The sequence below is a fragment of the Platalea leucorodia genome (assembly GCF_965183815.1).
Source record: "Platalea leucorodia genome assembly, chromosome: 2".
NCBI lineage: Eukaryota > Metazoa > Chordata > Aves > Pelecaniformes > Threskiornithidae > Platalea > Platalea leucorodia.
The window spans coordinates 25,788,371-26,941,803 of NC_138824.1; the positions used below are offsets into that span (position 1 = coordinate 25,788,371).

The window sequence follows — 1,153,433 nt, forward strand, 5'->3', positions numbered from 1 at the left end:
ATTTTCTGCATAAGTGCTCAATTACTGCATGTTTACAACATAATGTTGTAATGTTTACAATATAAAAGCTTATAAACATCAGGGCAGTAACTGTATGAATTTTATTTTCAAAAATACTGAAGATATTTTATTTATCACATTGAACATAATGGCATTTTCACACCTAGTCTAAAAAATGGATGAGCTTGCATGCACTTAAAGGTTACTTCAAAATTTTAAAGAAGGTGAAAAAGAAAATGTGAATTCATGGGTAATTTAGACAATGGCTCCAGAAAAATACTCTCTATCCTGCCCAAATCTCAGAAATAGTCACTAGGCGAGTTTCTCTTAAAATTTTAAAAGATAAAGCAAAGAGTCTAAACTGGACAGGGTAATTGGTCTCAGGTGGAAAATGTGACACAGAAACTAGCACTAGTAAAAAACTGGAGAAAATGACTTTAACATTTTGAGCATATAGCTTGAAAACTTAAACATAATGGATAAACTCATATTGACTTTTGAATTTAATTATATCCAATACTTATAGGTAAATCCTGAGTTTCTTACTTAGGCAAATTCCTACTGCAAGGAATGGAACTTAGCCAGAACAAGGATGTGCTCACAGCTGAACTGATTTCTTCCTCCTTTGTGTGACAATAATGCATCTATGTCAAGGAATTAATTTGCAGTTCATGGAGTTCTTTCCCAATTTTTCATCAGGGCAGAAGTCTTAGGATGTTTGTCCCCTCTCTCCTCCTCCCTGCCATTCCTTTCCACTAAAAATCTCTAGGAAAATACCAGGATAATGTAAATGTAAACCAGTATTTTTTATGATGTCTCCAAAATGAAAATTCAATGAAAAGTCCTTTGGGGTCAGATCTTAAAAGCATTCAGTAACACCAAGACTATATTGTGCAAGTCAAGTTCAAGCAACCAAATCGAGGCCACATTTGTACTAGTAAACGTAACAGGGCAAGGCCTGTTCCCTGGATCTGACATCAAGTGATGTGATGTAAGCTGTAAAAGCAAGAGAATATTTTCATATTCTGTTTTGAGAGAGAGGAAATTGAACAGCTCATGAACGCAAATGCATTAGGTTGACTCATGGTTTTAATTTCTTAATATAGCTATTCAGTTATCATGTGTCATAGAATCACAGAATCATAGAATCATATTATCATAAAATCATAGAATCATAGAATGGTTTGGGTTGGAACCTTTAAAGGTCATCTAGTTCCACCCCCCCTGCCACGGGCAGGGGCACCTTCCACTAGACCAGGTTGCTCAAAGCCCCATCCAACCTGGTCTTGAACACTTCCAGGCAAGGGCCATCCACAACTTCTCTGGGCAATCTGTTCCAGTGTCTCACCACCCTCTGAGTAAAGAATTTCTTCCTAATATCTAATCTAAATCTATCCTCTTTCCATTTAAAACTGTTACCCCTTGTCCTATCACTACACTCCCTGATAAAGAATCCCTCCCCATCTTTCCTGTAGGCCCTCTTTAAGTACTGGAAGGCAGCTATAAGGTCTCCCTGGAGCCTTCTCTCCCTTAGTCTGAACAACCCCAACTCTCTCAGCCTGTCCTCATAAGGGAGGTCCTCCAGCCCCCTAGTCATCTTCGTAGCCCTCCTCTGGACGTGCTTGAGTAGGTCCATGCCTTTCATACGCTGGGGACCCCAGAGCTGAACACAGTACTCCAGGTGGGGTCTCACCAGAGCAGAGTAGCGGGGGAGAATCACCTTCCTTGACCTGCTGGCCACACTTCTTTTGATGCAGCCCAGGATACGGTTGGCTGCCTGGGCTGCAAATGCATATTGTCGGCTTATCTTCAGCTTTTAATCCACCAACACCCTCAAGTCCTTCTCCACAGGGCTGCTCTCAATTCACTCATTGCCCAGCCTGTATCCATGTTTAGGTTTGCCCCGACCCATGTGCAGGACCTTGCACTTGTCCTTGTTGAACTTCATGAGGTTCACACGGGCCCACCTCTCTAGCCTGTCAAGGTCCCTCTGGATGACATCTCTTCCCTCTAGAGTATCAGCCACACCACTCAGCTTGGTGTCATCCAGAAACATGCTGAGGGTGCACTCAATCCCACTGTCAAAGTCCCTGACAAAGATGTTAAATAATACAGGCCCCAACACAGACCTCTGAGGGACACCACTCGCCACTGGTGTATTTTCCAAGTCTACCAAATCATCTCTGAGCTGTGAGTAGAAGAATTGCAAATGGAATGGAAAATACTGGATGTAATAAGCCTAACCAGCAGGATCGTTATGTTTTGGGTTTTATTTTCTGTTTTCCCCGATTATTTTCCTAATAACATTATATTTGTTTTTTAATGCTGCTAAGCATTGAGCTAGCATTTTCATACAGCCATCATAGCTCCAAGTTATCTTTCCTGAGTAGTAGCTAGTCAAGATATCAACACCTGAGATCTTAATTTAGGAATATCACATTTTGCTTTTTTATATTGGATTTTATTCATCATTTTATTACACCATGATTCACTATCTTCAGCCTTTTCTGCAACTTTTGTTCATCAGTTCTCCTTTTGATATGCCTCTCTAAAACTTACTAATATCAACAAACTGTCACCTCACTATTTTCTCTTGTTTCCAGATCATCTGTGAATATATTGAACAGTTGCAGTGGGGACCTCCATTTCCAGTAGGGAATGGTAGCTCAGGACCTCCCTGTACTGGGAAAACTAATTATTTATTACTGCCCTGCTTTTGTATATTTAACCATGTTAGAACTTTCCCTCTTAATTCATGAGAGTTATTTCTGTAACAGTGCTTGGTGAGGACTTGACAAAGGAAATCCATATAGTCTGTGATCCTTTTTGCTAACAGAACTCTTTTAGGAAGTCATCCTATTTCTGGCTTAAGTGCTTTCTTGGTCTTTCTAATATCTCTTCATAAGTAATACATGTATTATGTCAATATGTCATGTAAAAACATTTTACCCCATGGTTCTCCCTTGTATCTTCTTTTTAACAAGAAACATTTCCTCATGCTTATGTTGTCTTCTTTTTGACATTAAATAGTATGGTAGCATATTGGGGGTCAGGGAACTTGCTATGACCACAAAAATGCTGGAACTATGTACTTTATAAAGAGCTTTTTAGTAAAAAAATTTTGGGTGCTGCTCAGGAGCGAGCCACACATTGCATGTCTTCCTGCATGCTCCCTGACTAGTTGCTCTACAGAGTAGCCAGTCATGTCTAAAAATTTAGTCTCAGCATCATTCTCTGTTGTGACATATGTCCTTTCAACAGGAACATAGCCAAACCTTCTCTGTTATTCTTCTGTTTCTTGGCCTTTTGGTTTGATGATTGCTCTGAGCAGGTCACAAAAATCATTGTCATCCTAGTTGGATATTACTAGCTGTTTCCTATTTAGAATAGAAATTTCAAACAGCCAGCAGGGTTTCAATGTTACCTGAGTCACTGAGCTTATTTATTTGATTTGACTGTTTACGTAAGATATACTGTCAATTACATTACAGACTATGCTGTATTTCCCATATAGTTTATGTTTTTCTTTTACTGTATCCATCTAATTATCTTCCTCCCATTGAGTTTTTTGCATGTTTATAGATCAGTATGCTAGTTTAAAACAAGGCATTCCAGTTTTTCCTCTTCTTATTTCTTAGCTTGTTATAATTTCTACACAAAATTTTTATTTTTAAGTAAGTGCCCTATTTAATTGGGAATTCATTTATTGAGATTGTCCCTCATCATTTAATATTTTCATTTCCCAATTTCTGTCCTCTCCTTTACCTGGGGATACACAATTCATCACCTTGAACCGTATCGTCCTTTTGGATCTGCTGGCTGCCTGTCAACCCACCAAGTCCATTTGTTTACTTCTGGTTTTTTTTACCTTTAACTTGTTCCATTTTAAGACAAAGAGAGAAAGACAGACAGAAAGACAGAAAGACAGAAAGACAGAAAGACAGAAAGACAGAAGGAAAGACAGACAGGAAGGAAGGAAGAAAGAAAGAAAGAAAGAAAGAAAGAAAGAAAGATGGAAAGAGGAAGGAAGGAAGGAAGGAAGGAAGGAAGGAAGGAAGGAAGAGAAAGAGAAAGAAAGAGAAAGAAAGAAAACGTATCTATCCTTGAAATACTACTTCTGTTCCAGAAGTTTTTCACAATTCCTGAAGAATCTAAAAGCCTCCTCCTTTCTCCAATGTTTATCCAGAAAGTCTCAACAGTGAGGCTTTCCCTTCCTTCCTTCTCAACTGTGAGGGCTGCTAGCCTGGAGTTGGGATTGCTCAGCAGTGTCTCTAAAGATACTGTGGAAAAAAACTCTGTGTCTCTCTGGAGGACCCAGCTCTGGACCCCATAACCTGCCCAGCGGACTTTCTTAGTGGAGGTTTCCATAATGTGACAGGAGAAAACCAGAAAAAGCTAACATAGCCTTTAACCGTGAAAGTTTGATGCCACAGAATAATCCTGGGAGAAAGAGTAAGTTTCTCACTCCTCTAAGTAAGTCTGTACCAAACATGCAGAGGGACTTTTTTGTGATACATGAAGAGAGTCGAATGTGCTACCAAGACAGATGGCTTCTGCAAAGTGGGTCTCCCCAAAGTGCATACAATTAGAAGGTGGAATAACCCAGAGTAGTCCCCTAATGTAAGTGAAAAACTGAAGGTTGAGTACTGCATGGTAAACACCAGTGAAATAAGGTGTTTTCAGGCAGAGGGTCTGGGTGGAATTTTAACTACAAATATTTTTGCAGTTCTGAAGGAGAAACACTTTCCAATTTAGCAAAGGATCTGAATGAAGGGAACAACTGTGGCAAAACAGAGTGTGAACACAGTAGATTCTGCCAAAAGAGAAATCCTTGAGGGAAAAGGAGGATGAAGGTGAACTCTCAGAGTTTTTATTGGATTAGTTCCAGTATAGTGCTGCATGTTGAAATGAACAGCAGCGAGGCTTGAAACAATTTCTGGTCAGGAATCTGGATTTGTTTTCTCAGTTCCACAATGTTACAAATTACGTACAGATTTTATGTCACGTTTCTTAGCTGCACCTCACTAACTAACCATTTGAGTTCTATAATAATTGCAAACTCAAGTGACTTCATTATTTTTAAACTCTTTTAAACTCAACTCTCTTTGACCAACTATGTAAAAACTCTTCATTATTTTATTCACTCACTGGAGACAGGAACCCTCAACAAGTTAACAAGAGCAAAAACTTCTTTGATTTATGGCATTGCAACAACTGAGTCAGAACAAAATGTCAACAAATAGAAATGAAAGAGAAAAACAGAGACTCGGCTGTGGAGAAGGTTAGAAGAAATGTGTTGCTTCTCATGTTTTCTATCTGACACCGGTTGGAGGGTCCCAGAGCTGGTGACAGACTGAGAAACCTAGGTTCTTCTTTGGAATTATCACCGTTTTCTCATCCCTGTGACGATGCCAGGTACCTGCAAACCACTGCAAAACAGAGTTAGTCTCAATGTAAGCCAGAACTAGAAATCCAATTCAGCATTTTAAATCAATGAGGAAGCCTTGCCAGATGTCTTTAGCTCTAGACCTCATTTCTTTGTCAAGAGGAAAATCCAAGTCCAAAGAACTGTTTGAGGAAAATAAAAAATAGTGCTGATCAGTGTGACAGCAGAGGTATATTTCCTTTAATAAAACCAATTTAAAATTGGTAGCAGCTCACACAAATACAAAATAGCAGTTGGTAAAAACATAATTATAATGAGGGACATGCTAATTGAATAGCTATATTAAGAAAGGAAAACCATGAGTTGACCTAAAGCATTTCTATTCATCAGCTGCTCAATTTCCTCTGTCTCTCAAAACAGGATTTGAAAATATTCTCTTGCTTTTACAGCTTACATCACACAATAAATTGGAATATTTGGAAAATATCTTTTATGTGAAATCTCAGTTTCTTTATCAAATTTCTAGCTTAGCTATGATATCTCATTTTATCACCAAAAAAAATGGAAAACTAAGTAAGACTGATGAGTCTCTGCCTATTAAAGAACTACCACAAAGGTTAAAAAGATGAAGAAGTTTTGTAGGATATGAATGAAAACCTTCAAAGAAGGCTCCTTAGCTATAGCTACACCACTATTTTTCAAACAAGTACCCAGCTTAAGCTCGGGACCCTGTGGCTCTACCCTTGACACTGTTACCTGTTCAATTACCTCATGAGGCCCCTCCTGAGTAAGGAAAATTTAAGCTACAACTCAGCATCTTAATGCAAGCTTAAAAAAAACAATCCAGCACACAGTATCTCAAATACAGCTCTTCTTCAGCACTGAGTGCTGTGAGCCCAATCTACATTTGATCTAAGAATCCGTAATGCACATGTAAAAATATGGATTATGGGGTTCAGTGCAGTTAAAGTGCTCTAAGACAGTGTGTGGTAATCTCTAAGGAGATCTGCTAAAGAAAAATGTTGGGAATGTGCTACTTCTGCTCCTTTATGACAGATACAGAAAACCTGTAATGTTTCTTTCTATAAAAAATGCAGAGGACGGTGTTTGTAGAGGGGTTAATTATACTTGGACAAATATTTAGCTGTAATATGGAAAGCAGCTTAGCAAGCTATTTGGGATCTCCTCGAAAGTAGGACAATTTCAAGGCAGAACTTCTTTGTCTTTATTTCATCCTACAGAACAGTTAGCGTGTTCCAGGAAAGGGAGCCGTCTCCTGACATCTCTGATAGGGGACAAACATTGCACACAGCAGGAAAACAGTGAATTGATTGGTAGAAAAAGAATATGCTAATACAGGTGTATGCCCATGATTTGTGTAAGTGCACTGCTGAATCATCTGGAGAATAATATTGCAATTATAGAACAAATGGGACCGAAAACCCTAGTCGCTGCTGTAAGTTTCTATCCAAACAGCCTAAGTTCAGTCATTAAAAACTTTCAGGAGCTATAATCTATCAGGTTTTTCAGGTAGCTTTACTGTTCCACAGTAATTTGGGTTTTTTTAAAGTTTAAAGCTAAATAATCCAATTACTTTTGAGAACTGGAAAAGCAGAGGAATAGTATCCCCATGGCAAATAATGATAGCCATTCATAATTTTGTAAAAGCTCTAATGTCAACACTGTTATCAAACCATGAAAGATATCCCACATTTACATCTGGAGGAACACAGCTCCCTTTCTTGTAGAGCAGGGGTGAGCCAAAACATATTGGGCTAATGCTGTATGTTTTGTGCACACAAAGTGCACAAAAGGGCTCACATCTACCCCCTAATATGAAAAAGAAGCTTGCATCATTTACTGAATTACCAAGCATATTTTTATTTCTTCAGAATTTTAAATTAGACTTTTTTTCATGTGAGCAGGGAGTTGGAGATCATATTCAAGTCCCCAGCAAGGCCAGCTCACTGATAAAGAGAGCTTTTCACCACACCTCCACCAATCTTGAAGCTCTTGGAGCTGCTTTACTGGGAGACTTTCACCCTTCATCCCCACCGGAGCTGCACTGCATCACAGCTCTCTGCCTGGCCATGAGTCCCATGGATCCAGACCCCCACCCATGGGCTGACATCCTGCCCCAGCCTCGGCCCATCCTCGTTCCCAGGGAGGTGCTCGATGCCCTGGGCTGGGGCTGCCCTCAGCTGCCCCCCAGCTGTGCTGATCCCCGTCTGGGGGCGGTGGGACAGCCCTGGCTGGTGAGTCTCTGCCCTGCCCAGCTTGCTGTGAGTCTTGGCTTGCAGATTCCCTTCCCTTACAAAGCACCCTGCCCTCCTTGCCTCCTGACAAACTTTTTTTTTTTTTTTTCCAAATTAAATATGTTGGAGCAAAAACATTTTGAAAAGAAAAATGTATGATGGCTGACAATTTCCACTCATATTAAGTGGGGTGGGATGCAGTCCTGATGGTCAAGCAGCCACAGATTAATGTCACTGAAAATGAGCAACTAACTGGGACTAAAGCTAGGATTCTGCACTCTCATCCTCTACAGGAACTGGTGCCCTGACTCTGGAGGGAGCATATAAAGCTTAGCCTCCCTCACCAATGGGAAATCCTCGTAAATAACCCCTAGAATGTGCTTTCCATTCCACCTAGCATTAATGATCTGTAAGTTAGGCATCTTGGACATCAAGACTGTCTAAATAGCTGACAGACCATGACAAGCATTTACAGAATGAAATTTATCCCACCTATCTTGGACATCTGTCTCAGTATAAGGCACACGTCTTTTAGCAGGCAAGGAGGCTAAAAAATAGCTAGCTTAGGCTAAAAAATAAATTGCAACGATTTGAGATAAACCCAGGGTTTCATTTCAGACATAAACTTCCACAACAATGGCTACTGTGGTAGAGCAGCCACTGACGCGTTGCTTAATACATGAAGTTCATGGTAATCTGTTCTGGCTAAGGTTCTGGTCTGCGTGTTAGAGCGAGAGGCAGGGCAGCTGTCTGCAGCCAGGGGCTCTCAGGGGGATTTCACTACAAGGGATGGCAGCTCCTTGCAATTAATTGCAACAAATTAGTAAGGCAGTTTGCAATCTTGGGAAGGGTTTCTGTTGGGTTTTTTTTTCCCATTATGAAACTTCTACTGATTTGAAAGAGATTCCTTGGATGGGAATCTGACTATCATAGATCTCCTGAGACTTGTATTGATTTTTAGCTTTTAGCCTAGAAACGTGAGGCTGGGAGGGAACTCCTCCCAAGTTGTTGTCAAGGTCAACAGTTTGCTATCAGAGACAACCACCTTATGTAACACGTCTTTGAAGACTCACCTATCTCTGTCTTAAAAATCAGTCTTCTTCCTTTTTCCTACTAAACAGCAGTGAAGAACCTCACTACTCTCATATTTGCAAGCTTTTCTCTACTTTCCAGACTGAATGTACTGATGGTAAATGTCTGATTGTATGATTACCTGATTTTTTCATGCCCAAACTGTGTTATCCTCATGTTTAACTAGTAGACTCCTATAACTTCTGCCTACATCATTAATAAATTGTCAAAAAAGATCAAAATCATCTTTTAGGGACATTAGTGTAATCATTCCCTAGATTCATGCTTCCTCTTTTGACACAACTAGTCTTCTCCTCCTTACCTTCCTTTGACTTTCATACCTCTCTCCTCCGGGTTTACTAAGTGTCTCAAATGTCACCATAGAAAAATATTTTTTCTTTTCTAAGAGAGATATTGTGTTATTCTGGATTTATCTAGCATTGGTAAAATCATGTTAAGTTCTTGTAGCATTTATTTCAATGCTATTAATTAATATTTCTTCCAAATCTATTCTAAAGCTTTGCTCGCTACTGAAATCAGTCTGGTGTGGCTAATGTTGCTCCATATTTTTCTGTTTTGAAATAGGTAATTTTCCAGTCATGAAGCACCACCCAGCACTGACAGAGTAATTTTTAAAACTTAGTATCAAGATCTGTGATTTCATATGACAATTTTTTCCAGATTCTGGGATGGTGGTTGTCTGATGGGAGCATGTTGCATTTCCTGAGTCAGGCTTCTACTCTGCTTGAGGTAATTTCTTTTTTTTTTTAAACACATGCCCATAATTTGCTTGGCCTTCACTTCCTCCATCAATATCATGGTACTTATTTAACTGAAGCATCTGGGAAGATGGCAGGAAGGAACAATTAAATATTATCTAACCTCAATACCATGCTTACTGTATAGGATTTTCCTCCTCATTTCCATTCTTAGAAACAGCAAAAAATATAGCAGGTCAGACAGGAGGTCCACCTCCCTGAATATCATCCTTTCAAGAATAACCTAAGCATTTGCCATGGCAAAAATAATAACATGAAAGTTTAGATGCTACTATCAACCTTTCAGGACCTGGTACTGTGCTCTTCATTTAAACAACTTGAAAAAAAATATTTTTCTGTTTATTCTAGCTTTAAATGCAAAACCTAACCTAGGTTGACCTGGGGCAAGCCCCAATTGTCTCCTGCCTGAGCTTTAAGATGTTTGCTGTCTCATTCTGTCTCTTTTTCTACTCCTGATTATTCCTCGTGCCTTTTCAGAGATGGCACTTGAGCCTGTTAGAAGTAGGACCCTCACCTGCAGGTTTTTTCCTGAGATGCAAATTCTGAAGAGCTTTTGCAGCTTTGATTCAAGGAAATTCCAAACCAACAGCATATTAGAGACCCTATATTGTACCATTTAAATCTTTAAAGCTTGCTCCTTTGAGACTGAGAATCTTAGACAAAAAGCTAGTTTTACATAGAGCAAGACCAACATTTTATTACTCAGCCCAAGACTGTATTCTAAAATCAGTCCTCCTATAACATTCTCGTACACTTTAAAACCCCCATTTTAAACAACGCCATTTCTTACTCATGTAGTATTTATGTGAATAAATCTTTGAGCCAACATTTCTAGAAATGCCTTGACCATATTATTCACTTTCATTCTGTCTGTTCTCCAGTTTGTATGTGGGAAGTTAAAATCTTCTACCATTACACAATTCCCAACAGTATTTCTTTCTATCAGTATTTCAAAGATCTCTGTTCCAGTTCCCATCCAGTCCTTGGATAACACATAACAGCTCTAATCCTTAGAACTTTTTTTACAATTCTTCCTCAAAGCAATTTTTTACTTAAGTAGATTCCCTTTTGTCTATACAATCATTTCCTACTTTATAACCATCTATGACATCATTAATATCTAGAGCTAAGCTTAATATTTATTTCTCTTTTTTTTCTCTGAAGAATGTATAACTTTGAACAAACCCAATCCAGTCATGATTGCTATTTTATCACAATTCCATTATTGCTATCATATTTCTGTCTCATCTTTACAATATTTGGAATTCTTCCTTCTTTGTTTTTAAACTAGCACTTTCCACAGTGGTGCAAAGATGATGCATCTTGACCTTGCACATTTTTCTAGCTGACAGAGGTATGGTCTAAAAACCCCTGGTAGCAATGTTAAGTCATAAGGTTTTTAAAACTCGAAAACCTCATACAGTCATAAGTGCTTGTTAAATCCATTTTTAAGAAATCTGAAAAGACATGAAGTATTCAATATATTATTTTGAAAGTTAATGTCAGTTTATCATAGAATCATAGAATGGTTTAGTTTGGAAGGGACCTTTAAAGGTCATCTAGTTCCACCCCCCGCTGCCATGGGCAGGGATACCTTCCACTAGACCAGGTTGCTCAAAGCCCTGTCCAACCTGACCTTGAATGTTTCCAGGGATGGGGCATATACCACCTCTCTGGGAAACCTGTTCCAGTGCCTCACCACCCTCATTGTAAAAAATTTCTTCCTTATATCTAGTCTAAATCTACCCTCTTTAAGTTTAAAACCATTACCCCTTGTCCTATCGCTATTGGCCCAGCTAAAAAGTTTGTCCCCATCTTTCTTATAAAAGCCCCCTTTAAGTACTGGAAGACTGTTATAAGGCCTCCCCGTAGCCTTCTCTTTTCCAGGCTGAACAACCCCAACTCTCTCAGCCTTTCTTCATAGGAGAGGTGTTCCACCCCTCTGATCATTTTCATCGCCCTCCTCTGGACCCACTCCAACAGGTCCATGTCTTTCCTGTGCTGAGAACTCCAGAGCTGGACACAGTGCTCCAGGTGGGATCTCACCAGAGCAGAGTAGAGGGGCAGAATCACCTTCCTTGATCTGCTGGCCACACTTCTTGTGATGCAGCCCAGGATATGGCCGGCTTTCTTGGCTGCGAGTGCACATTGCTGACTCATGTCTGGCTTTTCATCTGCCAGTACCCCCAAGTCCTTCTCTCAATCCCTTCATCCCCCAGCCTGTATTGATACCAAGGGTTGCCCCAACACAGGTGCAGGACCTTGCACTTGGCCTTGTTGAATCTCATGAGGTTCACACAGGCCCACTTCTCAAGCTTGTCCAGGTCCCTCTGGATGGCATCCTGTCCCTCAGGCGTGTCAACTGCACCACTCAGCTCGGTGTCATCTGCAAACTTGCTGAGGGTGCACTCGATCCCACTGTTTATGTCGTTGATGAAGATATTAAACAGCACTGGTCCCAATATGGACCCCTGAGGGACACCACTTGTCACTGATCTCCATCTGGACATTGAGCCGTTGACCACTACCTTCTGGATGCAACCATCCAACCAATTCCTCATCCACCAAACAGTCCACGCATCAAATCCATATCTCTCCAATTTAGAGAGAAGGGTGTTGTGAGGGACTGTGTCAAAGGCCTTAGAGAAGACCAGATAGATGACATCCATAGCTCTTGCCTTGTCCACTGATGTAGTCACTCCATCACAGAAGGCCACTAGTTTGGTCAGGCAGGACTTGCCCTTGGTGAAGCCATGCTGGCTGTCTCGCATCACCTCCCTGTCCTCCATGTGCCTTAGCATAGTTTCTAGAAGCATCTGTTCCATGATCTTCCCAAGCACAGAGGTGAGGCTGACAGGTTGGTAGTTCTCAGGGTCCTCCTTTCTACCCTTTTTAAAAATGGGTGCAATGTTTCCCTTTTTCCAGTCACCAGTGACTTGACCTGACTACCATGACTTTTCAAATATCATGGAGAGTGGCTTGGCAACTGCATCAGCCAGTTCCCTCAGGGCTCTGGATTGTATCTCATCAGGTCCCATAGACTTATGTATGTTCAGGTTCCTCGGGTGATCACAAACCTCATCTTCTCTTACAGTGGGAGGGACTTTGCTCCCCCAGTCCCCGTCTTGTGGTCCATCCACTCAAGATTATAGATTATTCCACTTTAAAACTTTTTTCCTGCATTATGTATAGTCTTACAAACACAGCCAGTTGCACATACTTCAAGGGGCAGTGTTTTCTCTTTGAACACTTACTGACATTAAAAAAAAAGAAAAAACGAAATGAGAATTTTTTATTAAAAATATGTGTGTTCACATGATGTGCATAATAAAGACATAAAACAAAATAATATTCAGACAATAATTGAGCACCATTGGAGGGTTTCTGGAGAGTCTGACTCTACTAGTCACTCAGACCTGAGAGATCTAAATAGGAGCTTGGTACATTTTGGAGGATGAGCACCTGCTTGCAGTTTCAGATACACCCAAAAATTCTCAGTGTATTCTTAAACTGGTTCTCTTTCAGGGTATTTAATGCACCTACAGCAATAAAGGACTACTTCTTTGTCTGACAAGATGTCATCATTTTGTGATACAAAGATGGTGTTACTGAATGCATAGCTAGATATTCAGAAACACATTGTATTTCTTGTACTATGCCAGTGCCCCATATTGATTTACATAATTCAAATCAGAATGAAGAATCTGTTTTAAATTGGAAGAAGTCATTAAATTACCTCCTAGGGCCTCCTCCTTAAAAGCATTTAGTCCTTTGGTTGCACCGCTTGAGAATGTATGTGTTGGGTTCCCTTTATCAACTTCTCCTTGCACTGCTGTCCCCCTCCCATATTCTGCACCGAAAAAAGCTGCTGCCTCCTCAGTTCCGTGAGTCAGTCATGTCTAGAAATAATGCAGAAAAAGACAGTCCTGTGGTTAAGCTGTTGGAATGACATCTCCGAACTATCACATACTATATATGTGACCATAGGCTGCATTTATCATACATAACTGCAAGTATTTTGCACACACATCTAACATCTGTTATCCCTTTCTACTAAGCCATGAAGAGAGTCCATGGCAGGACTTCAGTCAGGTGCCTAAAGTTAGGTGACCTGAATTTGAGAGATGCTAGATTCCAGTTCAGAGAAAAGATTTAATGTGCATAAATGCAAGTTCCTGAGGGGTATTAGTGAAGTCAATTGGTTTTAAGAACATAATTAAAATCAAACTTGTATGTGTTTTGTTTAATGGAGTTGAAATTCTCAAATTAAATATGCCCAAATGTGTTAATGGATGGGAGCTTTTCCCTCTATACCTCAGTTTCTCATTTCGAAGGAAGAGCTGCTCTTTTACTTTCTTTTGCTTTCTTTTATTCAGTTTGTGACATCTCTAGGGCAGATAGTGTTTCCGGAAGTGGAACTGAAGAGGGTCACTGCTGTCTGTGCCTCTGTATTTCTTTGTGAAGTTTTTTTCTTATAGTCGTGCCTCCTGAAGTCATATGAACACTCTGGAATCCAGGCTTTCATTTCAAAAATGGGAAGCTTTTATGCTTTACAGATATGGAGAAAAGTTTGAATACATGTTCAAATTTATCTTGACAGTTTAGCAATCAGGCAACAAAAAAAGGAATGAAAATCTTTAAAGCATCATTACTTTTAAATTGATCTGATGATAATCGGAGCTTCATTTACAGGTTTTGAAATGTTGAAATAGGCAATTCTCATCTCAGTAGTGCAATTGGACAAAATGTTCACTGGAATCAAACACTGTATAAAATGCCTTATTAGCAAATGCACACTTTATTTGCACAAGCTCATGTACAGACATTTTGGCCCTGACTTTATCCGGAAATATGATTTGGCCCAGGTAGGAAGCTAGACTATTTGAGCTCTCCCCATCTCCCTCCTTAGTTGAGGCAATTGTCAAAGAGTATCTAATGAACAAGAAGGACCCTGAGGACAGGGCGGGTTCTGGCATTCAAAATGAGCAAGAATGGTGATCTCAAACCGGAAACAAAACTTTTCAAATATTCTCAGATCCGGGCAGCCAACTGAAACTAAAAAGTCAGACATTTTAGGTACAGGATGCTTATTCCCTCTTCTTATTTTTCCTTCCCATGTTATGAAGAAGCCTATTCCCAAAGAACATAAATGTTCAAGATTTGCTTATGTCTATTCCCCTGTTTTATGAAGAACTCAATCAACAAAACTACTGGGCTATCAGAAGAATCTTTTTGAAAATTTCCCATCTTTACACAAAGCCTGGACACACTTTTGGTGATTACTATTTGCTGTACATAAAAATCCCCCAAAACTCTTTCTCATCTGCTGAAGGTTTGGCTAGGTCCTTATTCCTTCCAGATCGATTTCCCCGTTGACAATTGTTTGTATTCTGTACGAACATCTGGTCCCTAAGACAGCTTCAGGTATTAAATAAACTGTGTCTCAGCAGGTTAGCTACTTATAAGTGCAGCCACTTGAAAACAGTAGCAGTAGGAGAGCAAAGTGAGATTATCATACGCGTCTGAGAACAGAACAAGAAGTCAAGGAAAACAAAAGTCTCTCAGAGAAATAAATACTAGAAAAAGAGGCCAATTATAGAACAAGCACATCTTACATTCTGTTTCTTCCTCTAAACAGGAACAACAACGCTTCAGAAAAAGGAATTTTATATTTAAAGACCAAGTACTTTTCAATTATGTCAAACTGAAGTTTGAGTGAGACAAGGGTGTATTTTCCTCTTAATGCATGTGCTTCAGATTAATACTAGTGAAGGTGAAGAAAAAAATCTTACCAAATACATGGAAAGCAAGACATATCCTAATATCCACACTATGATAGATTTCACCAAAGCCATTCATTTGGCCAGCCAGTAAGTGAGAAGCAGCATAATTCCTGATACTTTATTTGCTTAGCTCATGTCTAGCTAGTGATTCAAAATTTGAGTCACCACCACCCAGGTAGCCAATCCAGACACCAACCAAATTAGACCAAAGAGTAAGAAAGGAAAGATGGTGAGCAGAAATGCTCTCCAGACATGCCGACTCCTCTCCAGATAACTAACAAGGGAAATTTAGCAACCTGTTCAGAGTAGCTATTGAAGTTTCAAAATAGATGAAGTTAGGTGAGATGCATCCAACAAAAGAAAATAGTGACAATATATAGTGGTCAAAATACATTTCTTGTAGGAATCAAGTGTATTCTATACAGCATTTAATTTAGTTAATTATCTATCAATAGGAATATTTATCTCTCTCTGATAGGAATCATCCAAAGGTTCTTTCTTTTAGGGATCTTCCTGCACTTTTTATAGAAATTATCATATTTTTTCATATGAGTCTATGTCAGTAATTTTTATCCTTGCAGCAGAGTGATTCCATTTCTTTTAAAATATTTTGCTCTTTATCTGGCTAGTAGTGGGGAAAACATTTACAATTTTTTTGCCAGTTCTAATTGCACATTAATCTGTTAATTTGTGATTCTGTCATTTAAATATTTCTACAGCCATATTTCTTCCTCCTGAATGTTTGGGAGGAGTCTTAATTTGTAAAAATAATATGTACTGAAGCTTATACATATGCTTTTGGTAGGAGTCCTCAGCAAGACATTCCATCTTCCTGGGAATGCAAATATTTAAAGAAGACTGGAAGAGTGTTTTAAAAGAATTGTTTTTTCTCGTACAAAATAATCCAAGCCTAAACATAAGCAGCAGTGAGGCAGAGAAAGTTGGATGATCAAGCTTTCCTTTATTTAAAACAGTTGCATTTCTTTCAAGTACAGTACATGGAAAATGTTATCAGTAATACAAGCAGATGCCAAGGCAGGAGGTATAAATGTTGCTGCCCCTGTTGACCCCAGCATTTACCCAACATTCAGGGTCCTGCATCTTATTTCTGTTAGGAGGAGGAATGGGTGGACCCAGGTACCTTTGATGCTGTCCTATTTATTTACAAACAGTGGAGACTAAGTCCTTTTTCTCTCAAAACAGCAGGAATGAAAAAGCCAGAGGCAGTTTCCTTGCTTGCAGTTCCAACTCCCTTCTCAGCTCACCACTGTTTAATAAATAGCTACCTTTCATAGGAGAAAACTGAGAAAAGGTAAGAGTACTTCTCTGTTTGCATCTTGGCCTCCTTGTTTTATTTGTGGTGAACTGTGTCGCTTTTAGTAATTCTCTTCAATTTATCACACCAGTCTGCCTTCACCTCCTTTGTTGTTATCTGACATTTGGGAAAATCCTGGAACCATAAGACCTAAGTTAGCATTAAGATGCTCACATTATTGCAAACCTAAGAAATGATTTCTCAAAAACTTAAGAGAGGTAATTAAACATCCAGATTTTGCTGGTAGCTAAATTACAACATTTCTATTGGCATTTTTTTCTTTGGGCCCTTCTCAAAGAGAAGAATGGCTGGTCAGGAACCAATTAATCTACTTAGCCTCAATGACAGACAGCAATCACATTCAACTAATTTCAGTGAATAACATAACTGTACAACTGATTTATTTGCCATCCGGGGGCACTTTTTAATGCTGAACAATATAATTTCCTCTATGATAGCCAATATATACAGTGATACTGAATGTCAGACCCCTGAGTACATCGCCCCACTACTGGGGATTCGTCTGCCTGGGCTCAGGGCCAACTTAGATAATGGTGCAGGTGCCTGGCCTTGAAGAGAGCTGTTGACGAAAGCTCTGCTAAAATCCTCAGTGGAGGCTCCCTCTGAACAGGCCTGCTCAGACACCCCAGCAAGGAATCTGCCTCCTTGCCCAGGAGCTAGTTTTAAGCTGAGGCTTGCACCCTGAGGTGCTGCCAGAGTCACACTGCAGCGGAGTCATGGCCATGCCTGTGCCTTGCCACATACCTGCTGATCCAGATCGGGACCCTGACCCATGGGCTGACCTCTGGGCTTGACCCCACACCTGCCTCATGCTAGGGACTTGCCTGGCATTTGCTGGACAGTTGCCTGAACCTGTTACCATGCCCTGCTGCCCCTGGGGATGCCCCTCCTTTCCGCACCCCCAAAGAGCAGTCAGCCCGCACTGAAGGCTCAGTAAAAGGTAACAAAACCACCACCAAGGGAAATAAGCAGTTTACAGACACCTGCATTGTACAGGAAAGCACAAGTTAAAGCAACAACCAGAACAAACTATTGCTCTGATGGCAAAGTTTGGTAAGTAAACAAAAGACTGAAGTGTCTGCACTGAAAATGATGGGTGCTACAGTTTTTCTTTCCAAGTGTACCCAAAGGCGCCACATGCCTTCCTCCGAACTAAGCCAAAAGACACTGTGCAAACTTTGCCAATCATGAAGCACATTATCAGGTGATGTGTATCAGTATTTGACCCTGATTTATAGCACAATGTCAAAAAAATGTAAATATAATCTATGTTGCATCTCCTTATAATGGATGGCATGTTCATTTTTAATGCCATTTTGTTTTAAGATGCCTGGCTTAGTTCATTTAACAAGCCACAGATTTTAATGAAAAAAATATTTGACTGTCACCAATAAGAATGATAATAATTAAAATTATTTCAACTACATTATCGTAAGAGGCCCCAGGTTAAATGAATTCAGATCAGCTTCTAAAACAGTTACACACTTCATAAATCCTCTGTCTTTTTTCTATCAAAAAAAAAAAAAAATTATAGTGGCTGTGCCTTGTTCCAATAATGCTTCTTGAAAGCTTCAGCTTAAATGGAAACACAATCTCAGCCACCTTATTTTTTCTGTGGATTTATAGAGAAGAATCTAACGGTTTATAAACAGAAATGCATAACAGAAGGAATAATCCTGCAGATACTTGGTAAATTCTTACTTAGCCTGTAAACTACATGTACATTATGCTTTATAGATTCCAAGCAAAATGTAGATTCATTCTTGGTAAGTGGTATCTTACTCTGCAAATTATTTAGATGAAATCAGTAAGAATACTCGCACAGTAAAGTGACACCCATTGCGAAAAAGTAACAGAGGATCTGTCCAGGAAATATGTCCACCAATATCATGAGACTGTGAAAAATGCAACTTTAAATCTAGAATGTATCCCTTCCTACAGAGAGAGAGAAGCATGAATAGTACAGTCCTCTGGAGGTCCCATCAGGCAGATCATACACTTCTGATTACCTGTGTTCATGGAGATGAATTCAGATAAGTTAAATCCAGGGAAGGTTAACCAGACTGTTCTAGAGAATGGAAAACACATTTTATTAGCTGAGACTGAGATGTGTGGCTTGCTTAGACAAGCAGGAAGAAGGCTGAGTGGGGGTGTCATTGCTGTCTATAAATATCTCAGGCAGAGAAAGAACAAGAGAGATACAAATCTATTTATGCTAAAGAGTTGCTTTGGCATAGGTATGAATGGACCATGAATACATTTACTGCAGATTAGATTATATCCAAACAGCACAGTGAAGTGCCGAACAGGTTGTTTGGAAGCTTGAGGGAGAATACCTTCAACATTTTTCAGCCTGGCAGTTCTAGAAAGAGGTTAATTGATGCATAACAGGAGATGAACCTGCTGGAACTGATGACTCAGAAGTTCCCTTCCAGTCTTGTGGTACCTGGCATGGCATGGAGAAAGTAACAAAGATTAGAGAAAAACCCGACATATACTAGGAAGAGGTTGTCAGACACCAGACTAAAATTGTCTACCTAATCTATCTTTTACACTATATTGCTCCGAAATACTGGAGCATTTGCTGCTCATGGAATTATTTACTATCTTGCTCAGAAAAAATACATACATTTCTGTTGTATGAAAAAAAAAAAAAGAGAAAAACTACTGTAACATAGAATCATAGAACCATAGAATTGTTTAGGTTGCAAAAGACCTTGAAGATCAAGTCCAACTGTTAACCTAACACTGCCAAGTCCACCACTAAACCATGTTCCTAAGCACCACATCTACACATCTTTTAAATACCTCCAAGGATGGGGACACAACCACTTCCCTGGGAAGCCTGTTCCAGTGCTTGATATCCCTTTCGGTGAAGAAATTTTTCCTAATATCCAATCTAAACCTCCCCTGGCGCAGCTTGAGGCCGTTTCCTCTTGTCCCATTGCTTGTTACTTGGGAGAAGAGACCAACCCCCACCTCACTACAACCTCCTTTCAGGTAGTTGTAGGGAGTGATAAGGTCTCCCCTCAGCCTCCTCCTCTTCTCCAGGCTAAACAACCCCAGTTCCCTCAGCCACTCCTCATAAGACTTGTGCTCCAGACCATTCACCAGCTTCGTTGTCCTTCTTTGGACACGCTCCAGCACCTCAATGTCCTTCTTGTGTTGCAGGGCCCAAAACTGAACACAGCATTTGAGGTGCAACCTCACCAGTGCTGAGTACAGGGGGATGATCACTTCCCTAGTCCTGCTGGCCACACTATTTCTGATACAAGTCAGGATGCTATTGGCCTTCTTGGCCACCTGGGCACACTGCTGGCTTATATTCAGCTGGCCGTTGACCAATAACACCAGGTCCTTTTCTGCCAGGCAGCTTTCCAGCCACTCTTCCCCTAGCCTGTAGCGTTGCATGGGGTTGTTGTGACCCAAGTGCAGGACTTGGCACTTAGCCTTGTTGAACCTCATACAATTGGCCTCAGCCCATTGATCCAGCCTGTCCAGGTCCCTCTGCAGAGTCTTCCTACCTTCCAGCAGATCAACACTCCCAGCCAGCTTGGTGTCATCTGTAAACTTCCTGAGGGTGCACTTGATCCCCTTGCCCAGATCACTGATAAAGATATTAAACAGAACTGGCCCCAGTACTGAGCCCTGGTGAACACCACTTGTGAGTGGCTGCCAACTGGATTGAACTCCATTCACCACAACTCTTTGGGCCTGGCCATCCAGCCAGTTTTTTTACCCAGCGAAGAGTACACCTGTCCAAGCCATGAGCAGCCATTTTCTCCAGGAGAATGCTGTGGGAAACAGTGTCAAAGGCTTTACTAAAGTCCAGGTAGATAACATCCACAGCCTTTCCCTCATCCACCGAGTGGGTCACCTTGTCATAGGAGTGGTAAATATTTCCCTATATCTGCTGCTCTTTCAGGCATCTTCTCTGCTAGAGTGCCAGTACCAGAAATTGCACGGAGCTGTAGAAAATCAGAGTTTTATAATGCTAATGCTACAGTCACTTCTTCAGTGTCTGATGTGATATTTTGTTTGGCTTCATGCCTCTCTGCATGGCATTTAGAATGAAGAAACTCTGAAACCACAGTGCTGTCAGAAAGCTGGAGCTCAAGCAGGTCTCACGGAGCAGTAAGTGACCAGGTCCTGTGGCAGCTGCAGTTAAGGATTTTCTGAGGATGGTTGTTTAGGGAGCATGGCTTCCTATCCAGGTCCTCTGCAAGGGTTAGGAAAACTGTTCTGAAAAAAGCTAGATGCTCAGTGCCTTGTTCCGCATCCTGCATTGCTAAAGCTCTGTTCACCATTTTGCCCCAAGCTGCTTGTCTAAGCTCACTCAGTATCCAGTAATTATGTCACATATCTCAAGCAGTGTGCCAATGATTCTCCATACATTTCACTTAGCTACTGCTGTCTTGTACATGGCTACAACATTTCACGCATACTAAAAGGCCAGCAACTATAATTCTTTGTTCCTGTTGAGTTTGGGGCCAGGTGTGTCCCCAGCATGGATAATGAACAGCAGACTGTAGAGTCCCATGGGGAAGTGCTTTTTAATTCTATATCTGTGCTGCCTTCTGTTAGATTGTTCCCAAAGGACATGCCAGTAAGGAAGGCTGAGCCTGATCTTCCTCACTCATTTCAGGCGCATATAGTATCTTCTGGCCTTCCCAGCTATCTTCACATGTTATGTGGGAAGTCTTTGGGAATACCAGCTGTCCTGCAGGACCTAGTGATACCTTTGTCAAGGCCATTCCAGACCCCAGGTCATACCCTAGTTTGCCTTTATTTCATATGCATTTTTAATCCCATGTGCCCTCCTCTATAAGGCAACTGTGTCCCATGGTGCCTCAGCATCCACACCGATCCTACTCTGCAGGACACTGAATAAAGCTATGACTCATAAGTTTGGGAAACAGTAACAGAAACAGTAAATATGCTGCAGCATCACAGTGCCACTGCATCACATTATACCCAAGTGAGACCATATACCCATTCTTCGGAAGTCAGATGATCAAAAGCACACAACTTACCCTCGCTTTGGTGGTGCAGTTTGTGATGGTCCCAAACACGCTGGGAATACTCAGTGTCAGCCTCTTTCTTTGCTGGGTGTCTGTTGGCATGTATGCTGGTTTTGGCTGGGATAGAGTTAATTTTCTTCATAGTAGCTAGTATGGGGCTATGTTTTGGATTTGTGCTGAAAACAACGTTGATAACACGGGGATGTTTTAGTTACTGCTGAGTGGTGCTTACACAGAGCCAAGGCCTTTTCTGCTTCTCACCCCACCCCACCCCACCAGCAAGTAGGCTGGGGGTGCACAAGAAATTGGGAAGGGACACAACTGGGACAGCTGACACCAACAGACCAAGGGTCTATTACATGCCATATGACGTCATGCTCAGCATATAAAGCTGGGGGAAGAAGAAGGAAGGGGGGACGTTCAGAGTTATGGCACTTTGTCTTCCCAAGTAACCGTTACGCGTGATGGAGCCCTGTCTTCCTGGAGATGACTGAACACCTGCCTCTCAATAGGAAGTGGTGAATGAATTCCTTGTTTTGCTTTGCTTGCATGCACGGCTTTTGCGTTACCTATTAAACTGTCTTTATCGCAACCCACGAGTTTTCTCACTTTTACTCTTCTGATTCTCTCCTCCATCCCGCCGGGGGGGAGTGAGAGAGCAGCTGTGTGGTGCTTAGTTACCAGCTGGGCTTAAACCATGACAGCATGGTTCTGGTGAGTGATGGCTATCAAAAAGCAGAAATGACAAAAATGCACCAGATTTGTCTGCTATCATTTTGAGTACCTCTCCAAAACTCTCTCTTGTGTACCTCCAAAAACCTCCACACACCTGTATTCCTGTTGTCATGCCATGCTTCAGGGTGTGCAACACAACGTCAGTTTTGTGATATAAATCAGCAGCTATGTATGATAGCCTGAAATACAGCCCTCAAATTATTACAGACACTTGAAACTAAAAAATTCACAAAAAAAAGTATTCTGTTGTATGACCACAGAGCATGACAGGAGGACCAAGAAGGCCAGACCTTTGCAGGGTGGAAGCTACCACTTTAACGTAGGAGGGACTATTGTCACAGTGCACTGTGACAATACGGCCACCCTACACCACAGGCTAAACATTGTACCCTGGAGCAGACACTTTCAATTCTGTAGTCTTAGCCCATGTTCACATCATTTGCATTTGCATACCATCATAGCCTTTAATACCTGCACCAGCCAGCCTTTGCCTATCCTCTTCTAGAAGCCTCTTCTATCCTTATTAACTCTCCTCTCCAGACTTCAAAGGAACTTCCCCTACATTTTTCTCCATGTCCCATCATTTCTCTGTTGCCATAAGAATAGCATAACAGCCCCACTGAATCGTGGAAAATTTCTCAGTCCCACCTCATCAGTCAAATGTTTGTTATTTGAAAATATATTTATTTGTGCTGCCTTAGACTCTGACCAGAACGCACTGCAAAGTAACACAGGCAGCTTCTCTTTCCACCTACATATCCTAAGACTTACCTTTAACCACACGCATATTCTAACCATTTTCCAACCATTTTCCACTCCTCCCTGGCTCTTTCTGCCAAGTGGCCAGGTCCCAGTGCCATACCCTATATTCTCACTCTATTTCCTTCCCAATGTATGGCTTGGGAGTGCTCTCTTTTCTGTGAAAAGCTACCAGCCTGCCTTACCCTTTGGGACTGGCCCCTTTTTCCAAGGATGGTGCCTAAGATATGGTACTTGGGAAACAGTCTACCTAATCCCAGATGGATGACATTGTACCAAGAGAACCAACCATACTAACTGAAAAAACTGGTTTTCTTATTAATTTCAAATAGGCTCTAAGGCGGCAGATAAATAGGCCAATGAAAAGGGCAAACCCTAAAAAATAGTCCATGTTTAAGAGCACTATGCCATCTGGAAGCATAAATGAATGTACAAAGCACATATACAAAAAGCATAGCTGCCTTCTGGAGCCAGCATACCTAATAAAAACACTCTCCTGTAATACATAAGGAGACGCTTACATTTGTATTGAGAACATTGTGCATTACTTAGAATCAATGGCTCTAAACTACGTTTTTCCTAGACCCGTTGTTTACTTGAGCCAGCTTCAATTAGGCCAAGCGCTGTCACAGAGCAGTGACATTTCAAATATCTTTATTTACTAGAGTCACCAGGAATCCCTCAGTGCCCCTTCAGACTAAATAGACAGATTAAATACCAGCTGCAGCAGGTTATTTAAAGAAAGGCAAGGAACAGGAATACACTATTCTCTGAGAAACACAGTTTCTTCTAGTGTTCGAGAACCAGTTACATGGTGGCGCTGGTGTAATGCCTCTCAGGTGCACAAAGGAGGTGTGACTTGGATTGTGGTGAGGACAGAGGAACTGTGGGAGCCCTACTCCAGGTGATGCACAAGTGCTCTTCTGCAACTACCTGCCAGGTTTGCATCCCAACAGGGTGAGGATGCCATCATGCCCTGATGAACTTCATTCTGCTGCCTGCTGTTGGTCCTTGCTGGTTTAGTAATGGGTCTCTAGCAAATAGCAAGTAGTTTCCTGGATGCCTGTGGCAAGAGGAGGCATTCACATATATGCCTGTAGTTTAACTAACTCCTTTGAGGTACCCTTAGTTTGAAAGCCTGGAGGTCTTCCTCTTCCTTTTCTCCTCCTCACTGATAATGATGCTTTCACCAGTCAAGACTGGGCTAAGTATTGCATATAGCAGCTTTGCTGCTGAAGCCCTTCTGTAAAACCTTTTAACTATGTCAGGATTGCATACCCCAAATGTTATTTGCTTCAGTGTTGGACTTATAAGCACTTCTCCCTTGAGTGTCAGGAAGGTCTGGGCACAGGCTTATAAACATTCAGTCTATCTATCTGTGGAAAATTAAAAAAAAATAAACTCAAGGTTCAATTCTCAAATTATTTTTTTCTTTCCATTATACACTAAAATCTGTAGAAATAGAAAATCTTTGAAGAATATTTGGATTTCGTAAAATATTGATTCCAGTATTCTGTGTCCATAGTATTTCCCAGTGTTATGTTAATGTACAAATACAGTAGGTGATACCTTTCTTAAGACTATTACAAAAGTAAAGAGGCCACAGTGTGAATTACAACCAGGCACAAGGATTTTCTTGCCCTTTTTCCTTCGGAAAATTCCTTTATATTATTTTATCTTTCTTTTTTGTTGTTTTTGCTCTAGCATGCATTTGAAAGGCTTGGATATAGGTATTTATTTTAGTTTATTTCCCTGGGTAAAGGGGTTAAACTAATTGTCTAAGGGATCGCACTTGACTAGCACCAGACATGATTGTTGGAAGCCTATCGTTTAGGATTTTATGAAGAGAATGAGAAGCATAATGAGTATTCCTGCAGCACCAAGATAAAGTAGTTTTACATCTGAAAGTTAAGAGAAGCTTCAAGAGGCAGAGAGGCATCATTCTCCCCCTTGATATACCATTTGCTGTTTGCACATGATGATCTAAATTTAATATGAAAAACCTGTAATTCTTAAAAAAGGAAAACAGCCAAAGGGAAATGGCGTCTCTCAATATACAGTAGACAGAGTCACTAAAGGTATAGCAGAACACTTTAACAAATAAAAGGTCATATGAGTTAATTAGGCTTTTTTCCTCTTTCATTTAATAAGAAACAAAGTTACCATGGAGACTGACTGGATAATGCATTCTATTTTGGTACAAAAACACCTTTTAGAGAGAACATATTTAGTGAGGAATTTTCAAAGGCAGTGAGTGCTCCGAAAAAAAACTACATGAAACCTTTACTTATTCTTTCTCATTTGTGTGTGTATTAGTGGTTCTGTCCCTGTTGTCTGGTGGTCATCTGGGAAGGGTTCTGTGTTCTCTCCATAGAATAAATACGTAGAAATAGCAATTTTGGCAAGGCAGCAGCCTTACCTATCTTGAGATTGCAACCTAACATGACAAATTATCTGCAGCTCTGATACTCCTGGGACCACTGAACTCTCTGAACCTCCACTGAGTTGCTTTCTAATGCCATGGACCCTAAATTGTGTCTAAATTGCTTTGGGTCTCATATTATGGCCCCTAACCTGGCAGTAAGGCCTTCACAGGACAGAAAGAAGACTTTCTGGAGCCCTCCATATTTCATTCTTGGCAGGGCACTGAACTAGGACTAGGAGAAAAGGTGTGAAGAGGAGCAGTTTCCCTCCTGTTTTTTTGTCTGGTATAGATACCTAGTTCAGAAGGCGGCCTTCCTCTGATGTGTTTTCTACTGAGACAAATTTTTCAATGCCACTTTCATCTTGGTAAATGGTGTGAATTATGTTCTCGGGCACCAATCTCCTCTTCTCCAGACCATGCTTTGAACAGGCGGCTGACTCAGAGCTCACAACCATTTGCTGAAAGGATACCTACAAGTTCCCACAAGCCAAAGGGGTTGCCATTACCATTTATAATTTTTTTAATTTTTATGAAAAGAAATTTCTCCCATGGAATATTTGGAGACTGGGACTATAATTCTAAGACTTTGAGTTTTAATCTTCTAGCTTTATATATCTCTGTGATATTTCATTCAGGTTATTGGATGATATATTTTTACCTGAAGGAACAGTCCCAAAACATTTTATGATTTGTAATTAAGTTTACCTTGACAACAGATTTTTTACATGAGCTTTCATATGAACACAGCACGAATTTGCTTCTCCAGTCACAGAAAAGCTAATGAAAATAAATAATAATAATAATAAAAAATTAAATTATATTCACAAGTGTTTGAAATGTTACTGAATGTTTTTTTCATTATTCACTGTTTCAGAATACTAACGTTTAGTAAAAATAGATTAATCTTACTCAAAACCAGGGCTATAAATGAATTGTAAAATACACATAGTAAGAATATTTTGAAGGACAGTCACTATCTGTTCACTAGATTAAATACATATTGAAATGTAAATTGCTTCTGTATCCTAATAAGTGGAAAACACTCCATAATGCTAACAGTATTTTTTCTGTTTTTCCCATTCATTTTCAATTCCTTGTTTTCCCTTGCACCTAAAACAATTTTAGGAAATAACTGCACATACTTCAATTTACATATTTCTTTTAAATAATATACCACTTTCAGCATTTCGACACACACCTGAGACCTTGGCTGCAAATGGGCTATTTTAAAATGTCTCACAAAGAGTCCTTATCTAGCAGGCAAGGAGGCAAAAACACCTGGACGAGCCTAATTACGGTCACCAAACAGAGCAGGTAGTAGCTGTGTGGAACCAAGCGTAATCTATCATAGGAAAGGCTTACTTGGGGCACTTGGTAGAAGTGAGACCATTTAGAGGGCAAGTCATTTTTCTTAAATTTATTCCCTGAAGGACAAGAGAAAATATTAAATATTTAATGACTGCGCAGAAAAATAAAATTGCCAACTTTAACTCAATTTCTAAGACTGATTGATGCTGTATTATTTCTACGGCTACACAGATGACAAAGAACTTGACATATGCCCATAGTTTCTTATAGACATACAGAACAGCAAGCAAAATATTAGAAATATTACTATCTTTGATGCATCTGGTAACTGACCAGAAGAATATTACAGTGCATTTCTCTAGCACACAAGCCAGAGAGACACTTTCAAGATGATGCACTCAGGTTATCATTAATAGTGGTAATGGGAAATCCAAAGAAAGTGTTCATAATATACAATTTTTATAAAATATGTACTTTTCATGATTTTTCAGAGACTGAAGTAATAACATAGGGCTGTTCTTACTATTTCATTGATTTGTGTTTGATCCTTATAGAGAATGGATGTAAACTTCATTTTGCAGTAAAGTAGTAAATGACTAATATGTAAGGTCTTAAATGAGTTTAAAATATGAATCTGCAATACAACTTAAAATAAAATTAAGGAAGTAAAAGCATCAAAAAGAGTAAAATTAGATACCCCTACAAGAGATGGCTAGCAGTGTAATTAAAGCATAAAATCATATTGTCATTCCACCAACCATATTCTACAAAGCATGTAGGGGAGGACCTGTTGAGTTGGAGCCATATTGTCTAACTTATGATGTCCGAAAGTGAGATGTCAAGCCTGACCTAATCCCTGTAGGATACTTTATGATCAAGAGAGGAAAATAGGCACTATCAAATAAGGATTAATGTGACCTTGGTTGGACTCTAATCACAGGTCAACATAATTTTTTTCTCTCCACTGGTAATAAAAGGAGTCTAAGTTGTGCAGATTTTCTAATTTTTAGATACTTAAGCTAAGGATGATTCATCCCCCTTGTTTCTTGTGAAAACACACTTTCTTTTCAAGGTATTCTCCAATTTAGGTACACGAACTTCTATGAAAGAGGAAGAGTGCACTGCACTTCATTAATACCCAAAAAAGACTGAGCATCCCATGATTGTTTGCATCTTGAATCACAGGCAAGGTTCTGGGAAAGTTTTTTAGTATGATAGATATGTTGCTTACCCTGATCAAAGCTTTTCATTGATATATTGGTGCTGAGCTTTGGATGCAAAATGTGGATACAACCTCTTTCCTGTAGAATTACAAATAATTTAGTTTCTTATAGCCAGAAACTCTATGGGAAAATGCATTCAAGACTGTGAATTTGTACAAAAAGGATTATCCAAATACTTGTATTCATTTTATATGTGCCTTGGGATCAGCCGGCAACTAGTGCCCCTCATGTTCTTCCAAAAGCATGACTGATTAATACCCTTAAAAGATAAAGAAACAGAAGTGCCACTGTTGCTCTGTTGTACCAGGTAATCCTTATATGAGGTTCACAGGCAAAGATGTCCCACTCCTCCACGTTGCAATCAGATTCATGTCTACAAGAGCCATTTCCAAGAAATATCCTTCCCATTGATATTAGAGATCCAGTCAGGGAACAAAATAAATGCATAAATCCTGCTCCAACTTCAGTATGAAAACACTGGCATCTTCAGCATCAGCCAGTTGGACTTTTTCCTTCATATAAGCAGTCCTTAAGTTCTATGATGAGGATGAACATGCTTCTGTCAGGGCTGACTTCTCACAAATCATTTAGCAACGCCACCCTGGAAATCTTTAACTGAATCATTTAGTGTTGCTCCTTTTATCAGAGAAATAGGGATTCCTCGACTACATTGCTGATGACAAAACATGTACCAGACATGGTGCAAGTCATCCAGTAAGAATGTCTTCAATAGTTTCATTTTTTTCTTCATTTTTTAATGCCAAAAGAACTGGCAGACATATGGCTCTCTGAGGTACCTAGTAATTGCATGCTACAGACATTTTAAATTTTGTTTCTATGAACACATTTGTTTTGCTTTAATCTCCATCTTCTTTTACAGTGTCACTGGAACCCCTCCTATGAAGATTTGCTGAAGAAAGAAGATAATGGTTAGACCTCCCATGCCTGCATTACTGATCTTCCTACATGCAATATTTTTCTTTTCTTCTTCACAGTAAACAACTTCATTACACTGTAGATGAACAAGTAGGGATGTGCCAAGACATGCAGCTCAAACTGTTAATTTTTAATGATGTGATTCTTCAAGCGGGAACAGCAGCCTGAGAACACAGGGTTTGTTTTTCAGTATTTTTTAATAGTTTTTATAATTTTAAGATTTTTAATAATTTTTAGTAATGTACAGAATTTACAACTGTGTCCATCACTTTAGTGTAATTTAAAATATGAAGTAAGAAAAGTATTTTGTAGGGAATTTGATGAACAATCTCAGCAAGTACATTATGGGGAGCAGCGTGCTTTGCTTAGGCAAAAAATTTTCAGAACTTTATTGGAATTAGATGAGATTCTTTGATAAAAGCAACAGTAATTTCACAGATGGGCATGCATCTATGCATCCTACAGTGGATCACTTTGTGGCATTTTAAGGATTTGCATAATAGATGGGGGAGAATATCTGCTTCCAGGGGTTTATCCCTTAGACTCAGACTGTAGGCTATAGACACAAGTGAACAAAAGCATCAACTCCAAAATAGCAAAAGGTATGTGGTTTTGACAGAAATAGAAATTCAGAAGAAACATGAACACACAGAGCTATGACACAGTTCAAAAATCCCTGCCATTTAATATTAGGACTGGATTTTGTCATAGCACCCAAATCCTCTGAAAGCCTGACTGGACTGTTTCACTGTATTTCTGGAGGAGATGTGGGCAGGAATTTTACCTCACCAACAATCACATTGTACTTCTCCCACACTCTCTTCAAAAACCCAGGATCAAGTGTCCAAACTATTCTTGTAAATAGCTTAAATTCAGTCCAAGTTCAGGCTGCCTTCAAACTCCACCTGCCCTTGTGGTTTGGCAAATGAAAGTGCTCCTAGAAAAGGTCCTGGCATCCCTTCAAGAAAGGACCCAAATCATTTGTTCCACCGGACATCCTCACTGCAAGGTTTCCTCCAAGAATGCCAGCTGTATAGCCTCCTACTACTAACATAATTAAGTTACCACTAATAATAACTACACTATAGCCAATACTATCATTAATAATTATTTAATTAATATGAATTAATTTGGGCTTGGGTCTGCCCTGTGGCAGTGAGGGCACAGCCATTCTTTCTTGTAAAATTTCAGCAGTGTTTTTCCAGTCTGCATAACCACATCTGCAGAACAGACCCCAGACCAGTGAAAAAAGGGATATGTATTTAATCAAAATCATGAACAACTTCCTCACTAAGCCTTTTAGTGATGAAAGTAATTTACAGTATTACTTTCCACTTGGGTGTTTTACTATTTAATCTAGAATGTAATCACTTGCTCTTTTCTGTGTCCTAATTTCTAAATTTGAATTTAGTTTTTCCATTTTATTTCAAGTTTATTTTGCTTTAAAACAAATTCTTTGAGCACTGATTGAAGTAATTGTAGACATTAAAAGCTGTTTTTTGTAAAGTATGTCTTCACTGGAAACACTTTATAAAAACAAAATAAATACGCATAGGATAAAGTGTTTCAAAAATCAATTCTAGCAAATGGAAATACAAGTCAGAAGTGAACCATTATATCTTAAGTGGAAACAAATCATTACAGCTTTGTTCCTATGAAGAGAAAAGGCCTGAATTCCACAATTCCTACCCAAACTCAAAATAGAGGAGTAGTTTTTTTCCAGCTTGAATTATAGCCCGTTTTGTGGCTTGGTTTTGAACTTTTAGTCAAACTCACTATACTCTCTAAGCAACAACAGAACAATTTAAACATATGTCACTTCCTCATGAAAGGAAAGCCGCCATTAGAAATTTGGCAAATACAGAGCATTTCATTTAGTGTTCAAAATGACAGCATAAAAAGTCAATACAGAATGTTGAAGCAAAGAGATAAAATACTCAGCAGCTTCATTCATTTAGGGAAAAATAAATGAAATATTGGCAGCCTGGGAAGGAAACCCATTGAATGGGAACAGAAGAAGCTGCAGTGCCCTTTAAAATATCTCTTGCTCCAGATCACAAAGGGAAGAAGTAGTTAAGATGCAACCATATCATAAAACTTATATATGATATTTATTTGGTCATGCTCCTTCTATTCTGCCAAAAATGTTTGAAATCTCATTAGCATAAGTCAGCTTAGTGTAAGATTCCTACCTGCCTATATTTATTGACAACTGTTTTCTCTGAGTAAACCACAGAAATTTGAAAGTTGTTGAAGCAATTTCTCAGAGAAAGATAATTCAATAAAATTGAAGGTACTCCATTAACAATCAGCAACTCCAGACAGTAGTGTACAGTTTGGTAATTCTAGACTTAAGTAACTGGTTTTGGCTTGACTTTCCCAAAGAAAAATGTTAAAAGTGTTCCATTTCTTTAGCTAATTGCCACTTCCACACACTTCTATGTGACAAAAAAAAAATAACCATTTTCATTTTTTAAAGTGTCTGTGTATTTGTATTTGGCCATCTGTGTGTGTCTATGCATAAGTGTCAGAGTAAGCTACTGTGTTCTTGGGTAGACCCCTTACTTTCATTCCTTGGTGACCTCCCAGGCCTAACCAGAATCATTCACAGCACAAGTATTGGGACCACTACACCAAGGGAACTCAGGAACAAGATGCATCCTAATACAGTAAATCTAGTTATTAAACACTATTGTTTGCGGTCTTCAGAAGAAATTTCTGCAAGAATTCCCGGAAAACTGCAGTTGCTAATTCTGTAATGGTTTCCTATGAGGATGAGAATACTTACATGTTTATATGGTCTTTTTTTTTCTTCAGCACTTTTCCTTTGTGCTGAAGGACACATCTAGAACACTTTTCCCATAGCTGTCAGTATCAAATGTCTGAAAATGTGATTCTACATTTGCACAGTATGCAGAGAATGTCAGCTACATTTTAACCCAAGCTTTCTATATTATCTCTGAAAGCAACCACATGCCATTTTAGTTCTTTTGCAGTAAGCTCAAAATTGCTGGTTTCATGTGCCAAACATGGCAGTTGGCAGTTCATATCCTAGCCCATGCAATTAAATGGTCTTGGGCAGTGGGCCATGCCCAGTGCATACAGGCAGGAGAGGACACAAGTTTCTGGAAACATAAATGGAGTAACTACACACCATTCCTCAGCCTGCTGCCCATCCCCATCTGCATGCCCTGCCTCGCACCACTTCATACTGTACAATATGCAGAATTTTGCCAGTTGAGGTGGGCATTGTGAGAGGCCAGTCTCATTCTGTGCATATCATGGCAATTCAGAGACAACAAAAAATGAATGAGTACCCTGCAGAGATACAATTCTACCCCCTCAGTGCATGCCTGAATTTGTTCAAATCAATGGCTCTTTCTTGTTTGCAAGGTTTATGCAGCTATTAAGCCACGGAGACCTAAACTAACAGTAGAGAACTGAGGAAACCTGCATGCTACTACAAAGTTTTATCATTGTATTGTTATGTTTTACTCATAGGCTTTTCACATCTGCTGCTGATTTACATCCTTATGGTAGAAAACTATTATATAGTTCACCTTACAACTGGCAAGCTATCAGTAACTTGACAGAGCTGTATTGCTATGTCAGGCAGAGAAGTCCATATTTGAACACAGCTCAAGAAAAGTTTGCTCTACAGTAAATGGAAGACCACCATACAGAGATACAAACATAGCTGTGCATGGCTAGGCTAAAAGTGATTGGAGCAATCCACACATTTTTGTCTTGAATGAACCCATATGACGACTTCCATGATTTTATTGCGGGATGTAAGGAAGTAACTAGGTTATTGAATCATATTTAACTAGATGTTGACAAATTACCAGTAATTCCTACAGCTGCTAAGAACAGGACCATGGTTCGTAGACCAGATAGGTAGAAGATTGGTACCAGTTTTTCTACTACAGGTCTCACACATCTTATTACAGTGTTCTGATAATGGATTTTTTACGTTACTGGTAATTCTTGAGTGGAACTTAACAAATTGACATAAAGCCCAAAGATTGCTCTGTGTGTGGGGTTCAGGCCAGACCGTATCTAAAATTAATGAACCACCTACTTAGTCCCAAAGTCACATAGAAAATACCCCAGACAATGTGGAACATGATTTCTGTAAAGGTTAAGACCATGTAGTAGAGAGGAACTCTTTTCTTATCTTGGCAAAATGTCCAAAGGAAAAAGGCGTGAAAAATAGAGTAATTTGCTATATTTAGTCCATCACTGCATGGAAGATTGGTTGTAATAAATAATCACATAAAGCAGGTAGACCAGGAAAATCAAGAAGTCACTTGTTTTATTTTCAGGGAGGTGTCATTTTGCTCTCTTTATGTGTGGGCAGGGCTTTTACATGCTACTGCAAATGTATGGACAGAAAAGGGTACCTACAGAATCCTAAAAGCTCAAACTGTGAAATCTGTCACTACTGACTGTCTTCTCAAAAAAAAACAAGCAGCTATTGCATTCAGAAGCATCCACTGAATTTTAAGTTTCCTAAATTTTCCATTTTTATGTGTGGAGGAAACAGAGCAGAAGTAAAATGACTATTTTAGCAGCTATGAGCTCTAACTAGAAATGGTGAGTGGTAAGAGTCAGTTTAGTCTATGTACATCTGTAAAACTGGTAAAACCAATTTTACTGCCTGTCTTGGTTAATTTTCCTTCATAAAAGTTCGTCAACTGATCAGTGCTCATATTCAAGCTGGAGCACTAGTTAAGACTCAAATGAAAGGAAACAACTCCTTCAGCTACTAAAGCAGAACTAAAGAAAAAAAACCCACCTCGTTCTTCTGCCAACCTCATCACTAAATTTAAGTAGTTGTATTAATTTGGTGACTTGATAATTTGATACCATTGATTTATTGATTCAATTTCAACTATTACCTTGATTTAATCCTTGCATTAGTCCATTGTTAATTAATTTCAGCCAATAATGGTAGCTTTAATCAGTGATGCATATATTTAATTCTAGATTAGGCTGTCCTTTTAATAAAATTCATAAAAATAATCTGTTTTGATACATTCTTCTTGCTTGCAGCATGGGCCAATTCCTCTAAAACAAAGGTATTCAGTTGAGGTATTTGAAAACCAGCTGGTTTTCTTTCTAAATTCATACCTTTGCCTCTCACAGTTATGTCATGCCAGTCAGCAGTAAAGCTGTGGTTTGATCCATGAATTGCTGTTTACTGGCACTCCCAATAAGAAGTTGTCTTAAGAATGTTATCGCTTTCACCAGCAGAGACAGAATAAGCAACTGGAGATTGTGATTTAAAAGAAAGTAAACTGGAACTATATTATAACCTGAGTGTCTTTTCCCTCAAAATAAAACACTGCTCCCCCTTAGTGAGGTCAACATTGTTTTACCATCCCTTTCCTCTCTAAACAAAAATAATTATTTTATTGAAAATTAAGTGTGAAAGATATAAAAAGCTGTGAAAAAAGAAAATAGACTGGTAGTCGTTTATTAAATTCAAAAGAGAGGATGATGCACATACATAGCAAATCATCAGTGGATTTTAATACCTACTCAACAGACTGTCCTAAGCAGATCTGTCACAACAGCACATCCCCTTAGACCTCCTGGGGAAGAGCACTGGAACGATGCAGAGAGGTGGTAGATATGCAGCATCCTGTCGTGCTGCCTGAAGGCTGGAACCAGTGGTTTGTCAAGGCAGGCAATAGTGTGCTGTATCGTTAGTGTTTCTACCTGCCTCAGTTTCTACCTATGATGTGCCTCCAGTATGTATGTGCATGAACTGCCACAGTCACTCATCAAAAGCATGCTTCCAGATGTAGCAGTAATGCTTCCTTCTCTGCAGTTCCCAGGAGGAATGACAGAGTCTGTCAATGACACCAATGCTGACAAGAGATTTCAGTTTTTTTCTGAAACAGACGCATTCACCACAACCCCGAAGCGCAGCATTATGATGTTATACACTTTAGCCACCACCATACACAAAGGACTAACCAACCTTGAAATGCTGCCCAGCCCACCTGTAACAATGTGGATGGTCAGTCTGCATATCACCCTCTAAGTTTTTGTTCAAATATTGGGTCAACCATTCCACTGCATAATTAACATCAAATATGGCAGAATTTCATGAACATGTCGTTCTCCAGCAGAAAATTATGTAGACAGTTCTCATCCGAAACTGAGACCACAGTGTAGTCCCACTGCACTGTTTGTGTGGGTCTTGCCATTTCATTTACCAGGAAGATATGCAGCCACTCTCTCCTGTAGCACTTGTGAACTGACCTCCCCTCCATCATCTTTCACTGGCTCACGGCATATCAGAGTAATTCATATTTCGTGGTGCTGCAGCTGCTTTTGGCAACTTGTGATACACTTTCCTGCTAACTAGAAAAAGCTGCTTTAGATAAAACACTGAAGAATCCATGCTGAAGAAGATCAGAAATTATTTATTCATAAGAAATTGGTGGTCTGTGTAGTCAAAGGGGAATTAATGCTCATTAAGCTTTCTAGCCTTTGGAAGACCCTACAGGACTTACAGAACTTAGAACATGAATGTATTTATAAGAATCTGATATTTTCTCCAACAATGCCATCAGATGTCTACAGGGCCTCCAGAAAAAAGTTGTCATTATCTGCAACAGGCTAAAGTTTGGATTGATGCCAGAAATGTGTGCCCAGGAAAGAGCTGCGTTAAAGCAGCTAAGTTAACCATTAGTATAGATGTAAACTGCAATAACAGGCAAATGATATATGTGAATCTTTGTTATTGCTCAAGGATACAATATATAATTAAGAAAACTGTCCACCATACAAGGGGCCTATATGGCAAACATATCTGTAGATTTACCAAATCCAGCAAAACTTTCTACCCTGCATTGCAATAATCTTTTCTTGGTGGTATGAATTCAGCAAATAAGATTTAAGAAAAATTGAAATGGAACCAAGTAATGGATGACTATGAAAAAAATCCCGTACATTTTAAAGACAAAAATGACTGGGTTTTGAGATGCTATTTTCTCATATTGCAATTATGTGTGTACTCTTAGTTTTTAGTATTATAATTTAGAGTATTTTGCTCAGGCATGAAATACCTGACAAATAAACTGGATGAATAAAGGCATGAGTAAAAATTCACCTCTTACCTCACAGCAAAGAGGGACAAACAAAACGTAATTTTCCTGTTTTAAACATTGAATGAGTTAGGTTATTTTAAAGATAGTAGTCAGCTTGTGCTAGGCACAAACTAGTATGACAGATATCTTTCATATGCTAACAACCAGGATATCCAAGTTTAGATACTAGCTGCAGAGCTGCCTTGAATTCAAGTTATGGGATGTAGAGCCCTTGTCAGAGAAATTTAGACTGGGTCCTAACTTGATATGATTTGTTTAAGATTCAATATCCAACTTTTTGGCAAATTTTCTCCTTTGCCTGCAATGACATTTTCCCCATTTCTGAGGGACAGGAGTAGAAAAAAAATTTGGAAAAGGAGTAAGGAAAATGGGTATCTAGAAGGATGTGGAATGCTGAAGTAATAGAGGGACACTGTTGTACAGAATTGTAAATATGTGAAGTATTTGTGCAGAGCATAGATACCAACATGAAGAGTATGTGAGCAGTATCAGGTACATAGTTCTGTGTCCTCTGGGTTCAGCTGTCACAACTGTAACATAATATACTGGGGAATGCAACCATCAAGTCTAAAATAGAGGTGGCTACTGGTGTGGACTACAGAAACCTGCCTCCTAACAAACGCTGGCTGACAAGAGCATACTTAGGTATCTGTGCTAGTGGACACACAATCAAGGTCAAACATCTAGTCTTGATGCCAGCCCAACTCAAAGACTTTTTTTCCCACTATTATCCTGATGGGAAAAAAGAGATACTATTCACAGGAAAGCATCTCCTGCTTGCATGTTTCCTATGACAGATCCCACCACTGTGATGCTCATGCAAGGATGAGCTGGCCATCTTCAGGGCAAGGTACAAGATATATTTTTGTTATACTTCATATCACGTGCATATTCTTTCACATCTCGGAGACCCTCTTGAAACAGAAAGGAAAACCATGGGATTATCAACTAGGTCAAACAAGGGAAATAAATAGTCTTAGGGAAAGCAAGCAGATCATTGCACAGATTACCTGTTTAGGCTGCATCAGTAATGAAGGCACACTCATTTTACAGCAGGTAGTGTTGAAGATGGCTTAAAAGCATTGGTAATAAAGGTATATTATATACAACTCGGGTTCTAGTGCAGTCACTTGCTTTTGTTTTGCTGAAAACAGTATTTTACCTGATATTCTTACATGGGGAAGAATACAATATTGGTATAGGTATTTCTGGGAAATTAAGGACATTCTATAAGGTAGAATAAGCCATTTAAAAAAAAAAATATATAAGCTGTTGGGTTGAGAAATCATATTCACTTACAAATACAGCTTGGTCTTAAAATTTTATGGATTCATAACTATCATACTGCCGTTGATGTTATTTACAGTAAGTCTTTCCTAGATCCCAGAAAGCCTATATGTGTTTCACAAGAAAATTTCTTAATACTGTCTTTCCAATTGACTGACAGAGGTGACTACATATAGAAGGAGCATTAATTGTCACTCTACTAGTCCAAAGAGCTGTCAGTGCCAAAAAAAATATTGACACTAGCAGTTCTCCTTTCTGTTGGTAAAACAATTCAGAGCTGCAGCCAACAATGAGTAGAGGAACAACTTTTATACATACACGTGCATGGCATGTGCAAACATACATATACACTGACACTGGTGACACATTTTTTCGTGGGAGGACATCCAGTGCACAATCAGTGCCATAAAAAATTCTTTCATGTTTCCTATTTCCACTTTATCTCCAGCCATTTTGAAGCTGCTACACTAACCTATACCTCTTCAGCCATTTCACTGCTAAGGAGTAGATTGAAGGTGGCAAAGAAGATCCATGTGATGCTTTTAGTTCTGTTTGTGTTGAGATGCCTTTGGCCAAAAAACAGTGCAGTCAATATTACATAGGAGGAAGAGAGAATTTTTTGTATTAATCCATTCTGATGAATACACTTATGAAAGGAATGCAGAATGTAGGTAAATTTGATTGTAGGTAAGTTTAAATTAATATCCTAACCTAATTCTATTACAAATCAGGACATAAATGCTTAGAGAAAAAAGTAATCTTAACATAAATGTCATAAGTGTTACTCTTTAAGCCGTAAGTCTGAAAAATTTCAATAACATGATTTTGGCATAGTTATGCCGTGTTGAAATAGACTCTTGAGATATCATTCGAACCTGTTTTCACTATTTTAGGACCTTTGCTCCTCCTCACCAAGTATAAAGTAAGGAGCAATTTTAATATCCCATAAAGCTTTAGGATTTCCTGTAAGGAATTAAAATTCTTTTAATTCAGAAATCAAATATATCGTGTGCATGTTTATATACAGTTTTCTCATATTGCTACCACTTTTAGAAGTTGAATTTTATGTAATGCCTGCTGTGATTGCATAGGCTCCCCACCAGCACCAGAAACGGATAAAAGGGCCACCCACTGAGAAGAGGCACCACATCTGTGAAGCCTAGTTAGTTTAAGGAGCAATTATAAAAGCTGACTGGAAAGGAGAAAAAAAATCAGAAACTGACTCCTACCATGAGGAATGTGGAACCTTGCTTTCCCTTCCTGGAAAAAGGTGGGAATTAGGAGCATTCTTTGCCTTGAGATAGTAATGACTCAAATGCATGGATTTGGAAAATGCTTAAAATGGACTTCCCCAAGTGAGAAGATGCATAGGATTGCTTTGCCAAACCTTCACCACATTAAGCACAATAGGCTTTTAATATCTGAAGACTTCAGGAGAAAACTGCTATATATGCTCTTTTTCAAATACGGAGTACTCCTTTTGGACATACAAATGGATATTTGTACTAATAGCTATCATTATTACCTTATATGCAAAAAAAGATCATCAGTCTGAGTCTTGAAAAATACGCACTGTTGATGTCAAAGTGAAGCCCCCACTCCACACTTTCTATTTTTTTCTTGCAACAAAATAATTTGAAACCTTTACAGGCTCATTTGCCTTACTTGAGATGATATTTTCACAATAGCATGAGCTAGTGAATGATGAAAAAACCAATTTTTCCAGCATTTCAGATTATGAAAATGTTTTGTATCTAGCTCTGTTAGAATGTTTTTCTACCCATTGAATGACTCAACCTTAAGTTGTCACAACACATGGACAACTTTATATGACATGAATATCCATACTAGTACCGAACTATTTCCAAGTACTTTCATGCATTAGACTGTACGTAAAACTTGAAATAGACTTTTAAGTGTGGTTTCTTCAATAGGTTTGAAGTCTTCTAAGTCTTTGGTTGGGCACAAAAAATAAATCTTTTCAAGATATTCCTTATTGCTCTTCAGACAATCACTAAGAAAAGTGTAATCTCAGTATATCAAGCTTACCCTTAGGAGATGATGATTCAGAGTAGTCAATCAAAAACATTTAATTAATAGATGCTGTTCAGTACTTTAGAGGACTGACACACTCAGGAGATATGCACTATATCCAGTCATATTTTCACGTTAGAGATTTTGTAAAGGAAGAAAAGTTTCTGCACTGGAGCATGCTGAAAAATGAAGCAATCTATAGGCATGCTATTTAAGTCTTTCACTGTCTTCTCATTTATTACTGAGTAAGAGCTATCTGGCCCTGTAACTATGATTTGTCTTTAAAAGCATGTAGTAGCTGATGGAATGGAGACAAATATCTATTAACCTCAAGCACTAAAAATGTCTAAATAAACAACAATATCCATCAATTATAATTTATAGTGTTCCCATTTTCAAAACCCTGTGCAGATATCAGTTCATTGTTGTAACATAAACTCATTTGTTACATACTGAAACTTTATTAGGTCCTAATCCTCATTCTTGCTCAGTCTATAGAAAACATACCGTAAAAATCTCACTTTTTCAAACAGCACAGAATGCCTGGTTTCTGTATTGGTACCTCCTTTTCACACAAATAGACTGCTCAGTGTCTTGAAGATTTCCTCCAGAACTATTCCACCTTTCAAATAAAATGAATATCTTTCCTAATTCTGTAAATGACTTCTGCTTTTGTTTCTGCTTCTTAGCCGGATCTCACTCTACCTTTCCTGAGATGCATTGGTTTACATTCCATAGTCATCACTCATGTTCTGCTATTTAGACACACAAATAAAACCTTTACTTTTGCATGAATAACTTTCTTTACACCAAAGAAGAGAAAAGCATAAAAGAATAAAAGCAAAATTATTTTAGAAATTATAGTATATGTTTTTCTATAATATGCTGCAGCACTTTGACCGAATGACAGATTACTCTCTTACCATTAAATGAAGTAAATCCCATCCACTGAGACTGTAGTCTTATGAAATCACAACCCCCCAAAAAATGACAGAGATTTCTTTGGGGATTCCTCCCATAAACTTCATATACTGGTAAGAGGTCTGTCTAGTGGCTTGCATTCTCTGGTCAACTCAGAAACTTTTCTGTTTCAGTATGAAAATAAACCCCTCATTATGTTGCATCATGCACTTGAATGTTTCCAACCAGCAATTTCTTTTCTCTGGTCCATCAGGAAGGATACAAATGCTTGACACTTATAGACCTTTCTTAATTAGGAGACAAAACGGTTGTGCAAATAGTCCTAAACAGATTATTCTCTCCTTACTTGGCCAACTAAACTAGTCACCTTGGCTCCCTCTGTTTTACTGGAAAGAGACAGACACCTATGGGACTCCTACCTGTCTTTGACGTTTTTCTTAGGATGGGCTCAATTGTCCTCTCTCTTTCACATCTCTTTCCAACAAATATATGAGGTGTGCTTTATTATCTTCAAGGGGATAGCTAACTCTTAGAAGGTTAAATTCAGTCAAATGAATGTCCATCTTTTTGTGTTTATTCTGCTACCTGTTCTGTAAGAAGGAAAAAGTGAACCCAGCAGCCTTGCCAAGTTTTCCAATCCAGCCTTGTCCTACACTTTCTAAATTGCGATGCAACAGTCTTCTTATAGAAATTTACACATGTTGTGTAGAAAGTTGGATTGCTTGCTCGCTTCTCTAAAATCACCAGAACCAACATCTGAATTGAAGGACTTAAAGGAATTTCTGAAGTTCTGAGGCTCTGGTGGGTCTTCTGCTGCATACTAGTCTGACAGCATGGTATGACTCAGGGGCATATTGTACAGTTGGAGCATGGAAACCATGTGGTAGTTATGGCGCATTCTGGGCAGGTCTCTGATCCAACAGTGGATCCAACTGCAATGTTACTGCAGTATTCATCTGCTATTCAACCTAATGAGTTGAGATGCTCCTTCAGTGGAGTTCCAGCCTCCCTCCCTCAGGTGACTTCCTTCCATGACTTAAGGCACATCTGGTCAAAGGGTGAATAATTTGAATCTTTTAAATTAATGACCACATGACCTTTTGATATCATTTGATGCTTGAGAACACTCTTAGCCTACTGTTGTGTACATGCTGACTTGGAGATTGAAAACAAGATGGAGGATAAAATGCAAGCATTCAGTCACTGAAACCTTACAATTAAAGTGGTGTTCACACAAGAAAATGGAGTACATCCTACTACGTCAAAACAGTACACCACAGGAAGATAGTGTTTTCTATACTACTGATAAATTAATAGAGAACTTTTCAGTCAGAAAAGTAAGTCCCCCTGAGTATAAACTCAGGATGAAGAGGCAGACAAAATATTCTATAAGCAGCTGAGAGAAGTCTCACAATTGCTAGCCCTTGTTCTCATTGGGGACTTCAATTTACCAGATGTCTGCTGGAAATACAATACAGCAGAGAGGAAACAGTCTAGGAGGTTCCTGGAGTGTGTGGAAGATGATAACTTCCTGACACAGCTGGTGAGGGAGCCAACTAGGGAAGGTGCCCTGCTGGACCTCTTGTTTGTGAACAGAGAAGGACTGGTGGGTGATGTGACGGTTGGAGGCCGTCTTGGGCATAGTGATCATGAAATGATAGAGTTTTCGATTCTTGGAGAAGTAAGGAGAGGGGTCAGCAGAACTGCTACCTTGGACTTCTGGAGGGCAAACTTTGGCCTGTTTAGGAGCCTGGTTGACAGAGTCCCTTGGGAGGCAGTCCTGAAGGGAAAAGGACTCCAGGAAGGCTGGATATTCTTCAACAGGAAAAACTGAAAGGTGCAGGAGCAGGTCTCAGTCTTTAATAGCAAGACCAGTTGTTCACAGGGTGCCCAGCAACCTGAGCTGGAAGACAGGGACAGGGAGCGGAATGAAACCCCCATATCCAAGGGGAAATGGCCAGCGACCTGCTACACCACTTAGACACACACAGGTCTATGGGGCCGGATGGGATGCACTCAAGGGAACTGAGGGAGCTGGTGGAAGTGCTCACCAAGCCACTTTCCATCATCTGTCAGCAGTCCTGGCTAACCGGGGAAGTCCCAGCGAACTGGAGGTTAGCAAATATGATAACCATCTACAAGAAGGGCTGGAAGAAGGATCCGGGGAACTATAAGCCTGTCAGTCTGACCTCGGTGCCAGGGAAGGTTAGGGAGCAGATGATCTAGAGTGCCATTACATGGCATGTACAGGACACCCAGGGGATCAGGCCCAGTCAGCATGGGTTTGTGAAAGGCAGGTCCTTCTTGACCAAACTGATCTCCTTCTATGACAAGGTGACCACTTGGTGGATGAGGGAAAGGCTGTGGATGTTATCTACCTGGACTTTAGTAAAGCCTTTGACACTGTTTCCCACAGCATTCTCCTGGAGAAAATGGCTGCTCATGGCTTGGACAGGTGTACTCTTCGCTGGGCAAAAAACTGGCTGGATGGCCAGGCCCAAAGAGTTGTGGTGAATGGGGTTCAATCCAGTTGGCAGCCACTCACAAGTGGTGTTCGCCAGGGCTCAGTACTGGGGCCAGTTCTGTTTAATATCTTTATCAATGATCTGGGCAAGGGGATCAAGTGCACCCTCAGGAAGTTTACAGATGACACCAAGCTGGCTGGGAGTGTTGATCTGCTGGAAGGTAGGAAGACTCTGAAGAGGGACCTGGACAGGCTGGATCAATGGGCTGAGGCCAATTGTATGAGGTTCAACAAGGCCAAGTGCCGAGTCCTGCACTTGGGTCACAACAACCCCATGCAACGCTACAGGCTAGGGGAAGAGTGGCTGGAAAGCTGCCTGGCAGAAAAGGACCTGGTGTTATTGGTCAACGGCCAGCTGAATATAAGCCAGCAGTGTGCCCAGGTGGCCAAGAAGGCCAATAGCATCCTGACTTGTATCAGAAATAGTGTGGCCAGCAGGACTAGGGAAGTGATCATCCCCCTGTACTCAGCACTGGTGAGGTTGCACCTCGAATGCTGTGTTCAGTTTTGGGCCCTGCAACACAAGGACATTGAGGTGCTGGAGCGTGTCCAAAGAAGGGCAACGAAGCTGGTGAATGGTCTGGAGCACAAGTCTTATGAGGAGTGGCTGAGGGAACTGGGGTTGTTTAGCCTGGAGAAGAGGAGGAGGCTGAGGGGAGACCTTATCACTCCCTACAACTACCTGAAAGGAGGTTGTAGTGAGGTGGGGGTTGGTCTCTTCTCCCAAGTAACAAGCAATGGGACAAGAGGAAACGGCCTCAAGCTGCGCCAGGGGAGGTTTAGATTGGATATTAGGAAAAATTTCTTCACCGAAAGGGATATCAAGCACTGGAACAGGCTTCCCAGGGAAGTGGTTGTGTCCCCATCCCTGGAGGTGTTTAAAAGACATGTAGATGTGGTGCTTAGGAACATGGTTTAGTGGTGGACTTGGCAGTGCTAGGTAACGGCTGGACTTGATGATCTTAAAGGTCTTTTCCAATCTAAACAATTCTATGATTCTATAAACAGTAGACTGTGCTGCATATATAAACAAAAGCACTGCATTTATTAGAAAAAAAAAAAAAACGAAAAACCAACAAACCTCTGCAGTAGAGTAATCAAATTATTTGTTGTGAAAATTTTAGATTTCTGAATAAGATAGCAAATAAGCACAGGGCAAAAGCCATTTGGTTTCATTAACTGAATTGAACTTCTCCAGAGATAGCTACTTTCCCTTCAGTCTCACATTTCACTGAAGACTTGGTGCATTAAAAAGTATAGTTCCTTTCTGTTTTTTTCTCTATTTACACAAGGTTTATCATGGTAATACAGTCTGTCATTCTTTACACAGTCACATAGCAAAATGTGAAACAGTTGGCTTAAAAAAACCTGTTTTCAAGCTTTCCTTATACGGCACATCATTGGCAAATGTCTCTCATGGATATCACAAAAATGTAATTATAATGTCATGGGGTTTTATCATTCAGATACAGTCAGTGTTAGTCCGTTTGAGTCTACTGCATGGGACTTTGAGTCTAGACAAAGCATGAAAGCAAAGCATTGGCTGACAATGCCTTTTGCTGTCTCAGATATCCTCATCAGTCATATGTTAGTGTGTCTGTATCATCTACCCTGATCCTCTATTTTATCATGAATAAAAATGTATTTTCAAACTGACTAGCCTTTGATACAGTGCCAGTGTTGAGAATTTATGAGACTTCCAAATAACAAGTTTCTACCTCTTCCTTACAGACATATTGGTAATATAAATGAATATGCCACACAATCTATGTAAACAGTAGTAGAAAAAATAAATTAGAAGCATATCCAAGGGAGTAAAGAACAATACAATATTGTCTTGAATTCTGGGAATTTCCTTTACTGTAGTAACTGTGTCAAAGCTGTGCAGAATACAGACACTAGAGTGTTAATGATAAGGGTAAATTAATGGTCTGTGACATTATAACTATGAGCCTGTTATAATAGCAGGACATATTAGGGAGAATCTACAGTATGAAGAAATTGTGTTCTGTTTGCTATGGACACAAAGGCAAAATTGATGAAAATGCAGATGCATTTTGTAGTAAACTGTGTTCAGGGAATGAGATCACAGTCTGTAAGACCTTTCATCAGTGGGAGGAGAGGACATTACTCTTAAAACTCCAAAGGCAGAATTATACTTGTGCCCTTGTTTCACATCTAGAAATCTTTCTTTCTCAAATTTAAGTGCTATAATGCTGTAAAGCATAAAATGTTCATATTCACATCATTCTACCAGAGGAAACAGAGTAGAATTTCTGCTCTCAATAAAGTGTAGCTTTACCAAAGTCATAGATTAAATTGACATATAAAAGCCCAGAATGAGATTCTGTTTCTTGCAAACCCCTAGCTTGCTTTCAAATGAAAGAAAACTCTTAAGAATTCACTTACATGTCACATTTCATTTGAGACATTTTAACTAGGTGAAAATACTTTAAACCTGATATCATACCTTATATGTATTATATCTTAAAATATCTTAGACGAAAAATTTATGATAGTTTAAGGAAGAGAGGCTACTTCCATTCCATTTACTAAGGCTATCCGTAGCAGCTTTGCTTTTCAGATCATTTGAATATATCTTATATAAGATTTGAGATGCAAATATAATAAAAGACAACTCCAAATTCTGTGACATACTTCAGTAATCAAGTGCAGACAAATGAAGGAGGCATTCATGGTCTCAATTTTCTCAGAAGCTGAATAGTTGCTAATTACAGTAGACAGTATTCTATCCCATTTAAACTACCTAGTAATACTTTATCTTTGTTACTAGGAAACCATTAACACATTATAGGGAACATGAAATACCATAGTAATGCACAATTTTGTTATTTAGCCTTCCCTTTTCCCTATTAACCCTTCAAAATATGTATTTTCCTGTGCTTTGTGGTGAAGAAAGGAAATATTTTCTAGCACTCACAAAAGATATTATATGTAAGGTAAAAATCCTTTACATATTCACATGGTTGATAATGCATTGGCAGTCCAAATTTACACAAGCTAATTTGTTAATATGTCTCACAACCTAGAACAAGCCTTTTAGGCATAAAGGATTTCTCTGCCACTTCTGTGAAACTAAAAGGGTTGCCATTTGTTATCTGTGGATATAGTTTATATGATGATACCACATCTGCTGGAAAGCAATTTAAACATGCATAACGTGTTGGGTTTTTTTAAGTATGAAATATCAATAATTCAAATGTTAAATGAAGTAGGAATTGGATGTGGCCACAAATCCACAATACAGTGGGTTTGGCAGGAAGGTCAGCTTGAGAAGTTCTTGCTCCCTACTTTACTCACTGTTCTGCGTTTAAAAAAAGGGTTGAGTAATCTTAACTCCATATTAATTCACTGATACAGTTGACACAATGAAAAGAGCAGCATGCTCATTCATAGGGATGAGAACAAATAGTTTGGCATGCAGGATGTAAAAATTTGTTAAGCCAACAAATGCTGCTTCACTCCTTAAACCGAGAAACTGAGGTTCCACTGAACTCAGAACAAGGCTAAGCCTGTTCAGTCATTACTAAATGTAAGGTGTCATTTCTGTGCTTTCAGAAATGAATGGAAATTAATCATATAATATTGGAGATATCATTTTCAAATTATTATTTGCAATTAAGATTGGCAAATAGTGGTGGAAAGCCATGCTGATACCAGTTAATAAAGAATATCCACATAAGGAAAAACATGTCTGACAAAGCTGTGGAATGAGGACTATATACTGGAAAGCAACAACTCAGAAAAGAAAGTCACAGTGGACAAGCAGCTCAGAATGATATCCTAACATCACTCTTCAATGTAAATGCAAGGGAGTATTTAAGAAGAGTTGAGAGATTATCTTTTCCCTCATTATATGACATTACTGGACTAGAATATTGCATATAGGTCTTGCATTTACACCCCTAAATACTGCAGAAAAATTACAGCAATATTTCTAGGAACAAGAAATATGACTTAAATTATTCAGAGCTAGGAAAATACCTTTTAGCTGTAGACTGAAGGTGTTCAGCTTATCAAAAGGAAGTATAAATGATTTGTGTACATGTAAATGGATATCCTGGGAGATAAAATATTAGATATGAAAGGGTTCTGTTTGGAAGAAGTCTTAAATATCCAGTTCCATAAGTTGTTGAGAGACTTCAGCATCTAATGACATTACCTCTCGCAAATAGTTTCAGTCTTACCCAGTAAGAATTGTTTATATCAAAAATAAATGTTTATATCAAAAATCCCACAAATATAAGAAACAAGAATCTAGATTTATTGGATTTTGAAATTGGATGCAATTGTTCTTTCTCTTCTCTTAAAGAAAAAAAAAAAGAAAAAAATGTGTAGCTTTATGAATGTACTTGGAGATGAGGGAGCATCAAACATCTATACATTCATGAAAAAATAATATGGAAAAAACGGACTTAGTTTTCCAGAAAAGAATGATCATACAAAAGTCTATGCCATTCCTTAAAATACCATCTTCTTTTCTCCAAATATATGAGCAGCTTTTCAAATTGTTACAAAACCCAAAAAGCTAACAGAGAAAAGTTTTCCAGTATTACATTAATCGAAGCCTCTGGAAATTGAGACTGAATGATTTTAACAGCAAAATGTGTCATCAATATATCAGAAAAATACATTACTATGATAAACAATAAGGTGTCCTTCTAACTCTAAAAAAAGAAACCATCTAAGAACTGCTTATTCCCAGGCAAGGGTTATTTTTTCAGATTTGCTGACACGAGAAGTAGTGTCAATGAAGATCCACTTTGGTAAATAACAGGAATGTGTGTACAAACATGCAGTGTTCAGTTTCTCAGTGTTGTCCGTTTGAATTTGAATTAAGAATGACTATTTCCTGTTTATTTATTATTTATTTATGATTGTTTAAATAAAACAATCTTAAGAATACAGGTGCAGTAATACAGAACAATAGCATCATGTTATCCATCTTGCACTTTCTTTACAAAAATTATTAAAGCAACATGTCATATTTATGACATTCAGGAGAAAGGATCAGTGTAATAAACCTGCAACGCATAGTGTGCTGGCAGGAGACTGATTGTTTTTTTTCCTGGCACAACTCACACAATCTGGATAATGGCCACCATATTGACTTTCACAGTGTAGGCCATGAGAGGGCAGGATGCTAATCTTATCGTGTTTGTACAGTGACTCATCTTCCACATGAGTAATAGACGCAGAGAAGCAGTAATGTCTTTGTAGTAAGTCTTTCCACAATAGACATCACCAGAATCTGTGGGGTGAAATATGGGAGGTAGCAGTTGGAGGAAGGAAAATTAGAAAATATGAGTAAAAAGGGAGGATGTGTAGAATTGCTGAGCTTTGCAGTTCCATCTCTGCTCTTCCTCAGAAATGAAGATGATTAATTCCCTGCTCTCACAGCCAGGGCAAATGATAAGAGGGGACATTTAAGCCCACCAAATCTCATATTCCAGAAAATAAATGCTACTATGACCTTCACACTTTCAGCTTTTCTTTGAGGAAAAGAGGATGAAAGTAGAAGGATGAGCCTGGATCATGCAGGAGACTTAAAGAATAATTGGGGAAGGAAGTGTGAGGGAAGCTGTGTTAGTTGCAGTAGACAGTGGTACAGGACAGAAGAACAATGACTGGTTTATGGAAGGACTCGGTGCATCAGGCAGGCTTGAGCAATACCAGAGTGGCAAGAATTGCAATAGGACATCTGCAGCTGCTGCAGGGTGTTGGCATGAGTATATGTGAGTATATGACATTGGGTAGTGTATTTGTTTTTAAGAGCTGGGTTGCCTATACTGTAGGAGTGAAAGGCAGAGCCCTGGTATTGGAGATAGTAGCGTTCTCTCTCTTTCTCTATCATTCTTCTTCATCTCTGTGGCACTTCGCCATAGTTGGTGACCGTAAGATCGGTGACAGACAAGGCAGAAAAAGCACATGACTGGATGAAAAGAGGATGCTAAAGAAAAGGAAGAACTATTGAGTAATGTCAGCAGCCCTGATGAATGTCTAGCATTCCAGCAGGGCTGCTAGAGACGTGAAATGCATGTGATTTGGCAGATTAGAGAATAAATCTAAGCCGCGAAAATGCTGTTGCCTGTTGTAGTCTTTCTCCTTTTACCTAGAAGGCTTTCAAGATTAGCTGTTGAGGCAAGAAACGGCTATGGGTTCAACAAAAAGAGCTATATGTCATTAGAAGGAGGAGCCCAAGTGAAACACATAGCTTTAGTTCTGAATGCAGTGGCAAAGAGAAGTAATAAGAGCTGGTGTGATGAACACTTTGAGTGTCCAAATAGGAAAGGATAAGAAAAGACTGAAAGGGAAAAATCTCATTGGAGATTTTGGACAGGAAAGCAGGCTTGCTATTGATAATACCAAAATTGAACTTTGCATGAACTTTAAAGCACATACCCATTTTCTATTTAGAAGGCACTTGGGAGACATGGGAAAATCACGAACCGATGAGGGAACATTACATTACTAAGAGGGTCCAGCATAATAACAGTGAATGGGAGCAGAGCAAATACGTGATCTGCTGGGATGGTAGCCACAGAAGAAAGGATCTTTGAAGGGAGCAGCAGAGTGCTATGGATAATCACTTTATTTTAAAGTGCAGGAATGGTTTGGAGGAGCCCTGCATAACTGCATGCTGTAATGAGAGGGAAGAGTTAGGAGAATATTTCAGAGACATAGAGACATATGCAAAGCAGCATTTGTTGGAGAAAGGAATTGATGAAACAGTGATAAGGTCTGTGGAAACTGTTAGACAACAGCAGGAGAGACCAAGGAAAAACGAAGAAATACACTGAAAGTGTCTTAGCAGAAAGAGAACTAGAGTAAGAAATAACCTTGTGATCAGCAGGAAAGCTATTTAGCAGAATGCAACAGGAGACCAGTGGGAAGGTCTGAAAAAAATTGCGAGAAAGACCTCGGAAATAAAAGGAAGAAAATGATCAAGGGAAACATGGAGTACATTTTCATATAAAATGTTACATAAAAGTGTTATATGAAAGACATATGGGGCTTTGTGTTTATATGAATGTATAAGACTTTTAAGGAACAGAAATTGTATGATGATTTGTATGTTGTAGAGTATCTGCTACTCTGACATCCTCATCTTGACTGAGGCCTCTGAAGATTACTATACTATATTATACCAATATTATATGACAGTAATTTTATTACTTCTGTACAAGTATCATGGAAATAACATGCCTGTGGGTATATTCTTTGTGTTTGTGCATGTAAGACAATTTCAGACACACATACACAGACTTACTTCATTTGGATCTGGAAAATGTACCTAGGGTGCTTTAAGCACCCTGCCACCAGGGCTATCTGTGACCCAGAGCAAATCTGTTGACAGGTGTGTTTCTGGGCATTGTAACAGAGGCACAGAAGTCCTTTGCCTCCCGCATAGCCATGACACAACATTTAGTAAATCTGTCAGAATCAGCTGAATCCTGGCTCTTTCATGACCAGTAGTCTAGAATCATTTTGTTTCCTGAATGCCTCTTGAAAATCAGAGAGGGAATGCAGGACAAGGTACTAGCGGTATCCAGGATTAAAGCAGACTCGCTTTGCTGAAAGTATGGATTGAAATTGTTCTACTTCAGTCTTTTAACTTGACTCCTGATTTCTGTTTCTAGAAAATCAAGCAGAATCAAGTCTTATCATTTCTGACCATGATACTAATGCTAAACAAAGAATTATTAACAAAAATATTATTAATCAAAAGAAATAAAAGGAATAAGAATGACTTTTATATGCAAAGAGCAAAAGAGTCTAATTAATAAATGAAGAGGAAGAAAATTAGTGATGATGATCTAATTGCCAAGGTGCTGACTACTCAGTTTTTAATGAGGGAAAAAGGGAGGGAAGTAAGTACAATTAGGATATAATGAAGCTTCTCTAAATACAGCTGTTTATAAAATAGAGGTAAGAACGTGCTGGAATGTATAATGGCTATATTTACCAGCATATTACTTTTTACTGTATTGACAAAAGCCAGATTCTCTTCTGCTTAGACTGCTGTGACTACCTATTCAAGGAGCACAAGGGTTATCTAAGGATTTCTAAAGAAGTTACAAATAGCATTTAACCTAAAATATTCTGAAGTGAATTGTCTAGTTAACTTACTGACATTGTTCTTGAAAAGTCATAAAGAAATGAGAGAACACCGCAGATATGTTTCTGGAGTTAAAAATGCATAAAAGGTTTTTTTCTGGTAACTAGTGCTTGTTATCTCGACACTTGTCTTCTAAAAGAGCAAACGTGTAGTTATCTAAAGTTTGGAAACAATGGCTGCTGTATGTCAGAAAATGATTCTGTAATTCCACAGAGGAGGTTTAGACTGGACATTAGGAAGCATTTCTTTACCGAGAGGGTGGTCAAACACTGGAAAAGGCTTCCTAGAGAGGTGGTCGATGCCCCTAGCCTGCTGGTGTTTAAGAGGCATGTGGGCAATGCCCTTAATAACATGCTTTAACTTTTGGGGAGCCCTGAAGTGGTCAGGCAGTTGGACTAGATGACCGTTGGAGGTCCCTTCCAACAGAACTATTCCATTCCATTCCATTCCATTCCCTTCACTTCCGTTCTGCTCTGTTCTGTTCTAAATCTGCTTGTACACCGGTCGGTCCCTGACTTCAGTCTCTGTGACCATGGATGAATTCTCACAAGTAGAAATTTCACAGGCTGTTTCTCCATAAAATGCAAGAGACTGTAAGAGAATTCATGAGGGATATAAACAAAAGTAAACCCATATATAATAAACTGCAAGGACCAAATTAAGGCAGGGATATTACATTCAGCACTGTAAAATTTCATGCACAGAATGAACAGTCATACAAATGGACGGCGATATCAACATGTGCAGGGTGTTTCGGAATTAAAGATAGCATGGTATGAGTTGCAAATTAGTTGCCTATATTGGCTCGATAGTCAGCAAACAAGTCAAACACCAGTTTTACATGCAAGAAAAACTAAAGGGGATGGGTAAAGAAGAAAAAACAGGTCCTTTGTACCTGTTAATCTATGAAAACCCTAGATCAGTGCTTTTTTACATTTAAAACAGTGTTTTACAGTTTAAAAGGTGTTTTATACTTAAAATGGAGCACAGATATAGTTCCAAGTTTCATTTTACATTCCCAGGTCCCGAGAGCCAAATTCAGTTCTGATGTCACACAAAACTCCCAATGTACCTAAGTTCTTCTCCATTTATGTTCAAGACCTATTCTATTCCGTTCCATTCCATTCCATTCCATTCCATTCCATTCCATTCCATTCTAATCTATTCTATTCTATTCTATTCTATTCTATTCTATTCTATTCTATTCTATTCTATTCTATGCTGTCATGTCCTGTCCTGTCCTGTCCTGTCCTATCCTATCCTATCCTATCCTATCCTATCCTATCCTATCTACAGAATCTCTCTATAATTTCTTATAATGGAATAGAAATAAAAGTAACGGTATAAAATATATGGAGTGTGGGATTACTGAGAGGGCATGGAGAGTAATTATAGGTCCTAATTCTCAATATGTTAACAGTTAAATGTTATGTTGGTTAAACTAACTTTAAATGCATGACAGATGACCTTCTATTCATCCCTTCTTCCATCTTTTTCAGTATGCTATCTTCCTCCTTCTTTACTACCATTTCCAGCTAGCCTTGTTTCTGCCTGGTTAAACAGCTGACAAATATGCAGATGATCCCAGCTTTCTGTTACCTTCTGGTACCAGCTACACATCAGAAGCAGAATTTTATCAGACTTCTGCATGCATCCTTGGCTATGTGTGCTGAGATGTAATTCAAGCTAAGCCCTGTGTACCCATAACATTTCCCCCCATGCAGCTCCTGCTCTACCCTGACTCATTAACTCATTTGTTTTCCCCAGACACATTGTTCCTTACACAGATTGCTGGGTGATATGTGTATTAATCCTGTATTTCCAAGTTTTCAGAATTAAAATTGTTACTTCTTTCACTTTATTTATCCCAGTCAGCTTGGATGCTCTAAGAGGGGGCAGAGCAAAGACATATTCAAAGTGGCAGGACCTTCCAGGGTCCAGCATACATTTGGGACTTGGATAGTCTTGGAAAATGCCATTTTGAAGAAAAAATAGCCCCTTGCAACCATACTAGTACTAATATGAGAGAAAAAGGGGCTTTAGATCCTGTAATCCAAGTTTACTCAGGGTATAAAGACAGGCTTAAGCTCTGACATCTTGACCTAACCTAGAAGGTCTGAAGGAATTCAATATATTTTCATACAGAAAGGGAGGGTGCAGCTACTTCCTATCAAGTAGCAACATATTCACCCGTAACAGATAGTATGCGTTCTCTTCACTGACTGATCTTTGTTAGTCTGTTATTTTCTTTTAAGAAGAAACTGAGTGGGTCAGATAGGATGCTGTGGGGGGAGATTACGCCTTCTGTGATGAGCAACTGAGCACCCTCAGGAAGTAAATGTTGGAGACTGCTGAGTGTTGCAAGGAAAGAGGGGACAAAAAGAGTCATGGGAAGAAGCTGCACACTGTAAATCAGCGACAAAGAATGATGTCAAGAACAGAACAATAGTTGCACCTCTTGCCTCACAGCACCAGTAACATAGATTTAAGGGCAACTGCTTGAATCTATGGGTTCCTGTGATAACTAGCTGTCTGCAGTCTTTCTTATTTGCCTTGGCATGCCTATGATGTCCCACCTTTTTGATACACGTTTCCTGTAAGAGCTAAAGAGTTAATGTAGAGAGCTGATCTTTTAAGAATATTTTCCTTTTTACTTTTCTGAATTGTATTTGAGACATAGTTGAAGACAAATGCAGGTATGTAGAATTTATCCACCTGTCATGTGGGAATTATAGTTTACTCTAATGCATCAAAAAAGATAAGTTTGCCCACTATTTGCACTATACTACTGCCAAAGAGGATGTAAGTGCCCTGAATGACACATCAGTTAGGGTGAGTCTTTGCTTACTTGTTCCTGATAATCAAGAAAAACTGGTTTCTTTGGGAGCAGAATGCTAAAGCTGAAAAACAATTGGAAAATTAATCTTCTTTCATTTTCTAACCATATACTTTATTGGCATAAATATGACGCATGGGATCTTTTTTTCCCTCAAAATTAAATTTACAAAAAACCACCAACGTACCCTGCTTGTAGCCTCTTAAGATATCTAGTAGAGTCCACACATCACAAATTCTGTCAAATGTGTAAACCTGATGAACTGAAACATACAATGTATAGGGTTGTCTTTGTTGCTTACTCACCAGCAAGGAATACCCTTGAACAGCCCTGGGGACTTCAGAGGCACAGACCGTCTTCATCTACCACCATCTGCTGAAGAGCCAGAAGATCTGAAAAGAATATATTTAGCTACAGCAGGCTTCATCTGCATGCCTGCTCTTTTTCTTTTTTTTTTCTTTTTCCTTAAAAATAACAAAAACAGATTTTTTTTTTTTTTTTTTTTTTTTTTATGCTGAGATGAATATAATAATCTTATCTGAACAAATGTAGACTGGCAAACTATGTCCATTATGTCCTGGGCAGGGGTCATCGGCACATGGCAAGGTGGCCTTCAAGAGGACTCAGAAGTTTTGTTTATATGACAAGAGAAGGACTCTTCAAGGTTTACTCTCCTTGCCAAGAATTCTGTTATCATGTTTATTGTGGGTTCCTCCCATAAAGAGCAGGATGACAGCAGGGGTTCCTTGTTTAGGAGTGTGACAGCAGAGATATCAGCACAACAAACATGAGTAGTAGAAACAACAATTCAAAGTGAAAAAAAAAAAACAACCTGCAATATTAATTCTTCTGTGAGATTTCATTTGTGATGAAAACAGTGTTGATAACACAGGGATGTTTTAGCTATAGCTGAGCAGTGCTTACACAGTGTCAAGGCCTTTTCTGCTTCTCACGCTGCCCTGCCAGTGAGCAGGCTGGGAGTGCATAAGAAGCTGGGAGGGGACACAGCCGGGACAGCTGACTCCAACTGACCAAAGGGATATCCCGGACCATATGACGTCATGTTCAGCAATAACAGGTGGGGGAAGAAAGAGGAAGAGGGGAGGCATAAGGAGTTATGGTGTTTGTCTTCCCAAGTAACTGTTACATGTGATGGAGCCCTGCTTTCCTGGAAATGGCTAAATACCTGCCTGCCGATGAGATGCAGTGAAGTAATTCCTTATTTTGCTTTGCTTGCGCGCACAGCTTTTGCTTTACCTATTAAATTGTCTTTATCTCAACCCACGAGTTTTCACACTTTTACTCTTCTGATTCTCTCCCCCATCCCATTGGAAGGGAGTGAGCGAGTGACTGTGTGGTGATTAGCTGCTGGTCGGGGTTAAACCATGACAGATCCTTAAGAAAGTAAGAGGTTTTCCGTTATAGCAGAACTCCCAAACTGTACCAGCTTTCTTCCCTTACCATATCATATTGCAAAATTTATATCTATAGAAGACAGTGCGAGGCAATGCTTGGATCTGGGTACTACAAGAGTTCAAGGTATTTAAATCTGGATTTCAAGTTCAGCTATTTAGGCTCTACTAAATTCATATCTTTGATCTCTGTCCACTGTTATTCTATAATTGATATAAAATATGTTAGATGTAATTGATTAGCTTTAATGAATTATAAAATAGGGATAAATAGCACTGTTGCTTCCTTTGTATTTATTTGGTATTGAATTGGATAAACTCAGTATTGTTTTGATTTGGTACTGTGCAGACTAAATGTGTTTGTGTTTTAAATGTTGCCAGAAACAGCAATTAGAGATATATTCTGTCATAATAGGCACTGTGCAAATACTACTTTCTAGAATGAATGTTTTTTATTTGAAAGAAAAAAAATCTACTATCCTTTATAGCTGCACAGTCCTGAACATAAATGGAGAAGAACTTAGGTACATTGGGAGTTTTGTGTGACATCAGAACTGAATTTGGCTCTCGGGACCTGGGAATGTAAAATGAAACTTGGAACTATATCTGTGCTCCATTTTAAGTATAAAACACCTTTTAAACTGTAAAACACTGTTTTAAATGTAAAAAAGCACTGATCTAGGGTTTTCATAGATTAACAGGTACAAAGGACCTGTTTTTTCTTCTTTACCCATCCCCTTTAGTTTTTCTTGCATGTAAAACTGGTGTTTGACTTGTTTGCTGACTATCGAGCCAATATAGGCAACTAATTTGCAACTCATACCATGCTATCTTTAATTCCGAAACACCCTGCACATGTTGATATCGCCGTCCATTTGTATGACTGTTCATTCTGTGCATGAAATTTTACAGTGCTGAATGTAATATCCCTGCCTTAATTTGGTCCTTGCAGTTTATTATATATGGGTTTACTTTTGTTTATATCCCTCATGAATTCTCTTACAGTCTCTTGCATTTTATGGAGAAACAGCCTGTGAAATTTCTACTTGTGAGAATTCATCCATGGTCACAGAGACTGAAGTCAGGGACCGACCGGTGTACAAGCAGATTTAGAACAGAACAGAGCAGAACGGAAGTGAAGGGAATGGAATGGAATGGAATGGAATAGTTCTGTTGGAAGGGACCTCCAACGGTCATCTAGTCCAACTGCCTGACCACTTCAGGGCTCCCCAAAAGTTAAAGCATGTTATTAAGGGCATTGCCCACATGCCTCTTAAACACCAGCAGGCTAGGGGCATCGACCACCTCTCTAGGAAGACTTTTCCAGTGTTTGACCATCCTCTCGGTAAAGAAATGCTTCCTAATGTCCAGACTAAACCTCCTCTGGTGCAGCTTTGAACCATTCCCATGCATCCTATCACTGGATACCAGGGAGAAGAGATCAGCACCTACTTCTCCACCTCCCCTCCTCAGGAAGCTGTAGAGAGCAATGAGGTCGCCCCTCAGCCTCCTTTTCTCCAAACTAGACAAACACAAAGTCCTTAGCTGTTCCTCACAGGACATGCCTTCCAGTCCTTTGGAGCCTACAAAAGTGTTTTACAGAATGTTTAACTGTCCACAATAGTACAGCAAATGTATATAATAAGTGCAACACCTTCAATTAATCTTATTTCTTAAAAAAATGAAGCTTTTTCTTGTCCTCCTGGAAAATAAATGCCAAAAGTGCTAACACAGTTATCCTTCTTGTTCTTCTATGATCCAGTCTATATGCTTTCAGCAGTAAGACCTGGATTCATCTCACTTATCTCTGGATTTTTAGCTGGAATTCTAAGTGCATGGTGGCATACAGTGACCGTAAAATGCTTCTGTCGTCAGCAAAAAGAGGTATCTGCAAAGGGTGACCCAGAACTTCAGAAGGCATTTCACTCTATGCAGATTATAGAGGGTTGTTTGGACACTCTGCTTCTAGCCTAGCTAACTCAGTTATGTCTCTAGGTGGAATTAATCCTTGACTGAGTCTTATACCTCGTAGCAGTTTTGTAGCACATGCTTTCTAGCATGTGGCAGTTTTCTGGCCCAAATGGCATTAGTGAGATCAGTTAGCAAAACATGCAGCAGATGAGTGAAATCAGGGTATTAGAGGTGCTCCTTTGAGAAAAGACACAGGTGCTGCTAAATTTAACAAAAGTATGGTTTTTTCCTGCGAGTGTTTTGTATAACTAGAAAAGATGTAAGTCAGTCCTGACTCTATAGCTCAGTGTTCACGTATTGCCCCATTAAAACATGAGTCTCAGTTTTGTCTTATGGCATTTCCCCAATTCCCTATATTACCTGCAAATAACCCAAATTCAAGTACTGTAGCTATTTTTTACACTGGATGGAAGGAAAATTTAAATTTGTATTTGCCTACATCTTAACTCTATATTTTCCTAGTTACCTAAGATTTGATTTTGCTACATTCTGGAAGTGTGTAAGACCAGGAAACCTTAACTCAGCATTAGCAGTGATTCTTGACACTGAATACAGACATCACGTACAAAAACAAGGATGAGCTTTCTTTTCATTTGGCATTGCCATGACATCATCTAGAGTAATTCATTCTAATCTTAACACTGCAGAGATTTTAATAAAATTGCAAGACTTCAGAACTGAAAAACAAAGTATTAAGAAGATGGTAGGATAACATTTTGTTGAAAGGTGACTTTTTCCACAAGCAGTGAAGAAGTGGAAATGTAACAGCATTCAGAAAATACAGAAAAGTGTAAATACAGGGAATAGCTGAAGTTGTTCCAGAAGATTCTGACTTGGTGAAACGGGAAAGCTGTATAAAAAGAACATGACTGAACAGTGAGAACAAATAAATCATGAATAGTTCATTAAAAAGGGTGATGCAGGTTTCATTTTGAGCAGTTCCAAATGGTACTAGGAAGTATACAATAGGTGCTATAGGAGATAGTTTCATGATATTAGACATGGATCTCTTAACCTGACTATTCAAAGTTGTTGAACATGTGCAGCCATTGAGAGGTGAACTGAGCTACTGAAAATGCTCTGCCTCTCTAAAATCCAGATTGTTTGCTTCAGGTAAGAGTAATCTGTTCTAGCTTTAGCAACCAAGCTAACTAAGCTAACTAATTTAGATGCCTAAGTCAGAGCTAGTAACCACAGATGTTCTCCATAGCTAATGGACAGAAACAGGCATCTGCAGAGAGCAAAACAACTCATCCCAAGGCATCTAAGGATCCTTGACAATGTCATTAATGATCTGGATGATGGGGCAGAGTGTACCCTCAGCAAGTCTGCAGATGACAACAAACTGGGAGGAGTGGCTGATAGATCAGAGGGTTGTGCTGCCATCCAGAGAGACATCGACAGGCTGGAAAAATGGGCTGACAGGAACCTCATGAAGTTTAACAAGGAGAAGCACAAAGTCCTGCACCTGGGGAGGAATAACCCTATGCACCAGTATACGCTGGGGGCCACCTGGCTGGAAAGCAGCTTTGCAGAAAAGGGCCTGGGGGTCCTGACGGACAACAAGTTGGACATGACCCAGCAATATGCCCTTGCTGCAAAGAAGGTGAATGGTATCCTGGGCTGCATTTGGAGGAGTGTTGCCAGCAGACCAAGGAAGGTGATCCTTCCTCTCTGCTCAGCACTGGTGAGGACACATCTGGAGTGCTGTGTCTAGTGCTGGGCTCCCCAGTACAAGAGACATATGGACATACTTGAGAGAGTTCAGGAAAGGGCCAAAAAGATGACTAAGGGACTGAAGCAACTGACATGAGCAAAGGCTGAAAGAGCTGGGACTGTTCAACCTGAAGAAGGCTCAGAGGGGATCTAATTAATGTGTATAAATACCTGAAGGGAGAGTGTAAAGAAGATGGAGCCAGGATCTTTTCAGTGGTGCCCAGTGACAAGACTAGAGGCAATGGGCACAAACTGAAACACAGGAGGTTCCCTCTGAACATCAGTAAACACATTTTCATTGTGAGGGTGACTGAGCACTGGCACAGGTTGCCTAGGGAATTGGTGGTCTCTCCCTCCTTGGAGGTATTCAAAAGCCATCTGGACAGGGTCCTGGGCAACCATCTCCAGGTGGCCCTGCTTGAGCAGGGGGGTTGGACCAGATTATTTCCCTTCCAAACTCAGCCATTCTGTGATTCTCTGAAGGAAGTTTACATACTCCACCCTCAACAAAAGCTCATTTCTCTCACTTGATTATGAACAGAAAAGATGGTGAATACCTGGGTCTTAGACGTTCAGCTTCTAGACATAGAAGTTAGGTTAGATGACTTTGATGATTTTCACTCACAATTACCTAAATACAGATTTACTTGCTTAACTAGCCAGCTTTTGGACACATAGACATAGGCAAGCCCTTAAGATGACTTCTGCATTTTTTAAAATTTAGTTTCACCAGTTCAGTAAAATGTGAACAAGGTCCATACTACAATGTGAAGATTATAAAACTTCCTATTCCATAAATAGCTGTTCTGATATCTTATCTGTTCTGAGCTAAATTTTTTCTTCTCAAAATGAATTCACAGGGGAAGAAAAAAAAATTACACAGTGTAAGCACAGCAACTACAGCATAATTGTTGTCAACAAAAACTACCACATAATTGTAACATAATCTTTCAAAATTTTTGACCTTTGCCTTATTCTTAGTAAATGTTATTCCTGTAGCTAATTTAGTTTGTAAGTGGAAATTTTGCAAACTGCCTTGAAGTAGCTTAAAAACAGCCAGACAAAAGCACACAGAAGTTAGTCAACATGAAGTGTAATTTTTCACTGGATTCTTTTCTAAGGCATGACTATAACAAAGTATTTATTGGAAACCACTCAGTAAACTGACATTACTTACAGTTTTGTAAATACCAAACTAAGACAAAATTACTGTACACCTAAGTCTCCTGAATTTTTAAAGTGCTTCCTCATTTTGTTCATGCAAATAGGATCAGATAGTGTAAAGAATTTTAATTCCACAGCTGAAAGTTACTGTTTCCATTCATCACTCTCCTCAGCTGAAATACAGTCACTGTCATTGAGACAAAGAATCATTCAGGCTGGATGTGACCCTGGGAGGTTTCAAGTCCAACCTTCTGCTCAAAGCAGAGTCAACACTGAATTCAGAGCATGTTGCTCGGGAATTTACGCAGAGCAAGTCCATGCTGACTATTCTGAATTATGTCATTTTATCCATGCACCCAGAAGTGACTTTCAATCAGACCAGCCTCAAATTCTCTGGATTGTGCTTCTTGCCATTCTTGAGGACAGGACATTTGCTTTTCTCCAGTCATCAGGAACCTCCCTGCTCCAATATCTATGACCATTCAGAGATGATAAAGCCACCACCATCTGCATCCTCAGAGGCATCCCGTTTTGTCTCATGGACTTTAATCAGTCAAGATTTCTCAGAAGAACCCTGACTCCATTCTTTTCCACTAAGGTTATTTCTTATCCTCCTTAAACCCTGACCTGAGCACAAAGGCACAAGCACAGACTAAGACACCAGCAATTAAAGTTTCCCAACCGTGCACACAATAACTGGAAATTGAAGTGAGGCAATCTTGGAGACAGACACGTGTAATGAACAAGTCATAACTCTAAACCAGAGCCAACAAATAGTCTTCTCGGTGTTCTTGTTGACTACAGAAGCAGCATGAGGTGACTACCTTTGCGACAAACCATCATCTGATGAATGTTGATTTCAACAGTAGTTTCAGCTTAACAACAGTCATAACTGACCCACAAACAGATGTCTTAGTGTAATTCAGTGGACAGTATGGAGGGAAAAGCATACAGTGAAGTTAGGACCTATTTCAGCCAGCACTGCCGGACAAATAAATGCTTGCCAGACTGCATCCTTGACTGAATAAGATTTAGATATCTAAAGGCAGACTAGACAGATCCTGTCTCTTATGTGTACACAAGGTAACCCTGGAAGTTTGCATGTGTGAAATATTTGAAGCTCTGTCTTTCAAATAAAAGACACATCACCAATATTTTCTGTTATTTCTTTCTATGTTATGTGTTGATAATAAATTGTGAGAGTCTTATTATAGCTAATGACAAGTTATTTTCAAATATAGACCTAGGAAGTTGGAACCAAAGATATGAGCATTTCCAGGTATGCACCAAATACATGGCTAAGGGCTAATACATGAAGATTCATAACTTTTGGATGTGAATGTTGGCTTAATTAATTTCTGTGTTTTTCTATTTTCACTTTGAGGGAAATTCATCATTCATTTCAGCAAATTTTATTCTAAATCTAATCTTTTGGAGGCTTAGTTTGGAGGAAATTAATATTTGTTCTAGGTGGAAGAAATAACAAACAGCATTTTAAAAAGTCTGTGTTTATAAATAAATATTTTGAGTATGTTGAATTTTCTGTATAAGCAATTCCTAGTTTACTGTCCAAGTTTAACTTACCTTTTTTGTCTCTGAAACATTTACACTCTGCTAGACATGCTGAAGTAGCTTAATAATTCAATAAATAAATGCATTCATTACTTATTTAGTATAGTACCAGATGAAAAGAAAGCAGCCAGTGTCACCGACGTATTTTCCACTTTGTTAAAAATTATCCTGATAGTACTGACATTGAAAAGGAAGCAATGTTTATTACTGGGGTTTGCAAAGCGAAAAGGTGAAAAGGGGCTGTTGTGCTGCTCCTGGTGCTGCAGTTGTTGATGATGAAATTTTCTTCCTGTTGTTATAAATGATCTGGCCTGAGAATTTCCACTCTAGTGTCACTCAGAGAAATGTTAATGACTTTTCAATCCCACTTTTCTTTTTTATGTCAGTGTGCTACCTAAGTTCAAGGCACTGTCTTGGAATATACTTATGCTCAGAAATTAAATCAGCAGGTGATCAATGTTTAATGTTTACACTGCAGACACCTCAAGATTCTTTAATACCTAGTTACATTATTTGTATTATCAGATTACTGCAGACAAACTCTTGGACCAGATTCTTATCCACAGCAATACATGTTATGACACTGATTTCAGTGGCATCCCACTGAAATGAGGATTTATATGAATTAAGAATCTAATTCTTAATGGAAAAGAAGTTCAAGTTGAGGGAGTGGTAAGAATACAGGGATAACCTTTTGACATTTTTCTGAGGCTTTATTTGCTTTTTAATGATGGATTACAGAAGAAGAAAACCTGTCAAGGTTTGTATTAACCTAATGTGTTAGTCTCTTATATTACAAAAAGTTACAGTATCACTATTAGCAATAAATAAGAATAATTAGGTGACAAGTTGCAGAGAACCACCAGCCAGTTTCCATTAGGACCAGGCTGTACATATGCTTTTATAGCACAATTGCCCATATAGAATCTAAACATAAAGGTTCATCTATTTTAATTTTCCTCCATAACTTAATTTTAATATAAGAAAACAACAGTGATGATATAGCAGAAATTCTCAGTCACATAAGCAAGCTTTCCTCCTGTTTTCTTCTGGATTCATTAAGGGTGGTATTTCCACAGCAGGCTTCAGAAATAAGATGAGAAATCCTGTTTGCACATAGGATTGCTTGTCTCATTGTACCACTGCATCATTTGTTTTAGAATTTGACTAAAAATGCATGTTTTAAAACTAGTATTAGTTATTTGGTAGTACTAACAAACCGTAATTTGAATCAGGTTCCTATTGCATCTACTTTATTCAAACAAGGTAAAGTCAAGTTTTCCTGGCTATCCTAAAATCTGGTCAAAGACAAAAACTATAATCAGACAATACAAAAACTAAAACCAAGAGAAAACAAAGGGTAAATTTAGCAATAACAGTAACACTGACAGTAAAACTTTATATAGCCACATGCACAATTTCAGTGGTTCAGAACTATATTTATATTATGATTCTTTTTATAAATAAAACAGACATCATCAAAGAATATAAAACTTCTTTGTTGCAATGTACGTAAAAGGCATAGAATAGTACCCATTTGTGCAGACAACTTTAACATTTGGATTATGTGATAAGCTAGAGTCATAAATCTAAGAAAACAAAATTCACAGGAATAAATATATACAAGCAAAACAGAAGTTGAAAATGAATACAGTAGTTTCTATTCCAGGAAGAATTTTTAGCACTTTGATGGCAATGAAGAATTCTGTGCATTCTGTTGGAAATTTTTGCATTTAAGGAATTTTTATGTTTTTCTTTATGTTCTTTCCTCAATTGTGTTTTGCCTAGACAAGTAAATCACCTAAAGAACTCTGATGAATAATTTTGACTAAAACATAGGCAATACTTGAAAATCTGTCCTTAAATTTATTTCTTATAGCTACGTAGAGAATAGTATCTGTTTAGATATGCCTAGTAATGCTTGAAAAGGCAAGTAACTGCTCACCTTGCAGTAACTGATTCTGCGGGATGCGGGGTTTACAAAGATTCCACTCTTTTTTTGCATCTGTATCCGAGGTATGAGAAATGTAATTCCTTTCTAATAAACTAATAAGAGGCATTACAACTTTATCAGCTACCCATTTTACTCAGTAATAAAGACACCTCATTGTCAGGACTCCAAATCTGTCAAGACAGAACACAGGCTTGAGAAGTTTAGGTACAATAATATGAATAAGGTTTCTTTCTTCTTTAACACAGTAGAAACTTGGTGAGTTGCAAGCAGTGTCTTATTTGTGGAGATTAATAAGAAGCCTACTGTAGTATCAACAGAAAGAGTTATCTATCAGATCTTGTATCTAAGTAAAGTATTACACAATAGCACAATGTGGTATCAAACTACAGATTGAACACTATATTGTAGTTACAAATTTCAATCATAGTTTTCAGAAAGACTGCAGCAGAGATTATGTGAGTTCAGTCCATATGAGCTGTCATACATTCTAAGATTTTCTTCATCATTAAAATGTGGCATGTATATTCGCTGTTTGAAACCCACTCAGACCTTTTGAAGGTACCCGCTATTCTGAAAATGTCAAAAACAGTTTTGGTGGAAATGTAATTGTCGATCTAATTCAGACCTCAGGAAGAAGAAAATCTGTATAAATATATCCAGGATGCAAATCTGTGCTTTGGCTTGAGAAGTAGGTCTAGGAAAAGAAACTGAGGAAGGGATATATTAATTTGACGGTAAACCAGCTGCAGTGGAGAACCTAAGCTGAATGCTTTCATGGAAACCTGTCTAGGAGGAGCCAGTATGAGCTCAGCAATTACTTTACTTTCCAGTAACTAAGCCATGAGGAAAGGAATCTTCAAGGAAAAGTGATGAACAAAACAGGTACTGAGGATCTACTAAACCAGAAACTCAGCATGTAGCCTGAGAAGTACAAGTAGAAATTTTAGTCCTTTAAGCAACCTTGATAAATAGACTTCGACTAACTACTGAATGAAAGGTAGCACTTTGCCTATTGGTATAGAGTATCCATACCACAGGCTGTATAAACTGTTTTTATGCTACAGTATAAGGATGGGAGAGTTGGGGAGCAGAGAACCAGTCCAAAGGATTAAAAGAGAACATGGGAACCCTGATTTCACATTGTAAAATCACATCTTGAAAATTATTTCTAAAGAATGATTTAAAAAAAAAAGCCGCAATGTTTGGGTTATCTGACAGTAGCTGGCACTTCTGAATTTGTCAAGTTCCTACACCGTGGAACTTACAAATACTTTCAACTGTGATATCATCTTTTTAGGGAACAATGTTTATTTGTACTCTGTAGAAGATACTCTATATCAAGTGTATCTGTTTTATACACTGTTACATAAAATGAGCCACGGACCATTTTCTGTCTCTGAGGCCAATGTTTCAGCTTCAGCTGCTGCACATCCAAACCTCAGATCGAAGCTTATAGATCTATATAACACACAAGTTAACACCATCTAAGCACCTGAATCAGTCCAGTCTATGAGGCAGTACACTGAAGACTGCACCCATCACTAACAGGTAGGATTGAGTTCATTTTATATCAGAGGCCAAAGAGGATACAGTGGAAACTGCTTTTTATATCCTATGCAGACAGTTGTGCTGGCACTACTCAGTTTTCTCCTAATAATCTACTTAACAGTATATGTAAATCTCTTAATCTGAGTGGTTTTGAACCTTTGGTTCCCAGTTGCAAGGATACTGCCCCAGCCACCATGCTGGAATGATAAGGTAGTGGGACAATATGCCAGACCTTTATGCAGAAAGTAGTGCAATATTGATAGGAATGCAGAAAACAAGAGCTTAACTTGCCAGTTCAAAGAGAAGGAAGCTCCCAAGGAAGGCAGAGCCCCAGAGCTGCTGAAGAGAACTTCATGGTGAATTGAGATGATTACTGTGCAGCCCTGATTTAAGTTCTTATCCAAACACAGTCACCGTTTCATATCAGTCAGCTCTAGGCTGTTCTTCACACAGGATATAAGAACACTTGCCACCTCTGGAGGCAATTATATACAGGGGTAGTTGCCTCAAAAAACACCAGAGAAAGAGAAGTACCTCATTTAGATCTTCCAAGGCAGGCTTTGTTAGGCAATTTATTTTCTCTACAGAAAGGCAGAGCCCACAGATAATCCAAACCATACTGCTGTAATCACTAGACTTGATAGCAGGCAGAGAACAACACAAAATCTGTCAGTGGAACTGGTCAATCAGACCATTTCTGTGAATACACAGGGAAAAAAGAAGACTAGATAAAGGCATCTGTCCCACCACGCAGTACTTGTGCTGAGAATGAAAATGGATGCTGAAACAAAGTTATATTCTGGGAAAGCACTGGTCTTGAGAGCAGAAGGCAGAGCAAACAGACAGCAAATGTAAAATGTTTATCAGAGTGTCTTGGATCACCAGCAAGCCAAAATGGGATTTTATCAGTTTTGCTAAAGAAACATTTAGCCAGAAGCTTATAAGGTAATGACTCTATTTTTGCTTTTAAATGCAAGAATGAAAGTCCAATCAATAGTGTAAACCATTCACAAACTGAGCTAACTATGTTTGAAAAGAAAGCCTTCTCAGGCTGAGCTTGCTAAAACTTGATTTCAGGAGGTTAAGAATAACTCCAAATGAGCCTACCCAGAATGCAAGCAAGCACAATACTCTCGTAAGTAGTGAACAGAGACTATCTAAACTTTTGAGGCATCTTAATCACAAATAATGACAAAAATCTGGGTAAAAAGGAGGTATGATGTAAGATATCTTACTTATAATTTTGTTTACCTCTGCTAAAATATAACGATACAGTGATACAGGTTAGACAGCCCAGTTGTGGTGGTAACAGCTCCCACAGATAGTGTTATGTGCAAAGAAAGCTGTCATGAATAGGGAAAATATGAAGAATCTTTAAAGCTTAAAAAAGAAATAAAAGTGGAAATATGATACTATAGTAAGATCTGTTGGGCTCTTCTGTTAAACAGTGGAGAAAAACTCCACGAAAGGAGAAATTATTTATGTAACCTTTATCCATACTCAGCAGTGAAGTTAAAAGCTGAAGTAAAGACTGTTTTTTTTTCTGCACGCCTACGTCAAACCCAAATACCTTGCAAGCTTTCTATAAAGAAATTAAAGATGGCATTGATGTGTCTACCTGAAGTTGGAAACTGCAAGTAATTGAACTGTGTGGAGGTTAATAAAAACGCAACAGCTATCCAAGAAAATGAGTCAAAGCTGTGAGTCTTGATGAGCGCTTTTCTTTAAGCATGCAAAACTTTGAGATGCAATGTGTATAAGGCACAGTGAGACTGACAGTTCTGATCAAATATAACATTAGCACTGTTCAAACATTGCAACTTAGTTATTACTTGCCAGGTCTGTATAACCTGTAGGGAAAATAGCCTGATGCTATACTGCATCATATTAGTATAAACAGAAATAGAAAGTTATTTCAATGTAAGAAAAAAAAAAAAGTTTAAAAAAAAGGAGGTTGATGAAGTTCTATGTAGAATAAGTTGTATTAATGTATTCTTAGAAGTTACATTCCATTTACTCAAAAAAAATAAAAAAAAAACTGTAGAAAGGACAATCCTACAGGCCAGAAATGCCAAAGTCAAGTTTTCCTGTGCAATTATAACTGCTCCCTTGTGCTTACACATTATGACAGCATAATTGCTTGATCACCTGCTAATTTTCAAATGATACATTAGAGTATCTTGCAATAACTTTTACAGCCCCTATGAGACGCATTTTGGAAGGTATGGTTTTCCTGGGGACTTGCCCTAGTTCACTAGGTATCTTAGTAAATAAATGTTATTCATGGACTTTCATACAAAACATTTGTACATTTATAAAAAGATTGCTGAAAAAATGTATATTTTTATCAAGAAAATTATATATAACTGTGAAAGTGAAGACAAATTTGTCACATTACAGAAGTATGCAAATAGCTTCAGTGAAGGTCTACCTGACCAACCTCCCACCCCCTTTCTCTCCCTAACTGTCCTCTTTATTGCAGTCCTAGGAAGACTGACTAAAGACTGAAGAGTACAGACGAAATTCTTTCAAGAACTTCAGCTGGGGATGTATCTGCTGAAGAAGTTTTCAAAACTTCTTCCTCTAATGCACCTGTTTTATGGGCAAATGTAAAACACCCAAAACTTGCAGCTTTTTTTCCCTTCACCGATAGGTAGGAGTAATTTACAAAAAACTGACTTAGCATTCACACAGTGAATGTATCATGGCTAGCAGCCAAAGAAACAATATTAGCAGTTACCTGCCAGGCAGGTAATCTAGTGTGTGTGGGAGGGAAACGGGGTTGTGCCCAGCTTCATATTTAACCAACTCCTAGGGAGTGCCACTGGTCACGAATGCCACAAATGGTATAAAACCAGGAACTTTGCAGCCAATGAAGCCGTTCACAGCAGAGGGAAAAATAAAGGAGCTTACAGTCTCTTTCTGAGACTGCACAGGATGGCAAGAGTCAGCACAATGATGATGTTGGCATACCACAATACATGCTCCCCAGCAGCAGCCAGACTGACTGTTGCTGGCACAGAAGTCTTGAGTGAGATGGATCCCCTGAAAGAGGACTTGACCATCCAGGTCTCAGGTTGCAGAGAGTGCCTGCTGCCTGAGACTCAGACGGAAGTGAGGGTGTCCTCATCTGTATGAGGTATGCTCTGCTCAAATCATTGAGCAACCAGGTGAAGGTGCCAAGGAAGAAGATGAACAGACTGCACAGTGTTGCAGGGAGTCAATGGGAGAAAATCTACAAGTTCTTCATGGAGACTTATCAGAGGTCAGCCAGAAGCTACATTTGAGTCAGTGGTCGTTGGAAATACTTGTCACTTCAACCAACAGAAAGGTTTTCTCTGTTACTGCACATGTTAGGGGATGCAGCTGATCTGTATGTTGAAAAGGTGACATTAAGAGGCATTAAGAGGCTGCAGTGGTTAGAGACTGCTTTCTGCAGGTGACAGAGGCACCAAGCAGATGATCAGGCTTGCCATATTTGGAGGTTTGTTTCCAGGGGCTTGGATCTAAGACGTTGCAAAGGGATTGTCAAAGCTTGCCCAGCCCTCAGACCATTATCTCTGTCATCCTTGTGCACACCAACATTGTCAAGGGAATCATAGAGGTTTAGTAAGATAGCTCACATGGCTGGAGCACTGCAACAGATGGATACAGACTATTTAGGAACCAGAGGCTGGGTGGCAAGGAGGAGAGGCTCTCTACTGCACAGAGAAAAGGCTTGAATTCACAGAGCTCTGCTATGGAAAAGGTAACAGGCAAGTCAAAACTCATGTAACAGGATCATAGGGGAAGGCAACATAGGGAGGCAGTGATAATCATCTATTACAGACTGCCTCAAGAAGAATAGGAGTTGGGCAAAGCTTTCTTCAAAGAACAGAAAGAAGCCTCATGATTGCAGGCCCAAGTTCTCATGGTGGGGTCTTAACCACTCTGACATCTGCTGGAGGGGTGGCATGGTGGTGTGTAAGAAATCCAGGAGTTTTCTGGAGTCCATTGAGGACAGTCTTTTGACACAGGTGATACATGAGATTAACTACAAAGGTGACCTGCTGGGTCTTCTACTCACAAGTAAGGAAAAACTGTTTGGTGAGGTGAAAAACAATGGAAGACTTGAATGCAGTAACCATATTATGATGGGAGTTTAAGATTCTGAGAGAATCAATGAAGGCAAGTAGCAGAATAAAGCAGATTTTGGCTTGTTCAGGGATTTGCTTGGCAGGTTATCATCAGAGGCTGCCCTGAAGAGCAAAGGAGACCAGGAAAGCTGATTGATCTTCAACGACATCTTCCTCAAAATGCAAGAATGGCTCCATCCTGGAGTACTGGAACTTAAGCAGGTATAGCAGAAGGACAGTCTGACTTAATGGGGAGCTCCTGACTGATCTCAAATGCAAAATAGCAAGACTACAGAAGGTGGAATTAGGGCCAAGCTATCCAGGAGGGTTACAGAGACAATGCTCGAATGTTCAGGGAAGGAATCGGGAAAGCAAAAGCTCAGTTAGGATCCAAATTAGCAAAGGACCTGAAAGGTCACAAGAGCTTTTATAGGCAAAACAAAAGGAAGAGTGAGAAAAATGTGGACCTATTGCTGAATAAGTTGAGGGACTAATGACAAAGGATATGGAAAAGGCTGAAGAACTTAGTAGTCTAAAGTTCTTTGCCTCAGTCTTTACTGGCAAGGTCTGCCCCCAGTCCCTGGTCCCTCCCAGGTCCTTGTGCTTAGTGGCAGAGTCTGGAGGAGTCAAGTGCTACCCATGTGAGCCGATGATAACTTAACATGCATAACACAGGCATCCAGTACTGCTGAGGGAGTTGGCCAATGTCATTGCAAGGCTGCTCACTATCATCTTTAATAGGCCATAGTAATCAGGGGAAAATCCTGATGACTGGAAAAACATAAATGTCAATCATCTTCAAGAAGGTTGAGAAAGAGGATTGTAGGAACAACAGGCCTCACACCAGTCCCCAGGAAAACTGTGGAGCAAGTCGTCTCGGAAATCATTTTACAGCACATGAAGGAGATAAACATGATTAGGAAGTCAGTGTGGATTTATCAAAGCAAGACATACCTGACCAACCTGATTGCCTTCTTTAATAACTTGGCAGGCTCTGTGGGTAACAAGAGAACAGTGAATGCTGTTTACCTTGGCTTTAGCAAGTCCACTGCTCCACAAGGGATGGGGAGCCAGGAGCTGAGTGCAACAACACAGGCAGCAGGGCAGGGGCCTTGACAGTAAGGACCCAGTCCCACAGTACCTAAACAAGGCAAATGCGGTCTGGCTGGGGTAGGCAGGGTCGGACACTATCCAGTGATCACAAGGCAAATCCTTAGTGGCGAGGCACTCCTGAAAGGAGGTTGTAGCGAGGTGGGGGGTCAGTCTTTTCTCCCTAGTAACAAGCAATAGGACAAGAGGAAATGGCCTCAAGTTGTGCCAGGGGAGGTTTAGATTGGATATTAGGAAAAATTTCTTCACCAAAAGGGTTATCAGGCATTGGAACAGGCTGTCCAGGGAAATGGTTGCTTCCCCATCCCTGCAGGTATTTAAAAGATGTGTAGATGTGGCACTTAGGGAAACAGTGGTGGACTTGGCAGTGTTAGGTTTGCTGTTGGGCTCAATGATCTTAAAGGTCTTTTCCAACCTAAATGATTCTATGATTTTATGATTCTATGATTCCATGTGGAGGGCTGGGCTGCCATTTGGAGGGACCTCAACAGGAAGAGAAACAGGCTGGCAGGAACTTGCAGCAAGGCACGCGGGGGCAGACCTCACTAACAAAGATCCAGAATGTTGAGTCATTAAATCTGGGTCAGGATCAGGTCTGGACACAGAAAACAGGTCCATCTCCAACCCAGTGATCAGCTCAAAAGTCTTGCAGTGACAAGGCAGGTCTGATGCCATGTTAGGGCTGAAGCCAAACCAGAGGGTCTGGGCCAGGATCAAGAAGGTACAAGATCAGCGGCAGATGCAGATGCTACACAACTGCAATGTAGCACAGGCAGGGGCCAGCCGTACAGCCTCAGCATAAAAGCAGTTCCCAAGGGAACGGAGGGATATGCCCTCACTTCTATCTTGCTTTGCAACAGTTCTTACTAGTGAATGAGCTGACCTTGGACTGAGCCAGCTACACTCCTTAACTCAGCCAACAAAATTATGAGAAGGGGGGAATGTGCTCAGGAACCTGACAGCATCTCATGAAATTCAGCACAGGCAAATGCAAAATCCTGCATCCAGAATAGAATATTGTAATGGTACAGGCTGAGTATCTAGAAAGCAGCTCTGCAGAAAAGGAACTAGGGTTACCTAAAGGACAAGACGATAAGCATGAATAAGCAGTGAACTTCTACAGCAATGCAAGCTTAAACACAAATCGTGTTGCATTAGTAAGACTATAGATAGCCAGTTAGTTGAAGTGCTTATTCTCCTCTAGCTGGCATTTGCGAGACTGCATTTGGAGAAACGTGTCAAGTTTGGGGCGCTCCAGTATAAGAAACACATTGACAAACTGGCAGAGTGAGTCCAGCAGAGGCCATCAAGATGGTTAGAGAACAAGAACACATGACATACAATGGGGGGGTTAAGAGCACTTGGCTTGTTCATTTTGAATAAAAGAAAGCTAAGTGACAGCTAACTGCTGTCTTCAACCATGCAGTAGGTGGAAACAGAGAAGATGGAGCCAGACTTCTTGGATATGCACAGTGAAAATATGAGAGAGGGTGAACAAAAGTTGCAGAGGGCAAATTCCTGATAATTATGAGGGAAAAAAAGACACCATGAATATGGCCAAACATTGGAAGAAGATTCCCAGAGAGGCTGTAAAATCTTCAACTCTGGAAATATTCAAAACTTGACTGGACAAGGTTCCTCAGCAACCTAAGTTTAATGTTGGATCTAACTTCAAAGTTGACCCTGCTTAAGGCCTCACAGTGTTGAGGGTTGGGGGGATCAGAGAAGGGAGAATCAAACCAGGTCACCTTCCAAGGATCCTGCCAGCCTAAATTACTCTATATGTCATGCATCCCATTGTCAGCTCAGCTTTTAGGAATGTCTTAGAACATATTTTGAAAACAAGACTTGGAAACATGGTCTGTATGTAACTTTTATTATAAGGCTATGATGAACCTATATATACTGTTCATTATAATGAAGAATAGGTATCAATGGCTCATTGTCCACATGGAAAATAGTGCCATGTGTGCTTCTGCAGGGGTGACCAAGGTTTGATACTATATAATAATGCCATTAATGATCTGAATGATGGAATAGAGTGTGTGCTTATTAAATCTGCAAACAACACTAGGCTGGAAGCAACTGTGTGTACATTGGAGGACAAGATTAGAATTCAAAATGATCCTGACAAACTGTAGGAATGGCCTGAGAAAAACAGGATGTTATTGAACAGATACAAGTGTGAGGCATTACTTTTAGAAGGCATACTAAATTGCACAAATACAGGATGTGGCTCATCCAGCTTGTTTGTACTTCTGCAGAACAGGATCCAGGGGCAACAGAGGATCACAAGCTGAATAAGAGTCAACAAAGTCATGCTGCAGCAATAAAAGCTAACAACACTGGCATTTTTTCTTTAAAAGGTGTAGCCTGCAAGACATGTGAAATAGTCTTTCCACTCTATACAGTACTGTAAAGCCTCAACTGTAGTAGCCAGTCCAGGTTTAAGCACTACTTCAGGAAAGATGCAGAACAATTAACTCAAGATCATGACCTTAAACATAAATCCTATTGGAATTCTGATGACAGGGTAATTTTGACTCACTTTCTTGGGGCAATTGTAAACATCCAGAAATACATCCTTTTCCCTGCTGTGTGCCACATCCCTTCTTTTACAGTCATAGATCGAAATGATTAAGCCAATATCAATAAAATACCCTGAAAGGGAATCCTAAAGCAAGTAAAAATAAATACTTGGAACTTGAGGAAGAGGTGTATCATAGCTCTTTCTTTTCTAGATGATAGATGGCTTTTTTTTTTTTTTTTTTGGCAATGATGACAGAAAACAAAAGAACTATCCTGAATAACACATTCTTTTCATTTTAGTGCAAGCAAACAAGCAACTAAATAAATCCCCTTGGATAAATCCTGCACTTACTTTCACTCATGAAACTTCTCTGAAGTCAGTTGCTTTGCAGAAACATAATGAATATGTTTACTGTTTGTTTGTTTTTTTATTTCTAATGTTACAGATATAACAGCTAAATATATAATTTAGGAAGACAATAATAGAATCATTGAACCATAGAATAGCCCAGGTTGGAAGGGACCTCCAAAGATCATCTGGTCCCACCTTTTGTGGGAAAGAGAGCCTAGACGAGATTATCTAGCACCCTGTCCAATGGTATCTTGCAAACCTCCAGGGATGGGGACTCTAGCACGTCCCTGGGGAGGTTGTTCCAATGAACAATTGTTCTCACTGTAAAAAATTTCTTTCTTATGTTGACTCTCCCAGTGCAACTTGTACCCACTGTCCCTTGTCTTCTCCATGTGCCTCCTTGTGAAGAGAGAGTCTCCATCCTCTTTGTAGCTGCCCTTTAAGTACTGCAATACTGTGATGAGGTCCCCCCTGAGCCTTCTCCTCTCCACAGAGAAAAGACCTGACTCCTTCAGCCTTTCCTCATAGGCAAGTTCTCCAGCCCTTCGATCATCTTCATGGCCCTCCTTTGGACACTCTCCAGTCTGTCCACATCTTTCTTGAATTGTGGGGACTGAAACTGCACACAGTATGCCAGGTGCAGCCTGACAAATGCCGAGTAGAGTATGAAAACAAGCGCTGAATAGCGTGGGAAATAATGTCAAATAATACTCATAGTTACTGTAGGTTCCTGCTGATAATATTGATATTTTGGTAAACTGTTGAGGTTCCTTGATAACAAAATTAGGCCATCAAACACATCAAACACATCAAACACAACACACTTTGTTGACATAAACTAGCCTATCAATTTTAAACATTCCATTGATCTCTATGCCTTAGTGTATTATAAATGTTAAGTCCTTAAAGTTATAATTTAACGGTATCTGTTTGGGAAAATGCTTCTAATGAGATATGAGAGCTTGCGATCTTTTTTGTCTCCTGCTGTCAGTCATACTGTGGTATATAGACAAAGGTGTGTGACCAGCATCTTTTCTGTATACGCATTTATTTGGTTCTAAGTAGCTGAAGTATAAACGTGCAGAAGCATATAAAATAAACAGAATTTGCCAACGAATTAGGTCTTTTTCTTCAACAAGTAGACATGTATAATAGCAACGATTAGTTTGTTGTATTATTGTAGAGAATGCTTCCACCAAAAGTTAATTTCCATCATAAGTTATTGTCTAGAAACACATTAAAACAAAAATGTCAGAAGTAACAATAATTTAGCTCATACATATGGAACTTAAAACAATGCTTGCTTGTTGTATCATTTTTAAGACACCTGAATTAATTTTGTAAGAGCTACATGCCTTTAACCCTAATTAGAGTTTGGAATTTATAAGAAAAAATATTTTTTGCTAAAAACAGCACATGGAAATCTAGCTGTAAAAAGCATCTTGGACTAACAATGGCAGTATGGACTGATTTCTTTGTGAATTGTTATGAACGTCAGAGGATAATTCTTAAAGTTAGCTGGCAGCTTGGCACACTGTATGCAAATGGAGTATGCAAAAGAACAGGGAATACAGGGAGAGGAGAGACCAACATGATTTTTCTTAAGATCCTTACTGTTGTCTAGATCTTTATGGGTCCTCATGTTACCAAATTCCCATTGTGCAAGAGCCAACAATATAGACTGAAGCATCTACAGATCAAGGAGACAAGATATCAGTAACAATGAAATGAAAAATCAGTTATGGAGAGAACCAACAAAGAGGTCAATATTAATAATTGAACTTCATAATAATTGACCTAATAATAACTTCAGTATTAAAAATTACTGTATTCATTTCAGTAGTGAAAAGGCTCTCACGGTTAAGTTTGTAAAAAATAAAAAAGATGAGAATAAAATGGCTGAAATGATTAAGCAGCTCAAACTCATGGTTTTAAAGCAAGATCTGTGAATCAATCGCAGAATAAACCCTTTCAAAGCCAAGAGCATAAGAGCTATGCATTATCCTAACAAATTGTGCTGTATGTTTTCTGTAATATCATGAATTCTGCTATTTACATCTATGCATCTTTTACTATGATTATACCATAATGAAAGCAATTAAGGAAAAAAAAAAAGACAAATTGAATACATATTTTCATTTAAAAGTAAGAGTTATATTTTAAGTGGATCTGGTTACTGTTTAACTACTTCTCAGACTATTACCTCTTTCTACTCTAAAAGCTTAATGAATTCTTCCCAGTAGTATTTACAATCATGATAACAAACAGTATCTATTTTATTTGTACTGCTCAGAGTGCAGAAAGCAGAGAAAAAATTAATTTTGGTAAAATATATTTCATATAGATATTAAATATGTCTTTTTAAAATTACAACTGAATTATTTCAATAACCTATTGCAAGAAAAATCAAAATAACTTAGTGAAGTCATACTGGCCTCATCTGCTTCACTGTGATTGAAATGTTTATAATCTCACTTGGAAGGCCTGTTACAGTGTTTCTGAAATTGCACTGGGTATAACAAAACTTGCCTCTGGAATTACATACAAGGTTTTTTTTTTCATGTTTTTTTCCCTTTCAAGACTAAATAAAAGGAATTATAGAAAAAGCAGGTGGAAATCATTTACAGTTAGAGTAGCAAGAAAATTCTAACTTCAGGTTTTTTACTTCTGCTTTAATGTACCCTGTCATGTGGAAGTTTAAAAACAGTGAATGGAACTATTTGGTGCAATACATATGCACAGCAGGGTAAATTTAGATGCTGTGATAGCCTTTCAGTTTGTACTTCCTAGCTTTTTATTTTAAACTTACAAGAAATTCTAGTTTTCAAGAGAAAGGGGCTAATAGCACTTCCTGAGCCTGGCACAGGAACAAATCACATTATCCTTACTCATGAGAATAGTCTAATTAAATACAACAGGAGTCCTCATATGGACATGGTAAAGCAAGCAGTATTTTGATGCCACTGTGGCAGATAAATGGAAATCCTCTAACTCTTTCAAACATGGTTCAGTCCTCACATACATCATTTCACTATTAAAAAAAAATCTCTTAAGATTTAGTGTAAATATAGGCCTGTACAAAGCAGTCCCTATTCACTTAAGTAGTTCCATTATTTGTAGCCAAGAGTCTGTCTTCTAAAACATGTTTTTTCAAGCCTTCTCAGCTGAATGACTACATAATCTTTTTACCCCCAAAATAAAGTAGTATTGCTACAATTTATTTTGCAACTGAAATAAAAATTGAGCTAAAACTTTAAACAATTATTTGTTAGTTTTATTTTCTCCCCCATCTGTGTGTATGTTGCAAGCATAGGAACATGGATACATGCCTTTTTCTTTTTGGTTTTTGAAATTATATTTGAGACCACCTTCTGGCATTTATGGAGAATGGAGGCTGAAAAAATTTAAAGAAAGACCATCATGAAATAAACCTCCCGTCATCTATTACAGGTGAAGCAAAGGCGTGCTCTGGGAGCAAAGGCTTTGCTTCATCTCATTTCATTGGGGAGCAAGTGTTGTGAAAGGTACAGAAAGGGACAAGATCAGATCCTGGCATCAGTCCTGTCTTTGTGAAGGATAAAGGAGTGCATAGCATCCTTCCACACATACTGTCTCCGGCCACACCTAGTCTGGGCCTGTGTCAATGACTGATGTTGCAAGCTGAACTGAAAATGGTTATAATTGTGCAAATATGGGATTTGCTAATACAGAACACTTTGCTGGACTGGGACCCAACTATCCACCTCATGAATGAAATTGTCACTGAGAAATCCAGTCTTTGTACCAAACATGTCAATACCAAGGAGATGAAACAAACATTATTCTTAAAGAAATGAATCATGTCCTGTAGCATTTCTAGCGTATGTACTCTCATTTTAATTTTCAATCTGATGAGGTGTTAAAACGGAAGCAAATGAACACCAGTGCTGCAGTTACTACAGGGCTGAGATTAGTGTTACAGATTTGTTGTTCTTTCAGAATGCCAGTGCTACAATAATATTCACATAAGTTGATGAATGGCTCACTGAAAGTTTGCTTATCAAAAAGAAACACTGTTGATTAGAGAAGACAGCTACTTCTTAACAGTGCTCCAGCTTATAAAAATAAAGAGAAAACGATTTTGTAAAAATTTATTTGTAAAGCCAAATAAAAGTTTAAGAACTAAAGGAAGTCTATCCTCTTTAACACCATGTTGGGAATTCACCTTCTTTTAATATGAGGTTTTTTCCTATACTGTTTATAGTATATTACATGATTTCAGCAGAGGAAATGACAGTCAGCCAGTTCAAGTCCTAAACTGGGAATTATATCATGAAGGATTTCACAAATACAACTTCTAAACAAACTCATGATTGCAACTTTATCAGATATTCAATGTGGAGGAATGCATTGATAGTTGTATATGGAACAGCTGTAGTCAAGAATTACCCCAGCATTTGGGTACGTGTGTAAATCATGGAGTCTTCCATCCACAGAATAGATAATAAAACATATCAAACCATATTTTGTTATCCTACTTTTCTAGAGAAAGGAAGTTCATGTGGTTGTGCTATTGGTCCATCTGTTCCATCACAAAGATGTACAACAAGTCATCGACAAATTTTAAGCAAATTTAACAATGGATCTCAAAGTGACAAAGTTATTTTGGGATTTGTAAAAGTTGATAAGTGGATAGAGATATAAATTAATATATTTACCAGTAGAAAAGCAATTATAACTTAGCTCCCTACCCATTTATCAGGCAGCAGCCACCTGATGAATCAGAATAAGAAAATTGGTCAACCTACCAGCTAACATGAAGCTTCCAGCCAAGCATACTATTTGTAGCAACATGCCTCACCAAACAGATGTGGATATGGGAATAATAAAGGGGAGAACTGTCAAGTGTTAGCTGTTAAGAGTGTTACAATTTTTAGTGAATGTTACAGAGTTTTGAGTTTAGGTTTCAGTTTTGCCAAAAAAAGGCATGTATTCTTGAATTTTCAAAAATATTTGCATAATTAAATAACTTAAGTTTACAGAAACTTGATGACCTCCAACTCTAAGAGGTTTCCTGGTTGCCAGACAGGATCATTAAGAACATGAAATATTCCTTTTTGAAATCAAGTTGAAGAGTTTTGGGCAGCCTAACTTGAACATCTGCATAACTAGTTGGTTTGTAGACTGGAACAGTAATTTAACATTTCTACAGAGCCAAAAGTTGTACCTCTTGGATTGGCTTTTTTTGTTTGCTTGTTTTTATGGGAAATGGGGCAAGGCAAAACAAGTAATGGAATCCTTCACTGATGTTTCCAAGGTAAGGATTTTTGCCTAGGCTTTTCTGGAGAATTGTTTTAAAAGCTTCTGGAATAGGACTTACTTCAGCCAAGGATAGAAACAGCAAGTGCAGTTTGAAACACACTCCTCCATCAGCCCATGATTATCCACTAGCTGGAAGTTATTGTGCCCAGAACTCACCCTGTGATATACAAGAGCTTCTCATTCACTACAGTCTGCCTGGTTACCTCACTGGAACACTCCTCTTTGGGGGTTTAAACTAAGATGGGCTGACTCTGTAGTAAAGCAGTTAAGTGCATGTGTATTCAGTTTTGCTAGTTCTGCCATGGGGCTGGTGGGAATGGAACTTTTGGCCCCTCCACGAGTATACGAAATTAAAGTATACCTTTACTCTGAGTCATACAAGGTTGCTTGTGGATGGTGGCAAATTGTAAAGGAATTTCATTCCAGCAAAACTTTGTGCTTTCTTATCTCCCATAAGCAATCTTCTGGGTTTTCTCCCCATCTTTTGCAGCTTTCCGAAATAATGTTGGTTCTGCGACTCTCAGCTAACTGCTGTTTAAGTCGTCTATGCATCTGGGTTATGCCTACTGTCAAGCACCTATGAACCTTGCAAACAAGTAAATGTAACTGCATTTACAAGTATGTAGAGTTAATACATCACACAGTACAGAGCTGAGGTCTTCTCTTTCTTTTCTTGGTGGAGCTTAGAGCAGCTGCTGTAATCCTGGAAGCTGTAGTGATGGAGTCCTGCTGATTCATTGTGTTTACACAGTTTATTATCTAAAGCTGGATATAAGGAGGACCAGCAATCCAGCCAAATTCCCAAATTTGTGGTTACAGAACAGGCAGGGCGAATGGTATTCTGAGACCAGTGGAGAAGATTTGTTGTAAAATTCAACTTTGCGATGACAGTCACTACGAAGCCAAGACAGAACATGGTTTTAAACAGGGATGGATTATCTCCAGCACATGTAGAGCAAATATATACCACTTTATTCAAATAACTCTTTGAATAATTTGAGCCTCCTCAAAACATCAGAGGTACTTCTGTTTCTCTGATATAATACTGGAGAGGCTTGAAAAAATGCTCATTGCCACTGAAGGCACCGAGGCATCACTGAAACCAAGGGGCTCGGTAGAACTGCTGTTGACTGGACATTTCTGGATGCAACACCAGCATCAAGAACCAGGACTGCAAGTATTAACAAGAACTCTGGAAAAATATCCCTCTCCTTGAACAAGCACCACATGAGCTCTCAAGCTGGCAGACCCCAGGGTTTCCCCTGTCCCTCCCCATCCCCAAGGGGGACGCAGCTCAGGAGCACAACCCCTGACACTTGCACCTAAACTTGACGATTTGCTAAGACTGAAATTGCACCCCCCAAAAAAAAAAACCCAAAACAACAAAAGGCCCCCGTCCAGGCACTTTTCCTCACAGAACAGCGTGGGACCATTCCGGGGAAGGCAGGACAGAGACCCCAGAGGCTCGAAAGCACGGGAGCCGGCCGAGGCGCCCAGCAGGGCCCGGCCCAGCCCAGCCGGCCGGGGGGCAGCCCAGGGCCCCTCGCCAGCCGGGTCCTGGGGCAGGCGAGGCGGGGGCACCTCCCCGCGGCGGAGGCCTGCGGCTGGCAACGGCGCCAACCCCCGCGGCGGCGGCCGCCACCCCGCAGCCCCGCGGGCAGCCCGAGGCGCGGCGCAGCGGCCCGCCCCTCCCGCAGGGGGCGCCCTGGGGCGGCGGGGCGAGGCCGGGCCCGAGGCCGGGGGGCGGCCCCGCGTCGAAGCGGACGGGCGCCACCCTCTCACTTCGGGCGGCGTTGCGTAATCTCCCCGGAGCCGGTGGGTGCCGGCCTGCGGCACCCCGGCGGGAGGCGGCGGCTCCGCGCCCCGGCGCGGCCCCTCACGCCGCCGCTTCGGCAGCGCGGCCCCCGTGCACCTGCTCACCTGTCTCCCGGCCGGCTGGGGGGGGGCCCGGCCCGGCCACTCCCCCCGACGAGCTCGGCGCAGGCGCCCTAGCGGCTACCGCAGGCAGGGGGCGGCAACATGGCGGCGTGAGCGGCGGCGGTTTCGGCTCCACAACAACAGCGGCAGCGGCGATCGCTCGCGCCCCCGTCAGCTCCGCGCGCCTCCTCCGGGCCGCACCGCACCGCGCTCGGCGGCGCCTGCTCCTCCCGCCCCGCGGCGGGGAGGCGGCCTCGGCTGGGCAGCCTTCGGCTAACGGGGCATCGGCGCCCATAATAATCCCTCATTATAGCGGAGCAGGGGAGCGGCTCCTGGGACGGTGCCTGCGCCTCGGGCCGGCTCCCTGCGGCCCCGCCGGGTGCGACTGCGGTGGATGCGCGGCTTGGCCCGGCCGGGCGGGGAGGCGGCGGCGGCGGCAGGTGCCGGTAACGGCGGGGGGTAAATGGCGAGCGAGAAGCCGGTGTCGGGGCCGGACCCGCAGCCCGCGGGACTCATCTCCGTCGGAGCCGGCGGTGGAGGCGGTGGCGGCAGCGGCAGCGGCAGCAGCGTCGCGGTGATGGGGGAGCTGAGGGCGTCGGGCTCCGGCTCCGTAGTGCTCCCCGCGGGGATGATTAACCCGTCGGTGCCGATCCGCAATATCCGGATGAAATTCGCCGTCCTCATCGGACTCATCCAGGTCGGGGAGGTCAGCAACCGGGACATCGTGGAGACGGTGCTGAACCTGGTAAGCGGCCGGGCACCCCGCCCCGGTGACGCCCCGGCGGGCAGAGGGCCCCTGGGCACCGGCCCGCGCAGCCCACCTGCTCCCGGGGCTGCTACCTGCTCCCCCCCCGGCCCCGTGCAACCCGAAAGGGACCTTCATTTTCCCTGCCCTGTGTCCCTCCTACGCGTAAGGCCCTTCTCCAACCATCTTTCCTTCCCAAACTCCTCTTGTTCCTCTCTCTCACCGTTAATAGCGCGACCTGCTCTTCTCCTCGTCGTGCGTGTGACAGAAGCCCCCACAGCACTCCCTAAACTCCACGCAGGACCCTACCTAGTACAGACAGGCCACTCTTCCCCTTCCCAGTGCCTCCCCCCGGCTGACTCCTGCAGAAGTGGAGTGTGTGCAATTCACAATGTGAAAAATAAGGAGATTAAGTCATTTGCAATTTCAGGTTCTGGACACTGCCCTATAACCTGGTGGCTTCCTCATTGGAAGAAGAGTGATGTGAATGTAGTATCTGTTTTTAATTGAAAAAGATAGAAAAAAGCAGCCTGAGCTGGTATCTTTTCTTGGTGGCTGAAACATGTGAAGGGTTTAACCCTGTTAGCTCAGAGCTAGTTGAGTATTTTATGTAGAGGAAGGGGGAGGAGGGAGATTTTTGCAAGGATTTAATACGCTTTAATATCTGTAATAAAGAGTTAGTTGTATTGCGGTATTGTATTGGGTTGCTCATGTCTTAATAATCTGCCACGATTTCCAAAACACGTTCTTGTCTGCAAAGTAAGCGCTGTTGCTAATTTTGTTTAAGGTCTGTGCATTGCAAAACACTATTGTACACTGTTAAATAGCTTGAAACAAGGACAAGATGCTAAAACGTAGCTCCTTAGTCATCTGCTCACTTCATGGAGTGAAAGAGTTACTGCAGGACTGTATGACTTAATGTTTTTGCGCTACCTACACCAAAGCCTGAGGAACCTACAGAAGCCAAACGAGTGGATCTAAAAATGAATCACTTTCAATTATGTGCAATTTGGTGCTGCTCCTGAATGCAAGATTTGCTGCAGCAAAGCTTTTGAAGCAGTTCAGTCAATGAAATATCCTCAATTTTTGCATATAAAATAGGGTAGAAAAATGACTGCTCAAAACTGAATGGCAATTGATTGAAACTCCCTTTGTTTCAAATGAGTTTAATGCTTCTAACATCCACTGATTCTATACAAAGTCATGTAAAGAATATATTTTGTTTCAAACACTTCAAAAAGATGTATTCTTCTGTTTGACAGTTATTTGCATTTGACCTAGCACAGACTGAATGGAAAAGCTGCAGCATGCAGGGAAAGACATGGTTTGGTCAGGTCATTTTAATATTTATGGTTTATCTGAACACACAGGGTTAAAGCCCTAATAGTTTTGTGAATATGTCAAAACAGTAATCTGGTGTATTTCCCACTCCTCTCTACAAGCTGTTTGACACTTAACTGAAACATGATTTGTAAATATTTTTTTTTTTTTTTTTTTTTGTACAAGTGTGGTACAAGTCATCTTAACTTCATTGGATTATTACCCATTCCTTAAAAAGTAGCACTCAAAATAAGGGAATAGTATACAGTTTTTTTATTAACTGGCTTTGTATGGATCATGACAGATACAAAGATGTTTAATCCTTTCCTGGTTTTCTTTCTTCTTTCATTCTTCTTACTGATATTTAAGCTTATTTTAATTCTGGCTGTTAATGCATCAGGAACTGGACTAACATTGGCTTGTCTTTGTGGGGGGAGGTTAGAATGTGTTTTGATATTTGTGTGGAGGACATACAGTGCTTGTTACAGTGCTTGCCTATAAAATCTATCTACTAATTAGTTCCTATTGCCGAAAACTACGCTTATATTTAAAAATAAATGCAAGAGTGTTTAGCAGTGCTCTCAGCATCGGGAGACGTATATGGATGTGAAACTGCTTGGGAGTCTGCTGCAGTAGCGATGCATTCTGGATCAGTCATTACTTAACAGATGGACTCTAATATACAATAGTCAGTATTCCCACAGCAGAGAGAGGTTATATTGTGTCTGCTAATCTTTTTCTTCTCAGGGCAGTGAATGTCTCAAACTTACGCTTGTATATTTGAAACTTAATTTACTCACATGTGAAACAAACATAGTGAATATGGCAGATACAAAGTAAAGCTGATGGCATATCCCTAAACTACTAAACATCATCTGATTCTGTATTAAGGATTTTATTAGCAACTTTAAATAAAATGCAATTTTGTATTTTAGGAGCATTCTTTGAGGGGTGGGTGGGCATGGGGAGAACTTGATTTGGGTATTTTTGTTTTGTTTTATGTTGTTTTTTTTTTTTCCTTTAGCCTTTACCTTTACTATTTCTGAGTGATTTTTGATGCAAGTGTGATAATGAGTGGACAGTGCTTAAAGAGCTGATCTCAGTTTGATGTGTCGGTTGATATGTTGAGTCTCTGAGAGAAATATAACCTATACTATACCATGTTGGGTATCTCTAAGCCATGTGGTAATACCTTTTTAGTATCGGAATTCTGCATAGCTGCAACTTCTTTTATTGGAGAGAATCAGAAGTTAAAGATTGAGATACTTTTTTTTATTTTCTTATCTGAGATTACTGCTCCTCTGTGTAAAGCTTAACTAAGTCTATTCATTCTTCCTGCATCTGGGTGAAAGCAGCAGCAAATGTCTGAGACAGAACTTTGGTTTGGCTTGCCCTTGTCATAGAGATGGTCACTCTTCTTTCCTCTTTAAGTTTTCTTCTTAGGGTTTATCTTGGACAGTTTTTACCTTTAAATGTTTGTTTTGGTGGCCTCACACTGTGATCTCTATTACTGCATTTCAGGCTTACTTCACATGGTACCTTCTGATGTTGATGGACACGGTGATTTATTGTATCTGTGAGATGATGAAGTGCTTTTTATGCAGAGCTGAAAATCTTTTTCCGTGTCTAATATTTTGTTGGATTTTCAGCTTTGCTGAATTTTAACAGTTGACTTCAAGCTCAGTCAGTATTTTGTTCTTGGGCATGCCTACGCTGTTTATGGGATTAGTTGTTTCTCTTGATGCTTTTCTGTTTTTTAGTGACACGTCTTTTCCTCTGAACTTACTGGGTGTTCAAAGTTATGTTATACTGGTGAATGTGTTTAATGGAGTATCACTTGGTAGAGTTTCTAGTATTGCTTTTGTTATTTTTCATTGTTTAACATTGCAGTGGAAGACATAATGGAGAGAGGGTTCAGCCCTTTATATGCCAATGCCTATCAACTACTTACAGTTATCCTTAAAAAACCTTCTAGTGTTAATGGTATGAAGGTCAGAAGATGTTAAGAGTCTATGAGCTGAAGGCTTTTCTAGAATTATTTTATAGAATGTTGTATTCTTTTTACATCTCTGGAAGTAGGAGGGAACTCCGCATCGTACCCCATGCATTCTTCTGTGATGGTGCTTATTTTGATTTTGGTCCCTGGGTTTAATATGGATTCCCAGGTTCAACATGCTCTCTCTGAGTGTTCACTGACTCTTGTGTCCTGCAAAGCACCAAACTGGAAAAGGCTTTCCTTGCAAACAACGTAATCCTCTAATTGGTCTTAGTGATTTCTCTTTGGGGGTATTTTGACATCCGTTTTGTGCTTCTATTGATGAGGAGGCCTTTCCCCTTTGAACAGCTCTATTAGTTTTCTTAGGGTACTGTCAAGGATGTTGTTATTGCTGTGATAGATGTGCTTGTTGTTATTCTCCATAGTTCCTTTCTTCTTGATATCCTTTCGTACTTACGATATGTGTTAGGCTGATGTTTAAAGTTCTGCACCATGTGCTCCAGCGAATATGATACTAAGGTGGAAGCGGGTCAGTCTGTGCATCTGTATTATTCTACTTCAAGTGTATTTTCATTTCACTTATTTCCTAGTTCAAAATTTCCACACATGGCTTTAATTAGTTTGTCTATAATATATCTCCAATGGCCTTTCCTTTCATTATTTTTACTGACTTCCTTAATTCTCTGCTTTTCCAGTATTTTAATGGTCTTGGGAATTTTTCCTTCAGTGCATATCTTGAACTGTCTCTTGTCTGGCCAGCTTTCATCAAACCTGACTACATGAATTGCATTGTTTCTTAGCTTTTAGAAAGCTTTCTCTCTTCCAGTTTGAATTTCCTAGAATTTTTGATTTTGAGTTTTGTAGTGCTGATTCTATGGCAGCGTGAAATAAGAAAGGTGAACAGGAAGCTGAACTGAAAAATTGCAACTGGTGCTGACAGCAACTGCTGCTTGTTTTGCCTATGCACCTTGAACGGATGATGTGATGCAGATTTGAACATATTTCAATCTGATGCAGGTGTTGCTGACCAGGGTTCTCCTTGTGCAATCTGGAAAGCTTTTATATATGTTTTGTCAGGCTAGAGAGTGCTTATAAGAAGTAGGTTAAACACCAGGCATAGTTCAAAAAGTCTCTTGCTGTTCTTGTTGACTACAGCCCACGCTTCTGCCTAGCTCTTCTCATTTTCTTGGCTGTTCCATCCTACTTCAGTGTTAGTCACCCATCACAAGAGGTAAGCCATTTTTTAGTGCTCTGTCACATAGTGTACTTGCAGGAGTGGCATTTGCAGCTTCAGAGCAAATGGGTTGGATTATGTGAGAGATCCTTCTTGCCCTACAGGCTCTCTGTAGTAGTGGTCATAAGGAAAAATGTAAAGGGAGGCATAGGTAAGAAAGAGTCCCCCTGCCCTTTGGTACTCCGTTTCTTCAGACACTGGTTGAGGGTCGTCTTGAGCTCAAGTTGGCTTTTGATATTTGAGTGCTTTGAATCCATTTACAGTTTTGGTTGCTGCAACATCCTGTGAAGCAGTTCTACTCTTGTGTGGGGAGGAAGAATCACTTTTCTTTGTTGGATGCTGTTGTACTCCGAGGAAGCGTGGGCCTCGTGAGCTGTAGCCTCCATCATATGACTTCTGTTTTGCTTGTGGAACTAGCTTTGCAGGCTTGAGAATCTTTTTCCATTTTCTTGGTGGAAGCCTTCCTATTTTTGTAGTATAATTCTCTGCTGATAGTATTATTCAAAAAAGTAAATTTTTGGGGATATTTTGAAGTTGCTCATTTTTTTGGTTTTGGGGTTTTTGTTTTGTTTTTTGTTTTTTTTTTAGTGTGTGAGTTTTGTTTTAGGTAATACTTAACTGGAGGTGGCAGTCCTTGTCCAAGGTACTGTCTGTCCCGCTGGTCCCTTTTTATTCTGCTCATATTATCTCCATACTAAGCTATGCCTGGAAGTTACTGTAGAAGCTACCAGAGCCATATGAAAAGAGAAGCATCCAATGCTACAGTTTGTAAAGCATTCAGGGGCAGCTACTTAAGAGTACTGTGGCTGTTGTCATTACCTAATACTTTGATGGAAAACTTAGTTTTGGTTACAGAAAATCTTTGAATTACTCAATGTTCACTTAATTTCTTTTAGTATAACTGATTGCTTTTGGCTTTTTTCTCTTATCTTTGACAGTAGGTGTTTATGGGTGGGAATTTTTTTGAATCCTTGTATCAGTCATGAAGCCCTAGTGATATCTCAGCAGGTGGTTTGGAAACCTCTGTGGTTTTGGTATGATGGATTGATACATTTCTATAGGCGATAACTTTTTAAAATCTGTCATGGTGAGCATATCACTGAGTATTCCTTACTGCTTAACTCTGAACAGCTGTTTTCTTCTTAGCTGTACATCTTGTCTTTACAGGATTCAGTTCATGGATTATAAGGGAGGTGAATACCTAAAGGCTTTTTTATTATTTTTGTCACACTGAAGTAATAAAGTTCTGAGACTGGTATTAATAAAACACCTCCAATCTTTGGCCTTTCCCCCTACTCCCACCTGAGACCCTACCTGTGTTCTCTCCCTTTGCATCAAGCAAAGGGTTAGCACTTTTCTCTATTGAGATGCTATTTTTACAAAATTGTGACCTGATTCCCCATTTAAACCATGTGTTTTACAAGATTAAGCATTTAGCTGCATACTCAGTTATATACTAATCTTTCTCTCCCCTCCATATTTTCCCCTCACTCTCCCCCCTTGCCCCTTGGCTTTCAGATGAGTACTCAAAGAGTAGAAGTCAAGGGGCATGGTTCATTACATTCACGAGGTTGATGTCTAGGAGGCTGTGGTGCAGTTTTTTCTTATAATAATGCTTTTCAGTGTCTCCACTCGTACTTGTCAAATATATGAATCATTGTCTATATTACATTGTTAAAAAAAAAAAAAACAAAAAACAAAACAACACTCAAAGTTCATAATCATCTCTGAATTCCTACTGAAGTATTTGTCCCTTTTCATGCCGTATTGAACTTAGTCAAAGTGGAATAAAACCTGTGATTGGGTTAGTACCAAAATTGAGACTTTTATATCCTGATAAATACTGTGCACAGTATTAACACTGTTGTTATTAACTTAATAAGCTATCCAAGCTATTTCAAATCAGTCTCTTAGTCTTACCTGTTCATTACTTGGTACTGCACTTTTTTGTTTTTGTATCTTAGTCTGTCTCAGTAAATCTGCCGTTTCAAATCAACTTGTGTTGCTCTCCTGTTACTATAGCATTTTGTAGTACTTTGCACAGAACAGTATCATTGCAGCTACCTCATTAGTTGATATCTTGTATATGCCTCGTGGCCAGAGGGTCAGTGTAGTAGTATGTGTTTATGTTGATGAAGTGCCATTTATTTTGTGATGAAATTTGATCTTTAATTACCATTCATATTTTTGGAAATGCCCCATTGTGGAGTTTTATTAATTCTTGCATAGGCAGAACCCTTAAGCTTTCTTTAAGTTTGAATCAAATTTAGCACTTGCTTTTGTAATCGGAGGCAGCAGATCTTTTGAAACATCAGTTTTGAATTTGATGATCTACATCCCACTTCTGCCTTGCAAAGGTTTGGCTTGGATGTACTATGAATGTTACAGTAATCAATATATGATATTCAGTGTAAAGGTAATGAACAATTCACAAATAATCCTTTTTTTTTTTTTGAGAGAGAGAGAGAGAGTCACAAATTGCTTCCTTAATGATAGAAATACCTGTTTCAACTATAAGATTATGATGGATTTCAGCTATTTGAACTATAGTTTCGTAACTTCCAATTTAGGAAGATTGTTAATGACATTCATCTCTAAGAGAAAGATTATCTGTTATTTCAAGTAGAGAAGCACTTCAACTTCTGGTCAACCTCCTGACTCTGCTAAAATTTGTGTTCTGGTAATTTTTGTGGTTTAGAGTTTGTTCCTCTTTTGAAGTACATGGAAAATAATAATCTTCAGTAAATAAATAAGTCTAGTTTTGGTGTTACTGAGATTTATACCAGTGATGTCAGTTCATGTATATTAATGCAACCCTGTAATGTGACTACCCTGCTTTAATTTGAAATTGGGTTGCATCAGTGAAATTGTTCCAACATAACAATTCACTGAAAGCTTGCATAAATGTGAATACTGCTTATGCTATTCAACAGCTTACAAATGCTTGAATTCTACATTTGGAAAACGATGTTTCTTTCACTGCCCTTTTGTTTACAGTTGGAAGCCTTTCTTAACTATGCAGAATAGGTATTAGGTTTTTGAATTAGCTGAAAGTGAGATAGGGCAAGACATTCACTTACAAGTGAAATTGTTGTTCATTTGAGCACGTTTAATCATGCTTTTTGGTACCTGATGGCTTTTGTAGTACCTGGGCAGTGTAGAAAGAAGGATGGAAATAATCATTCTCTAAATAGAGCCTCCTAAACTAACTCTAGTACCAGCGATATGACATAGTAATAATTTAGTCACTTTTTTTTTGCCTTTTAAGTGTTCATGTTCTGTGACAAATACTCAATTACATAAAATTTTCTAATTTTATTGACTTTTGATTGCCTGCTTTAAGAGTCAGTATAACAGTTTTTTTTTATTTTTTCTCTTTTGTTTTGTAAAAAGAAAATGTTTTGAATATTTATAAACACAAATATGAATTTGGAAACAACACATCCTTTGATTCACAAAGGAGCCTGTACAAACCTATTGAAACAAAGACTGCTGCTACAGAATTATAGAAAATGATAAAATATGCTTTCATTACATATAGGATAGTAACCATGAAATACACATTCAAGTTGGTAATGAACTGACTGAAGCCAATCCCTGTCTTGGATTGCTCATGCCTGGTGGATCAGAGTTTGCTCTTACTCTTCAGCAATACTTTGTGTAGCTCACTGCATGCAAAAAATATTTCTTGATTTAATTGTGTGCTAAAAATCTTCCTGTGTCACTTTTAGTGTTAAGAACCTTAAATTTAAAAAAAAAAAAAAAAAAAAAAAAAGAAATAAAAAGATTACTTTGAAAATAGGGGAGCATTCTTGCTTAAAGTTGAATTTATGTTTTATAGCTAGCAGAATGGGAAAGCTGTCTGTGCCTTCCAATGGGACATATACATCAGAATGTAGCTACAGAGTTTTGTCAGCTCCAATTGTGTAGCATCTCCATAATGTGAGCAAATGTACCTTAGGATTGGGAAAGGGTAAAGCACTATAAATGTAAAAGAAGGTCTTGAAAAGCAGGGTTTGAACTAGTATATCTGAGGATGCTATGCAGGGAGAATGAGCTTCCCAGTGGTCTGGAGAATGGACTTCGGGATTCAGCATCTTTGCAGAAAAGCATTAGCTGCAGCTGTTTAATTGTAGGAGTTGGAATGTTGAGAGAATGGGGCAAGAGCTGTTGCCTGCAATGAGAAGCAAAAGCCAATTTTGTAGGAAGAAAGCAGCTTCATCCCTCTTCAAATCATAATTTTAATAGATGAAACTTATCAAAGGGCCTCCGAAAGCTGTGTTTGTGGGTATGTTAAGTTATGGAAAGAGGAAGGAGGTAAAGAACCTTACTAAGTGGTGTGTTACACTTTCATGGCTGGTGACTTTTGCTGTTTCCTTTTGAGATTGAGAGCTCCAACAAAAGCCATCATGTAAACTCAGTGTTTACATGTCCAATAGGACTGTTTGCCTCAACGTGTTCCTCCATGAGCAAGAAGTTCGATGACATAAAGTTGTCAAAAAATTAATATCAGCACACCCTCTTTTCCTTCTGTTGCTCCAGTGAAATACATTATCTGTTTTGGTAAATGGCAAGGCGTGTGATATTTGTGAGTCGTATCTGTGACTGATGGCTACTTAGCTGTTAATATTCATATGCTGAATAGCTGAAACTTACGGAAACATTTGTGTAAGACTGCATTTGACTGAATAATGTCTTCCAAGCAAGATGCTCAGGAGGTGGAAGGTACTTCATTCTTCTAATTATTTTTCCCTAAAGAGATTTGTGGAGCCCCTGCCCCATGTCTTAGTCTCTGGGGTTCCAGAAATCTTCTCTTTGCTTTTTCTTCTGTGTCTTCAGCTATGGCATGTATACTTCCAAATGACCTGCAGAAGTCTTCTGGTTTTTGTTTGTTTTGTTTTCTGCAGCTTTTAGGTGATTTGAAAGGCTTTCTCATCCACTCTGTTCTTCATGGAAATGTTGCAGCCTCCATTGCATCTTTTGATATCTTAGCATTATGTGAATGCAGAAATAGACTTACAAGAAGGGCCTGTTAGAGTTGCATCTACTATTCAAGGCTGAAGTGAATTGAGTCCATCTGAAAAGAATCTTCAGCATACTGTCCTGGGGCTGTATGCAACACGCTCCCCCTGCCCTCAAATCATGTAATGATCATGCCTCTCCATTCTTCTCTTTGGCACTAACACTACAACATCCTCCTGAAACTTACATTGTCAGAGCACTTTCATAAACTAGCAGAATCACAGAAATTTCAAAGGTAGAACAGCTGAGGATGGAAGGGACCTCTGGAGATGTCTAGACAAAAATCCGTGCTCAAAGCAGCATCAACTAGAGCAAGTTGCTCAGGGCCTTGTCTGGTTGGGTTTTGGATATTTCTAAGGATGGAGACTCCCATGTTAAGTTTTTACTTAGGAGTAAGTGGAGTTTCCTTTGTCTGTTGCTACTCATCCTGTCACTGGGTGCCACTGAGAAGAGTCTGACTCCCTTGTCTCTACTCCCTGCCCACTCTACCCCTGCTACAAATACACATACACATTTATAAGACCTCTTCAAACCTTGTCTTCTTAAGGCTAAACAATTCCAGCTCTCTTCAGCCTTTCTTTATGTGTCAGATGTTCCAATCCCTTAATCATTCACACATTTAGATCTTTATTCTTCTTGTGCAGATAATAGCGCTCCCTTTCCAAAAAAGTGGGAGATGGAGTCTGGGAAGCCTTTTAATTATAGCAACCCTTTTCCTCATCTCACAGTATGAGCTGCAATATCTACCACAAATAATACAGTCAATATTGCTATGCCTAACCCAGCAAAGGACAATTTGCACCACATGCAGCCAAGAAAGAAAACAGACCTCCGTGAGCCACAGCAGTGAGTGTTTGCTTTTCATCTGTTGTGCCTGCTTGTTAATAGATAGCCTTGGATGAAACACACATACAAGCCCGAGAGTGTCTGTCAGTTCTGCAAATCAGTTATGGTTGTAGGTAAGCTTTATTTCTTGGATTTCAGAAATATAAAATGTAGCTACCTTTGATATTCTGCTGCAAATGTATGAAGTTAATATTAATGGCTTAATACTGAGTTAATGAAACTTTGTGGCTCTTAGCATATACTATAAATACTACCTTCTTCAACAAATTAGCATGAATTGAAATTAAACTAGAAGAGCCATTAGCATCGTCTTCAAAGTTACAGATGCTTGATAGCAGAAAGGAAAAAATACTAATAGTCAGTATAGAGCCAAAGCTGATGAAGTTCTGCATTGAGTTTGTTGAAAAGAATAGATTCATGACTTTATATATAGTCTAATATTTATAGATTAAATGTTCAATAGCACTTTATGTGCGTATAACTATATGTAACTTAGGAACTGTAATATATTAAGCAAAGATGATTGTAACAAAATTTTTGTAGTTCATGTTTCATGCAAAGAAAATAATTCTTTCATTCAAAGTAACTTATAACATGCAATAATAAACACATTGTGACTGGAACAATGTGTAGGCTTAGTCACTGAGAGGGAGTCAGTCTTTGAAAGTTGATACAGTACAGTATTTGACATTTTAAAGGTAGTGCTCACTGAAGAGGAGTTGATACTGTCTTTAAAACGGACTGTTCTTCAATGAAGAAGTTGACAGTTACAAGTGTTTCCTAAAACCCCAGAAGCGGTTCTCACAATTGTGATGATTGCCCTTATTACTAGTATAAATGTTTTTTTATAACAAGGGAAAATTAATTATAGTAAAATAGCTTATGTGATTTTTTTCTTTTTTTAATAAGAAGTGATTAAATTCTATTTCAGGACAAATTTGGATCTACTTGCTTTGTTGCATGTCCTGGTTTAGTTAAAAAATAGTTTTCAAGTCTGTAATCCTTTTACTCACTTGGAGGTGTAGTTTACTAAGCCAGCTATCACTTCTTCAGAAACCCAACAGCTCAAACTAATGCAAATACATGTAAAACATGTATTAAGAGCCTTTGATGTAACTACAAGCAACAATCAAAAGGAAGGATGGGAAAGTGGGAAGCGGAAGTTTCAATTGAAGGAGACTAAACCATGTAAGCTGATACCTTTTAGACTGTCAAAGCTGATACTTTTCCAGTTGAGTCTGTTCTTAAAAGTATCAGCACAAAAAACCTGGAAGTTAATTGTTTAGGTGAAGTTTAGCTGATACCACTGAAAGGAAGCTTTGCATTTACAAAAAACTTTTAACAGTATGAATGGAAAACCCTGAGTACAACAGGTTATCTTCTCTCAGTGATGCAATGTCCACCTGGATTTGCAAAGACCTTGAAATGACTGGTTATATGATGTTTTATGAATTTTTGAAGTGTCTGAGGGAATTGCCACCATCTGTTAATACCAGAGTCTAAGCCCACATGTGGGCTTCAAAACTCTTTGTGTTAAATTTTTTAGAGTAAGAAATGCTTCTCTTTAAACTTAAAGCAGTTAAGAGATTTCAGAGTGTAAATAGAAAAAAACTTTTTTTTTTTTTTTAATAGTCCAGATTTAAGCTCTTGGATCGTTTGTGGTTCTAGCCTGTCCTCTGAAGTTAGAATGGCTGCAGATACTTGTAATTGAGCTCTTCTCCTGCACTAGTTATGACATAACTGGCTTTTCAACTTACTTCAAGTCAGTTGAGCTCTGTTTTAGGCAAAACTTACTTCACCCTGAAAAGCAGCACATATAATGTATCTTTTTCTGGCTGAGATCACTACTAAATGTATCTTGTACCAAAATCTGATATTATCCAGATGTGCAGAAAAAGCCATAAGAAGCTTGAAGTGTTGATACAAGCTAAATCCTTTCTGGAGGTCAGAGGAATCTTAGGAGCACCTTGTTTAAATTACTATTTCAGAATTCCTCTCTCAGATGCTCCTTGTGGAGTTACAGTAGATCTTAGGGCTTCGTCAGTAAGGAAGCTGGTTAAGCAACCTGAACTAAACTGATGCCAGCCTACTGACACAGGGATTCAGTTTTCTGAACTCTGTCCATGATTGTGTTATGTCTTTCAATATTACTGTCTCTTGAAGTGTTGTGTTTCCCCCCAGCCCCTTATAGGTACTAGGGCTTTTGTGAGTGTGTGGCATTTTTGAGAATGAGCATTGGGGTTTTTTTACTTGAGCAGTATATCTGAGCTGGCTCTGTATGTTTTTGCTGCATTAGTTTTTAAAATATCTTGGGTTTAAAAGTTTCCATATATATGCATTTTATAGAGTATAAGCTGTTCAGGAGACCACACACTTCATAGTACAAGCAAGATGTGGTACAAGCTGCAGCTGACAGTGCAGCCAATGTGAATTTTGATTTAAAAGTCCTTTAAGAAATCCTGAAGGTTTCCTGGGAGATAGGAAGGAATTGTTTGTGGTCTAAAACCAAATCCTGACTTAAGAAAAACTCTTTGGCGTTTCTATTTATTTAGAAAATTGAAATCCAACTAAATAGTCTATACTTAGTGTAGCAAAATGAGATCTTTAAAACACTATAATGAAAGGCTACGGAGGCATTATTAAAAATTAATACAGCCAAGAGAGTTATTGAGGAAAGTAGCATTTAGTGGTAATTGTTAATACATTTTGGTACTGCTATATGGTAGCTTCCAGCTTCTTAATCTGTGTTCAGTTTCCCTAGTAATATTTTAAATTTTTTTTTCAACATTTTTTTTCTTCTCATATATTTGTAGGTTGAATAACCATTCTAGGTCAGTAGGTTTGTACTGTGACTGAAAAGAAAGACTTGCGTGAAGTCTTTTATTGTTATAAGCATCCAGATAAGCTGCAGAGGAAGAATAAGTAATCAGACCAATCTTTGGGGGAGTAAAATGTCATAGAAAAAAATATATTATGATGCTTTGTGGGGACAATGTCTGGGATAATGCTCGGGTTTTGAAGGTGTTGGGGTTTTGGGGGATTGGAGTGATACAGTCCTAGTCTCAGAGTGTATTGGGTTTACATGGTAAGGTTTTGGTAGCGGGGGTGGCTACAGGGGTGGCTTCTGTGAGAAGCTGCTAGAAGCTTTCCCCATGTCCAATAGAGCCAAGGCCAGCCGGCTCCAAAACAGGCCTGCAGCTGGCCAAGGCCAAGCCCATCAGCAACAGTGGTAGTGCCTCTGGGATAACATACTTAAAAAGGGCAAAAAAACCAACCCTGCACAACTGCAGCTGGAGAGAGGAGTGAGAATGTGTGAGAGAAACAACTCTGCAGACACCAAGGTTGGTGAAGAAGGAGGGGGAGGAGGTTCTCCACGTGCCAGAGCAGAGATTCCCCTGTAGCCCATGGAGGTTAATGGTGGAGCAGATATCCACCTGCAGCCTGTGGAGGACCCCACGCTGGAGCAGGAGGATGCCCGAAGGAGGCTGTGACCCCATGGGAAGCCTGCGCTGGAGCAGGCTCCTAGCAGGACCTGTGGACCCCATGGAGAGAGGAGCCCAAGCTGGAGCAGGTTTGCTGGCAGGACTTGTGACCCCGTGGGGGACCCACGCTGCAGCAGTCTGTTCCTGAAGGACTGCACCCTGTGGAAGGGACCCACACCGGAGCAGTTTGTGAAGAACTGCAGCCCATGGGAAGGACCCACGTTGAAGTTCATGGAGGACTGTTTCCCATGGGAAGGACTCCACCCTGGAGCAGGGGAAGAGTGTGAGGAGTCCTCCCCCTGAGGAGGAAGAATTGGCAGAGACAACATGTGATGAACTGACTGCAACCCCCATTCCATCCCCCTGCACTGCCTGGGGGGGAGGAGGTAGAGAATTTGGGAGTGAAGTTAAGCCTGGGAAGAAGGGAAGGGTGGGGGGAAGGTGTTTTCAAGATTTGGTTTTATTTCTCATTACCCTACTCTGATTTTGATTGGTAATAAATTAAATTAATTTCCCCAAATCGAGTCTGGTTTGCCTGTGACAGTAATTGCTGAGGGATCTCCCTGCCCTTATCTCAACCCATGAGCCTTTTGTTGTATTTTTTTCTCGCTGTTCAGCTGAGGAAGGGGAGTGATAGAGCAGCTTGGTGGGACCCTGGCATCCAGCCATGGTCAACCCATCACGGAGAGTTAGGTTTTGTTTAAACGATGGAAACATTTTGAAATGCAATTCTTAAGGTGGTACAGAAAACCTATGGGTTAAATATTTTCGTTTATAGTTGTAAACAGAATTACAGTTTTATGCAGAGATTGATCAATGTACACTACTATTCATTTCTCTGTATTTCAACAAATAGTTGTTTTTCAGCTTTTGAAATCTGTGTACTTTCTTCATTGGATTGACATTTGCAGCGGTGAGATATAATTAAAAAAATGCGGTTGATACTTTTGAGTGATCAACAAGGTTTAGTTATGCATACTGACTGTCCTAGATGCATTGCTGTTTCTGATACACCAATAGATTCTGACTAGTTAAAAGAGCTGGCAGTGGCGCATAGCTCTTCAGCAACTCCACTGCCGCCTCTGTGAAGTCTTGTTTGACAGAGAGGAATCAGCTTGTTCTCTCACGCAGATTGCTGATGTCTCTCTTCATACACGTGAAGCTATTTAGAGACTTCTTGGAGGACAGTGTTACCAGTAAACAGCTTGTATTAGACTTTTTGTGTCACTAATCCCACATTCTGCCTCAATGTAGAGTGGATGAAAGTGCTTACATTTCATGCTCTATAGCTTTTACTTATACATCTAGCGATTATTTCCTACTAACTAGTGCCCCTTGTGTGACATATCCATTAGAAATGCATGCCCAGCTTTCACACAGAAGGCTCAGAACTTGGGTCTTGTAGGATTTGTATTTCATAGCTACATTGTGCTTTTTAAGTCCCTGGCTGACAGAAAGAAGACTGTAACTGTTTTTCTTGTGGAGAGTTCATAGTGGTTGAGATGTTTTACCCTGGCTTGGAATATTATACTTAAGTGTGTATTAAAGAGGAAATGAAATGTTTTCTTTTTTCAAGTCTATCGGACAGCTACTGCTATTTAAAACTCTTTTGTATAGGAGAAAACTCTACGTTAATTGTTATGGTGGTTGAATGATAAGTTTCAATTTAAATGTAACAAACAAATGAACAGGAACTTCGTAAGTTTATGTCAGTTCTGGATATGTTCAAAATGCACCCAACTAGCTTTTAGTTAAGCATCATACTGCCATGGCACAGTTACTGTGAGATTTCTTTTTTTAACTGGAAATTTGAAAGGTTTTTCTAATTTTTTTTGTAGAAGAAACAATCAGGGCCATGTTTGAACTCCTTCCTTCTTATCACTATCATATAGTGTTTTCTGTTTTGGTTGACTGCCAGAGACCAGTATATGTGTGTGTGTTCTACCTGGAAACATTTGATTGTCTTTATCTGTATTTGGTAGTTATACCATGGATGCTTACATAAGATTTTCTTTTTCTTTGTGTAGGTGAGATTAACATTGTTTGATTTTTGTGTGCTTTTTAAATTGCAGAACCATTCCTTTTTTCCTTGCACAGGGCCAGTTAGGACTTTCACAGATGTCTGGCACATTTAATTGCAAACTACCACTGAAGTGAACACACATTGTTCGGTTGGATCATCTTTTCTTATTTAAAAATTCATGGCAAAATGAAAGAAAATGGAGTGCCTAGTAAGCATCAGTAAATTATAAATGTAAATATAAGCATTTGGAGGCACTTCTGCAGTATGAAAAAATGTTAATGTAGATGATGTTATCCAGCTTTGAATCACAGGATTCTGAAGCCTTAAAGATGAACTGTGAAGGTTGGTTAAAACCAGAAAAAAAAAGAGCCTTGGATCAGTTACAGAATATTAAATCATGACTCACAGAACAATTTAGAATGGAAGGCCTCTTATTAGTTGTAGTCAATACAGAGAAAGCGTATATTCAGGTGTAGGCTTTGGGGGAGGGCATGATGGAACATGTGCAGATCTAAAAATCTGATACCTTCTAAATGCTGTGCCTTTTTTTTTTGTTCAAATATATAAAAAGATTGTTTTTAGTTTTCTTTCAAAAATGTTAAAGATTGCTTGTTTAAAAAATGTGGTTTTATGGACCTGTACGGTCCTCTTGCCCTCAACAGAGCACGGCTTTGTGGCTCTTCTTGGTTGATTGTGTTGGTAACACATTACTTGCAGGTGAATAAAATTTGTTCCTTTGAGATGAAGGGGCTCTACAGAGCTGTTTACAGTAAAAAAGTAATTAAAAAAGCTACATGTCTGCTTTAAGTAAGCAGATAAAACTGGATAAAAAGAGGGACATATCTGTTTAGTGAGGTTGTTTTAGACATTTATTGGCCAATGATTTCCTTGTCATTGTTCAATTGGTTGGACTTTACTTTCTTCAGAATGGAAGTTTGAATTGAAGTACTTAAAGATTCACTTTTTTTAATACTGTACCATCTTCACTATTTAAATATGATTGTATTTTTAAAGTCTCCTTTTGATCTGCAATAGTAAAGTTCACTGTAATCCTTGTCATAAGTGATGTCAAACAGTGGGTTATGGCTTTACTTTCAAATTAAGTAAAAATTGAATTGTCATGGAGAACAAGTATTGAAGATGCATTTCAATGACTGTATTTGTGGAGTACTGGGTAGATCTTGTTAGCGAAGGAAACAGAAAGCAAGTATCTAATGCAAGCTTTCAGTCTGGTTTTTTTTTGGTTTTTTTTTTTTTTTTTGGTCTTTTGTAGGCCCATTTGATTAGATTTACATATGTTCTCTCTTCAGCTTCTATAGCTTCACTATTACAGCTTATCTGTAGCTAAAATTATTGTAATTTTTTTCAAAATTCTTATTTTAAATAGTTCTTCAAAGTGAGTATCATTACTTACTGAATGAAAGTAGGGCTACCATAGTCTTTTATCCTCAATAAACAGATTACATTTTCCTGTACTTAAATTTTCATGAACATCAAAGCTGTGCCTATTCTTACAGGATTTGGGGCTAACTATTTTTTTTCTGTTTTTTAATCGATTTCAAATGAAAAAATATGCATGTATTTCTAGCTCTGCATTACTTAAAATAAAAACATACTTTTCAAATAATGTTCACAGTATTTGAAGTGTGAAGTATTTCTTCTGGCTGGAGTATTTTAGCAAAATACTTCTTTCCATAAAAATCCTTGATGTGCTAACATTAACTTTACTAAACTACTTTTCATAAAGAACAATGAAAAATCAGTTTCAGAATTGTGGGGTGATTTTGTTGGTTTTTTTGTTTTGTTTTTTTTCTTTTGCATTTCTTTAAAATACATATTCTTATAGAAGAAATAATGACAAACAAAAAAAAAAAAACCACATAATGAAACAATCTCACTTGACTGGAAGTCAAGTCATTCTTTTTTACACTTCTTAGAATACCAAGCTTTTTAAATATCTTTCTTTGAACTAAAAATTAAAGCTGGTTATTTGCACAACGGGATACTAAGGGGGTATCAGGAAGTCTCAGCTCTGGGTATGGTCTGTGAAAGTTTTCTTTCCAGATTGATTTGTGATAGACAGATCTATGAAGGGCTAGAAGTAGATTACTAATATAATTTTCACTTGCGAGAGAATGCTGGATTTTAGACAACATCAAAAAAAGTAAAAAGTTAATTAATTTGTCTCCTGTCATGGTGGATTGTAATTCTACCTTTCTTCATAGGGTTTTTTTTTAATGACTTCTGAACATCAAAAATGTACGTCACTCGATGCCCATATACATTGAAGGAAAAAACAGGAGTTTTAAAAGCATATGAGAAACTATACAAAGAAGTTTTAATGAAAAAATCTTTGTGGTCATGAAATTTAATTGCTAAAGTACGTTTTGCTTAAAGGGATATTTTCAATAGCTATGGGTATACCTTGATTGCTTCTTTGGAACATGGTTGTCTTGTTTTTCAGAAAATGTCTATCAAAGTGAGAGAAGATCCTACATTAGCTACCAGTGCTAGTACCAGGGATTCTGAAGAGCAAGACAGGTGGTGCAGAGGACCCACTGTCCACATGACAGGCATTTTAAGGGAAGTTACTTCAGACTAATTTTTAGTCTGGTCCTGTTAGCAACTGAAATACACTTTATTTTTGAGAAGCTAGATTTCCCTGGACTGATTTTTGTGTGTACTTCTGGAGTGCATCTTTCATTTTAGTCATCTGAAATATAATTTGTGCACCCAAGATCATGTTGTGATGTGAACTGAACAGCCACATTAAAAATAAAGAAATCTGGATGATTTGCTTCGAAAGCACACATCTGATCTCATGAACTATGATGCTGATGTAGACATACTCTGGGTTTTCCCTTCTCATCTGTTTTTATAGATTTTTTTTTTCCATATAGGTGCACTGATTACCAATCCTCATTTCCTACCAGATGGTTAAGCAGAGATGATGCCTAGGAAGAACCTTTTTGCCTAGTTAGCACTGTTAAGGTAGATGTAAAACTTTGACAATACTTTTTCTTAGTCAAAAGTAAAGATTATCACTTGAATTAGTTCTTATTGTAATTTTTCTTCTGTTTAATCTGCATTTTTGTATTATGAAATTAATTCCCTACAAAATACTGAGCTATTTATTTATTTATGAGAAGATTTGCATCTGACTGCTCTGAGTATTCAAGCTGTGTTTGACTGGGGAAACTGTGAACTATTACACTGTCCTCTGTTGCAGGGATCCTACTATTAACCAGGGAAACATAAAGGAGTGATTTAATCAATCTTCTGGGGATTATAAGAGGGAGAAGCTGAAGGTTTTGTTTAGAGTCATGCTAACCATGCATTACAGTCTCCATTGTTTAAAAGCAATACAATTTTCGGAACCTTCAGAGTGATAACGCCTTGTTTATGGCCAAAATGAGAAAAATCTAGAAACAGCATATGTTCAAACAAGTCTGAGAACCTGGAGAATTTGATGATTTCTGCTGCGCTGAACATCAGTCAATGGGCTGCTTCTCCCCCTCCAATGAAATTCTCTGCTGCTTTTGAGCATATGTAAAATGTGTTTTAGCATATATTCCTGTGGAAAGGAATTACAAAACTGGTCGTGTAGTATTTATTTTTAAACCTACCTTCTCCCGCTTTAATGTGATACCCCTTAGTTCTTATATTTCAAGAGCTGTTGATTTTTGACTGTACCACACATAATTTTATAGGTCTCATGTTTTTTCCTCAGATGCCTTCTTCAAGGTTAAGAGTCCTAGTTTGCTTATTTCTTGTAGGAAACTACTCCATATCTAAACAGAAAAAAATATAAAAATATAGAAAAATAGAAAAATATTTTAAAACCAGCATTTTAGTTCTTAACTGGAGTGAAAAGTGTTTTCTAGAATTATACTGTTCAGTCTTAACTACTGTTTGGTTTTTGTGTTTCTTGTTCATGAGCTTGCTGGAACAGATTAAAGTCATAATCCCTTAGTTTTAAATCCCCTAGTTTTGAAAACATACTGTTTGGTCCCGTCCCCCCACACCTCTCGCTTAAATATGTGATACATGGATCAAATCCTTATCTGCTTTGTTTACTCACTCCTTCTGTTTTACTAGGGCTTGCATCCCTGCTGATACTGGTTAGATCTTTTTGTCGCAAGTAATTGCAATAATGGTGCAGGGATGAGACTATTTTACTAGAACTAAATTTTATGACCATTCAATTTTTTCAGGAGAAAGAGAATACTGGGGAAATTTGTGAAGGCCATTATTAAAATTTAATTGGAAGATTCACACAAGCCTGATGTGGATTAAATTGGTTGCTTACAGGTAGCTGAGATTGTTGCTACAGTGACATCCACAGAATCTAGTAGTGATGCTACCTTGATTCTTGACTGGATTTAGCTACCTGTGTATTTGTTACCTTGACATTGTTTATCAGATGACATACGGAACTTTGATAATTTATCAAAAGTTTTCATTTAAGTGGAATTTTTTTCTAATGTTTATATAGCTATCTATATGAGAAAGTAGGATAAAACTCCTCTCTTGCCTTACATAGGGCATGAGGACCTATATATTTAATTAGTGCTTCACAATGTGCTTATTTTTTATTCTTAAAACATGGAAATACTTTAAATGTCAGATTGTCTATTCTTTTCTGTGATTCTGTTGTAAAGACACTTGGGAGCACAGAGGTACTAGTGTGTTGTTTCTGGTCTTTTTAAACAGTATCTCAGGGTGCTGCCATTTTTCCATATTCCCTTGGTCCTTGGCAGGAGAATTCAAATGTTTGGTTTTTTTAAATCTTTAGTATTTCTCATAGCGGCTGCCTCTAATTTACTCTCTGATTTTTGCAAAGTCAGTTACACTGATGAAGCAGGGGTATGGCTTTTGTTGCCTAGGTGTGACAAATTGTCTGGTATTAATGGTCCAGTCTTGAATATAGACAAATTGTGGCCATTTTTCAGTCCCTTTAGTTGTGTATAGATATGGTCAGATTATTGTGTAACTCTTCTCTGGTTTAGTTCTCCTAATTCTAGGCACTTTTTTCAGTGTTTTTGGTTTAGTTGTTTGTAATAGGCTAACCTGCTTTTATGAATTGTTGTCAAAATTCAGTGTGTTACTTCACACCTTTGAGACTAATCCTGCTACTAATCAGTGCGGTAACATGGGTATTAACTGATCAATGCTCACAAGAATGTGACGAAAGGCATTATGAAGATGTATTTAGATGGCATTTAGCATGTGACAGAATGGCAAGATACCACAGTTTTCTATATTTCAGCAAAACCTAAACAAAACCAAGTAAAAAAATAAATAAAAAAACCAGCTACCATCCTGTGAACGAGAAGGTGATATCTCTTGTCGTGTGACCAAAGCGCTCTGCTGCAGGGCTGTGGAATGACTAATTAAAGATACTGTGGAGTAGCTTTTCTTTTCCTGGAGTTGAGTCATAGACCCGTTATAAAATTGTGAGATTGTGTATTTGGAAGCATATCCAGTGCTACATCATGGATTCCCTGACAGGTCTTTTACTGAGACTGATGACTGTGAATGTGTCGGGAGTGGAGGATAAAATGAGGTTGGAGAGCTGGTGGTGATTACAGTATCTAATAGGTACCAAGTTTGAAGATATCGTCTCTACAGATGTACTTTGTAGCCATTCAAGGAAGGGAAGAGATGGAGAAGGACTCTTACAGAGGTGGGAAAATGCCTGAATTAGAATCTTTCTTTCAGCTGACCTTAGAAAAGCTTATTTCATCTGTTTCCCTTTTCTCAAGAGATTAGCTCTATATTTAGGAACCAAATTAGATCTCTCAAATTTGGTGATGCGGATGTTTTCCTAATCACCTACTGATTAATTTTCAGTTAATTTGGGATCCATTATTACACAGTGAATATCATCTTTCTTCTTGTGGTATAGTTAGTGGTACTGACATATTCAAATTTGGGATTTGAACTTTGAATTTGATGTTTTGTTCTTGGAGCTTTATAACACGTTTTTGGTTTTTTTGTTGTTTTTTTTTTTTTTTTTTTTTTTTTTTCACCTAGACTTTTCTGTTATAGTCTAGTTTTGTATTGGCTGTGCAAATTATTATACTGGTATCTGCAAAGATTTTTGCTGAGCAATTTTGTTATACTTGATAGAAAATGTATCTTTAAGTTTCTGATGGAAAAGATGAATATATATGATTTCAGACCACATTTAGAATAAAATCACTGCAAAGTCAAGTTAATTATTTTGCCTCTTTAAGCATTGTGCATATTTTTGCGTTGTGCATCTGTCTCATGGGTACTTTTTTCTTGGTTACAGGAAAGTTGCCTAGTTAAAATAAGAGGTTTTATTCTTGGTGTATTTTCTGACCCAGATGCAGTCATTTTTGTGATTCTAGCTTTGCCTAAATAATAAAGCTTTTATTGCAAGCTTCATTGTGTTTTGGCAAGGAGCAGTCTTGTCCATTTACTTCCATAAGATTTCAAGCCCAGAGTTGGTAACTGTGATAGTCTTCCTTACAGACTGAAGACTTCATAAATTGGAACTCAGTTTCATTTATTACATTATCCTCAGAAGTCCTAACACTTTAAAAAAATGTAAATAATAATCTCTTCTTGCACTGTTTAGAAAGCTGCTATTTGCTATGTGTGAATCTGAGTAATGGATTCATACAGTAAGTGTTGTCAAAGCTGTAACTTGTAAAGCTTTATAAAATAGCCTTTGGGTACCAAACCCCAAAAAGAAGCAGGCTAAGCAATGTATTCTTGTGGCAGTTTCATGAAAAAACACTTTTTTTTTTTTTTAACAATAACAAAAAGTTTAAAATCCTTGTCTCTAATTGTCTCTTCTGAGTTGAATATCTAGCCTGAAGCTCGTATTTTGTTCTCTGCTTCAGTGATGTTATAATTGAGCACGTCTAAGGAGACTGATGGAGATATTAATTAGGAGTGATTCCTAAAAGAAATGGTATTGAACACTGGAGGGCAACATTACTGTTTGCTGGAGACTGTTGTCGGTCTCTACGTGTAGGAGAACCTGTGCTCACACTCAGTGCTTTATGCCTGCTACCTTTTCTACTACTTGCCTTGTTTTAAGGTTCTTCACATATAAGTTACAGTGAATGTAACTGTTACAGCTGACTGCTAGTGTAGCCTTTGCTTTGCTGTTTCCTGCAGCGTAGTGATTTAATGAAGTTATTTGAGTAACCAATTGTAGTCAAGCTTTAAAAGGACAGTCCAGTAGTGTCTATTTTTAATGAACTCTGTGTCTATTGAAATAAATACTGTCAAATGTCAAAAATAGACACTCTGTGTCTATTTTTAATGATTACCGCTGCTTGGTAATCAAAAAGTTATCTTCCATTCTATATAAGCTAGTGGTCCTTTGATGTTGATTCAACGAGTATTTTCAAAATGCATAACAAAAATACAGATTTCTTTATTAGATAACTGAGTTGTGTGTCAAACTGAATTCGGATGGCAACTAGGTTTCATTCAAGTATATGAAACAGCATTTTACCAAGTTTTAAAAAAAATATAATTCTTTTATGAAGTTTTAAAAATAGCTAATAGTTATATGCTCGATATTTTAGTATTTATCATCATATTGATCAGGAAATAGAAAAATTAATGAGATGAGTGTTCCAGAACAACTTAGACATACGTGTAGTATCAATTATATACCCAGGTACCTCTGGAAAACTGGCTCATCTCCTAAAGATTTTTTTTTTTTTTTTTTAATCTGTACATCTCTTATAACCTGACTTTTGGAGCACAACTTTTGTGGTTTTATTAGCAACTAGTTCAGATAAAAAATTCTCCTGCTTTTCATTAAACAGGATAAGCCATTATCTATTTTGCCTCCTTTAAAAACATAATGCTTATCTTGTAACACTTCGGTCTCTGCTTGCTTTGGCATGGGACTTGCCTTTTAATTCCCGAATTCTAATTCCTGATGCAAAAATGTTTTTGCAAAGATGTTGGCAAATAGCATTTTCTTACTGGCATCTCTTTAGGAATAACTGTTTCTTCACGAACCTGCTTCAGCATAACCAAAATTGTCTTTTACAGGTAGAGAATACTTTTGTTTATTTCTTTACCTGAGGTAACATGGGATGTCTCAGTATTTACACACAGACTTGGTCTAAAAGGAAGTTTACATACCCGATATTTTTACATACCCCCGTTTTACTGCATATTAATTTATTTGTAGTTATTGGAATCAGTAAGTGAGGGTCTTCATTCAAATTTTTTTAGCTGTGTTAGCAGCTATGTATGAGTTTCAGTTATGGAATTGTTTGGTTCAAGAATGTTTGGTAATATGATAATAACATGGAAAGTTTGGGGAAAAAGGCATTGTGGGAATTGTGAATTAATGAATGAGCAACTGCTAGGTGAGAAAATGTAGCTATTTTGGTGGAAATGGATGGAAAAAGGAAAAAGAGAGCAAAGAAAAATAAGATGACATTTGAGTGACAGTGTAAAGAAAGGATTTGGAATGCAGAAGATTCAGGAGACATCATCTCATCAAAAGGAAAGATTAATATTCTTGGTAACATGGAAGCTGTGCGAGAAGTGGTATAAACCACAAGAACAACAAAGAATAAAAATAAGGATAATCCTAAGATTTGAGGAGTGGGAGAGGGAGGAAAGAGGAAGGATGCAGATAAATGGGGAAGGAACAGCTAAACACTATACTTAGATTTTTGACTGAAATCTTTAACAGTTTGTCTGGTCTTTAACAGTTTGTCTGGTCTTTAACAGTTTGTTTGGTCTAAGGATCTGCTCTTACCATTCAGTTTTAATATCCTCAATTTGCAATTTCATTTTATGAGATGTGATTCTGATAAATGACAGAGGAATCTGGGTTGAATGTTATTCGTTTTCAAAGGTGTTTTCCAGGCTAGTTGCATTTCCTTTCCTTAGAGCAGTGAGCCATTTAAACTGGAATCATGCTGTGAGTTCTTCCATAGTTGCATAGTCTTCGATAGCAACTGAGGAAGCCCTTCATTATGCAACACTGCTAATAGGCTTCTAGTCTGCGTGTTTTCCTCCGCTGTGTCAAATGCTCACTGCAGCTCTGGAGTTACCTTTTCCTTTCTTCCTGGAGCCCTGCACGGGCTATGCATTGCAGCCTGTCAGAGAACATTTGCCTGTTTGGCTCCCCTGTTCATATGTCAGACCCACTGCCGTAATATCATGATAAAAAGTGAAATCGACCCAAATCAAGGAAATACAGTATTTAAACAGAAGTTAGTAGCTTGTTGTAATTGAAATCTGATATGTGTTAATCTTCTACTTGGTAATTGCATCTTGTAAAATAGCTTAAAATGTGTCTTGTGAAGTGTAATATATTTGTAAGTAATATAGTTGCAAGGTATTTAACGTATTGGAACAAAATAGGTATTTCTGCAACATTTCTTTGTTACATTTTTATGTGTTGATCTTTGCATGACTGAGTATTTTATTTCAAAATTCCTTTATTCTTCATGTAGCCCATGTGATTTATGGTAGCGAAGTAGCTTTAGTAAGACAAAGTAAAACATGGAGGAAGCTAGACTGATTTATCTGCTTCACTGTATCTTGTCATCTGAAAGTGTGGTTTTAACATTGTTGGAAATTCCATCATTTGCCTTAATATCAACTTTCTCTTAAGATTGAACTGTGAAATATGTAAATATTGTATGTATAGTCTTTTATCCACTTAATTATCCGTCTAACAACCTGGTTGAAGGAAAAAAAAAAGTATTTTGTGTTTTGGCTGATTTGTGTGGATTTGAAAAATACTGCTTATGCTTTTAATAGTTAACTTCTTCTTTCTTTTAATAAGCTTTCCTGATTCAACACCTGCAAACAATGGCCTTTTTTAGAGATTAGCTGGAGCTTACCTCTCCTCTTGCTGCATCTCCAGCAAGACTAAAGTAGGGTTTGGAATGGTTGTTTTACAGATAAGTCATTTAAATGACACTTATTTTGTTTATATAGTGAAATTGTATACCTTCAAAAACCTCAGTCACATAATTAAAGACTGATAAATTTGTAAAGGTCACAAGCTTATCTTTAATTTTTCTAATCCGATGTTTTTAACAAGTAAGCCTTGTTCTCCAGGGATTTGATTCCCTAGAAGTATGTGTGGAAACCCAAACAGTGTTTTTACTTCATATTGTAGTGTAAATTATTATCTTTTGTTGCATTAATTTTAGGAAGGTATGCTCAACATAGATGCTAAAAGCTATATGAGCTGCAGTCCCACATAATTTATACAGGTTCAGTTAGTTGCCAATTAAGAAACTGGAGTGGTTGACCTAGTATTTTACTTTAAAATTTCCTACTTGTCCATGTCTTTTGGACCGTTTCAGAAAGGTTTCTCGAGGCTCTTATGAAAGAATACTTCTGCCTTTTGATTGGAGTCTAAGAACCACTTTCAAGAAGGATGAAACTAGGATGTTAGTTCTTCAGGTGTTTTTGTACGTTCCCACTTGTATAGGATGAAGAAGCTTGTGGCGTTAACTTCTGGAACTTTTTTGTGAATTGTATTCACTGATCGAGTCAATGCACCTCCTCACACAGAGTTTAGAAGGGAGGAAGACTGTCTTTTTGGTTCTTTCTAACTTCCTGGGGTGTAGTAAGCTTGCATTACTTTCAGAGCTGGGATTGCTTTCTTTTGCTATTTCTGTGATATGTAAATATAGGGGAAGAAAAAGGTTATGTGGCACCTGCAGGGTGCATACCTTATCTCTGTCTGCAAAGTTGGAAGCATTGCCTTTGGCTCTTCTTAAGGAGCAGCTGGCCAGGATCTAAGTCCAACCACATGTACAGCAGTGGAGCATTAGGAGCTTGTAGCACTGGATTACATTGTATTTCTGTTAAAACATCACCCTCCTGTCCTACTGTGTCCATCATCTTTCTGCATCTTTCTGCAACCATGTATCATTGTAGTACAGCACATGCCCACCTTCTACCACTGCAGCCTGGTGAGGTCCAGGGCTTTACTTACATAGTAATAGCTGAAGGAACTTTTTTCTACTTAGAAAAAAAAAAAAAAAAATCTGCTGCTATATCTTGTATGCATATACTTAGTAAATTTAAAAATGATAAAGATGAGGAAGAATTAGATCTGGTGGCTCTTGAGTGGGATGTTGGACTGAATGAATCAGTAGCTTAGATAAAATGTTGAACACCTTGAAAGTTAAAGTATTAATTTATTTTTGCAGTGGAAAATTATTCATTTTGTTGGTGATACCACTAGAATGCACGGAGGACTGCTTAAATCATTAAGACCAGGGAAAATAGTTACAGTGTCTAGAATCTTACTCTGTGTCAGTTATTAGACTAAGGATTGATTAAAAACCAGATGTCTTCATTTGTGAAGTTATGTTCTCAGGATAAGGTAGCCACAAAAATGTTTGTCTTCTTCACTGGACATGCATGAGTGTAAATGAAATGTGAAATTACATTTGCTTGGGAGTAAGGTGTTTGCACAATGGTTTTAATTTACTGAGAAGATGATTAAAAATTTTCTGTTAGAAATGTGAGCAACCTTTAGTTGGAGGCTGTGGGGATTATTTACACATATTCAGCATCCTGAGAAAGAACACTATTTTGTCTGTACTCCTTACTTTCTTTTCAGATTTTATTTTACGGTAACTTTTTTCTTATCAATTACATAATAGTTAAGTAATAAAAGTGACAATGGAAATCTAAGTAAATAAGGAATGTTTGATTTTTGGCGAGAAGACAAAACAGCTATGGGTGGTGTAAAAATTAGAAAGGTAAGTGAAAGCAATCCTGAGGAATTGTGCCAAAGCAGTTTTGCTTCACTCTAGTAGATTTAACGTAATGAACATAAAAGATGGAATATCCATAGCCCCCTGAATTTAAAAAGGTTAAGAGAAAGTGAAGTATTTTTATTTTATGAACTTTTATTACTACAGTATGATGCTTCAGAACATCACAATTTCATCTAAACATTCCTCTGAGATACAGTAATTATTAATGTTCTTATTGTAATAGTATGAAGCTGAAAGGGTCAAGCATGTCTACATAAAGCTGCAGTTGAAACAGCTTGTTGAAACTTAGTTTACCTACTTAGGATGATATGATTTGCCTAAGGTCACCCTGGGTATTAGCATTAAGAAGTAGGTATCATCTTATTAGACTAGTAGTGAAGAACAATTACTTAAAAGAATTCATGTTAGGAAAGCGTACGAGTTATATATTCATGAGTGTTGCAGTTTGCAATTCATAAAGTTATATTAAAGTTATATATAAAGTTATAAATAGTAAACCAACTGTGTTCAAGCACTCAATACTGCGGTTGTTAAAAGGTGCCTAAAGACAAAATGGTTGTGTTTTACTATGTCCGTGTAACCACATTTGCATGTACATGATCTGAAGCTTGCTCTCCAAGGAGATTGATGTTTAAAGTCCTGGGAAGTACCATATTCTATTTGATACCTTTTTCCTCACTTCAGTGTTAGAATATGTAAAGTGATTTTTAAATAATAATAAAAAAATCTTGCTTCTTGGATGAGATGAACATAAAATGCTTGTTTTAAAGAGGTTTAATGGTGGCTTTTTTGAGTCAGAGTTTAAATAAATAAAGACTTTGAAAAGCCGTACGAACCTAATACAGACCTAACCGCTGTGATATTAGGACTTGGTAATTCTTTAACAACAATCTGTTGTTTCAGTGTTGCCTGCAGCCTGCTCGATGCAGCATGATGTCACAAAATCAGATTGGAAGTACTCCAGACAGCACCTGTAATGTCCTCCTCTACGGTAACCAGTGACAGATACAATCGTTGCTCTCTGTGGTTTCCACTTGCTGATAAATGAGTGCACCATCTGTTACTTAATGAGTATCTTAGGGAAAAGGGAGAAAGAGGGAATGTAAAGATCTTTTTTTTTTTTTTTTTTTTTCTCCTCCCCAAATTTATTTAATTTTTTATAAAGAGAATGTGTAGTTTCATTTGGGGATATTTGTGTCTGTTCTTTGTATTTTGCTAAATAAAGTAGGGCATGTCCTACAACATGTTTCGGTATAAAAGAAACTTAATTCTTGGGAAGCAAGTGTGCAAACAACTGTATCTGATTCTTTAGCTGTCGTCTGACTTTTGAGGGAGCTGTTTCTTATGTCACCGTCCTCTCTTGCGGAGCAGTGCTCGGTGCATAGCATGTACGTGCCTTCCAGGAGTCCCTCAGCAGTGTGACAAGTGTAAGGTGTGTGTGTTTTCTCCCTGGAGGGTACTAATTGAATCAGAGCAGTACCCCTCATTTGAACCATTACCTTAAAAATAAACAAATAAAGAATTTCCTTGACCCTGAACTATTATCTTGAGGTCTTTGTTGCTCCCAAAACAGAGATTTGCAGTATTACCATTTCAGGATCATTCCGTTAAAGGTGAGTATGTTTTACTGAGGACCCATTGGCTGTGGGACTGCGTGAATCTGCTGGGATTTGCAGAGCAACCGTTCCTTGCTACATGAGTCAGCAGTGTGTTCAGCAGCACACGTCCTTTCTTTCTTTGGTATTTGGCTGTTGAGCTGCTTGATCCCACTCTGCTGACCCTAGCAGGAACTGTACATGTCATGTGGAGCAGGAACTAATAAGCCCAAGTCATCTTCACTCAGCATTTTTAAGGAATGCAAGTATGAAGAATTTGAATTATAGTATACAATAATGAAAATTGTTCTAAGGAGATCAGGGGAAGTGTAGGCCAGTACATCTGATATGTGTACTGGTAAGCAGGTAGAAATCACGATTCAGAATAGAATTAGAGAGCATGTGGGTGAATACTGGAAAAGTTTCAACACGTTTTAAGGCTCAGCTTTTTCTGAAAGAGGCTATGTATATGAGCAGTTGATATAATCCAAAGTATTTGGCAAGATTTTTCACCAAAGACTCTTAAAAGAATTTGAACTGCCATGATATAATGGAAGATTTTCACATGTGTAAAGACTGGTTAAACTGTACAGTGAAAAGGACAAAAATAAATGCCCCGTTTTCATACTGAAGGGAGGTCACCAATGGAATCCCATAAGGATCTGAACTGAGGCCTGTGCTCTTAATATATTCATAAATCATTTAGAAGAGGAATGAATAATGAGGTGTCAAAGTTTGCAGACACTACAGGGTAATTCAGGATAAGTAAAAAAAAAAAAAATCCAACTGATAAAATGGCAGTTCAGTTCAATGTAAATAAGTATGTATATGGAGAGAGGGAATAATCCTAATTTTACATATAGACATATGGTCCTTAAGTTGATGGTTACTACTCAGAGAAGGAAACCTTGTAATTAAAATACTTGAATGAAAATGTTAGATTAATCCTCAGTCATAGAAAGAGAAGTTTTAGGCATCCTTACAAATGCAATTGAAAGGAAAGGCTCAGAGCAGCACACCAGTAGGGTACAGTTTTGCTGAAATAATGGTATGCAGCGCTGAACAGATTTGCTGTTGCTTCTAACTAGGAGATGTCATATTAATCTAAGAAGTAGAGAACATACAAAACAAAGTAAGATGCTTTTCAACATAATGTGTAATTAAGTTCTGAGACTTGCTATGGGCTTTTGCAGCAGAAGCTATCACATGCAGGTATATCCCCACTGGCTCAAAAAGTCTGAAGAAAACACTGGAGGTTGTAGAGGGGAAAATTAGGCTGAGTGATGTATATGCTCACCCTATCCTTATATTTTTTCTATGATACCTTTTAATGTCTATTTTTAATAAACAGGTATTTTTCTAGATAATTTTTTTTTTTTTTTGGTCTGACCTAGTGCAGCAGTTCTCATGAACTTTTTCAATATGAAAACTCTTATTCTGGCCTCAAGCTCTAATTAAAACACTAATTAAATTTCTCTCATGAGGGAAAGGCGAGAGGGAAGGGAGAAGTAATATTTTTGGTACCTCTCTTCCTATGGTCGTAGTATTTATGTACGGTTCTCCTGTACTCCTGCTGACACTGGTGATATGACCTTACTTCCAATATTCCTTTTGTCATACAGCTGTATGTAGATGTGCAGTGGTTCTGTTTGCTTTCCTGTTAATATGCTAATCCTCTTCTCCTACTGCAACACTAGACTTCCAGCATGCTGTTTACTTCCTCAGCTCCTTGTATCAGATTTGAGCAACTGGAGGGAAGCTACAGTGATCTGCTAGAAATACCCATTTGCTTCCAGCTTTGCTGTGGAGCAGGAGATAAGGTTTGAAGCTATACTTACTTAAAGGCCTCTCTAATTATGTAAACCAGCCTATTTATAAATATTATTCCCCCTCCTCTCTCTGAATTGTTTCAAATTAGAGCAGGATAACCAAACTGGTTAATGAAACATTATTGACCTTAATGGGATCCTGAACTAGAACTTAACTGTAGCTGTCCCTGAACCAAAGAAGGAACTTGTTCTGTGCCATGGCTCGTTAGCTTCCTAAGGAGACAAATCTGTGCAATGCTAGGGTTGTTTTGGGCTTGCTAAGAAACAGTTGGGCTGTTAAATAAGAATAAGCCAGAGGCATGCCTTGGTGTGAAAATTGGGAAGATTTTTGATGATCCATGGTTCTGGTGACATTCGTTGGTCTTGGACTGACTCCTTTAGAAATCTGTCTGCAATACAATAAGGGAAACACTTCATTTTTATGCTTCAAAGTAAATTGTCAGCTGCAACTTTAAATACAAAATTGTAGGAGGTCTTTTAAAGATAAAAAAACCATAGAACACCATTAAGATAAATACTAAATCTTTCATTTGGATTGTAATATTGTGAGAAAGCAGTATGGGAAGTGGAAGGTCAAATATGACGTGCTTACAGCATTTGTTTTCTAGGCACCGAAGACTGTGCCCTGGCGTGCTCTTCGACTGTTGTTTAGCCAGGCAAGGGCAAGTTATCATCTGTTTGGATTAGACTTCATTAATTATCTGGATTTGAGATACTACTAGATACTCGTATATGAGTTTAGTGTCACAAGGAGGTGCTAGGAGTAATACTAAAGTGTAGACTGAATTTTCCTCTTTTCAACCATTTGGGACTTCACCACAGACTGTAAACCCTTCGAAGTCCTTTCCCCCTTTCATGGGACAAACTCCTGTGTTAACTTTGGGTCTTGTCAAAAAACAAATCCAAGAAATTTGCAAGTAGGCTATTGGTAAGAGATTTTAAGCTACTGAGATCAATTTTGTAATGCAAGAAAATGCTGCAATTATTTGAAAATAATTTTATTATTTATAAATTATTCATTTATACTGACTTGTAGATTTTAACTAGTTGATTGAAGAGTGCCCTGTGGTTTACCTAAACCAAACTTCACTTACAAAAAAGTAACACTTCTGTTGCAAAATGTTAATAATGAGCAGTGAGAACCTCCCAGTGAAGAGAAACCATGTTTGCATTGGGGAATTTGATTTTGAAAACATGACTATCTGTTGTTGTTTGTTTACCCTGGTAGGCAGCTAAGCACCACACTGCTGCTTGCTCATTGCCCCTTGGTGGGGTGGGGGGGAGAATCAGAAGGATAAAAGTGAAAAAACTCGTGGGTTGAAATAAAGACAGTTTAATACATAAAGCAAAAGCTGCACACGCAAGCAAAACAAAATAAGGAATTAATTGACTACTTCCTGTCGGCAGGCAGATGTTTAGCCATTTCGAGGAAAGCAGGGCTTCATAATGCCTAACGATTACTTGGGAGGACAAATGCTGTAATGCCGAATATGTGTCCCCCTTCCTCCTCCTTTCCACCATCCTTTATTGCTGAGCATGACATCATATGGGCTGGGATATCCCTTTGGCCAGTTGGGGTCAGCTGTCCAGGCTGTGTCCCTTCCCAGCTTCTTGTGTACCCCCAGCCTGCTCACTGGTGGGGCAGCATGAGAAGCAGAAAAGGCCTTGATGCTGTGCAAGCATTGCTCAGCAGTAGCTAAAACATCCCTGTGTTATCACTACTCTTTTGGTCACAAATCCAAAACATAGCCCCATACCAGCTACTGCGAAGGAAATTAACTCTATCATAGCCAAAACCAGCACATCTGACTTTCATAAAGCATGTATAAAAATTGGCGATCTTGAAATGTAAAGATTAACACCACCCACCCACCCCAAAAAACCCCACCCCCAAACAATGCAACAATTGAGCATGGTATTTAAAAAATATAAGGAAGATTTCCACTAGTTCATGTGTCTCTATGTGTTTTCAGATTTTACTTTGAAGCAGAAGATATCTTTTTGTACTTCCTGATCATTTCTGAAATAATTGATTTGACTTAATTGTCATGATTACCATATTTGTTTAGAGAAGTTTACTTAAAAGCATTTTACAAGTTAACTGTTAATTATTTTGACTGAAGTATTTAGAATTACACTGTATGACTGAGTAAAGGAAATGACTATTTTATTTGCTCTTTTTCACCAAATTTTGAAACATGTGCTGCTTATAAAATGTGTGTGTACACAATTAATAACATACAGCTTGAAAACATCTTTTGAATCACACTACTTAAGAAACAGTTTCTAGATCTAAAGTGGGTCTCATATTTTGAGATATGTATCTCTCAAGCATTCCAGATTTGCTAAATATGGCAAAAGTAAACTTTGTCTTTAGTATATGCATAACTCTTTGTACTCGACTATGTACATGCCTGAGGCAATTGTGGCCTGTGGGTGGCTGGAGCAGAGATAGAACCGATGGGCTGCAGCCCATGGACGACTTGTACCAGAGCAGGAACCTCCCACAGGGACACCCCTGAGTTTCTATTACATAATTATTCTTTTCTTGATGAGGATGTCTTTAAAATATACAATATAAATAGTGTTTTTCCTGGCTTTTTAAAAAGCTGCTTGAGAGTTCTGGCTAATTTAAAAAAAAAAAAAAAAAAAAAAAAAAAAAGTAGACATGGTTTGCATGTAGTACAAATTAGGCAGTTTAACCCCTCATATCTAGACAATCAAATTTTAATTTAAAATGAACTGAATCTGCTAAACAGACCAGCAATTTGTTCTAGTTAATGTTTCACTTCATCTTGGTACGTTTTTACTGTATTGAATTGCGGATGGTAGTCATATGTTGTTTGCTGTTGTATAACTTCTTTATCTGGTGTGTCATTCACTTAAAGATAAGACCATAATAGATAAAGCCAAGTTGTGTATTTAAAATTAGCAGAATTTTAGTGTTTAGTTCTAAGAGACCATTTTTGGAATGACAAAGTTGTCTGTTCTCTAGCAATATCTTGTCTTATGTTAGATTAAATATATCAGTGTTACAAAATACTTGAAGTTTTTTTTTTGTTTCTGTTCTAACTTTTGTCATCCATAAAAGTTAAGTAAACTTAGAAATTCTTGCCATAAGTGGATGCAATATGGGGCTGCTTTTTTATTTTTCCCCTTGAAGTAAAAAGTCTAAATCAAATTCTAAAGCTAGTAATTCAACAAAGGATTACTTCACCTTCTTATTAATTTGTAGGGTCACGCAAACACAGGAGATTTGTGTATCAATTTCTGTAGATGTTTTTACAGGAGACTCATTATCCTGATTGAATAAAAAGCAGACAATGCACTTCATTTACACTGTTTGGATAACAATACCGTTGATGAAAAATCTGCATTAACTCCTAATATTTTTATTAAGTACTTCCGTCCTGTCCCAGGGGTCACATTTCAAATACCTGAATAGTCACTCCAGTGGCTATTTGAGTATTATGGCGAGCAGTGGGGTAGCACAAGTCATGGTGTAATATCAGTAAATCTTAATTGCTCAGCAGCTGGAATTTAAAGCTTACAAACCATGGCTTCCATCATGTACCACAGCATAACTACATCAGTGTTAAGTAGTTGTATGTCAGTGTTAAGTAGTTGTATGTTATATTTACGACATATTATGTTATGTGGTACATGACTAATTGTCCATGAAAGTATTTATATATACACATCCAAGTATATTGTTCAGTACCTTGGTTGTGTTCAGTGCATGTATGTGCTATTCTGACTCTTTTGTTTGAATTAGGTATAACGTATGTGTGATACAAATGTAAGTCCAAATTACTTGCTTAACTGTTCTTGCTAACATCTTAACATCAGATGCAGTCCTGCAGCAACCAACAGTTTCTGTGTTAATTGTTGCTGTATGTAGTTTTTCCAGTCTTTTAAGCCCTGGCCTTTACTTTTCTTCAGAATGAATCAGTAGGTAGAGATCAGTACTATTTTTCATTAGTTAAGGACAATTTCAGTATCAGTTAAAATTGCTGTTTTCAATACTGGGCATGCAGTAGAGTCCACAATGTGAAGTGCAAGAGCATCATTCAGAATTGCTAAGGGGATACCTAGTGAAGGGGGCACTATGCATGTTTATGCAATATTGTTGGATAAAAGTGTAGCAATGGAGTGAAATCAAAGATGTGTTCATATCTCCTTTATAAAGAAGTTCTGTATCATTGCAGTCATCCTGTTTTGCACTTGAGAACCACCTCCTCAGATTTTTTCATCGATGCTGTTACTCAGCTAAATCTCTCATTTCTTCTTTACTTCCCTTCTCTTTTGGGATCCCTACTGAAAATACAGGAAGACATGGGATGAGATTTCCATGATTTCATTCTAGGCGTCCATTAATTTGCCAGCACTATTTTCAAACTACTCCCAAGCAAAGTTGATAAATGCTATGATTAATAACATTACCATGTGAATCTTTTTCCTAATTGAATATGATTTTTCCCTTTATGGGAGAAGGAGGGGATAAGCACTGTTTAACACACTTCACTGTACCGTTCAATGGATGAACTGTTTTGCCTCTGTCTCCATTGTCTGAAGACATTTCCTCTATAAGCATAAAGTGCTTCTGGTCAAGGAAGTCTGTATTTTCTATCATCTGGGTGCTCAGTTACTGCTTGTTTCCAGAGAAGGCTCAAAAGAGGTATTGGATAAGTTGTACTCAATCAAGTTTGTTTTTTGTTTTTTTTTTTTTTTTTCTTCCCAGTTTAAGCCTTTCAATTATTCTTTTGGACAGTTGTTCATGTCTTGTTGGACTGCAGTTTCCTGTACAGGAGCTGCATGGGTATTTACATATCTTTCATCCAGATCACATGCCTGATTCATTATAGCTGGGTATTTATCGGTGCCTCGATGGATGTGTAGCTAGCTTACTAAAGGATTTAATCATTTCTAACTTGTTATACCACCTCAGTTAATGAGCATATGAAGACGGGGCATAATTTCTTTTAATGAACACTGCTCAGGAGACACATCTAGGACGTACTTATGTCATAACATAGGTAATAAGCACAACAGCAGTCTGGTAAACACAACAGCTTAGAACAGTTTTAATCTAGTGGAAAGCCTTTAACTGATAGCAACTCCTTGCTTCATAAACTTGTCAACTGTGATAGGCTTTTGGCTGTAAGAGATTATTTCTGTACAAGTACTGGCAAGATCGTGCAAGATGTTTATCACCTGAATAAGGTATTTAAAATTTACAAGGTTCTGAAAGAGGATCTTTCCAATCATGGCCAGCAGAGAGACTCCACTTTGCTATACCAGGTGCATTTTTCCTTTTCTTGTATAAAATAGATAGTAAATGAAGCCTAAATCCTGCTGGGAAAGTTTTTGAATTCCAAATTCAACACAAAACATGTCATAATTGCTCACGTGATCTTTTTGTGCACCTCAAAGATTTTAGGAGAGGTAGGTGTGATGTCTTTTAAGGATATCAGCTCTTCATTGACAGTGAAGATCATCCATGGTAACTTTTCCTTTTGAAAAAGAGGCAATTCAGTGATTGGTATGTCTTATGTGGAGGAGAAGTGAAAAAGAAATACTATCAAACAGTCCCAAAAGAACAGCTATTTTTATGGCAGTGCTTGTGCTAAAATAGAGTACTGCTTTTAAATTCTCTGCTGGCACTTACAGATCAACATAAATTATTCTACGAAACTTGCAGAAGTCTTTGGTGATTATTTTTAAAGATGTTGTAAGACTTCATAGTCTCTTGAAATGAGATTTACCTTATGAATAGAATCATAGAATTGTTCAGGCTGGAAAAGACCTTCAAGATCATCAAGTCCAACTGTTAACCTATCACTACCCAGTCCACCACTAAACTGTGTCCCTAAGCACCACATCTACCCGTCTTTTAAATACCTCCAGGGATGGGGACTCAACCACTTCCCTGGGCGGTTCCAGTGCTTGACAACCCTTTTGGTGAAGAAATTTTTCCTAATATCCAGTCTAAATCTCCCCTGGCACAACTTGAGGCCATTTCCTCTTGTCCTATTGCTTGTTACTTGCGAGAAGAGACTGACCCCTCACCTCACTACAACCTCCTTTCAGGGAGTTGTAGAGAGCGAGAAGGTCTCCCCTCAGCCTCCTTTTCTCCAGGCTAAACACCCCCAATTCCCTCAGCTGCTCCTCCTAAGACTTGTGCTCTGGACCCTTCACCAGCTTCGTTGCCCTTCTTTGGACACGCTCCAGCACCTTGATGTCCTTCTTGTAGTGAGGGCCCCAAAACTCAACACAATATTTGAGGTTCAGCCTCACCAGTGCTGAGTACAGGGGGATGATCACTTCCCTAGTCCTGCTGGCCACACTATTTCACTGTATTTCTGATACGAACCAGGATGCTATTGGTCGTCTTGGCCACCTGGGCACAGTGCTGGCTCATATTCAGCCAGCTGTTGACCAAGAACCCCAGGTCCTTTTCTGCTGGTTGTTGTGACCCAAATGCAGGACCCAGCACTTGGCCATGTTGAACCTCATACAGTTGGCCTCAGCCCATCAATCCAGCCTGTCCAGGTCCCTCTGTAGAGCCTTCCTACCCTCCAGCAGATCAACACTCCCACCCAACTTGGTGTTGTCTGCAAACTTCCTGAGGGTGCACTTGATCCCCTTGTCCAGATCATTGATAAAGATATGAAACAGAACTGGCCCCAGTACTGAGCCCTGGGGAACACCACTTGTGAGTGGCTGCCAACTGGACTTAACTCCCTTCACCACAACTCTTTGGGCCTGGCCATCCAGCCAATCCAAGCCATGAGCAGCCATTTTCTCCAGGAGAATGCTGTGGGAAACAGTGTCAAAGGCTTTACTAAAGTCCAGGGAAACAACATCCACAGCCTTTCCCTCATCCATGAAGCAGGTCACCTTGTCATAGAAGGAGACGAGGTTAGTCAAGCAGGACCTGCCTTTCATAAACCCATGCTGACTGGGCCTGATCACCTGGTTGTCCTTTATGTCCTGCGTGGTGGCACTCAAGATGATCCATAACCTTCCCCGGCACCGAGGTCAGACTGACAGGCCTGTAATTCCCCAGATCTTCCTTCCGGCCCTTCTTGGAGACTGGCGTCACATTTGAAGTTTCATGTTAGCTAAAACCTGGACATATATAAAAAAAAAAAAAATCTGTGAGCTAGCATAGTCCATTTCTTGATTCTTTTCTCTCTCTATTTGTTTCTGCAATAAAAACAATGATTGTATTTTATAAGGTTTTAACTCTTGTAATGCTCACCTCTTGAGCAAAGCAGGGAATTCAAGTTAGTATCTGGGAATATGAAATGTGAAGGAATAGCTGTGAGTTTTAATACAATGGGGTATGAAGTTCAGCATATCTAATGCAGATCTTAGCACAATATGATTAGGTGTCTAAATGCTGTAGCAGGTGAAAAGAGACTTTTTCATTTGCCTAGCATCCTGATGGTACAAGAGGAAAACAGGTTAATCCCTATTTTTTATACGGAACTAGCACATACTTATTAGCAGATTTCTTGTCTGTGGAAATTTCAGTCTGGTTACAGTAGAGCTCTGTTCTATTGCTGTTCCAGCATTTCTGTTTTTGTAAGGATTTTGCGTAACATCAAGATCTCTGTGATCCTGGAGTTCTTGAATGCTTTGATACGTATTCTTAACCAAATCCTTCATAAGAAGCACAATATTAAAGGATGCTTTGAATGTTGTTCATTCTGTCATGGATGTTCTGTTGAGAACTCTCAAAAGGAATAGTCTGCTTCACTGATAACACTATTTGCAAAAATAAAGCCCTTCACTCATGGTAGAAAGAGAAAGGGAAGCTTGAAGGTAATCATGCTTGAAAGCTCTGTTCTGATCTCTTGTCTTAAATATTTACATCTCCTTTGCTCTGACTTAATAGTAGTTCTAGAACTTGCTTTGGAAATGTATATGCGTATGTACCCAAAGGTTGTTTTCCACAGGCTATATGTACTCCAGAGAAAGCACTCCACATAAAGGATATCTGCAGCGGCCTACAGAATTATGTAGGGCAAAGGAGATACTCTTCAGTTTGTGAATCACTCTCTTATACTGAAAAGATGTTGCCAGAAAGACCTCAAAAGCAGAAGGGGCTTCTGATCAGCCTTTTCACAGAGCAATTGTGGGATATATGGTGGGCACAGGTTGAACCAGATATATAATAATCTTGTGAGGCAGCTGGAATTCTTCCAGAAGAGTCAAGAATGTCCATGTTAGTTGAAAGCAATCACAGTCAGCTTCGTCAGGGGCAGAAGTAAATTAAGCTAAGAAATAAGTTTTATAACTTTTTTTTTTTCTTTTTGAGATGAGCCCTGTCAAAGTTTTCATGTCTGTGTGCTACAAAATGTAAGAGTAATTATTGCTTGTTGGAAGTATCCAGTGGCCAATTCTTAGAATGCACTCTTTGTGCTCTTTTTTGTTTTTTTCTTTTTTCTTTTTTCTTCTCTCTTCTTTTGGTCAACAACCTGACTATTTAAACATATACTATGAAATGACTATGGATTCTTTCCAGATAGTAATTTTAAATGCTTTAAATGGCTTTCAGTAAGAGGAGTTCACGTTAACTTTTTCATTTAAAGAATACAGACAGCAAATATTTCTAGGTCAAATGAAGTGGTAGTTTGAATGATCATTATAAGAGTTTTCCAAAACAGGAAAATTACATCTAACAAAAGAATAATTCTTGGTTTTAAATATTTTAAAATGTAATTTCCCTCCTTAAATGACTTGTTTGTCTTTAGCCTTTTAGAATATTGAGTGCAGAAATAAGAAGAGGCTGATAGTGTCTGTGGAGGAAAGATCACTGTTTCTTTTGTGTACAAGTCAGAGATGTAACAAACTTCCCCATTCTCCAGTATTGCTGCTGGTAAAGCCTCTTTGTCAGACTTGCATCAAAATCCATGGTTGCCTTCTGGGCCTAGGTTTTAGAGCTTTAGCTTGTTTTCTTTCCTTTTCTCACAAGAGATTTGGAAAAGGCCATAGAGCCGTTTTTCTTGCATCTAAAAGTCAAATTGGTTCTTGCAATTAGTTATCAGAACTAAGGCTGACTGCAACCCTAGACAGAAACCACAGTGATTTCTAATTATCCTGTCCTTTTTTTCCAAATGTTGATGGCTTTGACATAAAAACCTGGATTCTTATTTAGTTGTGTGACTTTAGAAATCAGAACCAATTTGAATACAATGATTTAGTGATTTGGTCTACTTAGCTGAAAGTGCTAATTTCTGGAGACTTTTTTAGGGGGGGGGCACCATACATATCCAAGCCTTTGTGAGTCTGGTAAGGACTAAAACTAGGTCATAATCTTATTTTAAATCAAAGTAATTTATTAGAGGAATAAATGTATATTTTCAGAATATCTGAATCATATTAATTTAATTGTGTTTAGGCAGCTAGTGTATCTTCTTCTACTTCGTGCTTTTTCAATTATGCTTCATAAAGGAAAGCTCAATGCTTGGTAGCTGTTAAGATATTCTAATATGCCCCCAAATAAAGCGTCATTGGTGAGCTTGATGCTGCCTTTCTGTTAGTGAGCATCAAAGCCTAGTACTTTAGAACTGCTTTTGTTGGTAAATATGTATAATTTTAGGTGTTCTGATTACAGTTCCTCAAAATCAGCTTTGCATTTAAAACAGCCTCAGAAATTGTGCAGGAGGTTGGAGACTCAGTTGACTGAATTCCTGGTTCTTCATGACATTAGAACTAGTAGATCCACCTGTTCACTTATGTTCATAGATTAAAAAGGGAAGGGGGATTTACTTTTTTTTGTATCTTAGCCCGTTTCAGAAGTTTGAATGAACTGATAATGATACAGATGAAGATACTAATAAACTTTAATAATAAATGGACTACAATCAGGTATTTTCCCAAATTTTTCTCTTACTTCACAAAAGAAACTTCTGTGTTGAGGAGTGGCTTAGCCCTTCAGCAAGCAGACTTTGACAGTTAACCAACGGCTTTTGTCAGTTTAGTTACATTTAACACATCTGAAGTTTTAGAGATACTTAATTAGGGCATTACAACAATGTATTTACTTTGGATCCAAGCTTATGTGATAATTCCAAATGTAATTTTAAATTTAGTTTTAATAATTGTTTACTATTAAAAAAGAATAAATTTCTTGAAGATTTAAGCAGTTCTAGATGCGAGGAATTGAACTGACTAGATAAGTGTTATTTTCTTGGTTTAGTCTTGAATGACTTACAGATATGTGACATTCTCTTCTTTTGTCTTCTTGCTGAAATATAGGCCAGGCTTTCTAAAGGTAGGAGTAATTTTTCTAGCGTATTCACAGTTTTGGTGGTTTGAGTTCCTTCTGTAACTATTTTGATAAAGGAAAATGTTTGTCAAGTACATAAATACAAACAGTTAATCTACAATAGAAAAGAGCCTTTTGTTGCAACAAGTTCTAGGAAAGAACAACAGAAAATTCTGTTAGTGTTTGCTGGTTGATTTTTGTCTGTCACTTGAGCAATTACTGTGCTGCTTTATATACAGGGAATCTTACTCTGCTGGAAATCTTGATAATGATCCTTCAGGGCACAGCATCTGTAGGTCTTCTCAGAAGCAGACCTGTGTAGTCGCAAGCAAGTATAAGCTGCTGCTTTGTCTGCTGTCCTCTTTCTTCCTGCAAGGACAAATAGTAGGTGTCTGGGGAGAGGGGGAAAAAAGGAGGAAGACCTAGCAAGGTGCTGAGGCTCTATACATGGCTTGCAGGACAGAAACTTTAATGTAGTCCAACAATGTTTTTCACTTTTAGCAGAAATAAAAGGAGAGCCAACTATATATAAAGTACACTCATTTTAATCAAGCACAATCTGCACCTTGTGGAGGAGGAGGTAAATTGTGCTAATCATCTCCATATGTGGCACATTAGAGGTAGCATTTTTGTAGTGTTTTCTTTAGAGAAATGACTCAACAATTAGTTTTACTTTGATATTTCAGAATTTTTTAATTTTTTTTTAACTGACTTGGAAATAAAGGGAAATTCACTCACTGCAGTCTTTGTCAGTTAGGAGTTTGTGCTGTGTGTCTTTGCACTGTCTCCTGCTTACTGCAGGAAACTTAGGGAGGACCTTTCTAGTGACTTTGCGTTTAGAAGTACTAACACTGACCATTGCCACTGGGTGGGAAAAAAACCATCCGTATCCTGTCCTGAAATGCATTTGTGTTGGCAAATACTGTTTGCTTAGAGAGCAAGCACTGCAGCATTTAAAATTGTAACTTCCTGAGGAACTATGTAGGCTATGTCCATCAAATTTCCCCTACTATGATAAACAGTACCAAAAGTAAAAAGAAAAGCATGGGAAGTTCCTTTTAGAAAAATAAAATATTCTGTTCTGTATTACATAATTGGAAATACAGTTAAAGAAGACAAATTAGAAAAATGTAGTTTTAAGTCATACTTTGACTTTCAGATTAATGATTGAATCATTGTTTCATCATTTGATCTACCAGCTGAAAACAACTATTGGTGAAGTTGCTTTGAGCTTTTTGTTTCTTTAGATTGTCATGAGGTGGCCTTAACTTTCATGTTTTGTGCCAAATAGGCATCTCGCTTCAGGATTTATACTGCATCTGGCTATGAAAATGTATTTTTAATCCAATTTCATGATGAAATGGAAAAACTGAAAAAGCAGATGTAATAAACAGAACATTTCCATCCTGTCTTGTACTCTGAGATGGTGTTTTTCCCCTCCTTTCAGAGAATTTTCTTGAATTCACATTTCAAATGTGTTATTTAATTAGCTAGAAATGATACTTTTCATCAAGTCACAAAATCTTCAAGAGCATGCAAAATTTTAGAAATGGTCTATGGTGAAATATTGATTCTAGATGCATCTTACTGAACCTGGAAGTCATGGTGTCTTCTGACATTGATCACAATAGACATGCTAGGCAGTTAAACTTGGCAGTTTGACTTCTTTTTCTGGACTATGCTGTCCCTGCTGTAGCTTCATTTTGGAGTTCTGTTATCGTAGCTGATTAAAGACTTAAATTGAAGTCTCAGATTAGTTAGATTAGGTAGATGAAGAAAAGCAAGTGGCTATGAAATTATAGTACTCAGTCCAAGAAGAGAAACTGCCGAAGACTTTAAGTGAAATAAGTAAACTTACCACTTCTGTTTTGCTCCTGAAATTCAGTAAACTCTTGTATATTGTAATAGCTGAGTTTTACTCTCTGTTTTTTCTTTCAAATTAAAAAAGTGGGTCTAGTTCAAATAATGGGTGCAGAGTTTGTTGTAAGTGTGTTTTTCAGGAATTTAGAATGGAAAGTAGAAATTTTGGCCAAAGGAGAATGCCATTAGTTTATTCTAATGTTGAAGTAAATACTTAATGAAAGATTTATATCACTCTTGGAAGACCTGGTCCTATTAGGAAAAAAAAAATCCATTAACTGAAAGAAGAACTGGCCAACACAGTCCCTATATTTGTTGGGAACTAAAATAAAACTGAGGAGAAAAGTTATGAATGTTTAATTGCTCAAAGTCTGATCCAAAATTTTCACTAGATGAAGATAGGTAGAGTCTTTCTAATTTTAAGCTACTGGAAATTTTTAGACATTATACGAATATAGAAGTCAGAAAAGTATGTAATGTTCAGGAAAACGTTTGAAATGTCTTTGCTTTGAATTTCAAATGCAAACTTGAAAGTTTGTCTTTTAAATTACTGATGGATATCTTTCATATAAAATATTATTTTACTGTACTGAAATATAAATTAAGATATTTACTTGAAGTACATTCTTTACTAAATGGGTTTAGTTCCAAAACCACATAATACATTTGATTATTTTACTTTTAGTTCCATGCATCCAGAAATACTTAACAAGGTGTCTGTATAAGTCTTGTAAACACTTATTTGGATATTGTCCTTAGTAAGTCAATTTCTGTTATGGAGATTTTGAAGGAAATGATTGTACACTGCAGTGAACAAAAAAAGGTGGTTAAGTAAGAGTTTAAAAGTCCAAGATTACTATTTTGATGCTGTCATAGTTCTGAATATTCGCTTTTACCTGAGGTGAAAACTGAAACCCATAATTTATATTAAATGTTAATTGTATTTGAAGTTAATACATTATTGAATATATTGATTATTTGAAGGGCTTCAAAATATCATCTGAATTGACTGACCCGTCTAGCTTGGGTCTGCTCAGTTAAAGTGAGCAACAGTTCAATGCAGGCATGCAAATGTAAGTTGATGATTTAACTGTGTGCTATGACTCTGTTTGCCAGACAAGGCAGGTTTAATTAGTGAGGTCATTATGACATTTAAGTGAAGTGTGAACAGGGAAACATCTCTATGGACTTGGTGGCTCTGTTCATTCACTTCCAGGGACTTCTTCCTCGCTCTAGTACACAATACTAGGTGGAGGAAAGAAAGCAGATTGCATTGCTCAACCTGACAAGATGCATCCTTTGAATGAGTTCCTGCACTGCTTCTACAGGTTCCTCTTTAGTGATTGGAACAGCAATGAAAGCTTGAGATAGGGCAAGTAGAACAACACAGCCCGGATAAGTAGGTTGCTCCATATCATCCCAGTAGTTTGCTGTGGTCTCCACTGATCAGGGATCACCCCTCATCCTGGTGTCATTCTAGCCATTACCATCAGCTTCAACATCAGTATCATCCCAAAAATCTGTGCTGTCCTCTATCAAAGCATCGTCATTCCAACCACCCTGGGCCTCTGACTGTTTCAGGAACTGAAGCGAGTTCTGAAGCAGTAACTTAATCCCTTTTACCACTCTGAATTCCCTTTGAGTATTGGTGTCACTTAGATGTAGGTGAGAGATGACTGCTTCAGCTAACATCATGGGGATTACAGAAGACTGAACAGGCATGAAGCTAGTTGGAGGAGAGGAGGGCTACGTGAGCAAGGATGAAGAGAATTCTGGTCTGGTGAGGTTTGCAGTGCTCTGCTTTGTGCAAACACCTGTGCGAACTCTGTGATTTATGACTTTATTGCAGGAAAAGGTGCTGCATTAATAGCAAGAAAATGCATTCATATATCTCTCTTTACATAGTATTAAATTAGTTTACACTGTTATTGGCTTTTTCTTAAATAGAAATTATGTCTGGTTTCTCCAGATTACATGTGTCTTACAATAAACTAGCAGTATGGAAGAGCTGAATTCTTTCAGAATAGATGAATAGGCAGAAATTTCGAGGTCAGAATGAGTATAGTAAACAAGGATGAAATATATAGCTAAAGAGAAAACTGCTGTCAGTTCACAGTTTGAATGACATAAGGTTTTAGCTGAGTAAACTTCTAGAAAGTGATGCATGTGCAAAAGGCAGCAGTGAGTACTTGGCATCTCACTTTAAAAAAAAAAAACTTTCATCATGCATATTTTCAGTCTTTCTTCTTTACTTTAAGATTAGAAACATTTCTCAGGGTAAATTTATTGGTTTTGGTCAGAGTGACTTTCTTGAAATTAATCTAGGGGAAAAGCTGAAATCATCCCAGTATAAACGCTGATGTGATAATTACTCTGTTAATTTATAGAAGAGAAGGGGTGGATTGGATGACTGCAAGAGGTTGCAAGTAATATTTATCTATCTTTTTGTGTTCTGTGATACAAGCATCAGAGTCTGCTAGATATTCCGCTTTATAGAAAAAAGGGGAAGTCCTATACTGGAGTGTGATTTATGTGACTCTTCATTGTGGTAATAACTATTGTGGCTTTTATGTCTGCTGCTTGTTAGAGAGAAAACGTGGTATGAGTTTAGGTGTGTGTTAGGCATAATTTGTGTTTAATACACAGTAACCTTGAAACAGAGGTAATTATTAGATGTTATAAAGGCAGTTTTTTTCATAAACTGCAGCCTGAACATCAGTACAATGCTAGAGTTGTTATTCTGAAATTGATCTCTTTTGTGTGCACGGTTGCACATGCACACACAGCAAATCAGAAAAGGTTTCTGTTAAATATTTACCAGTAAAAAGCATAGCATTAAAAATGTGTAATAGTGCCATCTGCTGACCTCTGTCATAACTTAAGTTGTATGTGTGAGCACTGAAGTCATTGCAAAGTAGAACTCCAGTCAGTTGACCTAAACTGAGAAATAAGCCAGATATGGTAAGAGAAGTTAATACACTTAGAGCTTATACTAATGTAACAAAAACCAAACCCAAATAAAACTAGAAGTAAATGTTGATCACAAGGAGAATTTTCTTGGCAATTTTTTGGTGGGTATGTTAACAAATGATGACATTTCACAGTAAATTAAGGTCAATTTGATGCTTTCCTGCTGTTCAAAAATGTTTCTGACTTTGTTCTTGCAGCCTACATTAACAGTTTTGCTGTCATGTGGTGAAACAGATGCATCTAGAAAACTCATCCAGCATGAGAGGGTATAGGAATTTACGGCTAGAGAGAAGAAGCTGATAAGACTGCTTGTTTCAGTGGCAGTGCATTCTTGGACTGTCTTAAGTTGGTCATGAGGCTGTCTTTATTAAAGACTTCATTTGAATCATTCTGAACATCTGTCATATTACCTTTGTCCTCCTTTACTCGTCATCCTTTCTATGAAGTTTTCATTGTAGCATGCCTGTTCTTAGAGGAGCTTCATGTAAAGATTGCTCTCACTAACAGTTATATAGAAATGTACTTACCACTTGGGTTGAGTTGAGGAATAAGCTGGACAGAAAAATACAAACTTTTAAAGTAATTGGGTGCAATATCTGGAAGAATAGATCTTGGAACTTAAGATGATCTCAGAAGATTCTTTCGAAGTCCTGAAAACTGACTAAATGGCTAGATAGAGAAGATTACTGCACGCATGTTTGTACATGTTTGGAAGGAGAGGCAATATTCAGTACTAGGTAAAATGTTTGTATTGGCATTGTTTTTATTTGCATGTAGCAATAAAAGGTTATAGTTGCAGTATTTCACATAATTAGAAGAGCTTTAGAGAGAGAATTATACTAGCCTGAGTTGATCTTCCTTTATATTGCACCATAGTAAAACAAAGGCACAAAACCAGTGGAGTGCTATGCTGCTATAAAAATAGCGAGGAAAGTAACTGCCAACCTTCTTAATTTTTACGAATTACTTTGAAAAATTCATTGTTTAGGACACATTTACTCCAGCATATGACAACAATTTCCACAGAATCATTTTGCATAAGAAAACCAGAATCTGTAATATATCAGGAACTACTGCATTTGAGCAATATACTTTTTTTTTTTTTTTTTCTCCCACTGGTTTCATGGCTATTCCTTGTATTGCAACCATGAGAGTTTTCTGAAGTTTTAATTTACATACTTCAGACTTTGGGTCTTGTACTCAGATTCTTTGTGAACAACAGAAAGCATGAGCAAATACAGTTGCCATCCTTGCCTCCTATCTTCAAGAATAGCAAGAAGAAGGATCCAGGGATCTACAGCCTCACCTTGATCCCTGGGAAGGATGGAGCAGCTAATCCTGGAAACCATTTCCCGGCACATGAAGGACAAGAAAATCATCAGGAGCAGTCAGCATGGCTTTACCAAGGGGCACCCTGATAACATTTTATGATGAAATCACTAGCCTGGTAGTTGAGGAGAGAGCAGTGGATACTGTTTGTACCTGAACTTCAGTGAGGCTTTTGACAGTCTCCCATAAGATCCTCATAGAAAAGCTGTTGATACACAGGCTAGATGAGCAGACAGTGAGGTGGCTTGAAATCTAGCTGAATGGCTGGGCCCAGAGGGTTGTGATCAGTGGCACAAAGTCTAGCTGGAGGCCAGTGACCAGAAGTGTACCCCAAGGGTCAATACTGGGTCCAGTCCTGTTCAGCATCTTCATTAATGATCTGGATGATGGGGCAGATTGTACCCTCAGCAAGTTTGCACATGACATAAAATTGGGAGGAGTAACTGATACATGAGAAGGTCATGCTGACATTGATAGGCTGGAGAAATGGGCTGACAGGAACCTCATGATGTTCAGCAAGGGGAACTGCAAAATCCTGCACCTGGGGAAGATCAAACCCATACACCAATACATGCCAGGGGGCCAATCAACTGGAAGGCACCTTTGCAGAAAAGAGCCTGGGTGTTCTGGTGGACACCAAGTTCCTTTGCAGTGTTCCCTTGCAGCAAAGAAGGTGAATGGTATCCTGGGCTGCATTAGACAAATTATTGCCAGCAGGTTGAGGGAGGTGATCCTTCCCCTTTATTCAGCGCTGGTGAGGTCACACCTCGAGTTTTGTATCAGGTGCTGGGCTCCCCATTACAAGAGAGAATTGGACATACTGGAGAGAGTCCAGCAAAGGGCCATTAAAATCCTGAAGGGACTGGAGTACCTCTCCTGTGAGGAAAGGCTGAGAGAGCTGGGACTGTTTAGCCTGGAGAAGAGAAGGCTGAGGAGGGATCTTATTAGTGTATATAAATACCTGATTGGAGGGTGTAAAGAGAACGGAGGCAAACTCTCTTCATTGGTCTCCAGTGACAGGACCAGTGGCAATGGGCACAAACTGAAACACAGGAGGTTCCTCCTGAACATCAGGAAACACTTTTTTTATTCTGAGGGTGACTGAGCACTGGCACAGGTTACCCAGAGAAGTGATGGTGTCTCTCACCTTGGGATATTCAGAAGCTGTCTGGACATGGTCCTGGGCAACTTGTTCTAGGTGACCTTGCTTGAGCAGAGGGCCTGGCTAAGATGACCTCCAACTTCCAACCTTAACCATCCTGTGATATGCCTTTAAATTTTTAATAATAAACTAGCAAAATAAGGGTAACTTGTAAACATGTTACTTTTAGCAGCTCAAAAGTAAAATTCCTATTAGATTGCCTTGCTTCTTGATTAAATCTGTTTTAACCAAGTCATTGAGGTACCATTTTATTTTAAAGCTTTTGACTTTATAGTAGAATTAGTCTAGGATGATGTAGCTTTAAAACAAATATGAAAACAACCCAAACATCCCCCCAAAACACCCATAACCCAGTCTTCTCAACAACCCCTGAACATGTGATTTGAAAAAGAACGATTTACATTCTCGCTAAACTCCTTAAGTGCAAAGTTGCAAAATTTCAGTGAAGACCAGCTGTCTGGCTGACTGTGTCTCTGCTGTCCCTGCCATCGTTTGGACACTGCATGTATCATCATAAAATATGGACCTACATGTGATTAGCTGAATAGTTCTCTGGATTTCACTGATTGAATTGCCTAGATTTTTACTGTCAAGAATGAGTGGTTACATAGATAGCTGACATGTAGATATTTAAATTAAGAGCATGCTTAAACTGTACTGAAGTTCCACCTGGCATTCCTACAAGACCTCAAAGTTCTATCTAGTATTGCTTCCGTCCTGGAAGCTGTGCCAGTCCGGGTTTCTGAGACAGTGAATTAGAGGTCTCCAGTTGACTTTGCTTAAGAGTTCCATTTTAAAACTACTTCTTTTGGTGTGCCTAAATTTGGTTCACGGGTTTGTGTTTATTTCTTCCAAGTTGCTGCTTTTATATTTATGGTGAATTATAGATCTCCTTTTCACTTCTACTGCATTTTTTTTTTCCTTTTGGTATATAGTTTTCATAGTCAAGAGGGTAAAACTTGTCTCCCTGTACTTTGTTCTCCTACCTTGTTTGACAATTTATACTCACGTATTTCTTTCCTTTATTCTCTTTTAAATTCTTTTTCTCTTTTGCTCTCTATCATTGTTAAAGTGATTTTCATTAACTGTCTTTTTCTGTCTATTTTCTGTCTTAACCAAAGTGCCAAGACACCACTGTAACCTCATCTCTGATGTGTTCAAGTGCATTCTTCAAACTTTGCTGTTTAGTCCAAATGTGTTCCAGTTATTCTAGCCATATTTTACACGATTTTATGTCTGTTGAGTGAGCTTAGTTTGATTTTTCTCTTTGTATGTAAACTCCTCAGTTTAATAAAAAATCAGTTGATGATGAACCTCCTTACTCATTGACTGTCTGACTGGCATGCTTCCGTTAATACAATTCGACTTTTATTCTTATTGACCCCTTCTGTTTTTTTTGGAGTACTATGTTATTTTCTTTCCAGTCTTGTATAAGTAGCACTGACTCCTTTTTGCATTACACTGCTGATTTCTAGCTTGCAGAACATCTCATAGGGTAACTTGTGATCTGTTCTTTAGCCTAAACTATATTTTAAGATTAAAAAATAATTTTCCGTGCTGATGCAATTTTAAAAAAAAAAAAATAAATGAAGAAAACCTCAGCATATATTTGATGTACATGGAGGTTTTGTGATAAAGCCCTTACCTTCCAAGTGAAGGCTTGTTATAATCATTATAGGAAATAATACAGAAATGTGCATATTTTTACGAGTACCTATCTGAAAGGGCAGCCTACTGGGAATTTTAATAACGTGATTTTTTTTTGGACCTTTTGTCTTACTTTCGACAGCAGTAAACTCGGACTCCTGTAGGCAAAGATGTGGGGGATTGTGGCCCCAATACATATGTTGGAAAGTAGACTCAAAAGACTGGCACTCTTCAGTATTTTGGGGGGGTAGTTGAGGGGCTTCTTTTTGTAATGCTTTCAGTAATGGTAATTGTTCGATATTTGCTTTGTAATTTGTGGTTAGCTTTGGCCCATTACTCTGGTATCGCTGCTTCTCATTTTTAGGTGTGCCTTTCTCTACACTTCATTTTCAGATATAATTCCTCGTTGCTAAGGGAATCTGGGCCTGTAGCTCTTGCTATTTCACTGTCTTACAACGGGTGTAAGTGCTTGCAATGCAGAAGGTTTTCTAAGTTATTTACTTTCACTCTCCAGTGAATTTCTAGGTGTTATAACTTAATTTACCTGTCTTGTAAAATCCATAAACTAGAACTGTAAAATTTCTGTGAATTACTTACTTTTATTGCTCATTTAAAAGATATTTGTTTCCGGAATAAAGTCTTACAGATTATGAGTGTATTTGATTTATAAAGATGTGAGATAAGTTTAGTGTTTTGTTCTTCAAGTCTTTTTCAACATGTGGCAGTTGCTCTGTGAGGTTTTTCTTTAGTATTAACTGAGATCAGACGTCTTAAGGGAATTGCATCAGAACGCTATGGGATTTCACACTTACTTACCTTAAAGAATGGTGTAAACCTCATTGCTTCCAAATCTTTCAAATCTTTATTTTTGTATTTACTAGTTCCATTAAGTATAGCTAAATATTACTAAATGTTTACTTGTATTGCTAAAGGGAAAGGAAGGCAGTGTAAAAAGAAGAAAAAATAGGGAGAGGGTGGGGATTGTGCTTTTTTTTGTTTGGTTTGGTTTTTTTCTCTCTTATACAGTTTCCAGGTACTTGTCACTAAATCTAGCCAAAGAGCAAGGGCCTAAATTGCCACTGCCCAGTATGCCAGAAATATGAGAAGGGGGCTGCTCACACATGGTAGAACATGAAAACTAAATGGGTTAGCTACTGATGCCTGGCCTGCTCGCCATTTCCATGCTTTGGCTGGATGGTCTTGCCCACTCATTGAGTTGCCTGTAGAGTTTGCTGGTGAAGTACAGAACTTAGTTTGGCTTTTCCAATTCTTATTTTTTTTTGTGATATTAAAAATGAAGTATAATCTTCATGTTTTTCTCAAAGCTCTTGTATTTGACAAGCCAAGTGTTTATCAGCTGCTGTGTAGACTTGTCCAAAGACTCAGACTAATCAGTCCTGATTGGTGAAAGTTACACTCCTATTCCATGGTTTGTGTGGAATAGCAATCATTTTATTGATGCAGGGACTTCTTAAGGTGCTACTATAAGAATATAGGTTCAAAAACCTGTCATGGGCATAGTTGCCAGATGGATAGTTTTTATAGAAGAGAAGGACAAAATCTCAAGTACTTTATGAAGAAGTCTGTTCTTTCTTGAGGGAATGTTCTTCTTCTTTAAATATTTCTTTGAATAAATGCCTGGTTCTTTGTTTGGAGTCGTTCCTCACTGACAGGATAGGCTAAGCAAAAGCTTTTTCCAATATGTTTGGAATCTTGAAAAAGACAATATTACTTTTTCACTATTGAAAATGTACTGAAGTTAAATGAAATACTTATAGTTGACTCCAAAATCTGTTTAATGCAAACATTTAGTAAGTAACATTTCTAATACAAAGCTACAGTAATATATTTTCATTGCAGAATCAAAATGATTGATGGTTTGACATTAAAAATTCTTTCATCCTTGAGTGTTTCTCTTTCCAGAACTTTAAAAAAATATTACAAAGGAAATATTTGTATGTTTAGTAATGCATGACAGTTTCTCTGTAAATAGTTTTGTTACCTATGAAAATCTGTCAAGTTTTTGAATAAAAATTTTCATTCTTTCAGCATTGTGTGTGCACAGAGAAGGGAGTCAAAGGGAAGCCAGCTGGGCCTGGGCAAAAGGCACCATTGTGTATCTCTGGTTGCATTACAGCAAGGTTGTTTGGAGCAGGCACAGAGCAGTGAGACACAAAGGCCTGTGGGATACTAGAGGCTCTTTTGTTAATGCTTAATAAGCATAATGTAAGGGCAGCTGACAGGGGAAGCAGGTGGAAATGTTGGAATTACGAGTGCCGATTTGAAAATTGCCAAGGTAAAAGACAGTGAATAAATTGAGAACATGAATATTATACTTCATGTGTATTACCGTGAGAATTTTTAAGTCTATGATGAAGAAAATAGAGGAAAAGCTAACACAACAAATCTTTATGCCCTTTAACTAAAGTCACGTAGTGTCTAGGATCTGCATATGCAATGTTGAGTTGTACTTGCAGTTTTATATGGAATGCATACAACTTGACTATATTGTAATTTACAAATTCCTAGCAGATACTCCACCTCACAAGTCAGGCACTCATTATTATAATGGCACAGACTGTTTTTTATCTCTGAAAACTAAATCATGAATTGCTTAAATAAAACCAAGAAAGTAGGCTCAATAGTTAAGTCACTTTGCCAACAGTTTCCTCCATCAGCAATCTAAAATGCCTTTAATGCACAAATCATTTACTTAGATATGATATTTCTCTAAATAAAATAGAATGGCTATGTGATGGTAACTGAAAATAGAGTTTTAGGCAGGATTATGGAATTCTCTGTAATAAGATAATGAAGACAAAAAGGAACTATTTCTCTGAGGTCTGGTTCTCTGGACACGTCTACAAATTGTCATGATACTTTTTCTACCTTTTTTCCTTATTTTATATATTAGCTTCAGATAGTGTTCTCATTTTGAACCATTACTTGATTTCCTTTCTCCTCAAAGTGTTGTATCTCTAATGCAGAAAAGTATTTGAAGTCAGGTGAACCAGCTTGCATAGAGGGATTGCCTCCCGTCATTGTCCCATTGATCAACCATGCCTTCAAATCTGTTACTGCATACAGATTTACAGTTAGTATGAGGATGGGTTTGGACTGTTGAGATTTTAAAAGGGATATTATCTCCATTACTAATGTGGTTTTCCTTATAGTTGTGGTGGTACCTTAGGTGCCCTTGCATGTTAGAATGGAATGGAATAGTTCAGTTGGAAGGGACCTAAAACAATCATCTAGTCCGACTGCCTGATCACTTCAGGGCTCCCCAAAAGTTAAAGCATGTTATTAAGGGCATTGTCCAAATGCCTCTTAAACAGACAGGCTTGGGGCATTGACCAGCTCTCTAGGAAGCCTTTTCCAGTGTTTGACCACCCTCTTGGTAAAGAAATGTTTCCCAATGTCCAGTCTGAACCTCCCTTGGTGCAGCTTTGAACCATTCCGATGCATCCTATCACTGGATACCAGGGAGAAGAGATCAGCACCTCCTTCTCCACCTCCCCTCCTCAGGAAGCTGTAGAGAGCAATGAGGTTGCCCCTGAGTCTCCTTTTCTCCAAACTAGACAAACCCAGAGTCCTTAGCCGCTCCTCACAGGACATGCCTTCCAGCCATTTCTCCAGCTTTGTTGCCCTCCTCTGGACACATTCAAGGACCTTAACATCCTTCTTAAATTGTGAGGCCCAGAACTGCACATAGTACTCAAGGTGAGGCTGCCCCAATGCTGAATACAGTGGGATAATCACCTCTTTTGACCAGCTGGTTATGTTGTGTTTGATGCACCCCAGGATGTTGCACATTCTGACCTAGTGTTTTCTTTTCTTACAGAAGCCTGTGTAAATGGCCATGCTCTGCTTGTCTAATAAGGTGTCATGGGCAAAACAGCCTTGACTCAGGGAATTTTTACTTAATTTATTGCCAGTTAACACAAACTCTGATCACTGATTTCAGTATAGAGAACTAAATAATCAGACACTTACATGAACACTTTTCTCCACCTGCCCCAGGCTGGAGGCAAGCTGTACACCTGTCCTCCCCCCAGCCCCAGCTTTGCCTGCTGTCACTGTGCATTGTACTGGGTTCATCCCAGCTCCTCCAGCAGGCTGTGGGCAGCACAGTCGGGGTCATTTGTGTTACAGTTTCTGTCTGACACTTCTTGCTTCTTGGTGATCTCTGCTGCACTTTGCTCGCTCGTTTTCTCTGTGGCTCTTTGCTTGTTAATAGTTTTCCCTTGCCACACAGGGCTTCTTCAGGTTTTCCTCTGACATGCTTTTCCTCAGTGGCCGTCCCTCAGGGTGTCGCTGCCCTGGCGTGAGGCGCCTGCGGCTGCTGTCCCTCCAGGATGCACACAGCTGCTGTAGTGAGCTGTACCTCACCCCAAGACCAGGTTGGTGTTGCCTGCCCCTGTAGCTGCCACTTCCAGCTTACAGACACCCGAGCAGAGGATCAGCATGATCAGGGAGGGTTGCCGTTTTGGGGTGCGACAGGTTACTTACAGCAGTTTTGGAGCCGGCTGGAAATGGGTGTGACCAGCCCAGGGCAGTTCACAGCTGCTCCCACACAAGGCCTCCTGTAGCCCCCTGATACCAAAACCCTCCCAGCTATGCCTGGTACATACAGTGTTTGTCTGTAGGATTTCTCTGTCATTTATTTTGGAACCTAAGGATGAGTTGAAAGGAAGATGAGAGGAAATGGAAAAGTCTGAGGCCTGCACTTGTACAAACAGTAAGTGTGAATTCATTGACGTTTCAAAGTGTGACTCCAGCAACTTGCCAGGTAAATATGTTGCTTTAACTTGGAGGGTCTGTCAGAAGTTGGAGAATTTTGTCTGTCACCTTGAATCCTCGTTCACACACACTTTCATTTTGCCGGGCTTCAGAAAAGCTCTGTACTTGCATTATGAGAAATCAAGTATTGCACTGATAGTCTTCTGCTCATGACCTCTTAGAGAACTGCTTCCCTCCAGCATCCCCTTCACGACTTCGCTTTTGTGTCTAACGCCCACCAGTGCCGACTGTGCTCCATTGAACGCTGTTCAGTGCCACCATAATTCTTCTTAACCCTTCTTAATTCTGCAAAGGGTTAAATTCCTGGAGGATGCTTTTGACTGAAGTAAGACGCCACTTTTTCAGGTTAAGCTACTTTACTTCTCCAGCTATTGCAGCTTGTGTCATCCTGAAGGGCATAACTGAGGGAGGTCCAGTCCTCTTGACCTAATACCAGGTAAGAATAGCTGGTTAAGGAGTGGGGATTTTGGCTCCAGTCAGAGCAGGAAGGTTGTTTTGTTTACTTTTGAATTTTGGTAGGTGTATTTTTTTTTCTGCCATATTATTGAATGTGACCTCTCTATATTTTTGTTTCAAAATGTATCATTGTTTAATACTGATTCTACCATTGCAATGGTGGTAAAATTATTTATGTTCCTACTTGTGGGCATAATTTAACAAACCCTGAAAACCAGACATTATTGCAGAATGTATAAAATGCCAGAATAGCAACTGTAGCAGAAGCGATGTTCATTAATGTAGTAGCATCCCTGGGACTGGCAGTGTCTCTGTTTTGAGTGTATAACATAAGTTTATTATACTTCATTGTATTTTGTTTGTCTGTGCCTATTTTGTCTGTTGTCAGCTTTGTGACAGTTTAGGCTCCAACCTTAAAAGCTGAGTATGGTGGTGTTCAAAGCTAAGAGCTATGATAACCTTGCTGTACTGGTTTCTTACTTGGATGATAAGTGTGTTAATCCCGAAATTCTTCGGAAACACTATGCACTTTAAGCTTACTAATTATGTGTTTATTAAAATACTCAGACTGTACCATGATCAGTTTGTCAACACTATTATATTTAAATGCAAATTGTATGGAGAAGAGTCAGTCCTGTTTTCTAATGAAGTTTTCCTTAACCACTGGGGAATAGAACTGAATCTTGGAACGTTCTTATTTTTTGCATATCTATTTACTTTTTTAAAGGAAAAATCTGCGCAAAATTCACATTACTGTTCAAGATAACAATCCTCTTTATATGTTCTGAATGTTATCAGAGCTCTGCAGGGCAAGATACTGTATACGTTTAAAGGTCCTTTTCCAATGGAAAAGCATGAACAGCCTATAAAACCAAGAAGGTCTTGCAATTATTTTGTAACTAACTCAGTGACAAATCTACTGAATATAGTGTCTATTTTTTGACTCCTGATCATGTAGGAAATTAACCATTTGCACAATAGGGCGTTTGCATCACAAAGATAACTTGGAGAATCTGTAGTGAATGTATAGGAAAAACAGATTCCTTTAAAGCAGCAACACTTCCTTTTAGGTCCTTCCTAAATTGCTGGGCTAGATAACTTTAAGTGACGGACTGAAGGGCATGTATTGTATTTTTATTCAAAATTCTAATATTTTTTTCTGTGGTAAATCTTAAGAAGTATACTATTTTGAAAGAGACATTGTAGACCAGAAGTAAGATTTAGACTAATGTAAATTTATTTATAGAAAGGTAAAAATACAAACTAAGGTACCTGAGAAAACCCTATGTGCTGAAAGAATGGCCAACCAGGCCATATTGAAATTATCTTAAATTTTCTTCAGCGTTTTGAAAAATTTCCTCCAGTGTTTTGAAAAAGAGGCAAAACCAGTACATATGTAGACATAACCATTGTTCAGATAAAAGCCTGAGGAATTCTCTATGTATAGGGAATAAAAAGTAGATTTATGAACAGGGGCTGGCTAATGAAGGACCATTTAGAAACGAATACAGGTAAAACTGAGCATTAACATATAGGACAGTCCACATAATAAAACCTATTTCTTACTTGTATTTCCTTGTATTTTTTTATACATGGCTATTACATAAATTAGGTGTGTTCAGTAATTACAATAATTCTGGTGATTATTCTTCTGGTACATTTTCAGAAAAAAATCTTCCCACTTCAACAAGTGAATACAAAAAGAAAGCTATTTTAGTATTCATTAAGAGCATAATAGAACTTAAAAATTAAAACATTAAAGCTCATTTTATAAACAAATCTTGAATACTATTATTTGGTTGTATTCACAGAACAAAAAAAAAACTTGCATAACTAATGGAAAATGGGAGGATAACATGAAGAAAGAACAGTGAATTAGGAAGGAAGAAGATAGGGACATTTTTAAGTAGGAGCAAGGAGAGGAGGGACTGAAGAGAGGATCTTCTTTGTATCCATTAAGATTACATGGAAGAAAAATACTTGAGTCATTTAACAATTTGGCAAAGTTAAATGGAATTAAGCCTTTGTATTTGCTGGGCTAAGACGAGTGAGGAACTCTGGGATGCAATTGTTTTTCATAAGAACAAAACTAAAAAGTGTGGTTGAGAGGGTTTTTTCTTGTTTATTTTCTTGGAAGGTAACTTGAGTGCTGCTTAGGAGAACAAGTTTTTCAGTACTCATTTATTTATGTTTTATTTGCTGTTAAAGGAATTGATAAAATTCTAAACATAAATGGCTCTTAGGTTTCTCACAACTCTTTTCTTTTTCACTTTCTTCTCTCTGTGGTCTAATATTTGTGCATAAACTATTTCAAAATGTATGCTCATGTAAATTTCTCTGTAACAATACATATATCATACATTTTTCTTTTTTTCTTTTTTTTTTCTTTTTTTCTTTCATTCTCTAGTATGCCTAGAGCTTCTCCATTTTTTTTTCCCTCTCTACTAGCCTTCAAAAGTAATTTGTTTTATGTGTGTAAGAGAACATGTTGCAGGAAAGGACATAAAGCTCAGTCAAATGAACTTATCAAAAAAGATGAAGGGTGACTTGATTTGAAGTGTGTAGGGACTTCCGTGTGATAAGAGTTTCTGTTATAAAAGTCTTGTTAATCTAGTGACAAGAAACATCATAAGAACAAGGGGCCACAAGCTGCAAGCAAAATGAGATGTACATTTTTAATAGAATGAAAAGCCACTGTAAGAACTTACGCAGGAGTAGTAGCAGGGTATCCATCTGTTCTTACTACACATTTTTAAATCAAGATTTTGGATGCCTTTATATGGTCTTTAGTAAATCTAAGCACAGGCAAACTCATGTTTCTTTTGGAAGGACTTTATAATTTGCTTAAATTTGAATACAAAAGCAAAAATGCGTTCTGACAACTGCTGCATTTTAATATACTTTCCAGAGAAGAGCACACTAGAGCTTTTCAAATAAGTGACTTAGGGGATGCAGAAAATTTTTCCCATTGCTCTTTTGACAGCACCCTGTCAAAGGTATTCAGTCCAGAGCAGACACTTGGTGAAATAATTGTATTTAATTTCAGCATTAGGTCCTTAACCTAAACCCTCATTTGAATAGGGATTTTCTGAGTGTTACAGTGTAACCGTCATGTAGTGGAGTTCTGAATATGGTTGTAATCAAGCTCTCGCATGTAATAAAGGTTACGTTCCACTGATTATTTTTGTTAGGTTTGTGCAGCTGATGATGGACATTTTTGCTCACTGTCCCTGTTTTTGTTCTTAATGTCTTTGTTGTAGAGTAGTAGAACTTGAGGCCTTATATTTCCGTCAACTGGAGATATTTATGAACCATACTGTGACATAAAGTATTTTTTCTTGTTCTCTCATCTGATAAAACCATGGCTATGGTGAGCAATTTTGTATGATAAATGCAATAGTATTCCCTCTCCTGTATGCAGGAACCAGAGGAAACCATTTTTACAGTGGGTAGTCTTTTTAATCATCTGTCCTTTTAGTCAGCATCCTCTTACTTGAGAAAAGGGGCATAAATCAAAGTAAAGGGGTAAAAGAACATTATCTTCATCTTGCAAGGTGGAAGACTAAAGAGGAATAAAAGGCATTCTTATGGGTGCTCTTGATGTGGAGGGTCAATTTAAATGAATTTTTGGCAGTAATAAAGCTTTAATATCATTTTCTTACAAACATTACATAAAAATACATAAATATTAATACTTTCTACCAATTCTGGAAAGCTAGCTTATGGTTTAGTAATTTAATTACCAAATTTATGCTCAAATAAAGTAAATTAAATGTAAAATCAGATATATGTTTTTATTTGAGTTTTCCTCAATGTGATGATTGACACAGTAAATAACCCTGAAACTTGAAAGAACCATAACTGGACTTCTTAATTGCACCAAGTTTGCTAAGCTTCATCAGAATTAATTTTTTACTATAGTGACGGTGTTCGTTGAATCTGTACGCCGGTCTATGAAGCTTGCAGTAAAGTACAGAAAATAACCTAGTTTCTCTTCTCCCTCTCATAATAAAAACACAAAGTAAAGGCTTTTTATAAGTGTATTTTGTAATGGAAATTTTAGCAGCCTTTTGAATGAACAATTATGTCTTTGTTTCTATGGAGCTAGCACAAAAATAGCTCAGCAGCAGTGTGGTGGTATTAAGAACATAATCTTAGGGCTACTTTGGGGAACTTTCCACTTGATCTGGTCAAGGCGATTTCAATTAAATAATTGGTCAGAAAAATATTAGCTGATCAGAAGTAAAATTTAGGAGAGTATTTGTTTTGTTGAAGCTTTATTTAGCAAACGCTCCCCCTGCTCCTCCCTCCCCTCAAGCCTTACCGTCCATGATAGGAACTTTTTCACTTTGTCTCTATAAATACTGCATTGGTAACTTCACCTGCAGTCTCTCTCCTACAGGAGGTATGTGCTAACACCCAGGATGCTTGAGTTTGGGGGGGTAAATTTCTCTGTTCATGAAGAAGCATACTTGCACTCTTTGGAAAGTTTTGGCTTCATCTTGTTGTGGAATTGGAGTGTGTGTGTTTATTTATTTAAAGTTTGGGGTGACTAAGCTGTTTGTTTTGTAGGTCTCTGGGTTGTCTCAAAGTATAGAATCATAGAATCATTTAGGTTGGAAAAGACCTTTGAGATCATTGAGTCCAACTGTAAATCTAACACTGCCAAGTCCACCACTAAACCATGTCCCTAAGTCCACGTCTACACTGTCTTTTAAATACCTCCAGGGATGGGGACTCAACCACTTCCCCAGGCAGCCTGTTCCAGTGCTTGACAACCCTTTCAGTGAAGAAATTTTTCCTAATATCCAATCTAAACCTCCCCTGGCACAACTTGAGGCCATTTCCTCTTGTCCTATTGCTTGTTACTTAGGAGAAGAGACGGACCCCCACCTCACTACAACCTCCTTTCAGGGAGTTGTAGAGAGCAAGAAGGTCTCCCCTCAGCCTCCTTTTCTCCAGGCTAAACACCCCCAATTCCCTCAGCTGCTCCTCCTAAGACTTGTGCTCTGGACCCTTCACCAGCTTTGTTGCCCTTCTTTAGACACGCTCCAGCACCTCAATGTCCTTCTTGTAGTGAGGGGCCCAAATCTGAATACAGTATTCAGGGTGTGGCCTCACCAGTGCTGAGTACAGGGGGATGATCACTTCCCTAGCCCTGCTGGCCACACTGTTCCTGATGATACAAGCCAGGATGCTATTGGCCTTCTTGGTCACCTGGGCACACTGCTGGCTCACGTTCAGCCAGCTATTGACCAATAACCCCAGGTCCTTTTCCGCCAGGCAGCTTTCCGGCCACTCTTCCCCAAAGAGCATGCTTATTTCCCAAACTGATGTTAAAAAGGGGGAAAAAAAAGAAGAAAAAAAAAAGTACTCTCCCCTAAAAATACTTAAAGATAGTTCAGCTCTTCATATCTCCTAGTCTCTGAACTTTCAGGGTTATAGAACCTGAAACTGAAATCCTGAACCTGGTGATGATTTTAGGATAGGTTTTTAGTAGTTGTTTTTCAATATAAGGAGATCAGTTGAAGGTGACTAGTTGATACCGAAAGTGTAATGTGTTTGCAGCTGTGGGAGTCAGTTCAAAGGTTTGAAATATCATCAGTTGTTTTGTGGTGATTAATGACCAGGAAGGTAACTACTTCTCTCATGGGACCTCTTGTTTCCCAGGGAATAAGTTTCTTTCTTACTTCTCTCTCCACCCCCATAAAACTCTTTCCCACACCTGGCCCAAGGGTTGCTGTGTATCTTCTGTAATGAAAAGAAAGGCCTTAACACAGGCATTACTACTTATTACCAGATTCTGATCTGTATTTAGGAAAGTGGGTTGTTTGTATCACAGCAGTGGGTATCAGAAGAAAACAAAAAGGAATTTATGGTTTTTTTTCCCCTCTTCCCTTTTAATCTTAGACTGGTAGCCTTAATGCACCATGTTGGAATATGTAATCAGATTATCAAACACAGTAGCAGTAAAAAAAAAAAAAAAAAAAAAAAGAAAACTTCAGGAAATCTGAGAAAATAACAGATGGATCAATATAATTATTCATTACCTCTTTCCCAGACATATCCTTTGTAGCGTGCAGAATAAAAGCAATGGACGTTTAATGTCAGGTGTTTAACCAATTATTTCAAAGGAGTTAAAAAACGTTACAGAGTGCATATCCTGATCACTATGTAGTAACTGATTTTTTTCCAGCTGTGTCACTGTAAAATATTTAATCTGGCCAATCTGGTGTTCCTTTGTTTCCAGTCAGTCTGGTGCAGATATATTTGGGAGATACCTGGGGCTTCAGCAGCTGTGGCACTTGAAAAGCATTTTTGAGAGTCCTCTTCTGTAGCTGAGTAAGGCAGAACAAGTCCTGCCTTATTCTGCACCCTGAATAGTAGCTGTAGTACCTGGTTTTCTGACCTTCGTCCAGCCATCCTTTTTCTTTGCACTTTTGTTTGGTGCAACCTTTGACTTTTCACACTACCTGATGTTCAGCTCAAACCCTGGCTGTGTTCCTCCTTCGCTGTTTGATTTGGGTTAGTCTAACTCATGGCGTTCTGGCTTTAGCTGTTCATTTGGACTGTGTTACATTAAACTCCTGTAGTTGATGGAACTTTGTCTTTCTTCAGCAAATAGTGAGAAGAGGATAGTTACAACCAGCATGTATTTACCAAATATTTACTTATAACAGTAGTCAAATCCCTAAGAAGCAGATGAATAAGCCTGTATGAGTCAAACAGTTTTATCTGCCCATGAAACATCTTGAGCAGTCTGTGGGTACTTCCATAATTACTTGTCCTTCATCTTGGTGTCACCTCCCGTGTTGGTTTGAATTAAAGCAATACTAACATAATTTTTTTTCGTTGTTACTACTTTTTTTCTTGGTTCTGTTACTTAGTTAAAACTGGCTTTGAAATGTCTATCTAGGCTATCTGTTATGCTTTAAAAAAGGCTTCTGCAAGGACAGACTAATCAGACAGGTTTATAAAATTTGGTTAAACAGATGTTCCGAAGTTCACTAAGCAGAAATTTGCCTGTCTTGCCTATTGCAAAGACTTTTGGGTAGACTGCTTTTAATAAAATTGTGAAACTGTAGTATTTTGATATGTTAATTGCACAACATTATGTGAACTACTAAGTGTCGTGGAATAAGAGCATGCGTAAACTGAATTCCTAACGCTTACTGATGCTCCAGATTGTGTAGTAACATTTTTTTGTAATCAGCAAGACTGAAGCTCACTCTTTGGCGGTCCCTTGCTGATTTGCTTGCAGTCTGTTCTTGTGGTCCCCGATCAGAATTACCTTGTTATCTGGTTGAAGGTTCACCTGACTAACTGCAGTATGAATCATAGCTTATTGTTCTCTCTGAAAACATGGCACTGTATTGAAACTTTGGTATAAATTTGATTTTTACTTCTAGTTTACTGACATTTAAATACATGCGCTTTATGCAGGACAAATATTTACAAAAGCCTGAGCAGAACTGCAAGAAGTTGAGCTTGCACTTAATTGTAACTGGGGAAGCACAGGAGTGTGGTCACTTCATAGACAGCTGTCTTCTAGGAGTTAGCATGTAAGGAGCATCATCGGGACTTTCCTAGCATCTTTCCTGTGCCCAGACTTGGTAGTATTTGTCCCTTTTGTATGTCATCTTCAGTTACCCAGTGTTGACTCTATTCCCATTTTCAAGGTGGTGATTTCTGAACATCTTCTGAAAATAACTATTTGAAGAAAGAACTTGAGAAGCATGTTAATGTCTGCAGTTAAGCCCATTTCTGCATGTTGTAAATCACTGTTTTTTAAAGAGCTGAGAAGTTCATGCAGTTTTTACTCCTAGCAGAACAGTACAAAGATTTGCCAGTATTTTCAATTTTGAACATGTACTTTCAGAGTTTTGTCAGATTGGATTCTGTCTTTCACAACCAGTTTTAAGACTGCTAATATTTGGACAGTACTTCTGTAAGGAAACCTTAATAGCTTTACTTAATAGCTATGTGGAATATTCTGTTTTCTATAATTTGGAGCTGCGTATGTTGTTGTTACTGATTTTTACTCTTTGAAAAGATGGAAATTGCTTTCCTTTTTTAGGTTTTTCCAGATTTGAGAATTTCAAATTAAAATAAAAGGAAAAATAATCTGTGACACTTCAGTGTCATATGACTTGTGTATGAAACAGTAAACATCTGACCGTAGTGGCTTGTGTTATAAAATGTGATAGGTAAGGCATTTGGTCATCCATGTCTTCTGTGACATGATTCCTTGTTTTCACATGTTGTGAGTGTTAAGTCTAGTTTGGCTATGACTACATACATCTTAAAATGCCTTTTCTAAAGACTATCATATTATTTTCACAGCATGCAACTTTTAACAGGACATTTTAATCTTTTTTATTAAACATGATTATGAGTTGATGATTGTGGTCTTGTGGTTCTGGTTGCTGTTGCCTATGTAAAGGTAAATACTTCTGTATTGTATGAAAGAATAAATAGCATTTAAAATATGTTTCAGAAATGTTTCCTTGTAGTAATTTATTGTTTCCCTAAGGTGACTCTGACATAAGTACGTTTAAGTGCTCAGTCTGTCAAAAGACTTAAACAGCTCTCTTACATAGAAGTACCTTAAGTGTCTAAACTGTATGGGGCGGGGGGAGGAGGGGCAGGAGAGAGAGACTTCCAGCAAATCTGTAATAATATGAAGTCCCCAGAAGTTGCATAAAGCACTTGATATGGAAAATCTCATTTTAAATTTTAAAAAGAAAAAAATGCATAGAGATCTGTATAGAGAAGTAGTGGAAGGTGTGTAGTCTAGAGAAAGAGGGTAGTTGGTGAGTTTTGATGATAGAGATAGTAACATACTACTTTGCCATATGTAAGTACACTGTGTGAGTCCATGTCTTGTGAGAACTGAGTGATGCAGCAATGTTTCTGCAATGTCTTTCTGATGAAATTTGGCCAAGCCTTGTGATGTTGATGAGAGTCAGTGAAGCACAAAGATGTGTAATGAATGCTTACCTTTGTTCTTTGTTACATGAAAGTGTAAGCTTGATTTAGACTGCAACCCATGTTATTCTTCAGTCGTTTCTTTGATACAAATTATAGAATGATAGAATATTGTGAGTTGGAAGGGACCCATAAGGATCATCAAGTCCTGCTCCTTGCAGGACTACCTAAAACTAATCCATATGGCTAAGAGGGTCGTCTAGACGCTCCTTGAACTCTGACAGGCTTGGTGCCATGACCGCTTCCCTGGGGAGCCTGTTCCAGTGACCCACCACCCTCTCGGTGAAGAACTTTTTCCTAACGTCCAGTTGGAACTTCCCCTGATGCAGCTTCATTCCATTTCCTTGTGCCCTATCACTGGTCACCAGAGAAGAGATGAGCACCTCCCCCTCCACTGTCCCCCTTGAGGAAGTTGTAGACTGCACTGAGGTCACCCCTCAGCCTTCTCTTCTCCAAGCTGAACAAACCAAGTGATCTCAGCCACTCCTCCTAAGTTTTGCCCCTAAGACCTTTCACCATCTTGGTCACACTCCTCTGGACACACTCTAATAGTTTGATGTCCTTCTTACATTGAGGCGTTCAAAACTGCACACAGCACTTGAGGTGGGGCTGCACCAGGGCAGTGTAGAGTGGGACAGTCACCTGCCTTGACCAGCTCTCTGTGCTGTGCTTGATGCATCCTGGGACATGGTTGGCCTTTTTTTGCTGCCGAGGCACATTGTTGACTCATATTCAACTTGCCATCAACCCAAACCCTCAGATCTCTTTCCATGGGGCTTCTCTCCAGCTTCTCGTCCACCTATTTGTACGTATAACCAGGGTTACCCTGTCCCAGGTGGAGAATCCAGCACTTGCTCTTGTTAAATTTCATACGGTTGGTGATTGCCCAGCTCTCTAGTCTATCCAGATCTCTCTGTAAGATCTGTCTACCCTCGAGGGAGTCCACAGTTCCTCCTAATTTAATATCATCAGCAAACGTGCTTAATTTACAGTTGATTCCTGTGTTCAGATCATTTATAAAAACATTGAAGATCACTGGCCCTAAAACTGAGCCTTGGGGAACCCCACTGCTGACTGGCCGCCAGCCTGATGTCACCGCATTTCCTGTTACTCTTTGAGCCTGACCTGCACTTTGAGGCTGACCCATCAGCCAATCGTTCCCCCATCATATTATGGACTTGTGTATCTCTGTGCTGGATTTGTTGTCCAGAAGGATGCTGTGAGAGACAGTATCAAAAGCTAAAATAAAAAAAAAAACCCACATCTACTGGCTTCTCTTGGTCAACTAGATGGCTGACCTTGTCATAAAAGGAAATTAAGTTAGTTAAACATAGTTATAGAGAGGTTGTAGATGCCATGTAATGAGGTATTAGCGAGTGTACCAAGCATGACGTACCTGTATTGCAGCTGATGGCCTGCCTTTTGAAATAAGAAATATTTATTTAGCTAATTCATCATTAACAGTCAATCTTCATGTGTCTATGTTCCTAGCTTTTATGGCTTGAGATAAAATTCAGGTTATTGATCCGAGGAAAAATAGATTTTATATTGTTGGTTAAATATCTTTATTAGTGGCTTTAATAAATAATTATTAATGATTAATTTTCACATATAGATTATTAAAGATATATGTTTATATGCAACTGTAGTGTCTCACAGATATTAAGACAGTTGTAGTAAAAAAATGGGCATCCTAAAATAATAAAACAAAAAGTGGAAGAAATGAACTTTCTTGTAGCATTTTGCACGATTTTTTAAAATTCCATTCTACCAGTGATCTAAAGTAAGCTTTAAATACTAGTTAGGATATCTAATTATATATGAAATGCATGTACTTAAAAAATGTAAATATTTAGACAAAAGATTATAGTGTTTTTACACCGCTGTAAAAACTGAGCATGCTAAATACTTTATTGTGGTGGGCTGACCCTGGCTGGACGCCAGGTGCCCACCAAACCTGCTCTATCACTCCCCTTCCTCAGCTGGACAGGAGAGAGAAAATATAATGAAAGGCTCATGGGTTGAGATAAGGGCAGGGAGAGATCAGTTGCCAATTACTGTCATGGGCAAAACAGACTTGACTTGGGGAGGAAAAAAATAATTTAATTAATTACCAATCAAATCAGAGTAGGATAATGAGAAATAAAACCAAATCTTGAAAACAACTTCCCCCCACCCCTCCCTTCTTCTCAGGCTTAACTTTACTCCTGTTTTTCTCTACCTCTTCCCCCCAAGCAGTTCAGGGGGACAGGGAATGGGGGTTGTGGTCAGTTCATTACATGTTGTCTCTGCCAATTCTTCCTCCTCAGGGGGAGGACTCCTCACACTCTTCCCCTGCTCCAGGGTGGGGTCCCTCCCACGGGAGACAGTCCTCCATGAACTTCTCCAACGTGGGTCCTTCCCATGGGCTGCAGTTCTTCACAAACTGCTCCGGTGTGGGTCCCTTCCACAGGGTTCAGTCCTTCAGGAACAGATTGCTGCAGTGTGGGTCCCCCACGGGGTCACAAGTCCTGCCAGCAAACCTGCTCCAGCTTGGGCTCCTCTCTCCATGGGGTTCACAGGTCCTGCCAGGAGCCTGCTCCAGCGCAGGCTTCCCATGGGGTCACAGCCCCCTTTGGGCATCCTCCTGCTCCAGTGTGGGGTCCTCCACAGGCTGCAGGTGGATATCTGCTCCACCATTAACCTGCACGGGCTGCAGGGGGACAGCCTGCCTCACCATGGCCTTCACCACGGGCTGCAGGGGAATCTGTGCTCCGGCACGTGGAGAACCTCCTCCCCCTCCTTCTTCACCGACCTTGGTGTCTGCAGAGTTCTCTCACACATTCTCACTCCTCTCTCCAGCTGCAGTTGCATAGGTGTTTTTTTTTTTTTTTTTCTTCCTCCCTTCTTAAATATGTTATCCCAGAGGCACTACCACTGTTGCTGATGGGCTCAGCCTTAGCCAGTGGTGGGTCTGTCTTGGCATTGGCTTTATCAGACATGGGGAAAGTTTCTAGCAGCCTCTCACAGAAGCCACCCCTGTAGCCCCCTTCCTGCTACCAAAACCTTGCCACACAAACCCAATACATTTATATAGACTAAGTTTTGATGCATTTTTAAGAATCCTGTAAGTTCAGATTTTTTAAGAAATTGATATAATTTGAAAATAATTAACAATGAAGTAATAGCTAAAAAGACCTATATAATGTCTTTCAAAAATTACATTGTAAATATGATTTGGTCTGGAATATCAAGAAATGAATCAGATGAGAGAACTATGTGGAAATTACTATTCAGTCATCTAAGATTTAAAATGTCTTGAGCTAGGGGAGCAAGGGTTATGGGCATTTTGATAACAGGGTACCTTCCACCAACATTGTTTGCTTTTGCATACTTGCTGCTTTGTCCTATATTGTTAAAGCTGGTTTGGATAGCTGTTTTTGTTTTTTTTTTTAACCTGTTTGCATTAATGAAAGGGCATGCTGTCTTGCTCTTACTATATCCCTCAAACTGTGAGGCATTTTTGTATGTAAACTTAGCCTTTCTTATACGCTTAGACTATTACAGCTATACTAATGCTGCTTTTTTGTGGTAAAATTTTTATTTTAATTGGAGTAACTTTGAAATCACTTCTTAAAAATGCAATTAATGTGATTTTTGTTGCTTGACAACACAGTAAGGTTTGTTAAAATTCTAACTAAAATTGTTGTTAATAAAACCATTTCACACAATAAGGGATCTTGAGTGTTTGTCAATATGGAGTCCACTTTAAATGTGCTCGTGCCCTAAGTGGATAATTTTAGTCAATTATATTCTGTGCACACCGTGGGCCCGTTTGTTCTGGTATAAGCCTATAAAAACTAGGGAAGCCATGGCCCTCCCCACTTCTCTCTTCTACCAGGTGAGCAAGATAGGATCTAATAGCATTCAATCCATGATGCTCCAATCTCAGCTCTTTAACCCGCCCCCTCCAAAACAAAACAAGCAAAAACCTCCCACCCCCCCAAAAAAGTGTACCCAAGGCAATATATAATCTTAAGTCAACCTTTGAAATCTTTCCAGTCTTTAGTGATTTTAAATTAATTAAAACTCCTCTTGTAGTGCCAGTATAGAGTGGTTGACATAGCCCTTAAAACCAGAGTGAAACAAGACTAGGGAGTGATTATCCCTCTCTCCCATCTCCTGACTTCTCCTCTTCTCAGCACATGGACCTTTTTGCAGTTGGATTGCCAGCTTGCACAGGCTCTGTCAGCATGGCCACCGCTACCAGAACCTCAGTGGGGGGAATTTTGCAAGCTGCTCTTGTGTTGCAGTAACCACTTAGCTTTGATTGACTGCAGGTTAGGAGGGAGGCTGGTAAAACGAAGCATCTTTATTAATGAGGGAAAAATCAAATTTAAAGTTCTCCATGTCAGTCAAACTTGGAGTGTGTTAGTAAAATGCTGATCTGAGTCATCAAAGGAGGGAGGGGGAAGTGTCTAAGCTAGATAAAATTTGCATCAGTATTGTTACTGGTATTGAAAGTAGTAGTATTTACAGTACCAGAGATTACTTTTCAGCACAGAGGAGACATTTGGAAGCTGTGTGACAGTGTCTCAATGGATGTTTCTTTCCACGCAGAACTCCATAGGAGAAGCATCCAGAAATAAACTCTCAAGTCTCACGTGGGACTGAAGAGGGAATGATGTATGCTGCTTAAGGTTAAGTGAAGGTTAAGTTTGACACCAGAATTTGCATTGGCATTTCTTGGAGGACACATTGATACAGATTCAGGTGCTTTCAAGTAATAAACATTTTTGACACTGCCATACTTCATTTGCGAACATTATGGTTCTGAATAGGTGTAATAGCCCTGTTACAAAAAAGTAGTTGTTTCCCAGAGCATGCTCTCTTTTTCTTTGGGAGTGATGCCTACTTTACCACTGAGCTATTAATTTTCTTCCGGTCATTAAGAGCAGTCAGAATTTGGTTTTGCAACTTTGCTTCTGCTTTAATTCTGTTTAGTTATGAGTAAGTACATTTTCTTTTGTGGATTTTCCTGTTGCCTAGTCAAATGAGAAATGTACAGAAAATACAGAAACAGAATAATTGGTTAATTACTTAGACCTTCAGAATCAAAAAGAAGCAATCCATTGTTTATAAATTGTAAAAAACAGAACAACTTTATCTGGCTGCTGGAGTTCGAAGTTCTGGTAGTGCTATTAACATGGTTGGAAAAAGGTTTTTTTCCTCCTTCATGTACTTCTGTAACTTCTATTATGGATAGGATTTACATGTGAAATTTTTGAGGAGTTAAGCCACCTGACTATGTATTAAATTGAAATACCCCAAGAAGAACTAATTAAATAATTAGTTGCTTCATTAACTGAAACAACTGAAAGTGAAATAGTTTATTTGCAGAATACAATCATATTTATTGCATGTATTCAGTAGTCAGGAATATAATAAGATTTGCCATGTAATAAAAGTTGGAAGGAGCACTGGAAAGGGAAACGCTTGAACTTTTGATCAAGATTGTACAGTTATTTTAATTCCTATGTTCTTGCAAATTTGTTCTCATCTGTTTACAGATGGGGTGAATTATTATTTATCTTGGCATACTCACTTCTGATGATTATCCATTTGATTAAAGAGCAACTGAATAAATTTTCTATTTTGCCAGTTGATAATGATTTCTGAAGACCTGACTTCTGAAAGAACTTTTATGGATTATGAATATTTATGTAGCTATTTTCCATTTATATAACTGTTCCATTTCATCTGGAGTAACATTTTCACCTAAATCAAGTACTGATTCTGTTTTACACTGTCCAAAAGGGCAAAAACATACTCTCAGTATTAATCATGATGAACCAAGACATAAGTCTCTGAAAATGTTTGTGAACATTTTAATATAAATTCAAATTACTATATTTTATTAATTAATTATAAATAATATAAATTTATATTAAACATGCATTAATATAAAACAATGCATTTCATAAGGTAAAAATACTGAATAGCAAAAATAATACTTTCAGATAACTTTTCTCAAAGTATCTTTGTTGCTGTTTAACATTTCATGTATTCAAGATTCAATTTGGAATGTTTAAAATGAGACTGGAAAAGTCTTTTTGATAGATTCTGCCAAGTTTACAGTACTAAATAAATATTTTTAGAGTGAACTGTAGCTGCAGTTCCTTTTTATATTTTATTCCCCTTTATAAATTGTGTAAGGAGTTGAAAGGGGAGGGAAAGTAACTGAAATCAGCCATTTGAGGAGGCCTTGTCCAGAAGTCCTTTCCTTTGCTTTTATTACTGCTTAGTATTTTATACTTTTCCTTCAAAAACAAAAGGTGTGTAAGTGCTTTAAAGATTATGCAAAACCAGTCAGGTATGAGGTTTGACTGGTGCCTTGTGTGAATTATTTCTAATTTGATTTTTTTACTTTCTCATTTCAATTAGGTGAATAGAATGGTGGGGTTCTTTGTCTTTTTAATAAAGAAGGTGTATTAACTCCTTTGTATTCTAATTTATTTTCTGAAACGTGATTGAGGAATATGTTAGGCATCTCCAAACATAATCACTTTAAATGAAAACTGTGATTATTTTAGAACCAAAGTCTTCATTAATAAGACGTGGCTACATAGAAGGGGTGTAATTAAAAATGAGTTCTAATTCTATTAAAACCCTCTTTTCTTACTGCTTGCTACCCCCTTATTTTTTTCTTTGAATCAGAGACACTTTTCTTTTTATTAATAAGTTAAAAATTTACTTCTGCTGAGTAGAGGTAAATCTTGTTTAAGTATTAAGAAAAAAATTGTCATAAAAATTTTTGTACTTTGGCAAATGTTTTTAACCAAGAGTACCATGATCCATAGATTATATGATTTGAAATTATATTAAAGTTATGTAAATATCGACTAAACATAATGTTAAAGGAATAATCATATGTGTCTCTAAGAAATTTCTCTTCTAATGCAATGAAGAACACTTGATTTTCCTCCATTGTGTAACATCTACCCTTGTAATTATAGACAGTAGTAGTGGTCTTGTAGTTGTCTTGTAATCAAATCAAATGATATGTGATCTCAGTTTTACCCAGTTACATGATGCCTTAAAAGCAATGTTTAGCACAGATGGAGCTGTGTAATTAGTTTTGCAGGTGGAGTGTTTGAAACTCAGACCACAGGACTATTATTTTCAAAATCTGGGTCTGAATCTTGGAGAGACCATAAGAGTGCATCCTTAAGTGTTCCCTCCAAGCTTCAGCCTACATCAGTTGAGTAAATGATGAACAAGTATAGTATCAAAACATGGAAGAAATGTCAAGATGTGATGGAGTATTTTGCTGAAAAGCTTTGTTGCCTGTTAACTATATTTTTTGTAAGCACTTCTCCTGTGTTTTTTAAGTAAAATAACTAAGGGATAATGATGCGTTGCTGAGAGTGGTACTTTTTTTTTTTTTTTAATGTTGTTTGGGGGAGGAGAGGGTTTAGTATCCTAATTCTTTATTAGTGGAATTATCTTTTCATTTAAAACTGTATTTAGCAATTATGTATAAATATAGTTTATGATGGGAATCATGAATGGGAAAGGAAACGTTTGGTATTGTTTACAGAAAAGTATGGTGCTCGTGTTACATACTCCATTTATGTTGTGTACATATTTCCAATAATGAGTATGTGGTGTGATTAAAATTTTTGGAAGGTTTTTCAGAAGTCTCTTTCCTCCTTATCTCATAAAGAGTAATAGAAGGTCTACCTTAATTTCATATCTGCTACCCTGTATTAACTGTGCTCTCTCACAAATGCTCTTATAAATGGCCTCACAGTTATATTAGTTCTGTGAAAAAAAAAATTTGGCACTCAGTAGCAATCGTAAAAGCAAATAAAATAGCAGCAATCATTAATAAGGAAAAGATGAGCAAAACAAAGCATTTTTATGCAACTGTATAAATTAATGATATGTCCATGTTTTGGATGTTGTATGAAGTTCTCACAATTTCCAGTCTCAAAAGAATATATTAGAACTAGCAAAAAGTATGAAGGATAAGAAGGGTGATTAAATATGGATTTCAGATGAGGAGTGAATTAAAAAAGTAGGACCGTTCAGCTTGGAAAAGAGATGACCAAGTGTATTTGAGATAGAGGTGAATAAACAGGAGAATATGATAGAAAACAATTGTTCTTTGCTTTTCAAAATGCAAGAACTAGACAGCTGAAATTAAATCATCCTATAGCAGACGTATAACAAGATATTTTTACATAAATCATGAGGAAACTGTGGGACTCATTACTATAGGATGTTAAGGATCCAAAAAGAGGAGAGTTCAGAAACTAATCAAAGAAACTAATGGAAGGAAATCCATCAGCTTGTTGAAACAAAGATGTTATTTCTGGATCAAGAAATTCCTGTGTCACAAGTGGTGGGAGGTTGGGATATAATGGAGAAAATTTAGTATATGCTTATCCTGTTCTTATACTTTTTGTAGATATTTGGCATTTTGCCACTGGGATAAATTAGATAGACCTTTTTGCTGGTTTTATATTCTTGAACAGTAGTTCAAACAGTAACACCAGGCAAACACATGGGAGAACTAGTGCAATATTGGGATAACCTTGTTCTCTGTACAGGGACAGAGAATTTGGTTTCATTTCCTTACGGGTTTCATCTTTGGAAAGGTAATTTTGTATTTTTCAAGTGCTGAGATACTTTGTGTAACAAATGAAAATCGTAATGCTAAGTAACAAAAATAGGGAAGAAACACACATATAGTATTAGAATAAATCAAAATTTTCACTCTTATCTTGGCTGTAGGTGTGTAATTGCACCTAACCCTAATTACGTCGCCCGTGCCTCTGGATCATGGTGAAAAAGTTGAAAAATGCAAGCAGTTGTACATAAAATGGTGTTCATTTTGGGAAAGCTGAACAATTAAGAGATCCAACAAGCTACTTACATAACAGAAACTCTCTGATCACTGATAAATTGTTTCTCATGCTTATTTATCTGCCTTTCAGTTTCCTCCTTTAAAATTATGTTTTGTGGTTAGAGTTGCATTATTGACTTCTCCTATTTGGCTGTATAATTCTGACCTTTGTTCTTGACTGTGTTATCTTCTACAGGTTAAAGAAAAGGTTTCATTGGGTGAAGAACCACATAATAAATTAAAAAGGGGGTGTGTGTGAAAAAGGCAATTAAGATGCACTTCTGGCTTTGTAAAACAACTGTCATTGCGGTCTCTGGTGCCTGCTTTAGAGGTTGAGGTTTTTGGTTTTATTCTTGCACAAAAAAAGTCTTAAATTATTAATGACAGCTAAAACCCTATGGGAGACCAGCCATAAACCAGAACAATTATCTTACACTATCTTGAGAGTTATTTAGAGAAGGAAAGAGGACAAATATTGACAAATCTGGTTAAAAAAAAATCTTAATCTTACAAATCTAAGTATCAGCAATTGCCTTTATAACCAAGGGGAGCTTCTTGTAAGGACTTTAAAAAAAGGTTTGGCTTAGGGAAGTTTTAAAAGAGTTTTTAAAGACCAATTCCTGTCCTTTATCAGTATCCTGCTCACTTCTGAGGACAAGAAAAATGTAACAAATTGTATACCTTATCTTGATTTTCTTAAAAAAAAAAAATATATATATATGGACCAGCTTTACTTGAAAGATGATGATTATTTAACAAACTTCAGGCTACCAAAACTGAGAAGCAACAGGAGGTATATTCCTGTGATTCCAATGATATGGAATCTTGCTGTTAATTTTCCCAATGCTGACACCTTATAATTCATGTGTATGTGTAATGTGATGGTATTCTTCTGCATTTTATCACATATTAAACAACATTATAGTGTTGCAAATTATTGTATTTACTGAGAAATTATTACTGCTTTTTGTACTAACTGATTAGATTTAGAAGTGTATTGATAGCTATTAATTAAAATTTATATGACAAAATGCACTTATCAAGGGAACATAGTAAGCTTTGAGGTAAAATTATGCTTGTTTATACATTTGACTTTGTGCTTATTTATAAAATATAGTCAACAGGCATTTCAGTCATTAACAAGAATTAGGTAGATTCTACAGGAAGCCTTTGTTCAAGCTCCATTAGTAAGTTTAGCTCAATTATAGATTATATTTTTTGTTATTATTTGCTGGAATCCACATATCTTTTTAATAGAAGGAATGCTGACTGGGACTTTCTTGTTTACTCTTAGCTCTCTTTTACCTAGTTATGTCACATATAGAGAATTAAATGGAACTATATAAAATGTCCAACATTTGTCTTATAATCAATAAAGAGTCATTGTACAGAAATGAGCTAGGGCTTTTCAATGTGTCTAAACACTGGTTTGTTTTCTCCTGTGTTAATTTCTGGGAAAAAAAGGCTGTATAGTAAGTAGTTAATGCTTTTGGCATCTAATTAAAAATGGAAGATTGTTGAAAATTAGCATGTTGGAATTGAATGTAGAGCTTCACAAATGGTGATGAGTGTTTGCATTGGAAAGTTTTGAAATATTGATACCAAAAACGTTACTAGGTATCTCAAAATTATTGATGTAAGCAAGCAGTAGGATGTCGAGAATTAAGGACACTTCTTTGTTCTTCCCATTAAGCTCCTGCTTTTCAGCAACATGAAGTGGAGTGTAGGATCACTATTGTGTACCTCTCACTTCAGTATTGGTTGAGATCATGTATCCCAGGCATTGTGGTTCTCCTGGGCTATCACTCTATCATTAATCATTAATGTGACCAAGATACTTTTGACACCTATACGTTATCAGTTGGAAGATAGCGCTGTCATAACTAAGTTCATTGGAATTGTTCTGCTTTTAAATATTGCATAGCCATGATTTATAGTTTCCAGGTTTTTCAGAGTCTTAGAATGTTTTATAACCAGAGGGAAATGTTTCAGTTCAAAATTAAAGCAGTTAAAGACCCTAAAGAAAATAAAAATTTAAGAAAAAAGTGGATGTGAGAATAGGGCACTTTAAAAATGGATTATTTGATTTTAAAATAGGTAATAGATAGCTTAATCTTAATGAGAGGAATGTAATTCCTTTTCTTACCAAATACCAGTGCAGTGGTATAAAAACAAAGCAAGCTGGCTTAATGGCAAGTGGTATTTAGCAAGGTAAGTGAATTGCATATGTTGATTGTTTTGCAGAAACCTGATTGCAATATGGAAGATACTTAGGTTAAACTTCTTTTTCTTTATGTTCAAATAATCATATCCTTTAGAATAAAAAGTAGATTATTTCTTGGTTAGGTGCTGAATATCTCAGGTAACCAAATTTCATTTAATATGACAGAACAAGTAATTAGGGAAATATTTTTCTCCATAGGTTCTCAGGAGGGACACAGGGCATAATACTCTCTCAGTCCCACTAGAGTGTATTGGATAGAGACTTGCTTCATAATGGCAATCGAGTGACAGGTTATACTGTGTAAGTTTGCAGGGAATGCAGAGCAGAAATTGAGGCCCTGGGTGGCGCGAAGTCCACCCATTCTCTGTCCAGTAGGAGCTTGCAGAAGAGGTGCTAATGGGGAGGGGTACGCAAGAGGGCTCCTTAATAGTGAGGAAAAAGCAGGTAGTGCCAGCAGAGCGTAACCCCTTTGCCTCTCTGATTACCCCGTGGGAAAGAAGGAGACAGTAAGAGAGCCTGCAGGCTATTTGTTTTGGATTTACAGGCCAAGGGTCAATATATGATGGCTGTTTAGAAGAAGGTAGTGGGCAAGGTAGATCTTTGTCCTGATGGTATGTGGCTATTTTCGTGATCTTCACCAAAGTGTGTAGGTAAAACATACACCACAATCCTCATGGTTAACATCCTTTATCACGATTTTCTTCTATTATCTTTAAGTTGTGTATCCTTGATGTGCCTGGGAACCACCCCACAGACTATTCTGAAATAAAATCCACCATTTTCCAAGACTGAAATTCCATTAACTGTATTGTGGCAATTTATTCTAGTCACAGAATGCATCTGTGAGTTAACAAAAAAAAAAAAAAATTGCTTTGACAAGTACATTTGAATAATAACAAATGTTGTTATCCATGAAAATAAAAACCAAATGTTTTGGTTTAGTGGAGACTTCTGTTGACTAAAATTGTCTATTAGTATTTATAGGAAATACATTCTGTTCACTTCTGCATGTGAAGTTGGGGACGCAGGAGTGTGTGCGTTGTAGGATTTTTAAGTTGTTTTAAAAACAGACGTTGCTATCTGCACAAATATTTTGTGTGGTACTGTTAGTTGTGTAATACAAATGAGATTAAAACCAATGTGTAATTAGTGAAAGTTTAATGTTCCTTAGTCTTTTAACTTTATTTATGGTGTTCTCTGATAACTATGTTAAACCTCTGCAAGGTTTGCTTCACAGAGATACTATATTATTCAAGCTACTTTAAAAAGAAGTATGTATACATTATGACTCTAGAAAAAGATTGGGGTTTTTTAAGCCACCATAAAAAAATGGGTAAATAGCTGAAAAATAAGTAAGGGATGCTGGTGACCTATTAGATTTGCCTGTGCAAGCTACAGTGGTGCAAGTGCATAGTCTTATTAACAGAAGAGGCTAGAAGAGCCTACCAAAGTCGTTGTAAAAGCCATTTTTTTTTTTGTTAGAGTACATTTGGCATTTGGTTTGTGACTTTGGTAACTCTCAGTTATTTCAATTTCCGTTCCTTCTCTTCTGGCTTGGAAACAAAAGAAGATAGGTTAAAGCAAAAACAAACAAACAAACCACAACCCCAAAGCACCACAAAATAACTTGTTTTAAAATACAACTGGTTATGGAAGCCTGGTAATTAGAAGCTTATTGTACCTGTCATGAGCTTATATTGTACTTGCATCTGTATCTTGAGCTTAAAGTGAAGTTTGTGAAAGTGAGACAGGAGAGCCAAGAATGGGCTATGAAATATTATAAGCAAAATGAACTAGGAATATCTGTTTAGTAATACCATATTTCATGCTCCTTAAGCTATGCTCATTTATTAATACCTTTATAGTCTGTAAAAATCAATTTTGAATTTTTGCTTTCACAGACGTGGCAAGCCTAAGCTACTTAGTTTTGCATATTAAAGTAAATGGTCATTAACTCTTCCCTTTTTGGAGGTAAGGAGGTCCCGTTCTCTAACAGGCTGATCTCTCTTTGATTAAGTCTAGATCAGAAGGAACATATAAGAAGAAGTAAACCAGACAAAGTGAAAAACAGTTGGTGCTGTTAGTTCCAAGCCTGAGAATAATTTTGATTTTACTTCCCTGAAAATAAACCTGCAAGTTCTGTTTCTTAGTCTTTCAGTATTCAGGTTCAACATCTTGAACTAAAAGCTCATATTCTGCTGTGGCCCAAAAAAGTCTGTTGGAGATGATTGGCATAAGAAATGGGAAGCGAGTCTCCTTCTGGTGACACAGAACACTAGACCGGGAGGATGTCCTCTGGTTTTGTGTTTTGGGTTACGTACTTGTACATAAAATGCCTTCATCGGTCTTCATTTCTGTCAGAAGTGACTGGATTGCTCTTCCAGCCTTCCTAAGTTGGTAAAATTTGTCCTTTGTTACACTTTAAATCTGTCTCCTCTTGCATTCCTTCAAAGGTAGGACTTTCAAGGAGTCACAGTCTTGTGCTAATGAAGCTTTTATGAGGGCAGCTGTTTGAACTTTATCAGACTAATTTCCATCCTACCCTGAAATCAAGCATTCTTTACAGTTATCTAAAGAACAGCTAGAGAACTTTGTGCCAAATAACCCACTTTGTATTTTTTGTGGTTTTTTTTTTTTTTTTTCTCTAAGCCTCAGTGATACTTAGAAAAGGTCTGGCTTTGTCAAGTATGTATTTAAAAAAGCAGGGGAGAGAAGAAGTTGAAATTTTCTTTCAGCAAACTATTAAGTCAAACTGTTAACTCTGTAAGTTATGCAGACTTGTGCTGTATCTGAATGTGGATACTTGTCTCAGTAAATCATATGTATACTTGACTGCAGTTGATCTACCATTGTTTTTGGTGCTTTGGTAATGCACACTTGCGTTAATATTGATATGCAGAATATGGTGTGGCAGTGTACCTGGAATTCTAACTTTAAGGTGTTCTCAACATAACTATCTACAATATTTTTCTCTTGATTGGACTTCTAGATCTGTGCTCCATTCGGAAGAGCAGTCCTGTGACTTTATTTCCAGTGAAACATCTTTGGTATTTTATTTATTGAATTTCTATTTGATATTTATATTATCAGAGGAGCAAGTTAATAAAACTCAACTAATCTGACCTGGATAATTACGTCTTATGTATGTTACCACAATTCTAATGTACTGCAGTACTACAGCATTCCTACTATAACACATATAGTTCAAACCATGCCTTGATGTTGTGCTCTTCTTAAACTAAATAATAGGCTGTCATTTCCATCTATCAAGTTTAGGGGTTTTTTTCCATGATATTTCAGCCAAAGAATTTTAACACCTCATCATGGTAAACACTCAGATGCTAATCAGGACTCAGTACAGGGGACAGGTTTTCTGAGCAGCACAACAAAATGATTTTTTTCCTTTCTTGCATCAAAGCAGATTATAATTTTGAATCGATGAAGAGAGTCTGGAACAATATCTCAAGACTCATGTAACTCAGTTTAAATACACAGAAATTTTTGTTTCTTAGGTACAGTTCCTTTAAGGGTGTTTCTTTGGGACAGCTTGCTGAAGTGACTTAATGTTACCATTGCCATTACTTAAGCTTTGCCATTATCGTTAGATAAGTGTTGACAACTGCTATTTCTCAGAGCTTATCAAATGAGCAAACATTTCTTCTGGGACTTGGGGAGTACTGGAATCATAGGACTGGACTGAATGGGTCTTGACAGACATATATATCTCGTGTCTGTTACTATGTTACTATCTGTAATTATGCATTCTAACGTGCTTGCTTTCTTTGGAAAACCTTCCGAAGATGAAAGTTCGCACCCTCTTTAAAAAATGTATTAGGGCTGCATTGTGCCAGCTTTGCCATGTGAAACCACAGGATGATTGTCTAGATAACTATAGAGTTTTTTTTAAATAAAGCATCAATAGTGCCTAATAAACCCGTGTGTAATTTTTTTTACAACAAAGGTGGTTTCAGTTTGACAATTGCTAGCTTTGTCCTTTCATTGTAGAAAATCTTACTGCTGGTGCCAGTGATGTTATTTAGAACTGTCCTCCCAGAAATTAAAGGAAAGTAGACAGTTCTTGTAATAATTTTTACTGTCTCTTCCTGGTTTATGTCCCAAGAAAGCTATTGTCCTGAGGCAGGTAACAATGACAACAGGATGACATTGGTGAGTACAAAGTAAATCCTCATTGCTTATAGAGCCTTTGTTCTTTCACAGTGTATGTTATCTTCCAAGCATTTCAAATAAATTTTTAATGTTTCTCTTCATGCTTGGAGAAAAGGTCTGAAATCTAAAAAAAAAAGATGAAAAACTGTAGGTATTATCAAAACTATTGACTTATAGAAATGACTGTAGGATGGGGAAGGGTATGATAAAATGCTTTCCCTGTAGTGGTGTAACATGCAAGCTTGTTTGAAATGGGGAATAAACATGCTTTATAGTGTATTCAGCAAATCTGGGTTTTTGATGTTCTGAGGCATACATTAAAGTGTGATGTTTTTGGAAGGACTCAGCAGGCCATGCTCAAGGTTAGCTGGGCTCATACTCTTAAGCTAAGTTTTTTATATTGGATTATGGTTTGATACTGTGTAATTTATTTTTTTTCCCTTCAGCGCTTTGTTAAGACCACTTATACAAGATTCATTAGAGTTTACTGAATTGAGCAGTGCTGCCCAGTGTGCAAAACTGTGTGAAGTAAATTTGAGGACAGAAGCCAAAAGTTTTAAACCATGGTGGGTTGATCGTAGCCAGCAAATAAGCACCCACTACCTTACCTGCTCCCCCCCACACACCCCCCAGAGTGCAATGGGGGAGAAAATCAGAAAAGCAGAAGCAAGAAAAACTTAATGGGTTGAGATAAAGGCAGTTTAATAAGTGTGTGTGTGGAACAAGTGATGCAAAGGCAACCCCTTGCCACCTCCCACAAGCAGACTGATGCCCAGCCAGTCTTTGTACAAACTCTAGTTTGGAAAGACTACCCCACAGTGTTCTTGCTGAGCATGATGGTGTGGAATATCCCTTTGGTCAGTCAGGGTCAGCTGTTCTGGCTGTGTGTGTCCCCTCCCAACCTGTTGCCCACCCCCAGCCTGCTCGTTGGGAGGGCAGGGTGAGAAACAGGCAGCCTGGGCACTGTGTAAGCACCGCTCAGCAATAGCTACAACATTGGTGTGTTATCAGTGCTGTTTTAGTCACAAACATAAACTACAGCACCATATGGCATGCCATGAAGAAAATTAACTCCATCCCAGCCAGAAGCAGTACACAAACCTACAGGAGTGCCCTCCTCCCCCAAGAGAAAATATAAGAAATTAAAGGTTAATCTTTCACTGAAATACTTTTAAGCTTGCATAATAACAAGCTCGCGCTTGAAGGTACCAAAAATGAAGCTGAACTTGTTACTTCATTCATATTTTCTCAGCATGTATAAAGGATATTTAAATTATTTTCTTTTCTCAGAATACTTCAAAATTGTCAATAAACTTATTAGGTAGCATTCCCTTAGTGGCACACTGCTGTGTGCGTACTATACATTATTCAGGATAAAAGTTTTTTTGAAGCTAAAATGAATGCAGACTCCTTTAAAAAGGGTACAGTAATGTGTAGCATTACGTGCTGTTGTAGCGATTCACATAAGAATCAGTCTTTTTAGTGCTGTCATTCGGTTATAAACCATGCTGTGAGCACACTGGGTAAGATTAATCTGACATAACTTTATGTGTGCCTGTCTGAACTAGTTGTCCTTTTATAGTCAGTAAGAAGTACTACATTCCCAGGGAAAGATTTATTTCATCCTAATGTTGCATTAAAACCAGTGAGATGAATCACTTCCCAGAAGCACCTTTTACTTTCCATTGATGGTAAAGAGAGTTTTGAAAATTACTTCAAATACACATACCTGTAATTTGGATCTCTAAAGAACTCCATTCAACAATTAAGCATTTTTTTTTAAAAAGGAATATGTACCAGTTATGGAAAATATCAGCTTTAAGCTTTTATTACTTGTGTTTTTCTCTGTAGTCACATTGATATATTTAGGTTAATAAATACATGTGATCAGCACACATTTAAGTTTAATTTATTTCATTTAGCATTCTAAACACTTTTACCTAAAGAAATCTTCATTCGTGCAGCTGAAGAAGAATCTTCCTAAAAACGTGAATTAATTGTTTGGAAATTTAATGGTTTAGTTAATGACCAGAAAATAGTAACTTGTTTTTTTCTGCCTGGGTCCGCCACCACTTTTGTCAGAGTACTGTGTTTTAATGCTTGAATTGGAGCCCTATCTTTATAAAAGAATCAGTAGCAGTCTGATTCCATGTATTTTGAACTCTCACTGGTGATTATGAAGTCAATTCAATATTGTTTTGTAGAAAAGATGTTCCAATTTGAACAAGAATTATTCTTGAATGTTATGTGATGGCCTTTGTTATCCAGGGTAGAATGTTTACTATTTTTTTCTTTAAAACAACTAATTGATTTGGGATTTTATGAGATTCTCACTCCTATCCCAGCTGGTTATTTTCAGCTCTTTCCCTGTGGAAATTTGTGCCAAATGCCAAGTCAGCTGTTTTGCAATGCCTAAAAAGATGTATGAACATCAAGGAGAGGAAGAAAATTAATAATTTTGTTTCCAAACTACTTACCTCCTATACTGACAAGGCAAGATTTTTTATTCTAATCAAGTATCTATATATTTTAACCTAAAATGGTTCTCACAAACTAGTCCAAAACAGATGAGAATGGTTGTCATGTTGACTGTGATATGCCCTCATTTATTCTTGGCTTTAGAAAAGACAGAGCAAGTGTGACAGTAGTTAATTAGGAGAGGGAAGGAAGGAGTGCCTTGGTGCAAATCTGTCCTGGATGTTGCTAGAGTTGTAGTAATTATACTATTGTGATAATTGAGTTTTTCAATGGCACTGTCTGTCTACTATTGTAGAATTTATATTCTTGATTTTTGCATATAGGAATCAAACTTGAAGCGAACTAGAAAGAAGTGCTTCTTTGATGGCAATGAACAGCAAATGTAGAGATTTAGATGTTTGAAGACTTTGGTTTATTAGTTCTAATATACTTTCTTTGATCAAGACAAATACATAAAATACAAGCCTGTTAATGTAGATGGGGAAAAAAGGTTACAAGAAAGAGCTTTGGTTTTCTTGTAGATAACTACAATCAAATTTCATTTTATGCTGGATAGATGTGAAACTGAAAAAATATCTTTGCCTGCTCAAAAGCGTTTACAGATTAAATACAAGTAGTAGATGGTTATAGATGACACCTTTTTCTCCTTGTATGCATCCTTGTAATTAAGACAGCATTTGAAGAAACCAAAAACTCTGCTGAAAAATGTATACTTAATAATTAAAAGTAAGTTTCAGTTGTACAGGTTCGTATTTATTAAGACTGTGAATCAGATGAGGAGTAGAGAGAAATATGTGTAAAATGTTAAAAGTGAACAGAAATGTCCAGCTTAGGTACCATGAAACTTCTTCCGAAGTATGAGTGCAGAACATGGAAAAATAGACTATTCTGAGAATTTTTTGATACTTTATCTATTTAACATGAAAGTAATTGCAAAGAAAAATGTTGTATTTGATCTCTCTGTGTTTGATTTTCACATTTTATTGTTGTTACTGTGTGTTTGTATTACTGTGTCATTCTTTCTTTAGCAGAATGCATTCATGTTTTTCATTTAACAAAAAAATACCAAATGCCTCTAAAATATCTTTTTGCATCTCCTGCACTTCTTAAGATCCTTATGCTTGGCAGTTGTTTGGGTTTTATTAATCACAGATGAAATTGTGTTGAAAAATCTTCATATCTTCAAGGTTTTTTTATAAAATCCGCCTAGAATAAGTTCTGACCTCTGCTTTCTTTGAATTTTTCACCATTCGTTTATTTCTTCTAAGCTTGACTGCCATCTTTCCTTTCCTTCTGTGTTCATTTGATGGATTTTCAAGTTGAGAAGCCATCTGTTATTGCAGAAAAGAAGACTGAGGGGTGACCTCATTGCTCTCTACAGCTTCATTGAGGAGGGGAGGTGGAGAAGGAGGTGCTGATCTCTTCTCCCTGGTATCCAGTGATAGGACGCATGGGAATGGTTCAAAGGTGTGTCATGGAAGGTTCAGACTTGACATTAGGAAGCGTTTCTTTACCGAGAGGGTGGTCAAACACTGGAACAGGCTTCCTAGAGAGGTGGTCGATGCCCCAAGCCTGTCAGTGTTTAAGAGGCATTTGGACAATGCTCTCAATAACATGCTTTAATTTTTGGTCAGCCCTGAAGTGGTCAGGCAGTTGGACTAGATGATCACTGTAAGTCTCTTCCAACTCTAACTATTCTATTCTATTCTGTTCTGTTCTGTTCTGTTCTCTCCTGTTCTGTTCTCCATTTCAATCCATTCTTCAGAACTTGATTTGAAGCATCTGGTTCTGAAGAATTGCTATTTTCACAAGTAAACAATTTAATTCTAGATGTTCAGCAGCACATATTTTACTCCATTTCGAGAACTGATCTGAATATACTATCAGGCATATGTAGACAGCTTCTCTATTTTGGGGAAGTATTTAATCTCTGTTCTAGATCAAAAGGGCATAAAAGGCCAGCCTAAGTTCTGCATAGATGCGGCAGCTTAGGAAGAAACACTTTTATTGCATAGTGTAATGAATGGCAGAAGCTTACTGAGGAATGGCCACAGTATTTAGAAAAATGAAGATTCTGAGTAGTGCAGCTGCTTTTGAGGACAGTTAAGATAGGTTCTTGGAGCAAGGAGTGTCAACCTGATATTGTAAACAACCTCAGGATAGGGAGGGTAGCCTAATTTGCTTATAACTGCCAGTTCAGTACATCTTCAGGAGGAGTTATGTTTGTTGGCCATATTCATCTGACTTGGAACCATGGTCTGAACATTAGTTTGCTGCTTCATTTCTTACAGTTGTGCTGTGAAAGATGCAGAATAGTTAAAAAGTGATACATGAGCCTGACAAAGTACAAGCAATAATTCAAGGTACTTAATCACAGTAAAAGCATGGTCTTTACTGAATATTAAATGTTCACTTGAAGAATGCAAATTAAGACCAAGTGTTTGACGTAAGAAAAAAGATTTTGTTTGAGATCTATGATATGGAAGGAGCACTGATTTATGGTATGATATACTGGCTCCAGTAAGGATTTCTATCTTAGGGTTCATAGTGTACTCTAGCTGAAATTTGTCTTAATACAGAACTCTTCCACATGCTATATTAAAAAATGTTACTTTATGGTAGTATGATTTAACTTTTTTTGTGTGTGCTATTGCATCCAGAACTGTACCCAAGTTATAAAGTTGCAAATTCATTATGAATTTTTACAGTTGCCTACTGACAGTTTTTAATGTGGTTTAGTTATGTAAAGTAGTACCCGCAGGGACTCCAAGGTCTCTTTTCTGGCTGATAATAGCAGATTTGAGAGTCTGTCATTTTGTACATATGGGTAAAACTGTAATAATGTGGTATTAATTTGCATTTACTAACTTCGAACTCTTCTTATATGCTGTTGTCTGGCCACTTGATATCAGAAAAATCTTTGCAGCTCTCAGTAGTTGGTGTTTTTTAACTGCATTTAATGATTTTTGGCTCTTCAGCAAACTTTGTCCTTTCACTAGTATCCACACTTGTTACCAGCTCATTATCATTGTGGTTCTCCACTGATAACCTCCCTCTGTTGTGAAGACTGAGTGGTTATTCCCCTTTACCTACTGTCTTTTGCTTGGGAAATGCAGGTGTAGGAATGTTGTTAGAGAATCTTTTTTTTTTTTGTAGTGAATGTTCTACTTCTTTTCTTGGCTGAATTATATTTTATTTTTCATGTTTTAAAGCAGAGATGGTTGCTTTGTATTACTTCTTGAACACAACTTAACCATGGTCATTTATTTCTGTATACTCACTTCATTTTTGGTCTTCTTAGACTTCTTTTTATCATGACTGTTAATATTTTTAATTTATGTTGATTTTTACGATGACAACTTTAAAAAAGTAACCCCCCTCATGTTCTTAAATTTTTGCCATCACTGTTAATTAGTTCATTAATTTGTTTCCTTTATTGAGCAACTTGATTTTAATGATAATTATGATCATTGTTAGTGGCTGAAATATGCTTAAACTGCAGTTAAGGGAAAATCAGCTACATTTTAATGTTCTCTGTGTTGAAATAAGCAGTCACTCTGATGGACTATAAATCTCTTGCTGTCAAATGGACAAGTAAAATAATTGTAATACCTACTGCATAGTCCATAGCCCAGTAGAAGATTCTCCATAAAACCAATTTTATTAGCATTCACTGTATTTTTTGAGGCAGATTTGCTGTGATGTTTTATATATACAGACAGCTTGTTTTTAATAGTACTGAAACATCCCATCACTTTGGACTGATACAGTGAGCTCTGTTTCAATCTGTTTTAAATGTTACATATTAGTATATTAATTTACATTAGTGAGCAAATACAGTTTAAATTATTTTAGTCTGTTGTGAATTATTTTAGTCTGTTTCAACCGTTCTATGTTAGTTTATTAATTTATATTAGCAAGAATTTTACAATGAATAGTGTTTGAGGAAAGAGGGATCAGTCTGTATTGAATCTCTGCATTCCAACTGAGGTATTACTTTTTTTTTCCTTGGTTTTAGGTCCATCTGTTATCAAAAAACAAATGGTGGGATTCATCTCACATAAATTAGGTATCTGAAAGGTGTATATCTAAATATTATCATAGAATTGTTGAAGTTAGAAGGGATCTCTGGAGGTCCCCTGATCCAACCCTCCTGCACAAGCGGGATCAACTACAGCTCGTTGTCCAAGTCTATGTCCAGATGGCTTTTGAATGTATCCAAGGATGGAGACTCCACAAATACGGTTTCTCATCCTAGATTTCCTGCATGGAAAGAAATGGAAAGAAGTAGACACTGACCGAAGGTGCTTCATTTCATCTTAGGATAAGCATCTAAGAGAGTTTAATTGAATGTCTTCTACAGGTGCCTGTTTTACCTCTGTGTGTTTCTAACATAATCTCAGAGAGGCTCATCCAGGTGGAGAGATACCTGAAAAAACAACAACCCAGATTGCTGGTGAAGTGTGCACCAGTTACTGCAGTTTTCAGAAACAGAAACTCCACCTGGGTTTCTTGAAAAGTGTGGTGCTTTCCTCTCTAAAACTATTTCATGATTCTAAAGAATGACCGTAGAAGAACTCTGCTTCTACTTTTGACAGTTTTATTGCCTGCCGTTGGTACACATTATGTGTTTACCAGATATGCAATATATGATATATGGTCACAAGTTCTAAACTAAAATACTAATCATAATTAGGATAATAGTTTTATTTGAATGTAATTAGATGTCTCAGGGGAACTAAGGAGGTAGTTTATATATTTAGTATATTAGAAGCTTTTATGTTAGAAAATTATAAATCTGCTGTTAGCAATTAATTGATAGAGAAAAAGTAATTTGTAAGTGGATGAAGAGTATGAATGAGGATAGAAGCCAAAGCTAGTCCTTGCTTAGTTCTATTAATTCTGTCTGATGATTGGAACTGAAAGAAAACTTTGAATATTTGGATAGGTTTAACCGTCAAAAAAAAGTTTGCATAGTATTTCAGCTTGCTTCTTGTTTGGAGTTTAATTCGAACACAATACCAACTGCTTTTAAATAGTCTATGAAATAGCTTTCTATTAAAAATGAACACTGAAGTTATGCACTTGTAAGTGATGAATTCTTTGAATATATTTAATTTAAAACATATTATGGCAATATTAATTATATAACTTCCTGAAACAAATTGAAAAAATGTCTTAAAACTCTTTTAGAATTAATTTATTCTGTTCTTTTGCCTTTCTGAATTAGGTGATATGTTTGCAGTTATTGAAATTTAACATTGGTGCTTTCAAAATTCTTCAAGGTTACTAGGATTAAGTAGGATGCAAAAGAGTCAGGCTTTATGTCCTTTCAAAATTGAAAGATGTTTCTGCCATTAAAAGGGGATTATTTTTCTAAACTAAGTTTCATATTCAGTTCAGTAAGGTGTTCCGAGTTCATCTTTTTAAAGTTACGTAAGTGGCTGATTGAAATTGGTGGATTCCATTCCTTAAGATATAGTTGATCTTGACTATACATTTTGAAAATTTTTGGTAATTCTTTTTTTTTTTTTTTTTTCTTTTTTTTCCCCTCGTAAAATGTGCCCAGTAGTTGTGCTATTTAATTGGAGCTCAGGACATCATTGATAGCATTTTGCAAGTATGTGGGCAGGTAGGAGTCTGGCTAATTTCAAACTAATTTCATCAGTACTGCTGTTAAATCACTCTTCATCTGAGTGCTTGTTCCTCACCGAGTGCTGTCTCTCCCTTGCACCAGCAATAGGTTTCCATGGCCACATGATGAACTGATCTGTGGTATAATTGAGCAAGTTTTCCATGTTTGGTTTGGTTCAGAGCAGATCACTGATACTTTTTCTGAGCCTGACTGCATGACTATTTGGGTGATACAATAGAAAGGGCAGTAAGGTCTTGCAAACATTTAACTAAGGGCAAATGTTAGCTTATATCAGGAGAAAACATAGCTAAATTATTTTCAGTGTCTTTTTATTTCTGAGCAAGCAAACTTCTCTTCAGAGAACTGTAGGAAAGCTTCAATTACTTTTGAGATTTTCAGGTTCTGCAGCTTCTGCACTATGTCTCCCTGGGCCAGGCTACCATTTCTATTACTTTATAGCAAGGAATATTTCAAATATTTTTAAATTTATTTTATTAAAGTGTTGTATGGAAAAATTGAAGGTATTATTTTATTATATTACTGTGTATATTTTGTACAAGCTATGTTTTTCATAGCATGATTATTAATTTGCTGTGTTACAGATCATAGCTGTGAGTTTCTCTATCAAAATTACCTCTCATCATGGAAAAAGTATTCAGTCTTTGTCACAATGAAGGTGTGAAAGGCACTAAACTATGTATTTCACATCGTAATACTGTTCTTGTTTTTCTTTTGTAGCTGGTTGGTGGCGAATTTGATCTAGAGATGAACTTTATAATCCAGGATGCAGAGAGCATTACGTGCATGTCAGAGCTTTTGGAGCACTGTGATGTAACGTGCCAAGCAGAAATCTGGAGTATGTTCACAGCAATTCTACGTAAAAGTGTCCGTAATTTACAGACTAGCACGGAAGTTGGCTTAATTGAACAGGTACTTCTGAAGATGAGTACTGTGGACGACATGATTGCAGGTATAAATTGCCAACTGATAAAATAATTATTGCATTCTTAACTGTCAACATTTTGTGATTATGGAAGGTTTTGGGATATCTTGAGGTTCACTTAAAGTGATATTTTGGTTAGTACTGCTATTAAGTCAGAAGTACTTTTTTATCAATTTCAGAAAAATGACAAAAATATATCTTTAGTTTAAAATATATGTAGATACAATGTTTAAAATAACTGCCTGTTAATTCATCTGAGAAGATAATGTTATCTTAGTGAGAAAAAAAAGCAATTTTGAACGTAATTAAGAACAGTGCATGTTAGACTACTTACATGTCAAGGTAATATTTGAGGTTTTAAGTGCATTGATAATTTTGAGTTATTCAAATGTTAGAATTGTTATTATGATCCACTTTAAATATAACCTACATCTGACAGCATATCAGAAATTATTCATAGCTTTGAATGCTGGACATTTGGATTATATTAAACAATCATTTCATAATGTATAGCTGTGCTGCTTATAATATCTCTTTGTTTTTTATACCTGTGTTTTTTAACATCCTGTAATTTTTTTCAGCATTAAAAAATACCATACTTTGTTCACTTACTGAAAATAAGTGATGAAGTTGTTGCACAGCTAAGGTGCAGAGTATGTTTGAAGGAGTTTATGTTATTCCATACTACGTCCTGTCAGTAGCAGGGTACAGATTGTAATGCTGAATTACTTGGTTAGAGGAGCAGGTTTGGTTGTCACATTTAAGTATGACAGCTAAGAACTACATATGATTATTATTTATCTACTCCTTATTTTTCTTGGGGAGGAACTTAAGCCAAGCAGTTTCTTTCAACTCAATGTGAAGGTAGTTCTTCAATTTTATATAGTTTGGGACTGATAGTAAGATATTTAAATTGTGAGGCATTTTTGAAAGACTGAAGAGGTTTGTTTTCTGTAATTCTAAGTTTTTAGTTGATGATCTGATGCCTGAAACATATATAGGCTTTGTGGAACAGTAAACCAGCCAGGATTTGTGGAACAGTAAACCAGAGGAGGATAACAGCAGCATGAAAACTGGATTATTCAGGAATGTTTTTGTCCTTGGCCTTTTTCAGTATAAAGGTGCCTGTAATATTAAGTATTTGATAAAGCTACATTCTGTATTTCAAAGCAAGTCTTAGTGAAGACCTTGTTGATTAGAAATGTATGCATAAGTGCTAAAACCAGAAATGTTGTGCTAAATATTGTACTGCAAGATTCAGACTGAAGTATAATAGATCAGTAGCTTCACAAACCAATGATTTTCACCAAGTATGCTTTGTTTTGCGGGACTTGTAAATATGTCAGAATAATATAAGGGCAAAGATGCTGTTTATTTCACATTAAATATAAGACATTAGTTGATGAAAGCAAGCATTTTTATCTTGAAGTTTTTCAGGGTTTCACTCATGGAAGTAATGTGCTTACATCAGTAATCATACCAATACAATTTGTCCAATTGGAGCTCCCCTAAATAGTACTTCTTTATGTGGCGTATATAACTGTGATGATATCCCCATTAGAGAGAAATTTTAAAAAATGCTTAGCTAATTGTAGAAGTCAGAAATCAAGAGTATAGGATCTGGCTTCCAGGAGCATTTGGGAATTGAAAAATAACTCTGAATTTGCAACTATTACTATAAACCAGGGGTAGTACATTAATAAAATAATTAATGGAGCCTCTACCCATTAATCTTGTTCTGAGAGTGGTCACACAGTACTTCAGAAAGAGACCTTTCACAGAAAAAACATCAGTAAGCTTGCTCTTCTGTATACTTACACGGATGAAGAGAGCACATATTTAATTTAAAATCAAAGCTGAAAATTGGAGTTCTGATGGCATTTTAGATCTACAATGTGTGTGAAATATCTGAATAGTGTGTATATCATGAGCAGGGGTTTAACAGAATCACACTTTGTAGGGTCTTTCTCTGAGAATTGTAAATAGATCTGAAAATTTTTCTGGCAAAGACATGGAAGCAACTAAATTCATCATTTTGCTTTTATCTCTTGATTTCTGCAAGCACCTCACCACCCTTTTATAAACGGTAACAATGTTGGTAATAAGTCTTACAAGTAATAAATATGGTCGTGTAATAACTAGTCCAATGGTAGGCACTTGATGACAAAATCAGTGACAACTAATGCAGTGCCTGTGTTCCCTAATCTGTTATGCAGAAGTTGAGGTCATAATTGACTTCAGATGATTGTAGAACTGCTGTGCTCCAAGTATTTCTACGAACTTTCCAAACCCAGAGAATGAAGTAAGAAATTTTGTGGCAAAATGATTTTTAACATTCAGGGAGGAGGTTTTGAACAAGAGCTGTGTTAGTGCTTACTCCTAGGAAGTTAGTACCCTTTTTTCCCAAAACACTTGCTAATACTCTGTCAGCCCAATGTTTTGCAATTGGCTTTCATCATCTGGGAAGGGTACAAGTTTTCTGGTTTTTATTTGTTTTTTTCTGAGGAGTTGTTTGTTTGTTTTTAGGTCATCTCACTTGTTCCTTTGTGAAACGCTTTGCTTAGACCTAGGTAAGGTTTAAATAGACAAGACAGGCATAATCTCTGTTTTATGTTCTGACAGCACACTTTCAGGACCAGTCTAAGTTGGAAGCCACTCTTCTCTGGTTTTATGAAAGTAAGACAATGGTAAATAAACATGTATCCAATCTTTTGCAGTGAGAAGAACTCTTTTATCTCTTTAGATGAAGATTATCAGATTCGTGAGGCTTCTCAGCACTTTAAATATCTCAGTTCTTGAGATTTTGCAGATTCTGTGGTCAAGAATAAAAGCTTAAACACCTTGAAAGTCTCAATTACAATCCAGATGGGATCATTGCCACTTGTACTCCAATTTGCTTTCCAGAAGCATCACCTGTCGGAAGTCACCTTTGTACTGTGATAATCTGCTATACTAAGACAGGGGATAGTCAGCCATTTTATCAATGGTTAAGGGGAAAAGATTACTAAAATATTTGCACAGGCGATTAGCATATATTTTTTTTTAACAGCTGCACAGGATCTTCCTTGAGGGATTCCCTTTTTACAGTTCTCTGTTTCCAGGTGATGAGTAGTGAAGCAGATCATCTGCTCTGAGAGACTCTTTGGGATAGTGTGTCTGTAGTACCTTCAGAGAAATCTGAATGGTGGATGAGAAAGTAGCCTGAACTCGTACAGACTGGATATGTCTCCCTTGAGGCCCATTTTATTTCCCGCAGTTCTGTTATGATGCTGTAGGTAATTGGTCTAAAATTGTTGAAATTGAACTCTTAAGCACTGAAACAGTTCCTAGTTTTTAAGCAAAAATGTTAGGTTTTGACTACTCTGTCATTAATGGGCTGTTAACGTGTATTTCTTTCAACTGGTTCCATAAGAAAAACTGCAAAATTATGACATTCTCTATTGCCAACCTGTAGAAATTACTTTACTTCACCAACAGAGTTAAAATGCACAATTTCACGGCTGTCTGTTATTAAAAGGTTAAGGAGGCATGAGGGTAGTTTTCCTGAAGTTGTGTTTCCAATGCTGTTTAATATGTCTTCTAAAGTTAATGCCATACTATTAATTTTGATATATACTCATTGTTACTTGAAAGACAGGCAGGCTCTTTACCATTGTATTTTCATACTAAATGACTGAATTAAGTATTCCTTCGAGGTTTCTGGTTAATTTATAGATCATATATAAACTTCGTTGTATGAAAGTAGTTAGAAGGTGCCATTAACAGAAATAAAACCTGTTTCATTCAGTGCATTTTAGAAATGCATTAAAAATGAGAAACGATGCATGTTTTCTCCTTCTGGACTTGATATTATTTTACACAATCTTGTTTCTGAAGTGAGATCATAGATACTAGTTATATATGTGATCTTATTTAAGATAAAAAAAAAGAAGTAAACATTAAAAAAATCCAATTGTAGCATGTTTTGTGACCTTTGTCCATTTATAGATGAGTTGATTATTAGGATTTGTAAACCAGATGTGGACTGACTCTTTTATATGAGATTTCTAGTAAGTATGAATAAAGTTGGGTAATAGAGTACAGTTCTTTTTAAGTCTTGTTATATTGAAACAAGAAACAAACCTTCTTTAGAGGTGTTTACAGCAATATTTTTAAGTAGCATTAAGTGCTTTGACTTCCACAGATGTTCTTTGCTGTGTCTTTACTTGTTACCTACTGGGCTTCACTCTTCCAGGTCTTTGTTTTACCCAGAGTTATGTTGTTAGGGAGCTTACATTTATTTCTCTCCATCAATGTTTTATTCATTATCTATAAATATGTATTTCTAATGCCTGTGGGTTATCAACATCTTCAGTAGAAATAAAAAAATTTCTGTGCCATAAGGTAGTACAGGGCTATAACAATGAAACAAAGCAGCACATGTTCAGTAATTTTAAAAACCTGCCAATCATTTCTGTGTTTGACTGTACTAATTTACAATTTTGTCATCTATGTTAGAAGATTTTTTTTAATGATGTTCTGATTTTCACCAAACAACTTTGCTTCTAAACAACACTTTTTCTCTGTAAAGGGAGCAAAATTTGAAGTAGCTTGATCTAAAAAGCAAGCTAACACTACAAAATAAGCATTGGGAAATTCTCAGCCAAAGACTGGTATTCACTTGTGCTGATTTCCCTTTCTGAGTTTTCAGTGTGTTACTGTTCTCAATTTCTGATCACGTACAATATATGCAATCACTGCCAGCTTCACATTGCAGACTGGAGACTGTACAGTGAAGGGAGCAGATGCTTGTAGGTACTGGAGGAGGAGCTGAGTAGTAGAATTCAGCGTCGTAAAAGACAAGAGGTTTTAGTTTTCTTAGCTTTATTTTGCTTTCCCTTAATAAATTGTGTCACAAATATAATGTGCCACTAATTTTAAAGGGAAAATTAAATAAACTCTTTCTTTAAATAAGAGAAAAAAAAGTCTATACTTGAAAATTAGGAATATATTCAGATCTTATGGTGAAAATGTCTGCAAGTTACAGTGGTTTTCTTTTGCCTTTCCTGACATGCAGTTTCACTCACTGAACAGCTTACCATGTCTCCTGTAAATTAAATGATATTTCATTCTTCACACATGCCTTTTGCTTACTGAAGACCAAAAGTTGGTTTCATAGTGGAACAAGTTAAACAGATATTGATGATTTTACTCAAACACACATACGTAGGGTTTTGCAGAGAGAAAAATTGTTTTAAAACAAAATATCAATGCAAAATGTCCTTGAAAAGGATGGATGCTTTTTAAGACTACTCTTTGTCAGCACTTCTAAGAGTCATACTTTCACTAATGAACAAGGAGAACATGTAGTCCTGCAAATAAGATGTAAGCTTACTCATGTCTTCTATAAGTTTTATGGCGGGAGTTTTCTGACTGTTGAGCAGATTGAAAAAGTTTGTTAATGCTGATTCTATTGTGTCATAGCTTTTTTGTTATGGAAACTCTGTAATTCACTGCTGGATCTCTGAATTAAATTTCATATGCCACATCTGTGAAGATAAACAAATTGTTTTTCCTCCTGCTAGAGGAAGTAGTAATTCTTAGTAATGCGTTTTATTCCAGAAGAAAGTGTGGAGTATAATGCGAGGTCCAGCATCCCACAAGCTAACAAATTCTTAAAATGATATTCTGTGTTTCAAAATAGAGATCCAAGCACTAGAAGTAATTTTAAACCTGATATTCTCTGAAATACAAGTTATGTAGTGTTATTACTTTAAAAGTTTATGGGTTTTGAGATGTTTTAAGGAAAGCAGTATTACATAAATTCATTAGCAATTTTGATAACTTCTTTTTATTGTGGTCTTTTATTGTTTTCTCACTATGATTTTTTTGAGTTTTTTGTGTGGTTTTTGTTTTGGTTTTTTTTTTTTTTTTTTTTCCCCTGGCCTTTCATTGTGGTAAAAATTGGAATCATTATTGCTGTAGCAAAATTGTGGGAACCATACAAATTCTTAGTATAATGTGCTGTGCTTAAGTTAAAGAATAATGTCAAGCATCTTTTTGGTCAGAAATTTTTGAAAAATCTAACTTCAGAGGAATGAAGAAACCCTTATCCCAAAAGTATGTGACAGAAAGGAGAAAGCAAGAAGTTCATAATGTATGATGGATGTTGTGAAATTGGAAGAATTAATTCTTCATAAATTTAATAGATACTTTCTTCAAAGCGCGACGCAAAATCTAAAACTGCTTATGGAAATTTATTTCTAAAATAACTAAAACAATGAGAATATGAAATCCTTTGTAAAATATTTAAGGCAACTAAGTTTGATTTTTAGAATTTGTGAATACACTTACTTTTATAGGTATTAACTTTTTCAGCTTTTTTGTCAAAACAATGAAATTCAGAGTTCAGAATAACTTTATTTTCCTTTGAAGATCTTCTAGTTGATATGTTGGGGGTTCTTGCCAGCTACAGCATCACTGTCAAAGAGTTGAAGCTTTTGTTCAGCATGCTTCGAGGCGAAAATGGAATCTGGGTAAGCTGTGATCAGATAAAGCATTAAGTGTCATTCCATTAGAGCCTGAAGTTAACATAAATTGTCTCCTGGGACATATAAACTTGAATTATTTTTTTCATGTTGATTGAACATATGTTTATGAAGCATTTTTGCTAACTACTTTAGAGTTAATTTGCTGTGTTGTTTGAAAACCGTCCAGTTTCCGTTGTAGCCTAGAGAGTACAAAAATGGTTGCATTGACTTTTGTGCAATTTTCTTGTTTTCACAGCCAAGACATGCAGTTAAACTATTATCAGTCCTTAATCAGATGCCACAGAGACATGGGCCTGATACCTTTTTCAACTTCCCAGGCTGTAGTGCTGCAGTAAGTTTTCAACCAAAATACTAGAACTTGAGGAACAAATAAATTGCTCCTCATTTGCATTTCCTTTCATTTGGTTTTGGAAATTCTTGAAAAGGAAATGAGAGGGGAAGTACATGCTTGAGTAGCATAGACCTTGCCTTCCACAGGTTTGCAAGGTATTTGTAGTGTTGAGAAGTTACACTTTTGAGGGTGGAATGTCAAATAACAGATTTTTGTCTGGGGAAATGATCATAAAAGGGAAAACTGAAAATTCCAAAGAACAGTTTTATTTTATTTGAATAATGTAATTCATATTATAAAGCAGAGGCTTGAACAAAATACAGGCATGAGCTTGTGCATGTCATCACAGATTACAGTGACAGCTTAGTCACAAATTTTATTATATCTTTTTGTCTGAACTCCATCAGCTGTTTCCTTTCCCTCAAGGCAGTGATTTAAATGCAGTATTTTGGGCTTTACTTTTTGAGATAACTTACGATGATGAAATTGTATTTCCTCTCTAAACCTTCTCAAATGGATATTTGCTCTTCCATTCACTGCATGTATGTTCAGAAAAAGCTACAAATAAATTCAGATGTTGTATACAGATTTATACACATGATTATTAAGGCAGTAAATACAAATGCTTAAAAATGAGAAATCCATATTTGAGGTTCAGTTCCATGATGGTATAGAATAGTATATGCTCATGGTAGAACTTGGAATCTTTGAAGAGGAAATAATCCTGGGAAGCCTGTCTTTTCATGCCAGTGCAGGAAGGGTGTTAGGAGCTTCTCTTGGGCTGTTCTACTTGTATTTCCTCAATAGCACTGATAGTTTTCTTCAAGCATAAACCACCCCCTCCTCTTCTTTCTGAATACAGCTGTTGGTGTGGTAGATTGCATCAGGAAAATAAACTGGCTGAAAATCACTGTTTTTCACCTGGGTTATTTTTGGCTAGATCACTTCCCTGATCTCGTTTGATATTCAGCTGCACAAACAGATGTGTCAGCAAAATGCATAGGGCGGATTGTATAAGGAATTAATTACTAAGTTTTGAAAGAGAGAGTTTCATTTGCTGATGCTAAATTAAAACCACAGTTAACCTCTCCTAAAAGTACATGCAGCAGCAAGACAGCTGTTGCAGAATATGAATGTCTACAATGACACATACTGCTTTGACATTTCTGGGCTTCACAGGCAAACCCTGATGAAATGTCTCTCTTAAATTTAATTTTGTATTAGAGCTTCAAGAAAAGTTTTGCAGGGGAAGAATTTCAAATACTCCTCCTTGTCCAAAGAGATGCATCAATTATTGGAAATCATATTTAAAATTAAGTTCTTAGTACTGACAGTTTTACAGGGGCATAAAGTTTCTTGATTGAAATGCACAATAGGCATTTCTCTTTTCTTGGTTAGGATCTTGTTTCACATACCACTCATCATTGACTGTGCACCTGTAAATCAAGAAATATGAGTTTCAAATTTACATGTCTTGAGCAGTGCATGCTGGATTACACTATGAAGTTCTGGAGAGGAGTCATCCTCCGAAGTGGACCAAGAGTGATTACTTATAAAATGACCCAAACAAAAAAGCACTTCATTAGAAGAAAGAGAATGGTTAGGACCTAGTTTACTAGCGCGGAGTTCAGGTTTTCAGGTGTGATGCACAGTGATGACATCAGACAGAGAAACAGCATAATGTTTACCTGGCATGGTAAATACCACATTGGCCCTCCTTAAAGTTGGGTGCATGCTCCTTGTATAACCAAGACTTCAGTGGTAGTATGAAAGAGCTGAGTCTGCTGAACCAGTCTGCTGATCTGCTGGTGAGATCTGCTTCACTATCCCAACTGAAGGGCTCTTCCCAGTACCGTTACATCTCTGCCAGTCGGTATAAGTAGCACATTAGTCACTCCATTAGCAGGACACCTTGTGATAGTGGTAGTATTCCCAGGTGTTGTTCCTGTTTGTCATCAAGGAGCTCTTTTCCTGTTTCAGGCAGGGAACTTCCTCTCAGGAGGTGGGATTGATATCCCAAAGGAGTTCCTTGAAATGTTTTGGACTGAGCAGTTGGTACAAGGCTAGTAGCAGAATTGCTGTTATTTCTTTTGTCTGGTCAAATACTAGCATAATCTGAGCACATTGCTGTATCTAATTATAAAATTTACTGAGTTCCTTATCATTCTTAATTACCTGTTTCTCTGCTCTTAAAACTCTTTCAGCAATTGCCTTGCATATAAAAATAATGAAAAGTCAGCCCCACTCTGTACCATTTTTTAATGTACTTGACTACATTGGCATAGAATCTTAGTGTGGTTATTGTGGGTCTATTGCTAAAAGACTCGTGTCTCTTCTTATTTTACCCAATAGATGAGTTTGCTACAATTCTTTGTAGTCTTCTGTATGAATCAGGACAGTACAAGATTTGAGCACTCCTGAAAAAGTATTTCCAACTGTGACTTATAAGTATCACACAGAATCACAGACGGGTTGAGGTTGGAAGGGATCTCTGGAGGTCATCTTGGCCAACCTCCCTATACTGAATCAGGGCCACCTAGACCAGGCTGCCCAGGACCGTGTCCAGATGGCTTTTGAGCATCTCCAAGGACAGCGACTTCACAACCTCTCTGGGCAACCTCTACCAGTGCTCAGTCAGCATCAGTGATACCTTTGATAAGAACACAATACCATCAGTGCAAGGATTAATTAACTAATCTTTATTATTTTAAAGTGTAGTAAGAGTTTAAATTATCTTACTGAAACTGAAAAATATCAATTAAATACACTTAGAAAAAACATGTTATTGTTATTTAGAAAATTATTTTCTTCTGTTTTGCATTCATATACAACTTGTTTCAAGAAGTAGTATTAAAGGCAATTATTCCTTAACTACTTTTGTGTAAAAATATTCTGTATTTTGTCTGATGGAGGGAGAAAGAGTTTATTGTAATTAGTGCCTACTACAGTAATCTCTAAGTTATTACACACACTTAATTTCTTAAATTTTTAAAATTACTTCATATTGTGTATATATTTTGTGTATATTTTCATATTGTGTATATATTTGTATATATTTTTCCCCTCATGCTGAGGGGAAAAAATGTTTTATCTTTTAGTGGTATTATAGAAAACACCTACTTTGTAAGTGACCTCTGAAGTTCATCTTGTCTGATTTCCTACCTAAAGAGTGCCTAACTTCAAAGTTAGATCAGGTATTCAGAGCCTTGCCCAGGAATAGAGAGTTCTCTGAAATGTGTTCGTCAGTCAGCCCATAAAAATAAAATATTGAAAAATCAAATTTCTTCCCAGGCCATGCCTTACTATTAATGTACTTAACTGAGAATGGGGGTAAAATTTTTAGTCTCTTACCTTACTAAGTGTTCATAGGAAAAAAAATTGATAGTTCTCTTAAATCTCAGAGAACAACCTTTTTTATACTGTAGTTTTAACAGTGAATCTCTATTGTACTATCTGATGAGATTAATTTGATCTTAATGTTTAAGTCTATTGATGAGATGAATACTTACTGAAAGCTGAATTTATAGTTTAATTTCTGCAGAAGTAATTTTTTCTGTTTTTTTCTCTTAATATTGCCCATTCACAAATTTAATTTCATGTCCTCTATTGGTAGAATTTATGTAGTTAAAATTCAAGTATTTTAAAATAGATGGAATACTAATGCATTTGTTCAAAAGCACTAATTGAAGGGGTTTTTTTAATATTCTTCTTTAATATTTGAAAGTTAAAGCAGATCTGCAGATCTAGAATGACAGGATTTTAGAAAGGCATTACCTTTAACAATACTTCTCAAAAAATTCATTTTTTGACTTGCGGTTTCTTTTTTCTTCCCCCCTCCCAGGCAATTGCATTGCCTCCTATTGCTAAGTGGCCTTATCAAAACGGATTTACTCTTAACACCTGGTTTCGTATGGATCCACTAAACAATATCAATGTAGATAAGGATAAACCCTATCTTTATTGGTAAGTAACTTACAACACTGCAGTTATGGTTTGTTTTGGCTTCCTAATAGCAGTTAATCTTTCTCATTGTTTTTAGTTTCTGACATGCTTTTTTTCACCCAAATATCTGCAGATTTTAATGGCTGTTTACTGTATACAAACTGTTACAAAGTCATCTGTCCTTTTTGCTTTGCAATTTATAAATCCAGGAATGCAAGACATGTGACTTGCAGATAAACCATAAAATCTAGTCTTGTGGTTTCTTTAGGTGTTTTAAAATATATGATTTCTTAGAGCACTGTTTGCACAGTAGCTAGACGTAATAGAAAGTAGATCTGTGAATATGAAAATGGCTCAATGACCACCTGTTCCCAAAAATGGAAGCTATATTTCATAATACGTTAATTGCAGAAGAGACAATTCTAGTTTACTTAGGTTTGCTGTTGTGCTAAAAATAGAAATAATAGTTGCATCCTTGATAAAGTCCTCTGATATTTAGAAAATATGCTCTAATAGTAAAAATGTTTATTCTATTGGTCAATCATGAAAAAAGTTTTTTTCACTTCAGAAATTAATTATATATCTGCTCAAGTATGGTTGTCTTAGCTGAAGAAAAGAAGGAATGAGCAAAATAAGGAACCTTCTATTGTGTCAGAACATGCTGGTATTTTCTTCAGCACTTCTTCATTCTTTATGTATTTGCTATTTAGTACTCTTACCTTTTCTCATATTCTTAAAGACTGCATATCAGCTGTGCAGACCGATGAAGGTTGGACATAAGCAAGATCTATGAAGTTTTATCAGCTCAGGAAAACGGGAGTAGGACAAGGAGGGAAGTAACCAAAAGTAACGTTTCTCACTTTGTAGTCATTCCAGGTAGCCTAAAGAGCCGAACCTTTTAGTAGTCAACTGAGGAGAGGACCAGTAGATGTGGTCTCAGGAAGGTACTTGTACCATCAATACATGAAAATCTTACTGTGCATTTACTTGGAAAACCAAAATAATTCATATTTTTTATGGAACAAATATCAGATTAAAAATAATTTAGGTTTATTCTGAAGAAAAAAGTTACTACATTTTCTCTAAATTACCATCTGGGATAATGCTTTTCCACGTGTCTGTTTTCTGCTAAGTGCTATAGTTATTTTACTATGGAGATTTTTTCAGGTTGTTGGCTATAGCTATGTTTATTAGTATGATCTATATTTTATTTATGTCCTATCACGGACAATAACAAATGCAATTATAGGATTGAACATGCATACAGGAATTTAACATGATCATTTGTTTCTCAGCCAGAACTTACGTTTCAGAATTGGCAACTTTAGGTGGTGTATTTGATTTGAGAACTTGTTACTGCCTCAGAACAGGAAAAGCATACTTCAAAGTTGCACAGCCCATGACGTATGCTGCTTTTCTTATGGTTAGTAGTGTAGAAGACCTTTAGCCTGAGTGATTAATATGATTCTTTCTGATTCCAATACAATGCAGAAGCAGCAATGGTCTTAGGTTAGAATACCTTTAGATGTTTGATTATTTATTTTTTATACATATTTTTTGCTGTGATGTAATTCTGATGTTTATTATTAAGTGATTACAATTCTTATTGAATTCTAAGATTTTTGAGCATGCTTTTTAACATATTTTTTGCACTGAAATAGTTTAAAATCCTTAATGTGTTAAGCTTTCCTGAATATTTATGGATATTTCATATTTGTCTGTGTCAGAGGGAATTTACTTCTCATTCCATTTTTAAGTATATTGATTTAGACCTTTTCTCTAGCCTATATTCACTTTGCTACAAAGAAGTGGTATAGCTTAGAATAATTGCCACGTATACGCAAATATCTGTCTTTAATAAACAGATCTTTCCTTGATTAGAGTGATTGTTTTTGAACATGTCAGTGAAGAAACCCCACAAAGCTGCCCTTTGAATTATCAAAGAAACCTGAATTTCTTCCTTCAAAAGAATTCTAGGTCTCACATTATACTCTAAAGAATATTTTTTTAATTAACATACTTATTAGCTACAACCGTAACATTTCCATGTTTGCTTAAAAAACGCCCACTGACAGTATGATTTACCTATAGTAAGTCATTTAATATAATATCTCTTTATTAGAGAGATTGATTAGAATAAAGAGTCTAGCAGAGTAAGAAACTTTTTTTTTTCCTATGAGTTTATCTTTCCCTATGGTTGATGTGTGCTTTTGTTTATTTTCATGTTTTTTCTGTTTTCATAACCCAGAACATACCAAAATAATATCTTCTGTGTTTTGTAGTTGCAGCTTGGAAACCTGGAGAGAAAGTATAGCCTCAAAACATAGGGAGTTTCAACTCTCTTATTGTAGTGCATAAAGGATAACCTCTATAGTAAGCATAGGTATTTTGCTGCATGGACAGACTCTTGAAGTAATCTTTGCACATATCCATGCTGAATGAATGACTTGTTATCTCACACACACACACTTTCATGCACAAATCTTTACTTATAGTTCAGTGTCTCTCTTATGTTATCTCTTGTTATGGAATATATGTAAAGGGAGAGTATTTATCAAGAGTGGAAAATAAAACTTCTGTGACTAACAAGGTGGAACTTTGCAAGTGCTTCATATGAGCCACAGAAAGAAGTCAGTCTTACAGAAATCAAATGCCAAAGTTGAGTCTGTGTAGATGTAATGTACATGTAATACACATAAGAGAAACTGAATATGCCAACATCAGAAAAAAATTAGGAACAATGCAAATACTTATCATTTTTATGTAGTGGCTTAAACCAAGCCATAATTAATAACTAAAACCAGGAAAAATATTAAAACTAAATCATCCATCTAAACTTCTTTACACAGATGTTAGACTTTGCCACATGAAAGGTTTAGTCACACACAACCACCACCAAGAAGAAGATACCAAAGCAAAGATTTATTTTCTTTCAATGTGGTTTTTGGGCATGTAATATCTTTTTCTGTTTAACTAGATGAAAAATGTGTCATATAAATTAACTCTTTCGTCATAGTTTCTTCTTAAAAGTCATCTGTCTTTTAAACAATCTTTATTTTAAAAGCACTAACTTAGCAGCATGCACAACTTCAAAGAGGACTCTGATTTGAATCAGAGGTGCTGAAAGCAATGTCAGCTAGAACAGGTTCCTCAGGACCTTCTCTAGTCAGGATTTTGAATAGCTTCACAAATAGAGACATCACAACCTCACCGGGAAACCTGTACCAGTCTTTGACCACCCTCACAATGGTTTGATCACCCTCACAATGGTTTATCAATTTCAATTTGTGTCCATTGCATCTTCTCCTATCAGTGGATATCATCGAGAAGTCTCTGGCTCAGTCTTTTTTACTCCCCACTCATCAGGTATACATGTCTTCTCTTCTCCAGGCTAAACAGTTCTCTATCTCAGCCTCTTCTCATGTGTCAGAGGCTTTGATCATTCAGTCCTTTGCTGGACTCAGTCTGGTATGTCCCTGTCTTTATTGTACTGTGCAGCGCAGAACTGGACACAATACTCCAGATGTGGTCTCTGCAGTGTTGAGGACCGGGGAAGGATCACCTCCCTCAACCTGCTGGCAATGCTTTTCCTAATATGGCCCAGGATACCATTGGCAGCCTTTGCCATGATGATGCATTACTGGCCAACTTATTGTCCACCCAGACCACCAGGTCCCTTTCTGCAAAGCTGATTTCCAGCTGGTCAGTACCCAGTATATACTGGTGCTTGGGGCAGTTCCTCCTCAAGGGTAGGACTTTGCACTTCCTTTTGTTGATCTTCATGAGATGCTTGTTGGCCTGTTTCTCCAACCTGCTATGGTTCCTCTGAATGACTGCGCACTTATCTGGTGTAACAGCCACTCCTTCCAATTGCGTATCTGTAAGCTTGCTGAAGGTGCACTTTGTCTCACCGTTCAGGTTGTTAATGAAGCTGAACAAGATTGGACCCGTATTGACCCCTGGGGTACTCCAATAGTAACTGGCCTCCAACTGGACTCACACCACTGATGACAATGCTTTTAGTCCAGCAGTTCAGTTAGTTTTCAGACCACCTCACCGTCCACTTATGGACCTCATTCTTCATTAGTTTGTCATCGAGGTTATTACAATGTTGAAAGGTCTTGCTAGAAACTCAGGATCAACATCCACAGCTTTCCTCTCCATCCTCCAAGCCAGTCATCTCATTGTAAAAGGCTATCAGTTTGATCGAGGATGATTTCCAATTTGTAAATCTACGCTGACTATTCCCAATCACCTTCTTAGGTATGACGCAGGCTTTAAGTGAATGCAGAAAGAAGTGGCCAGAGGCCTTTCTGGTGGGAGAGAACCATTACATCAGCTTCACCATGATGTGAAAACTAATGCTTAAAAATGGAAAAGGGAAGGAAAGAAATGCTTTCCCATTTGCCAAATGTGAGGGAAAACTGCTACTGTTCTGTAATTAGCTAAATGTTAAATGCTGCTTCAAGAACTGTAAGCCAATTTTTTTTTTTTAAATAATTTTAATTGTCTCTGAGGATGATGTTGGGCAGCTGCTAAGTGACAGTCTATTAATATTTGTGTATTGGAACAGTATTATACCAATTACCAATTACCAATTACAAAATGAGTGTGACAATCCTGGAAGAAAATTAGAAGTCTTTGACATTTGCGTGGATGATAAATAACACTAAGGAGAAAGCTTTGTTGCAGAGCAGTCAGGTTCAATGGTAAGATTCAGAATTTTATAGCACAAATTTTCGTAAAAGCAAACCAGCATCATATACCTAACAGTGAATAATGGGCGCCATGCTTACAGAATTAGTAGTTATGTATTAGAAAGCAGTAATTACAGAAGGATGTTAAGGGTTATTGTAGGTAACCAACTGACCATGAACTGCTTTCTCATTGCTCTAGCTGAAAGTGCTAATGTGATCTTTTCAAGGATAGTCTGAGCAAACAGAGAAGAGAGTAAAGATGATGTGATCACTTCCTGAAGTCTTGGCAAAAGCAGTACTGGAATACCATTTACAGTTAAGAATTGCTACTTCTTTTAAGAGACGATGGAAAAAATTGGCACTGTTCAGAGAACACTCTGGAGTGAACTGTGCTCTGGAAAACACATTTTATTGTGAAACCTTCCAAGAAAAAAAAAAAAGTGATGAAATTAAGGATGCTCTTGACTTCTGTTTTCAGAATTTATGCAAAATCTGATGTTGATGGATTGTTTAATCTGAGATCTAGTGGGTAGACAGTGAAATGGGAAAATTCAAACTTTTAGACACACAATATTATGGTCACTTTAATTATCACAATTATAATAAAACACAGTATAATAATTATAGTCACAGTTTAATAGATGGTTGGAAATGTTTCCTCAAAAATGAGGTATAGATTCTTTGTCATAAAGACACTGCAAATTTAGATGTTTAGAGCTAACCTTAAGCGTGCTCAACTGGGAAGTCTCCATCCTCTAAATCTATATTTTTTTCTGCTAAAAAAGGAGATGGGGTGACATTACTTCTAAGTAAGGCCTGGAATTAGATAAAATAAATCCAGATATTAAGATTGATTTTTTGATTTTTTTTGTGTGTTTTTTTTTTTTTTAAGAGATGTTTTCTTTCAAATTGTGTATTGCGCTCCGTAAAAGAATTAGAGGGTGAACTGAGGCTGCATTGTCATAATTGTTGCTTGTTGTCCCTAAAACATACAAGTGCTTCCACAACCATTTAATGGAAGAATGGCTAAAACTTCTGAAAGAGTGTTCTAAATTTTATTTTTACTGATGTAGGGACAAGAAAAAAACAAAAGCAAAAACGCCACAAAGCAAGCCCTCTAGACTTTTCAGTCCTTTTCTAGAGCTAATAATAGTAGAGAGAATGCAGAACAGTTGCCAAAGCACATAATGGAATTCCAAAGTAGGTGGAAAAGAATCCGTTGTTTTGTTTTTTTTTTAACTTCATGCAAGAATGAATTAATATCTTCTCAATCTCACTACTATGATCATATGTTAAATTGCTCATAAAATCCTAAGTTAAAGAAACTGGGATCACTAAACAGTTTCACCAGTGGATGGAAGAATTCTTACCTGCTATTGAAGTGTAATAACATCCAGTAGCTGCTTTGAGAAACTGGCTGAAATGAAACATAACTATAAGGTTTTTATGAACGATCTGTAGTACAATTGTATACCAGCTGCTATGGGAGGTAGTTAAAGGCTCATAAAACCACATGGGTGTTGACAGTACTGCTCTTGTTGTCTCTGTGCATTTCATCTTTGGATGTGGGAAGTTCTGCATGTGTAAGTAATTGCTAAGAGAATTTCTGTGCAGTATCCTAGAGACCAGTCCTGGCCTACTTTACCTTTGGCAAGAAATAAAACATGAGTATTAACATAATCTCTATATTGTAATGTTGAGGTAAGCAGAGAACGTATTTGAGTTCTCAGTTTCTCAACTACTGTTGTATTAGAATGATAATTCATTTGGGCAAAAAAAAGTAAAATCTTGGCTAAGCTTCATGTTTAGAAAATCATTCATTCTGTTCCAAGATGAAGAGAAGAGTCCTGCTAAGAAATGAGCTATTTTTTCATTATTTCATTGCTTTCTTGTCTTCATATGCTGAACTCCAGGAAGTTACATATGTAAGGATAATTCAGTGTTTCACATTTCAAGAACAGTCTGGTTTGACCATAATGGTGACAAAATCAGCCCAGTAACTGGGGAGTTAGGAAAAGGAACAAATAAGGTGTAGATATTTCTTCAAGAGCCATTCTTTTTGTTTCTTTTTTTTTATTTTTTAACAGGGTGTTCTCAATGTATAACAAAATGCTTACTAGCTCCTGTTCAAAGTAGTAGGATGCATTTTACACAATTTTAATAATGTTTTATCAGGTAAAAACGTGATGGTATTTACAATGATTGGCTGTTGGTAATTAAAAAAAAAAATTGACATCTCTAATCAAATAATACTACACCATATGTCAGAACATAGTGAATCTGTGTATTTTTTTCAATATACTTCAGAATAGGAGTCTGTTAGCCAAAACCATTTTAGCTTGTAGAGATGACTTATGCTGCTGAGAAACAAATTTGGCATTGTGAGAGATTCAACTACCTGCTGAAAAGTTCTTTGAATGGCATAAAGCCCCAAGGAGGTAAATCAAAGTCTCAAACTAGGCCACAACACATTCAGTTGTTCTTATTGCAAAAGATGTATTTTAAGGTTTTTAACCTTCATGTTATTGTACAACATTTACTACTGTGGTCGTGCAGGTTATTTGTGTATATGGGTAATGCAGGTTATATACGTATATGAGTAATATTCTCCCATGAGGCTGTTGACTGTTCCTTTTGTTGTGGGGTATAACTGCCTATGGGGTCATTGTGGAAGCCAGATCACTGAAATGATCAATGTTAAAAATAGTCTTCAAAAGACTCAGGGGAATGGCAGTGTTATAAATTGACTTCACTGTTGAGGTCAATGGTGATGAACAGTATGTATTCTTTCTCTTTACTCTTAGATTACATCTTAGGTTTATTTAGAGAGGATTTTTTAGGTTTATTAAAAAAAGTGCCCTTTTTTTGCAAGGAGGGTTGTGTGGAAGCCTGTACAAAGGGCTGTGGCAGGGATTAATGCTCCTTTCCAGTGCAGCAACTTGAGGGGAGAGAGAATTGTGTATGACGTATAGAGGCAGATAAAAGAATGAGGAAACCACAGCCTGAATTTGGGAAAATAAAGCTTCTGCCGCACCTTAACAAGTTGCTGAAGGGAAAGAGCAAACCAAGGCATGCCTGAAGGCCAACAGAACCACCTTGAAGATCAGGGATCATGAGGCATAGTATGCTACAACTCATAAGATGACTGAAATCAAGACTAGAAGCAAGGACCTCTGTGCAAGGACCCTTTAGGGTGGAAAAGAGTTGTCTATAGATGTTATTAGTCTGTTCCGTTTAGCCTGATCACTTTTTTTCACATTTAGTAGAAATATTGTAATTAATTATAACAAAAGTGGTTTTCTAGAATTTGAGAATTTGATTGTGTCTTTTTGACCTCCTTTAAAAATTCCTGGCCACCTTAGGGTCTACTCACACCACCTATCTTGTGAGGTGTTTATTTTTTTCAGAAGGTCATGGTTTATTGGCTATATTTTTGACAGTGAGGAAAGAGGAAAATCTGATTCTCTCCTTCATTAATGTACACACACAGATTTAACTGTAAGTTTCCGAAGATGGAATTAGGTCTATAACTGCAATTTTTCTGCATATTAAAATCAAGATTGTATTTGTGTAGTAGGGTAGACGAAAGATGTAGAATTTCAACAGCTATTAAGTAAGATGAAATCTGAACTTAGTATTTGCATATGCCTTTCACCTCTTCATGTTACTATGAAAAACCTAGTAAAAGTGTTTGATGAAAGTGTTACAACAATGAAACCATTTAAAACATCATTATTTTAATAATATGAAATTATTTTACAGATCGCTTACATTAAGGAAATGAGAAACTGTTAATTAGTGGGGTACAGGAGTATATACAAATGTTCAAAATTAGTAGTGTCTTTTTTTCTTACACTTGCAAAGCTTCATTTCAGAATTTATGGATTAAGTTCATCATTTAGACCTTGTATTTCAGCCATTGGTTATTTTTATAACCTGATTGTTAACAAGTTTAAAAAAAAAAAAAGACTAAAAGCTGTATAAGGTCTGCTCCATATTAATGATAGCAGTCTTCTCTTTATTGTACTTATCTTTTCAGAAGGGAATAAGTGACATAGCTGTAGATATGGACGTACCTTTTTAAAAATGCTCTGTGTAATGTCATTCATGAATTTCCACCAGCTACCTTTGCAAAATGTTTTTGAAGGAGTCCAGAATTTCTCTTTACAATGCTTTTGATTTCAAATATAAGTAGAGAAATGTATGAGTTTTCTGCATTATCTGTCTTTGTGATATTTGTCACAAGAAAGCTGGAAGCCCTTACTAAACTTTGTTAAAATTGTAATCCTTTATCAGTTTGACAAATGAAAATAAATCCACAACTCAGATGACTAAAACTTCATAGATCACTAGCCTAACTAAATCATAAATTTTGAAAAAGAAATAATTCTTGTGCATAGTAATTACCTTGAATCCAAATTTGTATGTCATACCAGCCACATTGTTCTCTGAACCCTGTAAAATTGCAAGGCATCTCACATTTGTTCTGTGATGGATTTTTCTTTACAACTTAAATCAGATGTGTTATTTTAAATGATGATGAATTAGGAAACTGAGGGGAAAACCTGACAGATACAATATTTACTATCTTGGATTTCTGTAAAGGAAAAAAAAAGAGTACAGATTTTTAGAATGTAGCCTGGAATCAAGTAAGTGATGAAGGTTAGTAGCTCCCCCCCCAAAGAAATGGTGGGGAGAGAAGATGAAAAGGAAATTAAAAGTTCACTGTTTGACATACTAATTTATTTTCTTTCTCATGGCAATTTAAAGTAATATTTGGACCATTTTATTATACAATAATTCCCCTTTTTCCAATTTCATTAGTAATTCTTTCTTTTCAGTTTCCGCACTAGCAAAGGTGTTGGATATTCTGCTCATTTTGTTGGCAACTGCTTAATAGTTACATCATTGAAGTCAAAAGGCAAAGGTTTCCAGCACTGTGTGAAGTACGACTTTCAGCCACGCAAGGTAAGCAAAGTGGTATTTACAATAAAGAATAACATTGAAAATGTGACAAAGTGCATCTGGGAAGAAGGGCTAAAATCCCTTTAGTGCCATAGTGTTACTAATAATTACTTATTTATAAGTAACTTCTCTGATGGTCATGCAAAGTTTTACGTCAGTTACAGACCAGAATCAATTGAAGAAAAATATAATAATTTATAAAGTAACACTTCTATAAAGTCAACTTGTTTTTAAAAATGCTGCTTAATTAGCTTCATATAGAGCAGAATTTTGAGTATTTGTAAAATGGTTGTGTTTTATTTTTAAAAGGTCGTCATTCTATTTCTGAACATTCTGTACTTGGTAACTTTGGTGCCAATGTCTGGAACAATTTTGCTGGCAATGCTAGAGTTTCGTTATCTGTTGCTGGGGGATACAAACACTGAACTTTCTTTTATGTCAGTGGTGTTTTGGGATTTCTCATTTTTCGTAGTAAATCTTGATTATTCCTCTAGATCATATTAGTGTGTTCATTTCTACTGTATGCCTAGTAGTCCTAGGAGAACAATGATTCTGCTGGTTTCAATATTTCAGTTAGTTGACTGAAGCATCGACTTTTCCGTACAGTGAGCATTATGTGTTTGTCATTGATAGCCTTGTATACATTTTGCTGTGAAGCTCATTTCTTTTTTTATGGCCTTAGAATTTGTATATTGAATTTCAGTGCTTGTTTTATTTTGAGAAACCAATCTCTTAGGCAGTGAATGCTATTGTTCACTCATCAGCTTTATATTCTACTATTTTTCTTGGTATGTATTTGTGATTCAAAATCACTGGTTCTAATTCTGTTATGTAGCTTTGAGGTCATTTGTGGTTTTTTAAAACACAGTAATGTCTTTTTCTAGCATATTACTCAGGGATGTACAAAGCCTTATAAACACATATCTGCTGAGTGTATTGAAAAGAATCAATTCTGTTTTGCAAATTTTATTTAATTTTATAGCCAGAAAAGAGTTTTGACAACAGTTCAGTTTTCTTTTAAAGTAGCATATCTGATGCTACTGATAAACACTCAACCTAGGAACAAATGGAATTAACTTTTGGATTATGTTATTGATAACTAGCTTTTGGGGTCTGGCTGATCATTTCTTTACTTGTTGATGAAAAGGCAGTCTTTCATATTTTAGCAAGATATTATTTTGATAATTTTTATTATGAATGACTAGTTTCCTTCATGCCACCCCTGGAAAATTTCAGCTCTTGCTATTCTACTTTAAATTGTTAATTCTGAAATAATAATACATGTATATATCACAATATGAATATCAGTTTCAAATCATAATCTGCCCATCTGCTGCAGTGTGTCCAAATACAACTTCCATACCAATTTTATATTTCTCAAAGATCGTGCTTCATACACTTTTGGTCATATGTCAAATTTAGAAAGTATTTGACATAAATCTTCTAGAATATATTTGCAAGTGGTTTCATATGGTGTATTTTTTCCATTAATAACTTGTGCGTACATGTATGTGGGAAGGTACATAACATAATGGAGGAAAGAAAACCTGTCAAATAAAATTCCTGGCTCTAACAAGTCAAAACATATTCTATTTAACATGTAGATTGACTTTTTTCATCTTATTTAGGTATTACATTAGTTCCACTCTGCAAGCGCTGAATGTGTAGATATGTATTAAAAAAACGTGTAGCCATTTGCAAAGCAGCTTACTGTCCAAATGCTAACTTGAGAAGTGTGATTTTGTCATCAGATATACTATTTTCCAGCCATTTGCTTACAGATGTAGGCATTTCAGCGATAGCTCTTGCCAGAAACATCATCCTCATTAAACTTCTGAATAATGTTTTTTAAAAATTTTTGTTGAATCACAGTAAAATTATATATTCAAGCAACTTGATCACAAGCTTTATGTAGGCAGATCAGAAAGACTCTATATGTTCATGGGAAGATCTGCCCACTGTTAACTATGTCATATGACACCATTCACAGAATAGTATGTAATCTTAATTTAAAACTTTAAGAGGTGTTAAGTGGCTTGTTTACGTTTTAATTAGTGTATTTTAACATTATAAAAGCAAGTATATATAAAAATACATGGAGAAATTTGGTCATCATATCCCCAAATAGAAAATGTGGGTGTGGTGTAACAGACTGATCTCTCAACAGAGTTAAACTAGCTTGGGCAGTGTTGTGTTTAATACGTCTATAATGCTTTTTTGGACTCCAAAGTGAAATTTTTGTGTATTAGTAACCCCCCATAATTGTCACTCCCTTGAGTTCCAGCCTCAAGATCAATCCTTGTAAAAGTATGAACAGGAAAGCACTGAAAGAAAAGAAAAAGAAAAGAAAGAAAGAGCAAACAAGAAAGAAAGAGCAAACAGCTTTTTTTTTTGGTGTTTCTAATCCTGAACCCCTTTACTAATTGTAGTATAGACTGAAATAAGTTCCACATTTTGGAAATACTTAGTGTCTGATGCTTCATCTCTCTGATTCTACTGTGCTATGGAATAGGAATACAATTTACTCAGCAGTCAGTGATTAAGCTTGAAAGATTTCAGCAGTATAAAAAATTGAGAGGCTGTTATCTGAAGTAGCTTTGACTACTACCTAAGGAAGCTCTTGTTATAGCAGAGAAGCATGGTCTTGGTGCATTTTTGAATAAGTGATATAGGGAAGGAGACTGTAGGATGAACTTAAAAGAAAAATGTATTACTGACTTCAAACTTTTTTTTTTAAAAAAAAAGGGAATTTTTCAACTAAAAGTTGAAGAAAAATTGTGTGTGAGATTATACAACTTGGTTTGTTTCATTGTGTAGTAGTAAAGTCCTAAAAAACATGTCCTCAGATACAGAATAGGGGAGAAATCAACAAAACGGCTGTACAACATCAGCAAAGAACATTCACATAAATAGACATAGGTAATAGGAAATTATGAGACATACATATATGCTTGCCTCTACATATCTAGAAAAATAAAAGAGAAACTGGAATGTCTATTTTACATGAGGCTATTGACATAATAGAAGTATCAGAAGCTTTGTTGACTTGACTGTCAGTGGGCACTCATTTCAAATTGTGCTTACAGTTACAAGTGACAGTGGGGAAGGTCTTGCCGATAGATGAGTGATGGCCTGTATTAAAGACTTAACCTAATCAGATAAATAAGTTCAATGTAACAATAAAAGAGTTTCTGTGCACTGAAAATCACTAACTAAGAAGGAAAACCTTCCTATTCAGATTAAATTGTTAGCCACATGGCAAGGATGGTTATATCATCTGTGATGAACTGTGGAAGATCAGAAAGCATACTAAGATAAAGAAGCTTACATTACTTTGCTATAAACTGGGTGGCATCTTACTGGGACAAGAGTTCAAACTTTTAAATACCAGAAGCATTTGGATTTATTTATTTTTGAAAGTTTTAGAGAGCTCAGAGGTTAACTCTTGCATGACTTTGTCTTGAAAAATGCAGAATATGCTTGGATATGCAGGATTTGCTATATTTATTTTTAAAGGAACTGCAAAAAACTGCCTTCACTTCAAAAAAAAAAAAAAAAAAAAGGAGGAGCAGTTAAAAAGTGGAGGTGTTTGACAGTGCTAGAAAAATTGCTTAAATGCAAAGATACAAAAGGCTAAGAGCAAATATACCATTAGTCAAAAAAATCCAATAGAAAGTTTAAAAGCTCCTCACAATGTACCTGAGCACAGATGAATAGCAGAGACCATTGTAAGTAAAAAGAAGTTGTTCAGAAAGTAGAAGATGTATCAATATGAAGAATACTTAGAAATGTTATAGCAAATTGTATGTAAAATGATAAGACAATTCAATTTTTTTTCCAGTCCATACGGGCAATTAGATGACTAAGACTTAATAGGAACCCTTAAAGAATATAGCATCATAACAAAAAAGCTAAATGAATTAATTGCATCATTGTTTACTACAAGACGAGTCAATGGGGATGAGTCAGAGGAAGTGTCTCAAATTGAAATGTCAGTAGTATAGAAATCAATATGAGAGATAGTAATTAATTGTGAGGACCTCATAGTAGGCACCCCCAAGTTCCTAAGAAATGTGAACATGAAATTTGCCAAACTTTTAATTGTGGTATATAATCTATCCTGTCGGACAAATGGGTGGTGGAAAATTATACAAATTTAAGAAAAAGGTTTTGCTGATATTTAGAATTACATATTAACATGCCTGATTTCTTAACCATCAAAATGGGGTAGAAGCTATAAAAATGGAAAGGAAGGATTAGAAAACACATAGATAAACATACTGGGGACAAAGCAATGCAATATTGCACTGGAAGTCGTGTCCTCCACTTCTGTTGAATTATTTGAAGGATTCTTACTGTGTGTAAGAACAGGTTTGTGAGCCAGTTGATACATGCTATGTGGATTCCCCAAGAACTTTAGGCATTATGCTCCTCTGAAAGCCTTAAAGAAATTATACTATCATGCAATAAGAGAACTTATATTCATTAAAATGCAGGGATGGAAGAATATGAATCAAGTGAGCAAGAAGGAATCTCAGAAGGACCTTTATTTTCCTGTCAATAAGAATGCATTATGAACTTAACTCAGTGGAGTTTGTCATCCTCTGTTTTAGGAACTAGCTTTGAAAACCTATGTTGCTGATTTTATCTAGAGTGATACTAGTGACAAATATGACACAAAGAGTAAACCATTTTTTAATACTTGAATACTTCCCTGGCTAAAAAGAAATTACAGTTTAAGATGTAAATTTAGTTAATTAGTAAATAAGTACAGGAGGCAAAAGAGCAATATTTTTACTGGATCAATTGTGATAACGAGCTGGGATAGACTCTGTGCATGCACGTGTGTGTATGCACATGTATTCAAGTAAAGAAAAGCTCAGTGTTTTTTGTAGAGCTTGCCTTGTGGGTCAGAGTAACAGACATAGGTAGTGCTCTGACACAGTGGCAATGCTAAAGATTCAAAAAAGTTGCATGGAAGAAAGGAGACTTGGACTAAAAGAAGCTGCATGTGCATAAATGGGGGTTAATATGGGGAAAAAAAAATCATAAAAACTAGATTATATCCTTTTCCTGAAGTTTGACATGGATACCAAAGCTCTCCCAAGACAGCATTGCCCATTTTAGTTCCTTATAGGTTCTGTGGTCAGTGTTTCAACAAAAGTAGTGAACTCTTTATTTCCAAATGAATGAGTCATCTGTTAAGCTTAAGCTACACGCAGGGAGAGCCTTACAAACTGGTATGTTGTCAGAAATGCTCTTAAAGCACTGTAAAAGAAAAAGCACAGATAGAAGATAAATGGATAAAACTTGGGGCTTATGATTGTCAGCTGGTTTCTACTACAAAAATGCCAGAACTGGAAATATGAGTCAATAGTTATAAAAGATACAACTTTGAATAGTGCTATTGCAAAGAACACCTGCCATTGGGGTGAAAGTTTTTAAAATCATCCTCAGTTAGTGGAGATTATTGGTAAATTAACCTTTGAAGGAAAGAGGACAAGGGAATTTTTCTTCTAAGAGATTTCTGTTAGGTGGTGTAGAAGCTTTGGAAAAGAAGTGTTGAAAGCAGAGCTCTAGTCATGCGGTTTGCACTTAGTTTCTGATTAGCATAGTTACCAGTTAAGCTTCTAGACTTTGAGTTATGAATATTTTGTGGAATTTATGGTGGGTGTTCCTTTCCGAAATAGAATCTGCCTACAAAATGGGGAACAACATTTGCTTATTGAGTTCTGGGGAGTTTTTTTGATTTTGTTGGTGGGGGCTGGTGGCCTACAAAAAATACTTTGTTCATGGTTGCTTGAAAAAAAAAAAAAATTAGACTGGCACCATGTGACTTCAGCAGCCAAAGCTGTACTAGTATGTCCTTAATCTATTATTGCCCAATAAATCTGTTTACTTGGATATGCAAGAAGTGAGGTACGCTTACGTACTATTGTATGATTAGTAGGGGTTTTTTTCCCCCTTCTGTTAATTGTAGGTTTTAAGGAGGGAAAAATGAAAAAATATTTTTAAAGACCTGGAAACAGATGTGGAAAAATATGTGTATTCTAATATATACAGATATTGTAGATATGTAACAGAATACAGCTCAATTTGAGGACTACTGCAATGATTATTGTCAAAATGGTGAATGGAGTCAAATCCAGTTGGTGGCCGGTCACATGTGGTGTTCCCCAGGGCTCAGTGTTGGGGCAGGTCCTGTTCAATATCTTCATTGATGATCTGGATGAGGGGATCGAGAGCACCCTCAGGAAGTCTGCAGACAACACCAAGCTGGGTGGAAGTGTCGATCTGCTGGAGGGTAGGAAGGCCCTGCAGAGGGACCTGGACAGGCTGGATCGATGCGCCGGGGCCAACTGTATGAGGTTCAACAAGGCTAAGTGCCGAGTCCTGCACTTGGGTCACAACAACCCCATGCAATGCTACAGGCTGGGGGAGGAGTGGCTGGAGAGCTGCCTGGAGGAAAAGGACCTGGGGGTGTTGGTCGACATCCGGCTGAACATGAGCCAGCAGTGTGCCCAGGTGGCCAAGAGGGCCAATGGCATCCTAGCTTGTATCAGGAATAGTGTGGCCAGCAGAACCAGGGAGGTGACAGTGCCCCTGTACTCAGCACTGGTGAGGCCACACCTCGAGTACTGTGTTCAGGTTTGGGCCCCTCACTACAAGAAGGACATTGAGGTGCTGGAGCGTGTCCAGAGGAGGGCAACGAAGTTGCTGAAGGGTCTGGAGCACAAGTCTTATGAGGAGCGGCTGAGGGAGCTGGGGTTGTTTAGCCTGGAGAAGAGGAGGCTGAGGGGAGACCTTATTGCTCTCTACAACTACCTGAAAGGAGGTTGTAGAGAGGTGGGGGTCAGTCTCTTCTCCCTAGTAAACAAGCAATAGGACGAGAGGACGTGGCCTCAAGCTGCGCCAGGGGAAATTTAGGTTGGATATTAGGAGAAACTTCTTCACCAAAAGGGTAGTCAGGCATTGGAACAGGCTGCCTGGGGAAGTGGTTGAGTCTTCATCCCTGGAGGTATTTAAAAGACGGGTAGACGTGGTGATCGAGGACATGGTTTAGTGGTGGACTTGGCAGTGCTAGGTTAACGGTTGGACTCAGTGATATTAAGGGTCTTTTCTAACCTTAACGATTCTATGATTCTATGACAATAATTTTTGCTACATGCTTTTTTTATTTTTAATTCTGTGTGCTGTCTTATTTCAAAATCAACATGTGGAAACTTTGCTTTCATTTTCTCTGATACCAAGGCAGATTTTTATCTAGTAGGCTCTGTATCTTCTTACCCCAGCTCAGGGAGAGAGTCACCAAGTGACTTATTAAAATTATGCCCCAAGGGATGCAGAAGTTCTCTGCTTTGAAAAAAAGAGACTTAGCTGAACATAGAAATCAAAAGATAATAATTGAAACAGATACCAAGAAAGGGAAGACAAGTAAATTGTAAATTACTATTCCAAATTATTAAAATATGGAATGGTGTTTTCGAGGCAGATGAGCTGACTTTTTCACAGAATCAATAAGACTGGAAAGGGACATGTTGAGACAGTCTAGTCTCACCCCCTGTTCAAAGAAAGGACACCTAGATCAGGTTGCTCTGGATGTTGTCCAGTCAGGTTTTTAATGTCTCCAAGCAAGGAGACTCCACAGTTTCCCTGAGCAACCTGTGCTAGTGTTTGACTATCCTTACTGCTTACTGCCACTCTTCTTATATATGTTTAAATGGAGTTTCCTATATTTAAGTTTGTGCCCATTGTCTCTTGCGCTGTCACTGGGTACTAGTGAGAAATCTCTGGCTCAGTCTTCTTTATCCCCTGCCCATCAAGTATTTATACACATGGATAAGATCCCCCTGAGCTTTCTCTTCTCCAGGCTCATATCTCACCCTGTCCTCATCAGAGGCTTCAACCACTTAATCATCTTTGTGGCCCTTTCTGGACTTTCTCCAGTATATCTATTTTTGTCTGGTTTGTATATATTTTGAAATAATACAGACACACATTATAGTTAAGTATGAATTGATTTGCAGATCTTAAAGATTAAATTTCCATTCCTAGCCTTAGATGAGTTTAAAGGTTAAGGTTTTCTTCTTGAAGACCTTTCTTCTTTCTTTCTTCTTTCTTCATCACGGACATGATGATTTCTGTTGAACAGATTATTTGAAAGATCACCATAGTTGTACTTGGAAGCATTTTTACTGTGATGCTTTCTCTGTTTGATTATATAATGCATTTTTAATAATATGACAGTTGCCCCAAACTTGGTGGAATGGTAAAGAATAGAGGAAGAAAATCATATAAAGCAATCAGGATGATATCTTAAACTGGGCTGTAAAATTTGCTGTTGTGAATTTTTTTCCTTTTATTTAATAATTTCTAACAGAGAGCTATAATGAAAAGGCAGAGACGTGATAGAAATTTGTTTAGGTAAGTGCACAGAGAACTGGATTTCACATCAGAACTCAGTTGTGTTTTGTGGTACAGCGTATAGTGTTTAAATTAAATGACACACTCAGAAATGTAAGTGTATTCAACTTTTTAACTGTTTGTATGCATTTTTGGCTCTAATCCCATAAAGGGATGCAGGTAGGTATATCATTACATTTAGTCACGGTGCTACTGACTGGACATGAAGTTTCACCGACTTGGCTTTTAATTTTACTAGTTTGCAAGGATTCGTCTGTTTGTATAACTTGATGAGACTGATCACTTATTTTAATGCCATTCATTAACTTTATGTTTTATACCACAAAAACTGCCACTATATACTGATTTTCCATGTCTTTTCAGTGGTACATGATAAGCATTGTACACATCTATAATCGATGGAGAAACAGTGAAATCCGATGTTACGTGAATGGTCAGCTGGTATCCTATGGTGACATGGCCTGGCATGTTAACACCAATGATGTAAGATTTTATTTTTTTCCTTTCTCATAGCTTTTCTTTTTAAAGTAAATTGAAAAAGAAAAGAAAGTACTGTATTTTTTCTAGATCTTTGCAAATTTTCTATCTTCTTTTAACTTTCTCCTTCAATCTATTTTCCTTAGTTATGTACTTAATAAAATGTAATATTATTGATTTTATATATTAATATTTTTTAGAATACTGGGATTTTTTGGCTGTATTTTGCATAGCTATTTTAATGAAATTTTCAGAGATTTTGTTTGGAGACACTGTTATAGCTAATATTTTTAATATGTGATACCGTATAGAGGACACTGATAACAATGGACTAAAAGCTTTTTCCATAGGAAAATGTGGTAGAGTTACAGATTTTACAGATTTAGCTTGAGAAAAGTCCTTAAGAAAAACTGATTCATTCTACCAAAGGACTATGTATACTGCCAATGTATACAAAAGTACTCATTTTTGTATCACATTGAGTTCTGTGTTGGATTCAAGAGAAGATATTTGTTAATGGTTAAAAGATTTCTATGCTTTTTGTGTTACTGAACGTTAAATTTTAAGTAGTTTTTTTAATTGCGGTAGAACTGAGTAGCCTGAACTCTGATCAGAGTCATATTGTTTTAAGCACTGTATAAATATAGTAAGAAATAATTTCTTCTATGCAGAGTTTACAGTTTTAAACCAACAAGATAGATAGATGGGCAAAAAGTAAAAGCTAGAAAACAGAAGCATGGAGAAGTGTCAAGAGATTTATAGTATTAAGCAAAGTCTGAAGTCTTACGTCTGTCTCCCAGTGACAAATATATTTTGCCTTTTATTGTTTGACTTGACATTAGTAAATAGGCAGTTGATAAATACTAAAAATGCTGTGCTAAGTGTTATGGTATTAATATTTAATTAATATTGTAGCAAGTACAAATTAACTGCTACAAAATTTCATCCCTGAAATACCGAGCGATTTTCTTGGGAAGTAAACTTTTACAGATTGATGTCCTCCATTATTGGCCATCCAAACCAGTTAAAAGATATTGAGAGATGTACAGTTGCATAGCATTAGTCAGCTCAGAGCAAAGACAGAGTGATCTTGCATCTGCTTGTCCCACAGGCAGAAACCAGTCATTTTTACCTGGAGAAGATTGCATGTATACCTGTATAATTGGACTGAGTTCAAATTAACAGTGTATTCTTACAGGAAATGCATCCATTTTCATATTTTTTTTTGTATTTAAACCCTTTTAATGAAATCTATATAAGTGACAATTTTTTTTTTTGTGTGTGTGCTCTCTTTTTGTACCTTCTACTTTGGAAGGTTTGAGAGTCTGCACCTAATGATGCAGAAAATAGACACTCTTTCTGGCCCAAAGTTTTGGATGGGGAAGGCAGACAAATGATTCTCTTGTGTTTTGCCTTCAGCTAAAGCTATGCTAGTTTTTCAGAGGTGCTTGATTCATCAGCTTCCTGCACTTTTGTTACTTCTTATTTATGATATAATTCTCAGTTGTTTCTGACTGCCTGTATAGGATAAGGAAGCTCTTTTGTACTTAAGGAAATTAACTGTCTTTTGCTAAATTCTAGAGGCAAAGTTGGATTTGAAAGGGGGAGTTTAAATATTGCATGCTAATTAAAGTAGGAGGGCTCTGCTTGCCAAATCTTCTGATCAGCATTGTTTTCTTGGTAGCATTTCTACTTGCAAGAAAAGGCAAACCTTTCTGTTTTTGCAAAGCATGGTTTCTCCTTGGTAATACAAACATTTTTGTGATAGGTGAGAATGTGATGATTGAAAAGCCAGCTGAGGTCTCAGAGGATCTGGGCTGAGTTACTAATTATATGGTGTGGGGATCTGTAATCCTTAATGATAAATGCTTAGCAGGAAAAGCTGCTCCTTCTCTTCATATTTTCTTCACAATATTTCTTCCTTTCTACTTTTGCATGTAAAGTACAGAAGTACAATCTTTTCTTAAGGTGGGATTGGTTTACCAAGCTTTAGATGTTTTGATATAAGTCTTTTAAGTTTCTGCTAAGGTTTTACTTTGCCTGCTGGAGAATAGACCAAGATATGAAATACACTAGTTATCATTAGCTCTCTATTTTTTAATAACAAAAATCTGTTATATCAGAAGTAGGAAACAGAATAGAAAGTAGAAGAAATTCAGGAAAGATGTATGAATGCAACTGTGAAAAAAAGCACAGAAAGGAAAATAGGGGAGTGCGTACATAGGCTCCTTAGTGCTATTATACATTAGGTAGGAAGAGAAGCTCTTGTTTTAACTGTATTTGAACTTTCTTGTTTCATATGAAGGTTGAGTTGTTAAAAGTATTCCCTTGAACAGTCTTGAGCAATTATCCACCTTATTTATTAACTTTTACCTTCATACCCTTCCACTTGGATATAATTTTAGTCTCCCGCAAGATGAAAAAAAATACCTTACCATAATAGCTTTGGGGAAAAAGAAAAAACTATGCAAGTCAGTGAGTCATTCTTCTTTCTTTACATCAAATATTGTGCATAACTATTTATGTAGATTATAGTGATAGATTTAACAGTACAGGTTGTGAAAACAGGTAGTGAAAATTGAGAAAGGGAAAGGAGTTGCATATTGATGACTAAGTGCATCTTACTCTTTTCAGTAATTTCTTATACAAGAACTTTGTAAGATAATTGAGATGTAGTGTTTAAAGCACTAAATATAATGAAAACAAGATTTTTCAGTTGCTCACTGTGTTAAAGCTACCACTGAACAAAATGCATTGTGACTAATTTTTTTTTCTATATTAATAAAACATTCATTAGATTTGCATTATTGAGTTTAAGATTAAGGGACTGAGTTGAATTTGTGGTTTGTTTTTTTTTTTTTTTTAAGCATAGGTTTTGTCTTGGTAGAGACTGTGAAATTATTTTATTTCATTTTTTCCCAGATTGATCTTGCATTACAATTCTCTTATACTTTTATGACATTTTTTTTGATATCTGACATTTACCTCTTGTATCCAAACAAGAACTGAAGAATATCTCAGTCTACAATTTTCATATATTCCCTGGAAGACACTGAAATAAAGATGCAGATGACAAAAGGAGTGAAAGTTTAAAAAAGATGCTTTTTTTTTAATTTTTAATGTTTTTTTTTCCTTGGATTTCTTCTAATTCATTCTTATTTATACACAGCTATGAAGTCACTGGCTTCTTAACTGTTTCTATAATATGTCCAGCAAGATAGATATAGGATATTACATGAAGTAGTCATTAAGGCTTCACATCCATATTCTTCACAAATATATGTTGTCTTAATAGACATGTTTTCATCTAGGGATTTGCAAAATGTGTCAAAACTCTAAATCACTCAAACCTTCTTCAAGATTTTTCATTTTATTGAGGGGACCTCCATGTATTAAAATGTTGCACAATGTTCAGCCGGAATGTTAGAGGGAAGATACGACTGTGGATGAAAAAGGGGAAGACACTGTAAACTTCTTTGTTTAGCTGTTTCTATTGTGAATGCTGCTGATTGATACACTGTTTCCATAGAGCCATTTTTGGATCTGACTTCATTATTACTGCTTAATGAAATATAAAAACCGTAGCAATGCTGAGATTCATTATATTAGGGTGCTACACAAGATACAGTAGCTAGTGGTGAATAACTCATTGAGTTTATATTCCAAGGAGTAAATATAGCTAGAGATTATGACAAAAAGATGAAGTGAAATGCATGACAGGATATAAAAAAATCAAATGTGTGCAATTGCTAGCTGGTCAGTAGTCATGATCAGCTCCCTATGCCTTATGGAGTTCATTATTTATAAGAGATCAAATAGACTTTGAGATGGAAGTTAAATTGGAAGTTTAGCTATTACAGCTGTTAGATTAGGAATTTTCCCTGGTTATGGGAAATAACATGAGAGATAGATAAACATCTCTTCAAGGTGTAGAATATGGGAACACTGAGGTTTGGTGGAAGATTTTTGTTCAGATACCTGGATGAAGATAATCTTGATGATGTCCTGACATTTTTCACAGAACTTTACATTTCCGTTGTAAGATAAAGAAACTGTAGAAGGATTTAAAAAGTTGACATAAGTGGTGAAAAGCCAACAGGTTGATGACATCAGTAGCATTTGGGCTGCATTTGAAAGACGGTTTATAAGCATCAAGATTATTAAGGATAAAGTTATGTACTTAAGTAACAAGATCCATAAGTCCCAAGAGTTTAATTTTTTATGTAAATAAAATAGGAGGATTTGGACCAAGGCACTGAATGAAGCAGATCTGTCAGTCACCTCATCTTGGGGTCATAAATGGCATACTACCAGGGTTGTACAGAAATAGGCAAACAAACTTGGATCAGTTGGTGTCTGTCAGGTTTAAAACTGTGGAAATGTGAGATAGTTGGAGAAAGACTGAATGAGGTATGAGTATTGGGTGCTGATTTTTAAATCAATCACTGAATCAATCAAGTTTACAGATTGTTTGGCATCTGGAAGAGAAGTGAATAAAAATTACCAGAAGATCAGGAGTTAGCCCAATTAAAAATAATGGAAACACCTAACCCAGAGTGAAGCACCAGAAAATGGGGAAGTGTAATCTGGAAAGAATGAAAGAGACAACTGGAAATTACAGGTTAACAGGCTTAGAATGTAATTATATGTAAAACTCAGAATCCATTGAGAGCTGCAATGGCTGTTGTACAATTAATGATAACTAGAAGAATCCAGGAAAATACCCTTGTAATAGGCAGGAATGTACATCTCAGAATTTGTTAAGTATAAACTAGGAAAAAAGGTGGTATCAGTAGCTTGGATATATTCCTCAAATAACCATTAAAAATGGAAATTGCTCAACGTGAATTGACTTAACACTTTCTGACAGTAATGGCGCAGGTGTCAGTAAAGCCTTCAAGGCTAAGCAAGACTTTAGTGAATCAGAATCATAGAATCATAGAATGGTTTGGCTTGGAAGGGACCTTAAAGATCATCTAGTTCCAGCTCCCCTGCCATGGCCAGGAACATCTTCCACTAAACCAAGTTGCTCAAACTGAACTGAAAATTGTTAGGAAGTTTCACCATTAGATTTACCAGTAGTCAAAGTGGTCTCATAGCCCATCTTTTGCACTGTGCATCCTGGATATGACTTTGTGAATCAATTTTCATGTATTTTTTTCTGAAGTTTTTTAGTTTTGTCCAAAAAAAATATAAAAAAAAAATACAAATTCCAAGGGAAAAAAAATTAGAAGAGGTATTTGGTCAAAAGAAGGATAAATCAGAGATAAAATCCTGGATACTTCTTACATCACCTCATTGCAAAGTGAGCTCCAGATCTTTGACTTCCTCCTAACTCTTTAGACAGAATCCCCTTTTCCTTGTTAATAGCTTATCCACCTAGATCTGTTGCTGTAGCAGTTCACCATATTTCATTCTCCAGAATTTCGTTCTCCAGACTGACAAAAGTTTTTCTTAGGTAAAACTCAGCAGCCGAGCAAGATGAAAACGCAGGCTTCCTAATGCAGATTGTACTGGTTTGCTGGTGCAGCTCAAAAAGTGAGGCCTGATCCTTGTCTCCATTAAATAAAGTACATGTGACTCAAGGAAGCTGAGAGAACAGCTTTGCAAAGATCCTTGTGCTTCCTGTTGTGCTTGATCCTTGTTGTCCTCTTGTGCTACGTCTTGTTTTCCAGTTTCCTAGATATTTATTCTAGACAGTTAAATTCTAAACTTTGTTTCATCTGAAAGCCTTTTTTCTTGGAAGCACCAGAAGAACTTAACCTAATTCTTGCAAAATTTAAATTGAAAAAAAAAAAAAAAAAACACCACAAAAAAACACTTTAAATGTGAAATAATAGGAAATGGACAGATGGAGAACTGCAGAAGGTCTTTGTGCAGAGGGATAGTTGTTGGAAGGAGGAATGGAAAACAACAACTCTTGTGACTGTGGAAGAAGACACAAGAGGAGTTTAAGGTCAAACCAAATCATTTTAGGCCATGATCATAGAGGAAGACTGTGCACCAGTTGCAAACTAGAAAAAATTCATACTTTTTTTTTTTTCTGCTAGAGGTGTTTAGCTCTGTTAGCACAACAGTGAAAGAGTAGGGCATTTCAGCATGTGTTAGCAGTGGGAGTTCTGATTATAATTACAAGGAACTCCAAGGCTTTCATATTTCATAGAAGGCAATAGAGAAGGTTATTTGGTACTTGAATGTACTGTTCTAATTTTCTCTGTTGTATGTTGAACAATTAATAAAAAACAAATCCTAGCAGCCAGTCATAACAGCATTGTAATACTGACCTGTAAAACAATTAATGCTATGATATACAAAATGAAGTTGTTCACTACAGGGAACCGGGTACTGAAGTAATAAATGATTGATTTATTTTCTTAATTACAGTCTCCCTTTATTTTTTTGCTTTTGTAGCTGTACATGAATATCATTTCATTGTATAGTTTGTATGACTAAACTTCATTAACATTGCTTCTTTCCAATACAGAGCTATGATAAATGTTTTCTTGGCTCTTCGGAGACTGCTGATGCTAATAGAGTGTTCTGTGGCCAGCTTGGAGCAGTGTATGTATTCACTGAAGCACTCAACCCAGCACAGATTTTTGCAATACATCAGTTAGGACCTGGATATAAGGTAATAATTGATCTTAAAAAGCTTAAAACTGGAAAAAGAAAATAATTGATAGATATAGTTGGAAGATATGTATGCATGTAGATATGCCTCTTAGGATCATGTAGAGCTATGTGATTTGTTTTCAGCAAAAGAAGAATATTTCTTTAACTGTCCTAACTAACCTTAATTTCCAACAGCTTTTTGAAAGATGCAAGTTGTTCTTTGAAGTATAGCTGAAGCATGTTTGTATGTGAAATTTATGACCTTGGGTCATAATCAGATTAGAGCAATTTTGTATTTGGTGTACTGAATGCCAGGGGAATAACTTTCTTATCTGTTGTTTGTGTTTACAACCTGAGTTAAGGCAGATTAACATTCAACAAGGCATAATAAACCAATTCTGTTCAAATGCACGATTTCAAACAGTTCTGCTGCAGCAAAAATTGAGCTTTTTACTCATTCTTTGCCAGTGACATTTAGGGGACAGTTTGGACAAATTAATGGTGCATGCATAAACTTGGATCTCTAGTATGAACGGTCACTTACGTCTTGGAATGGCTGTGTATAGTATTATTTCATCAAGAAAAACAACACAGATACTTTGCAGAAGTCTGCAGAAAGTGGCTAGTGGAGAAGGCTTGAAAATGAATCTAACCCTAGTTAAACACTACTGAATTTCTACCATCAATTATTCCCAAATTTTCTTTTTCTGATTTGTGAAATTTGCAGTATCATCTGAAGTAGACTTTCAGTTTTTTAATATGTATCATATAATCTGAAAATAAAAACTTTTAAAAATAACAAGTAAAAATCAACATTTAGATTCTAATAATATTAATTGGGTGTGCTGAAAATGATTGCTCTAAATCATTTGATGACAGCTAACACTCGAATGACAGTGATAGCTGAAAATATCTTTTATGGTATGTATATAGCATGAAGAGCCAAATATATGTCAAGGTTACTTGAAGAAGAGGAAGTCTGTTGCATATGGTTGATGGTTAAAACCTGCCTTGAAACTAAAAATGTTCAGTCGGTCAAGAGAAGTGTATCACCTGTTGTCCTGGTTTCAGCTGGGATAGAGTTAATTATCTTCTTAGTAGCTGGTATAGTGCTGTGTTTTGGATTTAGGATGAGAATGATGTTGATAACACACTGATGTCTTAGTTGTTGCTGAGTAGAGTTTGCACTAGTCAAGGACTTTTCAGCTTCCCATGCTGTGTGAGGTGCACAAGAAGCTGGGAATGAGCACAGCCAGGACAGCTGATCCAGACTGGCCAAAGGGCTATTCCATACCATATGACATCATGCTCAGTATATAAGCTGGGGGAAGAAGAAGGAAGGGGGTTCAGAGTGATGGCGTTTGTCTTCCCAAGTAACTGTTATGTGTGATGGAGCCCTGCTTTCCTGAGGATGGCTGAACACCTGCCTGCCAATGGGAAGTAATGAATGAATTGCCTGTTTTGCTTTGCTTGCACGCGCGGCTTTTGCTTTACCTATTAAACTGTCTTTATCTCAGCCCACGAGTTTTCTCACTTTTACTCTTCTGCTTCTCTCCCCCATCTCACCGGGGGGGGAGTGAGTGAGCGGCTGTGTGGGGCTTAGTTGCCGGCTGGGGTTAAACCGCGACACCTGTGCAAACAAGGAGTATTTTATTCCAAACTTAATACTGTATTTTGTTTGAACAAATATTTCTGCAAATGTTTTTTTGGTCATACAAAAGAAAGTAATATAACCTTATACTTCTTAATATGTAGTAAATCTTTATGAGTTTATTAAGTTCCTGGGTTTGCAGCAGTATACTGAAGTGATATCAAATAGGAATAACGCTTTCATTTGTTTCAAGAAGTGAAAATTATTATGTAATTTTTGTGAGTGTTGAAGGGGTTCATAAGGCGTACACGCTTTCATGCTAAATGACGTTTCCAGTAGTTAGGGCGCTAACCTTATTACAGTGTTGTCAAATTACCTTGCTTGATTCATAGGCTTCCATTAAACTACATTTCTTCACACCTGTAGCTTCTTCTTGATTTTTGTAAAATGTCAGTTAGATAAAATTTAATACTTTGGGGATATTATTCTTTGGTATATCATGTTTTTAGGCTTAGATCACATTCCCAGCACAGTTAATGCCTCCTTCCTCTCTAAAGTTTTTTCCTTCCTTGTCTAAGAATCTGAAAGTATATTTTACTAATAGCAGTTAAAAAAGCAAGTTCCTAGAGAAGGACCCTAGAAATAACACAATTTCTTTCTTTAACTTCCTTATTTCCAAAAAAACCAGAACCCTTTTTTCTCACCTTCGTCCAACCCAAGGTCTACCCACAACCAAAAAAGGAACCATGTCCTGTAATTTAGAGATCTCAGGGCACTGATTGTGGCATTCACTCCAAGCTTGCCTCTTGTATGTCTCAGTTAAGTTCATTTCTGTAAATTCTTTCAGATTCTTTGTGGGTGCAAAGGTCCATCTGTTCAGAACATGTCAGTATAGTCCAGGAGAGCCTCAATTGACACGTAGCTCGAATTGCTGGACATTAGAGGTCACGTTCTTGCTCTTACCTAACTTGCTGATGCAAACTGGCCTTTCAGAAACTTTTCTTAAGTAGTTCACTACATGTCCTGCTCATTGTAATTGTTGGTACTGTCAGACAGCTGGGAGAATCAACTGTTCAACTTTTCCAAAGGAGCAACTATTCTAGATGCATTGTGAACCCCGGTTGTGCCAAAGCTTTTCTCCCAAAGGAGGATTATTCAAAATACCGGAGAATTTTTGTAGAATGTCTTCATACAGATGTTTTTATCTTTCCTGTGACTCTCTGTGGTAGTTCCTTTGATTTACATTTCTTGCTTTAGTCCGCTATATCCCAGAATTCTGATTCTTTAGGGAAAGTGCCCATCCTTTATTTAGTACTCTACCTGCTTTGTTCATGACAAGTGACTGTGATTTTGTCTCTCATTCAGCTACCCTCACAATCATTCATAATGTCCTTAGTCTACAATGACTGCTATTAAAAGCTCTGAAATACAGAGAAATCTGCATACTCTACCAACATACCAGAGCTCAGGACAGTGCAGTAGGCAAAAATCTGTGAATATATGTAGTATGTAATGTTGCAAAAACACCAAAGCCACAAAGTTCAGGAAAAGGCAGATCTTGATCTACAAAGAAAAGTGAATCTGTTGCACCTTGTCTCACCCCTATTCTTATGCAGGTAGAAGGAACGGATTTTAGGATTAACTAGAGAAGTCATTAAAATAAACTTTATGTATTACTTAGATCTAATATTTATATAATTTTTACATATCATATTTATATTATATTATTGTCGTGGTTTAACCCCAGTCAGCAACTAAGGACCACACAGCCACTCACTCACCCCCCGGTGGGATGGGGGAGAGAATTAGAAAAAAAAAGTAAAACCTTTTAAATTAAACTATCTATTTCGTTAATAAATAATTCTTTATATTAAGGCATGCTGGTTACCACTAAATGTATTCAGGAGAACATGTTTAGCAAGACCAGCATGGAAGTATTAGGAACTGTTTCTATGTTACAACATTCTGTAATAAGCATGTAATGTGCAATAAATAATTGTCCTGGTTTTGGCTGGGATACTTAATTTTCTTCCTAGCAGCTGGTATAGTACTGTGTTTTGAATTTCATATGAGAATGATGTTGATAACACACTGATGTCTTAGTTGTTGCTGAGTAGCGTTTATACTAGTCAAGGACTTTTCAGCTTCCCATGCTGTGTGAGGTGCACAAGAAGCTGGGAATGAGCACAGCCAGGACAGCTGACCCAGACTGGCCAAAGGGCTATTCCATACCATGTGACATCATGCTCAGTATATAAACTGGGGGGAGTTGGCCGGAGAGCGATCGCTGCTTGGGGACGGGCTGGGTGTTGGTCGATGGGTGGTGAGCAGTTCCATCACTTGTTTTTTTCTGGCTTTTGTTTCTTTCTCTCTCTCTCTTTCTCTCTCGTTGCTTTCCTTTTCATTACAATTTATTATTACTATTATTATTATTACATTTTATTTTCTTTCAATTATTAAACTGTTCTTATCTCAACCTTAAGTAAGTTTTCTTACTTTTGCTCTTCAGATTCTCTCCCCTATCCCACCGAGGGGGGAGGTTGAGTGAGCGACTGTGTGGTGCTTCATTGCCGACTGGGGTTAAACCATGACAGTCCTTTTCTATCCTATGTCATGCCCAGGTCATACCCTTTCCAATACATTCTAATTAATCAACACCATTTTTCCTGTCTTTTGATATATACATGCAGATATCATTCCCTTAGTCTGTGGGCCATCCCTCTAACATGTCTATTGAGTTCATTTAGTCCATGACTTTGGGTTCCATCTGTCATAACAGTCTTTCAGGGAAGGAGAGATGGTGTGTGGTGTTGGATTGTTGTGTGCTGAGGCCAGTTCTGGTTCCATCACGGTTGCACTTTGCTTGGTTTTGTCAAAGTTCATTCTTCATAAATCTGGGTGATTCTTGCTGTGATACTGTTGATACAGCATATAGCAACCATAAAAGTCATGACATAAAGTATTATATAGCAATTAACCACACAATTCCGTTCGTTGTCTATTTTCACTCAAAATCAAATCCCCTTGAGGTACACATCAGACTTCTCCATCCTTTCTCATCACCCACCAAGTGCACCCAGGTCCTTGAGCAAAAGCAATCCCATGAATGGGTTTGCTTTTGCCCAAGGCAGGAATAACCCAGACTGTCTTCCCCAGCATGTTTTTTATGTACACTAGAGGGACGTTATCCCCCTCTACAGTATGTAAAAGTTTTGATTGGCCAGGGCCAGCTAGGTTGGCAGATCCCCTAGTGTTGACTAACCAAGTGGCCTTTGCTAAATGTGCATCCCAATGTTTAAATGTCCCACCACCCATTGCTTTCAGTGTAGTCTTTAACAGTCCATTGTGTCATTCAATTTTCCTGGAGGCTGGTGCATGATAGGGGATGTGATATGCCCACTTAATGCCATGCTCTTTGGCCCAGTTGTCTATGAGGTTGTTTTAGAAATGAGTCCCGTTGTCTGATTCAATTCTTTCGGGGGTGCCATGTCGCCACAGGACTTGCTTTTCAAGGCCCAGAATAGTGTTCCGGGCAGTGGCATGGGTCACGGGATGTTTCCAGCCATCCAGTGGTTGCTTCCACCATTGTAAGCACATGGTGCTTGTGTGGTGGTGCAAACCTTGGCGGGTTTGTGGGAGTGTGATATAATCAATTTGCCAGGCCTCCCCATACTCATGTTTCAGCCATCATCCTCCATACCAGAGAGGCTTTAACTGCTTGGCTTGCTTGATTGCAATGCATGTTTCACATTCATGGATAACCTGTGCAATAGTGTCCATGGTCAAGTCCACCCCTCTATCACCAGCCCATCTGTATGTTGCATCTCCCTTGATGGCCTGAGGTGTCCTGGGCCCACCAAGCTAGAAATAATTCACCCTTATGTTGCCAGTCCAGATCCACCTCAGCCACTTCAATCTTAGCAGCCTGATCCACCTGCTGGTTGTTTTGTTGTTCTTCAGTGGCCCAACTCTTGGGCACGTGAGCATCTATGTGACGTACTTTTACAACCGGGTTCTCTATCTGGGCAGCAATATCTTGCCACGTTGTGGCAGCCCAGATGGGTTTACCTCTGCGCTGCCAGTTGCTCTGCTTCCATTGCTGTAACCACCCCCACGGGGCATTTGCCACCATCCATGAGTCAGTATAGAGATAGAGCACTGTCCGCTTTTCTTGTTCAGTAATATCCAAAGCCGGCTGGATGGCTTTCACCTCTGCAAAATGACTCGATTCACCTTCTCCTTCAGCAGTTTCTGCAACTTGTCGTATAAGACTCCCTACAGCAGCTTTCCATCTCCGATGCTTTCCTACAATACGACCGGACGCATCAGTGAACAGAGCATATTGTTTCTCATTTTCTGTCAGTTTATTATACAGTGGGGCCTCCTCAGCATACGTCACCTCCTCCTCTGGCAATATTCTGAAATCTTTGCCTTCTGGCCAGTCCATGATTACTTCCAAGATTCCTGGGAGACTGGGGTTTCCTAGTCGAGCCCATTGTGTGATCAGTGTGACCCACTTACTCTATGTAGCATCAGTTGCGAGATGTGTAGAGGGGATCTTCCCTTTGAACATCCAGCCCAGCACCGGCAGTTGGGGTGCTGGGGTTGGAGTAGCCACAGCATCTGTCATTTTGTTGTCAGAACCAGAGGCCTTCTCTTCCCCTTGAGGGTACTGAATAGTGTTGAACAAGGCTCGGTAGGCATGGGCCAGGCTGCAGCACATTGCAGTGATTTGTGTCTCCCTAGAATTGCCAGGGTTACCGCATACTTTTTCCAAATAGTCTACTAATTTTTCAGAATTCTGCACTTGTTCAGAGGTGAAGTTCCAAAACACTGGAGGTGCCCACTGTCCTAGGCTTTTGCCCATGCTGTTCCACACAACCTGCCACTCATAACTATCTAGCCTTGGGGCAGATCTCTGGATGATATTCTTAAATTGTTTATTAACCTTAGACAAAAACAAAACAATATTTCCAAGAAATACCAATAGAAGTATCTTAACTATCCAAGGATGTTCAAGATACTTAAAAGTTATTGTAATGAAGGAGGAAACTTCATAGAAGAAGGTAGCAAGGGTGCCATTCTGTATTTCCTCCATAAAACACCTCTCCGAGGAAGAAGTATAATTGCTAATTGTCTCCATGAGGTGGTACCCAAGGTACAGTAATGGCTTCAGTACAAAGCTCAAATACCAGATTAAGTTCAAGGGCAGTGTTTTAATAACAAATCTACCAGGCAAAACATCACTAATCACTGCAGAGCACAGCAAACTGCAAAAACCAACACAAATCTTTAACATGTACAGCAAAAAAAAAAAAAAAAAAGAGCATGGTGCAGATCAGATAAACTAATATTGAGAACAGATGAATCAATATCAGGACCCGCAACTGTTAACAGATACAAATTCCTTAATAAACTCTGGTTAACCTGTTATTTCAAACCCTTCGAGCCCTACATTGGGCACCAAAAAGAACTGTCATGGTTTAACCCCAGTCGGCAATGAAGCACTACACAGCCACTCACTCAACCACCCCTCCCCGGTGGGATGGAAGAGAGAATCTGAAGAGCAAAAGTAAGAAAACTTACTTAAGGCTGAGATAAGAACAGTTTAATAGTTGAAATATTATAATAATAATAATAATAATAGTAATTGTAATTGTAATTAAAAGGAAAACAACGAGAAAGAGAGAGAGAGGAACAAAAAGCAGGAAAAACAAGTGATGGAACCGCTCACCACCTGTCGACCAATGCTCAGCCAATCCCCAAGCAGCAATCACTCTCCGGCCAACTCCCCCCAGTTTATATACTGAGCATGATGTCACATGGTATGGAATAGCCCTTTGGCCAGTCTGGGTCAGCTGTCCTGGCTGTGCTCATTCCCAGCTTCTTGTGCACCTCACACAGCATGGGAAGCTGAAAAGTCCTTGACTAGTATAAACGCTACTCAGCAACAACTAAGACATCAGTATGTTATCAACATTATTCTCATATGAATTTCAAAACACAGCACTACACCAGCTGCTAGGAAAAGAATTAACTCTGTCCCAGCCGAAACCAGGACAAGAAGTAAAACATTCTGAGCTTTGGGATCTGACAAAACTTAGAGGCACAAAAATTTTTCCAGGTAAGAAGAGTTTTCTTATGATAAAACATCAAAATATAGTACCTGCAAAATGCAGATATCTTTGGAAATCAATGAAATCACTAAATTATTTCTGCCTCTGCAGAAAGTGCACAGAGATGTATTCTGTATAGTTAAAAATGTCCTATAGGGAGAAATACATCATCACCTTCCTCAGGACAAATCTATAAACTGTAGCAGTCATTTCCTGATAAGTGAGATGTAGCAAGCTATATCAACAGAGAGCCAGCTCTCAAGCTCTAAGCATAATACTCATTCTTTGGGTTTTTCTACTTCAGTAAGTAGTGTGGCACAATAGGAACACATTTCTAAATTAAAATGTTTGGTGCTGAGGGTTGAATACCCACATTCTATATATTTTGGGGTTTTTACTTCAGATTGGTTGTAGTCTGATGCTTTGGGCTGAATGACTACCACCAGTTGGAGGACATTTAAGTTTCAGCCAAAAGGAAGTGTCTTTTGTTCTGAACAGCTTTGCTGTATAAACAGAGCAGTAAGTGGGGATCACTGGGAGTTTCCCTGCTAAATGGACTGCTAACCCAAATGCAAATCACGGAATTGCAGAATGGTTGAGGTTGTTGGAAGGGAGCTCTGGAGGTCATCTGGTCCAACCCTGCTGCTCAAGTAGGGCCACCTAGAGCCAGTCGCCCAGGACCATGTCCAGACAGCTTTTGAATATCTCCGAAGATGAAGACTCTGCCACCTTGGTGGGCACCCTCACAGTAAAAAAGTGTTTTCTGATGTTCAGAGGGGGCCTCCTGTGTTTCAGTTTGTGCCCATTGCCTCTAGTCCTGTCGCTGGACACCACTGAGAAGAGCCTTACTCTGTCGTCTTTGCACCTTCGCTTCAGATATTTATACACATTGATGAGATCCCCCCTGAGGCTTCTTTGCTGCAGGCTGAACAGTGCCAGCTCTCTCAGCCTTTCCTCATAGGAGAGGTGCTCCAGTCACCTAATGATTTTAGTGGCCCTTCATTGGACTCTCTCCAGTAAATCCATGGCTCCCTTGTACTGCAGGGCCCAGAACTCCAGGTGTGGCCTCACCAGTGCTGAGTAGAGGGGAAGGATCACCTCCCTCCGTCTGCTGGCAACCCTCCTCCTAATGCAGCTAAAGATAACATTGTTCTTCTTTGCCAAACGTAGATTAAAGCACTTACTTCCCATTCACTTCCTTTTGCCCTTCCTACTTGCATTATCTGTTATGGTACCTGCATCTCATACATTTTCAGCATGGCATTGCTGCCTCCCTTCTGCTTGACATCACCAAGCATGCTGACTGACAGATCTGCTCCAAGGGTTCTCCAACAGCTGCAGTCAGGTGCCCAGTCTATTCAGTCTACATCAATCTTACGACCCACATACAAATGGATGCTTGTCACAAGACCTTATATTGCCATGTGTCAGTTGCTTGAGCAGATGTGCTTTCCTGTCATTTGGCTGTAAGCAAGAGAATTTTGTCATGGCTTCCAGCAGCCTTGAGAGCTCTGCAAAAGCCGGATGGATTTTATGGGTTTACGTAATCGGTAGGAACCTGTAATTTGATTGGAAAGAGTGGCTGATAGCCTATAAGCTGCCTATTTTAATTCTTCTAATCTGGATAACCAAAACCCTAGTGATAGTACTTTCAATATGTTCATGATATAGGATTTCTTACTGTGGGGGGAAAGGGAGGGAAAGATTTGGTAGGACCTAAGGGATAAAGAGAATTGTGATGGCTATATGCAGTGAAAACAAGCAAAAAGATTCATAATGAATCTCAGCAATAAATTATTTTAAACTGAGTAAAGATTTTAGAAATATAACATTTTATATATATATATTGCATTAATTAAATGGTGGTCATTTCTAACAAATCTGCTTTACTTGTATCAGTACAGCACTGTGTGTTACTACTAGTTGTCTTTCTGCCACTGTCAAATGAATGTTACATACAAAAGCAGTTATGTGCCAAGTAAATCTGACAATGCTTTGCAGAAAGGCAGAAATCTATCTTCTTGTGCTTGATTGATTTGTCAGTGTTGCCAGAAAACCTAGTTTTAGATCAGATATGAATCATGGTATATTTAAGAATAATAGAAATTTTCAGTCTTCCTTTGTAAAAACTTTGAGCTGGAGAATCATTAATTTGAAATATGGCATTTATAATTTTATTTGGATTTCTTTTTTAGTGCAAGTGGCTTGTTTATATATACTCCTGACTGTTAATGAAGTATGGGTTTTAATGCTGTTTAAAAATAACTATTCCTTTAATCAAAATGGTATAGGAGTCGATATTCTGATTTGAGTGAGTTTATATAAACTAAAATACGAGGCATTTAATTTGTTCTTTATTTTTAATGCGTTATATGCTCAATTTTTTATTTTAACATATTTATAGCTGTTTAATGTGAAGCATTTCTTCCAGATAGTTACTTCTGAAACTTAACACTGATGCCTAAAGGAGACAGAAAGAATACCACATAAAATACCAAATATTATATTGACATGTTGATGTGGAGTAGAGTAAATAAAAAAATTGTCTCATTGTTCAGTAGCATTAAACTACTGGAAAATTAAAACAAACTTTAGCAGTTTCTGTATTCCCTCTCAAGTCCAATGTATTTTCTGCACATTTTGTGGCAAGGATTTTGTCTAAAATATTTACTTCGTAAAACTTTTGTTTTCTTTTTTTTCAGAGCACATTCAAATTTAAATCTGAGAGTGACATTCATCTGGCTGAGCACCATAAACAAGTGCTATACGATGGGAAACTTGCAAGTAGCATCGCTTTTACTTATAATGCGAAGGCTACTGATGCTCAGCTATGCCTTGAATCCTCACCAAAGGAAAATCCTTCAATTTTTGTACACTCACCCCATGCTCTTATGCTTCAGGTATGTGCTACTAAATTGATGTTCTGTGACTACTGTTAGCTCAACATCGTTTGGATAATAAAAGGATTTGTGTGCTAGTGTACAAAGAGATTGTTATTTTGTATTATTTCAGCTCTTAGTATACCTATCACTTGAACTGTTCTTTCTTTGCTCACTTTATAGAGAAAAAAACATTATTTCTTCATTAAGAAATATATACTTCATACCATAAGGCACAGCTTGCCACGATACTGAAGTCTTTCTGTTTAATGTTTGCATTTAAGTATAGTGATTATAATTGAAACATAAGTAATGAAACTAAGTTAAAAAAAGTCTGATTTAGTTTGCACTCAATTCAGTGTTAAAGTGTTCCCAAGTTACGTTTGTAACTGTCCTTTAAAATTGAGAGTAACTGAGGTTTTTCCTTTTATTTATTTCTTTTATTAATTTAGGATGTGAAAGCTATCGTAACCCACTCCATTCACAGCGCAATTCATTCCATTGGAGGGATTCAAGTTCTTTTTCCTCTGTTTGCCCAGTTAGACAATCGACAGCTGCACGACAGTCAGGTGGAAACAACAGTTTGGTAAGCTTCTTTCAAGCAAGAGAAAAACTAAATTAAGCTAAGAATATTTCCAATTTTGTTGTGGGAATGTTTGATTTGTTTTCGTTTGTAAATGCTGTGACTTACATTTTACCCTTGTTTCTTTGAAAATAATATTATTTTTTAAAAAGTAGTTTACTGTAGAGATGTGTAAATTGTATTAATCTGATGAGATTCCAGATGAAACTGGCACAAAATTGATTGGATTAAATAATGAATTCAAATCACTCTAGACTCTTTAAAGATAGTTTTGTGACAGTTCTTGTAACTTCTAAAAGAAACAAATGTGCACTTGACAGTGCAATGTTGTTTACTTTGTCAAAGCGTGTGTCATTTGAATTCATATTTAATAACATTCAAAATTAATGAAAGATACCTCCTTCCATATTAATACATGGTCAGAAAGTCATAAAGCCATAATCAGTTATTTTGCGGCCATATTACAATTGCAACAGTGACTGGGAACACACCAAGAGAGTTTTAAACAGGGACACAAGAAGTCTCTGCTCTGATACTGTGGCCCCCTGGGTTGAAAAGCCTGCACAGAAGTTAGGTGAATGCTTCTGTGTGTAGACTGCAAAGGACTGCTTAGGAGTCTGTCAGTACCCACGCTGACTTGTTCACAGCTAGCTCATCTGTCGTTATTTTTGGAAAGATCTCTTGCCACCTGCTTGTCAGGGCAAGCTCCTATTCTAGTGGCACCACAAGATGTCTAAATTTGTCAGAACAAAGTGTGTGGCCTAAGCCTTTGAAGGTAACAAAACTGAAAAGGTAATGCTGAAGAACTGGTATGGTGTTTCCCCGTAGGATGGTATGTAACCAAAACCTGCTAGAAAACAGTGTTTCGGGGCAGTATAAGCTGACTCTTGTATTTGAATAAATTTATAAAATAGGTGCATAATTCAGAGCACATGGCTTATTTTTCTGCTTAGAATACTCTGCTATTAATTATTCTGGATATTTCCTATTGCTTTAGGTAGTTCAGTAATAAATTAGTTAACTGAAAAATAATTAAATAATACTAAAATTGCTGACAATTTTGAAAAATTTAACTGAAAGTGATACATTGGTATAATTTCTCATGAAGCATCACTTGTCTCAATCTAATTTAAGAAATTCATCTATTTGGTGAAGTTTTGTCAGTCATCTGTTTTCCCCTTTGGTAACTCAAATATATGTAGCTAAGATGGCTGCTGGTTTTTATTTGTTTCTGTAGTGTGAAAAATTAATGTATTTCATGAGAATATTTTAGTACAACGTTAGAAGTAACCACAGTCCTAAAAATAACAAATTGTACTTCCAAGCGATATAGTGGTGCAAATTATTTCCTTCAGTGTTAAAGACAGAAAAGCTGGTTGTATATTGTCTCATGTGGGATATTTACTTTTTTGTAGTCTGTTGTCCCGTATGTACTTTTCATTGAAGTATTGTGAAGCAGGGGGAATAGAAAAAACAATGCTTGGTTTGAAATAAATTTGGGAAAAAAAATCCCTGTATGTTTTTATTTACTGGCACAGCAGTAAGCAAAAATGCTTTATTCCAATTTAAGGAAGATTATGTGTGTATGTGCCCATACATATGAATAAAACATATGTTAAATTCATTAATGAGCTGAGTCTGTAATAAATGATAAAGCAGTAACTAGGTCTGTTTAAAAATGGAAAGCTAATATAATGTAAGTTTTATAAGTCGAGATAAAGACTAATTCTTCCCAAGTGTGTCGTCTTTCCAGTGAGTGAGAATGTTCATAAAGTTCAATTTAAAATGTACAGAACATTTCTGGAGTTAGTTGAATTGTAACTAGGAAAAAAAAAGTTGTTTTTGAATAAATCAATGCATTTTTTCTATAATTAGATTATATTCTAAAAAGAGGTCTGTAATTCATTGTACTATATGATTGTGCAAATGCATAATACAACAAGATGTGATCCTAACTCAAAAACATATTCAAAAGATTTTTAAGTAAATGGCTGCTTGATGAGATGTAACTTAAATGTTGAATTACCATGGTTTTGGTGTATGTGCATTACTTTGTTATATTTAGTTTAATAGGATGTAGATATTGAGAAAAATAATAGTTTAAGTGAACAAGGAAGTAGGCAAATAAAGGAATAAAAGATTTCTGGGGGCAAAGAAAGGAGATAATGGAGAAAGGGGGCTAAACATGAAAAACAGGGCTACACTTCAGATTCATTTGTGGAGTGGACTAAGGGAAGAAGTATACTTACTGAGTCCTTTCCTTCTTTCCCCTTGTTTTTTAGACTATTCTCTCTTTATTTGTTCCTTTCCAAAATGCAGTTGTTGAACTGTATCTGGTACTTGTTTATACACTTCTTACCTATGAAAATATATCTATATCAGCAACAGAGGGCTGCACCACTTCTTTCTGAAAAGCAGTTGGCATTCAGCCATTACAATCTATGTATTTTTATAAGCAGATAAACTTTATGCTGCTTTGCCAAAAAAAAAAAAAAATAGGCTTAGATGATGCTTGATGATAGTAGGCCGTTATGTTTATAAAGGCTTACTATGGCTGTATAATTTATTTCTTTTTGGTGGCCAACTGGGGGGACTCAGAAGTTGTCTCTTGAATAGCTGTGCTGCCTTTTGTCTTAATGTGGTTCTGGGAGGTGGGAAATACAAATAGTTTGATACCCCAGTGTAAATGTCCTGGGTTTCCAGACTACTTTTCTGAATCCTTCTCACCTGCCTCTCTCCTGCACATATCAAAATCTATTTAATAAGTTCAAGGTTCTCAGTTATTTGTTTAATTATCTTTTTTAACATTAGAAGGGGTTTTTTACCAGGACTATGAGGGAACACCTTGTTTTTTTAATCATTTTGATCCACTTACAATTTTAATCTTTTCTAAATTAATAGATTCATGGTAAATAAAATTTTAAATTATAAAGCAGGGCAATATGAATATAGCAACTTTGTGGTTTAATGGTATTCTTTGTAAATGTTCTTTATTCCTGTAATATGTATGTCCCTGTGTGCCTTATGTACATCCTCCATGAGATCAAGTATTGAAATAACCTACAATTCTGCTTTTGAAGCACTGTAGAGATTCTTATGCTCTCATACACTGAAATTAAAAGAATGGTAACTGAGTTCATATCTTAAGTATGTTTTCTTAGGTTAAGTGAGGCACCTGCTATTCAGGAGAGTGGTTCCTCAACTGAATGCCAAGACTGCTACTTTTCATCCTGCTTTCCAATAATCTGGTTAGAATAGAAAATTTAGCATTTTAGGTCAATAAGGTGTTTATATAATAAAAAGAAATATAGAGGGTTTTTTTCTGTTATGATACTGTTATTGTTACCTTTGATTATACTATATGGGTAATATGATAGGAAGGACTTGCTTTGTTCACTTGTGGTCTCATGTATAGTTTTGAATCCATTTGGATCTGCTGAGCACTGTCATACAGATTGATTCTGACAAGCTATTGGGTGTGCAGTGTTTGGCACTGACACAATTCCATCACAGAATAAATAACAAGTGCTAATTCAGATGAGATTGTTGCTTTAGACTGTACCATATTGGGAAAATATTTGAAAGTAGAAGGAGCTGTAGCAGTTTGCTTAAATAGATTAAGTCATTCCAAGAATTCTTTTATATACTTATTCTAGAAGTTACTAACTGGATTTGCTAGATTGTATACACTATACAATAAAAATTAAAAATATTTTTGCTGTTTATGATACTAAATAAATGCAGTGCCTAGGCCCACCTTAACTTTCTTAAAGGTGATATATACACCCATCTAAAATTTGTAGCAAAGTAAATGCAGGCATCTTTTCAGTCAGTTTTATTACTGACATTATTTTCACTCTTTAATATAGGTAGCCCTGTTACAGAGTATATTGCTCACCTGTTGTAAGTCAGTGAAATGGAAACACTGGTGAGGGGGGCAACAATATTTTAACTCCTGTTGTTCATCTTTTCCTGTAAATGTTTTGTGTGTTTTGATCAATTAATATCTTGTACTCACTTTTTTTAGTATTTTTTATATTTAGAGGATGACTTTTTGGGTTCCTGTCTGTAACTAGCAGTGTTGCTGCATCTACTTTTTGATAGATGAATAGTTTGATAGGAAATATGCAATTTTCCTATCAGTTTCTACAGATAGGAAATAGCACAGCTTGATAGGAAATACAATTTGATGTCTTGATTTTTTTTACTAGCTTAATATGAAAAATCTGTGAGTTTCCAATAATTCTTAATAATGTAATTGCTTAACTGAATTTGTCTTTGAGATCATGGTAGCAAATATGATGAATTCGACGTAGTGTCCTACCTACCTAACCTGTCCTCTCCTCCTGTCTTTCAAGAATTTTCTTGTTTGCCACAGCTGGCCCAGGTATTTAAACTTGAGAGTGGATACGAAAGTCATCCTTTCCAAGGTCATTGCATTTGCCTTTGCCTCTGATGGCGAGCCAAGGTCCCAGTCCATCGCTGTCTCCAGTCTACAATTTAGAGCTTGCAGAGTCGGGTGCTGATAACCCACTCCTCATGGGTTTCAAAGGGAAGAAGACTGAATATCGCACCTGAAATTTCACATCTCTAGTATACCCTAGCTGTGCTCAGATGAAATCAGTTGTACTGGAATCTTCCCAAACTGTGACAGCAGTAATGTGACTTGCCAAATCAGACTGCCTGGATGATAGTTTATAATGAAAATATAGTCACTGTATTATGTGGTAGAAATCCTTTGTAAACTCCCAAACTGCGGTACATGCGGTGCATACTCCAGAAGATCCAGGAGCTATTAAGGGTGGCTGATTTCTGACTGGTGTCTGTATCCCAAAGTGTTATGCCTGTAAGCAGAGGTGTGTAATGACTTGCCTCTCTAGTTCTGCTACGCAACACCGATTCATCTGACTCATATTCAGTGGCATCAATTTGGATGAAACATGTTTAGTAGTCTTCTCTTATTGTCCTCATCATATATTATGAGAAAAAGAAGTGGAAAAGGGAAAAGAAGGTAGTTTCCCCTTTCTCTCCAACAAGCTTACAGAAGGAAAAAAGGTAGTTAAACTGGAAGCTAAGGAAGCACCTTAGAGAGCTGCTGTAGCTGTAGCTCATGGGAACTTTCTCTCCATCCCCACCATCTGTCTGTGTCTCTTTTGCTCTGAGTTTATCTTACCTCCAGCCTGGTTAGGGGAACACTTCTTGACTTTGCGGCACACAGGCTTTAGTGGCCACGACTGCATAAATATGAATGAATGAATATTAGTAATCAGTAACGTAGCAGCAGAGCAATTGACTGTGTTAAAACATGCACAAGTGTTTGATTTCATGCTTTAGCAGTGAATATACCTTGATGAAAATCCCTTTTTGTATTCCCAACCTGTATATAAGTGTAGTCAAAACAATTTCTGAAATCCATTCTTACCCTTTGTGCTTTGATTTTCCTCCTGAAGGAATGAAGTAAGGAAGTGGAGATCATCTCGCATCTTCTGTGCATCAAAATATATTGCTAATATATTGCTAATGCTTCTCCCTGAGGATTTCTAAGTCCATACTATGAAACATTTAATAAATATTCTGATGAAGTAGCAAATTACTTAATGAATCAGCTGAAGTCATTTAAAACTCTTTGCTAAAAATGAGATGTAATGGGCAGCCAGCAGACAAGGAGTAATAATAATAATAATAATGATAATAGTAATTTATCTCAATACAGCCAGTTAAGGGGCAAGTACCTTGGGATTATTTTTGTTTAAAAACAAAACATTAATTGTTGGCGTATGATTTTCTTTAATACCACTTTATCTGTTTATGCTAAGATTAGTTTTCAAAAGTTATCATATTAACAGCCTGCGATGGAGTTCATCATAGAAGCCTTTTGCCTTATTTTGGAGAAGGTGGAAATACAAGTGGAATTAGTTTATAAAGGATCCTTCCCAAAGATAATTAGACAGAACAAATACCTGCATCATTCTCTTTTACATAGCCTCTTCAAGATAAATCATCTGTTATTAATCAACATACTTAGATCTTTATGGCAACATGCCTACTTTAATTGAAAGTGCCTTTTGTAAAGCACAATCCAGATAACTTTGTAATACGCAATCCAAGATGAAACTTAAAGTAATTAAGGTAAATTTTTCAGAGAAAATTATCATGGGAAAGAGTAGACTAGAGAAATTGATCTATGTTGTGACTTAAAACAAATAAAACAAAAACAACAACAAAAAAAACCAAGACAAATTTCACTTTTATCCCAGTGGTTCAAATTCCTGACTTCTAGGGTTTTCCTTATTCCTCCAAAGCCTTTGTCATCTGAGTTTGTTTGAATATGTGACTGATGTTCCTAATAGGATGCTTCATTTGTAAGTGAAGTCATATAAACTCATTTCATAAGAATAGTTTATCTAAATTGTCCTGTATTTTCCCTCCACAAAACAGTAATAATTGTTTGCTTAGTGGGAACTACCAGTCAATTTAGAATTTGACAAAGGGAGCTCATTCTTGTTCAATGCTTGTCATAGCATAAAGACTTTGTAACCCTGGGATTTTCACTGTGATCTTCTTTTACGTGTAATATGAAAAGGTTCTTTAAAATTCTCATAGATACAAATAGGAAAAGAAAATTAAATATTTATTTATGGGTGTAATTATTTTTAATGAAGAAGGAAGTGTCATATTTTGGAATTTTGAAGACTGTTATCTACAGCAGCCATTGTTTTTGTGAATATCTGTAGTGTATTTTTTATTTAAGGAGTAACATTGCATGACTATTGACTGAAGATTGTGATGCTGAAATATTGTTATGTTGAAACATAATGCTGAACTATTGAAACGTAATAGTTATTTGTATTATATCTATATATTTAGATGAATGAAATAAACTAGGTGGTATTTGTAACAGTGCACATCATAAGAATAGCTGTCTGAATTATAAAGGCAGGGACTTCACAAATATGATAAATATGTATAGACCTGAAAGCATCCTTAAGGACATCTTCCAGTCAGACAGTGTAGGCTGTGAACACCTATTCTGTGCTCCTGCTTTATTTATCAAAATTTTTTTTTTTTTAAGTCTTCACAAGGGACATATATGTTTGAGGGGAAAATCAGGCAATGCTGTAACAATGTAATTAACCTTCATTTTTTTACATAACAGTATTCCAGAGACTCACTGTCTCTACAATACGCTAATTATAGAATAACCAGTATCATAACCATTGGAAATACGGCTTCTTCATGTTTTAGTCTGCAGCCTTTTTTCTCTGCTTCTTAGTAGTGGAAAACTGCTTAATTTTTTTTTCCTGAAATTAATTATATTTTCAGTTGAAATTGTAATTCTGTCTGATTTAGTGTTGGTTGACATATATACTTTCATTGTGTATCTGTATCTATCTTAGCTGCACTGCAGACAAACTGACCTGTTCTAGGCAGGGCGTGGTATAGAGGAGATGTAGGAATGGGCTGAAGTATCCTTTATATTTGCCTTTGTATCTAGGGGAGTTGAAAATAGGCAAGAATGGAGAGAAATTTTGTATGGCAGTGCACAGAATTTTGCAAGTTTAATGTGAGCCCTGCAGCAATCCGATGCATTTTAGTTACTGGTAAGTTTGTTAAATTCTGTTTGAAAAATTGTTCATCTTAGAAGACAGTCCTATAATCAATATTATTTCCCCTGTGTCAACAGCAACCTTTTTAAAAGCATAATTTTGGCAACCTGGTTCTGCTGATAAAAATTTTTATATTTCATATATTCAGGTTTAATTTATTTTCAGCTGCCAAGATGACTACATAAATTGACTATTCTTTGAAATATGTTAAAAATTCTGGATACAGTCCTCTAAATTAGGCAGTCAGTTCTCTAGAAGACTAAGTTCTTAGAATGCAATATTGAGGAGAAAAGATCCATTATGTCAGTATGGATTTTTTTATACACACGCACACATACACACACACTCTTAAATGTTTGCTTGAGGTCAGTCTGAACATGTGGGGAAAGAGAAGTTTTGAAGAGGATGGGAGAGCTTATCTGAGAATTGTTAACTGTTGGGTCTTTTCAGGCAGATTGAATGCTCTCTAGCACAAAGTATATGAGAGAGACCATAACATGTAAAAACAGTGTTTTGTGCAACAGATGTTAGTGCAGTTTCATTCCCTCCTTCCTCCTTAAAAAAAGAAGTGTCACCTGAAACAAGCGTAAGCAAGATTTCTGGAAAAAAATCAGACTAAACATGTAATCTGTTTTCTGCCTGTCTCTGATCATCATCTTCAGGTAGTAATAGCTACAGTACTATATGTGCAGTGAGAATTTAAAAACACTTCAATTTTGATTTTACAGTTCTTCTATCAGTTAAAATATTACAGATCTTTTAATTATTTCTTTTCCTGCATAATGATGTTGACAAACTGCTAGTTACATTTAATTATGGTGCTAATTTTCATCAATACTGTGGTCCTATATAGTATTCACCTCAAACTTCATTGTGCCTCTATGTGACTGCCAGGTGGTTCTCCTTACCTGCTGCTTTTTCTGGTGCTTGGAATATTTACGTGCTTGAAGGTGTGATGTGTAATGATGCGTTCATGTGTGCTGTCCCAAGATTTGAATTACTGTATACTACGTCAACTCTATTATTTATGGTGGCAATCTTGGATAATGCAGAAGGATTAGAAGCTAGAGTTACAGCTTGCAGACATGAGCTGACTCTGCAGAGCTGGCTTGTGGTGTTTTTATGTGACTGGTTCAATAGATGTTAAAAGCCATTTTGGACTTAGAAACATAGCTCATTCACAAAAGTATTGGCTGAATTAACATGTTTTCCTGGAACTAGAAACATTGGCATCACTTTGCAGTGACAGCTAAGGTAGCTCTTTGCAGAGCTAATGTGGGCAGGCAGGATTAATCAGTTCAGCCATGCCCTGCATAAAGATGGTTAATATCTAAAAAGTGATATTTGGGCTCTATCTGCATCTGAATTAATAGACTTTGTTGATTCAGTCTTTCTTGCATAGAACCAGCTTGTATGTTTCTGTGTCTGTGGCATGGTTAAATCTTAACTGGCCACTGATTATTTCTGAGTTGACTGGTGTGTTTTATGTGCACTTAACAAGGAGAAAAGAGAGAAAAATCTTTATTGTTAGGGTGTCAGTGTGTCTTATAACTTGTATTCAGAGTCCTGTCAGAATTTCTAACAATGGCATAGAGATTGTATCAATATAAGATAAGAATAACTCCAGCCCATGAGTTTACATCTAAGTTCATAGAATGGACAAATGAACTGCAGTACAAAGAAAAGAGCTTTTGATAAATCACTTCTAGAAGTGGAAGTAGAACCTTTTAAACTTAAATCTGATGTCATGTTCATGGTACGACAACCTTTTAAATCCATTTTAAGAATATTTTTGACTTTTTGATATAATATTAGTAGTATTTATTATTGTAATTTAGGTCCTAATCCTGCAAAGATGTATGCTGTTTCTTAACTTTATGCATAATGAGTTGTCCTCCTAAGTCGTAAGGTTACTCATAAAGGATGACAGTAATGATGATTCCATCTATATGGAATTTTCTCTGACCTATTCATTTATTTTTTTTTTAAAGTTTCTAAATATAAGTCTTCAAGCCTTTACATGAGCTTCTTATGGATTGTCATGTAGTAAAAATGATGAGTATCTTATTTTAGATGACAAATACAATAGCAACTTTCAGTCGGGGTACAAAAAAATTGATGCATATAACCTGGTTTGAAATTGATGTGACAGCTTGACAGGCTGTTTTGATAAAAGCTTTGGAGTACTGCAAATGGATATTATCTGTGTTCTTTTACTGCTGACACTCTGTGGAGCATTCTGTATGTGATTTTAGACGGATTATTGTGACCATTCAACAATGAAGCAAGACAAGGCACTATTTCATGTTCACAGCATGTACTTTGCCTACACCGTGTACTTTTTGCATGGCAGCCTTGCTCACCCAATAGAATAAATCTTGGTTTCCTCAGCACATTGATTATTTTTTGGTGCTGGCATGGATTAACCAATCTCAACATTTATTTTGAAGTAAAAGATTGTATTTGGAGAGCAAGCGAACCTTTAGCTGACTACATACTGTAAGTAAAGTTGAAATTTATAAAACACAGGTTGAACATTTCCTTTAATTCACTTTTTCATAGCTGCAAAAGCCATAGTTTTCACCATTGCCTGTGCCCATCACCTGTGTGAAAACCTTCATGGTTGCAGATATTTGTCAGTACAGCTAGGAATTGTTATACCTATTTTATTTTTAGAAAAGGAATAATGACTTTATGTATGCATTGTATATGCAGTACAATGCATTCCATCATCTACCTTTTTGATATATTTGAAAAATCATTTTAAATATTTCCTGTCATATTTTTTTCTTCCTTTCTCCCTTTCCTCTGGGTTTTTCAGCAACAGATGAGTGGATTTTTGTTTCCCTCTCACCACCCAAGAGTCAATTGTGATTTTTCTCCCACAGTGCATTGATCTGTCATCTGTTTCTGCTGTTGGTTTTCATAACATAGTTTCACTTTCTTGCCAAGTCTGTCCCCTGAAGTCTTTCATATCTCTTCTGTTTCTAAACAGTAACCTTTTCTGAACACTTTTTTTCCCCTCCCTGTGCTTTCTGAACACCTCACTTACAGATACTGCTGGGATGGGTGGCTGGGTGATTTGCTTGTGGTCTCTGGAGTCTCTCTGTGCTTTCCTAACTGGATGAAAGTGATTCTCAGCCTTTATTTTGTCAGGCCTAGATATTATTCTCATGTTTGTTCTGGAGAAAGTATGAAGGAAACTCTTCACTCTGCTGTTGTTCCATTGTGGTTTGTGGTGGGCATCATTGCCCACATGCATGTTCAGCCTTTTTATGCCTCATTTCTGTGGTAGTAGTGACTCGAGGAATTGAAATTGTGGAATGATGATATATCTAGTAGCTGCAAATTTTGCTGTTTAGCATAGTTAGTCTGGATGGTAAAATGGTTGACACGGCCCCTGCCTGCATCATTCTAACACTGTCAGCTGGATCCCACTCATCATCTCCTGCCTCTTCCAACTGCAAAACCTTTGGCTAGAACCACAAGTTGCAGGACTGGATATTTAAAACTTAGGATAGTCCTGGTCAAATCAGGAGAGCTGACAAAATGATTTTACACTTCTATTTGAACATGAGCCCCCACTCCTACCGTTGTAATATGTGAACAATCATTGGAAAAATTTGTGAGAAAAAGTAAGATTTGTATTCTTTCAAGGAATTGTTCACCACTTTAAGCCTGTTTCTGTTCACTTAATAGCTGGTGAATATTGAGAATGTAACAGATGATTGATTTTTCTACATTTATATTCTGAAAAAAATGCTTGTTCTTTACATGCAGTGCTACCCTATTGGCTTTCTTGGTTGAGCTTCTTAAGAGTTCAGTAGCCATGCAAGAACAAATGCTTGGTGGAAAAGGCTTTCTAGTCATTGGCTACCTCCTTGAAAAGGTATGTTTGGAGAGATTTTTTATCTTTGTTCTTAGTATTTCTACTGTCATTGCGGTATTTTCAATCACTTAGCTCAAAGGACTTGTGGAATAAAATATATTTGTGGTATGAGATATTTTTGATTTGTAATACTTATAAGTTGTCTATAGGAGTCTTTTCATCTTCCTTATCCTCTTATATGCCAATATTCAAAGAATCAATTTTCTGGAGTTGATCCTGTTTGTCTAATTTATGCTTTTACTTTAGATCTGTTTGTGAACCACTTTCATGTATTTTCATTTGTGTTTTCCCACTCTCTGTCCCCCAAACTCTCGTTCAGGAAAGTTCTCTTGTTCCCAGTTTGTACAAGCGTATCACAGACATGTCATAATTTAGGTTTAAATTTCTTTTCTTCTGTATGTTAATAAAAATTAAATTAATCCTCTGTGGCTCAGTTCTGAAATTGTTGAAATAACAGCTCTGTGTTTTGAAGAAGAAAAACTGTAAAATAATTTAATTTCTGAAAGAAACATTTGCAAGGGGCGTTCCCTTTACTTGCTTGTTTTCAGACATGATGAGCAGTTATCACAAAATTGAGGGTCAGTTCAGATGCTTGTCTGAGGAACAGTACCTTCCTCCTGGCCCAAGGCCCTCATGTTACTGTGATTTAATAATCTGAAAACAAACTACTGTACTAAGATAGTAATACTCTCATGGTTGAATCTCATGGCTCTGACCTTCTTGAATGTCTGCTACTGTATTTTTCATTAGCGTGAGGTCAGTATAACAATATTTTGAGAAGTTATGACCAGAGCTTTGTGTTGTCTGTTGGTGAAATTAAATAATAATAATCTCACCTTTAAAAATGTACTCAATTTTGATGAAGAATGATAAATAATTTCTCTCATTCTGCTCCCTATGTTATTTTCAGCTAGGTAAATACATTCTCATAGTAGAAAGACTTTACCGTCACTGTCGTAATACCTAAAAGCAGATTATTTTCTATGCTTCTGTGTTTTCTGTACTAAGCAAGTGTGATTTAGAATGTCAAGGAACTAGTCTAAGGTGGTTTTTTTTTTCAATGGTAGGTTTTCTTGTGACATAACCAGAATGAATTTAAAAAGCTATTAGCTCCAGTTCTGTAAGTTATATACAGTCAGGCTAGTGAGCCCTCATGGAGCCCCTTTCTCTTGAATAGAGCACTATGGTTTATGCACATTGAATACATCGATTTAGAATGTTGTACATGAAATTAAAAAAAAAAAAGTTTGTGTACTATTCTAATTAACACCTGCTACAATCAATAAACTCGGCATATGTGAATATTCAAAGGATTTTGACTGATTTCTGTCACAACATAATTTTTACAGCATATGGCTTTTTCTGGGTTTTTTATGCTATGTTCTCCTTAGCTGTAGTTTTTCAAAAGGATGTATTTTATTTTTTTCAGTATATGCTTATATTCCGTTGGCACACATGGCAGGAAAAAATCCTTTTGTTTCCTATCCAGGTTCAATTTTATTATTTGTAAATTATCTGTTGTTCATTCGCATGTGATCAAATACTTCAGAGAGGACAGAAAGCTTTTTTTTTTCTGACTTGAACTTCAAAATAACTTTTTTGTTCTTATTAGTTGCAGATCATTTATTGTGAATTGTGATTTACAAGCCAAAGGAAACTCAGCATCCAGGCTGAACTTGTATTACTGACAAATGGACTTCACTTCTAAAAATAATTTCACTTCTAAAAATAAAAATCTGCATGTTCCCAGACTGTACTTACAGCATTAAAAATAATTGGAACATTTTTAGGGAAGGATGTTTAGTGGTTTTTCCTATTGGTTCCTTTTGTTAACTTAGTGTATGAAGAAGTTTGTCGAAGTCTGCATGCCGTGTTACTGCACAAGAGCAGCTCTCAACGGTGATTTTATAGCATATGCTATGAAACTGAAGGACTCTCTTGAAATTTGAGGAAAGCTTGAACCCAAATCCTTCAAATACCTAGTTATGTTTAAGAAACAAAAGCAAGTCTACCATTGATGTGTTTACATACTGAGAAACCCAATTTCAGTAGGACACACAATTAACTGAAAAAGAGTTAAGGACTTCAGACAAAGTTCTCAAGGCACGGTGCTGTAAAATGTAGAATCCTGACTGGATTATAATAAAAAAAAGAGGAAAAAAAAAAAAAAAAAAAGAAAAAGGATTTAACCTCAGTTATTGATTAATATTTTTAACCTGTTAAATGTAGCCATTAGAAAGACTGTGAATATTATTAGAAAGTATAAGTTGCTGATTTTTTTTTTTTACTTTCTTTTCATATTCAATGACATAAAATCATACGAGGTTGCATGTATTTAGTAAAGATGAGTCTGGTTAAAATATCACTTCATATTTCTGCTGTAAGTACATTAAGGAAGAAGGTTTTTCTTTCTTTGTTCTTTCTGATTATTTTTCCCCAGTCATCTAGAGTTCATATAACCAGAGCAGTTCTGGAACAATTTTTGTCATTTGCGAAATATTTGGATGGATTGTCTCATGGAGCACCTCTCCTGAAGCAATTATGTGATCACATCCTTTTTAATCCTGCTATCTGGATACATACCCCTGCAAAGGTAATTGTACACTTGAATGATGTTATAACTCTCCTACAATTATTCTTTTATACCATGGTACTTAGGTTTTTAATTTTTTCATTTTAAAACATGGCAATAACAAAGTTTTTTTAGATAATGAAGTCTATACCCTGCTTAACTATATTCCCTCTTCTATAAAGTCTTTCATAAGTTTCTAAAAGCAGTTACATTCTTGCCTAAGATTCTGGCTAACTCTATCAAAAGACTGTTTCTGGAAACCCAGTGCCTTTTTCAGTGGCTGCATTACATTGTTTTCCTAAAGATTAAGCACAACAGTATGTATTTTTAATTGTAAGCAAAAGGTAAGAATCTTTTTTACACATTTGCATAAACTTTCATTTTAGTTTAAATTATGTATTTTGTTTTTATAAAAACTATAAAAAGTTATTTTTCATCTCTGGTGATAATGAATTAGTTGTTTTCCTAAATAATCACAGTTGAGGAGTGAGGACCAAAGTGAAAAGTGGCATGGTCCTGAAATCTGGTAAAATATATTTTTAGTATAAAAAGCCAAAATAGAAAAGAAACCAGTACATTTATCATGACATAAATCATAGAATCATAGAAAATTTAGATTGGAAGGGACCTCTAGATGTCATTCCAGGTGTCAGTCCAGTCCCTGCCCTAAGTTGTTTGTAATTATTTTTTAATTTTTTATATCATATCCAAAGTAAATCCTAAAAAACCTACAAATTAAGGTTATGAATATGTAACTTAAATTTTATGTGGAAAACTGTTTCATTCTTCAGGTGCAGTTGTCTTTGTATACCTACTTGTCAGCTGAATTCATTGGAACAGCGACAATCTATAACACTATACGCAGAGTAGGAACAGTACTGCAGTTAATGCACACGCTGAAATACTACTACTGGGTGGTTAATCCTGCTGATAGCAGTGGCATTGCTCCTAAAGGATTGGGTAAGTACAATGCATAAGAAAGAAAATATAAGCATTTTTTGTATAGGAAGATTTGTGATGTAAATGTGTGAAAGCTCCTTGGATAGTTAGACAAGGAGGTAAGTAGATGGCAATAATCGGTACCAGGGATCAACAGTAGAAGGATTATGCAAGTACTTTTGGTGTATCATACACTTCTGATGATAATTCCTTATGTTTGTATGTATTCCCAGAAGATTCCAACTCTGGTCTTCACTCCTATGGCATGTACTTATGTGGGCATTCTTTAGAAAACATATTGAAATCACTGATTTTCATTCTTCTGTACGAGAAAGGAAATGTTAAGTGTATCTCATATGCCAAAGAAAGCTTTGTGGGCTTTGAATAATTGGTAATGTTACATGACCTTGAAAACAGAGTGGAAACTTCTGGTTCTCACTGCTGAGATCTCTGAAGCTGTATTTCAAGTTTAATAATATTTTTGTCTCTGCCCTTATAAAATAGAGATTGATTTAACTTCATTTTCGTCATGCGCTTAGCTTAGCTCAGGAAACATTGAATGACAGCAGCAACAAAATACAATAATACATACTGGCTAAATGCTGCATGTAACACATGTATATTAACCAGAGCATCAAATCATTCTAATCCTATACACTCCAGTTGTAATGTCGTTACATTTAGGTGACTACTTGTGTAAAGCAGGGAGGATTTGGCTGAAAGTCTCTTAAAAATTAATTGATATAGAGGAACTTATTAATTGTCTTTATACTGTAACTATTACTGTCATGCTGAGAAATTGGATGTTTTAGTGTTGTCACATATCCAAATATTTAAGAATGTGACATATATAACATATAAGTTATTGGACAATTCTTTATTTGTAAGTGAGCCGTATGCATAGGTGTTTTCTTTAATATTTTTTTAATAAATAAAAATTGAAGGAAAAATTCTTATCCTAGATTAGGTATCCTAATAGGCAGTGAAGTTGTAACTTGTTGAGGTTCACAGAAAGAGCTGCTGTTGGAGCTGGGACCTCATTTATAGTTCTCTCATAGTATAATATTAAATGAATGATATTATTCATAAAATTATTAAAATTTGCTTTAAAAATACCTAACAAAAGCACACTGTGTTTCTGTTCTCCGTTCATTTGAATGAAAAGTTTGTAATATCAGATTATGAAAATTAACTGTGGTGGTTACTTAATTAGCATGAAATTTTTGTCAGTGATAAAATATATTTTCCACTTACTTCTGGATTCTCTTTGCCAAAATGGAATTAAGTTTATTTTTGTTACCTACAATGAAAGTGTCTCCATCTGAGCTAGATGTCTGTTGATTATAGACAGTGGAATGCAGGAGTCAGTTGCCTGAATATGGGTTTCTGCCATCATTTTAGTCTCTATGGGGCATCCCACCTGCCCTTAAGAAGGATGCAGGTGTCCTGTGCATCCTGCATCAAATCTGCTTGTTCTGTGAAGATATTTTGGATATCTTACGGTATGCCAAATCACACTGATAAGTATGTTTGGGAAGCTGTGTCCTACCTCTATTTGACAGAGCCTTGAGAACTGTTTAGTTTGAAAGGTAGTTGCTTTCTAGACTCCATAGGCTATATTGATTAGATCTTCATTGACTTCAGTGGAGGGTTAGAACCTAGTCTCACCATAGATGTCTGAAATTAGGGTGAGCTGAATCCTACTCTGGGACTGACTTTATCCGGCTTCATTCTTTCAGAGCTCTGCTCTGTTGAGGGTTACACTGTTGTGCTGCATAGGTACAGTTTTACCATCAGACAAGCTAACCATACTTGAGCTCAGTGAGGAATTAGGATATTAAAAACTCAGCTAATCAGCTTATAATATGTACATTGTATTTGTGACTGTTGAATGACCAGCTGTTTGGGAGGTAAAGTTTCCAACTGTCAACCATATTTACACCTAGAGACCTGGAAAATTGCTCAACAGGTTTGAGACTCTAAGTTTGATAATATTGTCTACTTGTTATTGCTGCAATTCTTTTTTGTTTTTGTTTTTGTTTTTGTTTTTTTGGGGGGGGAGGGGAGTGGTCTTTTTAATTAAAGAATTCCTGTACTTCTGTGTCATGATACTAGTACCTAACAACACTTTGAAAATGAATTGCATATTACCAACTTCCCTCTGGCTAGGCTTGCTCTTTTGTGGAAACAGTACGACTTTTCTTTCTGTAGGAGGTATGGCTTGTTTTTTATCTTGCCCAGATCTGCCTCTCTGCAGTTAGCTGTATTTTTGGAGTATTTGTATGTGTGGAATAGCTAGAAAAAAATATATAATGTAGTCATCAAAATCTGAACAGAGGGCATGGGGTACACAAGGACACAAAATTAGGAATGAGAAATGAATCAGTTAACTCTAAATTAGCATACATATGGCTGTTTTACTTCCCTATCTTTTCTTTCATTCTTACCTATTTCAAGGATATAGTACATTCTCTTCTCATTTGTGTCAATTCCAGACAATATTCTGTTTTTCTCAGGAAGGCAACCAGGTATGTCCCTGAGAGGTAATCAGATAGTGCAAATTACTGGTTGTTTGGTGTAGCAGTATGACAACAGAAATCACAATTACTAAGGCCTTCATACAGTAGTTGGGAAGACGTTTGATAAACTGTGAGGCCATGCATATTTTCAAAATACATATTATTATCCACTATATCTGAATTTTCTCCTTTTTATTCTTTACTTACATTTCTAGATAAACTTGATGTTTTTAAAGGTTAATCTCAACTTTCTTCCTTGTTCCATATCCTCTTCCTTCCTCTCTATTGCTTAGACTGCAGAAAGTCCCATATAATTGATAAAACTATAAGAAAGTATTTTGTACTACTCCCATTCCTGTCTGAAAAATAACTTTCCTTGTGTTGAGTTGAAGAATGTTGGCTTATCAGGTAGGAAGATCAGTGACATAGCAATGGATATACAAATCCAGCATAACTATGGGATTTTCTCCATGCAAATCATGGAATACTAGGACTTTTTTTTCTACTGTTGCACAGGTAGCCTCTGCTTCTGACTAATACAGCTGTAATAACTGTGCTGATTTGCAAGCAAATGACTGTGACAATATAATAATTCCTGAGGTGATGGGTTGCTAAATTTAATTTCATATTAACTTAATTTCATACTAGTTTTTTATCAAATTCACATTAATTACTTTCAATTGATAAAGTTCCTGAAAACTTTTCAAAATGTTTAATCACCTGGATATTACATCGCTTTTCTTCACCGGATGCTTTTTCTTTTAACATTAAGTGCAACCTGCCAATGTGATATGCAGGTCTGGCTGATTCAGGTTTTTAGTCTTAGAATACTATAAGTAGCTGTAGTTAATAAGCTTAATGCTTTTTTCTTTCCACCTCTGTTTTCAGCAACTCGTAACTTCACCAATCCAAATATTTAAAAAAAGTTAACTCTTCCAGGATTTTGTTTTTGTGTTGATTTTTATTAGCCTGCATAGAGCCACTACTGCCACATGTAGCCGGCAAGTTTATCATTTGTTAAAATGTGGGATAATGTGTAAAAAGAAGTTTGTAAAAGTAAGAAACTTACACTGTAAAAATACAATTATGTGAATGTCAGAGTTGCTGCATTTTAAGTAGCGTGTGATATTTCAAAATGAAAGACCAGGACCCATTGTCAATGAGCAGTAATTTTACCGTAAGAAACAGAAAAATGTCATAATGCAAGAAAATGGCATATGATATTCCCCTATCAGAGGCAACTGAAACTCTAAGCTAACTTGACATCAAACTTTTCAGATCTGAAGAAGACTTTAATGGAAATCTTGCCAATATCCGAAATTTGACTGAATGTGTTATAGTGCCTTCAAATAATTTGCTGTCATATTAGAAAGTAAGCTTATTCATACAGACATTTTAGTAGTGTGATGCTTTCTTGTCTTCTAGGCATATCATTTTTAGTAGTTTGATTAGTAGTTTAGATAGTTTAGTAGTTTGATTTGCTATTACTTGCAGACAGTTACTCCGCTTCAAGGGTTTATTGCCTTCCCCTGTCTTAATAAAGCACAAAGTGGGTGAGTTTTCTATACTGACAGTTCAGTATACCTTGTTTAAATGCAAAGTAGATCAATATTGAAGCTTCCCATTTGGCTAATGCTGTTTTCTTAAAAAATAAAAGTTTCCCCTTGCTTCTCTTGGTATTGAGCTTATAAAATAGGAGGTGTAAATGGTTTGAATTATTCTAAAGGTTCAAATATTTATTTCAAATTTGGTTTTGTATCTTCTCTTTCATTATTGCTTTCCTGTTTCAAACTGGTATTTCTTCTTGGGTTCAGTATACTAAATTTGTATTGCTTTGTTTCCTTCTGAAGTATTAGAAACACTTTTTCAAAATGTATGCTTATCAGCTTTTTTGATAATTATTCTTAGTAGGTCTTACATTTTACGTATAGATCTGCATAGTGCAGGCAGGTTTTCTGTTTAAAATTATGAGTTTTACTTTCTTTTTTGTGTTGTGTTTGTGTTTTTTTTAAATTAAATTACCAGTTATGAATAGGTGGCAGGGCAAAAATGACTTGAGTTTTATTAAGACCTTTAAAAGTAAACTTGTGAAATAATTCTCATGTCAGAAAGAGCAGAAAAAGTCAAACCAGTTTCCACAGGAAAGAATCCGTAAACTTTATTTTATTTTATTTTACATTTTAGACTTGAACTATGGTTATAGCTATTTTCTTGGTTTGCCACGTGCATGCCTTTAACATTTTGTTAAATCATACAGAATAAGATGTGAAGGTGGGAGAAGATCATAGGGTTGCCCAACAGTTGCAGCATCTAAAGACACAGTGAAGCAGGCAATTGAGTAAAAATTATTTAATGTTATATAACTTCCTCCATAATTATTTCTTTTTGTGGATTTGGGGAATGAATAAGAGGATAAGTGGAGAGAGATTTAACTCTTTATCTTGCTATGGTAGATGGTGCATTTCAATGATAATACTTTAAGCTGCCAGAGACATCTTAGTGTTATGTTACCAATCTTTGTTCTTTGATGTTTCGTCTTTTCAAAACATATACTAGAGTGATATTTAAAGAAAAGACAAGCTGTGACTGTCTTTCAGAAGGGGCAAAGCACATGTATTTTTATTATCAAAGCAACAGAGAAAAATGTAAACACGCTTTTTTATTTTCTTCATTGGATGTCTACTAACTGTTGGATAGTTTAATTTCTTTATTAACCTTTTTAAAGAAAAGTAAAACATTTATACACTTTAAAAAAAATTCTCCATGTTGCTGAATTAATTTGATGTACAATTTCTGTAAATTTAAGCGAAAACTTATTAGAGCCCACCAGGATATTTATGCCTTGAAAAACCTTCATTGGAATTACTTACCAACTGCATGGCATTCTCTGAAAATACTGGTGGACCAACAGTGGTGCAGTAATGAGAAAGCATAAAATGAACGCAATAACAGAAAAATAAACGAAATATTGTGGAGTTTTTTTCCCTAAGAAAAAATAGCTTAGGATGCTCAGTGTTAACAACTCTCAGAAATGTATTGTGCTAAATTGTAATTTTGGACTCTGTTGCGGAGCATCACTATGAAATACTTGCAACTTCATTGTTGTATGAGAGAAATGTGCATTTAAGTTTCAGGCTACTGGGCAGCGTAGTTCATTATTGAGCCATTAGCCAAGCATTTATTTTTCTCTACTAATGTTTCCTATGTGCTTGCCTCTTGCTAGAGAATGCATGGTTGTCAATGTCCAAGTTAACTCATGTTAAATAGAGTTTTCAAGAACATTTTTTATGTCCCACATTTTTGAACATGAGCTAGAAAAGTGGGAATTATGAAAATTATTTTAAGGAGAAAGTATAGTTTTTCTTTTTGTGGACAGAAAAAGTTGCACAGAGTTATTTCAAGGACTGGGTTAGAGTGTGTCGTGGTTTAACCCCAGCCAGCAACTAAGCACCACACAGCCGCTCGCTCACTCCCCCCCGGTGGGATGGGGGAGAGAATCGGAAGAGTAAAAGTGAGAAAACTCATGGGTTGAGATAAAGACAGTTTAATAGGTAAAGCAAAAGCCACACGCACAAGCAAAGCAAAGCAAGGAATTCATTCACTACTTCCCATCGGCAGGCAGGTGTTCAGCCATCTCCAGGAAAGCAGGGCTCCATCACGCGTAACGGTTACTTGGGAAGACAAACGCCATCACACCCAATGTCCCCCCCTTCCTTCTTCTTCCCCCAGCTTATATACTGAGCATGATGTCATATGGTATGGAATAGCCCTTTGGCCAGTCTGGGTCAGCTGTCCTAGCTATGCTCCCTCCCAGCTTCTTATGCACCTGGCAGAGCACAAGAAGCTAAAAAGTCCTTGACTAGTGTAAACTCTACTCAGCAAGAACCAAAACATCAGTGTCTTATCAACATTATTCTCATCCTAAATCCAAAACACAGCACTCTACCAGCTACTAAGAAGAAAATTAACTCTATCCCAGCTGAAACCAGGACAGTATCCACCCCTTATTCCATACCATTTACGTCATGCTCAGGTCCCACATTATCCAATACATCCTCATTAACCACCACCCCACTTATTCTATGGACCACTCCTGTAAAATGTCTGTAAAATGTCCATAAACATCCACAAATGTCCACATAATGTCCATTGGGTTCATTTAGTCCGTGACTGGGCTCCATCGGTGATGGTGATCACTCAGGACAGGAGAGGTGGTGTGTTGTGTGGAGTTATTGGGCACCAAAGCCAGCTCAGGTCGGGTTACTGCTGCACTTGCACTGCTTCTTGTAAGGCTTCTCCTCCATTTGTTCAGGTGGTTCCTGCTATGGTAATTCCTATAACATGCAACTCAGATCATGGGTTACAACAATTTAAAGGTATTTCCATTACAATCTCCACCCCTGGCCACTTTGGGCCAGGATTAACATTGCAATGAACTCCTCCCCTTGCTCCTAGCCTGGCTAGCAACAAGGGGTTCCTGTTATAGTAATTCTCATAACATGCAACTCAAATTCTGGGTTACAACAATTTAAAGGTATTTACATTACAATCTCCACCCCTGGCCCCTTTGGACCAGACCATTGGGTTTAACACTGCAATGGACTCCTCCCCTTGCCCCTGCTTCGGCTTGGACTTATCCACAGACTGTAGTCCCTTAGGGGTTACCTGCTCCAAGCGGAGCCTTGTCTATGAGCCACAGTCTCTCCAGGGGTATACCTGCTGTGGCATGGATTTATCCACAGCCACAGTCACTTAGAGGTGCACCTGTTCCCACATGACCTTCTCCATGGGCCACAATGCTTTCAGAGATATACCTGCTCCAGCGTGGCCTTGCCCGCAGCCACAGTCTCTTCAGAAGTAAACTTGCTCCACCATGGCCTTACCCGCAGCCACAGTCTCTTCAGAAGTAAACTTGCTCCACCATGGCCTTACCCATGGCCACACGCTTTGAGGTGCTCCAGCATGACCTCATGCACAGCCACTGATGCTTCAAGGTGTACCTGCTGCAGCACGGACTTATCCACAGCCACAGATGCTTCGAGGTGTACCCTCTCCAGCGTGGACTTATCCTTGGGCCACAATCCCTTCAAGAAGTATACCTGCTGTGGCACAGACATAACCATGGCCACAGACTCTTCGAGACATACCTGCTCTGGTATGGGCTTATCCACGTCCACAGGCGCTTTGGGGTGTCCTGCTCCCACATGGACTCATCCACAGGTCACAGTCCCTTTGACTCGAGTTCACACTGGAGTTCCAGCCTGTCCAGTACAGCAGTGCAGAAACAGCAGCGATGCCCTGGCCATCTGCCAGCCCAGGGCATGGCCGTTGTTGTTATCAAAATGTTCTCAGGCACAGCACAGTAAGATGATAAGCAGTTCAGCAAGTAGCAAAAGCAAAAAGCAGCCACTAACGAGCACTATACTCTAATATACAGTAAGGCAAGCAAGCCCCATGGCAAGTACAGAAGCGTGCTGATTAATACCTAAACAGCACTAACAACTATAAATTCAATCTAGCACATTCCAATTAAATCTGTCATTATCTCAAACCCTTCGAGCCCCACGTTGGGCGCCAAAAAGGACTGTCGTGGTTTAACCCCAGCCAGCAACTAAGCACCACACAGCCGCTCGCTCACTCCCCCCCGGTGGGATGGGGGAGAGAATCGGAAGAGTAAAAGTGAGAAAACTCATGGGTTGAGATAAAGACAGTTTAATAGGTAAAGCAAAAGCCACACGCACAAGCAAAGCAAAGCAAGGAATTCATTCACTACTTCCCATCGGCAGGCAGGTGTTCAGCCATCTCCAGGAAAGCAGGGCTCCATCACGCGTAACGGTTACTTGGGAAGACAAACGCCATCACACCCAATGTCCCCCCCTTCCTTCTTCTTCCCCCAGCTTATATACTGAGCATGATGTCATATGGTATGGAATAGCCCTTTGGCCAGTCTGGGTCAGCTGTCCTAGCTATGCTCCCTCCCAGCTTCTTATGCACCTGGCAGAGCACAAGAAGCTAAAAAGTCCTTGACTAGTGTAAACTCTACTCAGCAAGAACCAAAACATCAGTGTCTTATCAACATTATTCTCATCCTAAATCCAAAACACAGCACTCTACCAGCTACTAAGAAGAAAATTAACTCTATCCCAGCTGAAACCAGGACAGAGTGGAACTCAGTTCTCATTAGCTTTGCAAGAGTAAGATAAAAAGTAGGTCCTTCTGTGATCCACGTAACATGATATTATTTATGCATACATGGAGATCAGATTCTGCTATCTATGATGTGTTTTATTAATTTAAGGAGTAGAAAAATCATGCTTTTTACACATAAAAAAGGCAGATGGGAGAATGTTGCGTTTGGTTGCTTGTAGAACTGATAACACAATGTTTTATTTCCAAAGATAGGATTAGAAATCATTATTTTTGTTATTCAAAGCTTCCAATCAGTTTTTTACACCGGTATGATTGTACTTTACTCTGTGAATATGTTTACTTATTCCCTCTTAATTAGTTCTGTTTTATGCCCCTATAATTGCTCTCTGCTGCAAGGATGAATTAGATAATTTTTTTAAATTTATTTTTGTCTAGATAAAGCTGGCTAACTCTCATTATGAGTGTATATTAAAAAAACAATCTGATGCAAATCATGTGCTATCTGCAATAAATACATACATAAAGAATCTAAAAGCAGGAAATTATTTAGTGACATCCTGGTGTGGGATAAGGGAGGCATTCTTTCTCTTTGCCAATTAACAAGAATGTTGCTATTTTGTATTTGGGACTTATGGTTGCTGTATGAGATCTTAAAAGGATTATCTTTGTTGTTGATTTGGTTTGGGTTTGGATGTAGTCTTTAGCAGTGCTGTTTATCAGTTTCTGAGTGATGGTGACACTGAATTGTCTATACCCAGTGATGGGCACAAAGATTAATAGACAGTAAAGAAAACTACTTTTCAGTGTTTCAGTTGAAAAACAAGATCCACTTGTCTCTCTTTACCTTGGTATATGTGTGTATAATGTATATTTTTTAATTATAGCAGAAATTATACCATTGGTAAATAGTGCAGTTTTTAAAAATAAATCTTCAACTAGTAATGAAGTTCTTCAACTAGTAATGAAGCCAAAAAGTGAGATGAGATAACAATTATAGTGGCAAATCCATTTGGTGAAGCTTTACAACTTCCCAGATTATTTTAATTCAATCTGTATCAGATGACTGTTGCATTGCTATTGCTGCAGTCCTTTCTTCCACTATTTGTAGCTGTCTCTGGTTACATAGCCTCCAGTTTCTCCAGCCTCTTATTTTTCACTACCAGTCCTCTTTTTAATTTTTCAGACTAATAAAGTCTTTTGGTCAGAGGCTGTCGCCTTTTTCTGATTCTAATGCAGTGAAGCTTCAAGACACAACCAAAATACAAGGAATAAATAGTACTGGAAAACTAAAGGAAAAAGCATCGTTTTGCCTGCTTGGCATAAAACCTGCAAGCAACAACTCCTTTTGTATCTTTTGTGTGTTGAAGAACCTTTTTCAGGGTTCTCGCACATCTCCAGAGAAACTAGTGGGTATGTGAATAAGAAGTATGAAACTCGGGTATCTTTGAACAGGTTTCCAGTTAATTTGGGATATCTTCTTTTTAATCCTTCCTTAAAATTTCTGTCACTGAAATCCTTTGCAGAGCTCCCCGTTGCCTTAGTGTTCTGCTTTCTGTTTCCATAATTAGAGTCTTCCAAAAAAGACAAAATGCCTTAGTTTTTAGGCCTGGTTTTCAGATATTGTCCAATATTGAATCCCAATAAGTTGTACGAGGGAAGAGGGTGTGCAAAGAAACAGATTTCTGTGATGCAGTTAGAGTTGAATCTGCATTTGAATTAGGGAAAAAAATAGCTGTTACCTAGAAGCACACCACTGCCATAAACACACATGCAATATTTAATGTAGTTGCAGCTAGTACCAAAAAATCCAACTTACTTCTGTTTTAACAATGGGAAATAGATGTTTCATGGTGCCATTAGAATTTATGGATATAAAACTGCTCCTATATCTTTAAAGCCTGTATGATAGACTTTTCACAACAATATCCTTACTATTTTTACATATGATGATGGAGGGATGTTGAGATTTATTTGCTTCTTTCTGAAAAGTACCCAGTTCTCCTCTCTCCACTCCTAAATGGGGAAGAAAACTCTTTTTCTTCCTGCTAGTCAAACAAATACAATTTACCTTCAGGTTTGCCATTGTTGCAAACTTGAATTACTGTGTGTACAGAAGTGGCTTCACTTCAAAGAGTGGCACCAGAGACTATAAAAAAAATCTTCATTAGAAGGTTGCATTCATCTGGATTGGAAATAATACTGAGACATAGAGTGTTATTAAGCTTTTATATGTGTTTATCAGCATAATATGAAATGATTGATGAAAAAGTAAATTAGGCTGCATTTATTTTCACTGTGCAAAATTTAAGACTGTCTATGACACACATTGTTTGAAAAGTAGGGACTTAACAAAGGAATTTCCAGTTCAACCTTAAGTATTTATGAAAGGGGAGAATGGAAAATACAATAGAGCAAGGTTCAACTGAATATAGTTGTTCAAGCTCTGTTTCTTATTCAATTTTTTAGATACTTCTCTTTTCCTAATGTACTTCCTCAAGCATAATTCTTTAAAGTATTATGGATTACAGATTTTTTTTTCTGGTTTAAATTTAATATTTTCTTCAGATGGTAGTTTCTCTTTGGTTAAATAGATTCAGTTTCTGCTACAGGTAATGGCCACCACTAATATTTCATTAATCCTTTCTCTGCTGGATTTCGTTCAGATGGTGTTTAACATAGTGGCTTAGTTATTCCAAGTTGTTACCATGTATTTTAGGTGAGATTCAACTTTATATTCAGACCCTTTTAAGTTTACACGTCCACAGTGTAGCTTGTACTAGGTGTTTAAATTCCTGCTGTTTTCAGTGGAATTCAACTCAATGTAGTCAATAGAACTAATAATTTTTATTCTGAATTGGGCACTGAGATTGGGTCAGTTGAGTAGATCTAGTCAATAGAGTAGTTGCTTATATTGGGATTTGAAACTCCTGGCTCATACAAAGACACCTACAGAACACATACCTTAATTTAGTTGTGTGGGTCTAGACCTGATTACTACCTTTCATCTTCCTGTGTCTTTGTTTAAAAAAAATATATATATACATAGGGATTTCTTTTTTTTCAAAATGAAACATCACTTATGTATATTAGTGTTGTAAAATGTGATTCTGAAAGGTTATAATGATATAATTTGCAAATATGAACTTTTATATAATGAATAAGATACTAAATCTGTTGTAGGAACTGTGATTTCCTTAAGAAGCTGCAGTCATGCAAGGAATTAGTTTATATTTAAAAGCGGTATATTTTGCTTCTTCCAGATGGTCCTCGGCCCTCACAGAAAGAAATCATATCACTAAGGGCATTTATGCTGCTGTTTTTGAAACAACTTATATTGAAGGTAAAACAGTCTATTCCAGATGGAAAACATTGGCATCTGCTATATACATGTAATAGGATCTTTCATAGTAGTAAATATGGAATACCTGTCAGGTATTGTATCTGTTTCTGGTTAATTTTAATGTTCATGCAGATACTTCTAATCAACATAAAGGTAGTAAATCCATTAAATATTTCTTATCAACCTCACCAAGCTATGCCATGTATATTTTATTAAATGTACATGCAGAAATAGTATATGACATTACAGAACGTTTCAGGTATTTGGGCTTTTTTAATGTGGTAGTAGATAGTTGCATAATTGATCAAACGAAAAAGGTAATGGCAGTTGTTAATTATTGCTTTATCCCTTTTTTTTTGGTTCTACCACTGGTTGAAATAGTCTAGGACTCTTTCTCTGTGTTACAACTGAATGCTAGTCTTTGAGGTATGATCTGTCATTTGAGACTAGACTGAAAACCAGTATTTTCTGGCCTGGCCTGTTCCTCCTGTTTTTTCTATTCTGTGTCAGGGATTTGGAGGAGTGGCAGTAATAGTTTATAGTATCTGAGGGCCCACATTATAAGAATCCTCTGTAGCAGGAATAGAGGGATGACTTCATGCTGTTTTGAATTGTCAATGTGATAGGGAAAAGCAATGAAATGAAAGAGATAATTTAGTCTTTTGAGTTTAAATAGAAAAAATTGTGGGTTTATTTGGCTCGGTCCAAGTTTTCTTGAGCCAAACTTAAAGAATGTATTTTCTCTACATGATGCCCCTGCTTTTTCTTTTTCTTTTAGGATCGAGGAGTGAAAGAAGATGAACTGCAGAGCATATTAAATTACTTATTAACAATGCATGAGGTACATTTCTGTAATTACCTATCTTACTGTAACCAATTCTACCAGCTCAATGGGAAGCCTGCTGTTGAGGTTAGTTTGTAGAATAACATTGATGCTTGTCATACAGGATGAAAATATTCATGATGTGCTGCAGCTGCTAGTGGCACTAATGTCCGAACATCCAGCATCCATGATACCTGCCTTTGATCAGAGAAATGGGATACGGTAAGATGGTGAAATGAGAAAATATCTTAAAAGTAGTTCCAGTATCATCACTCTCCAGACTACTTCGTTTTCACATAAATATCACACTTGCTGATGTTTCAGACTACAATTGTATTAACTTAGGCTATATTTTTTGTCAAAAACAGAGTGGTTTTGATAGCTTGGAGGAAAAAAAATTTCTGCTTAAGGTTATCATTATGCTATTTGAAGGTAAATGTATTGTTGTACTTGCTTCTCAATATCAAACAGAATATGTAATTAACAAGATGCATCAAAAAGCCAAGCATCTACCTCAGAATAAATTTGAATATTCTGTCTTCAGATGTTTAACATAATCTGGAGGGAAGAAGAAGAAAACGAGAAATCATGCCCTAACTTCTCAAATTCTCTCTGAAAAGATTAAAAAATCTATCATCTGTGGATTTCATATGTTTATCTGTTTAACAGTAAAATTAATAACTGATAATTCCCAGAGAAGCGGTATTTTTGTTATTTTCTTATGCCTAATTTTTGTTGTTTTCTTATGCCTAATTTGGTAATGCAGGTTTTTTCAGAGATTAATAATTTTCATGTTAATAATTTAATATTTACTATAGAATTTTATTTTGTGCTATTCTGGAAATACTTTGGAACATGCAAGGGGCTTGTAAAACAGGAGGGAAAAAACCCATCTACTGCCTGATAAATTCAAGCTTCATTTGACAAAATACTAAGATCTTCGTACGAATACTTGTTTGAATGACAATGCTAGTTGAAGGGAAGACTCATTGTACTCATGGTGGGGATTTTGCTTTCTTCCTGTAGTTGTCTGTATTCAGACAGAGTTCTATTCCTGACACCTTTCGAAGAAGGGTAAGACTGATGTAGAGGATTTAAGACATATTTATGTAATATTTGTGGTACCAAGATTAAAATTGTTTGATGGTGCAGTGTCTGTATTTAAATGTCTGTGTTGAAAAACTGGAGAGAATGCACAGAATTGCAACATTTAAGTGTTCAAAAAAATGACTTACATAGAATTAGGGGTTCATCTGCATAGGTTATCAGAGGACAAAAGCCTCAGAGGTCATTTGATAATGGCGTAAGTCCATTCAAAAGAGGAAGATATTGTCTGCTAAGTGGAGAAATGGCTAAAAGCTGAAGCTCAGCTAATTCAAATGGGAAACTAAAATATAAATTTAAAAATTTGTTGAAGAACAGTCCAGCGGAAGGGCAATGTTTTCTGTGCCTTGGTGTCTTCAAATCAAGACTAGTTTCCTTTCTGAAAAACTGTAGAATTTGTGCTTAAACCAATCATATTCATTAAATAAGTAATAAATTAAATTAGTTAAATTTTGAGGCCTCTTTTATCCAGGATTTCAAAACATAGGGTGTATTTTTTTTTCTACTTCAAATTCTGATGCAATGAGGATGTGGCTTCATAGGTGTATATGAGATTTTGTGTAACATATTGCCATGTTTCACTTTTGACAAATGAGATTTCAGTATAAACCTATATAGAAAGGATATTGAGTAGGGTTTTTAAGAATGAAAGGAGATTTTTAGTAGCATCCAGGTACTCCAAGGAACTCCAGGATGTGACCTTATGTGCTCCAATCTGCTTCTCTTGTCTTAAGCTACAACTGCTCAGACTGTCTTTTATTTGATTGTTCCAAGGTAGAAGTATGAGAGAAGGTTGTCGCTTTCTGTTATAAAACATTGAACTGAACCAAAAGACACCATGTCTCTAACCTAAAGAATTCATAATCAAACTTATGCTGTGCTTGGTGCTTTCAGTATATCCTTCTATTTTCTGTAAATTGCTATTTTTATAGTTTTATTTGCTGAGAGATATCCCTGTTCAGTGAAACACAACCTATATATGTGATGTATAGTAATGAACTGAAAAAATTTGTTGAATTTGTTTTTCTTTTTTAGAGTAATTTATAAATTATTGGCTTCCAAAAGTGAGAGTATATGGGTGCAAGCTTTGAAGGTCCTTGGATATTTTCTTAAACACTTGGGTCATAAGTAAGTATAGTTTTAAAATTGTTATAGTGGTCTATTTAAGCTCACAATTCTTCTTGTCTTTTTGTCATGATTACTGTATATTCTTTGACAGTCTTTAGAAATACCTAAAATAGTTGGGTTTCCTGATTAATAATTTTCACCTTTATACATTGGGATAAATTTAATTTTCCAGTTAACTTGTTAATACTGTGACATTTGAAAACATACAGTGATTGTCTGCCAAATATATGATATGCTGAAATTCAAGTCTTAAAACGGTTGAAAAACATTTTCTAAAAATATATATTTTATAAATGTACATTGTATGTTCAGCTAAGGATAATAGGAAACATACGAGTGTCATCAAAAATTTGTTGCTGGAATTTTCAATGTCATTGCAAGAAAAGTTTCAGGGCAGTACTTTTAAAAATAGCTTTAAAATTGTGGGAAAAAAGAAATAAAAGAGCATGTTATTCACATAGGAAAGTTTCGGAAGGAAAAGCACACAGATTAAGTAAATGATCATAAAAAAGAGGTAAGAACATACCTCTGTATAAGAAATATTCACATATATAATGTGGCAGTAAGAAATATTCACATTTAAAAAGAATTGGTGTCATGAAATAGATGTACTTAGTCTCATCTTCCATATTTTGGTGTTAAGAAAGAATTAAAAAGAATGCAGTGCTGTGTAATCTGCTGCTGCTCACTTTTCCCCTTCTATGTGTGGTGCTTAACTGTCTGCCGGGGTTAACCCAGAACAATATTCCAGTGGGAGACTGTGCAGTGTAAAAATTAACTGTGTGCTTCACAAGAAACTTCATCATGTAAAACCTCCTTAGAAGGGAAAGGAGCTAGGAGTCCAGCCAGAGTGCAGTATTGCTAGACATGCTTTTCTCAGTAAGATCAATAAAGTATGGCTGTACAATTGAGAGACATTTAGCTGAGAATATGCTCCCAAATGGGATTTTTCTTTTGGGATCCAGCAAGCCAAATAGTGTTCTGGGAATTAATACAGCAAATTGATAGTCCACTCGAGAATCTCCAAGGACTTTTCAAACATTACTTACTAAAAATCATTCATATTGATAGGACTTGGATTAAGTATGATACACCAGATCAAGGTTTTGTTATCCCAAATGCGGGGATTATTTAAATAATAAAGACTGCTGTGTTCACATCCCAAACATTACTGAAAATCTAGAGGATCAATTGGACAAAATAAAACAAGTGGCAAAGTCAAGTTGTGACCTGAGGGCCTCAATGGAATTGGGATCGTTAAACAAAATATTACTTGGACTTGGATTCTCCCTTGCTGGATGGTTACAGAGCTTATTGCAAAATTTAATCGTTGTCATAATTGTAGTCATAATTGCTTGTCTTTTACTTGGATGCATTAAGAGTATGATAGTAAGACAAGTCACGGGAAATTATATACTGTGGATGAATAGAAAGAGTGAGACATATGAGACCCATGATAGGGTCTCGTAGTCTCAAAGCGGGGAAATGATACCCTGCAGAAAGTGGAATTTTCCACTCAGCAAAACTACAAAACACCTGTGCTTTGGGAAAGGAATCTGGGAGGAAGCTAAAAGATACAGAAGTATTTGTTTAATTAACAAACTGTGGAAAATGGCTATACCCTTGAAGAAGAGCTAACGGACTGATAAAAGGGAACATCTTGGCGCCAAAGACTGGATGGTGGCCAGAAAAACATGAAGTCTGATAAAACTGCAGTAACTGGGTGAAAGGTAAATGCATCGAGGGGAGATCGTGACCACTGACTCAATTCAGGACTGAAAAGCCTTGCCCCCACACACATGAAAGGAGCATGTGTGCTAATTTGCACAGCAAGTGAGGCTAATTTAAATACAGTAAACCAATAGTGTATGAAATGTTAATCACTAACCAATAAGTGTAAGTTTGGGCGGGTTTATACTAATCACGTAGCAGGATAAATATGCTGTAGTTTTGTACAAAGGTGTGCTAGATTTGTGGAGCTGCCACCTAGCACCCATCTTTGTGCAAATATGAAGGGAATAAAATACCTCAGCTCTGTGTGTTAATTGGTGTCTGCACACTGGGCAAAAGACCCCACATTTGGGATAACTGTTTGACTTGTGCAGAAGGCTTGTTGTGTCCAAATAAGTACATTTGTTTAAAGTATTTATCGCTTATCCGGTAAATCAAGTAGCAAACTCTGTCAGAGGAACATTACAGAAAAAGAAAGGTGAGATCTTTCAGCAGCTGAAATTTCGTTTCCCGGTCCTTAGCATCTACTTGTAATTATGAATGTATCAGTGTATTTTCCCTTGTTGAGTGAAAGTATGTACTTGGCACAAAATTACATAACTTTATTTTTCACGTAATTGAAGTCATTGAAATCCACTTGAATATTCTCTGTAACTTTCAAAGATTTTTTTAAATTTTCAGACCTCCAAACATCTGTAAATGGTCACATTTTATGTAGATTTCAGCAAGTAAAAATGCCCCCCTCATTTTCATATCTTACAGCTAGCGCTTGTGAGGTGTGCCTACTTGTGCACATACATATATGTGCGTACACAGGATTTTATAAAATTGTAGCCAATTACAGGAAATTCTAAGTGATTATAAAATTCTAAACTACATAAAATTATAAAGCTCTTAAGTTTCTGTTTCACAGTACAGGAAATAGGCATTGTATTTTAATACACTAAAGCAGAATTGCATAAAGAGATATTATAATGGGATTTATGAAATCTGAACCAATACAATATTAATAATGAATGTGTAGGTACCAAACCAGTTACCATTGCTGTAGTTCATATATATCCATCACAGATTAAGCTACAGAGTGGAGGTAATTGATTCTTAGGAGAAGTGACCAGTAATGTGTTAGATGAGAGCCTGAATAACTTGGTTGGTTTTTCTTTGTGATCTGTGATGATAAACTACTTTGTCTAACCTTAACAGTTGGCAAAAACCTGTTCTTTTCCTCCTCTGCCATCTTTGATTCTTTCTACACCACCACTGAAATCATAGTCTGTTATTTACTTTTCGGTTTTATCTGCACATTTAAATCTTCCAATGAATTTTCACTTGCATGTGCTACAGCATAGCTCACGAGGTTGAATACCCATAGTTTTTCTCATAAGTAGGTCATGAACTCTCTTCTGTGCACAGAAGAGTACAGACTGTTATAAGTTGCTTCCACTCTCTTTTGTGGTTATTTGAAAATGATAATATAATTAATTTCAAAAGTTCTAGAATGAATCTATGTAATTTAAACCTGTGTTATTATCATTGTAATCATGAAAAGGGAGTTTCTTAGCTTTTGAATACATAAAATTTTACAGAAACTTTACTGTATTTTATATTTCATATTTTTTGCAGCTTTAATATAGATTAATTATTTTGAATATCTTTTATTTCATATTCATTACAGTAGTAGATAAATTTAATGATGCAATTTACGAGAAGTACTCGTTTATTTATGATGTTATATCTAATTTTAAAGGAGTACTGTTTTGAGACAGATGGAATTCACTGATGTAAGCTGCTTCTCTGCTTTTTGATTTGAGTATTTTTTGATCGTAGCTGTAAAATTCACTTCAATCACTTGGAATTTCATAACTTTTCAGGCTTTTATTTCCTTTGCATTGTAACATATGTTATTCCAGGATTTAATTGTTTTGGCTGCATGAGAGAATGCTATATAAAGAGAACGGCAGTACTGATAAATCTGTTTGTGTTAGTATTTATGTTGGAATATCTGAGGTTGGATTGTCCTGAGTCCTTGAGAGAGCAACAAAAGATATGGATCACATTTTAGCCAGCCTGTAAACATCTTGAACTCTCTCAGCCTGAGTAAGATAGAAGGAGATTCCTTTGTCTTTCCACTGTGAAAATCATGGAGGGTGAGAATGGTGTGTCATTTGTTTTATACAAAAGCCCTTCCCAAATATAGCATTGCATTCTGAGAACTTTGCGTATTACTACAATTGCATTCATATTAGGAAAGACCTTAAATGATGTTTAATTCATAATATTTACAGAACAACAAGTTTTAGAAATTTTTAGTACAACATCAAAATATTTGGCTTTTGGGTTGCCAGCTGGGGTTAAACCACGACATGTTTTTTTTCGCATTTACTTAAAATGTTCAACATGCGTGGCATTTTCCTAATATTTTTATTTTCTCTTCCAGGCGAAAGGTTGAAATCATGCATACTCACAGTCTTTTCACTCTTCTTGGAGAAAGGTTGATGCTGCATACAAATACGGTGACCGTTACAACATATAACACGCTTTATGAGGTACGAATTACTAAACATAGAGATTGTCATCTCTATTGTAAAAATTATGACTTAATTATATTGTGACTCTGTGCCTTACAATATCCTGATTCTCAAGACTTTTGAGAAAATTTTAGATAGAAATTTTAAGAAAGGATTTTCTGGTTCAGGATGTATTTTGCCATGCTTTGGATATTTTTATTAACAATGTAATAATTTTTACATAGTCTCTATAAAACATTCCACTTACAGCGTTACAAAGGATGATGGAAAAGATCCTGCTATTTAAGATGTTCATCATTTTACACACACACACACACACAAAAAGTTACTGCAGACCTGCAATTGCTCTTACTCTTTCATTGCAATGGAAAGTACTGGAGCCAGAGAGATGTCTTTTTTTCTTTTTCTTTTTTTTTCTTTTTCTTTTTCTTTTTCTTTTTCTTTTTCTTTTTCTTTTTCTTTTTCTTTTTCTTTTTCTTTTTCTTTTTCTTTTCCTTTTCCTTTTCCTTTTCCTTTTCCTTTTCCTTTTCCTTTTTCTTTTTTGCCATTCCTTTCAAGTTTACAAAATTCTGAAAAGGGCTGATTTTTAACTAGTAATGATGATTGTATGCCAAAATGATAACTGAACACAGCCACTCATATAATAAATACTGCTTGAGGCAAATATGAACTTGAAGCATTCAATCCTTCTACCAGTCTCTTGTAGAAACTTTAGTTTCGATGATGAGCAATTTTGTTAAAGCCAAATATTGTCAACATCAAGTTGATCGAAACCCATGTCCTCATGCCTGCAAATGCATAAAGATCATGTCCAATCTTCAATTATTTTTAAAATGGTGACTTAGAATTGAGCCTTTTTGCAATTTCTGAGGATCATATGCAGTAGAAAGATATTTTTTAATTATGCTATTATATTTTTTCAGTCACAAATGGGTGTAATGGCTAGATACTAAGGACTGATTCCAGAAAACACATGAAAGACTAAAGGAGTGCTTAATATTTAGGGTTCTAAGTCGGAGTGATGAAAACGTTCTCCTATGATTGTAAAAACCTAAACATCATCTATTTGCCAATGACTTACTCAGACATTAAGTTTTTTTTTTTATTGCGCGTATCTAAGCTTACCCTGTGTGGTTTGACCACTTCAGTCTCACAGTCTAGATGTCGCTGCATTCAGATTTCTGAGAGCTTCTGGGATTGGTATTCTCATAAAATACATGACTCAGTGACAAAATTAAAGTCCTCATGGAGTCCAGCATCCACAGACATTACATTTAAAAAAATAGCCAGAGGAGGAGAAAAATGAGCTAAGTGCCAGAAGTACAAAAGATTTGCCAAGGAACTGATGCAGATATTTTCCGTGTTCTCTCATAAAAAGCAAAGGCATATTTGCACTTTTAAATACCAATATGTAAAGACCCATTAAAAGACATTGTGTTTACAACTGACATTACTTTATTGATTATTGATTATTGATTATTGATTAATGAATGAGCTAAAGTTCTGCTTTAAAATAAATAAGAATTAGTAGGGAAATTATTCTATTTTGAAATGCATTTGATTGAATATACTTATAGAGAATCCCATGTTTATATAATTGAATTTTTAGCTTGTTCTTAAAAATAAAGTTGCATACATAGAACCTGTGACACGTATCCCAGGGTGAAAGGTCTGTGGTGTTGCCTCAATACAGGTTGATTAGTTTGTCAGGTACAATTCATAAAACAGGAGAATGATCTATCTTGTTCATTATGTGAAGCCCCAGGATTATTCCTATGGAATGCTGTCTGTGACTGTTCCTCTTTCCTAGGCTGGAGAAAATCAAACCCACTTTTAAGAAATATTGATTTTGGTTATGGATGGAATGTATGACAATAACCTTTAATGTACGGTGCTCATGAAAGAATTTTTTATCTGTGAATGTATAACACTATGAAGAATATGAATGAAATATCTTTAAAACACCATTATTGTATATTTAGTCAGCTAACTAAAAAGTTAGTTAACCAGCCACTGTACATCCATGAAAATCTTGATCCTTGCATACACGAATTGCTCATTTCCATTCTTCAAGAATAAAAATATTTTACCAAAATATTTTATATGAAGTTACAGTGTGGCCATGGTAAATGTTCTTAACAAATTTAAAAATTAACAAAGAAATGCTGTAGTGTTTAATTAAAAAAGCTAAAAGGAACTTAATATTCTATTTTAGATTTTGACAGAACAAGTGTGCACTCAAGTTGTTCATAAACCGCATCCAGAGCCAGATTCTACAGTGAAAATTCAGAATCCAAGTAAGGACAATATATTATGTTTGTATGATAAATTTATTGCCTAGAGATTGTGGGGTTTTTTGAAAGAATATGGTTCAGGAAGAGAGAACAATTCATTAGTGTATCTCAAATACATACGGGTTGCAGGTACTACTTAAATTAGTTGCTGTCAGCAGCTTTTTTTTTTTTTAAATATTGTTAAAATATGTTACGTAACTAATTTATTCTTTCAAAGTGATTCTTAAGGTGGTGGCAACACTGTTAAAAAACTCCACACCAAGTGCAGAGCTGATGGAAGTTCGACGTTTGTTCTTATCTGATATGATAAAACTCTTTAGTAATAGCCGTGAAAACAGAAGGTATGTCACTACACATAATATTTTCTCATCCTTGGCTTGTGGGTGGTAGCAATCTGTTGTACCCTGTGTAGAGTTTTATACGGTATATTAAATGGAATATATAAAAAATAAATGGAATAGGTCTGTGGTAACTTTTCTTAGTTCAGCGACTAATATTGGGTTCTTCTGTTTAGAATATAATTTAGATTTTTATTCATCCTGAAGTATTTTTAATTTTCTTCCTACCATTGCATTGATGTTCAGAGGAGATGTACTATATTATTTTCCTCCTATTTTAACGATCATAATGTTAAAATAAAGAAGCTTTGTTTGGATAGATTTTGACCTAATTATTTCACTTTAGATGTTTACTTCAGTGTTCAGTGTGGCAGGACTGGATGTTTTCTCTGGGATACATTAACCCTAAGAACTCTGAAGAGCAGAAGATCACAGAGATGGTTTACAACATTTTCCGTATTCTCTTGTATCATGCAATAAAATATGAATGGGGAGGCTGGAGAGTGTGGGTGGATACTCTTTCTATAGCTCATTCCAAGGTAAGAAATGGGTCGTGGGTTTTTTCAATACTGATAACTTCCCCAAAGGGACTAACAATACAGTAAGATAAGATGTAAAGTGATTTAGTGCCATCTGGTGGCTGTATGCATACAAGTCAAGGTGGCATTTTTTTGTCATCGTTGTAGGTCCTTTGCTGTGAAACAATTTGCAAGCTGTATGTAATATGTAGTTAAGATTCTTGTTAGTTTTTGTCCAAGTTCATGTAGCATACATTCATCCACATAATCTGTTCTTTTTTTTGTAAGGTCACATATGAGGCTCACAAGGAGTATCTAGCAAAAATGTACGAAGAATATCAAAGGCAAGAGGAAGAAAACATTAAAAAGGGGAAGAAGGGGAATGTGAGCACTATCTCAGGTCTTTCCTCTCAGACAACAGGAGCAAAAGGTGGAATGGAAATTCGAGAGATAGAAGACCTTTCACAAAGCCAAAGTCCAGAAAGTGAAACGGATTACCCTGTCAGTACAGATACGAGGGACTTGCTCATGGCTACAAAGGTATCAGATGATGTGCTTGGAAGTGCTGAGAGACCAGGAGGAGGAGTGCATGTGGAAGTTCATGACCTTTTAGTTGATATAAAAGCTGAAAAGGTAGAAGCTACTGAAGTAAAACTTGATGATATGGATTTATCACCAGAGACACTGGTAACTGGAGAAAATGGTGCACTTGTAGAAGTTGAATCTCTTCTAGATAATGTATATAGTGCTGCTGTTGAGAAGCTGCAAAACAATGTTCATGGAAGTGTGGGTATTATTAAGAAGAATGAGGAAAAAGATAATGGTCCATTAATAACTCTGGCTGATGAGAAAGATGAACCTTCTACTAACAGTACCTCATTTCTCTTTGATAAAATACCAAGTCAAGAGGAGAAACTTCTACCTGAACTTTCAAGTAATCACATTTCTATTCCAAATGTGCAAGAGACACAGATGCATCTTGGTGTAAATGATGATTTGGGATTGCTTGCACATATGACGGGTAGCGTAGATATAACATGTGCTTCAAGTATAATAGAGGACAAGGAGTTCAAAATTCATACAACTTCAGATGGAATGAGTAGCATTTCTGAGAGGGAGTTGGCTTCATCATCTAAAGGATTAGAATATGCTGAAATGACTGCCACAACTCTTGAGACAGAGTCTTCTGGTAGCAAAACTGTACCTAGTGTTGATGCAGGAAGTATAATATCAGATACAGAAAGATCTGATGACGGTAAGGAAGCAGGAAAGGAGATACGGAAGATCCAGACAACTACCACAACCCAGGTAAGTTTCAAGTGCTGTAGCCATGTGTGTGTCTGATGTAATTGCTGCTTGATGCTGCTGGATAAATTAATAGTATGAGATGTGAGAGATGTTTGAAGTATATTTCTTTAATTATATGAGAAGTTTCCATCCTCCAGGCCTATTTGCTTTGAAAATGCCATAACCTGTAAGGATTGTGAAGTCTTTCATGTCTGTATAGAAAACATGTATTGCAATTGTGGATGCTTTAGTTTAAAAAACTTAGCTAAGAGAATCTCTCATCAGATATCCTTAGTTCTTCTGGAGTGATACTGATACTCTTAGAATTCTGCTTTAGAATTTCTTGGTAGTATGTCTTAAGATTAGAAATGTCTGTATTTTACTATGAGATACACATTGAAATACTCTTTGCTTTTGCTGTACCTTTTTCAGAGTGTAGTCTTACAGCACTTTAGTACACTGTCTTTCTTCCTGTACAGAAATGCTGGCATAAATAATCTCCATATTTGATTCTAACACAAGAAAAAGAATAGTTTAGGGGTAATAGAAGAAAAACTGTGACCTGATTTCCAGACCAGAGATGATTAATAAAAGAAGTATCTACTTTCTTCTTGGAGATCCTTTCTTGTCTAGGCCTCCTTCTGAAAAATTATGAAAAATTAGTGTTTTTGTGAGAGCCAGAGCATTCTGAAAATGGGAAGGCCAAGTCTGAAGTCTACTCTTTGAAAGAATTTGTACTCTGTATACGCAGCAAAATATAGGATCACTTTGAACTTTTAAAACACAGAATTAATTTCCGCACTGGCATTGTTCAGAGACTGTAGCACGTAATCAAAGTTTGCTTTTAAGGACGTTATCAGGTAAAAGAATTGACTACCTTCAAGATTTTACTAGCTGAATATATGTGTCCAGTATGTACACCAGTATTTATCTTCTAGGATTTAAAAGTCAAACACACTTCCTGAAACTATGGAAGAGGAGCCAAACAAAAGTGGCAAAAATTGCTCTGTCCGGTACTGGGTAGTGTGTACCAAATCGTCAGAAGAGTTTCAGAGATACACTCAAGTACACTCAAAGTACATGTCATCTGATGAAAGAACACAGATCAGCCTGCCCGCATTGTTCTTCAGGGAGACAATACTTTCAGAAAAACTCCAGTGAATGGACATTTTAATTTATTTAAACAATCTGTGGTTTCCAAAACAGATACTTTCCCTTTTAAAAAAAAAATTTAAAAAATGGTTACTCAGACCAGTGGGTTCTGACGTGTCTACAGCGGAGCCAGAGGTTGGAGTTTTGATTGCAGCATCTGTGGGAACTGCCACATTAGATTTGATCTCTTTGAGACCACTGAAAACACTGAAAATGACTTAAAAACTGGCCACCCAAGTGTAGATAGTTGGGTTTCATGGTGGTTTATGCAATGCACATCAAAGCCCATTCTTACAAATACAGTATTATTAGCTAGATAAAAGCTCTCCTATTATGATGCAGTTATGGTGCCATTACTGCTGCTGACATGACAACTACCTGTAGCTGTACCCAAAAGAGAACAAGTGGTATGTGAATGGAGTTGCTAACCTCAAATTCTCTAAAAACAGGTCTGCAGTCAGCTCCCTACCTTATCAGTAAGAAGTAAGCTGTCTTATGTTCAAATGGACTGAAAGGAAGCAACAAATTGCACAACAAAGTAGAGATGGGAACTCCTGCTTAGTTCTAAGGAGAGTTAATGCCTTTATCAATAGTAGATCAAATGCTGAAGAATATAAAATTAACTCTTTCCTATGGTCCCAACTAAGAAAGACTGAAAATAGAATTGAAAGCACTATGCAGCAGACTCATGCAAAAAATTCAAATCCTAGATAAGTCTAAGAAAAAAAACAATCATTTAAAGATAACTTTAAGAAAAACATAGGAAATTAAAGCAACAGTAACAATTTTGATCCCAATAGGTCAAATTGAATGAAGGAAACCTGCCCTGCTCTCAAAATGCTGCCTACAGAAGATCAAAATCAGACTAAAGATCTAAAAAGCTTTCTTGCTCAACTCCAATGCCACGTCCATTTTTACATTGCTAGCACAAATATTTCATAAATGTCTTTTTGCTTTCAAATGTCCAAATTTGAAACAGTATGCTGAGATCAGGAATGAATATGTGAGCAAAGCAAGTATATTTTCTATTTTGCCAGTTTTAAGCTAATCTAAAGTCACTTTAAAATAATTTTAAGGATCAGACTTTATATTTCTGCCTTTCAGAGATGTTGCACATTACAAGTAATTTCATTGTTATGATTATTCACCTCAAATTCAGTCAAAATGTTTGTTCTTTACTACTTTTTCCTTCATGGTATTCTCCATCATATAGTCTATGTGTCTTTTACTTTTGTTTTTAATCACCAAGTGGAAACAGCCATGACTATGTACGTATTGAAAGGGAATGAAATTCCCATCTACCACCTGTTGGGAGAATCTAAAGAATGTCCTGAGGATCCATAAAACTGTTAACCAATTAACAAAGTGTAACAAAACTTGCAAAATGAGATATGGGAGACTAGACGTGATTCTCTAATGATCCTGCTAAAAAGAGCAGATAAATAAATTGGGTTTGGAAAATGAGGAGCTGTCTAAAAGTACACTGATTCCTTGAAGCCATCACTGTGTAGTTTGTCCATATTTTGAGTCAAATATTCAAAGAAAATTGTGTTATCAGCACCAAAAATAGTTGTTTCCTACAAAAAAGTCTTGTCACTGCTGACCTTGTACGTGATGCATTTGGTCTTTTCTGTAATACTTCAAGTGAAGAACCTGAGTGTGAAACATTGGTGAATAGCTGAAAGGAAGGCCAGCCGTAGCCCTTCAGTGCTGATTGATTTGAATTGGAGCAGCTCCCCTACTGAAGAACACTGCCTGCCTTGGAATATCAATAACTATCTCCTATAGTTTGTGCTTGAGTCCAGTTTTAACCCATCCTTTCTCAAATTCTGTGATCTGTTCAAAAACACATTACAAAAAGTCAACATGATTTTTGAACTTCTTGTTGATGTAGGCAGTACAGGGTCGATCTGTCACCCAGCAAGACCGGGATTTACGTGTTGACTTGGGATTTCGGGGAATGCCAATGACGGAAGAGCAGCGACGACAGTTTAGTCCAGGCCCACGCACAACTATGTTTCGTATTCCAGAGTTTAAATGGTCTCCTATGCACCAGCGGCTCCTAACAGACTTGCTTTTTGCACTAGAAACAGATGTGCATGTTTGGAGAAGGTAGGTGGTTGTTTCTTCTTTAACTCCTGTTTTATGTTTCCATCAACAAGGAAAAATTAGATGTGTTGTAGAGGAGATGTTAATGGGATAGTGGAAAGGGAAAGAGTTGGTGTAAGCTGAAGTGCCCTTCTGTATCTTGTATCTTCTCTTTTCACCCCTTCCCAGCCTGTAACAGCTCTGTTTCACAGGTAACAATTTCTGTTTTCTTGAGAGATTGTGTAACTCACGCATACCTAACTAAACTGAGCTTATGTTTAGCATTCAAATCTGCTGCTTCTGTTTCAGACATGGGGAATTGTGTGTCTGCTAATGGCCATTTTTTTCAACCGATCAATTAAGAGAGTTTCTTTACCTGCAAACCTTATAAATAAAAACTCTTTCCTATAACATTTTCTAAGGAATCACTGTTTCTAGTTGACAATTTTTTTTTGCATGCCAGCTCCTGATTATACATAGTCTTGGTGCTTATGTTATGTTTTATGACAGCAATGTGATTTCCTAGGTTTTTTCTACACTTTAAGAGAGATACTCAATAACTTATTGTTATCAGAGCCTTTAGATGTAACAGACACTATTTAATCTAATTTGCAGGACAGAATAGTTCTTTTTCAGAAAACTTGGACATAGTTATATCCAAGGACCAATTTATATTGCATTTAATTTCCAGTTTGATGAACTGTTCTGTGATAGTCACTAGGAAATAGACAATGTTGATAATTTTTTTGGGCCAAATATGTGGGAGGGGTTTGTACTTTGTGTTTAGGTAATGCTTGGAGATTAAAGTTCAGTTTGTATATCTTCAAGTGAAGCCTTTAAATTTTTTTTGTTGGCTGGCAATAATGCTGTTTTTGGAAAAGAACATACTTATAGACTGAGTATTCCTCAATATTTTCACAGTGTTTTATATTTTTGGGGAGTGACTGTTTCATGGAACGATTTCTCACCAATTAGGAGCTGCTGAGATTTCAGCTAATCTTATTAGCATCTGTGGCTTGCAAATCTGTTGCTAATGCTAAATTTAATATTAGTTAATAAAGTTAATATTAAATCAAAATATCACCATATTATCAAGTTTCTCCTTTGAAACACTATCAAGTGTTATCATTAGGTGTTATCAAGGGTGCTTCAAATGTCACTGGTGCAACGTGGTGAACTCTTAATATTAAATAATAACTTTCACAAAGAAGAAAGAACCCCACTGCTTTCAGCAGAACTGCCTGTGAAGTGAAGTACTGGTTGACGGGAATAAAAGGTTATGAGACATTGTTCTCAACTGGGTATCTGAAACTAATCCTAGTGTGAAAATAGATAGCAATCAATGTGTTCATTAGACTGGTCCTGTTCATATTTTTAGACAATTTACATGTGAAGTTTTGTAGACAACATTTTTCCTTTATATCAAAGAAACATTCATGATCTGGTTGCAAAGAATAAATTTATCTAAACTTTTACTTTAACTGTTTGTTTTTAACCCATCCTTTCTTCTGTTCTTGCAGTCACTCCACAAAGTCTGTGATGGACTTTGTCAATAGTAATGAAAATATTATTTTTGTACACAACACAATACACCTCATTTCCCAGATGGTAGACAATATTATTATTGCTTGTGGAGGAATTTTACCATTGCTGTCAGCAGCCACATCCCCAACTGTAAGTACAATATTTCCACCTAGTGGTCATATTAGAAATTGGTTTTACTAATACAAACCACTGTTTTCAGCTGATTTTTCTTCTTTAGAGGCTCCTGTCCCGTCTCTGCTATTTCCTTCAAAAAATTTAAATTTATAATCGAAACTGTTAAGCTTTGATAAACAGAGTGTTTATAATATTTTGCATTTGAAATGCTGATTTTATTAGAGAAGTAGTACAAAGTAAGAATAATATTTCATAGATATTTGATATTTAGTTTGAAAGAAAAGACCATTAAGATCATGGTTACGAATCATGATTACTGTAACAAAATTACGTGCTTTATGATGGCTAGTCATTGATATTCATAAATCTGTTTTGCATGGCCACCATTTCTTTGCATGCCAAATGATACCAGAAGTCATCTCCTCACTACTCTGTTTACTTCTTCCCTCAGCAGGTCCTGACCTTCATTTCCTTTTTTTTTTTTAATCTTGTATTGAAATAGGCTGATATTTTTATCCACTCCGATGTTCTTAGTAAGTTATAATTTATTAGGTCATCACAGTTCAGGCAAGCAGAGTAGCCTAATAGAATGCTTCATGGAAAAGGGAGAAATATTTTGTAAATATTGCATTATTGTCAATAGTAATTATAGTACTTGAATGTGATGCCTTGTCTGTGCATATAGTATCTGTAACTATTTCTTTCATACTATGTGTTTTATCTTGAACATCCCATAAGCATCTGCAGTTAGTGTTGGTCTTTGAAAGGAGAGAAAATGAGGCCGAGAAGGAAAAAAGAGGCTCCTCTGAAGTAATATGGCTCATAGGCATTGGAGGTTACAAATGTAGTTTGGAAGTAAAAGCTCAATTCCTTGTTCTAGCCATTCAGCAATTGAGATTACTTTACTTTGCCTCTACTATTACTTCTAGTTAGCTAGTGAAAAAAGCTGGTTTGCATGATTTTATTTGAAAGGTATGAATGTATGGACTAGAAATTAGCTAAACATTATGACTTTCAGCCAGACAATTAATGGTTAAATGCTGTGTCTTTCCTATTTTCACTGTGTTAACTGGGAAAATATTTGCTATAAGCAAAAGTGCAAGATTCACAGGAAAGACTTTAGTTCTCTGTAGGCATAAGAATGACATCAAGGTTGCTTAATAAAAGATTTTGCGAGTGCTTCATTGTAAATATTGACGAAGATGAGAGAGTACACACCACGCCATCTTGAGATGCAGGCTGTACTACCAGTCTTTAGATAAAAGGACATTGCAAGATATTTTTTAAAACAAACCTTTTAGACATCATTTGAAAATGAAGATGTTTTCTTTGCCATATTTTATATAAAAATATAAAACTGACACAGCATTAATTAGGCTGCAATTCCATTGAATGGTCTTGGTGGTTTTTAGCTCTTATCCTGGTTTATGACACTGCAGAGCCATTCTATAGAATAAATATTCTGCAGTTCACCGTTTCCCTCTATTCGGGATAATAAATATATATGTTGTGTGTGTGTGCATAGATAGATCGCTGATACGGCTTTATAAATTACACATCCATTTGTTAAAATATTGTGTGTTGATACTGCCTTGGTACAATAGCAGTGATTTTCATGCATTGATACAAAAGACTACATTTTCAAATTTGTCTATTATGCATGCATTTCTCCACTACATGGGGACTGTATGTATTACTGTATGTATTACTTAAATGCTCAATTTTGCCATCTGTTTAGGGTAATAAAATAAAAATAAATTGTGAAATAAACTAATTCACTAAATGATCGGTAGCTGGCTTCAAACTGAATTAATCCTACTCTGTGAAACTGAAAAAAAAAGTGTTTACTTTTGTCCCAGACGTACAGGGAGGGTTGGGAGAAGTAATTAATAAAATCACAAATTAACTTCACATGGAAATAACCATTACCATCTAGATGATGATTTCTTAATCACTTCCACCTAGCAGAGAGCTTCTTCCCTCCTATTCAAGTCCATTCCTGTTCCATCATTGCCTATCCATAAACATTAGCAGGAAGGTGGATTTATTCATCATTGTGACAGATACAAAGAGCCCAGTACATCCTTCCTCCTTCTTAGAGAAGGTGCTCTTCCTCAATAATGTTCTGCATCATAGTTTTGAAGGGACCAGATGCCCTGCTGGGCATCAGACCACTGCTGAATATCCATCACATGATGAATGAAAGAAGTTTTGTACTGATTCTCAGACTTCTAATGCTTTTGCATCCTTGAACTGCTGTGGAGAAAGTGGATGGACTGCTGGTTAGGAATATATTTCTTCTCAGCCTTGAAAGGGCAAAGTAGTCCAGTGCTTACAATCAGTTACAAAAGACTCTGTCTCACTCCTCTCCTTCCAAGAGCTGATAATTGAAAGAGAGAAGAGATCTGAAGCTGGAAGATTTATATAACATCTCCACTGCATAAAAATACTTACGACAGGCCTTCTAGTGACACTTTCTGCCAGAATAACTCTCAAGGGAGGAAAGAGCCAATACTCTTTTTCCCTCACCGGTTCAATCACAGAATCGCAGAATGGTTGAGGCTGGAAGGGACCTCTGGAAGTTATCTGTTCCAACTCTCCCTGCTCAGGCAGGGCCACCTAGAGCCAGTTGCTGAGGGCTGTGTTCAGATGGCTTTTGAGTATCTCCAAGGATGGAGGCTCCACCACCTCCCTGGGCAACCTGTGCCAGTGCTCAGTCACCCTCACAGCAAAAAAGTGTTTCTTGATTTTCAGATGGTACCTGCTGTGTTTTAGTTAATTACATTAATGAATGGTTTTTTCCGCAAGATATACAGTCCAAATTGTGTGTTGCATCTCATGAATCCCTTCCAACCTCAACCATTCTATGATTCTGTGTGATTTTGTGATTCTGTAATTTAAACTAGGCATGGTATTACAAGTCCGGTCAAGCAGTATTGCACTACTCTTGCAAAAGCAAGCTGTCCACGTGTTACATAAGCTGCCTTACTGGGTCAGCCCAAGGGCCCGGTTGGTTTAGCATTCTGCCTCCGACAGTGACTGTTCACAGCTTATATCAAAATACAGAAGTCTAAGCAAGCATATTCATTGTTCTAATGATACTTTGTTTCGGCATTTAGGATTTTAACAGCTAGAGAGGGTATCCGGGCTGTCATGTTTAATAACTATTGAGGAATTTGTTCGTCTAGACTTTATCTAATCTTTTTTGAAGCTACTTATGCTTTTAGCCTCCATAATATCCTATGGCATTGAGTCTGACTAATTATATAACCTTTGAAGCACTTCTTGTCTTTGTTTTTTTAAGCCTGCTTAAATGTATAAAGTCACTATGTACCTTACTGTTTATGCTATGAAAGGAGTGGTTAATCGTGTCTTTATTCATCTACATTTATGACTTTGTAGGCTTGAGTCATATCTCCTGGTGTGCCTGTTTGTTTGAATCCATAGAGTCTTCATCTCGTTTAGTCTGTCTGTCTTTGAGAGCCTCTGATTCTCCATATCTCTATTCTGTGGAGCTTTTCTGGGGTGCCAAAACCCTCACATTTTGTAGAACCTGTAGAATACATATATTCAATTTATCAACGAGTGAGAGCTTGTTTTACTTCGTTTCTTCCTTTTTCACTTTCATGAATCTTTCATGACTCTCAAATATTCCCACTTAAGGCTTTTGGGCCCATATTGAAATTTTAAAGTAGTAATTCATACTTATTTCCTCCCCGTGTGTTGTATTTGTGGCATAGGACACATAATTTACATCTACTTCTAAAAATTAATTTACCTTTTGGTCTGGAATAATGAAATATGAGAGCAAAAAGGCTATAGAACAGACAGTTCACCCTTTTACTTTGGGATGATAAACCAGGATGGAATTCAGGAAGAGAACAGGGTAAATTTAGGTATCCACTTGAAGTACTTATATGTAAACTAGATTTCTAGCCAATGGAGATCTACTCAACAGAAGCAAATGATTCAGCTGTCTCTGATGTAGACATCTAGTGGCTGGTCAGTCAGATCCCTGTAGGGGATTGTTAACCTGCAGCTGAATCCAGCCTCTTTTTATGAGGTAGCTTACGTGTTTTCTAATGGAGAAGATGACAGACACATAGTTCCTTTATTGATCTCACAGTCCTACCTATCCACAGTTCCTTGACTTCAGTGTGTCAGTCTGAGTTCAAGCGAGGCCTCATCCTGGGCTGCTTGTTCTTGAACCAGCCTAAATGTCTGTTACAAAACTCTCTTCTCAACAATCTGCTATAGAGTTAGTTGTTATTACATGTGTCCCATTGCCTCTCATTTTTTTAAAGGCATTTCACCTATTTCTCATTAGTAGCAAGGATACTGGATATTGGATGCTTGAATTAAATAAGGCCATATGCAGAAAAGAACCAAGGGGTAAATTTAGCAAAATGACTTTCAGAATATTGGAGGAATTGCAGATTTTTTTTCCTTTTGTGCAACAGATTCCGTATTGTGTTCCCTCCCTTTCTGAAAAAGCAGTACTGTCACAGTTTCTTTAAAAAGATGAATGTTTGGGGAATTTCCCATTTCAAAAAGGCTTTTTGCTTTGCATAGTTAGGATTTGTAGTGAAATGGCAATTCTTGTGGGCTGGGTGGAAAATTACTCCATGATCCCTTGTCTGCTATAGAACAGAACTTAATTATGGAATTTCCTCACTATTGAATTCTGGTAATAGAAATATGCCTTTTGCCTTGCTTTTTTCAACCCAGACTAGGATGATCTGAATGGTGCTGTGAATAGGAGCCTTTAAATATGAATAGGAAGAAGAAAAGAAAAAACGCATTAGCTGTGAAAACAACCACTCACAAATCTGTGAGTGACTGAAGAGTAGAGTGAAGGTTATAGGTTTGTGTGGAATACATGGGAAAGTGTACTGTCATTCACAGTAATCTATTCCCACATGTTTTAGTATTTCCCTTGATTTCAATTCTATACCACCTCTGTCTCAGGGTCTGTACAAGGACTTGCTTCAAATGCTGGTGTTTTTAAAGGGTTGTCAATTGTATGTGTGAAATTATTTGAAGTGGAAGCAAATATTAAGAAAACAATATAACTAGTTTTGTTGTTTTACAGTATAAGCTGGAGTGTGTTCCACTGTTGATTCTGATGTCTTGCTTATTAAATTGGGAGATATTAGATAACTCTGCCAAAATTATAGGGAGGTCATAAAATATAAAATACTGATTTCCTTTTTTTTTTCTTTCTGTGGGGGAGGTCTTTGAGGCTTGTTTTTAATTATAGCTGTAAGGAAGACCTTTTTAAGATGGTTTACAAGCGTGAAAAAGCGTATTTGGGGAGCTGTAAGGAATAAGGTTTGCAGAAGATGCTTTCTGTTAATAGCAGCTGGTTGCCAGATAAAACACTGTGTACAAGCTAGGAACTTGAAATAACCATTTCTTACTACAAGGGTAGCAGTTGTGGCAAGGACTTGAGGACATTGAGTAAGGCAAAAGAAATTTGAGGAGTTGAAATATGTGTGACAATTGAGAGTAAATTTCCAGACCCCTTGCAACTAGTTTGTTTTTCCACTTAGTCTATGAACTCTATAATTCTAATTCTTGCTTGCAGCATTGAAAACAGCAGGTTTCAAATTGTGATCTGAGGGCTGCTGGTGTTATATGAACGGCTGTCTACAAAACTCAATTAAACATTTAAAGACAGCCTTATTAGGTCTGTGGATTAAAAGCTAAAATGAGATTTTTTTCTGTATGTCCTATGTATAGTGTTAGCATTATTGTTATTATGTTCATGACTCACGTGATGCCACAGGTGCTGTGTGATCTATAACAGTTCTGAGAATCAAGTGTCACGCTGATGTAAAAATTGTCAGCTAGTAACCTAGAGGAAAATAGTCACAGGTTAATTCTCAGGGTGCATCCAGCTTCAAAAGCAGAAGACACATTTAAAATTGGTTGAACATGGTATTTTCTGTTCCAAAACAAAGAAAGCAGTTTTTTGCTGTTTGGTTTTCTTTCTGTTAGATTAGTTTTTTCCACTATTTAAATGACAAAAATACTGACATACACTTGAAAACTCGGTTTCTTTCTGTTTTTAAAACATAACCACTGAAAACTTAAGGATTAATTCCTAGCCCATTGTGATAAGAGAGAAAGTGCTTCTACCTAAAATTAAAACATAACAATTTTACATAGCTGTTTAATTGTGAACATTGACATTTGAAGACTAACTCAGTCCCAAGGGCTTAGTGAATCTTTTTTTTTTGTCTTTCCTGTGGCTCAAAAGCATTCAAATATCCAGTATGATATTGGTTTAGGTTGAAGAAATCACAACCAAATGTAATATGTATAATGAGCTATATGTTGCTTCAAAGGAAGGAGCATTATGCATGAAGAACCAGTTTGCTTTTTGTGATTTACATTTGTTTTGTGAAAGCATTTTAAACATATTAACCTCCTCATACAAAGATTAACTACTTTATTACATTTCAGTTAAATGGCTTGTTGTAAAATGCTCATTTTATTTCTATATAATCAGTGAAAACATTACTTTGGTTTACATTGCTTCATAAAAATGCTCTATGTACTATATAAAAGATGTACATTGGTTTGGAAGAATCAGTGTTTACATGAACTCCATAATAATACAAGATTTACAGTTTTCCTTGTGCATAGCTGTCTCTTAGAAGTCTTTATTTTCAAATGTTCATGCTGAGATGAAATGTTTTGCTCTTCTAATTATTAATTAAACAAGTATCTAATTCCAAGATACTAATTTGTTTCAATTTTACATTGTATTTTTAGTTAACTTAAATAATTTTCTTTTTCTTTTATTGTTGTGATCTGTTGTCTGTTTTGTCTGTTGCATGTCCAGGGTTCTAAGGTTAGTATTGCTGCTGTAAGTTTCAGTTTTTTGCATTTTCAAAAATACCTTATTTTTGATCATTTAATATTTTTGCTTTTTATTATTATTATTATTTTCCTATATGATATAGTAGGATGTGAACAGGAATATATTGGGTGTAATCGTTAACTTTTCCTAACATGTTTCCCTTGAGTAACTTAGTGCATTTTCAAGTGTGATGCTTACTGTTAGCTACTGGACTGAACGCAGGCAGGTTTGTGAGCTAATTTAAGTTATAAATGTTGTTGTCAATAGAAAAACTCTTTAGGCCCTGAACATGTTAATTGTATGGGAGACTTGTTATTGCTCTTAAAGTATCCTGAGTAGTCATGAAATTGTGATCAGTTCACTTTTTAAAGAGTTTTTGAGCTACACCTATCTAAAATATTGCTAATACCTGAAAGCAGCTTAATCAACAATGGAGCTTATTTTAAACATTATTGGAATATCAATGTGCTGTATTGAACAGGTAGAACTAATGGTAAGTTTTGCTGTAAAAAAAATGTCAGCCTTTTTTTTTTCTTCCATCCAGCAGAATTTTAGGAAGATTTGTAAAAAAAGAGATCTTTTTTTTATTTCAAAGTTTGCAGAAATCTTGGTAAAATGTTATATAAAATGAATTTATTATATAACTTGCAAAAAAAAAAAATAGATATACTGAGGAGATTTAAGAGTATGATTGATGCAATACAGTTGAAGCTTGAGAAAAATCAACAGCAGGCAGTCAATTGGCTGCTAGCAAGCCTGATGTAATTTCAAGCATGAGTTCGAAGTTCAAGTTTCTGTAACCACCTATGCGTTTTTCTAGCAGACTGTTATGGCTATAGATTTTTGCAAATCTATTTTCTTTGGAAGAGTGCTTTCAAAAATGATGTTTCAGTCTGTTATAAAAAACCAGCAAGTTATTTTTCCAAAAAGTAGGAACACAGCACACACTAAGTGGGGGAGACCTGGCTAAAGAAGATAGGCTGGAAATAGTTCTTCTGAGAGTTGTCGTTTTACCATTTTTCTGATATTATTGGGCAGATCAGACAGATGACAGCCCTTCCCAAATCACTCATGTAACCAACATGTTACATCCTTAAGAGAAATTAAATGAAGTGGTATCTATCATTGTGGTGACACATGCCACATTATATCCTTCATCTTTCAAAACAGTTGTTTCCTTAATACTTTTTGGCACAGTTTGCACTTTTATAATTTTTGATGTAAAATATTCTGAGAAGTGACTCATCAGTGAGGATACTAATTTTTTAGAAGTATGGAACTAAAGGATTTTTTATTTTTCTGTATTTCTTTTTCTTTGGAAGGAAATGGTCTTTAACAGCACAAAATATATTTTGAATCTTTTTCATAGATACTTCAAAGCAAATGAATAAAACCAAACACAACGAAAGTAATACTTTTCAAAGGTACTGAACTCTGTGTTCAGAAAAGCCCTGCAATCTGAAATCTTGTTGGCAATCAATAAGAATCAGCCATCTCTAAACAATTTTTAAAATAGTATTTAGCCATATAAATGTGGACACAGTCAAGTACTAAATCCCATTTTCTATTTTGCCTAGCTCCAGAGGTAAACGTGTTTAAACAGCTACTTATTTTTTTAGTTAAACTTAGATTTACGCACTTATCTGCACTGTTAGACACCTGAATGCATTTGAAAACATGACTCTGGACATCTAAGTATCTTTTTGGAGAAAAACATGACCCCCTTTTAGATTTCAGAAATATTGAGCTCATTCAGCATTTTTCTGTGGATTCCCATTAAGGAGAGTCCAACGCTACGTTAGGAAAGAAATGGCCAACCTTTAGGAAATGTGAGCTGCGTGCCATATAACTTGTCATGTTTTTATTTCCCCCCGTTGCTGTCATGAGGGAGTAAACATACCTTCTTCTGATCTCCAGGAGAATTGGACTCTGTCAGGTTCCTATATGGTATAAGCATTCCCAAGGATAACCAATTTCTGGAAACGGGGCAAAACTGTCCAATTTTTCCCACTCCACTCCTCACACTTACTTGTTTGGCTAAAGGAATGTAAAAGCTATACAGAGTGTAATTACTTTCATCTGTTACCTGCCAGTTTGTTTAGCTTATGGAATAACGTAAGACTATGTTGCACCCTTATATACTGTGCATTGTTTTACTACCTGGCCGTACTTTATGTAATTGCTAATAACTTTCTCATTTATATTAGACTTTTCCTCATCTGTTACAGCATGTAAATGTAAATAATTTTCTCACTCTTCATGCTGTCTTACTTTAAATTTCACTCACAGTTAATAGTAATAGTAGGAGATTTTTAAATAACTTTTCAATGTATTTTTCATTAAGCATAACAATTTAGATTTGTATGTGTATGTGCTGTCTTTATATTTCAGTTGTGTTCAAACTGTTTAATTCAATTATCTCCTTTTAAAGACTGAATTGGAAAATATTGAAGTGACACAAGGAATGTCAGCGGAGACAGCAGTAACTTTTCTCAGCCGTCTGATGGCAATGGTTGATGTACTAGTATTTGCCAGTTCTCTAAATTTTAGTGAGATTGAAGCTGAAAAAAACATGTCTTCTGGAGGTCTAATGCGACAATGCCTAAGGCTTGGTAAGTCGGCAGACAGTATGTATTAAATAATTACTTACAGATCAGTGAGCTACAGATGATCAAATAGTGACACGTAGGAAAGGACTTGTACTGACTATGATGTGATAAAATAAAAATCCCATTTATTAGTGATTTGGTACAGTTTTAAGGTTGATTCAATTTAGGCGCAAGAATAAGTTAAAATGACATGTCTGAAATTGTTCTTCCTTATGTATTTCAAGTTGTGTGTATTTTAGGGGAGTAAAAATATTAAATACAAGTAAGTAAATGGAATTTTTTTTTTTCTTAAAACTGCTTTGCTACCTGCCTGTTGCAGGGTTCCTTATCCAAGTCTCCATGGATTTGGAAGACTACTTATAGGATATGTAAGCTTAAAAGCATGGGATGCATGTGCAGACTCTGTAGACCTTAATATATGTTGCAATAGTCTAGCACCTTTCTTCACTATTTACTATTTGCTATATACTGTTACAATTAATTTAGGAAATTTAACAATTTATGAATAATTCAAACTATGCAAACTATATCACTTTATCCTTGTGAACATTAAATTTTGACTGTCATATGGCATGATGCTGTTTTGCTAATGTTATCTCCCATATACTTTTTCATCTCTCAAATGATGAATAATTTTTGTACTCAGATTTTGTCCTGTTATTATTCATACCACTTATTAGGTCATTGATAATTATACTGCTCCTAGTGTAAAACTTGTGGTTTATTCTCAGTGATCAATTTCATCAAATTCTAAATTACCAGCTACTGTTTTTTTTCTATCCTAGCTGTACATAAGTACTTTCAGATTTTAAGTGTTGATAACCGATCAATAACATATGAAAGCTCCAGTTCAAGAACTAATAATTTTCAAATTTTCATATAGTGAAAGAGCAGTTATATAAAACATTTAGTTGTTCAACTAAAGAATGAAATTAATAAGTCACCATAATACTTTCTTAGTACCGACAGAGAGTCTAATGTGAGAACTATGTTGCACTTACTGTTTGGACGTAGTTATTGACATATCAAAGTAGATATACAGACTGCTAACTGATGTTCTGAATATGATTATGCTAATGAGACAGTATGCTAATTTGTAGCATTTTCATAACTTCTTTTTAGTTTGTTGCGTGGCTGTGAGAAACTGCTTAGAATGTCGGCAAAGGCAGAGAGAGAGAGTGAACAAGACGTCATTAATCAGCAGTAAAACTCAAGACGCTCTTCAGGGTGTAACTGCATCAGCAGCAACCAAGGTAACCCAGTTTTCAGTTACCAACAGCAATAAGTCTATACCACTGCTTTATAGGATCAGAAAATAATTGTAACTGCCTTCTCAAATATTTGGCAAAAGCTTAGGTTTTGGCTATTAACTGGCTTAAAGGAGAAGTATGTGGGGGGGCATTATTTGAAACAAGAAAACGTTCATGAAGTAGTATGACTGGACCAATTTTAAACAACTTTTTCACTCTTTCTTGGACTACTTCAAAGACCATGCCCCCTTACTCACATCTGTCGTATATACCTGCATAGCTTTTTTATCTGTCGGGACGCTTGTAGTTTTGATGAAATCCTGCAATCGCATCTTTGTTGGTGGAACATCTGAGTCCCAGTAACTTCAACAGTCCTTTGCATGCATGTTAGACATCAGAATTTTCTATGTGATTTGAGGAATGAAATTTGTTTAATATTCAGTTACAGCTTAGTTTTTCCAGTTTCATTAATTCATTGTTCGTCTTTTTTTTTTTTTTTTTTTTTTAACTTGTTTACAGCTTTAAGACTTTTGGGAGTCCTGAAACTAAAATCTCAAAGAATTTAGCACAGCCCATGACTAAAATACAACACATTGTATGATGTAAAGGATTCCATTTTTTACTACTATATTTTCATTACTAAATTCAGTGTGTTTTCTTCTCTAAAGACTTTTCCAGATAACATTTACAAGCTTAGCTCCTTTTACAATATTAATTCATTAAATCTCACAAAAACATTACATTTCTCCATGTTATCATATTCAGTGCAAAGCAAATCAGTATAAAGAGACTTTTAGGTGTTTAGGCATCATTTGTAATACATTATCATTTTTTAAAGGAAGCATACTACTCTATGCTTTTGTAATAACAGCAGTTATTCTGTACGTAGTCTGTAATAATTCTCTGTAAAATGAACATAAACTGATTTTTTAAAATATTTCTGCTCATTGTTTTTAACACACCTATTAGAAATAATTTATTGTACTGCTATGAAGCAACTGTAATCTGAAATAACTTTTTGTGTGCAAATTATTATTTTAACTCTGGGAAGAGATACAGTTGTTCTGAGATACAGGGAAGATGTAACAATTTATATCTAAATAGTTAGTATTAAGACAATAATTCAAAAACATTGCTTTATTCTAGAACCCTTGTCTGAGTATAATGTTGGAAGTACATTGGTAGTAAAAAAGCATCTAAGATTGATGCAATATCTTAAAAAGGTATCAAATTAAGGTTCTAACAGAAATACTTTGATATTTGGAGGGGAAAAAAAAAATCTCACTACTTTTTATTTTTAGACTCCCCTTGAAAATGTCCCTGGCAATCTTTCTCCTATAAAAGACCCTGACAGGCTTCTTCAGGATGTTGATATTAATCGTCTACGAGCAGTTGTTTTTCGTGATGTGGTGAGTAACATGTGCTGTAATTCTTTCTTCTGCAAAATCATCACTTATATTTTGAAAGAGATTTTGATTGTACTGGAATTAAAAATATCCTTCATGTGTTGCATTTTGTATATTATCTGCAAACCATCTGCTCGTGGCTTTGTAACTACCAGCCACTTTCTGCACTTTAAAATCATATGGGTAAGCTATTTGAGATTAGTAGCTAACTGTGTTTAACAGTCAGACTTGATATTATATTAGCCAAATTATCACAGCCAGAATAAATCAGTTACGACCTATGTTGACTAAAACTGTATTACTAAAGGTGTCAGCTATTTGTCCAACCAGGGTAGGAGGAAGATTTATTATATGTATTACAGAACTGCAGCAAATTGATTTATAAAGACAATTTTTACTTCTGCTAAACACATATATATACACTACGTATAAATATATATATAAATGTTTTTCAGATTTGTCTGCAACTGGTTTTAGCATAAAACTGTGCCACAATGTGTTTGTTCTTGAAAGTAGTACAACAGGAATTATTATTATATATACACAAGTAGATACGTTATGTTTAAACTTCTCCAGCCTAAGTTTGAGTGGGTTGAAGTGAAGACTGAAGTTTGAAATAGCTTTAAAAAGAAGAAGGTAGAATTTGACACACAGAAAAAAATAATCTGTTAGGATGGCATCTTGAAAGGGCAAGGTTGAATTTGGGTGGAGATCTTCTGTCACCTACTCTTTTCTTAACTAGAGGAGAAGGGAATAGGGGAAATATTGTTTCTGGCATTTCTGTGAAAGAACTTAATAAGACAATTTCTAGTTATTTTAAGAATTGCAAAGGCATGCAGCCAAATTAAATAACACCAAGAAAACATGGAAAGCAAGCACTGGATTTGTAATAGAAAATGCATATCTGTGGAGTTGAGACAAGGTGAAACCACTACAGGAGTAGATAGAGGCGGAAGTCTTAATTCTGCTGTGTTGGGTTTCACACCATAATAATAAAAAAAGATATTTCAATTGAACTACAGCAACTTTATCTCAGTCAGGATGATATCTAAGCCATAGATGGTAGTTGCCATAAAAGAGCAGACTACGTGGGATGCGAGGAAAAGAAGACAGCAAAGTTGTTATGGTCTTGTCATTTACTTAACCAGAGCCCTGGTAAAGTAGGACTGCTGCTGACAATCCTGTTGAAGGAGAAGTCGGAATGTGCAATCTGGGATTTATTGCTGGAAGAAAAACAATGGTCATATCCCTCCTGCTTTTACATGCTACCAGAAGCTGTTATGCCTGCTTACGCATCCAGTGTTAGCTAGAAAAGCATCAACGAGCTTAGTTTTCCCTCTCAGCAGTAGTACCTCTTACCTTCTTGTGGCAGCAGCTTTCAGAGTCTTATCTTTGGGGCAGCAAGTGTCAGTTGCCCTTGCTGTTGAGAAGCCTTGAAATCACTCTCAGAGCAGAATCAGGCCTCTAGACTGAAAAGCCCATTGACTCCACAGTCCCAGAGATTTGTGTAGTTGCCAAATTACCTGTAAGACTCAGTACTTAATACATGCTGTGTGCATAGTACTCCACTGAAAATCCATTAAATCTTCTACATAATCCATTTACTACTATGTTAACAGATGTAACATTTCAGAAAGGTATTATTTATAAAGCCTTGTGATGGTCTTGTGTGAAAATTCTATGGAAATATCCGATATTATAATCTGTTCCTTTTTCTCCAACACAGGATGACAGCAAACAGGCTCAGTTCTTAGCTTTGGCAGTAGTCTACTTTATTTCCGTTCTGATGGTCTCCAAATACCGTGATATACTAGAACCACAACGAGAAACTGCAAGATCTGGGAGCCAGGCAGGTAGAAATATCAGACAAGAAATAAATTCACCAACAAGTACAGGTACATTTGATTTCTTCAAAAGTTATTTTTCATTTTGATATGCAGATTCTTTTTAGAACTGTATTTATTTTACTACAAAGTATTTTTAGTGAATAGCTTAAGATCCTAATAGAAAATTACTTGCTACTTTCTTCCTCTATAATCATTTGGTTCTTTAACATACATTCAGAGATTTCAGTTGTTCTGTATATTTGCTTATAGGGTATAATTAATTTTCATTTGCATATTGCTTTTTTATGCCGTTTTTCATTAATTTGAAAATAATTAAAAAGAAACAGGGTGCCTGATGGAGTTAAAGCTGTAAAGTACAAGATAGTTGATGAGCACAACTTCCTGAATCTGTTATTTCTTAGTAAAAACAGATATCTTTAACTCTGTACCATGAAATGTATAAATAGCAAACACAGCTGTTTGCCCATGTGAACTCCTTTTGTTTGAATGAGGAGGTTTTTCCAAGGGTAGTGGTGGAGTACTTTCTTGGAGTCCTGCTGTGTTGGTGCCTGCATTTAAAAGCCTATGGAAACAATACAATAAGAAGGAAGCATTTCTATTGCCTTCTTTGACTGAACTGTTTGTGATTTTTATTAATGGTAGTGGTTTTTACTAGCATGTGTTTTTCAGCCTGAGATGGAGGGAGTCTGTTAGCTGTCAGAACCCGTCAGAAATTAGGGATCCAAACTTTACCCTGCTTTGTTTCAAATATTTTACCCTGTCAGTTCAGTAGGTTTTTTCAAGTCTGACTGGATTGATTATAACTCTGAGCTGAAAACAGTAACTGGATTTGTCCATGAAGCTCTTTATGTATATTTTTCTTCTTGTATTGATTTTTACTTACTTTCTTCATTTAGAGAGTTGCTAATTTTCATTCTTCATAGAATTTATCTTCAAATTTGTGTCATATTTACATTTAGTCATTATTTTCTGATTCATCATTATGTTTTGATTTACTACTTACACATATTTTTTCAAGTCCCTGTGCTTGTAGGCTTTCCATTTTTAATATGCTACATGAACGTAGTCAATTATGAGAAATCATAAGTTTTTTGTGCCTTCCTGGTTATATGTTATGGTTCTGCACTAAGAAACTGATAGTTTCAGTGAACTATTTCACCCATGACTGTCTTGCCTCTGTGCGTGTGTATATATATCTATCTATCTGTGTCTCTTTTTCCCCATGAATGTTGCTCTTGAAGTGCCCAAATAATAGGTATGCTGTTTCCTATCTCTTGATACAGAACTTGTTTTCTTCCTTTAGAAATGCATTTTTTTGTTGATAATACCATATTTGCATGTTTCAATGAGATAGGATATCTGTCATGGATCCACAGTGGACCAGGCCACACATGAATATTAGCTGGCTCACATTTGATTCCATGATTTTCTCCACAGTTGTGGTCATACCATCTATCCCTCACCCAAGTTTGAACCATGGATTCCTTGCCAAGTTAATTCCTGAGCAGAGCTTTGCCCACTCATTTTACAAAGGTAATATTAACATCATCTCCTAACCTGTTTGGGTGTTCTTATTTAATGTAATGTAATTCAAGAACTAACTGTGATGTAATTGTTGATAAATAAGTATACGCCTCAGGTTACATGGAGATCAGACCTGATGATACCTTTAAAACTTTAACTTCCTGCCTACATTTTTCTAGGAAATTTCTTTCCCACTTTTACTACCATTTATTAACTTTACTTATTATGAAATATAAAATAAAATGAGATAAAATAAAATAAAATAAAAAAAAACAGTCAGGAGGAAGGAATGGATGTAGGAAATTTTAAATGCTTTTGATTTGTGGTTATTCTGCTACAATATTAGGTCCATAAAAATAATATCAGGCCTATTTGAAAAATATGGGATACCACATAAAGTATGTAGTACTTTTGTAGTATTCCCTTTCCCCATATCCTTTCCTGTTCTTTTGCCTTCCTTTCTTGCTTTTTTCCTTGCCTTCTTGATGGTATGTAAACCTCTGATATTGTATGTATTGTGAATTATTTTATGCCTGTTAGTTAATGTGCTGTGCTGTGCTTTTCTTGAAGGAAACCGCTTTTGTGACCAGAGCAACAATTATATGTTTTGAGCCTGATTTGTTTTGTTTGTTTGTTTTAATAGATACTATATAATGTAGGAATATGTTTTTCAGATGTCATTACTTGGAAAAGAGAGCATTACCTGAGTGTAACTTCAGCCAAGTTTGCATGTACATTTCCCCATTTATTTGCATGCACTGTGCTGTGAATACAGAAATGTAAAATAGGTTAAAAAATTTAATCTGATGAAAAAGTTCCTGGTGTAATTTTGAAAAATCTCAATGGGTAAAAAGATTGATTTATAAAAAGCCTAAGAGATTTAAAATTGCATCCTGTTTATAAAGAACAGAAATAGTTAACTTCCTACTTTGGTATCATAAGGTGTTCTGGGAGCATTATAAATTCTCAAAAAAAATTCATGACATCAACTTAAACTATCACTATGTTAATCTGGCATTTCTTAAACTTTGGTGTGTGCATATATGTATATCATAAATCACTTTAAATTCTAACAACTAGTAAGCAAGGGTTTGTGATTTTGATTAATAAGACTATTGTCTGCCATCCAAAGAAAAAAAATATTTTTGATCATTCAATTTGCTGATGTAATATTCTTTGTTGTGACATAGTTGCGTTTGTATGATTTAATCCATCATTGATATAAAAAGGAATCGCTTGCTCTTAGTTCAGAAGAGTATGACATTACTATGTTGTACAGAATAAACCCCTAAAACTTCCTTAAATATTGCTTTCTCATCCTTTTTTTTTTTTTTTTTTTTTTTTTTTGCATTTAGAGCATGTTTCTGTGTATCAGGCATAGGATATTTTATTTTTAACCACATTTGCTTGAAAACTAGGATTGGTTAGACTGCCTCAAAACACAGTTATTTAAAGACATTTTAATTTTTATTAAATTTGATACAATAAAAATAAATTATGCAACATAAATGAGATTATATTGCTATTTGTACAAAGTTTGACGTTTGATATAATGGGTGGCAAAAGGAGGGGAAAACCAGTTTTGCTTCTTATTCACATATAGCACATGAATAAAATATATGTAACAAAAGCAGAAAAAAAACTTTAAGAAGAAATGGAGGCAGCCAAAAAACTCACCAAAATATTTCATATAAAGCATTTGTTAAGAATTGTGTCTTCTGTACTATTGTCTATAGTACTTGTTTTACCTTGAGTTCAACTAAAATATAGTTTTGTTTTTAAAATAGTACAATAGAGCTAAAGTAAAAGTGTGAGCAGGATACAAAATAAAAGTGTTTTGGCTTTAGAAAAAAAATATTCAATAAAGGAAATGTTATCTGTAGTTAGTTATTTTATTTGTTGATATCATCACATCCTTCAAGGTTTTAACTCTATGAGGTCTCAGCCTCTTATACCTAACTGCTTCACCCATTAGAGAAGAAAAATGTTTTTGTTTTTTATATTCTGAACCCAGTTCCTCAGTTTTGAACAACATTAGCAGGAAGTGAAATGAAAAAAAATTGCCAACACTGTCAGAAAAGGCTAAAAGTCAAAACCTATTTTGTCATTTTAAGAATCTTTCATTCCAGTGGCTAAGCCAATTGGTTTCCTTTTAGTGATCTCACATGCTTTCAGATGTTGGCAGCAAGCATGTAATACTTGAGTATTATTTTAAATTTTAAGGTATTTTAACATATTATAGAGTGGTTTAATGTAGCATTTAAAAGTAAATACATATTTTGAAAGCAAAATCCTATTTATTGAAAATGGATAAAAATTCAGTTGTTACGTGGAAGTAAAGCCTCTATATTTCAGTCATTCCACATGACACTAAATAAATGTAAAGGATTCATTCTTTGTCAGTCCAATTCAATATAGCAAATTGTATCATTATTGTTAGAACTGTACAAGACTTATTTGGGACAGATCTCTATGAATCAAAGGAGAGAGATTGGCTGCTTGAAAGAAATCTGGGTTTAGTGGATGGAATCTAATTATCTGACCAGGTATTGATTTTGTTCTTAGTGATGCTTTTTTTTTTCTCTACATGGGACAATACCTTTAGTTAAAATATATTTAAGGCTGTGTGTGACCCTACCTGCCTCAGGCGCATTACAGTATGTGATTGGTGTATGCTTCTTATGAGCAACTACAGCTCGTGTCAAGTGCAGGTTGCAGGAATTTTAAGCATCATTGTACTTGATATGAAAATTTTACGTTCTCATCATATACAATGTTGACCTATGCCTAGTTTATTGACGATATTATATACAAATAAAACGTAGTATTGAATTAAAAAACTTTAAAATATGATTTGCAGAGAAATATGTTCTACCTTTACTTACAAATATTTGCAGGTGGTAAAATAAGGATTTAATATTTCTTTTACCGTTAATCAAATATTGTTCACAAGCTATATGTTATCTTATTGTGCTTAAAGGGGAAAGGACACACCCAGGAAGGAAAAAATAAACTGATTGTGCCCATGACTACCATTTAACAATAAAAATGTTTATTTCTTTATAATGTTCTATACTTCTATATTTCTTTTTCCTAAGCTGATCCATGGGGAGGAGAAAAGTGTGTCTATATCTGTAGATTTACTCCTTGTCATAAGCTTGTCACAAGTGCTTGGGTTTCTCCTACTAGTTTTTGATAACTTTAAAGGGTCTGCAATACTTCTAAAATAGTCTGTGCTTAGTCAGACAAAGCAGAACTTGCAAAATGAAAAGAAAGCTCTCTCTCTCTTATCAGTTTAGGCCGTATATAGTATTACTCTTTGGAGTAATTTATTATCACGGTCTCAAGGAAAATGGCAGATCACAACTATTATCTTGCATCTAAAGAATGTCAGAGAAACACAGTCCTACAAAAGTAAATGTTGCCAGACTTGCTTCTTTCTTTTCACAATACCAAAGAATTAGAATGAATTAGAGTTTTGGGATGTCAAATGGCTGTTTCTCTGCATTTGTGAAGATTTCAAAATGGAGACTTTAAACCAAAAATTATTTACATGGAAGAGCCTGTCAAGTGGTCTAAAAAGTTACCTGGCCTACAGACCTTTTGGTTCATCAGATTTCTTCAACTGACTGTGATGAAGAGAAGTTCTTCAGCATAATTAAAATAAGGAGGGGTAGTAAAGATGGGAATAGCACTAAAAATGTCTTTGCCAGAAGGAGAGAGTTGTTTTCACCTGACTAGTCAAAGATAATTGCAACATTATCATTCTCGCTATCTCTGTGACTATGGGTATTGCAGTACGACCAAAAGCTCTGTACTAGATCTTCAGTTTTTTTCTCAAAATCATTAGTCCTATGTGAGTTGTACTTTCTGGAATATATCAGTAGTGAATTAATGTCTAAGCTAGTCATCCCTTTGTAATAGGTGGAGAGAAGTTAGGACACATTTAGGGTACAATTCATCTGGCCTGCTTTAGAGATCTATGTAAAAGAGAGATAAATTGGGCACTAGAAATCCCTATCTCTTTCCACTCACTATAGATGTCATTGTAGACCTCTGCCTTGGTCAGATTAATCGTGACTCCTTTAACTAGGCTTAACTGAACTCCAGACACAAAACTTGCTTTATGACAAAATCTGGCATGAAATTCTTTGATCTCAGACACTTAATCCAGTCTAATGATATTATGTGCCTTAGTAATATCCCCATCCCATAGATAGCTATAATTTGTTACATACATGTTCATAGATACATATTCTTCTTTATGAGAACTACATGTATATGGTTTGAAAGTAGGAACTTTATATCCGTCTGAACAATTACATGTCTTCAACCTAATGATTGGCAGGCGTGTTCCCTTTGTACCTGGCATCTAATAAATCCAAGCGATGCATATCATTGTCCCTCCAATAGCCTGTTATTTCTTCTCTACCTAACAGTGTGCAATGCCACTAGTCTGCACTGTCCTCCATTGTAAAGTATTTTTGAATACTGATTTGTTTCATTGTATGGTTGAGGGGATTTTCCGTTTTGTTCTTTTGTTTTATAAGTAGTCAAGTCTCCTTTTTTGCCTGCTGAGTGCTTGAGATCCTCAAAGGAGACTGTTCATGCAGTCTGAAGTACTAGCAAGCTCCTTTATAAAAATCTTTGCCTTACATCTTTAGCAACATCTTCCACAAAGATCTTGTGTGAGAAATCCTAGCTGTGTTGTATTTAGTAGGGAAGCAGTGCTAGAGCTTAATCTCTACTCGTGGTGATGGGAGATGATTTCCAAGTCCGTTGAAAAGCTTCCTTTCAAATTCAGTAGGATGAAGATAGTCCCACTAAACAAAGCTACTTCCCGCGGAAGGCACACAAGCTTCTTCTGTTTTATTTTGCAAGCAAATACATGAAATTAATCTTAACGTCAGAGGAGGTTCAGGTCTTTGTAGAAGGGTTATCAAGACTCTTATAAGGCATCTAACTTAATGGCATATTCTGAAAGTGGAACTTGCCAGTTCCCACAGCCATTTTAAGATAAAATTGTATTAGTCAAGACATCATTAACGCTCTTTACCTTTGTCCCTTTGGTCAGCAAGAGCTACCCTTGTGAATTGAGGATAAAATACTGAAATTTGTATTTCTGGAATGGCAGCAATGGGAATAGTTTAGAAAATAGTGTTTTGTTCTGGGTTGATTTCTCTGCTAAGATAGGGATATTTTCCCAAAACTGGTATGAAAATATCTCTATTATGTCTGGAATGTGTGGAAGTCAAGACTGAAAAATTGAGAGTAGCCCTTTCTCTTACCAGGTAGAGGGTAATCAGTACATATTTTGAGAAAAGAAATATCTACCCATTGGAATAAGACACAGGAGAAATAGAGGAGCATGGTATCTTCTGTTAATAGTAGCTAATCAGCCTTATTATGTAAAACCAAGTATCCTCTTTAAATTACAACTATGAATTTGAAGTAGTTTTAGCTATGGTGGTCACAATCACTTAAGATGAGTTTTCTCAATTCTGGTCATTATTGAAGCTATCCTTCCCTACCTTCAAGGTTTATTGGACTATTGTTTCTTTCAATGGTGCTTCCAGATCTCCAGCAGCGGAAAAGTGTGAATAATCTTTTTTTACGCTTCAGCTGGCAGTCTCTTAATTACTGAGAACACAATTAATGTTAACCAAATAATGGAAAGATATTTTCAGTTGACAGTTGATGTTTCCACTTAGCATTATTCAGGAGTGTTTCAGAAATTAAAGCATTGCAACAGTGTTATGCACCTTATAAGATACTGTGGGAAGAAAATCAGTATGTAGCTTATCACAACATTTTATCAAAAATGGATTGGCTTTTGAACTCCCTTGATATCACTGTCTGTATTTTTGCCAAACCACTGTAAAAGAACAGTTTTTTAAAAACTAATTTCTTAAAGGTATATGCTGTGGATGGACTGAAAGCTATTGATTTTTTTTCTTGACTGAACAAACTGTATTAAAAAGTTGCACAAATAGCTTTTTTTCTTTGAAGACAAGTTCTTCAAGTTTTTCTGATCTCATAGGTGTACAGTACTCTGGGTATTCTATAGAATCATAGAATCGTTTAGGTTGGAAAAGACCCTTAAGATCATCAAGTCCAACTGTTAACCTAGTACTGCCAAGTCCTCCACTAAACCATGTCCCTAAGCACCACATCTACATGTCTTTTAAATACTTCCAAGGATGGAGACTCAACCACTTCCCTAGGCAGCCTGTTCCAATGCCTGACTACCCTTTCAGTGAAGAAGTTTTTCCTAATATCCAACCTAAACTTCCCCTGGCACCACTTGAGGCCATTTCCTCTTGTCCTATTGCTTGTTACTAAGGAGAAGAGACTGACCCCCACCTCGCTACAACCTCCTTTCAGGGAGTTGTAGAGAGCGATAAGGTCTCCCCTCAGCCTTCTCTTCTCCAGGCTAAACAACCCCAGCTCCCTCAGCCGCTCCTCAGAAGACTTGTGCTCTAGACCCTTCACCAGCTTCGTTGCCCTTCTTTGGACACGCTCCAGCACCTCAATGTCCTTCTTGTAGTGAGGGGCCCAAACCTGAACACAGTACTCGAGGTGTGGCCTCACCAGTGACGAGTACAGGGGCACTGTCACCTCCCTAGTCCTGCTGGCCACACTATTTCTGATACAAGCCAGGATGCCATTGGCCTTCTTGGCCACCTGAGCACACTGCTGGCTCATACTCAGCTGGCTGTTGACCAACACCCCCAGGTCCTTTTCTGCTGGGCAGCTCTCTAGCCACTCCTCCCCCAGCCTGTAGCATTGCATGGGGTTGTTGTGACCCAAGTGCAGGACTCGGCACTTGGCCTTGTTGAACCTCATACAGTTGGCCTCGGCCCATTGATCCAGCCTGTCCAGATCCCTCTGTAGAGCCTTCCTACCCTCCAGCAGATCAACACTCCCAGCCAGCTTGGTGTCATCTGCAAACTTCCTGAGGGTGCACTCGATCCCCTTGTCCAGATCGTTGGTAAAGATATTAAACAGAACTGGCCCCAGTGCCGAGCCCTGGGGAACACCACTTGTGAGTGGCTGCCAACTGGATTGAACTCCATTCACCACCACTCTTTGGGCCCGCCCATTCAGCCAGTTTTTTACCCGGCGAAGAGTATGCCCATCCAAGCCATGAGCAGCCAGTTTCTCCAGGAGAATGCTGTGGGAGATGGTGTCAAAGGCCTTACTAAAGTCCAAGTAGGCAACATCCACAGCCTTTCCCTCATCCACTAAGCAGGTCACCTTGTCATAGAAGGAGATCAGGTTAGTCAAGCAGGACCTGCCTTTCATAAACCCATGTATGTTGCTACACTGTTGTTTGTATTCCTAATGTAGTAGCATAGAGATTTCCAGACTATTTTTAAACTAAATATTTTGCATAAGGGTAGTAGTCTTAACTATGCAAAGTGGACTAAAGGACTAATTTCATTGCCTGTCAAAATATCCTTTGCGTCCACAAAATCCTGACAAAATTCATGGCTCCCTCTTCCTCAAAATCTATTTGTACATATGTTTTCAAGAAACTGAGCGAAATGTTATAAGGGCATGAATGACAATCATGAGAACCATAAAAGTCAAATTCTACTGAATTTCTGCCTGCTGCTCAAAATTATCACATTGGTTTTCTGATGAAATATATGCTGTCTATTCCAACTGCCTCTGAGAGTATGTACATTTGAAGATCATGGGATAGTAATAAATACATCTTGATCTAATATTTATTGCCCTTCACCAACTACTTAAGGCATCAGAAGAGAGGTTTGCACATATATTTCATTATTAGTTTATCAATCATTATGTATGCATGAAGCAGTAGTAACAGGGTTTTTTTTGGAAAGTAACAATAATTATTTTCATTTGTTTGTACAAATTACAGATATTTTAAATGTTCTTTGTTTTTTCAAAGTACTGCTTAATACAAAAAAATTTTGGTATATGTTTCATCATATCTATGGAACATACTCTGTGCTTTACTGTTAACTTTTGTGGCTGGATGGTGTAACCTAGGGGACAGATTTTTTTTTTTTATTACTTTTGCAAGAAATGTCTAATCACAAAAACATTATCCTTCTCAGAGCGGTTCAGAAATACAGATATTATCATATATAACTGCCAACTCATCTATTTTTTTCTTCATGTGTTTTTTGAGTTTACACTAGACAAACATAAAAAATAAATAAAAAAATAGAAACTGACAAAAACTAGGGAAATTCACCTAGAAAGAAAAACATATTACCATATTGTTCCTAATTTGTATTTGTTTTTTGTTTCAAATGTAAACAGCTGGGTTTATACTCCGAAGTTGACATTTCTTTAATATAACTTTTCATTTTCTTAAATTTATTTTATCTTACATCTTTCTTAGTTAATGCCTTGGTAATGTATTGTTTTAGGAATGTTGGCATTTTGTTTGGCAACCAGGTAATCAATCAGACTGATGTACAGTTGTCTTATCTGACACACTGAGTGAAGGAGGTTTGATTAGTAAGAAAGAATCAAGACATTGATTAAAGACATTGCCTAAACAGATCAAGAGTTATGTCTGTCATAAGTGGCTCTTTTAATACTCTTTCTTTGGTCAAAGTAGAAGGAGCTGCCCTGTGTGCCTGCCTGAGTCCAGGAGTGAATGTGGGGAAAGAAACAAATGATAAGACTTTGAGGAATTTGAGCAAATAGAAGCAATTTCCATGAGCAAAAAGAGAAGACATACTTACAGATGTCCAGCTGTGAAAAATGGCTGAGAACTCTGTCCTCTGCCATGCATCACCTCCCAACCTTGATTTCCCCATCCTAAGTCTCTCCTGGTCCATTTCTTTCCCATTTCAGAGCCTCTCTATTTTTCCTGATCCAGAGCAACATCCTTCTCTTCACAAATCCGCTCTGGTTAAAGGGAAGCTGCCAACCCTTTGTCTTAAATCTCCTATCTCAAGATCTGTGGCCTTCCAATTGCCAAGCCACCCCAGAGTCTTTCATATCTGACCTTCCCCAGTCCCTCAGTTTTCAGCTGTGCTCCCTCTGCCCTCAGCCGTTCATGTTGGAGCCCGGGGGTATCCCTGCTTGTGGCTTTCACTCTTCCCAGCCAGATGCTGCCGTGACATGCACTCTACTTCCACCTCTTCAAGTGCACGATTACTGGAGCTCTGTTAGACAGATAGAAGTGCTATGACACAGTATAAATTTCCATGGCAACTCCATTCTTCGTTACTCCTTTCAATGTACTTTTAAATCAGACCCTTATTACTCTTTGATTCTGTCCCCATACTTAGTTTCTCATCTCAGTTTAATTGTACTGCTTCTCATGTATGAAAACTAGTAGATTGATGTTGCTATGAAGAGTTTTTTCACTCTGACTGTACAGCCTAGAGCTTAGGAATTGATTAGTTGACTCTGCCACCTATGGAGGAAGCTGTAATATCACTGCCTGGTTGGATTGAAAGCATTTTCAGCTAGTACTGTACTGTCCCTGAAAGTGTGTAGAATACTACAAAGGGGTCTATAAAAGGCAGCTAATAAGATTATTATCAATGCCTTAAGATACAGAAAACAACTCATAAATTTTCCATTGCACGTGCAGACTGAAAGGTGGCAGCAACTCCTGTATCAAGATTGCCCCAAACCTTCCATTACCAAACATTGTTATATTGTTTGCAGCAGAAATTTGACAATGATTTGGGATAGTGTGACTTTCAAATACATTTTCAGCCATATTGTAAGCAGTTAAAAATAATAATTTTGATACTTTTTTACTTTTGAAAATTTTCATCTGATTTATATCTAGTAGGGGGGGTAATCAAATTAAAAAGAAAAAAGACCATAGGAATATACACACAATTTTTCCATTTTTTTATAGTAAATAAATATTAAAAGCAGAATATTTTGTCTTGTCTTTTTTTTTGTAAAGGCAAAAGTGTATGTATTTACCACAGACATGAAGTGTCTCATTATTTAAGTAATAAACACGAGCGCTTTTTGTATTTTTAGGCATTTGGAAGTAGTGCAGGAACTATTTAGGTAACTCAGTAGGTTAAAACAATTACAATACACTTCATAAATCACAAGCAAACAAGATATTTTAGGGAAGGAGTGTGACGGATGGGGTCACTAGATATACAATATGTCATTTAGTTAACTTAAGCCCATATTTTTCCCATAATGTAGTGGATGAACTCATTAGTTACAATGAAAAACAGTTAAGAAGGAGGCATCTGGCTTCCAACTGCCTGTTTCTGACAGGGTTAAGATCGCTAGGTCTAGTAATGTTTCTGCTTTGTCTACTGACATGGCCTTGTGCTGCAGAAAACTTATGAAGTTTGCGGAAAATTTACAGGCTTACTGTCACAGTGTTATAACATAGACAGATGCAATCAGTTATATTTTTGCTTCTGTTCGTGTTTATCATTTTGCTAAGTTGTTTTAATTATTTTGGATTTTTACAAAAGCATATGCATTAGCAGTTTAAGATTTTTAGTAAATAACATTATGAATCAGAATTCAGTACTGATTCTTTATTCCTGAATTCTGAAGGCTACAGAAGTGCTATGACACCATATAAATGAACATAGAATAAAACTTATGGATATGCACTATTGTAACTAAAACTGGTTGTTTTTTGTGACTCATGCTCAGGAGTTTATAATTTACCTAAAATAGTACTAATAATAATGCTGATCCAGAAGGTCTTATAATATGTCTTTTCAGACATATTTATCTGAATTTCACACGTACTAATTTACTAGTATTCTTATTTAAGAGGCAATTATTAATCAGCTTTATCTGTTCTGAACTTATTTTCCTTTGATTTACAAAAAGTGAATTGGACCTTTTAAACCCTTATTCATTTAGCTTGCTTGATGTTTTAAAAATGAGAGTTAAAGCATTGGATTTAGGTAGTTTTTTGAGATTGTTATTCATGGTGATAAATCAGAGTAAGCTTAATTGGCTTAGTGCAGTGTATTCATATAGATACTGGAGACACTAAGAAAAGTAAAGATACAATTCTGGTTTCTGTGGAAATGAAGTATCCATACACTTACCTGTATATAGAATAACTTGTCTTGCTATTTTTTTCCTAAATCATTTTAATTAGTGTTATGTATTGCATAGTATGTCATATCTAAACTCTATATCCACAAATTTAATTTTCCTTCCATTTTTAACTTCAAATGGTGCAATCCTCTAGGTATTTTATTCTCATTTGGGAACAAAGGATTACAAGGCACCTGTCAGAGCAATTAAGTACAGTCCTATTTATAGAGTCTTGAAATTAGTTCTGATTTTTGAACTTGCTACTCTAACTGGAAGGCTATTCCAGAACTTTAATTCCATAGTCATGGCTGTCACTTCTCAATCTAAATGTATTCCTGGTGAGTTTGCACTCAGTTTTTCTCATGCCAACTCTTCTATTTAGCTTAAATCCTTTTTCTGGAATTTGCATCCTGAAAATATATGTATAATAGCTGTTGTATACCCTCTCAGTATTAGTTTGGCCAGACTATATCAGCCAAACTCTTTCTGCAACAGTTGATCACGGTGGATCTACATAGTGGCATATCCATCTTCCTCAAATATAACAGCGTACACAGTATTCCATAATGAACCCTACCAAAGCCTTCTCTAATGCCATTAATACTTAACTGTTGCAGGAGCTATTTCTTCAGAAAAGTTGGGAATCACATTTGCCTTTTCCATGGCAGTGTTGTATTGGTAACTCAATAGTTACCAGTGATTGATGTATCCAGGTCCTTTTCTTCAGTCATTTCCAGTTGATGAATTCCAGTTATAATGGGAATCTCTGTGTTAGTCACTGGATGCATAGCTTTTCACGATTAAATGCAATTTGCAGTTCTGTCATAATGCCTTCTTATAATCATCCTTCTGTGCATCAATTGTACCTTGTAACTTTGTCGTCAGCAAATTTCACCAGAATGTTTTTATTTTTTCACCTGAAATCTTTATTCAAATTTTAAACGAGATAATCGCCATGGTAGTTTTCCTCAGGTTGATGTTTTTTCTTTTGAAACTATTTGATGGCTCCTTCTTAGCCAGTTTCTTTTCCCACCATCTATTAATTTCCAGGTTCTCCTGACTAAATTGCTATCTGTTGTGACAACCCCAGCTTTACTGAATTTTATTACGTTGGCCCTTATTTTCTTTGAGCAATAAATATTTAAAAAGCTGTTTTAGCAAAGGCATTTTGTAATCTGTCTTGTTCCATTCCATTACTATTTTTTACTCCAAAATAAATCCTGAAATCTTGCTTACTGTTGAAGGCTTGTAGTTGTCCAGATCATTTTTTCTCCTTTCTTAAAAAGAGAAACCGTGTGTGGTTTTCTCCAGTTGTATGTTGCTATCTCCACTTAACTGTTTGGCAAAAGTACTTGCTACTAGACCAGTAATTTCATAGACTGTTTCTTTCAAATTTTCTTGGAGTCAGTCCATTCCCTTGACTTTAATACATTAAAATCTTTCTTTGATTTAGTTAGGGTATTTGAATTTTCACAACCACATTTCTCTAGCTTCACCATGTAGTGGACTGTCTTCTTTTTTCAGTGTCCTCTTTTCATTTACATAATAATGGAGCCTTATGCTATTTTACTTACCATACATTACAAAGGCAACAATCTGCTTGACTGGCAGTCCAGTCTTACTCTTCCCTTCAGTTGGGAAGTGTTATCTTTGTATGGATGAAGTTTAAAGAGACTAACAAGCAGAAAATTCATTAGGATCATTCTGTGGATCAGATGTCCTTCTGTGCCAAATATAGGCAGTACTAAGCAGATATGGATTTTTTTACTTCCTGACCTGGCAGATGCTAAGTGCATTTTATGCAGCTCATAAATCCAGTTTCTACTTCCTGCTTCACAAAGCAGGGTTCATATCTATTTGATAAGATGTGTTTAAGGCACTTAGGAAAAAGAGAAGAAGGAAGTGGCTTCACCGTTTATAGCTGTTAAGAGAAGAGAACAATACTCCTTATAATGGATTATTCTGCTTTGTATTTTTAAAAGCCTCTTCTGTTCTATCTATATCTGTTTGTTAATACTTGTGCACATGAAGAGGTTTACACTACCATTAGTTCAAACGCATAAATAATCTCATACAGAATTTTTTATGTGCACATGCATACATGCACACTTATGCCCATGTGGTAAATATGTACATATTTTACACCTGACTGTATCAAACAATTGGTAATAAGTTATGTGATTGTTATTAAAGTTACATTGTTGAAGCACATTTTGTTTGGAATAGTCAGAAGGGCAGAGCTTCATCTAAGTATGTTGTAAAATATTTTCCATAATACCTAAACTGCTATATCAGAACCATAAAAAAAGAAAAAAAAAAAGTGTTCTTATTTTATACATAGACCAGTTAAATTGTATAATCAAGACAAGTGATCCAATGAAAATAAGGTAGTTTGAAAATAAATTAAAAAATCGATTTCAGTACAAGCTTTTTGTCATTAAAATTAGCCACAGTCTGTTGTTCTAAAAAAAAAGTAACCAAAAAGATGAATATGGAAGTTATTCACAGTTCTAGCTAACTTTCCACTAAACGTAGCAAATTATCCTTATTTAATGAAGTTGTGTCTGTTTCACTGAAGTAATTAATAGAGGTACGCTTTTCTTAGTTACAAGTTGTTGTAGAGTCCATTTCAATCGGGCAATGTTCCAAACTCAACAGATTTCACTTACCTGTCTCTATAAAGCTGTGTTTATTTTGTTCTTAACGTTTGCCTGAAAGAATTACGTTATTTTACCTTTTGTGGGGAAGGGGGAGTTATCTAAAGAATCAACAATAACACTTCTTTTTTTCATTCATGTATAAATAAATTTGTATTCAATATAATGATATGTGTGTAAAAGTGTGTATAATACACATTTTAAACAAAAGACAAAGCAAACAAAAGGTCTAGCAGTTTTCTTCTGAATGCAAGCTTAATATTTGCTGACAGCAATAAAAAGACTAAATTTTATAGTAATCCTAAAGCATAAGTGATTGCATTTTTCTCTTCCAGTAGTTTCACAGATCATACAGATATGCAGTCGATAGCTTGTAATTTTTAATGTTGTTTTTGCTGGCAGTATTTTGCTATTTGATTACTGTGTGAGTAGTGGGCTGTAATTTCTAAATGTCACTGAGCTTGCATAATGCAACTTTGGGCTCCCTCTTCCAAGCCTTTATATATGCCAAACAGCTGTTGAAAGCAAAATATTTTGTATGTAAAATGAGTTTTTCAGGTTTAAACTACTAAGATTTGTGAGCTTTCTAACACATTTCTGTCTTGTAACACCTTATGATCATATTTTTAGGAACACAAATCAAACTAAGTTATAAGTATTGTTCATAATCTCTATTTCACTGCAGAGACACCAACTGTATTTCCAGAAAATATCAAAGATAAAGAAACACCGACACCAGTTGAAGATATTCAGCTGGAAAGCTCTATTCCTCATACAGATTCTGGAATTGGAGATGAACAGATGCCTAATATTTTGAATGGGACAGACTTGGAGACCAGCACAGGCCCTGATGCTATGAGTGAGCTGCTGTCTACTTTGTCCTCAGAAGTGAAGAAATCTCAGGAGAGCTTAACGGAAAGCCCCAGTGAAATCCTGAAACCTGCATCATCGATATCCAGTATCAGCCAAAGTAAAGGCATCAATGTCAAGGAAATACTGAAAAGTCTTGTGGCAGCCCCTGTTGAAATTGCAGAATGTGGTCCGGATCCGATCCCTTACCCAGATCCTGCACTGAAGAGAGAAGCTCAGGCTATTCTTCCCATGCAGTTTCACTCATTTGACAGGTATATGGCTGGATTCATTATTTTATATTGATGTAATTTAGAAGTTTGAAGGATTTTTTTTTTTAAAACATGGTTATTCTTCTATTCGTTTGTATTAGACTATGTTAAAAAACAGCTGCATTACTTCTTTCCTGTGTTACCAAAAGGGACCATATAGTATAGACAAAAGTAATTCACCTTGTTTTTCTCTGTCAGCAGTGAATAAAACTCTATGAGGTACTTGGAAAACAAGTGTGTTGTAAAGAAATATTTTTACAATAAAATCTTTTTTTCCTTTAAAACAGCATTTTAGTGAGGAGAAGGGGTAATATCTGCTGATATAGAACAGACTGCAGAAATTCAGTCAAATATTTTTTCAAAGGCTTAAATCTTAGTTGGATCCATCATTGCACTGTTTTCTGGTACTGAAATTCTTTGACCATGGCAAATTGTTTGCATGGTCATGGTGGAAACCAGTTTCCTTTTAGGTTTTTAAACAGCAAATGTGCTCAGAAATTAGTGTTTAAAAATTGCTGAACATTTCCACAAAGAGTCCTTTGTTTCTCTTTTTAGGCTGTAGCTTCCCAGCTTCTAATGAATATACTTTTCTTTAAATGCCCAGTCCATCTCAGTTATCCTGAACATAGAAGTTGTGATAAGATGTGCAACTGACAACATCCTTCCCAAAGAAGGGTAACGTGATCCATTGTGGGTTCAGTCTTAACCTGTGCAAAGAGCTAACTCTTACGAGTTGATGTGGTTACATTTTCCAGTATGACAAGATCCCTGCAATTTCTTCATAAAAATGTTTTAAAAAAGTAAAAAATGGAATCAAGACTTACTTAACTCAAAGATATGGTAAAACATGTCTCAAAATTTTAAGCAAAGTTGTAGAAATATATTAGTTCATCATGCAGGTACAAGAATTAAAATTCTGGAGGAAATAAAAAATAAAACAAGAAAACAGCTATGTTGTGCTTTATGAGAAAAAACCATCTGCATTTACAGAAAACCTGCAAAAACAACAGAAGTCTTCATTAAAGTCTTAAGAAAAAGAATACACAATCAATGTTTTCAGTGTAATGTAAACAGTAAAGTGCAAGAAGATGCATGAGGATTTTAGAATAAAAGTGAAGAAGCACTTTTTCATTATGAATTCCATAGAAAAGCTGATGCCTTTTTGTCTGTGTATATATATTAGTTCTGAGGCTGCTTTTCTGAAATAATTCAATAAACAGTAAGATAGCATCTGTTGTAACAAAGAAGATTGGATCAAGATAGGAAAAGTGAAATGTGCTTTAGAAGCAATGAATATATGCCTTTCTAATAATATTTTAGATCTTAAGGCCATTCCAGAGAAAGCTCATTTAGCAACTATTTCATTAAGAGGATTTTTTTTTGTTCATCAATCTGTGTATTTTGATTTTAGAGTGATTTCAATGTGAAGTGAAAAATATTTTTTTTCCTATACAGTTAGGAATTTTTCCTTATCCTCTGTGAGGAACCATCATATTCCAGAACACATTCTTGTACATTAAGCAGTACAAAAACTTGTGCTGCATGTTGAATTAATAGCACCTAGCTGTAACCACCAAAAGGTTGCTTTAGTTGAACCTATTCAGCTAAATTTCTACCTTGGTCAATTAAGAAAAATACTTCATTCACAGGGTTGTTGTTAATTCACAAAGTGCTAGACACCTAAATTAAGATGGAGCGTTTCACCTCATGAGATGTCTTTTTCATCGTTAGAGGGAACTTAACATCAAGATGATTGAAGAGACTAGTTTATTCTGTATTTCTGAATTATAGCTTTATAAGAAAGCATTAAAACTCTAAAGGGCTGCAGTAGGTTGGCCATAACCTGTATTTAGTGTGAGCACCTCCATTAGATTCTTCTTGCAACAATGTGACTCCTTATCCATTTTAAACATCATTATTAGTAGTTGCTAATACAGAATTATGGAATTATTTTAGAGGTGTTTCATGTCTAGAGCTTACGGATTTAGACAGGCATTTCATACTTAATGAGTTCTCTTAGGAGGTAGAGAGTTTAGTGGTTTGTTTTTTCCCTATCCTGTTACCCTCCTGACCAAGTTGCGATTCCATGGTTTTCTGTACAAAGTGTACAGCTGTGTTTGTATCTTGGTAGCAGAGGTTATACCATGTCAGCCCTTGCCATTGTTTACTTCTTCAGCAAAAAAAAGTGTTAATGGTTGAAGTTTAGGCAAAAGAAGACCCATTTACATCAATTTTGTTGGAATATTTTGTTTCTCTTAAATAGGTGATCCTGCTGTCTGATTTTGGTGGGTGAGGTAGATCATGCTTTTTAATAAAACCAACAACTATGAAGGGAAAATTGACAGGTTCAGGCAGGTCTCAGCAGATCAGGAAGTGTTAGATTCTTTCCTCCAACTAAATGGATGTTATTGAACTGTGAGCAACTTGATAAAAATACTTATGTTAGCCCACAGGACCTCAACTCGCTGGTTGCACCTCATGGCTGCATTATTGAATGTTGACCACTGTTCAAGCAAATGCTTCTCTGTGCAGTTTGCTCATATTTTCAAAGTACTTACTTGACCACTGTGGCAATCTTTGGAGGCAGAAGATGGGTGATGTTGCTTTTTTTTTCAAATTACATAGGAGAAGCAGCTTGAGATCCTGACCCTATAACTTTTCATGAGGGCTGAAACAAAGGTTAGGGGGGAAAAACCTTGAATAGTATATTGAAATAATACTAGAATTAATTAAAATATTAATTGAGAAAGCAACATAAATTTTAGCTTGTGGTGGTTTATGAACATTTTGTGTTGCCTATAGTATCATTGAAAAACTGAAAAAAATTACAGCGTGATTGTTTTTCCATACTTGCTTACGTAAATATAATTGTGTTTACTGATATAAAATAACAATTAAATAATATACACTGCATATTTTTTAAAAGCTAACACTGTGCCTGTGGACCATATTTGTGTAGGATCTTCTTTTGCTGTAGTTTATGCAGCTTTTGGTACTCCACTGAGCAATATGGCTATTGGTCATGTTTATTGTCTCTAGGGAGAATCACGAGCAATGGAGTGTATTGTTTTGTCAGGTTTTATTTGTTTCAGTTTTTATAAAATATACACAGTGATGCCATATTTATAAGCAAATCGAGGTTAGAGAAATGTATTTTTCACTTTAATCAAAAAGATATTCTTAGTCATTGTGAGGCTAGACTTTTTATTTTTGCATTTGGATAGCTGAGTGCCTTGTAAAAGAGGAGTTGAGGTAATAAGTAATTAGTAGAAAAGTAACAGTATCTTTGTTGTTTTAAAGATATTTCTTTAACTATAATCACTGATCTTACCTGCAGGTAAACTCCATATAAAGCAAACTCCTGTAAATAGAATTAAGAATTCTATTTTATCATTTAATATGATGTGTTTTGCTCTGCATGTTCTTTTAATTGTACATTGCTAATATCTTCATAAGAGTCATTGTGTAATAGGCTACAGTGTATTCTTCCATAGAATTTGTGAAGTTGTAAATGAAATATAAAAGCAGAAAATGCTTCCAACATGTTTTATCAAATAGGACTTGTGTGTAGTTAATGTATGCAGCAGTTCAAATACTATCGAATGTAAATGATGAGGTGATATTGATGAAAGGAGGGGATTGAGGTCTCGGGGGGCGCTGATGACGGATTGAACAGAAGCGGCCTTGCACTGCACGTAACTCAAGTCTGTCGTCTTCACCGCTCAAAGCTGTAATGGGAGGTGGCAGTCTGAAATGAGTTGCCACGGCAAAGAGTATTATTTTTGAAATGCTTTCACACAAATCACTAGGCCCTGCATACAACTTAGTTTCATGCTTTAATGTCATCAGGAGGCACAAATTGGTGTGTCTAATTGTTTGCCACCTGCCAGCAAAATGAGCTGCCAGCCAGCCAGACGGGTTTGATTGTCTGTCAGCTCTTCAATAGATTGAGAGTGACAACATCAAAAATTTCACTTCAAACTCTGAAGCTTTGAGCAGCTTTTCAGAGACCTCTTCCCCACAAGTGCTTCTGGACAACTGCATTTTTCAATTAGTTTTCAATATATCGTTGCCTTCTGCCTCATCTGTCTTAAGGTAGCTCTAATTACATTATGAGCTACATAAACAGATTTCTGGGACACTGGAGCCTGGATCCTCAAAGTTATGACATGTCTTTTAACATCAGACTGAATTCCTTGAAAACGGCATCCCGGATGACATTTTTAGAAGCAAACACAAAGGGTTATTTCACCTAGATTTGCAACTAATGGAGCATAACTCACCAATAATTCCTTTTTTGCTTTCTCATCTTTTGTCTGACAAAAATCTGTCCCCGTTATTGATTTTTAGGGTTTGGGGATTTTTTTGTTTCTGTCTTTTTTTTCAATTTGCATTTGTCCCACTAGACGCAACCTAGACCATTAATGTTTATGAATTTATTTGTGATTCTACCCAGTACTGCCTTCTGAAGCTTACGTTTGTTCCATTCTACTTTTTTCTAGTGGAGAGTTTTTAGAGGGGTGCTATTATTGAAATTGAGAGTGCTCTTAGTTTTGTGTCTCAATTATTATTTTTTCAAAGTGAGGTAATTTACATATATTTTCTGTACTTAGTAGAATTATTTCAATAGGAAACATGCTTGCATATGCAGAAAATCTTGAGTTCCTGGAAATAAGATTGGTTATTTTTGCTGCTATTAAATACCATATTCCCTTTTAATCCATTATCACTTCATAAATTGGAATACTGTGGGTTTGCATAGTTTAAATGCTCAATGAAGTCTTTACAAGCATATTTTGAAATATTTTGAAGGACACACTTTTGAAGTATTTTTGTATTGGTTTTTGGAGTGTTTTTCCCCCCCATCGAAGGTCCTTGTGGCCAGTTTTAAAGGTATTATATGCTAGAAAAGGGGGACATCTTGTGAAATCCAATCAGGGCTGATAAATGTCCTGCCAGTTAATACAGAGAAAGAACGTCTTCAAAAAATATGTTTAGATAAAAATCTATTTTTTATATATGTAGGCTTAGTAAATCCTTTGACACCATTTCCCACAGCATTCTCCTGGAGAAACTGGCTGCTCATGGCTTGGATGGGCATACTCTTCGCTGAGTAAAAAACTGGCTGAATGGGTGGGCCCAAAGAGTGGTGGTGAATGGAGTTCAATCCAGTTGGCAGCCACTCACATGTGGTGTTCCCCAGGGCTCGGCACTGGGGCCAGTTCTGTTTAATATCTTTACCAATGATCTGGACAAGGGGATCGAGTGCACCCTCAGGAAGTTTGCAGACAACACCAAGCTGGCTGGGAGTGTTGATCTGCTGGAGGGTAGGAAGGCTCTACAGAGGGACCTGGACAGGCTGGATCAATGGGCCGAGGCCAACTGTATGAGGTTCAACAAGGCTAAGTGCTGGGTGCCGAGTCCTGCACTTGGGTCACAACAACCCCATGCAATGCTACAGGCTTGGGGAAGGGTGGCTGGAAGTCTGCCTGGCAGAAAAGGACCTGGGAGTGTTGGTGTTGGTTGACATCCGGCTGAACATGAGCCAGCAATGTGCTCAGGTGGCCAAGAAGGCCAATGGCATCCTGGCTTGTGTCAGGAATAGTGTGGCCAGCAGGACTAGGGAAGTGATCATCCCCCTGTACTTGGCATTGGTGAGGCCACACCTTGAGTACTGTGTTCAGGTTTGGGCCCCTCACTACAAGAAGGACATTGAGGTGCTGGAGCGTGTCCAAAGAAGGGCAACGAAGCTGGTGAAGGGTCTAGAGAACAAGTCTTCTGAGGAGCGGCTAAGGGAGCTGGGGTTGTTTAGTCTGGAGAAAAGGAGGCTGAGGGGAGACCTTATTGCTCTCTACAACTCCCTGAAAGGAGGTTGTAGTGAGGTGGGGGTCGGTCCCTTCTCCAGAGTAACAAGTGACAGCACAAGAGGAAACAGCCTCAAGTTGAGCCACGGCAGGTTTAGATTGGATATTAAGAAAAATTTCTTCACCAAAAAAGGTTGTCAAGCACTGGAACAGGCTGCCCATGGTAGTGGTTACGTCCCCACCCCTGGAGGTATTTAAAAGACATGTAGACGTGGTGCTCGAGGACATGGTTTAGTGGTGGACTTGGCAGTGCTACGTTAATGGTTGGACTCGATGATCTTAAGGGTCTTTTCCAGCCTGAACAATTCTATGATTCTATATTTAGAAGGACTACTCAGACTATCTATGTGTTTTACTAGAATAAACTTTTTTTCTTTTCTTTTTTTTTTTTACTGATTGACAGAGTGGGAACAATACAAGAACTGTGAGAGAAGATGCACTGAAGGCTCAAATAGAGAGGTTCAATATTTGTCTGTTTTATTATTGCACACCTTTGGGAGATCATTGGTATGCACTGGTCTTCACAGTCATTTAAATAAAATGGCAAAATTAGGAGATTATATTCCTGTTAGAGTCATTAGATTCTCCAAAAGATGATTGCTGAAAAATAGATTTGATTGCTGAAAACTTAATGAGTTATGAATAAATATGTTTTAGTCTTTTTCCAACAGAAAAGATTACTTTTTAAAGTTCATAATGAAAAACAGTTGGAGGAAACAGAGCACCTTTCCCATGAATCAAGAAGGGACAGTTACAGGTGCTGTCTCTGCTTAGTCATTACATTCACTGTTACTTTAGGTATCACAGTAGTTTGTGAACATGCGAATTAAAAAAGTAATCAGTAATGTGGGAATTGACTCATCTGGGATTCCAGTTCACTCTCAATAATTTTGCTGATCTTTGTGCAGTGGAGATTGTGGTCCAAAGGAAAGACTTGAGAGCTCCTCTCTCTAGAGTATCTTTTCAAAGGCAGCAGTTAAAATACACTCCATAGAATAGGAAGTATGGTTTCAGATCCTGTTTGACAGAGAAGGGAGCTGAAGTTGCATTGTCTGTACTCCTAGAGGATGTCTTAGCCACTCGTTTACTAAATAAAATGGGGGAGAAGGTGGAAGCGCACCTCCATCTCAGCTGTTCATTTAGAACAATTTCATCCCAAATTTATTAATATGTTCTAGTCAACCAAAATTGGGTATATTAATCCTCTTTTTTTTTTCATCTAGCTGTAATCATATTCCTCTTGTCTGTCATTCAGCAATCTGTACAGAGGTAACTCTTTCAAAACTCTTCTTATAATCTGTGTGATGTGCATCTTTTCATATTCATATGCATGAAACTGTAGCTATATATCTACTGAAGCTTTATGTATGTTTTATGAGGAGAAACCAGCATCTCTCTACTCTAGATATGATTGACTGGATATACAGCTGAAAATTATACTGGATTTTTGTCTTACTTTTTTACCCCAATGGGCCACTGTAAAATCACTATTAAAGCTGTTTTGACTACAGCTTTTTAGCTCTTGCTTTTTTGGATTTTTTTGCATCACAGATGCAGGATCAGATTCCTCACCTATCCCTAGTCTGTACCTCATGCTGTTTGTTTCTTTGTTTTTTTTTTTTTCCTTATTCGATTATGTTTCTGGCATTTAATACATGACATTTTCACTTATATTCTATTCACATTTTTCAAACTCATTAGATTTCCAGTATTTCCAATTTCACTGTTCATCCAAGGCCATTCATCTTTCTTGATAGTTATCTTTTTAATATCTTACAGTTTTTGCTTGTTTCTTGTCAATGTTTTAGATCATTTTAGATGCTTCAGCTAATTTATCCTGAATGCAAAGGAGATACTAGTGACAGGGAATTTCATTGGGGGTAAATACTCACTCTCTTGCTTTATCTGAAAGCGAAGATCAGTGATCTTTATGTCCTTGTCCTTAAACCACACTTGAGATGATTCCCTTTCTTCTATTTAGAAATAAGCAATTTGTGTTTAGTAGATGAGGACCATTTTATGTACTTTAAGATTTAGGTATTTTGATGAATGTATGGTATCAAATGACAGAAAGAATCCGTAATAACTGGACAACCAGCACTAAGATTTCATTTGCATAAGTCTCAAAGATTATATACTTCTGAGAGCCTTCTGTATCTCTTCAGTATACATCACATTTTTTTTATCCAGTTTTTCTTCTCCATGAGTGTTGACTCTGAGTTGTCTCCTTGATTTCAGATGAATCTTAACTTAATGCAGTCAGCCTAACAGAAGGTTGTCTAAAGGAGGATTCAAAATGTCTTGTTAGTACATACTAATGATCACTTGTTACAGACTCAAATCACAATCTGGGGCTGAAATCAGAAAGAAGAGTGAGTAATCAGCAATACACATTTCATAAAGGACTGGACATGTACATAAGTACGGAGAATATAAGTAACTTTCACAGAAGAAATACTAAGCTTTCTTTCCAGAGATTAAATTAATCTAACTGTAGGAACAAGGTAAAATGTAATATAGCAGACCAATTGTCCCCCATTTTCTACTGTGATTTCTTCTGAAATGTCTGGCAGGAGTTGCTTGCATTTTGAAGAGCACTTCTTGAAAATGCTCGTGCTTTCTGTTGTGGCGGAGGAAGGGAGGAACAAGAATATTAATTCAGCCTTAAGAGGTTTCACATATCCCAGAAGAGTGTTAAGTGATTCAAATTTAATTGCTGCTGCTCAGATAGGTAGCACAAGACATCTAGTATTGGAGGCTTATCTCTGACCTCTTGATTAACCAGAGTGATTAGGTTGGAAGGCCTTTAGATTTTAAAATCGAGAAGTAGTATAGAATGTGGATCACAGAGAAAGAGAAAATATAGTGCTGCATAACCTGATTTGTCTGCCACTAGCACTGGGTAGCTAAATTTTTAAGGAAAGTTAATTTGAGAAAGTATTTTTTTTTAATTTCCATTTCTCTTTTTGCAGTTCAACATGTTGATGGTATTATTTTCTATCTAGTTATTTCATGTGAACTACTAAACCTGAGAAGAATCCTGTAGCCATTTACTGAGGTTATTTAATGAACCAGCAATGCACGAGTGATGTGCAGGTTGAACCAACAACACTCATCTTAAACATGATGTGAATTCTGATGACTTCAGGCTTAGATTCACTATTTGAAAAGGACAGTCATTGAGCAACAAAATAGTGATTAGTAGTCACAATTCTTTTTAGAATTGTAAACTACCTGATGAACAGAGAAATAAAATCAGCCGCTACATCCAATTACTACTAAGCTTTTGTTGACTAAATCATTGAGGATCATTTGGGATCATGATGATGTGATTCAGAAAAATGTGGACCACTTTGGAACATTTTGGAAGTCTGAAATACATTGTAGAAAACAAGGCCTAAAATGCAGTGATGGAAGTGTATATAACCTTTTCTTGTAATCTGTAGATTTCTCTTCTTCCGTGAAAGAAATATCTGAATGTGCTGTTGGAGCGGTTTGATTGATTAAAAGGAGTGTTTTTTCACTTGAGATTGGTCAGTCATCCTCTTTCACCTTTCTTGTTCTGCTGTTCCTGTGATTGTTTTGCACATTTTTGACCACTGTTGTGTTGTTCGTATAGTTTTTCAGTCTCCTTCATCTGGATGTCATTCTGTATTCACTCGCTGTATTTTGTTTTATCAGTAGGAGTGAGACATCTTGACAAGGTCACCATGTATGACATGTCAGAAAGCTGCATTTTCTTTCAGTCTGGGATTATAATGTCTCACTGATTTTGCCTATTCTTATGGTAGAGAGGTTTCTCTTGATGTTTCTTGATAATTTGTAATTTAATAACACCTGACCTGTCTTAATGTCCTGATTCAGACCTACAAAAGAATGTTAACCATATGTAGACCATTAGTATTTGTGGGATCTGGGCAGGATTGTCCTTTCTTGCTATAGAAGCTGATTTTCAGTCTTAAACTACATTCTTAAGAAAAGAGTCTGTCTTTATAGGAGGCCAATACATTTGGGGGTTGGACTAGATGACCTTTAAAGGTCCCTTCCAACCCAAACTATTCTATGATTCGAATACTTACGAGGAGTGAAGTTGACATATGTGGTCTTTGCTATGGAAAGTTAGATGATCTTTTGAATACTCTGAAAGAGCACTGAGCTGTCTGAAGATAAGGAGGAAGACCCTGAATTTAGCTTCATCTTCTATGGAAAAGCAGCAGGGAAGTAGGAAATGCTTTTGCAGCAATTATATCAGCAATTTAGCAGATACCAATACCAGACCTTATAGGAAGGAAAAAATTATTTTACTTAAAATAAAACCCAAAACAAAACAGATCTCACTCACTCACACTCAGTCTCACATTTGCAAACACTAGAATGGGTCAGTGTCTAAGAAGTCTGTCCAGCAGTCAGGCACCCCCCATGCTTGTGTCCATATGCTAGGTCCAAGATCTGCTGCAATGACATGGAGAGCATGGGACGCTAGCTGTCAAGTCTTCCTCACATCCCCTGGGTTCTTCATAGGCTGGCAACTATTTTCAGGTTTTGGATATGCCTTTTTTTACCCTTATGGAGCTGCCAGCAGTCTCTATGTCCTTCACCACCTCTTTGAGTCATCACTGTTCACTGTTTTTATCTTCAAGGTCTGGTTATCTGGTGAAGCTACACACATGCCTGTGGTCTTGATGATCTGATAATCTACGTGTCATTAGCATAGGCCAGTCTAAGATGCCTTTTCCTGCTGTGTCTTTCCTTCTTGTGCCTCAGCACCCAAATATTCCCATTCATTCTTCATTCACACCAGTCTTAGCCTTTCTATTGCAGTTCTCTACAAAGATGCTGTAGGTAATGACAGTAGTTTCCTTATGAAATTAATATAATTGGGAGATGCTCCCACTTAAGATACAAGTCCTAATTTCTTCTTGTGTTTCTATGGCACTACAGGTACTTGAGTATTTATTCAGTATTCCTGGACAACCAGAACTCAAGTATTTGATTGAAGTATTAATTGAGCTAGAGATCTTTGTGTGTGGATAGGAGCTAATTTTAGGAAATTTCATGGTGTTATGGAGCAGATTAATCGAACCCGTATAGACCCAGCTTTATTCACGTGTAGCTGCCGCTATGTAAAGAGTTCATATCAACAACGATTGTAAGAGATTATTAACTACAGACAAAAGCAATTATTTTAGGGTCACGTATCTTAATAGCTATTGCATTGCGCAAACTCATCTCCTAATGCAAATGGAAGGAGACAGAAAACCATCAATATGCTTTGAATTACCTTTCTAATAGTAGACGCTTCAGGGTGGTGGTAAAACTGTTGTTCAGAATGCAGAGACATCAACTGGCACTGTTACCTCTCTAAAAAGAGTGAGAAAAAACTTGCTTAGGGATCATTTTGTACACTGTCGTCATATAAGAGGAGATCACAAAAAATAACACTTATATATAATTCTCACAGTGGCATCATCCATACAATTTGCATCACCAGTCTTCAAAATCCAGGGGGACTGAGGATTTAGACATATATGAACAAACTACATTACTGTAGAAAATTGCTCTGCACCTTTTGATCCATCATGTGCCATCATATTTACACAGAAGTGTAACAAAATAATTACCAAAGAAAATTCTGGAGCAAAATGTGCCTTATTACCCTAGATAGTTGCATTTTCTTACTCTTATTTCATCACAATGATTAAAGAAAAGTATATCTGCTTAACCAGAAAATGTGTGTATGATGATGAAAATATATCTTTTAACATTTACAAATATGATTTGTTTCAGGTTTGCTTTTCACTCAGGTTTTCTTCTGAAATAGACTTTTTAGGAGCAGTTTTTTATAGATGGAAATATTAAATGGAAAAATGTAAAAATATTTGTTTGCACTATGACAGCTGTCCAGTGTTGAAAAAATGTTAATTAAATGTCTCTGTAATATTTTCCTTCTTCTTCCTTTTTAACACATACAGCAAGTCTTTTAGTTTTGAGATTTGAGAAAAAGAGAGCGGTTTAAGATTAGGTGAGAATGTGTTTGTTTGAATGCAATGTTGTCTCTGTATATCTGATATTATGTCAGATTTTTTGTATGAAAGACCTGTACTCTTCTTAAAGGCTTTAAATTCTCAAGACTGCTTTTTAAACCTTATTTTTAAATTAACATAATATCAATATTGTGAAAGCAAATATTTACTGTGTTGCATTTTAGGTGTTCAATTTAAATCATGTGCTGTTGATTTCAATGAGTATGAAGGTTTTGCAGAAGTCTGAGTGCAAAATTATGTTTGTGAGTCAACTATATTTGCAAGACCAGTGTGTGCATGGTACTGGAGAATTAACTACTGTATTCAAATGTTCAGATGACTGCCAAAAAAATTGTCATCTTAGTTAACTTCATTAAGATCAACAAATTAATATACTCATTAAGACTGCATGCATATAGACTGCTAGTATGCTGGCATCGTTTCCAACACTTAAGATTTTCTTTGCAAATCTAGAACACAGGTGAGAGCGGTGTTCACAACATATCAATAAAGTGGTGGGGTCTTTCCATTTTGTGGACACTGAAAGACAAATTAAGTTTCTCAGAATTACATGAAGCTGCAGCCAAAGGATAGGAGTATGGTTTTAGCGTCCATTAACATAGTCTTACCCTATTTCAGAAAGGTTAAGAAAATGGACACTATTATGTGTTCCTCAGCAACAGCATTATAACACAGCATAATCTCATCATAAACAAAAACTCTTGCTAACTCCTCTGTGCAGCTTTAGTAATCTTCCATTTCTTTTTCCACAGGAGCGTGGTTGTACCAGTAAAGAAACCCCCTCCAGGTAGTCTGGCTGTTACCACAGTTGGATCTGCCACAGCTGGGAGTGGACTGCCACCGGGTAGTACACCTAATATATTTGCTGCAACAGGAGCTACACCAAAAAGTATGATTAATACAACAGGTATTGTCCTTAAATATTTTTGTGACCCTCATTTTTTTCTTGTTTGTTTTTTGTTTTGTTACTTTTAGTGGTGTTTTGTTTTTTAATCATCTTTTTTGTTACTGTTTTTGTACTTCTAAACTAAAAACTCGGAAACATTAAATCTTGGCCTTTATTAGAGCCAGTGTTTTCTCTTGGTGTATGTTTATAATCTTTGATAGTGCGCATTGGACTTGCACAGCCTTAAATAATTGAAAAACAGCCTTGATACTGTTTTATAAGCGTACTTGAGAATTAAATTGAGCTAACTTCTCCAGTGCTCTGCAGTAGAGGATGTTTATATGATATATACCAATGAATCCCTCCTTATGCGTTAAAGAAAGTAAAGACAACTAGCTACTTAATAAATATATCATAGATTGTGGAGGGTTAATATTTTGGACAATTACGATTTGTCAATGAAAATTATGCTATGATTTTTGGAAGGTTTTTCAGTAAGAAGCTACCTAATTTAACTGTAGTCATGTCTTATCAGTAGTTGTTTATTGTGACTTATAGAAGGAGGACAAGACCTTCTTTTTTTAATTATTTATAGTGCTAATAATGAGATTGTCTATCACGAAGGAGCCTGTTGACCGTGGAGACTGTGGTTTCCATTCAGAAACGAATCTTTACTGAGAGCAACTGATGATGTTTACTTAAACTCCTTTGAAATGTCTGGCTATGGTCTGTTTTCTTTCTAAACTAAGCAAAAGGACTTGAGAGAAGAGCTCTCTTCAAGGATATCACAGCTTCAGTCAAGGGTTGAGAAAGTGAAAATCTCCCTGGGGTTGCAGAAAATGGAGGGGGAAGCTTTTGCCATCCTTCTGCTTCATGAAATAATACGAAGACACACTCATTTTTTTTTCTTTCCTTTTGCAGATTACCTTTAATACCTGGTAATAGAACTTTGATTTTCTAAGGATAAAAAAAATCTTAAAATCTAATTATCCTGAGGCAGATGGGAGGAATGAATGGTCTGAATAATGTTATCACTTCTATGAACAGTTCCATTTGTGTAGCCACTTCTGTTAATCTTGAATGGATTTCCTTTTAGGTACTCTTATGTCATGCAAAAAATATCCTACATTGGAAACCTTGTTTTCCAAATGATACTGAATAGTGTAAGCTTTTCAGTCTTCTCACTGATTAAAGATCTGAACTGTTTTGGCTGGAATGTAGTAGCTCTTCTTTGTAAGTAATTGCATTTAAAAATCAGTCATTTCCCTGATACTGTTCTTAGTAGAGGACAGTATTGCAGATACCATGGTACATTCACTGTGGATTAAAGGCTGGGTTTTTTTGGTAGATCTTACAGCTTCTTTTTTTTTTAATGCAACTGTTTTTGTCTCCTAGTCTATGGATTAGCTTGATTAAAGGAAAAGTATTGATTCAATGGAATTTCAGCAAGTATCAGATTTAATTAGAACTATTTGTGTACTGAACTTCTTTAGTGATCTTATTTGGTAAAACCTTTTATGCCTGAATTCATCTGAATGAGCTTTATTGATGAATTTTTTAATAAATAGTTTGAAAAGTCCTTCCCCTCCATCCTTTTTTAAAGATTTTAATTTTATATCAACATTTTAGAAATGCTAAACACATTAATGACAGTAAAAAAAAGTAGTATCACATTGAAAACATATAAATAGCTATTAGATTAAAGTGCTTATTTTGCCATTTTTAATTAAGCTATGCCTACAGTAGTTAAAACAGTGATCATGTATGTCAGTTTTTGAGAGATATATATATATATATGAAATATCCAGATACTTTCTGGTTTATATACTTGTAGTCTGTGAAATTATCTGTGTTATTAATGATTTTAAAGTAGTGTATATAATTTCATTGAACAACACTTTTTTTTTTTTTTTTACTATGGTAAAAAAGAAACAGTATACAATTTTTAGAAACACTAGATGTCCCCCCAAACCTATTTACAGTTGTTTTTACAGTATGTCAGATATACTTTAGAAATACAGTTTTATCTTTGAGTTATATTCTGTGCTGGACTTGTGCAAAAGGTGTTTTTTTCAGTTATTCATGGATTGCAGTCAGTGTTTACATTCCATGTGCCATCACTGTCGTAGTCAATGTCACTGTCACGATGTAATGAGATGTATGTTACTGAAGTCCTTTTAGTGCTTTGAATGTATCTTTTGGGAGATAGATTTTCTTCCTTCATCTCTTTATGTAAGAAACTGGTTTTATAGGTTTTAGATTGGATTTCTGTAATTCATATCCTGATTCTCACTTCTATGTTAATCCAGTAGTTCTAGATCTGTTTGACCTCTTCTGGGAGCCTAGCTGGTTAAACAACTTAGCAACTGCATTTTTAGAGAACAACCTTAATGAAGAAAATTTCACTTTGGAAGGAAAAGAGAAGAAGCAATAAAAATATGTGTTACCTATGTATATATGAATACAAATATGTAAATAATATAAATATCTAAATAATATAAATATGCGCACGTGCACGCACGCATACACACATATATATGAAGCCTTAATCTTTTTTAAGCTACCCTGTTTCCAGCTAAGTTGCCGTGATTCCTAGGTTGGGAGAGAGAGCCTACCTTATATTTTTGTGTTTCCTTCCCAGTTTGTTTGGGTACATTTACAATTTGTATTTAGTCCACAGATCCCACAGAACCCACAATCCACCTCCCACTCACATTATTAAAATATCAGACTAAATCAGTTCCTAGTCTAAATCCTGAACCTCACCAGCTACTCTAGTGTCAGTAAGCTCAGCAAATCCTGCTGCATTTTGATACTGTTTTGAATGTAAGTTTTCTTAAATGAGCCAGTCAAAATTATGATCTTTATCTTAATTATTTTATCAGTAAAAATTATTTAAAGGCAGATTGAAAAAAAAAAAATCATCCCTGCTGCCAGAGAACTTTTCACCATTACCAGCATTTGACCTCTACTTCACTGTCAGCTGGCTGCTTAAGCAGTTAAGAAACCATAAATGCTTTGTAGAGCTTTGCAGGAAACTGAAAAATATATACCTGTGTAATGCAAAGGACAGTGATATATCAACTGTTAAAACTGACCAGCAATAGGGAGTTACGAGTTATCATTTTAAAAAATCGGCAGAATAATGCCATTGATCTCTAAACTGGGGTTCTCCTCCCCTCATTGCTAACTTGGATGAATCTTGCCAGCCACCCTCATCTCTGGTAGCATTGTAGGCTTTGAACTCTGACTACAAGATCGTTCGTTGCTACCTCTCTTGCAGTGACATGTTGCACAAGGACTGTGCAGCAGAACAGGGATGGCATTTATCACAGTGCTCTCACTACTGTTCATGGCCACTCTGAGCCTTTGCTGGTTTGCTTCAGAAAGGCTGAACTCACAGTGCCGTTTCAGCAAACATGATAGATTGGCATTTAGAGTCTAAGTTTAGCCTTTAGCTCTGACCCAGATCACATAAAGTATAAATGTATGCTCTGTCTGCATCTTTTCTCTGGGCAGCTGTTCACAACCCGTTGAAAAGATATTCCCACTGCCCTCCCTACTTTTAAGATCTTAAAATTCTCCTTCACTCAAAGAAGGAAACAGAAAAAGTAAAATTAGAGTCTTAATACTCCTCAGACACTATTTTCCCCCAATACGTCTTGAAGGAATATACACTTTCTCTTTTCTCTGTAATTTTTAAATTTAAATTCTATTTTCTGCCTGTAGTTGTAACTGGGCAGCCAAGAAGTGTGTGCATATATATATTAAAAAAATAGTTAAACTTCTATTCTCCACTCAAGCTCATTTTAAATATACCTTTGTTTTAGAAAGATCTTGCTTTACAGGATGATGTAAAAATGTTTTCATCTTTGGAATATAATTTGGGAATAATGAAAATGAGGTAAGGATTTATTTTGCCTGATTTTCAATAGCTTTTTAAGTTTACTATTGTTATACTAGCAAAATAAGGTATTAATTTATATGATAATCATATGGAATGGTTTTAATTGTTTTAGAATAAATAACATTATTTCCTTACTTAAAAGTAGATGAATAAGACAAGGACTATATTAAGAGTCTCTAAAAGTTATTTTTCTTCAGACTGAATTAAGACCTGTATTTTTTGGGGGACAGGTGCAGTAGACTCAGGATCTTCTTCTTCCTCTTCGTCATCCAGCTTTGTGAATGGTGCTACCAGCAAAAATCTCCCAGCTGTCCAAACTGTTGCTCCAATGCCAGAGGATTCAGCTGAAAACATGAGGTACACAAGATCTATCTTTTAATTATAATTTCTCCTTCCACAACAACTTCATACATACAAAATAGTATAAAAAGAAAAAAATATATAAATATATTTTAGCTCATTTAATATGCATTATTGTAGTTATTAATGTAGTACAATATGTATTTGTATACTTCTTCAGTACTAAAAATGTATATATTAAAATAATACTTCACTGAAAAGTCTAACTTCTAAGAACTATGCCAGACACTAAAACTTCTTTAGAAGTAATTTTTAGTTGACTGGCTTGTTACGTTGCTCAATAATGACAGAAGAATCGGAACACCAGCACAACTTGGCGATGGAGCACTAGCAAGTGGAAAGAGAGACACAACCTCTTCTGAGCAAACAAAAGCCCTATTTAAACTGGCAAGAATGAAACCAGACATGTATTCATGCAGCTAACTAAATAGTGCACCAGATCTGAGTTGGTGTTGCAAGAGACACATGCCATGGGATAGCTGATACCCCTCTTACACTGACTGGCAGCCAGGAAAACGCCCTCTGAAATTCCTATTATATCAATGAGGAGAGGTGTGCTGCTAGACCTTGTGCTAACAAACAAAGAAGGACTGGTTGGGGATGTGAAACTTGGGGGCAGCCTTGGCTACAGTGACCATGAGATGGTGGAGTTCAGGATCCTGTGTGGAGGAAGCAGGGCAATAAGTAGGATTACAACCCTGGACTTCAAGAGAGCTAACTTTGGCCTCTTGAAGGACCTATTTGGAGAAATCCCATGGGTTAGGGCTTTAGAAGGCAGGGGGATCCAAGAGAGCTGGTTAGTATTCAAGCATCACTTCCTCCAAGCTCAAGATCGATGCATCCCTATCAGTAAGAAATCAAGCAAAGGGGGCAGGAGACCTGGATGGATGACCAAGGAGCTTCTGGCAAAACTCAAATGGAAGAAGTAAGTTTACAGAATGTGGAAAAAGGGAGAGGCCGCTTGGGAGGAATATGGGAATGTCAGAGTATGCAGGGATGTGGTGAGGAAGGCTAAGGTTCAATTGGAATTAAAACTGGCAAGGGATGTCAAGGACAACAAGAAGGGCTTCTTCAAGTACATCAGTAGCAAAAGGAAGACCAGAGAAAATGTGGGCCCACTGCTGAATGAGGTGAGTGCCCTGGTGACAGAGGAGACAGAAAAGGCGGAGTTACTGAATGCCGCCTTTGCTTCAGTCTTTACTGCTAAGGCTGGCCTTCAGGAATCCCAGACCCTGGAGGCAGGAGAGAAAGTCTGGAGAAAGGAAGACTTTCCCTTGGTCAAGGAGGATCGGGTTAGAGATCATTTTGGCAAACTGGACACCCACAAATCTACGGGTGCCGATGGGATGCACCCATGAATGCTGAGGGAGCTGGCAGATGTTATTGCTATGCCACTCTCCATGATCTTTGAAAGGTCATGGAGAACAGGAGAGGTGCCTCAGGACTGGAGGAAAGCCAATGTCACTCCAGTCTTCAAAAAGGGCAAGAAGGAGGACCCAGGAAACTACAGGCCAGTCAGGCTCACCTCCATCCATTGAAAGGTGATGGAACAGCTCATTCTGGATGTCATCTGTAAGCATCTGGAGGAAAAGAAGGTTATCAGGAGTAGTCAACATGGATTCACCAAGGGGAAATCATGCTTGACCAATCTGATAGCCTTCTATGATGGTATGACTGGCTGGGTAGATGAGGGGAGAGCAGTGGATGTTGTCTACCTTGACTTCAGCAAGGCTTTTGACGCTGTCTCCCATAACATCGTCCCTCGTAGGTAAGCTCAGGAAACGTGGACAGTGAGATGGATTGAGAACTGGCTGAATGGCAGAGCTCAGAGGGTTGTGATCAGCAGCACAGAGTCTAGTTGGAGGCCTCTAACTAGTGGTGTTCCCCAGGGGTCAGTACTGGATCTAGTCTTGTTCAACTTATTCACTGATGGCCTGGATGAAGGGATAGAGTATACCCTCATCAAGTTTGCTGATGATACAAAACTGGGAGGAGTGGCTGATACACCAGAAAGCTGTGCTGCCGTTCAGTGAGGCCTGGACAAGCTAGAGAGTTGGGCGGAGAGGAACCTAATGAAGTTCAACAAAGGCAAGTGCAGGGTCCTGCACCTAGGGAGGAATAACCCCATGCACCAGTACAGGTTAGGGGTTGACCAGCTGGAAAGCAACTCTGCGGAGAAGGACCTGGGAGTCCTTGTGGACAACAAATTAACCATGAGCCAGCAATGTGCCTTTGCAGCCAAGAAGGCCAATGGTATCCTGGGGTGCATTAGGAAGAGTGTGGCCAGCAGGTCGAGGGAGGTTATCCTCCCCCTCTACTCTGCCCTGGTGAGGCCACATCTGGAGTACTGTGTCCAATTCTGGGCTCCCCAGTTCAAGAAACACAAGAAACTACTGGAGAGAGTCCAGTAGAGGGCTACAAAGATGATTAGGGGACTGGAGCATCTCTCTTACGAGGAAAGGCTGAGAGACCTGGGTCTATTTAGCCTGGAGAAGAGGAGACTGAGAGGGGATCTTATGAACGTTTACAAATATCTCAAGGGCAGGTGTCAGGAGGATGGGGCCAGACTCTTTTCAGTGGTGCACACATTTCATAAGGGGCAAGGGGCACAAACTGAAACACAGGAAGTTCCATCTGAATATGAGGAAAAACTTCTTTACTTTGAGGATGACAGAGCACTGCAACAGGCTGCACAGAGAGGTTGTAGAGTCTCCTTCTCTGGAGATATTCAAAACCTTCCTGGATGCGATCCTGTGCAGCCTGCCCTAGGTGAACGTGCTTTAGCAGGGGGGTTGGACTAGATGATCTCCAGAGGTTCTGTCCAACCCCAGCCATTCTGTGATTCTGTGATCTTTGTATAATAGGTTATTATTTTGTAAAGATATTCAGTTGTGCCACACCACACTTCAAAGACAAATTTTTGACCTTTTCAAGGTGCACACCTGTCTGCCTTAAAAAGTTGACACAGGGTATACTAAGGACTTGCCAAGTGTCCCTTAGTTGGCCAGCCACTTCAAGGTATGGTTTTAAAGAAGACTGAAGTGGAGACAGCAACCAAGCTAGCTGTTCATGAGCTTGTAAGAGAATTTCATTCCCTAATGAACTAGAAAGGAAATAAACTTAAATCAAGTGCCCTAGGTAACCTGTAAAAATGTATTGGTGCTTCAGTGATTTAACATGCAGTGCAAAAAAATGCCTTTTTTTGCTGGTCCTATCTGAAGTGTCAGGTGAGTGGCACAGGTGGGATCACAACAATGGGTGCAGGCCCAGGCTGAAAGTGTGAGGGCTTTTGGCTCCACTCCAAAAAGGTGCAAATGATCAAGGAGAGAATGACCATTTGTATGGTGTTATTTATTGCTTGACAGTGTTACGAGGCAAATTAATAAAACTGTGGTGTAATTAAACCACTCCTTTTGCTTCTTGCCTTCTTCATACGTTAGGACAGTGCTTCAGTGAGGGTGAAATCTTTTTTAAAATTCAGATACCGAAGTATATTAAAATTAAACTGGATTGTTAATCAGTTTATTTTTCAGTTATTTTAACCAATGCAACATTCTTGTTTTTTCACAAGCATTTTGAAAGTTTTTGTCCTGGAGTCAAAGAAAAACTTCCGTTGCAAAATCTAGAATTCAAATTTTGAACTCAGAATTTGAACTCAGATGTAGCTGTACTCTGAGTAGTAACTGAAATTAATGACTGAAAAAACTTACGTGGAGGACAGTATCAGAAATGTAGATAATGTAAAATCTAATCAACCCAAGAAATGTCTTTTGGGCTTTTTTCCCTTTTCTCCCCCTCCCCTCGCCCCCACCAAGAAACAACTAAAACTTTATTTTGACAATAGATAATTTTTGGTTTTCTCACATTGAATTCATTGTGCTTCAGCTTTTATGAGATTAAAAATCAGAGTTGCTTGTGGGGTCAGAGACCATGAAGTGAAAGCTAACTTATGTAAGCCTTCCCTTATAGCAGCTGCATAGGAAAAGAGCTGCTTATGTCTGTAGACTGAGCAGAGGAAAGTGAGCAGGAGAGTGATCTTGGACTTTTAGACATTTAATAGTCTTGGTTTGGAGGTAGAGGTTTGGCCTGGAATGAGGTTGGGAAGGTAGCATAATTGGGACTGGGACAGTATGTGCCCCCACCTCTCTTTGCACTTTCATGTGACCAGTTCAAGTGATAGGTAGTAAGAACTGCCCACAGGATTATTTGGTCTTTTTGCTTACAATCTTAAAAGTATTTATTTTAATCTGTTGTTGCTACTGTGTTCTTTCAATCTTTCCTGTCCCATTTTATCACCTTTATATATATAGAAACCATATGTATTTATATATAATATACAGTTGTTTTCTGATGTGTGTTGCCTTTAATCTGCAAAATAAATAATCTTGAATTTAGAAGATATTAAGAGTTTATTTGCCTTGAATGTCCAGAAATGGAAAGGAAAAACCACAATATTCATTCTTTACCAAAAAACCCTTAAAATCTATTAGTTCAGTCATGAAAAACTAGTTACATTAACCTGTTGAGGGAGTTCCCTAATGATTGCAGGATGCATTATAAGGTATAATAGATGTTAGAAACAGCTGTAGAATTAGACCGGTTTCTCTCCTGTTTTGCTCCTCTGTTTGTGTGTGTGTACAGGACAGGCAGTAGATGGGCCACCTCCTTCCCTGAAACATTTTTGGGGTCTCTGTGTATGTTTTTTTCTTAATTTTGCTTGTTCCTTTTGAAACTGAAGGACCAGAACTCCAGTCAGTTTTCAACATGTAAATGCACCAGGGATTTATATGAAGGGAAAAGGTTTTTTTTTTTCTTTTTTCTCTATTTAAATATTAATTTCTGTCCTTTGATATGCATTTTTAAACAGTGCTAAACTTTGATCTCACATTTTCACAGAATACTATTCCTAATTGCCCATGAATAGATCCATAATACACAAGATCCATGAGCTATCCATTTGATAAGAAGTTGTTTATTAATAGCTCATCCACGGTGTTGATTAATAGCACATCCACACCTCCCATATAACTTGATAATAAAAACTGATCTTAACTGATAAATAAAAACTGATCTTTATTTAAAAACTTTTGAACTTGAAATTTTTTCAATTGCACGTAAAGTTTTCGGAGTTAAATGAACTCTAAAATTAGGCTTTTTAAACCAATTTACAGTGAAAGCATATCTTAAAACATGGTTTAGTCTGGATTAATCTGGTAGGCTTTTTATCTCTAGCAGCAAAAGCTTGGGGTAGGTTCATGTTGCAAATTAAAAACTCTAAGCTAGTCGCACGTGTTTCAAGTGTAGCCAATAGAGGCTTTAGCATAGTGAAATTCACTTCAACTAATCATCTAAAACAAAGGCTGATGATATGAATCCCTCCTTTAGAATATTAGAAAAGTGTCTGAATTTGAAATGGGAAAGCAGCACATTGAAAGAAAATAAGCTATAGGAATCTAGTAAAATAATTTTTAGTAATGAAGGGAAACTTCCAATGTGCTTATAAAGTCAGCTTTCTTTTAAATGTAGGGACCTTCATGTGATCTGAATTTAAATGTCCACATTTATTTAGTGTTTATAGATAATAGATACAGTATAAATTTTAAATGTCAGTGTTCATTCTCTTAGATTCTGTCAATAAATGTAACTTCTTCCTATAATTGCACTTTTAAATGCCAATAATATTTTGGTGCCATAATTCAAGCACAAAGAAAATCCCTTCAGCCACCAGAAGTCTGAAAAAGAACAGCAAAAATTCTTGGTAGACCAGAATATGTGTATAATTTCATTTCTATTTTTAAGTAATCATTTACTTCTTTGAGATAACACAGCAGGTTTTTCATCTTGGCACAAGAGTTTCAAAGGACACAAGTGTTATGCCCTGTCAGGTTTTAAAAGGGAAGAAGGACTCTTAAGGGGTACAATCCTTAGCACACTGCTGATTTATATCCTTGTATTTGTATTTTTGCTAGGTTTGTATCCTCAGACAAAGGAATATTATTTCTGGTATTTAAAAAACAAATAGAAGTCACAACACTTCTCCTCATTGTACAAGTAGAAATTAAGGAACACTCCATGCTTCAAAGAGCGTATAGTCTCAGCAGGCAGAGAAATATAAATGTAAAGGCAAAGTGATTTACCTGGATTATGTTCCCTAAAGGCTGAAGAAAAGAATATTGATTTTCTTAATACCTGTGCTAGAACACTTCCTCATGCACTCCCTTGTCTAGCATTGCAATACCAGATATTGTTATTGGAAAGTTTGAACAAAAAAGCAAGTTACCTGTGATTGCCCTGTGTGAATAAAAATTTCTCTTTTCAAGCTTTCAAATGTATGTAAAATGATGAGATGCATATAAGCTGAGATAGGTGAAATACACTTACACTTAAATATCTGACATTCTTCTTATCATGTTTGAAAATGAGAATAAAATTTTTACTTGTTTTGGAGTATTCTGTAAATGCTGTAGAATTTATGAGGCTGCCACACTGCTGACTCTGACATGACATTTGCATTTACTTAAAGCCATTTAAACACTGTAAAGTTTAATTACATTATGATCATCCTCTTTTCTAAAGAAGCTTACAGCAACTATTAAAAACATATATGATTTGACATCATTTAACTTTCGTTGTTAAGTGTTCTTCCAAACATGGTCTCTGTTTTTCCACAGTATCACTGCAAAGCTTGAAAGAGCATTAGAAAAGGTGGCCCCTCTCCTGCGAGAAATTTTTGTTGACTTTGCCCCTTTCCTATCCCGAACATTGTTGGGCAGTCATGGACAAGAGCTGTTGATCGAAGGTACTGTTTCTGTTATAAAATTATATTATTTTAGCTATTAGTTATTTGGTATGAACAATGTTTCATTTTCACAAGACTTTATATAACTATTTTTGATAAAGAAATGAATCAGTTGTTAATGTGTTGTGATTTCACTACCTTGCATTTAACTTCATTTAAAGAATTGAAAAGTGATAGCTTTTGTACCCCTTTTTTTCCTCAAATGAGATGCTGCGTAAAGATATATCTTGTCATCTTGGAATGCAAAAGCATCGCTACAATTTCCTTTTTCGTCCTCAGAATAATTATATTACTATAAGTCTTTCAGCCTGACTTTGAGAAACTAGTGAAAAATGTAATTAAAAAGTGTAATCAATTCCCGTGGAAGAAAGTAAATTGAAGACTGTTATTGATACGTGCATCTAGATTTGGTACAGACACTCTTTGCTCAGGTGGGTCAGTTAGATTCACACGGGCAGATAAAGAGTTGTCCCTAGAGGGGAATAAAAAGTGATGATTTTTTTTTTTTTTAAATACCCTTTAACACTGTCAAGGATTTTTATGGGTTTTTATGAGTTGTCTTTACTACTTCGCAGTTAGAAAATTTTGGGAAAATAATGAATCCTCATAAGCGAGGCAGTAAGTAATGCAGAAATTATGCAGAAAGTGTAAATGCGGTAAGCTCATGCAGAAAGTAATGAATCAGTGCTAATGCAGTTAAAATAGTGATGGGGGAATTTGCATGAACATGCACTGATCCTAGATGATACATCCAGAGGAACATATTCAGCCCAGTAAACTTTTTCCTTCCAGCATTGTTCATACACACAATATTGCTATTTAATGAGACGTTTACGGTTGAACTCAATGATCTTAAAGGTCTTTTCCTAAGAACCTAAATGATTCTATGATTCTATGAAAAATTCTCTTTAAGGCAAAGCTTATAATGTGTGAAGGTCTATGCAGAAAAAACACAGCTTTGTGTTCAAATTCTAAAACCCCTTCTATTATAAATGTGTTTTATCTAAATATTAGTGTACAGTCTTCCTATGGTCTCAGTTATTATTCCCCACCACACTAGCCCTCTTTTATTCTTAATGCTAGAAATATTTGCACATTGTAACTGAAATCTTATGAGTAGCCTTTTCCTTTTTTGTCTAATTATTGTTTAATAATATTATTGTTTAATAATACCAAGGAATGGTATACTAGCTTAGTAATCTCAGAAGCTTCAGGGTTTTCATACTGTTTATTTTATAGCTATGAGTAAGTTGCAGTTCTCACTTCATGACACCTGAAGTCAGTGGTCTGAGATGCTCATTGAGAACATTGAGATGGCTGTAAGATACTTGATGGATTCCATTCTTAAGTCTATTATTTCAGTGAAGCTGATTGCAAAATTTGTAGCAGTGTTATCCTTTTCCATTTGACAATTGATTAAATGCACTATAGTTTTTATACAATACAAATAAAATTGTCTTGGTTTCATGTAAGCTCTTCTATAGATTAAAAAAATTCTTCACCGATGCTGTTCTCACTTTGTCTTTTGGTCAGATTCATGGTGTGAACAAGGTTCTCACAGTTCCCAGCATATGACAAACACTGAAAAGCTAGAGGCCACAGGAACCTCATGACTATATGGCAGTATGAGTTTATCTCATTGCCTGTCCAGACAGGGACGTGGTTTTGTTGGCTATAGCATTCTTCCAATACCCACTTGGACTGCTGTTCCAAATTTTGTCCTATCTATGACTCAGCCATCCAATTCAGTCTCAGGAATCATTGTTTATGAACCAAACACCGAGTTCCAAGAGAAGTACTGTCCTTCCCATCACGTTTCCTTAATGTTCTGTCTAACCTTCGCTTCCTGATTTCTAAGAGCTAGTCCTTTCTTCCCAAGATATTGAAATAGTAGTCTGTAAAGAAAAAGATCCAAACACAGCTTAGATTTTTACACTGCATGCCTCAGGATTTGAATTTCTGTTTGCTCCCTCTAAAACAGTTGGGCTTTTTTTCTTTTTAACAGAGAACTCAGCTCCTTTTATAGTCATTGTGTACTTCTCATTTTTTCTTTCTTCATTGCCTGCATGAGACCCTTGATCTCAACTAAACTGAATTCTTGCCTAGTTAAGTTCCCTTTAAAAGGGAATTCTAAATTCTCTCCTAGTCCATTACCTGATTTACTTTGATAAATTTCCTGTCATTGTTTACTGAAAGCCAATGGTGGTCCTTGAAGTGCCTGAAAGGGCTCTCCATGGAATGACTCTGCAAAACAGAGGGTTTTAGTGGCGTGATTCAATATATGTGAGTACGTAGAATTACTGTGGGGCTTTGATAATTTAAACCTGATTTTTACTGGCAAGCAGTAATTAGCTTGACAGTTTTATAAAAAATAGTTTAATTTGTTGCTTTATGTGTAAAGGTTTTAGTTATAACAATTAAAAAGGAGAAAATAAACTTCATTTACTCAAGTCTGAAGGTGCTGTCTGTTTTTCAAATTGATCACCACAAAAGTATCTATCATCTGTTGCATTCTATAAAATGTGTCCTTTTCTTGTGATTATTCACAAGCCTGAAACATAAAAATACCTTCCCTCTTCTTGCTGTCTTTCAAAACCTCCATACGAAGCCTTTCTGCTATCAGATTTTGCTAAAAGCTGAATACCTTCAGGCATCCTTGATGGCATGTGCTTTTTTTCTGAAGCTCTCTCTAGTGGTCTTGTGCATGAGTATGTGTATGAATTACTAAATCATTTCAGACTTGGTAAGAATATCCACAGTTTTGTAGCTGAGGTTTTGCATACTGAAGAGAGAGCACAAAGGAAAAGGGAACAGAAAAAAATTCATTTTAATACTTCTAAAACAGTTAATTAGGCAAACTTTCCAGAATATCTGATGCTTTGAGATAGGTGTTATTAATATATATTTGGAGATATGTATACAACTTAGTTATGATTTCAGCTATTTGTAGTATTTGAGCTGTTTCGAACTTTTGGTGAAAAAATCTTGCAGTCATACCATGACACCTCATTTTCCTTTAGCTTGTATCATCATTCTCTCCCATGGAAGACTGGCTGATTTATTCTTTGAGGAAACTATATTTAACATCTAAGCAGTGGCTTCTTAACTCTTGAATGGAGTTGAAATGAACTGGCTGCAATCATCTGGTCAGTCTAGACCAAAAACTTGGACCACTCATACTCAAAATTGTTAATTTTTCACTTTTGTTCATGTAAATTCCAAAATGTGACTGGTAGCAGAGGAACTTTATCAAGTAGTAATCTGACATTGCAGAACATATTTATTGGTAAAACTCTTCGTCTGTTTACTTACTGAAATAGTACTCATTTTTGCCCTTTTTTTCACAACCAGTTCTTTCTTCAAAGGTATCTTACTATATTCCAAATATTTCAACTTCCCAGAATAGGTGTCCTCCATGATAGGTTAAAAAGGACTGATTTGCAATTGAATGCAGATAGCTTCAAACAGAGTATACCAAAACCAGCCCAACAGTACTGTGGTTCATCAACTGAGGTTGTTTCAATGCCTCAGGGAACAGAAGTTGCAAAGGTTAAAATTGTCCGTATAGAATCTAATTGGAAACAAACATGCAATATGTGTAGGTCACATATTTAAGCTTAGCAATGCTCATTGTGGAGTTCCATTTAACACTTGCACAGATATGTTTTCACTAACTCTAGTTTCCATATGGTCTGCAAATTCCCTCCATGTAAAGTGCATTACAACATTCTAGCTTTTAGGTGAAAATGTTACAGGCAAGTGTAATCTGATCTGTATCCGAACTAAAAGTTATATCCACTTTTTGTCAAGCACAGATGGGTATTTTCACTACAGCTATTCTTGGAGTGTCCTGAACTGTTACAATAGGTCCAAGATTGAAACATAGTCACATACAATGCTTTCCTGTCTCTTTAGTGAGATACCAAACAAACGTTACCAATGCTTTTCATTTTCCTATATCATTACCTGGGTAGAAGGTCAGCCAGGTAGCCCTTTTCCAAAAGAGCTCTTACGAATTCTTTGGCATACTTTTGATATGTTTCTGAAACATGCACAATTCAAATCAGATGAAACGGAAAACATTTTTGTGCTGATAGGAGCAGAATCTGTTTCTCCCCATTAACTCACCACATGGCCCTATGAAAATATTCAATAGAAGTGATGCTGGACTAGTTTTGTATGGTATTTGACTGGAGGCTTCTTGAAACAATTGAAAAATTGCCCAAAACATTCCTTTGGAAACCACAGATAGAACTTGAGTGCTAAATGACACTACTTTAAAAGTTCCCAAAGGCCACGAGTGTGGCATCACTGTGGCATCTACCAATACTGGCACAATTTGTTTCTGATTTCCTCAAACAATACCTAGTTTTGTATTAGGAAGAACAAGGTAACCATTTTGCTGAGATACTGTAGAAGTCTGGAAATCCCTTAGACTTTCTGGAAAAAAAGTACTTTTTGGCGCTTAATATGGCCCCTGGCTCTCTCTTAGAAACTTTTCAGAACCTTTGTATTATTTTTGTGCTCAGGAGCACAGATGTTATAAAGCAGAGAGATTGTATGCTCTTGCAGAACTTTATTTTCCTGTTCATATTGTTCTCTCATTTTTTTTTAATCTCACTCAGCCACATCCAAAATATTTTTGCTTGTGTGTCCAGGCATGTTTTCTTTCAACTAATCACACTTTTGGTAATTGCTTACCAGTCTGTAGCACAACATGTAGCCAACATTCCGAACAAAATAAATAAATGAATAAATATTAGCAAGTAAGAGAGAAAGGGGATAAAAAATAGTGTTATGATTTTAAAATTTGCATTAACTGGAATTAACAGCATTTAAGAAAAAAATGAAGCTATTCATAGTGTTGAAATTTCTATGAGCCACTTGTTGATCCTACTTTGATATTTTTATTAACAGTCTTGATTATGGCGCAGAATTGTTCCTGGCAAAGCTAACTGCTTAGACAGAGGTATACAAAATGAGAAGCAAAGGCATTCCACTGGAGAGATATGTTGAATCATTTTGTGGAATAACCAAAACTCAAGAAAAAGCCAAATTTCAACACAGCCAAATGCTAAGTCCAATCTCTAGGAACAAAGAATATAGACTATATCTAGAGGGTAGGAGATGAAGGATGCAGCCACTCAAAGAATGTAGAGATTATTATAATAATTGGCATACTCTGGGCTGTCTTATCTCAGTGCTGAGGCAACAAAGACTTGTACGATACTTGGATGCCTAGGAAGTACAGATGAGGAGGTGATTTCATTTCTGTGCACAACTTCAGTAAAACTCCTACCATCTGGTTCTGTAGTCAGCACTTCAAGAATGATACGCACACACTGAAGAGGGAACAAAAGAGCTGGGCACGAGAGTGATTGATGAATGGGAGATAAACTCCATGAAGTACAATGAAAGGAGCTTGATTTGTTCAACGTACCAAAGAGAAGAGATAAAAAGAAGTTAGATACTACAGGATGTCTTGGCCTTTCTAACAACAGAATGCCTAATGAGGGTAAATAACATTGGAAAACTTTATTAGGGCTTACCATCAAGTATTGAGATCGATGTTACATGTACTCGTTGTGACTGTTTTAAACATTCTTTCTAAATATAGTCTTCAATCCAGCTTCTCAGGAGGAAAAATGTCATGTATTTGCTGACTAGTTTTGGAGGTTCTCTGTGGCTTTGGAGCCTGTGAATCCCCATTTCCTCTGTGCCATACCCTGCAAGGAATGGTAGTCTGCATTAACCTTAATTTGCTCTAACATTGCCATCACTGCATTTGTTCACATGGTTGTAGACAGATGTACTTCGGTGTCAGCTAGCTACCTTCAAGGATCAGTAAAAAAAGTGTTTTTTCCTTGCTCTGCAGTTGACTGCATCTCAACTGCAGATGCAGTCAAGCATATATCGTCTTCCCTTGAGGCATCAAAGATGGTTAGTATTCAAGTCACTGTATGAAATAAGCCTTTCTTTTGATTTTCATATGTGTTCGTGTATATATATATAAAAATATAAAAACTGAATTTTAGTTTTTATTTAAGAACTTGTTTAATCATTACCTTGAAGCTCATTTTCATACGACACATTTTCTCCTTTCTCTGCATAATGAAGTTTGTCTATTCAGACAAGCCTCATATAAGGTTCATGCCAGCTATAGTTTGGCCCTCAGGTTTCAGAGAGCCCTTGCAAGTCTATGCTTGCATAGCCATACATGTACTTTAATGTGATTTCTTGTCAATATGAGACTTATGTGATCACACTGGGTGAGGAGGATCAGCCTTTTACTCCCTTGATAACTTTTCAACGTGTTGGCCAGTTTCAGCCAGTTTAACAAAGGATGCTTAAAAGACGCTATTTTTACACAATATTCATTAATATAGGTATCTGTTTAAAGAAAAGATACTCTATAATGTCTTAGCTATGGCAGTAGTTACATGTGTATTTCTTAATCAACTTCAGTATTTACTCTGCACTATCATTTGGGGTATACCATCATCATGTAGTGAATAAACGGAAAACTGAAAAGTAACTAAAAAAAATTTCAACTGGTTCATTGTCAGCTGTGTAATATACTGTGCTGGTACAACACTATGGATATTGCAGCGTAAGGAACAGGAAAGCAATTGATAAAGCAGGGCTGAGAGAGAGTGCAGTGGGAACTCAACCATATTAGACATCAGAGGATCCCTGTTAGAAATCAAGATGAATGTTAAAAATGTTTCTGTGGGGAGGATGTTATGCAATGGTCAGGCTAGTGCCATTTGCAGTGTGTGTCTCAATGGACATGGTCACTCTGGTCAGTCAGGGTCAGGAATCTTACAGATTCTTTGGTTTGTACTGGGGCAGCAACTCTGAATTCGTTTTCAAGGCTAAGGAGTTCATAATGTATTTCTTCTCTGCCATGCCACCTCCCACTCCTTTCTTTCTATGTGCCCTAGGTGTCTCAGTGTACATTCTTCTATGTCTAGTAAGAGGTGATGCTGCAGACTTAGGACAGTGCAGTTAAAGCCAATGAATTGCCTGACCCAATCCTCTGGAAGACAGATTTCCTTGATTTGTGGTAGTAGGATTCCTGTTCATAGATTTCTTTTAATCTTTCACTGTAAACACTTGCAAAAAGATCCCAGTGAAATTGCACTACTGTCCAAAAACAAGCCCTGTTTAGATAATGAGGTTGGAACAACAATGAGTTAGAGATAATGCTTTTCTTCAGTAAGTTTAAAAACATTCATCATCACTAACAATACATTGAATAACTTTATATTGTTAAAAGCTTTGAATGTTGATTTGCATTGTGAGGATTTTTTTTATATATTTTCCTCTTTTACTTTATGAATTTCTGCAAGTAATTTGCAAGATTTGGGTTTTGCCATGAAGAAAACAATAGGGAATTTTGAAATGGCACAAAAACCCTTGAAATCCTCCAATGGATATACTTTAAAATGCCAATGATGATTGAAAGCCTGCCTGCACATGTTGTAATCCCTTCATAGACAAGGAAAAAAAAAAAAAGTTCATTAATTTCAATCTGCTATTTATAGGCTTGTAAGAAATTTGTTGTAAGAAATTCTTTATCTGTGATTAGCTCTTAGTGTCTTGCTGACAGGGTCCACAGTATGCTCATGTTTCTGCAAACACTTTGGGACCGAAAGTATTTCTTACTAAAAAACATTGATGGGTCAGATACATATGGAGACAGTAAACAACACCAGTTTTTCAGAAGTCTGTATGGTAGGAACAAATAAATGATGAAAGGTTAAATGGATATTCAAATCTGCCTATTTATTTACATGTACTCCAGCAGAGTCAAGCTTCAAAGCTTTGCAACTTCCACACTGTTTTTCAGAGTATGCTACTACTGACAAGACAGATCCCAATACTGGCCTTCAAAGGAGGAACTGAAGAGCAGGTGCCACAGCAGAAGTCTTTGTTATTTATCAACAGTGAAATCTTCATACTATAATGACCCCCAAACCAACAACAGAACATTTTTCTTTCATATAATATTCCTTTATGATGTCTATAAAGGGATATAATTACAAACACCAGAAAGTGAAGAGGATACATATTCATTTGATTTTGAAGATTTAACTCTTGAATTACTGAAGTTCCTGTGTGCAGAAGTATGTTCTGAACAGATGTTTAACATGGCAGGAAACATATAGATTAGAGATCCAGATAGCAACTAGGAAATGCATAGCATCTGGCACCTTTTTGAAAGTAAACCTGCCAATAACTAATTACACATATGAGCCACTCTATCCCTGTCTAATGAATTGGACACTTACTAAGATGTATTAGACTATCTAACAGAGGTTAACTGCTCATGCCCTCTCCTTTGTCTTTGGCTTGTGTGGTCCCAGCGTAACTTAAGGGTAGAAATTGTTGTTGGCACTCAGATTATATGTCCTTGATTATATTATCATTGTTACATTAATTAATAATGAAGACATCTTTACAATCCAAAATGTATGGAGCTCCCATTAGGCACAAATTGGGGTGGTTCTGTTGCTTTGCCAATGAAGAAAACATGACTGAAAATGTGAGACTAATTGTAAAGTTTAGAATCAACTACATATATTCAACAGAAGGGGTTAAGAGAGTGCAGCACTGAAAAAAAAAAAATAAATACATGCCCTCAGGAAAACAAAAGCTGGTAACAGTGTAAACTAGTCAGGTTTGCTGAAAAGAAGCTCTGAACGTTATCCTTGAAAACAGAGAAGACAGTAGACGTTTGAAGTTACTAAATTACTGTTGAAAGTGCTACTATAAAAATTATATTATTAGAAACCAAACAATATCAATTGCTGTTCTTTTAAAGCACATAAAGAAATACACAAAATATTGGAGCCCTTAAAGAGCAAGAAAAGGAGATGTTTGTGGTCCTCAGGTCCCACTTGCCTTCAGCACTATTGGGCACTTGTTCTCACAAGTTTCTTTTTCAAGCTAGTAGCCTGTATGCCAGTTGCGAGCCATAAGGCCTAGAAAGGACTGGTCTTTTTGCCTTAAAACTCTAGAATACGCTCCCTGATGACTTTGTTCTCCTTCTTTGTCCTAGTATCATACAGGTCATTTGGCCCTCTGTCTTCCTTCTTGTTCTGACTTTTCGCTTTCATGGAAAATAATTTTATTTTTGCCTTTTTTTTTTAAATGTTTGCCTCCTACTGCAAAAAGAATAGCAAGAGACCTATTTAACATTATTTGAAGGAAATAATTTTTAAAAGATTCTTGAGAAGGTTCTTAACACGTACAGGTACTACTGTAACATAGCCTGTAGGTGGACTCATCATATCAGGTATACAGCAGTACTGCATGGTAACACTGGACTAAGTTGTACAATTTTTTTTAGAACAACCACCTTTTTCCCCCTTATTATTTTCTCCTCTACTGTCCAGGTCCAAAGAAAAACGAGGTGGTGTGCCAAAAAGGTATTCAGTATCTACAGGATGTTCATGCTGTGACTGAAGCTCCCCACAGGCAGAGGTTCTCTGGTTCTTATTCCACTTAATTCATCATTCAGAACTCAGCAGGGGACTCTGCCTGATGTTGGACTTGAAACAGTTAGGCTGGTATTTGCCCCACCCTTTGTCCTCTAAAGGCTTAAAAATGGTATCAATCTACTTTATTATCCCAGCAGTATTTTCCAGAGAACTACCTAACTCTGATAAACTATAGGGTGCAAATAACATCTCTGTATCAGATTTTGCCCTGAAAAATGTATTTCTCATGAGGCATAGTCTAATAATCCTTTTCCATGTAGCCTGAGCTCTATGTCCAGGTTCTTCACAAAACTAATCTCATTAGGGCTGGTCACAGTTTCTTCTACTATATTCCTTAATTCTGTGTCTACTTATCACCTGCTCTTATGACCCAGACTGAAACCTTTTAATCAGTGACCAAGTTTAACAAAACTGCCTTACTTGTCCTGATGATTTAAAGGCACTTGTACAGTTCATCCTATTGGATATGGATGTGCTTGTTTCCATGCCTTCAAGGCATAAACAAAGAATATTCCACAAAAATTCTTGAATCAATTAACTTGAGAAACTATTACACTTGAATCTTAAAGATATACCTATTTTTAGAGCCCTTTGGTTTCGATAGAAAAAAATGTTAATGATAGCATAAACATTAATGAACTATCCAGCTTGATTTATATAGATGTTAACAGACAAGCCTGGGATTATTTCTGAAAGGACTAAAAGAATATGTCTTTACTGTGTTCACTCTAACTTTATGTTAAAATTTACCTCCCCGAAAAAAACCAAACCTGCTAAACATATATTTTCTTATATCATGTCTTATTTTTGTCTGTTGGTATGTGGAATTTTATGATCCAGTCTTTTTATACTAATAGTGGTGTTGCCTGTGGAGATTTTCTTGCAATGGGAAACCCTCATGCTGAAAGAACTTGACAGACAACAGAGACAGTTGTGATATGTCAAATTAAGATGGCAAAGTGATGTCAAAGGAGGTCTAGGGAGAGCCCATAACAATGTTACTGTCAAGTAAATAAAGAAAACTGAAACACAAGAAATACAAGTTATTTCAAGAGATCTATGCCTGTCATATGGTTCTGTGTTTTGAGAAACACTGTTTTAAAATGATTACCATTTGTCAGTAGGGCTTCAGGATAGGAGCAAGATCTGATGGCTGCCAACTAAGGTCAGCAAAGTTCAGCAGGGAAATGGAGATTAATCTTTTTTCTTTGTTATCAAATTCTCAGAAAACAATTACCATCTAAACAAAATATTTGTTCACCAACAGTTTGCTCAACTAGATACAAAAATTAGCTGGTGAGTGATCACACCTAGTTAAAATAATGGTCATTTTGGCCTTAGAAATTTAGGAAGCTGCCTGAGTTCTGTGAGGTTTTGTTATACATCCTACTTGTAGCTGCACTGGGTCACTCACTGATCTCTCAGTATGGCCCCAAGGCTGCCAAAGAGAAGAAACATAAGGAAGTAAGGAGGACCAGTAAAGAGTAAGTGATTTTACTGCTGTGCAGCCTATCCTTTTCTCTCCTTCCTTCTTTGTCATTCAGCATACGCACATTTCAGTTGTGTCACGCCACTGTGATAATATTCCCCCTAATAATAGGAAAGAATATAACAAAGAACTAGAAGGTAGTAGGAAAAAAAGGAAACAAAAGGCAATTCCTATGTTTAAAAAAAGAGGAGATAAACAACAGAAGTATAAATAAGCACAGAAAATAGGGCATCACATAGGAATAAGTTATAGACTGAAGCTAAGGAAAAGTTGATAAATTTCAGGAGAAAAATAAACCCTTATACCTAAGGAAAAAAATAACATTGAGTAATGCATTTGAATTATATTACTTGTTGCATTTTCAGGGAAAGCATGATATTCTAGAGACTGTCATTTGGGATCATACTTATGATCCATCTTGTCCAGGATGTCACTTTTGACAGCTTTAGAAAGAATTGGAAAAGGTTCTTGAGATGAAGAGAATGCATCATAGGTGTAGTGAAGGTATAAAGTATAAACATTTGCTTGTGTTAGTGAGTGAAATTAATGTTCTGATTTCTGCTTGTGTACTTTGAAAATAATTCACTGTTGAGGTAATTATTCTGAAATTTATTTCCTGTGACACAGATTTGAGAGGAGGTGAAGGACTGAGAAAAAAGAGAAAGGAGGGGTAGATGTTTCTTCATTTAAATAAGAAAATTGTGAGGGATCAGTAGAACATAAAATCTCAGAATATTTCTTTTTTCCCAGATGTATTGAATATGTGGCAACTTCTTTGGTATTGGTTGTTTTCATTTAGTAATTTTTCTACAAATTTAATCACAAAAATAGCAACTTGATCATGAAACAAATGGCATCTTGAGAAAAATATCACATGACAAAAAAAAGTCTTTCAACTTTTCACATTTTTAAATTAATTTTTAAATGGCTTTTTCCATTAATTTTTTTCTTACTCCATCCATTGAAATAAAATATTCAGGGCAGCAGCTGTGGTGGAAATTTAGCCACAACTTTGAGCCACTTATTTGAGTAATATCATAGGATAAAGGGGGAAATCAGAAGACTTTCAGGATCACATTTTAATTTTCACAGTGAACTGTTGGGTGTTTGGAAAAAAATTGGAATGGTTTTCATTGAGATTCTTTCTAGATAAATAAGACGTTTGGATTTTCCAGAACCTCCATCTAAGTGTAGTTTATTTTTTAGTTCTTCCAGGCTTCCACCAAAATAAAGTAAGTTACTCAAGTCTACCTGAAACCGAAGTAGACTTTAACAGAGAAGCAATAGTTCAATTTTACAGACATTTTCAAGATTAGAGGTGTTATAATTTGATCAGCTGCAGTGCAGTGTGATCCCTGGTTTGGCTGTTTTGACGCATTGTCTACAAGGGGACTTTAGAAGAGAAGGAAACATTTTGTTTCCAAATTAAATTCTAGTATATAATAAGTATCATATTGTTCCAAAAAAAATCTGCTTCACTTAAATTTAATAGGGAATTGTTTTCTTATAATTAACATTTGTGTTGTATTCTTTTATATGAAAAGAATAATTTTGTGTTATTAATGCTAACTAGAACAATTTCTCAACTGATACATGATAGATTGATATAAATTTTAGATCTGTCCTGGTATAGCAAAGTATATTACTTCACTATGTCACAACACATATTTGAAAAGAGATACATCCAAAGAGATATTGTTTTAAGAGAAGGACAGAGAAGCACGAATGCGTATATTGAGTAAATCCCAATGGACTGTTGGCCAAGGAAAAAATTACCACAGGCGCTAAATGAAAAACTGGATCAGTTTTGAAAATCTTCAGTGAGATATTAAACTGAACAGTGGTAGTGGATTTGTTTTATAGATTAAGTGATCTCATTCTCATTTGATGAATGAGAATTTGTGCATCCCATTTACACTAATGGAAAATTGACAAAAATTCCGTACATTGGTAGAAGGCTAGACTCTTCAGCGTAATGTGGCACCAGCATCAGTTTTGTCAATATCATTACAGCTCATGGGATCACAGTATGAAAGTCTGTAACTTTAAAAAGTAAATCATGTACACATTGTAATAAATCCCCTTTCTGTGGGTATGCTCTCAAGGGTGTTTGCCATTCTGTGATTCCATCTGGATATTTTATAGTTCTCATTTAGATTGCTTTTTAGCAACTGCAGTGGTGAAGAAGTATAGGTTTTCTTACTTTAATAAAATAATTCAAGAAACCGTTACATAGCATTCTTATTCTTTTAAATATTATCCTAGTATTAACATCTGTTTAATTTTACAAATTTGACTAAAAAGGCCAAATCATTTGAGCTGGGTCTGAACAGATTAAAGTCTATTTTTTATGTTGACCTATCAGTGTTTATTTGAGGTGTTTATCTTAAGATATGAGTTCTAAAGATTTCTGATAATATTTTAAAGGTATTTCATTTGATAACCTGGATGATAGCTTTTCCTAGATTTTTGGGTACCAGATATAAAGAATCTTACATGTGTTGTGCAGTGTCTTTCACCATAACAAAAAATCTTACAAGAAGTGTAACTGTCTTGATCAACTACTGAAGCACTGAATCAAATTCACATTCATCATGTTTTTCTGTGTCACTGTTTTGCTCTGTAAAGGAGATCTACCGATACAAAGGATGGTCTGGAGTACTAATACAGCCATCCTTCATGGTCCCTAGAGTTGGTGGTAATGTTGTGTTCTGCCAGTCAAGGCTGCTGAAGGGAATTGTTAAATCCATAACCCTGACTTTGTTATTTTAGTGAGTATATGTTCTTTGGAATAGCATTTCCTTTCATCTAGTAAAAGTGGAGTTGTAATTATTTTGCAACATGGCTGTGATTTCCATCTGCAGACTTTCTGCAATTCCTGAATATTTGCCAGCCTTTGCTTTTCGTAAATTAAGACCATTAGTGTAATTTAAATGTCTACAAAATATGTGACATATGTATTGTTCTAAAACCAATTTTGAGTGTAATCTTACAAAACATTACATTCTGTTTAATACATATATTGCTTATTTTTTTTCTAATAATTGCTTTGCTTGGAATAAGAACATCTGTCATTTCAGTTAATAGTTTTACATACTTAGCATTTACTTTCAAACTTTTCACCTATCTTTAATTTTCCCTCCGTACTACCTCTCTTCCGTTCTGTAGTGAACTCACCAGCAACTTGATAATTGATTAAAACCATCAATTTGAATCTAGGTTTCTCTGAATGACAACATATGGCAGAGGGGGAATAATGTAGATTTAAACTATCCAAGTAATTTTAATTAATGGTCAAAAAAGAAATCCTAAGTTTATTTATTTGATTCTAAGTTGGATTTAGCAAAATATTTGAAGAAAATATTTGCCATAAATTTTGCTGGCAGAAGAAAGACATTTTGCAAGAACAAATAAACTCGAAGGAAAAGTTGTGTTTCCAACCAAAATATGACCATCACTTTTTTCCTAGTGCTATCAGAGCCAAAACATGCTTTAGTTTCTGTCACCAGCATGAACCTTCCTTGAAAATTTGTTGTGCCATTCCTAAAAAATGTAGAATAGAGTATAAGGGAATGAACTATCAAAAATGTAGACACAATTTGTGAGTTGTAATTACCAGTGGAAAATTCCCACTCTGTCTTTTGGCGCAGAAGTCAGTGAGGATTATGGGAAGAGGTACCACGGTATGAGTTACCGGTAGTTTTAGAGAACAATTTGAAACAATACAGTTTTGTTTAAAATACATGGAAGACTATATCAGTAGGAAATAGAAAATAGCTGACCTTACTAAAATACAGATTAAAAAGGAGAATTCTAGTATTTTCTGATATTTTTTTTGTCTAGTTTTAGAACCTTATACTCATTTCTAAGTACATTTTATGCACTATTCATATGTTAATGAAATAATACATATAGAAGCATGTCTTTATTTTGTCGTAAGTGTTTTTTTCTATACAAAGCTCCTGTAGTTTTGATGACATGCTGTACAGGAGTAATAAAGGCCAAGTTTTCTCTGTGAATTGGGTTAAATGGATTAAACTTTCTCAAGCTTTTCATTTAGCTGTACCTGAGATTTTCAGATAAGCAGAAGCTATAATTGTGTGGAAGATTTCTGCAGGCTCTAAATTATAGTTAATTGCATCTTTTTTTCTAAGTTCAACATAAGATATAAAAACATGTAACTTTTGGTTTCGCTAATATTACAATTGATTCCAGCTCCAATAAGGTTTTAAGTTGACACAAAGTAAAATCATTGAAAGAAAATGCAGGCAAACCTTGATAAAGACCAGATGAAATTGTGGTGGTATTCAGTTAGACTCATACACACATTGTATTAATAATAATAAAAAAAGAAGTTCAAAACCGTGATCTTATTTCATAAGGATTTTTTTTTAAATTGATTTTATCAGCCTACGTTAGATTTCTTCAAAATAGAAATTCATACTGACTAGTTCAGCATGGTGACTTCAAGGTTTTGAACCCATGACTTCATTAATGCCACAGGCATGACTAAAATAGCATAGTTGAAATTAATCTTTTTTTAGACATTAATAAGTCATAGTGAAAAGAAATAATTAGCATATCTTTGGGCCAACAGAAGAACATTGAAAAAGAAGTCAAGTAAATCCGAGCATTTCAAGATAATTACCAGGCATACATCATTTAGTACAGATTAGCTAAGGTCACGCACTTGATGCTCCCAGTTTTTGCATCCATATATGTGGTCATTGTCGCCATCAAATTGCTGAATTTTGATGGTTATATTTAATGGACTGAGAATAGACCATGAAGAAAAGTACTAAGAACAGCAAATATAAAAAGCACATACTCCATTCAGTTAATCAATGACCTTTTTAACCTTGCTGTATGCAGGAAATATCCACTTGTATTTTAGTAATTACATTAGCTTCCTTAATGGCATTTGATACAGATGGTATAGGAAAAACTTATCTGCAGCTGAAGAATGCAGGCAACAGTTTTAGTTTGAATTGCAAATACTTTTTCTCATTGGAGTTAAGTGGGGGGAAAGAGGACTGAAAATAAATTTGTGTGGTCTCCTCAATCAGAGAAGCCATTATTTTTCAAAGCTTGTTATCATTTTTGTTTCTTGTTATGTTAGAACTAATAAAATTTTGCATGTTCTAAAAATCTGTGTGAAATCCTGCAAAACTATAGAGAGGAAGAATAAATGCAGTTGTTAGTGCATTTAGGGCTTAGGAAACTGATCTTTACTCCAATTCATGCTACAAATTCTATTTTTTATTTTGTGAAGATACCTCAACCAGTTTGTGCCTTCTCTTCTGTCTGTAAAATGGGAGCAGAACATTTTATTCCTCCTTTATTTTTTTTTTTTCTCTGTTAGAATATATACTGTCTGCTGAAAGAAATTATTTTAGTGTCTGTACCAGTCCAAAAGCAGTGAGGCACTTCACACAAGCTGAACTTCCTGGAACAGAGTATCACACAAATTTAAAAACCAAAAGATTATTAAAATTATCTTTTTTCTGGTCTATGTAGGATAAGTTCAGCAGGACAGGGATCATGATTCTTCCTTAACTTCTCCTACAGCTTTTGATTATGTGGGATCTTCATAAACCAGAGATTACATTCTGACAGTTTTTCCTAACAGGCAGAAATGGATCTGTCCTCTGTTAGGTCTGATATGTTTTTATCATTCTCTACTATTGACTTCACAACAGCTCTGACGGTAACCTCTGAAGATTAATTGTGTTTTGCGTAACAGGAAAAAAATCTTTATTTATTTCAAATCTTTCCTGCTTAATCAGGAATAAGTGAAAATAGGAAGAAGCACAAAGGACACAAAAATAGAGCCCTTGGCAGCTTGGAAGGAGGAAATGGAGCATGTAATGGAGGGCACACACTTCCCCTCATATGATTTGAGTGGAGGGAGTCCCTGAAGTGGGAGTAGGAGGCTGATAAATAAGAAAATGAACATGTAAAAAGTGCTACAGTCTCTAAGATAGTTATTTGTTTCTTTTTGACATGAAAACCAGCCTCTTAGGACCTCAGGTTTTGAATACTACTGGTTATGAGAGGTGTTAATGGCTATTATCAATGGTTGTTTCATCAGCAGACAATTACAGAGCTGGTTACAACTCATGGGTGTGCTGATGTGCTAACCAGATGTCAGTTCTGTATCCTCCTCTTTCTTTTTCTTAATTTAACCAAAATCAGTTCGATTCTCCTTTCCAATGCTAGAATGCTACATCCAAGCTTGCAGTCGATTAGATGTGATATACAAAAAGTTATCAAGTGATGTCCATACAAATAGAAAAAAGACATCAGTTTTAGGTCAGATGATCATTTTACTCAAGCCCATAGAATCACCAGGCTTTAAAAATTATAGTATATAAAATTTCTTTTTATTGTAAACAGAAAACTTTGCACTAAATTAATTATCCCTTCATTCAAATGGAGATTCCTGTTTTATTATACATACAGCCTTTTTGCCATTAAGACTCATCATTGTTATCTGGATGATAACTGTGAATACTTATCCTAGCCTCGTGCCCTTTTAGGCATGTTTATTTTGATGCGTGCTCCAAACTTTCTTTCGTATCGTTTGAAGCTACACAGGTGGCATAAGTATCACCAACTGTCTTTGAAAGTTAAAAACTTCTAATTAAATGAATTAAGCCAGGAAATATTCATTATGACTTTCTCTTTAAAGTGTATATTTTGCATTGAGTTTTTTATTCTTTTTGGAAACCTGGTGAAGATACAAAAAATTAATGCTGATGCATAAACATTTGTTATATAATTTAATTAGTTTATTTTTTCATAACTGTGTATGAAGGAGACATTTGTTCTTTTGATGTAAAATCAGAAGCTAAAAACATGTACAAATTTAGAAGACTGTAGCATGGGAATATGTTTCTAAGAGCGTTATTTTGACTCCATCATGTTTTAAGACACCTGAGGTCTGATTTTGAAAGAAGATAAGTGAGCATGTGACAGAAAAGATATATTTTTTTTAAATTTTACAGTATATGACGTGGATTCATAATAAATATTCTACGATAAAATATTTGATATGTCTGTGCTACCTGCATTGGCTTAACTGTAGAGTTCAGTCTTCTGTTTGGATTTTCTTTGTCAGCTTTCAAACAGTGGAGGTAGCCTGCAGGTGATAAGTATCCCATTAATCTTTCTGATCCTCTAGCACTTGAGCATGAGAATAGCAGATCAATTACAGCAATTGTCTCCCTAAATGAGCTTTGCACATCTGCCTCTTATTTAATTAGTTAACTGTCTGCCCATATATCTGATAGAATGGAATCCTAGTGGCTTCTTACAGCTTGTTCTGTGTTACTGTACAATAAGGATGGGGTTGTTAGCAAAATGGGCACAAAAGGGTATTTATTCACTACCCGCAATAAATATACGTGCTATTGTGTAGGAGTGCTTTTGTCTCTAATCGCTGTTTGTAGAAGCCTACTTAAAGCACATCAGTTTGCTTTTCAGCTTCCTATTTAGTCCTTAGTTGTAAGCTTTATATTTGTGTATTTATCATTTTTATAACACAACCAAAGTGTTTCCATGCCCTAAACCAACGTATCAATGTGTTGCCTATATGACTGTAGATAACAGAAGCTACCGTATATAGTTAACAGTAGAAGTGTAATTTCCTCCTTGTCTCTTTGCAATGCATCTTTTAAATACTTAGATATGATATCCTTCTCTCAGAAAATAAATTTGCATTTCCAAAGCTGCAAAGAAGTATTTACAATAGTGGCAATGTTATTACGTATTAATTATTCAAATTAAGTACAAAACAATGAGTAACAATTACACTGCATAATTCAAAGTTTGTTTTAAGAAACACAGACTACAAATTATGGGTTATAATTTAAAAAAAAAAAAGATTTCACATTAATGTCTCTTCCCTTAATATTCAAACTTTCAATTACAGGAAAATCAATTACCAGATGAAAATTAAAATAATTTCTAAGCACAGGCCTTGTTCTCTACCTGTTAATATCTGATCAGGTTATTCTTAAGAATTTACAGGATTTAGTTTTCAAAGATTGTTTTCTTATGTTTATAATATATTAAATTGCTTTGAATGATATAGAAAGGTATTTCTTTATTTATTTAAATAATGAACAGAGCTAAATGCCAAAAAGACTTAATTAAAAAACATTTTGTCCTGAACGTGGTATAGGTTATTCCAGGTGATGCTTTGGTGCTTTCTGAACTTTCAAGTATGTTTGAATCTGAAATTCTCAGATAATTGTGCTTGAACCTTGTTTCAGTGAATTTGAGTGATAAAAATATATAGCACAGATATTTTATGGAATTTCTGAAATCATGGAGCTATAACAACTAGATATCACCAATCTTTTAAATTCATTTTTGACTATTTATTGCAGGTCTGGTTTGTATGAAGTCGAGTACTTCAGTGGTGGAACTTGTTATGCTGCTTTGTTCACAGGTAAGACATTCTCTGCTTTTAATTGTATTAGTTTCTTTGCATAGTGCTGGGTTACTGCCAGCCTAAGAATTGTATCTTGCTGTTTGTTTCATTCTTCCATTTCAGTATAAGAAAATACAAATTAATCTCTTCTAGTAGCATATAAATTGTAGATTTTTTTTTATGCATTCCATAGTGTTGCTATATTCACAGGGTATACAATGTATATTTGCATTTTTTTGAAAAGTGTATGGGTGTACATTATGCACTTTTTCTGTGCATGAACTCTCTTTCAATACAGTTCTTATTTGGAATATGTAAATAGGATACTGTTTTTGTAATTTTATCTTAAAATCTGTATTAGTAATTTTTTAAAATCTTACTTTGTGGTGACTTTGTTACTTTTGGTATACATGACATAACTTATTGCATATTTTATATAGCTATCAGTATACAAAAAGCAGAGGAACATGGCTTAGGTAGTCCTCAGGAACTGGCAGAAACAGAGTATTTCTATTTAAAAAATACTGCGGTTAATTTTTTTTTTTTTTTCTTAGGATAGCAGTAATGGGATTCTCAGAAATCTGAATCAATTAATGTTTTGAATTGCTTTCACAAGTGAAATATTCAAAACTAAAATAATTCCTCATACTGTTTGGATTGTTTACATCTCAATTTTCATTTTATTTGTTTTGTCAGAAGTGTTATTGGCTAAATTCATATCTATAGCCTTTTACCTTAAACTGCCAGTAATAAGTTACCAACAAACATTTTAGAATTTTGCTAATTTTGTAAAAGATAAGAAAAATATAATGGCCTGACAGATCCAAATAACTTTACAAGTTTTTACACTTCTCTAAAGACTTATTAACAGTGTTTCATTTACCAAGTTCCCCACAGATTTATAATACCAGTTAAACTCAAACCAAGTTAGTATATAAAATGCCCAGGTTAACTTGTTATATTATTATCAAGGAAAATTACTTGTTTGTAGTTTTACTTGAGCATTCACTGCTGCACATTGAGAACATGCACAAGAAATGTACTGAAAATAAATCAGTTTCTAGGGGTAACTGAAATGAAAATCCACTTTTGAGGTATCTATCTGAAAATAATTAACATTTACAACTGATTTTGGGGGAGGGGGTTCCAACTTACCTGCTGTTTGCCAGTCCATAGGTTGCATTTCTTCAAGCTTGTGTCATAAGGAAATCATTAAATCTTGTTTTCCCTTTTTTTTTTTTTCTCTTCCTCCCCTTCCCCCCCCCCCCCCCCCCCCCCCCCCCGGCCTCTTTTAGCCAGGGTGGATATTGGTTAGGGAAAAGTAAAAGAAAAATACATCCCTGGCAGGAATCCTCAGTGGGGTTTGAACTTCAAACCTTCTCCAGCAGGGCACTTGAAAAATTTGTTACCTAATGGTGAAGTCCTGGGTTCCAGGAAAATTCCAAAAGATCCATTAAGGCTTTTGAGCCCTATGTTCATGTCATGAAACTTTTTTTTTCTTTTTTTTAGCAGCTTTTGAAACCTTTTCTTGAGGGAAGGAATAACTTACAGTCCTTTCTTCTCTAGCCTTTGGTTTTACTGCAGTTCTCAGGAATAAAGTGGAATGTAGCATTAGGGTCTAGTGTCTTTGATGGCCTCATCATCTAATCATAGGTTTAACATTACTCATTTGCTGGCTCCAGGAATTCCTGCCATTAAGGGCCCTAGAGATGAAACTTTGCCTCAAATATTGATTGAAAGGAAGAGAGAGAAATTTAAGCTCTTTCTGCAATGCTTTTTCTTTAGACATCCCAGTAAAGCTATGTAACAAATGCAGCTAAATCAATTTGTTATTTTTATGACTATTATACATGTTATTTATTATTTCAAAATATTTGACTGTTTTAAAAATAAGCTTCATTTTATACCTGAAATAATGTGAAGAGCCTGATCATTTTCAAATTTTGAACACTTATTCATTTTCTTCAATGTTTGCTTCAGAGAGCTGTTTTCCATCTACCCAAGAACTTGGGGAAACTGCAAGCTTTTAGTTTTTATATCCCATCTGATACTTCAGGATTGTTTCCTTATCTTCTAAATAAGGGATTTTGTGTCCTGATGTCCATTTATTATGAAGTACTTCAGAAGCTAATGCTGTAATGGTTGTTGATGCAGTGATGTTAAATGTTTCTACAGGAATTGGTCAACAGGGGGCTGTAGTGGTGCAAATTGCATTCTCCTCCCCTCACCTTCCTAACTCCAAAAGTATTGCTTCTGTAAATTGCATCTGCAAAGAATGTTGTATTTAATCCTGTAGGTGTACTAAACAATCAGGTCTGTAGTTGTATTCATCTGCAGGAAGAAAATTAGTTAATTTTTTGTATTTACATTTTAAAACTATTTGTCAAAAGAAAACATGAGGTAAATTCTATAAAGATACTGATACATAAGATGGCTAGAAGAAGAGAATGCAGACAGACAAATATCATAATCCAGCCTATAGCTAACAGAATTTGGAATTAGGAGTTTAGGAGATGTTGTCTGCAGCAAATGAGGTTAACTCATCTGTAAAAAAAACCCAGATAGTGCTACCTGAGCTTTTCCAAATGATAAATGGAGTAATACGGACGGGAAAGGCTATATAAAGTACTGCGGTTTTTAATAATCCTCATGTAACAAGGGCTTTTCTTTCCAACATGGGTAAATCCTTCATATTCAAATTGAATGACATTTTGCAGATTATGTGGGGAAGTTTGAAATGTGTCACTCAAAAGATAGATGACGATATTAAAAACCTTTGAAAAGTACAATTTTGTTTGCACAGAACAGAGTAACTTTAGACATTGAAAAGGAAAGGGAAATGCGAAGTTTGTTTTCCTTTCATTTGCTACAGCAAATTAGATGCTTTTATGCTCTTTATGTTGGAAATTCCATGTTAACGACTACAGATTAGCAAGGATGTCAGAATTTTTTTTCTTATCTGAGCTCCTGAATAAAATCAACATTGCCAGCGGCTCACGTCCAAGGTATGGTCTAAATTTACATGAAATATCACATTACAAATGTCTGAAGGTACATGTCATGGATAATTCAGTTCATATGGGCAGCCTTTTAGACTCTGAGGGATATGCAATCAAGCCTTTCCCCCAAAGGAATTTGGAGTTTCTGTGAAAAATACATTTTAAGTTTTAAAGGAACTCCTGTAGGGATAGTGCATCATTTGTGGGTTTTGGAAAGAACAAAAAGTTCCACTCTTTGTATTTTCAGAATCTCTGTTGTACTGTAACTTGCTTCCCTGCACCCATTTTATTTTTTCTAGTATCACCTACTTCACTAGATTAAAATTTAGGTCAGTTTGAAGGCTTTATTTTCTTTATTTCTTATATATATCAAAAGCATACACCCAACTACGTGAAATATATTTTTTCTAGATAATTGATAATAAACATATAATGGTTTTCACTTTTCATAAAACAGGCATTTTCATTTGGATTTAGTCTGTTTTAACATAAAACGGATGAAGATGTGTTATGTTTGACAAGATCTGTGCTTGATTAGCTGGTCTTTGTTCCCTCAGCCTAGTTGGGCATGTCACAGCTGTGTTGCTGTTGGAGTGGCAGATTTCTTATATAAACCATACATTTTTTTAAAAGATACATTAATTTTTGTAGTGTAGTTTCTTCTTACATCAGATTTAGATTTCAATTACTTTTTTCTTATTCATTCTTTTGTTTTTCCTAGCCAAAACACTACAATAGTTTCTAATTACTTGTAGATCTTTTGCAAATTTTTCTCTTTGGGGATACAGCTTCTGCAGAAACTGAATGATGTTATCCCAAAGGAGTTTTATCTCATGCCACTTGTATTTTTATGTATCTTGTCTATTAACAGGGGGAATTTATTTTCTTAAACAGAAAATACTGTCTTAGTATTTAAGACATCTTGCTACGTGACCTGTTTAAAAATATAACTATTGTAATGGATAAATGGTTACTTTAGGGAAAAATGCTATGTCATTTGTGATTGTAGAATACATATAGAATATCTGACCAATTTCAGGATTTTGTAGTTTTTCAATACATCATTCATTCTGTTGATTTCCCCTCCTCCTATGCTGGAAGTCTGATCAAGATAGTAATTCAGGAGCCTCCAAAGGAAATATCAAAACTAGAAAGAAAATAATCCATTCCTGAATCACTATGTTGAGGAAAAAGATTTCTTTTAGATGCTATCCCTTGTAAATAGGCTTTTATTAGAAAAATTGTATGAGGAGTGAGGAAAAGGATATACATAACCAAGAAATGCTTTACTTAAAACTGGCAATTAAAACCTGTTAGGAGATTGTCAAATAAATGATAACACATCGTCCCTCTTATAATTAAGCTGTAAATAGATTCTGTAAATTGTTTACTTTTATGAAAAATTATGGAACTTAAAGTGCTTTAAATAAAGCAAACTATACCAAGAGTATATCCATAACTTGACAAACTCCAGTATGTAAAGAATGGGTAAACTGAGCTTCAGCTACACCTTTCAAATGTTGGTTAACAGTGTGAGCCTCATAAATGAGTTGTGTCTGTCCACATTGTCTTATCTATTAAGCTGGAATCCAGTCTGTCTTTCCATATCACAGGCAGCCATTCAGTACATACTTAATCAAAAAAGATCTGTGAAGGATCTGATCCCATGCACCACAGTCCATAAAACACTTCCCAGCCGTTTGACACATATAAAACATAGTAGTTGTATACTACTATATATAACATAGCAATCAAAACTATAAAGTGGCAAAAAGGGGCAGAAGGTGAGAGAGGGGAAGACAAATGAGTGCATTGCCTGTTGTCCTAAGTGGCAAGAAAAAATTTTAAATAATATCAAGAAATAATCCAACTCCAAGGAGAAGTGGAAAAACAAACAAACAAATACCCACCCACCCCACCCCCCAAAAGATATGCCTTGCCAGTGCAAATTCGAAGGAAATTCTCACTGAGTAAATTTGGTGATAAGTTTAGCTCTGAGAATATAGGAAGACCTATCAACCAGGCACTGGAGAGATTTCAGTATGCACTAGCACATCTAAATGTGCATTCTGCCTCAAAGTATAGGATAGCTCTTGGGCTTCAGAAACTGTCAGCTGCCCAACACAGAAACCAAGCAGGAAAAGAAATCTTTTTCTGGTCCCTACAGCTGACCAGAAGAAGCCCTGAAATGTGGGATTCATATAATAGAAACACAATCCATGCTTCTTGATACTAAACATACTCTATTCAAGGCCTTCTAGAAAAGTTTAAGTAGGAATTCTCCAATTCTGCTGTACAATGCCTTCTTATTAAGCACCATCCTCACGGGTATCTTACCACACTCCATCTTAAGACAGTTAGCTTTATTTCTGTACTACACTATTTGTATGTCTATTTTACACTGTAATATTATGCATTATTAGAAACCTTTTGATTTTCATTATAGATTTATTTATTTTTGTATGTATCTTGTATGTATTTACTCCTGTTGCCAGTATTAGATTCAACTTTAATTATGCTTATTGGTCCTTATTTGTTCCATCCAAAGGTATTCCTTTGAGTAGCTTTGAGTAGTTCTCATACTCCTTAATTTTTGTTTGATAAGTGGTAGCTCTTTCAGAGCAATTCTGATAGTAGCGCACTAACAAAAGTTTTTGCTATTTGTCTTTTTGACACCAACTGTTGTAGGAAGGCTGAAGAGAAATTAAATAACGACTTCTCTTAAATCTAAAGAACAATGAATCTGGGACTTAATCTACTTAGGAAATTAAGTCTGATATAACTTCAATGGTGAAATTAAGGTTGTTTATGAAAATTCTTATGGAGGTGTAATTTTTTAATCTTTCTTTTTTCCTAATCATGAAACAAGTTGGATATTTTACCTTTGTCTGTGTTTTCCCATTTGTCCTGTTGGATCATCTGCTGTCTGTATTTGTACCAGTGCAACTAGGAGGAGACAATGCTGCATATTGTACCACTGCAAAAGTCTGAATTAAAATTTGATGTAGAAGGGAAGGACACATAGAAACACACATGCAAACATACAGAAATTCATTGTTTCAGTAATCCGTTTTTCCAGCATATCTTGAAAACAGTTAACCTAACCAAGTTCTGGATCTGCCACACTGCTTCTGTCCTGCAGCTTCTTCTCTGCTAACACTACTTTTGTACTAGTGCTGATATTCATAAGACAACAAAGACATCTGAAAACTCTTCAGACATTTGTTTCCTGGTTTAGTGGGTTAAGCTGGCTGAGACCCTAGTTCAAAAACCACCAAAGCTACTCAAAGAGAAGGATTCAGGATTGCAAATCTGGGAGCACAGAGGAGAAGAGAGAAAACATCGCTTGTGTTTTCATGGCAGCAAGCTGTAAATTCAGATCTCTGCATCTAATGGAATCATACTGTTAGGCTGCAGTTTCAATGTTCAGCTTAGGCTTCTCTCTGACCCAAATCACACTGGCAGAGATATCATATCTTCTCCATGCCTAGCTCCATATTTCTGCTTGCTCTCTTTCACCAATACATGCAATGGTGGAAACAGTCACATCAAAATAAAAAGTAACTCTGGATAAAATAGTAATTTTTAACTGATTATACTTCTAGAGTAGCCATGAAAACAATATCTCATAGCATGTGGCAGGTAGAATGACTGAGGCTCTAGGAAAGAAAGACCGCTCCTGTGGCAGTCAAGAAAAAAGAAAGGAATTTTGGCATTTGATGGGAGACAAATAAGTTACAACCAATAAAAGTCCAACAGATTGTTATACACTGGACAAAGCACTAGAAAGCTGTATGAAAATGTCAGTCAAGTAGCTCCAAATTGAGGGTTTGTAACTTCACTTTTTATCACAGACTCAAATTTAAGTTCAATAAATAAAGTCCTTATAGCTGAAGCAAGTATTTTCTCTAATATTGTCATCCTATTTGGTCTATATAAAGATCCAGCAAGAGAGAAACAACATTTCTACTGTGTCCTTATCCATTATCAAATATGGTACAGCTTAAACACGTACGTATGTTCTGGTGTTGATTTGGGGCTCTTCATAATCCAGAACATGGCCTGTACACGAATAGGTTGATACACGCACTTAGTGTGATTTCCAAAACCAGAAATGAACTCCAGTACAAGCTACAGGGGGCATAGAAAACTTTTTTCCTTTATATTGTTTTGCTCTAGAAATTAAGTGGTTTGGTGGGGGTGGAGGGTGGGGTGTTGCACACACACACACATCACCCCACCCCCCACCCCCCAGTGTTTCTCACTTGCTTTATAGAATTCTCGAAGTTTTCCAAAAGGTGATCACTTTGCATTATCTTTTTTTTTTTTTATGCTAAAGGGATGTCAGAGAATTTTCTTGCATTAATTCCTTGTCCATGTGTGGAATGTCTTCCAGCCCAATCTCAGTCTTCATCTCTTGGCCATCTGCTACTGATAATGTAACTTTCAAATAGAAACCATCAGTGTATTCTTTTCTACTTGTTGGGCAATTTTACTTTCTTGATTGTTCTGTGAGATGTCCTTCCAGATCCCCGTATACTCAAAAAACTACCTCTGTGTTTTGCCTTTAGTAATAAGCAGAATCTCTTCTTCAATATCTTACTTACACCAGAGTCATCATGGAACTTCTGGTTCTTTCTCTTGCCTGTCCTTGGCAGAATACTTTTGTCAAAAAATGTCAAAGACTACATTTATCACACATCAGTGAGGTGCTGATCTGAACCTCTTCTAGGTTCATGGCAAAACAGGCAGGATCAGAAAACCGTAAGAATTAGTTTCCCCATATCCTAATATGGCAAGGTGCCTTCTCTATTAAGTTGCCTACAGTGGAGAAGGATCTTAGATCGGAGGAAAACACTGAGAAATTCAGAAGGAGTCAGCTGATGTTTCTCAAAAGGCTGAGAAAGGGTGCAAAAGCTCATTATTGAAGGCCTTCATTATTAATAAATATACCATAGTTTGGGAGGGGTTCATTATATATATAATGGAGACAATGTGAGGAGTAATTCTCTGTTCATCAAAAAGTCTTCTATTTAATGGTGCATTTTGGAAGACTTCAAATTAGTTATCCACCTCTAACATCAAAGGTTGGTTGAGTAATAAGTGGCCTTGCTTTTAGGATTAATAGCCAAACATAGGAACACATGTTGTTAATAATAATTTTAGTGTTTCTTAAATGAAGAACTATTTTTCCAGTCAGGAAGGAACCTCTGGAAGTTATGGAGATGCATATATCTTCTAGCATGTGTCTTCTGTCTGCATTAGAAGATATGCAGAATTTCTACAAGGTGGTTAAGGTTAATATTGTATCATCTAAATAAATTTGGCCATTTCCCTAGTGTTGTTTGGATAATGCAAATGTTTTTGCAATTGTGGATTTTTTTTTTCTCTTTTCTTCTAAGATACCAATGAAATGTTCCTCTGGGAATGTTTGACTTCATTTCCAAGATAAATTGGACAATTACCACAGGTGATCAGAAGGGCAATAGGTCTGTGTGTTTCCAAGAAAGCGAAAAATTAACATATTACTCCAAGTCAAGAAAATAAAGGAAAAATGAGGCTTTAGTCTTGTGAAAGTGAAATCTGAAACTTCCTATTACCTTTGCTGCATTGTTAAAGTCATATTCACATAAATAGTGTTGTGAAAGTTTCACATTCTTTTCCTTTCTGTGATTTGGCCAGAAGCCCGGTGTATTCCAATACTTGCAGATTTGCCTTCCAGGAAGATGTCATCAGTCATTCTGCAACTTCCTTATTGGGGGAAATAGTTGCTTTTAAAAAGGATGACCTATCACAAAATCCTAAAATTGATCCCAAATTTACTTGAAAGAGTAGACCAAAAATACATTTTATTTATCATCTATCAGCAGTATGCATGTGAGTGTGAGAGAAGGATAAAGGCAGTAAAATTTGAATTCTTAGATCTGATTCTCATTCCAAACAATAATGGAAGGTTTAAAGACTCCAATATCTTTAGCTCAATTCTTCTAGGAATGGTAGGGACAGTCCTATGATCTTAAAAACTGTATAATCTTCTCAAAAATTTATGAGCAGTCTGATCAAAAATTTATGAGGCTGTATCTTGAAATCAGTTAGGTTTTCTGTTTTTACCTATTTCTAATGGACATGGTTTTCTGCCATAAAGAAACATTTCCTTCAATCTTGTAACATTTCCTTCGAATATTTCCTTAAATGAAGTAAAGCAAGTTATTGGCGATTTTAGAATGTAAGTTCACAACATGGAGTTAAAACCCAAGCTAAATTACATGCCTGTTGTGAATTGCAAACACATTTTTATAAAATTTCCCCTTCCTTATCCTGATAAAAGGTAGCACCTGTTCAGCTCTGTACAAGACTTTTCTCCAAACATATTCAAGGGTCCAGAAAGAAGTGAGTCGGTATAATAGAATTTCATCTGTTTCAAGAAGTTATGATTAAAATACAGTGATTGAAGAATTGAGCTATCAACTGAGTTATTAATACCTTAGACTAGAAAATTCAATAAATATTCAATATGACAAAAAGAAAAAAAAAAATCAGATTAATTTAAGACATGGAGAAGAGAGAATTCAAAAGAAGCTACAACTGATTGAGACAGTGGCACCTGTAGTGGAAGGAGAATTGTAGGGTGGTTACTACACCAGTTATCTGTCCATTCAGTAACTGCAGTTTATTGAGAAACTTGTAATTTGTCATAAAATTTTAGACTTCCTTGAAGAAATTGGAAAGGGTGAGAGCTCTTATGTAAATTATGAAAACTCTGAGAATCACTATTCCTTTTTTATATAAGGATATGATGTCAGATTTATTATTTAATTTTTAATACTCTCACAAGATTTTTTTTAAGAAATTTTCTAATTATCATGAATAAAAATTTTAAAACTATCGTAAGTAAAGGTTGATTTGGAAAGAAGTATAATATAAACTAAAAAAAGTTCTTAGCGTGCCAAGCCTAGTTTTTCCTTTTTTGCTCTTTCACTATTATTTTTTACCTGTGCGAATTTTCTGGTATCAATTTAACATGTTGCTAAATTTGTTAATACTGTCTATCCTTTTTTTTTTTTTTTTTTTTTTGATGTGCTGGGGATTGGAGAATTTTAAAGAAATAGAACTAGGAAAATACACTCAAAAGTAAAAATTGTAAGAATAGCAGAGAACAAGAAAATGTACGTCATTATTTGAAAGAAAAAAAAAAAAGTCCTGAATATCAAGTAATGTCTGTACTGTGTTATGGTTCATTATTCAGAAGTTTTAGCCTTTTACTCTCATCCCAGTTTTATTCATCTCCTGTCCTCCTCTGCATGGACAGTTTCATAACAGGATTCAGTCTAAACCTTCTGTCAGGGAACGTGTACAGATGCCTTCTGGATGCAGCGAGGCTTTTCAAGCAACAATAGAACAGAGGATGAGGACAAGTTAGGTGGGGGCAGGGAGGCAGCAATTACCAGTATCCTGATAATTTAGTACGTTTTATGGCTACTACTGTAGCCATAGCTGACAGTAATTGAACTGAATGTCTAAAGTTATAATGTTCAGTTATTGTGTATGAAGACTTTTTTTTTTTATTTCTTGCAACATGAATAAAGTTAAAAATGGAATTTGATATCTTCATTCCGGTTTTAGTACACAGAAGTGATAAGTGTCATCATTCTTGAACACTGTGTTAGACAGTCTCTAAATGTGCCTCTATCCCCGAGTCTTCTATACCCTGCCTTGTTCTGAGAGGTGCAGTAATAGTCATCCCTGCTGCCCTGTCAAGCAGCAGCCCCAAGGGAAGCAAGGTCAATGCATCCTTCTTGTATAGAAGAAATTCTCTGGTACACAATTTTGTCAAAGTCTTCCGTTACTTCAGCATGTAATTAGCATCAGCATTTTTGAGGCACAGAAAAGTCTCCCAGCTCTTGTTTTAAGGCTGAGAAGATTCAGGATATGAACTACACCAAAACCACCTGAGATGTAGTATAGTCATTCAAGCACTTAGCTGCTAATAACCAAATGTCTATGTTATGATTCTACTTGCCTATAGCATAACTTTTCCAACCACCGTCATTATGTCCATTACATTTGGTGTTTATCTTTCTGCTTCTTGCATCTTGTGGGTGACAAAGATTTTCTTCGGAATCTAAGATAATGTAAACAAAATTGCTGCACATTATTTGAGTGTATAACTCCATATCTTAATCCAGTTCTTAAAGTGCATGCAGTGATCTGAATGGCTGTTGCAAAGGCAACTGTAATGCTGGCATTTCTAACTATTTCAGTTTATTTTTTGGGTCTTTTAAGAAGAAACTGAAAAAAAGAAAACCAGGTGCCTCTTCACAAGTACAGTTCACCGCTCAGGATCATTAATCTGTTATATTAAATTATTTGTGGATTAATGGAGGGTTGGGAGTTTGTAGTGAAGTTTGTAGTAGTCAGTTTGTAGTGAAGCAATGCATGAACCATGAATCCTGGTTTCTTTCTGATTCTGCATCATTATGTTTTCCACTAGTTTTTCGTACATAGTTGGGCAGGTTTCACACATTTTTATTGTGAATATTTACTTTGGATAAATTGATGAGATTTTCCACCTGTGGAGACATAAGAAGAGATTTGTTTGCTTCCACATAGATATCTAATGGCTTTTTAAGTACCTTAAGATATCTCACCTAAAATCCAGTTAGCCATTTTGGATGTCCTGCAGTATCTGAGACATTTGCACTGAGCAGGAAGATCTGACAAAAGACTTGAAAGAATCTCTTAGTCTTTTGCAGACACAGGTAGACCCTCTGTCTCTCTTTAAAAATTTAATTATCATGCTTTCTTCTAGCTGTTTCAGAAAGCCCTTTTTTCCTTTGTTTTTCTTCTCTCTTTTCAACTTCTTTCCTGAATTGTAGTCACACCAGTTCTGCTTTCCTGACTGCAGAGTCATAGTAACTGTAGGGCAGAAAAGCATCTCAACAGAAAATGCTAATAGGGGTTTTTATAGTGTACAGTAAAAGGCTATGATTAAAAAAAAAATAATGCTACACCTTAAATACTATCTCGAACCCAGACTATTGTTTCTTAAAATGGCACTAGGTGCCATTGAATTGAATGGCAATTGAATCCTTTCCTTCTTAGTTTCTCAGAATGACTTTGTACTATACCAAAGTGATTTAATTGCTTCCAAAAATTAGATCATTAGGCATGCTTCAGTTACTGGATTTGGAAAAGAACAAAATCACAGTACTGAAGAAAGGATCTGTTAGAATGGTTTTCTAGCCTACAAGCTAGAGGCTTGAGTGCTGATACTCCATCTTCCCTAATCAGGACTTACGTGCTCAGTAATAGGTTAAGAATATGTTCATTATTTGTGTATTTTAGTAGGCTCCTATAAAACCAGTCATGAGTACCAGACTATTGTTGTTGGGCTTTTTTTAAAATGCATGACTTGGTCAAATCTGTGAATTTTCATAGGATTGGTAGGAAGCACCTTGCTGATTTCACAACTATTCTTTGAGAAAATTTCCTTATCTGTGCAAAGCTGTCTTTTTTGCCTATATCAGGAAACAAGCATTGGGGATTTCCACCTGATTTTTTAGTCATGGAAAAGGAAATGTAAAGCCGAATAGTTCTGTAACTGTTAACTCTCTCTACCCATTTTTGTTTATAACATGAAGTCTCAGACTAGAAAATTTCTCTCTGAACTGTAATCCAGCTAATGTATTTTGGTTTCTTTTTCTGTATGATGAAAAGTAAATGTTTATTACTCTTAAAGAAAAGTTTTAAGGAATTATCCCAAAGGAAAGTAATCTTTACTTGCTAGAAAGATATCTCGACCTTTTTTCATCTCAAGTATCAAAAGTCTGTTGATGTGATAGAGGCAGTGGGTTGTATGGCAAAAAGCTGTTTGTAACGCATTGAGAATTTTCTCTTTAACTTAGTGGTATATGAAGTAAAAGTTGTTATCTTTTAATATCTATTAAGTGGTTTAAATCAATTTTGAAAGTTTATCTTGGAAATCCATGTTAGTTGTAAAAGAATTTTAAAACCTCAGTTTGTTATTAGCGACTGGTTTTGTTTTCACTTATAATGGGGAAGAAACGAAGATTGAACTCAAGGAGGGATGGATGGTACACAGATTATTGCCTGCCCTATGGGATAAAATGTACAAGGTGTAACAGTGAAGTAAAGTGAAGAAACTACTGCTGCCGTACTTTGTTGCACTTAATATGTTCATTGGGCAACTGTATGAACTGGAGAAACAAGACGTGTTTTCATGTTCTCTAGACAAGGAAACTAAAGCTTGCTTAAGGGTGAAACCGAAAACACAACCACCTAACATTGATTTGAAAATCAGAATGAGTTACAGTTTTTAAATGATCAGGTCATTCTTCTTGGGCAAAAAAAAAAAAAAAAAAAAAAGAAAAAAGAGAAAACCATTAAATTAAGTTCAGCCTAAATTCAAGCTCCTTAGGAAGTCATCAGGGTCAGCTTCAGAAATGTGGTTTAAAATCCTTGGGTTTTGATCATGTTATATTTTATCTTCTTAGGAATGGCAAAATTCTATTCAGAAGAATGCAGGACTTGCATTTATTGAGCTCATCAATGAAGGAAGGTAATTAATTTTAAAGCTTTTGAACGAGTAGTCATTTTGCATTTATTCCATTGGGTGATAATACTTCCTCACCATCTGTTCCAAAAAGATTGTGAAAAGGCCATTTTAATTAAGAGATTTATTGTATAGATACTTTCTGTAGTAAATATTTAATATAAAAATGTGTAAATTCTGAAAATTTTATTTATTGACAAAAGGAAATAGAGCTCCCATGAACTGTATATAGCTGTGGGTTTACTTGAGAATTGAACCACCATTTTCCAGAGCAGCAAGGTTGTTTTATCCAGACAGTCCAGGGAGCCCAATCTGTAAACCCATCTGCTGCTCCATCTGTTTTAGGAGCACAGCATTCACTGTACAGATGCACTTCTCTATACTATCAGTTCATGAGGGATTATTTTATCTAGAATTTCTGGTCCAATTTGAGTCCTGTAAAACACACAGGACATTATGTTTGTAAGAGCTGCCTTGCTTCTGCAAATTGTTAAATACTTTATTATCAATCCTCAAGTAATTTTAATGCTGTATCTGTTTATATCTTCTACTCTGTGCAATGTTTGTCAGTACTTTCAGCCAGCAAGCTGGGCAGCAAAGGGGCACTCTTTGGCCTTCCTGGTAGTGGAATGCCAAAGACAAGAGGAGCCACTTGTGTAATATGTGTGACTTGTATTGGCCAGTACATTAAATCCATTTGAATCTAGATGTCTTGATATGTGTAGTTGAAAAAAAAAAAAAATAGCAATATGCCTGTTGAAGAGCTTTTGTCATTTTATGAGTGGTTTCTTTTTTTCACCAATAGTATGTCATTACCAACAGTAAAGTATCAAATCTTCTCTTTCTTATAGGATGTTTTTTGTCTAGCTTATATTTCAGTGGTTAAATCATGTATTAATTTGAAAGGAAGACTAGAAAACATCAGAGGTAGGAATATAGGAACATTAGTATCTGGAAAATAGGAGCATGTAGCTTTATACCCAGTTTTTGGTTGGTGTAAATTCTCTGAACACATACAAAGTTACATTGCAATATAGCAGCTGGAAATGTAGTCCTTTCATTGGAAATTCTTCTTTATACGAAGCAGCAATATGAGTTTACACCATAATAGGGCTCACCTGAGTGGGTCATGTACTGCACATTATACAATAAATATTACATGGTAATAGACTGAGTAATTATAGTAAGCTTGTGTTCTTGGATAGTAATATAGAATGTCATTTTGAACCCTTTTTATTTTCTCAACCAGCCAAGTGGATTCAGATATTATTGCATGCTTGCTATTGATAAAATGCTCATTCTGAACAAATCCTACATCTGCATATGTTTAGCAGTTAGGTATTAAGATATCAGTGGGCCCTCTACTCCCGTCTAACAATAACTTTTCAAAACAAAGTAGTATTTAAGAACTGCTGCTTAAATCCAATCAAAGGAATGTCTTATCAAACTGCCCTTAGACACATGTTCCTCCATATACTTTTGTCAGAAAGGTGTTTTAGAACAAGTGTGTGTGCATTACTAGAACACTCTTCTTTGCAATCAGCCCATCCGTTTTTAATTTACCCTTTTGGGTATAAAGATAACAATCCTTTAACTGGAAATTGTTATAAATATTTATTCTGCCTAATAGCTAAACTTGTGAATGCAATTCATCAATCATAGCTAGAGAATGCAATTGTGCAGTTGTCAACAATTAACAGGACATAAACAGTTGATGAATGTGCAGCTGAATTAAAGTGCTCCCTAGGATAACCTGAAATTATAAACTGGATCATTTAAAGGAATCTAACAAAGGATCTTTATAATTAAAACAAAGCAGGGTTAATGGGATGTAAAATTGCATATAATCGCTATGCAATAATGATTGAATTTTAAATTATTAAAAGCAAAATGAAGACTAAGAATATTTTGAAGGACTTTCTGGGTAAGATTTTGAGAGACCTCGGTAATAAATCAGCAGTTTTGAGAAAGCTTTTTCTTTTGAGCATGGAGGAAAAGGTTTAGATGTAATGCAGAGGATCATAGTTTTTAGTATCTTCAGTTGGATATCTATCTGTTTTAATATAGAGATGCTACAAGGTGATTTTCTGAGTACCTAATATTTGTTGTTTCTGCTTGGAATAATTCGAGTACCTTCCTGATCTTTGACTTTATTAGAAATGTTCTGAAACAAAATATTTCAGTTTAGTTGTAGTTAAAAAAATATAACATCTATATTCCTGTCACTTTAATAAATTGAATTTTCTTTTTAAATCAGTTGATTTACTGTGTTTGTTTCTGCTTTTTCTTGTTTTAGATAATGTTTTGTTAGGAAGAACTGAATGACACATATTTGTAGAATTCAGCCTACAAACACTGATACAGCTTTCTAAAAATAGGAACTGTTATAACAGTTTTTTGTATAACAAGAGTATCTGACTATAGATTTAAATTAATACTGTCAAGGAAAACATATGCTAAGATACTTAATTTGGAAGTGAAGAATAACATTGTCTATAATATGCCCAAAAGATTCAGGGACAGCCTGGTTATGATCTCGAACTTTATGCATCTTTCCAATCAGTCTCATGCTATGAATATGTGATGTTGAGGGTATCACACATGTCAAGAGTTTCACTGATAGCAGCTTAATCAGGATTTCAGATTTACGTTAGGGTATACACATAAGTAGGCTTCTTAATTTAAGAGCTGGATGCATCTGCAATGTTGGCTGTAAAAGGGGACATGAAAAGAGTTCTTTAGGAATGATGTGGGAGGGAGATTACAACCCATATTTAAGTGGGGTGGTGATGGATGAGGTCAAAAGAAAAGGGTGCAGGGTGACAAGAACAAGAGACAAGATAGAAGCACCCACCTCAAGTAACTATGTACACAGATGCATACAGCTTGGGAAACTAGCAGTAGAAATTACTCCACACGCAATCTTGAAACTGTGACATCATTGCAATGAATGAGATTTGGTGGGACAGCCTGCACTGCATGACATAAGTGCTGCAATGGACAGATAAAAGTTCCTTGGGAAAGATAGGCAGAGAAAGCAAGGAGTGAGTGTTGCATTCTCTGTGAAGGAGCAGCTCAGATGTATGGAGCTCTTCAATGGGATGGGTGACAGTCTGGTTGATAACTTGCAGGACAGGATGAGAGGGGAGTCAAGTAAGGGTGACGTCGTGGTGAGAGTTTGTTACAGACCACCCATTCAGGTTGAGGGAAAGGAAGAAGCATTCTTTAAACAATTTGAGGAAGTATCTGGATCACAAACCCTAGTTCTCATGGGGATCTTTAACCTTCCTGAAATCCTCTGGCAGTGCAACAAGGTGGGATGCATGCAGTCAAGAAGATTTCTGATGGTGCGGGGAATGACTTCTTGGTACAGGATGAACCAACTAAGAGTGACACACAGCCAGATCTGCTATTCACTAGCAAGCAAGAATTGTTTTTGGCTGTGGTAATTAATAGCATCTTTGGCTGTAGCTACCGTGAAACAGTGGAGTTCAAGATCCTGAGGGAAGTGAGGTTGGAGAGTAGCAGAGTACAGACTTCATGAGTGCAGATTTTAGCTTATTCAGGAAACTGATAGGTAGGATCCCATGGGAGGCAGATGTGGAGGTCAAGGGAGCTCTGGAAAGGTGGCAGGCCTTTAAGTACAGCATCGTCCAAGTGCAAGAACAGGAAAAAAAGTAGATGTATCAAGAGAGGGGTTTGGCTAACCAAGGAAATTATAGTAGAGCTCTGGTGCAAAAAGAGAGTACACAGGAGGTGGAAGTAGAAGCAGGCTAGAAAGCAGGAATTTAGAAACATTGCTTGAGCATGTAAGGAATGCCGTCAGGAAGGCCAACACTCAACTGGAAATGAGACTTGGAAAAGACATCAAGGGCAACAAGAGCTTCTACCGATTCATTACTAATAAAAGGCTAACGAAGGAAAACGTGGCCTGTTGCTGAATGGGATGGATCATTTAGTGACAGAAAAGGCTGAGGTGCTCAATGCCTTATTTCCCTCAGTGTTCACCAAGGTTTCTCAAGCCTCTGTCTTTAGTGAAAGGGTTCAAGGAGGAGAACTACCTGCAGTGGATGAGGATTGAGTCAAGGATTCCTTGAGACAACTTGTTCCATACAAACCCATAATACCTGATGGGGTACATCTGATGGTAGTGAAAGTCCTTGCAAGGCTGATCACTATTATCTCTGAAAGGTTGAGGAAATTGAGGCAGGTCACAGATGCATGGAGAAAGACAAATGTTGCAGCCATCTTCAAAATTGTCCAAAAAAGCCAGAGAACTATAAGCTGGTCAGCTTTTCTTGTGTCCCTTGGACAACCATGTAGCAAGTCCTTTTGGAACACATTTCTGGCCACATGAAGAAGAAGGTAATTGAGAACAGCCAACATGGATTTACAAAAGCTAAACCATCCCTGACCAACCTGTTTGCCTTCTATGATAAAACAATGAGATTTGTGGACACGGGGAGAGCAGTGAACAACATTTACCTTCACATTGGCAACATTTCCACACTGTGTCCCACAATACTCACGTATCAGAGTTACAATGCTACATTCTGAATGGATGGACAACTAAATAAGTAGAAAACTGGCTACATAATGGGGCTTTAAGGGCTGTGGTTAATCGGTCATATTCTACCTTCATGCCTTTGACAAGAAGAGTATCTCAGGTGTCTATCCTGCCTAAGAGATGGATGTTACAGATCATTTTCTATTAGTCTTTCAGAATTGGATTGCTATCCACAACTTCTGTTTACTTCCCCATTTATGTTTTCATAACACTCACCTCTTTAAAGAGGTGACCTTGTCCTTTCATTTAAAATAATTTCCTTTAGTTTTTACAGTATTTCCTCATTTTAAATAGCCAGAGTAGTCTGATCATAATATAAATCTGAGGAAACGTGGGACTATATTTCATCTCAGATTTAAAACTGTAAGCTTTGTTTCTGTAATTTCATCTCAGTACCTAAGTCTGCTTTCTGCCTTTAGCCATGAAAATATATATATTTGCATATCTACTTGCCTGGACCTCCAAGCATACTTAAAATTTACAGGAAGCCTTTTTCTTTTAAACCCTGTTTTCTTGAGAGTTTTCAATAATTTCCTGGAAAGTGTAGCAGAATGTTTAAATAGACTGGAAATTTGTGTTTGTTTAAATTTAGATGAATTACTGATTAAATCCTGAAAGGAGGCTAATAAAGACTTACATTCTTTCCATGTTACCTCAACTAGGATTGTTGAGTAACTGCAGCAAATTTTCTTTTGGACATCCCCTGTTGCAGTTTGGCAGTTCTGTTATGTTTGGTTTGTGGTAAATGAGCTCACAGTCATTATTCACTGTCTGCAATACTTAAATGTTCAGGCCCTGTGTTAAAAGGTATATCTATGGTGCCATTTGCCATATTTGATTTATGACATGCATTTACAGTTGGATCCCTAGATACCCCTTGAAGAACTCGTTTACTAGTTGGGCCCGAGAAGGATGGAGAAAGGATGCTGTTCCTTGTTTCTGTCTTGACAATGATCTTGATCACAGGAACCTTAGGGTCAGAATGGGGAGCTCACCTGAATCATCCAGGAATGCAAGATACTTGGTCTTCAGACACCTTAGATATTACATAGCTGAGGGCTACCAGAACAACTTGCAAAAGATTCCAGTCTGATGTGCAAAATCCAATATATGCAAATCCAGGCAGAAAATAGCACTGGGGAAGCAGTAACACTCAGATACAATATATAAATAAGAACAAAGGTGTTTGATTACTCTGCCTTTGGCAGATGTAACCAAATTCTATTACTGTATTGTCATCCTCACCAACTGTAACTTTTGATTGGAGGAATCCTTTATCAACTGTGAGTGGCTGTTTTATGGAAATTCATCCTAAATGTCATCTTCCATCAGCAGAAGATTCCTGTCATAGATACTTCTGTAAAACTGGGCACTGAATGTCTGTATTTCTGCTCCAGCTGAGGCATGAGCTTGAGCTCCCTGTTAGATGTGCTTTTTTGTAATCACATACTATTTACTACAGCTGTCCTCGCTCTACCTCCAGACTAATAGTTTGTGTTAGACAAAGCATACATTGTTATGGTAACCGTCTATCTATTTGTAGGGTCAGTACAGCTGGAGTTCTTAGATCTGTTTGAGGTTTTGAGGCATCCTCTCACCTTCTAACCTTGCCTGATCCAGTCATATAGAATCATAGAATCGTTAAGGTTGGAAAAGACCCTTAAGATCATCAAGTCCAACTATTAACCTAGCACTGCCAAGTCCACCACTAAACCATGTCCTCAAGCACCACGTCTATCTGTCTTTTAAATACCTCCAGGGATGGAGACTCAATCACTTCCCTGGGAAGCCTGTTCCAATGCCTGACTACCCTTTTGGTGAAGAAGTTTTTCCTAATATCCAACCTAAACTTCCCCTGGCGCAGCTTGAGGCTGTTTCCTCTCGTCCTATCACTTGTTACTTGGGAGAAGAGACCGAACCCCACCTCACTACAACCTCCTTTCAGGTAGTTGTAGAGAGCAATAAGGTCTCCCCTCAGCCTCCTCTTCTCCAGGCTAAACAACCCCAGCTCCCTCAGCCGCTCCTCAGAAGACTTGTGCTCTAGACCCTTCACCAGCTTCATTGCCCTTCTTTGGACACGCTCCAGCACCTCAATGTCCTTCTTGTAGTGAGGGGCCCAAAACTGAACACAGTACTCGAGATGCGGCCTCACCAGTGCTGAGTACAGGGGCACTGGTCCTGCTGGCCACACTATTCCTGATACAAGCCAGGATGCCATTGGCCTTCTTGGCCACCTGAGCACACTGCTGGCTCATGTTCAGGTGGCTGTCAACCAACACCCCCAGGTCCTTTTCTGCCAGACAGCTCTCCAGCCACTCCTCCCCAAGCCTGTAACGTTGCATGGGGTTGTTGTGACCCAAGTGCAGGACCCGGCACCCAGCACTTAGCCTTGTTGAATCTCATACAGTTGGCCCTGGCCCAATGATCCAGCCTGTCCAGGTCCCTCTGTAGGGCCTTCCTACCCTCCAGCAGATTGACACTTCCACCCAACTGAGTGAGGTTGATACCTGAGGCTGATTCTGAGATGCAGGCCATCTCGATTGTAACTGCTAGTTTTGGATGTTTACTGGATGGTCACTAATTCAAAGAGACAGATTCCTCTTCATTTAGAAAATTTTTATGCAAAATAGAATATACTTATGAGGAGTGGAATAGATTCTTTAGTCAGCTAATTCTATAGTCAGCTCAGTTTCACTGGGTCTATTATAGCTTCTGTGGCATTTCTGAAACATTAATAGTTACCCTCCATGAAGTTTATCTTGCCAATGTGCTCATGTTGTATTCCAGTAGCTGGTCTTTTCATGGTGTAATTTCAAACTTTTCTCTAGTGAATTCTTCATCATTGCCCTTTTGCTAGAAATCAGATCCCTATTTTAGACATCAGCTTCTAAAGTTTATAGGAATTTACTTTCAAAGTATTTATAGCAGTATGGCATCTTGTAGAACTTCAAACTCTTCAAGTTAGACCAGTGTATGAATCCTATTATAGATACCAAGTGCAACAATAGGTTTCATTTCTTATGAATGCCATTAAGAGTAATAATTGTCAAAACAACTGTGTTTGGTGAAAAAGTGGCATATTTCCAGGCTACTTCTTGGACAAATAAAGCTATGGGCATCTGATGAAAGTAAGTCAGAGAAACATCTGCTTCCCTGGACATGTGAGTTGGCAGAACTTCAGGAATGAGTAGAGGAAGCAAGACCTTAGCTAAATTATAACAAATGTTCATCTTGTAACCTGTTTTGAAAATTGCTGCTTGGGAATGATCTGCTTTTTTAGTTTATCTATCTCAAATGAAAGAAAGATTGGGTAACATAAGCACAATTGTTTTATCTAGCAACGTAACAGCTACGAACCCTCTTTCTCTCTGTGTGAGATTACTAGGAAGAGCTGACTGCAAGATAGCAAAGTCAGCTTAGAATATCGAGATGTGAGTTTTCATCCTTCAATTCTGATAGGTGTACAACTAGCAGTGTTTGTCACAACCTATCCCAATCCACATCTAAATGTGTTGCAAACATTCTATGGTTTTTACATGTTTCCAAGACAGTTTGGATATAGCCTTATTACTGTCCCTATTTCCAAATCTCTAAAAAAAAAAAATTCTCCCAGGCTCTGGCTATTTACCTGAATGACTTCTTGGAATGTGGAGCTCCACAATCCAGCCTTTTTAAACACCAGTATGTGAAAAACAGGGGCTTCTGATTGATTACACATACTTTTTCACAACATCCTTTAACCTGTAAGCACGCTGGAATTCTAAAGTAACCTTACTGAGGACAGAATTCAGGAAAGCAAGCCACATGGATTTGAAATAACTTCTTACTTACTTGTAAACAACATTTGCAAATAACTCATATTTAAGAATTGGCATGTCCTGAGACATACTCTCACCTAGTCTGCTCTCACTGATAAGTCAGAGACTCTCATTTTTAGGTAGAGGAGAGCCTGCCATTTACTCTTATTCCTACAGATATTTAAGCCCTGTCATGCTTATTTTAAAGTACTAGCATATCTTAATTCTAGTTTTTATTTCCATTTTCCATATGTTCAGCTGGAAACTTCACAGCTATCTGTACAGAAAGCTCACTTCCCCATAGAATTGTACCAGGAATTGAGTCACGAGTGATTTCAGACTGCTTTGTTGGTGGATTCCTTACATTAGTCCTTTGGTTCAGTCTAAAAAAAAATCAAACCCATTTTCTAGTAAGAGAGCTTTAACTGTGGTTCATAAATTTGTGGGCATTAATAGAAATCAAGCTTGTCGTGGTAAAGAGAAACCATAAGTTACCAAGTCAGTGTTTAATCTCTACCTTATGTGGTAAGAATTGCTGCTCAAAATAGGGTAAGATTTTTGCTGGTCATCAGTCCCTGGTTGAGATCAGCTCAGCTGGGGAAGGACACAACAGCACATTTGACTTCAATTCTGGTAGGAGTTTCAGTGGTGCAACTGAAGAAATGGTCACACAGGATAAAGTCAAATGTTATTCTAGGTCAATGTCTTTTTTCTTTTGGTAAATCATGAATTACTGGAAAACAGTATAAACAGTACAGCAGGCCTGTACTTTCAGACAACTTCTTAGCCCTGCGGGAGGACTACTTGTGTGGAGATTAATAAGTATGACTGGAAGGCCTGATTCATCGCTGTCTCAACATGAATCTATCTTCTAGGTCTTTTGAGGGTGGTGCTGGCTAAGGCTGGATGAGGATTTACAAGGGTGAATGAGAACAGTGGGTATAATTCAGTCACAACAAATGTTCAGTTTTCAGTAATAAGGAGATCTCCCTGAAGAACATGTCTTATTTCCAAAGGAGAATAAAAATGGTACTGTTCTCAAATTTCAGATCTTCCTACTGTTTAGCAAGTATATATGCATTTTATACCCCAAGCTTCTTCCTACTTGGATTGGTCACTCCAGTACATGATGGTTTGGGAAAGATGCAGAGAACAGACTTTTCCCCAAAAGGGAGTGCTCTGTAAAAATCTGTGGATGGGAAGCATAGTTGAGCAGATGACTGAAATATCAATCAGGATATATTGGCTAGGTTTCAAACCTGCACTAATATAAATATTATACAATATAATATGTTATGTAAATAGTCTATAACGTAACAGTACATGAAGTTCACATTCTTGAGAATATATGCTAGAGACTGTTGGTTTGTCTTTTGGAAATGTTTAAGGAAGTAAAAGACCAATCTATCACTGAAATTTTCATGTGCAAAATCATAGAACATGGGGGTAAGAAAAAGGAAAACACAATTCTAGAATTGCATCAGAAATGCTATTTCCATTGAAATAAGGCAGCATTAATGTTACTATGTAAATAGTGACTGAAACTTGTCTAGAATACTGCTGACAGTTTTGGCTATGCACTTGCAGAAAAGGTAAAATCAGTGTATGAAATTAGTAAAAACCCAAAAGGCAGTCTCTTTTACTAACTGTTTTGCCATACAAGAAAAGCTGGAGAGCTGATTTACTTAGCCTAATAAAATAGGGATAGATGGAATATCAGAAGGTCAACAAAAGGGCAACATTTGCATAAAATGAAACAGTAAAGGCTGATGAAGAATTTGGACTGGAAAGTAAAAGGGTTTTAACCTTCAGAGGACCTTCCAAAGCTGTGCTGCAGGCAAGCAACTCGATCACATTTTCATAAACTGAAGACACATTTCATGAGCTAGATTTCGTGAAAATGTCTTTCATAGTTTATGAAAGAGTTTGCATGACGTAGCTGCATGTTGCAGTGAAGGAGTGAATTTGCTGACCTAGAGGTCCTTGTTCCTTTCTCTTATTTGCAGTGCATCAGAGGAGATTTTTTTGATGTATTGGCAACCTTTGATACTACTGAGTGTGAGATTTTTCCTGGTTTGGGATCCTTTCTGAATCATTTCTATTGTTTTTTCTATGAGAATCTACAAGATAGTTGTAAGCACTTTTTCTCATGCCAGAAAAGCATGAGGTTTCTGTTTTGTTTTTTTTTAATCTTATGCTATGCATGTGATTGAGTTAGTAAGGCTTTAGACAAATTGGAAAGTGTTCAAAGGATGACGACATTACCAGGCATGTTCATCAGGTGTAACCCAGTTAGGATAGTGTGCTGAGTTGTGCTGTGTCTGTATGAATTTGAGATTCAATCAGAGTTAGCTGGCTATGATTTAATCCAGATATAACAGTAATAACACTTTGCCATCTTTTGCTTAGTGGAAATATAGTTTGAGAATACAGGATAACTTGCCATTAGAAGTAAAAATCAGTACCAAAAAATTATTTTTAAGTAACATTTTTAAATTTCAAAAAGTAACAAATTTCCTTGAACAAGTTTTTAAGAAAGAAACAAGCAAGCACATAAGCAAGTTTCTTTGCAAAAACCTCTGAAAGGCATTCTTTCCCTGGTGTTGTAGTAGCTGCCTTTCCTTTCAAAGCTAAGATGACACATTTAACTGCTTTAACTTATTATGCTTCTGTTTTCTGCCCTACATTCATGCACTTACAAATCAAAACATCCAGGCCAAGGCTTCTTTGGGAGGCATGCAAGTTTTCTAAATGATGGCCTAGATTTTAACCCTTTTTTCAAAAGTCTGTCTTTCTGGCAACAGGTTTTAAGACTAGTGTAATTCTTAATGGTCTTCTAGACGCAAAAGCATAGTTTACCTAGTCTTTAAAGTTCTATCTTAGGTGCATACAAGCACCTAAGGTAAGTGAATCACAATATGTCCCTTATTAGCACACATTGATACAATATTATTTAATGATTATATAGTGTTGATAGGTTGTGGCCTCACATTTGTCATAATCCCAATGTGCTGACCACCATACAAACAATCCTTTGTCTTTTTCTTGAGGAAATCACAGTCAGTGATAGAGATATGAAAGTGCAAGAAGCAACTGGCTAGACACAGTTGAAATAATATTGAGATATTCCATAGATAAGAATTTTGACAACAAACAAAGAGGAAGAGAGAAGGTATGTCTGTAGTTTTAAATAAAACCAAATAGCCTGGACTGGCCTATGTTGATACAGCTTAAGGTTAGCACCTGCTAGAGCAGAGTGTCTTCATTCATCCTACATAGCAGTTAGCCCAGTTCTTCCCTGAAGCCTGTACAGTTCCTGTTTCACCTTAGGATATCATTACTATTTTGTCTGTTTAGTTCAGATTGTTTGGAATAACGTGAGGGCTACCCACTAGAATGATGTGTTCTATGTGTGCTGGGGTATGGCATGAAAACACCTGCAGAACTTTCTTGGGTAGCATTGGAGAGAGTTTAAGTTGATTCAGTCTCATCGAGGTGTCTTCAGTGAACTGTCCCTTGGACTATGCCTATACTTTTTTTGGATGGAAGTTAGAGTGAGCCAAAAAATGAGTGGAGGCCAAGATAATGATTTGAGTGCTGTAGGCAGTCAGGACCCAGTGCTCAGGCATGTTCCCTGGTCCCCTCTTATTTGTCATCTCCTTGATTTTGGACCCTGAAGACCTGTGGTATTTCAAGGTTACCTGAAATCTGGCTTACTTTGCCTGATGTGCTGTCCAAAAGCTGCAGCAACTCTGAAGTTGTTCCCAAATGCATCAGGTTTCTCAGTCTCTGGAGCAGAAAGGTCCATTAGGGGGTTGGGAGGTACAGCTGGGGTCACCAGCAGTTTTAGCCAGCTGATTTGAATCATCTGCTGCATGTCTATAAAAGTTTTCATTTTCTGTAAAGCAGCCAGAGACTAGTGTCGACAGATTTTTTTTTTTCCTTTTTTTTTTTTTATATCTTTTCCCTGAGTATTGGCAAGAGATTTATTTATAACTTGTGGAAATTAGCATTCTCTGCGAATCCATTTGAAGTCCCTTGTAGGTGTTTTAGTGCACAAATGGGCACAGAGAATGTGAACACTTCTTAATACAGATAAATACGACTAAGATGAAGATGGTATGTATTTATCATTGCTCATGAACAGAGGCAGCTTAGATTTTTTTTTTTTTTAGGTATAAAAACTTTGCCCAGATGTCCCGAATAATAAACCCAGTGGATTCAAGTTAGTCTTGCTCTTTTCTCACCAAATTCTTGATTTCACCTAAAGCCATTTGGAACTAGAAATCCTTTCTGGACCACAGCTGACTCGAAGATACTGAATTTGCACTGTGCTCCATTTATTCAATAATTTATTCATTCAGGAAGGGATGTACAGCTAGTAGACATTTGAAATCTGTGTGTTCAGTTTTGAAATCCTAGCTAGTTGGTTCCAGGTCGTTAATGTCATATGGAAAATTCAGGAAGACCCGTGGTGCAAAATTTGATTGGAGATGTTAAACACTCACTTCTAGTATTTTCTCATTTTAGAGAAGCTTGTTAAAGTCATGAATGCTCACTCCTAATCCATATCTGAGGGCAGTTCTACACTTACTTCTTAACAATAAAAATGTGAACACTTAACAGTAATAAAGTACTAAAGTGTATCTTCCAGCAGGGTAGCTTAAAAAATAAAGCTAAATTTTGAAGACTACAATGGAAGCAACTTTAGTCTTTCAGCTTATAGTTTGCCAAAAACTTTTTGCTTTCAAGAACAGCAAAGGATTAGGTATAATAAAAAGGGTTAGTAAAAGAATGAATATCCACTGTCAAACCTTGATCCAAGCTTGTTTGTCTTTATCTCTAAACAGAGGCCCCAACATTTATGTCTTCCCATGCCACACACCCATATTAAACATTAGCTCTGGGTAAGTGATTTCCTTCCTTCACAGATGGTAGAACACACCAAATGAGGCAAGAATAGAGTTCAGATCTTTCCATCTTGTAGATGTAAGGTCTAGTAATCATGGCTTTCATTTGTGGTGCTTCTAAGCACCGGACACCAGCCTTAGGGTGGAATATGCTAGAAATTTCACGTTCTTAATATAAGAATCTCTGAAATTAACTGTGTTTCCCTCATGCTGCAAGAAGGAAAATCCCAGACCGTGTGCCAATTTGACAGAAAGAGAAACAGTTTTTCCTGATCCTAAACAGACCTGTCAGATCTTTGCATCCTGAAAGATGTTTCCTCCTTGCTGATAAGAAGAGCAAAGCAATTTTGTATAGAATGGGCAAGCTTAGATATGGACTGTAGGGACAAGAAAGCAGTTGCTTCCATTCTTCCTGCCCAATAAGATATCAGCGTTATTAACAACACAGTGTTGTTTATTCTGCAGTTTTATTATGCATCTTATAGTATTTGGTGGTCTTTACAAGAGTCTTAATTTAAGGTGTTTGTTTGATTGACATCCTCAGTCTCAGTCCAATCTTAATCTACTTTTTCCTTCTTTTTAAGTAAGGTTTGTCTAGTTCTGATGCCATGAAAACTTGGAAACATGATGCATTTTTCACTCCAGTGTTTGAAAAACATATAAGAGATATTTATATTATTTTGCAATTTTAACAGAATTTTAAATCTTCAGTAATATCATGATTTTTTTAAGACTTTAAAATTGGAATATTTATATTTAATGATATAATGGTATCAATATGAGTTTAAGCAGTTGTCTAGATTTTTTTTAATGATAGTATAATATTCATATTCATATTGAGACTGCTGTTAAAAATGTACTAGAATATAATACTTCCATGAAGAGCTTTTCCCTTCAATAATAAATAGCAAGCTTTTTCCATATAACACGATCTGTTTGTGCTTTCACAAATGCAGAAAATTTTGGATAAAATTAAATTTTTCTTGTCAACTAATTTGGCAATTGCATTACAGTAATTTCATTAATTTTATCTCTTTCCATTCTAAGTAAATCTGCTGAAATAGCTTATTTGAAGTACATCAAATACAAAGGTTGATTTTGATTTTTCTTATTTTAGATTATTATGTCATGCAATGAAAGACCATATAGTACGTGTCGCAAATGAAGCAGAATTTATTTTGAACCGACAAAGAGCTGAAGATGTCCACAAGCATGCTGAGTTTGAGGTAAGCCTGAGAGTTGGTGCATTTCTGCTTCTCTGTTTTCACTCAGTTGTCACCTAGACTGTAACCCCATAAAATAAAGATTTTTTTCTTCCAAGAAAGAAATTTACATTGAAGGCATTTCAAAACTATTTTTTAAGACCTTTGGTAAATGTCAAACACAAGGAACGGGTTTAATTTCTCATCTCCTCACTGAAATTCATGAAAACATTTACAGCTTGAAGAAATGCCTTAATCAGAATGTCTAAACTGATATGGCAGACCCTTCAGCTTCACAAAGAACTTTTCTGATTTATTGGAAATAGTAATGCAAATCACATTGGTAATTATTTTTGTTGGATTTTATCAACAGTATATATGAGTTCAATATGAAGAAAAGCAATAAATACACTTAAGGCACTTCATGAAAAATAAGAAATAGAAATGTTTTGTTAAACAGAATTAGTATTTTAAGGTAATTTTCTTAGAACATTTTGCATTTTGGAGCACTTTAGAACATTTACTTGCTATAATTTATATATTGAAATATGATATTACATATCTTTCTTGCTAGTTAGGAATCATTAACTATTGACAGTAAGATTGTGTTTAAAATGTCTATTCTTTTTAAGTATTGAAAGAAGTAACATGGCAGCTGGATCCCATAACTCTTTAATGTCTATAATTCTTACTCCTAAAAGGAGTCAACATTCAATTGTTTTTTTCATCAATGGGTGTTGCAGTATACATTTTAAATTACATTGCTTGAAAATTATGCAAATATACAAAAAACTGTTTTTAAAACATGATCAGTTTAACAGGTTTTTGATTATTTCTTCAGGATTAATTTTGTTCCTATTCAACAAATTTTCATGCAAAAATGTTGGAATGAAGTTAAAAATTTATTTTTGACATGATTTTATCAACTATGGTTTTGCATTTTTATGGTGTTTTATACATTCCAACATCACTGGTTTTTATTATTTCCAAATCTGTCTGTGCTTGCATACATTTGTGTTTGTGTAAGTATATATACACAAACATACATTTCCACGTTTTAATGCTCAAGTGACCTAACATTAGGATTAAGATAGACTGATTTAGTATTGATGATAATAAATAGCTATATCAATTTATTCATCTGTCAGAAAATGTCAACAAGCACCTGGTGGCTAGAAATACGATCCAGTAATCTTAGTTCTGATGAGGTTTTTATCTCCTTGAAACAGCTCACTTAAATGTGCACTTTGATGTACTAGTTCTTGTGCTCCTTGACCTAGCTGAAAAGTGTGAGACATGGAGATATCTGTTGTCATTTTGAGTACACAGAACCTTTACTTCATTTTGTCAGAGCAGACAGCAGACACTTGTCATATGGGACTGCAACAACTTTATTACCAAGCATATACTGGATATTTTGAACTTAGATAAAATCACATTTACAATTAAGTGTGTGTCAGAGTGAAGTTTCATATTGCCTCAACAATAAATAACATTTGATATTTATCAGAGCATCATGCAGTAACATAAGATGACAATAGAAGATTGAGTTATCTGCTCTTTGAAGAATACATTGAGGTATAAGATCTGTCAGAACTCTAGACAAAATGAGAATATTCAATTAACTTCCAGCTTCTGTTAGCAAATAGGATTTAGAATATTAACTAAATTCCCTAAAGGAATAGCCTTAAGTCAGTCTTATTGTCTGGTAAAGAAACCAACATATTTTTCATATATGAAAATTTTCATTATATTTGTCACATGAAAAACCTTAGCTACATGTTTTAGATGAGTAAGATAAAATCTGCAAGTCATAAAAGAAAATTATGAAATGTAGCCTGTGTTAAATATGAAACTCAGATGTCCTTAAATAAGGTGATGGTTAAAGTCTGAAAGAATGTTTTATATATTGTCTTTAATAATGTTAGGTATATAACTGAACATTTTATTATTCATCCTAGTTGAAAGTAGTAGGGACAAAGAGATTTCTGGTAGTTTTCTGTTGCATAATTGTAAATCTGTCATTTTCTTTTAATAAGCTGTATTGGTATATGTTCTGGATTTTAGTACATGTTAATCATTGCTCTCAGCCAGAGAAGTGAGTGGCTATTTTATTTTTACCTTTTAAACTTTAATTGAATCATTATGGGTGAAATGATTTGGCCCAAGCTGCACCAAGTTACTGTGTCACCTGTGTAGCGGGGCCAGCATCTAAATTTTATTCTGTGACTCCAGTTGCAGTCAGGGCCAGGGAAATTCCTTCCAGAATGGGTGCTTCACAGTTAACTTTCATTTTGTTAACCTTTGTAATTGTTCAGGAAGAAAAATGAAAATTTAATTTTACTGTCCAATGAGCTGGTGAAATATTAACCTCATTACTAAAGCAGATCATTGTACTAATTGGTCCTTCCCTGTACAAGAAGATAAATTGAAAAATGAATTAACCCTTTATGAATTAGTGTAATGATTGTTCTTTTCCAGATAGATTACTTGAAATAATGGCTGTAACACAGTGGAAAGACCACTCTTAAAATCTTACTGAATGCTAATGTGATCTGTAGTAAAAAGGTAGTGTGCAGAAATACGAACAATAAGCTGCAAATTAGTACGAGGTTAACTTAATTTTGGTTGCTCTTTTGAATATTAGAAAATAGGATTCTATTCAGCATTGTGTTACAGCATTGAGTGTTGGTTAAAAATTCTAAAATGGTGCACAATAACTGTGCGTGCAAAAATTACTCTTAAAAGGTGATTTTAAAATTAGCTGTTTTGAGAATAATCTAGCCTTTGTAATTTATACCTAGAAAATGTTACTTATAATGGAATTATTTTAATTAGTATGGCTACATTTGCTTTGTTTAGACATTTTTAAAGGATCTTTACTAGGAGGAGAAATTTAATTCGAATTTAGCATGATTTTGAGAAAATAAGTGGAAAAATTATATTGTGCTTATTATACATAAAGAAAGGACTTATCAAAACTAAAATACAATCTAGAGTTTTCACAGTTTTAGAAACAAATTTGCATAAATGTCAATAACCACAGCATTTATTTTAGAGGTAGTTATCTCTTAAAGGAAACATGAAGAAAACATTAGATCTTTTTCAGTTTAAAAGATGAGTGATTTTTTAACCATTAGGGTTTTTTAGAAGTGTCAGTATATTATGAAAATTTCTCATGTTGTGCTATGAAACGGAGAATATACTCCTTAATTTCATAGTTAAAGGAGTTCCTCATTAGCATCCGTAATAATAAAATTATCAAATGACTTGTTAATTGTAGGTTTTATTGCAATTTAAAAATCAAAACCAGTGTACATATTTTTTTCCTGCATGTTATGTTACGTATACGTGTATTTTATACCTGAGAACACATGAAACTCTTACAAATAAAGACCAACTTTTAAGGCATATCCGTAGTCACATATATACACAGAGAGATGTATAGCTAAATGTTTTAAATTGCAATTCTGTTGTCTTCACCCTTGATATTTCAAATTTTACATGTTCTAACTGAGTGCTTTTTCATGGATAATACATAGTAGTAGAACCATTTCAATTGAATGGTGTGTCTTATTCCTCTTTAAAGTATTTTAAAGAGTTCTTGTCATATTTAAAGAGTTTTAGTAAATAATCATTTTACGGTGATTCTAAATAGCCTATCTTTTATGAAGTAGATGATGTACTTTTATTCCTAGTCACAATGTGCTCAGTATGCTGCTGACAGAAGAGAGGAGGAGAAGATGTGTGATCATCTTATCAGTGCTGCTAAGCATCGAGATCATGTTACAGCCAATCAGCTGAAACAGAAGATACTCAACATATTAACAAATAAGCATGGTGCCTGGGGAGCTGTTTCTCACAGGTAAGCTGCAAATATAAAACGTGTGGCTTTTAAATGTTGCTTTCAAAGTCTAAGAAAAGCAGTCATCGTATAACTGAAATGTGAATGTATTAGGAGATAGTATTGCTAAAATACGTTTTCTCTGTTAGTCTTTTCTTCAGCTGGTTCTTGAGAAGTCCTCTGCTAAAGATTCACAGATCAAACTCCTTTGTAGACAGGAAACATAGTATTTTACCATATTTTAAATAAATTATAATGGGTATTTGTTGATTATAATGCAGTTTTACTGTTAGTATATCAGTAGGTTTTGAGGCTCCTGCCAGTACTAGAATCTGAGTGAAGTGTTCTGAATGAGAGATGTAGAGATTTCCATATGGATATAAACAGAGGAAGCCTGAAATAAAGAAGACAGAGTAAAAACAACTTGTCTAGTGTTATAGAGTAACTCAGTATTAGAATAACCAGCAGAACCAGGTCACTTGAGTCGCTGTCTAATGCTTTCTTCTGTTTATGGATTTTTCTGTGTAAGTAATGAACTGGTAAGATCCACTGGTAAATCTTAAATCTCCGACAACAAAACAGTAGTCAGTGCCAGCCATGCACAAACTCTGTATGCTTAAAGCAAAGCTTATATTGTACTTAAATGTAGCATGTGCAAAGCTGAACATAACCAAAGTGCAGCTCAATTCTACAGGTACTCCTGTTAAAATAAATGAATAAATAAATAAATAAAACATGATCCAAAATATATAATTCTTACTGTATGCAAGTGATAATATAGTATTTGAGGTTTTAATCAGAGCTGTGTTGAATACTGTTTTTAAAAGTTCATTCTATTCAACATAGGGGCTAAATTAAACATTTTCTTATATCATGCAAAAAACCAGCCTTGCTCTTCTGAATCACAAAAATAGCCAGTGGCTAAGGTGCTGACCCTCATGTGGAAGACTGGAGCTCAAATTGCTCCTTTCCTTCATTCAGAGCAAGGTCTTGAACCTGGGTCTGCCATGTGAGTGCCCTGTCTGCAAAACTAGAGACTGCTAAGTCTCTCACTTGTTTGTGCATTCTAGCCACAAATATTTGATTATTTATTCAAAGTGGAACAGCTCAAACAAGAGAAATCAAGGAAGTTCTGCTGCCAAATATCCAATTTTTTATAGTTTAATTTTCTACTTAAATCCTGTTTAAGTCTGCTCTCAGTCAGGCAGAGCAAATCAGAAACTTCCATTTCAGCTCTGAAAAACCTTTTCACTAAAAATCTAGTTGAGACTCATAGACTAAGACAAAAACTTTTCTCTAGATAAATATTTTATTTCAAAAAAATCTATTTGAATGTAGCTTAAATACATATCTAGGGCTTAAACTTATTAGAAAAGTTGTCAAGTAATAAATTTGACACATCAGTAATGTTGTTCAATAAATACCACATATACTGTTCATTTCTTTTTGTCTTTCTCTCTAGTTGGTTCTTGTAGTTATACAATGTTAAAAAATGTAATTTTTCATGCTCATCATTCTTATATCCTTGTATCTTCCAAAGAAATCACTATTTCCTGGATGATGATGGAGATGTATTTATTTTTTAAGGAGGTAGAAAGTCTAGAAATTCAGACTTATGGAAACTCTGTAGTCTAACTCCAGAGACGTTCTGGTGGAAATTACAAAAATGACATGTAGAAGATATTGTGATATGGTTAATTCAAAACAGCCTTAGTCCATAATGAACACTTGTGTTATCTCTAGTTGAGGCTTAACCCTGTGTATCTGGAGACTTGAGCCTGATGAAAATAAGTGCAATTTCCAGTCCTTTTAATGTCTTTGAATTTTTGAATAACGTTGTTGCTCAAGTTCATGAATGGCTGCAGACACTTTGCAGGCTTAAGTCAGTTCCTGGTCAGTAACTTTTTCAGGAGACCATCTGTTCTTTGGGCCAGATAACTTTCCTCTCTGGGATTGTTGATGGCATCTTAAATGGCAACAGACCACTGCTGCACATTTTTTTGCTCTGCAGTCCATGATAGTTTTTGATGGGCCATGAAGCAGCTTGACACCTGTAACAAACCTATCAAATTTCTTACATCAAGCAAAAGAAACTTACTTATTCTATTCCTGTCATGCCACTTCCCCGGTGTGCCTGCTTCTCAATTACTTGCAGTGCTGCTTTCCCATTTTGGCGCTCGCAGTGTTAGGTGCGGCTGTTGGCCTGGTTGTATTTTAGCTGCAGGCTGCTGCTTAACCTGGAGAAGAGGGGACATGGTGACAGCACGAGGTCTCCAAGTGGGGTTCCCTATTTGCAGGAGCCGATCAGGAAGCAAATGGCCTTGCACTGCAGGTCTCGCCATGTGTGCGGTGGCAGCTGTGTGATCGACCACACAAGTGCACCTTCTGTCATGAGACAGAAGAACTAGTGGACTGTGAACGGAAGGGCCTAGGAAGGCAGCAGGTAGAGGGAGATGCCCAGTGGGAGAGCCTCTGAGCCTTGTTAAGAACCAAGGTCACAGGTTCTCAGTGGGCAGATTTAAAAGGCTTCAAGTGCAGAAAGTAGAGGGGTCTCATTAAACTGCTTAGGCACAGAAGGCAATACTTGTTGTTAACTAGGTAGTTCCTCCAATACTCTTCATATGATGGAAATTGAGATGTGTTCTAAAATTGTACATACCTCTGGTCTTGGCCAGCAAGAGACACAACAGACCTCAAGACTCCGTTTTTAATTCCTGACAAAGGGTTACAGTATTAGCAGTCTCTTCATAAACTGTTGCTTCTCTGTGCCTCAGGAGATACAGCCTTACTGGAATACAGAGTTACTTAAAAAAAAATATAGGTTGACACTCCAGACCTCTAGATCTCTGTAGTGACTCCATCATTTCTGTCAGGGGGAGTGTTCCCGGTTCTGAAGGCACACTGCTGGTCTCCTGTCCATCTCTTGTGCTGGAGAACATGCATTGAAATGGTGAATTAGGGAGATCGTTCTCAGGCCCAGAAGGGGCAGGGGAAGAAATAGGCAACTGCCTCTGCATGATAAATACTTGGGCAATAGCAATGCATTTTGATGTCCAAAACAGATAAGATAGGTAAGAAACTATTGGGGCGGGGGGGGAGGGGATGAGCATGATTCTTGAAAGCTTCAATTCTCTATCACATACGTAATCTGCAGCTACTGATTCACTGATAATTGTAGCATATGGTACATACATATGTGATTTTGTTTATCTCTCTTCAAGGTAAAGAACAATTTCTAAGTTCTTTAACATAGATGCTCATGTTATAAAATATTAAGGTCTCATTTTGTGAAATATGACCCAGCTGTAGAGAAAATTTTTCCTTGTGTTTGCGGTTCAACACAATGAGCATGTAAGCCTCCCCAGCTTTTGTGTCTGCGTGTACTGTTTTTGCAGAATGCAGCAAGGAGCATTTGCTGTGTTTAATCTGTAGGTGCCACAAAGTTTACCCTTTGTTCATTATGAAACAAAGAGACTACTAAGAAACATAGAAACTTAGCACTGGGAGGGAAAACAAGAGGTCTGATGAGTTAAATTCTATAGTATTTGTAAATTATGTTAAATATATTATCATAAACTGTTCTCAAAATGCCTGAAGAAACAAGAATGAAGTTCAATGGTGTGAGTCAAAAAAATACCATATGAAACTCAATTAGTCAGATTATAGTTACATAAAGGTAGTTGAATTTAAAATAACTTAAAATTATAGATGACTTGCATTTCAATTATATTCTTAATTACTTATTAATTTATGAAGGAGAAATTAATTATATGCAAGTGCTCCACCACTTGAATAAATGCCTACAGACATGGTAACATTGTACCGCCTATCCTTGTCCATACATTAATCAATCAGTAGGGTTTGAGCTGATCTGAGAACCTGTTTACTCTTTCATCTCCTTCTGTCTAAAAATGGTAGATAACAGTTTTAAAAAAAACTTGATTTTTTACTGCTTATCAGCATTAACTTCTCTCCCCCTTCACAAATATTTTCCCTTCACCTCTTAAAGTGAAAACCAAAGTCCTTTTGCTCAATTTCTTGCAGGTGTGAGCATCAACACCTCTACAACAAAAGGAAATTATTGAATCATCTTATTTTCTCCTATGTATCTCAGACAAAGAGTAATAGATTTCAAAATAAATCTCATTAATTTGTTATAAATCCCGTTTGTGCCCTTAAGGCAAACTAATTGTGTTTTCTTCATTTTGGCAATTTGACACATTTACGTATCTTCATAATAGCTTATCCTAAACATACTGTTTTTCCCATTTTTAATTTCAGCATTATACCAAAATTAGAATTCTGCAAGTTTTTCCCATTCAGATGAGAAATTGATGAGTTGGTTATTTCTTTGATGCATTGCCACTTATTCAGAGTGAATATGCAACATCCTATTTCCTTGAACTCAGGAAGACTCAAACAGGGTGTTTCATAGCTTAACGTTCAAAGCTTCTTTAAACCAGCACTTACCCTTAGCTTTTTTCAGGGTTATAGTCCTCATGTCACAACATATGCTTCCTTCTGTCTTCTCTGTCAGCTTCATATGGTGCTTCTCTTCCTCCCCATCTGCTTCTCTCCCCATACACATCTTTCTTAGGGAAAAAAAAAAAAAGTTTAGTGAAACCTGTCTGTACACAGAGTTCAAATTCCTTATCAGCCATATGCATGCCTGTGTTTTGGGCCATAATCTGTTACCATGTTTGTTTGGAGTATTCTTTTATTTCAGCTTCTAGGTTTAATCAGATATCTCAACTTTTCAAAAACTCTTATTCAAGAATACTGTATATATATCTCTACTTCACAGTTTCTATAGGTTTAAGGCAATCTAGGGCAATACAAAGAGTTCTGAGTTCCAGTTTGTGTTCTAAATCTAAATATGAAATACTTGTCATAAATATTTTCACATGATCAGTTTTGATATACACAGGAGGATTACTATAATGAGAAAAATGACATTTAAAAATGAGACTTGGTTCTCTTGCTTTCCGTGATTTGATGAAGGAGGTTCCACCTACATTAAAGCAGCTTTACCAAATAGCAAGTATACAAGGGCTTTTTCTGTTCAAATCCATCTTTGGTTAAACTAGACACCCATAACAAATTAATCATTCATGGTAGAGGGCAGAGCTGTCAAACTCATTCTGTGGGGAAGACCAAATTCGTCTGGGGAGACAGGCTGAAAATAAAAAGTTTCTTGCCAGACAGCTAGTTCTGCCTCTCACTACGGGATGTGCTTCTGCAGAGATTGGATTCTGCTGGGGGAAGGGGGGGAGAGCAGAAAGAGAACTCCCCTTTTCTGAGCCTATGGGGCTTGACAGTTAAGTAAGTTGATTGTGGGACGTCACTGCTTCTAAACCAAATGTTTCCAGTTTACAGCAAGGGAGACCAGAATGCAGGAATTTAGTAAGAAGGAGTTTCCCTTACAGCCAGCCTTTGGCATGCTCTGACTCCATCACTACACTAGCTGCTGTCTTAGGAAGTTCAGAGAGACACAGAACCTACCCTGTCCCCCACTGCAAATCAGCTTCATCTGGTTTAGCTGTTCATTCAATTCTGGCTCATTTTAACTGCTAGACAGAAGTTACAAAGGGAGCTTTAAAACAGTGGTAAAGATGTAGGACCAGATCCTGTCTACTGGATCCAGCAGTGTGTTTGACGTGCCTGTTGTTAGAGGGCCTGTTAAGGTTCTGCATTTTTCCACATACTTTGTAAGAACAATGAGTTTTCTATGTTTCTGGAATTGGTGGAATCTATTTTTCTTTGCAGAATAGATCCTTCCAGATTGATCTGATGGAACCTGCACACTTGTCAGCTCCTTCATTAGCTATCCTGACTACAAGTTACAAATATTTAGTTCTGAGACAATTTCATTGCAACAAAACGTTAAGAAAATGCTTTTCTGTCTTCTGTTGTTTTTACTTGACTGCACTAACTGAGATACCTGGAGTTCAGCAAATGTGTGAGCATTATTCACATTTTAGGTCCAGTATTAGTCATCCTTCTGTGGCAGTTTTAAACATAAATGTGAGTGGGACTATTTTTCTAATCTGATCACTCTTTTGTAGTATTTTACTATTTCAATCGCCTTCTTACCTTTCTTACTATGCTTTCAACTTTGTGCTGCTCCTGCTGCTCGGCACCCATTATATTACATCTCCTACCCATTGCGTACCCTCTTCCTTCCTCCCTCCCTGATTGCTTACCACTGTGGTGGAAGGCAGAGACTATTTGAAGGAGCTCTTGCTAATGGTGCTGTGGCATTTGACAAGCATGATGGAAAAAGGGGGACAGAAGAATTCTGTATCATTTTCTAATAATAGAAAGTTAAATGTAGGATGCTATTTGCAGCATAGAGATACCTACCAAGAAGGGGGTATTATATAACTGGAGACGGGCTGTACAAGTGAGTGCACAGTTTGCTTACGTGAGTTTTATTCAGTTCTGTATTTGCGCAAGGTAACTGAGTTGGTTTGAACTGTGGTGCTGTTCACTATGGATTTTTTCCCACAGCTGGAAGAAACCTCTGAAGAAAATAGTTTCTTTGGAAAGAGGTAGTATTTTCCAATGTTGGGAAACACATAGTACTCAGGGAAGACTCCTTCAACTCTACGGAAAGACTTGTTTATCTCTAGGAAGGACAGTACATTGTATTTCATATTAAAGAAGGAAGACTTCTGCATTTTCTTTCTCATTATTCTGCAGTAAGAGAATTGTTTTTTCTTTACTCTGTTTTTTTCACTTCTCTTCAATATGTTCTCCATTTCTGCCTAAAATTTGTTTTTTCCCCTTTGCTTCATGGCAAACACAAAGAGGAAAGTGTGGCAATGTTGTTTTTTAAGGTTTAGAAACAACAGATCTTTAGATGTCAGTAGAGTCTTTAACTGAAACAGCAATCAGAATATATATCCAAATTGCATACAGTCAACTTACTGTATATATTTTTATTGTAGCAGTAACAAGGCCATTTTAAAGCATACATGTATTAAAAGGAAGGCCAAGCTTAAAAAAACCAAGAGGAACTTCTGCTCCTTCTTAAGTCTAGCCATAGAGCTAGCATGTGCACATGCAGCCATTCAGCTTCCAGGATACCAGTCACAAGAACAACCATAATAGTTCAGACCAGCGGTCCATCTAGCCCTGTAACCTATCTTCAACTGTAAGTAAATGCTTAAGAAAGATAGGACAAGTAGACATGATAGGTCCATCTAATGCTCACTCAGACTCCTCAAATTTTGAACTCAAGATTTCCTGAGGAATCTCAATTTCAGTCAGTCTTTATTTTGAAGTTTCCTCATCTCAGTAGGGCTTGAAAGTCCAGCTGCCTTTCTTCATGTTTTCCTCCTAGTTCCTGCGGTAGAGACAGCCTCTGCAGTGGGTATCAGCAGACTGGACTAACAGCTGCTGGTATTGGACAATGTTTCTAGCATCTGTGCTCCTTCTTTCCCTGCCTCCGATTTAGACAGAAGTAGAAACTCAGTAGAAACCATGAGGGAAGAATTTCTCATTAGACAGATAACACTTCCCTCTCATGATTCTCCCTTTTTCTCTCATGCCTATCTAGTAATACCTGTGCAATATAGCAGTGGATTTCCCATCTTCTCCATATGTAAGAACAGAAAGTAAAGAATAAAAAAAGAAACAAAAGCCATAGATTAGAAGATTCTGAAAAAGTAAGTTTTATGTTCCTAAGAAAGTCTTTTTTTCTTCAGAAATGAAAATTATTTGATTTATTCTTTATATTGTGACACAAAATAGATGAGAAACATCATCTTTTTAAGTCACAGTAAGCTGTTGTAGTACCATTACACTCCAGGATTCTTTCCCATGTGATGCTTCAAGTAGATTACAGAAGATGAATGCAAAGCTGTAGAAAATGTTTTTTTCTAAAAGAACATCTGTAGTGTTTTGCCAGACTTCTCAGACATTTTTGTTGGAAACATCAGAAATGCAAAGTTTAACCAGAAATGAAAACCCAGTGGAGCCATTTTGATTCCCCTCCTCTCAAAACCTTAATGTGTCTTGTACTTTTTTGTTTGAAATATATTTATGTCCAACCATATGTTTATAAAATAATTTGAGACATTCAGAGTAGGGTCTGGAAAGGAACTGAAGATTAAATCATCCTGAGGTGCTGAGGCAGGCGTAGTCTGGTACATACCTATCACATGCTTTGCAGCCCCCTTCCTTTGAGGGGGGAGAGGGGAATTCTACAAACACCTTAGAAAACCTGTTCTATGTCTTTGATAGCTTTATAGTTGAATTTGCATGTGCATTATAGGATCATTTTCTTTGCTACAAATTAGATTAATTATACCTGGTTTTAAACCTAGTCCTTCTCAAAGTCTTTGGAAGCTGATACTGTCCTTTCAGGCTGTTGACTTCCAGACTAGACAAACAGTTTTTTCAGTCTTCCTTTACTGATTAAATTATCTATATCTTGCATAATGTTGGTGTCTTGCTTTAGATTCCTTGCAGTTTGCCTACATCTTCCTTAGAAAGAGGTACTGCAATCTGGGCACTTGATTGCAGGTGAGCCCTCAACAATGCACAACTCTACTTAAGTTTGTTTCAAGGTATAGCTTTACTGATGCATCCTAAAATGAGATTGTAGGCTCAGTCAATACTTCCCAGAACCGCTCTGCAGGCACTTACTCCCTTCTAACTAATTGACAACCACTTGCTGCTTTGTATCTATGCTTGTAATTGTTTTTAAGACTGTTGTCTTTCTCTTTCATCTTCCAGACTTTAGATTTTTTAAAGTAATTTTCAATTATTATTCTCCTGTGCTATTCTTACAATTCTCACAGCTTGTTGTTGCCTCAAGTTTTACTGTGGATTTTCTCTGATTCTTCATCAAAGTTGGTAATGAAATGTTTAATACAGCAGAATTCAGGAAACAACCCATACAGTGTCCCACTTGAAAATATTCCAAATCTCGTCACAAATCTTTGATACTCACTATAAAAAAAATCCATGTTTGAACCATTCTGGTATTCCTCTATGTTATATTGTTACATATTTCTCTTAGTCTATGGAAACAGTAAGTACTAGTTGACAGCCACCTGAACGTCAGCCAGCAGTGTGTTCAGGTGGCCAAGAGGGCCAATGGCATCCTAGCTTGTATCAGGAATAGTGTGGCCAGCAGGACCAGGGAGGTGATAGTGCCCATGTACTCAGCACTGGTGAGGCCACACCTCGAGTACTGTGTTCAGTTTTGGGCCCCTCACTACAAGAAGGACATCGAGGTGCTGGAGCGTGTCCAGAGGAGGGCAACGAAGCTGGTGAAGGGTCTAGAGAACAAGTCTTATGAGGAGCGGCTGAGGGAATTGAGGTTGTTTAGCCTGGAGAAGAGGAGACTGAGAGGAGACCTTATTGCTCCCTACAACTACCTGAAAGGAGGTTGTAGCCAGGTGGGGTTCGGTCTCTTCTCCCAAGTAACAAGTGATAGGACGAGAGGAAGCAGCCTCAAGCTGCGCCAGGGGAAGTTTAGGTTGGATATTAGGAAAAACTTCTTCACCGAAAGGGCGGTCAAGCGTTGGAACAGGCTGCGCAGGGAAGTGGTTGAGTCTCCATCCCTGGAGGTATTTAAAGGAAGGATAGACGTGGTTCTCGAGGACATGGTATAGTGATGGACTTGGCAGTGATAGGTTAATGGTTGGACTCGATGATCTTAAGGGTCTTTTCCAACCTTAACGATTCTATGATTCTATTATTCTACTCCTGTGTCAAAAGCTAACTATTCTGATTATGCTGTAGATGAATAAACAAATAAATCAAATGGCAAAAGTGTAAAGCAAATTACTTGTTCATAATAAACCCACATTATGTTGTTTCATATTAATTAGCTGATTGATAAATTCTTCTAGTATCTTTGCATGTATCAAAGGTAAGCAGTAGTTTATAATGCATTTAGTGTTTTTCCCCTTTTAAGACAGCATTGCATCCTTTTCCAGTCATCTGGAATCACATCTATCCTCCATAAGTTTTTCAGAGAACTGCTAAGTGATCAGGGATTGCTCTCTCCTCCTCCTTTTTTTTCCTTGCTACGTTTCCTTTATGATTATGTGAGTTTATTAAGGAGCTCTTGACTACAACCACATTGGTATTTTAGTATATTTTATCTTCCTTCCACATCAGAATTGTTTGGTGTTGTGTATGTAATTTTGGTTTTAGAAATTGTGGCAGGCTTATTTTAAAGGGAGTTTATCCACCAATTTGCTGACATTTTCTAAGTTTGGAGGATTTAAACTTGTTTATTCTGTAGCTTTAGCGTCTTTCCTTGGAAATACAAACTCTGTTTTAGTGATTATTTTCACTCTAGATATATTTCACCTTAGATATTCTCACAAAAAAAACTTGAACTAATCAGAATCAAATCTAAAATACCTTACTGGAATTAAGCTACTTTTCAACCTAGCATACGTATGTATACAAAGCATAGATCTTTTTATAACTTCTTTTATTTTAAGATTTTTAGGATCTATTGTTTTAATAAATGAGCCCTTTACCACCAAGTTTGATCTTTTTTCAGTTAGTTATTTAATTTTAGGTTTTTTAAACAGCGCTTGTCTCCATACTCTTTCAGAGGTGGTGGTAGAGATTTTTCTATTGTATCTCAAAGTGCAGTGCTAACTTTTTTTTTCCTTTTGACATTGCTCAGACTTTCAATAAGTATGTTTCATGCCTGTTTCTGAACTTCAGAGGAAGTAAATTATTATGTGCTAAACAAAAAGTACTTCTTTCTTGTTTTTCCCAGGAACAGACCCTGATTTCTCTTGGCAAGCTTCTATGATGCCAGCCTAAGTTTTATCTTCTGGATACTAACACTTCTTCTTAGTTCCTGTATTTCTCATTTTCCTCCTTGCAATATATAATCAGCTAAGATACATAATAGACTGATCCATTTTTCTTGTCTGCTCAGTTGTTGTTTTTTTTTTTTCTCCTCCCCCCCAGGGAAAAAAAAAAATCAACCTTCAAGATGATTTTTTCCCCCCATTTTTGCTTCTCTGTAGTACAACATCATCCTCCTTCAAACTAGTTTAGAGCTTTCCTAAGTCAATGCGTCAATCATACAGGTCATCTGATGCTAAACAGAAAATATTTTATCTCTGCATAGCAGGTTTTTGTTTCAGTTCATAGTCCCATGTTTGAGGAAATCGAACATCTCCTCTCAGCAGTGTCTGTTCTGTCCTTACATCCGTACCTTTACCATCAACCAGAAATAATATTCTGTGCTTGTGCCTATTTTCCTTGATCTCCTCTTGCTCTGTCTGCAGTAATTTCTAATCTACTTGGAGTCATACCTTGCAGTATTACTACAGGGGAGTGATAGGCAAGTGAGTGTGCAACTGCTGCTCCCAAGCACCATGTAAGAGGTCCTGTTTTCAGGCATACAGAAGGAACATGGTTTGTTAGACACAGAGGCCAGCAACCAGAGCCTCCTCACTTCCTTCTTACCTTAATATAGCTTAGTAGGAGTGTTCCTTGGGTTTGGTGTTTCTGTATGCATTTTGTCAGCACAGCCTGTATGTTCACAGATATTAAACTATAAAGATCATCTTTACACAATTCCTTTTTCTGATTTCTGAAAAATATTCCCCGCAGACACTTCTCTCAATTGATCACTGCTGGGGTTTTTTTGTTTGATTTTGTTTTTTTTAAAAGAGGGAAAAAATAAGTTTACACAGGTTTATTTTGACTGATTCAGAAACACCATGTCTGCATATGACTTGGAGTTTGCTGTACTTGATTATACTGCTTTTCTCATTGATAAAATAGTTTTGGTAATGCACAATATACTTCTAAAGAGTAATTAAATCATTCAAGATGATATTGAAAATACTGTGTAGGTTTGGCTTTATTATCTGTTTTTACATGGATTGTAAGGATCTGGTACATTTGTTATAGCATTTATTTTTTCCGTATAACCACGTTTTTTCTTAACCTGTAAGCTCTGGTTTTTTTCAGCAGTAATATCTGTTCACACAGAGATTTGACGTATATTTAGATATATTTCTTGTACACTTACAGACATAAAATATCTGACTGATAAATTGCAAGCTTCTCCCGATATTTGTGCTCCCCAGTATATTGATATCTGTTGTCAATAATATAGGCTGTTGGTTAGGTTGTAAAGCTCCATTGCTCAAGAGTCTTATATTTTGAAGTCATCTGTCATGGATGTGTTGTAGAGATAGGAGACTATTTATGTTTATGGCATTTTAAGTAACTCAGTAAGACCCTTTAGAATATACAGAAAAGGCTTGTTTACTGTCATCACTGCTCACTTAATCCTGTGACCTTGACATGATAGCATGCCCATAAAGCTCCCTGCGGGTAGTTCAATAAAATAGATGAACATCAGAGTCTAATGATTATTTCAGCTTCAGGAATATACTGCCTTATGCCATAAATATTTCTTAAACATTCAATAGCGCTGAACCATTTTAAAACCCAATAATGTAGCAAACTATCCAATTTTCTAGATTATTAGAAAATCCACAAAAAGATGCATAAGCCACATGTACTTCTGCTGTTCAATTTGAGAATGCTAACCATTGTCTTAAAAAATATTCTGTATACAAAATGCCAATAGATTAAAATTAAAATGAAGTTATTTCTTAAAATTTACTTATTTTTCAGATTCCCATTGTTTCTTCTCTTCTCTCCTCACCTGATAGCAAATTATATTTATTGGGTGGGAATGCTTTTTGGTTTTGTTACAGTCACAATCTGAATCTAGGAAAGATTAACATGTAAGAAATTTCTTCTGATGATTTACTAGAAGTTATGTTAGCACTAATGGTAGGAAGCAATAAAAACGTACATAACGAGGAAGCTAAATTTGATGTCTCTTAGGCCCAATTTAGAAATACTACTGAAGCCTTTGGGATACTTTGCCATAAGAGGGCCTTAATTTTTATGCATAATATATCTTGTGCTATGTGAAAACATGGAGGAAAGTAAAGCATGATATATTTGCCTCATGATGCGTAGAAGTGTTGCTTTGGTATTACTAAAAAATGTTCATTTTAAACATTTTTTAATGTATAGACATTCAAGTTTCCAATTTCTGTTAGTTAACAATGCATTATTTTCAGTCACATAGTAGTCTTTTACACTGAACAGTACCCCAACCTCTTGCGTTTTCTTGAATAAAAAGTGATGTTTTCAAAGTTGATGACAGCTTAATAGTGGAGGAAATGTATTTAGTGAACTTCAGACAGTATTTTCAGTGGTAGAGTTTCATTCTGAACTGTTGAGCTAAAAATCTCTGAAAATTAATTGAGTGAAACCTGTCAGGAAAGAAGAGCAGCCAGGAGCAGGAGCAGGAGCAGGATGTGATATGTGTACACCAGAGCAAAATGGAATCTACTATCCTTTCTGATTTAACCTCAATTAAGTACCACTGAGAAGCATGAGAGAAAAAAACCAAACACCCCACTTTATCTGGCTAAATGCCAGGCAAGATTGAATAAGAAAAAAATAGTTTCTTTTGTAATAATCTTTCCATTTGAGATGATCATGAAGAGTTAATGAAAATCTCTGATTGTATAGTCTTAGAGGATCCAGACAGACAAACTGTTCAATTGTTCCCCAAGTATACCTTACTTTTCATTCTTAACAGTCTTGGAATTAAAAATGTAGAAAAACTGTGATTGGAAACTTGTGGGAATGGCCACATTGTTTTGTTTGTTTCTCTGATAATGGCCTCAATGAAAACTATACTGTCTATTAAATTTTAACAAAGAAGGTGTTATAAAGATTTGAGGCCTGATGGAATAAAACTAAAGTATTAAATTTAGTATAAAAGATAGATTGGAATTTATCTACAATTCAGTAGTGTTAGAGGAATATTACCAATTTTCTTTAAAATAAAAGAATTACTTTTTACATACAAATTGTGTTTTTCTATTAGTATAAATGGTCCTTTAGCATATCAGATATACTCAGGCTTAGTTTTTAACTTATTTTTTGGACTAATGATACTGTGTATGTTGCTGCTCTTGTTTGGTGATGAATATATTCTCTTCCCTGGAAGGAAACAGACATAGAATCACAGAATCATAGAATCGTTAAGGTTGGAAAAGACGCTTAACATCATTGAGTCCAACCGTTAACCTATCACTACCAAGTCCACCACTAAACCATGTCCTCAAGCACCACGTCTACCCTTCTTTTAAATACCTCCAGGGATGGTGACTCAATCACTTCCCTGCGCAGCCTGTTCCAACGCTTGACCGCCCTTTCGGTGAAGAAGTTTTTCCTAATATCCAACCTAAACTTCCCCTGGCGCAGCTTGAAGCTGTTTCCTCTCGTCCTATCACTTGTTACTTGGGAGAAGAGACCGAACCCCACCTGGCTACAACCTCCTTTCAGATAGTTGTAGGGAGCAATAAGGTCTCCTCTCAGTCTCCTCTTCTCCAGGCTAAACAACCTCAATTCCCTCAGCCGCTCCGCAGAAGACTTGTTCTCTAGACCCTTCACCAACGTCGTTGCCCTCCTCTGGACACGCTCCAGCACCTCGATGTCCTTCTTGTAGTGAAGGGCCCAAAACTGAACACAGTACTCGAGATGTGGCCTCACCAGTGCCAAATACAGGGGCACGATCACCTCCCTGGTCCTCCTGGCCACACTTGTTTCTTTCAAGAAACATATGTTTCTTTCTGAATGCACATCCACTGGAGGCCAGGCACATCAGTTTTTCTAATGTGTGTGTGTTGCAGAAGCTAAATCTACAGGTCATATGTTGGGTTCTGGCTATGGTATTCCCTGTATATCTGGATCATTTGATAATCTTTAGCTGAGCTATGAAAGGGTGTTACTTCCAACTACGCAGTGAAGTTCAGAAGGTTCCGCTGGACACCTTTTCTTAAGACCTTTTCTTAAGAATGTCCTATTCTGAAAGTACTAGAATAGCTCCTTTATTTCATTGACACAGTGACAAATTACTAAGGGCAGCTCTTTCAATGCAATATTTATTTAGAGGATTCCACTTCTTTAAAAGCAATCAGCGAACTCTCAATTTGTGTACACTAAAACCAAAAAAATGTACTTCTAAATTCTTGTTCTCTAGTATAAGGATTAAGAAAATATATTTACTTTTCCCCTTCTTTTGTTAAGTTTAACTTTTCACAATCCCCACAGTAAAGTTATAATGCTAGTATTTTCTAAAAGACATACATTCCTTAGGAAAAATCTCTGCTGTAAAAATGAAAAGGCCACAATGGACATTCCCTTACAAGACAACTTCTACAGATTCCTGTCGTCATTCATGGGTTCCAAAACATTTATAAGATATTAAATCATGAGCAGGTTTTGAGTTACCTTTTAGTAAATAATTGGTTTCCTGAGTGCTGGCTTCTTAGGTTCTCCATTGGCTCTAATACTCAGAAGTTTTTATTGTTGTTTTTCTCCCCATACCAGTTGGTATTATCAGTTGTAAAGGCAAGACACATACCTTCTGCTGGTACTTTTTTAACCCTGTTAGAAATTCATAGCTAATATCATCACAGACATTAGAGAAGCATAAAAGTCAGTGAATGATATAATTGGCATACATATAACTGAATGATTATATTGGTTCTAGAAATTGCAGTCACTTGGACACCTAGAGCAGATGAATAGGGACAGGGAGATTTTCATACTACCTGACAAATACTGTCTGACTGATAAACAGCTGTAGGTGTGACCGAAGAGTCATTTTGTAAAACCTTTGAGTTTAGACCTGGCAGGCAACCAAATTTGGGAGGATCTGGAAGCAGTGGTCGTACTCCCCAGTTTTTATTCTGTTGTCTGACATCAACAGTGAAACTATAAAGTATCAGTCAAACATTTGTGTTACTTTTTGAGCTGCCTGAATTTCAAATTAGTAGCACCTTTTTTGATTATTTTGAGAGCAGAAAAGGAAGGGATGAATCTTCTTCCTTTCCATAACCATGCTCACCGCTCTTCATTTTGTTCTCCTTCTGATCATACAAAATGGCAATCAGCAACAAAATCAAAAAGTTTTACTAGTCCAACATCAGTGTGGAAACATTAAAGTTTGAAGTCCTTTATGAGTTGGAATAATTTTCAGGAATCCCAGGAAGGACTAATTTCCTTAATGGAAATTCTAAACTCTGATATTTCTTCACGTTTTACATTTTGCATCATGAAGGAGCGAAACTCTTAAGGTCATTGCCTGAATTTATGAAGGACGGAAAGACTGATGGTATATTCCAAATTTTACTCCATATTTACATCAAAACTTCCTTCTTTTTCTTTTCTAAACCAGCCAGCAATAATGAAGGGGGAACATGGTTTACAGGATTTATAGTTGTGGGGTCCGCAGCCACTTCCTCAGATTTCTCCCTAAACACAATTTTCAGTGCAATTCAATTTAGAGCCAATTATGTGCCTCCATTTACAGTACCTAGGTGTTGCCTACCTTACAAAACTTTCCTGTAGACTTGGATCAATGAAAAGTTTTTAAATGACACTGTACTGAGTGCACTCAGTAGTTTTTACTCTCTAGTACATGGAAAACAAGGGAATTTAACATGCATAATTTGTCTGGATATTTCATGTATTAAGATCGGAATTAAGAGATAAAAGTACTGTAAAATGCTGTTTTGTTTTGTGTACTGCATTAAGTGTTGTGCTCATGCGTGCATTTGTACCATAGTATGAGTTAAGTCACGGAGTATAGTTTTTGAGATTTTATTTTCACTTTTGTGGTTTAATTATTTATTTGCTTACAAATTATATTCTTGGTCATATTTCTTAAGCAGCTGACTAACACAGGAGTATTTTGCATGTGATTTTGGTCGTGGGTGAGAGTTGTTTTTCTGTGGGTCAAGAAAGAAATAGGAGTGAAAAAATGATGTGTTATTTCCATGATCTAAATGTTCTGCAGCAGTAGCAGCAGCTGAGCAACTCACTGTTATTCAATGCTACATTAACTTTTCCATTAATGCTGGTGCTGTAAAATATGAAGCCCTTAAGCACTGTGAAGTTGCTGTCTGATTTTTGTTCCTTTACATGGCTGCTGTATATTTGCATGTTACAACCATTATATGGATAATCACCATCATTACTTTTTAGAAGGTCATTCTCTTCTTGTTCTGAATATAGTTAGATACAGAAAAGCCTTAATAGAAGAGTGGGTCTTTAAACAATTCACTACAAATGCTGTCTTTTTAGTTATTTGCTACTATGATTATATGATGGCAGCCCAAGTGTCAACAAGATATTTTGCTTCTGAGTTTTTCTTTCTTTCTTCATTAAATAAAAAACAAAACCAAAAATAACCCAAGTAAACAAACTAGAGACCACAAAAGACCTACTTTTTTCCCTAAAAAAAAAAAAAGAAACAAAACAGTCCTGTTATGGGGGAAATTATTCTTCAGAAATTATTAAATGTTATTTTGCACCGAGATAAATTTTTGTTATGTAATAAACATAATTATATTTTTTAAATGCTGGACTTTTTAAAAACTGAATGATATATGAAGATTGGAATTATGATTATTCAAACTTCTTGTAGTTTTAAAATCTTTGTTGAAAATATACATATTCATGGAAATAGTGGATTTAATAAGTGGATTTAACAAGTGCCTTTAACAAATCAGAACAAATCATTTCTGACCAAGACTTACCAACTGTTCCACCCACTCTTCCCTCCAAAATTCACAGTACAGTTCATATGGGAAAGCAAGATTCTTCAGATATGAAAGCAGTCACTTTATGCCCTAAATAATGAAGTTATAAACTTGGTGGTGCCAGTGAGTTGACACCTCAATGCTGAATAAATCATTTCAGTCTGTATCTATCCACCTTGTTTTCCCCATCTGTAATACATGAATGATAGTACTTTGCTAACAGAGTGATTTGAGATCTGTTGATAGGAAAAAAAAGCCCTAAAATAGTGCTTAATTAATATTTTCTTTTAAGAGAAAGGTTTTAAATATTTAGTGCTGTTTTGCTTTATTTTTAAACATGCTTTAGTCTTGTAGTTCTTCAATGAGTTTTTGCTATGCCTCAGATTCACTGTGTTCACTGTTTTGATGCTTAAAATCATCAGCATCTGAATCACCATTAGCATCTGAATAACAAGATGAATTTGTGTGATGGCTTATAGAGGCCTTTCTAGCTGCAAGTAGCAATTGCCATTGCACTTAAGAGCTGTTTCTGGCATTTTTAGAACAGAATGAAACGGCACATCTGATTTGACTAGCAAGTCCTTACTTACTTCTCTGTTCAGTCGAATTGTTTTGTTTCTTTTCCGTGGTTTTCTCTCCCATCTCTCTCTCTTACAAAATTTTTATGAAACTAATATTTTTTGTCAAATTCAGATATTTTTATGTTGGTATTAATTGATTTTGGGTACACATAGGAAGATGAATTTAGTATCCAAATGCTAGAATATTGATATATATTTGTATATGATAGAAATAATATTCTGTATTCTGTAAATAGACAGACTATCCATTTTGAGCCCAAAGTCTACAAAGAAATTTTACCCTGGTTTCATGACATTACATTTACAAGAAAGTTTAGAATTTATTATATTATTTCTATTATGAAAATATTGCTTTTATTTCAAGAATTTAACTTACTTACTGTCTAAATCATTTGGGAATTTTTCACAGTCCTGTTTAGTAATCTCTAATCTGAATGGCATTGTATTACCAGCACATATTCTGAGGGTGCACTTACTAATCTAAACCCTCTTGGGTGTTGCTTGAATCTCATCCCTGGACTGTGTCCTTCCAACATAGGATTATGATTTTTCTCATTTGTTTCTCATATGCTGCTGAGAAAATTCTTTTACACTTTTATCCAGGGCGTATTTCCTCCTAAAACCTGTTCAGTGTCTTTTCTGTATCGATGCCCTGGCTGGATAGTCTACAGCAATGTGGCATTCTGAAATGTTTGTGGTCCTGTTTAGGCAGCTCATAAAGGGGCTTTTTGGGAATGGGAAAGAAGGGGGTGAAAAAAGCCATTATTTTAAACCTGTACATGATTTTTAAGCTTTTTTTTTTTAATGGAATAAGATACCAGGGATCGATGAAATAATTTGGAACAAGAAAAGCTGTGCAATTAAAAATTATCTTACAAAATCACACAATTTTTTAAATGAATTAAGCATTTTTATCAGTTTGAATGGGCTGTCATAAAAGTCAATAACTACATATGAAAACATAGTATGTTTTGAATGGTGAGGAACAATAGAGCTCTTAGACATCACAAAAAGCAGATTAGAAAAGCCTAAAGTGGATAAAACCCAATGTGCTTGTGTAAACAGTATTGTGTAAATATAGGATAAAGATTTTTGTTTCATAAAATAGCTCTTTCTACTTTAAGAATTTGTTTTTTCTTTGATATCTGGAAAAAAATCCTCCTCCCTGAAGCATTAAGTGGTTCTAGGTTTGGGGAGCAACATAGTGTAAGAATTTAATATTCACTGTAACAGAATATTTTCACTTGAAGTTCTAGTTTGTCCTCCTATTCATTAAAACAGAAAAGAATCTCAAGATACTTGATCAAAAAACAAAGGCAAGTTTTATGATCTTCGTTGGTGTGAATCCAGTTAAAGGATTAACAGTGTAAGTCAGACTCTGAAATGAAAAGGCAAAAATTTATTACTCAAAATATCATCTTAACAGTGATTAGCTGTTATCTGCAAAAATAGATTTCACTTCACTCACTAGAACACTATAATTTGTTGAAAATCAAAGTTTACAAAATAAATTTCAATATTTTTTAGTATGGCAGGTGATGAATGTTCTCCCACAGAGGTTATATCAGAAAATCAATATTTTTAAAATTGAAACAGTATAGGTTTGTATTGATCCACGTGGCTAAATCAAAATGAAAGGCTTTGTAACAGCTTTCTTAGACAGCCTGCTACCCAGTAATGGCAAACTATCAATTTTAGCTTTCCACTGATAAATCAGCTTGAAAATTGGATGTCAAATTTTTTTTTTTTTACTGAAGTAGTGATTTTTTTATGCCCTCTAACCTTTCTTGATGTGTTAGATTGGTTTATAAGACTAAGCTCTGCCTTTTTGAAAGCAGTTGTCAAAACTGACATTTAGATATATTTTGAAACAAAACCTAAACTCTTAAAGCCTAATTTTGTCTACTAGCTGGCTTGCTGGTAATCGTATGTGTGCACCTCTGTGTAAACAAACATGAATATATGTTTAATACTGAAAATGACATTAATTTAGTACTTCAGGTATATATGTTTCTCGCTTTCCTGATCTCTGGAGTTCACAAAGGTCAGGTCTTCAACTGCAGCTTTTAGAAACTAATGCCCCAGAAACTATTTTAGCTTTCAGTGGTTAGGAAGATTGATTTTTCTTTAATTGACTGATTTTCTTTTTTATTTTGTGTTAAGTGAGACTTTATGAAATGATAACAAGAACATCAGTTTCAGCTGCAGGTTGCAACATGCCCTGAAAACCTGCATGGTTGCTCATTGTTTTTAATAATAGAGAAAAGAGGATACATTTGCTTTTACTCAGAAAATAGATAGCAAAATCCTTTATAATGGTGGGAGTAAACCCTTTAATCTGGGTCAAATGCAGTAGTTTTCAGTGACAGTTGACAGTGCCATACCTTCATGTCTGTACAGCAGAATATAAGTTAGCTCGAGTGGGTATTGATTGTGAACTTTGCTGTTGTATAATTACTTTTGGCTGTAGAAAAATGTGGTGTGTATTGATCTAGATGGAAGCATTTGACTAGCAGTTTCCCTTGGCTAACAGTGAGTGTCATCTTTCAGCCATGATAAATGGTAACACTCTAGGTCAGCATAATTACTTGGTGGTGAAATGAACCTCCTGTACCCTTCTCCCTCTCACACCAAGGAACTACCATAATCATCTTTACCTGAAAGCCATGATTTACTGAACTAACCAGCCCCTTAATAAAGTCCTTTCCACCCTCCCCACAGTATGCACCCACTTTAATTGTGGCTCTATACTATTATTTTAAAAACTGAACTGTTCTGTTCTGAATCCACAGGTATGATTTTTTTTTCCCCCTAACCCCTGTCAGTCGACCTAGACCTGCAGGACACCAGCTCTCGCGGCAAGCTTTTAATCTTTATGTTTAGAGTTTATGTAGAAACAGGAGAAAGATTAAGGTGTTCATTGTTTTGACACACTGCTTTTTTAAGTCTTGGAAACAAACATTATTAACGCACTGGTAAATTATTAGTGTACTGCAATGAAAACTGCTGTATGAATTTATTGTCAGTAGCTCTTTAATTTTATAGAGTAATGTACACTCTGGATATGCTGTCTTTTGAGAACAGATGAGGATATCTTTTCACAATATGCTGCTAGAACAGCTTCATTTATAATAATTTTGACACCTCATTTAATAACAGTTTTAAATGTAAGGGTTTTTTAAGTATTAGCCATTTTTCTGTTCGCATGTATGTCTAATAGGTGACAAATATGTTATCAGAAATAAGGAAATTATATTAATTGCTAGAACAGAAAACTATGATGATTTGTATTGTTTGGCACCTTTTTAATGGGGAGTTTTCAATTTGTTATCAATATTTCATTAAAACTTCGTAGCATGTTGTTGAAAATGGATTTGTGTTTACTTGCCAGTAGTGTAATATGGCCCTGGGGTAATGACTTTTTGTTAAGTAATGTTAGTTAAAGAAAATCTGGCATTAGTTTTAGATCATTTTAAGACAGCTGTGAAGGGTTTGGATAAAGGTCATTTTCAATGATTGTGCTTAGTTAAATAAATGTGAAGGGTTTCACAATGGGAATCTTGCTTTTCAGTATGCTGTCATAAATTTCCCTTTAACACATCTGGGAATATGAAGTAAAATGTAGTTGTTTCTGCCTTGAAGGCAATGTATTTTATATTTTCCTTGCTTTGTTTGTTTTCCCCTTATAATGCTGTTTATTCACATAACTAGAGTTCAAAGGTTTTACTTTGTCATAAATTAAATCTTCTATTCTCTGACAGTTTGTGGGACCCACTGGATATAATTTTCAAATGGTTGTAACTTGAAGATTTTTTGCTGAGATTTAGTCATTAAAAGTGTTAAATTTTCTGACAACTCAGCCTCTATTGTGACCCTGGTTCATTGCTTGCTCTCTCTCTTGGCCACAGCTGGCCTCTTGCTGTTCACAGCTGAAAAGTGAAATCAATGCTGGGTCTAACAAAATGCAGATGAAAGCCATTCTGATCATATATAGTCATTTCCCGTAATTTTATCAGCCTTCAGTTTCTTAAATGATCTCTGGAAATCATTGTTTGTTCATGTGAATACAATATCGAATTTTGTGATAAAATGTCCTGTCTTTCTGAAAAGTAATACTTTCTTAAGCATTAGTAGGGATATACAGCTCACATTGCCATAGCAAGAGTCTTTAAAATACCCGTCTGCTCCTTCCCCCGTTCCCTCCTGAAGGGAAGCACTATGTATCAAAGCCCGTCAAAGAGCTGCTGGCTGAATCCTGCCGGCTTTGAGCCTTTGGAATCTTGCGAATTGAGGTTTTTATGTTCTACAAGGCTCAGAGCTGGAAAGTAAGAACTCTTACCATGTGTCAATCCACATTGCCATTGATCTCTCATGCTTTTTATTTTTATTTGAGCAAGATTGGTAGGAAAGCAATGCTGCAGTTAAAGGTGGCAGCGTATGATGTAGCTTAATGCTCCAAAGGTCACAGAACTACAATGAGTTTGATGGAAAACAGCCTTTCTCCTTATTTTAAATGGTTCCTGCTTTGATTACAGGCATTTATTATAATTATCAAGAGATTAGACTGTTGTTATAGAATCCTTGTAATGGAACCATTTAAAAGGAATATAATGGCAGTTTATTGGATTTTGCAAAGGAAAAGAGAACAGATAAAGTGGTGTTTTTTAAATGGATCAACTGCTGCCCTAAGCATACTGATTTTTTCTTTTGTTTAACTTCATGTTTCTTTTAGTTTCACAGTTTTCAGTTACAAACTGAGGAAGACACTTTTTTCAAATTTTGAAGAGATTTTATTTATAACAGTTTCATCGCAATGTAACCCTATGCAATTTAGTTGTTAAAGACATTCCTTCCATAAATGATCTTAAACTATACATATCATAAAATGTGTACTGTCTTACACAGCTGGTTTGTGATTTTATTAATATCTCCATTTTTAAAAATGGCAACAAAAAATATTGTTGATTAAAAATAATATGTAAAAGAAATTGCAAATTCTATATTTCATCAGTTGAAGTGCAGGTAGGGTGATTTCTATATTAGCAGAATGCTATAATATTGATGAAGCTCTGGTGAATTTCTTTCATGTTTATATTAATTTCCCCTACCTAACAGTTTACAGTTGTATTTACTGCACTTACTCCAAAGAATAAATGTTAAGATTATAAATCAATCATCTTATTCGAATGTTACAGAATACTGTTTGTGACCTGGCAGTGAATATAAGTACTAGATGACGTTTTAAAAAATCCAAAGCTTATAAACTTAGGGGTTTTTATACTAGAAATTAGTTTATATTTCAAGACCAATGAATTTCACAGTACATGTAAGTTTGTCTTATCCTTTGTATGAGCACCTTCAAAGGTTTGGGCCAAATCTACGTTTTTCTAAAGAGGAATTACAGAGCCTAAGTCCTCCTGCTTAGAATGCACTGTCCTATGCTCGTCAGCTAAGCAATGGCATGAATTACCTAGTACTGCTGTTAAGCTGAAAGTTAATTGGCTGAAACTTAGTTGACATGGGGCTATTTTGATGGCATTGGGGAATGAGCCCCAAAATAACAGTGGAAAATTATACAACAGCAAACTACAAAAGTCAGATTACAAGTCTGCTACTCCGATATCTGTTGGCTCCCAGCAGGGGAGGCCAAGGGAGGAGTGTAGTATTTCCCTAGGTGACTTTATCATGATACTCCCCCAGCATATCCTCCTAGCTTTCAGCAAATTGTAGCTCAGGGACTTCCTGAGCCAGAGGTGATACCCTTGAGTTTAATAACTTTTGGTGTTTTTTTGTTTCCCCCTATGAAAGGAAATGTCTAATCCCTTTAAGATCTCTTGTAAACTCCTGCTGTCCACGATAAGGCATAGCATTGAGTTCCATACCTTGAGCATGTCGTGTGAGAACTGCACGCAAAGTGCACTTTCATTTGTTTTGAACTTGTTGCTTAATAACTGTATATTCTCCCTAGGTCTTTTCTTACGAGAAACAGTAAGTCCTTGTTGCCCATTCACCGTCTTGATGCCATTCATAATATTAAAGATCACGATCATATTCCTCTCAGTTATGGCTCTGTTCCTTAGCTGGAGAGGTCTGAAATGGCCTTGTCTGCCTTCCCAGAGGCTGCCCTAGCAGGTTGTAGCTTGTTCTGGAGTAGGTCTCTGTTAATCTTTCCAGCTGGAGCTATTTTACTTTGTGTAATAGCCAGAGAGAAGAGGATGACATACACATGTACTTGCTGCTCTCTCATTCCCCACCCACCCTCCCCCATCTGCAATGTGCCAGGTTGTAGCTTTATTGCCATTAGGAAGCTAATCAGGAATGACTAAAGCTTCCTCAACTAAAGCCACACATTTACAATGACTCAATATTTTCAAAAGGGGAAAAATAGTAAAGACTTGGATTCTGAACTGGAGCAATGTGGTAAGAGATGAGCCTGGGCCTGAGCCATATGGTTGTAGTCCTTTCATTCCCCATTCCAATTAATGTTTTACTAGTGTAAAATGAGATAGCATCATCAGAAAAGGCTGACAGTGTTCCATTCCGCAGAACTTTGGTGATTCTTAGGGGAAGCATGTTGCGTCTGCCATAGCTTTTCTGTTTTAATTGTATTTACCTTCAGATAAAATCAGCTGTAACAGTCTAGGCACAAATTATTATTGGTGCATATGTTTGAGAGAGAAACCCTTCGTTGACAAAGCCTGAAAAAAATAATTTTGATTTGCTCTCACAGGCTTTCAGAGTATCGCCGGAAGACTGTGGGCATAATGCTATATAGTGAATTGCCTTTGGATTCTGGTGCCTTTGGATGTTGGTGAAGTTGGAGCACGTGTGTATTTCACAGTGCTGAATAGTTGTTTCTCTATATTTTGATATGCAATGTAGACATTAAAAATACTTTGCTTGCAAATTTAACTTGAAAATTAGGGAGAGCAAGCATGATTCTTCCCCTAGTGCATATAGCTTGAGCACTGAATGACATATAGTGACTCTTGGGCAAAAAATTAATCTGGGGAGTAGAGACCTCCCAAAGTAGGGAGAGATTTCTCTTTGTCTTTCTAAAAGTTTCCATATAGTCCTAGTGCTGGGTCTACTGCTGCTGTAGGATCATTGGAGCATTATGATGGTATTATGCTTGTTTTATTGTGTTATTTTGGTATGCTGCCAACATTGTCTGACAAAACAGAACACAGATTTTTTTTCAAGAATGTATCTCTCACTTATGCCAGAAGAGCATTTAATATCAGAAAGAGAAATGCTCTAACCTGGTTGCTTTCTTCCTGCTTAATTTCAAAGGCCTGCTGCAGGCAAATGAAGGTTTTGGAGATGCTCACTAAACAGTTTTTATAAACATTTGTAGTGAAAACACCAAATATTATAAATAAATGAGCTATTACCAGCTCATCCAACAATCCTCCGTAATGTTTCCTATATTTTCCTTCTACTCTGTTTGAGTTTTCAGTGTTTCTTGTGAGCCTGTCTTCTCTAAAGGCAGACTCTGAATGGTTCCATGATGTCAGCGATTTTTGTGATGGCAGAGTAGGCCCTAAGGGAAGAAATGACTGAGTCTTCGCATTTGTGACTATTAACTGGTGACTGATAAAACTCTAGCAAATTAGTGTCTGCAAAGGGTGTATTACTGAGAGTCAGTTCTGAACTTTGTGTGTCCTTGAGCGTGAGATTTTTTTTAGGGTGTTTCTTTTCTATCACATTAGCCGTGCTGAAGGCTGCACAGATATTTATAAGTTATCAACAAAAGGTTCTTTGTTGTGCAAGGACTGATGGTCCTACTGCTGACCAAAGGCTGGTCAGACAGCATCGACAAGACTCTCTATCAAGTAAAGAAATTTTGGCACATGATCCAATTACTGATAGGGTATAAGTTCTGAATCACACTCCCTTCTCACTGGTCACCAAATCACTACAGTCATAGACAAATGCAGTTGTCATTAACAATGTTTTTTTCATTATCAATCTGTTGAGTTATACTGCCTGTTTGGAAGATAATATTGCTGGTATCGGGAATTAATTCTTAACACAATGTTCTAAATGTGGTGGAGGGTAAAGCAAGAGTATTTTCATAGCACTGTATGTAGATAATATGGTACAGTGTCATTTTCCTAACCTCTCCCTGAAGCTAAATTATGGAAGTATTACATATTTTTTTCAGGGATAAGATAAATTAAAGCAGAATGCTTTTTTTCTGTGAACAAGAACCCATTTTTGTGGGTTTTTTTTTTCCCAAAACCACACAAGAAACTTGTGACAGATTCAATGTTAAACTAGAAAGAGCAGCTGGCTTCTTGGTCCATAATTCAGCTTAGTCCATAATTGGTCCATAATTCCCAACTCCATGGGATGATATTGCTATTAAAACAATAGTAGATCCATTGTATATTATGCCTTGGTTTGTATGTGCAGTTTGGAACCACATCACTAACCGCAGAGATTACAGAACATCTACAGAAAGACAAGGATGTTTCAAGGCAATGACTAAAGCAACTTAATTTAGATAGCTTGGAAAAAGAAAAACTCATGGAAGACCTTAATCTATAAATATCCATCAGCAAAACAATATAGAGGAAAGAACTGAACTATTCGGTCTTCTGCTGATAGGACAAGGAGCCTTATGCTAGTTCAATTAAACATTAGGAAAAAATAACACAGCTGTTGAGCAATACAGAGCACAGGCCTGACGTGTACATTCACCCACCTAGTCCCGTGTTGCTTTGGTTGCTTAAATAAAGTGTGAGATACTAGACAAAAGCTATTCTAGAACTGTATTAGTGTTATTTATTTAATGAAAAGTCCTATAAAGCATGAGATAAGAATAGAATCTACATTCATTTTCTGTATAAAACTTTAATAATCTTTCAGAGTGATTTAGCAGCTTTTCACACTGGTATCAGTTCAATCCATTTCTTACGAGGCAGGTTGGAAGCTTTTCACTACTTCAGCTTTTTGGTTTGGTTGTTTGCTTCTTAAAAAAAAAAAAAAAAAGGCTTTTTTAGAAAGCAGAAAAAAGTTATCAAAATAACCTCAAGTCTTATTTGTATGTAATAAATCTATATAAATTCTATATATCTTTGCCTCCCAGTGTACAGTCTGCAGTGTAAAAACATACATAGATATTCTACCAGTAGCTTAAAGCATTTTCTCAATTTTTGGTGGAATTAAGCCCCTAACATATGTCCTGAAACATGTCTCATTTTAAATATGTTGTTGACTTTAATGGGATTTCTCATAGGCTTATACTTAAACAAACTCATACTTCTTTTTAGAATTGGGCCTAAATTATATTTTTTCTTTAAAAATATGTAGATTTGGACTCTCCAAAATTAAAGTTGTTGATTTTTTAACATGGTATTGTTCATGAGAAAGAGTATTCTGTTTTTAAGTATTTAACAATTAGTCTTTCTCAATTGCTTTAATAATATAGTCTGATTTTTGAGAGTGCTAGCTTTTCTTTTTTTTCCATTGCTTGAATTTATATAGTTTTTGTTTCCTGAATGTGTATAATTTTAGGTTCATTATTTTGTATCAGTTCAAAATAATTTTGTTTCCAGTAAGGCATTTACAGTTTGAATCTGGGGATTTTGAATGCTGGCCCTCTGATTCTCTGTTGCTGTTTTATAGCAATGAAATCGTAAACCTGTTCTTTAAAAGAAGAACTTTTAATTTTATTTTTTTTTTAATTTACACAGAGGAGGTGATTTCTGTGATTTTTGTCTATTTTGTATTTCGGAATTCCCTTTAGCAGTTAAATCAGGTGATGAAAAGACACCTCCATGTAACTTTTACTTATAGTAATATAAGACTACGACAAGTCGATCAACCACTTTCTCTGATTCTCTCATTTAACAGGATCCATATAGCCTATAATTCTCATTTTCTCTATCCTGCCTCTTGGATTTCACTCAGTCATGTGAATTCTCTGACCTGATCCTTCCCTTGACAATTCAATGCAAGTCTTAGATGCCAAATTCTTTTGTGAGAACCCCAGGTTTTTACTTTCTCTACTGTTGAGACCTTTGTTACTTGAGACAAGAGCAGTAGGATTCCTATCACCTAACTTTTCCCAAGCTGCATCTAGTTCTCTCCATCGCCTATGAAATGGGCCTCGGTTGATTAGTTAAATGTCAATAATGTTGACATCTTAAGTTAGATAAAAGGAACTCTACTTAGCTATCATTTGGCATAATTTGACAACCTTAATCTTCCAGTAAATTGCAACTGTTAATTGGTAGTATTAACTTCCCTGTAATTGAACTGTGCCTCCCAGATTGCAAGAAAGGAAAACAAATTCTACCAGGTCATAGGCAATTTGGTCCCTGTAGAAAAAGCAGCTTCCAAAAATAAGATGCTAGGCAACCTCACAGCATCTTCAAACATAATTTCTATTGAGCTACATGGAGGAGATCTGGAGCAGCTAAATGAAGCAAGAGGTTCCAAAAGAATGAAGTTGGTGAAGAAGGGAAAGAGAGCAGACAGTATTTTCCTCCAAATTGGTCATTAGAAATTGGAGAACCTCTGAGGCTGGCCTGACCTGTTCCATGGCTCTTAAGCCACATGTGACTTTTCAGCACTTCAAGAGCAACTCTTTCCTAGGGCCTGTGTCACAAGGAGCTTTGGCATAAAATATTCTGGATGATCCAGATTCACTGCTGAGAGAAAGTAAGCCAAAAAATACCATCACCAAATTGCCTTCAAACCCAGGTACAGACTGAGTCCAGCTCCATTTTGTCTCACTTTCTCCCACTTTTGAACTACTCCTAGAATGTTGTTTCTTCTCAGCTCATAGCTTGTATTTCACAGCCATGTGAAGTTTTTGATTTTTGCTTTCTTCAACCAGGAAACCTGGCTACTGTCGTGGTTTAACCCCAGCCAGCAACTAAGCACCACACAGCCACTCGCTCACTCCCCCCCGGTGGGATGGGGGAGAGAATCGGAAGAGTAAAAGTGAGAAAACTCATGGGTTGAGATAAAGACAGTTTAATAGGTAAAGCAAAAGCCACACGCACAAGCAAAGCAAAGCAAGGAATTCATTCACTACTTCCCATCGGCAGGCAGGTGTTCAGCCATCTCCAGGAAAGCAGGGCTCCATCACGCGTAACGGTTACTTGGGAAGACAAACGCCATCACACCCAATGTCCCCCCCTTCCTTCTTCTTCCCCCAGCTTATATACTGAGCATGATGTCATATGGTATGGAATAGCCCTTTGGCCAGTCTGGGTCAGCTGTCCTAGCTATGCTCCCTCCCAGCTTCTTATGCACCTGGCAGAGCACAAGAAGCTAAAAAGTCCTTGACTAGTGTAAACTCTACTCAGCAAGAACCAAAACATCAGTGTCTTATCAACATTATTCTCATCCTAAATCCAAACACAGCACTCTACCAGCTACTAAGAAGAAAATTAACTCTATCCCAGCTGAAACCAGGACAGTATCCACCCCTTATTCCATACCATTTACGTCATGCTCAGGTCCCACATTATCCAATACATCCTCATTAACCACCACCCCACTTATTCTATGGACCACTCCTGTAAAATGTCTGTAAAATGTCCATAAACATCCACAAATGTCCACATAATGTCCATTGGGTTCATTTAGTCCGTGACTGGGCTCCATCGGTGATGGTGATCACTCAGGACAGGAGAGGTGGTGTGTTGCGTGGAGTTATTGGGCACCAAAGCCAGCTCAGGTCGGGTTACTGCTGCACTTGCACTGCTTCTTGTAAGGCTTCTCCTCCATTTGTTCAGGTGGTTCCTGCTATGGTAATTCCTATAACATGCAACTCAGATCATGGGTTACAACAATTTAAAGGTATTTCCATTACAATCTCCACCCCTGGCCACTTTGGGCCAGGATTAACATTGCAATGAACTCCTCCCCTTGCTCCTAGCCTGGCTAGCAACAAGGGGTTCCTGTTATAGTAATTCTCATAACATGCAACTCAAATCCTGGGTTACAACAATTTAAAGGTATTTCCATTACAATCTCCACCCCTGGCCCCTTTGGACCAGACCATTGGGTTTAACACTGCAATGGACTCCTCCCCTTGCCCCTGCTTCGGCTTGGACTTATCCACAGACTGTAGTCCCTTAGGGGTTTACCTGCTCCAAGCGGAGCCTTGTCTATGAGCCACAGTCTCTCCAGGGGTATACCTGCTGTGGCATGGATTTATCCACAGCCACAGTCACTTAGAGGTGCACCTGTTCCCACATGACCTTCTCCATGGGCCACAATGCTTTCAGAGATATACCTGCTCCAGCGTGGCCTTGCCCGCAGCCACAGTCTCTTCAGAAGTAAACTTGCTCCACCATGGCCTTACCCGCAGCCACAGTCTCTTCAGAAGTAAACTTGCTCCACCATGGCCTTACCCATGGCCACACGCTTTGAGGTGCTCCAGCATGACCTCATGCACAGCCACTGATGCTTCAAGGTGTACCTGCTGCAGCACGGACTTATCCACAGCCACAGATGCTTCGAGGTGTACCCTCTCCAGCGTGGACTTATCCTTGGGCCACAATCCCTTCAAGAAGTATACCTGCTATGGCACAGACATAACCATGGCCACAGACTCTTCGAGACATACCTGCTCTGGTATGGGCTTATCCACGTCCACAGGCGCTTTGGGGTGTCCTGCTCCCACATGGACTCATCCACAGGTCACAGTCCCTTTGACTCGAGTTCACACTGGAGTTCCAGCCTGTCCAGTACAGCAGTGCAGAAACAGCAGCGATGCCCTGGCCATCTGCCAGCCCAGGGCATGGCCGTTGTTGTTATCAAAATGTTCCCAGGCACAGCACAGTAAGATGATAAGCAGTTCAGCAAGTAGCAAAAGCAAAAAGCAGCCACTAACGAGCACTATACTCTAATATACAGTAAGGCAAGCAAGCCCCATGGCAAGTACAGAAGCCTGCTGATTAATACCTAAACAGCAGTAACAGCTATAAATTCAATCTAGCACATTCCAATTAAATCTGTCATTATCTCGAACCCTTCGAGCCCCACGTTGGGCGCCAAAAAGGACTGTCGTGGTTTAACCCCAGCCAGCAACTAAGCACCACACAGCCACTCGCTCACTCCCCCCCGGTGGGATGGGGGAGAGAATCGGAAGAGTAAAAGTGAGAAAACTCATGGGTTGAGATAAAGACAGTTTAATAGGTAAAGCAAAAGCCACACGCACAAGCAAAGCAAAGCAAGGAATTCATTCACTACTTCCCATCGGCAGGCAGGTGTTCAGCCATCTCCAGGAAAGCAGGGCTCCATCACGCGTAACGGTTACTTGGGAAGACAAACGCCATCACACCCAATGTCCCCCCCTTCCTTCTTCTTCCCCCAGCTTATATACTGAGCATGATGTCATATGGTATGGAATAGCCCTTTGGCCAGTCTGGGTCAGCTGTCCTAGCTATGCTCCCTCCCAGCTTCTTATGCACCTGGCAGAGCACAAGAAGCTAAAAAGTCCTTGACTAGTGTAAACTCTACTCAGCAAGAACCAAAACATCAGTGTCTTATCAACATTATTCTCATCCTAAATCCAAACACAGCACTCTACCAGCTACTAAGAAGAAAATTAACTCTATCCCAGCTGAAACCAGGACACTACCCATGCTCTGAAGGGACAGCAGCACGTCCTTCTGTTCCCAGATGTATGGCTCTTTCCCCCATCAATTGTCTACCTCAGTAATGATCCAGCCAGTAAGCTTTCCTTTCTGGTGTAATAATAGATGGGTTTTACTCGTGTTCTCATTTCTCGTCTTCTATGCAAACTATGGCAATAAAGTCTTAAAAAAAAAAAAAAAAAAACAAAAAACTCACAAACCAAAACCTGCAGTGAACATGTAAAGGATGAAATCAGCTTATTTAGCAAGGTTGAGGATTGTAATTCCTCATGCCGGTTCTACACAAAAAGCATGAGGTTTTGTGTAAATTTATTAAACTGCTGCTACTGATTTTTCTTTAACTGTAGTATTCATTTAAGTAGAACATACAGCCAAATACAGCCAAATATACATTCTATATTATATTTGTAAAGCACAATATCAACTGAACTATGAAAGTACATGGAAAATGCAGAAGATACATATGGTCATGTCACAGATTTGTGCTACAGACAGGGAAAAATCAGCTGTGTCTCATGATTGTCACACAGAATTTCCTAACAGATTTAGCAGCTAAAAAGAAAGAAAATATTAAAAAGTATATCAAGAATAATGGATTCTCATATACTTTGTATGCAAAAATTCTCTAAAGCCTATGCTGCTTATTTTTCAAAACCCACAAAAATAGAGAATTTTTTTTCAAGACAGAGAACAAGGAAGTTTTGATTCTGTGTTGTCTTTTTTTTTCAATGTCATGTCTGCTTCTTCTTCCATGAGTTTTGCAGAACCAAAAATAAATCATTAGGTCATGCTGATATATTTTGGGATGTTTTATAGAAGACTGTTTCTATACTTCTAAAGAACCTCTTGACTGTCAGAAAATATAAATAGAACAGTTTTGATTTACATGCCAAGTTGGTTTCTTAGCTCTTACAAAAATTCCCAGGAACAAAGAAATTCAAAGTTAAGATTACTTCAGCATTTATTTGATGGTATTGTAAACATGGTCTCTATTAAGAATTCTATAGCACTCATGGCTCTGCCACTTGGCAAATGTTTATTTCATCAATATAAGTTGCATTTGTGGATAGGAATAACTGTTTATGCACCAGTCAAGATGTATCCACTAATTGGGCCAGCATGTCTTTGTTTCACTCTTAAGAACAATATTAGATTTAAAGCTAGATGTGTGCTTTGTCTTAACTTATGCTGTACTTCCAGGTGATACTTAGGAGAAAAAGAAATCTGTCCCAAAAAACTTGCAGAAAGTGTAAAACTTCAGACTTCTATAAATTTTGAATTCAAAGATTTCCAATTACTAAGCTTGAAACAGGATTTTGCAAAAATAATCATTCTGTTAAAATAGTGTATTATTAGACTTGCATTTTAATAAACACCTCTGCATGATGGAAATTAAAGTAGTTGCCTAGGTAAAACTTTATTAGATTTTGATTACCGTTGCTGTTCATTGATAGGCCTCAAGGAAGCTAATTATTTCATCTCAGTGCCAGGTTTATAAGTTAGCTGTCTTTAAACAGTTGCAGCTTGAATAATTTATAAAGGTTTGAAACAATAATTCATTATGGGTTTTTAAGAAATAGTATTAAAAAAGCTGTGTGTCTTAGTTTTAGAATAACACTTCAAGAATATTTAGATAAAACATTTTTTCTTTCTTCTAATTAAAGGTTTTGAGAGACAAAATTTCTATTCCTGGATACCATAGCCTTTGAGCCGTGACTAAGAAACAACAGTAACTAATGAGATAACAAGTCCTAGCTGTCTACCTCAGTCCTGCTGTTTATGTTAAAAATACAGCTCTAACTTTTTTGACAAGTCATTGCTGGTTTGCCTTGAAACTGGACTGTAGTTTGTATGCTCAGTAGCTTCTTCAGTGGTTCTTTCACAAGAAATTTGAACACCTTGATCTGTGCATCTGGAATGGAGCAGACCTTTGGGGCAGCATCCTCATCAGCTGTTATCCCTACTGACAATTCTGAGCCTTTAGCATTTGGCCTTTAAGTAAGCCAATGAGGCACCAAAGTTTCCAAGAGTTTCCACAAGCTCTCTTACTTGGATGCCCATTTTTAAAACTTGGGACTGTTTTTGCAGTTGTTCAGGCAGAGTAACTCTAACTGAATCAACTTTTAGCTAGTGTTTAACTCTTCTGGAATTGCAGATAAGTTACAAAAGCCTAGATTTTTTTGAGAAGCTAGGACGCTGTTGTCCCTAGTTATACATTTAATATGATAGATAACAATCTTGAAATACAGAATAAATTGTTTTTCTTGTAAAAAGTGCCTACTTCATCATAACATCTGCAAAATCTCAGAACTTCTGTGATGTGCTGATGTGGACAGTATGGGGGTGACATTTACAACATGCTGAGGAGGGACCACAACCTCCAGCTTTGCTTATCTGAGTTTCTTAATGCAGTGGTATTATTGCCATTCAGAAGTCTAAGGGAAAATGGATTTTGTTTTCTTTTCAGAGAAGGTAGAAAAAGCTACCTAAAGAACCTAGTGGTGTCCATTTCATTCAGGAGCAAAATATCCTATCATTTACATAACAAGAGAAGACAGCACTTGTGCAAGAAGGCAAAGGAGGAGGGTGTCTCTGTGAGATTTGAATAAATTGTTCTATCTTCTCTTTTCAGTACTACACCTGAACCAAGCAAATAACACTTAAAAAAACAAAAACAAAACAGTTAGATGTGCAAGGGTTGTTTTATCGGGAGTTGGGTTTTGATTTTTTTTAAATGAATTTCTGTGCAAGAAAGGAGTCAGACAATAAAATGGTATACTAGAGGCAAAGCATAACTGCAAGAGAGAGGTCTCTTACTTTCCATTGGTCACAACACCAGTTTATGTGTTTTTTCTGCAACCAATTGTTCACCTTCCTAAGGCAGTACTGAGTCACCATGCTTCTGACTCAAATGCACTTCAATATTCTTGGCTGAAAAACTGAACAGAAGTAGCAAGCTGTATTATCAGACAAATGCTGTCTACAGAATTGTTGCTGGAAGAATATTTAATGTTTGAAGCTCCAAGAGTTGAACCACATTGAATACTTGATTTAAAAAAAAAGAACTTTAATTTTGTAAATACCCTAGGTAGTATCATAAGAACTTTATCTATTAAAGTTAACCTTGTTCAAAAAACAGCGTCTTTATGGCAAAATGAATACGTGTCCTCAAACATTTTCCATTTAGTCCATTAAACCAGCATTTTACTTTGTTAAAATTAAGATAAACAATTTATTTTCTGAGATGTTTATCTGATTACTTATGGATTATAGCTGTAAAATGGCAAAATACTTTCCAGACAATTTTGCCAAAAAGTTGTACTATTTCATGAGGGCTCCTGTTTGTTGTATTCAGAGGGCACCCACTTTTATTCTTTTAATTTGACACACAAGGTGCTTAAGAAGCAAAATAATATTGCTACCAGCAGGTGGTATACTTGTACAAACAGAAGAAGAGTTGAATGAAAATTTTGATTTAAAACTTTTTTAATCAGAAAACAGTATTTTGGTTAAATCTTTTTGTGAAAAATTATGATGGTATAAGTTGCTATGAAAATTCCTGATATTTTCCCTTTCATTTTTTTAAATTAATAAAAGCCTTCAAAATTTTTCATTTCAAAATTTTATTTTATTTTCGTGTTTTATTTCTTCATAGCAGTAGTACATAAGCTGATGTCATGGTAGATATTTGTGATGTGATGTTATAACAAACATAATAGTAAAAATGTAAACTAAATCAATTCTTTTTTCTTGAAATTGAAAAATCATTTGCTAGATAGTTCAATTTTTGTGTCAGTGAATCTTTGAGATATTTCTCCATTTTGAATAAGAAAAGCTGCACACTTGGCATGGAATACATTTTACTTAATTTTAGCCATCTACAATTACGCTTCTAGTTTAAGCCATTCTGTCTCTTTTTGCAGTCAGTTAAGAAAGAGAGAGGCAACCTCAATACACCATTCATTCCATCTTGGAGTTTGTTATACTGTGGCATCATGGTAGCATTTATGAAATCTTACTAAATATGCCACTGTGCTGAGATGGCATGACATAACAAAAAATGCATTAGAAATAAAAATGTCCTAAAATACTGTATATTCTTTCAAGACTTTTTCCAAAAGTGAGTTTTACCCAAATTTTCATTTATTTGAAACTGTAAAAAGGCTTTTTGGGTTTTGGGAGGTTTGTTTCTTCTTTGTTTGGAGTGATGACAACACATTCTGAAACACAAGACAGGTTCCAAACTAGAAATCTGAGTTAAACCACAGAGAATTGTTCCAACCATTTTCTTTTCCTTCTTTTCTTTGATGATAGTATTACTATATGTCTTAATTTTAGTAACCTTAAAATTTATTGCATTTTGGTGTTTCTGGGGATACAATTTATTATTCCTAGAATTTAGTGCACTTTGCATTCTGTTGTTATTGATATTTTGTTACTAAAAAAACCCATTGTGATTCTGGTGAGTTAAACACTGACAATTTACATATCCACTTTTTATGTTGCCTCAGTTCATTCATTATCATTCAGTTCATTCAGTATCATAGGATTAACTAAAATGAACTGAGTATAAAACTTCAAGAAACTGTATTGTTTCATTTATTTGTACTACATGTAGTGTCCTCCTATTGCACATTAGTATTTGGACAGATTTGCCAAAGTTATCTCGCATTACTTTATGTTTTATGTTAAATCAATTTGATAATTTAAGAACTTCCACTTACCTTTGGTTTTACTTTGTAGACATTTGAGTTATTGTCATTTCCATTGCTAATTTTTTAAGATGTACGTGACTTTTTTCTTATGTTTTTTTCCCATATAGCTTTATGCATGGTTAGTCTCATTTCCCTAAAACTCCTGCTTCTTGGTATAAGTTTATGACTGTTTAATGATATAGCAGGCATTCCAGAATGAACATCTCATTCTGGGATCTAAGCTTTACAAAAAACCTAGACAATCAGGGTAATCTTTAGTCGTTCTTTATGTGTATGTTCATTATCAGTTTTTTCCTTCAAACTCTATGTAATATACTAATATCCCCAATTCCTTCACCCATTGTCTGCATTTTATATAAATTTTCCTGATGTTCAGAAGCAAGTTATCAGACCATACAATATACTCTGGGAATTAACTGCCTTAGAAGTTTGTGTTTCAGGTACTACCATAGCTAAAAGGAACATCTACTGGCATTACTCTCCTTTCTGATGTCTCATCTGACTGAAGATTAATACATCTGGAGAGATTTCTGTTTTCAGCTTCCCCTTTCTATTTTTCATCCTTTGAACTTCAGTGTCCTCAATTTTTTCACCAAAATTAAGCCATAAAAGTCTCAAGAGTTGGATGATTTCCTTAAGAGTGTGTATTAAATAGACCTTTTTCCAGTGCCTTAAGAAGAGAATAAAAGCCACATATATCACCCCCTCTTTTTTTGACAAGGATGCTACACATTAAAACAATTTTTATAAAATTCTACTCCAGGAATTTGGTGGACCTTTAATCGTTAGTCATCTTCTGATAGTTTTTGCTCTCTTTTCATTTGTAGCCAATTCTCTGTTCCTCTCAGCTTTATCCTTTATTATTAATGCAAGACCATTAGTAACATGATAACAGGAGGGAAACTGTCTTGGCAGTTTTCTTTTTGCTTTTCAAAGGTGACTCCTCTGCTCCTATTCTGATGATCAGTGGTAGTATTTTCTGTCACTTTGAGTTCCTCTGTGCTCTATTTCACCCTTATTTTGAAGTCCATGTGAAAACCCTTCCCCTCCATCCAAACCTCGCAAAGCTACAACACACAAATACCAATCTCTGTAAAAGTTTGCAGGTTTATGAATTGCATTCATCCTTCCAAGTGTAAACAACTGCAATACTTTTTCTTTCCTGTTTTAAAAGCTTTTGCCATTCTTCAGTCTCCACAGGGAAACCTGTGGGTCAACTAGTATGTAATCTGCTGGTAACTTGTGCTGCATAGTATCAATTGTGTTAAAATGAACCATATTTTCCCTTTTTATGTTCATAAAGTAACCATAGAACCCCACAGATCCACCCTAAACTTCACAGATTTCTGGAGTTCACTGCCTTAAACAAAAGTAGCTCAAATTCACAAGTCTCAAAACATTATAGATTATGTAACAGATATTCTTGATAACCCAGTATTTATCCATTTATCAATCCGTAATTATTCACATTAATTTCTTTCTCTTCCCATCTACTTTCACAGTTATTTCTCTTCTACTAGTTTCTATAGTCATTGGTTTTCTTCTCACATCTCTGTTCCTTACAAACTTACTACTTCTCAGTTTTTTCCAGCTCAGTGTTGCTTTTTCTTCACCAATCAATAATTACATTTCAAACCTTTCATCTATGCTTTTCAGTTTCTTTGCCTCCCAAACTGTTGTCTTTATGGTTTCCCATTTCCCAGTATCATGGAAAATATTGCTGGAAGAAACCTTTTAATCTGTCCTTCTGTTTCACTCCTGCTACAGTAAAATTATTCCAATGAATATTATCTATTGGTTATATCCTATTACTTTTCTTTTTTAATTTCTCACTGCCTAACTCTAGACTTCTCTATCAAGCCTTTTTTCTTTTTTAGGGCTCTGACCTTGTCCCCATTTCTCCTCAATGACCTGTCTCATGTCTCTTCTCATTTTAATTTTTCACATTTTGGCAGCCCTACACAGGACATACAAAAATGCCTCTCATCTCTCATGACTCTTCTGAATACAGCAGTGCTGGCATGCCTTCTAGCCATGCTGTTGGGATGTAAGTCATCTAGCTGGACTGCTGTGCTCTCCACACCACCTCCTCCAGCTGTCAGTGACCAGTACACTAACTGCTTAACGAAATTCATGGGAGATCCTTTTCTTTCTCTCTCATTTCTACCCATGCTAGTTTGCTGCACTGATTATAAATACAAGATAAAGCGGAAAAAAAGCTAGCGTTCACTGACCACCCAGCTGTTCCCCAGGAAATGCTATCCCTAACCAACAGCCTAGGCATCCCTTGTTTGCCCACTGCCACCACCTTGCCTTCATCACCATCCCCCAATATTCATTTCCAGTGCCCTCTCCACCAGCTTCTTATGTTCTTCTTCATGGCCTGTCTTCCTGCTGTTATGTCACCTCACCAGTCTGTGAACATAACTTCATCATACTGTATTGATGAAGCGCCTCGTACCCCTACTTCCAGTGATCCATATATCATCCACATGACTTCCCTAGGACACATCTGCCCAGCATCTTTCAAAAATTACAGTATGAAATTTCTCACGCAAGAATTCAGTCACTCAACATCACATTCATAAAAAAAAAACTTTTAAAAGATTAAAGATTACCTAAATTTCGCTGAGTATTAAGCATCCTTCTATTTACATGGTAAGCTCTTTTTCTGAGACTTTTTCCCTTCTAACCTGAAACTCTGCCAAATATATTTGGGATGTTTAACAGTAATGATTCCTGTGCATGTCTACTTAAGAGAAAAAAAAAAATACATTCCTGTTTATAAGAATGCCTAAAAATTTTTTAAACTCCTATTTCTAGTATTTTTACCATCTTTTCCAATTTTCATTGCATTAGATGTTTCTCAGGTTCATTTACATCTTTATTCTCTGTGTTGGTATTTCCAGTTTTTAGTATTATTGGTATTATTTTTTAGTATTATTCTTAGTTCTCAGTATTTCTAGTTTTATTTCTGGGATTCTCTAGCATGTTTTTTGGAAAAGCATAATGGAGCTTTGTGATTTTTGTAACTAAAAAAATCTTTTTTGTGTAGAGTAACTATACTAGTTGTGTTAATTAAGGCTTCTGATATTTGTTTTTGTTCATGTACAGCAAGGCTTTGTTTTCTTTTAGCCATTATAATGTGGGATGTGATTTTTTCAATATGTGTCTCACCATCTTGATAAAAACAGCAGTCACTGTTTCTGTTTCAAGCACAGTCAGAAAAACCTTCACTCTAATACAATTATTATATCTGCTGCTATACCGCTTCTGAACAGTATTTGCTCAATAAAAGTTTTCTTTTACTTACTTTTTTTTAATGTTACAAATTTTCTGTTCTTCATTTTACCTTAGGGAAATGCTTTATACTTTTCCAATACATGTTTTTTTTTCTCATTTCTCAAAACATAGCCATAATTCCACACTGTGAAAAGAAGTGGTTTGGGCTTTTTTGTTTTGGTTTGGTTTTTTTTTAAATATGTTACAGAAAAACAACCAGGACTAATCCTTGACATTATAGATCATCAGTTCCTTGCCTTTTGTATGCAGTTTCCCAGTATTACAAAGACTATGGATTCTCTGACATCCTTCCAGGTCTGTGACCCACCTCTTTTTCGAAACAACTATTTCCCCTTCCCCCATGCCTGCAGGCTTGTTCCTCTTCACTAACATATTCAAACCTAATCTCTTCCATCTGGCAGCCCAACCTTTGGGCTGCAGTCTGAGGATCTTTTATGGACATGTGCACTGCTACTCTCCACTGTTTGTAGTTACCTCTAGTTGCTGTAGCTGTAGATGACATACAGCAAACTGCATTTGTACGTGAACAGGGATGGGGTTTCACAGCCATGGAGCTGCTGTCATGAATCCTGACTGCCCGCAGGGTGGACAAAGGCTTGCTGTTTAGGACAGCTAATATTCATAAGTAAAAGAAAAAACCCTTCCCATACACTTCTTTAGAGCTGTGGCTGAAGGAGTTAACAGAAAATATTTTCAAAAGTTGTCTTTAAAAAGTCTGAGCTATAGAGATGTTGTGAAAAGGAAGGGAGGACTTTTCTGTTAAGGCTGGCTTGATATTCCTCTAAATTGTTTTGGTGGCAGAGAGCTGCACAATTTTTCCTCCAAGAGGGTAATAGATTGGGCTACCTGAAATACTTTAGTCTGTCTCAACAATCTTTGTCCCCAAATATATGGAAGGTATGTGTGGTATGATAGCAAAGAGTATTATATGGAATTCTGGGCAGTTCTGAGTTTGAGAGCAACCTGCCCTTGGGAGACTTCAGAGCTGTTTGCTCTAACTTATCAAAGTCAACATTGACTATCTGGGGTAGCATAGAACCACTTTGCCTTTCCATCCCATGCTGGCCTTTAACAAGATAAAATACTGTTTAAAGTAGGAGAACGTACACAGCAAGCTGCTGAGTGGGCACCAGTGATGACAGTGAAAAAGAATTTGTAATCTTTCAATAACTGTAGTAAAATAGGGCTTGTTCCATTAAAACATGTACATTCTGTGTCTGTATTAACTATATGAAATACTGCACATCTGAAATTTGGGATTAAGTTTGCAACATACACACCACTCCAAATAAAATTTTTCATTGTTAGTAACCTTGTAATATCATTAGTTTCATACCAGCCCTCGTTATGATAAGGCTGATAAAGGTTTGTATTGGATTATATTACAGGTTGTAAGGAAATTATCTTGACAGTTAAACTCATGGTGTGGACTTCTTTGGGTCGTGTTTTAGGGTGCATTTTAAATAACTGTTCAATTAAAATGATGTAGATATATTTCTTTTTTGAAGTATGTAGGAGTAGCTCATGAATGATGCTATGAACTTTCAGTTCTTAAAAAAATTTCATTACAGTATGCTTAATATGCACTTTTTCATTCAAACAAGCCTGATTCAAAATGTCACTTAACTGGTATAAGATATGGGGGAATGAGAAATTACATGTAATCTAGTTGGCTGTGGAAGTAAGGATTATTAATAATATACATTATTAAGAAAAGTAAAGCTTATTGAAATATTGTACTTGTTGCAGAAATAAATTACTAAAATGACTTGTTTTAGTCAAGTCACTTCTAGGAAAAACAGGTTGTAGCACAAAGACAATTTGCAGACATGCTCTCTTCTACGACTGACTTGTGCCCAGTACAATGTTAGAAAGTGTAGTTCTGCTTGATTTACAGCCATCATTTAGAGCTACCTAACAGCTACCTAAATTCCTGAAAAATCTTAAAGCCTGAATAATATCCACAGGGTTAAAATATAAGTATTTCTAAACTACTGTAATCTAGGGACTAGACAACTTAATACTGATTCAGTCCATAGCTCTGGACTTTTAAAGCAGGTTAAATTCTTAGTTTTAGGCTGGAGCTTGCGGACACAGTCTTTTACTTACTAGTATTTTTAATCTAATCCAAAGATGTAATAATATAACTTCTTAGGAAAATCCCACAAATTTATCTGTCTTTAATGCAAGTGATGAAACTCAACCATTCAAAATTTTCTGTAAGAATAGCAATCAGCTTTTCAGGCGTCTGCTTTCTTGCTAACAATAGGGTAGGAGAAAAAAATCTTGTCTTTTTATTAAAGATGTTGCTCAAGAGTCAAGGGTAAATCTGAGAGTAACTGGTTAAGATTCAGAAACCTTTTCTTTAGTGTTCAAATACCATCTTCCAGTATCCGGAAGTATATAACAACTTTGTGGGATAGATTCCTGTAGAAAACTCTGGGAAGAAACTTCAGTTGTGTTTTAAAAAGCCATAGAATTTGTGATTAGGAATAAGGTTTGTGTTCTATTACTTCAAAATTTTTATTTTTCACCATTATTATGTATTTCACACTTCAGTCCCTGCTGAACTTGTAACCCTTTTGTAGACTTTATCCTCTGACAATTTCATCACTGATTTACTTAGCACTTCATTAAAATAGTGACTTTAAAATCTGTTTTACTTTCAGCTGAGAATATACAGTATTCTTCAGACTGATTAATGAAATCAATGGATTACCAGATTAAGCACAGAACAAATTAAAAATGTAATTTTTTTAGACTTTGAATATTTCTTAATTTCATAAAAAGTTTTTAATTCTTACGTAGTTGTATCATTATTATCAACCTAAGAGTCTTTTTTATTATAATTGTGGAGACAAATGCCATTTCAGAGAACTCTTTTGTTTAAAAGACTTTTCATTAATGTCCTGTTTCATCATGACTTATTCTTAGATAGAAATAAAAAGGGTTCCTTTCAAAAAAATCTCTACGATAAAAAGCCTTCAGGATTATCTTTGATATCATCAGTTTAAAACATAGACTAGGAGTGTGCAAGGAGTCTTTAAGCTTTGTCTTTTAAACCATGGGGCAGTTGTCTGCCCATTTTTGCATTCATATCACATAAGGGTCAAGGGGATTTAGCAGTCACAATAAAATTATTCAGTGCTCAGTGTAGGAGAGATGATGGACTGATACTTCAAGTTAACATGACACCTGTGAGCAAAAACTGTATCGTAGTACAAAACCAAAGTAAGGTATTTTACTTAGCAAAAGATAATTGGTACTCAAGATAGCAAGATATTTCTGTCTCATAGCATGCAGGCCAGGCCATTAATACTGCATCTTCTCACTGCGGCAACTTGGAGTCACTGCCTCACCTTTACACAAGATGCTCTGAACTGCTCTAGGTGAGGAAGCAGCTCCCACTGAACTCCTGGAGTTGCCTTCTCACTGCTTGTACATAAGTATAATGCCTATTCTGCAACGCAGCAATAAAGACCTTCATGCAAACTCAAGCACATAGTGAAAATTTCATTCAGAATGCAAAAAAAATACATTGACTAAAAATGATGGTGTCCTGATTCTGAAAATTTGTAAGAGGCTAGAAAGTACACTGCTATGTCCACTCCCCTCAGCGCTCTGCCCTCCAGAACCAATCCAGGTCCCATGACAGCAGTTAGCAAAGTTGGACAAGAACTCATGCAAGCATGAAAAAAGTAGTTAAGTGGACTGTAAAAAATGAAAAGGTCTGTTCTACATTAGCATATTTCTACATTTCCTCTGGAAATGGCTACTAGCGCATAGCTTCTCAAAGTGAAGGCAATACAGAAAACAGTGGCTGAACTAACACCTGGAAAAATCCAGCAGAGATGTAGCCCATACTTGTGAGTTGAAAACTTCTTTTTTTTTTTTTTTTTTTTTTTTTTTTAGATTGAAAATGACTGGTTTAAAATAGTGGTTCCCTAGTTATGGTCCTCAAGGTCATGATCTGCAGAATCATTTTAAGTGTATAGTGTGTTCAATTATGAGTTTGATGATAAGGATGCAGCCACAAATATTTTGGGTATTTGATAGTGATCCAAAAAGTTTTTACAATGTTGGCTTAAAATACAGCTTTGCCCAAATATCCCACAGCATACTTATAAAATTGATGTGAGAGATGTTTGTGTTGATAAGGTCAAGAAGTTGTCTGACAGTGGAGCTGGTCATCTCTTTAGAACCGAAGTCAAATACCAGATGATTATATATGTGTATGTTTTGACTTGAATATAGATTAACAATGGCTTATATAATTCTACAGAACTTTAATATTGCTTTTGAATGTAAAAAGGCAATGTAATGCAAAGATGGCCATGGTTGTTAATGGCTTGTATTAGCTGGAAGCTATAAAATCATCCTAGTACTCTGTTAGTGCTGGAATAATAATTTACCAAGACAATTACCACATGGTGGAATTTTTTTGCTGCTCTAATTCAGTGTTATTAATAATGAATAAAATTGCAATTTTCTCAGGTTGCTAGGGGCAGTGGGGAATTATTTCAATGAATATTTCAGCACATTAGTTTAATCATAGTTCCACAAAATTCAAGTGGGCAATATTTTATACTTCTAAGTTCAGTCTGCTAAGGGACCATAGTCATTAAATTGCAAACTATTTGCACTGAGGTCCATTCTATGATTTACAAGCCTTGTTAAAAACACTGTAAAAGAAAGCAAGCTGTGCCATTTATACTTGTAATTTGATGCTGCATTTGTTAATGGGCTCAGTGTGATTAATGTTTTTAGCAGCAGGCAGAACATTTTGAGACAAACAGTGCTGAGGTTTATAATATATAAATGCATGTAAAGAAATGTTAGAATATTGTAAGTTTTAGTAATATATGTTTTTACAAGATTGTATTCCTGAAATAGAAAAGCAGCAGTGAAAGTATACTATAATGCATGTAAATACAGTTCAAGCTGTGGTAGGTGCTGATGTGTGTGTTCTTTATTTCATAGCCAACTGCATGACTTCTGGCGCTTGGATTACTGGGAAGACGATTTGCGCCGTCGGAGGCGATTTGTTCGCAATGCTTTTGGGTCTACTCATTCTGATGCTCTCCTAAAAGCTGCTGTGGAATATGGTCAGTATTAACTCCTGCTTAAAAATATAGCTAATGATGTTTTCTTGATGTCCAGGAATCACTGAGAATAGTGTCCCTTCTTTTCTAAGGACAGTGCTGAGAATTCCTAGGACAACATATTCTTAGACAAGGAATTCTTTCAATTCTTACACTTTAATGAACCAGAAGACTTGAGCTTGTGGGCTGTTAAATTCTCTGATCCCCAAAGGATTCACATTATACCTCTCTAGCATTCCCAGACGCTAATTTTGAGACACTGGTAAAAGTAACTGAACTTGTCTCTCCGGTGTGACAGAACAAAACTGTTAGGCCATCAAACTAATGTGTCGTAATAGTTCCATTGGAGACCCTTCGTGAATGAGGAATTAGCTGTTTTCTAAAAATATCAGAAGTTTTATCCTGGCATGTGTAATCTCAGCCACAAGTATTTTTTTCTGCAAATCATGAAATACATAAGAATTTGTTTAAAATAATTATTTTAAGGATTCTTGTGATTTGAATAGTGGACTGATTACATAGGAGCTTCAGTCTATGAACTTAAGGATTAGATGATGTTTGATTTTCATGGAGAGGTAGCTGGAGTATAAAAGAGGAAGAAGGAACATGCTTACAAATTGCCTTATATCATCTAAAAGTTTCCTATGTTTAGTGACTTCTGTACAGCAGACTGAACATGAGTACTCTAAAAGTCAAAGGCAAATTTATTTCTCAGGTTTAAGCTGGGATACCTCTCTAACATATCAAAGACAGGAATTTTTTAAAGAATATTAAGATGTTTTTCTGTCTTTTTTTTTTTAGTCTGTAGTACTGAAAAAAATCCTGGGATTCTTTAGCATTTAGGAGTAAAAAATGGAAGTAATTATACACAAAGCAAGTTGAACCTTTCAGCTGATGTGTGGCCAAAGGCTAATGTTGCCAGAAGTTCTGAATATGATAGATATAAAGCTAACTCTGTGACCTACACATTTCACCAACTTTGCAGGCTGTTGAGGCAAATAGCTGGGATTCAAACAAGGTTAGACGTATAAATGAATATCTGCATATGCCCTTATAGTAGCTAGTGTAATTTAATACTTATTTAAACATGAAGGCTATCATGTGCGGGACTTCAGGTCATAAACTGTTCATAGGTTGGGTTAAGGAAGAATTTCCCCCAGTAGTATATAGTATTGCATATTTCTGATCTGAATTCCCTCAGTGCCAGGAGGCACACAAGGCGCGAACATCGTTCTTCCACTTCGATCGGTCCGCGGCTGCGTGCTCTGGAGTCAAGGGCCACAGCGCAGTCTTCCATCGGTTTCCCCCTCAGGACACGACCGATCCAGCTCCATCTCCTCCTCCTCACTTCGTTACCGATTTTCTCCATCCCCGCCATTTCTGATGCTCGTCGTTTCTGCAACTTTTTTTTTTTTTTTTCTGGGAGGAGGTAGTTGGCCTCCTGCCCAACCCCCATGACTTGGAGGGCCAGTGGTTTTTCTGTCAGGGTGGCCTTCCCTTAGGCTGCGTTGGTTCGCGGCACCTTCTTCAATTTTATCCGGTGCACCCTCCAGAGAGGGATCCCCTATCCACCACCCAGGGGACGCGCCTTCTAGCCGTGCAGCCCCAGGCGAAGGGTATTGCATATTTGACAGAGGGTTATTTTCTCCACATTCTTCCAAAACACCAAAATAGAGATCTTATGAGAGGCAGATGCAAAACTGTGCTAATTGTTGTGTTGCTTTTGTAAGGCAAATAGTCATCAAAACCACAGGCTTTATGCATTGTACAGGCATAAGAACCCTTAAAAATATTCTTATTGATTAATATTTTTAATTTTGGATATTAAACTAGAATTAAAACAGGAAGAAATCTAATTTATAAACTATTACAAAGTTTTAAGCTTTGATATTATCCTGTTTTTAAAACAACAGGAGATTGCCATTTACTTAGATGGACTTTGTTTCATGCCTTTATAGCAGGAATGTTGTGTCTTTGGGATAAGATTGTACTCAGAGGATGCTGGAAATGGCTTTAGGGTTTTTTTGTGAGAACTATAATACAAGTTGCACTTAAACTTTTTCAGCATGTTGCAAAGATTGCCTCCATTTATGTAGTTTCTCTGTTCTAGTATTTTAGTGCAGGTGACAGCTGCCTGGTAGTAGACCTAGTCTGTAAGACAAAGCTACAACCAAAAGAAACAGAAAAACTGAAGTAGTTATAGTTTCATATTGGATTGTTTCTATATAATTTCACGCTACTCACCTGTTAGTGCATTCAACACACAGGAAAATTAAAGTTCAGGTGTGTTTAGAGGCGGTACGTGTCAAACCTAGTGGATGCATAAAAATTACAATAGACTGAATTTATCCTGCCTGTTTGCAGAATTAAAATCAATAATTATAACTTTTCACATATATATTAAAATTAACATATGGAATTTTAAAACGGCATGCATTAAAGTTATAATTCATGGATTCTATCTAGATGTACTTACTTTTCAGAGGCTTAAGCCTTCGGATTTTAATATTGAAACTTTTAGCTGACCTTTTTCTGTAAGAAAACATCCTTAACACTGATGTTATTTTTATGCCTCTTGGTGTTACTAATGAGTTGAATAATTTATGAGGTTGTCATGTGAAAAGGATTTGGTGCAGTTTGATGTACTTTTAGCCTCTGGTGTTGGAATGTGATTAATAAAGAGCTGGAGGCAGATTTTTTTCCATAGGGCTTAACTTTCTTTGTATTTTTTTTTTTATTAGCTTTGTTTTGATAATTTTGTTTGGAACAGTTTGATAGTAAAATGCCCCTAGCTTCCAAAAATAAGCATGATATCACACTACAGAAAGAATTTAAAGCATTTTTAAAAAATCACACTGCATAGTTTTCCTGTAACGGATTTTTTCCTGACCTTGGGTACTTTGTTTATGAGAATTAAAGTATTCATCAAAGCAAAATTTGCTGGGCTTTTGTTATATTAACAGCAATTTTTCGTCTTGACTGATACCTCTAGCACAAGTAAAGCTATTTTGAGCATCAGTAAAATAGTGGAAACATCTTACAAGTTTTTTTTATCTACATTGACTGTCAGTTATCATTTAGGATTTTGTGCATAAATATTGCAGTGGAGGAATGTTTAGTCAAAGCCTAAGTCAGCAAGCTCCTCAGTGTCTACGATCAAAGGCATCAACTTAAATAGGTCTGATCAGGCATTGCAGAAGAGGGCAGGCAGTTTCAGCTGAGCAAAAATCACAGAGCAAAGATGACAAAATTAATCAGTCATTTCTTTGGCAGTAAATAATAAGATATGCTGAGGATTGCAGATGAGAGAATTTCCAGATTCCTTGGAGATGTGCCTGCTTAACACCTGATTTATCTAAACTTGTGCAGCCATGAAGATATGACCTTGATAAATAAAAAAGTGCTCTACAGCTACTCTAGTATTAAATCAGAGTTGATGTTGGATGTATGGATACTGTAATTATACAATACTTGCAGTCATCAAGGAATAAAAGGGTCTTGGAAATGAAAACTATGTCTGTGATCTATATGCTTGTTTTAGAGAAGTAACAACAAATGTTAAATTCTACCTTGAAGAGCTAAAAAAAAAAAAAGAGTGTTAATTTTAGCTGATAAGTGACTTCTTCCTATAGGAAACATTATATGTTATCTACTATTGGGAAATAGTATTCTCTCAAAAAATTTCTGCTACAAAGCAAGTGGATGAAGCTTCTATTTAACTACAGTCTGTTAGTCAGCCATTGTATGTATGTTTAGATGTCTGGTTTTGATAAAATACAATATGCATACATATATGTATGCGTGTGTGCGTGTGCGTGTGTGTGTGTGTGTTTTCAAAGTACCTGGCAAGTAAAAAATATTGCAATGAGAAAATATAAAATATTTCTATGGCTATATAGAACAGTGGGAAAAATTATAGTTTATTCCTATGACTATATACTTAGCTGTCCTTTGAGACTGTAGGTATGTCAGAGTCATAGCAGCATTTACAAGAGATGAACTGGAGGATTTTTCCCTTTGGATTAGTCTCCTCCATTTCGAAGTTTTTGATATTAGGCATTGGATTTGTCTGTAATCTGTTAGAATGACTTTCATATCTGGATTTAAAATTCAAGCATAATTATTTGAGTATTGTATCTGCTGTGCCCTTTTGTTTTGGTTAAATTCTTACTTGAATAGAAATATAGATTCATTTCTCCCTCTTGTGAAGCTGAAGGGATGCTACTTACTGCAGTATCAAAGTGCAAGCTATAATGGGATTTTGAACTACTTGGAAAATGTTAGTAGAGTTTTAATTTTATAGTGTCAATGGATTTTAAATAGTTCTTATTTTAAGTTTAAATGGAGTTTCAATGTAATTGATTAAATTGTAGACTGAAAAGAAAGGAAGGGAAAAAAAAGATTGTGCAGAAGTTTATAAACTCTACTTCTCTTACCCAAATTTTATGACCACTAAATGCATGAAATATGCAGGTATGACCCAATTCATAGTGATTCTGTACATGTGGTGAAAGAACTGTCTCTTCCAGTTAATCACCTTAACAGTTTACAGTCATTGGAGATTAGTATAGATGAGACACTACTGTACCACCCTACCAGTGAGACAGAATACTGCTCCACAAAGGTCATCTTAAGAGCAAAATAATTAATTTATTAAGCTTTGGTCCTTCAGTCTTTAAAGACTGTGGTCCACAAACCATTTGCATATAGAGGGGGTCCAAGAAAGGCCACATTTTCTACTCTGTACTGGAGGAAATGGACATGAATAACTCAGTGCCCATGTTCTAAACATACATATATAAGCTGGTCAAATATTTCCAGTGTCTGTGGCCAAGAATATTTGGCCTATTAAGCCAATTATCATGAAAGATCCTGAATGCTTAGAATAAAAAAAGAAAAACAGAAAAAAAGAAAAGAAAAAAAAAGCCTTCATAATGTAATATGTAATACATTTAGGTTTTGAAACAAAGCTACAGATATGTCTTATATGTGCAATATGGCAATTGCTTTTGAACTTGCGTATTTTAAGTTACTCATTCCATTACGTATTTGGACATCTAATTAGCAACCTTATTTCAAGAGTGGTTCTAGCTGAAGCAGACTGTATATGGCTCCTTCTGGGACTTGTTGTTAGTGATCTAAGTTTCAGCAAATGCTGTGCGTGCTCATCATCAGAAATACGGTTTCATTATACAATCAGAATTAAAAAGCATCAGGTTTTGAAATCTGAAATATTCAATAATCATCATTTATCAGAGTTTTGCTAGCAGGCCCACTAGATGTATAAAACCCAGTTACTTTTCTAGGTCTATCTGCAGTGAGAGCATTCTACATGTACCATGTAAGAGATTAAAGACCAAATTATGCTTTCAGTTTTGTCTATGAAATATTGCTTTCTATACTATTATCTATATGAACAGCTTTTCTATCAGGGTTGAGTTTGTAGATCTTCTTGTAGGCTTCTTTTACATTTACTTTTACTTCTAAACTGATCCAGATATTCTTCAGATATTCTTTATTTAGCCCAAGGGGGAGAAAGCTTAAGGGGGCCATATACTTGCATATAAATACCTGTTGGGAAAAAATGAAGAAGATGGTGTCAGACTCTTCTCAGTGGTGCCCAGTGACAGGAGAAGAGGCAACAGGCACAAACTGAAATACAGAACATTCTAATTAAACATAAGTAAAAACTTTTTTTTACTGTAATGGTGGTCAAACAACTGAACAGGTTGTCCAGAGAAGTTGTGTAGTCTCCATCCTTGGAAATACTGAAAACCCAGCTTGCCAAGGTCCTGGGCAGCCTGTTTTAACTGGCCGTGCTTTGGGCAGAGGGTTGGACTAGGCAGTCTCCAGAGAGATCCAGAGAATCTTCCAGCCTTATGGATTCTGTGATTCTTATAATGGAGCCAGAGCTTAAAGTAGATGGTTGCCAGAACTTAGTCTTCAGTAATATTTTTAAAACCCCAGATTACTTATATATCAATGTTCAAGACTGATCTTCTTACATAATTTCTCATGGACTTAAAACCAAAATAGAACAGAAACATTTGATTAATACTAGAAATGCAATCCTCAACAAGTTACTTTAATCTTCATAAAACTTTTTCAGGAAATGCAGATTTACGTATCACAGAATTACAGAATGGTTGAGATTGGAAGGGACCTGCTCAAGTAAGGTGACCTAGAGCAGGTTGCCCAGGACCATCTCCAGACAGCTTTTGAATATCTCCAAGGATGGAGACTCCACAGCCTCCCTGGGCACCATGTGCCAGTGCTCGGTCACCCTCAGAGTCAAAAAGTGTTTCCTAATGTTCAGACAGAACCTACTCTCTTTCAGTTTGTGCCCATTGCCTCTTGTCCTGTCACTGAAAGGAGCCTGGCTCCATCCTCTTTGCACCCTCCCTTCAGGTACTTATGTACATTGATAAGATTCCCCCTGAGTCTTCTCTTCTCTAGGCTGAACAGTCCCAGCTCTCTCAGCCTTTCCTCATATCAGAGATGCTTCAGTCCCTTAATCATCCTTGTGACCCTTCATTAGACTCTCTCCAGTATGTCAATATGTCTCTTGTGCTGGGGAGCCCAGAACTGGACACAGCACTCCAGGTGTGGCCTCACCAGTGCTGAGTAGAGGGAAAGGATCACCTCCCTTGACCTGCTAGCAATGCTTTGCCTAATGCAGCCCAGAATATGATTAACCTTTGCAGCAGGGGCACATTTCTTGCTTATGTTCAACTTGGTGTCCACCAGGACCCCCAGGTGGAGAGCAGAGCTGCTTTCCAGCTGGGTGGCCCCCAGCATATACTGGTGCCTAGGGTTGTTCCTCCCCAGGTGCAGGATTTTGCAGTTTCCCTTGTTGAACATCATGAGGTTCCTATCAACCCATTTCTCCAGCCTGCTGAGGTCCCTCTGGATGGCTGCATGACCATCTGGTGTATCAGCCGCTCCTCCCAGTTTCATGTCATGTGCAAACTTGCTGAGGGTATGCTCTGTCCCATCATCCAGATCATTAATGAAGATATTGAACAGGTATGGATCATCATGAAACACTTCTAATATCAATTTGCTCATGGACAGGATAATATTTATTATTACTGAAACTGAGTTTATTGTGACTACATGAGCCACAAAAACGTTTTTGATAGCCTTTTTTTTTAACTTAGTTAATGCACTATCCTGAAAATTAGTAACACACACAGTATCATAAAATACATTGCTTGGGGGAAATACAGGTGATGACCCTTATCTAAGATAACTTCCCAAACTAATACTTATTTAAGTAATGTCTTAAGTATGAATATAGAAGAGAAACTAAAGAACAAAAGCCCTTGACTAAAAAGAAACCCTCTTCCCTCATCCCATTCATACAAACTTAATTTTAGTCTGTAAGTCAACACAAGTTGACAATTAATTGTGAGCAGTTTTAAGAAATAGCATCCACTTTATGGACAGAAAACACGTGTATGTTACTTGATGTTCAGTGGTGAGCATTTTAAGAATATGTATGCGGTCATTAAATTAATCCATGGCAATGCTTCCATGTGTCATCAAGTAAGTCCTCTTTGTTCTTTAGTCTAAATGTGATCATGCTGCCATGTGAGACAAGCGTGTAAACCATTCTGCTTCACTTGGAGCACCTAAAATAATACTCTTATTACACAATGTCCTTTCAGTATATCAACTAACTTCCACATCTGATTGTAAAATCTCCAATATACTATGAATGAGTTTACATCCAAATTGTGTGCCTGAAGGAGTCATGAAAATCTGTGTATTTTTTTTAAGCATAGCGATTTAAAATTTGCATCTACAGCCTTATAATTGTAGCCCAACAGTGCCATCCACTGCTTCTCCAAATAAAATTCCAAATATTTCATCCTCATAGGGTTTTAGAGAAAAAAATGACATGATAATTGTGTCCTCTTAATATTTTACATAGTAATTGTCAGATACAGATGAAAATGAAAATTGTTTAAAGAAAGTCGAGGAATAAGAGCTTACATTACGTATTACTAGAAGGATCTGCAAAGCAGAATCCTAATTGTGAGAATAATTAAATCTAAAATACTAGATTTAACTTGGTCTTCTTTCTAGCACTTCTTAGTGCCCTCCCCCACAAATCATAAATATATTGTAATTAAATATATCTACTATTATGATTATCCTTATTCTTATAAGCCACAGTAATGTAATGAAAGACACCTTCAAGGTGTAAACTGTAAGGGAATTTGCTTAGGCAGAGTACTGAACACTATTGTGCTGAATTGTATTGAACACTCAGTGTCTGAGCTTCTGCTGTCTGACTAGGTAACATAAATGAGTTGCAATTGCATCCTAACGGTCCTTTGCAGTCTCTAAATATCTGCTCCCTGTTATATGCTATTTCTAGCATAGGAATTTTCATAGCAGCTGTATAATAAGTTTTAAGTACAGATTCATGAAATAGTCATTTTTTTCTAATGATTTCCTCAAATCTTGAATGTCAGAATCTCTATCTTGACTCTAATTCAAACTTTTCACAGATCCAAATAGGATATGAAAATTTTTTTCCCTCAAAACCCCTGTGTTGGGTTTCAAATGCCTTTCCTCTGAGATTTTCAGGTTATCTGGCATGACCTGGATTTTAGCTGCTATTATAGGTCTGAGCTAATAGATTTTACTGCAGAACTTTCTGGCTTTTTACCAGCAGTTGACATAACTACTTCTGTTTCTCACTTCTTCATCTGAAAGCACATGACTCCGGAATGTTCTTGAAGTAATCAAATTGGCCTGCAAAACCATTCCTAAGACCTAAAAATCACAACCATTGCCAGTCTTAGAATTCTAGCTGCATTTTTCTCCCTTCCACCGTTATATTTTCATGTGAAAAGAATACACGATATGTGTCTGTTCTGCCAAATGAAAGTCATTTACTTACCAAAACCAGCAAATTACTATGATGTAAAATGTTTTCAAACCCATGTGAAGGGTGTATTTGTTTTATTAATTCAGTTCTATCACTAATTGACAAAGAAATAGAAGTTATTGACCTTGTATATTCAGTGCATCTCACAGAAACATTTTGGAAGAACATTCTGTCAGTGAAAGTCTAATAATAGTCCTTCAGGACAGCTTTCACAGCTGGGTAAATGTAGCTCTTGGGACTCAGGTTTTACCATGTGCTTTTCTTACCTCCTATTTTCTATGCTTTAAGACTCCATATTATGGAGTAACAGCACTTTAAATCCTTGGCTATAGGTAAAAGCACAAAATATTCTGTTTTTAAATTTTCTCCACTCTTCTTATTCTTGATGTCTTCTTGACTTCTTCTTGACTTCTTCTTCTTCTTGACTGCAGGACTCCATTCTCCACTTTCTATATGAGTAAGTGGAAATACGTATCATTTGTTAAGGGAAAAAGGTGTTAATAACACCAATAATTGAGTAACAAAGCCAAAGCTGGACCAAATGGGTCTAAAAATGCACGGTGAAGTTCCACTTCTGCCTGCACAGAGGAAGGTGTTTTCTGAAGACCTGGATAGGACAGCCTGCCAAGCGCATGGCTGGAATGGAGGGCCATTATTTCAGCAGTGCTGCAACCATTGCAACCTAGAATTGGGAGATGATAGATTTAAAAAGCCCTTACTCTCTCACTCTTTCTGACAGCCAGTAGGAGGCATGACAGACTTTCAGGCAATGGGCTCAGGTTTCTGAGAGCCTCTGGGCTACTTGCAAGGTAAAGATGGGTTGACAGGGCAGATTTGGGGAATCTCTTCGATATAGGTGGTTCCTCGTCTTTCACAAAGCAAATGGAATCGCTATGTATAGATTACAAAAATAAAGGAATTAATTTTCAGAGACAATGTATCTTTTAATATACCAAAGTATTTTTTCTCATCTTTTTACATTGCACTACTTTACATTTATCACAGAAAATATATTTCTATTATATCACATTAAAATTATTATAGAGATTTTATATAAATAGTAAGATTTCTACATAAGAAACAAAGACTTACTTACATATATGTGCGCTGGCTAGTCCATATCCCTACAAGTACACTGAGTTCTTCAGTACCACTTATTTTATGTGTTACTCGGTTTATAGCGTTAGCTTTGAAACACACACAAAAAGTACCAGTGTAGTGAAACAAACTGGAAGATTTTATGAGTTTCAGCATTGTACAAGGTACAGGCAGAAACACCTAGTGAAAGCACTGTATTAAAAGCCAAACACATTTTATAGAAGAGTTCTCAAATACACCACTAACCATCACGACAAGGAAGACACCTTGTCTTGAATTCTATCAGCCAGTGTATTATGCGTGTTTCCAGTTATATATTTAATTTTGTTTTTCATATCATGCACACTACCTCATGACATGATTTTTTTCTTGTCCTTATTGTATGCCTAAAGAGTATATCTCCCAGCATGTTTGTGTAAAGCCCTGAACATCATCTACAGTAGATATATTTTCCCAGCTGAAAGGACTACGCATAGTGCTTGAAGAGTGTTTTTTTCGGTGTATCTTTTGCCATATAGCACAAGTCATTCAATCCCATGCTTTCAAAAAAGCTGAGAATGTTGTCTAAATAGCATCTTAGGTCCAGTCTGACTGGAAAATAGTATTGCCAGTGCTTGCAAATTTAACATAAATGTAGCAATTTTGCAAGTATCCCTGCAGTTGCATGGAAGGTTTGTGCTCTCTTGCGATCTTTGTGAAGCAGAATGAAACACGCCACAGACCCCGTGTGGCAGCTTAACGGAAGGTGAAATAAAATACTGCTCTCCTTTTTTCTTTACTGCCAACTGCTGCTAAGATTTCTGTGTTCGCTCTCCTTAATATACACACAGGCTTTCTACCTGGGCCAGTGATTACCATTCACCTATTTCAGAGACAAAATAATGAAAATCTTGTAGATGATCTCATTGAGCTGTTTTAGTAATAGACCTTCAGACTCTGCTTTATCTCAGTGTTATCTTGTGTACTGTTAGTTTCGCTTTTCGTCTGCTGCTAGACTGTCTGACACCAAGATGTTTTATAACTGCAGCTATTTTTTTTTTTTTTTTAAATAGTAAAATTCTGGCCCCAATCAAGCAAATATCAAAGCTTTGATTTTAATTTGATAAATAATTGTGTTTTAAGTTCAGGAACTAGGAGCTCATGTTTTTACAACAGCCTGGCCCAAATAGAAGTGCTGGCTGTTGCTACTAGAGCATAGTCCCTTAGTAGAGCTAAGAGTTAAACATAAATCCAGTGTTAGGGCCACACTGCTGTCTCACGAATGTGTATATCCTGTGGGTGCTGCCCTTCGTCTGGTGTTGCTATAGGCATTGATCCACACAGAAATAGAAACAGTTCCTCCCACCAGTTACTGTTGCTGCTGAAGTGAAAATTACGTATGCCAGTTCTAAAGATGTGGTGATCTATGTGAGGATGAAATGAAATTCGCACAGAAAAAAAAAAAAAAAACAAAAACAAAACAGTGCAGCACACTGAACCAGTTGGAATTGCACAGTAAAATGCAACATAATGGAGAGTAAATCTAGATGTTCTAATGACATTATTACATTGACAAACTTATTATTTATATATAACGGGGACAGTCCTTTTAAGAAACAGTTACAGGAGACATTATGTATGTCATGTATAGGAGATTTTGCCTGTGTAAAGACTGCATAAGGTGTTCCTTCTGTGTGTCTTAAAAGAGCAGAATTTCATTTGAAAAGATTACCATTCCAGAAAGCAAAAATAATTTCAGATATGTTGGCAAATGCATTTCTCAAAGCACTGACCATGAGCTGTTGAGGCTTTCTTCTCTAAGTAGTCTTGATAGAAATTAAGAGAGCTACCTAACCACTGGAATTACAATAGCTACTATAAAATAATTTTAAACTTACTTCCTACACCTTCATTCTCTGCACTACAGAATGATTTTTTTTAGCTGTCCTATTATGTCTCTGTACAGTACCTATTTCCAAAGAGCTGATCTGGTTTGGATCTGATAGCAACAGCTTAAGTGGTGAGGGACAAAGTTGCCTTCTAGCAGACATAATCGCCCATAGCAGACATAATCGCCCATATTTTGACCACAGAGAGGGAGAATTCAAAAATTAGAAGACAGACCACAATACTACAGCTATATCTTTCTTTTTAAAAATATTGGGGTTTGGACCAGTCTTGTAGTTTGAAGGCTCTAATTTTTAAATGTTAAGTAAGGTTTAGGAAAGTTGATTTAGAATACCCGAGTACGGGAGGTAAGATCACGTTTCTCGCATACCAGTGCATTACAATTGGGCTGTTAGCATGCACCAAGTGTTAGCATTTCTGAAGAGTGTTTAATTTCTTCCCAAGGCTTTACCATTATTAGCCTTTTCAATTAGAATTTTTTGTGAGCAGGAAGCAAAATTGAGGCTAGCATATGTGGGTGCAATTCCTCAGCACAGGGAGTGCCTCTTTAGAAGTCCGACAACTTTGATCCTGTCTTTAGGCTCTGCAAGCAGATAGAGTCAGAACATGGCTTTTCCTGCAGAATGTGTGCTTGGGTTAGGTATTTCAAACTCAAAACTAATCTAAAACTTTCAAGACAAAATCCAGACCTGAATGTTGAGACATGACATATTTTTCACTTACATGTTATCTTAAAAACATTTTATCACATTCTATTTCAAAAGCATAGAATGCCTCGTTTAGCAGAATTATTTCATTATTTCATTATCGTGTCATATATATTTAAATTCAATCACCTTTTGCTTCTTACCTTATTAATTACATTTTTCTACTGAAATAGTTTGATTATCCTCTTCAGTGGCCTGTCTTAAGAAACCTTTGCTTACATGTGAATATTTTGAATTAAGGATAAATGAAATTCCTTTTTGCTGTCAAAACCAAATTGTGAAAATGCATTGCATGGCTTTGAAAATCAGTACACTCTATTAGCAGACCTGTCAATATAAAAAGTGCATTCCATTTCCACCTCTTGCTCTAATAACCTTTTCTATGTTACTCAGAGGCAGTTCACATAATCAGAGTATATTGTCAGCTTACTGGAGTTGGGGAAGCATGAAATGAAAATCGCGTTAATATTGATCCAGTTCTCTTACTTGCAAGTGTCCTTGATGTCCTTTCCGCTGAGCAATAACTGTTGGTGTGATGTAGTTATTTTCCTCTCAGCTATTACTGTACTTCTGTAAAATTGCTGGAAACACAGTTAGGAAAATTTTATTGCTCTTGATTATTTTTCTTGTGTATCATATTCGCCTCTTTAAGTGATCCACAGCATATCAGAAAATTCAGCTTCTTTCTGCAATTTATCAAACTACAGTATACACCGAGAGGCTGCATTTCAAACTGACAGGGATTTGTAAAGGTCATCAGTCATGAAATATGAATCCGTTCTTGTGTGTACAAGTTACAGTGGCAAACTACATCTTAATCCAAATATAAACATTTGACTGGTTTAAGTTCCTGTTAGAAGGACTTCTGGTTCCAGTCAGAATGAAAACTGCCCTTCAGGAGCCTGAAAATGCCTTGTAACATTTGCTGGACTGGGTGTATCTGGCTCTGTTACCCACTGGCTGTTTATGATCAGTGCTGAATCAATGCAGGATGCTTTCTCACATGCTCAGAACACCTGAAATCTCAAATAAATATAATGATAATATTGATGGCTTCTAAAAATTTATTTCATAACCACTCTGAACCTCAGTTTTCTTGTCTATAAACAACAAAAATAACGAGTGTCCAACATGGTAACTTCATCTTCATTTTGTGTATGATCTTTTATATTAATATACAACGCTTTGACTTTAACTACAAGTATTTATTGTTTAAAAAGCCCTCAATCACATTTGAGAAGCCTGTTCATTTTGGCCTTGCCCATATTCTTAGTCTCCTGTTTGGAACAGTTTGCGTCAGTCTCATTTTTACAATGCAAAACATCTGAGAATTTTTAAGAGGAAAATGTATACAACAGTAAAGTATTTCTTTACAAATGACTCACATAAAGAAGATCATTTGGTCAGATATTAGTTATAAAAATTGGAGAAAAATGTCTGGCATGTCTATGATTAAATTTTCAGGTATTTATCTATTATAGAAAACAAAAACATGATTTGGTTTTACTTTTGGTGGAAGTAATTTCCAATACAAATGTATTCATTTTTTAATTTCTATGTAATTTTCATAGTTTTTCTTCCTCATTTCTTCAAAGATCCTTCATAATGAAAATATGATTTAGATTCCTCTGGCTTTTATTAAATCTATTAAAACCAGCCTTCCTTTAATAACAGTCACTTCTCTGATTCTCTGGGGAAACTAAATTATATGCCAGTCAAAGCTGCCAGTTCCAGAAACACATTGCAATTTAAATAACAACTCTAGCAGACACAGGTGGGGACAGTTCATCATGATATGCCAGCACGGTCAGCTACTCAAAGCCAGAAGGCCAATCTCTTGAGCAGACCCAGGGATACCTGGTGCACATTTCCCATGGCGTGAATGCGGTCCTAGGAGGGCTGGCTCTGTAGCTGTGTGGAAAGGTATTAGGCTGGAGTGGAGTGGTCACCGTGTTGATGATTTAATCTTACTGGGTTTTGTAGAGGTCAGTTTACAGACTCCCAAGCAGCTGCTGTCCATAACTGTGACCGCTGAGAGGGTCCTGGTGCCTGATGAAGTTAGTAAAGATTAGCAAAGAAAGCAGAGGTTTAAACTGTTAGAATATATAAAGCAGGAAGATTATCATCTCGTGAAACTTTTTAATGAGTATTTTCAACTATTAATAATGTTGAATGAACAAAAAAGATAATAGCATTGCAATTTCATTCTATGCACACATAAGCTTGATTCTTCCTGTAAAACTTACAGTTTGTACAATAAACAAAAAAAACTCTCTTCCAAGAAAAAGCCTAGCTCCTTCAAACTCTGTTCATAAATTAGATTTTACCTGTGATATAATTTCATGGTTCACATCATGACCTATCAGGTAGCCTCTTGTGAGGAACTAATTCTGAATTCCTTTATTTAATAAAATATTAAAAACTACCTTAGGTGACTAAAATTCAGCAACAAAAGCAGCATTGTACAGAGCAGTACATACCAGTGATCTGTAAGAAGAAAAAGCAACTTCACCCTTAAAAGTCTCTGAGGAGAGCCAATAAGCTTCACAAAAACTGTACTTTAGCTGCTATAAAAGAGAGTTTTTAATTAAATGCAGCATTTTACTGTAAAGAGAACAGACTTTACTTATGTCAAAATGCTCCTTTAGAAGCCACATAAAACTGTAAAAGACAATATATGAAAAGGCTTTCTTATAGAAAAGAAGAACACCATCCCATGAAGCAGATTTCCAGATGTTTGGAAACATTAGAATTTCCTGTCAGTATATTTAGGTAACATTAAAATGAGGTTAACTTTCCATTCTGCCATCTCTCCTCAAAGATCAAAGAGCGCTCACTGCATAAATTGCCTTATCGGTAATTCGTTGAAGTAAACTATGGAAACAACTTTATAAGAAGCAGTAGTCTCCTTTTGTTGGTTACAGTATGACCAAGCAAACTTTTCTTAAAATCAGACATATTTTTACCTCATCTTATAGTAAATACAAAGAGAAAAAATTAAAACACTGTATTTGAATATATAATAAATGGATAGAAGTAAACAGAGTACTGAAAACTCCCTTCCTGTGTTCAATTAAATTATAGCAATTAGTGTAATGTTTAATGAAATAAGCGTACATAAACCTAAATGTAATCAAAAATATGTTATGTTTGTATCGCTATTTTTAAAATTTAGGGATGGTTTTGTGGGTTTGGACACTTACAATATCTTTGAAATTTAGATTGCATCCCTAGAACCTGTTGTGACCTACAGAACCCAACAAGGAATGTATTGATTTAACTGAAAATAAAGAGGCAAAGATTCAGATGTTACAATAACCACCACTCCCAAATTGTTTAAATATTGCCTATATTAAATACTTCTAGAGGCTATAGCTGCGAAATAACATGAGATTCTCCTGTTCTTGGGAAATTATTAGGTTTTTGTGGGGGTTTTAGTATGGGATTTTTTGGTCTGCTTAATAGTTTCTTTTTAAGGAAAAGTAATGCTACTGGAAGAGAGATTAAATTTTTGGCAATGCTGTACAAGTTTACTGTGCAGCTCATGTAACCTTTCAGACATATAAAATACACACCTTTTAATGGAAGTTGGGGTCTTGTAGAGGACTGCTGGTTGGTTTCTTCAATTTCTTTTAAAGATGAGCTCTTTTCAGTTATCCTGAAGCTGCAATAGAAAGCCAGTTTTTAATATGCACGTTTAAAAAAATTATCAAGATGATAACAGGTGTAACAAAAGATGGATTATTTTTTTTAAATCGCTTATCTAGTCTTATACATACATTCTCTTGAAATATCTTTAAGACAGAGCCTTCAAGTTTCAAGAAGTTAAGGCACCAACTTCAGCTGGACTTCAGTGTGAGCTGAGTGACTTATTTCCTTTAACTTCTTTGCAAAATGTAGTTTTAAGAAATACTTAGCTGCTTATTTCAAGACTTCTTTCCAAATCCCAGTCTAGAAAAATATCCCTTAAGAAGAAGGAGCTTGATAAGGACAAGAACTGATAGCATCTGCCAGTTCCAGTTCTGCACACCCCAATGTCAAAATATTACTTTCTTGAAATTATGTCTAGTTTCATTTTATTTTTTCCTCTTTTAATGAATTTGAAACATTTTCTAATTAGACTTAGGAACTGACATTAATACAATTCCTTATTGTGTCTCTAAAATACAAACTCCTTGTGTCCTAAAAAGAGTTTTAAATGAAATATCTGGAAATTAATTTCATTTCATAGTAATTTTTCTGGGGCTTTAAAAATGTAATTTGAGTTTTGATTTTTTTTCAAACATGCTGAAATATCAGGTATTCATTTATTCATCTTTCCTTTTTATATCATTGTTAACAATACTAGACATAGTTTCATGTCATATAATTTTTTATTCAGTTTGTTGTCTGGTTTTAAAGAGACAAGTTGTTTTTCCTTTTACTTTTATTTGGAGAGGTTCTCTTAGTTTAAAACCTTTTTGAAGTTGTCTTGAAATATAAAAATAGAACATCTGTGACAGATCTGTTTTGAACATATTTCACATTTCAGGATCCAAGGAGATCTGGTGGTCTGTGGTATTCGCTTGTTAATTTCTTGATGAATGGGTAGAAAGGCCACGAAGTGCACTCAGTACAGCACATCTTCCAAAGATAGATGATCTCAAATAAATTCTATTCCCAATCAGTTTTTGATTTGTTAGGTGTTAAACCATTTCTTTGTAAGGACAGTGTTTACAAGCCTTGTAATGAGACAGCCCTGTGAGACCTTACTCTTCTTGCTGTAATTTTGATAAATGGAACTCTAATTCATAAAGGATATAGTGATTGAAGGGCAACTCTGGGTCTCGTACACTTTCATTTAGATAAATGTACACCTCAGTACAGCAAAACTGAGGTGCACTCAGCAAAGTGATAAATTTAAACAACAGCCAAACCAGAGCTTTTTTCTATCAAGACAAAGACATGCCCATTTACTATTTCTTTTAGATAAATGTGTGTTTAATATTATAAACCAGAATGGATTTTAGAAGCATTTGTCTTCTTGCTAAGGTCCAAATTTGCCAAACTAATTTAATCCCTTCTACTCTACCACATTTCTTACATTGGTGTATGGCAATATTTCTGTAATCTGGTAACTGGAACCCTTATCACAAGGGATTTAAAATACACTAAATTTCAGGTTCTTCTGATGCATTTTAAGTGTCAGTAATAATTTGGGGCTTGGAACTTTTTTTTCTTGTAATTTTAAAAATATATCTTCATGCATAAATAATTTTAAAGAGCTGGCACTAATCAGTTACTACAGAAATGGTTGACTGTACAATTACTCCAGATTAGTACTTTTGAAGTTATTCATTTGAAGATTATCACATTTTATAAAGCTCAGAAGCTTTCGTAACACTCACTAGAACTACCAAAAAGGAAGAGAACAGTATTTTCATGCTTCCTTCCTCCACCATGTTAGTTCATCTCAGGCCTGGTCTCCTTTAGTGTCAAATGCTTCACAGCAGGAGCTATTACTTGTGTCAGATGATGCTAAACTCCCTTGTAGTAAACACAAGTGTAACAAGATCCTGATCTAGCAATTAAATACTCAGGACAATTCTGATGTAATAAAACTGAAAGTCTGTTACAGCACATTACTCCTTTGTGTTTTTCCAAATTCCTACAATTCTTGCTCCTTTTTGTGAATTAGGAAGAAAAAAAAAGTAAAACAAGCAAACAAAAACCGCCAAGCAAAACAAAACCCCAAAAGCTTGCACATAATAATGAAAACTTTTCCAACCGTTAGTTACTTGATTAAATTTTAAATTGGGTGAATAATTACAGTTAGTTGTACTAAGTAGTAACCTATGCAAGTGAGGTAGTGATCACAGCCTGAACTGAACACAGCAAAACACACTGTATTAGTGTATATCGGCATTGGTATTGTCTTAATTGCTATCAGTATCAGTATGGTCCTAATAGAGAGAGCAACAAATAGGAAGATCAGAGATGCTGTCCTTAATTTTTAGCTTGGTGAAAAAAATGGAGTTTTGCTTACTTGTTTGTCTTTACCCGCTCTGTAGTTTCAGAAATAGCAATTGGGATAATAGCAATAGTATACAAAAGGTTAATATTAGGCAATGTAAAACATGAGGTTTTTCTCAGCCTGTGGTGGAGTCCGATATCAAGTGGCATGCTAACAGTCATCTTCAGAGTAAACACACTAACAGAAAAATATGCCTCCAGCATTTTTATTCATATGGTGTGACTCTGCTATGCACAAACTAATTAAAAGACTCATAGGAGTAGCAGATAAAATCGTAACACCTTCCCCTCTGCTTGTAATAACAAAACTGCCTGACACCAGTTCCATTCCATGCATTTGTCTTCACTAACCTATCTGCTTACTATATTCTTCTTGGTTGTCCTGTATTAATATGAGTCCAGGAGTCTTATACTGGGCTTTACCTCATGATTTTACATCTTCCATAATAGTATTCATCATGTGAAGTTCAGGCATTGTGGAAGACAAACAAAATCCACACATGCCTGGTTTTACTCACTCACTGTTCTGTAGCTTAGTAGTAAGCAAATCTCCAAATTATCATAGAGAAAGGAGAGATTAGGTTTGAGTTTTGTTTTCTGGCTGGCAGAACTGGAGATGCCTGTATCTTGTACAGTGTGAGGTGAAGATGCTGGGTTTTCTGTTTAGGAAAAAAAAACAGAAAGCTTTCTCTCCTAAGGCTACTATGAGTCTGTAGTACTGCAAACAAAACTAATGTCCTCTCCCCATCTAAGAAAGAAACACCATGTGGTGTCACAACAGTACATGAAAGCTACTTATGATATGAAAGCTGCTATCATTTGACCACACTATGGTTAATTTCTTACATCATGTGAATAAACTCTGGCAAGCGCTAGTAGGACCTTCCCAAAATGTAAGATGGTATATCTCCTGCCATAAGGAACCCTCAGTCTGCACAGAAAGTCAGTTGTAGGCAAGAAGAAAGGGTAAGACATTCCTGTGAAGTCCTTTGAGGTAATTGGCACATGTCCATACACCAACATTTTTATTGTGCTCCTTAAAAACACACAAACAGATGCGCACCAAAGTTCCCCCACCGTGCTTGTCCTTTTTCAGTCTTTTCTGAACCTCTGCATAGCCTACTTTGTTGTTCCTCTGTGTTGAGATAACCCATCTGATACTTCACCATCCCATCCCTCCTATCTCTAATTCTGAACTCCCAAAAGCAACTCCTTTATTTAGACTAGGTGGTTTGAGCTCTCAGAGTCAGGACACCAGGAACCCAAGAGAAACTCCTGCTGAATTTCTTGCAGGTGGAAAACTAATGAAACAGCATTGAGCATATAGCAAACGGCAATTATTAAGCCAGGAGAGTCTTTGTGAAACAGTTTGTATTTTATTTGAGATACATTCTGAAAAACAGAATAAGGCTGCATATTTTGTAAACCTTGGTAAAGTTTTTGAAAATGTTCCTTCCCTTTTTTGATAAAGATTATTCATACTGTATTTTTTTACTATCTGACTGTGGTTGTTTTATAGTTAAAATATTATTCAGCTAAATTCACAACATTTGTAACTTTTTTTAGGCACCGAAGAGGATGTAGTGAAGTCAAAGAAAACTTTCCGAAGTCAAGCTGTGGTAAATCAGAATGCAGAAACAGAGCTTATGCTGGAAGGAGATGATGATGCTGTTAGCCTGCTCCAAGAGAAAGAGATTGACAACCTCGCAGGTAATTATATTTTTCATTACAACTAAGATATGAGCCAAAAGGCTCTTAAACTTGTTAGTTCTTAACCTTTGTGGTTAGTGACTTAATATTGATAGCCAAGTATACAGCTACAGTACGAAGAGATTCTTGTGTTCTAGATTTAATATGATGTCCTACTTCCATGAACTAGGGGAATTGTTTACAAAACATGTGCCCGTTGCAAAGTCTTTCAGCAGAGATGCAAGAAATAGCAATACCTCAAGTGCTTTTATTACTGCATGTGACTTGTTGTTGAAAGTTCTGTAAAACCACTGTGGAAACATCTCTTTTTTATGGTTAAAATGGAAATGCGGACTAGTTCCATAACTCAGGGTTTTGTGAGTCAGAGTGTGGTTGTGTGTGTTCACGATCTGATCCCAAGTGCCACGCAGCTTGTGGAGTGCCACCTGCACTCCTGCTGGCACCCACTTCTCTCACTGATGGAGCTAAGGGGGATCTGCAGTATCCCAACCCATCTGTCACAGCGAGGGAAAACGTTGCATGTTGTAAACAGGGTCTAAGAAGGAATGAAACTGTAACCAATCTATGAACTTTGGTAGTTAGCAGATGAGCTGGGAATGAGTCCTCTATAAAAACGTACATGAGAGATCCATTCTGGTCCTTTCTCCCTGTATGAAGGTATGCAGTGAGGTCTCAGTTTTATCCATCTTCTAGCAGGTTCTGTTACAGTTCTGTCTGCAATACTACCTTTCCTGAAGACATAGTCTGGAAAGAAAGGCATGCTGAAAGTTGAAAATGCGCTGTTCTCTCAGACGAGATAAAAATGTGAGAACTGTGAAATGCAGTATGAAATTTTTATATTTTTAAAATACCTTTATTAAATTACTCCACTAAGGGGAAGTTTTGTGATGTCTCAGGGGTTTTTTTTCTGCATAATTGAATTTCTAGAATAGCTACCTTTGCTCCTGCACTTTCTTCTGATGACAAAGTGGAAATTTGTAGCAAAGATAAGATTATAAATGGATGGTAAAAACAAAACATACAAACCAACCAAAGAAAAGCAAAAAATGCCTACATGAAAGTTAGTTTCATACTTTGAAACTAGAGCAGAGCTGAGGGGGGAAGTAAATGCTTTTATTTGGGATCCACCTTCAGTGTATGATTATCACATTTAATATGTCAATCTGCTCGCTTTCTCAATCTGCAGCTAACCATTGCTGAGACACTGTTGTCTTAAGTCAATAAAAGAGTGCATCAAGCAGGATCGTTACTGGGATAATTTGATCAATGTCGCTTTCTCCTTTAGAAGGAAAACTCGACACTGCTTTGGCTGTGTTCTTATACCTAAGAACAGTGCTTCCAACTAAATCTGCATACAGTGCTATAGTTTAAAGGCTGCAATATGCAATTACATGAAATATTGATTAGAACTGCAAAGTGGACATGAAAAATACTTGCCCAGTCTGGCAAATCTCAGAGTCAGATGTGAAGTTCTTATATATACCCCAACACTGCCATTTTGTTCAAACATACCAATGCAATACAATCCCTATAGCTACATGTCTCTGCAAAAGACTGATATTTCAATGCATCCTTAAGTATTTATGTGCAATGTACCCTTTTACTAGAGATCACTACATATATGGCATCCCCTGCTCCTTCAAGACATGGCATAGTAATGCTAGTCCTTTCTTTTTAAAGTTTATAGAAGTTGGGAGATATTGTCCATGTTAGAAAAACAGAAATTGTAGAAATTGAAACAAGTTAACTTTTGAAATATTGACAGAACATCTGTTTTAACAGTGTCAGAATTTAGCCTTTGTTTTCCCTATCAACACTAACAGGGCAAGCAAAATGCTTCCAAGTGTGGTGAGGTGATGTGGTAATGGTGCTATATGTGTACCAAAACCTGTGAGTTTCTCAAAAAGAACCCACGTTCCACTGTCTCATTTTTATTATCAGATTAACTGCAGCCTTTGCTACTTGACTGTTGCTCGGTTTTGGAGCTGAAATGATTTTGAGAGTTCATGGTCACACACAGTATCATATGTCTTCTGTAAATTTTACCAATCAGTGAAAAAAATCTGAGTCCCTCCATACCCTCTGTTTTCCCTCATGATTTTGCATATAATGATGCCACTGCTTTCCATGGTTTTCAGTTTATACAATGTGACTCTGAAACCTGAGTGCAGTAACTGAAATCAAGAAAAGCAGTAGGCAAGGAAGGTGGGTTTTATGCCCAAGAAGGTTAGAACAACCTCTGATGGCTCTGAAGAGCAGATCCCAATAAAGCCATACGGTCCATTCTTGTCTAATTTTAAAGATATGTAGATTCAGTGTATGTGATCTGGAAATCTTGGAGATATATCAAGTTATGGTATATCACAGCACCATTTATATCTACTTCCTATTCAGAGCGGAATGATACATAGGGATTTCTATCTTCAGATATGCCTCCAATTTAACTTTAAAGCTTAAATCAATTTAAACCTAGTTTACAACGATTTGGATTGTCTCAGTAAGGGATAGGAATTAAACAAAATCATTATAAACCAGGTTTAAATTGATTTAAGATTGTCTACATTTAACTAAAACAATTTAACATTGTTTATTCCATGAAACTATGACACCTTTTAAAAAAGACAACTCTTTAGGTTTTAGAAAACTTTTAAGGGAATATAAATATTACCACGTTTTGATTTTTGAAGTTAAAACTAAAAGAAAAGAAAGTTTGAAACAGATTGAAACTGCTCGTACAAAGTTATCTGTACATACCTTTTGTTCCAGAGACTCTTTATAGGTTTTCATCGACCATGTGGCACAAATCAATGTAAAGTTCACTTTGATAAATTACATATGGGATGGAGAATTTTTAAATAATTATAGTCTGAATATTTTTATTATATAATCTCAGTATTCCATATGTTGCAATGGCAGTTGGTCAGATTTCGGTATATTAAGTAGCATTTTAATAAAATATAAAAATCAGATTCCATGTTATTATGGTCTTAGAATTATGACTTCTAAGTTTGCATCAAGATTTTTAACTAAAGCAGTATTTTAACTGTCTTACAGTATGAGTTATCAAAAGATGTTGTTCTTGTTTTAGCATTTATGTATTAAAATATTTTACATTTTTCTGTTTCAGTTTTAGCTCCTTTTCTTCCCAGACTGTTCACTTCAAGAGGCAAGTCACATCTCTGTTTAGAACTAATGATTGAGATAGCCCAGTCGATTTTAACAGTTTTCTAATATATTGTGAATCTGTGGGTAATACAATCAAATCCACTGTAGTGAGTTGACATTACTAACTCTTCTCCTGTTCTTTTCCTTTTCGATTTTCTAATGCTGCAGTAGGGCTCTTAAATACCTACATTTTTTCTTAAGAGCCTGAGAATGCAAATTTGCTAACAGTTTGTCTTCTGCTTAGTAGGTGATTTTTTCAAAATGAAAAATATGTGGAAGTATTCTAATATCATAAGCTGGCATTCTCAAAGGAAAATATGTTTTAACAGATAATTAATATTCTTTCCCCAAACTTTTTATTAAAGCACTGATCTTGCATTAAAATAGGTCATAAAAAAAACCAAACCAAACAACAAAAAAAACCAGAATAAATGTTGAACCACTCAGGTTTTATGAATTTTACATTTTAGAAATACGTTCTCTTCTCTTTGTTGTGAAGTTGCAGTTGACTTGCTGAGAATTGTTTGTACGCATCTGAGAGCAGAATTTAGCCTTAATGACATTTTTGAAAGATACATGTTCTGTAACTGGAGCACATTTCATCTATTTTGTCTTATGGCTGGTAACAACAGCAAATAGGCTCCAGCCAAGCAAAGTATCCCTGACAAAGTCTTTTGCTACTCCTGAAAGAGTAGTTTCTAGAAAGAAAAAAGGAACTAAAGATAGGAGGATATGATGCTTTGGGTTATTTTAGGAAGACAAAAGGCTTTGGCAGGCATCTGTCTGGTTACTTGTATGGGCTCAATCAACTCAGAATCTGACTTCCTCATAAGCCATAGTGAATTACAGCCTCACAACAGTCTTGCAAGCATAAATACGTATTATTCACTCCATTATACGAGGAGATTGAGCAACTTATCCAAATAAACCCAAGAAAAGCCACTAACTGCCTTTAATGCATTTTAGTCTTAATGTGTCTTAACCTTCACTACAGAATCTTCCCTTCTTCTTGGACATCTGTCTCTAGGTGGAGGGAAACCCCTCACAATATAAATGTGCCAGGAAGGTTTGAGTGAGATGCAGCATCCCAGCACTGCCCTAACTTTTAGCAACCTTTAACTTCCATGTAGAAATATTTCTAGAAAACAGCATTACTACAGATAAACCAAAGCCAATTTTCCATCCAAGCCAGCATGGGTAGCTAGTCCACATTAGCTTGAGGACTAAATGTGATAAACCCTCTATCCAGACTTCCTGGTAGTGTGCTGAGTGTATTGACTTACTGCCCTGTGCTAAGGAACACACTGGGTCATGAGGATTTGACAGCTTGTATTATTATTAATGAGATATAAGACCTTTCACTTCCAGGTCATCTGTTTGAAGTCCAGGCAAGACTGGTGGTAACCAAACATTATCAACATCTGTTTTCTGGCCTATGCAAAATAAGCCTTTTGTCTCATTTCAGACATACTAAGAAAAATCATCATGATTATGAGTGATTTCCAATTGAAAAAATATTTGACACTGTCATTAGAGGAAATTGGAATAATGCCAAAATTTCTACTACATAGAGTTACAGTTAAAATTGTATGGCAGTACCTAAAAAAAAAGTAAATCATTTAGCCCATAGGGAAATTGTCTATTCCAGGTTCTAACAAAGGACTCATTTACATTTCTGAAATTATTTTGAAGCTTTGCATAGGGCCAGATGCAGTAATAAAAACACTAATACACCAAGGAACTGCATCTAAAGCCACAAAAAGCTCACACAAAATAAGTATTCAGGATAGAAAACTTAAATACAAATGATTCATCTTTATATATATATAATATGCATTTAACATTTATACATATATATATTTAGTTGCAGTAACATTTCTAATGGCCAAAATCTGAGACTGAATTTTCTTTACAAGAGTTGACCAGTGTAGAAAACCTCTGGTAAGCAAAGCTGTTTGCAACTTTTTCTTACCTATTCTTAAGGAGTAATGGAGGGGCACATTTTCTTGTTTTTTCTTCTGTTGCCATCTCAAAATGATTTTAAGGTATGTAGGATCATTTCCATTGTTTTTGTTAATGGAGTTAGACAAACGGTAGATTTTTTTAATTAAAGAAAAGAACAATAACTTGCACCTCTACTGAGAAGGCAGATTTTCAAATTATTAGATTTTGCAGGGAAAAAAACAACATCATTTGTCTAGGGCCAACTAGAGAAAGTTTTGCTATATGTTATCTGCTGTCAGAGTAATGGGTTGAAAGAAAGGACCAAATAGCACATTATATTGTGTCCAGCAGTGACCACAGTCTACCCAGGGGGTTTTGGAGGAGGGGAGAGGAGAGGAGAGGAATCGTCTTCATCCCTCTCAGCTCCTGGAGGGCAAAGCATGACAGTGGTTCTGAGAGTGGTCTCATCTTCCCTCTCCAGCCCTTCTCCTCCCTCCCTGGTGTGTCCTCTCCTGCGAGGCTGGGACAGTCCTGCCGCCCATCACATTCTCTCCTTCCACTAAGGCATTTGCAGTCCATACACCAATGTCTCTGAATGGCACTTACAGTCTGTGGGGACCCCAGGGGGGCAGAAAGCAGCAACCCAGGAAGGACTGTAACAAGTATGCAGTGATGCTTCCTGATAATTCTCTCTCAGCCTCCAACAGCTTGCAGCTCTAAGGCTTCCAGAATCAGAGGCAGTAGTTATTCTCTTTCCTTTTTTCCCATTCTCTCCCCTCTCTTGCTGTCCCTTTCCCTCACTCTCTTTTTCTCTCTGTCTGGAGGTGGCTAAGGTACCTTAAGCTTTTCCATGTTTTATGTTTTTTTCTTTAAGAAAGTGTGTATGTGTATGTGCACACACAAATTTACCAGTTAAATAACAAATACCAAATTTTCATTAGAAAACACCAAAAAAAGTCTTAATATTTCTCCTAGTTTTTCAAGCTCTCAGTGGAAACCATTCACTGAACTCAGCATGCACTCCTGAGTAGTTTTCTCCCCTCAAACTCCATTTTTCTTGCAAATTAGCATTCAAGATAGGAATGTCATTGTGAGGGGCTGCTTGTTTGGGGAAAGGACAGGAATGTGGAAGAAGAGTGATTCTTTTTCCCTTTTTATGGTAGACACGTAACCACACAACCCTTGTACTTCCAAACATGGAAATTTAATGCAGCCAGATTTACATAGTTTCTGCTTATTATATATTCAGATTTTGATCCTCAAGTCTAAGTATAAAAATGAAAATCATATTTGTATGAGTTCAATTTAGAGTATAGATTCAAGCATAAACTGAAAACAGTTATACTTTTGATATGTAGTTGGCTTTCATACTGAAAACAAAAAAAAAAAGCCCCACAGTTTCTATAACATACTATTTTTAGACAACTGAGTGTTTATTCTAATCATTTTTTCCACATTACTATCCAGAATAGCTTAATATTTTATAAGGTGGTTGTCAGTCATATACGATAGTGCTACTAAGCACAGCTTTGAAGAGCTCTTCTCTTTGTACCTTATTGCACCCCATTCTAAGTCTCAGCATCTTCAACTTTTAAAAAGGCAGCCGGATTTCCTGCTTTCCAAGCTTTAAAATTAAATAAATTCAAACTTTGTTGTTTTTTATTTATGGAAGTCTCTGAGAATGCTTCATGTGCTCTTACTGTCTACTCTTACCAATCTACTTAAATTTCTTTTTTTTCCCCGTAACATGCAAAACTCTTTTTATTTGAAACTTCTAAGACTGCAGAATTAGGCTACAACGGAGCCTATGAGTACACATTTGCCTAGTGCATAGGTCTGTAACTTCTCCCTTGTCCTGAAGTACCACACCCTGGATGGAACTCATTAGGTGACCAAAGGTCAAGCTGATGAGCTATCTGATATAGAGGAGAGAGACTACAGAAAGACAGGCCTAGACATAAGGAGCCAGACTGCACAGTTCTGCACCTTATTTCTTCTTCACTATGCAATTGACTTCCATATGAAAACCTCTGTTCTCCAAAATCTTCACAAGACCCTATAGTGACAGACCTAAGTAGACTGGTGGTAGGAATGTATCCAGAACTTTCACTGACCTATGGACAGGATTTTTTGCCTTTTTTTTTGTCGTTTTGGCATTCATGTTATAGAAGCAAGATAAAAAATCACTCAAGAAGACAATTTGGTTAGTCCTGGTTTCATTGGTCAGAAATTGTATGAGAGGCAGCCTCATCCAGTGCATTTGGACAGTCCTCACTGGTAGCCTGTTACGCAAATGCTTTTAGCTTGGCTTTCTAAAGAAACAAGGTTTACTTGAGCATCCTCTGTCAGCCTCTATCGTTGTAACTTCTGAACCTGGAAGCCATTTTGAACAAACTTTAACACAGGAGTAAGGACTTCAGAAGCAATAAAATTCCTGCAGTGAAATCAGGTTGTTAAGGAAGAAAGCCTACATGACAGAGCCTGGCATATCGGTTCTCCTTTTATTAGGTACCAGAGAATCTTTGTGGAGAGTCTTCAGAAGTTCCCTAACTGTGGGAAAGCAAAACATGCAATCAACCAGTAGGCACAGTTACACTCAAAAACATTCTTTATTCATTCTGGTGTTGTTTAGAGATACTCGTATTTTCAGATAATTTTGAAGTTACAACTATTGAATCTTAGATAATTCTTCCAAATATACCTAGCAAGTTATATGCTAATTCAACAATTTTTCCTTTCTTCCCACACACATATAGGAGTAGCTAACCAAATAAGTGCACTTTAAAATATCACAAGCTATCTGAACATAACACTTCCCTTCACTACAGTCTCAGGAAGTATAAGGCTTACAGTGTATCCTGAAGAGCTTCTCCAGAATGGAGACTCGAAGAAATGAAAGCTGAGGGCTCACATCTTTCATTTCATTTCTAATCAATTGAGCTCTATTGGCATGACAAGGTACACAAGCTGGACTATATAAGATACCTGTCAAGTCTGGTTTACTCAGACTTGCAACTGGGATTTGATCCCGTGTGTTCCTGACTCGTTAAAATGAGCTCCTGTTTCAGGTATATACTGCTATAGCAGGATGCCATCTCTGCTTTCTCCTTTCTTCTTCCAACATTAAATATGCTTTTCTAAGGTGTGTTCTTTCTGTTACCTTTTGATTAAATAGACAGTTATAGTGGCTCTCTCAGGGAGAAAAACTGTCACTTATGTGGGCATATTCAGCATCACTTAAGGTTTTCTAGGCTGAAAAGAAGTACCTTAAATTTTACCTGAAAATGAGGAGGAAGCTAGCATGGGTCATAGTGCATTGGTGTAGTATACTCACATCTGGATGCACTGCTTAACAATCAACTTCTCAATTTCTAAACCAGCTTAAATTACTCAGTCCTTCCAAGGTATAGCTTCAGGCAGAGCACACTGAATCTAACTTTGAAGTGGCAAATGTATGCATCGCAATAGTGAGGTCCCTATCCCAAACATTTAAGTTTCTGGCCAGCTGTAAATCATTAAGGGGAGTCTTGATTATTATTAATACCTGATCATCTGGCAGGTTGGCAGTCGAACACCTCCTGGAACAATACTGAACCCACATAAGCCACTCAGAGCTTGAGCACAGTTCAGAAGTTCTCATGTATGCCACAGAGCAAATCAGACTTTACCTGCAAAAGGGGGCAAAAGTTGATTTTCTGAGTTTCTTTAGGCTATTAGAAACACAGCTAATTGTTCCATGGTGAGAAGATACCTAGTAAGATTGACTTTGGTATGGTATGGAACTTGTCTCTGCATATGCTGTAACCGTTCTATTAAGTGGTTGCTTTCTATCACACTTGGATCAATATAAAGAGATACTTATTCCTAGGAATATTATGAAATATGTTTTTCTCTCAGGAAGAAGTACTATTTTATATTTTTCTTTCAATGTGACCAGGAAGGTATGGAATTAAAATAATAATTTACCTGTGGAGGTGCATATGTCACTTAATTGAAATGTATGGAAAGTATGTATATATTTGAGAAAAAATAACTTTTTTTTTTCCTTAAGCAACACTATGTTTAACTATTTTCATGATCGCATCAAGAATATGTATTTACTTCTTACTATTTGATTCACGGTTGTAGTATGTAAGATTATTTTTATTTACATTTTCTTTTTAATCAAACACATTTGTTTGCTGTTAGGGCACCACTTAAGAGAATTGAGTTGCTGTAATTGTTTAGTTATTGTTGTTGAAAAAGACCATTGAAGTTGATCTTTGATGTTAATAGTAGTGTTACATGCTTTATGGACGAAAGGGAGAAAAAGTGGGGAAAATTTTGGATATCAGGGCCTATCCACACTGGCAATGACATTTAAACCAACAATAAAAATCAATCCCTCCCTCACAATATGAAACATATGATTGTGCAAAAGTAAAAAGCCAACAAAGTAAGCTTGGATATCTCTGAAAACAGGGGAAAGGAACTGGGGTTGTTATTCAGTGGAGGAGGAGAAAAACAAGATTATAGTCATGTTTAGACTTAGATTCTGGTTTTTTGCAATCAAAAAGTTGTGCAAATTATTCTCTTTATTGAAACTGTTGAAAGTGATATGTAAAGGGAGCCGTATATATACATTCTTATAAAAGCCTTGGCTTGAGTGAAGGAGTTACTCCCTGTATCTGCTATAGTGGAGAACAAATTGGGGGCAGCCATCCTCATGTAAGTTCAATATATTTACTGCAGAAGTCTTTTTAAAGGGTAGTTTGGATCAGATTTATGAGGACAATAGGAACAAAAAAGACTAAATTCTGTGAATTGTTTTTTAGGACTCTTATGTTGTTTACTTGTTATTTACATGGCAGTGCATGTATTATATTAATTATGTTAATTGGGCAAAATATTTTTCTAACTACAGAGCTTTTCCCAAAGGCTTCTGATGCCTATACCTGTTTCTGCTTATATGCTGTGTGATTTATATTACAAGAAACTGAAGTTTTTGTGTGCCTGAGTGTGTGTTATGTATAAATTTCAAGTATAAGGATTTGTAGTCATTTTAAGTGCAAGTTAGTGTCAGCTACATTTGGCTTTAGAATTAAAGTGATGAGGGAATTTCAGTTGTGTTATTTCAGGTACATTGTGAGTGATTTTTAATAATTATTCCTAATATTTAAGATTCTTGCTTAAGTATCATATCAAATTACAAATTGTAGTTTATGCAAACTATTTTACATAGTAAAGTTATTAGTTTCAGCTAATCTGTTTTGTATTTTCCATGTTAAATGGTATATGAAAAAAAGATTGATTTTTTTCTTTTAAAACAGTGTCAGCTAAAAATTAAACATGACAATATTCACCACCTTTTTTTTCCAAATAGTTACCAGTAGATTGTAAAATTAAATTAGTCTAGTTGATTGGATATGTTTTCAAAGTATTTGTCCTAGCTAGTAGTTTGTCATCTATAAGTAATCACAAAAATATTCTTTTAAAAGTTAGACTTTTAAGTCTGAAGCAGATAAATTGCTTGTTTTCATAATTCAGCATATAAAAGCATATATCTTGTCCTACTTAGGAGTAATTATGCCCAATCATTTTAGCAAATATACCTCCTTTGTAATTTTCAGGCTCATAAATGTAACACATCTTTAGTTCTTACAGTTAAGAATGAGAGTTTATGAAAATGTTTGAAATAACAGTTCAAAATACCGTTCTTTTGGGGCTTTCCTTATGAGGTGTAATTTTACTGATACTGCTTTAGCAGATAGCAAACGCTTCCACCTTATAGAACTTTTCACTCGCACTGACTTTCTTTGCTTGAACTTGAAAAATACAAGAGCTAAGATACAAGACCTACATAAAAGAACTGAAGTCTCTGTTCAATAAAAATTAAGGGAGAGGAGGAGGGAGATTACGTTCTGCTTTTATTCACTGGGACCTTCTAATCCCACAATCATTTACTTTTGGAAAGGAAATATTATTTTTAAAACGTATATGTGCAGTAGCGTTTATTTTAGAAATGTAAATCACATGTGCCGACCACAGGGATCAGGCAAAGCGGAAAATTCTCCATTTGAAGAGATTACAAGACGTGTGGATCTGAAGTGATTTCTGGTCTGGTTTTAAGGCCAGAACTTCTTTCTTAGGTCGCTGCCTCCCTGGTATGGGCCGCCCCGACCGCTTCCGAGAGGTTGGGAAGAGGCAACGAAATCATCCTTAAAAAGAGATGCTCTTGGTGTAGAGTCTCAACAACTGACAAGCAGTCTGGACGCGTGTCCTCTCCACAAACCCCAGGCTGCCTGGTGAAGCGGAGCAGCCACAGGTTGGCTTTTCCCCCGGAGCTGGAAGCGAAGTGCCCTCGGTGCTGCCGGTGGCTCTCGGTCTGCGGGGGGAGCGCCCGGCAGCATCCCCGTGTGCCGCTGCCGGCCCGTGCCCCCGGCGGCGCGGCCCCGAGTGCCGGCAGAGTCCGCTGCGCTGCGCTTCTCGATGGCTACAGCCGCGCTGGGGATGAATATTTACATCCCCTGCAAAAGCGCAGCTCGCCGCCGCAGAGGGGCCGGGGTGAGGCTGGTCGCCGGAGCTCGTTATCCTCCCCGCATGCGAATGAGCCCGTCCCGCGGCTCTTGGCTCAGGTGTGCCCGGCTTTTGTTTCGTTAGATTATCAATTGGGTCTGGGAAGGGGACCCAAAGCTTCCCGATAGCTCGGTGCCATATGGAAAATCTGCAGTATTTTGATTATGCTCTATGTAAACATTTTAATATCGGATCCTTAAAAACCAGAGACTATCCCAAAGGGGATTAAAACATAATCCTCTCTCTCTATAGCTGTAGTGGATTAATTTCGTATTCTCTCAGTGGCTGGCTTGCTCCCTGAAGGCTACAACAAAAAGACTCAGTGCTCCTTAAACATGCTATGGAATTGGAAGTTGTAATTGGAGATTTCCAAAGGACAAGTGTAAAAATGACACACTGTTAATACCGAATATTTTTTTCATTTTGTGCTTTCAGGAGAAAAAAAAATCTGCAAAGATTTTTTCAACTTAGTTGGAACACCCCTCTCCCCTGAAATCCCATAATTTGATCACTGTTTGTTATGCTTTCTGCTTCTTTTTTACCAAAGGAGAAAAGAAAAAGAAAAAAACCACAAGGAAACGTTTTCTCATCTGGAAAGTACAATAATGCTTATTCCTTGTCGCATTTTAATACCTCTGACATGTTTACATTGCAACAAACCTAGGGTGTCATTTCAGCAGAACACAGGGCAGATGCCGAGGTACCGGTCTGGGACCTCGGAGCCTTTTCTCGGGCGGAAGCCAGAAATCCCCGATTTCCCCTGCGTTCAGTAACGGGCTAAGAAGTGGATGTCCCCTTTCCCTCCACATCCACCCCCTGCTTTTGCAGCTCTGCTCCCTCCTCCAGTACGTGAGTGCATTTCGCTAGCACACCCGCTATCCGGGGTGCACCTATTGTCTTCTCCTGGATGTCAGATTATAGGTTTTGGCCTTTTGACCATTAAATAGCCGTGGCTTTATTTTTATTTTAGCCACGCAGCACCAGGGAAAAGAGGTAATTGGATTAAATTGATGGTCTTCCTTCTGGGATTCAGCAAAGCCCACAAACGCCTCCTTAAAATGATAGAAGATCGGGTCGTTTCCAAGACGCATCTTCCGAAGGCGCTTTTCTTCCCGCACAAAGGCCCGGGAGCCCACCACCGTGCGCCGGGCCGAGCGGCGGCTCCCGGCCGCGCTGCGGGGAAGGGCGAGGGGAGGGCTGGGACGCTCTGCTTGAGAGGGCAAGTGCTTCTGCAGGGCAGGGAGCCGCTGTCTGCCCAGACCCCCCTTCTGTAAACACAAAGAAAGGGGGCCTGGGGAATAGAAACCCAAATCCACTTGTAATCGTACAAGAGAATCGGGCGTAATTACTTGAGCAACCTAGATGAAGATTGATGAGGCTTTAAAGCGGCGTTTCGGATCGATCACCCTGCCCTTTGGAGCCTGCAGCCGGGCTTCCCCGGCTCGGCTTGGCTCGGCTCGGCTCCTTTCTCACCGCCAAGGGAGGGAGAGAAGATGGAGGCGAGACGGGGAGAGCAGCAAAGCAAGCCCGGCGCATGTGATTCCGATCAGCTGACTGGGGTCAAGAGGCTACCCCGGTTTATTAGGAGATGGAAAACAATAAAATGAAAGAAAATAGAGTTTGTATCAATATTATCCAGCCTGCCACGCTGGGCTGCTGAAAGCTGTCACTGAAACTGTGCATTTTAGCTTCCCCTTGTACACACAGTAATCCGTGCCTTCCCCTTTATTTATTTTGCAGCGTAAATGACAAAACATTGTGCAATACCGTCTCAAATTGGGTGTTACAGTAAAGTAAAACGTTAACAACATGACAGTTAGATACAGGACTAATTTGGGCTAAGTGAGTAATTTGAAGTGTGGCTTGCAAGATCTGGTAGTAAAGTGCGTGCAGTGCTGGGGGAGGAGGAAAGGTTGCATCCGTGCCTGCTAGCCTTGGTGCGAACCGCAGCCCAGGGCTTGCCTCGGCCGCGCCGGGCCCCGAGCAGCCGCTGCCGCCGTCCCCAGAGAGCTCAGTGCCTGGGGACGGCAGCTGGGAGCGTATGCAGGCACTCTCTGCCATCTGAGCAAGGTCTTCCTTGTTGCAGAGGGGATTTTAACTGCATAAAACCAACCAAACCCTTTTTAGCGTTCACTGAGATGACCAGTTTGCCAGTTTCTGAAAGGTGCGTCAGTCAGATGTTGGACCCAGGTTCTCCATACTGAGGCTTTTATTATTCGTATGTCAGATGTGTGTTTGTGGATGCGTGTGTTTGTATATGTGTATACAAATTACCCTACACGCTTTAGTGATTAAATCTAGAAGAGTGTTTTATATTTAATCTTTTCTTTTAATTAGAGCAAGTGAGCTTCCCAAACACCGACACTGTCAGCTTTAACAGCAGATTGCATTCATATTGAAGATAAGATGGTGAAAAAGTGATCCCCTGTTGTCTTTCGCATTAAAGCAGAAGTTTTTTTTCCTGAATTAAAACCTAACAATTTGTGCGGAGAAGGCTGTCTTTTACAATAGGTGTTCCCCATCCCATCTTTTCATTGCCCCTGCAAGCGTCTCGTTAAGGAATATATTTGAGCGAAATGTTGTTACAGTAATTTTAAAAGGATTAAGTGACAGCAAGTTGAAATAATAATTATCTCGCCGTAAATATATTTAACGATGCTAGCCTTTATGTGCCTGTGGTATTGAAGTAGGTTAAAAAAAAAAAAAAAAAAAAAAAGTCTTTCACGGTACTTTTGAAGTTGAGGTCTGGACCCAGAGTTAAAAATAATGTCCCCAGGCTTCGCAGGGGCGGTGTAGCGGGCAGGGGCTGCGGGATGCTCCGCCGCCCGCCCGGCCCGGCCTGGCCCGGCCCGGCCGCCGCGGGGACCCCTCGCTGCCAGGTCGAAGCTGTCTGTAACGAATCGCCGCTATCGCACATAAACAGCGATAGTGTTAACGAGGAGCAAAAGGGCATGAAAAGAGAAGGGACCTACTTCTAAGAGGCAGCTATTTTTCACTCTAACCCCGCTGCATTTCGCTGCTGGCTGATTTATCTCGCAACCCCGGAGCTCACAAACTCGCTTCTGTCCTGACAGCGGAGTTCAAAGCGCTGACCGCGGGCAGGGGGGGAATAAACAAGGCGGTTTACAAACAGAGTTTATTAGGGGGCTCGCCGGGCGCTCGCTCGGCGGAGGGAAGGGGAAGGGCCACCGGGGATGGGCCGGCCGGGCGCCTCCAACCTGACGCCGCTGCCCTTGCCTTGCAGGCCCCGTGGTCCTCAGCACGCCGGCTCAGCTCATCGCCCCCGTGGTGGTGGCCAAGGGGACGCTCTCCATCACCACCACGGAAATCTACTTCGAGGTGGACGAGGATGACCCGGCCTTCAAGAAGATCGATCCTAAGGTGAGTGCGGCGAGCGGGCGGCCCCAGCCCCGGCCCCGGCCCCGGCCCCGGTCCCGTCCCACGTGCGCCGGAGCCGCCCCCTCTCTCCAAACTCCGCTCCCGTCCGCCTCCTCTCGCTGCGTTTTATCAAAAAAAAAAAAAAAAAAAAAAAAGGGGGGGGGGGGGGAAGCGCGCAATGTATTAATGATGTTAAATCCTCTATTACGGCAGCGTGCGCGTTTTCCGACAGCCTTTCGCTCGGTGCCTTTGTATGAACGTGGTCAGATTTAGTAGTTAAGCCAATTGCTCTGAAATCCCTGGAGGGAGCAGCAGTCTCAGCCCGCAGCCTTCCCCAGCGGAGGGTTTTACCCCTTCCGAGAATATCGGAGAATACCGTTATTTCAAGAACGTTAGTTTCCATGTAAGAAAATACGGCGCATTTGAGTAAACACTGCTGAAATGAAAGTTAATGCTTATTTTCTGGGAAGGAAAAAAAAAAAAAAAGAGGGGGAAATAGGCATGTACTCAAGACTTGATTCCTGGGAAAGCTCTGTTTTTTTCTGAAGTCGTTTACTACTACCAATTCCCCAGCGCCGCCCCCCCGCCCCTCCGGCTCCGCGAAACCCTCCAGCCCAGCCGCAGCAGAGCAGGGGTGCGTGACTTGAGCAGAAACCTTTGCGTGGCTTCCTCCCCGCGGGAGCGGAGCGGGGGCTGCCGCGGGGGGAGGAGGGGGCTTAGGGAAGGGACGGGTGTTACAGGGCGCTCCTCTCGCCTGCGTCTCGTGTTATTCTTACCGCTGTTGCTTTATTTCTTTGTTATTGCGCTGGAAAATGTTAGGAGAGAGAAAATAGGGGAGGTACTTTTTACAAGGACCTTTTTTTTTTTTTTTCCCCTGAAGAAAAATCATAAATAATTTCGGAGAAAAATGCTAGCGACCTCGTCTGAATACGTTTGTAATAAGGTGATTTCTCTTTGACGAATAATTGCTCAAACTTGGAACTTTCTTCGCAGTGCTAGAAAAAGAGATTCTGTCACAATCGCTGGGTATAACGGTTTCGTTAAAGCGCACCCACTGGAAATAGTTGCTGGTGGGTGTTACACTGGCGATCGGCCTCTTTCAGCACTTGTTGACTGTTAGGGTACTAAACAAAATCCGCGTTGTTATTTTGCGTTTTGCTCATAAAGCCTCTTTAAAGAAATGCATACTGAGAAGGACCAGGCGTTGCAGTACGGATAGGCAATTTTGGATCACTTGCAGTTTTGTAGGCACGCACATGTTATTCCCTCTGAATGCCCTGGGAGCGCAGGGGCTTGATTTCTGGGAGTGCAACTGGCGATCTTATCACATTCATAACGGATTTGTAGGTCAGAAGTAATATTGTTGTTCACTTTATTGGTGCCGGCTTGAACCTTTCACCTATAAATTTTATTTTCTTCTTTATTACTGCTTGCGCCAAAATGCTAGTTTTATCAGGCTCACTCCTTCTCAGTACACTGGCTGCTTCAGGGATATGTTGTGTTTCCTCAGCTTTGTTCAAAACCGAGCAGAAACACATCACTGCCGTACAGTAAACCTTTCGAAAATAGATTTCTGACGGCTGAAAAAGTGTTACTGCATTAAGAACTACATCGGTGTCTGACAGTTGCTGATGGTCATCCGCAGCTAAATTCTACTGTGTTTGTACCACCAATATTTCCCTGTTCTACAAAACTATTCAAAATGCAAAATCAGGCGGCTGCCCTTAAGTTTTCTGATTTAAGCAACTATCAACAGAAAGGCAAAATTCACAAAACATAGCTGCCTCTGGTTTTTCAAGTAGAAAACTTGATGCGGTATTGAAACGCTTACCCATATGCATTTTACTTCATTTATTAGCTTGTAATTAAATAAATCAGCAACAGAAATTAAAATCTAAAACACAAAAGGTAATTATCCAGTGTATTTCAAGTGCATTTTCAAATATATAATTCCAATATTCAAGCGTTATTATATAAGCAGAATCCAAATTTCTTTTGAATATATTTAAATAACATTTCAAGTATATTTATGGAATGTTAGAAATAGAACAAGCAATATATATGAAACGAAAAATGTAAACTTGTTAAGTTCAGACACTTCAAAAGACAATTAACAAAAGTACCATGATAAAATCTACCTTTTTAAATGGTATCTTCTCTTTAGCAGAAAATGTCCTTGAAGTATCCAAAATGGCAATTTTACTTCTGTTCACCAAATCACAAAACACCAACATCCACAATTTCAAAGACAATGTGAAATCACAATATTTGATACAAATTAAAAGGTACATTAGGGTTGTTCAGGTGGCATATCCAAATAGCTTTTACTCACAGAGGGTTTACATAAAAATACCGGGGTTTTGTTATAATCCGTTGGTACCGTTTCTAGGCAGAATGGTCACAATCATGTTAAATTACGGCCATTTTTGCTTTCCGGGTGACATACTTTCTTTTTTCTTTTTCCTTTTTATTTTTTTTTCACGGGGAACTGCAAAACTGTGACGAAGATAAGAGGGACGATACTTGCTGTTCTTATTTGCTTTTCTCTGTGAAGAGCCTAAGCTATATTCCTTTTTAAAAGAGAATATTATTTGCATTGTCAGGTGGAAAGATTTGACTTTTCGAACAGGCAGCTTAAACTTCATCGGGAAATAAGCAGATTTATCGGTCGGGCCGGTTTGATAGTCACCCTCTAAAGTTTCTCCAAACTTTTCGGGTTGGTAAGTATTTCCCTAGCCAGTCGCCACGTTTGTTTGGCCGCGTTTTCCAGGGCCGAGTGAGGTTTGCCCTGAAAGAGGTCTAAGTTGGGCAAGAAGTAATGCGGGCACCTCCTGCACTGGAGGCAGGAGATGAGCTGCAGTAAAATCCCGTTGAGCCGGTCCCCCAGGCACGACTCGTCCCAGTCCGATTCGCGGGGATGCTTTTCGCATTCGTAGGAAACCAGAGTCTTCATGTGATAATTATTCAGGGGCTGGCCCGGCAGCTCCAGGTGACGGTCCCGTAAGGTTTTGAGGATAGAGAGGCATTTCTTCCTGCAGCCGCCCATCTGCAGTCTGTTCTCGGCTTCCGCGAACTGCAGCACCCAGGCATCGCTCTCGGCCGAGCTCTGCTTGCCGGCCAGAGAGTGGCACTCCTTGGATAAGAGGTTGAAGCCTTCCGCCTTGACCTCCGCCACCCTGTTGGGTCCCGGCCAGGGGATGTGGGGAAGCGGCCAGTGGGCAGCACTCCGCGGCCAGATCCCCGTGCACTTGAACGCCGGAGTGATCTGCACGACGTACCTATCCCTGATTCTCAGCTTCACTTCGCTGGTGTCTGCCACCATCTTTACCACGTCTCTGTAACTGCACTTATCCACGGCTTGAGCCACCAGAGTCTGAAATCTGGACCGGATTTTGCGAGCGGAGAGGTAGCCAGACGCCGTGATGAACTCCACCCAGAGGGACATACTCCTCTTGCGCCCGTCGCTTAACTTTAACACAGCGCAGCCCGGCAAGGAGCCGTCGTCCACGAAGTTGAAAACCCCCATTTGGTTCAGGTACAGCACGACTTCGAACTCCGTGGGGGAGATGACTTCCAACCCCTCGTAGCGATTGTCCATCTCGTTCAAGGAACTGATGAAGCGAGGCTCCTGCACCTCCACCTCCTTCAGCACGTCCGACACCACTTTGCAGACTTCTCGGATCGTTTTGGCGATGGCAGCTTTCCTGGCTTGGCATTTCTCGTTGTAGTATTTATTCAGATGATACACCAGCTTGGCCTGGGCCGCGATCATGTTGGGGCAGAGATCCGGATTGTATACCGGAGTCTCGCAATAGGCTGTGGGATCCAATGCGGCTGCTAAGGCTGGAGCCAACTTCAGAGGAGAAACAGGCTGCCGCACTCTGAAATGTAACAAATGTTTTTCAAAATGCGCCGGGGCTGCTGCTCCTCAGATGCTCTCTTCCTGCTTTTTTAGATCAGCCGTCTTGAAGTGTGTGTGGCGGGGGGGGAGGGGGGGTGCGGGCGGGGGACTGGAGGGGGCGATATTTTTCCTCCCCCTTTTTTTAAAGGGTCCGTGAGTGAGAGGAAAGCATCGAGAGCTGCACCTTCCCCAGCAGCAAGAAAAACAAAAGTTGCACTGAGACACAGCGAGGCTTCCAGTAGTCAAAATAATAAAACCTCTTCGTATTTATTTATGTTTTCCCGTAGTAATCACTGTGTGTGTGCAGGGTGGTTAATCAGATGGTGGAAAAAGTGCCGTGTGTGTGTGTGTATATGTCAGAAGAAGCTGGCTGTTGGTTTGTATAAGAGCCCAGATGCACTCGTGTGGAAATTATAAAGGCAGGGCCAGGCAGGCGAGCGGCCAATCGCCACTGGGCTCGTCACTGCAGCCTCTTTCAGCTCAAACCCAGCTAATTAATCCCTCTCTAGGAGATAGATATGTATACACAGACACACACGCACACACGCACACGCGGGCACATATAGAAAGGTAGAAGGTTACTGGCAGAAAAACCGCCCCGGTCATCTGTACGCTCGGAAATCAAGAGAAATCGTTCTCCTTAGGGTGTAACTTGAAGGGTATTGACGTTTCGAAAGGACTTGGCAAAACTGTGCCGCCCCGCACTGAATCCCTGCGTGCCTCCCCACGGCCGAAGCGTGAATGCAGGTGTATTAATGGGCATCCGTCAACTAGGGAGTCGCAGACCGGGCTCGCTCTTGCAGCAGCAGAGGCGTAAATTCATTAACTCACACTTGGCGTCACATCACGCCGTCCTTTCCTCCTGATAGTTGTCTGTAACTGCAAGCGAGAAGTTGTTGGTTTGGTGTTTTTTGTGTGTTTTGGTTTTTTTTTTTTCTCTTTCTCCCTCTCGTGAACCGGGCAGCAGATTCAGGGCAAATTTAGTGTGCTTTGGATTAAAATATTACGCAAAAGTCCACGATTTGTATTGTTTTAAAAGATCTTCTGACGGGCTTAAATCGATTTTGAGGTTTAATGCATTTCGGCATTATCTCTGCCTTGGTTTTTGTATTTGTACCTTATGAAGGGAGAATCAATCGCTAAACGTATCTGCCAGGTCTTTTTCACGTTCCCTCCAGAAATCAAGTAGCAGATATGAACGGCAAATCTCATCTGCCAATTCTCAGCTTCGTTTTTATATTCCGTATAGCGCTCCAATATGTTGTGAAGAGTGGATGTTCAGCTGCTTTTTGAGACGCGCTATAAGTATCTATTAATTTCAAACATGGACGGTTTATGGTATAGCGAGCTCTGCTAGCAAGCTGCGTTTAGTAAATGTGCACACGGGAGGGATGCTAGCGACTGCAAACATGGTGGCATGCTACTAATCTGACAGTTTGGGGTTTCGTGTGTGTGATGTGTAATTAGCAAATTTCTCCTTCGGTACCTTAAGTGTTAGTAATCGGGACCTGTATTTGCAAATAAGTTGGGGTGGCAAACTCTTCTGCTTTGGAGCATTTACTGAGCTTGACTTCAAGAGAAGCCCAATTTATATTTTTTTAAGAAAACAAACAAACAAACACGAGCAAACCTTTCAGTCCCTTGGAATCTTCAATCTACGGCCCGATTACTAACTCTTAAAGTAACTGTCACAGGCATATCCATCGCTAAGGAGAGGTCATACCGCAAAGAACATTTCACGACATTTATGCAACATAGTAATGCGACCAACTTTATTTCACAGAGCGAAGAATTTCTGACTTTGTGCTTGGCTCGCTCGGGCTGGCGTTTGTACGGTGCTCCCCGGGCCGCTTCCCAGGAGGAAGCTGATGCGGGAATCATTTTCTGCCCATTAGTAAAACGGGGCTAGGGCTGTCTTGGGGCGCCTTGCTGAAAAACTGCAGGTGACAGGTCGTTCCGAAGAAGCTTTTCCTCTTCTCGGCCGCAGCCCCCTGGCCGACGGCAGAGGGGCGGCGGCTTTCTGGCTGTTTCTGCCGAAAAGGAGCTTGTTTCCTCCTGGCTTTTCTCCTTCCTCCGGAGAGGTTTCCCGGCCAGGCGGCGGGCGGGACACGCGTGGCTCCCCGCGGCCGCGGCGGGTCCGGCGGCGGCAAAGATCGCCCGGTCCCGGCGCCTCCTGAGCCGCCCCCGAGATGCGTAGCCGCTGGCTGCTGCTGCCCTCCCCGCCCGGGGTGCGGGGCTGCCGCCTCCCTCCCCCCCGGGGCGGCGGCGTGCGCGGCCGCTGGGCTGCGGGCTCCCGGGGGCCGGCTCCCCCCGCCTCCCCCGAGCAGGCACTTACGGGGCTCCTCGCCGGGTCCGAGGGGACAGGCGGGCGCCTCCCCGCCGCCGCCGGCCCCCGCTGCTCTTACCGGCGGCTGCCCCCGGGTGCGCAGGGAACCTGCCGCGGCGGCGGGGGAGGCGGCGGGGGCGGGGGCCGACCTTCTCCTCCCTTCCGCGGGCTGCAGGCGCGCCGAGCAGCCGGCTCGGCGGCACCGCCGCGGGCCCCGTCGGCGGGCGGGAGGGGGAGGCACCTCGCCGGCCCGGCACATCCCGCCCCACTGCCTCCGCGGATGGGGCCCGGGACGACCCCCCCGTCCCCCCCCCCCCGCTCGCCCCTCGGGGCCGGAGGCGATGCCGGTCGCGCCCTGCCCTCAGACACGGGTGCGGCTTTGGCCGGAGCAGGGCACGGCGGGGCTGTGCCGAGGAAGGAAAAGCGGCGAAGTTGGGTCGAACTCCGGCGGGCGGGTCCCGGTGATCGCCTGGGGCGGGGAAAGGCCCGCGGCGGTGCTGGTGCTGGCCCCGGCCCTGGTCCCCGCCCCGCCGCGGCGGCGTGCCTGGCGGCGGCCGCTCGGCCCCGGAGCCGGCCGGCGCGAAACCTCCGGCCCTGCCTCGTCGGGGGCGGCTTCTTTGCGATTTAAATAAGAAAGAGCTCCTTCCCCGTGAGGTTACATACCAGCGCCGTGTAAAAACGAAAGTTAAAGCGGGCGGACAAAAGGTTGTCCCTTCCTCCCGTCTCCGCCGAGGGGAAGAGCGCTTTCCTGCGGAGGGGGCACACCGGCCCCCGTTCGACTTCTCATCGCTTCAGCTGCATCAGAGCTACACGTTAAAGATGGAAATGTTTCGGGAGAGGTTTTGTTTATTTTTGCGCCGTGGGTTTTAGCTCAGTAAATCCAGTTTCTAAAGGCAAAAGGCGATAGGGCGTACCTTTAAGCTGTCAATAGTCTTAATTTTCATAATGTGGCAGAATTAATTTAAATAAAAATAACGTCTCATACCCTAAACCAGAGCTTTCAATATATAATGCTAAGATTAACCTATGATATCAAGTAATGCAGGTTATACGTATTTATTAGATCTTGGTGCCTATGGGAAATATCAGCCTTAGCCTTGGCTGGGTGATCTTTAGCACTAAAGGTTGCTATTAACTTCACTACATCACTTCATTTCACACATATACAATAAACATTTAATGGTTTGAAAATTTGTGGATTTAGGCATCGCTGACACCAGTCAACCACTGAAATGTAACTGCTAAGGTGACCCAATCGTTTAACATGGCAAAAAATCGGCGGTTTGGTTTAGATTCCGAAAATTATTATCTATCTGACTATATGGAATATAAAATATGAATATTTTCGAAGCTTGTGACCACTTACTGCAGTTAGTTTTTCTCTATAGTTATTAATGTGTCCTTCATAAATTATAATAGGAAGGAACACCTTTTCATCACTGAGTTTTATTTTTATATGTATTGAGTTGTTCTGGAAAATTGAGATTAAAATCACCTCATTAAAATGATGATTGATCATTTGTCATGATAATGGTGCCATATGATATTGGTGACTTTTACCAAATTACTGTTTTCTGGATATTTTCCCCTAATTAGAGGGCACTATAGCAGCATTTGTTGAACTCTGCTTGTTATTTCAAATCTTTCAAACTACAGTGCCTTGTCACCTAGTGCTCATGTTAGCCAAAAAGCCAAATGGTGTTGAAAATCTTTGACTGCAGGTACTCGCCCACACCCCCAAAATGTAATTTGAAAAAAAAAAGAAAAAAGAAAAAGAAGTTGCCATATATAAATTTCACCAATAATTCCTTTTCATATGGTGAAAAGTGTGAGTTAAAATGCACATGCAGATAGATGCATATACACACAAAGTGCTTGCATTGATATCACTTTATATTTCTTATTATATAATGATAGTTCTTCCACACAAAACTGCTCATGAATTTTAAAGTTTTATTTTTTAATATCTGCCTATTGCGCTAGGGAGCTAGGAAAAAAATGAAGCTGAGTTGATTAAATTATTTATCCCTACTGCTGAAGTGAGTTTGAAGGCTCATTGAATGTATTCTTGGCTCCTCTTTCTCCCCTTCCCCCCTCAATTCATCCTAGGTGTTTCATCCATATCATCCTGCCAGCAACAATAAATCCACTTTTTTTCAAGTAGGAAAACTAAAGACAGATATTTGTGCCACATTTGCTTTAAGTGTCACATTATATAAAATAGGCAGCATCATTTTTTTGTGATAGAAGTTGATGGTACCTGCAATTTTCTGTATTCTCATTTGCACTTTACTTTTTGACTACACTTTCAAATTTAGGAACAAATGGAAAGTTAAGTTTATATGTAAGTTGCTGTAGTGTTTGCAAAAGTGGAATACACTTCATTGCTTAGATTTTTGAGTATAAATTTCTGTATAATTAGGTACTCAAATATTTTTCTTCCATTATCTACAGTTTTCTGCAGTTTTTTACTTTTTTGAAAAAATGTGATATAGCTCCTTTCTACAGTATGCAATTAGCATTCATTAGTGCTAAACTTAACAGTGTATGTATTCTCTTCCCATTAAAAATAAAAATAAAAAAAAAAAAACATGAAAAGAGTTTGCATTACTGTTGGACTTGGTCATCCTAGGTCTTACGGATGAACTGTTAATGCTTTAAATTCCTCTAATCTGCAATCTGTTAAGGGAAAAACCCCAGTAATTGATTTGTTTTCTTTAAAATGTTACATCTCAAAAGTAAACATAGAGTTTGCACAACTGTAATTTTAGCTAGAACTGCAGAAACATTCAAGCAGGAAAAAATGCATTGAATTATTCATTTGGTTCACTTCTCCATCAGCTTCTCCAAAGCCAGACATTCCTTAAAGTACAGCGTTTTATTTAAGCAGTCCAACACTGTGTTGTTTTTTTTTTTTTAAAGATCTCCTGCTTGGAGAATGCTCTTTTCTGCTGAACTGCGAGGGGAGTGTGGAATCAGTGGGGATTAGCGCCTTTTAATCTACTACATCTGTAGTGGGTCATCCAACACTGCAGAACTCTCATTATTCTCTCATGCTGCATATGATTAAATGACTGGAAATATTCAACGTTGACCTTGAAAATAAAGCTGTATGTGTTGGATGAGCAGCTTACAAAGACTTCATGTCTAAACTAACCTTTCCCCTTGGTAACTTCTAGCCCTGGAACACGTTGCCTGAGAGAGACCTAGAGCATTAGAAAATACGAGTCGAAACTGAAGTGTGGGAGCATTTGAAATGCATCATTATATAAATTATGGCATCACTCAGCTTGTTCATGCTATGTTTTATGAGTAACACAACATCTTACCATTTGAAATGGGAGGGTGGTACATCTTGAACATACTTATTTTTGCAGCCGGTGTTTTTCTGCAAGCTAGTTTCATATTGACTAGCAAACTAAACTACAGCATCTTGTAGGTAGCTGCTAGAGCTGTTGAAATCAGCAGAAAACATGTTGCTTAACATCTTTGAACACTAGCCTATATAAAGCTGTAAGTAAGCACCATCTTTTCATATACATTTTGTCATGTTATGTGTTTATTGCTGATTTCCGTGCTGCCAATAGTTTGGGCATGTTAAGTCCCTCTAACTCAAAATGAAACATGTCCTCTCCCCTTTCAATGGCATGGGTATGGTAAATTACCTGTGTTACTCACTTTATCTCGATTTAGCTATAAAAAGACAAGCCTAACATATTTCAATGCAGACTTCTATTTTTTAATGTAGTGTATAGCTTTCCGATATTTTCTTTCCAAATAACGGTGAAGGGAGGAGTTGAGTGAGTTGGTCATGAGTGATTAATATGTTGCATTGAACCTTATGAAGGCCCTGATCCTGCCAAGGCACACATGGTTAGTGAAACATTCAGCTGGTTCTGCTGAGGTCAGGGGCTTCTTTAGGCTCACAGTTAAGTGCACAGGCAGTTATTTGCAGGATCAGGGCCAAAGTGGGATAACACTTGGAGGTTAACTTATGAACAGTATGAAATACAGTGGGTCTTTAAAATATCTAAAGTATCAAATAGTGCATTGGTGAGGAAATATATTTTTTGCCCAAACATCTACTCCTGTCAAGCAGAACTTCACTCTTAATTTTATTGTGTTTTAGCAATAGTGTTGAATTAGCTTCTTGAGAAAGGACAGTGCTGTTTTGTCCATATTTTATGCAAGATGTTCCCACAAAAATGCTTTCCCTAATCTGTTCTAAAGCCTTTACGAGGAGGGTGAGGTTATTCAGAGAAATGAGTGAAAGATTATGCTTTCAAAATCTCAAAACTGTATTTTTCATGTACTTTCGCGTATTCAGGACTATTTCTATAACTCCCAAAAGGTACAGAATCTTTTAATGGTCTTAAATGTAAGCAACCTACTTGCTAAAAACACTTATTCATTGTTCCTAAAAATATCCTAGCTATAACTGTAATATAAACATGTCAACCTATTTATTATTTGAGGAAGAAGGGGAGAGATCTCTTCAGGAAAAACTTGATGCTTAGAACCAAGCCCAGGTTGGATGGGGCTCTGAGCAACCTGGTCTAGTGGAAAGTGTCCCTGCCCATGGCAGAGAGGTTGGAACCAGATGATCTTTAAGGCCAAACCATTCTGTGATTTTATGATTCTATGATCTTTTGGCCTTTAAAATTTATTGATTTTCCCACCACCACTCTGAACATTTTTTTCTTAACTGGTGGAACATTGTCATTGTAGAGCATAATATTTTATTTAGGGGAGAACTGAGTCTCTTATTAAGAGCAGCAAATCACTCTAGTTCTCCTCTTACTTGGGTCTGAAAATTTAACCTAGATCACCTACTGTCTTTCCTACTTTTCCCTACCATTTTTTCAGCCCGGATTTAGGACAGAATATACAGAACTGCATCCTTTGCGGCATACTGCCAGTGTCATTGAAATGAGAAACACTACAGGAGTAACATGTAGTCTTGTAATTTCATAAATCTCCAACACAATTGTTGAAACACTAGCTGTTTATGGAAATATCTGTTTATCTTAAAAGAATATTACTATCGATTTTTCTTAATAGAAGAAATAGATTTTGTCATTTGGGCATGTTATCGTATATAATGAATTAGTGCCATTGAAAAGAAGAAAAAACATTACGGTGTATCTGTTAGGGTAGTGACAATGTTCTCTCTTAAGTCTCCTTAGTTTTAGATGAGGCAAAGGAGACCTCTTTATTATTTCATGTTTCTGAATCTTCTTTATTACAGTTTCAGTTGTCACAGAGTAATTATTTTGTAAAATTAAAGGAAACTTCCAGGAAAAAAATGGATTTTTTTTTTTTTTTTTTTTTTTTTTTTTGTCAACACTGGTTTTAATGGGGTGGATTTTTGTTGTGTGACATACTCAAGATACATGTCAAAAATGGATTGTAAACATATTCTTTACTATTTTTTATGTAGTCATTACAGTGGCAATTTTAAAGTTCTGCAGTGTGTACAGGCCTATTAAGAGAGAAGTTACTGCAATCAAGATGATTCTGTCTTGTTTTCAGTGAATGTTTTACCATCTCCATTTTTTGTTTTCTTCTGCAAATTATTTCCAGGAATGAACTGGCTAATTTTGGCTTCAATATTTTAAAATAACCTTATAAAAAGGAATAATTAACAAGTACAGAACTCGTACTAGCACTCTGAAGCACACAAGAGTATATGACATATGCTAAGTTGTGCCGTAATGCTTGCAATTTTCAGCTACACTTCAAGAGATTGTTTCTTTAAGTAGGTAAAAAATGACAGCAAGTATGTTGGACAACAGTTTTCTCATTATATTCTGTGAGTACATTCATTATGTATTATTAGTCCTTAATTATAAAGGTGAAATAATATAACCATTTATCTTGGCAAACCCATTATTTATAATCTGTACCTTACAAAATTGTGTGGATCTGCGTGGATGTTTTCTTCTACATGTACTATTTAGATTTTTGACATAGGGGGTGAGAAAAAACTTTTCAGGTCAAATTTATAACAACTAACCTAATCCACTCTTGGTAGGCAAACTGCGTATCTTGATGGGGTAAAAGAAGTCCTCTCTCCCTCACCCCCCTGAAATTCAGTTCTTCATTTGTTTTGTTCACCACGCTGCATTAACACAGTTTTCCCTTGTGTGCATCTGCCAGTGTACAATTTAGCCACGGGCATCTGTAGACCTTGTGGTGATCAGTATTGCAGGCAAAAGCCATATGTGTTTAAATAAAAAAAAATCTCTTTATTTCATTTGCTGTTTTAACTGGATGGATAACTTTTGTGCCTCAAGACAGAGGAAGAGAAAATACAGAAATAATTAATTGCCTCTATTCTTGAGGCAGTTTCATTTTCCCTCTCCAATATGGAATGCTTGTCAGCTTTCCTGATAAATGACTGCATGTATTTGCATAGATTTTACATTAACACAAAAATTAGTTTTATTTGTGAAAAACTAGTTTACATAATAATGCAAAATCTAGCATTATGGATTATGTTTCCAGATTTGAGAGACTGTGGAGAAATGATTTTTTTTTCTTCTTTTTTTTTTTTTAATTCTGTTTGTTTTGTTTTGTTTTTTAATGTCAAGACATATTAGGTTTTAGTTTTGTATTTTGTTTCTATAAAATTAACAAAATCAGGGTCTTTTTTAATGTTTCTAAACAATTTCTTCAGTCTTTCATAGATTGAATAATTGATGGTAGTATGAACACAACTTCTTTCATAGACTTTTACACATTCTGGTTATGAAATACACTCTTAAATATGAATATATTTGCAAAATCTCATGGAACTGTTTTGAAAAAAAAATTTGCAGCAAACAACTGTTAAATACACTCTAAGAGTATACTTTAAGTTTCTGATGCTGCTATTAAAATGGTGCTCCATCAGGTCTTCAAAGCATTAATATACTACAGTAGCTTGTATGCCAGTGTAGAACTATTTTTTTTCTATATCTAATAACCTGTCTGTTTTAAGTAATTAAGCATTCCTAGCTCGAAGTGACAGTACTAAACCTGTAGTTAAAAACTGAGTTTTATTCATGATTTGTCGTGTCCATAAATAAAATTTACAAATCAATCAGTCTGAAATACCTTTGAAGGTAAAAATACTGCCCTAATTTTGAGCCAATTGTAGTTATTTTAAAGTGACATGAATTGGATATTTGCTCATATAATAAACCTGGTGTCTTGTTGTCTAAAAGCAACTGCTAATTGTATATCACCCCATTCTCCACGCCAAAGAAAATACAGATGCATTCACTACTGTTATTTCATGCTGTATAATAAAAAGAGAATATTGCTTCTTATGAAGCATGCTATACTTAATGGTAACTTAAGGTAAAAGAGTGCCTTTGCCACTTCTTGAATCTGGGACACCCTAGGTGCCAGCTGTCACTGCTCAGCTAATGATGACAAATGCCCCTCTCTATGCAGATTGCAGAGCTTGCAGGCTGCTATGAAAGGCAGCCAGATTACCTTTCTTCAGATAGTAACTTAACCTTTTAAACTCAAGTGTCAGAATGAAATTATTAGCTGGGATACTTTCAATATCTGCTTCTTTAAAAAAGAAAAAAAAAAGAAAAGAAGAAAGCAGTGACTTCAAATAAGACCATAGCAGCTTGAATTCACAAATTGTTCATGATTCTCTGATGTTTTAAAAATAGGAAATAGCTGTCACTGTGCCTGTGAGCACTGTATGGAGTTTACTGGAGTTGAATGTACGAATACTGAAGCTGACCTCTTGGTTGCGCTAGACGCAAATGGGGCCAAGCAGGCCAAATCCTGTCCTTCCTTACATCCACGTAGTGTTACTGATGCACAGATGTGACAGATCACAGGTTAACTCATGTTATTTATAATAGACCTATATCAAAATTAGGTGTTTACTTCATGGGTATGAGCGGTTTCACAGAACTCTGTGTCATGTGGTTAATGTTAAGTTATTAATTTAAATATATTCTTCAGTCAGAGTTTTGAAGTTACTTTCTGGGTTGTCTTGGAAGTAGCTAACAGATGTGAGGCTATTACATAGTTCCTTAACAGCATGTCAGAAACGTAAGGCAGTGTAAGGACTGTATTTGCCACCTAAAGGTGTAGGGTGCTTTTTGAGTGTGTACACATAGGTGTGTCTGTATTTTTATGTGGGTCTATTTGTATGTGTTTATACACATGAATATAGCAGTCAATAGACACATGGGCATTCCTGTCAATATGGGTACACATGCACTAGCCTACACATGTAACATCCAAACAATATATATTTCTGTGTTTATATTAAAATACTGACATATATGAGCGTGTTTAATTTGCACATTATATTTACCATTTAGTCAGTCTGTACAGTAAACTGTGTATGAATAACAGTTTCCTTCTGAGTAAAGCATAGGTTTATTACAGTAAACAATTACTTACCTCCAATATTTTCACATGATCAAATCTCCGTAGCAGCGGGCAATGACAGAAAACTACAGAAAAGATGTGGAAAGGCATTTAAAGAGAAGACTAGGAATGCTATGGTATATGGATGCAAGGAAGAAAATAACAAGAATGGAAGGAAAAAAATGTGCATTTGGTATGAGATTTGAATGTCCCAGACAGAAAATAGTTATTATGATTGGCAGAAAGTACAAGAGGCAGAAAAAAATGAGGAAGTTTTACAGAGCAAAGTTAAGATGAGATCAATGTTGCAATAATTGCAATGTGGTTCATTCTGTAGTAATCATTAAAGGAAAGGTAATCTGATCCATGAACATGATATTAATTAATATTTTTTTCTTTCTGATTGCTGATATGTGCGTTCTCAAAGAGCTTCAGTCAGTACTTACCTCTTTTGGTAATAGGATGTATGAAAGGGAGATGCTGTTTAATATTACATTAGAAATGTTTCCTTTTAAAGTTTGGGGAAGAGTGTTTGGTTTTGCTTGAGTATAAGTATGTTAAATTTAACATCGTGTTTTGTTTTGCTTTGTTTTTTCTTTAAGTCATTATGTTCAAAGTATTTAAAACTATACGTTTCATTATTTCGAGCAAGTGTGTCACAAAAGACAAAGATCTAGTGTTTCATACTCAGCTTTCTCAGCTTGTTGGTTGAATAGGCATCAAATGAAGTCCAATGCCTATACAAAAGAAATGTTCCTTGTTTGGATTTGCCCCATCTGTGTCATCTGGTGGCTTATGCAATAGGAGGTGTTATCACATGAATCCAAATGCACAAGCCAGTTGTTTTATGGACTCTTTCTGTGCTTGGAGGAGTTTATAAGTTGCCCAGTCTATTGTGTGTCACTCCCAGATGACACATGTGCATTCTGCTGAGCATATTTTGGGGGTAATTATAACTAATGAAGCCTGGTACACAGCTTGTTCGCAGAGTGATTTATTCTGCTCCTGTCTGATTCCTGAGAGTTCTGTAAAATGGTTATATTGTGCCTTCCACTTTGGACATGTGGTATTGAGTCCATCTGAGAAAATTTGCTATTCAGTGTACCACAGACTAATTACAAAGATATTGGCTGGGTACATCTGTTTAAAAATATAAGGATGAACTGAAATTATAAATGGGATCTGTAACTTTAGGGATATTGACTTTAGTGTGGCTCTTGTTTAGTTGTTTACTCTTCCCGGACTTGCAGTAACCCACTTAGATGTACTGCTGTTAAATGGCTCAGAGTTCCTCTGAACCCCATAAGTTAAAGGTTCCCTTTATACCTTTTAGCAAAGCAGATTTTATTATGCAATTTGAGTTCTGATAATTGATGATATTTTGTGGAAAGATGGATTAAAAACTGGGAAGGAAATACCTTGTGGCTTTGCAGGTTTCAGAAAGCAACAAAAGAAATCATTACTGAAGCCTGGGTGTCAACCTTTATTTAACCTTAGATGTACCATTCTCACCCTAATTTGTCTTGACTTACCAGTCTCTCAGGCAAGTAAATCCACTGACATTAGCGGGACTCATCCTCTACACAAGAAGTACTCATACATTTTTTTGCCAGGATGGCTTTAAAAATCTTTTTTCCAAGACACTAGCATACTTCTGAAGTCATGAAGTAATGGGGCGCACAGAAGCTGCAGGGTTTGTCACTCCATCTACCAGATTCACAGATGTCCAAGCAAGCTGGATGTTTTTACAAGTATCTCAGCATCAGTATTCACTAATAATAGTCTTCAGTTATATTTGTCTTCAGTTCTATCAGCTTCTCCCATCTTCACCCTCTAACTCTATATCCAGATTTGAAAGACTTTTGCATATTCTTTTTTTTAAGTGCTTAAACAAAATTTTCCTTCACAGAAAAAAAGAGAGGTTAAAAGTTATAGTACTTCTTGTAGGAATGAGAGAAGAAAGATAAATACTTATTTTGGTACACATTTCATAAAAAGCATTATGTAAGGTTGGAAAACAACTACTTAGAAAATACAGTTCACATCCTTCCTACTAGCTGCATAAGTAGAAAAATAGTTTTACTGAGAATGAATTATTGTTTTTGTCTGTGTTTGTGAAAACAACCTGGGGTGTGCTCAAGACAACATTAGCAGCATGATGGGTGAGAAGATATCACTAGTTCTCAGAAGTGAATCGTATAAGATGGCATTCCTCAGCTAGCATGTTAAGCAAGAGGATGTGGTCACCAGCAGACCTGGACTTTGCCTGTGCCCTAACCTGTCCCAGTAGTGAAGTTTATAGTATCAATAGCATTTTTCAAAATCAGTACTGTCACTAGGAAAGAAAAGGAAACAAAACAAAATTTCAACCTAATTTTCATCTTCAAAACCATGAACATACAAGGGGACAAAAGGTCTGCCAGTGACTTCATTCTTGCTCCTGAGTTTGCATGAAGCACGTTCTTCTAGTAAGAATTTGCAGTGTTATATACCCAAGATGATAACCATCAGAAGGTGAGAGTGTTGGAGAAAAGCTATTTGTATGTAATGGGTGTGAATATATCTGTATATAATGTGTGTGGAGAAACACACAATTTGAAAACTGACTGGTTTGCTGCGAAAAAGTGTATCATAATGTAGCCATTACACTTAAGTTGGTTTAAATAAACAGAATTTGGTTTTGGACTGTGGCAGTAAGGATGTTTAGCTTTGTGCTTTCCTCTGGATTTCTTCCATATATAAAAGTGTGTTCTGAGGACAATTTTTACACGATGATTTATGGTGATATGAAATCTGGCCTGGGTTTGGGTTTGCTGACGATACAATTGTGATAGGTTTTGACTTTTGGGATAGTGCACATATTACCTATTTACCATGCCAGATATTACAAGAGGTTTGGTAAATTGACAACACATACTTATCATTGAAATCCTGAGATAAGATACACCTCACAGATGAAAACCAGAATTTTGCACATTTTGTAATGTTTTCTGTTTTTTTGTTTGTTCTGTGTTAAAGGACTGTGACAAACCACAATGACTGGCATATTAGAAAATGCCTAAAAATGAGCAGATATTTTCCTTGGAGAAAGATTGTCACATCTTTAAAGCATAGCTAGTTGGAATTATGTTTTTATGCTATTAAAATATTGCAGTTGCAAAATATTGTCAGGTGTTGTTTTGTTTGCTGAGTAATCTACTCATGTTTAGTCAGAGTGCATCTGTTCTATATAATTTTAAACATTTCATAAAATATTTAAGACTGATGGTCCAAATCAAGCACTAGCTAAAATGATGAAACTAATTACATCAGATGTAGTTGGGTCAGTGAAGCTTGCAGGCCATTCTTTTGTGCTGACCAAACTTTCATTGCATGAATTCGTCTCATTTTATTTGGCCTCTGCAAGAGCTTGCGTCAGAGCAGAGTGTAGCCTTCCAAAAGCTGGGAATTGCAGTTATAGTTTCATCCTCTGTGCTACTTTCCTTTCTTCTGTAAGCTGCATTAATTTTATTCATTTCCATTCCTTTGCTACTCTACATGAATTTTGTGACAGGAATGAATATTTAAGTCACCTTGAACCTAGAAACTTATTTATGACTGTGCTAGGGCTAGTGCATATGATATGCTCATCAGTTATGGGTAGGTGAAAATCCTTTTTCATACGAGTATCTAGAAAATAGTAGTAAAATAGTACTCATTAGTACCTACGATGATAACCATTTAGCAGAAATTGGAACCAAGAAGTTGAGTTGCTTTTTGGGCAGTAAATTCTTACTTGTTAAGCTCACTGGTGTTAGCAGCAGACTTTCCTTTCTGCTGGTGAGCCATGCCCTTCCATTTTCTGTGGTAGTCTCCTGGATTTGTGGGGCCAGGCTGCCAAGTTGGACTGTCTGTTTTCTAAAAATTCTGAAAAAGCGTTGATGGAAGAGTGTTTGCCATATTCCATATGTGCCAATCAGTCACACAGTGGACATGTCGGACTGCTTGTAAAGCAAATGCTGGCATGTTTGAGTTTAGTTAATGCATAAGGAATTTGAACTCCAACCTCACACTGACCCTGTGGTACTGTATGTGATGATCAGTTGTGCAGGCAAAATGATAGTGATTCAATTAAAAACCCAATTTTAATATCAATTTAGTTAAGTTTATACAGCTTTGTGGAATAGTAGAAATAAATCACAAACAAGAAGATAAAAAAAATGTGCTGTGTTTGAGTTAGAAAAAAAAATGACTGGAGGGGCTGAAGAACAGGGAAAAATGATCAAAGAGAATGAATTTGAAATGGAAGACATTAAAACTTTTCAGGAAAAATTAATTTGGCAAGTTCTAGTAAAATTTGTTTCATTGAAGGGAGGGGACTAAAAAACCAATATAAAGAACCAAAGGGGCAAATCAGAGGACAAATTATGAAGGAAGAAGTAGTTCTTTGCTTAAAGAAGTTTGAATTAAAGTGGAAACATGTAGGGTTTTCTTTATATAAAGATAAATACCACACGAATCAGAAATCCTAACTTTAAGGAATCTCTACCAGTGCACCTAAGCACTGTTGGCTCATGTGGTGACTCTGATGTTATAAACCATGCTGGAAAGTGTCAACATTTCCCAGGCTTACTCTTGGCTGTGCTTGAACTGAGACAGCCTCAATGTAGTTGCTGCTTTTGTGGGCAGAAGTCATTGCTTTGTGAAAGCGAATAACGTAGTTCTCCAAGAGCTGCTCTCCAGAGCCCCAAACAGTGACAAGAGCAGCCTTTTCAGCATCCTTCACTGACTAGAGGTTAACCTGTTCAGAGGCTTATGCAATCTGTACAGTAAGGGAAGACTTTATTAGGATAGGAAACAGGATATGTTTGAGAAGAAGGATACAACAGAGAGATTCCAGAAGTTGAGAGGGAACACATATAATGAAGTTCATGACACGTCTTTAGAAGTGTAGATAATTATATTGACATCTTGGCCAGTATTTCTTTACCTTTTAAATTAAGTCCTAATGAGTAGGACCAAATGATACCTTTTTGGATGCACAAACTGCTGAACTTGCTTGTATTACGTGGTAATGTATGTTCTTAAATTAATGTTACTGAACATGGGACTTCTGAGGCCTCTATTCACAAGCCTACGTTATTTGTTATTGGTCTTGTTTAATATTTACAGAGTGACACACATTTCCATGTTGCCTTAGAGAAATAAAAATTATGTGATCCCAGCCTTATTTTACAGTCTAATTTTGGAAAATGCAAGAAATTGTGAAAAAAAAAAAATAGAAAGAAGAGGTAGTGGAAAAGGTAAAAAGGTTGTAATAAATAATGCTTGCTACTATATTATGTGGGAAGCTTGTGTATCTGATTTTTTTTTAAAGCCAGTATAAAATGGAATTTCTAAAAGGACAGTGATGAGTGAAAAGAAGTTCTATCTACGGGTTAGGACTGGGAGAAGCAACAGCTGAAAGGCAAAGGTAGAAGTTGTAAGAATTAGATTTCCATTTAACATGAGTTCGTTCAGGTTGGTTAAGGCTGCTGAGAATTTGATCAGAGGTGCTTGAATGAGATGCAATGGCTAGTACAGGTGGGAATATTTCACTATCCTTGCTCCCAGGTGGATGAGTTGAAGACCAAACGGTAGCCAGGCTGCCTGTTGCTGCCTGCTAAGTAAGCTAACTGTGCAGTTCATTGCCTGAACACAAAACGTTCAGCTGCAAAATTTACGTGTGGATAGGCTCAATTTCCCGCCCAAGAAAAACCAACAAAAAAATCTTGGCAATCCCAGGCAGGAAGATGATGACATTGGTGTAACATGATAATATGTTATTTTTTCGACGGGGCTGCAGTAATGCATCACGTCACCTTGTTGCAGTATCGGGCCTGTAATGTTACTTCCTTGCTCCTTTTGATGTACCAGTGCTAACATGGCTCTTCAGCTTTGAGAAGTGGGGTGCTATGTATCTGAGTCTTCCTTTTGTGTGTCTTTGTGGACTCATTTGTAAAAATTGCCATTTTAACCAAATACTACCATTCTAGTGTTATGTTTCATTGATACTCGGTGATACATCAGAAAGTTCACTCATGTTTTGCCGAGTGTTGAATGAAAGAATGATTCATCTTTTTAGTCATATAGCCTGCAAAGGTGTTCAGAGCACTTCATAAATGTTAGGGTGATGTTCTATCTAGAATACTTGTGTTAACGCAGAAGCACAGAATCAATTATTTATTCTTCTGGACTGATTTTAAAAAGTGTTCTTAATTATGAATTTGTGCCTTTAACAGCAAAAAATATAATCTTTGAGTCTAAATATCTAACTATAATAATCAGACGTAAGTCCCTACAAAGATTCAAATATAAAATATCTGTATGACTGGATGAAATTCTGGTGAAAAAGCTGACCAGTTCTATGGCTTTTGTGTGACCTTAATGGTAACAATATGTTACATGTAGGAGGTAATCACTTTTGCATAACCACAATTTGTTTTGTTTGGGGTCTTCTGCTTAGCTGACTGGTAGTAAAAATATGCTTTTTTTTTTTTTTTTTTTTTTATATGCATGAAGCAAATCGGTTGCAGTGGCCATAATTCCTGTTATTAAACCGTGTTCATTTATCAACGTTAATTATTAGGCCGTCAGTTGTTATCCTGGCTAAAAAGACATGCAAAGAAAATAGTTTTGTGATAAGAAAGCAGCTTTGTCTCAAATAAGGGAAACTGGATGTAATGCTCTGCACAGTACATTTTACAGAAGCGCATAGGATCTGTTTACCTGGTTGAAATTCAAATTGTTTTATTATGGTGTCAATTCTTTGGTTTTGGCAGCACTTCTAAAGTGTCTGTACACAAAAGGACTACCACAGTGAATGAATGCTAGTGTTGACACCACCTAACAAGCAGGGATTATGTGTTTACAGAAGAAGTAATATGATAGGTCAAGTATAAGAGGCACTTCTCAAGAGCACTTCACCACATAATGAGTGACTGACTAGAAAGTGCGGAGCTGCCACTCTTTGGCTTCGTTTCGGTGTTGATGCCTGCCTCTCTCCTCCAAAGCCCTCTTGATCATGTTCAGCTGCTCTGTTCTCATGTGGTGAATAATAGTAGAGTAAAGCTGCTTTTCTGTCTCATTTTTCTTGCTAATTTACACATTCAAGCCATTTTTTGTTTGCTATCCTTATTTGCTATTCCCTTTTGTCAAGGCACTGTTCTCTTTTTTGCCTCAGGCCTAGGAACTAATTTGAGCTTCTATAATTACTTCATGTTTTACACCTGTCTGCATATCATGCACCCCTTGTCTCTGTACTTAAGCTGTATATTTCCTTGGAAGAAGAGAAAAAAAAAAAAAGACTAGTTTTCATATACAAGGAATCCCCAAGTTTCTCCTCTCAGTCTTCCTACAGGAGAAACACAATTAAACTGTTGAGATGTTCTCAGCAATGCAGCTGACCTTTTGGGTTCATGAAGGACAAATGAATGCTGTCTGTTCAGACAGTTTGTGTTAAGACATTGTTGAGCAAAGAGCCCTGAGCTTTGTTCCTCTTGAATGAAGCAATGGTTGTAGTCATTTTAAAATCATTAAGAGCCTGAATGCACGGTATCATTCTACAGTGTTTGCTCTACAGCTGCTCTTCTGCTTTAATAGCAGCTTATTAAATTTGGGTCAAGCGCACTCTGAAGAGTATCACAATGAAGAAACTGTTCAAAAAGTTACCTGTTTAAAAAAAAGGCAATTGATTAGATTTTTAACTTAAGTGACAGCTGCAATTCATTGCCTGTTCTTTGTGGTGTCCTGCAGCCAGAGTAGAAGGCTTTTGTAATTTGGTCTTCATTTTGTAAAAGCTTTCTTGAATAATCCAGGGTTGCTTTCCACTCTGAGACCGCCTCAATCCAATTAGGAGTTTAACAAGGGTCAAATTAAGGAGACTTTACACTTCATGTTTGCATCATTAGCCATAAGACTGTTTTGTGTGTGCATGACTGTGTGTCGAGGGAGGAGGGGAGGCTGCAAGACGGGGCAGACACAAAGCTGTCATTCACCATGTGGTGCATCCCGTCACTGAATGGAAGCACAGCAGGCTAGGAACAACATTTCCAGTTGTCTTTTGGGGCTGTCGTCATGTGGATTTCAGCTGGTACATAGTTGTTCGGAGGTTACAGGTGCTAGCTAGAGCCGGGGAAGAAGAGCACGTTCTGCGCCTAGTCTTTTCTCTCCTGGTAGCCTATTGTTATCGGACAAATGACTGGGAAGGGATGAAGTTAGAAATCTCTTGAGCATTCATTATTTTTGATGAGATGACAACTACCCCAGTTCCTTGTTATCACTACTCATGCTGTTTCCTGTTATTTTTTGAAAACATAATTTTTCTGTGTGTTAAGTGTATTGTACAGTGTGAACTTTTTTTTTATACAAGTAGTTTGTTATCAGGCTTTCAATAATCAGATGTGTGTATGGAAGACTAAAAACACACAGTCGTATTTTCTACAATAACAAGTAATCTTCTAAAAATGGCGCTGGTTTTACTTATGCAATTTTTGACTGCGACTGCATTTAACTAATGAATTATTTATAGAAATTGTTGAAAATTAAAGAGAAAACCATAAGACCCTCTTTTCTATGTAAGATTGTTCTTAATGACAAGAAAAATTCTCCTGCTAATCAGTGTTTAGATGTGTGGGATATTGCTGGAGAACTGTTGCAGTGTCTCTTTAGCAAATGCTTTGTGCTGCTACATACAAAGTAACGATTTATCTAAAAATAACACTTTCATTGTTCCTCCCCCCTAAACCCATTAATAGGTACTTTAGTATCATGCGAGTTTTCATAGTTTAATCCCTTTTCAAAAGCTTTTCAGAATAAAAGCTCTAAATGGTCCTCAGTATTAATTTGATGTGACTTCTGTACAATATGGTTTGAAACTCTCAGAAGCACATTTTTACAGCTTACCCTTTTTCACTGGATCAGTGTGTGGAAAATACCAGCTAAATGTTTCATGGAGTCCCTGCTGTAAGCCTTTTTTGTTGTCTTGCAGATGCTATAGCTTTCTAGTGATTTTTATTTAGTGCCATCATTATTAGATAATACTTAAGCCAGATCAAAAACTCTACATATATTATTGTTCATTGAATTTAAATTTTAGGAAATGCCACTGAAAACATAATTTAAAAAAAAAGTTTTAACCTGTCTCTTGAATCTCATTTGATGAGAATTTAGCTTCAACAGTAAACTGTGCATAATAAATGGTGATTGAGTTTAATATAGTCTGTGTTTGTAGTCAATCAGATCTTTGTTTACACTTAGACAGGAATAGCTGGCTTTAGGGTTTTGGACACCCATAAATAACTACATTTTTAAAATGCTCAGCACTCAGTGAAATATTAATATGATGTGTCTGATGGAAGTAACAAGAAATAATTTAAAACTTGTTCAATCAACTTCTTTATCAAAATGGGAATGTATTTTCTGTTTGGATCGCAGTATGCACAGTGACTGGTGAAATAAAAATCTTGACTATCCAATTCTTTTTATAACATATGTCTCCTGTGGTGATTTTTTTTCTTCAAAAACACTGCCTAACTCTGGAACAAGAGAGTTACAGCAGTAACAAATGGGGGAGGATGTATTTTGTTTTGTTTTGTTTTCCTTAGTTACCCCAATTTTAAGGCTTTTGCATGAATTAGTATCACAAATGAACAAAGTGAATGTAAATTGTATGATATAAGCCTGTTTGAAGATGTTCAGGCTGTTCTGAGCTCTACGTGTCCAAGAGGATCAGAATAATACGAGATTCAGAATGTCACAGATTTTGGTTCTTTATTACTCAGTTTCTTTAGTCCAAAGAGAACCCAGCCACTTGACTATAGAAGCTTTTATTCCAGGTACTGTTTGCCATGCCCAGGTAAAATAGGGTATCAACAGATATTTTTATATTAAAGAAAGCTTCAATCACTGATTTGTAGTATGCTGTCTTCCTGACTGACCATTACGTGTATATATTCAACACATACCAGTTTATTTTTTTTTAACCTGGCTACCTTCAGGAAGGTATTTCATTTTATAATTTCAGCATCCTGCAGCCTGGAGAGATGCCCTTTACAAAATTGTGACCAACTGAAATGAAGAATCGTAGTGGTTTTGAAATAACTCCTGTAATATAAAATATATTTTATAGCCTGATATTTTGTGATTGATAGCTTGAAAAGTGCTTTATTATTTCTTCAAAATGAAACTAGTGAACACCTTCCTATGCTGAGTAAAAGTCCCCTTTGCTTTCCTGCTAGATCCTTTTATTGTATTTTTTTTCACTTTATATGCTCTGGAGTATAGGTGGTCTGCAAGAAGAAAGAACGGATTTCACAGCTGCAATGCCAGAATTTACAGGTTGAAGGAAAAGTGGGTTGATGATTGGTGAACATTACCAGTCATAAGTTCCTATTTACCTACCAGAAAACACAATGATAGAAAGTTCTGATAGTTCAGTTCTGTATTTCAGGGTGTTTTACAAATATACTTATGGACATTTGTATGTAAATTAGATACAACCTTTGAGCTCATGGGAAGTTATCAGAGTGGACCTTAGTGTCACAAACCTTCTGCCTTCTCTACCAGGATTTATATAGTCATAAGAGGAAAGACAACAGCATGATGTATGCATCCATCTAAGTTTCTGGGAGATCACCCAGGCACCATTTCATGCCAGTGTCACAGAGATCTGAAGGTGTAAATGGTAATCAGGCTGTTCAAGTAAAGCCTAAAAATTTCTGTCAGCTACAAAGGCTGGAATTTTAGATAAACAGATTCAGAACTTATATAATGTCAGCAATTAAATATTTCTTCTCAATAAGTCTGTACTGCATAATTTCTTAAAAGCAATGAAGCTTTAAAGGCTGCTAATCTAAACTCAGATTTCGTGTATTAGTGTGTACATTTTCACTACTATTTAGTGTTATATAGATGTTTTCCTCATTTTAAAATTTATATTTTCTTCTGTTTATGTGTTGGTGTAAAACATAATGTCTATCTATATTAAAATACAAAGTTATTTTTATTCTTATTGCAACAAAGTCACCATATACCTTGTTTGGTTTGTTTTGTTTTTCCTTCTTACTCTTAACATACAAAACCATTTACTAAACCTAGTTTTACTGTCAAAGCAACTTCAGTATAAAATTGATTACATAGTTATCCAGAGGAGGATCAGATGCCAGCTTTATTCCTTTTAGAAGGGCTATGTCCACTTTTTGTGTATAATGAATTTAGTTCTCTTGAAAGATGCTGGATTGACAGCCCTGAAGACCAAAGTCCTTTATTTATGCATGAGCAGCACCAGTTCTGTCTTTCCCACACTGCCCTCCTGATATGCTTCACTCATGACCTGAAGGATCCCCCTTAGGGGTGACAGCTTAGTAGCCTTCATACCCATTCACTCCTCCAGTCCTCTGTTGGGAGTGCCAACAAGAATGCCAGCATGGTGGTGCCTTTTTCTTGTGAATGTTTGATAACTGCCTTTCAGGTCACAGTGGACGTCTCGTTTTCCATAGATTATTGAACACCAGTGTGAGGGTGATAACTTTCAGGATCTTCAGGGTGATGGCAAAGCAGAGGTCTTAGGGTAATTAAAGGCAAGACCAGGATTTCGTTCAATTATTGTATATAGTCTTGTAAATTAGAGTCAAGTTCTCTAGCCCATTACCAATTTCCTGAATGAGCTAGACCTCCAGGACTTTTTACAGCACTACTAATGTTCCTTAAACCCTCTTCTTTTACTCATGGAAAGGAAAGAATGCTTTCTGCAAGCACAAGTCACAAATAGGCTAATTTTCTTCTGGCCTACAAAATGCAAAGCATAACTAATTTGATAGCGGATTGTACCAAGTTTAATTTGACTCAAAGACCTTATGGGTTAATTGAGTATGTTTCTGATCTCATTTATGGTAAAGTAAATTTAAATTCCATTTGAGTTATGCTGGATGCACATGTGGGCACAAGCGCAGTACTTGATTCCCTGTGTATAACTTACATACTGGATGTATGTAGTTAGTCCTTTATGAGACATAAGATATAAATGTAAATGCAGAAATGGATCAAATAGTATAGTGCTAACAGAAACTTTAACTTTTTCCCAGCAATAAATTTATTTATCATATTTTGCATCAGCGATACATTTATATTGGAAATACGTGCTCAGTGCATCTGAGCTGCAATTCAGTTGCCCACTTTCATATATGTTTCGAGAAAAATGTACCAGGGATTTTATTTTATATTTCTAGTTATTCCAGAAAGTAACACATACATGCGTTAAAAAAAAAGTGACATTAGGAAAAGAAGGAAAAGAAGTAACTGTTGTCTTATGCTAAATGGGCATATTTTCAGTATTCAGTGGGGTATTGAAATATTCTAAGCTCTAAATAAGAATACACAAGCCTGTGCATATGGAGAGCTCCACATGTGAATTTATTTTAGAATGATTTTAGTGTTTGAATAGTAAGATAATTCAGTTATGTATACATTAAAATCATTAAATGAAAAACATGTTTCTATATTTCAGAATATGAGAACCTACATTGTATACACACAGCTACATACAAAGCCATCACCGCATTGCTAAAGGTTATCCATGGCTCTTGGGGGGAAAAACTTTAGTTTCAGCCCAATTGTTTCATATTTGCCAAAATGACTGTGTTCTTAACAACCTGTATTTAAAACAAACCAAAGTTTAAAATGAAATTATTTTTAAACAATCCAGTTTGAGTTTGGAGAATATTTTTCATTCATTTAAAGTATTTTGAAACAACAGCCAATCTCTTTATGAAAAAGTTATTCAGCTAGAAAAAAGTAGACAAAAAATCAATCCCAAAATAATTATCCCAAGGGCTATAACCTCCTGAAAAACACATCTAATTTGAGAACATCACTTCATAAAGTTGTTTATAATACTGAATTATTTGAGGATAAGTGTCGAATCTTAACATAATAATGAAATCACATGGCAGCATTATAGTGACCATAAGTTATTTTTCTCCCCCCTGTGCTCATTAATAAAAAACTGGGGGAAAATCTAGAAAAAAATATCTTCCTCAGTTCCTGGACTCTGCATTGCAGGAATGAAATAAATAAGAAAAAATAGATTTTAATTTTATATCAAAGAAACCCTTGAGGTGGAAAGTTAGGGAAAGCTGCATGGGTTTGTAGCACACAAAATGTCGCTTGAATTTTGCTGCTCAGTAGTTTGATATACTCATTTGCTGATGCGAAATGACGAGGGCTTAGAAAGCAGGGTTTTGTTTTTTAGCTGTCTGTAGACCTAGTGGGGCCTTACAGAACCCAGTCAGCAGGTCATTAACTCTGGAGAAAACAGCTTGCATTAATATGCTCTAATCCGGTATAATTAGTCAAATTACTGCACGCCGACCGGCTTGTCATGTGTTGTCAGATTTGGCATGCAGGCAGGATCGCTAGGGTCCCTCTGGAATGCCACCCTGGATCAGGGAGAAGGGCTCGTTTGTAGTACTGTTGGTTTCTTGATGAGGAAAGCAAACGGTATCAGCAGCCATAGCCTTACAGAAAAGAAAAAGAAAAAACTCCAACCAAAAACCTCATCTGTTATTATTTTGTTGAGAAATAGGGAATTCATGTCATGGGAACTATTTATGCTTGATACTTACTATTAGAAATAGAAGATGTTCAGTTGCTTCTTAAAATTTCTATGTATCTAACAAAACTGGAGATCCGCTGTACTATATAAGATTAGCATTCATAAAAAGATTTAAAATAAATAATTACAAGAGGATCAGCTACAAATTACCTACCACACTGTGACACAGATTATTAAACTACCAGCGTGTGTGGGTGCGTGTGTGCGTATGTGTGTGCTCGTGCGTGTGCATGTGCCCCTTTTTCCAGTAGGGGAGGAGGTTATTAAACTATAAAAGGGCCATATTAGCATAAATTTACAAGAGCTCTTGTTCTGGCGGCATGATAAAAACCTGTGTTACCTTTGCATTAACACTGAATTGCTTGTTGTGCTTTTGGCAATGACAGATAAGTCAGTGTAATTCCCCATCGCAACGGAAATGATGCTCCAGATTCCAAACGCATCCTGAAGATGTCACTGACAATAATCTTCAAAGAACGGCCAGTGAAAGTGGGCTGTATGTTTGCAGGATGATATACTGCAAATGACAGGAAGAATTATGTGAGTGAAGACGAATCTGTAACATATTATTAAGCAATTTCACGAGAATAACAGGGATAAAAGGATAATGGATGAGGGTGTCATTATTACCTTCATGTAGAGGGAAAGCAAAAGCAAAGGTAGAGAGACAAGATTAATTGAGGAAGGGTGAAGCATTCATTGCTCATCAGCTCTTTTGTACTCTCTGCTCCTGAAATTCCAGACAAAAAAAAAAAAAAAAAAAAAAAAAAATTGCTCAGGGCTGCATTTTAATGCAGCTGGCAAGACAGAGCCGAAAACTGACAGGGCAGTTTTTAGTCACCTCCCTGTTTCCATAAACACACAACGGCTATTACTGCTGGAGTCTTCCTATGGTCAGAACTATAAACTGGTGGGATGTTCTTTTTTATATCACAGCTACTGTTTTTAATTGTGCTTCTGAACTCAGCAGTTTTATCTGTTGATGCTGTGGAACTGAACAGGTCGTTCCCTAAGCATTGTTTGCATTGCACAGTTGCAAATGTAAGCAGGCTGTACATAATAGATGTCAGCAGAAGGGCTTCTTCGGAACACAAAGGCAAACTGGAGTGTCCTGTAACGTTAGTGACAACATAAAATTATGTCAAGGTATCAAGGTTTTACTGGGTTTTAATATACAAGATGAAGAAACAGGAAGTCATTTGCCAATTGTGCAGACCAATCCTGCAGTGTTAACTCAAGTACAATTCCTGTTGAAGTCAAGTTTTGCTTACTCAGAGGGTTATCACTGGGTCAATAATTTCAGTTACCATCCTTATTTTCTGTATGTCTTCCAAGTAGCAGCTAATCTTAATGCAGGATATAGTTTTAAAAATATTCCATTTGCTTTTAAAAATCTTGGTATATAATACAATTTAAAAAAATTATTTAAATATTTTATAGATATGGAATGTTTTCCCCTGATAATGATGCTTTCTCTGTGTACATTTTAATTTCAAAAGGAATGTCAGGGACCTGGATAATTAAGAAAATATAACTATTTGAATTCGGAGAACGGATTCTGGGTTTTAAGCCTTCTTAGATTTAAAAAAGTGTTCAGCTTCCTTGATTTTCTTTTCTGTGTCTATTTCAGATAAGGAGTGGTTCTGATGCAGTAAACAGAGTTTTGTTTTGTTTTGTTTTTTTTCCTTAACTGATAAAAATTATTCCAAAGTCTTGACACCAAAAGAAAGGGAAGGAAATTAATTTCTCAGCTGCTCTCTGTAGGGAAAAAAAGGAGGTTTTTTAGGAACTTTAGTACTGTAAGGGAGACAGATGAAAACCTGCAGTTTGATAAGAAAAAAAAAATAGTGGGGAATATGCCTCAACTGATTGTTGTTTCTAGTAGTGAAAATTGGGTTTGATTTCATAAGGTTGTGTATTTCTTAAACTGAACTGTTCACATACAGTAAAGCGCATACACAGGATTTCAGAAGGAATAGCTAAGGTCAACAGCACAGGCTCACTCACTGGCAGAGTCTGAAACTGAGACACTGGGGGAGAAGGATTTTTTCTGCTACCTCATGCGTAATAGCAAGATAAACAGAGAGGAGTACTGGAGGACAGAAGGGCTCAGGAGCCGGGTTAGGTTGGGAGGGGGCTGCACTTTATTGCAGTATGTTTATTGATCATTGATAAATACGTGAAAAAAGAAGATAGCAATTTTGTTCAGTGTTATGCTTTGATGTATTAGCACAAGAATATGAGAAGGTTGTTTCAGCAGAGTGAATGTGGTGCTGCCCAGGAATCAAATGATGCTGTGAGGAGCCTCGCAGGACCAGAGGACTCTGTTCAGGTTCATTACAAAGGTTTTCTTAGTAATCTACAGGATCTCATGCTTAGATCTATCACAATATATATCACAATAACCTGCTTGAACAATGTAACTTAGAATCTGGGTCATGCTACAGGCAAAACACATTTCTGTGCTTGATAGTTCAGATCATGTTCCTTTTTGTGGATTTTACTTGTTCATAGTATATAGTACTCTTGTTATGTTTAAAAGTCTAAAATCACTGCCATTTTCAATAAGTAATTATCAATAGATAATGACAGTGATCAGATAACCCTTGTGAATTTTGCTATTTATATTCAAAGCAGTTGTTGCTAAAGCAAATTCAGACTGCACACGATATCTGACTGGAGAGATTCATGTCAGTCTTGTATCTTATATTTTAAATTTAAATAAAAAATTGTATTGACATATTGTGGTGATTAGACCACAGTGCTAGTGGTTAGACTGCTTAACATCAGCAAAGTCTTTTCCCAGAACACATGGTAATGAGAGGATGGGAACATTCTGGTCCTAACACCCACCTCTCCTGTCCTGAGGGGGAAAAGTCAGTTGGTCCATCGGCCCTACTTTTCCCCTAGGTTGGCCTATTCTGTTCCGGTATTCAGCAGTGTAATGTCTTACAATAAAACCCTGCAGAACTGACCAAGAATCACAGAGAAAGTGGGAATCTAATTGTGTTTCCCTTGTCTCATCACTGCTCAGTGTAATGTTTGTTTGACTTTATTGAGCCTGTGTATTAGAAAGGGGAAGGAAGTAGAGAGGAAAGCATTTTGCCTCTAGAGATTTTATTTTGTTATGACTAGTGATGCTCAAAAGAGCACAGTGGAATTTTTCATGGCCCTGTCTTTAACCTAAGCCACGAAGAAATGTATTTAGCTTTGCAGGTAAAATGCAAGCAAAAAGAAGTTTGCATTTTTTTCTCTATTGGTTGACCTACCAGTTTACTGAAAATTCTGTACACCTCAATTTTACAATGTCAACATGTGGCATACGCCTCAGGTGGCTTACAGTTACTGGTGATTATGTGCAACCAGGAAAGAATCCAGCTGGACAATGAGATTCTCAGATGAGTTTGCTTGACTCATCGTTATAAAAGAAATCTCATTCTTTTACACCCGAACTGTTCATACATGGCCTGAACTAAGCAGGGTGGAACACACTGACTCTGCAAAACTGGCTTTATAGAAAGTTTTGGACAAGTATCTGAACTGATGTGTTCATACTAAACTGAAGAGTAATTCTTGCCTAGGGAACCAGAGGAGCGTCCTGGCAAGACATAGTGATGCCTTCATTGTACAGCATCACCATCTTTCAGCGTATATTTACAGAATGCATCGATACTGTAAAAGATCAGGGTATTGTCATTGTGTTTTGTCTGTCCAATGCCCCCTCACTTTCTTTTAGCACCTAATCATTTGAATAGAGTGATGTGTTCACTTTCTTTCTCTCTTTCCCTTTTGTTGTGCTTAGTGCTGCTCCCCCTGCTTTTTAATGATGTTTCTCCCATCAGAGTTCCTTTTAATCCAAAGCTACTGAAATCAGTGGAAGGACCTGGAATGATTTCAGTGGGTTTTGGATAAGGCCCAGTCCTTCTAAAATCAAGCAGCTCTTCAATTCTGATCAAACCTTTTACAGTTTAATGTCCATGAATATCCTTAGACATTAGTGGGTTCCAGAGGCATAAAAGTATGGCCATCCTCATCCAAACGGGGTCATTTATCACGGAGGAAAACTCAGATAGTTAATGAATACAAGTTCCAGCTAACTTTAATTGTGTTCCTATTATATTATTGTTTATACTATCAGGAGTTTTACTTGAAATATTTGTTGAAATATATTTGGTTTCTGTTCAATATTTTAATTTTCCACCTCCTTGCCCTCTAGTGGACAAACGAGCTCATTATTGTCAGAGCCCAACACACCTGGGACAGCAATAACCCATAAGCCGGTTTTCTTCTTTACATGAAGTGATGTTTTCATATAAAATAGGTCTTGGGTTGTTTTACTCTTCAGTTGGGATCTATTTAGTTTGTCTGTACTGAGGTAGGAAAATGTTACTTCCTGGTGTTATTGGGTGTAAGTTTATAAAAAATAGGAATCTTCTTAGGAGTATTTTGCTCAGTGCCATAAATAAAGATCCCAGCAGGACCAGACTGAAGCTTCCCATATTCTAAGTTTTTAATAATAAGTTTGAAAAGTCATATTTGTTGATTCATTCCACTATAAAATGACAAAAAGTATTTCAAGTGTGTGGGTTTTTATAGAACTAGTTGACATTTTCCATTGTAAAAATTTTATGTTTTTTCATAAATATTAAAAATACCCAAAGTTTTCCTGCTGGTAGAGAAAGCTGTTCCAACAGCAACCCACTGATTTTTAAAAAGCTCTTCCAAGAATAATGTTCTCACTAGATTTTTTTAAAATACAGCTTGACTGCCTCATTCTTCATGGTAAATACGCTACAACATAATGATGCAGAGGACTCATGTCAATATTGTACAGTTGCATGGGAAGACTGAAATGGCCAAAGAGAGGGTCACTGTTTTCATTCACTGAGGTGTTTCACAAATTATTATTGTGGCCTTGTTTTGTTTATGTTTTGCAATCTTTTAAATGAACGGTACCATGGACTCTCAAGGATCAGTGGTTAATACCAGGAAGGAGAAATGTACATATCTAGTCCTCCTCCTGAAGCAAATAGGTGTTTCTTCTCAGCAGTTCCTTATACATGGGTGAAACACTCTTCTATGGGAAAAGCAAGTAAGGTTACTCTCTATGTTCCTGATAGTGGGCACCTGTGCGTAAAAACAAATTTGGACTCTCTCAAGTACTTCCAGGTTCTACTTCAAACTTCCAAAGGTAACAGCTGTTTTGAGCACTCAACATTTTTGCAAACAACTCCAAAATCACATTAATATTTATAATAGCTAATGTATCTTATTTAGATGCTGCTTCTAGAGAGATGATGTAAATATTTCTCTTATTTATTTTCTGTGGTGTTAAAGTTTTAAATTTTTTACAGTAATTTATATAAAATGGATTCTTCTGTCAGCAACACTGATACAGTTCATTCAATTAATTTGGTGGGATAGCATTAAAATAAATGTAGGAAAAAATTCCCTCCAGTTCAGGCTTCCTCTCCCTAGTTCTGCTATACCTTCATTTTGCCTAATGATTTTTTGGAAGAAAAGGCAGGCAAGTGATTGTGGTAATTTTGCATTGCTCTTTGTTTTGGAAGTGTATCCTCATCCTTGTCTCAGTTTCCTGTTCTGCTTTCAAAGGAGAAACACATCTTTTAGCTAACATTTTAGAGTACAAAACTGAAAAAAAATGCAAATACTCAAAAGAAATAATGCTTTTTAAAGGGGATTGTGCAGTTTGGGCATGTACAAAAATGCTCAAGTGCTACTACATTCCAAGAGGATGTATAGATTTAAATTACTTTTGTGTGCTTGGCAGAGGTAGCTAAAAGTGAATATAATATTATCATAAGATATGGTGATTAACATTAAATTTGGATAGAAGAAAGTTGGATGCTTATCATGATAGGAAAAAGGTTAATATTTTAAAGTGAGGCTAAAGGTTGACAGAAGAAAAATTGAGTTAGTTTGCAAAAAAGAAATTTCTTTCTTTAAGTGAAAATTGGGGTCAAGAGGCCAGAGCTCTCTGCTTCAACATGAATGAAATAAATTAAATAATACCACCATAAAGCAGCAGTGTAGAAGCTAATGATAAAATAGTACATGGTGGTTTTGAGAAAGATACTGTCTATGAGAAAAAAAAATCTGTAAAAATGCTGGTTCAAATCAGTGGGTTTGAGTTTTTTTAAATTTATTATAGCCATTGTTTTCAAATAGAACATTTTTTTTTTCTTCAGTTGGAGGCTTTTAAATTTATGCAGTACCTTTAATTATTAACAAAGGTGGTAATGCTGATGTTCAGAGAAAATTACAGTTTTAGTAGTTACGTTCCCTCTAGCAGAAATTTCTGGCATTTCAAATGGGTGTGCTGTTCTGTACCACTTCATGAGCCAACTGGTGTGTGATATTAGGTGATGTTTCCCCATCTTAAATCAACAGGAGCTGACTACATTTCTTTGGTCAATATGTAGTAATCCCTGTGTATGTGAATAAAGATAAGACATTGCATCAATCTGTAACTAGTCATATGAAAATACCAAATACAGGAGACAGGAAATCTATCAGTAACATTGCCCTTCATCATGTCAATCTATGCTTTCGACAGGCAGAGCTGGGCAGCTCGTTTACTCTCATCATGACCAGTATGACATACCTTTGTTTCTCTAATAATAAGCATCTTTTTCTCCATTCTCTTTATCAACTTAAACAAAATAAAATTCCTAAAATAACCCAAGAAACTCGCCCCAAACACGTTTCTTATTTCCTGCTTTCTAAAGGATTTTTGCAATCTAGGTAGCTTATGTATCAAAATACTAACAGGTTTTGTGACAGCACTTGCTTCTACTGTCCTATTTTTCAGATTTCAAAGATGGTTAGGGGATTATAGGTTGAAGTATATTTACGTTTGTATCTAGGTTCCTTGCAGAAGTGCATTTGTATCTAGACTGCTCACAGAAGATGTTTCCATTTGTACGTATGCAGTAACACACTTCTGTTTGAGTTTGTCCTCTCAAGTGTACAGATAGGTTTTGAGTAATAGTCAGCTCTGCTATGTATCCTCCTGCATGAATTTTGCAGGCTGGGTCCCTGATGGGGAGTTTTAGACTTTGCTGGAACGTTGGGGGTCACCAGTTCTCACTGGCATTGGCAGTGGGGGCTGCATCCAGTCTCAACTTCTTTTTTCTTTTTCACAACTCTAGCCGTAGTCTTTAAATTGTGAAAGAGGTGATTCCTTTTCTCTTCCCAGGAAAGTAAGATGATGCCTAATTGAATACGTAATATCTCAAAACGGAAAAAAAAACAATCATCTGATTAGTCTTCAGGTTAAAAAAAAAATTAATATGTCTTACTGGTTTGGACCATCTCATTCATACAGAAACATCAGGGTGGCCGTGGCTTTAGTCAGTGTATATTTGGCAGCTGAATCTAGACATTACCCTTCCGTCTGGGGTCATAGTTTGTTTTAAAACAGTTATGTATGAATTTTCTCTATATTGTAGCAGAGGGTCATGAATTAGTGTCTAAATGTGGGCTTGACAAGATTATTATAGTCTGTATTTCATGCCAGAAACAAAGATGAATAGAGATAGCAAGCTTTTAAACAGACTTTCTGACATCTATAATGTCAGCAGAGAGTGAATGAATGGCAGGATGCAATAACAAATCTTCATTTTTTATTATTTTATAGGAATTAGATGGACCTACACTCATTCATAATTTCTTCCTAAAATAATTACTAAGTACTATATGAACCAGTCATTTTCCATCCCAGTTACCTTCCAAATAATGCGAATTGTTTACTAAGATGTACATATTAAGATACATACACTAGAATAGAATTATACTTTGATTTACATTTAGGACTAGATAGGATACACTTAGTTAACACTTTGCACTTTCATTTTAGCTGAATGTGTATTTTTAAATAATTTTGTTGGTGTCTAGACCTAATAATTTGCTTTAATGCTAGTTGGGGGAACTACTTTTTTGGGTTTTTTTTAAATAATAGTTTTCAGCCTCTCTGTGGATTCACTGATTATTAGATTTCTGGAGCAGAGATCTATGTTAGCAATTTTTGATTATTAAATTTCTGGAGCGGAAATCTGTGTTGGTAATTTTTCAATGAGAAAGACAACATGCCTACCAGTATACTACTGCCTTTTCAGTATAGCCCCTTTTAAGATACATGTTCAAGATTTTCCTTTTTGTTTATTCATAGTCTGTGCGTAAATAGGAAAGAAACACCTATGTTGAGGCTGTGGGCTCTAATACTTTTTTTTTAAATTGTTATTCTTAGGTATGAATATTCATTTCCATTTCAGGAGCACAAACAACCCCCACCCCCATTAGTACTTTGGCAGTTTTTGCCTAAATAATAATACAAACCCTAGAGTGATGGCTATGAAGAGATATAATATTCAACGAATCCAGCTTCTTTGAAATAATAAAAACACATACCATTAGTCATACTTTTTTAAGTGTAGCTCCGCCAGTGGTTGCCGATATTTATATCTATATATTTGTTGGAAAAGAGTGTGTATACATAGCAATAAATGCAGCAAAAGCATATCCAGGTACTGCAAATACTGTCTCATTTTCACTACTTCTGTAACTGCTGGCATTAATGTTTTTATTGGTCTTCCTTTTGTTAAAGGAAAGACAGAAACAGTTCCACTAATGGAAACCAGCATGTAGTGCTAGCAGATTTTAAAAATATTTTTCTTCCCCCCCCCCCCCCCCCAAAAAGGTATGTAATTGAAACAAAAAGCATTGTTTCGGTCCTAATTTTTTTTTTTTTCTTTTTTTTTTTTTTCTTTTCCTTGAGCCCATCCTGTCAGGCTGTAAGCGTGAAAGTTATTTTCTGGTGGTGTGATTAGATTGGGGCTGAACTCTCCAGCTGGCAGGCCTGTCTGTGACTGGCGGCGGCCTGTCCCCAGTGCTTGTCATCTCCTGACATGCCTGACAGGATGGGGACAGCAGCCCCAGACAGGTTCATTAGATGGTGTTTTCTACAGCTGGGCTAAAAATAAAAAAAAAATAATAATAAAGGAAAAAAAAAGGCCATGCTTTGTCAAGGCCCAAGCTGTAGGGGCCCTTCTTGTTGGTTTAAACCAAGGCCTTGTTTTGACAAATTCTGATCTGTGTGGATTTTAGATTTTCTGACACATTTTTGTTTTCTTCCCCTTTGGCCTGCGCTCTTTGCACTCTGCCTTGTTGCAGCTTCAAAATCCTAACACCACCTTCCCAGGAGAGCAGGGAGGATGCTTGTGGAGGGCTTGGAAGAAAAATAGAGCACTACAGTGAAACAGCAATAAGTGTTCATTTCCATGGTGATCAGCCCAATGGCACAAAAAACAACCTTGGGACTCTCAATAAGCCAATTACAAGAAAAGTTAAGAGTTTTATAGTGCCAGAAACATGCCATCTACATGAGAAAATAGTATCATTGCTAGCAATCTACGCTGTTAAATACATTGCTGTCTGGTGCTGCCAGAAACGTAAGCTGTTTATGTTATTTTGGATTTTTTGGAAGCTGCCAGAGTTTTCTGGTGGTATTGTCAGGCTTTGGTGCAGTACATCAAAAATCTACGTGGTTATAGATTATAAAACATTTAAACCCAGTAATAAAACGATTTGAAAACATTAGGCACATTGAACGTCACAATGTTAACTAAACGTGTTCAGACTCTGAGTTTCTCAGGGATTTGTATCAGATCTTCACTTTAGATTTTTATCATAAAGACAAAAGATTTGTACATCATCTGTAATTAAAGAATCTCTTATAAAATATTTTTGAAAAGAAAAAAACACCCTTAATACCTTATTTTTTCTATTGCAATTATAAAGTACCTATTGACTCCTTTAATTTACGGACTGGTGACTAGTTTGACTCCAGGGTTACCTGCTGTTTTTCTCAGGGATTGTTGCTTGATTCTGGACATTTTAGGGAGCTACAACATTCTGGTGTGTAAAACACTTCTCTAGCTACTGGGGAAAAAAGGAAAATCTTTGCTATTTCACTTACTTTGCCTTTCTGCTTAGGAGTGCGATGAGCATTACAGCCTTTTATGTTTTCTGCATTTAGCTGCTTGCAGTGTGAGCACTGCGGCTGGAAACCAAGCCCTTCATTCACAGAAATCCTACCACTTACCTTTCCTTTGTATTGTTAGTTACTGCTGCTTTAGTTCATGGTCTCTATGACAACTGTTTAAATTGGGATGGGCAACTGTCATCTGGAGTATTACTGAAAGAAAAGTGTTAGTGAACACACAGTTCCATAGATAGAGCATTTCAATATAATCCAATTTTAATTGAGCTCCAGAGACTTTGATGTGCTGCCGAAGGTTGGGAGAGAGCTATTCCAGGGAGAAATTAAAGCAGCCCAGCAAGGCTTCACTACTCCAGACTGTCACCATTTTAAATAAGCATTAGCATCAGACTTAACCTTCCCCTATGAAACATCTCACTTTTTTTCCCCCCAGCTTTTTGCTGCTTTTTTTTTTTTTTTTTTGCAATACATATAAAGGCAAAGACACTTTCATCTTTTTATATACATTTCTATTTTCCCTTGATTAAGTTTGAAAAGCATGTACTGGACCTGAGACGCATCTGAGGCTGTCTATTGGACCTTACATTGCAGCTCATAGAAAGAAATAGAAACAGAGTAAGGATTATTTTGCAACAGTCAAATGGCATGTGTTGGATTTTCCCTCTAAGACTGCTCTAAGAGGAACCCGTCCTTGTGCTAAAAAGTTGAGTGGGGACTTATTTTAGCTTGATTTCATCATTAATTCCCTTTAACATAAATGAAAAAGAGCAAATATTTCATTGTAGACTCTCTTACTAACAAAACTAGGTTCTTTCTATAGCTATGTGTCCACTGACTGTTTTTTTTTTTTATTATTATTTTGTGCATAATAGCCAAAAATAGTCATATAACAATTACAATAACAATTAGCAGACTTATCTCTGGTTTTGCACAGTGAGGAGATTAGAAGGTGACTGTAAACTTTTGAACTGTTGAATTAAAATCTCTTATGATTGCTTCATTTAGTTAAACTATATGATCCTTTTGTACCATTTTCTTTTTCTCTCACAAATGTGTATACATACAAAAAACTTCTAAAATGAAAGAGATTCATAATAATAAAGCAAAACTGAGGATCACCGTACATTTTCCAATATTTCAATATACATTGGACAGCATTGCATGTTAGAGAGCTAAGACACATTTTAACATGATTCATTTTCCTGGCTTTTAAGTTTCCCCCTTTTTTTTTTTTTTTTTTTCTTTTCTTTTTTCTCTTTATATCTGACTTTCTTGGCTTTCAATGAAAGAAAAGTAAATATTTGCAACATGCGGAGCTCTCTTTCTGGATGCTCAGTACTCTCAGGTTCTACTCCGAACAGTAGGAGTTGGGATACTCGGCTGCAAAGAAAAGATGCATCTTGCAAAATTGAGTCTATCAGAGATAGACTATTACATAGGATGCTTGTATTCCTTAGAAGGAATGTGATATGCATCAAATCCGGATTTAATGGCAGTAGAAATGGAACCAATCACAGTACAAGCAGTAATCTGTCTATAGAAGTTAATAGGGTTTATTGTCTACTAAAGCAATTAGCCTGTTACCCACATAAAAGAAAGGTAAGAATCTAAATTAACAGGAGAATTTGAATAGTTGGCTGTTGTAATCTATTGAAAAAGTGGAAATATCAAATCTCTTTGTAAAGCTTGAGGTAAATTCCATTTTATTAATTTTTTTTTTAATTAAACAGATGTTAAGAATAAATTAATTGAGGCTATATGAGGTAACCCTATTTGACTGGGATTGGCACACTTTTTCATATTCACATAGTACCCAGAAGTCCATAAAATCTAAATACCTTCTGTGGTGGAGCAGCTTGTAGCGGATAAAAACAGAGGTACATTCACACAAAGTATCTCTACATGCTGACAGGTGTTGCAGTAATTTCATACTGGGAACCTAGAGTTCACCACAGGAAAGCCTGTGAGTATGCCCAAATTTATGACATGCGGGTTTGCGTTCCAGTTGGCTAGAAGTCCAAAAAGGAGGGAACTGTATATTAAATCTGCTATAGCACTTCTTCCACTAGCTATTGCAGACATCAGAAGACTATATATGTACCCCAGAATCCATTTTTGGTAGCCAGCTGAGTAGACTCTTAATATTCCTCCTAGTTTTCATAGGAATTTTTTGTACAGCAGTAGATGTTCCCAAAAAGTTGTATTTATCTATCATTTTGACCTTTACATTGTTCAAATTAAACAAGCTGATAGTTAACTATGTGAAAGTACACACAGAATATACAGAATGCACATAGTAAAATATTGTGTAAATGTGGCTCCAGTTATTGAAATAAATATAAAAATAATTTATGGAGTTTCTATATGCAGTTTACATTTGATACATGTTAATTTCTGCAGTTTTTATATTTTGTGTGGATTTATTTTTCAGTGCTTAATTACTGTATCTGATAAAAAAAAATGTTCCTTAAGGCAAGTATAGAATGCGTAGGTACTTTTTCTGTAATATTAAAGCAAACTAAGTGTAATGAAATTCAAAGTAATTAAATGATTATTTAATTACAGCAGGCAGTTTGCAAGCACTCCAAGTTAAAATTTTCGGAAGAAACATTGCTATTCTTTCCTTGCACAGACTTAGTAATATGAGATAATGTTCCATGTATAATAATAAAAAACATAGTAGAATTTTGGTTGCTATTGGAGCTGTGGATTAGGTTTTTCCCAGTGCTATAATTCCTTGTCTTCTCCAGCAGTGCAAAAGAAACTCATCTTAAGCTCATCTTAAATGGGTTAATAAAGAACAAGTTGGTGTGGCAATATATTAGGAAGATGGAGATATTTTGATGTATATTCACCATAATTCACAGGCAGTGTAATTGTTCTTTGGGGACATTAGAAGTTGACATAACGTAGAATAGCCCTGAATCTGCTCTAAATTTCAACACCAAGCAAACTGACTTCCAGAAGCCACTAGTGCTTCAGACCCAACACTTCTAGGCACAGCTGAGCATGTGGCAGCTGTAGAATTTTGAATTTCTTGAGGAGTATGCTTGTCTGTTACAAACTGTAATACAGAAAGTTTGGGGATGGTGAGGATGTTGTAGATCTATAATATCGATCACTTTATAAATCTGTATATTTCTTCTTGCTTATAAAAATAAATTTTAAATTTATTGTTAAAATTTCAGCAGTAGAAATTACTCCAATTATATTCCCAAATGTCAGGATTAATAAAACAGTTTCTGTATATGAAGTTAACAATGAAGTATTACTGGTTTATGGTCAATCTTATATAGGAAGAGATATTAGGAACAGAAACTTAAAAAAATTAAGCTCCATAGTAGAAAAAATGTTATCTTCTAATTACTTTTATAGATCCCTGATCATATGTGTTCTGCACTGAAAAAATCAAATGTGAAACGGTTAAAATCCGAGACGCTTGCATATATCTTCTGTATGACATTGAGTTCACATCTATAAAAAGAGGGACATAAAACTATCTTTCTAGCTGCCATTTGGTAGGAAATGGGTAATGTTTAACAAAACTCAATATTTACACTTTTCTGAAGTCCAGTTATAGTGCCTTCAGTTATTATAATGTTAAGGATTTGCACCATGGTACATTTGAGTCTTCAGACATTTTGTATTGCATTGCACTTTTGAATAAATATATTGGTATGCAAGTTCTGGGGGAAAAAAAAAAAAAAAAAAAGACCCTGAGTATTTTATGATGGCTTTATTCTTGGGAAAGAACACATCGCATACTTGTGGATACCATACGTTCTTTATTCTTCAGACTATTCCTACGTGTTTTGCTTTTGCCGAGTCCTAAAATTTGATTGAGTCACTTATCCTTAGTGCAAGGGAAAAACTAATACACATGAGGATGAAGTAATCACCCAAAGACATAATTTTAGAACACAGAAGAACATGAGTTTCTTCTAGTCCTTTCCGATAACTGGATGGTCAGCGCACTCACCCGGAAACTGGGGAGTCTTCTTTCACTTCTTTCCTATGTTTGAAGGGACCGTGTTGCCTTGTATGTTCACAAATTATGACCAGCGAGCAATGCTTGCTTTGCGATCCCTGCAGAAACATGGCAGGGGTCGGGGAGCTTCTCTTTCTATTGCTTAATCAGTTGTGTGTGTGTAGGAGCTTGCCAAGAGCTGCTTGCCCCTGCCTTTCCTTGGGGCAGCACACAGCTGAGGCAGCTGGCGCAGCTCACTCATGCACTATCCATCCTGGACCAGTGAGGAGCGCTCATCCAGCTGTGAGCTGCTCATTGAGAGCACAGCGGTGAGGTGCAGCAGACAACGCTGTGGGGGAAGGGTGTCATTTGGGTTCACATACCTTTGAGGTAGAAGGGAACTGAATCTGAGTGCCAAGCCCAACGTCTCACTTTAGGCAACAGAGAACTTGTTTGTTTTCATGTTGGTGTTTGAATCTAATCTGGCAACTTTTCTCAGCTAAAACTATCACAAATTCTGTCAAATCCACCAATATTTCAAGTTTAATAAAACTGCATTTTTCTGTCAAGTAACTACTTGATGAATAAATGTCCAGCCTTGGTTTCAAGTTACAAGCATTTATCAACACTGTCTTCTCCCTGGATTTGTGAGTATTACAGGTTCTTTCTTTCCATTGCTTTACTTTTGCTAAGGAGGTCCAGAATGAACCAGTTGACAGAAAAACAAGCTCTTCGTTTTTAATCCTGAAAAAAAGTTCTATGTTTTTGCTCAGATCATATAAATTTTATGTCTTTTTTGGCTTGTCCACTCAACTAAAAATGTAATCTGCGTAGTTCTAATTGAAAAAATTTAATTGTATTTCACTGAATGTGGCGCTGGGGCCGAATTGCTCAGAGCGGTTTGAGCATAAGTACTGAGATCACCACTCGCCTGTTTGGATTAATCTCTAAGCACGAGATGTAGAGTGAGAATGGAGACGGCAGTTCTGTTAAGATTTTTCACTAGATTTGAGTCTGACGTCCTGTTGTTGCCAAAGTCAACAAAAAATTGTCTTAAATCTTGTGAGGTAACAGGCACAATCTGCTTCAATCCTGTTGCTAACTAGAGCTAATTGAGCTTCTCTACTTCAGATTTTGCCCCAGTGTTCGTTTCCTTAACCTCTGTGTTTTGAGTTGGGCTGTGCGCTAATATGGCTTTCTATGGCACTAGAATTCATTTGTCTTCTGCTTCTGCACATCTGCTGTTGCCCCAGCTGGCGCCATCAGCTTTATTCCCACTTTCAGAATCCTTAAATCAGCTGAAACTTCCACTTAAAACAGTAATTGTTGGAATTTAGTTTGGGAGTAGAGCCTAAAAAAGGCCTAAGGTGGTAAGATGTTATAATGGTAAGATGTTATAATGGTAAGATTGTAAATAAATAAGATGTTATAATGGTAATTTATTATTATTCCCAAAATAAGATGTTATAATGGTAAGATGTTACCACCATTTTCTAAAGTGGTAACATCTAAATCTGCTACCTCTTCCTAATGCTATTCTTCAGAATTTCAGTCCATTGCTGGCATTTCAGGAGTTGCCTAAATTGACAATCTGTTTGCATGTTGCATAAAAAGGAAACCATGCAAAGGCACACAGATGTGTAAAACGCCCATAAAATGAATGATAAAAATAATTATTATTCAGAATTCTGTTGCAAAGGTAATACTTTCCCATGTCAGTAGCACTTACCCTTGTATTTTAGACTATGCATTGGTGTTTCACAAAAGCAGAGTTAGAAATAATGCATTTAGAATATGTAAAATATTCTCTTTGGATTGTTTTGATCCAGATGTTAACATTTAGCAACAGTGTTTCCATATCTGGGAGCAGGGTTTTTTTTACTCTAATAATCTTACTGCAGCTGCTTCTCAAGAAATCCCCATGTCCTTTCCATTACTTTCCTCAAACACAAAATCACAACACGCAAAACCATTTTAACAATGAAAAGAGGAAAATGACCTGAAAATGTGCCAACTTCAAATAATTCTTCAGATGACTGAAAATGAATGTGGGAATAAGAGCGTCAGTTACTGTCAGCTGAGTGGGCATTCTTTTAATGGATACTGAAGTGGTATGCTGACCAGAGAAATCAAATTTAGAAAAGGTTGGGGTGAACAGAACCTCATGTTTCAAGAAAAGGGGCCTCTTGAAAGCTTAAAAAAACATTGGAAATAGAAGCATAAGCTGAGAAAATTTGGCAGGGAAGTAAAGCCCAAAACCACAAAAATAATATCTGCATTTTTTAGATCCCTGAAGAGGAGGAGAAAAATGAAGCAGGAGTGCCAATATTTATTTTAAAAAAAAGTTCTAAAAAGATTTTTAAAACTGATGTGAATGGAGAAATTATAATGACACATAATACTCAGCTCATCCTGCAGAGCATAGTATCAGAAGAGCTACTTGGAGGAAAGCTTTTAAGGCTCACAAATAAAGAAACATTTTACAAAGAGGCATGTTATAAGAAAGGGGAAAGGAGACCTTAATGTGAAGAGAAATTGAGAACGTTTTACTAGACCAAAGTGTGCAAAGAAAAAATGATAACATGGTAATTTGATGAGATTTTAGAAGTATTTACTCTTATGCGACTATGGGAATTGAGGCAGAGAGGATGTTCTTAAAGTGGCTTAAATGTATACAACGGAAGAAAATAGTATGAAGTCAATGAAACACTAGGATATTAAATTAATTTGAATTGTCCTGCCCTTCTCAGTTTCCCATTTCAGAAAAGCAACGTACAAGGTGTTTCATAATTTGAACTTACCTGATTTTGAAATTTCTTAATAAGTATGTTTTCTTTATACATTTACATATCTTGACATGATATATTCCTTGTTACAGTGTATGAATATTTTTCCTGCTAAATCTGAAAGTTAATCTTATTCAGTACTTCATCAAACATTTTGAACTTATATAATGCTTACTCAATATGGTATTTCATGAACTCTAGGAGTCTGGTTCCATGCCATTAATGTCTGTCATTTCAATCCATACTTAGAATACATGAAGCAATCATGCAGTCTGCCACTTACTTGTAGTGAGCTCTGTGTTGTTAGACAGTTCTGGAGAAGAAAGTTTGCTGTATGTGCACGGGATCAATTTTTTAAAAACTATGAAGTTCTGCGTTCAGAATTTCATATTTTCCTTGAAGCAAATGGTGATGCTAGCAAACACTTGAAAAAGGGAAATCCAGATCCCTGACAGGAGATATTCAGTAATCATTTTCATGTGTTTCTAACCTCTAAAAATGTACAATGACGCTAAACTATTTTATGAATAACAACTGTTGTGTACCTGGGTCAGGTGCATAAGCACACTTCCATAGCTGGCTCTAGACAGCTCTCTGATGAAATATCTATTCACTGTGATTTGTTTTTGTGAAGTACTTTGTGTTTTATCGGCACGCATCTTCTTTTAAGTGCTGAGGTTGCAAATTTGGAAGTATCCTGTAAGACACTGATGTAGCGAATGTACCAGATATGTTCCATCAATTTTACGGTTACCAGGTTGTTATGAAATGGTTAATATGAAATCAACTGCTGCTTTGTGACTGAAGCATATTATTACTTGCTATTTCAAATATAACTATAAAGGGTAGTAGCTTTTCCCACAATAATAACTTCTGTTTTCTTCCCTTCCTTGGCGTCTTTTTTTTTTCTTTCCTGCCAATTCATATGCAAAAAAGATGAGGTGACAACAAATTTAGATTTTAGCTTTTTCATTATGGACCTTTTAACTCACTTTATACAGAAAGCAGAAGATACAATTTCCACCAGACAATAGGGAAGCAAAAGACCCAAGCAGAACCTTTTGGATAGTTCATGCCCATCACAACTGTGTTTGGTTATTTTTCAGGAGGGTAGTGTCAGACTAACAAAAATATATCTTTTTTTTTTTTAAGTTTGCAACAGAATTTCATTGTAAAAAACACTTTCTTAACCTTAGGGAATATTAAATATTCATTTGACAAGGCTCGACGAGGGAGCTTCGGAGGGTTTCTCTTCTCTCCTTGGCAACTGCATTCACAGAAAAGTCTGTCATGAGAAACTATATTCAAGCTCCTAACCTGGAAGCCTGGAACACCAAAGCTATTTTACTTTTGTTCATTTTGATAACATAAGTGTAGGGACTGCAGTGTAACTGAAATGAACCAAGATTTCTTTCTCCTGGCTTTTGTTCAAGGTTGGGACACATGAGATAGACTTATAGTTGGCTCTTCCAGGTAATCTGTCTTCCAAAAGTTGGTGATGGTGAATGAAGAATGAAATACAAATAAAAATCCTATTCAAACTAAAGGACCACTGTATATGGGGATGACAAGGGCTTATTTTGTATTGGAAGAAACACAACTTTGCAAGCTTGGTTAAAACAAAAAGACAAACAAGGTACAGTATATAGTTAGCGCATAAATAAAATAGTTGTAGCTATAATTGCCAGTGTTGAGGAAGACATGCTGAGTTTGCTGAAAATTGCAGCACTGGACATATAATTCAGAACACTTAAAACACTGGAAAATAGAAAGACTTGAAAAATTATTAGGGTTATTGGACTTCTGGAGGGGTGGATTATGAGTATACAATACAGTGCTTTTAAGCATATGTCTCTAAAATTTTGAATCAAACAAAAAGATGAAGGGTTACTTTGGGTTGGGCTGCCAGGATGCAACAGCATCCCACTAGACTTAGACAAAGCTGTTCAAGTGCAGAGCAAATATTTTTTGAAATGTAAAATATTAAAATTGAAGAAGTAGGAGTGGTAAACTTACAAGGAGGAAAAAAGATAAATTCTTAGAAGTTTCTTGCATATCCAGAGAAAAAGGAAAATGAAATAAGTACCACATGACAAAGACAATACCCCGTGTTGCCAGGTAACAGAGCCATCTAACAGATAGGTGGGATTTTGGTGTCTAAACTAAGGACATGACAGAACTCTTTTAATGTTCTAACTAAAATAGTGGTGTCCAGGTTAAAGACAGTAGTAGGTACACTTAAGCACTAGATGAAACTGTCTTTATAAAATGAAAAAGTATCTTCAATACCAAAATTACAGTATTATTGGAAGTCCTTCTGGTCATTGATAAAAGAAAAAAATGCATTTAATTTCAGGAAATGGCCATCTTATTCAGAAAGCATGAGTCTGAGGATCCTCTTCAGACTTCGAAAAAATTAATCTATAGGAACTTTGGAATGTATCTGTGGAAATGCAGCAAAAAATGAGCTAGTTCTACTATACATAAGTACAAGGCAACCATGTCCCTTACTGCTCTTTTTGTTAGACCTTATTAGTACAAAAGGTAAAGAATAATGAAGGAAATCAGGGAACAAGTGCTTTGAAAGTAAAAAAAAAAAAAAAACACCAAAAAAAACCCCCCAAAACAAAACACAAAACCCAACAACAAAGTTATATTAAATGTTAATGGATATATATTCATTTTGCACTAGATATAAACAAAGCTTGGCAAATGTTACAAATATCAAGTGATAGTTTCATTATGGAATCAGGTTAGAATTAAAATACCCTGAACCAGAGATCTGGTTCCAAAAGACAAATGATGAATTCCCATTGAAAACAGTAGATTAAATTCACATACATAGGCATTAACAAATCACGCAAAAGAGCTTTTTTAAAAAAGGAAATACTGAGCAATAAGCAACAATGCTTTGCAACAGTCTGGAGAAGTGAGCATTCTTACCATAAAGTAAGCAACTGAGAATAGATAGCACTTGTACAGACTGCTTTCCTTGATTGCTTTCTAACACCTGATTTTGTGATTATTTCAATTCCAGAAACAATAATCAAAAGAAATATTCTCTTGCAGTGCTGTGTCTGGTGCTATGAGATATCAAAAATTGTATAAAGTAGTAAAAAATAATCCCCAATACTAAAGTGTTTTTTCTGTGGAGATAATCTGTCAGGGATGCAAGTAGAATGGAAACAAGCATTTCTGATTTTCTGGTTTATCTAATACTTCAAAATTCTAGCTGTTAATTAACGATGAATTCATTATCAATAATTGAATAATTGCTGAAGTAATCTTATGATTAAAAATGTCCCAACTCTTAACTGAAAAAAAAGAAGAGATCTTGATTACATCAGAAATAAAATTAAAATAATGGAGCCTTCATATTTGAGCCAAGTAGGAAAGCACTTCAGTAATGGTTTTGTTTCTCTTCCATAGAGTTTTCCATCTGAACATCCCATGCTGCTTTAGTAATCTAATCTAAGTAAGTGCCACCAATAGATGTTGTTCCACATTACAGAACCCTGAGGTTTAGGGACTTCTCATTCCTACTGTTAGGGTGACAGCTTCATCTTACTGCAATGCATCCTAGCAAATTTTTATTCTTGGTCAATCATCTGGCCAGTGCACCCATTACTGTCTTTAAAACATACCCATATTTCTGAGTAAACGAAAGGATTTTGCAAGGAGAAATAAGCTTTAAACCAAAAAATTGCAGCTGATATTAAAAATGAAAATGTGTTCAGTTCAAATGTAGACATGGTTAGTTGGCTGGTTGGTTGTTATTTTATTAAAAACAGCTTATTTGGGACCTATCTAGAATTCGGTGCTTAGTCATGAAGTTTCAACCGTTAAGACATGCCTAGAACAAAAAGTCTTCATGACTGTTTTTGGGAGAAAAACTCATAAAGCTATCAAAATAAAGAGCACTGACTTTAAATATAAACAACAACAAAATATTGGATGGAGCACATGGTAATTTTGGCTTCACATAACTAAGTAACATAATTTCGGTGTCTTTTGGTGAATGAAGTGGTTTCTATGTCTTTATGAATAATGAAATATGCAATATAAGCAGTGTGTAAAAAATGTAACATAGCCAGGCCCTTATTCATGTGATATGAGAAAGCGGAATGCAAAAAATCATCCTGGAAGGAAAAAAAGGTATAAGCCTTTTAAAGGATTCAAATTCAGAAAAATGAAATTACTTTATTTTGGCTCTTATAACAACAACAAGAAAGAATCCTGCAACAATGTCAGTAATTTCTGCTGTAAACTCTGAATACCTAATAACGGAAGGTTTAATGTATCACTTGAAAGTAGTGTTAGATGAATGTTATGGAGGATGACAAAAATGGGTAGTGTATCTTGGACAGGAAAACAAGACAACAGAAATACTGAAATAATTGAGATGATTTGATATCAACATGATAATCTGATATTTGTAGGACTAATAGACAGTTAAGAAGAGTGTAATTGAAGATAGTAATTGAATTATAGACTCCTTCCTTTCCTCTGATTTCCTATCCTTTCTATTGCTTTACTGGTGTGCTATCTTAAGTCATTCATTTCATAGTGGGGTGAATGTACCTCTATGAAGTTATGATTGCTTTATACATAAGTAAGAAGAGGAGGAAGAAAAAGGCAACCAGTGTATGGTCAGTATAGAATTTGCTTTTAGTGTTTATCTGTAATAACTAAGCTGTGGCACAAATCAAGACATTGTAAATGTATTATTGTGAATCATCTAAAATGTTGATACATAGGATATAGTCAGTATTCAACATTTTTCTTTAGAAAAGAATAGGACAAGTAGAAACATTTTTGAAACAAAAAGTGAATTCCTGAAGCATGGTGTTTTGTCAAGGAACTAATTCTTTGGCAAATCTGCTGGCTGCTGTGGATCTGGTTACAGCTATACACATTTCAAACTCTTCTCTCTGGGAGTCTGTTCTCGTCTTTTAGCTTTTTAAACTTGAGTGTTTTCCTCCCTGTTTCCTCTTTGTATCTTAAGAACCTGTGTATTTACAAAAATTATGTATCAGCAGCAGAATACAGTCAAAAAGGGACATGCTGGAATCTTCACAGTCATTGTTCTTAACCATCTGAATTTCACATACATGATACCAGCTGTATCCTAGCATCTGATCTCAATGAAAGACTGAAGGAAAATTTTGTTTATTTAGCTTATCAAAGAGAAAGCTAAGCAGTAACTGGATCACAGTCTGTAATTACCGACACAAGGAAAAGTTATCTGATACTAGAAGACTCTCTAATCTCACAGACAAAGGTGTCACAAGATCTAGTGGCTAGAAGCTGAAGTCAACAGAGTTCAAAGTAAAAATGAGGTGCAGATTTTTAACACGAAGGTTAATTTACCACTGCAAGAATTTAGCATATGAAGTAGTAATTCCACAGCTGGCCTGTGACTGAATGGAGGGAGCATATAGTCTCTGGCGCGTGTCTGGGAGACCTCCAAAGAAATCAAGCCTTCTTCAAGGATGTGTTTAGTTAGTGTGGAGAGCTGAGGTGAATGAAACACTACCACCAGCCACAGTGTTGCACTAAGTCTTGTCTGTAACTTCCCACGTAGACAATACAGGGGGGTCATTGTGTTCCTCTCTCCAGTTTCCATCAAGGACAGAACATTTCAATGCTTTTCAGTGTGCTGAAGCACATTCATTCTGTTGCTGTTGTTACTGTCACCTCTGAAATAGACTCATCATGGTTATGAGAAAAAAGTTATGGAGAACAAATTAACAAAAATCCATGGAGCTCTTTTAACACAAAGTGTATAAACTTAAATAAGCTTTTTCATATATGAAGACGTGTTACTAACTTGAAGCTACATCGGTGAAAAAACTGAAGGAATACAATTGCCACGAAGGATTGTTAACAGCAGCAGCATATGGTCTCCCTAACATTTCCCTATTCAGAAGTTGGGGGAGGTCATGAATACAGAAAGCAAAGACCTCAACTGAGTCAGTAAAGCGCTGCAAGCTGGTATACCAATGGTTTCTATGTACCTAATGGAGAACAGAGAAATTCAGTCTCTCTGGTCTGAAACCTTCTTTTTACATTTCCCTTTAGTGAAGGTGTTCGTTGCATTTATTTGTTTCAGTGGGGCTGCAACTCTCTGAGTAACTGCAGCCTAGGGGAAGTCACAGTCTACAGAGCCTGGGAAATGCAGTTGGGTGTAGTGAGGGGATGGTTCCCATCCCAAATGACTGACTCCTCATAGGATGGTGTCAGGGTCTCAGCTATGGGCAGAGCCCACCTGAGCAGAGATGGAGGGCCTAAGGCAGCCTTCCAGCTGATGAAATGGATTGGGAAAGGGTTGTTCTACACCACGTGATAGTGCTGGAATGATGATTCACAGATGAGAGAAGTTAATAAAGCTGATACCTAATTAAATTGTGTATTTTTTGTCTGTTTTCCTGTACATCCAGAACAGTGAAGGAGGAGTGAAAAAGATTATTTAGGTATTAATATCTAGTCTTAGACCAATACCTTCAATTGAGAAACTGACAAATTGGAAAAGCAATGCTAATTTTTAGCTATTTTATTTTAAAATATTTTCACATTAATTTTAAAATGCAAAAATACAAATTCTTAAATATTGTTCATGGTTTGGGGTATTAAATGTACTTAACTTCAGAAAAATTATTGTGTTGACATGTTGTTCTAGATAATTTCTGTATTTATTAATGGAATGGAGGGAGTTTTAATTTATGACCCTGAAATGGTTGTGAATAGCAAGTTATATTATTTTGGTTGTACTTTGCACAGATAGCCTCAGAAGTAAATTGGTTATCTAATACATAACTGACAACTGTGTCATGCACACTGGTGGAAGAAAATACAGCTAAGCATAATTGCAACTGTGTCCGTTACCCTGTGCTTACTTGTAGAGTTTGGGGTTTTTTTGAGGAAAATAAGTTGATGTGACTCATGAGAAATAGAGTATCAGGTTATGGTACTTGCTGATATTCTTCTAACAGCTGTACTTCATTGCATTTTTAAAAAAAATTTAAGTTCATATTCTAACTCACGGTTTTTTAAGTGTTAAAGAGATACGATTAACTTTAATGTAATTCACTGATGGGTAAAATTTACTATGTTCTTATGCAATATTTTAATGAAAAACTCCTGCTAATAACTGTCACCTTGACATTCTTTAAAGGTCCTTGCCTATACAGAAGGTCTTCATGGAAAATGGATGTTCAGTGAGATTCGGGCTGTTTTTTCAAGACGTTATCTTCTCCAGAACACAGCTTTGGAAGTGTTTATGGCAAACAGAAGTATGTCTTTGTTTATTTTGTTGCATAAAAATGTGCTAGTAGTTATTTAGTGTGTTATTTATTAATCTTAGAATTTAAACTTTGTGCTTCCTTTGATAGAGTGCTTATGTCAGTGTTCAATAATGCTTACGCTTGCATGTATTCATTGTATTTCGTATTAAAATCAATCAGATAAATCAATCACACTGCTTTCTGTGCAGCAGTGAGATTTATTTACAAAAACAGATCATGCAATTGGTAAATTCTTCAAATGTTTGATAGGTAATTTACTTTTCCTGTGATCTCACCCCTCTCCTCCATTTTCTGTAAATATTTCAGTGAAATATCTAAAAGGATATTTTCTATTCTAATTATAAACTGAGTTAAAGTAAAAAGGACCAGATCAATAACTGGATCCACTCAGTTTTCTGTACGTGCTACTCTGAGTCAGAGTTGAGTGATTGGTGAGGTGTGTCAGTAGTCTTTTGCCCTGAGGAGCTCTGATGTAAATTTTGATTTCAACTGGAGAGGGAAAAAGCCAATTTTTGGTCCTGTGTGTTTTAATGCACCAGTTAGAAGATCAAATGCCATGCCAACTACTGAACAGCTTACCAGCCTGATAAGAGGTTATATGGGTTAATGGTAAACTGCGGTTCCTCTGAAGTATACCTCACTCAGGTCTTCTGCAAAATGGGAGAGTTAGTGCCAAAATGTTAACTGGCTAATGATACATAGGTATGAGGTATACCTGGGGTTTCTGTTCTAACTTTTATCCCTGGGAGGATAAAAGTGGAACCAACTTCTCTTCCCAAATAAAAACCAAAGAGCATTTTAAAAATATATGCAGGTGGAGAAACAGACTTCTGCAGATGGTTTACTAGTCCATATTTTCTCTTCTTCATTTAGCTTCTGTTATGTTTAATTTTCCTGACCAAGCAACAGTGAAAAAAGTTGTGTACAGCTTACCACGTGTTGGAGTAGGAACCAGCTATGGTTTGCCACAAGCCAGGTAATTTAATTAAAATAGTTTGTATATTTTGTGTTTGTTATATTATACAAATTATATTTTTAAACATGTCAATACCAAAACATTCCTGTCATGAAACTCTAGATTTTCTGTCTTAAGGTTACTTTGAGAAACAATATCCTTTACTTACTATATGGCCTGTTATTATGGAATAGAAGTAAAAGTATTGTAAATTAGATTTTTTTAAAATCATTACAGGAAAGAAGTACCTTCCAGTGAAGGACCAGGAAAAATCTTACACCTTATCTCTTCAAAGTCTGGTTTTCAGTCAGGTTTTATAAATGTATAGACAAACGTTCATCCTTGCTGTGATTGTTGTGCAGGACATGGAACTAAACTTGACTAGGTTTTGTGTCTGCTGAATGAAAATTATTTTTTTATATATATCTTCTCACTTGCCTTTTATATGAATGTGTGTGGTTTTTACTTCATTGCTCATCAGTATAGTGGCTATTTTGCAATTTCCAAATTTCTTCCATTCATTAGTATAATGCATTATTATTCTTCTGTTTCCAAAATTAAGGAGGATATATATTTTGGAAAAGACCAACTAAGGTTCAGTTTTAGCAATTTTCACCTACTATGGACAAGTACAGTTTTTATTATCTCAACAACATCAATATCAAATCAGCCTATGGTCAGAAATAAGGCAGGGAATTGTCAGGTCCTATATTATAAAAGTATTCATATTTCAGAGGTGGATAAGATGATCTTCATGTATACTTCACTGAGTTGGGGAGGGGAAATTTCCTGCCTCTTTTTTTTTTTTTTTTTTTGTTTAGAAATGTCTGTTCAGACCTAAAATTGTTTTTGAGGGTGTATCAGCAGAAGTTTGGTGAAAAATGTTTAGGTTCAGGATTAATTTCTGGTCAAAATGAAAGAACAATAAATAAATATAAGGGAGTGAGGAAACAGCAGGAAATTCACAAAATATGGCGCGGTGGGTTCAGATCTCCATTTGGCTTGACTTGGCCAAAAGCCAATGACTTAATCATCAGTGTAATGTCTGGGATGCGTCTTTCTCTTTCTTTAAGTAATTTTCTACAAACTAAAACTTCATATTGTCCTTGTTTTATCCCAGTGCAGAATGTGGAAATGTCAAAGCATTTGTAGGATTGGAGAATTATTTCATTCCCAGCTGAACATCATTCCCTGTCATGAGCTTGAGTCTCATGATGCCTAAGGCTTGATCTCCTGAATGTACTGAAGTTCTTAGGCAAACTGCCAAATTTCTCAAGTTTTCACTGAGATCAAGGGGAAGTTGGGGCATTTCTTTGGAAGGTGCATCTTGTTAGTATTTGCATTGCTCTTCCAAATACTCAAATTAAAGGAATTGCTGTCTCTAAATGGAAAGTAATAGTATTCTTTTCTGAAATAAAAATGGCCACATGTTCTAGAACAAACAAAATGCAAATTTCTCAATCAGAATTTCATATCTACAGTGACATTTTTTACTTTTGAAATTCATATCCTTTGTGCATTATTCAGTGAATAATTGTCTGAAAAAGTTTGTTGAGATATAATTATTTAGAAAAGTTTCCGCTTCAATATTATATGCAGTTATTTCCATACCTTTTTGATTAAAGTTCAATTTGAATCGAAAATGGGCTTGCTAGCCTTCAGAATAAATCTGGCATATGGTAGTGAAGTTGTTTTTCTTTCTAGTTTTTGCGTAATCATGGTATGATTTATGCACAATAAAGACCCTGTAATCATGGTTTTTCCTTTTTTTCTGTCTACATACCCTTATTGCCTTCAGTAGGATTGCAGTGGAGCAACTGAGGGAAAATCTAGCTCTCTAACTGCTCTGTATTTAATATTTTGTTGATCTTAGAATATAGTTTCCCTTCCAATTAATATGTTGGCTCTGGAATGCTAATTTTTAAAATTATGCTTATTTGTATAAGTAACATAAGGAGAAATGATGCTGAGTAACCAAAAGGAGCTGCTATGCTGAGTAAAATGTTATCCTTTTTTTATGACCAATTTTCTAGATTAAGCTGTACTTTGAAATATTTTAACAAAAGCAAATCTTTATGGTGTTTTTTCTTAAGTTCTTTTAGTTATATTTTTGTAAGTAATATTTCCTCTCTAATACTACTCTGATAAACATTTCATCTCAAGTTAATTACATTATCATAAAGAATTGCTTTCACGATGGAAACATTCTGAAGGAGTAAATTACTTTTAATGCAGTACATGGACTTTAAGTGCATTTCTGTTTTCATGAACAAATCCTGCAATTAACAAAGATGGAAGGAAATAGAAGGAAAAAGCAATATTTATGATCTTCTAATGGCACAAAGGATTAGAAGCAGGCGAACTGGTATTTCTTCCCAAGACTGTTACAGACCTGCTCTTCTGAGCACATCTCCAGTTTGCATCTTTGCTACCTTTCCCAACAGCCTGTCTAATGCTTTGATTCAACAAAGCATTCAAACCTCTGCTTAATGTTACAAAAAATTAATTATGTCCTTAAAATTAGTCACACGTTGAAGTGTTCGGACTGATTTGGTAATCAAATTCATCTGTCTTTGATAAATGCCTTTTCACTGTTCCTGAAACATGTTGCATTGATTGTAGTTTCCTTATGACCTTGCCATATGATACAACTGGGAAGACAGTACTGTGCCTTTTATTTAACTTACTTCTACACCTCCATATGATTCTACATAGGTACAGTAATATCTGCATTTTTACACCACTATTAGCAGACCACTTTTTAGGGTTCTAACACCTCAGGTGTAATTTACTGATGCATGTTTATTGAGGGTAACATCACAGCTTAGAAACCAACTGTGAGCTGCCTGACGGTTTTATAAGCATACAGAGATCAAAGAATTAGTAAAAAATACAGTATCATACTTCACCACTAAACATGTGCTAGCACCTTCCACTGAAATTCTGTGGGCTACTAATGCATTAGATAAAACAATGGCTCCAGTTATTAAAGCTAAGAAATACAAATTATGAAGGTTTTGCTGAAAGAAAACATATTTTGGCTGGTACGATAACTACATTCAACATCAGCTCAGCTCTGCCTCTTATTCCACATGAGTAGCTTCGTGATGGATTTCCAGATCTCAATATAGCTGGTTGCAGAGGCCGATTTTGGGAAGGGAGAGGGGTAGGAAAACTAAGATTTGATGTCATCAAAGCATAAAACCCCTTTTAGAGCTTTGATTAAAAGTGAATATTGGTGAGTCTCTTGTCAGAAGCCAGAGACTTTCCCAAGCTCTTTATTTTGTTTTTTTTCTGAACCAGAGCAACACAACACAAAACATCACACAGGTGCTACGTTTTTAACAAGATACTTAAAGATTCTTTGTAAATTAAAAGTGATTGCGAAAGGGGGTGGGTCATGCTCCACATATGGGATATATAACATTCCTTCCCTCAACAAAATGGCATGAAGTATTTTCTAAACATATTTAAAGCATATAGAACCTGAAAAATTGGATCATTCACTTGTACATCAGAGGGTCTTCTGCAGTTTCCATTTTGAGCAGGTATTTCATGGTCCTTTAGAAGCAAAGGAAGCCCATTCCTTTGTGCATCTTCATATTGGTGATGGCATAGCGAAGGGGAGAAATTGTTTGATCAAAGTTGGGTGGATTTAGCAAAACATAGAACAGTGGGTCTTCCTGTGTTAACTGAAATAAACAGGTGTGGAACCAATTTATTGTGCATAATTTTTTCGTCTCTGCTGAAATAACTGTGAATCTTTAAAACACCTTAGATATAGAGTAAATAAGGAGCTTTTTTAGTATATTTTGATTTTCTGTAGTTTACTCAAATCAGGCATTCAAATGTGAAACCCAGCACTTGACAGTTTATAGATTTTTGGGACTCCCTGGAAGATTGGGGGTAAAGTCCAAAAGCAGCTACTAAGCTACACTGATGCATAAATGTTGTTTTGCCATTGGAGGAATAGAACGTCTGTGACAGAAATGCTTTGTAAATTTAATGATCTCTTTAGTATTTTTATTTTCTGTATTTACTAATTTGTGTGTAGCATTAGTCATAGTTTACTGGGAACAATACGTCTTTGAGAGTTCCACTGTAAAAGTAATTGTTATCCTATAAAATGCAATATAAAGCATGATTACGTTCAGATAATTCTTTAGGTAAATTGTTTGGAAGAAGCGTAATAGAAACAACTTAAAAATTTTTTGTAATGTCTCCTTGTGTACTAGTAAAGTGTATTTACTATTGGCATCCTAGAGTTTAGTATAAAATAAGGCTAGCCAAGCTGGCAAGACCTTATGTACTGCTATTTTGGGTAAATACAGAGATTAAAAAAAAAAAAGAAGAAAGTGTACTTACACTTGCATTGTCATTTTTGTATGCCCAATTTGTAAGCCATGGCAGACATTGACAACCTACATACTGACAATTCAGACATATAATTGTGACAACTGTAAACTCCAGTCTCATACCAATACTCATTCTTTCTCCAAAAATAGGTTTTAGTGCATGTGTAGGAGTATATTCATATATCTTTAGAAGTAGATGGTCTACATTTTTGTAATCACTGCCCAATTTGACACCTTGTATATGACTTTATTTTAAGAAAATACTCACTATTCAGAGTCTAGAAATAGTACACTTAGTGTGTTTAGTGTACAACTGAAAGCTGAAGCGTTGGGTGTCTCTACTCTTAAGAAGGTACTTAAATACTAGATATATTCTTTAAATTAATGAATAGGCTACACATTAGGGATCCTCTGTTTTTTTAACAAGTATAAACATTTCCTGTATTTTGATCCACCTATAAGATTTAAGTTTCTTTAAAATAAGTATCTGAGGAGATGAACTTTTTCTCCTTCCAAAGATTTTCCTTGTCTTTTTTTTCAGCAAGGACTATTTTCTCTAGAAATGAGTTGTGAGCAGTGAGGATATTTCTGCTTGTTGCAGATTTTTTTCTTTGGTATTTGATTATTGTGATGTTGTCAAACTGAATATAGAAGAGCTGAAGTTTTCTGCTTTTCTCTTCCTTGGCACAGTAGTTTGGTTCTTTCTCTCTTATCCAGTCATGTAAGTTCTAGAAAATGTGTGGAAACTGAGTATCTTAGAAGCTTCTACTTCTCTTCCAAATTTGACTGAAATGCAATTCAGAAGTTATGAAGAGACAGACAGATGGACATGTGAGCAGATAACTGAATAAAACTTGTTTCTTTCAGAAACCAGGCTATAAATAGAAATCTCAAAGCTTACTGGGATATAGGAAGGGATCATGGGTAGCTGACCATGGAGGAGGTGCACAAATTGTGGAATAAATATCTTCAGCCCATGTGCTGGAAATATATGGCACTTTAATCTATCACTCACTCACCTTAATGAACTTATTTCAATGTATCCTTTTGAAACAGGGAAATGGTATTCCTCTTTTATTCCTGCTGGACAAGCCAGGCACCAGGAGGTCTGCAGTTTCTTTTACTTCCAGTCTTTTAACCAGATTCAGAATAAAATGAAACACAAAATATATTATTCTGAATTATTAAGATACTGTAGTACTGGTAAAATAAAATACAGATCTTAATTTTAGTCATTTCTCAAATAAGGGTCATAGTGTCTTCTTGATTTCATGAAATGAAATAAAAAAGCCTCTAAGAGAATCTGAAATTAATCACAGTAATAACGTTGCCCTACATCTTAACATTTAATGAGGCTCTTAAAAAAATCATTCTTTAAATGTATTTCCTAGGAGAATCTCTCTGGCCACTCCCCGACAGCTTTATAAATCCTCCAACATGACTCAGCGCTGGCAGAGACGGGAGATATCTAACTTTGAATACTTGATGTTCCTCAACACTATAGCAGGTAAGGCTTCTGATGCTTTAATCCTTCATAATATGTTTATGTTTGTCAAAGTCTTAAGCACTGTGACTTGATAGAATACGTTTATCCCTCTAGAATTCAGCTGCAGCTTTATGATAGATTCTGAAACACACACATTAAATTTTATCAGAAAATGCACAACCTATCACTGAGACTTTAGATTCATGTATTGTTGTGGAGGCTGTTACTTGCTCCCCTTCTGCCATTTCCTCTGCTGACAGCTTTGTCTGAAGCTTTATTAGAGTCAACAAACCATTGCCAGAGAGTGTCTGGAAATAATAATGGGAAAATGTAATTTTGCTACTTCATCATTCTCAGCAACAGCAACTAGACAGCAGAATAACAACAGTATTCTGCCTAGTACCGATGTCACCTGGATTGTGGTATGATTAGATTACAGCATCTTTTCTCGTTTAGTTCTTTGAGCTGAAATATAATATCAGATTAGGTATTTAAAATGAGAAATAACTGCCATAGACATCCATTTGTTATTGGCAAAAGAAGAGCTTTTCTGGCAATTCATAGAATCCTAGAATGATTTGGTCCCTTTAAGGAAGGGACCTTAAAGATCATCTAGTTCCAACCCCCAAGCCATGGTCAGGGACACCTTCCACTAGACCAGGTTGCTAAAAGCCCCATCCAAGCTGTCCTTGAACACTTCCAGGGATGAGGCATCCACAACTTCTCTGGGCAACCTGTTCCAGTGCCTCAGCACCCTCATAGTAAAGAACTTCTTCCTTATATCTGATCTAAATCAACCCTTTTTCACTTTTAAGCCTTGTCCTATTACTACATGCCCTTGTAAAAAGTCTGTCTCCAGCTTTCTTGTAGGCCCCCTACTGGAAGGCTTCTATAAGGTCTCCCCGGAGCCTTTTCTTCTCCGGGCTGAACAACCCCAACTCTCTCAGCCTGTCTTCATAGGAGAAGTGCTCCAGCCCTCTGATCATCTTCATGGCCCTCCTCTGGACTCACTCCAACAGGTCCATGTCCTTCTTATGTTGGGGGGTCCAGAGCTGGATGCAGTACTCCAGGTGGGGTCTCACCAGAGTGGAGTAGAGGGGCAGAATCACCTCCCTCAGCCTGCTGGCCATGGTTCTTTTGATGCAGCCCAGGATACAGTTGGCTTTCTGGGCTGCAAGCACACATTGCTTGGTCATGTTGAGCTTCTCACCAACCAACACCCTCAAGTCCTTCTCCTCAGGGTTGCTCTCAATCCATTCTCCACCCAGCCTGGATTTGTGCTTGTGATTGCCCTGACCCATGTGCAGGACCTTGCACTTGACCATGAACTTCATGAGGTTCACACAGGCCCACCTCTCCAGCCTGTCCAGGTCCCTCTGGATGGCATCCCTTCCCTCCAGTGTGTTGACTACACAACACAGCTTGGTGTCGTCAGCAAACATGTTGAGAGTGCACTCAGTCCCACTGTCCATGTTGCTGACAAAGATGTTAAACAGCACCGGTCCCAATACTGGCCCCTGAGGAGCACCACTCATCACAGGTCTCCACTTGGACATCGAGCCATTGACTGCAACTCTTTGAGTGTGACTATCCAGCCAATTCCTTATCCACCAAGTGGTCCATCCGTCAAATCCATGTCTCTCCAATTTAGAGACAAGGATGTTGTGCAGGACAGTGTCAAATGCTTTGCATAAGTCCAGGTAGATGACATCAGTTGCTCATTAAACATTCACGATGGCGTTATTCCTTTCATCTTTCCCTTTTCTATGTGTTAACTCCTGTGATAATTTTAAATGTAAAAGCAGCAGTTTTCTACACCATATACAAAGATTTCCAGGAGGTTGTCTACTGTTACAATTCCTGCCTGTTGCACACATGCTGCTTATGAACCTGCCTGCAGCGAGCCTTCCTCAGACATTTCACTCCAGTGAGCTTTAATTTAAAACCCAAATTAAATTCCACCAGGCATCACTTTGTACTCCAGTGTTACAATGCTCATCTTTACTTGGTCCTAACTTTCATGCCTGAGGTTATCCTCAGGCCAGACATAAGACAAATGTAAGTGCGAAACCCAAAGGTAGCACCTGTTACTCTGACCAGTCTGAGGGCAATCACTGTGTTCTTCCCAGTAGGGCAGTGGCAGAATTCAGGAGCTGTCAAACTCACTGGCTTTGAACCTTTAGGCTTTTGCCTCTGTGCTTATATGTAGTCATCTTCCATGCATCCAGTCTTACAGGCATTAATAAATGCGTCATCAAATTATCCCAGTGTGATACAGAAGTGCTACCACGAAACAGTTGGAAATCTGAGGGCATGTTTACCTTGTGCAGTGGAGCACAAAGCAGAGTCCCTGAAGCTAACAGAGACCTGGGCTGGAAAGTCCATATGGTGCAGCCCAATGCAGGCTCACCAGCTTGGTTTCTGAACATTATAGCCACGGTCCTGCAGATCTCTGCTGAAGGAAGGAGCCCTGCTGAGCGTTTATTACCTCTGGCGCAGTGCCACAAGAATGCCGCTATCCTGCTTCTGGACACTGGCCTGCCTCCAGCTGCTCCATGTCTCTTTCACATCCGCTGCCCTTCTGGTGATGAGGAAATGCAGGCAGAGCCTTGCAGGCTCCCTGACTGCCTCACCTGAACTTGGAGGGTTTACTGGAGAGCTGGAAAGTTATCCTACATCCCCTCAGTCCTTTTCCAGTACATTATCGACAGAACTGTCCTTCACTTGTAATTTCCTTTTTATGTATTCATTTCGTCTGTAAGCAGTGTGTCTAAACTCTTTAAATGAGAGTAGACAAGAGCTGAGCCAATTTTTGATAAATTACTTTTCATTTTTAATCAGTTTAAAACTCCAAGGTCATTTATTTTTAGGTACATGACCAAAGCATACAAACCTGGAAGACATCATTATGTCTGAAGTCAATTAGGAATTGCAGTGACACTTCCACTAAAGTATCCATCAGTAAACAAGCTTCAGAGTATCTCAGAGGTCTCAAGAAAAATGTTTTTTGACCTGTTGTTTGATACTAGTACTGCTAGGCAGGCTTTATAGCCAAACACCTGGGTGGTCACATGAGGCAAGTTTCTCTTCATGTCATCTAGGGTCATTCACCTACCTTACAGCAGGATGGCCTGACATTTACATTCCAGGTACCACCTGCTATGCCCAAGGTTTGGAGGATTACTGATTCCATTTTCTTTTGTGTCTATGAGCTTGTATTGTATTTGGAAAAGCTTACAGCCGCTTGGTCAGCACCTTAGCAGTGTCTCTTTCTGACTCAGAGCACAGAAATTCTGGCAGATTTTTTGGTATCAGTCTCTTACTGGTAAATCTCATTTGTTCATGTAATCTTATTGTTGTTAATTGTATAAGCGCATTTGCTTATTTTCACAGCATTGCCTACCATCCTATGAAGTCTTTCAACAGTGCATGATCAAATTCAAATTCAGATTTAAATTTAGGTAAAGAGCATATTCCCCGAAAGAGAGGGAGGTAAATTTGAGTTTCTAGAAGAAATTCAGCCTAACTCTTTGCCTCCATCTTGTATTGACTGACTTATTTTGTGAAGTCATTCTTTTTAATGATGCTTTGAAGTCACATGGATCAACATGTTTTCTGAAGGACAGCCAATATGCTGACTTTTAAAAGTTTTGGAAGTGACTAGTATTGGTTAAATAAAAAGTAATACCCATGCAAACGCTTCTGCTAAGATGTGAGCAAGGTGTTGAGTAACATTTGAAGACCTTTTCCTTGTCACAAAGAATATCCCTTACTCTGATTTTTATTTCAAACCCATCTGCATTGCTTTTGCTAATGGATCCTTACTAATCTATCTATTTTCTGTTCTGTTTTCATTTTCCAAGAAGGGTAACAGTCATCATGTTAGATTGGGAAGAAAGTATCACTGTAAGATCTCATAAAAGATTTTGGAAGGATGTCTAAAAGCAGCTGAGATTCTTGGGTGCTTTCCCAATCAATCAGCAACAGTGCTGTCACATCTGATAGTGTTCCAGAAGGATTAGCGAAATAGAGAGTCCTGCTGACATCAACTATGACTATTGCATGTTAGAATGGCCTTCAATGCAAAGAGCTTGTAAGAAAGCATGATTGCATTGCTATATTACGTGTTTCCTATTTCTGCTTCTTCATTTTTTTTGAAGATTTTGATGATTCATAGTCTCTATGAACACAGATAAATAGATTTCAGTTGCTAGTGTCGTTATAACATCTGCACTCACTGATACACTCTCATAGAAACTTGTGATATTTTTTTTTTTAAATTAGAATAAAATTCACTCTCGATACCTGAACTCCCTGCAAACAACACACACACACACAAAACCTTTTCTGAAAACAACATAAAAGAATTAAAACTGACTGAAACCCAACAGGCAATTCTACACATGACAATAAACTTTTTATTCCAGTTTGGAACAAACCCTAAAATTTTCCAACTTTTTGACAGAAGCAAAAATCCCCCAGTTATTTTTTACGAGATCAACCTGGTTTTGTAGTTCTAATGAAATCTGCACTTCAGCTAGGAAGCTGACTTCCAAAAACTCAGGAAGAACTTGGGGGTATTGCAAAGAATCTCATCATAAAGTTCCTGGCAAGCCAGAAACCCACCCACCATGGCGTGCATGTGAGCTCCAAGTCCAATGGCAGTGGAGAAAGCTTCAAAACATAAATATATGTTAGAAAGCCTAGGAGTTCTCACATCCCCAAGCTGTTTCCTGGCTCCACCATTGCATGGCACTGTACTGCTAGGGCCTGAGATCTGGGAAACAAGTCTACTACATGTTGTCCTTGTTTTGATAACACTGAACTGTTAACTGTCCAGATATATCTGTGTTAAACAGAAGCAAATTCTTATATGCACTGTAGACAGGACCCTTGGCAGTCAGAAGAAAATACAGGATTTTCTATTTTGTACACAGAGTATTGAATATATTCATGACCTCCTTAGCCAAGTAAAGACAGACATGTATTTTCATAGAATCATAGAATCGTTAAGGTTGGAAAAGACCCTTAAGATCATTGAGTCCAACTGTTAACCTAGCACTGCCAAGTCCACCACTAAGTTTCTTTTCTTTCTTCTTTGGAAATCCAATTTCCAAATACATTTTTAATTATACTCTTTCGTAATGAGATCTCATAAGAAATATTTCCTTAAAAGATACAACTTCTTGCCAGTAATTGTTCATGTAGGCAGCGATGGCCTAGTTTTAGATTAGAACTTTTTGTTTAAGCAGCATCTTCTTTTCTAACAATCTCATTGTTTTTAGCCATTGAGATATATGTGCATCAAAATTTTTTTGTTCATGTTGCCGTTTAGCTCCTACTGGCTTATTCAGCATATCTGAGCTGTAGCTTCATCACTTAAGAAATGTGGAGGTTTGGCACTTAGAGAATTGTGGTTTATCTGCTGGTAAGTAAGTAATACATAGGTCCCTTCATTGTTTTTTCTTCTCTTCCAAATAAATAGAGGTCCACTTACCAAGTGATTTACTACACTTTTTGCCAATTCTTTGTAGCTTCCTTTCTTCTTACAATGGTGCTTAATTAGCATCTAGCCCTTTACAAAACAGTAAGAAATCACTCATGTTTTCCTGTGATCCATTTCTGAAATTATTCAAGAAACAGCAGCCTTGAAAGAGAGATGTTCAGAAGTGAGGCTTCTGACACCAACTCATTTCTGTCATTTGTGACATGCAATTGGGTCCTTTCCCGCAAGAAGTCCTTTGCCTGCTTGTTAATACTGTTAATTACACAGACTGGTCAGTCTCTATAGAACAGAACCACTGAAATAAATATACGAATCTCTCCTTAAATCTCTCCCTGGTTTGCCAATATATCTGTCCTGACAAGCATGGCCCCTGGCTATTCTATAAATTCTCAATCAATGTCTGAAATACTGAAGTGTCCCCTTGGAAAAAATCCATCTTTCTGTGACTCTTCTTTTTTAATCTTTATATCACCCTGTTACCACCTCTGAAACATTGCCTGGCTTCATTTTTAGTTTAACTGTTTCTGTTGGGATCTGTACTCATGACTTAATAACTGTCCACTTCAGCTATCATTGTTCTCTTTTTCTAGATCATTTCCTATCCAAGGATATATGATCACCATCACTTGCTCTGGCCTGATGACTCATTGCAATTTCAATTCAAAATTGATCTCCATTTTCAAAACTAAAGTCTTGTTTCAACCTGTTTCTCTGGCCCTCTAGCCAACTCTTTTCTCGCCTTCCTATTCTGTTTCCAAGGTCTTCACCTCTTTCTTGCCCTCTCTTCTGACTTGAGCATATTTCATCATGTTTACAGCTCTGGGTTTTTCTCCCAAAGGTAAACACTGGACTCTGCTACTTATCAATCAGTCTCAGTGTTATACTGTCCATGCCCCTGGTTTTTGTCCTGGTTGTGTAGACATAAGCCTTCCTGACCACTTTCCCCCTCCTCCTAGCTATTCCCTTCTCAAGAATCCTTCAGCTTTGAAGGCTTGGAAGCACCTATGATTATACTAATTGTTCTTTCTTCAGGTGCATAGAAAAAAGCCATATTGCATGTGATCAGCATGTATGTCAACAGAACCCTCTCGGTGATATAGGGAACAAGTAATTTTTACTATTCTCAGTTACAAGATTATTGAAAAAAGTACTTAAAAGCAATCCCACCACAGCAAAAGGAAGCAAGAGGAGTGGGAACAAGGAGTCGTTTTGTAATATGGTTGCAGTGCCCACTACTTTAGTTAGAAGTCTAGTTTTCAAATCTATTTCTCAGTATTTAACTGATTTCTGCTGGTTTTTTTTCTTTTCAAATTGCAGTATATTAAATGTGTGTTTGCCTTTGTATTTATTGGAATTTTAATTCTTTTAAATCCTGCCTGCCACGGCTTTTAAAAGAAGTGGAGAATAATTATATCCATAATTTTTGTAAGTCATTTCTTGTAGTGGAAAGGGATTATTTTTAAAGGTTTGTGGAAAAAAATGACATCTTCAGTCAGGTAATAAATTCAGATGAACTTCTTCCCCCTCCCTCTTTTTTTTTCGCCTCTTTAGCATTTTCCACTTTTTTACTCTGTGATGTACAAGCCCTCACTGGTTAATTATGTATATATTTAGCTACTGCATGTGTTGGGCTTATTATTGTCATCTAATTAGATGTAACTCGAACTACTTGCTTCTAGAAAAATCATTAAAAATTCTTTCCTAATGACCTAGAGATGACAAAATGTCTGTAAAGTGTGAAGAAGCAGACAAGCACAGGAACATCGCTCTTAAAGAGTGTTAATCCAGATGCTGCAATCATCTAATTAAACAATATTTTGCTGTCATTAACATTTTCACCAAGGAATTGCAGTTATAATTTCTTTGTCAGCTGTCTCTAGCTCACTTTACCTTCAAAACTAAAGTGCCATATAAAAACATTAAATTGGATGGTTTAATTAAAAATGTTTTTTTTTTTTTTAATGAAGAAACATATCCAGTATTTCTGAGATCTCATTTACTATGCCTCAGTTTTATTGTTCAAGTAGATTAGCGTCATAGGCTTGCGATATTTAATATTCAGCCTTTAATATTAATCTCTGTAAGCTTACTTGGGGGAAAATCTGAAGCTTCTGAAAAGGTATAGGGACTACCAATAGCAGTACAGGTTTATGTTTTATATTTATTTAGCTAAAGGAAGAACCAAATAATTCTTGCTGGAAGCACCAGACAATTGATGAGATGGCTAAATATATTCATCTGCTGACTTTACTCTGAAAATAATCATTGTGAAGCCAGAACTGATCAAGAAAGCATTCCTAATAAAGTTAACCCACTAATATTTATGCATGTTTAGAATTAGGGATTTGTAATCCCATTATAGGCCTAGATCACTGTCCTCCACTTAGATAAGCATAGATGTGTGGTCTTATCTCATCGTGTAGGTTTCGTCTCCTTTCACAATTTAAATTATGGTTCATCTTCTTGAGTCATTTTTATTTGTTGATATTAAACAGAAAATTGTTTAATTCAGAAAATAAATCACTAACATTTTACTAAACAAATTAATAGCTATTCTTAGTAGTTAATATCTTCATATATAAAATGTTTTATAAGTATTGAAGTAGGAGATAAGTAAATATTTTGTTTATTTTTTCACAAGACTGTGGTTATATTTATCAAATACATAATCACTAAAGCTCCATTGTTTGTAACTCATCCTACCTAAGCCGAGAGATAAGCTGCGTCAAATTATTTCTCATTGTGGGGTAAAAAAATGCACACAAGAGTTACTGCAGTGTCCTGACATGGAGCTAATTCCACATGATAATTTGTTCATGTGTCCATACTATATGTAACCTATCAAAACTACACAGCAAAGGAGAACTCATGTACAGCAGCTAAGCTTGGGATTGCTTTTTTCTTGCTCTATTCACATATTTATGATTTACCCACATGGAATAGGAACAAGATGTCAAAATCTTGTTGACTGAACATTGAAATTGAAATGAATATAAAAATTAAATAAAATCTCAATATGGAAAATCTCCAATTTTGAAATAAAAAGTCATTTTGGATAACCCTAAATTTCCTTTCAAAATTTTGCAAAAGGATGTTCTTACCTTTCCAAATGTTTCTATAAAGTGTTTTCAAGTGAAGGTCTTTATTACTGTGAACTCTTTTCCATAAAACTTTTGATTCTGAAGAATCATCATTTTTGCTTATGCTTTGTAATAGACTACAGTCACCTTGGTCATTCTCTTCCTGAATCTCAAATTTCTTTCAGTCTGCTGTCTACATAAGCACAAATGTCTTTCTTTTGTGGAAGCTTTTTCACACTCTTCTGTTAACTTAATTGAGGATTCTGATGGTGAGAAAAACATTTATTGTATTAAGGTATAGTTTTATAAAGACCGTATTTTATAGAACCTTAAATTTTACAATCTCAAGAAACTTTACAAATCATATGTAATTAATCCCTTGCCAAAGAGTAAAGTAATACTCTGATTGGACAGATGTGGAAAATGAGGCAGAGTTGCCTTACTTCATTAGAACCCCCCCAAAAAACCCTAAACCAATTAATATTCTGCCAGAGAGTACCTTTCCTCTTCCTCTCTCACACAGATAAATTCTGGTGTATTTCTTGATTTAATTGTTTGATAAATTCTTGTTCTGTCCAAGAATGGTTTTGCATTAATACATCATTGATATTAAAGAAGAAGTGGTTTTGTTTCTATCCATCTTTATTTCTGTGTGGCACACAGTGCTGGTATTGGTTTTTTAACAAAGTTGTATTTGTACCTAAATTACTTTTTTTATATTCTTGTGAGCATGTATGTGCTCAAAATGTAAAAATGAGGACACACAGTTGCTAACAATATACAGTTTTCCTGTTTTCAGTGAAACTATGTACAAAATAGAAACATGGTTCTTGTTCATCAACCTCAATTGAAAAAACAAGGTGTTTGTAGAGCAGTGAAAGTTTCACATTTCATTAAAACAGAGCTGATTTTTGTGGAGAATTGCAAGTGCTACTCAGAACAAGGAAGCCTGTGTTTTCCTGTGCTGGGCTTTGTACCCCAGGAATCTGTCCAGAATCTGGAAGGAAGCAGTTAGTGAGACAGGGCTGTAAATCTGCTGCAGGACTGGGAATTGTTAACCTGGGTTATTTCAGTCTGCTAATTATATTATATAAATACACACACACATATATTTATGACCTGATTTTGTTTTTTAAGACTCATGTTGCATATTGTGTGGTTCTCAGTAAATCAATATGGTGGATGGTGCTTTACTGAGCAACTTCATTTGTCTTATCACTGAAATGTTAGATACTACTAAATACCAGCTGACACAGAAATAACAGCCTTTCCCAAACACACTTTTCCTGGTGATGAATTAATAATTTTCTGTTCATTTCAGTTGCAGATTGTTCTTCTGAAACTGTATCTAAAGATGGTTTTTGCATGTTTGAGCTGCTGGGATGGTAGCAATATTTCTTTCATTGTGTTTGGAGAGAGTTGCCTGGGGCAGTCAGCTCTGTCTTTTAGTGGGGAGAAAATATTTTTTAATTTTCAAAGTGGTTACAAAATAGTGTTAAAGCAAACATGAATTCCTCTGCTTTGATTCCACTATTGCAGTGAAATTTCACCACTTCTTCAGTGAAGAAGAGCCGTGGGGAATAATGGATTAATATGGTCTATCTATGATAGACCTAGATTTGCAAACCTCAAATGTAGCCCCTTGCTGTTGGATTCTCATTTAATCTTTGCCAGCTAATGATATTGCATACAGCTGCTAGGAAAATAATAGTCTAGTGGTTTTAAATTTCAACATTCATGCTATGAAAATATCTTCATGGAAGTAAAAAAAAAAAGTGTTTATTGGCATATGGTGGGTTTTAGTTGATTTTGAAAGGTACTGTGCTCTTTATATTATGCCGATTTCTCCATTGACTTCTGAGTCAAGGTAAGTGCATCTAAATGGCTATTTTTGTCTGGAAGATTTATACCTGATTCTGTCACGTGGTGGGAACTGGGAACATGTGATGCAACAAAAGTAACCGCTAAATTGTTTTTCAGCTGGAGAAGTGGACACTATTTCCTAATTCTTAAAACACTTTCTTTCTTAACAGGACGAACGTACAATGATCTGAACCAATACCCTGTATTTCCATGGGTTTTAACAAACTATGAATCTGAAGAGTTAGACCTGACCCTTCCAGGCAACTTCAGGGATCTTTCAAAGGTATGCTTCAATCCTGTTCAAGACAGCCAGCCCTTTTAGGAAATTATTTTATTTTATATTTATAGTCTGGTTAAGTTATGTCTTTATCTTAAAGTCAGAAAAGTCTGAAATAGACTTTTGTATTTTAGAATCATTTTATACCGAATCTCTACACTATGCTACTTCCATGTCCCTGAATGATCTGGTTCCAAACCTGCAACTCCTCCATACCTTCTGACTTATGGGTCATGAGTGTGTCAGACCACTTGATCTCACTAATTATCTCCCTTAGTTTATGAAAGCTGATCCTTTGGAAATAAAAAACTTGGACTAATTTTTCACTTTGCTTTGCAGTGACTAGACGAGTAATATAATAGCAGCACCTCCTTTTGGTTTAACAATTATTCAGTAAACAAGTATTTTGTATTTTAGAGCTTGGAGTATTTGGTCCCTATCATTATTTGTGGTTTTTGTCCTCCAACAGGACTTGGGCAGTTAGTGCTTTATAATAATACAGTTCCTAGTATTTCTTTCTCTAATAGCACCAGACTGCCATCTATACCCAGCTCTGGTACTCTGATTGTGTCAACTGACTGGAGAGCAGGTGTGTCCTGGTCAAGCATAGCAGAAGCATATGGAGAGGCTCTACTTTTGGCTAACTGGAATAAAGACAAAAAACAGGGTTTGAAACTGAGTTATAGGAAGTATCTTTCCTGGTTCCTATCCACTAAGAAAGTGTATGTACTTTCTTACCAGTGAAGGTGGGTAGCCTTGCAACATCCCCAGTGTGAGGTTTCTGTTGTTTGGGCATGACAGCTTTCTTGCATCCTTGACACAGTCCCTCCGCCAGGAGGGAGAAGTTGCTGTCACTTGCTAATTTAAGGAATGAGGCTGGAGAGGAGAAAATGACCCCCCAAGGCCTGTTCTGCAGCCCCTGCTTTCCCTTGTACTGCTGGTCAAGGATGAGAGTTTCTGGGGCTTTTGCCTTTAAGTCTGCTTTTCTTTACTTCTCTTCCTGCAAGCACACATCCTGGGCAGCAACAGAGAGATCCCACCCTGGGTATCTCACAGTCTCATATCCCTGTTGGAAAGAGTGTGCTTGCAGTACTTCCAGATGTATTGTAACTGTTCCTGGAAGCCTGCTTTTCTGAGACTTCCAAAATAATTTGAGTAGGACTTGATTGCACAATAGCAGACAGAGACACCTAAGTTTTCTATCCCTTTTTTCTTAGATAAATAAATAAGTAAATAAAATCAGAAATTAAACTACATTCACAGTATGCCTCAAATGTAAACAAATTGATTGAGATTCTACCTATATTATGTAAAACTTCTGACCTTTCACAATATTATAGGTTTGTCTCACAAATGTGTTTTTCAATTCTATAACACCATTGTAATCTGTGCCGGGAACAATAAAAGAAAATCCAGAGACATGAGTTAAATAAAGACCAGTTATCATCTTGCACTGGCTTGTTCCCTAGCATGTATAAAAAATATTTCTGTTTTAGAATTGTTTATAGTGATAAACCTTTCGTTATGATGCTTATACTTTTCAAAACCTCTCAAACTCACTTCTTTCTAGTATTAATAACACTGCGTGTGGTGAAGTGCAACAAGATTAGAAAGCGTCTCATGAGTCCTTCGTTAGGTACTTAGTTTTGGTTGAATCCAAATTTTTATGGCAGCCTATTAAAGTATGTAATTGCTACAGGAAGTAGCGTGATAGTTGAATAGATAGGTTTTCCTCATGAGTTAGTAAAGACTCATTATGGAATTAGTGCTTGTATAGCTTATTAAGTATCACTGCACGCCTAGTAGTGCTCTCCCTTGAAAGGAAATGTAAAATCAAGTCCCTGGTTATTTATGTTTCTTCAAGAATCTGTGCAATGTGCACAGCAGTATTTTGCCTGAGGACCTTTTCTTACCCAATTTGATAACTGCATTCTCTCATTAAAAAGCCACCAGTGGTTTCCTCTGGAAAAGCTAGGGTTTTCACCACTAAAAAAAATCCTTCACAGAACTAGTTAAGGAGAATGGTCTTTCCTATCTGGCAAGATCTGGGCTGCATTTATCCCATGGATGTGTGAGAAAACACATGTGCAATCTGTAAAGTGTTGTGGGATCCCTCAGGATAAAAGCGGTGTAATTGTCAAGTTTTTCCAGTGTTTATTATAATAACATCTGATATGTTTCATTTCACAATGGTTTTAAAAGGAAAAATAGATTAATGATTTTTCGTAAAAGGCAGTGGCCAGTTAATATGAAATGCCTTACTTTGTGCACTTTGGCTGTTATGCATTACTTGCATCCTGTTTGAATTTGTGCATTATCAGTAAAAGTCTTCAAAATCAGAACGTGTCTAAAGTATTTCCTTGGCAATTCTGTTTTCATTTTCAATATTGTCCTGTATCTGTAAGTAAGCCCCTTCTTTTCTTGTTAGGGAGGTGAATCCTGAGTAGTCTAGTGCTTAAAAGCAGGTCTTAGTGATTTATTGTTCACGTTATTGAACCAGGGTGTGCCATCAAGCCTCAGCCAGACCTCTGGGGCAGGCGCACCCGGTATCCTTTCCATGAGGAGCCACTTCCTTCTGTCAGATTTTACGCTGCAACGGAGAAAAGTTCCTGCAGGTTTGATGGCAAATCAGAACCTCCAGCTAAGCTGTTGATGGGTAAAATCTCCTTTGTCAGTTCCTGACCTTCTGTCTTCCTGCAAGTTTACCCTTCTTAGGTTTCACAAAGCCTCTGTCCTTAATATTTAGTAATTAATACCCTTCAAACAAGCTTTTGAAATGATTTAGAATTCTAACACTATTACATATGTGGTAAAAGCCCACAAAAACAATGGAATTGAAAGAGAAACCACCTATCATGCTTTGTTTTGTTGGTTTAAAATAGTTTTAGTAGTTAAATGTAGATGCTAAATCCAGCTTCTTTTAAAATAATTAATTTGTGTATTATTGCACAAAGTTCATACAAAGCTCCAGTGTCAATTATGATAATTGACAGTACTTCTTCTGAAATTTTTTTAATCTTTGATTCCTAGGCTTTCTGTATAAAATACGATAGACCACCTTTGCGATATCCCAACTCCTAAATGAACATACACGACAAATGCAATTCATATGTTTTGTGGAAATGAAATTAGATGTATTTGGCTTGCTTACGATGTCAGTGACAGAGTAAAACATATGCCTTTTGCATTTAGCTAAAACTTAAATATTTACATTTCTGCAAAGCCATCTTGAAGATGTAACTTGTCCTTTCCTTCCATTCCATTTTATTCCATTTTTATATAGCACTCCTTATTGTGGTACTTTTACATCCAAATATTGCTTGTTCTCTCATAACAATTATATTTAAATATTAGTCTGAAAATTCCTCTGCCCTTTTTCTTTGAAGTGTTTAGAAATTCACCTATCAAGGCTTTTTTTTCCCTTTTACATATAATGTGAGATTTAAAACCAGGGCCCATGGGCACTGAAGGTGCCGTAACGGTAGGATATATTGGACCTCTCATTTGATTAGACAGTGCAGGCTCAAGTTTTATTCATTACATATACAAGGTTAAAGGTTATATTTATTGTTTGACAGGATAAAAAGCTAATGAAAGAGGCTGTCATAGATACATAGATTATCTTTTCACTGTTAAACCACCAGGTGATCTGCTTATTTTCTTCTTTATTGAGATTTCCTTGGGAGGAATACCTATGGTATTAAACATTAGTATGGAAAATGTGTGTGCAGCCCTTACTGTACACTGATTTTTTTTGGATTTCAACATACTTAAAATATGATATGGTTTGTTTGTGCAAAATTGTATGACTTTTACTCCTAAATTATAGTGAATGCATGGATTTGACATGCTGCATTGTCCCTGCTCATTAAAGTGTAAATGGGAATTTCTCCTCATTCACTTCCAGTCATACATCCTGTTAAATAAAATGATTTCTTCACCAGGCAAAGTACTACTAATATTGACATGTGTATGAGACATCACACGCCCATTCATTGAGTGGAAAAAATTATATTTTGTTAATATAGAAGGTGTTTGACTGACGGGTGGTGATAAGCATAACCACTTTTCCGTATTACTGTGCCATTTCAAGAAAAGGAAGTGATAAAGCCCCAAGGCTTCTAAATGTAATAATGCAAATGAACGCATCGAAGTGTGACTATTTCAAGGCAAACCACACTTAATACTTCCAAAAATGTGTATGCCATGGAATGGAGTTTATGGGCTTAGCAAGAGCCACTCTTACTGGAAAAATGAAATCAGCTTCTGTAACTCAAACTTCTCTCTTTACTGCACGCAACTCTACCATCAGAATTAAAATGAGTTTGATTTTCATTTGGTTTAAGCCACACAATTAAACATTTTCTTTTCTTAAATAAAAAGTTCATTTACTGAGTGAAACTCTGGTACTTTGAATCTGCCAGAACTCTTATATTTGATAATGTTGATAATGATATGCTGAAGAAAAGCTGTTTACAAATTTGGATAAAATTACAATTTATTTTAAACTTTAAAGTACCGTCCTAAGAGGCCCTACTTAAAGGTTGTTGTTTGGTGGGGTTTTTTTAGTAAAAAAGCAAGCAGTGAGGAAAAGCTCAGTCTGTATTCAGCCAGAGCCAAATAAAGCCATGGTCAAGATTTCCTTTGTACCTAGCTACAATTTTGCGCAGTACATTACAAAAAAAAAAGAGATAAACAGATAAGGTAGCTGCTGCATGAATTAGAGTCAAGATAAGCAGAATATTTCAGTGGCTGGGTAAATAGGATGCTACGTTCAGTTCTGCTCTCATGAGAGAATGTAGTTCTATGAAGATAGCTGGCAAAACAGTGAATATTACATGAGCTAACATAACATGTCCAGTGGATATAAACACTAGATATATTGACAATATACTGGTTCAAAGGCCAGATGTCTGAAGAGATTAGCCAGATAAAAAAGAATGACATGAATAGCAGTGTGTTTTTAATGTTAAAGTAAATAGTTACTTTATTTTTAAATAGAAAAAGCATAAAATAAACTCAAACAGCAGCTTTTAGTACATCAGAATTGAAGTGGCTGAATAGGCATTGTCATACAGTGAGTTGTTCTGCTTGCCTGGAGTAAAGAATATCTTCTAAAACCATTTTATGAAAAGTTAATACTATTTGATATGAGTCCTTACAGAGGTTTTTTTTAATAAAAAGACAAATGGAGTGTTTGGAAAAAACATTTTATAAAACGTTATAGAAAGAACTTTTTATTTAATGTACAGAACAATTTGTTTGACTCAATTCAGTTTCTGTACTAGTCTCATGGTTAAGGTACTAGACTGAGACATAGTACATGGATTGAGCTTTGCCTTTGTATTGTTCGTGCAAGTCATTTTAACTAGTTTGCACAGCAGTAGAATCTCATTTAAATGGAAATAAAATTATTTTCTTACATTATGTGAAGATACAGGGATAGATCCATAAGTAAAATTTATCTTCATTTTATAGCCATGGTATCAGATTAAAACAGTAGTAGTTGACTTTCTGGACTGAGAATGGCACTGTAACACTACGGAAAAGTGACCAAAACTCCATATACCCTACACAAATGTGAAAGACTACTATTACTATAGAACTTGTCATCTAGCAGGACACGTGCCTCATCAGAGTAAAACTGGGTTAGCTGCTAGTTTGTACAACTGAGATTTAAAGTCTTTACAGAAAATGCATGTATTTACTGAAGCATGAACTGTTACCATTTGTTTAGGTAACAGCTTTTTGCCACATGGACATTAAAAAACCTCTAAGGAAGCCAAGGCAGACCTCTTTGAATTTACTCCATGCTATTTTATTTACGGAAGTTTTCACTTTCAGAAAATGCCTGGTCATTTGGTACACACAAGCTGATGTATTCGTGGTTAATCAGCAAGTTTTTAAATTACACAACAAAAAAATGAGAGATTTGGCACTTTCCATTAGCATTTTCAATGTGTATGGTTTCCTACACTGGGGGAGATTTAAGTCCTTTCCGTTAACGTGCAGAGAATCGGTTCGCATAGGGATCTCCATTACTGCACAGAAAAGGAGAAAAGGAGGATCAGATGTTCCTTGTATTTCTTCACCACAGACCAGGGATAACTGATGTAATATTGAACCAGAAGCTGCAGAGCTGCATGAGCATGGTGCAGCTCCCAGCTCTCCTCCTTGTGCGGTGCTGCATTGACACAGCTGCACTACATCTGAGATTCAAGTTGTCATCTCTGCATAAATGGTGCAGTGTTTGCACGCCAGCCCCTTTAGAGCTAGCTCAGGGATTTCTAGCACACCTTTGTATTGCAAGCTATAGTCATACCTAAGCAGTTTACCGGGAACACTAGAAATCTTTGTGGAATGACAGAAATTAACCTATATCTCCTGAATCTCAGGCTAGCATCCAGATCACTAGTTCATCCAATCCAGAATCTGTCCTGAGAAGCTGAGGTGAGACTTTCTAGCTGAAGACAAGCTCTACCTCACCCCCTCATTTCTTTCTTTCTTTCTTTCTTTCTTTCTTTCATTCTCTCTGGGGCAAGGAAGGGTAATTCCCAGAAAAGATTCTTCCCAGAGATTTTCATATCAAAATTTCCATACCATGCAAGAACAGAGATGACTGTCACGATATTTCACTTTAAAAGTCCATTTTATTCAGCAGATATTTTGTGCATTTCAGCATTTTTCTTCAGATGAATCCTAAAGTAATTGAAAGACAAATGAATTCTGACTCTGAAAAGAATATTGATGAGGATGAAGGTAATCTTCAGAATACAGCTTTTTAGGTTTATCATTTAGTAAATTGAACATGTGTCTTCTGAAAGTAGATTATTTTAGCTACTTATGCAGGCATTTTTACATGAAAATGGGAATGCACCAACTTGCAACCTTATATCTTTTATCTTTTACATTGAAATAACACCTCTCCCTGAAGAACCTAGAAAACATGATGGTGTGTTTGCTTTAGTGTATTATGTGACTTTGAAAAATTGTCAAGTTCTTGAGAGAAAGTACCTTTTTCATTAAATACAACAATATATATATTTTTTTTAAGTTATTTAGAGCTATGGGTTAAACCATCATTAAAATTTTGCTAGTCTATAAGATAAAATACCTTGTAATTATTTTTGAGCATCAGTTATGCTTCACAGTTCTTGTTACTGTAATCAATTTACAGTGAAGAATGAAAACATAGCTTATTTGATGAAAGACATCTGATCAGCTTCAACTATATTTTGAAAGGCCTGGAGTTTTGATTTTCAATCTTGCATTAATCATCGTATGCCTTCTCTACTGTGCCTTCAAACATATATGTACAATAATATTGTGACAGATGACACCTTTGTCTTCCATAGCCTCAGAATTCACTGCAGCATAGGGTAAGATGCACCTTCACAGTGGAGGAAAGAGATATTCAGGGTGTTTTTCCGTTACAAAACAGAATCTTACCAGTTTGTCTGCCATTTTGTGTTTCCTTCTCAGAGGAGGTGAACATTTCCTGTTAACAGACTAGGGTGTGAATTACTGCTTTAGCTTTTGAAATGTGCAGTTGGGGACGGAAATTTGTTCTGCTAGAGAAGTGGATGCACAGTACCTTGATGAGGGTGATATCAGCAGGTCCCGTGCTGTCCCCAAAGCAACCCAGAGCCTTGATATAATTTAGCAAAGTGCACATATATCTGCACAGCTTGTCATTCTAATAGGAAAATAATGTCTTTCAATAAGTTACTCTTTCAAGAAAGTGGTCAAACAACCATTTTTGTGTATCGGCACCTTATAGCCTATAATAATGCCAGTGTGTTTCCTGACAGTGGCAGGATATGTAACGAAACTGAGTATAACAAAAATGAAAATATTTATTTTTTCTTTTTCCAGTAGTTGGGAAATGAGCCTGGAAAGTGTTAGGGAATGGCTCATACTTCTCTTTCAAGAATGTATTGTGAGGTCTTGCAGTGCAATCTGCATCAGATAACACTGATCCTTAGGGATTACTCATACATTTTACACGTATGAGAAAGCTATTAACATCTCCATGACACAGCAAAGTATTAAGCATCCAGAGTGTTTCTTGTGAAAAATACTGAAATCATAATGTTTTAAGATGTAAGTTTTCATCAAACACTGCTATTTAAAAACAAGCTCTAATATGTAGAGTTGGAAAACAGTATGTTCTATGTCAGCCTTTTTAACAGCCATCTCAAAAAACATAGCAGCACTGAAGGATAAAATACTTGCAGCTTTAAAATTGTTCAGGTAGATACGTAGTGTAGTGAAACACACTGATTTGACCTTGTACTAGTATTTCCATTCCAAATGACTTTGGATTTTAACTCCGTAGAAAAATGGTTCTGTGGAATGAAATGTAAGAAGACCTCTTAGCATTTTGAAAAGGGTCAAAGTCCTTCAGTATATGTTTATTTTCAAGTTCTAATTCCCTAATAATATAAATACTAACTCTTAATTTTTGATTAATACAAAGTAAGTAATAATTTAAAATTATAATAAGTTTATACAATTATTTGATGTGGAACTGTGCTCTCCTCTAAGTATTAAACTCTGTGTGTTTGGTTAATTTTAATACAAGAGCTAAAATCTGAAGATTCTTTGCAAATAGGTAGTAAATTCAGTATACTATCTCATCTGGAAAAACAGATTTAAGATCACTTATATGTTTCAACATTTTATCTACTTTCTGTTGTATTTTCTTTATCCCAGTGACTTTTGTATCACACAATAACAAATACATTTCGCAAAAAAAATGTGAGATAAAGTGGGTTAAAAAAAATCATAGAAAAACATGTATCCTCTAAGTAGGCACATCAAAATCAACAATTCCTACTACTGTCTTACATTTCTTTTGGTTTTTACCTGATTTGTATAGGTTGTCTGTTAAGTATGCTCAGAATGGAGTTTGAATTTGTGAATAATTTCCAAATTCTATTGTTTTTAAGTACAAAGCTTGTTTGTTTCAGTCAGAAAGTTTGTTTCAGTCAGGCTTTGTTCAGTCAGAAAGTTTGTTTCAGTCAGGCTTTGTTCAGTCAGAAAGTAGATCCAGTCCTGCAGGAGTATGCGTGGTTTTTAGGTATTTCTGCTTAGGATCACCAGACACCATCAGCAGTTCCGCGTGAAATCTTTTCATCATGAACTGTGCATTACAAAGTATCCTGTGTGAGCAAAAGTCAGTTTTCATTAGCTGTGTGATTATGGTGAATGACAGCAACAGAAATATTAGTTTGGCCTCAGTGCATTTAAAATGCAGTTTTAGAAGTCTATTTCCAGAACAATGTTACTGAATTAATTGGGAAACAACTCATACTTCAAGAAGGTCTTGAAAGTTTGCAGATGTGGATCACTTATATTTGTCAATTAAAATAAGGAAAGCCATAAGACTTTTAGTACACAAAGCCTTTGAAAAGAGATTCTAAGATTACAGCAATCTGAAGGGATTACGACAGCATGGAATGAGTTTGGTTGCAGAGTCTCCTGTGTAGTGAATCTTAATGCAGAATTAACCTATGACATATCAGACATGCTGCCCTTCAGCTGATAATATATTTGACCTATTATCCCTTTGTAGCCTATTGGTGCTTTGAACCCAAAGAGAGCAGTCTTCTATGCAGAACGGTATGAGACATGGGAAGATGATCAGACTCCACCTTATCATTACAACACCCACTACTCTACATCTACTTCTACATTGGCTTGGCTTGTTCGTATTGTAAGTATTTCTGAATCCTGGTTTTCATTAATATCTTTATCTACAGCATCTCTTCTGTCACTTAGCACTATTTCAATTTTTTTAATGAAAGTACCTTTCTATCAAAATCGCATTGTTCTTCCCTACCTTAAAATCTCAGAAATTCTCTAGGTATACTGTGTATACTTATTTGTAGTGATTCCTTCCTATCCAAACAATCTGAAACATATTTAGACACAAAATTGTGGTGGTGTAAGGACACATGATGAAGAAAATCCACCTAAAACTAAATCCATCTAAAAAAAAGTCTCTAGACAATACAGAAAGCTGATACTACTCATATATTAATTTATTATTTTCAGCTAGGGACAGATATATACAACATTAAAGGAAAACCTTTTGTAAAAAGTGCATTAAACTGTGTCAGGTTGAGAGGGGAATTACAGAACCGGTTTTATACTAAAGCAGTATGGAGTAATATTTTATGCAAATGAACTATGCTTCTCAATGAATTAATAACTTCCAGTTTTCAGAAATGTGAAAATGTAGATTCTAACTTCAAACTGCTATTTCAATTCTGGAAACCTCATGTTTAAATCCTATCTTCAAAATCAGATCTAGGAAAGGGGACCAAACTTCAAAGATAGGATGAATCTGAATTTGGTTTGTGTGTTAAGACAATGATTTACAGAAAAAGGAGTGTTGATGAGAGCCTTAAGGTTTCACAGAGAAACCCGAATTAATGCAAAATTGAGTCACTGTGCAATTACTTAACTTAAACTACACTCTGCCAGTAAAAATCTGTTGCATAAGGTGTATTCTAAGCATGTTTCACACAGGACCAAGCAAAGCAGAGCTGCACAAAGCTAGAGATGTGAGTTTTCACTCATCTCAGCTTCCCTTAGACATATCCTGTTTTTCTGCTCAGAAGGGAAGAATTCACATGTCTATGAGTTCAGGATATACTTCTTAACCTGTGGGAAACTAAGCATTGATTACACTCTTATATGGGGTGATCACTGTACTCCTTTTGAATGTTGCTAAATTATTCATGTACTGTGAATTCATTTTATGGTTCACATGTGCTTCTTTGTTGCCTTAAAGTATATTAAAAACAGTGGTTTTATTTGCATGGTTATCTATTAATTTTGGCTCCTATTCAACAAAAGATCCCCTCTTGCTAGTCGGCAAATCCTTGGGTCTGAAAGTCTCCTTAAAGGCTGAATGTACAACACACCAAGGAGTATTCATTTCCTGTATTAAGCTAATGCTGTGTCATTTTTACTACTGTTGTTTATGTAATACTGTAGGTGTTCTTGCTCTCTTTCTTTTTTGCCCTAAAGAGCTAGAGAACAAGGTCTCTGCCTTGATGGCCTTGCAATATAGACCTGACAAATTACATTAGTTAGAGCAAACAATATATGTGAGAACAGAAAGCAGTAAAGAAAAGGAAAAGCAGTGATTTCCAGGGAAGAGATTGCTGATGGCAAGAAGGTGAAAACAACAAAGGGAGAATTTAAATACGGGGGCACAGCTAGATAGTTATTTTAAAGATTATTTAAATAGGAGTGACTGGCAAAGAAAAGCAATCACTAGTGGGAGGAGACAACAGAAGTGAGAGGGAGATAGACGTGGGGAAAGATTAAAGCTCAGAAAAGTGAAAATAGAAATAATGATGTGATGAGATCAGATAGGGCTGCGTATGGAAACCCAAAATAAAGATTTGAAAGTAAGTGTGTATAGAGACAGTAAAAGATTATAGCTATGGGAATTATAAAGTCATAGTGTTCCTTAGAGAGATATTTTTCACTACAAAATAAAGGATGAAAAATCCTAAGGGAGAAGATTATGCCAGTGAAGTTGATAGATAAGGCTAAGTCAGATTTCTGGAAGTTAAAGTAGGATTTCTTGCTCATGAATTTTTTGAGCTATGAGTATGTGAGCTATTTGGTATAAGTTTGTGAAGAAGACTGTGTAAGAACATTTTATAAAAGGTAAATTATAGTCTAGTCCAGGAAGAGGAAGGGGACAATAAGAGACGCAGAGAAATGCTTTTGTTATTTTAAGAGATTGGAGAAGATTCATAGGAAGAGATATGTTACAGTAGAGCTTTTAGTAGAAAGTGACAACAAAATGAGATTGAAAGAGAGGAGTGGAAAGTAAAATCATGGGAGAAGACTGCATAGACCAAAGAATAAAAGAAAAGGGAAAGAAAAAAGAGAGAAATGGTGAGAAAACAAACAAGCAAACAAACAACAACAAAAGCTATGTCAAAAAGTATACTGGGAATGAGATAGTCTAGATAGAAGCAGAACAAAACAGTATAGAGTAATGAGGATCCAGGGGGAGAAACTACGTGCCTAGACCTCTGTATTGGAGGAAACAGTAGTTGCAGTAGGAAAAGTAGTTTCAGCCACTCTGAAGTATGTATATATAGAGTTGTGTAATTGCCACAAAACCTTAAAAATGTGTTTAAGTCTTGCTTTTTGGCTCTGTCAGATGCAATCTGGTTCCTGTCAGTTCTCTTCAAAACATTGCTTGTAATATCATATTTCTGAGTCAATTCTGTGATAATCTGCTCCCTACTGCCTTATATTTCTCTCTGTTGCTTTCCTTTATATGATGCATCAGGTTACTTTTGTAAAAGGCACTTTATGCCTTAGCCTCGGTTCTGTCCTGTTTAATTGATTTTGATATCATCAATCTCTGCCTCCGTTTTGTCATGCTAGAATTCTGAAAGATCAAGAAAAAATCCTCTAACTAGCTTCACAAGAAAGTAACTGAGCCACAGTCTAGAAATATTTAATGTTATAATTACGAATTAATCTTGCATGATCTCCAGAAACATTAAGTTTATATCCAAAATCAACTATTTCTTGAAAGTGATCAGCTTTCTTTCTAAGTTGAGGAGTAGATTATTAAAGCTTAGATAACTACTTTACAGAGATAGATAATGAATGCGAAAGTCTACTGTATTGTTCAGTCAGGTTAATAATGATGATAAAAACTAACAGAGAACGCCATGATTTGTCTACTAGTGCGTTCTTCTCCTTTGAGGTGTTACTGAAATCAAACCATGATTAAACATTTTTGCACATCACACATCTTTAGATTTAAATCTAAGAAATCCAATTTATTCCTTAGGAAATCTGAGCCAACATCACCCACAAGTTTGATCCAGCAAACAGAATAAAAGGTATTCTGGAAAGGGATGCACTGTTCTTTTGCCACTGTTCCATTTTTGTATCAATGAAATTAAATATTCATAGTTTATGGGTATGTGACCTTACCACCTCATTTAAGAGTAATTTTTTTCACGCACTTTCCATGTGGGCCAGTGAATATTTGAATTGTAGTAGGTAGAATAGTTTAAACAAAGAATCCTACATCAGAATGCCATATATTTCAGTGACTTGAATGTCGGCCTGAAAAGTAGATAGAAGAAAACACAGAGGTAGACAGAAGAATTAATTCTGGCTTGAATGTGAATATCATCATTGTTTTCAGATTTTTAGGCGAAATAGGCTAGAGCTATGGCACAACTGGATGCTCTCTGTAGTTGCTGTTGAAGTTGTGTTTGTGTGCATCAGTGACATCATCATTGAAACAAAAACAAGTATTAGAGAGCATAATTCTTTAACCTTGTGGTCAAGAAGTTTGCAGAGAATAATTGATTTCCAGTTTCTGTTGCAATAACTAAGTACTTGTCCAAGGTAGAAGAAATTCTGGATTTATTGTGAGACATGTCTGATTGAGCTGAAACTAGTTTTTAGTGAGATTCAGATGTGCGGAGGACTTGAAATCCTCTTGTAAAGAGAAGTGAATCTGAGTCTCCTATTTGGTAGGTCTGAGGAGGACAGTCACAGATATATCAGACAAAAGGTGTACGTCACTGACAAAACCCCCAATACTCTCCTTTTCTCCTCTTACAAATGGCTGAAAAGACATTTTTTTTTGATATAAGATGTCTCAGAATGACACATCCCTTACTCTTTCCTCCCCTACTCCCACCATAAATGATTCAAATGGGACTGGGCACTGTTAAAAGGGGGATGAAGGGAGACAAATGCTGTTGAATAGAAAAACTATTTGTTCCCACAGCTCAAGCTTGTATTCATTGTAATCAAGTACCCCACAAATTTCTCTTCTTGTTGGCAGTGAACGAGGCGTGAATTTTATTCAGAATATTAGGAACAAGTGAGACGGGGTTATAATGAAAACATTGTGCAGCTTTATAGCTTTCACAGCAACAAAACCTTTACATGAAATGACAGTAATTGGTATCATAGAATAACAGTATTTAAATGAGTATATTGAATACAGATATGAATTGTATTTATATAATATAAGCACTTGACTTTCCAGAGAATAAAAATTACCTTAAAATTATGTGAGAAGTCTGAGCTAAAGCAAGTGAAAGCTCTGAATCTCTGCTAAGGATTAAAAATCCAAAAAGATAGGCACAACAGGTCATAGCAGGATAGCATAATAGGGCACCCTGTAGTGCTTAGCTATTGAAAGTTTAATCCTTGATTATGAATTTTATTGCTTTTGTATATTTGTCTCAGATGCTTAAAATAATGTTGTGATGGAATTTTGGATTAATATTTTTACATAATTTATTGTAATTACATCATTTTTCTGGTTTCTGCTTTTTTTTTTTTAATCCATCAACTGCTTCTGATTTCAGAACCTCAGCAGTGACCCACAGTCTACTGCACAATGATATTTACAACAAATGACACGTATCTTATAAAGAAAAAAAGTGATAGGTTGGGGTTGGTAGAAGACAGAATTATTTGTGCTCAGGTCAACAACATATAAAGTTATTCAGTACGCGTAAGCTAGTAAAAGAGCATAATTTGCAAAGATTTCTATTGCAAATATATACAGAGAATTGGAGGGTGAGAATTTAGTTAAAACTAAAATAATTCTAATGTTGAAAGAATATAATTTGATATTAAAATTATAATATTAATAGAATTTTAGGCTAAATTAATATAATCCAGTTCCTGTGTATATAGTTTTCAGTTTGCTAGCTCTGGGTCTGAATCATACGCTTTTTCATTTATATTTTACATGAAGTTCACTGTATGAAGCACTGTAAAATCTAGACATACAAAAACTTGATTTTGTTTCTTTCAGAGTTACAATTCATTGTAATACTTTTATGTTGCATACCAAGGTGAGCTGCTGTTAAATTTTAATATTCTATTCAAATTATAAACCTCTTCCTCACTTGCCATGCACTCTTTCAATACTCACGAGTGCAAATAAAGTCATTGTACAATGGGAGTTAGGGTCCTCCAACAAGAAATGATATTGATTATTTTTAAATTTAATTTAATTATTTTTAGTTAATTATTTAACATATACTAGGATTCTCTGATGGGAATAAATGCACTGATGAAAGTATATTTCTTAGATTGTTACCTATTCTTTTGAATATATCTTTTTAATATAAATCCCCAATGTTTTAAGAGAAAAAAAGACATGGAAAAAAATCCACCATTCAATTAGCAGTAGAATGTCTTGCATTATTATAATGAAAATGATTCCATATTTGCACTAACATACACTGAAAGTTAAGATACTGTCCCTGGCTAAAAAAAAAGAACAAAAAAATCTTTGTTCAAATATAAACAATTCCCTTAAGCTACTTCAAAGGTACTGGCATACTATGATGACAATGAGAGAGCTATCCCATTCCTTCTCCTTTAGAGAGAGAAACTTAAGAGTTTTTCTCTTTTTTGAAAGAAAGTAGCCTGTGTTGACTGTTGTGTGTGATAGAAAAGATTGATTGGGAAGACACATGGAGTGAAGATTGGAGAAATAGTCTCTGGAAGTCTGAATTCCCTCTTTTATTTTCCTCCTCTTTTTGGATTCTTTCACTAGCTTTGCATCCATGCTTTCCTTATGTATATTTTAATTGCTCTCAAATGCTACAGAAAATGAATTACTTCAATCCTCTTTAATCTTGGGTAATTTAAGCACAATGTGTATAATGTGACATAATTCCTTCAAAATTTCTTTATTAACGGAGGAGTTCGCTGCTTTGTTCAAAAGTTTCAGAAAAGGAAATAGAGGATATATATAATAAAATTCAAATAGTAGATGGGTAATACTGTAATAAGACTTTGGCAAAAAGAATCTGGTGATTATGAACTGCCTTGACTAACGAAATTTCCAAATGATCAGAACATGCAAGGAAATAAATTTGAGTGTGAATTTAATGAAAGGGACACTTTTTCAAACATTCCCCATCAGACTTTGGCAAAAAGGAAGAAGTAGTTTCCACCCATGTGGGCATATTGCCAAATATTAATTGAATCAGAGAGCTAATGGGGTGGTGCTGGAAAACCAGGGAGTTGGCAACGATCTCAGTAATCAGGTTCTGCTGTCAAATTAAGGATTTGGTCCCCTGTTAACCCCTCCTCTGCAGTGGAATGCAGTGACATAAAAATGGGTTCTCCAGATGAAGACTTGACCTCTTCTTACCCAAAAGTTAGTTGCTGTTTCCATTTAGTAAGTATTGGGAGTGTGTTTTCAGATAGAATTAGCAAAAGTAAAAACTTTAAATATTTAATGTCTGTACTTCTGCCCCAAAATAATGCTAAAGCTAAATATTTTTAACCATAGTCAGCCTCATAGCGACCATACAGCCATTCTGCCCACCATGAGGCAAAATGGAACCTCCTGAGGTCTTTTAAATAAAATGAAAACAAAAGGAAAATCCGGGAGGGAGGGGGATTTTTTTAAGATTTTATTTTGGCATACCATTTTATAAGAGGTAAACAAAGCATGGTAATATAAATAACACAGAGAGTGTTTACAATGGTTGGAGTGAAGTAGGCAACCATCACGAACTGGAACTAAGCTACATAGGTCTGCCGCTGATGGGTAATTAGTCTTATGGAAGAGTGCATGTATAAAATGACCTTTCCTGCCAGAACTCAAGATTATGTGTGCAAAATGTGTTAGTGCCAATAAATGTACTAAGATATTCAGTACAGATACTCATGCATAGATGTAACTATGAGGTGCCATATTTGTCGTTAATTCGGCCTTTATGAAGTATTTTGATCTGCAAAAGTCATTTGGATTTCATTAGAACCCTGCTGCATTATTCCTTCTGCTCTTTTCTTAATCTGTCTTAACTTCGTTGTCTATAGGAACCCTTTACAACATTCTTTCTAAATGCAAATGATGGCAAATTTGACCACCCAGATCGAACCTTCTCTTCAGTAGCCAGGTCTTGGAGGAACAGCCAAAGAGATACCTCAGATGTGAAGGTAACGTATACATTAAATAAATTGATAAATGTGCTTTTTTCTTTTATGGTATTTTGCTTTATGTAGGGACAAAGAGGGTTTTATATTTCATATCTTTATAATCAGTACAGTAGGGATAGTTTAAATAAAAGGTAGATGTTCTAACAGAAACAATCAAAGATTCTTTGAAGTTGAGTGGACAAAAGGTGTTTTGTTTTTAGAGAAAAACAACCTAACTGATCTAATTTAGATCAGATAATCAGGAGATGGAGAAAAGCCCAATAAATTGTTCTTTCCTGCTGTTAACTCAATATTTGGCCCACTCCATAAAACACAGCAGGAATTGGATTTGACCTTAAAGTGTCATATTGTTATAGCTTGCCTAGCTCTGGGTTTGCATTGCCTGGGGCAATTAATAAAGCATTAATGACAAGACCCATTTAAAACGTTGGCTTTTCTGTACAGCTTTAGCTTTTACTTGACTGTGCCTGGGGATATTATACAACAGTACGCATTAGATTAAACCAACTTCTACATGATATACAGAAACAGCCGGAGAGCAGGGTGATTTTACTGTTGTTATTCCTTACCTATTGTTAAATACAAAGGGTTATTGTTCATATACATGGGACCTTATCAGAAAGAACCCAAATTCTAATAATATTTTGAATAATATGGTCCTTTCTTGATTCTCGTTTTCTAGTAATAAGGTAGGCAAAGGCTGCAGTATGTCATTCATTACTCTTTTTTTAAACTTTATTTTAAAGTGAATATATCTCTCTTTTGTTTTGATACTGCCACTCATACTAGGAAATGCTAAAGTCAAGGTCGCATTACCATTATATTTTTTACTTAACTTGACAAAAGAAGACGATGTAAATTTGTTGATTTATTTTTATTCCAGAGCTCCTGTTTGCATAAATATTCCAGCAGTTTCAGAACTGTATGTGGGCAAACCATGTTGTTATTATTCCGTTATTAGTTAGAATAATGAATTTTAAATTGTATGGCCAACTTAACATATGGGAGATAATACGTTTTAAAGAAAAGAAATTAGTTTAAACCTCTTACAACCCATTTCATGTTTTTTTATGCTCCTCTGGAAGTCAATAGTATTTTGAGTACTATCACTGTTACCTTTGTAAGAAAAACAAAGGAAGTTTCAGAACTCAGAAGAAATTCAAGTTAATAAATACCTACAATATTTGAAATGCAGCCATTTCTTCAAATTCAAAGTGTTGACATTTTTACAGTTTCAATGAAACCTGGTTTTCCTGGTATTCCACCAGAATATCTGGGAAAATGGCCTCCTAGGAGTGGGACTGAAACAAAAGATAAGAGTCTTAAACAGAGGAATAAGGGATGACAGTTGGAAGTGACTGTAATCTTCTTGTCTGGCTTTACTACACAGGAGGAGGGCAGTTAAATACATGAAGGCATTGCAAAATATGAACTAATATCTGTGGACAGACGGAGGGACGGTATTCAACTAGGATATATAATTAGTGAAAGCATTCTTCCCAAACTAGCAACCAGATGAGTTACCAGTAAAACAAAGAACTAAAATGTTTGTATGAAAATACCAGGAGTCTTGTGAACCATGTGGGGCAATTTAAACTCCTGCTGCCAGCTACTGTAAGGACGCAGGAATTACGGAGGGATAACAGTTGCATTACAAAATGTATTTGTGCTAAAAAAAATCCAAGTTATTGAAATAAAACAAGTATTAAAAAGATGCTCAGGACCAAGTACTCACCTTCAGAAAAGGAAGGCAAAAGGTGAAGATGTGGGGTAGCTATGTACTTTAATGTCATTGAATTTAAAGAAGGGAGTTAGGGATAACTTGAATAAAATAGTAACAATGAAGGTTCAGAGTTACATTGGGGCAAAGATTGTAAAATAATGTATTCTAGAATGCATTTGGGAGTCTGTTGTAGAGCCCCAGAGTCAGATTTAGAAATATATACATTTCTGTTATGCCATTAGAAAGAGAAATACTACTTGGAGCTAAGTCATTACAGAAAATCTAATATGGGAGGCACAGATGAGGTATGTTAGCCAATGAATGTTTTCTCCAGATAATCCCTGACCTGTCTGTTCAGGGATACTTTAGGGATTAAAGATGCTGTTTAAAACATGGTTTTGTTAATTAATGAAGATACAGGGAAGGTGGGTTTATAAATTAACCTTGAATTGATTTATTATGAGTTGATTCAGCTTAAGATAAAAATAGATAAACAAAAGCAGATTCAAAAATAACCTAAATCTTTAAGGGACGCTAAAGCAAATAGAAAAAGTTCATAAGCTATCTAAATAAAAAAAAAAAGTTAAAAAAGGTAGAAATGAGAGGAGATTTTTTTAATGTATTTAATATCAACATTCAATGCATTGCATCATCAAATTAATTTATTATATACTGATACAAAGCCACTACTGGAATAAGTCTACTGAAGTACACTTCAGCAGCCTAAGCAATATATGCATTGCTGTTTTCTGTTCAGTTTAACAAGGAATCTTGAAGATTAGCAGGATGGCAGAAAGCTTATAGTGAGACCAAAGATATATATCCTTAACATTTTAACAACTGGGGTATCTCATGGCATCTAAATCCCACCTGAAATAGTCTGATTAGTCATTCATTTGTTTCAGAGCTCTCATGTTCTTGGAGGACACAAGTTTTTGTTTTTTCAATGTTCAATTTTTAGTATGTAGTCATGATGGATAAAGCAAATTCTTAGTGCTTCCTTTGCTGGGAACTAGCTATTGGAAGTATATACTCAAACTAGAGGGAGCGATAAGAAAAGCAGCAAATGTGTTTAAGGAGTTGGACAGAGGAAGAAAAATGTGTGTATATGTGGGGTAATTAATGTCTAAAAGTGAAGACATGGTATCATAAATGCTATAAAATATGCAAACATATGAAAGGGAGAAGAATTGTTTGTCAGGAAACAAAGAGGTAAACCTCAGAGGAAAGGGATCAGAGTTGAAAAATGCTTACTTAACCAACAGAGTACAAAAAGTTAAAGTGGAATTGAGTATTCTCTGAATTTGAATATCCTCACAAGGGGAAGTAGTGAAACCCTTATTTCTTGAGCTTCCTAGAAACATAGACTGGCAAAGCACTGGAAAAGCATCAGGGACAATCATGAATTGGCAAGAGGATGCGCTAGTTGACCCTTTAGGCCCTTTCCATTTGTAGAGTCTGTGTTTCTTAGCGATAAATCAAGAATGAGTATAGCAGCTAATTGTTGCTGTTGTTTGTTGCTTAAGATCTTAATGAACTCATTTCTCAATGCCATGACATCAGGGCCAAGTTTTCCCTGAGGCCTCAGAGTTCATTCTGCAAAAGGATGGGAAACTGAACTATTATTAATACTAGAAATACCCCAGTTTTTCAGATTAGTTGTGCTACTGCTTGGAATGCCTTACAGGTTTTTAAGCACTTTAATCAAGTTTTCAGGGACTGGAAAAGCGGTGAGGCTTGGGGAACCACCAAGAAAGCCCCTCAAAATTTCTACCCATTTTGCCCACTCTCCTAAGAGCAGCAACCACTGTCTTGCACAGCAAAAGACCTTCAGCTCTGAGAGTGTGAAATATCCAAAAATTCATGTTCAGCTGTCTGGTAACTTCTAATATTTTTCTAGCAGTCCTGTGAGAAAGTAGATAGTGTGCAGAAGAGAAGATGTATAGAGGTTGCATGTGAGTACAAAATCTCAAAGCATGTTCTCTGTCAAAGTGTTCTGCATATTTGTGTAGCTTCTTCTGGCTGCACACAGTTATAAATGGGGGTCTTTGACAGTGTGGATTCCCATGTGATATACACGCTATAAATTGTTTTCCCACCCTAAAGATTTTTTGAGTCTTTATAGTAAATATTAGGTGTGTAGAATATGGACTATCCATCAAAGTAGCAAACTTTCAAAACTGTTAAGAATAGCAAGTGTTCATTATTCATGTATTCCTTATCATATATTTGAAATTCATCTGAGCTGCTTTAAGTACATTTAATCTCTGATCTCACTAATCTCATTAATTACTGTGGCACAGGTTACGAAATAATTTAAAAACAGTGTGTGTAATGAATTAATCTGACATTCTTCAATGCTGTGTATTGTAAGATGGCCATAATTTTTGCTTTCAAGTACCATATTAAATAATATTATGAATTCCCTTAATTCTTTATTAGCAAGGTCTAATTAAAAATAGTAAATTGGGACTTTTAAGCAATGCAGATACTTCCCACAACACTGTTCTTTTGCAGCCTCAATGTAATTTTAAAGGAAGCATCCAAATCTTTTTTAAAAAATGCCACCTTAAAATTTAAAAAATAAATACCTGACATTTGCAAAGGAATGTATATCTCTTTAGGAAGCTGCAATTCTGTGAGTCATTCTCCTTTTTTCACACACGTGTCCTCTCTGGCACTCTTGGAGAGTTCACATACATAAAGGGAGAGAGAGAAGGAGGGAGGGGAAAGGGAGAGAGGGAGAAACAGAGAGAACATGTGAACTCTCCTTTGGAACTAAATTGTTTCACATTGAGCTAATGAAAATAAGGCTGTGGCACTAGTTTGGTCAGTCTGAAAAACAAGCCGTAATTGCCACATCTTGAATTGTAGCAAAAGATACACCACATTTGAAAAATGTAGTGTATGATAGATTATTGCTCAATGGATGATTAAAGATCTACTTAGATAATTTTGTTCCATGCATTTGGTCTGTTTTGGTTAATTTTCAAAGAAACCTGTTCACTACAGTGGATGAAACAGAATTAATACGGTATGTGCTATGTTGGAGTGGTAACACACAAGGGAGAACTTGGATAACAGAGTTTATTTTATTGTGTCTCCCTTTATCAACATTGACCTTCTCTCAAGATAATCAGTACAAGCTGGAGGAAGAATGAACATTCGCAGAGTGACCTTTGAGGAAACAAGTCACCCGGAAATGACCATAACTTGGCCAGTCAGCTTTCACATTTTTTCCTTTCCACCTCCCCCCAGCTCCAGTTTTTGGTAACACTGACTTCCCCAGAACCTCCTGTTCAGGCACTAATCTTTCCTAATGCCTCTCAAAATTGTTATATTACTTTTTGAATAGTGTGTTTAGAAGTTAGATAGGTAGCTCTGACAAAATGTCATTAAGGTGCCTCAGTGTAAATTAACGCAGTTAATGGAAGTACTCATGACTGACTCGTTGACCCAGTACTAGGCTCTTGTGGAATTAATGGATGCCAGGGGATCAACCTTTCGCGAGGAAAAGAAAGAAAGAAAAAGAAATGGCAGCTTTAAAACCTTGAAGTGAACTATATTAGAAAAGTGAAAACGTCTGGGTTGGATTTGATTTCATTGGGAGGCCATAAAACGGTATACCCTTAGCAAAACATATTAAACAGAAACGTCAGATTTGATGCAAGTGGTGTACAGTTATGATAGTGTTAATAGTGGTCCTCTATCACCCCAAGACATATTTTTAAAGTTTAATTTCTCAGCAGCTTGGATTTGTCACAGGCTTGTAAATTAGAAAATGCATTTGGGGATGTTTTCTTATATGAAGACACAAGGCATATAATACTGTTAACTATACCTTGGGGTTTTAGTATAGCTATTAAAATAAACTAGAGATCACATTTACAGACAAGAAATGTCTGTTACAATATTCATTTTACCTTTTTTTTTTTACACTCCTCAGTAGCTTTACTGCATTGTTCTTCATCTGAGAAGAGCCAAGCTTCTTGGGCAGTTTGAAAGGTAGCTGACTATTAAATGATAGAAAGCTAACCTGTCTTATTAGAAGTGTGAATGAAAGGGGAGCAGAGGAGGTTACCAGCTTGTGAAATGTCAAGGACAACTAGACAGAAATTACTGCAAATGGATTTAGATCACTAGAATCCCTATTTTTATTAACTCTTTGAACTCTAGATATTTATTGTGGTAAGAAATTACCCATGACAGGTTATGTAGTCGGAAAGATTTATTTAGAACCTTTGATATGTTTTGGTAAGAGCAAAGATACCACTAAGATTTACTGAATTATATCAGTTACTGCAAAATTATATATCAATCAGCTGAATGGCATATAATAGCAATATGCATCTAAATTGCTTAATTGGCCTGTGAATATTTTAAAAATACCAGACTTTCAAAAAATATTGGTCTTCTGTGTCTTTTTTCTTTGCATTCCCTCATTTTATGCCTGCAAACTGACATAACTTCTGGGGAAGTTCTTTTATGTTGTTATTTTTTATATTTTCCTTCATGTTTTGATTTACACTGACTGACTCAATGTTTGTAGCGTAGGAAGATAATATTTTAAGATTCGTCTTTCATGAACATTTGTAGCGTGAAACATAAACTTCTCAAAATCATGGTAGCTTCAAACAAGCATTCCTTTGCGTAGACCTGGCTTTGCATTGACCTTTTACCACTAGTGCCACTGAAGGTGCAATAGGAGTTTTAAGGATCCACTTATCAACTATTCTGTCTGTCAAGTGGAAAGCAGACTGGGAGACAGAAGGTCCTCTGTGTCCCATCCCCTGATGTAAATACCATCACTGAGATACGTTTTTCCCCTGCTAATTTCTGTGTCTCCTTGTCCCTATCTTCAGGGTGAATTTAACAATGACCCTTCTGAAGTATGAAGCTGATGATTTGTAAGAAGCTATGTTATATGGCAAATTACACTGTGCATAAAAATGAATGAAAAATAGCAGATCCTGTCAGAAAAGTATGCAATCTTAATCTCTGATCTAAAGACCACAGAGGTTGATAAAAACATTTATTTTTGGCTTCTGTGTGATGAACATGTGACAAAATATAATAAGGCCAAAGTATATATAGGAGTAAGTTAAGTTATGCACTGTTTAGAAATAATTCTACTAGCTAGTTTGGGGAGGTTAAAAGAATATTTTACACATCTGTAACTAAAACTTAAGCAATGTAGCAATACAGAAGGTAAAATCATTGTCCTGCATTTGGACTTTTAGGAGCTGAAAGGCTGTAAAGCTGGTAGGATAATGCTTTCCAAGGTGTTAGGTAAAATGTCCTCAGATGAAGAATACTGAAGTCAGTTGATGGAAGGATTGTGGAGTTGCTGTCACTCAAATTCTGGGACAACAGGGTAGACAGATATCTGGCAGGAAAGATGGTATAGCTGAACCTCTTCTGGAATGGAGGAATGGGCAAGGTCACCTCTCCAAATGTGACCCTGAAACAGTTAGATATTTGAGGCATCTGTTCCCTCTCCTTAACAGGAAAAGCACCAAAAGAGCTGTCTCTCTCTAGCCGTAATCTTTATTAGAATATGAACTGGCACAAACCCACTTATGAAACAAAGAAAACCCAAACTCTGACTGAGAAAAATGTAAATAGGTTTTGAAAATAACTCTAGCCCTTGCTAGTGTTATCCTTTCCTTCATTCTTGTGTTCATTCTCGCAACTTTCAGTGGCTTCTTGGTTAAAGGAATTCTCTCTGGGCCCCAGTTGTCATCTTGCCATCTCCGCTGAGGTTCACTCCTGTCTGCTCCTTCTTTTTCCCAGCAACCTCCCAGGCTCCATCCTTGCTGCCTGCTCTCTCCTTGCTAATCCTTCCTCTCTCTGCTTCTCCCAGCATGTACTTCTCCTAGCAAAGCATGCTCAGAGGCCCTGGAGAAGGGAGTATTTGCCTTTCCATCCTCACCCAGTGCTTGCCATTGGCATGAGGTAGAAGAGACAGCTTCTTCATTTTTTCCCAGCAGAATAAAGAGTGAACACATAAAGCCAAATCTTTCTATCACACTTCTCTAGATTAATTGTATTTTCTATGCTTCTAAGTAGCTAAATACACATTTTGAAGGCTTTTCCAAATGTTAGCAAGTTCATATCTATGGGTGCCACATGTTTGCATAATGGGTCCGTGTTTTAGTATATATTCATTCATTCTCTAGAAATGAGAAAGGGATGGATTTATCCGAGCTATTTTTAAGTGTTGTGGTTTCTTAGTCTAGTCAATAGTGGAGACAGCAAAATTGCAAGAGGAATATCGAATGCTACCAAAGAAAACTGGATGGTTTATGCGAAGTGTGGGAAATATGTAAGTATCTGGGAAAGGTCACACGCGACATTTCATATCTCAAGAAAAGGTTCGATTCATGCTGAATAGTACTCTAATAAGAAAACAAAATTGTAGGCTGCACTAAAAACAACATTGAAGAGAATGCTGAGACTATAACACAGTGGGCTTATTGCATTTTTTTGAAATACTGTTAGCTTTGTTACTTTGACTAAAAAAAAAAAAATACTACGAGATGTGTAACTGAAATTATTAGGGTTCTAGAGAGAGTGTTATTTGAAGAGGATTTAGAAGTCTGGCACTGGTTAGTTTCCAGAGCACAGGAATAAGACACGTCAAACTAAACATACACGATACAATAAATCTTATGAAGAAAGTTAATCGCATGCTTTCTATTTATTCTACTTCTATTTATGTTTTCTGCTATACCAGACAAGGGAACATTAAATTATACTGAAAGCAAATAGTAACAAAGATAAAATTACTAAATGGAAATACCATTAAAAATATTCAGTGACTTAAATCCCTTTGTTTCAAGATACCCCTGAAGTCAGAAGTTAGTAGAATTCAGTTAAACACTAGATGTGTCTCTGGGTAGCACAAATCTTTCAGATACATTAGATGTGAAAGTTCACAATTAGATCCTAGGGCATTTAAAACTGAAAAAGGAAATTTAAGAGTTAACACATCTTTGATGGAATCAAAAACTTGCTTGCTATTTGACATTACAGATTAGCACACCACCATGTTGCATAAAAAATGGTAATAATTAAAAACAGTGGTATGTTTCAAGGTTTTTATGCAAAATAGAAATAAACTTTGCTTACTTTTTTTCTTTAATAAATTCTGTTTCATTTGAATATTGACTTTTAATTTAATTTTAACTTAATAATATTCTGTCATTCTGAGGTCCTTATGAATTTTTCCTTTCTTTAAGGCAATGCTCTTAGTTTATCAGTGATTTGTATGGTAGCACATGTTGGGTTGTGGCCAGCTCTTAGTCCCAAGTTAGTGGTAGTTTGTTGAGCTCTAGAAAGATGAATGTCTAGTTTTCTCCAACTGCAAGGATTGTTCATTCTTCTTTGGGCTCCATTAGAGAAAACCAAAGGGCTTCCTCAGGAATGTGAGAGTTAATGGATCCTGTTTAGGGGAAAAGGGAAAAGTTTGCTTTTAGAAATACTCTGAGTAAATTAGAGGTATATAATCAAACTTAAGATTGTTAGTAAAATAATCTTTTTCTTTTAACCTTATAGGATATTTAGGGTTGCTTTTAGTTTGGCTTTGCTCTAGCTGCTGTTTTATTATTTACTGCATGTAATATTTTTACATTTTTTGGCTTTTTGAAATTACAGCTCATTTCATAATAATCTATTCAAGCTCAGGCATGTCTCACTTCGTTAGTTTTTTGCACCGGTTAGATATTGATTGGCATTGCATTTTAGCCTAATCTGAATTCAGACTGTTTTTAATATATTAAAAATGGTATAAAGCAGCAAGTAAATTGCCTCCCTAAACGTACTTTAAATTGTAACATAAATATTTTCTTTTCTTTTCTTTTCTTTTCTTTTCTTTTTTTTTAAATGAATAAATTGGAAAAGACCATCTATGTTTTAACTGCTCTATTCTCTATGGAGTTGCAGATCAGATTTAATTAGATAAGTTTGTGTCTGCAGTTTGTTATTTTTCTTTTATGCTTTGCATGTCTGCAGCCTTTGAAAGGACCACAAAGAGACTCAGGTTTCAGGTGCTGTGTCATCAGTTTTGATCATGTTACACAACTGAATGCCATAATGCTTTTAACAATGTAATTTAGTGAATTTAATCCATATCTGGATATTAGAAAAGAGATAGCAGGCTTTAAAGCTTTTTTGTTATTGCAGTTCAATACTTACTGCTAAAATAATAGACAGCAACAAATGGCGATATTTATTATGTCAAAATGCATCTCTATTTAGCTATCCTGGAAATTGGGAAAAACTTCACACCCTAACTTTTCTATAATGTATTAAAACACTGCAGATGATCTTTGCTACTCAGTTATTGATCTTTCATAGTTTAAATATCATGTATTTCTGTTTTAAGAACATTTGTTGTACTGACATATTTCTCTCCATGCATTTTTGAATTCTTCTTACAGTAGAAAAATTCATTCACTCTGAATTCTTTTTCCTTATATAGGTAATCAAATTGCCACCTTTTCTTACACAATTAAAGAATATAGAGAAAGTAAAATCAAGACAGTGTTATATCAGCAATTCCCCCCCCCTTTAAATAGTTTAGTTAAATAGTGATTAAAAAATCCAACATATTTATAGTTTTGAAGGCTTAACATACAGTTTCTAGTACCTGTTATTCTGAAGAGGTCTCCTTTATTGATATGCACTGCTTTTCCAAAGTTATGCTTTTCATAAAAACAGATATGAAAAAAACAAAGATTGAGTATTTCATTTTGAAAAATATATTTGACCATAAGTACAAGAAAAAAGATTATAAAATTTCTTAAACAAGTGCACAGAAACATAAACAAAACCAGGAGTGCTTTAATGTGTACTACAACAGAACCTGATTCTAGCAGCACCATTTAGCATCTCTGTATAAATGTAAAGTCTCATTGTCTGTCTTCTCCTTGCTAGGAGTTAATTCCAGAGTTTTACTACCTACCAGAGATGTTCGTCAACAGTAATGGCTATAATCTAGGAATCAGAGAAGATGAAGTTGTTGTGAATGATGTTGATCTCCCCCCATGGGCCAAGAAGCCTGAAGACTTTGTCCGTATCAACAGAATGGTAAGCTGTGCTTTAGTTTATCCTGAGTAAGGAGTTCTGTGTTTTAACAAGCTAACCTAATGCTGGTTTTCATCTCTTTGGAATTAGATTTATAGAAATAAAATAAAAAGTGAAAGTGAATTTCCATTCTGTCTTGCTTGACAGAAGTCTTTATTTTACAATGGATTTTCTTTCCATGTGCCCAAATCATGGAAAATGAAATTCAGTTGTTTACTCTCTCATGAGAAAGCATCAGATGGGCATGAGCTGGACAATACAGGATAGCCTGAAAAATTTAAGTCTGTTCCTCCTCACCACCTATTACATCAAAAAATAAAAGGTTATTATAAATGCTGGTATCTTGCAAGGTATATTATATTCCTTACTCGACTGAAGCTATGCACTTCCTATTCATCAGAGATGAACTGGAAGTGTAGAAATGTGAACATAAACCAACAACTGCAGTCTCTGAAGAAATTTTGCAAAAGAACTGCTCTGATATAAATCACGGTGGAGTCTGCAGAATTTAAGCATGAAAAACATTTATCTATGTATGTTGTATATTTTTTGCTTTAATTTGATAGAGAATGATTTTATTAATGTGAGAGTTAATACATATGTATGCTTCTAGTCATTTTTAGGTAAAACAAGGTATATTCTGATGGTTTGGCCAGCAATAGTTCAATTTATGGTTCTGTTCTGGAAATGAGTCTTCCTTAAAATGCATATTGCTTGTCTTGCTTATAGAGTCAGGACTTTACATTCAATAAGCTATGGGCTTCCATACAGTTGCAGAACTGTTCAGCTTGTGCATTATTCCCTATAGTGCTTTTGTGGTAGCATTGTAAGTCTAGCAGTGTTGGTTTTCTTCTAGTAAGTTTGGCAATTTAATTTCAAGAACCGTCTATTTAAAGAAAATTCTTCTTCAAGAGTTGATAGAAAAAATAGCCATGTGAAGTTCAAAAGAATAGAAGAATACCATAAAAATAAACCTATTCCTAGATGTATATGATTTAGAAGTGTGCTCCATTTAGAAGAGTAAATGGTTTGACTTATGCACAGCAGTCTCCTAAGGAGGCGATATCAACCTCATCACTTGAGACATATGAAATGCACTACACAAAGCATGAGAAATGTGTTCCAGGGAGCAGTCCTTCATTGGCAGGAAGAAACTGAACAACATTTTCCTTCTTTTTCTTGGCTGATTTCTCTTATAGCTGCATATATTGTAATATTCTTTCTAAAAACAAGTAATTGTCACAGCTGGTGACAATAAATTCAAGCGCAATTTTACTAGCAAAGAAGGAGGTGGATTCAAAGGATCACTACCCTCCATTAGCATTCTCAAGTGTGGGATGCACAATCACAAGTACGTGCCTCCAGAGTGCCCATGTTGCTCCACAGAGCCCTTTTTTGGGTTGTGATTGTGGTTAAACCCAAACTGGGCCCAGAAGTAAGCATACTAAATTTGACCAAGAGGTTTAGTTTTGACATCTGTAAGAACAGAAGTGTGATACCTTAGTAAAACAGGATAAACAAGCTGCCACCTATTGGGGAATATAATGAGAGATGCATATTAATGACTTCCTTTGGGAAATCTTATAAAGAATGTTCCTTCTTGGATCCTAAATTGTGTTTCTCCATCTTTCCTTTCCACAAAGATGGAATGATTGATAGGAGCATAAAAGGCACTATGCGATAAGAGATCACTTGAAGAAAAACTTTAGCTTTGGTTTATTTGATTTCTCTCATGCAATTTCTGCTTTTTAGAAAATAGAATAGGAGCTCTCTACAGAAAATTTTGTGTTAGGACATTTATGGCTGTTAAAGAAAACAGCTGCTTGCATGAATTTAGAGTACAGCATTTATGCCCCTTCAGGACGATACTTTCAAGAAAGGCTGGTAGTTAAATGCTGGAAATACCTTTTAAATATTAAGCTGTAATAGCACTAATGAGTGATTCTGTGTATGCGTAAGTATACCCAGACTGCCATGTGACAGACAAACCAATGTAAGATTAGAGTAGTATTAGAATTACAGGCTTAAACTAATTGAGAACTTCACAGATTTCTAAAATCAGAAATGATCTCCCTTATGTATCATACCCTTCCTATACTGTCTTCCACCCCTGTCCCCACAGATGTGAGCATCATGCCATTATTACACAGTTTTGCCTGGAGGCATTTTGTGCATGGCCCTTATTCATCCCAGCATCTACTTTTAGCAAGAGCATGATCAGTAGTTAAAATTCAGTTCTACACAGATACATGCTATCTTCAAGTGAGCTGCCTGATGAAGTTCACAAATGATAATAAAGTTGGGAATTGCCTAGAAAACAGGAGAAAGAGGCATAGATTTATTTGAATTAGATGCAGAAAATAATACACTGAAAATCACCTTGGGAGGAAAGAATTAAAGATATTCAATAGGAAGCAGAAGTCTGGAAACAAAAATAGTACCAAAAATAGAGCACTAGCAAGGGAAGGGTGACAATGAGCAGCAATTAGATTAGATAAAACTCTATAATTCTATATTCACCAGAAATAAGTGTATTTTGATGCCATCTATGGAGAATCATTGCATCACAGAGGATGTAAACAGTTGTACCTGTCTATTGTCCTTTTGAGACTGCACCTGGAATATTGGTTTCACTTCTGGGCAACTAGACGACAGAAGAAGTATTTACACTTGGATGGAGTTCAGAGGATAGAAACAAAGTGAATAACTTTGGGATGTTCAAAGAGCATGATACACGCATAGGTTTTTATAAAGCTTATTATAAAGTAGCAAGTAGCTAAAGAAGGATAATCGCTTTCACAAAAATGCAGATAGTATGTGTAGTAAGAAGTAATGGAATTACATTTTGAAAGTATAATAATTTGAATGTGTAATAATTTTTCAGAAAAACTTCCTCACGTAGGGTTTTATTAGTGCATACAGCAAACTGCCAGTATGCTCTCTTTTTGGTCACTTGAACTAGACTGGTCAAAGTAAGGAGCAAATATAAAGGGACTGCAAAGTTTGACATTCCCTACCTAATGTCTGATTCCATGTTTTGAACTGGCCAGCAGATGTATTATTCAGTTAGGTCATCCCCAGGCCAAGCTTTGGCTGTTGTACAAGAATCTATCTTGAGAAAAAAATAATAGCCTGGGTGTGGCGCTGACGTGTAAAACACAGCAAGCTTCTGCAAGCCTGGAATTTCTACAGCAACTTAGCAAAGCAAGTAGAGAACATGTTTGCAGAAAAGCCACAGAAAATTGAGGAATATTTCCAGTAAGTGTTATCCTGATCCCTTGTCTAATGAAATCAGCAGTAGTCATTTCATTTCAGTGGAAAGGATCCTATGTGATACTGTGTAACATAAAGTGGGATCTTGTTTTTCCTTACCTGACAATATTTTCTTCTGTTCATACATGTTTTTTGCTTGCTGCAGGCATATAGAATGTGTAATTTTATGTGGGAATAAATACAAATCTTCATGTACCGCCTAGTTGCACATTTATAAACGTAAACATTTTCTTTAAATAACAGCAAGAATTTCAGCATTTCCTTCTGAGACTTACCAAAGCAAGTAGAGAACAGCCTAGAAAACATCACAGAGGCAAAGTGACATAAATCAACATAATTTAAGCAATTGGTTAACAAGCTTTACCAAAATTCTGTGCATATTAATAAACAGCAGGCAGGGGTTTTGGTGTTGTTTTGATTGTTCAGCTGGGTATTTTACACTTCTAACTAAACACAGAAATGGAAGTGGATATGGTTTTCCATCAACAGAGATTCCTTTAAACTTGTGAAAATTAGACTTATTATAAAGACAGGAAAAGACATTCGGTCAAGTTACTTTTAAGACCTATTACAGTAGCTTCTAAAGCACTCTGTGTAAACATCAGGGATTGTTGTAGCAGTTTTATTTATCCATACAAAGCTAGACTGATTACTACGGAGTTACTCATGAAACATTAATAAAGCACTATGTTCAATGCTAACATGATTATGGTCTGACCTCGGTGATGGCACAAAGGACAGAGGCAGAAAGTGTCTCTGATAACATTACCCTAATGCTGGGCTCATCAATCATAATCTCCCAGTTTACCAGGAAAAAAACTCCACGCATAAAACCTTCCACAGATGTGCATCTGTAGTCCTACTCAGCCTCTCAATCCCCACAGACTTAGAGCAGTCCTGAGAGCCAGAAATAGAACAGATTCAGTCAGTAAGTCAAGCATGTTAAATCAAGGCAGGGAACACCACTGTGAAACACTGAAGCAGAGCTTTTATAATAAGCATTCTTTAGTTTTGAAATAAAAGATGCAAGATTGTGTAATTCAAAGTTAATTATAATGATATTTTCATTATGGCTTATGCACATATTAAATTACAAATGACAGCGTTGAGTAAAATGCATTCACTATAAATTATATTTTTGAGAGACTAAATGGTGTCCTGTTTTTGTTATACATATTTTGTTCCTATTACGTAACTGTTACTAAGATTGAATTTTCTTTCTGTCTTTGAAATGATTTATTTGTGCTCTTCTGCTGCCAATTACATTTTTGTACAGTTCCCTGGCTATTCAGAAGCATGCATAGTATTTCATAATTAAAAAGCTTCTTGAATAGTCATTAGAAACATCTATTATGAAATCTCTGTGCTATGAGGATCTGAAGATTTATCTTTTCTCCTCACCATTCAGCAGCAGTTGACATTCCTTTTTTACCAGATAAGCAGTAGATAAGATTTGATATTACTTCCTCAGTAGTATCTTTGATTTTGTGTCTTGCCAAGGTTTGTTCTCAATGCAATTAAAACTCATTCAGCTAACGGGGGTTTCAATCTAATCTGGAATTGGCAGTGTTTTTTTTTTTTTTTTTTAAACTTTCTAAATCGCTGAAGAATCTTATTTACATCTTGAAGATGTTCACATAAGGGATCAGTTTCTGTGCAGAGATGCCTGAATAACCCAAATCTGTAGAATGCATTTCTGTGTCATTTTTATTAAAATATTAGTTTAAATGAATGCAATGAATTTCAGATATCAGTATTGCCTGTTTTATTTTATGACAAGGGTCAAAGATTTTACTCCAATAGTCAGTACAAGAAATGGTAAATGAGGCAGAGAAATATTAGCTGGAGAGAACCTGTATATTCAGTGGCTGCAGAGGAGCACGGATGTAACGGGAGAGAAGAAAAACCCAGCTCACAGGCTGAAACAGCCGATGGTCTGTTACTGAACAGATCTACAAAACCGAAGTGTCTCCGAATAGTTTTAAGAAAATATTTTTAAATATACTGAATATAAGTTAATAGCAATATACTGTGGTAGGAGTTCTTGGAGAGAAAGACAGCATGCAGGTATGGAGAGGAGGGAAACAAGGCAGGAACTGCAGAAACAGGAGGGGCAGGTGCAGCTGTGGTCCAGACGAGGGGCAGCATCAGAACTTTCCTCTTCTTTGGTGACACAAAATACCCAGGTAACACAAAATGTTGTGTTAGAAAGAGGCTGGAATAGCATATTTTATCAATCCAGAACTCCTGATACTTTACACAGCATATAGTGTGCATTAAAATAAAAACCAATGCCTCCTACTGGAATTGCTGTAAAAAATAATTTTAACGTCAAATTAGGATGAGTGGAGAGGAAAGTGTGCAGCATCCATACTGCACAAAGTCTGAAAAGAGCTATAGTGATTGATCCTACTAAGCAGTAACTTGGCTTATATTAACTTTATTTAGTTTATACATAAACATAAACTTACTAATACCTATTTATATTTTACAACAGCTACAGGTCGGATTTTAAGCCTGTGGAACATGTATGCATACACTTGCCTGCAAACACACAAAAACCACAGTACTTCGAAGTATGTATATGGTAGAGTTATAATAATGCTTGCGATTTACTTATTAGCAATAAAAGTCACTCAATTGAAAACAGTAACGTGAGAGACTCCTTCCTCAAAACAAAACAACATGAAAAAATACTGACTGGAATGCTGCTATTTGAAAATGAAGCCCTAATCACAGTGGTTCAAACAAGTTCAGTTTGAGAGTGCCTGAATAAAACTGTTTTCTGTACATTTTAATTATAATAGAAAACAAGCTGGATATTAACTCATTTCTGTTTAACAGTAAGAATATTTAAAAACCATAAATAATATTGTATAATTATGTACGTAATAATTATTATTGCTTTTCTAAAAAATAAATTACTTTCCTTATATTTCAGATTTAAAATATGCTCAAAAAATTAAAGCCCCCAAAATGCTTTAAGGCCAAAATGTTCTTGAAAAATGCTGCTCTTTAGGGCCGTCACCAGCCTATATTAAGGATATTATTGTTATCTTTTTGTGTATGTTGTTTCTACTGTACCTACAAATTATTTTTATGCAGAAAATTCCCTCACCCTATTCCCTACTGAGCATTGAATATTCTTGAGAAACCAAACGATGTACTGTTGACAGTGAACAGCTCATAAATTTTCAGGAGGCACTTACATGGAGAGGGAGCAGCCTGTGCATTAGAGCAAATTAAGGAGACGATTCTGCAAGTATCGCATGAGCAGCGTTGCAGAAGTACTTGGGAGAAACACCAGCAAACCAGGTCAGACCTGACATCAGAAGCTTTCTCCTGACTAAAATGAATCCAGGTTATAAAGCACAGATCAGGACCCCCGTACCCACAGAGGGCCAGGTAGGGCTTTGTAGACTTTTGGTGGCCCATTCTTGAGTACACCCTACCTATTGTTCGTGCCCAGTGCCATACCCCACAAGACACCCCGATGGGGAGGATGTGAACTTCACACAGCTAGAGGCTATGTGATGCTAAGGCCCATGCAGAGCCATTCTCCTTTACAGCTCTGACTCCTCCCTCCACCTTCCACTCTCATCTCTGCCCCAAATTCCCCACCACACTGGTCTCCCACCACACAGCACCTGGCAGATGCAGCGCTCTTAGTCCCCTTGCTACCACCAGCATCCTCACAGCCTCCCTGACAGCAGTTCTTCCGACTTCCAATTTTGTGTGGAGTTCTGAAATTTATAGTTCAAAATAATTAAATTCACTCCTTACAAATTTCCCCGAAGTTTCCCCAAGAAACTAAGGTTCTTCCCCAAGGAAATAAGGACGCCAAGGTTCTTTAAAGAATCATTAGACCTATAAACATAGTACAATAAATCTGCTCAAAGAATTGGAGATGAAGACATGACATGCTACTGTTAAAAAGTAGCTCATTTATTTAATAAGTTATTAAAGAACGATTCATCCATGTGAAATAGAAGTTCTCCAAACCTGCCAGGGTCAGTAAGGCCTTCTCTGGAATGACAAGCTGCTGAGTAAGGGATGGTCATGCAAGTAGAAATGGCCTCAGGGAAACATAACATAGGCATTCAACTCTCCTAACTTTGAAGGGCAAAGCAATTGTACCCCCTGTGATGAGCAAGACTGGCAAACTGATAACAATGGACAAGGAGGCGGCTGAGGTACTCAACAACTTCTTTGCCTCAGTCTTCACTGGCAACCTCTCTTCCCACACCTCTCGAGTGGATGGACCACAAGGCAGGGACTGGGGGAGCAAAGTCCCTCCCACTGTAAGAGAAGATCAGGTTCAAGACCACCTGAGGAACCTGAACATACATAAGTCTATGGGACCTGATGAGATACAATCCAGAGTCCTGAGGGAACTGGCTGATGCAGTTGCCAAGCCACTCTCCATGATATTTGAAAAGTCATGGCAGTCAGGTCAAGTCCCTGGTGACTGGAAAAAGGGAAACATTGCACCCATTTTTAAAAAGGGTAGAAAGGAGGACCCTGAGAACTACCGACCTGTCAGCCTCACCTCTGTGCCTGGGAAGATCATGGAACGGATGCTTCTAGAAACTATGCTAAGGCACATGGAGGACAGGGAGGTGATGTGAGACAGCCAGCATGGCGTCGCCAAGGGCAAGGCCTGCCTGACCAACCTAGTGGTCTTCTGTGATGGAGTGACTACATCAGTGGACAAGGAGAGAGCTATGGATGTCGTCTATCTGCATTTCTGTAAGGCTTTTGACACAGCCCCCCACAACACCCTTCTCTCTAAATTGGAGAGGTATGGATTTGATGGGTGGACTCTTCAGTGGATGAGGAATTGGTTGGATGGTCGCATTCAGAGGGTAGTGGTCAATGGCTCAATGTATAGATGGAGATCAGTGACAAGTGGTGTCCCTCAGGGGTCCGTATTGGGACCAGTATTGCTTAATAACTTCATCAATGACATAGCGAGATCGAATGCACCCTCAGCAAGTTTGCAGATGACATTAAGCTGAGTGGTGCAGTTGACACGCCTGAGGGACAGGATGCCATCCAGAGGGACCTGGACAAGCTCAAGAAGTTGGCCTATGTGAACCTCATCAGATTCAACAAGGCCAAGTGCAGAGTCCTGCACCAGGGTCGGGGCAACCCCCAGTATCAATACAGGCTGAGGGATGAAGGGATTGAGAGCAGCCCTGTGGAGAAGGACTTGGGGATACTGGTGGATGAAAAGCCAGACAGGAGCCAGCAATGTGCTGTTGCAGCCCAGAAGTCCAACTGTATCCTGGGCTGCATCAAAAGAAGTGTGGCCAGCAGATCAAGGGAGGTGATTCTGCCCCTCTACTCTGCTCTGGTGAGATCCCACCTGGAGCACTGTGTCCAGCTCTGGAGTTCTCAGCACAGGAAAGAAATCGACCTGGTGGAGTGGGTCCAGAGGAAGGCGATGAAAATGATCAGAGGGCTGGAACACCTCTCCTATGAGGAAAGGCTGAGAGAGTTGGGGTTGTTCAGCCTGGAGAAGAGAAGGCTCTGGGGAGACCTTATTGCAGCCTTCCAGTACTTAAAGGAGGCTTATAAGAAAGATGGGGACAAACTTTTAGCAGGGCCTGTAGCAATAGAACAAGGGGTGATGGTTTTAAACTAAAAGAGGGTAGATTTAGACTAGATACAAGGAAGAAATTTTTTAGAATGAGGGTTGTGAAACACTGGAACAGGTTGCCCAGACAGGTCGTAGATGCCCCATCCCTTGAAACATCCGAGATCAGGTTGGATGGGGCTCTGAGCAACCTGATCTAGTTGAAGATGTCCCTGGTCATTGTGGCAGAGTTGGACTAGATGACCTTTAAAGGTCCCTTCCAACCCAAACTATTCTGTGATTCTAGCACCAGGGAGAAGATGTTAGAGGTGATAATGGGTGAAATATGCTCATTTGACCAAAGCATTTATTTTTTCAAATTTACTGTCCCACCTTTAAATAGTCAAAAGTTTTGTGTTTTTCCTGAAATGCTCTCCATATTCTAGAAAGAACAATGCTGTTTTTGACCAAAGCAAATGCCTAACAATGTTTTTGTTAATTACTTTGTAATAAATAAATAATAGACACAGATGCAAAAGAAACTTATAAATATGCTGAGTTCAGAGAAGGAAGAGAACAGTTAGGCTGTTTGCTGTAAGTTGGTCAGAGATGGATGCTGGAAAGACAACAGGCTTTAAATTCTATTTCAAGTTTTATGACATACAAAGGAACATTAAAAATGGAGCATTTAAAAGTTAGGAAATGCTTTATTTATGGTTGCTGTGGCATGCTTAATTTTATCCTTGCATGCTAACATCCTGCATGCTAAATGAGGTAAGAATCCTATGAAAAAGATTATATGGGATGATGTAGTTGCTGACTATATTATGTTGCACGCACACAATACAATACAATTAAGGATCTGGCATTTCTTATTTATTCGGAGACATGCTTTGAAAAGAAATAGTATTAGTTTAATAGTATTTAGTAATAAGTACTATTAATGCTATTTAAATAATATTACTCGCAATTTACATATGATGGCCTCTGATTTTGAAAAGGAAACAACAAATTTTTATATGGTTCTCTGCAACATGTATTTGTAGCTTCTTATGGCATGCTGAACCTAAGCCCTTGAAAACTGAGTTACATGTCACCTATTAAGCTTGAGCCTTCCCGTCCATTTTCTTCAGAAATAAGTCACTGGTTTTGACAGAAAAGCATCCAGTTTTCCATCAAAACACAGAGAGTTCCTCCTCCACATGGAGCATTACAGGGAGAATGTCTGAGGAACGATTGCGTGATTACCCAGGGAGCCAGACCCATGTGGCTTGCCCTTTCTGTGGCTATTCATGCGTGTGGGGTGGTGGGCAGGGGGCTGCTGCTGGTGGGCAGTGCATGGCACGGTACTACAATGTCCAATGATTATTTCTGAAGCAGTCTCCTTTTGATGTAAATGAATAAAATGAAAACTATTTTTTTCCAAAGTTTATCCCCCTGTAAAATTTGAACTTTCCTGGGGCAGACATGGAACTCTGTCCTAGCTGGAAATTGTTTGTGCTGAGTAGTGGCACAGTGCTAGAAACAATGGAGGAATTAGGATTTCTCAGGGGAAGAAAAAAAAAAGCCACAATCTTTGAGACTGAAAAGTGTTAGGTAATGTGATATAGAGGGTTGCTGCCAGCTCTGCCTGTTTGCAGTAAGTAGTAGTAAGCTTGACATAGATGTTTACATAATGAATTGTATTAAGGCTGATATTTTTTTTTGTGAGTGAGGCAGGCCCTTTTCAGTGGTGCCTAGTGACGGGACATGAGGCAATGGACACAAACTGAAACACAGGATGTTCCCTCTGGATGTCAGGAAACACTTTTTTACTGTGAGGGTGACTGAGCACTGCCACAGTTGCTCAGAGAGGTTGTGGAGTCTCCATCCTTGGAGATATTCAAAAGCCATCTGGATACAGTCCTGTGTAGCCTGCTCTAGGTGGCCCTGCTTGAGCAGAAGGGTTGGACCACGTTATTTCCAGAGGTCCCTTCCAAACTCAGTCATTCTGTGATTCTGTAATTTTTTTTTTTCTAACAAACTAATCAGAAGTTAGTTCCCAGTTCTGAGAACTGAACTGCACTTGTTCTGATCGAAGGAAACTAGGTATATGACACTGTACAAAATCAGGACTATGATGGAGTTTGGGCAAGGACACGTATAAAAACTTGGTCAATGAACCATGAATCTTTATTTTAATACCACTTCCTGTTTATCACAGTTCTTCTCTGAAGGTAGCATTATGAAAGAAGGAATGAGTGTGCCAGGATGCCATCTTGAATACACAATGAGTCTTTATAGGAGAATGATTTGTGTATCCAGGTACAGGCTCATGGGAAATTAATACAGGTAGTCTGGTAGAGGGGTAAGGAGAAACTGTGTAATGCCTTCAGCTTTTGAAAGCTCCAGTTCAGGCAATGATATCTACTAAGGATGCCATTCATGTCTGATACAGGCACATTGGTTGGATCAGGCTCAACGGTAATGCTATCATAATTTCCTCCATCTAGAATTAATCTCTTTCCATATGCTGAGCAAAGGAATAGCAATCCTTGAACCCATTTTTAAACTAGCTAGTCACGGCCTGTGTTTCCTCTGGTGAACCAACCTAATGTCAAAACAGAATGTGAAAAATGCTTTTCTCCTTTGAGAAATCAGTCACAATTCACACATGGAGTTCAGAACCTCATTTTGCCTCTACAGCTTTTTAATCCTCAAGTTTCCATTTTAAATTTAGGACTAATTAGAACTAGTTGGAAAATGAGTTGGAAGATTAGGTTTTTCCATTTTCTTCAGTTTTTCTTGACAAATTACCTAACTTATTTGACAAGCCCAAAAATTAATAATTAAAACCCTTGCAGCTAGGAGAAACCCAGTAGCTGAGAAGAAAATTAACATGATATAAAGCTGAAGAAAAGAAGAATATGTTTTTAGTGTTTCTCTCAATATAATTAGTTCTGTTTTTTAATGTTTGAAGGATTTCAAATAGATCAAATAAGCCTGAACAGGAAATGTAATGATACCCATTATGTTTCCTCAGTTAATAGGAAAAGGTAGAACTTAATTTAAGCATGAAATTGCAAGATGGAATTTACTTCCTAACTCTGAATTTCACTTGCAGGCCCTGGAAAGTGAGTTTGTATCATGTCAACTTCATCAGTGGATTGACCTTATATTTGGCTACAAGCAACGAGGACCAGAAGCAGTGCGTGCACTCAACGTTTTCCACTACCTAACGTATGAAGGCTCTGTGAACCTGGACAGTATCACTGATCCTGTCCTCAGGGAGGTAGGTGTTTACTGCCATTTTGTTTTAAAAAGTGCTGTCATCTCACAAGAAATAGTACTTTTTCCATCTTTCACTGCTGGAGAAAATTGTTGTGTGTGACTTGGTTCAGAACTTAGGCCCTAGGTGACTTCAGAAGCAAATATTAATAAACTAGCAATAAAACAGATGTCTCAAAATATTTTGTTTGCTTGAAGTTACTAATATATTTAATGGTCAGTTATGACATGGGAAATTATAGTGTAATATATATTCTGTAATATATATTCTGCTACTTTTTATAATTTACTTTTATTAAGTTCAATTAGTAGAACTGAAAAGCTGAAAGAAAAAACTGCATCATAGTCATAAGGAAACAAATCTAACCTTTTCAGTCAGATAATGTTGATAAGAATATGTATCTGAAAAATAATATATTTGCTAGAGTGACAGGAGCAATTATTCAGATTACTTTTGTGTTAATCACATAAAGTATAATCAAACTTATGGAAATAGAAAATGTTTGCTATTTGTTGTACATACAAGTATTTATGTTTGTGTGTATATGTATGTGTGAGATATATATATATGCGCATATATACAAGTGAGTGTTTTAAATTTATCAGTAAATTAAAAAAAAATTGTACTAGCTGTCCTGATACATGTTTCCTTCCAGTGATTATATTTGGTTTTAGTAAGACTATTAATTTGAATGATCATTTTCTAATATCATCCATTTGTTGGCTGAAACAATTGAAATTTGGTGAAATGTGTGAAGAAGCAACAGCTGCTAGATGAGTACCGCTGTGATGAAGCTGTACACACAGTCTTCCATTCCCCCAGATAGCTGCCATCTGCTGTATGCAAAACAGTAATAATTTATACATTGCCAGGCGATGGGTTTTTGTTTGTTTGTTTGTTTTCCAATCTTGGAGACAGAAATCTACAGATTTCAGAAAGAAATAGATTCTAGGAAGCATTTGTATTCAGCTAAATATTGGGGTTTGGCATGTTGTTTTTTAATAGTGTGTTATTGCTTTTTGAGGAGTGGAACTAAAAAAGCATTCAGACCCCTAGCTTCCTAGAGCTGGATTTTCACACTATGCACTGCAAAGCTTATATTTTGTAAACAGTTAGTATTTGCATAGTTTTAAGAATGGGCAGAATTGCTTTGATACCACTGCCTCAAATATTTAATGTTAACATCTACATAATGGTTTTCATTTAAAACTTTGAGCACGAGAAGAGTCAGTAAGATACAAAGCTGGAGACATGAAGGAGCAATGCTTTTTAAAGTATAAAACAGGTGTGAAGCACCATGAATACAAGGGATTTGCATGGCTTAAGGTTCTGATTTGCATGGGCAGGCTCCTATGTCTTGACTTTAAGAGTCTGCTCCCACAGGGCAGCTTGTAGGATTGAGGTCTATCTGTCTGTCTGTGCACCTTATTTAACATCATATGACATGATGAGACTCTTCAGCTCTCCTGTGGCTCTACTTACATGCATAACTTGTCATCAGAAATTTCAAGAAATTCATGGAGATGTTTTCGTTCACTCACTTGTACATCTAACCCATGCTCTGTCAGTCAATAGCATATAAACCTCTTCTTAGGCTATTTGCACCATGTAAACTTCTAAAAGCACAACTTCATCTTCATTGCCACAAGTTAGATTAGTAAATAAAATTCATTGTAAGCAATGAGAATGCAACATGTCTAGAAAAAAATAAATCCTCCTAATTTTTATTACATATAGATACATGAAGTTGTATGCATGCATATAAAAATAGTATGCTTTCTCCTCCAAGAGATCTCTGACATTGGTGATTTGACTTAAAAAGGTTAAAAAATACTTTTTATTCGTTTTTAATCAGAAATTACAATACACGTGTAAATATAGACAGATTTAGAGCCTTCTTCTGTTTCCCTGAGTTCTGTTTATGAAGCTAGCAGACATTCTCTGGCCAGTAATATAGCAGACATTCTCTGGCCAGTAATAAAGCATTTGACATCTTGATGATCTAGTAGATCAGGTATTTGGATCTCATGTTTCTGTTACAAGTATATATGTTCTATATATATTGTTTTGTTGGCTTTTTTTTTTTTTTTACTTTATTCTGGCTTTTACTAGATATTCCAGAAAATAAAATAAAAGCAAAAAGATCTTTTAAGCCTCTGAAGCTTTTAAGAGCTTTTAAGCCTCTGAAGACCACTTATAAATACAGAAATGTAAGGATAGGAACACTAGCTCCTTTAAAAATAGTGATAACAATTGTTTAGTATGTTTTACAGTGGCAGGTGGTGGTGTTTGGCATCTTAACTTAGAAACACTGCAGTTTAAAATTAATTGAGATTTGCAGTTATCCAGGAAAATGCATTTCTCGGTATCCAATTGCTCTTCATGTTTATTTTTTAAATAAACTGAAACATTTTTGTTCTGTCACACAGAAGATGGTGAATGTTCTTAATAAATGGCTGTAAAATAAGCCAATCAATACAATCTTATTGGCAGCAGCCGTTATCAGACCAATGGGCTCAAGTACGGCAGTAGCCTCCTCAAATGCTGGCCGTAACTAATTTCATATTGAGCTGAGTCCCAGCAGAACCTGTCCAGTGAAATAAGGCTCCAAATAAAAAAACCCTGTCATTTAGGTCTGAGCTGATTGAAAGACATCATTTTAAAAGGCAGATTCCCGTGACCTGTTCATGCTATACCTTGGCCCTTTCACTTTCACCCTTTGCTTGAGCATTTCACTTAACCACTGAGGAATACGTAGTTCTTAGCTTCCTGTGAAGAATGGTGAAGGAGTCACTTCAGTAGTCTTCTACCTGGAACAAAAATATATTCAATGGTGAGATAACTCATCCCTGCCATTCCTTCCAGCTTTCTTACATGCATGGGGGAGCCCTCTAAGAACACTCTACTGTTTAACACTGGAAAAATGGCCATCCTGTGCTTTTGTTCTGTTTGGACCTATTTAGTAGAAGACTCTCCATCTGGCTTGCTTTCTTTGTTTTCTATTTGGCAAATTCACTGATACCACAAAAAATATTTGATCGCTATAATTTATTTCAAGTAGTGATGAAGGCAACATGAAAGTCCTGACCGAAATGCTCAACAGAATGTATAAAATTGAATTCTGTTGTTTAGATGTTTTATGATTAGAAATTGGGAAAATCTCCAGTTCAATCAGTTCTAATCATCTCTCTTATTCTGCACATTGCAAAATTGTTTTCATATTGTAATAAGGAGGAGAAAAAATGTGTAACAAAATAAATGTTTTTCAGGCCCCAAATTATTCTTTTGTTTGCTTGTTTGTTTTTTAATTGCAACCTTTTGTATTCTATTTGTAAATTTTTCCTTTTTTAAAGTAAAAGCAGTGAGGTGAAAGCTAAAACTTGAAGAACAGCTTAAGGATATTGATTCATTCTTACTTGACAGGTGAAATCATGGTTGCAGCACTAACCACAGTAATTACAGCATTAAAATGTCAAGAAATTAGAGGTCAGAATAACAGATAATTTTCTTCCTTTTGTCAGATTAAAAATTGACATTCTTTGACAGCACAGGATCTCTGGCTGAGAAAATTATGACAGCTTAACTCATCTTGTACTTGTAAAGCAGTAATTGATAATGAACTTTACCATGACAGTCTTCTCCCGTGGAGAAACATGACAGAACATCCCTGGTACAAAGTCTGTATCTCTTTTTAATATGTAAACAGCAGTTATATTGGACATTAAATGTTATTTGGAATTGTCTTTACTGTTAGTTTACATCATAATCCAAATCCTTTCCACTGCACAGATTTGGCTGACTTCAGGGGACTGATGCTGAGAATGCTAACGTATAAAGAACAATATCAGAAATGTAGTTTATGATGCTTCGATGTTATTGGTTCACTTCTTTAGGAAAATATTGTTCCTCCCCTGATCTCTCCCAGAATGTCTGTAGATTTTAGGAGTCTCATTGTTCCCAAACACCTGGAAATCTGGACACTCAAAAATCAACACAATTGTGTTTTTTTCCAAGTTAGGAACTTGTTTCTGTATGACGCAAAGTGTTGTGACTGAAAGGGAACAGCACAGTCATTAGAAAATGCAACAGAAGAGCTAAAATTATTTTCAGTACTACCTTGTAGGTTAAACCGAAAATAACTAAGCAAGCAGTTAGTGCATAATAGATTAATCACATGTAGTACTGAAAGCACATCGAGTGGGCAGAAAAGTACTATTTCAGGTTTTCTGTTTATTTGTTTACAATCATAGCCAGATCTCTATTTACTTTTTTTCAGATGCTCAGCTTGTTTGTGATTACAGATGTTTTGAAAAATCAAATGAAACATTATATTACACAGCAATTGGTTTGCACTAGACTTTAGGCTAACTTTGTGTCATCCTGGTGTTCTATGTGAGTTGCAAATACAGCTTAGCAGTGCAGTACAGTGACTTTCCTACAACTGCTGCATCTTCACCAAATGCTTGTGTCCCCTCAGTACATAGGAAAGCAAAGCAATGTGAAGCTACTGGGCTCAGACATTTGTTCCGAGCAGCCACCTGTCAAAATACCTGAGCATACTCACAACTCACACAGCAAACTGAAAAATTATTAAAATTGCTAGTGTTTGACAGGCAGTTGCTGCGCCCGTAAACTAATCCTAGTAGGACAGTTTTGCTGGCAGCTAACAGAGCATATGGCCTATGCAATATTTATTTCTTTGGTGGTGACTTGATATTTAGCATATTTAAATAATTTGAAAAGTCATAATGATGTCGTAGTCTTGCAGTGCTTTTCAGTTACCTTCGTTTCTGGGTTTTATTTTTCCTCTTATATTTTCTTCTGTTATCTCTTTCTTTGATCTGACAGGAATAACAAAGCATCCCTCTGGATCTGCTATAGTGAAATATGCCCACAGGAAGCAGAGTAGATCACATCAGTTTTCACTTCTTTTTTTTTCTCCTTTCCTTTTTTTCCCCCTCCTTGCTGAAACACTTTTTGCTACTACAGAGGGCTGACATGATAGGGCTGTCAAGACTCAGCAAGATAGATATATCTTTAACAAAGGGAGCTGGAATGCTAGCCTTTCCCTGGTGGCTGAACCTGGCAAATTTATGAGGAAAAAATTAACACACTATTCTAATAGCACTACATAATGCTTTCAAGGCAACACCAGCCCTTGCAACCATGTGCTTGTTCTTGCTCTCGCTCAGAGTTATTCTTATTTATTCTGATTTCATTTTTAACTTTTTAGGTCTTTTTGTTCTGGGCGCCGTTTCTTTGATGTGACAAGAATATCAAAACCACCCCTATGGATCTGCTTGATTGAATTGTACCCACAGCACTGGCCACTTACATGTTCAGTTGCGCTTAATTGCCTCCATACAAGGGATGGTCTGCGCTTCCTTTCTAGGAGCAGTCCTGCTTAGGCATGAATATGGATAGTGGTGAAATAAGTAGGAAGCTGCAAGTAGTATCAATATCCACTTTTTTCCATAGTTAATTGAAGGATTCTGTATAGCAAGAACAGTTATTCAAGTAAAAGCCGTCATCAAAGTAGAAATTATTTTCTTATATGCTAAGGGCTCTGTTCTTCTCTGATAAATGTGAACTTGTGTTCTGTTGGTTTTTGTCAAGAAGCCTACATCTCCTTCACACACAAATACTGTGTTTCCCAGACATACAAAACAGGGATTTTTTTTTCCAAATTTATACCAGTTTTGGGAAAAACACCTTGATTATTTTATAGTAATTTTGGCCTCTGAGTCAGTTCTGTATGCATTAAGCGATTATCAACAGAAAACTAAATGGATGTTTATGTTTAACTCTGGGAGCATGTATGGATATTATAATTTTTATGTCTTTCCAGTAAGTTTCAGAGCTCAGTATCCTCTTCTGTAAATGGGAAAGGAAGAGTTTTTACTTGCTGTCACTTTGTTATGATAGCTCTCTGTAGATCAAGAAGAAAAACATAGGGATTTTTTGAGGGTAAGATATTTATTTCTGTAGGTAAAGATTCCTGCAGAAGACACTGAATACAGGAGGAGTCACCTCAAATCAGAATATTCAGTAAGGAACTAGTGTAAATTGCATGAGGTCACTTGCCACACAGTAATTGCCCAATGTATAGGCTTTTCTTTTGAAATTGATGTGTGCTTTTTTTACTTTTGTCTCATTCAGGGGAAAGGGCTGTCAGAAGGTGTTTACTGCAGAATAACTGAAACATTTTAACTATGCATCCAATTTTACTATGAAATAACTTTTTGGGAGCACCTACCCTAAGTAACAGAAGCCATTTATGACAAGGAGTCAGAAATCATAATCTGATCCATAGGATTCCAAATTAAAAACGTCCTTATACCATTGCTTAAAACAATTATCTACAGTTAGATTAATGATTGATCATGATATCTCCAGTTAGTGAATGTATTAGAGATGATGAGGTGGTCAGTATTTTAGTGAGTCTGTGCTGATCTGAGTTCATGACCATTCCTGGATTGCGCTGTTGTATGTTTATGGGAATTCAGAATCTTTTCATAGTCAAGAAAATACACAGTTCCTGGAAGTAAAACAAATTGTGGCATACAATGGTTTGGGTTTGGGTCCAAAATGGCATACTAGAAGGTCTGGGATTTGTTTGTTATTCATTGTACTTGTGATTAAAAAGCTCAGCATCCAGACAGAGCTAAGCACTGCCACTCAACGTACATCACCAACCATACACCAAACTTTCAAACTAAAAAACTGCCGATAACTTATTTAGCTGATGAGACTTCAACCAACCTATTTGATAAATATTTCAGCTAATTCATTCATCAAAGGAGTACTAAGGTGAGTTTGTGAATAACTCACAGCCTAGAAAATGTCTCAATACACTTTGAGTATTATTTGTAATAGATTGTTTGGCCAGTTCTCATCTATGTTAGAAATTTCATATGTATTTTTGTCAGAACATCCTGGAGTTTTACCCAAACTGAGTTTAATGTTTTGTCAGTATAAAAAGAACATCATTAACCACAATTGCTCTCTTTTATTGCAGAAATATATAAAATATAGGTCTCGTACATGAAAATTTCTTCTTTATTGTCTGGTTATTTTGTTTTTCTCCATATGGATGACAGGTACCAATTATTGATTTTTAAAATTAGCAACAAGCATTTTAATGTACACTTAAAATAATATTTTATGTGGGGGAGAGAGAGAGAAAGAGAGATGGGGTGAAAATTACTGCAGCTGATTGTAACAGAAATAGCTGGAAGGGGCTTCTTTTTTCCTATTAGCACAGATTTCAGTTATATTACGCTGTCATTACCTCAGCATAAATTAACTACTATTCAAAACATTTCACAAACAGCAGTTTATTGGAACAGATATTACTCAGTCTAAGTATCTAGTCATTCACTTAGAAAGATGCAAAGCTGAGCTTTCTAAATGTTTTAAACATATTGATAATGTGCCTCTTTAATGCCATTTTGAAGCCTGTGTACAGTATATCTATATTATTGTTTTCAATTTATGTCAAGAACAAAGTGAAGTTTTGAAGAATGCGTTCTGGGAAATAATCCAAACAGAATTATTTCTTTATAAGCTAAACCCTGAAAATAACTGAGAACATTTATTTTAAACGTAACAGTATAACCCATTTCCAAAACTGAAATTCTAATATACACTGAAGCGTCATGAATACTATATGTGACATCTTTCAGTATATGTGTTTTACCTACTTCCCTGTCAGTCCCTTTTCAGCTTTTAGTTTTGAAGGTTTGCCTGTTTTTTGAGATAGTTCTTGTGTCCTGCAGTGGGTAAATTGAAGGCTGGCAGAGGGTTGGAGCCTTGTCATAACCACAATTTATAGCAAAAAGAATCTCAGAGCACCTTCTTAGGGTGGGAACAAGGCAGAGGATTTGTGATACAAAGATGAAGCTGAGAGCAAAGAGATAAGCCAGCATTTACTTTCCTTTCAGATAAAAATTAAAAACAACTAATGTTATATTACCACATTCTTAACTTAATGCATTTTATTTCATTAACAAGGAAAGATTTTACTCATGAGTTTTTCTACTTTTTTTGACAAAGCAGAAGTAGCACATGAAGTCACATTTTTAATTTTGTATAGCTTTATATTTATAAAACAAGAACAAAATATGCATAGTAGATACTTCAGTTTACTGAGTCTGTTCTGCATTCCAAGCACTAAAAAATGTCTTCAGTGATCATGTTTTATTTCAATAATAAACCAGAAGAAAAAAAGTCACAGCTAAAATGCATTCTTTAATGATTAAGTACCCTTTCCTCTTTTATTACTGCAAGCTTTCAGAAGGCCTGTTCCGTTGTTTGCTTGTCTGTTTTCCTCATTTTCTTTTGTGTTTTCCTACAGGGCATGTTCTTAATTGTAAAATAAGTAGAAATAAATATGATGTGTATGTTCTGTGTAATGGCTTTCTGAAACATGTGTGAGTTATCCTTCTGGCAGTAAAGATTACTCGTTAGTTTAGCTATTAATAACAACGTTTGTTTTCCACAACAATGATATTCTCTAGACTTGATCCTATACCTTCATTTATTCACGTCTACATCAAAAGATGTCAGTGTCCCAGTAGTTCAAAAGGCTACCTGCTTAAGATCATCTGAATTCTTGTCAACTACTCACCAAATTGCCATGGGGTATGAACAGTTGCTAATAGGCCCTTTTTCTCTCATGTTCTGGTTGAACTTCCTCATGAGCATGGTGTGTTACTATATATGCTGGTTTACCAGAAAGATTTGAGAGTTCAGAGAAGAGCATCCTAGTGATGAGAGGACTGAGAAGACTGATTTATGACCAAGATTTCAAGAACTTGACAGGAAATAACAGAGTGAAAGGGGACATGTAGCAGAAAGGCAGGAATATGGAAAGTTGCTCATGCCAACTGAGATAGGGATATTACTTTGTCTGATACCGGATTAACTAGCAGTTACAGGATCAAATTCAGGCAGGAAAGTTCAGGCTTAATGGCAGAAGAAGTTTCCTAAGGTCTATAGGCTGTAATTTGACTGTACAAATCTCATAAGAGAAATTGTAGAAGCCTCATTAAATGGGTCATTTCAAACTAGAATGGGCAAACACTGTAAAAATGCATTGCTAGGAAGAATGTGCACTATAGGCAGATAGAAAAATTGGGACTTTTTCATCTGTATCTTTTATTCTGCTATGTTCTGTTATGGTGACAGCCGTGAGCATAACATGAACCCAACTACTTTGTCAATAACTGCATTAGTCTATGCCTCTTATGATTGCATTAACTTCCACTGTGAGTTATTGCATCTTTTTTGGTTTAATTCAGGATTATCTTTATAAGTTTTTAATTTTGGACAAATTAATGGTTAATGTAGAAATTAATTTTTAAAATTCCTACATTATGGGTGGAAATTTTTCAAGACAGTCAGTTTAACTCTTTGGAGTTCTTCATTGTTTAAACCCCTCTGTCTGAGGGGTTGGTCCTTTGCTGACTTATGCAGACTAAAATCAACAGGTTGAAAAAATGTAGTTGGTAGATGTCCTGAGCACCTACCCTGTATAGATTGCTATCCAGAGTCATAGTTTACTACACTTCCTACAGCCTAAATTGCATGTTATTTACACCAAGTCACAGAAATTAAATACTGTCCTAATTATTCACATTCTCTGTTTCATTTCTTATATTGCCAATTTTGTCAGAATGTTACACAAAATGTACAAATGTGTAGCAGTTTTACAGAATACAGTGTGAATGTATGAGCACTTCCTAAGACAGAAAGAGGACAGTATTGAGGAGGGAAATGTAATTGAAGTGGAAGAAGAGTAAAGAAATAACTTGAGACATTTTTCTTAAACAAGGGATAAATTCAGTTGATGGACAGAAAAATAATGAAAGAGGAGGAGGAATCTAAGAATTTTTATTCTTTAAAAAATCATTCCCTCCCAAAATAAACTTGTCATGCAGAAACTTTACATACATTTACTGTTGATTTTAAAAAGTTTAATTGTGAATTTTTAAAGCTCACAATTTAGCTTTTAAAATAAAAAACATAGTTAAAACCAGCTGTAAGCATGCACTGTTAAAGCTCTTAGTCACGAAGAAAAAAAAATTAATTAGAAAAGAGTGGATGAAGTTTCAAAGTTTCAATGAAACCTCCTGCTGATATTAATGTTGCATTTTTATGGATAGGATGCCTATGCTTAAAGGCCTCTGTGCTCCTAAAAATAACAATTAAAAACATATAAGGTGTCTTAAAACCAAAGGCAAAAAGAGCTAATAAATAGTATTAAACCTGATGTGGTCTCCTTTCGAACAGCACAGAGTAAAGTTTCGCTATGTTTAAGAGGCAGTGCACTATTCAGATTACATCAGCCTCCCTGAAAACCATGGGAAGTAGCCCAGTGCTACTTCCTTGGCTCCATTCCCAATTACTCCCCAAAGCACTTAACAAGTCTAGGGTACTTGTATTTTATTCCAATCCCAGTTAGTGTTTCCCTTTGTTCTGGCAGCTGTGCGGGTACCAGGAAAGCCAGGCTCTTTCTGCTTCTGTGACCTTTCCTGGCTAGCAGAAGTCACGAGCCATTTGGTCACCCATCTTGAAAGTTGGGGGTCCTTCAGAAATATTCAGTCACCCAGTTTCCTCGAAAATACCATTGTTTTTTTTACTTGAGAGCTGTGAGTGGATGTCAGGTTGACAGCTTCTGCTTTCCAGACCAGGCTATGGAATAAGGACAGAGATGCTTGGTTTTGCTGTTTTGTCCAGACTAGAGATTCCTCCATATCTCTTTCCCCAGGAGATCTTACAATAGAAGTTTCTTCTTTCTTCTGCCTTGATGAAGAGGAAAAGTAATACAAGATTTTTCACAAGTACCTTCCCTGTTTTGTAGCATTTCTACTCCTGGACAATATCTGGAGCTTTATTATTGTAGGAATATAAAGGTATAATAATACCACTGTCTTCATTCCCACAGAATAACTAGCTTCTGCTTTCAGCTCAGCATTCTGGTTAATATAAATGGTGATGGATCAGTGATGTGCGAGTTTGAATTTTTTTTCAAAAATTAGTTTTAAATAATAAGAAAACCAAAAGTACCTTCAATTTTTGCCCAGAATAAAACCCTGCATGTTCTGTAGTGTTTAACTGAACAGGTCAGGGTAGGCAGCTTCTCTCCATGTCTGAAGAAAAGGAATAAAAATGCAGGATGAAGGAGAGGAAATGGTATTGCATGGGAAGATGGGCATTTACACAACTCCTGTCTTCTTGAGGGAGGGGAAAGAGGCCAAGGTACAGTGGGAGCATGAGAAGCCAGGTGAACAGCAAAGAGTGGAAAAGGACAGAAAGGACATTTGGAGCTCTTGGTGCAGAGGAGGAGGGAGGGAAAATGTTAGGAAGGCAGTCCTTGGGAGCCTTATAGAAGCAGTGAAGGAATTACCATAGGAACAGGAAGCTCTTGGTATGGTTGTTAATGCAGAGAAATGGTATTTGCAGCCTTCCCAGAGCTTTATGGGATTTTTTTAATCTTGACCATTGGGACTTCTTTTCTCATTAGTGAATTCATTGAGGTATTGTATAATATAATCTAGTTAGGCATTTCTAAACAAAAAAGACTTTCTTTTAAGTATTTTTGACTTGTAAAATTTAGAAAGTTTCTAAATGCAGTTGATGGTGTTTTCAAAAATACTACTGGCAATTTTTAGCTTAGCACAACTGGAACTTCAGGCTTTCTGGCTGTTACTCACTGCTTTTCACATGTGGAAACAATTGTAGCATCCCAGACAGCAGCAGTGTTTTTTTAAAATGCCTGTAAATTTTAGTGACTGCCAACTAAGGGATGCTAATGACAGTTTTCATATAATTTTTTTATTCCTTCACTTCCTCTTTTGTAGACTGAAAATCTGTAGTGGTTCCAATCAGAAGAGAAGCTACATTTAAAAATTCAGAGGATTTTTTATTTCTTACTCAAGGAAATGTAACAAATTTATGTCTGCTTTAGAAAAGCCTTGAAATAACTTTTCATTATTGGAATATGTGCTTGGAATCCTAGGAGCCTTTTCAGAAAGAATGTTTGTGTCATAAGTTTGCTCTGTTTCAAAAAAAAAAAAAAATCCCAAAGATCTAAAAACATAAATTAAGATTTCATCATACTGGCTTGTGTTTCATATGCAAAAGAGAAAAATAAATTAGTTAAAGGATGACATAAGGGAGAGGAAAGGAAACACTTGGCTTAAAAGCAAAAAACGAGTCAAGAAGTGAGATGTATGACAAACCTAAGACTGTAATGGTAGATTTAAAAAAAAAAAAAAAACCAAACCCAGAAAGATGCAGGCAAGGATAGCTTCAAGAGGAGTTTTGGTAATAACAAGAACTTGAATTTCTTGGAACTTGAAACTGGTGACACAAACTCAGGAAAAAAGAAACAGTTTGGCCAGAATAGAAAATGATGCTCTGAGCAAGATCTTGCTAAGACCTAAGAGTGAGAACTCTCAGTAACAGGATTTATATAACAGGAGACACATTGAGGCAATGGAACTGGTTTGGTTAGGTTTGGTTTGGTTTGCAAATACTAGCTAAGACACATCTGCTTGCAGTTCTGCATGTTGTGATGCTTTGATTACCATCACATAAAGGAGTAATACAAAGGAGTAGTATCAACAGGGAAATTCTATGTTGCAGGTGTACATTTTAGTAATTTGCATTGCAGAATCAAGATGTCAAAGAGAAGCTTGTTCTATAGACCTAAACACCAGATGGGAAAGATCATCTAGATTGGCCTCTCACCCAACAAATCACATAGAGCTTTTGTCCATGCAGCCTTTTGAATGTAACCATAAGTGTTGGTGTCTGAACAACAAAAAGAGGATATGGAAGTGTTTCCTTATATAGGTAGAGTTTAGGTGATAAGAAATTATTTCAGTCAGTCATCTTAAATATTTATCATCCAAAAACACCAATAAAAATTCTTGTTTTAAAAGAAATGAGGGAATGTCTTCAGAAAAGATAAAATTGCTTGTCAGGTCAAGAGGAATCCTTGTTTCTGAGATTGTCCATTACGTAACAATAGGAAAATTATTTCAGGGCAATTATCAGTCATCTCAAAATAAAAACTCCTGATTGCCCAGGTTTCAAAACCTTAACTATTTATGGCATGAAGTTACATATTTAATGAATTATTGTATCATGCTATTACATCTCTCACAAAAGCAACCTAGCAGTAAGATCTTTTCTAATGTGTTACTACTTAATGATCAAAGAAAGCAACATTTTCTTTTATAAACTTAGTACAGATTTGGGAGAATGATGACAGAGCAATGATTTCATTTGGCATGACATCAATGAACACACAAGTGTTTCAGTAAATGTTACCAATCTGTATGGGACAGGAGTTATTACAAACATGAACATAAGAAATACAGTAGTTCAACTGAACAAAATAATGGCGTGAAATGAGAATAATAAAATGTTCTTTATGTGAGGGGCGACCTCATTGCTCTCTACAACTTTCTGAAGAGTGGATGTGGAGAGGGAGGTGCTGATCTCTTCTCCTTGGTATCCAGTGACAGGATGCATGGGAATGGTTCAAAGCTGCGCCAGAGGAGGTTCAGACTTGAAATTAGGAAGCATTTCTTTACTGAGAGGGTGGTCAAACACTGCAACAGTCTTCCTAGAGAGGTGGTTGATGCCCCAAACCTGTCAGTGTTTAAGAGGCATTTGGACAATGCCTTTAACAACATGCTTTAACTTTTGGTCAGCCTTGAATTGGTCAGGCAGTTGGACTAGATGACTGTTGTATGTCCTTTCCAGCTGAAATATTCTATTTTCTAATATTCTCTGAGGTACTGGAGCGTGTCCAAAGAAGGGCAACGAAGCTGGTGAAGGGTCTAGAGAACAAGTCTTCTGAGGAGCGGCTGAGGGAGCTGGGGTTGCTTAGTTTGGAGAAGAGGAGGCTGAGGGGAGACCTTATTGCTCTCTACAACTCCCTGAAAGGAGGTTGTAGTGAGGTGGGGGTCGGTCTCTTCTCCCAGGTAACAAGTGATAGGATGAGAGGAAATGGCCTCAAGCTGCACCAGGGGAAGTTTAGGTTGGATATTAGGAAAAACTTCGTCACCGAAAGGGTAGTCAGGCACTGGAACAGGCTGCCCAGGGAAGTGGTTGAGTCTCCGTCCCTGGAGGTATTTAGAAGACGAGTAGACGTGGTGCTTGAGGACAGGGTTTAGTGGTGGACTTGGCAGTGCTAGGTTAACGGTTGGACTCGGTGATCTCAAGGGTCTTTTCCAACCTTAACGATTCTATGATTCTATGATTCTATTCTATTCGAAAGAGGGAAAAAATGATTTTGAATGTAATTGTAAACAAAACTATAAATAAAGGTATGATTTTCTTTGGTTCCAGCCTATGTTTAGAGTTTTGCACAGCATTGACTCTACAAGCAAAGGGATGCTCCCTGTCTGCCTTGTATACAGGCAAACAGCAGGGAAAAAAAGGCAGCGAAATTGCCATGGGCTGGGAGCAAAACCCGCCGTTTTAAAAATTATCACAACTATAAAAAGAAAGTGATGAACTGAGCAATGCGGCCTGAGGAGCCCCTGTAACAACATAGACCTTGTCAGAGGAATTGGGAGTTAAAACTATTTGCTTTAGAGCATAATAGAGTTTGCTATAGTTTTTAGTGTAATTTAATGAGAGAATTTCATTATCTCAGTGGTAAACTCCTTGTTCCAGGCAGAGTTGGAAGGATAGAAGAAAGACAAAAACTATAGAAATTTTTTTTTTTTTCCTTCTGGTATAGTTAGGAAGGGAGGAGAGCATTTCACTCCTTGATATCAGCCTTTTTCAGTGTAAGGAAGTTTTCCATGATTTTCAGGGGGATGGCTTGCTAGAGATGAAAAGGAAGTATTTGTGCTTAGGCACACAGGAATCTCACACATGAGAGAATGCCTTAAAGAGTAAAGAACACCCTCAGCTAAACCTGCCCTGACTGCAGGATATCCATCTTTATGGTATTTTTGCTTTACTTTCTCTGTTTCTATTTGTGAGATGTATTGAATTTATTTCCCATTTGCAGTGTATTAACCAAATGCTTGCTTAAGCTGGCAGAGTGTTTAAAATATTTTTGTGTCATGAGAGGCATATTGGATTACCAGGGGCAAGACTGGGAGAACTATAAAGGTGAAACAGGGAAGAACTAGGTATCACAATTAGTAGCTTAATAAGCTAAATGTGAAAGCAAAAAGGCAGTGCTCCCTGAGACAAATAAGGTCACTAATGTGACTCATGCCTGTAAAGAGAATAGGAGATCTTACCTTTCACATTCTCATTCCTTTCCTAGTACTATTTCCTTTCACAGGGGAATGAGGAAGACATTCAGGGGTGGACTGACTCTGGGAGGAGGCTGAAGGTCAGCTCTGAGCTATTGGTCTTCTGCTGGGGAGCCATTTAATTGCGCATTGAATCCAATGAGATACCTCCTGTGAGGGGAAGGAGCTTAAGGTTGCCCCTTCTCCATCGTTAAATTAATAAAGTAGTGACCTGCAGAGAAAATCCATTTCTATGCCCATCTTTCAGTCCCTTGAGTATCCTGATTAAATAACTGACTGTGTCGAAGCCTCCAGACTAGTTGAGTCATTGCTTGTCTTTAAACTACAGCACTTCTTTCCTTCAAACATACAATAATAAAATGGAAATCAATACTCTTAACCTAACTTATCAAAAGTCCTGAAGATATTGATGCTGTTTAACAGCTGTAGATGCAAATAAAAAAGCAGTATCTCACACCACTCATACAAAACAGTAACATTTTCAAGCTGCTTATGCTGCCCACCAAAGGGCTGTCAATCATGTTTGCTCTGAAGAAGATGGTGCTTGGGGGCTGTTGAGCGTGCTGGCTGCATGGGTGGGAGAGCACATAAAGGATTCCTCTGTTCACTTGGATGCAAAAATGAAAAAAACTTTCAGGAAAGGCAGAGATGGATGACTGTTGCTGTGGTGCATATGTCTCAAATGCCTACAGATTTTGGCTCTTCAATGGGCTCAGTCCCTGTGCACAGGGGAAAATAGATTGTAGAAAAACCTGAATGTGGTACACAAGAGGAACAAAACACACCAGGATTATGGGAATTAGTAATTAAAAGACTGAGTATGTAAAAAAAAGTAATAAAAACATAGAGAAACTTAGGTAATCCATATTTTAGAAAGTTTGACCGATTATGGTAGTAATCAGTGAAGATTAATAAAACAAGGCTACTTCACATAAAAACAGTGTATTACTATCTGTAATGCAGTCTGGTTTTAGGAATTTCTTTCTTCCCTCCTTGATTCAAAGTAAAAGTGCTCATTCTTATGTTATGTAGTCACCAGGCATCTCTCTCAGCAAAGGGGAGTTTGCAAATGCGATGGACCATTAATATGTTCCTTGCTGATTTTACCTGCATTTCTAAAGAACTTTTCATTGCGGTTTAACCTCAGTCAGCAACCAAGCACCACACAGCTGCTCACTCACCCTCGCCCACAGTGGGATGGGGGAGAGAATCTGAAGAGCAAAAGTAAGAAAAGTTGTGGGTTGAGGTAAGAACAGTTTAATAATTGAAATATAATAAAAATAATAACAACAACAACAATAATAATAATAAATTGTAATGAAAAGGAAAACAACGAGTGAGAGAGAGAGGAACAAAAGCCAGGAAAAACAAGTGATGCAACCGCTCACCACCTGCCGACTGATGCCCAGCCTGTCCACGAGCAGCGATCACTGCCCCCTGGCCAACTGCCCCAGCTTTATATACTGAGCATGACATCATATGATATGGCATAGCCCTTTGGCCACTTTGGGTCACCTGTCTTGGCTGTGCCCCCTCCCAGCTTCTTGTGCACCTGGCAGAGCATGGGAAGCTGAAAAGTCCTTGACTTAGCATAAGCACTACTTGGCAACAACTAAGTGTGCTAATAACAAGTGTGTTATCAACATTATTCTCATCCTAAATCCAAAACACAGCACTATACCAGCTACTAGGAAGAAAATTAACTCTATCTCAGCTGAAACCAGGACAGTTTTTTAGAGAAAAAGTATGTTAAAAATAAACTGCTTCATGGCTTACCCTTTTTGCAAATGTATGACAAAGAGCAAACAAAACCTTCACTTTTGTGGTATTTCAGATGAGTCAATTCTAGCATTTTTGTTAGGACTGTGCTTCTGAAATGAATCTACATATCATCTGTATTTACCATGCTCTCATTCACACTGCAAAGTAGTTTTGAAGTGTGTGAACTGGCTTCTAAGCTACAGAAGCAGTGTGTTCCAGGGGTGCAGGGAGCAGAGCTCAGCTGATGAAGGTCTGCAGCCCACGCTGGAGCCAGCCTGGTGGGAAAACACTGCAGGAGGCACGGTTTCACCATGGGTTCCTCAAGACCAATTCTTTTGCTCGGCAGCTCTGCTCCTGTTGGGTTACACTGCTTGCTGTTGGAGATATTGCCTTTGACCACTAGAATAGTTCTTATACCTAAAGAAACAGATTTCTTGAATTCTTTAATGGCAGATTTGTGTTTCTTTCAACCAGAATTAAGAAATAAAATCAAATAATTTGGTAGGCTGCATAATGAGCAAAGCAGATGTATTGAACTCTTCATTTCGCAAGAAGCTGACACTAAGGACTGATCCTCCAGGTTGCAGAGGAGCATCCCAGTATCCTTGTGAATGTACAGTCTGCCTTTAAGCATAAAAATTGGAACCCAGTAATTTATTTCCTTTGAGAAAAATGGATTTAGGATATCACTTACTGTAACTAAGATTAGTATCATTCATAAGATTGTATGATTTTATGTATTGATTTCTTGGTAAAATATGTATGTAAACATATGATATGAATCCCTATATATTGTTAGATGGCCAATATTAAGTGCTATGAAGTTGTGTTTTACTTGATTGCATAAATTAGGATGTGTGAGATCAACTCATTTTAAATTTGGATTGCCAGTAAGTTTGCAGATATTTTTTCTTTCCTTGTTCTGACCTATGATTATCAAATAATATCCTAAGACCCATTTTATCTTTGTGCAGTACATGATCATATCCGAACAGATACTCCCTGAAGTGTCTGAAATACAAATCTCATTTTATGTGTATTAAAACCAGTAGGGAATCTCAAATCAGCTCACTAAATAGCTTGTCTGCAACACCTTATTAAGAAAATGAAAACTAATATAATTGCCATTTTGCTGTTCCAAAAGTGTTAAATCTGGCAGCCACTGAATTCCAAGCTTATATCGTTTCTAGACAAAGGACATTTGAAGGTGAAATGAGAATAAAATTTATTTTATTAAAATTTGTATTAACTTGACTAGAATGTATGTCTCAGGGAGTGGTGTAGCGCTTTGCACACAATACTCAAGATCTGATGGGGAGAAAAGGCATCAATTATTTAGACTGAAATGTTTAAGACCATTAAATAAATCTAAAGTTTGATGATTTACAGTTCAAGAAAAACTGCAGTGTATGCTTACCAGTTTTCAGATTAATTTCAGATACAGCCAGAGTTCTTTTGTAAACAAATCAATGTATTACATTATTATTCACAGATCTGTTCTGTACCTGCTTTTCATTTTGTGTCAAGTGATCTGATAGGAGGCAGCATTAGGAATACCCTTGGGCCAGTCACTTTATCTCTCTATGCTTATGTTTATCTTCTGTGTAAGTTTTGACAAGGTTTTTCTGTCCTTTTTAAGTGTTGTGAGCTCTAGAGAGGAATACCAGTTGTAGCTGTGCACAGCTGTGGTCTTGTGCAGACTATAGTCTCAGTGCAGTAGTTGAATATTACAGGTATTTTTAAGAAACATTGTTCAGTTTCTTTAACGGTTCTAAGAGTTGTCAGTTTTACAAATGGTATTTTTGAAAGAAAAGGATAACATTACTGTCGACAAGGTGGGAGAGAGGTGGTTGTCTTTGTAAGTGCAAGCCAGCAAAAATATTCAATTTTCCCTAAATATCAAGGTCTTGATTCTGCATTAGTTCTGGTTATGGAAGGACTTGGCATTAACTTAAATGTTTTAAAATTATGAGCACCTAAAGTATGTGAGTATTTACCAGGACATCTTCAGCTGTAAAATAACAGTTGCTTTTTGACAGTTATGTTTTAAGTGTCCATTCCTCATAATCTGAAAAATTCATGCTGGTTTATTATTGTATTCTGCTTTTCTTTCTCTTCCCTTGTATCATAAATCTACCTGAACTGGGAGGCAAAGCCAGCAAAGTTTATGTGTGCAGAATTTATAGCCACATAATCAGAATTTGCCAAGACTGGACAACATGAAAGTAAATGTGTAAATTAGAATTGGGCTGCACTGAAAAAAATTTAATAATTCATTTCAATGTGCCTGCAAGAGAACAGAAGTATAATTTAAGGGATCACTATAAAGGGTGGGAGAGGAAGAGCTGGGTTTTGTTCAGTATTGATGCCAAATACAGTTCACACTCTTATTTCAACACAGAATTCTTTCAAAAATTAAAATTGAATTAACCTTGATAATTATTTGAAAAAAAGAAAAATGGAAATGACTTTTCTCAAAATACTATTGACAGATCTGCATGGAAGCATATATCACACAGTGCCTGATATTGTTGATATTAATCTTTGTCATTTTGCAAAGGAAATTAACAAACAAGTATAATTTCCTTCCCTTCTCTGTGCCAACAAAATCAGTTATAGAGTACTGAATGTAATAGAAAATACTACCTTTGATTTGCCTCGAAGTGAATTTTATATTCCTGTATAAAAAGCGTCTGCATGAGTGAAGGTATCTACACAGCATGTAAAGAGATACTGTTTATGTGCTACATAGATAACTGCTGTATAGATGTGTACACACGTACATGCATACGCCCACACAACTGCATTAGTTTTGTATTAAATTACATTATGATTTTAAAATAATTCATCATTAAATGATGTTAATAAAACCTGAGATGCTCACAAATTCCCAAGAAACACTCTGTCCCTTGGAGACTAAAGTCCACTCTGAATTAGTCAACAAGCAAGAAATCACCTGTACCAGGATAATTACAGCATCAAATGCACTAGGGCTACAATCCATTGAAAGTCCTTCAGCCGCTTGACTGGACTTTGCATTATATTTCTTTTTCGGCAAATGTTTGTTTGTGGTATTCCATTATATACCTGTCAATCTAGGGCATCAAGAGTGGTAGACATTAGTGCCCTGTTAGGAAATCTCTCTCTAACATCTGTTCTTGCATCTATGCTGTGGAGAAAAACACAGATTGGCTTGTAGGAATTACAAAATATGTAGATTAAAAGGATTCTTCTGTATCATGAAGTATTTATTGTGCTTCTTACCATTTTATGTCTGAAAGAAATAATGTAATTTATGAAGGCAGTCATGTTTTTGGTTTTTTTTTTCATGTTTCTTGTGTGGTAGCGAATGAAAAATTCATAAAGCTCGCAAGAAAAATATTAAGGGTCAGTAGTGCAGGGTACAGTATATATATAGGTACATAATGGACTGTGCATTTCAAAATCTGCCAGTTTAGTTTTCTATGAACTCTTTATTCTTGATTTTACAAGGTCAAATAAAATTGTACCTGTCTATTTGAAAAATAAGGAGTGTTCTTTAACAGTATTGCTTTTACAAGCAGCAATCTTTTGCCAAAGTTTTTGTGAATATATCTTAAATATATTTTTGTTTGAATGAACTGTTTGAGTAGTGGAAGCATCTCAGTATATGGGCTGTATTCTACTCCCTATCGAATTACTCCAGATTTATTCCGAAAGTAGATTTAAGTCTCGAAGAATGCATTGAAATTGCTAAGTTTTTATTTCAAACCTGTGAAGCCTGAAAGCCCATGAAAAAATGCAATAAAATTAAGCACAAAATAAATACTCAGTGAATGTATACAGCTTGGAAAGATTTTTACGTTAGTCTGAATGTGCCTGACAAGATTTGTTCTTAACATCTTTTTGTTTTAACCTACTAATGTTGTTGTTGAAATAGTAATTATTTTGTTTTTATTATATTTTATACATGAATTTTGTTTCTCAGTTTGCTTTTCTTTCCCCCCATTTAAGATTCCAGAGGCTTATTTTATTAGAGATCCTCACACTTTCCTCCTTACAAAGGACTTTATTAAGGTATATATGTTCTTTTTAGTGCAAAAAAAAAGCCCTCTCAAGACCTGAACTGCATGTCCTCACAGGTTAACATTTTCACATATAACGCCAGTTACTGGAAATGAGAATGGTTAGTTGGTTAACTGAAGCATGCTTGAAAGGAGAAGCAAAGCTTGTCTACAAAATACTAACACTTGGATGAGTCTGCAGCCTGGGAGGAGAGCACCGGGTGAATTTTCTGGACTTTTTTCATGGCTGACTTGGGATATGCCTGCATTGTCACACAGTGTGTTGACCTCTCTCCTTGATGCATATTGCTCATGACAGCCCCTCTCCCTTGCCCGCAGGCCATGGAGGCGCAGATACAGAACTTTGGACAGACGCCATCGCAGTTGCTCATTGAGCCCCATCCACCTCGGAGCTCTGCCATGCACCTGGTGAGACATAACTGCTAGCCGGGAATGCATTCCCTTTGAAACTGAGGATCCTTTGTAGGTCATAAAGTACCCATTTAAGCAACACTTTTAATGCCCTCCATTGCCCACGCAGCCGTACTTTCTCCTGGCAGAAATGGCTCGCAGTGCTCTAGCAGAGCAAGGTGGAGGTCTGAATAGCTTTAGCTTCCTACTGTCCTGGCTTTTCCTGTCTGATATTGTATAAAAAGGCCCTATCTTCATAAATATACACTTGATAAATACATATTTACATTCTTATTTCTGCAAGTAGTGGGAATGACTGCAGGCTTTTCATAGAGTAAGCACGTTGTTTTGTTTTGTTTTGTTTGGTTTTGTTTTGTTTGAAAGGATGCACTGTTAGGGGCTGATTTATAAACAATGCCTGCTTGACAAAAATGAAGTACTGGAGTTCAAATCGTACTGGAATCCTCCCACCTGTTCCCCTGGGAGAATACAATGTATATTTCGAATTTCAATTTGAACTCCAGAATTAATTCCTAATGCATTCTTCTCTGTGTTTTCTTGCAAAGAATTACATAAAGTAGCCAGACTGAATGAAACAGATCTCTGTGCCCCTCAGTGCCTTTGATTAAATGCTTAGAGCTACATATTTTAAGTTTTGTAAATCGACAGTAATACATGCAGTAGTTTCAATCATTTTATCTATGTACAAGGAGATCACTCTATCTAGTTGTACACTGTTAAAGTGGGAATTGATCTGGAAGTGTTAGCTGTGTTATTTTAAGTAACGTGTAGATGTCAAATGTACATAATATATATTTTATATTCTTAAGATATGGATAATATATTTCTAATAATAATTTAAAGTGATAAGTAGAAAGGATTATTTGAACTTCTAGAAATAATTCTATGTAACAGTCATTGAAAAAAAAACACATTAAAAATGGTACTTAATAACAGTATTATTGTCCATGTACAAAAAACTGTGTCACTTGTAGAATCATCAAACAAGTTTAGAATTGCTTAGAGACTCCCTAATAAATATATGTTTACATAGAATTAAATTGTCTATGTTTGGAAGTGCTGTATTTCATATAAAGAATTAATTAAGAAAAATTAAATATCTGTGAGTGTTTGAGTCCCTCTTAAAATGTCATTTTTAAACCATTATAGTTTACAGCATTTATATTTATGATGTATTAATTGATTAACTCTTTTATTTGACTCATATCTCTATTGTATGACTATTAACTGCTGTATAATTTTACATTTTACTGAATATTAATTAATGCCCACCGTCATTTTGCGCCCTGTAACAATGACCCTTACCATACCTATTGTCGACTTGCCCTCATGTAATGATCCAATAATAGCTTCTGATCTTGCTCTCCTCCATCACTAGTGTAGACGCGCAGGTAGTGTTGTTTTCCCTGTATGTGCATGTGCTTGTCTGCTCTTTTTTAACCTCGTTTTCCCTCAGACCTCCTCACTAATTGTGTTATCCCTTCTGTTTTCTTCTGCTCTCTTCTCCTTTCTACTCAACAGTGTTTCCTTCCACAGAGCCCCCTCATGTTTAAAGATCAGATGCAGCAGGATGTCATCATGGTGCTGAAGTTCCCATCAAATTCCCCTGTCACACACGTGGCAGCCAACACGCTGCCCCACCTGACCATTCCTGCCGTGGTGACCGTCACCTGCAGTAGGCTGTTTGCAGTCAATCGGTGGCACAACACAGTAGGTAGGTTCTCACGGGCACATTTCATTCAAATTTGAAGACCTTAACAGTGCAGCTTTAATTTCGAGTGCTATTTAGCTAGATGTGGGTTAATCTCACTCACCTGCCTGTGCACAAAAATTTACTGTTTTTTCTGGTTTGTGTGAAATAATCAAAGCTTGTGTTTTCTCTGGTGTCATTCCTAGAAACACTCTCCCTAACAGCAGCACATCACCATGGCAGCCAATCGATTTGTGGCTACATCAGGATCAGCCTTTGATATAATGCTTTTCAGGAGAGTGCTGCTGTTCTCGACACAGCCAATATTAGTATGTCCCAGGTTTCAGGAATACATACTGGCATGCTAGATAGCGTACATCACTGTCTGCTGCTTGAGAGAGATTTCAGGTCTGTCCAGGAGCTTGTCATAAGCCTTCCCCTGGGTCACCATTAGATATTGTGGGACCCTATGCAAACCTAAGCAGCTGGACACGGAACTATTCTGAAGAGAAATTTCCTTATTCCCTCCCAAAAGCCCATTCAATGAGGTCATCCCAAATTTCCCTTCCAGCCCCTCTGCTCACCTCTCCATATTGCTGCTAGAACTGTCCTGTCTCCTCACCTGGACATGTAGATTGTCCCAGGGATTGCTAAACAGGTAGTGGGGCCATGAGCTGCTACCCTGAATGGGAATGAACAGGTTTCATTTTCTAAGGTAGCTTCCTGCTGTGATAGCTCTTATGTTGCAGCATCTGGAAACTTTTGAACATTTCTTACCACCTGGGAAAAACAAGAAGGTACCTGGTGTTTGAGAGTGTGACTCGGGAACTGACTCAGGAACTTTGTAGGGACTAGGCAAAAAAAGAAAAATCCTCCCCTCTTTGCAGCACAAGAGAACTGCCTGGACAAAATAGGTCCTTCTGCAGAGGGATTTGTGAGATTTAGCGTAGATGTGTACCTCCAATAGACTTAAATGTAAACACCTCCTCAATAAATAATCCAAGTCAGGTGAAATAGATCCCACCTCTTATGCAAAGGCTGTCTAAAGACCAGTGTTACAAGCAATATATTAGAGGAATGAATGGGAATTCCCTTATAGGCATGCATTAGGGGAACTATCAGAGCAAGTGAAGTTAATACCACTGTGAGTTATTGAATAGTAATATAAGTTTTAATGTGACTTCTATTCTGAATGCTTAAATAATTTTAGCATGAATACTAAAATGTCACATGTATTCAGAATGTTGCTGTTCTCTGTTTACAAACAAACAAGCAGGATAGGTTCATCTACAGAAATGTACACACAGAGCACTTTTACTGTCGTGGAATGTACGTAGAGCTTTATAATTAAGAGTTTATACACAATGAAAGGCATTTACATAGCCATCTCACAGTAGAATCAAATGAATCTAAGTTAATACTAGTAAAGATCTGTCCCAAACTGGTTTGATTTTGAAAGAAGAGAGAGAAAGGAAGGAAGGAGAAGTTCTCAGAGCAGTGCTTTTTGGAAGCTGGCAGGGCCAGCTGTAGACTCTGTTTTCTTTTACCTCCTCCAGTTGCCTTTAGCAGTAGTAGAAAATAACAATTATTACTGAATACAAAGGTCATTAGTGGAGAGTTCCCGATGTGTAATATGAGGCAGAAACATTTGAAACTAGAAAAAGCTGCGCTCATGGGAATTCTTGTTCAGCATAGTCAGGAAACTATGCACTTTTCTAACGTGGATTAGGATTTAACCACTCAAGTGCCCTCTCACTGCAATTCCTTCTAACTGGGGATCGAGACAGACATCATATAAAATACAGCACTTCACCACGTCTTCAAGCCTGCATCATTATCTTTGATCTATTGAAAGCAGTAGAGTTAGAAATGTGAACTAAGCCACACAAGGCCCAAGAACATAGCAATCTCCGTCATCAGTTTGCACTCGGAGTTTATTCTCCAGAACTCTGTATCTCTTATGGAGGATATTCTTGTGCAACATGGCAGTTTTCACACAAAAATTGTCTTTTCAGTAGTGGCCGTTGTGATTTATATGGTAGGAAAGGTACTCAGGAGAGCAAAGCAATGCTATCTATGCATGAGAGCAGATAGCGCTAAATATGGAGCTGCTGATGAACAGCTTAAGGACTGCTCAAGACAGAAGTAATAAGAATAATTGTGGCAAATTTACTGTAGGCCACACTTTCCCAGCTAAAAACTCTAGATAAATCCATGAAAAGGTCCAAGTTTCTGTCACTTACTGGTTTCCCTATATAAGAAACTCATAACAATGTTTAATCCAATTATTCTTCTTTTCTGTGCTATTATTAAATCTCACCCAGTGCTCAAATGTAAAAAATTCTCTGTTATACTATTTTAAATTAGTTATTTAATGAATGTTTGTGGCTGCAGAAATTGTGATGAAATTAGCGCTCATACATTTATAGTTACTATTACATAACCAAAGAATTAACAAATGCATATTTCTGTAGCACAGAGGAAGAAATCTTAAAAGATTCATAGAACAAGTAATAGTAAGAAATTACTTTTTTATATATAAAAATGCTATAATGCAGTTTTAAACCTAGAAAAATCACGTAAAAAATTTAGACAACAAGGTTCCTATGCGCTTTATTCTTCCTTTCATGTTTAGGCCTTCGGGGAGCCCCAGGATATTCTTTGGATCAAGCCCACCATCTTCCAATCGAAATGGATCCATTGATTGGTATGTCGAGATGAAAATGTAGTGATATATTTGATAATGTCATTTTCAAGAATTATTGATTAAGCTATATTTGTATATTATGCTTCATTTAACACAGAAGATAGGAAAATATTTGTTCTTGTCAATCCTGGAGAACTAAAAGTGTTAGCTATTGATGCTGAATGAATCACATGAGTGCTATTTGTTATTAACATCACCAACAATTGGTATTCAAGAAACAACCAATTAAGTCAGTTACATTGTCAGCCCATATCTATAATTCTGTTCTCTTATCAGGTCATATTAGTAAAATAAAATGTTAGGGTCTGGTAGAGTTCACATATTTTCATTTCTTACAGACAGCAATGTGTATATCAGTGCAGATGCAGACCCATTTCTTTTCATACAATTTATGATTAGGATTGTTTTAGTTGGCATCACTAAATTAATAAAGAAAAGGCTGGAATTTAAATTGATGCATGATTGTATTTTTTAAATCCAAAAATATTGGAGGAAGTGAAGTATTTTGAGAAATAGCATCTGCTTAAACTGTTAGAGCAATTACAGGACTTGTATTCCTAATGATCATTATTTCTCTTTTAATTGCAACTATTTGCTTTGTGGTTTATTTTTTTGCAGTAGATATATTTTTGAGACAGAAATTGTGGATAGGGAAGATTCTTAGAGCCTATTTTGCAGCTTCGGTGAGAAAAAATGCATTTTTAAACATTTCCAGATGAAAAGTTCCTTTTTTGTCTGTGTCAATATTCACGGTTGAAAGATTTATATACAAGTACCTCAGGAGAGTTAGCTTTCTCATTCTGTATGCTTCATTTGCTCATATAATGACAATGGTTTTCTCTTCAGATTTTCCTCTCAAAAGCTAGGGCACAACTATTGTGCCCACCTGTTCTGGAAACTTGAGTTATTTTTTATTCATTATCTTTCAGTGGATGGACATAAAAGGTCTGGTAATTTAAATACGTGTTCTTGGAATGTACACAAACATGGTATTAACTTTTACAAGCAAATTTAAAATAGGGATTTTTTTGGTTGAGTCTCTTATTTCATGCAGTTGTGAGCAATTTAAGTAGAGTAACCAAAAATAAGGACAAAAGAAATTTCAGGATATTATCTGCATTAAGTCGTGTTCCTACGGTAGGAGAAACATGTCTCTCAGAGTGAGTTTTATCTCGCCTAACTTCAGTTATCTGAAGTTAGTTGTCAAGAGTCCCTTCATATCTACTGTAGGAAGAGAAACTGTCCTCTGGAGTTGTCTAGCACTTGGACAGCTATTACAGCGTGAGATGGCTTGCCATGTGAAGCGATGTCTCTCTCTCCAGTGAGTATAGAGGGAGAGTAGATAATTAACCTAGATTATATACTGAACTTTTAGAAAGTTAATAATAGGTGAGAGGGAACACACCTTTATTGTATTGCCAAATCCTGTCTGTTGTGCATCACAGGAAGTAAATAGCACATTAGCTCCATCTGACAGTGGGGGTGGTGGGATTCTGTATGAACCATTCCTTTTCCCTCTGTCTGGGAGAATTTCCAGGCGGTATTGCCTCTTTTAACATTACTGCCCATGGCCTGGCTCCCTGCTTGAGGAACAGATGAGAAGACAGTGTTAAAAAAAGCACATTCAATTTAAATTCCTTCATTGGTTGAATCCTTACATCTTTGATCTGGTTAAGCTTCTGCAGGTATGGGGGATGTCAAGGTCACACAACACAAGCTGGGATGTTTTCTGTAGGAGAGGTACCAACCAGCAAGAATTGACTTTCCGCAGTGTTGTTAGCATTGACTTGGGATTTGAAATGCACTTCCATCACTTTCCCCTAGTTCAGTTTGGTTTTGGAGAGTACTTCAGCACAGAATATTACCATGTATTATGCAGTGCATCAGGCAGTTTATAAGAAATTGTCATCTCCTGTAAAATCTTTTGTCTTATTCAAAGGGAAACCAGAAATCTCACAATAATTTTGTATTTCTGACACCCATATAGACAGCTCTAAATGTTCATATTCAAAATGCTTACTCAATAACAAATTCACAGTTCATTGAAAGTTAAATGTATTCATTTTCTCCTGTAAGTGGATGACAGGAAGGTGTTGGAATGGTTTACTTGTAAAATGTGTTTTGCATTTCGTTACAGCCAATAACTCTGGTGTGAACAAACGGCAGATCACAGACCTTGTGGATCAGAGCATCCAGATCAATGCACATTGCTTCGTGGTCACAGCAGATAATCGCTACATTCTTATCTGTGGTTTCTGGGACAAGAGCTTTCGAGTTTATTCTACGGAAACAGGTGACCCTAAATACAATCACCTGTTCCTTCTTAGGTCACAAAGTGGACAGTTGTTTTAATACTACCATATCTAATGCCTGTGCTTACCCCTCAATAAATGGTAGAGGGCAGTTTATAAAATCCTTCATTATTGTTTGAGCATAATAGCTTTAAGATGCTTTTTTTTTTGAAGATAAAGGATGTAAAAGGAAATGGAAGAGCATACAATTTTGTTAGTGGTAACTTTTGAAAACCATAGTTATATTCAGGGAATCAATCATATCAAAAGGATCAACCAAAATTTTTGTTACAATATTTTCATGGCTGTATTGTTTCTATCTCTATTTCATGTAACAAGGAAGTAGGTTGCATAGCCTGCTACCAGGAACCAATATATTGTTTCTTTGTCTGATTGCTTAGCCTAATATCATTCTGTATATTGCTAAAAACTAATTGCAATAATAGAAAGAAGGAGGTGATGATCATAGTAAACCTTAGTTTGACATTAACATAGAACAAATACAGATTTTTAATATAACAATGTAGCACCATTATGGAAAAGTTCATGTGCTGTCTTATGCATATCATTCATGAAATTCACAAATAGTGTTCTAACACCATTGCTTAAATACTGACGGAGCAATAACTCCACTAAATATTCAGTGACTGCAGCACTGACTTGATTTTCAGAGATAAGGGTTAGGCTATGGATTGACACAGAGCACAGCCCTCAATAGGAACATAAAAAGAGAAAACAAGAAGTTTTGTCTTTGTGATTTTTTAATCTTGTTGTAGCATGCAGTGAACTCTAATTAAGGCACATGAGGCAAAAATTACATTTGAACTGAATATTTGTTAATGATTTAGTTAATGATTTCTAAATGCTGCAAGTACTTAATAAAACTGAATTTGTATCACTTTGCATTCCCACCAGGAAAATTAACTCAGATTGTGTTTGGCCACTGGGATGTCGTGACTTGCCTTGCCAGATCAGAGTCCTATATCGGTGGTGATTGCTACATCGTGTCTGGGTCTCGTGATGCTACATTGCTGCTTTGGTACTGGAGTGGCCGACATCATATTATAGGTGACAATCCAAATAGCAGTAAGTATATACTGTAAAAAACACCTTCCTGAGAGGTCCTCTGTCACACCTACTCATTTTTAGCATTCCTTCTGTCAGCTTCAGAAGGTATTACCAAATGTATCAATTACTTCACTTACAGGTTGAAAGTTGGTATAAGAAGAGCACCACATGCTAAGCAATTCATTGAGTACTAGCCAAAAAAATGCTGAAACAGTCTGTGCGTGGTAACAGATAATAGTATGGGAGTAATTCTTAAATTCATAATTGCCTTTATCACTTATAGCATCATGTCATCATAAACTAGAACAAGACGGCTATGGCCTTTAAGTGACAGGATGTATATCACTATATTTTGACTTTCTTTTCCCCAGAAATATTTTTTGGCATTTTAACATACTCCTTTTGTGCTACAGCATGCTATATCAGCTGCTCGCCTTTTCAAAAAAGGAATGTCTCACATGCCACGGAATTAAATGAGTCTCTTTGAGAAAGGTCTTTCTATAGCGAGCAAACCTTTGGAGAAGCAATGTGACTGAATAAAAATAGAAAAAGATAAAATGTCAGGAAGAGTTTACATTTCATTTGTAGGGGACTAACTATCAGTGCTTTGCAGAGTGAAGGGGACACAATCATAATTATATTAATTTATATAGGAAGATGCTTAAAGTGCACTACTAATTTACAAGGTCCCTTCACCAAAGCCAGAAATGTGACCACAGCTAAAGACAAGAGCAACTTTTATCCATATACTAGAGCTGTTTTGTGCAACGCTAAATCTGTGCACATTTTCATTTAAAGCACATTCTGAATTCTAATGATTATTTTCAGCACAAAGATATTCCGCCTTTAGATAAACATAGAGGAATCCATCGCTATCATTTTTGATCTCTGGTTCAAGTATTGACTGGAGGCAGTTGTAGACCTGTCAGCTACAGACATCTAAGTGAAAGTATTACTTCAACTGAATGCCTTGTAGAAAAGTGTATTATTTGTTACAAAGTACATATTTTGTTAATTTTGTGCCAGCAGGTTTTTTATTATGTTTTAATTTCTTCCATTTTTTCTTTAAGCAGAGCAAAGGGGAGGAGACAGAGAAAAACCTCACTTTCTCACCTGTCTTTCTTTTGCTTTTATAACACAGAGAGAATGGAGGGGAAAAAATGTTAAATTGTATTCTCCTAACATTTTTTCCTAATTTTTATGTGTATTCCATGGCTTTTTTAGCACTTAATTCTCAGATAGGGAGAAATTCAGTCTGAAAAATAATTTCATTTCAGGACACTCTGTTTAGCTTGATGCCGTTTTGCTTATTTAGATGCCTGTGTGATTCGTATCAAATATTAGTAATTTCCGTGCTGAGAGTCAGAAAAAATGTAAGAGCTTGCTCCTTTCATTGAATTTAAAATGTAAGACTTTTCCTTTACTTCCTTTGATTATGTGGGGCTTGGACAGCCTTGCCGTGTATTACCCAGCCTTGGACAGACTGGCTGATACAAACCGCTCCACTTCTTTTGCAGATAAATTTATTTTAATTCTGATACCTATTTCTCATCATGAACGTATCTGAATGCAAGGAGGTGGTACTTTTTGGAATCTCAGGTTTAATATCTCAGTTGCGTAACTTTGGAATTATCTGCCTTGGAGAACTTTAATTTTATGAGAAGAAAGAATATCAGTCAGCTGACAGTAGTCAATGAAAACAAAACCCAATCATATGATTTGCTCTCTCTCTATCTGCCTCTATATGGATAAGGCACTGTTTTGCTGAAGAAAAGGCCTTATAGTCAGATTAATGGGAGACTGTGTTGCAGATAGTCATGTCCACACAAATGTAATTTCACAGGCACAGATAGCAGCACCCAGGAAGATTAAATAGCTAAATCCGCTGTGCTAGCTTCCAAATATATTGATCAGATTTCTTACTACCATGTTGAAGACATGTTGAAGACTGGTGTTGAGGAAGAAGGATGTCATCACTATTATTGCTATCTCTACTCATTGGATTAAAGTTAACATGGATATGCTAATTATGTACTGGTACTGTACTTTAACCAGAACTTCATGTGTTAGTTGTAAACATATTCTTATTAACAGCTACTTTGACTTTTCATGAACATACATCAGTAAGGATAGATCACGTTAGTGTTTATATGCCTGAAGGACCTGCTTCTACAATTACTAAATCTTTTGCTGAAGTACTGACTCTAGATTCTGTTCCCTACCATGAATAGACATGGTAGCTTGTTGTATGACTGATTGCCTGTATACTAATTTTCAGGACTGAAACATTGTCAACAATCCTTATGAACACGTTTGAAGTTTTACATAGTTTAAGCCACCAAAGTAGTAAAGAAGTACTTCCTAATCTACTCTTCTAGATTTATTGGTAGAAGATTAGGATTACCTTGTAGGGAAAATGAAAGTGAGATGTTCACTGTAGGTCAAATCCAATTAGTTAACATCTTTGGAATGTATTTCCAGAAAGATGTAGATGATATTGTCCGGGAAAAAAAGGGGAGATTAGTTTTTTGAAAGCTGTCATCTGGAGACACAGATAAGGTATTTTATATCACAGGCTGTAAGAAGGTGAAGAAGAATTCAAAGAAAAATGTCAGCTATAGTAATTATCTGGGTTAGATGCTTGACTTTATAATGATCTTTTAAGCTGAAAGACAGTTAATTATCAATTTCAGCCTCAATGCACCCAATTACCAAAAGGAATTTTAGTTGTTTCAGAAAATGTTAAGGGGGGGTGGGGGGGTGGTGGAGCAGGCCCCCAGTCCTAAACAGTTTATGTAGTTTAACATTTGTATAGAAAAATGTAGATACCATTTCATTAGAAAACATAATGATCACAATCATTTAGTGTGAAATACTCTGGGGCAAAAGATTGTCAGAACAAACTCCTTACCAGTTCTGCTAAAACTCCATATTCCAGAATCCATGAGTTAGATAAATCTTTACTAAGCAACACATATGTCAATAACCTACCCTACTGGACTTACAGAGAGCCTTCTGCTGAAATACCTGTGCAGGCATGTGCTCAGAGGGTGACCTCAGCTGTGTCTGTGGGAAATACAGAACCAGCTCTGGTTTAGAGAGGAGAATAGAGAAATATTGTGTCTTGGATAAGACTCTTGCAAGTGTCTGCTCCAGCTCAGTAGTTGAAAACATGCCTATGAGAGCATAGTGAGCTTCCTTTTATAAGTTAAAAATAATTTTTCCAATCAAAGCATTTATTAAGTTATCACTTTTATTCTACAGTAAGTATCAAAAAGGAGTTTCTGGTTCAGTTTGCGCTTGTCACAATGTCTTGACACTTCTCATAATTGCTGTGAGAAGACTGAAAATTTACCAGATTTTAAACACAATGTTTTCCATGGAGTAGCTTTCAAAAGTAGCTTGCAAAAACCCTTCTAGTTAGCATGTTTGTTCAGGAAGTGGGAGACTTAAGTTCTTGGCCTCCAGAGACTCAGGGAATTCAAACCCACATTCCCATATTCACAAGCATATGCTGACTATCAGGCTATAAATTAATGTGGGAAGGGCCCCCCTGTGAACCTCCAGCTTTGGTGGAAAGCAAAATTATTTTCTCTACGCCTGTTTATCAATCTTATATGACATAATGTTTGGATAAAAATAGAGATAAATCTAGAAATCAGGAACCAAAACTTCATACCTTCAACAGCAGTCTGTAGGACAAATTGTCTCTCTACTTATACTTTCTCTGTTCTGACGAAAATTGGTTTCAAGGCTACGTAATGGCTAAGCTCTAATAGTGGTGAATAGAAAATGTCCTTTTCCGGCCTAGATTAGAGGCTGGTGCCTGGGGATGCTCCTGGAAAGTGAGAGATGTGGCATGAATTCCTTTAGGCTGAAGGGGAGTTAAATGCAGGTTTTTGTGTTTTTATGTACATTTGAGCCTCCCTTTGTTTCTTTATCCTTGCTTAGATAAGTACCACCTTTGGGAAAAACACTGAACTGAGTGAAGCTTAGTCATCTTGCCAGGGTCAGATACCTACTTTCTAAGCCAAAATTGCCCATATGAAATAGGTAATCTGAATCTGCACCTTATTAAGTTGATGACCACATTATATAAATCTGCTGCAGTTGAGAGAACAGTGAAAGGAATCTGTTTTCTCTTAGGAAGACACGGCACATGCAAAGGACATAGTTTGCTTATTTTAATTCTTTGAAGTGATCTGGCAAATGTAAATCTTTGCAGTTCTAAGAGATTGAATAGAAAAATTATTGTGATGGAGTTTGACAATTTGGTTTTGATTTTTTTTCTCTTATGACATATAGGGTTTTGTTTTAGCTAAGTGCTAATTTGTACACAAATTTCTTCTCACATAGCAACTGTATTAGTCATCACAAAAAGGAGCAAAGAGAGTACATGATATGCCCTGAAGTTCAACATGTATCATTATAGTTGTTTTATTTTTATATTTTATGATTGCTTTATTGAATGTCTCTTTCAAACAAGTGACTTTGAAAATGAGAATTATCTCCGAGTCTTTGAACAGATACCAAAGTGGATGATAGAATTGCAGAAAAGTGAGGGACAGATGCTTTCATCTGAAACAGACACAAATTCAGAAACTAATTTGGAAGTGATAAAAATTAATTTGCACACTTTAATTGGAATCAGACTCCTGCATGAAAGAAAGGAAGCGTAGGCAGCTTGTGCTAAAAGCTGATTGAATTTTTTGTCAGGTAAGTATGTTGGACTTGGCCGCTTATCCTCTTGAGCCTCTCTGTGCAATATATTACATTCACCCTCTGACTGGTGTTCTTTAAAAGGATCAATGCTATTCCTGTTTTGTCCCTAGAGCCTGAAATTTCATTGATCTTGGGACTTGACATTTCTCATTACCTATTGTAGCTTCCAAGAGGATGGTCACAAGAGGTGTGAGAGTTAACCCTGCTTTTTCTAATGGAAACTGTGCTGACCATTGGAAAATATTGTGTCTATTAGCCCTAAGCTGGGTTTGTTTAGCATTATAGCATAATCCTCAGAGGTGCTAAAAATTCACCCTACTCCAGTGAGTATATTCTGTATATGCTTGAAAGGGAGGGTAAGCGCTACCATAAAGGATCTTTGTCCAGTTAACCTGTATTTATTTTTTTTTGTCTGTCACAAAGTATACTTTTATTTGTTCCTTTCACATAACATTTTTTAAACAATTTAAAATTGTGAGCATTGCAAGTTTTGTGAGTTTGTATCTTGAAAGAGTAGTTATCCTGAACTCAGAGTATTCACTTATTCTTTTATACCCCTGCACATTTTAGCGCCCTATAACATGCCCTAGTTTAACATTGAAAGGGCAGCAGTTTAAAAATAACCACCAGTGTGTTCTGTACCAAGTGGACTGGATGGCTGTCTGAAGGTCCTGTGCAAGCACATTGCACACATGCAATCTGCTTTGCATGTTTAAAGAGCTATTACAGTACTTATATGTTTGTACAATTTAGGTATTAATTTTTAAAATAAGGTATCTTGCCACTATTCTGCCAGAGCACAAGCTCTTTGAAAACCAGTGTGTAATTTTTAGTGGCACCGTCTCTACTCTAATAGCCAAAGACATCTCTCTCTTAAGACTGCTAAGCAAAGGTAAATGAGCCAATAACACACCTGAACTAATGCAGTTATATCTAGCATTTTATCAACAGATGTCTGTGCCCATGGTATGCCCTGCATACCCAATGGGAGCTGTATATCACAGGGCAGTTCAGCGACTTGCCAAAGTTCTCAAAGCAATTTAGTGGAAGAAACAGGAAGAGAAACTGCAAATCCTTACTCTCCTCTCCTCCACTCTTTTTTTCCTTTTGGGGTCTGGATAGTTCCAAGATATCTGAAAGTTCACCCACCTTGGTGAGTTGTTTGTATATATATATACAATGCTGCTCACATTCCTCAACAAATAAATCAATTCTGCCAGAGGTGAGAAGATTTTGAATATATGAATATTTTTCTGTCAACAATCTTTCTTTTACAACCACTGCTCCCTCATGTTGTGGACATTGTTGTTGGCTATTTCCTATTTTGAAATATTCCTATTTGTTTGTTGTAGCCTTATCTTTTCATCAAACTCCAGGAAGTTTTGGTTTTTTTTTTTCTGACAGTAAAAATTCAAGAAGGCTATTAAATTTTCACTTCCATGAAGGCCATAGTATTTTCTAAGATTTCTTTTTCTGAAGAGTATCCCCTCAAAAGTGCTGATAGTAAAGTAAATAGTAAAGCAAATAATTATTTTTCAACAAAGAATTCAGCTATAGCCTTGTAGTTGCTTCTGTCAAAGTCAGAGATGAAATGGAAGCTGGAATTTGCCTTGTGCTCTCATGCTTCTTTATACAGAAGACTCCTAGATGTGTCCCCATACCAATCTGTACATTATTCCTGGAAAAGGACAGTATGAGAGAAATAGTAACACTGTCTGTTCTCTTTCTTTTCTTCTTCTCTTTTTTCCTTACCATATGAGAGCACCATTTATTCCAGAAAAACCTTACAATAGTATTAAGCATTATATTTTTCAGAGAGAAGGGAAGATGTGTTTTATTTTAGACTTTGTTGAAAAACTTACTTGTTTGGAAATACAAGACTTTTTTTTTTTTTCCTTCTGCCCTCTAGTAATTCGGTTCAAAGGTGCTCCTTTGGGGAAATCACAGGGAGTTTACAGTGATGGTATCTTAGTTCATAGGTAGGATATTTTCACCTGCAATTCCCTCAGAGCTGCAGCCTTTGACCTCTGGCTGCATCTATCAGTGGTGATGTGACAGTGACAGAATATTTTGCTACATTTTGAATGATGCCTGGAGTTCACAACTTCTGTCCTTAGCAATAAAATGTAATACGACTGAAGTTCTCTTCCCCATGCCACAGCTTTTCCTGTAGAAAGTATCACTGAATAATTTTTTCTTTGAGCCCTAAGGGGAAAAATCCCATTTTCAATTACTGTTGGACTGTTACTCCTAATAATGATATTCCGTTATTAATTTGTCTTTACTGAAAAACAGGACTCAAAGATCTATGTTTCAGGGCAGTTGTTTCTTATAAGCATTTTCCATTACAAATCAAGAAGTCAATTAAATATGCTTATTTTTCATATTCTGACATTTTACAGTTTCTTACTATTACAGTGAAATTTTACAGTTTCTTACTATTACTAGGAAACACTGAGGAAAATGTCCTTTTGAAAATTGCATTATTTCTTTTCCCTTAAAAAATTTCTAACCATCGAGTAATTTCAGCCATTCACCCTTGCAGTCTGATGACACTGCTGCATACACCTCTGTAATCAGAGCTTAAGCCAAGATGACCCTTGCGCATAATTCCTCTTTTTTCCAGGAGGGCATACAGAAGGAAAAAAAAACAAGTGGAAAACTCTGAATTTAGTTGAATTGCATTTTTTTTCACTTTTCTGTTACGCACTTGGAGAGGAGAAAACCTCAACAGGAGATGGGGTTTCAACAGCAACATTTATGGGGAAATTATAAAAATCTAAATCTCAAAATATAGCTAATCTTTGATAAGATACACAAAGCATCTTTCCCTGTTTCTTCCAACATCCATCCTTCCTTAGCAGTAAAGCCCAGTTTTCAGTTCACATCTTCAGTTTCCAGACAAGAAAGATTCTTTTCTTGCAGGCTACGTTAAAGATTGGGAAACTAGGATTTATTGGGTAGCTGTTTTCATTAGAGATAGGAAAGTGCTAATGTGTCTGTACAATCCAATGATAAGACCAGGTAGATTGACCCACCCTGTACTATTGGGTCCAAAACTGAAGTCCATAAATCCATGGTTGGTAGTTCTCAGCTGGTTCAGAAAGATGGTAAAATACATGGAATTATTATTAAAATCTTGATGACAGGACATGTTAGGATTTGGCTAGAAATACTATAGATTCACCCCAAAATTTCAAGAACTATTGTTATATACAGTTCTGGCTACCCAAATTTTAAGAAAGAACTTGGAGCTAGACAGGCATAGACAGTTACTATGATGACTGAAAAAAGGCAAGCCCATCACTTCAAAGGAGTTTATGAGAGTTTGGTTTGTTTAATAGAGTCAAAAGGAAAGACTGAGAGGGCTGATTTCTTCTGTAAGTGCATGACTGGGGAAAACACAAGAGAGGGAAAAGACCTGAAGCTAAAGGACAACACTGACACAAGAACAAAGAGATACAAGGTAGATAGGAATAAATTCAGACTGAAAATCAGAATACTTCTCTCCTTGAGAGGAGGAAAGGTCTGGAACATGCTTCCAAGTCACATACCCAGATAGCCATTTCACTAATTTATTAACAGATTTATACGAAGTGAGTGTCTCCAATAAAAGAGACTACATTCATTGACCCACAAAGTCTATCCAAGCCTCCATTCCTAAAGCTATCTTTCAGAAACCCATGCAATATTGCTTAGCTACTCCAGTAATTCCCTTGTTAATTTGTTTTAGGGTTTAACTGTTTTTTCCGGTCAGGAAACTGCATTTTATTTCAGGGTTGAAATGTGTGCAGTCATTCACCCATTGGACCTTGCTGTGCCATTAGCTACAAGATAGATTTCTGGGCTATTGGACATCTTTCACGCCTGTGACTCCCAGCTATGGTGGTCCAGTCACTGCTTTTCTGCCTGTGCAGTGAAGAGAGAAAACACTTTAAACACTGTGCAGACTCCTGTCTTATTCTCTGTATCAGTTATGTGACCCTCCATTTCTGTAAATGTGGGTACAAGACTTTAATCTTTGTGGTCTAAAATGGCAAGATAGTTCTCGACTCCTATTTACTATTCTAGGGTATTGCATTGAAAGTTAATGTTGAGGGAGTTTTCCTTTCTGGCTCCATAAATCCTTCTCTGTGTCACTGCCTTCCAGAACAGAATCTCCTCTCCAGTGAGCAGAGCTTGTGCTTGTCCAGGAGCGTCAACCTTCCACCTGGCTGCATTCAAAATAAATAAAATAAATAAAACACATTTTGCTACCTTTTTATTTAACTAGGCACTGCAGAGAATGTTATATTGATGACTTTCATCATTATACAATTGCTCGTGAATCTTTGTATCAGTTTTATATACAACCATATCTTACCAGCAAAGATTTTATATTATCCTGCAGATAACATTATTGGTTAGTATTTGATCAAGAGTCAATTCCCAGCTCCTAATTGGACACCCTAATTTCCAATATCCTAATATGTAGCTCATCGTAGATACCTTTCTATGGACAAAAAATGTTAAGATCTGTCATTGAACCAGCTTCTCTGCCATCCATGTGGTCCATTGTCAGTTCCATATAAAACAGGTTTAAATCAAAACATTGTATTACTAAGACAAATATCTTGAAAAAATACATGGAGGCCATTTTACATAGCCATCTTTATCAACTATACCTGTCATCCTGTCAAAAACGGATAAGAAGCTTGCTTGACAAGACTCCCATTGCAGTACTGCATGGTGACTGGCATTAATGGAATTTTTGCTTCCAATTCTTTATTGACAGAACTGTGGATTAACCATTTTGTTATTTTGCATAGGATTAATGTTACAGTAATTCATCTGTAGTTCCCTCGGTTATTTCTTTTATCATTTTTAAGTATTTGAACTACACTGGCAGAGCTCCAGTCCTTTGGAATTTCCCTATTTTCTATATTTCATTTGTACAGAATAAATATAACCAGATGAAATCTGTGTTATCTAGCAAATTGCTAATTTTTTGTTACTGATTAACTTTCTTTGCCTGGCAAAGCAATATCAAATACTGAGCAATTCCTTACCGCATATAGGAGTTTCACTGTTAAGATGTCAGCATCTTTTATTATTAGAAACAACAGAAATGTTGTTATTTGTCATATAAACACTCTATAAATGCCCACTTGTTTGAACCCAAAATAAAATACATTTCACTCCTGACTATAAAAAATAAATATTTTGGGAGTAGTCTGTCCTACTCTAATAAATTAAATGTGATAAAAATGGCATAGGTATCCACAGTGATATATAGAAAATACTGTATACCCATAACCATTTTTAGGTATAATTTTAATCTATAAGCATTCAATGTGTCTCTGAATCAATAATGTCTATGCAACAGTAGTATCTTTCTCGTACAGTCCTGTTCCTCCTCTCTTCTTTTCCTACCCTCAGTTTCATGAAACAAATTATGATCATTAATATAGGAACATCCTCAACTCATGCTACTCTTTAGGTTCCTAGTAGAAGTCTAGAGACATATATGTTCAACAGCAGATCTTTATGTTACAGCTGCTTTTAATACCACCACACTTCATGTTCTTTATCTGAAATATACATTTTTAGTATTTTTAGGTCATAGAACAGTGATGTATTGTTATCATTTGTGTATCGTAAACAGCATGCAGTCCGTAACTTCTAAACCAAATAAATTTGCTTTTTATTAATGTATGAATTAATGCATTGGGAAGCTGTGCTTATGAAACTTAATGACATCTGAATGTATTTTACTCAGAAACCTAAGTATGAGATATTTAAGCACACTGCACCTCTCTGATGCTTACTGATTCAAAGCAAATTACAGCAACATTCTTTTGTTGATAAAATAGGTCTGGTTTGGCATTCCTGTGTTGTTTCCTTTTTTTGTTTTTCTTCTTGTGTTTTTTTTCTAACAGGTGATTATCCAGCTCCTCGGGCTGTTCTAACTGGTCATGACCATGAAGTTGTCTGTGTGTCAGTCTGTGCAGAGCTGGGACTCGTTATCAGTGGTGCTAAAGGTCAGAAATGTTTTTATGATTTAAGTCTTAACATTTTTAGAGCCTTTTTTAGTGTTACTTCTCAGTCTTCCCTCAAGCCACATATACTTTAATTATCCAAAGTCTCCTCTACTAAGATGTATTGTAATTCTGGGGGAATCTGCAGGAGCTTACTCTGAACATTATTATTTACTATCTGGACTTATGAGGTTTAGACAAAAATTAAGTTGATCATTCCTTCCAACCATCAGCCTGTGCTACTATTCCCCCTAGATCTGGAAGAGTAGCTGATAAAAATTTGTACAATAATTCATAATGACATCTACTGATTTTGAAGAAACCTGTTTGATAAAGACCTGTATTTAAGGGAGGGCCAGCTCCAAGTTCTCCACCCTGATCTTAATTGAATGGCAATTTGTAGCATTAACCTCAGTCTCCTTGGCAAGGGAAGCAGGGTCAATTTGCTTGGTTTGGGATCTGTGGACAACATTTCATCCAGTAGGGTTTTCTTTTTGTAGTGGATTCCAAATAATGAGGAGTTTGCAGGTTTATTGTTACCTCTCTTCCATTAAACTTTTTGAGCCATCTGTTCGCGCTTTCTCCCTGTTACTTGTCTACAGAATCCAGAGTATCCAACAATTGCTAATACAAATGTTCAAAATGCCTTTCCAAACCTGCAGCAGTCTCCTGTGTAACTGGTAATCAATGTAAATAAAGCACCTGCCTCAATGTGCATTTTCTTCATCTTTCCTTATTCTGTTTCTCCTTCATTTGTTAAATTTCACTTGTTCTGCCCACCTTCTCCTTTTTCCCTTAATTTCATGCCCACTTTTCTTCCCCTGCTGCCCTCTCTCATTCAGCTCCTTTTCTTAATTTGGCAAACAGCATATGTTTTCTCTTTCCCTTTCCTATTTGCCTTCCCCTTCTCTTATTTTCTTTTGTGCTACATTATCTCTTGTCCCTTCTTATTTCCTTTCTTTACATTACCCTTGTCCTTCCTTAAGGTTCTTCTTCCTTATATTTCTTCCTATCTCATTTCCACTCCACTCCTACACCCACGTCCAGCTACTTGCTTTCTCTTTCTACAGTGATGCTTATTTTATTCATCCCCATGGACATCCTTGTACTTCTTTTTAAAAAGTTTGCTGCTCCTGAGGGTAAGAAGGATGTGATGCTTGTTCTGCCTGCTTTTGCTTACAGCTGAGCTCCTGGGTTATCATCCTTTATAGTGCCTCGGAGCTCAACATTTATTTTCAAAGCTGAGTGTGAAACTTTTGAGTAAAGGCATTTTTAACAGGAAATCCTAAGGGGTCATTAACTCTGATAATGAAATACTACATAACAGTGGCAGGCGAAGTCAAGACATTTATGAAAAAAATGTACAGTGACGCTGGACTTAAAGTTTTTTCTTGCAGCACTTCTATTTCTTATCTTTTAAGGCAGCTATGTACACTCTTACTGCCGTAATAGTGTACCCTTTCCAACTATCTTTTTCTAAATTTCATCTTATTAAAATAGCTGGAATCTGTACTCAGTTGTCTTCTGCTTCATTAAGTATGTGATGCTTTGGTAACTTATATTTTTTCAGAAATAAAGGCTGCTGGAGGACCAAAGACTCTTACATCAGAATATGTTGTAATTGATCCAGAGAAACTGAGGCCCAGTCTGTCTCCTGAGTTACTCTTCTCCTGTTCTTCCTCTTCAAACTCTATTCCATATATAAATGGAGAGAGAAAATCCCCTTTTTATTGCTGTTTTCCAGCAGATGCCTGTTTTAAAGCTGCTTCTTCAGTTTCTGCCCTTCCCAGTCCTTTCCCAGTTTCTTAGATTGCATTTCACGGCAGCGCTGTGTTGCTCTGCCTTCCTGCCTGAGCGCTGCCTGTGCTCCCTCGTGGGGAGCCTGCACCTCTGGAGCTGGCTGTGGCACTGCGATAACACACACAGCACGCCAGAGAACCTGCTGAGGCAGGGGGACAGCACATATAGGACTCCTGAGAAAAATCCTGTGCGTCAGGTTGATGTTTGCACATTCTTATCCAGCAAACCCAAAAGAGAGCGGTCAGTCTGTATGTCTTTACAGCAGCATCCTAAATCAGAAGATTTTCTTTGTGCCTTTTCATGTCCATGACCAATCAGCTCAGCCGAGGTAGTGGCAGTTTGTCAGTGCACTTAAATATGAAGGTATTACAGTTTTATTTTGAAAAATCGAATGTGGTAATTATTCTAAGAGTGGAGGCATCACTTCTTATAACATTCTGGCACTTCAGTATTTCCAAAGCTGAAACTCAACTATTTGAGAAAATCACTTAATTCCATTGCAGTTGTATCCCATGGACCCAGTCAGGCTTGGGGTCTCTCTGTATAAGGCTTTATGCAAACACAGATAAAAACCTGTACCAGAGGCCTCACAGGCAAATGCACCGGTACTGTGATTCATTCTACCTGGGCCAACCCAACTGCTGTGTGATTTTCAGAGAAGTTAGAAGGGCTTAAAGTGAGGTGGCTGAGTCTGCCAGTATGAATTTACTTTCAGGGTCATAAGCCAGTTCTATAAGGAAGAGATTACTGTGCTGTTCAGGAGTATCCTGTGATTCATAGAAAAAAAATATTAGTATTTAGTATTTACTGTGACTCATTACATTTACCACAGAAGAGACTCTTTTTCTTAGTAGGAATACAGATCTCACTTTCAAAAGAGCTTTTCTCATAGATCTTGAAATGGAAATAGCCTAGTGTTGCATCTTAAAATGTACATTGTAGATTGCATAGCTATTTTTTTTTCTTTCATAAGCAGTAATAAAAAGACATTAAAATCTCATATTAAAATCTCTCTGGAGTAAATGCAGTTATAACGTGGTTTCCTAAAAGCTCTTATTGTCCAGATATCATAGTAACTCTGTTGCCTGTCAGATGACACCCATTGTTAAAACAATTCAGGACTGAAATCTATGCATATAACACATTCATTGGGGGAGAGGACCTACAGGAAGTGCCATTGTCTGTAGGAGAAATATGCAGTGATACGATTATATGCCCTCTGGGAGTTGCTCCTACTAGTCACTGATAGGGCCCCATCTGTTTAATGTGAATGGGCAGGCTAAAGAGAGTTCACGTTGTTGGAAGAAAACAGTAAGACTGAGGCTTCTGAATGCTTGAAAAGAGGAAGAATATTTTGGGAGATAGATCAATAAAAACTCCTACCAGTTTAAGTAAATAATAAACTGCCACTTTTAGGCATGTTGTATCTGTTTTCTTAATATGCTAGCTCTTGCATTTCTTTTTCTGTTGCGTATTTTTAATTCTTTAAGCAAACATTGCATCTTCTTATATCTATGCAGGACTAATGTGATCTAAATGTGTGTTATGCATTGCCTCTGTACACAGTGTATATAGTTTGTATAAGCAGCAAATGTATGATATATTATGTTTTCATATACAGAAGGTCCTTGTCTGGTACACACAATTACTGGAGATTTGCTGAGAGCCCTGGAAGGAACAGAAAACTGCTTGTATCCTCGCTTAATTTCAGTATCTAGTGAAGGTCACTGCATCATCTACTATGAACGAGGACGGTTCAGCAATTTCAGCATTAATGGCAAACTCTTAGCTCAGATGGAGATCAATGATTCAACCAGGGTAAATCTAAATGCAAACAAACATTTGTTGTGTCTCACCTTTATTTATTAAAATAAGTTGAATTTATTTGCAGTGTGGTTTAAAGTAAATCACATATGTAAAATTGCCGCCTCCTGGTTAAGACATATGCATACACAAATCCTCTCGTCTCCATCTCCAAATGCAAACGTGCACTTGAACTTTTCCAGAATAAATAAGAACAAATAGTTTATGATCCCGCACGATTCCTGGCATTTTTGTTTGGAATTAAATTTTGGTGGGAAATACATCTTTAAAACAAAATGCTCTGAAAACAGTCCATTCTTCGTTTGTTAGCCAGGACATGAATTCGTGCCTTCAGGGCTCTGCTCTGTCACTAGCACTTGAGGCAGCATTAAGAATGCAGATCGCTGCCCTGCTTTAGGTGGTAGTGATGGCACTGAGTATTGTAGGACAAACATCAAAATGTTATGTGCTGAACTCAGGTACTGGCAGATTCAGCTAAAGAGCTTTTTGGTGATGTATCATGTTTAAAACCATAAAATTGTTTTATTTACAATTTGGAGATTCAAAATTTGTTGGTTTATTTTTTGGTTGGGGAGAAAGAAGAGTGGGAGCCTTTTTCTTCAAATTTAAAGTGGGCAGAGCAAAAGAAATGCTTATAAATTGATTAAATTTTTGTAATATTGACCCATCTCTATAAAAGCTAACTATGTGCTTGGGTTTTGCCTTTTTCTCCTGAAGGCCATCCTCCTGAGCAGTGATGGGCAGAACCTGGTGACAGGGGGAGACAACGGTGTAGTGGAAGTATGGCAGGCCTGTGACTTCAAGCAGCTCTATATTTACCCTGGCTGTGATGCTGGCATAAGAGCTATGGATCTGTCTCATGATCAGAGGTGAGTTTGTCATTGATATTTGTATGTAAATGGTAAAATTGCACAAAGTATACATCTCCATGAACTTTAAGGTATGAATCTATGGTATGCACTTGTTAACAGAGTATGGTACAAAACCATTACCCCAGTTGTTATCTTGTTGATTTATCTGACTCAGCATTTTTTCTGATCCTTGATTCTCATAGCGCAAGTGCTTAACATTAAGGTGAGGTCTTATATCATTGAAGTCAGTAAGCCAGAGACCCAGCTAGCAAAATACGAGCAAAATTACATTAACTTAAGAACATAGGAACAGTCAGACTGGATCAGAGTGCAGTAGTGCCTATTAACCAATGCCTTAAAACAAATTACAAAAGTTTGTGGTACATTTCTGAATTTCAGCTATGTGGAGCTTGAGAACTTCTTGGGGTTGCATCTAGACTAAAATGTGTAGTATTATCAGTGGATCTATCCACCAGGAGTGAGTGTGGTCCTTTCCTTTGACCTTCTTGAGCAATGGAGATGCAGTGCACAAGCCTAGATTTTTGCAGTCACTGCTGTGGCACTAAAGTGCACACTGTAAATGTAAAACATATACGAACCTGATCCCTCAGTCTTCTGTTGTAATGTGATTATAATGTAAGGCTATATGTTATATATGTGTATATATATATATGATTATATGTAAGGCTATATGTATAATGTAAGGCTATATATTGCATTTATGCAGGGTTATGAGTGGATTTGCTGTTTACATCATGCATCGGTTGTATTTCTTATTGATATACAAACTCATGAGATGCAAAGAATTCATAGGATATTAGAAAAATCATACAGTATTCATTTATTTTTCTTATGCTTTTCAGCATTCCTATGCTATGTGCCCATTTTGTAAAGCAACAAAAACACCTATAAACAAAATACATAACTAATTTACTGATGTATGAGTAGATGACTTGAAACAATTTTTTTGTCTCAAACTAGTCCAATTGAAACTAACTTCCTGGAAGAGGCCTATTTGCTTCTGGAACTTGACCAGTTTATGCATACAGTACCATGCTTTGTACGAAGAGATTTATTTACACTGCAAAAAATTTCAGGTGGCCTATTTTCTCTATCCCTGATAGTAACACCAGGCTGCGAAGTCCCATCTGTGCAAAGTGCTTTAAGTACCTGCTTAGCTTTAGTCACATAATTAAGCAGGGAATGGCATTTGTATGGTTTGATAGAAGTGGTGATATACCAGAATCATAGAATCATAGAATGGTTTGGGATGGAAGGGACCTATAAAGGTCATCTAGTCCAATGCCCCGGCAATGGGCAGGGACATCTTGAACTAGATCAAGTTGCTCAGAGCCCCATCTAGCCTCCAATTTTAAAACTCAGCTACCAGAATTAGAGGATGTGTGATAACTGGAAAATCACCTCATCTATTGCCACCAGAACAACGTACATATGGGGCTACATTTCAATATGAAGCTTTTTAGGAGTACCAAGGTGTGATCAGCTCATGATTAAGGGCTCAGTTCAGTTGTTTTCACAGAGGCATCTCATTCTGTCTGGAAGGCCCTAGGATATCCAGCTGATCCCAGCTGCAGCCCCAAGTGCAGAGCGCTCCACAGGTCCTGTGTGCCAGCCAGTGCAGATGTGTCAGCCATCCTGGGGCACCTCCAGTGGCACGAGATGCTTAAAATTAGGCAGATGGGTTCTAAAACACCTGAATGAAGGTGTTTTGGCATAGGTGTCTTCATGTGAGCTATGGGAATAAGGTCGCGTAATAACCATGGCAATTTACTTGCTACAGCCTGTGGAATCTAGAGGAAAATTAAGCTCACCCTAAAGTACATGTCCAGTGACCTGTAGAGAGTTGGTTTCAGGCTGCACTGAGGGTACTGATTAGGGCCTAATTCGGTTGCATGCCCATAGCCAGTTAGTACCGTTTGAGATACCTCAGAGGTCTGAGGTACATACCTGGGGTGGCACATGTGACAAAGGACCTAGTGAAGACCCACACCCTTCTGGAGAGGCAGCTGGAGGCAAGGCAGGATATGCGAGAGCATCTCAAATGGTGTGATGCTTTTACCTATGTGAAGGCAACTGCATGGATCTCTAGATCTCCTTGACCATAATGGGAACATGGAAATTTGGCTCATATGTCAACACCTAAATGTAGCGTCTCCATTGCAAACTGAATCCCACCCATGAGCTTAACCTTCAGACAGTGTTGCAAAAAGTGCCTCATTCTTTTAGCTTTTTTACTGTTTATGGTAAACCGTTGCTTGAAATGGTAAAAGAGGATTGACAGGACCATCTTTTCTATCTTTTTCAGAACTCTGATTACTGGCATGGCTTCTGGCAGCATCGTAGCTTTTAATATAGATTTTAATCGGTGGCATTATGAACATCAGAACAGATACTGAAGCGGAATGAAGAACTGAGAGCCCAGGTAAAGCTGAGAGCACAAGTGCTGCAATGAAAGGTGTAGTCTCTGGTGGAAAACCACGTCTGCATTGACCTCCGTTGTACATTCCATTACACCCAGCAATAGCTGTACATTGTAGTCAGCAACCATTTTACTTTGTGTGTTTTTTCACAACTGAACACCAGCTGCTGAAAAGCAAGCTTGTATCATGTAAATTATATGAATTAGGAGATGTTTTGGTAATTATTTCATATATCTTTGTTTATTGAGAAAAGGTAGTAGGATGCGCCACAAGAGACTTTTGAAAATTCTGGGGAACCTTGTGTCCAGTTGTTTCAATGTTTAGGCTTTGAACCTAACATGCATCCCATCTCCAGCCTCTTTTCAAGCTGAGATAAAAAAAATACGTTTGATACTTTGTACATCAGATGCACATCTTAACTTTAAAGGGATACTTTTGTAAAAGTAAAACCTTGTATAAAGAACAAAACTGTTTCTTAATTTTATTGTGGAGTTACAACTTGCATGTACTTTAAACCTGATGTCTTGAAGGAACAGGTGCATTCACACAAATCAAACTGGAGATCTGCCTAAGGGTACAGCTTGTGTTAAAGGGTTGAATTTGGGTGCAAACAGTAATTTTGACATTTCCACCAACACATGTTTTTCACTTTTTGAATCTAAACTTTACCCCTCTTAAGTGGAGTTCTGCTCATGAAGCATTTGGATAAAAAGCCATCATTTGCCATATTTATACTTTATACAACAGAAATTAATTTCCTCCCTTTTAAATTCAAAGACTAGACAGAAAGGGAGCAAAGAGGGAAGTTCAGTTTAATGCTTTGTAATGCTTAATGATTCCCAATACAGACAAAGTGCTATACTTCTGGATTATTAACATTTGGCATACAAATCATGGGCAAGAGAGCCCCAAGTGATTTTTTTCCCTTATTTTTCCTCTGAGCAGCTTGGTTTATTTGACAGCCTTAGCTTCACTGTAAAGGTGACTGAGGTTATTCTTTTCGGTTAATCTGAAAATTTCACCTGAAGCCACTCAGACTAAGGCACTTCATGTTTTACAATACTGTAACGATAACTATTGGAATAATTTTCTGCACATTGTACTGATCAAATTACACACCCAGGGGTATATACACTTTAATTCATGTTTCTTCTTTGTATATTTGGTGACTGTATTGTCATAGATGTACATATTGTGTCGGTAGGGCTATGAGGCATGTAACAGGAATGTAATTTTCTCAGAATTTACACTCACTTGCAGTCATTTATTTAAAAAGATAATGGATTCTTTGTATTGGCACTTTGCACCAGAAACATATCATTATTTATTGATGTGATTAATTATTTGTTATCCACCTTGTATTAGTAAGTTTAGCACTGAATTTCCTTCTTCATTGTTGTTTGTATTTATAAGATTCTGAAATCATGGGGATCAACGTAATGATTAAGTTATTCATCACCCGTCTGTAAGCAATATCTTGAGTTTGTAGCTTAGAATTGGGAGACTATTGAACATCTGGAAGACAAGTTCATTTCATCTTGAGATCATGGTGAAATATTTTGGATATATAAATTCCTTAAGCTATTGTAACCATGTTTTATTGCAAAGATGTAAAATATGCCAGATGTGTGTGAGTTGGAAATCAAAAAGAAAAATAAAATATGCAAAGAATTCAGTGATTGTTTTTCATTTCAATGAACTTTTCATCAAGACATTCACATTATCATTAGGAACAAACAATTATTTTAAAAAATCCTCTCTTGTATGCTATGTATATGCCAAAAATTATGTGTGCCTGAGTAGCTGTATTTCCTGGGGTCGCAGGAAATAAAACAGAGGTTACAGAGTGTGTTTTGCAACTCTTCTGATTGTCAGTACATGAAGAGAAGCTACTAAAGATACTTTGATCAGCAGAAGTGAAAAATCAAAGCCTTTAAGGGATATTTAGGATCCTTGTGAACAGGCAATAATCTTATATAATAGACCTTGCAGAAAGCAAAGATCTGATGAGAGCCATTTTGGTTATCTCTGAATATCTGATAAGACAGAATTAATTTCATCTTATTTTAGACATTGAACATTAGATATCTACACTCCCTGCATAGCAGAACAAAACAGGTGGGATAAATTGCCTTTTGGAAATGCTGAGGTCCCTACAAAGATTATAGCAAGTAATTGGAGATAAATAGTTATCTAAATGTCAGATGTCTAATTTGAGGTAGCAATGGTAAGCAAAATACTTTCCTCATAATTAGAAAACTCCCAATTGACTAAAAAGCAGAATAACAGCCAACACTTCAATTTGTTGCCCCACCCATTGCCTTTCCATTTAGAAGGATTGTTCTTTAAACAATTATCAAAATGAACCAAAGCCAATATTTGAGAACCTTATTAGAATACAGTATACATTTTAGCAGATATCTATTTATATCAATCAGCTTTTGAAGTGGATAGCCTAACTTGATTGTTTTGGGCCTGGAGGACAGATGGGGGAGGAGATGAGAGGACTGGCATGTTAATAGTGGCATGTGAAAGAGTTTATTGATATGTCTCAACTTCCATTCCATTATTACAGAAGTATCACCACTAATTTCATATTTTATTCAACAAATCAAAAAAATGCACAATTGCAGTTAAACCAAAAATGAGTACTACTATTATCTTAATTAATAGTGTTGTTTTCATGAAGTTTCTCAGCATTGTGTGAAGTACAATTTAGTCACAAATTAGAAGTTTTTGTGCCCGAGCAAATCTTTGTATGAGAAATTGGCCATGGGTTACAAAAAGGAAAAAAAAAAATCCTACTGTATTGCATTCATAGGTAGGGATACCCAAACGAGTCAGACTCATGATAATAGTAGTAGTAGTAGTACTAATTACTATCACCATCACTATTACTATTATTATTATATGCTAACTCCAGTTATAAAAATAAGTTATAAAAATGGAGTTTCCACAAAGGCACAGGACAAGGAGAATGTATTAACAGGCTGGTATAGTGACATAGACCAGATGATTGATATAGTTTTTGTGAAACATCACTGTTGCATTTTACTCTCTATTTGATTTGTATTTTTTAAAGAAAAAAAAGTTATAATTGTGCCAGATTATTTATATTCCTTTGTTATTTTTGTTGATTTGTGTTAATTACATTAGTATACACTTATCTGTTGCAGGGTCTCTTAATGTAAAGAGGCAATATACACAGATCTCCAGTTTATGTCACAAGACTTTTCCAAAGCTTCAGCTGCCCCATTTCTGTCACACGGTAAACCTGGGCTGACTCACTTTTTTTCTCCGTAGAAATGAGAGTTAGTGATTCCAGGGATTCTCTGAGGGCTGCCTGTGGCAGATGAAGCAGCTTTGACCAAACCAGTTAAATGTGACCAATCTCTCAGCTAAGGGAGATGCAGCATTAAGGATACAACTGTGCAACTAAAATATACCTACAATGAAAATAATGCGCAGTTATTGGCTGTGTTCCTGCCAGTCAGTCCTAGGTTAAGAATTGGACTATAAGCTAATGCCATACCAGGAGGACGACACAACAGCTATGAGACTTACTTATTCCTTGTCCAAATCCTATCACTGTTGAGGAGGATGTTGCTTTCTTTACAAGAGCAACAATAAAAGAAAAGCTGCTGCATTTTATCCCAAGGAAAGACTAGTTAGGCTCAATTTACTGGAAGAGTCTCAGATAAATAATGATTATGTTGATAGAGAATCTCATGGGTTGTGCTTGTAGAGCTAAAAATGTTGCCTGTGAACAACAGTTGTGATGAATGCTTGTTATAATATAGTGCATCAACCCTGCTGACAAGCAAGCAGGATGTTTGAAGCAAGCCTCATGCTGCCAGGGATAAAAGCATTTGAAGCAGACATAGGGAGCGAAGGGCTGACTTCTGATAACAGCAAGAGAACCACCTCCTGATAAAAGACGTCTAGTACATACAAATATTTCATTTGGAGACTTCTAGCTGGAGTTTATGCTCAGATTTTCCAAGGGTTTAATTGTGAAGTGGTTTTATTTAGGCTTTTGTGTGTGCATGTGTGTTACTTGCAAACACTAAAAACAAATGGACTAAAACTTAAGCTGCTATTTAAAGAAGGAAAGAAGTACTGGAAATTTATATGCCTATGCAATACAGTACAGTTTATAGACTCTCTAACCCTAGTGATTAGTTTTGCAACATCTACAGTTAAGTTTCAAGATCTGCAACTGACAAGAAAAACAAGTCTGGAGATTGCTTTCCTGTAAAATTTATAAGCTGTGGCCATATAATTAGTTTACAGAGGGATTTACTTACATGAAAATCTGCCAAACAGCTGACTCAGTTTATGGATTCCTTTATGGTGACATCATGCCTAAACAGCACTACAGCTCTGCATCATTAGTTAGAAGTGAGTCTTCTCTCAATTGCAACCCATTTGCACAAACAAGGACCTGGGTAACTAACATGGGTACCTACATGCAAAATTCAGAGCCTGGAGTGCTTTTTATTCATGAAAGGATTGGTATAAGTGCTCTGTGTGCCTACAGGTGTCACAATGCCAAGCTACCTTCAGCCTAGCATCCCTAACATCAAGCAGAGAATATGCTTTTATGTACGAAACTAGACAGGAAAAGAAAAACTCCTCGTGGTGCCAGAAGATTACAGGCAGCTAAAAGCTATCAGCACCAGTGGATTTGACTTAAAAGTTTCGTGTCTGTTTATACTTTGAAGAGACAGTCTTGGCAGGATACTGTAACGACCAAGCTCTGTGGCAAAGCTAATCCCAGTATCATAGCTGTGCAAATTTAAGAATGATGTACTTAGTTTCCCTCACTGTGTAGCAGAACTAGTGATTGCCAGAAAAGGCAGCAGAACAATTGAAAGTGGTCTTTCAGTCTCTCTGTACAGCTATACATATAAATCCAGTGCCCATGGCTGTTCAGATAATTAGTTTGTCCACAGCTATGAAACAGGAAATAAAATAGTGCCTAGTAGCCTGTGTCATGTGTGTGTGGCATGCACATCTTTTCAAATAATAATAATAGAAAAAAGAGACTGCTTCAGTAGGAAAGCAGAAGGACTCTGGGGAGGGGTCAGAGGCTTGGAGAAGGGAATCTGTCAGAGACGGACAGATTTCCTCTTCAACAAAACACTTGGTCTATTTCTTCCAAATAGGCATGTTGTCCTAGCTCCACACTTGCAATGTCCCTTCGCTCTCCCTTTCCTTTACTAAACCCTTCTGCCCTCCTTGTTTTAACTTGCCATGAAGAGCAGGCTGCAAGTTGGGTTTTCTCTCTCCTGCAACCATGTCCCTCCTGGTACCCATCACATGCCCTCACTCCCCCTAACTGCCAGGGAGAACTAAAGCAGATTCGGCATAAAACACACACGTGAGGCTCCAGAAGGCCCATAAAAATCTCTTCACCAAGCTCCTTGCTGTCCCAGTGTGAGCTGCAGGAGGTAAAAACCTGAAATGAAAAGGGTATCCTATCTTTCAGCTGTCTATTCGAGCAGAACCAGCAGTCATGTGGGAGTATCATTCTTCTAGTAATTAACACAGGTCAGGGCCCTTCCCTGACCCGAAGGCAAGTGGCATGACAGCCTCTAGCCATGCTGCCAGACTCCCTGGGACCAGCCCTTAACCCATCCTAGTCCATGCACACTGCAGGGCGTTGTTTAGAGGGTGATAGGTTAAAAGCGTGCCAGTTACACTGTGCAAATGAGCACAGCACAGTGCCCAAGCCTCCATCTTTCGTTGCGCAAGTTGCTAGATGTAGCCAAGGCATCTGCAAGGAGTCCCTTGGGCTCCATGATCATCAGCCTATCAACCATATCTCACAGCCATGACAGATGGGGCTTGGGACCCAGTAATAACTCTCAGCCACAAGGTTATGCACAAGACCGGTCTATCCTGTTTGAGCACTACACCCTAAGGCTACAGCTTTTGGATCACTGACTACAGCTATTGCAATAACTTCTATGAAAGGCGCTCAGCTCATTAATAACTTAGTGCTTTTTGGCATGCTCAGACTCACGTTGCCCTTCTGTGCTGCTTTATGTATACCTTTACATGAGGGAACATCAATATTGACTGGAAAGAGCTTCTGCTTGCTCTGTAGTCCTCAAGAGGTATGTGGTCAGGGCTCCTCCTTGGCCATTCCTCCATGAAGCTTATTGACACCAGCTTCAGATCCATGAAACTGGATGCCTTGGCAAGAGGTAATAAGCTACCATCACCATTGCTATAGCTTCCTCTGTTGATAGAGCCTCATTGCAGAGGCTTATGCCCTAACTTGGTAAGTTCCTCAATGGTAAGAAGTTATCTTGTGGGAGATAAGCCTGCTAGCCAGACACCTACTGCAGCACTTATGAATGTCAGGTGAGAAGAATTCAGATGGGACATAAAACTCCAGACACGTAATGAATAAATATGGATACTGTGCAGGAGCTGGCTACAGATAGTGTACTCATGTACACCTCATTCCATGTAGGCTGGGATTTGTGTCCCAAGGGGTGCTGATCCTTCTTCATTGATGGCCAGTACACTAGTCAGGAACACCTTCTGAGTTCCATGTCAGTCCATAATCAATGTGGTGAGGCAACACATACACAACTAGAGAGCTCAAGGGTTACGTTTTTCTGCAAAGTGCAATCTGTTAATTGAGGCAGGGGTGAGAGGATGGGTTTTGAATGTACATAAGGATAAAAACTTGAAAAAAGATTGCTTGTCTGTAACTTTTCTTCAAGATAAGCTGCCTGTAGGGACATTTTCAACGTATTGCCCAAGTCCTTTCGGGTTTCTGGGATCCCTTTTGTCACCATGTGTTTGCCATGGGGAGGGAAGGGATTGCTGTCCCTTTCAGATGCACTTGCAGTACAAGTATGCATGCATGCACGTGTGTGTGCAAGGCAGGTCAATTATGGATCAGTCTTCTTGTTACTTAGGGAACTTTCTAGCAAAAACCAGGCCAAACCAAAACAAAGAAACCGCTAAATTGCAAGGTTAGATGGTAGCAAGGCGGAGAAAGGAAATGGTGGAAATTCAAGTCCTGGCAGGACCTGGGCTCAGGAGAAATGAGGTGCCCAAACCCAAGTATCTAAGGCAAACACTTAAAAAGAAATAAGGCACCTCCACTAACTGGGGATGTGCATAGGAACCTTTCCAGATTAACAGATACAGCCATTCACAAACCAGGGTTTGAAGGTTAAAACACTTGTATTTATATTACCACTACTTAAATGATACTCAAATCTTGTTTTAAGAAGCTAGTATCTCTCTGTATCTGGCCTGTAGAGAATCATGTTAGGGGACTGCAACTCCTGGAAATGTCCATTTCATTGTGGATCTACTTAGAAGTGCATAAAACCTCTCGTCCTTCTCGAAGATTGTTTTTCTTCTCAGACATCAGTGTTTGCAGTGATTTCTTTTAAGCACATTTTCAGTAAAAGTCCTCCTCCTCCTCCTTAATAATGCTCTTTTCCACAACACTTAGCTGAAAAGTTTTCTGTACTTTCCATAAAAATTAGCTCTCAAATACAAAATATGCATGTTTCAAAGGATAAAAGGCTAAGAGAATAGGGAAACTTTAAGCAAGTATTAACATAACTGCAAAGTAGACCCACTGAAAGGCTTTTCCAGAAGAAAACATTTGAAATCCCAAACCAATGAGAAATTTATGAACTCAGAAACAAATCCATTTTTGACAGATAAAATAAAAAAATGGGGTTCTGCCTTGGGTGAATGTGGGATAATCAGAATGTCCTCTTGCTCTATTGTCCATTGCTTTTAGCATTTGGAAGGAGGTTTCTAATGGAAAAAAAATTCTGCAAGATTCCAGCAGAAACAACCACATTTTGGACATTGGAAACAACTACATTTTGAGGTACTGACAGGGATGTAACTGTAAACCTTTGCTATTCCTTTTAACACATTTGTAATCTCATCAAAACCATATCAAGTCTGTCTATTTTTCACAAATTGTTGTGACAGCAAAATATCTCATTGCTTTAACTCATCTGTAAATTCCTTATTAACTACTATTTTCCATGGGATCCTGTCAAGATGACAGGCCTGTCATAATTTGATTCATTTTTCCTTTTAATATACTGGCAAGGATTTTCATGTTTTTATCCGTTTCTCAAAAAAACCCGCCAAAACCCAAAGCAAAAATCAATAATCCAAAAGACACCTCATCCAGATCCTTTAAACTCTTAGAGGTAAGTTAGAGAATACATTCCCTTGAGACATCTTACGTTAGCAGAACATTTAATCTCAAGCATTAAATTAAAAATTTAATTAAGTAGTCTCTATTATTATCTTTTTCACTGAGAGGCAGGTGACTATTTGTAGTGTTAAAACCAGTATGATTTTTTCATTAAGAACTCCTAGAAAGATACAGTGCCGCCTTTACAGTCCCCAGGTCATTTCTTTGCCTTCTGTAACACCCCAGGCTAGAGGGATTTCTGTGAGAAGTCCTCAGCTCCCTTGCCATTTCAGAGGATCAAAATGCCACTAGCCAGTGGGGAGACCAGACCCACTTTGTCCTGGCGTTAAAGCACTAATGTCTTTCTCTAGTGCGGATAATTTGAGAATGGGTGGGACTTAGCTCGACTGATTCATGAAGCTGTTGTGAGACTTTCAAACAAGGCTCTTGGATGGGAAAAGGTGATCCCCCCTGCATATTAACTGAGATAGGGTTTTCTCTCATAGATACTTCTTGCCTTTCACTACATTTCCTGAACAAAAGAAATGGGGGGAAAAACAATGTTGGAAAGAAACCTGTTCTTACAAAAAGGGGCAGAGATGGCAGCTAGGACAATGCTAGATAACACCATATCTTAAGGGGGACAATGCAGCTATGCAGGGTCTTCTCTGTCTTCTGACACTCCAGATTTTGTTTCTGTGAGTTTTACTGAGACAACACGGAAAACAAGAGTTGCTAAAGTCAAACCAAAACCCTTTCTCCTCCTCAGAGACAGTGGGTTGATTATATTGAATCTTGTCAGTCTACAGTTTAGAGACATCCAGACCAGTTACCTTCTGCTAGCAAACCTGAAGATGTCCCATCTCTCTGAGATGTCTCTCATCATGACAGTGTGATAAAAGGGGTTTTTTAGAAATCTGGGAAAGGATTACTTGTAGAGCAAAATGCTTGTTTTATTAAACCAAAGCCAAGAATATGCAAATATTGGGTGAGAGGAGACAGAAGGTTTATATCAGACTGGCTAGAAGTCCAGAAAACGTTAACAAACACATTACAAGGACTGATTTCATGTTCATGTCCCAAACATGCTCAGTTTCCAGGCTGACATGAGGCACTCCTCCAGTTCCTGACTCACTCCCAGTCTCTGCACCTCAAGCGTCATGTCGAACCACCTTCCGCATCACCAATAATAACAGTGCTGCAGGGCCAAATTAGGTTCTCAGTTACACCTGTGCTCCCCCAGGCCACAGATTAGGCTGGCGGTGATAGGGGTGTAATCCCCGTGCAGTGGCAGGGCCAGGCGGGTGTCACTGCCTGAACTCATTACACGATTATGTTGATGACGCGTGAGAGGCACCAGCTGCTCCCTGCCAAGGTGCAGCACCAGGAGCCCTCATGTGCAGTGGCTGTGGCAATAAGGTTTGGAGCCAGAACACCCCAGCTAAATCAAATTACTTTACTGACACCCTCTCTGCTGCTTCATTTCCATCTGATTATTAATTCCATAGCTGTTTCAAGCTAACAGCGTGAGAGAGTAGGGGAAGAGGAGCTGGGTCTTCAAACCCCTCCTCCGAGGGAGCCACATGCCCACTCAATGAAGGAAGAGAACAGTAATTTTGAGCATATGATGGGGAATCTTCATATTAAAAAGTGTGTTCCTTGTGCATTGGACACTCCCTGGGACAGACAGGGCAGGCGTGGGACAACACCTACAGTCCACCTAATTTTTCCTTTAGAGCTGGCCCACTCCCTTATTGGACTAAAGCAGTTACGCACGTTAAGGTACAGGCTGGTCGTTCAACCACCTATGAGAACAAATAATAAAAAGAGACTTTCATGGATTTACAGGCAGCCAGCTAGCTCTTACAATAAAAAATAAAGGACTCATAAGAACGTACTTAGTGGTTGACTGGAAAATAAATGACCGGGGAGAAAACCATGAAGATATAAAAGGCAATCTTATAAATGTCACTGCAGATAAATATACAGCAATGTTTTAGACAGAAGAGTTGTTACTCCAAAAAAGAAGATAACTTCCAATTTAATGAGTGTCCTAAGTGCCAGTGATGATATATACTGACTGGAGATCTTTTGCATATGTTCTGGGATTGTCCAGAGTAACACAAGATTGGCAAGAGACACTGATAAGCAAATGCATACAATCCCTTTGCAGCCTGAAGTAAAACTAGTCATTTGCAAGACTGGTTCAGGAGGCACTATGCTCACTCCTGTCTAACACTTTCTTCTCAGTCAACTTGAGAATATTTCACCTTTAGCTTTTCAGTCTGATATTGATCTTAATGCCTTTTGACATTTGGAGGGAAGAGACTTTTATATAAACCTGGATTTTGAAATATATCTAATACAATGTTAAATAATGAGATCAACATAATGTGGGAATATGTGTGGTAAATATTCTTTTCTGTAATAGAGTGGATCTCATATAAGCATGAAAAAAAATTTAAACGTAAAAAAGTATTTTTACATAGAAAGTCACTTCTGAGAAGATTCCATGGAACTGAAGGAGGATTGTATAGAAATATCCACTATTCAGGTACAGACAACAGCTAAATAACGATTAGAGTGACAACAGCAAAAATACAGAGGTCATTAGCAACTATTTTTTTACCATTTACCATTTATCCATTTGTGTGCTATCTAGAATTCTTCTATCACTTAGGCCTAAGTCTCTATGTGCAAACTATGTCTAAATGTGCAAAGTATGTCAAACACAGGATCCTCACTGTTCTGTATTTCCCAACAGTGTTCAAGCAACTCCAGTAGCCAATTTTAGCTCAAAACCATGTTTTTGGTGAAGCAAGCTTTAAACACAAGCTCATTTTAAATTCTGCCTTTCTTTCAATTTACATATGTTTTGTGCAATTTTATTTATAATTATATAATGTATATTATATAATGCAACAAAACAGAAACAAAGCAGTTTTACACTATATCCTAAGGTTATTATTGGTTAGAATAGCTATTACTAGAGAGACTATCTCTAATTGTACCTAATAGGTGAACCCCAAATTTCAGAAATAAAAACAACTAAAAGCATTTTTCTATTTGAGAAAGTTGTCTAGATTTGGCAAGCCACACATACTATTAAAGATACTTGAGATCATGGTCTCTGTTTTTAATAGCCATGCACGTACAGCTGCTGGGGTGCTCTTAGTATAAAAATGGTTATGAAACAGGTATATTTAAATGGTACAATCATAAGCAACTTTTTTGAGAAAAGATCACTCAAATGTTATAAGATCGGTAAGTCTACCTTCATCATTGGCAGTTGCCTAGAGAAAAACCTGTGCAATCTTACTGGTTTTATCATGGAAGTGCAGGTGTGATCGAATACTGCAAAATTTGCATGCAGCTTTTTTGTACAATCTTTTAAAATTATTTTCTGTTGGTGATGGTGATGGACTGGACAAATAAGAGGAGTAACTTTATCAACAAAATACTCAGCAAGGATTGTCAGGCAGCAGGCAGATAGTTTATATAGCTCTGATTTCCAAAAGACATTTCCCAAGAAGGCTAGATGTGCCAACAGGACCTGGGCTGAGCAGCACTAGGTCTTATCAGTAAACAAACACGAGGAAGTGGAAGCACACAACCAGATGCTTCAACAACCCCATTTTCCCATGGGATAATGAGAAGAGACAACTCACACCCTGGCACGGCTTTCCAAAGCTTTGCTAAAAGCACCTTATCGTCCTCTTTTCAAAGCAGAGGAACCAAGCTGCCCTGCAGAAATCATACAAAACACTGCTGTTCAACATGTTGTTCCCTGAAGTAGGAATACCAGATGAAAGAAACTGGGAGCAGCACCACCATCGTCTGAGTTACACAAGTGCCCCCAGCTTCTTAACAAGTAAAGCCATGTTGCTGACAAGCACCCTATTAGTTCTGTCTTTCAAAGCCTTATCTAGGGAGACTGCTGTGAAATCAGGGAAGAAAACAAGAATACAGCTGTCATAACACCCTGAGTGAATCACCTGAGTGAACTCTCTATCTTCAGAAACCAGTCACTGTAACCGCAAAGCGGAGCTGGAGAGCCCACCTTCGTGCCGGTTCCAGCTGATAAGTAGAAAGTGACACTTGGTAATGTTAGGCTAAATGCTTCTCAGAAAGTCCATATCTGAATTAAGGAAAGACTAGATGAATTCCTTGATTTCACTAACAAGTTCACTTTTCCCTATCTATCCACTACACTAAAAATCAATGTGTAATTGAGAACGCGGAGGCTAAAGGGACTCAAGAGACTTATTATACAAGACACTTAAGCTCAGTGCTATTTACAGTAGAAAACTGCACTTACCTACAAGTTAGTTGTGAGAAAATGTTTTTTTATATTTTAAAATTGTTTCATAATTTTAAAAAAGTTATAATCACACAGATTGTGTGCAAAAGAAGACTGACAGGTATTTAGATACAGAAGGAAGACTTTTTGAATTGACTTTACCACTACTAATCAAGGTTACAGTGATACACTGGCTTACAGGCCTGGTTAAATTCTGCAGAAACACACTTCATGGCAACATTTATCTGTGTATCACACCTGACACTTAATTTATCATAGTTTTCTCTGTGTCTTCCAGGGGAGAAGAGAACTAGGCTGAAGTCTGAATTTCTAAGAAAAGTCTGGTGTGACCCCCTGAATTAAATATATGATTCATTAGCATTTGAAGTGTAACATCTTGTAAAAACATCTCCTGAAGACTGAGGCTCAAAGCTTACCAATTCTAGTCTAGTGTGTCCCTAAATGAACTGATTCCCACTGAGGCAAGTCAAGTAAGGAGCCTGTACATATGTTTGTGTCATTTAGCTGTTTACCAATATGCAGATGGGTCTCAAGTCCATTGGTTGGGACATGCTCAGCATGGAAATGCACTCACTAAACCCAGGACTTGTTTCAACCAATGCTTCAGCTATCTAAGATCAGATATCCAAATTTGTACCTGTCACCCCAGAATACCTCTGTTGTCAATGGAAAGATGTAAACAGGCACTTGTGGAGAGAGAGTAATTTGAACTATTGAGATACCTGTCTTAGGTATCTAGAATACTTAGTGAGAGAAATCTTCCTGTGGTAATACAGACTTATTTCTCTCCATTGGTAACAAACACACCCTGGGGTGACTGGCTTGGATGTAAATACCTCACATCTATACAAGTTAAGGCATTTCAAACCAGTGTTGGCCACCCAGCCCCTCCTTTCCATTTGGTCCAGCCAAACCTGGACATCCCTGACCTGTGGGTATGGCTTCTTCTCCCATCTGCCAGGTAAAGTGGGTTGGGAAGTAGATCAGGCTGGAACGAGATACCTTCTTCCCCTTTTTAAGTCCCCACTGGCTTCATTCCTGGCTGGATCAGTTCTTTGGATGGATTAGAGCTTAGCCACACTGTCCAACCATCCCCTCTCTGAGCTGTGTTATAGGTATCCCTGGAATAAGGTCGATGGAAATAATGTGTAGAGAGGAGGGAAGTGGAAGGGAGGAGGAATACAAAGTACCCCAGGAGAAGGATGAGCTATAAAAGCTGGCATGCTCTGCTGAGAGCGGGTTGTCCCTGGGGAGCACAGCCTGAGGCACAGGTCTGGGGGAATATGTAAATACATTGGGGAAGCATCTACTTCAAGTCAGGCAAATACAAGGAGAGGGGCTTTTCTGGTTAGATCTTGGTGGCAGTAGTTTCAGCATGAATTTCTTTCTCCTGTGTTTATTTCTAAGTGCCTGTAACTGTGATTTCTATTAACATGTTGTAAATGAATAAATGGGTTTGCATTTTACTGTATCCCGATTTGAATTAAGGATGATTTTATGCAACCTGCTTACAACAAAGAATTCTTTACACAGGATACAGCAAATCTAAACCATAAGGTCAGGGCTACAGGAGGAAGTGCCAAACTCATCAAAGCCCTGCCTGAAGGTATTCAAAGAAGAGCTCAGCACACCTCCATAAAAGGTGCACAAGCCAGACTAAGATATGGGGATCAGGTGAAGAAGTGTCTCCCAGATACCGGTAATAGCCAGAAAAATTCCCCAGTGTTTCTAGCAGTATTCGAGGAGCATGCTTTGACCCAGAGATTTGTCCTTAGCTTGTGCAATTTCTGACTATTCAAAACATTCATCTAAGGGAATGTCTTTATTAACAGACTGGGGAGTACTGCGTCCACAGCAGGAGTTTGCAGCCAGACCCATCATTTGGGCAGAGGAAGGGAAATGTGGACAGAAGAGAAGCCTCAGCATGCTCCAACAAGTCTCTGATTTAAAGACTGGAGGCATATCGAAGGACAAAAATGAAACTTACATCATCATGCCCTAATGAGAAGCCAGAAAATAACATGTATTTTCTGTATTTTTTATCTACCTTTTAAACTCACTTGGCTAATGAAGCATGCAGCTCCAACACTATCCCACTTTCTGTTCCTTAGCTATGGAGTACAGATGCAGCAAACAGTTAGAGACAAAGCAGAATTAATTTGTTAAATAATTTAACTAAGCAGGGTGAGTTAAGTAGGTTCCCACAAAATGAAATTCATTATAGCAAGAGGGCCTTACAGATAGCACAAACACCTGCCTGAAATACCTGGAGAAACTCCATGGAGAAAATTTCAAAATCTCCCATGAAACTGTAAAAATTGTCTTGTGTAAATTGTTGTGCATTTTACATTTTATTTGTTATACTGAATTTATTTTATTGTTGGGGAGGGAAGAAAACTGGTTATAAAAAACATCTGATTTCAGTCCAACATTTCCTATAATTTTATTTTGTCAACAGATGGGGGGATATCTACTGAGCATATAATGGGTTTATCACTTCTCAAATGCAACTGCTGCCAAATCTCTAAGGTTAGAGTCTTCTTTCAGCTATAACATTCTGAAATCCACAAATGTTTCTTTATGATTTTTTAAATGAAAAGAAAAAAATCTGTAAAATTAGTATGTTTGTGTTATTGTGTAGGTGTTGCCTGGTAATTAGCAAGTATTACCATTAAAGTAGAATGGTTTGGTGATAATATTCATTGGGCAGAATGAGCTCCTGAAAGCCTGTCGACCTTTGTTCTTAGCTAAAACCGATACAGAAGTGTATAAACGACCAAATGCAGTATATCACAATTTCTAAGGTTGGTTTGAATTATACTACTGACATTTTATTACATATATTGGGTTGGCCAGCTTTTAAAATTTTATGTAGTGTTTGTTTTGGAATGGAGGTCATTTCTGTGGTTATGGATTAGTAGTGCAGCTTGGCTTTTCCCACTCCCTGTTACCTCAGGCCATAGCTGGAGAATATTTTTTGTTTGATATTGCCAACTTAGAATTTATAGGTGCACAACTCACACCACCAGTTGCCAGAGGCACTCATAAACCCTTCTTCCTAGCACAAACTATCAATATATATCCTGATCAGGAGCACACACTGAAAGTAATGGCTCTTTGTTTCCCTCTGGCTGCAAAGTGCCATTGCTGGCCATGCAGGATTTGGATAAGAGGGAAGCAGTGATAGTTACTGTGCTCCGACAGATGCCTCAGCAGTTTTAACCTGCTGATATACAATACAATGAAATAGCCCTACTTGGAGCCACTCTACAGAGAAAATCTGGCCAAATCTCGTATTTGGTCTGAATGAGACCAGAAAGACTCGGTAGTCAGTGCCTAACACAGAGCTCAGAAGAGGAGGAGAGGTCAATGTGAAAGGTCTTCCTCCCCCTCCTTCTTCTTCTCCTCCTTCTCCTTCTTCTCTTCCTCTTCCTCTGCTTAATCAGAACATTACTGGCAAAGTGGAATTTCTTCTACAAATCACACTTTTTCAGAAAACTGAGAAGTCTGGTAGAAACATCTTTTCAAATGGAGATTTTACCAGAGAAAGGAAACCCAGAGCTGTGTCTGTAAAGTGCTGATCTGGGATGTGAGCGAGTTATTTTGTAATGTCAAGACCAGTTTGAGGAAGACTGAGCAGGGTCTGACTCCTGCATGGGTACTGCTCACATACCCCCTGCACACATACAGGCATAGAAAGACTTCACCCTTTATCAAAAACATTCAAAAAGGGGCTTTTGTTGCATTCCAGTGGTAATAAAAAATGCCTGCTAAACCACAGGAGTTATTACCAAAAAAATATTAAAATATCTGTCCTTTATTCAAATCTGCCATGGAAAGACCTTTGCAACATCAATGAGAGCTCAAGTAGGCTGCAAGATTTATGCTGTGTGAAGGGGAGGTTTTTAATAAAGGCATAAAAGGAGAATGGATGCTAAGCATGACAAACATCTGCCCAAGAACAAAGCAGGTGAAAACCATCTTCATCTGCCCAGGCATACAAATACTGCCTGCTCCCTTCCTGCCATAGAAACAAGACACTAAAGGCTCAGCTTTCACCATCTCCAAAGACTTGGCCAGAAATGTGGAACAGTTGAAAAATACTTTAGACTGTATAATTTAGGAGATCATAAAACCAGTAGGAGAGTTTGAGAATTATTTAGATTTATGAGCTGATGGAAGTTACTTAGACATCCACGCAGTCAGAATATCTTCCATGAAGTCAAACTGCTTAAAGATCAAAGTATCTGTATCAACATTATCACCAGCCATCAAAAAAAGCCGCAACATACAACAGATGCCCCCTCTGTCTGCCCTCAAATTGTCAAGAGTTAGCAATTTTCAGCGCTATTGGGCAGGGCACACACAACATACACATGTAACATAGAAGGGAACGGAGAGTGAGGGGAAAGGACAAAAACGTTGTTGAACAAGCAGTTGGATGGAACACTAAAAATAGGCAAAATTGTATGTGTCCTTGCTGACGTCTGTTTTTTAAATTTGTAATTTTTATGCTATACTTACCAATGTACACAGAAACTCTGAACATTAGGAAGTGTGTGCATTTCCAGCAGTGGTGGTGACCAATAGGCATGTCTAAGCTGATGCAGAAAATGAAGTAAACTACTAATATGCCTTTAAAGGAAGTGTCATCTCCATGGTCTACATCAGGTAATGAGGCTGTAATTTGCAGGAGCAAATTGCAATACTGGAAATGAACATCCATAACTTTGTAACCATCACACAAATACACATGGCTTTCTTCAGGAAGTAATCTCCACTGTGGCTGTTCATTCTTTCATGTTCTGACCTGACAGTTCATGAAATAAGGATTAACTCAATGGGAAATTAGTAATCCATAGTAAATCCTGTACCAATCTACATTTAAATATGAACCCAATTCACTTTTTTCCCCTTTTATAAGTAACATGAGTTCTCTAAAAGTCAGTGGGCTTTAGATTTCTGAAAGCTGTTATTTCATATGCAGGGAGAACCTTAAATGTGCAATCATTCTTTGCCTTCTTAAAAAATACAAATCTTATTATGCAGAAAAGTTGTGCAGAAAACAAAGTCTGTTGCTCACAATTGGGTAAACACAGTATATTGCTGTTACCCCTATAGGCAGTGGAGCTCCACTACTCCAGTGGGAAGAAGTAGGGCTTTTATGCCAGAGGGGTTGGCCAAAAGCTATCATGTGATAAGCCACACTTCAAAGATGCACAAAAGCAAATATGATTAGACTGTGGAACTATTCTTCAGTGCTTCTGTTATACTTAAGGCAAACCATAGGTATTTACAGTGGTGCACCCTTTCCACTACCATTCTCAAACCCCTAGATACCAGCACTTTCTTAGCATCTAGGTTTCCACTGCTGAAGCGCTCTTGGTGCTTACACTTCTGCTCTTGTGCATACAGAAAGGTGCCTCTGCCCAAGCAGTGCTAAGCTTCATAACACTTAATTCCATCCTAAATCCTATTTGATGCACAAACTAGACAGGAAAAAGTCCATCTCAGTAGCAAGGACAAGTGGATCAGACAAATTCAGATGTACCCTTCCCCACCAGCAACGTGACTCTCCCTCTCAAGATGTGGCCAAACAAGACCATGGTACTTTCGTTGAGGGGGTCAGATACATGCTGTCTGGCACGGGGCCTAACCTGTCATGCCTGCTTAGTGGACATATACAGGATGGGGCATTTCAGGCAAGACAGCCAAGGCACATTGTATTTATGCCCTTGACAAGTCTCAGCTGCCATCATCTTCCTGTTCTCATGCAACGTGATGTAGCTGTAAAAGAGATAAATACAATCTCAAATTCACCTCCTGTGTGAGTTGCTTCCAGCAGAGTGAGGCACTGTTACTGCCATTAGAAAAAGTACTGCAATGAGATTTCACCAGAAGTGTGGTACAATTTCCTGGTCAACTATTCTTAGGAGAAATCAATTCAAACTGTGGTAGGTACAGAGAAGAGTTACCAGATCTGATAGGCTGTAAGTAGACCAGGAGGGCAAACACAAAGGAACTGTTTTTAAATAAAGGATGATTCTGGCAGAAGACGTAAAAGGTACAAGCATTATGTAGATTAATTTAGACTGAAAATCAGAAGATTTTTAACTATCCCGGAGTGGAGATTCCATGATGTATTTGCCCTCCAGGGCAGTGGACTCAACTCAAATGATGCAGGAGATGACTTTCTTAGTGTATGAAGATCAAAGAGGGAAGAAAGAGCTGGAGGTGCTGGTAAAACCTTTGAAAAAAACAAAGGCTGATTTAGAGAAACTGAAGCCCCTTCTCAGCCCTAAGTGCCTGGCCTCTGGAGCAAAGAGGTTCCTAAGGAACCTGTCAAAATTAAAAGGACTTAAAAAACAGCTTCTTGACTTGGAAGGCTCTCACCAGGAGAAATGAAATAATTAGAGGGGCAAGTAATCCTGAATGGAAATGGACGAAAACCTTGACAAACAGTCACGAGTGGGGACATAGATGAGCCCCTGCTTCCCCTACCTCTGTGTTACCTGCTGTGCTGTCTGAAGAAACCCAGAGCTACTTCAGAGTTCCTTCAGTGAAATCTTCAGTTACTTGCTTCAACTACAACATGACGCAGAAGGGGTAAACCATGAGGGAAAGGGATTAAGGTAACTGAAATCTTATAGGTTTCTCCAACCTAGAGTAATAGAGGCTAAAATTCAACTTTTGGGAAGGTATAACAGGGTCTGTGGCTGGGAAGCATACCAAAGAGCTGCTGTGAGTCTGACACAAAATGGAAGGGGAGTCTTAAAGAAAGGTGAAGAGGCATCTCGGTCTGTGTATACCCCACCCACAACGTGTATACACCTGATTAAAGAGCACTAGAGAGGTGTCCCAAGATAGTTACTCTTGTTTTCCAAACTGACACCCACAAAAAACAACGTATGTGTAGAGGGCACAAAAAACAGATCCCACATGAAGACCTTGGATTTCCACATGGGTTTCACCAATTTCTTTTGCAGCCCTCATTTTGAGAAAATCAGTCTCAAAACCTTCTGACCCAGAAGTACCTTGACATTTCCCAAGGCTGCAGCCTGCCACCTGGGAGGCTGCCTCCCTAAAATCTTCCTCTAACCACTTCACAACGTAGAGCTGCCATCCCCCAACAGTCTCCTGTTCCCTTATTTTATGGGGCAACCTAATGTGATCAAGATGTTCAGTACGTCTGGGCTGAGGCAGAAGCAAAGTGGAAACTACACTGAGCTCAGCTGAAATAGGGAAAAGAAGGCTATTTGAGATAAGTGTTCAGCAAAAAAATCCCCTCCAGGAGACTCAGCACTCAAGATCTCCCAGCGGAGGGAAAGCGCCCTTCTCCCCTTGTGAAATGAATGGGTGCCAGAAGGGCCACCTCTACTATAGCAACAAACTGCAAATCCTTCCCTTCCACCATGAACCTTACCTGGTTAAACAGGACTCTAGCAGAGCCTACAACTCTGCTTGCAGGGTCAAGAGCCACACATTTTCCTTCTGAATGATGAAGTCCATCCGTAATGTGTCTTGCAGGAGTTTCTCCGAAGTCCCTTCCCAGCTGCGGTGGGAATAGGACTGCCTCCCATGCAGCCCCCGAGTGACGGCAGCTGCTGTTGGGGCTGTTCCCAAAAACAGCTCTGAACACAGGATAAACATTTTGAAACACAACCTGAATTTAAAAAAAAAAAAAAAAAAAAAAGACTGACAACAGAAAACTGAGCCCAAGTGTGGCATGTTCACATTAACACATTACTCAATGTACAACGTGCTGCAACTGGATCTTTTGGAGCTTTATCAGGGTGAGACTTTCACTCTTAATAAACTGAACGGCAATGATTAAGTATGAAAATGCACATGTCCCTGTGCTTAGGTCTGTGCTTGGTTAGCACTGGGCCACTCACAAACACAGACATTAAGACTGTTGCTATCTAGTAACAAGTTGTATTGGAGGGATCTAGAAGAAATCCACTGAGAACAACTATCCCATAATATAGATACTATGGAGGAGATACTCTGTAGATCCTAACAGTTTTATCTCAGTTTTTCTGGAGTTGAACTTTAACCAGTTGCTTTTTTTACATGTGTCCTTTCAAATAGCAGAGAGGGAAAAGCCATTGCCACTTTCCTTTCTGCTCACTCAGCTTTCAGACTGGGGTGGACGTGGGGCCAGCCTTATCCCAAATAGCCTGTTTGCAGCTAGCTCAGGCATGGTTACATGAGCTGCAGCTACATTTATGACTGCCATTCAGACATTGCCTCCAAGAGTCATCCTTCATATTACCGTGTCACTTCTCCACTGACAGTACTTTGCACTAATGGGGGCACCTTCAATGTAAGGACTGTAAAGCACTCTACAACACCAGACTGCTTATGAATTAAGCCTTGCTTGCACTGGCAAGCAATTCCTGTAGTAAATTAAATACCAATTCCAAGCCCCTAAATAAATTCATGAGACTACAGAAAGCATCTCAAAGTATATGTGGGATCCCTTGCCTTCCCACCCCTCCTCCTTCCCTCACAGATGTATGCAGTGTTGATTATTGCCTGCATTAAGAAATATTATACTTAATAGAACTGAAGTTGTACATATTTTTAAAGCAGACTGGCTCTGTGTGACTGTGTTGAACAACCAGTCCTACTGAGGCAGTAGTTCACAGTTATTGTTTCGTTCTTTGTTTTCTGATTTTTGATTTGAAAAAATGCTTCCCTGTAAAACTTGGGATGCAATAAAAATGAAGATGAAGAAAACAAAGGGTTGTGAAACCATTCAGAACCCTGATTAATAGGAAAAATCCCAGCAGAATCGAGTGCTTTGATTCTCACATTTCTATGTTAAGAGAGACTTCCCAGGAAGCTCATTCTCACATCAGCAGCGTACCCGATATCCAGAGAGTAAATGAGCAGGAACTCACCACAGTGCCAGACTTCTATCAGCCATTAGAGCAGGAAAGATTTACAGCATGAGGCTGTATAATAAACCATTCTTATGGTGATAAATCAATTCTCAGAAAAGAGAGAGGAATGGGCTGCTGTAGTTAAGGCACAGGAGTGGACGTCAAAAAAAGAGGATCATGCAGAAAGTACTGTATACCATCATGGTGCTGCTGTGTGAGCTTTGGCAATTCACAAGACCTTTTCCTTCCTTGCCCATCTTTTGAGTATATTTCCTTTTCTCCCATGTATTCATGACTGTGAAGGGCTCTGGCATTCTTAGGTAGGAGGTGCTGTACAAGCACAGTTTTGCAATGTTTGTCTGAATGGGCAGAAAGGGTTTAAAATGCATTTTAGTGTTTTACAGGGCTGAAACCTGGTTGAGGAGAAAAATAAATTTCTTGGGGGAAGCATAACAATGAATTTTTAATGAAGAATGTTCAAAAGGTCAAAAGAGCACAATGCGACTCCTTTCAAAGTGATGTGATAAGCTGGAACCACACATCTGCAAGAGACTGAACAGGAATAAAGAAAGCATCCTGATAACCAGAGTTAATCAACTGTCGTAGCCTCACTAGCGCATAGTACCCTCCTTGGAAAGGGAGAGGGAAAAAATAACCTTAAAAAGGAACAGCATTTCAAGCACACATTCCTGCAAGAGAAGCTCTACAGCAAACAGCAAAACCAGCAAGTTTGCCACTGGTGAAAATGCAGATCTCATTTACCAGACATGCAAGAGACAAATATGAATAGTGGGAAATATCTGATTAACAACTTCAAGCTTCTGTTGTTTTCAGCAACAGCTCAATCAAGGAAGAGGAGGTGAATGGGAAGAATATACTCAGACCTATCTGTCCTTGGGAACAGACAATGGGCAAGAAATGGAAGGCGCTTGGGTGTGCCACAGTACAACTTCCATGCACTGTGGGCATCCACAGCAGAGCTAGTTGTCCTCAGTTCCCTTTACTGATAAAGGAGATAAACAAGGGTTCCAAGAACACAATTCCTCTCATTCTAAAGCAAACACTTAAAACAGAGATTTGCTGTTTTAAAATCTTTGTTTCTCTGTTTTGTCTATAAAGACAGTTCAGGATGACTAACTCAAATGGAGACAGATTCAGATGGTATGAGGAATCCCATCCCAAGATTCATCCCAAGATGAATTTCCTCTTCCAGTCGTCCTGCCACAATGATACCTATCTCAATGACATAGTAATTCCTTACAGAAATGAAGCTGTTGGGAATACTCCTGTCTACCAAAAGCAAGGAAATTTGAGAATAGTGTTTTGCAAACAAAGGTGTTTGGACCTCAGAATGGTTTTAACCATTTCCATGTGTTATTATTTCCATGTCCCTGTCCCAAGCACATGCCAAAATTGACTGTGAAAATAGTCTTTTACTTTTTTGCACTCAGTTATTCATAAGCCTGCATGAAAGCCTCAAATTTAACTGTGCATCTGAACTCTAAGTGCATCTGAAATCCTAAAGGGTCTCAAATTTGCAAGTGGTTATTTTTTAAACAAAAATAAACCCCTGGGAAAACTGCAAACCTCATGGTGATGTTAGGTATGAAACAATGACTGCTTGACAATGGCATAGACAAAACCTGCTGGTATTTGCTGGCAAACTATAAAATTTGCAGATTTAAAAATAGGAATGAGCATATACTAAAAAGCAAGTCATTGGCCTGGGCTAGAGAGCATACTGCTTTCTGCCATCGATAAAATGCAGCAGCACCTTAGGAAAAGGATTGCATGAACTAAATATTTTTACAGAACATAGCAAGACAGGCCCACGGAGCTTAGTGACACTAAATGCTAACATAATATAAATACTCAACAACGTCTGCTTCCAAGAAAATTCAGACCACATGAAACATAGATTAAGATTGTGTGTCATGAGCATATTCCAGTATTAGCATTAATGAGATGTAAACTGGCCAGCCAAAATAACAAAATAGTTGCTAGAAAACAGCAGCTAAGCTATCTGCCATGCTGTCTTCATCTGTCTGAGTCCAAGCTGCAGGCAGTAATACTTACCCAAAAGTCAGAGAAGATTAGTAATTCAGGTGTCCTGGTCCACAGTACTGCGCTGAAAGATAAAGTGGAATTCATTTAATCTGTTAATCAGGATTCTAACATTCAAATGTCCTATCCTGAAGCTTTTCAAACTGACATTGTGTTGAATGATAAAGTTAATATCAGTTGACAGTTTGCCAGAAGCCATTAATTTAAACCCTCAATTTTGTTTCAGAGTTTGTTAATTTTGTTCTGGCCTTAGAAGCGGAAGAATCCAAGTAAAGAACCACCATGTTCCGTATTCTTTCTTTTTTTTTTTTTTTTTTTTTCCCAAGTAGAAAGGTCATTTGCAAAATTTTCTCCCCACACATTTTTTTTTTAGAAGTAAAAATGAAATTAGACCTTTGTTTATAAGATATTCCACACTGGTCCTGGATTTATTTTTGAAAGTTGGTAAACTCTCCTTCCAATTTAAATTGAATAAATAGGTACAGCTGAGTAAATGGACAGAGTTAGGCTGTAAGTCATATGTTTTCACTTTAAAATTACATGTAGAGGAACACAGAGAAAGGAAGCAAAGAAGAAAATGTCTACAAAGGAGAGTTCATTGTTTTCAAGATTAAGAAAATAAAATTACAAACAAGATTTGATGCCTGCCACACTTTGCTCTCTCATAGCAGTTGCCATGGTCAGCCATGGCTGGCTTACTCACACCAGTGGCCTGTGATGCAAAGCACACATCTTAGTAACACTTGTGTGTCCTTTGGAAGTATTCTGTATCTCATGTTGCATTAGCTAGATGGATTTTGACAGTTTGTTGGCCATAACAAAAGTAGGTACACAAAAATCACTACCAAAATGCAGATACAATGCTTTCATAATAAAGTATGCGGGTCAGAAGCATTTCCTTTCTCTTAAAAATAAAGAATATCTCCAGTCCTATGTAGCAAGCAGCATCTGTAAGTCTTCAAAGAAAGGATCTAGTAATTCTAGTTAATTCCATTATTTCCCTACCAAAAGCACTTATTAGACTGTAAGCCAATTCCTTTGTGTACATGAAATAATTAAGGTACTGCAATGAACTAAATGGTTTCCACAAAAATGAAAATTAAAGGCAATTCTGTGTAGTCAAAAGGGATTTTATACAGTTTTTGTTAAACTGTGATGAATAAAACAGGCATAATTTTCTTAATATTGGATTTTCCCCCTTAATAGGAAATATTAAATATATATAAACCTTTATAGATATGAAATATAAAAAGAGATATGTAGAAATATTAAAAATCCAGTACAATGGCTTTGTGGAACCTGCAAACAAACAGATGTCTGCCTCATCTTGAAAAATAACTTATGTAGTCTTCTGCTAGAAAGAAGCTGTGTAGGCTAATTTGCAAAGAATTTTTGCCATCCCTGAAAGAGGACTGTGGAAACAGCTTCTGTATCTGCTCTGAAAACTCTTGAAGGTACTATGACAATAGAAAGACATACTTCTTTCCTTAGTGTATACACAAGGCTATTAAACCAAACTATTTTGTTTCTTCTTTATATTTTATGCCTTAGTGTTACAGCATTTGGGACATGCCCGTAATAGGAATTTAATCTGCTTTCACCAATGCTTTTCTGTAGTATTTACAGTAACCCTTGTTGAATTATTTTCATCCACATTCCACATGAATGCTTTCCTTTTCCTGCTTGTTTGCTCTAGGCAAACACAGAGAGCAGACTTACACTGTAAGATCCAGTTCTCACTTTTATGTAATGGTTCAAACATATTTTCCATATTACGTTGTTCATTATATCTCAATATTTGGTCATAGACCCAGGCACAGATCTAATCACTACATGACAGATGTGATATAATATATGTGAACCATTTCCAACACATACAGTCAAAATGATGCTAAAAAATATTTTTGCTGTGTAGGGAAATTTCTTGAATAAGCAAATGGGGAACCTTCCCATTACATGTAGCAGAAGTCCAGGATGCTCTCAGACTTATTATTTTATTATTTGGGGCTTCATACTCTCAAGCCACTGAAATGCCCAGTTAGAAGACCAGCAGCACAGTTCTCAAAGCAAATATTGTACTGCTTCTGATTTGCAAAAATGAAGTTTCTACCTCACCAGGAGTGAGAGGTGGCAGCTCCACGCTTTGTAATGGGAATGCCATGGAAACTTCTCCCTGATTCCACAGGGGAGGTGCTCCGTGAGCCTGGAAGCTCCCAAAAGAGAAAGGATGCCAGACAAGTAGAAAACAAAGAGTGAATAATGGTTGCCTTACGAATATCCCTGTTCACTACAGATATGAGATATATCTGCATATAATATATACAGATATCTTTTGTTCTCCAGTGAACAAAAAGCTCTGAAAGCTCTTTTAGACTAGATGAATTACCGAGTTACAAGCACCAGTTTATTGATCCTCCATGCACTATCTTTCAGAACATAGTAAGAGTTACATTGATACACTAAGTTTCAGCCTAGGGCATTTTCTGGATTTCTTGTAAAAATCAGGACCTTTCATCACCATTTTCCCTTCTGCCATCTACCTGACCTCCAATGAAACCTTCAAGCATGGTATCAAAACCCAGAATGGTGGTTTCCTAAAGCAAATTCATTTCTCCATTTCTAGCAAGAGTAAACATGAACCACAGAATCATAGAATCATAGAATCGTTTGGAAGGGACCTTAAAGGTTATCTGGTTCCAATGCCCCTTCCAGACCTGGCTTTCTGTTTTGACTTTTTATTGTTTGTTAGCCTTCAACAAAAGAAATATTTAGAGCAGGTGGCCCGTGTTAAGTCTACATGTAGTCAGATTTCTATAAATATCTGCTTTTCACTGAGATGCTAGCTTTTACTTTAAGAAAATGTAGTTATTCCCAAGTATAGGGTTACATATGTGAACAACTGATCTCCAAATCATCATTATACACATATACTATTGAAGAAATGTGTTTGCACATAAGCTTTCAATCTTTAACTGTATTCTGGGACTTGATGGTACTTGGTAATCAGCAAATTTCATGGTGTGTCTGAATGCAACATAGAACATACAGTGTCCATCCCTCCACACATTGTAACAGCCTCATATACATCCAGAAGGACCCTATCCCAGCACAACCATTGTGCAAATGAGACTGACCAGGTAGGCTTCACCTGACTTTAATTACTTTAGCATCCATTTAGTCAGTGGAGAAAAATAAGGTCTGCATTGTGGACATCAGAAGTCGGGCAAGAGGAATTCCATCTAGCCTGACTTCCCCAGGCAGGATCAATGCACGTGCCTGTCCATCGGCGTTTTCAGAAGGTGGGACTGTAGCACAGACTGAGTTGGGCAAAGGCTAGGGACGTCGCCCTGGTGTAAAGAGTTTGGTAGGACAAAGACCTTCCACTCACTGAATCTGAAGTCAGGAATGCACTAGGTGATTTAAGAGTTTTTGTTTCCTTCCTCCTGCAGGACCACATGTATCTCATGCACATTTCTAATCAGGTGCAGTTAAAGAGTATGTTTGCCCCTTTCCTACCTCACATAGATCTCTCTTTGCTATGATAAGGCAAAGGGACAAGTTATGCCTCTCACTGTGGGAAGAGCATCACTCCAGAACAAAGCCCTACCCTTTACTTTTAAGTCATCAAGGATCTAATATTTGAAGGACAGGATCGTTCATTATACATATTGCTAAAGTGGTTCCAGTGACGTGCTACGCTGCAAAAACAAGAATAGCTGCTAAGAATAGAAACTGTACTCATAAATAAAGCCTCCAACCCCAAAATGCCAGGAGGTATGAGTTTGGTTCAAATTCCAGCAGCTTTTGCTTGACTGATCCATTCAACACTGGGAGTGATGAAACAGTGCAGCAGTGATGCAGCATATACATTTTATAATCAGCAATATTGGAGATCCAAGAGTTCAAAACACCGGGCCCAAAATATACCAGGAGAGGATCAGAACAACATGTGCAACTATCATTCCCAAAGGATGCTGTGCCTTTGGCTCACCCAGCCTCAGGGTGAGCTGGAAAAGAGCAGCTGAACCTACAGCACAGTCATTTTTGTTAATGAAGACAAGTACTAAAAGCTGCACATTTGTTTAGCAGGGAACCAAGCAACATCAGCAAGACTTTGGCAGAATTAGAGTAAACTATACCCGGCAGGTCAGCCAACATAATAACTGTAACCAGCATTTGATAATGGCCACTGCAAGGGGCTGGCAGCAGGTGGCTGTCCCTTGGGCCTGAGAGTTCATATCTCATGGCACTGGCTATAGAAACCTCACTGAAAATGGTGCTGCTTGTTTTCTGGTGGCAAACAGGGAACAGGGACAAATACTTCAGCAGCCAGGTGCTACCTGAGCCTTGAAACTGGAGACACATAGAGTTTACCTCAACATATGTCATCCTGTGAGAACGTAAATTAAAATGCCTGGAACCAACTTCAGTTTTGGGGGACGGGGAACTGAATTGTTGTACGCAGAATAAATGAGAACTAATTTGTTTTTATAGAAATAAAATACTGACTCATAGCAACAGCACTGGAAAGACAAAATAAACGTACTTTAGCAAAAAACGTGCCCTGGGGAACCGCTGGGGAACTCAGAGGGTGTGACAAAAGGGACTAAGGGAAATGACAGCACAACTACAGCTTGAGCAAGTGACAGCTCACATGAACTTCAGATACACACTTACCAACCAACATCCAAGTCCCATGTGCTTTTCCTTGTGTAGTTCTCAGCGGGGCTCAGACCTCAAACTGCACCTTAAAAGGTTCTTGGCTTCTACCTGCAGCACCCACGGCCACTTCAGGGACACCAGCCAGCCAATATTTCTTGTGGCATCAATGCATTAGGGCGGACCATGTCTACAAGAATGGTATTGAAATACTTATCTCAGTGTATTTCTCAGTGCTGCTCTCTGTGCAGTTGTCACCTGAGGTCAAGCTGGAGCTCACTCAGCTGTCGCTGCAGCAGTGCCAGCCTTCAGCCTCAGGTCAGCTCTTGCTCGGAGGCTTGCCAGCAGCCCATAGAGCTCAGGCTGTGCATTTACTCCTCTGTGTGGCCACTGCAAGGTGTGATACATGGATTCCACCGTCTTCTGCTTCTCCAATACAAAAGCCGCTGTTTAAATATTTACTTATCACACCCTCTTCTATCCTGTGACTCAGCCTCTAACAACTGTCAACTGTCTTCTTGTCCTTTCACTTCACATTATCAATTTAGTTTTGATTGTTAGTCACAGCAAAAGGTCACATAAGATGGAACATCATTGGTTTAAAAAGTAGCTGCAAAAATACTTGTGGTGGGTTGACCCTGGCTGGACACCAGGTGCCCACCAAAGCCACTCTATCACTCCCCTTCCTCAACTGGACAGGGGAGAGAAAATATAACGAAAAGCTCGTGGGTTGAGATAAGGACAGGGAGAGATCACCCACCAATTACCATCATGAGCAAAACAGACAGAACTTGGGGAAATTAGTTTAATTTGTTACCAATCAAAATCAGAGTAAGGGAATAAGAAAATAAAAACTACATCTTAAAAGCACCTTCCCTCCACCCATTCCTTCTTCCTGGGCTTAACTTTACTCCTGATTTTCTCTACATCCTCCCCCCAAGCGGCACAGGGGGACAGGGAATGGGGGTTGCAGTCAAGTTCATCACACGTTGTCTCTGCCACTCCTTCCTCCTCAGGGGGAGGACTCCTCACACTCTTCCCCTGCTCCAGGGTGGGGTCCCTCCCACGGGAGACAGTCCTCCATGAAATTCTCCAATGTGGGTCCTTCCCACAGGCTGCAGTTCTTCATGAACTGCTCCAGTATGGGTCTTTTCCACGGGCTGCAGTCCTTCAGGAACAGACTGCTCCAGCGTGGGTCCCCCGTGGGGTCACAAGTCCTGCCAACAAATCTGCTCCAGCCCAGGCTTCACTCTCCATGGGTCCACAGGTCCTGCCAAGAGCCTACTCCAGTGCGGGTTTCCAATGGGGTCACAGCCTCCTTCGGGCATCCACCTGCTCTGCTGTGGGGTCCTCCACAGGCTGCAGGTGGATATCTGCTCCACCATTAACCTCCATGGGCTGCGGGGGGACAGCCTGCCTCACAATGGTCTTCACCACGGGCTGCAGGGGAATCTCTGCTCTGGTGCCTGGAGCACCTCCTCCCCCTCCTTCTTCACCAACCTTGGTGTCTGCAGAGTTGTTTCTCTCACTTATTCTCACTCCTCTCTTCGGCTGCAGTTGCACAGGGGTTTTTTTCCCCCTTCTTAAATATATTATCACAGAAGCACTACCATCATCGCTCGGCCTTGGTCAGTGGCAGGTCTCTCTTGGAGCCGGCTGGCATTGGCTCTATTGGACATGGGGGAAGCTTCCAGCAGCTTTTCACAGAAGGCACCTCTGTAGACCCCCCTGCTACCAAAACCTTGCCACACAAATGCAATACAATACTGAAAATCCTGCCAATGTGTAGCTGATGAAGCTCTGCAACTTTGTCAGTTTTCTGCATAGGAAATATTGCTGTTCTGAACTAAGACTTTACTAAAATCAAATTAGTGTTCAGCTGGTGGAAGCTGACTTTTATTTATAGCACCCAAAAAGCACGCAAAGCCTTTTTTAAAAATCCCACCTAGCAAGAATTTCTATTTAGCACCAGACTGGGGCACTTTTTCAGTAACTCTCCTTGGAAGAAAGCCCTCAAGACCCAAGAAACTCATAGCCCTGCTTTGGGGTTTGTCCACACGCAGTACTAAACAGCCATGTTAAACAACTGAATGCACAATTTTACAGAAAAGCACTTTAAAGTTTCAAACATTGGTATTCCCAGTTTAAAATCTGATCCCAAGATTACTTTTGCGAATTGAGAAATAAACAGGCTGGCTTTACAAACAGAGACAGATCAGTACAGTTACTACACCGAAACTCAAGTTTGCTGTGTCTGTTCTACATTAAAGAAATACTGTAAGTGAAAGAGCTTGAAAATATCAACCCATTATTCCAAATATCCATCTCTCCATTCTGTTTCACCCTGCATTAATTGAGTAACACAATGACAATCATACATTTTTCTTTGTCATATACTTCAGCTGTTGTACAACCTGGACAAACACAGGTACCGTGGGACTTGAAAAGGGAGAGTTACAGGGAGAGGACAGCCACACCACTTAATCTAAGCTATAGAAATCATTTGAAGAGCAGCAGTGAACCATGGAATATATTTATTATCTCTCTTCACATCTCAAACTTTCTTCTTTCCTGTTCAATATCTTCACTGATGATCTGGATGAGGGGATTGAGTGCACCCTCCGGAAGTTTGCAGATGACACCAAGTTGGGTGGAAGTGTTGATCTGCTGGACGGTAGGAAGGTCCTACAGAGCGATCTGGACAGGCTGGATCATTGGGCTGGGGCCAATTGTATGAAGTTCAACAAGGCTCAGCGCCGGGTCCTGCACTTGGGTCACAACAACCCCATGCAACGCTACAGGCTGGGGGAGGAGTGGCTGGAGAGCTGCCTGGTGGAAAAGGACTTGGGGGTGTCGGTTGACAGCCACCTGAACATGAGCCAGCAGTGTGTTCAGGTGGCCAAGAAGGCCAATGGCATCCTGGCTTGTATCAGGAATAGTGTGGCCAGCAGGACCAGGGAGGTGATAGTGCCCCTATACTCAGCACTGACGAGTCTGCACCTTGAGTACTGTGTTCAGTTTTGAGCCCCTCACTACAAGAAGGACATCGAGGTGCTGGAGCGTGTCCAGAGAAGGGTAATGAAGTTGGTGAAGGGTCTAGAGAACAAGTCTTCTGAGGAGTGGCTGAGAGAGCTGGGGTTGTTTAGCCTGGAAAAAAGGAGGCTGAGGGGAGACCTTATTGCTCTCTGCAACTCCCTGAAAGGAGGTTGTAGCGAGGTGGGGGTCGGTCTCTTCTCCCTAGTAACAAGCGATAGGACGAGAGGAAACGGCCTCAAGCTGCACCAGGGGAAGTTTAGGTTGGATATTAGGAAAAAATTCTTCACCGAAAGGGTAGTCAGGCATTGGACCAGGCTGCCCAGGGAAGTGGTTGAGTCCTCATCCCTGGAGGTATTTAAAAGACGGATAGACGGGGTTCTCGAGGACATGGCATAGTGATGGACTTGGCAGTGCTAGGTTAACGGTTGGACTCGATGATCTTAAGGGTCTTTTCCAACCTTAACAATTCTATGATTCTATGATTCACACAGAAGGTGAACAAATCAAGCAAAAAGAAGAATATCCAATGGGATCATGCAATTGTCTACTCTTATCCCAAATAAATCAGAGATTGCTAGATATCTCTGATGCTTCAGGTACTCCAACTCTTTCCTACTTTTGTCAATAAGTCTAAAATACAAGATTTGTGGTGATCTACTCTGAAATGGAGCTTACCTCGGCACAGCAGGCATGAGAAGATTAAACCAGGACAGTGATCTGGAGATAGACAGTTTCTCGAGATGGAAGAAAAGAATCATAAAAGAAAAAAAATTATAGCCATTGAGAAGATGGCCCAAAGCAAACTGCTCTATACCCTTCCCTGGCACCTGTAATGTGGACATGGTGTAAGGAAGAGGATTGAAAATATTGAGTTCCCCACCTTAGCACACACAAAGCTGAGTGTTGAGGCCCTGTGCATTTTAGCAGTCAAAGCCACAAGTTGGCAGCTGAGATGGGTGCTGCCATGTCGGGCGCAGAGACCTTGCAGAGAGCAGCATGATGGCAGCAGGTACAACCCACCTTCTTACCTACAGCTTTACAAACAGGTGGGCTTCCCCGGTGCTGTTTCCTCTCCTTCTTGTAACAATGCACCATTAGGGATGTGGTCTGTGTCTGTAGCTGTATGCATTTGTACATATGTGTATGTTTAGCTTGTTCTTAGTTATGTCTATTGGCTCATGATTATTAAAAATACATTGCACCAGGGAAATTACACCCGTGTGCTTTAGCCTGGGCTTTTGAGGATGCAGGAACAACTCTTCAGTGAAGAGTTATTTGTTTCCTACCTTGCTTTCACTCCAGGGTGCCTAGACAAGAAAGCAATTATAGTTTGAAAACTGCTTAGTCCATGGTAGCATAGCAGCAAAACCAAGCATGAAAACTGGCAAGCCAAACTTGGCAGCCAAAAAGGCCAATGTTGTCCTTGGTTGCCTCAAGCACAGCATAGCGAGCTGGTCAAGGCAGGTGACTGTCCCACTCTGCACTGCCCTGGTGCAGCCCAACCTCAAGTACTGTGTGCAGTTTTGGGTGCCTTAATATAAGAAGGACATCAAACTATTAGAGTGTGTCCAGAGGAGTGTGACCAAGATGGTGAAAGGTCTTAAGGGCAAGACTTAACGAGGAGCAGCTGAGGTCACTTGGTTCATTGAGCTTGGAGAAGAGAAGGCTGAGGGGTTACCTCAGTGCAGTCTACAACTTCCTCAAGGGGGGCAGCAGAGGGGGAGGTGCTGATCTCCTCTTTCTGGTGACCAGTGATAGGACATGAGGAAATGGAATGAAGCTGTGCCAGAGGAAGTTCAGATTGGACATTAGGAAAACGCTCTTTACTTGAGAGGGTGGTCGGTCACTGGAACAGGCTCCACAGGGAAGTGGTCATAGCACCAAGCCTGTCAGAGTTCAAGAAGTGTCTGGACGATAGTCTTAGTCCTATGATTTAGTTTTAGGTAGTCCTGTGAGGAGTAGGGAGTTTGACTCAGTGATCCTTATGGGTCCCTTCCAACTTGAGATGTTCTATGATTCTATGAACCCATCTAAGTCTGCTACTCTCTGTATGGAAATATCTCCAGTTATAACAACTACTAGGGCCACTCAGTACAACAACTCAGGCCGCCTCCATCCAAGCCTTGCAGACTATGGCTTCCTGGGCAGCCCCTCAACAGAGACATGTAGCCATGAAACTTCACAGAAAACGCCATATGAGAAGGGATTTTTTTACTGTTATACAAGGGCAGTTTTCAGTTATGTGACAATATTTGCAACTGTTGCTGTTTCCATTTCTCCCCACACATCATTGGTGTTATTTGAATTAAACTCATGCTACTGATCTCTTCCTGAGAAGCTAATGGAGCAGATGTTATTTGGAACATACTAAATGGAAACATGGCACATATTTTTTTAATGGACTATGCAGATTTTTGTGAGGCACAACTGAGGAAATTAGCCCATTGCTATTTCTGGCTTTGCTGGGCGGATGTTTTTAGCATAATGTTTATATACAGAAAAGCCAAGTTCTACAACTGCAAAGGCTAGCACATTCAGACAGGGCAGACAGAGGGTTGGCTGGGGAATACTGTAATAAACTGAGCGAACAGTGAATGTGGCCACGCTACAATCTAGATTTTATTCCCGTCCTTGTCAGAAATTACTTTTTTACAACCTGTGCATTATGTAACTTGCAAAATGGGTAAAAGATGCTTGCAAACTGGGGGTCAGAGGCATTGCAGCAAAATAAATGTTAGGAATAGCACAGAATTATTGGTAGCAATTGGTAGCTGACATCAATTTACAACCCCTTCGTTCCCAACCTAATGCAGTGTTTTTCTAAGACACAAGGTCTCTACTTCTCTTAAAGAGGTGGGTGAAAGCAGAAAGAAACTCTTATATAAAAGACATATAACATGTGGTGCTCTGAAGGGATTACTGCACAGAGGCAACTACAGGACTGTCATTAAGTCACCTGTATGTTATCATGTAGTACTGGGGAAATATGTAATGTCTTGCATGGACCAGTTCAAAACCTTGAAGAAAACAGATGGCCTTTAGGACACGCAAGCCCTTTTCAGTCTGAAAGACAGGCATTAAACCTCAAGTCAAGCACCAAGTGAGAACAGCAGCTCAGTACCACTGCTACAGGATCAAGAGAGAAACAAAGTAAAATTCACTGATAGAATACCCAGGCAGCACAGACTGGTTCTGTCACTGGTGACTGATCAGAGATATTGGCTCAGAGAGTGTAACACCATCAAACAGTTAACAAATGAGGTACAAGGGACTTACCCTAAGTCTTTATTTCCTATACAACTGTGTTTGAGGTAACTTAAGTCAGCCTCACTGGAATTTTTTTTAATGAAATTAAATCTTCAGTTATTAAAAATGATAATAATAACAATACCAGGATCAATGCAGACAGTGGTTGATTTCGCAAAACAGAAATTTTCTGCTCATTCTGGCATAGCTCAAAGACTAAGCTGAGCCAGCCAGTCTGAATTAAAACACCAAGTACTTGGGATAGGGCTTTTGCATGTGTGCATGAAGAGCTTACACTTGAAAGGCAAAACAAAAGTTTGGTAGAGGAAACAAGCCTTTAAACAGTTGGTATAGTCCCAGTGAAGTCAACGGCAAAGCATGAAACTATGGTGGAAAATGAAGATGCAAAATGAATTTAGGTAGGGAAAACAATTCAGTTCTGGGTGAAGAACACGGCTTTTTAATATCTGAAAGTGTGGTAAAGTCATCTTATTTTGCATCTCTTCCTATTAACAAGGACTGGGAAGCTGTGTCCTGCCCTTTATCTGGCCCTGTAACAGCCAAGTGTTTGATGCCAAGACACCTGACAGTGACTGTCATGTCAAATAATCATTTGCTGGATTTTCTCCTGGCAATCTCATTGCAGATAACTCTCTATTTTGCCATCTAATCACTGGCTACTGTGCTGAATTGCTCTCTTCATTAATCTTAGCTTTCCCAGAGACAAGGTCACAGGTTTTGTGACGAGTCTCACAGACCAGCTCTGCCTTTGCTCTAGAATTCACTGTTTTGGGCTAAAAGGGACTCTGAAATTCAGTAGTCAGTGGACAAGCCAGTGATGTTAGTATCAAAGGTTTCTCTTTTATGATCATCTAGTGGCTGGGAAAAGGGTTGGGTGGCAAGGCACAGGCTGATCATGAAAATCAAAGGGTGTAATATCAAGTGTAATTCCACCTACAGCCACAAAAAAATGAGTCTTATTTATTTTGCTTTCTGTATTAATAAAGCTGCAGCTCATTATGCAAGCCATATGCCATGTCCTCAGTTGGATGCATTAATGAAATCCTCTGAAGAGGGAAGCTTGATTTTTTTCTGTTAAAAATGGGAACTCTTCTTTTGTTAAAATCCCTTTTTCCCTCTTTTGCTGATTTCCATTTGGTCATACTCTCCTCAAATACACTTCTTACTCTTCAGTCAAAAATGTAACTGAGGATTTCTAAAAGGGCAGGGCCATGGGGGGGGGGGAGAGTTGACAGGAACAAGAAATTATTTTCTCCAGCATTTCATGATCATTTTTTAAGTACTTCTTTTGATTTCTTTTCCTTACACCCATGTAACTTCCCTGTGTAAGTAAGAACAGATGTTGCAACAAGCAGAGTTCACCCTTTGACCCTGAGATCTCATTGCTTCTTTTCCTGGTGCATGTTTGGATTCAGAGTGAAAACCCTACAAAAATGCACGGGGGTGGGGTGAGATGTGAGGCAGTGGAAGAATCTAATTTTGGAAAGTCTTCCCTAGCAAACCCTTCCCAGCTTCCACTTGTCTCACTTTATATGTGAATGTCTCAGTCCCAGAAGCTGAAGACAACTGAAATGTGCTCAGATATCACGCTGAGCAGCATCATACCAGAGTACCCAAGTGCATAAATTAGATCTCCTTCTCAAAAATTATTTTCAGAAGACATGACCTATTGCCATTCCTACTGTGCATAATGCGTTGCAGCAGATGACAGCCCCTTGTCCACATTAGCCCCATGCACAGACCCTCTGTAGAGAGCTATGTCTTATAGATCTGCAACTCTTTCCTACATACACACAAAAAATTCTTACTTACCAGCAATTAAAAAAAACCCCACCTAACCCAAAAATCCATTGCAATACTATCACTCCCCTTCTCGCCCTGTTTTTTCCTATCATTTTTGCCATTCTTTTTGCACAGACTCTGCTCCAGCTGCCCCTGCCACCCCCCGACCGTGCTCCCATTTCCAGTGTGGGACATGTCCACTGCTCTGCTACTGGCCATCCTCTCCCAACTCCCTGTTCTCATCACACCCAGCTGGCTGGAGGCAGAGTGGGGAGGGCAGGTACGAAGCCAGCTGCTGGCATCTGTGACAAACAGCTGGCAAGGGCTGAGGAGCTTAGTGAGAGTGGCTGCTAGCTGTGCTGCACAGGACTGCTGGCGGTGACCATAGCTGCCTCTGATATGCTTTGAAAACCGAGCGCTGCCCCAAGGAAAGCAGCACTCCTGAACAGCCTGCCTCTCCCACCGCTGCTGGCTGGGGCTGCCAGGACACCCCCGGCTGCTCCTACAGGAGCAGGATAGAGGTTTCCCAAATGCTATGTGACAGACACACTAAAGAAAACTGGCTGGGAAGCTTTCAAATGAGCTGCCTATGGGCTCCCAGGACATGTCTCTGCAGCTAGCGTAGGGTCCTGTGAATATTTCTACTCCCATAACTCTCTTCTCAATGCTGTTTTTTCTCTCTGTTTGCATTGCTTGCAGCCAGGACCATGGAGCCCCATCGGGCTGCGGGAAGAAAGTGTTGTCATCCTTCCACCGGCCTCCCATCCCCATGCTGCCTTTTGTGCTGCTGAGTGAGTAGCACTGCCAGTGGCACGCAGATGACAATGTTGGGTCCTTGCCCCTACCAGAATCGACTCATGCTCCCTAGGAAAACCCACTCCAAGAGCTGTGAGAAAGAAAAGCAAACAAGAAAACCAATGCAATTACAGCCATTATATCTCAGCACGTAATTCTGAACTTTTTATAGCCCTTTGTCTGGCCTAGTTTTGTTTGTTCAGAGGACCTTTCCCTGGGGAGATTACTTCTCAGCCAAATACCCTGTCAAAAATTTTCTCAGCATCCACAGTTTTCAACTCTGTTCTTTTCTTCTTTATGCCTCTTTTGATGTACCCAATGTGCACCTCCCCGTTCTTCCGCACATATACATCTTAAAAGTATTGCTCTATTTGAGATGTTTATCCATCTTAACCATCCAAACACCTTGTTTTCTAACAACTAATGCATGAGAATTGGCTTTCTAAATCTTGATACTAAATATAATTCTCTGAGGCATTTAAGCTCCTTAGAATATGGATTATTTGTTTACACACGCCCCCTGTTAAAAAGAAGAAAAAAAAAATAAATCAATATTTAACAGATGCAGAAGGGTACCTTGGAAACTAATATTCTCTAAAATGAAAGAGCACTTTCTGAGAAGGGAGAAAAGACTAGAGATTAGAGCTGGCAGCGCTTCATTGTGTGGCCACTTATTGTCACAGAATCCAGCAAGAAACGGCTCTTGCCATTTCCTTTTGATTTCTCTGGTAAATCTGCTCTCACCTAAAGCTTGACCACATGACAGTACATACTCATATTAAACTGATTATTTCTGTCTGAGCTGGGTGTAGAAGAGGCAGTCTTAACTTCCACATGAAAAATGTTCCTTCTGGAAATACCACCATTCACTGCAGAAGGAGATGCTTTTCACATCCCTAACAGACTTCTTCATGATAACCTGGCAAAAGACAGTCCAACCTAAACATCTATGTTAGAAATTGATTAAAATGTCCAGATAAGGTAGCCAGACACACAGATTAACCTAAAAATCTTCAGGTTTCTGATACTAAGGATCAGATTAAAATCTTACCATTCCTAAGCAATATCAGCCACTTGCCACAAAACATGTTCACAAATTTGCTTGAGTAACCTGGAAATAGTTTGTAGTTAACCAAGTTTCATCACGATACAAAGGGGTAAGAGATGGTTCATACCCTGTCAAGCTGGTGCTCCCCACAGGTAGAGTGCAAGCACAGAAAGTAAGAGCAGTTGGATTTGCACAGGGGAATAAATACCCTGATCCCAGAGATTTCTCCTAGTAATAACTAGGCCTCCCTCTTCCTGCAGATACAGCATATATCTGGAGAAAAGTGGTGCATCTTGAGGGTGGGACTATGAGTGAGTTGGATTAGTTAAAGTACTGAGCATCCTGCTGGTTGATTCAGCAAGGCATCTCTGCAGTCCCCTCAGAGCAAAAGAAGTATGGCTCTATTTCCTCCTTTCTCTAACCTCACAGCTGTTGGGTCAAAGGATGATTTAAATCCAATAATCAAGCAAAAATTTATAGCAAAACCCAATCAGATGCATTTTATTAATCTCTTGAAGAAGATGCTGACATCATACAAATGCAGGTTTATAGTTATTTATTTGGAAAATTAAGCTATAATAGAACAAAGCTGATAAATCAGTCACACCAAGTATGTGAACAGTTGTAGAATTTCAAGAAGCAAAGCCTCTTTATAGCATGGACACGGCCCAAAATGATTTAGAAAGTCTTATTAAAAGGAACAGGATGCAGCATTTCAAATGTTTCACCATCTCTAGCTTTGTGATAAAGGTTTCAGGAACTCACAAAATTAAGCTGTTCACATTGTTGGTTGCACGTCATCTCTGAAGCCAGAAGGAAGTACCTATCATCAGTTTATTTGACTTTCCCTCTCATTATGTGCTATGCTGTTGGACTGCACACAAGAATGGAGTCCAGAAACTCCCAGTTTAGGATTTTTTGTATGACCTTATACGAGTTACAGGCATTTCTGAACAACCCAGACATCCTCATACCTAAAAGTTATGGGGCAGCATCCTGCTGTGCTGGGTGGCATACAAACAAGGACTGTTTTGAAAAGCCCACAAATTGAGTAACATAAGAAACAGTCCTTGCAAGCACACAGCCAAGGGACTCCATCAAAGAGAAAGACCATTATGCCCAGCAGGACACCCAATGAGTCTCAAAGAAGTAACTAGCAAGAAACTTCTCGATAAAGCCAAGGTGAAAGGATGCTAGGGGAAAAGGGGAATGGGAAGGCAAGCCAAGGGAAACAGAAAGGTCTTGTTCCATTTTTGTCAGCTTTGATGAAAAGCAGCAAAGACTGCGGGAACACTTACAGGATGACCAGAAGAGTCTTAGTAGTACCACAAGAAATACCCCTTTTTGACACTATTTTTGACTGGCATTATTTTGATTCCAACTTTGTCCATACTATCATTTGTTATATTGTCATTATCTACTATATCATTATATACAATCTACCCTTCTAACTTCACTTTTACATCTGTCTTTTTGAAATGTATGCACTCTTCAACAACTGACCTAGGCAATGTAGCTATTCTAACATGTTTCTCTTATCCCTCTGAAATCTGCTTGCACCTGTGACACCAGGAATTCTTTTTTTTTTTTTGCTATTTTCATATTTGCGTATATTAAATCTAAGCATGGAGACTATAAAAGCATCTGCTGAGTTTGCTTTTCTGTTTTCAAGGTTAGAGATCTCTCTACCAGTTGTGCTAGCCTGAGTCCAAAAAGCCTGAAATCTGGTTATTTAAGGGGAGTCCACAGAAATGTAAAATATCTTCCCTCTTCTCAATGGTCAATATCACAAAGCTTCTCTAAAAATTCAAACCTGGATACTGTCTTCATAGCTTTGTCAAACTTTGGCCCTGCTTCTCTATGGAACAAGAGGATTCTTCAGAGGATCAATGAAGTTTCCATTTGTTTGGGTAACTTTACCAACCCAGGTAATTATCTATCTCACAGTAAAGAGTTGTCAATTGGTAAATAAAAACTAATATTCTTTTTATTCAAGCATTTTTTATTCTTGTTCTTCTCTAATGGCTTTCTGTCTGTCCTCAGATCATTCTGTCTTACCATCTCTCTCGGTGTCACAATTACCTGAATAGTATCTGTGTTCTTCTTTACACTCCAGTCGCAGACTACAGAGGCTGTTCCTTCTTTTTCTGCTGTGGCTGGTTTCCTTTTTACCTTTGTCACCTATCCTCCTTCTGGTTTTTCCTGTCATTCCTCTGCACATCAAAACTATCCATTAATTTTATATCTCTTCACTAGGCAAATTCTGTCTTCTTCCCATAACCATGTTTTGCCACATGCAACTCCTTAGCTAGCTGTCTGACTTCCACATCTTGTTTGGAAGATGACTTAGCTTGACTGCAGACCCTCTTCTAAACTCCATTAAATCCACTGTCCTAGCACCTCCTCCATCTACTGCTGGAGCACCTCTTGCTTAGGAAATGTGTATTAGGAACCCACTTCAGAAGAACGTAGACCTCATGGATTCTGCTTTTTTCTATTTTTTCCCAAGATCCACTCCATTTTTGTCTCAGTAGCCACATCCCTTTCTCTTCTTAATTCCTGCTCTTAAAATAGAAAAGAAAATCCCACAAATCATTTCTTAGAGTCTTCCAGATACCTAATCCCATTTCCCATTTTCTGTATGGTATTTCATTAGAAATATATAATCTGAAGTCATGCACAGCAAAATGCCAATTATACAAGGAGCATGCCTTTTAATGTCACAGCTGAACATTTAGAGAAAACATCCACATTGATATCATTTATAAATACAATGTTTATCACTATCTTGCCACTGTTATGATTCGGTGAAAATAATTTCTGAGACTTTTCACTCCTATGGCTTTCCTGCTCACAGGAAATATCTATGTGAATAGCTGTCAGAATAAAACCTTTGCCTTTCCAATTCGCACTCTCATTTGCTGCATAGCACTGTGTGTTGTTCACCTAATGTGTTTCACACAAGAAGTTGCTGCGATTCAAGTTTCTTATCCACAGATACATTTTTCAGCCTTCTCCAACATTTTCCATTTTTCCTCCACAAAGTCTTTTATGACTTCACCAGCTATTGCTCTATAAGGAGATTAATGAGATACATTATTTATATTGGATGTACTCCTTAACCTTACTTATTTGATTTTACCTTATCTGACATCTTGTTTCCCAGCCCACATATAGGTATGCAAATCTGCTTAGAGTATTTCCCATTTCTTTATAATTTTTAGTTCCCACAATTGCATATTTTCTACAGATTTATTCAAATCCCTATTCACTGCTGACATCTTGACACTAGCAAACAGCCGTTCACTGCAAATCTTTTCCCATGACTTAATTTGGGAATCAGTTTTTCCCCATTTCCTTTGGCTGGCTGTAAGTTTAAGCACTGAAGGTTTTCCTCTGCAACAGGCATACTGGTCTAAACCAACTGAATTAGGCTTTCTCACATCCTGCACCCTAGTGATCTTCCCAGCCCAGAAACCACAAGGAAGCCCATCCAGGCAGTAGGTCCTGGCACAAATCCTCCTTTGCTGAGGCAGAAAAATCAAATTAATTGAATCAAATGACTTTGAAGCCCCCAGTAACAATCACCTCACATGGAAGAACCTCACCAGTATCTCTGCAATTTCACAATTTTTTTCTTTCAGACTCCTCAGATTAATACCATCTGCTCCTGGTAATTCACTGCATTTGTCTTTCTCAAGTTGCTGCATAACTTCCTCCTGAGAGACTGCAATCTCTCTTAAGGCCAACGTCTGATTTCCCATAGGAAATGCCCTCTGAATAGCACCTTCCATGGAAAACACAGATGCAGGAAATTTGTTTGACTTCACTCTTAGCTAAGCCTCCTTTCCAGCTGACTCCTCATTGCCTAATGATGCACAGTCACTCGTGAAGTTTTCTAAACACTAACAGGTACCTGTGAGTTTCCTGTCTTGGAAATATTTTTATATTTTAGACAAAACTTTCCTGTACTTATATGGCACAAAGTCTCTTTATAGTCTCAAAGTTTCTTTATAGTGTTTATCCCCAACATCTATCTGGATAGAACTTTTCAGACAAAGAATGACTAAGAATTCTAATAAATATTTTCCTCATTTTTACCCATTTTTCTTTATGTTCACAACCATTATGTCTCCCTGGAAGAATTTCTATTGATTAGAAGCAAGTTGAGCCTTCTACATTCCTCACCTCAATTAACTCATGCAATTACATGATGAATCTCTTCCTTTTTCACAGTCTCCAAAATGAGTTATCAAATAATCAGTTACTTATGCTCTCAGTAAACTGCTCCAGTTTGCCATTCTGCAAAGGCCAACGAGGTGATGCACTAATTGTGCATCACTAGAGCTGCCAGTTTAGTAAGTATTTTACAAAGGAATGGCTTTGGCCAAGACAATAGTTTGGGTTTGAACGTCATGTATGCGTGCTGCTTGTTCAAACAGAACCAGTAACATTATTTAAATCTCACTGACTCAGGAAAAAATGGAGAGGCATGCAAATTCTACTGTCAAGCCAACAAAGTAAACAAACTAAGACACAAAGAGATTAAAAGGTGGGATAAAAGTCTGAGATTAAAGAATCCTTGTCAGAAACTCTTACGCACCAACAGTCACTTCTCATGCAAAATGAATTGAAACTATACTGAAATCAGACAGGTAGAAGAAGTAATCCCCAAAACAACCAAAATTGTTGGTTTCCAAGGGGTTTACGGCATCAAATACAATTCCTTATAATACTGCTATAAACAATTTGGAAACTAGTAAATGCTACAGAGAACAGGTGTAGAGTACTTCCTGCAAGGATTTCCAATTAATAGGCAGCTGTATTCTGTACTTCTGTGTTACAGCTACAGGAGATCCAACAGCAGTGAACCTTGTTCTCTAATTATGATGTGTCAAGGGGCTTAATCAGTTTGCAGCCTTTCCTTTTTAGGTAAATGAAAACAGTATTACTTAAACAGTGTACAAAAGGTAGGAGGATATCCTCTGAACAAAATAATTCAGAGCTAGATAATGCTGAACTATCATCAACATCTGACGACAATGTGAAAAGAATCAATCACAGCATACTTCTGTGAGGTTTGGAAAGAAGAAATTGTGTAAAGATAATATATAATGAATGCACTCTTGATAACACCACCTAATACCTATAAAATGCCTTTTCTACAGTTTCAGATATTATTTATAGTAAATTTTTCTATAGTAAGTATAGTATTTACATTCTTTATAGTCAATTCTTGTAGAATCCTAGTAAATTCTCTAACACCGGAGTCAATTTTATGACAATGATTTTACCAAATTCTTTGACTCACTGAGTTTCCATTGGTTTTCTCAAAACAGGTGGGGCTTAGAAAGATTATAAGGAAGTTAATCTGCAGATTGTATCAATGGTAGGGGCATACCAGTCCAGAAAGACAGAAGAAACTTTCTGGGAACCAGTCATGGCCTGACTTAGTGGTGACATTTATTCCTACCTACCACCATTTGACAATTGGCTAATACTTTGAAGCATACAGGAATATTATGCCTTCAAAACTTTATTAAAATTATTCCTTAGAGAATTTCAGATGTTTCTTTAAAACCTTCCTACTCTATATGGGATTATTTGCAAAACCTATTTATAAAGTTATTACAAATTTTCCAGGTATTTTGCACCTTGTAGAATAGCTGCAGATTATGCAGCAAAAGGAAATACTTTTTCATGTTCCTTTGATATGTACTGTCTTCCAGTTTGGCTGGACACCAGGTGCCCACCAAAGCCACTCTATCACTCCCCTTCCTCAACTGGACAGGGGAGAGAAAATATAACGAAAAGCTCGTGGGTTGAGATAAGGACAGGGAGAGATCACCCACCAATTACCATCATGAGCAAAACAGACAGAACTTGGGGAAATTAGTTTAATCAAAATCAGAGTAAGGGAATAAGAAAATAAAAACTACATCTTAAAAGCACCTTCCCTCCACCCATTCCTTCTTCCTGGGCTTAACTTTACTCCTGATTTTCTCTACATCCTCCCCCCAAGCGGCACAGGGGGACAGGGAATGGGGGTTGCAGTCAAGTTCATCACACGTTGTCTCTGCCACTCCTTCCTCCTCAGGGGGAGGACTCCTCACACTCTTCCCCTGCTCCAGGGTGGGGTCCCTCCCACGGGAGACAGTCCTCCATGAAATTCTCCAATGTGGGTCCTTCCCACAGGCTGCAGTTCTTCATGAACTGCTCCAGTATGGGTCTTTTCCACGGGCTGCAGTCCTTCAGGAACAGACTGCTCCAGCGTGGGTCCCCCGTGGGGTCACAAGTCCTGCCAACAAATCTGCTCCAGCCCAGGCTTCACTCTCCATGGGTCCACAGGTCCTGCCAAGAGCCTACTCCAGTGCGGGTTTCCAATGGGGTCACAGCCTCCTTCGGGCATCCACCTGCTCTGCTGTGGGGTCCTCCACAGGCTGCAGGTGGATATCTGCTCCACCATTAACCTCCATGGGCTGCGGGGGGACAGCCTGCCTCACAATGGTCTTCACCACGGGCTGCAGGGGAATCTCTGCTCTGGTGCCTGGAGCACCTCCTCCCCCACCTTCTTCACCAACCTTGGTGTCTGCAGAGTTGTTTCTCTCACTTATTCTCACTCCTCTCTTCGGCTGCAGTTGCACAGGGGTTTTTTTCCCCCTTCTTAAATATATTATCACAGAAGCACTACCATCATCGCTGATGGGCTTGGCCTTGGTCAGTGGCAGGTCTGTCTTGGAGACAGCTGGCATTGGCTCTATCAGACATGGGGGAAGCTTCTAGCAGCTTCTCACAGAAGCCACCTCTGTAGACCCCCCTGCTGCCGAAACCTTGCCACACAAACCCAATACACAGTTTCACTGAACATACTCTTCTGAGAATGGGTGTAAAAATAGTCTTTGTTCACCTTGTGTTTATCAGTTATTTTTTAGTATGTTTTTATTATGACTCTTTTCTCTCTCTTCTGGCCTAACAAAAACAAGTCAGGGTATGAATTAACCATTTTCCTTTTTCTAAATGCTTGTCATGAATATATCCCTTCCTGATGAGATAACCTGAATTAAACATATTATCTACTACTATTTCTGTTCTGAAGTAACTACTGATTTATGTAGATGACTTTATAATACTTGAAGAATTATCATTGTCTCTTTTCTAAAATATTGCTGAGGTTGGGGTTTTTTACTGGTTTCGCACATTGGGTAGAAGTCATAATTATGCTCCCATAATAGTACCCAGGTGTCTTTCCTGAGTTAATTTAGAATTCAGCAAGGCATGTGACTAATTAAAACTTCATTTAAGAACGAGATACTCTTGAGGGCTGTGCATAAGTGACTTTATGACATTTTTAAACATACAGAAAAATTATCCAGGGGGCTATGTCAGCTGCTCCATGCCTCTACTGTCTGATAAGCAATTAAAGTTTTTAAAAGTATATCCTTCTCTTAAACTTTTGAGTGTATAGAATGAGAAACAGATAATAAATTTTTTTAGTGTAAAAAAAAAAAAAAAAAGAGTAAATGAAGAAGCCATAATCCTCAATCTAATGTTAGTTGTTTTAACTGTTGAGGCAAATTTTACAAGAAAAGGCCAGGGAAGAGATTTTGCAATGTGGTTATCTAAAGCCAGACTGGTCTTGGATACAATCACTTGATTCTTGCTTATAGACTCAGAGATTACAAACCCTGCAGGTAACAAAACATGGCTCTGGAACTGGAGTATAAAGTTATAAATAGAAATTTACTGTCAAACATTTCTTCAGCATCAGTGGAGATGAGACACAGCCAGAGAGGAGATTAAATCTACAGGAGACCTGGGGTTTATTAATTAAGTGTCTGACATTACAGAACACATGTCTGGGGTAAACATAACCAATCTTGTCTTGGTGAATTGATTTTCTGATAGTGTCTTGACGACTAGTGGCCAGTATCCTCGATAAAAATCTTTACATCTACATTACTTAGTGAAATCAGGAAATAAGCATCACATTCTGGGCATTTATTAGATTTAGCTCAAATGCTAAATTCTTGAATGGCAAACAGCCACTTTCTCTAGAGTTGCTGAACTTATTCCCTATCAGATGGAAAAGCAACTGTGAAAAGTCTTTACAAAAGCCTGCTGGGACTCCATCAAAGCCAGGTGTTTTGGCAAAAGAGAATTCTTCGTCTGATTAAGTTTCCTAAAACATTACTGCCTTTTCTGATATTAGCTAGAAGAGACAGGAACTGTTGTTTAACTTACTGACTGAAATGGAAAACAGAGATGTGCTGGGCACCATAACACTGTGTTTTTATCATGCCTTTAAAAAGATTCAAACCTAGATAAAACTAAGCAAAAGCTGTATTAAAATAATCTGAGTATGCTTGCAAAGTCAAGTAGCAAAAATAAGGAAAATTGAGGCAGCATTCACTGAATCCCCCTTATACTTTATACCTTATATACTACTCTACAGCATCACTCTAACACAATAAATGATGCAGTCCCCATTATAATAAAAAAAAAGTTTTCAGAAAATTTAGGAACAAAACCAAGTTTCAGAATTAAAAGTTTATCTACCCATTCCGACAGGATACATACAGAGCCTTGACATGCATGCACATAAACACACATGGTTAATTTCTCCTTTTGCAAATTATTTCCCCAGCCCTTACTTACAAATGACCTTTTTTTTTCCAGCAGCCTAGTGATTTTCCTCTCCTTTGCATGCAGGTAGGAATTGCTATAGTTTTCCACTCCTTATGCACTGATGCAGTGAAACTTTCTGCTCTTCTCACCTTTCCAACCTCACTTCATCTCTAATCATATATATGACATCAATGACTAGTGTAAAAATGACTTGTCTTATTGCACCTTAAAGAGCACTGCATCAGCAAAATGAGACAAAAGGAAAACTATTAAGAGATCCAAGTTCAGATCTTCCAAATCTAGAACTCAGTCTTGACAAATGTAGCTGGAGGATGGGACAGGAAAAGGATGGGTGGAAGAAGTTGTATGTGAGAAAAAGAAATAATGAGCAAATTGTTGCACAGTAAGCTGAAATCTTAGCTTCTTCTTAGCTACTGTCTGCTGCTCCAAGACTTCTACTTAAATACACAACAAAATGTTAATTTTACAGTTACATCTGACTTTTACAGAACTCAGCCATGAGCTTCATATTCTCTTTTATAGCATCTACTGCAATGAGGTCCTGCTTTGTGGTTGGTGCTTCTGTGCACTACTTTATGGCAATAGCAAAAGCTTCCCATTTCAGATTTATTTTGGAGGATTTTTTAGCCAACATAGGCAATATTATAGTTCACTATATGATACATGGATGCTTCCCCTTAGCAGAATTTTACCTTCTAGTAGGCTCCATGGTCTTAGTGGAGTATACATGTGTATCAATCATCAGCAGAACAGTAAGTATTTAATTTATGCTTTAATATATTCTGAATAAGACTACACACTTTTTGGTATATATCCACCAAAAACCTCCTCTGAGAAAGAATTCAGTTAGAACCAAGATAGCTAGTTTTCATGAAAAGTCAGCATCAAACCAGAGTCATAACAAAGCAATGTGTATTTGAGAGGAAGCCATCAGAAATCTTGAGAAGTTGGAAAAGACAAACACATTATACATATATACATATAATATATACATATATATAATATGTGTGTGTGCACACACACATATGTGTGTGTATAAATATAAATATACACACATGTGTAAGTGTATATATATCACTTGCAAAGGAGCAGCAGCTGCAATGAATATAAGAACTATCCTTATTTACTTTTTAATAAATAAGGACTGGAAAACTTTAGGGAATTTGTTAAAGCAACATTGAACTCAGCAGTAGTATTTTACAGCTATTAGTGCAAGACCTTGTTGTGTTTTCCTTTCTACAGGGGTCATGCCCCTTATAGTGTTTTGTTTTTATAGCGCTTCAAAACTGAACAAACCAGAAACTAAATTAAACTCAGCTAAAACCATTGTGGTTAATCTAGGTGTGAAGCATGACATCATGAAAAACAGAGGTTTGCCCAGTTTCCACATGAAACAATAATCAGCCATGGCTGACTCAGAAAAGTCATCCTATGTTCACCAGAAACTGCTGAAACTTTGTTTTCCTCATGGAACTTGTGTGGCGTTTGGGTTTTTTTTTTCATTTTTAAGGAATGAAGATTAAAAAATCCAAAGAAACGTTTATCTATGTTTTTCCAAATCTCTTAGAATCCTGGAAAGGACTATAAAACTCAATCTTCTTCTTTATGTTTGGAGATACAAGGGCAACACAATCTGAAAAATTACTTTAATAGAAAGAAACAAAAAAAAAGAGAAAAAAAGGAAGTGCTCATGAAGAAAATGCCTTTGGAAACCTCAGCCTTGCACTAGACCAGATATACTTCAGTTTATTTCTCAGTCATGAGGAGGTACACACATTCAAAGCTTAAAACTACATTTCAGTAACTGAAGCAAGTAGCTTCATATCTTAGCTTTAACATTCAGATGAGCCCATAACCCAATTCTTGTCACAAAACAATACATTAGCTAAAATGAATGTTCCCTTGCTAATTTTACACTCTTTACGTGCAGAGGTCTTTCCTTTCCCTGAAACTATTTGTAAGCCTCTTAAATGTAATCATTTATAGTCTCTGCCCTCAATGCCCAGTAGATATTATCAAAAATAAGCATGAAACAGATGACTACAAAATATGGTTTCTTTACTTTTCTATAAATGAGTTACAGTTACACTGTAAAAGTGCTGCTACCTTGTGTGACAGATAGTATTTGGGGTTTTTCTCTTCTTGTTCACAACTCCTTGATACTCCTGTAAGGAGACTGAGCTATGTTGGACCCCCAGGGAGAGCAGAAATTGCTGCCACCACAGGTCAGCATCGTGAGGCTTTGGCTGGCATGAGAGGAGCCACAGCCAGGAGGTGAGTCTGCTTGTCTTCATGCATGGAGACAAAGAGCTGTGAGGGACAGACAGAGTCCAACCTCCGAGGTGACGGGATGATCTTTCCCAGGGACCAGAGATCACTGGGCAGGGCTGGCAGTGACAGAGAAAGTCCCTGGGATGACTGAAAACAAGTCATGAAGAAAGGACCCCAGGGGAAAAGGGAAAGTTACACTTACATCTTTGTTATTTCTGTTTGTCTGACGCAATCACTGGGAGTTTTATTACTTGGGAAGGCAGTTAATTACCACAGCCCAGATGTGAACAAAACCTGGCTCTTCAGCATTAAAAAGCTCTTCAGTCTCTCAGAGGCATTCAATAATAAAAAGGTCTGACAAAGCATCTTTGGATAACTGATCACTAGCCACAACTTGCCACCATTGTCAACTTGTGAGGCAAATAAAGCACTTTACGGTACTCACCCAGCTGGCTGCTTCTGCAAACTGCCTGTACAAGCACTAGCAACTTGGGTGCACCTACAGAGATATGAGTTATGCATCCCCCCTTCCCTAAAATAACCTTTCTAGCTCTCAGCTCTAATTACTGCTTCTGGATCCAGCAAATCTCTGAAATAGAAGTTTAATATACAGTATAGCAGAGGATAAGGCACCAGCCATGACATTTAAGGCAGTGCCTTAAAGTTATTTCCTCTATCAGTCCCTAAAATTTGATGTTTGCCAGTTTTCAAGCAGAAGTTTTTTAATGGGTAGCTAAACACAACGTTCCTGAAAAACACATTTCCTTCAAAAAGCTGAGCATACAGCATCCTCCACAAACAGGTACTTCGCTCAAATCGAGATGTGAAAAGCCCCAGTGTCCCTGGAGCTGTAGGCTTTGTGGCTCTCTGAACCCTAACCCTAATGGCAGCTTGAGTCTCCAGGGACTCTGGGGCTGGAAAAGGCATATGAAGGGGAGCATGGCACTGCACCAACATTGCTCCCCCAACACCTGTCGTGGTTTAATCCCAGTCGGCAACTAGGCATCACACAGCTGTTCACTCACCCTCCTGCCCCTCCCAGTGGGATGGGGAGAGAACGGGAAAACAAAAAGTAAAAATCCATGGGCTGAGATGAAGACGGTTTAATAGGGCAGCAGAGGAAGAGAAAATAATAATAATAATAATAACAATAATAATAATAATAATAATAATAATAATAATAAAAAGAAAAAGAAAAAGAAGAAGAAGAAGAAGAAACAAAACAAGTGATGCACAATGCAATTGCTCACCACCCACTAACCGATGCCCAGCCTCTCCCCGAGCAGTGATCACTGCCCCCCAGCCAACGCCCCCCAGTTTATATACTGAGCATGATGTCATATGGTATGGAATAGCCCTTTGGCCAGTCTGGGTCAGCTGTCCTGGCTGTGCTCCCTCCCAGGTTCTTACGCACCTGGCAGAGCATGGGAAGCTGAAAAGTCCTTGACTGGTGTAAGCACTGCTTAGCAACAACTAAAACATCAGTGTGTTATCAACATTATTCTCACACTAAATCCAGAACACAGCACTGTACCCACTAGGAAGAAAATTAACTCTGTCCCAGAGAAAAAACAGGACAATACTTTTCACATTCATGGATAACCTGTGCAATAGTGTCCATGGTCAAGTCCACCCCTCTATCACCAGCCCATCTGTATGTTGCATCTCTTCCTTGATGGCCTGAGGTGTCATGGGCACACCAAGCTAGAAATAATTCACCCTTATGTTGCCAGTGCAGATCCACCTGAGCCACTTCAATCTTAGCAGCCTGATCCACCTGCTGGTTGTTTTGTTGTTCTTCAGTTGCCCGACTCTTGGGTACGTGAGCATCTACATGACGTACTTTTACAACCAGGTTCTCTATCTGGGCAGCAATATCTTGCCACATTGTGGCAGCCCAGATGGGTTTACCTCTGCGCTGCCAGTTGCTCTGCTTCCATTGCTGTAACCACCCCCACGGGGCATTTGCCACCATCCATGAGTCAGTACAGAGATAAAGCACTGGCCGCTTTTCTTGTTCAGTAATATCCAAAGCCGGCTGGATGGCTTTCACCTCTGCAAAATGACTCGATTCACCTTCTCCTTCAGCAGTTTCTGCAACTTGTCGTATAAGACTCCCTACAGCAGCTTTCCATCTCCAACGCTTTCCCACAAGACCACAGGACGCATCAGTGAACAGAGCATATTTTTTCTCATTTTCTGTCAGTTTATTATACAGTGGGGCCTCCTCAGCATGCGTCACCTCCTCTTCTGGCGATATTCTGAAATCTTTGCCTTCTGGCCAGTCCATGATTACTTTCAAGATTCCTGGGCGACTGGGGTTTCCTAGTCAAGCCCATTGTGCGATTAGTGTGACCCACTTACTCCACGTAGAATCAGTTGCATGATGTGTAGAGGGGATCCTCCCTTTGAACCTCCAGCCCAGCACTGGCAGTTGGGGTGCCAAGAGGAGCTGTGCTTCACTACCAACCACTTCCGAAGCAGCTCAAACCCCTTCGTATGCTGCCAATATCTCTTTTTCAGCTGGAGTATGGTGGGCCTTGGATCCTCTGTATCCCTGACTCCAAAACCCTAAGGGTCGACCTCGAATCTCCCCTGGTGTTTTCTGACAGAGGGTCCGGGTAGGGCCATTCTCCCCGGCTGCGGTGTAGAGCACATTTTTTATGTCTTGCCCTGCCTGGCCTGCCCCAAGGGCTACTGCATGAACTATCTCCTGTTTAATTTGTTCAAAGGCTTGTCGTTGCTCAGGGCCCCATTTGAAATTTTTCTTCTTCCAGGTCACTTGATAGAGAGGGCTTACGATCAGACTGTAACCTGGAATATGCATTCTCCGAAAACCCATAACGCCTAAGAAAGCTTGTGCTTCCTTTTTGCTAGTTGGTGGGGACATAGCTGTTATTTTGTTGATCACATCCATTGGGATCTGACGACATCCATCTTGACATTTTATTCCTAAAAACTGAATCTCCTGTTCAGGTCCCTTGACCTTACTTTGTTTTATGGCAAAACTGGCTTTCAGGAAGATTTGGACTATTGTCTTCCTTTTCTCAAAAACTTCTTCTGCTGTGTTGCCCCACACAATGATGTCACGAACATATTGCAGATGTTCTGGAGCTTCACCCTGTTTCAATGCAGTCTGGATCAGTCCGTGGAAAATGGTAGGGCTGTGTTTCCACACCTGGGACAGTCGATTCCAGGGGTTTGAGTAGCTACAGTGCCTGTTGCGGGGATTGGAGTAACTGCAATGCCTGCCACTGGTGTTTGAGTAGCTGCAGTAGTTGTTGTGGGGGTTGGAGTAGTTGCAATGCCTGCTGCAGGGGTTTGAGTGGCTGCAGTGCCTGTCGCCAGGGTTGGAGTAGCCATAACATTCTTAAAAAGTTGTTTAACCCTAAGCAACACATGACACACATTCAGGTCACATAGCAATAGGAACATGCTGGTTTGAACATCCCAAGGATATTCAAAATTCTCAAGAGATATTGTAATTAGCCTGGAGAAAAAGGAGAAGATGGAGGAAGGTGTCTCCCCCATAGGCTGGCTCTCCGAGGAGAAAAAATAAAAAGTGTAATTATTAATAATTTCCCATAGATATCTCCCAAAATACATAGGTGATTGCAAGGCTGAGTACAAATACCAGATTGATCTCATGACCAATAATTTTATCATACCATAAGACAGTGTACAGCAAAGAAACAACCTTAATCCATCTCCCAGAGGTGATAAACAGCGCATAAATACTGATAAACAGTATAGATGGCAAGTAAAATATTACTTAACACAACTCTGAGAGCAAATAAAACAGCTCTGGGACCAACAAATAAACATTGTGACCAGCAATTAATAAACTAATATAATGAATGAGTATAACAAATTTCTTTTAAGACGCTCTGGTCATCTCTGTCATTATCTCAACCCCTCGAGCCCCTGTTGGGCACCAAAAAGGACCGCCATGGTTTAAACCCAGCCGGCAACTAAGCACCACACAGCCTCTCGCTCGCCCTCTTGTGGTGGGATGGGGGAGAGAATCGGGAAAAAAACCAAACAGTTCAGATGATAAACACAGTTCAATATGACAGCAATGCAAGAGAAACTACTACTACTACTACTACTACTACTACTACTACTACTGATAAAAGAACACACAAAAAAAAGTGATGTACAATGCAATAGCTCACTACCCGCTGACCAATGCCCAGCCTGACCCCGACAAGCGATCCCTGTCCCCTGGCAAAGTCACCCCAGATTATATACTGAGAATAAAGTCATATTGTACAGAAAAACCCCTTAACCAGTTTGGTTAAGATGTCCTGGCTGTGCTCCCTCCCACCTTCTTCTGCAACAGGAAGAGCATGGGAAGTTGAAAAGTCTGTGACTAGTATACGCACTACTTAGCAACAATTAAAACATCAGTGTATTACTAACATTATTATCATAATAAATTCAAAACATAGAAATATACCAGCTAGTGGAAAAAAAATTAGCTCTATATCAGACAAAAAAAACGATAATAACTTTCTAAACTGGACCATCCATGGCGCTGGGAAACTTCCAAAAGCTCCAACCTGTTATTACGCGTAGGGTTAGAGTTAGGGTTGAGACAGCCACAAAGCCTCCAGCTCCAGGAACACTAGGGATGAAAAAGGCATGCGAAGGGAAGTACGGCACTGCACAAACATGGCTGCCTCCACACCTCTGTAAATTGGGACACCCATGGTGCTGGGGACCTGAACATCAGCTAAAGCTGCTACTAGGGTTAAGGTTAGGTTTCAGAGATCAATAAAGCCTCCAGCTCCAGGGACACTGGGGATGGAAAAGGCATGCCAAGGGAAACACGGCACCGCACCAACATGGCAGAATCCTCACATTTGGAATCTGGGACACCCATGGTGCTGGGGACCCGAATATCACCTCTACCTCCTAGTAGGTAGGGTTAGGCTTAGGGTTGAGAGAGCCACAAAGCCTCCAGCTCCAGGGACACTGGGGATTGGAAAAGGCATGCCAAGGGCAACACGGCGCTGCACCAACATGGTTGCCTCCACACAGTGTTAATAAAGACAAGCCATTGCATTATGGTCCTCAGTGTCACCTCCAGCTGCTATTAGGGTTAGGGTTAGGGTTAGGGTTAGGGTTGTGAGCGCCACAAAGCCTCCAGCTCCCAGGACAGTGGGGATGGAAAAGGAATGCCAAGGGCAACACGGCACTGCACCAACGTGGCTGCCTCCACACGTTTGTAATTTGGACAACCCATTGCGGTGGGATCCTCAGCGTTACCTCCAGCTGCCATTAGGGTTAGGGTTAGGGTTTAGAGCGTCACAAAGTCTCCAGCTCCATGGACACTGGGGATGGAAAAGGCATGCCAAGGGGAGCATGGCACTGCACCAACATGGCTGCGTCCATACCTTTGTAATTTCGGACACCCATGGTGCTCGGGACCTGAACATCACCTCTACGTCCTAGTAGGGTTAGGGTTAGGGTTGAGAGAGCCACAAAGCCTCCGGCTGCATGGACACTGGGGATGGAAAAGGCATGTAAAGGGCAACACGGCACTGCACCAACATGGCTGCCTACACCCCTTTTTATTGCCACAGGTCGAGCTGATGTTCAGGTCCCCAGCACCATGGGTGTCCCAAATTACAAAGGTATGGACGCAGCCATGTTGGTGCACTGCCATGCTCCCCTTGGCATGCCTTTTCCAATCCCCAGTGTCCCTGGAGCTGGAGGCTTTGTGGCTCTCTCAACCCTAACCCTAACCCTAGTAGAAGCTGGAGGCGGGGCTGAGCCGTCCAGCACCATGTGTGTGGCATATCAGAAAGGTGTGGAGGCAGCCATGTAGGTGCAGTGCCGTGTTGCCCTTGGCATGCCTTTTCCATCCCCAGTGTCCCTGGAGCTGGAGGCTTTGTGGCTCTCTCAACCCTAACCCTAACCCTAGAAGCAGGTCGAGCTTATGTTCAGGTCCCCAGCACCATGGGTGTCCCAAATTACAAAGGTATGGACGCAGCCATGTTGGTGCACTGCCATGCTCCCCTTGGCATGCCTTTTCCATCCCCAGTGTCCCTGGAGCTCGAGGATTTGTGGCTGTCTCAACCCTAACCCTAATTGCAGGTAGAGCTGATTTTCAGGTACCCATCCCCATGGGTGTCCCAAATTACAAAGGTGCAGCGGCGGCCATGCTGATGCAATGCCGTGTTGCCCATCGCATGCCCTTTCCATCCCCACTGTCACTGCAGCTGGAGGCTTTGTGGCACTCTCAACCCTAACCCTAACCCTAGTAGCACGTGGAGGCGGGGCTGAGCCGTCCAGCACCATGTGTGCGGCAGATTAGAAAGATGTGGAGGCAGCCATGTTGGTGCAGTGCCCTGTTCCCTTTGGCATGCCTTTTCCATCCCCAGTGTCCCTGGAGCTGGAGGCTTTGTGGCTCTCTCAACCCAAAGCCTAGAAGCAGGTCGAGCTGATGTTCAGGTCCCGAGCACCATGTTTATGGCATATTAGAAATGTGTGGAGGAAGCCATGTAGGTGCAGTGCCGTGTTGCCCTTGGCATGCCTTTTCCATCCCCAGTGTCCCTGGAGCTGGAGGCTTTGTGGCTCTCTCAACCCTAACCCTAACCCTAGTAGAAGCTGGAGGCGGGGCTGAGCCGTCCAGCACCATGTGTGTGGCATATCAGAAAGGTGTGGAGGCAGCCATGTAGGTGCAGTGCCGTGTTGCCCTTGGCATGCCTTTTCCATCCCCAGTGTCCCTGGAGCTGGAGGCTTTGTGGCTCTCTCAACCCTAACCCTAACCCTAGAAGCAGGTCGAGCTTATGTTCAGGTCCCCAGCACCATGGGTGTCCCAAATTACAAAGGTATGGACGCAGCCATGTTGGTGCACTGCCATGCTCCCCTTGGCATGCCTTTTCCAATCCCCAGTGTCCCTGGAGCTGGAGGCTTTGTGGCTCTCTCAACCCTAACCCTAACCCTAGTAGAAGCTGGAGGCGGGGCTGAGCCGTCCAGCACCATGTGTGCAGCAGATTGGAAAGGTGTGGAGGCAGCCATGTTCGGGCACTGCCATGCTCCCCTTGGCATGCCTTTTCTATTCCCAGTGTCCCTGGAGCAGGAGGCTTTGTGGCTCTCTCAACCCTAACCCTAACCCTAGAAGCAGGTCGAGCTGATGTTGAGGTCCCCAGCACCATGGGTGTCCCAAATTACAAAGGTGTGGAGGCAGCCATGTTGGTGCAGTGTTGTGCTACCCTTTGTATGCCTTTTTCTTCCGCATTGTCCCTAGCACTCTCTAAAGAGTATATTAGAAATGCCCTTTCCTTTGAAGTCTTTCTGTAGGTAAATATACTTTCTACAGAAACTTTTACCTTAGATAAGATTAAGTAAGGCTCTTTCAAATACTGTCATTTAAGACTTTCTTTTCCTGGTTTTATTGCATTAAATAGTTCCAGGTAATTTTCTTTTAGAAGAGGATATATTTTTATTTCTCTTTGTCGTTCTAGGCTATAGCATATGTCTCTATCTGTTAGGACTGAAACAAAATTAAAGAGGAAAAGGTTAAAAAATATTTCAAATACCCATGAAGATATAGGAAATAACTTCACATTTCAGTAAAAGTGCTGTGAGTGCCAGAAATTACTGCATTATTTGTATAAGAAGTATACATTCTTTTTAACCCAACCAATATGATTAAATAAGACAAAAGTGCTCATAGGCATTTCACTGGCACCAGGTTATTGTTTTAAGTTATGCAGGGCTTATTCAGCAGACATTTCCTTTCAGAGGTTTGCACTCAAGGGTTTTGGTTCCTACCTTTGCCCAGTCAGAAATACTGGCAGAAAGTGTTTTAGGACAAGATCCGAGACCTCAAACGGTGTCTCCTTTGCCCTTTGTAACCAGAGCGTGGCCATGCCTGTCACACTTGTGAGTGGGAGATTCATGCCATTGCTGCATGTCTTTCCCATTGCCTTGCTTGTCCTCTAGACATTGTACTGTCCCCTCATCCCAAAACAGCTCTACTGCTTCCTGCATCTCTCCCTGGCTTTTTGTGTACCTTGCTTCAAAGACATCAGGAAAAGAAATAATCCTACCTGCTTTTTTCCTCCATTCCCCTTCATACTGCTCCTCTACATTGTGCACTGTGTTTGTCCCCAAAGCACTTTTTTCTGCATTTCTTTCCTAGAAGGACCCAATTTACTTTTATTTAAGGGACCAGATCTACTTAGATGCCCACAGTTAGCTCCCTGCCGCATTGCATTGCAACACATGTCCCAGGCTGAGGCAGCCAGCTGGTCCTAGCTGCTCCTGCAGTGCTCTGTTCCTTACTGGAGCTCTCAAATGAAATTCCAGAATTAAGGCACCTTATTCTTTAGTTTTTTAGTTTGGGGTTTTTTGTAGGTCTCCTAAAATGCACTATCAAAGGCGAAACAGAGAGTCAAGGCACTGTGAAAGTAGTTGAGCAAATGAGTACACACAGCTTTGGGAAATTTCATTTGTTCTGGAGGCCTTTGGTTGAGACATGAATTTCTCACATCATGATTTCAAAACACTGGCTGACTGAATGCTTAGGAAATCCTGTTGGTGTCTATAGTCAGCACCCATCACTGAAGGATGTTAGTTATTTGTACATATAACATAACACATCTGAGGGTGCAAAATTATTTTAATCCTGGAATAAAGCTTTCAGCTACTGGTGGTTTGAACAGGCTCCATCTGATTGTTCACTGAGCCCACAATGTCTGACACCAAGAAATGTGGAGGAATTCTGCCACCAGGAAAATGTTACGGGAACATCATAGAGGAGTTTGGGAGATAAACAGTATAGTGGACCAAAGCTGATAAATTGGAAAGGATTATTCCCAAGTAATGCTAGCCTTATAGATGTCTACATCTGAGCAAGCCATACAGCTAATGATTCATTTGACATATTTCATGTGACCTTAGGATGAGAAGAATCATGTCTTGTAAGTGCCTTTTTCTCTGCATCAACTACAAATGCAGACTGGAGTGATGGGCTCCGATGTAGACACACATGTGGTGCCTCCTTCGCCGCTGATATGTGTTTCTCTATGAACCTGCCCCATGGAGCAGGCAGACCTTCCTCACTGCCGGGCCACAGAGCCTCCCCAGGGACCATCGCATGCCTCTACCTCTTGAGGCCTCTCGTTAAACCTGCAAAGCATCAATTTATTTAGCAGCAGCTGCAACTGGTCAGTGCTTCTTCAGCCTGTACCAAAGTCAGACATCGCCACGGTGAGGCAGCACCGCTTGGTGGAGGCCTGGACAGTGCATTTATTCCTCATGCCCTGCCTCCTGTGTGTCTTTTTTTCTCCCTTAGCCAGATGACCTACACTCCCATGCAGGCTTGTGTCAAAGTATGGCTATGTTTTGAGCCATTTAAAAAATTCACTATCAGGTGGAAAAAACCTTGTTTCTCTCGTTTCCCAGTGCAACGCTCTCTGCCACAGTGACACCTGGGCCAGAGGGATGTTGTTGACACCTTCCAGCGCAGCAGAGAGCCTCTGCATCACTGAAGCTGGAAGGTATTTCTGCCTTTCCTGACCCTGGTGTTAGCTCCCCATGTGGTTCAGATGGGCTTGATCTGTTGGATTCCTTGGATGCAGTGGACAAGGTGCAGGAGAGACGGATGGTTTGTTGAGGGCCAGGGTTGGCCCTGCCAGAGGCCGGGGAGAGGAACACCTCGCTGCTGCTGGCGGGTGACCTGAAACACAGGTGCAAGCCAGCTGCACTTCCCTCACCTCAGGCTAAGCAAAAACACAAACATGCATTTATTCATAATATTCAAACCAGACAACACAGCCACAAATGTTTATAAAAGATGTAGGCAGAAAAAATAAAAGCAAAAACATGCTTAATCTGCTTATACTAATGCACCATGAGAAAGTTCCTTCATTCCATTATTCAGTGGATTTGCTGTTTACCTCCTGATGACAGTCAGTTTCTGCCTTTGCCCATGCCTCTTTGAATGGATAGCTCAGTTTTTATAGCCAATGGGCCCCTTGAAACCTCCTAAAGGGTAAAGACTGGCTTCATCTTTCACCCCTAAATGCTTATTTTTGTGCCTGAAGTAGGAGACAGTCTGCTCACCCTCATGAGCAGAATAAAGATTGCTTCCTAACCACAGAAATGTTATAGCAACCCCACGCTGCTGTTGTGTTTTACTAGTAATTTATAGGATCAGTTACAGCGTATTAGTAGTTTTATTAATAAGTTACTAATATCCTAAGGAGTACTACATGAGGAGTCACCTGCTGTTCTTAACTGGTGAGTAAAGGACTGTGGCTAAATGGGGTCTGAACCTCTTGCCCCCTCCCTTTGGGAGCTTGTTGGTGTGACTCAGTGAGGAACGCATCTTTCATTGAACCCTGCATTCTCCATCATTTTGTAGTTAGAAATCTGCATGCTTGCAGCAAGCTGGCTGTATATAATTCATTATTAATCTCTTGACTGAGCCCAGACAAGACACCAATCAATCACAGTGAGGCAGCAATGGTCCTGAATCTCTACAGCCAAAGATGAGGCACATACTGTGCATGGATCTGAGAAAGGAAGATGAGAACGGGGACATGAATCTCCATATTATGAGCTTTGTAGGTGCTTGTGGATTTAAAAGAAAAAAGAATTGGTTTCATTGGTTATTTGTTTACTTTTGAGCAGAATGCTTCAACTACTTAGTTATTTTTTGTTCCCTTTGTAACAAAGCCATATTTTGTTGACATGCTCATTTAATTATTAGATGGAAGTGGGTGCTCTGACCTGTCACACACCAGGAGATCACAAGACAGGGATTGCAGGTCTATTTTTGTTAAAGGACATTAGTGAGGGAAAACAATCCTTTGCTCAGAGTGGATTAAGGACCAAAATAGTTTTTGTCCACTGCTTCAGATTAGGCATGTAGATCAATTCACACTTTACAGAAGGTAGAAAAAAAAGGGGCACAAAGGTAAACAACCTGCCAGGTTATGCAACTCTGAACAGACTTAAATGCTTCCAAGTCTGTGTTCTGTATCTATTGGATCATGCTTCCAAAAAGGACGATTTGCTGAAAGTCAGGGGAACAATTATTGTCTAATTAATCCAACAGCTGATCAAAAGGGTAACCAAAAACAAAGGAGGGGAACATAGGGAAAAGATCCACTTGTTTTCAATGCAACAATAGGCAAACAAACAAACAAAACCATTTACACTAAAAGTCATCAGAGTAGCATGATTAGCAGCAAGCTGAAGTGGATGGTGATTTACTGGCAGGAAGGATTTCAAAGATGTGGATATTGGCAGTCTATCATCCTGGAAATAAAAAAGCAGAGTCATTAATAGTCAAGAACTTGCTTTTGAAGCTCTGGATCATTCACATCCCATATACAGTTTTTCCATATAAAACCAACTGAGGCCACTGGAGAAGGATTGATTTGCATGGCAAGTTAGATAGATGATGAAGTGGGCAAATGAATGGTGAGGATAACAAGAGGTTCTTAAATTTTAAGTTCTTGTACATAAACAAGAGAAACATACTGCTTAAGTTAGCAGAACAAACAAAACAAAGAATGGGAAGAAACCTCAAGTAGGAATGACTCAGCCTATAAACCTGGGGGCTCAGAGGAAAAGCAGAGACAAGGGAAACAGACATAAACTTAAATTTAAGGAAGAGATTTAAACTGGATGACAGGAAAAAAAATCCAACTCAAAAGGTTAATGGGTTAAAGATCAGGCTGCCAAGGGAAATAGTTCAAGATAAAATCATCAAAGAATTTAACACTGGAACCAAAGAGCATTGAGAGACTTACGACATTTCTATATGGGGTGGATTCACCCTGATAAAGCCAGTGGCCCAGACTAGACAGAGCTGTGATTCTTTCCAGCCAAATTTCTCCTATAAAAAACAGAGTGGAATTCCTTTTACTCATTTCCAGTAAATTAAACCATATCAAACATTTTTTTATTTAAATGCCATAATGTGTCTGTCCTCAGAGTGTTTGTGCTGTGCCCCGGGTTTATAAGGTTATTGCAGGTTACAGAGTTGTCATCTGACACATGCACATCATCAATGGTCAGGGCTGAAGCACTATTTCTGTAAATAGCAGTGGGCTGGGGCAAAAGAGCTTTCTGGTCTAAGTGCCAAAGAACAATGCCAGCTTCTGCTGCCATATGGCACGGGGACAAGAAGCAGGGTCAGCATTTCACAGTGTGTCGCCTGGTTTCCTTCCTCAGATTGATGAGCATTAGCCAAGAAACTGTTCACATAGGCTTGCAAGGCAGTGACACTTGCGTAGTCAGCCTGTGTGGATTTTTTTAAAGAATAATGTTCAAGATGTGTAAAATATTCAGGGGCTGGGTTTTGTCGTTCCTTGCCCCTATGGTCTTTTTCTTTTCTTGGTAAGGGCTGAATAATAGCTTCTAAGAAAAGCTAGCTGGAAAATCAATGTTTCTTCTGAGAAGAAAATTAGAATTATGAAATAAGGGAATGGTTTTTTCCAAAAATATTCACATGACTCAACTATTGAAGAGGTCTGTTTCAATGAGAGCTACATTCATGGTCACAAAATTTCAGAGCAGCACATTTTATGTTGGAAAGACCAAAATGATACAATTCAACCTAGGACTGGAAGCCTAGGAGCAGCCATTTCCACCTCTAATTTCGGTGCCTCAAGACAAAAAAAAAAGGGAAGACAAAAGGGTACTTGTCTCTCTTGCAGAAAAAGAGGAAGGATAATAGCATCCCTTTAAAATGAGGGATGAAGCAGAGGTAGGAGGAAGAGGGGGAGAAGATGAGGGAGCTGTTGCTTCCTCTCAGGGCTTTCCTGCCATTCAGCTGTATTGCAGGGCAGTGAGATCAAGTCCTCCAGCTGCAAATGGGAAAAGGTGATACCAAAGCTGTGAGCTGCCTCCTGATGGTCCATTGTACTGCCCACTGCTCAAAGCAGCATCAAGCCAGCTCTCCACCTGTTCCTTCAGCCACTGCAGCCCAGCACTCCTTACAGAAAGACAGCCAGATACAACCGCCAAGCTGCCTCTTCAGGCAGGAGCACTGCTAGCTCCCATCCGCCTCTCTCTGGCAGAAGGGCCGACAGCTAATTTAGGCTTCTCTCTGCTACTGAGCTGCTGATTTTCACAATACTTGTATGTCCTTAATTATTTTTGAGAATTCTGCCTCTTCTCTCCAAATTGGTTGAAATCGGCCAACAGACTCAGAAGTTATGAAGGGAGGAGTGGGCGAAGAGCAGGCTGATGACAGTGGGACACAGAGAGGAAAAGAGGTAAGATTTTAACTAATGGTATTCTGGCACCCAAACTAATTAATTTTTCTCTTCATATGCAGGCAAGCAGTGGTACATTGACAGCTCTGTGGGCAGAGAAGCCTCACTTGAGTGTAATTTAAGACACACGTGAAAGGCAGCACACATGAGACTGAATGAAAGTCCTATGGGATATTTTTTCTTCCACATTTGGACTTCAAGTAAGTAGTAAAGTAGAATTTGACACTTGATTTCTGGCTATCCCATTCAATTTTCTGACTAGCCCAAATTTCCATTACCTCATTTACAGCGTAATCCCAATCACTGGAGGGGTAAGTGCACAGCCCTGGTGTCCCAGGGAAACAGCAGGCAGCTTGGAGCTTGCTGGTTTTGTTCATTCACATTGAAATGTGTGGCCAGTCTGCCTCCAAATTCTCATGATTGTGCTTCATTTTTTCTCTGTATTACTCATCTCTGTTACCTTTTTCCTCATTAGCTCTCCTGGTACAGTAATACTTTCTGGAAAAGTGCTTTGAATTTATCCTCTTTGCAGAGTAGCCTGCATGCATCGCCCCTCTGTCCCTTGGGCTTTGCCCAGCCTGGAGGCTGACTGTAGCTGAAAGTACTTGGGCTGAACGGGCCTTGAAAGCTTTGCCTTCATCTGATTTCCATTTTTATTTCAGAAATGGGAGAGCAAAGAAACACTCTCCTGCTCCTCCCCCTGAACTGGGCAGTGGCACCCAGTCACTGGGATGGCAGAGAGGGGACAGGGCACAAGGGCTTGAAAATGAGCAAACTTTTAACAAGGGCCAAGGACTCACTAAATGTCACTGTCTTGAGACAGCACAGCGTTGAGCTGGCCCCACCAAAACACTCTTTTCAGGCAGTGGCCCCTGAAGGAGCCCTCGAACCACCCAGACAGGTTATATTCAAACAAGCTTGGCCAGCCAACTTGTTTTAAGCTCAGAGTGATTACGCTGGACAAAATAGAAATAAAAAGGATTTATTAACGCACCTTCCCCTGCCCATTGTGTCCTTTCAGACAGATCCTCTCTCTCAGCCTCCGCTTCAGCCAGCTCCATGGCTTTTTAGTTGCAGCAAACTCTGCCCAGCCCATTTTGTTCCTCCAGGTGCTCTTTCCATCACTCTCAAGCTCAGGCCGCGTCTGTTCCTCACTGTTTTCAGCAGTTTCCCCATTTCTGTGAGCTCCAGGGCTCGGTGGAACAGCCTGCACTGCTCGTGGAGAAGCTGGCTACTGCCCGATCATGTGGACCACCACCTCACTAAAGAACACATCATGCAAGCTAAAAATTATCAAATAAACCAGATCTTGGCCATCACATAGGCCTTGGCTGTTCAGACTGACAGCTCATTTTCCCATTGTTTCTTTGAAGAGCTCTAGTACCTCTGTGCTGTGCTGCGAGGACATAAAATTGGCCACTAAGCTGATGCTGGGGTCAGAGAGAGGCCACGTGCTCCTCCTGTGATTTGGGCAAGTTGAAAAGTTTCTGGACGCCAACAGTGGCACAGGCTCACTGGAGGCTGTTAGAGCTTTACTTCTAAAAAGCTTCATCTGTTTGATGTGTTTCAGAGCTTCCTCTGTGCCAGCTGTGGTGAAGTCTCCCCTGAGCAGAGCGTAACCCTATAGCGCAGACACAACACCAGAGCTGCAGACAGGAGGTTAGAACAAAAGCAGCTGTCATCTCTTCATTTGGCCTAAAGGAAAAATCCATGGGTTTGGGAATCGAGTGGAAAACATGAAGTCTAGTCCTTCAAAGTGGGGAGCTGGGACAGCCAGCTCCTGCCCCCACGCTGGCACGGTCCACGCAAGCCAGCTGCCCACTCCTCCCCTTACAGCATTGCACCTCACTATCACTACATCATTTGCATGCTTGTGCAGCGCAAAATGCTCTGCAGCCACAGCAGTTGGCCATCTCTCACCAGCTCCTGCACCGCCGAACCTTTTAGGCTGTTAGTCACTGAAATCCTGCAGTCTGGAAACTTTTGCTTGGTTCATGGCGTGTCAGGTTTTCGTGCTCTCCTTTTCAGCTCATCACTCTTCACTGGGTATGTTCTCTTGATTTGTGAACTGCTGGTCTCTAGGAATTGCAGTGCCACATGGTTATTTGTGGTTTGGCTTTCTCCATCTATCATGTTATACATATATACATATATATATATATACACACACACACTAGTCTCCATCCCACTCCAGCTCCTACGACTGACTGAGTTCTCAGACTCTCTCAAGGTTTTACCAGCAGCCTCAGGACAGAACAAGCCAGTTTCTGCCAGTCTGCGTTCTCATACAGGCACACAGCCAGTCATTAAACCTTTCCAATAGCCTCAGAAAATGTCCACCTATGGCAATTATGGTACCATCAACCTCAAGTCACAAGCAGGAACCTACAAGTCTCCCTTCAAAGTATAGCTGCTATAAGGGGTAAAAGTTGACATTTTAATGGCAACCACTGCATATTTTACACAAATTAGGCTACTGAGCACATTAATAGATGCAGTCAACAAGTTAGCTACTTAACTGATCCATTTGGGTGAAACGGAAAGACCAGTTTCTCCTGACATGTAAAGAGAAGAGGATGACACTTTCTGATCCATTACAAACTCACAATGAGAAGAAAATATAATTAATTACCCACAGGTGTTTTCTTGGCAACAATAAAAACACTAAAGGGAAAAGTCCACAGTTCTCAAAGAATTGAATGCAGAAATAACACGAAACTTTTCTGCTACACATTGGTGAAGGAAGGATGGTGTTCTTCACTGATGTACAGAAAGTTGTAACTATATTGGGGAAAAAATCAGGATTTTCTCCTCCTCCAGCCAATGGAAGGGACCACTCCTGCAGGAGAGTGATTGCAAGTTTTTAGTGGCACTTCAACCCAGCATTTCAGTAAACAACCAAATTGCTGTGCCATAGCAGCAGGATTGTGGTCTACAACACCCTTCCTCCCTTTGTGTTGTGGTTTTCAGTGTGGGGAGAACAGCTTGCCAGGACACTGTGCTTCTCTTCCAGCTCTGTGGCTGCAAAGTCTGCAGGTAGAGAGGGCCCGTGGGGCTCTGCAGCCTTCAGTAATTAGGTGTGCATTAAGAAAATGGTTTTAAAGAATTTTTGACAAAAGAAATCTAGGCCAAAATGTCTTCCTCATTTGCAGTTTAATTTGCCTGGTCAAAAATGAGATATTTCATATTCTTAAGGAAAAACTGGAACTGACAAATTCATTACTTAATCAGGCTAATCTAGTAAATTAAGAGGTAATTCTGAAGAAATAATGAAAACTCTCTAGTGGCATATTAATTATGACTTTCTTTTCAGCTATTAAGAAAGGAGGATTATGGATGTGGCCAAGAATAAAAAGAGATCTATTTTCAGGGTCAGTGGATTTATCTTTTCAGAGATCTAACAGCAAAGAATAAATTGATTTCTCTCTATGCAGGTGATTTTAGAAGCCTTGGACCAGAGATGTCTTTTTTTTTTACTACATTGCATAATTAAACTTGCTATATTTCAAAGTTCAGTATCTATTCAAACAAATACATGCAAATCCATGGTTTTAATCAAAAATCCAACAACTCCAAAAATCCAGGCAACTCTCAGTGCTAAAAGTTTAACTTTCCAATTGTAATGTCATTCATTAAATTTGCTACCTGTGTATTTTGTTTCTCCTACCTAGAGCTTGTATAAAAAGATATCAATTTGGGGGATATCCTGGAACACTGTGGTACTATAGATTTGACTATATGGCAATTGCACATAAAATAACAATACCAAGCTCCATGTTACATGAAGGGAAATAAACAGTGAATTACCACGGTTTCCATTCAGGTGATTTCTCTGCCTGGTGTGCAATATGTTTGTACTTCAGAATGAGCAGCTGGGCATAATCTGGATCCTATCTTCCTTATCTGCCTGTTGCTCAAAGAGGAGAAACACAATAAGATTTAGATAGTTCCTTGATGTAATGTTGTTAATCTTTCTTTTTTTTTTTTAATGTTTCCAAAGTCCCATTTACCTGAACATAACAGGAATAAATAACAGGAGGTAAGTTTGAGTTTTGAACAAGTTTCCTGTTTAGAAAAACAAAAGCAAAACACAAAACCCCAATCCACCTGCTTTCCAAAGAAGACTTGGTTATGACCATTTACTTCTGATTTGCAAGCTTCCTACAGGGTCCCTGTTGGCTGCCTGTTGCCTGGCACATGCTCACAGCCAGTACAGAAGCAACAAACCAGAACCCCAATAGCTGAATTTTTCAGTCCCTTTGCAGAAGTGTGTCTTTCATAATTATCATTGATTCAAATGTCTTTCAAAAGAGGATTCCACTGACCTTCATTTAACCAGACTAAATGGTATTTAAGGCATCATAAATTTTTTCCTTATTGGAAGTTGCTGATGACCATACAGTGCAGTGGAGCCTCATAGCTGCTGGCGTTTTCTGGCAGAGACCAGCATTGCAAAGCCTGCCTGCTGGCATGCAACGCTCCAGGGTTTAGTTTTCCACCTACACCACGACAAGTGGAAAACATTGCCTAGCCAGCGCAGCTCTGGGGCAGAGCAAAAAAGCTACAACTGGAGCAGCATCTAGGCTTAAGGTTTCCAGCAACTGCCTTTTCCCATCTTGAAGGTTAAGTGGCAACAAATAATAAGGCTATATGTCATTTATCACCTTAGGACAAGTGACCACAAAATGGAGTCTGTGTGTGTCTTCCATCATTGTCCTTTAGAAAGCATTGGGAAAATGTAAAGCATGTAGGCAATCTGAAGGCCACGCATGATGCCTCCTCTCCACGTAGTCCCAGTTTTACTGAGCATATGTAAAGTTTAAACATAAATGATTGTGTCCCAAATTCCTCCAAGTCTTTCTTCGTTACTGTAATTTTTTTTCACATCACCCCACTCTTTCAGTTTATTCAAAATAAAAATGCTTTGAAAGACCCAGATATAAAGAACAACAGTGTAGAACTTGATCCCAACAGACACAATACACGCTTTTTGAACCTTACCCCTTATTCTCAATTACACTTTAAGCCACCACTGCTGTTGAAAGTAGTCCCATCTTCCCACTGCAGCAGTCACTTTTTCATACCCTTTTTCCTTGCATGCTGGTGTATCGGAGCAATGAACAGAACCAGATGATTAATGCAGGTTAAAACTTTTTATTCCCATGGAGCAGTTTCCCTGATCTTTTACCACACAGATGTACAATGTTTGCACTGAACAAGAGAAGGGGAGTGTAGGAAGCAGAAAGAAATGAGTGACCTGGAGGGGCTGGAGGTGTGTGGGGCAGAGAAGAAGGGGGCTGTTTTGTTTGAAGACAGTGAAGTTCATGAAGGTTTATCGTGTTCATGAATCACTAGCCTTCATTTCAGGATGCCAAAAACTTGTACTGCCAGTAAGATGGAGGACACACTTTTTGGGAAGACAAAGTCCAAAAGGGAAAGTACCACATGCCTGTAACCCTGTTGTCTGTTTATAATCTCTGTGAACATAAAAATTCATCTTCTAGAAAGACTGAATACTTGTCTTTAGTTTTCCAGCTATCTCCTGCATCAAGAATTGTTCCATGAACCAGCTGTTAAATAGCGATTATTAACTTGTAAATGACAGTAGGATAAAAATACATGCTTTTATCAACATAGATAAAATAGCACTTTTTCTGCCTTTCAGCAAAAATAATCTGAGAGTCCTGGTGGGATCTCATATTACTCAGACTCCTTATTTGTAGCTTTTACACTCCAGCACACACTTGCTGATAATGTATGAAGTATGAACTTAAAACTAAATCAATTGTCAGAACAAATGAAAAAGTACACTGTGCAGTGAATTATCCTCTGGTCTTTTATTGTATTTCTTCATTCACCTGCTAATTCCCAAAATCCAGCCATTTACAATGAAACTTCCAGTCATTAGTGGGATTTAGCAGGCTTCCACTGTAAAATAGTATTCACATTTCTCATGAGAGTTGGTATGTATAGTGTTGAAGGGCACCAGATACAAAGGCTGTCAGTCTACAACTATATTTGATTTCCATATGCTTATCCAAACTCACCTCCTGTGCTGGGAAATTAACACACGAAGTGCGAATTTTTTGAATAGTTGCTTCTTTTTTTTATAATCATGCTGATCAAGACTCACTTTGGTGCAGAGGTTTATGTGGGAAAACTAGGATGTGGCTGCATGACTAATTTTTAAAGCCTGTGCACAGCTTCTCAGGAATGCAGCTGGATGTAACTCCTTAGTGGCTTGCTTGTGATGACTGAATTGAAATATACTGTAATGTGTCTCTGCCCAGGAAACATAAGCTTGTTAGAAGTTGAGACTAGAGCTGAAGTGATTTGTCCTTTTCTACTCTTTTCTTACCATTTTAGAGCAAATATTTTACATAAAATTAAGCAAAAACTAAAAAGCTTAGCTTTTAAGTTAAGGTGATAATATCAGATCTCATTCCTATTCATTTACATTTATTAGCATAAATAGCAGGATTTGAAAAATGCCATTTGGCTTCCCTCCTGATTTTTGCAGCAACATGTATCATCTAGAAATTATTTAATTAGTACCTTGAAAATTAAAGATTCATCTATGCCATTCAAACCACATAGCAATTCCTAAATTTCTTACTTTTCAAAAGAAATGAAATTTTTTCTAAATTTAAATAATTTAGAAACTTGTTTAAAGGCTACCACTTCCTTAGATAGCTTTTTAGCATGCATAAGAAAAGTGCTATTTAATTTCACACTCAACTAATCCTTTAACAATTTTCTTTCAGGCAGAATATAAAAGGTTATTATTAATTCCTTAATAAAATAAAAAATAAGTTATAGTGGATATGTCTTTAACCTTGGACCAGTTTGAGTAATTTTTTTCCCCTCAGATAAGACACCAAAGATCAGCAAAAATGGTGAGTGATAAATTGGCCTCTGGGAATTACTCAAGAGTCCTCCTCCTCCCTTTTTTCACATCAACTCTCTCTGTAAATGCCTCTCCTGAACTACTTCTGGTTTTAGCATCAGTCAGTCAATTTGATTCCTCCCACCCCTTAACTATCAATGGCAAAAGTTGTCAAGATCTGACGTTACCCACCTTAAATTTTAACTCCCTATTACACTGAAGTAATTTCACAAAGACTACACCTAGTTAAGATTCATGATGAACACCAAATTGTCAGAATTTCATATCTTAAAGGCTTATTTGCCTTTTCCTATGTGCTTGGATTTGCTGAAGAGAAAAAAAATCTATCACTTTCCTTTGCAAGATACAGCACCAGGAATTCCCTTGGAAATGTGAACCGTTGCATTTATACCTTGCAAATAATCCTCTCTCTCAATTTACCAATTTCTCTCTTACCAATTCTCAAACTCTCACCTTATTATGGACCCCAATTTCAATAGCTGTGGGCATTCTGTTTGAAAAGAAAATAAATGTATACGTGTTCTTATTCATATAAGACCCTTCTGGTCTTATTAGCAGATGTTAAAGCATTCCAGGCACCTAATGGGGATGTGTAGGTAAGAAAAGTAATTACCTCTGAATGGCAATGGTGGTGGTGGTAGTAGTAGTAGCAGTAACAGTCATAGTAGTAATGTCAGCTCTTCTTGAGAGTAACTCTAGACAAGTACGCTAGGCTTCTTTTTCATCACTGCTTTTTTCTCCAGACACTTAAAATTAGATGTGTATGAATAACTCTCATCACTAGCTTTAAAATCTGTTAGGAACATAGAAATACAAGGTATCATCTTCTGGGTTTCTGAGTCCAATGCCTTCCTACAACAGGAAACGCATACTAGGACATATCAGAGACACCTCAAGAAGAAAGTTTCTCATCAACAGATCAAGTTCCACCTGAAAATCAAGTGGAGCTTCTCGGCTCCAATGGTTCTATTGGAAAAAAAATCCTCTAAAATCTGTTTGATCAGTTGGTCGGAAACCATCTTCCAAATGCCAGTCTAAATTTGTCATGGCTAATTTCTACCTATATACTTTTCTTTAGCTCTGTTATTTAGCATAAACAGTTATTTTCCCAACCTGATCTTTACTCACGGCTTGACAAAATGTGCAGCACTGCTGGTGGTGCAGCTAGAACATTCTGTAGGTGCTGGGTACCCAGGCAGGCGGATGCCAAGAAATGGCACAACTCTGTCCAGTGTCCCTTCCCCACCCACTTAGGTAGGCTGAACACTTCTGGAAATGGCCGAGCTCTGTGGTTCATGACTCAAGTCAATCACTAAGAAGGATTAGGAAGACATCTCCTTTAGAAGTGTGCCATTCCATGAACTTTTTATTTTGTGGATGTTTTGTTCCTCTGGCCACAGCTGCAGAAAACTGAAGGTAATATGAAGCTTCAATATGGCAACTCAGTTCTTACTGAAGCTGTTTGGCGTGGGCCGTCCAAGTATATATGCAGACAAGTATAAATGCATAGACATCACTTTTTGAAAGCTGTCATTTCCCAGAAGAACCCATTAAGGTAGAAGCATGCTGAATTGTTATTAGTAAAAAATTAATTTACAGTAATTTTTTAAACACCTAATTTCCCCACTAGCCTGTATGTAACACTACTTCAAACAGCTACACACGGTCTCATTTAGTGAAGGAATATGAGGAAGAGGTCTGCATTATGTTTGCTAAAAGAACTAGGATTTCAATTCCATCTGCCGCTGGGTGTGTTTGATTTGTATATTAATTATGCCTGTTTGTAGCTGTAAATTTGCTCCAGATTAGTAGCTGATTGGCTCTGCACATGGATTCATTATATTGAGTGGCTCCCTTGCAGTTTTATAGTTTTCAAATGATTCCATACTCATGCTTTTTAAACTGCTTTTAATACCTCTCTTATTCAGTGTGAGCTTTCAACCCTGTCTTATTCAGACTATTTTTTTCCCCCTTAAGAGAAAACATGTTCCTTTGATTCTTCTCTTCATGGACCCTTTTGGCTGGTGTAACATCAGCTTTGTCCATGGTGCTACTCTAAAATACAAGACGAAACTGCTTCTTCTCACAGTCTTATAGGGAAATTCTTACCGGGCGTATACATACCCATTACTGCGCAAACTTTAAATGCTTGTCACATTGAAATAAAACTCTCCCACATGTGGAACGTTTTTGCTCTTGATCAAGTTTTCTCTGAGTCTTCTCCGAGTTTTCTCCCTGGTTTTCAAAATGCCCAAAAGTTCTGAGCTGTCACCTTTGTAGTTAAGACCTGCGAGATATGCCTGAAAATGTAACACATCTGAAATGAGCTGCATAAAACGGCCTTTGTTGAAGCCGCTCCCATTTGTGTGTGCGTGTGAATGTTTGTGTACACTTAGAAAATAAATGTCGAAAAGGTCAAGCTGATTTCCCTCATATTTTAGGAAAAGAATCACTCTGAGCTGAAAAATTGTATGCCAAGTTTCTGCCTGAAGCAAATTTTTACGATCAAATTAAAAACCTTTGAGACTAAGAGCTTATAATGGAAATACTAACACAGCTTAACCATGGCAGCACTAGCAGGCACTGCAATAATATTAGGAAAGCTCTCCCTGCCCACAATCTAAACTAAATAAAAAAGATGCCATTTTCTAACATATACTCCAGGCCAGCAAATAACAATGATTTAATGTACCTGCCCTGTGGTAATATAGTAGCACTGCAAACCTCTGAGCCAATTTTTCTTTTCTTTTCTTTTTTTTTCTTTTTAAACATATATGCCCCATAGGGAAAGGATTGCAATTTAGCTCTTATTTGTGGATATATCGCTTTCATTTCGACAATTCTTGAAAGCCTTCCTGCTGCCACATGCTACTGTATGCGAGCACCCAACTGAATAAAGACCCACCAGGCTTTTTCAGGAGTTTATTCACAGGTTTGGCTTTGCTTATTGTAGTATGCACCACATTTAAGTTAGATGAGGGCTACTGTAAAGCAATAACATTGTCAATGACTGGAATCTCACTTTCCCCTCTAACAGTCTGAAGCAAATTAATGTATTGGTTGTTCATTAACAAGTAAACAGTTTCTGCTACAATGTCAAGGAAAAAGAATGTGTTCATTAATATGAACAATCTTCATCTACAAAGATGATTTACACAATGCATGTCATGAGATAGCTTTCCCCTAACTAGTACACTACCAAACTGAAAAGCTGATTTTTAGGACTTTCTTGAAATTACAATATTGTTTGTTTACCAATAAGAAAGACAGTCTCAGTCACCTATGCCACCATTGTAAGCTCTATAGTAAGTACTTAAAAAAAGAGAGATTTCTGGAATCACTTGTGGAATTAATAAAATTGATAACTACAGACTTACACTGCATCAATGATACATATTATTCCTGTGATAAGTTAAGCTAAAAATAAGATTAATTTGGTTATAGAAATTCCTTAAACAACAACACTTAAATTATTTCAAACTTGAAATTTTTCAAGAATTTTCTGAAAAAATCAGCAAACACTGGCTAAAAAAGCAAAGCAGTTTGGATACACCAATGTAATCAGCATGCCTAGTGCTTTTCTGTTAACCCTCTGAGTAGAACCATAGTATTCTGGATTTTTTGTACATTAATGCTATGAAAATTGTAACTTACAGAAATATTAATTTATATGTCATAACTTAATACATCATGTTCTAAATATATTTGGACTAGGCACCTCATCTAGCGAGCGATTCATCCATCCTAGAATTTTAATTATCCACTAGAGAAGCCAGTCTCTAGCAACTATAAGGGAAGTTTAGATGATTGCCCTGGATTAGATGTTTAACTCTTAGATGGATACATCTAGATGAGACAACACCCAGCTCAGTACCATTTAACTAATCTTGTGCTATCACCTATCAGTACTACATTTTCTCATCAAAGTTTGCTTACTGCACGTAAGTTCACTAGTATATTGCACTTAGGTTGGAGTCCACGTTACCTCCGCTTACATTTACTTGAGAGGAATTAAGCTGGAAGTGACCCTGTTCTACTCTTCTGTAAATCCTAAGATCAGACCAACAGGCATCTCCAGAAACCAAATATTAGATGACCTGAATCATCCTTTCGAAGTGCTTCGCTCCATCTCCTTGGTGATAGACGGTGCCTACCCTGACTGCCATCCGTCTCAGCTAACTACATAGGCTTGGTGGGCGGAAGTTGGCTTTGTGTATGTAATATGCATTTAAAAAAAATTGTTGTCACATTTAGCACCAATACGATGCAATGATTCAAAAGGGAAATGAAGAAAGAAGTCAGGAGGACTGGTACGTATTACAGTAAAATGACCACGGTGTGCTATGTGCTCTCCCGGATTATCACATTAGAAATAGTCTGTTATCTTTGATTTTTTTTTTTTCACTGGCGTTTCAAGTATTTTTAGGGCCACGTATTCTGTCTTCACTTACCCCCAGGAATTCAGAGGTTAGACAAGAAAAGGGGCAGTCGCTGCCAAACAAGCCTGAACCATTATTATTTCCATGAAACCACACATACATATACATATATATGGTTATATTTAAACATATATATGGATATATTTAAAACCATCATGGAAACCACTTTAAAAACATTTAAATATTCAGATACCTTTCCTTGAAGCCTAAAAAGAGGCTATCAGCAATTTGAAACCCAATCTCTCACAGATCTAAAAATAACTTAAAATAAATATTTTTATAGTTATGTTCATAAAACATGAACCAAAGATCAGAAACATATAAGACGATGGGGATGAGTAGGAATTTCAGGATCTAGGATTATTTTTACATGCCTTTTAAGTAGTACAAGATGGTGTAAGATGAAGGAGCCAAACATCTTATTTTAATGATAACCTTGTATTCCAAAGCAAAGCAAACGTGATAGGAAAATCCCAAGTGGGTTTCTGAATAATATTTCCCATGCATAAGGTGAAGCATAGTTTTATAATTTTTTTCTCCTGAATTCCCTCTCTAATTAAGAAGAATGAACATCAGCCTTTGCTTTAAGACTGCCAATTTTTCCCAATAGTCAAGGAGCATGTGGTATTAATGGACATTTTTATTACCAATTGTATGTCTTGCATTTACATGGCTGAGTTGTATCTCTTCTAAAGGGCAGGCTGTGATATGATGTGGGAAAGGACAATGCTGGAAAAACATGTGCCAGACCCTGATCTACTGTAAACTGATGTAGGTAAGTGGCAAGGGGGGATTTACCATGGCTGAGGGTTTGGTCCCATAGAAAAATAATCCCTGTCCTGTCCAAATGTTATCAAGCTACAGCCTTTAACATCACAATGGTGGTGGCTGTGCCCTGTCTACCAAGGGTCTGCTCTCCACAGTCACTCTAGGTTGGATGGGCATGGTCAAGGATCTGCCATAGACGTAGCCCTTTCTGAAACCCTAAAATCTGAGAACTTTGCATGGCAGTTCCTTTATCCTTTAATCTCTTTCCCCTGTGGATTTCTCCAACAAGACAACTATTTGCTTCACTTGGGCTACTTGGGTTCCAAACAGAGTAACTGAGGCTGTGCACAGGCCTTCTGCCTATGGACATACATTCAGAGATCAGAGTCTCCTGACGGCTTAGGGAGAGATTCATTCTACTGAATGCATGATCTCAAGTTTTGTGTCTGATGTAAGCTTCCACCAGCAGTTCCTTCTACAGTCAATCGAGTGAGACCAATAGGTGAATCAAAGCATGAGTCCCGCCTAAAATGCATGCCCATGACAGGTGAGATGAATCAAACCTGGAAATGCTTCTCTCTCTGTATTACCAAGGAAATCTGGAGATCTAGTTTTGACTAAATGTCTCACTTCTAGATTATTAACACTGGGAAAAATTAACTGCATTCTGTATGAAATACTTGTACCACTTGCGTGAAGACTCACAAGATGAAATTCCTGTATTTGAAATCTTCAGAGCTTTTAATATATAAATTCTCATGACTGAGACAATGAAAGATGCATTTTAAAGGATGGAGAAACAAAAAAATTTCAACGTTTCTTGAAATATGGTTCAACAGATACATCCAACTAGAAACGCAAAAGAGCATTACAGTAGCTCCAACAAGCTGCAGGTACACATCCGCTGCCACAACTGCTCATAGGGACGGTTCCATGAGCAAACACAACTCAGAATGGAAATGGCACTGTGGGCAACTTGCCCTGTTCCTCCAAAAATTATTTATACTTCCCAGTAAGATCAGAAAAGTCTGCATATCATTTTGGGCAGCATATTAATATTTCTAGCTGTATGATATGAAAGAAAAAGGGAGAAAGAAAGAGAGAAAAGGGGCAAGGAGACAGAGGAAACCACATTTACGTGACTTTTTAAAAACACTGTGAAAAAATTTTAATTTTAGAGGAGAAAACTTCCATTTTCTATGAGCAAGAAGAGAAAGTATAAATGTCATAATGCTTTTTATTTTAGAATAGGATTTCGGAAGTTGCCTTTTTCATTCAAGTAAAATTCCAAGTGATTTTATAATAATTTTTCTTTCAAATTATCACATCTGAAGCAAAATTCTACAAAGCATAATATTTCTGTGGAACCCAACTTTAGGATAATGGTTAAATAAAATGCTATAATGCTGTGTTGAGGTTTTAACAAACCAGAAATATGTATACTCTGTGTAAATGCCCATTTTATTAAATATTACAAACAGAACCGGTGAATCATTTTTAGTTTCTCCATTCTATGACAAAACTTTTGCTAATTCAGTTTAGGCTTTACATATATATTAAATAACTTGTATTTTCTCCAATTTAGAAATACTCTAGCTATTTTAAGGGTAATTCTCATCAATGTTAATCTTTAAAAGTGACTCCCCCGGAATAATCAGGTCATGCTGAGAGGATGCCTGTACATTTCTGAATGTGAGGCAAAGGAACCAGAAACTTCTCAACTAGATCATTACATACCATTACACGACAGAACGTGTCCTCAAGCCATTTCCCAAGACTCTGCATTGTCATTAGCAGCAAATGATATGGAAGCAACCTTTTGTGGCCATCATTATGTCATCTTCTGTAAACTAAGAGGCTGCCCTAAACTGAATTTCCCATTTAGCCTGCATAATATCCTCCAACAACAGTCAGTCCCTGTGGAAGTATGATGCAGGTTTAGAACGAGCTGCTGTAGAAGATACTGTTTGCTTAATTTTATTTTTATTTTTAAAGCCTATATTTGTAACCCCTAAGCAATAGTGCGTTTGATATTATTTTGGCCAGAAACAGGCAAGGAACTTTAGGGTACTATAAAAGATATGTGCGTATAAAAGCAAAAAAGCCAGAATAAAGCCCTAATGTGGGTTGTCAAGATTTAAGCTGATCGTTTACTCAGAGGGTTAACATGTGCTAAAATTACATACTGCAGTTCCTAGCTTCACTGATGAAAACATTCACTGCTTCTATCTTTAAATAAAAAAGCAAAATAGCCTTAACCCTTTGAGGATCATATTAGCAGCAAGTTGCAATCTAAACAGAGAACAAGTATTTCAATCAATTAGGAAATTATTCTTACAAAGATTCTGTGAGCACCCTTTTGTGTTCCACCATCCCAGCGTTTACTGCTGGATAGATCAGCTGTAATCACTTCACACAGGTCTGGAGGATTTTCAGGGTCTCAAAGGGTTAAAGCCAAGACTTTCGAGTAAAAGTGTTTTATTAAAAGGGTGAGTTAGGTGAGCGAACAGTCTCGGATGAACTTGGTGAATAGTCTTCCGATTCGGAGTTGAGTTCAGGTGGAGCTTGCTGTGCCTTGTAACGTCCCCTCACATCCTGGTTGCGTCTTCGTCGGAAAACCTGCCTCTCCTTATCAAGAGCGGTGGTCTGGCAGGGGCATAAAATAAGAATAAATGAAATTAGGCTGTGTGTGAAAAGCAAAGCTAATGAAAACCATGAGTTTTTATGTGGCCTGCAAATACCAGGGTTAAAAAATGTTCAGACCAACTTAAACCTGTTCTGTCTCAGTCAGGTCTGAAAGGTTTAGCCCACAACATAGCTAAATGCTTTAAAAAGTGCATTTCCCAAACCTTAAGAGGTAGCGTGACATCATAAGCAGATACAGTACCATATATATGGATGCCATATGTTCTACTTCTGGATGCTATTAATTTCGTCCTTTAATAGATTCAAATTTCAAGCCAAATACCAACTGACCTTCCCCCCACCCTTCTCAAAGTACAAATCTGTTTCTACAGGCAAGGCAGAGATGTACGCTTGTCTTTGATTTGACCTAATGAAGGCTGATTGATACACACTCACCCATGTTCAAGTTAGTGCAATTGGCTAACAAAGATGGATTGTGATGAAGTTGTCAGACGAGAGAAAAACAAACACCAAAGGGAGCTAGCCCAGCTCTTTGACACCTCCTCATGCTGCTCAATGGATGTTCTTAGGGAGAATGCTGAAGAGCTCTGCCGGACAGACCCGTCTCCTGACCACCCTGTCTCCTCCTGTTAACCAAGGTCTATCGAATTAAATACTCTGCTAATTTTATCTAGGTCTATCTAGAGTATCTAGAAATGGGGAAGAAGAACCTTTACTTGATTCGCCTTATATTTTGATCAGTTTCTGCCATTATTGAGAATGCAAGTCTTAAGAAGATGGCTGTGACTTCTAGCCACATCCTTTCTTCTGCTTTGTCTGGCACATTTACAAGGAGAAACTGCAACCCAGGTAAGGGCAGCCCAGCTCTGGCCAATGATTTCAACCATGGGACTGGGTTTTGATGTTTTCTTGATTACAGGGTATTAGACTGCAGTCCCTGAAATTGCTGTAAGATTACAAGTTCAACAGGATGGCCTTGGTTCAGCTAGAGCACTTTGACACATAGTTAACTGCCTTCTGAAGCAGGGCTGCCTTCTTAAAACATGGCTTATGATTTTTTTTGGAAAAAAGAAAAACAGGAAAAGGCAGGTGCCTAGTAAGATGACATACAAAATGCAAACAAATATCTGATCATGGCACTGGAGGCAAAGACAACTTTGAGTACTGAGTAAGTTTAACTGCTAAGGCTTGTAAAATTTGTCCCTGGTACGAAACTCTATTTAAAAGAATGCAGCCAAAAGGTTATTCTGCTTCAAAGGATTTATTGTTTTCTCTTGAGATATACATGACTGATTTCTCTAGAAAATTTACCAGTTATAGTATGAGCCTCACAGGAGAAGAGAGGTGTATTTATAGTCAACATATTTTTGAGAACAAAATGAAAACTAAATCCATCATACCAGAGCAGAATAGCATTATAGCAATCCCTGCTCTAAAATAATGCAATCAGCATTCAATAATGATGTAATAGAGACAGAAAGATGGACAAGAGTACAGAGCCACTACAGCAAATGGATTTAGTTAGGCTAAATTGCTGAATTGTTATTTTTGTGTCTAGAACCTACATAGCACTACCTTAAAGGGGTAAAATAATTAACTTCAGTAAGTTCACCCTGTAAATAAATAATTATTGCTACAAAATCCAACACTTCTTATCTGCTGAGAATTTCTTTGTTTACTGCTAATCTTTCGGTTAAGAGCTCTAATTAGTATTTTCAACGCCTTCTATGTTTCTTAGCATTGAACCAATTCAGTTTTTGATTATTTTTTTAATGTGAAACAGAAGAATACTTAGATCTTTTACACACAGTGAATATACTGCATACAGTATGTAATTCTGTGTGAAAATTGAAAAGAATGGCATATATTACCATTCTATAAAATACAGATTTCCATTTAAAAGATTTTTTATGCTTACAGGAAATAAGCATTTATTTAAAGTTTAAACCACATCACATCATCCTGTGGTAATAGATACTCTCCTCTGAGAAAGTTAAAAATTTATGGCTGAATAAATAAAAATACTTGTATTAAATTAAAAATTTATTTTAAAAATCTGCTACATGAGAATGGTAAAGGTATATGTAAAAACTGAAAGTATTTAAAATTAGATAAGTTACAGAGAAGTGAATACTCTTGACTAAAAGATTCTTTTTGAAATTTAGCCTAGGGTATTGCTTTTTTTAGAGGACACAATTATGAAATTGCCAAACTAGCTAGATAATTAAATATCAGGACATCATTTTAAAGATGTCTTTAAAAAATAAACCCCAAGATACTACTTTTCTACTATTTTTGAGGAAGCTTTGGGTGCTTTTGTTTAAATATACATAGAGGCACTTCCTACCTCGTTAATCAAAAATGTTAAGCAAAAAAACCTGATGATCCCACCTAATCCAGCACCCTATGCTGTAGTTTGCAGGACCAAATATTTCTGGCTTCCTAAACCTTCAGAAACTTCCTGAGATATTTTGAGACTGTTTTTCTTTGCATTTTTATCCCAAGTCTCCCTTGAATTTGATCTAATTGGTCTTTATAAAGGCATTCTTGTAGACTCAGGGGCATTATAGTGGTTATTCTCCTGGGCTGAGAGACATTCAGAGCCTTTCTCACCCAAAGAGCTTATCGAATAAAAATGTATAAAGTCATAGAGAGCTAAAGAAGGGAGTACTTATCTACTGAAAGCAAAAATACACAGGTCATATTCTAACGTTTAGTGCTTCTTCACATGTCAGAACCACAAAATGGGTCAGTTCTGGCCACAGACAGAGCACCCATAGGCCCTACAGAACTTGCGAGACCGGGCTTATTCTGCCCACTATTACAATGACTTTTTGCACTTCCAGTGTCTATTACACTGCCAGGCAGTATGGCCACTCTGCATTCTGCACAAATGCCAGTTTTCATTTAATGAGGTCATGGTTATTTTTTCCCTCTAAAGAATTTCAAAATACGATAAATTACTGCATTGGAACGCAGGGGAGATGGTGAGATACATTTGAGTAATGACTGCATGTGTTTTGTAAGTGCAGTTTCCACCCTCTTGTGCGTGTGGGCATATTCCAAAAATCAGCTTTTTCATTATTACTAGTGTTTTTGTAACAAAGGCCTCTTATACACATTGCCTTGGTTTAATAGATTTATTATTTCTTCTACTATTCAGCTGGGTGGTTCACCGGTGCATGAACCAGCCCATTATGGATTTCCAGGGCATTTCTACTTTAAGCTACTCTTTCAATAAATAATAAGTGGATCTGAAGTGCACTTATGCTTCACAGGGCTGCAAATCCCAGGTTTTCATTATCACATTTTGACATTTTTTTTCCTGGCTCGAGGTGAGAGAGTGAGAACTTTGAGCACTATATGATAGTAATGGCAACTAAAATGTAAGGATAGCATTCTTATTTAAGATATGCGGCTGTCCTCTTACAATCCATATGAGGAAATACAGAGCTTCTTATCCAGCAGCAGATAAGTGGATTGCCTCTAATAGTTTGGTGCTGATGGGTCTGAAGCACTTCATTAAGCACTAATGTATTTTGCATCAACATTTAGTAATCCTGACACCCGGTACCAAATGGTTAACAAGCCATTTTGGAAATGCATTTAATTTGAAGTAATGGAGCATTATTTTAAAATCATTGTTTCTGTCACCTATATACTAAGGTGCAGTTAGCATTTTTCGAGGATTTTGCCACAGGGAGTGTCTTCTTCCTGATGTCTATGTCTTGATGTTGCAGGACTCCTGAGACTGCAAATTCTTTTTTCTTGGAAAACATTGAATTCTGTGTTTATGAACAGACATTCGAAAACTACAACTGCTTTGATATATATGTTGGATTTGCAGTGGGAAGCCCCTTATTTTAGCTGTGGGGTGATATTTTCTGTCAGGTCAGTAATTACTGGATTGAAGTAACTGCATTTTATGAACGCGAGCAGTGACTGTTTTTCTTTTGACTTGTCTTAATTTACTGCTGGGCACCAAATATAGATATATATTCATTTCATTAATAAAAGAACATTATTGTGCATTTTGCCTCTTAGTCCATCCATTATTCATACCAGCCAGGAGACTGAACTGGGGATGCAGCTGTTCATGCATTAATCTAAGAAACCCTTCCCTTCACTCGCTTTCATTCTGCAGGAGCATATTTGCAATTTGTTTGCAATTTTCGTGATGCTTTGTTTAGTGTGTGGAATTACATGGACATATGTAGTGAAACACTGGTATTTTTCTTCCAGTGCATTCCTTTATATACATGTATGTGTATGCAGATATTTAAGTGTTCACACCTAGGTAATTTTATCCTATTTCCTTAAGCTTCTGGCTAGTGACCTCGATGTGGTGAGATATGTAACGGCAGGTTTCCCTACTGTAAAAAAGACCATTAAACAATGCTCATGGCATGAGCGAGGCAGCCCTTCAGTCTGACCTTTTTTTTGTTTTTTCCATGGGTTTCTCAGGTTTTATATATATATATATATATATATATATATATATAACATATATATATATATGTGTGATTGATCCATGATTCAAGACACTTTTTGGAGAGTACTTCAAACTTAGAAATGCACCTCAGTCCAGGAGTGAAAGACACATGTTATTTTTAGCCCCTCAGGCACAGGCTATAACTAAGTCAAGTTACACGGTGATTTGGAGACGTGCAAATGACCACATCGAGGGGACAAATTAATCGAGTGGATTTGAACCTAGACCTCCAAATACAAAAGGCCAGTGCTTTAGCACACCATGTAACTTCTGGCATGGACTTTAGCTCAAATGAAAGTAAAAAAGAAAGAAAACCAAATCAATTTGATGTATGCTTCATACTGTATTGGTGAGTGAATACAAAGACAAGTATTCTACATGTATAACTGCTGAATTCATATTGCTATATTTAAGTTTGTGTTTACTCTTTGACATCCCCCGTTTTTAGAGACACGGTTCCTCAGCTGGCTTCAATTACACGTGGAAGAGACTTAGTGCCAAGTTGTTTGCATGGGTGAATTTTATTTATAGTTTGTAAATCAGTTGTGGTTTTCTTAGTCAAAGAGCAGGAGAAGAGATTTTAAATGAGTTTAGATGGTTGCCTGTATTTACCAATATTCAGTTTACAGAGGGTTTTATGGTATTAAAAATGGCACTTTACAGATAGCAAGCCTGATTCCCAGCTTCCTTGTCCCATCGTCAAGAGGTCTGGCTGTAACTTTTGACTTGAAAGTGTATTGTAGCCACCTGTGACAGGTGTAACTAACTCGACAGATGCATAACAATGGGAATTAGGAACCAAACACAGAGGATGGAACTATGGGTTTTCAAATGAGCTATTCAGATAATTTTTAACTGGGACAGTGAGAGCTGTATTCTAAAAATCCAGTATTTTATTAATTCAGTATTGACTGGACTGATGATTTCGCTAAGCATCCAAAGTAACTCATCTCTTTGCTATTGCCATTATTACCATTAGCTTTTATATAGTGTCTGTGGATATATAAAAAATAACATACGCTAACATTTTATACTAATCTTGTATATAATACTACATATACTAATATTTTCTACTAATATTTTACGTTAGATACACCCACTCTGGTGCTCCCTTGATGTTCTGAATCAGCCCAGAAAAGGCAGAAAATTCAGGCCATTCTGTCAGTAGCAGATTAAAATAATGTTTAGATTCAGACATAAACCAGAACCAGTAAGGAAATTCAGGGTTGAAGAAAACATTGGTAAGTTGTGCAAAGTATTGCCTTCAAAATGTGCTGCTACTAGGAGGAAAAGGTAAAGCAGCTGAAGAAGGCTATGGACCAGACACTGCAACACTTGGGGCTAAAGAAAAGGCTTGAAATACTTTCACTCTTAATATTCTGGCTTAGGTACAAGAAAGCCAAAAAACTTGAGTCACACAAGCTGTTAAAAGCCTCAGTTAAGTACATCTTAAAGAAAAGCTCCTTATAAGAAAGTAAATCTATCAATCAGTTATGATATTTCTGAAGGACAATGCAGGGGCCATTTGGATTTTTTGTGGTCACTGTTGCTAAGTTCCCGCAGAAGGGAAATTATAAAAGATGAATGCATTGGCTCTAACCCTTTTACAAAGAGATCTGTCAGAGAATGGGCTGACTTCGGAGAAAAAAAAGAAATCCCAAACATAGTACCTCTGCTCAGAGATGGGTGATCACTCCTGTCTTTGACTTGAGTTGACATTGGCAATTTGGGGTGAATGACGGTGTGGTTGCACCATGGGCGTTACCCAGCTACACCAAGGTTGGCTTTCCTGGCTATCAAGAACAATAAGTTTCAGCAGCCTTGGGGCAGTACAGACTGATGGGGGTTTAACTGGGACCTCCAGATCTCATTCCCTATTGACGGTGCTTTGGCCTTTTCTGCACTTCTGATTGCAGGGCTGATGTCCTGACAACATTAGGTGGGCTGCTTTTAAAACATGTATCGGTCTGGGGACCAAATGATTTTACTGATTTGGCCCCTGTGTTTTTTCTGTTCCTCATATACAAGGAACACTGTAAGATTTTCCAGGCGTTATATCTCATACCTGCTACAACAACTGTTACTGTAAATAAGGTTTGTTGTATTTTAGTATCTCAAAAAAGTCATGTCACTTTTGCACGTATTATCTTACTGAAAGGGAATACAACAGGATGTAGAATAGGTGCTCAGAAAATTAGTACTTTGAGGCACTTTGAATAGGGAAGTCTTTTAGGCAGAGAAAGGAAAAGGTTTTCTGGTTGATTGAAGGAGGAAATAGTGCCATTTAAAAAGATGGTTTAGAAGACTGCTAGAAACTAGGGATGAAAACGATCAAAGGAGTGGAGAAGAAATGAATAGTTTAACAGTAACAAAGGGAGCATTACATTTTCCTTGGGACCTGCTTTCATTTTTTGATGTACCTGTAAATTCAGGTTAATTTTCACGGGTCTGTGATAAATTAGCTGTTTTATAGATGGGAATTGATTAACTTTTTCATATGCTTTGCATTTGTGCTTACAGTTACTACTAAACAGCGAACACCTGCTAAATCGAAGTGGGTTTAGACTAAAATGTTGGTCACTACAGCAGTTGCTTGTTTCTTGGAGATGAAAGAGGAGCAAACACAGGGCAGTGCTTGTTCCGAGGTACTCCCTGTTAGAGCATTTCCTAATTAAGCATCTACGCCTAGGAGCCCTGCTCTCCCAGTTTGCCTTTCCACACTAGGTGCCCTGTTTAGAAAGCACTAATTACAGACATTGTTGTTACTGCCCCCAGCTGGAAAACAGAGCAGTTTATGTATGAATAAGAGAGATTATCGCCCATCTGCTCCAGCCCATTATTCAGGGATGTGTCATTTTGTATGCTGATGGCAGCCATTACTAGTGCTTTAGTCAAATGGCCTTTTTTTTTTTTTTTTATAGCGTTTATTTATTTACCAAGTTGCAGAATTAGAGTCTTCCCCCCCTTCCTCCTCAAAATGCATATGGTTTGTTTCAAAATCTGGGCTATGCAGTTAAACTGAGTCAAGGCCAATCTGAGAGGAGACGCTCGCTTTTATCACAGGCTCCTGTTTCTGGTGGTATGCTCCCCCTGAAGCTGGGGTTTTAAAAGATCCAAACAGTGTGTATGGCAAATGGAAAAACAGATTTCTTTTTTTTTTTTTTGTGTGTAAAATAAAAATAGTAAAGCAGAGAAGGAGTGTAAACTAGTCATGGATAGCAATTAAACTCCAGGAGGATAAATAAAGCTCATGTGAGCTTTCCCCCATTTTACGGAGGAGGCATTAAATTTGCAACTATTTGACAAAGTCCTGCTTGACACAAAATGCCATCTTTCCTTCGTAAGCGGAAAGAAAAATTCCTCTAATACTATCAAACCCACACTTAGCTAAAGCTGGGCACTCAGGCCCCATTCCCCACCTCTTCAAAACCAAAAAGCAGAGATGCTTTGTTGCCGTCTCTCGGCCGTGTTACAGGGCTGGAACCTGTGAAGCGTGATGCCAAGCGATAAGATAGACCAAACAGGTCTTGCTATGTCCGTGCAGGTTGCGGTAGATTTATAGCCACGGACACAAGTGCAATAGGCTGGAATTGCAGGTACTGCTACACATTCGAGCACTTGGGAGTGAAAATGTTTCTCAATTCTTGCTAGCCAGCGTCCAGCTGATGGATGGGAACTACTTTTCTACTTCTTGCCTGAAAAGCAGGATTATTTTTGTTTTTTCTTTCCCCAGAACATCCATATCAGAATTTACTTAACCCTCAGTGTGCGCTCAGGGAACTGCTAGGTTTTATGGAAACTGTGCTGTAGCCCAATCCATGCACTCAGTGGAATCATCCAGGGTGGGAGTTTTACTGTACTGGAAACACTTGCAGTGACCATCTCTGCTGTTTCACTAATGCAATTAATTTGCTGGGTTTTTCCAAATCCCTCACAGATGAGTTTTTAAAGGCTTCAATCACTGCAGTGTTAGAAAACGCAGGTTTCGCAAGAAACTTATAAAAATTTCTCCAACTATCCAACCGCAGGTCTTGTGAGTAATAAGAAGGAAAAAAGCCAGCAAATAACCACTTGATGGAAATTCCAGGGCTCTGGATTGATTGAGGAGGTGCATGGGCCTCGCGTGGGCTATCAGACCTGGATCCCTCCTTGCCCCCACTCCAGAATAGCCCCCTCCCGCCCAGAATCCCATTTTATCATACAGGTTAAGCCAGTTTACAACAACCCTGGCACAGTTACACAATGAAGAAAAATATATTCAAAAGACTCATGCAATATTTAAAAAAATCAAATCAAAATAAATAGGTATCAGAAGGATTTTAAAAAGAAAAGAGAAAGAATGCATTGTTAGAAACACAAGCTTACCAGCACATACAATGCATTGTATTTCATTGAACTTGGGAGAGTTTCTACATACCGCGTTATGTAAATGCATTGTTCAATCTAAGGTAAGGATTGTGTTTGGTGGGTTTAAAATGACAGTATATAGCTCCACATCTCGCATGGAAAAAGAGGAAAATATATGCTGTTGCTGCTCCCTGTGTTTCAAAATAGGAGCGCAGGGGAAGCAGATGCCTTAACAAGCAATAGGGAGGGGGAGGGTGCGTACTTCAGCATATCTAGTAGATTTTCTATATACACTGTCCTTTTAACTACAGGGGAAATTGATACTGAGCATGTGCAATGAAGAGAAAGCTGGCAATGTGGGTGTGAGGGATGGGTGAAGAAAGGGAATGAGGGGGTGTGGCATCTCAATCAAGATTAAAACGAAACTGATAAAGCAGCATATGGACCGGATAACAAATCAAAAAGCATGTTTATCCACTGAAGGAACTGGTTAATGGAGACTGCCAGCACGTTGCCATGGAAACACTGACTGTTGGCGCTGCACCATCTCATACCTTATCCAATACATTCCTGGTTGTTGGTAGTAGTCCAAAGACCCTGATCGCTTGATGGTAAACCCGTGGTCCAGCTGAGCAGAGAGAAACGGGGCAACTCAGTGGATCAACATTAGGCTAAAGAATTCAGACTCCAGAGCAAGCTGTTCCTTATTTAGTGCATATTTACTGTTTTCACTTTCAGAAGGCACTTCTCTAACATCCTAAAGCCACGTACCGGAGACGGAAACGAAAAAGAAAAAAAAGTAAAGAAATAAAAGAAAAAGATACTAACTCTAGATTTGGTCTTGCTAAATTAGAAGCCAATTTATTCAAACTAAAATAGAGTTTGTGAAATAGGTTACTTAATGCATAATGCATTCATTAAAAGTCTGACAAATATCTTGTTACCTCCAAAGACAGAAGTGCCCTTTTAAGTTGCACATACCAGTAATGGAAAATTATCTTTTGCAATTAAATTGAGAGGTTTAATAATTTAAAAAAATGCAGTGCAACCATCACAAGGAGCAGGCTAGACAGACTACACAAGGCTTAAATTAGACTGCTTCATAATCATGGAATGCGTAAAGATGAAAAGAATCAGGTTTTGATACCCCATCAATCATGGTAATTCATTTCTAAAAATGCGTTAACCTTGGAGAGTCGGACTACTCAGAGCCATGAATAACATTGTTTATCATTTCAGCTTACACCTCATGCTCAAAAAGATAACAGTAAAAACTATTCCATTTAAAATTGCACCAATTAAAGTCAAAATGGAAATGAACTTAACATTGTGTCCAGGAAAGTGTCTTGTGATATTACTTAAGGAAGATAGATCTTTTAAGTTTAGTTTATCATTAGCAGAATCTTGTGCATAGGAACAAAGAAAATGTGTTGTTTCTAATCCTTCTGTGCTGCACTAACAGACGGTGGAGACATCATTTAGCCGAGTTAAATAAAATTTTAGGGGAAAATATCTTGAGGGAGACACTCTGCCTGCTTTAAAATTGTTAGTTGTGATGATTTTCACATTTTCCCCTATGAAGAGAAAAGGCCATTTTGTGCTTCAATAAAAGCGTGGCATATATTTCCAATACTGATGACAGTTTCTAATTCTAAATTCAGAAAAGCAGTTCAACACATTTCTAGTTACCAACCACTTCAAGGGCAGCTAGGAGCTAACTGCAAATTTAAATTTTTCTTGATGACTCCCCTGGAAGTGTAGAATTTAATAATTTATTCCATTTTGTTAAGACAATGCCGCTTTCATCTTATTTAGAATTATTTAAAGGATATTTCCTGTTTAAAACCATGAGAACCTTGTACCTAGGGTTAATTAGAGTTGGCTTAACTATGCTGGTCTACTATTGCCATCTACTGGCTTCCTTGTATGCTGCATATAAAATACACAAAAGGGATGCTTTCTTAAAAAGCAGACCAAAAATATTGCCCTAAAATCGAATAGCTAAAAAGTAATATAGAGAAAATCGGGAGAGTTGCTTTCTAACACGAGTTGAAACAATTTTGTCGGTGTGGAAATCCTGCTATGAGAAACCCGACTGTGGACAATGATCCCAGGACAACACAGACAATAGATGGGAAGTGACATCCAAGGCACGGGTTCATCTTTAAGCCAAGCAAAACTCACAGACTAAACTTGGCTTCTCTTCCACACCACCCAAGAACTCCCACTGCTAGAAATGCCACTTGGAATTTGTAATTTTATTTAAAAATTGGCAGAACGTAGGGCAATGACCCATCCACTGCCTTCCCCTTGCCAGACGGCAGGCAGTGGTCCCACACCAGTGTCCCCAGCCCAGCAAGGACTCTGCAAGAGGCAGAGAGCTGCACCGACTTTCTGAGCAGCTTTTCTCTTTTATTGTCCTACTCAATTCCTCTGAATCTCCAGCTGGAGTTTACTCCCATTGCCAAGACAGAGACCTCATACAACCTTAACAGAAGATTATCATTAGTCTTTTCCTCTGTCTTAACAATGGCAAAAATACAAGCACAAAAGTGACAACATACAGGCAAAGCTTTAACACTTCAGACAAGAACACAAATTAAACGATGCTCGGTTCATACAAGGAATTACAGCACACCTCTGGATTGCAGAAGCATTCTTAAAAAAGGATTTTGGCTCTTGGTCACTTTAGCCACTGTCACTAAAGCCCAGAGGGTACAGCCACAGGGTATTGTTTCATGACCAAAGGAAAAAAAAATGGGATGACATCCTTGGAAAACTGAAGGAAAAAATCTATCCCCAAATTTTAAAAAGACTATTTAGTAAAAGTCTGGGTTTATGTTTTTAGTGCAGTATCTTTTATAAACACCACCACAGAACTACAAAATACTGTTCCTATTGGAAAACTGTACGAGAAACCTGACCCTGCAAATATTTTGGCACATGCTTAACAGTAACACGGCTGTTCTGACACAGACTGGGGGGCACTAGCCCAGACCCTGTCTCCTACGGGGACCGGTAGTCAATGCCTATGACTAGAGTTTACGAACAGGGCAAGTAAAGTGATCTTTCTCCTACATACTCTCTCATCAGCAAGCAGTGTTTTTTAGGGACTTGTTAATTCTCTTGCTGTTTTAAAAGCTAGCTCTCCAATTAAAATTTTGCTGGCAAAGCTATGTTGGTTTAAGGGAATTTCTTCCTAACTTACATAGTTATACTGGCAGAACTTTTAAAGATGTATTAATGTATCAACAGAAAAGTTTCTTTGCCTGTACAGTTAATTTTGTTTGAGGAATCATCTTCTGTCACATCAGCAAAGGAATTACTTTGCTAGGCCTGCACAACATGTTCATTATGGCAGTTTGTCCAACTGACAAATCCTTTCAAATGTGGACAAACTTGAAGTCTGGACACACGCGTGAGAACTTGCAGGACGTCTCTGCCCTGAATGGTCAGAGACAACTTTTACTGAGGATTACCACATCAACAAAGCAGGCGTAAGTCTGAACCAAAGGAGTCAATATAATGTATTTGGACATTGCTGAAGGAAGCAGTAGCCACAGTAGACATATGTAAAATACATGTGGCTTCAAACTTCCTCCCAGTCAAGTTGCCCACAAACACATCTTTAGGAATTTAGTTTTCATATTATAGTTTTAATTGGTGCATATGATAAATACTGCTTGAGATCTTTGAGGTGTGTTACTTCTTACCACTGAAGAAAACAGGCATATATATCATACCAGTGTGAGGACAAATTAAGAACTAAATACCACAGATTAGCTATCTCTGTACATAAACAGAGCTATAAAACTCAAAATAATGCTAATATTTATCTTTTATACTATTAGGTAAGCTATATAAATATATGCACATATTAACACATTTTCACAAACACACATACAGACACAGATGTGTTATATAATATATAGAAGGCATCTCTATATATTATATACACAAGCACTCGCTCAAAAAGTTACATACAGTAAACATACAGGCAGGCACAATAAAACAGTATTTTTGTAGAAAATATACTTAGTGCACGTCTTTAGTGCTGAACAATATGTTACAGCATCTGTACATACTTCGAAAATTCTAAATGTAGAGCAGTCTTCATTAATAAGATTTACTTCTATGATATTTGAGATTGAACAGTTAAAGGAAGATTCCGAAACGTAAAATCCTGATGACATGCATGTCAAATGTATATTAAGTATGCTTTCAGATGCAGAAATAACAATTAAAGGCGCTGTTGTTTTGCTTTTGGCTTTATTTTACTTACTAAATTAGTTTTGTAGAAAATAAAGGTAATTTATTCTTAAAATGAAAATTATTTAGCTTTCTGGAACATTACCAAAACACTAAAGAGGTCTATACTTCCGCATCTCTTCCAAGTTTTTAGAAAATAATTGACACACGCTAATCAAACCACTTTCTGAATTCTGTAAAAATATTCTAAACATTTCTACTTTATAGGCCAAGTTGCAGGATTAATCGTGCCAGAGTATGACGTTCACCCAGAGATGATCACTAAAAATAATCTGTTAAATTTCCAAACACTAAAAAATAAATAAAAGCCATTAAGAATGTAATTAAACATACACATATATATTTCTTTCTGATGTATCATGTTTTACAGTGGAAGGATTCACTACAGTGCCTTTTTCATTACTCAAGTGTCAAACTGCTGTAAACAATTCCTTGGCAGAGAAACTGGGGCAAAGAAAAAAAAGAGGAGGGTGGGGAAATTAAAAACATAAAGGAGGCGAGGGATGGATGAGGACAGAGGCATCATTTCTCGCTTTTAAGCTTTGAAGTCATTAGCATGGAGGATCTGAGCAGTAATTCTCATGGACAAGCGTGCTGGCAGTCCATTCGAAAGGAACACGGTTTCAGCTAGTCTATACAGAACATACCTGCATTTCAGATGAGCAATGGGTATGTGATGTTTTAGTTGTGGGAGAGTTGTTGCAGTATTATTGCTTAAAAATGAAAATAAATAAATGCTGACTATGTTAGCTGATGACTGAGAAAATCTAGGAAAAGCATGAGGAATAACTTGCTTCCATGTTGAGGACGTTCAGGGTTGGAAAGAGTAAAGAAAAAATATGAGAGAGGCACAGCTTGAAATTTTAAGTACTTATACCAAGTAACTTTGAGAGAGTATCCGTTTTGCCGCACAAACAGTTCACACCTGTGAGCCAGATTGCATGTGCTGAGCTGAGTTTACTTCATGCTGATTTAACTCACCACTGGAGGGGCTGAGCTGAGAAACATGAAAGTGGAAACAGTACAAGAAAGTGTACATGTGCAGTCACACCACCTGCAATTTATGGAAGCTGGGAATGAACACTGAGTAATCTGATATGGGAATGGTTATGTTTAACATGTCACTTATTTTTAGTGACTATTTGGAGCGTTAACATTACCACAAGTAATAAAGAAAAGCTTACAAACATAGGCAGATGTATCAAAAATGTGAAGGATGTGCATGTTACTATTGAATGGCATTAGTATGAATAATCTCATAATACACTGAATATATTCTGTGTGCACGTATATCTAATACACATGTTCATCTCTGGGGAAAAAATACAAATGCATGTGATGTATACTACACTGAGGATGCCATTGAAACCTCAGAAAAGCTTGGTCAAAAGTTTGGTCAAGCTTGGTTTCAGAAGCTCCAACACATTCTAACCTGGAATGCCTAGACTGGAATTGCAACATGACAAAAGGCAGCAAGGAGCTCCATTAAGTCTTTACACAATTAAGTCCTTCCACCTAAAGGGAAGCAGCCCGCATGTGGCAGTACAATAAAATGCTGCTGCTCAGCTAAATCTGAAGTGGCTAGACTCATATCAACTATGAAGGTAGCAGTGAGGCATCATAGCTCTCTTTGAGAAGAGAAGCTAAGGCTGCCATACAGATTTTCTGTTATAATTTTGAAGTAATTTCCATTTTAAAGTGCTGCTGACCTTATGCTACAACCTCTGTGTGGCCTCAATCCATGTGATGATTCTGCTGCCAAGTAAAATGTCATGATCCCATAGTTCAAATTGTTGAATCTACCTTGGAGTTAGGTCCACTGATCTTCTGGTAAAATGTGGAAGTGTGTGTACAGTTATACCTCCTAGTGCTGTTAAATAACAATGTGACTCACAAGGAGAATCAATGGAGAAATTGTGCAGAATACCAGTCCAACTACGTTTATACTAATTAAACGCTAGAGTTATCTAAAGATTAACCCTCTCCGGTTTCTTTTGGTGGCATGTCCTAAACACACACTTTCTTGTGGGCACATATTTAAGTGTTTTGGCTGTGTATTTCAGATGCTTACTGCTATGACAGAAACTCCAGCTGCTGTGCTGTTCGGTTTAGGGCCTGTGTTGAAATGCTTCTTTATCTTCCCAGCTACTGAGAGCTGATGTTCATTCTCTGGAAGGCCATCGTCCTGCAGAGAAATAAAGCAAAATAAAACTTCAGAGAGAAAAGGCAAAATAAAGGAATTGTGAGGTGATTCTGATAGCACCTGTCAATATAGAAAAGTTTACAAAAAGTTTGTAATTAAATCAGTCATTGTCTTCACCAACCTATCTCAGGTATTGATAAGATGAACATCATGTTATGTCATGAACCAGCCTCTCTCTTCTTCTTTACCCAATATCTTCCTCTCAAACCTGAGAGACACCAATACGGTCCTTGTCTCGTCGTAAAGGTTACAAACTCGGAGACTATGGGGTTGGGCGAATGTTCCACGGCTGAGCCACGGCTCAGTGAGTCCCTCAGTGAGGAAACCCAGGCAAGATGGGAGCTGAGACATGCCCTGGCTGAGAACCTTGGGACGGGCGAGCACAGGACCTCACCAATGCCAGGATGTATCATTGTGTACATCTGCAGGCCAGGTTAGGCACAGGCTCACGGCTTGCTATGGTATTCCCCGCAGACTATGACTGTACTGTACTAAAACCATAGTTAAACAAAGCCACCTCTGCAAATCGAATCTCTGACTGACTGATAACAAGGGACTGCAATTCCTTCCCCCAGTCCCAAGGCACACAAGCCTGGGATACTGTGGGGAAAGGACAAAGAGGGGTACAGACTGCCCGTGAAAGCAGAGAAGGGCTGGAGCCAGCTGTGGGTGGCCTCTTCTTCCTTGTTGAAAGACACATGTTCTCAACTTGCGCTAACCTGAGGTAAAAGTAGGCACACAACTGCATGGCCAAGCAGAGGCAGACACATGTTCTGCTGTCATGTGCACCAAGCTGGCCAGCTGTGCACGAGCTCCTGTCCAGAAGCCATGCAGCTGGGCCAGGAGGTGCCTCTTCCCAGCTGAAACATCCTGCTTTGCAGAGCAAACCTGTCTATCTGCACCTAGGCACGCAGGCACCCTCGACGCTGAAGTGAAACCCTAGCAGAAAGAATGGATTTTGCAGTTTTGGACAAGTCAGCGGGTTGAATTCAAGCCCAAGAGAAGAAAGAAGGGTTTTTAGAAATTGCAAGTAAGGTCCTTACGCCTGAAAAAAGTACAAAAAGCTACCGTTTGGTGAGACTTCCCTGCTAGCAGAATATGCAGGATTTCAGGCCACAATATGCAGAATAGGTGGAATACACAACAAAACGCAGAATAGACAGAATATGCAGGCTATCAGGTCACTGGCTAGTACTGCATGGTATGCGTAGCTATCAACAGTTGAAAAAGTTCTTCAATTCCACTTAAGCAAAGTCCTAGCAGAATACAGGCAAACAAGAGACAAGACCTGAATACAGAGAGATGACAGACACTTTTTTTTTTCTGGCTTTGCAGCAATTCTGAGTGCACTTAAAGAGTTACAGAGTTGCTGCAGTAAATCATGAGCTCAGTGAGCACATGGGAATTTTAGGGAGGTTGGTTAGGGTTTGTTATTTATTTAGCTTGGGGAGTTTGTGTTTAGAGATCCCTCGCTCACCCCTTAACAAAATGTCTCAGCTGGCAAAATATGGTCAAGTGCACACAGCTGCAAAACAAAACAATACAACCCAGTAGCTGATTATTGTCTAGCACCGGGGAGTCTTGGCTTGGTGGTATATGACCCCTAAAAATAACCTGCTTTCCGCTGACCTTGCCTTTCCCAGAAGAAAGCTAGTAAGTGAACTGAACTCTTCTTCACTAGAGGGGGGAAAAAAAATCATTCTCTTGGCTTTCTTGACATGAAAGCCTGCCAAATGTTCATGTCGTCTTGTCAAAAGACTAAATTACGGAGAAGACAATAGTTACCACGACACTGGTAATATTTTATTGGTGAAGCACCACACCCACAGTTCCAGTGGCAACGCGCCAGAGACACATAATTTGGGCTCCAGCTTTTAAATGAAATATCTTCCAGCTCAATTTAAGATGCAGCATAGGGATATATGGGAATTACTCTATAGTTATTACATTTTCTTACTACTGTTGGTGCTACCTGATGTTTAGTAGTTATCTTTTTTTTTATTCCAACGTGCTTTATAAACAAGCTAATATATATTAGCTGGCTCCTGGAATCACTTCAGCCAACAATAAAATAGATATTGAGGGTGAGAGATGACAGCTGTTTAACTACATACAAAACATGCTGCTCGGCAGTTTAAAAAGGCAGGAAGTGAAAAAGAAATCATCAGATTCACCAGAATCAGCAGGGTAAGTTGTAGAATTGGAGAACAGGCTAAATATTGCTGACAAGAATTTCATCAGGTTGCTGTAATGGGAAGGATGTCAGCCCCTAAAGAGGTTAACTGTTCCTTTCCCCTTTGTTAACCTTTTGCTATAGGAACTACTTGCAGCAGGTTAGGATCACAGAATTTCATCTCAGCTTTAGCAGTCAGCACAAGATCTTTCAAAGATGACTAGTGATTTTTGGTGCTCAACTCTGGGAACTTTAAAGGGTCGTGAGCTTCAGAAAATGTTGACTGCTGATGCTCTGACAGAAGCACTGTCCTGAGCACGTCTCAGAAGTTGAGCAGTCAAAATTCTTTGACAGTTTGAAAACTCTGGTCCAGAATTTGAGTTTTCACCTGGAGAATGTAAACTGTTATATATTGATAGATATATATTTTTTATCAGCCTCCACAAAATACCTTTCATGATCTATTTGCAAGAAATCAAAATAACATAATAATAAAAAAAAAGAGGCAGAGAGTCTTGGCATCATTTGAGTAACTAATAAACACTGTTTTCATATTTTCATTGTTCTCTATGGCAGGAGACATTGCCACCCAAAGAAAAAAGAAGTGTTAAAAAGACGGAACAAAGTTCAGGATTCCTAGACTCCTGCTGCCCTGAAGCACTCAGATCCATTTCATAAGCCGGTCACAAGAGCTTTACTTTCCAGTTCTAAAAGCATCAGCTGAATAGGTCATTATATAAATAACAGAAGAAAATTAGAGCAAATATAAGTGCTGGAAAAGCTTTTGGACTCTGTTTCCTTTAAGGATTACAAGGAGATTTTTCTCTGGGCAGTGTCCTAGGGCGTAACCAAAAGTAGTGCAGCTGCCAAATAAGAAATGTCTTTTTAAATTAACTTCCTTACAAATGTTCAGCTTATTACTCTTTACCGCTTGGTTATTAATTTCTTTTGCACACAAATTTCCAAGGCAGACATGGTTAAGGAAATATGTAAAAGCTCCAGTTTCCCTAATTCTTTTTAGGCTGGTGTGTGCCATCTTCCTCCTCCAGCAACAACACACCACATTTTATATTGATTATTTTAACAGAGAAGGATTTACAGAATGCAATCCATCCCTTTCAGCATTCACTGCTCAATACTGTATTAGGAAACATTTACTATTTATATGACAAAAAGAGAGTAGCTTTGTCCTGTACTTGTATAGTATAATTCAGGTTATCAAGATCATCAATGTTTAAAATGCCAGACCTCAAGCTTTCAGCCTGTTTTGTAATTCTTTGGTTTCACAAAGAATTTGAGCAGGTAAAGAGCTGGGGTCCCTGTAGGGGAAGTATAAACTGATGGATTTGTTTCCAGGTCTAAGTGTACTGCATAGGAGAGACAAATCCAAATAAACCAAATGGAGGGGGCAAGGAACTGCTGCTGAATTGCATTTAGAATTCAAGATCTCCATCTGTGGCAGTGGCACGTAGCCAACATCTTTTCAGGTTTTGTTTTTTTGAATTGAAAACAGCTGGGATATTATTGACATAGGAACTGCTTTACTGGTCTGACTCTGCCCATAACAAGTTTTGCAGTTTCCAAGAGGATTCCAGCTATTTTTATAGCAAAAACTGAAACTGAAATGAGGGTTGGCTCCTATTGAAACTGTCAAAGCACATTCCAGGAATCTCAGCAATTTACCAAGTAATCACATAGTAAGCAGCTATAAAGTAGAATGGTTATTTACAATCTACAAAATGGTTTTATACAGTGTAAGCAGTTACAACACTTCTATCGAAGGTTTGATCAAAGAGAGAAAATGTTTCTTAAAATTGCCGAAGAAAACGCATGCTTGTTTTTCAAGCCAGCTGTCCTATCCAGTATTTTAGCTGCAAGTTTACCACTCTATGAATAGGTTCAAAACTGAAATAAGAAAAGGGAAAGTGAAGTCCAGCATTTGATACCATGGAAAAGTATTTAAACAGGTTATCTGGGAAAACGGAGTGTTAGGTGAAAACTCCATGTGCCATTTCTTATCAGAAAGACAGTATTTTACAAAAGTTGCAGATAATTGCTCAGGTAATCATGATACATAGATTGCAGAGCCTTTTATAGACAGGGATGAGTATATTAATACCCTGTCCTGAAGCTGGGAAAATGAGGTACAGGGAGGTTGTGTGACTGATTCCCAGCTGGCCAAGCTGGTGATGGCATGGGGATGCGAGGTTGGATCTGACACCAGTGTATCATTCTGCCTCCGTACACAGGCAGGCTGTCTCTGCTAGGCTATCTACTGCATACTTCTCAGACCCGCTTCAGGGAAGTGTCCTTTTTCACGAAAGCATTTAAGCACCTGTTTCAACTCAGCCATGTTCTTATTTCTCCTGAAGTGAACTAGGATTTTAGTGCCATCTAGTTAATTTTATGCCTAATAGTAAGCATTTCCATGTGTGATGCCTTGAAATAGGAACGGCATTTGGAATGTACTCAATCAAGCACTTTCCTGAACTGGTCCCAGTTCTGGCCCTTCTCCTTCCAGAAAAAATATCTGGAAGATACATAAGAGAATTCAAAAGAGGTTTTGATCTGCGTTATGAACTACCATTAGTATATTGCTGAAGACAAAATACTGATTCGTCTCAGCTGCTAAAAGCAGCAATTAGACAGAAAAGAAAAAATTACAGAACTGCCATGGAATATTTGTTTCACTTATTTATGGACAGAACTGCTACAGATTTTGACTGAAAAGAATTATAATCAGCTAAAACCAGGAGAAGTGCAGCCGAGCTAGACCAAAGCTGAATTGAACACAGTATCCTGTTTCCAACAGTGCATCGTGGTCACTGTTTATGAAATAGCACATTTAAGGAAGACAAGTAGATCTTAAACTTTCCCTGTTATATCCTCCAGTTTCTGCCAACAAAGTACTTAAGAACCTTGTGAGCGAAAAGTTTTATCCAGACCACCATATTTAATAGGTACCAATGGGCTCATCCTCCAAAAATGTATCAAACTGCCTTTTGAATCCATTTATACTTGGACTCTACAGCATCCTCTGGCAAAGGACTCCACATTTTAACTTGTTGCACAGAAACCCAGGAATTTGCCAGGGTGCTTCAGTAACCAGAACTCAGGAGCTCTGTAGTGTTAAAAGACTTTAGCCCCTGGCCTGTTTCCCCATCCCTCCCCATCAGCAGGCACTAGTGAGGGCAGGGGGCAGACCCTCATGTCACCTTCACACCATCACCATCACATTACTGACAAGAGCTGCAACTCTTCTTAATCCATCTCGCTAAAATGGCTTCCTAAAATACATCGTGGTGTAACTGAAGCCAAAAAAAAAAAAGGTGTCTGGGGGGGGAGCATTAACAGTTCCAATGTATTTTTCAGAAAAAAGAGGAAGATTAGTGACCACATCCTTATGTGGTGTAAACAAGTGATGTTTCAGTAACCTCAGCAGCAGTGTGCAGACTGACACCGCGGGTGACCTGGCCTCTCTGCGGCTTCTGATCAGTCACTTCCATCTCTTCCTCAGCAGCACTCCAGAAATCCCCACCCGTCCTCCTCCCGTGGAGACAGAGAGACACCTCAGCTGCCAAAAGTCATTATAAACTGTGACAGAACACTACGTCCAAGGACAGTACCTGGCACTAAGGAAAATTAATATTTCAGCTGCTTGAATGTCATCTTAAAAATGAAAATATTTTCATCAGACATTGTCCTGGATCCTTGCACTCTTCGTACACTGCAGAAGTGCTCTGCATGATAATAGCATTTACAACTGGAAAAAAAAATGGTTTGGGCAATAAGGGAGCCTCCAAGACTAAAGCATATACTTGGTAAACACTTAACTGATCACCACTATTCTGGGCTATATGAAGGATACTTTAATAAAAAAAGATTAACATTTGAGGTTACTGTATATTTGAATTTTTGGAATAGTGTTTTAGTGAGAAAAGGATTTTGGATACAGCAGCTGAGGGACCAAATAGTATTCTAGGGAGGACTGCACACTCAAACTTGCAAGAAACAAAATGAAACATTATTTCTTCCTCCTTTAATTTTTTTTTCTCTGCTCATCCCAATTGTATTTCTTTTCTCAATCATCTTCCCTTCTGAATTTGAATCTGGATTTTCTCTAATTTTTCATTCTTGTCATCCAAATATTTTAAGACATATTAAATAGTCTGAAATAATTAACAAATGTTAAGTAGTGTCCTTGTCTCAACATTAATTAAAGAGAAATCTCTTCATTCTCTGCCAGATTTATCCATATGCCACCTCACTGATTACCACTTTTATGGCAAATGTCCAGTCGCTTAGAGATAAACCAGGATACATAAATAGCTATTTCATGGTAACTCAGATTAAATGGATATGGCTGCACATAAATATATGTATATTTCAACGTCAGAAGCTAAATATGATTCTAAAGGTTTCCCTGTTTCATGCTGGATCAAGTAGGCTTAACACTATGGACTGTATTTCAATAGTTCTTAAGCATGACTGTTGGATTTTTGAGTCCATCTGATTTTAGGAGAGCAAAATGTGTCATTGAACCCGCAAGCTGATTGTTAGAGGTATAAATTTGTCAAGTGTGGTTGAGATTTGTTGAAAACCTGGCCCAAAATAGTTCAGAGAAAATGTAGCTGAGCCTGCATAAAATAGTGAATACTCCAAGGTACGTGTGATATATTAAACCAGCCTGTAACCCAGCTTATTTCCAGTTAAATCTGTGGCATTTTTAGAATGTGCTGTCTCCAAAAGGGCATAGAAAGGACTTGACAGAAAAGAGGTCAAAGGTGCCAAATTACAAGCAGCATCTACAAGCCTGAAAATACTTACATTAACCCATGGATGCTCAAGAACTTGCAAGGCTGAGAATCGCAGATCTACATCTACTTGAAGCATCATTGTGATAAGTTCCTGAGAAATGGAATACTGCGTCAAATTTAAAGAACATTTTTAAAGAACAAATCAACTTTTAATTCACTAAAGTGCTCTTCAACTAATTATGTAAGAGTGCTCAAAGAGAGAGTGAACTACCAACTGCAGAAATATATTAAGATTATTAAAAAAAAACAACTATGAACTGCTGAAGTTCAAGCTGAGCTTTTAAATCAGTATCTAACAGTACCTTGAAAAGCTAGAAGACAGTTCTGAGTTACAGTTCTGTAGCCACTGTTTAAGAGAAAAGCACTTAATACATAATGTACAAAACAGATGGTTGCATGAAATTAGGTTAGCTTCCCATTAAGAAAAAGCCAATTCCTCTGTAGGAAAAAAGTCAGCAGATTTAGAATTTTACTTTAAGCTCTTGTATAAATGACATAGAAGATATTAAAAAAAAGAAACACTTACTTAAAAACATTATTTTTCATCCTCTGATTTCCTCTGCAATTACCTAGTTTTCAACTAGCATGTAAATAAACATATATCTAATGCCACCAGTGAGTTGAGTGCACAGAAAACAGGATGGCAGTATGACAGCAAACAAAGGGGTATCACCAAAGACCAAAGTTAATAATTCTTAGTGACAAGGAAAAGTTAAATGAATAGGCTAATGCTTCAAAACAGAAATTTTAGACTGAACTATTTGGAAGAAGGAGTTTCACAAGAGAACACCATTGGCAAAGGACTTGCAGAGTTCTCATCAATGATGCTATGAAATAAAGCCTGCCACAACACAATGATGTGGTTTAGAGGACTTCTTCCAACTCTATGACTATCTCATTTGTTAATCTCATTAGTTAACAGGCTAAAATGCTAGTCCTGATCACCCTCCACATATCTGTAAAAGCAGGTTGTAACTCTCCAAAGAATGGAGATTTAGAATGTAGAACGCTACTTTCATTACATGCATCCACCTCCAAATTTCATATTTTTTTTGTGATGAATTAAACACTGTCACACTGAAAGAAACAGGAAGACAGTTTTACCTGGATTCGCCTTACAGGCTACAGAAGTAACCTGGCAGAAATTAAGCACTTATCTACAGGATGACCATATGCATAGTTTTATGTTTCTGGCTTTTTTCTTTTACATACACGTGTATTATCTCTTTCTCTATATATATTTATACACATGACTATCATGAATGCCAGATCCCTAGAAAGTCTGTGAGTTAAGCTGTTGCTCCAGTGCACTAATGAGAGTTAAAAAACTTGATCTGATCTGCAAGTATAATGAGCTCTGTTGGGATCTGTGTCTGAAAAGTGTTGTATCTGCCTTAGCACACCTCAAGCTCTACCTCTCGTGTCATGTGCCAGGAGGCTACGGCCCATGAACTGGTGGACAGAAGTCTGTATTTTGTACCACGCTGACAACAATAAGGAGTCACCGGCAATGAGAGGCCTGGCACTTCGACAGAAAGAAACAGACATATCATCTAATGGGATTAATAAGGGGAAAACAGCCTCCCTATAATATTATTATATAATATTCAAAGGCTCCAGGTTGGTACCTGGTCCGTATCACAACTACATACAAAGCACAGTCCCAGGAGGCTTTCAAGCTAAGAAGTGTAGGTCAAGCAAAGTTACTTAAATTTTCTCTTGATCAGTAAGGGCTGCTGGTGTCTCTGTTGTGCAAGACAACATATAGAGATGCGGTCCATTTCAGAACTGCCTGGAGTCTAACAGACAGACAGGGATAAAATGACAACATACTCAGTGACCCAGAGGAATTGATAGGTGTAGCAGGAGGTGTATGAAACATGTCAAATACAGCACTGTGAAAGAACAACATTCATTAGATACTGGCACTGGGAATAATATTGGAGAAGAAAGTATCATCAACTATATAAACCTACCTTTGCAGAGTCAGAAACGTTGTCCCAATATGGAGATGGAAAATCCACCTGTCCCATCAAAATCTGATCAAAAAGCACTTCTTGGTCATCTCCACTCCTGTAAAGTAAAAAGCAAACAAAAACAACAACAAAACCGACAAAGAAATTATTTCCAGAGCTGGTTTCAATAGGCTTCTTGAAATTGCTTTTAATTAGCGATCCCTTAGTATGCTTTTGGAAGCTGTTGATTCCCCCCCAGGCATGCAACCATGGGCGTGAATGGTGAGATCATAAAAGAAAGTGCATTTGGTACATTCTTTCTGAGGTAACCTGCTTCTCTTTAGGATTGTCAACAACTTTGCAATTGCTTTGAGAGGGAGAAAAGATCTGGCATGTCCTTATTAAGTGGCTTACATTTTAATTACCTTTTACCGACCACAAAATATGTTGCATTTGGTCCATGAAAGAAGATGCTTATTTCACTGTGTATTTTAAACATCAGGCAAAGGCACCCATAACCCGTAATGGAGGCTCTTGTTTTATAATGCAATGAAGTTTAAACTAAAATAAACAAACATGAGACAGAAATTTTACAGTAAAATCACAGACATTTATGGGGTTTGTGTAAATCATTATGCAGAGCATGGGAAAAAACAAACCCTAAGAGCAGAGAACTTTTTCCAGTGGGAGTCTCTGGGCTTAATGCAAAAGCAGCACAGGGACCAATTCACAGAACAAAGATGGTTGAATAGATCAGTCCATACCCACGGAATGGAGGGAAACCACAGAGCAGGATGTAAGTAATCACACCCGCTGCCCAGATGTCCACCTTCAAGCCATATCTAGAAGTGTGAGAGACATGGTTAGAGACATCTGACTTCTATGAACTACAGTACAAGAATAGAGGAAACATTTTCAGAATTATTAATAACTTCTTATATATTCTCATCTGAACTTTCTCTATGTCCTATCTACCTATCCTAATTCCACTTCCAAATCTTGTTTACATTTACATCTTAAAACCGCATCAGATCAGAGTGTAGGAGTGCACAGAAGATGTTGCGCTGTATTCTTGAGTTAGACAGTGATGCCTACCAACATGAAGCCTGCAAAGGTGACACAGGCTGCTCAAGCCAGCAGGCATTTACTCTGTGGAACAAATCAGAACAAGAGGACAGTGTGTGAAAATGAAAAAGTGAATGGTAGTTAGCAGTCTCTGGGGACAGCTTAAGATTACTTTTATTGTATCTGCAAATGGCTAGTTAGTAACTCAGTGTTAAGCTGAGAAGTTTAAGGCCAACAACTGGCAGAGGAACCTAATATAACTCCAAAGTTGGCCCTGCTCTGAGCTGGTCTGGACAAGATAGCCTTCAGAAGTCCCTTCCAACTAAACTATTCTATGAGCTATGATTCTGTGTCATACCCAAGCAAAGGCAGCATAAAAATCTTAATTGCAAGAACTCCTATCTGGCATATTGGCAAGAACATGCTTCACTGTGTATGCATCAATGAGTCACCACTAGAAGTGATTTACCCAGTTTCAGCAATGATTTCTGGAGCTACATATGTTGGAGTCCCACAAACAGTATACAGAGGTCCATCCACAATTGTTGCTAGGCCAAAGTCTCCTAGCTTCAGGGACTTGCTTCCATCTTGGTGTTCATAAACCTAAATCAGGAGGAAAATTCAAAGATTTAACACAGTACCATCAAGGTAACTACTATATCATTTACTAACTCCCTGAAATGTTCCTTCTAATTTACAGTCTTTTTTCTCCTCCTTACCTACAACGTATTTCTCTGCACGCTTTGAAAATTCACAGACAATTTGGACAACTTCCACTGAATGCACTCAGAGTGTTTGGGAAAGACTTACCTCGCTACCTGGCCAAAAAAGGACAGACTACTTGTTACAAGCTAAAGCCCAGAAGCAAAGGTCTGACCTTCCAGCAGCGATGTTCCTAGGTTAACTCCCCACCGACAGCCAATTCACAGTGCAGGGTTTTTGAGTTTATTCATTTTACTTGCACAGAGCTTAAAGGCTTGCACAGGAATTCCAACTTCTTAGATAATACAACAATGACTGCACTGATAGCAGCAACAGATTCTTCTCTGCGTATCGAAGTCACAAGATGCAAACTTGGCTGGACTATTTCAGCTAGAACCACTGGATCCTTGGATGACTGTTAAACACCAATCAGTGTCTTAATGGTACGTTACCATCATTATCAATGGACAGAGACAGGGCTGTTAATAAGCATACATGAAAATCCTGTCTTAAGACATGGTCTTCACAGCAGCAACACGATCTTTCATGAGGTTTTATGGGTGCAAAGGGAGATTAGGATATAGTTACAAGAAAAAAGTTAGAAACATCAGTTAAAAATACACAATTTTAAAAGCTGGCTCAATGAAAAAGTACAACCCCAAACCTGCAAACACTGAAAATGTACAAAAAAATGCTTAAAATAAAAAGACTAAATTAAACACTAGACTGTGAGTCTTTCTTTAATCCAGCTGCTGGTTTGGGTTCTTGCTTCCTATTTTGAAATTGTTTATGATGCAGTTTAATGCTGCTTACCATAACAGCACCTTAAAAAATGGAAACAGTCTACATGATGTCTTCTTTAAGTATGTATGCATCACATTATCATTTTGCAACCCAAATCAAAGCTCCATGCAGCCTGGCTCACCAACACTGGTATCCTGACAACAATTAGCAATAACGCTTGCAAAAATAGAAGATATCATACTTCACAATCAAAATCATCCTTAATACCCATCTTGACCAGTTACTCCTACATCACAAATCACATTTATCTACAACTGTTTGCAGAGGAAAATCCTAGATTTTTTGCTTACAAAAATGCAATAAATTCTGCAATGGACTCTTTGCAGTTCACTTCATACAAAAATGAAATCTTGAAGTCTCTTGCCACTGTTTGCTACAGGCCCGCTATAGCTCATAATTATTAGTTATACTATACAGCCCCCCCAAGTTTCTCCTTTGTTAATGTTAGTAATGTCTAGAGAGAAAACCCCGCTCTGTCCTGAATCCCTGCTACCAGGTGATATAGCCACAAGCAGCCATTCAGAATACACAAAATTCTTCTTCTTCCCTTATGTTATTTTTAATAATACAACTGGATCTTTAAGGAGACCAGCTAGTTGATATGGATTCACATTTCTCTGCTACTAAGCCAGAAAAAAAGATAGGCTTATAGAAATGCACTGGAAAAAAAGCAATTATGGTTTTATTAAAAACACAGATTGTTAAATACATCTGGTTCCTGAAACTAAAGAAAGTGCTCTCTGAAATGGCAGTAATAAATCTAATTTCAACAACAGTTTTAATTAAAGGCTAGAGACTAGAGCTTTAAATATTCACTTGCTGAAAAATGTAAAGTGTGCACTTAGACATCAAGAGCTGAATACAGTCTAATTAGCATCTCATATTCTATTTCATGCGGTTATCTTTTACAAAGCCCTCTCTGAGTTGTGTTAACCTAGTGAACGTTCATAAATTCCCTCCTTCAACAGACCACACCTTGTATGACTCATATATCCTGGAAATTAATTATGGAGAAGGCTTGTTTGGCAATATTTACCAATGCAGAAGGTTTGGCACTGTGCATTTTCTAGTATTTTGTCCCATCTGTTTCCAGGAATTACTTTCCTTGGAAAACAACTTCAGTTGACTTGTAAAACTGAGGAAAGTAACTTTTCCCCACCCTGTTATAACTCCATATAAAAAGGAGCCCAATGTGAAGCTGTGGTATGTTACTTGCCAGTCAAGGAATGTGAAAGATAATTTAATGCTCATGTTATTCAGAACAAACACTATATATGTTCCACTGCATTTAAATACTGAAGGGCAATTAAAGAAATGGGGATTAGTGCAAATTACCTACTATGTAGTGCTTTCACTGTTTTAACTAAGCGATAAAACTGTGTAATTGTACAACACTAATTGAATGCAGCCACACATAATTGTGTGCCACCATATGTATCCTATTACTATAAAGACTGTCAGTATTTTCTAAGCTGCTCTTGTGATCAGTGCAGATGGCAACAGTCAGAGAAGTTGTTCTCTAGGGTTTATTATATGGCTATAAAGACATCCCATGACTTGACAAAATAAACATGCTAAATAGCAGCAATTATGAAAAATGTTCCAATTAAAACGTGGAAGACACTCTCTAGAGAACAAAAAAAACACTAAAAAATCACAGGTTTTCAGCATACCCTAAAATCCTGGACAGTTGACTGTTAGGTGGGCTTTGCATGCCTTGAGTATAACAAGGAATATTTAAGCACTTATAGAAATAACTGGTGTTGCACATAGGACGTTGAGATAGGTTCACACACGCAAAGATTTATCAGCAGAGTCTATAGCTGATGGCACACATCAGCTCTAAGCATGAAAGATACTTTTGGGGAAAAGGAAAAACCAAAGGAGATAAAGAGGGAGGTGAAAGGGAAAGCTCTCCCAGTAGCCGGGAAGAGATGCAATAAGGAGGCTCCAGATGAGCATCCTCCTCTGGGCGCCCTCTTCAGAGCAGCATGTTCCCCTTCACCCCTCCATATTTTTCTCGTAGTAACTCTATAGCTTTTGTCAGGCCTTGCTCATCCTCCTTGTTGTTTTTTCCTGCTAATGGGGCTGTTAGCCTTGGGGCATGTATTGATTCGGGCAGATGCTGCCCCCGCCGCCCTGGTTAGTATAGGCTCCCCTAAATCTAAAGCTACAGCCCATGGGCAGGAAAAGGCAGGGTGGGGAGGGGCAAGGAAGGGCTGATTCTCACACCGGTGGCAAGGAGAACCTGCCGTAACAACACTACTGGGGTTTGCTGGCGCAAGACTGTGACAGTAGTGGTGTGAAAGCAACAACACAAGAACAACAAGGGAAAAAAACTGCCGTGACCACTTAGGTGAAGGGTTACAGAGCCACAAGCAAAAGGCATGCTACAGATGGCAAGTAGAAGGTCTTTAGCAACAGAAAGGCTAAGGCCCACATAGCATTTTGCAAGTGTTTTGTAAATGCCAGGAAAATAACCCTAATTGCAATGTTGTGATACAAGGAACTACCCATCCCGTTTGACAGATAAGAAGATAAAATTAGAAAGGTCAAGAGACACTAAGGCCACAGACAGCCAATGTCAGAGACAGGGTCAGAACTCAGGTAAGGCTGGTTCAAAAGCACTTTTCTAAACCAGCGTTCATTTCTTTCAAGGACCTGATAAACCTTAGAGAATTAATATAATTTGCAAATCAAATGCTAACTTTTGAGAGTTAGGATGCTGCAAGAGATTAAGTGCTGCACCCTCACTGCTCAGTATCAATATCAAGGTAGGACCTTTACATATGCACAACACTGGAAAAATCACTCAGAAACAATTCAGCTACAATGCAAACAATGTGGTCACGGGCAAATTTAATCCTCTCCCTGTTGGTCCCACCTCTTGCTTACCTTTCTTTCTTCCCCCAAAAGCTTCACTCTACTGTTGTCAGACTTTAGGCACTTAGATACATGCCAAAACACCAGCAGGGCAAGCCTCTCCCCAGACCAAGACCCTCCTGCACACTCCAAGTCACAGCATTAATGAACCTTGGCATGTGATTCCTATAACTTCTGCATGCAGTCACTTATGAACACCAGCACAAGGGCTGCAAAAGGAGTATCAATTGTTAGTGTTTCGTGAAACTTGTACCCAACATGTTTTCAGCAGTTTCTGGAAAACAAGGGCAGGCTACTTCCTCACCCAGAACTATAAAGGCAGCTGCCACTAGAAGAACCCCAACTGTAAAAATCCCACTCCCTGGAAGTTCAGTAAGATCTACTTGAGTCAACTTTCCCATGTTTTATGGGACACTCTTCAGTGTCAAGCAGGACTAAATGCACTAAGTCATGGCAGAGAGCACATAGCTGAGAGAACTGATATTCTAGATATCTTAAACATTGTTTTATGGTTGAGGAATATATGGAGAATTGGTACATCTTGATACTGGAACATGTCAGCAGATTCAGGAAAACTCAGAGAACAGTGAAATAATCAGGAGAGATTAATTGTTGGAGAACACAATTGCTGCATTCCAGAGTGCAAAATCCTCAGAAGGACTAATTGTCAGGGTATGTTTTTCATTGTCTTCAGTGGATAGGGCTCACATAGATTCAGTCAGAAAAAAGGAAGATTCAGGCTATTTAGTAAAGTGTATTAATAAAAATTGCTACGGGATTATTTGGGAGATGCAGCAGGGAAAGGAAGGACTCTAAAGTCTCTTCCTGGTTCTGCCCTGAGGTACTACATGATTAGGGCACAACATTTATACCCACCACGTCTGTAAAACTGAACTGGGGCTAATTACTGAGGCAGCTGCAGAAGTACAGAATGGTCTGCTGAGGACAGAAGACCTTTGTATTTATGAGAAGCTTGAAATTATACTTCAGCTCACTGAATGGTCACTTCCAGTGATCACTGGAACAACTCTCGCTGTGTCCTGGGCAACAGTCTAGACGTACCAGCTGATGTTACTGCACTTTTTGTGATAGCTGTTATTCTTAGGAGATCTTTCTTTACAGTGCTAAGGTTAAAATTAAAGACCAATGACTTAAAAGACTGAAATAAACTTGGGGTGTGTGTGGAGGGAGGGAGAAGCGCAGACCTTCTCTCACACAATCCCAAGTTATCAACAATACTGAAAGCTGAATTTTCACTTACCAGTAGATTCTCCGGCTTGATATCCCTGTGGACAATGTTCAGGCTGTGAAGATATTTGATGGCACTGGCCAGATTGTAAAGCATCCCGCTGGCATCCCGCTCTGTATATTTGTTGGTGGAAGTAATAGCATCAAAAAGATCTCCTCCCTGGAGCAAAATGACCATGGCATATAAGCAACACTGCTTGTGAAATGACTGAAAAATTTAAGGAAGATCAAGGAGCATCATTCATAGAGGAGGAGGAGGAGGGAGGAGCAGTACAATTTCCTTGCAGCTATAAACTTTGGGTACTATGATGACATCCCCCATAATGGCAGCTGAACATATCAGTAATTCAGAACCATTTGTCATGGTTTGGTTGGTCAGCCAAGAGGCCAGAATCTCCACTGCAAACCATTCCCACCTGCTGCTGCTTTTGTAACATGTCCAGCACTTGCCAACCTGTGTTTTCAGAGCCTCTGATGCAAATTTCTGGCATGCCAACATACTTGACTGTCACGATGCCACATACCAACCCTTGCCACTCTATTGTAATCACAAACAGACTGACATCAAATTTTTGCCCAAAGTCTGACTGAACTCCAGAAAAATGAAGGCTTTCCGAGTAAAACTCAAACCAACTACGTGACCTCAGTCCTGGCGTATTTTAAAAGTCTCATAAAACTTTGAAAACATGGATTTTAGAAACCACTTTCTCTACACAAGATGTGAAGTTTTCGGTAGTGTGATGCTTTTCTTGCAGCTAATACCAAAGAACTTCCTAGCATATATGTCAGACAATCATACTGGAAGACACTTAAGAATTAACATTAGTATTTCATCACAGCTACAAACACAGATGGCAGCTTGTCCCACTTCCAGCTCATCATGCTGTCTAATTCAGCTAAAAGCTACTGCCAGTGAAAGAAAAACAAGAAAAGAAGAGAGAAAGAAAGAAGAAAGAAAATAAGGAAAATTAAGTGGAAGTCCTCGAAGTTGCAATGATCTTCACAGGGATCTGAGGCAGCCATGACATTTGGACTGTATTTCCCGAGTTGAGCTGGCAAGTGGGAAGAAGAACATGTAAGTGCTTGGAGAAAGACCAAAAAGTAAGTTTAAAGAAGAGATTAAGGAGGAAGCTTGACAGAGTGGAGGAAAAAACCAAACATCTTTTGAGAGATACTACTCAGAGGTATTGGGCCTTCGGCCAAAATCAAAGCAGCACCATGAAGGAAACAGACCAACAGAAAAAAAAAAAAAAAAAAAGAGGAGGGAAATGATAATTCTGCAAAAACAATGCAAAAAATCCCTGCTGCAGTCAAAACATCAAGGAAAAAAATATATCACAGGAGACTGTATTTTAAAGACAAAGTAGGTATTTTCTGAAGGCAACAGAGGAGTCCCAGCTTTGCCAACTCATGACTTTATCAACAGCCTCAAGTTATTTGGTGGAGTTTTTTAAGGCTCAGCTCCAGAGTAAACACTGTTTTCACTAAGAGAAAGGAGGAGGGGGAAGAATCAAAAAAAGAATTTTTCCAGGAATCATGGCTACAGAGAAAGAGGTAGGAAAAGACAACCACCAAAGACTCAGACCTGAGAAAACAGACATTACTTGTTAAAAAAACCCAAACAAACTATTAAAAAGTTTGCATTGTTGAGGTGCAGCTGAAGTCTGCCAGGGCAGGTTTATTCCCACGGTAGATGCAAAACCTCAGCATTGGAAACTGCTTGCAGCCAACCATTGTCAAATCTGGACCACATCAAAACCTCTTGCTCTGGCTGGTGACTGATCAAGGTACATCAAGATACATAGCGTCAAGGAAAAGGAGGAAGAAAAGGCCAAACTAAACCAGATAGAGGATTACAGAGAAAGGCCAAATATTTGGCAGAAGTACAATACCATGTTCTTCATGGCATTAGCTGATCCCTACGTATTAGATATCAGCATGTGGCAAAATATGTGGGACAAATAATCTATCTTCCCTAAGCTCCTTTCTGTGAAGCCCCTGTACCAGCGGCTTTTTAACATGAGGTAGTGGATTAGACAGATCTTTGGTCTTATCTAATATGTTCCAGATGCTCAGGAGAAGTGCCAATAACATCAGCAAAACATCTGCCTCCAAACAAAGAAAACAGCCCAAGCTGAGATGTGAGGGGAGAGAAGGAAAGAAGCTGAACCTTAAAAAGAGAAGGGAAAATTTCAGCCTAAAGTCAGAAGAAAAAGAACAAATGTTCATGCGCAAGAGAAACCTAAACTTAGAAAAATATAGAGGCTGCAGAGCACATTAACAGACAGTCAAGCCAACCTGAAGCAGAATCATTTTCTCCAGTAAAGCAGCCTGCTTTACTCAGTAAAGTTTCTTACCAGGTAGCCTAGTAAGAAAAGAGAGCATATATTTAGTCTGTGGGATTCTCTGCAGTTAAAAGAGAGGTGATATCCTGCAAAGAGTTAACAGAGCTGACAGCTATATCAGGCAGAATTGTTTTCAGACTTCCCTTTCCCTGAAGAGCACTTTAACCTGCAAGGTTCTGCTTAGCCGATTCACACAGCAGGTCACTATCATTTATTCAGGCACAAGGGGTGAGTTCAGGATGACATTTCAGTCTTAAATCCCCTGTTCTGGAGTGAAATGGGACCAGTAACATCTGAATGCAGTTTTTATCATCTGTGTCCATGAGGAAGTATACTTGGAAGTACAGTAACCAATTATTTATTTATTACCTTGTTATGTAACTGATATAATCTCTTTTTTCTTCTGCAAAAGTGAAATCATATCCTGGAGCAGTAAAGGAAACTCTGCAATAAATCTTGCTTGTTAAATTGGCCAAACCCCTGTTAGGTTTGAATAACAATTTTGTTTCGCTGTGTTAAAAGGCAACGTGCCAGAAACCAGGTCCTTGCTTCCTTTTACAAGCACCACTTGCAATGTGTTTATATTTGTATTTATGAAGTGCTTTTTCTTACACTTTACAAAGCCATGAATGGCCTATCTGCCATGAGGTGAGGGCAGTATTTGCAGCAGCCACTTATGTCAAACATGTTACTGCCAATTAATGCAGGGTGGTATTAACTGAAACCGTGCTCTGCAGCATCAAGCCTTTTCTCCTTGAATTTCTTTCCTGTCTGTGAGTTTGATTTAAAGTCAGGTCTTCAAAAGTCAGTCAATAACAGATGGTTAATCAATTCTAACAGTGCACGCTATGAAATGGTAACAGTCAGCAATTGGTGAATCAACAATTAATGTCTTTCCAGAAATACTTTCCCTGGTGCCCACAGAGTATAACAAGGCTTTTTTTCCCATTAAATATTAAGGAATAGACGTTTGCTTCAAAGAAAAAAAGTTAACTTCCCAGGATCAGGATATTTCTTCTAAATTTCTTCTATTATTCCACATAAAAGTAAGGAACATTAAAACAGTGCTCTCTAGGATATCTGAACTACAGAGATGTCTATAAAGCCCTTCTATAGCATAACTAAAAGCATAAATATCTTAGTATGTGCCGCAATCCTGAAGAGGAAAGAAGAAAGAGTGCAAGAAAACAGATTTTTCCAGAAAGTGAATATAATGGATGGTTTTCTTTATATACATTTTTTAGGCTAGTTATTTTGTAAGAGTTGTCGGCCCCCTCCTCTCTTATTTAGCTGAGTAGGACTTTGATTAAAAATCCACCAGAGACTACAGTTTGAACATTTTTCAAGCATGAATAGCACAGCAGGTTGCACCCATAAACCCAGCTATGTGCTTATGTCTTGGCATGTTAGACAAGGCACAGCTTTTACTTCCTAGCACACCTCACGGGGCCAAGATGAAGGATTTGTCAATGCAGGCTGAAGCTGTGGCTACATTAGATTACGACGCTGTGCAAGAGTATTGAACAAGCTTTGAACAAGCTCTCATAGACACTGGGAAAAACCTACAGTAGCATGGATCTCAGAGTGAGCTCACTTATCATAGAAAAGAGCAGTAATTATGATTAAAATAATGTTAGATGGCTAATGGCATCCGATCTGAAGCTGTGCTATTTCACATTGCACTCCTGAGTGTGAGAAGGGGCTGTGACTATGAAGAAGATGGGGAAATTCTTCTGGGACTGGTTACCCAGAGGGATTCATGGCATGGAAGAGTTCCAGTATTTTTCTTTTTTCTTAGAATTTAACCTCTCCATCAGAGACAAAATGGGGATGCTGGGTACCCTGTTAGCTCCTTGCCACCAGCATGTCCCAGTGTGCTTCCTCAGAGTTGGAGGTGGTGGACAGTAGGGTTAGTGGGACCATAAGCTCCATAGCACCACTCAAGCCAAGTAAGGCATCTGGCAGGCTCAAACCTAAGAGGACAATGTTGCCATCTCCTAAGCTGTGGGGCATGGCCTGAGCTTCTTATGGATAACAAGGTTGTCCCAGCCTGCCACAAGGACAGGGAAAATCTGTGGCCATCCACCCACAGGCCACACTTGACAGCCTCCCAGCTCTGCACTGGGAACATGGCTTGTGTCACCGCTGCTGTCACGGAGCACGGGGGATAATGGAACAAAACAAAAAACTTTTCATTCTCCTTGCTCTTGTATTCCAGCCCAGAGACTGAGAAGTTCTTTAAGAAACACTTGGACCTGGGATCATCCTATCTAATATCTCAATGAGGTGCCTACATTAAAAGCATCCCTAATCTCCACCTACAACCAGAGCAAAGCAGATAACAATCCTGCTTGCCAAAATTGCTTTCTCTTACGACCTCTGGTGGTGCCTGTTTCTAACCACAGACACAGAGGATGTCTACCGAAGGTGACCACACTTTTAATTTAAGGTAAGTGGAAATGATCTGGCTGCCAGGGTTCAGACTGCCTGACATGCTCACAAGTGTTGAGTGTGCACATACAACAGGTCTGCACACAAATGCTGCTGCTGCACAGCTTTATTGTAATCTTTGTCCTTAAACACTTAAAACTGTGGATTTCCCAGACGTAGGCATGATAGGCTGCCCCAGGAGAATGTGCTGATCAAGATGATACAGAAATGGAGGTGGCTGCTGGAAAGATTTCCTTCCCACAGAATAGCTGAGGAAGGAAGGAGAATCGCTAATCCCGTTAGTGAATGTGAAAAACAGGTGCATTTTGTTAAAGTAAGTACAGAGGACAAGATGTCCTCAGTGGTTTTCTGTCCTAATTTGTGTAATTTACACAAATGTATTTTTACCACCTTTTATGCACAGTGGCATACTTGTGTATTAGTACCAGAACCGAGAGCTAAATTCATACTTTTTGCACTGCACTGTTGACAGTATGGGGGCAAGGGATGACCTGGTCTGAGTTTCATAATCCGTTTTGAATATATAATTCCACCAGTGAGTGAAATAAATGCATGAGATCTGGAAGTTACCATGAAGAAATAAATACGGTCCCAAATATAAAATCCTTCAGCTGGGGCTGCACGGCTAGAAGGCGCGTCCCCTGGGTGGTGGATAGGGGATCCCTCTCTGGAGGGTGCACCGGATAAAATTGAAGAAGGTGCCGCGAACCAACACAGCCTAAGGGAAGGCCACCCTGACAGAAAAACCACTGGCCCTCCAAGTCATGGGGGTTGGGCAGGAGGCCAACTACCTCCTCCCGGAAAAAAAAAAAAAAAGTTGCAGAAACGACGAGCATCAGGAATGGCGGGGATGGAGAAAATCAGTAACGAAGTGAGGAGGAGGAGATGGAGCTGGATCGGTCGTGTCCTGAGGGGGAAACCGACGGAAGACTGCGCTGTGGCCCTTGACTCCAGAGCACGCAGCCGCGGACCGATCGAAGTGGAAGAACGATGTTCGCGCCTTGTGTGCCTCCTGGCACTGAGAGAATTCAGATTCAGATTCAAATATAAAATGCTGCATTCTCAAACTTACTTTTCAGAATAGAATCATGCTTTAAATAGCAGTTTTTTTCTCTGTCAATTCCCCTCTCCTCCAGCTTAAATTTAGATTATTATTGAGGAGGCAAGCCTGACAATGTGTTAATATAAATCAGTAGAGAAAAAAGACAGGTAATATTGTTTAAATTTAACATAAATAAATAAAATTTAATTAAACTATTTTATCAAGGAATATTGAATTTTGAAGGCTGGTATTTACAGCTATTCAGACTGGGTGTATTTTCAATTCACCTCAAGGCAGATGCATTTCTTCAAGATAAAACTTTTTAAAGAGACTTCTTTTGGGGGAGCAAATAAAACTGGTGATCTCCAAAGTACTGTCCACAGAGCACTTCTGAATGTGGCTTATAGAAATTTAGACAAATATTTGAAATATTTGAAAGCTACAAAAAAAAATCTGACACTGGGTTACACATCTTTCAGTAGGGTGCTGGACAAGACTATCTTCAGAGACCCCTTCCATTCCAAATTATTCTGTGATTCCATGATTTTTAGTAAGCTTTAGTACCAATGAAATTTCTCAATATGGTTGAAACAATTCTTAAAAAGCAGATTGTCTCCAAAATACTCACCTTTACAAGTTCCATGACAAGGTACAACTCAGTTGGCATGTCCATCTCCTCAATTAGAAGTACAATATTGGGATGCTTGACTCGTCTCAAGATAGATACCTCGTTCTGGATCATATGTTCCTGCCACACAAAAGAAATCTTTAATAACTACGGGTTGGTGGGAAAAACTTTCACCTCCATTGTACAGTGGAAAATGCAGAGAGAATTGGGACCTGCATGGATTCTTCAGGGTTTTTTAAAAAGGTAAGAGATGTTGCCTCCAGCAATATGGAAGGAACATATCTAGAAAAAACATCAGTGTGATAACTGAAAGAAGAACAGAGAGTAGAACACAGAAAAAGAAATGGAGAAAAAGACATGTTTGTGATGCAGAGAAAAGTTAAATATGGAAGCTTCTATAATTTTTTCTTCAATGCAGAATCTTTCCATTTAAAAATTTGATAGCATCTTCACAGAGAACCTTTTGCTATAGATTTCAAAAGCTAACAGAAATTCACTTACTATAAAACTGACATCAATTTGATTAGCCTTGCATACTGTGTAGACATAGTGACCGGTGTTGTTATAATTATCAGTATTTTTTTTTTCTGTTTTCTATAACATCTGCGATTATGAAAGCTAGAAGACATAATTACAGGGGTAAAGAGCAAGGGGAGTGAGCGTACCCACCCACAACCAACCAACTGCAGAATCAACACATGCATCCAGAAAGGCACATTGCAGCCTTTTATATGGATACTCCAAGGGTCTCCAGACAGCAGGCAAAAGCTTCAGCCAAAAAGATAACACTTGCCAGGAAAAAGGCAAATACCAACAGATTCCCAAAGTGCTCTCTCACAAAATGTTTCTTGAAAAAAAAATCTTTTGGTCTCACTTGATTTTTTTGTACTTACTTTTCCTCTACATTTACTTTTTTTGATTATTTTCAGAGCATATTCTCTACCAGTTGATCTGAGGAAAGAGAAAAGAAAAAAATTGTACGTTCAATCATATTCAGTATTTTTCTCAGTCAAGTTTATATTTGTTATTTGAGCACGGTAGGTCTGGGCAAGAATTCTATTCAAGTATTTGTTTTGTCAAGAAATGAAGCCTGGATCTGTCTGGAATTGTGAACCTGAGCCAAATTTATTGAATACGTGTGCCCAAGAAAAAAGCATTAAGCATTTTTTTTAAAAAAATGAAGACATTTCAATGTTTTTGAAACAAAACCACTTGATTTTTTCATTTTGTAGTGGTATTTGTTATTTCTTCTGCAGTTTTATGTAAAAATATTATATAGTATTTACAGATCCAAATCTCCTCAAAACCAAAAAATTTTGTTTTCTATTAAACAAAAAAGTACCAGCCATGGAAAATACCTTTTTTTTACATAAAATGAAGAGTCATTTGTTTTATCTCACAACTGCTAAGATAAAAAAGTCAGTCCTTGGAATAATGTTTTATGTATTCAGTAAGTACATGATACCTAGCAGAGTTAAATATGATATTTATGGGACAGAATATGAAAGGTTCTGGAGACAGTAAGAAATTATAGTGACTTAGTTCAGTATGAGAACACACTTCCTTTCAGTTGGGGTTTTTTTTTTTTTTTTTGGAAACCATATAATATCTATCATTACCACATACATAGATATTTATTATATAGAATGCTAATACAGAAAACAGCTCGTAAACAAGTTCACAATATCAACTTCTGTTTCTTAACCAAGTTACAAAACCAAAAGATGGCTGTAAGGATACCAAGAAGCTCTGTTCACAAGCTCTAGTTTCACTATAAGGTCAAATGAAGAATGGATAATATAAGAAAAAGCTTTTACTGAAACGCTTTCATTTTGTAATAAAAATCTAAAGAGTTTACAAAAGTCTAATACATTGCCCTTAGGCATATGTTTGGTTAAAAAATAAAGAAAAAAATAACCTCTCAAGCATATGGGGTGATTTTTTTTCATTCTTCATTTAGCAAAACATGGTTAAACTGATACATTTAATTGATATATAATAAGTTAAATAGAGAAAGGAACGTGCCTAAAAGTGTACACAGTCTGTGATGCAGGACATGCAAAGTGAGTCATAAACTGAAAGCACTGCATTAGGAAAACCATTGGGCATTTTCATTGCCATATTTAAGCATGGAGACCTCCTCTGGCAATGATGTACCACTAGGTATTAATTTAAGGGAAAATGGGGACTGCAGTAAAAAGAAAAAAAAAAACGCCAAATATTAATTCTGTTTGAGCTCCCAGGTCAGCATGGAGCAAAGACAGTCTGTATTAAGACATCAATTAAAAGACTGTGCAAAGAAATGACACTGGATGATGACGTTTATGACTTGGGAAAAAAGCACAGCATGGCTGTTCAAGACTTAAGCAAAGAAATATTAAAAACTCATATCTGTACTCCCCCACAAAGGGGTTTAATGCTACAGCCCCCAGAAATGGGCTGCACTCCATGTGGGGTGCCCCTTCCCAGTACTGCTGTTTGGTGGTTACAGTCCCAGCTCAGTGAGGGGACAGGCAGAGATATGGATACTATATTTGGGGAATGGAAGGAGGAGGTAGGAGAAGGAATACTAGAAATTAAGATGTCTGGGATTCAAACTCAGACAAAATATGCCCTCTTTCAATAGGAGTCTCTTTCAAGCTGCTTGGTTGCCCTAGGAATGCTTCCTTTCTGTCATGAGAAAGGAAATTGATGGTTTTTGTTGGCCATGGGAGACTCCATGTACTCCAAAACACTAGGAAATCTGAGCTAGTGAGGAAATGTCAGAATTTAGAAGTATCTGAAAGTTAAAAATGAACACATATAAAAACACCGCAGGACAAATTGCGCATACGATGGAGCAGATATGTAACGAGCAGATGACAACTCTGACTGCTCTTTGTTTTGGTAAAAAGAAAATTAAAGCTAAGATAATGCAAATCCTTTCCCCTAAAAAGCTGCACAACCGCAGGCTGTCAGCAGCGCTGCAACTTACACGCCCACCAAAAAATATGCACAGCCATGCCAGCAACTCACAGTGAAATGGGCATATAACCTCTCACCTACCATTCAATCCAAACAATAAAAAGGTGCCACACGAAGTAGGAAACACGTTATGGCTGGATAAAAGTCTGGACCCACAGCACAAATGCAGGGCACAGAGTTAGACCTCTAGTTCATAACAGGGCTCCATGCCATGCTCCCTGGCTGTTTTAACCTTTTGCAAAGTTCACGGAGATTTCCATTGCACTGGAGACAATAATCTATCTTCATTATTTTTGTGTGTGCATTAAATGCTTTTGTGTGTGTGTGCGCGTGTGTGTGCATGCATGTGTGGGCATTCACAGACGCACAGAATGGGATTTAGAAGTCCCCATGTGAAAATTTTGAAGATGGTTTTTGGTTTCTGTTTAGATTGTTTGCTGTCAGAGGAAAATGCCTGTGAACGCATTTGAAGTGTCAGAGTGGCTAGCCAGTGCACACAGGCTGGTCTCCACAGCTATGGAAAAGAAGTATCCATGTGATCAGTGAAGATGTGTAACAAGATGCATTCCTACTTGCTTAACACCTCATGGCGCTATTTCTTTGAAGTCTAATGCACACGAGAATTGTACGTCAGAAGAAAGTGGAAAAGTCCTCTGTCCCAAGTATCACCCCATCAATTCTGGCTCTGCAAATGATGGACATATCAGACTTTGAAGTGAGGTGTTTTCTGCTTAGAAAGACTGTGAAGAATGTTTTTGAAGGGGTTTTACATGTACTGGCTTTAATTTACCTCTGAGCCTTTAATTTCTCCTTCCACACTTGTGATGGCAAGGGTATACTGCTTTAGAAGTGCAAACTAACAGAAATAATTTTACTTTAATTTTCTAGCTCTCCCAAAGCAGTAACTCTCTGATAGAAATGGAATCTATGGAATAGTACAGCTCAGAGACCATAAAAGTATGTATCTGGGAATACCTGAGTAATTGTGCTATTCACTAGACACATCGTGTTATCGGATACTTCTGGGACCAGGAGGACAGGCAAGAGGACAGGAAACAGTTTTCATTTAAGCTCTCAAGGATACTGTAATCAGTATTATTTTTAGGTGTGGTGGGACCTATATTTAATTTTGTTCATGTCTTTTTTCTCAGCTTGACAAAGTCGTAAAATGCACACTAGCACATTTGAACTGTCTCAGCACAACTGGCATTTTCAGCTGAATGACAGTGTATCAAAACCTCAACCTTTTTTATTTTGCCTTGTAACCTGTTTCTCTGAGTCACTATTCACTTTACTTTTAGTTTGCGTTTTTCTCTTGTCTTAATTACATGTTTTCACCCATGTTTTTCATCAGTCATGCCCCCTCCATAGCGTTTTACAGTGCTTTCCTGTTTTCATATTGTTTTGCTTTGCTTCCTTTAGGTTTCCATATTCCCCAGTTTAGTGTTCTGACCCTGGGGTTTGATCTGAACAGCTATCGCCCTTCGGATCACCAGCTCCACCATGAACTCGCTCTGACAGAGCTCTAAAGGCCTCACAAGAGCTTTGGCCAAGTCCCACAAGCACATTGTCAGTTGATACAAAATCCACTCTTTCCCCTTTCCCCCACAGCTGTCTTCATGGTCTCCAACTTGCCAGACTCTTTCAGATGCAGAGCGGGACCTGCCTTTTTCCAAAGAGACTCTAGTTTAAAACCAGCCAAGTTAATTTATCATCAGCTGCCATGAGATCTAATCTTGACTTACTCTCTAGGGTTAATATCACATTCTTACAGGCTAAAGAGCAAAAGTTCTTTGAGCCCAAAGGTGAGATTACAGTCTTCTGCAAGAGTCCCCTCTCTAGGATATGGTAATAGGGGATATAAAACTACGCTCATGGAATTTTGTTATCAGACCTTGACATCTCTATTGTTCTTTCTTTTGGACATCTCTAGCTCTGGCAGTTTTTTGCTTTCTCTGAACTGCTACTATCTAACATGAGCAATCTTACAATCATTTCACATACAGGTACCTTTTGTCTTTTTTACCCCATATTCTCCTATTTTTAACAATACCACCAAAAGGCACCTGCAGTTCTGCTCAGAGCATTTCTGTCTTTGTTCCCTATTTTTAACACTCTTAACGTTGGGTAGAGCCAGTTCAAACCTGGTTCATGACCTGCCTGACCAGATTTAGAAACCGACACCTGAGCTAGTCAACCTGGACACTTGCAGCAACACCGACATTTGAGGTGACTTGTGGCTTCTCTAACCTGGAGTGGATGTCTACAATCAGTCTTTAAGGGTGACTGTTCTCACCTCTTAGCAGTAAAGGGCACAGAAGAAGTTGGATTTTGATGTCTGCAGTGCAGGCTCCTGAAGTTGGATGGAGCTCATACAATGGCATAAAGCAGGCAAGCAGGAGATAGATGCCCATTTAATTAAAGAGAAACATGGAAGAGGTTACTCCTCAGTGTCAGATGGCAGAATAGATGGATCCAAAGTCAGCTCCTTGTGCTGACCACCACCACTACACCGCATACACAAAACTTCCTGACATCTTTACAGAATGCTCCTACATGTGAAATGTTTCCTTGGTCTAATGTAAAGGGAGAGTTGCAAGAATATACTGTAAGAAAAGATGATATTTCAGTGCAACAAGAAAGATTTAACAAAAAGAACTGGTAAAATCATGCAGAGTGCCACAGGAAAAAAGCATATAAAACCCACAAAGAATTAAATTCATAGATTGTCCCTTGGACTCACTCTTTTTTTCATATGAGAGGGCATTAGTCTTGTTTTTCCATCTGGCATTGAGACATTACATTATTATATGTCCTATATCCTACAAAAAAGACATGATCTAGAAAAAGCATGACATTAATGATTATTTTTACAGTAATAAGCATATTATCCTCCTCACCTTTCTATACACTCCTTCACAATAGCAAAATTTCCATCTCCTATAGTCCTTCCAACTTTATATCGCTCTGCTATCGATGCGGGAACCTGGAAACCTTCCTCCAACACTTCTGAAAGAATCATTAGTACATTTTTATTGTTAGTGAAGGAAACACAGATGTTGCACATAACATGCATCTTAAGTCTATGGTTTAGGAGCCTGGAAACCATTCAGAGTCAGTATCTCACTTACTGTACAGTGAAACCATGCTGCTGACATTGTATATACTCAACAGGTTTCACACAGATACAATAATGAAAAATAAGACTTCTGGGGCTCAAACATACCACCATTCGAGTGTTACATAGTTTACCATTCCCATTGCAATATGCCCCCAGGACAAAACCAAAATTGTATTTTTTTAATTATGAAAAGGCCTCTGTGATCTGCACAAGCACAGACCAGCCTCCAAAAGGGTTGGAACTCCTTGACACAGCATGATTAAATATATGTACCAAAGAAGTCCAACACTCAAGCACTTATTTTATTACATCCTGTAAACTGAGACATCCATAAAACTCCTCATGTGCTAAGTGCTAGTTCTCCCCCTCCCCCAATATTAAATATTTAGTTTTTAAACAAATGTTCTCAATAATACTACCTCGCATGCAACCTGGGCACCAGATGTTTAGGTAAAATTGCATTACACAGTGTCTAAGCAGAAGAAAAGTTTGTAGTTTCATGTGTTTTAGTACTCATTCATGTACCATTATTTTTTTAAATGTATTTGAAATAGCGTGTTACAAATATCTAACATGCCTCTAAAAGCTGACTGTAAACAGCAGCTGATACAAACTACTATATAAATATCATAATGTAAAAAAAAATGCCTCTCAAAAATGTGACTTGAATTTACATTCTTTAAGACAGCACTTTTAACTATCTTTATCTGTCCTTTGTTCCAGTCTAGTATTAAAAGTGAATGTTATGATACAAGGAGGCTGGGGTTTGCCTGAATTCACAGGCAGCATGAAGAGTTACTGTCAGACGTGAGCATACACGGACATTTACGTATATGTGCATGTGAACCAGTAGTACTGGAGCAGACACTATCCCTTGGCCAACTTGCTCAACGCCTTAGTACGGGGTAAGACTAATCATTTCCGAGTAAAGACCCAGGATTGCAGCATGTTCTTTAGTACCGTGCCAGACAAGACAGAAAATTAGTGAATTAATACGCAGCCAGCACTGCGTCACCTGCAGAACTAGTATCTGGAGTATCCTGCAATAAAAACACCTCTCAATAAGGATGTCCAGATCAAATCTGATCCGGAGTGAACCTAACTGGTTTGTTAAGACTGACGAGCCTCCTCACGGGGAGTCATCCAGCCCGCAATGCTCCCACCTTCTCCGGCAGGAAGAATGACTCATTTCCTACACAGCTGCTGTTATCACTACATTGACTGCTTTGAAATGTCAGCCTTCAAATGTTACCTTCTGCAGGTCCATCATTTTCATCCATAGAGCTGCAAACTTTGGTGGATGCTAATGAGGTAGAGGAGCCACTGTGTTGGGAGCTCTGGAAATGGAGAGACACAAATGAAAACAGATGATTTTTAAGGAGTATGAGTACCCGCAGCATGTTCCTGCTGGACACACATCCCAGAGAGCCTTCAGTGTTCCCTATGTAAAGTATCAATTTACTTTGGTGGAGGGATATGTGGATGCTTGGGAAGAGTCCAATTTTTCCACTGAAATTACACTTTTGATACCCCCGTGTAAAGTGAGATATCCCTGATCCATCATGTGCAGCAATGTGCAGCAATGCTGTTATGTACGGTCCATTAGTTTCTCCCTATTCCACGCACATTTTGGCAGGGAAAACTGAGGAGCTGTATGCCCTCTGCAGGCAGGAGACAGTTTTCTCAGCAACACCATTAACCTAGCAGGCACTAGAAGCACAAACATCTGTTTTGACTGAAGTTGGCTTTGTTACGGGCAGAATTCCTCACTTTTGCAAACCTCCCTCTGGTGAAATCCTCCCCAGTTGTGTTCTAGAAGGGAGAAATCATTATGGTAATGTATGGAGAAAATAAAATGTCAGGGTGAATAACGTTTGCTTTTTTGGAAAAACATTTGATTGCGTATAGCTCACTTGAGGCATGGGTCTGTACCTCGGATTTAAGTACTTGTACAGCAAGTGACTATGTTTGCCTATACAGTTAATGCAGGGAGGATGGTATCTCTATAGTCTCTAGAAGGAGACTCGTAGCCACCCAGCTTGGATGCCAACAGTATAGCAGACAGGATCTCATTAGGGAAGCCTTCCAAAGCACCTATCAATGTCTACCAGTTACATATGGACTCTAGGCATATCCTTTAGGAAGACTGCTTCATCACGCATCTAGAGGGATGAAACTACACATACACATGAGATGGAGCAGATTTCACCCAAAACTTTTATCCTGTGCTGCGTAACGATGATACAAACATATCTGCAGGAACTTACAGCAAAACTGAGCATTTCCTCAGGTCCTCGTGTTGCAACATAAGTGAGAAGTATTCAGAGGATTTCCAAAACTAAAACTTTCTCAGGTTCACATAGTTCGCATGCTGAAAGGTTACAAAGTGGTGCAGTATTTAATTACCTCCTTCAATCTACATATTACATAAATTGCAGGCTGTACTGCATGTAACTAACGTTGTCAGTTCCTTATCTGTGTTGCAAGGTATCTAGATGCCCACAATGAGGGTGTCAATCCACCATACAAATTTAATGCATCTTCTTTGGAATGATCTCTCTCCTCTGCCACTGCAGGACACAGCTGACGACTGGAGCAAGAATAACTAACGATGCAGCAGTTGGGATTTTTACAGAGTACGGAGTCAGAGAGAAGGCAGTCAGCAGAGTTAAAAGCTGGCCAGTATGTTGAGTTCATTTGAACAGACTAACTTTTAATTTCTCCCACAATAGATTGAGGTCAGATGATTTAGACAAAGGCTGAACTTGGCCTATTTTTCACTAAATAATCCTGAGAGCTTGCACATCCTGTCTATCAAGAGATTCTTTGCCTTTTTTTTTCTTTTAATCAACCCCAGCTCATTCTTTTCATCCATCCAAGCATTTCTTCTGAGCTTTGACCAGAATTAAAAATTGCATTAATCAGTTTTTGGACTACTTTTGCTGCCTCTTGACAACAGAAGTGAGCACTGACTGATTTTATGCAGTTCGCTAAAACATTGCTGCCCTTGTTTCATGATTAGGATGTGTTTATGTATGTGCTGTTCCTGTGCTAAACTGTGCAGGACGTCTCAGTAAAAACTTACCTCTGGTTCATTTTTGAACAAACGAGCAGATGAGGATCAAGGTAATGGGAAAATGCTAGGAGTTCTCGTGCCTGGAGAAGTCACTCTCAAAGCCTATTTTTATACACATGTAATGAGAGAATTGTTTCCTTTACACTCCTGCTTGTAAAATAAGCAGAAAAACATGTTTTCTCTACTCATTCTGCTGCGTCTGTTTGTTTTCCTAGACCAGGCATCCAATTTCTTACTTTTTTTCCCACTCCACAGTATTTTCTTAAAGGAATTACAATTTAAATATGTTTAATATTTGTTACATATACAATCAGGAACGAATCTTTACAACATTTAAGGGGTACAACACAAAAAGGTTAGTGTTAGATTTTCAACAGATTATCAAATAACTACCTTATTCAGTTTTTTGCATTTTAAATAGTGAGATTACACTTTTCAGCAGATGTTATGTCAAGACTGCCAACTACACACCGCTGCAGCTTTCTTTAGCAGTCTGACGGTCTCTTTACGGAGTCTCGCACCCATTCTTCTCATTTGTGACAATAGGAGACGTGAAAATCGAGACCTAACTCGGCCACATCTTCTCAGAATGCGTGCCTAGAAAGACTCAAATTTCTGTTTGGGAACCTAATTTTTCATGGACCCTCAAGACGGGTTTAGCTGAGAACTGCGATCGCTCAGCCCTTCCAAAATTAGACTCCTTCAACGGCCCACTTCAGCAAAGCACTTCAGCAAGTGCTTCACTTTAAATACAAATAGTCTTAATAGCCTACACACTACTGAAATTAAATTCACTCCTAAGTATCTGTCTGAGGTATAGCTCCCCAAATATGTATTTAGCCTAGGTTTGGTTAAACAAACTGAAAAAAAAGTGGCCCATAGAAAATTTAAATGAAATAAAACATCAGTATGAGATCAATTTTTTAAGTGCCTCTATTTCTTTTCTTATTGACACTACATAAGAATGGGAAGACTAAGATGATATTCATAACTGAAAAAGAACCAAAGCGATGCATTAGTAGCATATACTGTACCATAGGTCTGCAAACAAAGCATACAGCCCCTTTAGTGAGATCTGCGTGTGAAGCACCAGCATGAGAAGCAGAGCTCACCAGTGACAAGGAAGCAGTAGCTAAGAAGACATTTGCTAAAAATACATACTGAGATTTTTAAAACTTTAAACTTTAAAATGTTTAAACAAATTGAAAAATATGAAGAAAACACTTTTCATCACCTTTGCTGAACCCCTCCTATTAAAACAACAGATTAAAAAGAAATCAGGAACTGTACACTAGCATATATTCACCAAGTCTGCTGACGGACCCCCTTTCACAATTAAAGAGACGTTACTAGGTAAACACGACACAAATATTTTTTGTTTTATTCAGTCCTCTGGAACAACACGAAGGCATTTATTTATTTATCTTTACTTCAGCTAGAAGGACATTCCATTTATTTAGACTTTAATTAGCTCGTTGTTCTCACAAGCTGAAAGCCCTCCGGGTCCAGCAATCCTTGTGGGTCTCGGTGTTCCTTCCAGTTGGCTTGCCAATTGTGAGGCAGTCTGTCGTGCACACTGTTGCTCTCACAGCTGTGGACCCCATCAGGGATATTGCAGATGGGAAGGGGGGAAAAACAAACTCTACGCAAGAGTATAATCTCTTCAACACACAGACTTTAATGCAATTAGTTGTTTTAATTTTAAGAGATGCTGAGGTGCTTGAAATGTCATCACTTTTACACAGATTTAAAGGGGTCCAGTTGCACAGGTTGCCAGCACATGGCCACTTTTATGGCACACCTCCATAAAAGCGATGGCATAAAAAAATCAGGTCTTTGGTGTAAGGATTTCAGATCCTATTCAGGTTTATATAACAGATGGCCAGCACACCATACATCTCATTGATGTGAATGGAAACATTAGCGCTATAGAGTTTCATCCATGTCTCACTGGGAGATTTATTTAGCAACTGTTTTGTAAATAGCTTGTATCTCAGTGGAAATTGTGCTAAATCCATTTTAAAAAGGCAGTAAAATAAATATTACTGTAATTTCTCTCTCCCCATACTCATCTTTGTCCTAAATTAATCTTAAAATCCCACTCCAACTAAACAGCAGGAATTATTCTTGTGGACTACCAGTATCAGCAGTTATGAAAAGAAACTTAAACAAGTATGGCTAGGAAGTGTGTTAATGCAATTCAGATTCCTGAATCTTAAACCCCAAACACTGCATTATATTTTCCAAACCTCTCAAAACCTTTATTAGCGCATATGGAGCCTACAAAGTCTCTCAACAATAGATTCCTTTGTATTTCCTTAGCATGAAGGAAGCATCTGGATGAAATGTGAGTAACAGAAATGCACACAGGTGTAACACTAAGTCTGGATCTCATGCAGAGTTCTGCTCTTTTAGAAATGGGCTTAATGAAGCAAAGATTAAAATTAGTAAACAAAGTGTAAATTCAGGAAGGAGGCTCAGGATAAGGGAATTATTACATCTTTAAATGATGCCTCCTAAGATTTTCTCTGCTCCGAAGAATTCTACAGAATTTAAAAAACATACAAAAAGCTATGTGTGTCAGTAATATGTATAAGACGAATTTCAACTCAGTAAGGATAAATAGCATTAAACCCAAAACTAAACAGTTAAGCAATCATGCTCACCTCTTTTGGAGCCCATACTAGTGTTCAGTTTGGTTATAAATAACCTTTGCAAGGTAGCCATCATGAATTCCTGACATAGTCAATTCCTTACCCTAAAGATCATCACAGTTAATGGTAAAATAAAGACAACAGTCCAGTGCAGGTATTAGCTTTGAAGGACTTTGAAGGACTCAAAAAAATCCTGTAATATGTAACAGTGTTAAGCAAGAAATAAGTGAGTCAATACAACAAAATGGTATATCTCCAGAGAACAAAAGGTACAGCAGAGGACACCTGGTTTAAAACAGTAAAATATTATATTTTGATGCAACTTTTAAGAAGACAAACTCATTTTTTAATTATTCAATTTAGAGAGAAGCAAAGGGTTACACTGAAACTCCCTCTCCCAACTCTATCCAGTGAAAAATGCTTTTTATTTTCTTTTGTTTAATTGCTTACATTTTTTGGCCCAGCCAGCTGAGACAGGGAAAAAAGTTCCCATGTAAACAGTACAGAGCTGGCAAAAAATTACTTCATGGAGAAACATCAAATCCACGATCTTCATGCTGAAAGAATGGAAGCCAATGGAATTCAATGTATAGAAGGAGAAATGATGCAATCGTTTTCTTTTCAAATTCGGACACTGCACTAAACTGACACATAAGATCCAAATTTATTTATAAACTGCTTCATCTGGTAAGGAACAATAAAAAATGTATGCAAACCTACTACTTATCCACAGTTCTACCTCCTGCCCTGTCTTGATGGACACTTAAGAGAGGCTCTACGTAGGGAAATGATATTTTTTTGTTCATTTATGCAATTCAGGATTTACACAGCTCGGAGAAGAGATAAGTTCAAATGACACAAGCAATAATCCGGTATGTGCCATTCAGGAACTTGTGTTCGTTTTCTTCTTTGAGTGATAGAGGGACAAATGAGAGAGTTTGCAAGGAAATGGAGCTGACAGACTGAAGTTAAATTTTCAAGCTGAAACACTTTCTTTTATTAGGATCCTCTTATTAAGCTGCAGCATCAACTGCTTATACACTCATTTGATTTGTGTAACAAGGCAATTCTGAAAGACCAGCATAGTTTCCTATATGGTATTTAACAGTAAACTTAAATCTAACCTCCGCTAGCTCCTAACAGCTGCTTCCAAAGCTGAGCCATAATTCAGACTGTAGGCTCACTCAACCTTTGGCATCCTCCAGAAATTATTGATGATCTTAAAAAAAAAAAGTATCAGATTCATGGTTTTGGAAGTTGACCTGTCATTACTGTATCCATACTGTGGTTAACATAAAAAGTTACACGTGCAGTGATGCAATGTGAAGGTTTCCTTTTTCCTTTTCTAAAGTTAAACACAGGTAAAATTTTCCACTCAACTACAGAATAAAAACTGAAAGGCCATCAAAAGAGGTTCTTATTTCTTCCACTGAATTAAGGGAACTATTTTTAATCTATTTGAGTTGTATTTTAAAGGCTCTCCTGGTATTCTTAACTGTTACCTGGTAGAGACAGAAACCTCAATTATTTTGTTCTTACTCTTCCTCATTTGTATAGTACTGTTTCCTTTCTACGTCTGCACACCTTTTTTAGGCCTATTTACTGACAACCAAGAGGGTTTCAAAACTAGAACTTTTATCAGGCCCACAGATCCCTCTAGAAGAGTATCTGAACATCAGCTGAAGCATCAGACTGGCAGACGACATGTCAGAAATTGTAATGTCTCTCTTCCCCCGCCCCCGCCTAGGCTATAGATATGTATTTTTAAAGAGTGGAAAGATATATCAAGAAAACAAGGTACTTATTTTAAAATACTGTGGTATGTTTCAGTACTCTTAGCTTTTCACAGGTATATTTTCCTAATACTTAAGGGGAACACTGCTGTAGCTGAGTTGTCAGCAGGGAGCTGGTATCTTGCTTTGGATAGTCTACTAATTTCCCACTTCATACGTGAAATCTATCCCGTCGCGTGCACACAAACTTACCCATAAGCAATTCAAGGTAGGTATATTTACTGTCTCCAAAAGACCTGTTAGAAACCAAATTCTTCCTTGAAGGATCTTTTGCATCTACACGCTAGACCCCAGAGTTTATTATTTAACAAGGCACTGAATGCACCTACTATTTAAAGGAACTCATTAGGATGCATGAATCCCATATGCTTATACTAAGTGAACTGTTAGATGGACAATGCTGATCCAAAATGAACAAGCAACACCAACTGCAAGTATTTTTTTAAAGCCTGTTAATCACGTTTCCAAAATAAACTCACTGAACAGTGTGTATTTTTTAAATATATTTATTACATTGCTTACAATAGTCTACAGTAATGTTAAATCTAGCGAAACAACAAATTGCAACCAGGATGACATGGTCAAATATGAAACACAAATACAACACAGTATGATGAAACAATGGCACAAAAATGAAGGTGATTTTCTTCAGCTGATTATATGAAATCAAACATTCATCGGCATTTATTTTTGCAAGTTTTACATTTTTTGTTGATAAATCAACACCTTTCTTTTTGGTTTCCTGCATCACATTAATACAAAAATGGTATATTTTAAAAAGCAACTATCCAAGCACTTTTCTTTAAAAAAAATAATTGTATGCATAACTTTGTAAAATCTTAAACTTATGTTGTAAATGTGCCAATATTTACAATATCATAGTGCAACTAACAGAATGAAGAGGCCTTAGCACAAACATCGTTAGCTCCTCTTTCGCTAGAGTCCAAATTCCAAAACACTGTATTGCAAGGCAAACCACAAACTAATTACCTCATATAACATCAGACAACAAGTACACGCTGAATACAGTACAGCTTTTTTCATACTTCACTGCCGAGGGTTAATTTAAGCAAATTTGAATATAATCAACATGCGCAAATACAGACACTAAAATGCATACAAATATGTATGTGTGCACTGAGTGTGTTTTTAACCCTTCGCTAATGTGTGCGTACACAACACATGTATCTACATACCCATTGCCTTCCGCAGGGAGTTAGGGCGCTCAGCCAGTCTGAAATCAGGTGCAAGGTGAAAGAGGCAAACCGAGACAGCCGAAAGGTGTTACGACAGCAAACACGGCTCAGAATAGCCTCTGCTCTGCTCGGCAAGCCCTGCTTTCTGAACGGAGGGGTTTCCCGGGGGGTAGCACACCCATTTCCAAAGAGTGCGACAACCACTTGCTTACTTCGCTCCGCATGTAAAGCTACTGCTGGCTGTGTGACACAAGGTTATTCTTCTATTGCTCACTAATAGTTACAAGTTCTCATCGCGTCACTAACAGATAAACTGAAAGTGAAGATTAAAAACAGAACAATCTTGTATTCGGTTGTATACCATTAATTGGATAGAAGAAAAAGCACAGACAGCATTAATCTAAGTATTCATCAAGTGACAAGGTAATTTAGCACCATAAAGATTTTCTGTTTGTTCATTTCTCTACTATTTTTGACAAAACAGTAAACTGGGTTAATCAGAGGTTCTTTTCTCTATTACTGTTAATTCATTTTAACATTTAGAGTTGGAGCACGTTTTTTGTATCAAACTGCGCTATATAAAATTCACATTGCAGTGTGAAGTATGAAACTGTAAAAGCAAACACTATTATTTATTTCAATTGTTATGCCATACAATCTCAATCCAGGTGTTCTTCAAGGCTGTTTAACATTATGTATCCTTTCTTATAATATACATTTATAGCCACAATATTAATGCCTCAGAATTTTTATTTTACAGCCATATATGCCCTGTGAAAATGGTTTAAAGAGAAAAATAGCTAAAAATAATGTGCTGTTGCTGAATTATTTTACAAATTGGAAAGCAATTTTCACATTGGATAATGAATGTTAAAGATTTTACTGAGTTCAATAAAAGAACTTATAATATTGCATGACTTAATACACTGCAGAACAGTGCAGTTCAAGAGGAGACACAAGTCTGAACATGTCAAAATAATACCATCTCAAATTTATGATTAATGTTTTGTCTGTGTATATATATATTTGTGCATAAGGTCCTATCCTTCCCACCTTGGAGTCAATTGTGGTTTTGCCACTAACTTCAAACTGAGCAGAACTTAGCCCTTGTTTGTACATGAGACCTCTTGTAAATTGTACAGATTTCCTCAGGGGAGCTGCTCAGCAAGTACAGGTTGGTGCAGCTCCACTGACTTTAACAGAGCTATAGGGAATCCCACCAGATGAACATCCTTCCATTAATACATTTTCCCCACATATTTGTTTAAAGCCACAAATGTGACATAACTGTGCATGCGTTTCAAAGCCATTAATCTATGTATGTGTGTATGTATGTGTGTATAAATATAAACATACACATTCTGTGCTTCACATGTGAACTGTTTGTTGCATAAAAGAAGAAGAGAGATTAAAAAAAAAACCCAGAAAGTTGCAGAAAGCATTAGGGAAATAATCACAAGTATTCATAAAGCTCAAAGGGAAGCAAAGCATTCACAATCTATACAAGACTTTAGCTACATCATAATCACCTTAGAGTAGGCACAAATAATGCAGCATACAGAGAACTATAAGAGGTTCAAACACTATAAAGTTGCTTAAGGTATGCCGTTATTTAATGAAATCGATGAAATCTAGGGACAAACTAAAACCTGCAAGCAGAACTACAGCATCAAGAAACGCAATTTCAGTTTCACCCATGAACTGAAACCTTCTGGTCTTGCTCAAAAGAAACATTTCATTTCTGCTCATGTATAATGGGAATTACATTCCACACAAAAGGGATCTCAAAGTCTATAAACAGTGTACCTTTTCAATCTCTAAGGGACTTTCATTCCTTAAATGAAATATTAATGATACATATTGCCCCCGAATAGCCCCTTAATACAAGTCATATGTTGAAATGATTAAATGTTATGGACTAGCATATTCTTTGAAACAGTCTTGATGGAGAACTCGCTATGATAACAATTACTGATATAAGGTCCATTTTTCTTTTCCACAGCTAAGTAAAGCTGTGGGATTCAGGTTTGCTGGCAATCTGTGCTCCCGGCGCAGAACAAACATTCTTAATAAACTGCATTAAGCAGCAGTAGCCTATATGGGAGAGGGGAGGAAAAATGAAATTCCTGGAATTTATTTTCTTTACAGGAAAAAAACAATTTTCAAAATGTCAGTAAGTGTTTTGTTCAGTCTGGTGGAGTTGTCTGAATTTTTGGAAACTGATCCCAATGCACCTTTACATAATATGCATTTCTTGGGATTAAGTAACACATTTTACAAAGACATTCCCTCATAACAGGCAAAAATGCAAGTAACTTCACAGCTGTGAACTTCTTCAGTAGAACAGGACAGCCTTAGGATCGGGGTATGGCGGGGGGAGACTGTTCCTATTGCTGGGAACAATTTTAGATCTGAAGTCCGAAGCAGGAATGGCAAAACATGCATTTCAAACAGGAATGACCTAACTGCTTCAGCAAACCTGCCAGATCAATGACTTTCTCTCCAGGTGATACTGGAACCAAGTATTCAAAACAGAGAAGGTAAGTTTTGTATTCTGCTGCCCTTTTACTTCTTTTTGCAAATATCCTCCATAAAGAAAACGATACTGATACAGCGAAGCCGTAATATCACATGCCAACATTTTCCAGCTGCTGAATTTTATTATGGACAAATCAGTGTAAAGGAATTATTTCATTACATTTAAAAGTTGGCATGTGGCAGCTAAACATTTTCTGCTATTAAGTAAATTTTCCTCACTTCAAAATACATTAAATCATTACTAAGTAGCTCAAAAATATAATCTCTATAGATTTTTTTTGAGGATCAGAATCACAGTAATTTCTAATTCTTAAATCATTAGTATTTAGATACTGAAAGGAAAGGTATAAGTAAAAGTGTGTTATCACTACACTATGGGCTTAAATACAACAGATAAATTTTAAAGCAATATGCAACATACAATGGGAAATATTGCTATTATGTAAATGAGAGTAAGATTCTCACAATAAAGCAGCAGAAAACAAACAAAATTAGTAGATATTTGTTAAGCAACTGGTTATAATGCGTGACCTACTTTAACACTAAAGGAGTTTTGCATATTCATGCTGTAAAAAATGACCACCTCTAGAAATAACGAAAACTGAGAAATTAGGTCAACAGGAGGATGATTTACAGTACCACCATTTCTGTAGGCTTTCATTTTAAAATGCATAAAATGTCTTACTATAGCAAAGAAAAAATGATGTTTCTGTCCTTAACATAAGTGAAAATAATCACTAGTTTCTCAGGCAAAATATGTTTTTCCAAAAGGTGTCATCATATGTGTGTCAGATGACACTGCTAGCCAGCAGGCCCCCATATTTCCTCATTTAGAAATCTGTCCATATTTACTTGCAACACACGGACGATCAGTATTAACAGCTCTTGCCAGGTAAAACATTCACGTTGCCTGTGAACACTCTTATGTTTACAGTCATCAAATGGTAATGCACTGAAGAGAACTTGAACGCTACTTCGAAAGCATTTACTTTTTGTCCTGTGACCACATGCGATTTCTTCATTTTCTTTTCATTTGGATAAAAAGACTAAACTTAGAGTGTTCCAAATGTGCGTGTCGGGATCAGACAGCGTGGTGCAAGCAGTTTAATATGGCAGGTTTTTTCTGCATTTCACCTATTCGTTGGTAAAAGCAAAGCATTCATTAACTGTTCATACCAAAATGAATAAAGATACCTATGTTAAAAACAGAACATATAATCAGTACCTTAGATGATAAAAAGACTGCTATTCATAAATGTGCCCACTATGGATTTGTGCGTTACATTCACCTTATCCAATCTTCGTTCCTTAAAGCGTGCACAATGCTGTTTTGTATTTGATGGACATATTCAATGGCTCATTCATTACAAATTCTTGCATTAAAATGCAGTGGTAAAGCCAAAAATACCCCCACACACTAGAATTAATTTGGCCCCATGTTTTTAATATTAAATATGCAAAACTCTTTTGTGCGATTCACTATTACTGTAAATTAGCAGCTATTCTCTTTAAAAATGTTAAACCTTCACCAAATCACAAACCATAAACATTGTTCCATTTTCTCTTTTACACTGAGTCTCCTACTGAATCCATATCATCCGAAGAGAGTGGGCGATACAGGTCCTGTAAGATGAAGTGCAGTATAGATTTGTTTATTGTGTTTGATTTGTTGCACTGCAACTGTCTTATATTCATTTTGTTACTGTGGACCAGAAGATATTGTTTAATATAAAATACACATATTCTATATAATCAGATTTTTGGCTTAATATCATATAATTATTTTTTAATCAACAAATAGATGGTTAGAAAATAAAGTTGAAGTTTCAATGTATAACATATTCTAAGAGGAATTTTTTTTTTTATTATTCTTTCCTATTCAACACTATTAAAACAATATTTGTCTGTTCTGGAGAGTCACCTAATTGTTTGCAAGCTTGGCAGTATGAATTTAATCTTAAAGGGAATATATTTCCCTTTTTGCTGTTTTGCAAACAGCAGTAGGAAAGTAAGTGCTTACCTTATATAAGGTAATCAAAACTTGCCACCCACTGGTGATACAGCATGGATCCAGCAACATTTGAGCCCCAGAATGCTGACACTGAATATTGCTGTTACCTATATTGTACTGACAATGGTATCTCTTTTCCACAGTTTTTCTGTATCTGTGTGTATGTGTAAAAAGACAGCATGTAAAATCCCCCCCGTCACCGGCTCTTTCTGACGGTAGCCAAGCAACCAGCTCATGACAGCAGAGAGAGTGTCTGAGTGTACGGACCCACTTTGTTTTTTCAACACCCACTCCGAGCATCCTCTGACGGATCAGATAATCCTCAAATGCCAGAGGTGTTAGGGGATGATACATTGCCCTATCCAACCTACACAGCACAACAATCCTTGCCAAGATACACAACAGCACTGAATGAAATAGGAAGTTCAGTGAGGAGAAGCGGTGGAGGACAGAGTACTATCTTTTCAAGGTGAATTAAGCACAGCTGATGGTTTAGAGACGCACCAAGTAGGCAGGTGCCCAGCACACCTCATAGGCAAGCTCTGATACCTTTAAGCTGTTTCTGGGGATCCTTTAAGCACAAAACATATTTATGAAATAAAAAAACAATTACAAGACAAAATAAAAGAACACATGAGAATGGGAAGGCTGATGGAGCCAGCTTTAGACTTGGCCTTGGTTCGGGGGATTTGGGTTTTTTTTAATCACGGGAAGATAACTGAGACAAAAAATAAACAAATCTAAAAGCTATACTATAAAACAAGGACTACCTAATATGAATACTTTATACATTTCAAATTTACAAGGATCTCAATAATCTATGCAGGTTTATGTTTTATTTGCAGGCATGATATAAAGGGGATTTAAGTCCCTGAAAGGCGTTTTTCATTCCCTAGAATGCTTATTTTGCATGTATTTTGGCAATGGGCATGTGTACATACAGTAGCAGACACGTTAGAGTGGCAGACTGAAAAATACATTTCTATTTTGTTGTGAACAATCTAGACAAAAGAAGAATTTTAAACAGACGAGACCATCTCGTCATGAATAGTAACTAGTTAGTTAATTATTAAAATTCCTTTTAAGCATATACAGTTTTGGAATTTCTAATATATAGTACAGAAAAAAAAAAATTGACAGTGAGGGTAACACACCAAACTTTTCAATCTTCCAGGTGACTGCTCACTCCTCTGAATATAAAAAAAATGCGCATTCAGAACTTACAAAGAAGATATTTGTGAGAACTGACTTTTAGTATTAGGGGAGTATTTTTGTGGTTAATTTTATAACTCTATGGTTGTTTTAAAGTAAAATCATGCACAAGATTTCAGGATCATATTCTATGCCCTTTTGTATACTTATAAATACTTGAAATTTTTTTAAAGTTTTCCTTTCTGCAAGAATTTTCCTTGCCTATAATTAGCCAAAGAGCTGTATTTCTGAAAAATATGAGGAGAATCTCTTCATTATTTTGCACAGATTAATAAAAAGACAAAACTTGCTCAATGAATAAGACTCCTTGACCACATACAACTCAAAAAATCCTTATATACATAGAATTCAACTTCTTTGTCTGATTAGTCAAGATGTACCTTAAATATATTTTTTTTATTATTCTATAGGTTGTAGTCTCTAGGGAAGTAGAAAAAACATTTAAAATAATGGCAAGCAATGGAAAATCAGGTATAAATTATAGAACATTTCCACCCTAATTGAAGTAATGACTCTCACTACAAGACAGTGGAAAAACAAGCTCATAAACTATTACAAAGGCTAGTTAAATAAAATGTGGGGGTTGCTATTACATATATTTATTGTTATGAGTGCCATGTCACCTTTTCTGAGTCTGCATCATTAACCGTACTCTGTTGTGGTAGGAAGTATATGCATGTGCAACACCGTAACTGTCTACTTCAACTGCTATAAACCTGAATTTCAGATGTTTTCATCCTCTGCGGAAATACACAATTAAGTACATAACAATTCAAAACCAAGAATCTTAATTTCCTATTTAAGAATAAATATAAAGAAAGAATTAAACTATAAGAAAGCATAACTATAGTACACAGGCTGCAAGTTTAAACACTCAGAAGCTGAAAAAATCATAAAAGTCCAAACGATTCCTAGTTCACTTTCAAGTCTTTGTATTACACTCATGAAAGTAACCTTTAAAATCTTCCTTTCCTCAGACATGGACTGAATTTTACCCAAGATAATCAATATATAACTTTCACTGATTTCTGAATTTCTGGAAACAACTCGGCCATGTACATATGAAGTGAGAAAGGATGAAACTTTTATCTTTTTATGTTCTGGCTTTTGAGGGTAGAAAATTTTACCTGTAGGGTTACAAGAGTACCGTTTTCATTAGTATAGTACTTGTATCACAGTAGTGTTCTTGGCTTTCTTTACATCAATGGAAAGCCTTCCATCAAAGGCCAGAATTTTTTTTTTTTTTTTAAAGGTGAATGATGAAATGTCAGTAAGTAAGATTGATCAATCCCTATTTTAAGTTGCCTAATACACCCTGTAATTAGAAGGAAAATTTTCTTTGGAAAATTCTACCATCTCTACTATTTTTACAGGTCTTTGCTGTTCACAAAGGGAAATCCCTCAGTTTGTGGAAGTACCTTGCATTTGTGCCTCTGAATTCCAAAGCATGACTTCCTCTCACGTGTATTTCCCAGGAAAAACACTGGCAGCCTGCCTAGACCCCTAAGCATTTTGACGGACCAAGCCTACAACTCCCTCATAGCACTTGGATGGGGATGCTGAAGAGCTGATTGACTAGTTACATCAAGGGGAATCAGGCTATGCTAGAATCAACATTGCCTGTCGTCTTCCAGACCCAATACATACCACTGACATCCCACATACCTGATGGCACAACAGGCACTCCTCTAACTCTAACCACAAGAAGAGAGGGGCAGAGAAAAAATTAATTACAAAGCTGAGCTGGCATTTCCAGGACCCAGTATCTTATTTCAGTTCTAAAGCAGTAGCTCCCTCAAATTCCACGTAAAGAGAGAAACCCAGACCAGTGAGAAACCTAGCCATCACCTTCAACCCCAGACCATGGCTCTAGCAGCCAACGCTCTTCTTTTGGGGCAGGAATACCTCACCTCTCAACAATGGGGACAAGATGGGCGCTGAAATCAGTCCCCTGTCCTTTAAATAAAATTTAAATAAATTTAAAATGGCATTTAAAGGCCATTTTAAATGGCATTTTAAATGCCATTTAAATAAAATTTAAATGGCAACATACAAAAGATGGTACTAAACCAAAACAGAACACCATTTATATTGCTAATAAGAAAATTAAGATTAGTAAGCACTGTTTAATGGCTGTTCATAGAACTAATTTAGTCATTGGAATACATGTTATGACCTTTAACAACACAATCATGTTTTTACACTGAACTTCTAGCTCATTCACTTCGCAAGTTAAACATGAAAGGAGGTGAAATAAATTCTCAGAGCAAGTGTAAAGTTTCCATCCCTGAACTTCTGAGCAGTTGATTTTGTAACCTAAATAATATTATTGCAATGCATTTTTATATGATTGCAATGTATTTTTACATGAATGTACTCCATGTTTGGTCAGGTAAAAAAAAAAAAATCTGTCTAAAATAAAGCCAGACAAGCATAAAAGGTCCCCTACCGAGGTCAAGGGGACCGGACATGAATATCTGAGAAGAGAATTCAACTCTTTAACAACGTCTTATCTCTTCTGTAGTTTAGTTCGATATTTTTTTCTGTACAGTTAGAAATGTGATTATGTTACCACTACACAGCCCTTTGCATCCATAATACTGCCACTCAATGATCCTGTTACACTTCCACATAGGGAACCGAGATAAGAAGCAGCCCATTCACTCTCCTCTTCACAGTTGAAAGTAAGAAACCTTGTGGACAAACACACTTTGTGTCTAATGGTGCTGACCACAGGGTTCCCACTCACCCATCCACAAACGTTAACAGAAAAACATTTCTTCACTGTGGGGAGAAAAGCATCAGTGGTGGGGAAGGAAGTTTAGGAATGTTACCAATGAAAAGAGTCAGCCTTACAGCAAATGAAAATCCACTGTATACTGATATCATCATCTAAACAGACAGCCTTACATCACCAATGTATAATTAATTTGGAAGGCTCTTTCTTCCCTCTTCAGTGACTTGTTAATGATTCATTAGTAAGCTTTGAGAGTAAGAACAAACAGGTGTCCAAGACATTGCATTCAAGAAGATTTTAGTACCAGCTTACCCAACTGAAACTTGCATCTTTACTCTCTGTGTACCAGATGTTGGAAACCATGACACTACCCTGAGGTTTCAAGCTGCCGCTCACTGGCTATCTCTGTACTGCAAGATCACAGCCGGCTTCCATATCTATAAACAAGTCACGGCACAAACCCATGGCTGTATCCCAGCCTGAGGTAAGACTTGGGCATGCACAATTCCTCAGCTCCCTGTTATCCACCAGACATGAAGAAGGGTACACAGGCTAGAACGGAGTTGTGCCATGCTACAGCTGTTCCTGATCTGGATATCTGGGGAATCAGGTCTGCACCAGGCCCTAAAGTCAAGCACTGCCAATACCCTTATTTTGAGAGACACAAATTATGTCCTTATTTAAAAACTGAAAAGGCAGAAAAATCATGTGTTCAAACTGTGTTTATAAACAAGTCTGAGATACAGAGTACTGCCTTAGGGAAGCTTTCATTGAGAACTGATCACAGTTTAGAAAATAGAGGAAGAGAAGATACACAGACATCTGTCCCATTGCTTTTGAACAGATACAATTAATTAAATCAGCATGTGTAGCCTTTTGGGTTGAACAAGTAATATTTTGTTAGAGGGTTGCAGAAGTAACATAGGTACTACCTTAATTCTGGATGCTTAGGTACAGTGTAGATTCCTCTATACAGGATAACTAGTGGGAACCCACAGCTACTAACAACTCTGGTCCAGCAAACTGACTGACATGTCTCATGCTGCCTTGGTACTGATAGTATCTTCACTGCACAAGGCTATGATATCACAGCTAATCCACAGCTAAATTTCACAGTGCATTCCTTCACCTTGCTTCAAAATCAAAGCTGTTTGTAGGTTTTGCAAGTGACATAATGCCCATGGCAAATTAAGAACAAAAAAAATGTCTTTGACAACATGAACATTTCCTTCCAGTTGTGAAACGTCTGGAAAAAGAAACTAAAATAAAAAAAAAAGTTTTGTAAGAAAGGAGAAAGATACCCCTGTTTTTCCCCTCAAGGATAAACCAATGCCCAACATACTTAGCATTTTGACAGACACAGAACAGTTGTATTCCACTTCAGCGTTGTACAAACACAACAAGGACTGTAGCCAGGCTCTTCCACCCTACGACTCTACACACAAGGAATCAGTGGGGAGAAGGCTATCGGATAATGGCTATCCCGGATTGTCCCCAGCCACGCTCAGAAATCAGTTTCCTTATTTCCTTACCCTCTGTTTCCGTAGGCTTCCTGGGCTGGTGGGAGATGGGCTCGGAGACTTGCCAGAGCGGGGAGTAGAAAGCTGGCTACCAGGGGTTCCATTCACTAAAAGGACAATAAATTGAAAAAATAAATACAAGGCATTATTAAAAGCAAAGAAATAGTTAAATCAACATATTTCTTTTCTTTCTTTGTTGAACAGATTAATTTGCTTTTGCTTAATGTTTTAAACATTAAATAAGGTAATTCACAAAAGAACTGTTTCTTCAGAGTTTTGGCTCATGAAGCCAATTTTTATACAGAGTGCAAGCAAATAATCAACAAACCTGAAAAGACTGTTTAGCCAATGGCAGAGAACACGATCATGTTTTCTTAAACTGTATTGTTCCTGTGCTTGAAAGTGATCGGGAGCAAGGTGCTTTGTTAACCTTAACAGACACTTGCTATATGTAAACCTTTTCATTCCATCTAGTTATGACTTGAAGTGCTACCCACCAAAAATAAAAAGCAGTGCTGCTTGCAAGAACAAATCAGCTGCTTGCTGTTCCTCACTCATTCATTTGAAGAGATTTTTGCACAACTATCTGACCCAAACATCACCTCAGACTTAACCCAGAAGGGCTTTCCAGAGGCAAATAAATTGGATGTAACACCTCAAGTCTGACTTACAGCAAAGCATCACTTTCTCCAATAAATAAGTTCCTTCACATATGTCAGTGCCTATCATTTCAGAAGCATCTTTTGCATGCATGTGACATTATCAATTAAATTAACAAAACAATACCAGCAGAGGACAGAATTCTACTACAAGGTAATCACACGAGAGGCTATCAATAATGTTCACACTGAAGCACTGATAGAAACACTACAAAGCCTGTATCACATATATAGGTAAATATTCTTAAACAAGCAACTGTTAATTCACAGTCCACATTTGTCAGCACCAGGAAAAAAAGAATCGACAATCAGATTCCCAGATTCTGAATCTTAGGAGAATATTTACATACTAGGATATCAACAAGGCATTTGACTTACCTTCTATGAGTTCTAACATGGACAAAATCTTACTGTTTAACCTGATAATAGCAAGCAGCAAAATTCCTGCTCTGTACTAAGCCAAGCTGTAGCCAAACTGAGAAGCAATGGGATTAGTTAAGGATAGCTGGGGCTGCTCACAGAGTGAGCTGAATGCGATGCAGGATTCATAAGCAGAAGCCTTTTCTGCGTAAGGCTGACGTCTTGAGAGCAGCAGTGGGAGGTGCAGGTGCTGTCTTAGGGCTACATCAAAGGTGTCAATTAAGCATAATGCTGCTGCTTCACAACGCTGAGCCACCGCAACCCCCACTCGCTTTCCATGGAGCCCCGAAAGCCTAAGCAATTTTATATGCTGTGCACTGAATCATAATGAGGTGCCTTTGGGGGCAATATACCAAATGACTCATCCGAAAATCAAAATGACAATAACTTGTAAAACCTTGGCTGACTGGCAATCTAGCAAATGCTAATTCCTTTGGATAATACAGTAGGCATTTTTAATAGATTTTTCTTACTTTTTACATAATACATTGTTCTCACTGGCTAATACTGGGCCCACATATTGTAAGGAAGAAACATGTATACCTACCACACCACTCACATCAATAAAACACATTATACTGTATGATAAATAATGATCACTTAATAGTGCTTATGTGCTATGAGTGATCAGATCTCAACATCACTTTGTGCAAGGCATTGTTTAAGGTAAAGGTGCAATATATTTGTATAACCACAGAACAACAAGATACACTAATTGCATTTAAATAGGCTGCTTTTCTAGAACACCATTCCACTCATCTAGGCTTCAAATTCTCTTTGTACAGAGGACAATGCTTTGCACATATCAGAACTGATTCAACTGTTGTCCTAAGTGTGTTGGGGACAGCACATGCATATGGACACATTCACTGAAGCTCATACAGTATTCAGCAAAAACACCCCATAGGTCTGGCCAATAATGACTAAAATGAAGTTTATTACCAGTACTTCTGAAAACATTTAGGAAAAGGGCAACATGAGGATATTAAAAACGAGCTTTTTGGAATCTCAAACTTCTAAAGTTTAAAAGGGCTTCTTATGAACAAATATGATATTATTTAGAAACTAATACTAAACTATTACTATTCACATGGAGCTAGTCCTCAAGACTGCTCAGTAACAAGACAAGTGCTCTGTGTCTCTTTAAACCAAGCAGATATTCTTAGGCCTTATTATTATGAGAAAATTTAAGATAACAGACACGCTTTAATAAACCTTGTAGGACTAGGCACCGGTTCCTGTTCCTTATAGATTGACTCCTTCCCCATAACTTTCAACAATAGTTTTCCTTAGAATTACTATTGCAATTATTCTGTCCTGAAGATAAAGACTTGAGGCTACCAAGTGGAACCAGACAAATAAATGCAATGGTGTATTTGACTCTTGATGTATTTCCCATATGTACCATGTTGATGAATATCTATTTGAGATGAAAAAACAAAGTATTATAAATCCTAAAAATTACTCACTTGCTACCACCAGAGTATCCAGAGTGTTTAAGCTAAGCTCCAATGCTCTCCCCAACAGCACTTTTTAAAAAGAAAAATTATGATAGTTGTGCCTGTGTTGGCCATCTGTAATTTGTGAAATCAAGAGCACAATTAATGGATCAAGGCACTCAGGAGATTTAAGTGGAGTTTGCTCACCTCCTTACCCATATCCAAAACACAAAGGTGCTAAGTACCTAAAACGCATACCAGGATTTTTGTGAGTATACAAGGACTCCCCATGGAGAGCTGTTTAGGAAACTCTAATTAGCACTGGAGATGGAGATTCCTTTCACTAATCTTTAGGTACCTACTGTGTAGGCTTCTACATCTGAAGTAGTTTTCTAGAACTTATTTTAACCAAGTTGCTGTTGTTACACGAGTTGTTTCGTCCCCAAGCAACCATCTAAAACAGACCTGATGAACAATGTAGTAGGACCATCCACTGCAGTGTAGACTTCTAAAGTCAGGCAAGATGAATCCAAACCCCCGCACCTAGAGGTTTAGGATACGCTGGAGATGAAGCAAAATCATCAAAATTCTCCCCACCTGCCGATTTGGTGTATTTTATTCCAAGTGCAGAACTCCATTAAATAGCTCTGATGACTGAAGGCCATACAGAGCCTACATTAGAGTCAACCTGAACATGGATTTCGGGGACATGGATTCTATTCCCAGCTCTCTGCACAATGTCAGACAAGTCATGTCATCTCTACCACTTGTCTACTTAGGCTTTACGTTCTGGCAGAATGAAGTCTCTGTGCACATCATGTTGTCTGTCTTCTGGATGCTCTGCATACCTGGAGATACACATTACTACTTCTACTGATATTATTAACCTAATGCTTAAGACAGACATCACAACAGGGAAGGAATGGTAATTCCTAATAATTCCCCAGCCCACTCCAGGGCCCCTCCTTTTTTATCTTCTTGTTTATGGCTTGCTGGCCATTTCACCTCTGACTCTAGTTCCTTGTGAGTCATTATACTGAATGTGCAAATAGAGTTGATATTAGGTGCTGTGTAGCAGAAAGAGACTGGACTGATTCTGACCCCCTTCCTGAACTCCATTTACAATCATAACATCATTCGTACATATGCAGCTCATGATCAGATAACATGGCAACAAATATGTTAATAAAATCTATAATATTTAATAATAATGCATTCCTGGTAAGTACGGGAATATAGTCTAAACTGCCCTAAAATCCATTTCTAGGTGGAATGCATTCTGGTTGGAAACTACATTCCTGTCCAGTATCTGCACTGCATTTCTCACTGACTGATACAGCACATGTTCCTACAGGGAATCCTGATGTAGATGAAGACATATGAAATTGGTAAATCACTGTTGTGATTAATCATGTTGAGTAAGGCAAGAGGTTTCTTGTCACTTTTTATTCATAAAATGGCAGGGGTCAGAGACTTCAGCTTAACACACAGTGCCCTCCCATTGTCTCATGAAAAATATTTATCCATTCAAAATTTCACAGGTGAAATATGTATTAAAAAGCTAAAACAATAACAAAATTACTGTGGCTGCTCTAAGAAGACGTATGCAATTGCCTAGCTGTGAACTCCTTTCCTTACTGTCCTCTATTGCTGAGGATGCATAGTAGGGCAAGAACCTGCCTTTGTATTTTTTTTTCCAGCACGTGTCACACACATGAACGTAGAAAATCCCACAAAATAGAATGCTAAAGCTGGATACCATCATCTACTGGGATAAATGCAAAATAGGTTTTCATATGAAGATGTCTATAAACTAGTGAAAATTTTGTAAATAAAAAGTACCTTGATAGCATTCCAATAAATATGTTTTCATAGGGCATCTTTTTATTAAGGAATAAAAATAAAAAGTGAGAAAAGCTGAATTAAAGTATGAAGTGCCAGTCTGAGAAGCTGCCAGTGCCACTACACTGTATAAAATCATACTCTCCTATAAAACTGCCTGTTGATGTGTTAGCATCTTGTGCTCTATAAAAAATGTTGAGATGACTGTATGTTTACAAAAGTGGTTTGCCAAAAACAAAAGTGTGTGTGAAGAGGAAAGAGAAGCCTAAGTGAAAGGAATGGTGCAGACTTTTTCGCAGTCACAACTTATTCATGCCTAGGACAGCCAAAACTAAAAAAGCATTTACAGAAGACACAACAACACATGTAGGTCATATTCAGCAACTGTTAGCTAGAAAATGGTGATGTGAGATCACTACTTGACCTTGTCTCAACTATTCCTGTAGCTTGTTACTGTCCTTTCCAAAACAACATTTTTGTCTCAAAAGGATTATGTAGTTACAAAGTAGTTAGGGAACAAACCATACCTTGCCTTTTCGTTCCTTCTGCTTTTGTATTCTACTTGTATACATCTCATCTTTGTCTTCATTGCAAAGGAGAGAGCTTGTCCAGAGCACCACACTAAGCAAGCACCCACATTATCACTCCTCAGTAAAGACAAAGCTTTGTAGATTCTACCTTAGCATTCAACTGGTAGAGAAAAATCCCAAATAACCAGTACTGCATTAATTTTAACTGGTGCTAAACTGTCCTTTTTATATTCAATCTTTGCTAGAGCTCATGTCAAGAAGTTACGCAGATACAAAAGGAACATCTCCCTGCCATTGAAGGCAAGGCTTAACAAACGCATACAGAGCTTTCACCTCATCAACAGATCAACAGATTAGAAATGTCAGCAGAAGGGATCACCCTCAGGTCAGGTTTACATTTCCATCCCAGCAGCCAGCAATACCTGAGTCCCTGTAAGTCATCAGTACCTGTGGTATCCGCAACATGTAACCCAAGCAGTGCAGAGCTCAGCAGGGACTATAAACCCTACACACGCTCAGCTCACGCTGATCTCCATGGAGTGGCCACTATGATGGCACTTTTACCTCAACCTGAAGTCAGCTATGTCCGCACTATCAAGCAGAGAAGTGCTACAGACATGTACATATTGCAGACATGCCTGAGATCTCAGAAGACAGGAGCCTTCCTTGAAAATAAAATTCCCTGGAATCCACAAGTTTGTTTGGTTTTTTTTTTTGTAGCTTCAGAAGGTGGGTAAGTGCCTCCTGTTTTTTCTCTGCACTTCATCAGAGTACAGCTGATATCTATGATCTTGGCTGCTAATTTCATGTAGTACCTAATCTAGAGAGCATCTACGTGTACATAAGATTTAATGAAAACCTCTCTTTTGAACTGATTTGCCTAATTGGAAAGATTAGGATTCTCAAATCAGCCTATGCGAATGGAGTACAAACTCTGAGGATATTTCTTCATTCAGCATTTAACTTTTTAATCCTTTAAGAGGGTTAAACTATTCAGTCTAACCAAATCTATTTCTCTTACTTATTCTTGATTTTTACTACAAGCTATAAAATTATAAAACTTAATTTTTTAATGCTTAGTATCAAAAACAAACACTATAAATAAAAAATTAAAAGGAAGCCAGGATCAAAGTAAAAATCATCTGGAAATCCCTGGGTCTGTAGGATGACTCCATCACTCCCATGGGTTTGTACTCTTGGCTTCAGAAGAGTTTTGCTTCAGCATATTTATTATAAAAATCTGTCAGCTGAGTACCTATAACAGTGTGAATAAAAACATGTGACCTCGCCAAAGACAATATGATATGTCATGTTCCTTCCTTTGGGATCCAAAAGACCTTCTTGAGTCAGGTGGTTAAAGAAGGGATGTTTCTGGATAATGGCCTAGGGATGAACAATCAAACTAAATGAAAACATATCTTCTTGCAGAGAAACAGATCTACTTCTTGTTTTCTAACTAGCTGACAAAAGCACAAGCATCTGCTCTAGAGAAGCCTTCAGTAAGATCCAATTTCCATATCCTAAAACACTTTTTTCTTTAGGGAAGATCTACAGTTTTGATCAGGTTTTAGTTTGACATGTAGCTTCACAATTTCTTTGCCCAGGTGCAATTTTTTAAAAAAACACACAGCCCTTGGTAATATGACCTACTCTATCCATTCTTCACATACATTCCCTTTGTCACAAGGAATAAATAGATTGGGCTGTAAGGGACCTTAAAGATCATCTAACTCCAACCCCCCTGCCATGGGCAGGGACGCCACCCACTAGACCAGGTTGCTCAGGGCCCTGTCCAGCCTGGCCTTGAACACTGCCAGGGACAGGGCACCTGCAGCCTCTCTAGGCAACCTGTTCCAGTGCCTCATCACCCTCTGAGTAAAGAATTTTTTCCCAACATCTAATCTAAATCTCCCCTCTTTCAGTTTGAAACTGTTCCCCCTTGTCCTATTGCTATCTGCCCTTATAAAGAGTCTCTCCCCCTCTTTTATGTAAGCCCTTAAAGGGGGCTTATCGGAAGGCCACTATAAGGTCTCCCCGCAGCCTTCTCTTCTCCAGGCTGAACAACCCCAACTCTCTCAGCCTGTCTTCATAGCAGAGGTGCTCCAGCCCTCTGATCATCTTTGTGGCCCTCCTCTGGATCCGTTCTAAAAGGTCCACATCTTTCTTATGTTGAAGGCTCCAGAGCTGGACGCAGTAACTCCAGGTGGGGTCTCACGAGGGCAGAGTAGAGGGGGAGAATCACCTCCCTTGACCTGCTGGCCACGCCTCTTCTGATGCAGCCCAGGATACGGCTGGCTTTCTGGGCTGCGAGTGCACATTGCTGGCTCATATCCAGCTTTTTGTCTGCCAGGACCCCCAAGTCCTTCTCTGTGTGGCTGCCCTCAATGAGTTCTTCCCCCAGTCTGTACTCATGTCTGGGATTGCCTCGACCCAGGTGCAAGACCTTACACTTGGTACGTTCACTCTTGAAATAGACACTTGTTGCACTAAATAACAAACTCCTAAATAACTCTTCTTAACATCAAACCTGAATCTCTGTTACAAATAAGATTTCAAGCCTCTGAAATAATTTGGGTGATGGTTGAGGGGAATAGGAGATAGCTCAGAGGGGAGGAGAAGTGAGAAGGAAATAATTTTGAAGGAGGTGCTCAAACTGAAAAAAAAAGAAAGTAGTTACTTTTGTTGAGAGCAAGTCCTGAAACTTAGAGTTTGGATTTCAGAGGCTAAAACAAAATTCACCCGACTGTAGTATCTTTCCTTAATTTAATGGACCGAGGGCATAATAATTCCAGCCGTCTCATGCTGCTCTTGATTTGATTAAAAATAATGATCATGAAGAAGTAAGAGCTGCTTTCTTCGAATCTGTTACCTCTTCACTTGCGCTGAGGTTGCCACCAATGGTGTTAATTGGTAGCTGGACAGAAGCCGACAGCTACTGAAGAGCTGTCAGACATTCATAATTTTCAGTCACCAGCAATGGGCTGATAGCCGGTCTCACTGAAATTCAACGGCTCTTTTATGATGTCCTTTCCCGAATAATATTTGATGCCAACAAAAAAAAATCAAAGTGTTTTACAGGCTTTAAGAAGACATCAGGAAAATTAAATAGAGGCAGGATTATCTATTGCACTTGGAACCAGACTTCAGCCCTCTGCCTGCCTGGGAGGTCACACTACCTTTCTCTGCTTCTCTTCTTTGCCTTGTTCCCTGCTTCTCTTCTCTATTTAGACTGAAAGCATTTTGAAGCAGACAATACTTCAAATGCATTTGTAAAAAAACAGAAAGCAATCCTCCTGCAGCGAGATTTCTGTGTTGCAGTACTGTTTTGAAACACTGTCAGATGTAAATAAAAAACTGAACAAAATATATAATAATGGAGAAGTCAGCCCTTACCATAGATCTTCCCAGCTTGCATGTACTCTTTTAAGAAAAAAGTATTCTGTGTTTTTATATAAAAATAGGATGCGTCTGCTCTCAGAAGCCAGGGAGGCTACCAGGAAAATATAAGCACATTAAGCATATGCTCTATTAAGAAAAGAAAAAGGAAAAAGCAAGGACGGAAGAAAGGTGAACACCACCTATGGAAAGGCATACTTTCCTCTTAAATAAGTCAAGAAATAGTGTAAAAGCAGATGCAGCTTTTTTGCTCACTGTAACTTGTATAGCTCAAGAAAGGGTGAGGAGTGTGTGTCGCCCATTCCCTTACAGACTGACATATATTTCCTTGCTCTCAGTTAACCAGAGTACAGATTTGAACCTGCATGGCACTGAGCACTAGTGTAGCCTCTGGTATCAGTAAGGGTCTTTCTCTGCAACCCTGCAGCCTGCTTTCCACTCGGGGCTCCACCCTTTCCCCCAGGCTGCCGTGGCAGTGTGGCCCAGAGCCTATGGGACAGTATTTTTTATCCTGTTGTTCCCATGCTGTTACTCCTATGGCCATGTACCTGCAAAGCCCGACAGTGTTGTTATGGCAAGTTCTGTATGGGGCTTTCAGGCTCGCCAAAGATGCTGCCTTTACAGGCAATGGAGGGAGAATGGCACCTCCAAAGGGTGAAAGTTATCTAAGACCCCTGGGAATGTCACTAAGAGCCCTTTGCCCCCAGTACGAGATGACACGATGAGGGAAATGGTTCTCCAGAGCAGTGGCTGGGGGCTTGCCAAGGAGACGGGACACTCAGGGTCCTTTGCCTGCTCCCGCACAGAGTCAGGTGCCACCAGGACAAGGTGAGACTGAAACAGAAAGCTCTACACATTAGGGGTGAGGGCCTTCAAGCAGGATTTTCTCTAAAAATTGTTTGTTAACATTACTGAATTTATCTTCAAACCACCAGTCTTAGTAAATGGTATTGCTCCAAACTTAGAGATGCGAAAATGAGACACAGACATTAAAGAAAACTAACAAACTGACCAACCCCCAAATAACCTGTTTGATTTCCGTAAGCAACTTCAGAAGCCATTGGGACGAATTTGGGAAAGTTCATCACCCCATACTACTATTTGCTCAGAACAAGGGTTTTATGCAATTCCTTGCATTTAGAAACATTTTGTTCAATCCAAAGTTTGGCTTAATTCACTTACCACTTGAAATTCTGTGTCAAAGAAGGGAAAGAGTTCTTGAGGATGGTATTTAAGTGATTAAACCAAAGCAGATCGTCTACATGTCCTAGCCTCATTTACACGTTCATTTCTCTAACAATGGGGAAATGACCCAAAGACTGTACCTTCATTAACTCTAAAAGTAATGAATCCTGATCAGCTATCCTGTGCTGGATGAGAAGAAAAATAATGTTGAATACCTACATTAAAAACTATACCATACTACAGATATATACAGGAGAGAATTAAAGGTAACTCAAGGATATCCCTTCATTTTAGAATTTTATCAGTTTTAATATGCAACTTTGAGATGTCTACATTTTTCTAACACAGTCATTGTCTATGGAACTTTCCTTTTCTGGCCAATGTAGTTATCCATATGTATTATCTTGATATGGGCATTAATTGATGACTGAGGCAGGCATCTGATCCTTTTGCGCAGAAAGAACGCACAGACTTTTCAAAACGCAGCAAGAATCAAGCAAGAGGAATCAGATTCTTCCTAATTAGCAACACGCTCTTCTCCATACAGCTCACTTAGCTTTTTCTCAAGGGTACACTATCAATAATGTTTTCTGCCTGCCCTTTATCCCTACTTTCCTCAACTTTCTTTTATGACACAACTGTTCACAAAATGATACACCTTTCTTTTTGGAATGTGTACATATTGCCTTTGATCTGAGCAAAGAATCTGTTTTTCTCAAGTATTTTTATGTTTAACCCTAATGAAAGAAAAATCCCTAACAGTAGTTTAAAGATGAACTGAAAGCAGTTTAAAAGCATAAAATATAAAAATACATATATATACACTTAGCAGTAACAACATGATAACAAAAGCATAACTTCTACTTATGCACTAGTCATTTAGGAGGCTCTCAATACTGAGATGTTTAATGTAAACAACATGGAAAAAATTATCTGCTCATATGTGCACTAGATGGTAATTTCTCTATTCTGCTACTGTCAGGGGTACATAACTCCAATAAATAAGCAGTATTTTTAGGCCTACTGGATGGCAGAATAGTGAAATCTGTACATATTGTCTGCACTTCATGGGAGAACCTTGTTTTTTTCTAGCAATATCTAAGAGTTAGTGTTTCTTTTTCTTTCTGCTGTTGTTTATTTAATGCAGTGTCTAATATCAAATTGCATGTTTTTATAATCTATTCATTGATTGTTTTTAGTTTTACATAATCTAAAAACAATTCTTGAGGGCAAGTGCCCACTTAGTACAATAGTGCTTCCTTTTATGACAGTAATATTGATGTAAATACTCATGTATGTAAAGCTAGAAATAGGCTTCCTGTAACATTCACACAATTTGGCTTCACTATTTGCAGAAAGCAAACACAAGAGGCACAGACATCCAAATCAGATCCATTATCCCCATTAAAATTAACTTCTATAGAAACATTTTCAATTGTTTACCCTTTTTAAGCTGTAACAAGTTATAGAAGAGAATAGAACAGAATGGAATAGTTCAGTTCGAAGGGACTTACAACAATCCTCTAGTCCAACTGGCTGACCACTTCAGGGCTCACCAAAAGTTAAAGCATGTTATTAAGGGCATTGCCCACACGCCTCTTAAACACTAACAAGGAAGCCTCTTCCAGTGTTTGACCACCCTCTTGGTAAAGAAATGCTTCCTAATGTCCAGTCTAAACCTCACATCCCGTCACTGGATACCAGGGAGAAGAGATCAGCACCTCCCTCTCCACCTCCCCTCCTCAGGAAGCTGTAGAGAGCAATGAGGTCGCCCCTCGGCCTCCTTTTCTCCAAACTAGACAAACCCAAAGTCCTTAGCTGCTCCTCACAGGACATGCCTTCCAGCCCTTTCACCAGCTTTGTTGCCCTCTTCTGGATGCATTCAAGGACATTAACATCCTTCTTAAATTGTGGGGCCCAGAACTGCACACAGTACTCAAGGTGAGGCTGCACCAATGCTGAATACAGCGGGATAATCACCCCTTTTTGACCGTCTGGTTATACTGTGTTTGATGCACCCCAGGATGCGGTTTGCCCTCTTGACTGCCAGGGCACACTGCCGACTCATATTGACCCTGCTGTTGACCAGCACCCCCAGATCCCTTTCTGCGGGGCTGCTCTCCAGCCACTCCTCTCCCAATTTATACTTGTGCCAGGCATTACTCCATCCCAGGTGTAGAATCTGGCATGTGTTCTTGTTAAATTTCATGCCATTGATGATTGCCCAATGCTCCAGTCTATCTAGATCCCTCTGCAAGGCCTCTTGTCCCTCAAGAGAGTCAACAGCACCTCCCTATTTAGTATCATCAGCAAATTTGCTAATGGTGCATTCAACTCCTGCACCCAGATCATTGATAAAAATATTGAACAGAACTGGCCCTAGAATTAAGCCCTGAGGAACACCACTGGTGACCGGTTGCCAGCCAGATGTAGCCCCATTCACTACAACCCTTTGAGCCCTGCCCTTCAGCCAGTTCTTCACCCAGGCTCCTACCGGCTGACAGACCGCTCTATCAGCATCCTATACATTCCTGTAGGCTTTCTCTGATGTCTTTCTCTAAGAAAATCTTAATTACAGTGTCTAAATGATTATATCAAATAGGCAAGGACATGGACCATCTTTTGACAAACTAGTATGTGCCTATTTCCTGTAAATTTATTGGTTTTACATGATATGTTTTTAAGATGGGTAGATCTGTCATTAGCACAAAACCATCCAAAATGGTTTGCATTTTTAATATTTCCACTACACTGCTTCTTTTCTTCTTATAAATGTAATGATATATTAATTATTATTGTGGCATAATGAAAACATTCCTTTTTTTCACAAGCTGTAAAATAATCTCCTGATCTTTTGCAGTGATTGAACATGTAATGGTATTCTGGGCAGACCCTGTAAAACTGAACTGCAGGAAATTAAGATTTACTCACCTACACTTTTCCTGCATGTTTAAGTAAAAACAGTACAATTTCTCTCAGGACCAAAACCAACAAGGTATCACATAGTCAACATGCCAAAAATTGTTAGTCCCATGGCAGAAACATTTGTTATGCATAGCAGGACAGTTATTCCACATAGAAATGAACATATACAGTTCAGTGTCCATGACCTGTATTCCCAAATGAATATTCATTAGAAAAAAAACAGAAAGAGTCCATAACATTCACACACCAAATAGAGCCTCCCTTGCTAAAGTTTAATTTAACTCTGTTCCACCTATTTACAAAGAAAGATACTTAATATATGTTTAGAAAGAGCTACTCTGGGCTTATTCCTCGCAATTGATACTTCTTCCCATTACCTCTTTTCAGGTTTCTCTATTTCAGCTGTTCTTAGGATGTGTAGGAAGCACATTGCCTCCCAGCCCTGCTACCCACGTCTATGCCTCTGTCTCTCATTGTGTCTCCCAGTTTCCTCCTTCCCTGAGCACGGATGCTTTTTTCTCAGCTTAGTCATCTTGTGAAAAATATGGTTCCAGCTGGTCCATGCCTCCCTTCTTTGAAACCAGCTAAGAGCCTGGGTCATTCTGGTCACCACCTCCCCATAAAGACCTTACAATGCTGGGTGCAGGTCCCAGTATGATGTTCGCTTCCCTGTTGGCAGAAGACTTACGGCAGAAAGAGTGAGGTGGCTTTCAGACAGCTCTAATGTTGCAAAATCCATATTCACAAGCAGTACTGCAAATGCTGGACTGGCCCACACCAAGTATTATTTGTACTTTCAGGCACCAATACTGGCAAATTATCTAATGCGCTTTTTTGTTTATTCATTTGGTTTGCTTGCGGAAAAGGTGCAGGGGGGAACTAGTCATAGACTATTTAGTGGGAGCAGCTGCAAAGGCAGCCAAAGCAAGGCCTTCAGATAGAACTTTTTAAAGCTTTTTGATGTGTTTTCTCCAGTCTGTACCACTGGCTTGTTAGGTCAACTCTGATTTATTTCCTCCTCAGCTATCTTTGCACCTCACATTCACATCTGTAATTGCATTCTTTCTCTGCCCTGCCCCCCTTTCCTCAATATCCTCACTGTCTTTAACCTATCCTTTCCTCACTGCTGCCTCTTAACTCCCTCAGAAACAAAATACAATAAAAGACTGTGAAATCAGCCTTTAGCAGACACAGATCCTACGCTGTGTAACTTGGACTACTTTCTGCATTGTGCTCATTCAGTTCCTAGTACAAAGAATACCTCTTTTTGTCAGTCTTTAGGTATTGGCAGCAAAAACATGCACGGAAAATAAAGTAAAATGAACTGTCGTAATGCCAGACTATGATTTATAAAAGATTTATAAAATACTGAAGAATTATTTTGTATTGGGAAGACACTTCGTCTCAGATGCAACTGAGAAAACAAGTGAATTTTTACTATCAACTGTTTCATACATACAATGTTTTTCCACAGACACATGGAATTTTAAGCACATTGCTAATTGTATTGAAACAGATTGGTTGCTGTTGTTAAGAAAGATTTCTTGCTTGCTTTACCTGAGCTGGTAGAAGCAGGAGACTTGCTGCGTCGGGATGGGCCCGGGCTCTTGGTGGTGCTCCTACGTGAAGTCGAAGCTATTTTGGTATAGGAAGTGGATTTCACCACCCGACATTCTAAAAGACAAAGAAACTGCATAAGTTAGCAATTAAGAAAGTCAGCAAGATTCTGTAACAGAAAGAGCACTGAAAAGCACAAACATTTAGCCCACGCTTGTTTTCACTCATCTTGAGGAGTTTTATGGGAAAATATAAAATTTGTATAAATGGCTCCATTAAAATCCAAGTACAGTATGTACCATATTCCAGACAAAGAACTGCTGCAGTAATCCAGACTTTTAGATACCATGGTTACTGCAGGTACTTAGGACAGCTTAATTTAACAGTGCTGAGACTACACATAAAATTTATTTGCTTTTGAAGATTTCAGCACAAGTAATGCAGTGGTTTTTGTAAATGATCCAAATGCAATGTAAGCATTTTTGTCAACCTAGGCAGTCTCCTCTAGAAGAACCGGAAGGCTGCTTTTATATATCAAAATGTTAAGACTGTGCAAGATGACGCAGGTGTCTGTCACTCATGAAAGGTTTGAAGAAAGTGAAGCAGGTTTGTTGCTCCTGCTTAATCCTCTGGTGAGCAACAGCCCACATTGTATAGCACACGCAATTCATCACAGGTTGAGGGAAATGGCACTACTTGCTCATAAGAGACATCAGTAAAATCAATGAAGAGGCGAAATTACCCTCCCACTTGAGAACACTGCAAGATGTTCAGGTTAGAGTTTATATACACCCACACAGCTCTGTAGGCATTCTTGCATTACGCCTGCAAAATGGTACTTGGCCTGAGGATGAAAGAACTTAGTGTGCATAACACTGATGTCTTGCACTCATAATGGATACTAAATTAATCACCAGACATATTATACAGTCGGGGAAAAAAAGGGATTTCCACTTCTTAGCCAATATACAATTAGAAGTCTGCAGCAATGTTTACACTGTCTTCACCTGACGATGTCAGTATACTTCACTTGTTTAAAAATGCATCAATAAACATTTAGTTCTGTATTAGACCTGTTCCCCATTTTCTTCCCATGGTTAAGGTTCCTCAACACAGGTTAAAAGAAATAAACAAGGATTTTTTCTCCCTAGTCAGAAAATACCATGCACGAGCCTGCACATTATTTAGTCTTCACAGATGATCAGTGGAGCCTGTAACATAGTTTAGACAGATTAGAGAACAAAGAAATAAAACTGAGCATAACTAATTAGCTTAAACATATCTACCAGAGAATGATGTCATGAAGTGTATTTCTCTTGGCTGCCCCAACTGTTTGTCTTTTGTCAAGCTGTTGAAGGAAGCAAGAACTGATGCGTTACTGAGGGAACATCCAGCACAGCTGAGAGCAGAAGGGACCAGAGAAATACCCTGGTTTTCCCAAAGAAGCTTTTCTTCCCAAATGCTCCCACCTTCCTAATGTCCAATAGCAGCTAATTTCTTTCTGTTGACATTTTATGTGATTCATTGATGACTATTCTCATTTTATACTGAATGATGAGTGGAAATGGAGAAAAACATTTACTCTGTTGTAAGAGGAAATTATCAACTGAAACCAGGAGCAATAAAAGCTTTCAATTAGATTCTGCTAGGTAACTACCACAGGAACCTTCCATGGATGTACTGTCATAAACTGTTGCTCCAGAAACTGTCTATACATCTCAAATGCAAACAGGTTCTTTACCTTTCTTGTAAACATAGATTTAAAATGCCCAAACACCTAACAGACAACTTGTTTGATAATGTAAAACTAAGCCGTAATCCCAATGTGGGCCCCATTCACAGGAATCAGTCAGGAAGGGAACTGAATATTCTAACGGTCAATAAATAAAAAGACTGAAGTAGAATGACCCAGTCAAGCTAAAACGATTAGACTATAGTAATTTGCTTAGCAGAAAAACTTAAAAGCCCATGAAGAAAACAGCCAGCTACTTTCTGTAATATACTTCACTATGTAAAAAGCTCTCCTCTGTTTCTAGCATGTAAAGAAAATAATTGTCTGCATCCCTCTCTTGCAATTCATGCTATGCACTAAACCTTAACTCTCATCTTATTATAGGTATTAATACTCATTCGAGTTCTCTGAATACCTTATAAGCATCCAGAGTTAGAATGAGGTTAGAGATACGACTTTGCATTTGAATGTGTATTTCCCCTCATAGCATTAGAAAGGACCAGGCAGAAAATGGCATGAAAGGAAAGAGGCGGCAAGTAAACGTATGTCCAGGTTATCTTTCTATCCTACTGATACAATGCTGTTTAGGACAATACTCAGGATAGTCCTTATATCATTTTCACCCAACATGTTCAGAAATTGGAAGAAAATAGTTATTAAAAGGTTATTCTTCTTCATCTGGAATTTGTCTCACATGGGCAAGGAAGGTGTGGCCGGCTTTAACTGCAAAAGCTAACTGCATCTTGTCACCATCTTCTCTCCCAGCAAGAAATACTCCTGCTCACATGCTATAGAGGGGTACTACCTTTGCTGGGAAAGAGGGAGGCTGGCAGCTGGCTGCACCCATCAGGGCATTTGGCCACCCCTCACTACCGATAGTCTCGTTAGAAAGGGTGTGGTTAGGAGGTTAGGTCTGCAAGTCATCCTGATGGGCTACTTATAGACCATGACCTGTTACTTGAGTATCCCTATACTAGTGGCATATTATCCTACAAGGAAGCCACCTCTCACAGCTAGCTGAACATTAAATCTCTCACCACTGGAGCAGAAACACAGATGATCATATGTTCAAAAGATAATTTGAGAAATTAACAATTATCACAGGATCAGAGGATAATCCAGGTTGGACATGAGAAGATCTTTAGTCCAATTTCCTGCTCAAAGCTAGAAGTAGCTTCACATTCACAGTCCTGGTCCACCTGGGGGACACTTCAACCAACCTGAGGAACAACACCGCAGGGCATAAACAGAACAGGAGGATCCTGGAGAGCACCAGTGACAACTTCCTGATCCAACTGATAGAGAAACCAGTGAGGAGAGATGCTCTGCTCACACTCACAAAAAAAGAAGGGCTCATTGGGGATATGAAGGCCAAAGGCAGCCTTGGCTGGACTTCAGAAGAGCAGACTTTGTTCAGAGATCTGCTTGGAAGAGCGTCATCAGATAAGGCCCTGGAGGCAAGAGAGTCCCCAGAAAGTTGATTAACATTCAAGGATCACCTCCTCCAAGCCCCAGAACAGTCCATCTCAACAAGCTGGAAGTTGAGCAAAAATGCCAGGAGGTCTGCATGGATGAAGGAGTTGTAACCTGAAAGGAATACAGAGCAAGTTGGAGCATGCAGAGACACAGTTAGGAAAGCTAAAGCCCAGCTGGAATTGAATCTGGTGAGAAATGTCAAGGGTAACAATAAGTGCTTCTTTACGTACATATGGAACAAAAGGAAGACTAGAGAAAATGCACACCCACTGCTGAATGAGGAAGGGGCCCTGCTGACACAGAACATGGAAAAGGCTGAAGTACTGAATGCCTTCTTTGCCTCAGTCTTAGCAAGACTAGCCTTCAGGAATCCCGGGTCCCAGAAGCAGAGGAAAGGTCTGGAGAAAGGAAGATCTACCCTTGGTGGAAGAGGATCAGATTAGAGAATACTTAAGCAAAGTAGACATACATAGGTCCTGATGGGATGCACCCCCACAAGTGCTGAGGGAGTTGGCTGATGTCATTGCAAAGTCACTCTTAATAATCTTTGACTGATCATGGTGATTGGGATAGGTGCATGAAGACCCAACAAGTCTCACTCCTATCTTCAAAAAGGGCAGAAAGGAGAACTCAGGGAACTACAGACAGGTCAGCCTCACATCAATCCCTGGGAAGGTGACAGAACAACAAATCCTGAAAATTATTTCAAGGCACATTAAGGACAAAAAAATAATCAGAAGTAGTCAGCATGATTTCACCTAAGGGAAGTCATGCTTGACCAACTTGATAACTTTCTGCAGTGAAATGACTGGCCTGGTAGACAAGGAGAAAGCAGTGAATACTGTCTACCTGGACTTCAGTGAGGCTTTCAACGCTGTCTCCCATAAGATCCTCATAGACAAGTTGTCGATGTATGGGCTTGATAAGCAGACAGCAAGGTGGATTGAAAACTGGCTGAATGGCTGGGCCCAGAGGGTGGTGATCAGTGGCATGAAGTCTAGTTGGAGGCTAGTAACTAGCATTGTACCCCACGGGTCAACACTAGGTCCAGTCCTGCTCAACATCTTCATTAATGATCTGGATGATGGGGTAGACTGTACCCTCAGCAAGTTTGCTGATGACAAACCTGGGAGGAGTGGCTTATACACTAGAGGGTTGTGCTGTCATCCAGAGGGACATTGACACACTGGAGAAATGGGCTGACAGGAACTTCATGAAGTGCAACAAGGAGAAGTTCAAAGTCCTGCACCTGGGCATAAACAACCAGAGGCCACAATATACGCTGGGGGTTGCCCAGCTGGAAAGCAGCTTTGCGGAAAAGGACCTGGGGGTCCTGGTGGACAAGATGACCATGGGCCAGCAACACACTCTTGCTGCAAAGAAAGCAAATGGTATCCTGGACTGCTTTAGGAGAACTGTTGTCAGCAGGTCGAGAGAGGTGATCCTTCCCTCTGCTCAGCACTGGTGAGGCCACACCTGGAGTGCTGCGATGAGTTCTGGGCTCCCCAGTGCAAGAGAGACATGGACATACTGGAGAGAGTTCAATGAAGGGCCACAAGGACAATTAAGGGACTGGAGCATCTCTCATATGAAGAAAAGCTGAGGGAGGTAGGACTGTTAAGCCTAAAGAAGAGAAGACTCAGGGGGAATCTTATCAATGTATATGAATACCTTAAGAGAGGGTGCAAAGAAGATAGAGCCAGGCTCTTTTCAGCAGTGTCCAGTGACAGGACAAGAGGCAATTAAACTGAAACACAGGAGATTCTGACTGAACTTTTTTACTGTGAGGGTGACTGAGCACTAGGAGAGGTTGTCCAGAGAGGCTGTGAAATCTGCACCCTTGGAGACATTCAAAAGATGTCTGAACATGGTCCTGGGTAACCTGCTCTAAGTGGCCCTGCTTGAGCAGGGGAGTTGGACCAGATGACCTCCTGAGGTCCCTTCCAACCTCAACCGTTCTGAGATTCTGTGATTCTCAGGGCTTTGTCCAGTTGTTTCTGGAAAATCTCCAAGGATGGAGAAAGCACAGCCTCCCTGGGCAAATCCATTCCAGTGCCTGACTGCCATCACAGTTAAAAGGTTTTTCTTTATATCCAGTCTGAACCTCTTGTTTCAATTTATACCAATCATTTCTCATTCTCCTATCATGCATCACTGTGAGGAGCCTGACTCCATCTTCTTGCTGGAGAAGAGATGCTGCCTCATGGGCACTGGGGGCTGCTGGTAGGTCTCCCCAAAGCCATCTCTTTTCCAGGCTGAACAAGCCCAGCTCCGTAAACCTCTCCTCACAGGGCAAGTGCTCCAGCCCCCCACCATCATGACAGTCCTCCTCTAACTCCTCATCACAATTTAGTGATGTCTTCCTTGAACTCAGGGACTTGAAACTGGACACAGTATTCCAGATGTGGCCTCGCATGTGCTGAGTAGAGGGGTCTAATTACTCCCCTATCTCTACTGGCTCTGCTCCTGTTTATACAGCCCTGGACACTGTTAGCATTTGCTGTCAGGGCAACTCTTCTCTTTAGTCTGTGCCACAGAAATTTTCTCTCTTTCCCTATTTTACTATTTATACAAACACTTTTAAGCTCAGTTATGAACTTCTTTGGCACGATTTTCTTTTTCCTCTCAAAAATAATTCACAGGTCGTGAAGTTTTAAAAGGTTGTAATTCAAATGAGCATATATTCTCTCTGCTCGAATACCACTGTGAACCTTAAGGTAAATTTTGTCAAGTGCCATGTTTCCTATTGGTTTACAAGTTTATTCATAAATGACATGGGCTACAGCATGGCCTGCAGAGAAGCATATGGGCAAGCCTTCAGTGCTGCACACATCAGGGTCAGGCAACTCATGCCTTCAAAGACTGTGGCAATACTAGCTAGAGAGTCTAAAAGGATTTCCAGTCACGGACAGAATGTAACCATACTGCTTGTTGCAAATAGGTCTCAGCTCCCGTGAACAGTTTATGTATGCAATTTTGTTGTCACATTTAGTTTAGAAAATTAAATTTTACTGCAGGCAAAGATCCCACTCAGTAACCAAACCACTGCTTGTCTCCTCTAACACATTACCATAATCTGCCTGTTGCTGTAGGAAAACTATGTGTAGATAAAGAGGAAGGGAAAACAAAAATGCTTGTTTTTTAAAACTGTATTTTCTACACAGAATCTATAACGGTAAGGAAATAAATACATATCTTCTCATCAACAGTATTCTGATAACTATACAACAGGTCCTTGCTAAGCCATGAAAGAGAAGAGGATTTTTTCCTCTGATTTTCTTTTGATGCCAAAATTGTATCAGAAATAGATCTGAACTCCTGACAGAAGAGAGTTATACTGCCTTTCTCACTCATGTGGGCATGCTCAGCCAAGAAGAAACCAGGTGTTTCTATAGTATGTTCAGTGAGGGAAGAAATGTATCACGAAGACCCAGTCCTTCCTCTCACCACTGACTGACTAAGATTAAAGGAATAAAATGATGATACCCATGGTAACGTGAAGCAAAAGAAGGTCAACATTAAGGTCTGATCACAGGCTTTATTGCTTTCCAACTCAGAATACCAAATAAATAAGAATGTTTTTCCAGCCAAAACATCTTGCAATAAGATGTTCTGTTGTATAACTACAGACAGAATTACAAAGTAGGAGAGGGAAGTACAGACTATCGGCAGCGAGACTAACAATGTAACACTGCAGTCCCTTTATAGCATGGAATATTACCAGAGAGGTCTGAGGCATTTAATGGACATTAACAACAATAAGGCTGAGAAAAAAAGAGGAAATATCCCAAGGCTACGATCTGATATCATTGAGACACCATAGGGCCAAGATAAGGAACACGAAATTCCCGAGATTGCACGGTGGTGTCAATGAGCAGTAGGAACTGGTACAACTAGGATGAACCCCAACACATTTACTTGCGAGCTCTTGATTCTTCCTGTTGTCAAATGTATAAAATGTAAGCGTGAGGTAACTAAGGGATGCTAATACTCAGAATCGTAATGCCTCCAGTCTCCAGCTCTGTGATGTTCCATTTCTGAAATGTTTCATTAGCTTCTGTGTTTATTAGATTTTACAATGGCAAGAAAGCAGCAGAGAGTAACTAAACTGCAATCAATGCATCATAAAATGAACAAATTTACCGTGTTTCTAGAGAAGACTTTGAAAAGTTATCTAAATTACCAGGCGATCAAAAAGGCTTACTTGTCAGCTACTCAGAAGTTAACTGTATGGCCTTCATGAGTTCTTTCTGGGCTAAAATATCACACTCTGCTGTGTTTTGCTTTTTTTTTTGAGGTCTGTGTGTAGGGGACAGATATTTATTTTTTTGGTATCCCTGCCAATCTGTTTCTCTAAGACGAGAACATTTAACTTGGTTTCAGCAACAGCTGTATCCTACAGATAAGCAAGGAGGGAGGATCAAGGATGTCTGTGGTTGTTGGTAAGCCACTTTACTGTAAGCCTTAGGCTGATACCTTTTACCACTGCTTAAAGACATTAGCCTCACTAGCAATGTCCTCAGGCCAATCAGTAGATCATTACCCCAAATGCAGTACCGATTTTAGTTTTTGATGTTAAGAGTAATTTGTTCCATGTTGCTAATTCTTAATGCAGCTAATAAGATTTTACTTTTCAGTTGCATTCATGCCTTCAATTAAAACCAGTAATCTTCTGGTTGCAGAACTAAGTTTCACCCTTCAGCAAAAAGGAAATGGTACCATCCTGCCTAGTGGCATTGATACACACTGCAATTCACCCTACCCTACTGATGAATCACGGGCAGCTATGACTTATAATTACAACATGTTCAAAAAGGTAACTATCATACAGTTTCCAGAAATGAAAGAGATATAGGGTGTTTTACAGAGGTTTAACTAATTTCAAATCTTCTATCGTCATGGTTGTGCCTACTTCAATTTTGTTCTGCATGTCTTCCCATTTATGTGTTCCTGATGCAGATGGACAGCGATGTATGCGTAGAATACAAAATCCTAAAGTTTTATCCCATGCACTAAGCTATCTGTCACTGTAAATTAATGTTTTTTTGAGACATCTTATCTTGTATTTGATTTCTTACCAGTTACCAGTCCTCCACTCGTGAAAAAGATTAGGAATACTGTCTATTTCAACTGTGTGCCAAATATTTGTGGTAGCAAATACTTAAATCTCCATTTTTTTTTCTGCCAAGAAACATGCTTTGACTGGGGTATAAAATACAGAAAAAGCTTCTTTCATGTGAAAAATCATTCTCTGATTCTGAAACTGGGATAAGTATTCACTGACAAGGCAAAAGCTACATACAATAAAATACAAACAATTAAAGCCATCTATGCCTTACTGCAAATCAACAAAATAGAGCACCTTGCAAGCTCTTAGGAACCCAAATAGATTCACTCAACCTAAGAATGCTTCCAGATGTATGTACTACTCCAAAAATGCCTTGTAAGTTAGAAATAAGGAAGGTGTTCATGAATTCATGTATTATCACTAATATCTCATTCTGCTCTAATGTATAACTTTCAAAGTCCTTACTTGTTCCTAAATTCAGTGAAGTCGCCCAGAAAGTTTTTCTAAAAAGGTAAATAGATTTTATATATAATCAAAATGTTGCTTCAAGTACTTCCTACTTTATCTTCAAACATGCTTCTGTCTATATAACTTAAAGACGCTGCTGGTAGGATTGAACTCATCTAGTGCTAGGCAGCTAAAAATACGATGCATGCGTACAAACTATTCACCCCGTGGTCCTTCTACAGTCAATGGAACATGTTCATTTCTGTGACCTATCTTAAGAACCTGTAAGTTAGCAAAGATGAATCTTACTCATGAATGACCAGATATGAATTATAGATTTTGAGTACTGGTGAACACACTCGAATGAGAAGCAGTATCTTTGGATGGGGATGGGCTCTTTTACTCAATACACACAGTAACACAAGATTTTTACTTTATTTCATGATCTTACTGTGTATGAGTAGATTTTATCTTCCTGCCTTCTCCAAGTGCTAACCTTTTTGTCAGAATCATCTCACACAAACCTCCATGTTAATATTTTGGCTATACAAACACTACGAAAAATTCCACCCCACAGCAGTGATGATAAGGAGTTAAAAAACATTTTTCATCACTGCAACAGCTTCTCTGACAAGGCACAATATCTAATTATTTTCCAACTCTGCATTTGTAGGCAGCCAAAATTAGAAGACTTCTTCAAAACCTGCTTGCCTAAATGAATCTGAAATATTTCCTACTGAATACATGTGAATGAATTTGCAGGTATAAAATATTAATCTCTGAAACTGAAATTGCATTATCAGAAATTATTTTTAAGAAACTTGAACACTGAGTTGAAATAGGAACTTTATTTATCATTAGCTAAAACACACAGCTAGCACACATGTAATCTTTAACATGTATGTCTTGTGTGCCTTGCCACATACTCTGCTTCACTTCCAGAGATTTTAATTATCACTGTTTGCTCAATATACTTCACCCAAGCTGTTCCAATGCTGATATAAATGTTCATTAGTTTGCCCCTATATTCAGAACCCTCCTCCTACTTCTGCAGGTTTACCACACTAGCTGCACTCACCAAAATATCAGAAAGATACTTTTAACTGGAAATGCTTAAGATGACACAACTGATTACAACTGCAATCAACTATTATTTTTATTTATGCCCTCAGCATTATTCTTCATGAAACAAAGAAATGTGTCCTGCCTTTGCTTATGGCTTTCTTGTTCTTTCTGTGACAAGAGCTTGTTTACTGGGCATATACTCTAACAGCAGATATCCCTCAAATACCCCTGGTGAAGTCAGGAGAAAAATTCATCACTGAAGTGCCTTACTTTATCTGCACAATTTGGATGGCATTTTTCTTGGCATTGTTTTAGTCATGCAATCGGAGATGAAATGAGAGGATGGTACAAATTCATCAGTTCTTAACTTTTCTGTTCATCAAGATCAATGGCTTGCTTTCCTGTCCAGCACAAAGGGGTAATATTTGTCATACTATCTATTAAAATTCATCTTGTTCTTTGAGAATAAACAGACCTCCTATTTAATCCATATGGTAAATATTAACATCATCCTAAGCATCAAGTACACAGGCATTCCATCACATTTTTTTTTATTCCAGCCTAAGAGAAGTGACAATGTTGCAGTCCAACAAATTCTGGGGTTTTGGTACTACTACTTGCTGTCTGAAGAGTATCACTCGTTTTCAACTATCTTCCATTTCAAATGACTCTTTTGGAAGTTTACAAGCTTAAGTCATTTCCATGGTTAGAAAAGCAAAAAGTCCCCATTTGCAGAACATTGTCTTCACATAGAAAGCATCAGCTAAAGGTATTACTGAGAAACATCCATTCAAAACAGTTAACTTTTAACACATTTTAACCAGGTCTCTTGAAGTTACAGCTTTTTCTGTGTAACTGATTTGTGCAAAGGGAGAAAATATGTATTTAAACTGAATGTCCTATTTATTTCTGCTTTGATGCTTTTTCTCAAGTAAATCTGCATATTTATAATGCACTTATCAGTCTAACAACTTTATTGTGCAGTATTAAGTTTTAAAAGCCTTTTTATTCTCTTCAAAGAAACAAAATACACGATACTGGGATAAAGATTATAGTCACAACAGTTAAGCACAAACCAAATTCCCATGGCACTTACGCAGCTAATTAGTTAGATTAGCAAGGAGTCTTGAACAAAAAAAAGGATATACAAATATAAAATATCCATTAAAAACAGATGAATATGAGAAGCTGATTGTTTAATTCTTTTGTTTGTTTCAATTTCATTAAAAAGAATAACCACAGTCAGGCAGATAACATAACTTTAGCAACAGCGGGATTAGAAGACAAGACGCACTAAAAAGAAAACAGGTTAGACAGAGTCATTAGATAACATTTTCAAATTAGCTAGATGTGAAGAATATTTAGGCACACACCTGAGACAATCTCTGAGCTACTAGACGCTATTTTTTGAGAATTGTGAAAGACAAGTAAAGTCCTGAAGAGACTAGAAAAAGTCAAAAGCAAGTGCCGATCTTTAAAACTGGGACAAATCAGAAAACTGGGAGTTGCAGAACAGTCAGCCTAACTTGAAATTTTGGAAAAAAATATCCAAAGAGAGGGTATAAAGAAGACAGAGTCAGGCTCCTTTCCTCTCGGTTGTGGCAAGACAACAGGCAATGGGCACAAACTGAAACACAGGGTGTTCCCTCTGAACATCAGGAAACACTTTTTCACTCTGAGGGTGACCGAGCACTGGCACAGGTTGCCCAGAGAGGTGGTGGAGTCTCCAGCCTTGGGGATATTCAAAAGCTGTCTAGACATGATCCTGGGCACCTGGGTCCTGGTGGCCCTGCTTGAGCTCCAGAGGTCCCTTCCAACCTCAACCATTCTGTGATTCTGTGACAATACAAAACAATAAAGGAAACAAACCATTTGAAGCTTAGAGGATATTATATAATAGTCTAAATAGTTTTGTCAAGAACAAACTGTGTCAAAGTAGCCTTCTTATAACAGGATAACAGGGGAGGACAGTAGAGATGATAAACATTTCTAATCAGGATTTTGAAAGCCAAGCCGCAATTTAGGAAAATACCATCTACATACAGAAATTGCTTTTAAGACAGGTATTGGAAAACCAAACCTGAGTAGTTACCAATGGTTTACTGTCAAACTAGAAGAGAATGAGCAGAAGAGCTCGACAGGGTTTTGTTTCTGAGCCTGGTACTAGTCAATATTTTTATTAATAAGCTGAGCATGCATTTTAAATCTGGAGATGACACTACCATAGGTAAAGCTGTAAGCATTGTAGAAGAACATAAATGGTATTTGGAAGAATCCTGAAAACTGGAGAAGTCATCAGAAAAAAACAGATAGAACTCAACAAGTCTGAAGTATTACAACCAGGAAAGAATAAGCAACAGAAAAAAGGTAGAAGCCAACTTACTACAAGAATCAGTTGCATAAATGCTAAACAGCAGTTCTGCAAAGAGGGACATAAGTCTTGCAGTGGGTCTGCATCTGAAGCAAACTACTGCAGCAACAGGAATCACCATCCTGCTGGTGTCAACAGGAGCACTCTGTGGAGGACACATGAATTATTCTGTTCTCCTCAGGGCTACTGTAGTGTTAGCTAACACAACAAATCCACTTTTGTGATTCCCATTTAGAAACAAGACTTTCACCTTCAGAGGGTTGAGAGACTATCAAGAAAGATCACAACTCTGGAAAACATGACCAATGAAGGATAACTAATATAAATGGGATCTTTAGTTCAGAAAAAAAGTGATGAGGTAAAATAGCAGCCTTCAATACTTAATAGACTGCCAAAAAAGAAAAAATAAATTCCTACTATTAGTTGTATCACAAATACGACAAAGACGAGTGATCTTAAGTTTCTTCTAAAAGTTAGATTAATTCAGACATGAAGAAACATGTTTTTAACTGCAAGGAAAGGATCATGTGGAGGACTTGTTGAATTTCCCTAACTACAACTTCACACAGACAGGTTAGCCAGAAACCTGTAAAGTCAATTTAGGTATAGCAGGTCCTCCCTTGGGACCTCTCAGATCCCTTCGATGATACTTTTGATTAAGTCTTCCTAGTATGACTCATAGAAGGTACTCAAAAGTTTTTTCACTGTCAGCACTTCTGTCTGGATTTAGCTGAAAGATAAGTAAAAGGAAGAGAGGCACTCTAATGTAAAACTGACTGAAAGTCCAAGAACATTTTAGCAAGGGAAAAGTGCTTGCTTAATGAGTGAATTAAAATCATTATCATTTCCTGAGTGGGGTGACTATTGAGATATAAATCTTTTATTTGTCTTCAAAAGCCAGACTGATTAGCTTTAAGAATTTCTCTCGGCAGGGCATTAGCAGAATAGATAGCTCCCAAAAAACACACTTTCTCCTTCACAGACAATTCAGAATCTTCTTGGCTAATATTCTCTCGAACCATTAAGATGTATGTTCCTTTCAAACCAACTATATGATGGAACTTAATACTGAGAGAAGACGTTTCTTACCAACTTCATGGATGACAACCTTTTTTACTCTCATTGGACAGATCTAAACTGATTTTGTGATACTAGAGTTGCTTGAGGAGGCATGGCTCTATCTACATCTTCCACAACTCAATCTGCTCTTAGAAACATGTCTTTCATTCTTAAGCCCATATATAGGCATGTCCAGATGGGAAAAACAAAATGAAGACAGAAACTCACACATGCTAGCCGAGTTCAAGAAAAGGTGTCATAAAAAAAAAAAAAACAACCCAAGAGCCAATCAACCAAAAACATCTTAGCCCACACCATCTCCTGAAGCAGTCTGGATTGTAAACATTTGAAGCAAGGATCACAGCTTAATAGGCAGCTGATGCTTAAATGATAATCAACACGCAAAGAGGGACAGGAGGAGTGCTAACTATGCATCGATAAGACTATATTTATACACATTCAGTCAGGTTATTATTGGAAGCAATGCTTTACATTCTATGTTATCAAATTACAGATATCATTTATGATAGTATCTAACATTGCAGTGGATCAATGTTTTTAGAGTCTTTTTTTGTAAAATTATTTCACTACTGAGTTGCACAAACTTAGCTGATATTAGACAAATCCAGTTTGAGCTGACCTTCTTCCACGATATGAAAGCCATTACTATGATTGACAAAGTATGCTAAGCCTAACAATGCAGTAGACAAGAATGTTTCGTAGGGGTGTCTCATTTTTTTAATTCTTTGACCCATCTAATTTTTTGGTCTGCAAGGTGGTCCCCTGTATCTCCTCCATTAATTTTAAAGAAATTCAAATGTGGAACCATATCCATTGCTAATTTTTTAAATAAAGATTAAATTCTACTAAGTGTTTGAAGAGGGCTGTCAGATGGGTTGACGAAACACTGGGATGCTTTGAGTTGAAGTCGTGTAGAAACTATGAAAGATGAAAAAATAATTAATTTAACAAGTTCTGCCATATTATTCTTTGTGAGTCACCCACAATTTTCTCAGATATGTTCTTTATTTAAAGTCTTACTTCTCTAAAATGTGCATTTAGAAGTTTGGGATTATTCAGTATTTAAAAGTAAGAGTATTTCTAGCCTTGGAAGGGATGCAACACTCAGAAGCTGTTCCTGAACAGATAAGGAACAGCTACCATTAAAGACCTGAGGCAAAGCCAATGTTTACTAACTTATTTTCTATAAATATTCTCAAAAAGACACTTAATTTCCTGTGAAAAGTCATTCCAATACACTTTTTTTTTTTACAAGAATATTTTCAAAAAACAAATACTAACAATTCCAAACACAGCTGAACGCAAAAGTTAACTTAAAACCCAGGTTTATTCACAGGACATGCTCCTAGTTTCCTCTAGACATTCTAGGAGAAAATGTGACTTCTTTTTCACAAACTTAAGTACATATCCAGCAATGTTGTCACAAAATACTGAATTAGGCAACAATGCCGATGATAAAATATAGTCCCTAGAATTCCTAATTTCCATTCTACCAGTATCTGGAACCCAAGAAGCTCTTCAAGAACATCATAAATCCACTTTGTAACCTGAATGTAGAAATATTGAAGACAAAATATCCTCGCCTTAACTTTCCGATTTGCTTCTAACCTCCCCGTGGTTTTGTCAGTGTCAGTCCCAGCTTCCCATATGTCTGTTCCTACCACAAAAAAGCCTCTGTACTTTCTCTGACACCAACTCCTATGAAAAGAAAGCTCTCCCTGAGGCGACCTGCACAAGGCAGCTTCCCCCTCTGTATGATCCCCCGATGATTTTATAGTTTAAATATTGCAATCGGGATGATGCAACACAATGCAAAACAAACAGATGGGCAAGAGATGTAAAGCGTGGCCAGGCCTAAACTGGAAAACATCACTGCCAGAAATGTTGTTGCGCTCGCAGCTGCTGACATTGCTCCTGGGATGCATGCACGCTGAAGCTTTGCTGGCAGCTGCGTTGCTGGCTGAGGTTTGGGCCATGTGGTTCTATTTAGGTGCCACAAGCTGGGCTTTGTTTGCTTACTCCACATTTACATGTGCCTGCATGCAAACCTGTGGAGATAAAAGGTAATTCCACATGCCAAAACTCTGTTGTGTAAATCAGGCGCGTTCTCCTACGCTGAAAGAATGCTATGAACAACTGGGAGTTTTTTAATGAGGCATGTTTACTTTGTGACTGCAGTGTAGAGATCTGGAGGTACCATCCTGGATTTAACGTGAGTACTGGTAGCAACCTAACTACATGAAAACAGAGCTCAAAAAGGTAAATCAGCATATGTTAACTTCTGTGCTGCTGCAACAGACTGCTTGGCTGTGTGAGAGGGTTTATTTAAATCTCACTTGGGCATCTCTAGTATTAACAGGAATTCTGTGATGGTACTGAAGAAAAATAATCAGTCCCGGTCCAATTTCTTTCCTAATTATTATATTCCATGCTGTCTTTATGTGACAGAAGGTGCAGTTCATCAATCATATAAAAGCAGAGTACCAGAGATATTGCTTTAAGGAAAAGTAATTCTAACAACAGGAAATATTGGAAAAAAAATACAAGTATTATAAAGATAAACCAGTGCAAATATAATGATAAATCACAAGAGAACATGGTAAACCAAACCCTCAAGTACTTGGATTGTCCCATCACCTTATAAATTGTGACTGGACAATGGTGTTTCTGCAGCAGTTATGGTCCAAAGCCAGGAGCAAGGAACACCTGATGGACTGAGCTATACATCCTGAGTGAGCAACTGAAACAGCTGAAGAAGAGCAGTAGCATTCCAGCTCCCTGAACTATTTCAAACAAGCAGCACCTTTTAAAATAGCCAACCTGATGCATAAGTTGCTTTCCTGCTCAGAGGAGCTCCTTCCCCTAATATTCACATCTGATGAAACCAAATGACAGCTTTCTCTTAACTTATAAGCTAGACATTTTATGGGCCTCTCATGGGTGAGAGCAATACAGTGTATACAGAATAAATCTGAGATACTTATAGATATAAAAGTCATAGATATAGAAAAAGAAGTAATGTTTTAGACGGGTTGAAAGCCATTATGGGAACAGGAGGAGTTTTCAGAAAAGCATGAATGCTGAATTCATACCTTATTTCCAGTAGAACATGATTTGTAGGATCTAAAATACCTAGATTAACATCTGGGCTGCTTTGAAACAGACAGTGCAAACAAAGATTTTTATTTTGTTCATTATTTCTTCCATTCCTTCACTGAAATTAATATTTTTATGTGGTACATATGACTTTAAAAACAGATATAGATAAATAGAGGTAGTCTGCAACTATTCCCCAAACCCTAACTCTTTATTCTTAACAAGGTTGCAAATTACATACTAATACCTAACAAGGTAACACAGTTGAATTACATAGTTGTTATCTGCAAAACTGGTCCACTTCCAGTTATTATTCAGGTGTCGGAAGATATGAAAGGAATGCGTTGATGAGGCAGGAGGATATAATGATCCAAATATATTTTATTGAGGCAAAAGATTTTTTTCTGGCTATTGATGCAAAGACGACAGAAAAATTTACACAAATGCTCCCAAAACTAATCAGAGACTTCGAGGCAGAAGACATCATCAGCCACAGTTCCTACTCACAGGCACCTCATCAATGATTTAACATGACAGAGGGGACTGCAGCTTCATTATCTGGTGATATTTTATTTATTCATATTTAATTACTGCATATCATAACAATTTGAAACTTGACTGCATTGCAGAAGACGAGGGAACGAATGAAGCTGTTATACTGGCTGTACTAACACATCTGCTTCACAGACCTACAGGGATTCACTTAGCCACAATATATAATAAAAGTGAAAAACACTTATATTCTACAAATGAGTTACAAATTCTCCACATTAAAACTGGGTGAAATAAACAATGATGTCTTCAAAATTCATGTAGTGGACATGAAGAATTCTATTTATCTTCATTACATGCTGAGAGTGTTTGGGCCAAAATCCCCAATTTAGGTGAACCATGAGGAGGAAAAAAAATGATGGCAGGTGAAAAAAAAAGTAACATGACAAATTAGCAGAACCAAATCTCTCCCGCAGTGGGAGGGAGAGGTGAAGGCCAAAGGGTAGATTAATCTTGCTATATCATATGGTCTTGATCTTAAAAATTTCTCTGCGTGTTTAGCAGAAATCACATGCACAATGGGGAGACTTTGAAAAGATCAGGAGCCAGAGCAGATTAAGATGAAATGGGGCCAGATCCAAAAAGCCATCAACCTCCCACCCTTTCCTGCAGACTCCCATGTGAGCAGGAGATTGTTTTGTGGCTCCAAAGTACTTGTCTGTGCTGAGCTCGTTGATGAGTGCTCTCTCTCCCTGTGTCTCTGACAGAGAAGGAGTTTTGACTTCTCTTTTCACAGCAGTATGCGCTGCAGCTGTGGACACAGGTCTTTGTAACCTCTCACTTTGTGGCCCCAAATTAATGTGCAGAACCTGGCTGATCCAACCACACACAAAAACTGGATTTGTGCCCAATCAAAAAAGAAATAGTATTTTTAAAAAGCAGAAGAAATGAGAAACTCCATTAGGTCTGTTTTAAAACACTAATTTTAAAAAAAAAGGGCTCAAGCATAAGGTTACTGAAGCTTACCGAGTTACTGAGTGTCAGCTGAGTCACAGCAATTATCTGCATATATGCGTGGTAAAAGTAAGTTAATGCAACATGGCTTAGCTGACTCTACAATAGAAGATGATTAAATTATGTGCACATGGACAATTGCTACAGCTGAGCTGATGTGCAATTACTTTTCAAGCTACTGAAATCGCTTGTGTATGCGAACTTCAAAGTCTACCAGCCAAGCAAATAATTCAGAATAAAAAAAAAATTGGAATTGAAAGGGTTTTAAAATAATCTATTCATTTAATGAGTGACATGATGACAAAAAATGAAGAAGGATGCCTAAAAAGTATAAATGCTGTTGCAACTATTGATCTGAAAGTTCAAATGCATCTGTATGGAAAACTGTTTGACTAATTTGCTTTCAGAACAGTTAGGTACAAAAGCGTATGCCCATTCACATAAATCTAACAGCAATGTTTTCACTCTCTTTTAAGACAAAAGATAATTTGTTCCATGATATATGATCTCACTGACTTCCTGTATTGAATTAGGCAGCTGAAACAATCTCTATCATCCTGCAAATTACTATTAATACGGTAGCATACACACATACATTGACCAATACGTTTTATTTGAATTCACTGTGGGTGAGGATAATATAATAATTTTATGAGAAAGGGTTACACATCCACTAATGACAAACTATTACAAACATCCATTCAGAACTTTTGTGCAAAGCATGCCAAGCACAAACACCAACGTAATTCCCAGTTTTACACTGGCACAACTATTGCATTCTGTAACTTGAGAGAAACCTTGTGTAAATCAGATACTGTGCTCCCTTTTCTTCATTGCGATGAGCAATTCAACAGACACTTTTACAGCTGTTGCTGTATACATCTTCTCCTGTTCCTCTTTTTTTTATTCTTGTTATTTTTTTTCTCAATTTCCTAATTAGACGACTTACATTTGTTTGCTCTTTCAATATTACCCTATAAATATCTACCAATCAAGTTATTACTCACTGAACTAGGCAGAACTCTTTCTTCTTCCCCCTGATTTTTCCCTGCAACCATAACTCCTCGCTGCTTTCTCTCTAATATTTAGATGTGCTTGAATGAAATGTGTTGGCTTGTACCTAATGCAATGCATGTGCTTATGGCACACAGCAGGCGCATACTCCATTTTCAAAAGACATAACAACAGAGCAGCCATTTATGAAAGTTTTACTGTTTCTGATTCGCGCTTCCTCTTCACCCACCACCCCCTCCCAGAGTCCAACTGGAACTTCTGGGTGCACTGGATTAAATAATGGACTCTTTGTTTGAAGAAAATTCAGAGGAAACATTAAACGTCTCTTAAGACATGAGAGGTTAGTGCATGGGAGCCAGGACAGGAGAAAGTCAAGGAGTCAGATGGAGAGCTGTGATTCTTGGGGACAGAAATTTAAATGCATCACTTGGATGTGTGAAGTTCTGCCACTGATACCAGAGCCTTGGTGAAGTATGTAGCAGCTAACTGTCATGGCAATGTGTGGTTCCTCTGCACCTCCGGTACTGGAGGGGAAAGGCAGAAATAAAATCTCACCTAAACAGGTAGGGACAAACCTGGGAAGAAATTCTCCCTTTCCATGGGAGAATTTCTGCAAGGCTTTTGTGGATGGACTGTAGTTCAAAGAAGACTATAATGAATTTGGTCTGATCTGTTATCTTTGTCTATTTCTGCACAACTTTCCACACGTTAGTGTATCTCAAGAGGGTCTATGCTACTTTTTCTTTTGCTAAATTGCACCACGGAGAGAATAAAGGAGCTAATAAAACCTGGAGAAGTTACACAAGAGATGTGCATTGTTTTTCCAGTTCAGCTTGGTGAGGAAGCTTTTTTAGATCAATAGAACTCTACATCCATCCTTGGTTTAATACAACACATTGCTTTTTACTACTATGGCAAATGAGCAATTAATTTCATTTTAATTTGAAGGTTAGTTTAAATAATATGGAAAGTTCTACAGCATTAATTTTAGATGTTAGCATTGGGTTTTTTGGTTTGGTGCGTTTTCTTTTTTTTAAATCTGCATAGATCCAGTCCCCAAAGGTAACTGCAGATCTTCTATATCTGGACACAATTGTATCCAACAAAAGACTTCTACATACGTAGGTACCTAAATATTTTATGGCTCCCCTAGCAATTTGAAACGGAAAATGAATCTCTATGGAAGCAATAGAATTTCAGCATAGCAGCATGCTGCTGATCTCCACAAGATTAATTTTACATCTCAGGCATAAGCTATTTTTTCTTTATGTACGTAGGGGGTGGGAAAATATGTGGTGATTTTACTGTATTGGTACTATAGAAGTGGAGAACACCTACATAAAGCAACAGCCTTATGCTTCACTTATCTGGATTTATTCTACAATCTGCTAAGCAACAAAGGAGACAAGGGACAATCTTATCTGTTTTCCCCTTTTTCATCTTACATGGAAAGAATACTAACCAACTGGTTTAAGCTGTTATCCGATACAGGACCTAGATTCACATTATGAGACTCACCTCGAAAACTATCAGCTGCATGACCTGAAGTAAGAAGAGTCATGTCGCACACAGTTATGAGAACCCCTGCACCCATCCTAGTGAAGCTTGGCCTTCCCTAAGCTGGGTAATTTTTCTTCAAGTTTACTGGTCAAAAAACTAGTTAATTTTGCAGCTTCATTAAAATAAACCTATATGAAAATTAGAGTTATGTATTTCATCCTCAAATTCCAGGCTGCAATGGAGAGAGGCTGCACCAAAGGATTCTTTTAGCATATGCATTGATAAAGAAAATTTATTCTCAAAGCATGCTATAAAAACAAACCAAGAAGCAATTCAGTCCTACCAATTTTTTTCCTGTCATTTTTACAAAACTTTTCCCCTCATGTCTTTTGAATTGCTGTAACTTTCTATCTGTACATCATATTGAGTACCTGAAAGAAACTGACTGAATTGGTTTAGCAGACAGTTAGCCTTCTTTTAATACCACATCTTACATCTTAGGCTTTATGGTTTTCATAATTAAATGACCTTGATATATTTTCAACTATATATATATATATGGTCTAGAGAGCTAAATGTCTTAAAAGAGAAAACAACGGAAAACAGACTTTTCACGGTTTATTTCACTCTCCAAATATTTTTAGATCTTTTTTTTTTAAACAGCAGATGTTTAATACGCACACTTCAGTGCACATTCTCAGCTTATACATCTTGATTTTAATTCAGTTACCATGAAGGGCCTATGTCAATACATACTAGCTGATGATGTTCCTCTTGGATTGCATTTGTCTGTACACAAAGCTTCTAACAAGACTTCCTATTTTTCCCATATTTTCTTAAATAAATCATTATACATATTTCTGCAATGATATTTTAGGGTTGTTTTTAATTATGTAGTTTTGATTATTTCTTTTTTTACCCTGAACAGTATAGGAAAAACGAAATTTGGAAATAAGTCTTATTTAAGGGGTATGAATGAATGCCTAAATATCTGCCTTCATTAAATATTACAAACTTGTAATCAAGTTTCTGCTTTTTTTGACAGTGAGTTTGCTTCTACCATAAGCAGTACCACCAGCATAAGTAGGAAATCCTGGCAGTCACTCCAAATATATAAGACCACCACTTAAAGCAGAAATAATGACAAAGACCCAATCTAATTAAGAGTTACAAGAAGAAAAAAAGAAAATATTGAAAGACCTCAATAAAATAGAATTTCTCCCATTAACATAAAAACATATTCCCATAATTTCATTTTCACATTTCCAACAAACTCGTTTTCATCAGTAAGAAGAAAGGGGCACGGGATATTTTTGTTTCAAAGGTCAATAATATCTTAAACTGAAGTGCATCTAAGAAATGGCACTACCGAGAAACTTCCAGGACACAGCAGCTTTGACTCAGTAACAATGTTCAAGAGCGTCCTTAACTACACTGCTCAGCCAGAATCAAAAATATTGTCTACCAGCATCTTATCATATCTTGATGCTTATTCTGTCTATCACCTCTCTCCCCTAAGAGTAGGTGGGGGTTTTGTTTGTTTTTATGATGATACACTGAAGCAGTGAGGGAGCAGGGAGAGAAACTGGGAAAGGAAAACACAGGAGTTGATAGTGAAGACGTGACTGTGGAAAGTGTGATCAACAGTGTGGTATCTGGAAAGGGTCAAATAGAAGAAGGATGCAGCAAAGTCTTTGTGATCTAGCCATGAACAGACAATTAGGAATCCCTGAGAAACCACATTTCATGGGGTGGAAATAAGACAAGCAACACTGGGGCTGAAGCTGGAGAACAAGGAAATGACCACAAATAGAGAATTTTAGAAGATCATATAAGGGGAAGACCACCAGTGTCAGCTGTAAGAACAGTGGTGTCCTGGCAAAGGAGGAGTCACAGTGTAAGAGAGACACCAATCCTGTACGTGTCCAAGTACAAGTTAAGAAGACTGCAAGTATCACGTTTTCTACTGCTCTTCTTTTTATTATAACATTTTTTTGACTGGGTCTGGTGTTATTTTCAATCTGCTAGGTTGCCACAGGTATTCGCTGAAGTCTACCATTAGCAGTCACGTTGTGTTAGGAAACACAGTCTCCTTTCATCATGGAGCTAATTTTATTTTTTCAAATGCATGCCATGTTGCAATATATACACTGCCATTATGCAGAGAAGGGGTACTAAAGATAGAAGTTCAGCAGAGGGCCAGATCTAACTTATTTTTTCAATCCAAAGATGTCTATTGGCTTAAAACCAAATGCCAGGATTGCCTTCTACTTCAGGCCTCAGATTTAATAACATGATCTGCACAGCTCTATCTTATCTTCTCATTTCTACATCTTTCAAAGGCTATTGAGCTCAACATAACTTGCATTTACAATGACTTTTTCTTGAACAGTTCAAACATCAACCTGCCTAAAACTTCTTTTTTCCCCTCCATAAAGTCATAAAAGATAAAATATCTCTAATAATACAGGTATTTCTTTTATTTATTTTTACCAAACCCAGCTCATACTCGTAGATCTTGATAACACGTTTAAAATTTTTGAACACTTTTCATAAAATTCTTTGACATAAAAGATGTCCAGTAAATTCTATTGAAGTTTTTTATTTTTGCTTTGATGATTTATATGTTCAGACATCTCTGAGCACCTGACTTTTGTGAGGACTTAGACCCTCAGGCTAATAATTGGATGAGAAGTCCTGGATGGCACAGTTGCATCATTCTCCAGACACCATGCTTAACAGATATCCCAATGGAAAACATGCAATGGTTTTCTTGCTGCTGTAATTAGTAGCACTATTTAAGATAGATTTTTAAAATAAAATAGCAATTTTAAAATTTTGTACTTCTGCTGAAGTGTGTGTCAAGAAATGCACAAAGAAACACCGAACTATTCCATTCTGTCACTCATATTTAGAACATTGCCACTTTTAAAAGGTAAGATATTTGGTGCCAAGAACTTTTGCTTCTTCGCAACTCACGTGTATAATGTTGCCTACACCACATTATGAGCCCTCCTTTTCACTGCAAAACACATTATTGAGATTACATTAAGTGGAACATTACAGTTCACTTCAACTGAACATTCAATTCAATGTTATAGTTGAAGCTGCTTGATACCTCCCATTATAAAATGTTGTTTACCAGTTGCTTATAAAACTTCATGAAAACGTTAACTGTGGATTGAAATCTTCCATGTTTACTCTCTGTCCTCAGGCTGATTTACTCAACTTATAAGTCCTCAACTGATTCCCAGAAGTTAGAGATGGTTAGGGGAAATTTTATTATTTGTCAGGTTAAAGAAACCGGAGGAAGCAGGACTGGAACAGACCCGAAAACCCCTGATTCCATAAAACATCTCACTGATCAAGTTTAGTTTTGATGAGATTTACACAGCTCCACAGAAAAGCAAAGGTCTGGACAAAATACAAACCTCTACAAGTGTTTTCATGTGATTAAAAGACTTCTTTACAAGTCTTCAGACCTTACAGAGGTATGTTCTGAAGACCCTGCCTGCATCATGAAGGATCCATCTCCTCTACAGCTTCTGCCCACTGACCACATGGTTAGGAGTGCCATGTTGTACAACCACCACTGAGCGTCTCCCACTTGGAGCTATGAGGGGAGAAGGGGGACTTTCTCTCCAATTTCCCTTCCTGATATGCCCAGGCTACTCCAGGCATGGAAAGGAGAACTGGAGACTCGCTGTTTTGTACTCCTGGTGCTGTCCTGTAAGGGATGGCAGACGAAGGAGGAGACAGCCACACTGAAGCACTGAGGGAGCCAAATGATGATGAAGCAAAACAGTTTGACAGGCAACCATAACTTGTGAATTCCCTAACATTTGTGAGCCCGATTTGCTTAATATTGGCACAGTATTATTATATAGTGCTTTGGATTTGGAGAGGTTTTTTTCTTTTTTTCTTTTTTAGTTGAAACATTTATTTGAATTTTCACATGTGCTTATATAAAAGAGATGTTTAAAAATAGTAAAATTTTACCAAATAACAAACAGTAAAGAAATAAATTACTTCTGATCTTAAATAAAAAACAACAAAAAACCAAAAAAACCAAAAAACAAACTCCCCAAAAAAACCTTCTGAAAAGGGGAAGTGAAAATCAATAGATCATTAAAGGAATAAAATCCCTAAGCAACAGAATCTGTATACTGGCCGTTAAAGTTTTGTTCCTATTTGTGCATGCACACACACATACGTCTATCCAGAAGGTATTTTTAGTTCTTTCCTTATAGTGTATCTGCTGTTATTATAGTCCAATTTTAGCTATTTCCACACATCACTTCTATTTCTGCCCTTCTCTATCACAGACCACGCATTACCACTCAGCTAGTTACAACATGAGGGTAGAGGAAAACAAGTGCACTAGTTGATTCATTTGGAAATACTTTGAAGGTAAAGAAGACAAGGTAAAAAGTATTAGCACGAAATTTCTTGAGCATCAAGCTCTAACGGCTTCTCACTAGCATTTCTACACAATATGAATCATGCCCTGTCCCGTGATGAGGTGAGCCAGCAAAGATGGGACACTTTCCTTGGGTGAGGAGTTATATTCTAAGAAGGCACAGCTTGAACACTGTGCATAAAGCGCACAGGTAGCTGTTGCACCACATTTGATAATCATAGAATCATTAACATTGGAAAAGTCCAACCATTAACCTAGCACTGCCAAGTCCACCACTAAACCATGTCCTCAAGCACCACGTCTACCCATCTTTTAAATACCTCCAGGGATGGGGACTCAACCACTTCCCTGGGCAGCCTGTTCCAGGGCCTGACTACCCTTGAGGTGAAGAAGTTTTTCCTCATATCCAGCTTAAACCTCCCCTGGTGCAGCTTGAGGCTGTTTCCTCTCGTTCTATCACTCGTTACTTGGGAGAAGAGACCAACCCCCACCTCGCTACAGCCTCCTTTCAGGGAGTTGTAGAGAGCAATAAGGTCTCCCCTCAGCCTCCTCTTCTCCAGGCTAAACAACCCCAGCTCCCTCAGCCGCTCCTCAGAAGACTTGTTCTCTAGACCCTTCACCAGCTTTGTTGCCCTTCTCTGGACACACTCCAGCACCTCAATGTCCTTCTTGTAGTGAGGGGCCCAAAACTGAACACAGTACTCGAGGTGTGGCCTCACCAGTGCCGAGTACATGGGCACTATCACCTCCCTGATCTCTTGTGTTGTGTGATTTGGTATACTACTTGTATAGAACTTGTTTAGCGTAACTTGCTTAGCATTAGTAGCTAAATTTTCTGAAGCCTTAGGTTGCAAGCTGTGAATTTTCACCTAGATATGTTGAACTTTTACCTAGTCAAGTAAAAGAAGGCCCTTAGAGTCGGTTCAAGACAGAAGATGAGGAAGCTACATTAACAGAAGCTGCAACCTTAGAGATAAGAGAAGAAATGGCCTGCCTAGAGACAATGAAGGGACCCAATGAAGAACGGGAAGATCCCAGACCCTAATATTACTACTGGTCCAAACTGTTGCATGAGGGGTGGGGAATCCAGATTGCAAGGGTATAATTGCCCAGGGACTTCTTTGTTTGAGGTTCCTCTTCGAAGGCACCCAGCTCAGGCTGTAGCGCTATTAATAAAAGGACTTTATAGAAGAATCTCTTTTCAGCTTATTGATTCAGTGGAAACCTAGAGTCAAACCCTGTTACGGTGGCTGGCATGCGTAATTTCCATAACACTTAGCATTTTACAGCTGAAGTATCTAACAACTCAGATAATATATGCAAATGTTGGAAAAATAAATTGCAGTTTTCAGATGTATAAACCAATACATATTTAAATAAAATACTACTAACATCCAAGTTAACTGGCCCCATACAATTATGTTTTTATTTTGCCACTGTTTATCTGTGACGTTATGGTTTCTAGCTAACCTGTGCACTGTTTTATACCCCCAAGGATCAGATATTTAAGTCTGAGATTTTAATTAGCACTCTGTGGCTTTGAAATACCCAGGAGATATATATTACTGTTTCATTTAATTTCTTTTTTCCTTCTTCATTACTGGGTTTGCAGATCACAGGCAACTTTAAAGAAAATGAGGCCAACTTCAACTACAGTAGCAATGGCAGTCACATATTCTGCCTAGTTAGACACTTCTAATACACACAATACGTGGCATCTAAACACTTTCCGAGTGGGAGGCCTGACAGCAGCACTACTTCTAACAATAAATGCACAGCAAGTCTATGCTGCAGTAGGAAGAATGCACTCAAACTTTTAAAAATTGTGTTTTGGGATGAGGATCTTTTTTCTTCTCACTTCTCACATTCCAGTGCATGGACAGTTGCTGTGTCATATCTCATCACAGTATACCCAAGAATAACGTTAAACATATATGTCCAGGTGTTTACTAGTTTACTGAAGTTGTTCCCATATATAAGAGGTGCCAACCATACCCAAAAAAATATGCAATCTTTGTCCTGAAGAATTTGTCAGTAAGAGAATGAAGTATTAAGATGGCTAGACAGAATCATACAGAAATACACTGAGATGTCCCATGTATACTACTTCAATCATCCTTTCCCCAGACTTGGAGTAAGGGACTAACACACGGGATGAATGGGATGGATGATCTTTGAACAGACCACTAAAGTCATCTTCCAGGAAGTGATTTTAGGAAATAATTACTCAAGACAGTGAATCTGCTGTCCTTCTGGGAATAAAAACTGAAGTCTGAAAATGGGCTAGAACCATTTGTTACTGTGAATTTGCAATGGCATCAGTAATCTGTGAAAGTTCATATAGCCATTGAACTTACTATCCTTTTTATTGTGACCCACATGTCAAATTCTGTTCTGTACTTCTTGCTGGAGTGTAATGGAAAGGAGCCACAGGTTTAAAGGGTACACTGCAAAAGACCAATTCAAAGGGACCTGGACAAGCTTGAGAAGTGGGCCTGTGTGAACCTCATGAGGTTCAACAAGGCCAAGTGCAAGGTCCTGCACCTGGGTTGGGGCAAGCCCTGGTATCAATACAGGCTGGGGGATGAACTTTAGAAGGGCGGACTTTGGGCTGTTCAGGATTGTGGTTAACAGAGTCCCTTGGGAGGCAGTCCTGAAGGACAAAGGAGTCCAAGAAGGCTGGACGTTATTCAAGGAGGAAATCTCAAAGGCGCAGGAGCAGGCTGTCCCCGTGTGCCGCAAGTCGAGCAGGCAGGGGAGAAGACCGGCCTGGCTGAACAGAGAGCTTTGGCTGGAACTCAGGAAAAAAAGGAGAGCTTACCGCCTTTGGAAGAAGGGGCATGTGACTCAGGGGGATGACAAGGATGTTGTGAGGATATGCAGGGAGAAGATCAGAAAGACGAAGGCCCAGCTAGAACTTAAACTGGCCACCGCCGTTAAAGACGACAAAAAAAGTTTTTATAAATATGTTAGTGACAAAAGGAGGGCCAGGGAGAATCTTCTGCATACAGAAGGTTAACCTTGCCACAAAGGATGAGGAGAAGGCAGAGGTACTTAATGCCTTCTTTGCCTCAGTCTTTAATAGTCAAGCTAGTCATCCTCGGGTTTTTCAGGCCCCTGAACTGGGAGATGGAGATAGGATGCAGAGTGAAGCCCCAGTTGTCGAAGAGGTGGCAGTCACTGACCTGCTCCTCCACCTGGATGCTCACAAGTCTATGGGACCAGTTGGGATCCACCCGAGGATACTGAGGGAGCTGGTGGAGGTGCTTGCCAAGCCACTTTCCATCATTTACCAGCAGTCCTGGTCAACTGGGGAGGTCCCAGATAACTGGAAGCTAGCAAACGTGACGTCCCTCTACAAGAAGGGTCGGAAGGAGGATCCGGGGAACTACAGGCCTGTCAGCCTGACCTCAGTGCCAGGAAAGGTCATGGAGCAAATCATCTTGAGTGCCATTATGCAGCAAGTGCGGGACAACCGAGGGATCGGGCCCAGCCATCATGGGTTTATGAAAGGGAGATCCTGTTTCACTAACCTGGTCTCCTTCTATGATAAGGTGACCCGCTTAGTGGATGAGGGGAAGGCTGTGGATGTTGTCTACTTGGACTTTAGTAAGGCCTTTGACACTGTCTCCCACAGCATTCTCCTGGAGAAGCTGGCTGCTCACAGCTTGGATAAGTGCACTCTGCGCTGGGTTAAAAACTGGATGGACGGCCGAGCCCAGAGAGTGGTGGTGAATGGAGTCAAATCCAGTTGGCAGCTGGTCACGAGTGGTGTTCCCCAGGGCTCAGTATTGGGGCCAGTCCTGTTCAACATCTTCATTGATGATCTGGATGAGGGGATCGAGTGCACCCTCAGTAAGTTTGCAGATGACACCAAGTTGGGTGGGACTGTTGATCTGCTGGAGGATAGGAAGGCCCTACAGAGGGACCTGGACAGGCTGGATCGTTGGGCCGGGGCCAACTGTATGAGGTTCAACAAGGCAAAGTGCTGGGTCCTGCACTTGGGTCACAACCACCCCATGCAACGCTACAGGCTGGGGGAGGAGTGGCTGGAGAGCTGCCTGGCGGAAAAGGACTTGGGGGTGTTGGTTGACAGCTGCCTGAACATGAGCCAGCAGTGTGTCTAGGTGGCCAAGAGGGCCAATGGCATCCTGGCCTGTATCAAGAATAGTGTGGCCAGCAGGACCAGGGAGAGGATAGTGCCCCTGTACTCGGCACTGGTGAGGCTGCACCTTGAGTACTGTGTTCAGTTTTGCGCCCCTCACTACGAGAAGGACATCAAGGTGCTGGAGCGTGTCCAAAGAATGGCAACAAAGCTGGTGAAGGGTCTGGAGCACAAGTCTTATGGGGAGCGGCTGAGGGAGCTGGGGTTGTTTAGTTTGGAGAAGAGGAGGCTGAGGGGAGACCTTATTGCTCTCTACAGCTACCTGAAAGGAGGTTGTAGCGAGGTGGGGGTTGGTCTCTTCTCCCTAGTAACGAGTGATAGAACAAGAGGAAATGGCCTCAAGCTGCGCCAGGGGAGGTTTAAGCTGGATATGAGGAAAAACTTCTTCACCGAAAATGTGGTCAAGCATTGGAACAGGATACCCAGGGAAGTGGTTGAGTCTCCATCCCTGGAGGTATTTAAAGAACTGAGAGATGTGGTGCTCGAGGACATTGTATAGATGGACTTGGCAGTGTTAGGTTAACGGTTGGACTCCATGATCTTAAAGGTCTTTTCCAACCATGACGATTCTGTGATTCTATGATTTTATGAAGGTATTGAGAAGAGCCCTGAGGAGAAGGACTTGGGGTTACTGGTGGATAAAAAGCTGGACATGAGCCAGCAATGTGTGCTTGCAGCCCAGAAAGCCAACCATATCCTGGGCTCCAGGGAGACATTATTCCAACCTTTCAATAGTTAAAGGGGCTTATAAGAAAGATGGGGCAGACATTTTAATAGGGCCTGTGGCGACAGGACAAAGGGTAATGGTTTTAAACTAAGGAGGATAGATTCAGACTAGATATAAGGAAGAAATTTTTTATAATGAGGGTGGTGAAACACTGGAACGGGTTGCCCAGAGAGGCTGTAGATGCCCCATCCTAGGAAACATTCAAGGTCAGGTTGGACAGGGCTCTGAGCAACCTGATCTAGTTGAATATGTCCCTGCTCATTGCAGGGGGGTTGGACTAGGTGACCTTTAAAGGTCCCTTCCAACCCAAACCCTTCTATGATTCTATGATTCCAGCATTTCATGTCAGCCTTCTCACAGACATGAAAAAGCCCGTGTGCAATTTGAATACTGATTTTTGCCTGAATTTGTACAGAGCCCTGAAATAGGAACAGCCTTGTGCATTGCAGGTAGTGGTGAATAATGGTATTTTAAAGTATCATTGTCATTAAAAAGGACATAGTGAACTTTATGGAGCATCATGAAATATTTCCTAAAATGGAGATAAAGACATGGAAGCAGCTTTGAATAGTTTTGAGAAATATTCATGCAGGTTATTTAAAAAGGAGGAGAAAAAGACCTGCCCCTCATGTTAAGTACCAAATATTTTCAGTTGCCCGTGCACCTAACTGAACCATGAGGTTCACCAGAAGAAAGGCAAGTAATATCACTGAAGAAAGATTTGAAACAGAAGTCTTATGGATTAGTCCAGGAAGGCTATTTCATATTTATGGGGGAGGAGAGGGAAAGTAAGTTCTGGAAAACATGGTGGAAACTGGCCATCAAAGCTAGGAATACTTGTGGAAGAGCAAGTAACACTACGAGCTGTTCAGAAGAAAGGTAGGCACTCTTAGGGGACTTCTGGGTCATTTAAAGGAGAATTATGTTCTAATCTCATTCAGAAAGCATCCATTCTGTGATTATAAGGTAAGCATGTATAGAAGCTTTCCCTGTTACCTTTGAGGGGAGAAACTACTTATCTGGAAACTCTGTCATAGCTAACATGCTAACATAATCTTATTCATCACGGACATTCTTTATCAAATTATGTCCACAAGTGACTTATTTTCCTAACTTTCCATATAAGCAGAAAGCATGTTTCAGAAGCTTGGTCTCTTAGGAAAGCAGGAATGTTCACATCCTTCCAACTGTTCTATTCTATTCTTTCTTGAACAACTTTATGTACTATTGCAAAGAGAGATTCATTGTTCCATTCAAATATATAGAGACTATATGAAGAGCTAATGTGAAAACACAGATATAGCTATTGCAATTTACTACACATCACAGAAAGCTGGTCCGTTGCCATCCATTTGAGAGCTTGGAGAAGGTTCGTCCCCCTTATACGTTCCAATGATAAAGAAAAAAACCTACAGGTAGGTCAATATTCTGGGACAGCAACAAGAACTATACAAGTTGTCTTCAGTATACAGTACCAATAATTTGAAACACGAGTTATGAGAATGAGAGCATTTTTTGGAATCTTCCAGATGACTGTTTTGCTGGAAGAAATAAGGCTGCCGCCCTACACTCTGAAAGCAAAGCCCTCCCCAAAGTGCTAAAACTCCCAAAAGCTAACAAAATGCCTGTAATTTAATGGAGACTATTTATGTGCTTTAAAAAGGAAACCTCACTTACATTTGACTGCAGCAATATCATTTGAACAAGTAACTATCCATAGAGTTTCCATCTCAGAAACAGAGCTGCCTACAAGCTGGTAAACATCCCCTGAAGCAGTTTCCATTACTGACAATATATATGCCTCTCTTTTCTTCATAACAACCATTGAACCTCCTTATTTAGGTCTCCCATTTCAACAAGATCTATCTATTTCCAGCATTATGAATTCACTCGGAATTCATTCGTGGTCAATGGTGTGAAAGGGACTGTGACAAACACAATAATCTGCAAGGTCTCTCTGTGGTCTTTCATATCCTGTAATTTCATGTATTAGACCTGAAAGAATTAACCTGGCACAGTGTCAGGCTAGAAGCATTTGTCCTTCTCTTTAAAAAGAGGATACATAAAGAATATTTATGAATATCCCACTTCAGCTCACAGAGAGTCCTATTTTGCACTGTACCCATATACTCCAGTTACTTTTAAACAACTCAAAGAAGTCCTATTGTACTTCTGTAGAACAAGCAATTACTGATAAATATAGCTGTATCTCCATCAATAAGTGCCTGTCATCTATAAGGAGTTCCAAATACCTAATAAGCACCTGGATCAAATTCAGAGTCGGAAATAATGACATCATAAAAGTAAGAAGAGGAAATACTCAATATCCTACCTCACTAAAGATGAAAGCTGTTAAAGCACAATGCAATGCAAATTACATTAGAGCTCAACGCAATAAAAATCCAAGGAATGCAAAATCTCATAACAAAGGTGGATTCATTAGATTCACCTCTAACACAACACAAACACATAGTATCAAGGAACCTCTTATTTTAGCTAGAAAAACCATAGCATCACTTCTGCAATGGGAGTTAACCACTTTGACCTCAGCTAGAACCAAACTCTGGGGCTGAGAAGGCTATGCTTAACAAAGGACCCAGGAAAAGGATCGAGATGACAAAAAAGGCATGTTCTCCACAAATCCTCGGAGCACTTGAGATGACTGAAAACTTTTTAGCACAGTCCTGGCGTCCAGAGACACAGTAACTGATAAGACTCTCAGCACCAGAGCTTATGAATAACCATGGTTCCTGTATAAAAAGTCTGCTGATACATCAACTCTTTGATCACTTTGTGAAACTCTCAACCCTGACATTAACTGACAAAGGCTTTGCTCCTTCCAAAGCTACGTCACTCTTCAGACCAGTTACCAAACACAAGTGCAACGCAGCAAGAATTCTATGTCTTTTAGTAAGGCCACATGCTACCAGTGCCCAAAAAGTTCTGAAATTTAAATGCAAACTACATCTTTCAACCTGATCTGGACTCTAGAAACTCTAGGCATAAATGGGGAGATGAAGAGTAAGGTATATATTTAAATACCATAACGTAGAAAAGGAATAACAGCACACTATTTGTATGAGGTTTGGACTCTTTTTATTTTTTTTTTTCAATACTTGGGCACAAGTTTCTTCAAATTACCCGTAACAGATTTTTGGACTATCTGTACAACACTAGCTCGTAAGGAAATCCTTCTTTGCAACGTTAATGTCCCAGTGAGTTGTAAGAACAGTTAAATAACTGCTGTAGTGACATTCTTGTTGGACAAGATGTGATTATGTAATGTGAAACATGGTCATTCTTAAGTCATTTACAAATTACAGTTTTCTACTCAATTTATTTTTTCGCAATAGAAATTACTTAAAATTGGATATAGGCTCACAAAGGACTGCTAACAAAGCAGACTGACTCAGAGAAACAAGAAATATAGTAGATCATGAAACTCTCGAAACAATTTTAAGAACTTAGAGAAAAATATTTATTTTTACCTAGCATGAGGGAAATTGTTTAATCAGTTTTAAAAGTAACCCTAAATTCTGTTTGTCACTCAGATACTATCACTAAAAAAACAGGCATCGTACTAACTGAAGATCGATGCTTACGTAACGTATGTGAAATGCCTATGTTAAAGTCCATTGATAATAAGAACAAAGGTACCTATAAATACAAAATTGAAAGTACTGGTGTGATTAAGGAGCTATGCCTATTGCATTTTGGTTTATGGATGCGACCTGAGAAAGGACAAAGCCTCTTGAGGCTGGATTATCATTTCCAAAGTTTAAGGTTCCTTCAGTCTTGAAGTGGATTCACGTATGCAAAAGAGGTTCCCAAGATTGAGGTTCACCTGGGTGACAGAGTGACACAGGACATGGCCGTGCCAGTCAATGGGGACATCACATGCAAGCAAGAGCACCCGCAAGGGTGCCTTGTTCCATTACGTGGCACTAAATTAAACTAATTTAAACTAAATTAAACAGATGACAATTCAGATTTAATGTCTATGTGTTCTTGCTTATAAATGATGGTGGATACAGACACTGCAAACCATCCTAGGAAAGAGGGAGCTGAATGGAAGTGCTTTTTCATCCTGATGTATGTCCTTACTTACTAGACTGTAGACACATGCTCCTTGCTTCCTACCTCTTCACTTTCATGACTCTCGCATTCCTGAATGCAAAATATCAGGACACTTGTTTTGGAGGCGGAAAATGTGGACCAGTGCCAGTAAGAATCAGACTATTTTAGCCTACCAGGAAGTCACTGGTTTTGGTACCCAGTATAGCTCAATCAGTGTGTAGGGTTTTAGGCTAATTAGAGACTTGCCCACGACAAGAATATCAGGTATCTTGGAACCCTGTCAAAAATGTTGGCTATCCTGTGCTACCTTGCTATGTACCTACAATACTTACTATGAAACTACTTGCATGTTTACTTTGCATTTCTTGCAGGTTTTCCTCTCATCTTGTCCTTTACCAAACATCATCTATCCATACATTTAAAACAGGGTGTTATATCACTGGGGCGGGGGGGGGAAGCTGTAGGCTCTTTTTCTTTTCACACCATTCCTCTGTCTTCACTATGAAAAGCTGTATCCAAATCTAGTCCAATTCACCAATCACCAGTCACACACTTCCATAAAGAATGCAATTATTCCAAATTCAGACCTGTGTAACTGGTCTGAATTTGGTTTTGGTTGGCAGGAACATGTAAGTAGGTGTAGATTGCTTGTAATGGGTAGGAAAAGGAGATGAAACTTTCAAAACATTGTTGAAAAAAGTAGAGAAGAAATTATGACAACCATATTTTTGTTCCATTTAAACACAAGCTGTTATGTAAGCGTCCACTGCAGTAGGTTTGGTTTTAAAGAAAGTTAAACAGGCACACACTGGCTCTCTTGCAGCAAATAAAGTTATTTAACATACCTCAAGGAATTCAGAGTATTACAGAGTGATTTTTTTTTTTTGCTAGTTAGTGCCTCAAATCTGCCTGTAGTAAGATTATTGAAAGGTAGTAGGCAGCAATTTTTAAAGAAGAAAACCATAAAGTGATGTTGTCTGAAGAAATAAAACCACCTGGTATTCTAATGCCTATTTAAAATAACAACTTTACTTGGCATGCCCTTAACAAAAAGAATGCCTACAGTGTCAAATATTAATGATTTTGAATGTTTTTACCAAATTTTCATACACACAACAAAAAAAAAAAAAAATTGAGCTGCGACATAAGAGAAATATCAAATCCACCAGAACCTAAGGAGTCTACAAATGGATACAGGAAAAAAGGCAAAACTGGAGATCAGACGAACTTACTACAACACGGAGCTCCTCAACAGTGTATTTTTACAGACAAAATCCTCATGCACCAAACAATTAAATACAGCACTCTTACTAAAGCAAACACTTCTATATGCCGACATTAAATCAACATTCACACCTGGACACACATGCCTTGCACATTGAGCTGTGCTGCAACGTGGGCAACAAAACCTGCCTGCCATCTATAGGCACATACAATTGCCAGCCCACCCACATTTTTGCCTCTTTTACCTCCACAACAGTACCGCTGCCTTCAGCTGCAGCAGACTTACTGCAACATTGCTTTACCTATCAACAGAAAATCCAGAAATTCGCTTCCTAAGTTAAAAAATATCAAGGACTCCAGGACTGTCTCTAATTTAAAAATCCCTAGGCAGCTTTTGCCTCTAATATTAATGGGTTCTCCTTGAATGCTATCTGGTTCAGGCAATTAAATTTTGCTATAATTATTTAGATAAAACTAAAGTAAACAGGCTGAGTCATCCTGGCAATAGGCTAACAGCAGGATATCTGGAAAACGTGGCTTTACTAAGAACATCTGCTAACACCACAACACTTACTGAGGTGTGTAAAGTCCCAATCACTTTTTTTTTTAATTCTGAGAAAGTTTAAATAATTGCAGATTGAAAATGCATGTTAGGCTGGAAATAGCCCATGAAACCATCTTTCATTCTGTGTATCACAGCATACTCCAGAGATTGTTCAGAGGAGTGTTTTGAAGTTTACAGATAAGTTTGTTCATAAGGCCGGTGTCCTATCTGAAAACCCAAAGAGCTTATTTTTATTGAGTATGGGAAATCAGATCAGTAAAGAAATGACAGACAAGCTTTACTAATATCAGTTTCTTGCGCTTTACAGGAAGGTGCATAGCATTAAATTCTGTCACTCTCTTAATAGCGTATACAAACTTATTCTTTCCTAAACAGCAACAGGTCTTACTTGTACCACACGATGCATTTTGCAACTGACTTAACTTCTGCATTCTTCTCTGGGACAGTAATGTTCATTTCTCCAAAGATTCTGATTAGACGGGGCACTTTTCTCCCCTTATATATTTCATTTTTTCTGAAACAGAGGCCAAAATATTGAAATAGTACATCTGTCATTGAAATAGTACATACTGTACCATGACTTCAGTTCATGGTGGTTTTTTTCTTTTTTTTTTAATCTCCTCATCTGGCTAAAACCTTTATCTAATTTAATTTCTTTTGCAAGGTCAAAATCAGCATAATTTTGGCAAATGTGACTACGTGAACATTTTCATGTCTAGGTTTTGGTATAGACTTCTTTACTGACCAATTCTTTTTAGGCTTTCCATTTTCTGCCAGTTGAGTTTGGATCCTTACTAACATATTTTGGACAGATGCAAACCCAAGACAGCTTTTGGGTTGCTTTTTGGTTGAAATTCCAAACCTCCTAATGTTTAAGTCCACAAACTCTTAAGTCCAATGGACTTCACTCACTAATTCTCTTGATTTTTCAAAGTGTTCTCTCTTAATATAAAAAAAAAAAAAAAATAATTGCAGGACTGCTGTAGTCTTTTTTAACTTTCTATTAAACAGAAATGAAATCAACATACAATTACAACATCTAATGCTCTTTCTAAAACAGCTCTTTTGTAATATCATTACTATTAACAGCACTAAATCTAAATGGAATAAATGTTCTCAGTTAGCATTAGCAGCATTTCATCTCTAATCTGCATCTAGGAAGTTTAAAGCTTCTCATAATATGTTAGTATTTCTCCCGCTGGTAAAAACTACACAGCTGTCTGTCTGCATCCAGTCTGAGCTGTGATCCCAGGAGACTCCGAGTAGAATCTCAGAAGAACGGTCCTCCCCAGAGTGATTTTAAAAAAATCAATCCTTTCTTATTTATGTAGGTTTGTCCTTATTATTAAATGCTTACGCATGAATTTAAGAATTCCATTTTTAATGACAATTTCAAGCAATTTTTTTGATCGCAAAGTTAGGCTCCCTGGTATGTATTCCCCATGGTTCCCCAATTTATTTTTTTTTTTAAGCAGAAAACAATGTATCCTGTCTTCCAGCCCTGCAGTATAGCAACTGCTATGCAAAAATCAGTCTACTGCATTTTCTCAAGTCACCTATTCTGTAGACATTAATATGTGCTTGCAAAACAGATAGAGCATGTAAAGTTAAAGATAGAAATAATTTTTATAAGGCTTCATGAAATTGGTTCTCCTGCAGGATTTTTTTCTTCTTAAACATGGTGTCTTCATCAGAAACTGCCTTGCTCTGTAAGTTGTCTTCCCATTTTTGCTAGACAATCTTAACAGTTCTAAGTAGCTGTGAAAAATTTCTCTTTCCTATTCCAGAGCAACAGGAAAAACTAAGCTATTTAAATGTCTTTGTCTTCTAACAACCCTCCACTCTATTAGGAATAATTAGCAATCTGCCAAAAACTTTCCTTGACCTAGGTCCTTCAGTTAAAAGAATGAGGTCTCAGGTTAGCTCCCCTCTTGCTTCAATAAATTTTAAGTCCCTAGAAGATTTTCTTCCAAATGAAAAAAAGTGTTACAATTCCTCTAGAACGAAATTTTAAAAAAGCTCTGACTGAAGAATAAAAGAATCAAAATCAGAGCTCCATGACCTACCACCTACGGGTGTTCAATTCCATGGCAACATGAGACTTCCTAATGATTACTCAGCCTTAGATTACTTTATGCATAATATTAGCATCCAGTCCTCCTGCAGGGAGCTATGTTATGAAAAAAGTTTATTCGAAGGTGACTGCTCACAGAAGCAACCTGAACCGCCAGGTAACCCTTTTGAGTTTTTCAATGGGAAATTTCTGTAGGTTGCATTTTGAAAATAACAGCACTGAACCACTATTGTAGCACACATTGTGAATGATTAGTTTTGCCGTGCAGAACAACACAGCCAGTCTTCGACTGGCTGTATTTGCAGGACAGTAAAACCCTTTATATTTGATATAATTGTGTCTGTATACACAGCATCTCACTAAATATGTATAAGTATATAAATATGAATACCTAACACTGGTGTACTCAGTTCCTGATTTTACCACTTGAAATATTATCCAGGTTGTTTTTGATTCTCTCTCAGCTGCTGTACTGCAGTTTGTGTTTGATAAGATTTTTTTTTAAAAAAGGCCTTTAATGAATATTAAGGATGAATACATTTTCCTCATATGCCTTCAGAAAGTTTTTGCTTTCTAAAAGCTAATGAACTCTGGATTTTGAATAATTATTCTCTTTTCAAAAGATTTTGCAAGTATAAAAGAATCTGTGAACAGCTCTGGCATTAAAAAAGTGTGCACACAGTTACTCAGGACATGACAAAACTCCAGGTATAGGGCCTGTATCTAGTATGAGAAGTAGAAAATTACAATGGTCAATTTAACAAGTCAGTCCAATTTTATTGATGATGAGTAGAGTCTAATCTCAATATAAAATCTCTCTGATATAACCATACTACCCAACAAACAGGAAGGTCTCCAGGGCACATCCTAATACAGTTTAGCCAACGACATACTTTGTTCAGGTTCTCAAACTGAATAATGAAGCACTGACGCTACAAGACCTACTCATTTCGAAGCTGTCTCATACAAACTCGTAATAACTGGAGAAAATGGGACTATGTTACTCACCCAAAGGATCTCCTGCAATAGGACTACAGGGTACATCTTTTCAGAAATAGATCAGATTGCATTAGTTTCTAGCATTGGAAAGGATCTGCAAACTGTGCAAAATACTAATACAATTATACTTGCCAAGATTACCGACATTATGCACTCCATTTCACCAAGCTAATTAGCAAGATGAGGAAAAGTACAAAGATAAACATAGGGGAAAGGTGATTTCTAAACATCTCTGATGTTAAACTCCTCTACGCTTGTCACCAAACTACTTGACAGACTCGGTGGAGAGGATTATAATATACAGCTACTATCTGCTGCTTCCATCATCACTGGAACTGGAAAAGTAAAAGATAAAGTCTCTCCTAAAAAGCACTCAAAGGAAGCTGGTATTTTGGAAGCTACCATCTTCTGAGAATACAGACTGAGCATACAAGCTCAAAACCCAACCTGTGGTCTAGAATGGAGTATTATACAAACTGTGGACTAGGCTCAAAGGCTGTAAAATAATTAACTTCCATGAAAGAAGAGATATGAGACAGACAAATTAAGAACTCAAGCACCAAGATCCACCCTGTTATGTCTACCATATTTCTGTGTTACTTCCCCAGCACTGAAAGTTTGTTTATAAAACTGGTCATAAAAATTAGAATTGTACTCTTTGCATTTGGATATACAATTGAGCTGTTCATAGTTTGGGAAACTAGCTTAAAATGTGCTCTAAGAAAAATCTTTTCTCCTGAACCATCTGATTAATCTAAATATTCCCCTGGCAAGATTCAGTTCAAGAAATTACAACGCAAAATTAAAATGAAAGAGCAAAAATGTCAAGCTATACAAAACCAATAAACACATTCTGTCTACTCTGTTAATAACTACATGTTAACACTACCTGTTATGAGTAAAACCTCCTGTACATTAAGAAAATAATACTGATGACGTTTAATAACAATTTTTCTTTTATTTAGGACAAGCTGAAGTTTCATATTATAAATTCCCAATAAAATGCAATTTAATTAATATGCACATATTATTGAGAAATGCTTGATATTTTTGGATCCAAAGTTTGTAGTATTTTTATACCCAAAATCAACTTTACCATGGAAAAATGTTGAAAGAATATGCACACAAAAAACTCCTTATGCAAATGAAGTGGGAATTTCCACCAGTTCTAATTTATTGGATGGTGTTTCATTCATGCTATTTTTAACAGACATCAGAGAAAGCAAATACTGTAGAAAACATATTGAAGAACATTTGGTTCAATGAGCAGAGTGAATTAGCATCAACTGCAGTCTTACTGTTTGGCTAGTTTCAATGAGAGACTGTTTTATAAGTTTTAAGTGATCACGATTTTTCCTGGTTATACATACAGGCAACTTTTTCATAGCAACATTGATGAAAAGTGATAACTATGCAAATATACATGCATGCATGGAGAGGAGGTGGGGAAAGGGAAAGAAGAGAGAGGCACTTCAGTGTAAATCTGGACTGGAAAGTACATATGTAATCTTCTGAAAGCCCTAATGTCCTTATTCATGTCTATAAATCTGCCAGCCAGGGGGAGCAAAGATTTATGATTTAAGTGACCAGACTTTCATTGCTAGAGATGTTTAGGCAGAAAGGTGAGAAGCAATGTCTCAAATAAGTAGACCTGAGACAGAGTAGAGAACATTCAAAGCAAATAGCTTGCAGACAACAGATAAAGAAATGGGTTTATGTAATCAAGAACATATCTATAAAACCCCCAAATAGTAAAAGAGAAACCCTGCGCAGAAAAAAAAATGAAGTTCTGTGAATGCATTTCTCATGTGAACAGCTCATTCGACTCAAGCATTATTACAGATTTTATTTAATGAACGCCACATGATATTATATTAACAGCCATCTGATGATCATGCTAACAGCCTGTTCTGAGTATTTAACTGCAGATCAGCATTCTCCTTTCAAGAGTTTAACACAACAGAAACAAGTGAGTCACTTGCATGCTACCATACGGACGAGTACTTCCACGCAGCCAGAGCCGAACCTGGCGCGCAAGCCGAGGGAGGGAGATACTTCCAGCGCAGCTGGATGCAGGTGGTCTCAGTGACTGGGATATTCCCATCAGTTTTGGTAAAGTTGTACAACTGTCACGCTGCTGGATAAAAGAGAGATGGCGCTAATGTCCTTACTGTGAGGAACGGAACAAGGACAAGCAGTGGTGTGCCAAACGGGAGGGAACAGAGGGTACCGTGCAAGTGTCCAAGGCACGATGAGAGGGTGGAGATGAAACCAGAGGTCTTGAAGTAGGAAAATAAAGGGGGCACTGGATGCAAATCCACAGGAAAAATAGCTTCTTTCCTTCTCCCCTTTCTGAACCATTAGTCTAAATGGTACACACAGCCAGAGGACAAGTCCCTCCCGCCTTCATTTGTTTCTGCCTCGTACACAGAATATCTGTCTCCAAGGCCCAGCAGTTGTTGACATTTGAAAATATCACACTGCACTGGAACACTTTATATTTATGCCTCTGTTGAAAGCAAAGTTATATCTCAAAGTCCCCAGAACCCACCATTACTTTCCAATTGCCAAAGCACGAGTTTTTGATGAGGGCAGAGTAAGTCAGCCAGCATGCTCTCCACTCCTAAGTCCAGCCAAAAGCTGCTTAACACATCAGTCTCTGTCCTATAAATCAGGATAGATGAGGACTATAACCGATTTCCCCTTCCTCCCTCTTTTAGGAAGGACAGAGTAAACGAGGTTACAGAAACCTGACAGTTATTAACAGGGATAAACATGATACTCCTGACCTTAACCGCAGTTACTGAATCAGATGCGTGTGCATGGCTCCATGCGCACATGCACGTGTGCGGACGCCACAGGACTCAGATTTTCCTGGCAAGTTGTCTGCTGCTGGCAAGATGAAGCAGTAACGCTGCTGGCACAGAGATTCTGAGCTGAGGACTAACACAGGCCAGCAAAGTCAAAGTGAAATTAGGTTTCAAAGATTCCAGTCTTAATTTTCCCCTAGAAGAGAGTCATTCTCGTCATTGTTTCCATAACAGTAATATGTGCTCTTGACAAGTGATCTGCAGTTGTTTTCACATCCAGACATTCTATGTCGGTTACGCTCCGCTTGGAGGCAGACACTGGCTTTGGTCAACCGAGATTGCAGCCTTTTTACATGATGCATCTCAGTATGTGATGAAGTCTGTCATACTTAGGATTGTGCGACTCAAGATTCCAAAGCACTCAGCCAACATTAACTAAACATAAAAAATAATTTAATTTTAAAAAATTTAAGTCTGATACTGCCAGCCTCAAAAACTCTCATATTTTACAGTGCTAAGAAAGAAATATCCATATAAGCCAAGGAGATGTTCTCATTTAGGGCCAATCCCATGAGTTATTTACATTGTCAAATCCTATTTAGGTACCTAAATAATAGCTGATTGCAAATATTTTTGAGACCGTGGCCCTTAAATGTTAATCTCTGCCAACAAGCAGCTGAAGGCTATAGAAAACCATCCTCTGACTTTTTCTCTTCTTTGAAAATTGAACCACCATCGGTTAAAGAAAACCTGGGATTTCTGGGAAAGTGTCCAGAACTGCAAGCTAACAATGCCTGAAGCAGCCACTGCCATATTCTACTCTGAGGAATTTTTCTTCTTACAAGCTGGCTGATGTAATGTGTGCTTCATTAATATAATGTTTTTGTGCTTATATTTCCCATAAAAACTTTCTATGAAAATAGCATTGCCACTGATGCTTGACAAACAAGGAGTATTTACTTCTTAATTTTATGGTCATTCCCATGCATCTTCATGTCCCACCTGCAGTTCTCTTGATGGAAGTGTGTGTGGTTATTGTATCTATCAATTAGGTCAGATATGGAGATGATTGCTAGGAATTACGATGGGTGTGGTATCTATTGATGCTGTATTTCATGCAATAAACAGTGTGCTTAATATCAAAACCATCTGTACATCAAGGAAGAGAGAAGAAACTGCAATATATAGTGCCGACTGCTTGTTTTGCTCTTTGATGGATCCCTAATTAACTGACTTTTCTTAACTGATTGCCAAGGGGATATGCAATGCCTCTTCCTGAAAGACATAAAACAGAGAAGGGAGATGATGCAAAGAAGGAGCACACTCCTTCTTTCAAGGACAGGTTTGAGCCTGAAGTCAAAACAATGAAAGGCTGAACAATTAGTTCAGCCTAAAGAAGAGAAAATTGATGAGGCTCATCGCAGTCCACAGATTTTTTCAAAGAGAAAGGAATCGTCTGTTTCCCATGTTCACAGTAGATAAGAAAAGTAGCAATGGGTTTCATTTATAGCAAGGGAATCTGGGGTAAGATAGCTGAAAAACAGCAAGGAGAGTTCACCACTGGCACAGAACGTCTCAGGAGATTACAGATTCCTCTTCATCAGAGGTGTTAAAGGGGCAAGTATGTCAGAAAGGACATAGGGAATGTTAATCCCACACTTAGACAAGGAGATTGATTCACTGACTTCTAGACTGGTTTTTCTAAATTTCAGATTCTATGCCTTTGAGAAGGTGTTATGCTGTGCTAGGAGTAAGCCATGGGAGCAGGATGAAATAAAATTACTAGATATAGTGCAGACTAATGAGTCTTTAGACTTTTCCTTTCTGATGGGGTGGAATTAATCTCATCCTAAAGGTTTTTTCAACAACTTTACAGAAATACAATGTAGATAAAAACAGCTAAATCAGGCTGATCTTTGTAAAGATCCCTTTACAGGAGCATCCAGACATTTCTGGAGCCTAATTTAAATGAACTGTTCTAAACATCCACCTTCAACTGAGCCAATCAAACATCTACCATCTACCTTGTCAATAGCTCTAATTTTTATTTACTGGGGAAGAGACTGGCTTAGTTGCAGGTACCTACTCTCTTGATACCTAGTGTTAGCTAAAATGAATCCCAGTACAGGTGATTGGTTTTCCAATCCCAGAAACTTTGTCTCTTGCTCACCTCTAATATCAGGATCTCTGAACCCGGACCACAGAACAAGGGCATTCTTCCTCCCTGATAAGTAATTCCCAAAAGCCCATCTCTCTACTTTCCTTTCCCACCTTCAAATTTTGCTTTTCTTTACTCCTTAAGCTTCAACACCTTAACTGTTATTCTCATCAACTGGCTGAAACTGGGAAATACTGGAGGGATGTAGTGACAGAGACTAGCACAGTGTTGCTTCAAGCTGCTCTAAGGGAAGCAGGGACAGGCTTTCCAAGCCTTGCACAGTTGGGCAGCACTTACTAATAATTTTAATGTTCTTAGATTAACTATGAGGAGCACACAGACACACCGTGTAATCACACAAACTTCGTTTGCCAAGCAAAACAAGCTAAAAGATCAGTTGTTTATTAATTCTCTCTCCAAATCTTGCTTCTACCTCAGACAAGGCTGACTAGATCCGTATCAGTTGGTACATTAGCTATTAATGGCAAGCAACCTAAACAAGTTTTCTGATACATAACTTCCCCAAAAACAGAGAGCAAAGTTGATATACTCTTCACAAAGGAATTAGAGACATAGTCTGGAATCTAATTTTCTGCTCTTTCTTCGATTCTGTAGTCAAAACAGTCAAAGTTCACTGAATCTTTACCTAGTAGAAAAGCAAACACCATAACACATTGCTGAAGTTGTATTTTCAGCCTAGATTTTAAGTTTTGGTTTTTTTTCTTTCCAGCTCAGCATAATACAGTTTTAAGCACCAATCTTCCAGAGAGAGATAGTGCTTACTCAAAGAGATGATGATATGTCAGACAAATAAAGACTAGGCAGAGTCAGGCTATGTCTGTACTTTGACACGAGACCTCCAAAAAAAGAGCTATGCACTTCAAAAAGGGATTTAGACAAATCGGTTGTCAGCATTTCTCCCTGAGTCAGCTCTGGAAAACCTGCTGCAGGATTCACAGTGAGGAGACAGCGGGCAGCCGCAGGTGTTATCTTTCAGATAAGAGACACAAGCGAATCCAGACTATGCAGTCAACTACCTGGCTCTACTCTCATTAAAGGCAAGGATGGCCGTGCTGGCCACATTGCCATCTGGGAAACTCCCCTGCTGCCCAAATATGTCCCCCTTACCTTTCTAATTCCTGTCCTAAAGATGGATAAAGTTACTTTTCCACAGTTAGTACATTTTACCTTAAAGGCAACTACAGCAATTTCATTATTGCAAAGAGCAAATCTGGTGCACTATTTGATTTTTACTTCCATATTATAAGGTCTTCTAGAGGAAGGCAGAATGTGTGCTTGCTTCTGTCTATGCCTGATACAAAATGCCATTCCTTTGCCCCGTAGCAAAGATACCTCTTTTTTCAGACTCATCCTTCAGCTCACAATGTAAGGTCTGTGCAAGCTGGCTTCTTCTGCTCCTACACAAGCTAATGGAGTGTTTCTCTAGATCCAGGTAAACCAAGAAGCCTTCCAGTTCCACAGGTTAGTCAGGGAAACACAATTGTACCATCTTTCATTCTGAATGCATATTTGCATCAAAAACAGTGATGAAGTGGTGAAGTTAAACAAGCACACACATGATGACTATGAAGTAGTTACTACTGTAACAAATTCTTTTCTGATTGATTTTTCAGTCAGCTGTTCTTCGAGGCCTTTGATATTTCAAAAAAAGATGAGAAGAGTTGATACCAATGGATTACAAACATACCTTGGACTGAGAGAGATGCAGTGGGAATAAAACCTTTGCTGGGTCTTGCTCTACACAAAAATAAACTCAGCTGAAGTGGTATCTTTTTTTTATCACTATTTTTCAGCTTATAGGTTTTTTTCTTACTACTGTGGTTCCTAAGTTAGGAATATTCTTTGTAACAATAAAGGTATTTGCAAATCAAACGTATTTTCCTTAGAGGACTATGTATATTGATTACATTATTGTATTAGTCAGTCTCTGAGAAAACAGAGAACTCCCTGAATTTTCTCAGATGACTTTGTGTGCACTTGCTGATTATATTTATCTTCCATACAGAATTGTATCTATCGATCTTTATCATACTACCTGTGAAGCATTATCTAAATCTCAGTTGTAAGAACTGTGAGGTTGAAAGATTGTGATAAAGAAGCAGAATAAATTCAAAGAGACAATAAAGACAAAATGCTAAGAAAGACCTTGCAAAATAGGAATTCCACCAAACTTATTACTATTTCCTATGGTATATGAAATTCAGGCTGAAGTAAAGTTTTACACTGCATAGGTAGATACATTTCCCTTGGCAGGTTTATTGTTGCTTTCAGTTACCTCTTATTTTCAGTATCTAAAGAATAAAAATATTTATTGTCTTTCTGACATCAATTTAGGCGATACAGTTTTGGCTTAATTAGCATGATATGGATACCTGCCCTCTACTTTGGTTGTAAACATTTTAAAAATACATCTTCTTACCACTTTCATCCAGCAAGAAATCATCCTGGTAACGGAACTTTTCTGGTCCACATGCAATAAAAATGTCATCATCGCCAAAGAAATCCTGAAGGCACATCACCTGCAAGTAAAAAGGAAAGCAAGGCATTGTATGAAATACCTCATCATGAGAATTGTAAGAACAATAAATCCCTCCTTGTCTCCATCTCCATGAAAACTCTTCACTTTTAATGGAATCAACAGGGCTTCATCTCCAGATAAATTTCAAAGCTGTGCTCTGACCATCTGTTACAAGTGAGAAACACTTTTATGGACACTGCAGGAACAGAGAGATAAGACAAAAAACCATAACTGTCACATTTATTACATGATGCATCAACAGGGTATGAGGTAAATGCCTTTTGTTTACGCACAAGGTACCATTCAGTAGTTAGTGGATAATTAATTTGCTTTTGAGCCTACATTTCTACCCTTTGACTGCCATGAAACAAGGTTACAGCTTTGTATGCAGAATTAAATGTAGTTATTTCAGCAAAATCTCCTGTACAGCAAATGAAACTCATATGGGTGAACTAAGTCTCCATCACACACCCTTCATCTTCACCAGCAGAGTCGATGTGAAGCCTCTTCGAAGGCACCAAGCTGAACAATGAGGTGAGCTGGGAATGAGTCTTCTAGTACTGAGTAAAAGAATAATCCCTTTCTAGTCCCAAATATGAACAGTCAGGATTACGTTGGTGTAGTTTTATGTCTATACATGAGATTTCTTTACAACAGCTTTTAGCTCACAAGGTACTACTTATCAGTTTAATATTTCCAGTTATATGACTATTTTTACCAACATTCTTAAAGAAAAATAGTAACTTTCCAAAAAGCTGACTTCAGACTTATTGATCCAGTTTTGACAAATTTTTAAAACAAATTAGGTATCAGACTACCTTCAAAAAAACAAAGACACTTGGTGAACAATATTATAAGCTCTGTTTCTGCTTCACATTTACAAGAAGATTTTAAAAGGCTATGTCTGCTTATTTTTATATAATGTTTTGTAAATAAGTAGTGTGCTAATGTTTGAAGAGGATAATTTCACAGATAGAGTTTCAAGTCAACAGAGTACAGACAGGAAAGTAGCACATAAAGAATTTCTAAAAATTGACAAAATAGTTGAGAACAGCCCAGTTGAACCAGATCACTCCCCTCATAAAAAACAGGGGAGGGGGAGAAGTCAGCATTTAAAGCCTACAAAAACACAAGTGAAAGAATTAGCTAATGAGATTAGACAGACATTGCCAGGCTTTGGCATAAAAACAAGCACCCCCCCAACCTGCAGTGACTGGTGTCTAGGGGTTATAAAATTCATATCATGCTTCCTGGAAACATGCCTGAGGGCTTTGGCATCTACAACAGTTATGAGCTGCTATGCTAGAAAAATCTTAAGAAAGAAAAATAGTGGTACATGTCGTGACTTGCTTGCAGATTAACATTTGTCATTAAAACCATTTTAAAGCTAGAGCAGTACCAGCTGAAAAAAGAGGAACTCAAGAGAAGAACTAGATGAAATAAATACCCCAAAAGAAACAAAGGTATTCCGAAAATTACCCTCTCCTTAAGTAATGCACATAATTCTAAATTCAGGTCCACCACAACCCTATTCCTATCAACACTGTCATCTTAACACCACATAGTACCTGAACACCAACATCAAAAATGTAAATATTTGATGGAGCTTTTTACCACATTCCTACTCAGTTTATGTTCTATTAGTGCATCAGCCTCAGCAACCTTTATATAAACTCATTTACTTCCCATCTTTTTTTTTTTTTGTCCGCAAGACATATCCTGCCTATCTTCCCACCCCACACTCCCACCAAGCTTCAAACATCTCTTCCCTTCAGTCAAGTTCCTCTGAAACTGCCACCTCTCCTAAGTTTTCCACACTTCTGGGGAGTGATAACCTTTACATTTGTGTTTATACTAAGCAGAGTATTAGAACTGAACAAATAATAAGCGACCCTAGGCACAAAGTTGAGCTATTTTGATAAAAGGCACAAATGAAAATTAAATTCATATTTGAATAAAAAAATTGTATAGATTTAATAAAACTCAAAAATGCTTGGCTCTGTCCAGTTAAGAGCGTTTCATTCAAGCCTAAACAAGACATTAAAATGGAGGTAACCAGGCTCAACTATGCCAATATTTAAAGCATCTCAGGTTCAATCAGTGCAATTTATATGCAAATAAGAAAGAAAATAGGATTAGCACAATAGAAAAATAATTTGTACTTCAATATCCTTGTTTTTTATTAAACTTTACACTTATAATTTAAAGTGTTTGCCTTTTTTCTCCATGATCTCAGTTTCCTACTCTGTATGTAAAACTACACATACTTCTTACAGTTTGTCTTGCCTCCTGAGGTTTTAATTTGGGAATTATAATTCTAGCTCCTAGAAAGCTCATAGCAAGAGCATAAGTTCCCTCCAAACCCATCCCCCTCCAGAATAACTTCAGGCTTCCAGCATCTTTTTATATTATTTATGGGAAGCCTTGACATGTCCTTTACTGTCCGCTTTCTCCTCTGCAGCATTTTCCACCCTTTCTGTCCCAGCATCCCTGGCCCGCTCCACTCCCCAGCTCCCACTCCTCAGAGGTTACACTGAAGGGCCTTTCCAGAAGGCATCTAACACATACACAGCACCCCCTTCCAGGTTTTTTCGGAGGGAAATCTGCAAGCACTTTCTATTCACACTCAGTCATCAGCTAAGCTACAGGACCTGCTTTTTATTACCCATTTTCACTTCTGGACACCACAGCTCCTCAAAAGTTACGGTTTAGAAGATCAAGGATTTGTATCACCCGTACTGGACTGTGCCAGTGATGAAGAGGCCAGTGTGCTCTGTTGCATGTGATCAGCTTTAAAATGAGTCAATTTTTAAAATAGTGAATTACAAAAGCCTCCCTGAACATTTTTGTTGTTTTCAAGTCACAGAATCCATCTTCCTCATTTTCACAAATAAGTTTTTATCTTCCATATTCCACCAGGGCCTTTCTCACAGTGGGGAAAACAAAGTTTATGCAGCAGCAGTCAAACATACACCTTAAGTAAAAACAAACTGAAAAAAAAAAAGTTTTCTACCACACACCTGGTACTAGATATACTGTGACACTTGTAAACAAAAAACTTTCTGGCAAAGAGGTGATACTTAAAGCTAATGGTGTCTCTCTTACACTCTGTAAGGGAATGAATAAATAACAGTAACATTACCAGAGGCCAGGGAGTCTCAGGCATTACAATCCTTTGCATGGGTGGTGAGAAAGATGACAAGCAGCAGCAAAGAAAATCAATCACCAATACGGGCTTCAGGCAATACACAAGTCACATAAAAACACATACCCGATGCAAAACAGAGGAGAGGCAGAAGAATTTGTCATGCCTAAACTCACTTGAGCAAGTTGTACAAGCTGAAGCCTAGATCCCCCACAAATCCTTATCCTAGTAAACAACTTAAGAATCCCACATGCCCTTCCAGTGGGAGACACAGGTGTCTGCCTAGGAAGAACCCCGAATTATTTCGTATCTCAGATGCTGGTGTGGCACTTTCACTAGAAGCCCAGAGGGGACACGGGGACCCAGCTGGGCCAGGCACAGCCACGGGGGGAGCATGCAGCAGAGCAGCAGAACTGCCCCAGAAGGAGAAGAGGGAGCAGAGCAGCAAACTTGTCTTCCAGTCCAGGATCAGGACTGGCTTTGCACCATAGCACGGACACTATGGGCATGTTAAAAATTACCTTCACTTTTCTTTCTTTTTTTAAACAGGCGAGTACCTGGAACCAATGAGAAATCGCTGAACTATTGCGGAGCCTTTTGTTTTCCTGAACTGGTGCAAAACATTCAAGCTGTTAATATTCACCTCTTTGAAGTCTGTAACTTTGTTATGGAGACACTCTTTCTTACATCTTCAAAAGATGCGAGAAATTATGCTTTATGTTTTGGAGCACAGATGACCCTAGAGTAAGAACAGCAGCTTGTAGAGCCATTACCTGGTTTTATTCTCTCACCACAAGTGAGAAAGAGCAATCAGTAGTGGTGTGGAGGAGGTGCAGAGGGAGGGAGAGAGGGAAGGGGGAACGGAGGGAAAAGAGAGGGGAAAGCAGAGGGGGAAAGAGGGAGAGGGAGAAAAGGCAGGAAGGGAAGAAGGGAGGGATATAGAGAGGGATTGAATCAATCCTTTCTCTAAAATTAGAAATGAAAGCTACAGATGAAATCACCTTTTATAATTGCTGTGTTCTGGCTATATATAGTAGGGTCAGGAACCTTTCTGAATTCATGTTTCAAAACACACACACACACAAAAAAAAAACCCAGATCAAAATTCTTTGCATTTGTCTGTCACAGCAAATCAAATACTTTCCTATTGTCTTAAAGTTGAGCACATATCAAGTTAATACCGACTCTGAAATTTTTAAATAAAAAAGAGTCAGAAACTCAAATTTTCCTCTGCATTCAGGAATAGCTCACAGCACCAGCACAGTACACCACCACCACCAGAATTACTAACTCGCATGGTTTTTTTACAATTTTCGTAATGCTGGGTTCTTGGACAGAAAAGGAGGAGGGAGGTGTTCTGTGTGTTTGTCTTCTTTTAATAACAACAACTTAATTAGACTCAAAGCTGAAAGCTATTTTGGATGAGCAATGAGAAAACCTCAAGCTGGAGTGCCCTCAGGCATCACGGCTGTTGGAGAGCCGGAAAGAAAAGTGAGGACAAAGAAATGAGGTGGTAAAAGAAAAAAAGATGCAGAAGGAGATCTCAAATTATAAGTGGGTGTAGGAGTTTTCTGAAAAGAAAAAGAGAAATTAATAATGGCAAATGGAAAACATGAGGCGTAAAGGAAGGAGGAGACAGGGGCTGCAAGGCAGGAGCACACACCGAGGGCGACAGAGCAGTAATCGAAGCTGGTATGGAAAGAGCAGCCCAAAGGACAGGGCAGGCAGAGAGTCAGTGGCAAGTGCCTTCTAGACTTCATCCTGTAGCCAGCCAACTGGGAAGTTTTAAAGCTATTTTAAAGCAACCTTTTTGAACCTGAAACAATCTCATGTTGAGTTTGATTATCATTTCCCTGATGGTGAAAAAGACATTAAAAAAAAAAAACAAACTTTATCCTTGGAAAAACCTCAGTGTTTAAATGACTCATGATTTTAGGACTCTGACTCATTAATTTTGTGTCAAGTTTGAGGAGTTTTATTACGGGGCTGTTTTTCATTTTCCTGCTACTTTTGGTTCACTCACCCTCAATGTTTAATTCCTAGGCAGGTCTCCTTAGTTCTTCATATGTCAAAGGAAGTCACTATACCTCTGTTCTACTATTTTTCTGTTGTTTTTTTTTTTTTTCCCTTCTGACTGATTTTTCCAATAAAACAAAGCCCCTCCTGGTTTTAAGATATAAATTGATCTGTACTGATGTCTTCCCTCTATTTTCCTCCTTAACCAAACTATATTTTCCACTAATCACCACCTCTGCAGTACTTATTTTACCCATTTCCCCACTCTTGTCTATTGATTCATGGAGGAACATCTCAGATTAGATCCTGAACTGATTTCACTGCCATCTACCACTGGCAGTCAGTAAGAAGTCTCATGACAGCTATCAATTTTCCTGAGAGCTTATAAATCCACACAAATTGTTTGTATAGGTATTAACGTAGTCTTGTTTAACTTCATAATCCTAGCAGAATTATGGGAACAGAAGAGACCTTCTACATTACTACATTTCTGCCCCAGCCAGTACAGGGCTGCTTCCAATACTAGCTTTCCCAATGCTTTGTTCGGTTTGGTAATGTATTCCTTACTATGTAGAGCTTCCCTTAGCAGAAAGACCAGTAAAACAACCAATTGTTACTTATTCAGAAGGATTTCATGGCTTCAGGAAAATCAGAAATTAATCATTCCATACTGCTGAAATTGCTCTTTAGGTCATTGCTGTGAAATGACAAATCTGAACCTATCAATAAGGCTTTTAGAAAGCGGAAAGAAAACTACTCATTGTTTCTAAATAAATTTGATATCAAGCCTTTTTTTTTTTTTTTTTTTTTTTTTTTTTTTTTGAGGAACCTCAGCCATCCCCATTCTGTGTGGACTTATGGCATAATGGCAAGAAATATCGTTTCTGAGGGAAAGGAATTAGACCTCAATAGGAATTCACAGAGCATCACATTTGAGTATTTCCTTCAAGTTTAAGGCAAGACTACTCCCCTTCCTGTTGGCTCAGGCTCTGAGGCTTTTATTCCTGCCCCTTCACATTTATCTGTCATTACACACATGCCACTTCTTGAGATTCAGTCATCTACAAAAAATATAATTTATCATCAGCATATATGTACTTCCTCTCTCAGCTTCTGATCCAAGTTCTCTCCTCAGGTGGTGGCTTAGCTGAAGGCATTGGGAGATATCTGCTACACATTTCCAAAGTTGAACAGCACTGAATTCATTCTTTTCTGTTGGAGTGAAATCTCCATGGTGACAACTGCATCATCAAGCTGTGAGAGCTTTTCAGTGAAGAGGAGCATTTTATCATGAGATTCTCATTACAAGAGTGCCCTCTGTAAATGAAGAGGAGATGTTACCGTAGGGGTTTCTGTAATGAAGACATGTTACCATAGGGGTTGAAACTGGCTGAAGCTACACGGCAATGCTGTCTTTACCAACTGGCTTGTGAGGCCACATTGCAGATTAATGCCTTTGAAACAGTACGTGTATCCCCCCAAATTAGATGAACACAAGACACCATCATAGTTAGAAACAAGAATTTTTGTACTCAAACTCAGCAGAAATAGCTTGCTATTGTGCTGCCTCACAGGAGCGGATGGAAAGCAAGCCAGTGCCCTCAGGCCCAGGGGAGCCGTGCTTCACCCCACGCACACCTTCCTCCTTAGCTGCCTGCTGATCAGCACTGGCTCAGGACTGACCACTCTTCATTTTGTTCCCTCTGTCACCAATAAAGAGGTTGCTCTATTCATTTAATTGTTGAAGAAGTAGTATCAGTCTGCTTCTACGATTTGTGTATTCATCAACATGCATTCTGTGCTATACACAACTTGGCCTTTATGATCTTTATCCAGCTAAGACTTGGCAAATAAATAACTAGGAATGAATTATCTGTTTTCCTCAGTTAAAAGATGTATTTCTGTCTTGGTCAGCAAGGGCTTTTCATAAGGACAAGAAAACCTTTCCACACTATGCTTTATACACTAATCTTACTATCCTCCATTTTGTTTTTCTGTGTTGCACTAAATGATGGCATGCTTAAAAGAAAACCAAGCTAAGTTAAGGTCCCAGGTTTTGCAATTGTGCCATCACCACCTTCTTGAGGAACACGTTTAATTTGTGACAAATCTTTTTAAAAACTTTCAAATTAATCCTCTAAAGTTCAGATAAAGAAAATAGAAACTTGGCAGTTCTAATACACTGAAACTACTATACCTTGGCCTGAAACATTAGGTGAGACCTGAACAATTTCTTTGTTAGATTAAAACTAATTCAGTAAACAAGATGCTTTGTTACAGAATTTGAGGAGAGCAAGGGATATTTCCCAACAGGTAACCATGGGCTTATGCATGAATGCAATGCTGAGAAGCACCAATATTCAGTTTCATGAAAGGTTTCTCTGCGGGAACCACTAACACAGCCCATTCAAACTCCTCCTGGCAAAAACTGCTTCATGGCAGACAAGATAAGGGCAGTGAGAACATGGCTCCTATCCGCACCCAAAAATGACTGCTCCTCGAATGTTACCTTACTTTGACAGCTGCGCCAACACACAGTTGCACTGACTAGTTAGTGTGGAGCAAGATAACACACATTCACATGGGAAAGAGGAAAAATGCACAGAGAGCATCATCAAGCCTACAGAGGGCATCCCCTCCTTTCACCTACTTTTGCATCTCCTGCATCAAATATAATCTTGCTGCCCTCCAGTTTTCTAACCAGTTCATTGCTTCTTTTGTCCCTTCACTCCACTATTCAAACCTCACAGTGTACTAAAACTTCATTTCCCTCTGCACCTCTTACTTTTGAAACTCTCCAGCACTGACGCCTGTTCTTGCAGCCACCTCCAACTTAAAACACTACTGTTGCCCTCTCACTTTAGTTCTCTCTTCTAAACTCGGCTCTCTACATCACACATGACAATATATCTTGCCCAAAGCAACTCACGTTTCCTCTTCTACCAGACTCCATTTTCTCCCCTACATATGAATTCTTTGAGCATGCTCTTTCCATTCCCTCTATGGCAACAACACTCTGGCAACATAATGTAATTCTCCTCCCACATCCTCCTCTTCAGCACCCTCTAAAGAGCACCACAGGCATTAAGTTGTGGCTCTTTACAATCTCTCCATCGCTCCACTAAGGATAGTATTTGCAAATTCAACAGCAGCCTCTTTCTAAAATGCTTTTTCCTCATTCTCAATTTAACTCCAATTTATCAGAGGCACATAATTTCTGTGGAAATCTCCCTTCTGGTTTTCATGGTACCATATTTAGTTATTCTCCTGCTTGCAAAGACTGCAATCAATGCATTGCTTTGCAGTTTCAAACCACTCTTTCATTTCTGGAGTGTCTTAGCCTTTGTCTCCTTCCTCTTATTCTGTACTATGTCCTTGATTACAGTCATCAGGAAACTCTACACCTATATTTCCAACTTCAGAGCCCGCTATATAAGCTGTAGAACTCTACTGGCTTCCCAAGTCCATAATCTTAGTGTGTTCCCCTTTTTCTTTACATCCTAAATTTACAATACTGCTTTGCTCCTTAGCTCCCTATATAAAAGGGGTCTCAAATAATTTGCTACTATTATTGAAACCTTAACTCAATATGCCTCTTTTACTTTAACTATCCAGCTCCTGCCTTGTAGCATTCCAGTCTATCCAAACCAACTACAAGTAGGCATTTCAGAGGAGTATTTCAGATCTTGCAGTTATCAGATGTGAGGTGAACAAACACCTTTACTAGCTTCACCCAACCCTCTAATGGTCAAAGACCAATGAAGCATGAGCTTTTGCCCTTGCAAAACTGGGGTGCATTGCAGGTTCATGCTATCTACAGAAAAACACCACTCTCAGTAGACTTTCTTCAAAGTCTTTTTTATTTCTGCTATACCAGTTTTGAAAGTGACTATCATACACAATTTAGATCGGGGAAACCTGGATCTGTACAGGTTACATAGCAAGCAATAATTTCTCATCATGCTTTATACATTTTATCTTTATATTTGATGTTTATTTGGTTGCCAATATGGATTCAACAAAGGTCTTCAGTTATCCACAAACTTACTCATCTTCTTTTTTGGGCACTGCACTTCCCCAAGTTATTGACATATGCCATTATTTAGTCAGAATCCAAGGTTTGTGTGCTACAGAGATTTTGCTATCTAAATAGGATAACATGAGATGAACTGATGAAGGAGAGCATCACAGTAAGAACACCACACTGGTACTTCTTTACATGGATACTCATACTCAAGGTCCCAAAACTTAGTCAACTCCAAAGCAGCATCCCAGGACTAAAAATAGTTAAAAAATTCTGAATAGTAAGGTTCAACTCCGCTTCTTTTGGGGCTTCAAAATTTTTATTGCTTGGCATTTCCTACAAAATAAAAATTTGCATTTCCAGCCAGGTATATCCTATGTTTTGGCTGGAAATACCTTGTGGCATTGACTACTCCTTAAACTACTGTAAAGTGTCTAGCAAATTGCAAACAGTAACAAACAAGCAATAACTTGCGTACAACAGGTCACATGATGCTCAATCCAATCCCCCCCAGAGTCAACAAAAAGACAGACATTTGCTCCAAGTTCTGAATCAGAGCTGTATCTTCTTGTTTTGTGGTCCAACAGGTGGCTCATAGAATTTTCTTGGCAGACAAGAGGCTGCTAGAGCATAAAGCAAGGCAAAAGCAGCTGTATGTCCTCTACTGTCTGCCACACAGAAAGCGGGATCAGGCATTATTATTGCCTCTTGTGTTGGTACTGAGAAAGGATAGAGGGATGCTCTCTTCGCCCAGCAGCTCTGCTCAGTAACACCTACTGGAAGCAGCAGCTGGCCAGGTATCTGTATGTTGCAGCACAAGTCAGAACTACTCCCAGGGAAAGCCAACACCACAGGTGTTATCTCAAAAAGAATTGTATTATTATTCATAACATTATTTATCATTATATTTAAATTAATATTTTAATTACATTTAAATATTTTAGATTTTTATTAATAATACAAAAGATAAAGTTGAATCACTGTATAGATTATTCAGGCAAGTAAGCAGAAAGGCATACTTATGAGCAATTCAAGGACTGCGGCAATTTCTAAGCAATGTTTTTGGCAAAGAAACAGGAAAGCGAACCTTCAGGTTCAGAAGTCCAGCTGGATTAAGAAGCGGGATGTCCATCTGTCACAAGCGCATCCCCAAGCATTCTTTTTCCCTGTCAAATATGCAGTGCATATTCCTACACCACAACTAAAAGGGAGATAACTTTGCAGCCCCAGAGCCCAGACAATCTTGCTTATAAAAGTCAAACACATAAGTCAGCTAAACATTTCTCCTAAATAATGAATCACATGGCCATATCAACTACAGTCTTATTTTGTATCGAAGGAAACTGAATCCTGCTAGTCACCATAAAACAGGCTCCTGTTAATCCCACGGCAATTGCACAACCGATCAGCATGCTTATGATGGACAATTCAAACAGCAGAACAAAGCTTGTAAAGGGACAGAGAGGAAAAAAAAACCCACACATTTAAAATAAATTATCATTAAACAGAGGATGGTTTTTCAGTACAATCAAACATTGAGAGAACAGCTGATGTAACAGCAGAAGATGTAACTAATGGGCCAGTGGAAAAACAGTTGAGACTTTGACGGCAGAGTTCAACTACAGCTGGATTAATTTTTTTTCTCTGCCGTATTCATGTATTTTCCTGTTCCAGCTGCAATACAACACCACCGTTTAGTGGTCAGACACACAAAGTGCAGACTCCAGCAGCCGTTCTGTATTTTTGTCCAAACAGATGGCAAGTATTTTAGGAGTAAATAGTGTACTCACATAATCTTAAGAAACAGGAAATTAATATGACTCTAATTTTGATCGCCAAGCAAAATAAAATTTCTTTTAATTTAGGTGCTTGAGTAAAGCCTTGTCAGAGATACTAAAATAGTTTCAAAGACTACGTAAATAAAACTGGAACATATTACAAGTTATTACCAGGAAAAACATGATGTTATCTCTCACAACTCTGTGGACTTCTTTTGAAAAGTATCTAAATTTCATAACGTGTATATTCAAGGGAAACAATTTATGCAGCTATACAAGCTGTCCTTTGCTGAAAAAGATAAATGCAGTACCATGCCCTTGTGAGTTATTTATTTCATGTTTATTACTGAATTCTACCGTTAAATACTCAGGAATAGAAAAATTAAGCACAGGATATGTTGCCCATGATCTAATGAGTGAGGAATCCTAAGGAAGCTTGTTCACCCACTTACACTAGTATGACTAATATCCTCTGTGTCAAGATGGTGTTTACTTTTACTTATTTGCTATTCAAATCATTGTACTCCCGCAACTGGACTTGAACAAAAGCTGCAGGTTTCAGAGCAGTCTCTTAAACTATCTTAAGCACTTGCCAGTGTGTTCTTCAAAAAGCAGTAATACTTGAGAGCTCGTTGGCTGAAGAAGGCCTTTGTATAACAAAACCTCTTATGAAGAAAAAAACTACAATTTGAAGGCCACGTAGTAGAATATCCAAGTGGCTTTTCGATCATCAATCATGTTAAAAGTGAAAATGCTATTTTTTTCATTGGTTGGGATATATTACTTTTTTATAATACCGTGCCAGATATATTCAAAAATTAAAATCCACAGCTTTGTTATGTTTGCAATCAACAGCAGAGCACTGGACTAGATTCTCATGTCTATGTGTAAAGTTTCTAAAACAAGCACGAACAATTAATCATGAATTTCCATTGTTCACATTTCATGACAAATTTCAGCTGATTATTTAATCCTATCCTTTTAGTTGCTTAGAGCAGGTAAATGAGGGGGCAGAGACCAGCTAGATGAAATGAATTCATTCAAAAGAAAAATGCAGTCAGGTGCCAATTTCTGGGAATTATAATTACAGGTTTGGACATAAGAAGGAAATGTCTTTTTAGAGTACAGATAATAATATTTTTCAGGGTAAGCTTCTAGTGCTAGACGAAATTAAACATTGTACTCAGTCATGCTCACTGTGTTTAATAAATGCATTATATATTAGCCCATTTCCTCAAAAGGCAATTAGTGGGTCTGCTATTTCCGAAGTAGTTTTATTGTATTTCCCCCCAAATCTTGCAAACTTGGATTTTATTCATACATCTCAAAAATAGAGTGCACATGATTAATTTTTGTCAAAATCTGTTTTTTCCAAATACTTGCAGATCAGTAAAGCCTTGTGATTGCAATTTCTCCTTGAATTCAGTATGTATTCAATATTTGGTATTCAATATTTCAACCAAAGACACTCTCATCATTTTACCTGAAAGTGTGCAATAGCGTTATTTCCATTTTCAATTAAGACATTTATCAAACACATGCTATAAGGCAAGTAAGAGTCCTTGAATTAACTCTTAGAGAAGAAGCACTTGATTAATTTTTCACCACTGTCCACTATGTATTTTTCTAGAGGTCTGCTTATTTTTGCAAAGTTTTGTTCAGCAGGAAGCTATAAGCTGGGTCCTGCTCTGCTTGACTGGCCAGATGCTGCTCTCTACCTTCCCAGCTGGGAATTGTGGTAGCAAGCTGCAATCGCTTTTTAAGACACTGGGAGATCACACGGTCTTCCTGTGGAGACTGTGGGAGATACCACTTATCTGGGAATTGGTCTGAATAAAATTTTCTAGTTGTCTGGATCCAAATCCAGATAGAAATCTTCTATTTGGAAATTTGCTTTAGATACTGCAAATCCTTCTATAACAGAAATTGTATTATATACATCACTAACTGACACACAAAAAGGTCAAAGTTATGGTCTACACACCATTATGAAAGCATCCAAGTTACAGACTACCATGTCATCAGGTCCACCTGGTGGCACTCAAGCAGGCAGTTTCTGGAAAGCCCCCTAGAAAAAAAGATTTCCTTTTGTTTGGACTGGTCTTTAAATTCAGAGCAATCTGCCTCACAGTATGTCTTTGTCAAATGTGGGAATATTTCTGGCTTTCTTCTTCTTGTGAGAGAGAGAGCGTGCACTGCAGAAGCAGGCAGAAACATGGAATTCGGAAGAGTTAGTAATATCTGAACCGAACCTATCACACCTCATGCCTGCAGCAGAACAAGATTTCAACCAGTGATTTAAGTACCAGAATAGTATTGGGTGCAATAACATAGAGCTACCCAAATACATGTAGAGATGGGAGACTTATTTTTGCCTTCTTTTGAAAGCATTTTAATTCCAAAATCCCAGTGCTACAATGCAGGCATCACCTTAACGACCATGACACAATGTCCTCATGTTAACTTACTGACTAATGGTGGACTCTGTTGATAATGCTGTAACCTGCATTTCTTTCAGGCATAATCATTAATAAAAAGCATGCAGGACAACACTCCAGCATATACTGTCTGGAACATAACTGAGATGTATGATGCCTTTTGGCTAGATACACATGCTAAGTTAAGGCTCAGCATGCAACACTGAAAAAGAGCGACATGGTTGACTTCTAAAAAAAAAGGAGGAAAAGGGAAAACAGATGTCAAGGTTTCAACAAGTCATTGCACACTGCAGCTGGAACCAGTACAAAAACAACACAAGTATGCTGATAATGTAGCATTTCATGTAACGATAAGGGCAATAAAATAGCAGAAAATGCAAAACCTCGAACGGCTAAACACCTTCCTCAAATTCCACAGGGTAAGTTGGGCTGAACAATAATAGTAATCCTTTCAATAGCCAGATCAAATGATTCAACTATTAAAGCTCTTTATATTCAAGAAAAGTGAAAATTGAGCGATTCCCTTTCTTCTAAGTGCAGAATATGGACAATAAATCTAAAGTCCAATCCAAACAGACGTTCAGATGCATGCTATCTCATCACCATCACTCTTGAAACTATTTGGCAATAGTTTCCATTATTACAACAGATGTTAACAAGATGGATAGAGAGCATGTTAAGTAAACATTAATATTAATATATAAGTATCTATCTAGCAAAGCCACTGTTCAAATTATATACTTCCCCATGAGCATTTCTTGGGAAATTAATCAGAGAATTTGTCTTGCTGGTAACTGCTATAAATTCAAGTTATTTCCATTAACAAAGACTCTGTTCTTCAGAAAAATTACTACGCAACATAAACAGGGTCTACATGTTTAATCCATAACTGGACTCTGGTGGAGTGATTCTCATAACTGAAAAGCCGTTCTCACTGGACTTTAGCTCCTTAGGACAGAGCAGCAAAGGTAGGAAATGTGCAGAGAGAATCTAACTTACAAAAATTTACAACATGAAAGAGTTCAAAAGCTTAAGGATGAAGAAAGAGCAGACACGAGCAATAATCACAAAAATCTGGAATTTTAAGCGCAGCTCTCTGGAAGAGATACCTCGGGTAGAACAGTTTCTCCACTACACAGGCAGGCTGGTTACAATCGTTAAGATTTCTGAAGCATGCTGAACGTGGAGATTGCTTTCTCATGTAAATGTTTCTTACTGGAACACAGACTATTGCTTAAGAGTCTTTCAGTACAGCAAGTTCTAGGACATTACTAAATCTAGCAAGTAAAAAGTGAGCAGAGTTTACAAATCCATGAATATGACACGAACCATCAAGATGAGAGCTGACATCAAAGAAAGCAAGCAAAAAACTCAGATTTACACTTGGAAAAAGGATTTTACAAGCAGAAAGAGAGTCACAGCTGGCTACTCAAAGATTTAAGAATTTAAAAGAAACCTGATAAGAGGTAGCTAAACAAAAAGATGCAGTCAAAGTTTCAAATAAATCCAGGCCAGCAAAACACAGAATAAATTAACATAGCAATGGGAGGTGAAGAGGAGCTTCCTCAAGCACATCAGAAAGTTCTAGCACAATGACATAGAAAACAATTCCTTCAAAATCCCTTCTATTTTCCTAGAAAAACTTTTTTTAATATTTAAACTGTAATCTTAATCTCAGCTCTAAACTGTGAAAGGAGGTAATTTTATTAAGAACAGATATCCAGAGTTGTTTATTTTAAGATTAAAATTATTAGAATATACTGGTACCAATACCAGTATTATTAAAATATACTTGTTGCCTAAGAAAATGTAAAGGCAAATTTTTGGCTGCCATACAACCCTCTCACATTCATCACTGAGCCGACAGCTGTGCATTTAGAGATTCCACAAGCAAAGAGCGTTGCATTCGTGCTTAATTACTAGAAAGTTCATCCTCATCTGTGCACCTTTAGGGTGACTTATTTTAAGCTGTAGCATAGCTTAGAGGAAACATGTGGAGGCGTAATAAGTGCCAAAGGAATTTGGAAGTGTTTTGATTCTTTTTGACATAATAAGATATATCAAACTGACACCCTGACGCAGATGCACATCTCTGCTGGCAGTGCAGTATCTCTTACATGCAATAGTCGTACCAAAAATATTTGCCAGATGCGCTTGGAAATGACATGAAATTTGAAGAATTTCTTCTTCACACATTTGAAGAAGAACTGACTCAAAAACCAAATGGAATCAAAAAGATGAAGCAATCTGTGCTCAGGCACTGCAGCCCTAAATAACTTGTTGAACTGGAGGCCCAGAAGTCCAGCAAACCATTCAGCACTTTGGCTGTTCCTTACACAACTTTACAATCTTTCAATTTGTATCACCTATGTTCTGATTCTACTACCTATTATGAACTCAAACTTAACAGCCTTCAGCTAAAAATCCTTTACTTCTGTGATCCTACAACTTTCAGGGAATGATGCGATAAAGAAACATGGAAGAAGTCAGGCTACAAAACGTAGGAGAACTTAGTGCATTTGCGATTCAGAAGGCTGCTACGTGCAGATAAGTTCAAGAAAGAAAGATACAATAACAGAAAACAGCACCATGTTGAGAAGGGAAATTTGCACCAAAAGCAATTTCACCCGTGATAACACCCTGCTGTGTTTCTGAATTTCCTTTTTACTCACTGATGCTTTTCTGCAGCACAAAGGGCCAGATCCACGGGAGGACCGCTGAGCTCCGCACTGCACCCAAGTTCAGTGTTTGCATCCAGAACGACTCAGGAAACTGAGTTAAATCCATATACATTTTTCTACACATCCCATGTATATCAATATCAACAGATCTAAAGATCCCAGGATACTATTTGTAAATGTCAACATAATGAACCAGAAAATTTCTGGCCTATTAGAAAAAACAAAAACAAAAAACCACCAAACAACAGATGAAGGTTTGTCCAAACTGGTTCTCTCTCCTAAGTTTAGGTATGTCTGTGAAATGTCATAGCCCGAATCTCTCTCCTGTGCTTGCATATGGTTTTGTTGTTGTTGGGTTTTGAGGGGTTTTTTTTGTTAACTGAGAAACTGAAAGAACGGAGTTGCCAGCTCAGAAGCAAAGAGGGGAACAAGGTAAGTATGTTAACCACCTGAGAGCAAAGATGGAGCTGTGGATACACTAACTGTCAAAGCTGGGTCATTTGTTCAGAATTAAAAAAAAAAAAATTATCAAGTCAGACAAAAGCAGCAAGAAGGAATCGACTACACAGCCCACAGATGGTGACACACTCTGATGGGAATGGAAGTAATTATGAGCCAGTCTTAGTTCTGGGACTCTTCAAGGAGTCCTTGAATGATATTCACAAACATTAGGCACGTGACAGGGGATAAGCACTCTCACTTATATTAATGGCAAGGCTCCAATTACTCCAACTGGCTTCATGAGTTTGGAAGTGTTGTTAATGACTTTCAGCAAGTACAGGTAATGCTTCAGAAAAAAATATGAGATGCTGTTCTTTCTTAAGAGATACTGCAGTAACAACTTGATAATGGAATCCAAAGTTGAAGTCTTTTTGTTGCTTAAAGGAAAACCTGAAAAGGGGGAATATGAATACAGAAAAAAATCAGAGTTTCACAACCGTGCTTGCAGAGCACCGCCAAGTGCATAACTGTTCAAGGGCGCTCTGCATAGTTACTTTTCTCAATGTATGTTAGACAGCAATGTATATGAGATGCATTGGTTTTGTATTAACTACATAATTACAATTTTCTAGCAAATTTATAATAGGCAACAGACTCAGCCAAAAATACCTCAAACATACACCCTTACTTGAGCTTTCCCCATCTTTTAAAATCAAGTTAACTCTTTCAATCCCCAAAGATACTTCTTTCCATCCCTTTGCATTTTTATAGAGGTATTTACTTTGCCTTTTGTTCAAGATGATTAGCATTTAGTATAACCCTTCTTTGCAGAAGCCAAGAGGCTGTGGGCATGTTCTCCTTTCTTACAATAAAAATGAACCTGAAAGCATACAAAATTCCCTTTGTCTACTTCAGAGCATTAACTTGGTATAGAAATAACCTACAAGGACCCAGAATAAGCTCTCAGAAGGAGCCAGAGAGTTTAGAACCACCAGTGATGCATCTGTATAAGGCCATTATTAGGACTCAGAAAGGTGTTGTATACATCTTTTTACTTGCCAATATATGATTTGGGCATAGTGTAGGTATTAATCAGAATAGTTTGGGTTGGAAAGGACCTTTAAAGCTCATCTAGTCCAACCTCCCTGCAATGGGCAGGGACATCTTCAACTAAGATCAGGTTGCTCAGGGCCCTGTCCAACCTGACCTTGAATGTTTCCTTGGATGGGGCGCCTACTACTTCTCCGGGCAACCCGTTCCAGTGTTTCAGCACCCTCATTGTAAAAGATATCTTCCTTATATCTAGTCTACCCTCTTTTAGTTTAAAACCATTACCCTTGTTCTATCACAACAGGCCTTGCTAAAAAGTTTGTCCTCATCTTTCTTACAAGTCCCCTTTAAGTATTGAAAGGCCACAATAAGGCCTCCCCGGAGCCTTCTCTTCTCCAGGCTGAATAACCCCAACTCTCTCAGCCTTTCCTCAGAGGAAAGGTGCTCCATCCTACTGATCATTTTTGTGGCCCTCCTCTGGACCCACTCCAACAGGTTCATGTCCTTCTTGTACTGAGGACACCAGAGCTGGACGCATTGCTCCAGGTGGGATCTTACCAGAGCAGAGTAGAGGGGCAGAATCACCTCCCTCGACCTGCTGGCCACACTGCTTTTGATGCAGCCCAGGATACAGTTGGACTTCTGGGCTGCAAGAGCACATTGCCAGCTCATGTCCAGCTTTTCACCCACCAGTACCCCCAAGTCCTTTTCCTCAGGGCTGCTCTAAATCCCTTCATCCCCCAGCCTGTATTGATACTGGGAATTGCCCTGACCCAGGTGCAGGACCTTGCGCTTGTCCTTGTTGAACCTCATGAGGTTCACACAGGCCCACTTCTCGAGCTTGTCCAGGTCCCTCTGGATGGCATCCCGTCCCTCAGGCATGTCAACTGTACCGCTCAGCTTAGTGTCATCTGCAAACTTGCTGAGGGTGCATTCGATCTCGCTATGTCATTGATGAAGTTATTAAGCAACACTGGTCCCAATACGGACCCCTGAGGGACACCACTTGTCACTGATCTCCATCTATACATTGAGCCATTGACCACTACCCTCTGAATGCGACCATCCAACCAATTCCTCATCCACTGAACAGTCCACCCATCAAATCCATACCTCTCCAATTTAGAGAGAAGGGTGTTGTGGGGGGCTGTGTCAAAAGCCTTACAGAAATGCAGATAGACGACATCCATAGCTCTCTCCTTGTCCACTGATGTAGTCACTCCATCACAGAAGACCACTAGGTTGGTCAGGCAGGCCTTGCCCTTGGCGAAGCCATGCTGGCTGTCTCACATCACCTCCCTGTCCTCCATGTGCCTTAGCATAGTTTCTAGAAGCATCTGCTCCATGATCTTCCCAGGCACAGAGGTGAGGCTGACAGGTCGGTAGTTCCCAGGGTCCTCCTTTTTACCCTTTTTAAAAATGGGTGCAATGTTTCCCTTTTTCCAGTCACCAGGGACTTGACCTGACTGCCATGACTTTTCAAATGTCATGGAGAGTGGCTTGGCAACTGCATCAGCCAGTTCCCTCAGGACTCTGGATTGTATCTCATCAGGTCCCATAGACTTATGTATGTTCAGGTTCCTCAGGTGGTCTTACACCTGATCTCTTACAGTGGGAGGGACTTTGCTCCCCTAGTCCCCATCGTGCAGTCCATCCACTCGAGAGGTGTGGGAAGAGAGGTTAAAACTAAGTTATAATAAATTGTCTTTCTTTTCTCCTGCTACTATACAGAGAGTGAATGTATTCACAGAAGTTAACTTCATGAACAGAATGTTCAATGGAAAGAGACATTTTTAAAAAGGTAATTCAGAGCAGGAGCAAAACTTTAAGTGCTTTCAATTACCTTCAAGAGGTATCTCACTGCTGACAGGCGTAGCTTAGAGTCTCAGTAAAATCCAGCCTTACTCGTTAACCTTCGTAAATACATTTACTTGGCATCCCTAATTGTCGCAAAACTTCCTAAACCTGCAAATTAGTGCAGGAGAGGGACAAAATAGAGACACAGCAATGGAAAAGAAAAGAGCACTAACAGAGATTCATAAGGTATATCTAAAGATCCTCCAGACTACATTAGAACTTGCCTCTGCAGATAGAAACTTGATCACACAAGTAATGTATTAATTTCTTTCAAGTGACCCAGAAGTTGATGGAAAAATATTCCAGAGGGGAAAAACCACCCACTGTTTGGAATCCACAATGACTCAACCAACTTGAAGGCTCAGTAGAACGTAAAGCTCTATCTGGGGCATCTTTTAAAACATTTCCTGTGCAAAGATAACTGTCTACCTTACTGAGTTCATTAGTGGCCACTTCAGAATGAAGTCACTCTTGAAAAAGAACCATCATCCTAACGGCACACGGCAGCCTTGCCTTCCCTCCTAACCAGCCATGAATATTCAGAGAATTGAATACTGCTTCCAAATGAGGTTAAATAGTTCCTTGTCCATCTGAAGCGGCTCCAGAGATCTTAATTCAATTTTAATCATCCAGCGCAGTCTTCAATCACTTTGCATACTAAAGCTCAGCAATACATGACAAACTTGTTTGGTTTATGATGATTTCACCTAAGTTTTATTTAATGCTAAAAGTTAGCGTTATTAAATTTAAATATGTATTTGAAAGCAGTGATGCCTGATGACAGCATGCTTAGAAAATGCATGTACTCTGCAAGGAAGGCGGGAGAGGAACGGAGGCGGCGGCTGGGCGGGCCCCCATCGGAGCGGAGCGGAGCCCCCGGCCCGGCCCGGCGCCGCTGCCGCCTCCCGCTTGCACGCAGGGGGGAGCTCCGGCTCCGCGGAGCCCCGCCGCCGCCTCTCCCCGCCTTCTGCGGCGAGAGCCGAGCAGCCGCTGGGTTTGCTTTATTTTATTTTTTACATCGCTTTACAGTCGCTAGCAAAGTGACTTACGGCCTCATACTCAGCATCTTTATATCCAGACAGGCTTAAGGGGAAAAACAGCACGTAAATGGAGAAATAAAGGGGAAAAAAGGATCATATATGAACTGTCCTACATCCTCAAGGGAGCTTTCATTGCAGAACTTCAAGAGCAGTGACTTTTGTTTTTTTAAAGGTGAGAAATCTATTGTTTCTACCCAGGAGTAAGCCTTTCTCCCTTTCTGACATTTCAGATGCACGAATGTAGTTTTTCTTAAAGCTATGCTCCTCTGAGCAGTCACCCAAGCTAGTGCTTGTAGCGTGAAATTTGGTTTTCACACTTTCTCCCATTTTTTCTGAACATCAGGAAACAGATTTTAACGTGAGGGTGACTGAGCACTGGCACAGGTTGCCCAGGGAGGTTGTGGAGTCTCCAGCCTCAGAGATACTAAAAAGCCATCTGGACACAGTCCTGGGCAGCCTGCTCCAGGTGACCCTGCCTGAGCAGGCGGGTTGGACCAGATGACCTCCAGAGGTCCCTGCCAGCCTCAACCATTCTGTGATTTTTTTCCTTCAGTTAATTTTCTCCTGCCATGGCTCTCTCACTCTTTTTTCCATTAATATCCGCTGCCGCAATTGCCTTATTCCCACCCTGTTGTCTCTCTGCTTACTCTTCATCTCCTATTTTTCACTCTTGGACAGTGAAAGAATATTCTGCTCTTGGGAAGTAACAGGAGAGTCTACATGTTTGTCAATTGGAGATAACAATCAGATCCTACTGAAGCATCTTCCATCTCTATAGTAACATGGGACAAGAGGCACTACAGAAGAACATCATCACCATGGCTAGAGGATATCAATTCAGATGTACACACTATCATACATACTTTGTGTAACCAGTAAATTGCACTATTTGTATCAACATAAAAATGCTTCCCTATGTCATGAGGACTGCTAACATGCAAGTAAACATATGCTTCCTTTGTGCAACTGCCACATACATGGTTTCAAGTTGAATCAAGTTGAAATTTCTGATCTTTTTTTTTAAAAAACTGATTTTTGAAACTAATTGTAAAGGATAATAAGCAGACCTTATATAGGTTTAGAAGCAAAAATCCCTGACGGGGGCTATGAGTGTGCTCCAAAATAGGTCATCCCCTTGAAAAAGCAAAAAATAAAAAGCCAACCTCAGTATAAGTCACTTTCATAAACAAAAGTGGAACAGAAATAAATAACAGAACAGATGGTGTGTCCATAATTTACAGGAGACAATCCTCACCACCACCAATCCGTCTTAGTTTTGCCTATGCCCTGTGAACAAATCCCTCACCAACTTACCTGGACATCAAACTACAAAGCTACCTGTCTTGATTAACCTCACTCCCAGAAGCAGAACTATCCTTGATCCTGTTCCTGAGGAAGTGGGGTAACTATTTCATCTGGCTGTGGAAACTTCAGTTAAACTCGGGGGGAAAAGCATGTTTTCCCTCCTGCATCACCTGCCCCAGCGAGGGCACATGGCATTCCTGGGAGAGAGCAGCACCAGCTTGGGAAAGCTCCTCCCTGCTTCAAAAAGCTGAAATGCACCATAAACAAAAGTTACAAAAAAAGCCTTTGACACTCTTTCTGTTGCTTCTCAAGCTCTGAGCTTACCTCCTGGCACACAATTAAACCTGTTTTAAGAGTACTAAAAAAACCATCGAGTCCACTGCATTGCATCCATAAAATTAAAAACTCAAGCTTGTTATGGAATGACATATTAAACAATGTTTCAGGATTGGGGCTTTCACTATTATGACTATTTAAAGGAGAAAAGAATAATCTGAGAGAAGAAATGATGAGTCCAGTCCTGAGGAATGATACCTACTGTACCTTTGTGCCTCTTCCGCAGGCCCCTCTATCCCACTAACAGAAATAAAGGATTTAACCCAAACTCAGTTAAGGAAAACTTTGAAGTAAGTTTGTTTTATCATAAATTTACCTAATAGAAAATTCTCTCTGTTGCTAAGCAGCACTAACTGTTAAACCCAGTTAAGTTTATAGTCGGCATATTATATGCAGGGGGCCATGCTGCCATACTTTGGATGCAAGGGGGCCACACAACTCTAGCTCTGAAATTACCATGTGCTGTCAGGCACATGGACTGCAACAGGTGAGAATAGGAGAGATCTCCCAGGATATCTATGCTTTTTGTTCCTCATTCTACTGGTATTTTTCAACTTTTCAAAACTCAACAAAATCCATATCCTTTGAGGTGAAAGATTTATGTATTCTTAAAAAAAAAAAAATCTAGTTTCAAAAATAGTGCTGCATTCCTGTGTAATCCTATCATTTGTTTGCTAAATCTGCCTCTCAGTGAAAGCCCTGCATTCCAACAATTGCTTACTTTCTTGTTAGTCTTAGCTGCAGTGTCTTGATAAATAGATGTTTCCATGGAGATGACAAATGAATACCATCCATGTTGCAATGAGCTTCTGATTTCATCTTGAACCATTAGCTTTCAAACCACAGCTTATTCATTATTCATTTGCAGTAAGGAAATGGCTGAAACCCAGTGCATTACAACAGATTAAAATCTGTGCATGCAGTCTAGAAGAAACTGCATTTGCCACCATACAAAATGAACAAAATTCCCTGGGATTAAAAAAACAATCCTAGAAGCTGTCCTAAAGGTCTACAAAATTTTTCCCCTCAATTAATAGCATGCCTACATAAAGTATGGGAATTAAGACACAATTTAAATATTCAGGCAGGCAGGGGACTTTCAGGAGGAAAAAAACAGTAGGTGACATTCAACTTTTTTTACACTGTAAGAATGACAATAAATGATTTTCAGAAACTCAGGAACAATAAACCATCAAAAATCTGGCTTAATAGGAACATGTAAATTTTTGTGCTTTTTGACTGTTCTTATGTATGAAACCAGTATCTGATTCCCATTGAGAAAATGCCTTTCTTTTATCATTGGCTGACAGGTGACTGCAGTCTTTGGCAGCTCTGAGAGAGCCTAAGAAAGAGAAGGAGAAAATGTTTTCAGCCTTTCCAGAACTAAAAACCTTCACAGTTGCTACAGTTATTTTTCAAAAAGGACTTTAAAGCTCATGAGAGCTTTCCCCTCTGCAGGAATAAATGTCTACTTTTGTCTGCTCAACTTAGAGAAATATTTATTCTTCTATATTTAAATAAATTAAAGGTAGTACAATTTTAAGATGGCCAATTACATTAACGTACAATATCAGTGCAGTCCATCATTTGAAAACATTTTTTCAATCTTAAGTCCTGGGCTAGAAGGAGAAAAAAAGTCAATGCACTGTTATTGCTACAAGTAGCACCTTCTGAAAGGAATTTTCTATCCTCTGCCCTTTCACATACAAGGGCTTCAAATTCTGGTAATTCGAAGAATATAAAATACTTTTTCTTGAATGCTGGCCTAAGAGTAGCCTCTTTCAAAGGAAGGAGTCTGTGACCAATGCTTAAAAGACACAGCAGACACACGCACTGCAGTGTCACCTAATTTTTACTGCCTGCTTATTATCTGTCATTGCCTGTAACAGCATTCAAATTTAATATAATTAAGGTAGGCAGGAATTTTCCGGCTGATTTTGAGGTTGAAGGTGTTTATATGTACATGACCTGAAAGACATTTTGTCTGGATGAAAGTTATCATGCATCTGATCCAGGGAAACAAAACAGGACATATAAAAGTGGGACATCCTTCACACTTGCCCTGGTTAATAACATCCATGTTCCTGCTGTCTGAGCACCGGAGTTGTCCTGGGAAAAGCATGTCAATTAGAGTAAGTTATAACCAATTACATGTCTCATAATTTGAATTATTGTCCATTAAGAACTGACCTGAGTTTACAGCACACATTTCATTCATGTAATAGGCTTAATACCAGTGTGACAAGAGGTCAAAGGGTAACAAGAAATGATGAACAGAGATTACTTTGTTACATGAAAAGGGGACAATGAGCAGTAGCTCTTTTTTTCCACTAACGCCACATGCCATTTTCATAGTACTACTATCTTACCTAGTTTCTCAGATTACCATGAAGCTGGAATGACCACACGCTCCACTGCACAAACAGCCATCTCCATAAAGTCTCTTCATATCTCACAGATGAGGCTTTATCCAAGCATAACATAGGGATGAGATGAAGCAAGCAAAAAAGGCCAGCTCTTATTCATGTCAAGAAATATGCAGACAGTCTAGACAAAGTGCTGAGCTCTCCCTGTGCAGGTTGCCTCACACAGAGTAGCACGTCTACTAAATGACCTTTTCTGAAGAAACACAAACTTGCCAGGGTCTTTTTTTGTTGTTGCAGATGGGGATGGGGGAGAGGGAGAGAAAAGGAAACCACTGCCCAGCCTTTGCAACCTCTGAGGATTTGATCCATCGTATTTAATTTGGGGATCTTTTCCACTCTGAACTCAAAAGAGAAGTTGCAATTGAAACTGTCCATTATTGCAATTGACAGTAGTTAAGGTCTGGAGCTGCCTAAGGTTTGAAGTGAGACATTTGGGACATGGGCTATCAGAAAATGGATTTGTCTGTCAGACCTAACGCTTTTCTTATTTGGCAGGAAATGGGAAATGCTCTCTCTTCATCCTGCTCTTCATTTGCCTCTGAACACAGATCCATAATAACCACGACAATGTGTTCTCAGTCACAAGCACAAATTGTAACTTTCCGAGGAAATAAAAGCCACAGGCAGATAGACAAAGCCATGGAAACGTTTCACCACAGCACAGTCAGGATTCCAGCATCAATCCAGATGACCGATTGAGTGAAACATGTGCTCTTTTCCCTTGAGAAGAAAAACAAGAAACCCCAGGATGGAACAAGGTGTTCCAAACACAATGTCATGGAATACTTTTTTGTGACTTCCTAAGATAAACACACAAAAGACTTATACTTTTGGTGATATTTACTGGAGCTAAAACGACCGCTGTGAACCCACTGGAGAGTACACTGGATATTCTGAAAGACAGTGTGATGTTATTAAGTGTTAGGTTTGCAAATACTTGTTTAACCTATAACTTCTCTTTGCCTGCTCTCTCATGCATGTATATAAACTTGCCGCAGTGTGCCTACCTGCTACAGCCTTTACCTTCTCCAACTGGTTATGGAGAAGTAACTCTGCAGGCAGACAGTACAAGACAGTCTGAATCCACTAACAAGCAAGCATACATGGTCCTTCAGCAGAAAAGTCACTGCGGCCACCCCACTTCACCTGGTGCAGAAGGAAGCCTTGCTGTCTGACAGCTTCCTCTGGTATTATTTTAAATTAGATGCTGTCATGCACAATACACTTGACCCTTTGAAATCTGCAGCTCCCAATTCATTTAGTGAACATAATCCACTAATTACTACTGTTTCAAATACCTTACAGCAGTAAAAAAATCTGCAAGTTTAGATAATGACCATGGGAAAACAAGAAGCCATACATTTATATAACTGACCATTTCTGAGGTGACAGCAAAGTCTGAAAATCACAGCCCTAAAAGTCCAGGACTAGAAACTGAGATGGAGGAAGGACTAATTAGCAGCCATAACAGACTAAGTAATGTACTGAGTCCTAAGAGGGAATAAAGTTTCATACCCCTGTAGCATTTGGGCTATACAGATTTAATGCCTAGGTCTAGGAACACACTTTTGGAGGTTCTGTTCCAAGGTCAATTTCAATCTGATCTTCCAGAAGCTATGACATGATTTGTTCCAGTTTAATCAATGTGTTACAGCACAGATATATTTTTTCATACATTTACAAAGTGCCCTGAGTTTGAAGAGCATTCAGTAAAAAACATAATGCAGAGAAGGAAGTTAATTTTTCTTGCGCACTGAAGAAGAAACTAAATCTTCTACTTCAAACCTAGAATAAGATATGAAAAGTTTATCAATGAAAACTATTTGGCCTCACTTCAATGACATGATATTAAAGCAAGAACACATGATCCTCAAGAAAAGTTTGCGCTAACATTATCCCTTTGCTTATTAGGAAATAACTAAAGTCCACAGAACACAGTTTTTACTGTTAAGTTGTACAATACTGCAATATTAGGGCAGAAAACAGCATTTAAAGCATAGAAACTATGATTTACTTGAGTTGAAGTTGCATTGCACAGGGAGAAATAGGCTTATTCCCCCCACTTCAGCCAAGCAGAGTTAAGAGAAAGCAGCAAGTCTCTGTAGAACATGGCCCAACAAGGCAGATAGGACAGCCCAGAGCAGCTGTGTCACACCATCGGGAAGTCAACCTGCCACAGCCTGAAGTCAAACTCAGTGTGCAGCACTATCAAAAGTATGGGCCATTGCAACCAAAGCTTTCTACCATCTGCTTGGCAGAAAAAGTGGGAGAGGCTCCACTATGTCTTTGTGAAGATCCTCCCCAACTTACAAAAACAGGAGAAACATACTGAAACTAGGAACTGCTCATTTGCAGAAACCAAACTGCAGCATTTCTTCCCCAGTATTTCTATTTAGTGATCACGTTAGTGGAGCTTGTCTACTTTTCTGCTTTCCTTCCCAGCTTGAGTACTTGGGGTGATCGCCCACAACCTGCCAGCAAGTAAAGGACTCAGGGATCTCTCAGCTGAAAAATTGTGGAAGAAGCTGCAACAGGATGGGAAGGTCGGGGCTATCTATGGTACTGTTAGTTCTGAAGCCCCTCGAAGGACCAGACTTGAAACCCTCCTGTCATCTCATGCTTGGGGAAGCCTCAGGAGAGAGAAGCTCAGCGTCTGTGACATTCCCGTGAGCGCAATCACAAGCCCTCACTCACACAGTCCCATATTCACCAGGTGTATGTAGGGCCAAGCACACAGCTTTTGACCACAGCATTTTGTCAGCTTTGAAGTCAAGCTCCACAGCTAAACAGCTCACCAGGCATTTTCAGAACGTACATATAATCTTTGCAGTTTCCAACCTGCTTGATGATGAACTGTAACCAGAACGGACAAAGCACCACTGCGACACCACTGCAAGGAAGAATCGCTTCGATTTTAAATTACTACTTCTCTTCTGAAAGAGATCTTATTTTTGTCTCATGAAACCTGCTTTTCCTAATTTCTTCTCTGCAGAAGGGAGAATTTACACAATGTGTAGAGCTGACTGCACTATGTATAGATAGTATTATAGATCATCATCTTTGATGATCATGTTGAGTTCTTAAACCATCTGACATTTTTCACACCAGTGTCAGTCCCAGAAAACAGCAGGGAAATCTTCAGCAGCAGCTATTCAGCCATTTCTCTGTTACCAGCTAGGACAAACCTCAAACAACTCAAGTGCTTTATACAGAAGATTTAGCCCTTCCATCCTCTGGAGCAGGGACTACACCAAGGTCAAAGAAAAGCCTAATTTCTCTCCCTGTGAAAAATCCAATTTGCTCAGATTTGAAGGTGGGTGTGCATTATTCAAATGTACATCCTGTAGAAGCGTATTGGAATCGGACAATCTTTTTCTAACACTCTGCCTCCACAGGGCAATTTCTAGCCCCAGAAAGCGCAAAGCAGCATTAGGGAGGACGTGCCCCTCCCAGCTCTATGGCACAAGAAATCGAAAAGCCCCATTTCTGCATGTGCAATTGCTGCTCCAACCACCAGATGCTACTGCGGCATCAGAATGGGAGCTGAGTGCTGCGGCTGCCGCGCTCCCCGTAGTCCCCTACTGGGGAACGGACATTATACAGTCTTCAATTACGCGATCATACACTACCTCATCCCCCGAGCAGGTGTCTTTTGGAAGAGGATAATAAAGAAAGCTATTATCTGTAGGACCCTTCTTCATTTGCTGGAAAAGTTAGCAGGTACATATTGAACAAAATAAGACTGCAGGGGAAGAGGAGGGTGTTGCAGCTGAGGCTGCTGAACACAATAAAGCTGTGCTGTTAAAGAGACTGTTGAAAAGGGCTGCATAGTTGGGAGCCTGGGTACAGACACACCATTCTGGCTATCCAGTATAGAGGATATTTGAGACACTGTATTTCATCTCTCCATGTTTCTGTTTCCGCTGTAAAATGGGGATAACACCTGCCAACATCTCTGAAGTGACTTTATGAGTATTAAACAAATAGTGGTTCTAACGCATTAATACGTTTATACATGAACTATTAATAGCAGTTAAGACTCAGCATTGCACACACTATAGAGAAGAAAAAAAATGGCTATTTAATACACAGCCATTCAGGTAATTTTATTTTGTTTTGTTTTTTAAAAAAAGCTAAATATGTCCAAAACTCAAAAAAGGATACCTATCCAACTAAGGACCTTTGACAGCATTACATATTTAAAATGCAGCAGCACAACGAAAGCTCCAATCTCCTTCCAGGCACATTGGAAAGAAAATTCAAAAGCCAAAGTTAAGGAGAGGCCCTCCAGTAGGATGCCTGTAAGGCAGCCAGGACACCACAGCCACACTGCTCCCTTACTGCAACAAAACTCGAGCTCTGGTTGCCTGGCATGAGGAGAACGACAGCCATGGTATCTCATGGATGGCCAGATGACAAGAATGGGGTGCAGAGAACAGGAATGGGTGATGAAGCCCATAGTAAATAGTTCAAACAGGTATCCAAACTAAACTGAAAACCTAGATTTAACACTTAACCCTTCAGCCATTTGCAGTCGTTTTCCCCATCATGTTGCAGCCTCAATGAATGCCCAGTAATCTTTGCATTACCTCCTTCCCCGTTTGCTACAACAAAAACCTTAAGTCTGTGAGCTGTCAGCTGGAGGGTTTGAATCTAACTAATAACTAAAATCCCTCCAACTCTTCCTCCCTCCATGACCAGACCTGTGTTTTGTATAGCAGCCCATGCCTGCTCACATTAGAGCAGCTCAGCAGGAAAACAGTCGCTGTCCAGGAGGCTGATCTCTGTCGCCACAGGGTAGAAGGAAGGAGGAGAGGCACAGGGGCAGAACTAGTAGCTTAACTTATTCAAAGCAAAGTCAACTTATCACCGAATTGAAGGTAATCATACCACAAGAGAGAGAGAGAGAGAAATTATGCTTCCCCTGCCCCCTTTTTTTTTTTTAATCTTAGGATTGCTATGTCCTGATAAGCAATCAGGCTCAAACATTTAAGCTCAACATGCAGAATCTACAGTCCCTTTCTACGATCTCATTTCCTTTAGATAGCGTTTTTCCTTCATCAAAAATAAGTCCTTATCCCCCCCCGCCCTGATTTTCAGCTCCTTTCTAGAACTGCAGTCAGTTCACAAGCTCAAAGCACAGCTGCTGTCCTACTGCCTGCTGCCTTCCAGCAACCGTCCTGCACTGTCAGAGCTTCAGCCTTGCCTGCGGCCATTTAAATGTATGGCGCACAGATCCCTTTCCTCTCATTTTCCCCCTTTTTCTCCATCAGAGAAAACAGGAGCCTGTGACATAGGTCAGGTTTCCTCCCTTTCTTTTCCCTACGTATTTGCCAGTTTGTTCTGCACTGCAGAACATTCAGATAGATTCAGAGAGGGATGTTGCTAAAATGGCATTGCTAACCTAAGCAAATATCAGGAATTGCTTTTGTCTGTACAGCTGCCTGGAGCACAGCACCAAGGGGTGCAGAATTGAGATAGGGTAAAGAACAGGAGCAAGAAGGTCAACGAGTGAGGTAGAAAGGGACAAAGGGTGAAAGACTGCTGTTCAAAAGCACAAAAGGATGCTAAGGCCAAGATCTTTCTGGATGAAGACTTCAGGTTTGGTAGCTTTTTCCAGTGATTAGTCATGTGGACCTTACTGTCAGGACTGGCTTGTGGTTGACTGAAGAAGGAAAGGGTTTATCATTTTATCTTGAATGTTACCAATGTTTTAAAAGATTTTTTTGAAGCAACAGGACAGTTCTACTCCACTTTCTAAAGTAAATTTTGCAGACTATTTTTCTGATGTAAGCCACAGTGAGTTTACAGAGACAAAAGCAGGGGGATCAAAGAATAACATGAATATGTGTTCATGTGTGTTTGAGAGAGAACAGCAACCGCATCTTAATGTTTTCTCTATATTACCACAACTACGTGCATCACAGGTTGAGTTTTGATTATTGATTAGTCTACTAATTGATTATTCTACTAATAAAAGATTAATAGAATTTATTATATCTATTATTATATACATAATAACAGAATTTATAATTCTACTAATTCACAATTTACTGAAAACTTAAATGTAGCATATAAAGAGTTTCTTTGTTTGCCCAAAAAAAAGCCCTAAACTAGCCCAGGGTTTTTCAGTGGCTTCAAAACTTGAACTACTTGAGCACTTTGCCCAATGGGGGGGCAAAGTCATCAGCTCCTTCACTGCATAAACATGGCTAGGACACTTGTCCTTATGAGATCCCACCAATTCCAAATTTTCAAGATCACAAAGACAGGACAGTGAGAGGAACCAAGTCACCAGAAACAGTCACAGCTGGAACTGAAACCAAGGTAATCCAAAACAAAGTACTGTAATACTGAGCTGGATGGGGTGGCAGAATTTAATCTTTTGGTCTGGTAGTAAAACAGGTGCAACCACCATGAAAAAGTGGAGTCTAAAGAAGTGAATTATAAATGTCTGCTCTTTGCTTAGGTGGGGCCAATCCAGTGAATGTTTTAAGTCCTATCAAATGAACTAGCAAGTGACCTCAAGGGCAGAAGCAGTTTCTGAAGCACAATACACAATTCTCCTACACTAGGAAAGTAAATTGGAGACCACAGGCTTTGTCACATTATTTCTTGGACAAGTGCTGGATGGCTGGTCTGGAAACGTGATAAGAAGAGGGAAGCCGCTGAGAGCACAGGAGTCTCATGCGAGTGATACTGATTGCAGAGAGCAGGAGACACCACCCGAAATGTTCCTTCCCTACCCACAGGGACATGGGATTAGAGGCTAGTCAGTGAGAGATAGGAGCTACCTTCATCTAGTCCATGAAGTAGATTCTGGGAAGAGGTGAAGAGACACTGACAGACAGCGCCATGTACAGAGCACTGTATCTGTCAAGAACTGTGCAGGAACCACTCAGTGCAATAAGCCTCCACCCCTAAAGAGAGAAACACATGTCACTTTTTTGCATGCTGATGAAGGAACCTCCAAAAATTTATCCATATAGGAGTCTCTTGACAGAACAAAGAGACATGGGAATCAGATTTTGACTTCAATTTACCTTCCCACAAAGAAGTCCCCACATGATAAAGGAAAGTTAGTTTTGTAGTGACAACCAGGCGACACATCTCTGGAAATGAGGGGGGCAGTTGCTAGGTAAGGAACCTACCACAGTCAAGGGACTGCATTTGTCAGAAGTTCACCTTCAAGGAGTAATTCCTTACCATGGGATGCAATCCATCTGAAAACCAATGCTTTAATAACAAGTGCTCTCACTTATACACAGCTCCAGTCTTGGCTCCTCCTCCACATCAGAAACAAGGAAGATTAATTGCCAAGCATCTTCTATTGAAATCTAGCCCTATCAGTGCTAGATAGACATCTCTGGGGTCTTGATCTTCTGACAGTGTCTCCATTTTCCCTGTATTGCTAGGTTGTAAAACAAGCCACCCGACCTGTCATTCCAGAAGTGGTTACTGGCTGACTGAGTGGGGCAGCTGGAGGCTTCAGGAGAGAAGCACAAACGCTGCAGTTTCCTCTGCCTTGTAGGAATGGGTTGCAGTTCTCAGACTGCATAGTTGCCTCAGAAGATCTTCAGGCCTGGGAAGCATCCAGAGTGCTGCTCATCTCCTACAGAAGGGGTAGCTATTCAGAAAATACTACCTCTACATTCATTATCAAACTCCAAGTGCTTCCTAAAGAGAGGGATGTTAGGAATATTATCGAATTCCAACACTTTCCAAAAAGCAGGATATTAGGAGCAATAGTTCTGTTTCTTGTGAAGACTTTGCTCCTCTGAAAAAGTAATATGGATGGTGAGAGAAGAGATCATTTCAGTAAGTTAAACTTGGACAGAATTTAATCACCTGACATGAAATTCTGCTTGGACTCCCAGCACAGTTCAGCAGGAGCATTTTAAGCCTGTTTCAAGCAATGCCAGAAGAAATTTCACTTCTTTCTGTGAACTTCCACTATCACACTAATAACAATCACATTTTAACCATAGAAAACCTTTGAGTAGTAGTACTCAGCTGTCCTAAAAACAGCACTGCTGATTGCAATGGAACTTGACTGCCATTTTCTATTCACAAACCCTTTCAGTTCTTGCAGTGCATGCTGTTATGCAAGGTGATTTTCCAGTTATAATGAAGTTTAAAATAGCTAGAAAGACAATCTAGAACTAAATAGCGCACATGCAGTAGGTATTTCTTATGCATTTCAGCTTCATTATCAGTAAGGCTTCCAGCTGCTTCTTGATACATTGATGGAGAAGTGTGGCATTATTTTGATACAATTAAGCATAAGATTTGGATCTTAACTGATTGACCCTGAACTCAGGGCTGTTTTAATTTCTGTATGCTCACTCTTTTGCTTCAAAAGAATTTCCTTATTTCTTTAAATCTGCCAAATATGATACCACAATAAGGTAAAAAGGAATTGCTAGGAGTGAGTGGCAGACAGCATCACAACTGCCTGTCTGCTGTGGCAAGCAGGGACATGCTCCCCTGTGGAAACAGGCACTGCCTGGGAAGATAAAGTGGCCCATATTGAGTCTTGTGCTGCTACAGAGAAACTGCTTCCAATATTACTGTTAATTTAAAACCAGTGTGGAAATCTCTACTGTGTGCTCTTCTGACAGCAGTGCAGACAAATACCGAGGCTCTCGCATGCATGTCAAAACAGTATTTTCCAGAAGGTTCCCTTTATGAGAAACAGGAGCAAAATGGAATCCTTGCACCAACTTTAATCTTCGTGCAGTGGTAAAACTGTGGATGAGGGTGGAGGCAGTTGCATTTGGATGGATTTTGCTGATCATGCACAGTTGTTTTTTTCCCCCTATGACCACAATACTGTTAATAAAGCAGGATATGGAGGACAAACCCAGAAAAGCTCTCCTACACATCATTATGTACATGGGAAATGCTAAATTCAAAACACCTAGACTCGCTGACTTGAGTCTCCCTGATGACTACTGTGTGTCTGAAAGTGGCAGAGAGCACCTGCAGATTTTCAGAAGCTGTCTCTGAGCCACTGTTCCAGCAGAATACAGTCCAGGCACAAGGACTGCTTGCACTCAGGCAAACCATGTATCAGCTTTTCTGTGTGAGCGCATGCAAAACTACTTATATCTTGGCTATTCTCTGCCCTTTCACAATTCCTAAAAGGTACCGAGTTGGTGCCTGTGGAGCACAGACATGTCCCATTACAGTTCACATGGAAAGAGTCACAGAGCAGCACTGAGAACTGGCCCCTGGGACCCGGGCTCCGCAGCAGGCGGCTGTTGTGCCCTTCCAGCTGCCAAAGGACTCCTCCTTCCTTCTTCACCTTTCACAGGCCTTTGGTGGATAAGGGAGCTCATTTGCTAGTTTTCAAATGGTTGACTTGTGAAACACTGCCATAAAATTCCCACTTTCCAAGGCAACCATCTCATCCAAGCATCTCAAGGACAAGAGAGCCATGATTTTCCACACCTTTAGCCTGCCAATAAATGGCTTGGTGAGATGACACATAGATGTTACAGGCCTGATTGCTTTCACATACAAGAAGCCTATTTTACATACTGGCAAAAGGAACTTCCTATGTATCTGTACTACTTTAAATTAAGAAGCAGAAGTCTGTTGTGAGGGCCTCAATCATCTATAACTTAAGAGAGGTTTAATTTCTTTGCACTCTTCTTTCTTTACTGCCTCTGTGATACATCCCAGTTCTGAGGTCTACATTCTTTTCCAATCCAACAAACATCTCCAAGCACAGGGAAGCTAGAAGTTCGGTTTTATTAAGTAATCTAATTGCATCCCTAATTCTAGCATCTGATCCACCCTACTGAAAGTATTTATTTAAGTGTCACTTCCATACAGAAAGGCACGTTAAAAAAAACATGAGTAGTATGAAAAAACATAATTACAGGCAGCAAAGTGCTATTGAAAGGCATCTTCATTCTCATTTCTTCCCCTTCCACAATATTCTTTCTAGAAGAGCAGCTGAAATGCCAAAAAGTGCCATTCTGATTCAAGACCTCTCCAGGTACATCTGACATTTTAGTGCGGCTCAACCTCATTTGCCCCTTTGCCCGTCTGCCTTGCCAGCCACCCAAACACTTAATTCTCCAGGGATCAGTACCAAATCAGACTTTATCTCAATTGCCATTTTCTTCTTCTTCCCTTCCACTAGAATGAACAATACTCTCTTCCACTGCTGCACAGTGACTGAGCTTTCACTTTCCCACACTTCAAGACAGGAAACGTATGCCTGACTTTTTGTGAAACCAACAGCAGCATTTCACTGCATCTGTTTTTTAAACATTCTACCCAATAATCTTCCAATAAAACCCAACTTATTAAATACTAACCTTGTCTTCTGGATAAAGAACTGTAAACTGATAATGGAAGCGTGTTACCTCTGAAGTAATAATCACAATCTGAAAATTACTGGAGAACAGAAACAAGTCTGAACTGAATGTATGAGCACACACTTGCAGCTCCAAAATAAGATGCTCCCCAGCTTGGAGTGACTACATATTAATTTCTTTCATAACTATGGGCATAACTGATTGGAAAAAAATATTACAACTATTTTTCAGCTGTCCAGAACCTGTGGCTTGACTGAGCAAGATAACATGGGCTAAAAGCCTTTCTCCATTTGGTGGTTAAACAAAAGCAGTTTAAGGTATCCTTCATCAAATCACACAAACGGAAAAGAGAAGAATAAATAGTAGCATGGTAAAAGCTGTAAAAGACAGAAAACCAGTAAGAAAATAAGACAAAGGAAAATTCTCACCTCCAAGGACTCAGGATACTGAAAACGTTCACGCAAATTAAGAACAAAAGCAGTAGTACAGGTTCTCTATGGATCAGGATGGCAAAGTTGTTAGTAAAGATGCAGCAAAAGTTTGTCTATCCTGCATTTGGGAAGTGGCAGAAAAGTTACTGCATCAAGTCATGACAGAGCGTGTTCCAGTCCCTTGGTAACTGAAGACAGTATCAGAAAGCATCTACTACAAAACCAAACCTTTTAAAATCAGAAAAGCTGGATAAGTATCATCCAAAAGTCTAGAAGAGATTAGCTGAAAAATAGTCTATCTTGTTGATACATAAATCTCTGTCTGCCACAGAATCTTTTAAAGACTGCAAGCATGCCAATAACAAAAGGTCATTTCAGATAACTTTGGCAGATACACTCTAGTTAGCCTAACACCAGTCTTGATAAACATAATACATTTGAGAAATAAAGAATAGATAAGAAGAATATAATTAGTGTTTGTCAATGCATTTCTGTAGAAAATCTATCTTGTCAAATAAACCTGGTTTTATTCTTCGATGAAATAACAATTTGGTTGATAAAGGTAACTACATAGATGCAAGAGACAAACTTAGATGAGACATTAACCTGTTATTGTGTAACATTCTGATCCAAAAATTAGCGCTGTTCAGTATCAGTAAAACACATAGTAACTGAATTAAGGTGGCTGAACAACAGTTCTCAAACAGTAGCTGCAAATAGGAAATCACCTTGAAAAGGCAGCATATCCAGCAGGGATCCACAGGGACTGGCACTGGGCTTGATGATGTTTAACAGTATTTTTTTTCAGTCAGTGACCCCAAAATAAACATAATAAAGTTATTGCTGATGAGATTTGTGATCAACAAGGATAGGCATATGCAAGAAGTGCCTTGCAAATCATGTTTTATAGATTTCTAATCATTCTGCAATGCTACTCTGGACTCTCAGGTAATATCTATACAGTAAATTGAACATTTCCATAATGCAGGAGTGCGCTAGTTAGCTCAGACCAAAAAGCATTCCAGGGAGCCTTCAGAGAATTTAATGTTATGGACAACAGAGTTCCAGTGACAGGAGATGCCGCAGAGTCCAAGAAAGACAAAGAGCAAAGAAAAATTTATAAAACATGATATATGAAAGAAATTGAGCAAACTGGAGTTGTTTAGTCTGGAAGAAAAAAATGACTTGGTCATAAGCATTTGTATATAGAAAAGACTACTGCATGGGAAAAGGATATGTTACTAGGACAGGAAGAAATTTAATTATAAGCAAGCAAGATTTAGGCTAATCTTTAAGAAAAACTTTTTGACAGCAAGAACAGTAAAATATTGGAAAAGATTCCATGGAGAAGTTGCAGAATCTCTTGGCAGCTGAAGTTTTAGACAAACATATGCCAAGAGTTGGTCCTGCCTTGAAAAAGGGAGGCTGACTCAAGAGGCCACTGACCCCTTTGGAGCCCTTTCAAATATTTTTCTCCCACAATACTATAGCACATACACAAAAAATGAATACAATTCCCTACTTCTGGGAGAACAAATATCGTTCTCCCTCTTATGCTGCCAAAACCTAATGTATTTACGGCATATCTTTTAACCAGCACAGATAAGAATGTTTCCAAAGTCATAGAAACCCAAAGGCCAGATAGAAACTTGTGAGTTCTGCTCAAGTATCTTCTTGTATTGACAAAAATAATGTAAAGACTTAGGCACTCTTCTGTGTCATTAGATAAGATCTCTAGATACTCTCCAATTTTGTTGTGCAGAGAAAAGTCTACCTCCAAATCAGCCTACTGTGGGTTTTTTGGTCACCTCATCTGTAAAGTTGTTATCTGTAACAAAGACAATCTTCATGTTTGCTGATCTTCAGCTTCCACGTGGAGAGCAGACACAAGCTGTCAAAACCAAATTGGTTTTACGTTTATTCTTCTCAACAATACAAACTTTTTGGATATAAGGAGGACTGGACGCACCAAGTATTTTCTCCTAGTAAAATACAGATGTAGAACAAGAAGTTTTAGAAAGTATTTATTACATTTCTTAAGAGGACTACTATAAACATGATACACTTGGCATAGTTTGTAAGCCAGAGTCTGTTTCTACATTTGGACTCTCTTCCCTGGATATGTCAAATATCCCTGCATGTTCTCCTTTTACAATTCATCTTTAAAAGAAAAGGAAAGAATAGAGCCAAGGGCTTTGAATCATCATTCTGTGCCACATAGAGTACATAAACGACAGCAGCATCCTCTAAGCCAGCATGCCTGCAACAACATAAGAAGAGCAGGAGCTGTTCTTTTTTGCCTAGGATACCCAACCTCAATTCAAAAATGTATTTCTAATGTCTGTGAAGCTAATGAGAGATACTAATCTCTCTGAAAGACTGAGTATCATCACCAAAGAATCAGTCTAAACCTATTTGATTTGGCTAACTCTGAAACTGATAACACTAGGGCAAGAGTCCAACCTCTGAGAGAAAGTAGCTTTACATTCAAACAAAATTTCTGGCCTTATCTGTAAATAGAAAACAGACTTTTAGCCCTCACACACACACAGTTGCTTATATATGAAACTATGACTTTCAGGACTTTTCAGGTATGTCTTCAGCTTAAATAACAGGCATCACATAAGATCTGTATATTACAGTCATAAGCATTTTAATTTAAAGTTGAGATGGTAACTAAGAAGGAACTGAAAACCATGATCAATTGTGCTACCTCAGAATGAAGCTATCCGTCCACTTGTCACGTTAGTTTAACTCACTGCATTAACAGTACACAGAGTTTAGAATCTAGTAACATTTTTAACGGTTTACATTTTTCTATGAGAAATTACATTAGACATCAGAATTAAATGTAAAAACTTTCCTATTTCTGTTTGAGATCTATCACCTATTGCTCGCACGATGAGAAACAGGAAACAGTAATTCCCTATTTAACTTTTCCATGTTATTCATGATTGTATGGACTTCATTTCCCTTTTGTTGGCTTTCCTCTCCATGCTAAAAAGTTTTAGTCTTGGAAGAAGTTTCAGGTCTTTTTTCCATATCCTCTACTCTTCTCTGGACATCAGAGAAAAAACAGGGTTGGGCAGGACTGCATGCACAACTTGAGAAGCATGCATGCCACTACAGTGCTGTGGGCATCAGCAGCATCTGCCGTTTTGTCCCCAAACCACTTCCAACACCCCATTTGCGTACTTGACCACTGCTGAGTATTGAAGCTGGGGCTTTCAAAATACAATCCATTTCAACTTCAAGACCTTTTTCCTTAACAGGAACACCTGTTTTAGGTGTTTAGATTTAGAAATGATTGAATGCCTAGTTAGGTGCATCACTTTTCATCTGCTGACAAGAAGTTATATTTGTGCTTTCTTTCTGGCCAGTTGTTTAACATCATGAAATACTTGCGTAAGTCTTTGCCACAAGCTTTAGCATTGACTTTCCCAATAGCAAACACGTTGTCAACCCAACACTGATCCCTCTTCCCGGATATTTATGAGCATGCTGAACAGGACAAGTCTTAGCACAAAACCTTCTGGGACTTCATTATGAATCTGGTCTTACTCCCACCATCTGTTTCTCAGTTTTTCATTCATGACAGGCTAAGCAGACCTTTTCTTTCCATGGTGCTCCCTTATTTATCCAACTATTACTCCAACCATCTCATTATAACTCAGATCATCATTTCTTGGCTGACATATAGAGGTCCACAAAAATGAACCTTGAACAGGAATCTGAACTTGGAGGAGGTAAGAAAACTTATGGGCAATTCATATTAGGTATTTCATGTACAAGAAATGGCACAGTCATAACCAAAATAAAATAACCTAAGCCTGTTTATTTATGAGCTATAATTTCCAAATAACTTAAGATTTTTTTTTAAAAATGTTGGATACGGAACCAAGCTTCCCAAAGGTCAAATAATTGCAAGTGTTTTGTTGGTTTTGTTTTTTTTAATTCATGCTTACCTCTGTTTTTGGACCAATGACATTTGTCGTGGTTTAACCCCAGCTAGCAACTAAGCACCACACACCCGCTTGCTCGCTCCCCCCCAGTGGGATGGGGGAGAGAATCAGAAAGGTAAAAGGGAGAAAACTCGTGGGTTGAGATAAGAACAGTTTAATAATTGAAGTAAAATAAAATAGAACAGTTAAATAGGTAAAGCAAAAGCTGCACATGCAAACAAAGCAAAACGAGGAATTCATTCATTACTTCCCATGGGCAGGCGTTCGGCCATCCCCAGGAAAGCAGGGCTCCATCACACGTTAACAGTTACTTGGGAAGACAAACGCCATCGTGCCGAACGCCCCCCCCCTTCTTCTTCCCCCAGCTTATATGCTGAGCATGACGTCATATCGTATGGAATAACCCTTTGGCCAGTCTGGGTCAGCCCCCTGTGCATCCGGCAGAGCATGGGAAGCTGAAAAGTCCTTGACCAGTGTAAGCACTACTTAGCAACAACTAAAACATCAGTGTGTTATCAAAGTTGTTCTCATCCTAAACCCAAAACACAGCACCATACTGGCTACCAAGAAAAAAAATTAACTCTATCCTAGCTGAAACCAGGACAACATTTTATTTACTTGTGCTACCACAGGGCTTCTGCCAGGACCAAAAGTGGTGTTTTATTGCATTCAAGTCTACTCTTCGCCTGCTAAAATTCTACATGTTTTTATTCTCCAGACTTACCTGTAGACCTCTTGGGCATCTCCTCACACATTAGCTCTCATGCCTGTGATGAAGGTTGAGTCAAGTGAAAGCAAAAGCGTCAAACAAAGACCACAAAACAGTGCAGAGGATTGCAGGGAAGTGTGAGATAGGACTCAGTTCTGCAAGTCTTACTTGTACAGAAAAAGACTCGACAGCTCTGTTTATACTCCACTTCTTTATCTCATCAGTCTGTGTTCTAGTTAAATCTATAAACGGTTTGGGAAAAGACTATACTATGTATTGTCCATAACCTAGCACAATAAAGTCAATACTGCTTGACGCACATGCAGCACAGCTCAGCTGAAAACTCTTTATAACCAGACTATTCCTTAGAAACCTCTTCTTTTGTGCTCTCTGCTTTCTCTTCACATCTGTGGAAGTTATACCCATTTACCCTAACATTGACCCACATTTGCCCACAGAAAGGAGGCAATTGATCCATATGCTATTACCCAGTGTCTAGGTAACAGGTACTGCAACTTAAACCACCTCAGCCTAAGTTGTTCTGCGTTCAGCAATTAGAGGTTGGCTTCCAAAATAATTAATTTTCCACTTTTCTTTAAATAGTATAAATCACAATGCTACAGTTACATATCTGGACAACAAGATACACACCCACCTTTCCAAAGCCATTTGCTTGAATTTCCCTGTTGTCACTACCACCAAACTATTATGGCAGCCCCACAAATTCCTCCACAGGGTTAAAGGATTGGGGTTGAGCGGGAAGGGGATTTCAAATCTTTCTTCCTAGAAGGAGAAACCTTAAGAACTTCCTTAAAGAATGGATGCTAAAAGGCTACCGTGACCTCGCTTCATATGAAACCCAGACTGGATTCTGACTTAAGCAGGAGGTTAATGAGTTGAACAGTCTGACATGTTCATTTGATAGGCAGTGATGAAAGGCCAGCCGTCAGATTTAATTTGTTTGAAGATAAGCTGATTTATTGCTTACAAGTAATATGGCTGGCATAGGGCATGTGTCTGAGTAATGGTATATTTCAAACACTAGCACAGAAACAGTCAATTCTGGTAGAGTACATTCACTGCTCAGAAAAATAAATGCAATTTTTGAAATGTTGTTTGAAGCTATCATTTTTCTGTATCTTCCCATGTGAAAAAAAGGAATTTTTTTTTTTCCCCCAATAAAAAAAGAAATTTTTTTTCACATCTAGCTGGTACACCACAACTAGTTACTACCAGTTATATCTATACATAGCCACTTTAATCATACTTACCTTTAAGTTTTAAAAACTGAATTGTAGTCTGTTTAGAGATTTGGGAAAGTTGTTTCATTAGTGCTGTAGCAATCAATGCTTTCAACTCTGCATATTCCCTCACTTTCCACTTGTATCAGTATCTCCTGATAGTCTTATGCTTTACCACCATTTTGGATCAAAAAGAAAGCTCAGACCTACTGAATAACAAAGATCTAGAGAAATTAATTTAATAGCCAAAACCAGGCCTACCACATGACTTGGAATGTTGCATTACTTTTTAATTAATACTGAACAAGGAGTTTTAAATGGGAAAAAGATTAAACAAATTGCCCTTACAGGATAACCAATGGAAGGAGAATTAAGAGCAGCAGCAGAATCAACAGGGCTGAAGGACTACAGGGTACAAAGAAGCCAAGTGACAGGATAAGAGGCACAAGATTGATAGGGGATACCAAGGTGAATCAGAACAATCAGAAAGGATGTATATAGTTACAGAGAAATTGGACAATGTACAAAGCCAAATGAATTGCCTGTTTGCTGAGGGGAAAAAATTAACAAAGGTAGAGGTTAAACAGAGAACGTTCTCATGCTGTTTAATAGAAAAGAAAGAGTGAGAAGGCTGGGAGGGTCTATTGGAGAAGGCAGGAACAGAGAAATGGAGGTGACCAGCAACCACTGCCTGCTTGCTCCAAGGCCAGGTGGTTCTGAGACGGAGAAATCTCCATAAGGAGTACTGTCAAAGGCAGGAGTTTAGATAGAGAGCAACACAAAGACTAACCTCATGTGAACAGAAGATTTTGGTTTTAAGATCTGAAGTGGGCGTTCCAGAAAGAGCAAAAGAAGAGAAAGAAGGTAAAATCAGATACCCTGGTTTCTCTTGCCTCTGCTCCATTTTCTGCCCTTCTCCAAGTTCACAGGCAGGAAGCATTTGCTCGCTGTGTTCAGTCTTGGAATTCCCATCGCCACCTCCACGCCTACTCCACTTTCGGTTTTGCCTCTTGATGTCCACTGAAATTACTCTTGCCAAACTCCTGAAGGATTTCTTCCCTGTCCCCACCTGTCCTCTACACATCACTGTATCCTCTTAACAATTTGTTGCATCAAGGAGCAGTAGTGCAATGCTTGTAAACACCATTTAAAAGTGTCTGTAAAATGCGCTGTAGAAGAGATAAAAATGGATTGGTACTTCATCTACTTTTTTTTTTTTTTTTTTTTAAACCAGATGGAAAAGCTTAAAAGTACTTCAGTGGTTCATTAAAAAGATGACTCACTGTGGTAGTATTTATTTTATAAGGGTTATTTAAATAATACAGATGTCGAATCAGGAAAAAACGCAATGGCATCTTATGTTAGTCAAGGGTATATATACTAGTGAAAACGAAGGCAGTAAGTCTTCTTGAGAGGCAAGTCTTGTGAGGCAATGCTGGAAAGAAACTGCACGAGCTCCAGCAAGTAACAAAGCAGCTGCAGCCAACAGGAAGCTCACGTTTCACATTTACTCAGAGTTTTTAGAGATGATTTCTCAGGCAACAGGGCTTGAATTGTTCTCATTTTGCTTGGAAAAAAAGGGCTACAGTCCTCATATGAAGAGGAAGCTCATGAGCCATTCACAATAGCAACAGCATGAAAGAAACATTTATTGTTTCAAAAACAGGAAAAGAGGAAAAGGGAGTTGTATTAAGTGTCCTAGGCATCACCATCAGAGCGACAAGGAAGCCTCCCATCAGGCTTCACCACAGCCACCACTTCCAGTTCTTAATGCCAACTTATGCCGTGCCAGTCCCTGCAGTACCCAATTACCACCACAGTTTGAAGTACTTGAGAGCTTCTCTCCCTGGTAATGGGCTGCCCTACCAAGAAAGACTTCAGATACTTGGTGGCCTTAATATGTATTTCTTACAGCACAGGGCTCTCAAGTCATTTTTGTATTTCAGTCGTGAGGCAGGGTAACATAGTGCTATCTGATCTCAATACAGCAGTGTCCTCTGTTGGCCACCCTTTGCTGAAAAAGCTGCCCTGCACATGCACCTTTTGCCTCTCAGGATGAACTCTGTCTCTCATGGGAAACCACCACCCTCACCCTCCCTTTCCAGCGATGCTTGGGTCAGTTTTATGCAGCTACAGCTTTGAAAGCTGCAGGCTGCATAAAGAAATACAGGTTTATCAACTCATATTCCTCTCATTACAAGAGCTGATGCGAAAGTAGAAAAGAAAGTAAAAGTCAGTACTGATTCTGAAGTTCTGCCAAATGCATTCTAAAGTATATTAATTGTCTCTGTGACAGAAATTGCACATCCAGGAGGACCATTCCTTTCTATCTGAAATAACAACTACCTACATAGTCTTCATTCAGCTGTAAAATCTAACATGAAAATCTTGTTAAAAAAAAACTGCTGAAGGGCAGTCCTTTAATGCAGGCAAATCTTTCTTCTATATCTACTAAAACTCATTGTTTTTCCTTACTCAGTAGCATCAAATGACTACATTTTCCCATCAATGTTCATAAAGGGGAAACACTCCAAGAATATAAACTCACTGGTATCGCAGTATGCTTTTCCTGCTTTAAGCAATAGCATTTTTCCTGCATCCTGTACTGGGATTCCTATGTTGACCAAGTAAAATTCCGTACGATACTGCTGGTTTTGTCTCTATTTGTTGGCAATTTCTGTCTCCCTTGTTTATGATCCATGATCTCCTTGCTATGTCCCTGATTATAGCCTTAAATGTCTCAATCCTTAGGAACACTTGACATCCCAAAGTCAAAACAAAAGTAGATATGTGCTTTCAGAAATGCAGGCATTCCTAAACAGAAAGGGATGATCAACAGATTCTCCTGTTTTTTTCACTCCTATGGCAGTTTTAAGTGTCTCAAATTTATCATCCTTTCTGTCTGTAAAACAGACTTACGACATCTCGTAAGCTCTTACATTTTGAGTATGTCAGCAATGCAGCTTTGCCTTATGGATCTTATTCATAGGAAATTTTTTTCTACATTCTTTTTCTACAGTCCTAATTCTAGTTGAAACTGCCGTCATTACCTGGATTAATCCAATGGATTAACAGGTCATCTTTTTTCTTTTAACCTTTAAATTACTATTTATTATTTTGTTGTTTATCATTCTTTTAACTTGCAGTTTTATTCCAATGATGATTTTCAAAATGTAGCACATTACCAATTAAAAAAAAAATAAACCCAGCACATTACTTGTATTTATCTCCAAAATTGTAAAGTTCTGTAATTATGAATAAAATTCCAATGGAGTCAGTGAACAATTTTTTTAGAAAACTGAAAATAAAGACCATTCTACCACTAATGAGATTAGTCTTTGAGTCACCACAAGCAATGTGACATCCTGCAAGATGCCACAGTGCACATGGTATGCCAAATTCAGATCGACCCTTCTGAAGCGCACAGATGGAGCAAGTAGCCACCACACTTAGCACAGGCAATATACAGTGTAATATCTCTTGGCTTCTTGGAATGTAGATTACTCTTTCCTAAATACATATTGATATATTTGACACCTGAATCTCATCTAACAGACCTGGCCGTGTATGCAATGGTATATTTATGAGTGGTGGTCCACACACATTTTGTACCCCATGAGAACGTAGAGAAGAAGAGTAGTGACACTGAACACTGATCCTAAATTTCTGGATGTTTACAAAAAGACCCTCTGCTGAAATGCACTGTATGATCCTACAGGAATTTACATGAAAAATAGATTTAATTTTGTTTTTTAAAAAAAATCCGAAATTAAATGTACATCTCTCATCATCCCATTGACATCGACAAGTTACTAAAATCTTTCTGCTAGAATTGCACAGAAAAATCCTTTTGCATTAGAGCGTCGTCCTTGTATTTCAAAAGATTCATCTGCTGTCACTTGGAATGCAAGACAATTGGCATATCTGCATGATCCAGGATAATAATGCACTAGTTGAAATTAAGCCAAGCTCCAACATCATATCACTAAGCTGCTGCTGTATGCCAAGTAATTGTGTATCTGCAACATCGCACACAGAACCTATTTGCAAAGCATTTAAATTAGGTTGGCACACATTTCAAGACCTTTCCACAATAATGCAGATGAGCAGTTATTCTAGTTGCATTCCTGCTTCTTAGATGTTAGGCCATAATTAACTACCTTATGGATAAAAAGTGGAGGTCACAAATACTTCTACCTGGAGACAGAAACTGGTGAAAAGATCAGTAGGAAGTTGGGAGGGGAAGTAAAATTAACCAGATGAAGAACAGCAGCATTTATTTTAGTTCCAGGGGAACAAAAGATATCCAGGGGAAGGAAATATGTAGGAAACAGAAATGACATTTTGTTTGGATCTTCTTCATTGAGCAGAAAAAGGCAGGGTAACTCAGCTATAGAGACCCAGTAACATCAGAAGAACAACACAGCAGTCAAAAGATCAGCTCACAAAATTTCTGAACACCTCCATTAACATTTAGATTTATATACTCCACATATTTGAGCATGACAGCTGAGCTCATCAGAGCTTCAGGCAAGAGGAAAGCCTATAAACACAGGCATTGATGACAGCACTAGTGACCTGAGCGAAGAGACTGACCTGAGACTATGATATGTGTCAGCTGTCACGGTGACATCCCAGTGCCTGTTTTACTCTGGATTTTTACATATTAGGAAGTTAGAGAGAATTTTTTAACTCTAGAGATTATGACATTCAACAGCAGCTATCAGCTAACTGCTTTTAATTGTGATTTTATTTGGTTTCAAAAAGAACAAAGATAAAAATTTTCCAAAGTTTAGGTTTGTAGACCTCATTAGGATGATAGGAAAGAGCAGCTTTAACAGACAGCCTTAACAAAATCCTGTAAAACTCATACGTTTAACACTGACCACAACATTTGCACAACCGTAGATATAAGTTGCAGATGTCACATTTTAGCAGAAATGGTACAATCAACTCTCTACAATTCTAACTATGAATAAAGTCCTTATGATACCCAGCACATTTCAAAGCCACATGCCAGAACAGAACCTATTTAACTAACTAAAGGAAAGCAGGGGGTTTAGTCAGGAATTACACTTCACAATAGGTTTTTATTTTCTTATAACTTCAGTTTTAGCCCACAGCTCTAGTTACAGAAGATTTCCATGGGCAACACTGCAGCCCCTGACCCCACCTAAGAGGTGCACAGTGATGGAGATCCCTCCTGTGTTAAACGAAGGGCAAGGTTTGTTCCACAGAAGGTTGCACAGGGAAGAAGGTAGGCGGTGGGCAGAAGCCTTAATATGTTCTGTCCCACTCTGGACAGCCCTGAAAAAAGCACTCAGGGTTGTGCACTTCAGTAAACAGCTAAGCTGAGCACAATAAAAAATAATCCTAAATAATTTACCTTCATTATGCTTTATAAAAATGGAATCTGGTCAGAGAACAACATTCCTAAGTATTATTCAACAACAATTTACATCCATTTCACATGTCAGTTCAGGGCAACAAGCCCATATACAAGAAAAGGCAAAAAAAAAGCCCCAAACCTAGAACTTCATTGAACCAGAAATGCGCTAATTGTTTTTATATTATGACAGTATTCTAAATTCTGATAAAAATATATAGGTGTGCTGGTTTTGGCTGGGCTAGAGTTAATTTTTTTCATAGTAGCTACTATGGGGCTACATTTTGAATTTGTGCTGAAAACAGTGTTGATAATGCAGGGATGTTTTAGTTACTGCTGAGCAGTGCTTACACAGAGTCAAGGCCCTTTCTGCTTCTCACCCCACCCCACCAGCAAGTAGTCTGGGGGTGCACAAGAAGTTGGGAGGGGACACAGCCGGGGCAGCTGACCCCAACTGACCAAAGGGATGTTCCATACCACATGACATCATGCTCAGCGTATAAAGTTGGGGGAAGAACAAGGAAGGGAGGGACATTCAGAGTGATGGCATTTTGTCTTCCCAAGTAACTGTTATGCACAATGAAGCCCTGCTTTCCTGGAGATGGCTGAACACCTGCCCGCTGATGGGAAGTAGTGAATGAATTCCTTGTTTTGCTTTGCTTGCGTGTGCAGCTTTTGCTTTACCTATTAAACTGTCTTTATCTCAACCCACAAGCTTTCTCGCTTTTACTCTTCCGATCCTCACCCCCATCCCACTGGGGCGGGAGTGAGTGACCGGCTGTGTGGTGCTTAGTTGCTGGCTGGAGTTAAACCATGACAATAGGACAGCCCTCAGTCTGTAAAGCTTACTTTTTATATACATAATATGTCAATTATGAAACAGGAAGACAGATGAACTGATTTCTTATGAAGTATGTGCCCAGATGTTTCCCATATTTTGCCCAGTCCAGTGCTTTGTCTACAGCACTACTTTCTGGAGGCAGACACTTCTTACAGGAAATGTTTCTTGATCTTGTAAAGCATGAGGAAAACTGAAAACAAAACAAGACCTGGACTCATACTGCTATTTTTCATTTAAGCCAGGAAGCTGTTCTCACCTTGCCATGGACTGACTTTTCATCAATGCTCCACAGAACAGGAATGAACGCTGCTTGAAGCAGTAAACTGAAATCATCGATATCTTAGTAAATATACTTCATGTGTTTCTAGAACGAACATCAAGATGTGTCAAAGAACAGATGAAACCACCTAAGGTTTCATCTATCTCAAAACCAACCCAAGCGCGTACACAGACTGAGGAATATTAACAACAAGCTTTGTCTCATAAAGAAGGCAGCCAAAACAGACAAGCTACGCTTTGATACATAACTTTCGGAATGTCTCAGAAAATGAATAAAAATAATTTTTATTTGGCTGACAGTGCTGAGAAGGGATGGCTCATCCCTTCCTGGAAACTTATTCTACATTAAAAAAAAAAACACAAAAGCACTAGGACCTACAAAAAGATGTGGAGGATGACATTTCTGTTGAAGAAAACTATAGAACAGGGAAAAGTTAAAGAAAATAAAGGCAGATGGGAGTCAGGAATGGTTAATCTTCTTTTAATCAATGCAAAGGCCAATAATTTTATTTTGAAAGGTATTCCTTTTCATTGCCTGTTACCATTTTTTACTGTAGCTTCAAGGGTGATGGTAGTGAAACACCCCTGTAATGAAAATAATCTATTTTCTCAGCATAGTTATTGGTATAGAACCTCCTCCTAGTGACCCCAATTCATATAATCTAAAAATCTTTAAAATTTTGAAACCATCCATACTGCAGGCTTAGCTTTAATTTAATCTTGGACTGTTCTGAACTTCTGACTTCTGGAATCCAAATTAAACTGTTTTAGCCTTCATTAGCCCTACATCCATTCCTTAAGAACTTGCCACCTCGGAGACAAATCCTCTGCACACAGAAATATCACAAAGGTGAAAGTCTTCAGCTTGGATTATTGTTACCTTAAAGCAAAATCCATATTAAAGGCCTTCTTCCAGTTCCCTTATTCCCCTGTTATGTGCTCCCTTCCACCTAAAACTCGCCAGCACCTCTGCACAGAATCCCTCCTGTTCTGTCTCTCCCCCAAGCTTTCTTCTTTTTTTGATCTTTCATTACGTGTATCTTGTCCTTTGGATGTTACCCAAATGACCCTCTCAGCCACTGGTTTCCAGCAATTTGAGGCAGTTTTAAGGCAAAATTCCTTTTAGAATTAACCATCCGGAGTTCTATATCCTATTTATATTTCTCTCTAATTAATGCTGTGTATCTCCCACTATCATTTTGTAAGAACCCCTGCATTATCAGGATTAAAGTTGAAGCTTAAGTTTAAATAAAGTATCGGTGTATACAGCCTATGTTTCTTTCTGTCTTTCTCTCTTTCTTTCATGCTGTAAAATTCACCGTATGCAACTTTGTAAAGCATTTTATCTATTTTTATGCGTTCTTTCAAAAAATACTAATTACCAATACAACCATCCCTCCTCCACAGCTTTGCCTCCTACAAGAAGCCTGAAAAACTGAAACTTTAATTTTACTTGGAACTTCCACTAGTAATTACCTTCTAATAGCACCTTTCAAAATCAAGTCAAAATGCATAGCTCTCAGGAAGAAGTCTTAAAAAAATACTGCAAAGTATACTAGTGAGCTCCAGCTAATGTATACTTGAAAAATACTATTATTTCTGGTGATCTCAAATTATGTTTTTTCTAGGGGAGTCAACAGTGACCACTAATACAAACAGATATCATGTGACAAGGTAAAAACAAAAAGGTATTTTAGCAGACCCCACATCTTTCACACATTTGAACAACTAACAGTCTACCAGGACTTCTCTACTTCCACTGCCCACAGTCAAGAGACAAGAGACTACAGGTGGAATGGAAGACTTCAAAGCTCTAAAACACAGCACTGCCTCAAAATGGATGCACAAGGGCAGCTCATGATCAACTACTGCAACCCATTGAGTAATTCAGGGTGCAGCCATACCCATCACTTTTATAGCTGCAACTGCAGCAGTTCTGAAGTCTAAAAACACAACCTTATATGCCAGAAATAATACCTCCAGAAATTTAATCCACAGAGCTCCCAAAACAATGAAAAAAATACGACAGGTTTGTTGTTTTGGTTTGTTTTTTTTAAACAGAAAATAAAATGCAGTGAATTTGTATATGAAAGATATTAGAGTAATGACTACTGTGCAACTTAGATAACATCACTAACCCCAAATTCTCACCCTTGATGTTGAGCTATGCTGGATGGCTATCTATTAAATTAGTCCATCAAATGTGAGGTCTGTAAGACTTTCACAAACTGTGGCCCTCCTCAGTGCCTCTCTAAGCACTATATACACAAATGACTTATGCTTTTTACCAAGGCAAGACTCTGAAAAGCAGATGCTGCCAATGCAGAAAGCTGCACCAGCGCTAATCTGCAGCAGTGTTCATTGTAGCTGACAAGAATATTAAGAATTGCAAAGGGTTAACACAGAGGTGCAGTTCTGTTCCAAAGAGCTTCTAATTATGATTATTCTGTAGCCATATTGCCTGCATTTCGACTCAGTCCAAAGCACTGCCACTTGTGTGGTTGAAGAACGGCTACATGTCCAATTTGGATGCCATTCGCAGTCCTGTACATCTCCAGAAGCCCTGTATAAGGAAACTTTCTGCTTCTGGTCTAAACCCAGAGTACCAATCCCTTCAAATCCTACACATGCCTTCAAAGAAAAGTAGCAACCAGTTTTGGTTTTGAGAGAAAACTGCCTCATCCTCTTTGACAAGCTAGACTGTGTAGATCTCTAGAGGCACCCCAAAGCCACAGTTTGATTTTCCAAAAAACAGCACTGAATCACAGCAACACATTAATAAATCAATGGTAGTAATTACTTGGCATACAAGTCTGGAGGATATTCCTCTTGTATAGCACTTTACACCGTCACTCCATATCCCTTCCTTTAAAAAATTGCCCAACAGTCCTGTCTTCTTTCCAAGCCTCCAAAAATCTAAACCTTGTAACTTGACACATTGTTTCTAAGATTTAAGAGTAGCATCATCCAAAATAAATTACCACCACTAGGTATATATGAAAAATAATTTCAGCGAAGGTTTAACCCATCGAAGAGCATGGTGGGAAGGAAAAAGAATTCCAGCAAAACAGTGCAAAGGTGGTGTAGGAATAGCCCAGCCTCTGATACATGCAGGTGGAAGAGGTGGATCTTATTATTACACAGTAAAATCCACATGCAAATAAACATCTTTTAACGTAAAAAGCCTAGAGTAATACAGCAGCAAATCCTTGGTTTGTCATCAAAAGGTACATTTTTATTTCTCAGTGGATCTGTTTAACCTAGTCTAACTAAAAATTAGTCCGCTGGGTGGTCCATCCTATTTTTTTTTTTTTTTTTTTAAAAAGCTTGCATAACTACAGTGTTAAGATGTAGCTTGAAAAATAAATAATCAAGTCTTCATAACTACACAGGAAGCAAGTCACCATATGGTCCCCTTACTACACAGGCAAGGGAGGTTTAAAGAATATCAGAAGTCCTCAACAGCAGTTTGCAATTATAGTAAAGTCACTTTATCTGCATTTAATGACAAACCCTTCTTGGAGATTGTCCCCATACACTGACAATTTTCAGCTCCAGTTCCATAGTTTTGCTCCTCCTGTAGCCTGGAGAAGAGCACAGGAAGCAGCTGTTTGGTGCTTGGTGATATTAGGGTTTTCCAGTAGATGTGGTAAACATATGCAAGCAGAAACATCTACGAAGGAATAGGAAAATGAAAATTTCTGTCTTCAGAGAGGGCTTCAGCAAAGAGAAGCAGAGGCTCCTGTCACTTGAATAACTCTTAAGCTAGGAGAAATAGTGTGATCCTGGCACTGAAACCGTTCCCTGGCAAAAGTTTTTCAGGAAGCTGTTCTGGCATGGATTTTGTTGTACTGAACAACATGACTAGACAGGGTTAGCTACAATGATTACATGTCAAAATAGCTTGGTAGCATGGTTTGGATTCATGTTATAAGATCCTAGTTGTTCAATTTCATTTGTATTGGGATAGTTAAAACTCAAGCCTAAAGCTGCTTTAACCTTCCAGAACAGCTCCCCTTAACCTAACAGAAAACTGTTGCCAACTGTTGCCTTGTAAACGTAATTATAATCAAACCCAAGTATTTCTGGTTCTTGCTTTGATGGCAGAGACATCCTACACCAAGAATGTAAACCAGCAATCCCAGTGCAAACGCGGAGCCAAACCAGACCCGAGCACATCGCCCAGCTACGGGCCGGCTGGGCCCCATCAGCGGCAGGCAGCCCACGCGCTCCCAGGGAGAGCACAGCTGCAGGTGCACGGATGTGCCGTACTCACTGTGCCTCTCCCAGCTCACAGGACGGCTGGGTTCAGTCCTAAATTTTAACAGCCAGAAGAAAATAAAGAAATGTATTTTTTGTCAGTAAACTTAGCAGGCATAACTCTGAATACATCTGCTGAGGACATCCACTGATGTGGTGCCTTCAGCAAAAACACACTCCAAAAGCAGGGCTTAGTGATGATATTTCTCTCCTCAGATCCCTGCTGCATCAGAAGTCTAATGATGAGAGTTCTACTCCTCTGCCTACCCAACAGCTCCAAACAGGGCTTTGCTGATCTACCTCCTCAGCGCAACTAGTGTAAGACTTGAAAAACACATTGGTGTTTGTTTTCAGGAAAATTCAGGATATTAGTGTGAGATTCCTAACCAAAGGGGCTCTGTTATCTCATTTGATTTGATAAAGGACTGGCGATAGAGGTGCAAAACAAACAGCAAAATGCTAACCTGGTCATATTATTTTTGCAAGCCAACAACTTTGTTACAGAACGTTTTATTTTTTATGTGTGATAAAGAGATTCTCATTAAGTACCCAAAATCCAATTCTGTCATGCATGAAAAAATTAATTCCTACTATAACAAGTGGATTTTAACTCAGTATTTTGTGCTCTTGTGTAAAACAGGCTGAAAAAAACATTGGAATGTTTCTCATTGGGAAATGATGATTTGGTTTAATTAAAACATTTTGTAAGAACATAGGAATTTCATCAATATTTTAAACAAAAACACTGCCAACGTTTTTGAAGTGCTCCATTCTCAAATGAGATTGCTATTTTGTCCCAAATAAGCACAAAACTCAATCTCAGAATCTCCCACAGAATGAAAATTCCTCATGATCACTTACAAGCTCGAAGCTTGGGTCTGCAAGTGGCTGTCGTCATCCATTTCAAAGGGTACTTACTTGCATTTACAGCAGAAAAATTCTTCACGAATATGGACTGAAAAAGTCTTGGAAAAAATCACCACAAAAATAATAACTTAATGTAAACTCTCCACTTCTTCAACAGTATTTTTATTTTTTCTTGACATGAAAATTGGCCACATCCCATTTGCAGCAAAACTAAGATTTCTTTCAAGAAAATCCACAAAAGCATGTATTTTTAAAGTATTGACTCTTCAGTTTTGTGCATATGTAAACAGGATTGTTCCAGTGACACTAATGAACCACCAGCTTACAGCAGCTGAGGGGATGAACAGGGGCAAGAAGTTAACTTACACAGCCATGCAATCTTCCCAGCAAAGCAAAACACGATAGTGAAATATTCTTGAAGTTCATCACTTCCTATAAATTTCAAATAATCTCAACATATAATTTTAGAAAGTCTTTTTTCTAACATCCTTTACAAGTTTTAACTAGAATCTATCACAGTATTCAGTACCATTAGCATTAGGAGAGAGGTGAGGCATGAAGTTCCTTTACCCCTCTTCATGTTGAGACTCCACTTGCTCTTAATATTCTGAACACTACCTCTTCAATTATGCAAACTTTTGGGATTTCTTGTGGGACTTAATCATAACCAATGTACAATTCTTCCAAGGTTAGGAATTAGGTTTTAATTTACCCTTCACCCAGCATGGTACGCATATATTCTGAGGAAAGCCACTAAAACTGTCCCTCTTGAAAGCAAACTTCCCACCATAATCAAAGTCTTTTTTTTTTTTTTTTTTCTCAATGAGCTGTTCAATAGAAGGAATAATTCCATAAATATTAGCTCTCATAAGTGTAAATTAATGCAGCTGGTACAACTGACTGCAGGTTTCCTAATATTCCTGAATCTTTCAAAACACACTTTTCATTCCATTAGCAAACATTTGTATAACAAACTGACACAGAAAGATTTAAAAACCATCTTCCTAAGCACATTTGTGAAGTTCTTAGACAGAAGCAAAGATAACACAGTCTGATCATTCCTGATCTACAGGAATTCTTGTAGAACTTGAACTGCTCAGAAGAGGAAGGTGCTCCTGTACACGATACAAGCAAAGCAAGTATGCCATTTTGTTTATCCATACCTCTAGTTAACTGGGAAACGTTTTCCTTGAGGAACATCTCTTTAGTAACTGGTTTTCTCAAATATATATTTGGTACAATGCAATATACATACCAAAATGGTCCCTGAGATTCTGTACTCCTGACTACTGGTCACTGTGCTCAGCGACTGAATAGTCACCAGTTGTTCATCCATTTTGGCTTGAGCAGAGAGCAGCAAAGCTTTGTCAATAATATTGTGGAGCAATATCCAAAGCTGGGGAGCATCAAATAGCTTTGCTGGAGACAGAGTTGGAGGCTTTCCCTCCTCTTCTAGACTCAGTACGTGGCTGGCCAGTAAGCAAAAAGCAGTACTGACTGGTGGCTATATATTAGAAGACGACTAACATTTGAAAGGATGAGAACTAACATTCCAAGAACCACAAAATAATTTTCTGACAGGCAGGTTTACAAACTACTAGCACCACAGGGTTAAGAAATAAGTCAGTTTGCTATCTAGAAGCCTGGCACAGCATGGAAACATAGAAGATAACATAAGGAATGGCAAATTGAATTTCTCTGAGATCACGTCCCAATGCCAAAGCAAAAAGAAAGCAAAAAGGAAAAACTTTTTCAAATGAGCTGTTAACTAGCTAAGTGGTATGAAACAGGATATAGGCTGAAATATTTCATCATAAAGAATGAAATAATGCCCCTGCCATTATTGTCAAAGGAAGATGCTAACCAACAGCCGATCCAGTATGGGTTTTGAATCAGTAAACTTAGGGATAACTTACACTTAAGACTCGTAAAGGGGCTGAGTGAGGTGCTCTGAAGCAATAAAAAATCCAGAAAGACTGTGAAGAGGGTCCAGTCCAACGTTCAAGGGAGCTGTACAGGGTTATCTGGATAATTAAAAAGTCTTATTGATCAGACACTGGGTTCTGGTAAAATAATACAGTAGCTGATGTGGGGTTCAAGCAGTTAAAAGAACAAAATATAATGAATGACAACTCAGACAGATTTATGAATAACAGGTCTTGTTAAACTAATTCGATATTTTGTGAATGTGGAAATCATTGCTTTAAGTGAGGTGTGCTACCTCTCATGGGTGAACTGATAAACATTAGCGCCTCCTGTAATGTTCAGACCAAAAAGAGCAAATAGAGCGTTTGGATGTACAAAACGGGATCTTAAGTAGTGGTGTAGAGGCAACGGTATTTCTGCGTTTTGGGCTAAAACAGATATTCCTGGAACATTGTCTGCTCTAGGACAGCAGCAGTAAGTTGGAGAGTATAGGGAATGGCCAGCAGAACAACTGAGGGATCAGAACATAACCCCTTTACTACAACATTCAAGGAGACCTATCCATTCATCTTGTCAAAGAGAAGGTAAAAAGGACTACAGACTAAGCAGCTACACAGGAAACAGAAACTTAATTATTTAAGAATTTCTGTCTAGCTGACAAAGATCTAATCAAGGCAAATTACCGGAAGTTGGAGCTGGATAAATCCAGATCAAAATGTGCACCCTATTTCTCAACAAAGGTAAATATTAAGCCACTTATAGTAACTACCAAGAGTTATGGTGGATTTTTCAATCACTAGGAACTTTTTAAATATCAGTGGTTATGCTATAGTGGATGCTATTCAAATATAGCTACAGGCCTGGGAGCCAAAATGAGAACAGTAAAGCCCTTTGTTCTGCTTTACAAGGCAGATTGGGGTAGGTGACCACAACAGATCTTTCTGATCTTTTAATCTCTGCACCCATGGATAATTTCCTCTCATTTTTTCTTTAATAGATAACCACTGTACTCTGTTATGGACAAAGTCCTCCTATTGGTTCACAGGGCACTGAAAACAGTACTTATTTTGTACTTCATTGCAGTTTTGAACTAAAGCCATTAGGGTAACAGCTCATCAGCTCAACAGTTTTAGGATGCTTATTTGCCTTATTCTACTCCCTCAAGAAAGCAGCCCCGGTTAGTTCAGAAAGTGACCTACTTGACTGAGAAGCATAGGTCCAGCAAAAGCACCATCAGCAAGTACTGCACCTTCCACAGCGCTGTGTACTGTGTTCAAATGTGCTGCTCTACAATAATCCAGTCTTCTCTTTCCAACAGGAAGATGAAACCAAAGCCAAGACCAAGACAAAACCTCACCACAACAATGCCTTCACAACAATGGTTATGATCTCTGCATTATTCACTTTCTAGTCCTCCCAGTAAAGAGATCTAATCAAAAGTATATTTTTTCCATCAGTAAATACCATGCCTCACTTAGCTATTCGTCCCAATCACTCCCCTCTGGTAAATCTCTATATTAACGTGACATGCTGCTGGCTCACAGGAAATCTTGAATTCTCTGCAGATGTTGGAAAGAAAGATGGAAGTTAGTCCTTTATGTTTTGTCACTAAATTAAGGCTTTGTTGGGAAATGTCTTCCCATAGCTTTAAGCACATCTGTATGCTGACATGAGCAGTTGCCTTGGAAACTAAACTGCTCAAAATGTAATAAGGACAGAAGACATGTTAGCCAACAGCTTCAGAATTGTTCCTATCATTAAACAACTCTATCAATGTTTGTCAATCTCTACAGTATTAGAGGAACTGCTACTAAGCAATTCTGTCAATAGATGTTTTGTTCATGCAAAACAAGAAGGTTCCTCCCAGTAAGGTAGCTTTTACCATTTGTGCATTTATAGGATTTCAGGGTGGGTTTTTTTGGGTAGAGGAGGGTTAGGTTTAGGAGAGAATTACCACAGCCCTGGTTATAGGTAGTCATTCAGCACTCTGATACCTGGAAGGGAGTAAAACCATACAATGATGGTTTCTACGTTCCCCATTCATGCAAGATGGAGCCACAGCCTTCACTTAAACATTTCAATGTTGCCGACTGTCGTTCAGGCTGCACACAGACAAGTGAACTGAATGACAGCTGCCGAGGGGAACAACTTTCAGATTTGTGCATGCAGAAAAAAGAAAAAAAAAAAAAAGATTACTTGGCAGGTTCACAGTCTTTCTCATTCAGCTATAGAAATTGTACAACTTTCACCAATAAAAAATTAAATATGATTTCAGATGACTGTTCAAAATGTACCATACTGGCAAAGAAGTCGTATTTGTAATACCATTGTGGTTTATTTCAACGTGGGGACAATGTGATACATAGAGGCACTGATACACAAGAGTAACTTATGAAGAGCCATTCCTCCGACTGACGTAAAATCCTTGCAATATTGTATATTTTTCATTATCTGTAATACATCAAACATGCCCTAAGTTTTGAATAAAGGATACAGAATCCCACATTAGCATGTAACAGAAGAATTTTCAAAAGTGCTCAAGGTCATCTTTGCTAGAAGACACCTTTTTCATTAAAAAAAAAAAAAAAAAGGAAAAAAAAAAAAAGAAAACATTGCCTTGTTAAGAAATGTGTCTCTGTTTCAGGAGATTTTGCATTAAATTCAGGAGCAGAGTCACTCGTGCCCCTCTCAAATATATCCCATAGCCCCACAGGCAGGTCAAGGGGGAAGACAAAGAACCAAATTTGACCTTAGGAGAAATTTACCCATATACCATGATACCATCAGTGGCAGTGTGGATGCTGTGAAGGTTCACAGAAATACACATCTGTGTTCTTTTGCTTACTGCTGCTGGGGATTCTGTGTGTAACTCTATAGTTCAGATGCCATACTTCCAATAAGAATTGTCTTACCAATATGCTCCTCTAAGAAAATTTCTTCTGCCTTGACATCTTTCTAAGTATTACCTTGCACTTCTACAGTTCTTGGGGGAATCTATGACAAGCCTAACTGTAAGACTTGCTTAGTTGTTACCAGTGACTGATTAAACAGTTCAAAATGGCAACTTCCTTCCAAATCAACATAGTTCATTCTCCCCCAAAACACTCAAAAAGCAGAGGAAAAAAGGTTAAGCACATAATGCTTGGAGCTTGCTTCCAGCTCATCCCCCTTCTTATGGCTTAGATGACCCAGCATGTCCCAGACATCCAGGAGAGCCCCTTGCCTTAATCCACAATACTGCTCTCTGGAAGCAGCTCTTCATTCCTCCCCCTCTACTACATGCTCTATCTTAGAAATACTCTCTTGAACTTCTTTTTATAGTTTAATTCACTATTTATTTCCTACCATGTTCCAAACAGTCCTCTTATCTCCACATAATCAGTTAAAATAATATGCATAATATGCATAATTGTCACAATTAATAATCAATTCTCCAGTATATTTTTCCCTTTTTTTTAATACTTTCAGATTACTAAAGTCAGGCTGTGAGAAGAGCCTGATCTGCGATGAAGATGTAGAATGATGAGTCAAGTATGTGTATATGAGATGACTAGATCACGATAATTGATTCTGTATGAGCTTCTTTTTATCTTTCCTGGCCTCCAGCATAGCTGCGAACTTTTCCCTCAAGGGATACAGCAGCATCAGAGCAAATTTACTTCCAGACCTTTCAACCCAAAACTCTCCATGCAATTATTCATACTGAGCTGACAACTGTTAAGAAGCGATTTCCTAGTACCCCTGTATTATCCTCCAGACAGTCTTTTGCCACAAGCAAGGCAGCAGCAAGAGACCTGTTTGGGGAACTCATAATCTGCCATCTTGACTGTGTGCACAGTATGGATGAGACCTTTTCAGAAAGGTGCCAGCGTTGGGAAGTTGCTGTAAGATGGCACCTTAGCAGGAAACTGCATTGTTTCATGCGGGTGGTGCAGGTTAATTATCCAAGCAGTTTGATATGGCAGCTATACGGTCTCTAAGACTTGCAGTCTACAAAAGAAAGGAGATGGTACAGTCAGGTAATAGTCTGCAGGCTTAGTGGACTCTGAAAATCTGTGTTCATGCCAAATGCTATTTCGTAGACAACTAATGCATGAGCTTGGTTTGGTGATAATTATGAAATTTCTCTCTGTAGCATCAGAAAGATGAAGAGAGTACTGGAACAACAGGTAAACTGCTCAGGGTCTTTGGGTCTTTGTGCCAGTTTTGCAGTTCGTCATGATGTAGGTTGAAAACTCATCTTTCTCCTTCAGAAACAACACTGAGACAAGATTTCTGGATGAAGCTAAAATGCAACTAAAAAAGTGACTTAAGAGCATGCAGTGAGCCAGCACTGCATTTGCATCTCTGCCTAGGGAGATGCCTTGTTCTCTCCTTCCCCAGCTCTCCTAGTACCCCTAAACAAAACGACTACCACCAAATAAAGAGATAGGAATCAGACTCAGAATACTCACTGTTAGAGGACCAATACGCCATTTTAAGCATCCAGTTCCTACAGAGCTTAAACAACAATACAACCATAGATTTTAAGATTTGCTTAATATTTTCACTACCTATAAGACCTTACGGGAGAGGGTGGGGCACGGTATTTTGGGATTTGGGGGGGAGGAGGGCGGTGAGGGTTGTTTATACAGAATGAAAGAATTGGAAGTTAAAAGACTACCCCGTGACTTTAAAAACAAATTTATCACACAAGTCAATAAAGGTTTCAGCTTGTTGTTTGAAGACAGAGCATAGTTAACAGAGGCCAACAAAGCTGAAATGGTAATTCATTGCATCAGTCATATCAGCTTATTTCAAGAGGAACTGAATTGCCCTGTGGAAATATCTACTTATCCCTAAACAATTAGCTTAGAGTAGACACTGAACTTTAGACAGTCGGTGCTATGTGAGATGAGTCACCCCCTCCTTTATTCTCTTCTGCCTCTGTACCTCTCTTTGCCTGCCAGAATGTAAGGGAAATATTCCTGATTTGTAATTCATGTAGGGCTGACATTGTTGTACACTATTCAGCATCTCAAGTTTCTCGGGTATTAATCCCTGAGAATCTCTAGTCTATAGGGAACGAGTAGGACACAGATATAGATGTTTTTTTATAAAACAATAATCCCAAAACAGAAAATCCCAGTAACTGAGTTTTTCATATGTTCATAGAATATTAGTCTACAGGTGTTCTCCCCTACCTCCAAACATCACAAAGAAGAAAAAAACACCATCAGAGACTTCAAATAGAAGTACCTCTTCAAAGACCGTCAACCAGTGAAGCCAGGCTACCCCCAGGTCTTTTCAAATGAGGCACAGCAGGTAGCTGAGACAAGCAAAACTTCAATCTACGTTGCTATTTTCCTTAGCAAAACATTTAATTTCGGCAAACATACAGAAAATTTATATGGCTGCATTCAGACCTGGTTATCTAATAAATTCCTTGCTGAATTTTTATTATTCAATTAATGCACAAATATATATCTACCAGTAACGCAGTTTAAGTCAAACATCAATTGTGAAAGAATTCTGTTACCCTAACTTCTCTGCCTACTAGATTTTGATCAAAGTATCTTAAAATGTCTTACCACTCTCCTTATAGCCACATCTGCCTTTTGAATATTAAAAAATTTCACATACAAAAAGTGACAGCTCTTCAGTTTAGGAGAAAACAGTGTCATTGAGCAACTTTCTAAAGGTTCTTCTTGCCTTTATCCACACTGAAACCTTTTCTTACCCCCTCGCTAAGTGTCCCACTAAATTTGCATTCCTGTCTAATCATGGGCCCAATAAAGCACGGTACTGACAATGTCATCTGATTTCAGAGTGAAAAACCAATGAAGTTTTAAAGTAATAATGGCTCTTCATGGCCTGCTAGGCAAACTGACTAATGGACCTGGACTTTGGAAAAAGAAATGCTTCCAGTGACACAGAAAGGAAGGTTACAAGTCTGGGGATGCATGTTAAAATATACTCACTCAGTGACAAATTCAGGACAGGGAAAATATCCTGTATAGGGCTTGTTGGACTATTTAAGTTCAGAAGTAGAAATATAGGGAGAGTCCAATCTGCCCATCGGCCTAAAACACATCTGCACAGGCAAGAGGGTTTGTTTAGGGACTGCAGCAACCTATGTTTAAGCAGACAGCATACAATATACTGATTGCAACAAATAGGGTGTCAGTTGCGACATGGTTGCTAGCCAGTGCTTCAGCTGGAATAACTGTATTGTGAGTGTTTCAGCTTTGCACCAATCCTGACAGCAGGTAAAACATTATAGGCTGGTTCTAGAAACACCCTGTATGTGAAAGTACCAGCCTCAGAAATTATGATAAGTACCACCTTAGTTTTATTTAAGTATTTACCCTAGCTCTCAAAGTTATAGATAGGTACAAAGCAGAAAGATCCAGAAGAAGAGCTGGGATATTAAAAATAACACCAACATTTTTTTCTCAATGCCACTGCACAAGCAAAAGCAGTCTGGGCAGGCAGCATGCTTACACCCTGGGACCCACATTGCTTACCCTTGCTCAAGGCTGGCTGGCAATCAGCCGTGAGCTCCATCCCATTCCTGATGAGCTTTTCAAATGACCCATTATTGCAAGAACTGCTTCACTTCCACAGTGTAGTCCTGGATGGAAGTAGATAACCTGTGTGTCTTTTACAATATGACTGTGCAGTAGGTTTCCAGGCAACATCTTCAAGCTCATGTAAATGCTCAGCAATGAGCAGTGTTGTGGTCTCTTACAGGAGCTGCCATTTCAGACCCTGGCGGAGCTAGTCCTTAGTGACGCAAGAAGGTCTAGACCAAAGACATGATTCAAGTTGTTGCCAGTAAAAACTTCCCACTGACTGACTGACCACGTTCACCACTTCTGACCCTACAGCAGTAAATCAAAGTTGAGAAGTGCACATAGTTCTTCCCTATATCTAGGGAAGAGAAACTTTTTGGTTACAGAAGGTGGGGAAGGGGAATATTTAGGAAAACCAGAACAATATATTAGATATTTCTCGACTTTGGGATGTTAAAAACAACCATAATACCTCCATTAAAATCTCTGCGGAAAATTTGCATGGAGGAGATAGAGATCTGTAATAAAGTAATTCTAATGTAGCAAAAATATTTCTAACTTTTATGAACAGAAGTATACTCCCAAGTGTACACTGCCTAGTTGCAATGATTTATTTTTTCCATATATTGAACGGGAAGGTAGGAACTGTGAACTCGTATGTTCCTGGGTACACAAGCACTTCACTGCCAACTCACAGAAATACCATCCTTGCAGTATTCCCAAGACCTGTGTTGTGGTTCCAGTATCTTAGAACCAGCCAGGTTTGACTTCAGTGCATTTTTTGGTGATTATACCTTTAGGGACAAAGGAAACAAAAAAATCAATGATGTGACGAGGGGAGTGAAAACTGCATGCAAGAAGAAAGCTCCTGGTAGGCAGGCAAAAATTGTGCATACAGAAATAACCTCAGGTGTACTCAAAAAAGCAAAACCTTGGCCAAGACTAATGAGGCATTTATCTTCCAGAGTAGAAAGAGTAGAAGTCTCTATGTGATGTCTCCACAGTACTTCATCAGATCTCTCAGGAACAGGGTCTGAAATGACCAGATGCAGCCAATGGACTATCTGAGCAATTAACAGGACACATGAAGAACTGGGGGGAGGGAGGGATGTACCTTAAATACCACCTCTGCCAATCTTAAATGCTTCACTCCAAGCATTCATCCACAAGCCAAAGACTTTCCATAAGGGAAAAGAAATGAGTACTTCTTTTTAATCATCAAAGGTAGTAGACAAGCAATATTCTAATACTTAAAGGAAATATTTCCCTTTCCTCCTGAGGAAAGTGCTCTAACCACCCCATCAAACTGTTCTGGGCAGCAGCACCCCATAATGAAGCTGTTCCACTTTGCAAAGCACACCACAGATCATTATTAGTTTAGAAAGCCAGCTAGCATGAAGGACCATAATTTTCTAGCCCAGATATTAGCGTACTCAAGAGCAAGGAAATCCTAAATGTCAGTTATTATAACCATGTTATGCTTTTGTTATTAATTTACAGTTTGGTAAGCCTGTGGCATTCTGGTCACGCACAGAAATGCAAATCATTTATGCTGGGGGAGAACTAGTTTGAAAAACTGAAGATCAGGTGCTTCCAAGCTTAGGGCACAACTGAACTGACTTTAGAATAGCCTACTCTGTGCTTCAATCCCACCCTAAGGTTTGGGTTTTTTTAATTGTCCCTAACTTTTCAGGCAAGTATCTGATTTCACACTTGCAACTGATGACTCATCCATAAAACCACAAAGAGAAAAGCAGCATCGTCACAGGTTACATTATGTAATTATCTGGTATGTTCACCCCAGAAGTCCCCCTGCCCTTACAGTCCTTGGCCTCTGATCCACCATGCAGCTCACACCCACCACAAGAAGTTTATTTGTAAGGATCCCATGGGACACCTTCATCTCTTCATTTTTCTGTAACTCTACTAAGCAGTCCTTGAAATTAACTTTCAGTTTAAAACTCTTTTGTTATTATAAGGGGCTGCTAAAAAATCACCTGGAAGCGCTCAGCCCTCAGCGTCAAACCTGCAACATTTGGCATCCATAAGATGGTAAATTCAGTTTTGCTTTTTTCTAAGCAAGGTAAGGAGCTGATAAAAGGCAGATACCAAAGCATTGACTCATACTGGAGTACTATTTATAATGCTGAATTTAAAAAAGTATCTAAGACATCTCAAAGACTGATTTCTTTTAAAATTAAAAGAGGCCGGAAAAGCAGCTATTTTAAAAACTGCTGGCAAAGTGAAAATCATGTTTGCACTTCACTTCCTGGCAGAAGTCTAAAAAAGATGAATGAGGAGAAAGTGAATAATTCTCTCCAGTCTTACTAATGGCAAGGTAATATGACTTACTGCAAGACCTTAGTGAATTTTTTGGAGGTACTGACATGAACTTTATGTATCCAAAGTTTAATGTAAGCTAATCACTGGTACTTCAGGTGTAGACACGTAGATACATGACCCAGAAATGTAACAGTAACTCCCCCCCCCACACCTCTTCCTATTCCTTTCTCTCCCCCTATTTTGCAATGCAGCCTCCAACAGAGAGGAGCTCTTCACAGTGGTAATAGCCATAATGAAGAACAAGATTTCTCTGCATAAACTACCTTAATTAGACCAATATGTAGGGGAAATACAGTTGTTGACATTGTACCTATTTGTTGTGTGCAGAATTATTCGACATGCATTTGCTTTACTCACTTTTAGTTTCAACTGCCTAAGCCCATGAAGAGGGCAGCCTTAACGAAAGCACAAAGCTATGGGTAACACCCTTTGAGCAGAGGTATCAGTGAGAAGACAGCAACTACTGTTAAAATGCTTCACCTGTATCTAACTGTGAAAGTACTGGCAAACAGAAGCTATGGTCTATAATGTCCCCTAAGAAAGAAGGTCAACCTAAGATCACTTTGAAAATGTATTACAGCAGTACTGAATGTTAAACTGAGATGAGAGGTTCAGACAAACTGCCACAGGACAGGAGCTATATATTTCAAATAAGTCACAGAATCACAAAATGTTTTGGGTCAGAATGGACCTTTGAAGATCATCTAGCCCGACCTCCCTGCCGTGGGCAGGGACACCTTTCACTAGATCAGGTTGCTCAAAGCCCGTCCAACCTGACTTTGAACACTTCCAATGATGGGGCATCCAAAGTCAGTTGTGAGTAGTTTGAAACACCGTGTCTAAAAACCGACTGATGAAGAATCTTGCACCTTCAGACAACACACACACAAAAAACCCTCACCAAAACCAAACAAGCAACAACAACAAAAAAAAAAGGGCAACGTTATGCAACATGTTTGGGACGTCAGAGTAAAGAGACTCAGAACTGTAACCTAAGGAAGATACTATTGCTCTCTTGCTTCCTAAAGCTAGCAGGTATTGAGAAGCAAAAAGACAACAGTCTCTTTTTTGTTGCATAATACTTTGTGGTTTTTTTTTTAAATGAGGCAATTAAGGACAGAATATGGAGCAGACACTGTCCTCCAAAATACATCTATTTTTCAGTTAATTCCTGAATTAGTATATACCTGATTCTGGGACTTAACATTATCTGAAAGCTTTTCTATTAAAAAAAAAAAAAGTATCCCATTAGACTTAACAACACCTTTGCTTCTGAGAAGAGGGCTTTCTGTTCAAAGCAAACAATCTATTATTTCACAGCCAATACCATATATATTTTTGTTTTGGCTCATTAACCTGAGCTGGGCAAGCTGTAAATACAAAGTGTTGTTCTCATGGATTCATTTTTAGTATTAAAACAATGGATTCAACAAAAGAGGCAAAATGTTTATCATTAGCAATGAATCACTCCAGCCAGTGCCTAAAAGACAAATGTTGCTGAAAAACACTCTTATGATAACACATTGTGAATAGTCTGAATTTTATTCACAGGCTTACTTTTAATACTAAAAGCCAGATGCTGCCTGTTAGAAAAATGTACTTCAGCCAAAACTGCCATCATCTTCTATATGCTGTAATGACAGCAGAATTTCTACCAGATTATGCCCTTTGATTTTCGCATATCTGTGTGTGCAGATCTGGGCGTGGGAAGGACTTGCAGATTCGCAGTTTGGAAAAACCAAACATGGTTAGCTAAAATCTACCCTTGAAGCTGAGATTAGATGAAGCTTCTGTTTTCCTAGACAAAGGCCACTGATTTCCAAGGCAAAACTGATAACTCTTGATGAAGTTGTTTCAGAGAAGAAAAGGTATAAATGTGTCTGTATGCTATGTTTAATGAATTGTATCTCAAGCTAATCAGGATTGCCTAGGAGGCCAAGATCTGATAACAGCCCAGAATACTGTTGTGTTTTATTATGAGGGAAGAACTCACCCTTCCTGGCTAACACACAGAAGGCAAATTTATGAAATGGAGGTAGCAACTTGAGCTTTATGAATCCAGTAAAAGATTTCTTTTTGATACCTGTATTGTCTCAGTGAGTTCCCTATGAGTAGATAAGCAAAAGTTTGTCAACAGTAAGTTACATAAATGTAGCAAGTAAAAACTTCCATGTATCACACAACAGTTGCACTACGACATAATACAATTTTTTTCTTGATAAAAGTGAGATCTACTACTATATTTATTTTTCATTACTATACTGCTTTATATATAATTAGCAGTGCACATAGTAGCTATGAAATAAAAAGCTAGAGGAAGTATTACCATAGTCTTCTAATGCACATTTTCAGAACTAACTCAGATCTTGAGGAAACCAAGGACTAAATCACACTGAGCCGTTTCTGACTTAGGGTCTGAAGCCAAACAAAGAGTCTACAACTTACAAGTCAGGTCCTCCCAATACTCAATTCTTTCAGGTGAGTAATTTATATAAGCAATGTATTGCTGCTTTCTTGAACAGTTCAGTCTTTGTGTTGGTGGGACCAATGCTTAAAATGCAGGGCTTAGCAAGCAAACATTGAGAATATGAGAGAGAAGGAAAAGAAAATTGAAGTTATCACAATAAAGTCATGCAGAACAACTTCACAGTAACCAGCAAGTTTGGCATGCCAACGCACATGGAAATGAAAGAGAACGGGACCATTTCTGTTTGTGGTATTTAAGGGGAAAATTAGGTGGGTTTAATGGATGAGCATCTTTTCTTTCAGAGGCACTGAGAAAGATGGATAGGATTTACAGATAATCAGACATGCTAACTCATTTCACCCCTGTGACAGGCTATTTTAAGCTAAATGCTATGGCCAAAAGGCAGATGTGTAGACAAAGAGCTAAAATGCTGCAGTCCTGCCTCCGAAGTCACGACAATCACTCTCCGCTCTGAAACATTCACTACAGTACACAAAACATACCATGTTAACGTACCCTTAAAGCTGAAGGCATCAAAAGCAGGACAAAAAATGTCTGCATAGTAAATGGTATTTCTTAGTTTCTTCTTTCTGAGTAACTTTGAATCCAAGAAGGCAATGTCAATAAATATTTCATTTTAATAATAATTGCAGCACAATAGTATCTACAGCAGAGGAAATACAGTTTTCAAAATACCCTGATTCCTGAAGAATTCAATGGGCCGTAGATCCCAAATCCATGCTCTTTTGAAAGCTGGCTTTTGGCCTTTGGCCTCTCGCTTTTAATGAAGTGATGTTCAGGCAGCCAGGCCTGCCTAAGTATACCTGAATGCACAGAACCAACAAGACTGGAGGCACCCATTAGTTTAATGGCAGCATTGGCTGCAATAAGATAATTTCAACCAGAGATGTCTTGTCTCCTACTGTATCATCCAGTCACTTCCTTTACTTTTATGCAATTCTACTTCTTTATATGAGGAATATTAGAACAATTCTGTATAATCACTAAAGCCAACATATTGAAAGCAATCAGGAAATCTGAATAAACTCACTGCTCTAGGGAATTAACAGGAGCCCTGTCAACTCAGACTATCCTGAAAATGAGTTCATTAACACCCCTAGGAGCAAACACAAAGAACAGGTACTCAACACAATGTTATTAAATGAAAGTAGGAAGCCTCCCTCAACTGGAAAACCATAAATGTGGCTTTACTGTAGTTTAGATGGTAAGTGTGGAAAGCATGAACTACAGCAGAAGTCTTGCAAAGTAAATTAAGATATTCTGGGTGGTTTAGGTTTTGTTTCTGTTAAGACATAAGCAATCAAAATAAAAGATCTGTGTGCAAACGAAGACTACATTACTATGAACAACTGCTGAGAGGATATATCACAGTGCCTGGAAAGAAAACGTGATGCTTGTATTCCTGTCATCCAAACTGGAGCAAGCCACGCAAAATGCCCCACTCCCAGCACCCGTGCGAGGGGCCTGGCTCCCCACAGGGCCTCCTTTTGGCTTATTTTACAAGGGAACTGGGGACTCTGGTAGAACTTTGGCCAACACTTAGCCTTGAATGGTTTCAAAAGAAACAACATTCAGAACGTGGGTTTGGTCTGAGATGCTTTGTATGGTAACTGCCTGTGAAATCTCAGAAGGTTCAGAGAAGTTAGAAGGTTGCCATGAAGCACAAACAGCACCTCTGCAGTGCCGGGGTCATTTTTTTTCCCCACAAAGAAAACTGAACTTCCATAACCCACTCCAACAACCACCAAGGCCCCTCCAGCCTGCAAGGATCCTTCTGAGAGAGGATTACATATCAAAACCTGTTAATTTTTCCTATCTTTCTCCTTAACTGCTTTTTTCCCCAGACCACAAAAACCTTGTTGCAAGTGTCAGTTCTGGTGTTCCCAGACAGACACACAGACCTTGTTCTTCTGAGGTCCTTGTTCCTTTAAATCAATAAGACATTGCATATGCTCAGTAATCAGGGCCGGGGAGGGGGGGATAGCAATTACAGGCTGGGTACATCATGCTCTTCTGCCCACAACTGGAAAGCCCATTTGAAAAAATTAACTGAAATACCTCAGCCGGAAGGGTAGAAAAGCAATAAGGAATTACAGGCTGTTCCCAGGAAAAATGTATCCATGTCTGAGCCATTGGAAACAAACTCCAGCATGGAAACAAAATTAGTTTGTAAATGTTTTGATATCAGCCAAAGAAAGAAAAACTTCTAAATAAGACTTGAATTGAAGAAACAAACACTAAACTAATTTAGCTTGCTTATTTAGTTTGGTGATTGACTGTAATGTCACCGCTGTATGACAAATGCCAACCCTGTAGAGCATGACATGGCACTCTGGGAACTGCAACTGCATTACATGATTAGAGTGCTGCCCAAGTCAACATCCACAAATCCTCAAAATATGGTATTTGTGCAAATGCACCACTGCACTATGAATAACTTGAGTGTGTTACCAACTACAGTGAACAGTATGTGAATAGATTCAAATACCCTGAACAGATGTCAGAGTAACAGACCTTTTTGCTGATTTTCAGGAAACACACATTTGTCCTTTGAAAAATGGATATTAGTTCTACAAAATGGCAAACAAAAGAAATGGAAGAGCAGAGATTTGGATGCGTTGCATCTGATATACAGCCTTTAAAAATGTAAATGGATGGTGTTTGGCTCCTAGGCTGACTTAAAGCAACATAAATTGGTTTCTTCTTTGTAATTACAGTACAGGAATATCTGCTATTCCCTCTACCAGCAAGTCTCCTTTTTTCATTAAATTTCTCCTTTTGTTTTACTTGTGATTATCAGAAAGTCTTTATATTTATTGAGACTGTAATAGCAATTTCAGGAATAATATTTCCATTTCCTGCAATATAATGTTTTCAGGAAGAAAAAAATATACACACAAACACAGAAACAACCAGGAAAAGTTATGAAACATGTTTATTGCCATATTTATAAAGGACTTAAAAGACTTAACAAATTAGAGGTCATCTAGTTCACAGTTCTTCACTCTGATTTTTTTTGAAGGTACACAGTCTTTGCTAACCTCCATCCCTTGCCCCCAATATTTTAATTGCTATCAAACACTTGGAATTAAGGGGTTACGTTCATGGGCCAAATCCTGCATGGACCTAGGAATCACACATGGATGCAAGTGAAAAGTACCCACTTTGATTCTGTTTAGGTTCCCTACAGTAACGGTCTGCGCGTTAACAAACTCCCAACCGGGAAAGGAGCCTTGGTGATCATCGATTTTTCCCGTTCATTTAAAATGAAACAGTTTCAGTTAATAGATATCAAATCAGACCACAAACTCCTCTGCCAAGAGTCTCAATATATTTTTGCAGAGTCTCACTTTTCAGTTTTTTTCCATCTCTCCGCACCATGCTTCATGCCAGAGTCAGCAATAAACCAGCAGGGCTTATTAACTCGGGCTGCCCACCGGGCTTGGACACAACACGTCCGCACCTCCTGGGTGAAGCGCTTGCTTATCTAGTGAACACACTCCTTGTGGAGGCAAGGCACTTGGAGCTGGGATCTGAGCAACACAGCAGGAGAGTTTCAACACAGAAAACAAGTGTTCTGGGGTGAGTCTCTAGTAGAGATGTGGCACACCCACTACTGGTGTCAGTTAGCGACAGCAGAGACCTCACCCTGAGAAACCTGCACCTCTAGCAAATATCCCAAACACTGCATTATTGGATTTTCTCCTCTCCTTCTCTCCAGAAACTCTGAAAGGGTAGGTTTCATCCATATGGCAAGCAGAGTATTTTCTGAGTTTTGGGAACTAAATTTGGGAGGAAAGTTACTTCCTACACTGTCTCCTCCCCCTCTTCCCCTCTCAGTCCAGCACTGGGCAAGTCCCCTAACTGCTATGGCCAACTATGGAAAACATTTTCTTCATATTAGAAAAGGGAATCAAGTTTTTGAAGTATCCGTCAAGAAAAAGAGCTGCAATCAACATCAGGTGCACTTTTCAGACCCCATTCTTTAACACAAGTAAAAATTAGCTTGCAGTTATGCACACACTGAAGAAATAAAATTTCATGTCCATCTCTTTGAACTACAGAGTCACAAGAAGAGATACAGTCATAACTTCTTGGTGCTAACACACACAGAAGCACAGTACAAACCTTGCAGAAGAAGCAATGCTTCCTGGATTACCTTCTAAACAAGCTAGAGACACTGCAGGGAACAAATGCCATAATGTTTCAGCCTGAGCACACAACTCTGATATACAGCTCCAGTGTTGACGGTCATCAGCCGAGACCAACTCTGAAAAAAATTCTCATGAATCAGCAAAAAGAGTTGGAAGTTATCAAGCACATAGAGCATACACAGACATTTTACATTTAAATCAACATCACTATCAGCTTCCTCTATCTCCTGTATACTTTTGTGCAACTAGTATTCGCAAACCTTTCTGCTCACAGCAATACAAGCTTTAGATAACATACAGAAACAGGCTGGAAGAATCACATGGATTTTATTCTGCTCAACCTGCAGTACAGAGGCTGGGTCTGGGCCCCCAGGAGAATTCATTTAGTTATGCTCCAGACAGCTTCATTTCCTCAGGGCAACTTGCATGTGTAAGAAAAGGGTCTTCAGGGCAAAGGCTGGATTCATTGCGCTGGCAGCTGCTGCAGCAGCTTAACCTGAGGCCTTCTTGCAATCCTTCAAGCCTATCATGTCACTGGGTACCTACACCTGGCACTGCTCCCTAGCAATACCGAAGCTGTCATACATGCACATAGCAACAGTGCTGTGAATGAGCAGTTAATCCCATGCAAGCAGGAACTAACCATTCTTCTGTACGAGTGCAATACACATGCCCTGTCAAGACCTGTAAGTCTGACAGCTCCAAAGCCACTGTGGATATGCATTGGGTTTACCAAGTGGGAGGCACACCATGCAGCTCTCCTCCAACACAAGAAGAATTTAAACTACCAACCAAATATTGTGAATGGGCGTAATCAATAGCTGATTTGGAAAACAGCATTTTCTTTAGTTAAATCCTTTTACTTCCCACATTTGAGATTTACAACTTTTGTCTTGAATGGTTGAGACTGTGCAGCAACTCATGAGACCGGACCATTCATTGCAGAGTTTTGATCTATGCAGCTAAACTTTTGTTATGTTCTTCATCTCTAAGGTGTAGATGATGATGGATATACCATCTAAATATCTACCACACATAAGAAAAAGACAGAAACAATTAACACAGTTTCAATGAATTTATAACTGGAAAAACACAACATAATGTGGAGGAAGAAGAGTCTGAAGCAAGTTTTAAATTGCAAATGCGCTACGTTTTCCATGTCTGCCTGAAAATTCTTCTGAGACCAGAACTGAACTTAGTCATCGTTTTCTTTATGAACACTGCAGTAAGTCAAATATTGCAGCACATAGTTTTTGTGTCTAATATTGCAGTGAGGATTACTAAGTTATTCTACAGTACTTGGTAAGCAGATAGCTTCAGAGTGAAGCTATAGTTAAATCTAGGGTAGCACATTAGACACCTTTTATTACCGCCTCATAAATACCAGGCACATTGGAACAGTCAAACCTCACCTCCAGTACTCTAATCCCACAAAGCTGGTTTCACAAATTCCTCATTAAAGGATGCACTGATGCAGCCCTGGTGCATGTCGTAATAAATATGCTGCCTTGTTTAATTCTGGTATCTTACAGGAAAAGCCAGATCATTGAATAATCAGATTTAGCTATCAGCACAGCAGGAGATCTATGTTTTAAACCAATTTAAGGACTGCAAATACCATATGCCAGCTGACAAAATCAAGCAACATAATTGACTCAAACGCTATCCTCTTCTGTTCAGCTGTTGTTTATTACAGGACAATCTACGAAGCTACCCTACAAGAACAGCCACAGTTCCTTTTGTCAGAGGCCACTCAGCTGACAGGTTCTTTAAAATGCCTTCATGTACAATCTGCATGAATAAATGAAGCTTAGTACTTAACTATTAGAAAGTTTAAGCATGTTTGTGGAGAGATAAGTTTAGGGAGAGGAGGAATGAAAGGAAACTGTTTAATATACAACAATTTCTAATTCTTTTTGCCAACAGAGGCTGTGTGGGAGCTTCTCCATTGCATGCTCACTCCATTCCCATTGCTAAGATAGGGGCTCCAGTCTTCTGTTCACTGCCTCCAGTCCCCTGCACCAGAGGCAGTTTACTGGGAAGGAAGAAAAGCAGAGGCTGCTGCAAGGAGTGGTTAAAATCTGTGCTGTTGTGGCTAAAGAATAGCCTCCACCTGGCTTAAAGCTAGCTCAGTATGGCTTAAAGCTAGCTCAGTACGCATAGGGAACTGCAGTCACACTCCAGACCGCAATGCAGACGCACCAGGAGCTTTCATTAGTACAACCCCCAGAAGCTCACAGAGAAATATTGGAGAGAATGCATGCACGGCTGTGACCGCTGCCACTCCTGAGCTTTTCAGTCTGTGGATTTCATACAGAAGATGGTTGAAATTGGGGATTTCAGTTTAACAATCAGAAATCTTTAAGTTACTCAAGAAAGATTTCACAGGGAAGGTATTCCCTAAACAACTCTATCCCTCCTGACAAGCAATTACAGCCTCTCACAGCCTCTCACTGCACAGCTTCTGTTTGAAACTGGCTGATATATAAGGGGCAAGAGGAAACAGATTTTCTTTTTTTTTTTTTTTTTTTTAAATATGGCCATCCAGCAGAGGTGTGCGCTATAGAGCAGTTGTTATCAATTTTTGCTCAGCCTAGTATGCTTTCATGGTAATCTGCAAATCTGATACTCTTTGCATTTCTATAGATACTTTAAGATTCTTTGGGCTGAGTGGCATGGTGCAAGTATAAATCATCCACTTTTACAAGATAGCAGAAAATTCTCTCTTTGGCAGGGAGTCAGACTGAAACAGAGAGTTCAAAACATAGTTCAAGAAAGTCACTTTCCAAAAAATATATGGCCCCTGCCCTTCAGCACACAGTGTAAGTGCCTCTTACAAATGTTATCCATCTCTATATACAAAATACAGACCAGGACTTCTTTCCTGTTACACTGGAATTACATCAGCTGAAGAAAGATCAGCATAAGACCTTGCTCACCTATGAGTTCATGTACATCACTGTAATCACCTTTTTATCATCATAGCATGTAACTAAATGAATTTCCTTACACCAGAGTAATGAAATATTATTTATGGCATGAATAGGAAGAACAAAAGCCACCACACTAAATTAATCTTCTGCAAGCAGTGAATATTCTGCTTTTAATATGGCCATTGAGATAGCTTAATCAATACATACCACCAGCTATCATGGAAAACTACGACAAGCAATAAAGTACAAGTAATTCCATCTCTTTGACTATATTAAGGCAATAGATCCTTAAGTATCTTCTGATACTAAAACCACACAATGAGAACATGAACAATTGGATATTAAACCTCTCAAACTCATTTTACTGCCTTGCAGTAAGCTGACAGAAGTGATCCACACTGCATCCTATACAAGTACAACTACATGAGTTTAAAAAAAAACCAAACCTTAAAAACACTGGACTGCACCAAACCAAACACTGACAATAGCTAGTATGATTAGGATGACCATACACCTTTCCTGGTTTTGTGTGCATTCATGACATGCAGTAAATGAGATAAGAAACCTGTATGGGGAAAAGAATATGCAGTTGCATAAGTAAAAAGACAGCCTGTGGTCACACAAGGAGGCTGAATATGCTTACGCGCACGAGAAATGGCCTGCCTCAATTTTTAAGTGTTAGATTTTGCAGTCTCAGTAAGGACGTTTTCAGAATAAGGACTTCCCCCCCCCCCTCTTTTTTTAATACAGTTTTATGAAGATTACATGAAAAGGAGAAATAAAAAACATTATTATATACAAGATTTGTTGTAACTCACATTCAACAGTAGCATAGGGAGTTCAGTAACATGAACAAGAACTGCAGACACCGTCTGCCACAGCCATGGGCCATGTCATGGAAGTTTTCTACATCTTTGCTCATTCTCGGTGCTCTTGCATTTGGCTTGTCTCCAACCAGTCAAACATCTTTGCTGAAGCCTGAAGCCCCATGCAGGGCACATTTCATTTCACTCCTTACTCGGTATTTTCTGAGCCAGACCAGTGCTGCGTATAACCACTCCGCTTATACAGCCAATGGCAATGTTTTCCAACAAGATGTCATTCCCAGTTAGTGTTCAGTTGGAATCGACTACAACCTCAAAATTCTTTCATTCAGACCTGCTTAGCTAGCAACTAATTCCCATGTGGTATTTGATTATTCTTCCCAACTTCGCACTTAGCTTTTACAGTGTTAAAAAAGGAAACCCTCAATTTTGTATCTGTACTCTAACATAGCTGCCATCTCTGATACGATTTGCAGGACAGATCTTAATTAAAAGTTCTTGTTGTTCACAACATTAATATTAATTAGCAGCAGACTTGGGACAGGTTACTGCAAAATTGGGAATTCCTCTGTCGCTGAAAACAAACCAGCATAATCATACACTAAACTTGGTTCTAAGTCTACTTTGTACAAAGCTACAACTAGATAGTATTTTTATACCCTGTTCATAGGAGTGCTAGGAAAGTGTTGAAAGCTTTCCTACAGTCAAGATATATCAAATCTACTTCTCCCATATCCAGCAGGCTTGTTGCTCTGTCACAGAACGAAGGCAAACTGATTCAAAATGACTTGTCTTTGACAAATCTATGTTGATTGCTGCTTACCACTTCACTTTCTTCCAAATATTTATAAATTGTTTCAGTATTTTTCCAGGAATTAATCTGCCTGGCCTGTAGTTCTGTTCTATACCTCCATCCCCTGTTCCCTTTAGAAACAGGCACTAAGTTGGTCCTTTTTCAGTTTTCCAGAACTTCAGTTATCTTCTGTTCATTCTCAAATAAGGTCCCTAGTAGCATCAACCCATTTTAGTCATTTGCCTAAACTTTCTATCTGCTGTAAGAGTATTTAGGAAAGGGCCCCAAGCTTTAGCTTCTGTGTACGTATGCTAGGCTGTGTTCTGACATCTTAGCCCTTGTGCTTGTCCACTCAGTTAATGCTGATCAGTAAAGTAAATATGGTGCTAACAACCTCTTTAGCAACATCTGTTGGTAAATTTCTAGCCTTTCTGCCTAACAGACAAGTTCTTTCTTTAGTGATTTCTCTTGCTACTAATATATTTACAGAATGTTTTCTTGCTACGGCTTTGCCAGCTCTGTCTTGTTTTGTACCAAGTCCTTCTAATAATGTCTTTACACGCGAGTACTTTTATAAGACGCGTTCAAAAGCTGACCTAGTACCCCCTTTTTGCATGGCTCCTTCAGTTTCAGACTAATGAATAACTTGTAATTAGGCACTGGCAATTATGGCTATGTATTCTTCCCAAAGAAACAGCTTGTACTTGTGCCCTTACAGCATGTCTTTAAGAAACCACTAAATCTTCTGTCCTCAGACTTTGACAAATTCTTTGATTTTCTGAAGTATGCTTTCCAGGCCATTGCTTAACAGCCATTTTCATCCAATTCACCACCCTCCTCCACCCATTCCTTCCTTGTAGTCAGAAGTAAATACAGAAGACATTCACCACAAGTTGCTTTCAGCACTGCTCATCAAAAGAAGTGCTGAAATTTTGCTAGACTGTGCTTGTTACAATACTATTTTCTGGAAGTTGCCAGAGTAGTTCAAGTCCCCCTGAATACTATGCCCTGTACTCGGGAAGACATATAGATGAGAAATAGCCTACTTGAGGAATCACTTGTTTTTTTTTTCTTCATTGTACCTTTAGAGGCTTTCAACACTGCCTAGTGGATTAAGTAAAGGCATCTTTAACAAACAAAGGAAGAATTTCTCCTCTTACCTGTGCTTGTTTTTCCTTAAGTAAACTACTTATTCAGCACTTCAGTCATAAAAATTACTCCACTCACTTGACTTGAGAAGCCAGCAGGTCAAGGAAGGGGATTTTCCCCCCTCTGCGCTCACGAGAGCTCACCTGGAGTACTGCATCCAGCTCTGGGGACCCCAGCACAAGACAGACATGGACCTGTTACCACAGGTCCCGGGGAGGGCAACAAAAATGGTCAGAGGGCTGGAATACCTCTCCCATGAAGAAAGGCTGAGAGGGTTGGGGTTCTTGAGCCTGAAGAAGAGAAGGCTCCGGGGAGACTTTATTGCAGCCTTTCAATACTTAAAGGAGGCTAATAGGAAAGACAGAGAGAGACTTTTTACCAGGGTCTGTAGTGATAGGACAAGGGGCAACAGCTTTAAACCAAAAGAGGGTAGGTTTAGATTGGACACAAGGAAGAAATTTTTTACAATGAGGGTGGTGAGACACTGGAACAGGTTGCCCAGAGTAGTTGTGGATGCCCCATCATTGAAAGTGTTCAAGGTCAGGTTGGATGGGGCTTTGAGCAACCTGATCTAGTGAAAGATGTTCCTGTCCATGGGTGGGGGGTTGGACTAGATGATCTTCAAAGGTCCCTTCTGACCCAAACCATTCTATGATTATGCTAAATAAAGTACCACTTTGATTTCCAAGTATGTTCAGTGCCCCTTATTTCAACTATATAAACCTATCATTTCCACAATTAAAGCAGCATCCTCTTGGACTAGATTCCAGGCTGAAACAGGAAGGTATTTGGTCCTTACCACCACCTAATCAGAATAGCAACACTTAATGTGATATGATGAAAGTGGAGTATCGTAATGGGAGACTTCAGCTCACTTCCTTTCAATGTAGATCACAAACATCCCATCATATCAGGATGTGACTTTTTTCTTTTGCATTAAATCAGTGACTGTTTCACAGAGCAGCTGGGTAGGAAGCCCACAAAAGAAAATACAACCCTTGATTTGGTCCTAAATATAGAGTCGTTCTTCAGCTACAAGGTTTTGAAAAATCCTGCATGCAATAGCTTCCCAGAAGGAGCAGTGGAGGCGAAAAATAAACCTACAGTTGCACTCAGCTTCAGAGGGTGCAAGCATGAGAAGTAAGGAGGCTTGTTAAGAGAATCCAGAAGGGCCAGATAAAGAATTTAAATCTTTGCAGATACTAACAGTGATAAGACCGGAAAGACAAGGCAGGTACATATTTCCTATTAAGTAAAACCTGAGAAAGGAAGAAGGGAAATCAGAACAGTTAGAACAACAGTGTAGGAGTGATGTTATCCTCAAAAAAATGAAGTCAGGCCCAAATAGAAAAAAATAGCTCAACAGATCATAAACTCTGGCAAATTAAATGTAAAAGCACAGCAAGGCAGGCAAAACAAACAAAAACTCTGATGAACAACTGGCAGAGACTAATGATAAACCTTTCTTCAAGCACATCAGGAACAGGAAGCCTGCCAGAAACTCTGGGAGGCAACTCATGATCAGAGTAGTAAAGGAGCACTCAGAAGACAAAAGCATTACAGAAAATACACCAGACAGATTCACTGCAATGACAGTAAAAGTACGAGATGCTAAGGAGCCTCTGTAAAGAACTGTGATAGAAATATTAACACTGGTATGAATGGAGAATAAATGGTAACATTTGAGCACAGAAACACCAGGAAAAACAGCATAAGAGGGAATACAAGAATGACATTTGTTGATGGCACCTAGATTACCAGGCCAGCAAGACTGTAGCACATTTACGTGTAGTGTTTCAGGATACTCAAATCAGGAAAAGAAGTCCAAAACAAGGGGCTGCAACTAATTCGTAATGATGCAGAGGTGAGAAAGGATGGAGACATTAACCACTAACCAGATGGAGACTAACCACATGCCTGCCAAACTAAGGATCCAGAAGTTATGATGAGAACTCAAACAGCTGGAACCCCTTGTCTTCCACATCACTGCAAGGAATCCTGGACCAGTGACTTGGAAACACACATCTTCGTGCCTGAATGCTAAACTGTGTGGACAGAAGTATCTTGGTGCTTGTAAGTACACAGGTGTGAGTGTGGAATGAAGCCAGTTTTGTATTAAAATAAAATCACTTTTCCCTCCTATAAAGTCTCACTGCATTTTGCCACACTACTGCTACAGTACTGCAACACTATTTCTCAGGATTCCCCTACCAGGACCCCTCGTCGCGGGGATTCCAAGGATGTGTTTGAAATTGCACTGACTGTATGAACAGATACAGAAGGAACCAACAACACAAACGTTAACAACTCGCCAGAACCAGATGGCTCTCAACCCAGGAATTCTAAAGGAACTCAAGCATGAAATCAGTGAATTACTAACACAACGGTATGTCACCTCTCAATTAAAAGTATCTTGGGAGTAGAGGACTTTGTTGTGCCAAAGGTGACAAAGTTTTAAGAGACTGCAGGCAAGATCTTAAGCCTGAGATCTGTGCTGTACATACTAATAAAAACACCAGTGCAGAACGGAATTAGGAGATATCTGGATAAATAAGATCCAGTTGGGAAGAGTCAGCATGGCTTTTGTAATGGCATGTCCTGACTTAAAAGCCTACTGTAGTTCTATCCACAAGCCAGTGGAGAAGGCTAATCCTGTTCCTTTCCTTCAAATTTCAAAAGACATTCAAGAAAGATCTTCATTAAGGCTTTTAAGGACACTAAGTATGCAAAAGAGCAAAGGTCCTTCTTGCACAGGCAAATAATTGATTGAAAGATTAACCTCTTACTCCTACTCATGTTTCCAATTCTTGCCGTCACCATTGGGGTTCTGGAGATATCTGTGCTGAAACATGTAGGACATACAGCTTTCCTGCTCTGGACAAAGGGGGGAGCAGTGCACTGACAACATCCACCAAAGATATTAAGTTACTCAAGGTAATAACTGAAAAGGCAAACTAAAGGAAACTACTTAAAGTCTTTATGAAAAATGACTGAACAGACAATAAAACGGCAGGTAACAGTCAGTGTAGTTAAATCACAAATAATGCACATAGAAAAAACAATCCTAACTTCAGAAAGAAAATCATGAGCTTGAGTAAACTATCACCTGTTAGCAGTGAGATCTTGGTAGTTATGATAGACAGCTGCATGAAAGTATCAGCCCCCTGCTCAGAAAGCAGTTAAAATAGGAAATAATGTGTCAGAAATCATTAGGAAAGAAATGTCAATGAACACTTAAGAGTTTCAGAAGAACAAAGAAGAGATGATTTTGCTGTCCATGGATATCATTCCCTAATAAAGCCCAAGGCAAGCATTATCAGTTCAATGACACTTTACTCTCCAGAATATCTGAGGCCTGACAGACACTCAGAACTGTGTGAAGGAAAGCTTTCAGAAACTTTCTCCAGAAAGGCTGGGTTACCAGAGTACCTTCTCTGATACTCACAATGGAAAACCAGAGCATATTTAGCTCTTAGCAGATTTCCCCTCCCTACCTTTGGCTCTTTCACTATGACCAGTGAAACTTCTGGAACTACCAGCTGGATAGTTTCAGAAAAGCATTTGCATTAGCATCATTCCCCAAGTCTTACAGAACAGAAACATTTAATAGGGATTGTTATATTGATCTGTCTGTATGCATTTTCCTACCACAAGATAAACAGTGAAAATAATTACATCTACATGTCCTGTGTTCTGACAACTGTTTTTTACTGCAGGTTAACAAATGTAATTAGATGCTCATAGGCCAGAAAAACTACCAGAAAATCTAATTCTCTTGTTGTCAATTACTCTTTTGAGACATATACAGTCACAGTGAATAAAAACTGAAACTCTGAAATAACCTACACCTCCACCCTACTAGCTGTTATTTTTCCATTGAAAGATAAAACTTTTCCAGCTTTTTTTATGGTACCAAAAAAATGCAAGCATTCTCTTCTGTTATGTTCAGTTTTGAGTGGTCTGCTAAAAGCAGGTTAAAAAGGTACTCTATGCATGGCAAAAAAAATTAAACTATTCAGATGACTTCTGCCTAAGTAATTAAATCAAAAAGTTCTTACAACACTGTCAAATAAGCGTGCCCAAAATCCACAAAGGCAGCCCCAAACTTCCTGAGGTAAAAAGCAAATGGAAGATCTTTAATGGTTACGAAAAACAGTATGTGGATAAAATGCTGTGAACCATATTTCTAGAATTTCTTCCTAAGCATAATATATAGAAGAAGGAACTTAGAAGAAAAAAAAGCAATACAGATTCTCACATAAAGCTGCAAGAGTTCCAAAGCCACATTTTCGAGACAGACAATGACTAGCACAAAATTAAGGACAGAAAAATTAGAGCTGCCAACACTGCAATTAAACACCTCCGAACAGCCCATTTTGTTTAAAATTCCTGGGCAAAGAGCATCCCCAGTTTGCTCTTCTCACCCTGTAACTGTGTCACCACTCTGCTGCTGTGGGTGTGCTGACATGGTTGTTATATAACTCCCTCGCTCCCAAGTGAGATTTAAAATAAAATAAAGAAATAAAAACTAATCAAAACTGGAAGCCAACAGTTTTTCACATAAGCTATGCTCCTCCAAGAGCTCTACTATGCCACTGGTTTTGGGGCAGATTTCCAAGTAGCAGAGAGTCCCAGACCCTTTATCTTCCTTTTGCTTCTAGCAGCGTCCAGTGCCACGCATGTCCTCCAGCACCGTGGTGATGTTCTGCCCCATCTGTGGCTTTCCATGATGCATACATCTACATGTACTCTGGTTACCTCACACTCCACTTCACAAGGAAACAATCCTCTCTTGCAGGTCCAGTTCATCTCATCTTACAAAAGATCACATGAGTCATGCCTTAGAAATGCCTATGTCTTTTCACTGGCTATTACAATAGTCTAGACAATTAGCTTAAACAGAGGAGGCTAAGCTGCAAACATCTGAAGCGAGGCAAATTAATCTCACCCAAAGACGCAGGCTCATGGCTGTGCACGGCCTCCTTCCCTTTCCATTCAGGCTGGACTGCCTTAGCTCCTGTTTGCATTCTCCTTAGGCCCCTGACATATGTCAGTCCTCAGCCTACAGATCCTGGGAGCTGAATTTAAATTCTTAATGATCTCCTTGCTGAATAAATACATACATAGCTTCATAAAAATTCCAGGTCGTTAACCATTATAAAGAACCAAGTGCAAGAAATGTATATATGAAAACATATGGGAATATCCACGGCAGAATTAAATAAACTCAAGTTTCCTGTTTAGAAAGAGGAAATTATATAGAAACTTAAGTGAATGAACTTGCTAAGCCCCACTATCACTGTCATACTCTCCCCCAAATCAGTAATTTCACCTTAATAAGCAAACCAAGTCAAATCCCACAAAGAAGCATAAATTCAGTACCTTATCTGGGGTTTTGCTGCTTTTAAGTCAAAAGTATCTAGACACCATCCCATGCTTTGAAGTTACCAAATCAAGGTAAAAATCTGACATTACATAGAACTTTGTCAGGGAGTTAAGAAAGGAGGTGAATCCAAACAGAACAGGACTTTTCAACAGCCTTTTCTTATGAAGGAGCTTTTGCTATGAAATAGCTTCAATGATCATTGCTAAGGTGTGTGGCAAGACAGCGTAGGAACTGCCCCTCTTCAGTGAGAGAGTTCTCACCAGAGATAGCATGTTCCTGATCGTATGCTGAACTTCGGTTATCTTTGCAATGAAAAAAAGATAAGTCTAGTCACAAGAGGGGAAAATGACCTTCAATCAAAATAGAAATACTCCTTTCCTGGGTGAAGGTGGGTGCTTCCAGCCAAATGGATCCTTTCAAGCATCAGCAAGTAACCAACCCTATTCTAAAAATGCGGGCAGAGTTGCATTGTCTTCTCCAGCATCCTTATAAAAACTCAGTCATCCAACAGATACTGAGCTTGATCCAGCTCTGTACTCTTACCTGAAAGATCCAACACTATCCAGATCCTACCTTTTCACTTCTTTCTTGTCCCAGCCAAAGGTCATACACAGCTGTAACTTCTCAGCCCCGTCTCGTTGACTGCTATCAATCTTTGAGAAAGTTTCTCTCAACTCCACTATTTCTGAACTTCATTGTTTCACCATTAACTGATCCTTTTCTCTCATCTGTCTGTCAAAACCACAAACACTCTCTTCCACTGCAGCACTTGCTTTCTACATAAGCTTTTTCTGCCCTCTCTAACTCAGAGGATCCTTTCTCTCCACCTTCTGATACAGTAGACAATACCATTCATTGCCACTGTAATTTTCCCCTTTCTGATTTAGAAAACTTCAATATCCAAAACAAGACTGTAAATTCTATTCCAAAAGTCAGAAAGAAGAACAGCACCTTGGTTAATTCTTGCTCTGAACAGTCCTTTCTCTCTTGCCCAGGACTGCAGGAGTTAGTCTCCTATAGCTAGGTGTGAGGCTATACCAAAAGAACATCAATTAAATGCCAAAGATAGACAGTACCCCATCCCCAATGCCTTTGCTTTTACAGCTGTAAAAAGATCACTTCCCTTCAACTTCCACAGAGATACATTTTCTACATTTTTGCAGACACTTTAGGTACTGCTGAGGTTTCAGAGTACAAATTGGCGATATTACAGCACAGCCACATTACGGCATCCTCAGCAATTTGCTAAGGGCTATGCCTCAGTGCTACAGAAATTCACAAAGTGGGAACGGCAAAATCACTCTACATTAGTAGGAATGGCACATCTTATTTAAGAATTAGAAGAGCAGCATGGGATCTAGTTTCAACGGGGTTTTTTTCCCCCCTTTATGTTTCAATACCACATACACAAACAGCAAGAAGCAGAAACCCCTATGGTTTGCTAGCTCAGGTAACTCTCCACAAAGGCTGCAGTCACTGGAGCTCTGTGTTAAAAAGCTCCTGACCCCGAAGGGCAGCTGCTAATGGGACGAGCAGATGCACCGGCCTTCTACCAGCTGGTAGAGAGGGAGACCAGATACCCCAGAACTGCCACTCCCATCTGAGCTGGCCTGTCACAGCTGTGCCACTGCCCTTTACCCCAGGAGTTGCTGCTCAAAAGTCGTTTTCCACAAAAGCAGATCAGCACAAAGCATTAACAAAGTAGCAGTTCACAAAAATTACCTGAAGACTCACTCAATTCTGCTATACATCTAAGTAACTGATGATTCTCATTTGATTCATTTCTCTACCCAAACAGTATTAATACCTGAAATCAAAAGGGAATCATCTTTGTCTAGAAAACATCATAACCTAGCAAACAAAAACAAACACCACCATCATGCTCTCTTGAACCTGACTCTGTTCACAGTCCGGTTTTGGAGGGAGTCACAGACTGTCCACATCCCAAAAATACAACTTCTCAGTTCAACATACTCCAGAGGGAGATACAAATTCGTAAAGGGCAGAAAACACGACAGCTAATTAGGGCCTCACCATGTGGGCCCTAATACAATATTTTTTCGGAGCTCTTCAGAAAAAACTGTGTTGAAAAATGAGTGTACTAAAAAATGGTAGTTAAAGCTCTTATCTTGCAAGAACTTTTTCTGACTATCATATATGGTACCTGCAGGCACATACAGTCATCTGTATTACACCTTATCCTTGGCCGATGAGACTCCTAGAGGCGCTCCAGCCATTCATTCCATTCTCTGGTACTGCATTAACTGGTCCTGCTCACTCACGCAGGAAAACACGTTTACTTTTCTGGTTTGAATTTCGAAGACACCAAAATACCTGGTAAAGCAAGTTTTGGGCCACAAGCAGCATTAGAAACAGCAAAATTGTTTCAAAAGTAATAAATAATGTGAAGACAGAAAGAAAACATGGGGATTTCGTAATACCAAAACCATGGTGAACTCATGATTCTCAGCAGCATGCAATTCTCTCTCTTTCTTTTTCAAGAACAATGGCAGCATGTCCACAGCTATTTCAGTTTTAGAAAGCCATGCCAGACCACTAAACCATACATCCAGTCATAACATGTTGGTTTAACCAAAAAACATATTCTAATACATCATGTGGACTATTCCAATACAAAGTTAGACCTAAGTGCAACCTTATACTAAAGGCCACATACCCTTGAATCTGGAGGTTTTCAAGTAATTGGATAAAAACAAGAAAGAAAAAAAAAAATCCAAAAATCCTGAACCATCTAATCTTGTAAGGAAACAGGCCTTATGCAAACACACTGTGTACTGCAAACTGCCTATTTTTATCTCCACAATATTTAAAACCATTGGCTTCACTCAAATTTGACAGAGAGGCAGAGGTCTCAGCTATTTAACATTGTATGATACTATAAATAAAGAAGGATATAAAAACGACTCCTGGGAGGGGGAGGCTGCACAGGGGCTCACCGTCATTGTGCAAAGAGGCTGCGCTGCCAAGACAGGTTACAGACAACCACTGGAAAGCCTTCAGCGGTTGTTTTGTTACACTCCACGTTTATCAACCACAGAAAGCTAGCTTTCCCTTTTATTTGTCTTTTCTTACTTTCAAAATAGAACAAAGTAAAATTTACTTAAAATGTTTGTTTCCGTATAACTGAAAAGTGAACGACTCCATGATTTTTATTATTCCACATCTTTAAAACAATCATAAAAACAACCATTACTCCTAACTTCAAAGCTAAACATCCTGCACAGAGCCATGAAAACCGGCTCTGCAGAACATCCTAAGTTTAAAAACAAAACAAGAAAACGAAACAGACTTTTTTACCCCTGGAAAAACCAAAACATTTAAATAAAAATTATGCTAGCAGATACCACCTTTTTCTTCAGGGGAGAAAAGGCTACAACTTTAAAAGTATTTTGTAATTAACTCTTGTTGCTATATTGGATGAAGATGGCTTTACCCCAACAGGCAACACACAATGCATTTCTCAGTCTCTTATGTTAGCAACAGAGAAATGATTTTTATATGGCCTTAAAATCCCAATGTGTTGCAGTAACAGTCAGAGGTGATCAAGTGGGATAAAAAGTAAATGATGAAAGCAACTGTTCATGTGAAGCCCTGACAGTGTATGCCTATAGTTACTTGTGGCTTGAAGCACAGCACACTGATCTTGCCATCAGCCAGCTCTGTGGCCCAAGGCAGGCACTTGCTTTCCTGCCTAAGCAGAAAGAATTATTCTAACGGGCTGCAAACTCTGAGCTTTAAGCACCATTAAATGTACATGAGTTAAGAACTTTCCACAAGGGATTTCTGTGAAGCCATAGAAAACATTTCCATCTAGAGACAAGATCACAACTATGCCCATCTGCATGTAACTTCCCTGCTGCCAAAACATCATCTTCTAAAAATAATGTTATTTACTAATCCAGTACAATATTTTACCTAGCACATTATCTTCATTTCAGAAGCTGAAAAGGGCACTCAGTTAGCAAACAGAGGTTGCTGAATAACCTTCATTTGTTTTGGTCATGTAACCAGTATCTCTAAATTGAAGTCCTCTCCCCTGAGGCACAAAGTGGGAAACAGCTGAATGAGCTGAGAATTTTTGAAGACTGATGAAAAGAAACCAAGAAGATTTTACATAAAAGGCAAACCCCACATGACTTTGCTGTATGCTGGGCATTACCAGTCACATGGGAACTCCCCCCCTCAGGTCTTGCAGTTGAAGGCAATGGAGTTGGAGGCATGTCTCTTCCCCAGCAGGCAAAGTCTGCTTACCCTCCATACACAGAGGTAAGCTCAGTAGTGGTATGTAATGCACCATCAAGGCTAAGAGATCAATTAATATCATATTCTGACCAGAACCCTGTCTTTCCTCCTGTCTTTGTTCCCCTTTGTTTCCCCTTTTTATATGGAACAATGATATTAACCCACTTCTAAAAATGGAAATGTTCTTCTCCAAAATCCGGCAAGGTATGATGTATCTGGAGTAAAACTTTCCATGCCATGTAGCAGTCTAACAACACCCTGATGTGGGAAGCCTCATTAACTACAGCTCCGACATAAATAGATCTCTTCATATTAAAAAATCTTTGAACATTCATTTCAACAAAAAGTTCTTATAATTCCACAATCTGGAGCACAGACTCGCCATTTGGGTAGGAAGCTGCAGCAAAGTTCATGACTTCTGAAATTCTTGTGAAAACCCCCTTGAATTTGCCCAAATTACAGGCTTCTGAAATGAACATAACTCAAATATATTCAGCAGCTATCTGCTAGGATGTGGTTTCACCACCAACCGCAGCCAGCCCACGTTAGAGCTGCTGTCATGTGGCTAGTCACATCCTACCCTTCTACCTCTGGCCAGCTGTACCACTTTCTCCCCATCTCCCAGTTTGTACTGGGATTAGTGCTTTTGGGATCCCAGTCAGCCATCTCCGAGTCCTGCTACTGGCACAGAAGAGGCAAGTGGAAACACAACTGCATCTTTTGGCAGCGCTGCTAACAGAACCCCAGCCAAACAGGAAACTGCTTTCTAGGATGCTGCTCTGTGTCGACAGCAAAGCTCTGGAGATTCGATCTGGATGAAACATGTTAATTATACCATGCTCGCTTGAGCTGGTAATAAAAAAAATCCCATCTCTCTATGACACTGAACATTAGCATTTTAAAAATCATCCTGAGTTTCAAAAACAGGCAAATCTCTAGTACATTTTTAATGACTACCATAGCTGCTCAGAGACAGAGGAAAATATGGAAGTACCTAATTAAAGATAAGCACAAAAATAATAATGTACTGAAGGGCCACTAGGATAGCATGAAGCGAGAGATGCAATAACCATTTTATGCTCCAGATCTAGCAACTGACACAGTATTAATCAACAAATAGCTAGTCCAAGAGACTTGTTTGAAACAGTTTTGGCAGAGGACTGAAGGTAGCTAGATAAAGTCATAGAAAGATTTGAAAAAGAAAGGAAGACAGACGACTGTCTGTGTATGCCGTCTTTAAACAGTATGTGGTAGCACTCCTAGAAATCGTGTAAATGTATATTTTTAAACAGAAATAAAAATGACAGTATTTCTACAATACACCAAAAATGGGCACCAGTGTGGAAGCTCACGCTTATATACATATATAATTCAAACAAGCTTTAACATAAAGTGTTCTGTACAAAATATATTTATCTATTCTCTATTTTATATGAACGTACTAAGCCAGGAGGTCACATTAAAAAAAAAAAAAAAAAAAGGCCTAGTTTACACATATTTGACTTCAATAACAATTACCAGAAACTCATCTATCTAGAAGTCAAATTTGCATTGAATATGAAATAGTTATCATTAGAATTTTGAGGCAAAGAGGGCTGTTGTTGTTTCTTTCTAAGATAAATAGTTTTCAAAAAGGGTGCAAGGCTGAAGTTTTGTTATAAGCTTTAAAAAAAAAAGAAAAAAAATCTAAGAAACTATGCATCACGGAATGCCAGTGCCACAGTGTTCTGTCTCCTATTTTTACTTGGTCCATGTTCCATAAAGTTTTATCACACACACCTGCACAAATCTTGAATCCTTGCACATGCTCATCCACCAGCAAACAGACTGATAATGCAGATCACCGAGGTCTCCTGAGGAATACTAATCCCAGTAAGAAAATTAGTCCCAGGCACAAAAATGAGGAAGTATCAACAGTTGTGATTTACAAACCATACAAGAGAGTGAAATCTCAAGACTATCAAACCTCCACATGGGTAAATTATTACATGGCTAATATGCAGAATTCAAGATGAGTAGCTGCCCATGTACTTTATATTCAAAGGCACACTCTTCCCTGAGGTATGTGGTCTGTCACATTGACTGTGGGCTATGAATGGACAACCGCCATTCACCACCAGTTAATGACAGAAACCAGGCTTGCTGGCCTACCCAAACAGGCCAATGAAAAATAAAGAATAGATGCGACAAAACAAAAAATTAGGAAGTATTCATGAAACCATAGATATTTGGTTGGAAATGACCTCTGGGGATCTTTAGTCCAGACTTCCTGATGGCTTCCATCTAGCCAAGCTCCAAAAACTTCTAGGCATGAAGATTACACAAACTCCGAGCCAACTGCTCTAGTGCTGTACTACCCTCTTAGTGAAAATGTTTTTCCTAATGTCCAAATAGAACTTCCCAAGTGAGCTGTTCCCCTTGTTACTTTGCTTCACACTGCTTTTTTGTAGCCTGTGATGAGCCTTGCGGGCTTATCAATTTAGATATGTCCAACTACTTAGAGACATAATCCTTATGCTCTTGCTACCCAACGGCTGGCTGCTCCTCTCCCTCCTAAATCACTTTGCTAGGAAAGAAGCTTTGTCTAGAAAGACTGATGGGGGAGTGGAAGAGTACTTCAGCCTTTTGTGCGTTACCTGTCATTGGGCTGCCTTCCTCTATCCTTGAATGATACCCCATTTTCCCTGAACTTTCTGTTGCAGCTACCATACTTGTAGGATCCTTTCTTGTTATCTTTCATGTCCTGCATTAAAAAAAGTTTCTCCAGCAAACCTCTCTGCAAATGATGAAATTATGTGTTGCTTTATTAAATGGTCATGGTTAGGGATGGATTATGAATCTTAATGTACGTTGGAAAAAATACAAAGCAATTCATTGCTTAAGACAACCTACATCCTCTCTTAAATGCTGAGGCAGTTTGTCTAGTAGAGTGTCTGCAGTGCTGAACTATAGAAGAGAAGACTTTGGGTTATTCCAGGAATTGCTAGGTAGAAGCCAATGGGAAGCTGCCATGAAGTCAAGTGTCTACCCTAGGTCCCTTTGTATTAAGGAGCTTCTGCTGCTCAGCCCTAAGGGTTGTTTTTTTTGAAAAATCTCTTATTTCTATTATACTAGGTTGCTGCTAAGATTAGAAATCACTTGCTATGGTCAGAATGTTAAGCAGAGGGTTAGGGACAGCCCCTGGCCCTATTACAAAGACAAAGTGTGATGGACACACTGTCATTCATTCAGAATGTTTGAACCAGAACTAGGAACTGAACTGAAACTCCAAGGCCAGTCCGTTTTCTACTGGGGAGCATTTATATGGCTCACTGAAACAGTTATTTCTTTTGAGACTTGCAGATCCCGTACTTGCCCAAGTTTATCTGTGAACTACACCCGAAAAAAAAAAACCAAAAAACAATCCAACCATCATATAGTTCCCAAAACTGTCTCTGGTTTTGCTTATACTGTGTGCAGTTCTGGTCCCTGTTATACAAAAAAGATGTGGACAGGCTGGAGGGGGTCCAGAGAAGGGCCACCAAGATGATCAAGGGTCTGGGAAGCCTGCCATATGACGATAGGCTGAGAGAGCTGGGTTTGTTAAGCCTTGAGAAAAGGAGGCTTAGAGGTGATCTCATCACCATGTACCAGTACTTAAAGGGGAGCTACAAAGAAGATGGAGGCTCCCTTTTTACAAGGAGTCACATGGTGAGGACAAGGGGTAACGGGTACAAGTTACTCCCAGGGAGATCCTGATTGGACACACGAGGTAAATTTTTCACAATGAGAACAGTCAACCACTGGAATAATCTCCCCAGGGAAGTGGTTGACTCCGCTACACTGGACACTTTTAAGACTCAGCTGGACAGAGTACTGGGCCATCTCATCTAGACTGTGCTCTTGCCTAGAAAGGTTGGACCAGATGATCCTTGAGGTCCCTTCCAACCTGGTATTCTATGATTCTTCTATGATACGTACTGTCTTAGTACAGGCTGAAAAACCTGAGCATTAGAGCTAAGTTTAAAAGACCCAACCCAGCAAAGTTTGTGATCCTTCGGGCAAAGACAAACAGTTTAAAAGGTATTTAGGTGGCTAATGATTCTGTTAGGCATCTAATAAGGCTTTCAGATGAATACTAGCTGCAGGCAGCTAAGTACACATAAACACCTTTAAAAATCTTGCCAAGGGTGTAGAGATGTTTCTGAAAAGTAGCTGCAGGAGTCTCACAAATTCCACACTGTCTCTCAGCAGAGAAGCCTACCCATTAGTTTACAGGCCACTAACTGGAAGGCTTGATGTCTCCTGCATTTGCCACCAAATCTGTTTGCAAACACTGTGTTGCCTGATTAGCGTTTGCTTCTGGTGTATCCTAAAGTTATCATTTCAAAGACCTCTGGAATCTCCAATAGTTTGTTTCTCACTGGACACTAAAGTTCTTGCTCCAGAGCAATATTTTACAGCATTCCAGGGAACCAGAGATAAGCTTAGAAATAAAGTCAAAAGAAAATATTCGGTCCGAGGGACAAGGAAGCCTTGTAAAACAATGCAAATTGCTGTGTGAAGTGAAATTGCATCAAGGGGTAATCTACCAGCAGGAGATGGAAGAACACACCGTGTTTACTTACACACATTTTAAACTCTACTGCAGTCTCACATGTTCTCACTTACAATTGTTTCAAGGCACTGCAGTATTACATATGGTTTTCATCTTTGCACTGCACAAGCAGGATGCTTTGTTTTCTATATCATAATCCTGGCTTGGAAATGGGGGAACCTAACTCCTTCCCCAAGGAGGCTGCCAATGAACAATTTTAATCAGGAATCATGCAATATTTCGTAATTTCCCTAAAGCGCCCGCTTCTGGTTTCAGGCAATTATGCAATACTTGTTCGATTTAGATTTCAGCATCCAGTGTGCAGTACCAGGGAACTGTTAACTATCTCCAGCTGAAAGTCTGGAAGAGCATCTGGGGGGGGGGGGGGGGGTGGGGGAGAGGGGGGAGGCAGGGGGTGACAGGGGAAGGAAGCGGAAGTTCCATTTTTTTGATTTTTAAAATAAGCGTACCTGTTCATAAACTGACCGTGATTATTTTCAAGTGCTTGGGATTAAGCGATTGATATAGTTACTAGCTTGAATGCTGAGAAAGTAGCCATACTAATATAAACAGTTTCTTGTCCTGGAATTGTATCTGAGGACTTTCATAACAACAGACATACGTTAATACATTGCACAGACACTTTATTCAATCCAAATATTTTTTCTGACAATTAGCCCAAAACCAAGATTAAAAGCTTGTCTAAGATATGACACAAGACTCAAAAGTCATAAGTACAAGAGACCACCACTGTTCTGCAATATGGCCAAGATCAGCAGGATGTGGAAAAGTTGTCAGTTTTTAGCTAAATCCTGCAGTTCTCCATGTACCTGCCAAATAATGATTCACAGCAGAAGAATTCTCAAAATATTGTACAGCAATCACGAGAAAGCAATCAAGAGAAGCATTATGGTTTGCTGCATAGATCAAAGGCAAATCAAGGCTGAATTATTGTAAAGAGATCTTCCCTAGGTAAAACAACTGATCAGTTTAATGTAGAAACATGATGACTAACATTCAATACACAAAGCAACAGATTAAAATGCTCCCCCTTTCTAATATCAGCAACCAAGAAACTGTAAACTAACTAAATTAAAAAAATCCAATCCAAACTCTGAAGATATACACATAACCCAAATAATTCAACACACTGAAGCTATACAAAAAAAACCTCTAAGGACAACTACCCCAAACACCAGAGGCAGTTGCAGACACCTTGCCAAGTGACATTCAGCTTGCTCAGAACATCCTGCCGTTCACTGCCCTTCGATGCTCAGCTTCTCGGCCTGAGCCACCACCACCCTTCCAAAGCTGCCATTTGCTGATGGTGAACAGAATGAGAAACTCATCCCTCCCCAGAACTCCCTGCAACCAGCTTCAGCTGTTTCAGCTGTGCTTATTAAGATGCAGCAAGCAGCCGCACCTATGAAGGCTGCCCAGCATAGCCCCCAGGACTCTCCTGCTGCTGCTAAACTTCAGCAACCTGAGCCACAGTGTACCAGGCTAGCTTCCTCCCCAAATTTAAAACCAGAGTTAAAAAAAATCCATCAACTTAAGAAACAAGGCTTAATGAGAAAAGGGAGCATTTTGCCCGAAACACAAATTTCTTGCAAGATTTCCCTTGAAGACAGCTGTAAACAATAAACATAATTTCACTTTCAAATCACAGAACAGGCTCTTGCCACTGCAGTGAAAAATATAGTCAAGCCTGTGCATGTTCAACAGAAAGCAAGTATATCTGAAGTCTTGTGATTACTGCGACCCTTCTTTGCTCCCTTTCAAAGGGGGCAAGCAAACTAACAATATCATCTGTTGCTCCATCACCCAAAGCGGCAGCTTTGTGGGCAATCTAGAAGTTCCAGCTTGGGTGATTAAACACAGCAGTATCAGTACGAGACCCTACCCTGGAGCTTTTCCCATACATACACTTTAATAAACCCTGCAAGTTGAACTAAACTAGGCTTAAACCCTCCAAGCCAACTTTGAACCCTGCGAAGTATATTCTTCTTGTGTGCATATTTCAAATGTCACCAATATTAGATGTTGCTTGTGTGAATAATGAGCCAAAGCCATTAAGGCCTCACGATGTATATAGAAAAAAAAAAGTCCCAAAGGCAAAAATTGCACAAGTTTAGTAAGGAAACAAATTTATGTCCTCCTGTTCCTTATCTTGCCACTGGCATCCTGATTTACTATGAATTGTCTGTAAATCAGAATAAGAGGTCTAGCTTAATGCAACCAAACCTTTAGATGCTGTTTAAAATGGCAGGAAAATGAGTAATAGGTAAAGGAACATCAACGTCACTATGTGACACTTAAAACCAGCAAGACGTAACACTTACCTATATGCATTCATTGGGCAGGCTAGGTTTAAGGAGCTTACAGAAGGTCCTTCTATATAGAATACCTGAACAGAGTTTCATAAAGAAAAAGATATTAGGATAAAAAAAAAAAGTCTAAGGATGGTTCAGGAGACTTTCAGCAACTTATGCAGAAGCCATGCACTTTGCTGCCAAAGCTTACCTAATTTTTGAAGGCGCAGTCTGAGAAAAAAAGCCAGGAACAGACAAAAGAGTTTCCCCCAAAACCAGAGCAGCTCTGGACCCAGGTGATGACTAAAGAAGGGATGTAGAACCTCAAGCAGAGAGTCCCTTTGCAGGAGCGGAACAAAACAGGACCTTTTTTTTTTTTTGGTGCCATTTTATGTATTTACATGTAAACCCAATATTCCATCCTTAACTACTTCTTACATAAGACTTGATTGGACTAATCAGTCAAGGCTAAAAAGGGGCCTGTTAAGTGCATAGACTCCCCTGATTCACACAGCTGGTGTCAATGTCTTGATTAAATCAACAGCAATATAGTATTAGAGTAACTCTCTTTCAACAGTACATTATTTAGATCTCTATTTAGACAGCAACCACTGACAACTTACTGAATGAATGTTCCAGTCACCTGCTGGTTTTTAGTAATGTTTCAGGGAAGTCTCAATTCTATGATAACATTCCTCCTAATTACCCTTACAAGGAAATCTATCCAAAGAGACTTCTAGGAAGTTATTTACTTGGTCAGCTGAACTCCTTTCCTACGGCAATATTAGTACGGTTACAGAATTTTCTCACAACCCAGCTCCAACACATGGCACAGACTGTAGCTAAGCTTTACTTTTGTGAATTTTAAGATGTGCTGTGAAATAGACATGGTTAAATTTAATGTCTCTTTCTCTTTCCAGATACTTTGGAGGCAGCGTAAAAAGAGGCTGGTTTTTAGCTCAGATTGGGAAGACTGTAAACTATGTTAGGCAGCACAAACACCTTAAAACCATTATTCAGTTCCTTCCTATGAGACTGAATTATTAGAAACTTGGACTTAAACACGAACAGATACTTTCCAAGCCAGGATCAAAACAAGAAGAATACTTTGACAGTACCAAAAGCTGGGGAGAACATACAGGATAGGGCTGGCTAATGCAGCTTTTGTGCTGACAGCTGCAGAGCCACAGCCAGGCTGGGAAGCAACGCCTGCCAATGCGTGCACACCAGGCAACGTAAGCAAGTTACAGAGCAACCTCATCTCATCAAAGCTGCACCGAACTGGGCAATAAAGAATCTCCCCATTCAAGCCCTCTTCTAGAATACATTCTTTTTGGCCATTCTAGAGATAGCAAAAATAAGGACTTTAGAAATTAATATTCATGTGTGCATTCGGTAGTTTATTGGATTTCGGCAGTGTAGGCAATAAAGAGAGATGGAATATAGGACATGCACTTTACATAAAACATTTGTGTGGATTTGCTGTATCAAATCAGGATTTTAAAGTCTGTTATATAAGAGGAGGAAAAAAAAAAAAATCCCCAACTTGGCCAGGTTCTATACAATCTGGATGACTGATCTCATTTAAATAAAGGTCTAATAATAACTCAGGAAGTAGTGCTCAATTGTATTGCAAAGTCCTTTTCTCCCTTGTAAATGGTATTTATAATAAACATTTTCATTTAATAAATATTTAAACAGTGATCACAGGCTCTCCAGTCATCCTGTCTGGTCAGAGATTAGAACATCGCTACAGTTCAGAGGATCTACACTCAGCCTACAGCCCGAGTGCTGCCCTGCATCTGGTTCAAAAGGACAAGTTTAGGTCAAATACTTAATCTAGTTGCCTGGCTTTTATCAGTCTGTGCTATAACTTTTACATTAAGTATGTTTTAGTATCTAATTGATTCATATAATTTTTAAGTAAATCATGCCTCGAGTGACTGGTAAAGCTATTTGGGCAACTGCAAATTATCTTAAGTACGTTATTCTGAAAGAGAATTCAATGTTCCCCATTTAATAATCCCCAAATGGTTTTTAAAGAACATTGTAAGGCTTGTATCATGGAATACAGTATCTGAAAGAGAGAGCAAGTACAAAGGATAGGCTGCTATTTATGGTATTCATTAAAAGATAGGTAACTTGTTCCTTTATTTTCCAGTGCATTGTGTCTTCTCTGTTCAAAGCTTTCAGATTACAGCTAACTAGGGGCAAAAAGGGGTTGAGGGGTCTCTGTTTTGCACTATGAAGTACCACCGTCATACCCACTACTTTATTCCTAACTTGCAAAATGTAGTTGGTTTGCTTAAGGTGCAATACGATATTTGAAATCTGGTATCTAGCTTTTCAAACATTGATCTAAGTCAAGTTATTACTCACTCTGATTTCCAGTAGGTTTATCTGTGTTAACTGCACTATAGCTTTCCTTACAAACATCCGCACTAGGAAACAACATACTATTTTTATTACAACAACACAGGAAACGTTTGAGCACTTCTCCACTTATATTAGAAATGAAAAAAAAATAAATTCAGTAATAAAGGTGATAACAACAGTCAGAGATAAAACTGCACTTCACTTGGTAATCCATTGAGCTGGGAATACCATGCAGAGGCACTGACTCACTTGAGAGACTGAACTCCAGTTTTCCAAGGCCAAAGCATTTCTAAACCAAGCTAAGTCAAGTCAAAAAGAACTCCTGTGAGTTTGCCTACAGGCATGCCAGTTCACGTAAGCAGGGCTAGTACTGGGTGACACAGGGCTTAAAAAACTATCAAAAACCAAGAAAGCAGTAACAGTGCTTTTTGGCCACACTTAAGAGGCTACGCCCTGCTCAGCGCCTACTGCAAAGTGGCTGCAGGTAACTTAGCTTTTTGCCTAAGCCACGGAACTAGACATGCTATTGAATTTCTAACCACTCAGCTTGTCCTTGTACTCTGTAAGCTGCATTGCGACTGCAAAGTCCTCCTGGCATTTTAGCTACAGGGAAAAAGAACTATTGTTGGCCTCTTTTCTTACACACCTGTGGGCAGACAATACTATGCGATAGCTTTTCGGTTTCACAGGAGTATCTGCATTTCTGCATGTAATGAACTACTCTCTTTTACACAATACTCACTTCACCCTCCTTGCAGCTATTCCAAATACTAATTGACTCAAAACCCACTGATGAGTAGCACTTGTGTAACACTGTATAGTAATGGCACTTCATTAGAGAATCAATGAGAGGAGGTAGACTAAATCTGAGCTACACATTCTATACTAAGATCAAAAGACCCTATTTCTGTGTCTACACCGGCCTCTGAGGAAGAGTCCAATTCTCTCTTTCACTTTCACAAAACTGGATTTATTAGTATGTCTATGTGCGATGTACAATATGTTATCCTGACTACTGCTTACAAAACTAAAAAGCAAATTCGTATTCTCCTTTGAAAATATGTATATTATTTTGCAACAAATTCCAAATTAATTCCTTAGCTACTTTGAGACCGTACACTCAGAAATTCACAGCCATAGAACTGACGGCTGCAAGGCAGCCTCAAAAATAAAATTTTACACTAACGCAGAATCATGACTCACAATATGCTCCCTCTATCTGCATTCATTTTAGAAAACTGATGAACTGATGACAGGTGTCAGTTTGTGCTTCTTAAAAGAAAGATCAGATGGGAATCCAGATTGTAGTTTTACTGGAGGTCAAATAAGAAAATACTTTTAGAGTTCCAGACAGCCTAGGGAGCCACGTGTCCAACAGTGATCCTAATAGTGCTCACTTTTAGTCCTGTCTTTGCTGGGATATGTAGAATGACAACACCTAATTGCTCTCTGCAAATGACAGAATTGGGACTTTCTTATCTTACATTGTAAAAACAATTCATTTTTTTTTTAACCAGACTATAACACAATTTATTGTATGGTTGGTTAAGCTGTCCTGAAAACATGCATTTTCCCATGTGTTACGTCTATGCAACCATTACACCTTTCCACAGGAGCCCTGTAGCTGCGTATAACACGAGGTTTATGACAGCAGAATTAAAAAGAGAAGCCAACACCTCGATTACAATTAAAAAAAAAAAAAAAAAAAAAAAAAAGCTCCTGCTAACAGTCAATATGGAGGCCATACTCCATCGAATATCAAGCTTTCACCTCCACTGCCTATTGGCCACAAGAATGAAATCACTCTGTAGCAGTGTCCCTGTCCTTTGTGCGGCAGAAGCTGTTCCTTGGCAACCGATGCAGACAACTGAGTTGCCACAGAAACGGGAAAGACTAATTTATAAAAACTCTGAAACAAAGCAACTGTAAAGGCAACCCTAAATACGGTGGGTATATTCTGTATTACTTCCTACAGCATTCCCATCGTTTAAAAAAAAAAAAAAAAAGATAAATGAAAACACTAAACTACTAGTTGTAATTTTCATTATTTCTGTAAAATTGTGTTTACAGAGAGCTAATGTTTCACTCCATCAGCAGCGAGTAGCCCCTTTCTCCCTTTGATTCAAGTTGGCAAATATACCTGAAGATTTATACCACAGTTGAAGAGGAATGCTTCCCATTTCAGCCAGTGTTTTCTTTCAGGGAAGAGGAGGGCTGAGGGGAAGAGGCACAGAACAGCTGGATAAAGCAAGCGTTCACATAGTGAAAAGGCAGAACAATTGCATACACCATAGTTCACTTGAGTTAAGGAACATATATTCACATTTCTTATTCATTAATAAATATTTATTAGTAGAAAATGTTTTATCGTCTTTAGTAATTAGAGAGATGCCAGAGAGAATCATCTCCTGAATGCATTTTAACCACATTTACATTCTGTGTATGTGTCTGTGTGGAGAGCATACTCAAGGCATACATTTTTACCACTGAACAAGGAGGGAGAAAAAAATCACCACATGCTGCATTTCTCAGGAAAGGAAACCAATATAAAAACAAATCCTCTCTTCAAAGAGAAAGCTAGTAGGTTCAGCTGCCTAGCCAGGCAGCTTGGCTCCTCAGCATGATATACTCAAGAGGAAGAGAGAAGAGAGCCTGAGTACGTTTGCTTGGAGAGACAGACTCACTGATGGCAGGTTCCCACCGACAGACACAGGCTGGATTCTCCTCCTGCCACATTACCCTCAGTGCTCTCCAATTCACCATGACACCTCCACAGAGTTAGGGTTAGGCAGTAACTATTTGTTTATTTACTGGCTGGTCAGTGCTTCCATGCTACGTGACCAGCTGGCTTCTGCCAAACACGGCATTGGTGAGAAGAGTCCTCTCTGCCTCACTTCCACAAGGGGAACAGGCTGCTTGCAGCACCAAGGGCATCAACCTGAGCCTGTTCTACTCAGCCATGAAATTCCATGAAGTCATTGGAACAGCTTCAAAATTGCTATTGCTCTTTCGAGTTTGACTTCAGCAGACCAATAGGTTCAAAATGTATTAGGCAAGGACTGAAATTAATAGTCCATATGCTTTATTTCCATGGGAAACTAGACCAGAACTGAACACATCAGCAAGTTTAAAAGAAAATGCATCCTCTTGATGCTTTCTGCAAATCAAAGAAATCAGCCATACAACTGTACTCATCCTCAGCTATTCAATGAACTGTGAAAACCAGTATTCTCACTGGTGATTATCACCGAGATTGTCAGGTGTGTAAAACCCAGTGGAGCTAAAGGAAAGTAGCTGCTCCAGAGAAATGCTGCACATCAATTGGTTATTGTGAATTATAAAAGGAAAAAACTTTTGCATCCCAACTGAACAACTCCCTGAGTTCCCTTAGTTTAACACCTTATCTGCTATATAAGCAAACAAATTCTGCACATATTCCATTAATTTTAATGCAATAGTGAAATAATTCCTGAGCTATAGGGTGCTTGTAAGAAGTTTCTCCAGTGTATTATTACACACGAACAGCCTATTTCTCACCACAGACAGACTCACCCTAACAACCTGACAAATACTACTGCATACAGGTTCTCCGGAGAGTTTTAAAAGTAAGTAGAGGTTAAATTTTAACTTCTACAGCTTGAAGGGTTGATGTACCAAATATTGGCTGTGAAGTTCTCTCTACTATGGTGCTCTAACAGAGCTACAGTAACTTTTCAGTTAGCCTTAGAGAAACCCAAGAATATAAAACAAGGCATGAGGAAGTTGAGTCCTTTTAACTGGACAACGAACAGCAGAAGATCTGTGAGTGCAGACCAAATTCACTTGACAGAAATGTAAGAAACTTATCCAGCTATCTCAGAAGTGGTTTTATACTTCAACTGTTTGGCTATTCAGATGCCTTAAAAGAGTTAAAGTCACTGTCACCTTAGCAAACAACCAAAAACGGTGGGTAGCATACATTCCTCTCTCTACAGACTGTGTCCCGAAGGGTAAGAAGTTAGCTTGTGAGCTGTTAAGTCATTTCACATTCTCCGCTCTTCAAAGAGACAGAAGAAGATACTCTCTACACTAGGCAGTCCTAATTCTCTTCTGCTGAAGACATGGTCTGGTTTAACTATTCTTGAACTTCCCTTGATCTCAGGAAGTCAGTCAATAAAACTCCACCTGGATATCTGACAGCATTATACTTTGAAGACACTTTCAAAACGGTGAGTGACAAATCCATTCTTCACTGCCTACGTAGATTCAGTTTACCCACAGAAAAGATTGTAACTCCATTTTGTCATCAAACTATTAACTTATTAGAACAAGGTAGCTGTTGTGATACATGTTAAATCAAGAATACGCAGTTTACTGCTCATTTTAACAGTTCCTTCATTCCTCACTCTAAAACATCCATTGGATTAAGGATCCTTCGTCATTCTGAAACGTAAGCAATAACCAAGATTTGCCCAGTACCTCTGAAAGTAAGGACTTCCACATTTTTATATGAAAGCAACACACTTCAATAGCTTCGAAGATCAGCAGCAGTGTTAAAATAATGACTCTGTTGGTGACAATTTTTTCCACAGCCTGAAAAGATTTTAATAAATATTTTGAAGCAACTGGCAGACTGTTTGCATTTATATGTGATGGAGCAAGATCAGGGAAGAACCAGCCCAAACTTTCTAGTAATGTTTTCCTCTCCAAAGACAGCTGTGTACACTATCCCATATATGAAAACTATTTTCTTACAAAGCCAGCTGCCATAGTTAAGGACTAGTCCAGATGGGCTTTGCTCAGTACTAGTTCCCAGCAGAACCAAACTTCACAAAGCTGAGGGAAATCTGAGCCGTACTAACAAGGGGCAGGGAGAAGATAGGGGGTGAAAATCTACCTGAAAAAAAATAACTGGGATAGCACAGTTCTTGTTCACAGACAACACCAACTGGAAGAAACAAACAAAAAAATAGAAAAAAAAAATTCTAACTCCTTATTTGTTCTCGAGAGACGCAATTGCAGGTGTATGTGTACATAAGCACACAAAAGAGCTCCAACCTGCCCTTCCCAGATGGGCAAATTACTGAATAGCAGAGATTTATGCAGGCATCTCTGCAGAAATGAAACCTGAATTATGCAGGGTCATAAAAGAAAGAAAAAAAATCATCTCTTTTCAATGTAGATTGATTGTAACAACCTTCAGAAAATAACATTTATTGGGAGAACGCAAAAACACCCCCAAACCAACCTCCCCTTTGCCTCCCTGCCCCTTCCTACATACCGTCTTCCTTATAGGGAGAAAATTAGGAAGAGTACCATTTGCCCAGCTGTTTTGCAGTGTTGGTAAGTAGCTGATGGTCTTGCTTCTCTCCTCCATACGACAATTTAAAAGCAAGGGAATCAGATGAGATGTCTGAAGAGAGTTTTCACAAGGTATGAAATTTTATGAATGAGAGCAGTACAAAAAAAATGCAGGTTAATTCATTATATTATTCTATTGCAGGATGTGTCACAATACTTGAAACTTGTTAGCATTAACCAGTTGACTCAGAATGGTATTATTCATAGCACTTAAATCTTTTCTGAGAAAGGAAGTTTGAGAACGTGAAGCTTACAGAAGATTTTGAAGTTGTACAGAAAAGAGCTGCCTAAAGGGAAAAACCCAAATTATGGTTTCAGTAACAAGAAAAAACAAAGTTAGAATACTAGGGCTACTAAATCTTTTGTCTGCTAAAATTTTTATTTGAAAAGCCCTTACTTCGCTTCACCTACAGCTTCACCAAATTAACTCGAGATATGTCTGCAATTAAATATTTTCACACTTGCTAAAGACCTAACATAAATACTTGGATGCATAACAGCTTATGTGGATGGCACAAGACACTCTTAATTACTTGTTACATTTTTGGAAACGGAGGAGCATCTACCCTTCTAAGGTTTAGGGTCCTCTCTTCCTTCTTTGGGATGCATTATTTGGGATTTCCCAGGAGATAGCTGCTTCCCCCCTCTGCAGTGCCTACGATAACCCTGCTACTCCCAGGGCTCCCATAAGAGTTTCATGGGATTGTAAATCAGTTCCTTTTCCTGCCTTACATGTAACACAGGCTCCTGCGTAAAAGGGATGAGTGATCTTTTCACGTCTCTTCAGTACCTCTGTGCTGCTTTCTATAAACCCTTCTCTCCTTGCTGTTCCTTCTGTGCTGTGTTTAGCCTCACCATTTCAGTCTACTAGCATCATCCATGACAACTTTATATTGTCCCCTCAACTTCGGTCTGTATCTCCCCTCACAGAGGGCAGATTATCCAGTCTTATGCTCATCTTCATGTCCACTGCTAAATAATCAGCCTCTCATTCTCTACATCTCTATTTCTAAGTGATTGAGATTCAGTACTAATTTAAAGAGGAATTATGTACACTTTTACTAAAGGCAAAATGTCTCAGTCTTATTTTGGATAAGCCTCCCATGTAACCGTTATCCAGCATTTTCTGCCTAACCTTGATTAGCACTGCAGACAGAAGTAGTGTCTTTGTTCTTTCTAATAAAGCACACACCCACTGCACCTCAGAAAACCTGACAAGCTGAAAAAGACTTGTCACCTTTTCTAATCTGCTTGGAGTTTTTTGTACCAAGTTTAAAGACTTATTTCCAGGGAGTAATCTAAAATAATACAGAATAAAATCTAAGGAAAGTTGGTACACGTTTTTAGTGAGGCTTTGTTCCCAAAGAACGGAAACACTTACTGTACAGACAGACTACCGTTGATTTGGGATACAAAAACTTCCCACACACTCTACCTAGGTTCTTTTGGGGGAGAAAATCTGGAGCTTTTAGGCTGCCTGTCATTTCAGGATTTCAGAATGATGTTAAGCCATGACAGGCTGCTTAAAAAAAGAAAAGTAAGCTTGATAACTGCATAACATCATAACGTTCCTGTTTCAATACTGCAGCAGGACAAGATGCCACAGTTTGAAACTAAATGCAAGGGAGAACCTATCCAGGGGAGGAACTGGAGGCAGTAGTGAAAAGCTTCAATCAGTATAGCCACAATATAGGTCATTTTTCAGAGCACCCGCCTCTTATTTCAGTGAGCCTTCTGATTATTTGCCTATAAGCAAAGAAGCACTATTAAAGCTTTCCTCTTCCTACAGAGGTACACTGTGACATTCAGTTGTTCCTCTCCCCCTCCTTCTGTAACATTTAAGAGAGCAGTTCCTACTGTATGCTGTGAAAGATGACTGGCATTCATTTGGACTCAGCACAAGAGAAACCAGAGCTTAATTTTCTTTTCTAGGACAGCCCTCCTCCATCTGCAGATAGAAGGGTTTGGTTTTTACAGGGATGCCACATTTAAAAGCTACTCCTCCTACAGTGTCATTGAAGACTTGCCAGAGAAAGGAAAGTCTCATCCTTTCGTTCTCATCACCTTCCTCCCCCCACAAACAACCAAAGTATAAAATACAACAGGCTATATACCAGGACCCCACATTTAAATACTGCTGCTTAGACAAGATTTAAATAAAGCTGCAATGTAATTTTGGTTGAAACCATTTTTCAGGAAGATGTTATTCCTAAAAATACTATTCATCTATAATGACTCCTATACACCTTTACCCATTTGCTCCTTCGGTCCCACATTCAAAATTTAGTAAATGTTTTAAAATTAATTTTAGCTTTATGGCATTATTTCTTGCTCACTTCTTAATGAAACTGTCTGATTAAAGAAACATTCAACTGAATAGCTTTTTGTCAAAAACAAAAGTTATTGGGTAAATGTATTCATTTTGACAAATATTTTAACTGAAAATGTCAGACATTTTATTAACTACTGGAATACTTATACATGACTATGAAAGGTTTTATTTCCTTTCAAGCTTGCATTACAGAAATGCAGCCCCAGGAAGACTTGACCTAGTTGCTTGGCATGTCCATACTATGGATACTGAATGTTCTTCTCAAGTTTATTTGTTGCTAAATTTAACCAAAAAAAGTGAAAAGTTCAAGTATCAATGTTCCTGGTTCTCAGCCAGTTAGAATAGCCCTGTTCTTCTTATTTCATCCCTTTAGATGCTGTGTCTCTCTCAACCTTTGCTCACCATACTGACAGCAATCAATGCTAATATTAGTCCAATTGTCTTTACATAAGCTACAGCAATTTTAGTTTACCAATCCCTGATGAAAAAAGCAGATGTCAACAACTGCTTTCACAAAGATCCTAATCAACTGCACAACCACTAAACACTTCTTACTTTTATGTCCCATTCTCCTACATACATAGGTTTTTCCACCATCTCATAGCAATGAAATGTTCAACACTTCTTGTTTTAAAAACCTTCACATATCCTGCTTACTGCACTCTCATCTGGTTTCTGTTCCTCTATTTCCGATAGGCCATTTGATTATTCTTTCCTACATTAACTGCATCATATTTGCCTTATTAAATTCTACACTGATTGCAGTCCGTGTTCCCAATTCATCAAGATCACACTCTATTTAAACAGATTCCTCCAGAGTATTCGCAGTGCTCCTCAATCTGCCCCAGAACAGATGTGTTCTGGTTTAGAAACTGAAATGTCCAAATATCATTTTTTTTCCCTTAAAGCCTATAAGCCGCCTTCTTTTTCACAAATATATAGAAAACCAAATGTGCTGGAGCACAAGAGGTATTTTTAAGTAGCAAGATTAGAAGAATAGAAGTACAAGAGCATTTCAGATAGCAACATGGACTACCCAGACGACAGGAAATAACAGAGTGCCTATTTGTATTCCAGGTGCTCTCACCCAACTGCTTAGGTGCAAACTCTGCTACCACCATCATATCCACACAGGGGCACTGACCCTATTCATCCTCATGTAGCTACAGTAAGAAGTGTACAGTAAATAGCCTACTCTTTATCAGAATCAACAATGTCAAAAATGGACTTTTTCATGATCATGAGTTTCTATATTTTTAAACTTTTTATTTTTAAGCACCAAGACAGAATTATGGCATGCATGAGTTTATTCTCATGGAAACACAGGGTTTCTCATTATCAGTGCCTAGTGTGCCAGGATCGTTTCCCACAACACATGCGTGTTACGCTCACCTCCTTCTCAAAGTTATTTCCTCTCCAAGAAGCATGTAAGTATGCCACTTAAACACTCCATATATTGCAGTAGCTTTAACTCAGATTTTGTGGGGGCGTAAGATGCAAACACACATTTCATACATAGAGAAACATCAGAAGGTTAAAGAAATCTTGATTATAAGAATACAAGATGTACAAACAGAACAAGAGAGCTGAACTGTAGAATCTAGATGTCATGCTCAGGAGACCACTTCACACACAGAACAAACTCCACAGAAAGTGCCATTTGTCAGAATTTGCTAGATTTTAAAAAAACAGGAGTTGCGACTACAAATCAAAAAAGGACATAATACTTAAATACACAAGAAGCATGGAAATGAGTAGTTAAAAATTCAAAGAAAATGAAGGAGTCTCCTAGAAAACCTTCAGAAAGAGACATGATTCAGAGGAAGATAAGAAATCAAGAAAGGGAACATGAGACAGCAGGATATTTCAGGGACAACTAGAATAAAGAAAGTGTCAAAGGTTTAGCTTTTGGATGCATGCTATATAGCAGCAGCTGCAGTTTGCAATTCAAATTAATGCAAAACAGACATATAACCTGGCTGCAAGGGAAGGCAGGTGAAGGTATTTTAAACAGCGAACGTTCTTCTATTTAAAAAGTCAGCATGTGCATTTCCGGCAATGTCTGTCTTCCCTCACTTTTAATCAAAGGCACTCTACCCTGGCTATTCCACAAGATGCCCTCAATCTTCCCCTACTGTCTCGCAGCTTTGAGAAAATCATTGCTTAAACCAAGCCAAAGAGATAATTAAAAGTAGTTCAAAGTGAGATTTCACTCTCCATTCACTCGATGAATAAATGTCTCTTACAGTTTTAAGCTATTAAAGCTCAGAGGAGTTTTATTTAAAAGAAGTTTCTGCAACCCAACATTTAATGGAAAACCAAATCCACCAGAACAACTGATTTGGAAGAGGCAATCAGCCTTAACTACTTAACATGAGTTTTATTTTCAGTAGCACCCAACTCTGAATTCAAAACCCTATAATGTTTTGCTGGTTCCAGTGGAAGCATACTACAGTCTTCTGTCTTGCTTTCTAAACTTAAACTCACTTATCTCTGATAATTTCACATCCATCTGTGCCCATTTTTATCTATGTGTAAAGTACCATACTCTGTACTGCGTGCCTCAAGTCCCCAAAGACTTTTTTACTCTTCTGTCTATGACTCCAAGAATTTAGTCCTATGGAAGAAGCTTGATTCCCTCCTCAGCAGCCTTCTCAAGCAAAAACACCTCCTTGTGGCAGGTGGTCTGACCTACTTTAAAAGTTTTTTTTGAGGAAAACATAACAGAAAGTACTTAATAAAATTTAAGAGCAAACTAGTGGTATGTGACAAGGTATATATCACATTACCAGTGACATCAGGAAAACAGTCTCGAATGAGTTTGATTTATTTATAAAAATCTAAGCCACTTTCAGAGCACTACTGTCTTCATTCAGTACAATGGAAATATTTTAACTTACTGGTAATTGTATTAGTTCCTAAATCTGATTGAGTCTGGACATCCTGCCCCCATGAACTGGCACACAGTAGTGGGGACATAGATTCAAGAGATTAAGTCAATACTTCCCACAGGATTGAACAAATTAGTTTCAAGCTTAAAGAGGAATGGAGGTGGAAAGAGGCAGAATACATTGTACATCACTGATTTAATAGTGCTTAATATTGTTGTCCCTGAACCTCCTCCAAGTCTTAGTCCCACTTCTACTGAAATTCACAGCAGAAATCCTGACACACAGAGTAAGGCAACAGAATTGCATCTCCAGCTTCTATACACAGCAGGGTTTACTTAAGAAAAAATCCTTCCAGAGGTAGAGACCTGGATTCATCTTGATTAACTTGATAAGCACCTGAGAAGTATGCCCTGGACTCACTTTCTACAGAAAAAGAACCATGAGAGGCAATTCCAGACCAAATAGGTAGAATATCCAAAGACACTTGTGTTTCTTGATGCTCACTGTAAGAGACAGCAGAGTGCATGGCTTAAGAAGCTGGAAAATACTGAAAATAAGTTAGGATGCTTCACAGTTGGCTGCAGTTTCAGAAAAGAATCTGGGTTCATAAAAGTTTAATTAGAAAAACAAGGTACAAAATTGGGCTGTCACTACCATTTCCTCCACCCTCAGTAATTTTAGGACTATTTTGCCAGTATCAATTATATTTTATGGTGTCTTAAGGATCTTGGTTCCTATAAACAGATAGAGAAAAATGAAAGGATTGGGTTTCACAGAAAAACACGGCCAGTGACAGAATATTTATGCAGTTTGCCCTCTCAATATTCACCATTCACGGAAGAATTTTCTTTCTTCTACACAACAGCTTGGCAAAAAGGTGTTGAAGAGAAATGTAAGTGGAAAGAAATAAGTAATCAAGGACATACTTGCACTAAGTCTCAGGTAGCTGTTCAAACTTGAGTTTGATTAAAAAGAGTTATCAGCCTTTAGTTTATTAACTCAACTTCTTCAAAAGAGAGATTGCCAAGATTTTCCAAGTGTTTGTGCAAAAACTCAAGGCCCAGCAATCCAAGGATAGACTTATACTAAAATGCTTACATTAAAAAGCAAATATTTAAATTCTAATAAGCTACATGCAGTACTAAGAATTTTTCCTATGAATAGTATAATTTAGTTTCTTAGGAAAGAAACACGTGCTACAAAAAAACATAAGAGGAAAATGTTTTTTTTTCTTTTGATGATGCTTAGAATTCTGCTAAATGGCTGGAAATTCTTAATACTCTTGTGACAACTAGTAGTTTTAGAAGGAACAGAAACAACCCAGCAAATCCAAGATTCACTACCCTTTTTTACAGTCTTACTACATCATACTCCGTCAGAGAATGGAAATACACACCACATTTACTTATGCCAATGAAAAAAAAAAAAAACATGAATAACAATAACAGCTTCAGAGAGTAAAAATCATCCCAGTGAACACAACAGTTTGACAATACACACTGTAAAGTCTTCAAACTATTGAGCTCAGCTCATTCAGTGAAAGTCATGAAATACAGGATCTTAACAGGATGGCGGAGCAAAACAGAGAAAGTTTAGGATGACTACTGTTTGAAAGCATCACAAGATTCAGCTGTTGACAGAGAACCTATCCAGTCCTGAGGACTGTGTGTTACTGAGCAGTGGAAACTCTTTTCAATGATCACCAGTAATCTCGCACCTGTCTTCACAAAATAGTCATGCAGCATCATCAGAGAAATCTGTAAGCACTTTTCCAAGTCCTCTTTCACCAAACAAATCAGCAAAAAAGTCACACCAAAAACCACCGCTAAGATAACCATACAGTTGGGGATGTTTCCATTTGCTTTTCCTCTCCCCCCTACTAGTCAGCAATATGCAAACCAGAACTTAACTGGATGAGAAGCTCTTCTTAGTTATATTCTACGTTTAAAGCAATGAAGCAAAGTCCAGATGTAGAGGAAAAGGGCACTTATTCTAGTAACTGATAGTTCTGAATGACCACACCATCTCCTTCCCACTTAGGCACCCTTCCTCACACTTAGACAATATGATACTCCACCTTCGAGGAGCTGGAAATTACTCATCCTTAAAAAAGGCTTCTGACTGTGCATAAACTCCGTAATGAATAATTGGATATCCTTAAAAGACAGTAAGATCAACTTATGTGGTATTTAAAGCATACTGAAGTAGATGTGCAAGTTTTCAGTCCCATTCAATTAATAACAGCTTTTCTTTTGCACAGCATGAAAGCCAATCTAAAGTTTGCAAAAGATGGCATCTTCTCTTCTTAATTTTCAAAGTCAGCCTACAGTTCCTACGGGATGCCAGTTAGCAACCCTGGTAACTCTATTGTGAGAGAGCTTTTAGAGACGGAGCAACATAGTTGTCAGTCTCAGCTTAATAGGAACTGACCCTAGACAAATGAATGAACACACTCCTTACAATTAGGAATGAGCTTCTGTTCACTCCTTTACAGAAGACTTTGAGTAACAATTAAAATTGTTAGTCAATGTGATAATGTGACATCAAAACAGCCTACCCAGAGTCACAAGGGTTCAAGGACCTATCACAGCTCTCCTCTAATACCAAGATAATACCAGTTGCCAGCAAACTGTCTACCCTAGTATGTATTTGAATGATTTCAAACCAGATTTTGATGCTTTTCTTATTAAAGTGCAGTCTAATTTGTAATGGAAGTCCACTTCTCTCAGTAGGAATTGTAAGAATCTTCCAAGACCCCCAGAGCCCATCACCACCCCCAGAGCCCATCACCACCTGCTGAGGTAGGCAGTTTTCAGTCTCTGATTCTTTTGGGGTTTTCAGTCTATCATGTCTTCAATAATGGGCCTTTTCCCCAGTATTGAGAAAAAATCCTCATCTTTTAAGTCCTTCCCCAAATTCAGTTTCAAAAGACCAAAGCCAGAAACGATACATCTTCCAGAGAAAGAAAAAAGTTTTTTTATTAAATATACTGCAGGCAGGAAGAAGGGAAAGCGAGGTGCATTAAAAGCTGGAGAGACACTTTTTGTTCTCAGAAAGTGTCTCTCACAGCTATGTAACAAGGTGGTCTGTCAGCATCTCCCAGATAGGGCCCTGAACTCAATGTCTAAAATTAAGCAGCATGGGTGTTTTCTGAAGGGCATGGCCATCTAGCATTCACGTTAGAAGCCCCGTTAGGAAAGAACAGCTTGTACAGTGTAAGTACAATGAGTTTCGGGTCCCCAGATGGTAGTGCAATATTAAAGTACCACCTCAAGAACACAAGCACAAGTTTCTCTAGCTGTTGCTTCCCTGTTAAAATGCTTCCATGATCTGCAGAAGCCATCTTACTTAATGTTTGCTCCCACTTACTCAGTATCTGCACAGCTACATCTCACAGAGAATTCACCATGGTTCTCCGGTCAATCAACACCACCCCTGTGTGCCTGTGGCTGGCAGGGAGCTCCAAAGCCTTCAACTAAAGGGAGAAGTTAAAAGTTACTGCACTTCAGAGAGGTCATATAGAAGATAAAATAGCACTTATCGTCCACATTTTTCAAACTAGGAATAATTTTAAGTTGCCTACATCTCAAGTAGATTGTAACTACAACTGAAGAACAAATAAAAAGAACATGCACAACCAGCCACCCTTAAAATTAAATGCGCTTTCTATAATAAGAATGGAACTGATTACAACTGCTGATGTGAATCAAAATTACAGAGCACACACAAAACGAGTCACTTGCTGCACATAAATTTTATTTTGTTTAACATTCATTTTGTCTCAACTGTTGTATAACATACGCTACACAAATGCTAAGTAGAGAATGTCTTTTTGTGAATTACACCTACCTTGCTTTATGTAGGCTTTTCTGTACCAAAGACAATCCAGGTCTAGAGAAAGACATTTAAGATCTTTAATCCATCCTACAAAAGGGTAGATTTGGCCAAGAATTTGCTGTAGAATACAGATATTATTACCAAATGTTTTCCACTTAAGAACAAAACAATAAAAAGCACATGCGCAGTCTCGGTGTAGGTGCAAACAGTTGCTTTCTTTTTCTTGAGAGAGTACTTTCTTGAAATGGTAGTATTAATTCTTTCTTAAAAACTAAGATACTCGGTGCCTTCACAGACAGGAAGGGAAGTTTTTCTGTATCATAAGATACCCTCTTTGAGTGGGGTTCCAATAAAAAACAAAAACATATTACACTCAATGAAGAAGCTTCAAGTTTTCCAGCACTGTGATGTTCCCTTTCCTTGCAGCCACAATTTTAATGGCTTAAAGCAAGGTTATTGAGGGACTCGGTCCCGTTCCACCCTACACCTCTCACACACACTTCAGTAAGGTATGTCTTTAAGTAATGGTAGCTGCATTTCATATTTGTAAAGGTAATTTCATTTGAAATAACATATTTGAAAAATTAAAAAAAAAAAAAAAAAACAAAAAACAAACAACAACCAAAAAAAAAAACAGATAGTGACTTTTATTCTAGTATCTCTGCCACTGACCACTTAGCTTTCTGGAGTCAAATCCACAGCATAATGCATAAACTGAAAAATAATTTGCATGATTGCATCTAGTTAAGCTAAACAAACCACCTAACCACCTGTTCAAATAAGTAGGTCTCATTATAAAGCAGATGTTTGTTCTTCCAAAAGCAAATGGAGGACTTACAAGGTGATAAGGCACTTTTGTCCAAACTTTAGTCTTTGTCTAAACATGCAAACTGTAAATACGTTGTACAAATACACACACCATAACACTTCTAAAATTTGCACTCTTTTACAACTTTACTGTTATATGTGACCTTCATTAGTATTCTCCCATTTTAGTCTTTGGTGTTGTTCTAGAAGTGCATTAGTACACAGAAACCAGAGAATTGAGCTTGCACCGCAGCAACCAGGCTCTATCTCCATGGGCAGCTTGTACCCTTGATGTTTGCACTGTGTGTCCACACACTGCCTTTTACAGAACCATATTTTAATGCACATGAGACTAAAAATGACACGTTCTGTTAAGGGAAGGTTAAAAAATCAAACTGAAACGGTGCAGCTACAGTAAAGCAGGACATATTTTAACTGCGAGAAAGTGTTTCTTCTCTGCACAAGTACCTGAGAATATTAAGGGTCAATACTAACAATGTCTTTTCATGCACTTAAACCACCTTTTACTCTTAGGAAAAAAAAAAAAAAAAAAAAAAAAAAAAAGAGTAATACAGTAAGTGCACGCCTTCATGATCTGAATTCCTACAGGCAGCCATTAAATCTACTCATTCTATTTTTATTTTCCTTACGCAGCAAGGTTGGCAAGGAGAACACTTCAAGACCTCCCCCTGGATAGGTTTTAATTTTGGCCTGAGCTCGTAAGACTGTTAAACACTTCTGGGAGTCCCACCACCTTCTTCAAATCCATCAGTCTCTTACAGGGAAGTGATTCTGTCTCTTCCTCCAGAGTACAAACAGCATCAGTTCCTTGTACCAGTAGGAAAAATAAGTATATCCATAAAAATACATATATACTATTCTAGACACAGTAGGAAACCTACCCTGCTTGGAGGAATCATTAATAATTGAACTGCGAGAGTATGCTAAATGCAGGCCACTGATGTGCTATACGATCAGATTACAGTTGTATGTTGTGCCCCTTTTTGCACAAATTAAATTACATTCTGAAGTTTCAGAAGCGTTGAAGTCAAAATACAGATGCTGACATGAGTTATAAGGAAATACAACTAAACCACTAGTCACCCTCTTTGTAACAAGGAGAAATACATTTCAACAAAACTAAATTAAATGTATGAAATCCAAAGTAAACACCTACTCAATACTGAAAATAACAACTTTGCTCAAGTACTGACTGTTCAAGCACTACCTGTCTCATCAAGACATGCTCTTTGCATTGTCATCAAATTTTATAGGCCACCATTTAAATTCCTTCTAACTGAGCATAATATTTCTTAATGTCTTTTAGAGATACAAATCAAAACATCACAACTAACCAGGCTGTTGGAGGCAGAGCATTTAAGCTCAGTTCCTCAATGTGTAGTGTCAGTATGGGACAACCACCTGACTCTGATGCCCAGTTAAGACTCTGACTCCTACTACTCTTTTGATTCGCCTGAGGCATCTAATGATGGTACCCAACAATGGTATACATACCTCATTGCCCATCTGCACTAACAATATATGGGACTCATGTCAATTTTTGCCATGGATGGGCAATTCCAGTGTTGGCCTCATAAAATAGCTCATGAGAGATGACTATACAGAATAGCCTTTGTCCAAGTTACATTCCCAAAGAATAATCCTAGGAGAGCTTTATTCTCTTATCCTTACAGTAAATTACTTTTCTTGGCTCAGAGCTTTAAGATTTTATTGCTTTTTAAGTTAGCAGTGAAAGATTTAATCACAGATTTGTTAGATTTAACCACTGATCACAGGCTTTTCCAGAACTTTCCAAGCTCCAACAGGAGTCACAGTAGAAGTTTCCAACTCTAAACACTACTGGAAAAACTTTGGATTTACCATGGATTTCCTCCCAGTAATCATTCACAGCTTGAGTTTAGCAATAAAGAAATCCATCATCATGCCCCCAACGACATCTGGGAGATCAGGCTTTTGGCAGAGAAAAATGGAGCAGCAATTGCCGAGCAGTACAGGAAATCAATGACTTCCCCACACAGCGGTGAGCAACAGGCGGCTCCTGCTGAGCATGGGATCATTCATTTCCCTTTCTGCCAGCAAAGCTGCTTTGTATGTGCAGTGAGCAAAGTCTCCATTACACTAGCAGGACACACACACCTTGCCCCAAACTCTGCCCTTACCAACAGGGTTAGGCAGGGTTAGCTACGCAATTTCTATAGCTAACCCCATACCAATAGGATTAGCTATGCAATTTCAACTGAATAGCCAGAACGGGAAGGAGTGAATGCATGTGGAGACGCCAGTCTGCTGGGAGAGCCTTTAGACACAAGGGTTTCAGGCTACGAGGTAGGTAACAATTGTCCCAGTATGCTACTGATTTAAGCTCGTCTCAAATCCCATGACTTGACACAGGATTCAACTGACCTTTGACAACATCAGGGCCAGAAAAACCTGGTCTTCCCTTTCCGCCCAGTAGCAGGATAGTACTACTTACTTCCAGCAATTAGAGCTATAAAACAGGTGTAAAGGTATTTTTTCATTTTAAGCACAACCATTAAAGGGGAGTTTGGAATATTAAAAATAAAAAATAAAAGTGAGCACAGTATCCAGGAGACAACAGGCCACATCGACATCCTTCCAGGCTGCACTTCTTGATAGCTAAACCACATGTTTATTTACATATACAATACAAAACAGATATGCATCCCTTTTTACTGAGAGGGTTTACAGGAACTGGAATAGTTACTCAAGATCTTCTGTCAAGGTCACAGCAGAGACCACCACTGATATCTGCAGCTTTAAAATCCCAACTCTTTCCTCAAATTTCCTAGCCTTAGTGCTCCCTGAAGCATGAGGCAAGGTAAGAAGGATAGGAATTGAGAGTTTCCCCAGACACACACTTTACCTTTGCTGCAGGCAAAAAGAACTTCACATCCACATTTTTGCTCCAGGTCAAAGTTCCCAATGAAGTCATAGTAATGGGATCATTACAGGCATGTATGCATTCATCAAGAACAGAACTACTGTCTGTAACTGGTGTCAGAGATTACTGATACAAAAGCACAGATGCAAGGGACTTCTGGTCAAGCCAGACTCGGCTCTGATTTGAACCAGTGCTCTGAATAAGAAGCTTGTCCATCAACCAGCCCTCTCTGAGATCAGAGGGTATTGCTGTAGCTGTTTCCAGAGCTATGCTTGCATATTAACCCCAGTAACTGCAGACATGTTAGGATCACCACTGGATCTAGCTGAGTATTTACCTGTACCAAGCATATTTTGCAGAATCTCCTGATAGCTACACTGTTAGCTGTATATCTGTGAATCATTGAGCCTAGAATCTGTAAAACACAGCTGTATTACAGCAGAAATATCTTGGTCTTTAGCAGCTTCTAGCTTCTTAGGGAGGCTGCTCATATTTCTACCCACATTTTATACCTCTATCATTTCTTCAGTTTAATAATTTACATTTGTAAATGCAAGTATCTGCCTTATTTCTCTAGAGTCACCATTGCTCTAAATCAATTCAGGTCATGCTGAAATTAGTCTTGCCCTTCACCAGGTTAACAGCTTCTCCAGTTTTGCTATAATTAATACATGTCCGTAGATAAATTACAGATAAAGTGAAAGACAAAAAAGAAGCAGGATTACTCTGTAATATTTTTTCTTGCCCCTCCATCCCCAAGTTCCATAAGAAGCCTCTCAAAATCTCACTATGGTAATTTAATAAGTCAGCAAAAACAAGACACAGCTGAAGGTATTTAATGTAAGAAATAGCATGTAACCTACAAGAGACTCCTCAATAAATGTGGTCACCACACATAACCCTACCTGTTTTCCTGCAAGAGGGAAAAACCTCACTTATTTTCTAAGCTTGCACCTTCTTCACAGTCCATTCTAGCTGCAATAAGACTCATCATCTGGTCACTCTGGACAGCAGTAGGCCTGAATTTATCATGGTGGAACGTGTCCTCACTGTTTGTTCTTACAGTTTATGGAAAGGCAAGTACAATGACTCATAAAACTGCTGCAAGAAAAAGCTGAAACAAGTTAACAGAATGAGCTTCTTTAAAATGACATCCTTCATCCTACGTTTCTGGCATGCAGAGCCAAAACCACATCACACTTCCAACTGACAGATTTAGAGCTATTATTTATTGTAAATGGCAAGACCATCACTGAGGCCAAGTGATGCCTCATGATGTGTTCCTGAACTGCTCACAGATCTTAAGTGCACTAAAAACAGTGGAAGGCCTAGTTCTATGTTCTAGAAAAAAAGTAATTTTTTACTAATGTACTATTCTTTTCCTTTTGTAAAATTGTATTTTATTCATGCTGAGAATGATCATCATGAAAATTCTTACCTGTTTTCCATCTAGTGTGTATAAGCGTTTAACCACCCCTGAATCCAGCTTGATGGCATCGGTTATATCGGTAAGAACCTGTTCAAATGAATGTGCTGTCTTCTTGTTGAGCAGAATCCGGACTGCTTTCCGTGGTTTCACTCCGCTCCTGATGATAGTGACTAGTTTAGGCCTAATGAAATCCTTATTCTCTTTTGCATCTGGAGTACCTCCTTTAGCAGTGGCAAGAGACGGTACTGAACGAGAAGTAGAAGTTGTCTTAACATTCACTGACCAGTTTGGGTTTACATTCTTCGTGTACTCCAGTTTCTTGAAGGGTTCTATGGAACCACATACATAGCTTTCCCCTGCAGAAAAAAAATGCCAGACCACCAAGTCAGATTGGGGGCAGAAACAGAAAAATACCAAATCAAATCCTTCTCAAATTATTAAACATTGTTGTTATCATTCTTGATCTACAGCACATAAAGTATTGAACTCTTCCCTTCTCAGATGCTACAGGCTATAAAATACCTTTTAAAGATCACTTGTCAGCTAACCATTCAGAAAACACTGTTACAAAATCCTTGAAAGCAGCAGTTTTCTTTTCAGAAAACACCATCTGCAGTGGAGATTGTTGCTGTCAGTAAGTAGTGTTCATATCTAATCAGCTGTCCAACCCCAGCACATTATCACAGTAGTCCCCCAGCCTTCATGCTTAAATGGCCTGCTCCTAACAAAACAGCAGGCCCCAAATATTTCATATCATTTCTTCTGAAGTGTTATCAAAAACTATAGGTTACAAATAACTTTCTATAAAGGGTGGATGAAAGTGTCATAGGAGACTTGTTAACATTTGATTATTTAAAGCTTTAAGTAGCATAAACCCAGGATACATATAGGCAAGAAATTTCACTGTATTATTCTCCTGACTCAATATATAATATGGAGGGGAAAGGAAGGCAAAGAGTAGTAATTAGAGTCCTCCTCACAACAGATTTACAATACTTTAAAAAAAAAAATTATTATAGTTCATATTTCTATTGGAACATTACCTACAATATAATATTTTTGCAATTACCACACCCACACGATTTCTGGGGAGCTAGTAACATAGCCAGAAAACAGCAGCATGTCTCTGTTCACTAACACCTTAATCCAGTCCAGCTGCAGGCTGCTAAGGGGCACCTGCTTGGGTGCTCCCAGCCTCTCCCTTGAGCTTGACTGAGTGACTGCACTGCCAGTTGCACTGGGTGAGTTGGATCAGCTCATTAATCTCATTGAACATAACAAAGACAATAATAATTTTGCAACAACAAGCAGATCCAGTTCACCTTCTGGCTGCAAGAAAAACCCCAAAGAAAACAATACCAGATCCAGCAAGACTGCACCTTCTAGCAGCCTGCAGTTAAACTCCATTACAAATAATGCAAAATCCTATCCTGAACAATACCACAAAAGTATCTGAGATGTTTTAATTCTTCTGGGTTCAGTAGTTCAGTGTATGCTAACAGCACAGAGGCCTTTATGTTAGCAGTTTCGCCCAAGGTATTAAAATAAAAACAGAACAAAATTCAGTGATGTACCTCCTATGCCAAAAAGCATAGAAGAATGGAAGATTTTCTTAATGATCCCTACCCTAAGGAAAGAGGACTCACAGTTCAATTATTAAAAGAAAAAGAAGTATTTAAATTTTACTTCTGGACACAAATTTTAAGGTTTCAGGACACCCAACCCAATCCCACAGACAATACAGCACAAGGAATGCTGGCAGATAAATGGAGTTACCGCAGTTAGAAATGGGCAGGGGGATCCACTGAGACATGAGGTCCCAGATACAACAGAGGTTCAAGAAGACAAAGAAGTCAGAGCAACATGCGAAGATGGACCACTGAGCAGAAAAGGTAAATGCAATGACAGCATAACATCAAGTAAGAACCATAAAAAGGTTTTTGGTTTTTTAAAAAGCATTCTTTTAAAGCAGAACAAAATAGAGTGGGAGATGAAGTAAGACATTCCAATGCTTACTAGTCATCATGTAAATTCTAGTTAATCTGCACTTTGCAGTAACATCTAAAGTGTTAAGAATCTAAGATGGAATGGTTACACCAACCTTACAAGAGACAAAGATCTTCCTTTTATCCATTGTATATATATGAGAGTTATAGATATATATATATATATGGTAATATCAGAACAGAAAGGCTTAGCCACAGTAATGATCCAAGAGTGATCAAAGAGTACGTATTCTCTTTTATCTATGTCCCTGTCCAATATTTTTAGCACTAGCTACTCAATTACTGCAAGGTCAGAATGCATCCACAATACTGCATCCATGAAATTAACAAATTTTAAGAACCATTAATAGCATTTTGTAGGGGAAAAAAAAAAACAAAAATCCTACTATGAATAGGACTGCACTCAATACAATAAATACCTGTTCTATAAAATACTTTGCAGAAGTATCTTTTATAAATTTTTAAACAAGATTTATTCTTGTCTCCACTTGTGTTTGCTGTAAGACTTCAAATACACCAGCAACAACTTTTTTTTTTCTTTTTAGGGGGGTGGTGAAATAAAAATCAGATTTTCAGGAGGTTCAGTGCTATCAGAGAAATTGTTCAGTTTAGTTGCATGAAATAACAACTGTTTATTTAAAAACAAGTCTTCATATTAGAAGTCACTTCTCAAAGGATAGGTTCATAACCAAATGGCCATACACATTGTACCCAGAAGATTTACATTTAGTTTATTAAGAACTCTTTTGGTTCCCTTTCTTGAAAGGATAGCATGCCACATGATTTTTAATACCAGCTATATTTAAAAGGTCAGCTGGATTCCTTGTAACGTTTAACAGCACACGTCAGCTCTTCATTACAAAACTAATTTTGTGTAAATGACCATAAAAAAGACCAATACAATCACTGAAGGTATGGGATTGTTTTATCATCAGACTTTTTTCCCCTTTCTTCATTTCTAACGGTACTATATTACACCAATAAAATATTTGCATCAAGATATATTTTTTTCCTCCTTGAAGAGGCTCATATTTAGCTACACAGTATCTTGGAGGTAGAGTATCCAAGGCCTTCTAAGATGAAATATCTTATACAGGAAAAGAGAAATACAGACACCTCTCCCATAAAGTTGTTATTTAAGACTGTTTATACTTCAAGCTAAGTTGCAAATGTGATACCCATCTACAAGAAGGGCTAGAAGGAGGATCTGGGGAACTACAGACCTGTCAGTCTGACCTCAGTGCCAGGGAAGGTTATGGAGCAGATCATCCTGAGTGCCATCACGTGGCATGTACAGGACAACCAGGGGATCAGGCCCAGCCAGCATGGGTTTTTTTTTTGCAAAAGGCAGGTTCTGCTTGACTAACTTGATCTCCTTCTACGACAAGGCGACGCGCTTAGTGGATGAGGGAAAGGCTGCGGATGTTGTCTGCCTAGACTTCAGTAAAGCCTTTGACACTGCTTCCCACAGCATTCTCCTGGAGAAACTGGCTGCTCATGGCTTGGATGGGCGTACTCTTTAACAGGGAAAAACTGGCTGGATGGCCGGGCCCAAAGAGTGGTGGTGAATGGAGTTCAATCCAGTTGGTAGCCAGTCACAACTGGTGTTCCCCAGGGCTCAGTATTGGGGCTAGTACTGTTTAATATCTTTACCAATGATCTGGATGAAAGGATTGAGTGCACCCTCAGTAAGTTTGCAGATAACACCAAGTTGGGTGGGAGTGTTGATCTGCTGGAGGGTAGGAAGGCTCTACAGAGGGACCTGGACAGGCTGGATCGATGGGCCAAGGCCAACTGTATGAGATTCAACAAGGCCAAGTGCCAGGTCCTGCACTTCGGTCACAACAACCCTATGCAACGCTACAGGCTGGGGGAGGAGTGGCTGAAGAGCTGCTTGCCGGAAAAGGACCTGGGGGTGTTGGTTGACAGCCGCCTGAACATGAGCCAGCAGTGTGTCTAGGTGGCCAAGAGGGCCAATGGCATCCTGGCTTGTATCAAGAATAGCGTGGCCAGCAGGAGCAGGGAGAGGATAGTGCCCCTGTACTCGTCACTGGTGAGGCTGCACCTCGAATACTGTGTTCAGTTTTGCGCCCCTCACTACAAGAAGGACATCGAGGTGCTGGAGCGTGTCCAAAGAAGGGCAACGAAGCTGGTGAAGGGTCTAGAGCACAAGTCTTATGAGGAGCGGCTGAGGGAACTGGGGTTGTTTAGCCTGGAGGAGAGGAGGCTGATGGGAGACCTTATCACTCTCTACAACTCCCTGAAAGGAGGTTGTAGCGAGGTGGGAGTCAGTCTCTTCTCCCTAGTAACAAGCGATAGGACGAGAGGAAACAGCTTCAAGCTGCGCCAGGGGAAGTTTAGGTTGGATATTAGGAAAAACTTCTTCACTGAAAGGGGAGTCAGGCACTGGAACAGGCTACCCAGGGAAGTGGTTGAGTCTCCATCCCTGGAGGTATTTAAAAGACATGTAGATGTGGTGCTTAGGGATATGGTTTAATGGTGGACTTGGCAGTGCTAGGTTAATGGTTGGATTCGATGATCATGAAGGTCTTTTCCAACCTTAACGATTCTATGATTCTAAGTGCTGGGGTTTATAAACCTTCAGGGATGTTAGCCAGGAACTGCAGGTCTCATTCACAGTGGTCCTAAGGGCCAGGCCTATAAGAACAAAAACTAAATGGACAAAACCCCTATGTCCTAAAATTATCTTATAGCTGATCTTAAGATCAGTAAACCCTGTTTTATGGTGACATACAGCAAATTTTTAAGTATCCAAAACACTAGAAACACTCAAATACAAGCTTAAATGTCCTGAATGTGGGACCCACCCTGACAGCAGCCAGAAATTTCAATGTCTAGACTAATCCATTTGCACCAGTGGTGTTTATATGCAGAGGAAAACTCAAAGAAAAGGACAAAAATCCTTCACCTAGATTTTCATCCTCTCTTCTCTTTCATGGTTACCTTAAGGAGAGAAGACTGCAAAGAAGTCTCACAAGTGGCATGACTTACAGCCCAATAAATCCACTTTCTGCCTTAACTATTGCTTCCTCACCAAAACTATTAGACACAATGATGACACAATTTTTTTTTTTTCTTTTTATTTTTGGTAACCTTTGGCTACAACTGCCTCGCAGACAACAGCCTCACCCCTGTGACTTGCACCTGAGGGGAGACAGAAGCTGTGATCTGTGGACAGGCAATACTAGCAGCAAATCAGTTTTCCCAGCACCGAAGCACCAGGAAAAATACACCTCTGGGGGTAATCCCACTAAGCACCATCAGCTCTTATTCTGGGTGAGGCCTAAGCACAAATACAGTCCACAAACATCGGCTTTGACTAACTGGCAGCTGGAAGAAGAAGGTGACAATCTCCGAACACTAGATTTTTAACAGAACAGATGGGTTGAAAAAGGAATCTTTGGAGATACTGGATTAAACAAAAGCGTAGAAAAGACAGCCCACTTAAAGTGTCTATTTGACTACACCGCCCCAAGAGAGGGGAGCAAGTGTTTCACAGTGCAGTCAGCTGTCACTAATGAAATTTTGACTCTTGATTACAGTATCAATAGCCATTAGAAAAGAAAAGGGGGACACACAGCTGTTTTGGGATATCTGACATCTAGGAAAAAAGGCATTACTAAATATTAGAAAGTATTCCTTTCCTGACAGCCCTCCTGCCTCCTCACAGCAACAGTGCAAATGAAATGCACACCACTTTAACCCTCCAGAAAAAAGATACACAATGCTTTTTTTGCCAGTTTTGAACCAGTAATCCTACAATTTAAGTTGTGTAAGTGCTCAACACTTCAAAAAATTCCATGTGGAACAATTAAAATAAATCTTAGCATTGAGGAGCTAATCAGAAAGCTAATCATGTAGAAGGACAGATCCCAAAACACAGTTTATGCTAAAACAAAAAATAAAAAAATAAAAGAGAGAGAAACAAAAACCTACTACCTGCAGTTACACATCTGTCAAAATTCAAGGCAGCTGAACCACTAGAGCCATGTAACACTGAAGGATAGTTCTTATAGGTCACAAGAGAATTTCATTACACACTTCATGTATTAAAAATATGATTTAAAAAATAATATCTCTGTACAAGGTGGCTACTAAGAGGACATCGAATCACTGCCTGTAAGTACTGGAGCTTTCCTGATGCAAGTGTTGATTCCCTCTTTGGCATATTGGTATTAGCAGTTAGTTTCCTTCAGCTTGCTGATATTCTCACTATAAGAATGATCAAGGCATTCTCTCTTAAAAGGGATTATTTGCATTGCTTTTCTGCGCTAAAGGCCACTTAGCCTAAAATGGCTTCATAAAGAAGCCAGCTGATCTTAGGTGAAAACCCTGGAGAAGAAATAGAGAACCTGTTAGAATCATGCAAGCAGAGAGGGAACAACCAACACCTCTTTGTGAGGCAGCAGAACTACCAAATTATTGAAAATAGTGTTGATTCCTCGTAGAAGAGTACATACAAGGAAAGGAAAGTTAATTTAATGAGCCCACCAGAGATGGAGGAACTGCAGTGATTGCACACTTTGGTGGTGAGGCATCCTAGCGAGGACGCTCAGTGCAGCAGTCATTCATTGCGGTCCATTTCCCCAACAGATGGGGCAATAAACAGATTAAGAGAACAGGGAAGGGACTGGCAGCCCCAGCACCCCATGCAACAGGCACACCTGCCCTTCTTCACTTCCACCCTTCGGTTTTGTACACGCAAAAAGGTACAAGAGCAATCTCTCAGGGGAAAGGACAAAAAATTCTGACTATCCCTCACCACACAGAGCAGACTCCAAAAAGGAAGATGACCTGAACCAAATAAGTTACTACCTGGCAGCTCCCAAATGTGTTAGTTAGTAGAGCAATAACCTACTTAAACTACATTACTGCTGCCTTGCCTTCCTGCAGTGTCTGAAAAAATGCAACAGTGCAAAAGAGATGGAGCATCTACAGGAAATAAATCTGACCTACCCATGTTCACCTAGCAATCAGATGCACCAGAAGCTTTAAATCAGATCTCCTCAGACCTTTTAAAGGACTTCTTTCGCACATGATTCTTTCTGCTCAGCTCAGACTAAAAATCCTTTTTCTCTCTCATCAAAAGCCAAGTGGAAAAATAAAAGACATACTTCCTCTCCCTCTGCCCCCGAAAATTTCCGCAGTCTTGCTACAAGCAAGACAGGCATTGTACATGCTTAAAAAAAAAGTAACTGGAAAGCACCTAGAATAAGAAACCATGGGACCTTCCAAGAAGTTAAGGAAGAGACAATGTGAATCAACTGGCTAATGGATGAATCTTCTCAAATTAATGAAATAAAATAATCAAATAAACGGTGCCAGAACAACCCTCTACCATTTTATGCAACAGGATTATTCAGCTATTTGTTTATTAAACAATATAAGGATTGCAGGCATTTCTGCCACAGGATCCAGTCCAAGTTTCACTATGATAGCCCTGGATCAAGTCCATGGTAAATATCCAGTGTAAATTCAATCCTATAAACAAATATCCACATAGATTCAGCTCTACAAATATTTAAACAGATACTTTATTATTATTATTTTGATAGTATATTACATATGCGTATGAATCTTTCCAGCCCATCAATTCCCAGCTGCTGAGATAGACATGACTTAGAAGAAAGAGCATTAACTCCAGAGCACATCAGAGACCACGTCAATCAATTCCTACAGTCTGGCCTGGCTGGGCTTCTCACCAGCACTGCTAGAGCAGGTGGCAGAGTCAAGGGAGAAGCAGTAGTAGCAGGTAGGAGAGGGAAAAGCTGAGATAAGAGGAATGAGGTCATAGTGAGAGCAGCAAGACCCACATACAAAAAAAGTCAGCAACTCTGTCACAGCCCACCCCTTTAGCAAGGAGATACTGCCTTTTGAACCTCCACTGGCAGGCAGCTTCTCTGCTACGTCGAACACAAACTTCCTGCCTCCACTTGCAAGAGCCTTCCTGCAGTCCTCATGTGACCCATCATCTCCTCTGCCACCACCGTGAGCTTCTGATCTCCCAAGAGTTATTAGCCAGTTACAGCCATTACCAGATTTTAAAACTGGTATATCTGCAATCTTTCAAACTGCTCCTTCAATGGAGACTGCAGCTCCGAGATAATCCCTGAGACACATTCATTTTTCTTTTTCAGATTATTCCTTAAAACTATTTTTGCCATTATGCCTACGCAAAATGTGCACGCACACATACAAGTCTTTACAATAGCTTGGCAGTGCACCCAATATTGACATGTGACAATACTGTTTCCCAGTACTCTCTCAGGCCTTGTGGCTTGGGGTTTTTGGTTTGTCTTTGACTGCCAATTCTCTGCTGCAGGGTTCATCTTTTGTGGTAGGTACTATGAAAACCTAAAACAATTGATTCTGCTACATACTCAAGACTCTGAGGTAATATTATAATAAAAATTAATGAGAAAGGGATGCAGTTCTGGCTACAGATTGATTCTGTGGTCTTTGTTCCACACAGCAGGACCCCAGGAGTAAAAACTGTAAATAATGCTCTCTGTTTCAGAGTTATCCTGCTCATTCCAATCTATTACTGTTCTTGTTACATTGTTTGATGATAATTTTGAGGGTAAGACCCATCAATCCACCTCTGCCTTCAGCTTTAGAGATGGAACACTTTTGGAAAAGCAAAAGACATTTAGTCCTTTTCCGAGACTTTGTTTACAGCTAGACAATTTAGCCTTAAGAGCAACTTGATCTTTATTGTTTCCACATGCTTTGATTACATGTCATACCTAGGGAATAAAGTCATGTCACATTTGGAAACCATTCTTTAAAGGTAAGAGGGTCCTGAGCATCAGGTCTGACAAAAATAAGGCAACCTCAATCCATTGCATTCATTCCTTCATCTAAGGTGACAGGAAAAGAGAAGTTACAGACCACATGAAACTTTTTACAACAGAAAATACCCCTTGTTTTCAAGTTTCAACAAATCTCACATGCCCCAAGTCTTCCAAAAACAAACACACACACACACACACCCCATCACCATCACCCAAACCCTAGGGAAGTCATTGGTTTCAAATAAAGGGAAGATATGTCCATGCACCTCAAAATAACCTGCAGCAATAGCATACAGCCATGCCAGCTCTGAACTGTAGGCAGGACAGAACTAAGTATTACTGAAGCAAAACAGCTCCTTTACAGTCTTTTGCCTTTGGCACTATCTTCCATGCAGTTTTATGTATTTAGCTCTGGGATGAAAGACAGTAGCTGCTGCCTTGTTTCCCCCAGGAGCTAGTTGCTTCTCTGTCTTAACATACCATATGGGAAGGTAAGAGTACAGTAACTTCCTCACAGGCAAAAAGGCAGAAAACCAACATCAAATGAAGGCCTTACACATTTACCTTACACCGTAATCACTAAAATCAATGCCCCCCGCCCTCCCAAAAAGAAAAAAAAAAATCATTGAAATTCATGTCTCATTACATGAATTCATACAGTAAGGAAACAGTCTCACCATGAAGAAAGAAATGCTTCATATTTCAGTAGTTTGAGCACAAATGTCATTTGGCAAGAGCCAAAAATCAAGTGATTTTCCAGCTATTTAAACACAAAGCACAGCTTCAAGCTAGTTAATGCTGTACCAGACTAGCCAAACTCTAATAAATTTGTACAGTAAAGAGTGGAAGGGGCTTACGTAAAAACCATCACTGAGCTAATAACGTATGAACCTGTACTCTACAATGAAGCTCTACAAGGGAAACAGAACAAAATAACCCACTTTGCAGTTGTATACAAATAGACAGAAGCCCCCTTTCAGATGGAACAAGGATATAGCTCTCTACTTGCACACAAAGACTGACTTCTGTAAATCCCAGTGGTAGTGGCACAAGAAAATACGACTGTCCAACTTGAACTATACACAGGAAGGGAGGATGTGTTCACTGAAAAGGTAAGGAATAAAGTCCCACAGAACTAAAAGAAATCCCAAAGCCTTTCTTTAAAATAAATTTATGCTCTTGTACTGTCATTCATTTTGACTGACTGATTTATAACTGGTATTATTCTTCTCTAGGATGCCAAAATAAACCAATCTTATAGCTTGCTGAATTTATTTCTGCATTCAGTTCTTTCTTTTCAAAAGCTGGTTCTGACTGGCAGCAAAAGACTGTGCAAATCAACATTAACATCAATGATACTTGCTTCTTGATAAGCATACCAATCAAATAAGCACAATTATTTATACCAATACTGAAAGAAAATGCACAAACACTGCTTTTAAACAGATGTTGATTAATATTGGTCTTTCCTCCCAGACATTGATTTTCTCCACCAATTAAATACTGTACTGACAAATACAGTTCTAACTCTGCCCTGGAATTCATAACATTGATCTTAAGACCAGCTTCCTTTCCATTTCACTAAACCTATGGTCCTAACCCTTACTTACATGGACAATCCCACCACTTCAATTTTCTTTTTGAGCATCTTCATGTTGTCTCCTACTCTCCTTTTTATACAAGGAGAATTATCAAGAATATCCTCTTCTCAAAACTTCTCCTTAAAAAGCTTTCCTCTCCTATGACACCTAAAGGAGACAACTCAATGGTGGCCAAACACCTGCTATGCAAAGATGTGCTCCTCTTTCAGGAACCTTATTTGGCATTACCCTTTTCTTTCCCCGCCCCCACATTAGCCACCTTCTAATCCTCTCATTACATCCTGATACCGCAAGTTCTCTCACCCAATGCTAAAAATTAAAATCATAATCTCTATTACAACTCTAAATTTGCTGTCCAGTGGCTATAGATCCATGCTTTACAGGTTTTCCCATGGCACATTGGGGCCAGGGTCAGGATGGAAGCAATGATGAAAAAATTGTTCCACCTTTATTTTCTTTGAACACAGTCAAGCACCTGCATTTAAACTTTACAGATAAAAGACAACGTCCATTACAGCCACGTGCTAGTTCATGCTTTCAGACCTTATACATTCTGATGTTTTATACTAGGACCTATTGCCTACACACACAAAAAGAAACCCACTGCAAGCCAGAAGCACTTTATGTTGGAAAAGCTACTTTAGTGATTTGTAAAACTTGTAAAAGGTATTATTAATATCCTAGGCCTAATATTCAAATTGATTAATGCTGACAGCTTCTTTTGCCAACAAAACTATCACTGAACAAGTGATAAATTCAGTGTCAACGGGCAAATTAGCAACTGGCATCTCCGATGTTTGACAGGGACCAAGACCCGTCAGTTCTGACCAAATCACTGGTCATGCTTTATACTGCATGTACATGTGCCTTATTTAAAAACAACGTACGGATGACAATGGACTGGGGAAGAGGAAGAGGGAAATGCTACAAGGGAGAAAAGTTTACAGTCTACCCCAGCTGAACCATGGCTACAACATTACTCTTTTAACAGGTTGCCTACATTTATGCCACTCCATGAGAGGAGAGTATTTTAATTAAGGCATCTTTACTTGTAGGGAAGAGTTGGAGCTCTTCACTAAGTATAGATAGACTTCAAAAATCCATCAGAACCAAATTTCATGTAGGTTTCATCAGCACCACGGACCTTGTCAAGTGTAACTGACTAAACTCTCATTGGCATTTTTAAATACGCAAGTTCAAAAGAAGCAGCAGATGCAATCTTCAAGATCTAGGACTATCAACACTAGGTTAACAGAAAGGGAAATGTCAGACACTTTCATAAGAGGGAAATAAGTAGCAAGGCAACAATATTTCATGCACAATTTAAGATATTCACAATTCTAGTTATACCATCGAAGATCCTTTCTTTGTCAATAAGAACAACAATCCCATTACCTATTTGTGGAAGACTTCACAGATTACACAAACAGTGACTCAAACATAACTTTACACCTCCAAATCTTACTGCTGACCTTCTACTAGCTGGTCCAAGGAGGAAATCTTCTTGGAGCCATCAATCGTGTAGATTGTTCTCACTCCCTGGGGCAGATTCACATTGTCAGACAGAGTTCGGGTCAGATCAGCCAGGAGAGCCTCAAAGGATCTAAACCGGTCAGGGGAGATGGCATATACAATCCCTTTGAAATACCGGTCTCCATTACGATAGAAACGAACTTTCTTGGCTTTTTTCTCAGAACTCAGGGTCTGTAGAGTACGGGTTCGGTAAAAGCTGCAGTGGGCACTGTGAGTAGGGCTGGGCAAACCATTTACCCGGGACCCTCTGCCATATCGCTGCGCTTTATCACGCTCATCAAAATGCTCCAGCTCCATATCTCTCCCAAAGGACATCTTGAAGTTCAACCTAAGGGATGCACAAGAGAAGAGAAAAAGTTTAAGAAACTTGCACATTTTAAGGGAGCTTACTTTGAGACTTCACGTTCTATACATGGCACTTACAGAAGACTACTTTCCAGGTTGAGAAAAACATTTGAATGAAACCATGCGACGTTCACATGTTCATTTTACAGCTAACTCTCTTGCCATCCCATAAAACCTAGTTTATAAGTTAGGCTTTTATACACCATAGAAATGCCACTCATGAAGCCAACTGCTAGCAATATGCAAACATTAAAAAGCGTTTGTTCAAATTCAGTAAGAACTCTGAAAATGAGGTGACAAAGTTGAGCTACTGGAAAAAAAGAAAAAACGCATCAACTTTCGACTTTTTCTCATGTTATATTCAGGTGCTATTTGAGTCCAGTCTACCTTCTAGACTGTTCGCCCCCACTGAACTGTTTATTCCAACTGTGATCTCAAGACGTGCCATTTCAGAAGGGCAACCAGTCGCCAACAAGTAAGCAATTAAGAACTTTTCAGAGGAATAGATGTTGCAGGTTGGTGATGAGAATCCGGACTACCACTGCCAGTATGTGGACTTAGTGGGTCAAGCCCACTGTTTAAAAGTCCTTGTGTATTGCAATCACTGGTCTCCCTACAGCCTAAGCTTTGTCATAAATAACTTCTGTTGTCCTTGTGTAAATACTTTGCGTGCTCTGAACCAACAGAAGTGCTCAAATGTCATGAAATAAAAGCAAGATTAGAGGGAGACAGGAAACTAGTATTTTTCAGCGAGCAAGCTACTTTAGCGCTTAATAAAATTTGCAAGAGGTTTTATTAATATCCTAGGCCTAATAATCAAATTGATGAAAGCTGACAACTTCTTTTGCCTACAAAACTATCACTGAAGGAGTGATAAATTCAGTGCTGGTGGACAAATTAGCGATTGGCATCTCCCATGTTTGACAGGGACAAAAACCCATCAGCTCTGACCAAAATGATCCCAGTTGTTCAATATAGTTCACATAAATGGAAGTTCACATGTTCTGAAATGAAATCAGGGAGGTAGGTACTTCCATTCCTTTTTACGACCAACACAAGACTAAATACTACAAATTGCACATTAATCTTCACAAATAAAAGAAACAAAAATACAGAGAAAAAAAAATTTAGAATGACCAAAAGATCATTAGGTTCAAAACACCTTTCTTTTGATTTAAGAGCCACCTAGATTTGCAGTTGTCTGCAGAACAGCAAAGCACAGTAAGTTTATTTATAGCACAGATACACAGACATAATTTAGAAGTGGTGTCTCTCATTGATTTCCAATAAAAAGAAAAAAATAGCAAGCACAAGCTTTGTTTCAACCACTCATAATTGCGTGACCATTAAAAAAAAAAATACATTCAGACCAGCTGTAAAACAGTAGGAGGAAATACAGAAAGACTTACGGATGCTCTTTAGCTTACAGAAGTTCTTATTAAACCCATGATTATACAGCTGGATCCTGATGCTGCAAAGCTGTAGGGGATGTGCTCAACAACTTCTGAGAGCTGTTCACATGCTTGCCTAGAACAAGCACTAAGGCTAACCACTGCAAGCGCGGGGCCTTGGTGGAAATTATTTATCCTGCTTTGGTTACAGCTCACGACTTATTTTGTTACACTGGCACAGGATCATGTGCTTATGTATATATGCAACATTTATATTTGTAAATACTTTGTAAATACTTTGTAAATAAGTACCTAACACACGTATATGGTGCAGTGTATATGTGTGCGTATGTGCAGATGTGTGTATATATGTGTTTATGTATATATATATAAAACATATGTATATATATATAAACATATGTATAAATACACACACATAAAAGAAAAAGACTAATCTATGTTTTTCCTCCTCAGTCTACATACACACATATATCCTCTTTCAATGAAAAGAACAAGAGTATTTGCTGTGGCATTTCACTGACACTTTTCTATGGGTTAAACACAAAATATCACTCAGTGGCCACAGTTTAGGATCAAGACTATACCACCAACACTGCCATGTTAAAAATTATTTGTAAGTTGTTTTACTTCATTTCTAATTCCAATGGAACCTGTCATTCAGATTTAAACAATCCCAGAACTCACAGTTCAGAAACTGTATCTCAAAAGCAATGCCTGTGCCAAGAAAAATGGATTTTTCTTAGGTCTGCTGTTTCATTTGCTCAAACCGTCTCAAACACACGCACAAAAAAAACAAGTTTACATGAAGATACACTTTTTTAAGAGACTTTCAGCTTTATTAATCTTGGATGGGGGGAGGAAGAAGTGGGAGTCACTCCCCTTTCTTCCGCACACTTATGCTTTAATCAATAATGGCTGTAACTCCCAATTACGCCCTTTAAAACAGAAATAGAGCTCCCCTTGAACACCAGTCCTGCTATTTACAGAAAAGCACGTTCAAACCACAAGGTCAGAGCAGACAAAGAAATCCTAAACAATTTTATCTGATCAGATGTTCCCGCGTGGATGTGCATAAATATATACTCATCTATCTACAGACATAGAAAAATGAAAGGACACACCCCTGGAAAGCCACCATGCCCAACACTTCACACCCTATACATCTGTTAAAGAATTATTTGTAATGCAGGTGTGGGTGAGCAACTACATAAAACACTCATACATGCTGATTAAAAAAAAAAAAATAATACATCGTGCAGCGATGTGACTGGGACCCAGCGAAGATCATTCAGACTAAGCAGCAGACTGACTACTAAATCATTGGGGGAGTGGGGGGGAAACGTGGGTACATGCGGCAGCAGCTTGAAGGGAAAAACGGGGTTTATTCTGCTGGGGTAGGGGAAACGCGCTTGAAATACAACGAGCCCGCGGAGGGCGGCATCACGCACTTCAGCCCGGCTGCGGGCTGCCAGCGCAGCGCGAACCGCAGGGTGACAAAAAGGGGGTGCGCTGGCCTCCGGCGGCGCGCAGGCGGGGCCGGGGAAGCCCCCAGCCCGCTCCCCGCGGCGGCAGCCCGCGCCCCGCGCCCGGGCACACGCCGAGCCGCCCGGGGAAGGCGCTGCGGCGCCCGGCGGAGGCCGCCGCCCCGCACAATGGGCACAGGTGCACCGCGCCGCGGCGGCCGCGCCCCGGCGGCCGCGCCACCGAGGCCCCTTTGCGCCGCAGCCCCCGCGCAGGAGGGGGGCGGCCCCGGCCCGGGCGCTTACCTGTTCTCCGCAGCCTGGCGAGCACCTTCTCCCTCGGACCTGCCGGCGGGGCGCGGAGGGAAGAGGGCGGCTCGAAATAGGAAGGGGCCCAAGAGCGGCAGCTCCCCCCCTCCCGCCCCGGCGACCGCCCGGCTTTAATCGCAGTAGTTGCCGCAGAAAGCGGCTCCGCTGCCTTTGTTACGCCTCCCCTGGCTGGAGCGCGCTGCTGGGGAGCCCGGGCTGCAGCTGCTTCGCCTTTCTTCTGCTGCTGCCGATTGCAGTGATTTGCATTAGCCCGGCCCTCATTGAAATGCGGCTCTTCACACCAGCCTCTCCCTGGCGCTCTCTCCAGAGGGCGGCGCCGCCGCCGCCGCCGTCTCCCCCTGCCTTTCTCCCTTTGCGGGCCCTCGCTTCCCTCGGCGCTGCGGGGCGACCGCCGGAGCCGCCCCCGGCAGCGCGCCCTGCTCGCGGGGCGGCGGGTGCGAGGGGAGCCCGCTGCCCGCCCGCCCCCCCCGGCAGCCCCAGGAGGGGGGCGCGGAGGAGAGGCCCTGCTGGGACAGGCGGCCGCGCTCCCGGTGGGCTCCCCCTCCTGAGGTAATTTCTGGCAGCACCGCGGGTCGCTGCCTGCCCGCCGCCGCCCCGGGGAGCCCCGGCCGCTGAGATGTGCCCGGTCGGGGCCTGCCTGCGCACGGGGCAGGGCCGTGCCTGGCGGGGGACAGCTGCCGCCCCTGCGAGGCCCTGGCCCGACGTCCAAAAAACGCCTTAGGAAGTATTTTTACCGAATGTGTCACTTGGCATTTCCGTGAGGTGCGCCTGGTCCCGAGGTGCTGAGAGCCCACCCCGTCACCAAAGCCCCATGACAGGGATCGAGTGCTGAGGGTGGGACTGATGTGGAATTTAGGTACTGAAACTGGAGCCAGTCTTCCTCACACTGCTCGCTTAGTTACAGCTGACCTTGGAGGTGACAAACCTCCATAGATGCTACAGTTTTTATACTTAAATTTCCCAGAAGATGTATTTGCCCAAAGGCATCTCAGGCTTCATCTGACTGACTGGCTCCTCTTATGCCCGAGTCCCTCAGGTCTTGGCGCAGGTTTGCTAAGTCAACCTCCACACAAAAATTCACCCAGAGCTGATGTTTTATTCTCAAGGGCTTGGTTAGTCTTCATTTTAATATAAAAATCTCAGTGGTTAAAACATTCTCGAGGTGAAGGACCTGGTTTGCTTTCCTTTGTGCAACAAAGACTTCAGCTCTTCTCCACTTGTCAGGTAAACAGCCCACAGTCCAGAGGGACGTGGAAGGGAAGAAAACACAGTCTGTCCCTTCTGTTGAAGCTGCTCCACTTTTTACTCTGAAAGAATTAAAAATGCATTAGATCAGAGAGAGGGAATTAGTCTGAAACCTCGTGGTTATGGCACTCGGTTGGGAAGGACAAAAGATGGCTTTGTGCGTCTGTATTATGGACCATTTATGTGTTTTATATCCATAAATCCAGAAACAATCACTGGAGCAAGGACTTAAGCCCAGGGTGCCTTGCTCCCAGTGATAGACTTCTAATCAGAATAGAGCCTCCTGCTTAATCTGGCTGAAGGCAAATGAAGCCTTCAGTCTACAAAAACTCTAAGAGGCTCAAAAGAAGAAGAGGATGAAGTACTCCTTTTCTGTTCCCCTAGAATAGTCCACAGATAGGCTCTTAGGAGACAGGAGATTCCCTAAAGGAGAAAAATTAATTGTTGCTGTGTCTTTATCGTCCTGGAGGAGTTCTTTAATCACTAAAGTGTAGAGCAGAGACGGGAGTCTTCTGGCTACACTTGTTTCCTTAGTTTTTGAAAGAGAAACCAGCACCTAAAACCTTCAGGAAAACCTCTGCTCAAAGGAGTAATAGCACTAAAATACCTGAACATCAAAGAGATTTCAGAATTCAATGTACAACTCTGTCCTCAGCACGATCTTACCACCTAGCTTAGTTTTTGTGGATCTTCTTCTAAGGCACTTAATTCTTCCCCTGTGGTCAATGGGGTGCTGAGGCACTTTAGTAAAGACTGTCGTTTTTCAGAGGCAGGTTCCTAAAAATTGAGCACCTGCACCTTGAGTATTTCACCAGCTATGTTTTAGATGTAACAGATATGGCAATATTGGTAACATTGGTATACTTCACAGGAGAACGGAAACTAATTTTAAAAGAATTCTGGTAATCTCGCATTAAAGTTCTGTTCTTTAAACCACTTCTTTTGTAGGTCAACAATCAAATAAAATATTCATGATGGTCTGAGATGATAAGAAAAACCAGGAGATCACGAAGATTAGAGATGGAAAAGACTATCATGATCCTGACAAAGGATTGTTCTTTAACATTTTTCAGTGCTGTTTTGTTCAGTTCATTTTAAATGTCTCAGGTAATGGGGCTTCTGCTTCCCAAAGGAGACATCTCTTCAAAGTTGAATTCCTCCAATTATAGGGAATTTTTTTTCTGGCGATCAGGTTAATGGAAGTTTCTTATGTTTCAGCTCGTTACTTTAGCTATAGTGCCCTGCGTTCACGTACATAATTTATTTCTCCCATTGGTGTTTACATCTCTCTGACATGTATTATTTACATCTAGCCTAAGTGTGCAAAATATTTCACAGATGTTCAAGAAAGATCTTCACTCTGATTATGTTAAAAAAAGAAGTCAAAAGAAAAAAATACAATATATATTAATACTAAAGTATAAACCTAATAGGAAAGTATCTTTTAAAATATGTTATTTTGTTCGTTTACAGTTTTGTGTTCAACATGAAGACACAACACAATACCATACAGTCTGCTTGCCTTTGTCATGCATACTTACTGTGCTTTTCTTTTTAAAGTACTTTAAAAGATGCTTTTCCTTTACCTTTTTCATGTGTTTGTCCACAACTTAAATTAAAACAATGCAATTCTAAATAGAAACAAAGCTTGCGTAAATTCTTTCAACAGTTATATAGTCACCGTGTTAAAAGAGCGTCCTATTTTGCTAATACAAAATTGTCTTTCTTCATTGGACAGACTTGGGAATATTGTGTGTTTCCTGAGCCCTCTGTAACGCATCCTTATAAACCACAATACAGTCACTTCTTAATCCCGCTTTGGATAAAGTAAGTAACTTGGACTTCTGTCTCTGTTATTGTTACTCGTGTTTTTCAGATCTAACAGTATTCCAAAAGTGCTTGTCTGAACATTTCTAATTTTTAAGCACCCTTGTAAAAAGTGTACAGTAGAATTGGATAGCGTTATGTCACCATCCAACACTCCTGTATCTGAAGGCTGTACCAAATGCCTTGGGACATTGTTCTGGGAGCTTCTCTTTAGTTGGCTAACCACTGTGACCCCTAAATCCTTTTCAGAGTCACTGCTTTCCAGGACACTGTCTCCAGTCTTCTAAACGTGACCTACATTCTTTGTTCCTGCTGAATGACCTTGCATTCAGCTGTCTCAAAAAGCACGTCCAAATGATCCTGGCTTACTAAAGGATGTCAATTTCCGTACAGAAAAACTGTTTTTTCTTTGCATTATTTAGTGCTTTATGCATTTTATGTCATCTGCAAATTTTACCATTAATGCTGTTAAATATTCCTTCAGATCACTCATAAATTTATGTAGTAGCAGAGGACAGCATTTTCTAAAATGTGGGGCTCAATTCCCCAAGGCAGCGGTGTCAAGGGTGTGTTTAGAGCTCATTCCACTTCATGCCAGAGAGGCAGTCGGCTCTCAGGATGCCAAACCAGGCCAAGGGAACTGGTGCTCGCGCGGTCGCATATGCCCGTTTCAGCGAACAGCCTGTGCCAGCTCCCCGCAGGGAGCCGAGCAGCTGGAGCTGCCCAGCCGGCTGGGCGCTGCAGAGGCGTGGGGTGGGGCGGCGGGGTCCTGGCACCAGGCGCCAGAAACATGTTGGGAAAATCTCGCTTGTGAAAAAGAGCAGAACTCTGCGAATCACTGGAGGGGTAATGATTAGCTGTTTATAGTTACTTTTGGAGATCTGTCATTTAGCTGGTTTTTAATTAATTATTACGTGTTACACTGATTTTGGATAACGCTAATCACTTAATTAGATTGATGTACTGCTGTATGTCTGTTGCTTTACAGAAGCCTATGTCGATGCAGTCACCTTTGTCAATCATATGCTGCAGTTTCACCCAGAAAGCTACCCAACTTGACATGCTCATTGACACTAATTACACAATCATTTTCTGTATTGATTACATCATGTATCAGGCCTTCACTTATTTTACCTGCTGCTGATTCCAGCACAGCTAGAATTATATAATCAAGGTCATATTTTTTTATCTTGTCCATATGTAACCCTGGCTTTATCCAGGTTTTTAATACTTCCTTAAGATTCTTTAATTTCTTGAATAGCAACATTAATTGTTCAGGCAGACCAGTAATAAATTCTTCTTAAACTACCCATGTATTAAAAATTCTTTGCATATTATTTTAGGCAAAAACATATGGCATTCATGACTGGGATGGGACTGCATTATGCAGAAATATTCAGTGAATACTTCTGTCTGTTCTGCATTGTTACTGACAATTTAAACTTTGCTTCTAATAACAGATCTATGATTTTGCTAGGATTAATTTTGTTCACAATATATTTTTTCTTAATTCCTCTTTGTCCTTAGTGTTTCTGGCTGTAACATTTCTCACTGATGATTTCTCATATGCCTGTTGTTGATATTTCACTTGTCCAGACTTAGAATAACAAGTAAATAAAAAGTCTTTGCTCTATTATCTGTCCTTTGTATTTCTCTTCAGCGAGGCTACTTTTAACAAAAGACAATCTCTCTAAATGCACAATTGGATTTTTGAATCTGGTAAAATCATTCACAGTTAAAGACTCTTTTTTATCTTGTTCATTTGCTTGTAACTGACTTCTTCAAGAAATTCATTCAGGACTTCACTCTCTTTGCATACAGCAGATATAATTACATACTGGTCATTGGATAAAACATTCTTAAAGTTATTCCTGCATGTTTGTCCACTGGAAAGAGGTCCCATTGTAAAGTGAACATGTTTTGTATTGGAAAATTATGGTATTTCACTTTTTGATACTCCACGGATATTTTAACAATGTCATCAAAAGACCTCCAGCATAGTTTGGCAGACTTAGGTCTCTTAATTTTTTTTTCTTTCAGATATTGTTGAGGTATTTCAGATACTATTATTTCAGATATTATTAAGGGCATGTTTAAAGAGCTGTTTGTCTGATTTGATTTGCTTGCCCATATTGGTTAACAAATTGAACCTAAAACCCTGTCATTTGGGATTATCAATTAGGAATGCACTATCCGGGTGGCAGGCCAAATCCTGCCTTGTGAAACAACTCCATCCATCTCCAAAACATTCTCCATCATCATGTAGTATAGCAAGATATATATCTGAGTAAACTGTTATTGCAATCTTTCTCCTTTCCAGGTTGTCAAGAAGCTAAATTAGAATAATTCTGAAGCGCAGGATCTGAATTTTTGCTGGTCATTTGTTCAAACTAATCAAAGTAAATTGATATTCTTTGCTGACTGCTAATGACTGACAGGAGCATTTTAAATAATTTAGAATATGTATGTTCACAATAACCTCAGCCCAGTCTCACTAGTATTTACATGCTCAAAGCTGAGGATTTGGGGACTATCTTTTTCATTTTGAGAGAAAGCTGGAATGTTTTATGAATATGAATGCACAAATTGTACACAGTGTTTTGAACAACCTAAGAACAGCATATGTGGCAGTTTTGTTTACCAGTGTTTTAAAAATAAGTTAGAGGGGCTAGGGTTGGGACACAATTTTTGCAAACATCATTATTTTTGAAAAGGGCCTGCTTCCCAAAAGAATTTAGAGGGTGAAATTCTTCACCAACTATTGGCACTTTTGAAGTAAATCCCCAAATAATTTTTTTGTCATGTGGGTCCTGTCAGTCAGAAGAGGGCTGGAACATCACAGTAGCTGAAGCAGGATTTTGTGAGGAGAGGGAGGGATAAACAGCTCATTCTCTGGAAAGTAATCAGCCAGTCTGTCCCAAATCACTAAAGGATGTGTGAGGGCAGTAAATAGGAAACAACGGGGGAAATCTCAGGTCATTCAAAGAAGAGAAGTGATGTGGGAAGACATGAGTGAGCTGGGAGGTGTCTCAAATCTTCACTGTATAGGAGTAGTTTTTTCACCTTCTAGATGCCGTTTTTTGTGATGCACTGGCCATATGGGGTTGTCAAGCAGTGTCTGCTGGGTTCCACACTTCCTGTTACAACCAGAATCAGGTCCTTTGGGCAGCATATATCTTTTCTGAGTGAGGGTTTGGATGCCACCTTCTCCCGCAGTTCATTCGCAGGTCAGGGGTGTAAGGCACCGGCTATTGCTTTAACTAGACAACCACTTCTCTCCTCATGCAGGTTACATACTATGGAGGGATTCTGGTCTACTGCTTATGTGGTCTGAAAAGGCTCCTTCACTGATGGCCCCTCCACTCGACCACCCTATGGCTAAGCACAACAGCAAGTAGAATTGATTTCATGACATTTAATTGAAGATTTATCTACGTTACGGCTGGAAGTCCAGTTCTCATTAATTTAGAGGAGATTCAACCTCCAAACTATCTTGGTAATCTTAAAGAGTTCAGCCTGACTGTCTAATAGCATTAGTGCACAGATAAATAGTAAGTGTTGTTTTAAGATGCTGAGCAGCAAATAATTTTACCTCCAAATTATTGAAAATGTAAGGAAGGTCTAGAGAAGTACTCTTTAATAACATCTCTGTTGATGCTAATTCAGGTAGGCTTAGCCACAATAAGGTTGTGCGCTGCTGTAAGGTTCCTCAGGTAAAAGACAAACAAAATGACCAGAGATATCAATCCTAAATACCTTATTGCTAAAGAAAAATGAAGGTAAATATACAGGCAGTCATAGTTTTATGTCTGATAGAGCGGTCTGTTTTAATTAGCAATGATGCTATAAGAGTAGTTGTGGCTCCTGTGGTAACATGGCTCAAGGTAAAATCAGATCAAAGTATGATATTCCCACAGTCATCACAGATTGTGTCAGGGTTGCACAGATAATCAAAATAGTATACACAGAGGAAAAAGAATGAAAGTTAGAGACTCTCTTTGAGATAAACTAAACAGCTAGTAAATGGAGAAGGCAAGTAAACATAACTGACAGTCTTCTCCCCTTCCCTCAAAGAAAGAATTTAAATGCCTAAAACTGGACTCAGACTTTAGAAGCCTGAATACAAAACTGAAATCTGCCCAACTACCCTTCTGGACAGTTCCAGGAACCTGCAGTTCTACTGCGCCAAACTAAATTACCCCAAAGTTCATTAAAAACTTGACCTTGAAAACTCTTCAGCCAGTCTAAATGACAATGATCTGGAATGATTCAAAATTAAATAAGAGCTGCTAATTAGCATTACTTGTTAGAAGAGCTATGGCAAAAGCTCTGGGCTGGCGTATATAGATGTTTTCTGTAATTTTAAAACTCTGCGGATTGTCAGCTCAGTCCTTTGATAAGAAATAGGGCCATTGTTATCTATACAGTGACTATGTTTTTGTGGGGAAACTAATGAGACCTAGAAGAGAATAGGGTAGCTGGCAGTTTTGCATCAGCAGATAACTCTTCTTCTGTTTGTCCATGTGGTTACATTTTGAAAGTTTAAGTGCAGTCACTGTGAAATATATTCACATATAGTCTTAAACATGATTTTTGATAAAAAGAGGCTGTTACCGTTAATAGCCAGAAAGAACTCAATCACAAGTCTTAAGATTACATTCAAACCATTGTTTATAGGAAGGAAAGTAGTATTAAGCAAGTTAATCCACATGCTCTTAGATGGTAACAAAACAAAGCCTAATTTGCCATGGAAGTGGAATTCAGAGTCTCCTGTTTTGAAGAACTAATTAATTTTGCTTTAGTATAGGAAAGTTTAGTGTAACAAATCCCTTGAAAATTTATGAAGGGCTGTTTTACATCAACAGAATTACACCTCTTTATAGCTTTAAAATAAAGAAAGAACCTTAAATCATGCATGGTTTAAGTTTGTGAAGCTTCGGTAAAGCAAGTCCATGTGGAAAACCAACATTTTTTAAGCTTAACAATTAATTGATGATATTGCAGTAGATAGACATTAAAATTTCTCATTTCTTTCTTCCCTTTTGGATGGTGTAGGCCTAGGGGAAACTGCCTCCAAAGAATTATTCTTATTTTGTTTCCTCACTTTATCAGGGTTATTACATTTAGAATTACCCAAAAACCAGAAAACCCACTTGTCAGTTTAAAAAATGGCTAGGTTTTTCATGCTCTGGAATGCCATTGTGGAAGGAATCAGATGTTAAGTAGACAGGTGGAGCTACCATGGACCCAGAAGCTGTCATGGAAGCCAGTTTCAGCCATTTTTCAATCTTGCTAATTACAGTTATCAGAGAAGAGGAGGATCTTTTCTGTTATTTCATATGTCAAGTTTCTTTTCAAGTATTTCTAATTCCTTGATTAGATTTCCTTTGTCAGAGATCTCTCACAATGATGTCAGTATTTCCATGGTGAATCAAGGTTCCCCTGTAAAGCTAGGTGACAAACTTAAACACTCATTTCTCACTCTGCAACACTGCTGTCTAGTGTGATGATAACATCTCACTTTTCTAAGTGGTAAGTTATTTTGGGGGTTGAAAAGTGACCAAGGTCATGGTTGCAGGGAAAGCTTCAGCTACACTTTTTTTTGGTCACTCAGAGTCTGCCTTTATTTATCGTCTGTGGAATCAGTCAGCCTCAGAGCTGAAGTACTCTATTTATCATCCATGACTTACCCAAAAGGTTGGATGAGTTTGAGTACCTTTGGGACTCTGTATCCAGTAGACCTGTCAAGTGTCACACGGTAAAACAGATCCTGCCTCTCCTCTTCAGCTTTGTCTGCACCTCATGCATTCATGTAGTGTAGCACTTTGCTTTCCTGCTCCGACTATCATGTTCCTCAGATGATATCCTAGCTCTGCAGTTCCTTCCCTCCCTCCCTCCTCTCAATCACATGCTATAAGGTGCCAGACACATCCCACACCATACACCAATCTGTAGTGCTCTCTCATGCACAGAAGAAGATAATTAAGGAATGTATAAAGATACGAATCCTTGCTAAAAACAAAGTATGGTTTACTTTGCAGAAGAAATAAAGCTTTTAGAGAGAATTCTTTTAAAACAATCTAAAGATGTGTTTATATTACTTTAAGACCTACAATTTTGTGATGGTCATCTATGAAGCCTCCGTTTTATCCAAATACCCCAAAAGTGTTGACTATGTCTCAGTTTTGTTCTTGCAGACTTGCTCTTGCCTCTGTCTTACAAGGTCCTTTTTTACCCTGCTATCATTCCTTCAGCCTGTGTTCTCAAGCTTTGGTCCTTCGGGTCTTGTCTGCTCAGGAAGAGTCTTCAGGGCCTATGGCTCCGGTCATTGACCCTTAACAGCTTATATGTTTGTTAGAGTAGCTATATTGAGAAAATTTCTTTTTTTCTGCCTGTTTCCTCTGGCAGAGTGCTGCCAGATCAGTCCTAATATAGCAAGCATCCCATTAACCAAGCAATACACATAATGTCTCTCAGAACAGCACTAAATTTAACGTGGTCATTAAAAAATGCTGCTAGGGATTCATCTCATAGACCTGTTACTATTCTGCTGCCTCCAAAATAAAAGACTAGAACACCATCTTAATTATGCCAAATAATTATGAGTTACAATCAGAGACTCTTAAGATACATTTACTCCAGAAACTGAGGGGAGCATATGAAAAGGCGAGGGAATTAAAATGAAGTTGCTAATAAAGCTGAGATTTTCCTTACTATGCACGTTACCATGTCAACCTGAGTTATGCAGCATCACATTTGAGATCTATTCAAAACCCCTTCAAAAGCCTAGCAACTAACCAGGATGTTATAGATGGATTTTCAGCTGATTTTGGCATCTTTTGCATGATAAATGCTACTTAACCACATTCTTTTTCTGGTTTAATATCAAATACAACTAAGCAAATGTTTAATTATATCCATGCAGATGGTTTATTATGTAAGAGATAATTACTTGTCCCACTTTGAAAGCACTAAACCATGCAGAAAACACGAGGCTCAATCATTTTAAGATGTCAAGTAACTTAATATAAATTATTATTTCTTGCACATAGCGGAGAAAAACATGCAACCTCAGTATCCTGTGCATGTATTAGTTTCAGATGGTTTAACTATGATTCTTTTAAGTTAGTATGTGCATACTGCCTCTGTTCTAGCTTCCTTCTTAAAGTCAGCATAGCTTTCCACCATGGTCTGGCAGCGGTCTAAAGCATTTTATTGAAAACTGAAGCAATGTAAAATTTGTCAGCTGATCTTTCAGAAAAAACACTTTTCTTTATTCTTAAGTAGTCAAATATATATAACGGCCTTTAGCATTCTTAGCTTGCTATTTAAAATATCTTACATGTGTTATTAGGAGTATTAGTTCCAGTTTCAGCAGCTTAGATTTGAGGATTATATAAGCTGGTACACAACAGAAGCTGGTAGCTAGCAGCTGTTGAGGAATTACAACATTTTTACCTGTTTCCCATGTTAGTTGAGCTATTTAAATATGTTTCGAGGAAAAAAAAGGTGCAAAAAATATGCCTCAAAAGCAAAGTAAAAGTATCAGCCAGGAATTATATAAATTCACATTCTTAGTAAAGAATCTAGATTTTTTTTTTTTTAATAAAACATTGTATAAACCTGCAAAAGGGAAGAGATCTAGAAAAATTTATAAATCCATTGTGTAATACCATGATAATCACTTAGCTAGGTGAAAGTCGTCATCAGATGCAGAAAGTTCCTTCACACTTAAGAAAAAATTGTTCCCAGAGCAGCAGAACGAATGGAGTTCAGCTGGTAGCACATCTTGCCTATATTGATTATTTGATGTCCAATGGTGAATGAGCTTTTTAATTTTTTCCTCAGCACAGACACAAACACCCTTTCTCTCTATCCAGATGTCTAATTTCATAACATTTTAAGGAATTCAGCATACTTGAGCTCTCTCCTCTTGTCCAATTTGATTACGGTTTCCAGTGGTTGCAAATGATCAGGAGGGAGCTGATGAATATGGCTTGCTCACCAAGGGCAGCAGGCTGGCAGTGATCCTCCAGAGAGTCTGAAGAGCCTCTTGCGGGAGGATGGCTGGTCCCCTTAGCACTGCTAAAAACATGCTGAAAGTTCAGACAATGAAATGTAGGTGCTCAGGTTGCCAGTACTTGCTCCATACTTTAAAGGAGCTAATTTTGAACAGCCTCACTGAATTTTCTGAGTTTCATATCCTTAGAAAACAAAGCTAAACCAGTGCAGAAAACCTCTGTCTTGGCAAATGCAGAGTCTGTCAGGCACGTCCATTTATGCAATGCCTGCATGTTCCTTGGGCAGCTCAGCATATTCCCCAAACAGCCGTAATCTTCACAGGAAAATTGTCTTCTTATGCTACTTCATGTTCCAGAATGAAAGCAGGACTACAGAATAATCAACACACTCCTCTGGCTTGCCGAAGTTATGTTACATTTACAAGCAAATAGTATGCAGGAGCATAACCCAACTGCCTACTAGTTACTCAAAGATGTAACTCCTAGACTGTGGTTTCTAGGGATCCCATATTTTATCTGATCCCTGGTGATGCTGGATACAGAAATAGTCCAGCAAACAGCGGGTATCTCAACGCAGGAGATGATACCCACAAGTTTTGTTGTTTTCTGTTTTCTCCCCTTTCCATTGGCAAAAGGAAACAGGGAGTGAGAGGGAAATGGAAGGAAAGGGCAGAGGTGGATTAGAAAGACAGAAGAAATCAGAATAATAATTACTTTTCAGTTGTGGGAATAGTTTTGAAAAGTGTACTTATAGCAAAATACATGCTTTTGGCAGACTTATGAGATAAAATAATACTGTCAGAAGTTGATAGTTGTATTTTGCAAGGGAGCTGAAATGTCCCTAAACAAACTAAGGCTGAAGTCCATAGTAAGATGAATACTTGAGCATCTGGGATTAAAAATGCTTTTTCCTCCTTTCTCATCAAACAGGGATTGCTTCATTGTTGCTGGACATACATAGTGAATCCTTCAGCTTCTCCACTGCCCCATACTGTATAGTGCAAAGCTGGAAGAATTGCCCTAGATTCAGCATCTTTTCTGTGTTTCTGTCTGTGTAAGAAGCCATGAAAACTGCAGGAGACAATGTTGTAATAGCGATTTTCCTGAACTCCCTGCAGAGTTTGTGGTGTTCGTACTTTTTCATTCTCAAACTAGAGAGGAGACATAAAGCTTCTGGGTGAGAAAGGATAAAAAAAGCACAAAGCTGGGTGAAGAAAGAGAGGAAATAAGATAAAGATAGACCTTTAAAACGGCTGCTGCATATTATAGTATTATGACTGTGTCTGATGATAATATGCATGTAAAAAGTCACTGGTCTTACCAGTGGGAATACATGCTCTCATATATATCTGCTATCATATGGTCTCACAGCTATGTTCGAGATAAAATGAAAATTGTGATTATAGGTTTTAAAGAGCACTAATTACTGCCCATGTTTGGTCAGTCCACTTACATTTCACAGTGTGCCAACTTAAAACAATAAGGTGCGGTATGTCTTCCAAACTGTAAGTAAAGCAAGTTTATGTGATGCTACCCTAAACAAATAATGTATCTGATCTTTTTATTGTAAGACAATATAGCTTAAATTTCTTGTGACTCTCCCTTAGGTACGTAAGGAGTCCCAGCACATTTTCCCATGAGTAGAACCCAGCAGAACAAAAGCAGAACAGATATATTCCCAAGTTTAAGAAAAGTTAGATAAGTGCATGTGCTGAGAATTGAGGGACTGCATGTCTATATAACAAAGCGGGGTGATTGCCATGTGGGAGCTGAGAGGAAGAAACAGGCTGCTGTGTTGAAAACTGAGGAGGAGAATTGTTATATAAAGATGAAAGATAAGGTACTGCCTACAAGCCAGATACAAGAAGATATACTTTGAGGAGAATCAGTGATAATGAGAGACAAACAGGAAACGACAAGGGCGTATACATACACCCATGTACACACATCAGACACACTGCAAAATAAGACAAGGGAGGTAAACCATTTAGGATTTGTACAGATCCTCTTATGTTGTATATCCTAGCCTCTCCATTCTCTTTTTCTTGTATTATCTTTTTTTTTTTCTTGGATACAAGGATGAGCTAACCTATAGGAAATAAAATTGCTTTGTTTTTAAAAAATTAGAAATAGCTGGCAGCATCCTTAAAGGGAATTTAGTCTATCCCAAGCAATCATAAATCTACGTCTTGGAGAGCCAGGGTTAAACCTATAATGTATATAACATTCCTGCTCTTTGAGAGGTACAGCCCATTGGTTTCTCAGGCTTTCATTTGAAAATGTTTGCCACGGTGTGATTTGTGCAATACTTGCAAGCATATGCTTCCTATCTTAGCATTGTTAAAGAAAAGACTGCCATTTATTGTATGATTCGGTATAGTGCAATGGAGAGAAGGTACGGTGGTGGTCCTTTACGTGTGGCTGTAATACAAACGGCACATAGATAATCCTTAAAAGTTGAGGGGGAATGTAATGGGCCACTGGGCATAAGATGATAGCCCCTTTCTTCGTAGTCCCAGTTTAGATTGTAATCAGGGAGTTCTTAATCTTGCAATTATTAGGTAATGATGTGTAGAGTATTAAGGCATTTACAAAATTAACAGTTCGACTATACTAACAATTGGAAAGTGGGATTAAGTTGTTAATCAGACCAGTAGCCTGTGGAAATTAGTAGTTTGTGATAATGAGAAAAAGGGGTATGTCTGCACATTTGTCTCTGCCTCTCCCTCATAAGTGGTTGGGGAACCCCGTGAAGACAAAACGCCCAGGCTTTAGCAGAGGGAACATAGTTGTGTCTTGCCATGACCAGCAGAAAGCAAACCCTTTACCCTTCTGGTGACACAGTTCTAAGTTAAAGGACTCAATACAGGATCATGATACCAGGTCTGTCTCAAGTAATGATGGACAGCACCTACTCAGCTTAATTTCTAACCTGGACACTCATAAATCTTTACTCTTATTCATGAATTTTCATCTTTAGCTAGTGATGGAAAGAATGCTTAGGTGGGGAATCTGTATCATTAAAAGGTTTGTTTTCTAAAAGTAAACAAGCAGTTGCTAAATCACTAAAAGACAAGTAGAGAACAAATATTAGAGGGGTGAGATGAAGAAGACATCCAAAAGGAGAGCTGAGCGTGGGTGATCTAGACTGACTAATACAGGAGAGATAATGCAATTCTTATCAAACAAACCAGGATTATGATTTAGCAGAATATTTACCTATATGCTAATTGAAGTGTATACTTAAGCCTCCTAGAAATCAATAAACTTAAGTACTCTCTTAAATCTCTTCTTTTAATTAAACTGTAAGAATCATGGAATTTTACTTTGTTTAGAAATAACACAGAATACTGTGCATGCTTAGTAGTTTTAAGAAAGTGGTAGGGAATGAAGAAAAAAAGTGTAATTACATACGGAAAGATTACATGTGCTGCTCAAAACTGTGAGAACAGCTCTCATGAATGAACTCAGCTTCGCTAAAACATAGCCAAGTTTGCAGAGCTGAAAAGCTGTGTTTAGCTGTTCGTCTTAGGTTTACACATTTGTATTAAAGAAAATCTCATCCTGATTTAGTGCATTGCTAACAGTAGCAAAATTCTTAATCATTTCAAGGGCTGCAGGAGCAATAGACCTTTGGCATATGAATGAAAGCTGAGGATGGATATAACGAAATGTAGTTTATGACTGGACACTGTTTCCCCAGATCAAAAAGGCGTCCATTTTATTATAGATAAGTATAATGTACTCAAGGGGCTGACTAATGGTCTTTGAAGTCACTGGACTGCAGATATTTTTATTTAGAGGTCATGGTGGAGCAGGCCTATACAAAGTTGTCTTGCTCCCTTCTTAAACTCTGAACACAGTTTGGGGCCCAGTGCAAAAACCACCTAAGTACATGGTTAATCACTGAGACCCAGTGAAGCTAATTATTGGCATCAGTAAAGTAATGTATATGCAGAAATGTATGCCAAAGTCAGGTATTTAGACTTGTCTAAACATTTTTGTGGAATGATACACATTAAGGTGTTTGGATACCTCAGCAAGGTACAGAAAACTTACACGAAATATGGGTGTGACCAAACCATGCATATTTTGTGCAGGGGGGGGAAAGTTCTGCTGTTTGTAGTTCATTGCCACTAACACAATTGCGAGTTTGCCATCAGCTGCCTGAATAATTATTCAAGGTAAAGCTTAGTTTCTTTGGTTGTACCTACACTGCTAAATGTATTCACTACAGGGACATCCCCGGCCCCACACTACATGGTGCAGAATGGCTCATGTCCGCACTGGGGGTTCCCCCGCTCAAACAAACCGGCTGCATCCACACTAGCCCTTGAGCTTCCTCCTCAAGGACCTACATGGTGTCTTAGAGATATAATTGTATTTTAATATCTTGTATTTTATAGTTGAAATTGTCTGAAAAAATATGAGGATCTTGTTTCAGCCTATCAAGTGCAATATTTTTATAGCATGAAACAAAAGTCATGTATTACCTGTCTGGAGGAGACATGTAAGGTTGCTTGAGGCTGCAAAGCCTACTGAGAGTGGGTTGAAAGAATGTAATGCAGGAGTTAGAGTTCATGCAGGCTCATATATACATCTTTGGACAAAGGTTTTTGGACTGAATTATCCCCAGAACTGGACCTAGATTTTGTTTTGTGGGGAACTAAATGTTTCAGTCTAAAAGAGTGCTTACAGCTGAACTAATGTATACAGTACTGATGATCAGGGAGCCAAGACCCAGAAGACAATTGGGGGACTAAGATATTTGGTAGTTATGAAGTACCCCTTGAGAACAGATTATGAATACACAATTCCCCATTAACCATTCAGAGAGTCTAATAGCTCTCTGAAAAAATATAAACAAGTTGCCTGTGCAAAATGACAATATGAATCTTACTGCTTTTCCTCAGACATTCAACTGCTGCCATATAAAATTCTTTTTGTTTGACAGTCTCTCTCTAGTATTAAAAATAAATGCATTTAAAAATTATTTTGCCATCTCCTGTTAACACAGGCTAAGGCCGACTTTTAACAAGAAATACAGATTCAAAGAAATCAAGCTCAATGTCTTGCTCTAAATTAATTCCAATTGCTTGCATCTTTCCTTTAACAATGGTCACGTTGTTTGGAATCAACCACTTAAACAGCACATGGGTTCTAGGTTTCAGCTTCACCAATTGTATAATTATAAGAGGCAATATTTTATCACTTGTTTTGAGAAGTAAAAAAAATTAATTTATTCATACAAGTAGGTGTGAGAAGCACAAAATTGTGTGAGCTTGGTGTTGGGAGATCCTCCCTTGACTTCATTCAAAGCTGTAGGAACACATCCTCCAGAGACCTAAGAGCAGAAGTCATAAAGAAGGTGGAAGCTTAAAAAGTCGTTTGTGCCCTAGGCATCAGAACATTTTCACAGGCACCTGTACTTCCCGTAAAGTGCATGTGGGGAACGAGGAACATCAACGCAGGCTGCCAAGTTAGGTGAAATTAATTTAATCCTAAGTTTCTAGACCTCTGTAGGATTTAGGTATGAGACATGCTGGGGTACTTTGCCTTGTGAAGGCTGATGCTTCCAGACATGCAACAACACAGGGTATGATACGCCCTGAAAGCATTGCATGCCAAACAGAAAGGATGTTAGTCAGCTTTAGGTGCCTCGGTGTTTAAAAGGCAGCTGAATAGGGGGTTGCTGGGCTCAGAATTTCTTGCTCTCCTCCACATACTCCATGAGGAAAAAATTGACTAAAGAAAAACCATTGTGACCTGTGAGAAGATAAGCAGCATAGTCAAGGATCTCATAGAGACAGGGTAGGTTGCAGCAAAAAGTACCAAGATGCTTTTAGCTGCATAACACAGCTGCAGAAACACAACTGACTGTATTCTTTGATACTGTATTTCATAGTTATATAAAAAAAAATAAAAAAAATTAAGCAAAAAAAAATCCCTCAGGCTCAGGAGCATTTAAATATTAATGTTTCCTGGCATAATAGAACTGTAATTGTATTAAAAGTTGGTCCTATTTGTTCATATTTTATCAATTAGGTAAATGTTTTGTGAATCCAGTCCTTACAGAAAAAATTTAATTCACATATTTCAAAATTACTGAGAATTTATTTCCTAATAGAAACCCTTATTATCAAACTGACTATTGTAGCAGAACAAGGCCCCACAGGAGAGTAAAAATAATTTGTTTTATAAAGGGAAGTTCTGCTATAGTTACTCCAGAAATCTTCAGAAACTATTAGACCACTATACAAAATGATCTATTTAAGAAACTAAAATTGATGTTTTAGTATGCTAGATACTGGAAAAAAATTCCAAAGGTAATTGATTTGTTCCCGTAGAGCTATAAAATAAGTTCCATTGGATCAAGCAATATTTATAGAAAACAACATTAACAGAAATCAGTTTTAAGGCAAAAATGATTACACATTACATGTGATGTAATGTTTGCACCTTGTGAACTTCTGTGCTATTATGAACTGTTTGAAAATTGTGGTTTCCATAGATTAAATCTCAGATAAATGAAGCTGTGCTTGAATAACTTGAAAAATAATTTAAAGAGTTCCCTGTTCATGCTAGACCTTCACTATAGCCAAAAAAAAAAAAAAAAAAAAAAAAAAAAAAAGATTTCTTTACTGGGTTATTCAACACATTCAGGGGCTATTGCACTCCCAAAATCAAGAATGGTTCAGGAACAAAATACAGTAATAAGGAGTTAAGTTGTATATGATAGTATTCAACCTCCAAGCTCATGACCAGATGTGACACCAGCCAAATATCTATATTTTAGATTAATCCAGAATTGCAAAAAAGCAGAGTAAATTAGGTAGGTCAAGATACAAACTTCTTGTGTAACTGATATCAGGTGAGGATGACAGATAGGCTGTAATTTAGATTAGCAGAACCCCTACATTTCTTAATCATTAACGTGCATTCCTCCATTGTAGTTTTCCTTAACAAAAGCTTAACTTTGTTTCCCAATAACCCAGATCTCTGGTAATGTGGTCCCCACAGAGAAAAGAACAATTTCACCTTTGAAGATGAAGATCTGTAAAAAAATGAATGGAGTAGCATTGTTAAATGATATCTTTTAAATATCAGACAGTAAAAGCTTACTGAGCCATACACAACAATCTGGCTGAGCTTCATCTGTCTGAATTTGGCCCATTGCTTTTGTCTAATACCCTAAACATGTTTGGCTCTGTAACATACAATTTCGAGTTGACAGTGTAACAGGGACAGAAAAATACTTTGATAACTAATTAATATTTGGAAATCATTTGTGTATTCCAACACAATTGTATAAAACAATTTAAAATTAATATTTAGTGTAACAGGTTAATTGTCTGAATTGGCCATAAACTGCAAAAATCTTAATTTTTTAGTAAATCTTTCAGCACAGCAGTGATTGTGTGTATGGTTTTCTTCACACAAGTCTTCAAAAAAGGATGCAAAGTATGTAAAAAGCTTTGCAAAGCAGGAAGAAGACAAAGTTGTTGTTGTTGTTGTTATTATTATTATTATCCAGAATAAACTGGAATCAAACTTTTCATTTGACTAAAATGTCTCACAATAATACATAAGATAATAGAGAGTATGTCCTTTCTGCTGTCTCTTTGAGAACATCCTGTTAATGCTGTTTTCTGATAGGGACTCTGCATAGGAGACATCAAAATAAATCTTGATGTCTCTGACTGTGATCTACAATATTGTAGCAAAAAAAAGATCCAAAACACCCCATCAAAATGTCACAAGGCATAGACTTACTCAATGGTATGGGATCCACAGTCCCTGGAACATGCTAGATGCATAAGCATGCTGTATATATGAGACTCCCTTCGGCTGGGGCTGCACGGCTAGAAGGCGCGTCCCCTGGGTGGTGGATAGGGGATCCCTCTCTGGAGGGTGCACCGGATAAAATTGAAGAAGGTGCCGCGAACCAACGCAGCCTAAGGGAAGGCCACCCTGACAGAAAAACCACTGGCCCTCCAAGTCATGGGGGTTGGGCAGGAGGCCAACTACCTCCTCCCGGGAAAAAAAAAAAAAAGTTGCAGAAACGACGAGCATCAGGAATGGCGGGGATGGAGAAAATCGGTAATGAAGTGAGGAGGAGGAGATGGAACTGGATCAGTCATGTCCTGAAAAAAGTGACAGAAGACTGCGCTGTGGCCCTTGGGTGGACTCCAGAGGGAAGAAGAAAGCGGGGTCGTCCAAAAACGACCTGGCGTCGGAGGGTGGAGGTTGAGAGCGGCACGGCACGCAGCTGAGGACCGATCGAAGTGGAAGAACGATGTTCGCGCCTTGTGTGCCTCCTGGCACTGAGAGAATTCAGATATATGAGACTCCCACATTACTTTTTTGACTAGTGTTGCCATACTGCCTTATTTATATGCCAAAAAAAAAGAAAAGTGTGTCCATTCAACTGTGTTCATAAATTTAATTAAACTGATTTTAAAATGCAGGTAATGTTCAGATTAGCATTCCTGCATTCCAGCCAGAATCTAGATTGTCTTCTGTGTTCATCCAACTTACATGATGATTTCCACTGGATTCAGTAGTGGCAATGCTGTACCTATCTGTAGACTACTTCCAGATTCCCTTTCAGTGACTTCTACAAGAATCTGTATCTACCTGTGCGTGAAACTGCCAGTTCCTCACATCAGCACCGACAGTCCACAGGCAATCTAGTGAGTTAAACTAGTTAGTTAGGAAATGTATTTTTTTCAAAAATTTTTCATTTGGATACTAAGTCATTTTAGATATCTGGTTGCTCTTAGGCATTTCACAATATTCTCAGACAAAACAGAGTGGCTTTCACCACAGTAAGATGAAATCTGACCAAATATTCATCAGTCATTTAAAACTTCTGTGTGATTATTTGCTTCACTCTATACACTTATAAGTCAATTGTATTAGCCTCTTTATTACATCCACTTCTCACTTTGACAATGCACAAGAACACATGAAATTGTTTCAAATCAATATTGGACTTAGTGTGTTGAACTGATTAGTGGTTTGTTACTATGATTTTATATTCCATCACTGTGAGCTGAATTGTTTTCCAGTACATTGTATGCATTATTTTACAGCAAAGCTTCAGAGACTTTTCTGCTGCTGGGAGCCTCTTGCAAATTCATTCTGTTTTGACTGGACAACAGGATATCAGCAGGGGATGACTAAAAACCAGCAATAACAAAAAAACCCTTTCCCTCTAGGAGACTCAAACTCAGCTGGAACACAGACTTCTTGTTGGATGGGAAGGAATTTTTAATTATGTAGAAAGAATAGCTGAATAAAGGAGAAAATGTAAATAATTAACGACTGACTTCACCCTACAACAGCAAGAATTCCTCTTGATTATTTTTAAACAGAAAATAACTATTATAACATTTCAGAGTATGAGAAATAAACTACTTTTTCAGGTAGTCTTTTCTGTTTCCTAGAATAAAACACCCCAATGTGACTGTGTCACTTAAACATTTGTAAAGGGAAGAAAATCCTCTGAGTCTCCTTATGCATATTCTGATTAGCTCATGGAAATGTCAAAGTCTTTGCACATGTAACTGGTGTGTGAAAGTCTTCAGCAGTGAAAGCAAGAGGGAGGAAAAAAGCCTAGATTGTCCGCCTTTGCTGTAATCACATGGCTTTTGTAATCAAATGGTACTATCCCGATTTAGAGAAGTTGAAGAGCTAAGTCCAGAATTAGAAGTTAATTGAAGAAACAGGACAACAGCTGTTAGAACTGAAGGAGGCCTCTGTAATAGTAAATACATTGCCAGTGCGCAAGGACACAAAACAGTGATGAAGGCAAGAAATTCTAAACTTCAGTATGAGCTGGCACATTGATGATGAATGTAATTTCTAGTACGATTAGTTCTTCAAGATAAATCGAACTGGGTAGAACACTGAGTTTCTTTCAAAAAGCCCAAATCCTAACAGCTAGAAAACCCTCCTTAAAGAGAACTAGGTAAAATTCGTACAAAAATATGGTGGGCACCTAAATTCCACACCGACTTTCAGGATAGGGAAAGTGAGATGGATTCCATCCACAGTATTCCTCTTTTCTCCAAGTCCAGTATGTCCATGTCCTTCTTGTACTGAGGAGCCCAAAACTGGACACAATACTCTAGATATGGTCTCACAAGTGCCAAATTGATGGGAAGAATCACTCCCTGGCCATGCATGCGGATGCAGCCCAGGAGGCTGCTGGCCTTCCTTGACACAGGGGTGCATTGTTGGCTTTTGGTCAACTTGTCCACCAGAGCCCCTGCATCCTTCTCTGCAAAGCTGCTTTCCAGCCGTTGGTTCCCAGCCTGTGTTGGTGCCTGGGGTTTTTCTGTTCCAGAGACTGGAGTTTGCATTTGCTTTTTTTGAACTTCATGAGGTTCCTGAAGTTCTTTTAAATCCCTAAGTCAAATTACATCCAACCCTAAATGACCTGAATTTTTCATAGATTAAAAAAAAAAAAAAGAAAAGCGATGAGAACAGATTTTCATTCAGAGGGTTCTTGGAAGCATTGCAAACCTGTGGGGCTGCATTCTACTTACCACTGAGTAATGTCTGAGTGAAACTGGTGAGTCTAATAAAGAGACAAATAACCCTTGGTGCTGCCCATGCAATAAGTATTTTCAACTAATACAAGGTCAGTAACTCAGATATATTTCTTTAGTTTAGCTTCAAACACACCATTTTGCTTTGCCAAGGCAGCTGTGTAAAGTTATTTCATTTTAGGAGGAAATGGAGGGCTGAGCGAATCTTCTCAATTATTTTTTGAAACTTCAAGCTTCTTAGATCAGGCATTTTCATACTGAAAGCAGACATTCTTATTTGTGAGCCTGATGGCTGTTCTCCGTTTTGATACTTTTAGCTTTATTTACTGCCTGTAGGCATGGGCAGCTACAACCATTTCAGAAAAACAAGATGTTGCTAGTATTTTTATCCCAGTTATGCAGGTTATCACCAGTAGAATATATTGCTCTCAAGTTCCCCATGGACCGCAAATGATGGCAGCCTAAACAGCCTTTAATCTTCTTATTGGCATGAATTTTACTCCTCTGCAAATTGACAGTGCTCTGCCTGAAATTAAAAAAAAAGGAAATGGTCTTATTATTGCTATTATTACTTGCAGCACAGTTTCTCCTGCTGATGGCAAGGGTAATCAAGGTGATGGAAACCCACACACTTAATTCTCACTCAGTATATTAAAAGATGTCAAGAGACAAGTCCTGAGCTCCTTAACTTAGATAAACCTCAACTGAAAAAAAAAAGGTTACCTGAATAATAATTTACGCTTAAGATTAACTTAGGCACATAGTTGCCATTACTTTAATGAAATTCAAAACATTTTTAAAGCTGGCTCTCAGTTTATATTTAGGTTGGTAATGCCATATATAAACTGAGTAAAATAAAAAACATAATATTTTACCCTGCCCAGATAGCCAGACATTTAACATACCATATTTATATGATAATGTTTAAGAATTTAATTTAGCAAATTGCAAAATTTGCTTTACCCTGATAAACTCTATATATACATACACATATTTCAAACTTTCTACAGCGCTTCAAAACATTGACTGGGGAAAGCTATAAGACCCTTTAAAGGTTAGTGAGAAGAGGTATGCCCTGAGGAGAACAAAGGGAGAAGGAAGGTCCTTGAGAGACACTGGTGAGGCATTTTCAAATGACAAGAACTGCTGGCAGCACCAGAAGCAGCAGAATTAAGTGATCTTGTAACCTCTTACTAATGCTTACATTTTTGTACCTAGCTCAAGCCTCAGGACAGAGACTGTGTGGTTTTGTTACCTTTTGTTTATTATTTCACTTTTACTGATTTCCTGTTGCTAAATAATTCAGAGCAAACTGTACACTACACTAGAAAGTACAGCTGTAGTCCTTTCCGTGCATACCCTAGCACGGCACAAACTTTGGTGGAGACAGTCTAACCCGTGCAGAACATTATCCCACCTTCTCCTGAGAACGCTTGCGTTGTATCAGTCCATTCCTGTGGCTTGCCTGCTTGCAGATGTCTGGGCTGTGATTGCTAGATGGAAGCTGACTCTGATGGCTTCAGGAGTTCCCCACCCCTTCTTACAAGTTACAAAGTCCTGGTTGAACCTCCTCAAGGCCTTGAGTGGCTCCTTCAGTGGCCTGTCCATCAGTGATCTGAGCACTCCGGTCTTCAGGACTGTCTCTGTTATCTCCTATTCTTAAGGGTTTGTGTATCTGGGTGTGGTTTATTACTTCTCATGTCTCTCACCCTTGTTTTTTATGTTGAATAACCGTTCCTTCTATGCCAGGTAGCTACAGAGTCTTTACTTTCCCCATATCTTTTACCTTCCGCATACCCTTTCATTCCACACATCCTTACACAGATTTATGTCCATAAACTTTAGGCGCTCAGCTGAGTTCTCTCTATAGTCAAAGGTGAGAGGGAAATTTCAGTGAAAAATGCAGTTGCCTCAAAACTGAATCAGTTTCTAGGAGCAACTCTCTCTCTCTCTTGTCTTGAGAGGGAATCTTAAGGCTATTCTCCCAACTTCAGGAGCGATCATGTCTCTTATAGGCAGATAAATTGGATAATTTCCTGAACATTGGAAAACTAAAAAAAAAAACCCAAACCCAGATTTTCTAACTCTTTCTAAGATTTCTGGAATTCACCAAAGTAATATATGAAACACGATTTCATGTAACAGGATTTAGTCAAGAAAAGTCTACAGCATAACAAAATAGTTACCTTCCTTGTTCGGTGCTCATAGTACAGGTCACTATGGCCTGGCAGCTGGAAATCTGACAGCATATTAATGTGGTTGATCCAGAACCCCTCCACTCTTCTTGTACATGCACAAACAGTTTTTTTCTTCCTTTTTTTTTTCCTTCGCTCTTTCCAGATGCATGTCCCAAGCAGTATTTCTCCTCCCTTGCTCACATTGGCAAGAGTTGGGAACCCCTAGATTCAGACCAGCAAGATATTCGCCTCTGAGTGACGAGCAGACCTTGCATCAGTGTGGTAGTGTTCCCTCCGTATTCTGAACCGTACATTGATCCCCCCCCAGCCCCAATGATGACTATGCTGCATCTCTGCTTACAATCTCAAAAAACAAAACAAAACAAAACAAAACAAATCCTCACCAGTCAGATTTTGGCATATCCCAGCAGTCACAGCATGCCTTCACTCGTGAAAACCTCTGTCTTAGTACAGCTCAACTTACACATATGGAGAAACAAGAAGATTCTGCTTTGTACTTCTGCGTGCTTTAAAAGCTGCCTTTGAAAGGCAAAGATGAAGGCTGAAGTTAAGACAGTCAATGAGGAAAATGGGATTCTGGCATGAACAACTGGATCAGCGCAACCTGCACTCACCCACCACCAGAGGAAAGAGTAACTTGTGGTCTTTTTAACTGCAACTGCTTTACTCCTCTTTCTGTATTCCCACGTTGCTCGGCTGCAGGCTGGCTGGCTGAGCTGATGGGAAAGTGAAGGTAGGCACCTGTGTAAAGAAAAAAAGACTGCCTATAAACCAGCCCTGCCAAGGTCCTCAGCAAGATCCTCAAGACAACTGACAGGCCACACCACTGCTCAAAGCATCTTTAAATTTGATTATTCCTGCTTGTTTGTGAATGGAAAACAAAAGGTCACTTAAGTCAAATCTGGGTTGAGTCTCATGAAGTAGCGTTGCAAACTATCAACACTTCTTTGACTAGGGTATTGCTAGTGACTTGCTGCAGTCTCGCACTGCCTCTCTTTTTGGCACATAGTTCCTTTGGCAGCTGTGGTGAGTGAAAAATCTCCCTCGGTGGCTTTTGCACGGTCGTTTCTACTAAACTTCCAAGTGCCGTATTCTCGTGTGTGTTCCAGCTTGTTAGAGAAGGTGATAGATAATCCTGAGACAGAAGTCTGGCCCCGGTTTCTGGAGAGCAAAGCACTGCGCACACATAAATACACAACTGTCAGAGCTGCTCGTGGGAGTACCTCCAGGTAACTCGTAGCAGGGTGCCAAGGGACTTGGTCTCAGAGAGCATCTATGATAGATCTACATATGCTTGGTGCCTTTACAATGACATGTATAGCCACACAAACAGCACTTATAAGACTAAGAAAAATTATTCTTTCCAAGGGACGTGTTATACACTTGCCAAGATCCTCTTCTTGTGCATGTTACATACACCTGGTGTATTGACACTCAGCAGTGAAGATGAACGACTGAGATACAGGTCCTGAAGGACCCACGTCTGTCAGGAATACATCCATGCCATGACACGGGCTGATGGTGATAGATGTCCAGGCATTAGATGCCTCTTATGAGTCCTTTCATTGCTTTGAAGTGTTTTTGCAGTGTAAGTATGGGAAAAAAATCAGTTAAGCACAGGGAAGTATTTTTAGGCGGGGTGTACACTACTGTAAAGCATCCTAGAAGGAGTTCAGAGTGCCTGAGACATCCTATCTTGGATATACCTTGTATAACCAGATAGTGCCAAATATAACATCATTTTCCCCACTTTATTTGCTGCAGGAGATCAAACAGCTGTTCATGGTAATAACTTAATTTGTCATCTAGTTAAAATAATTAGAAGAATGTATATTCCCCTTGAAAGCAAGCTGTGTTGCAGTAGTTGCTCAATGCATTATAACAACACTCACCATCTTGGCTTCTTCTGTCAGGAGGAAAGCAGCGGGAGCTCTTCCCAAGGAACCCAGTCCCATTTCACTTCATGTACCCTGGCTTTGCACAACATATGGAGGAGTTCATAGACACAACTGTTATGTTCCTTGAAAACTAATGTTCATAGAAATTGTACATTACAACATTTGGATTAACTAGAATCATAGAATCATCAAGGTTGGAAAAGACCCTTAAGATCATCGAGTCCAACTGTTAACCTAGCACTGCCAAGTCCATCTATACCATGTCCTCGAGCACCACGTCTACCCGTCCTTTAAATACCTCCAGGGATGGAGACTCAACCACTTCCCTGGGCAGCCTGTTCCAATGCTTGACCACCCTTTCGGTGAAGAAGTGTTTCCTAATATCTAACCTAAACCTCCCCTGGCGCAGCTTGAGGCTGTTTCCTCTCGTTCTATCACTCGTTACTAGGGAGAAGAGACTGACCCCCACCTCACTACATCCTCCTTTCAGGGAGTTGTAGAGAGAAATAAGGTCTCCCCTCAGCCTCCTCTTCTTCAGGCTGAACAACCCCAGCTCCCTCAGCCGCTCCTCATAAGACTTGTGCTCCAGACCCTTCACCAGCTTCGTTGCCCTCCTCTGGACACACTCCAGCACCTCGATGTCCTTCTTGGAGTGAGGGGCCCAAAACTGAACACAGTACTCGAGGTGTGGCCTCACCAGTGACGAGTACAGGGGCGCTATCCTCTCCCTGGTCCTGCTGGCCACACTATTCTTGATACAGGCCAGGATGCCATTGGCCCTCTTGGCCACCTGAGCACACTGCTGGCTCATGTTCAGCCGGCTGTCAACCAACACCCCCAGGTCCTTTTCCGGCAAGGAGCTCTCCAGCCACTCCTCCCCCAGCCTGTAGCGTTGCATAGGGTTGTTGTGACCCAAGTGCAGGACCCGGCACTTGGCCTTGTTGAACCTCATACAGTTGGCCCCGGCCCATCGATCCAGCCTGTCCAGGTCCCTCTGTAGGGCCTTCCTACCCTCCAGCAGATCGACACTTCCACCCAACTTGGTGTCATCTGCAGTCTTACTGACGGTGCACTCAATCCCCCCATCCAGATCATCGATGAAGATATTGAACAGGACCAGCCCCAACACTGAGCCCTGGGGAACACCACTTGTGACCAGCCACCAACTGGATTTGACTCCATTTACCACCACTCTCTGGGCTCGGCCATCCAGCCAGTTTTTAACCCAGCGTAGAGTGCACCCATCCAAGCCGTGTGCAGCCAGCTTCTCCAGGAGAATGCTGTGGGAGACAAAGGCCTTACTAAAGTGTATTAGTCAACTAGTTATTGGCAATATTTTCTTTCATTCATACAGGCATAAGTCTTAAAATTGAGGAGGTGCATCCAAAAGCAAAGTGAGTCCACTGTTTAAAAAAAATAAAAGTAAATATTTACCCTCTAGAAGAATTGCTTGTTACTTCCCTGTTACTTTGCTTCCATGTATTTTACTGCTTTTTCCCCTACTCAGCATGATCCAAATTTCTCAAGTTAAATCAACTTAAATATATGGCTTCCTCTTCTATGTCTTTTACAAAGGAGACACTAACATTGAAACATTCATCTGTAGTGTTAATTCTTTACCGTTTTAATTATTCTGCATTAAATATGGGACTGTAAAACCAGCATTTAGAAACTTGGTAAACATAACAACAGCCATACCAATTATGAGTTTGAAAATCCTTTATCCTTCATTTTACGTGCTCCATAATGCAGTGACTACTCATAATCTAGCAGTTAGAGACCTTTCGCTTTGATTTTTTTTTTCTAGAAGTCTTACATATTGGAAGTTATTTAAGGTGCATTGCCTCTTTTCCCTGCCAACACGTGGTAAAGTTTCAAACCAGCTCTGCTGATTTACATGGCAGTTCTGCAAGGAACTCTGCAGTGGCAGTCATGGTGTTTTGTTTGGGGGATACATTTCTTGCTAACTCATTACTGGAAGTTTGAAAATGCCTTGAAAGAAGACAGGCCTCTCCTTTCATCCTTCCAAAAGTTGGGGGAGAAAGAGTGTGCGCTATCATTACAGTCATGCAGTTTTTCTTCCCATCTAGCTAAATGTCGGCCTTTTAAAAATCCTGCTTAAAGATGCATTTTAAGAACACATGTCAAAGGCAGATTCTCAGGTGAGCTGGATGCTGTGGAAAAGTAGATGTTAAATAGTGACTTACAGACATAAAACCATGGAGAGCGTGAAGTTGAGAAACCACACGTGTGTTAATCACAAATGGACTTCCAGAAAATTTAGAGTTTAATCTCTTCTTTGTACTTTTGGTCTATTTTTGTTCTGGAATGAGGGAAAAGTTGGTTTCACCTTTCAGTTCTTATGCAACAGAACAAATTTAGAAAAATGTTTACATTCCTTCCTGAAGGTTTTTGCTCTGACTATGGCTATTATAAAAGTGCTATAACAACAAGAGCTCAGAAGAAAAATGTTTCATTTCCCTTATGTTGTGCAAATGACAGCATTGTGTGCATATCCAGTCCCCTCTGCCAGCACAGCTCAGTGAGCTTTAAGCTGAATAAGAGGCCCTTTACAACTCAGCTGGTTCTCCTTGCTGAATAACCACATTCTCCTAAAACTACCAGTTTTCTGTCTGATGAAAAAAAAATAATTTTCAAAGCAAAAAAGGGAAGCGAAGAGATGGAGGAAAGCACGGACCAGAGGCGAGGATAGTTCACTTGCCAGCTCTTTGAAGAAGGAAGCAGAAGGCAGCAATAGCAGAGCTGTGTCATGTAATTTTTTTGTTGTTTCCTCTGCTTTTCAAAGTGCCTTGACTATTTGATCTCTAGCAGATAGGTGCTGTAGTCATTTTCCAGCAAAAGGCTTATCTTTATATGCCACTTTTAGAACTATATTTCATAGTGAATGGCAAGACAAACTTTCCCTATTGATCTTCAAAACAACTTGCAAGCAAAATGGCAAGCTATCACACTATCATTCTCTTCATTTCTCTTTCTGAGGCTCACTTTTACATATCTTTTTTTTTTTGATCGTGGTCTCTCAATGAATGTTGGTGCTACTTGACCTTTAAATGTCAAAATCCATTTGAATGGCATTTACTGTGAACTCTGCAGCCATATACTATATATGAATGGCTAATATACATAAGAATCAAGAGATATATTTCATGATTCACAGCTAGGCTTATGAATTCTTTTTATTATTCCTATCACCTCCCCACCCCCATGAAAATAAATTTTCAACTAGCTACTGCTATTTTAAGAAGAGAGTAGGGAAAGTATATACAGGCAAGCTGATTGACATAAGTCAGCTAACTCTTCCAGCTAAAGGTCTGAGTCTGCAAGCTGTTTCTTGTGGGTGGATCTCTCTGCTTAGATTGAGAAGCCTGCAGAATTTAAACTGAAATCAGCTATAGCTAAGCTATAAGGCATAAACCCTTACTTTAAAAGTTCTTCAAACGAAGATCCACCTACAAAGTGAAGTCACTTTACATATCATTATTACCACTTTCCGTTTGCTCCCAGTCAGTTTTAACACACAAATGTTCTCTGTATTTTAATTTTTTGTGTTTGTCTCACATTGGGCAATAAGAAGAGGTTTCCACCACTGCATCTACCTGGATGAAATCTGAAATCTGAACCAGATATCCAATCTTTTTCCTTGAAAAGTTAGGGAGAGGGGCAGAGCAGGGGAGCCAGTCATGAGGAGGGAACTGAAAATATTCCCAGTTCAGTCAACAGTTTCATTCAGGCTCATTTCTCTAACCCAGAGCTGTCTGGCAATGGTTCAGTTATAATAGATGTTCTGTACCCATATCAGCTAGGACAAAATAGCAGATTTTGTCCAGTCCTCATGCCAGTAATAAAAAGAAGATAAAATGTCCCCTTCCTCCATCAATTACTGAAGCAGAATGTGACAGATTTTGAAGCCATTTATTCAAAATTATGCCTGTGGCATGCTGCAGAAGAGAGTATGGATTTCCACTTGTGGCCGTCCTTTTGCTTGCAAAGGTGGACGGGCCTGTTTTACCCATTGAAAGGTCTTCCTGCCTGCAGAGAAGAGGTTTAGCCTTCAGGAAGGGAGAATGAAAAATACTGATTAACTTGCCACTATTTCTCTCACTCACTTGGTCTTGACTGGCAGAAATGGCTGTCACAAAGAAGCAGGATCAGGGCTCTGCTGTACTATGGAAGCAGTCCGTGGCCTGAACAGCCTGCAGGAAACTAGTCATTGTAGAAATCTGGGTATAACATCTTGCTGGGTGGCCAGCCAATAAACACAAATAATTCCGTTTTTTGATGTACAAAAAATGCAAGCATACACAATTTCCACCATTCATTCAGTTTTCATGTTTCATCTTTCTCAGTTAGAAGGCACAGACTCATTTGCAGGTTTTTACCGGTGATGCCTGTCACGTTGAGATGGAGACACCTCTAGAACATGACAGAATTATAGTGCTTACAACACCCACAGGAAAGAGTTGTTATCCCACAGGCAAGTGAGAAATTGAGTCACCGTATCACCATCATCTCCTACAGCCCAGTCAAGTGTCCTAATTATAACATCATTCCCTATTCAGAATCATCTAAGTAAAATGAAGCCTTAAAGGTAAGTACCTCAGTAGTATTGCGGAGCCTTGCTGGTACAACAAGCAATCTCACATTTGAATTATGGACATCTAGGCTAGATCACGACCTGCAGGATGACCTCAGGAGATACTGTAGGCCAAAGCAAGGGCTGCTCAATAATCCCCTGATGAAGTGCCTTATCCTGAAGTAACTGGGGCATGGCCATTACTGGGAACTTTCCACCCAGCCATGCAGAGCTCCCTCCTCTCTGTTCGCTAGTACACATACTGACCCAACGCTACATAGGTTTACTGAGCCTTCCTCCCAATCAAAGGAGCTAATTTGATTACTTAATGGCCTTTAGAAAGCAACTTTAAAACTCATCATCTATTCTTAGCTGAACCACTTCTCCATTCAAAAATGTTTTCCCAAGAGCTCAGCTCGGATGAATGGGATGTTGTCCACGGAGCTGTATGGCTTGCCTGCAAATTCCACTCACCGTCCTGAAAAGTGTACCTGATGATAGTTAAAGGTACAATGCAGCAAAAAAGAAAGAAAATCCTCATATTAAAAAAGAAAGAAAATCCTCTTTCAGTTAGGTAGCTGTCACAGGTATTGCAGATTTTTGTGGTTTTGTGATATATTAGCCTCAAGTTTTCTCAGTCGGTGCAAATCTCCTCCAAGTGGGCAGGCATACTGAACGTGCGCTCCTCGCTGAGCACTGCTGCACTGGGAACACTGGTAACGGTGATGGCGATAGGTACTCCCAGCAAGCAATACCTCTGTTCCTCCATGCTGAAAACACTGCTTTTGGCAGCTGAAATGGTGCCTTCTACACGAAAATTCAAAGACAAAACGAAGACTCATAAATAGAATACAAGTCATTAAAAACCTTTGGTATGAAGTATTTCCCCCAGGTTTGTTTTCATGGTTTTTTTTTGAAAGTAAAGTATTTTAGAACAATAAGTATCAGCATTTGGTACTGTGTTTCCATTTTTTTTCATAGCAAATAGTGTCCTTATTCCAGGGAAGCTGCAATCCTAGCCATGGTGCACGTCCTCTAAGCTGACTTTGATTTCCTACCTTTTCTACCAGGGAGAGGGTGAAAAGGTTACAGAAAACCTCTTCAGCATTCCTTATTAAAGCGACCTTTTCCTTTCACTTGATTATGATTACTCTCGATCTTCTTGTAGACGCATACATTTAATAACATAAAGTGGTATTTAAAAAAAAACAACCTATTTTATTTAACCATTCTAGCAGAGCATTTTTTGTTTGTCAAACACCAAAGACTTCTGGATGACTGTGGAAAACATGTATGTATGTATGTTGTCAATGTATGTGCAATGATGACATCAGTGATGCATTTATTTCTGCACTGTAGAAAAGTCTATTAAAAAGAAATCATCAAAAGTCTGAACTGTTCCAAAGACATTTGAGGGATCTGAAATGGCGTACAGCAGAGAATTTTCTGGTTAAGCGGCATTTCATCATGAAGTGGCCAATAACTGAAACGGAAGCTCTCCCCAGAAATAGCTTTCCTACTTGGCTTGGATAAGTTAAAGCAGAGTTGATGGGAGTTCTCCACCGTTCCTGGTCATCATCCTGATACTTGGACTACTGGCTGGCTGGCTTAGGCTTCCCCCCATTCAGCGTCTGAGTGCTGCAAATCTCATCCTTCGATTTCCAACTTTCCCCTTTTAATGTACAGAGAGCATGAGTAGCAGATTTAGCATCGCAGATTCCCCTTCTGGAACCTAACTTTCAAGCCCTATATAATTTAGTCACTCTTTGAATCTACTCTGTAAAATCCTCTGAAAATCTGGCTCTTAACATAAACCTTAACAACACATTCTGTATTATTTTCTGTTTCACTCCCTTTTTAATATGTCCCTGAAAACATCTCCAGGAATCCACTGGATACTGTTAGACAGTCTTTGCACAGATATATTAGGTAAGTAAGTACCTCATCTGTGTTTACACTCCACAGCTCAAAAGGAACGCCAACAGTGTACAGGTTTACTTTAGAACATCTTCTCTTTCTTTTTTCTTTATATGAGAATTCATCCAGTCCATTAAACTTGTTAAGCTTTATCTCGGCAAGTAAATAAATTATGCCCTCAGCAAGCCTCTTTTCTTCTGTAGCACAAGTATCTTCTTTGCCCCCAAGCACATTTTTAGATTTAAAATAGTCCCTCAAAGGTATTTCTTAAGTAAACCTTTCAAAGGCTTTTATAGAGCAACCTTCCTCCTCTCCCCCTGCTTTGTACCGATGCTTGTTTTAAATTGACGTTTATATGAAGTTTGATACTACAATGTTTGTGTAGAAATGATGAACTTTCCCTCAAAATAACTCAAGCCAAATCTTGTATGGACCGGTTTTGTCTTTAATTGCATAAATCTATCATTTAGATTTTAGGGGGCATTGTTTTGGGTTTGGGTGTTTTGGTTTTTTTTTTTGTTGGCGGTGTGGGTTTTTTTGCACGTCAGAGCTTTGGCTGATAAAGCAGCAGAGTGCTGTTTGTCCTCTGTAGTGTTAGCATCCTCTGTTTTCCATTTTCTGGATCTTTGAGCACAGACTGTTCCTTCTTTCCTCCTCGGTAAATGTCATGGGCACTTCTCCTAAATGCTAGTTCCCTGAGACCAGACAGGTAGTCCATAGACCCACACTAAGCAGTAAAACTCAAGTAATTTCCAGTTAAAGTTTTGATGGTGAGAGGAGAGAGGGCAGACAGTTCAAAAAGGGCATAGCAGGCACTGCTGCAGCCAGTGCTGGCATTAGGAAACAAATGGTGCTGGGAAATTACCAGGCCAGAAAATAATAAATGAACTCTTCTATGGCTCAGGCTTGCAGGTGACCAACTTTAATAAAATGAGATGAAAGAATAATTTTGCAGTACTGTGAAATGCTACAGTGAGAAAGTATGTGCTGCAGATAGATACCAGAGAACCGAAGAACAAGCAATTAAAGCAATTAGGTAGGCAGGGGAGACTACTAGGAGGAGGGAGACAAGTGTTTTTGCCAAGGTTTTTGGAATATCTGCCATGAAAACTGCTATAAATCCCTCCACTGAATACCAGCCCAGAGGGACAGTGTGAAGTGCCAGATCACTGCAGAGGCTTTAGCACAGGTTCAGATTTCTTCCACCCCTATTTTTCTTAGCTTTTCCAAGAAATGCTAATTGCAGTGGTGTCTACATAGTGATAAAGCAAGCCAACCGTGGAGAATGCTCTGCTGTTCTGAGTCATGAGATACCGTCAAACATTGCAAACAACATTACAAGCATGCACGTTGCTATAACTGTTGAATTTTCTCCTAATCATCCCACCTCCAATATGTGTGACTTCAAGTTACATGTGAGCCCTTAGCACGCAGGCCAGGGGGCCGGGGCGAGGACAGAGTAAGTGCATGAACCCATCACTGTAAGGTAACTGGTACACACGTGCCATGCGCTAAAACTGTAAACCCTGGACTGCCAGTAACAATCTGGGGCATGATAATCCTTTAATGAGCAACAGCAGGTGCTAAAGTGCTTAAAGTAAATCACTCCTGCATTTTAGCAAGTTGTTATTTATGTCATCGCTATCACAAGTGCAAATCTGACAGGACTGGCGGCAGCCAGTGACCTCTGCTACTGCGGGCTGGGAGCCGCAGGGGACCCCCAGGCAGGCAGGGCAGAGCAGGCAGGGCAGGGCCTGGCAGGCAGGGGGACAGCCCCAGCCCCGGGCATCGGGCACCTCCCTGGGGACGGGGAGAGCTGAGGCTGGGACAGGCCATCAGCCCGCAACTGAGGTTGGGGATCAGGCCCGATGAGGGGAACCAGGGTCAGACACAGCCCGGGATGCTCGAGGCACCAGTCGAGCCAAGGAATTTGAGTGTGTTTTTGTAATACCAAGTTTTCGCTCTTCTAATTTTGATTGGGTTGGAAAGAGGTATTTTTCTGTCTCCGGCAAGCACTTTGTTGATTTGGATTGTTAGGAGTTCCCATTACTCCTCCAGTTTAGCACGTCTGTGGGTACACTGAGAAACACCAGCCTCTTAATGTTTTCATACAAATTAAGAAACATTAGCCGAGGCAGCAATGAGCACAGCACAGCACAGTAAGTTTTCAGACTTGGTGCTTCACTGCAGATGTCCAGACTGGAAAACACAGCACAGACGTACGGTCTTCCACTCATCTCCTCACCAGCCACGCGAAGGACGCACGGTTCTTGCACCCCTCCGAGCCAGGACGGCCGCAGCGGCACAGGAGCAGCATCCGTCCTCACTGTTCAGGTGCCAGTGAGAGACCAAAGGTTTGGCCTGAGACATGATTTCTAATGGCAATCTAAGGCAAGGCAGATAATTTAATCCAAAAATTTTAAGTGTATTTGGACAAATTATCCTTGCCCTAGAAATATATTACACTAATGAAGTTACGCTGTCAGCCACTGCAGGCCTGGCAGGACTTGCAAACTATTTTAATCCTCCAAGAACACATTTGCCCAGCCAATAATTCGACTTGTCATTAGTAAATTCCTAGCTCAGCTTTTTAAGAGGCAGGAACACACAAAAAGTATTGATTTCTAGGTTATTGATTCCTGTCACGATTGCATCAGTTTTCTTCTAAGGTCTGTAGCAAATTGATCTATGTGCTATATTTTCCCACCTGTATGTTGAAGGTCCATAGGCTTTACAGAGAGCTTTTTAGAATAATGCAGCAGCTTGTTGCTTTGATTTCAAAAGAGCATGGAGCCTGCCAAATCTCTTCAAAGGGAAGAGGAAAAAAAAGAAGGTAATTTGTCCTTGTAAGTGCTGATGCAACATGAGAATAGATCCGAGGGCCTTGTAAATACGGCGCTTAAAGAATAGGTCCTCTGTTGTGTGCTGGGCTGTTGCAAGAGGAAAAGATCACCCCAAAGCAGAGTCAAATTGCAGCTCAGTATTTCTTCTTGGCTCAGACTCTCTACTGATCTTGGGTGTCACTCTCCCTAACCAGACCAAGAAAAAGAAAGACTTTTTCAAGAACAGGATTTAACCTACCTAGCTACATGTTAGACAGGTTATTCTGAATTTGTCATCCTGTATTCTCTTTCTAATCAGTGGAGTGAAACCCAGTAGATGTGTCATCTGATCCATTTTAAGCATCTTTGTTAGAATGAGAGGAACTGCTCTCTGAAGGTTTCTGTTTTTTTCCTATTGACTACACATGGTGTGCATGGTGATTAGCTCAGACTTAGATGTACGAGTTTTAAGCCCCAAGTTGGGACAGATTATTCCCACACTTACATTTCCTTCTTTTCCCCTTCTGCTCTTTTTTAAGATGTCTCAGTATCCTATTCCTAATCAGCACAGGACGAGTCAAGGGGGCACTCCCTTGTTGCTTCATCCTTCCCCCAAAATAACCCTTCAGCTGTGCACGATTCCTCTGGCCCCAGCCCACGTTGCTCCCTTACACCACATCATTCCTTAGCAGATTCCCCACAAGACACCTGCTAGTTGTGAGGAGGGATCGGGCAGCTGCAGGAGGAAGCGCCTGTTGTACGGAGGCGGGGGAGCAAGGCGTGTCCTCGGCCACACCTCACAAGGGAGCCTTCTCTTTCCAGGGCTGACATTTTTGCCTTTGACAAGATTTGCACAGCAACTGGTGACATTGCTGGGCTGTGTTCATTGGAAATACCCTGACATGAATCTTTACTGGTAATTCTTTTCAGTAAGATGCAGCAGCCAGAGCTGTTAAGTTTCTGCACCAACGTAGCACCAATGTTATCCATTTTCACTGTAAGACAAAAGAAAACCCGTTTGCTTTAGGTCAGGCTTACTTAGGCTCATTGTGTTTTTACCAGTTGGCTTCCTTCCAGCACTGGTGTATTTATCTTCGTACCACTTTTCAGCACCAGAAACATACTATTCTCCCCACTTCACAGATGGGTTCCTGAAGCAGAGTTCACCTTCTCCCAGGCAACACAGGGAGGGCTGAGGAAGTTACATGGGAACCAGAGCACAGGAACTTCACCAGCCGGTAAATGAAGCTCTGCTGCTTACACCAGGGAAGACAGCACCAAGCAAGTCTTTGATATGGAATCCTGATGGAGTAGTGGTGATCCCCAAACATGGGCCAGGCCGTGGCAACAGAGCACTCCTAGCTGCAAAATTTGAAGAAACCGCATTGCCTGCACCTGGCAGCCCAGTTCCAACTTAGGAACTGCCTAGGTACCCCTGGGCATGAGCACAAGCAGCTGATAAGCCTCTTCTAGCTAGGTGCAGTGAAGCACCTGCAACAAGTCAGTGCTGTGTTCTCAGCCCTGTTTTGTCCCTGGTTATAACGGGCAAAGGAACTTCAGCTGGGGATAGTGCCCCTCAAATAATCTGCCTTTCTAGAGGGAGAACCAGAGATGCTCAAAATGGTCCCGTGCTAAGCAGAGCAGACTGTTGTCCATCTCAGTCCTTAGCTCTACACTGTGGGTGGACAGAGTGCAACTCCTGTTACTGCGTTACTACCAGCAGGCATACATCTCTCTTGCCATTGCTATCAGGTGATGGGCCAACATCTCTGGTCACGGAAAGGATGTCTGAGAGCTTGGTAAGGAGAGTCACAAGCACCATGGGAAATTTCTATACAATAATGGGAAGGGTACCGCTAAGCCAGCTAGCTGTTACCTGTTCTGCCAGCCAGAGGACACAAAACGCACCTTGATTCTCCTTCATGAGAAAACTTGTGGAGTCTTGACAGTCTTTTTCAGGGGATGCTGCCAGCTACACAGAGCATGCCACATGGAGGACAGGAATGTGGTGAAAACCACCTGTGAGACAGGCAGCTTCCCCAGAATGGGTTCAGAGGTTAAACCCATTCCGGTAGCTCAGCTGTTGCTGGTTCTTGCTGAAAGGATGGCACAGGCTGGGTGAGCCCTTTCTGTAGAGCGGTGCATCGGTTTGCACACAGAACCATAGGGAAGGCCTGGTCCCGTCCGCATGCTGCTCCTGTAGACGTGAGATACTCATTTGGGCTCTATGTGGTTCTTAGTTAGCAGTTTATGGGACAGATTAGTGAAGTTCAGGAGAACTGGATTCCAAGCTGTAACCTACAAGGAACAACATACAATGTTTGTATCTTTGGAAGAGAGGGTTAAGCTGATCTGCCAAGTTAAACAACATACTGCCACCTTTGAATAAACCTCATTATCTGGTCTAGAAATGTCTGCCATTAGTGTGCCACTTGTATGCAAAGAGACAAAACTGTTGCAATTAGCTGTGATTTTCATTCATGCACTTTACTTTTGCTTCCAACCAGAGTTAGTTCAAATTACTGTTTGTTTGACACCAGCCTGGCAGCAACAGCAGAAGCTTGATAACATAGAGGTTTGTTTATTTATTTATTTATTTATTTGCTTCCTACTGTGTCTGAATCACATTTCTAAAAATGCCTGCACAGCATCATCCACTACTGGAAATGTATTAAGACTAAATTATGCATCTCATGTTGACCAGTGGAGATGGAATATCATAGGAATGAGGGAAGCTGTGAACTGTATCACCTAGTCAGTTATTTATATGGAGAACCCATTAAACAAAGTATTTAAGCAATGAAATATCTTGCTTATTGTTAATAATATCCTGAATATGAGGAAGCTCATCACCCAGGTTCTCTGGAGTCTGTGGTTGTGCTGCATAATTACATAATAATCAACCACACAGTCAATGCCTATCCAGTAAACATTTTAATTTTATTCTATCATAGAGGAATACAGTGGTGCTATATTGATTTATTAAAAAGAAAAATCACGACTCAGTATCCTCTTAAATCACAAGCTTTAAAGAAAAAGTATTTTGGGAAATAAGAAATGTTTGCTCACCAGCATTTGAGTTTTTTAATTCATACTTTCTAGCAACAATACAAGTAAATACTTAAAATGCCATAGCTGCCTCAAAATCATGAGTCATCTGAAATCAGTGAGTAACCATGTAAGGGAAGCATACTCTCAAGTCCCAAGAGCTAGGATATCAAATTTGTCGGTCCATCAATTAAAGGCCCTTACACACTACAACCAGTACATCTGGAATCCCAATTACATTCTGTGCTGCAGGAAGAAGTTTGGCCAGATTCAACCCTTCAGTTCTAATCCTATCTTCCTCTGACGTTTGGCTTCTTTCACTCACTGACCGCAACTATCAGCAATTCAGTTTCCCATTTTTGTAGAATATGACATGCACAGACCTTAGAGGAGACAGAATTTACCTTGTAATGGTTACAACATTACAAAAGATCACCCTGTCGCGAAATCAGGGAAAAAACAGACATCACTACACTCCCATCTCCACTTCAAATAAACCTAGCTCTGTGACTCAGTCTTCTATGCCTGAAATTATACTACATACTGTGCTTTGAAGGAGTAATTACTCCTGTATGTGCTGAAATATTCATATAGAAGATATTGTATAAAGACATGTAACTTTGCATTGCTCCAAATGTAAACTAAACCCTTTTCACAGCACAGCATAATAGTAGTGAGAAAAGTCCACACAAGATAAAACCAGGAATTTCAAAACACACATCCATCCAAAACCACCAAACCAAACCAAACCAAAAATTCCAATGGTTTAGGAAATCTAGTTTTATTCAGGTCCAAAGAAATAACACAACATTTTTGAAACCAAAAAACTATCTATCTTTGCTGTTGCAAAGAAACTTGAGTCATCAAACTTAATCATCAGGGTGCCCTTATTTTCAGAAAGATGGGAGGAAAATGAAATGCCAAGTAATTTAAAGAGTTAGAGTACAGAACTATAACCATTTTGCACAGCAAACATTACAGCTGGAGACACAATTAGAATGGTCAAACACGTGTTTTAGGGCTTAATTATCATACTTCTGAGTTTCAAATACTGAGGTTGTTCCTGGCAAGCTGAAACAGGGGCTAAGAAGTATATAGTCTGCTCCTCTCAGGCCATGACTGTACCAAACTGTACCGATAAACATATCATCTTCTTAGGCTTCAAAAAAAAAAAAGTATCTTTTTAAGTCCTCAGTCAGGACTACCCATGAGGGAAGCGTCCAAGTCTCCTGCTGTGAATAAATGCCATTCTGCCACATTTGTGCAATGCTTCCAGTTATTTTGAGGTGCTACAGGGACCAGACATGAGTGCACTGACTAACATTTGATTCAGAGACAGCAGTAGTAAATGTCTGCTGCCTGAATCCAAGAACTGGATATTCTTCACTACTGCAGATGTCCCTTGTCTTTTATGCCAGTAGGACCATTATGGTGATTTTTTCCCTCTCCTTCCCCACAATAAGAAATGCCAGCACAATCAAAATTTGGTAACTTTCCATGTGAAAAACAGGAACAGAAGAGTGCTAACCTAATCAGCTGTGCTATGCTTTCAGCTGTGACTGTGGGAAAAAACTGGCCAGGCAGACCACCCTGCTTACGAAAGAATGATACCAGGTGCATCATGGTAACACTAGAAATATCTCTAATAAATCTCATACCACGCAAGAGAAAAAAATGAGGTTTCCATACTGAATATGCTGTACAATACTGCAAGTCTTCTTTCTCTGCATTTCAGAATGACATCATTGATCTTTTTGTATGAGTTTAATTACAGCCTCACTTTAATGCTGCCAGTAATAAGGAACTATTAGTACTGCTCTTAAAGAGGCAAAAAGCTTTATTAGATACTGCAAAGAGGTAGGGATGCTCTTAAAAATAATAAAGGGCAGTCAATCAATCACATTTGCTCTGCAAAGAGCTTTTAAGATGTAACCCAGAGGCTTGAAGCTTCATTACCAAAACATTTTTCCTGTTGCCACTTAAAAAAATTCTGCTGAATTTTAATGACTAAAATGTATGTAATGAAACTGCAACAATAATTGCATGCTTAAGAATGAAAATACAAAGTAGTTCTACTTTCATTGAAGAGATGACTTTAAAGACTGGCACTATTTTGGACCCTAAAAACACATGGATCAGTGCCACTGAAGAATACCTAGAGATTTTTATGGAACCCAGACTGTGGATACAAAGGTTCACCTGAGAGTTCAAATTTCAAATAGCAACATACCAGTATCAGGAAACATAATGTGTATATAGTGTTTAAAAGAAACAACCCCATCCATGAGATAGATAGGCTCTGAAGAATCCTTAATAAAAACTGCTCAATTTTTCTTTCATTTCTCCGCATTACTAGTGCCTAAAGTAGCTGGAAATGGTGCTGTGCTTCCAAACCATTCAAAGAGAAAGTGGTGGTCAACACAGGATCTGTGGCAACCCAGCTTTTAAAAAAGTTAAATTTGGAGGTGTACTGTCTTCTCTGCTGTGGTAAGAAAGCTCATGGAATATAAAACAACTTTATACTGTAAAGGAACTCTACGGTATGGTATCATGTAAGAAATCAGACTGGCTAGTAAACTATGCTGTCAGTCTTTTTAAAAGCCAAATGAATGGCATGTTCAGCTGTACCAACATGAGACAACTTGAGGGTCTCTCTTTGGTGCCTGTACTGAATGGGGATGCCCTTGGATGGAATTTTATCTGAGATTTACCATTCTGAGTGGTGAGACAATACTTCAGGTTACATCAGTCTGCCTTTTTCTTCTTCTTGGTTGAGAGGTCAAAAATGTTAGAGGCTTGTTTGTTTTCAATGGTTGCTGGTGCAGTCAAAGAGTTCAAGGATCTACCTAGTGTATAAAGAAATGAACTGTTTTCCAAGGCTTCCAGCTCCCTGACACCCAGAACCACTGATGAGAACCAGAGTGGAACGGGTGAGAGATCACCAGAACAAAGATGGCAACTAGAAGAACAATTCCATTAGGCAGAGGAACACTTACATTAAGGCTGCCAAGAAGACATGCCAGTCTGGGTTTGGTATTATAATATTGCACAAATACCTTCATTTTCAATTTAGAAACTTTCAGTTAAATTAAATTTTTTTAAAAAGCAATTGGATGTTCTTGGCATTAATATTAAATCAGTGCTTTAGTTTTGGAAGCTGCTTCACTCCTACGGTCTTTTTAATCGATCCTTTTTGGGCATTAACCATCTTCGGATTTCCTGGAACACTGTATCTCCCTCTGAAATAAAATGGGTGAAGTTAGTCATCAAGTGCCACAATCCCTGTAAGCTTTAACTGCTAGAAATTTGCATGCTTTTTAAATTTGCATAACTGATTACTATTGTCAATTAATAAACCTGAGAGAGGAAAAAACAAGTATATTTCTGGGTTCGCAGGCTAGCAGAGCATCTAATTATTCTGCATACAAACTCAATCCTCATCTCATGATTCCTGACTACTTCCTGTTACCTAAATGATGGCATTCAAAGAACACGAACAGAATACTAAACATTTGCACAAAGAGAATGATAAATGGCTAAGGAGACATTTTCATCAGTTACATAATCCCCATTAGGAAATGGAAAAACACTTCATGTATATGTAGTTACAGTTCTCTGCAGGTATTCCACTGTCCTGGTTTTGGCTGGGATAGAGTTAATTTTCTTCCAAGTAGCTGGTATAGTGCTGTGTTTTGGATTTAGGATGAGAATAATGTTGATAACACACTGATGTTTTGTTTGTTGTAGTGCTTACACTGGTCAAGGGCTTTTCATCTTCCCATGCCCTGCCCGGTGTGCAAGAAGCTGGGAGGGGGCACAGCCAGGACAGCTGACCCAGCCTGGCCCCAGGGCTATTCCATACCACATGACGTCATGCTCAGTATATAAACTGGGGGGAGCTGGCCAGGGGGCAGCGATCGCTGCTCGGGGACGTGCTGGGCATCCATTGGTGGGTGGTGAGCAATTGTATAGTGTATTACTTGCTTTGTATATTATTATTGTATTATATTATTATTATTATTACTACTACTATTCTATTTCATTTTACTTCAATTATTAAACTGTTCTTATCTCAACCCACAAGTTTTCTGACTTTCACCCTTCCAATTCTCTCCGCCATCCCACCGGGGTGGGGGGAGTGAGCGAGCGGCTGTGTGGTGCTTAGTTGCTGGCTGGGGTTAAACCACGACATCCACTCTGGAGACACATGCTCTTGAGCCCATGATCTTACATAGGAAATGCTGCCAGCAGACTTGTGAAGTGGTACTCATCATGGATACATACACCACCTACATGAACCCTACTAGAGCTATTTTCATCTTGATCTTCTAAGAGAAATCAGTGGGAATGTAAACAAATCTCGGGGGGGAGATGGTGATTCCACAAACTGGAAGGGTCATTCTCATGATCAAGCAGCATGCATCTCTACTCTTATGCAACATACATTTGTTTCTCTCCCTGTTCATTACTACAATGGACAGACAGCACTTTACATACTCTAATGACAATATACAAGGTTTCAATGTCTTTCTCAAGCAATAGGCATTCTGAAGGAAGATATATCACAACATCACATAATTATATGCATGATGGTAGCCAGAGAAATATTTTGTTATGCAGTAGAAGCTGTGATGACATGATCTATGCAAGCTTCTAATTTCTGGGAAAACAGCCCACAAAGTTGTCCACAGGGCTCACTAGTCTTCTTGAGATTGACACATCCTTTGTGCCAGCTCTTAAAAGCAGTCATGGTCTTGAAGGGACAGCTGCTCCCATAGAGATATGGAGCTGCTTCCACTCAGAGCTTAGAAGATCAGAACCCAGGGCCCCAGTTTGCTCACTAATCAACTGATTATTCAAAATCAATTGATTAATCTGTAGATCACTGTAGAGCTGGACCAAGCAGACAGCATATGTCTGTGGGGAATTCTGCAGGCAGCAAAACCTCTTTCCACTCAAAACCAGCTGGACTTAGAAGCCAGGTAGTTGCAGCCAGTGCAGTGTTGAAACTGAGCTAATCGGCCCTGCCATACGCCTCAGTATAACAGTAAGGGCTCAGAATGACATTAAATTAAATCGGCTGCTCAGACTGCATCAGAGACATAAGTAAGTCATCAAGACATCCATGTTTTTTCCCAATTGTCAGCTAGCCTATCTTCTTGTCCTGTGAAATACCATAAAAAGGACATCTACTGAACTTGGCTTTTACATTTGGATGGCCAGGAAACAGAACGCATCAACAATTAGCGTTAACAATTACTACTCAAGAATATTTCAGTGTTGCATTAATATATAAGTTGGGTTTTCCATACCTGTACCTACACTTAAAACAAACATTAAACATAGTTTCTTAGTATGGTTTGAAATCCAGTGAAGGTGGGCGTTTTCTGAAGGGCCAACAGAAGTGAGCTACGAACGCTGGACAGAAAATTTTCAAATTATTCTCAAGAACATGTTTATTTTCAATCATGCAGCTCTTCTCTTATTTGAATGAAATTATTTCTCATTAATGTCAGCTTGAATGAACAACCTTCAGGCTGTAAATCAAAACATAATTAAAAAGGAATAATATAACAATGGCTGTGTTAACCTTGTGATGATCAAGGGGTGCTTACTTACATTCTAGTATTTCCTTAAAATACAAACTATGCCAAATCCCCATTCTTATCTCCATGTTGCCAACTAAGACCAAAGTTTGCCCTGAAAGTTCTAAGTCACTGGTTACAAATTCCAGTGCTTTGCAAACTGGGTCCTTTGCTACTAAGGACAATTTAAAAGATGAACAATTCCCTTCATGTGTGTAAAGTACTTTGAAAAGTTAAAAAAAAAAAATCCTCTGAGGGAAAATGGGTTGAAATGGGATATTTTGTTACAATATGCATCTTCTGAGACCAGTAATTACAGGACACTTTTCTTTTACACTTTATTTTCTTTTGTTTGATATAAAGAAAATTACGGAAACACACTGTCACATAATTTCAGGGCAAGTAATGGTCTACTAAAATAAATTATAAAAAAAACCCAACATAATTACAGATCAGTGCTAACCCTCAGCAAATCTCACTATCTGGCTGATGATATTTAATCTCTCAGCAGAGACAGTGAATTCTCCTAGTTCTAGCTTCCTGACCTTCTCCACATGACCTATGTTAAACATCACTGGGGCCAGAAGCAACACACAGGCTATATAGGGGGTAACTCGGACCCATACGGTGCTTTTTCTGTATTGAGAAACTTCAGTTATAGACTTTAATTCATATTGTACTGCATTAATTCATATTCTACTAATATCCTCTCCTGGAGCACGAAGATCCACTGTTCCAATTTATGAAATCCTGTGATTCTGTGCTCATACAGAATGAAAGGATAAAGCTGGTAAGCAAATATGTCTACATAATTTCATGTTTATAATTTACTCATTACATTTTCAGATGTTCCCAATAGGTATTGTGTATGCTCATTTTAATAATACAGGTAAGTGGGTTCATGGTATTTACTGTGAGATACTAAATACATAGAAACCATACTAGCTCAGGAAGTCTCCAAATATAAAGTATTTGGGAGAATTCCAAAAGGAAATGTTACATCTGCCTGCTTACGCACTTTTGTAGGCATCTACTTATGGCCACTGGAGGCAGGATACTGGGTCCAACACACTTTTGATGTGATTCCCTATATTCTTCGTACTTTATATTTTTAACATTTTCAGTTCAGTTAAAAAATAAATCTCCTCCAACTTCAAGCTTTCTAACAAGCACTACAATCAGAAATTCATTTTATTTCTATATAGCTCTGAGTAGGTGGGCTCTTTTGAAATTTAAATTTCTAACCCATATAACTAAATAGGAATCTGTTAAACAATGAAGCCTTTATATGTTGTCATATAAAATCACTCACATTATCATCCACAAAAAGCTTTACATTCTCTATTGGCTAAAAAGGACCAAGCAAGGTATTATTTAATTGAATTACTCTTAATGGACTAAAGGGTATACTTGTTGCTCCCAACTCTGCAGTAATATAGAAAAAAATGATCCATTTTAATCACAGGTTGAAAGGGAAGAGCATCAGAGGTATTGTAAGATTTTAAAAAGGCCACTTAAATAGATATATTTTCAATATTGCAACACATATAGTATTAAATAAAACTGATTGAAAAGCAGTATCAAAAATGATGTTAATATTAATACTTTGTCAGTAGGATTATGCTCAGTGATATTTACCATCAACAGAGAGTTGCAATATTCAAAGCAGAGTACTTACTTAGCAAAAATAATAACCCAGAAAACATAGGGAAAATAAGGGAAATTTACCTCAGTATCTGGTTTTCTCCCTTGCCTGTCAGAGCATCTGTTTTTTGCCTTTCAATAATTTTAAGTGTAGTTGAGGTCTGCAATAGCCAAATTTTTACAAAACAAGTTAAATTCTAACCACAATCACAGTTAAAGAAGTAAAATTTTTTCAAACTAATTTTGACCCAATATGGTCTTACTGTACTTAAAGTACTTTAAGCACATATTATACTGATGCCTTCTTGATTTGGGGAATTGAACACATGCGAAAATCCCTTGATGTGCAAAAATACCATTATTTATTAAGCTGGACGATGAGAGAATATGTAATTTCAATCAGCATATTTTTGGTCATACTGCCTATAACTCCACATTTTCAATGAAGAAGCATTATATTTCTAACATACTTCCCTGAATGGGAAACAAAACAAATTATAGTGACTTAGTTGTACTTTTGAATGATTAAACCATTAATTAAGAACAGGAACTACTTTAAAAAAATTAACACAGCATGGAAATCTTTGCATGATCTGCAAGCCTACATTACTGGACATACTGGGAAAAAAAACCCAACAGTTGCTACCCTTGCTATTGCATTTAACAGAATCTGAGCAGGATTAAATCAGTTGGTTCTCCTGTTCCTTAGCTCACAGGGCTCCCTCCTCACCCAGCACTTGCTGGCTCATCCAGCTGCCTTTTCTAAAACTACCTGTCAGAGGGACAGCTATACCATGGACAGAGAAACAGAAAACACAGAAGGTTTAGGGCTCGTCTGGCTGCTGTGCACACCTGGGTGTCTAATGTAAGTAAGTGAACAGAATTTTCTCAGCCCCTTTAAACAGATCCATCAGGAACATGTAATAAGTATATGATAATCATGATACACAACGTATCAGCCACACCAGGCCAGTGAAGACTTTTTGAAAGCCTAGAGCTAGATTTTGGAGCTACCTAAACAAGGTTCAAGGTTTGGATTATTACATTACATTACATATTACATTAGAACATTACATTTTATAGCATGTGTGAAAATATCTTGCCCTTGTGAGAAAAAATTCTGGCAGTGAAAAGAAGCATGTCTCACTGCTTATAAGACAATGTTTGCTACTGTGCTTCCATGTATACAATGCACCAGGCAAGTATTCCTGACCCAGTCATAGCAAAGTCAGCTATAACTAAAGCAGAGTCTTTTCAGAGTGCAAAGCGTAAAAATGGAATAGGATCTGCACAGATTTACTTCCTTGAAGGCAAGAAAGTTTTTGCACTTAAGGAACTCTAGTATTAAAGATGATGACTAGTGTAACTTATCATCTTTCTGAGCAGATGTGATTCTGTGACACATGAGGCAAGACCTATGCTCAATTGCATTCACTGTTTTTTTTTTAATTTATACAAGTATAGAGTTCCAGTATATACCATTATTATCCATAGCGCTGTTTTTGCTGGTACAGCTTACTCCAGGCCTATCCCAACTAAAATGAGCTGTTGTTGCACAAGCAGCTTCCCAGCTGTACCCATCTACAATTGTGGGCTTTTTCTCCAAAGAAATCCCAATCACAAGTCAGACTCTACTATGCTAGCAAAAGTTTTTGGTAAAAATCTGGCCTGAAAGAATGGCCCTTTTAAAGATCTGCTATCGTTCTTCTTTGCCTGCTTCTAAAACCAATTTCTGAATACCACCAGAAAGTGCTTTGAGATTTGTGGAGTCCAAATCCCAAACCAACATTTTTTCAGATTGAAAACAAAACAAAAAAAGCAAACAAGAAGACACCATAAACCATCAGTGCCTCTAGCATGAGTTCTAAAGTTTGTGAAATCTTTAATTTATTTTAAAACTGTCATTTAAAATTGACTATGGATCCAGACAAGACAAACAACAAAAGCACACAGAAGATACATATATTTTGTAAAAAAACAGAAAAGCACTCACTAATAAAAAAGGTGAATAAAAGAAATGTCTGCTCAGAAGCATCTTTCTCTTCTGCTTCTGCCGCAGGCTTCAGGAGGGATCCAAAACAAAGTAGAAAAAAACCCAAAACATCTGGGATTTTTTAACACCTACCATTAAAAACTTCCATTCTATTCTTGTTTTTTTTACTGTGAGCTATAGAAAAGCACAAACATAATGAGGAAAAAAAGGGCTAAAAACCATTATATCCATTCTCTGTAACTAAGAGAGTGTCACTGGAATATATTGTTGTCACAGGATAACAATATCCTGTAGTGTATTTACTTTGGAATGTATGGAAAATGTTAGTCTATGGGTAAATGCTTCTAACTCAACTGCTGCCAACATTACTGTGCAGACTCTAGAACAGTGAAATTTTAATACATCCGAAAGAGTCTACACTGAATGTAAGTAAGTTTACCTCTACCCCTATTGTTAAAATGAACTGCTAAAAGGGAAGGCAAACATATGTAGATTTTAAAAGAATGTAAAAGCAACAATCAAATCAAAGTCATAGCAGAACAGGACCTGAAGGGACTGGATGAGCCACTGATTATTTTGCAATCAACAGTCAACCATGATTATGCTGACGGCCATGTTGAGATTAGCAATGTAAAAGGTAGATGTCTAATCTAAACTACTCACCTAGGCTACCTATAGCTCAGGAAGAGAGACAGATAAGTCCCTGGGAAATTCATTTCATCTTGATCTAAAACAGGTGTCATGGTTTGCACCTTAAACATGCTTCTCTTTCCACAGATTACAGAGGATCCCTCTACAACTACTTTAGATTGGCTGTTCAACATTCAGAGAACTAAAGATAGGGAGATTAATCTGAAGATTATTATTTTGTTCTCATATGATTCTGAAATCCTGGGGGCAAATAATTGATTACTGAAAATATAATGCACTAACTACCTGGAGTGTTGGTGGCAAAATCCTAGTCCCTAATGCCCCGTTTAAGTGACATAGCAGTGCATATACCTCACTTCAAATAATGTTTTATGCATGTTTAAGTCCTTTTCTAGGCAGCTAAACATGGGCACTCCTCTTGCTAGCATGTTCAGTAATAAAATCATCTTTTATTTCCTACCTTCTTCCTCCAGCAGTTCCCAGTTTCACTGGTAATGCAAAGATACCAACAGTTATCATAGGCATTTCCTGGGCTCTTTCTTGGTTTCATGCTGGAAAGTTAGTTTAAGCAATTCTTTCAGATTTCCCAAGGCAGCAATGAACCTCGTAAGAGGATCAGTTGCCCACTGTGCAAACACATGGAAACACTGCTAATTACAGCCTTTCACCCCAGTTAGCTGTGACAGGGATTCAGGGACAGTCATTGCTGAGTATCACACTAAGCTATTACTTTTACATTATTCAGGAATTAAGAGCTCTTTCAGAATAAGAGGTACTAGAAATCCTTACAGGTTTCTTTACAGGTTTCTCCAGTTTGTAGTATCAACTGTTATGTATTACATAATTTGCAGCAATAAAATTTAACCTCTGATTGCACAAAAACAAGGTACGTTATCTCTTATTTTATAAATTTAATTATGTGCTGTATTGTCATTCTGAGCTGGCTGGCTAGTTTGTCTTTAAAAGAAAAAAAGGGAAATATGAAAAAGAAGAATTGCTACTTAAGGTGGGTGTCACTACTGCTAATAATTTGGTTCTGTTCTTTTCAACTGAAACATTAAACTAGCATAGCAGTCTTGTGACTAACGGATGGGCAAGCAAGTATCAGAAAATTGCTTCAGCTTTCTCAGTTAAGGGCACTTTGACTATCCTTGGGAACAATGAAACTCCAATTGATACAAAAGCAAAAAAAAAAAAAAGATTTAAAAATAAATAAACTGTAGCAATCTTTCAATTTCTAGCTCGTAAAATTTTTAAAAAGCAGCTTTTGTAATGGATTTGGTAGATGAATGAAGTGATAAAAGACTTTGACCTAATGGCATTAACAGATGCCGTTGCTATATTAAGAAAGCACAGTGATTTTTAAAAGTTATTGAGTCGCATAGTTTTTCTTACCTGTAAGATCTCTGAGAGGTACATGCGCCGCTCATCATTAGCTTTGTGGTAAGCCTACATTAAAATAAGGGATATAGTCTACCATTAAGCAAAATATTTTAAAAGTTGAATCATACAAGAAGAAACAAATATACAGCAGAGCTTTTTTCCAGTGACATATTTTGTGGAACTATTCTATTGGGTGTTCCACACACATTGTCTGTCAGACAACATAATGGCTTTTATAGATTAGAGGCATACAGTGATTACAAACCTTTGCTTCTTGCTCCAATCTAAGTTCATAGTCTTTTAGCTGATTCTGGAGACTTTTCTTCTCTTCTTCTAGTTGTTTAAGAACCCCCTTTAAGGCACCCTGTGGTTACAGTAAATAAAACCATGTTTTACAAATATTTCCATTCTGTATAAAGATACCATCACCATAGTCCTTATTCTTCAAGCATTATGATGCTTGTCATTCTATTTGCTTCTTGTGCCCTTTGTTCTGGCTGGCACACTGCAGCGACAAAAGCAGTTAACCATATGCCACAATTGTCAGTTATGCATTACACATTTCCACAGTGTTAAAATGATACAGATATTGTTTTCCACACTGCTGCTCCTTGATAGGTTAGCAAAGTCACCTTGTGGTGACCAGCTAGAATTGCTCCTTACCTCTAACCAAAGTTCATTCTGATGGCTTCTTTTCACTAGGAGGAAGATTTCAGATCTTACCTGCACATCTGTTTTCAAACCACTTGCTGAGAGAGCTGCTCGACTGGCTGAAGAGGCACATGGGATGTCAAAGGTAACCCATAACAACTTGGCCAGAAAGCAGTATTTTGTGGGGAGGCTATCTGTCTTAGGTGTGTAGCCATTTACCTTGTCTACAATGGGGATGAGCTAGAGTAACAGTGGTAGGGTCCATTTTTGTTACTGGCACTGGCCAGTTCTTTGTTTGCTCTGTAGTGGAAGTAGAACGCACACCCAAGCAGGTCCTCCTCCATTTTTAACACAGGAAACTGCTTCTCATAATCCCCTTCATAAATTGATCCACTCCATCCAGTAGAGACATTCTTATTGGGAGGCTCTAATAGTAGATGGCTTTTTTAATTCCTTGCCTCAGATTATTCAAGGTCAGTTTGTACCTGCTTGTTCTTGTATTGAAATTATCTTTAAGATAACTGCTCTTCTTCCTCCCTGGTGTTTGCCCCCAGCATGTACAGACAGAAAACAGGAACATCTTTTTTCAACATTCATTTTACTAGGACAAATAAGCTGAGCTTTTAAAAATGGTCTCTCACACAGCAGGCTGTCCTTTCATCTCATCATCATAGTAACCCCTTTGTACACCAGGCTGGAGGCTCCGCCTTCTTACAGCTGGAGAACAGAACCGTACTGGAGTACGCAGTACTCCAAAAGCCATCTCACTGCCTTGAACCATGTTAGTAATACTTCTTTATCTGTATAGAGAAATTTTAGCATTGCATTTTCCTTTTTCACAGCTGCACGGTGATGGCTCACAGTCAACATGGGATCAGCTAGAATACCCAGATTCTCCTCTGCAGCTATGTCCAGGTGACCAGCTCTCAATTCATAACAGAATTTTTTTACTATTTCCTAAATCCTTTGGTCTACACTATTAAATTTTAATCCCATTTTTAATAATCTAGTCTTCAGTGTCATTCTGTTTCTAAACAACATCCAGATCCCTATTATATTACATAATTGGTATCAGGAGAAAGATATCATAATCTATTTCTACTTTGTGTATCAAGGTCATGCATTAAATGTTAAGATTAGTCCTAAAACTGGTCCTGGAAGAACTCTGCTTGTACTCTCCCAGCAGCCTCCTTCACTAGTCACCACCATCATCTTCCATTTGTCAGCTCTTTACTCCTTCAACAGATCTACTAATTGTCATTTTATCCAAATTAATCAGCCACTTACCATGTGACACAGTATCTTTAGCAGAGGTCACACTGAACAAGATTACTGTATTTATTGTGACAACAATTCTATTGTCTCATCACAGAATGTCAACAGGTTTGCTCGCCATGAGCCACTTTTGATAAATCCGTATTTCAGTCTGGTTCTGCAACAATTATTCCCTTCCTTCTCTACCTTAAAACTAAAAAAAAAAAAAAAATTTGCTTTTCTCCAATGCACCCAATGCCGTCATCCACAGCTTTATTAAAACCACGTGCTATCAGATCAGTGATGTAGCAAGCCAGTTCTTTCAGAATCCTAAGGTACGGATTACCCATTTCCCTCAATTTAAGCATATCCAGGTTCTTGAGTTTTCCTTAGGATTTGGTTACTGTCATTTCCTCTTCCAAGCACTTGCTGGCATTAGCTATTTCTTCCTTTTTCCTGCATTTTGTTGTTTCTGCCTTTATTGAAAATTTAGGCAATATATACATGTTTAATTTAAAATGAATGAATTCATGATCACTTGATCTGACAGTTTTTATGACTGGCTTTTCTGCAATGTTCTTCTAGATTTTCAAAACCTAAAACAGCATTCCCTCCTTTTTATCCAGTGTTTTCTGATAAAATGTGTTAACTATCACATCTGCTGAGATCTGTGCCTCATCATTATTACTAGCGGTTGGTTTTCAGTCTTTATTTACAAGTATCACATATGATACAATTTCTGGAAGCAGTCTAATAATATTATATCCAAACTCATCCATCAAAATTTTATATTTATATCTATATTTGACTGTATGGATGGGATTCAGTCTGAGATGAGTATATCTACATTTGAGTGCCCATATGTGAACTAAGCTCCTACTAAGAGTCACAGTCGATACAATCAATGATGCACAGATTCATTCAGCTGAGCAGCTAAAGAGCTCAACTCAGTTGCCATCTGAGATGCCCTAGAGCATCCAAGACATTCACATGTGGCAGGTATGACATGGGTTACAGGAGACGCATGTCCTTCTGGAGCAGCAGTGGGCTACTCTGCCCTGAAACATCTGCAACTATTCCACTGATGATGCCTACTTAGATAAATCTAGATACAACTCTCTATACTCAGCTGACTGTATTAATTAGACCTGCACTGCCTGTACTAGGAATTAAAAGTTCTAGCCAAGAGGTAGACTTCTACATATAGAAAAGAAAATATTGCTGTCCTAATATTTAAGTGAGTCATATTGTTTCAATATATATTTCAATATTATTTCCCAGTATTACTGTGATTAAAATTTGTTTTCCTATCCATCCTCAAGATGAATTAACCCAAACAGATGATGAAGAAAGAACAACATTAATGTAAAAGTCTTTCACATCTGCTACATACCACATCTCTCTCTGTTTCGATCTTTCCGGCCAAGTGCATACCTTTAATATTTGTTATCCCATCATGTTTTCATTATCAATGTTATTACATTTCAGGCTAGTCAGGTTCTTCCATTTGTCTGCTTAGGCCTCCTGTGTAAAATAAGTATCTGTTTCAGAATTTTTGTTCCTTTTTATTTCTAACAACTCAAGCATCTCCCTAGTCAGAATAGCTGAATCCTTTCACTTTCTGTACTGACTACCTGACCATTGCCTTAATAATCAGTTATTTCTTCTCATGACCTTAATGCTTTGCTATGCCTTTATTTACCAGATTCTCCTGGTAAACATGGAAAGGAAGATAATATGACTCTCTCAAAATATTCTCCCATTCTTTTTTCATGGAAATTTTTCCCTATTTATCATAGATCCAGATCCAGATCCAGATCAGATTTATCAGATCCAGAAGGCCAGTGTCCATGTGTGGTCTCTTTCTCAGAGAGTTTATGAATGCTTGCTAATGGTAAAAAAATTCCAAGCCTAATTTAAGCCTTAAGGGATCAACACCAAGTCTAGTCCTGTTTAACATCTTCATTAATGATCTGGATGATGGGGCAGAGTGTCCCCTTCAGGAAGGTTACAGACAACACCAACCTGGGCAGAGTGGCTGACATGCCAGAGGGTCGTGCTGTCATCCAGAGGGACCTCGACAGGCTCGAGAAATGGGCTGACAGGAACCTCATGAAGTTCAACAAGGAGAAGTCCAAAGTCCTGCACATGGGGAGGAACAACCCCATGAACTGATATATGCTGGAGGCTGCCCAGCTGCAAAGCAGCATGGTAGAAAAGGACCTGGGGGTCCTGGTGGACACCAAGTTGAACATGAGCCAGCGATGTGCCCTTGTTGCAAAGAAGGCCAATGCTATCCTGGGCTGCATTAGGCAAAGCGTTGCCAGCAAGTTGAGGGAGGTGATCCTTCCCCTCTGCTCAGCACTGGTGAGGCCACACCTGGAGTGCTGTGTCCAGTTCTGGGCTCCCCAGTGCAAGAGAGACATAGACATACTGGAGCGAGTTCAATGAAGGGCCACAAGGACGATTAAGGGACTGGAGCATCTCTCATATGAGGAAAGGCGGAGACAGCTGGGACTGTTCAGCCTGGAGAAGAGAAGGCTGAGGGGGGATCTTATTAATGTATATAATTACTTGGAGGGAGGGTCCGAAGAGGACAGATCCAGGCTCTTTTCAGTGCTGTCCAGTGACAGGACATGAGGCAATGGGCACAAGCTGAAACACAGGAGGTTCCCTCTGAACATTAGGAAACACTTTTTTACTGTGAGAGTGACCAAGCACTGGAATAGGTTGCCCAGGGAGGTTGTGTAGTCTCCCTCCTCAGAGATATTAAAAAAACGTCTAGACATGATCCTGGGCAACTGGCTCTAGGTGGCCCTGCCTGAGCAGGGGGTTTGGACAAAACAAGATCCAGAGGTCCCTTCCAACCTCAACAATTCTGTGATTCTGTGACCTTCATTTTATTGTTACAACTGTGCCTTCCATCTCTTGGTCAGTACCTTGGTCAGACCAGTTCAGCTTCCACTTTTTTGGGCATCCATCCAGCCTAGCAGTCTTCTTTGGTCTGTTCCAGGGTGAACTTGAAAATGTCATTTGTCATTACACAAAAGATTATGTCATTCTTATATGAGAATTTTGATCCCAGGTCCATAACTTATATCCTTGACTTTGGACATTATCAAGCCGTTCTATTTTCTGGATGTGTAAAGTGATAGTCCTACCAATGGTTTCTAACAGATAGCCACCAAATATATACATCTGCCTCTTACATCTGCCTGTTTGAAATCTCTAGTCTTCTCCTTTCCAGCCTCTACAGATCCTTGCATCTTTTATTCTTTTTCATAATTTTCTGTATATGATGTTACTTATTTGGCTCCAAATTTTATTTTTCACAAAAACATTTCTGGCTGTTGCTGAGATTCCCCTAGGAATGATTTCCATTAAAGTCAAGATTTTGCAGGACCATGGCAAAAGTCACAATACTTTTAAAACATGTTGCCAAGAGAGAATTACCCCTCCCACTGTTAAAAAAAAAAAGATACAGAACAGCTGTATCTTTCAAGAATGTTTTGCACATGACTGAAGTGTTATTAACTTTAATCCGTTATAGCAGACACACTGGATACATGAAAAAAATGGGCTTTTTTTTTGTTTTTTCCTAATTAAAGCACAAGTATCTTGCATGCAGATTAAACCTTTGTCCTAATACAGAAGGCTCATACAGCCAATACAGTCAACATTGGCCAATTCAAGGAGAAAAAGTAAGCTGCAGATTAAAGAGAAGATTTGGGTAAATTCCACTAGGATCATGTGCTATTTCATTACATCATCAGCTTCTGTACAGAATTAAACAAGGCAGACAGAGAAGGCCTCACCACTGTCAAACTAGGAAATTAACTTCTTTTGCCTTCGTGACCTGACTGCACATTAAAGATTATAACCATGTGACAGCATATTTTGTACAACATATTTTGTACCACCTACAACATATTTTGTACCACCACAGCAAGCTTAAATACAGTAAATATAGAAGTTCATGCCGCTCTCCAGATTTGTTCTATGTAAATCCACAGCCCACTATTCATTTCCTCACTAGATTGTCCATCAGTGTTATGCAAGACAGCAAGACTTGGTGTTGCAGCTGTTGTTAGTCACAACAGAGCAATTTGGTATCTCCTCAGTGATGGTACTCATCTAATTTCTTTGAGTCCTTTCACCTACAAAGTAAACTACTTCTAGAGTTTTTTTCATTTAATCTTTTCAGAAGCGCTGTCTATTTTTTGCTGCCAATGCAGCTGGTCCAGTGCAGACGCCTGGGCATTCATTCAGCTCTGGAGCAAGGATGATATCCAACTGCAAGCAAACAAACAGTGCAGTACACTGCTTCTGATGAGCAAGCAGATGAAAATAGGTTGATAATGTGACTAAAGTATACAGTTACCATCCCTACAGTTTCTGGGTGCCTCATACTTTGTAATGTACCTATGCTTACAATTCTCCTGTGAAATAAGAAAGTTATAAATTACTCCCAATTTACAGATTGGGAAGTGAAGCCCAAAATCAAAAAGGGACTAGAGTCTTAAGTTGCACTTCAGGCAGAATTTAACATCCTACTGCTAATAAAGCAATCTATACAATGTCTTACATTCTTCACATCTGGTTTTGTCATATAACTTAGGTAGGCATCTGAGCTTTTGCAGTTGTGGTTGCCCATAAGCACAAGCTTAATCAAGCTGCTTAGTTTGCTGCTGAAAGCCTTTATAGAATTTCAAAGCAAAGCTTCCTGGTGGTCACCTCCTTAACGGGCACAACCTGAGAAGCATGCTCCACCCACATTACATGAGGGAGGAATTCTCTTCTAACAGCCTAAAAATTAACCCACAAAGAAACTAGATGAGTTACATTTTAGTCCTCTGACAGTCTAAGAGCTTGAATTCTCTTATCTCATATCCTGAGAGTGCCCTTGCCATCATACTTAACTAGTGCTGAGATAATTTTTGAAGCCAGGCTGCTAATCAGTCAGAAATGCAAAATTTATATGGATGGAGAAGGAACAAGTGAGAAAGGCTGGAAGGTCATGCCTACTTCTGGAAAGAAGGCAGGATTTCAGACACAATTCTTGGGCGTTTCTTACCAACTTTTCCATCTCTACTACGCACTCTGTTGTGAATCCCAATCTAGCTGCCTTTCTCCCAGTTAATACCTAGGAAACTTAGGCAGCTAACTCAGCTTTCTGACTTCTGTTCCTGTGTCCACGCACCTAATTGATGATGCAGAGCTCAGTATGGCAATACTGAAGTTCTTATGGGAATCTAGTGACACAGATGTTCCTACTCAACTAAAAGACCTCTCCAAGGCCCCAAACACTAAAAAATGCAATTTCAAAAACAGACACAAGAAAATTTTAAATGGTAAAACTTCAAAGAGGTTCTAGAGACCCACTTTAGCCAGGAGTGGTTGTAAGTTACTTCTCACCCCTACTTTCAAGGCAGTAATTGAAGAACTAGCTGAGACCTTATATATCTGAAGTCTTTAGCTGCTGTACAACAATACAAATCAAGAAGTGAGAAACACCAGCATATGAACTCAGCCAAATCATTAAGGGCTGGATTTGCCTTTCCTGAATTCTGTGGGAAGTAAACAGAAAGAAACCTCACTGAAACATTCAATTCTCGATGTTTATGGTTGTATGATCAGCTTAGTGCTTAATACAGTAAAACAACACAAAAGCAAAAGCTCACAGAAAACAGAGTTTAAAGCATACGGTAACAGAGACTTGTAGCAGAGCTCTTGGAGCGCAGAAAAGCCTCAATACAAAGCAAGGACCAGGGAGAGCTCAAGAGAACCAGGAATTGCCAAGAAAACCCCAGGATGAACCAGTAAGATAAAGGTTGAAAAAGCTTTTTAGAAGTGGTTTAACTGAATATTGAAATGTTTTTTTAAGTTAGATTTATTACAGGTTCTTCTACTAAGCCTTGAATAGCTGGACAATGTATTCCTGAAAAGGAGACATAAGCTGACTAAGGGATTTAACCTGAATTTAAGATCCTTAGTTTTCAATAAAAGTCGTCCATGTCAAGCCACTCTGAGCAAGCTGGTAAGCTAAAAGACACACTGAGATTTTAAATGAATACTTTCTTTATGTAACGGAATTTTGCAGGGCTTAGCAAGATTCACTCTCAGAGCAATGATACATTGCTTGTGTCCAGCAGTGACCAAAGCCCAGAGTTTCACAAAGGGAACACCAATTCTCCAGTTCTTTTTTTCACACAATTTCTTTTTCATTTGGCTGAAGTTACATATTTGGCTTAACACTTGCCAGAAAATGAAATTATACAGAATGATACTGCAGCTGAATTTTAAGGCCACCCACATAAGTTGCTCTCATTCTGGATTTTTCCTTGCCCTGCTACCACTGGCAACAGAGGTGACAATTTCTATTAACCACTTCACAACATACAAGGTGACAAAACCATGACATCATCAAGAGGCTCAAACTTGCTTTCATAAAACCACAGCTCACGCAGACTATTGATCCTTATGGCAATTTGCTTCGGCTCTAATCCTCTTTAACTTTTCTCCATGAGTTAGAACAGAAGCAATACATCTGTCAGTTGTGTAGAAAAAAAAAAAAAACAACACAAGAAGCCTTTGCAATCCATTCTACTTGACATTTTAAATCAAATGGAGTTTTGTTTAGAAAATAAACTCCCTTCCCTCCAACACTAGGAGCTGACGTTCATCAGCTGATTTAGCTGAATCTTTTAACATATCATTTTAAACTCATCAGGAGCAAAAAGCAGTACTACATCTTTAGTTTTACTGTAACGGAATTTGATGTTATGTTGGTATCAATAAACTCACTAGTCATATATTACTGAAAAAATGATATATAAAAATTGTTTAGCATATCATATTTCTACATACAATATGCACTCGATATATATATATACACACATTAGATCCTGTAAGGGCTTCAGTACAGGTGAAGAAAGGCTCCCTGTACTTGTCTAAATGCCAAGTGCCCCCTTGTGGTTAGCATCATCTTTATATTCAAAACCACACGGAGAGCTGAACTAAATGAACGCAGCGTGTCCTGTTCACACCAGACATTGGCAATGGCCAGGGTAAAGAAATCAGCCTGGAGACTTCTTGGGAAGTTCGGGCTCCTTCAGTGTGATAGGTGTGGGACACTGCTACCCTAAATCCTTATGTCAGTGGACTCCACAGCATTACTCATAGAGGTTATCTGCTGACTCGGGGAGGAAGAAGTTAAAACGGAGACCTCCACTGCTGTGGTTCAGATTGACAAAAGAAGTTGTTGCTGACTCTGAAACGTTTCACTTAGCATCTCTCCTGGTAGGCCTGAAAAAGGCTGGAGACTGCTTCCTTATACATTTTCTCTGGAAAATATCCCAGGGTCCCAGTCAATTGCTAAGGAATTCTTGAGAACAGCCAGCTAACAATGTCACTTGATTGCAAGATTTTTCCCTGATGGTTTTCTTTGAAATACAACGTGTATTCTGCCTCTGGGAATACCACAAAGTGATTTGAGTAAAATAGTCTGCTGGTTTGTGCAAGGCCACCAGGAAGAACAACTAATGCCACCATGACAAGGGAAAAACGCAAATCAAAAAGGTCTCTTGAAGGCATCCAAAATACTTGTTCAAGGTCAGATGAAAGGAGTAGGAAGGGGAAGTGTGTGAGGAGGCAGGATACAGGGCAGTCAGACCAGACTACAGAACTGCCTCCAAAATACATCCAAGTTTCACAAAAAGATAGGATACCAGATTTCTTCTTCCCATAGAGCTACTGGTGACTTAACACAGCAAGAGCAACAAGGTTCACTTAACAGTGACTTGCCAGGAGAATTGTCAACATTTCCTATGCCATTATAAAGTGCTGATGCTCTCTATAGGCAGTTATCAACACCTACTGAAATACAAAGTCCTCGTTGCGTGTTTTCATAAACCCATGATTCCCCTCCTGTCATGTTGCCAACGCCTTCTCCAGTGTGACACTGCCACAAGTTCTGCTTATAGTTTAAAACTGACAGCAAAAACCCTGAGGTGGTTGTATGAGGGTCTCAGTTCTGTGGTCACTGTGCTCTCAGAAAGGCAGCTTTGCAAAGCAAGTATCTGGCCCTTAAGATCAGAATTTTCTCACCTATGGTGCTGGACATTCCTGAAAATGGTGATTTATCACAGAAACCTTGGTTCCTTGCTTAATCTTAACTAGAGCGTTGCTAAGGCAATGCTATCATCAGGAGTGTGCTCTTCTGAACTGATTTTGCAGTATGCTTTTCAGTATTTGCATACTAAAGCCACTGTCTAGGGAGTCTTTCTTGTTGAAATGGTGAGAGAGAAAGGAATAATTTTCTTTCTGCTTATATGGGAAATTATGCTTAGCAGAGAGCATGCTTTTCACCAAAACTCATTTAATGAGAAAACGTGAACAAATGAATGCAGCATGTTTAAGAGAGGCAAGTAAAATTCACATCATGTTATACTTTGGAGAGAAGGCATTCCTTCTGTGATTATTTCTGAAGTACTGTATGACATTTGTGTTATTCATTGGGCCATAAAGGAAATTACTGACTAAATAGTTTTCACTGTTGGAACTCCCTTGTGCTTGTCACTGTTTAGGTTATTTTCAATCTACGCTCAGTACACAAAAATGATTTTCTAAACCCTGGCTTTAAAAATTTGTGTGCTCAAGGTATTGATTCTGCATTTACTGTCATGTGACACCTACATGATTTTCTTGAAACAAAAAAAAGGATTATCTCAAGTCAGTATAAGGACTTCAGAATGATAATTGTATATTTAAATGGTTTAGGGGTGTTTTTAATAGCAAGGAGTCATTCATCAGTACGATTCTAATTCTAAAACAAAAATAGTGCAAGCCATCTGCAACAATTATTGCAGTTTATCAACACAGAAAATCCTCTGTGCTTCCTTGTTCATCACTCCAGAATTTGCATTTGTATTCTTCTCTTCCATTCAGGTTTTTATAGCTTGCTGACTGCCCTGATGACTAATCTTTGTTTATTGTCCCTGTAGTGCTTGATATCGAGAAAATATTTTATGCTACCTATCTCTAAATGGGATGAATTACTCTACGGACATGTTTTTCTCCTTCTATTGACTATGGTAGGACCTTAAATGACTAGCTGAGTGAGATACATCTCTTCAGTATCTTTGAGATATCTCCTCTGGTAAATACAGCTGAAATTGCATAGGAAGTTAAGAATTATTAGAGGTCCTTCTAATACCTTTAACTGCATAATTCTAACTTCCTTGGGAACATGGGTTAAAAAGACTTGCAAATACTATTTAATTTTCTAAATATGTTGCTCAAAACAAAGTCTACTGTTTACTGTTGCCACATTCTAGAAATTGTATCATCTTGCTGGAAGAATCACTTTGCTATCTTTGCACAGAGCTTCATATGCAACTGCAAGTTGAAAGCTGAATATCATAGTGTACTTTTGATTTAACACACACACACGATTTTATATATACCCACTCTCAGCATTTTTACTTTGAGCAAATGTAGATTGATGACTGGCTGCAAAGCTCTTTGTTTTTCTACACCCACTCACCACATCTGCTCTTTATTCTCATCTGTGGAGAAGCTAAATATTCCCCCCTACTCCCCTGAACAACTCTCAATAACATAAAAAGGATTTGGATAAACCTATATGCTTAAACACCACAAAGTGATCTGTGTATTTTTTTTTTACCAATGTTTTATCTCCTAAAATTTAAAAGAAAAAAAAAGCAGCTCTGCATTCTCCGAGTATCTGTAAATATTCACTGACTTTTCTGATAGCTTCAGTGAAAAACAAACAGCAAAGCCCACAAAATACATTTATTTTCTTCCCCTCTTTCCATCTCCCAAAAATCAAAACAAGGGAAAATGAAACATTTCACTAAATCCCTAAGCCCTTCTTTTTTCCCCTCCAGCTAGCAAACAGAAGAATGTATTCACTCTAAGATGGAAGGCTGAAGGAAGGACTTAAAGCTGGAGAAGAAAAACCTACAGCATGGCACATGGGCTCCAGACTTCCCTAGGTGTCACTGAGTAAGTCTAGGCCTCTTAAAACTGTCTTCTAGACTCCTTCTATCAGTACGAGTCTTTCAGTTGTACTGTCATTCTTTCCTTTGTGGGAACAGTAACCAAACCTCTCAGAACCACAGCTCATAGGTGAGGAGGCAAGGCAGTATTTAGCAGGGATTAGAAATGTACTGGACTGGTGCAGCCCAGCTGCTGGTAAAGGAGATTATCTCACTGGTAATGACTCTTCAAGCGTTTGGCAAGGTGTAATTGGATTTGTTAAGAGAGTACTAGCAATTGGATGGAAATAAACACTTCTAATACCATAAGCATGCATGCCAGTCTGTGCTTTACAGGCTGACAGGAAAAACATTGTTTGAAGCAGAGTCTATTGTAAATTTTCTAGATCAGTGTTCTGTCTTCAAGACTTTTCTTCAAATATAATGCCAGTTGTATTTTCGAGTCAACTCTGTGAAAAAGGAAAATGGAATGGGAAAGATTTTGTTCTCTTTTTGCTTTGGGAAAAAAAAAAAAATCCTGCCAACATAGAAAACACCATGTTCTCTAGGACAGTACTGAAACTGGCAAGAATGTTTACTACCTGAAAGCCATGGATCAGATCAGAAAGAGCAGTTAATTATTCACACCCTGCTTACAACAGATAATCATTCCCACTAATAGGGCATGCAGCCTCCTCTAGGCTCAGTAAACTCCCATTAATCTTCAGAATCTGAAGCACAAAAAGTAAAATGGAAACACTTCTGCAAGCATAAGCAACTGGAATAAAAATCATCAGAGCCCTGCCTCATAACGTTCATTATTCCTGCTTATGTTACAAGGCATTATCACATCTTTATCTGCCTGCCTTATTTCTAAAAGTGGGTAAGAAGCAGAAAAGGTCTCAAAGTAAAAGATTTCAGCAGGTGATAGACTAAGAAAAAAGCAGTCCTGAATCTAAAATTGTTTTCATTTCATTTACTATGTTAGAAGACTAAATGGCCAAAATATTTGCTGCTTTTTTCTTGCCATTTTCTCCTCAAGATCACAGAAAAATATTTTATGCTTTACTGAAATACAGGTCATGAAATATGAGCGTATTAAGAAATAAAATTTTTAAAATGAAAATAGATACTTTGGTGTTGCAAAAATGGTGTATTTACTGTACAATGAGGAATTTTCCTGTAACTGTATTATGCAAAATGTTACTGCAACTGTTCATCTATGTTATTACAGTTGATGCAAGACTGGGAGTAGTGACTGATACACCAGAGGGTTGTGTTGTCATTCAGAGGGGCCTCAACAGGCTAGAGAAATAGCCAGAGAGGAATCACATGTTCATTTCAACAGGGAAAAAAGCAAAGTCCTGTCCCAAGGGAAGAAATAACTCCACGCACCAGTACATGCTGGGGGCCGACTGGCTGGGAAGCAGCTTGGCAGAGAATGACCTTGGCATCCTAGTAGAAAACAAGGTGACCACAAGCCACCAATGCACTCTTGCTGCAGTGGGCTCCATTAGGTAGAACATTGGCAGTAGGTTGAGGGAGGTGATATGTCCCTTTAGTACTGGTGAGACATACCCAGAGTGCTGGGTCCAGTTCTGGGCTCCCCAGTGGAAGAAAGATATGGATTTTCTGGACCAAGTCCAGCACAGGGCTACGAAGACGATTACGGGACTGGAGCATCTGACAGATGAGGAGAGGCTGAGAGAGCTGGGACGGTTCAGCCTGGCAAAGAGAAGGCCCAGGGAGATCTCGGCAATGTGTATAAATACGTGACGGGAGGGAATGAAGAGGGAGCCAGGCTCTTCCCAGTGGTGCCCAGTGACAGGATGAGAGGCAATGGGAATGAACTGAAACACATGAAATTCCATCTGAACACAAGAAAGCACTTTTCTTACTGTGAGAGTGGTCAAACGCTGGAACACATTGCCCAGAGAACTTGTGGAGTCTCCATCTGCGGAGATATTAAAAACCCAGCTGGACATGATGCTGGGCAACCTGCTGTAGCTGGCCCTGCTTGAGTAGGAGGGGTGGATTAGAAGACCTCAAAGGGGGCCTTTCCAACCTAAATGATTCCATGATTTTGTGATCAAGGTTTAACATTTTTCCATTTATTCGTGGAACTAGTCCAGCTACTCCATCTCATATGCCTTACTGCAGGTCCAGCCACACAACCTTCACTCAGTCAAAAATTTCACTACATGATTCTTCCCAACATTCAGGTCTTACGTATCTCCTATTTAATGATTTTACTCTATACTTTATAAATTTATAAGCAACTGCATATTTGAAACAATAAAAAAGTAAGCAGGACTGATTGTTTTGGTTTCTAGACCAGGCTGCTGATATATTCTGTCATGAAAAAACAAAGATGTATATACAAGTTCTTCAACTACACTGCGATTTTTTGTTAACCAGCTAAATGCCATAGTACTCACCACAGGCATTTGATCAAAGGTGCGAACAATGGACAATTTATCTACAAATAAGCAGAAAATTTGACCCATTGATGTAATTTCAACATATAATCACTAATTCTATTGAAAAACAGTTATGAATACCCATTTCTACCTGCTGGATTGCCACGAATAAGCTCCATCTTATCTTGAAGAATATTAATTTGCCTTTCCAGCTGTTTGTTCAGTTCTACTTGTGTCTCATATCTGGTTTTCCATTCATTACCTTAAAAAGAAATACAGGGTTATTCTGTTTCCCAGATTATTTCATGACATTTCAAGTAAAAGTTAGCATTTTTTCAAACTGTTCCTGCTTTTTTCTGGAGACTGAGAAAGTCTCCAGTTAGTAATCCTCATAATGAGGATTTTTGCATACAAAAGAGCTTGAAAATATAAATCAAGGAAATTTTTCACTGGGCTCACTGTGGCCAGAATATTAACCAACTCTATGAATTCATGTTATTCATAGTTTCATTAATAATTAAAGCTAACATGCAGCATGTAGGTAAGCATTCCTTAATTTCACATTTGCAACATCACACCTATAATAGTCATGTTTGAAAATGGAAAACTTAGATTTCTAAATAAAAATTTGCATCTCTGTAGGGCCTACCCAAAATAATTAATTTTCTGTGTTCCCTAATCAATTAGCAAGACTCTGTGGCAATTCACTTACCTTCATCTTCAACACTGCTAAGTCTTTTTTCCAGTTCTGTTACTGTGTTTCTCAGTTCAAATATTGAGATTTCAAGCATTTGCCTGTGGTATTTAGAGAAGTCAATAAATTGGCTATTGCATTAATCTTATTATTAAAAAGAGTAAATTGAATATATTTTCAGATTAAGCATCTATTAGTCTTCCCTATGTACTTACATCATCTTGCCCATGTTTTTTTATGTATTTTTCTCTATGGATACTACAGTGCCTTAAAAACAATAGAAGCATTTCTACTTCGTGAATAAAATTACTTCTGTAAAAAAACAAGACCAACATTTCCTAAAATTTAATAATTGTCTAGCAGATCATCAGAATTAAACAAACGTAGGTAAGACGCTGGCTTTAATTTTTCATCTAAAAGAAGATGCCCAAGGAATATATTTTTTTGAAACAAGAACATGCCTGAGAGATGTGCTATTTGAAATTCTGAATTAATTCTTCATTTTGACTCACTGCTCAATGATTAATAGTTATTTTCCAAACTGTACCTATAACGAAACCAATCAAAGCATATCATGTATTATGACTACCAGAAAAGAAAGCCAGTGATTGAAGTAAGATGAATGTTACAAAAAAATACAGGAGCTAAAGTCACCATTTTTTTCAGTATCTTAAACTTCATCTTGTGGGAAAAAGTATTTTTGCCCATTGATTACTTCTGTATACTGGTCAGGCAGCCAGACAACTGACAAGCACCATGGAAACTGCACTCTTTCTGCTGTAGAAGGTATGGCCAGAAGCAGAAGTTGGCAGAGGACTTACTCTGATGACAGCACAACCCACCTGCATGCATCACACAACGTGCTGAATGGCTCTCATCCTTTTAAGTGGCAAGATGGCAGTTTAGTGGTCTACAATTAATCATATGACCTCAATCACGCTATGAGGCAATTATTGCTAACTAAATTATTGACCATATTTATGCCAACAGCCTGATTATTTTTGGAGATGTCTACAGAGAAATGCTCCTGCCTGTGAGATCCCAGGAAGTTGGCCCACACCAGCACAGCTGCAAGAAAAACACAGCGCAACACAACACAAGAGCAGTTTGTGGTTTTGTCCTTTAAAGTTAATTTTGGAAGGCCAAGATTTCAAAAAATAACCAATGGTTCTTGGGTGCCTCCATTTTTCAGTGCCCAAATTGAGATATTTCAAAGGAACTGAGAACGCAACTCTGCAAATAAGGCCCTTTGGAAAATGCTTTACAATACCAATATGACAATAGATGTCTTTTAAATCTTAGCCTGGTTGATTAAAACATGCAAGAGAGAAAATCATTGTGCTGTCCTGGTTTTGGGTGTTGTTTTTTTTTTTAAAGGGGGGCTTCCATGTCAACATGGATCTTCTCTTTCTGAACATGTTCATAATCAGAAATGCTCTTCGTCTTTCCTACGAGAAATCAAAGCTTTGACGATAGAGCTGATCACTAAGAAATGGTATTACCTGTTGCACTCCTCATGCTCACATTCAGTTAGCGACATTTCTTTCCCATAGCTTGAAACATCAGATTTCAACTGAAAGCTGAAAAAGTAGAAGCAAACCAACCGACCTTAAGAAACACAAGAGGTATGCCTGAAATGGGGAGGGCTGAAAAGCTGAAATAGCAAAGAAATATAAAGAAACATAGAATCATTTAGGTTGGAAAAGACCCTTAAGATCATCAAGTCCAACCGTTAACCTAACAAGGTTAGGTTAACCACTAACCACTGCCAAGTCCACCACTAAACCATTTGTACCACATCTACACATCGTTTAAATACCTCCAGGGATGGGGACTCAACCACTTCCCTGGGCAGCCTGTTCCAGTGCCTGACTACCCTTTTGGTGAAGACATTTTTCCTAATATCCAATCTAAACCTCCCCTGGTGCAACTTGAGGCCATTTCTGCTTGTCATATCGCTTGTTACTTGGGGAAGAGACCGACCCCCACCTCACTACAACCTCCTTTCAGGGAGTTGTAGAGAGCAATAAGCTCTCCCCTCAGCCTCCTCTTCTCCAGGCTAAACAACCCCAGCTCCCTCAGCCGCTCCTCAGAAGACTGGTGGGGCTCTAGACCATTCACCAGCTTCACTGCCATTCTTTGAACACACTCTAGCACCTCAACATCTTTCTTATAGTGAGGGCCCCAAAACTGAACACAGTACCCGAGGTGTAGCCTCACCAGTGCCAAGTACAGGGGGAAAATCACTTCCCTAGTCCTGCTGGCCACACTATTTCTGATACAAGCCAGGATGCCATTGGCCTTCTTGGCTACCTGAGCACAGTGCTGGCTCATGTTCAGCCAGCTGTCGACAAACACCCCCAGGTCCTTTTCTGGCAAGCAGCTCTCCAGCCACTCTTCCCCAAGCCTGTAGCGTTGCATGGGGTTGTTGTGACCCAAGTGCAGGACCCAACACTTAGCCTTGTTGAACCTCATACAATTGGCCTCAGCCCATCGATCCAGCCTGTCCAGGTCCCTCTGTGGAGCCTTCCTACCCTCCAGCAGATCAACACTCCCAGCCAGCTTGGTGTCATCTGCAAATTCACTGAGGGTGCACTTGATCCCCTTGTCCAGATCACTGATAAAGGTACTAAGCAGTACTGGTCCCAATACTGAGCCCTGGGGAACAGCACTTGTGACCGGCCACCATCTGGACTGAACTCCATTCACAACTCTTTTGGTCCAGCCACCCAGCCAGTTTTTTACCCAGCAAAGCGCATACCAGTCCTAGCCATGAGCAGCCAATTTCTCCAGAAGAATGCTGTGGGAAACGGTGTCAAAGGCTTTACTGAAGTCTAGGCAGACAAAAGCCACAGCCTTTCCCTCACCTACTAAGAAGGAGATCAGGTTAGTCAAGCAGGACCTGCCTTTCACAAACCCATGCTGACTGGGCCTGATCCCCTGATTTTCCCGCACGTGCCGCGTAATTGCACTCAGGATGATCTGCTCCATAACCTTCCCTAGCACCGAGGTCAGGCTGACAGGCCTGTAGTTCCCCGGATCCTCTTTCTGCCCCTTCTTGTAGACAGGCATCACGTTTGCTAACCTCCAGTCCACTGGGACCTCCCCGGTTAGCCAGGAATGATAAATGATGCAAAGTGGCTTGGTGAGCACCTCTGCCAGCTCTCTCAGTTCCCTTGGGTGGATCCCATCCGGCCCCATAGACCTGTGTGTGTCTAAGTGGTGTAGCAGGTTGCTAACCATTTCTCCTTGGATTATGGGGGCTTCATTCTTCTCCCCATCCCTGTCTTCCACCTCAGGGGGCTGGGTACCCTGAGAACAACTGGTCTTGCTATTAAAGACTGAGGCAAAGAAGGCATTAAGTACCTCAGCCTTTTCCTCATCCTTTGTCACTATGTTTCCCCCCACATCCCATAAAGGATGGAGATTCTCCTTAGCCCTCCTTTTGTTGCCAATGTATTTATAGAAACATTTTTTGTTGTCTTTTACAGCAGTAGCCAGATTAAGTTCTAGTTGGGCTTTGGCCCTTCTCATTTTCTCCCTGCATAACCTCACAACATCCTTTGTAGTCCTCCTGAGTTGCCTGCCCTTTCTTCCAAAGGTCATAAACTCTCCTTTTTTTCCTGAGTTCCAGCCAAAATTCTCTGTTCTGCCAGGCTGCTCTTCTTCCCCACCGGCTCATCTTTCGGCACATGGGGACGGCCTGCTCCTGCGTCTTTCAGATTTCCCTCTTGAAGAATGTCCGGCCTTCCTGGACTCCTTTGCCCTTCAGGACTGCCTCCCAAGGGACTCTGTCAACCAGGCTCCTAAACAGGCCAAAGTCTGCCCTCCAGAAGTGCAAGGTAGCAGTTCTGCTGCCCCCCCTCCTTACTTCCCCAAGAATCAGAAACTCTATCGATCATTTCATGATCGCTATGCCCAAGACGGCCTCCAGCCGTCACATCACCCACCAGACCTTCTCTGTTCAGAAACAACAGGTCCAGCGGGGCGCCTTCCCTAGTTGGCTCCCTCAGCAGCTGTGTCAGGAAGTTATCTAGGAGTTACCTCCTAGACTGTTTCCGCTGTATTGTATTTCCAGCAGACATCTGGTAAGTTGAAGTCCCCAATGAGAACAAGGCCTAGCAATTGTGAGACTTCTCCCAGCTGCTTATAGAAGACTTCGTCTGCCTCTTCATCCTGGTTGGGTGGTCAATAACAGGCTCCCACCATGATATCTGCCTTGTTGGCCTTTCCCCTGGTTCTTACCCATGAACACTCAACCCTGTTGTCACCTTCATTAAGCTCTAGACAGTCAAAACACTCCCTAGCATACAGGGCTACCCCACCGCCTCTCCTTCCTTGCTCATCCCTTCTGAAGAGTTTATAACTGTCCATTACAGCACTCCAGTGTACAGTCTCCAGTGTAAAGAAGAGTAATTTAAGGTAACTCAAGTAAGTAAGTTTTCAGTGCAAGAAACACACTGGAGCACAGTAAGAAAGACATCTCGAATGGCAGGGGAGAGCTGGGTCTTCCAATCCCTCCTTGCCGCATTGCTCTTTTTGTCCCTACCAACATTAAATTAGATAGCGGGGACGTAGGCAAAGAAATAATGAAAGTACTGGTAACTTGCTGGAGACAAAAAGGGTGTGGTGAAAGCCTAAGCAGAAGATAGACTTGAAACACGTGAGTCAAAAAGCTTAGATGCAGGAAAACCAAAGGAAATCTGATTGCTGCTGCCTATTTGCTCCCACTCCAAATGACAACAGGCAGATGGCTAGGAAGAAGAAAGACAAAATCTTACTACATTGCTGGTATCATTCCAATACAAATAGATAAGGTTTCTGTGAAGCAGATTTCTATCAGCCTCTCAGTGCTTGAAAAAGAGGAAATTATGACGACAGTGAGTGTTAAAATGGAATTTTTGGAAGGAAGTAACACAATAAATTAGACACAGTGAAAGCTGTAACTAGAGCTGAGCTGTATCAAAATGAAATTGTATTCTTTTTCGAACAACTCCTAACTAGGTGCTTAGATGGATGCAGAGGGATAACACAGGAAGCATGAGTTTTTTAAATCCAATGTTTTCAGTTTTTAATTTCTGTTACCATTCCAAGACAACATTTCTTACATTAGATTTTATTATTCTTTCTGTACCATTAGCAAAACTGCCAGCCCACTTCCAATTATATTTTGTCCTGATGAAAATGTGTACAGAAATGATAAATTGTCAGGTGTCAGACTGTAATTGCTACACTGACATAAAGTCTTATTTTCATTTGGCAATTGAAACCATTTTTTTAAAAAAAATCTAGTTATTATTAAACATTTAATACTCCAATAGCACCCAGAAAGCAGCCAGAGTGGAACCTCTCTATTTTAGTCAGTGCATATGCAGTAAATTACAGTCTCTGCACTGACAGAGAAGGGATGTAGAAATAAATCACTTTGACCAACTTGGTAAATACTTCAGCTTTTTAATGTATCTGAGTATTTTGCATTTCTGGAGTTATTTCTAACTGTGATATGAAGTGAAGGTCATGCCACGTATCTGTTACTGTGAATTTAATGCAGCTGTGTATAGCTGCCTGCCCAAGAAGAGACTTGGTCTGTACTTAGAGGGACTGTGGTGTGACTTTACCTGCAACCTCACATGTGTTAAACACAATCAATCAGACATATTCAAGGCTTATGAATCTTTCCCATGTCAATGGACAATTTACAGTCATCACAAAAGAAAGCCCATAAATCCTGGAAGCTCACATATAAGGCATCAGGGGAACTTAACTACATCCTTGCATACTAAGCATAACAAGAAAGTTCTTGTGAAGAAAATGAGAAAAAAGTGCAGTTCAGATAAGAAGGCTGTGATTGAAATGACAAAAGAAAAAAAAGCCTGAGTTTCTTTTTAAGACAGTTTACAGGTGTTATTTTACTTGAAAGTGACAGCCACTTAGGATGAAAGCCATTTTCCTGCACATTTTGCTATCCAGATCTGGATATCTGGTACACGTATCAGGCAAAAGACTGCCTGAAGCCATTTTCTATAGTGGAGAGAGAAACCAGTGAAACATTACAGGAGCAGCTCAAGGCAAATCATCAGTTCTAGGGCATCAGCTCTATAACATGGCAGACCTTTACTGATTCCTGTAGAAGGCAAAATACATAGATGCCTTCAGAATCTATGAACAAAGCAGAAACAATACTGCGCAGTGCAAAAGGCACCACAGGGAAGAGCATATACAGCATTGAAAGCTACAGACTTCTGACACTTGCAGTCAGCAGTGTGCTGGGAAAATACTGCAGCTTTCCTTGCCAGGAAAGCCACAGAAGCTGAAATCTCACAAGTTGAATTCACACACAACTCCGTGAGCATTAGCAAGTAGCTGACATGCATAAATATATGGCTTTAAGACCTCTTTGTCTATTAAGAAGTATACTGCAGTATTATACGCTGTCTCTCTCTCTCTCAGAAACATTTGCCATGACATTTCCCAATGTACTGAATATTGATTACAATAATTCAGAGTCAGATTTAAGCTGACGTTCATTAAAGCCTTTGAAAGATTTCACAGTATTACATCCACAATCATTGAGAATCAGCAGGTGCTTTAGGTACAGACCTCTTACGGACATGGATGATTCAATTTACTCTTTGAAGTAAAAATCTCTTCTTCACGAGCGTTAAATGTGCGTGGTAGGTGGGCGGTTAGCAAACTGCCTAAATGGTACAATAAGCAAATAAGCCAGTAAAAAGACGACAAGGGTGAGATGGCTGTGAAGGAATGCAGACAGCTATCTGCAAGCCAGTCATCCTCAGCTTGCTTTATACTCAACAGAAACAGGCACCTCCGAGGGGGTGAGTCATCTCATGCTAAAACAGCCAGCCAAAGTAGGTCAGATGAATCACACCTTCAAAGAGCCTTGCTGTATTCATTGACTATACACGCCACTGGTTTAGATGTAGATGTCCAACAACCCTGGTCATTAACAGTTAGGTTGAATAAATAACTTCTATGAAATAGGCAATAATGATACTGTCTATTTGCACACACAAGCTACACACAGGAAATGGGTGCAGAATCTACCTGGAGCAGCAAGTCTTTTACGGTCATGCCATCACAATAAAGGTTTTTATTAAATATATATTTTCCTTTCATTGGCAAATAAGGCACCACTTCACAATGTGTCCTGGGCTTTGGGCCCAGTCTTGTAGAAGATTCTCAGGGATATTAGCAAGAACTTAAGGTACATAAAGAATCCAGGTTTAATTAATTAAAAAAAAAAAAAATCAGAGCAGTGAAACAAAGCCAATACCATTCTGCTTTTTACCCGAACACCTATAACATCAGGATCACGTGTCAGGTTAAAGAATTGGTGCATGCAGATGAAAACTGGTATATTACACTGACACACTACTGTTGAGGAGACTTAGTAAAAGGACATTTGCTTACATGTTGATGCAAGTATTTGTATCCTTTTTGTGCTATTTTGAACACAGAAGCTGCCTACCCATTTTGACTCTGTTAATATTGGCTTCCCCCTTTCCATTAGTGAATAAACATTTTATAAAGTCCACAATTACAGGACTAGTTTGAAAAGAATGTGCAGCCTAGACACTGAAAGAAACATTGTCCAGGGTTAAAAATCAGTATGGAATAGAATGCTTGAAAATGGTATGTAAGTGTAAATATTAAGGGTCTGACTTAAGGCAGCACAGAAGCTTCTGACATTTTCTACCTTTTAATTTATTAGCATTCAAAAGGCAATCATGTTCTTTAACACAGGGAAAAATGTGAAACATTCTAAACAAACTGGAAAAAAAAACCCAACCTAAAATCCCACCACTGCGTGAGCATCAACAATCATCAGAGCACTGAAACATTTGCTGCATAAGCAAGGGGACTAACTGGTAGCAGTAACAAGTCCTCATCTTCTCTGCAAACTGCACTAGAGAGATACCATGCCTTCCCGTAGGTTTCAGAGATATTTACTGATAGTAGAGAAGAGTGAAATCCAGCTTTCCAGTTTTATTTAACATTGTGGAAAGAAGTGTGTTTCAGGAGCACCTCGTTGTCTATTTAATTCTTCTTCCCCCAAACAGGCATGCACCCACGAGGTCTTTTCTGTGAATAAGCCCCATTGTGGCTTCCAATCCCAGCGTACTGGTTTCGGCTGGGATACAATTAATTTTCTTCACAGTAGCTCATATGGTGCTGTGTTTGGATTTGTGATTAAATCACTGTTGGTAACACACTTATGTTTTAGTTACTGCTGAGCAGTGCTTACACATCAAGGCCTTTTCTGCTTCTCACACTGCCCTGCCAGTGAGTGGGCTGGGGGTGCACAAGAAGCTTGGAGGGGACACAGCCAGGACAGCTGACCCCAGCTGACCAAAGGGATATTCCATACCACGTAATGTCATCTTCAGCAATAAAACTGGTGGGGTGGAGTTTGCTAGGGCTGCTGTTGTTTGGGGATTGGCATTGGTTGGCTGGTGGTGAGCAACGGGGATTTTTTGCATCGCTTGCTTTTCTTAGGTTTGTTTCTGTTTCCTTTTTTTTAACTTATCAAACTGTCTTTAGCTCAACCCACAATTTTTTTTTCACTTTTACCCTTCCAATTCTCTCCCATCCCACTGGGAGGGGAGTGAGCAGGCAGCTGTGTGGTGTTCAGCTGCCTACTGTGGTTAAACCATAACACCCAGTCCTGTTTTCCATGTCTGTTCAGTACCAGCCTCATTTTTGGCTACAATTACTTATCCTACTTCTTCAGGCTCCCTGTGCTCCTCCAGCCCTTTGGCCAGCTGTTCCTATTGTCCACCTGTGGCAATATTCCTGTGCCCCACGCTGCCTCCCCAGTCCCAGCCGTGTTCCCAGCACAGCCGAGTCGAGCCGTGGGACCTCCTGGGCGACGCACGGCCTCCCCGGCCGCTCCCCACCCCCCGCCTCAGCCGCAGCACCCGCCTAAGGCCACAGCCGCCATTTTGCCGCAGGGAGGTGGCAGGAGCTCCCGCCCGGACGCCCCGGAGCAGCTGGCCGCTGCGGTGGTGCGGTGCCCGGCCTCAGCCCCGTCCCCCGCCGGGCACTCACTTCTTCCGCCTCTCCCGCCCCAGCTCCAGCGCCAGGCGGTCGGGGTCTGGCGCCCGGCGCCCGCCGCCTTCTCCCATGGCGCCGCCCGTCCCAGGCCCGCGGGCAGCCCCGGCGTCGGCCGCCGTTGCGCGGGGTAACGGCCGCTGCGCGCCCGGTGTCGGCCTGAGGGAGCGGCGCGGCCCGGCCGCCCTCCTGCGGCCGCAGCGTGGCCAGAGGTCGGCAGGCGGTGACGCTGGCCCCCGGCCCGGGCACCCCTCGGGGCGGGAGACCCCCGTCTCCGCAGCCGCCGTGGCTCTCTCGCTGCCCAGGGAAACCGGAGCGGGGACGAGGGGGGCCGGGCGGGAACGCCCGCCGGCAGCCGGCGTCGCCTTCCCCTCCGGCCAGGACGTGCGCTGCGTCGCTCAATCTGCCCGCATCTGCAGCCGCTCGCCCCAGTCGCTGCTCTAAGGGCACCTCGTTTGATGGTATTTTTCTTCCCTCTGTCCAGGGAAGTCCCCAGCATGTGAAAAACACGATACAGCTTTGGCCCAGTTAAAGAGTTTTGACCATGTGGGATGAACTGTTGGTGTGCTAAGCTTTTCATGACCCGGGAAACACAAATATGTGCAGATTTTTTTTTAAACACTTCTTCTGGATGGAAAGTAGCACGGTTTTAAATAAATGCTTTGACCCACATGTGAAGGCAGGCACTGCATGGCGGGGCCTGGTCTTAAAAGAGTGCCTAGCCTGTATTTTAGCACCCCTGATAATTGTGATCTGTGCTGTGCATAAACTAGTTTGCAAGAACCTAACGAGCCAGAAGAGCTTAGAATAATTGGTCTTAATCATCACTGATCAAGTCAATGGAGTCAATTAGTCAATATATACTAGCTAATATTTTCATTATCTTGCAATGGTCTGGATTCATGCTTAAAAATGTTTGATGTTGCATTTTTCAAACAAAGAATTTCAGATTGGTTCAAGGCTTTCTCGAGGTAAAGCTTTACGGGGTGGACTGAATTAATCTAACAGCTTAATGCTGCACGAGTGGCGTCACTTCTGTCAGGCTCTCCCTGTCGCCTTCTCCGGCTGCTTCAGTGCCAGCTCTGACATTCGTGTAACTCTCCAACGAGCCAGTACAGCTCATGAAACCTGGAAAACTTACATGGGGGAAAATGCTTGCACTTTCTGCTGGTTAGTGAGCTGAAATGGCTCACCAGCTGCTCAGAGAAGCACTGGTGTTGGTGCAGGGGACAGGGTGACACTGGGAGTGATTGGTGTGCTCATAGATCAACTCACCATTTCATGGGACCTAGTGCTCACTAGAGAAACAATCTGTTCACTTGCTCAGGAAGGAGATGGGCTATAATTTTGCTTTACTGGTGTACTATGAAAAAACAAAGGGTGTCATTTCTCAGTTATTCAGAAGTAATTCTGTTGCATGAGCAGCAAGCCAATGCAACAGCCCTACACCTTGTTGGGTAACGGAGGCACTGCTTTCAAAGTTTAAAATGAGGGTTATATATTACCATTACTTTACTATAGCATAAATCAGCATTGCCATCCAAAAGTTGGCCCTGAAATTTTATGCATTTAAGTCCTAAGGTGGTAGTTTGTGCTACTGAAACGGGTTGACCTAACACGTTACTGATACTGCAACAGCAGGCCAGCAGGAGCTAATGGCTGGATGGAGAGTGAGAAGCTTGATCACAAGAAAAAAAAGTCATTTTAATTTCACTTGTCTGATATACATTAGGGCAGGAGGTGATTTTTGACAGTCTCAAGTTATAATTAATGCTATCACCTAATCAGTGAATTATCACTTGAGGTGTGGATTGAATTCAAAATTGGCTGAAATACGTTAATCAAGAAACGAATTTAGAAGAGTGCTGCACTGTAACTGCATTTAAATTTAGCTGCTCATTTTGCCTTCAGGATTTACGGAATGCTACCTTTTTAAGATACATATTGAAAACACATTCCATACCAAACCAATAATTTAAGTAATGGCTTGGACCTAGGTTAGCATCCATAACTAACTCAGTGTGCTGAATCTTAACAGCTAGGGTGTTAACCAGTAACCATTTTTCTTGTTACCAGGTTTTGTAAGGAACTGCTTCAAGATTAACTTAACCAGCCTACTGAGTAGTTCTCAAACTGGAGGGCGCACTCAGGGAGCTCAGAAAGATCCCTGGAATCACAAGGAAGTCTGAGAACAGAGAGCACAGGGTAACTGAGGGCTGTATCCCAGCCACAGTGTACTCCCTCTGCCCCAGGAGACTTTTCTTTAATCTCCTCTCCAGGATACGTTCAGGTCCCAGCCTCAAGTCGGGGATTACTAAGTGTCCTAGCTAGGTGAGCTCTCAGGAACTAGGTCACAGTGCACATAAGGATGAGCCCAGACCACGCTGGTTGGGTTGGCACAGGACAGCAGGTCTAACTGTGTGCTTCACCAGATGGTTTGGGAACTGGTGTGGGAGAAGAGCAGAAGTGTCTTGTGGACTGAGGTCTTGTATGAGTGGGTAAAACTTTATCAGTATTTTTAACAATCATGGCACTAACATAGTGACACTTGCAACACATGAGAATTTTCCTCCATTTCTTCATTCTGAATAGATCGGTTAAAATTAGATATATGGATACCTATAAAGGTACTTTCATTGTTTTAGGGCTTTTGATGTTCTTTTTGCGATTAAAACTTTTAGTAAGAAAAGTTAAGAAACTTGGTCACAACACAATGTGGTTAGAAAACAGAATTTTATACTTAAATACGTATCTTTGGATTATGTGAAGGCAATAAACAGCTAGAGTTGCTTAAAAGCAAGGTAGACCAGTTGCTGAAGACAAACATTTGGATTATGACATAAATTAATTTTTACAAAGAAGTAGCTATTTCTGTAGCACCAGTAACTAGGGTACGACGACTGGCTGTGTGGACAAGGGGTAACTGATGGATGGTGTATATTTTGACTTTACCAAGGACTTTGATAATCTCCCATAGCACCTTTATAGCCAAATTGGTGAGTTACAGATTGAATAACTGGGAAATAAAGTTGGTGGGAAATTGTCTGGGCCATCAGGCTTGAAGTGTGGTGATCAGCAGTATGACTGCTTGACTCTGGGATCAATACCTGAGCCAATACCCTGAATTCTTTATTAACAACCTGGAGGACTCAGCACACCCTCAGCAAGTTTGCCGATGATGATGAATTGAGGGGAGCAGTCACTATGCAGGAGGGCAGGGCTGCCAGTCAGAGCGGGGCGTACAGCCTGGAGAAACAGGCTGCTGAAAGGAACCCAACAAAATTCCAACAAAAAGCAAATGCAGAGTCTGACATTTGGAACGGGAGAAGCCCATGCATCAGTACAGGCTGGGGGTGGTAACTAGAATGCAGCTTCACATGAAAAGACACGGGGGTCCCTAGTGAACAAGCTGACCATGAGCCAGCAACGCACCTTGCAGCAAAGGCGGCCGACAGACTCCGGGGCTGCATTAACAAGGGAGTAGCCAGGAGGTTGAGGGAGGCAATTCTTCCCCCTCCATTCAGCACTTGTGGGACCACGTGCTGGAGTGCTTAGCTTTGGGCTCCCAAGCTGGTCAGGGGCTGGCACACGTGGCCTACGTTCAGCGTGGAGAAGAGAAGGCATAAAGAGATCTTAGTGCTGTCAACAGCTACGTAAGAGGAGGGTGTAGAGAAGACAGAGAAGCCAGACTCTTCTCCAGTGTGCACTATGGAAGGATGAGCAGCAATGCACCCAAGTGCTTATCAAAAATTTTGGCCCAATATAAGGGAGAAATATTTACCTTTGCCAGGGTCAGACCTGACAAAGAGTGCCCAGAGAGGCTGCAAAGTCTCCATCCTTGGAGATAATCAAAACATGAACAGAATTGGCACAGAGTACTCTGCTCCAGCTGGACCTGTTTTGAGGGCAGACTACAGATCTCTGTAGTGTGGGACATCTGGACGTCCCTTCCAACCTACACCATTCTGTGGTCATCTGAATAACTGAGCTGGTCAGCATGCTTTGATGGAAGGTAGTTTTACTGAAAGGTAGTTTCACCAATTCTTATTAAAGGATTACAGATTTAGTTTGTCAAGGAGTATTAAGAAATAGGCTGTCCCAAAGTGTTTTTAAATCAGTGTTAAACAAACCAACCAACCCACCCACCACTTGGAATCCAGAGGAATCCATTCAAATACAGGGGTTTAGACTTGAGGTAACAGTGGTTTATACCTACAGAATTATGACAATGCCAGAGACAGCAGTAGCTTAGAATGACTTAGAAGTCATTAAAAGTAACCGTCTCAAGATGAGATTTCAGACAGATATTGTAGCAGAAAAGACTTGGAATAAATTAATTTGGAAATAGCAATGCATTAGGAAATCAGGTAGCACTTCACTCAGTAAACAGCAGTTCACTCCGTAAACAACATTAGTAAGACTGCTTCTAGGACTGCCATACATCAAAAGACATTCAGTGTTCACAGGGAAAACAAAACCAAGCTGGGAATAGAAAATGAACCCAAGGTATGAGGCTTAGGGAGTTTAGTGTGTATACTGTATAAAAGGGAGAGCTGAGATAAGGCAGTAAGCGTGTGAAGGCTGTTGCATATGGTAGAAGAGCTAGGGAAAAGCGTATGGATTTGCTGCCCAGGGCCGAAGTAGTGACAGCTGAAGCAGGGTAAGTTCAACAGTGTAATACTTTCAGCAGTGAGAATTAACTAAACTTTGGAACAATGTGAAAGGGAAGATCATGGATGTATCACATTAAAAACTGTAAAATGGGGTAGGCATTACTGAAAAATTAGCTTTAATCTACTTTGACACAAACTTGAAAGACTGAGTACATGTGAAGAGAACAAAAGCAAGCTGAACAGGACAACAATGCTTGCCTGATACCGATGGCATTTAAATCTTTTTTTCCTCAGTATGCTACAACTTGGTCTCTTGAAGACTGTAACACTCTGATCTTAACTGTTGTTTTAATACAACTTGTTGTTCTGATGGTTTATAGATAAAACTAAAGGGCATGAGCTATATGCAAAACCAAAATGGGAGGAAGGAGGAAGATACAAATACACGCATCCCTATTGTAAATGCAGTTCATAACAACAAAAATGCTTTGTCTAGTATGAAGTCTCTACTAACCTTAAATTGGTTACTCTTGCTGGCAAGTGACAGACTGTAGTAACAGAAATTGTTGTAGCGTACTTTTGATGGACCTTTTTAGTTTAAAATATTTTAAGCTCTACTTGATGAGCTTGTTTCTATCGTAGACATACTCCAATACTGTTTTTATTACTTCCGAAGAAGTCCTAGTCTTTCCGCTCACTGATCCATACAGTAGCTTCACATCATAAAAAGGCCAAGCACAGATTAACCAATTTTAATTTCATCTTTATTTCCATAAATCAAAGTTACACTGCAAGTGGTTAGATCCTCTGTTTCACATTTCTCACCCTAAGTGAACACCTACAGTAGCTACCACAAAATGTGCACCTGTTAGCTGTTACTGTATTTTTTCAATCTGATGCAAATATCATTTTCTAACAACCACTTATAGTTATTCTCTCCATTTACATGAAATTGAGATAAGTTGTAAATTGATAGTGTTCTGTTTGCTGCAGGTCCAGCCAATATTAGAATGTGTAGCAGCTTTAAAACTCAATAATGAACTGTTAAATAAGTAGCACTGTAAAAAGCATCTTAAGGTTACTACATATGGAGTTATTTCACACTGCACTAGGAACAGGATGAAAAACCTACACAGTAGTGTCTATTCTTTTCCACACACATCTCTTCATTAAAAGTGCTTGTCTTCATACCCTTTAAAGACAGACCTTGTGCAACTATGAATTTAATGGAATAAAGATGCTGACTGTTAGAACTACTTGTTGAAGCAAATACATATTGTCTTCCATTAGGAGACCATGATATATACTGTGAATCTTTCTGGATTGGCTGGTAAGTACAGAATGCATAGAAGTTCCTAGTGTCCTCTATAGAATGTTCTTACAGAAAAATACTTTAATTTATGCAAAAACATACTTATCCTCTCTACATAAAAATCTCAATTTCAAAGAATCTTTGTATATTCCTTATGGAGTCAACTGGAGAATACATTTCTCTAGACTTGTAAATACCCTCTTTTAGAAGAAATGCTTGATATCTTTGGTTTGCTTATGTGCTGGATGGACAAAATAGTTTTAAAGGGAATAACTACCTAGTTACCTGAGGTTCATCTTTCATTTCTTCTAACATGAACTTTGGATAAGATTAGCTGTTTCGTAGCTGAAAAGGGAAATTCTCTACAAAACAATGAAACACAAAGCATTTTAGTGCATATTAAATAAGACAAAGCTGGTTTAGTAAAACTAACTCTTAAGGATAGTTAAAAACCAAAACTAGTAGTCTTATTTGTTCCAGAATTAGTAATCTTATTTGTTCTGTATCACCACCTTCTTTACAAATATAAAGCATTACAAAAATATTCACAATAGTATTTCTATATTAATCTATTATTCCATATTATATTTGGAAAAAGTGCTTACAGAGGCAAGTTTATTAACTGCAAACTCATATTGTTCCAGTTGTCTAAAGCCCTGATCCAGTTGTTTAAAACCCTTGTTCGATACAGAACAAGGAGTTAAGACAACTTTCATTTTTCCTTCTACAAATGCCCTCCCTGCTTTTACATTTTCATGTCAAATTAAGTAACAGTTGCTTGAAAAGTACAGTGATTTGTGTTAAATCGCAGATTAGCAATGTAGTTACTTGTAAATAGGAAGTTTCATCTCTAACGTAAGGCTTTGAGAAATATTTCATTGCTTTCATTTTTTATCCTTCTTCTCATTATCCAATACTTTATATTCATCTAACACAGCATGGCCGGTTTCCTTCGCAGTTCTCTTTACAACAGCTTTGATACCAATATTGTCAATGTTAAAGACTGTCACACCAACATTGATTGCAGAATTCATAGCGTTGTCTGTAGCATGGCCAGCATCATCTCCATACCTTAAGAAAGATAGCAGTTTTGTAGATATGTATACTTAGTATTTTTCTCTCCACTAGAATTCTTTTGAAAGCAAAAATTTAAGCATTGCCAAGAACAAATAATAAGCACACAGCCTGAATGTCTAAAGAATAAAATTAGAAATTACCAAGCCATTTGAGTAAGGGCTGCTCCTCTATCAGACAGATTACTCTTTAAAGATACCAATATGCTTCTACCCTTTTTCCTCAAAAAACCTTCCAGTCTTTCTCCCTCCTTCCCCTCTAGTTTTGAAGAGAAGAGTAGAAGGCTTATCTATAGAACCGTAAGAAGGGGGGCAGGGAGGGGAGTTGTGTGCAATAACCACTAAGTACTTTTCCACCTAAATTCTCCAGTAAAATTCCTAATTCCTTCTATTCCGCCATGTAAGTCCTCACAGCTAGACCCTTGCAGCTGCTAAACCTTCTCAGTCTGTACCATGGGTGGCAGCACTGAGGGCAAACACTGTCTTGCCTTCTCACCTGTTACAGAAAAAGGGACCGGAATAACCTCAGGCATTCTTTTTCTCGGTACCACCACTGCCAGAGTAGTGCTTGGTTAGTACTTGTCCTGTATCACCTTTGCCTCTGCCTACGTGGCATAATATGATACTACGCCTGGTGTAACAGCAACACACTGGCACGTTAATTCCAAGTCCTAAGAGCAGACTCACTGAGGTAGTGCACCACTGTGCCCAAGCAAATTAACCCAGACAGTCCAAGAGGTCTCCTGGGTACCGAGAATTGCTGACACAGCTATGCTCATATGTTGGAGGTAGCAAGGTCCCTACAAAAAAAATGTCATTGTGCAGTGAAACTTACCTGAAGTAACCTGGAACAAATACAGCGGCAAAGGAAAAGGAGGGGGAGGGCAGAAAAGGAGAAGTCAAACCCCAAAAGGCTCAACAAAGCTGTCTTGAGGATATGATGAAAATTACCAAGAGATAAAACCTCTGGTCTCTCCACTGGGCTGTGGGTCCAGCTTCTTCATGCTTTAGGGGGCAAGTCAGCAGTCTCATATTAATTACTCAAGCGTGAAGAAAGGTACACATATACACCAGTAGAGAGAGCATACTGAAGGAGGACAAGAGTATAGTGAGAGCAGTAACTCCAACTGTTCCAGGCAGCCAGACATTTCCCCAGAGAGTACTGTAATCAGACGAACTAGGCCAAAGGGAGGTATTTCTGGCAGCATCAGAATCCCAGCAGTTAGCACAGTTACTTTGTCCCTGTGCTTCTTATGACCAGAGATTCTTTGAGGACCTCAGAATAAGGCTAGAGAGAAGCACAGCATATCAAAGAACCCAAAAATCTTGCATTATCAGTGCGGCAGCCATGGCATAATGGCTGGAACCAACACTGAAACTGAATAAAAAGAATTAGTGCTTTTTTGTTTTGTTTTTAATTCTCTGATAGAGTAACAGCCTTGAATCACCAACATCTGATTTGCAGACCACAGAATTAATCTCACAGCAAAAGTCCAGTATTTGTCAATTTGATTAGTTATTTTCACCTCAGGAACATCATAAGCCAGTTTTATACAACATCAGTAAAATAGGTAACCTCATTTAAAGTGAGGCTGTATCTTATCCAATACGGTTAGACTAACAATTTGTTAATATTTGATAATTGATTTTTCAATTTGCCTGTCTCAATTGCATCTTTTTTTTTTTTTTTTTTTTTAAAGAAAAAGGTTGGGCAGGTGTAGATACTGCAGTTACTTATATCATTGTAAAAACCCACTAATGGCACTTTGGCAGAAATATCACATCTGAAGTTATGTTTTCCCCCAATTCTGATCAACATGCACATATGATGAGCATCTCTCTATAATTCCATCCACAAAGGTACTGCAGCTAAGTTTTAGCTGAGTTTTTTGTTGATTTAGAGACATTGTGATGATGCTCCTTTAGCTTTGTTTCCATTAAGTGGAATTTAGCTCATTCACTGAAATATTTTGAGTGGCAGAAATCTTTGTCACTGAAACAGAAACCAGCTTCCAAAAGAGATATTCTGTAGAATTTTAATAATTTATACGGATAGATTCCAAAGATCAAATATCAAATATTTTCAACTGTATTGTCATTAATGGCAAGATTTAATTACTTATTGTTTTTCACTCTTAGTGGCTGTTGACTGCTGATCTCCATATTTCCTATTTTTATATCGAAAACAAAAACATTAATGTGAATTTATGTGAAAAAACTACCAGTACAATACCTCCTGACATTCTTACTGAAAACAAACATTAGCAATAAAGCACCACTGACTAGAACTTCACTATCTAGCCTCCTATTTGAAATGCATCACAACACGACCCCAAATACCAATCCACTTAATAATGTATGCTGATATTTACCTTGTTACTTTCTGCTAGTAGCCCGTATGCACTTTTAGCAATCCTTTTTAATGTCTATTTTGCTACACTTATTACCGATTCCATTTAACCTACATGCTTTTGTTTACTCTTCACTTTCTATTATACTTATTGCACTTTTTTTGAAGGGTACATTTCATACATTTTGCAGTTATTTCAATGTATTCCCTTATTCTCCACAGCATCTTGCAGTACATGTACTCAACTTCATTCTTTCCATCATCTTAATCCCAAATGTTACTATTGTCTTCCCCCATTATCTTTTTCTAAGACCATCTGTATAGTCGAGGCTATCCTATTATTGCTATTTATGCCTTAGATTTCCTTACACAATATTCTTGTTTGTACCTCCTCGCTTTAGTCAGGCCTGCTGACAGTTGAAGTTGTTCCATTTTTCTTCAAATTTAGCTAAGTTTACATAAATTCAGGATCAAAGCTGTTTAAAACAGTAAATTTTTTCATAGTGACATTAGACTGTAGAGCAAAGATATAAATCTGAACAGTATTTGTAATACAGCCTGAAGCTGTACTACTTCTAGAAGAGAGCTAAAAATATACTTACCACAATCATTTACTCACTTCATATTTTTACTTACAGGAGATGCTCATTACTGTGCACTTAGCAGCTTATTATGTGCTGCATAATTAGAACAAAGCAGGTATTTCAGTTAGCTTCCCTGCACTTTCATAAGCATTTTTTGCCAGTATTCAAACACAATGATAGTATGTTGTAGAAGATGAAGCCAATAAAAACATAACTTACTTGTATTTCACAGTTTTTACAGTCTCAGTTGAAACACTTTTAGCAATGCACTTAGCTGCACTTTCTAAACCTTGCCACACTGTTGAAAACCCTTGAAAAGAAAAATGAACAGCTTATTTGAGTTCACAGCATTGAAAAGTATGCAATTAAAGAAAGTATAAGGAATTTTTATTACCTTGAACTCCACTTGCTGCTACCACCAGAGCACCATCAAAAGTGGATTTGCCATCTTTATCTTTCTTAAGGGATTCTGGAACTAATTTGCTGCCATGCTTCTTCACGTGTGGAGCCAGCTCCCTTCCAACACAGCTTGCTATAGAACACACTCCCTCAACTACCATAAAACGATAGCAAACAGATTATTTAGTAAGAACACAGAACATCTTTCTTTAAAAGTCCTTACTCCTAATTAAGTTTCACTGAAGTCTTAAGTGTTGCTCCTATTCAAATATGTTTATTTGAGAGACAGACTTTAACCCATGCTTAAGTACCCAACTGATAGAGAAGCAACCTTATATTTCAGATTCTGTACAGCTCCAATTCCTAAGAAACAAGTAAGGTTGGTCTTATGGCTAAAAAGTACTTTAAAAGAAATACATACACGTCACACACTAATTTCAAGAATCTGTTTTCATTGCTTTGTTATTATCCCCAACTTGCAGAAAGGGAACAAGCTGTGTTTCTTTCCTGACCTGTCTTCTGGAGAAGTCTTTCTTTCAATCATTCCAGCTCTCCCAAGTATTTTTATAACATCCAGCACAATTTGCTTTTAAACTTGGATGAGTCACTAGACACTAAATATAAACATTAATGCAAATAAGTAGCAGAATGAAGTTACTGAGAGCTGCTAGGGTTACGAAGCACCTCTAAACACCAAGCCATTTCTAGCTGGAAGTTTATACATAGTCTAATAGACTTGTTTCAGGTGTGCCTATTTAAAACCACGCATACACACTTTCTCTAGTGGTACAATATGTATGTTAACAACCAGTGACAGTACAGCTTTTAAAATACATGGTTATCAACTTAAGAAGAGAGAGAGAGAGACCATTTTGAATTAACTATCTAAAACTTAGACAAACATGCCAAACTTAAGACTGTACAGACTATTCTTTTAGGAAAGAAAAAGATGCCTCAAGGCCATGTAATAAATATTAGACCTAAAGCACGTCTCTCTCAAGAGATAACTAGGTACAAACTACTGAGAAACCAGCTCTCATTTTACAGAATATTTATTTAAGGCAAAAATATAATATACTATGAGACAGAAATTTTTACCTAAGAATTGGCTGACTTTCACAGCTCCTCCGGTAGCCTGTTTTGCTACATGAAGCCCCTTTGCTACAGTTGGGCTGACTTCCAGAGGTTTTTCTTCTGGTTGAATATGTTCTCGAAGTTTAGAAGCTCCTTTGTGGATAGCTTTACCAGTATATTCTGCTCCTTTTACTAGGCCCCAGCTTACCCAAGATGCACCTTCAAGGCAAAAATTGTGCTTCTTAGAACGTACAATTTTTATAGACTATTATTCCTACAGCTTTCCTTCCTCTGCCTCTGCAACACTGACTTTAGAAACATTCCTGATTACACAGTCTGCAATTATTCTCTTCCCTGAATGGGCCAGCATGAATTCCTGCAGTGGTTTCTGCTCCTACACCCCCCATGTTTTTTCAATTCACCTTATTTTTACAGTTTAATACAGCCAGCCCTCATCCAAACATCAGCTTAATACACATACTCGGTTCTTTATGAGATATCCAAGCCCCAGCTGGGTCAGAAGTGATAGAACTGCACATCTCAATGCTATTAACATTCTGAAAACGCACAACCCAGCCCTCCAGCCCTCCTAGCAGATTCATATTTATTACAATCAGCTGCTGATCATTAGTATATTCCAAAGGTTCTCAGAGGAGAAAAAAAAGTTTATCTGCAGAAATCACAACACAGGCCTGCTTTAATATAACTGCTTATACAGGAGGAAAATTGTTCTATCACAGTGGTTTGAGTCACAGGGGATGATATCCTAATATATAGTGAAATGAGGAGCCTAACTCATTTGCAGTGAACAAGACTGTTGGCAATGTATTTAAATTCTGCACTGTTTTTATAGAGCCTACCAAAGTATCCTTTAGATGATTACAACTGGAACTGGTGAACAACTACTTCTGTCCACTCAGCTTCTACCAGCACACATGCATTTAGGTGAAAATACTGTTTAAATGTTAGTCACAGAGGTTTATATTCAACACAATCCTCTTATTACAACAGTACCTGATAAGATTCCACGGGCAACTTTCTCACTCCATTCTGGCAACTCTTTCTGGTTTTCCGCTCCTTCAGGTTGTGGTTGTATATGTACAGTCTGAGGCAAGTTAATTGCATCACTAGAGGCTTCTGAAGGCTAACAAGTGAAAGTAAACACCTGAGAATCTGCTTCGCAACATATCATCAGAATTTCTGTTTTACGTGTTTTAGATCATACGGATCCATTATCGGAAAACGCTAATGCTGTGTATTCCTTCTGTAAGTGTACAGAAATTCAATGGAAATTTGTAATTCAGTTACTTTTGCAGAGAAATGATATGCATTCAAAAAAGCTGATCAGACAGCTCAACATTTTCTGTACACTTTCGTTATCCAGTTACAATGAAAAGATCTGCATGCCAACACAGCCATATGGTCAAGTAACTAAGTAGGAAAAACTTACAGTACAAACTAACTAGCAAAAAAAGACAAGAGTCTTGTCCATCTATCATTTTATTTTCTCAGAGGGAAGTCAACTCTGTTGTTATTCAGTATGGGAACTGCAGTCCAGCTGCACTAAAAGAATGCAGCTGTTCTGGTTGTTTTGCTCCTCATCCTTCCCTCCCAAATTCAAAAATAAAGGAGATTATTCATTCTACATGCTGTCAATGCTTTTGCAGACTGGCACAACCAAGGAACACATCAAGCTGTGCATGATACTGCTCCCCATTTAAAGTTGGGTGGGTAAGTTCGGTGTGACTTCATGTCAAACACTAGAGTTTCTGGAGCAGACCTTAATCATTCAAACACGGCAACCACCACCATAGTCTGGTTAGCGTTTCTGAGAAGTGTAACATCACTTCACACAGTTCACAGACAATATGCAATTAAACCTTAATTAGAGAAAGCAAAAAAATTGTAGTAGATTTAGGTTTTGGTTAGGATTCTATTTTTAAGACTTTTCCAATGTAAAACGAAAAGAAATAAACATTTCAATGGTTGAAAACACTGCTAGTTAATGACGGACAGTAAGAAAAACCTTTTTGTTTACACTAGAAGAGTCTATATGAAAGCATTCATAGATGAAACCTATGAATAGAATAGAATACACAATATAGAATAATATTTTATATTTGCATGAAATTCTTAGATTCCTCTGAAATATTTACTGGAAATAAAAATAGGGTATTGCACAAAGATGGCTGTTGCAGTAAAACAAAAACATTAACAGAAAAGAGTAGAGTAAGTCTTGGAAAGTTGCTAGGTTAACAATGTATCACAGGCTTGTACTACATCATAAATTACTGCTTGACAGCAGTGCAAAATCTCACATTTAAGAAATGTCTTTAGCATGTGCCCAAAACACTTTGGGGGCTGGGCAGGAGAAATGACCGTAATACACAGCTACAACTGAAAAAACAACAAAAAACTCCCAATAAAAAACCCCAAAGTATGATCCAGATATAATTTAGTTACACCACAGTTTGGGTCACTATGTAGAAAAAACGTTCAATGAGACTTCTAAGGACTTTGCTAAGGAGCAGAAATGGGTTCTCTAATATGACAGGTGACTCTATACTATAACTACATTAAATATACTTGTTAATTAGATCCTCATGAGTACTATATGAAACAGATATATTAAATGGCCATCAGAGTAGGCTTTGAAATATTTGTGCTCTATCATGAAGTTTTTAAAATTCCAGAAATCTGCTACTGATTTGCAAAACGTGGTAGCCTGAAGTAATTGAACCAGCTCTTCACAAACAAACAAAAAAGAACCAAATGAAAAAAACAAACACCAAAGGGCACAGCATATACTGCTGCTTTCAACCAAGTCTGGAATCTCAGCAGTTCTAAGACATATTTCAGTGACTTTTTTTTTTTTTTTTTTTTTTACTATAAAATTTTGGAATCACTACCCTAGAATTTACCTGGACTTTATGGCCAGACATCTGTTTAAATTTATCTTCAAAATGTGCTCTCTCGGTTGCTGGGAGCTCTGAAGATAACCCTACTCTCTCATGGGATCCTGGCACCTGTGACATCGTATCAGGGAACATTAACAAAAACATGGAATTTTAGGACAACAAGGAACTAATGAAATATCCAATTTGAACTACTTCTATGAAGGAAAGATTACAGAATTTTATCCAGTAAGTCCTGCACTGAAATATCACATAATTCTGTAGTACTTTTCCCCTTAAAGTAAACCTTACTGGCCTCCTGTGCTAGTGAAATTCCCTGCTGAACTCAACAGGATTTATAACATAACAGAACTCTGCCCACATGGCATGCTGCAATCTGGTCCTTTACCATCACTGCATTCAAGTCGTGGTGATTCAACAAGATTCTACCTTTCATGAAAAGATATAATCTTGCTATGAGCTTTTAAGCAGTTACAGATTACCATTCTTCCTGAAATGGTGCTCCAGTGCTCCTACAGTAATATTTTTTCACCTTGTTTCCAGTCACTGTATCTTACTGCACCTTTGTTAGACTATGGGTGTTTTGGGGTTGTTTTTTTTTTTTCTTTTTTTCTTTTTTTCCCCTATTTTCTCTATCTGTTAATATCTTACTGCAATAAGGCACCAGATTTATCCATTTTGAGATCCCATTTGAAGGCAGATTTTTGAGGTACACGCTATTTTCACAGGTCTTCTCTGAAGCAGCTGAATATTTTTGAACTGTAAACACATTTGGGCACAAAATTCCAAGAATGCTATCATCAAAACTACACAGAGAGCGTGTGCATTTGTGCACACACACACAGAGGAAGAAATGTGCTTTCTCCTGAACAGAAAATTTCATTTTGGGTCCTATGTTCTCTTTTGGAAAAATAGAGAAAATACACAAAATGGTCTCCAATTCCTCTCTGTGCTTACAACTTAGTATTTTAAAATTTCTGTCCTCCCATCTCACAGAGCTTACAGTTTCATTACTAGGTTACTTAATCTTGGCTACTTTATCTATTTCTCACCGGTGAGCTTACCAAGCAAGACACAGAACTTCGTAGTTTTACACAGCTAAATGTACATGGGAGAATATATTGATCGTTTTGACCTTTCCTTATTGGCTTAAAGAAGGCAGCCCAGGAATTTACCTGGATTCGCAGGTCAGACATCTGTTTTAAGAGATCCTCAAAGAGCTCTCTGTCAGCTGCTGGAAGTTCTGAAGACAGCACTACTCCCACATAGGACCCTGGTATCTGGGACATCATGTCAGGGAACATGTAGACTCCAGTATTGCAGCACAGAACAGGAGACTGGTTACACATTAGAGGATAAAACCAGTCACAAATCTAGAAAAGATAAGTACATAAAGGAATTAAAGGAACCTTTTAAAAAGAAAGGCAAGCAGAACTTACTGATAAGCACCATAAACTTGGTGTTCCATAAAGTTTAGTAAGAAAAATAAAAAAGCCTTATGCCATCTTGAGGTAAAAAACCAACCAAACAAAAAACCCACGTGACTGTGGAAATCTCATTCTTGATTAGTTCCGACAGTCTAATATAGAGAAAATACTATAATTTTCACAGGACTATAATTCAGGCCAGTAGCCTCTTAAACTGAGGTCTAGTCTTGAGGCCCAGGTATAGAAGCAGATCAAAAGCACTGCCAAACAAGTCAGGATTCACAGCGCCTGTAACTTCCTGTAGATCTCAGGACAGGTTTATATGATAAAGAGAACGTATGGCTGTAGCTGGACGACTGTTGAAGACTGCTAACACAAGTGGAGGTGAACCGGCAGACCCGAAACCAGGAAGCAGTTTTTGTTTGTTCCTCCAAATTTCCCCTTCACTGATGAGACTTCCAACAGCCAATCTTAGCAGCAACAATGAGATCGAAAGTCAGAAACCAGACCAGAAACACAATGTACGTTACAGAACATGCCCACATGAAGCAAGCATGGACTGAAAAAATCCAAATAATGCATCTTTTTTATTTGTAGTTCAGAGTCTGGATTAACATGGGCCCTCAAATTCCAAATTATCAGTTGTCCTAACTGCAATACCTTATCACTAGTTGAGACTGAAGCGGGGTAGTGCGCAACCCCGTTTTACACTGACGTTACAGTAGGTGAATCAACATGTCTTCTCTATGTGAGGAAAGGGAAGTTAATTTTGAAATGAAAAGCCATGTTGAGTCAACTCCTTTAGAAAATGGAATTTGCCAGAACAGTCAGCACTCGACAACCTTGGGCAGACACAGAGGTGATTTTTGCAGAAAAAGTCATAAAAGTACATATTTGTAGAAAACCATTTTTCCAACAGCTATAACATCCTTCATATTATCACACAGAGATTTAAGCTCAGAAGAGCAAGAACTTAAGAAGATTGCCTTTTAAAGTTTTATGACAGTTCTTGAAATTTAATTAAAGGAGAAAATTATTTTCCTGTTACCTGAAGAAACGCAGGTGGACGATTCTGGGCCATCTCACTATCTGTATCCAAGAACTTCACAATGCGTAGATATCCAGGGTACGAAGGAGCGCTAACCTGCCCATCAGGAGTCACAAAGAATATCTGTACTCCTTGGGGAATCAAGATCAGCTCATCTGCATCCACTCCCAGGTTTTCAAGGGGAGGTGGCTGAATACACTTACTGTAGTAGTCCTCACCTACAGAAGAAAACTCCCCAGAGTCTGTGCCGTAAGACACAGTAAAATGGCCATTGGTAGCTTGAGGAGTATACGCAGGAGGTGCTTCATTTGGCAGACAAAGAGGTTTTGCAGCTGATGGACTCATAGCTGGAATTTGCCCCTGGCTCACAGTTGCAACACTTCCATCTGCTGCAGGTGGCTGACTTGGTACAAACAGAGCATTAGGGGCTGGGGGTCTTTCTGGCTTTTCTTTGGAAGGAATGGATGGGTACAACTTGGGCACGCCAGCAGGGGCATCCATCGCAGCAGGACTTGCTTGTACAGGTGGGGTGTTTTGTTCTAGAATGTCGAGTCGAGCGTGAACGTTTCGGAGGGTCTCCCTCATCTTCTGTTGCATTTGCCTGGCAGACTCCCACTGGGACCCTACACATGCAGGACCCTGCGATGGAATGCTAACTCCTCGGAGCAAGTGGTCAAGTCCTTGCTTATAATAATTTCTTGCCTCCTCCTTCTGACCCAGTTCATCTGTATTCAGTGCTTTATTGATAAAAATAAAGGCTTTCCTGTACTCTTCGCTAATAGCTTTAATATTTGCATCTTCTTCCATAACTGGATCCTGTAGTTGTTCCATTACTGCAAATTGGAATAGATTAGTAGGAGTATTCACAGATGAGGCCAAACAAAGTTTACCTTAGAATAAGGTCCTCTAATCGGTTTCTAACAACGACTATACTCTGTGTATTAGCAGAAAGCTATCTAGTTGCTTGGTACAGTGTCTGGTACGTTATGGTTATCTCCTATTAACCTTCAGATTTAGAATATATGATTCCAAGTCAGCAAGGAATTTAACTCTATAACCATCACATCTAGTTACATCACAGGCAGGTATTTCTTAAAAGTTAAGCATTAGAACAATACGGATATGCCTGATATTAAACTTTCCATCTTAAACAGTATTAAGATCGGTAGCAAATGGTGGAGTACAAAAAAAAAAAAAAAAAAAATCTAATTTTACTTTTGGTAATATTTAAAAAAAATCTTCAGGATATTAAGAAATTCAGTTAACATTTTGTCTGTTTAAATAAAGGCTGAACTTACAAACTCAGTAAAAAAAAAAATATATATATATATAAAATCTGGAAAATATCCTTTCTCTACTCCAACAAAAACAAAGAAACTTAAGAAGTGCAGGTCATGAAGAGATTTTAAAGAGGCAAATATGGAATGCTGTGCTCTACTCCTAGATGCTTTATGATCCAAAAGCTGATCGCACTTATGTGACTGATGCCTCTGCAGTCACATGACAGAAGTCCCATGTTATCTGGAATGCATCTGTATTTTTACGATGCAGAAGAATCCAATTTCATGCAAAAGACGAGATGCTGATTTCAGCCCAACAACAGACACATAGCTAGGAATATGACAGGGATGGCTTGAGAAGGCAGCCCACATGGAGCAGGTCACCAGCAACTCAAGCCACCAGGCTCACTGTCCATTCATGTAGCAGAAAAACGAAATCTTGGCCTGGAGGAGATGTTTCTGGTTGATTGCAGTCACCTGCTGCCAACAGGCTCAACAACTTTGATTTAAGCTGAAGAACAACACTGGCATAATAATAAGTGTATATTTAACAACCACCAAGGACATCAAGTTTAGAAGGTATAAGCATGCTTCTGACCAGCACAACAGCAAGCAATTGGAATGAAAGTAATTGGAAAGAACTCTTAATAAGTTCACGAATATAGCTGGATCCTTACGTGAAAGATTATACTCAACACTGTCATATATTTTATCATCTAGATGTTAACCATTTAAGATACACACAGTCCAATTACTTGCTAGCAAAAAAACCTAGGGACTCCCAAACCACATCATCTTGTATCAACACTTGTATTTACTAATGAAAAATCCGTTTTTTCTTCTAAGAGGGGTATAAAGGTAAAAAACAATTTAACAGTAAAGAACTCTGATTTTAAAATTATTGCACGTTTCCAAAACACAGAAAATGTTGAGAAGAATGAGAAAGACAGAGGTTAACCTAACACCACAGTTTACTGCTTCATGAGCAAAGTTTAGTGTTTTGACATTTTTAGTGCCTGTGTACCCAATTCTGTAACAAGTTCCTTCCTAAGGCTTTACATAAACAATTAATTTGTTTACTTATTGAATACAATTGCGGTACCATAGTCTACTTTGCCCCATGTTTTTTGATTTGTTTTTGCTGGAGGAGGGTAAGGCAAAGATATTTTACAGATTTTAAATAATTTTTTTGCTAGTGATTGTTAGTATATAAGAAGAAGAGACATCAAGTAAAATCTTAAAGTAATAGCTACATTTCAACTCAATAGTGAATCAATTTACTATTTACTGTACACTCGTCATACTGTCAACACCACTGTTCTTGCTAAAGCTCAGTCTTTATTAACACTAAAAAGGGTCTGTAAGAAAACGGAGATGTCAGCATGATCAGTGTATACACGGCACTAGTGCATGGCCGTGCACGGCGGGCATACAAAAGCTGGCTCAGCAGTTCAGAAGAGTGGGAGTGTTACAACTCATCTCTGTTTGAAATGTCCCAAGTTTGCAGTATGTGTACAGTATAGTTACGAACAAACTATGCATTTGGGTGGCAAAACACTTGGAAATGGAAGAAAGAATTCACAGCAGATTTTAAGTCTAACACAAGATAACTAAAAGTCAGTCTGAAGAGCTGAATTTAATTCATTCTCATTCTTTTATTAAAATAAATACAAAATAATGGATGGTATAAAGTAAATAAGCCAACTGGATTGCTCCCTCACAACAGAAGAGGAAATGTTCTCTGAAAACATTTAAGTAGCAATCTGATCATATGCAAGGAAGATCCTCAGTCACTATTATTTTCAGTGTATGATCTTAATATAGTATTTAACTGTCCTGCATGTTTTAATATTTATCTGTAATCCATTTCTGTACAATGCAGAATCTTATTTACTCTGTTTTAAAGCTGGAATGAATGGCAGATTTATTACTAAACACAAGAATGCCGCAAACCAACAGTCAGTCCTACAGTCCTACAGTCAGTACAGATTGGCCCAGATCTGTACTACTTAGTACTAAGTAAGATTTAGAGGAACTTGTCTTGGAGAAAGCTGGTCCAAAACAGAGCTAAGAAAGGAGCTAATAGGCACTGTAGATAATCACAGATCAATCCAGTGCTTAAGCTCATTCCTTGGCCCTTTTTCATTTATCAGTACAGATATACTCTGTGGTTTTAAGTAACTTGACCAAGAGAGGCTACAGTGCAACAGAGAAACTTGAGTTCAATTTGATATTGTAAGCTAACATCTCAACTATCTGGCTGACCATCCTTCCTCTGAAGCAGCAACCCCACTTCATTACAAAATAATGTATATTAAAAAAATACAGCTTGATGGTGGATCTTACTGCCAGAAGGTAAACATGAAGCCTAAAGCTTATTAACAGGATTAAATATCCTGACTGACAGAGGTAGGATACTCTTTCCAGCTCACTGTTTCTGAGACTTGGGGGGTATAGGGGAGGAAACAGCAAAACTAAAACAAACCCCTTAATCCAAGAGCTCTTCCTATATGTCACCCGTTTTTCTATCAGCCACTGATTTAAAAGAGGAGGAGGATGAAGGAGAACTACCATGCAGACAGTATTAAGCCTTATTTCTGTAGGGAAAGAGCAATTAAGAAAGTAGTAGTAACTTTCAAGAATTTAGAGAACAAACTGAATTCAAGCAAGTGTTATAAAGGATTTCAACTAATACAAGCCAGGTCCTAGCTGATAATTTTACATTTTTTCTCCTTTAGTTTATTTAAATTAGTTTGTTTAAAGTAGCCCTTAAATTTTTCATTAAGTGGTGGCCTACTACTAATTTTTAAGCACCTAAGGCTAGATAATATCAAAGACCAGACAACAGAGAAAGTCAGTGATCTGACCCAACATGGTAATTGTTACTCTCTTAAAATTACTGAATACTTCGGTAAACTCCCATCTTCTGACATTTCAACCTACACCAGCTTCTCAGGCCAGTATCCCAGCACCTACATTCACCCAGCCAGCATGTCTAACTTTCCTCCTCCCGGTACTACTACTGTCTTAAGCCTTTTTTTGTCGGAATAAATGGACCTCCTTCCTGACCATTTAGTCTGTATTTCCATCACATGCTCTCAACGCAGAGCTTTTAGGCTTTGAGTGCCTACTTGGCACTTCTCTAAAAATGAAAGTGAAAAAACAGTAGGGCAGGTAATTCCCTGCATCACACAACTGCATGTCCAACACGTACATTTTTCACAGCGTGGAAGTACAAAGACATCATCACTATCTACCATAGTGATAGTGGCTATCTACCATAGCCAAAGATTCCAACACCGTCACTGAAAATTTAGGGTTATGTAAGATAGCTATTACTTTTTCATTAGCAGTGTGCCTGCTGGTTTCCAATCACTGCCAACAGAATTTTCCATATACAAACGAGCCCAAACTGCCTGACATGAATCTTTAAAAAACAAACAAACAAAAAACCAAAATACAAGGAGCAATTTCCCAAAGTGCTTTGACAAATAACCTCTCAGATCCATAAGGAGACACTCAAAAAATGACTACCATTGCTACTTTAACCTGGCCTAGTCACACCCCCCTCCACCCCTCCCCGCTGCCCCCCGGCTCCTCCTGGCACCGGGGTCGCGCTGGCGGGGCGGCACCTCCGGCCCCCGCCGGCCCTGACCACCGCTCGCCCGGCAGCCCAGGGCAGGGGATTCCCCGCTCCTTCCGAGTCAGCCTGACCGCACCGCGGAGACGCGGGGCCCCGCACCTGCCGGCCGGCCTCAGGCTTCTCCGCAGGGAGAGGATCCGAGCCACCCGGGCGCCTGTCACCACCCACCGGGCCCTGCCCAGGCCCGCGTCCCGGCTCCCGGCCGCTTACGCAGCTACCCCTACCCCCGCCCCGCGCTGACCGGAGCGCCGCCTTCGCTTCGGGACACCGCCCCGCCACTGCCCGGGGGCAGCCGAGGCGGCGGCGGCGGCGGCGGCGGCGGCGGCGGCCGCGCTGCGGTGCCCGCCCGGCCCCGGGCGAACAAGCCGCCCCACCGCACTCCGCCGGGAGGGACCGCGCCCCCCGGCTCCGCACGGAGCCCCCTCCAGCCCGGGCGGGCCCGACCCCGCGGCCGCGCTCACCGAGCCAGGCGCCGCTCGCCGAGCCGAGCCCCGGCCCGCCTGCGCCACCGCCTCCCGCGTCAGGCGGCGGCGGGCGGGGCCGCCGGTACGCGACCGTGACGTCAGCGAGCGCCCGTTGCGGGGTGCGCGCGGGGGCGGGGCGGCGCTGAGGGAGCGGCGCTGGGGAGGCGGCGGCGGCGGCGGCGGCGGCGGCGGGGTGGGAGAGCCCCTCGGCAGGGCCGGCTGCGGGGCTGGGGGCGGGAGGCGTGAGCAGAAACGGTGCCGCCGGGGGCGCTCTGCGTAGTTACAGCAGCTTGATTCTCGTAGTAACAACGGTTTAATTAATAAAAGGTGTTTCGTAAATACCGGTTGTGATCCGTGACTTCCCCCGGCTTGATGTCCTGTCAGGAAAAAGGAGGACGCGCTCTGCTGCCGCTCCCGCGCCCCGGGAGCGGCGGCGGCTGCAGCACCGGGCGCAGCCGGTGTGTCAGCAGGGCCTGGGAGCCGGAGCCGGTGGCGCTGGCCATACCTGGCACCTGAGAGCAGGCTTCAGAGCTGGCGCTGGCAAAACTGCCCGGGTATCTTGCTCTGACCAGAGCTTCTAGTTAGGTAATTGAAATCAATATTCAAAAATGGAAAAATAAGGCCTAAAAACTACCATTCTGAAGCTTAAAAGTCTCCGCTTTTATGTCACGTGTTTCAAATTTCATTTTGACTTAGTTTAAATGTGACAAAATGGCTGACTTCTCTGCTCGGAGAGGTGCCATGTTTGCAGAGGTGGCTGTCTCAAGGTGAGGCTCGTTTCCAGATCTGGGGAAGGTGGAGCTGGCTGCCTCCCCGGGTACCCGCTTCTGAGCTGTGGGAGGGAGGGCTGCATTTGTGCGCTGGTGGTGTGAAGAACCGGAAGATAAATGGTCTCACTCAATTTCCAGCACTTGCCGTAGAACATGAACACTCATGTTGTCAGTGAAACTTCTCAGTGAAACAGCTGCTAGAATTTCTGAATATAATCTGGCAGTATGTTATTTATTTGCCACTTTCATAATCAATGCTAAAAATGCTAAAAATCTTCTGCAGCTTGACTTTTCACGCAGAAAAATTCTAGCCATGTTAAATCTAGCAAAGGTTCCTTCTGTGGTGCGTGGTTCTTTACCTGAGCTAGATCTTCCAGAGCTTGCGGAGTGCCAGCCCCGTTGGGGCTAATTAGCTGCCTTTCTCAGGTACTGTCATGTGTATGCTGATCGTAAATCAACCTTTAACATACTCAGGACCGCAGACCATAAGAAATTCACAGTAAACATTGTATTTGGGTAGTGGCAGCCCTGTCCAGCACAGTTCTGGAAGATGGGTTTGTCTCTTAGCTTCATTTAGCTCTGAAGTATCTCTGTAAATTCGTCACACATCGTAGTTTCTAGCACAACATTTATCTAAGAATTCTGTGTTCCCAACTGCTCACTTGCCTGCTCTTCACACCTTTCCCTACCGACAAGAAACAGAGAACAACCTGGAGGAGAGACAAGCCGTCCAGAAATCAGGGAGAGTTCCTCTCTTCAAACAATGATGAGGATGACATTTGTATACGAAGTAGTATGCAGATGGATGAGGGTGGCATATATGGTTTGGGCTGGTGGAGAGGGCCCTAAACATTGGTTTAAACAGATGATAGGTTGGGCTCAGGTCACTAGATGACACTGAATTATGTTATGTGGCTATATGCAAGACTTACAAGGAACGAAAACCCAGTTTTATGATGGAAAGTGACACTCTCTTTTCAGGCAGTGCTGCAAGTCAGTGGAAGGATGTTTTTAATTTATTTTTTTTTAACCATGCAGGTGGTCACAGTTTGCCCAGGGATGCCATGCAACCTCCATCCCTGGGGTCTTCAGAATCCAACTGGACGAGACCCTGAGCAACTTGGTGTAGCTTCAAGAGTTGGCCATGCTTTGAGTGGAGGGTTGGACTAGATGACTTTCAGCAATCCCTTCAAGCCTAAATTTTTCTGTGATTCTATGAAATAGATGCTGGTCTCATCCTTAAACAGAGAAAACCCCCAAACCCAAAGCAATCAAAACAGTGGCCTTAAGTGGATTCCTAGGAAGGAGTAGGAACAACACACAATTCTTCTCAGAGCTCTTCTACTTCAGTTTGGTTCCTTCTTAAATACGTGGTTTAATCAGAATGTAGAAATAGATTAAATAAACCAGCTGCAAGAGTGCTGAATCTGCAAGACAGATCAGTCTTGAGACGATGTAAGTGATGAGGTGATGATAGATTATTTTTTTATTTCTGTAAGAGCAGAAGCTGCAAGTAGTTTGTATAGATCAGTTGAGAGGATGCCTCCTAAAGAGAAACACTTAGGTAATTTTTATTGGTCAATAGAGCAAGCTCAGCATTTTCAGTAGTCCAGCATTTTCTGGAAACAGCCTAAATAATCCCTTTTACCAACATTGTTTTGTGGAGGCAGGCCGTGCTAGGCCTTGAAGTTGGTGAAGGGCACAGCAGCATCACAAGCGAGGGAGGGATGAGCTGAACAGATGTACGCCGAGGCTGCCTGGCTGCGTGCTCTGAGCTGTCAGGAACACACAGGCACGTCCGGCGTGACATTTCCTTCCATGCAGATGCTGCTCTGCCATATCAGGCCTCCTCACAGGGCAGCTTGTAGCCGCTGTGAATTTGTATAAGCCCTAGTACTTTTGCTTTAAGTCAGACTTCGCATCGGTAGAGGGCTGAACCTCTGTCGCTATGCGTTCCCTCCTATAGCTGTAGAAATAAACTGCTTCTGCCTGACCTGAATCTGCAAAAATTAAACTGTGTGTTTATTCTGCAAGTCTTCATCCTCATTTGCAAATGATAACTCTGTGGTTAGCTATATCTTTAGTGATTTCAATTTAAACAACTGTGGGCTTGCTTAATTTTTGTATGCACTTTCACAAAAATAATTTTCCTCAAGTATCTCCTTTTTTATGCTTTAATAACATATAAATAAGTTCTACATAAGCTAGGCAATATTTGTATATATATATGTATTTAGGTATATAAGCATCTATATATATCCAAGTTATTTAAACATCATTCAAACAGTAAAATCATTGAGGGTTCCCAAACTGATCTGTAAAGGTTAGCAAACATGGCAGGATGAGGCTGTGAATAAAAAATATGCGAGAATTCTCCAAAACCACTTAGTAGTATGCAAAGAAATTTCATTGACTTACACCAAATGCCAGTATGACTGTAACCTGGTTAAACATCTGATGGGAATCATGCTGTGTAGACAGAGTGCTTTTAGTCAGCAGCCCCCGAAACACTGATGGAAGCACAATAAATCACTGTTGTGTGGGTACAGCTGAATATATAATTATTCTACAGCTTGTAACAATAGTAAAAACTTTTGTGGTAGGTGAATAGATGATCTTATCTGTGATGATTACCTTTTTTCTGCCTTCAAACCCCATAATCATGTGCAGATAAATTGTCCTCAAGGCATGTGAGGAAATGGCAGTAACAGCTGTCTGACAAAGGTAATACTGCAACTTTCTAAAATTATGCTAGCTACTGACCTCAGAGTGAACCGGCACTTTGTTAAGGTGCAAGAACACGTCTTCAGCATGTACGTGCAATGTTGATAGGCTTGAACTACAAGCAGGAGTAATGCACTTAACAACCTAGACAGCAGACAAGCATGAAACATCTGGAAAGGGTAGGTGGCTCCTGAGAAGATCTTGTCTGGGATGCCCTTCCCAAAGGGTGATGGAATAACCTGGCTGTTACCAGTACAGCCCTGGGAAGGAGGAGGCTCTACCAATTCAAAGATATAGATACAAGTCCAGATATCATCCGTGCATTGCATTAACTGCTTGCCAGACTGCAGCCATCTTGAGCAAGGTTTTTCCCTGGCCTTTGCTGTGAGCAGTCATTTGCATGTGTGTGATCATTAAATGCTATCTCCCTAATCCGCTGTATTCTTATGTTGAATAGGGGTACCCACAGAATAAGCACAGAAAACCTAGACCATTTAATGGGACCCCAGATTTAACATTTCCTGCCTTCAGAGATGCTACAAGCATGGTCCTCAAGTCAAGCCTAAGGGAACCTATTCTGGAAAGGGTTCAAAGTGCTCTTGGAGGTCTGCTACAGCAGGGTCAGCTGCAATGGAGATAGGTATGTGAGAACTAGGGAGACAGATGATGGACCAGCTTAAGTTGACTGAGATTTCAGTTTGTTAATTCAGCAGTACGTAAAATAAGTTGACAAAAAAGGTCTGAAGAGAATACTACCAGGAAAATACCTGGCTCTGTAAAGAACAGTGGTAACAAAGCTATTCACTTGGGTGGTTTATAGCTAAATGCATCCCTGCTGGGACAGATCACAGGAAAGCTGGGCACCACAAAACTCGAGTTTTTCACATGTTGATTACAATATTGAGATGCTGCTTGTTCAGTTCAGAAGAAAAATAAATCAAAATGCTGATGGAGTATTCTATTGTCCACCTTTGTGGCACTTGGAATAGTGGCCACCTTATTAGATAGCAGCTATGTCTTTTCCAGAATGATTTGACATACTGTCAGACTTCAGAAAGCAGCTGAGGTGGTGAAATATATTTCTTTTTCTTTTAGCACCAAAGGTGCAATATATGCTGCTGTCAAAAAAGAGAGGCTGTTCAGGGGCAAGGACTTTGCACTTCACAAGTCTGGGAGTGAAATTTTATACAATTATTAAATAATCCTGAATAATGCAATTTATCCTGGGTTTTTTGGGAGGTACACAGAAGATTAAAATGCAAAATTAAAAATGCAAAACTAGAAAGCAGTGCATCTCACACTGTATCCATAATTAAAGATTTTTTTTTAATGTTCCTGATGTTTGGGAGAAACAGATGTCTGCATTCCAACTTCACTTCACCATAAATAACTTTCATTAAACTGAATAAATTTCAATAAACTGAAAAATATGTATAGCCCTAGTGAAATCAAGCCTTGCTTTTTAATTGTTTTTTAGCAGCCAAGAGTGGCTCGGCATTTGTGATAAATTTAGTCATTTGACTGCATGTAGTCTCTTCATCTTTTAATAAGAAGCTGTAACTCTCATTCAGCTCTGTGTGTGTGTGTGTGTGCGCGCTATTCAAAAAATAATACTGACAGAATTAGGGCCTTGTAATATGCTATATCTAAGAACAACTATCATCAAGATTTTGCCACAGATGACGGGGGAGAACATCTGTTTTCCTAATGATTTAGGTGAAACAATCTGGGGCCCTGCCTGTAGCAGTTCCGTCTTTTCTTCTTGTAGTCTCAGCTCTTCATGATTTGAAATTCAGGCTTATGTCCTGTTGATTGAACTAGGATGGGTCTGAGGGCTGTTATTCTGAAAGTAACAACGTGTTTTCTTGCATCTTCCTTTGATGAATCTGGTACTGGTCAGGTTTTCATAGAATCATAGAATCGTTTAGGTTGGAAAAGACCTCTAGGTCTTAAGATTCTATGATTGATTGATTCTCTATGATTCTATTCAGTCCAATCGTAAACCTAGCACTACCAAGTCCACCACTAAACCATGTCCCTAAGCACCACATCTACACATCTTTTAATTACCTCCAGGGATGGGGACTCAACCACTTCCCTGGGCAGCCTGTTCGAATGCTTGACAACCCTTTCGGTGAAGAAGTTTTCCCTAATATCCAATCTAAACCTCCCCTGGTGCAACTTGAGGCTGTTTCCTCTTGTCCTATCGCTTGTTACTTGCGAGAAGAGACCGACCCCCACCTCACTACAACCTCCTTTCAGGGAGTTGTAGAGAGCAAAAAGGTCTCCCCTCAGCCTCCTCTTCTCCAAACTAAACAACCCCAGCTCCCTCAGCTGCTCCTCAGAAGACTGGTGGGGCTCTAGACCCTTCACCAGCTTCGCTGCCATTCTTTGAACACACTCCAGCACCTCAATGTCCTTCTTGTAGTGAAGGGCCCAAAACTGAACACAGTACTTGAGGTGCAGCCTCACCAGTGCTGAGTACAGGGGGACAATCACTTCCCTAGTCCTGTTGGCCATGCTATTTCTGATGCAAGCCAGGATGCCATTGGCCTTCTTGGCCACCTGGGCACAGTGCTGGCTCATGTTCAGCCAGCTGTCGACCAACACCCCCAGGTCCTTTTCTGGCAAGCAGCTCTCCAGCCACTGCTCCCCAAGCCTGTAGCGTTACATGGGGTTGTTGTGACCCAAGTGCAGGACCCGGCACTTGGCCTTGTTGAACCTCATACAATTGGCCTCGGCCCATCGATCCAGCCTGTCCAGGTCCCTCTGTGGAGCCTTTCTACCCTCCAGCAGATCAACACTCCTGGCCAGCTTGGTGTCACCTGCAGACTTACTGAAGGTGCACTCGACCCCCTCATCCAGATCACCAATAAAGATATTAAACAGAACTGGCCCCAATACTGAGCCCTGGGGAACACCAGCTGTGACAGGTCACCAACTGGATTTGACTCCATTCACCACAACTCTCTGGGCTCGGCCATCCAGCCACTTTTTACCCAGCAAAGAATACACCTGTCCAAGCCATGAGCAGCCAGTTTCTCCAGGAGAATGCTGTGGGAAACGGTGTCAAAGGCTTTACTGAAGTCTAAGTAGACAACATCCACAGTATTTCCCTCATCCACCAAGCGAGTCACCTTGTCATAGAAGGAGAGCAGGTTAGTGAAGCAGGACCTCCCTTTCATAAACACATGCTGACTGGGCCTGATCCCCTAGTTCTCCTGCACGTGCTGTGTAATGGCACTCAGGATGATCTGCTCCATGATCTTCCCTGGCACCGAGGTCAGGCTGACAGGCCTGTGGTTCCCTGGATCCTATTTCTGGCCCTTCTTGTAGACAGGCATCACATTTGCTAACCTCCAGTCCACTGGGACCTCCCCGGTTAGCCAGGAATGATAAATGATGCAAAGTGGCTTGGTGAGCACCTCTGCCAGCTCTCTCAGTTCCCTTGGGTGGATCCCATCTGGCCCCATAGACCCCATAGTGTATGTCTACGTGGTGTAGCAGGCTGCTAACCATTTCCCCTTGGATTATGGGGGCTTCATTCTTTTCCCCATCCCTGTCTTCCACCTCAGGGGGCTGGGTACCCTGAGAACAACTGGTCTTGCTATTAAAGACTGAGGCAAAGAAGGCATTAAGTACCTCAGCCTTTTCCTCATCCTTTGTCACTATGTTTTCCCCCACATCCCATAAAGGATGGAGATTCTCCTTAGCCCTCCTTTTGTTGCCAATGTATTTATAGAAACATTTTCATTGTGCTTTACGGCAGTAGCCAGATTAAGTTCTAGTTGGGCTTTGGCCCTTCTCATTTTCTCCCTGCATAACCTCACAACATCCTTTGTAGTCCTCCTGAGTTGCCTACCCTTTCTTCCAAAGGTCATAAACTGTCCTTTTTTTCCTGAGTTCCAGCCAAAATTCTCTGTTCTGCCAGGCTGCTCTTCTTCCCCACCGGCTCATCTTTCGGCACATGGGGACGGCCTGCTCCTGCGTCTTTCAGATTTCCCTCTTGAAGAATGTCCGGCCTTCCTGGACTCCTTTGCCCTTCAGGACTGCCTCCCAAGGGACTCTGTCAACCAGGCTCCTAAACAGGCCAAAGTCTGCCCTCCAGAAGTGCAAGGAGTTCTGCTGCCCCCCCTCCTTACTTCCGCAAGAATCAGAAACTCTATCTATCATTTCATGATCGCTATGCCCAAGACGGCCTCCAGCCGTCACATCACCCACCAGACCTTCTCTGTTCACAAACAACAGGTCCAGCGGGGCGCCTTCCCTAGTTGGCTCCCTCAGCAGCTGTGTCAGGAAGTTATCTAGGAGTTACCTCCTAGACTGTTTCCGCTGTATTGTATTTCCAGCAGACATCTGGTAAGTTGAAGTCCCCAATGAGAACAAGGCCTAGCAATTGTGAGACTTCTCCCAGCTGCTTATAGAAGACTTCACCTGCCTCTTCATCCTGGTTGGGTGGTCTATAACAGGCTCCCACCATGATATCTGCCTTGTTGGCCTTTCCCCTGGTTCTTACCCATGAACACTCAACCCTGTTGTCACCTTCATTAAGCTCTAGACAGTCAAAACACTCCCATACAGGGCTACCCCACCGCCTCTCCTTCATTGTTTTGGACTAGACAATTCTGTGAACTGGTCCTGTGCAGGGATCTATGTCATATTGTGTGTCTTGTTCGATAAGGATATACGAAATACTAGTTAAGAGACATCTACTTATGTAGATTTCCTCTCCTTTTATGTTTAAGCTATGTCTGTCTTTGGATACGTTTTGCTTTCTAATTGGAGTCCCACTGTGTCTGTGCCAGCTTACATAGAATTTTTCTTCCTGCAGTGGGAAGTGGATAGCTTTTCCAATAGCTTTGTATTTAGAAATTACACTGTGTATTTAACTAGTTGGCATATCTGTCATGTAATTCCGTCAGTTTTCCCTGCCTAGGGAAGAAAGTTGAAGAGTCACATGTCTGAATTTGTTTTGAAATACAAGCCTCTCAAACTTATGGGCAGGAGCTCAACCAGAATGATTCTAGTTACTCCCTGAGTAATCTCAAACAACAGTCTGGCTCTGCGCAGCTATGTATGTAATGCTCTGGATGAAATGTGGAAATAGGCTGTGGAAATCAGTTCTTCTAGTTCCCAAGTCTAGGTGCTGAGACCATCCATGGTCTTCTCAGTATCAGGGCAAATTCTGCATATGTGTCTTCGATCTCTTGGCCTTTTGGTTACCGAAAGAGGTGTTGAGTAGGATGCTTGGTGGCTCAACATCTTGAACATGCAATGATATTCATCTGAAAGTGCCTCCACGTGGCCAATGCCAGAACTCAACCAGTACAGTTTGAATACTGAGTGTTCAGCTGACACTCTGTATAAACAGTATGCAAACAATTCATGGATCAAATACAATAATAAAGATATTTGTTAGACAAAGTGTTTTGTAGAAATCTTGATCTTTGGCATGTGAATCTTAAATTGGCAAGACAATCTAGACTTCAATTTACTAATGTGTGTTTTTAACTTTATTAGTTACCCCATTCAGTTAAAGGCATGTATAAACCTTTGAAAAATAAAATCTTGCATTTGTAAAATAAGTCATTCACAAGGAATAGCTTGTTCACCGTCAGATGCAATAATTTGAACCTTCAACTTGTTCTTAACTTTTCAGTTTGCTGTCAAAACAGTATTTTATAATATTATGATATTATTTTAATAATAAATGGTGCTTACATATTTTTGAATTAACAGAAATTCAGTTGGAACTTTTGTATCTTAGTTCTGCTCTATTCCAAACTGAAACTGAAAAAGTTTATGTCTAGCAGAACTGGACTAAAGATATACTGTTACGGTATAGCTAGATGGCAGTATTCACATTGCTTTGGGAAAAAAGGGTTATTTGAAAGATTTTCAGAAAAATATCACTGCTCTGTAACAGTTAAATGACATGGTCCTATTTTGAATTGTGCTACATAAGAATGTCTGAATACCTAATACATCTGAAAATCTGACCACTTCATTTAGCTGTCTAAATCGGAGATGCATAATTTCTCCCTACAGGTAATGAGTATGGAATTAGTATTTCCCTGGTGATCATTTTATCTGATTATGTGTCTACATCTTTCAAAACAGGCTAATATAATATTATAAATTATTATTTTAATTTGAGAAATTTATATATAAGATACTGCAATAAAATAAAAACATTCTTTTTACATACATACTCCATTTCCTTAAAATTTGAGGAAATATTAATGGAAAAATTGAATCTTTGCCATTGACTGAGCAGGCCTTGAATCATACTTAAAATTATCTTTTACTGTTTTTCTTCAGTAGAAAACCTCTCAAACCTCATTTGTTTGATTACAAAAGCAAGTAAATAGAACACAATAAAATGCACAAGCTATTGAACATGTCTATAATAATAGACTAGTCTGTAAACACAGTGAACAGGGAAACAGATTTGAGCTTCAAATCCCAAGAAGTTACTTTAAACAGCTTTAGAGGGAAACATAAGTTCACGATAGTATCATGAAGTGCTACAAGCTTGCTTTGATTATACAGGAGTTTTCTTCCTTTTACATACATAGCAAAATGCTTATTCAACAATGTCATTCTGAATGTCCAACAAGCTCCTTCTGTCTATCCCACCAAGCCTTACCTATCTTCATCAGGCATAACCCCACCACCTCTTGCCGTGCCCTGTAAGGGGACAAGGACACCTTTCAGAATGTCACAGCGTTTTTCTTCCTACTCACTGAAGAAGTTTATTTATCTAGTCCAGGCTACCGTGCACAGTGGCACAAGCCTTACTGTCCCTAATGTGTCAGCCCACATGATTGTGAGCCTGGGAAGACCCGGGACAGGGGAGCCTGGGCCATGATTTCCTTCTATGACAAGGTGACTCGCTTAGTGGATGAGGGAAAGGCTGTGGATGTTGCTTACTTGGACTTTAGTAAAGCCTTTAACACTGTTTTCCACAGCATTCTCCTGGAGAAGCTGGCTGCTCATGGCTTGGATAAGTGCACTCTGCGCTGGGTTAAAAACTGGCTGGACGGCCGAGCCCAGAGAGTTGTGGTGAATGGAGTCAAATCCAGTTGGTGACCTGTCACAGCTGGTGTTCCCCAGGGCTCAGTGTTGGGGCCAGTTCTGTTTAATATCTTTATTGGTGATCTGGATGAGGGGGTCGAGTGCACCCTCAGTAAGTCTGCAGATGACACCAAGCTGGCCAGGAGTGTTGATCTGCTGGAGGGAAGGAAAGCTCTACAGAGGGACCTGGACAGGCTGGATCGATGGGCCGAGGCCAACTGTATGAGGTTCAACAAGGCAAAGTGTCGGGTCCTGCACTTGGGTCACAACAACCCCATGCAATGCTACAGGCTTGGGGAGGAGTGGCTGGAGAGCTGCCCAGCAGAAAAGGACTTGGGGGTCCTGGTCAACAGCCAGCTGAATATGAGCCAGCAGTGTGCCCAGGTGGCCAAGAAGGCCAATAGCATCCTGGCTTGTATCAGGAATAGTGTGGCCAGCAGGAGCAGGGAGGTGATCGTGCCCCTGTATTTGGCACTGGTGAGGCCGCACCTTGAGTACTGTGTTCAGTTTTGGGCCCCTCACTACAAGAAGGACACTGAGGTGCTGGAGCGTGTCCAGAGAAGGGCAACGAAGCTGGTGAAGGGTCTAGAGCACAAGTCTTATGAGGAGTGGCTGAGGGAGCTGGGGTTGTTTAGCCTGGAGAAGAGGAGGCTGAGGGGAGACCTTATTGCTCTCTACAGCTCCCTGAAAGGAGGTTGTAGCGAGGTGGGGGTCGGTCTCTTCTGCCAAGTAAGAAGTGATAGGACAAGAGGAAATGGCCTCAAGCTGCGCCAGGGGAAGTTTAGGTTGGATATTAGGAAAAAATTCTTCACCAAAAGGGTAGTCAGGCCCTGGACCAGGCTACCCAGGGAAGTGGTTGAGTCTCCATCCCTGGAGGTATTTAAAAGACGGGTAGACGTGGTGCTTGAGGACATGGTTTAATGGTGGACTTGGCAGTGCTAGGTTAATGGTTGGACTCGATGATCTTGAGGGTCTTTTCCAACCTTAATGATTTTATGATTCTATGATTCTATACTGCAGACTATAGGACAGTACAGAGATGCTTAAGTATTTTCAGTATTGCTGCATAACGCTGAAGGTTACACTATGGACATATCTGCTTGAAATCATAATGTAGGGTCTAAGCACGAGTTTATTAGCAAAAATGCTAAATTATATTTCTATTCAGTAATTCTGGTCTTACAGCCCTGTTCTGACTGCCTTGATTGCTAACCCATAGACTAAAAGCTTTCTGAATTTTCTTTATTTCTGTAAATCCAATGCCTGTGCTTTTTAGTGAATAGGAATGTTGTTTATATTTATCAGCTCAGTGGAGGAAAGCTGCCATCAGAACCTGAAATGAAGCTCCAAAGTTTTTGCACATGTGTAATATCAACCAAAGGTCAGTAGTTCATTAAAACTCATAATCAAAGGTCAATAGTTCATTAAATCTCATAATCAGAAGCTATAAAGCTGGATGAAAAAGTCACCTGAAAGTTCACCACTCTCTTATCAATACTTTAGATAGCGAGCTCATTGCAAAGCCTTGGCCTTGAATATACAGGTAAACATGCTAGGTAATACATTACTCATCAATATGATTGAATTTTTTGTTAAATTTGCCAAAACGTAGAGAAAGATGAGACCACAATGATACAGACACCTAAATACATTCTTAATGGTATGGACTGATGTGCTGTAAATGGACCTACATGTGTAGGATTTTGTCCAAGTGTCTAGAGAATTTGTGACCCATTAACCGTTCTGTGCTTATGCTAATTCTTCTTTCCGAGGTTAGAAGGCTGCATCCTTTACTCAGAGACACCTCATGGTTATTCCAGCTTGGCAGTCACAATAAGTAAGAAGTACCTGAAGCATATATAAAAGTTGAACTTTCAACAAAATCTTCTTTGTTATTGTCTTTGTGTACTTCCCTAGGTAAATTACCCAGTACAAGTGCTGGCATGTTGTTTCAACATCGTGTAAAAAAATTACAGTAAAATTACTGTTTTCTTCATTCAGTCTTCTTGGGTGAAGGAGAAATATGTATTAAATTTAGTGAACATGAAACTCTCCTGAAATGAAATAGGTATTTTTTAATTTTCTAGAATTTATATTAGACTAGAAAATTACTGTAATTGAAATATTTAATATCTTTCCTTTTTATACGGGGATCACAATGAAAAGCCTTCAGAGGCTAATTTAACACAAACAAGTCTCAATAACTAGCACTGAGAACTCTTTAACCTACTGGATAAAGTGTCTGTATTACACTGAAATGCAAGTAACAAGGTTATATCCCAAGGATTACATTTTTATGAGAAATTTTTCATACCTTTTATTCCCTCAGTGCCTGAGACATTATTATATTCCAGTGCAATTCTTTTATTACCCTCAGATATTATTTATTTATTAAAATAGTTAAGAAAACATAATATGCAGCATAATTAAATCTAGATTTTTATGTGCGTAGGTCTCAATACGTGCTATTAGAGAATTAACCTGGTTTGAAGTCTGTACTTGTAGGACCAAAATACCCTTTCACCTTCTCTCTTGCAAATCAAATGAACTAATATTCATTTCACCCTTGAAAAGCTCATGAATTCATGCTGTCTGCATACCAGTGGAGTATAGAGAGGCAGAGGGCATAATTACCTTAACAGTCAAATCATCCTGGTTTGAAAATGAATGAACAAGCCAACCCATAAAGAACTGTTTCTTTTTCTTTGATACGGCAGGTTTTTAACGCCACTGATGCAGTTCACGGTAGGTCCCCATCACGGTTACATCTGCAAACCTGATGGGATGATGAACTGCAGCATGGAGGTGAGGAACTTATTAAAACAGCCTTGCTGCCAGAGAAAATAGGGCACAGCCAGCACCCTAAAGATCTAAAATACACCCTCTAAGCTATTTCTCGGGTGTGTAGTAGTTAGTAGTTCATGTCTTTTGTTAGTGTAAGCTAACAATGAGCAATAAGGCAGGGATCACCATTCTTTGCTGAGAACAGTGGGTCTGCAAAACTAAGGTGTCGTGAGAAAGGTACGCTTCTGGGCATAAGGAAGCACATGCATTTGGAGGATGATGGCTTGCATCGTCCAGGAAAATAACACCTCCACACAGTATCAGCTGTAACACTGAAAGCTAAATTAACTTTCCTCACAATATGCCACAGTTCATCTTGGACTGGTCAAATGATTACTTTGTCCTAATTTAAAGAAAACACATTTTTGAAGATACTAATTCTCTCTGACTTGTTTTTACTTGTAAAATGCTTTAAATTCAATAAATATTCAATACATATTTGCTCAAGCAGAACTTGTTCCACTGTTCTTGTCTACTGCATAAATTTTATAAGTATTTTCATAAGCTGCCTGGGTAAAAATATAGATACTCAAGAACAGAACGTTGTTCTGGCTTCAGGGATTGGTAGTTAAGTGGCTTATACAGTTTTCTTGTTTTGCTTGAAGCCTTTAAAAAGGAAGTAGTCCCTGTAGACATTTTTGTCTGGTAAGCGTGAAAACAGTGAGTGTATTAAAAAACGCTTTTGGACTGAAATTAAGGTGGCAAATTCAACCTCAGTTTGAGTTAATCCCTGTTGAACTGAATTCTGTATTAACACATCAGAGGTGAGACAGCTTCTAGTTCTTTGTCTGGTCTAGTTTGAAATACTTAAAGTAAGAGGGCTTATATCACCTCTGAAATGTAGCGCTCTCATTTTGTTGTATGAGACCTTTCTGCCTCAGCTTTTGCATTTACGGTAAAAGCAGCATTCTCTGGTGTTGTCAACTATTGCCCTATTTTTAATGTTCCCTTTTGGAAAAGATTATAGCCCAAAAGATCTGGAAAGAGATTAAAAATCAATTAAAAAAAAAAAAAAAAAGAAAGCTCATGTAAAGCAACAAGTATGGCAGATACTGCATTTCCCTAAATACATGCAGGGAATGCTCCCTCCTAAAACCATTCTTGCCTCCTGTAACGTTACTGAAAGTAATTCTGCTCGCTTGTCAGCCAGCACTGACTACCCTACGCTGTATAATAGCACCTGATGTCAGGACCTATGAATTATCCTAGATGTTATTCTATATTAAATACACTCAAATACCAATGTATTAAAGTCTAACTAAACTGTGACACTAACATAAAGAGTCATGAACCAAACTTTGAGAGACTGATGGACAAAGAGAAGAAGCTAACATGAACAACCTAGCAGGCTGATATCACATATAAGGAGGAAATATAAGACAACATATGATTGAAGCAATACAATATAGATATGGAAAACTTAAATGTTTTACTAACGGTTCAGTGATAGCCAAGACGTTGCACTACCTGGGCAAGGCAACAGCAATTCTGTGCAAGGGCTCTGGAGGGGAGAAGAGCCTACTCCAACCTAGTGCTTAGGTACTCTTTCCAACTGCAAAGCAGGAAAACTTTGCAAACTTGATGGGGTAATGGGAAGGTTTGTATTATTAAAAGCAATGGGCCAACAAGTGTTCACTGTCAATCTTGGTCAATCTAGAGTACCTCAGGCACCCAGGTGGTATAATTAAATCAGATTGGGCAATTATGCTGGAAATACCCCCATCAAACCAAAGATGATTCAGAAATTCCTTGGACTAATTCTGTCATTAACTGCAGAAAAAACTCGTAATCTATAGTTTTACTTTGTGGACACATTTTTAAAACCAACATTTTACTTAGAAAACACAGTGTAAATGTCATAGGTCCTTACAAATAAAATATTTATTAGTAAAATTATTGAATACAATCCTCAGGATCAGTAAGATAATCACACCACTTTCCCACTGCTATAGGTGCTTACTGTTACAAAGGCTGTTGCCATGTGTGTTCTTGAAGTGCAAAGCATGGTGCAGTGCTAGCTCCCACCAGCTGCTGGCCAGTGTAAATTATCCACCTTGTGCAATAACTTCTTTCTGAGGAGCAGCAATAGTGGCTGGAGTTGGTGAGGGCCAGGAGCTCTTCAGCTGGAAGCAGAAAAGGACATAGGTCCATGGCCTTATTCATATTTTGTCATTCGATTTCTATACAACCCAGGAAGTGTCTTACTGTGAGACAGGTACAACACCCAAGTTTGGTGCGAAGCACTTGAAAACAGAAGTGATTTCAATCTCCAGATAGATAGAAGAAGGTGTGCAGAGCCACTGGGCTGTATTTTCACACTGACTCCTGGAAAGGTCTCCTCTGCACATCAAGGATCTTGTGTGGGGGCCCCAAAGACAAGAGAATGAGGCTTCCCAATCTTTCAGAAACCTGAAGAGGTGAGGATGTCTCTAGCTGCAGAAGCTGAATCCAGGTCTCGCATGCTGTTTTTCTCAGATGTGCTGATGCTCCGTTCTCATTCATTTAGGGCTGGAACTGACACAGGCTCATGCCTCCAATGCACCATAACTGCAAAGTAGTTGCAAAGAAGTGCACCAACATGCACAGTGTTAAATAAAAGCGTAATTTTTTTCAATTTCCAGGGAGGTTCTGGCCTCTGTCAGATGCTTTATCTATCCTATCCCTGTAGAATAAATATTCCCCAAGGAATCATTAATTTGGCTCTGTTGATTTTTGTGTATGCATGTTAGCAGCCATGTTGATCTGGGGCTGTAGCCTTTTAAAGCACATCTTTTGCTGCTCTTTTAAAACATCAACATTTCTAAAACTACCAGATAAGAATGTCCTCATGGTCAAGAATTTGGGAGGAATGAAGTGTATCTGGGTTTGCTGGCTGCCCACAGCTGTAACACAGGTGGCCCATGCACAAGGAGCTGATGCCTGGCTGCTGGCCTCACTTCTGCCTGGCTCCCCTAGGCACAGCTGCTGTGGGAGCCAAGAGCTGGGCTTGGAGAAAGCCCAGGAGCGGTGGGGAGGCTCGGGCATGCACCCCGGTACTACTCTGCCTTTGTCGAAGTCCCTGCATTTCTTGCACAAGCGACAGTAAGGACCAATTTGGAAACCTGCAGGAAGGTGGTATGTCTGTCGTGACTGTTGTACACCTGCAGCGATGATGCCCTGGTGATGTGGAGTGCCGGCCGTGCTGGGAGCAGCTGGGGCATTAGTAGTGGTGCTGGCAGGTGTGAGAGCGCTGGGTGGCACAAGGGGTGGTGGGGGAGCCCCGGCCAGGCAGCCGGGGATGGGGACGGGGACAGGGACGGTCCAGCCCAGCTTGGTGTGTAAGGGCAGACGGGGCTGTGCGTCTGAGATCTGGGGGCAGGTGCATGCTATGGGACCTCCTCCAGCAGCAGTTGCTTGAAAACTAAGAAACTCCATCTCGCTTCAGCCCTGCCAAGAGCCACATACAAAGCCCTTGCATTTCCCAGCCTCCTCCCATGGTGCATCCCACTGCACCGGGAGGCAGCTGCCTACACTGAGCCTGCAGTTTTGAGTCAGTGTGAGCAGCAAGTCCTGTGTATCAGCTGGAGAAGCTGACTTCCACAGCTCATCCTTTATCTTTGCTGTAGAATCCCTGTGGGCTCTTCCTCAGAAATGTCTGAGTTTCTGTGATTCCTTTGTCTGGTGTATGCAATTAATTAAAATCTCTGGGTGAAAAGCTCTTCTGAATGAAATGTCCTATATAAATACGTTATTATCATTGCCAAAAATGATTTTGAAACCCTGCTTATCTCTATCTTGTTTTTCCTAGTTTGGTTTCTTTAGAAAAAGGCATAGTAATAATGAATAATGTGACGATACCATCTTTTTCTATTGCTTTAGTTTTCTAGATGTGTCAATATTATCTTTCTCTGCAGTCATCATTGCACTGAGTGGATATAAACTCTTATTAGGAAACGGCATTACAACTTAAAATGCACATAGCAATCACCTTGAATTTGCTTGTCTGTCCTTCAAGCAAATTCTAAGCCAGAAAACCATTAGTAATACCTTCGTACTCCTGATGTACATCACCTTTACAAACAATTCAAGTCTTAATAAGTTCATTCCAAGAAATAGTGTCCTGTGTGCTTGGAAATGAAACCAAATCCTATCACTTTACTGTTTTCTAATTAAAGCTGGACAAACACTTGGTTTATGATTGGAGACAGCCAGTGAAGAAACGATACGCATTACTCATCCACTCTTCACTTCTGAGACTAGGAGCAGCTGGAAGCTGCATGTAAATATTCTGCGTTGTTCAATAAACAAATGTCACTAGGTGCATAGAGAAGGCAGCTCTTGATAAACAACCTTTTATGAAAGACTTCTTAGAGAAGCTCTTACCACTGGAAGAGAGTGGCCTCCCGTGTATTTGTTTTTGGTATGAGTTTCTACAAGTTGATGTGTACACTAGTCTTAATTAGCATGACTGCACGTCAGCTTGAAGCTCTCTTGGTAGCTAATATCAGCAGTGCTACAACTAGCTGTGTAACTGAAGAAACGTGGCGGTCACTGTTGTACCACACTATTGGAATTACAAAGATGTTGCAGTCTCAGACACTGCAGGTTAGAAGACCAGGTATTTTGGCTCTTAAAGCAGTAGGGCTAAAATCTACACAGAGCTTCAGGTGCATTAAAAATTTCTTGGAAATTGACGGAGCAACAACCTTTTTTTAAAATCTAGCTATAGATTTTTAAAAAAATCTAGATGTAGATCTCTGCACCACAGAAGGTGTCTGGTGAATGCTAAAACAAAGACTAAAGGGTGCTAGAGAGAAACATCCTTATAATCTTTTTGCTACTGTTCCTCTCACCTTACCTGCAGCCATTAGGCAGAGGGATGTGCCGTGGGGCACCCCACCGGCTTTGCCTACCTGCAGTGCCCAGCAGCAGCCAGCTGTTTGTTTTTTTTCTTCATCTGTGTCTCTCAGCTTTCCTTTGAATCTATAAATCCTGTGGTTTATCTTTTATTGCTCACCAGAGGGAGATAACAAGAATAAAAGCCTTTGTTCCAACAGCGATAAAAGCATGAGAGGGAGAGACGGCATCCTCCATCTTCCTCCAAATCAACAAAAGTCGGTCTGAGAGAATGCTGTGTGCGTGAGGTTGTGGATTAAGGGGGTGTGTTGGGCCAAAGTAGGGAGTGAACGTGATGCCAGGATGGTTTGCTTCATCCTCCTGGCAAGCCAGATGCAAAAGATTTGCAGGAGAAAATTACTGTCCGCAATGATTCATATACATTTCTATACAGAACATCTATCTCAGTGGGAAGGGAAGGGAAGCAGTGACAAATTGGTCAAGATCATGGGTAGCTAAAAGGTCCTGACCCTGCAAGCTGCATATCAGAATCTCCTGCAAGCTTTGGGAGCAGTCTGCAGGCAGCAGCTCTCCCAGGGTCCCAGCACTTCATTTTTGCAGGATGTGGTTACACTGGGCAAGTTGGTGACGGCAGCCTTAGGAGCACATGCTGGTTTGCTTTTTCCCACCGTGGAGAATTCAAATAACCTCTTCAGGACTCTCTGCCCCATGGGGGGACCCATCTCCTGCCTGAGGACTGTTCTTGGCCCATGAGACAATGCAGGTCAAGAGTTAAGGCTGACCACTCCTGTTCTAGACAGCACTCTGAGCACAAAAATCTCAACTTTTGCTAAATATAGCTTTTTCACAGAGATGTTCAACATACAGAAATCAAAGTGACTATAGAGCCCTTGGTAGTCCAGATCATTAGACTGAAGTTCCTTCTCAAGAAAGGTATTTTTTCTTCTACCCAAAAAATAAAATGACTACATCAGCCAGTATCATAGTCTATTTACACTTTAATTTTTCTACTTGAAGACATCCTTATAGAGGTCCGCCCTGACGACTGCTCCGGAGCTGAGGTGGCTGGGATCAGGCTGTATGGTGATCAGGGCACGGAAGGGGTCAGGGTTCACATCCTCTTAGTCAAGGAGACATCTGACATGAAGTCCCCCCCATCTTAGCTTGGGGCGCTTATTACCTGAGCATTGTTACCACCAGCACTAACGATTTTGTGAACCTAGGCTGTCATTTCCCATGCTTTGCAATGGTCCTAAAACAAATCCTCAGACAAAACATTTTCTTTGTTACAGAATAAAATAAATGCAAAACCCTGAAAATAATTATTTTATCTGAGTATCCCTTCTTCTTGGAGTTGTGTTTTTGTTTTTTTGGTTTTTTTTTTTTTTTTGTTAAGGCACAAGAGAAGAAAGGATATTGGCACAATCTTGGTCTGTACTACCAGGCAGCAGATTCAAACCTTGGGGTTTTATTACCGTGAGAGTAGGGGAATGGAGCTCACTGACAGCCCCCCGCCAGGCAGCCAGGCTCCCCCTCAGTGAGACTCTTTGGCAATACATTCAGCCGAATGCCAGGCATATCGGTTAATATGGATCTTGCTACAAAGGATTTTTGTTTTCTGAAAAAGTCATGCATTTTCCTTACTCAGCGTCTACACACACTCTTTTCCCCATGATTTCAAAATACACTCTGTTCAAAACCATTGTCAAAAGCATAAAGAAGCAAAATTATTTTTCCTTAAACATAGCATGTCTTATTTTTCTTATGATCTTACTTTGCAGTGGTTTTCTACGGATAATGCTGTACATGGTACAGTACTTGTTGGCAGTATTATTGAAAAGCCAAGCGCAGGGGAAGAAAAAATATGAAGTTTATCTCATTATCTTTAGGAGCCTCCAGATAAAATTGTAAATGGGTGTTTTCATAAAGCTTTCCAGTTCTCACCACCCAGTACTAATTAAAGCTTTGTATAAATTCACACATCTTGACACAAGCACAGGGAAAGTATGGGAAAATTAAAAATGCAAGCTTTGCTGACATGCATGTGACCTTTTAATTTTGCATATTTTTGCTGTCTTTGTTTTGAACAAGAATTTTGCAGAAGTTAATGCTGTCCTATTAAGAGAGCTCTTTTATATGTGTGTGTGTATTACTGTACTAGCCCTAGCAGTACCTGCACCTGAAATAAATACAAAATTCACACACGGAGCTAAGCTAATACAGACACACAGAGACATTCAGCCTCCTCCCAAGAGCCTTGCAATACAATTTAAAATAAGTTGCAAGTGTGAGGAATAACAATCATTGGGAAGAATGAGGGAAGAAGACAGGATATCACAGATAGCACTGCCATACACAAGCCATTGTAGATTTAGCTTTAAGCCCTTCTTTTAATTTCCTATGCAGCAAGCACCTAGTTGGGCCGGTATTTCTGGCTGCCTCTGATATGAGAAGCAGGAACCTGCTCTGCTGGGAGCTGAACAGACAGATTTTTTCAGTGGGACATTTCTCCCCTCTCAAGGCCACTTAGTGTTTCCAGAGGGGCCCCCAAAAAGATTGTCTTTCTGAGCACCAGGCTGCCTTTCTAACCCAGGGTAGCGCCGGCGTGTAATGGTTTCCTCATGATTTGAGGTGTCTCTCTCTCGTCAGTCAGGGTTGCCTCTGACTTGGGGAGCCGATGCGCAAAACCTTGCGAGAGGCGAGGTAATGTTCTCATTAAAGTAACCATGAATCCCCTGGGAACATCGCAGCCTTCAAGAAACTCAATTTGTTGTTTGACCTGTTTTCTTTAGAGAGGCCGCTGGAGGCTGTGGGGGAAAGGTTTGACGTACAGTACCCACACTGACACATTGGGCAGAATCACGGGAATACGTCATTTATGAATCACTGTGTATTAATTCACCTGTAGCTCTACAGAGAACACGACTTGTAAAAACATTCTTAAAATGTTGCCTGAGGTACTGCATAGCAAATCAATTAATAATTAGTAATCCACTAATAATGAGCAATTTTTACAGTTTAATAGAATTCTGTGCTGAACTTAGATGAAAGGTTTCAAAGGTTATAGGAATTATCGATTTTACATGTGTATGTGTGTGTTTGATTTCTCACTGCCTTGGATTTTGCATAATCGCATGCATATGGAAAAATGCTGGAAAGCTCTGTTAAATCTCACTGGTAGCGATATGCAGTTTGGACAGTTGCAAATGACTACACGGCTGGAGAATCAGACCCTCTTCTGTGAAGACAGTGGTGAAAGACCAGGCTCCAAAGCCCAACTTGGACAGTAAGAGATAGGAGTAGCTTTGTAGCAATTCATTAAATAATAGTGTATTTATTCTATATAGCACTTACTGTAGTGGCTTCTGACTGTGTCATTTTATCAGTCTTTTTTGTTACCAAGTCTCAACAGATCATGCAAAAAAACGAATTGTGACTTGGCAGTCACAACATTAGTCTGCTGCACATTTAAACAGACTGTTGAAAGAGAATTTTTTAACAGCTAAAATCCAAGCACCTGGCAAACAGAATGTTTTGCAAGGAGATTGGTTTATTTCACTTGACAGTTTTATTAAACTTTAATCACCTTCTCAATGCATGCATTGTCTAGTACCCGCTGTTCCTGTGGCCTAAATCAGGGACTTTTAAAAAAGATGAATACTTATTTTTCTGATTCTCAAGCACAGTGTAGTTCTGCTGTCTTTCATTATTAACTGTAAACCAGAGACAGAAATTGGTGAGATAAAATGAGGCAATAAAACAAAATTAAAGTGCTGTCAACACTAGATTTGTCAGGAATTTAATGAGCTTTGCAATAAAGGGTGCTGATTATAGGTAATATTTCACAATGCCATTCATCACTCGACAAAATAATATACTTTTAGGAGACAACTGTAACTGTGTTCTGAAATGATGGAGGTACTTACAGACAAGATTGATGGGTGCTGTGAGCAGGTGCCGTTGCCACTATGCTCCAGTTAAAGGCTATGTGCATTATATGAGGTTAAAGTCATCTCTTAGCCAGTGTTAGCTTTACAGAAAGCTTAAATAACAGTAACAGAACACCCAACTCAGCTCGAACTGTCTCCTGCTAGCCATTCCTATGGTTTTATGCAAACCCCATGCTTCCCACATTTCCCTCTGATCTCCACATCTTCTGCCATGCTGCAAGAATGCATTCGGCATGTGCAGCTGAGGCATGTTAAGAGTCAGTAGCCAAAAGCGTATGATAAGGCTACTGCCCAGTTTGGCTACTGTGGACCAGATGCCCGTTAGCAGCCAGGCCTCCAGGGGATAGCCTTTATGGCGAGCACTATGCAATGTTTAAATTTCTGGCATAGGGACCATAGTGAGACACTTTAATTGCTCTGTCACTGCCCTGGGTGCCTGGGAAACTTGCCCTCCAGTTGTTTTCCAGGAAAGTGAAAAACCTGAAGAATTTCCTGAAGAACTTAAAGGCAGATTTTCCAGCTGGGTCAGATCTTTCATTTGCCTTCAATGCTTTTGTCTCAACTATAAATCTAGTTGTTCCTGTAGGTTACTTTCACATCACACTTGGGCAGGTGAGAAAATGAGGTCAGTCAGATCTGCTAGGTGTCATCCTCTACATATTTGCATTGGTGTAACTTAGGTAGTTGCCAAACCTGCAAAAACAAGAGAGGAATGAGGATCTATCAGCACAACGGCTCACACCTGGTGGGCATGTGCAAGTAATATCAGACCTGTCTTGCGTGATGGGGAATCTGCTTGGAAACTGATCCTTTGTGTCCACAAAGAGCTGTGTAGAAATGACAGTCTGAATAACAAAGCAGCTGACTTCAGTGTGGACACACGTACTTAGGCATCCAAGAGCTGGAAAGCATTTCAATTGCATATGCACCTTTATGCTACTTATTATTTTTGGCTGCAATCACACAAAAAAGATTGGCTGGCTTTCTTGTTAGCAGAGATTGAGAAGATTACATCAAAGCTAATAAAAAAGGCAGTTTTAGAGCTGAAAGCTACGATGTCAGCCCAAGTCCTGAAAATCCTTATTGAGCCTGGTAGTCTGACTCGCACAACCCCTTCCTCTTATCAGAGCCCTCTTCATCTGAGGAAGGAGTACCAATGAGTCTGAGAAAATCTGATCACATATTACCTGGAGCTGGCTCAGTACAGCTGTAAGATTCAATAAATTAGTACTTCTGAAACTAAGAAAGAAATCATTTATATGCACTAAGATTTTAATTGCTACCCCAATCAACCGTATTCAGTATTCCTCAAATATGCAGCCATTCCTTTATTTTAACCACATTTTGTCACTGATCCATGTGATATCAAGACATCAGGACATCAAAAATGTAGGTCTGAGCCTATGGAATATCATGTGAGGCTATGGCAGACATTCTGGGTAATCTAATATGGACAGGGGAAAAAAAGCAAACCCACAGTTAGCTGGGACCGTTATCAATGGCTTACGCCTTACAGTGCACACAGCACTGGACTCGGCATTGACATTGAGTTACTTAGCATTGAGTAAGCCAGGGAGCTCTAGATATGGGGCATTCTCTGGTATCCTTGTAAATGTCAGCCAAGGCATATATAGTATCATTTTGCTTTTTGATGCATGCCAAATCACTTTTGGACTGAGATTTGTCAAAATGATTTTCACTCCTTTGGGAATGCTCTGGAAGATGCTATCAAGGTTGTGAAAAAGGCTCACTAGCTCTTTAATAAAGTCATAAAATCACAGATTCATAGAATCATTAAGGTTGGAAAAGACCTCTGAGATCACCGAGTCCAACTGTTAACCCAACTTGCAAGGTCCACCTCTAAACCATGTCCCTGAGCACCACATCCACACATCTTTTAATTACCTCCAGGGACTGTGATTGCGCCACTTCCCTGGGCAGTCTGTTCCAATGCCTAACCACTCTCTCAGTATAGAAATTTTTCCTAATATCCAACCTAAACTTCCCCTGGCGCAGCTTGAGGCCGTTTCCTCTTGTCCTATCACTTCTTACTTGGCAGAAGAGACCGACCCCCACCTCGCTACAACCTCCTTTCAGGGAGCTGTAGAGAGCAATAAGGTCTCCCCTCAGCCTCCTCTTCTCCAGGCTAAACAACCCCAGCTCCCTCAGCCACTCCTCATAAGACTTGTTCTCTAGACCCTTCACCAGCTTCGTTGCCCTTCTTTGGACACGCTCCAGCACCTCAGTGTCCTTCTTGGAGTGAGGGGCCCAAAACTGAACACAGTACTCGAGGTGCGGCCTCACCAGTGCCAAATACAGGGGCACGATCACCTCCCTGCTCCTGCTGGCCACACTATTCCTGATACAAGCCAGGATGCTATTGGCCTTCTTGGCCACCTGGGCACACTGCTGGCTCATATTCAGCTGGCTGTTGACCAGGACCCCCAAGTCCTTTTCTGCTGGGCAGCTCTCCAGCCACTCCTCCCCAAGCCTGTAGCGTTGCATGGGGTTGTTGTGACCCAAGCGCAGGACCCGGCACTTGGCCTTGTTGAACCTCATACAATTGGCCTCGGCCCATCGATCCAGCCTGTCCAGGTCCCTCTGTAGAGCCTCCCTATCCTCCAGCAGATCAACACTCCCACCCAACTTGGTGTCACCTGCAAACTTACTGAGGGTGCACTCAACCCCCTCATCCAGATCACCAATAAAGATATTAAACAGAACTGGCCCCAATACTGAGCCCTGGGGAACACCAGCTGTGACAGGTCACCAACTGGATTTGACTCCATTCACCACCACTCTCTGGGCTTGGCCATCCATCCAGATTTTAACCCAGCGCAGAGTGCACTTATCCAAGCCATGAGCAGCCAGCTCCTCCAGGAGAATGCTGTGGGAAACAGTGTCAAAGGCCTTACTAAAGTCCAAGTAGACAACATCCACAGCCTTACCCTCATCCACCAGGCAGGTCACCTTGTCATAGAAGGAGATCAGGTTGGTTAAGCAGGACCTTCCCTTCATGAACCCATGCTGGCTGAGCCTGATCCCCTGGGTGTCCTGTACATGCCATGTGATGGCACTCAAGATGATCTGCTCCATGATCTTCCCCAGCACCGAGGTCAGGCTGACAGGCCAAAGTTCCCCAGATCCTCCTTCTAGATGGGTGTCACATTTGCTAACTTCCAGTCAGCTGGGACCTCCCCAGTTGACCAGGACTGCTGGTAAATGATGGAAAGTGGCTTGGCAAGCACCTCTGCCAGCTCCCTCAGTATCCTCGGGTGGATCCCATCTGGCCCCATGGACTTGTGAGCATCCAAGTGGAGGAGCAGGTTGGTGACTGTTACCTCTTGGATTACTGGGGTTTCATTCTGCTTCCCATCTCTGTCTCCCAGCTCAGGGTCCTGAAAACCCTGAGGATGACCAGTCTGACTATTAAAGACTGAGGCAAAGAAGGCATTAAGTACCTCAGCCTTCTCCTCATCCTTTCTGGTGATGTTTCCCTCCGCATCCAATAAAGGATGGAGATTCTCTGTGGCCCTCCTTTTGTTGCTGATATATTTGTAAAAACATTTTTTGTTATCTTTAACTGCTGTGGCCAGTTTAAGTTCTAGCTGGGCTTTTGCCTTTCTAATCTTCTCCCTGCATAACCTAACAATATTCTTGTAGTCTTCCTTCAGTCCAGTACCTGCATCACCCCACTCACCTCGGGACCGAGAGGGGAACCACCTGCCGGTGGCCACGTTCCTTGGTAACTACCTATTCTCAGACCACAGTTATGCAGGGCGTTTTTCCATTATGTCATTTGTTTCAGCCTGTTTTTATTGACTCGGTAAATAACTCTCTTGATTACAGCAGTTACAGTTTTCCCTGTGGTTATGTTTGGCAACAAGCTGCTCACCCTTCTTTAACTGCACTGTTAATTAGGAGATCTGTGTTTCCCTTCTTGTCAAAAGCAGCTAAGCTCCCTGCCACTGGAATTCCTTCTCCTTCCCTTCTCCTAGGGTAAGAGAACAGCGATCATTTGCTTGGTTACACATCACGTCTGACATATGCTTTTAATAAAATCTGTAATTAATACTCTGAGAGGTTTGTTTTGGTGTTTTTTCCTGTGGCTGAGCACATCTTGAGCACAATTTTTTAACGGCAGTAAACAAAAATAAAGAACACTTAATTGCGCTCCCAGCAGGACTCTGACATTTCTCGTAACGATGTAATAGCCTTGGGTGGCTAAATGTGAATGTCTAAAAGAAGTCAGTGTAGTATTTGTAACAACAAACCTGACTTCATTAATTAATCAAGCGTTAGAGGGGAAAATCCACCCAAACAGTGCCAAATGTTTGGCACTGTTAAAATCCAGAGACACTGGGCCTTCTGGGAACACAGTGCAAGCCATTAGTGCTCTTTTGCTAGGTTTTAGAAGAAAGCAGCAGTAGTCTTTGACCTGTAAAAATGTATAAACAGCATGAAAGGCTTGAACTGACTCCAGCTGAAGCCAAAGACAAAATTAGACATGTCAATATAGGCAGAAATGAGCCCAAAACATCCACACATGGGAAACTGATAAGAGTATTATTTTAAATAGAGAGTATATATTACTTATTGCCATCAGATATCACAGACTGAGAGTTTATTTTTAGGCTTTCAAAAAAATTAGACATTAATATGCTTCTAGATACAAAATAATCAAAAGAGATTGTGTTCGTCTCACATAACTTGTTGAAATAGTCTCTGTCTATAGCCAGGGAGGGAGGAAGGCACCTCCTGAGGTCAACTCAGCTTTTCAGTCTTTAGGCCCCAGTTTAAAATGAGATGTGCCTTTCTCTTGCAAGAGAACATACATTTCAAATTTGTCTTCAGGAGAAGACAGATTTTCAAGCAAGACATACTCTACTTTCCGTATCTGGACTACAAGAAAATTTTCTCTGATTTATATGCCACTGATGACTATCACGACCAGAAATCTTAATGAGGGTGCAGCACCTTCTGTATTCACACAATGTGCACATGAAAGGAATTTTGTATTTTTCTGAATAATAAAGTGTTGGTCCTTGCCTGAGGTAGGCTGTTCAACTAGATGAACCACAGGTCTGCTGGGAAGACTGTCATTATATACCTATTCATGCATTCTTATTCTTACCTATTTTCATATTCTTGTAAGAGCTTTGCATTACATTTTAAAACCTCAACCTGACTTTCTGAAAGAAGTCATATTTATGTAGCCATTGAATGAAAAATGTACTTATTGGCTCTGAAGAAACATACTATTCCCTACTATATTCCCCATTCAATACCTACAAGTCCTTTACCACTTTGTTTGTGCTATAGCATTTCCATATAGTTCGATTTGAAGGCACCCAACTGTTTTAAAGTTTTGAGATTCCCTTGTGTACCAAGAAACTACATTGATAGGTTCATTACAATGCCTTAGGACAGAAATCACAAAATGCATTTAAAAACTTGAGCCTGGGAGAGGACGAAAGATGCCATATCAATGCAGCCTTCAACATCTATTGTGGAAATACAAGGAATAGCAACTCTATCACATTCAAAGTATGTGTTAGATAAAGTGTCAGGGAGGTGGACTGAAAGCTGGCTAAAATGCCAGGCTGAAAGGACTGTAGTCAGTGGCACAAAGTCCAGACAGAGGCAAGTGACTGCCAGTGTACCCCCGGGGTCAATACTGGGGTCAATCCTGTTTAACATCTTCATTAATGACCTGGATGGTGGGAAAGAGTGCACCCTTAGCAAGTTTGCACAATACAAACTGAGGAGGAGTGACTGATACACCATACGTGTGTGCTGCCCTTCAGAGGGACCTCAGCGGGCTGGAAAAATGAGCTGACAGAAACTTCATGTGGTTCAGCAAGGGGAAATGCCAAACCCTGCACGTGCGGAAGAACAAGCCCAGGCACCAGTACATGCTGGGGGCCAACTGGCTGGAAAGCAGCTTGGCAAAGAACAGCCTCGGGGTCCTAGTAGACAACAAGGTGACCACAAGCCACCAATGCACTCTTGCTGCAAAGGCGGCCACTGGCTTCCTGGGCTGCATTAGGAAGAACGTTGCCAGCAGGTTGAGGGAGGTGATCCATCCCCTGCACTCAGCACTGGTGAGGCCACACCTGGAGTGCTGGGTCCACTTCTGGGCTTCCCAGTACAAGATACAGATTTACTGGAGTGAGTCCAGCACAGGGCTATGAAGATGATTACGGGACTGGAGCACTCGACAGATGAGGAGAGGCTGAGAGAGCTGGGACGGTTCAGCCTGGCAAAGAGAAGGCCCAGGGAGATCTCGGCAATGTGTATAAATACGTGATGGGAGGGAATGAAGAAGAGGGAGCCAGGCTCTTCCCAGTGGTGCCCAGTGACAGGACAAGAGGCAATGGGCACAAACAGAAGCACATGAAATTCCATCTGCACAGAAGAAAGCACTTTTTTTTACTGTGACGATGGTCAAACACTGGAAGAGTTGCCCAGAGAACTTGTGGAGTCTCCATCTGCGGAGATATTAAAAACCCAGCTGGACGTGATGCTGGGCAACCTGCTGTAGCTGGCCCTGCTTGAGTAGGAGGGGGCTGGACTAGATGAGCTCAAGAGCTCCCTTCCAACCTAAATGCTTTTGTGACTTTGGGATTCATGAACCTTGAAAATCCTGGTATTGCTAATAGCTTACTGTGACTGCAGTTGCCTGCAACTGCAGACTGAATGGCTGTTTGCTCTGTCTTTGTAAAAAGTTTCCAGAAGCTTGGTTAAAATGTCCAAACACATTTGTTGGGTTTTTTTTCCCCACAAAATCGCATTACTTCAATGAAAATGCCTATAAATGTTTCTCCATATTTTCCATTTTGGAATATTTTCATTTCAGAAAACTTTGAAACTCCTTCATATTTGACTTGATGTATTTTTAGTTATTATTTTTTAACTGTTTTATGACAGATCACTGCTACAGCATAGATGGAATATTTAATTCTTAAAATCAGTAAAAGCAGTTAATACATTTTACTGATCGAAACAGCTTATATTTTTTTTAAGATTAATATCTCAGGTTGTTTCATTTCAGGGCACAGGGAATCTAGAGAAGGTATTCTGTCCAACCACAATGTAGCAATTTATCTTCATTATTCTAGAGTAAAATTAAAATAACAAGAATATTTCCTCTATGTATATGCAGCATGTTTGTTTGTAGTGGTGCACATTATATACTATAATAGGCATTTTATGAAATAAATCAACATTAAAATACTCGAAATTACATTCTCAAATTTTAAAAAGAAGTTTTGCATATTAATTTTTATGTGCAAATCCTATTTCATGGGAAACCAAAACATGTCTTCAGGGAAGGAAGACAATTCAAAAAGGCGTAATTTCCAGTAAATTAGGAATTGCATTTCAGCTTTTGCAATTTCTCCAGATTAGAAGTGTTTTACTTATCCACTTCATAAGCAGCAACAAAGAAAGAGCATCACATAAAAGGAGAAGGAGCTGATCCCCTGGATGTTATGCTGACATAAACCAGAGTGGAAAGCCTCCCAAAGTCAAATGAGAGTTTCTTGTGTCTTGCCAATAAATTGCGAGAGAAGAATCAGGTGTAGAGGTAACCAGTTGGTTATTTAGGTACTAATAAACCTTTCCAAGACTTCAGTACGTCAGTGTTTCACAGGCATGCAGCAGAGGAGAAGTCCCTCTGGGCATTTCCAGCCAGGTGCTGAGAAGCCTCAGTTTCCCCGAAAGGGGACTCTTTGCACACATTAAAGATGCTCGGCGGCATCCAGGACTGGGTCCAGATTGTCTCTGGTGAAAGAGCGTATTCTGGGACTGCCAAATAACCACGCTGGCACTGCGTGCTGGGGAGGGACCGCGCAGAAGGGGAACGGCCGTACGGTGGTTGAGCGGGACCGCTGCATGGAGAAGCTGGCCCTGCCTGCTGAGGCTGATCTGCTGTGACAGGCACTGGGCCATTCGCAGGCAGAAACACAATTACCATCTTCCAAAAGAGATACTGAGATTAAATGGACAACAAAGAGTCAGTAATTACAAGAAAAAGGGAAAGCAGTGACATTTACGTCCTGTTTTGGTATATCTGGCTCCAAAGGCTTCCTTATTTGCCCTAAACCAGTGGGATCCCATGTCCCCATCACCCTAGTCCTGAGAGCAATGCAAGAATCAGGTACGAAGCTGTCAGCAGCGCACAACTATATGCTGGAAAAGGACCATCAGGAAAATTCTTAGTGGTCTTAAAGAGTATCATGCATTGCTGTCCAAAAATGAGATCTGAAACCCTAAAAAGCTGGTAAAAAGGTAAAAGCTCTCTACTCTCTTGGTACTAAGCAAGTATGAAAAATAAAAGAAGAAAATCTGAATAAATATGCTAGACATTAAAAGGAAATCTAAATTCAGTAAATGAAACAGAGTTCTGTAAGTACTGTCTCTGATAGTATATTCTATTTTGAGAAAGGCATTTTATTTCTCACTGTCTTACCAGTACCACAGTGGTAGTCTGTAAGCTAAACAGAAATTATTTTTTTCTGGCTAACAAATGAATACTTAAAGGCCTGGACTGTTTTACACATAAGGACTCTTCTAAAATGGCTATAGTTCCTTCACCTCTCAGATGCCTCTCTCTTTTCAGGAGGGTATCAGAGGCAAAGGTTTCCCTGGCTCTGGAGACAACCTATGGATGCTTATTAATTACCTGAGAGTAGGACACTGTTGGCTTCTGAGGGGGAAAGTAGGGAATGATGAAAACAGGGAGAAGGCAGCAGCTGGAGGACAGAAGAAGGTGACACCAAGCTCTTGACTGTCCAAACTAAACAGGGAGGAAAGAGTTTGCAGTTCTCTTACTCTGTTTTCTGAGGAAAGAGCTGCTTCCAGTGTAGGGAATTAGGTAAGTATAAACATGCGGGTGAAAGCTTATGGGGTCATCTAGTCAGTGATGCTATAGCCCAAATCTAGCTCTACAGGAATGAATTTTCAGATAAGAGTTGTTTTGATGTTAGAGGCCAAAAAGTCTGTTAGATCATCTCATTGAGCTTTCTATTGATTAGCATACCATAACATTTTTCCCCAGTTACTCCAGTATACAGCCTGGTAGCATGTATATCTTTTAGGTAATGTATATCTTAAGTAAAGGCATACTGAAAACATTGAAAGACATACTGTTTTCCTCTGGAGGTTTCCTGTAATGGGTAATCAATCTCATTGTCACAAACATTTGCTTAATGTCTAATTGGCATCTGACTGTTTTCAGGTCATTGAATCTTATTATCTCAGTGTCTGCTAGAATAAATGGGCTTTTCAGGCTTGGTATCTTCTTCCCATGGGAGTCCTGATGCAAGCCTGTCATCTTTCAGTCTTCTGCTTAGTAAGATGTTGACATATTTAAATCCCTTTCTGCAACGCTTTTTTTTTAATAAAAACCTCCATATCTGTGTGAGCCGACACAGGCAGGACGCAGGAACAACCACAAAACCACGGATGAAATGCAAAGAGTAAATTTATTTTCGTCACCTCGTGAACCGGGGCATCCCCGAAGCAGCACCCAGGCAGAGGCACGCAAGAGGGAACGCAGGCACTGCAGAGCTCGGTCCTTGCTAGAGGATCGCTGAACCTGCTCTTTTCGCCTGTATATCAGGGATTCACGCAGGCATGGTTTCCCACTGTGCTTTGATCTTTCCCACAGCAGGGCAGGAATCTCAAGCATGTTCGATAGGGTGCCTCTGAGTCCATCGCAGGCCTATGCTATCCAAACACAGATGTTCTACTTGTCAAGCACAGAAGACTAAACGACAACTAGTATGATATATGTGTTTTTCTACACCCCAGCTGCAAGTCACTTGAGCACATTTACAATCTTTCTCCCCAGTCTTCTGTTATTTTCCCACATTCCACCCCCTTGCTCAAGAGACCGCTTCCACTGGGGCTGGCAAAGCTGGAGGTGTCCATTTGGGCTTGCAGGTGTAGCAGAGAGTAATTTACAGAGGCACGCAAGAAATGCATATAGAAAAAGGAATAAACATATCTCTACAATAATGCTTTGAATCAGGTGTCCCATTCATCCTGTCAGGGAATTTAACCACTCAGCCACCCAGGCACCACCAGCAGATTGTTTCATTTGATGCATTAAAACCTGGAGATATTGAATGTCGTCCTCTACACTGGCTGATTCATCAGTTATGTTGAAGCAACACATGCCTTCAAAATTGAAGCAGTGTTTACGGTGTCGAAGGAGGAAATAGTCCACCACCAACCGCTTTTGTAATGTTCATTGGCGTACAGCCGTTACCTACTCAGAAAAAACAGCAATGAGAAACATTAATATCAAAATCACTTAGCATAGTATAATTCTGTAATACAGCTACTGGGGTTGGCACGCCAATGGAACAGGCTGCCAAAAGATCTGCAGCTGCTAATCCTCCCTCAGTACAAAAGGCAGATGAGTTAAGTTACAGTGGAGGTTAACCAAATCCAGTATTTACATGTTGATCTCATGGGAATGTATCCAGGACATGTGTAGTACAAGACTACAAAGCATGATGAGCCAACCTGTGACAGGGGAGGAAAACGGGAATGTCACCTCCTTCCAGTAAAACACACGCCGTTGCTCCAGCTCCTTCAGCTAACATCACTCCGGGTTTGATGACCCGACGTGGGATGATTGCCCCCACGGATTGGAGAGCTACGGCTTGTGCTTCTTCAGGCTGAACTTCAACGCTGGGTTGACGACACCGGTAACAGCGCTCCAGCGCCAGCCCCTCTAGATAAGGCACCTGAAACACAAGGACTCGAGACTCCGGTATCAACAAAGGACGTAGAATCAGAGGAGAAGCTGGGACGCAGAACCATACACCATTCTCCGGGGTCATCCGATCAGCCTCGACATCTAGGCTAACGGGTGGCCGCCGCGGGAGCGGCGGGGTCCCGGCTGGAAGCGGCGGGGCGCTTGCCGAGAATCCGGGGCCGCCTGCGGCCGCACCGACACCCACTGCCGGAGCCCCGCGGGGGAGAAGTTTAAGTTTCGCAGCAAGATCTTGCTGAGCCGGTTCCCGGGCCCCGGCCCTCGGAAGCTTCAACTTCAATCGCCGGCTGGAGCGCCCCGGCCCCGCCAGGGACAGGGAGGGCCCAAACGGCGCCCGCCGCCGGGACCCCCGGCCGCCGGGACCCCCCGCCGCCCCCCGCGCCCCGCCGCGGCCCGGGGGAGCGGGTGGGCGGGGCTGAGGGGACCCTGCCCCGCCCCCAGGCCCCGCCCCGCCCCCGGGCCCCGCCCCCGACGGCCCAGGCCCCGCCCCCGACGGCCCAGGCCCCGCCCCGCCGGCGCCGGCCCAGGCCCTGCCCCGCCGCGCCGCCGCGGAGGGGGTGGCCGCGGCGGGCCCTGCCGCGCCTGCGGCGGCCGGGGCCGGGGTCCCGCCGGGAGCCGCGGGGCCTGGAGCGGCGGGCGCAGGGCCTGGCCGCTCGGCTGGAGGCGAGGGTGCGCGGCGGGGCCGGGGCGTTTTTTGCGTAGGCGCTAACTTTTGCCGTCAGCGAAACATTTCTGATGTTGTCATTAATCCCATTTATTTCTGATCGTGGGACGCCGGCTTGTACAAGATCATTGCACAGTTGTTTCCTCGTCACCCGCGCTGTAACTCCTTGCGGTTTTGCTGGCTTTCCTTTATTCACCACCTGAACAGATGGTCCCGAAATTACAGCCCCTGTTTCCCCAAGGTGTTTGCTAGGGCGCAGAGGTTACCCGTAGCGTTTGCCACTGCTGGCGTCATCCAGGGTTTTAGTGAGGCAGGCGCCCCTCTCAAAAACGGCATTTTGGTGCTGCTCGTTCCTGCTGCCCTGGCCGGGCTGGATCCCGTAACCAACGCCCGGCCATCGCTGTTACCAAATCGTTCCCAGGCACGGCGGAGTGAGGCGATGAGCGGTGCGGCAGCACAGCAAGCGGCGAAAGCAAAAAGCAGCCGCTAACGAGCACTAGGCTCTAACATGCAGTAAGGCAAGCGAGCCCCATGGCAAGCACGGGGGCCTGCCGATTAACAGCTAAATGGCAATAACAGCTATAAATTCGATCTAGCACATTCCAGTCAAATCTGTCATTATCTCGAACCCTTCATGCCCCACGTTGGGCTCCAAAAAGGACTGTCGCGGTTTAACCCCAGCTGGCAACTAAGCGCCGCACAGCCGCTCGCTCGCTCCACCCCCCCCCCCCCCCCCCCCGCAGTTTATTCGCAATATGCGCTATCAGCTGTTCTACAGTACCTTGCAGCTCTCAGCACCGCTCTGCTTGAGCAGTAATTACTCCTTGTGCAATCGCCTTTGCATCTTGTAAAGTCCCGACTTTCTTTTCCAGTTCTCTCCTTTTACTCCGTAATGCAACAACTTCACGGTCAGGAGCTCTACGACCGGTCACTAATAACCATCCCAATCTCCCCGCTAACTTGCGAGAAGAACGCAATGCCGCTTTCCTTGGCAACCCTCGCATAGCCCTTTCAGTTGCCTGGGGGGCAACCACCGCCCCATCATCTATTTCAGGCCATGCTTCCAGCAGAGCCCATGTAGCCAGGGAAGTGGCCACAGGGGTCCAATGCTCAGTACTGAGCCATCCTGGAATATGGAGAGTCACCGTCGTGGTCTCCCCAGTCCCCAAATTTTTTGCCAGCCATGGCATGGCTGTTCCTGGATCTTGCGGACTACACCAGCTGTGTGAGCTGACACAGGCAGGATGCAGGAACAACCACAAAACCATGGATGAAATACAGAGTAAATTTATTTCCGTCACCTCATGAACCGGGGCATCCCCGAAGCAGCACCCAGGCAGAGGCACACAAGCGGGAACGCAGGCACTGCAGAGCTCGGTCCTTGCTAGAGGATCGCTGAACCTGCTCTTTTCGCCTGTATATCAGGGATTCGCGCAGGCATGGTTTCCCACTGTGCTTTGATCTTTCCCACAGCAGGGCAGGAATCTCAAGCATGTTCGATAGGGTGCCTCTGAGTCCATCACAGGCCTATGTTGTCTAAACACAGATGTTCTACTTGTCAAGCACAGAAGACTAAACAACAACTAGTATGATATATGTGTTTTTCTACACCCCAGCTGCAAGTCACTTGAGCGTGTTTACAATTCTCCTTGCCAATCTTCTGTTATTTTCCCACAATATCTTCTTTTTTATATTTATTCTGTTCTGCATCCTTTGCTATATTTTCAATGTGTTTTAAATGCAGACATTGGTTTTCCCTACTCAAATCATCATTCATGTTTTCTACATTATAGAGTTCTTGTTCTTCACCACCAATTTGTAAATTCAGACTCTATGATCTCAAAGCTGCTTGGCTCTCCTAGATGTAGCCAAGATGAACACTAGCAAGCCAAAGAGCACAGATGACTACATGAACAGAGCTTTTTGAATTTTAAACAATATGTAAAATAGATGTGCTGAATTTTCCAGTCCTCTATTTTTCCCTTGTAATTACCCATCTCCACTGCTTATATACAGATTTGCCTTCTATTTAGTAATTGGATTATCCTATTATTTGGATTTCTTTTATTCACACTGTTAGGATTTTTTTTATTCACACTAGACTTTTACTATCTCTCCCTCCCACAAGGTCATTTTTTCCAGCTATGCATTGCATTTTCATGAGAGGTATACACTTGCAATTACAGGTGCTCTATAAATCATCATCACTGTGAATCACAGGCATAAATAAACAAGGTTGATGAAAGACCTTTTACTGCTATCAGTTATAACATAAAACGGGTTACACAGACAAGCTGTGACCTGTGAGATCAGATTGGTATCTAGAGTTTTAATCTCTGTTCTTGGCTGCAGTAGAGAAAAATGGCTATCATTTATCACTAGCAAAGCATGCAGTAAGCAATAAGAATGTGTGAGCTCAACTACATTAAACAGTAGCTGCTGTGTATGTACATAAGCAGTGCTGCACCATACATCTACTACAAACATTTATTAGCAATATGCTGTAATTATGAACACAGATTCATTATAGACAACTTGAAACAGCAGAATTCAGATAATTGCAATGGGAAAGTGTAATTACAATGAGCAAGCATCATTAACTAATTTATTTAGATAATGAAGGGCCAACTAAAATTACATTGTGCAGACACCACACAGTATTCCAATTAAAACACATAAACCAAAGAAAAAAGGCAGGGGAACTCTCCAAGTAACGGAAGAGTTTGGCTACTTCTGTTTCTTCTTTTAATACAGTTTCCTGGCCGTAAGGCTAATAATCCTGGTATGCACTTTGTGATGAACGGTGCATTGCTGCAAGCAGCCATATATTTGTATTTTTCTTTAGTTTGAAAACAGCAAGACTGCAGTGCTCCAGGTATGATCAGTACAGTACAGCTTATTTACTTCACAGGTCATGAAATCCACACTGATGGCCTGGTGTCTAAGGAGCTCATCTAATAGTCTGATGAATCTTATCACTGACTTCTAGGGGAAATAGGGGAAAAAGTGCCAGGGACAGGAAACCACCAGGCAATGGCTCTGTTAAGCCATCCTCTGTCTAAGCACCTATCTCTCCCTTCACCCATGCATGGGGGGCATGAAGTCATGTACTTAATACGTAGGGCATAGAGTTCAGCGGACTACCTCTCTTCCAGTTTAGATAAAACCATTGCCGGACTCCAGCAAAAGACTCCGAATCTTGCATGCAGAGGTAACTGAAAAACAACAGTGGCTCATCATGATTCATTCTGATAAACAGTTGTCATTCTGATCATTCTCTCCAAAACCAAAACATGCATTGCTTTTGTTCAGAGATTGTTCATTGAGATTTTCAATTTAATTTGAAATAAATGCTTGTAATATCAAAAAGTTCAATTACTGAAAGATAAGTGTTTGTGTTTGATTTCTTTCTATTATAAGTCAAAAACAAAATCCCATATCAAACTGCTATTCTATTAAGAAAACTATTAAATGGCTTCAGACAATTATCGTGACCAGTTCTGCTCACATCCTTTAGTTTAGTTGTAACAAAATTTTGCAATATGAATTTTAGTTTGTGAAAAGTCCCAAAGAAGTCACCACCCTGTCAACATCCAACATAGAGCATTTACACCGGCACTTCAGAGCTCTGCTGAGCTGAGGCCTTCATGAATAGCTTTTGCCTTCACTACACTATAGGTGTTAATCATTGCACCTACTTTTCAAAACACCAAAGATATAAAACTATTTTCCAGGATTGCTATTGCTATAAATTTTGCCTCAATTTTTGTTACAGGTAGCTGATCTCCAACTAGTCGTGCATACAAAACTCATCTGCTTTATATGCATACAAGGCACTCCATTTGAATTACTAACATGAACGAGTAGAACTGATAGCAACCAATAATAAATAATTGCTCTTTTAATGGCCAGGTGCAGCACTCTGAGAACTTGCCTGTGATTTGTAACCCGAGCCCAAGAATCAGCTTCCATAGTATCATCAAGTCAAAACATGAATTTCTTTTGAAACTTTTCAGCTGTCAGCTTCTGAGTAGAAATGAACAGCAGCTGTCAAAAACAGCTGAGTAACAGATGCTGTGAATATAGGGACCATAAATTAGGGGCCTGACTGAGAAAAGATCTCCTATACAACAAAGGCATTTTAGCATGCACTTCTGCAGTATCTGGCAGAAAGGCCGAGCACTGGAGCTAGATGGTTATTAAAGAGAGTAATTTGAACAATCCAGAAATGTCTATTTCTGAATTATGCAGAACTATTTTAAGGTTCTGTCAAAGTTACGGGTGTTTTCCTGTGTTGTTCCGAAATGAAAGCAGGGTTGAGATATTAATGTTCTGTGAAGGACATTCATTTAAAACATGCACAGTGCTAAAGTACGCCATCAGCTGCTTTACAATACAGAGAGGCTTGTAAGGGAATAAAATAAGGGCAGCAGAAATGTTTGATTTTAAGCTTGATATTTTCCTGTCACATGCAGCACTAAAGGGTATAGTTTATATTCTGTGATTGTTTTGATACTGAAAAACCTCATTTGCTTGTCCTTCTGGGTGAAATGGCAGTAACTGCAGTGGTGCTGGGCAATCTACATAGTCACAAAGCTAGCAGGAGCAGCCCTAGACTGCTGCAGAAAAGCAACCCCAAAGCTGGAAATGTTTGGAGCCATATTTGTCACTTGTCACACTGCTTGATTCAGAAACATCTTTGGGGCCAGCTTCAGGCTATTCTGCTGATACCCAAGGCACTGGGGCTAGTGTACCTTATGATCCCAATAAGAAAGGAACTCAGACTCCATAAGCTATTGCTTAAAATACTATTTTCTGGAACTAACGGAAGAAAGAGAAAGAATACAGATAATCTTACATCCCTTCAGGTGCTGGGAACCCTGAGCTGTGCTGCACCAGGCAGACCTCTGCTCAGGGCATGTGGTACAGATAGAAAGGTTCACTGACATTTTAGTTTCAAGACCTCTTAAAGAATTGTCTTAGACAAAAAATATTGTATTTGTCATTTCTACCATCAAACAACCCTATGTTCACATGAGAACTTGCTGCTCCACTTTAAGATAAAGGCAAGGCCACGCAGGTGGTGTAATCAACAATACTGCGTGGGAGCTGCCTGCAGGCTCCTCTGTTACCATCACCCAGCTGAGTTTATGCTACGGCCGAGACCTGCACAGCCCAGCACAGGCCTGGAGGACAAGCTCTACGTGCAGCACAGTGCAGCACAGCACCGGCCTGTGCCTACTCAGGTTCACTGTTAGGTGGATCACTAACTCTTTGATGCACAGTAGTCTTCTGGTTAGGATTGTTACAACCCTGAAGGGGAAAATCTTGCACCTGCTCAAGGCTTTAGGCTTTGCTTCCCTGCTGTGGGCATCAGCTGGTGCTCTATGCCAGTTTGGTAGCTTCCACTGCTCCTTGAGGTGAGGTCTGCCTACTATCAGACATGAGGTACGGTGGCAAAGGATTGTTCCTGGAGGGTCCCTTTATTATCTAGCATGAGGGTGATGGGATTTGCAGGCAGGCTGTGCTCCAAGGTCAGGGGACCCACAAAGACTATAAGGACGCATCAGGCTTCTCCCAGCATTGACCACGCCATGAACAAGGCAGCTGCAAGAACAGAAGCAAGCGTTCTCCTCCTGTAAAGGGAACAAGATGCTTATGGCCCTGTCTGGGACACAGGATATATTCCTGCTTCCCTTCCTTCTTTACATAGACACCCTGGGACTTTCACAGATTATTTCTGTTTTCTATAGCAAGTGGAGGATGAGTATGTGCACAATACGGGCAAATCTCACAGTCTTACCTTGCACACCATTTGCCAAGAACACGGATCGTGTACTGTAACTCTGAAGACATTCAACATCTGGGGAACAGAAATCTGCTTTTGAGGGCTGCTCTGGGATCATCACAGCTCTTCTTACACCAACCTCATGTGGTTGTCTCTGGGCTGTTCTGCAGAATGGACTTTCAAGAACACTCTACTTACTAAGGGCCTATATTTATTGTCCTCCCTCATGCCCCTGGCTCCATATCTCTGTGTAAGAATTACTCCACACCCACTTTACATTTAATATAGGTGCTATAGTGGCATGCAGTACAGTAAGAATCATGAATTGTATCATAGTAACAAAAATTGTCCCATGTAATAGAATGGGCTGCGTGATTGATCCTGCAAGCAATATGAACCTCTCGCACTGATGGGTGACTTGGCTTCAGGAAAATCACTTGGTTCACTTTCCAGATAAATTCCAGCTCTCAGATTTGATAATCTCCTATCATACATGTAATGAGTAAGAGTTATTCGTTTAGGCCTCTATTTAGGAAGAAAGCTTTAACTCTAAGCCTTGGAGTTAATTGATCTTATAAAGTCAGTATATTTAAAAATACACAAAAGTTTGTATTATAGCAGAGCCCTAATAAACATAAAGAAAATGTAATTTTGCACAATGTAAAATTGTATGTATGTGGTAATTTGATTGTTTTCTTTTTTATAACTGAAAGGTTATTGCATGAAACCTAGTGGAACTTGCTTAATAGGGAACACTGGCAAAGTTACGAGAGCAAACTTAATTGCTAAATGATTCTAAAAGGCAAATATCAAGTATTTTCTAGAGAAGCCTAAGGAATACTGATGAAATACAAATGAAGGTTATATAGACATCATTCACAGAAGCATCATAGAGGGGAAACATAAATTTCAAAGTACATCAGGTGTGCATAAGCAACAGTTTAAAGAAATATATCCATTGGAAGAAGCTACTTTCTTTTACATCCTATAAATTACAGGTGAATATTATGCACAGCCTCAGCTGACAAGCATACATGTAGTCCTGTTTAAATTATACCAATTAACACTATATAATCAGTACAACCAGCACCATTAAGTTTAGATTAAGGTTTAGTAAAAAAAGAAAAGAAATATGTTATAAACATTTCAATATAGTTTCCATCTTCTAGGACTCAGAACATAGTTATTTTTCTAAAACTTTCCTGAAATATTTTAGAAAAGCAATTTAGTGTTTTGAAACTCTGATTTAAACACAGTGTTTCTTCCTTTTAATCTCTGCTCTCTTTTTGCCTGTGAAGGCAACATCATAAATTATAGCTCTGGTTTTCTTCTACTTTTTCTTTTGGACAAGTGTAACTTTGCAAAAGCTCAGGGCATTTGGAAAAGTTACAGAATGGCAAAAGGAGAAACACAAGAAGATGAAAGGAAACCAGATGTCAGATGTTACTAATTTGATTGCATCCTGACAACCTCTTTCAATTATGGCCTCTTTTTGAGCTTCTGCAGGGTGCTGAACAAGCACAGTCCTTACTCTCAGACTATTTCTTCTATGCTTAGGAATATAGGCTCAGAAAATATTAGAGTATTAGGTTCTCTTATCTATCAGAACAGTGAGTCCACATGTCTACTGCCAATGGGGTCTGGTCCCTAGCCATGCTAACCTTTGGATTATGCTCACAAACTGTTGAAAAGCACAATCTGCCATGAGCCTGAACTGCAGCAGGGACCATATCAGAGCTGTACTAACAATTGTACAGTATAGATGACTGAACCGCATGGTAGTACACATTTTCTGGCCCTTTTTATTGACCTATCGTAAGCCAAGCAATACAGACTGTGTCTGTGACTGACCACGCTACCAGCGATATGTGATCCTATCTATCTGTTAGGTTCTTGGGTGCACAGAGCTTTTTCTTGGTGGGCTACAGAGTTGTCCAAACTCACTGTTCACTGTGGACTTTCATGTAGAGGAATACTAGGTAAGTTTGGACTTGAGTGCTGGTTTGGGCCTGTGCGAAATATCCAGTACAGATAGAGAAAGCCAAAGTGATCTATCTAATATATGTGGAGAGCTGGTGGATCAGCCAAGGCTGTGTCTTGGTCTTGTTTGTATGCCTTGGCCAACAACTCCTGAGACCTGGCCTCATGTCTTAATTGTTGGACATTTTTCTGATTTTGGTACTTCAGAAAAACACTGAAACTCAATATAAAATCTATGTATTCTTAAATAATGTGAAATTAATTTACTGGTATGATAATCAAAGCAAACTGCAGCCAGGGGACTGTTCACAACCCTAGGAATCACAGCCATATGAAAGAAGAGAGATTATGTTCTTCACTGCTTTGCTACTGTAAGACCATACAACAAGGTCCTGATGGGACCTTGCAGCTCACTAAGTCCAGGCGCTGCTCACGCTGTCGAAGAGATTTCATAATCCTTTTTATAAACTATCTGAACTCAAAGACTGCTCCCACAGCACATTTTCCAGAGTATTATGCAGCTGTGCATTAAATTTGCTATGCAGTGGGACTTCCAGGGTTGCTCTGCAATAAGCTGACCTCAGAAGAGTCTGTGGCACACGCGGACCTGCTGCGTGATTGCTCATTGGTCTGAAAAAACTTGCTGAATATTGAATGTGACCTGGCCAAGGTCATAATAACTCTGTGTCTAACCTGCCTGAATGGGTTTTCCTATATGAATATTGTGTTGTAATTCACTATGAGACTTAGAGAAACAGGGCTGGGAAGTTACAACAGTCTTACATGAACTGCTTCCCATCTTATACTGACACGTATTTGTAAGACAATGGCTGTTTTATTACCAGTGAAGATGCTACTTCCAGGCTGCAGGCCGAAGAGCTATTTGGGCCAAGCTGAAAACCTAGGGATCAAAACACACTAGGGACCAAAAATATTTCAAAGGGTGAAGAGGGAAGGGGACAGCTGACAGTGGTTTGATTTGTGGACAGATGGAGCTGCTGGGAGCTTCTGAAGCAACTGTGTCCTTCTCAAGCTCAAGAGAGGAAGAAATATGACGAAAAATATTTTGGGTCAAAATATGCTATGATTTCCTTTCAGAAGGCAGTTTTGCCTCTGTATGCTTATAATTAGAGCATGAGTGAATTTTGTGGTTTCAAGCCACGGAGGTAAAGGGTGGTCCCTGTAAGGGTGACGTGACCAAGATCCCAGGGCGGGGGGTGTGTGTGTGTGTGTGTGTGTGTGTTAGCTCAAAAACTCTCAGCTGAATGAGGAAGGAAAAACCAGAGTGTGCTTCGTCTCTCCTCCTGCTCCCAGGCCCAGCACCAAGCACCTGCATTTGTACAGACATTTCTCTCTCCTATAAACAAAAAGGTTGATATGAAAAAGAAATTTAAAAATAAAATCCTGATCTTCAATCTCTAAAGAAACCCTCTGTGGCAATTCTGGGAGATGTAACATTGGGGAAGAACTGGATGCCAGGTGCAGTCACTCTCCATGCCCCAGATAATGAACTGAAGCCTGTGCAGAGCTTGCTGTGTAAAAGCTGGGACTTAACAGTGGTCCTCAGAGAGGAAAGCAGGAGCCTGTGCCTGCTCCCATGGCATGGCAGAAGGGAATTAAAGTCCCTTTAACTGAAAAAGGTGCCAAATCTGGAAATTCCAACATTCAAAGAAAAAACTGCAAAAAGGAGAAAGAGCTAAGGAGCTAGGAAAGATTCATGAGACAGAGACGAGTCCTAACCAGCCCTTTAATACCGTCTTCTCCAGAGCCACAGAGGAAGCATCCTCGCCAAGTCAGGAATTGCTCTTGACTTCTCTGTCTTCCTAGAAATCATAAGTAAGACAGTAATTACTGCGAGAAGCCCCAAGGATTCCACTCAGGAAGGCTCTCAAGCACACAGGGAAGCTCAGAAGTAAATGATTAATGGCCCAAAGCTTTATTTGATCTGCTGCTACAATTAAGTAGTGGCTGGCAAAGCTCGCTGGCCTCCCTCAGGTACTAATCCATACTGGGCTGTTTCAAAGAGTTCCTGAGAAACTGGAGCTTAGATAACCTCATTAAAAGCTATTTGAGAGGTGTTTCAGTTACATTAATGTACTATATGACTACTGAGGATATCCATATGCTGCTCATGTATAAAAATATGAATAAGTCATCTGTTGGGTAGCTGGGGTTCTTCAGTTATGCCTAATGGTATATGGATATGACGGGTATTTGGATGTAAAGGATATTTACTGACTGAAGATGAATTTAGTGAATAACTTCCATGCATTTGGCTAGGAGTGACACGTGATCTTTGTATGAATGTGAGTTACGTGTTAGACCTGTAACAACCAAATTCTGACATTTCTCATGACAAATACCATATGGAGAGACTGAGCCATTAGAAAAATATGTTTGGGCAGAACTAAGATTATTTTTATAGGCTACAGGCAGTTTTCACAAACAGCGTTTACCTATCTGAAAATATGTAATTGCATAATATTTCATCTATCTCAGTATCATACCCAGATGTTTTTACTAAAAATAAAAAAGAAACAGCTCTGGCACTGCCAAAGGAAGATCCCTTGAAAGAACAGCTGATATTTTCCATGTTGAGAAAGAACAGGATAACATTTTAAAAATTATGAAAAATTAAACAGCACTTAAAATTACTCAGGCATGGAGCTCTAGGTCTATAAAGAGAAGGGATGGCACCACCCCCACTGCCTTCCTGATGCTAGTACCTCAGTCTCATAATTTCTTTTGTGCTGGACCTACAGTTCATGGAACTGTCTAGAAACCCAGCTCAGCGAACCCACCCCGCCGGTAACAACGCTGTGTTGTTGTTGCAGCTGTGTTACTTTTCAGGTGGATTAGGTCCTTGCTTTGTCTCGCAACCACACAAATCCTTGTGCCAGCAGAAGGGCAGCAGCAGCGGCGAGTGGCTGGGAGCAGGGCAGTCCTTGTCCTCGGCAGGCCAGACCATGCTGAATGCGAACGGGCACACAACCAGGGCGGCAGGGACATAAACGTCTTTGGGTATCTGAGCCCTAGAACCATCATCTTGTTGATGTCCTGAGGGAATGAGTTTCCTAAGTCATTCCCTTATTTTTTGTATTTTAACATTTTACTCTTGAATATACAACTTCCATTCTTCTGAAAGACTGAAATCAGAGTCCTGATACTCCTGAACTAGAAAAACATTGCTAAATTGTAATTTAAAGAAAGAAAATTTTTGCTTTGATGGACAAATCCCATTTTTTTTCTTCCTGTATTGCTAAAAAGTGTGAGACTGGGCTTTTTTCACTCATAAAAATTTCAAAAGCCTTTTGTTTAAAAATGTTATTAAAACTGAAAATTTTCATTAAAATGTGGAATATTCACACATTTAGAAATGGTTTTGATTAACATCCACCTTCTTAGACTGCTATAGATTCTACCTATATTGTAGCACAGGATTTTTTCAATATTTTTTAGTAATCCCATCAAAAAAATAGGATAAAGAGTACTTAAAATTCCACTTAAGCAGACACTGAATTTCAAAGGCTGGCAGCTAGACTGATTTTTTCCAGAAATTAAAACTTTGCATGAAAATGCTTAAAGAAGTGTCCCCAAGTGAAGTCTTTTTTGTGCAGACCTGGGGTTTAGAGATGACATGAAAGAAAGAGGAGAACACAGAAGTACAGCATAACCTTCTGTCCCCCTGATCTGCATTTGCCTGCGCCTGTAGCTGTGACAGCTCCACTACGGTAACTACCTGCTTACGACCTCTCTGCTGCAAGGACACAGAGATCCTCCTGTCAAAAAGGAAAAGTAGTGTTTACAGGGCCAACAGATCAAACACGGGTAACATTTTTCACCTTGAGATATACCACTTACCTCCTATAGTAAATTAATTTGGGAAAAAAAAAAAGAGTCAATTAGAAAATAAACATAAGAAAAGTGGGAAGAAAAAATACAGACCTTAATACATCCTGGATGACAAGAACTGTAAAACCAAATCTGGCACAGGACCCTGCTTGATGCATCCAAATCTTGGATCATAGCTCCTACATTTCAGTCGCACTGGAGAGCATCTCAAGAAGTACCGCAACGACCAAGGCACGGGTATTTTTGACAGCAGTTTCTTTAACTTGCTCTTACAGATCTGCAAAAAGGGAAATCCTCAGATTTCCCCTGCTGTCTCTTCTGGGGCATCACAATCCTGATATCTAACCTAAGTCTCATGCTGAGGTTTAAGCTCTCATACAGCTCACTCTTTTGTCTTCACTATGGACTTTCAGAGGGCTCATGTGCCACACAGGCTATATTCCTGTTTGTTCATGCCAGGACAGCCGTGAGCATGGTGAGTCATGCTCAGTCTGAAGTTCGCTATAACCTCCTGCTTCCTTCTTCATGGAGCTGCTGCCTACTTGACTGTTCCCCATCCTGCATTTCTGCAGCCGATGGCTCTGTCTGACCTTGCACTTGTGCTTCAGGAGCATCCCGCTTTTCCAGAGCATTCTTCCAGTTTGTCAAGATAATTTCTGAAATCTAATGTCATTCCCCAACATAGCCAGAGCCCTTCCCAGCACCATCGGTGGTGTTGTTATCCACAAATCTAGTAAGCGTGTCATTATCCACATCACTGGTGAAAATCTCTGATGGCACTGAACAAACTGCTGCTTAATTCCCCTTATAAAGCTCTGCATGGGACATGGTTTAGCAGTGGACTTGGCAGTGCTAGGTTAACGGTTGGACTTGGTGATCTTAAAAGTCTTTTCCAACCTAAATGTTTCTATGATTTCCACCGCTGATGGCTGAGAACTGCTCTTGCAATCAGTTTTGTGGTCGTCCCCTTGCTCAGACTTTATCAGAGCATCACGAAAGTCAAATCCATGCATAAATCAACTAAAATCTCCTTTTTCTCGTTTCTCCTTTACCAGAGAGGAGTTCTGACCTCAGCTCTTCCCCTACAGCTGCTGCTGACGCTTATGCATCCTTTTCTCACGTTCTGGATGTTCCGAAACGGCGGGCGGGGCGGGGGGCGGCGGCCCTGGGTCGGGCCACTCGTGCCCGCGGGCGCTGCGCGGGGCGGCGCGGCCGGGCCCGCGGCGGGCGGCCCCGCCGGGGTCTCCATGGCGACCCGCCGCCGCTTGTGTTGCCAGGGCGGCGCCGGGGGTTGCGGCCCGGGCGTCCAACTGGCCGCGGCCAACAGCCGCCGCCGCCGCCTCCGCTGGCCTCCGCCTATATAGGGGCGGCGGGCGGGCGGCCTCCGCGGCGGTGCGCGGCGCAGCCTCCTCCCTGGGCTGGTAGCGAGCGGGGCCGGGCAGCGCGGTGCGGGCTCTGCGGCAGCGCGGCCGCCTGCCCGCCCTCCTGCGGGGCGGGAGGGGCTGCCCGAGGCGTGACCGAATATTTGTGGTGGTTTGGTTTGGGTTGTGTTGTGGTTTTTTTTTCCCCCAACTTTTTTTTTTCCCCCCTCCGGAAGGTACCGACGTCGGGGCGATGCGCCGCGCCGGTGAGAAGAGCCGGGGGGGGCGGCGGGAGCCCTGCCCCGCTGCCCCCCGCAGCAGCGGCGGCCGGGCCGTGCTGGGGGTGCTGGCGGAGAACGGGCAGCGGCGGCCCGGCGGCCAGGTGAGCCCCGCCCGCGGCGGCAGCAGCCTCCCCCGCTCCCGCGGAGCCGCCCCGGCAGCCGTGCGGCGGCCGCCGCGCCGCGCCTCCCCTCCCCTCCCCGCCGGGGGCCGCAGCCACCTGCCCGGCTCCCCGGGCGAGCCCCGGCCGGCCGCCGTCCCTCCCCGCGGGCCCGGGGAGCTCCCTGCCCCGGGGCTGGCCGCCTGCCGCAGGCATGAGCGGTGCGCCCACCTTCTGTCGAGGCTGCGGGTAAAGGCCTGGGGGTGGCGGGGAAAGTCGATTCCCGAGAAACCCTGCTAGTAACTGCTCAGTCCTGATCTAATGATGCTTCCCTGTGGAAATGCTTTGAACAAATAATCCCTTCTGGGAGGAAGGGAGACTTGGTCAGACTTTGTCTGGGAACTTCACCTCTAAAAGCGTAGGGGTGGCTTAAGAAAAGCCTATTCACTGATGCTTAGCCAAAGGTCCCGTTGCTGTTTAGCTGGCCATGCTCCCTTCAGGCTGCCAGAGCCTTCAAGAAGCTAAAGTTCACAGCAGGGTGTCTGTCTGCATTTCTGTTCCTTGGGCCCTCCTGGAGTTTGCTGGTGTGGTAGGGAAAACGTTATTGTGCTGACTTGACCTAAAATAGCAGCAAACTCTTCTCGGTTGTGACTGTGTAAAGCCCCTAACTCGGTGGCTCAACTGATAGAAGATGATGTGAAGGATTGTATCCTGGTCGCACGTTGTAGCTCTAGGGGTTGTGATGCTTGAACTCAAAAGTTCAAACTTTGGTTTGTAACTCTGCATAAAATGCATTCTTGCAGGTGAAGTCCTTCGTAAGTCTGATAGTGCCTGAACACTTCCTTTTGTTACTTTAACTTGCTGTACTTGAAAGCAGCTGCTCCTTGCCAGAACCAAGCATGGAGCAGACCCTGCATTTGCCAGCCCCATCAGAACCGAGCAGCACCCTCACCTCATCCTCCTTGGCGGTGGGCGCTGGAGATGAGGCTACTCCCCTGGTGCCTGACTTTTACACCTCACTCTTTCTGTGAGGAGTCTGTTGCAGCAAGGCAGCAACAAGCAGTACTTCTGACACACCAGCTGTAGCTGGTGGTGTTTCCAGTGAACTTTTCTGTTACTGGTATCTGTTAGGCAAGGAAGGTGATGTTCTGTTCTAAAGCAAGTGATACTTACTGTTGTTTTCTTCCTGACTTGTCCTCCTACAGTGTTACTCTGTGCTCTGTTTCAGGGTGCTACTGTTATCAGATGCTTCTCTGGCTCTGAAAACACCATCCCTTCATCTGGAAAAGATGAATTACCCAACCGCATGGTCAGTGCTGCATCAAAGCAAGGGTTTGCTATCTACGTAGATGAACCAGAAGAGAAAGAAAACTACAGCTGCCAAGTGGCTGAAGAGCTGGAATCGAGCCTGTGTGAGCTGGATACTAGTGCAATGACATCCAGTATTCACCTACTGTTGGATCTGAGTACAGGTAACTCCTGTTACTACTAAGGTGGTATCTACAGCACAAGTATGTGTAGGCTGGTTACGAATTGTGATGCTGGTTAGCTAGTCAGTAGCTTATGTTACAATAACACTTCAAGATAACTTGGATTATGTCTACATGAGGTGCAACGCTTCTGCGCTAGAAATAGCAGGAGAAGAGGCTAATTACAAAAATGTCTTGCTGGTTGCTCTTACCTGTTAGGATCTCCTATGATAGTGGACACATCCTTCCAGTCCCAGCCTGAGGATCACATGGGAGATCCCATAACGCTGACTGTGGGAGAGTATGCAGAAGACATTCATCAGTACCTCCGAGAGGCTGAAGTGAGTGGCTTGTAACAAGCTTATAGATATTTGTGGTCTCGGTGATAGGCTGCAATACTGCAATGATGTATGGCTGCCCTAGGATAACCCATGGCTGCCACTGAACTGCAAAGGAGAGGAAGCAAGGAGTAAAAAGCCATCTCTGAAGGCAGCACCTAGACAGTGATGAGATTTTTCAGGATTACTATGTGTCCCTGAAATTCCCTACCGTTGGAGCATGTCTTGACTTTTTGGGATGAAGAATTTCTGCAAATGGGAGTTGAATGCTGCAAAAATACTAAAGCAGTTGGATGTGATCTCACTGACAGCTCTCTTGCTACAGTAGGAATTTTCCATGCCTTTCTGTATCAGAGCAGTAAAGTGCAGTCTCGCAATAGGAAAAGGGGAAAAAATGTGATTTATTCATTTTCAGGTCCCTCTGAATGGCTCATATGTGCTTGATGGCAAAGGCTGTCCATAGTCCAGGATGTCTTTTAGTATTCTGCTACTAACAGTTGCTCCTTTCTCTTCAGTGTAGAAATACTACTTTTTAGAGATGCTACTAGCTGCTAATAAATGCTACTAGCACTATAATTATAGTTAGTAGCAATTAGTTATAGTGGAACAACTTGTGCTTCTTTTGGTATAAGGATAAAGAATGTTAATCAGATCAGCCATCGATGGCTCTCTTCAGGGTGAGAGTCCTGATTCTTCAACTCTCTCTCCAAGCAGGTGAGATTCAGGCCCAAGCCCTACTACATGAGGAAGCAACCAGATATCACAACAGGAATGCGTGCCATCTTGGTGGACTGGCTGGTGGAAGTAGGGGAAGAATATAAACTTCGGACAGAGACTTTGTACTTGGCGGTGAACTTCCTGGACAGGTTTCTTTCCTGCATGTCTGTTCTCAGAGGGAAGCTGCAGCTTGTAGGAACAGCAGCAATTCTTCTGGCTGCGTAAGTGTTTATCATGACATCCTGACATCACAGTGAGCTAAAACTGACTTCTGGACTGAGTCTTTTAGTTTAATTTGAAGGACTGAAGGTTGCAGTCGTAGGTAGCTTTCCATAGTGTCTCAAGATTAGCAACTTCACCTGTTTTGGCACTAGCAAAAGTAAACATTTAATGTTCGTGATGTGAGGAACTGTAGCGGGAAAACTTTGTAACCATAACAGCAGGAGCAAAACCGCTACTGTGTTAGGCTGCTAGCCTGTAAGGCTGTAGTAGATTCACCGTTGCAATCTTCAGTTAGCCTTGAACTGCATTAAGTACACAGGGTACACAACATAACCTAGGAGTGCATGGGTTTTTGTCTGGAGTGCGTTGTGTTACTGAAGCTTTCTCTCTGAGAGCTTGCTATTACTCAAGAGCTAACAATGTGTGTTTCTATCTAGACTAATGATGTAGAGTTCCTCTAAACATCTTTGCCCAAATTTGAAACTACATTGTTACCTAGCCTGGAGGAAAGAGCTCTACACAAATCTTAATGTCATGTGCTCATCCTGATATAGGTCCAGCAGAAGGCTTTCTTTTACCATAACTTTTAAGCTGACAAATGTGGCTTCTGTATTCCTTTTTCAGGAAATATGAAGAGATCTACCCACCAGAAGTGGATGAATTTGTGTATATAACAGATGACACCTACACAAAGAGGCAGCTGCTAAGAATGGAACACCTGCTTCTCAAAGTGTTGGCTTTTGACCTAATGGCCCCAACCATCAACCAGTTCCTCCTTCAGTATATTCAGAGGCATGAAGTCTGTGTCAGGACAGAGAACTTTGCAAGGGTATGAATTATCCTCCTTTTAGGACTGAGAAGGGAGAAGTGATCCTAAAAGTAGAACCACTTGTATTTCACTAAGTTATCTGAGCAGACATGTTCTGCTACTATACTACTCTATCACAAGATAGTCTTTTTTTCTCATGCCAAGTCTTATCTGAGACTGCAAGAGGCTTAAAACTGGATGTTTTGTAGCCTACTACCTTCAGTAGGCAGCTTGTGTGCTGACACTCCTGGATAAATGTCTCATGGAAATCCTAAGTTTGCTCTATCTGTCCGGTCAGGGATAACACACTGACTAGGCAGCTGGGTGCTAGGAATCCGGTTGTTTTTTCAACAGTGCCTACATAGCAAGTCTGCCCTGGATGTGGTTGTACTACATGTTGCTACACAATGATACAGCCTATGCCTACATAACTGCATAGGCAACCCTGCTTAGAAACAGGTTAACCCCGGCTTAGAGCAAAACATCTGACCTGCTGCTTATGCAAAGGGTATAGGATTGTACAGTGACTTGGCTCCAACAGAGCCCAGATTCTGTTTCTTAGAGCTGTCTGTTTATCCCTGATCTCCAAGTGAGGTCCACCTATGTGAACAAGAGCCTTGGAGGACAGGAAGAGTGTGTCTTTGTTATTTTCACAAAACCTGAATTTTCTAAGTCTCTATCTGTGTAAAATTACATCAGAGCTGATGATGGGACCAGAACTTCAGATTAGACTGTTAGGCTTTGACAAAGCATGGTCTTTCTGTCCCCACTGAAACATGCTAAAGAATGCTATTTCTACCCACTAGACATGTAACTCATGTTTTTTACATGAAACTGAGACTGTTGACAATTTTCAGTGCTTGCTGTATTGGACTGATTGTACCAGCTAGGCTTATTCTGTGTGAAAAACTTTTGGTCTTTTTGTTCAGTATCTTGCAGAGCTGAGTCTCCTTGAAGCTGATCCTTTTCTGAAGTATCTTCCTTCACAAACTGCAGCAGCAGCCTACTGTCTAGCCAACTATACAGTGAACAGGTCTTTCTGGGTAAGAACAACTGCATGTTAATGAGTAGCTCAAGCATTTTATGTTATCATTAGAACTAGGCTGCGAAGCAGAAGGAATAGCTTCAAAGTATGTTATAAGGGCTGAAATCCTAGGATGAGTTCCTGAGCTAATGGGACTACCTGATAAATAAATGTTAATTCAACCTGAAATATCCTGCCTCTTCTCTGAAATGAGAGGGACCTTGCTGTCTTGCTCACTTAGATCAAATCTGTACCTAAGGCCTTGTCAGTCTTTAATCTCTAAAACTCCTCCCCCACATACAACTCAGGGGCTTTCTGGGAGGGAGGAGAGAGCTGAATGTGTCTACTTGAGTGGAGTGATTACACTGAGGGGCTGCTTTAATGCAAGCCTTGATAGGCCTCTCAGCTGTGTGTTGGAGGAAAAGCTTTAGCAGAGAGCAGGATCCAGAAGAGATGTAATGGATGCCACATGCTTAGAGCAGAAGGAGCTTCTTGACAGATCTCCTGGCACCAAGGAAGACCTAGAGTGAAACTGATGGCAGGATACACTTGAATCCTTTTCAAGCCTAAAGAATCTAGAGTGAGCACGGATGTAGTGAAAATGGTTTCTGCTTCTGTAGAAAATGATCTTATAGATGAATGCTGCCTACAACAGAGTAACACTGTTTTTTCTTCCCTGACCAGCCAGAAACACTTGCTGTGTTCACTGGGTATTCATTAAGTGAGATAGCGCCTTGCCTGACTGATCTGCATAAAGCATGCCTTGATGCTCCCCATTGCCAACTGCAAGCGATTAAGGAGAAGTATAAGCACTCAAAGTAAGTAACCAGGAAGCCAGTGTTCTGTAACTTGGAGGCTATAAGCACAGGATGACTCTGGTTTAGCAGCTTGCGCTACAGCTGCTGTAGCTGACAAACTTCTCAGTGGTCAGCTTCTGTTCCTGAGAGGGAAGCCTCTGTCAGCCTTCGAGGGGAAAACTTCTCTGACCAGAAATGTAGTTCATCCATAGGTATACAGATGTAGTGGATAACAACTCTTCAGCAGTGTTGCAGGATGATTATTTTCTTCCTCAATGTATTACACAAGAAGGTGATATCTTTAAATTTGTCAGCTCAACTAATATCTTTAGTGACTGCATTTCTATTCCAGGTACTTGCAGGTGTCTCTTCTGGAGCCCCCAGCAGTTCTTCCTCTACAGTAGAGACTGGATCCTGGACTTGAAGATTACTTTGTCCCAATCAGCAAAGCTGGTCTAACATTTCATAGAGCGCTGCAGGTCATGTGTCTGTAACCATAGTGATCAGAATGGATTTTAGCTAGTATTTTTTAATTAGATGCCTTTTTAAAAAAGGATATTAGACTATAGCTCTTAATGTAACTGACAGCACTTTTAATAAATATCTTGTTACACTGTTCCTCTGTGAATCTTCTGACTCCAGTTAATATCTGCAGTAACAGTGAGTGGAAAGGGTTGTGGTTTTTTACAAAATCATTGTGAGTGGGGCTTTTAAGCTAGCTGGAGTGGATAAAGTGTGGCTTGAAGCAACACAACCTGGCATCTCCATAGACATGGGTGATTTGCTGCAGTATCTTATCTGTTTCTTCCTCTTCTATGAGACAAGATCATGTGGTCATGAACAGAATCTATTTTCTGCAACTTGTTTACCATATCACAGCAAAAAAATACAGATGCAAGTGGTCTATGAACTCTGAACTTGTGTGTAGAAGACCATCAGTGTTGACGTGAAAGTCAAACCTCCTTTTGTGGAGATGCGTAAGGGGGATTCCTCTGCAGGGAGCTTGAGGAAGGGGAGATTGTGGCTGTCAGAGCCTTAGGAACGCTTCAAACACTGGTGGACAGACTGCAGTGGAGAGCTGTGTTAAAAGCTATGAGGTATTGGAACAGTAGAGTTGAGCTAGATGGCTGATGTGTCATACTTGTGGTGTTGAGTAGTCTTCTGGCATAGCTATCTGAGATGACCTCTCTTACCACTAGAGCACTGCTGAACATGTGTGCCCTGCAGTCTCTAGAGAAACCTCACTCTTAGTAGGAAGGAGGGGGGTGATGGGACAGGACTATTAACTATCTTATTCTGAGCTGCTACACTGTCTTTTGACCCCAGTTATTTGTTAGGTAGTGGTTTTTAAAAAACAAACAAAACACTACCTTGAGTACTCTTAAATACAACACCTGTACAAAGTACTTAAAAAAAAAAAAAATTCAGTTGATCATGTTGATCAGCATGTAGAAAACTATGTTCAGCTCATCTAAATGGCAAGGTAAGTCTGAGGCATTCTCTTACTGTAAGAGTTAAAAACCTTTGGAAGCAGTAAGCACTGAAGAGAGTAATATCTTGTGTTTCCAAGCAAGAATATGCTTAACACATGACACTAACATGCAATTCAGCAGACATACTAAGTACCAGCTAACAAGCACCTTAATTTTAAAACTTGATTATAGTGGTATGTGTGTCATGAGGTTCTTAGCTTCAGGGGTTTCACTTCTCTCAATGTGTGCAAGACTTTCTTTTCCCTGTCCAGGCTGGGGAATCCTCATAGTAATGCAAACCCTTGTATTCCTCCAAAATGGAGATGGTGGTAATGACCGATTCACTTGTCTCTAAATATCCTTTAAGAAGGGGAGCATTCAGTTTCAGTCTAGCCTATGCAGTTCTTGGTCTCTTGCTTCAAACACTTCCTAATGAAGTAAATGAATCTGTCTTGGTATGTACTGATAATGACAGATGTGACCAGATATCCCATGCTCGTGTCTGTGGTATCCACTTTATGGTGGGGGCCACGATCCATGGATTGTCTCCATGCGATAAATTTCACGACTTGTGGATGAATATCTTAAAGGTGGGCTATGAACTCCACTCATGCCTGTAGCCAACTCATTTAATTAGGTGGCTCAGTGCCAAGGTCAGAGCCAGTGGTGCCTAGTTATAATAGTGAGTGGTGAATTTCTTGGTTGCTTGTTTCACAGGGAAGTGGTGAGTGTACTGAGCAAGAGTCTTGCTAAATCTACCAGGCTTATGAGTACCAGCTTCTTTATAGTGTTTCAGGCTGAACATAAGGTGTCTTGAAACCCCATGTTAATAAGCCTTACTCTACTCGTAAGTAATAGTGCTTACTGAACTGCAATTACTGTGGTGTTGAGTATTTTGGAAGCAGTAATGAATGTCTCAAGTGCAGAACTGTTTTCCTAGTGTTATAGCAGTTTGAAGGTATTCGTGTGGTCATGTCACAATAGTAATGGCGAAGGGATGAGTTTTGATCTTATGAACAGTCTATGACCACAGTCACGTCTCATGTTCCTGGGCCAACAGATTTGGTGCATCTAACACAGTAGGAGCTGTCCAGGTCTGAATTTACTAAATGTTTTATGATGTGGTGTCTTTCTAGAAGGCAAACTTTTGTTCTATTTTACTTTTTTAGTGTTTACTTAGCTGTAAGGCACATAGAATAGTTGCATTTAACTTTGTTAAAGCTTTAATTATCTGGTATACAAACTTGCCTGATTTTTTTTTTTTAAACTGTAATATCTGAAGAAGACTGTGCTTTGTCTGCTTTCTTGTTTGTTTTGTCATTATTTTGCAACTGAGCTAGTAGCTTAAATATTCTTTTAGTCCAAAGGCTAAAAAAGAAAATGAAAAAAAGCTAGGTAGTTAAGGTGAAGAGTCACATAATGCTGCAGCATGGAGGCTAATAACAAGTTTGTGCCAGATGGTTTAAATTTTAATTTGTGTGACAGAAAAAAACTGATCTTGAAGTGGTCTTATCTGAGATCTGTGGGTAATAATAGCATTTTGAATGTTCCTGCTCTGTTCCTATTTCCTTTTGTTGTATTTGTCTTACTCAGAGCAAGGAAAACTCTTATTGCTCTTGTACGAGTGAGCCTTGACTCTTCCAAGGTGAAAATTGGGTGCCATCTCTTCTCTCATTCTATGTGAGTCATCACACTTGACTCTGGCCTACCCCTCATGTGGGCTCTCCTCTGCAGCTGATACTTCAGATCAAGGTATAAGAGATGCTTCAGTTGGGCATATTGTGGTAATGAAGGTGAAATAATGCTGTTTTAATAAGATGAAGTGCTTAAACACAGATGCAAAAACACTTGAGAGTACTTAAAAGATGTACTGAAAATAATCAAGTATACAGGAATATGAATTTATAAGGAGGGAAATGAAAGCAACGCAAAAGGAAGCTTTAAGTTTTTGTTGATGTAGTGCCTGTGCTATACAGAAAAACTAAGACCTGTAAAACTCACAGCTTTGTGTAATGTTTGAAACAAACAGAACCAGACTTCTTGAAGACAGCCATATCCTGGAAAAGAAATCAAGGGTAATCAACATTAAAGACTAAACAGAGGCAGTCTCAATTCTTGATCATAGCACTTAGTGGCCTGTAGACCATGGCCACAAATAGGACCTCTTCTTGGTTTTGTTTGTCTGTTTTTGTTTTGTTCAGGAAATACTTTAACTGTTGCAGTTTAAGAATTGTCAAGCCTGATCTTGCTCAGTTAGCTCTGCTGTGAAGATCAGTCTGTTGACTTTCAGCATGTGTATTTCAAAGGCTGAATATTGACTTCTATGCAGGTCACAGTATCTTCCCCCCAGTTAAAATGTATTGGGACAATGCACTGGGAGTAAAACCTACGGGTGAGACAGCAGGCTGAGCACATCCAAGGAGCCTGGATCATTCAATACTCTAAGTGGAGTGGGTTGGAATTGAGAAGTGTTGAAGATTTTAACTTTGACCCGTGATGTTTAGTTCAAGAGCTCTTTAGCATTGGTATTAGAAATAAACAAAAAGCTTCCTAATCTTATTCTAGCAGCTTCCATACTATCACACTATGATTTTCAGAAGACCCAAATGTGCTGTGGTTGCATGATCCTGTTTCTTCTGTGTTGTAGTTAATTTTTTTTTTAACCAATTACTTCTAACATTAAATACTGTAGCTGCCTCTGGTGTCCTGAGAAAGCTGTTCTTTATAGTTGGGGATGTGTTGTGGATCCATTGTTCCCTTAAGATTAAAGTGCACAAGCAGAACTCAAAATATTACTCTATGGGAAGGTACTGATTTAACAACTAGGGTCTGCCTTTGTTTTCCTCTTCTCTGGAGTTAGTTAAGGATGTCTGAGAAGTAATTGGGTAATTAGAGAGAATGATTTAACTGTGGTCAGGACAGTTAAGCTGTTAATTCATGACTGAAGGGTGTCTGCCTTGCTGGGAAATCTGGCTGTGTGATTAGTCTGTGTACATACCTGCTTGTTGTCAGTTCTACAAATGACTAGAATTAGCTCTGATTGCTGAGGTTGATACTTATTTTAGCCAGTTACCTTGAAGCAGCTTGTGGGGCTGCTCCTAAGGATGAGAAACAAGCCAGCAGCATCAGGGAATGCTTCCTGGAATTAAGCTTTTTGTCTTGCAATTTTCCTCAGCACCCGCTGCCCCAGAGCAAGATAGTCTTTCTATACTGAAAAGCTGTGCAAACTCTGCCAAGCAGATGTGACCTGGAGGAAGGACAGACCCATCCCCTACCACTCAGGTGTTCTAGAGCCCTGTCAAGTTGAGTCTGATGAATTTCGTCAGGTCCTCTGCTGGTTAGAGTGGATGTATGTATTTTCCCATTGCATCAGACAATTAAGTGTCTCACTGAATACTTATTTTTAGTTTTTTGTCTGCTTCATAGTTCTTCTCTTGTATGGTAAGCTCAGACTTTCTCTTGGATGCTTGTTCAGATTGCGTCCACTTAATATAAAAAATACAAAGCTTTGCATGATGAGATGCCCATAATGAACATCCCTGGTAACATGTTTATGGAGGATGTGCGCTTTATCTGATGTTCCTGCAGAGACGTAGAGAAACATTGGCTTGGAAAGCTTGTGTGATGAGTAGCTAATATAGCCAGTCCTAGCTCTTATGTGCCCTGCTTGGGGTTTGTCAGTGTAGATGGCAGCAGTGCAAACACTGAAGAGAATTAGCACGAACAAACTTCCACGACAGTCTACAGAAAGATACTGAGCATATAATACAGTTAATCCTAAAGTACATGCCTACCGTCATCAAATTAACTTGTGTCTAAACTAAGCCAAGACAAGAAAAACCAGGTGGTCCTGGCCCTAATCCTCCTGAAGGTGCTAAAATTATGGCTCTGTCCTGGAGTTTTGTACAGTGCTTGTCTAGCTAGGCTGTGCTGGTACTGAAAAATAATTGTGGGCTGAGCAAGGGCTGGTTCCTGCCCAAGTGTCTGTCTCCATTTGGCTTGTTTCCATGACGCTTAGGGCTAGCTCCTTTTTTTTTTTTTTAAGCAGTCCTGGGGAGAGCTTGCTGGAACAGGACAAAATAGTCAGTGTGAGCCAACAAGCTGTGTGGGTGGCTGTGTTCAGTGCTGTTGCTTGCTGTCTGCCCCTCTTTTGTCTTAGCAATGTGCCCAGAATGACCAAGTGTCCCTGTCACTAATACCAGTAAATACCTAGCTAAACCATAAGGGAGTCCTCAGTCCTTGTCTTTCAGATGTTCAGATCCTCTTTATTTGAACACAGAGGAGCATTACTGGAGCCAAGTGCTGGAAGAACAGGCTCATGATAAAGCATTGCGTTCTGGCAAAAAATAGTCTTCTCCTCCACCATCTGCAGCCAAGCTGCCTTTTCTGTTTGTTTATTATTGTTTGTGTTTTGATGTGTAAATAACTTGAAAAATTAGGAAGGAGCCCTAGACCCCACGGTATTCAACAGATTAGGCTTTTGGTACTAATCAGTGACCTGCTTACAGCAGAATAGTGTAAACCCTATCCCTATCTAGGCAGAAACTGGAGCATGTATCTCAAAACAGAATCATCCTCTATTTGGTTCTTTTTGTCCCTCATAAGGGGGATAGAAATATCTGGGAATTAACAAAATGGATGGCAAAACAGACTGCAGATGAGCAGCAACAGCAGTGCTGTTGTCCCATGTGATGGAGTGAGATGTTGAGGTGGCAGAACCAGGTTCACCCCAAATCACACTTGCATAGCACGTGCTTGGGAACAATATACCTGTCCTAGTGCCGTGATGTATTGGCACTTCTAGTTACTTGAAGAGGCATATAAAAGTGTTCTTAGGTTCAGCCATACAAGAAAAGACCTTAAGCTTTTTATGGTATTAAACCAGAAGCAAAGAGCAAATTGACTTATAGTGAAAACACCAGTGATACTGTATTCTGATGGTCTCCAAAGAATACAACCAGAAGAGGGCACCAACGTCCTTGGTCCGTGGCTTGAGGGGACAGTCAACCTAAGCGTTTCCAAAAAAGGATGCTGGGTCAGAGCTCAAGGCAGCTATTTGGTCTTGGACTAATTTTTACATGTTTTTGGGTAGACTAGCAACATGTGAGATCACTGCAACCATACAGTTATGTTTGGTTATTTTTTCATTAAATGTAACCAGGATTTAGTGAAACTGCAATGTAAGGTTGTCAGCCGTGCTGTCTAGCTCTCACATGTGGTGCCCCAGGGATACTTGAAGAAAATAAATGCAACTTTTCAGAATATTCATAGTCTTGTACTGTGAAGTTTGACTTTTTGCACTAGTTTATCCAACACTTCAGTTAGATCTTTTTCCTGGCTATACAAATCAGGCTATCTGATATTGACTTAAAACCTGCTTCAGACAGGATGAAAATATGATGGAAGCTGTTAAAGTTCATGACATAGGTACGTGTTCTGTTGAAGCAGGTCTGATAGAGGAGCATCTCCTTATATTGCAAGTTGGGCAGATGAAGCTCTTGTGATATTACAGAGCTTTTATGGTTTGTGCAGGAAAGAGGGGAATTCCTGCCAGATGATTCAGCCCTATTTGGAGGAAGGGGGCTGGGGGGGGAGAAATCAATGATAACTTTTAAGTTAGAATGTGTTCTTCTTTCTCATTGAAAACTTCATTGTTAGTTCTTGTTTCACGGTAATCTAACGAGATGGAGAATGGCTACATAAGACCAGCTCGTGGTGTTTGTGTCCTTTTTTTGGATCTTAGCCATGTTTTCCCTGTTTTGTTCCCAACTTGAGTTGAGTTTTACTTTCACAAGCTGCTCACCCATTCAAATCGATACTTTTTTTTTTTTGTCTGCAGCTATTTCTAAAATGTATTTGCTCTCAGCTTTAGCATCTAAACAGCAGGCAGGAGGGACACTAGTAGAGCCGGTAGAATGCTTCTATCCAGACCAGTCATCTGAGTGCTGTAGCAGTGATCTAACATTATTCAATGCCAAACTTGTCAGTAAAGCATCTTTTGAGTCAAACGGAAATGTTTTCTCCTTGGACAGGTATGTTGCTGAGCTGTGACTGAGCCTAGGTTCCTTATTCTTTTTTGAGCTTTTGCAGATATCTGTACAGATTTATTTTACGACAGTTGCTGAACCAGTTGTCATGTGCACAGAGGCATGGGCTGCCTGAGGTGCTCCGTGGACGTTGGCTAGAAGAAAACAAATGTTTTGGTTTGGCCAACAGTAGCAGCTTTTGGGAGGCGTTTCTGTCTCTGAGTAAAAGAGGTATGGGGGAGAGCAGAGCACGTTCACATCATGCATGCGTATCTTCAGTAGGCACTTGAGCACCTGTGAACAAATGCAATTTTACGCATATGCCTGTGCAGCTGCTAACTGAATATTGTACTCCTTCCTCTGTCTTTTTTTTCTCTTCATTCAGTGACTGCTCACAACTTTCAAATGATGTGGGAGGAGGATGGGGCTCTGCAGAGGCTCCTTTGCCATCAGGATAACGCTGTGCAGGGCTTCTGGCCCAGAGCCAGCAAATAATAAATCTCCAGTCATGCAGGACTGACACATTAGTGCTGAACAGAGCACACTCATTTTTAAAAGCATCTCCCTGCACCAAGTCTTACAAATGAAGTTGGCTCCTAATCTTTTTTTAGCTTGTTATCCTGTATCACCTGGTGAAAAGACAAGCCCAGCAGGGAGTAAACAGGCTCCGATGGCTTTATTTTTTCAGGACATAAGCAGAACAGAAAGCTCTGATGCAGTTTGCCAGATTATGCCTCACAAAACTGTGCTTTCTGCAAATAGCTTCTTCTCTTAGTGCATGAACTCATGCACTAAGAGAAGTGCATGAACTCATGCTGTCATGAAACTCACAGCACAACCACTGCCAATGCTCCCAGACCACTGAGCTGGGCAGTATGTAAGGGATGTACGAGTAGGATCTGCTGTTTAACACCATTCTCTGGGCCAGTTCAGAGGTTACAGTCTGGGAACTGCTGATCTCTGTAACTTCCACTTCTGTTAAAGCAAATGCTGACTGGACCTAAACTGTGAAAATCCTTTATTTTGTTGTCAGATGAAATCTCCAGAACCTTTCATAGCTATCTTGTAAAGAGAAAAGGAGTTTTTTAAAAACAAAACAAAACCCCCCAAAACCCAACAAATTTAGATTCACTAATCTAATTACCAAGAAGACTACATCATCAATATTGTATCAATACTGTACTGAATTCTCCCTAGACGAACACAATATTAATTAAAAGTTGTGATTTCCTCCATCTGGAGAAGAGAAACTTCCAGATGCTTTGGGATGGGAAAAGCCTCCACTGGTGGTTGGTAAGTGTCTGAAAACATAATATTTTAGAATCTTTGGGGTTTTTTTCCTTGTATGGTGTGACACAAGTGATCATCCTAAGGATGCTCAAGGAGATTCTGGGAATTTCTTTGTGCTAATTCATATTAAAGGTACTGAAAAATTCAAGAGTAACATTAAATGTAATGGTACAAAATTAAATGTAACATTAAAGCTAAAAAAAAAGCACATTACAGTATTAAATGTAATGAATCTATCTGCCCTTGATGTTCTATAAGTGACTTTGCTAAAGGATTAAAGGCTATCACTAGATTTTTATTTATTGCCCTTCTTGAGTGCCACTATCTTGAACTAGTGAAAACTTCACTAAATCTCATACAGTCTTCAAATGGGGCCTGCATTTCATTTGGCATATGAATGACCCCAAATCAGCAGCAGCATGCCTTTTTCTAGAAACAAGGAAAGGCTATTATGAATACTGGACCCAGCAGTAAATGTTATAGAAATATTCAACATAGTGTAATTAGCCAACGATTACAGTATTGATTATCTATAGAGAGTTGATTCTGTATCAGCTCAAGAAATGTTACCCACAGCTTGCTTACCCACGGTGAGAATTTAAGATAGGAACATATTTTTCAAATATTTTGACTATCTATGCTCTGCATCCAGGGTTGATGGTAACAATTTCTGAAAGCCCATCAACAGAAGAGGTGCTGACCTGGAACTCTGCATTGACCGGCCTGGCTGAACGGAGAGCTTTGGCTGGAACTCAGGAAAAAAAGGAGAGCTTACCGCCTTTGGAAGAAGGGGCATGTGACTCAGGGGGATTACAAGGATGTTGTGAGGATATGCAGGGAGAAGATTAGAAAGGCAAAGGCCCAGCTAGAACTTAAACTGGCCACCGCCGTTAAAGACAACAAAAAAAGTTTTTATAAATATATCAGTGACAAAAGGAGGCCCAGGGAGAATCTTCTGCATTCTGTTGGATGCAGAAGGTAACCTTGCTACGAAGGATGAGAAGGCTGAGGTACTTAATTGCTTCTTTGCCTCGGTCTTTAATAGTCAGACTGGTCATCCTCAGGGTTTTCAGGACCCTGAGCTGGGAGACAGAGATGGGAAGCAGAATGAAACCCCAGTAATCCAAGAGGTAACAGTCACCAACCTGCTCCTCCACTTGGATGCTCACAAGTCCATGGGGCCAGATGGGATCCACCCAAGGATACTGAGGGAGCTGGCAGAGGTGCTCGCCAAGCCACTTTCCATCATTTACCAGCAGCCCTGGTCAACTGGGGAGGTCCCAGCTGACTGGAAGTTAGCAAATGTGACGCCCATCTACAAGAAGGGCCAGAAGGAGGATCTGGGGAACTACAGGCCTGTCAGCCTAACCTCGGTGCTGGGGAAGATCATGGAGCAGATCATCTTGAGTGCCATCACATGGCACGTGTGAACAATCGGGATCAGGCTCAGCCAGCATGGGTTCATGAAGGGAAGGTCCTGCTTGACCAACCTGATCTCCTTCTATGACAAGGTGACCTGCCTGGTGGATGAGGGTAAGGCTGTGGATGTTGTCTACTTGGACTTTAGTAAGGCCTTTGACACTGCCTCCCACAGCATTCTCCTGGAGGAGCTGGCTGCTCATGGCTTGGATAAGTGCACTCTGCGCTGGGTTAAAAACTGGCTGGATGGCCGAGCCCAGAGAGTGGTGGTAAATGGAGTCAAATCCAGTTGGTGGCTGGTCACGAGTGGTGTTCCCCAGGGCTCAGTGTTGGGGCCAGTCCTGTTCAATATCTTCATCGATGATCTGGATGAGGGTATCGAGTGCACCCTCAGTAAGTTTGCAGTGGAAGTGTCGATCTGCTGGACGGTAGGAAGGCCCTACAGAGGGACCTGGACAGGCTGGATCGTTGGGCTGGGGCCAACTGTATGAGGTTCAACAAGGCCAAGTGCCGGGTCCTGCGTTTGGGTCACAACAACCCCATGCAATGCTACAGGCTGGGGGAGGAGTGGCTGGAGAGCTGCCTGGCAGAAAAGGACCTGGGGGTGTTGATTGACAGCCGCCTGAACATGAGCCAGCAGTGTGCTCAGGTGGCCAAGAGGGCCAATGGCATCCTGGCCTGTATCAAGAATAGTGTGGCCAGCAGGACCAGGGAGGTGATAGTGCCCCTGTACTTGGCACTGGTGAGGCCGCACCTTGAGTACTGTGTTCAGTTTTGGGCCCCTCACTCCAAGAAGGACACTGAGGTGCTGGAGTGTGTCCAGAGGAGGGCAACGAAGTTGGTGAAGGGTCTAGAGCACAAGTCTTCTGAGGAGTGTCTGAGGGAGCTGGGGTTGTTTAGCCTGGAGAAGAGGAGGCTGAGGGGAGACCTTTATTTCTCTCTACAACTCCCTGAAAGGAGGTTGTAGTGAGGTGGGGGTCGGTCTCTTCTCTCGTTCTATCGCTTGTTATTAAGGAGGAAACAGCCTCAAGCTGCGCCAGGGGAGGTTTAGGTTGCATATTAGGAAAAACTTCTTCACCTAAAGGGTAGTCAGGCCCTGGAACAGGCTGCCCAGGGAAGTGGTTGAGTCTCCATCCCTGGAGGTATTTAAAAGACGGGTAGACGTGGTGCTCAAGGACATGGGTTAGTGATGGACTTGGCAGTGCTAGGTTAACGGTTGGACTCGATGATCTCAAGGGTCTTTTCCAACCTTAACGATTCTATGATTCTATGATTGTTTGGTAAAAGGCTCAGCTCCTTGCATTTTTCTCTAGGGAGAGTTCTTTATGTAACTGCAGAGAGCCAAGCAAACACATGAAGTCTCCAGTGCTCAGCAGTAAGCACTTGGACCAAAATGAGTTGGTTGTCTCATTGTGGCTGATCCCATTGTGCAAGGGCTGAACGAGGAGCATAGCTTCCTCTTGTTCAGAGAGCCCCTAGCGTGATCACTCTTTTGCTTAATTGGATAAGTCTCATTTGTATTCATTCTGCCTTTAATAATTGTTTTGTAGGATCCTGCTGAGCTTTTTTGCTGAAATGATTTTCATTTTTTTTCACCAGTGGTTCTGCTCTCTGGACCTTTTAAGTTACTCTCTGTATGAACAGTCTCACATCGTACTTCAGCTATAGAAGAAACCTATTTATATCATTTGAGACAAGTGGCACATGAGGATAGTTGTGGGCAATGGTTAACTAGAAGGCGTGTTGCAGTTCAGGTTTTGGCAAAAAAGTGATTGGTTTTTTGCTCAATATAGAGTCAGAGTGTATAGAGGCCTTAGTTGACACTGTCCGTATAGATGCATAGATTTTTAAGATCAAAAGAGATTATCAGATTTTCTGATGCCTTTTATATCTATTTAACCATGTTTGCTGCTAAATCACCCTTGATAGGAGAACCTCTCTATTTTTAATTTCTATATATCTGACTCTAATTTCAAATGGTTTAGTTTTTCCTTTTCCCAAATAGGTTAAAGAGCCCTTCACTAACTACATTTTCTTCCCATGCAAGAATGTAACCACAATGATTAAGTTACCCCATGTTTTTTCTCTTGTAAACAAAACAAACTGTGGTTTCTATGCTTTTTATGGTAATAAATTATTTCTAGCTCTTGTGTGTTTATAGCACTCCAGTTACTGAACATCCTCTTAAAACATGGGCATTGGAGGATGGGATGCAGCTCTCATCGTGGTCTCATGAATGCAGTAGGTGTAAGCCGCAGGACTGCAAGGCCCACAGTCCCTGAGGAAAGTAACTTTCTAATGAGTATTGAGAGTAAGTGCTGGCAACTACATGCTGCTGAAGATATGACTCTTGCCGAAGCCTTCTTGTAATGAAAGCTGATTCACTGATTTGTTTTTTTCCTAGTGTATACAAATCAAAGGCAGTCTCTCTGCCTCCTGGCAAGTTACCAAAGCCATCAGTTAGGCAGGAGTTGGCCAGATGTCTTCTACACCGAGAAGCACTGCTAATATATACTAATTGCAATTATTATGCTAGTATTAAATATCACCATCTGTTTTTTATCTGAAGTCTGCCACTAAAGGACTTTAAGCTCTTCAAGGTATTTCTTTAAATTTCAGAGGTGATGGCATGGATTTTGGTCCCTATTTTTTTTCTAATAATGCTCACCTCAGTGGTGCTTGGATGGTCCAACACAGCTGTGACTTAAGTCTTCTTTTTTGTAAGTGTAGTGGAAGCAAATAATTAAGATAAAGGAGGATGAACAGTTTACATAGGTAAAAGTCTGAAGGGGGTATGTGACTTAGCGGTGAAGGACACGGCAAAGCCTGAGGTGTGCAATGGCGTCTCTCCCTTAGTCTTTCCTGGCAGGTTTGTGTTGAGGCCTCCCCTGTCTCTGTGGGGGGATGGAGGGCCTGCAGTAGAAGAGGGTGGAGTTAGGGGTCATCTAATTAAATGGGTATACTGGGTGTGTGTGGCAAGGTGTTGGCAGGGGAGGCTGCAGGGCGGCCTCTGTGAGGAGAGGCCAGGGCTGCCCTGTGCCAGACGCAGCCGGTTCCAGCCGGCCCCGATGGGCCCACTGCAGGGCACAGCTGAGCCCCGCAGCCAAGATGGTGGCGCCTCTGGGAACAGGCGGAAAACACCAGGCAGAGGAGGAAGCTGAGGGAAGACCAAGGTTGGAGGAAGAGGAGGTGCTCTGTGGCCCCAGAGCAGCCCATGGAAAGGATCCATGCCAGAGCAGGGGGAATTGTGAGAAAGATGGAGCGGCAGAGAGGAGCCATTACAGATTGACTTCAGCCCCCTGCACCGCTCAGAGTGGGGAGAGGAGTCTGGAATGAAGCTGAGTCTGGGAAAGCAGTGAGGAAAGCTGTTTTAAAGTTTGCCTCTTTCTTTCCCACTAACCAGATCAGTAGTTAATATTTATTTTAATTAGCAATAGATTAAGTTAATTTTCCCCAGCTTGAGTCTGTTTTGCCCATGATTGAGGAAGCAAGGTTTGTTTAACCTGGAGAAAAGGTGGCTAAGGAAGACTTAATTGTTTTCAACTGCTTAAAGGAAGCTTGTTAGAAAGCCAGAATGGGATTTCTCTGAGGGGCATAGCTGAGGCTGGGAGGCCGCAGCTGTACCTTGCAGCACGGGAGGCTGTCTGCATGTGAAGAAAAATATTTCAACATGAGACTGGTTAAGCAGTGGTGCAGGCTGGTGGTGGGACCTCCATCCTTGGAGGTGTCCAGGGGTCAATGGAACAAGCCTGAAGCACCAGCTCTGGGCTGGTGGCCTCCAGAGGGGTGGTCTAACCTGGATCCTTCTGTTGTCCCACAGGATGCACTGATGGAATGGGGAAACAACTGTAGAGGTGCTGTTTCTGCCCTGTGTTCCTGTTCAACATGAACAGCTAACTGTTAATTAAAATGACAGTGAAGGATGACAAGAGCAACCTTATGTAAAAAGGTGTGGAGTAGTTTCCTGGTCACCTGAGCAACAAACCCTCCACATTTTAGTATGTTACTATATGTGCTTGGTTTTTTTATATATACATAAACATATACATGCACATACACATTGAGGAAAAATGGTGAAGGTTTGTATCCAGGCTGCCTGTGGTCAGTGCCTGACCTGAACACCATGACATCTAAGGCTGAGAAAATGCTGACAGTTTCAGGCACCTATTTCTGAGATCTGGAAGAAAGGATCTATGGTCACTGAGAAGCAGGCTGTGTGCAAGTTAATACTCAACAGTAAGCAATCTTCACAGTGCTGAACCTTAGGATGTATAGTACTGCTTGGGATACTTTCTGCAGAGCCCAGGTCAATACAGAGATCAAACAGCAGTTGTCTTGCTATAGCTTTGAATCACAGGTATGTTGCTTTGCTGCCCTATATGCTGGAAGTATATCATTCTAATTAACTGTGTATCAGTAATATTTTTGTTTCATCAATGCTTATCAAAGCCATGAGAATGAAAATATTGCCTTCTGCTTTAGGAAGAGTCTGCTTCTCATTTTTGCAATCAGCTTTATTTGACACGTATGTGCCTTCTGCAATCTGGTGGCCTGATCCTCAGAAGTTTGAAGTGGGAGATAGGAGATTTACTTTAATGGTAAAAGTTTCTACAGCTGTGGTGTGTAGAGAGGTTTTTGTATTTTTTCTCCCTTTGTATGCACCTGTGCACACAGCCTCTGACTGGTTTGAACATGTTCTTGGTCATCTGTGTGCTGACACCCTCTGTTAATTTTGAGATGCTGCACAGAGCTTAAATATGTCATCTGCCACCTGTGGCCCTCAGTTCTGTCACAGTCATCTTTGTCATAACTGATGAAAGAAATGTTGTCATAACAGTTTTTATAACTGTTTTCATGCCCATTTGATCCTTTGTGTCATCTGCTACTATGATGAACAGAAAAGTTATTTGGTAACTTTGACCTTTGTACCCTAGAAGATTAAATAAAACCACCTCACTCCATGGCATCCAGTAACTGTTTATTAGAAACAGTTTGGGGCTAAAGCTGAACTCGTATGTTCGGTATGAAAGGCTCCAGTGGACTGACACAGGCTGTGGAGAAAGTTTTCAGGAGTGCCTGAATGACCTAGAAGCCTAGGTCTTCTTGAATTTGAGAGACTTATACTCTGGAATTGTTTAGATATTTTGAAAAAACTTACGCACACTGGGTAAACTCTATAGAAAGCATTTAGGGATTGCCACTAACTACCTATTCTTGCCTGAGATTCTGAGCTTGCGTGGTACATTAGCTGCCAGCTCTGCGCTGAGGGCCTGGGATTTGAGGCATGTCACAATTGGGAGTAACACCTTACCAGGGTTTACTGTTCAGCTTGTTCTCATTTTGAAATGCACTGCAAAGTACATTAACCAATTCACCCACCTCTATTTTAACTGATTGCACTGTTAGTGTGGTGATAGGTTGTTGTGAAGTGTGGCAATGTTTCTTTCAGGCTGTGTAGGAAAATCTCGTAAGTGTTGCAGAAGCTGAAGTGCTGTAAGGTACCCAGAGCAGAGATGTGGCAGTCTGGAATCTCAGTGAAGGTTTGGCATTTTCAAAGCAGTGCCGGACTCAATTGCTAAAACCTTCTAAGGTGGACTTGTGCTGCAATTTTTGGTCTTCTAACACTTCACTAAACACTGTGCCATTGGTCTTGATTATGGCAGCAACTTAAAAGAGTTTTCACATTTTGAAATGACTATGTAAACACATTTACTCAAACTTCCACAGGAACCAGGGCTGTAGAAATGTCTGGTTTTGTCACTGTGGGGTTGGCAGTTCGGCATATTTACATACTGCTTCTACATTAATAATTATAGTAATAATTGATTTCCATTTCTGGAAAAGACTGGGTATTGCGTTATATGCGTTGAGCAGATCAGCAGCTGCAGTGTTTATAATCTCTTGCCCTTTCGTGTGTTTTATGGGAAATGGCTTCAAGTCCATGTTGGTATAACCTAAATGGAGTAGCTTCATGCATTTTTATACAGTTTCTTTATTTTTCCAGAGACTTTGCACAATTGTTTTGCAAAATGCTATGTTTATAACTTCCTAGAAACAGATGTAGTGTTTACTGACTGACTAAGACAAGCCTGGGAGTTAGGTTTCAAACTGCTTTGAGGCAGAAAATTAGGGGGGGGGGGGTTAAAGGCAATGGTGTTGATCTAATCTTTATTCCTGTTGAAGTAGGTGGGAGTGTCAGAACTCCTAGGTCTGCTTGAAGGAACAATGTGAAGCTTTTTACAGGAAGTTTAGCCTCATTTTCTTACAGTTTCTCTGTCTGCAAAAATGAAGGTGGTAGTAATCCGTCACAGCCATGTCAGTTAATGTCTAGTAAGAAGGAACAAAAAAACTTGTTAAAGTTTTGTATAGCAGGAAAAATTGTATACTGGTAACTCAGATTTTTCAGGTTTGGTGTTAAATGATCTGAGTGTGCCTCCCTTCTTTTGCAAAAACAGAAACAGGGATTAGAGTAACTGGGCAGACATCTGTGACTGGTGACATCTGTACAGAGAAGGGATTTGGTCAAGAACAAGGCATCTAGTAACATGCGATTGAAGAGGTGCAGAGGTTGGTTGTTGTCTGGAGTTTGCCAAGAATGAAGTCTTCGCAGCCCAGGATTTAAGGAGCTAGAAGGGGTGAATGTGGAGAGGATGAGAGAGTCTGACTCTCATTAAATAAGCTGTGGAATCTTCCCTTTCTCTCTCCAGAAACCTTTACTCATGCTAGAACATTCAAAACTGCTTACACAATCAGGGGAAGAATAAAGAGGTAAAAAACTAACCAAACAAAAAAAAAAACCCAACCAGAAAAAAAGTAAAACACTTGAACTCTTTTGGTCTTTATGCCAGTCCTACCAGGGGTAGGGCTTTTGCTGAGGAAAAGAGGCGGTGAAAAGACATTGTTTCCAGCCTGTCTTACAGAACTGTCTTGCTCTGGGGCATCTCTGGATAAAAGCTATGGGGCAGAGGCACCTGCTGTTGATGGTTTACATGCTCTGGAGCTCCAGAATTCAATTCTGTCCCTGCTAGGGCAGGTTAAGCCTCTTCAGTTTTTCATGGTAATTGTGACAAATGGGAGCCCAGAGGCTCAGCTCTTTTTCTCTGAAAATCAGGCTTTCTGTGTGGGTGGTTGATAAATGGAAGTCTTGAAGCTTAAAATGTCCGCCTTCTGTTCTTCTGTACCTTTTTCCACCTATAAAGGTAAATCTTTTTCAGCCCAATTTTCTGAAGATATTCTGAGGCTTTTTCCTGAGCAATTAGCAAGTGCAAAATTGCATACAATATAAGAAAACAAATACATTAGTAGTAAGAGTATGAACATGAAATTATTTCTATGGGTACCCAAAGGAAAGGAAAACCTATTTACCCACCGCTGAGGCTGAGAAGGCAGAAGTGTTAAATGCCTTTTCTGCTTTAACCTTCACCCTTTGGTGGTTGTAATTGGACTGTTAACTATCATTAGTGGCAACAAGATGAGGAGCCCAGTTATGATAGATGTGATGTTGAAAGAGTGAGCCATTAGCAATCCCCTCCCACAACTGAAGAGGAAGTGAGTTTCAGAAGGCTGTAACAAGCAAATTTAGGTTTTGTTGAGAGGGAAAAAAAGAGAAGGAGGTACTAGGAAGTTATAGGTTACTTGGCCTCAGTTTTGAACTACAAATACACAGAGGGAATGCTAATAATCAAAATCAAATAATTTCTAATCATCTAGACAAAAACTAAGGTGAATGACAGCCAACATTGTTAGATGTGAGCTAATCATATATCAGCCTAATGTCCTCCTAGGATGGGTGTTGTAAGTAAAGGAAAAGAAAAAATGTCATTGTTTTCTTGATTTTTTTTTTTGTAAAGCTTTTTTTCTGTGATGACACTTGCACAAATGAGGAGAAACCTGGATCTGATGAAACTGAATGGGGTTATGTGATTGGTAGGAAATTGTACTCGGATAGTAGTTATCTCTAGCTAGTTATCCAAACGGATAGTGACTAATGAAAAGTTATTTTCACTAATGACTTAGATGAAGTAGAGAGCATGCTTATGAAATTACAGGTGGCACTGAAGTGAGAAAGGATGCAGATCCACTGGGGGATAGCCTTGGTATTCAAACAGTCCTGCCAAGCTGAAGAAGTGGCTTGAGCAGAGGATACACTTCTGTAAGGAGAAATGCATGTTTGCACGGAGGCAGGAGCGGGAAAGCTGGAGAATACAGAGAGGAGACTGATTGCTGGGGGAGGGCCATGTTTCAGGAGTCAGCAATGTCAGGCTAGGAGGTGTTAACAGGAACATGGTCTGGCAGGTGAAAATGCAGTCCGTGCATGCTGCTCAGAGCAGTAAGGGAGGCTCTGAAAGGGTCCCGAGTGAGCGTGGCCAGCTGCCCACCGTGCACAGCTGCTGCAGGAGACCAGGCTTTGCTCGCCTTAGAGAAGGGAAGGCAGAGGGAATACATGATTATGATCTTCAAATACAGGCAAGGGAGGGAATAAATCAAAGGGGCAACAAGGAGTAATAGGCTTACATTACAGTGATGGAGGTTTCAGTTATCTCTCAAGGAAAGAGCTATTTAGCAAGAGAGCTGAGCATGGAAATTAATCATCTCGGTGGTACTATGGAGGTTTTCAAGAGCAAGTCAGGCAAGTAAGTATCTATTGAGAGCAATGTAGGTATGGGTGCTGGTGCCTCAGGAATGGGAAGGCAAGATAACTGCATGAGGAGATCCTCTTAACACAACAATACAATTTTTATGAAATGACTATAGAACCGGTAGGGCAGAACTCATATATGACACTATGTTCTTTTCACATTTTCCCAGAATATGAGTAAAAATATGGCTCTTTATAGCTCTTTCCTGATTTGGCAGAAGTGGTAGGTATCTAGCTTGAGGGCTTGCTGACTGTCCAGTCGATTGTTTTTGCTCATGCTGGCACTTGTTAAAACATGGTTTGGAAATGATGCTGATGCTAGAGAAGAAAATAAAAGCCAGCTCATGCTCCCATGGCTCTGTGGACTCAGCATCGTTCTGTGTATTCATACTGTCTGATGCAGTTGCAAATAGCCCTAAGCAACAGAACGGCCACAGAGCTAAAATGAATATTAGCCATAGGGACTTGACCCTGTTGTACTTGTACACCAAATACTCCAAATTAAATAAAATAATATTAATAATAAAATTGTGGTGGGTAAACATGGCCATCTGAGAGAGGTTCTGCCTTAATGCTTATAGAGATCAGTAGTATAAAGTGGAAACTAAAATGCTGACATAAAATTGCTGTGTAAAAGGGCAGGTGGTTTGTCTCTCTGGACTCTTTGGGAGAAGAATGTGAGCTGTCCTTCAATAAACCTAACTACATAGCACCTGGTGCCTTGCCTTTCTGTGCTGGCAGCAGTGATGATAACTTGTATCTTCCAGGCTTTTGACACATGAAATGTCCAAAGGCATCTCAGATGTACTTTCTTGGAAGAATCAATGGACCATGTTGTTTAAAATTACCCACCCCCCTCTGTTTTTCCCTTTCTAATTTAGTTACATTTTCTTTTTCTTTCTTTTGCAAAAGAGGAAACTGCAGGAAAGGAGAAGGTAAGTAAAGCTCTAGGACTTCTGATTTTGAAGGCTGCTCAACTGAAGCCTTTCTCATGTGGAGAAAGAATGCAGAGAATGAATTCTGAATTTCTGTAGGAAAAGAAAGATGACAGACTCCTCTACTGCTCTGTGAAACTGTGAGGAGTTCATAACATCCCAGGATAATTCAGTGAGAAGGTACCTCAGGAGGTCTCCAGTCCAGCCTCTATCATGAAGTGGGATCAGCCATGAAGGCAGAGCTGGTTGCTCAGAGCTTTATTCCACCTGGTCTTGAAAACCTCTAAGGATAGAGATGCCACAGTCTCTCTGGGCAACCTGTTCCACTGCTTCACTGTCCTTGTGGTGAAAAAGTTTCTCCATATAGCCAATTAGAGCATCCCTTGTTTCAACTGATAATTCTTATATCTCATCCTCCCATCATGCACCACTGTGAAGAGCCCAGCTCTGTTCTCTTGAGATTATACAGCCCTTTAGTCACGTGAATTTTTTTGTTTTATCTCTAATGTGTTTATCCTTGAGTGCCAGGAAAACATCAATACCTCCATTTTCACAGGTAGAGAACTAATCTCAGCTAAGTGAATTTATTAGATTATTTAAGTGTCCTGTTGATCTGATGGTAAGGTCTAACTGAGCTCCAGATTTAAACACACAAATTTAGGTTTCTGTGTCATGGATGCCTTCATGTGAAGTGAGTGTCTAAGCTCCCATTACATTCAGCAGAGGTGAAGTCAAAACAGCCATCAGAGCTTAGAGGTCATTTTTCTCACACCTCTATACGCTCAGCTGTCTTGTTCTCTGGAGTCCACTACCTGTACTGAGTAGATCTCTATGGCTCTAGTGGCATTGGCTCACACATAGATGCTTGCATTGTAGAGATGCAAATTTGTTCCTGAACCTGGAGCTGAATCCCGGTATAAGAAACTGGCTCAGACTGATACAGGAAGGCAGTAGCAGAGCATCATTTGAACTCGCATCTCTCTAGTCCATGCTGGATGTCCTACATACTGGAAGAGCCTTTCTGTTTCAGAGGAACTGTGTGACTTTGTCCTGTGAGTATCAGAGGACGAGGAGGTACAGTTTGTTCAAAGCAGCACTAGTAGTTTAGAGAATGGTGCACATTTTTTTTTTCTTATGTACAAAGCTTGTTTGACAGTTCAGTGGCAGCATTTTCTATGATTTCCAGTTCAGTGGCATTGGGTCTAAACACTGATTTATTCTCTCAAGTAATTTACTTAAAACTCTGACAGCCTCCTTTTGGACTGGCATGTGGAACTGACAGTGAATTCAATATTGAGCAAAATTAATGCCTGTTACAGAGATTAATTCAATGCACATGAAAGTAGAGTGACAGTTGTAATTATTTAACACTTCTTTTAAGGTAAGAATAGTTGCTCTGATCATAAAAAGCTTTAGAAATGCTAATTCCTTTTGTGGTTACTGAGATGAGTGTGCTATTAATTATATGAAATTAAAAAAATACTGAAAGAGGTGTAAAATCTTTGCTGTTCAGAGGATTTTACTTTATGGTATTTAGCTGTACATCGATGTCTCTCTGTTCTCTAGCTCCTCAGATTGCGTTCCCCAGTGCCTGTCTCACATTGCTAGTTGGGTAGTACCCCAAGGAGTCTGTGTCTGTCAGGATGAGGATTTTTGTTTAACCAAGCCAGGAAAATGATGAATGATCAACTGGAAGTGAACAGTGGATGACACTGAGCTTTGCTAGTCATCAGGAAGAGTGATGACTACTGTTGGAGTTCAGATGTTTCTTAACTACTCGTTAAAAAAAAAAAAAAGCTATAAGGAGGCATAGTGTGAGTCTTCTGTGGGTATGGGGAGAGAAGACAGAGTCCCCTCCTACATTTTTAGTATCCTGGGAAGATAAAGTTGGTGGAATTATGGAAGATGAGAATACTTTACTTAAAATGTAAAATCATAATACAAAAAAGCAAATAACTCCATCTCTTCACTACTTCTGAAACGCCCAGGTCTCCCTTTTTCTTTCCATTTCCACTTCTTGTCCTTTAGGACAAATATTATGAAATGGAGAAGGCAAAAATCTTAAAATCTTAAAATGTATAAGGCTAGGTATCTGCAATGTGCTTAGTGCTGCAGTGATTTCATCTATGTACAATTCTTGTTGCTCACATTCAACAAAATTGAAGTCTACTGAGCAAGAAAAGATTAGTAGGATGGTTGATCCTTTCTGATGAATCTATACTGCAAAAGGAAATAAACCCAACTTTTCTAGTTTATCCTAGATTGGTATTCATCTCTCTACAGATACAATATTTCTTGCTGTATAAACATTAGGAGGGAAACAACCTCCTGAAGCCAAGAAGCATGAAAAGATGGAGCTCAGTAAGTTTATCCTGGTTCTAGACATTGTGGAAATGAAATTCTGGAACAGCCTTCCAGTAGGAGCCATGGGTCAAGAAGGAGCTTAGTCTTCCTGGATTATGGCAAGAGAGCGTAAAATGTGATAGCGTGTGACAGTGAAAGAGCATGTCTACTTTGCTCAATAAAGGAACACAGGGAACAAGCTCAAATTTCCCACCCCTGTTTATTATTAGCTTACTTCTTGGTGTTGCTTTGGACTATGCCAACTAGCACTCTCAAAGGTGACATCCAGGCATGATTCCAAGGACAGTTTCCTTCAAGGCTTCTACCCAAATAAATGTGACTGCACCAAGGTGGGTTCCCGTGTCTCTTCATAGCTCTCCAAGGCTATCACACTGGGGTTTGCACTCGTAAACATGCTCTTATGCTGCTCCTGGGGAAGTTCAGCTGCTGCATGGTGTCTTGCTGACTCTCATCTCCAGAGTCTGTCCACCCTGTAAGCAAATGTAGGTCTCCCAAGTCAGTGCCTGCAAATCATCAGTCACACTTAATGGTCTCCTAACCACCTTGGGGGAGGAGGTCACCCATTTCAGGTGATACAAAAATTAACATCTGTACCTGTACAATTACTAGGCCTCCGTTCCCAGCCCGTGGAAGAAGTGGTAACAGGCCATGGAAGGCTGTACAAGGGTCTAGTGGAAATGTTTAGGAGCCCGGCAACCTGAGTCCATATTTCCTTTCAGTGTGAGACACAGCATCTTCTCTAATTTTCCCTGCTAGGAGAATTGATTGGCACGTATCAGAGTCAAGCCCATGTGCATACCAGTACGTAGGGAGTAGGCACTGTGCACACTGGCACTCAAATACTCACTGGAAAGCAGCCAACTGTGATCACTTAGACATTGCCAGATCCCAGCAGGCTTCTTCAAATCATCTGATCTCTCTTTCTAAAGGTGAAGGCTTTCAAGGGGTCTTTGGGAAGCCAGTGGTACTCACACCAGGTTCGCAAAAGACTGGCTTAATTTCTACCTTATCGCTATGCCCAGCCTAGGCTGGGACAAGCACTGGTGTGAGGATGAGGCTTCACAGAGTATCTGTGGATAAGAGACTATCACCTGCCATTGATTTTCTATTTTCTGAAAATAATTGCTAATAGTTAGGTGTTCATTCAGGGCAGCACTGCATGAAAAGCCTGAGGCACCTGACTGCTCGGTTCAGCTCAAAGACTGAGTTGTGTAACAACCAGCTGACTGAATAGCTGCTATAGGTGGTTCCCAGATTAGCTATTCACTCTGACATCTTCCTGAACCTATCTATCAAGCAATCTCAGTTAAGGGATGCATTTGCAAAATTATAATCTTATACAGTTGTGAGCAGGAAAAGACCTACATTTTGCATCAGAAACAGCGTGGCCAGCAGGACTAGGGAAGTGATCATCCCCTTGTACTTGGCACTGGTGAGGCTGTACCTTGAATACTGTGTTCAGTTTTGGGCCCCTCACTACAAGAAGCACATTGAGGTGCTGGAGCGTGTCCAAAGAAAGGCAACGAAGCTGGTGAAGGGTCTAGAGAACAAGTCTTAAGAGGAGAGGCTGAGGGAACTGGGGTTGTTTAGCCTGGAGAAAAGGAGGCTGAGAGGAGACCTTATTGCTTTCTACAACTCCCTGAAAGGAGGTTGTAGCAAGGTGGGGGTCAGTCTCTTCTCCCTAGTAACAAGCGATAGGATGAGAGGAAACAGCCTCAAGCTGCACCAGGGGAGGTTTAGATTGGATATTAGGGAAAACTTCTTCATTGAAAGGGGAGTCAGGCACTGGAACAGGCTGCCCAGGGAAGTGGTTGAGTCCCCATCCTGGAGGTATTTAAAAGATGTGTAGATGTGGTGCTTAGGGACGTGGTTTAGTGGTGGACTTGGCAGTGCTAGGTTAACGGTTGGACTCAATGATCTTAAGGGTCTTTTCCAACCTAAACGATTCTATGATTTATGGGATGTTCTTGTTAGTAGTTCAACCAGTTCAGTGATAGGAAGAGTGTATTACCAAGAGGTCTCATATTTTATTCTATTTCAGAAAATGATATTCCTATTTTATCTCTGGAGCAATAGTTTTTCTACCCTTACATGTACTCTCTTTTAAAGTGTAATGAGCCACTGGCTTCCTCTGTGGCTTAGGCAAAGAGAGCTGGAGGGCTAGTGGCCAGCTCGTGGATAGTAAATGAGAACTGATGGAGAAGGAATGATGGGAAAGCATCTGGAAACCCTGACTTTCTTTTCCTCTTCAGTAGTGCTAGCAGGTGGCACTAGATTTCAGGGTTTCCCATTAACATTGACAGGAGAGCAATGTGAGGCCTTCCCACAGGGAAAGGGCTCCATTAACCCCTGCGTTTGGAAAGGACATAGACTCACACTTCATCTGTTGTCTACCGAAGATGTAAAACAACAGTGTGGCCTTGAGTTTGGATTTTTTCAGAGCTTCTGGCCATAAAACAGTGAAGCTTTGGACTTCTTCCATCGCTACACTGCTGCCTTTCAGGATCAATTGTTCTCATGGGCATGTGCAGCCGAGGAAGATGTGATACTGAATTTCATTTTTGAGCAGCTTAGGTGCTGATAGCCACTGAGATTTATAGAAGTTTGTGACATTTATAGCTCACTTTTTGTACGGCTGATGCTTGCTCTAGAATATTTTACAGTTTTGTCTTTTTTTACTATACTAAAACCAGTATTTTCTATTTACTCATTTTATCGAGCCCAGTTTTTATTTGACTTGCAGAAACAGAAATAAAGGCAACTATCTCCCACCCTCTTTTCTTTACACACAACTAACAGCATATGTAGTTTAACTAGCCCAGGCATCAGGTAGCTGAAAGAGATTTTTTTTTTTTTTTTAATTGATGTCAGGTAAAATTGGAAAATAAGCTTATTAATGAAAACTATGATTAATGAACTATTTTGCTTTATACAAGCTTTATAGATATATTGCTTTATATAGGTCACACAGGAAGAGTGGCCTTCTTGTGCGTAACTCCTTTGGGATTGAAACAACAGCTGGATGGTCTGATTTCTTTGAAGGAAGGTGTGTTTTTTCTTGTGATTTCTTAATACAAATTCAGATTGGGTTCGTTTTAACTATAAGATTTTATATTATATGTTATTCTCATATCTAGTCTTGATTTCTTATGTATGTATTTAAAATCTAAAGGTCTACAGCTCACTGTCCTTCTAAAGTCCTTTATTCTTCCCTTTTCCTCATCCCTGTTTTACATGAGGAAAGTTTCTTTATCAGGTGATTACAGATGATGATGCTACCTAGGTAGAATTTTCTGCAGTAGATAAATGTGTTTTAAATTCATATATTCATGTCTGAAATTCTATTTTCATTTATTTTGAAGTTGTAAAGATTTTAAAGAGGTTAGAGAGGAAGTATGGAATTTTCAAGAAAAAATAAAATAAAAGCCATGTCTACCCTTTGTATGCTAAGGCTCTTCCATCAGTCAGGATAGAGGCACTATGCAATTCACTTTTATAACAAGATCCTTCAGGATTATTTTGCATTTACTACAGAATTTGATCACAGATAAAAAGGACGAATATGCTCTCTTTTTTGATAATCAAAAATTCTGACTACTTTGTAATTATTAAAATGTCTTTGGGATACTTTGAAGTCTGTCCATTTGTCTAGGTAATTGACCTAATATATACAGGCCAATAATTAGTTTACTGGCTTTTGGATTTTACAGGAAACATCTTGGATCTTAATCTGATTTGAACAGACAAGGAGCATGTTCTTATCTGTATTCTCAGGAGGAGTGGAGTAGCAAAGTCCCCTCCCTTGCCTTTTGATTACATTTAAACTCACTACTCATGTTTTAATTGAATTTTTATCAAATGACTTGAAGCTTCCAGGCAAATGAACCAAGTTTAAATTTTGTGTTTATTATCTGCTAATATGAAAAGCACACAGTAACAATTTGTCTTGTTTTTCTTAGGCCAGTACTGTTATAGTTTTTGTCAACAGAGGCAAGCATTCCTTATGAAGACCAGATCTCAGAGCCTAGGGGCTAATTTGTAGTATCTGTTAGCCACACAAGCACGCAGGCTCAGTCCTACCCTCATGGTAAGCAGCAGTGAATTTCTGTCTTTGGAAAGACTGGAGAAACAGATCATCTATGGCAAACCAGGGCCCTCTGAGAGAAAAGGAATTCAAGCAGTATTGTATGATAAGCCAATCCATGCCTCCGGAGTAATATTCTGCACATCACTGATGCCTTCAGCAAGCACTTGACAAGCCAGTTTCCCAAGAGCGACTGTTAGGTGTAAATGTTTTTCTCAGCCATGTGCCATGATCTTTCTTCCTGCGTGTTTTTTTTTTTTTCCTCTACCAGGTGTGTCAAATATGCCAGTTGGGCTCTGGCCCTTCTGAGATTTTTATGTGGGCCAAAGATCCTCCAGAATCTAAAATTCCGTACAAATATACCTCTAATGCATGGTAAATCTTGAATTGCATATAAGCACAAAGTACAGGCCTTTTTATACATTTTTTTTCATCAGTCAGTGAAGTTTTTGCAGTATGAAGGTGGAATTCATTTGATCTAAACCTCAAATGTCTTGTCTAAGCCAGCTGCTTGGGCTTGGACTCCGTACAGTCAATGGCGGGAGAAAGGTACCTTCAAAAGCTGTTATCCCCCATGTCTCACATAGACACCTTAAGATGAGATGAATGACTCCCTTTGAGGCACCTATTTCTTTCTGTTGATGCTGCAGGAAGCTTAACTTCCATACCCAATCTTCAACATCCACAGTGATCCCAGAAACATTTCCCTTAACTGTTTCATTGGCATTATGGGTGGTAATGATGATGTAATTGCTGCAGGAAAAATATGCAGATAAGAGAAGAGGGAAGTGAGAGAAAGGCATGGGGGAAAAAAAGGGAAATAGACAATTTTTCTACAGACAATAAACAAAATAGTAAAATGAAACAAAGGATACAAATAGCAGTGGTCCTAAAAGGCATTAATTTTTCCACTGAATGAAGTGGCAAGGCACTGAATAAATAGCAACATTTATTTATTATTTTAGGGCACCTTCTGTCCTTCAGCTCTGCTCATGTCTCCCATTGATATCGCTAGGATATTCTGTGTTTTGGTCTCAAGATTAGAGAGTTCTACATTCCTAAGACTCTTTCCTCTTAAGTAACTTGGATGCCTTTTTTTCCTTCTTCCCTAGCATGATGTTGTGTCTCCCAGCTGTCATCTCCGAAGTCTGGATGTGATTCCCCAATTTCTGTCTCTGATCTTCTCTTATTTTTGTAACTGTGCCTCCTGAAAGTATGAGAAGCCATCTGACACTGGTTAAAAGTGACCTGTTTCTGTTTACCCTCATGGTTCAGATCCTTGCTCACACTTCCTGAGAAGTTAAATGTAACTATTCTGCCAGAAATCAAGTGAGTCTCTTGAGTGCTCTAAGAGCTCTGTGAGGCATCAGGGTACCACAAGGTCATATGACCATTTAGAAATTGATCATCCAGTACAGTGCACCTGAGGAACTGGCAGAGTCTTAATCAAAATAAGCTGCCATAGAGCCAGGCTACTGTGTTCATGTCACAGAGATGAGACCATGTGGTTCATTGACTGTTGTGTGTCTCTGGTGGAGTAGAGGAAAAGAGAAAGGATATGCCTCCTCTTAATTTCTCAGTAGATCTCTAACCCTCAGTAGAGCTGAGGGGGGCTTGATATTTTAGACCCCAAGTTCTCATTAGTTTGTAAAATTATACTTGAGCTTGTTATCCTGAGTCAGTGATGTCTGAAGAAAGAAAGAGCTTTTGTTCGCAGGCTATGGCAGTACTTCAGACATCTCCTGTGGTGGGTGGCTGAGCTGTGCCCACACCTCCCACCAGACTCACCAGTAGCACTGCCTGCCCTGGTGGAACCGGCATTGTTCCTCCTACCTGCCCGAGATGCTGATTTTTGCAGTTCTCCACACTTCAAAAAAATACTGTGCTATCTCAGGGAAAGGTTTAATTATAAGTTTGGGTTTTTAAAAAAAAAATATTTCTTTATATTTTTAGGATCTTTCTTGCTCTTTAGCACCTGAAGGCTTTGTCCTTTAGAAATGCTGGGCAGGCAACGGAAGACTGCAGAAACAGTTTCTCTGCCTTCCCCATTTATGTGGAAAAGAAAGAAATGTGTTCTTTTCCAGTGAGCCAGGGTGGGTTCAAGTAGGTAATCTCTCCTCCCCTGACTTTGCAAGCTGACTTTCTGGATCTACTTAGTCTCCTAAGATCCTGTTCATAGATCTTGAAATGGTGACCATTATTTTACCAGTGATAAGAATTGCTCTTTCATCTGCCTTTCCAAATCCAGGAAGATTCATGGAAACCAGACCTCACACCCAAGATGTGAGCAAAAGATGTTGTTTATTGATACAAAAGAAGCGATTAAAAGATATTAACAATTGAATTAGATGGCATCTTATGCCACTTCTGATGCTGGGAGCCCCAAAGTGACAGCATTGGATGGACCCCATCTTTGGTGTACAACACTCTGCACAGTCCCATCTGCAATGAGGCTTGGGCTGACAGGGCTTCCTCACTTTTATTCCAGCACGTGCTCTTTTTACACTCCTTCCTTTGTAGCATAAGCAGCTTATATACCATGCAGTTGCATGCTGTTTATACAGAGCTAACTACTGCTAAACTTGTTTCCAGACCTTTGTCCACAGCCACTAGCCCCTCATGATAACAAATACCTTCCATGTTTCTGCTACAGCTGCCATTTTATAGAAGTTAGTTTCTCCCATAAACATTTGTAAGTTTATGGATTTTCCCTCTGCAGATTTTCCCTCTGCACCTTTATGAATATTAGTCTTAATTCAGAAACTCAGAACACCCACAGTCACTAAGCTAAAAGTAAGCTATTTTTTCATTTTTACATTGACTCTGACTCTAAATAATTTTTGGTGTGTATGCGAGGGAGACAGAGCAAGACTCAGGCTCCCTGGTATTTTAACATTGTGACCATCCTGCCGAAAATATTTTTGACCTCTGAACACTTCAATTTCTTCCTGATGCCTAGTTAACAGATCAACTGGCAGGCTCATCATAATATTGGTGTACTTTCGTTGTGGTAAGAGAAGTGTGAAGAATTACTGGAGGCACTGCAAGTGCTATCAATCAGTCTTGCAGGTTTATTTTAATCTTTGTAGAAGCAATTCTGCTTCATTGTCACTGAAGTTCTTGTGACAGAACCACAACATAAATAAATTCTACCCCTCTCCATAGAGGGCTTTCTTTTTATCATCTCAAAAAAAGCAAGCCTAAGGGAAGACAGTGCAATATTCATAGGATCTGTGATGCCTTTTTGGTTGCTGCTTCCAAAAAAAGAGAAAGGAAGAATGAAAAACCTTCAAACACCTCATTCATTTCTCCTCCTCACTCTTCAGATTTAGCACTAATCTAAATGAAGTTGTAGCCTATTGAACCAACAGGATTTTTTTGCCATAGACTGAAGAATCTCATGCCTTGTTTGCAATTCTTTATACTCTTCTCCTAAAAATGCAAAAAATCACCAGATCTGCTTTTAGAGCAAGAAATCTCTCTTTGGATGCCATCAGGGAGATGCTGGTTTTCAAGTCACTGCCACTGCTGGTAGGAAGCCTATGCAATGATATGTCTCTTTGCTATTACACTGTGCATTCGGCATTGCAACACATACTCCAGAACTCAGAATTACTTTCATCCTCAGCTACTGGTAGTTCCTGTGTCAGATTAAACAGGATTTTCCTTAGCTCCAGCAGAGTTCTAGAAAGACACACCTCCTACACCAGTACACCACTCAAAATATATGAAGTCACAGGAAAAAAGTCTTCTCCAGTCCATAGTAAAGAGTATCTGAAAAGCTTGAAATCCTTTCTCTTCTATACCCATGGGGCATGATGGCAGAGAGAACAAAAGGTGTGCTTCTCCCTGCTTTAAAATGTATGGAGTTTCACACCTTGCTGGAAGTACTTTCTGGCAGAATCAGACCTGAAGAGCAAGGAAAGAAAAGGAAACAGATTGGGATGCAGCTGATGACAAAGGTGCAATAGAGACTCACTTTGTTTTGCAACATATGCTCCTGGTTCCTTTGCATTTTGTAATAAAACTGGGGGGGGGGCCATTACCACTAATGGTACTTATAGAGGTCATAAAGATGTAGGAAAATGGGCAGATGTTAATTATGATTGTGAATGATAGTGAAGTCTATTGTAGGAACAATGCAGGAAGTCATGTATTTATGATACCAGTAACAGATACGTGATCTGAATAATGACCTAAAGAAAGGGCCAAAATAATATAAGATGAAGAGTTCTGACTCCCTATCTTTTTGGTTACTATGTGTGCTTGTGGTGTGCTCCTGTCAGATGGAAGAATAGATTTTTCACAGGCTTTATGAGTGAACTTGTGCTGTGGAGATGTCATCTGTTGGTTCAAAGTCCAAAAAATCTTCTCAGTTTGATATAATATGGTCAAAGAGTATCTTGCACAATGTTACTTTGCATTGAAGGTCTCCCCAGGGGAGGCACTAACAGCTCCAACACATTACTAGTTTGTAGTTTGCTTTTTTCCCTTATACAGGCACAAGTTTCAACATGTATAAACAATAGTAGTGAGCAATACCACCAGCTCTGTGTCCTCAGAGTGCTTCTGAGCTCTTCCCATAGGAAGTCCAGATCATACTGGAGCTAAGATGATTCACTTGTGTTATGTGACCACAAAGAACACAAATAAATTAAAGAAAGACTGCTGCATGCTCTGTAAAGCTCCTAGGAAGAAAATGGATTTGTGGTCTGATGCTTATTCCCTGAATTTCAGTTAAAGACTGGATTTTTTCCTAGTTTCTTGGGGCTGGGGGAGAGGGAAAAAGGCCTTGCTCAGGTCTCTGTAGGTGCTCCAGAGATGGCTTACCATAGACCCCTTCTTCAGAGAACTTGCACAGCCAGAAGGGGTACGTTGTAAGGGGAAGTAAAATGTTTTTCTTTTCTCTCCCCTTCTGTCTTGCTCCTGCTCACCACCTCCCCCGTCCCCAAATCCCAATTGTTAAACTAAATTATTATGTTACTGAAATAGTTAAGATAAGACTGTTCTCCCTGGATAACTCGGCATGCAATAGCTAAAAAATACCACTGTAGATGATAGAAATATGATTTCTTAACTTGTGTGTTTACCTTCTATTTCTATCATATGATCACCTATTATTTTGTAATTAATACAATGTATTAAGACACATTTTCTGCAGCTTCTAGTGTCTACATGTAGCAGAACCATATATGACAGAGTCCTTGAAAACAAAGCTGTAGACTAAGCTGTACTTCAAGCAGATATACTACTTTGCCTGGTCATCACTAGTGTAAATCTGTATAACTTCAATAAAACCAGTAGATTTCCAGCAGCAGATTTAATCTATATAAATTATCATATATAAGAATGAATGTTTATTGGTATGCCTAAGTTTGCTGTGTAGTTAACTGAGTCAGGATGCTGTTAAGGAAGCCAACCCTGCAAGTGTATGCTTGGTTAAACTGGCTTTGTACTAGCATTTGTGCTACCTACGACTAAGTGTTTTGACCTTGGAATTGCCTAGGCTGTGTTTTTGTATTCGAACAATATTTAAGGCTTTCAAATCCAAATATTAATGTCCAAGAGAAGGATCTATATGTAAAAAATGACTGAGAATTAAGCAGTAAGATTCCTAGAAATTGCATATTATGCTGAGATAACCCAGACCTCAAAGGTGGTTCATGAACCAATTGTCAGTGACCCGACAAAAGTGTTATCTCACATGAACAGAGTCCTTGGAGTGTGCTGTTGGAATAATTAACTGGCAACTAGAAAAAAATACTGTGTGCAGGACTACATGTAGTTAATCTTTTAAGAAGCATAATTTAATTTTCTATAAAAAGTGGTTTAACTGAAACTTTTAAATTTTGCTTAGGGGAAAAAATGTACACGTTTTAGACCAGATTGATGAAAGTATTCAGATGCTAGAATGACAATGAAAATCTGGCCCTCAGTCCATGTGTTTCTGTGGAAATGCAAAGTGTGTAAGTTATGTTCTGTTCATTTCTGCATAATTACATATCCCCCCCAAGGAATGAGCTTTAGTAAGATCCATTTTTGCATATTAATTTCTTAGCTAGAACATTTAATCATAAAGTTGAGAAAAGAGTAACATTTAATACTATTAGAGAAGTGAGAGCTTTAGGAAAGGGATGGCGGGGCATAGGGACACTGATCACCCAGGGAGCCATTCACCCAGGGAGCCATTCACCTTTGGGTCACTCATTCCCACCGAGGCCTCCTGGGGCATAACCAAGAGCAGTTCCTGTCTCACGGTGTTTCCTTGCTTACTAGAAACGAACTTGTAGTCTCAGGGCATCACCTTTGCCTTGGCTGTGACCTGGCAGCTTCAGAAAGTGAAAAGCCTGGCTGGCTACAAAAATAACAGGGCTAGCTAGAGAAACTGGTATTCCCACCAGGGAGGGAAGTCTCACCAGTGTGAGGGTGACTTGCTCCATTAAACTGCCCTTTCTGCAAGCAGCCAGAGGACTCCAGTTCCCACCTTCCACCAGCAATCTTCCCATGTCAACTCCTTATTAGGATTTATTTTGTCTAAGATGTCATGCTTACAGTCATGGATGTGAAAAAAAAAAACCAACCACCACACCATTATTTTTGCCGATGGCCTATGGTTTTGACAGGTAAATGCAGTTCCCTCTTGCCTGTATCCGCTAATCAACAAATGGCCTGTCCTATGCCCATCCTTGCTCAAAACGCTGTGGGCTTCTCAATGTCATCCCTGATATCCCACAGAAATGAGATTTCATACAGTTTATGTGTGGACTGGCACACTGTGCCATTGGCCAAGTCCAACCCATATGGCTGAAGGAGGCTATCTCAGCTGTAGTACCCTCCAACAGGTCTTGCTAAAATAGTTGGCTGGGTGGAGGGGAGAAAGTGTATGTGCCCTGACTGTAAGAAAGGCTGCAATGTTCACCTAAACAATGTACAGAGTTCAAGAAATAGAGCATGAGAGAGAGCACAAGGAAGAGTGAGCGCATGCATAAGGATACCCCTCTGCTTGCTGCCACTCTTGGAAAGGTTCATATCTAACGCACATTTTTTCAGTTGTCAGCATGAATCAACCCAGAGACAGAAATCCAGGGGAAAACAACCTACATTAGTTCTGCAGGTCATCCGCTCTCTTGTGTAATTGCTTCAGTGATGAGCCAGAGATGCTATTTGATATGTCTGTGTATATTACACGAGTCACACTTTGAGCTAGTTACGATATAAGAACTTTGCTTGGTATTTTATGAATCATACTATTTAGATGCGTTAAATCCTATCAACCACTTTCTGTCATCAAAGGAGCACAACCATTATCTTTTGATCTTCAAAAATAACAGATCTAAGGGTAAGTAAAACAAATGCATTTTTTTAATTACTGATGCTGAGTAAAGCACACTTTAAGGGCTCTAGAGCTGATAGCGATAGCTGTACGAAGTAGAAAAATTTTAGTTCTATCATCTTGCTTATATGGGTATGTCACATAAACTCAGATGAGGTCAGTGAAGTTAAGAGACACAGAGTGAATGAATGTGAGACAGATATCATAGAACCATAGAATCATTTATGTTGGAAAAGACCCTTAAGATCATCAATGTCATGTAGCAGGTTCTTCAGTCCTCAGAGTTAGGTTTGATGCCTTTGCCTCAAGGGAGGAAAAGTAACAATATGTGAAGTACAAAAGTACTTTTCAACTTGTGCCCTTTCTGCTGTACAACTGAAATGAGGTGGCATTCATGTATTTTTAAATTCGTTGCATTTTGAAGTATGGGTGAAATGAACTGAAACATGGAAGTACATTTTCTTCTGTAGCACTCTGGAAAATAAGCTGTTGCAGTCAGTCATTTTCTGGAGGAAAAAAAAATCCTATTATGCTGAGTTCCTTATTTGATGCCGACCTAGTCTGCTTGGCAGAGTTAATCAAACATTGATTCTTGGACTAATTTTCACTTTACTGTGTGAATGTGTGATAGCAAAGAGAATAGTCTGTACTGATGAGGTATGCACGCTGGCTTGCTCTCTGTCTTCGCCTTTGCAAAGCTCGGGAAAGCTTTGAACTCAAGCCACGAGGGAGCTACAAGGAATTAAGAGGCAAGTCTTGTGATCAGAGGCAGCAAATAGAACTGTTATGTGCAGTCTAGACATTTGTCATGTAAGTATTTCGTCTGGGAAAAACCCCTATGGCTTGTGTTGCTTTCTGACGCGGATGCCTTTGGGGGAGCTGTGTGTGGTTAGCAGCCACAGCTTTTCCTCTTTACAGGAAGGAGGATAATTCTTCCTAAGAAACATGAATTCTTGAGATGGAGTTGTTGCAGTGGCACAGTACTCTGAGGTCTGGGCACTGCTCTTGGGCTGAAATTGTCAGTGTTGCCCCAAGTCAGGTACATGTGGAGTCATCCAGGTATCAAGTCATTGCTCGTTTCCTATGGGAAGCTGACCTAGGATACTCAGTGTCTGCAGCTTCTCAGTGACGGTGCAACATGAGCAAAACACTGCTCTCTGTGACATATTCTCCTGCTGTGGGTGATGCCATTTTCCTTTCTACACAACTATCTAAACTCTTTCTATGCTGAGTCATTATCCTTCTCTCCATCTCTTATTCCCTGGGTTATTGCAAATCTGCATGTGGAGAATCCCATGCAGCCAAAGAAACTTATTATATTTTTCAATATTCCCTTGCCAAGTTACGTCACCTCTTTTTGTCTTCTCTCTCTTCCTCTCTCTAGGTTCATTCTTAACTTTGCACTGGCTTCTTTTCAGTCCCACCAAACAAGCTTGTAACTGTCAAGGCAAAAGCTTTCTTCTTTACAGTTTCTGCCATCTGGAACAGCTTCCTTGTAAATCTCTGCCCCATTGATTCATCATTTCATTTTTTTTGTCATATGAAAACAAATCCCTTCTCCCATCTCTTTCTCTTGGTTCAGCTCTCCCTCCAAGACGCTGTAGCTTTTCATGCTCTAACTATTTTTTTAACTTTGTATTTGAGGCCTGAACCTGAGAGAGTTTGGTTTAGAAGAAATACATTTTCTTCTTCAGTGAAGACAGCATTTTCAGAACCCTGTAAAGAATTAACTAATAACAAAAGTCATCACTACTGGACATTGTCCAATTGGAGGTAAATTGCAAACATTACTAATTAGATGAAAAGCAAAGATGAAATTTCTCATTAAAAAAAAATATAAAGAGTTGTCACTCATAAGATTAAAGAGATATCCCTTCTCTACCTGTCAGAGCTGATTGCCTTTGTAGGTACAAAGGCTCAAATCAAGGGTTCACTCATGTTCCTTCTTTGTAAGAAAAATATGAATAAAGTGCCTAGTAGTCTCTTTCAGTGCCCGTGTCTCTGTAGTGCTAATAATGGTAGGAATGTTCTTCCATTAGGGCATGAGGGATTTAAATTCATAAAGAACTTGAGTGAATAGAAATGATTTCCCATCCCTCAAGTGACCAAATTGATTTTTTTATAAGTTACAAAGAAGGAAGGTGCCATTAATATTGAACGGGAATGTGTCTGAATGGATCTCATGTGATTTCTGCAAGAAAAGGCAGCCCATCTCTGAAGCCAGAGAATGCCTGCTGTACGCTTAAAACACTTTACAGCCTTTATGTGCTAAGGTTAGTGGTGAGGGCTAAAGCAGCAAAGGCAGTACACTTGATAGATTATATGAAATGCATTTATTTTTGTAAGAAAGTCAGGGCCTCACACTGCCAATATTTTAATGAAATATCACAGATGTTTTAACAAAAAAAAATGTGGTCCATTCTGTATGATGAAACTAGAAGCTGATGAAATGAAGAATAGATGAAATGTCTTAAGCAAAAAAGTGTTTTATCACACAGTCAAATGTAACACAGCATGGCTTATTCATCCATCTTTCTGGTTGTGTATGAGCATGACAGAAGAGCAGTACCCCAGGGAGCTGGGTTTCATGGCCTCTGTTCTGTTCCATACACACAAGCTAGCTGTAACCTTGAGATGCAGATTTTGGAGGACAGTTTCAAGATCAATTTTTCCAATTCAGCTTCTCTAACTGGAGCCTTAGCTGATATTACTTGACTGTCAAGGTTTGTTATCTGGGGTCTTGCCAGCCACTGCATTGGTATGAAAGGAGCTTTAAATGAAAGCTGAGAACATGCGCTGTATTTTTATTCTGAAGCCATCTGTGTGGAAGGACAGGTAATTAATTCAGCATGAAAATTAAAAGGCATAACTGGAATCTGTTAGAGCAAGTAAACAGACTCAATAGCAAACTGCTGCCCGGGGGGGCTCTGCAGCCTGACTCCTGGCTATGAGACCACCGCCAGTGCGGTGCCTTCGCAGTAAAGTGCTTAGGCACCATAGATACCTTCTGCTCACATCAGCAGGGAGACCAGCCCAGGATGGAAACCTGCCTGAGAGGCAAGGTCAGTACCCAGACAGTGCCGAATCTGTGGCTTCAGCTGCGCTACCAGTACCTGAGCTAGTTAGGACACACACAAAAGACACAAATTGTGGGCTGCAGCCTACTGCTGAAAATTGCCAAATCCAGACCTGCCAGCGTTGCCAAGTCTGAAAGCAGCCACTGGCCATACCCTGATCAATTCTGTATTACCTGTGACAGAGCAGCTCAGACTTGTGCGGCTGACCTGATCAGTGACTCTCCTGGGACTGATGGGTGCCACAGAGCCGTGCCTCCTGGAGAACAAAATTTCAGTTTATTTCTGCTCAGTGTTCCAAAATAGGAGCTTGCTGCCAAAAGCAACAGTACTGGCAGCTCTATATCTTTTCATTAATTCATAGCTGAGGTTGGTAAGGACAGCTTCTGTGCCTAGGTCTCCCTCCCTGCAGCCTCGAACCCTTCCATCGCCAGGACTATGAAGGGCCAGTTCCTTCTCAGCCCTTATCAGCCTTCTCACGTTGCATGGCATTCTCTGCTGTAAAATCAGTCTTTTGTTTCCATGAAGACGAAGAAAGTCCCAGAATCTAATAAGCAGCTCTGAGTGAATACAACACAACAACACTGATTCACCTTCATTTTCAGATTTCCACTTGCTAGTTTGTTTTTGTTGCTTATTTGAACTACTGTCAGCTCCACTCCACAAGCAGGCAAAATCCACACACCCCTGTTGCTGGTAATGAAGTACAAAACTAGACTAGGTGACAAGGTATTTTCTAACTGAAAGGGTTTTGTGCCAGGGTATTTCTTTAATATGGAGTTGCGCAGAGAGTGGCACAGAGACCTAACTATGAGTTTACTACTACTAAATAACTGAAATGCCATATGAAATGTCAGCGGAGATCTTGAAGTAATTATACCCACTAAAAACCTCCAGTTAAGATGTTACTTTCCACCAGAGACAATGGGCCAGATTCTGTATCCAAGTTAACTCCACAAAGCACTTAGAGACAGACTGAGTTTGTACTCCAGCAAAAGACAGTGCAATTGATATTATTAATTTCCTTTTATAGTAGTAGCCCACTGGGAACGTGGAAAGGACTTGCCAAAGTTATTTATATGGCAAACTGAGGTAAGCTGAATAAAGGCATATTTTACAGGCCAAAACCTGTTAAGGAGCATCCACCAACAACTGAGATTTCTTACACTGAACAGCAGCATCCCTGCTGCAGCAGGTTTGTTGGATTCTGTCTATCATGCTCCTTGTTGAAACTGAAATCACTGCAGTTAGACATTTAAAAAATCTGGGCCATGACCTTTTTTAACTTACTGTCACAAGGAAGATGCAAAGGTGTAGAAGCTTCAGCCTTCACCTTTTGATCATGTTCAGGGTGGCAGCACAAAGTGCAGATCCGCTGCAGTTTATTTCTGTGCAGCACAATCCTTTAATTCCTCAATTCTCACTATAGCAAATCCAGTAAATAAAAGACATATGTAACCAGATCAGAAATATGGAGGAAGGATGAGAGGAATAGCAAATTTAAACCTATACAAAAGTTATACCCACTTAATAAAACTTACATACCCACTTAATAAAACTACATAATGGAAGACCTTCCCAAGACACTAGTGAACAGGATATTTTCACAGTCTTGCTAAAGTGGTTCCTATTCACAAATAATTTTGTCAACATGACGCCAAGCCACACAGGACTTAGTGTCCATAATTACAGGCAGGGAAGCTCAAGATAATAAGACAAGGAAGATGTTGGGTGGTTACAGATGTTAAAACTGTAAAACAGGGTGGAGCTTCGCAGAAAACTACAACTCAATTATCTGAAAAAAATCATAAGCTTTGTCACCCTAGCAAGTCTGTGCTGTGCCCTAGGAAAGTAGCCCTGGTGAAAGGCAAGATTCACCATTTTGGGGCAGCAGAGCCCTTGAGGCCCAGAAGTGAAGTACTGGAGGGTGTAGAGGCACAGCTGGCGCTATTTGCACTGTACCATGTTGCAGTAACCCACAGAGCTGCGGGTGCACATCTTCAGGGCACGCTTTTAACCTGACACTAGTTGGAAGCCTCTCACATTGCATGGATGAACCTACACCATGACTCCCTTTGCAGGCCTGAGAAGTCATGTCCAGTTGTAGTTTGTGTAAGCTGACAACCTCTGTAAACGTAGATGTGAGTCTTAGACCTCAATAGCAAATACCTGCTGTGAGCTGCTACAACTCCCAACAGCTATTACAGTGTGAGATGTATTTTGAAAGAGCAGTTCATCCTTCTGGGCACAGAAAATAACTGTATTTCTTAGGCCTTTTTTCCCCTTATGATGTTAAAATGGATTCTAACCGCATGTGAGGGTAAGTGTGGCTGATCTGTAATGTAACTTGCCCTTGTGATGAAAGGTCTGGGACTGAATAGCAGCACCTCTGTAAAGACTAACAGATATGAAAGTCAAACTGACTATCTCAGTTAAAGTATTTCTAGCAGAAAATGTAAAAAATGCACAGGCTTATAAAACCACTGCTTTCCTCTTCTCTCTTTTGACAATAGTTTCAATCGGAGTCACATTTGATCCTATGAAACTGGTTGTCTGTAATTTTTGAGAAAAGTACTTAATTCTTTCTATTCTCTTTTAACATTCCTTGGTAATATATATACTTCATATTAGAAGAATTATCTGATCTAATTATTTTAGTCCATGCAGTCACTTGCTTCCAATTTCTTCCCTCACCTTTGAATTAGATAATTGCAAACCCTATGCTTGATATCCACTAATCACCTACTTGAAATATTGATCTGCAGCCTTTAAGTCTCCTAGAGATGAGAAATGATCACCCAATGACTTGATTTCTGCAAAGACAGACAACCACGAAACATGCCATACTGAGAGTCTTATATAGGAAATGGCATTATCAGAGGCTTCACCTGCCTCCCAGCTGTGTCTGAAATATAGAAAACATCCTCCAGAACCCCACCGATACACCCTTCTCCCATGGCTCTTGGCTCTGGCTTTTGGATCATCCCTTATTTAACAATTAGCAACACTACCACACTACCTTTTTCCCTTCACAGCTTTCAGAAACTTATACATGAGTAATCAGAACAAAACCCTTGATGTTTTTATTTGCCTTTTATGTTTTTAGAAGAGTTTCATTAACATGTTGGAATCAGAAACTCCTTTTTTCTGTTCATATATACACCCATGTAAATAAACCAGGGAGAGACAGAAGTTCAACACATGAACTGTCTCCCACAGAGATCCAATTAAAGCTTGCTGGGTTACGTTTTATTCTGGAAAAAAAACAGCCTCAGGTTTTCACAGCTGAATCACAAGCATGTACTTTTCATAAAACATATGCATATCCTCAGTGCTTTACAACCTAATTGTGGTCTTGAGTTTAAATGATTCACATGTTGCACTGAAGTCTGCATTTCTAAAAGCATTCTGAAAAAAAAGAAAAAAAAACAGATTCAGGACAGACCGGAGAATTAGAAAGGTTATCAAGAACAAATTAGCACCAAAATTCTTCTGCCTTGTGCAATGCATTATTAAACATTAATAAATGTCTTGGAATGTCTCACTGCTTAATTATCTGTTTTGAAAATGAATTATTAGTGAAACAGACATTTTTAGCTTTAATTAAGTGGGAGACCTTGTGTTGTGAAGACCTCTGTGTTAAGTCACCCAAGAGACAGTTTTTGCCTGCAGTTCAAATGTAAGTACCTGCCTTTCCAATTATCTAATAATTTGTTTCTGCTGTATAGTCACGCCTGGGTGCGGGACATTATCACAGGGTAGAGACAGAAAATTTGGTGTGCTGGCAATTTTTAAATAAAATCCTGCCTTTGATTTCTTCCCTTGCAGCCCAGCTTTCTCTTTCCACTTTCAGTGGTTCAGAGGAATAAGGGAATTCTCCAGGTCCGATGTGTGTGATAACAAGACAAGGCACCAAAAAATTGACACGCTATGACTGCTGCACTAAATTGGAGCAGTGACCTCACTGACCCAATAGCTTTTCTTTCACAGAAATCAAGCTTTGATGGAAGAGGCCTGAACACAGTGGTGGAGAATTAGAGATTTACCTGCTCGTATAACTTCTACCCACTCTTTTCCCTCCACCAACTTGCACAGTAGTTATTGTGCAAAAAGTTTGAGGTTTAGGTTAAATCATTGTAATTAAACAGACTTAATGCAGTTGTGAGGTTCCCAGTACCTACATCCCCTCCAATTGTCTAACATTTTTGTAAGATGCTATATTCTTTCCTCAGTTATATTTGTGGCAATACATTTCGTGGTTAATTGTATGATGTTTAAAAAATATTTCTTCTGCCTTTGAGTTTCAGAGATGCTCCCTTGAGAGAAGGTAAATAGGAGAATCTAATTTACTTCTTTATATTGCATATTCTTTCATGTGCCAAACCCTTTTCTTAGGTTCCTCGTTTAAGTTAATAGCCTGTATTTCTTTACTCACTCTTCACTCTAAAAACCTTTCATCATCATTGCTAGTCTCTGAACATGTTCTAATATCTGCCAGGCCCTTTTTTCAGGTTAGTGCTATAAGAAGTGCAGATGATGGTTAGATTGTACAATGGGATTATGGAAGGATAATGAGAAGCCCTGAGAGCAGAGGGACAAGGCACTCTGTGGTAACAAAGGGAAGAGTAAAAGGGAGTGAAAGGGTGCGAGTGAAAGGAGAAAACATGATACAGGTAAGAAAAATAATGGGGCAAGTAAATCATTAGCTACTATGTCATAGCAGTACCCAGGGATACCAAGTGACTGTCTGTAGGCGGCAATAAGGCCATGTCAACAGCCTCCCCACACCCTCCCAGGGGCTCACAGGGAAAGGTTTAAATAATTTCCTGCTGGGAATGATTCCCCATTTCGCTTTTGGGGAAAGTATTGGGCAAATGGTCACAAGGGATCCCAACCAAACCACTGCTAGGTGGTAAATTAAACACCAAGAACTGGGATTAGGAGATACAGTGTTGGTGTGTAAGGGGAGATATACTCTGAAGTTGATGAGGAGAGGTTGCATTGCAGTATTTCTTCATTCCAACTGAAATGCCTTTGCCTCATTTCGTTTGCCAATGTCATTAAACTAATATGTTTATCCGCTTGGCTGCTTGGTGTGATGTCCTGGGCAGGAGGTGGTGCACCGTTATCCTGGCCAAGAGTTTTATACCAACAGGTCTCTTACAGCAGACTGCTGGATGCTGCCACAGCCAAAGCCCCTCAGGCACAAATGACAGTGAGGGGTAATTGAGAGAAAGCTCTGTAGTTGTCAAGTCTATCATTAATATGTTGGATGTAGTCCCTACACAGAACTGACAAAAAAGAGGGGATTCCACAAAAAACGTGTAGTGAAGTTGTGGAAGTCTTTACAACAAGATTACATAAAAGCTAAAAGTTTACAGGGGTTCAACAAAAACCACAAAAAGTTCAAGGAAGAGAAATCCACAGAGACTTTTTAAATACATAGAAAGTTTCCCTACTTGAAGATACAGAGGAAGGGAGCCCAGACAGCTGACCTAGACCAGAGAGCAGACATTAAACAAGGTTAATCCTCCTCACTCACTTGGCAACCGATGATCGAAATGCTCTTTTCTCACAATTTTAGGATGTTTTGTCCATCTTCTTTTCTCTCTCTGGAGTGTTTTGTGAGAAGGCCAGATATTTTCGAAGTCATTTCCCCCTTGCTAAAAGTTTTCTGTAGCAGAAGTCGGAGTTTGGGTGGCTGGCAGCCTGCAAAGGGCAGCAGGCAGAGAGGTAAAAAGAGCATTTTTTTCCTCTGTAGCCTGTCCCCTGAGTTGGAGGGTAGGTCTGAAGCAGAAGAACTTTGAGGTGAGCTGACCTAAGTTATTTTGAAGGAAAACACGCATGAGAAGTTGTCTTAAATTTCTTGAAAAAGGCAAGGTCAATGTTTTGCAGAAACCTTTATAGTGGTAACTCATGGACTTTCTTCTGTGGTTTAAAAATAACTCAGTATGGTGCATATCACTGCACCCTGGTGTGGAAAAATCAAATTACATGGCAGACTCATGTAAGAAAAGGAAACTGATAAAAATAGGAGAAAGCAGAGAATTAGGATATTGGTGTAAAACAAGAAAAGAAATAAGTGAATGTTTCCAGGTGAATTGCTTTAATTATGTTGAATATATAAGGTCTTCCCAACATAACAAACTGTTTTTATGGGAGTATCCGCAGTAAGGGAAAGGGTCTCGTGTAATAGCCTGTAACATACTTGTCTCTGCAGAGGATGTTGTACACAGACAAGAAGCTGTAACGATAGAGTTACTTATCCTCTAACAATTATGAAGGAAAACATCTAAATTTTATCTCAAGTTCTGCAAAGTGAGGCTCCAGCCCTCCTGCTCTCGTTACATCCGAGTGTAGCCAGTGCTGTGGATCGGCACCCTCCTCCTCTTCTGTAATAAGCCTTTAACAAGTGACATTTGTTATTAGTAACATGTAAATTTGCTAGAGCAACACCACTTGCACAATAGTAACTGAGTACCCACTAGTAGGTTTATTATCCAGCAACCATGCTATGGCTTGTAGTATTTCTTCACATATTTTGCTGAGCTGAAACACAGCATACAGAAAGAAAAGATGAAAAAAAGGAAAAGGATGTCATTCTAACTTACACAAATGTATCTAATTATATTCTGAGCCATCAGCATTAAATGAATTGCTCATTCTATTGGGAGCTGAAAGCCAGCAAGTTTCAGAGCTGTAGCTATGCCTACACTATCAGGCAGTGGAAATTTGTGCAGAAATTGGCAGCTCTCTTTGATGGTGTTCATAATGTGTTGATGGGTAAAACAGCCTCTTTATTGTGGATGTTGCTGTTAAGTATTTTAATACAGGAAAATACTTAAAAAACAGTTTAGCCATCTTCATCATCAACTGAAAGGACTCGTGAGGGCTTCTGAGATTATCACATTAGTCACGTGCCCTATTACTTTTACCTTCAGATTGGTATCCATATTACTCATGAAACTTGCAACTTCTTGAACATTCTCTCTGTACTGCTTGGCCTAGTCCAGAATTACTGTAGATGAGCTAAGAAGAATTTAATTTATGCTGAAATTTTTAAACTCACTGATGTGTTTTGTTCTCAGTCAGCATTTTTTTAACATTTTATCTCAAAGCCTGTGATACCAAGTGGTCTTTTTAAAGCCCCTAGGACTTGAACTTCCGTAGGCAGAAATATTAAAATCTCTCCAGCTATTTTAAAAAGACAAATCAAGACTTTGTATAACCCTGTGTCTCTAATACTGCAGAAATAAGCGCATTTCAGATCTTAACAATATACTCTTGTCTACTCTGTTATCTATGTCTGTGAGTTTGCTGGTTCTGGTCCTATCACGAAAAATCAAATCTGCTTAAGCTTTTACTCAACTTCTCATGTTTTATGAGAAGGGGAATGAAATTTAAAGACATAACTTCTTTTAGCTATTGTTTTGAATTTTAGGACTACTACATTCAAGACAGTACAGGACACAGATACATTGACAGCCACTGCTTCAAATTAATTAATGCAAAAATAACCAAGATATGTTGCAGTGCACAAGAGGGGAAAGGAATAATTCAGAATGCCACCCCATAGATATTATTAAGTAAGTTATTTAATTTACTATGTTTCTTATCCTATCATGCAGGAGGTATCTGAAAATAATGGAATACATGAAACAGTTTCATGTCCCACATCTGTAAGAACTTTTTCTTTTCTCCACTCTAGTAATGAGAAATCTGCCACTGATACCACTACATATCAGCTAAGATTTGCTAAGGTGTGGAACACAGCTTAGTCCCTGTGTGCAAGAGAAGGCCTAATGGAAAGGCAGAAGTTATTCAGGGTATTAGAAGGAAGATGGTTGGATGGGCTTTCTACCGATCAGGTCAGGTATGTTCTTCCCAGCTGAAGATGATGGTATCAGAAGCATCAGGAGCAGACCTTTAGAGATTTAAACCAAAGGAACCCACAGAGAAACCTGGGACCCTTTGGTAGGACAAGCACATCATTTTCTGAGCGTTCAACCCTGGAACAGAAGCTGCTTTAGAGAAGAAAAAAGGGTAGGACTCACTTCATCCAAGCTGTGCTGTTAAAAGATTGTGCATCTGGATCGCTCTTCCTAGTCTAGGCTCACTAGATGTCTACAGAGAGAAATTAATTTCGCCACCCTCTACAGGTTCCCAGCTCTCTCTCCAGTGTGTGTGTTTATGGATTGACTCCACTAAATCAGACATCCAACTTTAAGGGATAAAATGAAGTGGGGCAATTTCAGCATTCATTACCCTGGAATATTAGCCAAATATTCAATTTAATGGGTCACACGTCAAGCCTGAATGCTTTGGGAATGCCCCAGAGTCCTTGGAGTTGACTCAATTCATCCTCCGTCCTTAACTGTCTCCTCTGCCTGCCATGCATAACCACCAGTACTGCCTGTGCTCAGTGTGTGTTTCTACAAAATGAGAACAATGATCCTGTAAAGTGCTTGGAGGTCTGAGGAAAAGAGCTGACTTTTAACATATACAAGGTTATTATGACCATCTTTCAAAAAGTCAGTTTAAATCAAAGGAGTTGCTAAATGAAAATGAAAGAAGAAAATGACTGGATATTTCAATTACATACATGATCAACAGAAGGGAAACTTTCATACAGTGAATTAAAAAATTTCATCTGCGATATGAACAGCTAGTTCTTTCAAAGCATACTGCAAAGATGTTGGATTAATTTCCCACTCCAGATGACGTCAGTAACAATTTTATTAGGTAGAGGCCTTTGGATGCTATCTTGATCCCTGTTAATTAGTAATAATGATAAATTTATAGTGCTTAGACATTGGCTATTCGTTTCACAGAAATCGGAGCACTTCACCTTATTTTGCATGCCATTAGGTTGCTTCAGGTTGAGGTCACTTGCTCTTTCTTCCCTCTCCTGTTATGCAGTACTGTAACCCTTTGGAGCTTATGCAGAAGCAACTCAGCATTGATCCTTCCAAACTCATCCCCATAAATAAGTACTTCACCAGCATCTTCTGCAGTTGCTGCTTTTGACAAGGGAGGAAGCCTCTCCGCTCAGAGTAACTCACCATATCATACCAAGGCTGAACTAGGCTTTGTCTCATCTGGGATGACTGATGTGTTAAATATTTATAAACCACTGATCATACTGAATCATCTGCTGTTAGTACTTAAGTGTTTTCCTTTTTTTTTTTTTTCAGTGAAACTGTGCAGCAATTACTTGCTCTGTTTCTAGGTGCAATGCACTTAGAGGGTCTGGATTTCACCTGTGTACATAAAGGCAGCTCTGCAGAAGTTGGTGGAGCTCAGCTGGTTGACCCCCACCTAATGATGCAGTCCCCTGTGCCTCCACCAGCATCTTCGCTGGTGGAGAATTTGCTTGTTGGAGTTTAGTTTAAGTTTTGGGTTTGTTTGGAAAGACTTGGTAATGCCTGTTAAAAGACCACGCTGTGAACAGAGTAGCTAACAGAAGTACTTGCCTACCAAACTTTTTCTTCTACCAATATATCCCTTTACGTCTTTAAAAAGAAACCATCATCACATCTCAGAAAGACACCTGAGTCCCACACCAAGGTGTGGGCCACCATTCCTGGTGTTTGCTAAGTAATTTCTTCCTAAGCTGCCTCAGGGCTTTGCTGCCTGATAAGCTCATTGTTACATGTTATTGTAAAGCTATTGCTGTGCAGCAGCACTGCTGTTTAACTCACTGCCTCATAAAGCAAGGTGCTTTGCTTTGGGCAGTGCCAGCGGACTTCAGAAAGTAAACAAAACTGAAATAAGAAAGTAAACAAAAACAGAAAGTAAACAAAACTTGAACCAAGCACCAAACTATATGCTGAGGTGGGAAAAAGAAAGGATGTAAATGTCACAGTATTGATTTCCAGGGGCAAAACCTGTGTATAAATGAGTATAAATTAATAGTTACAAATTCTGGAACATTTCTTGCTTCCTCTGGGACCCTTGAGGATACCATCACAATTTTGATAGAACACACATTTGGCAATGCCACTACATTGTTACACTGACCAAACACCTGAGGTTCACAGGAATCATGTTTTTTCTCACAGATTCAAGTTCTTGGGTACATTTTCAGATCACCTCTAGGGCTTTGCCTCCAAGGATTGGAGGAGGTGTGACTGACTGCAAGCATCCATACATGGGTTTTCATCTACTGACCACCGTCTGGTGGCACAGGCATGGTGGCACAGCCTGTAGAGCTGGCTCATGTTGTTGCGTGCATTCAACACAGCAGGGCTTTCCCTGAAGTAGTCCACATTGGTACATCCACCCCCACTGGTGTCCTCTGAAGTCTCTTTACAGCTATATCCTTCGTATTATGCAGTCCTCCTGCTGGGACAGAAGGCACTGTGCCCCTCCCCGTTGTAGCCATTGACCAACTCGTATGCACCCATGCTCCTACCAGTGCCCACGACCAGTGCTCTCAGCTTCATCCCACTTCTGCCCTCTTAGGACATGTCCCTTCCTTCTGAAGGGAACAGAAGGCCTGATATGCAGACCCGACCCACTTAGGGAAATCTGCTGCCTCCCTGGGGCCTGGGTTAAAGATGTGAAGAGAAAGCTTCCTACCCTGGTACGGCCCTCAGATTACTATCCATTATTGATTTTTCAGATATAGGCAGCGATGAAGATGCAACAACAAGTCCAAGGGCAATCAAGAGAGACTCCAGGGCCTTGGGAGGACTGGTTAAGGGATCAGGAGCACAAGTAGTGTTCTCCTCTACCCTTCCAGTTGCAGGGAATGATGAGGGAAGACACAGGAAGAGCCAGCAGATCAATACCTGGCTCCGAACCTGGGGTCACCGGCAGAATTTTGGGTTTTTTGATCATGGATCAGTCTACATGACACCAGGCCTGCTGGTGACAGATGGGGTACGCCTGTCTCAAAGGGGAAAAAGGATCTTTGCACAGGAGTTAGCAAGACTCATTGAAAGAGCTTTAAACTAGGTTTGAAGGGGGAAAGGGACAAAACCAGGCTTGCTAGAGATAAGCCAGGGGGTGGCATGCCAGTGTTTGAGGGAGAGTGTGCTAGCGAGGTCCTTCGGTCTGCCATCTGAGTGGAGATGCAACGGTTATGGATGTGGTAGAAACCATGGAAGCACCTGAGAATGGTCACATAGGAATTAGGGCTTCTCCTCCCAAAAAGGTGGAAGAAACAATAGCCCAACTGAAGTGCATCTACACCAATGCACGCAGCATGAGCAACAAACAGGAGGAGCTGGAAGCCATCATGCAGCAGGAAAACTATGACGTATTTGCCATCACGGAAACATGGTGGGATGACTCACAAAACTGGAGTGCTGCAATGGACAGCTATAAACTCTTCAGAAGGGATAGACAAGGAAGGAGAGGCAGTGGGGTAGCCCTGTATGTTAGGGAGTGTTTTGATTGTCTAGAGCTTAGTGATGGTGACAACAGGGTTGAGTATTTATGGGTAAGAGTCTGGGGGAAGGCCAACAAGGCAGGTATCATGGTGGGAGTCTGTTATCATAGAATCATAGAACGGTTTGGGTTGGAAGGGACCTTAAAGATCATCTAGTTCCAACCCCTCTGCCATGGGCAGAGACACCTTCCACTAGACCAGGTTGCTCAAAGCCCCATCCAACCTGGCCTTGAACACTTCCAGGGAGGGGGCATCCACGGCTTCAATGGGCAACCTGCTCCAGTGCCTCACCACCCTCATAGTAAAGAACTTCTTCCTTATATCTAATCTATATCTACCCTCTTTCAGTTTATAGCTGTTACCCCTTGTCCTATCACTATGTGCCCTCGTAAAAAGTCCCTCTCCAGCTTTCTTGTAGGTCCCCTTCAGGTACGGGAAGGCTGCTATAAGGCCTCCCCAGAGCCATCTCTTCTCCAGGCTGAACAACCCTAGATCTCTCAGCCGGTCCTCATAAGAGAGGTGCTCCAGCCCTCTGATCATTTTCGTGGCCCTCCTCTGGATTCACTCCAACAGGTCCATGTCTTTCTTATGTTGGGGACTCCAGAGCTGGCCGCAGTACTCCAGGTGAGGTCTCACCAGAGCGGAGTAGAGGGTTAAAATCACCTCCCTCGACCTGCTGGCCACACTTCTTTTGATGCAGCCCAGGATACGGTTAGCTTTCTGGGCTGCAAGCACACATTGCCGGGTCATGTTGAGCTTCTTATCAACCAACACCCCCAAGTCCTCCTCAGAGCTGCTCTCTATCCATTTTCTGCCCAGCCTGTATTTGTCCTTGGGATTGCCCTGACCCATGTGCAGGACCTTGCACTTGGCCTTGTTGAACTTCATGAGGTTCGCATAGGCCCACCTCTCCAGCCTGTCAAGGTCCCTCTGGATGGCAAGAGAGAGGGGACCACCCAACCAGGATGAAGAGGCAGGTGAAGTATTCTGTAAGCAGCTGGGAAAAGTCTCACAATTGCTAGCCCCTGTTCACATGGGGGACTTCAACTTACCAGATGTCTGCTGGAAATGCAATACAGTGGAGAGGAAACAGTCTAGGAGGTAACTCCTAGATTATTTCCTGACACAGCTGCTGAGGGAGCCAAATAGGGAAGGCGCCCCGCTGGACCTGTTGTTTGTGAACAGAGAAGGACTGGTGGGTGATGTCATGGCTGGAAGCTGTCTTGGGCATAGCAATCACAAAATGATAGAGTTTTCGCTTCTTGGAGAAGTAAGGAGGGGGGTCAGCAGAACTGCTACCTTGCACTTCTGGAGGGCAGACTTTGGCCTGTTTAGGAGCCTGGTTGACAGAGTCCCTTGGGAGGCAGTCCTGAAGGGCAAAGGAGTCCAGGAAGGCCGGACATTCTTCAAGAAGGAAATCTGAAAGACGCAGGAGCAGGCCGTCCCCATGTGCTGAAAGACAAGCTGGTAGGGAAGAAGAGCAGCCTGGCAGAACAGAGAGTTTTGGCTGGAACTCAGGAAAAAAAGGACAGTTTATGACCTTTGGAAGAAAGGGCAGGCAACTCAGGAGGACTACAAAGGATGTTGTGAGGTTATGCAGGGAGAAAATGAGAAGGGCCAAAGCCCAACTAGAACTTAATCTGGCTACTGCTGTAAAAGACAACAAAAAATGTTTCTATAAATACATTGGCAACAAAAGGAGGGCTAAGGAGAATCTCCATCCTTTATGGGATGTGGGGGGAAACATAGTGACAAAGGATGAGGAAAAGGCTGAGGTACTTAATGCCTTCTTTGCCTCAGTCTTTAATAGCAAGACCAGTTGTTCTCAGGGTACCCAGCCCCCTGAGGTGGAAGACAGGGATGGGGAGAAGAATGAAGCCCCCATAATCCAAGGGGAAATGGTTAGCAACCTGCTACACCACGTAGACACACACAGGTCTATGGGGCCAGATGGGATCCACCCAAGGGAACTGAGAGAGCTGGCAGAGGTGCTCACCAAGCCACTTTGCATGATTTATCATAATTCCTGGCTAACCGGGGAGGTCCCAGTGGACTGGAGGTTAGCAAACGTGATGCCTGTCTACAAGAAGGGCCAGAAATAGGATCCAGGGAACTACAGGCCTGTCAGCCTGACCTCGGTGCCGGGGAAGGTTATGGAGCAGATCATCCTGACAGCCGTCACGCACGCATCACCAGGTGATCAGGCCAGGCCCAGTCAGCATGCGTTTATGAAAGGGAGGTCCTGCTTCACTAACCAGATCTCCTTCTATGACAAGGTGACCTGCTTGGTGGATGAGGGAAAGGCTGTGGCTTTTGTCTGCCTAGACTTTAGTAAACCCTTTGACACTGTTTCTCCAGGAGAATGCTGTTGACTGGGGTGGAGGAGGAACAGGACCAATAATAGCCATTTGAATCATCCCTGGTGATTTTCAGAGTGTTCTTTACTGGGATGTGCTCTGGCCAAATCTGATACCACAGGGAAAGCTCCCAGCTCCTACCAAACCCTGCAGGAACTGAGGAAATTGAGCACTTACAGGACCAGGCTGTTTGGCATCGTTCTTGCTGAGCAGGTCATCTTCTGTAGTTCGCAAATTCCTGAATCCCTCCTCAGCCCATGGAGGGGAGCAGACACAGCAGCATCAACCAAAAGACTGACAGCTGTGATTCATACTGAAGTGTTTCCTGCTGGGGTGGATTGTAAGCATTGAAAAAATGCAGGTGGCCTCTTCAGACAAAAAGGCTATTTTTTTTTTTTTTTTTTTTTTTTTTCCAATTCTGATATGTCCTTGCTGTGGAGGGCATAGTTATTCTTATCTCTCCTTGTTCATTAGGCTTGTTGGTGATTTATCTGTAATCGGAGATAAAAAATCCTGTAATAAGGGTGAGTACCCCAAAGAAGATATGAAAACCCCATTTGTCATAAATGTTACTGCTTTCTCTGTTTGCTGATTGCTCCAAGAACCTAGGACAGAACATGACTCTCCAGTTGAATTTTGTCTGTTTACTAAAGCTTAGAAATACTTGTGGATCATCTTCCTTGGATCTGCTTTTGGAGGTGATTTGGACTGCAGTGGGATTTGTGTGTGTGGAGTTACACACACCTGCCTGCACATCAGCTTGGTTGCACACCAGAATCACTGTGGCTTAGGGTGTAAGATTTATATCTATTTTTCTCTAAGGGATTTGAGATCGCAAAGCAGTTGAATGGAAGCAATCTGCTGTGAACACTAAAGCCAGGCAAGTGCACCATGTGCACAGCACAAGCTCTTGCACTCTACAGTCTGATCCCTTTTGCTTGCACCAAGAGCTGCTCAGCACAGTGGAGGTTAGTAGATGGTGTTGTCAAAGAGCTGGTTATTGGCCAGCGTGCATCAGCTCAGGGCCCCGTACACCAGTACATCTCACCCATCATGCCTAGATGCTTACAATACAAGCAATTGCTATCTCTGTAGATGGTGCTTGGAGTACCCATAGTCTGTTGTATCCCACACAAGTGTTAAACTCTAAAACCTCTTCCTTTCTATGTGAATTATATTAACTGTTTTTTGAGGGGAGAGAAAAAAAAAAGCCTGACAAAACAGAAACTCTATTATGTGCAGAAACAATCACTTCGATTGGGCACCACAGGAACAACCAGCAGTGCAAATCTCTTCCCTTTGAACTGCAAAAGAGATTTTATTTACTGATGTGGATGAGATGCTAAAGGGGGAATGTAGGGGGAATGCAGGGTACATTTTGGCAGTGTGCTACGTTGATCATAGTAAGGAGCAGAAAGATGATGAGGATGACAAATCCTCGTTTTCTGGAAGGGGACTGTGCAGAGTGCAGAGCCAGGATCACAGAAAGGATGGTTGGGAACATGGGTCTGGTGTAATCCTTCTGAAAGGCACCTGCATTAGTAAGTAGGATTTGAGTCACCCGTATCAGAGATTCCCAGCCTGTTCCCAACCCTACTGCAAGTGACAGCTCATCTCTCTGCATTTATTGGACCGTAAAGTGAGGCAATGATACCTGACTATCTTCTAGGGCTAGGAGACAGCATCTTAATAAAAGTTCTGTGAAGTACTTTTCAATAAATAATAAGCAGTAAGGGGACAGAAATTTTGAAGTTATCAATCAGCTTGATCTTAGACAAATACATTTTCCTTAAGCAGAAAGGGAAAAATCACTGTCTCTCTTTAACTTACACTGTCTGAATGGGATTCTAGGGGGCTACATGAAGCGAAGGTTAACCTTCCCTTGTAGTAATAATGTACTGCAGCTTTGCACAAACGAATGACTTCCTACATTCATAAATATGAGGACAAGAAGGAGTTTTACATCATGGGTCTGACCAATTTCACAAGCCATTGCATTTCATGCAGTCACCCATGTATGGAGACACTTTGTTTGACTAAAGCATGTCTTTCAGAATGGTTAATAAGGCTGAAATTGAAAACACTAAAAGGCGAGGATCTTGCTCCTCTCTTGTTTATCCATTTTAATGGGAAAACATCCTTACTTTTAAGTATTTGTGTATAATTTCTCACTGAAATATGTATAGCTTCAGCTTCCAAATATGTCTATAGACTCTTGCAAATATGTCTTTCTCCACTAGATTTAAAACTTCTTGAGTACCCAGATTTTTCTACCTGTGAAGGTACTTAGGCATAGGCAGCAAGCCACCCGTCATTCTACTTGTGATACATTAAACAGTCTGATCCTGTCAAGTTTCTCACTTTAAAACATTTTCTCTGGTCCTTAAAGGTCTTTCTTACAAAAAGCCTACATTTAATATATATGTATAATTAGATCTATTGGCCCAATTTCTCAGCCAAACTCTATTCTTCCCTTTAAGGAAGTTGCAAAGCATGTTTTCTGTAAATGCATGCTGAAAAATGAGGGATAGAGAACAGAGATTTCTTTTGACACCCGTTGGTGGACAGGGAAAAAATGCTCTGGGCTGCTCGGAAACTCCCAGCCACAGAGAGTGTGTCAAAAAGTGAGGAAAGTTTGTGTTGTTTTTTGTAGATGATGACCCTCATTTGCTTTTAATCAGGCACATGAAAATTTTGGTTTACTGTATATTTTTTATCATTTTGGTAGTGATCTGCTGTTGTCGTTTTCAGGCAAAGAAGGGGAAAGGGATAATAGGTTCACTGACAGAAAATGTGGTCTGAACAGGAGTGTCTGGACAAGAAAGAAGAATCTCCCCCTCTGATGGTCTGTGGATGCAGGGCTCTCAGTGCAAAAAAATAAAAAAGAAAAAGGTTTCAGGAATTGGCATTATCTAACTTTGCAAACTGTAATGGTGTATTTTTTGGAAACATTTAGAGCTGAAGCCTTACTTAGAGACCACAAATTGTAGTTTGGTAATTGTCCTCAGAATGACAGAACACTCCCTTTTGGTGATTAAAGAAAGTTATTATAACATTACTAAAACTTCAAATATTTCATGGTGAAAAAGAAATCTTAGTAACAGTAAAAACATGTGCTCTCTCAAAGTATCCCAAACAAATAATACAATATTTTCCACTGATGAAGACGTAAGATATTTTAAGACAGGACCAAGGGGACATTCCTGGGTGGTTAGACATCTACAGTGTTGTCGTCCACACCTCAGCTTGATAGCTTTGGCTTTCCTTGGGGCAGCAGGGAAAAAGGTATTTACGGGACATGTTTCATGTGGTCTGTTTCAGATAGCTCTTTGTCATGGTTTAACCTCAGCCAGCAACTAAGCACCACACAGTTGCCCAGTCACTCCCTCCTTCCCTGTGGGATGGGGGAGAGAATCAGAAGAGTAAAAATGAGAAAACTCATGGGTTGAGATAAGAACAGTTTAATAATTGAAATAAAATATAGTAGTAGTAGTAGTAGTAGTAGTAGTAGTAGTAGTAGTAATAATAATAATAATAATAATAGTAATAATACTATACAAAGCAAGTGATGCATGATGCAATTGCTCACCACCTGCCGACCAATGCCTAGCCCATCCCCAAGCAGCGATCGCTGCCAACACCCCCCAGTTTATATGCTGAACATAACGTTATATGGTATGGAATAGCTCTTTGGCCAGTCTGGGTCAGCTGTCCTGGCTGTGCCCCCTCCCAGCTTCTTGTGCACCTGGCAGAGCATGGGAAGCTGAAAAGTCCTTGACCAGTGTAAACACTACTCAGCAACAACTAAAACATCAGTGTGCTTTCAACATTATTCTCACACTAAATCCAAAACCCAACACTGTACCTGCTACTAGGAAGAAAATTAACTCTATCCCAGCTGAAACCAGGACACTTTTTTAGGACAAAATGAATCACACTCTAGATTTACCTAGATGGCAAGCTCAGACATAGAAATCCACGTTTTCACATGTATGTGTTTAGCCCCAAGAATCCTACCCTGGTCTCCTTTTCCTCCACAATATGCATAGCTTGAACTACACAATTCCCTTCCTCTTCCTCCAAATTCTCACTAAAATGATCTTGCACACAATCTGTCTCTACATGATGGTACTTCTGGCTCATAAAGATTTCTAGTTTGTAGATCTCTATGCCCTTGAGTGTATTACTAACGCATTCAGTGATCTGGCAGGAATAGAGACAGCTGCTTTCTTAAGCTGCAGGATTGCTTAGGGTGCTGGGGAGTGAGTCACCTTGCCACCATCCAAATTCCTTTTCGCATTAGTTGTCAGTCAGGGCTCTTTGGATTCAGCCCAGTGGATTCACAGCACAAAGATCATCTTCAATTTTTGCATGATAGCTTACATGCAGTACTTGTCAGAAGAGACAGGTTTTTTATGATGGTATCATCTGGCTTGAGTAATTTTCACTCCTTAGCACAAAAGAGTTGCTTGCAACATTCAACTATGTCACTTCATGCACTTTTAGGGCTTTACAAAGAATACGTGAATTTCTGCAGTTTCAGAAAGAGATTTTGTGAAAGCTCCTATGGTTGTCCAAGTTGAAGAAGTCTGTTCTGTAGAAAAATGTGTTTCCTTTCCATGAATTTTGTTTGCCTGCAAAGGCATTAACAAAGTCACACTTTGAAAAGAGGTGGAAGTTGATCAGTGCTCTGCCTGCATCAATCACCATGGCCATGTTACCTTATTAGTATTGCAGAATCTGTTATCTCCACTAAACCCAAGAGTACCTGCTAATTGTGGGTATTCCTGTGGGTAGCAGAGTGCATGCAAATAATGTCTGCCTTCCTCTGAGTTGATTGCTGAAGTTTGATTTTCTCACAGTGATTTTTTACTAGCATGAAGCAGAGGGGTCTGCACATAATATAAATAATAGCATGCTATAGGTTAACTCTGTAATTACTCTTTTTTGCCCCTTTTTAAACCAAGAATTCTACAAGGTCTGATTTGGCACAGGTTGGTAGAGAAACCACAAAGACATTGTTGGCGACCTGAACCTTTGGTTTTGGTAAAAAAAGGCTTATAGTGAGGTTTTTTTGGTACATCTCAGCACCTTTTCTCAATGTCCCCTAGTAAACATCAAACATTGCATCAGTGCTGCACTGTCATGTGGTTAGTCCACACTCAGCAACCCCTGCAATCATACTAGTGGCAGAGTTTGTCTTCAGGTCCAGAATCATTCCACTAGCAACAAAGCAGTCATGGTTTCAGCAAGACCCAGGGTCTGTGCTATCACCATCATCTAGCTCTGCTATCTTGTTTCCACTATCATCCATCTGCTATTGCCAGCAAAGGGAATAGGGCCAAGTGGGAAAGGCAATTCTTCTCAAACGTGTCTCTGCTTTCTTCAACAGTAACACATTTCTTCCCACCTTGGGTCCACCTTTCTGCTCTGAGTGTGAGTTCTTTCCCTGATTCTTCAAGCCTTTTCCTTCTACAGTTTGGAAGCATTTTAAATTTCTGTTCTGGCATCTGATAAATTTTCTGTAAGGAAGGATCATTATTGAAGTGGTTCTTCTTGATATCACTCTATGTTTCCTCCTTACTTTATGGACTTTCAGGAGTCATCACCACAGCTGTCTGATCTGTCCTTATAGGTCTTACCTAATTTTCTCAAGCATTTTGAACAAAGCTTCACCAGTATCTATATCTTTCTGAAATCTAGATATCTCAATACTTACTTACTTGAGTTATCGTTCTTTCATACGACACTAGGCAGTTGTCTAGCCTATACTAGTCCCAGTACAATGTCCAACTCATCAATGTGGGAAATCCAAAACCCATTTATTTTCCAGAACACCCGCCACTTATGTAACTGAAGTACACTTCAAATAGGTATGTGATTGAGGAATATGTAAAATTATAAAGAACTGAATTGAAATGTGCTTGGCACTTGTCGCAAGTACTGCTTATAGATTTTATGCTTCTTCAGAGCGGATGTCATCAGGGGTATGATTATCCTCCAGCTAAGGAATAAATTGTTTCTATGCCAGTCTAAGAAGGGTTTTATATGTTACTGTGGAACAAGACTGCATTGTTAAAATGCTGTCCTTCCATCTCCCCTTGGGCACATCTTTGAGGTACGATGCCAGTTCCTATACATATTTCTCACAAATCTCCATCTTGGAAACATTTATCAATAGTAAAAAAAAATATTTCAGGTGATATTAAATGTGTCCTTCAAAAATAATATTTTAAACACAATGCAATATTCCAATGCTATTTTTTTGCCTTTGCAATACAAACCTTGGTTCTGTACACTTGAGCTATGTTTGGCAAGACCAATGTTCATGTGAGCTTCAGTGACTGATGTATTGTGTTAATAGTGGTGGATATTTTTTGTTTCAGAAGAGCTGATAGTTTAGAACTAGCCTATGTTAATGTGGATCACTGGGACATCAATGTGGAGCAGACTATTCAGCCCAGTTTGGCCTAGAAGTACGGGTGTAATGTAATTGTAAATGTTGGATGTGAGCAGGCAAGCATTCAGGTAAGACTCTTCTTTTTTGCTCCATATGTTGTTCTTATATTGTCGTCCTTCTGAATTGGTAATGTGGGAAGTCTAATGGGAGACTTGACAGAGCCAATGACGTCATGTAAATTGTTTTTCTTGATTCCGTTAATGCAGTGCTGAATTCCTCATCTGATTTTGTCTTCTCAGCTGGTACCTGCCTTTGATCAAATTCAGGGACTAAGGAAAGCACTTACATATGAACTAGCTGTATATATTCCTTTTATAGTTTCCTTTTATATGGAACCCAAACACTTCCAAGACATAATTCTCATACATAACTAAGGTCTAAAATACACCCTAAAAGTGCCTATTTCTGTCCACTGACCTTAAAGACAGTTTAAGGTGAAAGGCTCAGGTGTGGATGTATATGCCTACGGAATGCATTCCTGAAGCCTGGCTATGCTGACCCAGGCTAAGGCACTGTAGGTGTGGTGACAGATGTTCACTGGCAGCATAACATCTTGGTTTTTGATCACAGTTTATGGATGCAAAGGGTAATCAGTCCCTTCTGCTATTCAACAGGACAGAAAGTATCTTAATCTATTTAGCATTTTAAAAAGCTCCACAATAACCATTAATGACTTCACAACAAATTCTAGGAAATTGTGCCTTGAGAATTTTTTTGTCCTATATGTGACCACCCAAAAAAAGTCTTAGCAAAAAAGAAGACTTAATTTTATCAGCCAGGGCAGAGTAATTGATGAATTTCTTTAGCCAAGACATAGTTTGGGAAAAGTCTTTTTTTTCATCTACTAACATTGTGAGAAAATCTTCATAAAACAGAAGCTGGTACATTGACCTTTCATACAGGTGGGGAGAGTGGAAGCCATGACTCATCCACATACAGTACTTTGCTGTCATCTCTCATCGGTAAAGCTGCTCAACTCAAAATCTCTTGCACCATCTGTTACTTTTGATCTGTCTGCTTTCACTGCTGTCATTAGCACTTTATTACATATGGAAAGCTTATCCATTAACAAGCTGTCTTGTTGTTAGGTACACATTACATTTTCCTTTGTCATCATGGATGATGTGTAATACTTGTCCAAATTCAACCCCTGGTTTTTGGTGTATGCACTTGGCTGAATCTTTTCTTTTACTGGCTCCCGTGTGGCTTCAGAGATACAGCTAGTCCTAACTGCGAAGTCAGTCATCATTACCACTCTTTGCAATGAGATTACTTCTGAAGAATTCAAACAGGCCTTGGTATATAGAACTTTTTTGTATGTAGTATCTGACTCATGCACCTGGTATATCTTTACACTGTTATTGTTGTCCTTTTCATTTCTGAAAGGGTAACAGTAACAAAACTCATGAAAATAAACTTCTTCATTCATCATCTTTCACCTGACAATGGCAAAGAAGTTCTTGACGCCCATCTTCTTTGCTGCAGCATTTTACATATATTTGTCTGTATATCCAGCACTTCATCGCTTCTGTCTTTATAAATACTTGTTTTATTTCAGTGTGAAAATATATTCTGATGTACATGATTTAGATTTCTCAGACATTTCCTAGAAGTTTCTTCTCTGCCAGAGTGATTGCTGTCTTGCCTTCTTGACAAAGTAGTGATCAGAAGTTATTTCACTCTAAAGCTGTTGTGACATTTTTATGATCAGTAAGTGCTATATCAGCTTCATTCATATTTCTGGAAATGTCAGGAACTGGAATATGCTGGTGAATCGAGGCAGCTCTCAGAAGAGTATCCTTTTAATACATACCCTGGAGGGACAGATGTGTGGCACTGGTTCTCCTGAAGCTGGTGAAGTATATATGTTTTCTTTCCTTCTTTGGCAAAGTTTCCACTGGCTCAGCCTTCTTTAGGACTTTATATTTATAATGACAGTTGCTTGTTTATAGCAAATTGCTCATCATTCCTCCCCCAGATTGTCATCAGCATCTAAATAAACAAAATAAACAATAAACAGTAGAAACAAATATACAAGCAGAATGAAAAATTGTTGCAAAATTGTCACATTCCTATTGCCATAGAAATGTTAGCACTAGAAAAAGGGCTCTATCAAACCACGCAGATAGATATTCAACTAATATTTTGCCAGGTACCAATTCTCCTCTTATCCAGGAATGCTATATAGAGTCACCCCACCTGCCATGAGCAGAGCACTGAGTCAGCCTTTCATGGGCACACAGAGCTGCAGTGATGGAAGAGTGACTTGAAGACACAGGAGGTGCTGTCGGGCTTTGAGCTGTGGCAGAGGTCTCTCTGAAGGACTCTGGTGAGGACCACAGTGCTGACTGCAACACATGAGCGGGTCTGGTACAGCACAGCCTTTCAGAGCCAGGTCAGATCTGCTCAGATTTTGAACCCTCTTAGTTCTTAAAACAAACTGCAAATGAGGGTAGTGAAAGGGGAAATGTTTTCTATTAGCACACATTATCTCATTAACTAAGTTCTGAGAACAAGACCAGAATTAGGACAATCTTTACACAGGCCATGTCTGTAAAATAAACTGTGGCACTTCAGCCACATATTGTATTTGTTTCAGGAAAAAAGGCTATTCGCACTGAAGATTTTTTTCATTCCTGGTGCCACAATGAAAATACACTTAGCAAATTTTTTTTGCATACTAATGAAGCAACTGCTCATTTTAGCACTTTTAAACTTAATGGTGGTCATAAATCTTCTGACTAGCCTTCCAAAGTATCAGGGAATGAGTGTTTTATTTGGCCTCCTCTCTGTGGAATAGCAATATTTGTAATCTTCCAGTGGTGCGTAAGTCTATCATTTCTTAATGAGGGAAGATGAGAGGGTCATACTGTGATCAAATCATTTATGTCTTCTACTCACAGGGGCAGGCAAATAATCATCTCAGAGGACTTTCCATTTCAGTCATTAAACCATAATAGGGCCTTAGTCTGTGTCTGACTGAAGCCTCTCAGGGAATCCCTTCATTGCCATTTTCTTTTCCTGAGGAATGGCCAATCTTTTCTGACGTGCTCCCACAAGCACAAAACAGAATGAGCTCTCTGAGCATCTGCTTTACCCGAGTGGCTCTCACCCTGCCAAACCTGTGTCCTTGCAGCTACCCAGCACCAGGTCTTCCCACCCTCTCACTTCTCCTGTCTTCAGTGTCTGTCATTTTTTTCTCTAACTTGAGTTTGTAAAATTAATCTATTGAAAGATATTTTATTCTTATTAATTAAACTCCAAAAGAGAGATTTTATTTTTAGCCTAGGTCATTGGCCCCATGAGTTTACATTGGCATATCTATGGGAGGGTTGATTTGGATTAGGTTGGAAGTAATAGGGATGGAGAGATGGGAAAAAGGTACTGCTTAGGTCCACCACCCCTGCCAAGCCTACTATTTAATGAAACCACACGTTCTGTAATGACCCAGCCATTTCCATTTACTCTTTCTGGTTTTCTCTCCTTGTACCTTTGTTGCAAGGTTTTTTGCCTCATGTGTTTATGGGATGACCAAAATTAGTCAGAATTGCACTGCTCCAAACAATAAATGAAGCTTCATTGCCCTGAAGAAATGTTTTCATTTCAAAACAGCTTCTGTTGGCTTTGGTTCAATGAAAAAAATCCAATAAAATAACTTCTGCAGCTGATAACTTTTTGCTTTAAAATATCTCTGAAATCCTTACAGAGGAAATTGTGAAAAGTAATAAACAAATTTTTAGGATAAATGCAGAAAATTCTCTAATGATTAAAGACAAATTCCCCAAAGATTAAGCAAATTAAGAAAGTGTAATCTGTTCAAATCTGTCTTTAAAAGATTGTTATTTTGATCGGATATGGAACTGAATCTCACAAACAAAATGATTGTGTTTATTCTTTTGGCTTTCTAGAAAAAGAACCTTTCACATTATATTTATTCACTAAGGCAAAACCAACTGGATACCTATGTCCTGTCATCCTGTCTGGTTTATATGTACATGATATATATATACGTGTGTACAATATGCTTCTGTTTTTACTAATTACATTTAAGATTAATAAAATTCAGGTTATGTTTTTCAAATAATTTAATTTCACTGTTTATATTGGGGTAGGGTAAATAATTTGTAACAAGGAACTTATCTGATTAATATTCTTTCTATTCAGGAGTTCTCTGTGAACAAAGCATAATTCTTCCCGGTGTAATTGCCATTCATAATTATTTGCTCAATAATTCATGCAAATAATTTGCAGCCATAATTCGTTCTTAAGCAGGTTCATTGAGCCCATTTGAATTCTGAGCTACGGTGGCTGGGAGCATGATCATTCTGTATGGTTCTATCCTTGACAGCAGAGGCAATTGAATCAAACTTTTCATTCAGCATAAGTGCTCTTCTAAATTGGGATGGATTCTCATGTGTGATTTAGTACCTTTCAGTGATGGAAGCAAATTGACTGCAACTCTTTTCATCAGGTGACTGGTGCAACTCAAAACTTTTAATGACTAAATTCTTGAATTCTATAATCGTTCTGAAACAAGTTGTGCCATTAATCATCCTGAATGTAAATTCTTTGCTGAAAGATTGCTAAAAGGCAAACCAGTGTTTTAAAAATCAAAGGAATATTTGGAAGGATTGTTTCAGTCTACTGTTAAAAACAGCTATGTAAAAATGTTCTAATTAGCTCAAGAATATGTACAAGTGAACTGTACAGAAAAATCACCAGGAAAAAAAACAAACTATGCTGAAATATTATAAATTGAATAGTCTCTGAAGGACATCCTCCTCTGTGTGTGTGTGTGTGAGAGAGAGAGAGTGATCCTTCCTCTCTTATTTTCAATATCTCAAGGATTTCAGTGACCAAAACTGCTTGAATTGGACAGAGGAAAAGGAAAATTTTAATTAATTTCTACTTGAGACAATAATTTAGGTATATTCACTCAGACAACAGAGGTAGTTGTTCTTAATTTTTGTTTTAGTTTCCTTGATTTTGTTGTTTTTTTTCTTAGCGCTTTCTATTTGTGCACCTGTGCAGCTGTGCTGTGACAATTCAGTGGTTGCTAATCACAAAGTATGAACAGATCCTTAAGCCAAGGCAAATGTCTGCCATCAGGCTCCTAGGCACCCTGAGAATGCCACCAGAGCCCACCTGAAGTGTATCAGCATTTTGTACAGACTATCAAATGGGCAATATCTGGTAGAAGAACCTTGAACTGTTTCTATTGGGGATGGATCTCAACTTGCCATCTCCAGACCATCTCACAGATTTCACTTCTGTTCTGGCCATTTGCTTCCTCCTCCTCCTCCTCTCTGTTGTTTAGACACATATTAAAATTCATATTTTCTGGTAGTGTATTGAAAAAGAAGGAACTTTTTCATTAAACTCAGAATTGGAAATTGTATTATAATTGCTGAGATGCTAAAAATTCAGGTTTTCAAGTCCAGGAGATTTATAAGGTTTTAAGAGTCTTTCACCGAGTCTTCATGCTCCTGGAGAAAAGCTTTTAAAATCAGCCAGAGATGTATAATTTCCATGTATATATGTGTATATTTATGCACATATATATGTGTGGTTTTGACTTCTGCCCATCTTCAGTTATTCTGCGGAATGGTGGGTATAATCCAGCTCGGTCTTCTCTTGCAGCGGTTCCAATCAAACAGAATACAGAATAGCTGGGGCCTTAAGCTACTGTCTATAAGAACACTTGCCGACCTAGTACAGGACTTGAAGCAAAATCTGTGTCTGATGGATTTCTCATTGTGCTCTGAAGTGTTTCTTTATCTCTTGTTCCCCACTTTTTAGGACTTACAGACTCACAATCCTTGGTCTCTAATTGCTGACACTGCACCTTCCTTCTCCCCACTTCTCTTTGTTCTTTGAAGCCAGCCGAGCTGTCAATCAGCAAAGAGAGAATAAAGCTATAAACATTAGAGTTGACAAAAGCCAGGTGATTCTTTCTGCTCAGAAATCAAAAGGTGTTTTTCTTATTAAGACACATTTTAGATACTGCTTAATTGCTTCTGAAAAAATGTATTGCTGCTGATACTGAATGCTTTTGATAAAGAGAGGGTTACTCTGCTGAGTGCACTTTGGTTTGGTTCACTGGCCCTATTGAAACGTTGTTCTTCACTTCTCCTGAAACTCTGTTTTCTAATTTTCTGTATTAATAATTCTCTGAGCATTCTGATACACATCCCTAAGCACTTCACAGAGAAACAGGCACTCACTGGGAACAGTTTTTCCTTTTTCTTCAGCTTCTGGCGGGCACTAAACCTGAAACAAATGAATACTCGCTACCAAAAGCAAAAGATCTCATTCTTGCAAAAGGAAATATGCTACTCAATATCTTCATTTTATCCTTTACTTTGTCCCCAAAGTGAACATCTGGGCATCTTTCTGAGTCACATGCAGCTGTTTGTGGGAAGCCTAAAAATATAACATAAAATAACTCACTTAAAACAGATCCTTCAGATATATTTTCTTGGTTTGTCATTCACTTTCATTTCAGAAAAAAAATATAACATCTTTGAACTGAAATCTTAGTTTCTCATATCTCTATTCCGTAAAAACTGAATATCTTACGTGAAATGATGGAAAGAACCAGGGCATTAAATTATTCAGAGGCTTGCTGAGGAGATATGGGACTTATCATAATGAAGGTTAAATCCCTGTCCAGGTTGCTACTTGATGAAAATTGCTTCTGTCTGCTTCAGTAGCTGAGGTGAGGTGTGTTAATATTCTCATTGTGGAGCCTTTGTCATCAGTCCTCTATCATACGATCTGTCTATGCTGTGCAACATATATAGAGTCTTGTGATATCTGCTGCAGTCTGAAATGAAATAGTTTGAGCATCAGCAAGCTGTTGGGCACAGGAATGGGGTCTTCCCAGAGAGACTGGAAGTCTGGATTCACAGATCTCCTTGGTTTGTCATGGGAGGAAAATCGTTGGTGACATTTACTAGTAACTCTTCCAGCTTGTGAGTTTATCTGGGGAAAGCTCTTATTTGTTCCACGTAGCCCCACTGAAAGCAGAAAAACTTCTGTTGGTTTTAAGTGCAGTGTCTAGTGGAAACCATGGCCAGTGGATGGACCTGGCAGGACTGAGGACAGGTGTTGCGTACCTTGGCACTGGGCAGAAGGGCATATGGGAGTTCTTGAGTGTGCACAGGTACTTGGGACAGCATTAGAGGACTGTGTGGGGCATATGGAGCCAAACCTGGTGCAGCCTCATCCATAATGTCTTTGGAGAGCTGTTCCTGGAGTGAAGTATACCCCTAATGTTGCCCAGGAGAGAACTGGGTGAAGTGACCCAAAGCCCAGCAGGAACTGAACTATTAATTAAGCAGTGTGGCTGATTGAGGTGTACTGTTCAAGCTTTGTTCCTGGTTTGTTAACAGTGATAATGTAATTAGTAATTAGCAGTGTTAATGTAATTACTGTCTCTAGATTTTCAGGTCTCCTATGAGCTCCTGGTGATCTGCAGAGTTCATGGAGGTATCTGTCGCTCATCTTGCAGGGAGGCAACTGTGGGAGATTTCCTTTTGCCCTCTTCCTTCTGTGAGATTTATGGCAGGAGATGTATGACTCAGTGACCATGCAGGAGCCTTTTGGCTCCCAGGTGTCTTTTTCTCTTGGTATGTAAGAGTTTTATTTGCCCAATGACATAGTATGTGCTGTCTCACAACACAACAGCTTCTTCCAGTTCCAGTAACAACCCTTTAGTGGTCCAGCCCATCGTGGGAAGGATCAGCTGCCTCCATGTGTTTGATGAGAAAAGGAAGTCAGGATTTGTTTTAGCTCTGCCCTGCTTTGCCATTATGAGAGCTGAAGCCTTCAGACATAGCTGCCTAAAGCAGGTTCCTAAATCCATTCTGAGACACCAAAATAAAAGGTGCCAGATTTGCAGATGTTCTGGGCATGAGAATCAGAAGAAACTGTACTTCAGCAGCAGTCCTGAAAATAAGGCCATTCTTAATGCAGTAACTAAACCCTGCTCTAGGCTTGTAATGTTCAGAAAATGAAGCTGTAAATGTCAAACTTCTTTCTGCATTTCATTTTGCAGTAATACTTAGTAATACTGGTGTGTCTTTGTGATGATTCAGAATCGCAATGAAAAGAGTTGGGTGCTTGAGAGATCCCGTGATCACTAATGGCTGCTTACCCATTTGCATCAAAAGGCCTTTAAGGCTTCTCTAGGACAACTTTTCAGGTGCTTGCATCTTACAATCCACAACAATCTTCCAGAAATGCAACTTTCTCAATTTATAGGTGCCCTAAGATGTCAGATGTTTCTCTTTTGTGCAGGGGGATATGTGAATCTTTCTCCATCATGGCAGCCTCCAACTTCCAGGGAGCACTGGAAAGCCAAAAGCATTTAAAATCACCTCAGATAGTTATATTTCTTTCAGCACCTTAGCCCAATTAATGAGCTGAATTCTCTCAGTGCCAGGAGGCACACAAGGCGCGAACATCGTTCTTCCACTTTGATCTGTCTGCGGCTGAGAGTTCCAGCCTGCACCATTCCTCTCAACCTCCACCATCCGACGCCAGGTCGTTTTTGGGTGACCCCGCTTTCTTCTTCCCTCTGGAGTCCACCCAAGGGCCACAGCGCAGTCTTCTGTTGGTTTTTTCAGGACATGACTGATCCAGTTCCATCTCCTCCTCCTCACTTCATTACTGATTTTCCCCCGCCATTCCTGATGCTCGTCGTTTCTGCAACTTTTTTTTTTTTTTCCGGGAGGAGGTAGTTGGCCTCCTGCCCAACCCCCATGACTTGGAGGGCCAGTGGTTTTTCTGTCAGGGTGGCCTTCCCTTAGGCTGCGTTGGTTCGCGGCACCTTCTTCAATTTTATCCGGTGCACCCTCCAGAGAGGGATCCCCTATCCACCATCCAGGGGACGCGCCTTCTAGCCGTGCAGCCCCAGCCGAAGGAGCCAAATTAATGAACTTAAACTTATTTTCTCATTTGACTGTCACAGTCTATTTTAAAATGAAATACAGTGAAGGCAAGATAAGCAGGACATGTGGACAAAATTTCACCTCTCCTTACAATAGGTGCTGCCATTATGAGTAAAGATAGCAGAACTGGGATGAAATTCGGAGGCGTTTTAATCAAATGACCCGTTTCAGGCACAAGCTATGAAGAACAAATCTAGCTTATTTAGCACAGCTCTTGCCACAGTTTTCCAACAAAGCTTTTGTTCTTAATGCTCTTTTACTATACCAGCATTCACCTTCTGTCTGGTTCCCAAAGTAAGTTTCAAGTACTTGCTATGGCACGTACTTTTAAAATGGCTTCTTTCTTAGCTTCTCTCAAGGGAGAGAAAGATAATTTTAAGGACAAAAACTGTGAGGTGAGAATGTCAATTTTAACGCACAGAAATATTTGGGTATTTTGCATTCAGTCCATTGCAGTAATAGGTAGTGCAGCCCGGTAATAGAACTGGAAACTGGGAAGCTGTACACCTCAGCTCTTTGGGGCTACTGTGATTGTGGTACAAGTATCGATTCTGGGCTACTTCCTCTCAGCAGGAACTTAAAGAAAATGCAAACAACATTTCCAAACAACACAGATTTAAGGTGGAACAGAATTCTGAAGAAAATATATCTTCTTTAATTGTTGTTGATGAGTATGCAAGGAGAACTTGTAACAGAATTTAATAAAGGGAAGGGAAAAAAGTTGTGAGTAAATATCTTGAAGAGTTTTTTTTAAGTTATATTTGTTGGGGTGAATCATTATCTTTACATTTACTTTAAATCTGAGCTTCAGAAGTTTTATCATTGATCAATTTACTGCAGCATTTTTTGCAGAAGGATTATTTTTATAAAAATCTTAGCTCAAACTGTAACAGGCAATAGATAGCTTCATGACAAGTCTACATCTTGCAGGTAAAATTCCACTAGCAAAAGGTCAGGTCTAGTAAACTCCTCCAGAATAGGTTAGGAAAACAAAGACTCAGTCTGTTATTCCATCAATTCTCAGCTGGGATACCAGCCAGAATTACTAAGAGTCACTACTGGAGTAAAGAAGAACTGTGTGTACCCTACATGCAATCTTAACATACTGGGTGCAATTCTACTTTGGTTAATGTAATGCTTTGTGCTATCTTATTGCTGACAATGTAAGCTGGTCCTGTCTCATAATCTCTGTTTTTAAACGTGGTTTTATTAGTAGTCATTTGCTGAATATCAGCTGAAAGACAGCCAAGGTTTCTAAACTCAAATACCTGTTGTTACCTTACCAGGTCAATATTAAACAACTCACTGAATAATTCAAGTTCGAAAGGTTTTGAGTGCTCCTGAAGGCAAGAGAAGCAGTAGATGCTCAGATACTTGCAATGCAGACTGCCTGTTCAGGGATCTAACTTCTGGTATGCATTTTTTAAGATCATTGGCTTATACAATCAATGCTTTGCAAAGCCACAAGAAAGGTCTGGCTCTCTTATAGGGAACTCAGAGAGGGCTGATGTAAAAATATCACAGTATTTGAATAACAACTTCTTAAGTAATCTCTGGGTTTGTCTGCAGGGGAAGGGAGAGGGAGTGGAATATTCTCCTTTTACAGCACTACGGTGCAAATCTGCCTAACCCTGATCTTTGGTTACAGCCGCAGCAGTAAAGAAATGCTGCAGGTACCTCACTTGCACTTGCAAGGTGATTTCACCTGGACATAGTCTTATGAACTTAACATTTGCCCAAGTGGTCCATTTAATCCAGTAGCTGCTGTCTCACAGAGCTGTGTACCAGGTGCTTCAGAAACTGGTGCCACAGCTGGGATTTCTTCTACCCCGCGGGAATGAAGCTTCTCCCTGATTCCTGTCAACCAGTAACTGGATTATAGGAAATATCAACGAGGATCATTTTGTGGAGGACTGTCTGTTTATAACTACAGACGTTCTTACAGTCCACATACATGAGACCTTGGCCTCTCTCATCTTTTGTTTCAATGAATTCCACATGTTAATTATACGGTGTGCTAAAAAGAAAATACCAAAAATCCTGTTGCATTTTCTTGGAAAGTCCTTCAAAGGCCTTCACTCAGCTCTTCAGGCATCCTCTGAGAAATGCATACCAATGTCAAAGGTCATGTCTTTTGGACTATCTATTGGAAGTGGAACCTGATACAAACAGGAGTTTAGCTAAAAAAAAAAAAACCAAACAAAAAGCCCCAACAAAAATATAGCTCCCATTGTATATGGGTTTGAATGCAAACTGCAAAGCTGAATCCTGCAAACTGTGTGACACAGACTTGAATCCAAACACTACTCATAATTTGGCATCTGGGGTGGATGGACCAAGTCAGAAATACACATCCATGCTCGTCAAGGAAAGAGGTGGCTGGTGAAGCCAGATGGGAGTGATGGACCTTGTGAGGGGAGAGTTTGCAAGCTGAAGAGAGGGGACTGGCAGACAGGAGGTGTCAGCCCAGAACCTAGCTCTGCTCCAGAATTTCTGGATCCTTTAACTAAACTTCCAAGTGTTCAATCATTTTGAAACCAAAACTTTGAAGCCCTCGGTATGGGGCTTCATTTTTCAAAGGTCTACTGAAGCAGATAGGGACAGTGAAACCAGGGATTTGACCACTAAAATTTCTTGTGATATTCATCACCTAATTTTAACAAAAAGTGTTTTGGATACACTTGAACAGAGAAATACTGAGAAACATATTTTTTTCCCCCTCATATGCTTCTTTTTTTTCCCCACCCATTTTTATACTGCTGAACAAACATAGCTGAATCTTTTGTTTCCTTTTCTTTCTCTACACCAGCACTGTGATCATTAACTCTCTCTTTGTGACGCACGGAGGTTCTGGAAACTTTGCACCAGCAGCCTGCATGCATTTCACAATTCTCTTGTGTACTGTACAAAAAGAGAGAGGGTAAAATTATCACACTGGAGAGCTTTATTGCATTGGTGTGAAAGACTGTTACTGTGTTTTCTGTGAGGTGGTCTGGATTTGCATGGCTGGGCTGAGAACAGTTCGTGGTTCACAGTATGTTGTATGTTACACAATCTTCAGAGCAGAAGGGAAAGTACAAAGAAGTATGTCTGTTACGGTCACTGCGGAGGATAGGAGTTGGCCACCAGTTCTGGGCTCCAGCAAATGTGGGAGGTTTCCTTACGGTGTTAAGAATTGGAAGGATAATTGATAACAGTTCGGGGAAAAAAAATATTTCTTGAAAATTAAGGTTATGAAGCTTTCAGTAAAAAGGACAGGTGAATTTTGTAATTAAAAAGAATACTAATGAGTTGGGAAGCATTTATCGCCAAAATAATGAGAGATTATTCTAACTGTTCGACAGACCATATCATATAGCTGCTATATGTTGCTGCTGAATTTTTTATGAGACAGCAGCAACATATAGCAGCTATATGATATGGTCTGTCTCATAAAAAATTCAGCAGCAACATGGTCCCCACTCCAGAGCATTTGCTGTATAGAAGATCAATGTGCAAAAAGAAGTCATCACTGAAGCAGCTTTCTTTTTCTCTTTCAGTGTAGTTGTTTCATTTATTATTTTTCTTGGCATGATGAAAGAAGCAGTTCTTTTGGAAGGCTATGAATGATAAAAGGTCATCAGATGAAGACAAAGAGATCTTTTATCCCTGTGTATCCTACAGACCAGTACCAGAGAGAACTGTCAGGGACATACACACCTTTTTGCTGAGCCAATGCTTTGAGGGTTTTTTTTTGTTCTCATGCACATGAGCAGCTGCTGTCAAGAAGGCATGTGAATGGGAGGAGGGACAGCGACAGGACTTAAAGTTTCATCACCAGATGAGAAGAAAGAGATATTTAGAAAAGTACTCACTTCTGGAGGAACAGGATATTGGGAGGCTGATCAGTATCTAGAGAGGCATTAGAAACATTTTATTTAGCTATAGAAGAGTAAGTAGAAATGTAAAAGAAAAATAAAACGGTGTTAGATAATCTATAGGTAACATTGTGACTAGTATACCCATCCCCAAGAGGATGAAATTCACTCCAATTTCATCCAGTCACGTTTCAAATACCCAGGAGAGTGTAGGAATTCATCAAATCCCAACTGAATGGGGCAACAACAGAATTTAGCTTCGTACATTTGTTAGAAGTGTAGGCAAGTAAAAAAAAGTATAGTGAGAGGGCAGGACTCAAGGGGAATTGAAATGCTTTGAGTATTATTAATTGTTTAATGAATCTTTTCCAAATTCTGTAGCTACATCATAATATAGACCAGATATGTGGTTCTCTGTGAATTTACGAATTTACGGCTTAGATATTGTTGGTTCACTCTGAGCTCAAAGGGAGGATTGAAGTGGTGAATAAGACTTTGAAGGAAACACTCCCAGAGGATTTTTTCTTTTCAAATGCATAAGATTTCTTCCACTTGGGAATAATGTTATCTGTTCACGTACTATATGGGGAAAGGACTTGGGCCAAGAAGCTTCACAGCACAGAGAGAACAACTGGTGGAGAGCATTCTAATTGCAAAGAGACTCAGTATTTTATTGTTTGCAGGCATTATTGTTCACCGTATTTGCTACATCAGTCATTCTCTGAAAGGTAGTAATAGTGACCTTGGTATTGCAATATCTGAGAGCCTCTCCCACACCTCCATTTAATTAGCCACAAAACTCCCTCCTGCAATTCAGAGAAATCTCATTAACTGTATTTCCAGCAGAGAACTGAAGCACAAAGAGCTTAAGTAACCTGTCAGAGATGACACAGGGAGTCTGTGGTGGAGCGGGAAACGAGCCGCATCCAGGGCTTCAGCCACAGCTCCCGTCTCCCTCCCCAGCTCCCTACTCTCACCACCCTTCCTGAAGGCCACCTTGTGCAACCAGAGCTAATGCACTGATAGGGACGCTGGATTGTTTTACAGCAGCGTGAAGAATTACTGGAAGTGAGTTTATTGCTTTCTAATGGCTCAGGTCATTCATCCTTCAGTATTCATGTGGGAGTAGGCATCCAGTGAGCTGAAACACTACTGTTGCAGCTAATGCTAAAGCTGAAACACAGCTTTAGCAGTGCATTTGGCTTACATCAATGGAGAAGCAAAAACAGAGCTCATCCCAGCATCCCCACAATGTTTCTCTGAATGCAAGTGTGAAAAAACAGTCTGGACAGCTCTCAGCGATTCTCTTTTCCAGTCCATATTTATGAAACTTAGCTTTTGATGTTCTTGCTGCTGGGCTGCTTAATAAGAAAGGTTAAATGCTATGATAGAAATCAGAGTTGCTATAATCTTTGAGTAGGCTCTTCTAAGGATCTGTTGGTGAGATTTAACCGTCAAGGTCATGCAAAGGCCACTTTTCATGAATTGCGATCACCTTGTTGCTTCTTATCTCTCTCTCTCCCCCCCTTATCCTAAAAAAAAGAAAAAAAAAAAAAGCATAAGGACAAGTAATTCTCTAAATAAATTATGAACCTGAGTGCAGGATGAGCAAGCTAAGATGTTACAGTCAGTCATTTACTTTTCTAATATTGGTCTGTGCTTTTGCTCCTATTGCTGTTTGTGTTTACTGCTGATTGACTCTGTCCTACTGGCCCTGCATAAAATTTGTTGTTATCACAAGAAAAATATCATAGTCCAGATGACTGTTACACTTGCTACACATCTAGCAAAAACATAGATGTTCCAGAGAATGCCTTCCTCATCTATTGACTGAGGATACTTGTGAATTGGGACAGCTCTCCCATGAGCCACCGAACAGATAGTTGATAGCATCTGGCCAACCAACACCTATTGAGACTCAGTGGAGGAAGCCTAAAGCTTGGCTTTGGTGTCTGGGATCTACAAAGCTGAGCCTTTCTGCTGCAAGAGGGACAGCCTGATTGCTGCCATGCCAAAGGCAGGACCTAAGGTCTGTGTTTTTCTTCTGTGTCTCTGAAATGGCTTGTCCCTCAGGTCTGCTAGGAGGGATTGCAGAGACTACAGTTGTACCTGGACACTTTCAGCAGACATGAACGCAGAACCTTTTGTTTTCCTCTTCTTCATTGACAGCTGCACCCTACACCGAAGGGTCAATAGCTACACAAGCACACTCCTCTGTGAGGGCATGAAGGTACTGAAAGGTGCAGAAAGACTTGAGCATGCCCTTCCCACACGCTTTTCCAAGCTGTGAGCAGGCTCTGCGGATTGAATAACCCTGTCACATAAACTGCAAAGAAGAGGTCCTGTCTGTATCAATCTATGGAGACAAGCCATGACTATCTGTGACCTTGCTCATGATACATTAAATAAGCACTTCAATCACAGTCACTCTACTGCTTGCAATTTGATTCATTGCCTGAGCATGAATTTTTCAGGACTAATTACATCTAATCATGTGTGGCTTGAACACGTGAGCAAACTAAAGGTTCAGCAGCAAGGCATGAGATGAATGAGAAACTGGTTGGCAAGGTGCTGTGCTTTAACCCCAGTAGGCAGCAAAGCATCACACAGCCGCTCACTCACTCCCACCCAGTGGGATGGGGGAGGGAATTAGAAGGGTAAGAGTGCAAAAACTCATAGGTTGCAATAAAGACAGTTTAATAATTAAAAAAAAAAAAAAGAAGAAAGAAAAAACAGAGAGAGAGAAAAAAAAAGAAAAACCAAGAAAAACAAGTGATGCAAAAATAACCCAGTTGCTCATTACCAACCAAACAATGCCCAGCTAGTTCCTGAGCAATGGCAGCCCTGACCAACCTCCTCCTCCCCCCCTCCCGCCCAGTTT

The 1,153,433-nt window shown here is 38.6% G+C and overlaps 6 protein-coding genes across 13 annotated transcripts; 2 read left to right on the plus strand and 4 right to left on the minus strand.

Annotated features, from left to right (window-relative positions):
- Positions 1-81,007: 81,007 nt before the first annotated feature.
- Positions 81,008-603,579, plus strand: NBEA (neurobeachin; the record flags this gene model as incomplete). 4 transcript variants are annotated; one of them, XM_082332788.1, is made up of 59 exons in its annotated part: positions 81,008-81,289; positions 170,028-170,259; positions 176,647-176,747; positions 176,998-177,093; positions 180,935-181,056; positions 190,574-190,700; positions 199,485-199,604; positions 206,083-206,229; positions 216,620-216,817; positions 217,249-217,382; positions 228,767-228,875; positions 231,316-231,468; positions 232,239-232,407; positions 244,316-244,395; positions 245,174-245,236; positions 245,343-245,440; positions 247,358-247,450; positions 251,619-251,727; positions 253,925-254,006; positions 254,221-254,344; positions 254,688-254,880; positions 255,148-256,167; positions 259,193-259,410; positions 260,907-261,060; positions 267,896-267,919; positions 270,345-270,525; positions 271,645-271,775; positions 273,074-273,181; positions 274,905-275,073; positions 276,463-276,558; positions 290,932-291,370; positions 304,028-304,182; positions 308,299-308,425; positions 315,100-315,227; positions 334,616-334,677; positions 348,173-348,237; positions 362,623-362,731; positions 366,406-366,572; positions 411,398-411,522; positions 431,692-431,835; positions 434,963-435,001; positions 446,744-446,880; positions 499,068-499,185; positions 500,071-500,173; positions 505,899-506,014; positions 516,613-516,725; positions 526,297-526,437; positions 533,589-533,708; positions 544,369-544,521; positions 556,473-556,640; positions 578,074-578,163; positions 579,688-579,880; positions 582,492-582,563; positions 584,701-584,856; positions 585,770-585,940; positions 596,563-596,664; positions 600,083-600,279; positions 601,003-601,154; positions 603,463-603,579. In XM_082332788.1, the coding sequence occupies 59 exons, from the start codon at positions 81,008-81,010 to the stop codon at positions 603,551-603,553; spliced, it is 8,886 nt and encodes a 2,961-aa protein (XP_082188914.1). In that variant the 3' UTR covers positions 603,554-603,579. The 4 variants fall into 4 exon arrangements, with proteins under 4 accessions (XP_082188914.1, XP_082188912.1, XP_082188915.1 ...); XM_082332786.1 differs by lacking the exon at positions 434,963-435,001 and adding an exon at positions 577,685-577,747; XM_082332789.1 differs by lacking the exon at positions 434,963-435,001.
- On the minus strand, positions 449,570-450,649 carry MAB21L1 (mab-21 like 1; the record flags this gene model as incomplete). Its single annotated transcript, XM_082304298.1, has 1 exon — positions 449,570-450,649. The coding sequence occupies one exon, from the start codon at positions 450,647-450,649 to the stop codon at positions 449,570-449,572; it is 1,080 nt and encodes a 359-aa protein (XP_082160424.1).
- Positions 603,580-680,393: 76,814 nt separating the features above from the next.
- On the minus strand, positions 680,394-929,620 carry DCLK1 (doublecortin like kinase 1; the record flags this gene model as incomplete). Of its 2 annotated transcripts, XM_082305138.1 has the most annotated exons (17): positions 680,501-680,558; positions 689,952-690,025; positions 695,738-695,851; positions 702,870-702,950; positions 704,836-704,932; positions 705,579-705,656; positions 706,349-706,482; positions 711,530-711,676; positions 717,983-718,102; positions 718,876-718,933; positions 723,847-723,955; positions 725,320-725,404; positions 742,817-742,911; positions 756,758-756,874; positions 802,772-802,871; positions 917,360-917,706; positions 929,245-929,620. In XM_082305138.1, the coding sequence occupies 17 exons, from the start codon at positions 929,618-929,620 to the stop codon at positions 680,501-680,503; spliced, it is 2,190 nt and encodes a 729-aa protein (XP_082161264.1). The 2 variants fall into 2 exon arrangements, with proteins under 2 accessions (XP_082161263.1, XP_082161264.1); XM_082305137.1 differs by lacking the exon at positions 689,952-690,025 and having other exon boundaries at positions 680,394-680,558.
- Positions 929,621-974,114: 44,494 nt separating this feature from the next.
- On the minus strand, positions 974,115-1,006,397 carry LOC309586886 (coiled-coil domain-containing protein 169-like; the record flags this gene model as incomplete). The annotated part of the gene is made up of 8 exons (XM_082304513.1): positions 974,115-974,217; positions 978,292-978,368; positions 982,247-982,300; positions 982,500-982,598; positions 996,576-996,616; positions 996,709-996,819; positions 997,270-997,352; positions 1,006,321-1,006,397. The coding sequence occupies 8 exons, from the start codon at positions 1,006,395-1,006,397 to the stop codon at positions 974,115-974,117; spliced, it is 645 nt and encodes a 214-aa protein (XP_082160639.1).
- A 5,268-nt stretch (positions 1,006,398-1,011,665) lies between these two features.
- On the minus strand, positions 1,011,666-1,028,573 carry SPART (spartin). 4 transcript variants are annotated; one of them, XM_082304294.1, is made up of 9 exons: positions 1,028,503-1,028,573; positions 1,023,119-1,023,951; positions 1,021,819-1,022,016; positions 1,020,650-1,020,754; positions 1,018,743-1,018,872; positions 1,017,753-1,017,947; positions 1,016,650-1,016,808; positions 1,016,475-1,016,565; positions 1,011,668-1,013,319 (listed from the first exon to the last, which is right to left on the minus strand). In XM_082304294.1, the coding sequence occupies exons 2-9, from the start codon at positions 1,023,947-1,023,949 to the stop codon at positions 1,013,133-1,013,135; spliced, it is 1,896 nt and encodes a 631-aa protein (XP_082160420.1). In that variant the 5' UTR covers positions 1,023,950-1,023,951; positions 1,028,503-1,028,573; the 3' UTR covers positions 1,011,668-1,013,132. The 4 variants fall into 4 exon arrangements, with proteins under 4 accessions (XP_082160423.1, XP_082160420.1, XP_082160421.1 ...); XM_082304295.1 differs by lacking the exon at positions 1,028,503-1,028,573 and adding an exon at positions 1,028,141-1,028,180; XM_082304297.1 differs by lacking the exon at positions 1,017,753-1,017,947 and having other exon boundaries at positions 1,011,666-1,013,319.
- Positions 1,028,574-1,075,393: 46,820 nt separating this feature from the next.
- Positions 1,075,394-1,081,332, plus strand: CCNA1 (cyclin A1; the record flags this gene model as incomplete). Its single annotated transcript, XM_082337630.1, has 8 exons — positions 1,075,394-1,075,522; positions 1,076,748-1,076,991; positions 1,077,208-1,077,329; positions 1,078,041-1,078,264; positions 1,078,890-1,079,094; positions 1,080,003-1,080,116; positions 1,080,782-1,080,915; positions 1,081,247-1,081,332. 8 exons carry the CDS (start codon positions 1,075,394-1,075,396, stop codon positions 1,081,296-1,081,298), a joined length of 1,224 nt encoding a protein of 407 aa, XP_082193756.1. The 3' UTR covers positions 1,081,299-1,081,332.
- Positions 1,081,333-1,153,433: the final 72,101 nt, after the last annotated feature.

Excerpts from the sequence above, each read along its gene's own strand:
- SPART (XM_082304294.1), bottom strand. The coding sequence starts at position 1,023,949 with ATGGAACAACTACAGGATCCAGTTATGGAAGAAGATGCAAATATTAAA. Across the intron at positions 1,016,809-1,017,752 it reads GAAAGTCAGCCAATTCTTAG|TTGAGGGAGTGTGTTCTATA; the intron begins GTAAAAATTTCT and ends GTTTTATGGTAG. Across the intron at positions 1,013,320-1,016,474 it reads GTAAAAACTGTGAAATACAA|GTATGGAGATGATGCTGGCC; the intron begins GTAAGTTATGTT and ends ATCTTTCTTAAG.